Source organism: Filicampus tigris, chromosome 3 (genome assembly GCF_054856515.1).
Source record: "Filicampus tigris isolate MCC_2025a chromosome 3, RoL_Ftig_1.0, whole genome shotgun sequence".
Classification (NCBI taxonomy): Eukaryota; Metazoa; Chordata; class Actinopteri; order Syngnathiformes; family Syngnathidae; genus Filicampus; species Filicampus tigris.
In genome coordinates, this window is record NC_141219.1 from 14,308,612 (window position 1) to 15,433,151 (window position 1,124,540).

At 40.6% G+C, this 1,124,540-nt stretch overlaps 23 protein-coding genes and 2 long non-coding RNA genes across 58 annotated transcripts; 13 read left to right on the top strand and 12 right to left on the bottom strand.

The window, feature by feature from the left end:
- Positions 1–30,266: 30,266 nt before the first annotated feature.
- Positions 30,267–67,541, bottom strand: spata17 (spermatogenesis associated 17). 2 transcript variants are annotated; one of them, XM_086025858.1, is made up of 10 exons: positions 67,422–67,541; positions 67,024–67,113; positions 65,947–66,028; positions 63,597–63,647; positions 60,187–60,290; positions 52,069–52,126; positions 50,165–50,401; positions 47,891–48,021; positions 45,675–45,790; positions 30,267–30,980 (listed from the first exon to the last, which is right to left on the bottom strand). In XM_086025858.1, exons 1-9 carry the CDS (start codon positions 67,487–67,489, stop codon positions 45,709–45,711), a joined length of 903 nt encoding a protein of 300 aa, XP_085881984.1. In that variant the 5' UTR covers positions 67,490–67,541; the 3' UTR covers positions 30,267–30,980; positions 45,675–45,708. The 2 variants fall into 2 exon arrangements, with proteins under 2 accessions (XP_085881984.1, XP_085881983.1); XM_086025857.1 differs by having other exon boundaries at positions 52,003–52,126.
- Positions 67,542–149,192: 81,651 nt separating this feature from the next.
- Positions 149,193–280,425, top strand: esrrga (estrogen-related receptor gamma a). Of its 7 annotated transcripts, none has more exons than XM_086025855.1 (9): positions 151,321–151,435; positions 205,113–205,271; positions 222,365–222,789; positions 230,204–230,332; positions 244,063–244,173; positions 247,295–247,477; positions 271,439–271,545; positions 271,641–271,803; positions 275,166–280,425. In XM_086025855.1, the coding sequence occupies exons 2-9, from the start codon at positions 205,114–205,116 to the stop codon at positions 275,408–275,410; spliced, it is 1,521 nt and encodes a 506-aa protein (XP_085881981.1). In that variant the 5' UTR covers positions 151,321–151,435; position 205,113; the 3' UTR covers positions 275,411–280,425. The 7 variants fall into 7 exon arrangements, with proteins under 7 accessions (XP_085881982.1, XP_085881981.1, XP_085881980.1 ...); XM_086025854.1 differs by lacking the exon at positions 151,321–151,435 and adding an exon at positions 195,758–196,133; XM_086025849.1 differs by lacking the exon at positions 151,321–151,435 and adding an exon at positions 195,758–196,129.
- A 1,594-nt stretch (positions 280,426–282,019) lies between these two features.
- ush2a (Usher syndrome 2A (autosomal recessive, mild)) lies at positions 282,020–470,664 on the top strand. Of its 8 annotated transcripts, none has more exons than XM_086025799.1 (95): positions 282,020–282,146; positions 292,302–292,957; positions 293,782–293,996; positions 294,241–294,471; positions 296,065–296,233; positions 305,821–305,956; positions 310,757–310,820; positions 311,294–311,395; positions 311,554–311,743; positions 311,891–312,099; positions 312,960–313,181; positions 314,949–315,042; positions 324,457–324,652; positions 325,041–325,171; positions 325,329–325,536; positions 329,653–329,936; positions 330,322–330,547; positions 330,639–330,776; positions 330,853–331,033; positions 331,843–332,006; positions 332,135–332,293; positions 332,388–332,616; positions 332,740–332,863; positions 332,966–333,113; positions 335,517–335,798; positions 337,375–337,550; positions 337,635–337,782; positions 343,400–343,506; positions 343,851–343,974; positions 352,765–352,895; positions 356,083–356,209; positions 357,046–357,147; positions 357,353–357,541; positions 357,765–357,895; positions 357,992–358,271; positions 359,739–359,963; positions 361,540–361,620; positions 363,179–363,367; positions 365,377–365,517; positions 367,349–367,424; positions 369,677–369,762; positions 371,377–371,536; positions 374,801–374,963; positions 375,046–375,193; positions 379,483–379,640; positions 380,594–380,741; positions 382,377–382,532; positions 385,227–385,374; positions 386,808–386,950; positions 395,785–396,374; positions 396,456–396,622; positions 397,186–397,352; positions 397,439–397,527; positions 400,719–401,053; positions 401,724–401,879; positions 402,496–402,659; positions 403,749–403,958; positions 406,376–406,578; positions 406,645–406,757; positions 406,837–407,065; positions 407,559–407,727; positions 407,807–408,028; positions 417,252–417,475; positions 418,454–418,754; positions 422,229–422,426; positions 422,536–422,690; positions 428,758–428,956; positions 433,953–434,060; positions 435,311–435,494; positions 439,083–439,240; positions 441,003–441,161; positions 441,590–441,752; positions 442,724–442,941; positions 443,024–443,160; positions 455,260–455,341; positions 455,443–455,588; positions 455,874–456,215; positions 456,302–456,663; positions 457,589–457,958; positions 458,754–459,035; positions 459,294–459,463; positions 460,088–460,418; positions 463,885–464,094; positions 464,200–464,292; positions 464,570–464,715; positions 464,819–464,937; positions 465,701–465,799; positions 465,868–466,044; positions 466,629–466,712; positions 466,986–467,127; positions 467,284–467,371; positions 468,125–468,193; positions 469,196–469,390; positions 469,767–469,871; positions 469,952–470,664. In XM_086025799.1, exons 2-94 carry the CDS (start codon positions 292,448–292,450, stop codon positions 469,851–469,853), a joined length of 16,761 nt encoding a protein of 5,586 aa, XP_085881925.1. In that variant the 5' UTR covers positions 282,020–282,146; positions 292,302–292,447; the 3' UTR covers positions 469,854–469,871; positions 469,952–470,664. The 8 variants fall into 8 exon arrangements, with proteins under 8 accessions (XP_085881925.1, XP_085881928.1, XP_085881929.1 ...); XM_086025802.1 differs by having other exon boundaries at positions 455,447–455,588; positions 455,874–455,959; positions 456,085–456,215; positions 469,767–470,664; XM_086025803.1 differs by having other exon boundaries at positions 292,302–292,385; positions 292,594–292,957; positions 469,767–470,664.
- Positions 470,665–472,971: 2,307 nt separating this feature from the next.
- Positions 472,972–486,105, bottom strand: kctd3 (potassium channel tetramerization domain containing 3). The gene is made up of 19 exons (XM_086025898.1): positions 485,668–486,105; positions 485,392–485,445; positions 484,181–484,226; positions 483,832–483,905; positions 483,698–483,756; positions 482,580–482,660; positions 481,630–481,773; positions 481,470–481,554; positions 481,180–481,370; positions 480,965–481,080; positions 479,731–479,818; positions 479,538–479,654; positions 479,071–479,241; positions 478,819–478,974; positions 478,648–478,744; positions 476,874–477,067; positions 476,632–476,770; positions 476,445–476,561; positions 472,972–475,515 (listed from the first exon to the last, which is right to left on the bottom strand). The coding sequence occupies exons 1-19, from the start codon at positions 485,736–485,738 to the stop codon at positions 474,963–474,965; spliced, it is 2,553 nt and encodes an 850-aa protein (XP_085882024.1). The 5' UTR covers positions 485,739–486,105; the 3' UTR covers positions 472,972–474,962.
- A 797-nt stretch (positions 486,106–486,902) lies between these two features.
- Positions 486,903–499,898, top strand: LOC147150012 (nuclear receptor-binding protein-like). Its single transcript, XM_086025290.1, has 18 exons — positions 486,903–487,070; positions 487,396–487,753; positions 488,499–488,621; positions 488,707–488,808; positions 488,934–489,023; positions 490,305–490,345; positions 490,430–490,524; positions 491,213–491,296; positions 492,512–492,570; positions 492,654–492,752; positions 493,662–493,794; positions 494,040–494,130; positions 494,299–494,349; positions 494,699–494,834; positions 494,930–494,983; positions 495,138–495,201; positions 496,602–496,657; positions 497,971–499,898. Exons 2-18 carry the CDS (start codon positions 487,520–487,522, stop codon positions 498,028–498,030), a joined length of 1,572 nt encoding a protein of 523 aa, XP_085881416.1. The 5' UTR covers positions 486,903–487,070; positions 487,396–487,519; the 3' UTR covers positions 498,031–499,898.
- A 143-nt stretch (positions 499,899–500,041) lies between these two features.
- krtcap3 (keratinocyte associated protein 3) lies at positions 500,042–510,448 on the top strand. Its single transcript, XM_086025291.1, has 6 exons — positions 500,042–500,662; positions 501,877–502,061; positions 506,610–506,669; positions 506,759–506,956; positions 508,590–508,724; positions 508,822–510,448. The coding sequence occupies exons 1-6, from the start codon at positions 500,650–500,652 to the stop codon at positions 508,891–508,893; spliced, it is 663 nt and encodes a 220-aa protein (XP_085881417.1). The 5' UTR covers positions 500,042–500,649; the 3' UTR covers positions 508,894–510,448.
- A 924-nt stretch (positions 510,449–511,372) lies between these two features.
- On the top strand, positions 511,373–537,169 carry LOC147150014 (frizzled-3-like). 3 transcript variants are annotated; one of them, XM_086025299.1, is made up of 11 exons: positions 511,373–511,529; positions 513,318–514,112; positions 530,066–530,262; positions 530,382–530,684; positions 530,757–530,919; positions 531,513–531,812; positions 532,941–533,192; positions 534,559–534,707; positions 534,784–534,898; positions 535,050–535,204; positions 535,275–537,169. In XM_086025299.1, exons 2-11 carry the CDS (start codon positions 513,828–513,830, stop codon positions 535,450–535,452), a joined length of 2,097 nt encoding a protein of 698 aa, XP_085881425.1. In that variant the 5' UTR covers positions 511,373–511,529; positions 513,318–513,827; the 3' UTR covers positions 535,453–537,169. The 3 variants fall into 3 exon arrangements, with proteins under 3 accessions (XP_085881425.1, XP_085881427.1, XP_085881426.1); XM_086025301.1 differs by having other exon boundaries at positions 534,787–534,898; XM_086025300.1 differs by lacking the exon at positions 511,373–511,529 and adding an exon at positions 511,610–511,900.
- A 533-nt stretch (positions 537,170–537,702) lies between these two features.
- kif28 (kinesin family member 28) lies at positions 537,703–549,982 on the bottom strand. The gene is made up of 27 exons (XM_086025542.1): positions 549,929–549,982; positions 549,384–549,578; positions 548,097–548,147; positions 547,852–548,004; positions 547,726–547,761; positions 547,043–547,162; positions 546,844–546,951; positions 545,749–545,903; positions 545,564–545,675; positions 545,433–545,500; positions 544,751–544,893; positions 544,551–544,672; positions 544,394–544,484; positions 543,303–543,363; positions 543,104–543,227; positions 542,894–543,029; positions 542,689–542,807; positions 541,907–542,014; positions 541,509–541,601; positions 541,273–541,413; positions 541,115–541,185; positions 540,585–540,719; positions 540,329–540,495; positions 540,089–540,183; positions 539,501–539,633; positions 539,307–539,440; positions 537,703–539,238 (listed from the first exon to the last, which is right to left on the bottom strand). The coding sequence occupies exons 1-27, from the start codon at positions 549,980–549,982 to the stop codon at positions 539,080–539,082; spliced, it is 3,084 nt and encodes a 1,027-aa protein (XP_085881668.1). The 3' UTR covers positions 537,703–539,079.
- Positions 549,983–550,372: 390 nt separating this feature from the next.
- Positions 550,373–573,391, bottom strand: ahctf1 (AT hook containing transcription factor 1). Its single transcript, XM_086026105.1, has 40 exons — positions 573,136–573,391; positions 570,322–570,448; positions 570,019–570,169; positions 568,890–568,992; positions 568,593–568,773; positions 568,301–568,508; positions 566,942–567,058; positions 566,744–566,828; positions 566,514–566,664; positions 565,941–566,073; positions 565,484–565,665; positions 565,279–565,340; positions 564,616–564,744; positions 564,280–564,370; positions 564,100–564,189; positions 563,856–563,996; positions 563,329–563,433; positions 563,147–563,243; positions 562,944–563,067; positions 562,778–562,834; positions 562,502–562,648; positions 562,193–562,383; positions 561,858–562,002; positions 561,619–561,750; positions 561,320–561,467; positions 561,085–561,235; positions 560,902–561,009; positions 560,106–560,244; positions 559,791–560,006; positions 558,044–558,728; positions 557,636–557,947; positions 557,413–557,512; positions 556,677–556,786; positions 556,315–556,601; positions 554,615–556,234; positions 553,616–553,838; positions 553,390–553,527; positions 553,229–553,317; positions 552,051–552,133; positions 550,373–551,277 (listed from the first exon to the last, which is right to left on the bottom strand). The coding sequence occupies exons 2-40, from the start codon at positions 570,440–570,442 to the stop codon at positions 551,076–551,078; spliced, it is 7,554 nt and encodes a 2,517-aa protein (XP_085882231.1). The 5' UTR covers positions 570,443–570,448; positions 573,136–573,391; the 3' UTR covers positions 550,373–551,075.
- A 1,194-nt stretch (positions 573,392–574,585) lies between these two features.
- On the bottom strand, positions 574,586–581,414 carry LOC147150017 (PWWP domain-containing DNA repair factor 3A-like). Of its 3 annotated transcripts, XM_086026748.1 has the most exons (15): positions 581,338–581,414; positions 581,195–581,265; positions 580,810–580,883; positions 580,198–580,493; positions 579,306–579,516; positions 579,006–579,137; positions 578,854–578,924; positions 577,646–577,722; positions 577,501–577,561; positions 577,344–577,419; positions 577,184–577,234; positions 576,167–576,420; positions 575,671–575,895; positions 575,506–575,594; positions 574,586–575,430 (listed from the first exon to the last, which is right to left on the bottom strand). In XM_086026748.1, the coding sequence occupies exons 3-15, from the start codon at positions 580,814–580,816 to the stop codon at positions 575,376–575,378; spliced, it is 1,605 nt and encodes a 534-aa protein (XP_085882874.1). In that variant the 5' UTR covers positions 580,817–580,883; positions 581,195–581,265; positions 581,338–581,414; the 3' UTR covers positions 574,586–575,375. The 3 variants fall into 3 exon arrangements, with proteins under 3 accessions (XP_085882874.1, XP_085882873.1, XP_085882875.1); XM_086026747.1 differs by having other exon boundaries at positions 581,195–581,400; XM_086026749.1 differs by lacking the exons at positions 581,195–581,265; positions 581,338–581,414 and adding an exon at positions 580,982–581,179.
- Positions 581,415–583,486: 2,072 nt separating this feature from the next.
- kif26ba (kinesin family member 26Ba) lies at positions 583,487–663,056 on the top strand. Of its 4 annotated transcripts, none has more exons than XM_086026349.1 (28): positions 583,487–583,964; positions 586,881–587,273; positions 610,464–611,114; positions 619,890–620,071; positions 627,368–627,578; positions 639,051–639,266; positions 639,559–639,652; positions 641,959–642,104; positions 642,702–642,818; positions 643,405–643,591; positions 643,740–643,929; positions 645,749–645,920; positions 646,938–647,252; positions 647,321–647,500; positions 648,400–648,532; positions 648,649–648,880; positions 649,131–649,232; positions 649,359–649,486; positions 649,738–649,917; positions 649,999–650,267; positions 650,696–651,332; positions 651,568–652,430; positions 652,611–652,843; positions 652,932–653,081; positions 653,318–653,544; positions 656,434–656,693; positions 657,150–657,300; positions 659,296–663,056. In XM_086026349.1, exons 1-28 carry the CDS (start codon positions 583,905–583,907, stop codon positions 659,442–659,444), a joined length of 6,828 nt encoding a protein of 2,275 aa, XP_085882475.1. In that variant the 5' UTR covers positions 583,487–583,904; the 3' UTR covers positions 659,445–663,056. The 4 variants fall into 4 exon arrangements, with proteins under 4 accessions (XP_085882475.1, XP_085882478.1, XP_085882477.1 ...); XM_086026352.1 differs by having other exon boundaries at positions 656,434–656,681; XM_086026351.1 differs by having other exon boundaries at positions 651,571–652,430.
- Positions 663,057–667,701: 4,645 nt separating this feature from the next.
- Positions 667,702–721,079, bottom strand: smyd3 (SET and MYND domain containing 3). 4 transcript variants are annotated; one of them, XM_086026057.1, is made up of 13 exons: positions 720,860–721,079; positions 708,269–708,332; positions 707,639–707,746; positions 707,009–707,066; positions 706,767–706,921; positions 680,811–680,878; positions 680,108–680,197; positions 677,404–677,506; positions 677,181–677,291; positions 674,484–674,571; positions 674,186–674,360; positions 668,764–668,872; positions 667,702–668,530 (listed from the first exon to the last, which is right to left on the bottom strand). In XM_086026057.1, exons 1-13 carry the CDS (start codon positions 721,018–721,020, stop codon positions 668,432–668,434), a joined length of 1,389 nt encoding a protein of 462 aa, XP_085882183.1. In that variant the 5' UTR covers positions 721,021–721,079; the 3' UTR covers positions 667,702–668,431. The 4 variants fall into 4 exon arrangements, with proteins under 4 accessions (XP_085882183.1, XP_085882181.1, XP_085882179.1 ...); XM_086026055.1 differs by lacking the exon at positions 680,108–680,197 and having other exon boundaries at positions 677,404–677,479; positions 720,860–721,077; XM_086026053.1 differs by lacking the exon at positions 680,108–680,197 and having other exon boundaries at positions 720,860–721,076.
- il4r.2 (interleukin 4 receptor, tandem duplicate 2) lies at positions 720,848–729,833 on the top strand. 3 transcript variants are annotated; one of them, XM_086026050.1, is made up of 9 exons: positions 720,848–722,091; positions 722,603–722,711; positions 722,784–722,932; positions 723,439–723,584; positions 723,674–723,851; positions 725,769–725,862; positions 725,953–726,028; positions 726,129–726,202; positions 726,482–729,833. In XM_086026050.1, exons 1-9 carry the CDS (start codon positions 722,034–722,036, stop codon positions 729,168–729,170), a joined length of 3,573 nt encoding a protein of 1,190 aa, XP_085882176.1. In that variant the 5' UTR covers positions 720,848–722,033; the 3' UTR covers positions 729,171–729,833. The 3 variants fall into 3 exon arrangements, with proteins under 3 accessions (XP_085882176.1, XP_085882177.1, XP_085882178.1); XM_086026051.1 differs by having other exon boundaries at positions 722,609–722,711; XM_086026052.1 differs by having other exon boundaries at positions 720,849–722,091; positions 722,568–722,711.
- A 2,271-nt stretch (positions 729,834–732,104) lies between these two features.
- LOC147150021 (uncharacterized) lies at positions 732,105–737,310 on the top strand. Its single transcript, XM_086025827.1, has 7 exons — positions 732,105–732,287; positions 733,211–733,310; positions 734,603–734,782; positions 735,455–735,595; positions 735,673–735,746; positions 736,273–736,366; positions 737,107–737,310. Exons 1-7 carry the CDS (start codon positions 732,198–732,200, stop codon positions 737,205–737,207), a joined length of 780 nt encoding a protein of 259 aa, XP_085881953.1. The 5' UTR covers positions 732,105–732,197; the 3' UTR covers positions 737,208–737,310.
- Positions 737,311–737,931: 621 nt separating this feature from the next.
- cdc42se2 (CDC42 small effector 2) lies at positions 737,932–747,380 on the bottom strand. Its single transcript, XM_086025470.1, has 5 exons — positions 747,225–747,380; positions 744,967–745,222; positions 744,551–744,652; positions 744,374–744,449; positions 737,932–741,263 (listed from the first exon to the last, which is right to left on the bottom strand). The coding sequence occupies exons 2-4, from the start codon at positions 745,018–745,020 to the stop codon at positions 744,375–744,377; spliced, it is 231 nt and encodes a 76-aa protein (XP_085881596.1). The 5' UTR covers positions 745,021–745,222; positions 747,225–747,380; the 3' UTR covers positions 737,932–741,263; position 744,374.
- On the top strand, positions 747,318–750,061 carry nip7 (NIP7 nucleolar pre-rRNA processing protein). The gene is made up of 5 exons (XM_086025469.1): positions 747,318–747,492; positions 747,589–747,675; positions 748,101–748,239; positions 749,608–749,748; positions 749,825–750,061. Exons 1-5 carry the CDS (start codon positions 747,437–747,439, stop codon positions 749,942–749,944), a joined length of 543 nt encoding a protein of 180 aa, XP_085881595.1. The 5' UTR covers positions 747,318–747,436; the 3' UTR covers positions 749,945–750,061.
- Positions 750,062–751,029: 968 nt separating this feature from the next.
- On the bottom strand, positions 751,030–761,153 carry terf2 (telomeric repeat binding factor 2). 3 transcript variants are annotated; one of them, XM_086025468.1, is made up of 13 exons: positions 760,748–761,153; positions 758,669–758,764; positions 757,807–757,913; positions 756,417–756,500; positions 756,157–756,297; positions 755,507–755,628; positions 754,117–754,605; positions 753,419–753,532; positions 753,194–753,304; positions 752,991–753,119; positions 751,735–751,805; positions 751,612–751,652; positions 751,030–751,299 (listed from the first exon to the last, which is right to left on the bottom strand). In XM_086025468.1, exons 1-13 carry the CDS (start codon positions 760,881–760,883, stop codon positions 751,141–751,143), a joined length of 1,800 nt encoding a protein of 599 aa, XP_085881594.1. In that variant the 5' UTR covers positions 760,884–761,153; the 3' UTR covers positions 751,030–751,140. The 3 variants fall into 3 exon arrangements, 2 of the variants coding, with proteins under 2 accessions (XP_085881594.1, XP_085881593.1); XM_086025467.1 differs by having other exon boundaries at positions 757,783–757,913; XR_015086117.1 differs by having other exon boundaries at positions 751,193–751,299; positions 751,738–751,805; positions 752,991–753,304; positions 757,783–757,913.
- A 244-nt stretch (positions 761,154–761,397) lies between these two features.
- On the bottom strand, positions 761,398–773,128 carry zdhhc7 (zDHHC palmitoyltransferase 7). The gene is made up of 8 exons (XM_086026103.1): positions 772,964–773,128; positions 771,535–771,641; positions 765,775–766,125; positions 765,463–765,587; positions 765,288–765,384; positions 765,085–765,166; positions 764,732–764,862; positions 761,398–764,411 (listed from the first exon to the last, which is right to left on the bottom strand). Exons 3-8 carry the CDS (start codon positions 766,117–766,119, stop codon positions 764,229–764,231), a joined length of 963 nt encoding a protein of 320 aa, XP_085882229.1. The 5' UTR covers positions 766,120–766,125; positions 771,535–771,641; positions 772,964–773,128; the 3' UTR covers positions 761,398–764,228.
- A 14,089-nt stretch (positions 773,129–787,217) lies between these two features.
- On the top strand, positions 787,218–790,744 carry LOC147150026 (regulator of G protein signaling 9-binding protein). The gene has a single exon (XM_086026097.1). It carries the CDS (start codon positions 787,704–787,706, stop codon positions 788,442–788,444), a length of 741 nt encoding a protein of 246 aa, XP_085882223.1. The 5' UTR covers positions 787,218–787,703; the 3' UTR covers positions 788,445–790,744.
- Positions 790,745–792,970: 2,226 nt separating this feature from the next.
- On the bottom strand, positions 792,971–796,244 carry nudt19 (nudix (nucleoside diphosphate linked moiety X)-type motif 19). Its single transcript, XM_086026096.1, has 3 exons — positions 795,316–796,244; positions 794,277–794,484; positions 792,971–794,192 (listed from the first exon to the last, which is right to left on the bottom strand). The coding sequence occupies exons 1-3, from the start codon at positions 796,090–796,092 to the stop codon at positions 793,993–793,995; spliced, it is 1,185 nt and encodes a 394-aa protein (XP_085882222.1). The 5' UTR covers positions 796,093–796,244; the 3' UTR covers positions 792,971–793,992.
- Positions 796,245–801,354: 5,110 nt separating this feature from the next.
- On the top strand, positions 801,355–809,129 carry slc7a9 (solute carrier family 7 member 9). The gene is made up of 12 exons (XM_086025945.1): positions 801,355–801,414; positions 802,693–802,840; positions 804,821–805,063; positions 805,900–806,025; positions 806,102–806,201; positions 806,313–806,357; positions 807,191–807,314; positions 807,826–807,929; positions 808,022–808,118; positions 808,193–808,342; positions 808,414–808,588; positions 809,050–809,129. Exons 1-12 carry the CDS (start codon positions 801,370–801,372, stop codon positions 809,109–809,111), a joined length of 1,419 nt encoding a protein of 472 aa, XP_085882071.1. The 5' UTR covers positions 801,355–801,369; the 3' UTR covers positions 809,112–809,129.
- A 13,648-nt stretch (positions 809,130–822,777) lies between these two features.
- On the top strand, positions 822,778–837,648 carry LOC147150029 (AN1-type zinc finger protein 3-like). The gene is made up of 6 exons (XM_086026582.1): positions 822,778–823,161; positions 825,613–825,653; positions 828,588–828,782; positions 830,565–830,630; positions 832,853–833,107; positions 835,870–837,648. Exons 1-6 carry the CDS (start codon positions 823,079–823,081, stop codon positions 836,022–836,024), a joined length of 795 nt encoding a protein of 264 aa, XP_085882708.1. The 5' UTR covers positions 822,778–823,078; the 3' UTR covers positions 836,025–837,648.
- Positions 837,649–855,240: 17,592 nt separating this feature from the next.
- On the top strand, positions 855,241–1,040,794 carry mdga1 (MAM domain containing glycosylphosphatidylinositol anchor 1). 3 transcript variants are annotated; one of them, XM_086025948.1, is made up of 19 exons: positions 855,260–855,392; positions 855,490–855,682; positions 857,255–857,344; positions 914,166–914,305; positions 940,211–940,385; positions 974,372–974,568; positions 976,155–976,287; positions 986,315–986,584; positions 990,617–990,946; positions 992,086–992,385; positions 997,058–997,324; positions 997,782–997,930; positions 1,008,193–1,008,373; positions 1,009,405–1,009,428; positions 1,013,587–1,013,739; positions 1,013,818–1,013,979; positions 1,019,947–1,020,077; positions 1,035,638–1,035,755; positions 1,038,035–1,040,794. In XM_086025948.1, the coding sequence occupies exons 3-19, from the start codon at positions 857,278–857,280 to the stop codon at positions 1,038,118–1,038,120; spliced, it is 2,883 nt and encodes a 960-aa protein (XP_085882074.1). In that variant the 5' UTR covers positions 855,260–855,392; positions 855,490–855,682; positions 857,255–857,277; the 3' UTR covers positions 1,038,121–1,040,794. The 3 variants fall into 3 exon arrangements, with proteins under 3 accessions (XP_085882076.1, XP_085882074.1, XP_085882075.1); XM_086025950.1 differs by having other exon boundaries at positions 855,241–855,682; positions 1,035,638–1,035,746; XM_086025949.1 differs by lacking the exons at positions 855,260–855,392; positions 855,490–855,682; positions 857,255–857,344 and adding an exon at positions 896,278–896,524.
- Positions 939,943–942,748, bottom strand: LOC147150031 (uncharacterized). Its single transcript, XR_015086204.1, has 2 exons — positions 942,383–942,748; positions 939,943–940,435 (listed from the first exon to the last, which is right to left on the bottom strand). It is a non-coding gene; the product is annotated as an uncharacterized LOC147150031 (long non-coding RNA).
- LOC147150032 (uncharacterized) lies at positions 965,977–1,122,888 on the bottom strand. 4 transcript variants are annotated; one of them, XR_015086202.1, is made up of 3 exons: positions 1,122,705–1,122,888; positions 1,051,143–1,051,297; positions 965,977–966,056 (listed from the first exon to the last, which is right to left on the bottom strand). It is a non-coding gene; the product is annotated as an uncharacterized LOC147150032 (long non-coding RNA). The 4 variants fall into 4 exon arrangements; XR_015086201.1 differs by lacking the exon at positions 965,977–966,056 and adding an exon at positions 971,281–972,031; XR_015086200.1 differs by lacking the exon at positions 965,977–966,056 and adding an exon at positions 996,772–997,242.
- Between the last annotated feature and the right edge of the window lie 1,652 nt (positions 1,122,889–1,124,540).

The window sequence follows — 1,124,540 nt, forward strand, 5'->3', positions numbered from 1 at the left end:
AGGGCAGCGGGGCCAATTAGTTACTTTTTTTTTTTTTTACTGTATTATGGATTCTGTCATTCCGTATTACTTTTTTAAAACCCCACCACAAATGTCAGCTGTACAGAGGCCGTGTTAGCTCTGCAGGCGTGTTGTGCATGACAACACATGGCGCACTGTGAAAAAGGGAAAGTATATTTGAAAGCGGCAATTTTGTTGTTGTGGACAATGTAATTGCCAATTAATTGCAATAAGGCAGAGTTCCGCTATTTGTAATTGAATTAATTCATGTGTATATCCAGAGGAAAGTGAAGTGTGCGTGAGCATCCCATTTGATGCGCCTCAACCTTGGCGCACGTGCGTCCCGACGAGACGACGCGAGCTGTAATAGAAGTCAATTCAGCGGAAAGCAGTGCTCAGAATAGACCGCTGATCCCGAGGTCGCCACACGCACGCATGCACCTGCGCACGCGCATGCACGCACCTGGCTGCATGTGGCAGGCAGCATACGTCTTGTCTGCATTCATTGCGGACGATGGCAGCTGATGCTTGTTTCCTCTGGTGGGGGCACAAAATGACCAACGGGACAGCAGCAACACCTGACACCTGAGTACAGGACACTCAATAGTATGCGTTGCACAGCTGTGGAAAAAAATTACAAAAGGATGAGAGTTACAGTAGATCTTTACGGCACTGTCGTTGTATGGGAGGAGCCTTGGACATTTTTCATCACTGATGTGATCTTCCTCCAAAACGACGGGTGAATCACACTGCTTGCTGATGTCCTGTCTGCTCCAGCCAGACGCTCTCTCTCGTGTGTGTGTGTGTGTGTGTGTGACACTCTTCCCTGCAGCTTCATCCCTGACCTTACGATAACCCTGACACACACTCATGCGTGCACGCACACACACATTATTATTATAGTTTGTTAAATGACTACTAAAAACCTTCTAAATGAGTCCAACCCTAATCCTATAAAAACAAACAAACAAAACATTTTTCCAAGGTCAAGTGTGGTATAAGTGATGCAGCATTATATTTGAAAATTTATTAGTTATCTATCTATCTATCTATCTATCTATCTATCTATCTATCTATCTATCTATCTATCTATCTATCTATCTATCTATCTATCTATCTATCTATCTATCTATCTATCTATCTATCTATCTAGGATGGGTGAATGGATGGATTTTACAAAAGACCAAATTCGACCCAACAATATTAACACAATTTTGTATGGGAATCAATGTTAATAGAAACGTTTAGTCACATTTGAAAAGTAGTGATAAAGCAGGGTAAACACACTGATTTTGAACATCTCCATTTTCAAATGTGAGAGACATCACACACGATGATGGAAAAAAAAATCAGCAAGTATGTGCTTACTCGTCTTAAAGTGTGATGTACCTGAAACGACCCACACATTACACCATACACATACCCATCCATCCATCCATTATCTATACCGCCTATCCTCACAAGGGTCGCGGGCGTGCTGGAGCCTATCCCAGCTGTCTTCGGGCAGTAGGCGGGGGACACCCTGAATTGGTTGCCAGCCAATCGCAGGGCACACAGAGACAAACATCCGCACTCACAATCACACCTAGGGGCAATTTAGAGAGTCCAATCAACTTACCATGCATGTTTTTGGAATGTGGGAGGAAACCGGAGCACCCGGAGAAAACCCACGCAGGCACGGGAGAACATGCAAACTCCACACAGGGAGGCCGGAGCCGGGATCGAACCCACGACCTCTGAACTGTGAGGCAGACGTGCTAACTAGTCGACCACCGTGCCGCCCCATACACATACCCATGAGGGAAAAATAATCAAAGAGGTACGATTATCGGTAGGTGTGTACCCTTACATTCTGTTCATTTATGCTCACAGAGCATGTTACGGCTCCATTCCCACATGACCTTCAGAGACCAACGGGTGAATAGATGTGGTGGGATGGTCGACAGTTCTCAGGACTGTTTCAAGCTCCCTCTTGAACACAATTATCACCGTCCAATAAAGACACATTCATGGCATGTATCAGTGGATAAAAACTTTGTACAAAAGAAGTACATTTGAAAATATGTTAAGTTTTCATGCATTTCAGATCACTATAGGAAAAGTCTTCAAAAGGGGTCAAATTAGATTGAAACAGTATCTAAGGGTGATTTTGTCCCCCCCTTATTGTTCTTGAGAACACCTCAGTGCCAAGCAATCCTGTCAGCACCTCTGTTGTCCACACACAAGCCATGAAAGCAGTTCCAGGCATGTGATGGTGATGCCAAGCTAGAATGACACACACACACATACACACAAATGCATACCCAAGCGTCTCCCTGCAGACGCTCTTAATTAGACTCCACCCGTCCCACTCGTTCCCTGTGGCGAGCCAGACAAAGGGAGGCTCACTCGTTTGGACATGCGAGTGTGTGTATGTGCTTACATTTTGTGTTTGTGTCTGAGGGGCCTATCTTTAGCAGATGCTCATATACTGTACACCTCTCCGGTCGGCGTGTGTGCGTGTGCGTGTGTGTGTGCGCAGCAGCAGCGGTGCTATCATTAAAGTGTCATTGAGAAGTGGCACCACTTAATTTTAGCATCGCTCTCTCTCCGGGGGCAGTGAGGGAGGCGCAGGAGCCTGAGTGGCGGACGAGAGGGGGGAAAGTTGGAGCAAGAGGAGGAGAGGAAAGAGAGAAAGAGGAGCAAGTAGACTGATGTTGAGGGTCCCTGATGTGTGAAAAGGCAAAAGACAACAACACCATGACAACCGCACTGAGGGGGAGTCCAGACTCCGGCCAAGGCCAAACATTAGGCCTCCTTTACAATTTGTTCTGAAGAACACATTCAATCTTGTGCAGAAAGAAGAATGTGGTGTTCACCAGGTTATGTTTTCTTAATGACACTCCACACACACACACACACACGCACACACGTGCACACACGCTACAGCGTGATACCACTTACAAATAATCGGGAACAATTTCCATCGATTCAATCCCCTTTCTATTCTTTCCATTTTTATTCAGCAAAGGCTCAATTGTCAGCCTTTTCTAAAAGATTATCGTGAGTGATTATTCTATAGTCTGGTGTGTGTTAAGAGTGATTTTTTTCTCGTTGATCTGCTTGGAAATTGTTCGGGATCGACAATTGAATTTTTTTTTTTTATATCTTTCACATAAAAAACAAACGATTTATGTTTACATGCTTCCAGAACACATTTATTCTTATGTCCCGTGTGTGAATCTTTTACTAACTTATGGTGGTATTTGATTCTTTTTTTGCTTTGCCTTGCAAAAAAATGTTCATGATACAAACACCAGATTGATGCAGCACACAACACAACTCAGCTGACTTGACAATAAGCAACAGTTTGGCACATAATGAACAATTATTCAAGATGTTGATTGCCACTCCCAATTGAAGTTTACTGTAAAAACTGTTTACTGTATAAATAAATAGAATTACAAGCTGTGTTTTTAAAACAATTTTTACATTTCCTTATACAATTCTTTAAGTAATGGACATCTGAACCCAAATGGTGCAGCAAGTATGTATACATGTATACACAAAAAACATAACAATACTCATTGACATATTCTTTATCATCTGCGAAAAATGACAATTACTGCAGCTTAATGAGCAGTTAGCGGCATCTGTACACCTGTCAGTATTAGACTTTAAGACCTGTACGTAAATCCCACAGAGTACATTCAATTAAAAAACAACAACAACAACAACAAAGTTTATGGAAATGGAAATGTCATTATTATCATAACGTTTTTGTAAAATATTTTTCTGTCTGCAGGATAGTGAAAAAAAAGTCCTCTACCAACAAGCCTGTGGGAATTCCACATTTTGCACAATTTTATATGCAAAAACACAGGAATTAACAAGTATATTAGACCTCTGCCAAGGAGATAAAAAAATAATACCTCTTGCCTGCATTCAGCGCAGGTCATAAAGCCTCCTTTTAGGAAACATTTACTCCTTGGGATTGGTTATTCAGCTGCCGTTTATGAAACAAAGGAGTGATGAGATGAGATACATGACACACACAGTTGTTCCCGATTGATATGTCCGGGGACATCTGGTGAGAAACAAAAATGTGTATGGCCGAGCCAAAGCAAACAGTTGGTAGTGAGTAACAGCCTAACAAAGCCAAAGGTCTTGCAAATGCAGAGATTTATTAAATATGAGCTATTCGATACGTGTATTAAATTGTCTGGACGTTTTTGTTTCCTTTGACCTTGTCATGTCTATTCTCTCCTGTGTGTGTGTCTGTCTGCTCGATGTGTGAGTCAAATGTTTGCACGTTGTCGTAGTCTTTTATAGGAGCAGGTACATGCTCGTTATACTCAACATTCTGCTATTTGGATTTTGTCTGGGAGGCTCGTGTGTTGTCATAAGGCACTTTCCCCCAGCAGCCACTCAAGTGTTACTTTTACTGCAGGGACTTTTAAAAACTTGTTTTGGACTCGCCATTATCACATTTTCACATCTTTTATTTTCCACCTCGTCATCTGCCTTTCATCACTTTGTCATGGGCCACCATTCAAGGTCGTTAAGTCATCTTAGACTTTGCTTAGTGGGATTGTTCAGTAAAGTCGATCAACAGAATCCACTCAGTAACTTACAGTGAGAAAAAAAAAATGGCCTAAAAACATTCATGGAAAAAACAACAGCACATGACACTTACTTAGTAATTAATTAAAAGTACATTCGGCACAATATGAAAATAGTATAGGAATTGGACATGCTTTACTAGTAAACACAAACATATGTTTTCGAGGACACTTTTATACTTTTAAATAAACCTCATTTGACACTTCTAGAAGTTTTAGTTTCTAGTTTCTAGAATTCTACAAGGCCAAATATATTTACATAAATTATTCATATTGAAGATAGGATTGAACAAAATTGCTTATCCAAACACTTTTTCTCTCACTTGTTAAATGAGGAACAAGGAAAAAAGCCAATTAGCAATAAACAAAACCCATCACAATAAATGAAGCAAGCAAAAACACACAAATAGAAATAACCAAATGCTTAAGCTAGAAGGTCTAGAAAATATGATCTCTTGGGAGCAATGAGTGCAAGCAAGGAGGAATAATCGGACGAAGATTCGTGGTGGCGGCGGTCCTTTTTTAAAGTCAGTGATTGATAACGCACAGCAGGTGTGTCAGTGTAGGACACGCCCCCCCCAATTCCACAGCCAAAACATGACAAGTTTAAATACTTGAGAGCAAAAAGCTGGTTTCTAATTTATGTAAGACTAATGAATGTTTAGTTGAGCTACATCAGCAAATGGTCCCCTTGTGTTGTGAACACTTGCTTATGACAAAAGTAACACATTTTGCAGACGTGTTCTATCATTTTCTTTACAAGTCAAGCAGTTTCACTTAAATCCCTTTATGAGACAGGGAACCATATTTGGTTACTTCATGTATTATGAGAAAAGATTACTCCATTTTCCCAGCCAATCAGCAAAGAAAAATCACAATAATAATGAAAAATTATCCAGTCTCACAATAATTTATATTTGATGGCCAATAAAAACAGCCCATTTTACTTGCAATTGCCTTGAAGGTTGAAGTTAACAGTTTATGACCTCAGTTTTAAACGTTCAGTATGTTTGACATTGTTTTAATCTACTATGAATAGGAATAAAATATTGCTTAGTCGAGACTTTGCATCTGTTCTGTCTCCTAAAGTTTTAAGTGTGTGTTTAAAATAAGACTGTGTTTGAAAGTTAACACTTCGTGACGGCAACACCTGTCATTTACAAGTACGACTGCACTTTACATCCTTTGTGTGTGCGTGTGTGTGGGTTAGAGTTTGTTTGTGGTCAAATCTGCATAGCAACACCCAGAAGTATGAATGAAAATGGACAGTAGAGATGCAAAAGAGCCAAGTGGGAACGTGAACAAGGTATGAGAAAGGAGGGCGAGAGGGAGTTAGGCCCTCTTCATTTATTGCTCCAGTGGAGAAGAACATGGAGCTCTCTAATGGTGTTGCCGTGGTAATAACAATAAAACTAAGATGCCCCCCCCTCCAAAAAAAAAAGACAGAGAAAGAAGGACATGTTAGGACAGAGAAGAAAATCACGTAGCATGTTTTCTTTTTCATGATTTTATTAATCAATCTTTTTCTTGCTCTGCAGCGCACTTCACGTGTAGACACACAGACACACGCGCACACGCCCACACCTGTGCGCTGTTGGCGCCGAGTGTCCTTGCTCTCTGCTTTGTTAGACAGGGCAATGGCTCCGCTGTAGTTGCTGTGTCAGGACTTTCTATTGGGGGTGATTAATGTATGGAGATGGACGGCTCCTCAGCAAGCCACCTACATGATTATTTTCACCGGACATGTGACAGCTGGGTGTCATGACACTCACTGAGGCATACACAGCGGACACAACATTAGGGACACCGTATGAAATACTGTGCCTTTACTGAATCATAATGTATTTCCTCATATTGTAGCTTTACTCATTTGATACGGGGAAACTCCTCACTAACATTCGTCCCTACTCCGTCTTTCTCCCACATACCGTAAACATGCATGTTAGGTTCAAAAGTGGCTGGTGACCACTTTAGGGTGCAGTGTGTTGCTAGTCAGCTGGGATAGGCTGCAGCACACCTGTAAATAAACGATAGAGATAAGCAGTACAGTCAGTCCTCGTATTTCAACGTTTCGACTTTCCGACGCCCGTGCCTCCTCCTCCATTTTGTCCCCAGCACCATAGTGACTACGTTTACATGCATTCAATATTCGGGTTAAAGTCAAAATTCCGATTTCTGAAACTGAATTGTGAATATGCCGTTTACATGATTGAGCGTACACAGTTGCTCCGGCATTTGAATAACCCACTGTGTAGTACACGCCATGTGTCGCCGTACACACACGGCGTCATGACTCAAATCGACGTCATTTCCACTTGTTATTTTCAACTGTCAATAAAACACTCGGTATTCATGTCACTCACCACATGAATGAAGCTGCCGGTTTCCTCCTCGCTCCAATGAGCTCTCTGAGCTTGTTTATCGCTTCTTATGTATTTGCAATGGGTTTCGCGCCAAACAATGCACTTCCGCATACAAGCACTTCCTGTCCTACAAAGACCAGCATTTCTTGCGGTTGAGCAATGAGCATGCGCATGAGTGTCTCAATCGTGTCTGTTTGTGGACTGTCAGTATCTTTGCCTTTTTCGCCTCTCCTCCTTCTCCATCCACTTCTCAGCAGTAATGCTAAGTACAGCATCTTATGCTTTTTATTTTAATGTATTTTTGTTTTTTGTATACCAAGCATTTTGATGTAAATTTCGACTTTAATGGTGATATCTGACATACACCAAAATTCAGGTTACATCGCGAGTGTAGGAACGGAACTCGTTCGTAAAATGAGGACTCCCTGTAAAGTATTCACGTTTTGCGATTTGCGGAATTTGTTGTTATTCTTTTTGAACCTATCCTCAGATATTTGCTGAAAAACTCAATATTTTTGTTATGTTATTGCTTACTTCTGTGTTTTCACTTCCATCAATTGATGCTTGTGAAGTTATATGCGTGCAATTTGAGTGTCTGCATATGCAGGTTGTCCATTGTGTTCTGTCAGCACAAATACTCATGTCACGAAATGGAAATGGAAATAGATGGTCCCCGCAAAAAATGGTTAAAAGCATTCAAATGGCTAAGCTGGCAAGAGCCAAATTGATACATGAATCACTCAAAGGAGTTCTCCACAGTATCAATCTGTCAACCGAGAAAACTTTTCGTCACAGCCGCATATCCCGCCCCCAAAACACACAGTGTCAATCTTCCCCAGTATTCAGTTTTTTGCCGTCCAGCATCGAAGATGGATTTCGATAATATGGAAATGACTTATATTTAACTTTTAAGCATTAACGAATAGAAAATAACTTTGGCAACATGTCATGATCGTTTACAAATGTTTGTGACTGTTTTGCAAACACTTGCCACTGTTAGTGAAAGAATGGATTCGCAAGGACATTTAGAACATGCTACAAGAAAAAACAGTTTGCGGGCATGTTTGCAATCTTGAACAAACCCTGATGAAACCCCAAATTCGCTACATTCGCAAGCATTCGCCGCTCAATGAGATTTTGTAATGAAAATAAAATAACTTCAACAGCAGGCCACCTGACTGTATGAGAGATTATATTTGGTTACATACGGCCTATTTACATCAAACCTGTATGGAGAATGTGTAGGAAACATGACGTATAACAATGGCCGGCTCACATCAATTGTTAGTTAATGAGTGTAATTAACAAGGAAAATTTGTGTGCTAACTGTGGACCAAATGGTGTGCCAGCTTGGCATTTCTGCCCACACGGTGGATAAGTGTGTTGTGATGAGGCCACTGAGACAACAGATAAATTAGCTTTGGGAAGCAAATGAAAGTGCAAGATATACTGGAGCGCCCTGTGCGGGTTCATGTAGCGACTACTCACACACGCACACACACACACCCCTACACATACACACACACGAGATGCTCAAGCTTCCCTCCCTTCCTTCACAGCCAGCGTGCCATCCATCCATCAGGCCATCTCAGGGAGCTGCCCGCGGTTCCACTGGCTGGTTTAATTGTTAATGCTAATTGCTATTTATTGGCTCAGATGCAAATGATAGGCCGGCCAAAGTGAAATTTTATGAGGAGCGAACTCCCCCTCTCACACAAATTGAAAAAGTGAAACAAGAGGAAGAGGGAAATGAGGCGAGAAGAGAGGAGCTTAATGGCGGCTCTTTAATGGCGGAGAGCAAAAAATTAAGACTGATTTAAGACACGCAGCTAAATCCCCCCACCAACACCCAAAATCCTCTGTGATCCCCTCACTGGGAGAGACATTTGGCAACGGCGGAGAGGCAAGCAGAAGAGGAATTAGAAGACAACTTAGCCTGGGAAGCTTGTTCTTAGTATTACACACAAACACATCTGTCTTTACAGCTTTAACTTGATGATTTTTCTTTTAAATTAAGTTGAGAATCCAAAACTCTTGCAAGCAGGAGCTGTCACTTACGTCACTTAGTACAGTTGTCCCCAACTACTGGTTCATTTTTTACCGGGCTGCACCCTATATGTTAAAAAAAAAAAAAAAAAAATAATAATAATAATAATAATAATATTCCTATGCTGCCTTAGCTGTGCCCATGTCAAAGTGCAGCATAACCTAAGCAATGTGTTGGATGACTCCACGGTCTTAACTGGTTTCAACTGGTAAGTGTGCAAGTGTGCAGATGGCTAAGGAATGCCAAGCAAGGAGAAAGATCACAGCGACACAATGGCCTAGCTCAAGTCACCTAATCTCCTAAAATTTAGATATCGAACTCAAGGCTCAGGGGCCAGATCCGGCCCCTGACATCATTTTATGTGGCCCGTGAAGGCAAATCATGTGTGTTGACTGTTTCTTTTAAATTGTCTTCACTGTTAACACAACATATGAGATGTTGCAAGCATTTGTAACCAATCCCTCCTTTAAAATACATTGAAAAATAGTTGAGCAAACTTTACTGGCTTCTGATTTCAAAACGAATCAATTTTTTAAAGTATATGTGATAGTATAAAGTGATCGTACATTTATATGGGTTCAGTCATAACTATGATGTGGCCCGCGTCAAAAATTAGTTTGACACTCCTGACCTAAGTCATCTAATTTTGTGCCAAAGTGGCCTAATCTTACAGTTCCAACATGAATAAAACAATTAATAGACAAAATATAACTAGTCTCTACCTGTAGTTTTAAGTCATTATTTTCACCATACCTGAAGCGAATCTTCCATCTGTGAAGTTTAATGCAAATCGGCTGAGTTGTTATTGTGTAAAATGCAACCAATCAACAAACGGTGATTAAAGTTACCAATGGATCAGACATAACCAAATGATGGCAGATAGCTTGATAGATAATTGTATTAGAGGAAAGCATATTGAAGAATGACACCTGGCAGAGGTCAAACAACACCTACTTTCTAATACACCCTAAAAGGCAACACACTATTTGCGCTGCACATTATCTTAATGTAGTCCACCTGACGTGCGCATGCATAGGTGTGAGTGTGTCCGTTTTTTGTTTTTTTTTAGGCTGGCTCATTTGTTTTCCATCCATACACTGCTCCTCCTTCCCAGCATGCCTCGCTCCATCACTCTGTCTGATTGAAGGCCCCTCGCCGCATCCTCAAGGTGCGATCGCCCCTACGCCAATTAAAGACCAATCCAATCGCATCTGAGCGCACTGTGTGTGTCCATGTGTGGGTTGTGCGCTATGGTGTGTGTCTGTATGTATATATGTATGCGCCATATGCATGAGGAAGCTCACACCTGTGTGTGTGTGTGTGGTTTGGAAGGAGGTTAATGCAGTTAGGGTTATTTCACAGTCCATTAAGAAGCTTATGTTGACCTGCTGACCCGAAAGCCAACAACACAGAACCCATTATCATGACAAAAGAAGCGCGCGTGTGTGCGTGTGCGCACGAGTGTGTGCGCGCGTGTGTGTGTGTGGGTGAGAGAGACTGCCGACTTTATTTGACTCTGGGACGCTGAGCCACATGAAAAATATCAGCATGTGTGAAAGACACACAACTACTTCCTGTTTAGGGAGGAAATTGTCGAAATAAAACGGTGCAAGGCACATCTCAATCAAAATTTGAAATGTGTTGTGGTATGGAAAATAGATGGAAGGATAACAGAATAAGAATTGCGATGTGTAAAATGCCTCTTAAATTATAAAATAACAGTGGGTGAAAAACAACACTGATGAACTTGTGTATTGTGATATGTGTGTTTTCCAATTTTAATTACAATTCTCAACTGCGATTAACTTCTTTTAGCCTTTCTTCATCACTGTTCATCCACTAATTTCCTTAACATAGCCTTCACACACACATATGCAAACGCACACCCACGCGCACCCCCGGCCCCACACACACTGGACTTGAGCAGTACTGGCTGGAGCAGTCGTTGCCTGCTCAGGTACTTATCAAGCTGATGGATTTGTGCGTGTGTGTGTGTGTGTTGGGGGAGTCGGTGGGGGGGGGGGGGAAACCCTTGGGACCACCTACCTTAATCAGACACACAAATACACGTGGTATAACATACGGTATAATGAAGTACAAATCTACATCTACATCTATTTGCAAATGAACTTGTAGAGTAGCAGTGACATGCTTGATATGGCAAAGGTAGTAAATCTACATCTTGCAAAGTAGCTAAAGTTATTAGTTTTATCCATTTTACGCTGCATAATGTTGGTATGAATTCATTTTAATTGTGAATAAAAACATAAGTACTCACAAGTGACTGGCATTTGTTTAGGGGTGTACCGTTACTTTTTTATACAGTATATTAATGTAAGCAATCTGGTTGAATTGAACACACACATACTGCATTACATTGTACGGATGTATATTAAAAAAAAAAAAAAATAATATATATATATATATATATATATATATATATATATATATATATATATATATATATATATATATATATATATATATATATATATATATATATATATATACACATACATTTATATATATATATATATATATATATATATATATATATATATATACACATACATTTATAAACTAAACAGGATAAGGGATTTTTGATCATTTATTCTACAACATAGTCCCCCTCAAGGCCTGAAAATTTGCTCCAACTGCACTGAAGCGCTTTTATCCTGGTGGAGAAGAACTCTTTTGTTTGGGACTCAAGAAACCCCTCAACTGCAGCTATGACATCATCATCACTGGCAAAATGGCAACCAGCCTAGGCTTTTTTCATTTGTGGGAAAAGATGGAAGTCGGAGGGGGCCAGGTGTGTGATGGTAGTATATGTGATTTAGTCATTTAATTCTGTCATTGTCTTTGCAGTTTCACCTCTGTAACACAATGCGTGTGTGCGTGTGCGCGTGCACTAACTCGGTTATAACAACTCTGGAAGCTGTATATCAGTGAAGGGTACACAATGTTCTCTTGTGAGTACTGTCCAAAAGACACACACACATACACAACACACTCATATGGATGACGAGGCGCTCTAAATTGTCCTTCACATAACTCTCCCTGCATATTGACCGCGTGTCTTTTTTTTCTCAAGTGGACATTATTGTCAAATTGTTTCTCAAACGGGACACAATTGAAAAGGCGGACAGTTGTTCAATGGCTGGAGTTTGACCATTGATTGCCAATATTGCCGACAATGCCTCTGATGGCTGGGAAAGTGCACTCGGCCCAACACACACACACACACGCGCACGCACACACCAACTGTACACAGTAAGACAGTTGTGTCTATGCATATGCACACCGGTCGCCTTTCATTTAAATATTGCCCCTGTCCCAAAGCATCCTATTACGTGATACAGTGTGATAGCCACAGATCAATGCAAGCCAAGGAGACACTGTGCAGACACACAAATACACAAAGCGTGTGTGAGTGTGTGTGCGGCCCGCAGGCAGATGGTATCTGCAGTAGACGCTTGTTATTCTCTCATACGGTAGATCATTAGCACTATAGGATGAAAAAAAAAAATAGATAAAATACATTGAAAGCACATGCAGACGTATATGCTTCCCCTGCAGAAATCAGCATATAAAAGCAACTATTGGTGGACTTTTTGACTGATAAATAGCCCGCACACACATGCACAGACGCCTCTGTTCAGTGAAACAGCATCATTAAGACCATGACAGTTAAGATATTCACTATAAATATTATTGAAAGTGTACATTTTTGCTATAAATATGATTGCAGAGGTGTGCCGCGATTGTGATCCCAAGGACGCAACAGCGTAAACACTACGGGTAGAAACTAGTAATTTATCTATGTTGAACTCTTTCTGCAAGAATTTAATTTAAAGGTAAACTAAGTAAAGGTAGTAGACATCTATGTAAAAATAAAAAAAGAAAAGATCAGTGTTAAAAATCTGTCATACTTTGCTTGCTGTAGACAAGTATAAATGTGGATAATTTGGAGAAAGTGTTTAAAAAATCTTTAGCACATTTGTATTTTTTCCCGTTCATTACTTTCAGAACAAAATTCGGCTAATCCAATCCATACAAAGGAGGGATGAAGAAACAGACACAATATTTGCAGATGATTGCTGTCTCAAAACAAAAAAAGCTGTTTTGTTTGTCTGTTTTTTTGAGGCACGAGAAGAGGAAAGGAGGATCATTAGTAAAGTTAAGACATCTATAACTGTTTCTACATTCACAGTGCTTTACTTCTTTTTACAATTATATAACTGTAAATTAGATTAGTTATGAATTTTACTGTTAAATGTTTACAAATAACACAACATTTTACAAATATTCACACAACTCACTCATCACATCACGCCTTTCTCAATAAAATTAGGACCAAACTTTTTATTGTTTTTTCCATTTGAATACAAACAGTGGTTACTATTTTTTTAAATTGTATGACTGTTAAGAATGTTAAAATTTTACTTAAAAACTTCGCCTGTCCAGTTAACAGAGTTTTATGAATTGTATTCAATCTACTGTATTTCCAAAGGGAAATATTATTTAGGAACTTTAAAAAATATTTTATTTACACAATAATTAAAAGAACAACTGCATACAGACAATAACGACAATTATTTTTCTATTTGGTTCTCCCGTGAACTTTTTTGAATAGCGTAATAGCATGTAAGTTAGTGCTAGTTATATGGTGTGGTAATGCTTGTCCCAACTCCCTGTGTCTGTGTGTGTGTTCATCCAGTATCTGAAGGAGTGTGTGTTGCTATAGATTGATGTGTACCACCAGTGTGGTAATTTCAGCTGAGAACGGCCACTCTCCTCTGCCTAATGATGCCACATCCATCCTGCAGCGCCACGTAGGTGTGTGTGTTGCATATGTATCCACGAGACTACCATCCTCAGGCGAAGTGGCGGCCTTCTGATCACAGTTTATTTGGCCGGGAGCATGTGTGTGTCCATATGCGCGCATGTCCAGGGTCCTGCGTGGCCATTAATATTAAATATAGATACCCTTGTCATCCTCTGATCCCATATCCTCCTCTCAGGGAGGAGAGAGGTGAGGGGGGAGGAGGGAGGAGGAGTACAGGAGGTGAAATAAAGAGGGAAAGCAGAACGGTGGGAAGTGGGGGGGGGGGGGTATAGTTGAGGCTGCAGGATGAGGGGAAGTTTTAGGGAAGAAAGGACATGCAGAAAAGTTATAGGAAGAAGTGGCAAAAGGAATGGTAGAAAATGATCACTGCACATACAGTTGTGTTCAGAAAGGGTTTAAAAACAGCATTATTCATTTGATTGCAGAAATTTTGACACAGGTCTTTTTTTTTAAAACTATATAAAGTGAATATAAAAAGTCTACACACCCCTGTTCAAATGCCAGGTTCTTTCAACGAAGTTGCCCAGGTTAAGTTACATTAATAGTGGAAAACATTTTTAAATGATTTATCTTAGTCTAATTTTTTTCTGATCGGAAAAACCTAGCAATTTAAACAGGGGTGTTTCACATCTATCGTATGTGCATACTGTACTCAACAACAAATTAGCACATCTACTATTATGTACTGTAATTTGTCATTTTTACTGTATATTTGAAGTAGTTTTTTTAGCTGTTAAGACCGTTCCATGATGGTGCATGCTGTCATTTTATCTTCATCTGGCCTGATTACCCTCCTTGAGTGGGTAGAGTTGAGAGAACAAATTGAAGTACAGTAATGTTGTTCAAATATCCCATTCTCGTCATCTTAAACTAGAGCAGATAGTTATTAAAGAAACAGAATCAAAGAAACAGTCACTCAAGACCACAAGATATTTGTTATGCTGCTTTTTGGCAGTTTTGGATTTGGACGTTTGATCGTTTTCTACACTGTTTATCTTGTGTATTTGGAGCACATTTTATCCCCCCCCCCAAAAAAAAAAAAAAAAAAAAATTTAAATTAAATAAGTTATTCCTTTGATTAGGTATTTCAAAAAGTAGCTCAGCTGGAATAGAAAAGAGATGAATGGATAACTGTTGCTGTGTTGCATGGACACAACTGCACATGTAGTTTAATGATGTGGTGAAGCAGGAAGGAAATGTGGGATAAGAGGGGATAAAGCGGGGACTATCAGGGTTTTAGGGATGGGAGGGTAGACTGCTGATTGATTGTGCAGCGTGCTGGAGACTTGAGGGAAGAGCAGGGGAAAGACAACAGAAGGAGGAATCCATCACACAGATGCAGGGAAGCCCCGGAACAGGAAGACAGGAACCATTCTGAGGTAGAGGAGGTTGGGAAAGTATAAAGAAAGCCAAAAGGAGGCTAAACGGAACAGACGGACCGAGATGAAGAGAGACAGCCATGGATCCGAACGCGTCGGATTGAGATGTGAGCGACGTGATTGAGGGATGAAGAGGAGGAAAAACAACAGCTTTGACCTGTCATGTGTCCGTAATGAAGGAGACGAGAGAGGAAGACAGCAAAAGGAGGAGTGACACTTTGATTTTCCCAGCCAAGCTGCTCATTCCCATATTCCCCAGCAAGCTCTCACCTGATGGAAAGATGGCAGGAAATCAATAGTCCATGTGCGTAATAGAGTAATGACTCTCACTGTGCGTGTGTGAGAGTTTATGTGTGTCCCATCCCTAAGCAATCACACACAGCTTAAGCCAGCCCCAAGTGGTCGGGACCACTTTAACTAACAACTTCATTATCGTAGCCACACGCACACATGCATGCACGCACACACAGCATCACACCAAATGTCATTCACGTTGCAAGGAACCTACTTTCATTAAAAAATTTTCCAGGGATAAATATTGATTCAAAGCGAGGATTCCTCGATTTCAAGTCGGGGATCATAGCGGTCCACAGGTCACTTTTTGTAGGGTTGTTTCAACAGTGTGGAAAAAATTGGATAATTTTGAGTTTAAAGTCGTATATAATTGTGATGTATTAAAATGATACAATACATTAAGTAACACAAAAAAATAATATAAAAAGACACAAGCAAAAAACATAATTGTTAAGGCTGTCAAAGGTAAAGCGTTAACTATGGAGATTAGTTTAAATTTTATAATGCATTAACAAAAATTAACTCAGTTAACTCAGTTTTATTTACTTCCTGTGCTTTTCCCTCTGCTCACTTTGCAGCCAAACTTAGAGGAGGGTCACTGTCACAAAGATGAACTTTCATGTAGTTTTACTTTAAAAAGTTGCTCGACGGCTCATTGAAGAAATCCAAAATTATTTGCGCACTTTGCAAAGCCTAATTCAAATAACATTAGTTGTACGTCTTTGGTGTATCGTTCAACAGTTGTATTTTCCAGGAAAAGAATCATATTCACGGATCAAAGAAAGCTATTAGAAGTCTTTGAATCAAAATATACTTTACATTTTTTCCCATATTAATTCCAACATTTTACTCATACATTTTGTCCCATATTAATTCCAACATTTTACTTAAGTAAATATCGGTTCCAAGCTTTGTGAAAAAATTGTAGTTGAAAAATATGATTATCGCGATTAAATATGGAATTTTTTATTTAATGGATTAATTAGTTTTTAAAAAATGTAATCGTATAATTAATCCTAAATAATTATTCAAAACAAAAATCAAACAAATGAAAATAAAGAATTGTCTTCAGTTAATATGTTAATTCAAACAGTGTTTAATGAGTGGCCCATTGTGTGAGTGTGTCTATCGAAACTGATTCCAAAGTGTCCCTAGTCTCTGCCAAGTTGTTGTGAGGCTGCGACAAGATTCCCAGTTGTGGGAATTGTGGCAATGTAGTCATCAATGGATTCTCCTGTCCCCAAAACATGTTTGCCCGGCTGCGAATGGAGAGACTCTGATTAATAGAAATACACGTTGATACCAACAGATGCAACTCGACACGTGCACCTGACCTGGGCCGTTGAGGGAGCTCCGGCAAGAAAGACTGATGCTCCCCGTAACGATGCAGCAGAGAGGAAAGAAGCATTTTGACAAAAGGTGGCCCGTCGCGGCTCGCCGGCAGCGCGGGCCGAGTGGTGGCTCGTGGAGGCGGCCCCCTCTGTTTACTAGCGGCTAATTAATTCGCCACATATGCTGGGAACATCTGTCGCCTGTGACCTGCTGGGAGAGCAGAGGACACACTGCTGCGACCCTCCATCCCCACTACCCCTACCACATACGCACTCATACAGTATGTAAAGGTCTGGTGAACGCACAAAGTTTGATCTGTAATGTGTTTTGTGTCGTGTGCGGATCACAGAGTTGTGTTTTCAAAGAACACGTTCAAGGTAAAACTTTCATATCCAAATGTTATCTTATCATATTTTCAGTAGCCTACCACTGCAGTTTAAAGTAAATTCAAAAGGAAATACCCCACAAAAATTAAGCACTGCATATACTATAATTCTCCTAAAAAGATCCAGAGTCGGTTTCAGCAGGGGGGTATAAATACTGCCGCTCAGTAAATGTTTGATAATATTATATAAAGATTCAAACCTAGAGCTTCTTGACTGTGGTGCAAATGTAATAACACTGACGTCACCGTTTTGCCTCTATTTACATTCATATGGGAACTTTTTTGATTTCATTTCTAAACCTGAACAAATCACAGGTTAACCAGTATCCTGGAGTGGTTTCTGTTCTAACTTAAAACACATTTCCGAAAACACTGGCCTTTGAATCACACTTGCACGTTGAGTCAGTGAAGGTAAGCTTTGCCTGTTAGTCTCTTTACAAACACACAATGATAACACACATTTATATATATTAGGTCCATAAGTTTCTGTCTACCGTGCTGTCCTTCATGCTGCGCAAACTTGGCCACAGAAACAAAGTGAACTTGCACCAGTGAGCAAAGCGCAGCACAAGCAGAAAAACTCCCAGCAGCCAATCAGATTCATTACCCTCTGCTATCCCACAATCCCCGGGGGCGCCGATGGAGACAAAGACAAACTCACTCTCTCTCATGTCCTCCGTCTCCCACCTCTTTCTCCCTCACACACACCTTCACCCAAAAAGCGGGTTTGAAACAACACGATGAACATTTAGGAAGACCGATGTGACGTCTTACGCACATGTAAAAAGTCGTTGGGGAATATGGTACGCACATCAACGTTAAGTCAACCAAGACCTGGCTTTTGCTGAAGTATTACTAATATTTTCCTACTGTCCCAAATACTTCCCTGACAAGAGAAAGATTAATGAAGTATAAAGTCTACTGAAAGTGTAAGAAAAAAGCACCAGAGGTTCGGCAGAAGAACAAACCTATCAGAAAATGACCTGAAACATCACACACACACACATTTCTAATCATGACATAAACGTGACAAAATTTGGCCAATGTGTCCAGGTGAAAAAATGTGTCTCAATGTGGAAGAGTTTGAAATTACTATTGTCATATAAACATTAAAAATGGTTGTTTGTGAAAACAAATATACTGTATGTTCAGCAAGTGTGGATACTGATGGGAAGTGAATTTAGCGATTCAATTATTGATACTGCTTATCAGTCCTATTCATTATCATCAATTCTCGTTGAGTGAGAGAACAAAATCACACAAATTGCTTTAACTAATTAACATCTTAAAATTTGGACAGAAGATACAGCTTAATTATCCAATACGCACTCATAATATGTAATCAATGTATCATCTGGGGAAAAAAATTTGAAAGTAGGCGACATGCTTCTAAAGTATGAAAAGAGACCAAAAAGCCTACTGCAGTTTTTGTATACCATACATCCGAATGCATCAGGAAATTGTCCAGTTCCACGCTTACTGGTCTAGAGAAAATAACATATTTAGGACATGACAAGTGAAAACATCAGGCAAGGAACCATGCGATTCCTAGAGAGTGAATTTCTGGGAACTGGTTCTTACGTGGTTACATACAACATTCACAGAGGAAGAGTATTGAAAATACATTTCTCGGAGGACAGACACTTAGGTTTGGGGTATTTACCATTTAGGTTAGGCTTCTACCCTTAGGCAGGTCTGTGTGAATGAGTATTACTTTCACAAATCTAAAGGCAAAACTTTTTGTGAGGTTGTCACTTCAACTGTACTTGTTCACCCTTGGGGCGGGATCATCATCATCATCGTCATCATCATCATCACCTTTAAAGAGGCTTGCTGAGTTGCCACCTTGGTTGCCGTAGGAGGCCTCTGACAACCACCTGTCATCCAGCTCGCTACAAAACCAGCAAGTCGTCCACCTCACCAGTAGACCAGTAAGTCATCTACTTGGTAAAGAAGTGTCCCGAGCCTCCAGTCAGTCAGGCAGCGAGCGCTGCGCCCCCCCTCCCCACCCCTTCCTTCCTTGCAACCTGTCCCTGCTAATTTGGTGAGGAATCAATTAAGGCAGTGTTTGCTGAGTTCTCCTTGCCTTCAGCTCATCTGCTCCTCTCTAATGCAATTGTCCCGTGTGCTGCGTGCAGAGCGGCATAATAAAGTGATAAGGCTAATCAGGTTGGCTGCTCTCCTCCTCTCCCCATACGCACACTACACTTATTCTATTAGATGTGTAATGAGATTCTGCACTCCATCAACACGATGCCACGATGCTTGTGTATGTGTGTGTGTGTGTGAAAGAGTTGTGTGTTGGAGCCAGCGCGCTTCTGTTCTTGCAGAGGAAATTTGCTCCATTTACATTCTATCATTAGCTTGAAACAAATGTGCCCTTGAGCTTAGCGCCCCCGTCTCTATGTGGGCCTGCAAACACTTTACTTTGGCAGGCCATCATAGCGATGTACACGCGCACACTTGGCAAAAGTGTGATTCACAAACACACGCTTTAATAGAACTAACAACCCGCCGTGTTATGCGAATACGATCATTAGCTTTGGGATTCATTTCTCGTCATGTCAACAAGCTCGTAGGCCAATAAGTTGTTTAGCCAGCAACAACGACATCTTACTAAACCAATCACAACAACCTCACCTGAACGCACACATTGACAGAGACACAGACACACGCAATTTTTTTTTATACATCCCTCCCCCCTGCCGATGCAGACAAGTGCAGAGAGTGATGGTCGACTAGATGTAGAGGACACAGGGTTCTGTGATGTGTAGAACAGTTCTGGTCAATGGGCCAGATAATGAGTTGCCATAAACAGCGGCAGTCCTCCACTGTCCACCTCAGCTCATTAGCGCGGCTAGCATATGTAATCAGAGTGGCGCTGGGCCGTGTCCTAATGTACTCCACTCAAAGATGGGGCCTGGCCCACAGGGGGGGTCACAAGAAGGTAAGAACGGATCAGTGGGCCATCCTCGGGAAGGCTTTTTGATTGATTCTCAGAGCTGAGAACTCCCCCTGTCCAAGTTAAGAGGCGCAAGAGTTCTTATTCATTTCAAGTATAGTACGCTACTGTACATGCTGTCTCTTTTCATGTTATTTTGAGATCGTAAAACAATAAGTAAACAGCACAATGAAGCAAAAATTAAAAAAAAAACTACAAAAACGTTTTTATCCTGTTCTCATCACCAGCCTTTCTCTTCATGGCAGGTTCTGGAAAGATATGACAAAATATCATTCTGCGCGCTGCAAATGGCCCCCGGGCCGTGAGTTTGAGACCCCTGAACTAGATCACGGGCAGATTCTGAGGCCCCCTGAGGTCATGTAAACATGTGAAAAATATGTCACCAAAACTTTGGATTAGATTTAATACCGCTACTTCATTAATGTGACAATCAGGAGTGGACAAAATGGGCTTCAGCAATTTAAAGCTTTATAGTATAATTTCAAGACATTTGGAAGGTGGATTTAAAGGCTTAAGTCAACCCAAACATATTTTTTTCAAGAATATGTTCGATGCAAGCCTACTAGCTGAAACAAGGCACTTTGATAAATAATGCGTTTGTGGAATAAGAGTTGATCCACCCATTTTTAGCCATCTCTGGGGGCGGCCATTTTGTCACTTCTGTCGACTGAAAATGACATCACAACTGCTCAGGGCTCAGGTAACGACCAATCACGGCTGACCTGTTTTCTGAAGCTGAGCCGTGATTGGCGGGCGATGTCTTACTGTCCAATGAAACCGAGATTTACGTTTTTGGCCATGATTCCAAAAAGTACGTAAAGACAAGTGATAGCACAAAAGCTACTGACTGCTGTTATAAAGCAAAAAAGAAATACAAACAAGTCAATTTACATTCACATTTGAATGTGATTGGTTGATTCACATAACAGTTATAGCACAATTGTGCAACCATTATCTCAGTCGTTTATTTTCATTTCCCCCCTCTAAAATATTTTTTTCCAATTGAGTTGTTTTACAGGTCACAGGCCACATTAATGGTGGAAAAATGTTGCAAATGATTTATTTTGGTATCCAAAAATGGTATCTGAACAGGGGTGTCTATAACATCCATTGTATACACTCTTTCTCTCTCTCTCTCTCTCACATAGACAAGTACACACACATTCAGGCGCGCACATACTTACAAACAGCATCAATATCAAAATGCGCATATCCTCATTAACTCCTCAAGTGTGATAAAACACAATTCTCTCTCATCCCACCCAAGATTCTACGGAGAGAAGATAATATTTCAAGCTGCTGAATCTCTAATTATAACTTTATTTGAAGAAAACAAGGGAGCACTTAATAAGCAAATGAGAGTGATAATAACTTGCAATATGGATCGGCCCTAACAGAGTAGATTATAGAGGCGAACCCCTGCCGGGAGCCCAAGACGGGGGAAAGACTTGTAAATAATGTGACAGAACGAGTAAATTATGAAGCTAAATACTCAAAGCAGTAATTATGTCTTGTCTTTGAATAGACAGAGATGAGTGGGTTTGCGGATGATCGGATAAAAAAGGCAAGTTAACAGCCTTCCTTCTTCTCTCTCATTTGCTCACACAACACAGACACTTCACGCTTGGGCTTCCGGCTGTGTCCATCTTGATGTGTCCATTGTGCTGCACTTCATGAAACTTTTAAAGAGCCGTTCCAATCACTAACTCCAGTGTTTTATTTGAACTAATGATTTCACCTTTGAAGTCCAATTTTAATGCAAGCCTTGATGAGAGAACCACAGTTCCTTAGAAGCTCCAGGGGGTCTCTTAAGGGGACTCTGGAGAGAAAGTGCATTGTGGGAAATGTAGGAGCCAGTCCTTTTTTTTTTTCTTTTTTTTTTTTTTTATTTGTCCCCCCACCTTGAACTGTCATTCGTAGACTCATGCTCAACACTCATACAGCTGACTTGGACTTTTATATTGAAAACACTAAATTAGCTTTACCTTATACAATACCAAAATGGAGTTAATTAATTAATTAGATAAACACTTCACATATAATCATGTGGATTTTAACTTTTGATAAAAAAAAAATACCATCACAAAAATATGGTATAAGCATTCGGACAAAGTGGCAATATTGAATCGTCTTTATCCAATACATGTCTTCAATAAGCGGGTTTAAGTTTATTAGCTTTAACCTAATGGATGGTGGTAGAATACTATGCTTGGTGAAACGAAAAAAAACATCAACAGAAGTGGTGCCTTTACGAAAAACATTTGTATCTCAGAGTATTTTCCCCACTGAAATGAATGTAAATGCCATCAATCTGTTCCAGACCCCCCCCTCCCAAAATAAAAACGTTTGTGTTTTTAAATAATAAAAATAGTACTGTACAGAACTATACATTATAAAAAAATACAGCAATAACATGTTTAAATAGAATGTAAATAATGAAACAGTTTATGTATCGCAAGTTCATGTTCAGACCCCATTGACAATGTGCTTCATTTCAGGTAAACGATAACCGTGTTTACTGTTCAATTAATAAATCTTGTAAGTTACATGACTTACAAGTCGAGGTACTGCTCAATGCTGCACAAACCCATAAGGAAACAGTCACTATAAAACACAGATATACAGACATAGCACGGATTTCTGCGCAGATGTTTCTGCATTCCATAGAAAAATTTGCAATACAGTGGCGGCGCGAATGATGAACCGCTCTATAGTGGCAGAGCACTGTAATATTTGTCAAAGGTCAGTGGCATGAACTTAAACTAATAGAGTAAGCTTTTCACTTAGTGAAGACACAACTGAAGCCGGAGCATTATAGGGCAAAGGAACAGACTGACAGTGTTAATACAAGTTGCAAGCCACAGAATGAACATGCCCTTCAACATCAAATTGTGATTTCTTGTGAAAAGCAGCAAAGACGTCAAAGGCATACATTTAATGCATGTGTTAACCCGTTAAACCATCGCATGGCTTGGGTCACGCACTTAGAAGTCTGACTTTTCAACCTCATTTGAACATAGGCAACTTATCATGCACCCTGGCCGCTCTCCCACTTCCTCTTTGTGACTCTCTTTTCATTTCTGCCTATCTACTGACTGTTTCTGCATTGTTTTCAAATCTCTTTAGATTTGTCCGCAGTTACAGGATATGAAATTGACTTGTAAAGGGGAGACAAGTATTCACTGAAGGTTTGGCCATTCAAGGTTGATTTCATATTCGTTGCTATCGTGAGTGTCTCGTCTGTTTGCATGTTAAAAATGTGCCGCGTGTGTGTGTGTGTGTGTATGTGTGTATGAGTAAATGTGCCTTGTGTCTCTGCCATTCAGTTGACTGTACATATGTCAAACAATCTCACTTTCTATACGTGGTTATATTTGACATATGCTTAACAGGGGCCGAGGGGATTGCTCGCAGTGCTGTGTGCATATATATGTGCAGGGGTGTGTGTGTGTGTGTGTGTGTGTGTGTGTGTCTCCCCAAGCAGCCGTCTGCGCTCTTGAACCAATCCAATGAAGTTGTCTGGCTGTCTGCGAATGACAGCTTCATTATCTTGTATGAAAGTGGGACAAATGGAGGCTTGTCTATCTGGATCACAGCAGATGTAAGCATGCAGAGCTGAACAAAACAAATTTAACACACACACACACACACACGCGCGCGCATACAACAAGATTGGCTTGTATCAATTGTCTCATTCATGCTTTTAGTATAGCAGATCCTCAAAATCGGAACATCCTCATGGTCGTACAATTTGGAAGGCGACCAAAAATGTATTAGACATCAGTTTAATGAGCATTTAAAGCAGGGGACTTTAATCCTGTTCCTCGAGGGCGAGTTTCCTAGATGTTTACCATCTTTCCTTGCTGCAACACAGCTGATTCAAATGATCAGGATAGTTATCCAGCTTCTGCATTGTCTGATCATTTGAATCAGTTGTGTTGTAGCAGGGCGAGATGGAAAACATCCAGGAAATCGGCCCTCGAGGAACAGGATTGAAAACCCCTGATTTAGGATTAAGTCGAAAATTGCTTTGGATTTTTCTTTGGCTATTTGTGTTTTTTGTGATAGCAGTGATGGAAAGCCGTAGATTCACCTATTCATGGATATTTTTTCAGTCTTTTTTCAAATGTTGTTGTTGTTTTTCGTGAGGGAGCCAACTCCGTTCTTCGTGGAAAGTTCTTTCTGGTGGTTTGTTTTTTCCAGGAATTTTGTGACATTTTGCCCAAATTATACAGCACAATGCAGAAACATCTATAGCTATGTAGATACTGCAATGACATCATATATCATTTGTATTATTTCATTCTCTCTCATCGATAAGCAGTATTGATAATGAAACTGGAATTGCGAAATTCTTATCATTCCCATCCCTAGACCCTATTCACGCGACCCAGACACTTTCAAAAATTCCAGGAGGTCATCAAGGGGACCAGTTTTGAAGAAACGGACAACAATGAGACGGCCATGATGACGGAACAGCAGAGGATCAATGAAACATCGTTCAAGGAGTGCATGAAGGAGTGGCAGAGAAGGCTGGGAAAGCCTCTCGACGGATTACTTCAAAGGTGAAAACTTGCAGGCAGTAGTTTGAATTTGAATGATATCCTTTGTGATGACAATCCTGGAACTTTTTTTGACACACCTCATATTTCATTTACGTTTCAATTTAGTGTTATTTTACAGTAGTTGGCACATTTTTACACCTGACAGTTAAGAATGTTAAAATTTTACTTATCTGTACCGTTTATAAAGGGACTTTTATGATGCTGACAGATTGACTAATTGACTGTCTTTACGTTAGTGCGTGTGCGCGCATACGTGTGTGTGTGTGTGTGTGTGTGTTGGCAGCTGGGACTGGTAAATGATGACTGTGTCTAAATGTTGATCGCAGGGAGACGCTCTGTTGTTCTGAAATGAGGTGATAGTTTGTGTGTGTACGCTGGGGGAGACACTGGCAGATGTCAAACAGTTGATGCTTCTCACGGGCCTGCTGACAACTCTCTTAGTAACTGTACACCGAAGGGGGGCAGACAGGTGAGTATGTGTGTGCGCGCGAGTGTGAGACAGAGAGGTGGAAACAGACGTGACCCCCCCCCCCCCAATCCCTTCCCATCTGCATCCTGACATCTGACAGGGGCATCACACCAGGCTACTATATGTGTGTGTGTGGCACATCAAATCCAGTGGAAAGGTAATGGCATGTAAATGACCTCACATATGTCATCCATGAGAAGATGGCAACGGACACACACGCCCGCCAACCTTCTCCCGCTCTCCAACACACACACACTTGACGCCCTCAGGGCTGGGGGTCACGGCCTCTGTCTGATATCTTTGGGTCAGTTTCTCACACTCCTGACAGGGTCACACACCTCTCCTCTCATTATTAACCTGTGGTAAAAACGCCACGCGGCCCAACGTTGAAAGAGTGCTGTGATAAGTGAGTGACGTGGGGGGTGGGAATTGTGGGTCGGAAGGAGATTGAGACATGGACATATGGAGAAACGGAGGTGCATGTGTACCGAGAAATAGATATAGAAGTCCAGCCATGATGTTATTTGTGCGTGTGTCCTCGGGGCTTTACCAATCACATTAGCAATATGACAGTCTGCCCAGCCTCGTCCCTCATTTCCCGTCAATCAAGCAGAATACGTCAGAGGCTGGCCAACAACAATACCCTCGCTTTAAAAGGGGAAAACCATCCAATTACAGTCTTAACATGCTGCTCATGTGCTTTGGGACATTTTCATGTAGATATGTGGACGTTTAGCGCCGCTTAAAAGAGCCTCACAGCTTCCCATTTGCAGCCATTTTCTTGCAGCTATTTTCATTTCCTATAGCGCATAGAGAATTTCCACTTTTATCCATGGAGGGTATTATGCAAAACTGCCACAAGGAAGAGATTTACACACACATAATTCACTCTTCTGTTGAAACAATTAGACATCCAACCATCCAATTTGTATAGTGCTGGTGCAAATAACATTACAATATTATGACCACTTTTTTTAGGTAATGAGTAATCTAATGTCTTAGTAATCATAAACAATAAATCAGATTCAAGTTATTTATCCTATCGTCACTGTGTGCTACGATTGCGGCAAAGATGCATCGCCGGGAATCGCAGAAGCACTTCTGAAGCAAAACGCTCGAATGATCAGCAGGTAGGTACACTTGGAACTCTCTAAGCCAGTACGCCCTTTTGTAACACAATGGAAATGCTCAGGAGGTCACCACACGAAACACACCCCACGGACAATCAAACAAAAATAAAATGATCACGCAACTCAAATACATGCTATTGAGAGTGAGAGTTATTTCCAGTCCCTTCCAAAAGTATTGGAATGGCAAGGTCAATTCCTTTGTTTTTCTTCTATCCATGAAGACATTTGGGTTTCAGATTAGAATATGAGACAAAAGATCAGAGTTCCATTTTTTATTCCATGGTATTTACATCTAAAAAAAAAAAAAAATCAGTTTCACATATTACTGAAGATATTTTGTAAATGAGAAGTAGGCTCATGCAACCATTTCGTGTGTGGACCATTATTAAGTTGGAAAAGTAAAGTCCGTGTCGTACCTACAGGTTATGTGCTAAGTTAGCGTGCTGAATTAAGTTTGGCGCTATGTGAACTCGGCGTGTGCCTTGACCTATTCTGATGCAGGTCTTGGATCTCATTGGATAATGCAATAGTACCTTATGTCTAGTGAGATTAAGAACGACGGTGTCAGAGCCAGGCAGCACGGACGCGCATCCGCCTCACTGCTCTGTGATTCAGAGGCCTTGTTGTGTGGATTTGCATAGGTGTAAATACTGTATCAGTCTGAATGGTTGTTTGTCTATATGGGACCTGCGATGATCTGGTGACCACCCCAAAACATCAAAGATGGACGGATGAATGGATGAATGGTGTGAGAGTCTAGTGCAGCATGTGTTTAATTACTCGCGCCAACACATACAACCCCACCAGGAACCCTCGATCAACAGCTGTCTCCCCTCATTAAACACAGTCTCCTCCCACTAATGGAATTAGCCACAAGTTTCCTGAGGTGAAGAACAGCACACGACTGTACACTGGCCACATACTGTCTGCGTATGTAAGACACTGTATTTTGGGTGAGGAGTGGGCGTTAGTGGGGGGGTCATGCAGAGGTCTGTCAGATGTTAGGAAAAGGGATTTTTTTGTAACAAAAAGAAATCTCATTCAAACTCATGTTAAGTGGGGGTTACCACACCTGCCACCATTTAAAGTCACTCTGATTAACATCAAATACAATTCAGATGTTCTAGTAGGCTTTTTCCTGGTGGGTTTTGTTTTGCTCTTTAACAGAAGCCTGAAGGTTTTGTCCTAGTACTGTCTGCTATTGTAAACTGTTCAGAATTTCCTCCATCGTGACTAAGGCCCCTGTTCCAGCTGTACAATATCTTGCTTGTTTACTTTTATTTCCCCTCTCAAAAACATGTTTTTTCCAATTGAGTTATACAAGTTTGGTGGTTTGGGAATCGCCTCAATAAAGTTTGGGAAATACTGCAATAAGGTGACCTAGTGAGGTACTAGTGTCTTCTTTTGTCCGTGACCTTGACAAAGTTTCAGTACTGGCACCCAGTCAGCATTCTCTGCACCTTACCTCTGCTCTTTCTACTGTTTCTTCTGCCTCTCTCTGCCAATTGTTTCCCTTTTGTTTCGCCCTCCATTTCTCTGTCAGCAGCTACTGTCCATCAATACAACACTGTCAGTCAGCGCAGTGACAATTGGCAGCTGTCGATACAGCATCCAGGGACGGCCGTCTATATTCAAGGCTTCAACCTGTGAAATGCTATCAGCTGCCAATACACACACACACATACACGCATTCACGCAGCGCGTGACATGTACTGTACTGCACACACACATACATTATCCTCTATGCATCCACATCAGACTTGCTCATCGCTGATGCAGAGAAATTTGGTTTGGTAGCAACAAAGGTCTGATCGGATGTGGAAACAAAGAATCACCTTGTGATTTCTCCAGCTACACAGGCATAAGTCACCACACACAAAGGCTAACTCCTCTTCCATTCCGACTAACACCTGGCTCCCCCTGCTGGAGACCTGTAAGACCTTTGGTAATGACACTGAAGAACATTAGCATTCATTAATTGATCCAATCATCCATGTAGTCATTTAATCACTCCTCCCACTTTCTTCCAACCTTTTAGCTTTACTTTTTCTTCACTTCCTGCTCCCATCTCCACATTTACTGCCATGACTTGTATCCTTGAAGGAAGCCTTCCTTCATCTCCTGCCTCTTCCTCCTCGCCTCCCCTCACCTACTGTGTAGATGTCCTCTTTTTAAAGGCATCTGCCGCCGCACAGATCACTACTATTTTACAGCTTTGCATGTAAAAGGTGAAAAGTTGTACTTAACCTCTATGTTATGGATCGACTAATGGACATGCTCACTCACTGGATACTTCTTTTGGTACACCGGAGAAGAACGATGAAATACAAACAGGCATCCTTCCCATGGAGCTATATAAGATGAGTAAAACAAACAAACCAAACAAACAACTGCTCTAAATATTATGCGCTGCAGTTTTACACCACTATTAGCTATAAATACTGAGATTGTCTGCATGTGTGTCTGTGGACTCAAGTGAGTTGAGTCCACTGCCCCAATGCAGCACTCGTATCTCAAATTTTTGCTTGCAAGTCAAAGCAAAACATCTGCTGTCTGACGGTATAACAAAAACTTGTATGTGGGTCACTAAGGCTAAAACTTAAAAATAAGAGTGGCAAAAGACTTTGAACTTGTGTTTTTGTGTTTCATTCTTTCAGATTAAAACAGCAAGCATAGTTGTGTCTTTAAAGGGGGAAGTCAACCCAAACATATTTTTCCAAGAAAAGGTTCTATGCAAGGCCACTAGTTGAAACAAGGCATTCCGATAAATATTGCATTTGTGGAATAAGAGATAATCCACCCAATTTCAGCCATCTCTGGGGGCGGCCATTTTGTCACTTCTGTCCACTGAAAATTACATCACAACTGCTCAGGGCAGTGATTGGTCGTTACCTGAGCCCTGAGCAGTTGTGATGTCATTTTCAGTCGACGGCTAAAGAGATGGCTAAAATGGGTGGATTTTGTTGCTTAACTCTTATTCCACACACGCAATATTAATCAGAATGCCATGTTTCAACTAGCGGGCCTGCATAGAACACATTCTTGAAAAAAATGTTTGGGTTGATTCCCCCTCTTTAAGCCTGTATGGGTATAGTCTGACCATTTGTGTCAAGTGCTTAAGCATCCAAATGACACTTTCCAGAAGATTCCTTTTTCCCTTTCTACCCACACTAAGAAAATCAAAACAAACTGGCTTAGAGCCCCAGTAAAGAGCCTCTTATTCCAAAAAGCACGACAAGATAAAGCAACATATTAACAGAAGGCGGTGGCATCCAATAATTAAAAAGGAAAAGGATAATTTCCTGTGTAAAATGATCTCTGGCGGTACTTGATGATCGTGACGGAGGAGACAGAGAAAATGTGGAGCAGAAGATTAAAAGGATCTTTCCTGGCAGGCGCTGGGAAAGGGCAACAAATGTGTATCTGCTCGCGCGCTCCTGCGCACATGGCATCCATCCGTCTGAGAAATGTGATTACAAATGAGAGTGAGAGCGAGTGAGCCGAGTGCCACAGCTGGCATGGCATCTGGCTTGGCATATCACTGCTCGGCCTCGCCCACCGCCTGCACCAGGCTCTAATGTGGCTGTCGACAAGCCCATTAAGAAGCCATTACTAAATGCTCTGTCTCTGCTAAGCCTTCCAGGCCTTACAGCGTAGGCCCGCGGGAGTGCCAGCGGCATGAGGGGGTGGGAGGACTCAAAAGGGAGGAAATATGCATGGGTATTTTTCTACGTAGATTGTTCTTTTGTCAACACATACACTGCACTTGAGGTCAAAGGAAAATAAGAATCACTGTATGTCTATACCTGTGTGAGACAAACTGAGTTAAAAACGGATTCAGCCAACTCAGAAGTGGTTGTCAAAGGTGCATTTTATTTTGTCATTGAAAGTAGTACGTCTTTTACACCTCTCTGACAATATCAGAAGCTGAACATATAATTGTTTGGATGTTTTAACTTCATTCTTATAAATAACTTTACTGAAATGCTCATACAGCTAAATGTAATTTTAAGCATTTTTTTGAAGTGAGTAAAATGATTTAGATACAGAGTAAAATAATTGGTGTATATTTGTTGCACAAATCTTATTGGATTGCAGTGGTTTCTAATTACGTCATTTTGCCATGTGAAGTTATTTTACCAAATACAGTATTTCAAAATCGGAATACCACTTTAACCACTGCCTTTCATAGCCGAAAACTGAAAGTCCAATGATTCATAACACACACACTTGGTCATAATGTAACACAGTGAACCAATATCCTGACATTAGATTTTACCACAGCATGCAGCCCCCTCTCCCTTTCTCATCCAACTCAGAGACATCTGGATGAGTATGAATGTGAACACCAAAGGCAATACAATATGAAGAAGACACCAGGAAGGTAAACCAAACAGATGTGAGAAAAATGGCCTGCTTTGGAATTTGGTCTATTGTTTGTGGTTAAGAGACAGTGCTGAACCTGCTGCTTGGCATCGGGATACTCCTGCAGCTCTGTGAGTGTGACGTAAAGCTGCATAGTGTTCCAGAACCAAAGCTCTACTGTATATTGTCATCATGCAGCACTCCTTGCTGGCCGGTGATCACAGATCCTGCAGTGCAATCTGCGAAGACGGTTTAAGTTATTCATTATTAGTGCACATCATCTCCGACTGCATTCCGTCTCCAAAACAACAGCAACCGCCAAAGAGTTATGTGACTTCTCTGGGTGTTGAACTGTATCAACACACTCGATGAGCTCATTTCGATTTCAAAGCAATTTATTGAAAATAAATCAATCAATAAAAACATTTTTCAAAAATCAATCGAAAAAAGGATATAGAAATAATCCACTCTAGGGTCAATATGTTTCCACCATAAAACTGTAACGCCCTGTCGGTCATTGTTTTTCTATGTTTCTCAGACAGGTTGTGTCTGCTCCATTTTGTTGCACTTAGTGGTTTAATGCCAATAAAGCTATTCTGATTCTGAGATGTAAAACACCAGTCAGGCTTAATGATATAAACATGATTCCTCACGTGACGCCGTTCACAAAATGGTGGACCAACTTTTGGACAGTGTTATATAGTTAACTTAATGCTTATGATGAGTGCTGAAGGTAAGAAGGGCTTGCATGATGTTGCTGAAGTTTGGTCGCATTTCAAATTGTACTATTTGAGGGCCATTCTATTTTAGAGGTGCTGCTGTCTACTTTCATAGGATGCCTAGTGCCTACTGATGCGTGTATTTGTGTGTGTGTGTGTCAGATTATGGGTGAAACACTCAGTGTCCCTCAGCACATCAATAAGAACCCAGAAAAGCAGGTGATGGCGTAACATGGTTTTTTACATAAAACAACTACAACATTTAGAAATGTGCATGAGTGACTGTGTGAGACTGTGTGCGACTGCGTGTGTGTGCGTGTGTGCGAGAGAGAGATTAGACCACAGTGGCTGCTGGAACTAAGCGACGCTCTTCATCATGGCTGAAATGGGGAGCATTACCTGCAGCAGATTAATGATGAATGCCTGAGACTGTTTAAAGAAAAATAGAAATAAACTGACCTCCTTTTCTGCTGTGTTGTACAAAAAAAAAATGGAGCTTACTCACCAAATGCCCATGCAAGAAAGCACACAAAAAGATAACCTGACAAAAATCAAATGGTGCATTAAATCGGATGTGCGTATGGATCACAACTTGGTCTAATGACCTATCTCTTACATTAACTAAGTGACAATGTGATAACAGGGAAAAATATCAAACATCATGCTTGGCACATAAAGAGACGCAGACTTCAAAATACAGGATCAGATCGCAATAAGGGGAGCACAGATGGTAAAATCAAACCCCCCAAAAAAACGAACGCAAAAGATTTTTGTAGCGGAGCGAGTGAGTGGTAGTTGTAAACGAGTACAAAGTTTTGATGAAGGACAAACTAATGTCAGAGACTGAGGCTGTTGGAATTTACTGCTCCGCGGCTAGCACATGCGATCCCGCCTGTCACTCACACTCCATCGCCATGACAATCATCGTAGCGCCGACGCCCGAGGGCGGGGACAAGCCTGTCCTTGTAACAAACAGTGGCCCTTCGTGATCTGACGTCCACAACTTCCATCAAGGAAAACCAGCACAAATAAATCGACAAACTTACCAAAATAACTAGAGTACTATCACATGATTTTATTTTTTTTTGGAACCTATCCAAAACTTTGACAACATATCAAAAATCTTAAGTCACTTGCTGCCTTTTCTCCTCGCTGGTCATGATTTTAAAGTGGACAACAGCTGGTTTAGCAGCATGTAGTTGTAAATATGTATGGGTTCACTCATGCATACAAACATGTCTTCATTATGTACATTTAATGGAAGCAAGTGTGCGAGTGGTGTGCTCACATATCATCATACTGTCTGTGTGGGAGAGGAGTGAGAGTGGCATAGGGGCAACTGGCGTTTTTTCGTGTTTTCGTGTGTGTGCCGTGTGTGCCAAGGGGCAGGGAGCAGGGACTTGTCAAGCTGCAGAAGAGATGGCAAAGTGGACGCTGATGCCAGCTCTCTGTGACAGCTCTTTCACACACACATACTAACATGACCAAAAAAAATGTACGCTCGAACCCCACCCTCAAACCTGCCCTCGTGCACCCGCTATAGCTGTGAAAACCGGGATGCAGCAAGAAAACAAGACTGGAGGAATCTCCCTCTAACTGGAGGCCGATCTGGGTACGTGTGTGTGTGTGTGTGTGTGTGTGTGTGTGCGCGCGTGTGACGACTGGGAGGGGATGAGGTGGGCTTGCGGGGAGGGAGGGCGGGGGTTCAAAGTGTCACATCAATTTGTGGCTGTGCTGGTTCTGAAAGAGGCTAACCCCCCTGCCACTTGAGTTTAGCACAACAGTGCACAGCATACTGGCCGACAGCACACATACAGTACACACAAACACAAGCACACACACACACGCACACACACACGGTTTAATTGCAGATCACAGATGAAATACAAACATACTGATTAGCAAAGATTTGTCCTGCTTCAAATGCTTCAAGCTGGCCATTATCAAGTGTTTCATTATAATAGCAGCGATGCCATGAATAAATAGCATGAAAAAGACGTTCTTTCAAAGAAATTCACAGTCATAACACACAACAGTAAGCACCCCTGCGATGTCCAATACTAAAGCAATAAAACAAAAAGAAGTTGTAACATTATGTCTTTAGGAAGTTAATAATACTCAGAAATCATTTTGTAATGTTTATTACTGTAGGCTTTATATTGTATAACATCATACACAAAACCGTGATTAACATGGTGGCTACTTTTTTTTCTAAACGTTGCTGTCATATACAAATAATTCTCTTAGAGCATGCCAGGCATTTTCAGACCAACTTTTCCCCTAAGGTTTGAAAAAAATATATAAATAAGTTCCTGTGAATGAATGACTGGACTGTGAAAAGACATATCAATTTGTCTTTGGCAGTGAATGAGATAATGGCAATTCTGACTACTGAGATTCCTTGAAGTCTCTTGCATGTGCATTTCAAGCTGTTGTACACATTCACTCGCCCCTATTGTTTGTATGAACCAAGCGCTGATGACCTTTGATACCTTGGAGCAGTTATGTTTTTTGCTGAACAGAGTCTGTTCAACCATAATCAGTGAGCTAGAACACAAAGCAAATTATTGCTCGTCAGTCATATGAATGCACATGCAGTGGATATATAAAGTCTACACACCCCTGTTCAAATACTTTTTTTTTTATTATTATCAGCGTGAATGTTGACTTTTAACCTGTATAATTGAAAAGTATTTTTAAAAATCATTTTGAGAGGTGAAGTATAAATAAGTGAAATGTGGTTGTGCGCAGCCCTGCGATTGGCTGGCACCCAATTCTGGGTGTCCCCCGCCTACTGCCCGAAGACAGCTGGGATAGGCTCCAGCACGCCCCGCGACCCTTGTGAGGACAAGCGGTATAGGTAATGGATGGATGGATGGTTGTGCGCATACTCTTATAACTGGGGTGTGGCCGTCACTCACATTCAAACTCATGTTAAAAGAGTCCGCACACACCTGCCACCATTTAAAGTGCCTCTGATTAACCCCTAAAAGGTTAATTGGTTCTAGTAGATTTTCCTGACATTTTTTTTTTGCCAACAACACTGACTTGTATTTCAAGCTGTTCAGAATTCCTTCCACTTTGTTTCAGCTGAAGAAAAATAGCTTCGGCATCATTTTGCTGACACCACCATGCTTCATTGCAGGTGTGCTGTTCTTTTGGTGATGAAGGCTGCTTTTTATTTTTTTACATTTTGGAATTATGGCAAAAAGGTTTAAACTTTGTTTTATGAGATCATAGCGCATTTTCCCACATGCGTGTGGGAGATTACCACATCCTTTGGGTGTGCACACTTGTGCAACCACATGATTTCATGATTTCAGCTGTTATACTTTTACTTCCTCTCCTGAAAGATGAAACACAACAAAAAATCAGTTGCATCATATAGGTCGTATTAATGTGGATTAAAAAAAAAAAGATTTACCTCGGCCTCATTTTTATTTTCGATCACAAAAACCTTGCATTATTTGAACTGGACTGTGTAGAATTTTTATATCCACTGTAGATGGTTCGAAATTCATTTCTGCAAATCTATGAAAAAATTCTTCCAGAAATGTTGTATGTGTGGCTGCTGCTGAGAAACCCCAGGGGTGACCTGCAGGGGCCCCCAGACCACTTAAACTACTCGTCCCCATTAACAAGCTCCTGGATATCATCATGTTCTCTGGGGAGCAGGCGTGCGCCAACCAACAATTTACCCTCACATCTCTTTTTGTCTCCCTCAACTTTACCACGTCGACACGTTGCTTCTCAGTGAAAAAAAAGATGCTGTGAAAAAAAATATGAGATTGATTTATTTGTTTCAGTGTTCCCGGGACAGACTCGTCTCCCTCTCTTTCGCCTGCTTTTTCGCTCCCTCCTTCTCGGCAAACTGAAACCAATTAGTGAGCAGAGCACTTGTAGCGGAGAATGTAGGGCAAGCGAGGAGTAATAAAAAAGTATTGACTTTTCGGCAACTGTACGCGGTGTGAAAGGGGTGCCGCGGCCTTGTCCGACATGAAAGGAGCTCCATTAATTTCACTTATTTCACCCGGGCCCCTGTCAGAAGGCCCTAATGCGTCCCATGCACGCTTCTCGCATGCGGCCGGCGCTCAGACAATGCGACGCAGCAGCCTAGCCTGCTTACCAAATGAGTTGACATTAAATATCTGAGCAAGACAGAGTTCATGTGCAAGAGAAAATAGTAATTTCTAATCACCTGCTTGAGACACAAAGCGAGGTCTTTCGTATGGAGCTAATTTTTCACCTCCTCCTATCGATTTCTACTCTCACGTGAAGGCCTGCTTTGGTGGAAATTGACCTACAGTACCAAAACAATGACACTTTTGCTTTAGCTTCTGCTCATTAAAGAGCCAATGAACACTAACTACTATTGGCCTAACATTTTCCAGACCAATGCTTTAGTATGGTTTGGATGAAGGGTTAGATGATTCTAGCCTTGAGAACACTGCTGGATTGACTCTTAGGGGGCGTTTGGACAACTCGGTTGTAATGGAAAACCAAAGTAAATCTTTGGCCGTTACCGGATAAACATATTTTTGAGATTTAAAAAAAACACATTTTTAAATTGGGTTTTAAAAATAACTACATTGTTTTCGTCTAAATAGTGAAAACTGCTGTCTTTGAAATATTAGAACATTGCCATACATGTTAAGCATAATACTATGTCAGAACCAAAACAATGGGTCTTCAGTTCCGTGGGGTCAACCTGCGAAAAAAAAAAAAAAAATTCTCCACAATGTAAGAAAGTGGCTCCTCAAATAAAGTCATTGATTTGCAAAACTGCTCTGCAAAGAAAAAAAATATTTCAAGACTTGAAAGTACTGTTACTTTATTAGTTACTTTCAGCCAGACGCTGACAACCCTGTTTAACATAAAAATGATACTGGTTTTGCTAATACTTTTAACATGAATGTTTAACAATAAGGTTTTTATTAAAAAATAAAATAAAGGTAGTATTTTGAACTTAACATAAATGTTTTTATATTAAAAAAAAGTCTTTCAAGATGACACTGAAGATAAATAAATAAATCCATATATTTGGTCAAACTTAACATGATGTACATTGTTGATAAATATACGCAAAAAGATTCAGGGACCTCCTGCATTAGAAAGCTGTTGGAATTTTAAACTTGAATATATCGCACTGTGACCTCAAATTTGATCCAAGGACATATTTATTTGTCTTTTCAGAGTTCAGCCATTCAATCGCAGGAATTTTTTCTTTTTTTTTCTCCAATTTTTTTCAAACGTTATGTTAAAGAGGGTCTGAAAATGTCTGGCAGTGAATTAATGGCAAAGTCAACCCCCAAAAATTCTTTACAAAAATATGTTCTATATAGGCCCACTTGTTGAAACATGGCATTCTGATTAATATTGCATTTGTGGAAAATGAGTTAAGCAAGTAAAATCCACCTGTTTTAGCCATCTCATTTAGCCATTTAGTCACTTGCTGTAAACTGAAAATGACATCACACTTGCTAAGGGCTCAGATAACAACGAATCATGTCTCAGCTTCAGAAAACAGGTGAGCTGTGATCGGTTGTTACGTGAGCCCTAAGCAACTGTGATGATGTCACTTTCAGTCGACAGAAGTGACAAAATGGCCAACCCCTGAGATGGCTACAAACGGGTGGATTTTGCTTCTGAACTTACATTCCACAAACAGTTGACAGTACGGATTGTAAAAGCAACCTTCATATTTTCATCTTTATCTGCCATAAAGTCAACATAGGGACTGTGTTTCCAGCTTGAAAACGTGAACATCTCTACTTCTTGTAGGTACACGTGTGACGTGCTGAGAAGGTGAATTGATGCATGTGACGTCAATCCCGCCAGACAATGGGGTGTAGATGACCATAATGCTTCATGGTTGAAGATGAAAATCTTTTCTCTTTATTACTTTTTTGTTTCCCGACATATAGTTGTGTGCATATTGATCAGTAAAAAGTTGATCTTCTTTTAATTATTATTTGTTAACTATTAGTTTTGTTGCATGCGCAAAACACACATGCGCCTCATGAAACCCACTTCTGCAGCCGAGTGGCAATTGTCGAAGTGAAGTTATATATTTTACAGTTGTACATTTTGCCCAAAAGTAACGAATGAAGTATTGAATAGTAACTTTAATCAGATATTAGATACAGTCACCCGTTAGATTACTAGTTGCTTGAAATGGAAGCCATTATTGTCCAACGTGTTACTCGGTAACACAATTGTTAGTTAGTAATGCATTACCTGCATCACTGATTATAAGGGAATATGCTGGCACGTGTGATTGTACGCATCCATTCAGAGACAGTGGCAGTGTGTAGGGGTGTGTGCGTGCGTGTGTGTGTGTGTGTGTACAGGAAGGAGTGAAGAGTGAGAGGCTATCTGCAGACAGAAACTAATCAGTGTGTGTGAGATAAGAAAGCAGCCTTTATGGTGTATGGTAATCACCACCCCCACCACCACCATCCCTCTTGGCCTGCCACCACCATGCATAATCACGACGACTTATTCACATGATTGATGAAATATGCGTCTGTGAAATCTGAGCTGCTTTTGTTATCATCCTGTTTTTTCTCATATATCCCCCCCATCCCATCCCTCCCCTCATGTCTTTCCATTTCTACCAATCTCTCTTGTCTTGTTCAACCTCTCTGCATATCTCCTCCTCCTGCGCAGGGCACAAAGAGGTCTAGAAACATGTACAAACAAGAAATTACACACACAGCACGGGGTCCCTCTTCAAGCTATGTTCATTCACACACACACACACACACACACACACACACACACACACACACACACACACACACACACACACACACAAATGCTGTAGTCTTACCATGTATGAGACAAAAGGGTCAAATTAAAAAGGGAAAAATAAGTCGTAAAATAAGACAACACGCTGACTGCCCTGAAGATAGAAGCGTTGGTTAAAGCAGGGTGGAGTGAAATGAGATGGAGATAGAGGCTTTGTCATTGACAATCATATCAATAAGGGAACAGACAAAGAAGTCACAGACCGTATGTTTTCGACGCACAGAAACTAAAAGGCAGAAACTACTTGAAGACAAAGGAACTGTAAGTCCAATCGAGGACAGAACTGAGTGACTACTGACAGCGACAGAGACACCAAGCATAAAGTTGTCTCAGCTCTCAGTTCATAAAGCTTTCATGGAAAATTTAAAAATCAGAAATAATTGTGGAATAAGAAGTTAAAGGAGGAGTTTGTAATTTTCAAATAATTACCTTTTTGTTATTTTTGCCCAAACTATCAGTATGACCTGAAAGTTGTAAATGAAGAAAACAATCTGTGGGAAAAAAATAATCACCCTCTTTGGCACCATCTTGTAGCTCTATTTTGATGTTCAAGAAATCAGCATGTCTAAAGAAAAAAACAACCAACCAGAGACAGAAAGCGTGACTACTAATGAGTTGTCAGTTGGTCAACAAATTTCTACATTTTTTTTTTCTTTTTTTAAATCAGAGTTGCAAGTAAACATTTCTCAGTGATTTTTTGTGCGCTGATTCCGAATTTGTCCTCATTTTTTTCTGGTGTACACCAGGTTTCCATGATAATAATAATAATAATAATAATAATAATAATAATAATACTCTTATTGTAACATTTGTGAATTAAGGGTTATGTTTTAAAGAGGTTATATCATATAAAAAACTGTGAAAAAAGTGTGATTTTTATAGTGAAATGAATTTATTTTCTAATTAGTCACACAAAAAAATGACACTAACTGAACAACAGCTGCTCGATGCTAGACAAATAAATAAACACCAGGTAACAGATACATCAGCAAGGAGAGGACTTTTGGAATGAAGGCTGCAACAAGGATTTTGTTTCAGGGGAGACCGCACATAGGTGGAAAGAGCGGCAGAGACTGAGGTTTAGATTAAGATTGGGGCTGGTGAATTAAGGACCCCAGCCTCAAGGTGCTGTTACACATCAATAATGAGAAACTGGAAAAAAGAGGAGGTGTGGGGAGGTTGTCTTTGCTCCTTGGCACACACTTTAGATTAAATATGCACAATTCCAATGCAAAATGGGATAGGGGCTTGCGAGGCCTGAGTTCACGTCTAATCCCCTGCGCTGGAGTTGTTTCAGGCGGGGTTAACAGGCTCATCAGTCAACACAGGCTGCTTAACACAGGACATCAATGCCATTTGCACATTTAAGTGTTTGTGATTGCTTCGCTTTACGGGTCCCACTGACACCCCGACTCCCCCCACTCCCACATGCACCCTGGGCTCACTGGCAATAACTCACACATACGTTTGCGCATGCAAGCATGCATGCGCGCACACTGCCCATCTTCTAGCAAATGTAAAAATGTGGTCTTCACATAAACAGGTCGACGACCAAGTTAAAAAACAAAGATATAAATGGACATTGTAAAGAACAGAAACACTGCTGTATACGAGCCGGCTGTCTGCTTAAAGTGAGCATGAGTCATTTGACAGCACACACTATACAGGCACTATACGAACATACATTATACTGTGAGGCACGTGTAGGAAAGTATAAGAGGTCAGAGAAAAAGTTGCAGCAAGGGGAAGAGAGGAAAAGAGCAGAGCTGGGCATTTTCCCAAAAATTTGCGGTCCATTTATCGCCTACAGCCGGGGTACCCTTCCACTCTCCGTTTATTCGCCATTTTCTCCGGTCATAAAAATTAGTACCTGCCTCTGGGCCGGTCAACCTATGATTTTAAACGGGCTTCCGTTAGCGTTTCCGACTACAAACTGATACCAACTACAGCTAAATTTTGCTCCATCTATCCGTCTAGCCATCTATCCATCTAAAAAAAACAACAAACAAAAAAAAATACGTCATATTCAAACAGATAGTGCACTATTATGCAGTTATTTTGTTTATCTACGTCATTCTGCAGCGGCACATGCACATCCAACCAAAAGCAAGCCATCGGCTGGATTGGCATCTGTAACACCTTATGGCTCCCAACGAAATGTTTACTAAAATCATAACCAAAATGCCACTAAAGATTGGTGGTCCAACCAAACCTTTAAGGATTATTGTGAAAGAATGTTCAAATTAAAACACTGCCTGTACGTTAGGTTATATGCTGGCAATAGTTTGACTCTTGCATTTTCTTTTTCAAAATCAATACAAATAGGAAGTAGACCCGCTTCCTAGAATGCACTGTGTTCAGATTTAAAGGCTGAACTGTATTGTGCAAGTACATGTTTGATACAGCACATAAATAACCAGAGCTGGGCATACGGCTTGTTGTAGTTTGTCGAAGTTGGTAGTCGGAAACGCTAATGCTAGCCCATTTAAAATGATAGTCACTATTTGGTCCGGCCGGACAAAATGGCGGATAAACGGACAGCGGAAGGGTACCCCGACTGATAAACGGAACGCAATTTTTTTTGTAAAATGCCCAGTTTTGTAAATAACAAAAGAGAGTAACATAATCCTGAGTAATTTTCTGATAGTTACAACAATGACCCGAGTTAATGTATCCTAGCCACGGTCAACAGCTTAGAACATAACTACTGTATTTAACTATTATGTCATCCATTCACTCATTTGACAAGGAAGCATCACTCTTAATCACTTAATCGACATTGCATACTTTAAATCCTGCACGTGTACGCTTGGCTGTGATCGTTATCTTGCATGCTGAAGGCCTCTCAGAGTAAAATGCCGCCATAATGGAGGCGAAGTGTGGACTAATTGAAAAACACACACTCTTGAGTGGGAAGGAGAATGGCAGGGGGAATGTTTTACGACTGTGCAAATGAAGGGGCTGCAGAGTTTTACGCACGCTGTAAAATTGTTATGGAGAATTAACGTTCTTTCTTTCCCACCACAGTAACCTATACACTTATGCAGCATGACGGATGATAGATGGACGCATGCGATAACAGGAAATGTGTATAGTTGCAGTAACACTTGGAACTTCAAGCATTAGCTGCCCCCTCTTGTCCTTCCAATGTATATTATCCGTACTTGCATATCATTTTCAGGTATTAATTGCAGATGAATATTGCGCTCATTAAAACGAACCTGGATACATTAGTTGTGGTGATAATAATTCTGGCAAGAAGCTGGGAGCAAAAGGGTGTCACACCTCTTAGTAAGGTCCAGGCTTATACTAATGCCAACTACAACCCCAAGAATAAACGGTTACATTAATACAGCTCTGACTTTGTAAATCAAAAGCGAGCTTTATTAGGCTTGTAAAGACAGACTTTTCTCTTTTATTGCATCAAACTACACTGCGCAGGTTTACCTTACAGGTGGCCAATGAGCGCATATGTAGGCTAGCAAGGATTTCCTAGCATGTGCTCAAGTTGAAGAATGCATTTCATGGCCTAGCATGTGTTTTGATGTGCATGGCAGCCATGGTTCTGGTTAGATGTTAGCTTTTCAAAGTTGTGATGGGTGCCAGTCTAATATGAGGGGAAAGATATGCTGGGAGCACAAGCAAACACAGACGTGACCACTCAGTCTAGTGTATTTGATTTGCACGTGGCCTCCTAATTAGCTATCTTTTATGGTTACAGGCAGTACCGCTGGTGACATGGCTAATAACGCAGCCACAAAATTAGCCTGGACAGAGAAGGCTTTCCCATAACTGCATTTGAAATTACTCATTACTCATGCAACGAGTTGGAACCACGAACAAAACAACTAGCATTTAATGTGATTATCAGAGATGCAGTATTTGTTGGACCTGTGTAATGAGGGCAAGGTCACATGGACGACAGAGGAAGGGCAAGCACCCCTTGGTCTAAGATGGGGGGCCATTGAATTCCTGGAGAGGTGGGGACTGTCATCAGTGTGATTATGTGTGGATGGCTGTAAGTCGTGACAGGGCACACCACATTAACACTGACAGCCTTTCTTGCTGTGACACAGATGGGTATGGTAAATAAAGGTCCAGGAGTCATGGGCTATTTCCAGAGCTGTGATGGTCAAGCCAGAGAGGCAGAGTATGCAGCTAGCAAAAATGGGGATATGCTAATGATGGGACTTCAGGCTACAAAGCAAGGCTTAAGGTGATGATTACAAGCAGAGCAGGGTAACGTGGCAGGGTGGGTGATAGGGCTTCGGCTGGGATTTGAAAATAATTAGGAGCGTGGCTGGATAGCATAGCCAGATAATGTGGCTGCGGGGGAGGCATGGCCCCGGCACAGTATGAAGATGATGAGTATCAAGGCTGAGCTGTCCACTCCATCGGCCCTCTGAGCTGTGACAAAGCTCTGCTGGCTGCTGCTGTAGCTGGGGGTGCTTCCAACGATAGGACTTACGCACTAATTACCACACGGGCAGAGAAGAGAGCGCAAATAGAGGTAGAGAGGCACACAAGGATAAATAACAGACGGTGATGTGGTCAGAAGAGCTCTGACTGGCAGTAATATAATAGAAGTGGGCCAAGGATGGGAAAACAATATAGTTAATGCTCTCTATACTCAACACCGTCCTGCAAAAGCACTAGCGTGTCTATCGAAGAAATGACACGACTTGGGAGACAACACTTAATCAAATAATGAACCAATTGAATGCTGGATCCCTTAGTTCCCCATAAGTAACTTCGGTCCAGTCAGGTTTGAGCATTATGCCAAATGGTGATGTATCAACACACAGTAAACCCTTAAAGAGGAAGTCAACCCAAACATTTTTTTCAAGAATATGTTCCATGTAGGCCCACTAGTCGAAACAAGGAATTCTGATTAATTTTGTGGAATATGAGTTAAGCAGCACGGTGGTCGACTGGCTAGCACGTCCGTCGACTGGCTAGCACGTCCGCCTCACAGTTCTGAGGTCATGGGTTAGATCCCGGCTCCGGCCTCCCTGTGTGGGGTTTGCATGTTCTCCCCGTGCTTGCGTGGGTTTTCTCCGGGTACTCCGGTTTCCTCCCACATTCCAAAAACATGCTTGGTAGGTTAATTGGACAGTCTAAATTGCCCCTAAGTGTGATTGTGAGTGTGGATGTTTGTTTGTCTCTGTGTGCCCTGCGATTGGCTGGCAACCAATTCAGGGTGTCCCCCGCCTACTGCCCGAAGATAGCTGGGATAGGCTCCAGCACTCCCCGCGACCCTTGTGAGGACAAGCGGTATCGATAATGGATGGATGGATGAGTTAAGCAACAAAATTGACCCGTTTTTAGCCATCTCAGGAGGCAGCCATTTTGTCACTTCTGTAGACTGAAAATGACATCACAGTTGCTCAGGTAATGACCAATCATGGCTCAGCTTCAGAAAACAAGTGCGCTGTGATTTGTGATTTGACTCAGGTAACGACCAATCACCATCACTAAGCACCAATCACAACTACTGTTGGTGATTCGTCGACTAATCCGATCATATGTAAATTGTGGTAAAATCGCACCAGGCTCTTATGACCATTTGTAGCTTACAGCTAGAAGTCTTTAAGGTATGTACAAAATAATAATAAAAACAATTAAGATCAAAGTACAAACTTTGCAGCTTGTACGTGCATTCCTGACATGTTTATAAATGATGCAGGAGTTGAAATTGAAGTACGCAGAGTGAGTTTCGTGTACATACGGCGTTCCTAGCCAGAGTTAGCTAGGGGGTGCAGTTTCCGGCAACGCACTGCCTGGATGTGCACCCCCCGACAAATTCTGTTCTGTTAGGTCCAAGATGTCATGCTTTCCAGGCTTTAATGGTGGTAGTATGAGTACGCAGAGTGAGTTTCATGTACATAGGGCGTTCCTAGCCAGAGTTAGCTAGGGGGTCCTGTTTCCGGCAACGCAGTGCCTAGAAGTGCACCGCCCCACCCCCAACAAATTCTGCTCTGTTCTGTTCGGCCCAAGATGTCATGCATGGGAGGTATACATACAAACTGTTGTAATTCCTACACCGTTCACCTGAGTTGGGTGTAAATAACGTCAAATTAAAATCTGCAGTTAAGGCACATCTTCTTCAATTCCTTTCAAATACATTGTGGTGGTGTATACAGCCAAAAAGATGTGAATCATATTCATCATATATATTTTTCATCACTATTTATGGAGTTATTGTTGCATTTGTATTCCTTTTATTTTTTAAAGGAACTAAACTGGTGGGAACCCGCCTAAGTTTACAAATCATCAAGTGAAGGGCGGATTAACTGGGAGTAAACTTTTTTTTTAAACTTGCAGCGTTAGGACTGTAACAATACTCTAAAAGTAAGATTGAATTCGTATCATGGACATGTCATGGTTTTACCGTTTCAGAGGCGACACAGAGTATGGCCATTTTTCCCTTTTCTATCTTACAAAGCCTGAATAGACCAGCTGATCAAAACGGACCAAACTCGTCCAGCTCCAGTTGTCAGCTGCAGGAGACCCCATTCACCCACCCACTCAATCCCCATTCTTATTTATCTCCACTTCCTGGGGCCGTGTTAGTTCATTCCCGTGTCGCTGCTCTCTCCTTCTCTTGCTCTTCTCTCTCTCTCTCTTTCTCCTCGCTTGTTTCACTCCTTGTTTCCGGGCAATTGGGTCTGGGTGCTGCTGGTAGTGGGGGGTAAGAGGTTGGGGTGGAACTGCTGGGAAGTTTGTGTGTGTGCATGCACATATATGTATGCGTGCGCATGCTGGGAAGTGAGCTAATAAAGGACGGTGATCCATGAAAGGCCTTGAGCAAAGACACAGTCAATTACCTAATGCCTGGACCAGACCGCAGGGCCCGCGCGCACACAGTCTTACTCCCCGACATGCAGACACACACACACACGCACACACACACAGCCATGCATACACCTCATTTACGTATACATGGAGAGGGGGCAATGGAGGGCATAACTGGGAATTGTGTTGGCGTGTGTGGGTGGGTGTACATATGCGTGTGATAGAGAGCGGCGATTTATTAAATTGCTGTCACTTTTGACAAATTTGTGCAACTCAAATTGAAAGGGCTTGACTGCACCAAGTCACTGTTTTTCTGTCTTTTATTCGAAGGAAGAATATTGTGTTACACTTGAGGCAGGAGCCCTGGCAACCCCTGTGTCACCCCTAATCTATTGTTTATATCTATATGACCTGTATGTATTCCTGCGTTAAACCACAAAGCAAGCATTGGAATCGTTCCAGGTGTACATGACATATGTTACATTTTAAGATATATCTGCACTCCGCATCTGAGGGCAGTGTGATGGGTATCTCATCTCCAAGGTTACAATGTTCTTGAAATACAGTAAATAAACCTGAGTATGTTTGTATTTAGAATTTACCACCTACCTTCTGTTGGTATCAGTGTATGAGCAGTTGAACACTATGCAAAGGTCTTGGCATTGTCCGGATGAGGAATGCCAATGCTGCTGCGGTCCAAAGGGTGGTGCATACTTTCTGGTCTTCTGGTTGACCAACAGTCAGACCGAGCAAAAATAAATAAAACAAGAGATGAATCAATATTTACTGTACTGTATATGGGCCGTTCCACCGAATTGGTGAATATATATATATATATATATATATATATATATATATACACACACACACTAACCCTATGTATAAGAAAATGTATTAAGAGTTCTGTTTTGACAAAGATGGTATATATCAAAGATAATGATATATAAAATATATAAAATTGTTTTTGATCGACACTGTCAAAAAGGTATCAATTTAATTTATCATTGTGGTTGTAGTTAGTGGTGCAGAAGTGCACTGTTTCACAGGTAGCGGTTTGTAATATTTTCTATACTTTTTATTTCTCTCCTCAAAATAGAATGAGATCTGATTTGAATCACCAGCTGTTATTACACCTGGCATTGCTACAAGTCACTGAATTTCCATGTCATCCTTATCTGTGCAGCTTCAGTTGTTTGATTGAAGCGGTGTTAAATACCAAAGAAGAGTACAGTGGTGAGAAAACTGGGTGGTCTTTTGTTCTGTTGCCTGGGAAATTACAGCATGCACGAGATCAAGATGAGGGTTAATACGAGCACTTCACACACAGCTGAGTAGATTAGTCCGTGAGAAGTAATGAGGTTATAATCAAGTGTTTAACAAAGTCACAAATACACCGCAGCTACACTTGTTACGTACACGCGCACACACACTGATCTTAATTACACAGAAAAGCCCGTGACACTGTTAATAAGAAATGGGCACTAAAGCAGTATTAAAATAATCACCAGGCATACTCCCATTGAATTGTTACTTAATGTTGAGTGAATGTGCTTGTGTTAAGTGTAAAGAGACATTATTTGCACACATCTACTAGGCACCCAAAACATGATATACGGTACACCTGCACAATCTAAAATATCTTTTTTGTTTCAAAGATAACACGTTAATGATACTATCATGCATTTAGAAAAAAATCATTTTTGTGATTGTAGTTTGCAATTGTGTGGTACTTGAGTGCAACATATTGAGGCGGGTTTATAACTGAGCTAAATCGCAGGGTCTCAGATGGATTAAGAAAGAATTTTAAGACACTTTTCTAGGCCATCTTAAATTGGCCGTAGTATAGAAATTAATTACACAATATCTTAGGAATTTAGTGAAAATATTTTTGAAATATATACATTGTATAGAAACATTGTTCGTGATTACACACATACTAAACTAATTATGCATTCTTTAACAAGTTTTCCCCAAAAAATATCGCAGCTGTTGTTTATGCCTGTGGCATTTTTCTGACCATCATGATTAAGTGTCATTTGTAAGGCTAATTAAGGCCTTCATTTTGGAAAATTAAATGTAAGACTTTTTAAGGATCTACGGATACCCTACATTATCTTTGTAATAGCAAATCATTTTGACACAGCTTTTATTGGCTCTAATTAGACTGTGCAGTCTATCAAATACCAAGGGCCATTATGTAAGGAATTTTCATATTCTCTCCGTGCTTACATTTTCATCTTTTTGTACTGTGGCTTCCTCCCACATTCCCAAAACAAGCATGTTAGCTGAAAATTCAAAATAGTCCGTAGTTGTGAATATGAGTGGTTGTTTGCAGAGCTGGGCATCGTCTATCCGTCCATAACTCGTCAATCCTATAATGTGCTCCCAGTCCATCCCTCGTCGGCGACAGCCAATTGGCATCGAGCACATAATTTTCACGTCAGACACATGCAGACACGCCCCCAAATAAAGAAAAATATCAAATAAAAACAAAAGACACATGCACAGCGTGGTGAGCGGAGTGTGGCACCTACGTGGTACCAGTAAAGTCCGTTCTCGACGCCATTTGGCTGACTCGGACGGACCGGTCGGGTCTGAAATATAGACGAGAACTCATAGACGGACTAAAGCATAGACGAATTCCCACCTCTGGTTGTTTGTCTATATGTGCCTTGCGATAGCCCGGTGAACAGCCCAAAGTGTACCCCACCCAAACTCAGCCGGGATAGCCCCCAGCTCACCTGCGTCCAAAATGAAGCATTAACATAATAGATGGAGTTAACCTAATGTTGTGGCTCAGAGAAAAAAATACTTTCTTGACTCACGGTGTGCCACTGTAGCGTCGCAACTTATTCTGAGCCTCCTCCAAATGTGCGTATGAACTCTGCAGACCCACAGAGAGCTCAGGAAAACGTACACTTTGCACCCACATCTCCGCAGGGTCTCTTACCCGGACCTGAAATAACCAACAAGAGGCACAAGTATCAGTTCATGATAACTGTTTCATTCTGCTTTAGCTTCTCCCCTCTCTGTCATTGTCAGATCGCTCTCCCACAGGTGGTGATGGTTTACAGCTAAAAGCAAAAGTCAGTCCTCTTCGTCCCTCCTCATGTGACACAGAGACCGCTAGAGAGGCAGAAGGGAAAAAAAAAGACAGAATAAATCCAAGCCAGTCTGAGGATGAGTGAGAGGGGAAAAAGCTAAGTCGTGTGGGAACAGGATGAAGAAAAGACATGCTATACTGCATGAACACGGAGTTTCAACTACCGTCATCATTTAGTCGCGATACCTTGGAAAAGTAACTGTCAAGCAAATAAATAATCCTTTAGAAATGATGACTCTCAATAGCACACAAATGTTTTTGGGATCCTACCAACAAATCAGTTACATTTCAAGCAGATGTCCAGCATTTCAGTCCTTTTACATTATGTTGACATGGTTCCTTCCCTCATTATGGTTTTGTGAAGTCTACTGATACATAACAAAGTTGCAAACAAATTAAGATGTTGTGCTGCCTTCTGTCTAGTTTTTTTTTTAATGTTTGTAAATGTGTGTAATCAAAGGCAGTAATTTTATTTTTAAAACATGTTTCAATATTTGGAGGATGAAGTTCTTGGAAGCTTTTCAGGGCTATTCAGGATGCTGTCAAGGAACATTTTAGTAGAAGCTTGACAAGGAAAGTCAATGTATTGCCACATTAACACCATCATTAGGCATTCCTGAGAAAGACCTTTTTTTTTTTTTTTTTAAACAATTTTTAGTGACCTTACGCAATAAGCAGCAAATAGTACAAGAGATAACCAGATATAACTTGGGGTTCCAAGTGGTATACTTACATTCATGTGGGAGCCTGTTCTTGAACCATTTCTCTCATGCTTTACCTTCTTTTCAATATGGTCCTAATACGACATTGTGTATGGATTACAGATTACTTCACAAGAAATATATTGTCGCTGTCCTGCGAAAAATCCTTATGTCCGTTTTTTGCAATGTTCTTCTTTTCAGATGAATGGTGTTTCCATGTTACAGACATCGCATCCATCCGTCCATTATCTATACTCGCTTATCCTCACAAGGGTCGCGGGGAGTGCTGGAGCCTATCCCGGCTGTCTTCGGGCAGTAGACGGGGGACACCCTGAATTGGTTGCCAGCCAATCGCAGAGCACACAGAGACAAACAAACATCCGCACTCACAATCACACCTAGGGCCAATTTAGAGTGTCCAATTAACCTACCAAGAATGTTTTTGGAATGTGGGGGGAAACCGGAGTACCCGGAGAAAACCCACGCAGGCACGGTGGGAACATGCAAACTCCACGACCTCTGAACTGACATCGCATTAACGTGAAAATTGTTTTATTTTCCAAAATTGAACATAAATGTTGTTCACAGGACAGTGACGATATATTGTATAAAATAGCATAGTGATGTTGCATAATCTTTGTTCAAGCTCCAAATCCCAAACTCTCCAGTGCAAATGGATGTGCTCACACTAATGTGTAACTTGTGCAAATGTTCACGTTAGACAGTATGCTACAGATCAAGGAGCTGGTACATGCTGTTGCTTTGCGGAGGTGACCTTGTTAGCTTTTAAAAAGGCAGGTTGGGGGGGCGGGAACAGAGGAAGGGACAGGTGTGGGGCAACCTGTCCTTGCTCCTATCGCCAAGGGATCAGTGGCCTGGCCTGACCACTTCCACAGTCTGCACCTCAACCTTCACCATCCATCACTACCAGATAGTTATCACGCTAGTTAGGGGTGAAGGGTTGATAGCGAAAGAAAGAAAGAAACAGGGTCTATCTGCAATAATTAGACAGAATACAACAAACTGCAGCAATCTATCATACAAAGTAGTTAATATTCTCATTCTGTTTGATGTTTGTTTTTATTGTCATTACTAAACCTCTACATCTTTGAAGTGAAAAACTGATGGTTTTTTTGATCCAATTTATCAATTAAACGACAAAATTATTGACCTATAATCGATTATTACTCTCATCATTAGTTGCAGCCCTAAGGAATACCACTACGTATATTTGTTAACAGGGGGGCTTTTGGTGGAGGGCAGTGATGTGCATTTTCAACTGAATACAATCTTACCTGCTGTTTTGTGCTAGTTATGCAGGGAAGTATGGGCCTGGGGGAGCAGCAGGCTCTTGTTTTGCTCCTCGGGGATTCAACAGTCCCATAAAAACTAGGGAGTGTTGGAGCTGCAGGTGTGAGATGAGCACATTCCCTTGGGACTATCTTGGTGGGAGCCTGGTACTTGACCTCCCTCAGTAGTAACTCCATCTCATGGGGGGCCAGCCTGAATGGAGAGTTGAAGACCCCCGGGCACTGAAGACAGAGTGAGGGGATGAGATGGGAAACTAATAAAGTATAGGTAAGAGATAGACATCATGTTCACATTACTTAGTATGAGAAAATGACAATGATTCTCGTCCAGTCTTCCCAATTTCATATAAAAACACGACGAGTCATAATGAACGCACTGAAAAACAGATGTTCAAAAAATGGCATGACACACAAGCCGAACTACCCGCATCGGCTGTATAGACAAGATCTGAAGTGGATTTGTTACAGAAAGCCTGAGCAAGAATTATTCACATCACAGTGATCCTTTTGCATGCATGTTAATTACAAGACCAAAGCTTTGAGTTGTAGGGCTCTACTTTATATGCTAATAACGCCACTTGCTATTTAGGACACTCTTAAAATGAGAAAAGGGCTTAAGTGGGAAATGAGGACTATCTTGTCTCAGCTCTTTTCAAAATAACATTTATAGATCAGTCGATTAGAAAAGGTTTGTTTAATATTGACGGGGATTTGGTTTGTATTTCTAAAATAAACTCCATTAACCTCAGTTAATATAAAACTGGGCAAAATCAGATCAGAGAATGCGTGTCCCTTACGTTAGCAAAACTGCTGCTCTTGAAGATCTTTAACGAATAAACTTCACTTCGCAAAATTACAATTGAATAAACACCAATCAAAATGTTCTATCCTAATCCTACAAACAGAATTTGGATATTGGCTGAAAACCGTAAAACAGCACACACGAAAAATCCCAAACATAGCCATAGTCATCTCTGACGTGAACTGATAGGGACCGGGACACGTTTCAGAGACAAACAAAAACAAACCCCGCAAACGTGTCACTTGCCACAAATGCAAACGCACATACACACACGCACAGACACGCTTAATCCCACAGTAGCAACGAGCAAGCTATGGGAAGAGCAATGATGTTGACCCCAAGAACACAGCATCTCTGTCTCTGTCAGAGGGACTTGGGGCCTTTTGGTAAGCTGTGAGTACGCCTGCGTGTGTGCGTGTGCGCCGGGGTCCGAGAAGTGCAGAAGGATGAACTGTGTGGGAGAGCCATCTATTCACTCCTGACAAGGTCAGTGCTATGAAGGGAAAGAGTCCCCCCCCACCATATGCAGAAAAAGAGAGAGAACGATATATACAGTATCTAGAGATAGAACAGGCCAACAGAGGATTGTGGAAGCACCAAAACTTTTCCTCTGAACTAAATACCCAATGAAGTCATGAATGGTAAAAACACAACAAAACAAGATTTCTATTTTACACAAAAGCACAATTTGACCATCTCCATCTATAGTCCATCCATCCATTCCCTGTTCTGCTTATCCCCACTGGAGTTGCGGTTGTCCTGGAGCCTATCACAGCCGAATTTGGGCGTGAGGCGGGTCACACAATGAACACAATCGGAGATCACAAATAGACAACCCATTCACACTCACGTTGACACCTACGGACAATTTAGAGTCTTTATTTAACCGACCGTGCATTTTTTAGAATCTACCATGCAGTTGAGCACATTAAAGTGTTTATAGGAAAGAACACGGAGACTCCCTTTGATCTGATCATGGTCAAATTGACACATTGACACGGCACGTGTGCACTTGACCAACCTGCTTTGTGCTGAGTACGTGGTGCCATCTGTAAGCTTGGTAGAGTTTGGCTTTCTGATTCTTCACCTTTTTCAGACAGATTCGCTCTCTCTTCTGGAGCTCTTCAAGTTCATCCATCTCTCTCCTAAAAGCAAATGGATACCTCTGATTAAGTTTCAAAATTCTTTTCAAAGCAGCATCTTTCATATTGTGTATTGACGTTCTTGTTGATATCTTATGTCCACATTATGCACCGTTAAAGATCCTTGCCAAGGCCGACAATCCTAAATTGAATTAGACGAAATTAGATAACGTAAGTAGATATTATGTAAATCATGAAAACGGTGCACCTTCATATTAATGCCAATTGGACATCATGTCTTATGATGCAATATCATCTCAAAATAATTTTGACCAAATGTTTTTACGTGTTCTTAGTGTCCAAATATAAACTTAATTATCCGTACATTATACTGTATGATAGCACAGGAAAACTGCTTGAAGATTTGAGCACATATCGTACAATTAATGTGGAGCCGCGCCTGTGTATTTATCATGCAGGCTTTGGCGGTAATTCCCCGAAGTGTCCTTCAGATGAATGAAAAAGCGGCTGATAATAAGAGGCTGGGACAGCAGAGGTACCGTGGGAGAAAAACAAGAGAACAGGGGGGGAAAGTGAGCGAGTCTGAGGGTATAAGTGGGAGGATGATGAATATATTTCATCACAACAGCCAGGACAGGTCTGTCTGTGACATCTGTTAAGCCAAGCTGCTTAAATGGGATGCATTAAAAGCCCATACACAGCAATTTCATCCGGCAATCACAAAGCCTTATTGTTACAAGGGGGGTAATAACTTCAAAGAGGGAATTGGAAACAATTACTAAAACACTCATATAGTAGTAATGTGGAAACACGTGCACGCACGTAAAGCCAATCTATTTCCTCAAGAGCAATCCCTGTACGAGTTGGCTCTTGCTCATCAACAATTCGTCCATTTTCGCTGCTTCCACTCCACTGTTTGAGCCAACTTCTATTTTCAATTACAGACCTCAACAGACGAATCCGAATATTCTTAGTGGGTCCGTAATGGCAGGTTAATACATTCATCGGCTAGTGGCATTTAAAAAGAAATCACAACATGGTTCCCGCCGCCTTTGCATTTTCATTTCTTTCTCAGCATCAGATTAAATTACAAAATAAATGAAATATGCAGAACATTACCCACGCGCAAGCAAGTGTGTGTGTGTTTAGGTGTTAAACTCAGTTCTTTAAGACTTTGTGCATGTTTATGTACGATAGTGTGTATATGCATAAATATAGAGGTTGCTTGGCCTCCATTTGCCGCCCTGGCTAACTGGAATATTACTTATTAATGTGAAATATAAAGTTTTTAAAGTCGATTTACTCTGGGACAGAGTGGTTCGTAAAATAATTCAATGCGCACGCCTAACAAGGTACTTTATGAAAGCCTTTATGTTCATTTATGCATTAAACTGCTTTTCTAAAATGGATATGGTCCAATATTTCTGGCGTGTGACTGCCAAAGTAGACAATAACACGTGTCAATTTTCCTGCAGAGTGTTCGAAGGGTTTTCCTGAATTTGTGTTCGGCATTGAACATTGTTATGGGGATGAGCATGCCTGTGTGTGTGTGTGTGTGTGAGTGTGTTGGGCTGAATGGGTGACCTTTGTTTCCCTGCCCCCAGCCCCAACGTTATTAATTGCTGTGTAGTGGACAAAAGCCAAACAGATTTGTAATGGCTGAAGGCACCTCGATCTGTGTCGACCCAACCAGCCGACACAACATACAACCCTCATTAGCCCTGTTCGGCACGCTGCACATGCACTTGGGGTGTGTGTGTGTGTGTGTGTCTGTACAAGTGAATGAATGAGTGGTGAACGTAAAGGAAGAAAGAAAGTAGTAAAACTTCAAGCAGAAATACACCATGTCAGTAATTCATTTGTTTATGGTTATTTTCGCAGATAAAATCCCATCTTTTGGGTGCCACCGGGAATTTTGGGGAGCTGCACGCGGATGTCACAAATACCGTAAATACCGTGTTCACCCACTTTCCTCAGGGATAGTGACTAAGCCCTGCTAAAAATAACATAAATCCAGTAATGGACGCCCTCTTAAAAAGTTTAGAATTTCCTATTGATGCCACAACATTGCAGCAAAGCATTACTTTTGGCAATGGGCTGACAAGATGAAGCTCCTCCCCTTACTTCAAAATTGTTCCTTGGCACCAAGCTGCCACGAAATGGAAATAAAGCAATATTTACAAAACAGAAAATTACATTTTTCAGCAAATAAAGGAGGAAAGGTTTTTTTTTTTTAAATCTGTGAATATCCCCCCATCCCTAACTCAGACTGACATCACACTAGTGGATACATGTATTTTGCATTGGGGGGGCTAAAAAACAAGACATGTGACACATGTGGGTTCAATCCCCTGCCCTTGTAACCATATCAAAGTGTCCTTGAGCAAGATACTGAATCACCAGTTGTTCCCAATGCTGCGTCATCAGCAGATGAATGAGGAGTCCGTGTGAAGTACTTTGAGCTCTTTATAGGTGAGTGAAAGAAGTGAAAGACCATTAACAAGTTCGTCACATTTGGTCTTTGTCATTAAATTTAATAGTAATGTTACTTTCAAAACTACCCGAACAGTTAATCAAGATTTTATGAAGGCGACAATGTCACCCCAAAAAATTGTACATACTTGCATTTTGATCATTTCCTTTTCAGTTATTTTGTTGCTGTTGTTTAAGCTAGACAATTTACAAGTCGATCAGCATCCGGGAATGGTTAGTGTTTAATTTAGAGCACACGTGTCAAATTTGAGGTCCAGATCCAGCCCACCAGATAAGTTCCCGCAAAAACAAATCATGTGCGTGTGTGTACTTTGTGTACTTTATTACTTCCAAAAATCTGTAAATAAATGAAATTGCAGAAGTATTTTCATTGACTTCTGATTTCAAAACGAGTTATGCATTAATTTGTTGTGATTAGATGATTAGACATTTATATGGTTTCACAGTCATAACATCATTTCACGTGGCCCATGAAAAATTAGTTTGACACCCTTGACTTGGAGTTTACAATTCATCCCCGAATTTTATGAGTTTTCCGAAAATAAAGACAAAAAGAAAAATACTCATAAAATGATTCATAGAACAGAGGAAATATATTGTAATATGAGGCTGGTGACTACAGGAACTAATCAAGCTTACTTCAGGCAGTTCCAAATAACCAAAACCCAAACCGATGTGACCCAGGTCTGTTCACTTATTTAACGGCTAATATAGTACAGCTAAATTTCCAAGCTCTCCCTCAATAATTTACCTCCTGGTTCAGAATGGGGAGTCAAGGGCTCATGGGATATCAGAGACCGAGGCATTGCGGCACACCGGGCCACACTTGCGGTCATCAAGGCCAGCAACAGCGCAACTAATTGGCCAAGTTCTAAATATTTAATGGAGACGTGACCTGATTGGCTGCTTTAATTGCTCCAATTAAATGATTCAATAGCAGGAAAGGAGGAGAAAGGGGTCTCAGACAGTCGATTGAGAAAATCACCAGCTCAATATATTGAGCTTTTTACACTGACTTTCCATTTAAGTGACTCACAGATTGATCAGTTCCTTCTGTAAAATACTAAAAACATTTTACAATCCATTATTTTCTTCTTAAAAAAGTTCAAACATTCTCAGACCGTCCTCATGTCCCTCCATTCTTTCCTCCTCAAAAGTAATTTTCTTAAGAGTCAAGGAGAGCACAGCAGCCAGATTATGCTCCGCCACACACATACCACACACGCAGGCTCAATATACAAATCCAATCAAACTGAGGGAGTGAACTTGTCTCCACCCAAACTGGATCAGAAAGAAGCGGCAAAAGAAAGAGTGACGCAGAGAAACGGAGAGTGTTGGCAGCGCAGGTCCCACTCCAGTGTAGCAGCTCGCCTTTCATCAATGTCCTTGAGAGGGACATGAGAAAGAGAGCGATGAAGAAGGCTGGAGAAAAGAGAGACAGGAGAATAAGTAGCTGGAGGACGTGAGACGCCACAGAAGAGGAGAAGAAATAACCCTGGCCACACTGTCTGCGCATTTCTTCAAGTTAAAGTAAAATAAGTTTCAAATGTTCCTGTGTTGTTGCGGCATCATAGCGAGAATATTTATCAGATGATGGCAGTAATAATTACCCAGCTGTTTATGGCAGATAGAGGAATAATTCATGCAGCCAACAGCCCGTGTTGGTGGCAGCGGCGATGACTCCAGCACATTTAGTAAATATGCAAAACAGCCTTGCTCTGCTTTCCTAATTGCCCCCATTGTCCCACCGCATGCCCTTATTAAAGCCCAGGAACTTTAAGTGTCTCGCTGACAAAGTGATAAATTGTTGGGGTGTCCAGGAAAACTGTGGCAGAGTGGGGACTGCGCTGGGGTCTTGACTTCATTAGGCTATGCAGAAGGAGAGGGAGGATGAATGAGGATGCATGCGGAAGCACGCTGAACTGATGGTAATGGCGGAGGGGGCAAGAGGAAGATACAAACAAAGCAAAATTAGAAAAAGAAGAAAGAGGAGATGCTGGTCAGAAGATAAAGAAGCTAAGATCAAGTGGCGTACTAAGACCAAACAAAGGCATTTAAAAAAAACACGTTTCTCAAAGTATATACGGTGGCTAAAAGAGTCTACACTCCCCTACTCAAATGGCAGGTTTTTGTTAAATAAAAAAGTTAGACCAATAAATAAAAAAACATTTTCCACCATTAACCTTAAACTACAACCTTTAAGACTAAATTTTAAATTACACGGGATGCTAAACATAAACAACTGAAATAATGTGAACTAATCACATTCAAACTCATCTCAACCATCATGGACGTCAGTACACATCAGACCATAACACATTCACCCCACACCTGTTCGGGGGAGTTTGTTAAGGTCAGATGAAACCCACGTTTTTGGACATAATTCCAAAACATATGTCTGGCGCAAACAACACTGCTAATCACCAAAAGAACATCATACCCAAGTAATGCATGGGGTGGCAGCATACATTTTTCTGGCATTTTTTTTTTCAGCTGCAACTGACATTTGACAAGGCGGAAGGAATTATGAAAAGTTTGAAACAGCAGTCAGTGATAGCACAAATCCTTCGGGCTTCTGCTAGAAAGCAAAAGAAAAAACAAAAAAAAAACTAGAACACCTGGAATGTATTTGGGATTAATAAGAGGTACTTGAAATGGTGGCAGGTGTGTGCCGACTTCCATTTGATATTAGTTTCAATTCTGAACACAGCCACATCCCGGTTATAAGAGAGTACACAAGCAATTTATCGTGTAATCGTTCATTTTCAACTTTACCTATCAAAAAGAAAAAACACATTCTTATGTAGCACTATAATGACGGCTCAGTTACCTTATGTGCCACATGTATTGTCAAACGAAAACTAGTATGGAAACTTCACAACAAATCAGCATTCATCCAGCATTCTGGAATGAGGTTTTAAGATTTTTGTCTTTATCTGTAACATAAAACATCTTTTTAATCTATTTTATTAAGGTTTTATGAACTTTATATTTAAGCATAATATTCAATCATAAATAAACTCCATTACAGGATGTCCTCAGGTTACGAACAAGTTCCCTTCCTACGCGAGGGACGTAACACGAATTTTCACGTAAGTCGAAACTAACCGTAAAGAACGCTGCTTTGTGATCACTTCACGAACCCTTCACGTGGTCAAAAATACAGGATTTGTATTTAATAATGATGGGGCCATGATGTGAAAAAGGAAGGTGAAAAAGGCGAGGTTCCCGAGAAAAATACGGAGCACAAACACAGACACTCTACACCAGGGGTCTTCAATCCTGTTCCCCGAGGGCCGGTGTCCTACCTGTTTTCCATCTGTCCCTGCTGCAACACACACCTGATTCAAAAGATCAGGATCGTTATCCAGCTTCTGCAGACCTTTGGTGAATATCTGTATCAGGGAGAGATGGAAAACAGGCAGGACACCGGCCCTCGAAGAACAGGATTGAAGACTCCTGCTCTACACCATGAGGCTGGAGACAAAATGGCTGACGAGACTCAGACGTCGTGAAGTCAAAAACAGTGGAGGTGGAGCCCCACGCAACCCGAGGACCTCCTGTGTTGGTTCGCATGTATGATTACCCAATTCCCTGTTTAGTTATTGTTATTGTGCCTTCTCTGGAAATGACTTCTTCAGCCTTTGGATTGGCTGAAATGTTATGGTTGGGGATACAGTGACACCTGTTGCTTTGGCATGGGCTTGACAGACTGAATGACAAAGACGATGCAATGTAACAATATACCAGTTGTAAACCGAAATAAGTCAGGGAGAACAGGCAGTCGATGCAATTCGCCAATATGATTACCATGCACAGCCGATCGGCCTGCGCTAAATGGGCACCATTAGTCCAACTTTGAATAATTCATTCGGAGTGCTGGACAGACATACAGTCTTCCAGATGAAGGGAGCACGCCGGTGGATTAAAAAACAGATCTTTGCGAGATGCCTGATCTGGCAGCGAAAGGCTCAGAAGCTCACACGATGTTTCAAATAAACGCCCGCACAGCATTAATTGATCGTGACCTCGGTGGCACTAAATAAACATGTGATTAACTGGAGAGAAAATGACTTAAATACCCCCACCACAGCAGAGAAGGGGCTTTGTAGGAGTATGTGTACCATGCATAGGTGACGTCACATTTGACTTAATTATACTTTTGCTTTATTTTGAATAATCTTAGTTTATAAAGATTATTTCAATACAACTTCACACTAACTCTGATTTAGTTTCATTTTGGTTGACATTAAGGGCGGGGATATGCAAATTAAGAAACTGAAATGAGGTGTTTTGAAGTATTACTCAATTTAATGACTGCACGGCAATGTGTGTAATACCACATCACTGCGTTCTATTTAGTATATTTAATAGTCAGTAAAAATATCAGTACAAGTGCTAAGACTCCTTTCTGAGCCGATCATGGAAAAGTTAAGGTAATTTAGGGAATAAATGTATCAGAATACTTGATGAGGTTGTGCGTGTATCTATCTATCTTCATTTGTTATTGTAGTGAAGTGGAAACACTCCTTTAATAGGCTTTAACAGTCTGCTCCCTCCTCAACTCTATGAAAAGTGCAAATGATGTCGGGAAGTTGGGGGGGAAGTCAGTGATCCAAGACATGTTAACAAATTTACATTTAATTTTAGCAAAAGCCTAAAGATATTTTGCGGTAAAATATATTAATAAAGTTAAAATATGACTTATTAACTAAGCGTGATTTTTTTTTTTCCTCAAAAGTAAAAGATGGTGTAGCTCTAGCAGTAAGCCCTGGAGCGCAGGTTTCTATATTAATGCAGCAGCTGGGGTTCACATCAGAGGCTAATTTTTAATTTCTTCACATCGTTCATTTCTCCCTTCGCTTAGCCTCCAGCCTTGAAAGGATTTCTCTCCTTCCCTCTTCTGAGTGCTCTCATTGTCTCTGTCACTTTCATTCCCTTACATTTTCTCTGAGGTAATATCTAGTCTGCAAGGACGGATCTTGACTCCGGTGTCTTGCTTGCTTGGTCCCTCAAAAAGCACCAGTTTGAGGTCAGCACTCAGATCATATGAAGTCATTTGGAGTATATAACATTGAGCAACTTTATCTTTCTGTATTAATCCTTTAAAGAGAAAACGTTCCCTTTCGAGTAAGGTGTTATAAGATGTCCGTTTTGTTCTGTATACTGTCACTTTCTTTCTCATAACTGGGATGTGGCAGTGTTCACAATGAGCCAATAATATTCAAACTCTTGATGAATGGAAATCACCAAACAGCTGCCACCATTTAAAGTTCATCGGATAAACCCAAAATTAATTTCAGATGTTCTAGTAGGCTTTTGGCATTTATTTTTGTATCCTAGCAAAGTGTCTGAAGATTTTGTGCTAATACAGACTTCCATTCGGAACAATTTATAATTCCCTCAATCTTGTCTGTGGACCAAGATCATGCTCAAGAAAAATAGCACCAAAGCATGATGGTGTCACCGCCACATGTCACTGCAATGGTGAATCAAATGTAAAATATTATACCAAACATGGAAACGTTTGAAAATATAGATTAAAGAAGGGAGCAGAGAAGGTGGAAAGAGTATCATCACAATGATATTGTTTGCATTTTCTTTTTTACCTTACTAATTCATTTGTTCTGGATAGTTTTTCCAGATAGCTCTTGCGTGAATAGAAGCTATGGATGTACTTTCGCACATAGAATCCTCGCCACCTTCGCTGGATCTGCAGAGAGGAAAAGCATGAAAGAAAACACATTACGTCAACAAATGACAGTATTAATGGCCTGAACAACAGCCTTAAATCATATCATAATGCATTTTTTCACTGTCATGATGGAGGGACAAGCCAAGGTGGGATGGACAGCTGTCACAGCGCCATACATTTTACTGCGCCGCTGCAGATTGATTGTAGAGGCTGCAGATTAGCCCGGCCTCGCACTCACACCCACACATGAGAGTCAAGCATTGTGAGGCAGAAGGCTGGACGTCCTTCAAACTAATTAGGAGATTAAAACAACAGCGAGTAAAAGAATCATCACACTATCAGACGGAGGAATGGGAGAAACAACGGATGGAGGATGGGGCGAAAAACAACAAAGAGCAAAATGAGAATTAGCATTGATCTGCTAGTCAATAGATAATTTTAAATAAAGTAATTGCCGCCTCTCGAGTTCTTGCTGACCTTTGTTGACAAGTGAAATCGATGCTGTTGAATCTGATACAAATCCGAGGTGCAGCATGTAAACATTGGTTTCTATTACGGCCCTAATACATTTTCCTCCGTTAGCTAGCGCGGCACCATAAACTGGAGGGAAGCGACAAGAATGATTCAAAGGAAGAGTCACTGGGGATTCAGGGATGATTGTTTCTTCCACTGTGTTTTCGCTTCCATTCACACGCTCCCAAATATTTCTTTGGTAATAAAGGCTTGGCAAGTACCGTCGCCCTTCACTGATTCGTTCTTGTAAAGGGTCACTGGCACTGGATTTCAGTCTCATTTGCATGCACGCACACTCTTGCAGAGAATGCAAGTGAGAGGCCACACACATGCCAAAGTTTTACGTGTAAAAAAAAACAAGTTCTTAAACTTCATTATAAGTCCACATGGTAATGTTATGGGGAAAAAAAACAAAAAAACAAATCATTACAAAAGTTGCTCCTCTAACACATGTTGTGCTGTAGTTGTTGAGTGCATTGAAAATGGGAAAAAATGCAGTCACTGCAGCTGTCAAACTGAAGTTTATGGTGGAGGATAGTGATGAGCATTCGAGTGACTGCTGGAAAACAATTAAACATTAAAATAATTAGAACTGAAAGAAAGAAAACTACTGAACTACGTTCATTGATAAAAAAAATAGCGTTTTTATTGGGGTAAAAATATAGCGCTATACAAATAGGTGTCTCCTCGCTTGGTACTTTTTGCAGTTGAATACAAATAAGCATCCGACCACTATATTCGATACCAAATAAAGTACACTAATGCTAACCATTTATAAACTTATTTTAAGATACATGTGGTAAATTTGTGGTTAATCTTTCAGTGGCTATAAGTAACTCCTCTTCTGGGGCCAGTGCCTTGGTCAAGGGTAATGCCAGGACTGTTCCAATAATGTTCAATTTGACTTTAGTGTTGGGACGACATGACAAAATCCAGACAAAACTCTCATTAATCTCAAAAAGTGAAACACTAACTTTACAAAGAAAAGTCTTATTTGGCCCCTGCGGGGTTCAAACTTAGGTCCTTCTTACATCACCGACCATGGAGTCAATTCCCTGTTACATTCGCGTTCGTTTCCATTAAAATTGCCATTGTGCTCTAAAGGAGGAAGCTGTGATATTTTACGAGGGTCATGAAGAGGCTTTTTCTCCCCCTTAAGTAGCTAGTTCTCCGCTCCACATGGTGACAGCAACCCCTGACCTTTCATCCCAATGACCTACACCAGCAGTGTCTACTTCTGGACATATGTCCTGCTTAATGTGACATTTACTGAAATAATTGGGTGGTCAGTTTTGGTTGTTTCATTTTCCAATAAAAGTGTAAAACTTAAAGTATTCCATTTCCAAGCTTTTCTGACAAACATTTGTCCAGCTGGTCAGCAACAAAACCTTCAATAAAAGCTGGCAGACTATTTTCTTTGTTGGCCTATAAACCCTCTTATTGGTTGACAGAGAATGAAGCTGTTAGCCAAAGAGGCCATATGGAATTGTGAAAACTATAAGATTTCTGTGCAAGTGTATTGTGTAAAAATGCCCAAATCATCAGTCAAAGCTGGATTGTGATATATGGGCTGAACAGTAGCAACTGCACTCCCGCCCCCAAAATAAGAACATTTGAACACTGGCATGCTTTGTCAAAGTTTCTTCACTCCGTTTAATTTATCAAATAATCAAAGTTTGGACTACATCTATTATTCTTCTCACATCTTAGTAAGGGGTTTGGTATTACCAAGACATTTTAAAACCTAGATGACTAGACACTGGCCAACAATGACAGACGCTTACCCCGTGTGGCGTCCGGCCGGCTGTCGGCACGTCGCGCTGGAGGAATACACCGCAACGATAGACAGCGACGCTGACCATTAAAGTAATTTCTGCGCATGCATAAGATGTAATACCCTTCCATACCATTGGCGGCGGTAGTCACCATTTCTCATGGTTAGAAAAATCCAACCGGAAAGCTGTTGACCGGGGGCGGATTATAAAAACGTAAACAATACATTCAGCTATGTTCTTCGCTCACGATGAACTCCCACGCAAAGTAAACCATCACGTTCTTGACACGGTATTGTGAAATACCTACATGTTCAACCCTTGCTCTTGTACTTAAAAAGATTAAGGCAGCGGAGGCGTGCTCACTGTTTTTCCGCATTTGTCACTTTCTGTTGGTGCTCCGAGCGCTGCTTTGCTAGCTAACAGCCAATCAGAGTGACCAAATGTCACGACTGGCGACGCCGATTCAACATGCGTAACCGCCCCCAAGACGCTTGCAGATGGGTTACGACACTATGACGGTGGCCACTACACCAAACAGACAATAGCGTCCTAGAGCATTTGCTTTTTTCATTGAGTGTGAAGAAGTGAGAGTTGTGGCAGAACCATGACAAAGTAGCTTCTCTCAATGTTGTGAGCATCGAAAAGTTCGTGGCCGAGAAGAACATCGCCGTGCGGGAGTAACCACCCTACTCAGTGAGCCCAGCTGTGTGATTTTTTTATCCCCTCTATCCCAAACTCAAGGGGGTCATCAAGGGGGTCCGTTTAGAGGATGTGGACGAGATCAAGACAGCTGTGCTGACGGAGTGCAGGAGTATCATGGAAGAATGGTTCTCAGAGTTCATGAAGTTGTGGCAGAGATAGGTTTGAAGGTGAAAACGTATAGTTTGACGTTTGGATTTGATATATATCTTTTGGAATGAAGGGTTGTGAGGAAGTCCTCACAACGCACTCTTGACTAAGTGTCCCATCACCACACAGAGTGTCGCTCCGCCGTGACACTCTTTCTGTTATAAGAAAACACTGAAGCAATATTTACCCTGACTGCCATCTCATTGTAGAAATTCATCTTCATGATAAAATATGCTTCCTGTGAACACAAAAGGAAAAGATGACGTTACATGTTGTCTGATCTGTCCACAGCAAAGATAAACAGCTCTTTATACGAAATACATTTCACGCAGGCGGCGCGGATAGGCCCACTCCAGATGAGAAGAGAGGAGGGGAAAGCAACAGTGAAGAAAAAGACAAAAGAGTCAGTGGGGTATGGAGGTAGAGAGAGAGAGAGAGAGTGATTAGAGGGACTTTGTATCAAGGGGAGGACAGTGCTCTCTTAATACACCAACACACGCGAGGGCCAGGAAAATCTATGGCGCTGAAGCAGCGAACTAATGGAGATGTATGACGGCCAAACGCTCTCCTCTGGATTTCATAATCAATGACGGAGCTGCCAGAAGAGACTCACAAAAGGCCAGAGAATATGCAGCAGCACACTCACACCAAACGCACGGGGCCGACCACTGGGGGCACAAACTGGAGATTCGTCCATAAAAGGGATCCATATCTCAACATATGTTTTTTTTTAATCACGGCGGGGAAGACACGAAGGAGACTTGAAAGGGGGCTGTAAATTCAGCTGTGTTTTGAGATGGGGCTTTTGTAGAACTCATATTATTTATAATAGTGTGTGGAAGGAGTGAGAAAGAATTGAGGTCCTAAACAGGTGACTCTGGTCCTGATCTGTATGCAGACTAATATAGTTTTGATTAACCTGTGCATGTTTTGGTATTAACGCAACACAGGAAATACACGAGCAAAGCGCATGTTTGAAACTCCTCCCACATGACGCATCTTAACCAATCCCATCATTTATTCAGGGCAACTGTGCGAGTGGAGCAAGTGGGCATGTGTGAGGCAGGTAAGCTGCACGGAGAGAAGTCCAAGAAACCAGCAACAAAAAAGGTGGCAATGTAAAGATGGTTATTGCTCATGGTAATTTTAGTTCAGATCATTTTATGTACAATTAAAATGATTTTTCTAAATGTACTTTATGAAGAAACAATTTAACATCTGAAAATGCTCACACTCACTTTTTTCTTTGTTAATTGTGCACTGTCATAATCTGCTTGGACAAACTTACACAAACACAAACTTTCACATGCTGTGAAGAAATATTTCCTCACAACCTCAAGTTTACTGTGAAAATCCATCCATTCACACCACCTTGAGCCGAAGCCTTTCCCTGCTGACTTTGGGCAAGAGGTGAGTTACACTTTGGACTCTCACCAGCCACTCACAAGGTACATATTGACAACCATTCACACCTATGGACAATTCTGTCAATTGACAATTGAGTCTTCAATACACTTAATGAGCATGATTTGGAATGGAAGTTAGAGTTCCCTAAGAGGACCTAAGCACGCACGGAGAGAACATGCAAACGCCGCACAGGAAGGCCAAGTACAGATTCAAACCCAGAACACTAGCACAGAGAGGCTGACGTGCTAACCACTCGGCCACTGCGCTGCACACTGCACTGCACAGAATTAAAATCAACAGTCGAATACACTTTATTTATTTGACATCCCAGTCAGTGGATGAAACGTATGGGATGCATTGAAAATGCATTTTACACATTGTGATGCTTTGGACGTTGGCTTGAAGAAATTTTCCTGAACTGGACCTTTTTAACTTTTAATGGAGGACCCGTGCAGTAGAAGAATGGAGCCTCAGTGGGCTAATTCCAAACTGTGAAAAGTGTGAGTGATTCAAATGAGCGCTCGTCTGTTCCCAAACTGCTTCTTTTTTGCCCATATGTGCGTTGTGACACATCCTTCATCGTTTATTTCAGTGCCCCTCGCCGCCGACTCCCCCGTTTTTTTTGAACGCCTCCCAAATGGCGGCTGGCAGTTATGCTTTAGCAAACAGTCAATTTAGGGGCATGATAAATAGCTTGTTGTGATACGTTTACAAAACTCAATCCAGGGGAAAATTATATGTGAGAGCGCTGGGTATTGGATCCGGTATCAACAATCTGTTCAATTAAGAAGCAGTTGGAGGCAATATGCCGACAAGGCGGCCTTGTTTTACTAAGGCACACAGATACACACATACAGACACACGTGCACATGCATACACTTCTTCTACACTTCTGCTACCACCATTTACCTCACCACGCTCATTCTAAATGCATCCCAGGAATTGCAATGCAGATAAAATTCCATCGCATATTACATCATATTTCCTAAGTGCTAATTTCCCAATGTGTAATGAGTGAATTATATTTCTTAAGGTCAGATGCAGGGACTTAGGCGCATAGAAATTGAATTCTAATGCATGCTATCATAACCAAATCAATACATCTATAGCTGTTCCTCGTTTTGGCTTACCATCACCATTTGTCTGCAACGTGCCCTTGCTCTGAAGCCCCGCCATATCTTCTGTATAATGACTGCCTTCTCGTGCAGATGCCTGTCATGAAGTCATATTGGGAAGAGGATTAGATGGGTATTTTGTGCTGCTGAAATGGGGCGGAAAACTTAAATTAAATTGTGAATTTCTTTGTTAGTGTGTCAAATAAAACCTGAAGTACAAGACCGTCAGCAGGAGCTGCGATTGAAAATGAAAAAAAAAGGCTTAAAAATGGCAATCCTGCATGAAATTCATTTAAATTAGTTGTTGACTAAAGGGGGAAAATCAATTATAAACTCATGCCACTTTTATTGAAAAAAAAAAAAGGAAAACAGATATTTTGCTTTCTGCTCACAACTGTTATGATGTAAAGGAATTGAATTCAAAGGTCACAGGATCGTTAATGTAACACACACCCCCACACACACACACCCCCACACACACAGAAAATTGCTACTCCTCCAGGCCTTTCTATCATGCCCGATGAGCCTTTCTCCCCTTTTATGCAGCGGCACACATTTGTATTCATCTTCAAACATACTCTAAATGCAAGTCCATTGCAAATCTCCACCTCCAATGAGGCCATCAATTTCCAAAAGGCCATTTATACACCTGGAAAATCAATGCTCATAGTGGGATAGCACAACCCCAGAGTTGCACTTAGGCAGCTAAAATTGTTGCTAATTATCCACTTAACGTATTGATCAATTAACTAAAGTAATCTGAATTAACCTACTGTCTGGAAGTTTGTCTGCTGACCCTGCAGAATGGTGCTGGGGTCGCAGTACAGAACAGGCATGGTGAGTGTGTGCAATGAGCACATGGAGCAAGGGACATTTATTTCTCAAGGCCATTTTACAAAGATCCAGAAGTCCTACAATTGTGGGACGGAGCCAGTATCAGGGTATTCCCTGTTAATTAACATACCCATGCCTGCCTATATATTTCATAAGCCCTGGAGGGGAGGCGGTCAGATGACTGGGCTTGTATGAAATAAAAAGCAGTAATCTGTTACATGACAAATGAAGACTTGGTGCTTTAGTATAAAGCATTACCTGATATAAAAGCGCACCCTGTAGCCTCGAAAGCAGCTCTGAATCCGAAGAGCAGCCCTGTACTCCTGCTGTCTAGTTGCCTCAGCTAACCTAAAGCAGAAAAAAGAAAACACCTGTTTTGTTATTTTTCCCTCTTAAAAAAAGAAAGATATATGTTTATGTTTCACAAACACAACTATAAACTTCCGTCTGCAATTGTATCTGGTTAACCAAATTCCAATCTGGTGATATCAAACGACATTTGATTGACAAACTGTGTTTAAAATGAATTCATAGTAGGCTACTAATATATATAATGAGAGTTTTGTCTGGATATATAAACTCTTGCTTGTTTAGTTGTCACAGCAGCATAAACGTGTAACCAGCCTATTTGCGTCGTCTATCTAACTTAGTGATACCTTGCTTTGTAGAACTGGAGCTTTCGGAACTCTTCGAGCACGCATTGAATCTGCAGGAGCTCCTCCATGTTTACTCCGGCGTCCGTTTACGGTTGCCCTGGAAACACAGCTGTCAACTACGTCCAAGAGGTCATAGTTTATTTCCGGTGTTATAAAAATAAATGTTGTTTGTTGTTGTTGTTTTTTTTTTACTCCATTTGTGCCGAAAATACCGAAATTAGTTTTAATATTTTAGTTTTGAAAGAATGACGCAAATCCTCCCACCACGCACGATGAGAGCTAGCTGATTGTTTTAAAGCAAATTTCGCTGATAGAGGCTCTCGTCAGTCCCTACACATACGTGCTAAGCTAGTCCAAAAGGTGAGTTACATTTTGTCAAAATGTAATACCATGTTTTGTGTTTACGTGATGCATCTAGGTCATTTGCAGTGCAGTATAATGTATTGTCTGCAGTCAAATATGAGAGTAAATATTTAGAAAGCCCCGTTCATAAATGTGCATTGTGAATCTATTGCTCGTATTAAACAAGTTAAACTATGGCTTAAAAATGGTTTTCAGTCCACTTTTCGTTTAGTTTACAGCTGAAGTAAAGTAAACGATCCAAAAATTAACCCTTACAACACATTGATGAACACATTTCGGGACTACAATAACAATTAGTTTTAGTTACTACTTTTCGACAATCAATCAATCAATCAATCAATCAATCAAATGTATTCATAAAGTACTTTAAAAAACAACAGCTGCAGAGCAAAGTGCAAGGCTTGGGTTACAGAAGAGAAAAAAATGAACTAAACAAACAACAAATAAATAGCAAAAAATATAAATAAATAAATAAATAAATAACAGGTTATGATTAGGGTTAAGGTATTCCAAAATGAAAATAGAAACCAACATGCAATGCAAGGTTAGAAACTGTTGAAATTACTCTAGAAATGAAGCAGGAATGGGCAGAATATTTTTGACATATATAACTTGTTTTTTTAAGTAGGTTAAAATTTCTCTTCTGTGGATGCAGATTGTGTGTATTGATTGATCTGCCATGCCACAACTCCTCCATTCCCTTCTATCTTCCATTTAGCCTCTTTCCTGACAGTATCTTCATCTTTCCTTCTTCAGCATCACTTATCAGTTTATTCCTCCCTGCACTTCGTTCTTCATTTCCCCCACATCTCCTCCCCTTCAACCATATTCACCTGTCGAAATGATCCCCTCAGCATTACTGTGTGTGTGCAAGCAAAGATATCTGTCTAGCCTACATATTATGGATTACTCCTTAGATCAGGGTTTCTGTAAAGTTTTCCTCAAGACCTAAATTACTTGGTTCCTCCTCAGGGCCCAAAGTTACTGAAATACATTGTGCACTGCCATAACAAAATGCATCGAAATTAATGATAAAGAAAACAGAATGTATTTAAACAGAGATGACTCAAAACTCCCCATTTAATAAAATGTCTTTATAGCATTTCATTCTGGCAATTGGTGACCCAATAACAAATGACCCATTTTGGGTTTAGACCCAATGTTTGGGGAACCGTACCTTTTAGAGCTAGACAAATGACAGAAATGCTGCAAGTCAATGACATTGAGTGTCTCTATACGTGTTGTATATAGATGTGCTGCTTTTGCAGCGAGTTAAGTGTCATTTTCTCTCTCTCTGTTTTTCTCTCAGGCTAATTTGCTGTCCAGAGGCCACGGCAGTTGTGAAGAGCAGAAGGCAGATGTCCTACGTAGAGTTATGACTCCAGGGTGAACCCGCTACACTTCGGGCCATCCATCGTTGGATTGGTGGGAGGATGGCCGCTCCGGTAATTACTGAAGGTACGTGGCTGTGACAAGACGGTACGTACACAGAATGCGAAGTATCATTTTCTGACAAGACTGTGACGACGGTAGCAAGCAATTTGTCCTGCCGCCGTGGTGATTAGGTGTCACCAGGTGAGGGGGTGATTCAAAATATAGTGAGTGAAAGCACTTCATGGAAAGACACTATGTTTACACAGTGTCTAATGACCCACCTCTAGGTTTAGAGAGACTATGTTCTTTGTGATCTTGTCTTGAAATACAGTGGTACCTATTGTTTTATTTTTGTGGAAAATTAACGGGAAATTATGTTTAGAATGAGATTATCTTGGGAAACAAAAATGTATCATGAAAACCTTTCCATCCATCCATCTTTTTCTATATACCGGTAAGTGCAGTTGAGCTGAGCCGATCCAAGTTGAATTTGAGTGAAAGGCATGTTACACCCAAGGATGGTTGCCAGCCAATCACAGGGCACATAGACATAAAAGCATTCGCATTCACACATTAACAATTTGGATTGCTAAATTAACCTAATATGTATGTTTTGGGAAATTAAGGAGGAAGCCCAAGTACCCGAAGAAAACATATGCAAGCACAGCAAGAATATGCAAACTCTACACATCTGTTCATCAAAAACAAGGCAGAATTTTTATTTCTAAAAGCTATATTTAATAATGTTGTAAGGCACTGTAACATTTTGCACAGCTTGAACATAAACATCACCCTGGAATATAGGAAAATAGAAATTGTAAGTAAGTAAGGATTTGATTAAAATAAATTCCACTCAAAATTTAATTAAAAATTACACCTAAATAAATATTATAACCAAAAATTTCAAAAAGATTAAACACTAATGTAATATAGTTAAACATAAAATAAGCCACTCTAACATTGTGCACAGTTTGGAGATTGAATTCAGTGATTCTTTCACACACCACTAGAGGGAGCCTGGGAACATGCAAACCACGAGTTCACAGTGTTGCCGTAACGACAAACACGGAACCAAAAGTGATACTTCCACTGAATTAGACATGGGAGCAGGTCTGGCTGCTCAGTACAACATAAGAAATGCAAATGATATGATATACAGTTACATTAATTTAGCCAAGCAGATGCTAACATATTGTACTCCTTATACGTGGCATTAATAATCAAACGATACTAATGAAATGCCACTAGGTGGCAGAATCACTCTGCAAAAAACTTCATGTACCCTCTACGGTTACGTTTCGGTCAGGCTTCAATGGGTGAGTGGTTTTACTTTATTTTATTTCCATTATACAGTGATTTGCTCCGCTTCATACTTGTGTAACAGCAAGGTTAAAATGGTTGGAGGTTCCACTGTACACTCTTTCATTGTCATCCCGGCATTCCGCTGGCTTCCTTTATCCGCCGTCCTCGTCCGCTGTCCTCATGATGACGCTGAAAGAAAATGTTTTGTTTCCAAAGTGAGGCAGTCATTATCCAGCCTTACCCATCCATACCCTCTCCCTTTGCTCCGTCTGCCGCGTGCTCCATCTCTCCATACGGGGCATGTCATTTACCGTGCCTCCAGTCACCTCTTCGCAGTCAGGAAACTCATCCAACCAGTCATTCTCCATGCCCATTGTTCCTAAATGAGGGCCATACGCATTGTGGCCAGCACTGGTCATAAAGACATGCGCACACACTTTCTTGATATAGTGACAGTGTGTGTATGGATGAGTATATGTGTGAGTAAGACTGTCACACTCCGTTCCCCACTGTGCGTGAATCATTATTGTGTGTGTCGGTGTATGAGTGATTAGAATCGGGTGTCTGCGCATGTGTTTGTGTGTGCGTGCCTCAGCAGGGTGCAGCGGGTGGAATGTGTGTTTCTCGGCAGGGCCAGTTCGGCCATTATTATTAAACATCTGTCCGCAGCACATTAATCCCCCCACTCTGACGCATCCCTCTCTGGCCAGGGATCACTTAATTGAAATCCGTAATGACTCTTCTCTTCTCTGCAGCACTGAACCCTGCAAGCGGTAGAATACTTTATTTTTTTTTTTTTTTAAATCAGTCTATCAGGTATTGCAATAGCTTTATAGCAACTTTAAGACATAAAAGTAAACACCTTAATTGAACTACAAAACAAAGAGTGTGACCATAACAGGAAAGATTGTAAGATATTCAGTATGTTTCCTTTTAGAAGTGTTTCTTCATAAATAATAAGAACAAATACAACAACTTTACATGTCCAAACCATTAAATTCTTAAAATAGAATATATACTGTACAGTTGTACTCAAAATTACTCAACACACTTTTTAAGTTTTGTGTTTCAGCTTAAAATAGACTGCATGCAATGAGCTAGCTAAACACACCTAATAAAGTAAATGCAAGCATTCACTATTAATTGAAAGTGGCCTATTGAACATAGTTTGTACATTTTGAAAAAAATTATAATGTTTTTGATTGCAATGATACATGCTTATAATTTTGACTTAATCAAAGTTAATTCGGTAATTAATTGTACCAAATGTATTGCCTATAGATTACACGGTTTTTAAAGTTTAATGACAAATGAATGAAAGTTTTCCAATAAATCATTCCAATTACAGCTTTGAACAGCTGTGCGTGTAAGTATTTCTTTGAACCAAAAGCTCACCAGTGGTCTAAAAGGAGCATATTTTGGTATTGCTCTTCTTCATCGAGGAAAGCACTTCCTCGTTTTGTTGTTTTTCATGCCTGGGGCTTCTCTTGCTTTTTAGCCAATTTAAAGCCTTCTCCTCCCCCCACCTTCCTCATTTACCTTCCTAATATTCTATTAATGGATAAAAACTATGATTGTGCCGATAGAGGAGAAATATCATATCTTTATTAGCTCACCTACGTACACAAAGGGGCCGAGTAAGAGGGAGGGAGAAGTAATGAATTGAGCATTGTGTAAAATAGTTTAATGCTGGGGTGGTTCATCATTATTTGTGGCGGATTGTGTGCAGACAGGGGTGATCCATTAGTGTGGTCGTTTCCATCTGCGTAAATGTGTGCGAGTGTGTGTGTGTGTGTGTTTGTGTGTGTGTGTCCCACCCAGAAGGACATTCACTGCTGCCGGCCCCGCTGTCACGATGAGAGATTCATCGGCACACATGCTCACACACTGGCTACAGTACACATGTGGCATTATTGTCTATCATTATTCCTCTCATTCCTCCTTTCAACAATTTGTCACCGCGCTGTCTTGTGTTGATGCACAATCACACAAATAGATTCATAGGGCAACGTGTTTGCTGTATGTACTGTATGTGTGTGTTTGTGTGCGTGTGTACATACAAGAATGATAAATGACACAGAATTTGACCAACCAAATGAGGCAGCTTAAAGTGCCTTAAATTTGTGAATCATGTTTTGGACAACTCCAAGTCAGGCATATAAAATGAAAAGTAGTGTAATTGTTCCAAATACTCCAGTTTCGGAATGTTTTGTGGGTGGTTTATATTTAAATCAAATCAAATCCGATTTAGGCAAAGTTAGTAATCCGTGATGCACTGCTGTTCAAAATAGATCCTTTATTTACTGCAAACGTTTTAGAAAGGGGAATTCAGTTCTGATGAACAGTGCTGGTTCAGCATTGACAGAAACTCTTCATTTTTCTATTTACACTATTTTTACCACATGTTTTATTTATGTTGGTCTCTAATTTGAAATTATACACACATGCACTTTAACTTTTATAACTGGTGTGTGTATGGAGTTGTCTTGCGGTTTTATTTGGCTGAGATTTTAAAAATTTGATTCTGATTTTATGTGCATTTGCACAATTCTTTCCTGCAAATTATTAACTCGCTTCTTATCCAAAACCATGTTGGAATAACATTTTCACAAAATGGACCAATACACACAAGACTGTGGGCCACTTCATCTCAGATCCACATTGCACCCTCAGACGTTCAACTGCTCGATTAGTTCAACAATTCGGAAAGTAATGATCAGAGTTTAGCATTTTACTAAAAAATTTGCAGTCCGTTTATCCACTTCTGTCTACAGCCGGTGTACCCTTCCGCCGTCCGTTTATCCGCCATTTTATCTGGCTGGACCAAACCGTAATCGCCTATAGGCCGGTATGACTATCATTTTAAACGGGCTTCCGTTTTTCCGTTAGCGTTTCTGACTAGTGGGCCAAAAGTGGTACTCATGGAAGGCAAGTTTCTCTACTACGAAGTTTTAATATTAGCAACAGTTACTTGAAATGTTGTTACTCTAAACATTACCTGTACAGGTTCATGTATATGTTTGAGGCAGTGTCCCTAAATTCAACCACTAAGTTACTCACAGACCATTTAGGGTTTCTTGAGGACAATAATGATCCACGCACCTCACTTTGAGTAACACTAACTTAGACCAGAAATAACTTGGCAGAAGACTTTCAAACAATCAATGTAGGTGACGTGTGAAAACCTGACACTTACGAGAGAGGCATTTTATATCACAATGGAAGAAGTAAAGACGTCACTGGACGTCACTTACATTTTTTCCCTCTTTGCTCCCAGCTAATTGGTTGGAGTGTGACTGAGGTAGGCTTGAGAGGTGGCCAGACCTGACGGTGAGTGTGTGAGCGTGTCAGATGTCCTCTGGCATGCCTCGCAGAGCTAATCATAACCGCACTGCAGAGATTAATGAAGTCAAGAGCAATCAGCCCTGACACACAAACAGCAGCATGCACACACAGGAAAAGTACAGCAGCTCTGGCTCAGATAGACGGATGCTTTTTTTTTTTTTTTTTTTTTAATTTAACTCACTGACATGTGGCGTCATTTAATGATGTATGAATCTCTTCATTTACAGGGACATCTGTTGTTCTTGTCAAAGTTCCTTTCTTCATGCTTGCTTAACTTTTGCTGATAGCCCCGCTGTATTCGAATCAGTTTAATTCTAAATGGTGGCAGTTGTCAATTTTGAGGGTTCATGTATTGTATTGCTGTTTTAGCCTGATGAAAGCGCTAATGTCCACCACATATCTAGAATAGATCATGTATAGGCCTGTACTGCAGCCTCAGTTCGGGGAGTGGACGGAACCAAACGTGCAAATCAGCCACCCACTATTAGCCAGTCAGGCATACGAACCGCATCTCATCATTTCTATACATGAGCCTCAGGCAGGCAGTAATGGCAATGGAGTCATGTAGCTTGGGGTGCACCTGCCTTTGTCCACTGCTCCCTTGAGAATGACTCTACCCAAACCAATTACACAGTCTTTAGCAGTCTTTGCTTGTGAGTGTACACTGTTCAGACCCACCATCAAAACTGTAAGGTACAATGATGACATCACTATCATAGTTGAAGATCAAAAATGCTTGTACCCTCTTTTGACATTCGTGGAGACAGAGAGAAGCTCATTACAGCTCACTGTTTGGAGTTCTGAGTCCATTGTCTAAACTTTAACCTTTGGCTACTATGGATCTCTGGGCATTATTCAACGGCCACAGAGGCTCCTGATGCCACTTATTTGTTTGTGTGTGTGTTTTTAAAATGAAAGGGGTTGTACATTCTACTCAATAGGGACACAGGTAGTAGGATACTTGGGCATGACTATTACTGGAAGTGAAAGTAAGACGTGGACTCGGTCCCTACCGTGTAGCTGGAGAGTAGAATACATTGGCCAAGATTTTGGAGTGTGTCTGTGGGATTTTTTTGCCATTGTGAGCTCTGATATTGGACCTGAGAGAAGGTCTGGCTTACAATCTCTATCGCAGTTAATTCCAAAGATGTTTTATGGTCTTAAAGTCAGTCATGGAATTAAAAATCCAAACCATCTAGCACAACCCGTGGCTTAATAATTAATCAATTGAATTATGTATGTATGCTAAGGTCCATGGTCAACTGTATAATAGCTTCCCATGCTAATCGAACAAATGACCTGGAGCTTTTATCTTATAATCATAACCAAAAAGAATTCAATGTCTGATAACTGAAAATATATCAATGGCATACTGTACACATAAAAATATTTTTTTGCTGAGTTCATTGGTAGATGCTGGCAAAATCCATCCATCCATATTCCACACCGTTTAATCCTCACAAGGGTCGCGGGGGTGCTGGAGCCTTTCCCAGCTGTCTTCGGGCAGCAGGCGGGGTACACCCTGAACTGGTTGCCAGCCAATCGCAGGATGCTGGCAAAATGATGACCTAAATTATAATTGGTGCTCAAATCTTTGGTAACTATTCAAGAAATATTCATGGGACTAAATTGCCTGTAACAGTTTTCATTGTGCACCGTCGGTAAATGGAAACCCTCGGTGGTCACAGGATACTCAGGCCACACTTAAAATGTGAAGTAGTTACTGGTTGCTGCAGGTGACCACACGATAACACGCATCAACAGCCGCCCATTTGTGGTTCGCAGTCTGTGTCCAAAGAACTTTGACTGGATTTAGCCACCATGGCCATTATTCCTGCACACAGATTTGTTTTTCCACTCCCATATTCACGGCTGAATGACTACCATGATTGAACTTTTACTTTAAATGTACCCGAGAGTCTTTTTGTGTAAATGCAAAGGTAACCTTTTTTTTTTTTTTTTCCAAAATAAAAAAACAAAATTCTCTTCAACATTTATTAAAACAATAATTGTAATAGTAACGGAATGTAAATCATATTACTTCTTGGGAAATTTGTCTCACATTTTGTGTGCATGTCCACACAGAGAAAAGCCCATTCATTACAGAGGCAATACAAAATTCAAGTAAACAAAATCAACCTTGTCCACAGGTGACTGGGCCTGGCCAAATAGCCTTTCATCACACAGGTGTGTATGTTGGCTTGCACATTAAGCTGTGAATTTAGATAGAGGAGTGTCTAATAAACAGAGCTTAGTGTTCACTTTGCTGCGACTCCTGTAGTAATTCGTTTCATGATGTGAGCGGTTGGAAATCTTAAAATGTTGCAGATGTGAACACATATTGAGACATTTACAAGGAAAAAAATATACACACTAAGCACAGTTGTGCCCAAGTGTCAGTTAAGACTGGTTCACACGGCAGGATAATCGGCATGATTTTAGCCTCGAATCTGCCCCCCCCGACAATCGTAGGTCGGATCCGACTCTTGTAATAGCTCCAAAGATCATTTTAGCAGATGATCCTGCCGCGTGTGGTCTGGTCAGCCTGATCTCGGCCGCTCGGAAGAACGTCCGACCTCAAATCGGATATATTCAACATGTTGGATTTTTTTGACCCGACTTCGCGCCGTGTGTGCTGTTCCCCGAGGATAAACGAGCACGCAGCCGGTTGACAGTGATGTACAGCCAATCAGAAAGCGAGGTGACGGGGCGGCGAAGATGCGCGGTGGGAATCCAAAATGAAAACAGTCATGGCGCAACAGAGCCCAACATCTTTTCTTTTTTTGTTACTTTTTTCCACTAAAAATAATTGGCAAACTAGCGCCACCGTCAAGACATAACCTGAGAACCCTGCTGCCTTTTCACCCGCCATGTTTGTTCACTCCGAAGTTGTTTAATCTTGAAGAGTTTTGCGAGATTTTCCGTTTGACGTGAGCGTATCTTTGAATGAATGTGGTTCGTCTGTGATGTGTTGATCTTGCCATGTGGCTGCACACCACAAACGGTATGTTCAAAACTGTAATGCGTGTGATTTTTTCCAGTCATGTGTGGGGTCTCTCAGAGTTTGGAAGTCTGCAGACAATTTTAAAATCGTCCCGTGTGACCCAGGCTTAGGTGTAGCCAAGGCATACCATACAATAAAGATGATTGTGTAACTTTAAAGTCCCTGTAAAGTGAAACTACCTGATAGGGATCATCAGAATTTGTTCAATTGCTGCATCATATGTTCTCAGAAATTTAGTGTGGCCTTCAATGGGCTTTGTTAAAACTGGAACGGCCCGTGATGGCAAAAAAAAAAAAAGATACCCCACCCTTGCTTAGACATGGCAGTCAAAGTAACAAAAAACAGCTGACTAAAATACCTAAAAAGAGACCAACACGTCGAAACTAAGTTGCTGACTGAGTGGCAAGTGAGCCATTTGCACAAAGGCAAACAGTACATCTTTTACAGGCACTGCCATATCAAGTGGAAGCAGAGTGAAAGTGTATGTCGGATGATGATGATGGGCTTGTCTCTTCACATGTCAGAGGCAGCAGCAAAGGTCACTGAGCAGCGAGGAAGTATGAGGCTTTTAGGGAGGAGGAAACCACTAAATACTCCTAATCCCCGTTTATTTGCCGCATGGATGGTTAAATGCTACTCTCGGCCTCGTAAAATTAAAAGCAAATGTGCGCTGAACTGTGGCCAAGAGGCATGGATAGGAAGCTGGGAAGAGATGGAGGGGGGGAGGGGGGGCGGATGAAGAAGATGAAGCAGGAAGCGGTGATGTCAAAAGAGGGAGGCAGAGAAAGTGTGAAGAAGGAAGTGGAATTGAGAAGCGGTGATGTGCAGCCCCAAAACATTCTTCCCCTGAATGAGCTGTCACCTGTGCCTCCTTGGCGTGGCGATCTATGGTTCACACAAGCTGCCTTTGATTAATACATCCCACCTAAATCATTGAAGGTTCCCCTTTGCTTCTTACCCATAAAATGCAACACACAACACAAATCAGCCCCTTAAACAGCGGAGCCGGATAACAATTGGAAAATAATGCATCTTACCTGGGCCATCCCAATAAATTGTTCCTTAGAACACCCGCCCTTAAACCAAAATCAATTCATCCGCCTCCAACTTTTATTAAAATTCCCAGTAATAAATCTTCCCCCAATGTTTGTTCATCTGTTTTTTGATGCATTTATATCACTTTCAGTTCTGCTCCAGTGTTTCCCCTGCCTCTATGGCGTTAAAATGGGAAAATCTATTTGGGGCCAATAGAATTGTTAAAGGGGTGTTATGGGTGCCTGTTCTCGTGGAGAAAATGGGTGTCAATTTGTGTGTGTATGTGTGTGCGCATGTCTGAGTGCAAGTGTATTTGTGTGTAAATGGAATCGATAAATGTGGCAGTGTGGTGAGTAGATAGCACCCTTCCCCTTGCCTCTCTGATTAACCCACACCACTGCCAAGCTGACAGCTATATAACAATATTAGGTGTGTTTGAGTGGGAATGTGAGAGCGTGTGTGTCAGCATGTGTCCCGGCGCCATTTGAAACTATTTGTCTTCACATGATGAAACCCTTAGGGACTGTGTGTAAAATTTGTTTAGCCATGTGTTAATTGTGAATAGTCAGTCCTCATTTTTATCTGACTCCACTGTTACCAGACATGACAACACTTTAGTTTGACAACAGAGAAAATGGTTTGACAAGAACAACAAACGCACAACCTGTACTGATGAATTCTTCATACAAATATAAAACTTTTATGTTCAATTTGGCTTCCAGGTGAAAACTGACAGCTTCTGACTAGGGATTAGCATTTCACAAAATGTACTTGATTAACTAGAGGTAAAAGTTTGACCTAAAATTGTTTTCCCTTTTTTACCCTAAAACTGAAAAACTCCAAGCTGTGTTATAGGGCAAGAGAGTACACCCTGAACTGATATTAATTGTTATTTTTTATATAGGAGGATCTCTCTGGTGTTCTGAATTCCAGTTCCAATGCTCATATTGTACTGGGCAGAATAAAGCTGCGTGGATGATTTGTAACATAACCGTATCTGGTATGTGGATTAAATTTGATAATCATATCAGTATTACAATCAAGCGCCTTTGGTGTCCTGATTGGAATCACTTCATGAAAATGTGGCAGAATAATGAAACTCGAATGTGTTATTAGAAGTGGCCAGACAGTTGCACGCAGACCATTTTTTAAACAAGATGCACTGTATGTGATAAGTTGTTAAATAATTCTAAATCATGTTTTAAACATGGTTTTATCATTCACAGCAAGTTATTTAATAAAATGAGTCATTTTGAACATGTATATTCTACCAGGTGACAACAAAATCAGTAACTTTTTAACAAGCCAATAAAACCAAGACTGATGGAAGAAAAACAAATGTATTCATTGTAATTGAAGACATTTTTAATTTAAGACAATGATGGAATTTTCTTTTTTTTTAAATTACATTCTGTAGATGGCATCCTCCTGTACAAATATGTAAAAAAAAATCACTTTTTGGGGTCACATTGTATTCCTATAATCAGATTGAACATCATACATGTGACTCTACAATTGCTGTCCACACTATCATAATGGTGTGACTGCCCTTTCAGCAAGCAATGTTTTCAGTGACATAACCACCAACATTTTGTCTTCCTTCAATGGAGGCTGAAACAATGGATAATTGTGGAAAAAACATTTACACTCATGTAATTTTCATATTGTGTGTAGTTGATTCTTAACACTCCACTCTGTCATGAGGAAATATCAATTGATATAAAAACCTTTCACAAATTAGAAATGCATTTTTTAAACAATACACAGTCAGCGTACTACCTGAATCAAGTTTCTAAGTGAAAGGTCATCATGTGCTCATTAAATGCTAACTTTATCCAAAAATGTCCACCCTGTCACTGTCCACTCTGTCAGCAAGATCACATATTTTCCTGCTTGCATTGTTTGCTTGTAGTTAATTTATTTTTAAAAAGTGATGGGAGCTAGAGCAATTTAAATTTCTTACAGCATAAAAGCTACTATGTGCAGTGAAAATAAAACATGAAAATTGTGTATTTTTCGTGGGGGTGAAATGGGGAATTTTCTAAGCCACCATATATAGTGATATTGAGTCAACAGTATTATTTGTGTACCTTAAATATGAACGATAAGGAATCTAACTACAACTTTTCACCATGTTTCGGGGAAATGTGTAAACAATCACAATCTGTGGGAAAATGAGGTGGTAATGATAGACTATGTTTGAATTCAGATTGCAGAACCTAATAGGAATACAATACAGTCACATCGTCTCGCTTGTTGGATGATCAATAAATGATTTGCCAGTACTAAAGAATGAAAAGTCCTGTGATTAATTCTTGGGCTTTATAAAGGAATTTGCGTCAATCGATTCATGTTAATTAATAATGCTAATTGAGCAGGCTGAAAGCAGATGTCAGAAGTGCCCTCCTGCTCATCTCCCGGTAAAACTGGGCATTCAATTACAGATGCTGTTTGTATCTGATTTAAAAATAACTCAACATTAATGCATAAGTTGTTTGCGCTTGGCAGACGCATGCCCTCATGCGAGCGAACATGTTTAGATGAATATAGCAATAAAGTAGTGTTTTGACAGCTGGTCACCTTTAAATGTCAGGCTTTTCAGTTAGTTTCTGTAGCATATTAGCACCACCGATAAATTGTCTACACCATTAGATTTGAGACCTGTTTAGAAGTAGTTTTCAAAAGTTTAATCCGCAATTTACCACATATAAAAAGCGCGCGATCAAGCAGACTGGGTCGCTATATTTTTTAACGTCTGTGTGTGTTGTCTTCAGATCGCGTATGTGTGCAAGTATGTTTGCCGGGATGGGGCAGGCATGAGGCTGCTCTGCTCTGAGCCGCATGGATTTGCTGCTGAAGTTTGAACAGCTTTAAATTAAAATGTATTGCCCATTCTCGATGTATTGATCTGAGAGCCTGCTATGTCAATACACCGCCACGGCTATTTTTCCAATAACTTATAAAGATCTGCCATGCAGGCATAAATCCATTTCATAGTGTGGCTTAACATTCACTATAAATAATATTTGCTTTATCATTTTGTTATAGTACTAATCACAGTGACAAAATTGGGAATGTAATATTTTTGGTTGGGTTGTTTTCAACCAAAAAATATGTCGGGCAGTATCCTAAAATTTGGTTAAAATGTCACCTTTGTATGACAAAATGGCCCCAATGTTTTCCACGCCATTCACTTTCATAACTATTGCTCACTCTAGTTTACTGATTTAATCCACTAGCTGGCTTTAGTACTAAGAAATACGTCCTGTCCCACTTTATCCTCTCTAGGGATGTGGGTGGTTTGAAGCATATCGCAGCTGACTTTGGCTGAGAGGCAAGGTACACCCTAGACTGGTCGCCAGCCAATCACAGACAAATAGTACTTAAATGACAACACCCCCCTCCACACACACACGCACGCACACACCCACATTTCTTGCAGGACTGCACCACTCTACTCCTCACCCCCTCCTCCTTCCTCGTCTTTCCATCTCTCCCCTTAATCTCCCTCCACCTCCTCTCATTGTCAATACCTATCTAATTCCACTTTAGCACCAGTAATTGGCTGATGGATAGAAGCTATGGATTGGTCTCTTCCTGATGACTGGATGACATTTTTTCTCCCCACCCTGTAGCTGGTAATACTAATAGAATTCCAAATCCGCGGCACTGGGATTCTGTCATGAGTAGGTCAACTGATGTGTCAAGGTCCTATTGGAAAGCCAGCATCCAACATCTTAATTTAGATTTAGGCTGTTTTTCCCCTCTCTGCGTCTCTCCTTGTTTCGCTGGACGATCACTAACCTGGTGTTTCCATTCCAAAGCAGCCTGACACATCTATTGCTGCGCTCCCGATGCGAGTTAGTAATTATTTCAACAAATTGCACAGTTGTAGCAATAGTGAGAAAGGCAAAGAGTTAATGCCGATTTGTGACAAACTGGGACCAAATCCAAATTAAAAATGACTACTATGGAAACTTGTGAAACACAAGAGAGCTGAGGGAGACTAGGCAGAAACCTAAACATAAACATAGACTCGATCTACGTTGTAGGGCAAGCATGTGAGAGGCCACTGCAGCACTAATCCCTGGAAAACACGTCGTCTCCAAATAACGATTAACAACAATCCACTTAATCAAAGATAGTTTGTGCTTAGGTGCTGCTGTTTTGGATAGTCAAACGGGCTCAGCGGTTAACTACACCGGTCAATAAATTTTTACAATTTTTTTTTTAATCAGAGGGTGCAAGTAAGCTTTTCTAGATGATTTTTTTTTTCTGAATCTCCACTTGTTTTTTTCTCTAGTGCATCAGGTTTTCAAAATAATAATAATAATAATGATAATAATAATAATGATGACAATAATAGAAATAATGTGTAACATAGTCAGTAATATTTATGAATTAAAGGTTAGGTTATAGCTTTTTAGGTTTATGCTACATATATTTTTCTAGCTATAAATTACAATGCATGATGAAATCCGTATTGTGCAAGGTTTTATAAGTCCAACTTAAAAACAAAAAAAAATTACATATCTCTAAAACCTGAGGAAAAAAAAGTAAAGACATTTTTGAAATTGCCATCAACAATACATTTAGGGACACGTAATGCTATCTATGAATAAAATTTGCTGTTGACAAGTGCTATTTAAGGTCCGAGTGAACAATCGTGTCTGTGAACTGCGGTAATTAGTTACCACCCATTTTTCCCCCTCTGATGGTAAAAAAGAGGCGTTTATTTGTCTTTATTGCATGATACAATTGGGTCACATCATCTGTTAGAGGGGTGCTTACTAACTGAGGAAATATAGAACATCATTTTCGATCTAAGCTTATGCAGGCTGGTTTTGCACACATGGGGGCTAAAACAAAGCGGCAGTCTGCCATATTCAAAACATTTCTATTAAATTCTTTCATGCATTTTGAATACCTGTTTATCAATGATGTGTCTAATCCTAACTAACGTGTGTGTGCGTGTCTTATTGTGATGAATCTGCAGAAAAGAGGCTGACCAAATCGGGTTGTAATGCTAATTCCGTCCCTTGACTGCATAATGCAGTGCAGCAGGGAGACCGACTGAACTTGACCCCGCTAAACCTGACCTTGGCCTTTCACCTGTCTCACATGAACGTGAGTGCATGTGTCAACAAATTACGATAATAAATCTTTCCATCACACCTGCCACACATACGTTTAACACGGAGCTGTGCTCTTATGTTAGGCTCATTGTGTGGAATTCATATGTAACTAGCAAATGAATTTCATAAGCAGCGGCGCTGCCACACTTTTTGCTGTCTTCTAAATTTTTTGCAGGAAGTACACTTGATTGTTTAGTTTGATGAATGGTCTGCACATTTTGTTGAGCCAGCATTTCATTAAATGTGTGTTGACTCAAGTGACTGACGCGTTAAATGAAGCTCATCATTGGGTTGCAGTTTAGTTGATGTTTTGTGAGCTGCGATTGATTCTGTTAACACTGAGGGCCTTTTTTAAAATTGTTTTTGAGTTGAGTGGGTACACACGATTAGTTGTTTGTTTTTCATTGGATTTTTTTTTTTTACTGTTTTCTCACTGTTAATGTTTTGAAATTAATCCCTACTACAAGTCTCTTTCACTCTTAGTTTTTGTCACATTTTGTGACTTAAGGGAATGTTTAAGTGTCTGTATGAATGTTTGTGTCACTTGAAAAGGGGTAATAAAATACATTTTTAAAATAAAACAGAAATGTAAAATTACAAATGGCTCAGTCAAACACCAGCAGTCTGTCTCTCATGCTCATGTTGAAATTGTATATTATGTAAAATGTAGGCTGTTTTCTTGTAAATGACGATTCTATTTTAGTTTATATTTTTGCTCTCCTAAAATTAGTAGTCTCAAAATGTCGCCTTAAAATGACAACTTTATTTTCATACTTCTATGGCTTTAGCACAGCACATTTCTTTTTTTCTTGCCCAACTTCGTCATCGGCACTGTTGACACAATAACATCTCCCACTCGTCCTGTGACCTTCAATTGTCAAGATTGTGATTAAAAATGAGGTAATCTTGTTGAATGTATTATGTTTCAGATAAAAACTCTTCCATGTATAAAATCCAGATTAAATAATAAATAAGAACTAATGTAAGTTAGGGGAAACATTGCAGCCGGTGCTTTAGATCAGCCATTCATCTGAAGTCAAGAGTAACATTTGTTTATTTTAGCTGGGTGTCCGAGGGTGGGGTTACAAGACTGTGTGGAATGTCCCTTTAAATTATTCAAAGCCCAATCAGGTATCTTTTTCTCCACTGATCTAAAGATGGCTATCAGAGGTCATTCATTCTTCCTATACAGGGTCACCTTTCCCACTCTTCCTTTAACCACTTCCACTCACTATCCATTTCGCTAATGTTAAATAGGACAATATCCTGGTCACCGTACATACGGCAGCATGCATGCAGGCATTTAGAAACAAAGCAGCTGTGTGTGCACGCACACACTTGGCTGCACTTTTCATAATCACAGACTCACACGTATTGTCTGTTGGCGAGGACATTGCTCTCCACATGCTGTGAGCGTTATTGTGCGTGTGTATGTGTATAAGAACGTTGTTCATTCTGCTATCTGAATAGCTGCTGACCTTCTCACACAGCACAAGGATGTGCGACATTATTGCTCTCCGTGCAACTTGCATTGGTGTGCCCACAACAAAAGGTGACAAAGGTGCACTACACTATAGAGTAGAGAGGGTAAGAATAGGTGAAATAATTGATTGGTTTAATGACCTTGGATCTTTGAGATAAATATGTTGGTAAACACTCTCATTTTGTATCCATGTCCACAATTTCAGAGGCTTTTGCTTCTAAGTGTAGCCGTTGTGTGCGGGCGTTCTGCCTGTGATTTGTGTGTGTATACTCACCGCCGGGGGCTTGTTGTCAGAGCTTCTCTCGACTGGCCAATTAATTATGATGGCCTACTTATGATGTGTAATAAGATGATTTATTAGTAAACACACAAACGGCGCACAGGTAGCAGCACGGTGTTCTCTGTGGTCGAGGATGGTACACTGGGCCAAGCTCACAAATCCACCTCTGGCTGTGTCCTACTGCATCTGAAAAGTCAGGTTTGCAAGCTGAATTGCTAACTTCCGTGATACTTAAAGTTGAGTGTTGCACCTTTCAAATATCACAATTTTTATACAGATACCCATGGAAACCTTACCTTGTTTTAACTATTTAAATACAACAAGATTATGTCAGAGTACACCAATGTTTCCCATCCTTTTTTTTTTTAGCTAAGGCATCCATTTAGAAAATCTCACTACAAACCAACAAACAAAAATGACACAAAAGTATGAATACTGAAATAGTGCTGATCTCATCTTAATTCACGCACAAAATAACGTGGGCCTCTTTTGAGCACAGAGCTGTGATACTCACTTCCTCTGTTTTATGAATGGCAACAGGTGGAGAGACAGGTTATTGTCCCCTCTGCCATTTAATGGAAGAGCTTGTTCTGTCACAGTGCATCACTTGCGTACTTTAGACAGACAAAGATATCGTTCTAATAAATAAATCATCATTTTCAGATGAATTAAGTGAATTTGGATAGTTTGCCATGGCACCCTTAGAGCTTGGCGGTATGACCAAATATGTCCAGTTCTCTCCTATCGTTACTATTGTCATTTAGCCTCTTTTAGGCAAATATTTACATTTCTTATGAAGGATTATGACAATGGCCAATAAGAATGACAGCAGGCAATTTGAATTGTTGGAGAAATGTTTTTCCTTACAATATCAGTACCACAAAGCTACCACCAGCTGGGTTACTGAATAACAACCAGGCAAGTCATAAACCACCATGCAACACAAACCTACAGTGCATAATTTAATACAACAGTTAATGAAAATTTATAAATAACGAGGTGAAACACTAGTACTTTGGAAGATAATTAAGAACTAACAACACTATTCCCATAATTATTAATAACTATTTACAAAAAGGGCACCTCAAGGCATGCTGCGACTTTCAGTTTCAACTGGAACTATTCTTTTTTGTTATTATATATGCACTCAGTTTATCTAAGTGCCCCCCCCCAAAAAAGATAAAAAATAAAAGAAAAAATGAATTACAAAGTGCTTTTGCAAAATAAGTAATGCCACCCCAACATTTTTTTCCAGAATATTTCCATCTCACCCAGCACTGCACAAGTGCCCCCGATGATCTCTCTCTGCACTCTAGTGTGCCATGGCACCCTGGTTGTATGGACATATTAACACAGTCTTAAGTCTCTTGTTGATCAATTCCTCTGTTGTTGTGTGAATATAGCTGTCTGAAAGTGTGTGTGTGCGTGCACGTGGGCAGCACGTTGTAAAATAGGGGTGCAGGTGTGAGAAAAGCCATTTGTTTTCTTTGGCTATCTGTCTAACTACTAACTGTGTGGGTGTCCTATTTCTGGATGACACACACATACACAGCAAACCTTGTGCCCCTTTCACCATACGTTGCGGGACATAATTTATGATGCCACGGTAACATATAGACTTTTCATCACTCAGTGGCAACTTTGTCCACTCGATGTTACAGCATATTGTCGCCACCTCTTCCCTTTCGTTCCTCTTCATTTTTACTCTTACGTCACTACTTTCTTCAGCTTCTTAGCAGGGCCACCCTTAACAACAGGCTTACCTGTGATTGAAACCAAGCGGCCTACGGAAGTCAGGGGCCTGTCAGAATTAAAAAAAAAAAAAAACCAATAATAAAAGATGTTGGTTTTTCTGTCACTCATTTTACATTCTTGCCCTGAGTTGACCAAGCCGTAGGTGATTATGTGCCGTTGAAAGGGTTACTTGCTCCTGCAGTACACGAAGCCCACTCTAGGGGGCCTATCGGAAGGCATTAAATTGCACATTATTCTGTAATTTGTTTATTTGTCAGTCAATCATGTCATCATGGCATCCGCGGACCAACACACACCCATACGATATACAGTACTATGAAAATTTTCAGCCAATCCCCATACAAGTAGTTTACGTACAGAGCTCCCGACGTCACGTGACCGATCGCCGCGCATATTTGTGTACGCGCCAAACTGACAGGACCTTAGCTGGCGGCACATTATCAGTCAATATTCTGTCCTAGTGAACACACATCTCACTTTAATAAAAATGACATAATGAGTTGACAGGTTGGAATATCACATCTGCACCAGGAGTACTTTTTCCAACAATGGCAGCTGCACTGGTGAGTCCTTGCGAAATTGTCTCGGAAGGTTACAAAGTTTGGGGTCCGGGCCGTGTTGTCTTTTTGCAAGCTTTAAGCATTTAGACTGGCATACTAGCAGGATCAACCGTGCAGGCTGCCTCGGAGCCAAGGCAGGGCAGAGCTGTGCTGGCGGGCGGGCTGACTGGCGGCAACACCGGCCCGACAGGCTAGGTTAGGCACACGCTGGCCCGCGGCCTTCCCTCGCCATGGTGGCTGCTACCGGTGCAGAGCAGATGCCGGCTGGGGCTGCCCGCCCTCGCTCACAGGGCGTAAGAAACGTGGCGTTCGCCGGAATGCCCGTTGATGCCGATGCAGGGCGTCTCGGCCTCATTGTAGAATAGGCTCACCGGATGGGTGAGACCGAGAGCGACCCGCGACCCGCGGGCCGGATGAGCCGTCAGTCTGAACACCGGCCCAACGACTTAATAGGTTCTTCTTTTGGCATCATGTAGAATGCTCGCCCCATCTTTTGCTCCCTGACTACCATTGTCAAAGTGTTGTGTTTCCATAATTTAGTGGCAAGTTTTCTACCCTGCCAAAATGATGTTGTTTGTATTTGGCGCAGAGCATTGTGGGATGCGTGATGCCAGTGTCCGGACCTCTATCTTGTGTTTTCTACGTTTTTGTACTTTTTTCTTTTTTACATATTATTGTGATCTGAGCAAGTATTGTAGACGCAACAGTGCACCACGTGTGCTGATTTGGTTAAGTGTAGTTGTTTGTTATATCAGTACAGTGTATTTTAATAGTGCAGTACTATTAAAATATATAATTTTTGACCTCATAGAAGTGATTGGGAAATGCACTATTGGTTTATAAAAACTATAATGTATGAAGCTTTTGATTTATTGGCTGTTCTATTTGTTAAAATTTATAAAATGCATAAATATGCATGCTGATCTGTTTGACAATGTTACAAAAAGGAGTTGAATATCTCAGAAAAGCCCTTTATGCCACTGAGCAGTGAACAATTGCAGTGTTTTCAAAGGCAGCGAATGTTGCGTTCACGTCAGAGTTCGCCAGGGATAGTTCAGTGTTGCAAATGTTTGCAAAACGTTCGCTAACAGTTGTACGGATTTTTCTTGTTGCAAGGAAATTTTGAATATGCTCAAAAGTACAGGCGAACATCTGACGAATGTCTCATGACAATTTGGCGAACATTTACGACCTTGAACGAACCGTGACATGAACATGCATTTTTGTACCTTCTCCAACAGTCGGAAATGTTCGCCCCTAATTTGGAATGGGGGCTATAGAGTCAAGGAGCGGGGCCCTATATTTGGTTAGCCCCGGGGCCTATGAGTATGTAAAGGCGGCACTGCTTCTTAGATCTTATATTCTTGTGTGCATCAATATTAGATTTTCCACAGCCTTGTCAAAATATATATCTGATCTCCTTTTTGGAATTTTCTGGCTCTAATATCAAATATCATTGTTGGGGTGGCTTTTGCACGCCGTGATAACGAGGCTCGAAAGCCGCCACGGCAGCGTGAAGCCACAGTCCACACGCTGGCTGTCAGACTTTCCGAAGCAAAGATACATTTTTGGAGTATAGTCATACCTAGCTAGCTAACTGCACGTCGCAATTGCGTGGGATATCCGCTGACGCAAACAAAGGCACTTAAGTTCTTACATAGTGGAGTAGGGATGATGCACGTGGGCCCGCTTTAGCTGTGCCCAGAATAACTGAAATGGTGCAAAACAGTTTACTGTATGAGCACATTTCTAACCGGTCTACTTAGCTTGTTGTCATCTCGAATGAAATTAACCTCCATGTGTGCTTGCAGGACCACGTGTGTTTAATGACACAAATCACTTACCTATGTTCCATGTACACTCTGTTCTGTACTTCACTCATCATATTCAGCCACTCTCTCTGTAACTATTGATACTACTTTGTCCTCGTGATGAAGCAAGTGGGCTGTTGTCGGGTCGATGTCTGTCATTGTTTTATTGATGTCAGAAGAGACCCCTGAGGCCCGCAGCCTTCTACTCCCCTGTAAGCAATAAATCCATGGCCTGCTGTTCTCTGTGCTGCGTCCAACGTAGCCTCATTCACACACACCTGCATACACTCAGGGTTTTAGGAACTAAAACACTGTTAAATAGCTAGGAAATCTTAAGGTATTACAACAAAAGCAAAACAGTACAATTCATTTGTAAAAGATTGCTGGGGAAATTTCAATTTATTGTAACATACCTTGGTGAAAATTGCTGTCCATTGGTTCTAGGTCTGGGCTCTGGCTGGGTGAAGGAAATCTTTGTTGATTTGTTCATTGTTACATTGATAGGTGGACTTCGCTTCATCTTTCATTAAGAAAATTGTTGGCCAAAGTTTACCTGTATATAATAGTAGCATTCATTAGTCTATCCATCTTGACTTAAGCCATACCATTAATGATTGCCAACATCATATGTTTTTGTTGATATGTTGTTCTTCTGGTGATAAAGATGTTTCTTTTTATCACAGTTATGCCCCAAAAGTTCAACACTGTTTTTATCAGACCATAATGCATTTTACCACATACTCTTGGGAGACCTGATCAGCAAATCTGCTTGAATAATTGTTTTTGTATATGTTCAATAAGACAATGGTAAAATGAATAAATAGATTAACACTGTGGCTGGTTTGCTTTCTGTAGCCACGGTGTTCCTCCTCAATAGGATGGACGATTATGGAAAAACTAATGACCAGAATTATCTTGATTGTGATTGCTATCATGATTAAGAAAATGATTCTTAAATGAGTTAAAAACTTTGTATTTATTCAACTACTAAAAATCAACTGCTCGAAACTATCGCCAAAGCCTCGTGCTGATTCATCCCTGCACCTTGAACACTATTCTTTCATTAGTGTGAAGGTAGATAATACAAAGAAGATATTAAAATAATAGCAAATGAAAAAAAGCGAGCGAGTGCGAGTGGTGCCCTATACGTCTGTTTGTTGTACTCATTTGCTAGCTTGTTCACTTAATATTAGCGTTAAGCGACGGAGATGCTAGCTTGTGCTGTGGTTGGGGACCCCTGCCACGTCTACAAAAATGACAGGGTAATGTAAAATCCTACTAGAATAGCTGAACTTTATTTGGGTTAATCAAAGGCTATGTTGGTAGCAGAGTCCCATTTAACATGAGTTTGAACGTCATTGGTTCATTTCTGAACACAGTCATATTTTCAATTGAGTTGTATTAATTATATATCACATTCATGGTGAATAGAGTTTTAAATTGCTGTGTCTTGGTCATTTGATCAGATTTTTTGATACCATAATAACATGGCATATGGACAGGTGTGTGTAGACATTTCAAGGATACTGCTTTGTATATGTATTTGACTCAAGCTAAATGCTACATTCTTCTCCCATGCAACATTTTTTGTTTTTTTGCTATCCAACATTCATTTTTATCTCTGAATCATTTTATTTCCCTTCAATCTGCCAGTAGAGGCCACTCACAGCATTCCGTACAGACAGCCCACTCAAACACACACTCACACACACACAGGCGACAGCTGCCCGTTGCAAAATGAGAGCACAGGAGGTGGCAATAGAAAAATGAGATGGAAGGAGGCAAACGCAGGCATGAGAAGGAAACATGAGGGCTAATGCGATGTGATAGAGACACATCACAGATGATGATGTGCCTTGTTTTGTTTGTTCCTATTTATTCCTCAACTCAGCTCTGTTCACATTCTTTGCTTTTGATGGGTGAAATGGGTGAGAAATCAGAAATGACACCCATTCTGTTTGTTTGTGTGAAGTGAACAGAAGATTTCCCAAGGTTCAACACACGCTTATTATATTTAATCAACATGAAGTCCATTGGAAATGCAATTCAAGTAATCACTAACTTCAACATTAGGTACATCTAAACAAATGTATTGATTCAATACCACATTTGATATAGAAATTCTGCTTTTACAAACATAATGATGATCAGATTTGACTGAGACTTGCTGAGAGATATTTATTACTGTGGCTGTAGTTTAAAAGGGATGTGCAACTGTACTGCATCACTCTGGGAGCTGTTTCTCACAATTTTAAGGTAACCAAAATATTAGAAACACCTCCCATTGTTTCAATGCATTTTAAACCATTAGCTGAAAATGTATTAACTTAGAATTAATTCTTAAGAAATATTTTTGTATTGGAACTCATTTGACTGTGTAGGTCTTTTTTAACGTTGCTGTTGGTGTTGTCGGTTGTATTTTTGATAGATAAATGTTAAAGAAAAATCCTCTTCATTTTGTGGAAAATGCACTGACAGTCGTTTGCCCTCCTTATGTTTGAATCTGTGCGCACAACCAATGCAGAGTTTAACTGGGAATGAGTGAATGTAATCTGCAGGTTTAAAGGGGAAGTCGCTAAGGGAAGTGAATGCAATCATTTTAATCCTACTTTGCTCCTTAGTTCTCTCCCGAAGCTGAAATCTTTCTTCTTTTTACAGTCCACGTCTCACCTCTCTACTCTCTCTTTTCCCCTTTTCTCTCCCCCACATTCACTAATTGTTTCATCTTGAGCACGGAAAGGAGACGCCAAATCAATATGTCTCCTCTGTAGAAGCCGAGCTGAGGATGACGGGAGGCAGAGGTGAGGCTAAAGGGGAGGGAGTTGCCCTATAGAGGCCCTCTAAATGCTGGAAGCCCACAAGGCTCACTTGCTGGCCTCTGAATATTTTGTCACTTGGTGTATGTGCATAGCTTTGCTCCTTAAAGAGGAAGTCAAACCCAAAAAATTCTTTAAAAAAATGTTCTATGAGCCTCCAGGAGTCAAAACACGGCATTCTGATTAATATTGCATTTGTGGAATATGAGTTAAGCAGTAAAATCCACACGTTTTTAATCATCTCAGAGGGTGGCAATTTTCCTACTTTCTGTCGACTGAAAATGATATCACAGTTGTTCATGACTCAGATAATGACCTATCACGTCTGTAATTTTCAGTTGACAGCAAGTGGCAAAATGGCCACCCCCTGACATGGACAAAAAAGGGTGGATTTTCCTGCTTAAATGGGAAGTCAACCCAAACATATATTTTTTCAAGAATATGTTCTATGCAGGCCCACTAGTTGAAACAAGGCGATGTGATTAATAAGAAATATGAGTTAAGGAGCAAAATCCACCCGTTTTTAGCCATCTAAGGGGGTGGCCATTTTGTCACTTCTGTTGACTGAAAATGACATCACAGACCCTCAGGGGTCAGATAACGTCCAATCATGGCTCACCTGTTTTCTGAAGCTGAGCTATCATTGTTCGTTATCTGAGCCCTGCGGGCGTGTGATGTCATTTTCAGTCAACAGAAGTGACAAAATGGCTGAGGTGGCTAAAAACAGGTGGATTTTGTTGCTTAACTCATTCATATTCCACAAACACAATATTAATCAGAATGCTGTGTTTCAAGTAGTGGGCCTGCATAGAACATGTTCTTAAAAAAATATGTTGGGGGTTGATTTACACTTTAACTCATATTCCACAAACACGATATTAAATGGAATGTCATGTTTTGACTAGTGGAGGTGCCTAGACCATATTATTGTAAAGAAAGATTTTGGGTTGACCTCCCCTTTAAACTGCGGAGTATAATACTTCAGTGTCCAGATCTACTGTAAGGTGCAGTAAGATTAGCAAACTTGAGCAGGTTTGATGATACCTGGCTGTCTCAGTGACAATCACTCAGAGAGATTACTTTTCTACATAGTATAGTGGGTGGGTATGTGAATATTGAGTTGAGATGTGTTGGACCATGTAGCTAAGGATTGTGCATTCCTTTAGGAGAGCTCACAGTCGCCTTCCATTTTGTTGTGCAGATCGGCGAAAACAATCCTCTAGAAGATACAGAGGAGAGGACTGCTCCAAAATGGAACTGACCTTTGTGAGGCAGAAAGGACACTGAGATTTGGGGGGATTAAAATGTCAATATTCTTTTGGTCATATTTTTTTCCAAGTATGGGGGCGAGTGTGGTATTCCTCACTGTGACTAATGTGATGTTTTGTTTCCAACGCAAACTTTCTCCTGCTGCCCACCTCCTGCTCACAGCAGCCCTCAATACCACAGGTTCTTTTGACATTTAAAACCATTTCTTTTCTTTTTGCGCGCTTTATTTTATTGTTTGCCCACCTGCAGGTTAACACGTTGTTGTGTTCTTAAACCTGTGTGCGTCTTTCACAACCCCATCCAAAAGTGGTTTGTTATTAGGTGGGCTTGTGTGTGTGAGACTGTTGAGTGTTTTCGTGTTGAGGTATGATCTGTGTTAAGATAAGACTGTAAACCAGATTAATCTGGCGTGGAAGAGCTTGTCAGCAGGACCACAGTGTGTATTTGTGGGTGTGTACTTAGTGTGTGTGGATGCCTGCCCATCAGGTGAGTCATTGGTTCCTATATTGTGTGTGTGTGTGTGTAGGGTCCAGTGCTGGGTAATGTGATCGCGGCTCCATGTAACACAGCATGACACCTGCATGTGCGTTTGAGTGTGTCTCTGTGTTTTGTGTGTATGTGTGAAACGCGGCAGGACAACAGCATCCCTCCATACTTGTGGAGAGAATGGATTACTTTGCTCGGCAACTCCAAATGCCAACAAACACACACACGGGAACACATATGTTGAAAACGTGTATTTCGGTTAACACACCAGACCAGTGTGATGGCAATTTTAAAAAAGAACCTTTTAAAAGTATTCCAGAGGAATAACAGTCTAATGATATTTAAGACAAGGAAGCCTTACTTAATTGTTTAATCTGCGAAAATAAGGCCACTTAAAGCCTCTGGCAGCTGGAATATATCTCACAGGGTCATCAAGGGTCTTTTCCAGAATGGGACAATGAGGTTCTCGAAAGCGCTCTTCTGCCTTATCTCATGAATGTGTACAGTCACACTGTCGGACTCTCTGAAGCAGTCTGTTCACAGCAAAAGTGCATTCTAGGGGTGTAGTCAAAGCTAGCTAGCCAATTGCTCGTCATAACTGAGCTGTAGAACTGCTGATGCGAACTAAGGGGCTCAAGTTCTTATATAGTCAGGGAGGGGATGATTCATGTCGGACCCCAAAGTGAAAAACAGAAAAACTTTAGATCCCACCCCCTCCTTCCTGTCCAATCAGAAGCTACACCAGGGAGCCCTTTTTTAGCCACACCCAAAAAAGTCAGGAAAACTGAAATGGTGAAAAACAGTTGAATGCTATATCCCCACAAGTGAGTGCTAGATACTTCTCAGTCTTTGCACATTTTCAGCAATTATCTTCAAACGTGTACCGTATTTTCTGGACTATAAGCCGCCACTTTTATCCTAGGTTTTGAACCATACGTCTTATATAACAGTGCGGCTATTCTGTGGATTTTTCTTCCACCGCTATGGGTGCTCTAACCGAAATTAGAATCGAGACTAATAAAATATCAATGCAAAGAAGAACAGGCTACTTTTTCTTTAGCAGATCGAACACAGGCGACAAATTACAAGCAGTTAATTATTTTCAAATCCTCGCCCTTTCATCATGGAACCCACACAAAGAGGTTCGAATGATGCAAGTTTTAAGTTGAAGGCCATCGATCTTGCTACCCAGGAAGTAAACCGCGCTGCTGCACGCAAGCTTAGCGTCAATGAATCTACGATGAGACATTGGAGGTGATAGCGGGAAGTGAAATAAAGATAAGTACTTCTTATATTCTCTTGGTTCTGTTCTGTTTTAATCAGCAAAGTTGCTGACATGTTAAAAGGCACTGCTAGGAAAGAATCTGTACAAGTACATGCATGTACATTTACAGTTCAAAATCGTTCTGTAAATGCTGTAAATATCAAAATTTTCAACATAGGTGCGATTTATAACCCAGTTCGGTTTGTATATTGTTTTTTCATAATTTAAAAAAAAAAAGGTGTATGCGGCTTACATAAAGGTGTGATTTATAGTCCAGATGATACGGTATAATATATTTCGGAAGAAATCTCTGAATTCACTGAACAAGGTCTTTAACAATGAACAAACATAAAATAAAATGCATCAGTTTAGATGGATGGATTTTCCCTTGTGTGACAGTCGATGTGTTTATTCTGAAGAGCAAGGTGATTTTTGGCCACTTTAAAAGCCTTTGCAATATGGATATGATCACATCTATGAACTCGATTAATTTGAGTTGACCAATACTGGTGTTTGTGCATCCCATCTGCTAATCCCTGCCACATACGCAGGCTTTGCTATACATTGACATGCTGTCAGAGGTGTTAGGGCCCCCCTGTAGTGCATCATGGGACATTGTGTCTTATTCAAGGGCATTGCTGGTGAGAACTTTAGAAGTAATACCACCACCCTCCAGCTGCCGTCTCACAGCCAGAAAACACCCGTGTCTGTGGAGGGGATCAACCCACCAACCTCAGGGTTATTAGTCAGCCTCTCCATCCAGGCTGGCCCAGGGAGAGCTTGTGGGTGGGTGGCTGTAGGACGCAAGCCAAATGCATGTGTGTGGTTGAGTGGGTGGGGGTGTTGCTTCCCCTGTGTGAGGAGCACACTGCATCTTCCCCGACCACTTTCTGACAGGCCCACATACATCACCACCCCCAACACCTCTGTTTCTCTCTCCTCTCCCTCTTCATCATCCCTATTCCCACTCTCCCTCCCTTCCTCCATCCATCCAGCTCTCCTCCCAGCCTCCCTCTCACCTGCTCCCATCTCTCATGCTTGCCGGTGTGTCTCTCTCACCTGCTCGCAGCCCCACCACACCTCGCAGCAGGCCTCCTCGAGTATCATTTACATCGATGATACCTCATCATTACCCCTGCCCTACTTTATCTATCACCCAGCAGCTCTGCCATATAGGGCCTCGATCTCCACTGCAGATGTTATTCTTGCAAACTCTGGCGCAAGCTGTGGAAAGAACTTTCTGTTGTTGTTGAGTTTCACGGTAAAGTTGAGACCATATTGGAGTAAGGTCCAGACGGGGGGGATATGGAACCGTCAATCTTGTCGTAGAAGTTTAATGCCTTCACACAGGCAATATTTACGACATTTGCAAACACTCGCAAGCATTTGCCACTCAGTGAGATACAGGCTTTACCATTGCAGTCCTTGACTTCAGGTCTGGTAATAATTAAATAAAGGCAAAAGAGTCCATCGTCCCTAATAAAGTGGCTGCTGTGTGGAGTACATCAAGGTAGTGTTCATGGCCATCTATTTTTTCAAGTAAAAGTTCTGAAATGCTGAGAGACCAGTAAGCAAATAAATTAGCGCAACTCTCCCAGGAGCTGTTGTCGGTGCACAGCTTATACCCGGACACTCAGACTTGTCACCTCATCAGGCCCCGCCTCGTAAAGTCACAAATTGTGTTCAAATATGTTTGCAATATGTTTAAAAAGTCTGCTCTCATAAGTTGTGTCTGGAATGTATCGGTCACTGTAGGTGTACATGGAACCAAAATGTTCTTTAGACCTTCTTGATCAGACCGCCCGAGTATCAATGCCATTTCCGGCAAAATTACCTTCTTGCTGCAGTGAAGGATAAAAAAAAAAAAAAAAACAGGTCAGTAGGCTGCAGGGCCGTTTCCCATCAACCATGTGCTGTCACACATTGACATACAAATTTTCCCAACGAGATTAGCAGCATTACTTTGACCTTGGAATATTGATTTTGTATCTTCTGTTCTTATTAAGAATGAAATGGGAAGTCCGGTCTGTGCTCTCCAGGAAAATGTACTCTGGGAACGCCGCAAGTGGTTAGTTAATGTGTCTGCTTTATGACCTTTTGTCAGACGTCATTCTTTCTCTTTTTGACTTCATCAGACTGTGTCCTGTCCGTCTTTGCAATAATGGCCTAATTTAAAAGAATAACCAAAATGTATACACACCTCCTCGTAATGTACTATGACTACTAAAGCTATAATGATATTTATGGATAAAATAATACGCGCACCGTGCTTCAATACGATGCTCTCCTTATCCTTTAAAGCATTTCGACTTCTTCAAACTGCGTTTTAACAAAGTTGCAACTTGTTCCTTTTCTCCTCTCTTTGAGATATCAGATCAAACTGAGTGTAGATGGAGTGCGCAGGTTTCAGGGTTAAGTCCCTCATTGTTGCGTTGCGGCACTAAATAAAAGGAATCACACATGCAAGTGCATTAGGGGAGGACTTAATATTATGAAAGAAAATTGATTTTCCGGAACGAGATTTCTCCTTTGATAAGGTATTAGCTGGGAGGGGAAAATGTTGTGAATCTTCATTAAGGGCCTCTGATATGCACTGGGATAATCACAGGGGGGGCAATACGAATGACAAATGAACACAAAGGCAAGAAGAAGGGAATCATACATTAGGGGCTGACTGGGGGAAAGAAAGATTCTAGCAGTGAGAGGGAGTAACCCTCCACCCCAGCTCACAACTTCCACTCGGACGTATGCACACACTCGAATCAGAGGCTTAAGTAGGAGTAGGCCAACCTTAATAAGAGTGAAAATTGATTTCTTTCCACTTCCATACGGCGAGATCTAAAGATGATGAAGGTGAGGATTGGGCTGCGGTTCATTATGGGAAATTAGACTACATTGAAGCTAGCGGTATATATCTAATTCATCTACCATGGCTTTATCCCACACTTCTTCACACACACTGAACAAACACACATAAGCTGAAATGGGGGCCAGCCAGAAAAGAATAGGATGTACTGTAAAACAAGCTAAAGATATTCAGACAGAAATTGAAAAATTATTCAAGTGAAACTAGCGAAGGAATTTAGGGCGAGACCAGGAAAAATGAAGAATTTGCCAACAGTCACTCTTCTGTAAGTGTGAGCCTTAGGCGAGGATGAGTAGAGAGGGTTAGAAGGGATAACAAGCTGATAGACTGACTGCAGAGAGGAGAATTGAAGAGAGCCTAACCTCAGCTAATACCACAGACAGAAATTTATGACAGACCAGCAGAAAACTATAGCGCAAATGCAGCGAGGATTCCTTTTGTTGAGGCTGGAAAAAATTGCAGCCATGCACAAGACGAAACGGAGTTGAATTGACGGAAAGGAAAGTTCAGAACTACCTGGAAAACTAAGACATGGACTTAAGGTCACTGAAAGAACATGAATTCTGACTTATTTCTATGACAAACGGACTCGTTTGTATAGCAATAGAAAACCAACCTTACAAACCTTAACCAAATATCTATCTTTATCTGCCTGTAGTATGGTATCAGTCTGTGATGCAGTTTTTGAGATGAGCGGTCTTGTATCAGATCAACATGAAGAATTACGGCGTATACGTTCAGCCTTTTGTTGTCAAAACTGCTGCACTGCAGTAAGTCAACGTACGTTGGGACACGTGATTTCAGCCAGTGTCCAAGGAATAAAGCTTGTATTTTGCCTGAACCTTTTTGTGATTTTTCTAATGTATGTCAAGATGGCATTAGTAACTAACTGGTGTAATTGTGCTTGTCATTTGTCATCAAATGTAGTGGTTTGTGTGTATGTTATGTTTTAACATTTTACATGACATTAGTGATTTCATTTTGTACTTGTGTCCATTAATGTTTGTGTGCACAGTATTTTACCCTTAGGCGAGCTGCCCCAAACCAAGTTATGATTAGGCATGAGACGATATGCTAATCCTGTTGCGGTTTTACAGTGTCACAGTATTGCAGTTACAGCTTTAAAATGTATTATATTGAAATGTATGAGTAAATAACATTGAATTGAATAGAGTCTATTTCATGCTTAAAAAATTGAACATTTGATACTTTAGTAAATAAAAAGCAAATGATGTTAGCCATGCTAGTTAGCAATGATATCTGCCTTGGTAACGAGTCTACAGTATTTATTTCACCAATTATACACATGCTATAGCTCGATGGTTGTGAATATTCATTCCAAGACAGCTCTTTGTTAAAGGGACACTGGGATGAGCTTAACATTGGCACTTATATAATAGGTTTGCATGTAAAAATGACATCAGTACTAAAGTACCTTTTGATATGTTGAAGTGGTCATTAGTAGGGATGTCCACATACATTTTGGTGCCAATTGATCGCCGTTTTTGGACATTATAAGCAATGAAAGTACAATGATTTCCAATTGAGAGTTTGGAATCGGTTCCTCCCGTGACTCCGACCGAACATGGATAGAACGGTAGGGGGCGCGGCCATTGTCCTCATCATCAAGAGGCGTTATTCATGGAGTTACTTATTTCCTAATTTCTCCCAAATTTATTGATAAAATAGAAAATGACAACTCTTTTCATTTTCTAGATCAAAAAATATATAAAATCAACTTGTTAGTGAAAACATGGCCACGCCGACCCCACCATCCCTTTAATATAGCAATGTTACTTTGAGTGTTGTGTTGTAGCGCTCGTGCAAATATGGTATCGTATTGGAAGTAATGACTCCTGTAGCAGCTACTCTTTTTAAGCTTTTGTATAACCTTCCTCTACCATGCCGTGGTACGTAAAAAGACACTTTTTTTTGACAAGGGGAAAAGTCATAGGGCTTACTGATTTCTCGCACCAACAATTGGAAAGGAATGGGTCGGTCAGTTTACCTGCACCGACAGTTAAAAACAAACACAAAACCCACAGCAGCTCATACCACTGATGGAAAGTTTTGAAACTACAATATTACTTTTATATTCTTCCCAAAATTGTCTTTATTGAGTTTTCAAAATGCTTTCAATAAGATACATACATAAAATTGTTGAAGTCTAACTTTTAAAAACTGGTAAGTAAAGTAACGTGCCAATAACCATGAACTTCCGCTAAAGCAGCAAGAATATCCAACAAATATGAGGAGTGCAGCCATGACTGGTCATCACGATGAAGCCCCTGCATGCAGAGTTCCCATTGTGATGTCTCTCCCTCCCTCTCCGTTAAGCCTGCAGGCCGACTGGTAATGTGTGAAAGCAGAAGGTGGAAAAGATCAAACCCAGCTGACCTGAGAATAGCACTGACACCTTCTCGCACACGTGGTCTGCCTGCCTATGTGTGTCTCTGTGTTTTTACGTGTGTGGAAATGAGCGTAGACAAAAGTAACAAAAACACTTTTTAGGCTCCCACCCGCTATCTTTTCTATTATTCAACATTATATAGTTTCTTCAGAAATTTTGTAGATTATGGTTAAGTGCAATAACGTCCTTTGTCTAATTAGGGCAATAAAACAACATGGTCAAACAGAATTGTTGGTTATCGAATGGAAAAAAAAAAGGTCCAAACTTTAGAGCGCAAACAAAGCATGAAATGGAGACAGGGAAAACGAGTGTCTGCGAGACACAGAGGAAGGTGAGCGGCGGAGAACATTTATTATGCCGATGCTTCATCTACAGATACAAATCACAGGCTGTTATCAGACTCAAGCAAACCCTGCTTGGACCCCACACTCGGATCCATCTCGACCATGACACCCGGCACAAGTGTACCACAACAACCCATCTGTGTGTGTTAATGTCGATGTGTGTGTCTGACTGATAGGATTATAAATGGAGCCAGTGGATAGACTCTGTAAAAGGTGAGAGCATCCACTGAGCATTATCAGGGACAGACCAGCAGGTACGTTAGTGTTGGTGTGTATCGGTATTTGTTTTTCTCTGTGGGTTTTCCCAGACTTACCCCGTGTTTGTGTGGCAGTTTGACATCATTTAAGGAAAAATCTCTGCATTCATTTCTTACATAGTTAACAACACAAAACTTCTAATGTCTGCTTTGACAAATCACAACATTAAATGTGCACATCACTCTTCTGCTTGGATTTACGATTTCAGCACCATGGACAGTGAACAAGTGGCACATTTTTCCAGAAAATTGGCAGTCATGATTAAAATGATCTTTAATAGTTACAGCAAAACTAGTATCATTGTGTGTGCCAGTAGAGCAAGGTTTAAAGACCTTGGCCATGACAGTACAGTGGTACCTCTACTTACGAAATTAATTGGTTCTGGAAGAAATTTCTTAAGTAGAAAATTTTGTAAGTAGAGACGTGTTTGTCATGCAAATGCCCTAATCCATTCCAAGTCCCCTAATATTCAGACATAAATGTTTTATCAAGCATAAAAATGCATCAAAACATGTAACATATACATGCTATAATTAGATTATTATACAATATAATACAATAAAATTTTAGTTATATAGCGCATTTTATAACAGCTAGATCTGTAACAAAGCACTTTACAAACAATAGAATAAATAGAACAAAAAAATAAATAAAAGGCTGTGATACATGTATTAATAAATATAGACATAAATAATAAAAAAATAAAATATAAATAATGAAGCCAATAATTTGACATAAAACACTATACAGAATTAACACCGGAAAAGAGCCGAAAATTTCAGGTCTGATCAAAAGCCCGAGAAAAGAAATGTGTCTTCAACCGGGTTTTAAAAATGGACAGAGATGGGGCTTGCCTAACAACCAATGGGAGGTCATTCCAGAGGGAAGGACCAGCAGTTGAAAAGGATGCATATATGCAAGCTACAAAGCTGAACATGCCCCAAAATCACGGGATGTGCATTTCTTCCCAAAAATAATATTATCCACCCATCCATTCTCTGAACCTCTAATCCTCACAAGGGTTTAATTCCTTTTCATGTGCAGAACGATTTACTTTTACCTATGAAATCTAAGTAATCTTTTCTTGAAAATAAATGCCACATGTTTTGTGACAATGTTTTTTGATAGTAGTATAAACATTAATATTAATATAAGAACATGTGAAAAGTTATAGTTAAATAGTGGATTTCTATTCTAAAACAATTTACCATCCTGTCTAATTCTAATAATTCTATTGGATTTTGTTCTTAATTAACATGCAAGTTTTTAAAAAAAAATGTTCAGGTCTCAAAAATAAGAAATCCTACCTTGCTAAGAATCGGGAATAATGGAACAATATTGCAGTCTTGCTGCTGCATGTAAATAGAGTTTATGACATGTTTGCAGGCCACAACATTTTTGGAGTGTGTTGCTGCAGGGATTTTGTACATGAAGCTGGCACAAGCACAAAGATGCTCATTTCCCCCCCCCCCGCCCCCCCACCCCATAAAAGAAAATTCTCTAGTGTCAAACTTTTATTTGTACAACACCTTAGTACTTTCTTGAGAGAACATTTTGAACTCCTACAAATGTACTTGTCTATTCTCAGGATGTATTATGTAACATGGACCCTTACTTTTAAATCAAACCAGGATGACCTCTTGTCTCCCACTTACCTGCTATCCCCCTTAACGAACTGCCACTACTGTGATTCGGCCTCCTTACTGTGCAGGGTCATAGTGCATAATTCAGTGTGTGATATGCAGAGAGTATGCGACACCTTACTTTGGGGAGAAAGGAGCGGGGTAGAGGACTTCACCCTGACTGAATTCAAAGGGCTGATGCATACCAAACACCAGTCACTCTTACTTCCACTGTGCTTTTCTTCCTGGGAAGTCGGCCCCCTCCCCAGCGGGGAGCACTGCAAAGTCAGAGGTTAAATACTTCAATCATAGGATGAGGTTTTTCAATTATGCTTTAACTGTCATTTCTGTTTCATTGTGCTTTGTAGGAAAAAAAAAGTGAGTTGTGAAGAGAAACGGATAGAAGCATGAACCTGGCAACATCAATGACAAAAGAAAACCATAGAATCTATTGTTTTGACTTCACCCAAGTGAACGATTTTTAAAAATGATACCATCTTCAACTGTCCGCGTTGTTGCTCCATCATCGTCGGCGTAGTCAGAAGTACATTATCTGAAATTTATCTACTGTCGGAAAGAGAGAGGCACGGAGGGAGAGATAGAGAGGCAGAGAGACCCTAGCTGGCAGCAGTGCTGTCTTTTCACCCCTAATTCTTTCCACCTTGTTAGGCACACTGCCGTGGGCTGGGCAAATATAAACACCCTGGCAGGAGAGATGGGGGAGGCAGGAAATGAATTGTTTTGCAACGGTGGAGGGAGGAGGGGAAGAGAAATCGACAAAGTGATGGAAGTAAATATATGGTGGGAGGTGCTAAACATAAACTGAAGTGGGGTTCATACTCAAAAATGGGAACAGTAGTGCTGAAAGTTCACTTGTGGTTACATCAAATGTAGTTGTCTCCTGCCATGTCCACCACCACATAGATTTTTTTGTTTTGTTTTTTGGTATTTTTTTGGGGAGCAAGCAGTAATTAAAAGTTCTAAATTTTGTCTTTTATCCAGATTTTTTTAATCATGATTTGGAAGAATACAAATACAGTATTATGTTCATGTTCATGGTTGAATGTAATATTAATTAAAAAAAAAATACATTTATCGTAAAATTGGTCAAACATGTCTTTCATTGGATTGTTTTGAATTTGAATATAACAAAAGGCCTAATTCCATTCAAAAAGAGAGAGGCAGAAGAATGAACGTCATTTACAGTATATCGAGATGTTTGTCTGTTCCGCTCTTTGAAGTTTGGGGCCTTTGATGTTTGGCTGACTCACTTGTCTCGTTTTGCTGCATCAGCGTCTTGTCCGCTTGGTCTTTTTGATCAGAATGTTGCTGAGTTTGCATGTCGCTTGTATTTATTGGCAGCTTGTAAATAAACAGCTCAAACATTCAAAATGATCAACTCCGTCACGACTGTGTCTCGCTCATTCTCCGTCTGTGCCACCCGTTGTTGGCCCACCCCCCCGGTCATGTGCCGGTTGTCGTGCCGACTTCGGCAGTATCGCCGTGGCGACAGAGACAGGAGCAGATGTGACTCTGGTTGCGGGGCATTTGGCAGCAGCACTCATCGTCACAATGACGGAGATGCGGCTGGACGGCACATCATCTGTAGCATCGTGTTGGAGGGGGGGCAGGGGGGGCGGGTTGAGTGAGTGTGTGGATGGTTGAGGCGTGGATTGGCATTGGGTGAACTCCCCTCACCCACCAGCGCGCACACACTCGCACAGTGTGACCCCACACACCCTGGAGGAACTGCAAGTGCACAGCCAGTAACCAGACAAGACGGGGGGGGGTCGGGGGGGGGGGGCTGATGCGTGTGCGTATGTGCAATCTAACCAGGCAGCAAAAAGTGCCGTCAAAGATGCAAGATGTTTTTATTCCTCTCTCCCGCTTCCTCTCGCTGCTTTTTATTTCTTGAGGTATTTTTTTGCCATTTTAGTCCCGCTGTCTGCTAAGTTGGAGACAAATGGCGGTTTGGGGGCTAAATGTTTGAACTTGAGCAAGGAGAACCAAATTGACACACTTAAGGAAAACTGAGTCCTGAGGACAACAGAGAAAGAAAGAGAGAGAGAGAGAGAGATGAGAAGAGGGATTACAGATGGAGGCCTTACTCAAGACATCTGTAATGTGTACACACCACACCACACAAGAAAACAAAGTGGCCAGCGGCTGCACTCTTCCCTCTGCCCTGTCTGTTTCCTGTCCTGTCTTTGTCAAGCTCTCAGAATACATATATGAGCACAGGACTGTGATTGCAAAGTCAAATGAAATGCTACAAGTTCTATATCAAGTGCAAAAGTTATATTTTGTTACCTGACAAAAAAGTAAAAGGAGACATTTAGTCGAGATAGCAGAAAGCCCAATGCGGTTTTGTACAACGAATTTAATGACCATTTTGTGTGTGTGCTTGCGTGCATGTGTGTAAGAGTGTGCCTGTCAGGGGTGTGTACCACGACGGTTTGGCAGTGGTCTGACATTTCCTGCTCTGACATCTTGTCTCAGTTCATCTCCCGTGCCAGTGGACGGACGGAAGCCCCGAAGGGACACCCTGGCACCAGCTACGCAAACTTGTCTTTTTGTCAGCACCAGTGAGGAGCAGCAGTACATTAGTCACACACACGCAGGCAGACACACACTCTTCATGCTTTTTCTCAGACTCATTTTTAATACGACAACCTTAATAAAGCGAACGGGACAGTTTTACATTTTTGGTTATACAGAGATAACACAAATAGTGAAGTGGTCACAAACGCTTCATATTTGTGTTTGCTTATCCTTCCTCTTAATTAAATATAAAAACACCCCCATAGGATTTCACACACGTCAAGTGCTGTTTCTTTCCTTACTCCTCGTCTGTACTTTTTGAGTGACCAGTTGGCTTAAGTAGCCAATAACAGATTCAGTGGGATTGAACTCTGCCCTCCACTTGTGAGAGCTCATCCCAGTGGACCCAGCAGAAGAGTTCTGGCTGAAAGAGATGAATGAGGTGTGTAAAATTGGGGATAGTCTCATTGTCACCTGGCCAGTCCCTGAGTGGAAGGACACCAAGGTGGTATTGATGTTTTGATCAATCAAGTCCACGCCTTCTGTTTTCCCATCTGAGTCTTCCTCTCTAAGACTTTGTTGAGCCTGCTGCTGCAGTGGCTAGGCCTTAGAAAGATTTTCTCGAGTGTGGGTCTTTGTCTGCAGTTTCAGTGGTCGGGGTGATAAGTGTTTTTGATTCAAGTTGCCAGGCCTTATTCTACGGTTACAGGGACCACTTCGAGGTCTTCTTACTGTGGCTGAGGTGTAGTAGCCTTTGATACAAGTATGTAGGCCGTAGTCTGTTGCAGGGAGTAGGGCCTCTTAATGCGTTATATTCTTAAAGTCTGTTATTCCAAAGGCTAACCCTTAGTTGGTTATTTTAGACTGCAGGTGGGGCAGCCGTGGCCGAGTGGTTAAGATAATCGCCTGTCAAAACCCAACACCCACTTGGAGAGTAGACGCATCTGTGGTGTTCTTGGGCAAGAAACAGATTCCAGTGTTTGCCACTAACTAACTGTGTTTCCTTTGTCCAGTACTATGATGGGTCAAATTTCATGTACATGTCAAATAAAGATTCATCTTCATGTGTCCAAGCCAAGAGCTTTCCATTATTTCTAAATTCTAGGCCTTTATCCATGGACTGTTGTTGGATTGCTTTAGTTTGTGCTTGGATTGTGCTTTCGTTAATTGTTCCAGGGGTAGCCGTTAGTCATTTGTTTCACAAACCAGACTTTAGGTCTTAATTTAAAGTTCACTTGCCGAGGCCAAAAGTTTTTTTTCTCCCAACACACCTCGCAGTCGACCTGGGACCAGTTTGCCACCAGTTGACCACGATCGAATGCAGCTGACGATTATTTCAATAATCAATTGATCTGTTGATGATTTTGTCAATTAATCGATGAATCAGATTTAAGAAAATTTGTTTTGATTTCCTTCCCTTTATTCAAAAACAAAGATTATTTTTTGAATTAAAAATGTAAAAAATGCACAAACAATTTTATTCTGATTCAGTTAATGGTTCTCAGCCTAGGGCTTATTACAAAATAAAAGGTGCAAATGTATAAATTCAAGTATGATTTCCTTGTGTAAACAAACATAGCCCAATGGATATAAATGAAAATTAATAATCGTTTTTTACGATTATGACAATTTTGTAATCATGGAGTGTAGTAATCGTAATTGTACTTGAATTACGATTAATTGCACACCTACTCTCTTTTTGGCAAATTCAGGTCTGCATCAGCTCTGAATGAAAATGTTCAGCAGTTCCCTTTTGTTTCAGATTTGTCTTAACATTGACAGTTGTAGCGGATTGTTATAAAAACACTGAGGCCACAATGGACTACTAGGCAATGAACCTCCTCCTCCCACTCGCACCGACCTTCCCTCCCTCGTAGATTATATTTACCCTCCATTGGAACCTCTGCCATCACCTGCATACATACCAACTTCCACAACGAGATTCTCTTTGTCGCCAGCACCAGGTTCAGGTTCATCTTGCTTTGAAGTCTTGCCATCCTTAGATATTCCTTTCTTGCCCAAGACCATCCCTGTCAGTCTTCCCTCTTTTTCTCCTGAGTCTCCGACAACCTTTACGAGGCTCGGGAGAGCTGTGACATCCCTAAATGAAAAGGCTCTCTTTGCAGCACTGCAACAGCTGACGATTTATGACAAGGAGGCCTCACCGGAATCTCAGCTGCTGTCAGACAGCATAATGATGTTTTGATATAAAGATGATTGGTGGGGCTGCATGTGCCGTGCCGTGCACATGCGTGTGTGTGTGTGTGTCTGCGTGTTTGGGAATGAGCGTGATCCGGTGTTTTAAGGTGGACGTTCATGCTGCTGTGTATTTTTTAAGCTGTTTCCTCTGGTGACTTTTTTGTTTTTTTTTTAATCTGTTGTGTTTGAACTTTTAAAGTGTCCTCTACCCGAGGTCCCTTAACTTTTGTAGTTGATTTTTACGCTCATGTTTTTTCTGTGATTATCTCAACTTTATATCGTCCAACTGTGCCGCTTCATTGCCTCTCAGCTCCTTCGGTTTTCCATCTTTTCCTCTTAGACTCCGGCGGCACACATACTCACCCCCCCCCCCCCCCCCCGCCACTGTCACCGGCGACAGGCGCACAGTTCTCTATAGTTTCTATTAGAGGACCATTGCATGCTTGAGGGCCCCCGCAGATTGGTTACATTTTGTTCGGCAAAGCATTAGCGGGCCCCGTCGAAGGGCCCCATCATCATCAGTGTGTCTGCCATCTTCAGGCGGTGATCTATGATTCGCCCATCAGACGTACATAAATCAGGCCGCTAAAAGGATTTCTTCTCCACCCCTCAAACCCCCCTCCATTTAAATTTATGCCGCCATAAAAGAAAGGAAAATTAGTCATTGAGGAGCACCCCCCTGTCTTTCTCTCTCTCTCTCTTTCTCTCTCTGCACATAGTCTGTGGTAGTAAAATGGAGGAACGACAGGAGCAACGTTCACGTGTGGCGCCCATCATCCTCTTCTCCCCGTTTTCCTCTCCCTTTCCCTTCTCTCTAATATCATCATTATCAGAATCATAAAGCGAAAAATAACATGCCAGAGACATTGGGAGAGCGAGGCCTGCGTTGCCTCTGACCACTAATACCGCTTCCTTCTTTTTTTCTCTCAAGTGACCGCCGCTCTGACTTGAGAAGAAGAGGTCAGTAATTAGCCCAAAAAGTGTGTTGTTGTTGTTGTTGAATCGCAGGTGAGATCTCAAACATCCTCTTTGCGCCATGAATGCCGCCTGCCTGGCCGGTGTGTTTGTCTCTTGCCGTTGAATGCAAATCAGCGAGTTGCCCAAGCGGAACTTTCACATCCTACGGTTGCTCCGTTCAGCTCTCCCCCACCATCCCAGAATGCAGTGCAGTAAGGGAGACAGGTGAGGAGTGAGGGCAGTGCGTTGTTGTGGGTGAATGGTTTTGTTATTGGTCCACAATCTACTCAATAACTTCCAGAATTCCTCTCTGTCCATCACCATTGACTGCGTGTGTGTGCGTGTGTGTGTGTGCATTAACAGCTTCTGTTGATCATGTAAATACACTAGTGCACAAAATGGGAGGGACACACATCTATCAATTAAATACTCAAGCAGGACTTAATAGGTGCAGCTGAGTCTTAACTACCAAGACATTCAGAAAATTGCATGCTTGTGGGAATTGTTTTAGGGAAGACCTTTGACTCTTCCCAGTATGCAAAGCAAGGTCCATTAAGGCATGCTTAAAGAGGAAGTCAACCCAAACATTTTTCTTCAAGAATATGTTCTATGCAAGCCCACTAGCCACAACGCATTCTGATAAATATTGCGTTTGTGGAATAAGTGTTAATCCACTCGTTTTTAGCCATCTCTGGGGGCGGCCATTTTGTCTTCTGTCGACTGAAAATGACATCACAACTGCTCACAACGACCAATCACGGCTCAGAGTCAGAAAACAGGTCAGCTGGGATTGGTTGTTGTGAGCATTTGTGATGTAATTTTAAGTTGACAGAAATGACAAAATGGCCGCTCCTGGAGATGGCTAAAAACGAGTGCATTTTGCTGCTTAATTTATATTCCACAAACGCAAAATTAATCAGAATGCCGTGTTTCAAATAGTGGGGCCTGCGGGGAACATATTCTTGAAAAAAATATGTTTGGGTTGACTTCCGCTTTAAGATTTTATGCAGTTGACTATAATGTGGTGAAGGTGCAGTCAAAATGGATTTATTGATGACATCTTTGGTATTTGGTATCAGCACTAAGCTATGAAGACTGTTGCGTTTTTGGCTGACATTTCACTGCTCCACAGAACACTAGCCTGTGTTCTCTGTAAAATGGTCAACGAGATGTCAAAAACACATGGTTAGCCATTAGTCGATTTCAAGTGTTTAAAAAACAAACAAAAAAACCTTAATAGTATCTATATTTTTGCCGATATTTTGATTAATTTATGTGTGTGTGTTTAGTTAAATCCCTAATAACACCATCAAAAAGAGTGTTTGAGTTCAATGAATAATTTTTATCCAGTATATCCTTGAAAAATAGATGCCAAAGCACACAAAAGAAAATTATCCCAACAGTTAACCTTCCTCAGAAATATAACCTCCTAAATAAGTGCTTATTGTCATTATCTGCGACTGTGTGTGTTGCAAACATCAACAGATTCCCCGCGGGATCCAAATTGCTTAATAAGCTGCCAGTTGGGCCACAGTCAACTGGCTGGATCAACACACACACTCGCACAATGCTGTCATTTTCTAAAGCCTATTACATCGGTGAATTACTCCCCCACTGGCTGGTTATATGATTCTGTGTCATGTCTGCGTGCATGTTGGGATGCTCGGCCTCCGGGGGGAAACAAAGACGCTTGAATTCAGTTGAGTAAATAATATGGAAGCATTTTTACAGCGCAGTTGTGTGTAAATTGGAGTCTTATTTGTTTCCATCAAGAATCAATGGAAATATGAGTGGTTCGCAAAAGAGTATAGGATGAGCATCTTTCCTTCATATGAAAAAGGAGTACTCCTCTGTTCCACCCTGTTATATTAACTAGCATCATGTCCGTGTGGAAACCAAGTACACCCTGCCAGTTTTTGTTACCTGTGACTCAAGAGAGCAGTGATAACTTGCATTCAGGCTGCGTGATTCAAGTCGAGAAGAGGGGAAACGGAAAAATCTGTTCTTTCTGCAGCGCTTGGAGTAATCCTGTCTTTGTATGACACTAATCATATGTAAATCCGCGTTGTAAAGTGATTTGGTTTTTCCTCGTGTTTGAAATAATTATACAAGCAGCGCTCATAGAGCAAAAAGCCTCTTCAGCTTCAAGTATACTGGCAGGTGACTTAATCCAGCCAGCCTGCTTGTTTACAGACAACACGAGCATTAAGTCATTGTCACTGTCGCACACACTTAGTGTTCATTTGACTCAATCAGCTTGGAGAAGGTTACTTCTTTGCAGAATACTGATTACCTGCTTAATACCACCGTATTTAAACTTCAGATTAGTTTACCTCCTGAGAACTGTTCTGTAGTCTAATACATGATAACTTATTAGGATGTGGCAACGGCTGCTGTTGATGAGTCCAGGGAAGTTATAATATCATCATTGTCCGGCAGAAACCTTAAATGGCCAAATATTAATGTCAATTTAACATATATTTAAAAAAAAAATGGTACTATTGGTCTGTCCCCACGTCATTATTAACCAATTTAAAGTGTTGAGAATAGTTTGAGAACAAATCCATTAACGCTCTTGCCCGGTGCCGTATTCTAATATTTGAATCAATTAAAGCGTAATAAATTAGCGATGGAACGTGATTTTTTTTTCCAGTGGTGCGGTGTTGATATTAGTACACAACGGTATATGATAGCAATATAAGGTATATTACAAACTTGGAGCAAGGCGGTTTTTGGTAACTCAAGTAAGCTGGCGGTTTGATGTCATAGTCATTTTCGAGATACGAGGTTTCTCACTGCGACAATATTTCAAATAAGTTAGCGACACACAAAAATACCCCCACCCCTTTTTTAAAATTTATTAAATGATGCGTAAAAACAAGTTAGGTTAATTATGCTATGTAAGAACAGTAAAAGACCACCTTAACTTTCATTGGAAGTACGGTAACAGTACAATTAAAGTCAAGCTAACACAAGTGCCGGCATCTAAGGTTAAGCAAGGAAAAACTTCGAACCAGAGTTGTTAAGTCCGAATTCTAGTGGATATTTTTCCTCCCTAAAAGTGTAGAGGAATTTGAATTTAGAGGTTCCTTTCTATACCAAAAACTCTCCACTCTATAGAAATCACATTCACATTGTTGTGACTTGTCAGAAGTGCAAGATTTTGCAAGATTCATTAGGAACAACCTCCAACCATCCACCTACATGACTGGAATCGGACATTATCAACCACAATTTTCAATTTCGAGATTCACAGCCAACCTTGAAATCAGGGCACACAATAAGTGTTTTCGTTGTATAATGGCACTACTTCACCACATCAAACTCACACAGGCGTATTTTGCAGTTTTTTGGTTGTTGTTTTTTTCTTACAAAATTGAACTTATTTAGTTTCCTATTCTTGGTCGAATTCTTTGTCTCTATTTTTCTCTCACACACATACACAGAGAGAAGACAATGCGGGATAAGAGCTCTCTCTCTCTCTCTCTCTTTCTGTCCCTCTCTTTTTTTTTTTTCCTTCTCCCTCTCACACACACTCACACACTCCCAGGGTGTGGCTATTATTTACCTGTGAGGAAAAGGCTCATCTCGCCCACAGCTGTGAGGCCAAAGAGAGGTCTGACCTCACCTCCTCTTTCCTTCTTTTATCTTCCTTCCTTTCTCTCCCTAACCCCGTCCCCCCGTGGTGTCTGCTCATGTGTGTATGTGTGCGTGTTTGCTCTGCAACACAACAAGGGTTTTAACCTGCGACCCAGAGTGCATGGCATGCAGAAATGACTCCCAATCTTCGCTGTGTGGCGCGACTAAAAAGGTTTTGTCTTTTACAACTTAGTTCAAGGAGATTTTCACTCCTGTGATACAACAGCGGATGTAGAAATGTAACTTTTTGGGTCGGACTGGGCAATGCAAGTGGCCTTCCTAGTCAGAGGATATTTTCACTTAACAGTTACAGTAGTTCTACTTAGTTAACACCCAACTAAGTACAGGGAACTTAAATTGAACACCCAAGTGGTACGACTATGTTCAACCCAAATTTTCTGGAAAATATGCCTCAAAAACCGCTCATAACTTTGAAGTTGAACTGTCGTAGTGTATAATATCACACAAATCTTGCAAGCTCTGTATGCATGGAAACTATAAAAAAATTTTTTACTATTGTTTATATTTGTGTTGTCATCACAGGAGGGTTCCAGTGATTTAAAGATGAATGTGTGATGATGATCACAGAACCAGGAATTTCGACATTAATTAATTTAAGCATGCTGAACGCTGAATGATGCGGATGCAACCGAACTGGACAATGGTGTAATAAATTCAATCGGCATCTCACACCTGCACACAAGGCAATTTCGATTGACCCTGGCACATGTAACCAAATTGCTGCAACGGAAAAACTGTGACCCCTGCTCTTCTTATTGAGAAACAACATTTTGGAGCTATCACATATACTGTTATTTTATTGAATGAAAAAGAAAACAGCACGATCAGCAGGATTGGCCTGGTCTCTGTTGCTATACTTTATTGTTATAACTCAAAGAGGTGAAATGGGCGAGAACTAAGAGTGTGTGGATATTTGAGAGGCTCTTGATTGCCCCATTCTTGATTTTCCCCTGTGCACACTGCCCAGTTCACTTTTTTTCTATCATGTATGACAGTGATAAGCACGCATCTGCAAATAACAACAATAACAATATTTTCATATTAATCTTTGTATAGGTCACGGTTATTGTGCTCTCAAGTGCCTCTCGTGGCCGTTTAGTCTGCTGCGATAGCCCGCTGTGGACGCGAGGACTTTTAGAAAAAATAAAATACTGTAACCTCTCTCAGGATATGACGTCAAACGTTTGTTGTTTGTGTCACCTTTTATTATAAATCACAAACACGTGATGCATTCTAAAACACTTGGAAATAGCATTGCTCAGCAAAAACAGAACATGATGTGTAACACATACCCCAATTCGTTACTCGTTAATAAAAGATCCAGCCACGACTGTAACGCTTGCCTGCTCTTTATTTCTTTTTTTAGTTCACATTCCTCGCAACAATCATGTTACTTTACACACAAAATCATCACTGCTCAGCCCTCTGACCCAGGCAACAAGCAGTGCTAAGCTAAGTTAGCTGGAGAGGCTTTAACACGCACTGAGCAGTCACAACAATTCAGCGGAAGACGCTTGGCCAATGTAAAAAAGTGATTCGGCGTACTGTGAAAAAAATTAAGTTTGTTCAGTGTTAGTTCACTGAAAAGCACCAGTTTAAAGCTGTGCTGTTGTTACTTCTAGCACCAGGTGTACACAGAGTATCTGTCGAAGCAGCCGCCGGCTCGTCGTCACGCGTGTCACATTACTGTGTTTCGAGTTTCTAATCTTGCCACCTTCGCTTTGCAGTAATACATAAAACCATATTTTTCGCCATTCTCAGGCTAAAGTGACCACCAACCCCAGGCATGCTGCTGGAAGAGTGCATGCATCAGCTATAAAAGTCAGTGCGGGAACAGGATAGTGGCCAAATATTGGTTCCGGGTGCGCAAATGTGTTTTTTTTTTTTTTTTTAATGATTAAAAACGGTTTCAAGGCATGCATGTTTGTTTTGACCAATTTTAGTTGGCAATACAACCTAGTTGGTTGACTTTTTTCCCCAGCCCTAAACACAATTTTTGAGGGGTTAATTTTACAGGAAATGACTAACAATAAATGATTTTTTTTGTGGTCTTACCAGAGACTTTTGAAAACAGACTACACTACTGACCGATTTAACCGAATAACCCCCATAAATTGAGCACCCATAAAGATTTGATTGTAATTCTTGCTCGTAGAGGCAGCACTTCATCACCATTCCGCCCGCTTGACACTTTCAATTCTCTGTCAATGAGTGAAGTGGGTCTTTGCATGTGGTGAATGCAGTGAACACATCACAACTAGTCCCAGTTAAATATTTCCATACACAATGTGTTTGAATCCCATAACTCCGTTCCCCAAGCCTAACACTTGAATTACCCCTGTTCCATTTTACCACCTCTTTTGATGTTCCTCTTTGTCTTTGATGAATTAAAATCTTTTCTGTCTCAATACAAGAGCTATTGTGGCCGCTGAGAGATGCATTCCAATGCTGTTTCTCTTCATGAAAGAAGGAAGGAGAAAAAAAAGAAGTCATGTCTTGTCCTCCACATGTCTGCTCTCTTTTTAGAGCTACCGAGGTCCTGGCCCCATTACACTGATTTACACACACACTCTCCCATTCTGTCGTGCTCGGTGTGTGTCGCTGCCAGTTAATAGCCCAATGCAGATGAGCACTTTTGCAAGAAGCTGGCTGACTGTGCAGTGTGTGTGTGCGTGGGTGCACATGAGTCCTTCTGGCCGAGGGGATGAGAGGGTTGTGACAGGGGTCTTGACATGCTAAAGAGGCAGAGTAAATGGGTTTTTCTAAAGCAGTGGAGGAAATATCACCGTTTTATACCCGGCCAATTTATGTCTCCTTATCTCTTCTTCAAACATGTCACTTTAGCTACTGCTGGATGGTAATTACCACACACACACACACGCAGACACACGCAGACACACGCGCACACACGCACCCACACACACGTAGACATGTCGTTAGGAACACATTCAAGTACTCGCGTATGTACTAGATGAATAAGTCCACTCAACCAGTCTTACCACACATGAAGGCAGGAAAAGACAGTCCTGTGTTTGTCTGTGCAAGGGAAACTCCAAAGTTGATCATAATTCGTCTGACCAATCCCAATTTGGATTTGCACCAAATTAATCTCCACCATATGCCTACATTTTGCCGAACCTTTAACAATATAACTTGATGGATTCTTGAGATCATTAGATGAATCCAATTTATTTTTCTGTCTTTGAAATAAAAAAAAAATGACTCGAGAGAGAACGTAACAATAGTGCACACCTATTTAATTTGTCTGAACCGAAAACAGCATCTTTAATCAATTATTGTGTGTGTGTTTCTGTTCTGTGTGGACAACCCTAGTTGTGTCTCATTTTGAATACCCATGTGTGCATGCGTGCGTGCGTGTGTGTGTGTGTGCGTGCGTGTGCGTGAGTGTGTGTGCGTGGTGTCCTGTGGTAGTGTGTGCCCCTTTCTGACCTTGAACAGAGCGCATTGGCTTGTAAGTGTGCGAGCTCTTGCTAATGCTAATGCACAGAGAATAACTCCCCTATCCGCTGAGAGTTGAAACTTTCACTTATTGGGAGGAAATACTGGTCAATGTGTCTTTGTTTGATTAAATTCTTCCTCGCGCTCTATTATCTGTCTTCCTCTAACTTTGTTGAATGTCTCTTTTCTCTCCCTCTATCTTCATTAGTTTCAATCCACGTCTCACTGTAATCTCCCTTTCCTTTCTTTGACACGTACTTTCTTTTGTTACTGCTGAATGTCCGCTTGTTACCCTATAGTGTTGTTTTAATTCATCCTTAATATTGTACCTAAACATGATTCATGCTAGTGCTAAATCATTAGAGCTCTTTAGTCAACTATAATGTGATAAAATTTGAGTCGAAGTTGATGAATTGATAATGCCATTGATCTTTTTTCAACACAGAAAAACTTTTTTTTACGCCAGTCATATTTCAACAAATAGGCACAGAAACGGATAAAAACAAATGATCAAAAATACACTGACCCTTACACTAATTATAGTCGTGATTAGTGGGAGCTAGCAGCATAGCGTAATTTAAGATGGGTCATTGCAAGCCTACAAAAATGAAGTATTTCACTGTTTCACTGGTTCTATTTGACTTTGACTTGATTTTATTGTGTTTGAACAGGGACAAGAGTTCTGACACATTGTCATAAAGTTTCATGTGCCATGTTGGTTCATGTTGTATGATAAATAAAGTTGTCATTAAGACACAGTTGCTAACCAAACATTATGGACATAACATTTTGCACCGCTATCCTCATTCCTCGCAGCCAGTCCCGTGGTCCTGTTGATATAAATATACAGTATAAGACTATGTCACCTTGTTGGCTGGGCACTTTTACAGGTTCACTGATTGTTGTAGTCTGTCTGTAGTAGTTTATGGACAAGTAGAAAAAAAATCTTCTGTAAATTAAGTGATTTGGGCCAAGATGGTAAACACGTGATCAGCAATTAGTCGATGTCACGTGTTAAACGTGGAGTATAGTAAAGTTGACTAGTCGATTGCTTGCTTCAACCCCTTATCTATTCCAATATCGCAGTTGTCTCCTACGCCTTCAAAGTTTTGTTACTGCCCCAAAAAGTAGCTAGTTACCATTCTATGAGATACATCTGTGTTTGTTACACCATAGGGAGGGTGCCAAAACTGGAATGGCATTTATCTGTTTTTTTTGGGGTGGGGGGGGTTGCAACTCTTGACTACGCTGCTGTTAACTGTATTGCTTGTTGGAAAGGAGGCTAACGTTGACCACCAGTCAATATAGAGCAAAAGGCTGGCGCTATCTGATGCAAGTGGGTCACACATTTTGGGGTACACCAACACTCACTCAAGCATATAAATGACCAATTGGAACAATGCATCCCAACACACTCTTCTTCATGGCTACCGGCATTTTGTCCGGTAGCATGCATCATGACATCCTTAACAAGATGCAAGTCAAGTGGTAAAGGGTGTTGACCCAGGGACCATCTTGAGCTCATGAGCTTGCTTGGGAATGAATCAATTCAGTGATTCTTCTCGTTGCCGAATTATGTCACGATTCATTTATCTTTATTTGTCTCCGTCCTCATATGCTTCATGGTTGCTCTGTAATGCTGCTCACTGCATTTTTCATCTTTTTTTTTTTTTTTTTTCTTAGACAGTTTGACACAATCGCGACTTGAGAATAGAAGAACTGTTGAGTTAAACTAGGATCGAAGAACCATTGAGTCTTCACCGAGAGGATGACAGAGAGTAATAGAATATCAGAGAGGAAAAACGGTGCCTTATTGTGGGCGGGTATGTGCGGCAATCCTGTTAAACACGACTTCTGTATTCTCTCTCAGTTGGATTGTACTTTGAGCCCAGCCAGAGCGCCATTCACTTAGAGTCAAAATTTAATTTGGGCCCATTGTTTAGACTGCTTCAAATCCACAATCCTTAATTGTATGAAATGTGCTCGAGCAGTGATCCGCGATTGTGGCGTCGAGTCAAATTATCTGCTCCGACCTGGCTCGGTTTTGTAGCGGCAGAACTCCATCAACTGAAATAAAAACGAGACTCGAGGCGCGTGTGTGTATCATTAAATGCAGCTATTATGGTGAGATAATACCATTGGCCCTCATATTGAGCATTGCCATGAGCCTGTAAGTCAGTCAAAGCCTGATAACTTTGGAGTGACATTGAACAGTGGATCGGTAAGAAACTCATGAACACGCCTGCTGGTTCTCGATAGCCTACCGAATCTGATATATTTAATTAATTTGAATTATTGTTGTTTTCTGAGGAAATGTTTAGTGCATTTCTGCTGTGACAAACAACGCCGTGACGAGAGTGACAGGAAATAAAGTGACGACACACAGAGTGGCACACGCCTAAAAGCTTTCAAACAGTTTTATAGCACCTGTCTGATCAACTGGCATAACGGAAGCTTTCAAGAATTAGAAAAACTAGAGGTTGAGTTGTCTTTGTCGACTAGATTTGGTTAATCTTTATAGAAACATATTTTAAGACACGTTTATTTGTTTGACAGTTGAATGCTACACTGTTTTTAATAATGAGGATCGCGTCTCCTGTCACTTGTCAACTCGAAAAAGCTTTTTTTAGTTATTGTTTTAAATGTAATTTTGTTGGCTCAGCCAGCGAATGTCTTGACTTTTCCACCTGTGCGCATTCATTGTTTAAATCCTTTATCATGTTTCATCTATCCATCCATTATCGATACCGCTTATCCTCACAAGGGTCGCGGGGCGTGCTGGAGCCTATCCCAGCTGTCTTCGGGCAGTAGGCGGGGGACACCCTGAATCGGTTGGCCAGCCAATCGCAGGGCACACAGAGACAAACATCCGGACTCACAATCACACCTAGGGGCAATTTAGAGCGTCCAATCAACTTACCATGCATGTTTTTGGAATGTGGGAGGAAACCGGAGTACCCGGAGAAAACCCACGCAGGCACGGGGAGAACATGCAAGCTCCACACAGGGAGGCCGGAGCCGGGATCGAACCCACGACCTCTGAACTGTGAGGCGGACGTGCTAACCAGTCGCAATGAGCTGTATGTCAAATTTCTGTCTTAGCAGCGTCACATGGTTACGCTGTTGCTTATATTAGGAATTTTCGGTACCATTTTTTTCAGACTGATACCAATACGAATACCTAACGCTTGAGGACTCACCAATACCCACACCAAATAACTGATACCACTTATATTTTTGATACATAAAATGTGTATTAAACTGATGACAGATAATTTTAAAGGAAGACCTTTTTATTGCTGACAAAAGATAGAACTGTCATTCTGCAATACAGAGTTTAAGTTCAAAATAAAAAAACAAACAACTCACTCTGATTTAGGATTCATTTCTACAAAATTAAAAACCGTTGTTGCATACATTGTAATGCACAATATTTTTCAACCACGCTCCTCTTGTAGTGCCCTTACCGAGAATTTGCGGGTGGTGTAAACAAGTTAGCGCAAAGTAGTGGCACAGCTGCAGTTACATTAACCTTTGTTCATTTTTCAGACAATGTTCGAGTAGCATCGGAGAAGTAGGGTGTCTAAAGTCAGTCTTGTCACACAAAAGCTCACAATTCATACTCTCTTAGGACGCATGAGTAACCTCTGACAGCTCGTGCTATGTAAGAGCGCATTATTTTAACCTCACTTTTCGAAAGCTGTAAAAGTAGCTCTGGCCAGATGACCACTGTTTTACATGTCACATTAGATGAGAAACAGAGCTAAACCACTAACTCACACTGATTTATAAAGACTTCTAAAATACTGTATCAGTTTTCCTATTGCACTCGAATTTACTGCATATCTTCATATCACACAGCTGCAATTCTGAACACCTCTTTCCATGCCAGTGTTGCCAGAGGTCTTGATGGATGTAGCTCAATCTCATGTGATATTGTTTTTTTTCTACCACAAATTAGTTGAGATTAAATATTGCCCATAGCACCTCAGATGGTTGGCACAAAGAAGTGTACTCCATTTGGCCCCAATTGCTCCAAGTCAATCAATCAACAGAATTCAGTGTGGTAACTGATTATTGTACCCATCTCTACACTCAATTGTTCTGCATTTTCAGCTTTGAATCCACAAGTACTTGTAACTACCAATTGTAACTAATTATATATGTGAACAGATTGTTTCAATGTTTCCATTCAACGGTGTCCGTGTGAGAGTGTGTTTGTGCCTGTGTTTTTTTGACGTGATGATAGTGGACAAAGTGCTGGGAGCCTGAGCTGTCAACCTGTCACACACTGACAGATATGCTGCTTGTCCACCGTCCGGGCTGCGCCACATGAATGCACACATAGTACGTGCGCGTGTCTGCAAGTGTATGTTGGTCATATGCAGTCCGGGCATAGCCAGAATACCCAAGCATGTAGTTTATACCCAGACTCCTGCGTGTGTGTCACAATGAGAGGCCGTGGTGACGGATAAGCCCTCCGATATATCATCTTTTGAGAAATTATTTTCCGTCACATTTTCAGCTTGCTTAACGTGATGTTTGACATTGTCACGACTCACGAGTGGCACAAAGACTAGATGAGCTGGGATGCGACTCTCTTGCTAGAACATACAGTACAGTGTATATCGAAAGTCTACATACCCCTGTTCGAACGACATGTTTTTGTGGTATAAAAAAATGAGACCAAGATAAATAATTTCAAAACTTTTTCTGCCATTATTGTAACCTTATAAAGTGTACAACTTTTAGAGCGCCTGATCATATTTAAACTTAATCAAATTTTTTCTGCGATTAAATCGTACTTAATCGCACATTTTTTTATTGGTTTTTCTGTCCAATTATTTTCCTTAATTTTAATTTTAATTTTAATAGAAAATTTCCCCACTGTGGGATCAATAAAGGCATTCTTATTCTTATTCTTAATACCCTGAACATGAATAAGCGGATTGGTTTTCTTATGCAAATATTTTATTAAAGAGAAGTCAACCCAAACATATTTTTTCCAAAAATATGTTCTATGCAAGACCGCCCGTTAAAACAAGGCATTCTGATAAATATTGCGTTTGTGGAATAAAAGTTAATCCACTCGTTTTTAGCCATCTCTGTGGTCAGCCATTTTGTCACTTCTGTCGACTGAAAATGACATCACAACTGCTCAGGGCTCGGGTAACGACCAATCACGACTCACCTGATTTCTGAAGCTGAAAAAAAAAAAGTGACAAAATGGCCGCCCCCTGAGATGGCTAAAAATGGGGGGATTTTGCTGCTTAACTCATATTCTACAAACACAATATTAATCAGAATGTCGTGTTTCACCTAGTGGGCCTGCATAGAACATATATTGGTTTGACTTCCACTTTAAGCGCTCTCTCTGAAACTGGCTAGAGTTACCCCTTTTTCTTTGGTTTGAGTTACCTCCGTTTTTGAAACAGAAAACTCAGAGTTTCCCTCATTTCAGAGCTAGCAGACTCTTGAATTTTCACTAAACCTGCTTTGTGAAACGGACCCCTGCTGTACATGGAAACAATTGATCACAGATCCCATTCACAAAACTTTCAATACGTTGGTCCACACAGCACATATTTAAAACTTCTTCATACTATGGAAGCACATGCGGGTCTGCTTAAGCTAAACCCTCAGAACCAGGCATTCTAGATTTATCCAGCACCTGTGTTTCTTTATGTTTGTTTGTGTGTATCCATGAGCATATCCCAAGGAAGTACATTTGGCATGCGCGCATCTTACTGTGGGAGTGTGTGTGCGTTTCCAGTGTCAATTCCCTGCAGTTATGCCAGTGTGATGGATTAATACATTTGTGTTTGTGTGTGCCTGCGCACGTGTGTGCGTGTGTGTGCTTGCAGAACAGATGGCATCGAGCTGAGGGACCCAGTGTGAGGTGGGCCATCGCCTACTGAACTCCCATACACACACATACGTTTACAAAGGTCGATCATTAACGCCATTATAATAACGCTCTCAGGTTGCCTGTCTGACGTTTCATTGCTATCCCTATTTCACTGTAACTACTGGTCAACCTTTGTTCAAAGCATCAGTGAAGTCTGGACATTGAGTAACATTATTAATTATTGCCATTTAAGTAGAATACCTATGAATGTGACGAATGTGATTAAACTACTGGATATGTGCTGCCTATATGACAATGAATGAAAACAAATCGTGGTTGTTAATATGTCTATGCACAAAATTGTAAGAAATACATATGAGATACAAATGGCTGGTTGACATCTTCAAAACAGTGGTACCTTCCTTTATGAGGGCCCCAACAGGGTTTTCAAGATACAAGCCGCCAGTTGATTCTTTGCCTGACTTGCGAGGGAAAAAAATTCAAATACGACCACTCGATAGTGACAGTGCACTCAACTCAACTCTCTTCACAAAATGCTGTAAAAAAGACGCTTCAAGCTGTATATTGCCGCTCCCAGTTAAAGTTTATTGTCAAACCAAACATAAAACAAAGTGAATTACGGGTTGTGTATTCAACAACCACAAGTTTGCCTTACTGAGTCACTTACTTTTGAAACTCCTCATTGTTTCTGTCTCCATGTCTGAATCATACTGCTCCCTGGTGGTCAAGCTGCGCACACCTGAAGCAGCACAATACGCGGATGGAACAGACGAATGGCATTTCCATTCGTTTCAGTGTCGAACGATGCTTTGAGATACAATTATTTTGAGTTATACCTCGCATGTCGAAGTCACACTCAAGTGAAGGATCGCCTCATGCAGTTAATTATAAGTGTTAGTGTATGGAGACCTCAGAGTAAACTGCCTTACTGCTTAATTCTAGAGCTAAAAACTGTAATTGAGTATTTAGCTTGTGTGTGTGTATGCACGTATTTAATGGTGTTTTTGTTCATTTAGCTGGCAGGTAATCTTCTGTCTTTAAATGATCCCCTCAACTCTGGCAGTTTAAATGGTAATTAAAAAGGAGTTCAGCTGTCAACTCACACATAACACGCACGCAGGCACGCATGTTAGTGCACACGCACACACCCTGCTGTTGAAATGTTAATTAAAGCAGTACCAGCATCTGGGCATAGTTTTAAAGAATTGCATCAGCGCATGTACATGTAAACAGAGACACGCACACATTCCTGAATATGCCGTATAACCCAGATCTTGCCCACCTGCCAGTCACCAGTCCTCAATCATACTTGTGCATTTATGCATGCATAAATCCAGAAATACGAAAAAGAGATCTAACTCCTGAGCTATAATCATTGTAATATCATTGTACCACGCAGCTGAGGGTTGCTCCACTGGCGCTTATTAGAGAGGATTACAGCACTGATATGTCTTCATTAATCACACAATCAGACTGAAGGACGTGCACACACGCTCATAGTGACGCTGTGACTCAGGTGTTTGCTAGCGCTTGGCCTCCCTATGGAAATCTTAGCTTCCCTTTGCCTTTTCTAGCCACGCCCCTTCGCGCTCCCTCATAGCCAAGACACACATTCCATTACAAGATCGTGTGTTCCTTATTGTGCTTGGAGTTTGCAATGCTCGGCAGTTGTGCCTCTTGTTTACTGAAACTTGAATTTTTGCATTTTCCTTTGGGAGCATTGACTAACATATGGCGTTTAAAAAAAAAATCAAACAATGCTAAAGAGAAGCTCACAATTAGAAATAGGTGGCCTTGCTGAGATTTTGTTCCAAGTTCCAACTTCGAGTGCAGGAAGATTATAAAAATAAGTTAAGTCCCAACTTTTGCTAAAGTCTAGCCTGGCATCACGGTTCCACTCGACCTGAAAAAGTAGCATTGATAAATTTGTGATTGCTTCTTGAACCCACGATTCCATGAACACTCCTACTCTTTAAGTAAAATTATTATGATGGTGCTGGGATTAATAAAAACAGTTCAGGTTACATGTTAAGATGTTTCTTGTGTTGTATAAATTATGCCAATAGAATGTCTTCTACAATGCTCAAATTGCACTTGAAAGGAGGAGAAAGTGACAAAACTGCTTCTCTTCATATAACGTGTTGTTGTTTTTTTTTATTCATGCTTTGACCAACTGGGCCAAACATCATCGCTATAAGACAAGATGAATTTAAATTTATCTTGGTTATACAATACACTAAACACAAAAAGCTTTCTTTTTGGCCTCTTGTCTGCCTTACATGACAATGAGCTTTGTGCATTGTGCATGCAAACTGCGTGTGTTTGATGCGTTATGTTTCACCAGGCTCGTGTGTGTATGTGTTTGTGTCTCAGCTTGTATAGTTTCCTGCTCTGTGTCCGGGGAATAATAAAGATAAAGCAGATGCCAGCAGATGCCCCGTTTAAAGATTATCAGTTTCTCTCTGCGCACTGTTAACACTCACTGGGGACAGGAGAGCATTTAACACAACCTATTTACACCACGCCACACATGGCAACATGACACTGAAAGACACCGTAAAACATGATGAAAGGCAAGAAGACTGGCAGCAGAATAGGTGAAGGATTTCAAATAAGTGAGAGTAAAAGAACAAAGCAAGGAACGTGTCCATTATAAATTATATGAAATAAGAAAGTGCTGTTTGATTTGAGACATTTATTTATCTACAGTGTTCAAGAGTGTGGATAATTAATCTCCAGTTTCACCGTCAAGGTTTAATCATTTACATTTTTTTTTTTTAACTCAGTCACTGCTGTTGACATATTTATTTGTCTTTTCACAGTATTTTTAAGCATTTTCAAAACAACTAATACATTACAAACAAACCTACTTTGAAGAGTAATTAAAACTAACCAAATAGAATAAAATAAATTAAATTCCAAACAATTATTCCCTTGTTGTTATTTGAGCTTGCTGACTACATCAAATATTCGTTTCCCAATTTTTGTTCTTGCAAGTCAAAGCAAAACAATGGCAAAGCAACAGCTCATGCCTAAAAAAAACTAAAACTAAAAGTCCGGTCAAGGTAAGGTAAGGTCAAGGCTCCGCTGTACTACCTGCGTGATGAATGCCATTTGTGATAAATTGTCACTTACATGCATCATTTTGCACTACCAAACATTTCTGGATATACCTGTAATGTATATGTACTCCTCTCAGTGAATTTATTGACGTTTCTATGAGATTTCCTACTTTCTTGTTATGTTTGTTGCGCAAGTGTACACCATCCGTGCGAAAGACCAGCTAGCATGGACATTATTCGATCCCGCAAATGACAATGAATACATCGGACCACAGGCACATTTTCTTTCTTTCAGCTCAGCCCGTCATGTTCACAGAGGATCAAAGTATGTCCTCCTCTTCGTCTCCCTTGCTCGTCTGTCAAAGTCGGCTCCCTGCGAGAGCGTAATTACCAGCAAAGAGCGATAACACCATTAATAACTGCACACACAGTCAGAATGAGACAATTCCCAGTGCTGAACTTATTTCATGCTTTGACAATTCCTCTAGGAATCATTGCGCACAAAGAAGCCCAGACCACTTCAGTATTGGTTACATTATTACTTACTGTCTGGGGAAACAAAATAACAGGAGTTCACAACTTCTGGGAGGTCTGTGTCACTCTCTTGGTGTTTCCTTCTTATATCTCCTCTTGTTAAACGCTCAGCAGGAACTTCATTTGGTACACTTGCCGAACCTAATGGCATTCTACAGAGGAATGTTTTTACAAAGTTTAACCTGACATTTCCGGTGGTGTTTCTTGTTTTGTCACTTTCATGTACTTAGCAAAGTAGCCAAAGCATTCAAAATCTCCAAGAAGCAGTTTTCAGTAAAATTGTTAATGGGAAGTAAACCCAAACATATTTTTTCAAGAATATGTTCCATGCAGCCCCAGTTAAGCAGCAAAATCCACCCCTTTTTAGCCATTTCAGGGGGCGGCCATTTTGTCACTTCTGTCGACTGAAAATGGCATCACAGATGCTCAGGTGTCAAATAACGACCAGTCATGGCTCAGCTTCAGAAAGCAGGTGAGCTGTGATTGGTCTTTACCTGAGCCCTGAGTAGTTGGGATTAGGGCTGAACGATTTTGGGAAATAATTGTATTGCGATTTTTCTGATGGATATTGCGATAAGCTTCAAATGACGCTTCAATGCATTTACACATACATTTTCAAATATGACAGAAAATAACATATTGCTGAAACAATAAGCATTTAATATTTATGACATTGATCTTTTCGTCATAGCTGACATCACCCGTTGGCGTCTTCCGGTATTCGAATGTATGCTAAATTGCTAAAGTAGCCGGCGTCTTATTTTATGTCTAAATACGTAGTAATTGTAATCCACATTTTCCGTGCATAGCTGCTGGCTCTCCGGTGGAAACGCGGTTCTAGCCAGACTTCTGTGAAAAGTCTACTGTACACCTAAGCACTTATTTTGGGTCTTTCCTGACTCTGCAATTAGCATGCTTAGCAACTCCTCGTTCGCCCCCTTGGTAAAAGCGCAACTTTTTAGTAGTGTAGTTCATTTGTCACCACGGAGGAAAGGATCAGCATCACGCAGCTCCTTGCCACTGCTGCGCACGGACTTACATAAGATATAAATAAAGTCCGCGCTGCTGCGGAGCAAGGAATGTAGCTTTGCGGCTAGCACTGCCAAGCAGCCGCGAGAGACATGACTTTCGGGAGTATGGGTGACAGCGGGACGTGGACGCAACGTTTTTTTTTCTTCTTTTTACGCCAGCGCCGCTTCGGCGCTGATTAGTGTGACTGGTCAACAGTAGCATGCCGCTGATTGATGAGCGTGGGGGATAACAGCCCTTTGGAAAAACCGCAGATCGTGTCTGAGATCGTGATGTCGGTCCCAAAATGATAAATTGTTCAGCCCTAGTTGGGATGTCACTTTCAGTCGACAAAAGTTACAAAATGGCCGCCCCCTGAGATGGCTACAAACAGATGGATTAACTCATATTCCACAAACACAATATTTATCAGAATGCCTTGTTTTAACTAATGGTCCTAGATAGAACATAATCTTGGAAAAAATATGTTTGGGTTGACTTGAAAAAAAAAAAATTAATAATTTTGAGTCTCAAAAATGACTGCCACTGTTTCCGTCTGAAATGAAGCATTCAGTCTAGGCCAGAGGTGGACAACTCCTGTCCTCGATGGCCACTATCCTGCATCTTTCAGAGGTTTCCCTCCTCCAACACACCTAATTAAAATGATGAATTTATCAGCGCAAGCTCTGCAGAACCCTGATCATGATCCCCAAAAAATGAAAGTCTAATGAGGAATATATTGGTCGAAACAGGTCAAAATTGCATCTGCAAGTAGTAGCTACTGTACCGTGAATAGCTGAATTGCAATTATGTATTAATATAGATTCGTGAATCTGAAGTAACATTTGTCCATGTGGAAAAATTATTAGTGTGCAGCTTTGAGGCAGAACGTTTACTTTGAATTTTTTTTGTAGTTTTTAATTTAATCATTCAAATTGATGAATTGTTGCAACCCTAAATTTATCTACTGTGTCAAGTTGAGTCACATTACTTACCAAAGTCCTAATTTATAGATCACATTTACATCGATGACGGCTATTCAGCAATTGTTTAGTCTGGAATAAACATTTTGTGCACTTTCACAGAATGTCCCTTCACAAAATACCAACCACTGGCCAGGTGTGCAAATTACATGTTCAGGTGTTTGTACAGCTCTGTCTGAATGGGAATGGTTTTGACATCATCTGTAAGAAAAGACGTGCGCACAACGTGTGATCTGCGTGAGGGACCAAGGCATTACTGTTTACAATACTTTCACAAAACTCACAGGAATTAATTTTTACATTTGTTGTTTCGGTTCTGATTGACACACTCTCTAATAAAATAAGCTACGATCCCCACCATATGTCATTATCCTCCGTGAACCAGCTGTGCAGTGGCCTGCAAACAAAAATGTGACCAGTGAGATTATAGCCCTACTGTCCATACAAGCAATTCTTTAAATCCCATAGTTCAATCCATCTTTTTGTCTGCCGTCCATTTTAAAGGCAATAAATCCCCAAAAGTGTTTTCTCAAAGTGCTGCTGTCATCGCCATCTTCTTTTTCCTCCATTGTCTCCGTACGATCATCAGTTTGTCCTTCCGTCCTTTCATCCTTCTGTTCTTTCCGATGCATACATTCAGCTCATCCATCCCTCCTTCATCCAGTTTACAGGTCATAAATCTATAGAGCTGTGTTATCAGAAAGGATCTCACGCGGAGGCCGCTGTCTTTTGTGGGTGTGCATCTATGAATGTGTTCATTTACGTGCTTGCCCGCATGAGCTAGTCTAACATGTTTATGTGTGTTCATAGACATTTATTTTGGGCCATGCTGTTAGGTGTAGTCCATCCCACGGCATTATTTGGGAATTTTTGCCATAAACCATTTTGTCATTTACACATGCAGGAAACACTGTGGACAACGTTACATTGGAGTGAGGGGACGTTTTATAAGTAAATAGTATGCAGAGTGCACTATATATATTTACACACACACACACATGTAAAAAAGTGACCACAAACCGCACACACACTCCCTCTTTTCTGTGACATGGCCATAACTCACCTCATGCTAGTGTGTGCTGTGAAATATGACAGTCCCCTGTATATGTGTGTGTGTGTTTGTGTGCGTGCGTGGATATGTGTGTATTTGTGTGTCTCTTTGATGACAAGAGTCCACCCCAATGTCCTTGTCCGTCTCTCAGTAAACTTTTCATTGGGTCAGACATTAGCATAGGCGGCTAACTATAACCCAGATGATGGATGGAGCCACAACTCTCTCTGTGATGTGACTCATGCATGCAGCCTCAATAGATAGAAAGGGCACTTCCTGGTGCATCATGTTAATGCCTCTGGTGTGGATGGTATGGCAACTGTAGAATTTCAATAGTGTTTTGCACTGGATCTGTGGCATGAGGGTGCACAATGTTTCTGTTATCTCAAAAACAATCAACACTTTACACACCTGTCCCCAGACCTCTGGCTTAGGGGGGGGGGGCACATGAAATGCATGGTGAGATGCCCAATTATTGCTAACTCATTCAATGCTAGCTCCTCAGTGCCAGCCATTTTCGAGGATTTTGACCCATCTTTGAAGGCCCACAGAATATTGTGTTTTATGACTATATAGACATGGAACCTACCAAAAGAAAGATTAGACTCTCTTCTTTCATAAGAAAAAAGGTTTATTTCTAGCATTTGTCTTTCTTGAGTAATCTGCAGCAGAACATAGGTAAGTTTCACTGAAAATCCTGTTTCTAGAATAAAAAAACTGCGAAATCAAGGATTTTGTGAAAATACTTATATATAAACTATAAACTTCTAAATTTCACCTTTGACCCCAAAACGTTTTTTTTGCTTTTATGACACCTCAGATATATAAATAGAAATTTTTATTATTTAAAAAGCCCAAAACAGCAGAAAAAAAAATATAGAAAAACAACAGAACAGAAATTTGATCTTCATTTTAGATGTCCAAAGGTTTTGTGGCTCCCTTGGTTTCTTTTATTGTATTGTACTATAATTCCGGTTGGAGCGCCCCTAGTGGTGGAAGAAACATTCACAGTATACCTTTATATAAACCGCATGGTTCAAAACCTAGGAAAAAAGTAGCAGCTTCTGGAAAATACGGTAAATAGAACAGTAGTGATTTAAATGTAGCCTGTTTCAGAACTGTGAAGAATATTTGCTTTTGGGACACATTTTCAAGAACCACCAAGCATCATCCTTTTCCTGAATAGACAGAACACTAAGGCAAACACAGCAAAAAAGACCATTTTTATACCTGTGAAATTGTGGTCTAATTTCTCTCCAATTCCTTCACCTGTGTGTGGTTGCATCTCTGCAACCATTCAATCATCTGTCCTAACCACCTGCCTATGGCCTCCCCCTTTGGTATGGTCGTACCCTATCTTGGTGCCCCGTGTTGTTAAGGGATTAGTGACAGTTCAATCAAATGGCCTCCTTCAGCTCTCATCTCCTCAACGTAACAGGGAACAAATGTAACACACAAACAACTCATCATTGGAAAACACAAAACAGCAGAAGCCCAAAACGGTCTCAATGGGAGTGAGGGACATGCTGGGAGCCAAGGGCCAGAAACCTGTTGTGTATGTGTTTGCTCATACATCTTGATTTATAAACAATATGACGTACAAACAGATGGAGTGATGCAAAATAATTGACATAATGGGCCTTGCCACTGTAGAAACAATCTACCGTATTTTCCGGACTATACGTCGCTCCGGAGTACACGTCGCACCAGCCATGAAATGCATAATACAGAAGAAAAAAAACATATATAAGTCGCACTGGAGTACAAGTCACATTTTTGGAAGAAATTGTGCGCTTGATACACATTATATCCACCGAGCTACGATGGTAACATTTAGCTAACACTCACACATGTAGCATACAAGAAAGTTACAATAAGATAACTTTAAACTCACCAAAACGGTTGTCGATCGATTAAATAAGTCTTTTATTTATTCCCGACCGAGTTTTTGTGAATTTTTAGCTGTTTGGATAAGCTAGCTTCCTCGACTAGCAAGGCCTTAGCAGTCAAATTGTCTTTTTATCATACAATTTTAATGACTTATTTAACAAAACATATTTTAAACGTTTAAATTATTCATGCATTTTAATAGCTTATAGGATTCATCTTATGTTACTTTATGTGGGTTACAATAAAATTTGAAATGATACATAGGTAATTGTCATGGCTTGTTACTGCTGACTTGTAATTTTGTCTCCCTCTACAGGCGCTTTAGCAATAAAGCGCCTGCAGGAGGAGGCAAAACATCATAAATACAAGGCAACACGAACAAGCCATGACAGTAATAATGTCTTAATAATTTCACACATAAATCGCTCCAGAGTATAAGTCGCACCCCCGGCCAAACTGAAAAAAAACGTGACTTATAGTCCTGAAAATACGGTAAATGCAAGGGAGGGAGAAGTGGTTGTTAGTCGTCCACAGGTATGCCGAATTGTTGGTTAAATTCTCTCCAACTGTGAAACAGAAAAGACCAGTTATGATCACGGGCTGCTTTGGTGCATCTGGAATGGGGTGTCTTGAATTCGTGCAGGGTACAATGATATCTCTCTTGATGATTATCAAGACATTCTGGAGTGAAATTTGTTGCCCGGAATTTTCAGGAATGCTTGTTCTCTTGGTTTCAAACACCCAACAATGGCTCAGAATAAAACGTCAGACTATTCTGAATTGGTTTTCTACTCTATAAGCCCTGACTGAAATCCTATTGGACATTTGTGGAAGTAGTTGAAACATACAATCTGGACAAGGCACCCTTCAAACCTGAGACAGCTGGAGTAGCTTGCATTTCAAGAGTGAGTCTAAAAATCTTTCAGCAGTTGCACAAGTCTCATTAAGACAAACTGTAAATTAGTATTTTGACTGCTTATTCAGTTGTGTCACTGCAGGGCTTTATGCAATCTAAACGGAACTCACATCTGGCTTGATTGAGCTAAATACCAGAAAACAATCCCTTATGAACAAGCGTGTCATGTTTTTTTTTTTTTTTTTTTTGGATGGCGAAGGAGGGGGTGTCCTAGAATCCTCTTCTTTATGCACAGTGTATGTGCATGCGGTTGTTGGATAGCATTCATTTATTTTCACACCAGCATTTAAGTGTGTGGCACTGAGTGTCACAATTAATATCTCAGTTACACTCCATAAATTGCCAGTGTAACAGTGCACCACTCTTGTGGTTGTATCATATCGCTCGAGTCTATTATGTGCAAGTTTTTCCATTCTACGAGAGCCTCCTTCTCTCACTCTCACTTTCCCCTTCTTCTCTGTCCTGATGGTTCCCTTTCGAGTCTCTTGACCTCCCAGCTGCCTGTCCTCTGTCTGTTATTTTCCCACTATCTCCCTCTTTCTAAAAGTAAGGTGGGTATCTGTTGTCATCTAGTTTGTGTTTGGTCTCTCTTCCATCCGGTAGCTGGTATGGCTGAGGCGGGCTGGGTTTCCCTTGATGGACACAGAGTGAAGATAGATGTCTGAAAACGTAGACATGCACACACACACAGGGCACTCACACCAAAATACCATCGTTCCCAACTTTTCAAGCACAAAGTATCTGTATCTGGTATGCACTGCATTGTTTGCAGACAGTTTCTGACATGACTTTATTACTTGAATGTAATATCAAACATTATACTCGACTGTTCTTCAACTTTAATGTTTCATGCAGACCTTCTTCTCGGCCCTTTTTGTTATAATGATTTTTGTTCAAACATTGTTACTGATCACTGATTTAAAATATTTTGTAAAACAACACAGCCATTTCCCATTGTATAAGGTGAGAAGATAGAATGGTTTTAGAGGAGGTGATAGGGGATTACTGCTATTGTGGTAAGTACTATGCCATATTGGTTGTCATTGGATATGAGGAAACATATCTCTTGTACTTCGCAACCATTGTCATGGGATGGGAAAATTTCCCTTTTGGCAGTGGGGTGACCATCTGCCTAAACTGATTGGATATTGTACTACCAATAGTAGTTTCGAGTGAGATTCAATACTCATGTAACTCACCTATCAATAGAGAAACAACAGCATTATCACCATACTGGAGTAAATCTTCTAATTACCATGCCAATTTAATTCCAAAATTTAGATGAGAGGATTATCGAGATCAGTGGTTCGCAAAGGTCCCCTCTTATTATTTTTGTTTTTTATCCTTTTATTGGGTTTACAAAATAATTTGTCTTAAAAATGAGCAAGATGCCCATTTCCCAAGCTATTTTTATTGGTCAGAAATAACTTTGATTTTGAATAATCTGTTTTCATATTCAAAAAATCCGTATTCAATATGTAGATCAGCTTTACTTGGGTTGGGTCTCCTTTCTCCTTAACCTGATATGGAAAACAGCTTTCCTCTGCTTGGTTATTTTCCAATACGTGGCGTCTTCTGGTCACAGTGTCTCTTCATTGTGTTGGCTTCATTGAAATCTAAGTGGAATTATACCCGGCGACAGTGCACCCAGAAATGAGCATAGCAGGGAAATGGTTCGGTCCCCCTGAGACGAAAGGGGCGTTGATCTGGGGAGAAAAATGTGAAGACTTTCTGGGGGCGCCGAGCATGTAGGGGGCCCCTGTGAAGACACAAGTGATAGGACAATCTAATAGGGGGAAAACAAACAAGACTGCATGCCAATATTTGATGTGACACAGGCCTTAAAGACCTCACAACCTGTAGGGCGTACATACAGAAATTCATAGATGCTTCCCAGAGAGGCAGGCCAGCCAGAGGCCTAAACCCATGATAAGGCCCTCCCTGGGTTGACTTGCTGACTGTCGTGGCCCGAAGACCCACCAGCCCTCACCTCTTTCTGCCACATGAGGGCTTTGAGGCTCTCGTTCTCACATACACACACAAGCACGCACACATGGTAGCCTTCCGGTAACCTGGTAGTGGAATCAAAAGGGGAGACCAGAATCTGTCCTGAACTGACCTCTAATTAGCACTCTTGGCAAAGTAGCCCCTTACAAACACATACAGTATAGAGCTCCACATGCACAATTACACTCACAAACACACACACCGCAGGCTGAAAATGTGCAAATAAATTGGCTGTTAAAAAAAGAGCGCAGTGCACATCCTTTTCCTAACAAAACATCATTTCAAATTTTGGAGTGGTGTGCAGTTCATATAATAGGAATTTGTGTCGTTTCATTTTATATATATATATATATATATATATATATATATATATATATATATATATATATATATATATATATATATAGCAAAATTATATATAATTATATAATTCTATTTTTATATGCCTTTTTATCCTTGTCATTTTTTTATATAATGGAACACAGGTTTGATGGGAAATTTCCTACAACTCACAATGTAACCACTTTCATTTGACGGTTGATTACTTATCTTATTATACTTATTTTATTACTTATAGTGTTGTTTTTTTAAAAATCAATTGGATGGAAGAGTCCCTTGCTGAGTATTCTGAGCTCCTTTTTCATTGCCAGTATTGCAGTGCGTGGATACTGGATCAACTTCATTTTGCCTCAGTTGCTTTACTCAGTTAATCAGCACTCAATTGCACACAATCATTAGATTGTTCTTAATGATCAATTAATCAATAATTGTACCAAGTACATGCGATTATGTTGGATATTGTCTTGACGTGGTAAAAAAAATAGTACTTGTTTGTGTACCTGACAGGTTGAAACAAGCTAGTGCTCCGTCTAATTGATGAAAGTTACTTTACATTACTGTTGATTGACAAGCTGCTACATTAAATATACTGACACAATAGAGTGCCTTGCCTTATCAGACACACAGAGGAGTGATAGAGTGTCTTCATTTGACTACCAGGCATGACAGGGAGCTTATGAAAGTGTATGTCATCGCTCGACTAACACAAAGCCACTTTCTCCCCCACTATGTAATCTGTACCAGGGACAGGGCCTGTCGTCACCGTTGAGGTCCATCCATGTTATGTATTCATTGGAAAAAAAAAACACAGCTTAAAGTAAGAAGCAGTGTTAAGGGCAAAAACTTCAGATTGTTTATTGATTTTTATTTGTGTTGTTGAATAAGTCTGTCTGAGCGTCATGTCCCAGTGGGAGCTTGGCTTGGGGCGTTGCATTAGGCACACTTGTGCCGAGACGGATCTACAAGAACATGTGAGTGGACAGCTGCATGTACTTACTGTAAGGAGCTGCACCTCTGCCTTGGAGAGGCGTCTTAAATAAACCAGTCACCTTGACATTTGGGATTTGTGTCAGCGATGCAGAATTGAAATTTCCTCCATTTTGCATTTAGGCTGCAAAGTTACAAAATAATGTCAAAAGTTAAAGGGTTAGATAGCATTCTTATGGGGGCCTGGTGACACTCAGTGTAAACATAATAGACTTACCATGTTTTCACTCAGTATAAAGGCAGCTCTAGACTTGTAACCATACTGTTGTGTTAAAAAAAACACTTTCTCAGTTTTAATTAACTAAACAACTGCAGTGTGTGCTAAGATCTGAAAAACAATATTACAAATCTGACTGTAAGGAAACAAGAGCAATAATATACAAGCCTAGCCAAACAAAACAAACAGATCTGATCTCAAATGACAGATACTTTGGTACCTTCACTTGTAGGGCTAGGATGATATACTTTTGTCCCAATCCGATATAGATCCCGATACTTGGGTTGCGATCCCATACGTATTGAGATACTTGAATATTATCCATTATCGATACCGCTTATCCTCACAAGGGTCGCGGGGCCTATCTCAGCTGTCTTCGGGCAGCAGGCGGGGGACACCCCGAATTGGTTGCCAGCCAATGGCAGGACACACAGAGACAAACAAACATCCGCACTCACAATCACACCTAGGGGCAATTTTAGACAGTCCAATCAACTTACCATGCATGTTTTTGGAATGTGGGAGGAAACCGGAGTACCCGGAGAAAACCAACGCTGGCACGGGGAGAACATGCAAACTCCACACAGGGAGGCCGGAGCCGGGATCGAACCCACGACCTCTGAACTGTGAGGCGGACGTGCTAACCAATCGAACACCGTGCCGCCCACTTAAATATTATAAAAATATATATTTACAAAAACCTGAGGCATGTGTTTCCAAAGTTTTAACTTCAGTTCCATTTGACATTTATTCAAGTGTCACGATTGAAAAGTCCATGAACTGTTCCAGTAACTGTTCCTGATACAATAAATAAAACTCCATTCACAAAGCTCAAACTCCATTCACAAAGCTCAACTTTAGGGACATCAAATGTTCCAAAAGTATGTTGTAGAACATGCAAAACATAACATAACATAACGTATCGAAAGTATCGATACTTCATCAACGTATCGATCCTTGGCATCGGCATAAAAAGTATCACTATACATCGCGATACAATATTTTTTCCCAGTCCTACTGCCTTGTGAGTACTCCAACTTACAAATTTTTCAAGTTCGATTTTTTTTTTTTTTAGAGATTTAGATTCGAGTCAAATTAAGAAAACATAGTAATTACAGAACTGTTTTGCCCGTGTTTGTGGGCCCACATTAACCGATGCACTTTCAAACATTTATTGAATGGAACAGACAGTCAAGCACACAGATAACAAATGAAAACTCTTGCAAGGAGCTGCTGCCGACCACAACTCACACAACCGGACTCCAAACCCTGATAGCACTCATTGGGTTACTTCAATATGTAGAATAATTATATTTCATAAACCCTTAACATTTCATTACATTCATTTTTATCATGTTGCGCAACGTTATCCATTAACTGCTATTTTCCTTTATTAGAAACCAAAAGCTGTAGTGGTATTTGTGTGGCTGAAATTGGATGAAATGCGTTATGTTACAATCAGGATTTTTTTTTTTTTAATGTACCAGTAAATTGAGTTATAAGCTTGGGCACATAACAAATTCAACTTGTAAATTAAGGAACCACAGTATCCGTATTTTAAACATGGTAAAAAAGGTTTTACGCGCCATACATTTCATAGCATAGTTGTATTGACCAGATATAACAAAAAAAATAATCATAACCACCAACCAAAAGGACAAACAGGTTTTGTTTGTTAGACTCTTACTTCCTTATGGCGTATAGGAGGATAGTAGGTCGTGGCTTTTTGAGACAGTGGGGTGCATGGACCCAATCGTTTGCATTACAAATTGGAGACAGGAACTGGCTGCGCTTATTCCAAAATGTAATTAAACGCTCAAGAGAAGCAAATAATAGAATGTAAGCATTCGGATTTCCCTCCAGTCATTCATCCGGACCTCATAGCAGACAGAGTGTGTTGGCCGGCTAATGACGGCGACAGATGCTTAATGCCTTCTTCACAATACTGACGCCATAAAACACAAGGCAAACAGGCGTCACCCTAAAGGCCTGTCTGTCGAGCCATCAGCGTAACTACGCTGGCAAGAGCACACTGAACGCGGGGCGGGAGACATCACTACTGGATGTGTGCGAGAGCGAGCGAGACCGAGAGAGAGGAGGAGCACGAGCAGTATGGATGGAGAAAGATTAATTGACACTCAGCGAATGAGAAAGAGGGAATGAAAGCATCACTATGTGAGGCATACAGAGAAAGAGCTGACAGATGACTGAGCAGCCTTTTAGGTAAATGGCGGGGAGTATTGTATTGTCTGTCTGTCAGCCTGATTAAGGGCACCAGCATGCGGGTGACACACAAACACAGGGTGCTGCCCGTGTTGTTTTGAAAGACACATCCAGTGTTTTACTGCTAGTTAGGAGTCGTAAATGTTTCCTGTCTGACTGTCGACATAGTACTTAAGCCTTAAAGTTGGTTTTCCTGCACACTCACTTTTACCAGTAAGCATTTTTTAATAGTTGTATACAAACATGCCTCTCTGGAAATTAAGCAAACACTTTCAAGTTTTTTTTGCAGATAAAAAGTGCAACGCCTGCAGAAAACTCATTTTTGCAGTGCCTTGAAAAAGTAGTCATAAACCGTGACGTTTTCATATTTTGCCACTTCGCAACCTTATGTTTTTGGGACATTTTATGTGAATGACAAAGTAGCACATAATTGTAAAGTGGAGCAGAAATAATAGATTTTTAAGCAAATACATTGTTGAAAAATACGGTGTGCACTTATATTCTACTGTGACACAACAAAATACAGCTGCATCACAACAGCATTAACCTACAATATACAGTAAGAAACCTACAACGGCAGTGACCAGTATAATTCGTCCAGGTTAGCAGTTAATCCAACATATCGCCAACAGCAAAGTGACTGACGCTGGAAGGCGGACAAATTTTAACAAACGGAACTGGAAAAGATGTTACGATGAAAAGTAACATTACGACCAACATGTTGTCGTTCTTCGATGGAGGCTGAAACGGTGGATATTTACAGAATAAGTATTTATTTCCACTTTAATTGAATAATTTCCATCAGAATAGAGTATACTGTATGTGCCTGATGTGTTTGCTTGTATGCGTGTCATATTTGCGTAGCCCTCTCTGCGAATGTGACTGTGTGCATGTGCTATACACATCTGTTGCCGTGGAGCAGTAATTTGCGTTCGCAGCTTGGCGCCCTCGTAATTATTCAGATGCTACCTTTTGCTCCGATATTAAACCCGTATGTCTGGCGGATATGAAACAGCCATGCCTACGATAAGGCTTCAAACGCCGCCTGCTGTCCAAAGAGAAGCGAGAAAAGGTGAAGAGATGCATGCTGTGATTGTTTTCCTCCAAAGGTTTGCTGTCACATTGCCAGTGATTAATTGCATGTTGGAGCTTTTGGAATGAATGCCGTAGGATGTTTTGCTGTATTTTGTTTTTGACATTTTATCTAAACCTGCATATCATGAACAAAATGAATTCAAAGACTAGGGTTGATCATGAAAATCACAGACTCGATTAATTGATCATTAACAATCGTGTCCAGTTAGGCTTTGTTGTTTGCACTGCAACTCAATTTCAAAACTGTTTTTTAGCCTATATGCGACTTGCAAATTTTTTCATTCAGTGTGATCAGTACAATTCAGATTTTTTTCAAATACAACCCATGCCTCTTTCGCATGTGGATATAAATTGGATATGCAAACGATGAGTCTGCATACACATCCGACACTTACGTCATCAAAAGCCAAGTATGCGCGCGGGCGGGAGAAAGTACTTGCTCGAAAGCTGACAATCGTCCGTGAATCTGCAAAGGTGTTTAGCGTAACAGTGTTAAATTCATTTTTGACTTGAATTTAATCCCACGTAAAACATGAAGTTGTAGTGATAGTAGTAATTCAGTCATGTAAGTGGTTCATTTATTGCACTTGGGACCATATTTACTTCTGTAAGCACTGTGCCATGAGATGTCATCTTTTGTGCGTGTCACTTGTGCGCATGCATGTCACATCACAGACTTGTTCTGTTCACATTAGAAGTCGCAGTTGTTGCGGTAATGTGAATGAGTACATAAATAGATCGGGTTAAAAAAGAAAATCAAAATTGGTCATGCTGACGCACACTGAGTGACATGGACAAACAAGACTTCCCAAAAATAATTCTCTGACAAATTGATGAGTCTGGTTGGAATGGCCACTTCAACTCAAGTACAACGCACCCAAAAATTTGAAAATCTAAGGATGGGTTCCGGAGAAATTGAGTTTTTGTGTCAGAAAATATTGTAGGCCTTTTTGGGGAACTTTTTGCATAATTTTGCCTTTAAAAAATCTGATCCAAAAACAGTATTACTTAGTCATTTTTCAACATATCACCTCAACCTTTACATTTCGTCTGCTTCTCGGGGAACCCCTTCACTGTAAAAAAAAAAAAAATCAACCCATGCGGGCCAAAATTCCGAGGGTTCTCAAATCTGATCCACCAATATTACCAAGACGTTTTGAACGGCGTCCCTCTCCTTAAAAGATTAACTTAAATAACGTAAATTGAGCATTATTTGTAACAAGAGCAGTGTGGGCAGTAGAATAGCCTGTGACTGGAGGTCGCTCCCATACAAAGATGAAGACAAATACTGTTTGACCAATCAGTTGAAATTGGACAAATTCCGGTGGCACAACTGCTGATCTCTCATGGCACAGTGGTTGGGAATCACTGGTCTGAATAAAGACTAAAACTGACATAAGCCTACAGTACAGCCATGCTGTTTGTGCTATGGCACCACTCCTAAGGGCAGTATTATTCTGCACGAATCAGAACAGTTCATTTTATTCAGTTCACTGTTACAAAGGTGGTGTCATTTTGACCGAAAATTTGCTTTTAATTGTGTACTCAAAAGTATGGTATACATGACTATTTTGTTTAAGTGCCACTCTGTTCAGTATGTGTCTGCAATGTATAGCACATATTTATGTCTTCCTCATGTTCTCCGTCATAAGCCTTCTTAGCAGATGACTTGTACACACTGATCATCCATCCTCACGCAATTTCCCACCTTCTGCTACAACTGAGCACTTGGCAACACAAAGGTTAATTTATGGCTTCCTCCCCCATGACTCTTGGACTCAAGTCATTGGATGACGTTCAAGGATCATTTGCATCGATCACGTTTGATATAAAGAGTGTGCAGCATGGAAAGTGTGGCAGTCGTTTTCACGTCGGGTAAAAAAAAGTAATAATTCCGTCTTCTTTAAAGAAGTGCATAATATTCGGAGTGTAATAACTACACAGACCTGTCATTTTTACCAGTATTTCAGCTTTTGCCTCCCTAATGTCAGTTTAAATAAAATACACCTAGACAGAGATTTTCACCATGTGATCTGAATAAAACAAGACAACACATTAAAATAATCTCTGTGGAACCAAAAACAATGTCGGACATATTAAAAAAAACCTTTGGTCTCTGACGTGTTTGCTTTTCCCAACTGAAACCCCCCCCCAAGAAATTTAACTAAAAGTGCCCACGATTTCTTTCCCCCTGGGATTGTGTTCATTGGGTCTCATTTTTCCTCTTGTTATCGACACAGAAACAAGTCGGTTGCTTGCACATCCATATTCATATTTCCCCTCTGCATAAATATTAAAACATCCAGTGAGCAAATGAAGGCGGTAAAGAACGTACGCTCGTGTGTGCGATGTTGAATTCATGTCGGTTTCAAAGCCCCAGCGTCTCTATTCCTGTGGTGCGCTGGCACCAACATGCTAATCAGCCCCTCACCGTAGCCTGTTCTGGCTAATTGTCGACAAATGATCTCAACTCCACAATAATGTATGCACGGCCCTTCACTGGCACATCCAGTCCAGTCAAACGCTTCTGTTTCAACAAGCCGCTCGATTGCACCATTTAAATATAGACGCGCATTGTTATGCACACTTGACTGTCTCTCTCATATTCCCTCCCTCTCATTCTTGCCTCGTCGCAGTCGCTGTTTTTCGTCAGTGGACGCACTTTCCCACTCGAGTCTTTGTTGTGTTCTCTCGCTGCTCGTCTCATCAGTCACCCACTCCGCGTCACGTCTCATAGTAGGCCCGTTGTAAGTAAAGGCTAATATTATTATAATTTCCAGACCGACATTTAAATTAGAAGTGGCTTAATTAGACCTCAATTGTCTTTGGTGATTGAAGTCGACTTAAGTCCTCCGGGAAACCGCAGTGGAAAGACGGCCTGTTGGGAAATATGCACACTCACTTAAAATTAAAACTGGAATGTAATTTGTCATCGAATTTCGGTAAAGTTAATGAAACACAACAAAGCACACATCGTTTAAAAATGCGTAAATGATAAGCATATAAACCACCCAGGCTTTTCGTTTTTAAACAGGGCACTCATTGAAATACATGGAAAATGATATTAACTCAAGTAAATTGTTGTACATCACTATGACACTACTTTTCAAACCTATAACTTTTTAAATAACCAACATAAAATGCATCTATAAAGAAACAATGATACACATTTTCTGCTCATAAATCAGTACGTTATTTTCACAACACTCCCTTATTCACATCTTTAACTTCACAAATTCCAAGTTTACATATTTGACCTACATTTGTAAGCATATGAGCGACAACATCAAATATGGCCTTTTCAATTATGCATTCACAATTCAGTGATAGTGTGCAATTGTGCATGTCTTTACTTATTAGCTGAGAAGACAGCCAATAAGATGATTACAAGACAACAAGCTGGACAGTGCTTTGTGTTTTTGTTTATTTATCATTGTAGACCAGGGGTGCCCAAGTCCGGTCCTCAAGAGCCCCTATCCAATCTGTTTTACGTGTATCCCTACGGCAACACACCAGATTCATTCGTTATCAGGCTTTTGCTAACCTTGCTGTTGAGCTGATCATCAAGGATCACACCTCAAACAGGCTACATAGGGGCTCTTGAGGACCGGACTTGGACACCCCTGTTGTAGACCAATACAATATGATATAAAACATTACAGTATGATTTTGTTGACAGAAAAAGAACAATCATCAATACTACGGAAAGGAATTCTGGAATGGTCCAGTGTTAAGCCCTATGACTTCACAGCTAGGAGGCTTCACGTTCGGTCTTGTGCTGGTTGGTCTTTCTGAGTGGAATTTGTTTTGCATTTTTTCCCCGTGCTAGAACAGTTCCTTCCACAGTCCTAAAACATATGGATGCAATTCATCCACGCAAGTATCAATTATAAAACGTTATGTGCATTTATGTGACAACTGGATTTTTTTTTTTTTTTTTTTCACATCATAAACATGCCAGTATTTAAAGTGGTTAAACCCTTTCAAGGACAGTGGTCACTACAGTGGACAGCTGTTTAAAAGCTGCTTTCGCCTATGTGTATATTAATTAATCTTAAACAAATCATTATATTGTAAATCATATCGTCAAATCATAATTTGTGCATGTAAGGGCTTAACTTATTTATTTCTTTTTTTAAGAATGTTACAAAGTGGTATGGGCATCATGGTTGTTGAGTGGTTATTACAACCGCCTCAGAGTTCTGAAGTTGGGGCGTTCGAATGCGGCCTCAAGTTCACAGAAGACTCTGACTTAATTAGGTGTGAATGTGATTTTGAAGGGCTTTGTGTCTGTGCTTTAAGATTTACTGGCAACCAGTTCAAGATGTACCCCTGCCCTCGTTAAAAGTCTGCTGGGCTGGGCTCCAACTTACCCAAGACCCCAGTAAGGATAAGCGGTATCGAAAATGGATGAATAAAGCTATGTGAGGTATGCAAATCACCTTTGCATCACGTCTTCAACATTGCTCACTGATGTTAAATGCTTGTTGGTCTTCTTTTTAAGAGTATGTATGTACTTTATATTAAAATTGTCACTTAAAATGGCCAGAAAGACAAACTCATGGTTTTATGATGACCCAGGAACATATGAATCAACTACCTGTATATATACAGCTGTATGTAATTGAAAAAATGGAGCAATTGTTTTGAGGTCAGCCCGTGTCCCTGAATGAATGGCGTTGAACCTTGTTGTTTACACTTCATATCTACCAGGCGACATTAGCAAGATGTCCAATTTTGGCATGCAAGCGTTTGACTGAGTGCGAGGGCTATTTGCTCACTGTTGTACTTCCTGTCAGACACTGAGGAAGAGGTGAGAGCGTTTCAGTGTGCTGACAGCTGTCAGCTGATAACCGGAGCAATGCCGAAAATAACCCAAACTAAACGCCCTTGACCCTGAACAAGCATTTTTTTATGTTGCCGTCATAATACCTCATCATTATACCGTAGGTTAGAGGTTGGTTAAAATATAGTTTCTTTTAGTCGCTACTTACAAACCGGATTTCTAAAAACAACTCCTTGCCTCCGAAAAGTGTTTAATTTTTCGGAAAATATCTCAGCAGTGTTTTGATGGGAGCTTGTACCTCTCTAGCACAATACTTGTCACTTGTTATCAACAGATTCATAACAGAATGAAGGTAGCTAATAAACATGCCGTGATGGATGCAACAAATCAGCGCTTGCCTCAGATTTATGCCCTTAATAACTCCATTTGGCAGAACGCTGACACCTGCTCGGCCAGACAAAATGGAACTAAATATTTCATTCAGTGTCAAAGAAAGAAGACCCCTTTCTCTTCTCTTGCGTCTTCTTTTTACTTCCTTACAGTAGTCTTAACAGCCCTCTTTAAGACTTCAAGATTAATGCCGAGCCCCGGCACTCGCTGTGCCCTCTTGGAGTGGGAATCATCTTGCGGATCTCTTTTAGGTATTCGTTTATGGGCCATGACATGAGCTATGAATGAGAAACAACGTGGATGACCTGAGAACATTAATCACGGAGCAACATATGGTAATGGAAGGTTATCAATTCCACCACACTCTGTGATTAAGGAGGACAGACGGGGAGAACCATCTGAGTGAAAGGAAAGACAAGCTTTGGCATAAAAGGAAGAACATGGAAAGAGTAGAGGGATAGGATAGAGCCATGGTTCTGAAACTTGAAACTTTAATAAGTAGTCCTCCAAGCACCACCATCATCATAATCTGTCACAAAAACAAAGTCTTAATTGTAACAAATCAATTAGGTATGCTTTTTGCAATGAAATCTGAAGCGTTCAATTAACATATTTTGCCCTAAAAGGCAGGTAATCGAACTAAGCAGGCTTGCGGCGATGCAAATATGTCCCCAAAATATTTCTGTCAGAGCATGAAAGCGATCTAAGCATTAATTTGCGAGACATGAGGGTGACTTGACTTTACATCCCATCTCGTGGGGCTGAGGAGCTTCCAGCCTGCCTCATTCAAAGCGTTTTGCTGGAGATTTATAGATGATCCACCCTGATCTCATTACCATGCCGCTGAATTATCTCATCGCTCGCATTAATCCGTTGATTACATTTGATTTAATTTTCATAATAATTAACGTGAACCATCACTAAAATGAAAAGCATTGGGAACATGCGCGAGCGGGTGTGCATATGCGCGCGTCAGCGATGCCTGCATGGGGGCAGTCTTAGCGTGAAAGAATAAGATGATGTTGATGTTGCGCTAAAGCGGCCACTGACAGCGTCCGTGTGTGTTGGAGAATCCACAAGAAGTGATTACATTGATGGGGCAAAATAGAATGAGAGAAAGGAAGCAGTAGGCAAAAGTGATTAAATTAGCATATCACAAAACAAAATCCGAGGTTTCCCAAGCGGTCTGACAATGGCCTGCGACCTAGTGTTCTAGAGCACTCGTCATCCTTAAAAGTCTCAGGGTTGACCCGGAGACAAAAGAGACGGAGTGTGTGTGAGCTGCATTAGGTGGCAGCAAAGATACAGTACTCTGCTGGCACAAGTCTACAGTGCACTGCTTCCATGCGTACTCTGGATCAGTGTAAACACACTCACAAGACACAACATTAGGTACACTTGCACGATCACATTCATGTTCACCTTAGGTATTCAGGTAACAATATATATTTTTTTAATTATCACTGGATTGTGGATGTAGTTTGCACTGCATCATATTGGCAGGAGGATTTAGGAGGAGGTTTTGTGATGGCGATACACCAAAAGTCTGAAAGGAAGTTCTCCAGTATGATGTTAAAGTTACAGGCATATGATCTGAAAAAAAATTCTCACCCAAACATGACAATAAAAAATTCTGAAGCATGAAATATTTATTGTGTACATTTGAATTATCCCTTGCCGTTTATTTGCATGCCATTAGATGTTTTGTGGGGTTGACTTTGTGTAGTATTTGACACAATAACGCATGTCTGGTCCAGTTCGAAACAAAAGGTGAAAGAAAAGAGACCTCATGCAGCATCAACACCTTTTTAAGAGTAGTAGAAGAAATGGACCTGGATGACACTTCTACAGTACATCTGAGACTGACCCAGCAAACATCTGGATCTTTTTTTTCTGGTTGATCTAAATTGTTGTCAATTTGACAATAATGTCAATGTCATATATAATATAATATAATATATATATATGTATATATGTATATGTATATATGTATACTTCAGTTTTTACTAGCACATACCCTAAAACTTGACAATCACAGTTGTTTTGTGAAAATGTCTGCACAGTCCTGAGCGCAGCCAAAATGCCGTCGCCAACGTACGAGAGTGCGTGCAATGAGCTAATCAAATCAAACACGCGGCGCAGTTTTGCATGTTAATGCTCGCCGTTGGTGTCGATAGCGTTTAAAGATGTCAGGGGGTGGATAGCGAGATGGATGGCCCTCTGCCTGCCTTTCACGTCCCACCTCGAGGAAGTTAAACAGCTTCTGCCCTAAATAGAAAAACTTCAATATCTATTTAGACAGAGGGAGGGGTGGGGGGATGTAGTGATGCGGGTGGAATCGGCGAACGGATAGCGCGAGACAGCGCGAGGGAGGGGAAAGAGTTGAAATTAGGCAATAAGTCCCTGACCTCAAGTGCACATTGTGACACATTGACGCTGTTGTCGTTTTGTTAATCAATGGAAGTGCTATGCAGGCTATACGTTTAATGGCATGAGATTGGCAAACCTGTAGCAAAATTAAGGCAAGATTTACATCAATTTACAACCTCAATGACTCGTACAGTGCTGAGGTAAACATGACTTTGAATTACACACCTCTGTCACATCAAAACCTTGTAACATTCAAGGTAGATGTACTTTATTAATTGATTAAGGAATATATTAAGCCTATATTGAATTTCAAAACAAATATTCACTGGCTGCTTCCACCCAAGTGTGACTTTTACTGTAAAAGTTGTTTACTTACAAGCAATAATAACTCTCCAAGAGAATGTACGTCTTTTATTTTGTCTGCTAACCTGCCTGTGCTCCATTTTCATTAATAGTGTTCTGGGCTTAAATTAAATGTGACATCCTTTTCTAATAAATAATGGAGATGTCCCCTGGCACAACACACAAACAGAGAGGTGCTTTGGGATGTTTTACTGGATAAATGAAGCACTACTTCAATTAGTCTTAAGTCAAATTAGTCATAAATAATAAAACAAGTTGAAGATTCACAGTGTTGGTCACTGTTTTGATAAGTCACTGCGGAAGTTGAGCTGGAGTGTCAAAATGAATATGATTCTTAAATCAGGTTCCATTTCCTCACTGTTATCATTGGCTGTCTGTACAATGTTTATGTTATTGCATTATTTTTCCGGAAAACGTGAAAGATAAAATGACATTGCTTCTGTTCTAATTTTGCACTGCGCTGCTGAGTTCTCTGTGCGCACCCTCCTATCCCCGCTATCTCCCGTGGGCCCTGACCTCGCGCTGTGGACCTCGCAGACTGGAGGTGACTTTGGTCCGCAGTACAGCCTAGTTGCTAGAAGTCAGCGTGGAGGCTACAGATATGAGCCGCAAACTTTATTTCCTCAAGTCAGCAAAAAAAAGTGTGTGTGTGTAGATAGATCCTGTTGCATTCAAACCCTCAGTCTCCCGGTGTATGTGCGCGTGTGGATGTGTGTGATGGATCCTGTTGCACGGTAGTCCTCTATCAGTGTCTGCCTCCTCATGTGATTGATTGTTCCGGGTAAATTAGGACTGGGTGATGGGGACAGGAGTGAGTTACACCCTACACCCCTGTCCTTGCCCTCCACCATATTTACCTGCTCCGCACTATCACTTTTACCCTCTTTCCTCCGCGAGCTTCTCTTTTATCCTTTACACTTTAGTAGCGACTTTGTCACGTGGACATTTGCGGCCACATTGTCATACTTAACGAATGAAAGAACCATCCGTCACACAAAGGTAAAAGTGTGAAAAGAATAAAACACTACTTTAACTTCGACAAGCAACAATTTGAATGGTAAATTAAACATTTAATACACACTTTTGGGGTTTGCTGTGTTTACTTTAAGGTGTGTCCTAAACATATTTTTTTCAAGAATATGTTCTATGCAGGCCCACTAGTTGAAATAGGACATTCTGATGGATATTGCGTTCATGGGATATAGCGAAATCCACGCTTTTTTTTTGAGCCATCTCAGGGGGCGACCATTTGTCACTTCTGTCGACTGAAAATGACATCACAGTTGCTCAGGGCTCAGGTAACGACCAATCACGGCTGACCTGTTTTATGAAGCTAAGCGGTCGTTATCTGAGCCCTGAGCATCTGTGATGTCATTTTAAGTCGACAGAAGTGACAAAATGGCTGCCCCCTGAAATGACTAAAAGTGGGTGCGTTTTGTTGCTCAACTCATATTCCACAAATGCAGCCTAGCCTAGTCAGGACTCTCAAATTATTATCAGACAAAATGCCCCTGGGCCTCTCCTTCCAATCTGCCGGAAATAAGAATGTTGCAGACATGAGGACTGTTTTTGGCATTGTCACTAGTTGCTTTTTTTTTGTAAAGTATTCACTCAAGGAATACTTGAGGAAAAGTCGCTATGTTGCTACGTTTGCCATACCGTCTTGCTCACCTTTACCGCCCACACATATCTACATCAAAATAAAAGAACTTCTTTCAAAATGAAATCACTCTTATTATAAATATAACTCAATTTCATAAAGACTGCAAGGGCCGGTCAGTGGCTACGAGGTCTACTTTGCAAAGACTGATTTAAGTTGTATGTGGACGTCAACGGTATTATCAATGTGTGAGGGGAAGAAAAACACTCAAAGTGGTGATGTCTCTGTAAGTAAAAGTACGCTGATTGATCCCATGAGTGATAAGCCAGTGCTGATGTGTTGCATTTCCCACAGCAAATCAATTGTTGCTTCTTTATAAATGCATAAGCATGTTTTCCCTTTGGCTCCGTGGCAAGGCGAGCGTATTTGCATTGCCCCTGTCAACAGCAAGGCAATGTAAGGTAATTAACTGCATATAAAAACATTCAAAAGAAGTATACAAAGCATTTCTAAGAAGGCTACAACATTGTGCTAAACTGCAGAGGACACCAACATGGGGCCCACAAGCAACATATCACCTCTTAGGACCACATCAGTGGGCTCGTTGGCCTCTTTTAAAAATAGTTTAGTGAGTCAGTGGTGGTGGCAAGTAAAAAATGGAACACTGCGATTTCTTAGGAATGTTGTACACAAGTGATGAAAATATAAAAACAGTTAAACAAAATAGTCTTGTATGTTTATAGTCAGCTGTTTTCTACCTTGTTAAATTAGTTAAACTCATCAATTTTCATTTCAGACTTGTGTCAACCTGGTTGCTCTTCACTTTAGAATCAGTACACAAGAAATAGCTCTCGGTTTCAACGTTTCCAACAAGTTGCTGACCCCTGTGCTTAAAGGATGCTTGAATGCAGTTTTGCTGCAAAGCCACAGATCCTTAATACAAACGCGATCAATTACATCTATATGTTTTCATACTGTATGATATAGAAATTCTTAGGCTTATGACTCTAGCCTTACTATCATGACATTCTGATTAATATTGCATTTGTGGAATATGAGTTAAGCAATAAAGTCCACCCGTTTTAGTCCATCTCAGGGGGTTGCCATTTTGTGGCTTTTGTCGACTGTAAATGGCATCAGCGTTGCTCAGGTAACAACCAATCATGGCTCAGCTTCAGAAAACAGTTGAGCGGTGATTGCAAAATGTGCATTGAATGAGCTGCTCTTGGCACTCAAATTTATTTTGCAGCTCTTATAAAAGCACACATATGTAGTGCAAGAATGCAGCATGTAGGAATGTTATCCTCCATTTCCGGGTTTGTGCTTTCAGTGACACCTTTGTCATTTCTGTCCAATGGGAGCACCCATCATCAAACGTGGGAATGTGTTTACAGAACATAGTTTCACTTGCAAAAAGTACAGTGTGAATATGAATCGCACCATACAAAAAGATTAGGTCCACTTTTTGTCCGGACCAAACAAGCAGAGTTTTCTGGTGTGAATACATCTTTAATCATATACTGCTGCAGCATTACATCCCATTACTGATTGTTATTGTTATGAAGTAAATTATGCTCCACTTTTTTGGCCATATCACCCAACAAAAAGAGACCTCCATGTGTTTTATTTTCTAGTTAAATACATGTTTTGACTGAACTTCCCAAATTCACAGCAAATCTTAACAGCATGTGATGCATGGTTGAAGTCATTCCATAATATGCACAACACTTAAAGCGGAAGTCAACCCAAACATATTTTTTTCAAGAATATGTTCCCACCAGGCCCACTAGTTGAAACACGACATTCTGATTAATTTTTGTGTTTGTGGAATATAAGTTAAATAATAAAATGCACTCCTTTTTAGCCATCTATGGGGGCAGCCATTTTGTCTTCTGTCGACTGAAAATGACATCACAACTGCTCACAACGATCAATCGCGGCTGACCTGTTCTCTGAATCTGAGCCGTGATTGGTCATTGTGAGCAGTTGTGATGTCATTTTCAGTCAACAGAAGACGTAATGGCCGCCCCCGGAGATGGCTAAAAACGAGTGGATTAACACTTATTCCACAAACGCAATATTTATCAGAATGCCCTGTTTCAACTAGTGGGCTTGCATAGAACATATTCTTGAAAAAAAAATATGTTTGCGTTGACTTACGCTTTAAGCTTCTTTCCCACTCAAGTTTGACCATGAATGTATTTTCTGTCAGATGTATACTATTATCTAAAACGTCTCCTCTACAACTTGCTTTTTTCCTTGCATCGACTTTGTCCGGCTTGCTTCTGAAGGCTGCTGTCCTGGAGTGGCACATCCATGTGGTCAGTTTGTCCAGCGCCTCCTTTTTCTCCCTCCCTCTCAGTGTCTCGCTTCCTTCTTCTCGTACTACCAGACACTTGAGGAAAGAGCGAAGCCTTGCCCCATGGCGTTACAGAATGAGCACTGCCTCTCAGCTGCTAACCGGCAGAGGAGAGGAGGATGGCAGCGTTCTGTAGCTGAGAAGCAAATGAGAGTGAGGGAGGGACAAATTATGGCAGAGTGACGAGAGGCGAAAGATGGGAGACAGCCGCGTCCTTGAGAACTGCGCCGCAACTCTTTGAAGAGAGCCGGAGGACTGAGTGAGTAACATGCATCTCTGTGAGACGTGTGGATGTGTGCGTAGGGGTGTGTGTTTGTGTGTTTTACTAGTCGTGCTCTGACTTGCCAAACTGGTGATACTGTGTTTGGCTGCTGATCATTTCTGCCAGCGTGAGATGCTGAAGATTGTGACATATTTAAAACGAACAAAAGTGGACAAAAAGGACACAGGGCCATACTCCACAGATTCAAAAGTCAATCGTTTTGTAGAAAATGTTCCAGAACGTTAAGCACTACATTTGCAACAACTGCAAGGACTGTAGCAAAAAAACACATGGCAGACTTTCAAGGTGAGAAATTCCTCTTGGAACGTCTTAAGTGAAACGTCCCTGAAGTTGTACAGTTTGTCTCGAAGTCACACAAACCTTTTGACTTGTAACTGTCTTGATCTATGAAATCAGTGTGATATCACCGGACCTCACATGAGGTCAGAAATGGTTTTATGATGGCAACAATTTGCCTTGACGGTTATTCTCAATTTATTTAATTGAGAAACCTTTTTTTTAATGAATGAAGTAAAGTCACGTCTGTATTTAGTGCTATATAACAAGGTACGTTTAATAATGATACTTTACATAACATTAGCCTAATAAGATATTTTCCCAAGTCATCTTTTAACATTTTTTCAGAAAATGAGAAAAGAAACAACAAATTCAACAAACGGCAAAGGTCCAGTTGCCTCGATTCAGCCGTTGCAGATTATTATGATTTGGATGACTTCGAATCGACACAAATATAATTTAAAAAAAAACAAAAAACTTTTCAATTATTAGCAAGCATATTGGTAATTTTATTGACAATTTGAAAATAACTACTTATGCTATTAGGCTTATGATGAATAGTACCATACTCTTCTACTAAACCCCATCGCAATAACTTTTGTAAGAAATCTAGCTCCAGTAAATTCATGTGAGAACATACTCTGATTTGTAAGTTACTTTATGCTTTGTCTTTTTTGTGTCTTCTGCCACATTTAAACCTTTTGATTGTTCATTTTGAGGTAGAAACGGCACTCTAATCTGTCTGTTGTGCATTAATTCAGGGACCTTTGTAATCACCGGGAATTTAGTCAAAGTTACAGATTGACTTTAATGTAGCAGGATAATGGGAAATGAAAAATATGGTCCATGGTTAAGTGTCCCACTTTCAAGAGGCAGAATCCATTTGGCTTGTGGTAAAATGGATGTGTCTGAACCGGATGAGGTTAGCGAGACAACTTGTCCCACTGAACTATTTGTAACCGTCATCAGACATAATCCACACAGCATGCCGTCGAACCAGTTGGGTTACACTCGTGAACACTCGTGTCGAATAAGAGCCAATGTGTTACTCATATTTCTGAAAGCGTTTAAGAGATATATGTCATTACAGAGGAAGATTACTGCACGGCGTGCCAAATGGCTGACATCATGACATTTGGCAGGCAAACGAAACATTCTCTCCTTTCACATGGACTCTGATGTCCGGCCAGTGGGAATGCATCGGCGAGTGCGGATGCCATCACACCCTCTCCCAGAAATCCCCAGGTTGCACCATGTCATATGAGGCCTTGTGGGAATCATGTGTCCAGTTTGTTTGATCATTCATGGCGGGACGAGTACAACAGACTCAGCAAATATATTTAGAGTTCAAATTATAGCGCACTGTGTGCATAGAGAGCATGTCTGTGGCTGTATTTCAGTTTTCTTTCATGGCAGCAAAAGCTTATTCAGGTGTCCAATCGGTCTATTATTGTTTCATTGTATTTATGAATTTGCATCGTGACTCTACTATGCTCTTTCAGAGATGACAGGCCACCGTTTATTTTTAGACTTTATAAAGCTGTGTCTGCAGGGCAAGCATGTTTTGACTGTGCAGTACGTAGTGGCCTGTGTAAGCACAGTGTATTTTAGCCTGCTCCAGCCATCCAATTGAGGTCGGACGCTCAATAATTTAAAGCGTGTCAGTGGTTAGTTTGTGAGCTTTGTCGGCCAATCTGTGAAACCAGTATCAGTCAGATTCAAGTGCAGGGTGTCTGTTATTCAAGTAAGTTGGGCAATAAGGATGGAACAGAGCTTGCAACATGGAGAAAGGCAGATGAAACATGAGGGTGAGTGATTTCCATTTGGAGTAGCAGATTCAAAAGTTGCGCAGTATTCAATAATCCCCAACTGATGCCCATTGTGGACACTTGGTTATACAATTGATTGTGTTATTTAAGGTTCATTTCAGTTTGCATGTTTTCCTTGACTGGGCTTTCTCCGGCTAGTCCGGCTTCCACCTATATTCAAAATACAAAAGGTGACCCAAAAGATTGCAACCCATACTATGGCTGATAGGTCAATAAATTCTAGATCAAAGGAAATGTTTCATTGTTCTCAATAATGATGATAATGTCTGTAGACATCTACGAAATGGGCTAAACGTATAAGATCCTTCCAAAGTATTTCTCTGCATATACTGTAACAAACGTGCAAAATGCGGACTACCTATCAAATTGAGTCCTGTTTCTGTGTACCTGGAGAAGATGGTCTTACTTAAAGTGTGCAGTACACTTAAATGTCCACTTTAAAAAAACAACAACAAAAAAAAAACAATTATATGGACACTCCAATAGGCTTGTATTAATTTATCCATGGTTCCCAACGTGTTTTCTGGCCCCTCCGACGGCTCAGTATCAGCCGGGTGCCTGGACGTTGGGAACCCCCGGTTTAAAGGTTGGACTGTAAAATGACAGTCGACAACACCTGACATGACTTAATCTCCAAGCCTTCTAGATGGTGTGAGTTGATATTCATACTCAAATTTATAGCTGCCTTGCATTCTTTATTTTTTTTCTCTCTACAAACTGACCGACTGAGGTGTTCCAAAAATGTTATTGATTGGCTTAATGAACAAACAGTTGGCAGCATTGGAATGGGTTGGCGTTAAAATCAGTCCTGAGTTTTGGAACGTTTTCTCTATTCAATTGCATCGTTAATTGCCATTCATGTCTCTATTGGTTCCTACTCTCAACTTCTAGTCTCAAGTTGTTGAGACTGTATACTGGTGTCTCTCTGTTCGCTTTAAGCCTGCTGTATTTACTGCTAATCCTTTTTATGCTTCTCCCAGCCAGAAGCCCCGGTGAGATCCTGTAGATTTAGCCAGAGGTTGATCTCATGATTAGTATTCAGCTGTCAGAATACGTCAGTCAACTTTTTAGAGGCCCCTCTCGGTCTTCACACTCGCAGCCTCATTTGCCCTTTAAGATCTCAATGTATACATCAGCACTGAAGTCTCTTTTTGTGTGTATATGCTGCATCACGGTTTGCGTAGCTGTGTGATCCCATAGTGAAAGTGCTGCGTGCATTAATGTCCATATACATATCCAACCTCCCCCTGAGTTCCCAGGAAGTCACCCTCCATCAACGTAAATGACATGAAAAGAGCCGGGGAGTGATATATGCATGAATTAATTGTCTTGAATAGGAGTATTTAGAAGCTTAATCCGTAGGGATTAACGCAAGAAACCCTCTCTGGTTTTAAGATTGTCTGTTTTCAGATGAGGATTGTTTCATTTCACTCCATCCCTCCTGCTCCTCTTCCTCCTCCTCTTCCTCACATGCCACCACCTTCGGTTCTTCATCAGTGAGCCTCCAAAAAGTTGTCATGTAATACAATAATAGGGTTACCGATATATACTCAATAAACAGTGATCTTGATTGATGAATACAGATTATGCTGAGTGCGTAATAAAACCATAAGTAGTTTAGTTTGCTATCATATTTGTTCCTCGCGCGCATTATCAAGCAAGTCAGTTGTATTATTATCCATAAAACATGCTTGTTTTTGTTCCCTCAAGGTAGTTATGTGTGTTTCTGTACTTTCTTTCCCTCCGTCCTTCCCTCTCATCCGTCCATCCTTATACCCTCCCTTCTTTTGTCTTTCATTTATGCACTTTGCGCTGCAAGTCTGTGAGATATCCAGCGGATCAATGCCTATAGATTAGCTCATTGGAAGCCATTAGTTATGGGTTTTTATAAAGCTAGTCATTATTGTGCTTAATCTTGCAGAAAATTAAATTTAGAATTGTTTAGTGTTCTGCTTAAAAGTTGTTTTTTTTCCCCCTACCCCCTCCTCTCACTCACTTAACAGCTGCTAGTTTTCTATTTGTTTTGCATGAATTAGGGCGTCTTCATATTTGTGTTTAGCATGGTTATGACACACACACACAGATCTGCATAGGTGTCACTCTTAATTAAGAATCATGCATTTCGAGCCATGTCCAAAAAGATCTTCAAGAACACTTCAGCAACATGCTTTGGCCACAGGACTGCACACATAATGCATTTTTTCTCCACACTGTTGGAAAATCTCTATTGTCTGAGCCTCTGTACTCAGTGGATTTAACCACCTCAAAGTGATGGTGCTCCTTTTTTTTTCTCATGCCCCACATTGCTTTTGTTTTCATTCTCTAAAACAGTCCTCCACATTGGGGAATTCGCCAATATGAAAGCCTGGACAACATGCTCTGTCTTTCTGTGTCCCTGCAGATGTTCACCACTTCTGAATCACACTTACGGTATAATACACATACGTAAGTAACATAATAAGCATACAGAGGAACCTCCACAGTCAAACTCCCTGGAACTAGTACATTTTGGATGCTATCACAGAAGGATATGGTATAGAGGTGTCATGATGACCTGTAGAGAGATAGATATTTGACATAGGACGGTATTTGCCTGATTTTACCGTAGTATAATGGCTATTGATGATAATGTTTTTTTTTTTTCAGTTTCACAAACTGTTGTTCCACACATGAATAAGAAACAGTGCATACCAATGGAGCATGTACCAAGCTAAGGCTACACCACAGTTAGTGTTTGCTTCCATTTGATGGACATTGTGCTGCTCCTTCTGGTGTGCGCACCTTGTACACATAGGGTCAGTATATTACAGATATTCAGTGATACGCGGAGATGGTTATATATCTGTATGCTGTAGTAGTATTAATCCTTTTTCGGAAAGTGTAAAGATTATATGTAAGTGAGTATTGTTATGTTGTCATGTAAGTGTTCAAGTATCTGTTGCTTAAAGGGTTATAACCCTGTAAAACTGATGCTACTAATTAGCCAATTTCTGGTGTTATGCATTGGTTGTTATCTTAAGCTACGCTGGCTTTCCAACAGCAAAGCTTATAGATGGCATGCAATTGTCATTTTTTGATGTTTTGTTTGACAGTAAATTTCAACTGCGAGTGGCAATAAACAAACATCTCAAAGCCTAATTTTTGAAGATTTTTTCACTATTTGCTAAACTGTTGCTTTCTGGGAAGTGAGCTGAGTTGAGTTCACTATCACCATTCAGCACTCATATCTCCAATTGTTGCTTGCAAATCAAAGCAAAAGACCAAATGATGTCTCGTGTCATGAAAAAGTTGAAAGTCGGGGTCACTTGTATCTAAAGGCACCACTGTACTTTTTTTTTCTTTTACAGTGACATTATTGTGCTGAGGTTTCACTGTATACTTGTGATGAACTGTTCCCTGCTAGGTTCTGCGAGAGTAACACTTTTCAGATAGCCATCATTAAATCAACCTCACGGCCGTTCTCTTTTGAATCTTTTGTCTTGTCTTGTCCTTTAGAAAATTTTAACCACCCGTTTTTAAATGTTGCCATTTCGACCTGTTAATTTAGCTTCTCCATTTCGACCTGTTCATGTAGCTGCTCCGCTCTTTAACCTCACCCGCCATCTTGCCACGCTTGTCTTCTCTGTCCTTAACATCTCCCCTGCTTGCCCTCTTGTTACTAGTTTCTCACCTCAGCCCTCCCATTCCCAATCCCCATTGCCCTTCTACAAAATACCCCCCCCCCACACCACATCCTCTCTAACTAAACAAAAGATGCCTTGAGGTCTCAAAAGATCACTTTCTATCCTGCCCCAACAACGTCAAGAGGGAGTACGCCGGGGGAGCTCCTTTGTTTAGCTTGCCGCAAATGAAAATTGCTAATCAATTTTTACCCCCTCTTATTTCATGGCATGTAGTTCCTGCCCCTCCCCTGCCAGCTGTCATTGTGGGGATGTGGCACAAGCCTGAAAGCTTCATTAGCGGGGGGACAGCATGTTTTGCCCCTCAGCACTCTTTTCATGGAATTACTAAAGATAGATAAGCCTTTACATGGAATTTGTCGTCAGTCGCATAGATTCATGCTTCATTGTGATCTATTATCATATTGTCAAACCAACAGTGAGAACCTTTTTATATAGAGATGATCAACATCAGTGAAGAAGGAAGGACACACACACACACATACATTTTCCACTCCAAATAGTAAACTTTTAAACAGAAGATGTTCAACGAAATGGACTTTGAAATGTTAGAATCCTGATGGGCTGCATTTTACCACTTTCACACACATTGGCACTGACCCACCAGTGTGGGTCAGTGCCAATGTGTGTGAGTGTGTGTGTGCGTGCTGCACAGTTTGAGCCCAGTGGAAAAGATGGAAGAGTTGTTAATCCATGTGGCTGGCGGAGCTGAAAGGCCATTCATATTTTTAGCTGACTGAATGATATTCTGTCATACAGATGTCCAGTACGTACTGGGACGTGTGAATGACTGGTCTATGAACAAAATAGAAACGTGGGTGTTATAAAGAAACCAGGCCCATACAATTTTGAGCCATGGTACTAATGACTGTGATGAAATGTGAATTTCCCTCGGGATATTCAACAATTGTTATGCATTTTAGGACCCTTCTCAAACTTTTATCACAAAGTTGGAAGCATAAATTGAAGTTATCCACACTGTCTTTGGTAAGATGAAGAAGATGGTTCACAAGCTTTTGCACCACCTCTAAAATGTGTGGCTTTCCAAGTACCACTATACACTAACGTAATAGGTCATCAAAAGCGCAACAGAGGTTTTATTCCTAAAAAGTGTGTTAAATGTTTTTTTTAACTACAGTAACATTGTTAAATGTGTATGTGTGTATATTAAGGGTGTGCATATCTCCAATAAAATACGATACATGGGGTGCCATATGATTCAAGAACGGTACATCTTGAAGTGGAATGATTCAATTCCATTTGATTCAGTGGGATTACAATTTCATTCTGTATGATACGTTTCAATTCGACAGGGTATGATGCAATGAGTTTCTTTCGTTTCACGATACTGTAAAAGTTGCATCCTTCAAAGATATATTCCTCCCTAAAAAGATGAGTCATATGAAAAGGGGCAACGGACTACTGTATATTAACTTATTGATAATCATATTATACTGTGTGTGTATATATATGTATGTATGAATGTATGTATGTATGTATGTATATATGTTTTGTATGTATGTATGTATGTATGTATATATGTGTATGTGTGTGTGTATATGTATATATATATGTATATGTATATGTATATACATATACGTATATAAATATATACGTATATATACATATATATACACGTACATACATATATACATATATATACGTATATACGTATACGTATATGATACGATTGAGATATACGCCCCCTCCCCAAGCTCACAGCACCCGAGCAACCCTGTCTATGACCAATGACCTCGGGGGTAAATGTGAGGTCCGACCTCACCAGGAAATAAAAACCTAAGCTTCCTTCCACCATCTGACCCCTCTCACCTCCCTCGTCTTCCCTTGCGCTCTCTTTCTCTCCCTAAATCCCCTCTCTGCCTTTTCTTGCGCTCTTCCCTTCCATTCTTGTCTGCCACCTCTCTTCCTTTTTCCCGTGTTAGTTTATCATAGCCTGTTCATCATTATTTTTGATAGCCGATATTCATTTTAGACATTTAATTAATCATTGACTTGACAATTTGACTAAATGAAAAAATGCATTTCAAGTTATGGCATATAAGGTGACAGTCTTAATATTTTATCCCAATAAAAAATCAGTATGGTAAATGGTCAGTACAAAAACACTGATTTACTAAGGTGTCATCCCATGCCCCTAACATTTTAATTGCATTGCATCGTTCAAGTATGTTAAATGACTAAATGAATACTAAATTAATACTCAGTTTTGATTATTACATACTGTACATGCTAATACTTAATTAACATTTACCCGACCTCAGATGATTTTCATCAAATGTTATTAATTAAACAGTACAACCTCCAAAGTCCTACAGTTTTAAATTCATTGTTTATTAAGTCTTAAGATTAGAAGTTAAACTGTACATTTTGTCGGTTTTATTTTTGTCCTGCTATGTAGTTTTGCTAAAGGTTTGCATGTGCCAAAAAAAGTGCGATTTGCTGACACAAATAGATGTGAGCTGATCTGCAAACTGGGCACACCCAGTTTTTCAAACATGCAGAATAGCTGGGCATTTCATCTCTTTGTGTTCTGGAAGTAGTATACAGATAAATAGATAAAACTGTGTCTTGACTTTGAGTTTAATTGGTTCTGTTACCACAAAAAATATCATTCTAAATCAGGGGTGTCAAAACTCATTTTTCTCACCTGTATATAAGAAGTGTTGATGATCTATTTGTTGCGAAATTCACATTATTGGTGGATCGGCAACATTTTGTAAAATGCCCATTTCTCGGAAATGCACAAAAATTTCGCATTGGCACTTTGTTTACCATTTACGCAGTTAAGTCAATTCGAATGGTTTACTAATAACTAGTTGCCGAAAAACACATCATACTCCAAAACATTTAAAAATTCAATTTGATCATAATGGTAAACAGAGTGCACTTATATAGCGCTTAATCTACACCATATTCTGTCCAATGTGCTTTACCAGGCCTTATATTCATTTTCTTAAAATCATAGTCCAAATGTGTGTACACCAACGCGCTAACACAGAAGCGCCAATCTACGGAAAGGTTTTCTTTTTTCGTTTTTTGTTTAAAGAAACACCGTGTCATGTGTAAGTTTTCGGTGATTATGGCGGCGCCATGTGGACAAAAGCGTTAGTGTTTTGAAAAAAGTCAAACACATTTCCCGTGCGCGCCAGTGCGTAGTGTCGTGAAATCCTGAGCTCTCGCTGGCCTGCAAGTTGGACTTGCTGAGTGCTGCTTTAATATAACTTACGCTAACCCCTATGATCCCGTGCCCTGTATTAGAAAGAATGGTCATACGGTTTATATAATGATGGTGCCCTTTGAAATACACTTTAAATTGCAGCATTTTAAAGTCTACATCGTTAGTGTGTTGGTTTTCAGCTTGTGATTGTGTGAAAACACAACAGCAGATTCCCCCGAGATCGCGCTCCCAACTCCTTCACTTCGTTTGTGCCTGAGAGAAACACGAATACATGGAGTCGAGTAGTCACCTGCATGTGGCTGTGTGCTTCATGCATATTTATTACTTTCCTTATAGGCAATAGGAGAAAAACAGCCTGGAAATGAATTTCTTTTCTTAATTCAAACCATCATTCAGACATTTGGTTTGACTGTATGTAATATAGATTTTCTGACTTGTTTGTGCAACTGCAGGAAGGACAAGCAGATCGGTTTTACGTTTTTACATCGGTCTGTCCCTCATTGTAACTGTTTCCTTCCAATGATCGTTATGGGTGATATAAAGTTACTTGCTGACAAAACGGATGAACGGAAGATTAAAATTTCCGTTTCCTGGTGCCCTCAAACTCTAATCATGTTCCTCTCTCTCATCTACAAACGACTTAAGACAATATAAGGGGAATTAAACTGATTACCATTTAGACTAGTAGGGCCACATACATTATATCAAAGACCATTTTTGAGTTGACTTTCACTTTAAAGAGGTATATATTTATTGAAAATCAATGTTAGTTGTTATTATTATTTATGCATTTTTCTTTTACTGCTGTAATATCAGAATTTTCCTACCGGGGACCAATCAAGGATATCTTGTTTTAGTTGGTATGTGTTTTGCATCGAGGACTCGTTATTGTGTCATTTCATGTTCCCTTAACCTCAGCACCATGGACAGAGCCTCTCAACGTGTTCAATTCTCTGATTATAGCGGCTATATAGGCTTTTTAGCCATCGTGTGATGACAACTCTCAATCAGATCACCGAAAATCATTTCTCTCCTTTTTCTCGCTCACTGTAATGGGAGTGATTGCCTGACTGCGCCAGTTTAACACTAATAAACACAAGCTTTGGATTTCTTTGCTCCAAAGACTTAAAAGCATTTTCATGCGGGTGTCCCATTGAGGAGGTTTGTATGGCCACAAAACACAGAGGGATGTCTGTGGACCCTGAGGGGGATAGCATGCAATTATGGTTCAGATTACTACATGGGTCTCTGTTTTTGTAGATTTTTCAGTGGGGCACAAATGCTGGCTGATCCTGATTTACTCAGATGTTTTGGATCCCTATGCAGCCACTTCTCTCATGTCGAGACTGTCAGTGTGCAACTAGCACATCACGTTTGAGAATGAGAGGAACTGCTTTGGTTGCACACAGCGGCGCAGACCTCCCTCTCTCAGATCCACCAGACTGCGCTCAACTGTGAGTTACGCCACACAGGATTTACGTCATTCACTAAACTCGAAAGCGTCAACGGAAAGACGGTATACATATATATATATATATATATATATATATATATATATATATATATATATATATATATATATATATATATATATATATATATTAGGGGTGTGAATCTATGGGTACCTTACGATTCAATCCGATTCTGATTCAGAGGCCCACGATTCGATCCGATTCAGATTCCTACGATTTGATTCGATTCCGGTGCCAATGGCAGCATTTTTTGTAACAAATGTCTGTAACTTCTCCTATTACAAAAAAATTCTCAAAACATATTTAAACTTTATCTGATTCAGCGTAACCTGTATTTTAATACTTTAAGTGCAACATGCATCGTTTGATTGACGTTACTTGTAACTTAGCAATGAACGCTGCTTGTATTTAACCGAATGTAGCACATGGTGTAGTATATTTTCTTTTGAATGAAATTGCAATTTGCCCTGCGATTGGCTGGCAACCAGTTCAGGGTGTACCCCGCCTTCTGTCCGAAGACAGCACCCCCGCGACCCTCGTGAGGATAAAGCGGTTTAGATAATGGATGGATGGATGATATTTCAATTGGTGACCTTTATTACAAACGTAGTTTATGTTGGACGTGATATTGTGCATTGCAGCAGAGGGCAGTGTTGAACATTGTGTGAAAAATGACTGTTGGCCAAGTGAACCAGAGAGCAAGAATGTCCCTGGGCGGACAAAAACAAAAGAGGATGAGACTGAAGAAAGAAAACGGCGCGCGGTGCTGTAGCGTTATGGCTGGTAGAAGTACTGTACTGTGTATTTCCTCTGTTAAGAGCAATAAAAGTTCGAGCTCGATCCACAGCTTACTGTGAGTGGTGTAATTAAAACTAACATCAAGCCCTGAGAAATTGCCATCAAACAGAACAGCTTTATTATTTGAAATATAAAGCAGCATATTTTGTAACAATAAATAACAGACTTTAAACTGTTAATCTTGCAGAAGGTGTGCATATTCTAGATTTTTTGTGGGGAAAGAAGTAATCTACATGCTCTGGTGTTATTTTACTGCTCGACGGGAATTTTATATACAGCGTCACTGTCTGCAACAGGGCTGCGAAAGCCCCTTCCTTCCACAACCGATTCAGGCGCAAATCCAATGCAATGGATTTGGTCATTTTTCTTACTCTTTCGGAGTTTGGTGGGAGAGTTGCGATAGCATCTGACAAGAGTAAGTCGGCCGTTATCATCTCCGACGGGTCGCAGCACTCAACTCTGGGTGGTAACGTGTCATCTTTGTTGGGTTCCCGAAATATTTTTTTAATCGTCTCACACTTAATAAAGAAACGAAATGTCTCCAAACCGATGCTTTTAGCGAGGATTGCGCCTCTCGTGTGAGGTTTTGTTTGTCCCGCCATCTTGTCACGTAAGCCCGGGCACAGATGTCTGACGTACAAACGCACGTGATCGCTTGCACATCTTTTTTTTTTTTTTTTTAATGTTATGCTTTAAACATCGATTATTAATAACTCTGAATCAATGCAGAATCGTTTTAATAAAACGAACGATGCATAGAATAAAACGATTATCGTTCCCACCCTACTTCCCATATTTATTTGTATGTATTGTACCATTTTGGTTGCTTCGCTTGTAGTATAATCAGTGTTCATTGGCCTGACTTTTGTGCTTGAAAAATGCGTTCAGTTCCCACCCGGTGTGAAACACTGTGAAAGTAAGCGTGATTGGCTTGTCAATCTCTCCCACAATTGACTGGTGACCAGTCCAGGTTGTCTTTCACTCCAGTCAGCTGGGATAAGCACTGTAGAATGGATAGATATCTAATTGCATGCCCTTTAAGGTTAGGCTTCATGAGAAAACAAACTTTACTTGCATTGTTAACATTCTAAAACGTCCGTGTCAAACCATGACCAATGATTTTAAATGAATTAATATCACGTTAATGTGCAATATAGTGACATTTTAATATATGTGCTTTGGCGTGGTGTCTACGAAGCATCACTGAAGGCCCTGTGTGTGTTTTGCATTCTTGCACTTCCTCCCTGCCTCTTTTCTTTCTTGCCTCATGTTGTGTGGATGCCTGTCTTCTCCTCTCTCATCCGCGCTGCCCCATCTGCCCCTAGCAGAAAACTTCTGCTTATTAGAGAAAGAAGGGGAAACAGAGACTGATGGGAGTGATGGCGTAAAACACAGACACACGCAGAGCAAATTCCGCTTGTCAGGATTTCTTCCTGTCTGTCTCTGCGTGTGCGAAATAGATTTTTGTCTATCGGACAGGAAGTGGATCTCTTACAATAGCATTCTGACGTTTCCTGCTCTCTAATGTGAAAAAGTGTTGTTAAGATCCCTATTCCAGATATGATGCATACACACACACACACACACACACACATATAGACTTCATGGTGGTGCAGATAAGATGCAAGTGGAGACAGAATCACTGAGTCAGCCATATGTATTCACAGTCATAAGACAGTCACTAAATTTATACGGACACGCAGATGAACATAAGGCTTCGATTCTTTTTATTCAATTTGAGCTCCGCGTACAGTCGAGGAACATGGTGCAAATAGACGAAACAGACAGTTGACAGTGTTTAAAGGAAGAGGCAATGGAATTTCAAGGGTTGAACACCACGTGTTCCAGGAGGCTGGGTGACCCCCAGATCATTTGAATTTAGCAACAATTTATTTCCATAGAAAACCAGAGGGGTAAAATTTATTTAATTCTATGCAAATCAAATCAAAATCTTGTTGATAGTAAAATGTACAAAAATACTGTACCTTGGGTTATTCTTAATTCATATCAATATGGAAGTTTAAATAGAAATGCCTGTATGAAGTGGTGTTTCCCTTTACGTGTGATGAAAGAGAGATCACATGTACCACAGCGGGGCCAACTATTGTCAGACTGATGAACAAACAGTTGGGCCATCCCCAAATCCCAGTCGGAGGTTACGCGCACGCACGCACGCACGCACGTAAAATCCCTCTGTGTGTGTGAACAAACAGAGGATGAAAGGCAAGACAGAGAGGGGAAGAGCCCATATAAAGATCTGCTGTTTTATTAATGAAACTAGAAACAGGCTTGGGATTCTCAGGATGTGTGAGTGTGCATGTGTTAGTGTCTGTGTGTGTCATAATAGCAGAAAGTAAGGTGGGTGCCTGAGTTGTATTCACACACACACACACACGCACACACACAGAGTCTCTAATAAATTCAACCTGATTCATTCTCTCTCCTCTCTTGGGACCAAACAGCGGTTTGCCTGATCCAAGGAAGCTTCATGTTACCTCCACTAAATAATTGATGTTCTCTCGCTCTGTCCTTTTTTCTCACTTTAAGTTGCACTCACTTGCTCCCTATTTTAGTGTTTTTTGTCCACCTGCTCCAATTGTCTGTCTCACTGTTTTCACACCTTCCATTTAAAGACGTTTGCACATAAATTATACACTTGCCTGCTTCCCACTTCTTTGGACATGTCCCGCAGTCATGTGTTTGACGGGGGCATAGATATGTTCATCAATCAGGATAAATCAGACAAATTTGAGCTAGTTTTGTGTGTGGTCAAAGTTAGGGAAGATCCCGAATTTGGTATGTGTCTGAAAGATCATCCTGAGTGCTTATTCTGTGTTGTTGGGTGTCCTAAGAGCAATTTTATTTTTCCTCCCTGATCAACTCACAAAATGGTTGTGGCTGATAACCGATTCAGTATTTACGATCACAGAGCCTTACGTATGTGATAAGCCTCAATTTAGGCCGAACCATGAGCTGCATGATTGTGACGTGAAGTGAAACGATAGCCAATTAGCAAGTGACGGAAGAGATCACGCTGTTGCCACACACAAATTGAGGAGCAACCTTGTTCACTTGTTCACCACAATCAAATGAACAGGTTAACAATCTAATTCCCAGATAAGTTACAAATTAGGCTAACCGTTTCTTTTTCATCGTCTTCTACTACTCTTTGTCTTTTTATTTCCAACATAGTTCAGTCTTGATACTATGCCAGGCATCTTATTTGAGGAAGAAGAGCCGTGACTAGAGCTCAAACAATTTGAATAATTTGATTAAAAAAAGGACAAGCAAAATCTCTGCCTCGAATCTTCATTGTGACCTTTTTTCCATGCAGACTTCTAGGGCTCTATTATAATAGACGGCACACGTGCACTTGGCACAATAACTGGTGCATCTCGATTTCCATGTTGTTTACCATGTTTGGGAATTTGATGGACCTTGCTGTTCCATGCTGGGTATTCCGGCAGGCTGAGGGCATTTTCTTTTACATGCCTGACAGTTTGGTGACAAAAAGTAAACTATACTTTAGACCAAGTTGGAGCAGGTCTAAGTTGTGGTGCAGGTGAGGTAATGTAATGGTGAGTTTGATCGAGGCGTAGGCAGACAGATTCTGCGCTCCGCTGATATGTGTGGTGGATATCACCATATTTCATTCATAAATATGACAACAGCGTGCAATCAATCATTGTAGAAATCAATGAATTAATTGAATCATTATTATTATCATCTTTATTATATTTTTTGAAACACCCTACGGGCCGAAACACAAAGCAAAAAAATTATAAACATACAATATATATGTTTTTTTTATTTGAATTTAAAATTTCAAGCCCTCAATATTCTTTAAAAAAAAACACTGGTAAACATTCAATGTGCGTTTTCCATGAAAGACCGGGAAAAAAAAACGAAGAAAAAAAATATTGAAAAAAAATGTGAAAAAAAAATTATTGAATATGTCAATGCCTAACAACGAAAATGTAAGGGTCCACTGTACTCCAATCGATAGGGCAATCGGGACAATAATCAATTCTATAAAAATTTGATCGTTCTCATTCGAGCAGTAAGAACACACATTTTTTTCTTGTCATGTATGGGGTCTCAAGTAAAAAAAAAAAATGATCATGATGTTCACATTTTCGTGTGTATCTGTGTACCTTCAATTGAACATAAAACTATCCTTATTTTATGAAGCAAGACTGTTAGGGTAAGGTGACTTGGTAGTGATTTTTGTTGTCCGGTAGAGGCACTGTGTGTTAATAATCTTCAGTGTCTGTGTGTGTGCGTGCGTGCATGCGCGGGAACTTCTTCCCCCACTACCACTGGGAACTGACCCCACTAACCAGGGGTTAAGTGCTCCTTCTCCCTTTCTCTAACATTTGTCTTGTCCTCTCTGACATGTTATTCCCATTTCTATTTTCCTATCCTTGCGTTGCTCTCCTGCTCGGACTCATTTTCTGTGTCTCTGCGACAAGCGGCGCACCGTCTGATATTGTTTTCGTTTGTACAAGCATGGCTAACACAGCACTGTAAAGAAAAGGGAAGGCGGTGTTGGATAGAACCTCTAAGGTTAAACAAAATCAGTTTTGTATGATGGTTGGTATGGAAATACGGTAGAACCCATATACTGTATCCTCAAGGGGGGAAATTGGCATTCATCTGTTCCATTGTCGTATTCAAAAAATGTTGTGGTGCTGAACATTTGAGATTGTCTTAAATTGACAAGGCCAAGCCCTATTACCTTTTTGTTAGTGATAATGATTTGAGGATAGCAATAGCTCTTTGCCTGGATAAAAAAAAAAAAAAAAGTTAAATGTACTAATACTCAGAACAATGTGAAAGTCCAAGTGACTTAAGGTCTAAGGAGAATGCGTTGTTTTAAGCAACATGTTGACATTCATAACTGTCATACACCGAAAAAAGTGATGGTTAAATTTACAGAATGTTATTTCTTCAAGTGGTTGCACGAAATATAAGCATCTGGATCCAGATCATTGTTTTAAGCAGACTAAACATCGACTAAATAATCATATCTGGATCCAGATGATTTTATTTTGTGCAACTACTTTATCAAATAAAAGTGAGTAAATTCAAAACACCATTTTTCCAGTGTACACGAGTAAAAACAAAGTAACCTCTGTGTGGTAAAACTTCAAAACAATAATATCTCTATATCACAGGGGTGGGCCTGAAACATAACTGCCGTGATGAACGGGGATCACTGTCTTGTGAATTGTGCGTCAATCCAATATTTTTCCCCATTCAGTAGTCACGTGGAGGCTGTAATGTAGCAGTGTACTGCACCACACCTCTTGTTTGTGTTTGCGAGCATGTTGCCGTTGGTTGGTTCTTCGCTGAGAGAACCGAGAGAGTCAAGAGTCTCTAATCCTTGCCATCAGAGACTTCTCTGCGCGCACACGCATTCACACACATGCTTATCAGCTAGCCCAGTGAAGCATTAGCATGTGGTGTGTGCAATGCGTATGCGTGTGTTAGCGGGCTGATGAGGGGATACCAGTTCTCCCATGACAGAGGCAATCCTGTTCAGTGGCTGGTCTGGATATCCCAACTGGTACACATGTGTGCTTGTGTGTATCCCATAGCGCTGCGTCACAGAGCTCAAGTCTACTGTTAGTGTGTCTGACTGCCACTCTATCATTTGGTTATTCTGTTTTGCCAGCTTGCCTTCTTTATTCTCAGTATGTCCAACTGTGCCACAGAGCCAGCTGAAATGTCGAAACCACTGTGTGCTTTATTCAATTTGCTTGAGCAACAGCGTCAAGAGTCTTCTGATTTTTAGCAATGTCGAGGTGAGCTTTGGAAGAAATGGAAGTTAATTTTTTGAAAATGTACAATTCTTTCGGTTATCAACAATATTTACTTTTGATTTTATCACTATAAGCAATAGCTGCCTTTGTTAATTAAACATACGGAAGGGAACGTCCATTGAGGGGAAGCAACAAAGTACAAACACTGTTACTATACTTATGTAGACTTTTCAAGTATCGGTACTTTACTTAAAGTGTTAAGTGTTTACTTGTCTGACAACGTCATACTTCATATTGAAAATAAATATCTGTACTTTCTAATGCTTACATTGTCAGAATAGTGTCATTACTTTGTTCTACCTCCACGGATGACAAAATGACATAAATACAGAGTGGTTGAGTCAACTGCAGTTAATGTTTTGACTGATTTGTTATTTGATTGAGTCCATGGAAAATTATAAAGGGCCGATTCACTGATTGATTGAAATTCGGGGGAGTTATAAGGCGTAAAAAAAACAGGGACAGCAGTGCCATGGAGGACCATGACCCAGAAACATTAATGCCGGTGATGCAACAGATTCCGAGAATCATTCAGGGCCTTGCTTCAGAGAATTGTTTGATGTTTTTGGCCCCAAGAAAATGTATTATTCCAGCCTAAAAAAGTACCAACTTCTGCTGAGCAAAAAATCTTATTCTAATTTGATAAAGCACACACGGGTCAGGTGTATTTTTTCTGTTGTTTTAATTTTCTGATTTTGTCATTTTTGTTAGTCACTTCACATTAGCAAAGCTATGGTAACACATTGTTTTGAATCTTGGCGTTGGTCTTCCTGTGTGTAGTTGGCATGTTCTCCTTTGTGTTTTTTTCTGCGGTACGGCGGTTTTCCTCTCACATTCTAAAAAGGCTTATTGAAAGCTCTAATTGTCCTTGATTGTAACTGTGATTGTGAATGGTTGTTTGTCTATACTGAATCTGCCTTGCAATTCGCTGGCCACTAGGTGTACAACTTCCAAAGTTATGCTGGGATAACCCTCAGCTCATGCCACGATCCTAATGAGGAAAAACTTTCTAGAAAAAGGATAGATGAAAGTAATGACTACTTGCAATTGATTCTTTTTTAACTAAAAGATAAATAAGCAACATTATCCTGATAGAGCAGCTTTTAAAGAGGAAGTCAACCGAAACATATTTTTTTCCAGAATATATTCTATGCAGGCCCACTAGTCTAAACACGGCATTCTGATTAATATAGCGTTTGTGGAATATGAGAAATCCACCCGTTTTTAGCTAGCTCAAGGGGCGGACATTTTATCACTTCTGTCGCCTGAAGATGACATCGAAGTTGCTCAGGCTCGGATAGCGACCAATCATGGCTCAGCTTCAGAAAACAGGTGAGCCGTGATTGGTCGTTACCTGAGCCCTGAGCAGTTGTGATGTCATCTTCAGTCAACAGAAGTGACAAAAGGGCCGCTGGCTGAGATGGCTAAAAGTGGGTGCGTTTTGCTGTGAATTTATATTCCACAAACACAATATTAATCAGAATGCCGTATTTCAACTAGTTGGCCTACATAGATCATATTCTGGAAAACAATATGTTGGGGTTGACTTCCGCTGTAAGCACTTCCATTCAAAAACACTGCATGTTTTAGCCCTCACCACAACAACTTATTAATGCTTGTGATGTACCGTATAGTTACAGTAGGCTTTCATACCACAGTAAGGCCAGTCAATTGTGTCGTCCCAATGCTTAGGTCTCTATAGTGTTCTAAAACAGTATTCAATGTGTGCGCATCTACTCACGCGGTATAGGCATGTCTCAGAAGCTGGTGTGTTTCTGGCATGTTTAGTTGTGCTCTTGTGTTTTGGGAGCGCCACAGCGTCTGTTTTCCAGCACACCAGCGGGGGGCTAATGGAACGGCTTTGTTGGTTTAACAGAATTACCAGCGTTCTCCGCCAAAATCAACTCCAGTCGGTTTTGCTGGCAACACAAGGCTCACTGCCTCACTATTCAGTGCACCTACCGGCACAACACAAACACGCACAGGATTCTGACTCTTGTGAGAATTGAGTCAATGAAAAGAGTGAGCAAAGAATGACAGAGAATCAGGCGTAAAACCCCCCAAAAAAGTGAGAAGTATGAGATGAAGAGACAGAGAAGGAGGAGGGCAACAATGGAGGAGAGGGAGAGAGAAGGGGGAGATGAGATGCCGCACGGTTATCAGCGATTAACAGTTCCACCCTGTAGAACATTGTATTGGACTTCAAAGAAAATGCGGCTCATTGTTTCCAGGCCTTGAGTGCAACCCTGTGCGAAATGTTTGTTGTCAAAGTGTTTTTCCCCCCACATAGCCTCGTAGACACTTGTGAGCAGCAGAGGGAGGGAAGCACGAAGAGGACGGTGATGATGGTGGCCGATAGAGCCTGAGCTAAGCCAGGTCTTGAGGACGGGAAATGCAAAGCGTTAAATGGCATTGCAATTATTTGTGACCGCTTCAGAACACATGAGTTGTACTTTACTCATCTAGTATACAGTGAAATGACATCAATAAACTTATATAACAATATTTTAATCCTGCTACTGGTACGTTTGGTCATTAGCAACGAACTTGTGCTACAATTCAGCGGAAATAACACAAACATGATAGAGAGATAGTCATTGTGCAGAAACCTAGCGCAACGCGGCCCAACCCGACTGGAATGAATCGTTGCAAAAAAAAAAAAAAAAAAAGACAGTTGGCCACTGACACCCACACATTGAGTAATTCAGCCCTGAAGAAAAAAATATGACCCTGTATCGGATTTTGAGGCTCCACATACAGTATTGTACTGTATCCCTTTCATCAAAACATGACATGATAGTGTGATTGTAAAGGAAGAAGTGGTATGCCACAAATACAGTAAGTGGATGACAATAAAGGAGAGAGTGGATATTTGGAGAGGTCGCCGCCTCGCTAAAGTCTTTCAACGTGTATGGATCAGTCTATCCAATGACGAAAGATAGAGTTGCCATCTGGCTCTGCACCAATATTTAAAGGGGAGCTTTCTAGGCCCTTGCCACACCTCACCACAAACGTTTTTTTGGTACCTTGGTTAAGGAGTTTTAGAGTTATTCAAACACGGGCAACTCCAACATTTCCTTTGTGGCTTCTGCGGAGGTTCACATGCTACTCAGTGAAACAATACATTCAAGTTCAAAAGTGGAGGTGGGGGTTGGAAGGAGAAGGAGATAAAGGAAGAGTTCAGAGATCGTCGGGGAACAGTGTCTTTAATTCTTGACAAACACTTAGTCGAGGCTTTTAGACTCACACTTTGGAGCGGATGTGCGCCCGCATACCAATAGCAAACACTGTCACTCCCCATCCAACTCAGACCCTTTTGATGTTCTATTCACTGATGTGAATGTGAAGAGTGAACACAATGAAGGGAATAGGGAGAGAAAGAAGGAAGGAATAAAGCTTGCCGGATGACAGAGACAAGTCATTTTTTTCAGTAAACTAGCATTGCCGTCTGACCTTTTACTTCTACATTTCCTCATTTTTATTCCTTTGGTCTTTTCCCTCTTGGTCTGGTCCAACATCTAGATCACAGAGTAAAGGAAAACAGCTGACGGGGAGTAAGAAAACCAAAGAGGAAGACGAGTGCACAGAATGAATTCCTTTCGATAGCATAATGGTACATAAGTGAAAGTCTTGAACTTGGCCGTCTGGCTCGCTTTTTCTGTCTCTTGACACAAGAGCACAAAGGGAGACGCGCTGTGTGAAGCTAGAGGAGAGGAGAGTTACTGAGTGTTTCAACTTTCAGCCACTGTATGAATACACACTTACCTTTTTTTTCTTTTATGGTAGCATAGTGGAAAAGGGGGTTAGCATCTATGCCTCACAGCAAGAAGCAAGTTCAATTCCACCTTTTGGTATTTCTGTGTGGAATTTGTAAGTTCTCCCCATGCATGTGTGGAGTTTCGCCACATGCTCTGGTTTATTACACAATCAAACATTTCTAAGGTCAGTTTCTAGCTACATACTAGCGTTGGGTCGTTCGCAAACGATTCGTTCAAAAAAAACCAAATCTTTTCAGTGAACGTGATTGAATGGATCACTTCAGCAAGTGATTCACTCATTTTCTCAGGATATTTGAGCTCAGCCGCGCGCATGTCGTCAATCTTCGTGAACGTTCAATCAGCAGCCAGCGACAGATGGTGGCGGGATCTTACTGAACATACTGCCACGCTATTGCCGTTCACGAAAGAATCACTGAGGTAACTTACCGTCCGCGAACGATTCAATGAGTGAGCGTCTTACATCTCCCGTTCACGAACGATTTAGTGAGTGAACGTACAGTACTGCCATTCTCGCTCATACATTACAGCTGCAACATTTTTGATAGAAATAATAACAGTACTAATACAAATTCACAAATTACAATTACTGCAACATCAGGGTGGGTGAGCACAGAAGTGTTTTTTTTTTTTTTTTTCCCAACGATTCAGTGAGCGAATCCATTTACAGAATGTTTTGCATGAATGCAAGGGATGATGCTTACTTGATGAGAAACAAAAGTAGACTGAGTGACGAGCACATAGCATGGTGCATCGATTTCGGAAAACGAATAGCCCAGACACGGTCACATGGGTTTCTTGGTTGCGAAAACCGAGAGCATGTACAAGAACTGGAAAAACAAATTTAACGAACAAAGTTGGTGAAAACCTAATCACACGAAACTGTGTGAAAGCACCAAACTTTAGCAATATCTCACCTTTGAGTTTTGAATAAAACGCAAAAAAACTGCCGTCTCTTCTGTTACCGCTCTGATGTGGCAAGTTTAATAGGAGCCCTGTATAACAGAGGCTTTCAGTTTTTCAAGATTATCTTGTTGCTGTTAAAATAAACATACACATAAACATAACTAGATTTATAAAGGAGGTTCACTAAATCTGAAGAAATAAAGTGAAAAAATGTTAAATTAAATTAGACACACACTTTTATCTGTCAAAGTGCACATGCAATGTCAGGCACAAAAGTGCACATGAACAACTCACACAACACCCCCCAACACCCCCCCCCCCCATCCAAGATAAGTGTGTTAAGAGGCAGGGAGAAATTATTAATTACCAGGCTAATGGGCACTCGGCTGAGTTCTGCTTCATTAAGCTGTCTGTGTTTGTGTGCGCATGTTGTGATGGTGTAGTGGTAGTGGGGGCGGCCCTGGGTAACACAACAAAGATAGGCGTGCACACATTTGCAGGGACGCACTGTTGCCGAGCAGGTATTTGTTAGCTTCTACCAACATACAGTATGTGAAAAATGTAAAGGTATGCTCAAATGTTCAGTAAACTGAAAAAACCTTGATTTTTTTTTTTTTTCAATTAAACATCGGCAGGGATTTATTTATAATTTACTAGATGAGTAGACGATTTAATTTCTTTCCATTCCGGTGCAATGATTGCTAGCCAAATATGTATATTAACGGTAATAACATTTGATACCAAATACAAGTAATTAAATACAGTGGATAATAAAAGGAGGGACGAACAAACAATATTTTCTGTTGATGTTGTGTAATCACACCTGATGCAAACCACAGGCTTCGGGTTTAAAGAGGACAAAGCCTCACACATTTGCTGTCAATCACAGCAGCAGCAAAGAGTACTAAACAAGTGCTCGCCATCTACACTCTGACAACACTTAGTGGTGATGCACTGTGCTCCCACTGTATCCCTCGCAGGGTTCTGCTGGCACCAGTATGATAAGTAAAACCAGCAGTGACGTTAATCTGTCTCCCTCCCACTAGGAAAGATAGATAAGAGGGTGAGGGGAGAGACAGTGGAGGGAGTTGAAAGAAGTTGTGTTGTTGCCATGTTAAGGATTCAGGGCTGTATAGTAGTCATTAGAGCTGGGCATTTTATTAAAATTGACCGTCCGTCATCTGTCTGTAGCGTGGGTACACTTACGTCGTCCAACATTCGCCTTTTTTTCGGGCGGGAATAGTACCCGGCTGTAGGCCGGTCCGCCTCTGGACCTCCTCAGCGATTCCGACTGCAAACTTCAAAAGTGACAGTTTTAATTTGACTTTGACAAGTTGTCCATCGTTATCCGTGCCTTGTGATTTGACTGGTGAGCATATAGATGGCGATGTGGATGGCTTGAAATAGTATTGAATATATAGTATGTGTTGAGAAGTGGCCTAAAAAAAAATTGCTATTTTTAGCTATACATTTTCATCTGCTTTTTAGCACAACTGTTTTATGAGCTGGACTATATAGCCATAAAAAGAGTGTGCGTTTGTGTGGGGGGGGGTGGGGGGGGGGGGTGGGGGCGGGGATCTTTCAATCATTCATGCCATGTTCTCCACTAATTTTGGCTGTTGTAAAGTTATCTTTAAATGTTATAAACACAATTTTAACAGGTGCTTACAGAGCTTTCAGTGGCCAGGCTCCTCCCTACTTGGTGTCATTTTATTATCCTGTTAGGGTAACAGGTGCTGACTGCCATTTACTTAATGTTCAGCACATTAAGGCAAGTTAGCATTATTTTATTTTCCAGTAAATAGCTTATGTCATACAGAAGGTAACTCAATGTGCTCTAACTCATTCACTGCTATTATACGTCAAATAATTATTTACATTTTGTTTAATGGGAACGTGTGGGTGAGTGTCTGATGATACTCCACTGTAAATATCACACTTGGAAACAACTTTACAGATGCACATTTCACAAGTACTTGACATAGATGCCCAATTTAGATATGAGATCAGAACAGTTTGTTTGTGAGTCCCCTGCATGAGAGAAACGGCGGCATTTTGTGCAACCTACCTTTTTCCTACTTCTGATTGTGACAGAATAGAAAAAAGCAAAATCAAACATTTTTCCTAGTGAAAGGAGGGAGTTTATTCTTTAATTTGGTAGTTTGGAATATAAATTATCATTGAACACAAAATCCTGTGGTTCTTGAAAATGTGAAAATGCTCAAAAGTACATTTCAAAGCATTTGAAAACAAAGAATGAAGACATTTAAAAACAAAGTCCAGTAAAAGACGGCCTATTAAAATAACAAAAAAAATGAAAAAAGTGTACATCCATCTGTCTATCTGTATGTTTATGTATGTACTGTATATGTGTGTATTTAGCTAAATATGGTTTGTTTGATTGGTGTTATTAATTGTTATGATTGAAATTTGTAAAATGACAAGTTTCTGAATTTTACTTATTGTCATCATTGTGCTAAGTCCCTTCATGTACAAATATGGTCAATTTCCCTATTTTTTCACAAAGCATATTTGTTAAAAATGCATCACTGGAATGCTTTGGTACAGAAGGAAGCGAAACAGTCACAAAAAATCCACATAAAATACGCTTTACATCCACTTGTTTAGATTCTGCTTGCATGGTTATTCATGGGAGGTCATTGTTTACAACGGTATAGTCACGACAGTGCATGATATGCTACACTCCTTGGATTTAGTTTCAAATGTTTTACCTGCTTAGCCATCTTGTTTCACATAGGTCATATTGAGTCTGATATGTTCGCGCTAGGCTGTGTCAAATTCAATTGTGTGCGCACATGCACATGCATGTGCGTGCACGCACACACACGCAAATGTGTGCTTACCTATAAATAGGGCTGGTGGTAACACAAGCAGGGGCACAGGCTCAGTGGTTTTCCTCCATTGATTAGCTTGCTGGCTAATGCACAATTATTCCCACCTCTCATGCACATAGACAGACAGACACGCACGTACAGACACACACGTTTGCATTATGAGCTTTTTAAACAGGGGAACAGGTGTGCGACAGAAAAGTATCATGACAGATACTTAATACCAAGAAGTTCATAAGAGTCAGATTTTTGTAGTTGTTCCACTAATCACACGTGGTAGAATTGTACATTGTTAAGCAGGGTGTCCTCTTGCTGGTGATGTGTTTCGTGTACTAGAATTACCCAGAATGCTGGAGTGATTGACTGGTTGGCTAATGGCGGGCTCTGTTTTCCTCTGATGGCCATTGACTAGGTCCTCTCATCGATAGTTGTTTTTAGAGCTATTCGAGAGTTTTGTGTGTCCCTTCAAGTGTAAAATCATGTCCCCACTCATTCGGCATCAAAGCCTTCACTTTTCTCTTTCGCTTCATATTGTGGACGTCATGCCTCTTTTAGGTGTCTGCTCACTTTTCTTCTCTTTCCTGTTCTCGTATCTGCCCCTCATTCTGGTTTTGGTAAGGATTCGGTCTCGCATACCCCCAGCAAGACTATCACCACTCCACCCAGGAGACCATTCATCTCTCCCTTCAACCCTCTCCCCGTTCTGTCCATATCCATTCATCGATTGCAACTATTCTTGGACTCCTGTTATCCCACTCTGGTCCTGCTCGGGTTTCCCTTCCCTTCCCACCACTGCCTATGTGTGTGTATGGAAACTACTGAATTAGACACAGTTTTTTTCTCATTCAATTTTTTTTTTTTTTTTGGGAGAGGGTAATAAGTCATTCACTCACATTATTATTTTCCATAATCAAACCCCTTGTTCTCCAACACACACACAGATTTGCTTGGGACTAAATCTGACTGTATTCATTACTTATCAACAGTCTTCTTGCTGCCTAGACACCTCTACATGGTCTAAGTGGCCCAAGTATTGGTAATCCATAAGAAATGGTGAAAGCTTCGTCGATCAAAAGCCAAATAACTTAAAGGGAAGCCCTTGACTTATTCTTTTCAAGTTACTTTACCCCCAGTCAATCATAACTCTGTTCTCGCAATAATTTAGTAGGATTCTATGGCAAGTTTATATACAATAGGATGGATTAAAAATAACGCAGTCGAAGTAGTAGATTTACTGTGGTTGGTGATGACGTACATTCCCGATCGGGACAAATCAGTGAAAAAAAAAAAGGGGGCACCGGACTACTGTATATTAACTTATTGATAATCATATATATATATATAACATGTTATCTTGTGTACCTTCGCCGAGACTCCTTTGCAGATGCACTCGGAATAAAACACAGTCAAAAAGCAAAGTACAGTCATGAGTTAGTCAACATTTTGTTGATTGCTTATGTAACATTTATTAGGGTTGATGTTTTTTATTCATTCATAAGAAAACCTCTAAAATTTGATTCCATCAATTTTCAACTGCTTTTGTTATTGTTTGATTTTCCACTTTTAAAAAGTAGTTAAAAAAATACATGAATTCACAGCAGACACGTAACAAAAACATGTCATCATTTTCAGGAGAGTAAGAAAACTCCTGTAGTTCTCACTGCAATACGCTGTGATTAATTTTATGAGTTGTGTGTTCATCTTGGCCCATTGGGAATGTAGGACAAACTATATCACTGAGACCTCGAGATGCCTTTCTAAGGCCAACAAGGGCGTTAATGTTCTGAATATTCTGTGTCATTGGACTAAGTCCTCTGTGCCTGTATTAGTGTCCATGTCTTTACCCGAGCACTAGATTGAATGCACTTCCACACACCTCTATGGTAATGAAGTGACACACGCACATACACACGCACACACACACACACACACACACACACTCGGTGGGACAATCAGGTCATTCCAAGGTAAAAGGACTTAGATATAGTGAAATATTCATACTTTAGAGGTGCTGCGAGTGTGTGTGTCTTTAATTGAGGTCCTGATGCCTCAAGCGAAATGCTTCGAAGTGAATGGCTAACTACGCACACACACAAAAGGACATGCTAATATGTCAAGCTGGCTCTAACTACACACACAACTCAGTGAGTAAAAGTTGTTTGTTGGTGGGCTTACCCAGTAGTGATGTGTTGGGCTAAGTGAAGGGTTCAAATGCAAAAGCAGGCTGCCATATTTTTGGAATTTTGTCAAGCTAGTTTTTTTAATTCCTCATTTTCAGGTTAAAGCTAATATTTTTTTACATAGTGTATTATAAGTTAATAAAAATAGAGCAACTAAAATACTGATTGGAAAAATCGAATTTATATTGGAAAGTCTTTAAATGACAAAATAAAGTGTTCAAATGCCCAAGTAGACATCTCTATGCCCATGTAAAATTGTTTTCCAGGTTAAAGCTAAAGTTTTCATTTGGGGTTCTCCAAGTTAATATAAATTAACCTTTCAAAGATGCCTTTAATTTCATCTCACTGCAAAACCAAACAACTGGAAGAAAATAATTGCCCTCAAAGACAGAAAGTCGAAAATGTTCACATACTGTAACTGTAAATTACACTGAGCTGTATTTTGCTTTGTTTTATTCTTTTGATCTACACTGGTCTTCTTTCCTCCATCTGCGTGGCACTCGTTTGTAGGGTCACTTGAAGCAAATGCAAACTCGTAAAAATTGTTTTTCTGCCATTTAGCAGCTCCTTTAGAAGTTTTCACTCTTTGCTACCTCATCTGGTTGTCTCATCAAGTTGCAGAGGTAAAGAGCTAGCAAATATATTTTCCCTTAATTGACCAAGCCGTCCCATCGTGTCTTCTTTCCATTTCAATCTGTGGCTAATTTCAACCCTCAACCCCCACTCGTATTTGGAACTCCGACAATAATTTTAGGCGCCAAGGATGGAGGGAGTGAGGTGTGCCCCTCCCTCCCTTCCCCACCCCACTTTTCTCCACCTTCTAATCCCTTAAAAGCACTTATGAGATTGGCGCTGCCCGTCTGCCTCTGCCTGCTGTCTGCCCGCCGGTTGCCACGGCAGCTGATTGGCGGAAGGCAGGCTCCTAATTGGATCATGAGGGTGTGATGCAGGCGACAGCAGCCACATTATGGGGAGCTGACTTTGTGCGGCGTAACCCTGCCAGGATGACCCTTCCCTTGTGTGTGTGTGCGCGCAGATTGACCTCAATGTGACTAAGAGCCTGCACTCATCAAGGCCCGCTGGCTGAGGCTGCAGTGAGTGAGAGGATAGCTTGATGAAGAGATGATAGGAGAGTGGAAGTAAGTGATGGCAAGCAAAGAACATGTGAAGAAGGTAAACTGTTATTTACTTTTCCATTGCTTATTTGCCTTCCGGCAGTGAGGGGTGAGGTGGTTTTGATGGCATGATGCAGTGAGTTAATCCTCCCGAACTTTGTGCCTGCGCATTGTGTGTGCGTGTTGGCATCTTTCACTTTGGTGCAAAGTGGCTGTGTTGTCCACGCTGGTGTAAATTGATAGCGTCGTTGCTCGTTGCTGCATTAAAGCCAGGGGTTTGACATTCTGAGTTTTCCTCGCCACTTTTTTTCTCAACGCTCTTTTTTCGTCACATTTCCACTTTACTTACACACTGACACACATTATGAAAATCTTATCTGATGGTGTACTTTTTCCCATCAGGGATGACATAAAAGTGGTCAAAAAAATATGCAATTTGAGAATGAATGTGTGACAAAACCAAGATATTTTCTAATGCTGTGTAAAACCAAATTTTGCCAGATGTTCATATTGCGCAGGACGTAGTGGTTTGCGTGTTTGCCTCACAGTGGAGAGGCTCTGGGGGATCAAATCTTGGCTCTGGCCTTCCTGTGTAGAATTTCACTGTCTTTCTCTCACATTTTAGAAAAATTGCATTTAAGGTTAAATGCAGACTCAGAATTGTTTATTTGTGATCTGAGATTGGCTGGCACCTAGTCCAGGGTGCACCCCGACTCTCACCTCAAGTTAAATGGCTTAAACTCCATCTCACCTGCAACCCTATTGGATGAGCACAATAGAAATGATTTGTTCTTTAAAAAAAAATACTCCTCAGTGTTATGGCAAGCATGCCTGTGACTGACGGTTAATAAATATTTTTGTGTGTAAATTTCACTGCTGAGCTACACAATTTCCATAATTTCTGAGCATGTGTGCTGCGGCTTCTGTCTCTTAGGTTGCTTTGACTTCGAATAAGTAACTCATTGCTGGGCAACAGGAAGGGGGGGGGGTCCATTGGATGTGGACATTGAAGAAAAGTGTCAGTTTGTGAGTGTGTCAAAATACGTGTGGAGTATGTGCGTACAAGTGCAATTTGTCTTTGTGTGAGTTTTTTTTTTTTCTAAGTGTGCGTGTGTGTGTGTGTGTGTGTGTGTGGCAGTGGTACAACAGGGGGCATCTGATCCCTCCACCTTTTAAGAACATCAGAGGGTGTGAAAAGCACTGATTGCCCTAACCACTCTCATTGGGACTCAAACCCCTGGCTTAGTTGTGCTTGAGCGACTTTGGAGAGACAAGGCAGGGAAAGAGGGAGACGTGTGTGTGGCACGCGCGTGTGTGTTTGTGTGAGAACGGATGAAGAAGCAACACGGGGCGTGAGCAGAGGGCGCAACAAGAGAGGCAGATAGTTGGGAAGCAGAAATTAAGGTTAGCGCGCGGTAGCATGAGTAAACAAGCTTGTTTGTTACTAGAGGTGATATGGCAGTGATGGGGAAGAGAACAGATTCACAATCTTGCTGAGTGATGACTGGTAAAAGATAAGATAAGAATGCCTTTATTGATCCCACAGTGGGAAAATTTTCAAAGTAAAGACGGAAAGGAAGAAAGTGGGCATATGGTGAAATTGGACATTTTGGTTGATGGCACTCAAGTGGAACATCTAAAGTCAAATGTCTGAAGTCGTACAATTCAATCAAACCATTTTGGTTCAAATAGGCCTCTAATGTTATGTCCAGAAACGTGTGAATTTAAGAATAATTTTACTTCAAACTTCAAGAATTAGGTCCAGTGAGCGCAAAAATGGTGAACAATACAGTGTTGCCGTCAGGCAGAAACTATAGAAATACATCCAAATATTGTCAATTCAATATTCTTTCACAAATCAAGAAGTAATATGTAAAGACAAGATTGGAAAAGATTTGTTCATGCTTGGCAAGTCATTAGCCATTTTGTTTTCCGATCCATGCTATTTAGGTTAGCATGTGCTGTGTAAAATTGATGTGTTCATACAAGTAATATTTAATGAATTGTATTATCCATATTGTACTGAAAAGCCAGATGGTTTTCAATGTTGCAGTGAGCACCATTTTTGTTTCTATGGTTATAATGTGTTTCCACTGTACCCTTCAATGGTGGCATCACAAATCAAAGAAAACAAACTTTTGTTTCATATTTTCTCCACAAAAAAAGGCAGGAGGCTTTTTGACTTTGGGCGTTCCATTGTACAATATTTGTAGTAAGTGCCCATTTTCTATGCCGCTTACCCTCATTAGAGTCACAGGAGTTTAGGCATGAGGTGGGGTACACCCTGGATTGGACAATTTAGTTATAAATTAACTAAAAAAGCATCTTCTTGGAATTATCATGCTAATGTTGTCTCCAAAAATAACACAAGGAACACATTTGGTGTCATTTTAATTTCTTCTCTCTGCCACTCTCTCTTTCTCTCACTCTCTCACACACACACACACGCATGCACACACCAACACACCGCATGGCCCAGTAGATTTATAGAGCCAATGGTGTCATGGGGTCAGATATCGAGGGGTAACCTGAGGGCTGACCCCGCGGTTTGTTTGTGAGTTGTGGGGCTCAAATGTAAACACACTCTCATACAAACAAACACAGGAAATAAAAATCACTGCATGCGGATCGGGTCACTTTTGATGACTTTATGAAGTTGATATGAGATTACAACACAGACATGATGAGATCCTTAAGATGTTAGATCAGTCAGGAGAACTCATGCACAGGTCCATATCAGGGTGAAGGTCAGGTGTGGGGTAACATTGTGAGGGTCTCTAATAGGTTCCCTTGACACATGAGGTGTCAACACTGGGGACTGAGATGGGATGGAGCACACACACATTGATTCACTCGCACGTACTGTACATGTGCACGTACACAAACACGCGTACGCACTTCCAGTACATATATTGTGTTCAGGTTTCATGAAATACAGAGTAGACACTATTATTGCAAATAATACACAAATAGGACACGCATTAAGAATATTTTTTAAAGAAAATATGACCATTGTGAGATATGTACACTGCAACAAAAGTGGAATTGACAACTGCTCATCTTTTACTACTCCTATTTTACAACCAATAACTTGTATGTGACTTTGACATTGTTGAATGTTTTTTTAAAAAAAATATTTACTTTTTAAGTATATGAGCGAGACTATGCAATAGAATATGCGTGTGCATGCATGCGCGTGTGAGTCTTGTTATGGATTGCCACGTTGTGGACTTGACAGGATCATAATTACGAGCAGTGATGAAATCTACCAAGTGGTCTGTCCCTGCATGGCTGCGTGTGAGTGTGTGTTGTGTGTGTGTGTGTGTGTGTGTGTGTGTGTGTGCGTGCATGGGTGTGTGTGCGTGTGTGCGCGTGTGTGCCATATTTGTCATCCATGGCAGCACGTTCCCTGTTAGCACACAGAAACCATGATCACACCTCCATCTTCCACTAATAGGATCGCGACAGACAACCAGAGAGAAACGGATGAAGAACGATGAGATGGATGGATGGGTGGATGGATGGATGGATGGATGGATAGATGATAGATAGATAGATAGATAGATAGATAGATAGATAGATAGAAAAAAGAAAGGGATTGTGAAAATGGAGGAAAGATGAGAGGAGTCACCAGAGAGGCTTGAGTGAGAGACAGAGAGAGACAGGAGGCGCTCAATTTGCCATCACGGGTGCAACGGGGCAGAAAGTATCCAAGAAAGAGTGTGTCGGTGTATGTGTGTGTCTCTGTGTGCGCTAGAGACATGGCAAGTGAGTGTTAGTGCGTTTGGGTGTCTGTGTGTGTCTAACAAGGGAGAAAAGACAACTCATTTGAATGTCAGATAGAGGGAGCGTGACGTGCAGCGAGGGAGGGATGAGAAGAATGAATATGGATTACTTGGGATGAAGATTCTATTATTTTCTGCCCGTTCCTCTGATCTCTTTGTCGCATTGCTATAGGCCTGTGTGTGTGTGTGTGTGTGTGTGATAGAAGTGAGAATATGTGACAGTGCGTGTCAAAGTTTTAAAACGGCATAACATCTACTGCTAGTATTCAAGTGTTTGTGTGAGAAACAAATCAAATAAAATAGTAACATCGGTGTATTCAACTTGAGTTTAATATAAACGGCAGCACTTCATTACTGCTTAACATAAAGGGCATGCTCATACAAGTGGCACACTGGCAGCACTTAGAAACAACTATTGATTTTCAATGTCATTATGCTGCACACTGATTCTGTAGTTTTGAAAAAAACTCTGTTTTGCATAATTTGGGCTTGCCTTGTGCTTTTTAGCTGTAAGGAATCTCGGTAGACACACTGGCATCTGTGTTTTTTCTCTTGTATAGTAATATCATGCCTTAAAATTTGACGGTCTGCTGACACGCTTTGTATAAATCACTTTTTCCCATGCTTTATTGAGTCAAGGCACCTGTTTTACATGAGAAAAATCTCACAGAACAACAGCAAACTAAAATGTCACAAAAGTAATGAAGACTAGAATAATAGTGATTTTTTCTCAATTTACTCACAAATGGACGTAGTTTGTGTTAAATCTTAGTTGACGACAAAGCCGATATACTTTGAGGAAGCAATCCTTTCATCTGTTGTATGAATGGCAAAAAGCCGAGACATAGGTGTGTTTCTGCCATCCAATGGTTGAATATTGTTTCTCTGCCACTGTTACTACTCTACAGTTCATAAGTTTACATTCACCTAGGGTATGAAGGCCTTTCAAAATATTACTTCAAAATATTACCTGTACAAGTAATAAATGTTTGATGATTTACATGATTATGATGGCAACAATTTTGACCTGGAGACAGACTGTTCATACAATTTACTATTGTTTTACGGGCGATTTCTTCATTAAGTTTACACCGTATGTAAGTCAAACCACTTTTAAATATTTAGTGCCACCGTATTCCCCAACACGTTTGCAACCACTACTCGCAAATACAGTATTTTTCGGAACCTATCCCCCATTTTATTTTATTTTTTTTTTGCTTTACCACTAACTTATTTTTAGTCATTGTAAATAATCATTTTTGTGCTCTGGCCCTAGCCCTATCTAATGTAAAAGGGCAGTGGTGCTTTGAGATTACTTACTTGTAGTTTTTTTTCCATCGACGGCAGGGCTCGTTCCCTTTCCCCCCTCCATATACGTAATTTTGCGCCAAACAGTTTCTTGGTTTGCTACGTTCGGTGTGTTAGTTTTTTTCTCCTTCTCTAACTTAATTCCTTCTACTTTTCCTTCTCCACCCCCTTCCTCCCCATCCTGGTGTCTCCTCTGATGCGTATTGTTCCTCCAAACCCCCACTGTACACACATTATCAATCTTTCCTCCCCCTCCTTTCACTGCCTCGCGCTCTCTGCGCTTGAGTGGCGAGCAGACGGAGAGAGCGAGACAGATGTGAGTCTCAGCTAATTTGTCCTGACACATTGAGATGCTCAGGTGGGAGAGAGGTGTCAAACAACTTCAGCCAAGAGAGAGAGAGAGCGAGAGTGTTGAGACAAAATGTAACGGTGCAATCAACTTCATTAGTACATAGCCCAACTTATCAAAATGACCCGATGATAATGACTACCCTGGCTGCATTTTGTAGAAAGAAGAGGACAAAGTACATGTAGTTTGTGGAGTGAGAGAGGGTCCCGAGGTGTACCCCTGCAATAGTGGCATGTTCCCCCCGCGTGGCCACAGCTGAGAGCGATGTCTAATCTTAGAGGGTAAGGGAGCGTGCACTCCCGAGGGCTTGTCGTGCTCAGCACCTTGTTAACCAGACATCTCTCCTTCCATCTCCATTTCTATCTCTCTTTAGGCTTTCTCACTCGTTTCCTCTGTCACTGTCTCACACATTCTCTCTTCCCCCAGATCTTTTAAACGCTGTCCCTTTGTGTTTCTTTTTCTTTCTTTTTTTTTTTTCTTTTACACTTTTCTTTCTCACTTTATCACAAAACTGCCAAACAGATGACTCTCAATACCTTTGAATATCATGGGAAAATTAATTTACTTCAGTACTTCAGTTCAAAAGGTGAAACTATAACTACTTTGTACATAGGACTACGAAATATATTACTTACAGTATATTGGTTGACTACACTAAAGCAAATATTACATTTTTTATGATTTTGATTAGCTCACAGCTAATGAAAACCTACAATCTCATAAGATTAGGCTGTTACAAAACCAATGTATTTATTTCTTTTATTTTATTTTTTTGATTTGTACAATCTAAAAGTTTTACTCTTTGAATTGAAATTCTGAATACAGAAACAATCCTATGAAATTCTAATTTATTGAGATGCATTTGTATTCTTTATTTGAAATAGTTGCCTCTCCACCAATAGACATCTTGCCCAAAGTAATTGCTGGGGTCTTCGCCCACACTAATAAATGTGCTGCACCTCAAGTACAACCTACTAGGTCACTATAATAACCTTTACTATGACTGATATCCCTGCGGGACATCTCTAAACCTGACTATGATAACTTGTACAATATGTAATCATTATCAATATTATTATGATGCATTAATACAATACACTTTTCTTTCTTAAAGTATAGTGTTTTTTGTCATTGTCTTTTTTTTCCCCGTAGGTTACTTTATTTGGGTTCATTTGGATGTAAGTTTGTGTTGCCCTAGAAAGTGGTTTACAAAGAAAGATAAAACAATAAACAATTCCCTTGTTGTTGCCATTGCTTAAAAGTAGCCAGTAGACTCACTGATCAATCTAAAGTGATTCTTTCATTGGAATTTGAAGTTTAACAAACAAAAAGACAAAATGTCATAATTTCTTTTTGCAAACGTTGCTAAATCGGAGCCATTTTTCCGAAGTAGCTTGATAAATGACACTGATCAGGTTTGCTCATGAGTCGTTTGTGAGCCCTCCAGCCTCTGCGCGGGCCTGTTGGGCATTCGGCTGCTTAGTGCTGAGCTTTGAGCTTCCAGGATGCTGTAAAACAATGTGAGAAGCACTTTCTTCGCATTCACACACCATCATAATGAGAAAATACTCTTAATCCACCTCAAACACGCACATATGCCGACACAGGCGCGGAGGCACATTTCTGCTGCCCAAAGGTTTCTTGGTGAAAGCATATTGCCAGAGAAGCAGTTTAAGGAGTGGCAATTATAGTTTTGGACAACGTCATTGATTTGAACTCCTGATTAGAGGAAAGGTGACAGAGGTGTGGAGATGTGAGGGGACAATGGTGTGCGCGCACACACATACACACACACACACACACACACACTGGCAGACACAGCTATAGTCACCATCAGTCTTGAGAATGTCTTAGAAGTGCTCTATTCTTTTTCTCCTTTTCCATTCTTTCTCTCAACACACATGACTGAAATATTGATGTGTACCAAGTAGTGTTGTTAGAGCATGTGCTGGTTGTTTGGGTTTCTTGGAACAAGACACACACACGCACACGCAAACATATAGGCAAAGGACAGTCAGCAAAGATATAAATGGTTATCAATAAAGTTAAACAGGCTTTAAAGGAATCTTGCTGTAAGCTGTAGAACCGCAGTCCGCAAGTCCACGTTTATTGACTAAATTGTTTTGTACCCCTTGTTCCACTCCAGGCATCTAGGTGGTGCTAAAGCACGTTAAAAAAATGGTTGCCACCTGACACACCAGAGATGTGAAATGACATTTTCCCAATCCATCATTCCTCCATTCATGATTGCTTGTCCTGTTTAGGGTGGCAAAAAAGGTGGACGTTATCCTAGTTGACTAAGGGCCAAAAGCAGACAAACAGTCACACTCAAATATAGCTCTGCTATAAGTTTTAAGTTTTCCACTATCATGTGTTTAATATTCCCGGAACTGTGCTTAATCTAAATCCGGAACACATTTTTTATTGTTATTTTTTTTCATACTGGTGCATACATAAAAACAAGTAAACCTACGCAAATCAAATATTACCTATTTGGAGATTCTTATATTTGGGGTTCCTTTTTTTTTTTTTTTTTTCTCCCCAACCCTGGGGCTCAGCTCCTTGATGGAACAATGTTTGGGTCGGTTGTGGTTATATGTTTTAAGAATGTAACTTGTGACTGAACGATCCTATCGTTAAAATGCCAACTAGCTAGTGAGATATGTTCTGGAAGTGAAAAGGAATGCCAATTTTCATCACTGAGATGTCCTTGAGCAAGGCACCTCGCTGGCCTAATAGACGAGTAGTGTCACTGTAAAACTGCCTACTAATGGTGGGTACTTGCTTTCCCTACTACTGGGATGGGTTAATTGCACAGGTCAAAATCTGTGCAATGCAAGTCGAATGTGTTCGTCATTAACCTAATGTTACAGATATGTGCAAATGGCGTATAAGATTCTGTTATATCAGCATGCCTGTGCATTTGTCCGCTTCTAACATAATATACATGAATATCGTTGCAGAATCGTAGAATTTTTCTTCTGTCCCTACGGCATTCATCTCTCAGGAATCTAATACACGCGTACACACTCAGAAGTGTGTTACCCTTTGGCAGATCATAATAATATTCAATTAGAATTGTTTGTATTTGAGCTCACCATTGACCTTTTGTGGGTAAAAACATGTTGATTGCTGAAATGTGTGTGCAGAGCCTGAAGTCATTTTAGCTGTTCCAAAAATATTGTTTCGAAAAAAAACCAGTACATCCACACAAGGTGTATCTGAGCTGACTTTATTATTATTAAGATGTCCTCATTTTATTATCGGAATTATCTTCAGATAAACTCACACAAAAATGCTTTTATTCCATTCTGCACATTTGAGCTGGTTGCTTTTATGGTGGCCAAACATTTTTTTAAAGCAATTTGCAGCCCCAATTTATTGCTTTCCGTGCTAGATAAAAATGTCACCTAAATGCTTCCTAGTAAATGGAATTACCAGGTAACACTCAAACACTTTGTCTCTGATACCTTTTTCATTGAGGGCCTGATGAAGTCTACGATATCTGCTGTGTTACGCCATTCATTTAGGAGTGTGTGCGTGTGTTTGTGTGTGCGTGTGCGTGTATTCGGGCAAAGCTGGGCTCTACAAGCTGTTGTCAGATTGTAATTGAGTAAACCCAGTTCGAATGCATCTCCATCAGCGCTCGCTATCAGTGTGAGCGCGCTCAATGGATAGCAGCCTCTAATCCACCAGGCGTTACTAACGTGCCCGGAATGGCAGCATAACTTCCAGCTTTCTCTTTTGAAATGCTCACTTCTCTTATTCATTTTGAGATTGAGATTATTAAATGGTGACAGTGCCGCAATGCTGCCAGAAATAAGCGTTGGCACACACTGTCTTTTCAACAGATCAGTGTTCTTACTACTACTCCTAATACTTATTTCATATGCTTCAGTTTTTGTCTCCAATCAAATCTTTTTCCAGGTGATTGTCAAAAGTGAATGCCAGAAAGACAGGACTCTTTCAAATAGATGTGTTCATATCATATTTTGTAAAAGCAGGAATAGTTTATTGACTTATTGAAACAGACACATGTTCTAGTCTTGCTGTCTCTTTGGGGTTAGGGTTGAAGAAAAAAGGTGAAGAACACAAAAACAAGATGAAGATGTTTGGTGTGTAAAACACGTTTTGAATGCTACTCTACTGTACATGATTATTCAAGTGTTATAAGTGGTGTTAAGTGGAGTCGATTATCTTGAGTGTTGTTATACAATATCATTATTTAACCTTATTGTATTGAAGAAGACCAGATGCAGCACGTCCGCTTGTATTTATAAGATCACTTGAGTTGACTTGACTTGCCCATGACCAAAGGACTTGGGATTTTTGTTGGGACTAGAAGGTTAGGATTTGAGACAGACCTGAGATTTGTACATCTGACTTGATCCAACATCTGTTTCAGTTAACAACAGAAACACTAATGGAAGCCCGTCAAAATGATAGTCGGACCAACCTGTAGGCGATTACTATTTAGTCCGGCTTGACAAAAAGGCGGATAGACGCACAGCGGAAGGGTACGGAAGGCGTTAAACGGACCGGGAATTTTTAGTAATTAAGTAAGTATGCGCAGCTCTGCTTTTTGCTTTTTCCATTGTTAATTCTCACAAGAAACATATTGCTCCAAAATGTTGCTCCAATAGAGGTGACGCAGCATATGATGAAAGAATATGAACGTGGTATGTATTTATAAATGATCGCAGAATGACGCGTTGGTAAAGCTTTTCAGTTGGTCTTGAAAGTACTTGAATTGCTTTAGAAGAGAAGTATGAAGAGCTAAAACTTACTTTGTATGCTGTGAATGTGTGTTTGTTTGTATGTGTGTGCTGGAAACATGTCCTCTGTGTCCCTGCATTGTTCCCCACACAATGTTTTTCTTCTCAAAAAGTCATGGGCTGACAAGGTGCTGTTCACTGTAAAAATTATACCTTGTTTATACGTATTTATTTCCTCTTGACAGTTTAATTATTTCTGGCCCCATTGGAGGAAATCGTATAAAAATGGTGTCGTGTTCTTACAGTTTCTAATTAGGAATGCTGGGAAATTAAAACATAGTTGTTTGGAAATGCTGTCATTTTTTTTCTCCACGGCTTCATCTTGGAATTATGTCTCAATCAGCACAGGCGGAAATAATTACTTGTATACCTTCTAACTGCCAGCATTTACCAAATGGCAAAGCAATTTACAGCCATCATGGCCCAAGAAGCAATCATTGGGCCAACGATAAATTCACAGGCTGACGGTCTGGAGAGCAACATCGAAAGGAGGGGTTATTGTGGAGAATTAGAGATTAAATAAAGGCGAGCGCTCGCCTTTTCTGCTTGTTTTCCTCCTATCTTCTCTTTAATAATTTCAATTGATTCTATTTGCTCCTACCTCGCTGCTTTTAACAGCATCTTGCAAGTTATTTTATAGTAAAATCATCACACTGAGAAACATGCGTTCAATAGAAGGAGCGGCATGACCATTAAGTGATTATTTCCACACACCCCATTAAACCCGCTCATTGCCGGCAAACACATAGACAAAAGCCCACATGAAGACATGAGCATTTGCGCCGCATGCACATCAACACCCACACACACACACATATTGGCTCAAAAGTAATTACTCACACACGTCATTAGACACTAAAACAGATGAAGTGGAGTGTGTTTATGTTCTGTGTGTCTTGCAAACTGCTCTTTTACCCACACGCATGTGTTACCATTAGACAACTGCAATTACAAATGAACTACATTTCGCTATCTTGTTCAACATAAAGTCAGTAGAGTAGATGACACAAAACTATTGAATATAAACCATAGTATAATAAAAAGGCGTTGTGCAATGTGCAATTTTGACTAAGATTTAACAGCATCCGTTCTTCATTATGTTCTGTCACAATGTGTGGATGTAATGTCGCAAACTTTAACCTGTGAAAAGATTGGGTTACTTTGGCTTTTTTTTAATGAGTCCGTCAAACAAGTATTTCTGCCACAAAGCCCCGTGACACTAATCTGTTTCAGCGAACCAAAGAGAACCACCCAAACACAAAAAAGTTTTTAATAAGAAAAACAACACTCTATAGTGTTGGCCTTTATAAAAACGTACAGTAATAACATAATTTCATGGAATGTAAAGAAATGAGCAGTTTGTGCTTCATGATAATTCAATGGACATTGTGCTGCTCATTCTGGTGTGCACAATTTTGCTACCGGGGACACTGCGATACATACAGACATACTACAGTACACGTAGATTTGCTGATGAAACACTGAAGACCATCTCAACTAGACTGCAATATTATTCATTTTTCATTGAGGATAAAGAATATATGCATACAACTATTGTTGTATGCTTGTCTTCAAAAATACAAAAATTGGTGGTTAGTGATTCGTGCATGCAGGTCAAACCTTTGAATCTTGTTCAATTCAGAGTATGATGTAACCGTTGTAATTAAAAAAAAAAAAAGTTGTGTCTCTCTCTTGTTACCTCATTGTGGTACACATAGTGATTTTTGTGAAAAATAGTATACCCTATATGGTAGTGACTCCTGCATTTGGCTGGTGACCAGTCCAGGGTGTACCCCGCCTTTTGCTCAAAATCAGCTGGGATAGGCTCCAGCACACCTGTGACCAGGGATGAGTATTGAGAAGATTTTATTGCACTTGTGGCAATGTGCACTGAGCAGTGACATTGCAACTTCAGCCCGCAGTCCCTCTCCAGTCTCCAGGCATAACCATTCAAATCAAGACTAACCAAACTTTTACGGTAGTGTGACGGTTGCATTGAGTGTAAATCGATTAGTCATGCCTCGACTGAAACACTCAGCTGCTACGTTCGTAGCAACAGATTTAACCCAATGTGAATGTCACCAGCTTATGCTGCATGAGTGTACCTTAATAAAACCTCATTCCTCTGAGCTTTCAAAGCCGCTGACTTAACAGCCGTGCTCCCAGATCTGTGACACGGTGACGGTAGATGCGGCTGACGACGGAGTCACCACCCCCGTTACACAATAGCGATTCCACACACCAAAATAGCATTATAAAATGATAGCGTTATACGGCGCGATGGCCGTTTTTAAATAATACTACTGTATGTATCACGTCAAAATATAATCACATAGCACTACATTGGCACAGGAAGGAGTCACGGGCACGGCGCTGCAGTGGGGCGTAAATGCTCGCCTTCGATTTTGAACTTGCATCCTAGACGAACATATCAATTTTATTGTTAGTTAGAGACGACGTCACAGATGTAGAAGGTGCTGAATAACGTTAATATAGCTTAAATCAATCGAAAACTAATTTAAGTAATTTCTCCAAAACCGTTAACAGAACCGTTAAGGGTGGAGCTTATCGATACTGTAGTTTTTAAAAAGTACCCCCCAGGGCCAGTTTAGACCTGGTGTTCTTAAATTCTTTGCTAACCGTTGAGACAATGCCCAGTGCGCTTGCGGGTTGGGATTAGGGTTGGGGTTCGGGTTAGGCAATTTTACAGAACAGGCTGTTAAATCAGCCTCCAGTAGGAAGATTCGCATGGGTAGGGCATTTTGACAGAACACCGGGGCTCAGTACCCATCCCTACCTGTATCCATAGTGATGTTAAGTGCTATGCAAAATGGATGAATGGTACTAAATGTTGCCAAACATTTGGAGTACTTTGTCAAAAATGTTTTCTCTTCTATTGCACTGGAGAGCAAAATAATCACTCAAATGTCATGGGTGGATGACATTCGATGATCACGATATGTTAACGGTTCACCATGTTTACACCATGACATGCACCATTATATTTGGAAATATTGCTTGATTGGATACTCTACTACTGTAAATTAAATCTTGACCTCGAAAGTCAACAATGTCCACTTCTCATGAGGTCGCTCCTCCAAACAATTTGACCACTGACAGGATTTAGACCACAATTGACCTCAAGTGGGTGAATGTGTTTTGCTGGATGTGACAAACATGCCGTGTGTGCTGTGTTGAGTTAGTGTAAGAGGAGACATACATCTAAGAATTGGTGTCAAACATTGAAACAATATATGTCCAGCACTGATACAGTCCAGTAAATGAGAAAAACCTTATTTGATTTTATTGAGCCATTCGCCTGAAATGAAGGCAGTCAAGATGGCTGTATGTGCCACTGTTTACTTGCTGCTCTGCTGATAGACGTGGACTCAGGTAACGGTATATAGTTTTGCCGGCTGAACAAAGACATGGCACACAATATGGAAGTGTCAGATTGTTGCGATGACTAAATCACGTAGAATGGCATTCAGTTGAGTGTAGACCTCAGCCAAGGTTGAAACCCCATTAATTGTGTGGGATGCATTCCTGGCCCACCAGCTTTAGGTGAAAAATCTGCAATGTGAAAGTAGCGAGGCATATAATAGACCCACGCGCTTCTAACCAGTTATTTGCAAAGTTGGTACACAAAAGAATCACTGACTTAAAAGTTCAGCATAATGTCGCGAAGTTGAAGTGGCTTCAACTTTTGTTTGTTTTCAAACATTTATGAAGATAACATTTTTATTTACATTTATATTCAATACACTTTAGTTGAATTATTATTTACTTGTGTTTTTTTTTTCAATTCAGGACAGTGTGAATATTCAAACTGTGCAAAATGCCACAGTGGATAACAAAAGTGTTAAAGGGAAAATCAAGTTAAAAATTTTCTTGACATTAATGTGTTCTATGTTGCCCCACCAGCAGGAGCGCATATCCGCATTTCTACAACTAAAGCTGGGAGCGCTGTTGTATGTTTCTACCTTTAAAGCCGAGAGAGCGTATACATCATTTTCTTTTTTTGATCCAGTTCTCTGCCTCATTGGATGCATTGGAATATACGTGGGTTGAATACATTTTTAGGACTAAAGCTCGCTCCTTGTTTTTGATGAGCACCTGGGCCTACTGCACTACTGTATTTTGGTCATCATAGTCATCAAGTATTTTCTTAGGTGGCACTTGGTGTAAAAAGTTTGAAAATCACTGCTTCAAACTTATTAAAACACATTCTAATCACACTAGAAAATATAATAATAATAATAATAATGAATGTATTGAAAACACCGGTTGTATTGTAGTGTCTGTGTGTTAGATGTGTGCCTTTAGGAGGCGTGGCCATTTATTTTGTGCTTTTAGTGCTGAAATATGAAATACTCCTTCAAAGTACAAATTCAAATCAACAATTAACAACGTTTTTTATTGGCTGAAACATATATCAAGAGTAAGAGAGAAAATTCAAGTTCTCAGTTCGACTCTTTAAAAGTTCACCACAGCCTCGCAATACTTTTGTTGACTCTTTCATTTACAAAAATGAAATTAAATCGGTCTGCACTTTAGTGGATCAACCCACTCGAGGACGTTTGACATGCAGAATCACGTACTTTGAAAACAAAACTGGTGACCCTTTTTGATCATTCGCTTGAATATGCTGTCGTATCGCTGTCACTCAATAGAACTTGAATGTGCACTCATACATTTCCCTATTCAGCATGCACACACATACAATGTGTTGCAGATGCTGTCTGTTAAATTGCCATAATCCATAGCTCCCTCTGTTGGCCGGTAGTGAATTACAGCGCCACTCTCCTTCAACGTCCTCCGTCCTTCCCTCGCTTTGCTTTAATTTTGTGTTATATTGTAAAACAACCTGGCATGAAGATGTAATGTTGTTTATATGAGTGCCAGACATTTATCAATGTGTGGCCTGTGGTCAGGTACTTAAGTGAGCAGCTCCTTGAATTTCTACAATACTGTTCTGACCTAATCGCACCCCTGTGAACTTTCTGTGGCCTATTGAGTGCTGTGATTGATGACACTATGACTTGCAATGGATAATTCTTCTGCACGCGCGCGCACAAACACACACACACACACACACACACTAACAGCAGAAGACTAAGAGAGGGAGAGGTCTATTTTTTTATGTAGACTTAATAATTCATAGCAGACATAACAATTCAGATGACTAGTCTTACATAAATTTCAGAATTTTGACGAAATGCTACATTTCAAGTATAGCTTTTATCCGTATGGTTTTCCAATGCAGTTTTGCACAAATCACAGAGAGCCAGAAACACAGCATGTATTTTTTTCCTTGTTTTATATGTTAAGTATATTGTGGTAGGCTTGTGTTTAAGAGACGTGCCATTTTGTCCAGGGGGGAAGAGAAGTGGCCTAAAGGGGTCACTGTCAACATGCGCATTGACTGAGAGACGATCAATAGTCGGGGTGTGGGGAGGAGAGGTGAAGATGGGGGTCACTGAGGGGATAGAACAGCCAGGGGAAAAAGACACAATGAGCGCAGGTTGTTTGATGTTGGATTTAAAAGAAACATTGTTATTTTTTTGTTAGTATTGGCGAATGGTCGGGAAAATGTGAATTTGGTTAGAGCTACTACTTTGAGCTAATGGTGTTTGGATTTTTTTGTGTGTGTTAACGCAATTCCAGGAAGTTCACATTAAAAAAAAATGGAGTTGTTGCAGTGGTTTTAGTTTGTTCTTTCTAATTGTCATTGTTTCCAACTTTAGATTTACGCTAATAATAATGTTCAGGTTGAGATGCAATACTGTATGTTGGGGCGGACCTGAATAAGTGTAATCATTTCCTTACAGCTAGACATTCTTCTATGTTTTGGGTTCAGCAAAACGTGTGCGAGTGTGTGTGTGTTTAACAGACAGCGGTTTTTGGTAAAGCATTTGTTTGCCCAGTAGTGACGGCAGCATTGATTCACACTCATCTTTGTCGATGCTTATAAGTCCCTGGATACATCATAACTCTGTGTGTGTGTGTGTGTGTGTGTGTGTGCGCGTGTGTGTGCTTGTGTACATGTGTACATGAACCTCAGATCAAGTGTGTGTTGTGCTTGGGTTTTACTGTGTGCACCACATGTGCGAGCGGCAGGCAACGCTTCTGAGTGTGTGTTTGTTCAGCTCGTTATAAAAGCTTGTCAAGTTTGTTGTTGAAAAGTTCTAATTTTGACTCCAAATGTTGCAGATGCAGTCAGTCATCATCAGTTATCATAATTAAATCAGGTGGAGATTATCATCATTATCCATCTGTATGTATGTTGACAGGCTATAAGTTGTACACGTCAATTAAAAAAAAATACATCTGTTCAGGGGAAAAACGAAAACGTCAATTCGCCTTTGAGCAAACCAACAAAATAATGGCTGGGCTAGCTTGGAAGTTTCAGTTGTGGAATAGCTCAGCCAGAGCCCAGACCTAAATCAAGTTCAAATTGTGCAGCGTGGCCTGCAGTTTGCTATACACAAGAGATTATCTTGCATTCTGAAAGATTCGGAGCACTTTTGTAAGGAAGAGTGAGTAAATAAGGGATAGTTTGACATTTCTTTGTGGCATATTTTGAAGTGAAAAATGCTAAATGATGATGCAAAAGATGCTTCACAGTGTCCACACCAATTGAACCATCCATCCATTTTCAACACCGTACTTTTGAAAATACATTAAAACCCCTACCAATTGGGCCATTCATTTTTGATAAAGTTTTCAATACAATGCAATACAAATGTATTTATATAGCAGATTTCATAACAGCTACAGCTGTAACAAAGCACTTTACATTGACCAAATATCAATAATACAACAACAAAGACAGTGAAAGCAATACGCAATATGGTGTTGCTTATTGTGGTTTTAAAACTAAAGACCTGTATTTTTACACCGGTGGGTTCACTCTGTATCATTAAGCTAACAGCATAATTATGTAAACGTCGTTTTTGAACGAAAGAGAAATGCAGTTGCTTTGACTCAACCTTTTAACTACCTTGACCTGGATGACTGAGAACATACACAGATACCAAGAAAAAAAACAAAAAAACAAGCACATTGTACTGATATTGTGACAGTCAGTAAAAACATGACAAAGGCATTTGTACTTTTAGGCTAACAATATACACTGTAGGTATTTTCTCTTAAACCACCGCGGCTCTGTGTAAAGACTTTCACTGTTCTCAATAATTGCCCCTTAAAATATGCTCTTGTCTTCATGTCTTCATCACTTTAAAACTACAACAAGAAGAGCAAGTTACTTTTAAAAGCATTCTAATGTGTGAAATATTTGACTCCATATTTCAGTTTCTGAAAAGGAGGAATTTCAGGCTACGCACACACACGCGTGCGTTGACATCAAAGCAGAGATTGGTTTCAGGAAATGTTTTATTATCAGCACTCCTCCAAAGCTGCTAATCACAACCGCTTTCTTTCATCTTTGCATCCCCTCTTTCCTCCCCTCACCATTCTGCGGCTCCCGCCCTCCCCTTTCTCGAGTGAAGCAAAATGTCTGATTTTTAGGAAGAAACATTGGAAAAAAGGGACGGGCGAGTTGAAATTGTTTACTTCAGTAAGTTTTAGTATCCTGTATGTTTTTTATTTGTTCGCTTTATGGTGGAAAAAGTCTCCTTATCCACACTTCCTTCTCTGAGGCAGCGGGAGTTCCACTTCCAACATTCCAAAGTGTCTTGATATATGGAACTGTGTCTCCACATGCCAGGGCAAAGCAAGTCACAAAAAGCAGCGAATCACTTTCGCGTCATTCCGCAACAAAGGGCCTCAAAATCATCCCACATTTTTTTTTTGTTTTCGTTCAAGCTCATTCCTCAGTTGTGATTTCGCTTCAAATCATTTAAAACCAAATGCACATACTTTCAGCTTGTTAACATGCTACCATACATCACCGTGTCCCGTGTAGTGCAATCGGAAACGCTTGGCTGATTAGGAAGAGACAGAAAGGAAAAATAAAGAGCCATCTTGCCTTAAATCTTCCTCCTCACCTGTCTCCTCCTCATCTCTCTTTCCCCGCATCCCTCTTTGTCCGGTCCCTCCCTCTCCACCTGCTTTCCTCCCTCCCTCCCTCCCTCCCTCCCTCGCTCAGCCTCCCCGCCGTCCCCGCCCCCGTCCCCGCCCCTCCCCGCAGCCATTGGCCGAGGGTCCACCAATGGCGGCCGGAGCGGCAGCCTTGAGGGACTGCATATGCAAACCCGCCGCTTAATATTCATGAGCTGCATTTGGGGCTTTAAGTCGTTGATTAGGACAGCGGCACAGCTTTCCGTCCCAACTGCCCGCCCGGTTGGCTGACTGTGTGTGTGCGCCTGTAGCCCCCCACTCACCGGCCATACACACACACACGCTCACTGGCTCCCATCCACACACACGCACGTAGAGCAGATCAGTGCAGGCAGCGCTCAGCCCGCTAAATTGTCTCGCTCCCTCCAAGTGGAGGCAAGGACCAAGAGAGACTGGAGAAAGAAGAAGAAGAAGAGGACACGTTGTGAAACTTTTGAACATCTTTTTCACAGAACCTTGTTATTTTTATTTTTTTCTCTGGAGGAGGTTGACATGACAATGACCCGCTTTCGCCGATGGATTTGGTAGGACACCCGCTCTCCGAGTGTTTTCTAATGCACTCTGAACAAGAGTAGGTAAATTTTACCTTTTGTTCTAATTTGTCCGCTCATCACTTGTCATTGCCTTGCATTGGCTGTCAGTGTGTTAAGTGTTGCTGTGAAGGTTGTTCCTGCATGCGGAGTGTGTGTCCAGCTCTCATTGTGGTACACCTGTGCAGAGGACACGTTCGAGAACACACATCCCCTTTTCTGTCACTTTCTAACACTCTCCAAGTTTGACATACGGTATTTTCCCCGAAGTCTCTCCCGGTATCATCTGCATGTGTTTGTGTCTGTGCGTGTGCATGTTTTAAGCGTGTTCATCCAAGCAGAGCGTGAACAAGGTAGCGGGGCGCAGAGGTTACACGCTTCACACTCAGAGACGGCAGGGCAAGGGCCGTAAGAGTAGAGCAGAGGGGGATGAAAAGAGGGGAAGTGCGCTCTTAAATGCCCGAGGAGGTAGAATTACAGACGGCCGACTCAGCGTGTGGCCCTGTGCAGGAATTACAAACAGACGCGCACACTTTCAACACACCGAGAAGCAAGTTGCTCCTTTCGTTAAGCATTTTGCTCTTTTCGGTGTTTGTAGGAGACCCCCGTGATCGACTAATGGGATAGCAGCGTGCGTGTTCCTAACATGAAAAGTAGTTGGAAAATGCACGACGCGCACTCGTTGAAATCTATTCTGTGATTTCCATGCAAAAGCAGTCCAAATGCGTTGCTGATGGAACTGGAGTGATGAGTGGGATGCATGAAGTGACAGTTGTGTTTGCATCAACATTTGCAGGCACTGTGATCATCAGCACACATTTTTTTTCCCCCCAGGCCAGGATTTTATCATATGAGAAATGGAGGGGGAAAGTTGCACATTTGTTATATTTTCATGTGTGGCAAGCTTTGTCAGGAAAAAAGGTTCAGGTCAGTTAAAGAGGTGCATAAAATGCCTTTGAAATTGAAAGCTGCATGTTTGTAAGTGGAAAGGGGGGAAAAAAATCCAGTCAGAGGCCAATTTTGGATTTACTGATGTACATTTTTTCTTCAGATTTAATTAAGACATCTTGAGGGTTTTTTTTTCTTTTTCAAAACAATGCATGGACGTCATCATTTTTCAAAACCTATTTTTTTATTTACTTTTTTTTGTTGTTTTTGTTCCCCACATTCTTCCACATTTGACTGATCGGGATTGGTATCCAGTTAAATAACTAAACCCCCAATCACTTATATTGCCACTTTTTAATATAGGCTTAGGAAACTGACAGAAAAGTCTTAATCATCATTTATATCCTGTCACGAAACAAAAAGCAATCACCTTGCTTAAAAAAAAGACCAAACAAACATATGTACACACACGCACGCACGCACACACACACTGTGGGTCTCTTTGCTGATCTTTCAAATGCAAACCAGTGCAACCAGTTTGGGAAGCGCGCACGGTAAAATTTAAGTTTCAGCACTTTCTGTCATCTCTTGCCCAAAGCTCAGTCGAATAAAATTGGGCAGATAAGTAGTGAGGTGACATTTGAGAACAAATGTATAGTATTAAACAAGACATTTATCAAAGGCCTGAGCTCTTTAAAATGTATGCTGCGACAATTTGAGCAAAGCTGTCCTCTCATCTATCCTTATTCTGCTCCCCTGCTGTGCTCTCAGGCACTGCTTTCTAACACTAATTAAAGTATTAGGAATCGTGATGATGGTACTGATAATGATAATAACAATAATAACATCAACAACAAGTGCCGCTTAAGCTATTAACATAATCACCCCCGAACCCCGTACCTCCCCCCACCATCATATACATACCATTAGCATATCATTAAAGTAAATTTTCTTCAGTGACTTTTATCGAATTTGTTCTTTTTCATCGGCGAGCAGGATGGAAAAGAGTCGTCTCGGCCGTGCACGCACATCGTGAAGGCGGCCATCGCAAAGTCAAATCAGCTCCATCACGAACATTTCCTCTCAGGATTTGCATTGAAATGATTAGATTTTGTTCTGCATGTGCGATTTGCTGTACAAACGGTGACCAGTGACAGAGTAAATTCACTTTTTTCACACATGGTGTAAACATATCTAAAATTATATGAACTGATAAATTGATAGTCATGGTGAGTTTTGCCTGGCGTCGGTTTTGTATTTTTGTGCTCAAATATTAACCTTAAATTTGTAAATTGTGATTTTGAAACTGTTGCCTATATATATATATATATATATATATATATATATATATATATATATATATATACATATATATATATATATAAATATATATATATATATATATATATATATATATATATATATATATATATATATATATACACGTTTTTATTTGATGAACAGCCGTTCCACTTGAACTCCTAGCTATCTAGAATATTCAACATTTGTAAAGAGCAAATTTTACAACAATTCAAATGCTTAAAATGATGGAATTGCTGTGTGCATTTGCTCCTTTTAAACATGTCATTCACAAGTAATTATTTTTCCTAATTTAACAAACATCTCCAATCCGGAATTGTCCTTTAATTCCTGTATTTTTATTTTCAACACATTCTTAAGTGAGGGAAAGCGAGCAGTAGAGAGAGCAATAGCGAGAGAGAAACTGACTGGTGGGAGGGAAAAGGAGGGGGTCGACCAAAGAGAGATTGCGTAAATTAAAATCCTTTTAATCTCCTTATAAAATCATTTACTTAATTCATCTGTCAGGGCATGTCAATATGTGCCGCGCTGATTCGTTGGCTGCATGTGTTTGTGTGTGTGTGTGTGAGTGTGTGACCCACTGCTGGCCTGAATGAAGAGGTGTTCCTCCTTTTTTTTTTTCCATGTGTCCGCTCGCCTGTCCCTCTGTCCCGCTGGCACTTGTTTTCTGTCAGGTTTTTCCTCACGTCCACTCGCACGCGCACAAGCGGCGGCCCTCGCTGCGGTGTGAAGGGTCCGAGCATTCCGGCAGTAATTTGGTCCCCGTAAAGAGGGAGGGAGGGATGCAAAGGAGTCAGACATGGAGGGATAGGTGGGAGGAAGGAAGAAGAAGAGAGGGTAGGGTGGGGGTGGCTGCTTTTGTCTGACACCCCCGCTCTTAGCCTTGTGCTGTGCCGGACGCATGAGCGCACACATGGCTGCACGCACACATGCACACACGTTCTAGAACATGCTCTCCAATGCGCTTCTGCATAGTTCTGGCGTTAAAAAGTCACACATCGTGCTTGTCGATCAAAACACTCAAACGACGCAGCGAGACAAGACTTGATGATGTGAATTTGACCCTCAATCAATCAGCGCACGCGCGTGTGTGTATGTGTCATGGGTCAATGGCGGCCTTGATGTGTTGAAAGAGCAGTGCGAGGGGACTGTACCAGCTGTGACACACACTCACCGCAATTAGCCGTGAGACCGCAGCCAAGCCAAACGTGTGTGTGTGTGTGTGTGTGTGTATTTTGTGTGATTGAATGCCAAAGAGCTGATTGAAAGAACACAGCGAGAGAGAGTGAGAGAGTGATGTATAGTGAGGGGCAATCCCGCTCATCCACCCCCCTAGCCCCCCCCTTGTATCCCGCTCCCCTTCCTTCCTTTCCACATCTGCTCCAATCCGCATCCATCGGTCCGGCCGATCCATACCTCACAACGTGCGTTCATTATTATCGCTATTATCGTTATCCATCAAGTCATTTGCGCCTCCACTGAGAAGGATTCCGTTCACCTTCCACGTATTGACTGCTTTCAATGAGATTTGCACTTCATTTCTTCATGTGGCAGGTGCAAACAATGTGGGAGGGAAGGGTTTTCTTCAGCCCCCTCGTGCTCGTGATACATTTGAAATGATCACAAGTGGAGTTCGGATTACCTTCGCCAAAGTTGCAATATTAATTCATTTACTGCCGGACATTTTCAGACCCACTTTTACCCTTAGGATTGGAAAAAAATGTAAAAAAAAAAATATATATATAAATAAGTTCCAGGGATTGATGGCTGGACTGTACAAAGACAAATAAATATGTCATTGGCAATGAACGAGTTAAGAGGAAAATGTTGTAATTTTAAGATGATGCAATATGAGAGAAAAAAAAAAAGTTATTTTCCTAAAAGCATCACAATAGTCCGTAAAAAAAAAAACAGAATGAAGGGAAAAAGTTTCGATTTTAGGGTTATATCTGTTAGCCGCAAAACTTTTTAAGGGCTGGAAGAAGCTGCTGAATACTGGTGTAAATTTGAAATAAACGAGTCAAGACTGGCCCTTTTCTTTCATGTATTGCACACTCGCAATACATCACGCAGAGCGGCTCATCCGTTTCCACTTGTCCGGGTGCCCTTGAGCAAGGCACCCAACCCCTCATTTCCTGACTCAACTGTAGCGTGCCCCATCACTGACGTCTCTCCATGCAGTGTCATGCACACAACACAATAAAGATGCAGCGGACTGAGATTAAATGCAGAAAATAGAATAGAATAGAACTTTATTGTCACTCTCACTGGAACAATGAAAACCAGTTAGGCATCTCACAATCAGCAGCGATGAAGATAACAATGTTACTATTTACAGGACACACTATTAACCGTTTTGGAGTATCTCCGTATTATGTAGTACTACGATGCTATTATTGACAATTGAATATCTATGAAGGTCTCAAATGCAGCCCTAGTTGGACAAATTTGCAACTAAATTTGAAAATCAAGTGGTGAGTGTATGATAAAGCGTGCGCGTTTGTGTGCTTATCATGTGATGCTCAGGGCTTGTAACGCTGGCCCTAATGGGAGGAGACAGCGCAGACTGGGCCACAATAGAACAAATTTAGACGGAGAGGTGGCGTGTGTGAGGGAACGCAGGTGAGACAGAGGAAGAGGCGACGTTCAAAGGTCCCGCCTCATATGATTGGGTTGTCGGGCTACGTGCGTAAAGCAGGGCGAGGGGTAAAAAGAAATGTTCTATTTGAAAGGGGAGGAGGGTGAAAAGAAATGGATGACCGTGCCACCTGCAGACTGACAGTGAAATATTCCCGCGCTCATCCCGCCATCATGCTTCATGTGGCAGACGCACGTCTCACTTTAGATGCTTTTCCTTCTCGCTCAAACCTTTTACACTTTTCTGCTTTTCCCCATTGAGTCAAAATGAATCATTGTGGTCAGTTAGTCAGCAAAGGGGAGCAGTGTATCGTGAGAAATAATGCACTTGATTGACAAAATGTCATATTACATGTTTGATCATGTCAATTTATAAATCCAAATTAATAAAAGATTAACTTTCAATGCAAAAACTAGCTGACGCATAATTTTACTCGCACTGCCCTGCATTCTTTACCCCGTAAACAACATCCCGGCGCAACCAAGCCGTGAAATCAAGTTCAGTTCATGTGTAAGTGTGAATATAAAGGATGCCGTTCTTAAGTTAATGATTTAAGAATAATCCTGCTGCTTTTAGTAGCTATCGACAACCAAAAATCAACATTTTTTCCCCCTCTGGAATTCAGTGCCACACTTGTGAAAATATATAGAATCTGATTAATATGATTAATGGAAGTTAAAACGTTTACTTTATAATACGCATAAATAAGTCTAAAAATAATTATGACATACACTTTATGCACCCTGAACCTGTTTTGCAAGTGCTCTGTATAAATAATCACCTGAGTTTCACAAAACTCAATTTTTCATAAATTAGAGCCAAACTAGGACTACTAAAATTGGCCCATTAAAGAACGGCAATTGTTAGCACATTGTGCCCTCAGGAGGCCTCATCGCAGGTGATCCAAACTCTTCTTCTTCTTCACTGCGGATAATTTATCTACACAGTTCTTCCTCCACCATTTACCTCTCAACATGCACACCCTCCTCACCCCCCCTCTCCCCTCGGCAGGCCCCTCCCTTGCTTAGCTGTCACCTTTCGCCACCCGCTCAGTCCCTATTAAGAACGACAGCCCATCTGCCGCCTGCCCCGCTAACAGCTCCCGTCGCTAACGCTAACGTGTACACACAAGTGCATCCGCTGACACACACACGCACACGCTCACAACACATGCCTACAGGATACTGCATTGAGCCCCATCTGCCCTGATGCAGACACGAGAACAAAATAGTCACACGCCTCTAGAGATGAATTTGTGAATGTTTGTGATTACCATATAATAATTTAGTTAGAAACTGTACCAAAAGTTAAATTTTTTTTATTTTTTTTTTATTTTTTGCAGCCGCGCTGCTTTCCAGTAACATTAGCAGGTGCACATACTTTGCGTAAAGCAGTCCTGCCTAACATGGCAGGCATGCTGCAGTCCCAGGATTGACATCAGAGCATTTATAAATAAAAATGTTTTTTCATGTTTCCCAAGAGTTTGATATGAACTCCCTAAAACGCACACTTGCAGAATTATTGGCATTGGACTGTTTTGGGCTCTAAGTTTTAAGTCATTCCTTAAAAAATATATTTCTTTCTATGAACTCCCGAAAGCACACACTCCTCTAACTTTCTTTTCAAATATTTCCATGATTATTTTCATAAAGGACATTAATAACAACAAACCTATCTACAAAGTTTTTACGTCAGTTTTCCACTCAAAGCAGTACTTTTTTTTTTTTTTTTTTTGCACAAATTCCCTAACACACCCAACCATAACATGCTGATGCAGACCAGCATTATGTCCTATGTAATACGTTCTGACGCCCTATTTAAATTTAAAAGGTAGAAAAGGAACTTGTCAGTTATTACCCATCAAACTTGTATGACGAGGTCAATGTTGTTTCTGTACCTGGGTTTCACCTGATAAATTCAGTTGTTAAATAATTCCCCCTGACTGGTTACTAAAAAATGGAATTCCCAGTTAATCTTACAATGCATATATTAACATCAAGAGGCAGATTTCATAATAATAAAATAATAGAAGTCGTATTCTGGAGTTAAATTGACACGTGATGTGATGACATCACACTGTCAAGCAGGGTAATTAGGGTGCAGTCTTTTTGTGTTTGTGTGCGGGTGTGCATGCGCGTGTACGTGTGGTGATGTGTGCGAGCATGCGGTGGCATTTGTTTCCTTCAGGGGCAGGTGCCTTTTGCATTAGTTAGAATGGCAACTGTCTCATCAATCACTACATCTGCATGTCACACACACACACACACACACACACACACACTGCCATGGTCATTCTATTCACAGATGGGCCAGCGACACATGAGCGACTCACCAAGCCTCACACACACACACACACACGCATATGCGCAGTGGAGTCTAGGCTGGAATAGGATGAGCAGAATCACAACTCACAAGTACTTTTTACATTGTTCACATTACATTACATTAAAAGAGCGATTTATATATTTTTGATTTGTTTAAAATGCAGCACTTTTTAAAATGCAGAAAAAATCTAAACCGGATTGTTGCACATGAAAAATATACTGTACATCAATTTATCAGACTGCTTATAATACAAAATCATATACACAAAGTATTTTAGGCTGAACTGAGTCTGTGGGATTGAATACTTCACAGCAAATATTAACATTATTATTTATGAATTTTGTTAAATCACTGTGAATGGTATTGAGAGTGTATATATATATATATATATATATATATATATATATATATATATATATATATATATATATATATATATATATCATGTATGCCAGTATTGAAATCAGGAAATTGTTAACTACGTTTCCTCCTGTTTGCGTCTACTGCTGCCCCATACAGGCAGTAATGGGATTCGAACCAGCATCACTACTGTACTGGAAGTGGCAATGACAACTCTCAAGTGGGAAAAAAAAAAGCTCTATGAAGTGTTGTCTGTCTATATAGCATTGTGACATGGCAAGCAAAGCCAATAAGAGTGTGGAGCAGCAAGATATCGATTGGTCCTATTCACCAGAGTGGAACTAAAACCAACAAATTACACAACCCCACCCTCCACCTTTCACTCTCTACATGAAGGGAGGGGGGGAAAGCGTCAGAGGTGGCTACTGGATTGGTCTGGTCCTCGCTTACTTCCACTCTAGTTACCGTTCACAACATTAGGTACACCCACAGTAGGTGATTAAGATTCATTCATTTTGAACAATGTTTATTATTGTAATTTGCAATTGTGTAGAACTGTAACACATCATACCTAGTTTTTTTTAATATATATATATATATTTCGGTTACCTTATTTAGCAACATGACAAAGGCAAAATTTGCTTTCACGTCAGCAAAAGTCTCCTTTTTTTCTCTCTCGTGGCCCGCCTGTTATAATCAATTAAGTTTTTAGCAAAGGAGAATTTTGATTGCATTGACTGCGGTGACCTTATCATTCCAGCGACAACCTCTCCCCTGACACCGCGCTGCCTTTGATTTCACATCGTGTGTCACCCTCCAGGGCTTTTTGCTTTTCAGTCCCTCCGTCTGATGGCCTTATTCACAGCAAGAACAGCCTCAACCAGGCAGCCTGGTTGACAAGAGCAAATATCGACACATTTGTCGCATGTTTAAATGGTCATTCCTGGTCATTGTGTGGTTTTCAATGATACTTCCATGTTTAACTCCTCCAAATGAATTTTATTTTAGGCACACATGCATAGTTACTGTATAAGATCATGTGAATATATACCGGTACACTTTTCTGCCATGAATAACATTAGACTTCAGTTTGTCCGTTTACATACCATTGAATGCGTGTCTTTTGTACTGAAATTGTCATATATTTGAATGCTGTTTATTGCTGAACCAAATAGACTAATAGCATAATTGCCTAAGTCTTTTTTTTTTTTTTAAACAAAACAATTTCAAACAAACAAGAAGATTCCACTGCCTTGATTGAAACTTTCAAGATTACCAAGACCTGGATGGCCATCTACACAGGCATAAAGTAAAAAACATTTTTAGCAAAAAACGTGTGTATTTTTTTGTAATATTGTGACAGTAAGTTAAAAATGACTTTGGCAACTATGCTTTTAAGCTAGCAGTATTTGAGCTACTTTCTTGTCCGTTAAAAAGATCTGCATCTTTTGGGAGAAAAATACCTAATCCAAAACATCACCGCTGTCTTCCAGAATGAACTTATCGAAGGGCCCACTGGTGAACAGCAGCACTGACGACAGTTCCAAGTCGACGTACGGTAAATGCGGCGCTGGCGCCTGGAGGATGCACCAGAGCTACGAGCCCCTCGAGGCCAACCACATGAGAGACCCACATGCCCTCTACAACCCAAGGTAATACCCGCTATAAGACTTCTTTTCGGTCCTTTTCTGCACCACCCAAAAAATATTAGGCCACCGCCGCTTCGCTGTTTAAATGACATTTTTCATGATCATTTTGGCATAATAAATGAATACATTGTAACTCATGTCAAGTGAAATTTATTTATATAGCCCTTAATCACAAGAACGTCTCAAAGGGCTTCACATGCCCACAGTTGACAAATATTAACGACATCCTGGACAGATAAAGTATGAGGTGTGTCAGAAATGTTCCAGGACTGATATTTTTCAAATCCAAAATACAAGCTTTCCCCTTCGACGTATTCTTCTTGGAGTCCAACACACTTTAACACCATTTCTGCCAAATCGTCACGCCCTCCTGGAAGGCTTCTTCCTCGATCCTCCGGAGCTCTGTCATCATGGCCATTTTGAAGTTGTCAGTTTCTTCAAAACAGGTCCCCTTGATGACCACTTTGAGCTGGGGAAGGGGGCGTGTTGGGGTATCATAGGAATCCAGGTTGGGTGAGAAGTGAGGTTGCTCCCGCACGATGACAGTCTTCTCGGCAAGGAACCGTCAGATGCTCAGGGCGTTGTGAGCAAGCGCTTTATCATGGTGAAGCAGCCACAAGTTAGTCTGGCCCATATTGAAAGGGATAACTCGTAGTTTTGAATTGAAATATATCTTTGGTGATGCCAGTGCGGGAACTTTTCTGACACATCCTGTGAAGTTGGCAGAAGACAATAGCAAGATCAATGACATTTTGGTGTATAAAAGTGCAGGTTCAGGAATTCATTTCCACCGTTTGTGTAACAGTCTACTCGCCGGAATGATAATGGTACCACACTTCTGTTTACCATTCTCACTGAACCAGGAAGTATTTTGTTCTCTTTGTTTTGGCCTTGGCAGAGGTATCAGTCTATGTTGGTCATTATAACATTTTGAAAAGAACAAATCTAATGATGGCCCTAGTACTGTATAATCCTCCACAGTGTTTAATGTAATGCTCAAGGAAAGTCGAGAGAAAACTGCGCAACACAACTTCATTATTCTTGTAATGATATATTTTTACATTATATATTGTATATTGTAAGAAAGTGGGCTTAATTTTTAGGCTTAAGGACAAGTCAATCATATAAATAAGCCTTCAAACAAACTAACTAACGCCAGCCGAGTAAAATGAAACTGAGGGCTTCCATATTTAGAAGCACAACTGTAAATACGCCACTTGTTTCATGTCTAAACACAGCGAGCACATTCCACGTCCTCTCTCGCTGCGTGACGTTTCTCTCCTGTTCAGTCTTTTAATCATTCCGAGTTTGTGTGGCGAAGCCATAGAGACGCCGTATTCACATTGTAAGTATCCGATTTGCTCCTAATTAGCAGTCTCCGGTTTTATTGTGTTGTGGGATTTATGCATACATGTATTACGCATAATTGCAGATTGTTGTATTCATTGCGATATAAGTCTACCAAAAACCTCATTGCTCTAATGGGCTGTAATTGTGAATTTTTCATGACATGAAAGCCTGTCAATTATTGTTGAATTTATTTACAACCTGTTGCCATGCTATCGATGAATGACTATATTGTCGGGCTGAAACTTGCAACGCCATCAGTTTTAAGTGTATGTCAGCGCGCGCACGTGTGTGCGTGTGTGTGTTTTTGTGTAGACTGGAAGTCTTAGGCCAATAGGATTTCAGGGTTAGTCTGGGTCAAGCCAATTAGAGGTCTGGCGAGCCTTTCTCACGCAGTCTCTCAGCCAATCACAGAAGGGAGTGCTACAAGCATCCTCTCTGTGTTTGTGTGTGTGTGTGTGTGTTTTTGCATGTGAATGCCTATGCACGCACGAATGTGCATGTGTGCCATTACCTTAAGACAGAAACACTATTCAATTTTTAGATGTATTGGAGTCAAAACACATTTTACATTATTAGACACTTTTTTAAAATGCAATCAATTGATATCCAATGCAAGTTTTAAGCAATTCTGATTTAGGTTGTGTATAAGTGCAAGAGTTTCTTTTCCCCCTCACGCACACGAATAAGGTAGCAAAATTACTTTGGATTAGAAACACAGTATCTGGACCCTGAAACCACAGATTATGTAAATTATGCATTCATTCCTGAGTTTAAATACTTCTGTTCCTTCCCACGTAATATCAAAAAGAAAATGTTTTTTTTTTTAAATGGATGTGATCATTTTCGCATTCACACCCGAGCAGAAGGCCAGCATCAGATCGCATGAGCACTCGCCGGGGTGTGCGACCTCCGACTGTGTTGATGGGATTTATTTACACTGTTTACAAAACACACGCACACACACATGCACACTGTAATTGCTGCATGTAAAGTTACCAATGGATCCAAAATAGTTCAAAATCCTTCAAATTGTCGATTGTGATCCACTGAGAAAGTGCATTACGATTCATGTTATCAAACAAATCTAACACCAAACGTTTTAATATATGAAGAAACAAAAATGTTTCTATACTTTTTATTAGTTGTTATTTTGTTGAGTGAAATATTTTTCTGCTATTTTAACACATTTTCAGATGGCACCATAAAGTTGAAAGTTAATTTGGGGGATATGTTTAATTTGTGTTTGGAGTTCTGCTGTTTTCATTGGACGACAACAATATTATTCCCCATTTTATTTAGGCCATCAAACCATGGGAATGTGATTAATGTCAGCCAGCCACGCGCCACTGGCACACACACGCACACACACACACACATTCCCAATACACACATTGACTTGCTGTAAACTGAGCCCAATGTAATCATAATGATAAAGCAGATTGCCTTAACACACAGATGGGCCTCACAACAGCTCCGTGAGCATGCACGTGCGCATGCGAGTGTGTGTGTGGGGGTGTATACGAGTGTGTGTGTGTGTGTGTGTGTGTGTGTGTGTCTGTGGACAACGCTGATTGGATTGCAGATTTATAGAAGAGGATTACTGGTGGAGCAGAGAGAGAGAGAGAGCGAGAGGGAGAAAGAGAGAGACAGACTTTCAGACACTCACCTCTCATTAACTTCCACCCCCTTCACCTCCGCTAGCACACACACACTCACACACACACACATCTAAACAGAAACAAACATACAGAGTGGAGGTCACATGTCAATGTATATTCCTCCCTACAAAATGTTGAGAGTAAGCGCGGATGTAGCAGACAGTGGCAGAGGCAGTGGGCCCTCCAACGAACCTGATTATGAGTGGATGTGAATTAGATTCCTTAACAGATGGTCCGGACACCAAGCTCGAAGGTGCATGGGCCAAAGTGAGAGGGGGGGGGGGGGGGGAAGGAGGGAGGGAGGGAAAGAGGAGGTGAGGGTGCAAAGAGGGTAAAGCAGCAAAATCAGGAGCAGAGAGGAGGAGGAATGTCAGCAGAATATGACCATCATCATAAAATGTGCGGCAGCCAAATATACTGGATATTGGTTACTGGTGAACATTTTTTTTCCCCTTTACACTCTTCACCTTCATGAACAAATCTGTTCATATTAATTAATGATATTAATATCTAGAGTGGCACTGAGGAGAGCAAAGACTGCAGAATCCTAATTAAAATCGGCAGCAAACGGTAACCCTTTGTAGGTAAATGCTGCATATGTCTGGATGTTGTCAATTAGGGGTCATCCATTATTCACTGACAAATTTAGAAAAAATGTTCATCCCACAAAATTGCAAATGTGCGACAACAAAAAAACTCACAAAATGTTAATAAACAAACAGTCACATCTTTGGATAATTTCAAGTCTTTAATAATAAGTTATCGCTGGCATCGGGCCATCACCTCATAAGTCATTTTGATGAATTTCCAAAAATCTATACTATTGGTCAGTCCACACACGTGGGGGTTATTTTTGACATATTATTGACTAATCTAAAGTGTTGAAAATGGATTAATCTCTTTCATGATGCAATGCTAATGTTTGAAGAAACTTGCCATTTTTGTGGTCTCCTGAAAAGTGACCATTTTGTAGGTACAAGATTTTGGCCCGACACGTGCGATATACAACATATGATTTTAATGCCTTTATAATGAGCGTCAACTATTTGTGGATTTTTTTGATTCACGGGCTGGCCTCGTCCCTTTCCCCTGCGACTGGCAGAGGTCCGCCGTAGTGCCAAAGACCTCCACCAAAACCAAACAATCCTACTTTGGATCAGTACCACACCTTAATAGGGTTGAAGACACTGCATCCACACCAAAGTGGAACCTGTAATTCCTTGGACCAAATAACAAAGGAAAACACAACTTTCTTGGTCAACTACATTTATACAATTTACTATCCCTTTACTATTGCTGACATGCTGACTAAATACAAACATACGGACAATTATGAAAGAACCAGGACACAATAAGCTTTTTTTTTTTTCAATAAATGTTTTCCTTCCATGAAGGACACTTTTTTCACGGTGTATCTGCTGCTGCCTTTCTGATCTCAATTGGTCAAACTGCAGTTGTGTGCAGGACATCAAATGTATCAAGGGAGAGATGTTAAGTTGCGAGTGTTTCATTTCGTGCCTTGCTCAATGGCACCTTGACATAAACTTCCCACCTCAAACTTGTAACCTCAGACACATTTGCTCACATTCTGTGGGTATGATTGAGTACTATTAAACATAAAGCCTTGGGAGAGGCCGCACGTTGTTATGGTGGTTTAGCATTTCTGTATCGTACTAAGTGGATATGGGTTCAAATCTCGTCTCCTGCGTGGCGTTTGCATGTTCTCCCCATGCTTGTGTGAGTTTTCTCCAGGTACTCCCGATATTTCAAAAGTATGCCCGCTGAATTTCCCAATAGGTATGAATGGTTTCTCGGGTATAACCCCCTCCAGTTGACCCGCCCCCCTAATGAGGACAATTAGTGTCGAAAATGGTTCGGATGGAAGGGAAGGGAGACTATTTAGTGAGGATTTTCAAGTTTTTGGCCATTGTGCCTTATTGTCCATCGTTCGTCACTGACTGTGATGGATAGGTGTAAATCACGGCAATCCTGTTGTGACAGCCCAATTTCCTCCAATCTGATCTGCTTAAAGAATTCAGCTCACTTGTCTCCTCGCCTCCATTTCTACTTATCCTCTCCTGCACTCGGCTCCCTCCCCGCCCCCTCAAATGTACTCCCGTTTTACTGCGCACACTCCGCTCCTCGCTTTTATGGCCTCTCTCGCTCTCGTTTCCCTCCACATTTCCTCCTTGTCGCTTCTCCACATCCTGCCCTCGTGCTCCCTCCCGTGTCACATTTGAAAGCCCTGTCATATTTACTAGAGTGGAAATCCTCTTTCACCATCTGCTTAATAAAAAAAATGTGCTTTTAATCCGATTTGGGATATTTTGTTTTTTAAAGTGCTTATTTTTATTATACTTGTGTGCAATTTCATCCGTTGCCGGGCTCTCTATCTGTCCAAGTGCGAGGGAGTGGGAAAAGAAATGTCACAGGAAGTGTGTGGAAAAGGCTGTTGCACCGCAAATACTTGATGATAACGCTTCGAATACACACGCTCACACACACACACACGCATGCACATGAGACGAACACTAACCTTGATTTCTGACCTTTCTTCTCTAAAAGAACTAGCCAATTTCCATCCTTTTACGAATGGGCATTTCCTTCCACTGTCATCTGAAAGCGCGCAAAATACATGATTTGGATCAAGTCACTACTCATTTACATCAATTAGATTTTTTTTTTTTTACATCCAATTCTAATCCATTCCGTGACGGTGCCGTTTGTATTGCAAATCATCTTTCCATATTGAAATGAATGGAAATGCCATGAAAACAATTCCAGCCTCTGCAAAAAACCCAACAGTTTAAAGTTTTGCAAAAATAGCACTCTGTAATACTTTGCTTTATTAAAAGATTGAATAATAGCCTAATAAAAAAAAAAGTAAAACATTTAATATTTTCTGCATCATGATTTAATGCTTCAATTCAATTAATTGTGCTGCTCCTTCTACTCTGCCTGCCTTGAACACCATACAAGCCCAAATGAATTAGTCACCACTACTCTCCGGTATTCAGTAAACTGCAATAATGTTATTCATTTGTTGACACGGGATAAATAATATATGCCTGCGAGTATTGTCTTTCTACATGTTTTGCTACACTTTTGTTGATCTGTTACTTAAAACACCATGACAGTCGAGGCTATTCGTTAGCCTTTCGATGGTGTTTTCCATTATGCTTTAGCATCAAGCAAGCAGGGTCATTCCTCAAACCTTTCTGATTGTTTTAAATGCAAAAGTTTATTTTATTTGTTTTATGTTTAGTTTAGCAGTCAACTTTTAACTGGCAGTGGCATTAAACAACTTGAAGCTTCATTTTGTTCACTGCCTGCTATAAACTGATCTTCATTATCAATAGTCAAGTTGAGTTCACTGCAACCATACGGTTCTTAAGTTTGGGCTCACAAGTCAAAGCAAAAAAAAAAAGTCCAAATGACGGCTCGTATCTCAAGACACTAATAGATTGTCTTCAGTTGCCCATTTTCTATGGGATTTGTTCCTTATTTTGACTGATTTCATCCCACTTTCGTCAAATGTAGTTTAGCATTACACTCTCTGACTACATCCAATTGGCTCATACAGTATAGCTCACAACGTCAGTGTGAGGATGAGATCCAATACAAAAAGATAATGCTTGGTTTTGGGAAGTAATCATTTGCCAATGCATTAATTACTGTTGAAGTATGTAGTGGTATGCTGTGTACCTCATCAAACGGACAGCTGTATTGAATATTTTGCAGAATTAAAATTACCTATGCGTAGCTATTATTGTGGCCCATTAGTGCATGTGTTCATTTCTCCACTTTTTGAGGTTTTCAGCACTGTTCTTACGGCGGACAACCAACCTCATGAACACAATGACACCCAGCTGATAAAAAAAAAAAAAACACAGAAGGAGGGGTTTGCGAGCAAGGAGGTTGGGGGGAGAGAGGAGGGTTACATGGTGACAAAGATAGCAGCAGACAGCAACACATTTATCAGCTGGTGCTCACCAGAAAATGACCTAAATCATTACGATTCTCATCTGACAGCGTTTGAACCCCAAACAAGCTCCCCTGCTCATGTATTGACACAAACACTGTCAAATCCAGCTCATCTTTTACGACACTCACACACTAGGAAGCAAAGTGTTGCCATTTTGAATGTGGAAGAAAGCCTCCTCGGTGGGAGCAGTTTTAACATCTGCACCGTGTGACGACGGACTCAAAATTCCTCAGTCGCCGGCCGCTGTTTGGAAAGCTCATAATTCCTAATCAATAGCGTTTGGCTGAGCTTGCCCTGCGTGTGTGCGCACACCCCCAACCGCTCATCCATTCACTTGTGGAGAATGTGGGTGTGTAAACTTTACAAACCCCAGGATGCATCCTAATAGCCTCACTAGTGGGCCTCTTGTAAGTCTTAGCCCTCATCACAATGCACTGTGTGGCTTTCATGTGTGTGTGTGTGAGGCTGTCAAGTGTACAATACGGTTGTGTTGTTGTCTTATGTCTTTTTTTAGATACGCATACAGGAATACTGGAACGTGAAAAACATATTTTAATGCATTTTGCCCCAATATGCTCATGTTTTTTATATCGCTTTAGTTTTTTCTCCCCTGTTAACTGTGACAACATTTTTGTAGTTTTTTTGCTTCATATTCAAGTGTGATATTGAGGATTAGCTTCCCTATCAGTCCACATTTCGGATTGGCTTTGTGAAAATTTGTGTGTGTGTGTATTCTTAAGGATTCTTAAACATCTTTACTGTGCTCATCCCTACTCCACATGTACGATTCACCATTGATGTTGTTCTGCCTTTTCTGAAAATGACTTTCTTCTGTTGGGCTAAACTGGTTCGAAGGAGTTTCTATTGTATTCTCCCTGAAAATTCACATGGACAGAGATTAAAATTTTCAGAATTACTTTTGTCTATTTATCCTTTTGAATGTACAGTACCGGTAAAGATTGATATTCATCACTCAAGAATATTGTGTCACGTGTGCTGGCTTTACAGGCCGACAGCCCATTGGGCAGAATGCGTGTTGGCCATTATGGGATTGATTGTATGTAATCAGGGGTTTACTCTGCAGCCAATGAAGAGAATTACAGGTTTCCTGCACGCCTAACACTGTAACAATTGATCTTCTCCCCGGTGTGTGTGTTTGATGTGTGGTGGCAAGAGTGTGTTTGTGTGAGATGTAGAAATTGCAAGAAAAGGCCCAAAATATGATAGAAAGAGGGCTCAGTAGGAGGGAAAGTGGTTTGAATCAACTCTCGCTGTTGGATTTTATTTTCCTCTATTCACTTTTGTCCCGTGTAAAAACTATAATCATCTACACACTGTGACTCTATAGAAATAAACAGAAGCTTGCACAGTGATGCACCAGCAAAATGTTGGTGCTCTTTCTCTTTTTGACGAATGCTGCATTTGAGACTGCTGTGAAGTAGGAACTATCACACTTTGGAGCTTATGCAGTCCATAATCTTTCCTTTTTTTTTTGTCGACCACAATCATTTTACCGAAAATAACTTCATGCTGAGAGAATAGTAAATTTCAGCACTCCAATTTCCATGTATTTCCAGTAAATACAGATACATATTTGGATATTTCATACTTTTAATATACAATGTGCATTTGCTGCTCTATGATTGGCGGCTGACTTGTCTAGAATCTACCCCACCTCTTGCCCAAAGTCTGCTGGAATGGGCTTCATTCATGAATGGATGGATAAATGGTTGCCTTTGCATTACATCTTTGTGCCAACTTCTGGACTATTGGAATTAATTTGCACAATTTCCAGTTTGAGGTCTAGAATTTCTGACTTAATAGTTTTCTTGAATTTAATTTTCATTTAATGACACACACCCCTCTTCTTAACTACCACCAGTTTAACCACCGATTTACTTTTTTACTGGTTTGCACTGTCAACTCAACTTTATGTATGGAGCGCTTAAAAAAAATAGAATAATAAAAACTTAAGTGAAGCAAAGTGCCATACCGTAAACAAATAAAATCGAAAATAACAAAAATTAACAAAAACAACTAAAAACAAGAAATTGAAAATGTAAATATTTATGTAAATAAACATAAACAAATTCTAATGATAAATACATCATTTTTAAGATCAAATATCCTTTATTTTGTTTGAATGGGTAACTAACATGTAGGCCTATACATTGCCGTTCCTGGGGTGTCAAATTCTCTACGTCTATACACTGGCTCCCAGTCAACTGTAGAGTAGATTTTCAAATTCTGCTACTGGTCTAGAAATCGTTGAATGGTTTAGGTCCTGATTACATTACATTACTTTACATTACATTACATTACATGAGTGGAACCCAGAGTTCAAAGCAAACATGGTGAAGCAGCATTTAGCTGTTATGCTGCATGCAAATTGGATGAGCGGACAGCAAAATTGAAATCAGCTGCTTTGCCTTCTCTTGCCTAAAAACAAAGATTTTGTAATACTGACCAGTGTAGTGACTTTCCAAAATTCTGTCTCCATTCTTCCAGCAATCTTATGGTTGGGCAACGTAATTTCATCTCATAAAGTATTTTCTTTAACAGCACATGTCCAATGATAGGCTAAGGCTGAGACACTTTTCAAACAGACATACTGTATAGTACACACTTCCCTGTCAACTACCACCATGTGCAGTCTGTGTTGTGTTTGTGCATGCAGGCACCCTCACACACAGTGAACTAACCACTGACAAGCAGTTCAGCAACCCTGCAACACAAGTCCTCGAAAAAAGCAATTCAGCTTGTTGATGAAATCATTTTATTCATTTGACTATGGAAATATAAAAGGACTTTCTTTGACTCTTCTCCTTAGTCCATTCTTTAATTCAATGCATTTCCCCCATCCTTCTTTCAATTCCAAAGCATTGCTAGTATCATACAGATAGAATTGTGACAAGTTTTTTTTTTTTTTTTTTTTTTTTTTTGCTTATTGGACTGAGTGTTCTTATCAGCATGGCGAGCACAATGCTCGGTGTGATGGAAAGGTATTAGCCAGCCTGCGGTGGCGACATTGTCAGCACTTCTACCGTCTCTTCCGCTAATGCTTTCTTCAGCCTCTTTTGCTTTTCCTCGCTCCTCCCCCTCCTCCCCTCCACGCCTCTTCTTCTTCTTCATATCGATTAGATTTTCTACTTATGTTTGTTAAATGCGTTTTCCTACAAGTGGATTTCATCGACTTACAGTTATGTTTAAACAAAGGGTTCGCAGGAACAATTTGGCTTTATTCTCTTCACGTTTGTATTGTTGAAACTAGGGCTGCACGATATTATAAATTCAGCTAAAAGCATACAATTCCATAAGAAACTTATTGTATGTCTTTGCGATATGCATATTCCATGGGCCTATATCATGATATCGATATTTTTTCGATAGATTGTGCAGCCCTAGTTGAACCTTTTTGTTGTGGATGCTAAGGAATAAGCTCTTTTGTAGTTGAGCATCAAAACATATTCCTCTTATTTGAATGCTGAGAGGTGACTATCCACTCTCATAGTATCATTGTGAGTCACAGAGGAAGTAGCATTCTCACTAATTCTATCATGTGTCAAAAATAAGTTTTTCCCTCATGTGTGAATGCTGAGAGATGAGCATTTTCACTAATGCTTTATCTTTGTAGTAAGGTCTGTATTACTCTTACACATAAAAAAATACAAGCAATCGCTAAGATGATACTGTGTCTACATTATATATACAGTTGTGCCTAGATATAATTTGTTCTGTGACCACGCTCACAACTCAGCATAATGCAGATTATGGCTACACATGGACAAGTAGGAGATACAACCCCCCAGTAAGATGTAGGGACGTAACGATAATGGCAATATCGAAATTTCGCAATATAATAACCACAATATCGTCGCTGTCATATTAAAAGCAGCACATCGACATAAAAAAACATTACCTTTGGCCCGCTTCAGCCAAACACAGCATTGTGAACTGCAAAACTGAAATATTCTTTCTGCAAAAAAACAAAAACAAAAATATCATTAATGAACACAAAATCTGTGATTTTAAGGCATTAGCAAGCAACCGATCAGATTTTTCTGATTTTTAATCCGATGCTGCTCACAGGCAAGACATCATATTACTGTACTATTTGTTAAGATATCTGGAGAATGAGGTGGTACCATGTGATGTTCTCACCACATCCTCTTTTATTTTCATTGGTATTTCTGCTCAACTTCTACAATTCTCAGCATTCGCACACAATTTCTCAAGGAAATGCAATTTGCTCTCAAGATTGTCTTTTAGTGAAGGTCTCAGATTTGCTCTCGGGTTTTTTTTTTTTTTTCAGTTCCTGGAGGCGGGTAAAAAAACAGTTAGGAGTTGTTTTCCGTCTCACTTTGGAGGCAGCGGTCCTCGGACTTCATATAATAAAAGAGTGTACTCAGAAAAATAGAGCGCGAGCAGCACGGAGACAGAGTGAGGCAGAGTGGCTCTAATACGATGATTGTACGTTTGCCTCTGCCAGTTGTTAGGCCACTGCATCAGGCCGCCACTCTAATGACAGCTTGTCATGGCATGCTGGACCACCTTCACTCACGACACCAAGACAAAACACTTGTTCCCTCCTTCTTGCGCTTCTTTTCTCGTCTCCAAACATTGCGCTGTTCTGTCGATTACTCGCCATCACCCACAAGAAGAGAAGGATGATAAACAGAAACAAGAGGAAAGGCAAGAAGGAGAAAATAACAGGGATTGAGCAGGGAATGAAGACAAGGCAAGGCAGTAATCTTTATACGTTTGATTTGTGTGTGTGCATGTGTTGTCTCACTTTAAAAGACAGGTAAATTGACCTCCTGAATATTTGATGTCAACACTTAGCTAGACTTAATGCACAACTGAAAATATCTACAAACTCCTCATTTAGAGTCCATCCTTAGTTTCTCACACCAGGATTGGTGGTGTTGTTTTGATTGAGAAAGTCAGAGAAGTAGTTATGTAACAATGTGTTCATTATTGTGGTTGTAGTCGGTTGTGTAAAAGTTCAGTGTCATAAAGAGAAGTGTCACTAACATGTTGTCCCACGCTTTCAGCCTAACAAGATAATAAAGAAACTGTTAGAAATACGGTTGTATAGCACTGAAGAGTCCAATTAAACTAACCAACTGATATCATTGTAATATGTATTGTGTTGTTTGTTTTCCAGGTGCACCAAAATTGCATTTTTAATCTTCTAAATCTATTTAAAAAAACTGCTAACTAACACGGAAAGGGAAAAAAAAATACTAGTCCTATACTGTAGTACTTCACTGCAGCAGTTTGCCTTTTTATTTTCAGAATGAAAATATATTTGGTCAATTGAAGTTTGGATGTCAGATTAGGTTGCATTGATAAGTAAAGTTTCCATAATAATGGAAATTAGCACCGTGTTTTCTATTGGGAAGCATGTAAAGATTTGAACAGGGGTGGTCCAAGGACAGACCCCTGAGGGACGCCATAACTAACTATTTTACATGCACAGCATCTTCATTGCCAATCCAACAAAGTGGACCAAGTCATGCCATTTTCTGTAAATATAATATAATGTGATAGTGGTTACCACATCTATTTTACAGTTTTGAGGTTCTGGGCCTCCTGGATTTAGTATGTTTCTCCAGGCTTCCTCCCACATTCCAAAAACTTGAATGTATGGTTAATTGAAGACCAAAATCTCAAAGATTTTGTGTACTTTTGTAAGTATTCAATCTATATTCAGGACTACTGTCTTGGCTTTTAGAATTGTTTTTCCAAGCAAACTTTTTTACGTGAACGTTGGAAAATTCGATAAAAAAAGATTATTCAATTATCAATATTACCAAACTATAATTATTCAGGCAGCTTTTTTGATACATATTTTATATTGCAGTTAATTTGACAGTGAAGATGATCAGTGAGTATAGCGATAATGTATTAGATGTAAAATGAAACTAAACCCTTGAAACAACACAAGCCAAATGAATCCACATACTGGCATCGTCTCGTAATGCTCAACGTGCGTCTTTGAACGCACCTCTCCAGACCTCCCCTCATCATATAAATCTTTTTAAACACTTAAAAACATAAAGGAGCGATGAGCGCCAAGCCTTTCCTCCTCTTTCAACGCTCATCCGGGGAGCACACAGGCACAATAAGATTGCTCTTTCAGCAGCGAGCCGCCGCTACATAGAGACATAATTATACTGATAACATACATACATAAATGCATTCAACCTCTCGCTCGGCACAGTGCACTGACTGATTTCTTAATCTTCTTTCCTCCACTCCTCCACCTCCTCGCATGTCCTCCCATTCTTTTTTGATTCCTCCCCCTTCCAGGGCCATTATTTTTCATTTATAAGCAGAGAAAAAAGGTGCAAGTGAGGGAGAAAGGAGGAAAAGAGAAAAAATGGGATCTTTTGGCACTTAAACTCTTTCACTTAATGGCACTCGGAGGGATTGACGTCGGAAAGGGAGGGACACAAAAGTGCATAAAGTGCGAGATTAAATCATCGCCATCACGTCATCTACTTAAATGGGTCCGCTACCTTTTTTTTCTGTCATCGCTGTGTTTTCACTTCTTTCAGCGGATGAATCAGAGTGATCCATCTCCATTCCATCACTCATTTCTGCCACCCATTCTAACACCTTGCCCGTATATATACAGTACATGTCCTCTTCCCTTCCCTTGATTTGCATCCAGAAACTTTTTCCTTCATCCCTAACTAAAGGCCTGCCTGAGCATCAGATAAATGGATTTATGAGCATTGCTGGATAGCACAAAGCTTCCATTAATGAACTCGCTGAATTACAAGGACTGGGGCAGGGGAAGAAATAGAGCATGGTTAAAATCAAAGTCTTTTAAGACTCGTCTCACCATTCTGTAGCCATCTTGGTTCATCTGCAAGATTAGCTTCATGTGTATACCTTGACTGCACCTTTATCACTCATAGTCGGCTTTATTCCATATATTTGGTGTTGTAGTTAAGAGGCCAGAACACACCGGAATGTATAAAAAACAGCATCACTACCTGCCCAACATGGGATCCAAATAATGTCTCTTATGCACAGAGGTCCCGCAAAGTTGCAGCAATAGAGCCATAACGGCAATACAGCATCCCGCAATGAAATAATCACGTCACATTATTTGTCGGACAGCGACAATTGCTTTCAACACAACAGGGCGGAAGGAGAGCGGAGTTCCCTGACACACAGGCAGTGCCTTGCTCTGTTATGGCTCTGATACAAGCTCCAAAAGATGGAAATTTAACAGATTGACTTAGTCCTCCTCTATTAGTGCCATTTTTACAAAATGTGCACATGCACAAAAATACAAATCACCTTTAAATTTCCCCATATTTAGACATTGTACTTCTGTGGCCATCCAATTAGTAGTATTAGTCAGACATTTTGCCTACATGAAGTTGAACTGTAGGGATGGGTGAGAACCAATACCAGATATAGGTATCGAACCGATACCCAGCCTTATTGCAAAGTATCGGCACTCGCAACGGCAGCCGATACCAGTATCGACCTCCCTCTTGTGGCCATTTTACAATCAGGAACTCAAGGCATACATGTCTGACAGATGCCCATTAAGATGCGCAACCACATACTTTGATTTGATTTTGTTCTGGCCAGTGAATTATTTGCATCATTTTATTTATGTATTCATTTATTCGTGTATTTATTCAAAATAATTTTACTGTGTTACATTTATAATATGTATTTTATTAACAAAGGAAAATAAGATAATCGAACATTGATTGCCATTAATTATATTGTGATATATAGGTCTCCCTTTAAAATGATCTGTCATAGTTTTTTTTTTTATGTTATAATTTAAAGTGCTAGTGATATCGGTACTTGGTATCAGTATCAGTGACCACATAAAAATTGAGAACTCATACTGGTATCAGTCAGAAAAAAAAGTGGTATCGATATACATCCCTAGTTACCGTAAGAATAACTACTCTACTTGTTCTACTTGTTGTGGATCAATAACATACTGGTGTTGAAGATTTAATCCACTATACCCTTGATGGTTTGTCTCTATTTAACATTGAATATTGGTTCAAGACCCAAATAGCCAGTTTTCTTTCCTGCTATTGTCTATCTCCCTCTTTGGTTGTCAGTCAGCCTACCTGTTTTCCTTGTCTATAACCATTCCCTGTCCCCAACCCCCACTCGAGCCTTCCTTCTCCCAGGCAGCCCATTCTTCGCCAAAGACACTGTCTGTGTTTTATGGGTCCCAGTAGAACGGGGATCTTTTACAGGCCGACTGGACTTTAGAAGCCCCTCGTTTAGCAGCATCCTGCCTTAATTAAAAACCCCTTTTGTGCGTTCTGCCTTTAACAATGACGAGAGAGAGAAGGGAAAGGAGGGTGAGTTTTAGTGGCAGAGTGAGAGAAAGAACGTGGCAATGCAAAGACCAAGAGAAAGAGATAGATGGCACTGAATAGAAGGTGATAGGGAGACAGGCAGAAAGATAGTAAAGTGGACAAAGGATGGGAAGGGGCGATACAGACAGCAAGAAGATAGTTGTTAATTACAATTGGCATTAACAACACTCTCCTTAGGGAGTATGTAAAAGAAGATTTGAACACGGAAAGGGAGAAACAATTTGATCCTGAAAGGAAATGTTATTGTTGTGTTTTAGAGTATTCTGTGCAGCTCCCTAAATTCTTCAGCCACCAGTGGGTAGTGGTAGGGGTGGGTTAGTGTGTGTGTTTGGCTGTCTTTGTGATGATGGAGCAGCAAAGAGGCTGCTTACTGATTACCTTCATGTTGAACAAGCGCCTATTGACTGGCGAGTGACGGATGAGCGACCGGCCCCAAGCATGCTCATGTGCTGGCTGTGCGTGTGTACGTGTGTGTGAGTGAGTGTGTGATAGTGCATATGCTGCTCTGTCCTACGCAGGCTGCCCCTAGTGGTTCCCTGGTTTCCTTTTTTTTTTTTTTTTTTTTTTTCCTCCCGATGTTCTCTTTGTCAAATGAATGAGGGGGAAAAAGTGTAAGGATGGATGGATTTTTAAGAGCTTTGTAGCTTGTGAGGAAGCATACATAAGCAGAGAGACATGACCTGGAATCAATTAATTAATCAATTACGGGATTGATCTTAGGCCCCTTTGAATCTTAATTATTCATCTAACCAAGCCATTTTGGACAAGTCTATGCTTCTTCTAACTTGGAGAGAACAATTTAGAAAGGGATTTGGTATTACACAGAAGCGATGTACGTAAAGAATAGCTGCAAAGACTGGCTCCATGTTATGCTCCATGACTGGCTCCATGTTATGCTTATTGTAGTTGTAATGGCCATGTAGCCTAATATTTCTATTCGGAAGTTCTGCTTTTGAACATATCATTCAAAAGAAAGCAAGCCAACTAACAACAACACTGAATCAGAATATGACTCACCTGTGTTTTTACTTCTTAGTAGGTGGTTGTTGGTAAGGAGGTAACATTTATTGAAGATGAGACTGTGGACTACTACAAAGCTAAATAAAGAACATTAACAGCAACTAATTGAACAACCAGAAGTGGTTTAGCTCACTCAAAACGTTTTGCTTATTTCACATAAAGACCTTAGCTGGAAACTACCAGAAGTAGTACCTGGTAAATTCTAGCGTTTGCCAATGGAGGAGTACCAATAGCAAGCCGACCTGATTGTGAGATTTATTACAAATATTACTAAAAGTTTTTCTGCTTCAATATGGGCCAGGCATGGGACGTGAGTTGGCCAGGTCAACTCATGGCTGCTTCACCATGACACAATGCAGCAAGCATCTGACAGTTCCTGACCGAGAGGGACATCGCTATGCTAAAGCGACTTCACTGCTCTTGCAACCTGGCTTTTTTTTTTTTTTTTTTTGTGGATCTGTGAAGGGTCCCTGAAGAATCCTTAAAAGCAGTACATGACGGTGTGGCAGAGAAGCCTGGAAAAATGTGTTGGACTCCTGGGGGGATTTCTTCAAAGAGGAACATTTGTAGTTTGAATTTGAAATATATGTATTTTTGTGACACATGTTCTGGAACTTTTCTGACACACTTTGCAGGTAGATTTATCACAATTGACCCACATTCTAATATATTCCCCCTTGTTTTTTTTCTGTCTCCCTCCCTCAGGCTTCTCTGCAGAATGTCCAGTAAGGAGCGCCACCTAGAGTCAAACTGTCCGTCCTCGTATATAAAGACTGAGCCATCTAGCCCCGCCTCCCTGACCGACAGTCTAAACCACCACTCCCCCGGCGGCTCCAGTGACGCGTCAGGCTCCTATTCGTCCACCATGAACGGCCACCCCAACGGTTTAGACTCCCCGAGTCTCTACGGCTCTGGCGCGGGGCATTTGGGTCCCGCCGGCGGCCCCGGATCAAAGCGCTACGAGGACTGTTCGTCAACGATCGGGGAAGATTCGCAGATAAAGTGCGAGTACATGTTGAATTCAATGCCCAAGAGGTTGTGTCTGGTGTGCGGGGACATTGCTTCTGGCTACCACTATGGTGTGGCATCATGTGAGGCCTGCAAGGCCTTCTTCAAACGCACCATTCAAGGTTCGTTCCCACTTTTGCTCTTTATCTGCTAACAATTATCTCTTGTCTGCATGCATTTCTGACATTTAGAGTAGATACACTTAATATAGCCCTGAAAGGAAATTCTCTTTTCACTCTGAGAAAGGATGTCAAGTGTGAGCTCAAATGGTCTTGAGGTTCAGTGCCTTGCTCATCAGCAGCGCTTGGATCTTGCACTGCCGTCCCTCAAGAAACCAGTCCCAGTCCCCTGCTTTTTACGGGTTCACTACAACAAAATGTGTTTGGAGATGTTGAGAAACAATACGTTCCCAAGCATGTTCTAAGTAGCATATAAGTATTCAAACTGTAATGCAAGTGTAAAAATAAGTTAATCACTGATAGTAAATCATGAAAGCAATGTGCTGCAATAACTTTGACAGAGTAAAGCGAGATTAGTGTGCCTCTCGCATCTCACTTTTTAAACATGTGTAAGTGTATAACAGAAGGTGACCACGAAAATAATAAAACAACTTAACTGCTTGGTGACTTGCTAATAAATAAGTAAATAAGCAAAATAGACAAAGAAGTGGACCACAAAACCGCCGTAGTCTTGAATTGAAGCCTTATGTAATATTCAGACGACCTGTGTGTTATTATGCATGACGATAATTATGAATTTAAAGTTTTAAGTGACTTTAGAGACGTTTTTTCCTGAAAAAAAATATCACGTTAATGGAATGTCAGGAATGCTGAATCCCCATTCATGTAAATAATTAATAAATGAAAAAATGACATATCGTAAGTGTTTTTCACAGGACAGTGACGAACGATATGCATTTGATTCAGTTCTGTCATTTTGGACATCCTCTAGTCTAGAGTGTATGTTTTCTCTCTCTGCTACCATTTATCTTTGGCCTGTGTCGAAACACTCACACTAATACAAGTGTCAATCCAGCTTCAAGCCAGGCATGCCTTTCCCCCCCCCCCCCGCCCCCCCCGCGGTGCACCCTCAACCTTGACCCATCATTTTAAGAGCAAAAAGTCATTTCCAGGTACGATTTGCATTGCCAGATCTAACCTCTAATGCTTGACAGCAGCAGTGTTGGCAATAAGCCTGTTGTTTAGGTGATCATATAGAGTCGCACCATGGTCGCAGGTCATGTCTAGAGGTGAGGAGTTCAGGTTAGGAGGAGAGGAGAGAGGGGATTGAGCACTAATCCACATGATGAGCGGAGTAGCGGGAATTAGGTTTGCTAATCCTTTGTGCCATTCTTGTTACATCTTCAAGTCGGTTCGGAGGTATTTGGACCACGCTATTGTCCTCTCGGTTACAGTTTGTGAGCACTAAAACACAACTATACACCACAAATGGACTATTGATCTATTTATTTGTAATGGTCTTTTTTATGACAAGTTATTCAGCTATTTCAGAAAGGAGCACAGCATATTCAGGTAGAAGGCATTAAAATATTCGTAATTTCAAAAATGAATCCACTCACGGGACAGTTGGCTGGTATTTTTCTTGAGGTTGATAGAACAAAGGTATAGACCGTTTCTGTAGTGCAACATTGTAAACTGGAGCATTCTCCAATTGTTTATGATACTTTATTGGGGTCAGAAAACTTTCTGAAACTTTTTGAAAATGGGAATGGCTTCTAGTTTGATACACACGTTTGGAAATAAAAAATAAAATAAATAGGTCATGTGGAGCCTATTTTAACATGTCAAGTACTCTTAAAAACGAACTCAATTGTAATCGTCAGTCCGTCAATTAGGTCCATCAGAAGTCCGTTGGTCTGTCAATCCCAGGTTTTCCAGGTGGATTTAAATAACAGTCTCTCGTACAGTGTCAATTAAAAAAAAAAAAAAAGTATTGCCTTAGTGAAGTCCACATTCATTCATTAAAATGTATTAGGTTGTCCAATGCGGTCGCCGGTGAATGTCTGTTATTAAACAGATTAGTTCAAGTTAGTGATGACTAATAGGCCCGTCAGTCAGGTCAGCATGCTTGTCAGTCATCTTGCTACAGGAAAACTCTGTTTCCAAGCAGTCAGCGGTCATGCCGCCATTGATCTATTGCATCAGTCAGTCAGTCATATCAGACGGGATTCATCTATCTGCACTTCCATCCACCTATCCGTCGCTGCTTTCTTTTGCTTCTGATAAGCAGCTTTCCCAGTAAAACCCTAGAGAGAGGGCCCAAAAGCGGGGGGCAAGACACAGGGGGATGAAGGTCTTATATCCACTCGATGCTCACTACCCGCAGATGACCTGTATGTGTTTATTATGGGATGAGATCAGGCCGCGGTCCGTGCCCGACAAAGAGATTGGGCCCCACACATGTCGAGATAAACGCACAAACTCCCACTTAAATAGACTGTCACACGCACCTCCCACGCACACACATACACATGACCTTGTAATCACGCCGCGTGTTGCTTTGACCCCTAATTCATCCGCGATTGGTGCCCTGTCTAAACTGTCCACGTGGCCCATTTCATTTGGAGAGCTTGTTAAAAGTTCAATAGGTGAGGACTCGCTTACAGATTAAACACAAGCGCAAGCGCCACTGTCTAGATATGATGCCCAGCTTATTTGGCGGTGTGACCTTGTGTGTCCGCATCGCTCTTGTTCCATCATTTTCACTCCATTTGTAATCCCCACCTTTCCTTTGCTGTAGATATATGTTGCAGGTCAGGCTCGAGGTCACAATACATGAGTAGCATTGGGCCACTGTCACGAAAGGTTCGCGTATGGACACTTCATTAGGTACACCTCAACTATCTAATGAGATTCAGTACTGGAGGTACAGTATAGTATTTAAAAATGTTAAAGAGTGTTCGTAAAATGCAGCATACTAAACTTAGTCACTTTGTTCGTTTTTTTTTTAGTTTGTGGAGCATTCCAAAATGTGAATTTCCAGCCAGCTTCAGATTTGCCGCCGCTGAATTTAAGTGATTTTTAAAAACGGCACCAATCGACCTTTAGCCGTTGACTGAATACTCAACTCGACTCAAAACATATTTATTTATATAGTGCTTTCATAACAAAGGGAAAACACTGACAATGAGCATAGAGAAGACGCTCCCTCTAAACTAACCCTGGAGTAAATGGCGAACCCCCCAAAAATCCCAGTTTGCTATGTTACATTCTTCGTCTTTTATAAGACGGCTGGGATAGGCTCCAGCACGCCTAGTGAGGATAAGCGGTTCGGCTAATGGATGGATGGATTTTACAGTACGATGCTATTTTTCCTAAAATGTATGGTGTTTCAATTCATATCAATGTGGGAAATTTTGATAACCAGCCAACCAATTATTTTCCCAACATATTCATACCATTTTATGTAGATTTAGCTATCATTACAGTTCATATGTTTGGCTTGCATACTGTCTTCGACCTACTGAAGCAAATGGGTCATGGCATTATCACTGGCCACCATGCAAGCCAAACTCTTTCACACTGTGTCTGTGCGCATTGGCTTGCGTGCATGTCGGTAATACGGGTGTGCACGCGTGTCTATGTTTATGCACGGGTTGTGTAGTCAAAGTTGTGCGCCTTGGCTGTAAGCGAGGCCAGGCTCAGATGGGCAGTGGCGGCCATATTGGTATGTTTCAAGCCATTAGCCAATAAAACTGCAGGTAATCACCAAAAAAACACCTCCAGCTGGACAGGGAGGAGAGTGTGGAGTGGAAAAGAAGTTGAAGAGAGGAGACGGAACAGGAGTAGAGCAAGCTTTTGAATGAACAATACCATTCTAGGAGGAATGTTAAAATGGAAATCATGGAGGATGGTGGCCAAGCATGTACAGTAGATGTAGAGTTTGATTTGCATGTGTGTGCGGGAGGTTCTGTTTGTGTGCGCATCACAGCATGGAGGAAGTGGCTTTGACAGCTGCTGTTTCTGTGGCGTCAGTCCAGCAACACCTGACAACGTGCATCTATCACCCCCTTATTGAGAGAGGGGGATGCAAGAAGGCGAGTGTGTGTGTGTGGAATGACGGGGTAAGATGAGATGAGCTGAGAGCCAAAGATTGAAAGGTAGAAAAACAAAAATGGCTTTCGGTCAGACAAAATGGCGGCGAAAGACATAATTATATTGTAAATACATATGAAATCCTAAAAGGGATAGACAGCATGTAAACACTTTGATTGTTAAATGAAGTGTGTGCTCAATATGGAGACTGCACAACTCACTATGAGTCTAGTATATAGGCCAACAGTGCTGCAATTCCTTCCATAGGACATATCATGTCATTCAATCAGGTTGCCATCATAGTATCTTTATTAAGGTCCAGGCAGAGTCCTCACTTTGAATCATATGAGAGACTGCTTACATGCCCCGGTAAGATGATGCTGTTCTAGTTAGCAACACAGTTCAAAAGTCCAAACTCTTAAATGCTCATGTGCAAAAACCGAAGACTGAAATAACTCTTTCAAAAGGAGCTATCTATTTGATAAAGTTCTTCATTTGTTATAAGTGATTAAATCTGATATGGCCACAATTTGACAAAATACAATTACCATCCCCACACTGTAAAGAAAACAACTTGAATTTTTGGGGGCTAAAACAGTAAGTAAGTTGGAACATCTTTGAAATATAAATGATTGACATTCATGGCAACAATGTTAGTTAGCACAACAAAGCAGGCATGTTGTTTGCTCCAAAACAATGTGGTGTGTTGCTGTTACTCATAGGTTTAAGTTTGGGGACAATACAATGGACAATTAGTTCTGTAAACTCTTATTTCTTTGTTGAAAATATGGGAAAGCTGATTTTCACATTAGCAAAAATGTTTTATTGAATTGCCTGACTTAAAATTTCATCAACGTTTTTTGCGTCCAATCTGCGCATGCTCTTTATGTAAATGCGTAGTGACATCATGTTTAACACATTTGACAATGGCAGCGTCCTCATCTGCGACAGGAGAAGTCGTTTTAAACTACTAGGATCTTGTTTTTAATGAAGCTTGTGCTTTAATGAAAATTTTAAAACAATCACAACTACTCTGCAAAATAGACAAATGAACTCCATTTTGATTAACCATGTGATGTTTACATCGATCTGCATGTCACACGACTGTAAAAAGACCGTTCTATAGTGGGGCATCCAAACGGCCGATTGGAATAGATCATGTCCAATGTAAACGGCATTTTCATTCGCTTTGGTCATTCAGTTTCATTCTAATTAGAATACAAGGCGCCATATAAACCATGACTGATATGAAGATTCAGTATGAGTGCGACGTCAGATGGTTTCAATTGGTCCACTGTGACGTGTTTGGCAAATTCATTGGTCGGATGTCACAGGACTATCTTTAAATGTATTGGCGGCATGGAGGTCGTTAACAAAAATCTATAAATTAACCGTGTCGCATTTTAAAGCTGCTCGGTTTAAAGCATGGGAAAAAAGTAGCCTCTTTTAGTCTGGAATATACGATAAGTATTTTTTGACAATCATATTTATTCATTCTTGCTGACAGCCCCCCAGGAAACACGAACCTCTTAAAAAATCTTGTAATGGCAATACAATTATCCATCGAATTTATAATGAAGGGGTTGAAAGCACAGTGTATCACCTAATATATATCGCACACTTCGTATACACGAGCATTAATGTTACACAGACTCTACAATGGTGGTCAATTGTCATGCAGCACGTGGACACACACACACGCACACACCTCAAAGGAGATTGCAGGGGATTTGAGGCCCTCATATATCCCCCCTCACGGACACCGACCGTCTGCACGTTATACAAAGAAGCCTCCTAGAAGAATCATTGGGTTCTATAAGCCCAGCTTCAGTGTCCAAGAAGAGGCGTGTAGGCAGAAGTAAAGACGCACACGCTCCTGTGGCGCTATTACATCCTGCTGTTCTTGTTCATACAATTTAACCTCTCCCCAAGAAGGATGTCGTAGCATACAAAGAGCATCCAGCCTGCTCGCTACTTACGTTTCATCGCCCTTCTACTAATGCAGGCCAATATGATATGTTTACCATGTAGCATCCTTCATGCAAACCAGTTTTGAGTCAAGGTGCTGCAAATCACCAGCTGTAAGTGTCTCTTTCGCGCACTTATTCATTTAGCTAGTCCGTGTGCGCTAACGAGGCCCATTACGTACTAAGGTTTGGCGTCATTAGCACATCTAGCCTTAGCGCTAAGTAATTGCTGAATTAATGTGCTCCACCAGTATCTTCCACATTGGGAGCTAACATGTCCCATTAGCGGCGTCTATTAGGTTTCCCCAGTGTTTAGCATGTTTAGTCAGTTACTTTCACTAACATGGCCAATTAACGAGGGTCTTGTTAGCCATTAAGACCAGTTTGTGCATTTAGCCTTTTCCCAAGCTAACTAGCCCCCTTAATCAGCGGAGTAATGAGAAAACATCCTTCCCACAGCAGCAGTCAATAGTAATCACTGTTTATTCTCTTCCAATGGAGACACTTGAGTTTACTCGGCTACTGGGGCAATTGATCTAACTTCTGCAAGGAAAAAGAACTTCTGTTTTTTTATTTTTTTTTATTCTTTATCATACCGATACAAGTCCATTTTGTAACTTGTGTCTCTAAAATACATAACTGGCCTAAAGTAAAATGAATATGGGTGCCCTCAAAGAGAACAGACAAAAGGATACAAATGGATTAAGTGGATGATAAAGAAGAGCATTTTGCATATTGAAGGGGAACAATAATACCAGTTATTTTGACTTAATGGAACGAAACAATGTCTGGCTACCATTATGGGATGTATCATTTCTTGCACCCAAATTCAACTAAGACTGGCTCCAGCACTCCGTAGTGGGGAGAAGCCGTATAGAAATTGGGATTGACGAGTTTGTTGATGGAGTGCACTGCTTGGCTATAACCAGTAGAGGTGCTATCCTTCGCAATATGACGTGAAAAACTGTCATTCTTGGTGAAAACAAGGCATCGAAGAAATTAAGTCATTTTAATAAGTCAAGCAGGAATAGACTCATCTCCATAAAATAATGGAAAAGAAAGTAAGTAAGTATAGGTAAAAGTTGTATGGTATTATTAGCCTCTTTGGTCTCTCAGATGTTTTTGTCGGTAGCCAAGGTTTGTCACTTTACAGGCTTAAATGGGGTAATATTCTTATCCTCAGCTCTGAGCCACTGCTCGTGAGCGGTCTGCAGCCGGTCACGCAACCTCGCTTTGGTACCTGCACCTACACGGGTGTAAGGTGTACACACTTACTTCAGCATATCAGACTTCTCCTCAAGTAGAGTTTCATTTTCAATTATATAACAACAAATATCAACCCTGCAAAAAAAGCAGTGATTAGTATTGGCTATTAAGCCAGCGCTGCTTGCATCAAATGGATGCTCACGCAAGTACAAACAAACTATTTTCCTTGTAGTTATCTCTTACTGCTTGTCCTGACAAGCAACTACATTTCCAGAATTGAACATTCTCCTTTGTGCTTCCCCCTACAGGCAACATCGAATATAGCTGTCCAGCCACCAATGAGTGTGAAATCACCAAGAGGAGACGCAAGTCGTGCCAGGCCTGCCGCTTCATGAAGTGTCTGACTGTGGGCATGCTGAGGGAGGGTAAGGGAAAAGGTCTCTTCCTAATCTTTCTCCGTTAGCTCTGAGTGAACACATTCCAGTCGCAGTAATGACGAGTGACGTTGCATTCAAATACAGAACAAGCCCAACCAACCAATCGATGCCTGCAAGAATTCAGTTGGAAATCCTATAAAATGTGTTGATTTGACTTCTTTTTTTTTTATCTTCATTTTGTTCAAATACCTTTGAATGTAAATAGAATTAATTCTGCTTCATCATAGACGTTTAAAATACTGCACAGGTGAAGTTGGAAGTAACATTTTAGCATAATCAATTGTAACATCAGAGAAAGAAATCCAATTATTATTGTTCTAACACTTGAAAGTACAAATGTGTCATGAGTGCCACGCATTTCTGCACTAAAAATTCTATTGTCATTTTAACAAATTTACTGTGAAAGGGTATATGCACACAGAGAAAAGCACAAAAGATGTAAAAAATACTTTAAGATACAATCTTCAGGCAAAGTGAAAAGGGAATGTTTTTGACCTCTGGATTTTTGTTCGGTGTTTTAGGACCATATTTTCCTTTCAAGGTCAAATCCTGATTTGTTCGAGAGCTGAACCATATTAGTTTGGAGTGTTGAAATTTGTGCTATTTCCGTGTAATTCAACAACAAAAGAAAGGCCCCTCTTTAAAAAATAAATAAATAAAATACAGACGACACTACATTTGTATTTGTACAAATTTCTACTAAATCCCTGTGAAAACACATTCTGAGAATTTACTTTTTCTGAAGAATGCTATAACACAGCACATTAATTTCCCATTCCCCTTGCTTTCTTTCACTTGTTACACATCCTTTATTGTCTGTCTTCAAACATTACACTCACTTTCTACACACACATGTACACACATGCACAGCACACATATGTTATGTCTAAATGAGCTAACATTAGTTGCTCCAGCAGTGCTGAAAACGAACAACTGATATGACTGCCCTCGCGCCGCTTTCATTAAATACACTCATTCCTCTTTTTCACACTCCCCTGGTACCTCTACCTCTTTCACTGCCTTTGGTCTTCCCACCTCTGACCTTTCCACTCCCACCTCGCTTTCTGCCACGCAAGGAGGAAGAGGGCGCCCGATAGAGAAAGTCTAAGAAACGGGAATAACGGTCAGGGAGGGAGGGAGGAATGGAGGAGGCTTGGGAGAAGAGATTGATTTATAGGCGCTGAGGAGAGGGGCCGGGGGAGGATGAGAGGCAATGTGGTGGTGGTGTGGAGGGGGTGGGGGGGGGATGGACCGGGTGGCCGAATGAAGTAGAAAGTGTGTGTGAGAGAAAGCAGAGGGAGAAGGAGGGTCAAGGTTGTAATTGATGGGAGACCTGGACGACGCCCCCCGCCCTCCCTTGGTCAGGGAACGCGGCTCAGGCCGACGCACGGCAGCCTCCTCGCCATCCATTCTTGTCTTCTTGCCGCCCTCCTCTTCTCCCACTCATGCTTGTGCAACCACTTCATCCATCCACTCACCTCTACATTTGCGCTGCCCTCCATCCCGGCAGGTGACGTACACTCAGCGGACACTTCATTAGGTACGCTATACCTTCACAATATAGCGACATCCGTTACAGGGGCTTTGATAGGGTTGACAATGCATTTAGACAAAAGTAGAGTCACTCCTACTTGGAGACTGCCTATCACGGCGTTGTTCGATGGGGTACTTCTTAACCCTGCAAAACCAAACAACTGCTATGTAAAACTTGCCCAAAATAAAGGTTGAGTTGCAGAAATTGCCAAGCGCCATACGCATTTGGGTGCAGTTGCCATCTCCATTCCAGCCAATCACAAGCCCATATATATTTACATCATTACAAACTCGTCACTCGTTATCTCACCGCTAATACTGCTATGATTATGCTTGAAAGTGAGCATTGAATATGATCATTTGTGAGAGTGATGTTAGTGATCAGGGAGCCTTGGCAGACGTTGGTCACAATCGAGTTGGTCGATGGGATCTTGAGGATAGTTGCAAGCAATAAGAAAACTAGCAATGTGCAATCAATGTGGCTTTTCTCTCCCTTTGAAGGGTTAGGGTTAATTTAAGAAAATCGATTTAGGTTACAGTTAAGGGTTAGCTCAAAGATTGTAGTTCTAGTCCACTCACCTGTTATTCATTTTTATTCACAAATAAATAAACTTACCATTTCAGTGTAGTTTCATACTGTTATGTGTAAATTTTGAACTTGTCTGTTTGTGAACAAAACATTTTCTTGGACTTGTCCGGTTTTGCGATTTTTTTTAAATTTTTTTATTTTTTATTTTTTATCTTCCCCAAATTAACCACTTAATTGTTTTCATATAAATACCATAAATAAAAGCTATTGGCTGTAACCTGGGACCAAAAATGGACCCAAAAAAGCCAATTTCATTAGATTAAAAAAAAAAAAATGGAGATGCTTTTGCATTAGAACACTCCATGTGTTCGATTATGTGGCGGTGGTTTGCGATGAGTTCCACCAGATCGTGCTGAAATCTGCTTTTTCTAATACGTTGACCTCTTTATTTAGCAAAGCAAACATTAAAAACTCCATTATTAAGCGGTGCACTGCAAACTACCGCCACAAAAATAAATATGAGTACCTCTGTGACAATTTTCTGATACAGCTTGTCGGCAATTTGACATGACATACTGCATCCATGGCACAAAACCTGAGCAAACAGCTTGTAGATGGAGTTGTAAATAAGCAGATGAAACTATATTTTTTCCCCAAGAGTGCAACAAAACATTTCCTTCCACTATAAATGCCAGCTCATCTCTTCTTTAGTTCTCCCACACTTTATTCCCTCCCAACAAGCTGCTGCCGTAGCGTTTGTTCTCCCAGTCAATCTGACATTGGCAGAAGCCATGTTTCATCTCCCGTCGTGTACACTAAGTCTGTTTGCACGCACGTGCATTGGACCAATACGCATGCAGGCTATAAGCTTGCGTATTATTGGCAGCTTCTACTTGCCTTAAGTGCTCACCTGGGCCACAACGCATATTATTTGTCTGAGGAAATGCGACAAACTCAACTAGACGTTTACAATTCATTATGAAAAGCTTTCATCGTATCGTGTTTGCATGTCTTCTCAAAGAGGAAAACAAAAAGCAGCCTTTAGTGGCTGCACATACATCATTCACACACACACACAACTAGGCCTAAATATATACAATATACATCAACCTGACAGACCACAGCCATCCCATTTGTTTTGGTTGGTCTGAATTTAATACACGGGGTCCCACTCTACATAACAACATGGTTCATTGAAGTTTTTTATTTTCCACCCTAAAGCAGAATGGGAGGAGATAGATAGTACCTTAAAGGTAGTAAACATAGTCCTTTATCTTTGCTTTATTCTATCAGAGATGCAATTTTTATTTAGTTTACATCAAGGGGGGGAAATGCGCTATATAAATAAAATTGTATTGTATTGTACCAATACATTATATCATTGCGAGGTAAACATTCATTCCTATTTCACTCTATATCACTTTTCGTCATACCGAAACTAGAACTACTTCCCGCTACTGTGTCTAAGAATCATAGGAAGTATAGTCCTACTAGCCTAATGCTGCGGTCGCAGGTTAGCCCCAACACAAGCTGAGCTTTTTGGTGGCATATTTGCAATGTTACAATGTGTGACCGGACCGGCACGAGGTGAATGACACTATCAGCTTCCAGTAGCTGCCGGGACCAGGCAAAAAAAACGGTTGGATAATGGTGAGTTTATTGACTTGTTTGCAGCTGTTAAACCGTCAACCAAGATAGTATTTAACATTAGCCATAGTATTAACACAACCACCAGTCACCAGATTGACTAGCGAACTGTTCGAACTTGATTTTTTTCGTCAAAAAATGTCAAATAAAAAAACACATTTTCATTGGTTGCTTTGACATAACATTTAATGTACTATTGTAAAATTTTGACATCAAGCAAAACATTTTTTTGCTCTGTGTCAGACTCCGATTTATAAAGATTAATGACCCTCAAGTAACTGTTTAAAACATGGTCATCTTAATACAGTTTGCTCTTGTTTTGTTTCTGATCGTGGAGATTCGATTTGTTAGCTGTTCAGTGCAGGGGTGGATCTAGTCGAGTGCGATACAGGGTTGAGGCCACCCCAATACCTTGAAAATCCTAAAGTCTTGACCCTACCATCTTTAACAGAAAGCTGTTATGTAGCAGTTTTTCAAATTGACTAGAAAATATAACAAAATACAATTGCTTGTTTGATTGATTTCAGTCTTTAAAAAATAAAGTCAACACATTTCTAAGCAGGCCTTCCGTACTGTGCTTCTGTATGTGGCCCTCCAATGAAAAAGTTTTGACATCCATGCACTACAGTCCGGACTGGTTGCCTGCACGGAAGTCAGGCGATTGACCCACTACACCATCCGTGACCTTAGTGTTTATGTGATTAAACGGCAATGTCATTTAAATTACAAACACATTCAGCTCTTTAAAGAGTGCTGGAGGAAGACGAGTAAACAGGCAGAGGAAGGCAGCAAGCGAAAGAACATGGGGACGCCCACCCACCAATATGTAGCAGCTAATTTCTGGAGCGAGGCAATTAAAAAGCCTGACTTTATTATGAGAACTTCCCCTCTGGCAATGACTGTCTGTCCATTTTTAATGAGGTCATAATGATGCGTCAGCTGAAGCCCAAAAGGTCGTAGGGGCGGTGCTTAGAGAGAAGCCTTTGCATGTTGCAGGGTTGGAGGCGTGCGATTGCAGGTAAAAGATTGGCTGAAAATAATGAAGCAGACGTGGGTTAAACGATCACCTGGGGAGTCTGTGTTAGCGATTTGATTTGCTCCCTTTTAAACGCACTTTATGCGTACTTGGACCCCCCCCCCCCGCCCCCACACACACACACACACGCACACACACAAAAAAGGTTTGGCATCACACATCAGAAATAAAGTGTCATGATGTGAATACAAAACGCAGATCAGACAATTGAACATGAAAGGTTTTGGCAGGAGCGGTAGGTGCATGTGTACCGTGCATATGCTGCTATTGACAACAGTGCGGCTTTGATGACGGCACGTCACACGCGTCCTGCTTTAAAGAGATGCAACATGTCTGGACAGGGACCAAAGCTTCCATCTCTATCAAGTCATAAACGGCCAGCTGGATTCAGATGGTCCACTAGCAGGGACACGAGACCACGCGCCGCTCATATAAACCCTGGCATGTGGCCTCGTGCACGCACACACACACACACACACACGGCTCGTGCCAACTTTGGCCATGCTCCCCAAGACCTAATGAGGGAGATTGGTTGGAATGCCACAGTCTGTGTATGCCACTTTCTTTCAGCGCGCGTGTATATGTGTGTGTGTTTGTTGTCCGCATGCAGCTGCTGGTGTGTGTCATAACTCTCCAATTCGATCTTGACTTCTATCCAGTCACAAAGGCGCACACATTTGTTTTTTTTTACCTTTTAACAGGGAAGGAACCATGTTTGTTATGGCAGGGTTCAAAATGGAACCTATTTATTATATATTGTTGCTGTCCTGTGAAAAAAACCTATGTCAATTTTCTTTTTCTTCATTTTTACGTTAATGAGGTTTCCGCGTTACAGACATCCCATGAACATTTTTTTTTAAAAATGACAAAATTGCACACCCGTGTTTTTCACAGGAGAGCGACGATATATTTCCTGTAATTATGACTTCACGACTGTGCTTATTGATAGAATATAGTATGCCATGTTCTAACTTACTAATTTGGGTCATGCCACCGCCACAGGAATGAAACTCCATCGTAAATAGAGGAGTTGCTGTACTCGGCAAGAAAAATAATTGCAATTCATTGAGATAGTGTCCTGGACTAAATCACAGCCGGAGTATAACGTTCAGTATTGAGTGTCTTGAGGGCCGCCATATTTGGGCAGGTAGGGCAGTGCAGATGTTTAACAAGCCTTTTTACAGTTATGGAATTGTTTACCACACTGTCCAATAATGCAAATGTCCAAACGTGACCAACCCTGCAAACCTGGAAGATCACCGTTAGTGGAGGAAGGCACACATTGAGTAAACAAAATGATATGCTCTTCTGGAAATTATCACATTGTTCCATTTCTGGATTTTGGTCTTCTTGTAAAAATTAAAGGCTAGTTACCAATCACTGTTTGGATGGAAAAAAAATCAATTTCTTTCTTTTTTTTTATTTTAGCTGATTATTTGGAACATGTTAATATTCGATTCTCCATATACTCACAAGAATAAAGACGCATACAAAACAATAAGTAATTATTTTTAAATAAGCCCATTTTCCATATTCAGTGTTTCCTTTCCTCTCCACAATAGCAACTTACCTTCGTGATTTCATGAACAGAGCAGTTTATTGAGAAACATGGGTGAGGGAGAATAGAAAAATGTAAAGAATGAAGGGAAAACGAGAGCAGAGTGATGCTGAGAGAGACAAGAGAAGACGAGGAAATTAAGGAGGAGAGAAGCGCCAGACAACCCGTGGCGTCTGGCGCTTCCTCATGGGAAGGAAGCGTGCCGCTAAATCTGGCCTGTAGTGTCTATCCTCACTAAGTGTGTGTGCATGCGAACGTGTGTGTGCGTGTGTATGCGGCACCTGGTTGCAGCCCATCCAGAAAGGGGTGATAACACTTTGACGAGAGCTCAGACTAAGTGGTCCGCTCTGTCCCACATACACTTCATTTTATTTCGGAGGAAGTTTGCAGGGTGAAACCACAAGCAGACACCTCACCGTGTGGACGGGATGGCAGGGGGAAGAAAATAGCATTTTCTCTTTCAAAACGTTCACTTGGCATTTTGTACATTCAAATTTTATGGAAAGTTATATTTCAAAAGCTGAAACAAAATTAACACACCCTTTAAAAGTCAAAAAGTACACAGGAATGTGAAGCATGTGGTTTAATTATTTTTGTCTTAAAATTAGAAGTGGTTAACTTCGTTTTAAAGTCATGTTAAAATGTTACTTTCAAAATGGCTGTACAGCTTAAAGGTTTTGTAGTCGTGACCGATTTGATAATCTCAAATTTTTTTACCAAATCGAAAACAAATTGGTGGTCATCCAATTTGTTTTCAAATTTTGAGGTTCCACTATAGATTTATATTAATCTTAAATTAACATGAGTAGATTTACCTCATGATTTGGATCCTAGAAAGTGGGAAATATCAAATGAGGAAAATTATTTTTTCTTTAAAGAGACCTAACACTGAACCCAAACACATGGCATCTTCTTGCACACACATACACATATTCACCCAAGAGTGACCGCAGCCACCTGCTCGCTGCCTCAGGCACGGTTGGTCGTATTTGGTCTGATCTTTAGGAAAAAATAAATAAATGAAAAAGTCACTGCATGACACTTGCACACACACACACATTCCTCTCTGTGCCATAACCTCAATATTTCAATATCAGCTTTTTATTTTTATCTTTTAATTCAAGCCCTCCTTTACCTTTAGTCAAACTACAGCAGCAATAAAGAAAATGCAAATGCTGTCTGTCATCTTGAATGTCCTCAGCAGAAACAAGCATATTTTTATAACACTGGGTTGCAGTGTGGGCAGATTTTTTTTTTTTTTCTTTTTAACAAAGTCAGAGGCTTTATTTTTTTTTCTGTCTCGGCATTAGCTAAGGTCTTCTCGCACCCTGACTTCTTCCTCTCTCACTCACTGTCAGCACATTCTCATTGGGCCTTTTGTCACCCCTCAATCCGTTTGATTTGCCCTTACTCTAACTCCAATCCCAACACTACTTCTTTTACATCATCATCCCATTGAAATCAATCAATCTCTGTCTTCTTCTCATTTGTATTACAGCATTGGCACAGCATCAGCCTTCAAAAAACATGCACATTTTGAACTTTCTTTCTAAAGTCACATTGCTTCTTGCAGAACAGATTAATCGGCGAGTCAACTTGACAATTTTGTTTCGCCGTTTTAAAGCTTGAAGTCAACATAACGTTTGTGTCATCTCGCCTTCAAATTGGACACTTTACAGAGGACTTTTGACCACCCGTCTGCTGCTATTGAGGGCTATAATGTTCTGTGAAGCAACAAACTATCCGGAGAGTACGAAATAAGATGTTGCCGGATGAGAATAGCAGGAAGTTCGGCGATTCCGATTGCTGCTAGTCTTAAAATCTTCATTCCAGCGGGACCACGGAACAGCCACGAGGAACAAGGACAGCAGCCTGAAATGAAGCGCCATCTTTGTTGCCAAAATGTTGCGTCCAATAATGTGCGGGCAACAACTGTGTGATAACGAGAACTTCATTCACATCACAATACTTCAACATCTCAACACTTGTGCAAAGAAACAGAACTTGGGAACAGACAAATACTTCATTTTTGGGAGCCTGGCTACGATGTGCTATGTAGCACAAGGTGAGACCGGACGGCTCGTTGAAGAGAATCCCTCTAATAACAACAACTACATTCAATCAACAAAAAGAGTACTGTAGAGCAGTGGTTCTCAACCAGTGTGCTGTGGCACATTACTGTGCCGTAAAAGATCATCAAGTGTGCTGCGGGAAATCATCCAATATCAAATATTTTCACCCCCCAAAAATATTCTAATACATTTTGTGTTTATTTTTTGTTAATTTATCTATGCCAACCACACAATATGAGTCAAAACAAATGCTCTTCCACTAGATGACAGACGGTACATAATTGACCTGTACATCCACTTTTTGTGAATTGTTTTGCTAAGTGGTGTGCCATGAGATTTTTGCCAATATGAAATATGTGCCTTTGCTCAATAAAGGTTTTGGGAAACACTGCCGAAGGGTATAGCTGTTAGCCGATGCGCCGGCTAGCAATAATGCTACGTGGCCACTACTAGCACTCATTAACAAACAAGAGAAAGAGGTGTGTGTTTCTATGAACCGATGGGACACATGCAAACCAAACTTTTTAAATGGGTTTCAAAAGCCGTTCCACCCTTAGTTTTTATGTGTGTGTGAGTGAGTGTCATCTCGCACAACGGCAAGCAGGCTGACTGACTCAAGAAGCAACCAAGCAGCGCGGTTGAATGTTGATGGTAATTGACCACTTATCGAGTCCGAAACAAACTATCGTGTCCATTTTTTTCTTATCGAGCGATAAGTCGATATCGTAATTATCGTGACAGGTCTAGCGATGACAAAAAAACTTTTGTCGTTCAACCTTTACCTCTTATACTGGATCTGTCATGTAGAAGTGAATTGCACCATCTGAAGACTTCTTCAGTCTTTATTATATCTCGTCTCAATTCACTGTCATTATTCTCAACCTTTAATTTATCAGCACTAACATCATAACTTTCTTTCTCCATCCTTAAAATGTCTTACTCCCTTTTACTGGGCCATCCATTACAAACCCCCAACCATGCTAAACTGTCTTTTTAATTTCTTCCATCAGAATCTTCTCTCCGTTCTTCTTTGTCAGCTTTTATCAACATTTTATTTCCATTTCTCTTCCATTTATTGTGCTCTCACTCGTGCATTTTTACCCACCACCCTTAAATCTATCTTACATTTCCGTTGCCCTCTCCTTCCCTGTGCCATTCTTTAGGATTTGAAGGCTCATTTGTTAGGATAAGCGAAAGCACTTCCACTCTCCGCCCTTGCCTCCCCCTGTCCCTTTTTTGTAGGCTTTGGAAATATAATTTTCAATTTTTAATTTGATTCATTTAGATTTGATCATTAATCAGCACCGGGGGAGAGTTAATTTGGTGGAAAATAGATGAGGTAGTTAGAGAGGGCTCTTTATGAAGTGACTGTCGGCCCTTTTAAGTTACAAGGGAGAGTGGGGGGGGGGGGGCAATGGAACGCTTCTGCACATCGCAGTTAGTCCGGGAAAAAGTGTCTAATTTTTTGTGACTACACGCTCATCTGCAAACCATTACTCCAAGACGAGACTAAACGTTTGTCCATGCAGGTGCAGGATTGAGCTGGCTGCTTGTGCGTTACGGGTCACTGTATACACTTCGTGCATGTACATGTGATGGAGCAGTGTTTTTTTACCTCCCGCTGTTAAGAGTTTCTTGACCGTTTGCTGACACTGCTCCCCCACCGCAGTTAGACTGTCGGACCTTCTGTCTCCCCTCTCTCTCTCTCTCTCTCTCTCTCTCTCTCTCTCTCTCTCTCTCTCTCTCTCTCTCTCTCTCTCTCTCTCTCTCTCTCTCTCTCTCTCTCTCTCTCTCTCTCTCTCTCTCGCTCTCTCTCATTCTCTCTCATTCTCTCTCATTCTCTCGCTCTCTCACACGCACGCACACACACACTGCAACACTGATGTATTGCAGTTTTAAGTGGTTAATTCTTAGGCTAGTTCTACCTGTCCTTACAACAATTGAGGAGGATTTTGTTTTCTCTGGGTATTTCAGTTTCCTCCCACCATATTTTGGATTTTTCATTAGTTCTTCTTAATTTCGCTTTGAGTTTTTTTTTTTTTTTTTTTAAATTCAGTTTTAATTAGTTTTGAGAGCAGGCTTGTTAGTACTTCTTAGTTTGTTTTGTTTTTGTTTTTTTCTTTGTTTTAGTTTAGTTTTTAGTCATTTTAGTATTAGGCTTTGTTTCATTTATTTTTGTATATATATATATATATATATATATATATATGTATATATATATATATATATATATGTATATATATATATATATATATATATGTATATGTATGTATATATGTATATATGTATATATGTATATATATATATATATATATATATATATATATATATATATATATATATATATATATATATATATATATATATATATATGTATATGTATGTATGTCACTAATTATTGTGTAAAAAAACTAAATTAAACTGCAATACCCAAACCAATGTTCGACCTTCCTTCTTCTATACGGACATACAACAATACCAATATAAATACATTTAAAATCCACCCCAAAAGTACATATATGATATTAATTGACGAAAACAGATGTCTTTTCCACTATGATTATTAGTGAACAGGCCGTGTACAGTGAACTTTCCAGCAATACAGTGAGGCTTATTGCAGTGCTGTGAGCTTTTGATGATTATAGTTAGTTTAATAAACGTAAAATGTAGTTTCAGTTATTGGTTTTTTTGTTTTCTCATTTTTATTATATTTTGCTAGTGAATATGTTTTTTCAATTGTAGTTATTTCAGTAGTTTTTGTTGACTATAATAACCATGCCTCCCACATCTCAAAAACCATTTAACCTTCTAGTGAGGACTCTAACTTGCCCATCGGCGTGAAAGTGAGTGTTAATGGTTATTTGTCTTTTTGGGCCCTTGTATTTGGCTGGCGATTAACACATTGTAACCCAATAATAGCCCAAAAATCTGTTGACTCCCTCTTTTGTGCCAATAATCCACTAATTCACAATCCTTGTGTGCGTGTGTGTGGGGGGGTGTTTGCAAGATCGCAAGTGCAGCTCTTACACAGATTAGTTTTGCTTGTTAAAATAAGAAAGTAATCTTCACTGGATTATCCTTAAAATGCCTTTACTCTTATTTACGATTGTACACACGCACACACAAAAAGTAGTCTTAATTAAACAATTGCGTGTGACCCTTTGTAAAATGATTACATCTATTTTTGTTATCTTATGGTCTTAATTCTGTGATTCTTTGGCTGTCCAAAATTGAGTCTTAGACACACTACTCAAATAATCCATAAACTTGAGCAATGGTGTATTGGTTTAATGTATATTTTTCTAAAGAATAACGAAAGCTCATAACGTAGTGCCTTGAGATACATATTTCATTTGTTCCGTGCCCATGCTTGTAACTCAATGTTGAAATGACATTAATCCAATCTCCTCTCCGAAAACAAATATTTTGTAATGTGTTTTTAATCAGAAAAATAGCACTCTATAATATCTTTGGGGATGGAAACATCCAGTAATGATTAAATGTCATGTAAAGAATTAAACCGTTTTTGACACATTATTTGCTTCTGTTCAATGGACATTGTGCTGCTCCTTTTGGTGGCCTTGTCCACATGGGAGCAGTATGGAGACGTAGCTCCTCAGTAAACCGCAGTAATATTAGTCGTTCTTCGCAGAGGATAAAGAATAAATGCCTATGGGTATTGTTACTACTACTGCATGTGTTGCGCCATCGTGTGTTCAAATATCTGTTGTGTAAAAGGTTGTAACAATGCTATACCAATGCCATTTGTCAGCACATCTATGGCGTTTTAATAGCATTAAGCTAAGCGGTCTTGAAGTTATGTCGTTGTTTTAAATAGACGTGTAATTCTCTTTGTTTTATGTTTAGTTTGACAGTAATCTTCAACTGTCAGAGGCAATAAACATCTTGAAGCCTCTTTTGAAAAATTGTTCACTATCAAAACTGCTGTTTATTGTGACATTCACTGTCATCATACAGCGCTCCAATGATACATTTTTCCTTTGCAAAAAAATCAGCCAATAAACGGCTTGTATCTGGAAAACCTCCTAAGTTGGGTCACTTATTTCTCAAGGCACCAGTGTAACAGTGAATTACCAGTATCCAGTGTTTTACATTACTTTGCAAAAGCCTGAGCAGTTTGGAACCTAATTCATTAGTGAGAACCCCTCATAAGCTACGTTCCAAAATAGTGCTTGCAAAAAAAATAATATTATTAATCATATCATATTATCCTAAATGGAGTCCTCTTTTTCTCCAGGGCACCTGACACCTATGTCTTCCTTATCCATCTTTAAGTGGTAACCACGGTAACATCCAATACCCTGAGAGACAAGCCTAATTAAATTAGGACTCCTTTGTGTCAATTAATTAAGGTGACAGAGGGAGAAAGGGCGAGATAGCGATTGGCCTTAGAAACAGAAGCAGTGAGAGAGTGAGCCCATTTACAAAAAGATGTGTCAAATTACTTTGGTCTCAGACTGATTTCTGGATGTATTATTAAGAGCAGGTTATATAATAGAATGCAGTCTGAAGATTTATTTTTTTGTATTACTTGCATACTCTACCTTCTTTACAATGACGCATCATGTGGTGTTCTCTGGCACATGTTTTAAGCATATGAGGTCCATGTGCTCTGAAAATTCAGATCCGCTTGCAATACACTGGTACATGGGCCAAGGAAGAACCTATTTCACTTTTGTAAGAATCTGGGTGATTATATAGGCCTATACACGGAAATGTATTTCGACCATTAAATTAATGGATGGATTTGGGTCACTATGAAATTAATAGAAAGATGAACTGCACAACATAATGGATGTTTTCTTCACATTTGTTGACAGCTCTTCCTTGGCAGAAGACTGCTCTCGACAGTGTATTTTGTTTTGCCATGTATGATTAATAAAGGTCTATCCCAGCTGAGTTTGGGGCAAGAGGTGGGTTACACCCGGATACTTTTTCTCCAGCCAATCGCAGGGCACATATACAGTTGATTGGAGAAAAAGAAAACATTCACACCTACGGGCAATTTGGCCTTTGATGAACCTGCCATGTATGTTTTTTGGAACGTCGAAGAAAGCTGGACAGAACACGTAAACACGTAAAGATATAAATCCCCCTACCTCAGAACTGCCAGGCAGTACCCCACTTTGCTGTCACTTGTGTAAACCTTGCATATACCTGTATATATTTAATCTCAAACCATACACCGACTTCACATGAAATCCCCTCTTTAAAACACACAGTGATCTGAGCTAATCAACTACATTTTTTTTTACTAAGTGATGCTTTATGCTTTACCTCTGGGGTAGGGCTGTAATTAACACACACTTTATTATTTCTCTGCGTTGTTTTCAGGTGTTCGTCTGGACAGGGTTCGCGGTGGAAGACAGAAGTATAAACGCCGGATAGATGCAGACAACAGTCCTTATCTGAACCCTCAGCTGGCTCTGCCTGCCAAGAAGCCATGTAAGAGCACGCACACACGCACACACAAATACAATGTACTCGTTGAAGTTGGATTTCAAAGGTAGGAATCGTCATACCTGCAAGAGTATTCCATTGATATTGCATGATTGCTCGCAGGCCGTGTTCATGTATACAACAGTCGGACTGTTAAAAACACGGCTACACAACTGCACAAACACACACGCATACATAAATGGACGCAGGGTGTTGAGAAGCCCATCTGTTTGGGACTTAGTTTATTTCCTTGTTTCTGCATCTACCAGTTTAGGGTCATAACATTTTATACGTGTCATATTTTACTCTAAAGATATTCATTTAGCTCTGGCCGGATTTGCTGTTTTTTACTGTCGAGTCCACTCCTCGCCAAAACCTGATGATTGGAAAATGAACAAGAGCAAGAGGGAGTGAGAGTGAAGGAGGGGAGGTGAACCTAAGTGATGGGCTTCCTCACAGCGATGGAGAGGAGGAGGAGGAGGCACGTTAGGTAGGGAGGGACCAGCCAGAACTTTAATCCGGATTAAATCCAATCTGGCAACCACATCAAACTCGAGTTAGCTCTCTAGCTAACCGTCTGGTCTCACTCACACACCACATGCATACATGTAGTGCAGATTGAGCAGTGTTTAGCAGCTTGCTCCCTAAAACCCTTTTTGCTTAAAGCTGGAGCATATTCTGATTGAGTCCAATATGCTGAATGGCTGCACGACAGCTTAGGCTAACTTCTGCACCACTAATCACAGAAAAGATGGGACCATGCAATTGTGGTCAGGGTATTGTTTGCACAAATACACACGCTGCTGGAGATACAGTAGCGTCCACTAACCCAATGACCAACTTCCCAAACAAATACCAACTACTATTCATCCTCTGATTATTACTGGTGTGATTAGATTATTGTTGCCATTTCTGGGCACTTGTTGACAAATTCCAGAGATAGTGCTTTGTACTTATTCCTTCAATCCCTCCCAAGGCTAACTAACACTGACTTGTTAGAGGGTTGAAATCTTCAAGCTTTTGAATTTTCATTGCAGTTTTTGGGAGGAGCACAGCAGCAAAGATCAATAATTTCGTCCTGAAAACAATAATTTTGAAATCGTGTCTTGATTTACAATCTTAATTTATTCTGTTACCACGCTCATACCTGAAAACACTCATATGTGAAATCATCTTTTCCCATTGAAATGGATGACATGCCAATAATCTGTTCCAGCCCCATAAAAAAAAGTTTAGTTTAAAGACGAAATGGCAATAACCATATATATGTATGTATATGTGTATATATGTGTATATATGTGTATGTATATATGTATATGTATGTATGTATATATGTATATGTATGTATGTATGTATGTATATATACCTATACATATGTATATATGTGTATATATATATATATGTATATATATGTATATATATATATGTATATATGTATATATATGTATATATATATGTATATATATATGTGTGTGTGTATAGGTGGGTGTGGGTGTAACCAAAGCCACGGTGTCTGCAATGATTGTGTGAGAATAGGACAATAGCTCAACCTTTGGAAATGGGCTTGCATTGATTCTAATTAGGGAAACATTAAATAAGATTTACTTGCAGATATAGCTTCATGCGTGTGTCCATGTGTGTGTGCGTGCCTACTTTTGCAACAAGAACAATTGCACGTGTATGAATTGACATTTATAAACCATTTATAACACTCATCTCCTGCTTATTTGTTTTAACTCCTCTTAGCTTTTCTCTCCTCTGTTGTTATTCCCCTGCTTGATTAGTCAGTGGATTAATTTGGGAGCAGGATATCTGTGTGTTGCTAATGGGCCATAGAGATCTCATCACCACATGTCACTATTACCGGCTGAGCTGTTTGGCTTTTACTATTATCTTCTCCTTGCATGTGTATCGATGAGCTTCTTTGAGGTGGGAAACGAGAGGCAACACACTCAACACAGTGGGTTCAAAATAACACAATTTGGGGTCAAAAATGTATCGATACACGTTGGGTCAATTTGACCCACTTTCTTGCATTGTTTTGTACAAAACAGCCCATTTTTTGACGTTGTTTTTTTACAAAACTACCCATTTTTTGGGTTGTTTTCTGCAAAAACAACCAAGAAAGTTGGGTCAAATTGACCCAAGATGTGGATCAGTCCATTTTTTACCTCAAATTGTGTTATTTTGAACCCAACTATTTTTTGAGTGCACTCTGTGGCCTTTTGGAGCATCTCCACAACAATGATACTCTAACTCAACCTTTATTGTCATTGCACAAATAGTGGTAGAACTAAAGATTAGGAAGGCTGTTCGTAATTGGTGCAAATGAAAGGGCAGGCAGTGATCACACCCAATGAATATTAAATGACTAGAAAATCAAAACACTGGATTACTCATGAAAATTGCAAAGGACGCTTAAGAGGAGTATGAGTATGATATGTTTATTTGTGATAATTCCCATGATTAAAAAAAGAAAACGTTTTTTTTTTCCATCCTCCACTCTCTAAAACAGGGGTATGCAAAGTATGACCCAACGGACCTCTTTCATGTATAAGGCCCTTTGAGCAGTACTGTAATATTTTTTGCATATAAGTAGTTTTTTTTTTGTTAGACCTGGCCTACCTGCCTCTTTTTTAATACACGTGGCTCTTGAGCACACACATTTGCCTGCCCCCGCTGTAAAATGTACTGGAATGAAGTAAATGATCTTTCCACATGATATAAAACAACAACGTGATCATATTTTGCTCTTCTGCCTTGATTCCTGTTATGTTCTCCATTCAATTCACATTATTGAAACTCATTAGTCTATTTTACACTGTCTATAAAAATGACTTGAGCAAATAATGAGTGTTTTGCCTGAACATTTCATGGCTAATCAGATGCTCTTGCAATCATGGGCGGCATTATTATACAGAGTGATTTGCATGTGAAATTGTGTATCTGTCTGTATATGTTCAATGCCAAATGACCATGTCATCCCTTTGAGGTCTTTGCATGTGATAGTGATTATTTGTTACCCACATTGGTGTGAAACAGCTTGCTCAGGTGTAAAAAAACAAAACAAATGTATTCACTCTCTCTCTGTCTCTGTGTCTTTCTCCTCGTCTGGTGGTCATGTCAGTTGCCTTTGGCTGCCTTGCAGATAACAAAATCGTCTCTCACCTGCTGGTGGCCGAGCCAGAGAAGATCTACGCCATGCCCGACCCGACAGTACCAGACAGTGACATCAAGGCCCTGACTACGTTGTGCGACCTGGCCGACAGAGAGCTGGTGGTCAACATCGGCTGGGCCAAGCACATCCCAGGTAGGGGAAGTCTGCCAACCCATCGCGCATGCTGCGATACCACACACACACAAACACGCACACTCCTTTCTAATGCTTACTATTCACACTTCAAAATGCGTGCTGCTGCGCTTACCCTTACGACGTGACTTTTCACCCTAATCTCCGCACCTGGACAGTTTGAACTCTTGACACCTCCTACTGGGCAACCAAATGCTCTCACAACACACACAACATACAGAACGCATGCAAGGAAATGGTCTTTGAACCAATGAATCAAATCACCTTGACACCAATTAGAAAGCCACCTCATCATGTTTGTGATCCCGGTGTCTAGAACAAAGGGAATGGATGGATGGATTCATAGATGAGTGGGTGGTTGGGGAGGAAGAGATGGATGGATGGATGGATGGATGGATGGGAGGAAGGGATGGATGGATGGATCAATCTATGGAGTGGGTTGGGTGATTTGTAGGTAGGTAAAAATGGATGGATGACAAACATCCATCCCTACCTACAGGGATGGGGAAAAAAAGTAAGCAATGAGTTCTGGTAAAAGGGAAGGCATAATGAAAAAGGATGTTGTGGTTGGTGACAGCAGTGAGTGGATAAAATGCGCCTCAGATTAAGACAAATTAGCACAGACGAATCCTATTGTTGACATGAATATAGTTAGAATAGAAAAAGACAAGAACTGAATGACTGTTCAAACAGTATATTGCATTATAATGATGCACAGATGAGACTAAATCCAAAACTGTCTAAATCAATGATGATGCAATCAATGGCATTCCCTACAAGGCTCCTGGAACGATATGCATTATTTTTTATCAATAAATGTGAAAATTGAAAGAAATGAATGGAGAGAGGGAGACAGCGATGAGGCTAAACATGGCTCGTATTGATCTGTGTGCAGACACTGAGCGGGCATGGCTGTCATTGAACCACATGCCAAATTTAGCCAATGAAAAGTTGATTTTTGCATTTCAAAACGTAACATTTTCATTATTTTCCCACCGACGCATGTCCCGCTGGCTTCCACCTTTGCCTTTTCGCTTTAGCCCCTCCTTTCGTACGAGATGAGGCCAGGTTAACCTGGTTAGCCACAGGCTAAAGCGTGCGCTCCTTTGCGTGCGTGCGCGCGCGCGCGCAGAGCAACGATTGCTCGGCGGCGAAGAGATGGCGTGATTAGACGAGCGAGAAAGGCAATCCACAGCTCTGTTTACAACACTGAACACTGATCTAATACGCACGCACACGCACACACACAACACACACGTTTCTAAAGTGATCTAGTGTTGAGTGGAAAGGATTGTCACAGCCAAATGCCGGACTTCAACATTTGTTATCCTCTTTCATGTAAGATAAGAAGGTGAACGCGTCTATTCTTTTCATTGCGATAGAATAAATTCTACTGTATTCTATTCATTGGCGTGTGTGTGTGCGCACTTAGGTTTTCTTGTGAACGCGCGCGCGCGCGCACGCACACCCGCGCTCGCACATCTTTTCTTGCTATGCTACAGTAATTTTTTAATCAAATTGATGGAGAGAGACAAAGAGAAAAAAGACAGAGGCAGAGTGAGGAGAGGTGAAGCCAATTTATGCTTCATGATATGGTTGCGCTGCGCTGCTCACACACACTCGCACGCACGTGCGTGTTGACACGCACACACAGAGGCTGGGAACAGTGGTAACAACGTGTCAAGGCGAGCGCCAGGCAGCTAATTTGAAGTCATTAGATGTCTGCCGTACTGGCAACAATTTGTTACGCTCACACATGCACAAAGGCCCGCACACAACAACACGACACGCGCGCACGCTGAGTTAAGAGCCGTCTGCAGATAGCGAGGAGGCTAAATTGTAAACTAATTTAAACATCACTCAGCGTTAGAGAGGCTGCCTGCAAGACAGGCCCCCGGATAACAAGGCCGGGCTGCGTGTGTACACGTGTGCGTGGGTGTGTGTGTCTATGTGTGCTGCAAGTCATGTTTGACACACAGGCTCGTCCAAGCTGGTGACAATGCGCACGCATGCACGCACACATCACTTTGATTGCTTCTTTTATTCTAAGGCTTGGCTTGTATGCCTTTGCACATTTCCATACTGATATGGCCTATATGCAAACATTTGATATGTCATTAGAGGAGGAAAATGAGGTTTCAGCTAGTGTGTGTCTCTTGATATCCCACAAAGAATATTAAAGCACACACAAGTGCATGAGGAGAGAAATGTAATGGGGAGAATAAAAAAAAAAAACGGCGTTGAGGATTTACATACATGCACATGAATGCAGTATCATATAGACAAACACTCAAAGCCGCGTGTGGATGCGCATAAACCGTACTATATTTGCTCATTTCGTTGCTGAGAGTGTTTGGTTTTCTAAAATCGTGTGTGTTGTGATCATTGAAGACTCTGAATCCGGGGTCACCAACACGGTGCCAGCGAGCATCTGGTAGCCCCCAAGTACCGGTCGGCCGTGGGCCTGTTCTAACAATTGCTCACCTCTGACGGAACATTAGGATTTTCTAGGAATGTTGTCGAAATTATCTTTTGAAAAGGTAAACACTGGAAGGGTCAACATGGGTTAAGTTATGGTGGCCGTGCCAGAACTGGCACTGGCCCTGATTTAAACCAATACTTAAAGTGGAAGTCAACCCAAACGTTTTTTTTCCAAGAATATATTCTATGGAAATAACATAACAGTTGCTCAGGGCACAGGTAACGACCAATCACGGCTGACCTGTTTTCCGAAGCTGAATCATGATTAGTCGTTATCTAAAGCCCTGAGCAACTGTCATGTCATTTTCAGTCGACAGAAGTGACAAAATGGCCGCCGCCTGAGATGGCTAAAAACGGGTGGATTAAGTCTTATTCCACAAACGCAATATTAACCAGAATGCCTTGTTTCAACTAGTGGGCCTGCATAGAGCATATTCTTGGGGGAAAAAATGTTTGGGTTGACTTCCACTTTAAGGAAATTCAATATGTTGGCCTTTACATGGATGAAGTAGAGAAGTGTGTGGTCATAATGGGCAAAATGCATGTGCATACATACATGTCCCCACTGAATGATCAATTCAGGTGAATAAAACTCAAAATATGACATTTTTAATTAGATATTAAAAAGGCAAAAACGTGTTGATTTCATCACATTCCTGTCTGAAATTTCTTTTGGTGACCCGCTCGGCCAGCATCACTGAACTTCGGGTGGTCCGACACCATCACGTGATGGCCTCCATTAATGTCGGACCTTGGACATAAAGTGTTGTATATTATTTATATTTATCACATCAATAATATATATATATATTTTTTTTTTTTCTGTACCGCTTATATTCCCTTAAATCATAGCATTAATAATTAATAAAAACATTAAAAGTCATTTGAGGAAATGTGTTATTTTAAAAGTGTGTATCAAACTGAGGAGCCTTCTCATGAATTGGTTCTCAACAATTAGCTCTCAGTTTCAGAAAGGTTTGTGAGCCCTGCTCTAAATTGTCCACAGGTGTGAATGTGTACCATGTTTGCCATTGCAGCAAACGTTTGACGCGGCGAAGATCTATGGTGGTGTAGTAATCGGAATTACAGCCACCATGTTGTTTTATTGTTTCTTGAGAAAAAGAAAAAGAGGTGTCCATTTCTGGTGTGGCGTTTATCCGAGTGGGCAGCGCACCTGGTGATTAATTAAAGCAGAAGCCACTATTTGAGGAAATAGAGGAAAGTGGAAAGTTTTTTAGGCCCAGTGCAAGAAAGCCCTGTGACGTCCGATATGGATTCGCGCGGAGAAGATCTCATTTTAATAGCTCTCCAGGAGACAACTGCAGTTAGGTATTAGGCCGCATGTCACAGTCAAGTGTGCGTGTGAATGAAGGAGGAATGAGGAGCAGTCAGGTGAGAGAGGAGGCCCAGCAAATATTTAAACAGGAGCCAATGAGAGTGTGAATGAAAAGAAAAGGCCATTTGTCTGCCAGGAGAATTGCTCTTTTCATCCACTGTCTCTCTTTCTGCATAATAGCTAAATGACTAGCAGCCAGTCATGCTGGTAGCTCTTATCTAGACATGGCCACACAAAAGGCCAAGACAGGCAGGCAAGGCGAGCACTTGACTTGACGAAGGAGCGAGGAAACGAACAAATGAACCAATCAGCCAACAAGAAGCTCTAATGCAGTATTTTACCCAAACCTGTGGCCTTCAATATGAGTGTTTTTTCTTTCTTTATTCAAGAAAAGAAATTACTCCCGCCCCCATTTACTTGCGTCACTATCTCCTGATACCTTGGTTCTCCTCAGCCTCCACTTTCTTTCATTCCATTTCAATTTTGACACTCCGGATAAGCGGACTGTAGTGCGTCAGCCGTGATTCTTTTTGATTGAGCTGTAAAAATGGTTGAAGGGAACGTGAAGGGGGTTTATTCTTTTAAGTGACCTGCATGAGGATTTGGGAACGCTAAACTTTAAAGTGGGTGCCTTGCTTTCTTCTACCGTCGTTCATTTCCTCTTAACCGATTATTGAAAATTGCAAAGTTTGTCGGAGTATGGAGTTACAACCAGTGCAGTCTTCATAACAACAAGGTTATCTTTTGATGTCACAATGGTGGCATAATAATTGATCAATAATTTGTAAAAATAACAAACATACATGTAAACTGACCAAAACGTTTGATTTGTTAAGAAAAAAAAAAAAGATTGACCAAATTTGGACATAGGAGGCCTTGGCCTGACGCTAGCGATAGACATCAAATTGTACGGTGTGTTATAGTTACATAATCCATGGTGAATAAAGCTTATAAAACAGGTGCAGGATGGTCTTCCTGACAGTGAAGATATGCACCTTTGGCTCAAAAGCCAAGCGTGGAGAGTCTCAGTTGCTGAAATGCACGATTGCAGTCAGTGAATGGGGCAAAAGAGCCTCTCAAATATCCACACTCTCTGGCTGTGTTTTCCTTGAAAATTGCAATGCTGCTTGTGGTTCTATAAAAATATCGTATGAGATTACATAAAATGTTGTTTCCCGATATTCTTTTCCCACAATAATACTATAAAAGAGGTGTGTTAGGTATATATTTTTTATGTTATTATGGCAGTGCTGTGGTTGGCAGATAGGGGAGTGCAAAATGAAATAGTGACTTATAGCCCATGAATGCATTTTTGACTGAATGAAGCGACGTAAAGACTATGAGTGGTGAATGAAAAGTGAGGGGGCGCGGTCACATACATTAGCTCCGATAGCCCCAAAGAGCCTTTCACACCTTACTGTTTGACCTGACGGCCAAGAAGCCCCCTGCCAACTCTTCAACCTCTCATGTGACCTTCCTCGCTCTCTCCTTCTCCCGCTCTGATCTGACCTTTCACCCTCTCGCCACTGTGTCCTTTTTTAACCTCTTTATTATCCTCATTGCTCAGCCGTTCCCATTTTCTCACACCTTTGGATTGGCTGCGTGCATAAGTCCACTTATGTTTATGGATGTGTATAAGGAACCCTTTCCCATTAAGGTGTTTCTGTTAGGTCTTGGGCATCACGTAGCCAGGTCGCCAACCTTGCTTTCTCGAAAGCAACCAGTCAGTCAGTCAAGTGATTCCGCAGCCAGTCAGTCAGTCAATCAGTCAGACACACACTCTCAGCAAATATTGATTCATAGAAGTGTCCAGCTCCTTTTAGCAAATCAAATGTTGGGTCACAGCAGACACGCACATGGATATTCTCATCAATGGCTGCACTTGACTGTGACACTCCAGCTCCTTAAATTAACTCTGACACTCATTATGACACTTCATTGCATGAATGTGTGCGGCTGTGTGGTGCTGATGTTACTCCTTAGTCTTCCCATTGAAGTCTGGTGAAGCTCATGATGTCATTGATCGCTTGGCCAGGCAACCGCAATCATATTCATGCATTTATTTATTGGGAAATTTTCTAGGGAACCTTAAAGTGCAGTCTTTTTTTTTTTTTAAGTAACAAATATTCTTAACAATCAAGTGGAAAAAAAAAGTTAATCACCGCATCGTAGAACTAAATTGTTGAAGCTTAGCGTATACAAACGTGGAACAGGCAGCTGGCTCAAGGTGAGTCCACTTTTCACAACACACTAGTTTGGATGACAAGACGACAAATAAGATACGAGATAAGATAATAAAGGACAAAAAAAAAACCACAACCAGCAGCAAGCATGAATCCGCACACATACAGAACTGTATTTAACTCATTCACTGCCAGACATTTTCAGACCCCCTTTTACCTTAACCTTTGAAAAAAAATTGGAAAAAAATATAAATAAATTCCTAGGAATGAATGGCTGAACCGTGAAAAGACAAATACATTTGTCAATGGCAGTGAATAAGTTAAGATATCCTTTTAAACTGCTGAAGCACTTTATCATGATTTGATTATGTTGATATCCTCTGTGGTCCAAGATGCGCTCGCAAACTTTTCATCTGTGAGCGCCCGGTGCTGTCGTCTCAGTGCCATTACCTCCCTGCAATAAAACGTCAGGTGTGTACACAACATGCACATACTAGAAAGTCACTGGCAGCTTTGGCCCCATTCTGTCTGCTAACACTAGCTCACCTTGACAATCACAGCATGCTCAGTGCCTCCTCAAACACGCTAACGCCCACCTTGACACACACCACGTACACTACTGTATTTCTACGCTCTTATTTCGTGTATATTCACCATGTCAATCAATATATATATATATATATATATATATATATGCTTTTATGTATACATAATAATTTACCAGTTGCAATATCTTAGATACTGAAATGAAAAAAGGATTGTTTCTCATATTCAATCAAATTTGTCTTAATATATCATATTAGGATTTCAAATTGTATTTCATCTCTGCTCTGCTTATCACCATGGATGTGCCTCCATTTGCTGTTGATTTTCACGCAACACGTTTAGGGGCCGGCGCCTCAGTTCCAAATGCGTGCGTGTGTGTCTATTTGCATGGACGCCTTTTGTGGTTCATCTTATCTTTGCATTGGAGACATCCCGTTTTCCGCAGACGCTTTCTTATTGCGGCCCACATAAACAAACACGTGCCTGTTTGCAGATGAAAACAAATATTGGTGAAATCAAATTAACGTGAGAATATTTGATATCTGATCTTTATGTTTGGATTAAGTGGGGCTTGCTTTATCGGGTTAAAGCTTGCAGGTATTGAAGAACGTCATCAATATGAGAAAACAAAGGATAGAAGGCATGTTCTTTTTTCCTTCCATTGTTATACACTTTTTAGTATCTCCTTTAATGTTTAATTTGTGGTAGCATCTGTTTTTTAAATGCATTATCCTACATGTACTCACTAGCTATAAATTACGTGCATATACCTGCACAATGTATTTCGATTGCATGCAAGACTCAAAATCAGACATTACAAAGATGTCATATTGATTAGTCTGGTCAACACATTTTTAAATGTTTTTTTAATGCAAGTAAACATTTATAGATGCTTTTTTGTGGTGATTCCGATTCTGCCCTCGATTTGCCTCCAACACATCATGTTTTCATCATAATAATAGTTATATAATGACAATAATAAATTTAAAAAAATGTAATAAAGTATAAAGTAAAATATATTTATGAACTAAGGGTGACTATGAGCAACAGGTGGATTTTTTTTCTGAATTGTCATAGCTATAAATTACAGTTAAGTTATAGTTTTGTGCAAGCTTTTATAGATCAAACATCCATCAATTATCCGAGCTGCTTATCTTCACGAGGGTCGCAGGCGTGCTGGAGTCTATCCCAGCTGTCTTCGGGCAGTAGGCGGGGTACACCCTGAACTGGTTGCCAACCAATCGCAGGGCACACACAGACAAACAACCATTCACACTCAGAATCACACCTCGGGACAATTTAGGACATTCCATCAACCTACCATGCATGTTTTTGGAATATGGGAGGAAACTAGAGTACCCAGAGAAAACCCACACTCAAACTCCATACAGGAAGGTCAGGGCCCGGAATCAAACCCACAACCTCTGCACTGAGGTGGACGTGCTACCAATCGACCACCATGCCTTAGGTCAAACTTAAAAAAATGAAATAATAATAGCTCAAAAACCTGATGTGCCAGGAAAAAGTAAATACTTTTTTTTTTAATCAGCGTCAAAAATACATTTAGGAACACTTAAAACCATCTCTGATTAAGATTTGCTGTTGACCAGTGTTATTAGAAAGCGTTAATTATAGCTTGCAGTTAGTTTGTACTACTGCAATGCATGTACAGAAACGTGTGACTACTTTTAGACAAGGTGAAAAGATGACCAAGGGCCAGTCTGTCTCTCTTGTGTGTCTAATGAAGGGACAAGCTTCCATAACACACACACACACACACACACACATACAGGTGGAATCACAGTGACACTTACCTTCATCAGGTCACACGTTGCTGGTGACACACCTTTAACATCTTTGCAGCAGTGTGAGCTGACACATCACACGGACACGCATATGCACACATGACTCTTAGTTTCACACATGCTACCAACTGCCACAATGACTGTATTCACATGTGTCGCGCCAGGTTAGAGTAACTTTTAACACTGAAAACCACTCAGAAGTCACCTGAACAGTTGTAGCAGGACTGGCCGATGTAGCCTAAAATTCATATCATGGTATAAATAAATGCATTGGCATTAACAGTATATACGACAACATCAACTTTATTGGGAAAATTATAATTCAAGTATGTTGAATGGGTTCTATAGTTCCTTGGTGAAGCCAAATTGATTTGAAATTAGAAATAAGTATAATGTATGTTCAAAAACATGTATTGCGCAGCTCTCAAAACGCTACTACTTTATAGTGCAAAATAGTTGAAACAAACATAAATAGCATTGCTGATGTTATAAATATTAATTTCCGGTTTTCTGATGCGTGTGCCTACCGTGTAGCTGTTGATTATTTGTTCCTCAGACACTCATAGCTGTTTACTCTCCGCTGTAATAAATTTGCAGCTAAACTTCTGTTACCAATGTAAGCACTTATCCTGGTGTTTCGCTTCATTTCAAGGTAGCCTAGCTGCTAGCATGGCTTCTCCATCTTCTCGTTCCCTCTTATTGCTCGGTGTGTCACATGCAGCTACTCCTCGTGTACTTTTACTGATAATGATTCTTGTCAAAAGTGAAGCTTATTTGCTGCCATAAAGGCAAGAATTAATGGGTGAGAGAAGCGGCTCCGGGCCAAGTTTAGCTAAGCTAGCTAGACAGCCACAGCTCTTAGCTGGTGCGGCTCAAGTTAGCTTAGCATCTAGCATTCGCCCGGTAGGTCAGGCAAAGCTTGGAGAATAGGTGACTGTTCGATCTGGACACACTTTTTTTTAAATCGGTGCCATTTTTTTAAATCGATTGGTGCCATTTAAAAAAAAAAAAAAAAAAAAAAAAAAAAAGCTCCATGGCCAGACTTAGTTGAAGCCATTTTCATTCTGAGGCCGATACAATTACTGCATCAACAAGTCTTTATCACAATTGATTGGAAGAGTCCAAACTACCGTACTACCCTACCATCGGCTAAATTTATACCGTCTACATACATACATAGCATATTCTACACACCTCTAAGTTGTAGAGTTGGAGTGATGAGCTGGGTTCCCATTAAAAGCACTGAGAGTAATTGAGGTTTTAGTTTTTAAAAGTCAGGAAGCACTGTCAGTAAATGTGTAAAAACCAATACTGAAGATTTGCACTCAACAGCCCATTGCTGTTTTATCTTGATTACATTAGCAAATCAAATCCATTTATCTGTCAGCCTTCCGAGACCAAGCCTACAATGTGAGCATAGAGGCTAATCTGCATCGAATAATGTCTGTCACATATCCAGTGTGGAGCTGTATACGTACACATACAAACATGCGCAGCGTTTACAGTTTCACAATATAATATGTGACATGAGATGAGTAGTGACAAATAAATCAGCATCCGAGCCCATCATCATCATCCAAGTTGTCACTTGCAAACAGTCAGCTTTTACTACTTTCAATTTGTTTTGATATGTGTGCGTGCGTGTGTGTGTGTGTGCGAGGGAGAGATAGAAGATGTGATGTGATTTGATATGATATGATGGCGGGGGGTATAAAGATAGATGATCATAATTACGCACGGGCCAAACTCCATTTCAAATAATCCTCATCCTATTCTGTCTGCTGCCGGCGTGCACATGAACACACCCAAGCACAAACACACACCCATATAAAAGTTCACACCGAAGTATAATGCTCACCTATGCATGCGGCAAATGTGGTGGAAGAAGGGAAGGGGTTGTCATGACATCACATTATTTTAGTCGGTTCATGCAAAGTTCACAGACAGCCATGAAATAGTTCTTCCCTCCCTCCTTTTCTTTCCCTTTGTCTGTTTACTTTTCCTCAATGTTTACCCCTGCATCCTTTTGTCTCCTCCACCTCCTCGTTCATATTCTTTCTCTTTGCCTTGTCGCATCCCCTCTCCCCTATTTTCCATCCATTGTTCTTAAATAACAGTCTGGAGGATTCATCCATTCCATCAGGGGATAAGCAGGTAGTAAAATGGGATTAGAGAATGCCTGTCAGCAGCTGAGGACGACGTATGGCTTGTGCACATACAACAACACACACATTGAGGGCAATCATCTAAATATCATAGAGGCACAAACACAATATGTACCTCTTGCAGACACAGCTGTTGATAGGCAACAATTTGGATAATTGTAAACGTGCGTGTCTCCATAATGGTAGTGTTAGTTGCGATCATTCAGTTGACCAATTATTGTCGCCATTATTGCTTATCACCACTGTCTGATGACAGCAGTGTTCAGTACGGCACATTTGCATTTCCAACATTTTTCACAAAAGCAAACCAAAAACGTCACCACCAAAAATATCAGTCCTGTTAAGGCTACTCGGTTTATTAAAACAAAGTAATGGTGATTGGTTTACTTGTCTTTAAGATGAGTTGTTTACAGAGCATTGAAGTGTTGTGAAGGACAATTCTGGCAGCCAGTGAGCAAAATTGTTTTCCAAAATATCGCTTGTTCAGCTACATTCTTTGAACAGAAGAACAGTCAATTATCATGATGTGGGGATACAAAGCGTTCTATCAGACAGCAGACTAACTAAAATGGGACTTTTTTATCAGGCAAACTGTACACCTTTAGACCCTGAATGATTTCAATCAATAATCTATTTGCAATTTATTTAACCCAATATCGTGACAGTATCAGATTTATTGTGTACAAATGTTTTGGTTTTATAAGTTAGGTGTATGGTAAAATAAAGTCACACGAACAATGAATTAATATGAAAGACATCGTCGTTCATCTACTTCAATGAGAGTTGTTAACTCTCCAGTCTTTTAAGCATTCAAAACAGCATCTTCACAAAATTCTACCTACCAAATGTGGCATAAACACTTTTTGCAAAAATAATGCAACAAATCTGTGGTTTGACCACTGTTCATGCATCATGAAACAAGGACATGTAAACATGTAGATTGCAATTCTTAAGCACTGAGCTTGTCTAGACACTATATAAATGAGTAAATAAAATACATATGTATATGAAGCACAAATGTTTTTTTCCAAATTGCAGCCTTTGCGATTTGCATGCTGCTACATTGCGATGTTGATTTGAATTTGATCAAGGGTTCAGCCTTAGACACCTATCTCTTGTATATCTATAAATGTTGTCATTAAGATTGTGTATCATTTATTGAGAATTTAATCCAAATGTGAAAAAAACCTGCTTATTCAAAAATGATTTCTTGTATTATTGGGATCCCAAAATTTCATAGATTTTTTTTTTTTTTTCAGCTGCCCATATGCGACAAAATTTTGTGGCAATCACCTCAGTAGTCTTTGCGATATTAAATTGAATCAACGTACACTGTGTTAACATGTGTGACAAAGTGGGGGGAAAAAAGTGAAAATGGCCTTCTTTAGTAAACGTTTCACCGTATAGAACAACCCAGAATGTGTTTTGTGAGGTCCAGCCAGGTCAGAATCATTGGTCCTCACATTAGCATTGCACGCTGGCTGGCGAGGCTCCAGCGAGCGCCCATAAATGCACCCGGCCACACTCCAGCGCTCTAATTTACGACAATAATGCACCATAAACCTTCTACATTTTCTTTGTGTTCGATCTGAGCACACCTTATAAGCATGCTGATGGGATGTTTCATCTGGAGCCTGCTATCACAGCTGTGTGCCTCATTGTCTTCCCCAAACGGATGGCGGCAGCCAGTGCGAGGGTGCGCCGTGTGTGTCATTTTACTTTTGTTTGTCAAGTTGTGTTCATGTATTCTCTTTGGGAGCGGACATGTTTATCCCAACATGACATGCCAACATAATGAATCCATACATGAGTGTGTGTATGCATGTGTGTCTGTGTGCTGTCCATCAAGCTACACACTCAGCCGAAGCAAAGCATTGGCTTGCTTGCTGATGATGACATATGAGTTCCTGGCCGTGGTAATGGCTGTTAAATCTCATAATTACACGCTTCTTTATTGCAATGCATAATGACCCTGCAGCACTATTGGACAATTAATTAAGATTTTCAGCCGGGGCTTTTTTTTTTCAGGCCCAGATGAGGATGTGGAATGAGATCCTAATGTTCTTGTCTCCAAGCTAGGACATTACGGGGCGCTTAGAAAGCTCCACGTGCATCGGTTTTCATCCCTTCCCTCATTTTGTCTGTCTTCAATCCTCCCTTGTGGAGAATTTCCTCTTCCATGCTTGTCCTGAATGATGATGATGATGATGATGATGATGATATTGGATATCATATCTCTAATCTGTGAATGCTAAATTAATCCCTGTGGAGTTTGTCTGCTTGTGGCTCTGTGGGAAACTAAAGGGGATTAGGAAGATAGAATCAACACGACCTCATAAATTCATACATGGACACCACACCAGTAGAGCGGAGGCCATTGGAATTTGGTTTTTATAACCCAAAAAATGTATTCACACATCCAAAATGGGTTGACCAATTACATGTTCTGTAATTACAAATGCAAATTTCATTTTATTTCAGAAATTAATAAGACAAATTTCACGACAAACAAAACTGCCGAACTCAATTAAGGCCAGAATTATGGGCATGTGAAGCCTTTTGAGCCCTTTCTGTCATTCAGGCTGTAGAAATAAATTTGACGTGACTTGACTGGCCATCAAATCAGATATTTTATTTCTGAATTCGGCTGCGTTGCCATATACAGCTGTTTAGGTAATTTTCCATACCATTCACTATCTAATATTTACATGAAAGAATTCCATCACATGTGAGGTGAACACATCCTCATATAATGTATGCATAATGTAACTCTCAAATTTCATTGATTGCAGAAAGTGGAACGTACCTAAATATCTTGTTTACTTTTCTTGTTTTCAAATCTGTCCATCCATCCATTTCTATCCAACTCAAGACAAACTGAGACAGCATGAGAGTTAAATCAAATATCAGGACTGAAAATACATAATGGGCCTGTCAAATATTTTTTCTGATACTTGTGGGATTTGGCCTCTTCAGAAAAATACGTTATTACAGGAAATTGTTCCGGGCAGGTAATCCAGCAAGCGATCAATAGACAGCCACAACACTGTTAATTGAACAAACTGGGAAATGTAAATTCATTACAGATCAGATTGATTCATAGATAGCTGAGTCGCTCTAAAACCTCTGCCTGATATCAAATCCTCTCGGACGCCTCATCTCTGGTTTGAAAGAATCTTTGTGGAATTCTTCCAGTAATTGTATTGAATCAACAAACAACAGTTATGATTATAGTTATTACCCAATATTTGATGTGAGACAATTCCTGCTGTTGAAGATCAGAGAGCGAGACGATCAGTCTTTGAGATACAGCAGTCTTTCCTCATTCACGTTGCATGTACACTTAAGACAAACTTAGAGTTGCCTCGATACGATCGCTGATCAAAATTGGGGCCGAGCACATCATTAGCGGGTGATTGGTATCGGCTGAAAAATAATCATCTTTTTTTCTGAAGTGCATTCTATAGTGGGCGGTGTCCTTGTCCCCAAGGCCCGCATTCACAGTTTGTTATAGAAAAAGAGGCACAGAGTGAGGTATGGAAACATTTTGTTTACATGGCCAAGAGTCAGGCCAAATTAAAAAGACACTACAAGCTACGTCTGCAAAGCCTGGCATTATTTACAGGGTTACCAAACAGCATTGTCAAAGAAATTAAACAGCGTTAGGTTAGCAAATGTGACATGCTTAAATAACTTACCTTCAAGTAGAGGTCTAACAAGCGTGAATTCTTTTGTGAGTCGATATTGGCTAATACTCAAAATCAAGTAGTTCAACTCGGGCTCAGGTGCAAAAAAATGTGATTGTCAAAATAATTATTAAAGAGGCCACTGTTTTGACTTGAAGTTCATATCCCTGGCGTCAGGTGGAATTCTTTTACCTTCAAAATGATCAGATTTCAGGAGACCCCAAAAAACATACATAATTGTTCAACCATTAACATTGTATCGTCAAAGAGCACAAGCCATTTCCAACACTTTAGATAGGGCAAAAAATTGTAAAAATAATCCCCACATATGTGGACTGACCAAGATAGATATTTGGAAAAAATATTGAATTTGATCAAATTGCGACAGGAGGTTTCAGCCCGTCGCCTGCAAAACATATTATTCAATGACATTTTTTAGCGAGTAACGACGAAAGAAATTATGCTGAGATCATAGAAAATATTCATAATTTCCATGTTCCGACTACTATCCCTAGTTTTATATGACAATTTCAGGAGTAAACATAATTATTTGCAACATAAAAATAATATAATCAACTGTAACTTTAGAAAATTGTATTAAGAAAGTGTATGAATACTTGAAAAGCATTGTGCTTCAGTCTTCATTGTGTCATTTCAACTCAAAGACAGAACACATAAAAATCCGCTGTAACTCAAAATGAGGCCCGAGTATGATTCTTTTGGGGTTTAACCCTAAGTCCAGCTCTTTTTATTTACTGTATATATCTTTTTTTTACAATCCATTTCTTTTCTATACTATGTCTTCTTTATTCTGGAGACCTAATTACATTTTTCAGTTTCCTGCTCTCCTTTTTTTCTGCAAAACTGTCTGTCAGCAGTGTCAGTGTGTGTGAGACCCACAGAGACTTAACGCATCTAAGCTAACACACACACGGTGGTCATTCCTGCCTGCATCAGCATTGAATCATGAAGGGAAGAGCAGCATGCAGGAGTGAAAGGAGGATGGAAAAAGAAGCAAAGATGAAAAAAAAGTGTCTTTAGTCTGTTCATTCTCGAGCAGAGTGGATGATTGTCAGTTAGACGAGGCTCGCGACTCTGTACAGAGTTAAGAAGACCCGAGTGGCACATGCATGCGCATTCGCACACATTATTTGACATAGCCCTGGTGGAGCTGGAAGTGGGTAATTAAAATGTAAATATTGATATTTTATTATTTGAAATGGCTCTACTGCAACGCTCTTAATGTCACTCCATCTGGCGTCTCCACAGAGACCCCGGGCTCGCCCCCGACCATCCACGCTGCCCCCTCCGCGGCGACCCGGGCGCACCGACACCCCACAGCCACCTCGGTGTGGCCGCGTCTCCAGTTTGGCTCTAATTAAGTATTAAATATGAGCAGGCGCAACCACAGAGGCAGCGCTCTTGACACACACGCGCGTGCACCCCCCCCTCCTCTGTTTCACACACACTCATATCCACTAAAGCAATGGGAAGATTTTAAGTGTTAATCTGTCAGTGCTGCTGATGGTGTCTAATGTATGCAATTAACAGTCAGCCAGGGCTGAGGGTTTGGTAATTAGCTGGCTGTTCACACTGATTAGAGGCGAGCGCAGCCCTATGACTGCTCCACTCTCCCTGAGGCCGCACACACGCAGAAAGTGGGGGTGCGGCCCAAAGAGAGGCGGTGGAGGGGCTTGGGAGACGAAAGAAATGGAGAAAAGATATTTTAGCCAACAATGTGAGAGGTGGTGAAGGTGATTATGTACATAATTAATGTGTTCCTAAGCAGTAAAAGTGACGGATGCGGTGTCACTTTTCTCTCAATCTTCCTCCAAAAGTCTTTTGATCATCAGAGTAGATCTTTTTACCTCTCACTTTTATTTATTAACTGTACAGGCAAACAAATGTGAATGTTTTGTTGAAATCTAAGGCCGTCACAAACAAATCATTTTGGAATCGATTATCCTGTCGATTCTTCCTTCGATTACGCTGGGACTCGCCCCAACGCGCCCACCTAACCCTTTTGTCCTACCTTACCTATCGTAGTGCAGTGGTGCCTGGCTGGCCTTGCACATTCCCGTCTTCCCGTCTCCAAGCGATCGCAGCTCCCCTTTGCAGTAATGACATAAAAATTTCATTTTGACTATATAGAATAGAATCATCTTGTTGGCTCGCATTACGTGCTGTATAAGGTGAGGGCCGTGTGCATGTGTGAATGTGTGGCTTTGTGTGTGTGTGTTACTTACACCCCTCTAAATTAACTGGTTCTCTGGGAAGATTTGTTTCCATCTCGTTGCGCATCTCTGTATAATTGGGTCAGCTGGCGAGTCGTATGTGTGTGTGTGTACTTTGTTTGTTTGGTCATGGCCAAAGCGATCACAGGGGGTCTGTGTTCATTTGGGCCGGCGTCTGGCCTTATGGTAACAGTTTGAGGTACACACACACAAATGCACACACCCTGAAATAACTGAGCACTAAGGGAGAACCAGCTTTCTTTGCACAGCATACAACAATAAGTCGCTAAAGAAAATGTCAACACAAAAACATGAAACAACTAACATGAGAGAAAGCGAAGTGTAGCAGTGCAACATTGCGCGCATGCAGACATGCACACGCATGCAGGGTGACAATTTGCTGCCGACTGTTGGGAACTTCACAAGTCTTAATACAATCTCTATCGCAGTGTGCTAGTGGACTTTAAACTGTGCCCTGCGGAACACAACCCATGGACTCAGATCACGGTGCCGACATGAGGAGGCACATTCAAACTCTACCCTTCTTAGATACACACCATCATAACAATGATTAAGAATTTTGATTTGTTCTTGGTGTCCCCACTTGATGTAATAGTACCTGTTTTTTTTCATTTTACATATTGCAAAATATTTGTAGTGAATATAAAGTTGGATGGGCGGCACGCTGGGCGACTGGTTAGCATGTCCGCCTCACAGTTCAGAGGTTCTGAGTTCGATCCTGTGTGGAGTTTGCATGTTCCCCCCGTGCCTGCGTGGGTTTTCCCCGGGTACTCCGGTTTCCTCCCACATTCCAAAAAAACATGCATGGTAAGTTGATTGGACACTCTAAATTGCCCCTAGGTGTGATTGTGAGTGCGGATGTTTGTTTATCTATGTGTGCCCTGCGATTGGCTTGCAACCAATTTGGGGTGTCCCCCGCTTACTGCTTGTGAGGATAAGCGGTATAGACAATGGATGGATGGATAAAGTTGGATTTAATGCATCCAAGTTGCTGATGGTGTGCAGATGGCAGATGGCCGGCGATAATTCTTTGAACTGACAACTTCTCGTTGGCAGATTTTTACTGTTCCATAATATCGGTTACATTTTGTCCAAATTTCTACTAAATTGTGGGGAATATTCACGCCACTTTAGCTGTAGCACTTCTTGACTGAACTATTGAAGCACTGCTCTTATTTTGGCCTGTTTACCCTTACAGTGCTTCATGTGAATTCCCTTTGGTTGGATTGTCTGACAACGTGTGAAGCGCATTCCTAGGATGCCGATAACTGTGTGAATCTCCACTGCTTCATTGTTCAGACAGTCTGATGGACTTTTGTGTTATTGTATCCTCAGGCTGCACTCTAATAGGACCGAGCTCAGTGTCATTGTTAGCACAGAGAAGGTGCTCCAAGGCACGATGTCTTTATATACTTATGAATATTTGTTACCTATTTTTGTTCACATGGAAACTAGGAACTGCAATGTCTCTTTATTATAGCAGAACCTCCATTTTACAACAAGCTGTAAGAAATAAAAGATTTAAAATAAAAATGGCTGCATCTATGCAAGGAGCTATGTACAGTATATTTTAGATGCGTTCATAAACCAGGCATGTAAGATTAAAGTTAATATTATGATATGACAAAAATTGTCCATTTATTACTCCGGCTTAAATTAAAAGCGAAGGGACTATTTTCACAGCCATTAGTATGAAGCTAGACTTACTAGTGTTCCGACGCTAAACTTTTTCAAAATAAGAGCTAAAAATCGCCTGATTTTTTGGGGGGGGTTGTTTTGAGTTGTCATCAAATAGTTGTTACGAGCATTAAATGGTGGCAGCGAACTTCACAACAAGCAGCAGATTTAGCCATTTTTAAAAGAGGCCAACCTGTATATGTCTATTACCTGCAGAGGTTTAAACATAAAACATAGACAATTACAATATTGTGTATTCAACCAACGCACATAACTTATGCAAGTCTGCTAGCTTAATGTAAACACAGACTAAAAAAAAACGAGAAAGAAACGCCGTAGACAGGCTAACAAAACTAGCATCAATATTGCTGTGCAGCAACACATGTAAACAAAAAATATAACAATACTCAGGCATATATCCGTTATCCTCCGAGGAAAAAACCTAATATTACACTACTCACTGTGTCACTTAGTTGTGAAGCTGTCATTCGTGTCACTCACGTCTGGAGTAATCTTCGTACGGCAATGGTTGAACAAAAACAGAATGTTTGTTCAACCATTATTAACATTGCATCGGCAAAGAGAGCAAGCCACTTTCAACACTTTAGATTTGTCAATAATTTCGCAAAATAACACCCACACGTGTGGACTGACTAGTGTAAATTTGTGAAAAATAATTACATTTACCAAATGGTGACATGGGCAGTTCCGGCCCGACGCCGCGATATTTGCTGTATGTCTGTATTATACTGCCCCTAGTGGCCAAGTCATACACACCAGAAGGACTACAACATGAATGAGCACTGAAGCATGACATTCTGACGCACTCTTTAATTCTTTTACAAAGTACAATACTGTAGAGTGCTATTTTACTTAGTCCCATAGCATCAGAATTTAATTGGTGCGGCCCATCCTCTTATGTAAACCTGTGCTTCTCTTTTTCTCATTTCTGTTGCAATCCAACCAAGTTTTAGAATGAAACATCGTACAGTCCCATAGCCATATCGAATCTGATGTCATCCTCTGTAAACCAGAAAGTGGCCTACTAACGTACAAACAAATACCCAACATATTTTTGTCTTCACGTCAATCTTGATGAAAGTCTGTGCTCCACTGTGTGACATTCAAGTTTTGGATAAATAAACTATTGATTGATACTGAATCTTTCTAGTTTCTCCACGGTTCTACAAATGCATTCAAATGTCCTCCAAGTGTCAAATTTGGTGACAGTAAGTCATGTGTTAATAATTGTGACCAGATCACCACTGCAGCCTGTTTTCACACCTGTCACATTACTGCACGCTCACACCATCGCCTTCTTGGACGCACCAGCTATTGGCCATGCACAAATGCGCGCACACAACATCACTCAAGCACACACACTAACACATGCCGCACAAGAGAACACACACAGGTACTTAGAAGCATCACACGCGGTCCTCACTGGTTCTCATTTGCCCTGAAACCACAAGAAAACAAATGTTGGTGAATTTGTGTGGCAACTGGGGCATGAGAGAGGGCTATCCTGTGTGTGGGGGGGGGAGTATACGTGTGTGTGTGTGTGTGTGTGTGTGTGCCAGGCTGTTGTGCGGTCTCGGGTGTAAACGTGCAGTCAGGACTCATTTGGCAGACAAACAGGCCGCAGGCTGGCTGGGGAATCTACTTGTGTTTGTGTGTTTTTCTTTGCGCGTTTGTGTATGTGTGTGATTGTATTTGATAGAGGAGAGAGAGGAGGAAGAAAGAAAAGAGCCTGTCAGAGCGAGTGGTGGAGGTTAAGTCTGCGTGACTGCACTTCAGCCTCTTTCTGTCACCCCGTCACACACATGCACACACACGCACGTACAGTACACACACATGGACACTCACTCTTTTCGCCGTCGTAGCTGGACCAACTTTAAAAAAGAATTTTTCATATTTTGTTTACCATATTTCACTCGTATGAGAGCAAAATATTATAAACATATGATGCAGTCATATTTTTTGCAATCGCAAAAATAAACGTATTGTTTGTTATTACATTTGTAGAGAAAACAAAAATGTTAAAATGTTATTGTATTGTCGATTGTTTTTTAAAAATTTTAACTTCACTAAATTGTAAAAATATATATATATATATATATATATATATATATATATATATATATATATATATATATATATATATATATATATATATATATATATATATATATATATATATATATACATATATATGTTTTTTTTTTTTTTTTTTCCTCCAAGTATCCGGTGGTTGTTGAGTAGTGGAATTTTGACACATTTTGTTGCCAAGTCAACATATAACATAAGCAGGCTTTAAAATCATTGCAAAGGACACAGCACGAGATGCCTTATCAACAATGAGCAGAAAGCAAATTTAATTTGAGTCAAATAAGGAAGCCCCTTTTGTCCAGTGAAGTCACAGGTATGAAAAGAAAAGGTTGTCCACCTTTCATCCAGCCTGCCTCCCCCCTAGTTTTACTTTCTCTTCCCTCACTCATCCCAGTGCTCTCGCTCCATCAATATTGCTCTCTCTCTCTCCATCATCAGCACTAAATTCCCATTGATGTTTCTTTTCTTCTGCCGTATCGATCGCTTCATGAGAAGGAGGCGGGGGGGGGGATGAGGAACGGAGGGGCGAGGGGGGTTGCGAGATGGCGTTATCTGTTAATTAATTTGTCCTGAAGCTGGCCACCTATTAATCAGACAGATAAGAGGCATTGGATGGCTGAACGGCGCAGACAGGCTAGCGAGGAGAGGACTGAGGAGGAGGGGAGGGGCTCTCGCGTTGAGCTCACATTTGCACACCAGAATAGACACACACACAGTGTACAACGTACCTTGCCCACAGATTGAAAACATGCTGATGAGACAACACGTTATGCACATTCTCACCAGCACGTGTATTGTTGCACAGGAACAAGCGCAGGAAGTGCCTTTACCAGATAAAAATCATTGATGCACTTTGAGAAGAAACGCTGCACTTGGCCTTGATAAATTAATCGTGAGGCTTTTAATTATTGGTGTTTCTCTTTATACCTGAGTAAGTGTGCATTTGTGCATATCAGATGGAATCAGAAGGGACATGTGTTGACAGCAGAGTGTGTTTGTGTGATGTGTCTTTTCCACTAGGAAACACTTGTGCTCGAATCGGTGGAGGGTCGAATTGAGTAGCGAATCGGCCATTAAAAACGAAAGATGAATCCGAATTATCTGTCAGAAAACAACATATCGTCACGAGTGAGGAATGCTTGGATGGCACGTGCCGTCTCCTTATGTTTGCCCTAGCTACATGGGGAGTACACATGTGTAAACGCTACATACATGCACGCTGACACCTGGAAATAGTTCTGGGAATATTTGGACAGCTAACGCCTCGGATGTTGGCTGGCTAACTCTGTGCTAGCAACAAATGAAAGAGAGTTTTAAAACTTGGATGCCGGACCTAAGAGACGAACTAGCTTAGCATTGGCGAGGATGAGGCTAGTAGCAACGTAGATGGATTTAAAATGGGGCCAAAGGGAAAAAAAAATATCCTTTGGCCTGTCAGTGGCCACGGTACAGTGCGGAATCCTGGAGGTTAGAATAAGTTATTTTATGCTAAAAAGGTTGCCCTTTCTCTGTGTTGATATGCTGCGTCAACATTCATTTAATCATAGATGCAATTTAACTTTTCAAAATGTATTTTTTTGCACTGATTCCAAATCTGCCTTTGTTTTTTCTCTAGCCCATCAGGTTTTCATGGTAATAATAATCATCATCATCATCATCAATCATTATCATGTGTAATATAGTAATATCTTTAGTACGCTTTACACAGATCTCATCAGCCGGATCAGATCGACATCTATTTTGCATTTAATGCAAAATCGCTCATCAGTTATAATGTCATAATCCGCAGATCGATCAATGACGTCATTGATTTGCAAAATAAGAGAACATAATCTCATTCACTCCAGGGACATTCTGTGCTGCCATCATTAATAATACAAGGTTTTTTTTTTTTTTGGTGCACCATTTTTTTGTATAAATCTCCGCCAGTTGTCTCATTTTCACATGATCACTTCTACAACATTCCTAGAAAATCACAAAGTTCCATCACTGATGAGCTATTTTTAGAACAGGCCTGCAGTCTACTCATATGGTCCTTGAAGGCACCACGTTGTTGACTCCTGCTCTATAGAGTCCTGTTTGATTATATCATAAGTACAGGACAATGCCACTTGGCACTGAAACTATCCCCTTTCACTGTATCAGCGTATATCCATTCCGGTGTATTTACTGTAAGTGGGTGCATACATGTGTGCAACAGTATGTGTGTGTGAGAGAGCGTGATATGTCAGTAGTTGTAGATGGAACGAATTGGAGCATGTTTCAAACAACAATAGCCTGCAACCTGGACATAACGAGACCTCTGCTATTACCCATCAACACATTGAGAGATAAGAAGCCCCCGAACACACATAGGCACACGTGTGCAACACACACACTGGCACGCACTCTCCCGTCTCGAGAGGAGGCGCACGGCAGCAGATGTTGTTGAGGAAATATCTTCCTTCTCATCTGCGCGCGCCTCCTGGCAGAATGTGCATCCAAAACATCCACACGCACACACACATAGCGGAGTGCCGCGGTGCAGTCTGACAGGTGCGCTCACATGGGCCACCTCGTACACACTCTGGCACAGGTGTGAATGGACAGGTGTGTGGGGTGAGGACAGCTGTGAGGAAGGTGTGAGTGGGCATGTGTTCCATTAAAAGGGAAGGAAGGGAGAGGAAAGTGCAATGTTGCATTGGACCAATCAACACAAATAAAAATCCAAATTGTCTGTAGGTTCAAATGGTTGTTTGTTTATATGTGCCCTTGGACTAACTGGCACCCAGTCCGGGGTGTATGCCGCCTCTCACCCAAAGTTAGCTATTGGATGAACTCTAACTGAAAGTGGTTGGATTTTCACTCCCTGGGGGTGTAATCGCCAGGTGTCTCAATACTTTTGTCAACATGGTGAATCGGCAATTACAAATTGAGTGGGTTGTCATTGAAGAAAAGAGGAAATTTGAAGCCACGGCTGGAATTAAAGACCATGTTTGAGCGGTGCAGCAGCGATGGGCAACATTGATCCAGGCAGGTTGTGTCAGGGGGAGATAAGGCTTACCTGTCCCCAGAGGACAGCCCTGGGCACAGGGGAGGGAGGGAGGGAGGGAGGGAGGGAGGGAGGGAGAGAGGGAAGATGGCAAGCAGATGAGGAGGAGGTGGACGAATCCTCTGGACACCTGGATGGATGCAGGGAGGGAGGCGGTTAGGAAGGAGAAAAACATTTTGATTCCGTCCACTTTTACCTTTAACTTTCAATTATAAATTGCTTGTGATTTGCCAGGGGAAAAGTGTTATTGTATGGTATTATAAGTGTTTATTCAAAACAACACTGTACAATGCTGTAGTTCATTTTCGTTTATACAGCCCTAATGTACAACTCATTTTATTCAAAGGCATTTTCATATGAACTACACCCTGGATTGGTGGTCACAAACAACCACTCACACTCACATTCACACCTATGGGCAATTTAGAGTCTTGAAAATACTTAACATGTATCTTTTTTGAATGTGGGAGGAAGCAAGAGCACCTGAAGAAAACCCGTGCAGAACTGTGGGGTAGACGTACTGATTACGATACTATTATACTGTGCTGCGTCATACTTAGATTGTACATAAAATTCAGCACAATTCCTAATTTTGACCTGTGTGCATGTCACTAACAATGTTGATACAATACAATACAGTATATCTGCTCATCTTCTAATGATCTACTTTTTTGTGTTCTTTGGCAGGTTTCTCTACGCTGTCTCTAGCAGACCAGATGAGTCTACTGCAGAGCGCATGGATGGAGATCTTGATCCTGCGTGTCGTCTACCGCTCGCTTTCCTTCGAAGACAAGGTTTGTATTCCTTGTATTTATTCTGGCTCTGGTAAAACATTGATGGAAAGGTTCCTGATTATTGTCAACCTGGCGATTTGTGTTTGTTGCACTAGCTGGTGTACGCAGAGGACTACATCATGGATGAAGACCAGTCAAAGCTGGCTGGACTCCTGGACCTGAACAACGCCATCCTGCAGCTGGTCAAGAAGTACAAAACAATGAAGCTGGACAAGGAGGAATTTGTGACTCTGAAGGCCATCGCCTTGGCTAACTCAGGTTGGTTGGACAATTCTGTGTGTGTGTGTGGATGTGTTTGTGAAGTGCAAAAAGAGTTAATCCCAGGAATCTTCATTCCTGAGGGACTCATTTATATGAAGCCATCAAAGAGCTTCTTTCAATTCTCTTTATCTAAACAGACATGACCCACACCTACGTAGGTGCAAAATCATTTACACACACACACGCGCGTTATGTACAGTACACAGTCGCTTGTACGACCTGTAGCCCACCTTGTTTAAAGTCTCTTTTACATTTAGCATAGCCGTCTCTTCAGATGCCTGTTAAATAAGGTGAAATCATTGGAGCCCAAAGTCTGTCGATAAAGGCCCCTCTCTGATGTGTCCGGCCGCATCGACAGCTGACTGACACACACGTATATACGCGCGCGCGCACACACAGGCGCACGCCTTGCCCCTCCCCTCCCATGACCCGTCTTTTGAACTTTGTCTTGGATGGCGGCCAGCTCTTCAGTACTCTTTAATTACAAGGCGGAACTGTCAATACAATGTGTTTAAATGGGAGATGCAATGGGAGGGAGCTTTGAATGGCGAGGGAGGGGCCTTTTGTTCTAATCCCGCCACCATCAATGCACTGACACCCCAAATCTCCCACTCACGTGCACACTTTTGAACATCCCAATTAAATCACCGTGAAACGCAGAAAGATGCCGGTCGAATCCAGCCTAAAAGACAGCCGGCTAAATGTTGACTGTAAATTTCAAGTTGTTCTCTCTGCCCCACCCTTACCAAATATTCTTTTTTCACTTTGAAAAAGGACAGCTTCCTGAGCTGTCTGTTGAGACCATCTTCCGCAAGTTTTTTACTGCATATACTAAACATATACTTCCACCGGGTGGCCAAGGCACACACACAAGGAGCACCAAATGCCCACTGAATCAAGTAAAAAAAAAAAAAAAAAAAGGAGAATTTCTTTGCATTGTATTAAATATGTCGTTGCTGTACATTTTTACAAATTACAATATTATAGAGTGCTAATTCTGGAAAACTGGAAAACACTTTCCCCCCCATCTCTGGAACGGACTGTTGACGTTTCTATTGAGCATGGTGACTGAATGAATTAAACTCATGCACTACTTGTACATACATACATAAATGTGACAAAACTGCATACAAACTCACTTTAAAATTGTTGTCCTACAAGAACAAAAACAGTTCAAATGAAAATTCACCAGAACCAACTGCTGCGTGCGATGAGTTAATCGCCAAGTCCACTTCTATACACACAGTTCTCTGTATCTGAAAACAATTGCTATGATTACGAGTCCCCTTGAGGTGTCCTCACTGCTGCTGTGCTAATCCAAAGATCTTGTGTAGCACACCTGAAAGCTGTTCTTGTCCATGCTCTTGTCTTTCATGCATGGCATGAAATGACAACAGACAAGTCTTGGCATTTCCCAGCATTTATTATTTCTGTATACTAAATATTAGCCTCTACAAACGAATACGGCAGTGTCAAAATAGCTTCAACGTGTTAAGGTCGTATTCCGGAATGATGTCTTTTATTTAAGATGCCCGTCACTCTCAAGAATATACCTGTGAATCACAACAACTTTACATGGCGCTGCCCATCTTTCCAATTGCTCATCAAGACAACAGAGCGCTAGCATTAGCATTTTGAAGGGCACTGACACTAATTAATTCACGGGATGCTAATCGTCTGCATTAATGAAGCCAAGCCTTAAGAAATGTTAGCAAACGTGCCCCACATGTAAAGACACTTCAACTAACCATGGGAAACAGGAGGCATGTGTGTGCGAATGTGTGTATGTGCACGCATTGTATTCCATGTTGTGGTTTAACAGCTCCCGCTCATTAAGTTGTGCTGTTTAGCAGGTGAGTGTCGAGCAGCAGCCATGACTAGAAGGCAAAACACTAAACACACAACATTAATTACACTTGTATTGAGTTAATCTAGCTGCACTTATGTTTTTTTATTTTATTTTTTTATAGAATTCAGGAATTTACATTTTCCGAATCGATCGAGAAAGAAAATCTTTAAATCTTGTGTATTTGTCATGCGAATAAAGCTACTTATAATGTAGTAAATATAATATGAGATTGGACCGCCCAGTCCTTTTATAAAGTGAAGATGTTTGACGGGATACAAGCTGGGTTTTCTATTGATCCTTATAGGGCAAACCCGAGTGGTCTGCTCCTGCATACTGATACATGCATTACACTCTGTAGATCCAGCCTTGTGTATATATGACATCTGTGACTGCCTCGCTATTTATTGTAATCCATCTAAGACTGTATTGTACACTTAAGGCAGGAGACAAACAACACACACGTTTTATGCTCAACCTCAATAACAAACATAGTGGTCCTCTCAGACCGTATCAGTCAAAACTGATTCTATGTAAATATTTTGAAATGTAGGAATCTCATATATTGGGCAGGCAAGTCCAAAAGTTTGGGGTGTTTTTCCAGTCACACTAACTACCAACATTCCCATTGTATGTGTGCATTCAGGTGTGTTAGTGTGGGCGTATGGATCAGCAGTCGCCTTGTGATTATTATTTAACATGCATGTAGCCATTGATCGGATCCATTGATCAGAGGTTGGGAGCTAAAGGCCAGCTCACATTAAGACTTGCCCTCCCCAAGGGCCAATATGGAGCATTATTATTGAGGGACATTCTCAGCCTGCACACTGCCACATAGCTGAAACACCACATGCCACCAACAAGAAGGATTACGCGTGTGTGTGTGCGTGTGTTCGCGAGCATATACATGCACACGCACACACACGTGCTTTAGGTGTTCCCGAATCTCTCCATCATCCTACAACTCCATCTTTTGTGGACTCCACCCACCTGTCTGTGTGTCTGTTCATTCATCACGCCCACCGCTCCACACTTTTAAAGACACATACTCGAGCAAGCTCTGAATCTCAAAAGCCACGACTGTATTTTTCTGTGTTAAGGTGCCAGATAAGATGAATCTAGAAAAAAGAGGAATGCTAAAAGTGCACTACCATTCACTGTATCCACTAAGGTTTTGAATTCAATTCAAATTCAATTCCCAAAATATCTTCTTGGGTTAATTGAAGACTCAAAATTGTCCGTAGTGAATGTGAATGTGAATGATAGCATGTGCCCCGCAATTGGCTGGTGACCAGTCCAGGGTGTACCCCGCCTCTGGCACAAAGTCAGCTGGGATAGGCTCTCATCCGCTATCGAAAAGGGATGGATTTACCATATGTATATATTACAAAAGTAATATATCTCTATATCATATTGAGTGCAAGAACTCTGCTCTGAAAATATCATAGTCACATTTATACATAATTCCAATTCGACTGATAATCAAACAAAGTCCTTGTGTTTTCGCTGTCAGACTCCATGCATATCGAGGACGTGGACGCAGTGCAGAAGCTCCAGGACGTGCTCCACGAGGCCCTGCAGGACTACGAGGCTTCCCAGCACCAGGAGGACCCCCGGCGGACGGGCAAGCTGCTTATGACCCTGCCGCTGCTCCGTCAGACCTCCACCAAGGCCGTGCAGCACTTCTACAGCATCAAGCAGGACGGCAAAGTGCCCATGCACAAACTCTTCCTGGAGCTGCTGGAGGCCAAAGTGTGAGAGCGCAAAACCCAAGCAACTCTGCATCTTTTAAACACACATACAGCACCCAACACCCCAAAACACACCATAATATGTCCCTTAAGTACGCCCACTATGACTAAACAAGTAAGATGCTCCTCTTACCTTAAACCTCTGCTGTCTAAGATTTGAATAAAAAGGCTGTTGACCTTTTTTATGTTGGGAGGTGGCGTCTGACTGATATGACCCCGCCCCCTCTTAAGGCAAAAGAAGACACTTCCTGATGTTGTTATTGTTGTGTGCAAAAACACAGACAATAGCACTCACATATGCATTTAATGATGACATTATTAATAGGATCGTGCTCAAATGAGGACACATTCAACAGAAAAAGTTCAGAGGACTGATGAGACTTTTCCCCCTTGCCCTCCACCATATAATTTTTTAAGTGTTTAAGATGATAAAGGGAAAAAAAAACAACTAAAGAAGTGTTGAAGACATTTGTAATCAAATTATGTGTACATTGACATTTGGATGGACAAAGAAGAAGGTGGTGACGAGGAGATTTGCCTGCCAAAAGATGGAACACTTGCATTCAGCGGATGCCAGCAACTTTATGCCCACATTCTTTGACCTTTTTTTTTTTATATCTATATATCTATATATAATTCCGGGGCCCTGGACTATTTTTCCTCTTCTATTAATGATTCAAAAGCGGTCTACTTGTGCTGATAACCAGCAGGGAGCAGACATGTCCAAGGATTGAAGTTGGAATTGGTTGCTGTAAACACTTGCGCAATTTCGGACCTGCTTCCCCAAAAAGTCACCTGCTTGTGACCTGCTGACACTTGTTGAATCTGAATCATGTCAGACTTGCAATCGATGAGTTTGAGAAAAAAAAAAGTGGCGCTTTTCCACTGCATCGTACCATCTCGGCTCACGCTTCTGCTTCAAACAGCTGCCAACTACGGAGACCACGTTGCATCGAACGTATTCAACAAGCACTGAGGCAATCAGTTGAAACAAGACAAGCTAACAAAGGAGACACGTTTTGAGAGAAATAATGTCTAAGGTTTGGGATGATTTCACACTTAAAAAAGAATGCCACAAATTGCAGGTAGAAGGCATCATATTAACTAATTTGATGTAGTCTACAACCACTAGTTGCACTTTCAATCGCTTTATTGAACAAACTGTAACAAAATCAACACGTAAAAAGCACTTTCAAACAGGAGCTGCTTCAGCCACAACTGATGCACTGGCAGGTAACGTTTAGTCGCTAAACAGCCAGTCACAAATCTGAGCTCACAACAGCCAACTTTAAACTCTGATTTGCTGACTCCCAATTCGCTCACCAGTCAATCCCACCTTTTAAAGCCACACACACTCAAAGATACAGATATTACAGGTTGGGGATAGCAACCCCCCCCAAAAAAACAAGAACACTTGCTGCCTGTACCTTACATGCACATTTTGTAAATCATTAAAGCCATCGGGAGCTTAGTTGGTAGCATGCAGTGCAAAAGTGTCAAAAGGTCCAGCGACTCGTCATGTTGTTCTCTTGTGTTTGTCAATCTGCAAGTATTTTCAGCTCACCACCTCGCACACATTTCACTCTTTGAATGTGCCATTGAGACAGTCAAGTGGCGCCTCAGTGCTTCCCTCCTTGCTCAGCTTCCTTCACAAGCGCCACAAGATCATCTTAACAAGATAGCCTCAGAGCGGATGTTCCGCATATGCGACGGGCCGCTGTCAGGACAGAAGGTGACTGGAGTGTTGCTTTATTTTAATTTCTTGGCTTCTATCTCAAAATAATTGTAGCTAAGGTACCAATACTAGGCGTGTAAATAACAGACATCCTGTATATGATGTATAACAGCAGCTTTGTTTTTCTTCGTCTCCTGAAACCCAAAACACACTTTCCTCTACCAGCTTGACCACGCTCAGTGGTGATCATGTATGTACAAATATAACGACTTATCATGTATTAACACGTCAAAGTTTATCTTTAGATCTTCCACGCATGAGTGCATTGACAAGAGGGTGCAAGGTTCATGGAGGATATGTAGCTCTTTTTTTTTTTTTTTTTCCCTCTTTTTGTGAGTCAGACACTTTGTAGCATGGAGTCAGATTATGATGGGCGTCAACACAAGCCGTGTTCACTTCATTCAACTTAGAACAGTTTGCAACTTGTCACGTGACCAAACGCAACATTTTGAGTAACATTTTCTCCAACGCCAAGTAGATAAACATGGGGACCGTTACAAGGCGTGTTTCCACCAGGTGCTTTCCACCAAGAGTGTAACTAGCCAATGACTTCAACAAAGAAGAGGAACAGTAAACAAAGGACAACAAGGGAAGACGTTGAGTCTTTTGGGTTCCTTCCACACGATCACAGATCATCTTCTGTCAACTAATCAAATAGACTGAAGTTTATCTCCCTCTGTCCTTCAGGTTGGTACCCAGTGTCAAAAGGTTATTTTGCACTGCCTGTCTCGTCGACATGTGTCCACCTTTCTTCCGGGTTGCTATCCTTTCACAGGGGTGGATCAACTAAAGATTTGTGATGAAAGTCGAGTCGAAGTCGATTAATCAATGATGCCATTGATATTTTTTTTAGCACATTACTGCAGTCCCCGAACTTCTTTTGCGCCACGGAGGTGTTTCATGTAAAGACGGGCATTGAGCGGGAAGCTGGCGCTGATGTCATCTACTCATCTGAGTGCTCTTTAAAATCACTCACAGTTGTAGCAATAACTTGTTTTTGTTCTGTCTAAAATGCAAAGGCAGCTTAATGCCAGATCTCGAATATGCTGGTTTTGCAGGATGTCTCTATGACGCTTGACGTCTGGACAGAACTGTAGCGCTTGGTGGAAATGGGCCATAAATAAGTAAATGCCAATTTCAACTATGGAAAATGGTGCTAAAACTAATCATTATCATACTACATGCACTGATTTTGCCTGGTTTGCTATCCCACTTCCTGTTTTGAAAGATGTAATTTCTTAACGTGCAGTGAGTCTAAGTGACAAAGATCAAAACAAAAGTTACAGCCGGTTGTACATGATAACACATGAAGTCATTCACTTTGCTTTTGCAAAGTTGTGTTTTCTTCAAATACAACCTTAACACACCATAAGATTTGATCACTCATTATAGCTTTAACAGTTGGAGATCTAAAAATAATCATATGTGTAATTATGTATGTAATTTGCAAGCTGGATAAGAATGCCAAATGTTTATCCAACCTACTAGAAGCTGGCAGCTGAGGAATTAAGTGTAGTCCATCTCTAACATCGCTCGCAAACATCATTAAACATTAGGGGCTATATTCTTAGCCTTCGTTAACATTGTATATTGTAAATACAGACAGATTACAATTCTAACATAAGACATTTTATTGCAAACAAAAGATTTTTAAAAAAGTAAAAACAAACATGTAGCTCAACCTGGAAAGTTTCACGTTTGTCGTTTTTACTATGGAGGGAAAAACTTTGCTTTTGATTCCCCAAGTCTTCCTCTTTTTTTTTTTTGGGCTCTGCCCCCCTTCTGCTGAGCACTCGGTGGCGTGCCTGCGTGCTTCCATTGTGCCGACTACCGTCTTCGTGCAGTGTGTTTCCCACTTCTTTAGCCAGCACCCAGTAGACTAGAAGCCATGTGGTCTGGCTGTTGGCTCGGTGGGCCGCGGCAAAGAACTCTTCTGGGGTTAAATTACAGCACTCATCTCTTGTCTCAACACATACTCAATGGATTATTTAGTATCTAAATGATAAACACAAGTAATTAAAGGGTGAGGGTCATTTGTGTAACTTTCCTGTAGAACAAACAATATTCTCTATAGCTTTTAAGTTTAACCCGTAACAAAGACTGAATGACACAGTGGACGTTTGAGAACCTTTTGATCGCTGTACATACATAACTACCTTCGACGCAGCTTGACAGCACCTCAATCATTTTGTTCATTTTCTTGAAATTATTTAATGTTTTTTTTTTTTTTACATATATTTAATTACAGAGAAGAGGGAGGCCTAAACACTTATCTTTCAATTATTGTGTTATTAGAGGCGCTATGCCTTTAATCCTGTCAATGTAAACTATAACGCTTATAAGAATCCTGAAGTTCAACATGAAGCAGTTATGTGTGAAATTGGCACCCGTCAGAGTAAACCAAGAGAAAATGTGCACTTGATTTGTTTTTATTCAGTTGTTTAAAAGTGACAGCATTGAAATTTATTGTCACATTCTTTATAATAGGCTAATTCAGTCGATTGCAAAGTTTTAAGACATCACACTTATTGTCCAAGAAATGCATCAATATGCAAGAGGCTTTGACGTTCTAAAAGGTTTAATTTTGAGAAGCAATATTTTTTGTTGACTGAACAAGTTGCACTTATGACCAATTATTGGAGTTTAAACCCATATAAATAGGCAGTTTGACATTTTCCATGAGGTGCAATGGGAAAAGGAGTGGTGTGTTTTGACCTGGTTGCACTTTAAGCACCCTGATGTTTTCTTTCATCTGTTACTAAGACCCATTAGCTGCAAATATTGTATCTAATCCAACTATGACTTGTGTAGCTGAAGCAGCAAAGGATTGTCCATCCCAGCTCGACTGTCATTTTGTTGTATTTAATTGTAGCTTGCGCTACATTCATGGGCAAGGGAGAGTTTGGATAAAAACTTTTGGAGGGAAAAAAAAAAAGACTCCTGCCTTGTGAAGAGTTCTGGATGAAGGGATAGAGACCCTGTATTGTTATTAAAAACATGTTCGTAGATTTTAGATGTGCTTCACATCAGAAAAGGAAAAAGGAAAAAAAAAACTACCTGTATATTTTTGTGATGTGTATCATACAAGTGTGCTCCAATGATAAAGTCCATTTGTGTAAATGTATTTATTTCACACTGTATATATTGTTCAATGCAAAAAGAGAGACCTATGATTCTGTAAGTTAAACGACTATTGTTTGAAGCATTACATGTGTTACTCCAGACTATGCCTTTCAGGATTATTACAGTAGAGCAATATCGATTAAAACCAGGCTTCCAGTTTTGAATCTTGTTCTCTTACTCTTTCAAATGGCACCACATTTATTCTATCCCATCCCACTAATGCGTACCTTATATTTATTGTAACTGAAACTTTTGAGGTTGAAAAATACCAAAGCTAAAGTCAACAATGGGTTCCACTTAGGCCTGCAACACATCAAATGATGCGGCCGAACGTGACTGAACCGTCACGCAGTGTGCAGGGTTCTGCCACTAGATTTCATGAGGGGTCAACATCGGCCACTAATTGTGCTGCGATCCACAATTTGAATCGCCGGTGATCGGCATCACAACGGTGTAGATGTCACAGCCAGTTCAGATACACATGAGCATAGGTCTTATAGAGAGGCCCGGTTATGCTTGTTTGAAAAATGGCCCTCTTTCAACACACCTGATTCAAATGATAAGGATTATCAGGCTTTTACAGAGCTTGCTGGTGAACTGTTCATTTGAATCAGGTCTGTTGGGATTGAGAAACTTAGAAAATAAACAGGACTGCGGCTCTCTAGGACCAGACTTGCCTACGCCCGCACATGAGCCTTCACCAAAAAATAAATAAATAATTTCCGGGTATTAAGCGTAGCGAGACTCAGCTGGCCGGTGGTCCACACAGTGCTGCCAAGCCGTAACAATACAATACATACACACTATTTTAGGTTGTGTTTACAGTAATACTTAATTACATTTATAATTTCATTATATATATATATATATATATATATATATATATATATATATGTATATATATACACACACACAAAAGCAAAATGTGAATGTGGAGAGTCTCTGCTGCTGAAAATCACCGGTTCAGTGGGCCATCAAGCATTGTCAGTATCTCGCATGTTTATTCTTTGTGGTATTCCGCTTCTTGCTTGACAATCATGCCACGCTGTTGCGGTTCAATAAAAATATAATACAGTACAGCATATCGTGTGTAGAGTCTCAAAACCTGAAACAGGGTTGCAGTATTCCCTAACTTGAATACATTGATTTCTCTGCATTGTTTTCATGTTATTTTAGTCCTCTACAATGAAAACAGGGTGTTGGTTGTACCAATAAGTGCGGGAGAAGTGGTACATGCATATTTCATCGGCAGGAAGGAGATTATAAATGTTCTCTTACAAGGTACCTTACAAGGTCTTTGAGTGCGACTTAAAAAGGTACTCATCCCAAAATCAACTTTTTTTTGCTGATAGACTGTATAAATGGGTGTCTACTAATGCTGTTTTCATGTCCTTGTCATTATTTATGTTTCTTGAAATCTTATATTTGGGGCAAAAACCATCTGTGTGGAGCCATCTTCAGGTTAAACACTGCACTGCATGTGAATTTGACTTCCTGTCCTCTAATTGGACTGGCAGAGAATCTTGATGTAGTTGCTCTGCCACAGTAGAGTATATAAGCGGTCCAGTTTCGTACACGCCTCCACAGCGAGTTGGAGTTTGAATAGTAGCATTTGTGAACATCTTTATTTCCAGAGCTGGGCATCGCCTAACCACCACCGCGTTCCATCCTGCATATTTAATCGACCACGTGGTCCATCCCTCGTCGGCGACAGCCAATCGGCATCGAGAACATAATGTTTACGTCACAAGCAGGTGCCGCAGGAGCAGACACCCCGCCAAACCAAGAAAAAATATCACATAAAAACGACACACACACACAGCGTGGTGATCGGTGGAATAAAAAGTATATGGGGAACATGTCATTGCGTCTGTGGGACCGCAAGGTAAAACAACACTGTTTTATTTTTATGTTTTTCCTTACTCGGCCACGTGTCAGGAGTGCGCTGCGTGTGACGTGCTACAAGTTAAGTCCGTTCTCAATGTCGTTTGGCTGACTCGGACTGAGACCACGTGGGTCGATTAAATAGGCAGGTGGGAAATAGGCGATGCCCAGCTCTGTTTATTTAGATTTTTATGTCCGTGATTTAGTAGCATAGCCTTTGGCTAGTTTATTTAGCCCCTCTTGTAGTATAGAGATTATTTAGGTTGTAGTTTGTCACTGCTGCTGTTACACAGTTTCCGTCTGTGCTTCATCCGTCTGTTTTAAAATTGTTCCCCTTATTCATCAACCGTCAGCAAATCAGGCGTCCATCAGTGACGGATAGACGGACCAGTTTGTCACATAGACGGAATGCCCAGCTCTGCTAAATGGTCAATGCATACAGTGAGATTCACTCTTTGAGAGGCTCCCGTTACTCCACACAGGAATCCCAGTGAAAAATACTTGCTGATAAGTGTATTTAGTGAAAACCAAACTGACTTTTGATCCCATTTTAGCAACAAGTATGGGGCCTTTTAGCAACACAATGGGGCTGTGTAGGCCTACATGAGTGGCCCACATGTCTCAAACTGATGCGACTCAACACGGAGATGGCCCATGGATGGATGGATGGATAGATAGATAGGTAGATAGATAGATAGATAGATATAATTGCCATGAAAGGCTGTGTGACCCTGCGAAAGGATAGGCAAATCTCATGAAAGACAAGCATTCAGACACAAGTTAGAGGTAAAAGTTTATTTGCCCTCACGTACCGGGCACCATGATAGAGTGGATGGAGTATGGAGTTTGTGGGGAAGGCAGAAAGAGGTGTGAGGAGGTGTGAACAGCTTGCTCCAGTGGGTGGCTAACTACTGTCCATTTGGAAAAAGCTAGATCTTCTCCTCTTGCCAAGGGCACCACACACACACACACACACACACACACACACTCAGGGATGTAAGACATGCTGTGTGCAGCACTAAACAGACGATAACATTCAGCCATGTCTGTTGTCCCCTCCCCTTTTTATTCTCTTCCTGTTCCCCCCTCTAATAGCCAGCAGCAGTAAATGGGATGCAGAGGCCAAAGATTTAATGTAGCAGAGAGCCATGAAGCCTTTTAAGAAGCCTTCTCCTAACAGTGGGCTTTGAGGTTGCGGGTCTGACCTGCAGGCAAATATTTTTCAACCAGATGACATAAGAAGATTTCACCCAACAAGAACAAGATTTTATTCTTTTTTTTTTTATTTTATTTTTTTATCCTCTTTCTGGCCTTCTCAGATTACTCTCACACTTTTTCCCTCTTCCGTAGGTGCCTGCCTGCTCACCTCCGTGTGCATATGTCTCATTTTACTTGCTTGCCTTTTGGAGTTCATTTATTTTATTTTATCTTTGATTCATTATTATGATACGATAAAAGCTACTTGAGCATTTCAGGTGCCGAGGGGCCCTTATCGTTAACCTTGTGGAACGCGTGTAAGAGTGGGCGCCGCACGCCGCATCGCTAATAGCCGACTTAACTCTTCTCTCCTCCTCCTCCACCTTCTGGCTTCATCTACATCTCTCCTTCAATCTGAGTCTCTCTGCAAGCATCTCTCACTGTCTTATCTGTCGGTCTGATATGAGCTCAATGCTCAAATGGCCTCTGTGAATCCTCACCGTTTTTCTTGCATTTTTCATCAGCTCATTGTCGTGGAAAATATAAGATATACTGTAAACCCTGAAATATGTGCGGTTTCAGAATACACAAATATTCACCGATTTTTGAGTGGGGTATATTATAATCACACAGGAAAAGGAGAGGAAAACACACAATTTAAATTATTAGGGATATTTATGAAAGTTGTGATATTCTTGTATTACCCTAGTCATTGTTTTGAAATTAGGAGCATTTTATTTATTTGGCATGTGGCACAAAAATGGCAACCCCCTCATCTCACCTCCAATCCTGGCAGTGGCAGACAGTCCCTCGGGGTAACCGTCTTTGTTTGAGGCCTCGGAAAAGTGTTAATGTGCAACTTTGGCACTAGCGTAACCTCTGAATGCGCATGTGTGTGTGTGTGGGTGTGTGTGTTGTGCTTGATTGTGTGTGTGTCAGGGGGGCTAAGTGTTGGGAAAGGCCATTACCACCATCAGGCCATGTCACTCAGCCTGTGAAACCCATGGGAACCACCCTACTGATACAAGGCGAGACACACACGCACTCCACATGCACACACACGGATAAAGATTGATTGATTTGCACACGACAAATATGAACATCGAAACAAAAGAAAGTACATTATATCCGAGCACACAGGTGAGGGTGTAGATTTAGAGTGAATTATGATGATAAATATATATCTTCGGCGTTACAAGGCCAGCCTACCCAGAATTGCACTGTGTTTGTGCTAAGATATTTTTTGCGAGAACCAAAATAGGGCAATTTTCCCACCATTTTGTAGTTGCAATGTTGTCATATACATTGGAAAAGGTGCCACAATTTAATATGGTCTAACATTTTTAAAATTGGGAATCTCACTTTTTTATTTGATATCTATTTTGTTTGTTTACACTGTTGTCATGTGTTAACTCCAAAAGTACTGCACACTGAGGAGTGTGACATAGGAAGAAGAAACCATCACAAATTCGTTCGGACCTCACAGACCATTATCGGTCTTCACTTTTAATTGTTTTGATCGCCATTATGCAATGCTCATTACTCCCACCTACAGGACTGGAGGGTAACATTTTCGACCGCAGCTTAACAAGCGGACGTACTTATAGCACAGCTCGGTGTTATTCAGCCTTGGCAGAGGTCTACGCTCTGCTGGGTGCTCTTATTTTGAATGTACTCGCACAGCCCTTCATGATGTATGGTCAGCCACACCCTCCCTCCATTAGCTTACATGCTATCTCGCAATTAATGTCCACACGTTTGCGCAAACCTTCCATGATTGATGCGCTCTTTGCTCTCTTCTTTATCTGCCTTTTTTGACACTTCCTGTTCCCACTGTTCTATTCTATTCATCATCGCTATAAATTATCTTTGCTCCATCCACTCGCATTTCAATGACAGTCCCCCCCATCTCTTTCACATCACTCCATTTCCCACCATTCCCTATCCTTTTCCCATTCCAGCCTCCCATCCCTCCATCTCCCGGGGTGTAAAGTGGCATTGGTGGCTACGTATCTGAACTGCAAGCTATAAGAGGGTCAGATGTCTATTTGCACTTTTAACGTCTTAACTCTATACGATGGGCCATTTATTCTCACGCTCTCCTCCCTCTTCACCACCCTCCATCCCCCTGCGCACCCACCTTGTGTGTCTATTGCGCTCGATCTCTCTCGAAGGACACTAAATGTTTTAACTCTCCATTCTATGGGCCATTCATTAAGTTAGTGTACTTTAATAAATAGTCTGACGTGTCGCTGGCCAGTGAATTAGTGGCACTTTAAATCCCCCGCTAGTGGCCCAGAGATAGCCAGAGCATTTGCTATGCAGCCACCGCTTTTACTCAGTGAACCAATTAGAGCTTACCGGAGATGGCATGAATGTTATTAATAACACAATTCCAGCACCAAACATAACAGTAGCGATTTATGTTGAACTGGGTTAGTTAGCAACACCTTAAACATCTAACATTTAATAAGTACAGGTATCACATTAGGATTCACATGTCAGTTATCTGTTTAAAGAAAAACATGATGAAGTTGAGCTACTGAAACTTGTGCTGAGCAAATGTGCTAACCGTGAGAACACAGTGCTGCCCCAAAAATCCATTATTATTATTATTTTTATTCTTGTTGTTGTAGTATAAGAAACATGGGTCACAAGGTTGTTACTTTTGTTATCCATGTTTTCAGCAAAGATAGGATTCTATATATTCTTAGCCGTTGCGTAATTAATTTTTAATTTACTGTCACAAATAATCCTAAAAAATAAGCCTGCTGTCACATTCCTAAAATAATGAGTCATTTTTTTTCATTTTATTTTTTTCAGAAAACGTTAAAAACTGAACCAAATACGAATTATATTTATTAATAAGTTCATTGCAGAGGTAGAATTGTTTGATCTAACTCAGGATGTAGCTGATTTTCGCAGAGGTGGCCAGCATCCTGAGATGTTGCCAAAATATGATGTAGGCCATTATTTTAAGAGGGTGGCGATATAAAAAGTAAAAAAAAAAATGTGGAAAAAAATATTTGGACCGTAAAACATTCAACACGATATTCGTCGTGTGAGAAAACAAGCTTGATTTGTCTGAGAAGAACTTGACTTGAGTGAAAACATTCAATCAGAAATATTATATTAAAATGTGCACAGTTTACCAGCTGATGTAAACAATGCTGATTTTAGAATTAGCTCTAAAATACCAGTCTTGACAGAGGAAGGGTAACTAGCATAATAAGGTGCATAGGTATGTGTGTGTATCTGTGTGTGCACATGTGTGAGAGAAGGGAGATGATTATGCGCATGTGCGTCGTCAAGAGAGGCAGGAGGTTAATTCAATCCTATAGACACACAGCATGGAGGGGATTGGACAGCACAGCCCTGAGGGTGCCACTGGCCCCAGCCCCAATAAGGGGCACAAAGTGTGCACACACAATATGGACAGTGTGACTTGAGGGTATGAAAGCCCAGGAAAAGCCAAATTGTTTTTATATCTAGTTTCTGGTGAATTTCATTTAGAGTTAAGGTGTATGAATGATAAACATGGATTAGAATATATTCATTTATGTCAAGAAAACGATGCATAAAACAGGGACAGAAATGGGAGCACATTTAGAAAATTGTGAGGGATTGAGGGCATGGTGAGGGGCCAATAGAATTGAGGAATGGACGAATGGTGTTGGTGGGAAAAAGAATATATGTAAGGTTTGAAAGGTTTAAGGACAATAGAAGCTGGAGCGTACCCACATTATTCCGAGGCACCATGGGCCATCAGTTATGGCCATGACTTCCGGTATGAACCGGAACCGTTCAAATGGTAACTGGTTGTGCTTTCTACGACAGTTACTGACTTACAATGTGGGAACGCTAGTTGTCGCAGCTTAAAAGAGAAAACATTTCAAACCCCGCTTCCTATATACTGTACTCTAAATACAGTTGGGTTAAAAATAACACGATTTGGGGTGAAAAATAGACCAATCCACTACTTGGGTTAATTTGACCCAACTTTCTTTTAAAATAATTCAGTGTTCACACCTATATTTTTTTCTTTGCTGTCTCCTTAGGGGCCGATAGGTTTTAAATAAAAACAGTTAAGAAATCTGTTCATGAAATGTTCTCAAACATACAAGTGTATGTTTAAACATTTTTTTTTTTTAAGTATACAAACCGCCAATCTGGATTCTGCCCACAGATAGCTACTGACTGAATCTGTCCTAATCAGCTTTGAGGACAAGAATGGCTCCACATGTCCATGTTGCTGTGTAGATTCAGAGAAACATTACATTTACTGCATGCATTACCATATTACGCTTAATGTCATTAGACCAGCAAACACAATTTAATCAAATGTAAGTCATACATAAGTAATTTAGAAAATGAGACATTATTAATTGGGTGCTCGTCTCCCAGTTTTAATCCGTTTTTTGAGATAGCACTCTGGAATTGAATGCGTCTGGCTGAATAAATTAGTGCATCAAAGTACGATGAGAGGAAACATTCTCTCAAATGTCTTGTGAGGAGACCAAGCGATATGTGTAAGTGCCATCCTTGCATCTTCTTTGTCATCCCTTCACCCATAGGTCCACCAGTGAAAACAAAACATCCATCCCACATGCACCCATCCATTCATCCAACCAGCATGTATGCATCTATCTCTCCATCCATACCCATCTGTCCATTTTTCTCACCATTATTCTTCCATCTGTGAAGAATTCATCCCGATTCATCTACCAATTCATACGTACAATGATATCCTAGCATCAGTCTATAGTTTATGTTCAACCATTATGCTATAAACATCATCAATATTCCATTCATTCATCCAACCACGTTTCCTCCTATACAGCCATGCATGCATCCATATTCTAATCATCTTCTATTCATTTGTCAATCCATCATCCTTCACATCCATAAAGCATTCATTCTGCAATTCAAACATATGCAAGAGCTTCAACATGCATGTCCATCCACCCATCCATTATCTACCGCTTATCCGAGGTCAGGTCGGAGAGGCAGAAGCTTCAACAGGGAAGCCCAGATTTCACTCTTCCAGCTCTTCCGGAGGTACCCCAAGGCGTTCTCAGGCCAGCCGGGAAAAATACTCTCCATGTCATCCCTGGGGCCTCCTGCCGGTGTGACATGCCCGGAACACCTCACCATGGAGGTGTCCAGGAGGCATCCTAATCAGATGCCCAAGCCAGCTCATCTGGCTCCTCCCAACGTCGAGGAGCAGCAGCTCGACTCTGAGTCCTTCCCGGATGACCGCGCTTCTCATCCTATCTAAGGGAGAGCCCGGACACTCCGCTGAGGAAACTCATTTCGGCCGCTTGTATCCGGGATCATGTTCTTTCAGTCACGACCCACAGCTCGTGACTATAGGTGAGGGTAGGAACGTAGATCGACCTGTAAATTAAGAGCTTTGCCTTTCGGCTCAGCTCTTTCTTCACCACAACGAGGAGTGTGATTTCTCTGTAATTGGAACACACCCTCGGGTCACCCTTCTTAAAAAGTGGGACAACCACCCCGGTCCCCCAATCCAGAGGGACTGTCCCCGATGTCCATGCGTTGTTGTAGAGGTGTCTCAACCAGGACAGCCCTACAACGTCCAGAGCCTTTAGGAACTCTGGTCGGATCTCATCGAGGCGCTTTTTAACCTCCTTGGTTACTTCAACCCCAGAGATAGGAGAGCCCACCTCAGAGTTTCCAGGCTGTGCTTCCTCATTGGAAGCCGTGTTGGTGGAATTGAGGAGGTCTTCAAAGTATTCTCCCCACCGACTCCCAACGTCCTGAGTTGAGGTCAGCACCACCCCATCTCTACTATACACAGTATTAATGGTGTACTCCTTCCCCCTCCTGAGACGCCGGATGGTGGACCTGAATTTCTTAGAAGCCGTCCAGAAGTCGTTTTCCATGGCCTCTGTGGACTACTCCCATGCCAGAATTTTGCCTCAGCGACCGCCGAAGCTGCATTCCGCTTGGCCAGCTGGTATCTGTCAGCTACCTCCGGTGTCCCATATGCCAAAAAGGCCCAATAGGACTCTTTCTTCAGCTTGACAGCATTCCTTACCGCCAATGTCCACCAGTGAGATTGGAGATCGGATCTTTTCAAACACTGTCCCGATCCATGCATGCATCCCACAATTAACTCACCATCATTTCACTCATTAAACAACACAGCTCTCCATTATCCATGCATCTATTCATCCTTTCATTTTTTCAACCAGTATGCATCAAGCATATATTATTCCCTCGATCACTGCATCCATTTACTCAATCAACCATGAATCCACCCTCTTTGTCAACATGCAAACTGTGCACCCATCCACATGTCCTACTAATATCCATGAAACCAATCGTTCCATTCAAGCATCAGTTCATCCATCCAACATGCACCCATAAATTCATCCATCCGTCCATCCATCCATCCATCCATCCATCCATCCACTCATCACAAATCCATTAATTCAAAGATCAAACTGTTCATCATCAACACCAACATTTCCATGCATCCATGAGCCACCTCTCCAAGCAAAACCTTGCATTCACCCATGTAGCACTTTTCCTTCCATTCAGTCATCAACCCATCCAATGGTCCACCATTCTTCATATCTGGGATATTGATTTCTCTAATTATATTTCTCATAATTGCTTTTGGCTAATATTTCAGATCAAGTGTGTAGTGTGGTTCCGCCTGTCTCAGGCAGCACCTTCCATTTTCTTTCCACCATCAATCAATTTTCACTCACCCCAATTTCCTCTGCCCTCCTCCCCCATCTGCTTTTTCCTCCTTTACATCCTCCACCCCTCTCTTCCCCAGCCCCTAGTCACCTCCTTCCTTTCCTCCCCTCCCTTTGCTCCTCTCTGCCTGCTATTGATTAGAAGGCGAACCTCTAATCTCCTTAAGGTCATTAGGAACACTTAATTAAAACCTAGTTAGAATGTCTTTGTTCAGCCAAAGCAAATTGCAGCTGTTCAAACGCGATTAGTATGATAACAAAACGTGTTAGTATGGCAAAAATATGAGTGAGAAAGACTGTTTTTGTTGCTACAAATGTTTACATAGTTGAAATGCTTAAAGGGGAAGCAAACCCTTTTTTTTTTCAAGAATATGTTCTATGCAGGCCCACTAGTCGAAACATGGCATTCTGATGAATATTGCATGAAATATGAGTTCCGCAGCAAAATCCACCCGTTTTTAGCCATGTCAAGGGGCGGACATTTCGTCACTACTGTCGACTGAAAATGACATCGGCGTTGCTCAGGGCTCAGATAACATTCAGTCATGTATGGAAATATAAAATAGGTGACAGCAAATTCCGTAGACTACTTCTTACTCGACAAAAGACTATATTAGAGTAAAATTTGAATTTAAAATATATTTTATGCTGAATTTTACGCTGAATATTTTACTCACAAATTTTACTCGGTTTACTAGGACCAAATATAGTCTTTTTAGAATAAAATGTACTCTACAAAATTTACTGTGTACTCCCCAAAAATCATACACAAACTATCAACTAAATCAAGGGTCACCAACCTTTTTGAAATTGACAGTAAATTGTGTACTGATTAATGCAAACGACTACCAATATGATATTCTGAAATAACAAATGTGCTCAAATGTCCTTAAATTATCCATCCATCCATTATCCTAACCGCTTATCCTCGTGTTATTTGTAATAATTATGATCATCCCATCTTTTTGAAGACACAAGGTAGGTATAGACAAATATCAATATGAAACACTTATACAAAACACTTTTTTTCCCATATTTGCAGTGACGTTGCGGATAGCCATGATTCCAGTGGCTAGAAATAATCTCCGTTGCTTAGTAACGGCGTCCCCTCCATCGTGAGAGCCACTTAAGTGACAGCCTCGTCCCACACAGGTGGGGGTGTACCGTCAGAACATTATTGAATATATTAAGCGTGCAGCTGTGATTAGTTTAGAGTTGAGTTTCTTCCTCCCGCTACAGTTACTTGTGACGTCTTGGTTGGTTACTTTGAAATGAGCGCGGCTTGTTGCGCCGCTGACCAGATGGCGGCTGGCTGCTGCTAATCTACTTAGGAGCGCCCGCGTGTGTCGCTTGTTGTGAATGAGATTGCACCGAAAGAGACGGAAGGAGGAGGAGGAGGAGGAGGAGGCGAACCCAGATAACTTCTAGTTTGTCTTGCGGGATTTTTTTCCTTCATAAAACCAGAAGTTGCACCAAGGGATCTATTACGAGGCGAATAAAGGACTATTTTCACGTCTGATAGTGTGGCAGGTGTTTGGCTACACTTGCAGGTAGCTAAATAGCTAATTAGCCAGAACTACGTCGAATGCGCAAGTTGGACTTGTATTTTTTTTAACGCAAAAGCCTTGTGCAGTGGGAGTCAGCAGCAACAGGTGAGCCATAAACTGTACCTTGCTTTTGCTTATTTGTAACAAATTTGTGACCGCATATAGCAATAGATAGCCACCGTATTAGATACACTGTGTCCATCCTCTCTAAGGCACATTATTGTGAGCGGGTCCAAGTAATTCAACACTTGAGCTCGACTGCTCCGCTGGCCTCCCTTTGTGTGTGTGTGTGTGCGTGGGTGTGGGGGTGTGGGGGGCATGCGTGTGTGTGTGTGTGTGTCAAAATGTGAAATTGAAGCTGATAAGCATTGCAATGAAGAGAGATTTTGACATAAGCCTCAATTTCCAGCAAACCAATGCGAAAAAAAGCCGTTGAGTTGTATGAGAACCTGGAGGCCAGATGCCAGGAGGAAACAGGACATGTTTAATTCAATGGGGAATGAAGAAAAGGGGGGAAAGTGATGTAGCAGTATCAGTTGAGCCGTGCCTCCATCAAGCTGTACATGATAGTGTTGGCTTTGGCCTGGGAATAGCCTGCATGGCATTTCACTTGCCTCAGATTTGTCTCATTTTGGATTTTGGTCTGACCATATCTCTCTGCCGCTCTCTCTCCTTCCACAGGTTGTGAAATCCTAGCTATCATGCGAAGGCTTTGGTTGTGGTCGGTGTGTGCGGTGGACAGAGGCGGTGTAACCGAGACCTAAGGTTTGTACCTTCACCCTTGGGGGCACCGGTCTGTAAAAAAATGTCTCCGTAACTCGGCCACTATGACACCATGCCAGTCATCACTTATTCAAGCGCTGTTGGGAGGCTTCCAAGGCATCTCCAACTTCTGGAACATCCCACTGGCCTCAGGAATGTTCCAAAAACTCACGTCTCCCATTTTAGAACCTCATATTTTACCATCTTTTAGGGTCGTCCGAGGCCGCAAACAGGACAAAACAGCAAATAGTGAAACGCTACAAATGAAGAGAACATGTAGCACAACGACTAGTATGAGGATGGGAAGACAAGATCAGTTATGGATTGACTGCAACTGGGAATTTGGGAAAGTTGAGGAAGAAGCTGCGCTCATTTCATTATTTGGAGTATCAAGAGAAAATAAACTCCAACAGGACAAAAACAAGTGCAAGAGTCATGAATATCCTGTGAAAAACAGTACAGAAGAACATGTTAAGAGAGACTATAAAAAAATGCCGGTGATAAGGTGGCAACCCATCTTCTTCTGCATATGGGTCCTCTTCATCGGTCTGTGTCCAGAACCTGCTTCATCACAGGTAAGAAAAACCTTCAATCCAGCCATTTGCAGCGTACAAATAAATAACCAGTAACACTTATTTTTACACCTATGGACAATTCTGAGTCTTCAGTTGAACTTAGATGCATGATTTTGGAACGTAAAAGCAAGCCGTAGTACCCAGAGGAAACTCTTGCAAGAAGGGCCGGAGCCAACATACAGTATGAACCGGACTGAAATCTGTAAATTTGGACACTTCTGACCTCTGAATCGAAACGTAGCAATGTATTGTTGGAATTCCTACGAGTGAACGTGTGTCAAATGAAAGTACCGTAACGCCACACTACAATGGCGATGCCTTCTGGCAATGTAAAACAGCCATTAGAAGGGGACATAAGATAGTTCCATTTCTTGGTTATCCCTTATTTATTTGTTTATTGTACCATCTGCAGTTTTAAAACTTTGAGTGTTATATGTCAGAAGAACGCAACTGAATGTTTAGATCAAAGGTCATGTCAGGTAAAGTGATGATGTTCAAGCAAATATCCCGTTAATTCCCAGATGCCACAAATTGCATTTGAAATGTTTTTTCTTCTAGAAGTGTTTGGTACTATTGTTGTATATTACTACCTAAAATATTTCCATTGTATGTGAGCAATGGCTTGGTATGATTTTAAGACAGGTCGTCCACCAATGAGTTCCACACACATTAGTTAACACTCAGGCCGTTAAATTGCGTGGTGCTCAACGACATTGTCATTACTTTATCCAAGTGTGTCGGGTTACTGCTGATAAGAATAAATACATGAGGTCCAGATTAAATGGGAATGGTCACACTTGTTCAATCCTCTGCCATTATAACAGGGACATTTCCCACCAATGGAGAACATTGCTGCCCTCAAGCCCGTGTCCACCTCGCCAGCTCGTTTTACCTGTGGGGTTCCGGATCGGAGCGTCTACTGCCAGACTGCTTTCTCACAGGCCGAGCTTCTGATGTGCCATCAGGCCTCCTGCGACCAGGAGTGTCCCTATAGATCCTCCACACCGCCTTATGCCCCACTGCTACTGCCTGCCTACTGGTAATCAGATGTTTAAAACTGTAAATGATTATTTATGACGAACACCAAGGTATGCAATATTGTGGATTGTGGACATTCGTCCTTAGATTCGATATGTCCATGTAATGTATGAGATCCATTGCTGTTGCTATAACAACCATTCTGCATTTACAAAGATAATAAAGTGGCACTGTGGTCAGTGAATGTGTATGAACTTTGTTCATAACACAATAGTCACCAATTTACCCCTTTTCCCTCTGACCAGGGGTGCATGTGTCACTGAAGACTCGAAAGCCACTCGTCCTATCCGCAATCAGACTTCACGGTTGGACAGTTTCACCACCTCTATGTCAAGTGAGGATACAGCCGTGTCTGGTAGTGTTGTGTTTCCTCAAGACCAGCAGGAGTGTCTGCTGTCTCCCCCCTCTCAGAAGCTGGGCGCTTTAGGATCCCTCACTCTGGCTTTATGGATTAAACCAAGCTCTCTTGGAGAGATGTGAGTCTTGTGTTTTTTTTTTTGTTTTGTTTTTTTTTTTGTATAGTTTGATATGTTAAAACTGTAAATCTGAGTGACATCTTATTAACACTGAGAAACTTGTGCATTCCCGGCTTTAATTGGTTAACTTGCAATATAGTCTGCCCAGTGGCATTTGTCTTTTCAATTTAGCTGTCAATCAGATTAAGATACCGGTAATATCTCATTTGTGATTCGCGCAGAGTTTTTATTTGTGAACTTGTCTCTACGGACATTCAGATGACAGGCAAGTCTTGTTGTCTTGGCCTGCTGAACATGACACCTGTACCTGGCTTTTCTCTCTCTTCCCCTCTCTCTCTTTCTGATGTTGTCATCAGCCTACTGGCTTTTGTAGTCGACACAGCCATGGCCGCCATCAAAGAAGCCAGATGAAAAGAGGTCTCAATCCTCACCTCCGTCCATCTCCTTTTTGTCTCTCGATCGCTGTGATTTCAAATCCTTCCACTCATCTGAATGGACAGAACCAGCCACCTGTTCTTACTCAGAGTTCTTAATCAGAGTTTTTACAATGCCTAAAAGAGATGATATGAAATGTAGCATGAGAAGCTTTCAAGTTAGTTATTTAGGAAAAAAAAAAACATGCATAGCTAATCTTTTGTTGCTTTGAATGTCTAGCACCATCGCCAGAGGTGGGCAATATACAAAATTTTGCTGGTCCGTCATTCGTCATCTGTCAGCGGCCAGGGTACCTGTCCGTCATTGGTCAGTCTGTTATTTTTCGTGACAAACTGAATTGTAATCGTCAATCAAAGTCTGTCAATTAGTCCGACCATCATTCGTCAGTGCGTCACCTTTAAAAGGTGTCCGGTGACACGTCAATCGTCAGTAGAACGGGCGCACGGCAGCGACGGACTGATGGACCGTCCTGACAGAATGCGCAGCTCTGGCCATTGCTTTTGGAACAAGGGCTGAGGTTTCATAAAGTGTGATGATGAAGCAAATTGGGCTCATATCACACCACGCACAGAAACACCAAAGCTTTCTGTGACTTTATCGTGTTGACTTTCACAAATACATTAGGACCTGTATAACATCCTCTACTTGTCAATGCCCTTACTTCTCAACGACTGGATCAATCTGTATTTTAGCAGTGCAAGATTAAATAAACTAGACCACTTGTTCCCTAATAGAGAAAAAAAAAAAAAACAGCAAAGTATTCCTTGACAACATATTTTTGACTTTATTTCCTGTGCTTCTTTTCTTACGTAGACATACATGTGCAGACGTTTCACCCAGATGCTCTTGTCTCATTCATCCATCAGTGATTTATATGGAGGGCGTCTCTGGGTTCATAAAAGCCATGATTTCCCATAAAATGTCACTGATGGTGGTTAATATGACACGTGGAGGGTGTTCGCCTGTGCGAGCCTGCAACCCGTGTAGCACCAGAAACCTAGCAGTCGTGTAAAATATTAATATTACATGTATAAATGTCAAAATGAGAGACTGTGTCTCGTGGTGTTCAACTCAACATGAGTTTTTAGATTCAAGATCTGCCTTTCTCTTGCTACTGAAATGTTCACCACATTTTGCATTTTTGTTTTTCTTTCTCAGGATGCTGCTGGAGAAAAACTCAAGGGACCAGTTAGTCTTTTCAGTGACGGTGTCAGAACGGGTTGTCAGTATGCAGTACACTCAGTCCAGAGGTTCAACTCCTCTGACCGTCAGCTTCAGAACTGAGGGACGACTTGTGGTGGACAGGTGGACACATATTGTTTTACAGGTACTAGAACACGCACGCACACATACGTGTTCAGAAATGTGCCTTTTTTTATGTTTACAATATTAGTTGATTTGTTTTTGTTAAAAAAATACTGCTAAGTTGCTCTTTTTCGTCAATGAATTTGGAGTTGTTTCGGAAGGCAGTTCATTTAACTTAAAGACCATTTTTAGTACAGTATATGTGAATGAATAGTAATTAGTTAACAGGCCAGATAATATCTGCTAAGTCACTAGCTTTATGAATACTGTATGTGGCACTGAGTTGAGTTTGGTCCTTGAATTAAGAATTGACCCAATGCTTATCAGCTATGTCGGGTTTCTTCAAATGGGGAATCGTGGTGTCGATCAGGACAAAGTTGAGGTCTCATGCGGACCCACTGTCTATTTTTCTTAAAGTGTGCATTGCCATGCCATTGTTTTTTTTTTTGTTTTTCTCTTATGGGCCACTGTCACAAACTGTGTACACAGGTATATTCAGTGCTATGGTAGCTCTTGTTGTGATCATATGACCATAACGAGCCTATCACACCATTTGTGTACTGGGAAAGATTTGCAGGATCAATGACACGGTTTGGATTCCAAAGTCCGGAAAGTTGACTTGGAAAACGGTGTGTAAAAATGAATGGACGGACTGGTACTTTTTTATTTGTACAGAAGCCAGTGAAAAACCGCTGTGTCTCATATATTGAGAGACCGTGGCTTTAGTAAAAAGCAGGAAGTCAACCCCAAAATTTCCATTACAAGAATAATAATAAACATGGCATTCTGATTAAAATTGTGTTTATGGAATATGAGTTAAGCAGTAATGTCAACCACGTGCTGTCAACTGAAAATGACAACACATTTGCTCAGGGCTGAGATAACTTCAGATAACTTCAGCTTCAGAAAACAGGTGAGCTGTGATTGGTCGTTATCTGAGCCCTGAGCAACTGTGTTGTCATTTTCAGTCGACTGAAGTGACGAAATGGCCGCCCCCTGAGATGGCTAAAAACAGGAGGATTTTGCTGCTTGCTGCTTGCTTGCATATTCCACAAACCCAATTTTATTGGTGAACACATCTTCGAATTACAGGCCGATTCCAGCACGCAACAATCCAACTATGGATTGACTTACCAAGAGATGAGATGTTTCATTTTGATTGTGCTGAATTGACTGTTGTAAACGTAAAACTTAACTTCTTTGCTGCAACCAGCAGAGATGCTGTGAGTAAAATTTCCCTCAATCTCGTCCAAATTTTTTGCTAAGGATCAGTTCCAGCAATATAATACAGTAGTTGAATAAAACATCATGATGAGGAGTTCTTCAAAAACGGTCAAGTGGATGCAACAACTCAAAATATCAAAGGCATCGTCTTCCAAGAACAAAAGCAATCTTTCTTTAGCTACAAACCCTCTCAAATGGCACCTGTGAAGGGCCAAGCATTTTGAGGCTGTAAATGACTCTCACGGTGTGTTAGTGCTTGGTTGAAGAGTATCGTTTTACAGATTGCTCTGCTGAACAATCTCCTTCTTTCAGCATCTCTGAATAAGATCAATGCAGCTGCGGGAGAAAACATGTCCCGATAAAATTAAGTCCTGCAATTCAACCCTAAGATAAAAGGTGATACAGTGGTTTCGCTATTTTTAGGCAGATGCCATCAGGCTCCTGTGTAGCTCCAGCGTCAGTGCATGTGTTGTGAACATATACATGGGCTTGTGATAGTGTAAACGTTGTAGCCAATTTGCTGCGAGCGTGTTATGTCTTGGAGGTGTTTGAAAATGGTGCGTGTGTATTCCTGTGAATCAGTCTGCCTTTTGTTTAATGTTGTGGTGATGTGATCGGCTTTGACCGTTCCGAGTAGTAACATAATCATACTTGACATTCGAACACCATTCGCATACTGCCATTCTCATGCCTGTGCACACACACATTTCCCCACCCGTACACACTCGCACAGCAACTTGCAGTTCAGTGATAATTTGTAGCTGTGTGTCAGCCACGATAGGGATATTTCCCTTATGAAGGAGATGGGTCATTTAGAAACATTCCCATACACGCACACACACACACACACACACATACGAGGCATCTGTCGGTTTGAAAAGATCAAAACACCAAAAAAGACAGTCTAAAGGAATACGGGTTTCCAAGTGCCGGGAGCAATACACACGCACACACACACACACACAATCACGTGTGCACATAGGGCCAGGAGCAAGGTGCTGTAGGGAGGCTGCTGTTCCCAAGGTAGTTGTCTCATCTGATTATGATAACACTGTACAGAGTAGCGGAGGAAAAGGTAGCCGGGAGGGGACTGAGACAGAAAGGGTGGGTGGGGGGTGAATTTGTAGGAAGTGTAGTGTAGTGATAGTTCACTTCAAAGACTCTAATCTGTGGCTCATTTCAACATCGTAGCAGGATTTTGCAAAGGTAGCGGCCTATGTATATGCGTTTCAGTTGTTAAATGCCTTGTAGCTTGTTGGTGTGCAGTGCTCGGTTGCTGGAGCAAAGATTATAAGACATGGCACACAGTGGATGCCAATCTGTTCTGGGACACTGGTCCTAAGATTTTGTTCAACCTTAGAGCAGTTTTTTTTAACTGACATTTTTGCTTGAAATTTCAAATAGTTTGACCTCAAATGTGTTCAACTTGAGATGTTCCACTGTATTTTCCAAACCTCTGGTGATTAAAATTGCATTTTGCAGGAGAAAAACCTCCATGAAGTGTGAACTAATTTCAATCACCAAGAATAGTGATCTGGCGGCGCAGTGGGGGAGTGCCGATTTGGTTGTCACCGACAAGGGACAGACTAGAACCACGTGGCTTGGCCGGAAATACCGCCCAGAAGTTATAGACGATGCTCAGCTCTGGTTGTTTGTGTATGTGTGCCTTGCAATTTGCTGGTAACCAGTGCAGGGTGTATAAACTCCAGCTCACACATGACCCTAGTGAGAATACGCACAATGGCAAATGGATGTATTCAAGATAACTATTTGGGGACAAATAGCTACATAGATATATTTTACTAAGCCTGACTGCTACCAATAATGGCGCTAATAATTTTAGTTTAATGCATTTTTGCACAATTCTGTAATCAACAAATGAGTTGGAAAAAAAAATACCCAGCTGAATACGCAACTGACAGGTCACCAAATTAATTCCTAATACTTTTAAAATGAAATTGAAAATAATGTTTCCACTTTTTGTAATTTTAATATAGCTTCTGTATGCCACTTTTTGCTATGCGTCCCGAGTTAAACTAACATTAGGAAAAAAAAGTGGTATTCCGGGAAAAGCCTGAGAACCAGATGACAACCTACACATGGTCACAACATTTGCTTAATAAAGTAGTTCATAACCAAATGGACAATATCCTAAATAGGTTGCAGTGTCTTCTCTGAAAACATGAATTTCTAGTTCACCATTCTCTTGGTTAAGCGGTTGTTTGTTGACGAAGGTAGAGGTCTGTTTAGTGGGCATGACTAACACGATTGTGAACTGTGCCACCATAAAGTACCCCCTATGTGTCCATCCTTCCTTTCGCAGTTTTTAATTGTTTTTTTTTTTTCAGAGCGCCCCTCATTGCCTCCTGCATTGAATGAAAAAAAGTCTTCTAGACTAATGGTCTTTATTAAAAGGTTGGCATGTCACCTTATATATGCCCTCGATCTCTTTTTTTTCCCCCCTCTCTGCTTCTTTCCTTTTCTCTTTCCCAGCCTCATCTATCTCTTCAAAGACCCCACCCCCCAGCCCCACCGCCGACCACCCCTTCATTGTCTCTTCGCCTCCACCTTCTACGTCCTTCCCCCTCTCTCTCTCATTTTCTTTACACTCACACCCTGTTCCTCTCTCTCCCCCTCTTCATCTCCCTGGGGACAATTTTCTTTTCTTAAATAAACTGTCATAGCTAGTGTTAAAATATGGGCCTTACACGGGGCGAGCGCGACGAGGCAAAGGCACGGGGCCCTGGGCTGGTATAAAACATGGATAATATGCTGTGAGAGGTAATTGTATCTTTTAGCACTGAGATGAGTAGAACAAATGTGTCTCCCCCTCTCTTTCTTTTTCTCTTTTTATTCCTTTTGCTCCTCACCTCCGCTTCCTATCTCTTGCCTTGCACACTGCCCACAACGTAATACGATAGAGTGAATATTGGCTGTACATCAGAGCTGCTAACAGTTCATAGTTGGCGGGGAGGGGATGGGAGGGGGGGACCAAAGAGAGAAGCTTGGAGAGTGAAAAACAAGAAGAGGAAGGGCAAGAACAGCAGAGGAAGAGGAGCTGGAAAGGTGACAATGTGCCTGGAGATTCCAAAGTGAAGACTAGGCAATAGTTATAATCACATTGGACTTTTAATTGCGCCCTGAGCTTACTCAAATGATGTTAATTTTATTATGATTACTTCCACTGTAGTGGCATTAAGGAGAAATCATTCAGTGTTATTATAAAATGACACTGTGGCCTTTGGGGCATCTGTTTGTCTGGTCATATTTGAGGTCACGCACCAGGAGAGGTGAAAGAGCAGAACCAGTTCTGAACTTGGGCGAAGTGTCTTATTAAAACACCTAGCTGATTTTTAACATTTAGGACCCTGTTTTCATGCCCAGCACAAATTTAACGTGCAGTCTAACTGTGTGCATGGGTGGACTTTACTTCTTTTTATCGTTTCATTGGCCGGTGCTGGTTTAAAGGGGCGTTTGCTCCGTTGTGGGAGTGAATACAGCCAATATAGTTTCTGGCCAATGAAAGTGGCTCTGCTCATTCCCTTTAAATGTTGCGCAGGAGAAGCGTGCACAAAATCTTTGACATTGCTGAAGCGGAAATGGACTCGCTGGAGTCCATGCAGAAGATTGAAGCACACAGAGTATGTTTAAAAGGAACTGCAAGCAGACCTCAATGGGTGGATAATGTCAAGTTGGCCAACGTCTAAAGTGTAGTCTACTGCAATTTCTGCCATCAAAATGTCAGGTGTGCTGGGGATACGTAAAAGAACGCTCTACATGGCACAGCGCGATCTGTCAAATACCCAAACATGGTAAACTAGACTTTGATTATTATTTCTTATGAATAATGTAAAGTTTAACTATAGATTGTCTTTTTTTCTTTTCAAGTCTTGATTGTACATGCCATTTTGTCATTCATACTGTTTGTAGCCTCAATGATCAACAGGTATCAGTCTTTTCTTGAATACACTCCAAAATGGCCTCAGTATGTGTTTGTTGTTCAGCTTTTCTTTTGTCAACACTTAAATCTTTCTTTTATTAGACCTTTCATTCCAACATCCCTGATTCACTACTCCCCAGCCCCTCTTTTATCTCACCCGCTTGCTCCTCATTGACAGCTTCCCTGGCCGTGTTAGTATTTGTCTTATCAGTGAGTGGCTTGTCACTCATTCAGTCACTAGGTAGTACGTTCTCGGCAGGCTTGGAGAGAAAGTGAAGAGTGTTCGAGGCAGAATGTTGGGAAGGGGAGATGTGATGTTTGACACGAGGAGAAAAAACGTGCACTTGTGTGAAAACAAAAGTGTCATGTCAAGAGACACATTTAATCAGTGTGCTTGTGCCTTTCAGATATCCGATTTGTGTCCCTGCCTCCAAAACTAGGCATGTGTTCACCAATAAAGAGATTTGTCAAATTTGACAAGTCATTTTTACACAGGTTGGGTGTTTTTTTTTTTTTTTTTTGTAGATAAACTGTTTGCTTTGTGTGTGGTGGCTGCACAGCAAACCTGGCCTGTTTTGTATGGAGTGTTATCCTCCGCCTCTTATATCTGTAGCTCACCGCTATCAAGTGAGCTTAGAGGAAACACTGTGGTCCACACTGTGTACTGAGCCACAGCTTGGCAGAAGTGTGAAAATGGAGAAGAGCTTGAGTCAAAATGCTCCTCTACAGATCACTAAAAGCTTTCCACTCATGGTTTGCCTTCCCTCGCTTTTTACAGAGGCTTAGGTGCTTGCCAGGGGGTATTTATTTTTTATTTATTTATATTTTTCCCACAAGAAAAGGCTGATTAAACGGCCGTAGAACAATGCAATCTATGGGAAAAAACTTGAAATGATCGATTATGTAGCACTAAAGTGTTGTCTTTTTCTCTTGAAATATTTCTGTATGTGACGGACATTGGTTGAAATTCTTAAGGAAAGTGTGTTTTCCCTCTTACAGTAAATGTCTTTAGTTCTAAAGTTTACAACAGCTATGCTTAGAAAAAAATACGCTGTCAAGGCTCCAGATAAATATCTTTTCATTTAAAGTATGAACCACATTCATATATACTAGGGGTGCTCAAGTCCAGTCCTCAAGAGGCCCTAACCAGCCTGGTTTCCAACAAAACCAGGGTTGTAAACAGTTGATCTCAGACACTGGTTGAACCTTGAACCTGTATTTCCCAAAGGCAACAAGCTGTTTCCAAACTTCCATCATCATATAACCTTAATTAACAATATTTTGTAGCAACACTTTTGATATTAACGAGAAAAACAGCTTTGTTTAAAGCCGAAGTCAACCCAAACATATTTTTTTCAAGAATATGTTCCCAGCAGGACCACTAGTTGAAACACGGCATTCTGATTAATATTGCGTTTGTGGAATATGAGCAGCAGCAAATTTCCACCCGTTTTTAGGCATCTCGGGGGGCGGCCATTTTGTCACTTCATTCAACTGAAAATGACATCACAAATGCTCAGGGCTCAGATAATGACCAATCATGGCTCAGCTTCAGAAAACGGTTGAGCTGTGATTGGTTGTTACCTGAGCCCACAGACATTGTTGTCATTTTCAGTTGACAGAAGTGACAAAATGGCCGTCCCTTTGATGGCTAAAACAGGTGGATTAATTCCACAAATGCAATATTTATCACAAAGCCTATTAAGTGTTTATAACAGAACAGCCCTTTTAACCTACAAAGAGACCTAAATTTTTATCGTTACTGGACTAAATGGTATCAGTCCAAATGAGATTCAAGTTACATGTCACTACTTAAAGCAGAAGTCAACCCAAACACATTTTTTTTCAAGACCCACTAGTTGAAACACGGCATTCTGATTAATTTTGCATTTGTGGAAGAGAAGTTAAGCAGCAAAATGCACTCGTTTTTAGCCATCTGTGCGGGCGGCCATTTTGTCTTCTGTCGACTGAAAATGACATCACAGCTGCTCACAACGACCAATCACGGCTTACCTGTTGTCTGAATCTGAGCCGTGATTGGTCGTTGTGAGCAGTTGTGATGTCATTTTCAATCGACAGAAGACAAAATGGTTGCCCCCAGAGATGGCTAAAAACTAGTGGATTAACACTTATTCCACAAACGCAATATTTATCAGAATGCCTTGTTTCAACTAGTGGGCTTGCATAGAACATATTCTTGAAAAAAAAAAAAAAAAATGCATTGACTTCTGCTCTAAGAAAGTAAAAAATAAAATTCCGTCATTCTCAAAGAGTTCTTAAATTATTAGAGGTAAAGGAAAGAAATGCAGATAAATTGAGGAAAGGAAAAACTAAGTGTTTATGAGAGCTAACAAAGAGGACTTGGCTGTGTTTCAGAAGGGCGCGTGGCGGCTAAGGAGGATGAAGCGTTTCACTATTCATTTACATCAGCTCTGACAACTGCCTCACATCTCCCCAAGAGCCACACTGCTCGGGCTTAAAGATTCTTAAAGTGGGCCCTTCTTCTGGTTCCCGCTCTGACTTTCCCTCTCCTCCCTCCTCCCCTTCCTTCTCTTACTCCCATTCTCTCCTGAGCTCTCATGTGCTTGCCAGTCTTCAATCAGCCATCATGAAAGTGTCTGTCTGCGCGTCTTAACCATCCTCTGAGAGGCAGACACTTGTCTGGGACTGCCTTCATCCCCTAAAGGCGTTTTTTAAATTTATTTATTTTTTAACTTGGACTTATTTCCCTCCTCACACCTTTTCAACTTCCCTAAAGAGCTGACAACAAATGAGAGCAACAGGGCAGGAAAGTAGAGACAGTGATTACTGGGAGAGGTTGTGGACAGAGACAGATAACGCTTTATAAACATCCCTTCTAATTTTCTAATAAAGGTGCTGAGGGAAAGACAAAACAAAAAGAACTGGATGTCAAATGACGCAATGGACAAAGCAATAAAGATGAGAGCAAAGGCAATATGGAAATAGGAGGAGGGACGGAGGGAGGAGGACTTAAGAATCACGATTATCAGTATCCACACAGAGTGTTTCCCAAAAAAACGGATTTGGAGATTGTGCAAAGCGAAAGAGTGTGAGAGCACACATTAAAGTTTTGCTTATGGAGGTGTCTTTCTTTTTTTTCCCCCTTCGTGGGTTTGATGTGAAAGGGAACTGCCACTGCTTTGACGATGTTGTCGGCTGTGCCGTTTTCCATATTCATGGTGCGGATCGAGAGAGGACAGCGGCAAGAGCGCAGAGATTTTTGGTCAAACAGAAAGCTCATTTGCGCTGAGGCAGTTTAGCCCCAGGCTTTCCTGCTACTGGGGAAATGAGTTGGAAGATTAGTCGTATGTATAATTCGCACACGCACACAGGGTCACACAAAGATATGCAAAAAATGTGTGTACACTTTTAGAGATTGATCCACAAGTTGAATGCACAGAAAAGCTGACCTTTTGCCACGACATGAAATTGCAGTTCGGTTACTGCAGCGTGTCTTTGGGTCCAACTTCTGTGCTTAAGATCTTTAATAAAGTAATAACCAGTCACATAGAATATTCTTACAATCTATTTACATCAGATCCAATAAGAGAGCATTATTGTCATTTTAATTTATAAAAAACAATGCTCAGTCTTGATTAACACCAACATCAGAGAGGTATGTATTTATATAATTCACTGGAATGCTCCTAAGGTTGTGTAGTTTGTAATTTGAAAAAAAAATATCTGGAAAAAATGATTTTTTTAAGGTCATTTTTGAACATTTTCGAGTTTTAATTATACCATCATGCTTGATTGCACATTAATGTTGACACCTGTGTTCTTTGCGTGACTATTCTTTGGCTTTTTTCCAGTACATTTGTTATAAAATTTATTGGGAAAGAATGAGCAACTGCCACGAGTGTTGTCAAGAGAAGTTGGATATTGTAAGATGGATCACGTTCAAAGCTGTAGGACTCAGCTTGTCCCGAGGGACACTAAAGTCCCGCCACCTCACGATTCTATCAGATTAGCAATCATATATGCATTTAATTCATGACGGTTGAATTTGCTTTCATTTTTTTTGTACTGTCACTATTTGCCACTTAGTCTCATGATTAAAGTAAATATGAATTACTTTTTCTTTTTTTAATCAAAACTAAGTAACTAAGTAGGCGAGTTCAAGATTTGAGTTGCCAACAAGTGTCTGTCAGCATTGCAAAAAGCAAACAACGGTATATTAACTGTGAGCATTCAAATTATTGTCAAAAAACATACACACGATGTGGTCACCATGATGCAGTTGGATGCATTACGGTAAATATTGATTTATCGTGCTCGAAAGAACCGACTATGAAACTGCACACACCCCTGGTTTTTGGATGGATGTGTTCCTGCCTAAAATGCTGTCGCTGTTCAAACCTGTGATATCGAATGAAGATATTCCTGCTGTACAACTTAGATTTGTCACTCTGACGGACTTTCAGGTGCACGACAGACACGCCAGTCTGTTCCTGAATGGGCTGGAGGAGGATGGGACACCTTTTGAGACCCAATCACTGCCCGCCAGATTGTACGACAGCAATGAGGACAGCACCATGAGGGTGGGACTCAGCTCCAAAGGTAAAGGTGGCGCAAATATTGGCAAGTGATATCTGGAGAACTGACAAGAACAGTTACGAGTTAATTACCTAACCAATTAAAACATGAAGCCTTTTGTTATTCCTTCTGTTATGCTCAAGGTATGTTCCATGGTGGAGCTGTATGCCTTTTTAATGCTGGAACAGTTTTGCTGTGCAACAGGGAGTTTGAAAGACTCCCTCTGTGGGTGTGCGTGTATTGTAATGTTAATTGAAAATGCAGTAGCCCATTGTTGGAAGTCCCAGCACAAGCAACAAAATCATATGGAGTGTCTATGGAAACATATAAGTAAATAAATAGAGACTCGGATGTATGTTAGTCAATTGGTGTAAGGAGTTGCTGTGCCGGCACACTGAGGAAGGGCGGACTCGGCCGGGAGCGGGGCTTGCGCGCTTCTGACGGGGATCCGGATGTACTGTGAAATGTACTGTAATGCATTAAAAATATGTAAATAGTGGGGGGAATAGCTGGGGTGGGCCTGAGATAGACAGGGTGGCCAAGACGCCTTCTGTCTTCCCCAGCGTGACAACACCCTCCCCCCACTAGTGGGTATAATGCCTTAAAATTGGGAGACTAGCTGGGTGGAGAAGGGGATCAGCTGGACCAGAGGCCAGCACTGAATTGCCAAAACCATGTCCGGCCTTCGCATCGTCATACCCCTCGCCAGAACTTGAATGAGAATGTGTCAATGTTTTATATGTTCATATCATCACTGTCCTGTGAAAAACACGTGCATTTTTCTTATTTTTACTTTAATGGTGTTTCCGTGTTACAGACCTCGCATTAATGCGAAAATTTTTTTTAAAAGATCCACGTGTTTTTTCACAGGACAGCGATGATATGAACATATAAAACATTCACATCTTCTTTTATCTTGTTGTGTTTCTTGTTATGATTTCAATGATTACGCCACCTTTATGCCCCCCTCATTGAGCGACACATTTGTGATTGATTGGTGGTGCCTGGGAGCCGTCTCTGAGTCAATAGGAGAGAAATTGAGAGAAAAATGATATCCGTTCATCTTCAGAGTGATAAACGAGTGTTTTCTTCTCGTTTATCAGGCATTGATCCCTGGTTCACTGCAGGTAGCATCTGATAAGTTGAAGATCACATCAGAGGTTGTGATCAATAGAAGTGATTGGCTCGTGTGTGTGTGTGTGTGTAGCTGATAGTCAAACCCGGGGGCCGTGTCTGGAATTTTGATCAAAGAATTGATTGTGCGAATGCTGATCAGATCTATCGATTAACAACTATGTCTGTTGTTGGTGGGAGAATTCTGTGTCTGATGAGTAACTAGAAACAAATGCGTAAGCAGGATGACATTTCCTCAAGGCCTCTCAATAAAAAAATATACACACACGCACACACACACCGGTATATAAAATCAGTGGCATGTCGTCAGGGCTGTCAAAGCCTTCTCTACAGGCCCAAACACTATCAGAAACACAGAACTCCATTTATAACTTAAATGAAGTGGCAATTATTTGTTTCCAACAGTCATTTATCTTCATTTCATAATTCTTAATTTTTTACACTAGTTTTGAGATTTGATTTTCTAACTACACAAGTGGTGATATAATTTACTGATTTATATTTAATTGAAAAAGACATTAAATTCATGTTATACACAAATGACATGTTGGTGTGGCCCTCGGCAACCGTTTCAGTTTTTCCATATGGTAGTTTTGAAAAATGAATTGCCCACCTACGACTTCGGATGATTTAGCAAGTTAAGGGCAGCGGTCTGGTGCCCAATCTTTATCGAGCCACCAAACACTTCCACATATTTTGACGAACTATCAAAGATGCGGCCTAACGATGACGAGATGACCATCCTGTCGCCTCAGGCGCCAGTCTCCCAAAATAGGGCCCTTGGAAGCATTTGTCATGGCTGCCAACTAGACTTGGACTTTTTGTCTATGGGCACTGAGCTGCATTCACAGATGTCTGTGGCTGCTATTTTCATGGAGCACGAAAGCCAAATAAGGCAATTGAATCCGGAGCACATGAATATTTTCTGTACGCATGCGCACTTGCGCACCGCTTATGTGCACCTCTGCCTAGAAGCGACAATTGTCCTTATTAGAAGCCAATGCACCACCCAGACTGAAATAATTCCATCATCACATAAAGATCTGCTTCTTTAGTAGAGTACATGGTTTATGAAACATCCTCAAGATCTGTGTAACCCAGTACACATCCAGGTCTTCTTCGATATTATTGCAAGAGCTGCTCAAAGAAATATAAGAGAACACCACTTCATCCTGGTAATCAACCAGGTATGAAACTGAAAAGGGCAAGAATACAAAATGGTGTGACTGTCAAAACAAAATGCACACAAATCATAGTTGCTGGTATCTCTTGTCAACAGTTCCAACAACATGAAATACAAAAACGCCACTTAGCAATGCAGCGGATGACTGAAACGCGGAGTTTGGAAGACAGAGACCTACACACAGAAGGGAGAATTAAAGCTTATACCTTGCATCATCCCAGTAACAATAGGCAGAGTGCTTTACAGAGGAAACCCTAATCCCATTTCCACACGCTAAAGAAATCCTCAGCCAAAGCCTCAGGCTGCACAACCACACACTGTTCGAACACACTTCGATCCCATAACGCTCTCGCACTCTCATTCAGTTTTTGACACACACAACCACCTCAGCACACACACTCAGTTGAACAATGTTCTCGAGCCAAACGCGGCAAAGCCTCCCTCAAATGCAAATGCGCACACACAGAAGCGCGCACACGCATAGGCTCACGTTTGGAGTTTGTTGGAATACCCACAAACACGCACGCACACACAGACAAAGCTAGACATGGCAGGGCTTCTGTCATCGCTTACAGACGATATCCTATTTCTAACAGTTGTTGTCTAACTAGACAACTTTGTTGGACACTAAAACACCCGGGCTCTCTTTGGACCATCATCATTGCCCATTTGTGCTTTAGTCTTTCATGTTCAAGCCAACATTGTCACGTCTGGAGGCCTGCGTGTTGAGATGCGTTCACTTCTGGGTTTGATGGCACCTCTTTTGTAAAGTTCAGTCAGTTCCTCACACACCCTTTCTTCTCTGCATCAGTCAGCAGCACACTTCACAGTTTTTCATATGTGACTAATTCTTACCAGTTTCTCAAGCTTATTTTGAGGTTTAGAACTCTTTGTATGAAGAGTTTGTCTGCTTTAAGGAGCTTGTGATAGTCAACTATCACACTTACCTGAGGTTTAAAGCCCAAAGACCAAGGTCTTGACACAGTTCTTAATTGGTTAAGGAATCAACCAATGGTCAAGTTGGATGGTCAATTTTAATTCTGTAAGATATTTTGCATAATTCCATGCTTACAACTTTGGCTCAGACCCATTTTCTGTTCAAGCATGACTTTGCCTCAGTGCACAAATAAAATTCAAAATTCAAATTCAAAAGATCAGCTCATCGGCAAGCTCTGAGAAGCCTGATAACGTGAATCAGGTCTGTTGGAAGAGGGAGAAATCGAAAACATGCTGGTTAGGGACCCACAAGGACCAGAGTTGGACACCCCTGAGCTACAGTATATGTCCTACTTTCACTTACTTTACTTCAGCAGTCACCAACGTGGCCCTCAATGACTGCATGAGTAACCCACGGGCCTGTTATAACACAACTCACTATTTATTGAACGATATGATTTCCTTGGAATGTTGTAGAGTGAGCATTTGAAAATGTGAATCCTTGCAGAGATTTATAGAAATGAAGTTCTGTTTATAACTTTGTTAAATCCATCCATCCCTTATCTGAACACAGCACTTCTGGGCGTACTGGAGCCTATCCCAGCTGTCTGCAAGCAGTAGGCGGGTTACACTTTGAACTGGTTGCCAGCCAATCACAGGGCACACATCGGCAAATAACCAGTTACGCACACAATCATACCTTGGACTATTTTAGAGTGCCCAATTAACCTATCATGCAAGTTTTTGGAATGTGGGAGGAAACCGGAGTACCCGGAGAAAACCCATGCAGGCACAGGGAGAAGAAACAGAGGGCAAACTCCAGATTCGCAAGAGTCATACCCATGACCTCTGCACTGTGAGGCTGACGTGCTAACCAGTTCGCCACCACGCCGCCCACTTTTTGAAATCATTGTTGATAATTGTTGTGAGAAATTGTTACCATGATCAGTGTTTTCACATAGATGAATATCATGAATTATTAATATTAACATATTGTATACTTGAATGTAATTCGAACCAATTTATTTCAGAAGTGTATGTCAAACTGGTAGTCCTTCGCAATAATCAATACCCAAGAAGTATCTCTCGGTTTCAAAAAGATTTGTGAGCCCTGCTGTAGATGTAATAGCTCGAGGTTCCAATATCAATAAAGTACAGTGAAATCGGGTTTAATTGATGCTGAATGTTATGAGGCCTTAAAAGCCATCCTATTCTGTGGACAGAAGTTTAGAATACAAATACATTGCATCTTCGTGTATAGAGTAAGATCTCTGTTTCTCGTAGAAATTAATGAGTTTCTGCCAAATGCCAAATGCTTAACACCTTGCCATCTTAATGCAAAGGCTTTTAAAGCCTTGCTGCCCTTTAATGGCACCAAATTCAGACTGTGACTGATCTTTGTCAGTCTTGGATCATGAACCGAGCTTATATGAGCAGGTATATAGGCAGCTTCACTTAGCTGTTATCAAGAAACCGATAAGATAATCTACTGAATACTGTGAAATCCTCTCACTCTGTGACTTTAGTACAAACCCATTAACACCTTACCGGTGTTCTATTCGTCTCTCCAGGGTCCAATCAGTTCATGGGGAAGATGCAGGACTTTAGATTTTATCCCGCCACTTTGACCAACAGGTGAGGTGGATGGACACGTCTCAATGGATATTTTGGTGAATGAATCGAAGAAGACTGCCCGATGCTGGGAAATGAACGATACAGATTCGTTTTGAATGATGAATAGTTGAAGGAAAAAAGGAGAAGTCTTATCCTTGCATCTTAAAATCCATACTGCTTCCAGAGGATTTTCCTTAGAAATTCAATACAAGACAATTAGTGTTTCTTTTGGCAGCGATGCAGACAGTAAGGACTTATATCCCTATTTTGTGCTTTGTGTTCTGTCAAAAATCAATTAACAAGTACTTAAAGATTCCATTTTATAAATGAAGACGGAAATTTGTGGTCATCCTTGATTGAAAATAAATTGTGCTCAACATTAAACGGCTGTTTGGGTAGAAAATAGGAGTCATTCAATCATTGTAATCATGCCATTATTCTCCCTTATCAAAGACTAGCATTGCTTTGTTCAGCTCTACTTTTCCATTCAACAGGGAAATAGTGGAGATTTTTTCAGGTGTCCTGTTACAGCTCCATTCCCAGTCTGAGTGCCGCTGCCCTCCCACTCATCCCAGAGTGCACCCCTTAGTGGAACGGTACACTAAAAGTTTGCTCCAAGCATCCTATTGTTATAGTGAGCTTTACAGCTCGCTAAATGTTTTTAGAGTTTTCTGTTGCATTTCCAGTCTGCTTTAATTTCCTCTTGGAGAAATATTTCTCACTAAATGCCATGTATATGTTTTACTCCGAACAGATATTGTATCCCCAATGCTGTTGAGGACACCACCAACGACCGAGTTTTTCGACTGAACTTCAGTGCACATCCACTCGCTTATGTCAACGATCAGGACATGGGCACCGTGTGGCGCTCAAAGCTCATGACCCCACAGGAATTGGATGAAGGGTTCACTATTACTGTTGATCTGGCAAATGGACAGTATCAGGTAACTCAATGCATCATTCCTATATTCTTTCTTCACTTAAACCCTCTTTTTGAGGTTTGTTCTTCATTAGGAATACGATTTTGGTTGTACAATGTTTTTTTGTTGTTGTTGTTTTGTTTAAACCTTTATTACCCCGCTCCATTACAGGTATTCTATATCTTAGTTCAGTTTAGTGGCCCATTGCCCGAGTCACTTTTGATCCAAAGGCAAAGACTCCCAGATGAACAGAACAGCATCAACAGAGAGCAGCCCTGGTTGGACTGGCAGTACGTGGCTAAAGACTGCAGTGTATTTAATATGCAGAACAATGCGCCGCTGCTGACACCAGACTCAGTCAACTGTCTTCAACTACCCAGGTATACCCCGACACATACGTTTGAATATTGAGTGTTGAAAAGTTGCATTTTAAAGTTAAAATAAAAAAAGAAAAACACATTTTAAAATTCGACTTGTACATCTATGCAAAGTGAATAACTAGACTCACACTTTATTCTGACCCTCTCAGAGTGACTAGATCATCAACCGCCTACAGTTGCCTTTGGCAGATTACTTTTTCCAGGCACTCTTTGATACCAGATACACCGTCTAACACACTCACACACACACTGTGTCTCACGGGCTAGATTTTGGCAGATCTGCTGGTATCAAGCCCCGAGTTGGCGCAAGATCGAATGGCTAGGGTTACCTACCTGCGTGAGATCAGAAATTATGTAGTCATTGCTCATTTTTTGCTTGACTGACAGATGATATGACATACAACTGTGTCTGGCACACTCACGTGCATTAGTTAATTTGGCATGAGAGCAGTTGTACCTCGCGTTGGCAACATAATAAAACACTTTATGACCTTAGCGGCTGATAACCATATCAATAAGGAAAAGCTGTGCTTGATCCTGGAAGATTTGCATTTCTTATCTTGTGAGATGTATTTAATCCTACAGGAGACTTTGTGCCCTGTAAGTTTGGTTGAGTGTTTGTAAAGATGAATGCAAGCGCATCTTTTAAGTGTTTTCTGACATGCTCTGCTCCAGGGGATCCCTTTTGCGTCTTGCCTCATGTAAAGGTAAAACTGTATTGTTTTATAGATAGCAGATGAAGAGTTCACCTAAAGCAGAAGAAAGTATTTGAACAGAATGAAGTTTAGCATTTGTAGTTCACAGTTATTCAGTGGTTATGGCAGATTATGCCTCTTTTGTTCTTTTGAAATATATTCCAGTGAGGAGCGCTACTCCGGCGGTAACATCACAATCAGTCTGCTGAGCCCAGAGCCGAACATGAGGCCAGGCTACAGTGATTTCTACAACACCCCCAGCCTTCAGAAGATGGTGCATGCCACTCAGGTGCGGATACATCTAGGAGGACAGTACCACACCAGAGCAGCAGGGGTGGACCAACGACACAGACACTATGCCATCAAAGAAATCACAATCAGTGGCAGGTGGGTTACAAATAATAAAATAGAAAAATAAAAATAAAGAATCTAAATATTCGCAGGGGATACTGACAGAGCCTTGCCGCCAATACGAAAAAAAAAAAAACTCAAGTTAAAAGTTAACGCTCCCCCAAAAATGTTTAGAATTGCCTGTATAAATAGTTTAAAACATAAATGTACCACAAACTATGGTCCTCCAACACTTAAATAATTTCAAAGTCATTGTACAAAATTACTCTTCAGAATAAATGCTTGAGATGATGTGAGTTTGGAAAGTTGCACATTAAGTGCACATGTATGCTGCCTATCCAAGCCGTAAAAATACCAATTGTCAAGCAATAAGAAAACCCTTCTTTGTTGGCTTTTCATTTTTAGCTTAAATGCTTTCTGCGAACAGGTGAGTTTTTCAGTAACTAGCTGAAGATGGCTACAACAGAAAAAAACAAGAGTATGTGGGATTCAGTGTACAAGGTGATGTTGCATATTCCTGAATTGTGGAGGTTTTCTCTGGTTTCAATTTTGAGGGTGATGTGAAGTACTTCAGTAAACTTTATATAGTAATATTCTTTACGAACACATTTGGGGATTAGAAAGTAAGATCCATCTCATACTGAGTTAATACGAGCTTTGAGAGTAACTTTAAATACATTTTTCTATTAGGCAGACAGCATCCCCTTTTACAACTGGTAATTATAGGATTATACAGGAGGCAATCATTTCTTACTGTCCTTCCATTCCCACTTAGCTATTTTAATTAGTAGCTTGTTACTTTTTGTAAGTGGAATTTCAGCTTTCAATCCCCTGCATTCCCTCCCATTCCAATTTCATTCAAGCGTGCAAATGGTCATCATGTGAGGGAGTTCAGATAAAAAAAAACACTATTAGACAACAACAAAAAATACAAATGGAGGATATATACCGGTACGCAGAAAAAAAGTAGAATAGTGTGCTGCAAAGCAGCTGATGTCAAATGTTAAAGCAGTACATGCATTTCATGTCATATTCCGGAATTATTGTCCCAAGTCATACAAAAATTATGTTACTATTGAGTGATCATTAAAAAATTATATCATATTTATTTTTTGGGGGGGCAGCAATCTACAATTTGCCCCTTTTCTTATGTGTTGTCTATCCACTGTCATCTGTTTTCTGTTCATTTAAATTTGGAATTCTATTATGTGTTTTTGCTGGTTTCCTATTCATAATTGAGCCTATTTTCGCCATTTCATTGAGTCTATGTTAAAGTAAATCCTAAATGCTGTTCATCTCAGGGACAGTTGGCTACATCAAAACAATGCAACTTTCTGAAAACGCTTATTAATTATGAAGGGAAAAGCCCTAGGTGCTAATGTGAATCATATTTCATTAATCTAACCACTGGAGAACAGAAAAATGGCACAGAGGGAGCAGGAGGTGAAATAATACAAGGAAAAACGAACAAATGAAAGAAAGAAAATCGTCTGAATGAATAATTAAATGACTGTCTCGCTGTGTGTACGTGTGTGAAAGAGAGAGAGATGGGTGTCTGCTGCATGTTATGCTGCTCTGATCATTTTCAGCATGACATTTATAAATGTTGAATGGGTCCTTCCTAATGGCCCTTCTATCATTCCATGAACGTATTGGTCAAAGCATAAACTTTGAAGCTTGAAAAGCTTGTCATCTATTTTCTTGGTTACAGCTGGAAGAATTGAATTATTAGTTGCCCAATGTTGTAGAACAACCTGTACAATAACTCTCTTCTGTTTCTTGCACTTTCTGCCATGCAACCAGATGTGAGTGTTACGGCCATGCAGATCACTGCGACACCAGTGTCTCCCCCTACCGCTGCCTGTGTCTACCTGAAAGTCACACTGAGGGAAACAATGTGAGTAGCAAACCTTTTAAAATAGGACATTTTTGACAAAGCACATGCAGTCGGTACACTACAGTACGTATCATACAGCGAAATTTCCAACATTTCAGAAACCTTCTTTGGAAATCTCCCATAATTTAACGTAATATGGGTTTACCGATAATGATGATGATGTCTTTTACAAATAAACATTCATACACATACAGTATGTAGACAGGCACCCTCAAAGCACCGAGTAAACCACCAAGGGAGAATCTCCTTATGGTCTTAATTAGGCAGTTTACCAAGGCGTGTATGCGCACGTACACACACACATACACACATACAGAGTAATATGGAATATTCTACAAGTAAATGTAGAGTACAGTCATTCTGAGACAAGCATTCCTTTTTTTAACTCACTTAATGCCAGCCATTCGCAGCACAGCTAAGCTCCTGAGTGCCAGCCATTTTTGAGGATTTTGACCCATCTTTGAAGGCCCACAGAATATTGTTTTATGGCTATATAGACACGGGGCATACCAAAAGAAAGATAAGACTCTCTCAGCATTTGTCATTCTTTAGTAATCTGCAGTACAACATGACACTGAAAATCCTGTTTCTGGAAAAAAACTGAAAAATCGATGGGTTTTGTGAAAAGACTTATTTCAAGTAAACCATCAACTGACACCAATATTGTTGGCTTTTATGACACCTATATAAACAGTACTTTTCTTATAAAAAAAAAAACAATTCTAAAAAAGTAATTTTGATGGCAAAAAACAATGCATGTTCAAGTATCTATTTACTGTTGTTTAAAAAAATGTATGAACAGTGTGCTATATACAGGCACGTTCATGCGTGTGTGGGGGGTGCCTGCGTGTGTGCGTGTGTGTGTGTGTGCTACTTATCTCACATTCCACAAACGCAATATTAATCAGAACGCCATGTTTAGACTTGTAGACTTTTCAATAGAACATATTGAAAAGAACATTTGGAGTTTGACTTTCCGCTTTAAGCTTGGTAAAGAGGAGAAAACAATCACATGGAGCTAGCTCGGTGAATAGGGAGGTAGCGCGAGCACGCAGATGTTTTTTTTTTTTTTCTCGGCCAAGAACCTTTGGATGCTCTGGGCATTGTGAGTGAGTAAGTTGTCATGGTGAAGTCACTATAAGTTGTCCACCCACAGCTTTCACTTTGTCTCGCCAACTGAACATAGCAAACACCGCAGGATCTCTTCATAGACCTGCCAGCTGATCGTCTGGCCCTATGGCAAAAACTCACAGTGGACGATGATCCTCACATTGAATAATTCCTTCAACACGACTTGGGACTTGAACTAGCTCGCTCTCTTCAGCCTTGGCAACATCTGAGTCTTCCACTGATGGTTCTGGCATATGGTCTCTGGGTCTTTCTCAAAGAGCCATGACTCATCACCTTTATGACTCTAGCAAGTCTGGTCTCATTGGTCTCATCATCACTGACCCTGCTCATTGCTTGACGACCTAAAACACAGGATATGTACCGGTGTATATAAAAGCAGGTGGAAAAAAATCCAATGGCTGCAGAAGTAAAGTATATACTCCAGGGCGATTACATTGAAGGGGAAGACTTTGAAATATACCTTTGGTGACACTAGACCTGGAACATTTCGGAAACGCCTCCAAGTTGGTCAGCAGTGAAACGTTTTGGATGCCTGCCTGAATTAGTCACAACTGAATGTATCTTCGATACACTTGTGTGTTGGTGTGTTTTAGCCAGCTCTCAACAAGCATGGCTTTTGTTGCTAGCCAAACCTAAAGCCTAACCGCTTGATGCCTTCAAACACTGCCATACAGTATGTGACTGTAGACAAAAATGTAATTTGTCACTTAGGGCGCGCACTTAATAAGACATTGTCAATTACATTTTGTCATCCTGACTAATACGCATGAAAAATCTCTGCTTCTGTTTCTCTTTTCCACCCTTGTTATCTCTTTTACCGCCACACCCCCTGCCTCAATCCTTTGTCAACTGCTCTGTCTCATGCTGTCTCTCCTGGGTCTCCGTTGAAATAATGTCTTAAATCGACTAGAACAATGACATTCCCTCAGCATGCATCTCTAATCAGATGTCTTTCTCTCTGTTTGTCTTTTGCTCCATTTCACTGCACTTTTTCTTCAGCACTGTTCAATTCACACTGGCTGTGTTGTAAGCATTTTATTCATTTGAATGTGTCTTTCTGCTGTCGCAGGGGTGGGGAGGTATTCCAATGAATTTACGTGAGTCATGTCCTGCGGTCATTAACATTGTTTGGAGACACTTTTTCCCAACGCACTGTATCTTTTTTTTTAATGACAGATGCTACCAGATCACTTTATTTTAAGATTAAGAACACCAAAAAAAAAAAAAAAAAATGCCAATTGATTCATCATGACCATCCTAGTCTTTGATGTTTGGATTCTTTCCGTTTTCGACGCTAAATACTGTAACTTGGATATGCTTTGTTGTGCATATGCCACATACATTTCTGTCACTGGAGGTTTTGGTAAAAGACATTAGTGTGGAAACGCGCACATATGTCTGCATGTGTGTATGTGTGTGTGTGTGTGTCCCTGTGCATGTTTCTCCCAAAGCCTCTGCGCGTCATCCCTCACAGTGAATATTCAAGACCTTTCTTCTACCTCTGTAATAAAAGGCTGTGGGGAATATTAGCGTTTAATATTGCATGTGTTCTGTTGACTTGAATCGGCCCCACTCCGTGACGGATGTTCAACTAATCTGCAGAATTTCCACAGTGACATTAAAGTGACAGAAATGCTCAGACATGTGTCAAGATGATCAACGGGGGCCTCGGAAGACACACTCTTATAACTCGCCGAAGCTCAAACATGCACCCCCCTCGCCCCTCTCTTTCTCACTGCGTCTTTTGATGCTTTCTTATGTGCACTCCGAGTCACACTTAATCTGTCATTCTGTCCCTCCACATCTGATGGATCCAGTCACGTCTGAAAACTATATCATGTGATGTATTTCATATCACACCATACCATAATATGCTGTAGGCCTGATTTGCCAAGATCCCAGATAGTGAGTGCTTGAAGGGGAAGTCAACCCAAACGTTTTGTTTTCAAGAATATGTTCTATGCAAGCCCACTAGTTGAAACGAGGCATTCTGATAAATATTGCGTTTGTGTAATAAGAGTTAATCCACCCCCTTTTAGCCATACTTGGGGGCGGCCATTTTGTCACTTCTGTCGACTGAAAATGACATCACAACTGCTCAGGGCTCAGCTAACGACCAATCATGGCTCACCTGTTTTCTGAAGCTGAAACCCCCTGAGATGGCTGAAAAGGGGTGGATTTTGCCGCTTACCTCATATTCCACAAACGCAATATTAATTAGGATGCCATGTTTCAACGAGTGGGCCTGCTGGGAATATATTCTTGAAAAAAATGTGTTTGGGTTGATTCCCTCCTTAAATTGCATGGTCGCTCATTCAAAAAGATTGTGGACACTGTTGCAACAGGTGTAGAAATAATGGGCAGTGCCATATTTAAAAGACAGCTTTTCACCCTATCTAGCTCTGATGCTTTTCACTATGAAAAATTGAAAGTGCACCGCAATGGCAAAATTAGATTTGAAGTGATGGAATAATAGTGTTAGTGGAAGAGGCAAGTAAACATATTACTCAGTCACAGCAACAAAAAAAATCTAATTTGGGGGAAGCCATCAACCACATAAAAGCCATGTTTTGTTTGATTTTACTTTTCCTGAGTGCCCATCCTATGCAAAATTGTGTCCTCTTTTAAACTTGAAACAGGACCAGGAGATGTAGAATGGTTGCCCTGGACAGAACTCCGAAAAAAAACACCAATTGTCACCAAAATACAGAGTTGAGTGTGTCTTTGCCATATGTGATGTGGTATGACTAGTTAGAAAGTTAACAATCAATAAATAGATTATGTGTTAAAAAAAAGAAATTGAATCTCCTTAAATGTTTTGAACCCATGTTTCAATGCCAGATGGGACTGAATGACCAGCGCTTCTGCTCATTTGCTTCGAGACGCAGTTCACAATTTAATTCCACACAGTTGACAGACTTTTTAATTATCAATTAGTTACTATAGTGTACCTGTCCCAAACATTTCCCACTGGTGAATACAAAAAGTTGCGCTGTTGATCCACGATAACAACATTAGTAAACTAATATGGCTTTTTTATAGCTGACATTTCTGTGTGTTGTGTTTAGTTTAACTTGGCACTTTTCTGTGTACGTTTGCATCTGTGGGTGATGGATATTGATAGGCTGTGACGTTAAGAAGGGCTGCCCAGCATCTCTCCTGCAAACATCTGCTTCAGCAGCAGATTTGCACCCAGGCCGGGGTTAACCGGGTTAACTTTAGATACACGCAGGACGATCGTGTGCACGCAAACACACACGGACGTTCACACACACTCTCGGGGCGCGACCTTTCCAGTGGGAGCGTGAAATTGGTCATGGCTTTTAGGATAAGATGAGTTGCCCCAGCAGATTATCGCACACAGATGCTGCGCGTGCACACACACGCGCGCGCGCACACAAACACACTCACGCACACATGGACGCACAGTTGCTTGTGACAGGCCACCTGAATGTCCACACATCCATTAGAGGAGGCTCCTCACTCAGCAGGTTTGCGCCAAACATTCACAGGGAAAAAACGATTAACAGTATATTTTTCCTTTGCTACATTTTGGCTTAACTGTAATCTTTTATCTGCATGAAATGATCTTTTCAAATGATTTGAAATGTAACATTACAAAAAAATGATTTTCTAAAATGGATATTAACCAGCTTCCATACAGCACACAGTGTATTGCTGGCAAGCCCAATAGCCAACAAGCACTTGCAATCAATGACTTCTTCTACATTAGATACATCTGATAGGTCCAAAGACATCCAATAAGATTAGATACGATAATCCTTTATTGATCCACAGGCGGTAAATTATGTGTAGTGGTTAAAGCAGCATGCAGATAAAGTTTCCAAAACAAATTAGAATATACAGTAAGTACGTAATAAAAACTGTTCTATAGTACGAGCTACAAGACCTGTTAAAAAATGTGATTCTTACTGACGTGCGTCTAATGGTTTGCCCCCTCTCATGTATGCAAATGTGTTAATCAAAAGTACATATTAAACACCTTAACCAGCACTGCGGTTCTATGTCACTATAAACTACAACTTCAATGACAAGATAATGCCCCTGTGGCATTATTATCAAAACAGCTTCACTGTTATTTTAAGTATTATAGAGGAGGTTATGTTTTTTCCTCTGCTCCACTGATGATCAAGAAAAGAACCTACCAATGTCCTTATTGTTTCCTTTATTATTGTTATTATTGTTATCTTTTATTTTTGTTAAAAACTCAGATGCTTAGGTTTGTTGAAGTCTTTTTTTGGACATACGATGTGACACACTTTTGTTTTAGAACCCAATGAATTTTGCGAGTGCATGTTATCAAATCATATCATCTATCGATAGTTGTAACTTTGTATAACTATTTTAAATGTTTTTACCAATAATAAACTGCAGTAGGATATTTCTGTAACATTGTCTATCATTGTCTTATTTCAGTCAGTCATGTAACAATTTGGCATTTGCAACGATAACAGCGTTCTTTCAGGTTATTTGTGGACACCACATTAGGCTGACTAAATGTCAAGATCTCAAATGACACGCGATAGAATTGATACCATATACATTTAGAATTGCGGTACCTCTTTGTCACATACACTGTTTGCAGAAAAATGGAGCGCCATCAAAATCTTTTGATATAAAGAAGAGAATGAACATGTGCGCTCTTAACTCCCAAACGCCAATCCCTCGACTAATTAGCAGGCTGCGAGAGAGGGAGGGTAATGCAACATTGAATAAAAAGAACAGGGGAAAAAAATCCTCCCCCTTTTCATTTGCTATGGTAATATTTCCAACTCACATACTCCATGTAGCTATGAGAACAAGTTGTTGGGGGACGCCAGAGATGAGGGGGGAGTCTGCAATAAGGAGGGAGGTGGGAACATGAGCAAAAAGACTTGGGGAAGAAGGGTGGGAAGATGGGGGTACTCAGGTTGAGGAGACGAATGGGGCATGATAAGGGATGGATGTATACGGGAGAGACTTGTAAACTGGCTACATCTTGCTCTTGAGCTCCTTCCCAGTGGATGACACCAAGAAAGGAAAGCTACAACAAGAGCTGTCTAGTCAAAGTGTAGAGAGGAAAGTACTTGGATTCACTTTGATGCAGTTTTAGGACATTGAGATGCACCAAGATGGGCAAGTTGAATAGATTTGGGCATGAATAAAACAGTGGCAGATAGCGTTGTGCCGATTGCACAAATAGGAGCATGCAAACAGATGTGCAGGACTTCCTAGCATGCATCGTCCCTGAAGTGTCTGCATACAGAGGCGGAGCTACGTGATGATACATGAACGGGGTGGCTGTTCACTCGCTTGGCCACTTCCACAACTAAAGGAAGATTTTGATACCTCTGAATTTTCACATGGATGCAATATTCTTAGATCCCTTGATACTCTGCCACAATACTGAGACAGATTGCAACTGATCTCTTTGCAAACTCTAAAAGAATATCTTTTGTAAAAAAAAAAAAAGTGTTTCTTACAATGTTTCAAAATCATTACATCAACACCATTGCAAACAACCTACATGGCTAAGAAGTCATTATTTGTCATGCCACAGGCATGGTTTCATGAAACAAAATGCATCATATAACAATCTTGCCCAACACACTCATATTACAAGCAGGAAGCAACTGAAGTATGAAGCAACTTTTCGAATTTAGAATTTTAGAACTTTTAAGATATGATTTGAATGAATAAGCCATCAATTGCAGTTTTCAAAATGGCGTTGGCCGTCTGTGACAGTTGATCACTGATTCGCTGTCAGCTAGCGAATCAGTGCATAGAGATTGTAGTAAACTATGAGATACGGTAGTACACAAAGGCAAATCAGCAACAAACGTTTTTGCCACGATAATCAGAGATCTAGACAGCCGCTGTGAGAATTGTGATTGGAATAAGCGTGTGTGTGTAAGCAGAACTTCCAGCCGTACACACGACAGCTTTCTATCTGCTGCCGCAGAGCAACCCTCGAGTTTGTGTTTTATTTTGGGGCTTTTACAGCCTACGGGTGCTCATAATTGTTTGGCAAGCTTTTATACATCCATGCTTGGGACTGGCCTGCAGTCGGCACTGGCTTGTGACCAACGTATGGCTGCATTGTCCAAAATGTCTTCAGAGGAAGAATTGATATTCCAGGGGAACTAAGTGTTCCAGCCAATCCCTGATTGAGTAGTAATCTAATAAAAAGTTGTCTTAAAGCTGAAGTCAACCCAAAAATGTTCTTTACAAGAATATGTTATCTGCAGGCGCACTAGTGAAAACACGGCATTCGGATTAATATTGCGTTTGTGGAATCTGAGGTTAAATGTACCCATTTTTAGCCATCTCGGGGCGGCCATTTTGCCCCTTCCTGTCGGCTGAAAATGACATCACAGCTGCTCAGGACAACGACCAATCATGGCTGAGCTTCAGAAAACCGTCATGATTGTACATTACCTGACCCCTGAGCAACTGTGACAAAATGGCCGCCCCCTGAGATGGCTAAAAACTTAACTCATATTCCACAAACGCAATATTGAGCGGAATGCCATGTTTCAACTAGTGAAGGCACATAGAGCATATTGTAAAGACATTTTTGGGACTTCCCCTTTAAGACCTTTGTTTGTATTTTTTTGTCTTTCTTATGACCAATATATTCTCCCACAGTCCCTTTTAAGAAGCAAAGCACAAAGGTATATCTTCACCAGATTTCAGTCCCCCAGTAGTTTCCGCCTCACCATTATACATAACGGGGGCCCACCCTACCCCCATTTCCCTCTTCTGTCCTCCCACAGTTCACCTCCTCTTTATGTCATACCTAATAGGCCCAACGCAGGTCTGCATGTGTCACATAAGGGAGGAACTCCTGTGTTTTTTAATACATTTTTAATCCCCCCATTTGATGCCCCCCTTGTCCACCATAATTTGTACTGACTGCTGAACAAAATCAAAGGCCTTCTACTTGCTGTTTCTCGCCTCTGCTGCTGCACTCTGCTACAGAAAAATGCGTTTTATTTTATACCATGTGCACCACGCACACACCTTGCCATGTTTATTTTGACATGAAAGTGTGTGCCTGTATGAGAACGCTGGCTGTTGCAAGTCATTCCTCATTAGCGTTGTGATTTCCCTGCGCTGTGAATAAGTTGATTTGTGTGTAAATGCACAACCTTCCTATTATGAAGTATACAATATCTCATGGTTATCTGTTCAGTTGTGTATTCTTCCGTCGCTCTTTGTATTGTGATTAAAAAGGACCGCTGATTTTTGTCTTCATTTTGCTCCTGTCTCATTGTGTCTCATTTTTCCTTTGTTCTTTAAAACCAACTACAGTATATGTCACGGGACTGTTTTTGTGCACTGTGAGAAAAGGCCTTTGTCATTAACACAATGTTTTATTTCATGCTGCCTGTGCGTGGCCAATGCTTTGACAAAATCATTCTTAGAATGTGGGGAGATTTATTCAAAAACTTTCAGAAAGCTGTAAAATGACAGCACTTGTAGCTATTAACTAATTGTTGTCACAATTGTTTGACTGTAGCTCAATATGCTTTATAAATTAACTTGCTTTGTCCAGCTACTTTGGAGCCCATGAAATTGATAGTTCTCTGCAAATGGATTCAAATGATTATTCCTTAAAGCGGAAGTCAACCCAAATCACGGCTCAGATTCAGAAAACAGGTCAGCCGTGATTGGTTGTTGTGAGCAGTTGTGATGTCATTTTCAGTCGACAGAAGACAAAATGGCCACCACCAGAGATGGCTAAAAACGAGTCCATTTTGCTGCTTAACTTATATTCCACAAACGCAAAATTAATCCGCAGTGTTTCAACTAATGGGCCTGCTGGGAAAATATTCTAAAAAATATTATGTTTTCATGTTTTTGGAATGTGGGAGGAAACCGGAGTACCCGGAGAAAACCCACGCAGGCACGGGGAGAACATGCAAACTCCACACAGGGAGGCCGGGGCCAGGATCGAACCCACGACCTCTGAACTGTGAGGCGGACGTGCTAACCAGTCGATCACCGTGCCGCCCTCTACACGTTTAGGAAATTTTAATTCACATCCATTTTAGTGGTGTTTGAAATTGAAAAAACAAATTCCTAATCTTTTGGCAATGGTTTTATATAATAAATACATAAATACAGTTGGAATCATTGGGGGAATTTGTGGTGGATTATTTTCAAGTCTTTTCAAGTGAAAACCGGAGCAGCAACAGAGGCCATTATACAGAAAATTCTGACATTTTGTCTATTTTGATTGTTAAATGCATGCAATTCTCAATTATTTATTCTGTCCAGTGCCAGCGCTGCACATCCCTCTACAATGACAAACCCTTCCGGCCAGGTGATCAACTCCAGCCAATGAACTGTCGGCCTTGCCAGTGCCATGGCCACGCCCACTCCTGTCACTACGATGCCTGGGCTGACGACCAACCTACAGAACAATATCTGGGAGGAGGAGGAGTCTGTGACAACTGCATGCACAATACACTGGGTACTAGATTAGCCTCATCCACCAGAATTGGTGTAATTCATTTCTTAAAAATATAATGTACTAATGTAGAAGTGAAAAGGTAAATTTAGATTACTGGTCTTAGCTTTCATGTGATTGACACATTTTTAGTGGTTGGACTTTTTTATTTATTGTACAGAGTATTGGAAGTGCCTAGGGCCTTTCCTCCACCAGCTTCTTTATTGGGCTTTTTGTACCTGTCAGTCTATTTTTTTCTGCAAAGTCACTTTTATCACTACTGAGACAAATGAAGTTGAAACGCAAGTGGTTTATAGACTTAGTGGCTCTCTTGATCCCTAAATGGTTTCTAGCTAGACGCTTGATTTCTGGCTTTGTGCTTTTACAATTTTTTTGTCTCCGTCTTGATTAGGAAGGAACTGTGAGCTCTGCATGAGTGGCTTTTTCAGGCTGGAGCAGTCAGATCCCACTTCAGTTCATGTGTGCCAGCCCTGTGAATGTCACACTGCTGGAACTGTCAATGGCAGCACTGAGTGTTTCCAGGTAACACATTTATTTGGCAAGTGACACTTTCACTTGCCGTGACTGAAAATATAATTTGGAAATAGGGGTTGGAGTTGAATCAATATGTACATTTGCTTTTTGGGCCATTCTGCCTTTACTTCCCATCACCAACATCCCCTGCATTTCACACCTCCAGGTTGGAGGCCAGTGTCAGTGTAAGGCTGCTGTAGAGGGGCGGCGTTGCGCCGACTGCTCACCTGGCTGGTACGGTCTTCAAGCTTCCAATCCAGAGGGCTGCACTCGCTGTAACTGCAGTGACACGGGGAGCGTCATCTCCTCCACAGGAAGTGCTGCCAGCTGCAACCAGCATACAGGACAGTGTCCGTGCAAATCCCATGTGACAGGTAAATTCGCTCATCAGCCATTACATATGGTACACCTGGGTAGTTTAATGAGAAAAGATATAATAGAGGCCAACAAACATGCAGAGGGCCATTCTGTTTCACATTTTTGTCAATTGTTTGCTTTCACTAGAATGATATATTGAGTAGCCAGAACATTAATGTGTGTAACTGTTTTCCTATGTTGCAATAAGTTCCATTTCCTGTTCTGTGGTCAGGTTTTGTCTATGCCATCCCTGGTACAATTGTGTGATAGTGTCACAGAAAACAAACATAGTTTAATTCTGTGATTACCGGCTAGGAAGTCATGGTACTTGAGTGTGTCATGAGAGATCATCGGGGAGACGCAATACATTATTTTAAAATTATTCATTTAATTTGTTAAAGTGGAAGTCAACCCAAACATATTTCTTCCAGAATATGTTCTATTCAGGGCAGGCCCACTAGTTGAAACAGGGCACTCTGATTAATATTGCGTTTGTGGAATATGAGTTAAGCAGCACTTTTAGCCACCTCAGGGGGCGGCCATTTTGTTACTTCTGTCAACATATTCTTGAAAAAAATATGTTTGGGTTGCCTTCCCTCTTTAAGAATGTATCCATATAGATAGGGGCAGAACAATTAAATACTCTTCAATCAGATGGCGGATGTTACAGTGAAGCTGTCTGTTGGTGGTGTGCTGTGAGAACTTCCCAACATGAAATGGGTACCTTGGCTAGACGAAGGTTACGAAGGACTGCTTTCATGAATTCCAAAGTTTTTCACTGAGCTATATTCTCACCAGAATTGCTCTTATTTATGACTGCAATTCAACCCCTGACGTTTTGTTGAACTTTTATGGCATATTTTCCTAGAATTCTTTGGTCAAAAGCAACACAGTCATCGAGTGGTAAGCATGTCTGCCTCACAGGTCTGAGGTTTGGGGTTAAAATCTCAGCTCAAATCTCCTGTGGCAGCGATAGCTTTTTTTGTGTATACGTGCCCTGTGATTGACTGGCGACCAGTCCAGAACAATCCCCGCCTCTCGCCCCAAAGTTATCTGGGATAGGCTCCAGGCAATCCATGACCCTAATGAGAATAATAGCTGGTGAAAATGGATGCATGGACTTTGGTCAAATTTCAAATTGCCCAACACTAAGCACTGAAATGTCAATTAATACATCAACTGCTCCGTCATTGCCCCGCATGCGTAAGCAGGCAATAGTAGATCAACTGTGTGTGCCCTCAAAATAGGCATGTGTGTACACCCTTTCATAAACACACACATCCATAGCCCAAAGTGTTATGCCAGCCAAAATAAACAGGCTTTTCCGCTGGCGGTGCTTGCAGCCGTTGTGCGTCTCTTTGTGATAAATGGTTTCACTCTCTCCCCTGTGTGTCTTTGAAGAGCGCGTTCGTATGAAATGCAAAACCGGCCAGCGCTCCTCAACTCATCGCATCGTGGTTATTGCTAAGCCTCGCTATCAAGGGCCCCTCGCTTGTGTCTGTGTGTGAGTGCGCGTGTGCAGTGTTTGTTCAACGTTGTTAATGTGTGTATTAATGTCTGTTATAGTATATGTGAAAGGGGGAGCAAGTGGAATTTAGTTTTTGCCGAACTGTATCAATTTTCTGCAAGTTTTATTTTGCGTCCATGTGTGGCTGTGAATGCATTCCATCAAGGACTAAGCTGCTATTTAATTCTCTAATTCAATGCCAAGTTGATTAAAACAAACTGCTGCAGCCCCTTGTATTCAGCCCCCCTCCCCCCCTCCCTCTTACAAGACCTCGCCTTCCCTTTCTTCTGTCCTTGTTTGTTTGCTCGCTCCCACAGGTATTTTTCAGAAATGAGATTTGATTATGGCAATTTATTAGCGCCAAGCTGATACTTTGAGCAGAGCGATGGCAGGCACGCTTCAGAGGGACGCCACTGGAATGTGTACAAGCGGGCACGCATTCAGACGCACACACTCTTAGCATGGTGCCAGGGTGCAGTGTGTACATAATAGTGTTTGAAATGGTGATGCATGAGCCTGTTAACCAGCTGGCTACTGATAAAAGGGCTGGGTCATATCCTCAAAATACACACATCCATACGAAATGGGTAGTACAGCGCAGTGGTTAGCCTGTCTGCCTCACAGTCGAATGCTCACAGTTCGAATCTCGGCTCAAGGCCTTCCTATGTGAAGTTTGCATGTTCTCCGTGTGTGTTACCCTCTTTTTTCTCGTATTCAGACTTTTTCTTTCTACAACATGCAAGTTAAGTCAATTAAAGACTCCAAATTGTCCTTGGGCATGACTGTGAGACTGAATGGTTGTCTGGCAATATGTCTCCTGCAATTGACTGGCAACCGGTCTATAGAGTGCACTCCACCTCTCACCCTAATGCCAGCGGAGATCATCTCCAGCTCACCCCCAATACTAATAAGAGCACGATATAAAAATGTATGGATCTTTTTTAATACTGCAAATGTTTTGCTTCGGTTCCTTATCTTTTTAAACGTAAATCATTTGCTCATGTTCCAACTAAAGTGTCCTCTTACTTTTCTCTGTGTGCTGGCCTCTGTTGCTGCTCCGGTCTTCCCTTGAAAAAGACTTGAAAATAATGCCAAAATAGGATCTGTGGATACAACTTAATGGTTTTGTGATAGAAGATTGTAGTCCTAAATTCTGTAATTATGTTGTCAATTTATTGTGGAGGTTCGGTACCATGCAGTATATCATGATGCAATTCTTTACATTACCACCACACACATCCTCATAGTCACAATTTTTAGTGTCTGTACTAGTATGAAATATGATCTATGGCGAGAAATACTCATATATCTATAAAGCCATTAAAGTGGGAGCACTGGGGGTAATGCCAAGTGTCTGCCACATACTTTGCAGAACAGGACACACACACACACACACGCGCACACACATACACACGCAAAACACATGTGTGCGTCCCAGTGCAATTGCACTAATATAAACTGCGCACACACACACACACATTCATAGCCATCACATATGAACACAGGCTCCTTCCTAAACGGCTGTGGGAACTGTGTTGCCCCCAGGCATCCATTTAGGGACAGATTGCCTGTCATGGAATACGTATGGCATATTCAAATAAGCACTGCTCACTCATACCACATATCACACTTTAACTAGCACAGTTGTATTGCTGCGCTAAAACCTCTTGCAGTATGATCCGGTCCTTTGTTATTATTAAGTGATCATTTCCACAATCTAACAAAAATGTTGAGACGTTAAATTGATGAAAGCTGTTGACACTTTTGTACACTGGCTGCGCACTCTAGTTTGAGACACATTTTCTATATGCTGTTGTGTTTGGACTATCACGACAGATAAGGAAATGACCTAATAAAGTATTTAACTTACATTAAATACAATTGTTCCAGTACTGTGTACTGTATATTGTCTGATGGAACACATGCAATTGTATTTTGAAAACAACCAAAATAAATGTTAGTGAAAGATAACATGATGAGTCATGCTTTTGATCATTTGGTTGAGTTAGGTGAGTCAATTACCGGTATGTATTGGCGATTCAATATCAGTTGTTTTATACCAATAATTTGGTCTAATTATTTTGAATACAATATTTCCTTATCAGGCCTAATTTTATCCTTCCTTAATCATTTAGAGAAGACTTGTTTTGTATACCTAGTTGGCAAAGGCGTTGTCACATAAATACGTCAGATTGCCTCTTGAGATGCCAAAAGGACTTCACCTCTTATTGTTTCACCACAAAAACGGTAGTAGATCGTAACTGAGTGTATTTTTAGGTACCTCCATCCATCTCTGTATCCCTCCATCACCTTGCCTTTTTCCCCTCCGTTCTTTGTAGTTGCTTAATTTATTTATTTTCCTGCTCAGTGAAATTAAGTGTTTGGCCTTAGGTAAGTGATCCATCATATGTAGAGGGCCCAGCCCTAATGATGGCAGTTTTATACACTCAACCACCATTTCTCTTGCCCTCACACGTTCCCTCCTATACGCGTGCACAAGTGATTCAAATCAGTGAGCGACCGATCGCCTTTAGTTTTTCTTCAGAATGGCACGCGGACGATTTAAAATGTCTATTTGATAGTGCTGCTGTCATCATGCCGCTCCTTTCTTCTGCTCTCCTCGCAGGTCTGTCTTGTGATAGTTGTGAATTTGGTTATTGGAACCTGTCCCACACAGACGGCTGCGTTCCGTGTAATTGTGACCCCTCGGGATCCGTCAGCCCGTTCTGTGAGCCTGAGGGGGGCCAGTGTGAGTGTATGCCTGGTGTGGGAGGCCAGCGCTGTGATTCATGTGGCCGCGGTTTAACTGGTTTGAGGCTCGAGGGAATCTGCACCCCCTGCAATTGCTCAAAAGAAGGAACAGTACCTGGGACAGACTGTGATTCTCACACGGGCCAATGTGTGTGCAAGGCAAGTTAGCATGTTTTCGTTGTTCGTTGTTAATTATGTCACACTGTGTTGCCAAAATCACCATGTTGAACAATCAAAAAGTCACAGCTGGGCACTAGTTTATCTAAATGAGGTTATTGTTAAAAAAATAAAATAAAAAAATTGACTTTAGAACAAAGAAAGTACTTTTTTTCTTTGCATCATTCCCACAGCCACATGTCCAAGCTCTCGACCGGTATCTGATCAACCACAACATGACAAATAGCCTGAAACAGCTTCATAGTCAGCAGGATAGGAGATAAGATTATAAACAGGCTTATCATTGTGTTATGGATGCCACACATGTTGACGTGTTGCTACCGCGTTAGCATAAGATTCCATCTTTTTCTTGTTCCTCCCCTTTTAGGAACATGTGGAAGGCCAGCTTTGTGACTCTTGTCGTCATGGTTACCATACCTTAGAGCGCCGAAACTCCCTGGGCTGTCTGCCGTGCGCATGTGACATTAACGGCGCCACGCCAGAGGGAGTGTGTGATATGCAGACTGGACAGTGCCCGTGCAGAGAGGGAGTGGAGGGGATGCAGTGCACCAACTGTGCCCCCAACTACTTTAACACAAGTTCCGATATCCAGAGTAAGAAAAGCCGGCTTAGATTGTATGCTTTGCAAGGGAAAGAAAAATGATTTACTATATTACTGACTATTGTTTGACTGTGACCTATTAGATGGGTCATTCCAGGGCTGCGCGCCATGTCCATGTGACCCAAGAGGAACAGTGGCTGGCTCAGTGTGTGACAGCACTACAGGACAGTGTGTTTGCACGCCAACACGCTATGGAAAAGACTGCAGCGCATGCAGAGCAGGTGAGCGTGTTTGGGAGCTAAATGTATTAATCAGTCTTTTATTTCAAGCATGTTATTTTTTGTCATCTCTCTTCAGGTTTTTACCTTTCTCCAGATCAAAATATGTGTATGGAGTGCGACTGCCATCCCATGGGGGCAGTACAACGCAAGTGTGAAAGCCAAACTGGCCAGTGTATGTGTGCCCATCCCTCAGTGGGAGGGCGGCGCTGTGATCAATGTCAGGACGCTTTCTTCGGATTCAACCCTGGCCTGGGAAGGTATCTTTGATACACTTAAAACACACACATTCTCTACTTGTGGTTTAGAGACTGTGGCTTTTCACAGAGTATGCAAGGTAATAGCGTGTCCATGTATATACATTTAGGGTAATGCAGTGTGACAGTCTCTGATGGTGAGCCGTCCATAAGTGAGTGTAAACAAAACACTGTCAACAAGCAGATTATTGTGTGTGTGTGTGTATGAGTGTGAAAGTGTGAAATGGTTATCCTGATGATCACCCACTGCCCTGCCCCAGTGAGGGTAACACCACACTGGTGACCTAGACAGATACTGTATACTGTTAGTCACACATGCACACGCACTGACAAAGAGTTCAGTTTTTGTGAAGCAACTTTCATAGATATTGATGGTGTTCACAGGAACACCTTTCACTCACACAGTCAATCGTGATGTAGCTGGCCTGTCAAAATGGACACTGGATTCTATACAGTGATACAGCAAACTGTATATGGTGTGATGTTTGTGTTTTTTTTATGTCCAATGTTTAAGAGTTGAAATGATACAATGTAGTGCCACGACAGCCACCACATTTGTTTGTTTTTACCTTCATCTTATTTAAAATTGCATTATCAAACTACAGCTCTTTAGACACACTTTCTGTATCATAAGGTCCGCTTGTTCAAAACTTTTTATGACCATAAACATTGTGATGTAATGGGTGTCACAATCACACACTATTTGTGTATGTTCACCTATAATGCTATACAATTCCTCTACTTTGTTGGTAAGGAAACACGCTTTGATCTTGTTGACCACCTTTGAATTACACCCCCCACTGCTTGTCCAGATGCCAACCATGTGCATGTGACCCGGTGGGCAGTGTCAATGGCTCCTGTGATTCAGATTCAGGAGCGTGTGAGTGTAAGCTGCTGGTTACTGGGGACAAATGTGATGCATGTCAACTTGGAGCAAGCCTTTTACGTGCAGAGAACATCTATGGCTGCAGTAAAGGTCTGGTTTCCAAGACATACACGCACACATACCGATTTCAGATTTATTTATCTATTTATTTTGCCACAGTCATTGGTTGTTATCTTGTCTATTAAATTTGAGCCCATGCTCTCTTGGTGTCCTTGCAGCCCCATCTCAGCAACCTGCCCCTGTAGCTTTTGCTCTCGGCTTTTCTTCCATCAATCTGACTTGGCATCAGCCTGACTCCCCAAACTCAAACATACTCAACTACACTCTCATGAGGGACTGGCAGCCAGTGCACAGCATACAGCGTCGCTATCCTTTCAGTAAGTGTGCACACTGGATTATCTGTATACCCTTCTCAATTTCCAGTCATTTGTAAAGTCCTCCAACATCCTTTCACCTGTCATCTTTCTTAAGGCGCTGAATCGTTCGCAGATGTCAGCTTGTCTCCTTACACCAACTATTCCTACTGGCTAATTACGGCTAACGTAGTCGGTGAGACGGTTAGTGGAACCTCTTACTACCGAACTTTAGGCGCACCGCCTGCATTTGACCAGCTCCATTTAAACCTTGTGGGACGACCTGGCCCGACCAGTGCCAGCTTTAGCTGGAGCGCTCCACTGAATAACACAGGCCCGGTGGAGAGGTAAGGAAGTTTCAGGGGCTGAAGGTATTGCATTTGTCCCAATATTTTTGTCCATATTTTCATGCCTTCAAGAAAGTGGAGTGAAATTAGAAGATTTTTTTTTGTTTTTTTTGTCTCCCACAGGTTTGTGTTGTCCTCCACAGAATCTTCCAGCAGAGCAGAGCCTGCCATCCACTACACAGGTTTATCGACTGAGGCAGTGGCCACTGGCCTAAAAACCTTCACCCAGTACACTGTCACTCTGGAGGTGGGTCAGAAAATAGCTACTTAAAAAAATGCCTTTTATGGGTTTATCAAGGTTTTTTGCTCAAAATGAGATACTGTACTGTATTTCCTCTCCTCTTGAAAGGCATGTTCGTCTGGAGGCTGCACTTCCACTTCACCTTTGTCACTACTGACAGCCGCTGCCCCCCCAAAAAAACAATCCCCTCCCAAGGTCACTGCCACTGGACCTCACACCCTGTTCGCTTCATGGGAGCCACCCGCTCAGCCAAACGGTGCGTCATCTTGAACAAACTACACAACTGTAAAGTTTCACGACTGCCTCATGTACTGTTGTGATGCTATAGCGGTGACACAATCTCTCCATAAACGGACAGAACCCGCTAGGGATGGGCATGATAAAGCTTGTGGAACTTTCTTCATCTACTTTTCTAATTCACATCAACAAGGTTATGTTGTGTAGTCTTGAGGCAAAGAAGGCATAATGAATTTCACCACTTGGCAGCAATCCGAAGTAGGTTGCATTTAATTCATGCCGTAACATTTTGATTCCTATATCGCTACCATACAAATCCAAGCAGAAATAAAAAAAAAAGGAAGTGAATGAAACTTTGTGCAGGAATAATTTGAACTAATAAAAAATTAAGACAGTTGTAAAGAGAGAGCTTTTCGCAAATCAAGATAAGAGCTAAATTTGAAAAGGACTCATCATGCCATTCCATTTATTCTTAATAGACTCTACCATTAACTTGGGTTTAACAATTACCATTAATTAATTGTTTTAAGTGGATACAATTAATATTGGTGAAATTAGCAGATCCGCTTTGTACCAGTTTTCTGTCACTGCTGTATGTTGCTTTCACTTTCTGACATGCTCATTATTCTCATCTAGGGTGTGTTTGTCACTCAAGTATTACAAGCGTCGCTCCCACCCAGTCCGTTTAACAGGAAGGCACAGAAGTGCAAGTGCCTTTGCTAAATCCAGAGGGCTTTGTGGTGGCTCTAAGGCTCACTGTCGTACAAAGTCGGGGTTTTTCACACCATACGTGTCTGTGTGTTCTCGGTCTTTCTCTGTTAATCTTTATCATATATCACACCTAGTAGCATGTGCACTCCTAGCTCTCCTCACCTTCGTTTTGGCTGTCACCAGTGCACTTTATTAAGACTTAACCCTAACCATTTTCATGGTGTTCTTCTTGACTGGAGTCAAACGTCAAAGACTAGTCAGGTTGGGAGGGGACATCGAAGGGGCACTTCATAAATCTCCGTTCAGTTTATTTGTACACTATATATCTAGGCCTTATTTTGTTCCACTGTCTTTCATTGCATTATCACATTTGTATGCTGTCCTAATTCTAAACTGCCATTTTCCTACTGGAACAACCCTTTTAGAGTAGGTGCGATAGGAAAAGTGGATGCTTGCCTTTTGAGAGCAAAGCTGGACTCGTCAGTACAGGCTCTCACGGTGCCAAATAACGACCCTCTAATATGGCCTTTGACCATCCTTTGACATCACCAGCATTTGTTAAATAAAGGAAAAAAAGGCCTAATTTCAATTTGCTGCCACCAGTCGAAAAAGGTAATTGGCACTCTTAATGATCCTATTCATTTCAGGATGACATTACCGTATTTTCCGGACTATACGTCACTCCGGAGTACAAGTCGCACCAGCCATAAAATGCATAATACAAAAGAAAAAAACATATAAGTCGCACTGGAGTATAAGTCCAAGACCATGCGCTGCCATGCACAGCGCCTTTTGAAAGAACAGTACACTATTTTGTATAGATGGATTGACAGACAATCGAATTGTCTTTTTATCATACTATTTTAATTACTCATTTAACACAATATTAGATTTTAACCGTTTAAATTATCCATGCATGTTAATAGCTTTTAGGATTTATCTTTATGTGGGTTAAAATAACATGTGAAATGATATACAGCTAATAATGTGTTAATAATTTCACACAAAAGTTGCTCCGCAGTATAAGTCGCACTCCCGGCCAAGCGATGAAAAAAATCGACTTATAGTCCGGAAAATATGGTATGTATTAAATCGGTGCTGGTGGGTAAAAGTAGGCCCATTCACAAAGTGCAATCTCAATACAGTACACAGTATTTAGGAAGAATTGTTGTAGTAATGAGTGCTATTGCGCTGAAATTGATAATCTAGTAGTTTAGTCACGTGTCAGTGAGTTCTGTGGGTGTAAAAGGTACCAGCACAGCCATGGCGAAAGGCGGAAAAAAATGATTCTGTCAGGGATGGTTAAGTATTCAGCAATAAAGTGTCTAGACAGGTTCAGGGTGCGGGACAGTTATCCACAGGCTGCTTTTGAAGAGAAATAAAGTTCACGTTCATGCAACGTTACTCCCAACATGCTCCCCACCTACCTCACATCTGGCCAGCACTGTTATAAGCTTGTTACAGGTTCAAGCCAGAACCCGATGATGCAAAACATTTTTATACTGCATACTACGACATTGAATCAATCAGTAATAATGACAGCATTTTTTCATTGTGCGGGTGTCCCTAATGATATGCATATGCTTATTTGTGTTTCTCAATTCTCACAGCAAAGAGTGGCAACGTGTCCGTCAATGTCGTTACATCTCCCGTGTTTACGATGGATCGCTTTTAATCTACTGCACATAACTTTTTAACTGCTCCTCTACAGGAGTTATCACAAGGTATGAGCTGTTTTTACGAGGGCCAGTGGAGCCGCACATCCTGTCAACTCCGACTGGTGAAAAGAGAGTATTTGTCAGCACTGGATGGCTGGATCCAAGCACCCCGTTTCAAGCACAGCTCATCAACAGGAGCACAGCTTTGCCCCCCGAGAGCAGCGCCACTGTGGCCGGTCTGCATTCCTTCTCCACCTATCAGATGAGAGTCGTTAGCGTCAATATGGCAGGAAATGTCACATCAGGGTGGACCACCGCACGTACAACGGAGGGAGGTTTGTACGCAATTCCTGGCCCTCTACATTTCGTTCACACGTTTCAAAAATGTTTTTTCCTCTCCACAATATTTACACTTACTGAAGTAAAAAGATGAGATGAGGTCGACGTGTAATAGTCATATATTTAATTTGCAGGTCAAATAACGTGAGTGTTAAAACATTTTTATATTTACAGGGAATACCCAACTACATTGGACTCATTTAAAGGGGAAGTCAAGCCAAACATATTTTTTTCAAGAATATGTTCTATGCAGTCTCAGTAGTTGAAACATGACATTCTGATTGATATTACGTTTGTTAATATGAATTAATCCACCCCATTTTAGCCGTCATTTTCAGTCGACAGAGGTGACAAAACGGCCACCTGTTTTAAAAATCATTTTAAGTTTCAAGCACAGATGGAATGGAATTATGACAGTAAAGTTGTAATTGTACAAGAAGAAACTTGTAGTTTTAAGGGGAATAAAATACTGATGAAGTCCATTTGAAAAAAAATCTAAATTCTACCAGATGAAATTTATAATAAGCAATGGCGTAGGTAGGATTTTTTTCCTTGGGGGCGCCAAGGATATCTCAGGGGGTCCGCAACCCCCCCCCCCCAAAAAAAAATGTACAAACCCCAAGAATTCTTCAGAAAATGCAGATAATCATTCATTATATGTTCCCTACGGGGGATGGGGGAAATGTGTAAAATAATTACTGGAAAAAATCTGAAAATGCCCAAAAGTCAATTATCTGGCCAGGCACGTGGGGGGACCAAACATTTCAAGGGGGGGGCAGTGCCCTTGCATCCCCCCTCTATCTCTGCCAGTGATAATAAGAGCATGCCCAGAGGACAGTTGCGGATGTTGTGAAGGTACATTGTTTTATACGATACATTTCACAAAGTCATCATCAATATGAACAGTTTTAAATGACCTTGTCATTGACTGTTTTTTTATGCTATTATACTTTTTTTCTTGTTTTTTTTTTTTCTTTGTACATTAAGTATAAAAATGTGTTACAGGAATAAAGTTTCAGTGTAGCTCTTAATTTAACATTCTGTAGTTATGTGTGTCGGCTGTGGCAGCATTTTCTACTTCAGTACATTTGTAATGAAATGGAACGTGGTGTGTAAAAGCTCCCCGGTAAAAATGACTCGGCTTCAACAGATGCAATAAAATCTGATTTTTATTTAAAAATAACACAACAGACTGTTAGACATAATGTGAACGAGAACGAGGGAAATGAAAAACCTGTGTGTGTGGGGGTGAGGGCTGAATGTGTGTGCAATGTGCATGTGTGCTTTCTTAGGGGGGTACTCATTAAGGTATTTGAATTTCAAAGAGATGATATGGCTCATTAAGACTAAGCGTTTGCCCCCAACATCACTCTGGGCTACGTGTCTGGGTAATAAGCATATGATAACATCATTTAAATGTTGGGTGTGCATCAGTGAATGTGTGCATATGTGTATACATGCTATGCCATGTTCGAAAACCACATTCTGACTATGCACCAGGACTATCAGTGGTACAGATCAACAGAGTCTCAAGCCACTCACCAAGTGAGCTTATGTAACTATATCTTTTAGTCCCAGAGTTGATGGCTCCTCCAGATGTGACTGCACTGTCCTCCACCAGTCTTCAAGTCACATGGAGTACTTCTGAAGGTCATGGGGTCATTGCCAGAGGGCAGGTCGTAGAATATCATGTCAATTTGCTGACTGAACAGACCAACCATACCTATGCTCCTCCAGTTGTCAGTCAGGTTAGTGGCATACGTTCTCCTTGATATAAATGAGGGGAAGTTCTCTTCTGCTGCAGAAATGACATTGTCATGCCTTTTTCTCAGGTCCTGCAGCGCTTTGAACCCTCAGCGCAGCCCCTTTATATCGTAAAAGGGTTGAAGCCTTATCACGTGTACAACTTTACTGTGACACTCTGCACTAAGAAAGGCTGCATTACCAGTCTAGCGAGATCTGGTCAGACCCAACCAGCAGGTAACACCTAAACATGTTTTTTTTCCTTTTAAAAAGCCAATAGCACAGTATTGCTGCTCAGATGTCCTTTATCAAGACCATTTAATTTAGCTTAACAGTCAGTTCTGTCTTTGGCATCGCAGCAGTGAGTGCACAGAGGACACTCTGAAGATATTTGGCAGTCATAGCACTAGCGTAAGAACCTAAAAATAATTCACCCCTTTCTATAACGTAAAACAGAAATAGTTTGAATGGAAAATAATTTCTTACTCAAATACCTGTGATGACATTGAATGTTGTTATGCCCAGAGTTGACTGTGCAAAGATCCCTAGATGATAACAGAATTCCATCCCAGAGAAAAGAAGTTGGAAAAGCGCCCAATTGGTTGATTTTTTTTTTTTTTTTTTTTTTAAAGACACAATCATATTCATGACATTGACTTTAATGAAATATGTGATGTTCACCTAACACAAACTGAGCAATCGCAGTTGGTCATACTGGTAAGTAGAGGCAATACACACTCAGTCATACTTTGTAATATACACATTTAAAAAATAATTAATTACAGTCAGGTTCTTCTTCAACTTTTATTGCCATTTTTGCCAAGTAAATTTGTCACGTATGCCTTGAAAACAAAATGGGACACGGTAGCAGAGAAACATGAATCATTCTACATGCAAGTGTATGCGTGCATGTGTGTGTTAGTCTCATTTACTGTTGATCCTTCCGCATACGTACTTTTCCATCTGTTCACTCGTGGACACTACTCTTACTCCTCATTATACTTTTTTGTTGTGTTTATCGTTTTTGGGTGAGTAGACAATGGATGGTTGATGCGGACAAAAACAAGCTTTCATCTAGAAATAGTAGCTCAGGGATTTCAGCTTTTGAACGTAGTCTTAACAGCTACATCTGTCGACATAGCAATGTTTTCAGTCCGTTCAATTCTTAAAAAGTCCTTCCTGTGCTTATGATGATGAATGATCCCTCATATTGTAATCGGTGGACTTTTTAAATGTATTTTTAATGGCTACATCTGTTGACACAGCCACAATGTTTGTTTTAAGCGATTCCAAAGACTTCTCTTGACTGTAATACAGTACAATACAATATGGCTTATTGTACCCAGTTGACTTTTTGAATGTATTTTTAACAGCCACATCTGTTGCCTCCGTTTTGTTTCATCCAAAGCCAAAGATGTCCCTTGTTTCAACTCTAAGAAATGATAGCGACATATGCCGTTTGCCAGGTTTTTTTTTTTGTATCTAAAACAATTTGCATAGCATGTGTTACACTGTTTATCACTTTATTCTTGGTAGTTTAAAACTGCAATCTTAAAACGCCTCCAGAAATGTCAATATTTACATTATTTCAATACTGTTTAATGATTTGTCTATCTAAGTAATTACTATTTGTTTAACTATGAAAGTTACATACATCTTGTTAGTATTGTTTTAATTAGTTGGGAAAAGTTTACACTCCCATGTTCAAATCCCATGTTTTTGCAATATCTAAAAATGAGACCATGATAAATCATTGAAAACCTTTTTCCACTGTTAATGTGGCCCATAAGCTGTGCGTCGCAAATGGAAGAAAAGGGTGACTCACAAAATAACACTAACTCAGATAATGCGCAGTGTGCATAACCTGTTATAACCGAGGGATGTAGCTGCTTTCACAATTAACCAATCACAGTCAAACTCATTTTAAATGGGAGTCATTGCACACTTAAATTTAAAGTAGACTTGATATGATTTTTTGAGGCCGATCATGATCAGCGAGTTGAAAAAAAAAAAGATCACCGATCTGATCACAAGATGGCGCATATATTTATTCAAATGATTTGTTTATTTACTGCATATACTTATGTACTTTCTACGGAGTATCAACAAATGTATTTTTGCCTATATAATACTTGCCACGCCACAAGGAAGCGAAGGGTTTTGATTTGAATATGAAACGTTTTTCATGAACAAATGAGTAGAATTATTATTTTTTTATTATTATTACATTTTTCTTAGTAACATTGAAGCTGTTATCAAAACATGCAATGCATAAATTTGTAACTACTGTAAAAACTTTTGAAAGTCATTTGAATGGAGAACCAGGATTTATTTGCCCCTTCTGCATGCCTCTATCAAGTGAAGTGGGACGCTGCCATAAAGTAGTCACGTTAATGGTGGACAAAGGACTCTTAAACAGTTGCATAGATCTTTGTTTTACAGAGATTATTTGCATAACTCTAAAATGATGTAATTGTGGACAATGCACTGGTGTTTTCCATGACACTGTTTTGGATTCCAGCGTTTTGTCATTTCCAAACAATTTCTCATAGAGGAATAATGTGACATAAATTACTTTGTATTTTGACATTGAACCATAATTAGCTCTTTTGGCGCTGTTTTAAGTAATGACATTAATGCCGAGGTTTCAGTTCACTTCTGAAGTTTCATTTCTAGTTCTGTGGTTATCCCAATATTTCCTCTTTGCCATCACTGGTACGCTTCTGTGCTGCTATTACAAAAAACAGAAAAGGCAAACACACCTCAGAGTTGACCCCTTTATTCTTTTTTTTTTTTTTCCTGGACTTTAGTTGAACTCCAAACTTGTGATTTTCCACTCTACTTGCTTTATAACGAAATCCTCTTGTTTCAGATGCAAAGCTCTTGCATGTTTTGTCCAAAAAGTCTTTTAATCCTGTTAACATAATCAAATGTAACATAATGATGTGTACTAAAGGAAACTCTATGGATAAATTCCGCAAAACGCATTAAGTGGTACATTAAGCGGTACGGATAGTAAGGTGCACTTGAGTGTGTTACTGATGCACTAATAAATCTAGCATACATATGACCGGGCCATTAGAGGCTGCTACCATCTGTTGTAAGTGAGCAGGCAGCATCTGCAAAACCAGCAGCGCTACAAGGAAGCACATGACCAAACATTAGCGTGCACACTGAGACAGATGCAAACCGTCCATATGTGTTGAAGCATTTGCAATTGTTTCCATGTGTCTCCGGGAAGTTATCGATCACGACGTAAAGTGAGTGGCTAATCAGGGGCTGATGGTGATGTTTTATGTATTCTACATCCATAAAGACTTGTTCTACAAGACACACACTAACACACAGGGACTTGCACACTTACACACTCACACTGTAGCACCACTCAACAGAACAGGGACTTTATTGATTTACGCATAATTGGCCTTAGGCCCTTCTTGAGGGGAGAAATATGCATGGCAAGGGATGACCATGTCAATAAGTTGTGTGCGTGTGTGTGTGGTGTAACCGTGCGCTTAAGAGCCTGTTAAGATATGTCACTGGCTGCAAAAACAGAAAAGTCCAACATGCACTTTGGCTCCCGGGAGCTGCTCCATGATTTGCCTGCTTCATTACAATCTCGGCAGCTAAAATTAACCTTTCTGCCGGACTGTTGACCTTGTGTGTGTATGGATGTGTGTTTGAGGCGGCGCCAGTAAGGAAATTGAATGTGTCATTGAATAAAATACAAACTTTGGTAAATTGACAAAGCACAACACCTGAGGGCAGCGCACCATTCACTAACTCTGCACTAAAATTTAAGCTCTGATTGAAAAGCGATACTGGTGATAATTTATTCATATACAAGAGCACAATGGAGTGGAGTTGTACCTTCAGCCGTATATATTTTTATCATAAATTTCCACTATCACAACTTTCATTAAGAGACAGTTTTTACCATTATTTTCAACATTTTGTAATGCATGTAGATGGAAAAAAAATTGCTTCACACTATGCTTAGTCAGGCTACTTTTTTAAGTTTCCCGTCTATATAGGTTATTGCCTATAAAATTGATGTCCGTCATAGGCGGACCGGTCCGTCACATAGGCGGTATGCCCAGCTCAGCTGATTTCTGTTGTCCTTCATGAAAGCGGACTGGTTATCTTGGAGTTTAATCAAAATAAGACATTTGCAAACTTTTACTTTGATAACAGTGATCAACATTTTCCCTATTTTACGACACGTTACGGACCAAACCTATAACTGAATCAAAATCGCTTTATCGAACATATAATTGTGAGTTTGAGCTCTGACAAAAATAATCACTATTTGCAGTATGAGTAACCTGTAATTGACTTGCAGTTGAACCTGAAGCCCAGAAGTGTGGCACTTTGCATTAATTAGTTCCCAAAAAGTAGCAGGTTGGTGAGTACATCGCTCCCTTTTGTGTGATACTGCTTAATTATTTGGTCTTATTTAATCATTAACCAACACCAAACCAACAGCAATAATCGGTTTCCATGCAACATTTGCAGTGTGTTATGTAGATGTTTGTAGCAGCCAAGCTTAATTGTGTGGCTGGAAATTACTTCACTTTACTTGTAATCTTTCACATACAGTGTGCCGTAAATCAAACTGCACTTTCTAAACGTAATAACTTGTATGGAATACCTGCAACGATAAAGTTCGAAATAAGTCTTTGTGGGATCAATAAAGGCATTCTTATTCTTATTAAATTACAATACAGTAACATGGAAGAGGCCTTGTTTTAAAAGTGCTAGCAAAATGATGATGATAGGTAATGATGGTGCCAGAAAGGGGGGAGTTTTACTGTCAGATTTATACTGAGAATTTTAACAAATATGATACAAAGTGATTTTTTAAATGATTTTTGAAGTGATTTTTGATTTGCAAATTACCCCTTTACGTCTGATAAACCAGCAAGTGTCGTTACACCATTGATGTGCGTGCGTGTGTGTGTGTGTGTGTGTGTATATGTAGCAGACAATGTTCCTAATGTCACCATAGCTCAATTCCAATAGACTGGTAAGCTATTGATTGGCAGTAATTTATGGTTTGATGTGCCAAGATGAGAAGCTGTCCACTCCCCTTTTAAGAGCTCTATTAGAAGTCGCAGTGAAGATGGCCGCATGTGTGTCACGGAGAGCTAATTTACGCCCACCAAAAACCATTTAGACCATTAGAAGGAGACACACACTCCGAGAAACACAAGAATAGGGAGACACTTAGTGCACACACATCTGTACACTGTTCCGTCACTGGCTGTTTCTCCGCTCCATTCTTAAATATATCACCGCTCACCATGGCAGCCAGTCTTGGAGTGATTTATTTATAATATATATTGAAGCCGCGGCTTCAGTCGCACCCAGTGTGTTTCAAAGGGACATTTAATTTCAACTTCGAAAGTGAGGGAAGGAAATTAAATTGACCCTCCACTAAGTGAAATAGTGACATTCGCTAAGACCGTAAGTTGAGGAAAAACTGGGGGTCTGAAGGAATCAAGAACATTGTATAAGGATAAATAACAATCATGACACCTTATGTCAATTAAAATACTTGCATTTAGTAGTACTAGTAACTAGTAGTTTTGCCTTTTACGGAGCTAAACGAGGGAGTGAAAATATTTCCAACATGCCTTTTATACATGATGTGATTCCAGTCTAATGCCTCCTAACATGTTACATCATTGGCATTCATATTCTAATATTAAGTTTATTTTGATTTGTTCAATAATAATAAATGATGCCATATATAAATATTGACATTATTGAATACATTAGGTAAATGTGTGCAGTTTAAGCAGGTGGGAAGGGAGCAATGCATATATATATTTTAGTACTTATTTCTTCTCAGCTCCAACAGGGCTGTCCCCACCTCGACTATTCCCCGTCAATGAAAGCACCATTCAGATAGACTGGGATGTTCCGGTTCGACTCAACGGACCACACCCTATGTACCAGGTATGCAAACAGGTCAATATTTTCTGTTTTTGCAGGCGCAAACCTCACAGTAATTGTGGGAAACAGTAGTTCATTGCAGGAGGGATGATGTGTTTGTCTTTATCTCTAGCAGGACAACCCAGGTAAGTCTCAAGCAAATTTCAATCCATCCAGCGCAAACATGCACTTGAAGTCAAGCATAAAGTGTCTCAAATGGCCATCAAAGGTCAAGGTCATGGTGGCCTCGTGAAACACGCTCTTCCCCATAGCTCAATTATTCATGAGGCGATTATGACGATTTGAAGGCTATGTCTAATAAGGCCGGGAGTGTTGTCGTAGTCATTCAGTCATGTGTTTATTTCCAGGTGGAGAGGACAGACGTGTCTCTTTCTAACCCTCAAGGTCCTTTCAGCAGAGGTACCAGGTTCTCTGGCAGTAGTTACTACCAGTTTCCCAGTGACACCCTGCCCGTTAACACTGACTTCACTGGTAAGAATTCACATCCCGAATCACGCAAAATGTCAAGAGCTGACTATGCACAACATGGTTCAAGTGACAAAATTTTTTTAATTTTTTTTTTTTTTATGTCACATCACCCTTGTGAGGATAAGTCATATAGATAATAGATGGATGGATGTGTCATATCACATATAATACACGTGTAAATTAACAGTGCAAAAAAATCAAGATCTAGAAACTAAATTGGATTTGGGCCTTGTATGCTGCCTTTAGTTATGTTTTTGTTGCTGTTGTTGTTGTTTATATATATAAGACTAAGACTAATATATAAGTATGAAAATATATAAGACTAATTACTCTGCATTATCACAGTCTTCTCGTGACAATTCTTTAGGATGACTTCTGCAGTCATCTTAAAGGACAATTATCTTTCTGTTTACCGGCATCATTAGAGGGTTGAGCTGCTCAGCCAAACATGTTCTGCTTCATCTGAGAACATCAGCCAGTCTGACGCTCATAATTAATGACTGCTGATACTAATCAGTGCGATTCTAGCGGCAAAAGCTCTTCTGTGCCATCCGAAGCTTGTTCACTGCCATCGTATCACAACTTCGTCCTTTTGTTGTTCATATTTTTAACGCAGCGATGGGTATTTGACTAAATGTACTTGAAAAAATTAATGGTCAGTTTAACTGCCATATTTGAAACACGGTGGTGGAATCCACGCACCCATTCTGATGGCAGGTTAGGATTAGAGTGGATGTTACTCAACTTCCCATAGTTGATGTCATGTTTCACGTCTTTGGGCTGCAAACTTCTCGAGTCAGCCTCTGCTGGTAGCAGCCGAGTAATGCACTCTATTTTGCCTCAATTGCTTCAAGATTCAATGACTCCTCCACTGGCACTTGCAAAAAGGCGTTCGCTTCACAGTCACTCAAATAAAATCCCATTTCAGTGTATTGTGGAATATAGACCAACTAGTCTAGTAATGAAATCAGATAATCCCAGTTCCATGTGAAACGCTTAATATACAGACACTACTAAACCTGATTATTTTCTCGCTTGTGGCCTTTAAAAATTACTTTTAAAAAATATTTTCTTTTTCATCTGATGCTAAGCAACTAAAAATCACCTGATCAGGCTCGATTTCGACTAGTGATCGAATCAGCGCAACCCTTTAAAAGAACTGTTGCGCTGCGTACCTCACGTATATATGAGCTCCTCACCCAAGGTTCACCCTGTTCCGAGTGATCACTAGAAACCATGTTGTTATTTTTCCATGCATCTAGGTCTGAAAAAAATCTTCGCCTGTGCCTTTAGTCTTCTTCATAAAAGTTAATGGATCAAACAATCACTTTCAGACCGGATCCATTCTGGACCATCAATGTCTCAGCAGTCCTCAAACCATCACCCTCTTACAACCATCAATACTAATAGCATCATCTACAGACAATTATTCCCATCGAAGCACACGGAACAGCGAACAAATCAAAGCCAAATTGGATTATGAATGTAATGCAGTGTAATGCCCCCTCGAGAGTCAATTGATCACAGAGGAGAGAGTCGTCAATCGTTGATGCCTTGCGGAAACCAAGCAACTCTGCGCACTGACAAGTGCGATGTCCCATTTGGGCGGCTCCTCAGAGCTACTATGCCCCACTCTGAAAACAGCAATACTTTTTGGGGGAATTTCTTATATTGTTCATATAGTCTGATGATCTCCATTTCAAATAGGGGTAGGGTCAATACCTTGCATGCTAAATCTCTGTTGAAAAATATTTACAGTATATTCTTTACATCTGTGCTCTGGCCTTTGACATCCAGTTATGGCCACCAAAAGATTATTTTTATCAGAGTAGGTTGTTTTTTCAAAAGATGCTGTTGTTGTGAGCACGCTTCCATGAAATGATTCTTTTCATTTGTGATTAATGATGCTTCTTAATCCTGAATGAATCCGGGGTACTAAAGGTTAGTATGTACCACACTGAATCTTACTTTAGCTAAAAGAGGATTATAAGTAGATGCAATTAGTGCACTGATATGAATACCCACTAAGTGCTTGTTTCCATAAATGCATGTTAGTCCATTCGTCTTTTCTATGATGCATCTCTACATAAAATTCCAATGATGTGACTTCCTACTTGTACTTTTGTCGGTGAAGGAATATGTGTGGCATACATTACACTGAGAGAAATAATGGATTTAAATGGACACCGGCTTTAAAACAGATTATGCAGTTCTCTCTCCTCATTTGTATTTCTTCGGGATTGGAGCCTGAAAGGGACTGATTATAATGCATCCTCATATTTCGGCTAATCCAGATGCATTTCTTCAGCCTTCATTAAATGAAGAGAAATGAAAGATCACAAAAATTGGTTATGCCAAAAAATAAAAAAAAATAAAAATAAATAAAAAAAATAGAAAGATTGGATGCCGGAACAAAATAGACTTGGATCATTTCCAGTCACGTTTAATACAGTACAGTCTTGAAGCACCACTGAGTGACTGAGCAGGAAAGAGGGAAATGTTAAATGATACAAATTATTTTTCCCTAATTAATATGATTGATTGCCAGGCATTGATGTTGAGAGGAGAGGGGAGAAATGTGTGAAAGGAAAGTTTGCACAGACATCATTAGTTTTTCCCCATTTAAAGATTAATCAGAAGAGGCTGGGCTCTTTAATTCTGTCATTTGTATATTTAATGGGCTGCAGCAGAATCTATGGGTGTAATTAGCTAGCTGCCGCGCTCTCATTAATACGCCAAGCTCTGATTAATGCCAGCAGAGAGCTAACATGACTGGAGTTATTCAGGTTATGTTGGCTAGATGATTACACACAACCTCGTCCGTTTACCCAGACAGAGAGAGGAGAAACATTTAACAACAGAGGAAACAATACAAACAACGAAAGTATTGAATCGATATTTGAAAATCTCTAGTTGTCGCTGAAATATTCTGGAAAAATTATGATGATCTCCAGTGGCATTTTTTAAATTCAAAAGTAAATGTGAGTATTGCAGCATTGCTGCGGGTCAGAATTAGTATTTTGAAAACACACAAGGAATTTTTCTGCGGTCCTTTGCACCACTCCTACTACAATGAAATGACATAAGGACGTAATATGTAAGCACAGAGTCGTTAAGCAATGTAAGGATACTATTAGCGTGGTCGTACCGAACATTGACAGCTTTATAAATGATGCAGAGAGTCTTAAAGGAATATAAAGTAAACAGTACTGCGATAATGGTGATACAATAGATATACTGTAAAGAATTAACAGACTCCCAAGCATTTCATGCGAGGATCATTTTCTCATGACGTCCCCGTAAAGAGTACAGTACCTGCTCCTTTATACCCCTACCTCGATGGCTATTAAAATTAGCAGCGTTTTTAGACAGGCGCGTCACAACAATCTTAAGCAATCATACTTTTTTTGTAGGTTGGTTCTTACATTTTTCAAGCCCTGTTTCAGCCGTTATTCATTACGGCATACCATCTCACTTTTACTTTCGTCTGCAAAACCACTGACAAATAATAGGAGAGATCACTCTCACCTGGTTATACGTGATGTGTTTTGCTTCGCATAGATTTTTGATTGTGACCAAAGGAAGTGAACTCCATTATAGATATACAAATTGAATTTAGGCTTCGGTGTCTTGCCCAAGGACACGTTGACAGCGCACAGTCCACCAGCGACCCTTTGGACCCGCTCCACTAACTGAGGCACAGCCGTAGTTGTGAAAGCACCCTTAAACGCAGAGCTCCCAGATACTTTTGACTAGACTGTGATAAGTCTTTTCCAATTAGCTGAATCCTTGTCGAAAATACTTCAGCTGATTTTGAGTGTGTGCGTATGTGTGTGTGTGTGTGTGTGGGGGTGTGCGTGTGTGTGTGTTCCTGTGTGTAGCGCAGACTGCTGTCATGATGTGTGCTCAGGTCTGTTTGTTGATGGCTCCAAAGTGGTTGTCAGTGTGAAGTAGCACAAGTCCTGGGGGGAATCCCAGGGAAGTAATGCTGAGCACGAGCAGAGTGTTACTTAGCTGCTGTACATTTGGACCATCCTGAGCATGTGTTGACAGGCTGTCCTGCCCTATCTAGCATATAAAACACACAATCATTTTAATACACGCGTCAAATGTTTAATTGGTATTACAAAAGCAGGCAAAGCATTTATTTTGAGTGAGGACTGATAGATTTGTTGAATAACAATATTCCTTAATTACCTCTGCAAAGGAGGTTTTTGTGGCAGGATTGTGCAAAAACTTCCACCTGTTTCTACAACACAATGTGTAGGAGTGGGGATGCAGACGAATGAACTAGCAAATTTTCTCACTCAGCCATATATTTGGGCATATACCGATACAACATTTTAGAGACCCCCCCCCACACCAAATATAAGTAGTTTGTGGTTTATGAATTCATCTGAGTTTTTTTTAGTGGAGGACCTATGGAAAAACTCGTCTATTTGCGATTTTCTGTGACATGGCAAAAAAAATGTGAAAAATATTTCATTGTATTGGCGTGTCTCCTAAATTGAACAAACTGTTACCATCTGCCGTAACCATGCCCCAAAAAACATAAAATTAGTTCAGCGCACAGCCAAACTTACACCGGAGAAAGTTATTTGGTGTTTAAAAGTTCCGCCAAGACACTCATTCACTCGCACTGCTCCCAGTCTTCGACATGCTCATCAAATCAGAAATATAACAGCAGCCGGGTGAGTGACAGCCAGGGCAAGAGGATAGATAAGATGGTGGCGCCTGTGTCTGCTTTGGCTCACATTAGGTTTGCCAAACTAGGACTAAATAGGGCATCGATCCCAGAGGAATCCATAACAACAGCTTCGCGGAGCGCCACTTCGTACTATCACTGCGAGCATCCAGCACTTTCAGGTCAGTAAACACTGAAGTGCTAACAGCTCCACCACTCGGACGCAGTAGCCTAGGAATCTGCAGTTTCTCACCAGTGCAGGCCGTCCCAGCATCTTGGACATGGTCGTAATTGCTAAGATTTGTTCTGCACTCAAACTTTCCTTTTTTTTTTTTTTTTTTCACCAGAGTGCAGTAATTATTCATCGTCAGAATTGTTGACCTTAACGTAAGGAGTAAAGTACGTTTAATATCTGCTTGCTAAGATGTTTCCTGTATTTTTAAGGCTACAGCTATATTTGAAAATCTTTACAGCGGGAATTAACCCAAACACATTGTTTTTCAAGAATATGTTCCCCGCTGGCCCACCAGTTGAAACACCAGTTGAAATGACCAATCACGGCTGAGCTTCAGAAAACAGGTCAGCCGTGATCGGTCGTTACCTGAGCCCTGAGCAGTTGTTGTGTCATTTTCAGTCGACAGAAGTGACAAAATGGCCGCCCCTAGAGATGACTACAAGAGTGGATTAACTCTTATTCCACATACGCAATATTAATCAGAATGCCGTGTTTCAACTAGTGGGACTACATAGAAGATATTCTTGAAAAAAATATGTGTGGGTTGACTTTCAATTTAAATTAAATTTCAGCGTTTTTGGATCATAGATTTATTTATTAATATAGGCAATTATAATCACTATTACGGAAACATCACTTATTCAAGGAAACTGAATTTAGTCCATGAATAGCGGAGGTTCCACTGTAATAAATATATTGTCAGATTTATGTCTGGCAATGTCGATCAAAACAGACCATCGCAGTATTATCTTTTTAGAGGCAAAATGTATTACACAGTTCTCGGATCCCATTAGACTACAAATGTACCTAATGCAGAGTCAGTATCAGGAAACAAAAATGTTGGTGGCGGGGTTTAGGATGAAAATGAAAAATAAAATAAACTGAAATGCAAAAAAGAAAAAAATATATATGTAAGACAGAGCGAGAACTGCTAAAGGGGTCAAGAAGAAAAGGGAGGAGGTTAAAAGCAAGGGGAAGAGATCAGGAGAGTGTCGGGGAGAAGGTTAAAGGGGGGTAATGTAATGTCAGGTATCTGTCATGACTTCACTCTTCTTTGCACTGACAAGGTCACCAATGTAAATGACACATGCCTGCTTGATGCACACAGCGCATGTTCAAATGCGAGGAGTTTTTGATTACGTATTCAATGTATATTGTGCACTCTACAAACACGTGACTATAAAACCTTCAAGAGAGAAACAAGTCAGTAAGGACATCACATAGTCAGCATAAACATAATTTTATCTTTGAATGAAGTAAAAACAGCCTGTCTGAACTTTCTTGTAAGGTGCATTATATTTAACATGATAGGGAAAACATACGTTTGTTGTTTTCCTGTTTTAATGCAGTTCAATATTGAGTTCTGTAGATGAATTGATCACAACAAAAGGCCCAGTTTTAAAACTTTAAAATTAGATACCTCTACACAGCCTACTTAGATTAGTAGCGGTACTATAAAAAATATGCCTTTACAAAAATAGCAATATTTAGCTTTATTTGATGATGTCAAAGAGGTATTCCTATGACAATAGGTTTAGAATTGTAATCGCGCTGGTATGAACCTGCACTATTTAAGGCTGCAGCCAGTGAGAGAATGTTCTTTTTCAGAAAAGTGTTAAAACTAGAAATGGTAAATCTGCATTCATCTTGATGTGTCCATGTAACCATTTGACTTTGCTGCATGGTAAGTGAATTCACTCGTAATTATTTTGCTAACAGCAGCGCCTGGTGAACCCTGAACTTTTTGCATTCAACATTTGAGAGCTTCCCACACTTCTGTTCCCTACAGGGAGACATGTGCACACATTGGTAGACGTACCCATGAAGCTGTAGACCTAGTAGTGGATTAAGATTCAATCTCAGATCCGTTGGTACATGACAGCACAGCATGCTGGAGGAATCCTTGTGTGTGAACATGTGTCAAAGAGAAAGAAGAACTATTACTTTTGAATGAGGAAGTTTTATGCGGAGGAAATGTACATTTATGTCTTGGATCCAAATTCACACAAATTTAGTCAACATAAAGGACTGTGAAACAATCATGCTGAAGTCTTATCACATTTTGCACATGCGTATTATAGTAGCACATAGCCAAGCAACATTTTAAGGAACTACAGTGGAACTTCTAAATTCAAATACCCCTGAAGTCAAACATGCAAAACGGCGGCTCTACATCCCCAGAAGCACACTGTCCAAGCAAAAAACTAATAAAAAATACTGGGAACTCTTGTTTGGCGTGAAGGCATTGACAAAAATAAAGAAACCACTCTATGTACTGCTCCAGGTTGTGCCTGCTATAACATGACAACAGTATTCACTATCCTTCCAATATGGAGACTTAGCCATGAAGACCGAAGTGTTGTGTTTATAGTATGTGTGTCACGGGTACGAGTACAACCCAAACGCAGTAAACCAGACCACAGTAATCGTTTGTAATGACTTTTAATTTCCACGATCCACTGGTAACACAGTAGTGAAACTCACACTGCAATGTCATTGCAGCAAAACACCAAACAGCCACAGGGACGGGCAAACCAAAAGCAATAAGGACCAAGGCAGAACTCGTAGCCAACGGGGTGAGGTGATTTCCAAGAAAATGACTAGGCATGGGGGTCAGAGGTAGGCAGCCCAAATGATCCAAATGAGAGTACTGGAGAGTCTTGCACGAGGGTGAAAGAACAATTTGACAAAGAGTAAGAGAACAGGAGAGGTTTAAAGGCCGCCACACACTGCGGGATGCTTTCGAATTCAACTAGAACACGACCGTCTGGAAAAAAACGACAGTTGGCCACTCACGTTCTCTCATTGGGCGATTTAGCAGACGGACAATGCGCGAGCCATCTATCACGGTTCTGAGGCTCCTCATACAATATGTTGTACCTTGTCGCTTTTTTTAATCCATAAAAAGACAGACTCTCATTCAATATTCAAGATGCAGGTTGCTATAGAAAGAGGACATGGGCGAGAATAAAGATGGAAAAATGGGTATATATTGAAATGCAGGCCTCGCTCCCATTCATTTGAAAGTAACTGCCGCGGAACATATGCTCCTCACATATATTTTTACCACAGACGTCGCTATGTCATCCACAGGTACATATGAAATTATAAATATGGTTAAGTATTGTTGTAAAACACAACGTGCACTCTGTACATTATGCTGTATTTCTATTGTTTGGTGGCCCATGGTGGGCGGTTATGTCCCGCTCGCTTACAACCCGGATATTGATTTTTAACCTGTGTTAAAAGTTTCCTTGCATTTTGATTGGCTATAATTTGCAACGTTCATGTACAGTAAGTGTAAACACCAAACAAAGTTTCTTCCAAAGCAAACAGTTTGTGGGCAAGCACTGTAAAAGAGAGGATTGTATGAAAAGTGATGTGATGCTATTGAGGTGGAGAAGAGAAGCCAACAATATTTGGAGGATTTTGGTTTTACAGATAAAAGCAAGAGATTACAAGTAGGATCTGTTAAAATAGTGGAATCAAGTCTGTCCTCTGCGGCTCGTCCTCGGAGCTTCATGTTTTCCCAAAGTATCTTTAGGGGTAAGATTATCCTCGAGCAGTTGGCTTATTGAGAAAATGAAGTCTGCTTAGAGGTATGGTGTAATTGGGATATCATGAAGTTGATGGTGATGTAACAAGAAATATAAATAAATGCTTATGGAAAAAATGCAAAGTTAATAGTAGATAATTGTGTTCAATAGTCTTAATCTAATAGTTGTAATACAGTTTTAGAATACTAAAAAAACAAATTGTTGTGACGTCTCAATGTGGTTCAAGTCACACAACACAAAATGAAATTTTTGTAGTAGACAATACATTTACTATGATATCACACAACTCTTACTGTGTTCATCTTACTTTACTTCAGGTGTTGAATTGAGTTTCAAGACTTACTCTCCAGATGGTTTGCTGCTCTGTGCCCTGTCTGATGGAAGTCAAGAAGAATTTCTGGCTATTCAGATTAAAAATGGACGTCCCTACTTTTTGTTTGACCCTCAGGTATGGACACTTTTTTTTCTCTGTCTACACCATCAAGAATATGCCAGTAAGGGAGAACTCGTGTGTCATTTAAATATCAGACATTCTGCTTTTACAGGAAGAGAATAAGACGTATATGTTGAGAGGTGTTAAAGGGGAAGTCAACCTAAACATTTATTTTTCCAGAATATGTTCAATGCAGGCCCACTAGTACAAACACAGCATTCTGATTAATATTGCGTTTGTGGAATATGAGAAATCCACCCATTTCAGCTAGCTCAAGGGGCGGCCATTTTGTCATTTTTGTCGCCTGAAGATGATATTGAAATTGCTCAGGGTTCAGATAATGACCAATCGCGGCACACCTCTTTTCTGAAGCTGAGCCATGACTGGTCGTTATCTGAGACCTGAGCAACTTCGATGTCATCTTCAGACGACAGAAGTGACAAAATGGCCGCCCCTTGAGATGGCTAAAAGTGGGTGCATTTTGCTGCTTAATTTATACAATATTCCACAAACGCAATATTAATCAGAATGTCGTATTTCCATTATTCGGCATTGCATAGAACATATTCTGGAAAAAAACATGTTGGGTTGACTTCCACTTTAATGTAACACTTGGATTATTATTGTGGTTGTAATTTGCAGTGGTGTACAACTACACTCCATTATACCAGAGTATCTAATGTTTAATATGAATAACATGAGCAAATCTTGTTTGAAAGAGCTTTCTAAATTCTTAACCATAGAAAACTAGTCACACAAGTAATAACAATTTCATCAGTGTGCATTTAAGAAAATGTACCATAGTTTAAAATCTAATTCTGCTCACTTGAGATCTTTGCTCACCTTCAACAGTCTTTTTTTTTTTTTTCTGATCCACCTCCTCTCCACTCTTCTTCCGTCTCTGTCTTCTCTCGCCCGCTCTCATCTTATAAATGTGATCTGTAGCCCGCTCATTGCGTTCTGTCAGGGAGATGGAGCGAGGGGGGGGAGAAAACTTTAAAAGTGTGTCAACGTTTGAATTGGACTGCAATTAACTCATTCCCTGCAGTCACCACGCGTGAATACCAATTGCAAGCTAATTAAGCTTTGCACCCTTGCGCGCGCGCACACACACACACACACACACACACACACACACACACACACACACACACACACACAGCCTCTCTTCCCTTATCCATCCTTACAGACACATGTAGAGGGGTTGAGGAGTCAATGACTTGGATGATGAAAGCAATGATAGCAGATGATTGCACATATTTCCATGCGGTCACCATCTAATTAGGCTCTCAAACAAAAGCATGCATACAGCACATGCATATATCCCTTCGTCATCAGTATCCATGCAGTACTTGTAACCAAATGTCTTTATCAAATTGTAGCTCAAGTATTAGTTATATGCTGCTGTATGCATGATGGGGGGGGGGGGTGTCTTCTGCAACTCGGCTGACTCTTTTGTTTAGGGTTAGTTTGGGATAATTAACTGCGGGAGTAGTCTCATGGTTTATTGGTGTTCCCCTAGATACATCCAGCCTGGCCCATTACTTTTCCCTATTAGCCTGTTGCGCTAGCCTAATGGGATTAGTAGTGCACGGTGTGTAATTTAGCATGATGCAGGCAAGTGATATGATTATGAAGGGCCTACATGACAAACATGGCGTACTACAAAGTATGAAATACCTGCTCACTGTGCATTTACACACGCACCCACCGATGTTAGATTTCGGCTGACTACCAGCATCCCTCTATTCCTTTGGAAATGGAACGTAAGCAGAAAAAGCACACTAGCGTTTCAAATATTTTCAGATGCAAATTAATCATCATCAGCTCCATTTAGAAAAACAAAACAGTGATCCATTAAAGGATGAGCAAAATCAGTTTTATTTGTATTTCCAAATTGAATCAAACCGTCGCCCTTGTGTTAATTAGACAAGCAGTGTTTTAAGTAATCTTTAACATGTTTTACCCTCATGCAAGTGTAAAAAAGAAATACTGCTAATATTGCTAATCCAGCGATCCATGCAACAGATGGCAATAAGTGCTTTGGTGAACAAATTAACACCAATGTCAGTGTATTACATGTTCGCAGGTGTTCTTGTTGATTTCTGTAAAAGTCTTTTAGAATGATGGCTTTTGATGTTCCAAGCTGTTGCTCATCGTCAGTTGTTGGTTACGTCACAAACAGTTGATTAAGACAGTGTGATTGAAACTATTGATCCTTTTGTCGTCTGATTTCACATTGTAATATTTTAGGCCTTAATCTATCACGTAGAGCTCGGGCCGCAGCGCAGTTAATTCGTGTAATGACTTACTCAAGGGCACCAACAGTGAGGGTTGTTTAGCATTTGTTGAGTATTTAATTGGCATGAATTTGGTCTGGTTGTGTCTCCCATTAAAAGAGTGAGGGTGAGACAGAGCACCTCTCCCCCTGCTGTCTTGTTAAGAAGAGCCAGCTAGCGTTGGTTGTAAAGATGCCAGAGGCTGATATACTTTGGCATTCATACATTTATTGATCCCATCATTAAATCTTCATCACTGTTTGTGTGGGCCTCTGTGCTGTCAGTGAGTTTTTTGTGAGCTTTTACTGATCTGGTGCTCATGTTTTACTACATTACTTGTCTCTAACTTACTAAAAGCTGATCGCAATAATGATGTCAGACTTAATGGAGACATACGTCTTCAGCCACACTGAAGTGCGCTTATGGTGATTTTACATGTATGAACATTGATTGCAATTTCCATTTACACTATTGCCTAACCAGGGCTCGACAGTGCGATCATTATGCTCGCAAATGCTCCCGTTTTTTTCACTGTGTGCTGGAAAACATTTCATCTGGTCGCACAGCGCGAGTGCATGTTTTAATGCTCGTACCGGACCGGGACATACTGCGAAAGCGCTCCAACTCTGTGTCTGTCTGTCACAATGCACACAGGAGGTTGAACGTGCGTCAGGTTAAATCATTCCTCGATAGATAAATATCCAAGTCTGGATGTGCACTTTGCCACGTTAACGGCCATCTAACTTCAAGTTTGTGTGTGCCTAATGAGCAAAGCAGCCAGCTAACAGCAAGATTACTGATTGGCTCCTGTTTTCCCCAACGATGTGATTACAGTATACACAGCTGTTTTACTTTTCAGCCTCTTATTCAAGAAGTTGTTGGATTACAAAGCAATTTTTTCTTTTTTTTCTGCTTGTGTGTAGGGCTCAGTGGTGGCTGTGAGTGCACAAGGGGACGGGGGGCGCCGCTACAACGATGGAAAATGGCACCACATCATAGCAACAAGGCGAGGGGCCGTGGGAACAATCGTTGTGAACGATCAATACAAAGGTAACACATTCATACTGACCGCTGCATGTATCGCCTGTTTGCGTGGGTGCGTAAATGTTAATGCAAGTGTCCATACATGCAAGTCTGTTATTGTAAATAGCGTAGGATGTGGAAGTAATTGTATGTCTGCTTCATTGTGTGTAAACTTCCCAGTTGTCGAGGTATTAACCAGGTTAATCACAGCTACTCTTTGAGTAATCTGGGGAGGAAACTAGTGCTTTAGATGCACACAAACACACACCCACACACACACGCACACACACATAAAGTGAAACTCATTTGTCTGTCTTGCTCTCACATTTTCACTAGTATGTTAACAGCAACTTCAGTGCCTCGTGTCTTGTAACTCATTTAAAGTGAAGCTTATTTAACATTGGGGCTTGTTAGTGTTTAGCTTGCTAGCACTTTAATTTAAATGTATTTCATTGAAGAAATTAGAAGTACACCTAATTAGGAATGTGAATTCCATAGTTACTCATATTACAATATTACCACCACATAATGCAGACTACTTAGACCAGTTATGTCACAGTACAGTCATATGCACAAATATGCAGTATTTGGAGAAAATCATTGACGATTCATCACAATTTCTTTGCAACTGGAAAACTTTTTTATGCAAATTATGCTTTGGATACCAACCTTCTCTACGTATTTGGACAACAGAAAAGCGTAATATTGATATTTGATGATTATGTATCGACTCATTATCATTTGAGAAAACTATATGAATTCTTTAATGCAGTTGATGCCCTTTAAAAAAGAAGAAAAAAACATGTTGCTCAGGTGTTTGTATTTGTTATACTCACACTCACACACATGCTCTACTATACCAGGCAGTTCTTCAGCTTCCAGTGGCAGCACTATAATTGGTGAAAATACAGGAGTGTTCATTGGAGGACTGCCGGAAGATTTAGCTCTGCGACGGAAAGATTCTGGTGAGTCAAACTCCAGCCTCTCTTGGAATAATTAACTAATTAATGAAGTCATTGTGTCCTTGGAAACATCTGCTCATTCTCAGGTCAACTCTTGAATTGCATGCTGAACTTGGCTGCATATTTTAGGCATAGAACCCACGTTGTAAAATCCTTTTAAGAGTGACAGGTAACTTTTTTTTTTTCTTTTCTTTTCTCTGCCCACCAGGGGCTGCCCGGCTGATGCGACAGGGTTTCTCTGGTTGCCTTAGAGACGTGCGCTTCAAGATGACTGACAGCCCCTCGGAGCAGTGGAGATCTCTGGACTGGACAAAAGCCACAAATAAAATGTCAGCCTATGAAAGCTGGGAGGGATGCCCCATTCATACTGTGGAGGGAGCCCATTTTCTGGGTCATGGTAGGACAATGTTGATTGTTGTTGGTAATGGTACGGATTTGGATCTTGAGTGATGTTATCGTACTTGTCTTTTTAATACTTGGGGAAGCAGAGACGTGCAGGGCAGTAGTTTATTAAGTGGGCATATCACATTTAATTTTCCACCATGAGTTTTGAATGTGATCCGTAGGTGAGTATTTAGTTTAGCTGCTAATGTTTCCATGCTATTCAATCTTGCATTTAGGTTACCTGGAGTTAAACAGAGATGTGTTTGGTGGAGGAAATGACTTTGACATCGCAATGGAATTTAGAACAGACCAACTTAATGCGCTTTTGCTCTTTACGTACAACACACAGACTGATGACTATTTGCTGGTAAGTTGTACCTCATTGAAATATGACTTAAAATAGATCAGATATCTAAATAATACCCAACATTGTGATATTTCTTCTGTTAATGTGTATGTTTAGGTAGAGCTGAAGGCCGGTCTCCTGTCATTCTTTCTCTCCACCGGAGGTCAAGTGACTGAGCTTAGCATGTGGGCGGGGCTTAGCTACTGCAACGGAGACTGGAAGCAGCTCTCACTGGCGAAACGCAGCACACTCATCTCGGCCGCTGTCGATGACTGGGCAGAGGAGACAAGGGGAGCCGGAGCAGCGGGGAAGCTTAGGGTTAACTCCCCATTATACCTGGGTGGGGTGCCTCCTCAACTCAAACACAGGGCTCTGGATAGCCACAGTCACAGACACGGTGAGATATATGTATGCCCCAAAGAATCGGACAAATTAGGTCACAATTATATAGTTTTATTGGGGTCTCTTTCAGGGTGTGGTGTTCAAACTTTCTGTTCGTTTTTCTTTAGCTTATCCAAGTGGACACACATGATACATAAGAGATCTGCATATCCAGTAGAAGTAAAAATAAATCTAAAATAATAATGCTCAGACACTAGACAGGCATTAATTAACTAATACATATGAGTGACCCGACTTATGAGTTTTTCTGATTAATATTGCGTATATGGAATATAGCAAAATCCACCTTTTTTTAGCCATCTCAGGGGCTGGCCATTTTGTCACTTCTGTCAACTGAAAATGACATCATAGTTGCTCAGGTAATGACCAATCGCAGCTCACCTGTTTTCTGAAGCTGAGCCATGATTGGTCTTTATCTGAGCCCTGAGCAACTGTGACAGAAGTGACAAAATGGCCGCCCAATGAGATGGCTAAAAGCAAGGGGATTTTGCTGCTTATCTCATATTCCACAAACACAATATCAATCAGAATGATATTTAGTGTCAAATTAAACATAAAACAAAGAGAATTATAAATTGTCTGTTTCAAACAATTCTGCCCCCTGTATCTTAATGTTAACACATAATTGAAAAAAACTTAGATGTGCTGAGAGTTAGCAAGAATAGCTATGGTGTTATAACACTTTACATAATAGATATTTGAACAGAAATGGTGAAGCAACACAAGTAGACAGACCATATTGCAGTAATTACAGGTGTATGTTCTTTATCCTCTGCGAAAAATGACCAACTATTGCATCTTATTTACTTAAGGAGCATGGTGGCGATTCTTCATTTCATTCATTTGTGTGTATGACTGTATTATACTGCCCCCTGATGCATAAGGTGGGCACATCAGAACCAGCAGTACATTGAATTTAATTGAAGCATTAAATAATGTTGCACAAACTGCTTAATTTTTTACATCTGTTTTATAATGTTATTACAGGTTGTTTTTGGATAGTCCAATATCATGGAGTGCACATTACACTTTTTTGAGAGGTGGCCAGAACATATTAATTTCATTTCCCAATCACAAATTTTAATTTTATTCAAATCACAAAGTTGAATTGGGATATTTCTGTCTTGAGTTACGAGTTTGCTCACGGAGCGAATTTACAAAACTTGTATCTTTAGGCACCACCGTGCATATATTATTGGGGTGTAAGTAGCTAAATCAATGGGTGTGAGCCAGTGAATTTCCGGTTCGATTGTGTAGCCAATGAAATGGTAAATATAGTTACATGGATAGAAAATTCCACTTGTAATTTTTTATGATAAACCAGGAGATTCAATTGATACCATGTGAACACTAGATGAGGTCAAGACTTGATGAACAAGGTACAATATTGCGACAGAAACTATTCTCATTTGGTTTTCTCCTTCCCCTCTCTTTTTCCCTTTCCCCCCGTCCACCCTCGCAGGCTTTGGAGGTTGCATAAGAGGCCTCACCATTCAAAGTGATAAAACAAGCCCTCCTGTCAGTCAACGTGTTAATCTCTCTGTAGCCCGAGGACGCTCTGTTAGAATCTACCTCGATGGCTGTCCTAACAGTGAAAGTCGTTACAACTGCAGGGGCAATGATTCAGTGTTGGCCTTCACTGGTAGAGAGACACATGCCTTTGATTACAGTCTGCAGCCATTCACTGGTAAGAATTGCAAATCATCTTTTTCATCAACTCTTTCTGTCTGACCCATAGACTGTATAAGATGAGTGCATTGGGGAAGTATGATGTCACAGTTGCCAACAATTACCAGAGACTCTCGTCTGTGGAATGTGAATGACTGCGGCCAACATGTGACGCATGTGGCATGCATATTTCAAGGTCACCAACTCTTTTGACAATTGCAGGTTTTATCTCATACATGTATTACATCAAAACAAATAAACTGAATACGAGGTATGCACTAAGCCACTCCAGATAAATGCTGTAGCTTTATGGGTTAGCGAGGCTGCCTTGGTCCTCTGAAAAAACATCTGAACATCAGGCTTTTTCAGCATGACATTGCTCTATAAACATTACTGAGAGCAGAGATTTACGTGGCTTTCACAGACAGGCCCGCACACATACACACATTTTCCAAAATTACACTTGACCTTGTGTGTGCTGTAGGCGGAGCGCTGCACTTTTTACTTTGCTGTGTTTTAAAATTGAAAATGCAAATTTGAATGAGTGGGGCAAAGTCAAGGTAAATGAATATGAGGCTCACCAAGAAGGCCACTGAATTCTGTCCAGTCAAGCGACACGAAAGGGAACTGCTCAACTTGTGCAGGGTTTCTGCCAGCAGAATGATTAATAATAATAATAATAATAATAATAATAATAATAGATATGTTTTCAAAAGAATACACACCTATGTGTGATCACATGCGTGGCACTTTTTCTGTCAGTTTTTATTACTAACAATCTTACAATATTTGTCAGGATCAAGGTATATGGCATCAGATTGGCATATAGTCTGAAAACATTTTTATTTGACTTGTCATCGACTAGCTTCTAAACATCTCAAACCTTTTCTCTTGTCTCATAAAGGGTATTATTAATGGAGGCTCTCTACTGTGCTCCTTAAACGACAAGTCATATGTTGTTTGCATTTGTGATGTAATTTTGCGTAAGATAGAAACATTTCTGTTTACTGGATAAAAGCTGTAAACAAGTCACAGTTTTATTAATCATCACTATACATTTAGGTACAATACTGTGCATTCAACAGATAAATTCCCTGTAAATACACAGTGGCTTCCCTCCTTGCTGCGCACTTAAGTTCAAAGTTTTGACTATTTTTGCTCAGTTTTGTCACTGAATGTGAGCAGATGAAAGTCCCATGCGCATCCCAATTATTCTTGTTACTTACAGTATCTGTCAGCAGTCACACCATCCATAAAACACCAGTGAGCCCATTCAATTAGCATCCATACATTTCAATGTCATAACACTGCCTCGATCATGTTTGACACGTGATGTAGTATCCTTTGGATCATGGGATGTTCCTCTCTAACATAGAGTAGGAATCCAGCACTTAATATGTACTTTGCTCTTCTGTTATTGAATGTTACTAATGGTTTGCATCTTGTCAAAATTCTGTACTCTATTTACAATCGTGAATGCGTAAATTTTGACGTTTCACTGAGATTGTCCCTAAAATCTGAATCATGCACTTTTTTTTTTTACTTTTTTTTATCCCAATCCTGAACCCATCCTGCCACGTGCATTCACACATAAGAATACTTGTACAGAATCATAGCTCTGGGTGCAGGAGGCTGGGCAGCGTCGCCTTGGCAGAGAGTGCGCAGCTGCGGCAAAGGTAAGACATATTGCTGTGTGTAATTTATTGACTTGATTTCCATTCACAAATTCTCCAACAAAAATGTTTTAGCCCTGCTGTGACTTGAGGCGAATAAGAACTACTCCCACCTGTTGGAGTTTCTCAAGAGATTTTGGATGAAAAAGCACTACATCTTGTACAATATGTGAAACTCATCCAGGGCTAGTGATATTACACGGGCCTGACACTACGAGAGATTGATAAAGCCACTATAAAGGGCATCCCAGTAAAAGGCTGTTAACCCAGAATGGCCCGCGTTCTCCCTTGTGTAATATAAAGCTGCTCATTAGTAGTGAACGATACAGTGGTAGGTCTGGTGTGCTGTGACCACGGAGAGGAATGGAGGGGAGGGAGGAAGGAAGTGCTAATAAATACATTAAGAAGCAGGAGGAGAGGCGCGGATGGAGGATTGAGAGGCAAAGGTGAGAGCTTATGGAGGGGGGACAGCGCGAATGAAAATGGAGGAAAAAGCTACAAAATGATTGAGTAATCGTGGCAGGAGTGAAAGTGGAGAAGAAGTGTTGGCACGGTGAGGAAATTACTCTTCAGTCGTAAAATAATTTGTGATTCTCTAGGTATTTTCCATTAAAGAAATGTATGTCAGACAGAAATGATAAAAGGTTTGCTTGACGCCGCAAAAAAACAAACAAACAAAAAAAAACGGTTCTACACTATGCTTAGTATTCTCTTAAAGTTGTTCTGCCCCACATTGTAAATCCTCCTGGACCAGAATAGGTGAAGACAAGCGACAGATGTACGGAAACACGGAGAGATGAATGAAGACGGGAAGTGAAGTGGATGAGGCTGTTTTGACAGTCGACGGTCCGACTGGCATCTCCCGAAAGGGAAGGAGAGTACGGCTGAAAAGGAGGGAGGTTGATTACAGTGAAATATAGCCCAGAATGAATGGGTGGCTGCATTAAATCAGCGCTGAAAAAGTTACTACTCTCATAAATACTATTTATGCTAATGGGAGGCATGATTTAGTGGGCCTATTAAAGCATGTAAAGATGGGGGAAGCTTTTACTTTAACCTCTTGTACTTCCAACCTGTTGTTTTGCCTTGTTTTGATATATTTTTGGTCTTTATTTTGCACATGAAAGTCTTACCCCACATTCACCACATTGTATTGCTCTGTGGAATATATGAATATATTTCCACTCTATGGAAAATGTTTTTAGACACACCCCTTAATTATATCCCACCAAGATAGATGAAACCTTAGAGTTCTTGAACCTCCCCTTTTTCATTTTATGATTGTTTTGAACACGCTCACATGGTGTGCTTTTTGCTGATTTCATTAATCAAGATTACGGTTTGATAAATTCTCTTTTAAATTTTCTTTTCAAGGAAGAATTATGATATTGTGGTATTCTACTCAAAATTTCCATTGATCAGTCAGGGGAATGATTGGCCCGTTTTACTTTACTTTTATTTGCTCCAATAATTTTAGCTACTCAAAAATACAAAAAAAACATGATGTACTTTTTTTATCACATCAAATACTGTAATTGGCTCCATTTCTTTCACTTCCTAGTGCAAAGCTCCATTCCACCCCCCTCCGCAGTGCATATTCTGAATGGCTTCAGTGCCGAGGTGAGCTGGGCTCCACCCATTGGTGATGTCAGAGGTGTGATTGACAGGTATGAGTTGCGGGCCTACAACAAGGAGCAGCCAGAGGTGCCGCCTATCAAAACCATACACCTGGCTAATGGAAATTTCACAGGTAAAAACAATTGAGTAATAATGAATATCTAAAATAAAAAATGTTTGGGTTTTGGGTTTCAACAGTTCTTACCTCCTGTTAGAGCCAGATAAATGTCTGGGTTAGAAATTGCAAATGAACCATTTTTCATCATTATTTTGTAAGTAATGATTTAGATATGATTTTAAATATGTGCATATAACTACACCCCAACTTTCACAAGAGTAATGTCGCCACTTTTTTTCCAGGGCATTTTTTTGTCACAACCTTTATTGCATATTGGCCCTCAGTAAAAACACATTGTCGCTGTCCTTTTCACACACTGCGCGGTCTTCTTGACAAACACAGACACTCTTCGTCCCATGCAAACCTGTTAATGTCTCCTTGGCGAGCCCCCAGCATTTGCAGACTGTCTTCGTTTGGAGCAAGACACTCAAGACTATCCCCATGATGTCATACCTTGGCATGGCTCCTTCCAACTCTCTCTCATTTTTTTGATCTTTCCTCGCTTCATCTTCAGCGCTGACGATGATGGTGACGCCGTCCGCTGCTGCTATTCGTCCCCAGTCTCGTCCACGCTTGCATGTCTCCAGGCAAATATGAAGATGAGCTTGCCCATCCCAGTCGTTCTCAGTGTGCTCTGAACGGCTCCATGTCCCCTCCCCTCGCTCTTTGCCAGACGTAACGTCCAACCGTGATAAGGTTTCTTGTTAATTTATGATGGCCTCGACATCTGACTGCGGAATCACACCAGCGGCTCGAAAACACAGAACGCAAATGAGGGTGTAATGGCAGTGGAGTGGGGCCCTGGCCTCTAATTGAATTAAAAGACGGGCGGCAAAGAGAGAGGGAGAAAGGCAGAGCGAGGCTCTATCAGACAAGTAGAGGTTGACTGAGGATGAGTGGGGATAACAGTGAAAAAGTGGATGGGGACAGAGAAAAAACAATAAAAAGGACACTCCACTTGCCAACTGCAGTACTTCTACATAGCAACAGCGTCACAGAGAGCTGATGACCAAAGTACCTGTTGACAAAAGCCTCAAGAAGACACACAAGGGGATGGTATAATGCATGCAGTTAAGCAGGCGCAAATTAGTTTGGTCATGTTAATTAGCTATTGACTGATACCTAATGTTTATATAAAGTATGTGTTTGCTAGTTACTGACAAAATTTAGTTAGTGATAGCATTGTGGTAAATTTGCTTAACAGTGTAGGTTCAGTTACTGCTAAGTGACTGTATGAATGGTTGTCAGTCTCAAGTTGTGCCTTGCAACTGACTCACGACCAATCCAGGATTTAGTCGAAGCTTCAGCGCCTCCCTGAAACTGAACAGGATACGCGGTATCTAAAATGGATGGATGGTGGATATATTTTATTATTAAAGAGAGAAGTCAACCCAAACAATTTTTTTCCAGAATATGTTTTATGCAGGTCCACTAGTTGAAATATGACATTCTGATTAATATTGCGTTTCTGTATTATCAGCAAAATGCACCCACTTTTAGCCATCTCAGGGGGCGGCCATTTTGTCACTTCTGTGGCTCAGCTTCAGAAAAGAGGTGAGCCGTGATTGGTCGTTATCTGAGACCTGAGCAACTTCGATGCCATCTTCAGTCGACAGCTAAAAACGGGTGGATTTCTCATATGCCATTAATCATAATGCCACGTTTAGACTAGTGGGCTCGCATAGAACATATTCTGGAAAAAATAAGTTTGGGTTGACTTCATTCTTTAAGCAAGTCTACTGTAAGAATGAACAATGTCAGTACTGCCGTGTGGCCTGTGGCACATGATACTATCTACACTTGGTGCTGTTGTTAGTAATGGGTACTCCTTAACAATATACATTACTTTTTTATGGTTATTATGAGCATTTATTTACAAAAACACAGTTAGGGTTAGGGTTGGGATCCATCCTCTGAGTGATCACAGGAACTCTAACGCCAACTTCAAAATAAGATATGTACATGTACTGTTAGCCTCTATGAAATTCACTGGTCAGTTTAAAATCAATGCTTCTCTCTTCCAGGTGTGTTGTCTGGTCTCACTCCGTCCACTCAATACATGGTCACTGTAAGTGCTTGTATGATGACCGGCTGCACAGAGAGTCTGGCCAATTACAACTCTGACGTCACTGACTGGAGGTCATTCCTCAAAACCCCAGAGGAAGGTACAACAGTGAGATGAACACACATTAACGGAACATTTCTTTCTCAGTTTATGAGCTGTAATTTGTCTGCTACTTTCTGAGCACTTCACCTTGCAGGCACACGTGTAGTGTGTATGCAGGCCCCTCCAAAAGTATTTGAATAACAATTCCTTTGTTTGTGTTGTATACTGAAGACATTTTCGATTTTCGTTTGTATGTCGTATTGTATAGTATATATTTTTTTATTATACACACACGTACATACTTATATGTATATATATATATATATATATATATATATATATATATATATATATATATATGTGTGTATATATATGTATATGTATATGTATGTATGTATATAAATAATTTGTGTGGTGCGTGTGTCTATGTATGTATATGTATGCACGCAAGCACACAAACTAACACACAAGAGGAAAGTAAAAAAAACAATGGCGCAAGAGGGAGTCGACAGATCCGAATGAAATAAATAGGAGCAGGAAAATGGAAGGGCTGAAGCAGGATTTAATGAAACTCTTTACAAGTGAGCAAAGGACACGTAGTATAGTTATGTCACTTTCCTGAGTGGCACAGTAAAGTACAGTTTTTTTTCTTCATTTCTTATTCTCTATATTAGTCTGCTGTGGGACTAGCATGCCTTGTTGGGGGGATAATGTGACAGTTGGGGTCAGCGCAGATGTAGAAAAAATCAATTTGAAGTAAAAGAGGGAAGAAATAAGATTAGTATTGATTCACCCAGAGTCTTGAGTTAAGATACTGAATGGTGTTAGAGACTGAACATATCCAAAATTAAAAACACACAAAATATTTTATTCACTTCCCCTAAAGCTCAGGAGTATTTTTCAACATTTCACAATTTTAATAATGGGACTTTGGGGATTATGTGATTTATTTTTATTTTTAAAACTCCATTGCAGTCGCCGCTTTCTTCTTCTTAAAGAGTATTCTGAAGTCGTATCGGTCTCAGGGATCAGATAAATTAAATACACTGTTCATTATACATATTTTACTTCCTTAGCTCTCGAGCGCATCAAAGTACTTTATATAGATACTGAAATTATTTTGTTGTATCATTCTGGACAAATACATTAGTTCAAATTGTTTATATATGTACAGGGTCCGACATTAATGGTGGCTCGGGGCCACCACATGACTGTCGTGCCACCTGAGATTCACTAATACTGGCAAGGCAAGGCCACAAGTACAAATTTCATGAATAAATGTGATGAAAACAACACATTCTTGCTTTATCTAATTCGTTTATTTAATCATCATTATAACCACTTAAATTGGTCAATCATCTTTGCTCTTTTTACCCAACGCAATAATGTGCTACATACTTGCAAACATTTTGGCCACTGAGCCTACACACTTCACTATTTCATCCACAGGCAGGCCTACATATGTACGTAATCATACATTTCATTAATTACAGTTTTGATCATATTATCTACATACAATACTTAGGAATGGAGCATGTGGATTTTTTTAAGTGGCTACCTTGATCTCTTGTCCATTTTGGCCGCTGAGACTACACGTTTCACTATCTCATTCACAGGTAGGCCTACAGGTATACATTTAAATTTCATGAAGTAGTGTTTTAAATCAGGGCCAGTGCCAGTAGGCCAACTCAGGAACTCTTTGTAGAAGTGCTGGTTGATTGCCTGTCCCATATTGAAGACAAAAACGTGTAGTTTTTAATTTGGGTTCGAAATATATCTTTTGTGACACCCGTCCCTGAACTTTTCTAACACACCTCCTATTTTCCCCATTTTTTTATTTGTTCATAACTATAGGGCTTATGAACATATTGATCTTTCTTTATTCTCAGCTCCTGATGCTGTTGCTGCTCCAACTGCCCTCTCATCCCCCTCGGCTCTTTACGTCACCTGGAAACCTCCAGCAAGGTAACGTGGACACCTTAATACACAGCGCCTAATTCGATGCAGTACACAACTTCATCTTGTTCTTTCATCTTACAGATCAGTGGCTTTCTGGGCATTTAATAGTTGGTTAAATATGTGACAACTGACACGCTGTGAACTCCAGTACTTTGAATACCACACATTACAGCTCAAACCCCCACCTAGGCCAAGCAATCCTAATTTGGGTCAGCGTCACATTATAGACTTTTATAGATGCGCAACTGCTGCATATGCTTGAATTTTGCCACCAATATTTATTCAATATTCTTAGATTGGGCGGTATAACAGTTATACGGTATCCTGCAGTGTCTAAAAATAGCAACGGTGTCACTTCCAACACAGTCAAATAAAAAACTGCAGCACATTAGGGACCTAACATCCATCCATCCATTATCTGTACCTCTTATCCTCACAAGGGTCGCGGGGCGTGCTGGAGCCTATCCCAGCTGTCTTTGGGCAGTAGGCGGGGGACACCCTGAATTGGTTGCCAGCCAATCGCAGGGCACACAGAGACAAACATCGGCACTCACAATCACACCTAGGGGCAATTTAGAGTATCCAATCAACTTACCATGCATGTTTTGGGAATGTGGGAGGAAACCGGAGTACCCGGAGAAAACCCACGCAGGCACGGGGAGAACATGCAAACTCCACACAGGGAGGCCGGAGCCGGGATCGAACCCACGACCTCTGAACTGTGAGGCGGACGTGCTAACCAGTCGTCCACCGTGCCGCCGGGACCTAACATATTAATAAAAAAATTTGATAGCACATATACATGTGTAGTTGTGTTTTCAACGCATTACTATAACTATTTAAAACTAATAGTAGGCTGTAATATTTCTTGTTACTGCAAGGGAATGACGTTCTGTTGTGCTCGAGAGTAAAGCTCAATCAGAAGAATTCCTTACTCCGGCAATTGACCAAGCAGAGTCGTTCACAGTAAAATAACGCTAGCAGAAGCTAGTCAGTCTGACGGAATGAACGCCTTTGTAAACTGCAACGCATTTTCAAACCAACACATTTGGGTTGCGCGCGAGTATAAAGGCAAACTGCATCGGCATTGCCGCAGTGAATTACACGAGGGCAGCCATAAAGAAGCCGTAAGTTATGTTGCCGTTAGCTCGTCTGTGTGTTTTTAAAAAAAAAACGAATTTGTGGCTTGGTGAATCACTTTGGACAACATATGGTGTCGATCAGCCATGTCCAAAGTCGGCAAATGCGGCCCGTGTTCAAATTTCCACCAGCCCGCCCCCGCTGTCATATAATTAATAATGTGTGGCCCGTCAGTACTGTTGGCCACAGTAGAAAATACACATGTACGAAAAATAATTAATTTTTTTTATATTACTCTCTGGTGGTTTTGGAAATACACTCTGAGCTTGCCCTGCCTCTCCAAACACACCGCTCTCAAAGTCGTGTTAGGTGTCGCTACATGACCTTTGTATGGCCCTTTCCAGACCATTTACAAGAGACTGTAGTGAAGAAAAAGAATGTTGACAAAGTAGGGGTGTTGCTTCCAGGACAAGTGGAAATTGGCAGATTTTTTTTTCACTTTTTCATAATAAAAAACAATTGTGTTTGCCTTGTTCGCTAAGCGACTGTGGCTGTTATCAAGGAATTCAATATCAACAGTCACTACTAGACGAAACATGCAAACTACGACAAGGTGACTGGTAAGGAATGCCGTGAAAAATGAAAGCAATTGAAATCTGACTGTCCCCGCACATTTTCGCCCCACCAAACCTGGCCACTTTGCAAAGTTTGGACAGTGTTGATAAAGCACTATGAAGTGCATTTCATTTACCATTTACTATTGTGAAAATTGGATATTTCTTTTTTGGGGCACTAAAACGTTAAAAGGTAAATGAAAATGAAATTCTTAAATTAGTGACAGTATTACCGTACACCCCGGTATAATGAGGAGACCGTAAAACGGTGACAAAATTTGAATACCGCCCAACACTAAATTATTGGGTTCTTGTTAGTAAATAAAAAAGCAACAATAAAATTATGTTTTCTTGGTGGCGGTAATGGCAGAAACGTTAAAATATAGTACACTATACTGTATCCTTTCATCTTCTGCTTGCATTTTTTTCAACCTTCAGATCATTTTCGCTAATTTATGAAGAATAATTTTATTGCATATAAAAGCCAATATTTTATACAGTATTAACTACTGAATAATGTTCTTAAATAGCCCCCATCTGCCCTTTTTTTTGTGCCACTGATAGGCCCAATGGTGTCATTACGGAGTACCGCCTCTATCAGAATAACCAAATGGTCTACAGCGGAGAGGAGGGAAACCACAACATTACTGGTAAGCGGAGAGCAATAATGCATGTGTTTGAGTACGTATGCATGTCTCAGCCTCGGGACGCAGCCTTAGTGTAAAAAGAAAAAGGGGGGAAGAGTGGCGAAAAGCAAAATGGAGAAGGTTATTTGCATTTGAAAGAGCAGAACGAGCATCGCTGTTCGTACCCTGGGAATAGCACTTTAAAATACACACACTTGAAACTGCGGCAGTGGAGAAACAAAGAAGACTACATAGTGACACAATTGCCAACACACAATTTGCCTTGAAAATGTTCACAAAAGAGACTTAAAGAGGTTACAAAACACATGCCCCTCCACTGAGACTTGAGATGCAAATAAAGACGTAGCGAGACACAATACTTATAATTGCAGAAGCTCTCATAGGTATACAAGCACACAGTAAACACAAGAGCAAGAATGTCCTCACATAAAGCCACATGAGTAATGCATTTGATAAGAGTAGAGTCAATTATCCCCAATCTTGAATTTAAATGTATACATTCAGATTCTTACATTATAGTGTGTGTGTGGGTGTGTCCGCGTGTGTGTCTATTTGGGTCAATGAAGGCAACAGACGTATCATTCATACTGGTTTAATAATGTGTCTGATGTTCATACTGATTGGAAGGATTATGGACATGGTAATTACACAGTATGCACAAGAGAGGCAGCGAGCATGTCTGTGACACACCAAGAGAAACAATCACAAGGAATATTCGAGAATATAATATATATAAAATATTCACTTCGTTAGGTACACGTGCAACACAATGAGTTCAAATAAAAGTGCCGTACTGTATCGGAAATTTTTTACCAAGACAAGCATTTTTGATTTACACTGTTATGTTTTTGGTAAATTATTCGTTTAACAATGTGTTTATTTTCATGAATATTATGTTTTAAGATTTGTTTGTTAGTGGAATTGCTATTTAACTGAGTCCTAAGAAACCTTGAGAAGGGTTGGTGTGTGACTGAAGAAAGAACGTATCCCATTTAGTGAACATTGCATCAACATTTCTCAACTACTCAGTAAGCGCGGGCTACCTTTCGCAAACACAGACCAAGACAGCCTCCTGTATGTTTCTCAAGTTCCAAGTGGAGTTCTTGTAGGCTGAATTGCAGACTTCTTAGACAGAAAGAAATGACACAGCTGTTCGTTTTCATAGTCACTTTGAAAACGTTGCTTGTGTGTCCTGTGTCTGGCCACAGAGACTGTGCGGTATAATTTGGTGATCCATGTAGTCATTATTTGCTCTAGACGGAGGCCTGCCTTTCACTAAATAACGTGCGTTTTTTTTCTTGCTGAGATATGTAACATTTTGCCCGTCTAAAAAAAAAAACGTTTGAAACACGTCAGTGAAATCCAAATGTACAAGCCGAGCACAATGAAACACTGCTATGTTAATATGTTGGTGACTATTAGTCTGAACGGAGTATTATTGTCATTATAAAGGCTGACATTTCAATGTAGTTTTTCTATTTGGTCTTATTACTGCAGGTGTAGTTAATGTTATGGCTACTGAGTGTAGCTTTCTTGTCAGGCTTGGATTCGTTTCATGAAACTATGCCATCATTCATCCTCCCTGTCTGATTCATGCTGCCTCGCTGCGCATTTCAGGGCTCGGCGTCTATACCGCTCACATCCTGCTGCTGTCTGCGTGCACTGCTGTGGGATGCACCAACAGTTCAAAGGTCACAACGTTGACCTCTCAGCTTCCTCCCGGGCCTCTACGAGCGCCAACTCTGACCTTACTCGACTCACGGACCATTCTGGTGGAGTAAGCGCTCACTCTTGTTGTTCTCAAAATTCTACATCACGCTGCATGAAAGAATGGAACAGCAATAACGGCATCTCATAGATGTGCATCAGTTGCATATACTGTAGAAGGAGGGAAAGGGCAGCAGCGCTTTGGTGACCTTCTGAAGTTGTGTTTACCATGCAGAATATTCACTTGACACACTACACTTGACCTTTCCTCTCTAGAGGGAGGAAGATAAATCTTTTACACCTTTTACCATCCTGGTCATTTGAAAATGTCGCTGGACATTGTGTACGTGTTTACGATTGTGGTGTGTCCACGACAAGCTGTAGTCGGAGAAATAAATGAAAAAGTCTTAAAAAGGGAAACACGAATGCAATAACTGCTTATTTCTTGTGCATACCTTACAAGCAGCTGGATTGTGAAGTTATAGGAATATGTTTAAATAAAAATCCTGTTAATTTGAAATTACTTGTCTACATCAAGTCGGGATAATATTTCACCCTTTGAATCCATCCGTGTGTAGTTACAGTGTAACTTACTGTACTGTGAGTATTTAAACTGTTTTCAGCTATAAATTCACCTGCTGTGGGAAGGAGTATGTATTGCCTTGTTAGCACATTGGCAACAGGCAGGGGTTGAAAGATCACACATGGTCAATATTTCCCTATTGTGTCTGTGAGAAAGGCTGAGGAAGACAGAAATGTGCAACATCTATGAGAAAAATGAAGAGAGGGAAAGGTGTAAGTGATTAATTGAGAGCTTGACGGGGAGGGAAAAAAGAGGATGCAAATGCAAGAAATGTAAGGAAGTGAGGGTGAGAGACTGTGAGAAAGGTTGAGGGAGGCTCCGGGATGAGGTTGAAGCAATATCAGCAGATTTATCCTCCGCCTTCAGCTCACAATACCTGACACAAATACATTCATGAGTACACACAATAAGATATTTGCACAGGCAAATGCTAGCTTTCCTAAACATAAAGTTTTTTCAGTATTCTTGCTGTATGTGTATGCTTTTCTAAATGAATGGGCAAACATTCTCACTTACACACTCCCCAGTCTTGTTGCACATCTTCCCAGATTAGAAGAATATGTTATAAAGTGTATAGAAAAAGTCTACACACCCCTGTTCTAATGCCAGGATTTTGTGATATAAAAAATAGAGACCACGATAAGTCATTTCAAAACGCTTTCCACCAGTAATGTGTCCTATAACCTGTGTAACTCAATTGTTTTTTTGTTTTTTTTGAGAGGGGATGTAAAAATGAATGACAGAAATAATGTGGTTGCACAAGTCTGCACAACCCCCTTTATCAGTGAGAACCAGCCACAGTCAAACTCAAGTTATAAATGTGAGTCACATACCTACCATCATTTAAAGTGTCTCTGATTAACACCAATTACATATGCTCGAGTAGGATTTTCCTGACTTTTTTTTTTTTTTTTGCTTTCAAACAAAATCTTGAAAATGTCACGCTAACACGGACTAGTATTCTGAACTCAGCTTTATTTATTGAACACTTTAAAAGAGATGTTAAACCAATCATTTTTTTCAAATATATGTTCTATGCAGGCCCACTAGTTGAAACAAGGCATTCTGATAAATATTACATTTGTGGAATAAGAGTTAATCTACCCGTTGTTACCCATCTCTGGCGGCGGCCATTTTGTCACTTCTGTCAACTGAAAATGACATCACAGTGTCTCAGGGCTCAGGTAGTGACCAATCACAGCTCACCTGTTTTCTGAAGCTGAGCAACGATTGGTCATGATCTGAGCCCTGAACATCTGTGATGTCATTTTCAGTCAACAGAAGTGACAAAATGGCCGCCCCAAGACATGGCTAAAACGGGTAGATTTTGACGCTTAACTCATATTCCACAAACACAATATTAATCAGAATGCCGTGTTTCAATTAGTGGGCCTGCATAGAACATATTCTTGAAAAAAAGATGTTTGGCAAAAAAATGGTATGGAAAGCCTACTGGAACACCTGAAGAACAAGAAGCACTTTATGGTATCAGGTATAAACTAACTCCCATTAAACATGTTTGCGCAAACTTTTCCAACCACAAGTTGAGTTGTTTGTTTTACTTCCTCGCTTGGAAAAATAAAGGGCCACAATGAAGGTGGAACATGTTTTGGAATGTTTCACCTTGGTCTTATATTTTTAGATCACAAAAACTTGGAATTTGAACAGCTGTCTTTTTCTTTTTTTTTAATCTACTGTATCTACAAAATAAACACCACGGAGTTCACTTCCTGTAGGTGTAAACACTTGCCCCATATTGTAGCAGCAGTTTTTCAAACATTTGTGCAATCAATTATACTCCAGAATTGCTCCAACTTGCCTTTGATTGAGCTTTTCAAACGTGGTCGTACATCACAGTGCCAATCGACAGAGTATAAATCTTATAAAGAATGTGATAGATTAGTCAGAGCGGCTAATTGTGTGCTAAAACATGCTCATCAGTCATCCCACAACCGGCGTTTAAAAGAAGCAACCAAGAAAGGAATTTCAGCTTTTAAAATTGCCGCCTCTTTACTTACACCCTAAAGGGGGTTGGCCTTCTCAGGGTTTTACATGAATTTTAGGTGTATTTACATTATAACTTGATGGATTATTTACTTGTTATGTTCTCTTTACAACAGTTGGAATTCATCACAACAATTGGCATTGAAATTGGCATAAAGTAAAAATTCATTCTTTTTAGCACCATTTATTACAGAAGTCGATTTTACAAATTACAAAGTTGTGAAACAAACATACAAAGTTGTGAAACATACTCCACTCATTTTAGTCTGATTAAAAACCCTTCCCTAGCTAAATTAACATTTTAGAAATGAAAACATATCAGCTAATAGAAAAAATATATTTTTTAAAAAGAATAGAGTACTATTATTTTGTATTATTGATTTGCTTGGGTTTCAGTAGATTTGTATCACCTGCCATTTTTCGGAGGTACGTCTTTGTTCTAAAAATACCATATTAGTTACAACAATATCTAACAAATTATTTCAAGGAGGAATCAAAAGTGAAGCACATTAATCCAATTTCCCTCCTCTTGATAGTAATGTTATATGAATAACAATGCGCTCTTAATAGCGTGCACATAATTTCGTCCTCAATTATGCTGCAAACCTAAGGTTTTTGTTATTTCATAGTCTAATTATACAAGATGCTTGACTTTGTTATTTGAAGCCAATGAAAGGGTAAATTCACAAATGGATATCGGCAGTTTAGCAGTCTTTATAACGATTCATATCTTCTTTCCATCACCAGGTGGTCCCGGCCTTCTCAGATCAACGGTGTTCTGCAGTTCTATTCCATCATAGTCTCACAGGATGGGGCAGAGCCCACCATAGTCCACAACAGTACAGAACTTGTTGAAGAGCACACGCTACGCAACCTCACTCCTGGCACGGCCTACACCATCACAGTGGCTGTGAGTCTTTTGGAATTTGTTTTCGATGCTTACTTTCACACCCTCTCTTGAAACCTTGAGTGCGTTTGTGTGTGCACTTCAGGCTTGCACAGGCGGTGGCTGCACCCGAAGCCCCTCTGTGGAGGCTGTCACTGAGGAAAGCACCCCAGAGAATGTCCCAGCACCACTGGTCACCCCTTTGTCCCCACATGCTCTGAACGTGAGCTGGACGGCTCCTGATACTCCAAATGGTGAGGCATCCAAGCCCTTTTTGCCATATACACAAATGCATGCATTCCTTATATAAATATACTCTCTAAAAACACTTGGGTCAAAAATAACCCAATTTGGTCAAACATGGACCGATCCACTAATTGGGTCAATTTGACCAACCTTATTGTTTTTTGGGCTTTTTTGTACAAAACAGCCCTTTTTTTTGGGGCGGGGGTGGCTTGTTTTGTTCAAAATTAACCATTTTTGAAAGTTAAGTCAAATTGATGTAAGTAGTGGATCAGTCTAATTTTGACCCAAATTGGGATATTACTAACCCAACTGTTTTTACAGTATACATATTGCAAAAAATGATTTCCCCCCAATACTCCATTAAGTCGTTTTTACAAAGGGTATGCTTTATTGTTTTAGGAAAAATAATGTATTAAAAGGAGAGAGAACAACAACAACATGAGACTAACATTAAATCAGTTCAATCATGATCCCGTCCATGGTAGAACGCACAGGTTGTGTTGTTCAGGTAGACCACACATGGGGCCTGAAAACAATGGTCTCATTTTAAATATGAATCATATTGATTAATATACATCAGGGTTGGAGTAAGGAGAGAGAGAAACGGAGGATTGGGAAAGAAGGAGGCCATACAGTGTCATGCAGGAAACTGACCCACACTCAGAGCGAGGAGAGCGCGCTGCCTCCCTTTGCTCCTTTAAGTGGAGGCAAAGTGCTCCCTTTTGACCGAGAAGAGAACTGCAGGCTGCGACGCATCCCCTCACAGCCTCTCCTTTTCTCCCCCGCTCCCTCTGTCTGTCACTTTCGAACTCCATTCAATCTACTTGCAGTGAATTAAAATACATTGTATGCCACAGACCTGCTTCCTGTACTTTGAATGAGAATTGAGCCCACGATGCCACGTAATGCTGTTCTCTACGCGCAAGATTCGGCTTTCTATCATACATCGTCAGTGCAATATTCTGACTTTCCATTTCAATTAGATTCAGACTTATTTAGTATTGGTTTTAAATGCAACCAACATTTAGTTGGACAAAAATACATTGTGAAGACCCATTCTACCATACTATTTTATCCAAGCACAAAACACCCACGTTTAATAACTTGAGAATAAGTGGGAAGCACATTATTATGAAATATCATCTTATATATATTTTTAAACAACCTCCAACATTTGTTTGCCATTCGTGTGTTAATAAACAGGATTAAGCAATGTTGTTGTTGTTGCGACTCTCGGCTTTAAACATCATCCTCTGCGAGTCACCTGAGCTGTCTGCTTGAAAGGCAGCAGCATGTACAATTAGGATTATGCAATAAACTACTTGAATGAAAATCTTTTTTTTTTAGCTCTGGTAACATGATGAAACTTTGTCATTCGTAACATTATTTCCTCAGTGATGTGAAAATGGAGGTAATTTAGGACACTAGTTATCTGTTGCTCTCCAGTAAAAAACATGTACATCTCCATACTTTGTGGGATTGTTTTGAAAAGTATTCCACAATATAATGATTTTTGTTAAATATAAAGCAAAAGCTTACTATTTGAAGATACTGATATCCAGTTTTAGCCACGGAGATCTACTGTATGTTTGGCTAACATCATTTAGCACACAATACATAGCTGCCATATTAATGGTGAACTGACTACAGTATGATAACAAAACCAAATGAATTGACTGAGGAAAACCGTGTGAGGATTCGCCGGCCAATTTCACAGTCTCCAACATACAAATGCACTGCTGCATATTATCGAATGTTATTGCCATGCTCGTTAAAGTACGTGTAATTCCATAATGTGTGTGTGTTCGGTGTGAATTGTATGTGCTTTACGCTTAATGCCACATGAGTGCATTTCGCCCCATAAACCCTCTGATGTGTGCGCATATTAGCCAGGGTAAATTACTTAAAGCTTTCCTCATCTGATGACAGAAATGTATAACAAGGGAGACACTTAATCATGATTACCTGATTTCCTCATTGTTAATAAGATTTCTTTTTTTTTTTACTTAAAAAAGGCAGAGGAGCGCAACGCCCTTTTCTCCATGCTCTTTTTTGGGCGTCAAGAAATGACAATGACAATGGTGATGGGTTACAGAGGAGTGAGATTTTGTATTATTTTCCCTCACTCGTCCTGCCTCTCTCTCCCCTCCTTCTCCCCAATTCCGCAGGGATTTGTGGGGGATAATCCTCTCGGGGATTAGGTCGGGGCAACACGCAGACAAAGAGGGGAAATAAGCCTGTTATGCATTCGCTGCTTCATTTCCCAACCTGTCTTTATTACAGCCTATACTGATATGGGCTTATTCACGCACACACGCGTCCGCACACACAAACACACACGCACCCTCACATGCATGTGATTGGCCACATTAAGAGCTCCCCTGATGTAACTGGTGTCCACAGGGTTTTTGTGTCTTCATTTTCCTGATAGGTGTGTGTATCTGTATTGGGCAATAATAAAACCCACACATGATTAAAGCAGAATAGACTCTTAGTTCTTACCACTGATCTTTTGAGCCCCCCAGTATGCATTTTTATTAAGGAAAAGTACATTTGGGTGCCATTTCCTTTTTTATTAGGTTGAGGTAATGTAATGTAATTACTGGGCTGGCGTCTGTGCGTGCATGGCCTTGTACTGTATCTTGTGTCTGTGCGTACTGTATATGCAGAGTACCTATGTGCGCATGCACACTTAATGGCACCAACATGTGTGAGCGCATGCCATGAGTCTCTCTCAGGTTATTCTTTAAATCCCTTGGTAGTCTTAGTGGTGTCTTTGTCTTTGAATCACACGTCTGAAGGCCCAGTTTCACTTTTTTTGCAGCACATGCCCACCCAAAGGCCTGCGATCCAAAATCACAACACTGATCCCCATGCAGTTTGCTCACAGCGCAAGTGACGGCAAATGAGTGATGCTAGATAGAGATGAGTAGAGACCTGTTTCCCATGTGGCATATTGAAATCCAGCCATCCATTTTCTAAAATACTTGTCTCCATTGGGGTCGCGGGTGAGCGGGAACCTATCCCAGCTGACTTTAGGCCAGAGGCGGCGTACACCCTGTACTGGTCAAGAGTTCATCACAGATATGCTAAATCATTGAAAGTTTGTTTCTGAAAGTCACAAAAAGTTTGAGCTATTATTTCGAATGAAATTTCAGTACGACCCAAAAATGCACTTGAACCTTACAGGTGAACTGACCTTATCTCAAATTTGAATGCACATGTCCAACTCTTCTTTTTTTCAGTCCTTTTTGCACAACTTGCTGTTCTGTAAAGAAAAAAAAAAAAGGTGAATGTCAAAATTCACAACAGTTGCTTGTTTGATCAATGGAATGACCAATAAATGTCGTGCTTCAATTAAAAAAAAAAAGCAGTCCTGGTCATCATGCTGTTCACATTTTGACATATTGAGAACAAAACAACACTAACAATTAATCAACAGTACCTTGCCTTTGCGAGGCTTCAAATAGGAAATTGTCAGAGGGAAGTGGCCAGTTAGCTTCAAGTGGTCCAGAGTGTCATCAGCAGGTTGAGATGCAGAGAGACTGAAGAAGTCACAAAAAGGAAAAGAAATGGACATTATTACGAATGTATTGGTTGATTCATGGATTGACTCTCAGGCTGTAGTTGCCGTGTTATTTTTGCAAAATGTATGGACACATTGAACATTTGGACATGTGCACCCAAATGTTTTGAAAAGGTCGAATTAAGTTTACCGGAAAAGGTTACTGTGCATGTTAGGTTCATCTTGAACTTTCACCTGAAAGCCAACAAATACTGTTAATTGTTCAAGATTACCTGCACATTACCTGTGTCTGGATGCACACAGCCCACTGAATGACCCTCAATATTGCTTCAGTTAATTAGCATAGTGTCCATTTTAGGAGTTGGGCTACCCCACTTTGTCCCATCCTGATTCCTAATCCTTTATTTTAAGACATATTGGACAATTCTGTACTTCCAACTTTGTGGGAACAGGTTGGGGATAGCTGCTGTCCATAGCTGTTCTCAGGGCACAAAGCGAGGTCGGTAAGATGATGTTTGTTGAGTAAGCCAACCAAACACCTTTAGGATGAACAACAGCAGAGATTGTGAACCGCCCTCTCTCAGGTACAACATCAGTGACCTTTCACATATTTTCTTCCGGATGAATGGACAATATTCCCACTGACGTGCTTGTGGGAAGTCTTTCCAGATGAGTGGAAACTGTTACAGCTGAAAAAAGGGGCGACTCCATATTTTCTTTGCTTTTCACTTCCTGTAGATGTAATGGACAGGTATCTTCTTTTTTCCCCAGGCATAATAACCAGCTACGGCCTTTGGATGGACAGTGTACTTATATCAAACGCCAGTTCCTCCCAGAGTTTCTTTGTGGTGAAGGAGCTTTCCCCATGGAGCAGACACGTACTTAGGCTGCAGGCGTGCACGGCGCGTGGCTGTGGCAAGGGACCAACGGTGAGTGAGATGTTGCTGGCTATCCACACATACAATGTATGTGATGATTCATATTGTCAACACAAAGATGACAGCAAGACATAATTTCATTTTTATGACAGTGGGGTTTTTTGTACACATTCTACTCTCCGATGTTTCCAATAGTCCTACTCTCTGATGGTGTCAATAAAAAAAGAGTATTATTGTCTCTGTAAAGGTATATCTTTTTTTAAACTGCGCAGTATCATATCTCATGCTCTGGGGTGTAAGATAATGTGTGTGGATTATTCCGTTGACCACTAAACACACTATAGCAATAATATAGGTATGGCCAGCATTATAAAATGCGTGTGCATCCTTGTGCACGTGCGTGCTGCCGGGTGTCATAAAGGTGATCGATTCTCTCAGCTCAATAACGAGGGTCGGCGTGACGACAGTGACATTTGCCGGGAAATGTCACTCCTTGCTCAACGATGCCTCTGACGACAGGCCGTATTTTGGCGCATTTTTCCAATATGGACGTCATATTTAGTTGAACACGAAAAATAGCTGACACGGGCGAACAAGAGAAGTGGAAGTGGGTGAGTGACACAATGATAGGGAGAAAATCAAGAAAGCATCATGTAAATGGTAAAAAAAAGAGGTAAAGGGGGCATTGTAGAGAGCTGAGAACCACCAGTAGAGCAAACACATCTACTTTTCCTTCTTAGATACTCACTTTGTTCAAATTCTGATTTATGCTCGCATTTACTAAAACTTAGGGTTGTTGGGGGGGATGTCAATGCTCGCAAAAGTGAGGAAGATTCCTGGACTTCCACATATATCCAGATACTCACCCAAATGTACATGTTCCTTTTTTGGTGACTGTTTGGTGGTTGTTCTTGCATCATCCCGCTCACTAACAAACACACTGGTGATTAGGATAAGTTGTGTATCTGCATTTTAACAATTTATTTATTTTTTTTTTAAATCAGGTGGAAGTACGCACATTAGAGTTGGCCCCAGAAGGCCCAATACTGCTAGAATTGACCGACCACAGCTCTCGGTCACTTCGAGCCCGCTGGACTGTTCCACCTAGACCCAATGGATACATGAGATACTCTCTATACTATAAAAGTGAAGGTAATTCATATATTTAAGCATATTGTTTGTTGGCTCTACCATTCATTAACAATGCACTGAGTTGGATCGAAATCATGTTACATAAATGTTTGTATATTCCCAATTTGATACGGATCTCGATACTTGGGTTGCGATCTGATATGTGTTGCGATACTTAAATATTATCAAAACACATATTTTAAAAAAACTGAGGTATGTGTTTACAAATTTTTTGACTTGAGTGCCATTTGACATTTATTCAATCGCACGATTGAAAAGTGCTGTTCCTGGTACACAGGAGTGCAAGCATTAAAAGTATCACAATACATCGCAAAACGATATGAGAGCGAGAGTGAGAGAGAGAGAGAGAGATCATCAATGGGTGAGTTTTATTGGACGTTAGTTTTATTAAATAGAGGTTAGCCACTTTTACACTTGTAGGACTGTGAACAATGCTTAAAAGCTTCACCATGGTGATTGTTTGAATGTGGACCGGTTTATTTTTTTTATATCATATTTCGTATGGAATAAACAAAAAAAGACGTTGACCAGTGTTCCAGTGTATAACTTTTATTAGTATTTTTTTTTAATGTAAAACATCAGTGTTTCAGAATGTTCAGCTTTTCCTGTGAGCATGACTCATACGCTTACAAATCCAACCTTTTTAAAATAAGTTCATGGGCGATAAGTAAAACACAACAATATGTCCGCAAAGACACTGTATACCAACACAGTAACTTTGTGTGAAAGTCAGGGGGAAAAAAGCATACTAGATAAGAAGAATAATCAAATTGTTGTGGTGGTGGAGAAAAACTGGAGAAATGATTTCACCTGTGTGCCTTGGCGAGGATTCATGAGACCAAAGAAAAAAAAAACTGAAAACAAAAGTATGAAGATTGAGTGGAGAACAAAGTCAAGTTGCTGTAAAACAACAAGATGAGAGATTCCCGCTCCCATAGATGTATTGGAAAAAATTGCAAGTTGGAACTAGGCAACACACCACAAACAACACAACAGTGAAATAGAGCCAACACAAACAAGAAAAGTCTACGGAAAGGGGGAAGAAGAAAATTGAACAAAATGAGAATAGAACGACTGAACACAAACTCGCACAGTGGTCCTTTAACTCGCCCAAATTCATCAAGTCGCGCGCACGCGCACACACACTAGTCAGGGTGTTTGATCTGCGCCTCACACAGGAACAGACAGATTAAAACGAGTGGAGGGAGGGATAGAAGAGGTGCACAAGAAAGAGAGATGGTGTCTCGCTCTAGTTCCCCATAAGCCAGCGTTGCTTTGATACACAGTGCCTTCATCAGTTCACACAGGCCTGATATGTGTTTGTGTGCGTCTGTCCATCTAAATATATTGGATAGGCTTGCATTGTGGGATTTTCTGATCCCTTTTCTTTGACTATCCTTGCATAACCTCAATATGGAAACCTCTCTTTTGATCATTCCCAGTTAGTATTCCTCTCTCTTCAGCCCGTTCTCCCGCCTCCAATTCCCCACTCCACGTGTGTATGTTTTATTAATCAGATTCTCGCCATCACACTGATGACACTAATAAATAAATGCACCGTGACAATAATGTCACTCGATGTAGGCAACGTCCTCAGTCAGATTTATGGCACTTCTCTTATCTGTGGTCTGTCAGATGGCGACGTGGTGCTGGACGCAGGCACGGCAGCCAGCAGGTGGTTGACTTTGACGGACCTGCGGCCGTACACCAACTACGGCTTCTGGGTCGAAGGTTGCAACACACAGGGATGTGTGGAGAGCCCGGCGGTTAATGTTACTACGTCTCCAGCAGGTAGCAGAAATGTACAAATCTCCTTCAGCAACTGTCTGACTTTGGTTGTCCTCGAGCCTCATCACTGGGAGAACTTTGTCGGATTATGGACCTGAAATTGGTAAAACAGGAAAAATGACACACAACCCTAATCAGGACAAAGTGTTAAGAAAATGCTAGTGATGTATTCATGATGAAAGTTGATCTGATTTGGAATCCCTGATAATAACTTGCAATGTGAATCTTGTGCAAAAGGAACACAAACAGTCAGAGAGTGATTTTACTCAGCCAAAAGATGATTGCCTAAACATTAGAGCCACTCGTAGACACTGACTGCATACCTCCGTAGTCCAAGCTGATTGGTCAAAACTGAGGGAAAAAGGCACATAATGCATAAACGCACCTCTGTGCTTTAGTTAATGTTAACCAAAGACTTGAGTACAGACTCGTTTATCGCATCCATTTCTCAAACAACAAAAGACCCGCTCAGGAAAGTTCCAGTGTTCAAGTTCAAAACAAAGACATGAGAAAGTATAAATTTTAAATAGCAGACGTTTCCCCTCTTTCCAACCGGCTTTCTACCTCTGCGCCTCTGGCATCTTTTTAGACGTCTTTAAGGCAAACTGTCTTGATGCGTCCTTGTTCCGGGAAAGAACAGAGGCGAGCTAGCCGAGCAGGAGACACAAGAGGAGAGGAGGAGGAGAGTAGGCCCAGAGAAGTGAACATAAAAGTGCATAGTTTAAAACGATTAGTGACACCTCTGATATTGTACCTGCTAACGCAGCATGAGAGAGACAAAGGCGCACCGGTGTGTGTGTGCGTCCGTGCAGGCGTGTGTATGCATGTGTGTGCCTAATAGCCATCCTTGTGCTAAGATGACTTGTGCAATCAGCGTGGTTGTAGTCGCGCCAGACCCGAGTGCTTGATTGAAGGGTCACTTCTTCGCCTCTAAAGAGCGTCTCTTATTTTACACAGTCAAAACCACCGGCACCCTCATTTTCTCCTCTTTGTGTCATCCTTAACATATTTGTTTCCCGTCTATCCTCGCGTCCCCTCCATTTCCACTAAGACTGACTCAAGATGTCATTTTGTAGCACAAACACTGTTCTGTCACTCTGTAAAAGAGGGTCACTACTGACGAGTTGTGCTTCCGTGAGTGCACCTGTGTTTGATCTATAAAGAGGAAGCGTGTGCTGTTAATCTTTTTCCGTGATTTTGTCTTAAAACCATACAGTGGGAGGGTAAAATATACGCCAATCCTTTGGAATTTCTTCAATTTCTGCATACATTGGGCATGAAATGTATTCTGACCTTTTCGAATCACAAGAATAAACAGAGTCTGCCTGAACTAATACCACGCCAAAAAATGTGTTTTCAACCTGGTTCAGATGCTGCGGGATGACCACAAGAGAGCTTTTCCCACCAGACATCCCAGGAATCTTGCTGAACTGCAACCGTTTTTATAAAGAGGAATGGTCCAAAACTCATCCAGATTGTGGTGCATGTATGATCTTCAATCGCAGGAAATGTTGGTTGAGGTTATTGCTGCCAAATATAAACATGTGACAATATAGTAGTTGTTTCTGTGGTATTAGTTTGAGCTGGCTGTTTACTCTTCAGGCTACATATTCCGACCACTTAATGCAGGAATTTAAGAAACTCCAAAGGGTCCGCATACTTTTTTCTCCACTTTAAATATCATCCGCATGTTCCCAGTCTTGCTTATATTACTGTTTTAGAGCAGGATAAACGATGTTTACACACCGGTGTGCGCGGCACCCAATGCAGGATAGGCGCAAACCTGCCCATATTTGGTGCTGTTGCAAAGCGAGCTAACAGGAAGTAGCCTGCTGCCTTTCCCCCTGGTTTTGATGTAAATTAAGCCACAGATTGGTCATATGTATTTGTCATTGTTTAAATGTTAAGCCCTGGTTTGGTAGTTGTAATAAGCGGACGGGTTGGGGGGGCGGACAAGCAGCAGGAAATTTGCATATTGGCTTCAACTACCTTGCTCATAGGGCTGCAGGCAGGGAAAAAAGTTGAGCAAAAGAGAGCTTAGATGGACAATTTGAAAAGAGCTAATGAGTAAGGGTAAGACGTGGCCATCTATGAAGTTGGATTTTTTTCAGGGAGGGCTTGGCCCAGTTCTTCCCAATATCAGTGAAAAAAAATACCACATATAGAAAATACTCTTGGAGCTGTAATACAGTAAAAGTAGAGCTGCCACAAATTTAAGCTTTTGTGGACTTGACTATTCCATCGATTACCCCACCCACGCAGCACCAAATGTACGTGCAGAAACACGGAACGTTGGTTCCGGGCATCTCAGATATGTTGAAAAAATTATTAATAAGGCATACATTTTTGTTTTGACCAATTTTTGTGGTCAACACTTTTTTTTTTTTTCCTAGCCCTAAGTAAGAGAGGTGTTCACTGGTGACATAACCCATTGCATTTGGAGCCATACCTCAGTGTCAGTGTTCAGAAGGGAAACTGGCATCTGAAACCAGAATTCCAAGCTCAAAATACTCCATGAGCACTTTATCAGGGACATTTAGTTCGTTTTAAAGTTGAAGAAAACAATTTGATGCCAAAGTTTGAAGTCTTATCCTCCCTTCTTCTCACCTACTCTCACTCCCTCCATCCTCCTGTTTCTGTCTGTACTCGCTGTACCTTTCTCTCCTCTTCCACCCATCACCATTTCTCTCTCTGCAGCTCCAGACGGATTGTCCGCCTTGAGACTCAGTCGCGCCACCAGCACCGCTCTAAATGTGTCTTGGTCCCAACCAGCCCGCGCCAATGCCCCGGGCCCTCTTCACTACGGCCTTCAAATGAGGACATCACCCCAGAGGCCTATGATCAGGCAAGAAGATGAGCATACACTTGTCACAAACGCATGTACTGTATAAGCTATCTACAAATAAGGACGCGCACGTACACTATGCATGGATACGCCATGGAGAACGGCAAAATATGTCGCATCAAAATGATGGACCTTCAGAAATGTGTGCTGAATGAGCAGAAAGGAATGAGGTTGAGACAAAAAAGCCACCCAAAAATATCAAAGAGGGCGGAAGGAGACAGGCAGGTACAGAACATGTGCTAGAATAAAGAGAGAGGGGCTGTGCATCTGCTATGTATTCATTACATGCTTCCTGACAACAAATTGCAATTTAATCCAAGAAGAGGAGGCTCTCATTCTGTGGTAATAAATAAATGACTAGGTACATGTATTATATATCAGACAAGCATGCCCTCCTCTTCTTCTGCTTTAGAGATCTCATTGTTCCCTGATTTATTCATTCATTCATCCCTTCTGTCCATCTAATGCTAAATGGCCAGTGGTCCCTCATTTATGACAACAGTCTCTTACGTTGCCATAGTTTCCCTTCATCACGTATGAATCCATGAGACCCAACCAGGTACCATGTGGGAACGTGATTAAAAGAAGTGACGATGGTCCATGCAATTAATGGGGTGAGGGGGGTCGGCGGGTGGGGAATACCTCACTTACTCACCAACTGAACTGTTGATTGAACGTGTAGTGCACTGCTGACAAATGTCCATGGCTTTTAATGAAAATGGGATTATCACCATTCAAATTTTTTCACATGACCGCTCACGCGTTAATGTTGAGTTCATTAGAGGCTCTATGGACAGCCTTTCCGCAGAGGTAAAAAAACGTAAGATAAAAACAGTTATTATTTTATAAATAAATAAAAAAACATCAAAGTTGAGTGAGGTCAAAATTTCAAAGAAACAAACGTCAATTCAACTTTACGTTTGGCAATTTAAGAACATGTTTGAAGTTTTGCTCGTGTAAAAATTGGATTTCCTGCATTTTCAACAAAGAAATAAGAGTTTACAGAACTAATTATTCCCCGTATTGTCCCCAACTTAACCCTTGTATGGTGTTCGTATTTTTGTTACTCAGCCGGCGTTGATGGGTCTGGTGGACTTGCGAGAGTTTTGGGTTTTCACACAACACAATCAAGTATTTTTTTTTCTGTGGAAATTATAAGACTATATATTGTCATTGTTTGACCCAAAGACTTTGAAAAGGTAATACTTCGCATAAGATGTAGATGAGGTCAAGTCTTAAATCTGTTTTCTGGTTCGCAAGTGTGGCAGCCTTATTAAAGGTTCAGGCATTTGTTTCCAGTGATATGATTTGACTGGGATCTTTGTATTGTTGTTTTTTTTTTTTTTTTTTTAATGTTTTTTTAACCACATTTATTACAGCCTAATTGAAATGTGTGTCATTATTGGTATTTGTTGGTGCCTGTTCACAATCAGGCTCCTGGAAAACGCAACGGATACTTACTCCTACTACGTGCTGGGCCTGTCTCCGTACACCAAGTATCAATTCCGACTTGTGGTGTCACACACACATGGACAGACGACAGGCCTCTGGGAAACCCTCCGCACAGCAGAGGACAGTAAGTACATATTTGACCAAAAATTTCAGTGCAGCAACCATTAACAATGTTTATACATTGGCCAAAAAATGCAAGAATTGCCTAATTTGGGGTCACATGTGGGTGGGTTCCAAACCCCTCTAAAAGACCACCATTTATTTTTACATTTTCAAAAGAGAAACAGCACTGTATTGCAAAATATTAATATGAATAGATTTTAGAAGATAATTTCCAGAAACAAACTGCTTTTATGAAGTGTATTTTAAGCACACATAAAAACACACTCTACTACATTCATGAGTTGTGTCTTTAAATGGTGAGGCCGAGTGAGTGCCTCATAGCTCACTTCACTCGTTGGCAACGCAGAATTCTGCTACAACGGGCGGGCTGTCTGTATTTTTTATTAATTAATTTATTTTTGTTAGCGGTTTGCGTTCCAAAACATTCTTTTAAACTTCTTAACAGCACAGTCATCTGTACTTCTCATTTTCTTGGGATGCATATGAAGGGCTAATCTACAGCAAACAAATATACCTGAAATATGTGACATGCCGAAAAGATGACATTAGGACTTTGTGAGAGAAAGCGCAACTGAGCATTCCGTGTGGATGTCAGGAATTAAAGTTTGTGGACCCAAGCAAAATATGTCAGAAAAATCTGTGATTTGTGAAGCCATTTATTTGTAAACTGACGTCCAGGTAAGTTGAGGTACCGCTGTAGTATTTCTCAATTGATTCTAATGAGTCATTCAGTACGGGTGAACTATTCTATCAGTCAAAACATTTAGCACTTCTGAAATATTGTAATTTTGACCCAAGGTTGTGAAAGACTAAGTGAAAGAAAGATCATTCCACTTACTAGGGATTCAATCCGATTGCCTTGATGTCATCCTTAAGCTTCTCACAGCCTGTAGAGGGCAGACAGTATGTGTGCAACACCTGGAGATTAATATGATGTAAACACCAAACACTACTTTTTTTTTGCCATTTAAGCTTGGTGACAGCATTTTACATGATCCCGAGAGAATTGCAATTACAATATTCCTTCTTAATTAACTGCCTATTATCCGAAGGCCATCAATACCTTCTCCAACTTGGCAGGTGATTTTTCAGCATGGATTTGGAGTAACTCATACCAGCGAAAACCCATAGATGAGGAAGTTAGTCATAGTGACATGAGCAGGCTGAAACAAGCTGACAATGTGAGAGAGCGAGCCCTGCATTCTGTACGGTGTGTCTGTGTGCGCGCCTGCATGTGTGATATGCGTCTGTGTGACTGAGTTTGTATGAGTGACCTAGCCAGTGTCATTGTGGGCTAATTGTGGTAATAGAATCATATTAGCCAATGGTACAGCCTCTTCAGTGAAAAGTTATATATTAATTAGCAGCACATTATTGTGGCATACATAATCATTAAGCTGCTGAGATTTGCATACGTTTGATCTGTGTGCACATGTACACACAGGGAATGTGTGTATACAAATCCTAGTGTTGTTGCTCACGGGAACACAACACACCCTTTTTCCTTCGACTTGGAATTCAGAATTAACATTCAAAAACACACACACACAAAAACTAAGAAGGTGAGCTATAAGTATTGTACACTCTGAACTACGGAATTCAAGTGATGGTTACACATTTGTGCTTCCCCACTGTCAGGGAAAAAAAAATCTCAAATCCTTTTGAGGCTGTTTTAGGGATGAGAAACACTTCAATACAATATTACTGTACAGTCCTTTATTTATTTTTTTCTGTCAACTGAACAAAAATTGGGTTTGACATCACATGATGATTAAGAGGAGATCACAATTTAGCTTTTATTTATGTTCATTTTCATCTGGATCTACAGTAATACACATTGAAGAAGATTAGATAGGATTTATAACAAGACGAACCAAAACGGCATATGTTAGGTAAGGAAAAGTGTTGGAACAGACTTAAAATAGGTTAGAGTGAGAACTTACTATTTAGTGCAAAATCATTGAGGCTGCGATCCATTGACATCGCCAAATGTCAAACTCCAGACTTAAACACTGTAGAACTTTTATTTTTAAATGCCGGTTGATACGTGCAGCCAAATTTGGGTTTAGCATCCTCTAAAAATCGTAATTACAACTGATTATGGCAATAGGAACAAAACGCACACATTCAAGCTTAATCTTGGTATTGATTTAACTGTGTCTTTTGTAACCTGCTTGTGAGCTGTGACCCTGTTTGTTATAATACTGTATATGCGCCACTATACAGCATGGTGTACCATAGGTTGAATTCTTAAATTCATTTAAACCGCGCAATACCGATTTTTTTTTTTTTTTTTTTTTTTTTTTTCCCTCTCCACGTTCCTCACCTCTTCATCTCCTTTCTCCTTTGCTGGTATTCTTTGCATTTCAACAGACTTTCACCTCTTCTATTTGACTGACTAGCCCTTTAACTATTTACGAGTGGAGATAGACAGAATTGAGGGAGTAAGAAAAGAAATAAAGAGAAGATTGGAGTGGGAAATACAGAAAGAGAGGGAATGTATAGAACAAGGAATGGGAGACAAAAATGGGGGAGGGAAGAAAGGAGAAGCCTAATGACGGAACACAGAAATGGACGGACTCACGTTTCCTCCTTTCCTTTTTATCATTCCATTAAAGTTTTATATCCATCTTTTTAATGTAATTTGGTCCCTATGAATTCCTGCCGCTGCAGAACAGACAGACGGCTCCTGTGAACATAAACTCTGGCCGTGTCGGACAGCTCCCTTTCCTCTGTCTACTCGCATGTTCGCACCAGATAAGTGATCTAAGGGAGTGTGCGTCTGTCAGAGTGTGTGTTGTGTGTGTGCGCGCGTGTGCCTGCGTGTATATGTGTGTGCGTGCGTGTGTGAATATGTGTATGTTGAGGCATGTTCAAGAGACTGATTAAAATCGCCGTTTTGACAAAATGTTCTTAGCCTAGCAGGATTTGACAACGTGCGTCCAGCATGTGTGTGTGCGTATGACAGTGACCATTTTAAAAAGCACTGTTTCACCAAATTGAACTCAAGGCATAGCGTGAAAAGAAGGAACATCACTTGAGGTGAGAGGTACTGACACAACACAAAGAATTCATGTTATTTAATGACTAAGTGACTGCATTAATAAAGCATTTTACTTTTCATGCTAGGCACACTGTTTTGTCCAGTAATGTGACCAAATTGCTTTCCTTATCATGCCTTAGTTTTTATATATCAAAAAGAATGATTGGGGAAGAAAACAAAACAAACACATACTAATGACAATAAATGATTTGCTTGTTATTATTTTTCTCTATTGAGAGAAAACTGGACAATCACTGAGAATGACGAGAAGTAGAATTTTATCAAAAAAAACGTACAAGTAGACAGTTCAAATGACATCCTGATGGCTGGTTTAAGTGTCTGACTATTTCTCCTTAGGCGAGGTCATCTATCATAAGGGTCAAGCTGAAACCTCCTATGTCCGAACTTATTTTATTTTTTTTACAAATTGATAGCTCTTGTTAGTCCCCACAAGGGTCTGTTATTTATTTATTTGACAAATTATTGACCAATGTAAAATGTTGAAAATGGCTGGCTCTTTTTGACGATGCAACATTAATGCCTCAACAAACATCGTGTTTTTGTTTTTGTTGTCGAGTTTTTTTTTTTCCTGAAAATGAATGGTTTTGGAGATGTTAGGATTCTGCCCGACGCCAACCATATGTTCAAATCAAGATGCAGTCCTCATCGTCCTCATGCAACTAAAGCACCTGAAATGAATACTTAAAGCAGCTTTGCGAAAAGTTTACATTTTCAGTCATCAATAATCACTTCATTCGGTCACCAGTTCTGATTTTCCTATTGGCATCACAATATTGTAAGGCATTTATTTTATCTGCCCGTGTGCACAATCTTTCCACATTATTCTGATCGTCCCAGAATGTATTTTGTAGAAACTTTCTTTAACATGAATTTATCTTAGCTGGGTTAAAGATGAACAAAAACAAATATTGTTTGTCTCTGTGTGCCCTGCGATTGGCTGGCAACCAATTCAGGGTGTCCCCCGCCTACTGCCCGAAGACAGCTGGGATAGGCTCCAGCACACCTCGCGACCCTTGTGAGGATAAGCGGTATCGATAATGGATGGATGAAAAACAAATATTTATTTTTCTCATCTTTGAAGTCCTCCGAGAATCTTTAGCAGTCACCTCTGTAAATTTGGCTGCTAGCACTTCACTGATTTAAATGATTTCACGCCCTGGCTATAAGACACACACTTGATTCTAATGCCATATATGATTTTCAAATGTTTGGTTCCCCTTTTATATCCCATAGATTGGTCTGAAGGTTAGCAGGATTTATATAAATCCCTCCCAAATGTCAGCAGCTGAAAATTCTATTGAAACAAATTTAAATGACTGACAACTCTGAGTTACTTGCTCAGTCGTGGTTCTTCAAATGATATAATGCACATTTGGTATACTTCTGATGCGAGGGATACAAATCAAGATCGTGACCTTGGAAACGCATCACGCGCCTTCTCCTCGGCTCCTTCTTCCGTCTCGTCTTGGCGTCTCCTCAAGCAACGTCGACATTAGGAAGTAAAGATATGAAATGCAATGTAAATTCCCGCACTATTGCTTGTCATGGTTTGACACGGCTTCGTAAGCGTGCCGATAATGCTTAAGCTCAGCTTTCAATCTGACTTTTAGCAGCTCCATTCACCTTCAGAAGACCTGTCGCCCACACTGGCGTGCACCCAAACACCTTCTGTGCGCACACCAAAGGCCAAATGCTTTCTATTCTCATGTTATTGGTTCATATTTAAATGTACGCAAGCCGATTTTACGCCAAATATGCACATAGGGCTGGAAAGTTACGCTACACTCACACATACAGTACATGCAAACCCTCTCCGACCATCCTTCCCCCATCCCCCTTTCCTAGGCTCTTGTCACTTGATTGTGTTATTACTATGCTAACCAAATCCTTATAAATGTGATTTAGGGCTTGGTGGCCCCCACGCTGCCGCTTTAGCTCCTGCTACCATGTTTTACGGAAGAGAGGACGTGTAAGGGAGGGCGCAGTAAGAGGGAGGAAGAAGGAAAGATGCAGGGTTGTCGAGGTACGTGGACGGAGATGGTCTGGGGAAAACAAGACTAGTAAGTCTTGACAATAAGTGGCGGTGGGGGCTTACCACGCATTCCCTCAACGCCCCTTTCCTCCTTACCAGAGAGCAGTAAAGTGTCAGTAAAATAAAAAAAGGGGGGAAAAAAAGCATCACCTGCATCTTAAATGAAAATTTCAATTGAAAAACTTAACAGCCCTTCAAATTGCAGAATTTTACACGCGCCAGTAAAGCTTAAATAACACTCAACACTTGGGGGGAGGGTTGAGGAGAGGCAATGGGGCGGGTGGTGACGACGAGGGTTATTTTGTGTGTGGGCGAGGCTTGATCAAGGTGACTGGCTTATGTATTGTGGTTTGAAAGACTCTGGAATGAGAATAGTGGCCTGAAAGTTGAAATTGATGACTTGAAATTGATGACTGATTGCTGGAATTGATAACTAAAAACGTATATGTACTGTAAACACAAGAGAGATGTCAGAGTAAAAAATCTCCTAATTTTCATAGACTGACTGATCCTCGACAGCTACTCATCCAGACAACGGGATGTTTAATTATCCACCCAGTTAGGTCATAAAGAGAACTACCCCAACTTGTCAAGATGGAACTGGAAGTAAGACAACGGAACACGCTGGCAGACGTGCATCCAGAAGACAGACAGCGAGACGAGCTCTTGCTTATTCGTGGGGTTCACTGGACCTTTGGTGGTAATTGAATCAGTGTGAGTGCAGAGTAGAGCTAGCATAAAAACCTGTTAACCCAAAAGGTCAACTCGCTATATTGTTTATTTAGCAGGGAGAGCAGAGGGAAAGGGGAGGTCGGGAGAGAGAGGGAGAAAGGGAGTAATTAGATGCAGCGTTTTTGCATTATTGACGATTGTCAGAAAACGTCCAAGACCGGTGTCTGTATTTCTAACCCGAACTACGAGTTCCCCCCTTCTGTGTGGGCTAGACGATCAAACTCATGTCTACAAAGACGTCGCGAATGCATCACCATCACTGGCAAATTGGTTTGCCAGCATTTGACTCCAGTGGGATTCATCCCAAGGGGAAAACCTGTGGTTTGGAGTTTGGAATTGAAATATACAATATCTTTTGTGACACCAGTACTGGAAATTGATGACATACCTGTACCTCTTATACAGTGAAACCTCTGAAGTCATATGACTATGAAGTTGTCCAATAGAAAGAGCAACCTCAACATGGGGCCTTAATGAATGCAGACAATACACCGAAGTTCATGTTAACTTGGATAACTTGCATTTAAAGAAGAAAAACTCAAGAGTCGCAATGTACATCGTCCCTTTTTGTCAAAGTTACAGATTATGTGGTCTTAACGTAGGTGAACTCATTTTGACTGTTGTTAAAGAGAGTTTGGATGGGACTTGAAAATTTGCTTGTATATTTATAGAGGTTTTGTGATAGTCACAGATTTGCCCAGAAAGAGATGATCTATATTTCCATTCTTTCTTATGGGAACATGTTTCGAAATCCAAACAATACAAAGGTCCTAAAGAGGAAATTGTTTGACCTCAAATGATGTACTGCAATATATAAATCATTGTGAGTACTCTAAGAGTACTTTTTAAAGTGTGAGTTAAGTTCATTAATGCATACATGCTTAACTACTGGACAAAGCAGTGCTACATTACAGGACTTTATTGTATTTTTTTCAAAGCCATTTAATGACTTTAACCTCTAGTTCAAGTGTTTTTATACTTCACTGCAGCAGTTAACTTTACAACATCAAAGTTTCCTTCTCTCGGTCCCTTCTGGTACAAAGTCTGATGAATAAGGATCTTCAGAACTAAGAAACAAAGTAATAAAAGTAATTACGGTTCATTCCAGGTGAATAAAAATGGGGACATACTGATAAACCGCATCAAATTTGTGTGCTTGCGCGCGTGCACAGCTGTGCAAAACACCCGCACACCCAGTGGCAAATCCATACACGTGCACGCTCATACACTTGATCTCTCAACCAGTTGTACAGGTGTATTCTCAACTGCTCATCTTCTTTCACACTCCCTCTTCTATGCACACACCAATGCACACGGGCATCCGCATCTGGGAAAGCCGTTAGCGGTAGCACTTAGCGGCGCAGCACGCTTCCTCAATCCGCTCAGTCACCTTGATTCGCTTGCCCTTCGCAGAGCCCTATTACTGCTCTCCTGCATCTCTCTCTGTGTGGAAGCATGTGAGTGTGTTGCAGTTGGAAGCGTCTAAAGTACGGGGCAGTACAGTGTCATGTAAATGCCAGTGGAAGAGTGAGGCAGGCTCTGAGGCAGAAGTGACGTATCACTCTCGCAAGTCTTTTGTCACACAGAGTATTCGAGCCAGTTGCTCTTACTGGACACTTGATTAGGTACACTTCCTCAATTATAATGGAATGAAACCAGTTTGTATCAGTATGATGCAATGTACCTGTAGGGAACGACAACATATTGTCTTCATTCACCTGCGCCACAACTTAGACCTGCTCCAATTTGGTCTAGTCTAATTTCAGTCACCAAATTATCAGGTGCGTCAGGGGCGTGTACAAGAGAAAGCCCTCAGTCCGCCGGAATGCCCAGCATGGTGCAGAGTGGTCTACCAAATTCTCATGCACGCTAAACTAGACTCGCCCTGACCCGAAAATCAAATGTGCCAATTTTTATGCCAAGTGCACCTTCGCTGTCTGCGAAAATAGAGCCGAAAATATTTGTTTACGCTTTTCATTTAATTCAGAAAATCAATTTAATGACTGCATTGCTGATTGTATAAGATACATTTGATTACAATTTTGCATCTTTAAATGAGATTCACTTAGGTTGGAATTGTAAAAGAAGCCATCAAGCTTGTGCTACAGTGTATACCAGTGGTGGGCACGTCAGTGAACTTCCGTCATTCACCAGCGGCAAACCCGGATGTCCGTCATCATCAGTTAGTCACTCAATTGGATCGTTCTGACGGTACATTTTCCCGGTTCATTTAACTTTAATGCTTGCTATAGTAACTACCAGAAGAATCCATATTCACAGTTGAACTATTTAATGGGTGCCAGAAAGATCGAGACACTGCCATGGGCCCTTTCAACGCTAGACTGCGGAAGGTCGTCTAAGGATTCCTACTCTTAAACTCTTTGCCGCCCACCCACAAGGGGAGTGACTCTGACAATGTGTGACCAACTGAAATCAACTAATATGTGTTCCGAAGGTGTCATAGATAAGAAGATGCCGAGCCAGGAGGAAAGGTCACAGCGACACAACAGCCTAGCTCAACTCACCTAACTAATTATTAAGAGGCCTATTCTAACACTATCATCGTTATTTTTAACGTGCTTCCTTTGTCGCAAAATTACATTTCGTCACCGCTATTTTGGGACCGTCAGGAAAAAACTGTTTACAAGGGTAACAGCACACAATTTTTTTCATCTACAAAACAGTTTGGACCACTATAAACAAAAAAATATATACATTATTATACTATTATTGCTCCTCCTCCCGCTTCTCATCCCTAAACTGCCCCTCGTCTTTGCTTTTTGGGTCCATTGTGGTCCACGGGAATGACCCAAAATCTGTTGGCGCTTATTCCAACGTTTTTTAACGTTACCGTCACCTTTCAGTCCACCGGCGAAAACGAGTCTGTCAGTGATGGTACTGACGTACCAGGTGACGAGGTGTAAGTGCCTACCTCTGGTATACACAGCAGCATAACTGTCAAGTTTCCGAACGTGTCCCTTTATATTTGTCTCAATTTTGCCAACAGGTCCAGGTCCACTTGACCCTCCGACTGTTGCACAGCTACATTCTCGAAATGTGACAATCGCATGGGTCCCACCCCTGCGACAAAATGGCATGATAAGACGTTACAGCCTCTATCTACACCCTGGCTCTGTGTCTGATATATTTCACAAACCTGACACCAATGCGGAACCCCACTCAAGTTTCAGTTCTCAACCAAAACCTGAACATCACAATCTTTACTCAAGTCAAATCTCGAAGCCGGCATCAACTGTTGCCATACTTGGATCAGATCGTCACTTATCAAAGAGCAACCAGACTCCAGAGCCCACAAATGCAAGCAATACAGGTCAAGTCACTGGTTCAAACTTATTACAATCTATTGAAACCACTGACATTGCAGGGTTGCACCAAAATTCCGCAGTGCCACACAAAGGATACACTTCAAGCAGACCGAATATTGAACATTTAATCAATCAAAATGTCCTCCACTCCACCAATTCATCAGACTCACTCACAGGGTTTAGTCCATCCCCTCCATCAGTCAATGTTTCTGGAAACACCACAAGCTACACCTTCCTTCACCTCCTGCCATACCACGCCTACCACTTTCAGGTAAATAACGGTCCTCCGTGACTATGGTGGAACTTGTACCGTTGTTCAACTTGGCAAATTGCTCCTTCCCCAATCGTCTAGCTGGAAGCATGCACCAGTGTTGGTTGCTCAGTGTCCAAAACTGTGCACTTTCGAACCTTGCCAGCTCCTCCTGAAGGCCTCCCAGCACCGCACCTTTATTCTGACACCCCTACCTCGGTTCTCCTGTCCTGGAGTGCACTACAAAGCCCCAATGGACTTTTGGAGAGGTGAGATATGATCGTATTCTATAGATCTTGTTCCGCTGTAAAGCTGGGATTCACTCAGAGAACATGCAAGTCATGCATTGGGGAACCATGAGCATTTAGCAGCTCCTAATGAGTTGTATGATTGTTGTCTGAATTTTTGATGTCTGAAAAATGCGGTTAAACAGTTAAACAAGTGTTACGATTAGATTTGCTTAAAACTGAGCTTTTTCCCCCTGACTGCATTCAGGCGCAGATCATAAGGGAATCACATTGCTTTGTTGTTAATGTTGCATTCCGAGTACACAGAGCAACGCACTTTGTCTCAAAAGCCTTTCACAGATGGAAACCACACAACAGGACTTAAGTGGATTATTAATGGCATGAACATTCAGCGTGAGTAGTCAAGTAGTGGCACTATGTCATTCCGTACAACGTGAGCACTTCAGTCATCGGCTTCGACCCTCTGCCGTAGGCAATTTACTCGTACTATATGAGTTGGATCTGAAAAATCAAAACTTAAAGTGTATTCCTAGTTATAGACATTGTAATCCTTGTTTTTTTTGCCGCCGTGCACCTTGGCATAGGTGGCTGATTGAACGCAGAGTTGCTGGTACAGAACAAATCTCCACAGTCGGCCATCTTCCTCCAGACCCTCTTCCTCTTTCCTTTCTGGACTCCTCATCAGCACTTAGTCCATGGACAAGTTACCACTATAGACTTGTCCTCCAGAATCAGGCTGGCAGTTCCACAGGTAGGACTCTAATTGCTGGCCTTCCATTCCTAAAAATGTAATGGCTTCCGCTGTCAAACTGAAGTACTGTATATCCATACTTGCAGGACCTTGGGTGGGTATCACCACGAGACCTTCCAGACCTGCTGGTGTGATTCCACCGAGGGTCAGAGTGTTGGGTCCGGAGTCACTACAGGTGATCTCTAGTTTGATTCGACCTTCATTAACTTCATCTTTGTGTCTTCAACTGTAAAATACGCAAAATAAGACTAAGTCTAATTGTGGATCTATCCAGTCTCTCCGAGATTGACAGTGTTGAAAAGTCAAAGCAATGTCACACTCATTCCTCTGTCTTTCCTTCTCGGGATTTAATGAGAAAGCAAAAACATTCAAGTCAAGGTCCCCTTCACAAAATGGGTGGGGCCGTGACCCTGTCGAAGACAGCTTCCTTCCTGTCGGCCATTTTGAAGGAGGGGCCAGCGTTAAATTCCAGCTCTGGCTAATCCCACATCAAGGCCTATCAAGAAAGCACACAGACACTAGCACTGTGTGCACACATACCACGCACACGCTTTAACGCACAGCCTTGCACTAATGCTAACAGCCAAAAAATGCTAATGCTTGTCATTATTCCAGAACCACCCCTGTCATCTTTCCAGCTGCAAAGCTTTAGGGGTCACACATCCAAGAAGGAAAATGTTCTTCCTGGTTGATGCTAATTGGACAGGCAGGCAGGCCGCTTCCTGGTTACCAATTGACCTTGACAACAGGGAGGATTTGGACTACAGTGCTTCCCCTAATTCTCTAAATGGTCTCTTGTTGTAAATTTGTATGCAGTGCACATCACAATTTCAGCATTTGTCCTATTGTTGAACAAATGTGTATAAAAAGTATGCACATGTATGCCCAGAGTAGGCAACCATTGCAGAATCAGGTAAAACGAATAAGTATCCATTACACAGGTATTTTAGGGCTGTTTATCTGTTTAACATTTAACACAAAAATCAGCCAAATCATTTTCCTCTTTCCTCTTTGACCTGCATACTCAAGACATTGCACCGGTGCTCGTGTGTTGAAAGGACAGTATTGTGCTGTCAGCTAAAAAGCACTCTCCCAATGCCTTCTTTTGAATATAATAATAGCATGATGCTCACTCACCTCACTCCCCACATTATCATTTGGCGCTCTCTCGCTCAAATACACATAGGCGCGCACACACTCACACTGAGACTGTACTGGCCTTAGCCCCTGTGGTCTGTGTCAGCCGAGGGTCTGCGCTGTCTTCACCATCTCCAGATTACATCAGGCTATTCAATCTGTAAATGACTTCTAGCACAAAGCACACCCTACACGCACTTTGGGAAATGAGCTACCTAACTCAACATGACCCTGCCCATATGCAGCTGGCGGTGTATGTGTATGCGCAACTTTGTGGGTGTCCTGTATCACCTCGCAGTGTCACTTGTTAAATGAATATCAAGGTTGCATGAGAAATAATTGTTGCTGACATTCATTCATAATATTCTCATCAGCATTTGACCACCTAATCACCTACACTCATAAGTCCCAAGCGTCTCTGAACTGATGACTTATTGTACATGACAGTTTGTGTGCCTAAGTGTGTTAATGCACACAGTCTGCTAGCATTAAGTAGATGTACAGCATGTGCAGTCGTAAGTCACGAAGACGCATGCGTTTGCAGTCGTTTGTATTTGAATGTATTTATAAAACACGTTTGCATGGATGTCTGCGAATTCACACGAAAGATGCAAATGAGTTTGTGTCTTTTAACATTTGTGTGCTCCACTTACTTTCATCCTTCGCCCTAAAATGCTGACAGCCTGAACAGCTTCCAAATCAGATGCACCGCTCGGCAACTGCAAGCTTTTGTTTTTGCATGCGGCAATTCCATTACCGGCCACCTTTCATTATTTTAGCATGCCGTTTGTGCATGCGTGCGCGTGCATCTTTGTATGTGCGTGCGTATGCGCACACCCTGTTTTAAATGTGATGAAAGGAATCGTTGGCCCAAGTCAAAGTCAGGTTATCTCTCCCCACGAGAGATTTGATTGCAGACGCAAGTGATGACACGTGCACACTGGAATGCCAGCCACAAGACTACACTTTGTAGGAGTCCAGCAACATGCTGTCCAGTGTGCCCACACACTGATGAAGATACTGTCTACACACACATCCCCCACACGCACACACACACTGTGCCGTGACTTCCAGTAGTTCATCCATCTAAAAGCTTTCTGCTGTTCTCAGCAAGATGAGAATACAGTGGTAACTCTAAGGACGCTGTCGGAACTCTGATTTGTTCATCTTTTGAAACAATGTTTCCCATAGGAAATAATGTAAAGTGGATACATTTGATCCAGTGTGAAACTGACAAGATAAAAAACAGTCGAGGCAAATTTTGAAGTCATATTTTAATATCATTAACTGTCCTATAAGTGGGGGTAAAAACTTTCACCTAGCTTGATGATGTGTAACAAACATGACTACTGCTACCTTGCACGTCCATTTCCGATTCTCTATTTAGGATTATTTGTATTCTCCTTATGTGGTCGATTTACAAAAAAAAACACACACACACAAAAAAGGTGACACTTGACTTAGTCCATCGAGGTGATGGTGGTTTGAACTGCATTTGCATTTGAACTGAATTTTTGACCAGTGGCTGACAGCTGGCCACTTATTTTGCCGGCATTCAAAATTTGAGTTGCCGATGAATGGTGTCACAACACCTCTGAGGTAACAGCCTATCAATAATGCACATGAGCTTCCACAACAAAAAAATACAGGTTTTAAGTGTAAGCGAGACCCATCTGGCCTGGGTCCGCTGTGGCACCGCCAAACCAAATTTCACCGGTGCAGTCAGTAAACGGGGCGCTCAATCATTTCCAGCAGCCGCTCAAAAATATCCACAGTCTTTTGTTTCAGCCCATTTCATGCCTTTGTTGTGCTCCCATTCTCCTTTGACGCTCGCTCCATTTTTTCGTAGTTGAATGAAACACAATATGGTAGAGTATATTGCACGTGGATGTTGAAATGCTATACAGGTTTGCAGTAGGTATGCGGTGGTCAATTGCTTGGTGTGTTAAAAAGTCATCAACCTTATTTCTTTTGCCCAGTTCACTCACTTTCTCCGCTTGATGTGTGGTGGGCCTTAGAGGCGTATTTGCCTCGAAATTTAGTATTGAACTAAATTATGAACTCAGGAACACTGACCTAAGAGGTTTTATCTTATTCCAAAGGCTCAGGTCTATCGGTAAAAGTCATTAGAATCATTTAGAGATGATTCTATTTTACCTTTACATTTCAGATTTGTTTTCAACTACTGTAGTGCATTTTATACATGATTTAAACGTATACTTTTCTCAGGTCACATGGTCTCCACCTTTGATTCCAAATGGTGAGATCCAAGGTTACGAGATTCGTCTCCCAGAGCCCCGCATCTCCCACGATGGCAGCAATACGTCTGAGCTTGTCGTCACTATAACGGACCTAATTCCTTACACAAACTACAGCGTTAGTGTGCTGGTGTGTTCCAAGGGGGGTGGATATGTTGGCGGATGCACAGAAAGTCTGCCCTCTCCGGCGACCACATTACCCACCAGCCCCCAAGGCCTGGCACCGCTGTCAGTGGTGGCCGTCAGTGAGTCCTTCCTTGCAGTCTCTTGGCAACCTCCACACAGGCCGAATGGCCCAAACATCAGGTAGGACTGATATGCAGTAAATGTTTCGTTCAGAGTGATGTTTCCTTTTCAGGAGTCGTAATTGTATGGTGAACATGAATAACAAACGTTTTTTAAAAGCTGCCTGTTCTTTATGTACTCAATAAGGCCTCGAAGGGGTACCAAACTGGGTACAAATATAAACCTTTCCCATAAAACTGTGCTCTATTGGAATCTCTTTTCTGTTCTGACCTGTGCTTCTGTGGCAACAAGTCTTAATCTAAAAGTCAGTTGTTCTTTACAGGCAATTAAAATGCATGAGCTCGCGTCTGTGTTCTGCACAGCTCAGCTCTGCGTGTTTGTCTAAGTGGGTTGGTTAAAAGGTGGCATTAAGCCCTTCTTTTCTGATTACAGCAGAAATTAGCATCACTGTGGGGAGAGGAAAACACAAACCCTGCAGAAAAAACACAACAGAAGGAGGGGAGGATGAGATGCAGTCAACATAAATGAATAGCGAACATGGAAAGTAGGCAGAAGGGGAGGAAATTAATGATAAGGACATAGCTGAAAATTAGGCCCAAGTTGTGTTTTTTTTTTTTTTTTGCATGTTTAGTCATGTGCTAAAACAAAAGCTGTATAAGTGTTTTATGTTAATACTTTCCTGAACATGTAATCCCAAGTATGCTTTCTTTTATTCAAATTTCCCCTTCAGATACGAGTTGTCGCGACGTAAAAGCCACCAGCCTCTGGCCGTCACCGTGGTCCCCATAGTAACAGCCCCATCCCATAACCCTTCCGAAGATCTCCATCGCTGGTTCCATGTTTACTCCGGCACCAAATTGTTCTACCAAGATAAAGGCCTAAGCAGGTGAGATTACTGAAATGAGCTCTAGAGCAAACGCAGCCAGCCGTGTGTGCAGAGCCGATCGGCGAGTTGCGGCTGATGCCGATCTTTTTAATACCGCTCAAAGATACATTAAGCAAATATTCCAAAGAATTAAATTGTTTTTCACGCAGCGTCACCCTAATCTCACTTTGGCACTTGGTGCATGATGATGTTTTTTGTTGTTGTTTTTTTAACTCCCACTTTGCTCACTCTGGGTCTACTTTTTGGAGTTGCCGTCTCCTTTTTGGAACAAGTAACGAATGACATACTTCTTGAACTCGTCAACACATTTAGATATGCTGGTTGCTTTTCGTTGGTATCTTAGAGAACCCTCATTCTTAATTATTGTGTAGTATGTACACATTTTTTATTTTAAACGACTGTTTTCCACAAGGTCAACATTTTTAGTGTTGTCATCCCTGTTTACCTTAAAATATCTCTACACAGCTGCCTACTCCACCTCCTGGTAGTTATATGCCCGTCTGGTAAAATGGTTTCAGTGTCGAGTACGAGTACGGATGTACAGGATCAGCACTGATATTGATATCGGTATCGGTGCATACTTAGTTGTAATTATACTGCCATCATCTCTCACCAGATTCACTCACTACCAATATCGGTTAGTGGTCCGCAATGATGTTGGCTTCACTTCAGGAGAAATTGTCACTGCGGTCACCATGGCTGGGATTCCTCTCCAAAGTCCATCTCTATTTGCATACGCTGTCAATCACACAGCGCTTCACGCCAACTGGACACCACCCTGTGAGACTACCACTGACTTAAACGTTGTCTGACGGGCTCACTTCTTTAAGTACAACCTGCTCAGTCTAATACAGGGTCCAAGAATTGTGCTTATTGTGGTTGGGAGTTGTAGTTTAGTTTTCTTATATTTTGTAACTAATGTAATATTTGTATTTTAAGAGAATCAGGGGGTTTAATGATTTTATGGTCCTTTATCCTTCCCTCATCAATTAATCTCCATTCATCTGTCTTCCATATCACATTTGATTTTGGGCGAGAGGCTCGGTACACTCTGGACTGGTCACAAACAAGCAGTCGCAGAGTACCTTGAGAAACCCCATGCAGATAAGCGTAACAAAATAACTAAAACAAAAACTGAAAAAAACACTTCTTTAATGAAATAAAATAAAAATGGAAATTAACTGACTCTACATCTTACGTTTATAGAACTAACTAAAACTATTTACAATTATAGCAAAAATGTCCTTCATTTTCATCTTTGTCAATTAATATTATACATAAGCTTTCGGGGTTCATTTTAAATGTATTTATTTTGGTATTGCTGTACGTTCGTACAGAAGCAGGAAAGTCAAACAGTTGTTTGAGAATCGTAATTGACTTTACTTTATTACACAATACTTTGTGAGCTTTTTTTTTTTATCTTGTACTTGACAATCCTCCATATCCGAAAAAAACCTAATACTGAAACTAATAAAAGCCAAACTAAACTGTATTTAAAAAAAAATAAATCTAAGGAACCTGACCTAAAAACAAATTAAAACTAACTGAATATTAAAAAAAAGTCAAAATGAAATGACTAACTACCGGTATAATGAAAAATCCCACACTATTGAGACCCTGAAATAGAATAGAAGAGATAAAGAATAACATACTACTACTAATAATACTAGAACAACTGACATCTCTGTAAAAAAAGAAAAAAAAGAGCAGCTCTTGTATTGGATCTCGTTGGATTGTGCAAATGTACCTAATGAAGTGTCCAGTCTGTGTACATAACACATGATAATAATAGATGATACAACCATGATACAATAAAACTAGAAAAGTCATTGAAGTATCATTTTAACTGAGCTCTCTGTCCTTCCTCAGCGTTGCACAACCTGCAGGGTGAAGTGGAGTCATACTTTCTTTCAGTCGTCTCTGCCAACTCCAGACAAATCTTTGTCTTTCCCCCAGAAATCCTCTCCACAGTTATGACTGACCTTTGGCCCAGGACCACATACACGGTGTCATTACACGTGTCTAATGGCGCACATAATACAACAAAGTCGATATTTAACGTCACCACAGAGGACGGAGGTACGTGAATTTATTTATGCCCATTGAAACTAAGCAGGGTTTTCAAGACTTGATTATTAATTTCCCTGCGTTTGTGTGTTAAAGTTATATTGTTTACAAGTGTTTATGTGAGTGGTACGATTGTACTGTGTAAATTCAAAACACTTTTGCTAAGTGTCTGTGTTAATGTGCATTTCACTGTGTCTCGGCGCTTCCCAGCAGATGTTAAATACATGTAGCCAGGCATGAAATCAATACGGAGTGTGCATGCGAGGCAGATTTAAGGTGTTGTAAAAAGCTTGTCAGCGGCGCACAGACGTAACGCGCACAAAGTACACACAGAGCCAGACAACAAACATGGCAACCCAGCTACCCTTACTTGAGCTTTCTGTCAAGGTTATTGTTTATATATTCATATTTGAAAAGAACAACGTCAATAATAATGCGCATTTACCACCGGCCACTACATTAGGTACAGTACATCTTTAACTCATTCCATCCCAATGACATATTTATGTCATTTCACAATTGGTCTGAAAAAGTCTGGTACTGAATTGATATTGAGGGTTTATTATGAGGTTCAGAATTGCATTCAATCAGACTGCGGTATTCTCAAATTTAGACCGTCTCATGTAGAAATAATTCGAACTGAAATCTTATGAATTTGTGCAGTGTGGTTCTGTGTCACTACAAACTACCACCACAGTAATAATACTGCCCAATATTAGATATTAGTCAGAATTACTTCCTTTGATGTCATTTGATCAGGGTAGAATGCTCTTAATTTTGTGGCCATTGTCAAGTTAGTTTTTTTCTTTCCAATGAAATAAAACTTGGAAAGACATGTCAATGATTTTCTTTGTACAGAGCAATACTTGGGAGTATTGGAAGCTTTACAAAAATAACAAATTCAACCTACAGTGTCATCACTTCAGAGGCTATTATGTACTTTCATAGGCATTTCTTTTTTTTTATTAGTAATTGCGAAATTCCCCATTGTGAAACTAATAAAGGTTATCTTGTCTTTCCTTTCCATTCGCTCTGATTGTCACTTTCTCTTTATTGCGCCACTGTCTTTTGAAGTATAATCACACATGGATGCCTTTCTTTTCCTCTCTAATCTGAGCAGTAGACTAAAAAGTGCATTAAAAACATTAGGTGATCATTGGGTGCTAAATGCAAAGTATGGCTCATTTAACTGAGAGGTCTCTTAGTGTAATTTTTTTTTTTTCTTCCTTCCATTCATAAGACGTCATACATACACTCACATCACCATCACCAAATGTAATTGAACTAAAACAGCCGAAAACCACCACCTTTTTTGTCATATAACAATAAAGCGGTGCCCATCCATCAGTCAGTTTGTTACATTTTCTAGGAACAATAACATGTACCCTCTGTTAGCACGCAAAATCTAAGGGCGACTATAGAATCACCCTCTTAAACCTGAGGTTCTCCCAGAAATTCAACACCTACAAAAGAATTATCTCAGCCCCTGTAGCAGATAGAAACATCATTCCAAAAGAATTTGAGAGCTTAGACGTGGCTTTCACACATGCCCGCGTTTATTATTTACAGTTTCAATCAAAGATTAACAAAACTATAGGGTCAGTGTAAGAGAAGCAGTATTTTTAATTAAAAAAAAAAAAAATTGAGTAGTAATTATCATCTTATATTCTGTTACAAAGACGTCAATATCATCGTCTACAAACATACATCTTAACTATATATCAGGTTCGACTGGTTTCACTGGTTTTAAAGTCCACAAGCGCCGTCCTCTATACCACTGCCATTACTAATTTCAGAGCTCCCGCGATCGTCTGCGCATCCGCCATTATGCTCGAAAAAATTCCGCGACATCTTTCAAGGGGTCACGACACAGTCATGTGTATATTCCGATGCATTTCATTGGCTAAGAGACCAAGAATTGGATTAAAAAAAGAAAATGACATAAACGCTCTCCCGACTTAGAGTAGAATGACGCAACAGCGCTCCCGGCTTCAGTGGTAGAAATGTGGTTATATGCTCCCGGCCTTATATGGGTTAATAGAGATGAAATGAAAAGTTTACAGAAATGAACCAAAACAGTTCAGAGGTGAAGTAGACATGAAAGGCAAAGTTATTATGACCAGTTGAGTTTGCTGCACTCTACAGACTTTTCATTATAACTCACAGGTTTTTGGCAGTTTTACAAGTCTGGTGTTATGATCTCAAACTTTGAGCTGTTTCGGGGCATTTTAAAATTTTAGCACTGTGGATTTTGTGTAACGGTTTATATGCGCTGTCATCAAATCAGTGTGGTGTGAATATATGACAAGTTGTTTTAGCCTGTCCTTTCGACCGAAGCACTTGTGAGTGATGATCATGTCTCACGTACCTTTAATTTTCTTGAGCTCATTGAAATTTTTTTTTGTGTGCTGTCATGCACCAATCTTCAGAGCCAGATGGGATGTCTGCCCCAGAGGTGGTTCCAGTTAACAGCAGCACTGTTCGCGTGCTTTGGTCACCTCCTCTACAACCCAATGGAGTCATTACCGCTTACCGAGTTTACATTGACGACCGCCTCCTTGTCAGTGTAGACAACAGCTCGGGGTCCTGCCTGCTGGGGAATCTGCTGCCTTTTACTGTTTACAACATTAAGGTAGCTACACTGACTTACAGAAAGTGAAGTGTTGTGTGTTTCCTTATGCGTGCGTGTATATTTCAGGTGGAGGTGTGCACCATTTATGCATGTGTGCAGAGTAATGTTACTCATACAACCACTGTGGAGGATTTACCCGCCGACATGACCACACCACATGCCCAAGTACTCAGTCCAAGGTGATGCTATATAGATTTAGAATTGTCAGTGTTTGACTGATACCTCACCTTCGTAATCGCCATTTGTGTCTCTTCACAGGGTTGTCAAGTTGGACTGGTCACCTCCAGGCCGACCGAGTGGTATCATGCTTGGCTACGACGTCTTAAGACGGACCTTTGGATCATGTGGCTCTAGGTCCGTCGGAATCGCGCCCTATGTGAGGAAAGAGTCAGGAGAGGCAGGCGGCAACATTTTCAGCTGCTCCTTCTTGCAGTGTCCCGCTACTCAACGTGTGTGTGGGACGTCATGCTTCCAACCGGACCAACAGGTGATTAGCTCCATACATATTTTGTCCTGTTCTTCTTATAAGCCATTGTGCTTTTCTTCCTGTTCTGAAAAGGGACATCAAGGGGTCGCCGATTTGCGTTCTGTTCCTATGGCAGTGACGTAACCCGAATTTGTAAACCGGATTACGTGAGGCATAATGACCGTAAATGTTTGTTCTGTATGTATGAAAAACACTTCCAGAAAGATAACACAATCAAATAAAAACATGATGGCAGTAAGTGATGGCTTGTTGTGCTGCGTGACATTTTAAGTCAAACGTTGGTGCTGATACCCAGCACCTGCAGTTGGTTGTCATGTTTCACATCCACTTTTGCATACAAACAAATCATTATGAATCAAATCATGGATTAAATTGTGACCAAACCAAGTGACTACACTGGATTTGGTCTGTTTCAATATCAAGCTCTTTCAAACCTCAATGCAAAATCAGTATTCTCTATTGTTTACTTTATTTTCTCATGATTTTTAACCAGGTTTGCTGCACTGGGATATTGTACCAGAAGATGCCACATCATTACTGCTGTGCGGGACGCTATCTGAGCTTTCCTAATTCCACCAGTCCAGTCTGCTGCAATGGCAAACTGTTGCCACCTCTCCCTCGCAACCACTGTTGTGGAGGATACTATGTTCACCTGAAAGCTAGTATGTTCCAAGGGATCTCTTCTTTTCTACTTTTCTTTGACTTTACAGCAGTTCCCTTCATCTGACCTTGTCTCTGTAGATGAATACTGCTGCCCCGACCACTCGCAGGGCCGTGTCTCAGTGGGGCCTGGGGACAGCTGCTGTGGGGGTGCTCCCTATGCCACCAAAGGCGGACAGCTGTGCTGCAGTGGGAGCCTACATGACGCTTACGGAGTCCAGTGTTGCGGAGGCCACATTGTAGACGATGCGCTGGTCTGCTGTGGTGGTGCTGAAGACGGACAAGTGCATACATACATTCCAGGTGAAAGAATAGAAAGCACAACATTTCACAAAGCTGTAACGGTAAGCAACAAACCAATATAATAGGCTAAAAAAATGTGACACCAAACTGTGTGCTAAAAAAAAAAAAAAAAAAAAGATTTCCGCACAAAAACCATAATACAGTATATAACATTGCTGCATTAATCTGAATGTCAAAATTGAGCCATATGCAATTGGTGGGTGTCTATAGAGGTGTTCATTTCAGTGCTGGCGCACATAAGAATGACTTTGTCTGCTGTTGTAGTTAAACCTTAAAGGAACAAAAAAAATCAAGAATAGGGTCGACTAGAGAAAATGACAGAGAAGAATTAAGCGTCGGAAGAAGAGGTAGACACATGGTGCAGGAACGTGGGGTCGTTTCCCTTTCTTTCCTCCTGCAGTGTCCCGAAGCACCCGGGTACCATGGCACAGATGGGACTGTGCGTGTGTGCGCCTGTATGTGTGTGTGTGGGTGTGTGTGTGTGTGTGTGCATATAGGTGAATCTGTGTGTGTCATTAGACATATTTGTCATGGCAGATGATGATGAAACACACTCTGGATGGCTCAGTTGAGGGCACTGCCAAGCACACAGCAGGACAAATAACACACACATTCTCGCTCCCCTTCACAACACACACAATTTCACACATATACCTATTGTATGGACTCACACAGTAAAAAGAGTACGCTCTGCGGGGTTCACTTAGTGTTGTGTGCCAGAGAGAGACACATGGACTCTATCCATCACATACGTATGGGCCTATAGTTCATTTGTCTGGAAAATTTCAGATCCTTCGAAATCCACACAAAATTCAACAAGCAAACACATTTCTATGTATGCATGTTATCACATTTCCATGTTTCCAAAGCATTCACCGTTACGGCATTGCCATTTAGACTGCCAATATCCTTCAAATGATTCTTTCAAATATCACCCTTCTTTTGTAGAACTTTTCCCACCCACACTGCTCCTTCCTCTGGCCTTGTGTTCCTCCACACTCATGGAGCCACCTTTTCTTCCTCCTCCTCTGTGCCTGCTCTTTCCCCTCCCTCTCCTTTCTCAGCCACTCATCAGTCATTAGCGTTAGCTTCCCCATTGAGAGCATATGGTATGATGGATCGCAGGGCTAGCGGCGCTAGCGAGGCTAAGGGCCATTTGCCGGGTGCGCCGCGGTGTGGGGGGAGCCCTGGGGCCAGCGATGCAACCTCGACCCCACACGTCTGCTTCAAAACCCTCCCAAACACAACATGCTCACCTATTATGGGATAGCCCGCTTAACCTTGGCACAGGTCACTCACGAAGCTCCCTCGCACCATGGTGACGGATTTGTCGCTCTAATGACAGACAGATTAGTGACAGATAGATGTGTCAAAATCTATACATTGAAAGAAGTTGCAACAAGTGTCAGGCATTACAAACAAAATGAGATATTTGATTTTCAATGTAATTCATGTGCTGGATCAACCAACAAAAAATGAATTTAGGGGGAAAAGTCTCAATGAATAAACTCGTGCTCAGAAATCCATGCAGCTGAATTCAAATCGCAGCTACAAAAGAAGAAAGTGTGTGCGAGAGAAGAACTAGATGGAGCAGATTAAAGGAGGAGTGAAGGGTATCCCATTGTGCCCAGCTGATAGACTAGGTTAGGCTGATGTGATTACGGGGTCCCTGAAGTGCGATCTATCACACATTACCGTCCACACTGTCAACAACCATACAGGCGCGCTGCAGGGGAACGCCGATGCCAGGAGACAGCCGTCTGGCAACAGATACGCTAGCCTGCATGCGCATGTGCGCACGCAGAGATGCTCACACATGCACACAATAACAATCATTATATGTAATGTCACTGGGAAAACATGCCTGATTGTGAAACCGACTTAAATGCACATTGTCTCGTTTTTTTTTTTTTTTTTCTTTTTGGGGGGGGATTTGGGAGAAATGAAACAACATTTTCGGGAATGGAATCAGGGTCAGAAATGTCACCACACTGCCACCACCATATCCAAAGAGATTCTTTTCAGTCTTGTCTTGTCAGCACTTTACTGCTGCAATTCTCAATTGTTCTTCTCCATTCATCCATGCATTGTTGCTATTTGTGAAATCAAACACCCTGTTGATCTTGAAACAGAATAATATCCATTAGGGGTGTAACAGTACACATGAGTGTATTAATACGTTTCGGTATGGCATGTTCGGTTCGGTCCACTTGCGTTCGGTTCGGTCCACTTATTAGCGCGAGTTTACGCACGGGCGCTATTGACTGTTGCATGCGGGAGAGGAGAGTGGCGGCACAAAAGTGTGAGCCTGAAAAGAGCCAGAGCTCGAAGGTCCCCCGTACACTGCGGTCTCCTGTTTGGGAACATTTTTGGCTGTCCTGTTAAAATCGCCGATGGGGAAAGGTACGTGGTTAACTCCGAAAAAAACTCCGGGGTCCTCAGAACTGAGACAGACACCTTCACCACTAAGATGGTGTTTCGCTACACATAACTTGTAATAAGATGTATTACATGAGGTCAAAGGTTTACTGTGTACATTGTTCCTTATCACGTTTCTAGAAGTTCAATTTCTGATCTTCACACAATGTTGAAATATAATTTAATACAATATGGGCATGATAAAATAGAGGAGGTCAAATATTAGATTGTTCCTTTTTTTTTTGCCAGGAAATCGTCTGATTGTGAATTGGAGTGACTTCAGGGACATTCAACTTTAAAGTTGCTAATCCTTACTGAGACATTACATTTACCACACTTTTAATGGTTATCCATAGTAGGTAATTGATTAAATTTTTTGGATTGATTGTGATTTCAATTTTGGCTTATCAGCATCATAAAAACTTTCTAATCAAAGAAAAAAGATTAATGTGCGATTAATACAAATGAATGTTGTTCCGACCTTTGTACGTTATTTTAGAAACATTGAAATGCTAATGCTAAAAGTCAAAGGGAAATCCATTAAAGGCTAATTGGAAATTAGCATAGAGTTCCGGGATTGATATTCCTTCACACAATGAATATTCACAACAAAAGCTGCAGTAACACATTCAGACAGGTAATGTAGCAATATTTAAATGGATATGTTCTTCCTAATCTGTAAACCGAGTTATATTAACGAAGTTCAATTGCAACTTTCTGCTCCTACTCTTTTTATCTTAATGTAAGATCCATGCATGCATGGCGCCACACTGCCCCTAAGAGGCCAAGGTGCGCACAGCAAGATCAGCTGGTGTTTATTTTAAATGATGATGATGTTGATGGTTGTTGTTGTTATTGATGATTTAATAATAATAATGATAATAATTAATAATTATAAATTATTTTAAATTGAGACCAATTTATTTTCTGGTTGTTCTTACAAGTTATATTTAAAGTTACATTTTGGTAGTTGAATAAATACAGTTTAGAACTCGGTGAATAATCGTGGTTATGGTTTCATGAATCATGGGTTCAATATCAATCCAAATAATTGTGATTATTGTTTTTTTCCGTTAACAATAATGGAAGCCCTAATTGATAGTTCATTCCCTTTGGGGAAGAGAACAAATTCCCTTCAATTATCCCCATGCCACTCTGCTAAATAAGTTGTAGAAAATATTGCCCGGCCAGTTTTTCCTGCATGTTGCTGTGGGGTTTAAGTTCAAGACCAACTTTTAAATTCTTCATCTCACCCCCTTTTCCTCTCCGAGTTTGCATACTAGATGTTCTTGTAAGATTAAGGTGAGATTAGATGGTGTTTAAAGAAACGCGTGTGGTGTCTATGGCCTCCCATTGCTCCCTGACTCCCCCCCACCCTTGGTCTCCACCGCAGTGTGGGCTCCACTAATCATTTCCCCTTCACACTTCCACTTTATACCGTGCACTCCTCCACTGACCCTTCAGCCCCCACCGTACCCATTTCTCAGTGCGCGCGTGCCACTGTAAATAGCCTCCCCAAGTTCACGTCTTCCTCTCTTGAAAAAATCTGAGCATTTCTTTAACTCCTTCACTGACTCCCTCCCTCTGTCCCAGCCCAGCAGGCCCCATCCAAACGTTCAAGGACAAATCTGAATATCCCTTTTCACCGTTTAAGTGTTAAAAGCCTGGCGGTGGCGGGGTGTTATCTTAACGCGCCTTGCCGTGCCATCATCAGAGCGCGTGATGAAAATGGCTGTGATGATGCTAAAAGAAAAAAAGAGGAGGGGGAGAAAAAGTAATAATCAAATATGTTTTTCAAGGGCACAGTGACCATTTGCTGGGGGGAAATTATCCGAGTAGTTAAGCTTGCTCAGTCTGAGCCGAGTGGAGTTGGGAGAGTGGATGCATGCGTGTGCTTGTGTATATGTCTTTATGTGTGCAAGAGTTGCATTTTTTTGCATGCATCCTTCCATATGTTTGAACTCCTTTATGCATCATCTGAATATGTTTATGTAGTTTCATGCTACTTTATAGCCAGAGGTAAACATTATTGAATTGTTTCTGCTCCAAAAAAAAAGCAACAACTTAGATTTGAGTTAGTATATCAGTTCATGTGTTTGTGCGTGTGTGTGTGCATGACATGTATGCCTGTCCATGCAAATCATTGCCAAAATTCCCTCATCAATGATGGGTAGCAAACGGCCAACAGTTGTGGATTCCAAATAGCAGCGTCTGGCTGATTGTTTTTTTTCTTTTTTTTAAGGTAACGTGCTCTTTGAACACTGGGAGTCATTTCTCTCTGTTAATGTACTTATGATGATGAATTTTCTATTACATAGGATTTAATGACTGGCCAGAATAAATCCAGAGGCTGTCTGCAGCCGTCGAGGACAGTCAGCCTGTATTTATTTTAGATTTTAGCACTAACATTAACCTGTATATTTCCTATTTAGTTGTTTTTTTTAGAACTTTTAGGATTTAACAAGTAAAAAAATATTTTGATACTGTATTACTTTTGGCAGACAGCAGGCGTTTGGTCGCGTTGCTCAATGTGCGGCATAGGGACTTAATGACATTAATTAGCATGGAAAATGGAAAGCCGAATACATGCATACAGAAAAATATATTACAGTAATATATTACAGTACTAGACACATTCAGATGTTACACAAATCCCTGGTAGTGTTGACATACAAAAGGACTTCATCAAGACAAGAGGACAAATAGTCACATGACACCTGTGAAGACATGTACAGTATATGTTTTGTCCTTGCTGGCCCCGCTTTCCTTGTGTGTGTCCACTGGGAAACTCTGCTTTGTGTGATCTCATCTCTCCTCGTCATCCATCTCTCCTCGTCACTCAAATGGAAAAAAATAAAAAAATACATGGCTTGTTTTGTGCAGTAAACATGTTAAAAAGTTGACTGTCAATGGGAAATAATGGTACAGTTGTCTGATATGACCTTTAAATTTTTTCCACCATTTTGTGTCTATATTTTTCTTCTCGCGCCGCCAAAGCCATGGTAATATATTCAGGTATTTAAAAGTGTTTGATTTGTTTAAAGTTGTAGAGGGGTTTTAGTCTCCTAGAGAGCCAGGATAACCCTAATCCACAACACACATTTTTATCAGTAGTTCATTGGCAGGGCTAAATATTGACTTATCATTAAGTGGAATGACTGAAACCCTAATAATAATTTGCGTTGTCTAAGCACCTCGTGTTGATGCGGCGCTCCCGATGCTGTTAATGAATGTATGCAAATCCAACATAAATCTGAAGATTAGGGCCCAAGCGTTCCGCGATGCAACAGAGAAAACAAGAGGTTTGTGTGTGATAAGTCGTTGTCAACACGCACACAAACACTTTTGCATACACGTAAATTACACAATGAGGACGGGAAAACACAATGCACGTTTCAAAACGTGAACACAGATAATGCTTGCAAAAGGCAGGGATTGTATTTCTGTTTAATGCGTGATAATATTAAACGAAAGTTTAGAAGCACAATAGTAAACAGTGGATGCACAAATACTAGAGAAACTCTGCACCATGATTTTTTTTTTGTTTACTGCTGCTAACAATGGAGATTATAGATGAAAAAGCATCACAGAACAAGTTTGAAGGGAAAATGACATTTTCATACAGAGAAGCTGCAATACACGATTTACAAAAAAAGACAAATGGTATCATTAAAAACTAAGCTTTGCACTCTGCCTTTACGGGCCCAATTTAGGGATTTATAATGTGATTTAATAAGATTCCTCAACGTGTAATCTGTAGGTGGCTGTAACACTATTCACAACACGTGGCGAAAATATTATCTGGGTCAATAATCACCATAAAGTGCCTTTGATGTCAGAATCACTCAGTCATTATGAAAGTGTAGCAGAATAATGAAACTCTGGGGGCTTATTATAAGTGGCCACATATTTTCACACATACCAGTGCAATAATAATAAGTCTCTGAAATGCATGTATGTGATTTTTGGCAAGTATCACATACTGTAACTATGCTGACATACTGTGGAAAGATGTGAATGAAAAATGTACATTGTTTTATTGTCCCACAAAATTCATATTTTTTGTATTTTCATAATCATATTGAATATTTTGAATGCATCCCTGAAATTGTTGTCCACCCTGTCATTATGGGGTAGTTGCCTCTTTAAGAAACCTACTGACATTTTCAGTGACATAAAGACCAGAATTTAGTCTTTTTTTGTGGAGGCTAAAACAGCGGGTAGTTGCAGAAAAAATATTTACACTGACATATGTTTTGTAGTTTTCATAGGTTGTTATCAAGCTTAACATGTCCACTCAGTCATTGTCAGAGATGGGCGTTTTACAAAAAAATCGTGGTCCGTTTATCGGCTTCTGCCTACAGCCGGGGTACCCTTCGGCCATCCGTTTATCCGCCATTTTGTCCGGCCAGACCAAACAGTAATCACCTATAGGCCGATCCGACTATCATTTTAAACTGGCTTCCGTTACCGTTTCCGACTACCAAATTTGACAAACTCCATTGCTGCTGACAAGTTATTACTCAATGTGGAAGCGTGACCAATACGACTTTTTGACAACACAACATATATTCAACACAGTGAATATGAAGTTCAATAGAAACGGTTTTTTTTTTTTTTGGTCGGAAATGGGGAAGTCTCAAAACCAATTTATGGCAATACTACTGTAACTCATCTTTTTTCAGTTTTGAAGAAGTTGTTTTCCTCAGACCGGACGTCCTTCAAAAGACAGTTAAAAGTTTCATTTGAGCTGACCTTATTGAAACCTGATTGTTTTGTTCAACGACTTTTATGGTACATGCAGTATCAACTGGAGGATGCCCAGTGAAATACAATGTGGTTCTTTGCAACCATAAATTTTCTAGTTAGTCTAAGGGATTATGCGCCCCCATGTTGATAGCTCTCAATAGAGTCATATGCAGACGGTGATGGTAGAGGGGTGGCAGCGCCGAGAAGAAAGACTGGTGTAAAGGTGACGATGGCGAGAGGACAAGCGATGAGTGTAGAAAAGCTATTTGGAAAAGTGTTGAGCTGTTTATTTGCTCGTCATTGAAGCTGAAGTAAGTCGCTGAGGGAATTGGCCAGCGAGCCTCTGCTCTCCAACAGCTGCCGCCGCTAAGTGAGTTACCGGCCGTCACACTGCCTTTATGTCACACAATCACAAACACGTCCACGCGCGCATATTGTGCTGTCACACAGTGCCGAGGTTACAATGCACGGCAACGCGGCGACAGACCAGGGATGAGATTCTCTGCCTGATTGTGTCGGTTAATGTAGTAGCTCCACAGCATTTGATTTGCATGAGAAGTTAACACTGATGGAGGTGCTAGACAATAAGTTATTTATCACGCCGCAACTAGCTGCAGCCCCATTAGAGGACAAGACCGTGACACAAAGCAATGACTTGGTGTTTAATGTCTGCTGTCAAATCAAATGAGCTCCACAGCTGGAGGCGGACGGCAACGCGGATCAGCATGTCATCAACTGTTAGGATACACTTACTAAATACCTCATGAAAGTTGCATTATTTTAACCAGAAGCTGAATAATCACCAAAGACCTAGGCTATAGGTTCTTATCGTTTTACCCACACTGATTTCGAATGAGAAGCTTTTACTCTTTGACTCTGGTTAAAATGCAATTTGTCCTTTTTACCATAAGCACAGGAAGAATATCTAAGTCGTTCTCTGTGTTGCTCATTTCAATTTCCAATGCATCCTCACAGCAGGTGACTTGCTGACTCAGCTTTACAGCAGGACAATATTATGGCCCTAATCCACTGGAAGGCCAGAGCATGACAATCCTTTCAGCTAAGCTCTGTTGATGTCTCACTAACCTGATTGCCTCAACTTGGGTAATTACCAGGGCCACGGGAGAGGCGCTTTACCATCTTCAGCACCCTCTGACTTTTGTTTCACCCTCACATCTACAGAGCCTCACCTTTTGCAAACACACGACGTCACACACTTCTGCCGTGATATTTTGGCGGAATTGTCACTTCAGAACAGTCTTGAAACATTTTTATTGTGCACCACAGCTAGCAGTCAAACATTTTAGCTGTGAGTCAATGAATATGCCTAGGATTTGAGAAAACTGGGTACTATCTATCTCAGCGCAAGAGCAACTGTGAAGTCATTTTCATTCCCCAGCAAATGGCAAAATGGCCGCCCCCTCAGATGGACAAAAACGGGTGGATTTTACTGCTTAATTTATATCCCACGAACGCAATTTTAATCAGAATGCCAATTTTCGACAAGTGGGCCTGCATAGAACATATTCTTGAAAATAATATTCTGAGGCTTGACTTTCCACTTTAACTATAATAAATGAACCTCCTAATGCATAGTAGTGCATCCCTGTCATACATTTGCCAGGTAACAATTGCCAGTAGAATGAAGTGATCATGTGTGTATATTTGAAATGTCACCTTGCTGCTGAAAGTGAGTGGGTAGCACACATACATTCCTTATCACTGCCAGAGATGGCAGCTCTTGGAAACAACACACTTATACTCCCTACCAAAAGTCATGGTCCGAATAAAAAAAAAAAATAAAAAAAAATATCACGAGCATCTACATTTGACTTGAGGCCGTATCTGATTAAACATATACATAGGAAGATTTGTATCCCCTGGACATATTTTTATCTTTTAGGAATCCAGACATTCAGTCCCAGGTATGTAATTATGTTTTTTTACGGAGGGGGGGGTTGTGTGTGTGTGTTTTTTCCACATGGGAGGGTAAAAGCGGGTCTGAAAATGGCTGACATTGAATGAGTTTTAATTAGCGTTTTTTTTTCTTCCACAGGTTTTTCCTGCTGTGCTCAAGAGTATATCAACTCTTCTACATCTCTTTGCTGCTTGGGCAGTGATGGGATTCCAACAATACATCCATCGGGCAATAGCACCGTCAGACTGAAGTGCTGTGGGTCGAAGGCTATACTTGAAGAACAAGAGTGCTGCAATGGAATTGGTTTTGATTCTCAACGGCATGTGTGTGCCAGCAGGCCCACGCCAGGCCTCTTGATGGAGGTTTGTTTCGCCACATTTTTCAACTCAAACATGTTATCCTCCTTAAATGTTTTCATTTCACATAGTAGCATTGGGTTTCCATATTTAATTGCAATCATTTGGGAGAGAGTGTGTTTTTTTTTTTTAGCCATGTGGCAATGGTTTGTGACCATTTGATTATTTATTGCCACAAGATAACAGATCATAGTTTACAAACTGTCCAATCAGATTTCATCTGAATACTGCTCCAACCACCAAGGAGACATTTACATTGTATCTGAGCTCGGCGTGGATATATCACTAAATGTTCTTGATCAGCTATGGGAAAATTAACATTTGATTAATCAATCTGTTAACTTGGTTAACCATTCCAATTGATAATGACCGGAACAACAGTCACATCGAGTTAGATGGGATGAACCCTTGGAGTTGGGGGCTGGTCTGTCTTCCATTCATCATTTTGGGTTATGTGGTGTCAGCACACACACACCCACACACACACACACACACACACGCAAAGATGCACGCCATGGTGAGTGCACAAGAGGACAAAGGGTAGCAACCCATTAGCTGTAATGATGTCATTAAGGTTGTTACACATATCTCACACAAACACACACTTTGCCTGGGCAAAAGTGTTGGGACAATTTGCCATTCCACGTATAGGGAGTAAACATTACTGAAAATATTTCACAGCTTTCACTTTTCTGCGAATAATATTTGTCCGTTAATCAAGAAGAACATTTATGAGGTCCAAGGTCAATTATGTTGGATTTAAGAGAGGGCCAGGCTCACATTCTCTATGCTCTTTCTTCTTAAGAAGTTTTTGATTAGCTTCTTCCACACAAAATGTATCAAAGTATCATCATTCATTGAGCTTGCTTAGGGCACTGGTATCACAAAATAGTCTTCTCAAAGCTGTTCCCACAAAGTCAGAAATTTTGCCTTATTGATTAGTAAAAGAAATGTTTCTCAATGTCGCTTTTCCATCTTCTTCAGAGTGGCTGTTTGCAGGGTGCTGTTTGTCCAGTGTCTGCATCGTCCACAGCCTACTGTGCCTCCTGTGATATTGACCCATCAACAACCGCCTGCACATGGGTCATGTCTGCACACCCTGCTGCTCCCTCCGCTACATACTCACCAACAACCGACGCCACATATGAGGCACTTATCACAGGCTCCCACACACATACAAACGTCAGCCATCTGCACACTGGCATTCTGGGTAATGAGGGGAGCTTGTGCCCGTCCCATGAAGAGGTAGTGTACAGCGGCGATGCCACAAAATACACCTATACAGGTAACTCTTCTCTTTTTGTGTCATTGGATATAAATATTTGAACAGTAGCAGTTGTTAGCGTTACATTTGCGCTAAATCATGCGATGTAAATATTGACCATAACCCACGCAAGTATTTGCAAGTTATGAAACTACAACTTTGCCATCCTCAATAGAAATTGTGGTTTAGTATCTCTTGTTTTCGTCTCACTATTTGACATTATAATAACATTGGCAATAGCGGCAGGGATGTTCTTTTGAGCTGTCTGCCAAGATCTGCTGGTGTGTTCTGCTTTTTATTCACCTTATCAAGTGATATGTATGTATTTGTATAGTTTATTTACAAATTTTACTGCTTTACGTGTTACAGTGGAACCTCGACCTGAAATCAATCCATTGCCGGAGGCCGGTTGACCTCTGAATTGTCTTGTAAATAATAGAAAATAAATAGGATTGACATGAATACTCAATGATCTTTATGAATATATGTAATCACTAATAGTGTCGCGATTCACCGTTTCCATTCAGTGACAATGTCAGTGTGAGTGGTTGTCTGTTTCTATATGTGCCCTGCTATTGAGTGGCAACCAGTTGAGGGTACCGTCCAACTGAGCTCTCGTGAGGTTTTCGGGGGCCTATGTTTTCCGAAAAAGCGGTTGGTCAAAATCGTTTGAGTTGTAGGCCCACTGTGCTGCTTCTGTGTTTCCATTGCTTTGTGTGTTTGTGCATGTGTGCATGAGGTGGTTAAGATAAGTTTCGAGGTGATGCTGTGACACCATATGGGCAGAGGCACATAAAGCTGTCACCACCCGCCATCCGCCAGATGTTGCCCATGCACACATGCGCACGCACACGGGCTATGATGCTATACGTCCCTTAGGTGGAAGCCTGAACTACTGCGTCTCACGCACACGCTATAAATATGTATTGTCCACACATGGCGACGCTTACCGCAGTCACTTCTTAATCAAATACATAAACAGTTTTGAAGCATGTCTATTTATGGTGGCGCACCCTTTGTTTCATTTGCTAGTGCATGTCACCACATGTGTGTTTTTGGGGGCTGGATTTTCATAGTAGTAAAGACAATAGTCCCAGACTGGTGGTTAAAACATGCTTTCATTTACAGCGGCAGTCCCTTAGCTCTCCTAAAAGGCACGCCACATATGTGTGTGAGTGTGGGCAAGTACATTGGTCTTGATATATACTTCTGTCCGCGTACCCCAGCAGAAGGGCCGTAACAAGGCCCCAGTCACTGCCTCACATTTACAGCTTGCCGAGCAGCGACCAGTGCATTTATTTGTTATATGTTCATGGCTCATGTAATGTCTGCTGCCATTGGCAATGCTCCCTTAGTGGTTTACACAAATTGAACTGCTGTTACTGTAACCACATAATGTTTAGGACCTGCACATTAACTAACATGCTCCCTATGTTAGTGCGCAGCAGCTTCGAATATTTTTGACTGGTTTGGCAATATGATATTGTTGTGGTTAGTTTGTAATGTGTAACACTGCACAAGATCAGAATTAGATTTTGAATGCCTTATTTAGCTGGACAAGGGGGCAAACTATTGGAAACAGCTCTCACTAATATCCAGTGCATCTGTACACCAGTGCAAATGGCAAATTCTGACTTGTCTGATTTGTAATGTCAGAATTGTTTACAGTTATTGTATTGTTCCTGTAAAAATACCATGGATAACCCCTTTTTCTTTTGCAAAAAAAATCCACATCGAGGGGAGCTATTATACAGAGGGCGTAATAAGAAATAAACAGTTTTCACATTGTTGAGAGTTTACCACTACCTAGGGCATGTAAAACATAAATAAAATAAAATCACTGATTTATAGCGCATTTCATATACAACGTAACTCAATATGCTTAAAATACTTTAATTAAAACTACAACAGTTAAAAGCAGCTAAAGAGATTTAAAAGCAAAGGGGCGTATTATACATGGGCAGAGTTGGGTAGAGTAGCCAAAAATTGTACTCAAGTAAAAGTACTGTTACTTCAGAATAATATGACTCAAGTAGAAGTAAAAAGTAGTCATCCAAATAATTACCGGTACTTGAGTAAAAGTAAAGTACTTGGTGAAAAAACGGCTTATGTACTGAGTAACTGTAGCAACGTCACATTTATTATTATTATTTTTTTAAAACAACCATTCAATCAGATGAAAATACAAAATCATCTTCAGGCAAATTAAAGTCCATCCAATCAATAAAATGAATTACATTTAGTTAAAGAATAACTTCAAATAATCTTAAGGTGAATTCAAGTACTTTAATAAACAATAAAATAATCCATCCATCCATCCATTATCTGTACCGCTTCTCCTCACAAGGGTCGCGCTGGAGCCTATCCCAGCTGTCTTTGGGCAGTAGGCGGGGGACACCCTGAACTGGTTGCCAGCCAATCGCAGGGCACACAGAGACAAACATCCGCACTCACAATCACACCTAGGGCCAATTTTGAGTATCCAATCAACTTACCATGCATGTTTTTGGAATGTGGGAGAAAATCGGAGTGCCCGGAAAAAACCCACGCAGGCACGGGGAGAACATGCAAACTCCACACAGGGAGGCCGGAGCCGGGATCGAACCCACGACCTCTGAACTGTGAGGCGGACGTGCTAACCAGTCGACCACCGTGCCGCCCAATAAAATAATAATCATTTAAATTAAGCACAAGTAGCACAAAATTTCAGCCCCTGTACTTTTTTTTCTTCCCACAGGCTCCGCAGGCAGAACAACAAAGTAGCCCATGAACTTGTATAAACTGTGTGTCCGTGTGTGCGTGTGTTTCAGTCTGTGTGCATGTGTGTATTTTTCCCAAAGAATCTCCTCTTCTGTGTCTGCATAGTCAGCATTGCTGCGTGACATTTTCGAGCCGTTTCATCCGAAAACAACTCTTTCCCGCACCTGAAGTTGAATATGATCACGTGACGAGACTGCAGGGCTATACGGCCATACGGCTACGTTTGATTGGTGATACACAGTCACATGGTAGAGCCTGGCGCAGGTCTCTGACAAAATAAATGTGCCTTTCTCAGAGAGAGAGAGACAGAGAGAGAGAGACCTATGTACGCGGAGGGGATTTAAGTAAAAAGTATAGTGATTTAAAACTACTCCTAGAAGTACAACATTTCCCCAAATTACTCAAGTAAATGTAACGGAGTAAATGTAACTGGTTACTACCTACCTCTGTACATGGGTGCCTGTTATTCACAAGATTTTACAGTAGTTACAATTTATCTTGTTTTTGTAAGTCATACCATATATGCAGTTACCTATTTCACCTCCTTTATAACAATTACTTGTCAACCCTTTTGCAGAAATTACAATGTATAGTTTATCCCAACCAGAAAGTCCTTATTTCAGTTAGATGGCTTGCGTCAAATAAACACCTAGTGCTCTTTGCAGTTGAGATAATAAACTTCCCGTTGCCATTACTACACGGAATGTTGCATTCCATTCATTGCTCTTCCCGTAGATTCTGCCTTGGAGCCCTTCACCACCTACGGGTACAGAGTGAGGGGCTGGAACAGCTTTGGCCGAAGCTCCAGTGATGTTATCACAGTGACCACCAGTGAAGACAAACCATGGGGAGTGCCCCCACCTCGATGGAGACGCCTGGGTGAACGGAGTGACATTATCCAGTGGCATTGGCAAGCACCTGCTAGACCTAATGGTATGTGTTTTTGCAGATATTTCGCACTTGATTGGTTCAAGATGCTTCATCTTTTAAATCTATGAAATATTTATCATCTCTCTGCTATTTTTTTTTCCATTTGTGCTAGGAGTCATAATCCACTATGTGATACTGCGTGATGGACAAGAGCGTTACCGTGGCGATGAGAACAGCTTCACAGATATGGGTGGGATCAGACCTTTCCAGGAATTTAGTTACCAGCTACGGGCTTGCAACAGGGCTGGTTGCACTGATAGTACAAAGGTAAGACTGTGTTTGCATTTTTATCATTTTTAGAGGCCCCGTGAAGTGACGGAACATACTTCTTCCACTGGACTTACCTGTAAAGGCTTACAATTACCCATCCAAGCGAGAACCCTCTTGAACGCTCGGGGTTTGTTTTCAAAATGCACCGGTACCACTTTTTTGAGACGGAGTCTGAGTACAAGTAGCCAATTTAAGATTTGACATTTGCTGATACCGAGTACCGATACTTAAAAATACCATCTTGCAGTTGTGATGAAAATTAGTTTTATTTTAATCAAATATTGTTAGAAAAACAAACATTTATTGAGCATAGCGCAAGTTTCACCCAATTATAACTTAGTCTAACAACTTGTGATTACTGACATTTTAACATCCAACTGCATTTTTTTTTGTCACAGTCTTGCCAGACTTTTCACTTAAATGTAACCTGCAACACAAGGCATTTAAGTAATGCAGTGTTTCAGTCCAAACACTTATGAGTCACTGTTTAAAAGAATTGCTTATAAAAGATGTGGAAAATAAATAAGAGATGGAGAAGTGGTGGGAATGAATAAGTAAATGGCTTTACAATGCGAACGCGGCTGGCTCGGAGCTCCGCGTAGACAAGAGCAAATGGAACACGCGACGGGGCTCGAAGCTCTGCGCTTATGGGATGGCCTGGAGGGCGGCCATTTGTAGTGGCCTAAAAGTTATGCTCTTGTTGGTTTTCAATATTAGTTAAAAGGAGTTTATGCTGCATTGAGAAGGTCCTTCTTCCAAACTTTTTTGTTGTTTATTTAGGACTTGGTGGAGGTCTGCATTCAAATTCTTGAGCATCCTTGAACGATATCCGACACAAGATGGTCGAGGTAGCAGGTCTTGTCTTGGTCTTTTGCTTGCCCTTATCTAATCTGTTGTTTGGGTTATTCAATTCAAAGAATTCTCCTCATTTCATCCTTGTTTTACTGATCTCTGTAATAATAAGGTTGTCCATATAATATATTTTCAGCTTTGCTTCTTTTATAATGCGATATTTTCACACTTTATGGATGTTTTGCTGTTTCCTTGTCAGAACACCATGCCACTCGTGCTCCCCCTCAGTATGTGAGGCTGTGGATTTGCTGAGTCCACCTGATGTTTGTGATAGCATCCATAATAGCTTCACACAGTAACTCCCGTCTGCTATCTCTCGAGCTGTAGCTGAGCTGATATCAACACAACAATTAATTTCGCCGGCTTAGCACAGATGAAAGCTCCTGTTGAAAAGTGTCTGTCTTGCTTTTATAGCTGATTGAACGTCTATTATTATTTGGCAAAAAGTTATGTAAAGAAGGCCGATGAGTCACCAGGAGGGCTGCATGGAGGATAAAGATGGTCTAATGGAACTTTTGTTAGGTTCAACTTGGGTTTCTAGATAAATTGATGATAAGTAGATTCATGTTTACAATAAATGAGGACTTTGAATAACGATAGCATCGATGGTTATAGACGAGAGGGGGATAAATGGTTAAATAGATAAATAGTGAAAGATGCATCAACAGAAATGTTCTATTTATTTCCTCATCCAGCGTTTGGTTTGTCATTTTTAGTCACAGTGAATGAATGAGTGCAACCATTTTTGGAATGAGTTTGTTGGTTTTTGCTAATGTCAGCCACACTTTATTTGCTAACACTGTCCCATTTTGTGTGGCCATAATCATTAAGATTTCACTAGTGCAGGGCCCCGAGCACCAGACAGTGATCCTGGTGAAAATGTGTTTGAGACATCCCAAAGTCATCCCCCTGTCAAAAAAAATAAAATATACTGTACCCCTGACAACACACTCACTGATCGACATGAAATTCTGTGGACGGATCTGTTCATAACAATGTGGATGTGAGTGTGAATGGTTGGTTGTCTATTTATGCCATGGCTGGCAACCAGTCCAGGGTGTACCTGGCCTATTGCTCGAAGACAGCTGAGCTGAGGCTCCAGCACGCCCTTACACGTGTGTGTGTGTATGTGTGTATTTTTTTAATCACAAAGTGTAACCACTCAACACAATTCCTCTTGCAAATGCTAGTCAACCAACTATTTACATTTTTTGGGTCTTTTCCAGGATCAAACTGTGACCATCATACAATCTTTTGAACACATGAATGTGTTGAAAACAAAACAAGAAAGTGTTAGAAAAATGTTTAAAACACTCATGCACTCTACCTTAACTTTGATTGCACGAAATTGCGTATTTTGATGCTGGAATCGTTCTGCTTTGAACGTGTGTCATGCTAAGTCTCCTTAATTCACATACCTTGAATTCTGTATTCTTCTCTTGTTAGCATGTTTTATATTAACACCTCATGTCAAGGCTTCTCCTTCCTTTGAAATGGGTGTTGAGATAAAGGAAAACCACTGCAGCAGAGTTCATTCATTCCCTGACATCAAGCATGTTGGTTTCAAGTTCAAAATGTTGAGGCGTTAGACATGTTCAACCTGTCAACTTCAGTGGCTCCAGTACATGATAATTGTGTAGTTATCCCAGAAACGTCTATGTCAGAAATAATAGATATTCCCTTATTCCATCCCACTATCCAGCCATATGACCACCAGGAGAGCCCTGCATCCACCTCCAGTAAGCAAGCACAGTTAAACAACAAACTCAATCTCTGTAGTACACGCACACACACACATGAGAAGCACAGAACCCAGCACACACTGTCCCAGTAGAGAGTGGAATGGGAGTGACTTGGATTAGTTTGTACACCAGTGAAAATTGGCCAAACATTCCCAATTATGGGACAAGGTGGGCTAACCTAATCCACCATTGCAATTACCTGGCATCCACACACAGGGCTGCTTGCCTACCAGCAGACACAGACACACGCTCAAGTGCACACCTGCCGCGACAACAGAAGGTGCTGATCTAATACGGGTGGTCACTTAGAGAGGTTGGAAGAGCGATTGGTCCTCCTTTGTCTTGAAACACTCGTGTCCTGTTGCCTCTGCCATTTGTCTGCTGTCAGTCCTGTGATAGGAACGTCAACTGTTGTCCAGCTGTTGTCTTTACTTTTGCTTCTTCTCTACTCTCAACCCTGCTCCTCTTTGCACACTTTGGACTACTTTTTCTCTTTGGTGACAATCAGCCCTCCTCTCTTACGTTTTCCTAAATTGCTCAATTTCTACTGCTGTGACATCACGAGTAAATTAGGGATTAGAATCCTATTGATTTGACGGTGTGATTTTATATGAAATATTGTAATGCACTATCCAGCCCTTCCTGAAGAATACACAATATGAAATGAATATCACCAGCATTTTCACTGGCAGGAAGTCAGATTTGTTTTTCTTGAACCATGTGACTTTTGAAGTACTGTATTTCGCCATTTTCAGAAGGTATGAGTGTTAGGGCATGGGTCACCAATGCGGGACCTGCGGGCACCAGCTAGTCCTCAAGGACCGTAGTAGCCCGTGGTCCTGTTCCAAAAATAGCTGGCCAGTGATGGGACATTATTGTCACTTCTTTCGACTGAAAATGACATCGCAGTTGCTCAGCGCTCACGTAACGACCAGTCACGGCTTGTCTGTTTTCGGAAGGTGAGCCATGATTGGTCATAAGCAGAGCTTGGAGCAACTATGATATAATTTTCAGTCTACAGCAAGTGGCAAAATGGCCGCCCCCAGAGATGTACAAAAAAGGGTGGATTTGCTTCCAAAACTCATATTCCACAAACGCATATATTAAGCATAGAACATATTCTTGTAAAGGAAACATTTGGGTTGACTTCCCCTTTAATTGAAACAAAAAAAGTATTTTTCAGTTATTTTTATTGAACACCTATATATTTTATTTTTGGGGGATGCAATGGCACCTTTTGATGGAATGACCCATAAAACCGTGGAAAAAAACAATATAAAACACAAGATAAAAAAAAAAAACACGTAATAAGAAATAACTATTTTAATTCAAATTAAATGAAATTAGGTAATCCTCAAAACTGCCAACATATTGCAAAAAATATATAAATACATTTTCATCATATGTTTGACTTTTTTGTATGTTTTGACCAATATATTGAAGCCGTTATTATTCTTTGTTTCCGTGTACATAAACATGCGTTTGTGTTTGGGTGGCAGCGCACAAGCGTCTCTCTAGATGTAGTAGCAGTGTTCTAATTGCATCGCACTGTTCAGGACAGGTGGGGGAAGTGTCCGTGACAGTCTATTAAGGCAGGATATCCCCGTTGCCATTAGCAGCAGATTACCCAGCGATTGTATGGTCTCACTTTCATCCGCCAGGCGACTACTGATACCGCAACAGTAGCGTTACCTTGTAGGCCTCAAACAAAACCAACCACCATTTGTCCTAATGTTCGGCCTATTGTTATGACTGACGATAAAGTTTCAACTCATTCAGTACCAGACTTTCAGACCCTCTGTGAAATGACATATAAATATGTCATTGGGATAGAATGAGTTAATTGCACAGTTGGGTGTGTAGTTGTAAATTCCCTTCCTAAAGTTACTTTGTAGTATACCTATAATCAGTACATTTCAGAACTTTATCTTTGTCATTGTCATCTTTCTACATGAAAAAAAAGTCAGACTTAATTAGGTAATACATTTGTAATCAAACCAACAAAACAGACAATAAAGGTCTTATAAGTACTAGAAAAGGGGCTTTATTAGATTAGAGTCCGTTGGGATGTGTTCATGTTTGTTACAAATGTTACATGTCACAAATGTAATGTATTACATTTAGGCAGTACTGAAGTAATATCACAAGTTACCTTTAAAAATGTGTGTAATATTGTTACAGTTACTACAGCCTCGTAACGAGTTTCAAATTCAAGACCACAACATACATTTGATCACATAATTTTAACAGGAGAGCAGTTTACTAGCTCACTAACAGAGCAAGCTGTTTACTAACCCAATTATCACAATCAACATTTCTGTACTCACTGGGAACTTTGGCAGCAAAATGGACATGATTGTCCATTTGGTCTCTCTCCCATGCGTGATGTTTGTTTTGACACGTTATTGTTGAACTCAAAATACAAGCAGGAACAACCCTAAGTAAAAAGAAGTAAATAAATTGTGAAGAAATATAGTCACTGTGCTTTTTAAATATGATTTTAATGAATTTTGTGCTAGCAATTGCAGCATGAAAACAGTCGTCATTCTGATTGGCTGTTCGCAATCAAAATCCAAATCGTCAGCCTCTAAACCGAAGACGTCTGGTGGCCAATGACATCACGCTACGGCAGCATCAATCGGACAAACTACAATACGCCCCATTAAATTAGTCGGATGCGCGCGTTTATTATTTCTCTTTTTTTGTTCAAGTCACCTCGAACCTTTGTCTCCGACTGAATTTTAAATTATTTTGATCTATTTATTTGAAAAAACTGTGGTCAGGTAAATTTTTACTTTATCAATACATATTTTTCCTTTTACACATGCCATTTCTAAACTATCTACTACTACTTGTTTTGTTAGACCAATTATCAATTAGACATCGTATATCAATGATATTTGTGTGTTAATTAAATTGAGTATGTTGATAATTTCATTTATGGTTTACAGTCTGAGATTATTTACTGGGCAAAATATCAGATCCAATATCTATATTAATATTTGGTACAATTATTGATCAAAGGTAGTGATCTCCCACCATAGTCAAACATTTATTATAGCCCACTCTATATAGTTAATATCCTCAAATACAAGTTAACTTTACCAGCTACAGTATGGTGGCAATTTTTTCATTTTCCTTTTAAAGTGTCAATATCATTATTAAATAAATTCATCTATCCATCCATTATCTATACCGCTTCCTCCTCACGAGGGTCGCGGGTAAATTAATCCCTGATTAAAAAGAAAAGAAAAAAAAGTAACTTAAAAGTATGGTAACTAACTTGAGTAACGCATTACAAATACAGTAATATTGTAAAGAAACGTATTACTTTCACATGCAAGTAACTAGCGATATGTAATATATTACATTGGGGAAGTAACTTTCCCAACACTGCAGATAACCATATATAATCGGAAAGACACATTAAAATGGTATGGTTTCTTTTTTCCTGTCCTCTGTGTGTTCAGATGGTGGCAGTAACAGTTCAAGGAGTCCCAGAGGGGGTGCATTCCCCAGCAGTAAGAGCTTTGAGCCCCTCCTCTCTTCACATGAGCTGGGTCCGACCTGCACGTCCCAATGGAAGAGTGCAGCGGTATCACCTGAACCAGACCGGTGTTGGCACTATATTTACACACACTGAGGCACCCGGGAATTTTACACTGACTGGTAAGGAACAGTTTGTCGTTATCTCACGTTCTTTTTTTTTTTTTTTTTTTTTTTTTAGTAGCTTGGCTTTGTCTCACTGCCTTCCTGCCATTTTCTTCCTTGGTCATCATCTTTTTGTACTCTGCCACTCACCAATTTGTTTCCTTTTGCCTCTTTTCTTCCCATCTCCTTGTCCCTGCAACACAAACTTCCCCCTCGAGTCACTCCCCTTAATACTCTTCCATCTTCCCTTCTTTTCTTTGTCATCTCTTAACCGTCTCCTTGTCCGTCAACTCCTCCTCTCCCCTCCCCTCCTCTCCTCTCCCCTATCTTTGCCATGCATTTATGTATGTATGCTGCTTTGGTGGAAGCCATCTAATGACCGAATATACATTTGATTTCCGCTCACACTCTTGTCCAGTCCTTTACGCATACACATGCACATGTCCACATGTGAATGCAAAGCACAAGCAAAAACTAACTCCTAAATCAGACTCAACCCCTTACAAACAATGAGAAAAGCTGTGTACAGTACACAAGCACGGCAGGTGCACATTTTCCGTCATATTGAGTTTGATGAAGTAAAAAACACACCCGGAGCTGTCATTTCCTCATTCGGCTATTCAGTCATGTTGCAAATGAGTGTTTAAATGCACCCCATGAAGAGTTCAAGTCATGGCCAATTTTGAAGCTGAAGTTTAGGAGCACTTTCTCATCGGCGTTCTGCTCAGGCATCAGCTTTGCCGGCAGCCAATAGTGGCCCTGTTGATGTTCCGTGTGTTTGTGTGTGTGCTTGTGTGACGCAAAGCAAACAATGCCAAACAGAAATGGGAATACTGTACTACCCTCATGTGTTAGGCTGCCAGGACCCATGCACACTCAAAACCACAACTTTGTTATACTCTGTGAACTATATTCATCTGTTGTTTAACACATTAAAATTAAATTTCCAGTTACCATCGTCAAAATCAGAAATGGATTAACTTTGCACAATATAGTAGTCTCCATTAAAAATGGCATGTTCAAATAGAGTGAATAAGAAATGGAAATGTTTTCAGTGAAATTTGAGGAGAAGTTATTACTATAATGTAAAAGCCCACTTCCTTATTCTTCACACAGTTGAAATGTTGTTTGAGTATAAAAATGTTGGTTTTTACATTGCATCACTCAGCAATTTTCACATTGGATTCATGTGAATATCTACAGTATCGCACTAAATTTTTAGTTTGCATTGCAATTTATTACTTTTTTTTTTTTTTTTTTGGGACATAGTAGTTGCTTACCACGTCACATTTTACTGCCTACTGTTGCTCAATGATTTGCTTCAGGAAAAGCAACGAAATGGCTCTTTATTGATAGCATTTTTAGCTGTTTGCAATGATGACACTTCATAGACAAAATTAAGCTCTGCTGTTCAAAGGTACCCCATGTGAATCGATATTAAGCATCGCCATCATTAGCTTGCAATGAATGATTGCCTGCAATTATATAGATTATGGCATTAATCATGTGTTTAATTGGCCTTTTGTAGGCTCATTATTAATTCACAACGGCAGGGAATAGAGTATGTTCTTTTATTTATTCATGCTTTTTTTTTTCTTATGGCTGGCCGTAGTGTGCGCTCTGATTGGTGCGTGTGCCAAGTTGTGTAGATATTTCTCTCATCAGTGTCAGTGATGTACCGTACATAGTAGAACAAAAACTGTGACCTGCCCATGAATTCTACTTTGGGTACATAAAGAAACAACAATGACATGGTTTCATCCCCTCTCTCCTGTTCACGTCTTGCCCATCCTTCTTGACTGGAAAAATGACAAGGAAGAGGAAGTTTTATTGATAGCTTACATCCGTCGTAACAAATTACACTCAAAGCTACATGTACTGTATTATATTTTTAGCATACCAAAAGAACCCTAAACACCAGATACTGTATAAGGATTTCAAAATATTGAAGTACATAAGTATTTGTTGTGAAATAAACAACAAAACTAATTCATTTCAAACACATCAAGCCCCAGCAACCCCCCGCCCCAAAAAAAACCAACAACATACATTTACATTTTAATCAAGAATAAGAAACTTGTTTTTCAGAAATGAACTTAGGCATATCAAGCAAACACGTGTTTGTGTGTGTAATTTCCCAATTGTACAATGACAGAAAAGCCGGAATAATGACCTTGGAGAGGTGTATTAACTTAAATAATATGAAATTAAATACAGTACTTTATTTTCTGTACATATGTCATATTTACCCTAACATTTATTACAATTCTGCACAATACATAAAATCATATAATGATATTTAAATGTTTTTTGTTTTTGTTTTTTTTTTTTTCATTTAGATTTGCACGTATTTGCTATTTTTCTACGACCATATGTGTGTATGTGTGATTCTGTTCTCAGTGTTCCATTGGAGACAGATCAGAGAGCCACAGACAGGAAGTCAAACTCTTAATTATTTAGAAGAGGTGTTATCAAAGCACCCTCCCGCCTTGCTCCCTCCTTTCTCCTTCATTGTCATCATCATGATTCCACTCATCATCCGAGTAGAGAAATCTCACCTTCTCGCTGTTCCGGACACACAAGCATATACATTATATTTGTGCTTTTGCTTCCCTCCATTGCCGCCTTCACCCTCACGTCGTCTGTCTGAGGCTGACAGTTGGCCCCATCTTCTTATCATATTCTCCGAAGCAAACAAACAATGGCAAACTGTCAATAAAATTCCAGTTTGGATCAGTTATTTGTATATTGCCTTCTCCTCCCACGACACACATACACACACATAAATCAAGTTAGAAAAATTAAGCCACGAGCTTCTTCACCTTCCTCATACAGTATGTAGCATGTTGTCAAAGTTCTTTTAATCGCTCTCTCTTCCTCTCACACACACGCACGCATGCACACCGGCACACCTTGGGATGTCAGTCTTGTCTTATCCCGCTGGCATCACAATGCCCTCCACCCACTTTTCACTTGCTGGTGATCACTGTTAAAATGATTGAAGTTTTCTCTCCCTTTCCATAATCAGGCATATAAGCACAAGAATGCATGTAGGAAAGTGCATACACACACACGCACACGCACACCCGCTAGTGGTTCACCAGCAGAACAACACTGCCCTCTTTAGGATGAGTGATAAAGGTCCTCCTTGTGCGTGTTGAGTAGAAAGCACAAACATGAAGTTGATCAAGTTAAAGGCAGAGCAGCTGGCATCATTGTTTGGTTTTGATTGTAGCATTAGCATGTGACTTTGTCCGCTTGTCATCTTTTCTCACGCACCTACTCTGCATATACACAATTTGTATTTGAATTGTTGTCAGATTTGAAGCCCCTGCCAAGCGTACTCTATTTTGTATTTCTCTGCATTATTCACTTGACTACATGTGATGTTTTAATTGACTGACATTTGTTGAGGGATTCTGTGCTTGCTGCTTTATTCAGCGTTGAACCACATGACATTACAAGCAGTGGAGACATTTACGATGCTCCAACGCTCACACGCTTACTTACACACATGCTTAGTTGCACAGTTAAATGGTGCGACGTGGCCTTACGATTCAAACCCGGTTGACAGATTTTCTTTATTTAACCCAAACACAACCAATAGTGAGAACACACACACACACACACACACACACACACATGCCCATTGATCAGTGGTTGTTAAGCACGGGGGCCCACAAGGCATGTTAAGCAGGCCAAGCAGTCGAGAGCGACGTGAGGAAACTGTGGTGAAGCTCTCCGCTGTGCGTTATCCGTGTGTGTGTGTGCGTGCGTGTGTGTGTGTGTGTGTGCGTGCGTGTGCTCAGTGTCGCATGTGTCCACACCAGCTGAGTGCGACTAGCAACTGAGTCGCACAGTCGGGTGTCCTTTTCTGTCCCCCCAGCCACCAAACATGCACTGTGGGGAGGACCAGCAGCAGATTAGTTAGATCATTGATTAAATGATCTCAATCAAATGTTTTATTGTTCCATTCTAATCAATATCAAAGTGCATATTTATGCAGCTTATTAGATATGTTGAAGTCTAGAGTCCTTTTGTGAGAATGGAAAAGGAGAAAGTCAGACACTGTACTGTATATTTGAAAGATCATTCTAAAGCATGTCCCTAAACCGCTTGGGATTTAAGAATGGATTCACTCTTTCTTTGTATATCTATTAAATCAATATTATTTATTGCTTGACATGAATATATGTATAATATAGATCATATTCATAGTTCTAAAGCTGGCGGCAGTGCCACAGTCTATCGTTGGTGTCATTATTTGAGCTGAAACTGTTTTACGCCTTTTCGTTTGTCGTGAATTTGATTTGCTCGCTGTTGTATGCGGTCCGCTGCTAAGTGAATGACCATAAAACATTCAGTCAAGTCCCATCACACCTTGTAGCATTTGCATTTCGCCGTTTGGATCACCCACTGTGCACCAAGAGCAAGGAATAATGACGGAAGACTCAAAAGTTTTCAAATGTATTATCTAAAATACAAACCGCACTTTAATTTCCCCACAAATGAATCTCATATACACTTAAAGTTCCACTCAAGTGACTATGTGATTTCTTTAAGACTGCAGAGCAAGGGGGCCCATAAATAAATCATGTCAGGACGCCGGAGCCTAAACGCATACCAAGGTATCATAATTATCATAGATCAAAAGCTGATGACATTACAGCGTCAGACCGCTTCCATCCCGTGTCAGCGCCGCAGCTGCCCGTCTTTGCGTTGTTTCATTATTGAGTTATGGCATGCATAATTTAGCACGGACTGATATGGATCCATCCGTTGAGAGTGGCAGAAACGCAGAGGGCGGGGCAACTCAATGCGAGAGAACGGATATGTAGGGAAAATGGTCCTCTTTCTTACTTTTGCGCTCTCGTCACCTTATATGGCTTTTTTTTTTCTTTCATGTCCATTCATGAAGAAAAATGCTGTCTATTGAATGCAAAAAGGGATGTGTTCTGTGTAATTTGTATTGTAAACTGTTTAACATATGAATCATCCTGTTGATGTGCTGTAGGTTTGCAGCCCTTCACCGATTACACTTTTGTGCTGGTGGCCTGCACAGTTGTGGGATGTGGCATCAGTTCACCTTCCGCAGGACGCACCCTGCAAGCCCCCCCCACTGGTACATACACACGTGCGCACACACAATTTTGTTTCCATCAGACACTCAAGTCGGAAGAAGTGCACACTAAATGTTTAAATGTGCATATTATTTTACGATGAATTCCCTAACTTTATATTTCATGTTGGAAATCAACTCTACCTTCAATTTTTGGATGTTTTGGGATATATATATATATATATATTTTTTTTTAATTTATTTTTAATTCTTAATACATAATCACTCCCGCCTCTTTAGCTGTGCTATGCAAAATCAACGGTTTGTGAGTGTTAAATATTTCAAGATTTGCATTTAATTTGCTGCCAGTGGCAGATATTAATGTGTTTTAAGTACCCATACCTTCAGTCCCATGTACGAAATTGCTTTTTTTTTTTCACCGTGGTAGGGTAAAGCAGGGTATAAAAATGGTTGGCAGTGAATGAGTTAAGTGTCGAACCCTTTTCTATATTATCTTTTCGTGCTGCGTTCAATGTCTTTTGTGACTCGTTTGTCCCTTCAAGCCCCTCCCTCCACTTATTCCAGTGTCTTCATGTCACTGACGGCGCCGCCACATAAATCAATCACATCAACTTAAATTAATTAAAAGTGTGTAATTTACAGTAACCTATTCTCTAAGATGCGTGGGTTGATCATCAGAAAACCGTTTTAATTGGAAACTGAAAAAATGGACTTACATCATGAAACTATCATAAATTATTATTTTTCAAAAGTGCCGAAATCCTTCAGGAGTGGATGTGATTTACTCATTGTCTCTCTGAGCTCATGAAGAATAATGTCTTGTCTTTTTCTGTCATTGAAACAAAATGAATTGTTGCCCATGTTGTTCAATAAACTGCACTTTGTGCATAATTAAATGTCACAGCATAAAATATCTAATACAAACCAAGTGGTGCAATTCTCACTTAAAAATGATATCAGGCTGTGTTTTCTCAGGCTGCACAAATAAGATTTTTATTGTGAGAGTCTAAAAGCATTATTGAATTTAAAAGAGAATAATAATTCACAGCAGCGGTGGGGTAGCTTGTCCTTATCACGGGCCTTAGTTGCCGTACAAAATGTATCAAACACACGATACAATTATGTTTAATATTATGTACTGTATTGTGTGTGGGTTAAGTGAGCTTTTTATAACAGCTCCTCTGAGATTTTGTTTTTAGAATTACATGTGCCCGATCAAAAGCTCTCCAACGGCCCATGTCCGATTCCCGGCAACTGATTAACGACTTCCCGTGCTTTCTTTCCACCCGTAGGTGTGTGGTCGAGGCCCAGACACGTGATCATCAACACATCTGTGGTGGAGTTGTTCTGGGATCCGCCCGTCAGGCCCAATGGCCTGGTCACCCGGTACAGACTGCGCAGGGGCGGTCACACTATTTTTACCGGGGACCACCGTGACCAGAATTATACCGATGCTGGACTCCTGCCAAACCGCAGGTACATAAACACGGCACCTGCAAAACCACACTACACTTGTAGCTTCATTGTTAATTAAATTGCAGATTTGCATGCATGTTAATGTTTATTCTTAGTCGGGGTGACCCTGCGTTAAAGGCTCAGCTATCGGTCCATCTGTGTCTCCCTCTGAGGACTGCACTCTCTATATGTCTGTTTGTGCCTGTATGTTTTTATGTGCAAATATTTGACATGCCAAGGATGCAAACACACACACGTTGCCTACGCAGTAAAATCACAAATCTGATCGTACTTTTTGCTTTCAGACGGCAGCAGAGCGTGGATTTTTATGTATTTGTTTATTTTCATTTAACCTTTATTAATCTGTGCCTCTTCCCGAGAGGGATTGGCCATTTTAATTATAGCGCGTGTAAAGTGATACCCTCGCTCCCCGCACCTGTTTTCCCCATCTTCTCTCTGTGTTTGAGGATGGATGGATGGATGGATGGATGGATGGATGGATAGATAAACAGATAGATAGATATATAGATAGATAGATAGATAGATAGATAGATAGATAGATAGATGCAAAACCAGAGCATGGTGTACAATGATTAATGTAGATGTACAACAGACAAAGAATCTAAGGACTGTGCGTGTGTGACGTGTAATTTTCCCTAATTCCATACTGTCTGCCAGAAGGCATCCAAGTCCTAAACCCCCCCCAGCCCCTTTCCCAATATCCACTTTACCCCTTCCCATCCTCTCGCTCTCACCTCATTCCCTTCCTCCAACCTCCTTCTTTTCCCAATTTAGCCGCGCAACGGAGAATTACACCGGGAGCAGCGGCCCCATTATCTAAGCTGACTCGTGTGTCCAGGCATGACTTTGTGCGCGTGCACGAGTCTGCTCCAAGTGGCCATTGATTATTTATGACAATGTTGATTAGCTGTCACTTTGCTTCGGCACTCCAGGAAGTGTCTAAGATGACGAGAGAATTAACCTATTCCCTGTGGCGGACCCCACAGGACACAGGCACTCACACACACCTGCACACACAACCGCTGTGAAACGGCCGCAAATAGTCCACTCGCACGCACGTCATCTTATTTTGATATGTCATGGCAGTGTTTGTGTTGAAGCAAGTATCTCTCTGTGATAATGTGTTTAAATTTAGTTTCATTCTTTCTTCATTACTTCTATTCTTCTTTCCATCACTCTTTGTCGAGTGTATTTTTCATGTTTTTATGTTCATGCCAGTGTGCACATACGAATAGCTAATACATTTTTTCCCGACTGGCTTCTAACCCTCCGCTGAGGCGGTAATGGCCTCCTGTTTAAAATGCTCAGCCCAGGAACAATAACCCAGCACCGCCGCCTATTAATGCATGTGTGCTTGAGTTTATAGCAAATTAAAGGCTTTTAATGTTAAATGGCGGCCCACTTACACAGCTAATGTAAGCTTTAGCGTCAGCCAGCCGCACGCTCTTAAAAGGGAAATCCATCTTATGATGTCATGGCCGAGAGAGGTGTAGCAAGCGTGCCGGTAGAGGCGATGGGACCGATGGAAAAGTGCACAATGAAGATGAAGAGAGAGATGTTTACTTGATCATTCTCTTGAAAAGTAAAGCTTTTATCTTTTTTACACTGCCCTTTTCAAGGAACGGAGAATAATAAGAGCGCCATAAGAAAATAACTGGGGTTGAAGCAAACAGAGACAGAAGAATACTAGCACGTTAGAATGTGAAATAAAGGTTAATCTGTGGTTATTGTGCAATAATGATTAAAAAAAAATGATTTAAGGAGTGTTGCACTCTATGAATTGAATGAGTAACGTGAAGGTCCGAAATGTTGCCATGGGTGAGGTTATATATGCCTTAAGAGTAATGAACAAGCTCTTCTAATTGACTCTGACTTCTACAGCTAGTGGAGTGAAGAAAGAATAGATGTAATGTGAGACCCAAGGCTGGTTCAGGTTAAAAGTATCACATTTTGAACCAACTTTCTTGAATATTTTCAAGCAGGCTCGCTGAGGTGCTGTATATATTGAGGGAGTTGAGTTATAGATAATTATTTTAAGATTTGCTCATTTTATCACTGTCACTGGTGGTCCCCTCACATGCGCATTTAAAAAATACCTTCAAGTGACAAACGAAATCTAGTTTGTATCGAAAATAAACCAACTGAGCAACTCTGTTCTTGATCAATACAAGGTTTGTGTGCTGAGGGTAACGCTTAGGTAACGTAAACTATGTAGTGATATAGACGTTTTCAAGACGTATACTCTCTGGGAAATGATGGTTAAGGTCATCTTGCAACCTTGCGTTGGCAACCTTTAACTTTCAAAGTGACATTTCGACCATTTTTCCACGGAAAAGAAAACACTGAAATCCACACAGTTCAGTTTCAAAAGTTTTTATTTTATTTATTAAATGAACACATTTTGAACTTTTACAAAAAAAAAAAATCGCAGTTGAAGGTCTCTTTCAAATGAATTAAAAAGATTAACTTAAATTATCCATCCAGCAAACAAAAATGCCTTAATTTAAAAATACAATGGAAAAAAGAAAACTATTTAACTGAACAATGAGCCTAAATTTTTGCAAAATAATTGTCTGAATATTTATTTTACCTGGTTTATTTTACCTGGTTAACCTGGACTTCTGCTCCTGAATCTCTGCGCACAGTGTCTGCAAATCAGGGCTGTAGGGAGTCACTTTCATCTTTACGCAGGACTGTAAACTGCCGTCTTTTTAAAAAAAATCTGGGGGGGGGGGGGTTTGTATAAGCGTTCAGATTACATTATAACTGGAACCTCGGTCTCTTTAGTGTGTGAACATGCGTCCCTAGAGTGACCCGCATGCGCAGAAGAAGAGACGACGTCACTCACGAGGTTGTGTTTACAAGTAAACGTGGTCTAGTTGCCGGGGCATTTCTACAGTGGAGCGATTCGGTAGTCGGTAGAAATACAATATTTGGGGGAAGTGATGAGGCGAGGCTTTTGGATCTCATTTCATGGAGACGTCACTAAAGATGACGTCACGTCATAACCGCACGTAAAAAATGAGCTGATCTGAACTGTGGTAGAATTACTTTTAATCACCATAAATGTCCACTTTATGCCTCATGTTTCAAATGGGATTTAAGTGAAATATAAAGTCAATGCTGTTACTCAAAACAACTGCAGAGTCGATCTCCCGGCTGTCAGCACCACTACCGGCGCGGAGCGCATTTTGGGCTATGGATGACATCGGTAAAGTCAGTAATACACATTTAAGGGATTAAAATGTTTAGCTTTCATGGTAGTTGGCTGAAATCAGACTCAAATCAGAGAATCTCAGTGATGTGAGAACAGCTAAACAACGTACCGTCGTAAAAAGTTTACCGTAAGAACAAGAGTGGCTCGAGAACAGAACTTTGAGGAACACCATAATGGAATGAAGGGCACACAGAAAGAAAATATCTCTTACTTTCACATGAGTGAAGCCAACGTAAAACAGACAGACGTTTAATGAGCCAAACACACTTCAGATAAGACGTAAGCATGCACTTCTATATATAGAAATAAATTGTTTTGTGGGAATCCTTTTTTGTAAATTACAATCATCTCTGCCACTGTTTCCTCTTTAGGTATGTTTATGAACTGGAGGCCATCACAGGCGGTGGCGCTGGTTTGAGTGACAAATATGTTATAAAAACACCATACTCATGCCCCATTGGGATCCCAGCCCCACACAATGTGACAGTCACCGGCCCCCACTCCATCTCCTTGGTCTGGACCCCTCCTGGTGAGTAACAGTCCAAACAGATGGATGGTCATTTTCACAGGGTCTTCATCAAAATGACATGCAAATTAGTCACCGTTGTCACGGTGTTTAATGATATAATTAACTATGAAATACATATTTGTCTTATTATGACAGGTATGGATGTGTGTGAGTGAAGAAGCATTGTCATAGACACCATTATCAGACATCAATAAGAAAAGAGGAAAACGTTTGAAATGTTGCTGTATGTGTTGAATTGGAAAAAAATAAGGCAATCCGGTTGACAAATTGAAATCTTAATGTAAATAATTGCATTGGGCTGTGTTAGAGCGTGTTCATTGTTGCTAAAATTATATTATCCGTGAATGATTCACTTTTTTTGTAATTTCATTGTCAGAATTGTTACAATACTAATAATAATTGTTCCATGCATCACAGCATACAGAGCAGGAATGTTGCCCATTTGAATCACTTCTTCCTCAGGTCAAACACAAACAAAATCCCAAAGTAGTTTACTAGTCACCTTCTGGCCTCTCGGGACCTGTGCACACACACAGTAGCATACACTTTGGTCTGAGTTTCATGCTTATGGGCTACTGATTGTCTGCCCTAACCCATCTATCGCTGCTCATTAAGGTCTCATTAGCATGATTTCCTATCTCGGAAACTGCTTATAGGGCCAACCAGCGCAGACACTTCACTTTGTTGAGCTCGTGGCTTTGTGTGCAGTTTTGCTTGGGTGTGTTTGCAGTGTTTGTGTGTGTCTGTGCATATCACAGCGGAGATATTTCCATAGGCAGGTCTATTCTATTGTCATTATGGGTTGATTTTAAAGGTGAGGAAATATCGTCTGGGTTCTCACGCTTGGTTAACTCCCAGAGCCCAGAGTCTGGAGTGTCTCTGACGTGTGTGTGTGTGTTATGGGGGGGTGCGTGCGTGTGTGCGCGCCTCGCTCTCTGCCAGTGTGCCTGTCTGTGTGTACATACATACACATGTGTTTGCATCTTCATATGCATAAACTAACAGTCAAAGCGCTGACGTATGGCTACTAAAGTGACAGAATAAATTCCTTCATTGTGGTTGTATTTGTGTGTGAGTGTATAAGTATACTTTTTGACAGAGAAATAACTTGAATATCACACATCAGACTTAAATAGGGGAGAAGGTGGCATATTCATAAATATCCCTTGTGTGTTTGGTCTGTAAGCGTGCTAATATTAAAAGTCCATTTTACCACAGACAGAAGTGTGTGTTGTGTGTGCATCTAGGTGCATGTGTGCATATGTAAGTTGGGGGGGGTGAATAATTGAAGTCTTTCATTTGTCCGGTAATCAGTTCATTCTCAAAGATATCCAGAGTTCATGAATGTTGAATTACCCATCACAATACAGTTGGCCTGAATTATGTAAAAACCTCCAAGGAGAATATTGGTAAAGTCTCTGAGTATGCGTGGTCAGTGTGTTTCTGTATACATTGCCTGGTTGTATGACCACAGTTAAGACCTGGCAGTTTCAGGACAAAATATAAAGCAGAGTTTGTAAGGTCAAGTTGAAAAATGTTTGTGGTAAATATATGCAATAGGGACAAAGGGGACTTGGTTAAACACTGAATTAAATTAGCTACCAAATGTTTATTCAGGGCTTGTGTATTTTTGGCAACTTTCTTTAGAAGCTCTCCCTGCAATATAATATTTGCCTTTGCTTTCAATGGAAATTGTATTGTGGTTATGAAATTGTATTGATGATAGTATTGTGTGTGTTTGTTATGCTTTTTTTTTTCCCAGCTCAATTCAACATTAGCCAACCTGTCAATTACAACATCTTGTTGAACCCTGGAAGTGAAGGTGCCACGATGCATCCCGCAGGCCAAGACCACAACCTCACTGTAAAAGGTCTTCAACCTTTCACTGCTTATTATGTCCGTGTGCAGGCCTGTCAGAGTGGTAAGTGTAAGATCCCAAGTTACCAATGAATTAACTTACTAATAGGGCAATGGCAAAGAAAACCTTTTTCTTTGTATTTTCCATCTATTCGATCTTTGTCGGCGTCTGCTATACACGAACATGCTATGCTAAAGTCTGTCAAGATTCTTGAAAGATTTTGAAAACTGTGTGGCCATGTGGCGCTAATTCAGCAGTAAATTCATGTGGAGAAGTTGGGCTCCTGAGTCACTTTTGTCTCTTGTGTAATCGCAACCAGGTTAGATGACATTAAGGTCAGTGTGGCTATTGTTCAACTCATTTTTCTTCTTGTGCTTGGAGAACGCTGTGTCTCGACTGTATTTGTGGGGGTTACTGACTTGGTTTGTATAGATGACTTCTTGGTGCGACCTTTTCGGAAATGTCACAAAACTGTCTTTTGTCCCGTGTAGGTGGGTGCGGTGTAGGAGATGGTGTATATGTTCGGACTTTGGAAACTGTGCCAGAACATCTATCGCCACCCTCGGTAAAAGCAGCTGGTGCAAGTTTCCTGGAGATCCGTTGGTCCCCCCCCAAAAAACCCAATGGCATCATCACCTCCTACCATGTATACAGGTAACTCACAAAAAAAAAAAAAAACAACAACAATACTACGTTTATTTCATATTTGAATGATGGCGTATTGCTACAATCACCAGGTGGAACTTCCACCAAATCTAACACCACACTTTAACGCATTCACTGCCATTGACAAATGTTTTTGTCTTTTCACAGTGCAGCCATTCAATCCCAGGAATGTATTTATATTTTTTCCTTTTTTTTTTTCAAACGTTAAGGTAAAAGAAAAATGTCTGGCAGTGAATGAGTTAAAGTTTCCTTTACGTGTGTATCACACATAACTTCACCAAGACGTGAATCTGGTGCAGATTAGCCTCAAAGTTTTTGGTGAGATCTATCTTGAGGCGTAGCCCTCTCTTATGTGCGTGCATGTGCCACTGTGTGTTTTAAGTCGCATCGAAGGTCGCGCTCTGCTTGTTGACCAAAGAGTGTGTGATCTGGATGCAGGGTCAGATTGGACTAAGCCCTTTAAATCCTCAGGAAACACACATTAGCATAGGAGCATACATACGCACTCTGACGCACCTGGCATGATGAGACTTAGCCAGACAGCCACTAAAGTAACAATAGTTGTCTTTTCGCTCTCTCGCGCACAGAAACACTGCTCAAACACTTGACTACATACCAAGCCATCGTGTTTTAAGTGCATTTATGTTTACAAAAATCCATCCATCCGCTTTCTATAGTGGTTGTCCTCATTAGGTGAGCTGAAGCCTAGCCTCCCCCTTTAATGCAGGCATAGGTACATTTATGAGCTCAAAGTGACAAGCATTTTTCTATATCCGCCATGGGGACACTTAATGATTGAGTAATGAAGTAATTAAAAATGATTCTGCTTTACATTAGTCAAGTATACATCATGAACATCCTGAAACAATGCCACTTAATTTGGTCTGGTCTGATTTAGTACCTTTTTTTTTTTTTTTTTTTTTTTTTACCTACCGTACCTTTAAATTCTGATCTGTCAGGTCCCCAATGGAAACAGAGGAAGAACTGCTGGTTTTCATTTGGTCTAGTGGACCTCTAGAGTTTTTCGATGCCAGCCCCTCCTTACAGCCGTTCACCTACTACCAGTACAGGCTTCACGCCTACAACTCACAAGGCTCGGTTCTGAGCCAGAGGACGTTGGCCCGGACCCTGTCAGCAGGTCCAAGAGACATGACCCTTCCCACTGCCACACCCACTGGTGAGTTGTATGAAACTTGCATTTCATTTGAACTTTACAGTATTTCTTTTTTGCTTGTGATGAGCCCGCATGTCGTGCACAGGTGCATACTCTATCCATCTCAAATGGAGTGGGCCAAAACAGCCCAACGGTGTCATTTCTCACTATAAACTACTTTACAAGAAGCACCAGCTGGACCCGACATTCAACTCACCTGCAGTGATTGCACTCACTGTGGAGGTAAAAGCACACACACATACACACCCCCACGTGCAGACTCCCAAATGCTTTCTTTTAAACACTCAATACTGAAACAAAGAGTACTTCTGTACACTATGTAAAAAGTACACTTAGTAGACATCTCATTAGGTACACTAATTAAAGAACTAAAAAAAAAATCTGACTCTTATTAACTTGTGCAGGTGTACCTCATCACAATTCAGGTTACAATGGTTATGTTAATGACCATGGTTGTGTGTACATTCCATCACGAGTCTGGTGGGAGTCTGTGACATTAGCTAAAGCAAAAGGCCCCCAAATGAATGAATATACAGGAGTTGAAAAGGAGTAGAGGAACAATGCCAGCCTAGAAGTAAAAGAGGTGCGTAGGACTAAGAGAGGGCTGAGGCAGGGTGATAGATCAGAGGAAAGTGAATGGAGAAGAGATACAAGTACAGATCTATATTCTGTCCAAACGCGTGGCCTCTTCTCCCTCTGTGACCTTTGGCTTGTCACTCATAATTAATACAAGATGTAAATGGAGACCTTTCACCTTCTCATTGATATGGAACACTCTGTTTGTGTGTATGTGCGTGTGTGTGTGTGTGTGTGTGTGTGTAGACGGAAGGCTCATTGACATGGCATAGACTTATTTTGGTGGCAGTCATTTGTCACGCTCCTGCCTTCACCGCAGATGCTCTGCTTTTGCACAAACACACAGAGTGTCAATGAGAAACGTACGCAACGTAGATTAAGAGGGGATTTTAACATGTTTTATTTACTCTGTTATGAAGTGGCATTCAAGACTGATGGGAAGTTGTAAAGGTCCACTTAGAGGTTATGAGGAGGTTTGTATTTTAGTCACAGGTAAACAAAAAACATGGCTGCCACCTTGATATGGAAATGTTTATTTTATTTTTAGATTCTGTAGAAAATTTAGCTGTCCGACGTCTTGGCAACTAATCTGATATGATTATGAAATAGCTATTCAACAATTTCCATGCTGTTTCAGAAATCAGAGTCACAGATGTGAGTCAGCGCTCGGACGAGCAGCACCCCAGTCCTATTCTGAGGTTGAAAATGACCCCAAATGCTTTCAACTTCTCATCATAAACCCGCCTTCTTTTTAAATCTTTCCTATTCACATACCTCCGTTTGTTGTGAGTGTGTGCGAATGCCCACCGGTGTCCTTTGGACCTGTATGTATTTGTGTGTGTATTGATATCGAGCCGGTTTGGGAACTTTGCTCTGTGCCAGACTGGCTGATTAATGGGGTCATCACGCCAATCGGACGGAATGAGGGTACGGAGCACAGGCGGCCTGCTTTGCTAGACCCCGACACGCTGTTTGGCACTGTCTCTCCCACATACACACACACACACACACACGTGCAGCCCCACAGCACACATTTTCTCTCGCCATGCCTTGCAATTCAGTGACAGACGTGTTAGTCACTCGGACATGGCTGTCAGGATTACTTCCTTGCGTTCCGGCTCTATTTTTGGGCCTCCTTATTTCTCTACTCTCTTCAATCCCATGTAATATCAGCTCTTATCGCCGATAAGGAAGTTATGGTTTGCCTGTTATTTAGCAGGATTTCACAAAAACAACTCAAGCAATAATTTGTATTCACTTTTGCAAGCATTTTGAGATTTTTTTTTTTTTTTTTTTTACATTAATTTTGGCAAAATTATGGCATATAAATCGGGGTCGGTGGAGCAGCGTGTCATACATTATAGCTACCTATGACCCAATCAAGATTAGTGTACTCCTGTCCCCATTATTGCGAAAATGTCCTTCATTTTCATCTTTCTCAATTAATTGAATACTTGAACCTATGCGGTTTATTTAAAATATATTTACAGTATTTCAGTATTACAGCATGGCCGTTGGCTGGATGAAGGAAGGTCGAACAGTTCTCTGGGGGAGTTTTGGTTCAATTAGTGTGTGTCGCCTAAAAGTAATGTCATGTAGCGGCAGCTAATAAAAAAAGCGCCTCCACATTACCTCACACGTAGGCGACAAGCTTACGTGTGTTTTATAGCTCCCCTGCTTCTGTCTCTCAACTCAGCCCGAAATGCGACTAATGATGGTCACGTGTAAACAGGTGACCAGAGAGCTTCATTAGGAATGATTTCCCAATCTGGTTCAATTTTTTTCCATATCATGGTTAATACGGCTGTCACGACCTGCCCCAAAGTTTAAGCTCAGAGCAGGAACAACCACTCAGCATATTTAATAGCTGCCTAGCAGGTCCGAAGAAACCGACAGGCTTGAGTTTGTTCCGCCTTGGCGGAGTTCTTGGCTGTACTGCGTGCCATTCTGCTTCTTCCCAAGCTTTTCTCCCTCCTTTTTATAGTTAATTTCCACACTAGAACGATTCTCATTACTCAGGTTTATTTTTGCTTGATCACCACATTCTGAGGGTGGACTTTAGAGGACAAAAGCCACACATTTGTTTAGTGGAGCTTGCTACAGGACCCACACTGCTTTCCTTTCCATTGTCTTTCTTCTTTTTGCTTTCTCTGCCTTTCTACTTTTTCTTTTGCTTTTACTATATTGATTAGCTTTCTTTTTCCTTCGTTCCATCTCCTCATCTCAATTTGCCAATTAGACGGCCACCTTCTCATTTCTGTCTGTTTGCATCACTTTTTTTTTTTTTTTTTTACTCTGTCCGTCCCCTCCCTTTATCTCCTCTTTACTGTCCCGTCCTCTATATCCCTCCCTCCCTCGGCTCCTCCAGATGTTTCACTCTGGCCCTTGGGACCCCTTGGGGAAAGGAGACCAATGTGTATGTATGTGTGAATTTGTGCACGCTTTTCTGTTGGATTACTCCATGCGGTTTCTGTGTGCGTGGATTACATTTTTTTTGCATGTGTTTGTGCATCAGAATGTGAATGTGTGTGTGTGTGTGTGTGTCTCTCTCTCTCTCTCTATTTGTGCCGTATTAATACATGCCATTGATCAGAGCAGGACCCCTGACAGTCATCATCCCTGAGAACCATCTGGCCGACGCCTGACGCTCCCTCACCCAAACACAAGCTGACACCCTATTAATCTGCTAGCGGCATGCATACGTACGTGTGTGTGTGTGAGTCGGGGCGAACGAATGCATGTGTGGAAGACATTGTTTAATGTGGATGTTAGAGATTAAGTGCAAGTGTATGCGCTTACATTTTCGCCATGCACCTGCCTCTGTGCGCGTGTGTCTATGTATGCTCCCCGTGCACACACATGCAAACGTGCGCACACATCATCCGCCAACAACAGCCGGTGCGGAAGGGAGCTGAAGGGTGCTTGGAAATTAAGGTTATTACACAAATTGAGCCATATGGTCTAAATATTTCAGAGCTGAAATTTACTAGGCAATAAAAATGGCCCCTACCTCGGTAATGGTGTAAATTACAGCTTAACCACCAGCGCTAATGATGTCCTTCTGTACGCCCCGTAACCAACCGTACATGAAGGACACATTGTTTAAAAAACACCCCAGGAAAGGCAGCAGAGAGAGAGAGGGGGGGGGGAGAGGGAGGGAAGGGAAAGGGGCAAGTAGAAAATGGGGATGTCAGGGGGAAGGAAGAGGTGAGGAGAGCAGGAAAGAAATGAAAGTGGCGATGGAAGTGGAATTAGGATAGAAAAGAGGAAGAGATTGATGGAGGGAGCGGAGTCAGAGAGAGAGCAAGCAGCATGTTTACAATCTGTTAGTTTACCATTAAGGGCCCATCAGAGAGCACGGGCCAGCCAGCCAACTGTGTTTCAAGCCAACATGAGCTTTCAGATATGGCACGTGTACACTTAATCATACACCCTTGGAAGATGTAGAATATGTGGCAGCTAAACAAATGATAGTGGTCAACATATGCCTTAACCTGAGTACAAACACACAGGGTGGCATTACTTAAAGAGGGGAATCAACTCAAACACATTTTTTTTTCAAAAATATGTTCCCAGCTGGCCCACTAGTTGAAACACGGCATTCTGATTAACATTGTGTTTGTGGAATATAAGTTAGGCAGCAAAATCCACCAATTTTTAGCCATCTCGGGGGGCGGCCATTTTGTCACTTCTGTCGACTGAAAATGACATCACAACTGCTCAGGGCTCAGGTAACGACCAATCACGGCTCAGCTTCAGAAAACAGGTCAGCCGTGAACGGTTGCGAAAATGTGCTTGGATTTATTGGTGTTGCATGTAAAAAATAATTTCAGGCTAAATGGTCGGCCCCCCGCATTTCCACCTCACCAAATCTGGCCCTCATTGCAAAATGTTTGGAAAACCCCTGCGCTAGAGTTTTGGGTTTTCAAAACAAAGCACTCAAATAATTTTCTGTTAAAATACTCAACAGATGTTTACTACATCCCAATTTTTTTTTTTTTTTTTTTACTACATCCCAATTGCAAGTCATATGAACAGCAAACATTGTTAATATTTTTCCTTTACCTTTGTTGGATCACATTTATGAATTAATGTGGCGGCAAAAAAGCTACACTTCTAACAAGTGGCACTATCACTGAAGGCAAATGAGGAGTCGCTAAGTATGCAACACTGAACAAGAAGAGAGAACATGAGTAGATGGAGAAGCTAATGCTAATCGCTAAGGTGAAATGCAGAGTTGGGAAAGACCAATATAAGTGCTTAGGTGTAATGTCCACTTTTTACAGATGTCTGGCTAGAACTGCGTTTGGGCGGATAGCGATCAGGTATGAACAGAAAATTTGAAATACAATTAATAAGTATCTAGAGATAAAATAAAACAACAGATACATAGTTAGCACACGCTCCAAAACCAGAAATTAATAGGTTACGGCTGAGGTCAGCTATGATGAGGTGCTTGAGATCAAAATGTTATTCAATATTTATAACATCAGCAATGTTATTTGCATATATGTGCACTATATTGCACCACAAAGTACCGAGTTTTAAGATTTACACAATAAGTGAAAAAATCAGGTTTTAAAACAATTTAACTTTGCTAAAGGAGTGTTGTTTTTTTTTGTTAAATTGATTTCATTACATTGAAATTAAAATGACAAAAAGCAGACATGTTTACATGAAAATGCAAAGTTTGAATGAATAGAAATAGAGAGAAAAGAAATATACTTTCTGACCCTTTCAACAGGAAATATTTACCTTTCATATTTAAATAACCCCTTTAGAAACACTTCCATTATGATTTTTACACTATAACATTCACCATTACTGTGAAAGGATTCCATTCAATGCCATGATATGAATTTCAGGACATATTGCTAAGCCCTCAGTCTCTGTTTGAAGCAGTTAAGCCTCTCACTAAAATATGAAAAAAACACGTACTTATAATCTTGTGTTTATGTACTAAAAACATGTACAGTATCAGAGCAAAATTTTAAAAAAATGTGTTTAAAAAAAAAAGGCACATAATTGTATTTGTATACATGATGGCAAGCAATGGGCTTTGTTTTATCGGACCATTTTAAAAACATTGAAAAAGAACTGCCTCCCTCACACAGCCTCTTTAGTGTACATGCTTTATTAGAGTAATAGCATTTAATGTCTTGATGGTATGGTCATACAGTATTTCCAAATGTACACAGTTAATATTGCACTGAAGCTCGAGTTGAAGAAAATCGTTAATTGAATCGAAAGTGCAATTCAATCTTTTCTTAAAGTCATTCAGCCCTACTTCCATTCATTGCCTGTCGACAGAAACGTTGACTTGTTGCGTTTAACCCTCTAAGCCTCTGCTGCGCCTGTCCTGTCCTTGCGCTGGCGAGGTGCAGAAGCATTCCGGGATCAAGGCTAGCTACAAGAATAAGAATTACCAGGCTTTGCCCTTGCTTTACTCTTTTAACGAGCCGCGGACAGAAAGGAGTGGAGAGAAGAGGTAGCAAGGCGAGAGAGGAGAGCGATGAGGAGGATGAAGACAGGTGAAGAGAGAAGAAGGGATAAGAGGACTTGCATACAGAGTTCATTAGGGCCTCCGGCCTATCAGACCCCTTCGTTAGAGGTCTTCACTTCTGATTGGAGGGCTCTCAGCGTTTTGCATAAGCAGCCAAATAATCAGGGCTGCTCCTCTTTGCTGCAATCTCCATCTTCTCATGTTTCCTCTAACTCCTCCCTCCGCAGCCATGCATTTCCATCGAGCTTTTCTATACCGCACTTCCAAATAACTGTTGTTATGTCTTTCCCCTCTTCCGTACCGCTCACACTCATGCAAGTGATAATTTCTCGAGAGGTTTTATACCGCTTCTTCCTCCCGCTCGCTCACTCTCTCGGTTCTTACGGTAATAACAGGTTGTGTGTTATTGTGTCTTTTGTGAAGAGCGTCCACCATCCGGTGCGCTGCCCGGCCACTTGTCGTAATGGCAGCCACAATATGATGGTCATCACTTCAAAGTGTGAGAGCGTGTTTGTTTTCTGTTTTTTTTTTTAAAAAGAAGCTGCTACTTGTGTGCACAGTCTGGTCTGGAGGAGTCTTGCTTGTCTCTACGCGTGGACATGAAGACAGGCAGTTTTTGTACACGGTATACATGACTTATTGGTTCGTTTTCTGTCCAGAGAGTAGTGAGAATAAGCGGTTCAGAAAATGGATGGATGGATGGAAGTAGTAATAGCCTTCTGGTTGAAAACCCTCTTTGCATTAGATTTGAATTGCAATGATGTAGCCGATGTGAAGAAATAAGACTATGAACAAGATTTGGTGTTAGGCTGTTTTGTCCGCTGGGGTTTCTTGTCACCACTAAACCAGTCACAATCCACAACCAATCAAGTCTCTGGATTTTGAGTGGTATCTGACTCAATATGTTTAAAGTGGTTGGGGTCAAATACATTTTTGAGACGTGTAGAATTTATCGTTTATTTCATGAAAGTCTTGCGGTGCGGTTGAATAACCTGATTGCATTGGATGCACTCATTGTCACCTTGCATCTTTTTGGTAGTTCAATCATATGAGTAATTCATCTTGAGGTACGTGCATTTACACTGTATTTATGTTGTAGGTTCCAATTCATCAGTGATGGCAATGCTAAAACTAACCCTTTTGTCAAATGCCTACTTTGTTATTATTGCCCTTGGTTGGAAATTCAATGAAAAACATGGATTCCCAGTGGTGTCGAACACCCCAGATGTGTAATTTTATCTGAATCATTCAGGAAAAATATAAGTCCCAAATGATGATGGTAACTTTTTGTGTGTTTTGCATCCTTTTTGACACTTTTTACAAAACATACTGTGTATAAAATGGCAAGAATAATATACACTGGAATTTACAGGATGAATAATGCCTGCTCCATTCTTTCACTTGTAATCAAAGCTACGGTATGGTGTTTTGTTTTGTACACATTTTACACTTATATAACAATTAAAGGTTACGTCAAGCCAAACATTTTCTTTACAATACTAAAAAAAACATTCTGCACCGCGTGACTTTAAATTCATCACTTATTTTTTTTTAGGAGAAACCCCCCCCAAAAAAATGATTCTGATTAATAATGGGTGTTTGTGGAGTCTGAGTCAAGCAATAAAATCCACCCATTTTTGTCCATTTCAGGGGGCGGCCATTTTGCCACTTGTTGGCATCACAGTTACTCAGGGCTCAGGTAACGACCAGTCATGACTCAGCTTCATAAAATGGGTGAGCCGTGATTGGTTGTTACCTGAGCCCCGAGCTCCTGTGATGTCATTTTCAATGGACAGCAAGTAGCAAAATGGCCGCCCCCTGAGTTGACTAAAAACGGGTGGATTTTAATTCATATTCCACAAACACAATATTAACCAGAATGCCATGTTTTATTTAGTGGGCCTACATAGAACATATTCTTGGAAAGACAATCTTTGGGTTGACTTCCACTTTAAGAATGTTAAAAATTGACGTGAACATCCACAAAGTTACTCACTGTGACTTTAAATCTTTATCACCACATTGTGTACTTAAATAATTTTCTAGACAATTCACAGTTTTATAACACGAAAAGTCCCAACCTGGGAATATTTGGTTTTGAAGTTCTAATGAATCCAAAATCCGCCAGCTTTACGGAGCATATTGTGTTCAACCTGCTACTGTATTTGACTTTGTTGATATTGGAATGCCATCCCTCTCGTCTTACCAGCCTGACGTTGACTGGTCTTTAAGCACATGTCATAATCAAACAGGCACAGTCAGAATAGCTTGTACACGCTAAATATTGTGTTCCCGAGGTAGGGAGCCGCCAAAGCTAATCATGGATGTCAGTGTGAGGTGGGCATGCCTGGTCCAGACCCCTGCAGGCCCCGCTCTACCTCTGTGCTGGCCACCCGCACAACACATGCCTAATGGCACTCTTTGGGTCTGGTCGTGTGTGTGTGTGTGTGTGTGTGTGTGTGTGTGTGTCACAATTTGTCTGAGTCACACTGACTAGTGGGGACACCCATGCAGGGCATTTGCAAACATACATGGGGCAATTGTCCCAGCAACATCGAATTAGGCATGCGCAAATAAATGTGTACACACACACATACACACACACACACGTGAAGAAGGCTTGCCAGCTTGGCATGGGGCACCAAATAGCAGCATGCAGTGCTCTGGCTCACCTCAGAAACCTCCAAAAACAATTACAGCTCTCCCAGTACCTCTCAGGCCGAAGCTTGTCCTAATAGGGCGCAGTTGAATTGAAGTTGAACGTGATCCGTGCCCGTGCTTTGCCACGCGGACAAAGAAGCGCGACACATGAGAAGCGGCGGGCCAGCGCGGTGCTTTGTTATATCTCTCCGGGACTTAATATAATGGAGCAGCGAGGGCAGAGGTGGCCTGTGGAGCGGGACATACCCGAGGCCCACCAGTTGGTCCACATTCAGCATTCATTAGACACGGCTCTCTCATGTATGATCACTCACTTGACTGCTACCTGTGCACGTGTGTCAGCGAGGGAGACAAAGAGAGAGGGAGAGTGCACATGTGAGTGCGTGGCCATATGCTAATGTTGCTCTGTCCCCGTGTCTCCGCAGGGCCCGGTGCCGGGGCTTTTTGTGAGATAATCAGCATAATTCTTTTGACAAATACACATGGTTACTCTTAATTAGTATCACACACTGGTCCCCGCGGCTGCAGCATGCCTCTCCACCTGAATATCACGCACAAACACACACAGGGATGTGCAGTTTTGGAGACAAATGCAAAAACAAGATGCATGCAGAGGTTGGCTTGTTGGAGTACACATGCACACACGTTTATGAAATGCCTTCGATGCGGCAGTCCAGACACGACAAAGGGAAGACGCAATGAACTTCTCGTCCTGCTGCATCATTCTCTCATCTCTCGTTTGCACTTCTTCGTCTCTCTCTCTGCGGGTCTCTCACTCTCTCTTCCCCTTCCACTGCCATTGTCATGATTAACAGGGGTTGTGGTCATTCGCACATACATGTGCTTTTGCACATTGATTTTAGGTTAACCTGAACCTTTCTTTTCATATCTCACACCAAAGGCAGTCGGGTTTTCCTCACATTGCCCTGTGATCTTTGATTATAATTACCATAAGTGTAACTGAGTTTATACACCCGATTATAATGTATGCTGTGGAACCGCTAAAGTTGGCCGTAATCCATCCGAAACACATTTTCCCATATGAAATAATGGAAATAGATTCTGTTCCCAGGCAATGTTATTGTAGTTAGTGAAAACCAACAAAAATAAGGAAAGTAAAATTGAAGAAACGTGTTCGTTTACCAAGGAAAATAAAAATGAAAATGCCAAAATGCTTTTTAAAAAAAAACAAAAAAAACTCTTTATATAACGACTGTAACTGCAATTATGGCAAAAATGCCGCTTGTTTTCGTTTTTGTCTATTAATATCATACATGCATCCATCAGGCTTCATCTTAAATGTATTTATTTTGGTATTGCTGTACATCCGTATAGAACAAGGAAGGTCAATCAGTTGTTTGAGAATGGTAGTTTACTTTAGTTTATAATACAATACTTAGTGATCTTTTTTTTGCATGTTGCACTTGACACTCTAAAAATAAATGTAAATAAAACAATACAAAATAAAACTAATACTAAAACTAATAAAAAAAAACAAAAATAAAAACTTGTAAAAAACGAACTTGCTCTAATAAGTAATGACAACTTAGTTTAAAAACCAAAGTCAAACCCTGTTCACCGGTCATCATAACACCAGTTTTGATTGAACAGGCAAATGTAACATTTGAACATTCTTAAGTGTCACACAAATGCGTAAAAGGGGTTCTCAATTGATAACACTCCCAACATACGACAATTTAAGGTTACAAACGATGCACAATCCAAAATATGTGCATAACTGATTAATGATGAAAATAAACAATAACAGCTCATTTGCGTAAGCGGAAAACCCTGTGTGTGTTTCTAACTGCCTGAACATGCTTCATGGTGAGTTTCCTGCCACTGAGAAAACACAAGTGGGTGAATTTTTGAATCACCAATCTCTAATAGGCAAGGGTTTAGCGTGCCACTATAACGCGTTTACACAACAGGAAACTGCAAATTGCGTACAGGCAGCACTATATTAAATCTGTAACAAGGTGAACCGCCTTTGTGTTGTCCTTCACAGCACAGTTCAGCTTGTCATCAGTTTTATTTTCTCTTGCTATTGCTCACCTAAAACTTTGTGCTACCTCATCTTGTTGATTTCTTGAAGTGTTTGCGTGCATATGCGCGTGCGCGTCTGTGTGTGTTTGGGACAAATTGTTATGAAGGGGGCTGTTAATGGAATGTAATAGTAGTGTGCTTCCGTGTTAAATCGTTTGATTACGGCCTGCTTGTGTGTGCGTGAGCAGTTAGCGGGCTGATGTGCTCAATTTCCTCGCGCGTGCGTGCGTGGCGCGCGCGCGTGCATGCGGCGAGGAGGCCGTTAATGCGGTGCGTTCCAGCGATAAAGTGTTTGAATGTATTGCCATCTAGAGGCGTGTAGCAGTGTCTCTGCGCTCCTATAAAAGCTGCCAGCGCCAGATGCTGCTATTGACAATGTGCATATGTTAAGCGCTTTATAGGCCACATGCCTCACATATTTCACTGGCTTTTAAGGTGGAGAGATCTCTCATTCGCGCTCACTTAATCTGTCTCTCCCTTTTGTAACATCTATCTCTCTGTTCCCCCCGCGCTCTCTCACCTCTTCTCGGCTCAATCGTTCAGTCTCCCTCCCTCCGTCTGTCGCGCCGCTTTTTATTTGCTTCACCTGTTATTTACCTACTCACCTATTAGGCTTTTTTGCCATCACTCTTGCCTAATTCCCTGCCCGCTATATCATTACTTATGTGCTTTGTTTTATTTGTCTTTTCATGTTCCTCACTCTCTCTTTCCACTTTGAACTTGTGTGATTTGCAGGAGGATTTAGCTTGCGTCTCTAGGGGTCTCCGGGGACTTATTAATCCTTTTTCACTGCGTATGACAAACACGTTGGCTGGCAGACATGGAGACAGTCAAGACATGCATTGGCCTCATTGTTCAGGCACTTCATCCTTAGTGCCACGCCACGCTGATTTGTCTGGGTTCTCTTTTGATTCCGTTTCAGCCATTCGGATCCCCTCGCCGCTGCATGGAATTGGCCTAACAGCTAATCTCTTTATGTGAGAGCCTGAGGAGAGAGTTGTGTTTTTTTTTGTTTTTTTTTTTCCAAATTACGGATTGAATATGTGTAACATGATTTCATTTTTCCTCATAAATGTGCACACACATAGCAAAGTTGCTTTCAATCTCACGTGTTTAGGTGCTCCATCCCAGACTAGCATGTCATCCCTCTTCAGACATCAGTGCGTCCCTTATCAATTAGTAAATGATGTTACATACATGCTGTCGCAGTGAGTTCCAGCCTTTTTGGACTGGGTCCCGTTGCCTAAAGCTACTGGCAGACACAGTGTGCCTCTGTTTGTTTGAGAGAGAGCTACGAAAGGATGCACGTGTGATACAAAAACTCAGCAGGCTTTGAACGCAGCCTTAAGGGACGGTCGTCTGTCGCTGCCACTTCCTCCTCGTTCAGTATGCTGTAATGTTGATATCACAAATCCCCATGACACGTTATTTTAGCTTGTTATTGTTCCAGTCTTTTCGTGTTATGGGAAAATATTTACGCTTTGCTTTCATGACTATGACGGTCTACTTAATTTTTTGTCCATTTCTGTCTTCAGGGTTTAGACCTTGAAGCAACCATCTTTGGTCTTGAGCCCTACAGCAAGTATAGTCTACAAGTGGAAGCTGTAAATGAAGCAGGTTTGATCAAGATCAGTGACTTTCAAATCACAAAAAATATGACCTTTTTTTTTAATTGTTTTTTTTTTTCTCTTTTTTTTAATGTATTTTAACTCCTTCAGGCAGTGTGTCAAGCCAGTGGGTTGGCACAAGGACCCTGGAGGCTTCTCCTGCTGGATTGGCTAACGTCAGTGTGGAGCAGAAAGAGCAGGGCAGGTCGTTGCTGCTCAACTGGGATCCACCGAGTTCTCCAAATGGAGTCATCACGGTATAAGCTGCACAATAATAACGAGACATGCTCGCGATGCACGATATCCTCTTGAGTCAAGTTGATGCCTATTGTTTACATCTAACTGAAATGTTTTTTAGTAATAATTTGTTTTTCTGTATGTGCCTAAAGAGGACAAACTGCAGAAAATTGTATGGATGGAATTTGAATGATTCAGCTGCACTTGGCTCTCCTGGTTTCCTGCCAATTTATAAATCTATAAATTATTATTATTATTTCGCCAATAATGCTTGATAAGCCTCCCCGCTTCCTCCCATCTCTCAGATGTACAATTTGTACAGCGAAGGCAACCTGGAGTTCAGCGGGCTGTCACGCAGCTTCCTGTTTCGACGTTTGGAGCCTTGGACCGCGTACGCTCTGATTCTTGAAGCCTGCACGTCGGCAGGGTGCACACGCAGCCCCCCTCAGCATGTCACCACTGCTGCCGCTCCACCCGCCTCACAGCCCCCTCCCACATCTCTTTCCGTCGGTTCAGACCGCGTATGGCTCACCTGGGGACCTCCCGCTCAGCCGAATGGGCCCATCGGCGAGTACTACTTGCTGGGAAGAAGTCCGGATCAGGTGGAGAGGGGAAGAAGCAGAGAGGAGAATGCTCAAAGAGGGAAAGTATGTGGAAATATTCTTTCTGGTTTAGTTTTATTTCTTTCGCTCACATTTCCTATCTTTGTCAACTACCCCATTGTCACAAACAGGTGCTGTTTCAGGAGTCATCCCCACAAGAAAATGACACTTTCTCCTACATAGTGACTGGGTTGCGTCCTTGGACTCAGTACGAGTTTGCTGTACGTTCTCACAACCCCGCCGGCCACACCCATAGTTCCTGGTTAACCGTGACGACCAGGCAGGCGCCCCCTCACGGGCTTGCCGCGCCGACCGTCAGTCACCTTCAGGGTCGACCCAGTGAAGTGTTGGTGTCATGGACTCCTCCTCTGGAACCCAACGGCGTGCTGCAGTCTTACAGGATCCAGAGAAACAACATGAGCTTCTCCTTTAGTTTTGACCCAACGGTGCTCAGCTACACCGACGAGGATCTCCTTCCCTTTGCAAGCTACAGGTAAGACTTGTTTAATCATACTGCTCGGGTTTGACTGTAATAAAAACCTTAAATGTTTTTTTTTTACACCCTGTTAATGTTACCACTGTGCACAAAAAGGAAATATTTAAAAATGTCATCCTTGCTTTGGGTTTTCCGGGTCAAATTTGACTTCATCAGGTTTTTCAGCATTTTCAGATATGCCAGTGTGTTAAATTATGGAAAATGGCGGTAATAGTTGGAAGCTTAAAACAGTACATGCCATAAATGTGTGATTTTTTTTTTTTTTTTTTTTTTTTTACTGAACAATGGTAAGAGTGTTCAAGATGGAGCTTGAAATGGTCCCATGTGTGCCCACATATGCACAAGTTCCCACAGAAGCACGCACCAGTTGGTCTTTGAAGTTTCATGGGGAATCTCGAAACAGTGAAAGAGTCTAAGTCATATACAGTATGTGTAGTTTTATGGAACAGTGGGGACAGTGTTCACGGGGTCGCTTGAGACAGTCCTGAGAACTGTCAGGGTCTCCTCCACATTTGCAGAGGTTCCCGCAGATAAATGCACCCTTTTTCCTGTGAAGGGTCATGGAGCAATCTCGAAAAAATGAAAGATTAAAACAGCATCAGACTGATTGTCTCCACTAAATTTACAGTAAGGACCAGAAGTCATACAGAGGTCAGATGGTGTCTTGACAAAGGCACAAAATCAACGAAACAAATAAAAACACACTTTTCCTTTTCTCTGAGGCTTAATCATCCATTTTTCAATATCAAAGAAGCTATTAATACTTTTTTAATTTGATCTTGAGTCCATAACTTGATTTTGAGAATATTTAAGAGGACATTTTTGGCCTAGGTCAAAATCCACCCCAAACTTTTGCATGTAAAATGAGCAAAGACCAAATCAAGATCTCCCCAAAAATGTATTTTTTTATCCTCTCTTACAGCTATTCAATCACAGCCTGTACATCTGAGGGCTGCATCACAAGCCCTCACACTAATATTACCACATTAGATGCTCTTCCCACCACTGTGGAGCCTCCCACAGTGAACTCCATCACATCCGGCAGTATGGACATTTCCTGGACTGAACCGCCCACCCAGAATGGGGAGGTAACTGAATATGTACTCGAGGTGAACAATGAAGAGGCTTATCGAGGTGGAGACCCCAACATCGTTCTGGTAAACCTTCATCCTCACACATCCTACCAGCTTGTGCTATTGGCATGTACCAGTGGTGGGTGCACCGCCAGTGCAACAACATCGGCGGTGACAGAGGAGGCTCCTCCTTTGGATATGCTCGTCCCCACTCTAAAGGTACAGTAACATGTTAAGATGAAACCAAATGTATAATCTTCCCAGCAAACAAACACAAGATGGCTTCATCCCTGTGTGTTTTCACTCACTGACAAATCAGCACGGCTCAACATGGCTATGTTTGGCTTTACAAGGTGACAGCAAGGCTAAACAAGTTAAAATTACAAAAAGGACTTAAGGAATTTTTATCCATGTGGAGACGATCCACTCCTCTTTCCAGTGTAGAGTACACCTGCTGTGTAAGTTGATTAGTTGTTTTTTGGAGATTAACCTTGTTTTAAGGGGCAGTGTTTTGTTTAAATAGGAAATCAACCCAAACATATTTTTTTCAAGAACATGTTCCCAGCGGGCCCACTAGTTGAAACACGGCATTCTGATTAATATTGTGTTTGTGGAATATGAGTTAAGCAGCAAAATTACAGCCCTTTTTAGCCATCTCAGGGGGTGGCAATTTTGTCACGACCAATCACCGTGATTGGTTGTTACCTGAACCCTGAGCAGTTGTGATGTAATTTTCATTCGACAGAAGTGACAAAATGGCCGCCCCCTGAGATGGCTAAAAACGGGTGGATTTTGCTGCTGCTTATATTCCACAAACGCAATATTAATCAGAATGCCTTGTTTCAACTACGGGGCTTGCATAGAACATATTGTCGCTGTCCTGTGAAAAACACTTTGAAGAAAAACACACCTCATAATACAACGCCTTGATGAGAGATGTCAAAATCTCCAATTATTATAGACATTTTTCTGTTGGAAGTAGTTTTAATGCACCCTTTAACTTTTCTACTTAAGGTCACTGGACCTGAGTCAGTCGAAGTAAGCTGGGGACCGCCACAGAATCCCAATGGCGTTATCACAGGCTACGAACTCCGCAGAGATGGCCAAGTCATCTACGTGGGCCTGGCGACCCATTACCACGACTTCACTCTTCTGCCCAGTGTGGAGTACAGCTACTTTGTCAGGGCCAACAACAGCAGGGGAGCGGTGAGCAGCGCCGCAGCCTCAGCAAAGACTCACCCAGCGGCCCCTTCGGGTGTCGGGCCCCCCTTGCTGTCACCTCTGGGACCCAATCAGGTTGAAACCAGACTCTCTGATTCTGCAAAGTAAAATCTGGATAAAGATTTACACTCAGTGGCCGCAATGTTAGCTACACTTGAACAATCTAACGAGATCCAATACAAGAGAATATTTCATGTGTCAGGAATGGGCTTGCTTGTTTTTAATCGTATTGGGCGTCATTAACTGATGTACCAAATCATGTGGCCAGTGAGGTTATCTTTCTGTTGAATAGTCATTCTCCGTCTTGACCTGTGTTTTCCTTTTCCTGTCTAGGTGAAAGTGGAGTGGAATATTCCTGCCCGTCCTAATGGAGATATTATTAGTTACACAATATATCACAGGGAGCCTGTCCAGCTCAGTGTGAACAGCACTGTGTACACTCCAAAGGACGAAGTCTTCTCCAAGAGACACACCGCTCTGCAGGGGCTGGCTCCCTACCGCAGGTTTTTGTGCAGTTGTACTAAGTACTTAAGTAATTAAGTATGTTACTAATGTACTGTTAGGGGATTGACGCAGGTTAATTCTGTATATCCAAATGAACTTCACACATGATGCGTGTCTTAGGCATCTTCATCTTGCTGCCAGGCGTTATTACTACAACAGGTTTACGCCTTAGTTATCACTCCCCACAGTATAACAAAGTTAAACTGAAAATTCCATGGACCAGAATGCCCTTCACGATATCGGATACCAAATTGAAATTACTCATGCAAAATAGTATGTGGACCATACAGAACTGCTGATTCAAGCTTAAATGAACGCCTTCCTAGTTTTGTTGGATTTTATAGCCGTTCTCCAATAAAATATTGTATTTAATGTTGCAATATACACTCCAAACGTGTCGTTGTTGTAGTTCGCAGTGGTGTAGAACAAAACTGCATCATACTAAGAGATATTTCTAATATTTTGCTTACCTTATATAACGCAGTCTTTGCCTCTATAAACCCCTGTGCACTGCAACCACAATTATACATTTGCTAAATGTGTAGCTGTAATGTCCATCAAATCCGAGCATTATTATCTAATAAACACAAATGAGTGATTGCGACATGTTTAATTACGTGCAGGTATGAGGTGAGGGTGGAGGCATGCACAGAGCTGGGCTGCTCCTCCAGCGACTGGTCATCCATCCTCACGCCGGAGGCTCCTCCCGCTGGACAGACGGCGCCACTGTTAGACTTGCAAGCCGACACCCACACGGGCCTCCAGACTACCTTCCTGCTTACCTGGTCCCCTCCAGCTCGGCCAAATGGGAGGACCCCACGTTACGAGGTGTACCGCAGGCTGGAGCGCACCACCGATAGCCGCAGAAATGACACGGCGACACTTGTCTTCAATTACTCATCCACAAACTGCAAAGATGAGGGGCTCCTGCCATTTACCACTTATAAGTACCAGGTATCTTGCACTATACTGACACACTTGGACGCACACATATCTGCAAACAGTGATTTCCAACCACTGTGCACTGTGTTTTTTTGTATATGATCATCTATTTTAGTCTCGTTCGGCCATGTCACATGTGTATGGTGGGAAATTATCAATTTTCACTTAACTCATTCACTGCCATTGACCAGTGTATTTGTCTTTTCACAGTCCAGCCATTCAATCCCAGGAATGTATTTATTTTTTTCAAACGATATGGTTAAAGACGGTCTGAAAATGTCTGGCAGTGAATGAGTTAATTGGTCGGAAAATTATTTACTACAAATAATGTATCTTTGGTCAGCTCTCTATGCCAGCGACATATAGTGACAGGCGGAACTTTTAAGTGCGCTTCCACTAGATGGCAAAATATACAATTTAGCTGTGTATCTATCGGCCCGGTGCCATTCATACAACAGAATAATAGCTTTGTGTTCAACTACTGTAAACAGGCTCAGATATCACACACGAGATCATCATTATTTTAATTGGGAAACACTGATCCGCACACAGGCAGGAGCCAAGTATTCAGACAGGTGGTAAATAGAAGGCTTCATATTCATCCTGTTGTGCTGCGCGTTGATATGTTAATTGACAGCCAAGCCCTTTGGAAGCAACAATAACATTAGCATCCCCGCCTGTCAGACGTACGAGCCGAGGCCAGAGAACCTGTGTAATTGATTGAGTTTGCCTGATTGTGGTGCCGTTTTTATTTACGAGGGTCCTAATTTATGACAGGAAGAAGGAGGGAGGGGAGGAGCTTTAGGAGATGACGGGCGGGCAACGGCGCCATTAATCACGGCGCCCTCAGAGCACCCCACTTCCTGATTACCGGCCAGCCAATCGAATTAGCCGTTAGTCCCCTTGGTAACAGTGCTTGTATTGGAAAGACCTTTTAATGGTGACCGCTACATGTCCCCTGGGGATTTTCCAACGGGGGGACGAGGTGTTGCTATGTTTGTGTTGTCCATGGTCACATGCACGCACTGAGGTGCTCCACGTGAGTGCGTGTGAGTCACACTGTGAAGTTACACGCGCGATAAATCTCTGTTTCGATGTCACATTTCTTCATTTGCAGTCACCGAGTTGTCATCTGTATCCCGAGTCGGTTGTAGCCACTTCAACGTTGCTGTGTTTACTGGCGTTTACAGTCTCTGTCGTGGCGTTTCAGGCGTACACAAGGACGATACGTCAGCTCAGTTTAGCTCTGCCGGAGAGAGAAATCATATTAGGCTAATTACACTGGGTCATAAGCTCCTATTGACAGCTTTATACCTCGTTTTAATTACTGCCCACTTTCACACAACTTAGCCCCTTCACCCCAACTAGATGCACCCGCCAAGTCGTTCTGCCGGCCTATCAGAACACTTCGACGCTGCCTGCGGTCCAACGGGCCAATAAAAGCACTCAAATTCAGCCGGGAAGTTCCCTGTAGTCGTTTGTTGCCATGGTGGCAAACGGGGTGTATTTTTATTTTGTGTCTAACAAGCCAAATGGTGGCCCAATAGGAGGGGAGAGAACAAGAGAGGATTGGAAGCAGTAACGAGTCTGTTTATGATTTAAGGACCACAAGATGGATCAAGGTGAATGTGATCTAGTGTGCTTCGGGTTGCAGCTTTTTCTCGCTGTTACGTCTGTGTGACAGCAACTTTTTAATCACTACTTGCAACGCAAGACGGTTTAACAGTGTCGCTGCCTTGTTCAGAGCATTGTTGTTGCTGGGCAAACTTTTTAAGATTTGCTGGCCAGTCCAGAAGAAGTAAATGATCAATAGATTTAAAGACCGTGTTTACAGAAAAGTGCAGTGGAGTCATTTTGTGAATAAAACCTAAATAAGTGACGATAATTTAAACACAAAAGTGCAGCTGTGGTTAAGCTCTGTCACATCACATTTTAAAAATGGTATATTAAAAAAATTAAATGTAGATTTATCACTATCATACTGTAGTGTTTCTTGTTTGAATTTTGAATAACTGACAATATTTTATATTATTATACATGGTCCCATGCCAAACGGGGAGACCCCAAGATAACTGCTGATATTGTCTTTATTTATATTTTTTAAAGTCAAATCTTACTTTCAAATAATAAAAAAAATGAAAAGTGCACTCATAAAATCTCCTTTTTTCCAAATAGTTTGCACTTTAATAAAAATATGGGAAGTACAGTGTAATTCTACACCACTGCAAATAAACAATCAAAATACAAAATGAATACCTTTCTGACAGTGTCAATCAAGACATTAGCCTTTAATTTAAGTGCCATTGCATTTTTATGTTATTATTTATCAGCAAAAGTGCATTGTCATCTGAATGAATCACATTAGGCATCACATCAGCCCAGCTAAAAGAATGCACACGCTTTAATGGAGAATGGAGTGGATCCTTATGGAGAACCTGGGAACAGAATCGCACGACACACAAGATCCCAATTTATATTTTATTACATTTTATATCCAGTATGATGTCCCTACTGGGCGTTCAGAACCAAATGTGTCTCATTTTGAGTTTATATCAAATTCCAAGGTTAATTCCTGTCTGCAATTAGACTGTTTCACCACGATGTAATGGCTACAGTGACTTCAGTGTACTTACGTGTTTGTTGCTGTTCCCAATCTTTAAACAAGTCTTTTGAAGCGTATTTAAAATATTTTTGTTGCTATTTCCCAAAAGAATCCCTCATAAACTTTGATATGTACTAAACTGCAGTGAAAAAAAAATCATAAAAAACAAACGTATGTGAAGACGTAAGTTGCTTTTTTTACCACTATAAGCAATCTTATCTATGGGGCTTAATTCTGTATGTGAAAGTTGTCTTTGTTCCCAATATTTTGGCCACTCTTCCTCCTCCCCCTCATTCCCAGTCACTCCCTCCCTCCTCCTCCTCTCACTTCTCAGTCCATCTGTGCTGTCACTTAGATCAATCACTCTGATTGATCACACCCTAATTGACTATTATTGAGGTTAATTCGACTCTTAACATGATGCTCGCGCACGCAGGCACGCTCGAGCCTCGCCATCTCTGGCCACAAACAACTCACGCGCACGCACACACACGCTTTGAACAACTCTGCTCAGACCCATCCATCTGCCCGGTGCACTACTTCTGACAGGCTACAGATGACTTACACATGCAAATCTCCACCCTGCGTGACCCTGCGCTGTGTACATCCTCTAATTATAGCCAACACAAGCGCACAAATAAGATTATTGTGTGTGTGTGTGACTAACTCCTTGATGAAGGTGAAAAGTAATTGTCATGCAGATATGTTAGCGTTGGCTTGCATGGTGAAAAGGTTTCGCTCGCACGCCTGATGCTAGTTTTGATGGATGATCCGATACATTGACTTATATCCTGTTGCGTGTCGCCTAATTAAGAGACACTTCCATTAAGAGCCGATAACACGCATGGGAAATTCTAATGTGTTGTCGACCGGCAGCTGTGGGCAGTGAACTCGGCCGGCCGCTCCTCCAGTCCGTGGGTCAGCGGGAGAACCGGCCCTGCCCCACCCGAGGGAGTCGCTCCGCCCACTTTCCGGCACGTCTCCGCAACCACGGCCGTGGTGGAAATGCACCCTCCGGCCCAGCCCAATGGCGTCGTCAGCCTTTACCGAGTGTTCTCCCTGGACCGGAACGAACACGTCACTCTGGTAAAGAATGAACTACTCTCCCTCCTCTACTTACTTCCTCGGCAGTCTAAAACCCTAAAGAGACATGAACACAAACTCACAAACTCTGCTTTTTTTTCCACACAGCTCTCAGAGGGAACATCCCGCCAACAGACACTTCATGGTTTACTGCCTTACACACAGTACAGGGTCGGAGTTGAGGCCTGCACCTGTTATCAGGTAATAACATGGAACAAGGGAGTAAGGCCTTTAACCTCTAAACAAAATATCCTGAAAGCACTCATCGAGTATCAGTGTTGGAGTACACTAGGTGACTAAGACAAGTGCAATAGAAAAGGGATCGATGGATAGAAATCCCTTGCAAGATAATCCAAAATCTGAATGATATGATTCTGTGTTTTTGATATGATTCTGTGTTTTTGTCATTTGCCAATATGCAATTGTCCTGGTCACAACATGGGTACCTTTGACATATGACATATGCCTGTTACTGTAGTGCTGTAGCCAGGGACCAGTAGTTGAGCTGCGCACCCTGGCCGCCCCCCCAGCCCGCCAGCCGCCTCCTCGTGCCGTCATGCTGACCTCACGCTCTGCTCAGCTGGCCTGGTTTGAGCCTCTGGAGCCCAACGGAATCATCGAGAGGTGAGGGGAGAATGTAAAGTGCACTTTGAAAGGAAGGTACAGCTCAGGAATTTTATCAATGATGTCACCTTACTGTCCCTCCGCTTACGCTCGCCGTATGCAGCTGTGAGCTACATCGTCGAAGAGCCTGCCCGCAGCCCCCCCAGCCTGTGAGCCACCCTTGTGTTACTGGCCCAGTAGACATCACGTTCTTTGGAAAGAGGCGAAGCTACAATGTGACAGGTTATTATGCGCGTTTGAAGTTATCGTATATTTACACTACGGTATGGTAATTAACGGATACGGAAAAGTCTGTCTTTGGACATTACAGTAAGAAAAACAGAATATATTGTATGTTCTCATTTTTCTGTGTATTAGGTACCTCTAATTATGTATTACTATAATTGTATGAAAATTAAGACTTTTCAAATATACAGATGCGTCTCAAAAAATGAGGATATCATAGAGAAGTTCATTCATTTCAATCGTTTAAGTCAAAATGTGAAACTCATGTTATATACAGTAGATTCATTAAAAACAAAAATGGAATGGAAAATACTGCTAATACGTCTAATTCTTACCTAATTTATATATTTAAATTATTTTTACATGTATTTTATGTAGTAATTTGTGATCAAATTTCTCACTGTTATGAATTTTGGGTTGCAGTTAGCTGCAGTCATAAGAAAATTATAAAAAATAAAACCGTGAAATGTTTGTAGTGAATATATGAGTTTCTCATTTTAAATTGAATGATACACAATATTTAAATTTATAGAGATGCACCTGCAATAATGCCCATTTGATGCATTTCATCATGCTTTTCTATCATTCTGTATACGGTGCCTTCGTGTGGCCAGTCAGTGTATATTAGAGCCTCAGCATATTGTACGGGTAAGATTGTTAGAAGTAAATATAAACAACTTTTGATTGTGCATTCACAAGAGTCTGGCCTTGTTGGGTTTGTGTTTTACGTGAGTACAGTACTGTAAACATCTTTGTGCAGGTCTTCAGCCATATTCTGCCTACCAGCTTCGAGTCGCCTGCTTTAACAACATGGGCAGCACCGCCTCCAACTGGACCACTGTCGTCACACTCAGTGAAGGTTTGTCCCTCCCCTGCACACACTCAGTTCACCTCATTCATAGTCAAGCAAGTCACGTGTCTTTACAGCTCCGCAGTATGTGTCGCCTGTGTCAGTGGGCAGCAACCTGACGGTCATTTGGCTTGACTGGATCGGCTCCTTCTCCCCGAACGACTACCTGAGGGAGTATACGGTGACCGAGAGCCAGCTCAGGATCTACAGTGGCTTCCACAGCTACCTCCATGTTCCGCGCACATCACAGAAAAGTGAGGACACGTTGACATGCGAGTTGTAAACAAACATTAAAAGCAACATTAATGTCCACTTGAAGAATAGAATGAGATCCAATACAAGAGCTTTATCAAATATTCAGTTTGGAGTGACACACGCAGAGGTATTAATAGTATGCCTGTTGGCTGTGGGCATCCTACTAAAAGCTATTCTCTTTCTGACTCTCATTGAACTTATTCATTTAACCAGAATATTCGAAACACCTCTGAAGAGTTGGACACCGCCGCAAAATACAGCCAAAATAATAAGAATATTGTTAAATTAAGACCCCTCTTACAGTGTCAATCAAACTGAGCATTATGACCACGGATATGACTCGGGGAATGTTGCGTCCTCAAAACAACATGAAATATGCTTTTATGTGTTGCCTTTTAACCCTGTCGCCATAAAGCGGCACTATAAAGAATAGAATTCCTTTCAGGTAGACCCGGTGTTGTTTTCTCTGCTTTCACGAGGAGGATTTGTCCCACCTTATGTGTCATTTCTCAAACCTGTTAAAAACAGCTTTATTCACCAGGATTCTCAAACGACATTGTCTTTCTCCCCTTGTCCTCCACAGCGCTGTCATTTCAGGTGACTTGTACCACAGACAGTGGCAGTGCCACCACTCCCACTGTCAGATATAGCCCCGCATCAGGCCTCGGTAGCACACACACTCACGCAGACATACACATGCCTGCTTCCAAGTTGATTGTCATTACATCTTAAAAAAAAAAAAAAAAAAAATCAAACATTATAATGAAGACCCTAAAGACATGCTTGGATTAGTAGTTTGTAGTTTGGTAGAATCATAAAGTGGTTAACTTTTGGAGTGAGCTAAGGGAGGGGCCTACGCATTATTTTCTTCTATTCTTACTTCCTGCAATGAGCAGGTGTCCCGATACCTCTGTCCAAATATGTGGTATTGACCCTGCAGGGCCCGTTGATCCAGAGGATCCAAGTAAAGAGGGAGTGAGCATGTCAGCAACACCTGTCTATTCTGAGCTGTGGTTCATTTTGATGTTGGCGCTGCTGGGTCTGTTCTTGTTGGCCATCCTGTTGGGCCTTCTGCTGCAAAGGTATTCTTACCATTCTAAACCAACCTACATAGATAGATAGATAGATAGATAGATAGATTTATTTGTGTCGTTGTTTTTCTTTTTGTTTATTTTTAATAAAAGTTTGCCACCAAGTAGAACGACACTAAGAATGTGTTTTTTCGCCACCATTCCCAGAGCTCTACGGAAGAATCCCTCAGCCAGAGATCGCCCTCCTCTGGTCATGTTTCAGAAGAACAAGAAGGTTGGAGGAGAGACATACACGGTCAGTGTTGAATGAGAGAGGGAGAGAACTGCTTTGTATTTATTATGATATGACATTATTAAGTTATATTTCGTTATGTATTGTATTTATTGCAACTCCTGCCCATTGGAAGGGTAAATCATTGTACAGCCGCTTTTCCTTAACACCACTAGAGGGAGCTGAAGAAACAATTACCCCTGTGAGGAAGCAATGTGGTTGGATTTAGAAATTAAAATGTTTGAACTTACATTTTATTGTATATCATTTTTAACCTGAATTTGACCTTTAATGAGAGCATTGATATATATATCAATATACATTTCATGATGAAGATAATGCTGATAATAATTGTCTAAATGTAACATGTAAACAACAAAAATGTGGGAAATCAATTAGCTGCCTAGTTTATTATGTGTGATTCGTGTTCAGTTTCTATTGTTACAAAAAAATGTTCTCTTCACATATCTGCGGTTTATACACAGCATCACATGACATCATTTTATTCATGTTTACTCCTCACCTCCATTTGTTGTATCATTCATTGAATTCAAGCATCTCTTCTAAACCGTGTCCTGATTTGAGCCACTCACATGATCATCCCCCGTCTTTCTCACATGACCTCCTTCTCTGTGTCCCTCCCTCAGAGGCCTTATCCCAACTTGTGTTCTAAACATCATTCCGGCTCTGTGCTTCATCCTGATGGCCTCACAGTAAGACTCCTCCCACTGTGGGGCAACCCTAAATGTCCACTTTTATCGTTTCCCTCCCCTGCAGTTTGACACTGTAGCAGACTGTGTTGAGATCAACAACGTAACGCTTAAAAGCTACACTCTGTACACCGAGGTACTATGCGCTGAGTGAGCATGCTGGCTTCGTGTGTGCGTACTGTGTGTGCATGCTTTGTGTATCAACTAGACAATATGTACACGTTGGTAAAGGACAGCTGACTCGCAAGGATTGTACTCGGCAAGTACAATAGAACATCTGTGCATCTTTTTTGTGTGAATACGATGCTACTGTGACCAAGACTTACCACGATTGGCAAAAATCTTTGTATCATTGAGGCCCTCACACAAAACGGTGACAAAACACTTACAAAGGAAAGGATCATAAAGCGTCAAGACTATGCATCTATCTTGAGCCCATGTTACATAAACTGTATTTTGTCATTTAGTTATTCAACACAAACCAAAAAAACTTCACATGAGGGTCATCGATAGTATTAGCTAGCCTACTAGCCTAAAGAACACGATAAGGCAAAATGACGTAGCATGATGGCTAATCAAATATGCGAATTAGCATTTTGCATTTTACACAAAAGTTATTAAGTCAGTAAACTCACCTTTAGTATATACACAAAATATTACAAATTAGTCAATACAGGCGAATTGTAACAGCTATGTAGATTACATGGTCTGTAACTAGCTGTCTTAGGAGAGAAGAAGAAACACACGTTTAGTTTCACTTTGGACTGCGCAAGGCGCATTCACGGACTGATAACATACCAGGACATCTCTGGCGGAAAACAGGCGAAAAAAACAGAGCAACGAATGAAACCTTACAGAAGCACCAAAATTGCACCAGATGGTGCGAAATTAATTGAATTGCGTTAGTCTGATGAGATTTAGTTTTTCTCTTTAAAAACATAAATTGAATTGTTTTTAGAATGTTTCATAACACACACACACACATATATATATATTTATTTTGTATTTTTTTGGGTGGTGTGGCTTGATATTTTTCTAGTGTAAAATGTGTGCCTTGGCTCAATAAAGGTTGGGAAACACTACTTTATGTGTACAACACAATCATTAAATAACCGTACGTTCTAAACGTTCATTTCAGGGACTGTCAGACACCAAGATAGTGGGCGGCGGCTCTGCATTCAACCCCATGTCCGTCCTGAGGGTCCCTAGGCAATCAGACCTGAACCAGGCCTACTCCCATCATCCCTTGCACCACAGCCTCAGCCATCTGATTGACAGGAAGGCTCTGGTGACGGAAGAGGGCTGCTGGGATAACCCTCTGGAACCGGCACTGGTGAGATGACAACCATAGCTTCATGTCTACCTGGTTTTTTTTTGTTTTTTGTTTTTTTTTTGCTTCCTAGCAGAATCCAGAAGGTTTTATGCTCACACAAACTGCTATTTCAAAATTCATATTCCAAGTGAATGTGGAGGGAATTATAAACAGAGTGAATTATGAAAGCCTACTAGAACATCTGAAATGTTCAAAATTAGAGACACTTTAAATGGTATCAGTTGTGCGCTGACTTCTATTTAAAATGTGTTTAAATGTGATGAGTTAATCTAATCATAGCCACATCCACAGTTACAGGTTTCAACAGGGGTGTCCAGACTTTTTATATCCATGATGGATGGATGGATAATCTGAAGATGTGATGTTGTTGTTTCAGTACGTGGAGGAAGACTTTGCAGATGCCATCAAGTCTTTAAGTTGCGTGAGAAAGGAGCATGCCACCTTCACTGACACACACCTTTAAGACACTGCACCCAATCAGGTATCGCTAATTAAGACTAATTAGTGGTGCAATGAATACAGATATGGGAAAGCGCTGTTCACTGTGTCTCTGTGTTAAAGCCAGTGACAGAGCGAGAAGCAGAATGCGCAGATATTAAGTTGTTGAAGGGAAACGAGCGTCGAAAGCAGAGGAAAACAATGGAACATTTACTGTAGTTTGTACAAGTGCAGGGAAACTGATTGTTCACCGACCTCAAATCCATAGTCTGTACTGATAGAAGCAGAATGCATATGGTGTACACATGGACATATTTGAGTTTGTAGAAAAATAATATTGTGAATGTGACCTCATTGTGTACTTAATGTACTTAATATTTATATATTTGTGTAGTTTTTAGTAGGTTTCCTGTTAGCTGCTTCCGCAGGTTACTGTGCCTGATTGAAACTCTCAGCAGTCATCCTGTGGCTGACTGACATGACTTCTAATGGCCTTCCTCGTATGTTACTTTTTGAATGCCAACTATTTGTCACGGTGTTTCTGGGCTGCACCACTGTGCTGTTTTCATTGATATCTAGTGAGGTCATTTTTACTGTGCAAAGTGTTTGTGCAGTTTAGTCTTGGAAGAAGCATAGGATGCAGTTAGAACTTAGCCGTGTTGCTTGTATTATCTACACGGGAATGCGGTGTTTATTTGATGTTGGTATTCTGGACAGAACTAAATCTTGATGTATTGTTATGATTATGTTTGTTTGTTTTTTTTACTGTGGCAGTATTATTTGCATTTGCTGTAAATTAATCCATGAAGTCAAATATAAGCAATGTGGCCAACTCACTCTCCACTCTTTTTTTAGACTTCGATTTAATGTGCAGCACACACAATAGAAAAGTATGAAAACACTAACTGAAACAAGCCTACTTTAGGATAAAAATGAAAAAAAATGCAACCTTATATCTATTTCAAAGATTATTTCTTGATTTTATTTGTATTATGTTTATGAATACATGATTCATATCATAATCCATATGTTACTTCATTTTGTATTTTATAATACAGTATACTGTTATAATTTGTATTAAAAAAAAGTAAATTAGCGCAACTGCTTAGCTGTACTTTACCATAGCTTCTTGATATTAAATTGATTTAATTTCTTCCATTACAATGGTCAAAATAAGTTACACTTATTGATTTTTCAAGTTTGTTGTGTCACTTTAATGCATTAGATAGCCATTTAAAATGATGAAATGTTTGAGGACATTTAGGTAATGGGGACCAAGGACAAAACTTTATTTAGAGGAGTAAATTGTAATACAGTAAATAAGGTATCTGTTAACTTTCCTTTGCACTACCTCAAGTATTACTAGTATTGAGTTGGAGTAGTACAGCAGTAGAAATGATCAATGCTGTCTTAGTCTCATTAATGGAGACCAAACCTGATTTTTTTTTTTTTTTTTTTTTTTTTAATCAAACTGATGTTGTATTCTGCTGACTTCACCAAACAGTGGCTTAGTTCACACGTGCACTGTACACACATATAAGTGCACACATACACACACAGGAGCCGGTCTCACTATACGGAAAGACTTAGCATTTATTTACTTTTTGCCCCTGCGTCCCTTCAGGGAGCATCAAGGCAAGTTGGAAAATGAAGAAAAGTGGCAGTGAGAACGACGGCCTCACTCAAGGTCGCCAGTCAAGGGCATGCACACACACACACACATTCATGGGCATGTTCACAGCTACTGTCAGCCACAGAGGGTGGAGAGAGAGGTGGTGAAATCAGAGCGTGCGGAGTGATTGTAAAGGACGGTGTGGCCCTGAGCCACACACACACACACACACACAGTTTTATTAAAGTCATAAATCATTGTGACGACACACACCGTCTCAAAAGAGGAGACTGTCTGAACGAGGAGGTTAGTGAAATGAAGACGCACCCACCCCCCACATATTTAGGTGGATATTCGATTGTTATTGTTTTGTTTTGTTTTGTTTTAGTTTACTACGTGGTCCCACAGTGTACTTACTACTCACAGATGAACACCTTTGACCCCAGCTACACTGAAAAAATGATGTGTTGAAGTTACTCAATTTTATTTCGTCAAGTGGTTGTACAAAATCATCTGTCTCCAGATAAATTTTTGTTAAAGTAGCTGCATGGTCTACTTAAAGAATATCTCAAATTCAACAAAAGCTTTGTCATTGTATATCATTCAGCACCAGTGGTGCTTCTTGATTGGTACATTAAGAAAAAATGAGCTTTTATACTGTATTGGTTAGTCATTATATTGTATGAGTAATTATGTACCGGTAGTCATTTTTTTACAGTCGGCACCAGGACTGATCTGACCTTTGACATGGGTGACATTTTGGAGAACCCTTTAAAATCAATCTGACCTTTGACATGGGTGACATTTCGGATAACCCTTTAAAATCAACCAGGCCTTTTCTTGGAAATATATTTCTATATTTGTGTTTCATGTTATTATTTTGATTTATTTCATTGTGGTACATTATAATTTATATTTATTTCTATTACATTTGTTATTTTTTTTGTTTTGTTCTGTTTTCCTAGGTAAGTGTAATTGCAATACTACTACAGTAGGTGGCGGTAGTGCTCCCATTTCAAGAATGTGCGTAGAGAGTATTCTAAGTACAGTATTCTCATCTAAGGATCTGAGAATTGTATCATTTTTTTCCAACCACGCCTCGAAAAGCTTACTACTTTCTTAATTACTACTAGTACTGCAAAACATGTTCATTGTAGCTATCAATCCTGACTGTCTCATTTTGATTCAAAAGAAAAAACTAACAAAGCAGTATAACTTATTTTATTTGTTTTGTAGGTTCAATTGCTTTAAATATTGTGTTCCAGAGTTAATATTGCTGATCAATTTGATTTTATTATTTATTTATTTTCTACAATTTTATTTTTCTGTGTCAGATGGTTCAGTTGGTCCGTCCAAAAATGTTAATAGTTTAAATAGGGATACGTGTTTGAATTTCTGGCAAAATGACATACTGTAAATCTTCTCTTTTGTTTGCTATAAATGTATTCCAAAATAACATTTTAAGGACAATAATTTATTCTCATACCACACACGGATTTCAGCATGTAAACACAACCAGGGAACAACTTGATTAACACATTGATACATTTATTATATACTGGTATATAAAATAAAAGTATGTGTTCGTAGTGCAAATGCAATCAGGTCCAATAGCATCAATTATATCATGTGTGTCCGTGCGTGGGTGGGTAGTATATAGATATGATTGCGAACAATACAAAGGACGACAAAACATCACATAGATGAACCTATCATAGTAGGATTTCATTTAGTGTGACAAATTCTTTGAATGCGTTACAAGGATGTCGCACGTGACCTTTTACTTTATGTACTTGTATTTAGCCTTTTGTCTGTGTTTTCCAGTATAATGCAAGGCTTTGTTAAACACCGTGTGTGACATCCAAGATGCATCATCTTAACAGATCACATGCAGCTAACGAGAGTGAAGACTCCCCTTGAACGACTACACAAACGTACAGGTCCAAAGTGTCAAGCTTTCCAGTTATAATCGACTATTATTTACAAAGACTGATTGTTCTCATACTGATGTAATTCCGCGACGTGACGCCTTGTTACCTTTTAGGGCAACAAGCTGATAAGCATCAAAACAAGTTGAATAAGGCACGCACAAGATGAGACAAACATGAGTGATGTAGTGTAGCATCCTTGTGAAATTGTAAAAATATAAATTTGTGTAATCTTGCACAGGCAGGCACCAATGTGAAAAACATTAAACAAAAACCAAAAAAAGCTTTGTTAAAATAATGTATCAGTATTAGCAAACATTTTTCAAGTGGTCAATTCCCCTACAATGTTTCATCAACTTGAGTCACAATATAATTCACTTTTTCTTATGACGCATGCTTAGCACATGCATTCAATGTACTGCATGTGCCTTTCAGTGCAATGAAGCATGACAAAATGAGTGACAAAACAAGCAGGAAGCAGACACCTTGTGTATCTTGTCGCTGTGTGACCATCTTGTTGTCTTTTGTGTGAGCATCGCTGATGTGCATCTTGACATGTTTGACGCCTCTGCAGCTGTCACTTTAAAACACTAAGAATTTGTGTTGCACTGTCAGTATGACATTGATCTAAATACGTACGGATATGTTATGATGGGATGTCTTGTACCATTTGACTCCAGTTTGTTATGTTGCCGTTTCCCTTAACATGGGCTCATCCAGTTCGCTCTACAGGAAAGATGGAGCTTCACCCTGTTGACTTGGGCTGGACTTACACTGCAGGTCAAAGTGCCCAATTCCAACTGATTGACTCTAGCTTTCTTTTTTTTGGGGGGGGGGGACTGACTATTTGCATGTACATTTCAAGTCGTCACATATCAATAATACACTTATTTAAACATAGTGTTTAGTTGGCTAAGGTGATTTAATTGAGGATGACCTCCACATTACACCACTAGACGCCGTCAACAATTATTTTGCTTATTTAATAATGATCGATGATGAATCCTATTTAGTGTTCTAAACACCTCTAATGTAACAGATTTCGACCGTATATAATGGGCTGGGCTTTCATTGCAGTTTAGATTTAGAACAGCATTTTTGTTGTTTTGGGGTCAAAAATTTCCGGAAAGTTTACGGGAAATTTCCTTTGGAATTTAAACTGGGGAATATTGGAAATTGACCACGAGAATTAACTGGGGATTGCTAAACTGGTAATTTAATGGCAAGGTATCATATTCAAGCATAAATCAGATGACATCCAAGAAAACGAGATCTCTTACAACGCTCTTTATCCTCATGCGAGGGCATAACAGTATCTTCATTGCTCCATTTAAGGGATCACTACTTTCATGGTATCTGTCAGGATTATGCGAAACTATATTTCCCCCAACTATATTTAAGAGCCAACCGTCAATTCCTTTTTAAATTCCTCCTTTATTTCCATAAATTCCTGTTAATTCCCATACATTCCCCTTAATTATTATTGAAGTATTCAAATTGAATAAATTAATGGAATCACCCTAGTTTTATCGAACCATGCAGTGTGAATCCAGCCATAGTGCGAGGGTGTTTTTCAGACCGTGGAAGGAATCGGTCACAGGCTGCTGTCCTGACTAGACGGCTCAGTGGTGAACTTCCTGTGTCGTGGCGAGGTGCAGGACGTCAGTTTGGTGGGGGAAGGAGAAGCGTTTGCGGAGGAGTCGCTGCCGCCGCCTTCAGATCCCGAGGAGAGGAGAGGGACCGGGGGGGCCCTCTTCCTCCCCAGAAAGCCCACATCCAGCACGCCCCTCTTCTTCGCACCTACTTCTGCCTTCACCCCATCTGCAGCGGCTGCTGTGCCATCCCCCTCCTCAGGCTGCAGGTGCACCTTCCGTCTGACGTCGGCTCCTCCGGGGACGGGGCTGTCCGGGAGCTGCCGCGGACATTCCTGACTCCCGCCTTCCGTCTTCGTCCTGCCGGAAGCGGTCGAAGCGTTTGCGTTGTTTGCGTTGTTGCTGCGGCAGGTCCACAGCTCCATGGCGGACAGCCTCCTCTCGCTCTCCTCGGAACCAAAATCACAGAGGGAACGGCGGGCGTCCGCGGGCTGGCTGGAGCTCTGATCTGTGCTGTCCAGGATGTCACGACTCAGGCTGAAGTTCTGGAAGTCTCTGTGGACAAAAATGGAGGTCAGCCAATGTTGTTGTAATAGTACCGTTTTTAATAAGTTGTCCACTCATCCATTGTCCATACTGCCTATCACTGCCTGTTCAGGGTCACCGTGAGCCGGATTCTATCCTAGCCTGGCCAGCTAATCGCACAGCACATTTAGCCAATTGGCATAAGCAAGCAGATAATTTAGAGTCTTCAATAAACCTCACATGCATTCGGAATATGGAGGGAAGCCAGAATACGCAAAGTAAAGCCATGCAAGCACGGGGAGAACATGCAAACGATGCTAGAGCACATTCAAACCCATAATATGCTAACCACTATCCCGCTATGCTGCTTGGTGTATCAAATTTATTATAATACATTTTTTAATCATTATAGCTGATGGGTAAATATATGTAAAATATTTGTTACATCATTAATAAATCCATTAGTGCAAATAAACACCTGTCTAATGAATGCCGGTCCTCTCTGCAGTTTGGCATGTACACCTCTGGCCATTACATGAAAAAATACTGTATGTTGACAATTACAATGAGCAGAGCTGGGCAGAACGGTCCGTCCCGGACGGACGCCCATTTTTGGGACGGAGGATGGGGGACGACAGGTATTTAAAAAAGGGACGGACTAAGCAAGGGCGGAGGTGGATTTTAGTCCATCCGTTCATTAGCTGGAAGCTATAATCGTCAATATAAGAAGAAAAATTGTGCAATATTGAACTGAGTTTCACTTCTTTGATTGAAACTACTAGAATAAGTTATTGTTTATGTTTAAGTTAATTGAGCTGCACCAGTATGACCCAAGTGAATTCATTATCAAGGCTGGAATGTCAGTAATATCGAGAATTCAAATTGTTTGGATCTTAAACAGCACAGGTCAGATAACCGCAAATCAACACGGTGCTTTCTTTGTTTTTCAAGTTTTTCACCTGTTGCTGTGGAAGGACTCTGTTCTTCTGGCGCGGGCCAGCAGGGGGCTCTCCCTGTAGGGCCGCACGGCGCCGTAGGTCACCTGGTTCTCAGGAATGGCTTCCTGAGCCTGCACACTGATGGAGGACAGGCAACACTTGTGACACGTTTGTGAAGCGGCACCTTTATTCTTGGTGCAATCTTTACCTTGAGGAAGATTCTCTGAGGCGCGTGTGGTGCAGCACCGAGGGGGCGGGGCTAATGTTTGGCGTGGCGCAGCGTGACGTGCTGAGGTCACACTGGTCCAACAGCTGTAGAAGTTCCTCCTCTGTGGGACCGCCAACATCTAAGCAACAGACACGTTTTCAGTTCACCTCCCATTCAATTCGGATGTGACATCGTAGCAAAGTGACACAAAGTTAGCCACCACTGAATGACATGACACTTGCCGTCTTTCTTCTTCTCCTCTCCTTTGTTGGCAGTGTCCATGGCGGTGGTCAGGTCCCACAATTGGATGCTGCCGTTGCCGTGACCGGTGAACAGATAGCGGCGAGGTCGCGAGCCCATCCGGCTTGAACCCTCGCACTCCCGCACCATAAAGCAAGAGATGGTGGTCCCGTCCACTGACTGCACTTCACAGATTCTACGACACAAAAAGTTCAGGTTCAAAAGTGGAAAACAGAAATACGCAGGGTGGTGTAACATCCAATTATCAGATATCTCTGTAAGATTAGAAAAGGAATTTTTCCTCCATGATCTGCTCGAAAAGGGTTGGAGCAGACAAGCCTGAATGTCAAACTGGTTCGATAATTCGTAAACAAAATCCTTTTGTGTGTGTGTGTGTGTGGGTGTGTGTGTGCGTGTGTGTGTGTGTGTGTGTGTGTGTGTGTGTAGTCAAAGGGCCCATCCACAAACTGTGACTGTGACATGAAATGGAATGATAACCACTAACTTTGGTATTGAATGTTCCCCCCTCTTTGAGATTTGCTTTATTTCTCCCGATACCAAACAAGCTATGGAACGTTTTTTTTTCCATCTTTTTTTCGTCATAAAAACGCTTTTTTTTTTAAGATTGTAATTTGGAAGCACATAGCTAGCGTCAAATGTTTCCGACAGTGAATTTAAGGAATTTTTTGCCTTTACATTATTTAAATGGTCACCATGTCTTTTGCAATATTCAGCACGATTGACTTTGATTGCCTCATAGAGTTGCTTGTCATATTGAAAAAAAAATGTGAGAATGATTCTGCTCATCTTGTCTCTTAGCAGGTTGTATATTTGATTTTTTTTTAAATGTTAGAAAGATTTGAAAAGTTGTTAGTGACCGAATCACTACTTTAGCAACGCTGACTGTGCTTTTGTAAAATAGCACCTCTCTGTTCGCAGCCATGTTGTCAGTATGAACAGTGCAAGTGAGCAGAATTGTGGAATCCACCGAAAATGATCTATTGAAAAAATCAAATTACCCTGACAAATACATTATTAATCAACTACAAAGTCATAGCACAGCCCTAACTTGTACTATTTATTCTTCTGCAAGTACTCATCTTTGTCATATGATCAGGAAGTCTGAATGCACAGTGGCACCCTGCTGCCTCTCACAGGTCAGTTTTAGTACTACGACAGATATACTGTACGGTAGTTGCTGGTACGTGTTGTTTGTTGGGAGTTGATGTGTACAGTCATACACAAAGAAATCTGAACATATATGCAGGGCTGGGCATTTCACCCCAAAATTGAGCGTCCGTCATGCGTCATCCGCCTGCCCTTCCGTTGTCCGTCATTTGCCTTTTTTTCCAGGGCGGGGAAAAATAGTACCCGTCTATAGGCTGGTCCGCCTTCACTATTTCCCTCCCCGTGGCCATCGAAGCCTCGCCGCGGAAAATTGACTAATGACGGACTTCAGATGAATGACGGACTAAAAGGGATTTACGTCGATGCTTAATCCGTCTACTTTGAAAAAAAATTCCTGTCATTCGTCAACCGTCACCAAAACCAGTCCGTCACATAGACGGAATCCCCAGCTCTGCATATATGTATATATAGATAGTCTATTTTTTTTAACATGACTTGTATATTACAAAAATAAAAACATAATGTACATATTCCATTTGCTTTAGTATGGCTGTGCACAGATGCAGATTTTTGCCTTGGAATGTGTTGTGTTTCTCACATTTTAAAAGTCGTTAAAGATTTTTAAACATTACGTGCAGATTGACATGCCTTTTCCCAGTGGACGAGAGCCTCACAAAGAGCTTGTTGGTGATGGGGACGACCTTCTGGATGAATACTTGCTGATCATCTCGCTCTCCAAACGGACCTGAGAGCACGATGCGTCAGCTCGAGGAGATAAGCCTTCAACACGCTTCAGCACACTAGGATGCTGCTGCTCACCGATGTCGTTCCCTGAACAGTAGCTGCCGTGGCTCTCGGTTTCCTCCAAGGAGAGTATTTTGAAGGAGGCCAAGGGCGTGGAGCCCGGCTGGGTGGAAATCATCCCTCGGAAGCGGGTCACCGTCCACGTGCGAACGTGGTTGTTGTCGGCGCACACTGCCGCCAGCAGAGAATGAACAAGAGAGGATGTAACAACCGTGATCTTGACCTTCGTTATTCTCTGAGCCGCCATCGTGGCTCCGCCCCCCTCACCTGAAACCAGGTGTTTCTCGGACAACATGATTTTGGTCACGGGGCTCCTGTGCACAGTGAAAGTCTGGAAGAGCTGAGGGCCCGAGCCGACCGTCTCCGGATGCTGCACGATGACTCTCACTGCGCCGCTACTCGTCCCGTAAGCGATTTCGATCCAGTTCCCACTCACACCTGAAAAAGTAAGTCAACTACAAAAAACGAAATATCTTTCCTGATGCTGCACATTTCCCGTGTATTTTTATATTTTGTGCATTTCATCTACTAATTGAATGTCCCTTGTGGGGTTAATAAAGTTCTTAGTCTATATCTATGCAACAATGGTTACATATTTTCCAGCCTTTGTGCATTTTTTTTTAACTGTAACTGCAAATTTCCACCAACATTGCACATTTCTCTTGGCTTTTGATCGTTTCAAAAACATGCTCCCAAAAATGTCATTTCTCCTAAACAAATGTTTTATTACTGACTGGTTTTAGGCGTGAGGTAGACAGACAGTGCGGTGATGGCATCGTTTGAGGGATCATGATAAAGCTCCGTCACCAAGAGATCGTTGTCTTTCATCCTCAGTGGAAACTTTTGCATGTCTGGCAAAAGGAATTTGTTTGTTACACTTCAAGAGACAATTTTCTGGCGAGTTGTCAAAAGAAGACTTGCATGTACCAATGTAGTAGATGGAGCCATTGTTGCAGCCCAGTAAAAGGAAGGATCCGGCCGTGTCGCAGCTGGTGATGGGAACAACATCTTGAACCTGGCATGTGCACACAAAAAGCGGTCCAAAAGTGGAATTAAATAAGCATTTACTTTGTAAGTCATAAAATTTTATATATATATATATATATATATATATATATATATATATATATATATATATATATATATATATATATATATATATATATCTCCATATGAATAATCTATTTCTATAGGTAGGTGCAGTACATGCAAGGTATGTTACAACAGTTACAATGTGGGTGAAAATCTGCAAAAAAGAAAAAGATTTAAATAGTTTTACGATGCACACTTTAAACATTGAAATGTACCGGTAATACACTTTTGTAATACATTACTGTAGTTGACCGCAAAGATGTTGCTTTAAAAGGCGGGGCTTGGTGGCGTGACATGTTCATCTGGAAGGGAGCTTGGTCGGTTGGCTGAAGCTATGGTGAATCTGCGTGTGTGTCCGGGCGTGAGCTGTGGTTGACAGCAGCCCCTTCCTAAGTGTTCATTTTACTGCCCTTATTGATTTATTGACAACTAATCGATGATCAAATTAATCAACAGATATTTGGGCGTAGGGCGGGCATAGATCGGTACAGTGGTCTTCTCGCAACCCAGAGGTTGTGGGTTCGATCCCAGGCCCTTGTGACCATGTCGAAGTGTCAAAATACTGAACCCCCGGTTGCTCCTGATACTGCGCCATCAGTAGGTGAATGAGGAGTCATTGAAATTAGGGAACAAACACATGCCACAAGTAGTGAAACTGCAGGCACTGATGCCCCCTCCCACGCAAAAATGATAATTGCCAATATAAGTCGCAAGATGGTGACAAAGCACATTTTTTTCCAAACAAAACCCCTCAACACACTTCAACATTATCCCTTGGCACCAAGATGGAGGAAAAGCACCAAGTTAATCTAAATGAAACTTTTCTACTCACTTCAACATAGTTTCTTGGCATCAAGATGGCGCCAAAGCAGTACTTTTAATATTTTATAAAACAGGCACCCAAAAAAAGATCAAGTGAAACCACATTCGTGAATATGCGGGAAAACAGTATACTGTAAAAACCCGTTAAAAAAAAACTCGCTAGGATTTTCACAATATAGTAAGCGGGTGTGTTCCACCAAAAAAAAAAAAAAAAAACAGTACGCAAAGACCTCCACTCAACGTGTACCTGCCAGTGCTGCGTGACAGCATTCCACACTCCCACCTTCCCAGTGTGGCTTGTAGCCACCAGCTGGTTTCCGATGAAGAAGAGATCATCCACAGGCACACCAAGGCTGAACACGCCTGGTGGGGGGGGGGGGGGAATACAAAGTAGCGGAAAGTCCGGCTAGTTTCAACAAAGCCTATCGAGCATCGCTCATTTCCTTTTGTCCACTCGTCTACCTATCTCGTTGCCGCTGCCTCCATCTTGGATGCTCCAGAGGATGATGCTGCTTTCAGAGGCAACGGCCACCATCTTGTCCTTGTCTCCGTGCGGGCCGCCCACCACCTTGGCGTTCAGCGCGATGCGTTCAATGGTCCAGTCGAGGCAGGGAGAGGAGAACACCTGTTGCCATCCGGTAGATTCCTTTATCCTGTCGGGAATGTTTTGTCAGCGTTTGAGACTGCTGGACGGTGCGGAATTGAACGACGGTCCTATAAGTGTCTTACTTGTGTTGCTGTGGCAGATTTACCTGTAGCAGATGACAAAGTGTGCATACGCTGCTACAATCCAATTGTGGTGTCCTGCTATGATCAGCACCTTGCGAGGGTCTGGTCCTGAACAGGGAACGGCCCACGTGATGTCCAACGGCCCCACGCGCAAAACAAGCGGCTCTTCTTCGAGTCACTCACCAAGTTTATGAGATTCATCCAATCCCGGTGAGCAGGGGAGAGGAGGATGAGGAGGGGCACCCACGTAGCTAAATCCCTCCGCTCCACTGGGACCCGGACGCTCGTCACAGGAAGAGGTGGAGCTTGATTTGCGGCCAGGGATAGCTGAGAGAGAAACAACACTGATGTCAACTTTTTTTTAATGTTCTAACAAAAAGGCTTAAAAGTATTCTGATTAATATTGTGTTTGTGCAATAAGAGTTAAGCAGCAAAATCCACCCATTTTTAGCCATCTCAGGTGGCGGCCATTTTGTCATTTCAGTCGACTGAAAATGGCATCACAACTATTCAGGGCTCAGGCAACGATCAATCACAGCTGACCTGTTTTCTGAAGCTGAACCGTGATTGGTCGTTACCTGAGCCCTGAGTAGTTGTGATGTAATTTTCAGTCGACTGAAATGACAAAATGGCCGCCCCCTGAGATGACTAAAAACGGGTGGATTTTGCTGCTTAACTCTTATTGCACAAACACAATATTAATCAGAATACTGTGTTTCAACTAATGGGCCTGCTGGGAACATATTCTTGAAAAAAATATGTTTGGTGTTGATTTCCGCTTTAAAGGGGTAACTCACCGCCAAATCAACTTTTTTGGGCTGATGAACTGTATAAACGGATGTCTACTAATGCTGTCTACACGTCCTGGTAATTATTTTGACATTTTAGTGCATGTTCGTTGACCATCATCAGGTTAATCTGATGTTCAGTTTAGTTAGTTATTAGCAAGTAGTTTGTCACTGCTGCTGTCAATCGCAGTCAGACCTCGCCTAGCCCTTTCCCCCCTCACAAGCCCAATGGTCCTCCAGGCAACGCGATATTTGAGCGTTCTCTTTTGAGAATATTTTCAAATATTAGTGAGGGGTGGATCAAGAGTCTGTTCGGGGGTGAGTACCCCAGTAAGTGGGTTTTACCTGGAGGTGGAAGATAACCATGAAAGAGAACGCTGCCACATGACGAGCGGTCCAGTTCTTCACACAGCAGAAGGCGCCGCACTACACGCACAAACACAATTATTTTTTAATACAGATGCATCTCTCAACAAATAAGAATATCATGGAAACAATTCCAAGGAGTTCAGTTCAAATGGTGAACCTCGTAAAATACTTTTCAGATGGCTAATTCCAATCTAATTCTTATATTGAACCATTTTGTTTGTTTTGACGGCATATCCTTCAGATGGTGAATTTGGGGGTTTTGTTAACTGTAAGCCAGTGCTTCCTCGAAGTGTAGAAGCATGCTCCAATCACTGCCTGAGTACAGGTTTGGTTGTATTTCAGATGAAATTCATGAAAAATGTCTTCTGTACACAGTTAATCTATACTAGTTTCACTTTAACTGGCTTTTTCCACCATATTCAAATCGATGAAGATACACCTGTACTTGTAAGTACTAGGTTGGCGGCCAATCAAACGTAGACATGATTATTTCAATCAGTGTTGTTCATGTAATATTTATTTAAATAAAGCAGGCACTCTGGCATTTGGCTATGCCAGAATTGTCACATTCTCGCCAGACTGAAAAGACCTAAAGATGGCAGCCCCTGAAGGTGACTATCAACAAACTTTGGAAACGTGCATTTAATTCCCCTTTAACAATTACAAATTAATTAATTACGATACCCATTTCGAATTTGGATCCACATCTGTGTCCAAATCGGCATCAAACTGAGGTAATAATGGAAATTTTCATCAATTGCCCTCCATTTTATTGCTTCTCATATTTTCATATACTGTGCAGACACGTAGGCATGCTCAGTGATTAGTGACCACAAAGGTAACTACCGGTAACCTCTTCTATTCAAGGACAATGACAATGAGGGGAAGTTCCAAGAGTGAAAAAGGAAGTAAAACAATCAAACAGTTTCTCTGGGAGTGCTAAGTTCACTTATTATAAATCAAATTCTATTGCAGTTGTTGTACACGTTCTGACAAATGATAAGATAAGAACATATCGGCTGCAGGAGCACACTCGATAAATGACGTGCTGGTTACTACATGGCAATAAAATCCACTTTTCTTCCGAGATTTACCTAAGGGAGTTATGCCGTAGAATTCAGCTTCATGCCGCAGAACGCTGATGTTGACGCCGCTACAAAGAAACAACATACAAGTAGATTTATACATTTCTGGACATCTGAGCATAATGCTTGATTGGCCTTCTTACCGCAGGTCCAGTTCTTTGGTTCGGAGAAAATTTAAAATTGGCGCAAAGGCTGTTGGGTCTCGGTCAATAAATATCTAGACCGGGACAAAGAGAGATTAACTTTACTGAATGATATTAGGAATATAGAGTACATTGACTGACAATTATGACCATTGCCTTAAATGTTTGTGGAATTTAAAAGGAGGCATACATAATAATGCATTTTTCTGCACAATTTAAAACCAATTCCAAGTATCTAGACATAAAAGACATTTTTGATTATTGAGCACTTTGGGTTTCATCAGTATGCTGCGTCAAAATAAAAATAATCCGTCCTCATTTTGGATACGTAAACAAAACCTCTACTTACAGCTCCAGTTTCATCCCGAAGAGTGGATATTCTTCCACTCAGCAGACTGCAACATATACACAGAACAGTTAACACAAGCATGTATCCATTTACGTGCATCTGCATTGTTAGATTTATCTGCAACTGACAAGCAGAACACTCATGAATATTTAAAATGTAACCCATTACTGGCAAATAAGCACATGTAAAAAAATGGTGTTCGATATGACTAAAAGAGACTTTTAACAAGCATTTTTATATTTGTTCCTTGCGCGGAGATTCTCGACAGCAGTTTACTTCCAGCTGGGCTGAGATAGAAAAGTACAACTATGCCAAACATTCAAAAACTTCAATGATGTCACAGTGTTTTATTTCCAAGTGTACAGCGGGTCCTCTGACGTAAAACGCCATTCAATACAGAAATCATCCGTTTTCAGGAAAAATATGTCTTGAAAGTTTTATGATGGCCACAATTTGATTCAGGCGCAGATGATTCGTTTTTCCATTACCCCAGTATATACACAGCTCAGCATTTTTGAAATCGCCTATTTGCTGATTTTTTTTTTTTTTTTTTTTTTTAACCTATCCTTCAGTATTTGCTGTTTTTATAGTGTTGCTTTGGCAACCTGTTGTGTCATCTTGGTGCCAAGCAACGATGTTCAAGTGAGTTAAGTGGCTTCATGTCGGGCTATGTCAAAATTTCAGTGCCAAATCTGTTGGGGTGAATTGAGGCGCTTCATGTAGTGCTTTGCCACCATCTTGTGGTATCTTGGTGGCAAGGAACTATGTCAAAGTGAGTTGTGGAGTTTTATGTAGTACTTTGTCATCATCAGGGGCCTAGGAACTATGTTCAAGTGTGTTAAGGAGCTTCTTGTAGTGCTTTGTTGCAGTCTTGTGGTATCTTGGTGCCAACTACTATATAATAGATACAGTACGTTGATGGCAGCATTGAGACTTACTCTTGAGGTAAAAGTGTTAACATCAACGGACATAACTCATATATAGGTGTAACCCATTACTATTTTTTGCATCATCTTCCCAGCAGCAGAGCAACTGGAGCCAAAAGTGACACATAAAGTGGGACAACATATGAGATAATGGAGCATGTCTTGTTCTCAGTCGCTTGACTGAGCTGACGTGTTTTAAGTGGGAGTGTGGTGACGTCATCTGCTTGTCCTTAGATAACCCACAATCTCTTCGCATTTCCAAAGGAATAATGACAATGTTGTTACCTTGAGAAGAAAGAGTCAGGGATCCACATGAGGGTCTGTCTGGAGGTGCTGAAGCTGCAACACGAGAGACAATTACGTTATGATGTGATGGCTAATGCAGGATGACAATTTGCATGCATGCATGAATATGTTCCAAGATGAGGAGCACTTTACTGCTGCTAAACACAAACGCAGTGCAATTATGTGTGCAAACAGCATCCATGCACCTCTCATCTTACACTAGAGTTTCTCAAATTACCCCCACGATGACCATCATGCCCAGCGAACAGGACTTACCGCGTCCCACCCACGTTCAGCTGGATGATTTCCCCCATCCCCGTCGTCAGGTCGCAACCGCTGGTCGCCATGATGTGAGCCCGGCAGCGAGCGGTTCAAAGTAGTTCACAGTCAGCGCTTCATCACGTCAGCTAGCATGCTAACATCACGCTAAGATCGGTTACTTCAGCTGGTGTCCAGACCCTGCAGCCTGACACCCTCCGCCGCGTCCCTCCTCTCCATGAAGTCACCCCTAAAGCGCGCGACCGAAACGTGGACGACCTTTGTCTTTCTACGCTAACAAACACTGTGGATTTTTAAAATCCAAAATGATAACAGTGTAAGTACTCTCTTATCGCCCAGCGGGTGCGTTCGCATCACCGCCAGGCTCTGGTGTTCATCGTAAATAACATCTTGCGCTGCAACGTGAACCAGCTGTGCCAAGAGTACACACCGAGAGTGAGAGAGGTAACTTTTATATACTTCCGGTTTCGTCTGGAGACCCTTCCGCCTGCCAGAGCGCTCGTGCTTTCTAATATGCATTTTTTGTTTATTATGCTGCCAAGTTCAACTGGTGCTAGAATAAATAAGGATTTATATTTCACGGAACATTTACATCAGCCAAGTCCTGTAATATTTGTTGCATGACTTTGGAATTTGTAAGTAAAACATTGTAGTAAATAAGCAATTGTATACATACATAAATAACATTATACATAACTTTTTTTTCATTAATTATGGTGAAATATTGGTTTATTATTAAACTACTTCACCGGGTAGCCATGCAAGTAGTGCACATATTGACTAGTCTTCAAAGTACGCTCCTATTTTATGTATGTGTGTATGTATGTATGTACTTATTTGCTTGCTTGCTATTTGCTTGCTTGCTTGCTTGCTTACTTATTAATACAATACAATTTTATTTGTATAGCGCATTTCACAACAGCTAGAAATAAAATTAGCATAATGGTCGTCGATAAGACGTGGCTAATGTGGGGGCCGGGGGGACATTAATGTCTTCAGACTAATTTGGTTGAAGGAGTACTAACTTCTGTTTCACCGTGCCCTACTATTTTTAGAAACACGAAATATATATTAGACAATCACTAAAGTTACATTACGCATTTTGTGTGATTATTTATTATTAATTTCAAGTCTTAAATGGTTGAAATAGTGATTTTATTTTATTTTGTTTTTTCCCATTGGTGTGGAGCCGTTGACGTCTCACTGCGTCGTTTTGCGCAAAGAGGTGCTCCTCAAGTGCTGTCCTGCCCCTCCCACTCCTACCACCGGAGACTTGAAAACCAACAGCAAATTTCACGACGAAGTCGTTCAACTGTCCCCTTTTTTGCCACCTTTGCTGCTTTTTTCCACCAACATGTAACCCCGCGTTAATTAACGTGGCGTCGACTTTGTGCTACACGGTAAATTTCTGCGTGTACGGTGTTTTAATGCCATGCTAGCACGCTGTTTATTTACCTTTATTAGCTTGTTAGCTGTGAAAGTTAGCGAAGAAGTGCAATACGTCTAAAGGTGGGCATGAGCAAGAGACTTAAGTGAATTAAATGGACTGGAGTCTTATAATGCGCACGTTTTATAAGTTAACTGTATGTCTGAGCAAAGTTCGTTCTTTTCTCACATCCAACTTTTAAGTGCGTCTAGAGAAGAGAGTACTGTAGTGTCAAGGCTGTGTGTGATTGTTTTTTTTTAACTTCTCCCACTTTTACCTAACTGTCACGTGTTTTGCAGCCTCGGGAAATCTCAAAGCAAACCTTGTGAGAAGATGGAGGTGTAAGTAATTCAAAAGGACAACGCCCACCGTCACCCACACAGCGCAGTTGCAGGAGAGGACAGTCCAACTTAAAGTGGTGCCATGATTGCGGAGGCAGAGGGGAAAGGACCCCCACCTGCAGATGCTAACAAAACCGAGTCCGCGGCGGCGGGGTACATGTCTTGTAATGCTCAGCAGGTACAAAGTGGGGCACCTACACAGCCCGCTGCCTCCACCACCACTGAGGAGGAAGAGGAGGAGGAAGAAGAAAGTGAAGATGAGTCTGACATCCTGGAAGAGAGTCCCTGTGGCCGTTGGCAGAAACGCAGAGAGGAGGTAAGACACCAGAAAGGATGGTCAGGCAGTTACCTGGACAGATAGCCAGATCAATGAATGGATACATAGATGGATGATAGGTAGAGACCTGACTGATAGATTGGCTAGATGGACGAATGCGATGTGTGGTGAATTCTATCTTGACGCGTGGTGGTTTCAGTTGTAGTAAAGGTAATTAGAGACACCAAGCAGCCAATTTAAAGTGCAGCATTCAGTTCATTAAAGTAGATGAATTACCTGGCAAAAAAATTAGGCTCTAGTAAAGTGGAAGCCACAGAGGAATTATTGCAAACAAATGACAAAGATGATGATCCGTCCATTGTTTTTCCCGTATTGTTTGTCCTCAATATGGTAGCGTGTTAGGTGGACATTATCCCATCTGATTTTGGGCGAGAGGCAGGATAGACCCTTGACTGGTTGCTAGTCAATCACAGGACATATATGGACACACAATCATAAGCATTCATGCCTAAAGACAATTTAGAGCAGGTCCGGAGAAACCTTTGTGCTCAAGGTCCAGATTTAACATATAAAGTGGACAGAAGGGACAGGTCATTCATAGATGAAGCTAAAATAAATTTAGAAAATAAAGGTAAAATGCATGTAAAATCATTCATTCAATTAAAAAAAAAATAATAATTTTGACTGATATTTCCAATTCATGTACTGAACCAACCATGCATTGTAGTTATTGCTGCTGTTGCCGTGCAGTCAAAATAGAATCTTGTGATTCATTTATTTTGAGGTGAATCAGCGAAACGTTCCCGGGATAGACACGGCATACTTGGCTATGGATACTGAGGAAGGGGTGGAGGTGGTATGGAATGAAGTCATGTTCTCAGAGAGGAAGAACTTCAAGCTGCTGGAGGTCAGTCCTCATTTCACGAGAAATAATCTGTAGATTGTTAGCTGTGAATTTGTTTAAAAACGTCATATTTGTGTGCTGTGTGCAGGAGAAAGTGAAGGCTGTTTTTGATAACCTGATCCATTTGGACCATGCAAATATTGTCAAGTTCCACAAGTACTGGATTGACACCAAGGAGAATCGGGCCCGGGTAAGTCGTGTCAACTGAATACACACTCCAGTTCAGAGATGGATAGTGAACTCCTCGTTCGTATATTCTACTGTAATGTGTTCTTTATTAAAATGTTCATACTAAGACATAACATCTTCCCTTAGGTGATTTTTATTACCGAGTACATGTCATCAGGAAGCTTGAAGCAGTTTCTGAAGAAGACCAAAAAGAATCACAAGGCCATGAATGAAAAGGTACCTGACTGTGCTGTCAAATAGAACAGTGCCAGAATTCAGGAGCTGTAAAAATGATGAACATGAAACTGGTTGAATATTGAGGATATTAGTGTGTGGAACATTGGGCCTAGCCCATGTTTAAAAATGTATGTTTGGTGCACCTCAGGAATTGGAACACAAAGGGGATGAAAACCGGTTTTGGGATGCGAGTTAATCTGAGACCTGAGGGACTCTGTGCAAGCACAGACATATTTACAGCCATTCTGTGCGAAATACACAATGCAGTGATATGAAAGGAGACATACAACGGGGCAAAACAAGTATTGAGTCAGCTACCTGATTGTGCAAGTTCTCCCACTTAAAAAGATGACAGAAGTCTGTCATTTTCATCATAGGTACACTTAAACTGTCAGAGAGACAGAATGTGGGGGGATCACATTGTAGTATTTTTAAAGAATGTATTTGTAAATTATGGGGGAACATAACTATTTGATCAATAACAAAAGTTCAATTCAATACTTTGTAATGTACCCTTAGTTGGCAATGACAGAGGTCAAATGTTTATTGTCGGTCTCCACCAGATTTGCACACACTGTATCTGATATATTGGCCCATTCTCCCCTGCAGCACTTGCTTACCAAGTGACAAAATGTTACTTGTCAATTGCCGTGCGGGCCTGTGTATGTGGCACATGGACACGTCACCAAACAAAAATAACCGTACACCCCCACCGCAGAGACAAACTTCACCAAGGAACTAAATATGTGGCACGTATCAGAAGCAAACGCTAATCTGGGCATCCAGCAAAACTCAGCACATCTCTGTTTGCCTCTGACATCGGGTTTCAGACCTTGTAGTCCGGCAGTCCAGCCTTGTGAGTGGCTCTGGGTCTTCGCCCAGCCTAGCTGGTCATGTCATTGTCTGAGAAACTCTGTATGAGGGTGGTTAGTATGGAATTTTCCCGCACTGTTACACAACAGTTGGCAGAAGTGCAAAACACAGTCATCTTGAAAAGGAAAAAAAAAAAATAGGCACATAACTAGACACTTACTTAGTTGTCTAATCTTGTTTAGCCTTTAAGACAAATCCTCCATCAGATGATCTATCGGAAGGATAGTTAACATTGTTTTAAATGATGTTGAATTTTCATATCTTTTTTAAAAACAAATCTAAGAAGCTTACATTCTTTTGGGTGTGATAAATTGCAGATTTAGTTTGCGATTTTCTGATGTGGTTCCAGTGTTTGTGCACGAACCACAGCCAAAACAAGTCTTTTGATAAGGCATATGCTTCTAACAGGCTTGGAAGAGATGGTGCACGCAGATCCTGTCAGCTCTTAGGTTGGTCTCATGCTCCTCCATTCTCATGGTCACGTGCAAACAGAGGGAAATAATGTACACGAGTCTGTTGTTGCTGTCCTGCAGTTATCTCCACTCATGTGATCCGCCCATCATCCACGGCAACCTGACCTGTGACACCATCTTCATCCAGCACAATGGTCTCATCAAGATCGGATCAGGTATTTAGAACACAAAAAAAAAAACCTAATTCCATACTCTTTAGTTTGTTCTCAAGCCAAGTGACACTCGCATAGTTTTCATTATTTGCAAGACAAGCCTGCGCTTTGATTGTCACTGCATAATTGTGTAATGTGGTGTGAAAATCTATTTTAATCTGGGTACACAATACATTCTGCTTGGGAAGGCAACCCCCAAATTTTCTTGACAAGAATATGTTCTATGCAGGCACACTAGTCGAAACATAACATTCTGATTAATATTGCGTTTGTGTAATATGAGTTAAGTGGTAAAATCCACCCATTTTTGCCTCTGAAACTGAAAATGACATCACAGTTGCTCAACAACCAATCATGCTTAGCTTCAAAAAGCAGGTGAACTGTGATCGGTCGTTAGCTGAGCCTTGAGCAACTATCGTATTATTGTCAGTCGACAGAAGTGACAAAAAGGCCGTCCCTTTAGATGACTAAAACGGGTGGATTTTGCTGCTTAACTCATATTCCACAAACGGAATATTAATCACAATGCCAGATTTAGATGAGTTAAGGCGCATAGAACATATTATTGCAAAGAATTTTTGGGGGTTGAATTCAACTTGAATTAAAGACCAAGCTACTCCTACTGTTTGTGCTTTTTCCACCCATCTCGATGAAAAGTTGCTGTTGATCCTCAACCTATTTTTTTCCACAGTTGGTCCAGACACCATCAACAACCATGTGAAGACATGCCATGAGGAACAGAAGAACTTGCATTTCTTTGCACCGGAATATGGAGGTAAGCCAAGGCTAAACAACACAACCGTTCTGTTTAAACGGCACCAATACTGAAGGAGGGACAAATCAGATCAGATGATCTGATTGCACGATGCTGTGTCACCGTGTGAAAGTTCACACTGTTAACCCATTAAAGCCTGAATGAAACCCCTCATGAGACATCTCTCTAAAACCTACGGTCGTCTTAAAAACCTGACATTTTCGCCACCCACAAAATAATTAATATCTCAGCCCCTGTAGTAGATAGAAAAATAATTCCAAAAGAATTTGAGAGATGTGGCTTTCACACAGGCACGGGGTGTATTAATCTTTACTGTTTCAATTGAATATGCAAGTGAAGCACTATTTTTAATTTTTATAAATCGAGTGGTAATTACCATGCTATATTCTCTTACAAAGACGTTGAAATCGTCATCGTCTACAAACATATGTCTTAACCATACATCACGTTTGGCTGCTTTTCACGGCTTTAAAGCAAGCGTGTCGTCTATATCACTGCCGTGACTTATAGCAGAGCGCCCGCAGTCGGCGGCAACCGCCATTACTCCTCGGAAAAATTCCGGATATGCTCCGACAACTCACGACACCGTCACATGCATATTTTGATGCTTTTCATTGGCTAAGAGACCGAGGATTGGATTAAAAAAAGAAAATGACGTATACGCTCTGCGGCTTTAAAGGGAGAAACACGCAACAGTGCTCTCGGCTTTAGTGGTAGAAATGAGGTTATGCGCTCCCGTCCTTACTGGGTTAAGGCAGTTGAATAGAATAGAGCAGCTTTTATTGCCATTGTAGTGTGCTACTGCATAACAAGGCAAAGGGGGATAACTACCAGACTGTTTGAGAGGCTATTCTAACATTTCTGCTTAACTCCACCAGCAGAGGGTGCTAAAGGAAGATTTACGTGTATTTTTTATTATACGTCATAATCCCTCAATAGGAAATTCAACACACCCTGCTGTAGTCAGGAATCAGACGAGAATATCACCGACAACAAGTTGTCATTTCACATTTTGTCCGCAGCGAAACTCAAATGACCCTCCGGTTTCAAGCCCGAGTTCACTTACAGATTCAGCGACTGCCGCCTCAAATTGTAACATTCATTAATTTACTGTCCCTGTGACAATGTCCTGACTGTTCCTGCATCTCCTGCAGATGCTTGGCTTTCGTTGGACATTTTTTGACTCTTACTGTCTTCTTCCTTGTCTCGTTGCAGCTGTCACTGATGTGAGCACAGCTGTAGACATCTACTCATTTGGCATGTGTGCCCTCGAGGTGCTGAAGTAACCCACAAACAGGATGAAAAATGAGGCATGCTTAAGGCAACAAGATGTTCATATACTATGCGTGCATTGCAGATGGCTCTTTCGGAGATCCAGGGAAATGGGGAGTCCTCGTATGTGTCTGAGGATGCTGTCAATACTGCCATACAGCTGCTGGAGGACCCTCTACAGAGGGTAAGTAAATAAAAGGTGCCAAACTCGAGGCCGGCGGTCTAGAACTGGCCAACCACTTTTGTGGCCCATGAGAAACCATAAAATAGTTAAAAAGTAACTCGCTTTGAAAATATGTCCCGAACGGCCTTTTTGTAGTAATTAACCCATTTAGGCCGTGAGCGCGTTACCTCATTTGTACCACTAGAGCCGGGAGCGCTGTTGCGTATTTCTACCTTTCCAACCAGGAAAGCGGATACGTCACTTTCCTTTCTCTTTTTTTTTTCAATCAATCAATTCTCAGTCTCTTGCCCAATGAAGTGCATCAAAATATACACGTGACTGTGTCGTGAGCCCTCGAAGGATATCCTGGAATTTTTTTCAAGCAGTAATGGTGGACGCAAATAATCGGGGGAGCTCTGAAATTAGTGACTATAGTGGCATAGATGACGCACTTGTGGACTTTGAACCAGTGGAACCAGTCGAACGTGATATATGGTTAAGGTATGTTTGAAACAGAATAGAGAATGGTAATTACTAGAGATGGGCACATTACCCTATTTTGCTGGTCTGTCCTTCGGCCACAACATGGGCGCCCCTCCGTCATCGTCGCTCCGTCCTTATACATAAAAATAATTGTCCTCTGACTCCATCCGTCCTCGTCCTTTTGAAGCACTTCCGTCGTTAAACTTCGTCACTCCATTAGGGGTGGGCGACAAAAAAAATATATATCGATATTTTTTCAAAGAACTCGATAACGATAATTTGACAATAATCTGGGGGTCTGGATAACTTTCCAAGCACCATCTACCATGCCAAGCTTTGGTGAGATCAGGACTCAAACATACATTTACACACAGACGCAGTGCCTTCCTCATGAAATGAAAGGCAGCAATATTGTTGAACAGATTTTATGTCGTGTGCTTTTTTTAGGAGCTAATTCAAAAGTGCCTGGATTGTGACCCGTGTACGAGGCCCACCGCCCGAGAGCTGCTCTTTAACCAGGCTCTGTTTGAAGTGCCACTACTGAAGCTGCTTGCTGCTCATTGTATTGTCAGCCATCAATGTGAGCAGCCTTACACATGGACTGTGTTGTGTTGTGTTGTGTTGTGTTGTTTTGTGTGACAAGACCTAAGAAAAACATAGCTGTAATAAATAACAACGGCAATCTGGTTCACACCCAAGCAGATGCTGGTGGAGCTATAACAGATATTATCCTTTTTGCATCATGATTCAGGCCCAATTAAAAAGGGAATGTTTTTTCAAACCGAGATATTGCAGATTGATTGTTGATGGCTCATAATTGTCCAGACATGATCCCAGAGAATGCGCTGGAGGAAATAACCAAAAACCTGGACCCTAATCTCATTATCGCTGACAAGAAAGATGATGTTCAGCTCAAGTAAGAAAACCAATTCACCATCTTTGTCAATGGCTGTGAGAATAATGACATTGGGTTGGCCTTTTAATGGCAGTTAATCAGCTAATAATGTTCTAAAAACATAACCGATGACTTCATAAATATGCAAACCGATCATATTTCCTACTTTTGTTTGTGTTTTTCCTTCAGGCTCTCACAATTTCCTGCCTTGGAACTCGATAAATTCCTGGAGGATGTTCGGTAAGAAGAAAAGTGTCTTTTTTGTTGTTGTTGTTGTTTTTTTTAATGAAAATCTATTGGTTGTCTTGTTCGAGTGTCCTGTCCTGTTTCTCCACTTGGGGGCAGAAGTGATCTGTTCAGTTTTCCCTTTGTCTTTGTTATCCTCAAAATGTGCCCTGACTTCTTCACATATTCATTAATAAGGCTCCTTGACCTTCATTTTATTTTCCTTCCTTCTGTCACTTTCTTTTTATATTGCAGCTTACAGGTTGGGTTAGGATGTAATAGTAGGATACTTAACAGAGTCGTCATTCTTGTGCTTTGTCAAAGCCTCTGAAAGCCCATCTCTGTTCTGATCTCCCTCAATCAGAAACGGGATTTATCCCCTAACGGCGTTCGGCCTTTCGTCTCCGAAGCAGCCCCAACAGCAGAATGTTAAATCTCTCGTTGTCATTCCTTTGGTCAAGTCCCCCACGCCTGAGCCTACGGAGCTGGAGACACGGCGGGTGTGTGTGACACAGTGCATATTTATGGAAAGGAGTGTGAATGCGCCTATTATATTCGAAGGAAATGAATTCAGATTTTTGTCTGTCTCCTTCAGGTTATTCAGATGCAGTGCAGTGTTGAACTCATTGAAGATGGACCCAAATATCATGTAAGTTTATATTCCCCCCCCATATGCAAAATCTTCAACGATACAACATTTATAAAATTGGAATTGGGCAATGCACTTTCTATAGGTTGCTTTCTTCTTCACACTAAAAGATGATTTCAAAATGTAATGCTCTCAACTGTTCCGGCTTGTTTAGCTGACATTGCTGCTGAAATTGGAGGACAAGCTGAACAGACATCTAAGCTGTGACATGTTACCTCGTAAGCCACACGCCTCTTGCAACACACAAGCACATTTAAGCCAAGAATAGTTTGACCGGAAATAGGAGGAAAAAGATTTCCGGTTAGTGTTCTGTTGCGTGGTTATGACACCATTACAACTGTGTGCTGACATGTTTTTCCGCTCGCAGTGTTAATATTGAGGATGTGTCCATATTTGTGCACTGAGGCATGTGTGAAAGTGAGCGTGAGATGCCTGACAGAGCGTGCTAACTATTTTCAGCAGAGACTGCCTCCTACAACCTTGCACATTACGTTTCAGCACATTGCATGTCAGATTTTTTTCTTTTCTCCTCGACACTAGTCAGACATTTTCAGACCCTCTTTTACACTAACGTTTGAAAAAAATGGAGGAAAAAATATATAAATAAATGCGATTGAATTTATTTATATGTGAAAAGACTAGTAAATCTGTCAATGGCAGTGAATGAGTTAAAAGCCCAAATTGAACTCATCTGTTTAGAACATCATATTTGCTGAAAGCAACAAATCTCATGCACGCGCACACATTTCCATATGTGACATTCTGGTTGCGTTCATTTGACAAACGCGATGGAAAAGAGAATAATCTACAACCGAGCCGTGTTAATGGTCAGAATAATAAATGTACTTGCACACGCAGGTATGTGTGACGTGTAACCTTACAAGTGTGTGAGGAGCCGTGCCCGATGGGAGACTGCGGCTGACAGCTGTCACCTCTTGTGTCAAAATCTGTCCGTCTCTTCGCAGCTTGTAGTTTCTTGCTTGTCACTGACACACTTGGACACTTAATCTCATCTGCTGTTACCCACATTGCTCTTTCCTTCTCACACTGCATGTCCACACCACAGTTTTTGGTGTTTTTAACCCATTTTAACAATGCCAGGCTTCATTATTAAACAACTAATTGATCCCCTTCAATGTTGGTGTGTTGAAATACACCGCAGGCCTATCATGTGGGCTTGAAATTGTTGAAAATGTGATCAAGACTTTAAAAGTTTGAGAAGCACTACAAGTTTGGATAAATTGCTTTAGAATCTTCAAACAAACAATGTACTGTAAATGTTCATTGTTTTGAGTATGTATTCATTACATGTTGATAATAGTAATGCATTATAATTATGTTTAATAGTTTGCTTGTAAGATGTACTTGAAGTTATCTGATTACGGTAAATTATAAATATAAGTCCCCCCCTCCTTTTGCAATTAAAAAAAATAATAATGTAAGAACAATATTTCTTGGTAGAAAGTGTATGATCCCAAGTCACTACCGTATCAGAGCTATAACATTTGCAAATGTGGATTTTAGTTTTTTAAAAAAAGCCTATGGGCAGGATTTTGTGAACAAGTCTGTCATGTGAAAGGGAAGTAACATGTTTACTAACTGCTGGTTTGGGTTTCAGAAGAAAATGTTCACGATTTGGCTGGAGAATTGGTGCAACTGGGCTTCATCTGTGAGGTGTGTATGCTGCCTTTAATAGATTTACACTGACTGTGTGTCAGTGGTACTGTGAGGAAGAATGACCGCTGACTGTGCTGCAATGCCTTTTAGTGTGTTCCACTTGAAGAACCTGATGCACGATTGCTATTGCATATATTTGGCTCACTTTCCCACCCACACTATGTTGTTCACTCAGCTGTCTGTGCAAGAGTGGAGGGACTCTGGGTCCTTGTTTCTCCATAGCAGTACAATACACAGTGCATTCAGTTCCGTTGGTAGACATTTGTAGGTAAGGAAGGTACCAAAAGAATTACTTTTCGGCATAATAAGGAATGGAATACGTAGGACACAAAACATTTTTTATCAAACAAAAATCATTTTGGAAATAAGAGATGAACACCAAGAATGCACAACACAAAATGGTGGGCGCCCTCAAATTTTGCCACGTTTACTGTGTTGTTTTTGTGTTGAATTAGTTGGCAATTTACTACAAAGAGGTACTGTAAACTCCCGTGAATAACACTTTTCTTTTTTCCTGCAAAAAAATTATCCCAAATTGCGGGTGGTATTATACAGAGGGCTTGAATACAAACCGACAGAACACTAGTGGTTGTAAAAAAAAAAAATCACACACGACATAACTCAGTATGCTTCACCTACTGTGATTAAAAGTGCAGTTAAGAACAGAGTTAAACAGATTTAAATGTCAAATAATGAATTTTAAAAAATAACTTACGAAATTACTCAAGGAGTAACAGTGCAAGAACAAGATTTTTGAAAACATGATTTTCAAAATACTATGAAAGACCTTAATCATAGGTATGGAAAAAGCATAGATTTTAATCTTTGATGTTTTGAGTCTTTATACATTTATATTATTCACTCTAATAATAAAGGATACCGGCAAATCTTTGTATAGGTGATTTTGGCCGGGGGGGGTGAAGTATTATACATGGGTGCATGTTATCTATGGGATTTTACAGTAACATGTCCATACTGAAAAGAAAAGAAAATATGGAGAAAGGTCTAATACAATTTTGCCAGAGGTTGTGATATAGAAAATATTTTATTGAGACAAAAGTTGCAAATCACAATATTGTGAGAAAAAAAGGGAACTTCATGGGATTTTTTTTTTTCCCAAGAATTAAGAAGCTATATTATGAGTCACAATATTATGGGAATAAAGTTGTAATTTTAGGATTGTCAACAGTCCACATCCTAATTCAAGCAGACATTATTTTCCCCTTAATTTTATAATGTTATTTTAGTAATTGTCATACATGCGTGCCTATGCGTTAATCATGTCTTAAGCTTCTGTGTTCTCTCCCTAGATGGACCAAACCAAAGTAGCCTCACTCCTTCAAGAAAGCTTCAGTCAAGCATTTAACTAGCACCAGGTGCTCCACGACATGTCTGTTACATCTTCCCTTTAAAAGCACTCAACAAGCTGGATTCTTGAAATTGAATGTGACCAAAAAAAAAGTGTACGTTTCTGTTACATCAGGGATGAACCCCACAAGTGCATTTAAATGATACCAAATGAGCTAGGCCGTGCCTTTTTGCGTCGTCAATTCACATGATCCACCCCGTTGATTGATCCTCATTGGTCTTTTTACACGACAGCACATTCCCAGCTTTTTGACCATCCTTTCAGGTTCAGTGTAAAGTATTAGTCTCACAACTGTAGTGTGGAGAGCAACAAATGTGTACCGTAATGGCTGAATGCTTAGTTGTTTAGCAAGCCTTTGGAACAAGAGCACGATTCTGTTTGACGTGTGTGTGCTGACAATCTTGTCGAGTATCTGTAAGCTGTTACTGTGAGGGGCTGTGAACTCAGTGTTACCGTTTTTCTCTCGCTCTTTGTTTTTATATGTCGTTCCACTTTAAAGACCTCTCATCTCAATTTGCTTCTTTTGTCTTATTCGTTGTTTTACCTACAGTACTTTATTATCGGCCGTGCCTTTTACAACTGAAATCAGCTGCCATATATACTGCTGTTGATAAGACTTTTCCTAACATCTATTTTCAGGAGAGAGTTTCATACGTTTTATTTATGTTACGGATATTGTGTGTAATGTGTGTTCCTCTTTCACATAGTGTGCTTTGACACCATGATGGTAAGTTATCTGAGCCACTTTGCAAACTTTATTGGCTTTTGCCCTTATTTTTCATTTCATGGCAGAGACATTTGAGTTGAATGACAATTGTATCCATTTGTTGCCTCTGATTTCTTTTATTTGGGGCATTGCGCCTTGCAGCTTCTGTCTGTACAGTCACAAAAGAGGCATTGAGAACACAGAAAACAGCACAGGCATTACCTCGAAAGTCCTAACAATCCATTGTATTCATGATCTCAAATTTACCATTTGAATTATTTTTCCCAATTTGGATCAATTATAAACTATGTTGCAGAGTCAACTGTACAGTACTGTTGAAGTAAAACTGTAATATACTGTATGTAGTCTCACTTAACTTTGAGACACAAAATGTATATTGTGTTATTTGTATTACCATTCTCGACTTCTTGTTGAGTTAGCCATAATATGCTGGACAGCAGACTGTACTGTAAAACTGACCACGTTGCTATTTTGCACAAGAGTCTGCGCTTCCACAGGCCAATAAATCAAGTGGCGTAGGTCAGATTATGTCATCGTTGCCTTAGAGAGTTCATTTCCAGTGTACATTCCAATCTTCTTTTATTTTTGGCAATATTGTTATGTACAAGCAGGACACAAGAGGTGTAGCACTTTAAAATTTAACACATCAATTTCCAGTCACCACCAGTGGTACCCTCCTGTGGTGGCATCGATCAAAATTCAAATCCACAATGAAACCCCCCAAAATATGCCAAACATTCTGTACTTGTGGAGTTAGTTCTTAAGATTCTAACTGAGCTGAAGTTTCTTGATGAATCCGCCTCGCAAGTTTGAATGTGAGACATATTCCCCTGAAGATTTTGGTTGAATTCAGTGTGACCTTTGTAGAGCATTTGATTTTAGAGGTTCCATTGTCGGTGCAAGTGGTCAAATTAATGAACCCGTCCAACAACACATAATTAGTGAATCATGAGTACTAACATTCATTTTATTACAAGTAATCTTTCTCAATGTGTGCGTGGTGTTCAACTGTTTTTTTTTTTTCCCTACGAAGGTTGTATTTGGGTTTTATGACAAGCATGTCACTGTTTTTTTTTTTCTAAGTACATCTTGACAGAATGTGCAATTACAAATGCTCTTTCAAATAAACGTGTGAAAAGATTCTTCGTTTGTTATGTTTGGTGTAACAATACAATGGTGGAATATTTCGATGGTTACCTAAAAATAAATACAACTGATCATCTGCCGCCTTCAACATTACTACAAATCACCGGTTTACGACTGTGTCGTTTCTACGGCGGACAACGCGCCTTTAGACTATCACAACCGTTTTCAAACTTGACTTTAGTTACAATTTTGTGAATTACCTTTGAGTGGTGATATTTCAATTGTTCCCTATAACGTTTAAACGGTGTAATGTTAAAATGGCTACTGTTTAATAAGCCTACTACGTTATTTAATTTTAATGTTGGGCTACACGGTGCATGGATAGCTAAGTGTTTTGTGCTGTTTTTCAGGTGGTTAGTTGGCGTAGAATAAAACGTTGGGAAGTGAGTGTGCTTTATTGTGCAGCGTGGAATCTTACACGTTCATAACAGCGAAACGTCGTATCTCATCTTGGCATACCCTGTACTGTATTTAGGTGCAACTCATGTCTGCCTTTCCGATGGTAATTCCCAGTTCTTACCGCGCTATGCTATGGAAAGCAGTTCTACATAACTGTGCAAGTGTACCTGATGTGTCCAACAAGTTTTCTTTCGGCAGGTAAGTGTCAGGTGGCTTCTGTGACGTCATGCCGGAAGTGGGCACAACGCTAACTGAGGGAAGCTGGTGGGAAAAGTTACTCGTAATCTAAGGTCGTCAGCTCAGTGTCTATTTCACATTCAGAGGACAACACCTGGCCGAGAAGAAGAAATGTGTACTTTTGGTGAGTTGTAAATTTGCTCGTACTAGCTAAATGTCATTAACGCTTTCGATGTGTTTTGCCCGCGTTAACGTCTCGACGAGCAGGCCTACTGCGTGGAAATAATTTACTGTAGGTCAATTAAACGTTACATGGTGGAGTCGACCTGCTTTATAGAGTGTTTACATACACCCATTCCTTCTGCCTACTACAGTACTCAAAAACATGTTGATTAGACATATAAGGTAAGACCTCGGATGCAAAAAAAAAAAGTATTCTCCCCTCAGGGCGTCAATGAGACGACAAAGGCTGTAAAAACAAGTAAGCGTCACTGTGGTGAAACCTTCACATCTCATTATCGCTCATTTGTAATGCGGAATGTGGACTCATGTAAAATAATTGGCCTACTTTCAAAGAGGAGATGCAGTAAGTGAGTCACTCATCTCTAATCTAATTTGTGTATTTGTTGTGAATTATTTGTTTCTATAGCTTCCGACCTAGCTTGGAAATACTGTACATAATTTCTCGCCCTTGGTCTACATTGCACTTCATCTAAATTCTCTTACTACAGACTACAACAACAATGAACCTATTGTTGACATAATATTTACTATATTTCATAGTGGTTGTCATTTTTCATTTATTTTCATGTATAGGGTTTCTGTTTTCAATAATGCGCTTTACCCTCCATTTCCTCTTCAGCCAAGTCTTCAGACAAATCTTGAACAGTTTCATTTGCAACCTCATCTCAAGGCCTGCCAATTTATATGAAGTTAATTTACCAAATGTATTGTGACTAGTTTGTCGATGTTAAATGTCTAAGCTCTAAATGGCATCAACACACCCTTTTGAATGTATTTGTCCTCATCTAAAATGTTATTCTGAGAATATAGCACCATTAACCCAATTGTAAACTTAATTCTATTGTTATGCTCAGTTAGGTAGATAATTTCATATCCATGGTAAACGTTTATACTGTATCTAATTTTGCAACATAAGAGGTACAGAAAGGTTAGTCTTTTTAAAGTATTCCTTATGTATAAAAAAAAAAAAAAGTCGCTCAGTTTGATTACTCACCCAATCGTAACTAATGTTGTGGCTTGTGAGTGTTTATTATTTTTACACATTAATAAACACAGAAAAGAGAGACAAAAAAATGGAAGATAAATGTTTTGTTAGTAAATGAAAATGTATAAATTTAGTATGTTTCAGATGTCTGCCTTGTGTTGTATTTGCAGATAAGGAAAAAGGGCCGAGGAGATTGATGCAAAAGGGCTTAGCACTCATCCTGGTAGGCCATATTAACTTCATCCTTGGTGCTATTGTCCATGGCAGTGTCCTGCGACACATTTCCAAACCCAGCCAAGAAATCACCACAGAATACACAGCAGCTAACATCATTTCTGTCACCTCAGGTCTGCTGGTGAGTTCAAGAATTTATTCCTGCATTGTTTCAAAGTCACTGCAGCAATAAGATGATGTAGGCTTTTGGAACTTTTTTTTAGTTTAATGGATTTTGTTTCAGTGCATTCAGTATAGTGGGAAAAACAAGACAGAGCTTGCCTATTAACAGGAGTCGCTTGTAAAATACAGTCAGTGTGCTTCATGACATTGTGCTGCCACATTTAGCAGAAAGTAATCACAATGGAACAGTTGTCCACTGTCTCGAAAGTTAATACATTATCTGTTATCTGATGTCAAACTGTAATAAAAAGGCAAGTTTATTTACCTAACCAATGTTATACAATAGGGCTTGTCAACATTCTTTTAATAAGTGAAAGAGACAAATCTGGGGTGGGGGGGTTGAATTAACCCATTAAGGATGGGAGTGCATAACCGTCTTTCTACCCTTAAAAGCCTGGAGGGCTGTTGCGTCTTTCTACCCTTAAAGCCTGGAGAGCATATGTCATTTTCTTTTTTTTATCCAATTTTTGTTCTCTTAACCAATGAAATGCATCAGAATATACACGTGACGGTGTCGTGAGCCCGTCATATGTTTGTAGACAATGACAATATCGACGTCTTTGTAACAAAATAGAGGATGGTAATTACCACTCGGTTTTTAAACTTAAAAAATAGTGCTTCTCTTACACTGACACTTTAATTTTACATCTTTGATTGAAACAGTAAAGATGAATAAACTCGGGCATGTGTGCAAGCCACATGTCTAAGGTCTGAAAATCTTTTGGAATTATGTTTCTGTGTGCTACAGGGGCTGAGATATTCATTATTTTGTAGGTGTTGAATTTCTGGGAAAACTTCAGGTTTTCAGGGGTAGTTCCAAAGACGACCTTAGATTTGGGGGAGCTGTTGAGCCAGGCGCTTTAGGCTTTAATGGGTTAAAAAGTACAGAGTACACAAAGTAACTTTAATTTGAGGCATTTATTTGTATGAGTAGTTTTGATTTGGTACCTACTGTCAGTTTTCACTTGCTGCACGTCTGTAAGACATGATGTGCATATTGTTGGTTCGTTTCCCAGTTCTTGTTTGTGGGATTATCTAAAGAAAAAAGCCCACATTAGAAATAACAAATAAAGTAAAGGTATTTGGGATAAAACTGTTTAACCGTCAATCTTAACTAATGTTTTAAAATGCGAGAGACCGCCGAGACTTAAAGCCAACCGCACGTTTATTTGTTTAACCTTAGTTTATCCAGTTAAGGCAAATGAGAACAGATTCTCACTTGCAATCCTGACCTGGGTCTCCTCACCCAAGCCAGATGTATGTTGTAGTACTAATACTGACCTGTGAGAGGCAGCATGGTGCCACAAGGTATCCAGGCTTGCTAAAGAAGAAATGTAGTAGTCAAAGAAGAAAAACTATTCTCTTTTTCATTTTTCTTGTGGCGCATGATTTGGGAGACATTAGGGCTGTTCCATTTTGCCTAATAAGACAATCCCGATTATTTTCTCTCAAACCCGATTTTACGATTACGATTTCTTTGTAAAATAAAAAATAATGAAAAATGAAGTATTTTAAATGTATTTTATTTAAATTATTTTTTCTTTCTTTGAACTCAAAATGCCAGTCAATTTAACTTAATGCACACAGGACAACCGATTGGGATTAACAGCATTTTACACAATATATTTCAGATCTGTTCTTAATTAAATCAATAATGAAAGAAGAAAGTGCATATGCCATCCGAATCGAAATCATCAACTTGAGAGAAGGTAGACATTCAAGTCTGTAAACCAAACTGTCTGTCAGCAAGTCATTTTGCCAACCAGCTAGTGACTAGCCTTTCATCTTTCTCCCTGGTCTTAAACATAAATCAATGATTAGTGCAAAACTGTCACTCAATAATACAATGCACTGTCAAGCTTAAGTACGTATGCATAGTCCAGCTGGACCAGAGGTCCGTTGTTGAGGAGAAAAAAAAAGGGACGACTTTCAGACGTTGAGTTACTTGCTCACGGGTTGTATTGTACATGCGGGGCACACACTACACTACGGATCTATTTTTGCCCAATTTATTAACTAAACGCTCACTTGCCTGAGCAAATAGCAGAATCGCCGGTAGCCATAGATAGTTGTCGTTGTTTCGGGCTGTGCGCTCGCGGGAGGAAGCGGAAATGCAGAGGAAAGTACGGTGCCTTAGCTACACCAACGCGATTCAAAATCGCTTAATCGAGCAGCCCTAGGAGACATGTTATAAAAACCACTCAAGCTGTGTTTAGCAACAGAGCAGGTTTTAGGTTGCTTCCTGATTGGTTTCATGTCACAGTCACGGTGTCTGTGGCTCAGCTAAACTCTGGCTGGTTGGCGGCACGTTTGCGATCAGAAATACTGAACAGGGTGAATGAACAATTTATGACAATCCGCTAGGGATGCTCCGATCGATCGAGCACCGATAATGATCGGCCGATTTTCGTGAAAAATTACGTGATCGTCATATTCGATCAAAGCCTTTTATTGCCGATCAAAAAATCCCATCACCCGCAGCTCATGCTTCGCAGCCTACAGCCATGAGAGACCAGCCTGCGTGCAGTGTTGCGCCCCCGCCCCCTCCTTTCCCCCTCTGCACGTTGCGGAGGCGCACGGCAATAACAAACAGTCAAACATGTCTGTGCTGCTAACTGCTGTGTGTAGTTTGCGTCTTGTAATATATGCCATGAAAAGGTACCGCGCGTGGGGGAGCATGGCCACAAGTTTCAACACAACCAACTTAATCCGACGTTTGAAGAACAAGCAATTGGAAGACTATGGGTGAGTTTACGAGGCTTACTGCATTGAAGCAGCAGCAACAATGAAACGGCAGCTAACGCAGCCCATGCTGACCAATTTAAACCCATATCAGCGCGACAGGCAAAAGGCAACGCAAATAACCAGGAAAATAATGAAATTTATCGGACTGGACGACCAACCCTTCTCGGTGGTGGAAGACACCGGATTCCGTCGTCTGTTCTCCCACTTCGAGCCTCGCTAGCTACGTGCTACCGGGGCGCAAAGACTTCACAGACGTAGCTCCACCAGAAAGTGTATTGTCGCATCGAAAGTTTCCCTAAAATAAGGCCCATTATCCTGTTTAAGTTTTACAAGTGTTAAATGGAGCTCGGATGTCAGTCCTGTCTCGATGTTGAGTCTAACAAGGAAGTTTTTCGCTCCCGTACTGCTTTTAATGTTAATGTTCGAACGAGGCATATGTATTCCAAAAGACAAAATACACGTGGAGCTATAAATGCGCGGAACATGCGGAAAGCTATGACCGATAATAAATGGCCGACCGAGTTTGGGGTTTATGGCACGGCTGCTGCAACTTGTTATGCATGATGCGTTACTGTCACGGCGCAGTATAAGTGGCATTATTGCCACAGGGAGACGCATTGTAGGTCACTTGTGGGCAACAGACCCACTATATCATTTTATTCATTCATTCATTATCCATACCGCTTCTCCTCACAAGGGTCGCGGGGCGTGCTGGAGCCTATCCCAGCTGTCTTTGGGCAGTAGGCGGGGGACACCCTGAATTGGTTGCCAGCCAATCGCAGGGCACACAGAGACAGACATTCGCACTCACAATCACACCTAGGGGCAATTTAGACAGTCCAATCAACTTACCATGCATGTTTTTGGAATGTGGGAGGAAACCGGAGTACCCGGAGGAAACCCACGCAGGCACGGGGAGAACATGCAAACTCCACACAGGGAGGCCGGAGCCGGGATCGAACCCACGACCTCTGAACTGTGAGGCGGACGTGCTAACCAGTCGACCACCGTGCCGCTATATCATTTTATAATTCACAAAAAGATTAACAGTGACTTTTTTCTCGTTGACAAATGCACAAGATAGTTTGTCTATGCAACAAGACAAGAAACCAGGTTCCTGAGTCATTTCAATTTAGGAACTCATTGAATAGTTTATTCGAGTGAAGCCTGCATGTGACTATTTTTTCTACTCTTTTTTGATTATATACTGAACCATGCAATGTTTAGATGGCATGGTTATTTATTTGACTTTTTGCATAATTAAGTCTTTTGAGACTGCTGCTTATTTTGATCTGTTGGAAACTGTTACTGAAAGCTGGTTTTTCAATTATCTTTGTGACTGAGTAATTGTTGTATAGTGCCAGCAACGGTTTTGTATTTCTTCATGCTTTTGAAAATATATATATATAGATTTTTGTCAAAATTGCGGCAATAATATGGCCGGTTTTTTTTTTTCAGATAATATTGCATAATAGCAGTCACCATAAATAAATGGAAAAATATACAGGTATTCCATGTGATCGGAATCGGTATCGGCCGATCTCACGCATGCATGATCCGTATCGGTGTCATAAAACCTGATCGGAACATCCCTACTATCGGCCCACCAGTTTGAAAGACATTAATTGGAAGGGTAAAATTAGGCCTAATTATCAGTATGGTTGTACCCCACTTTTGGCATGTGTTGCCTCGGGCACTAAAATAATGTGCTCACTTATCTTTCTTCTACTGAGACAGTCATGTTTGTGACTCAATATTTCAGAGCATTGCCACGGGGATCATCGCCATTGTGGTGACAAGGAACCTTCGCTTGTTTAAATTGGTAAGGTGTTTCGGTCACCTTGAATCACAGCCTTCACTGTTTTCTACCCCTTACCACACGTTTAAGATGTTGCCTTTGTGTGTTTCCAGCACATTGGACTCCTGCTATCCTCATTCCTGAACGCCTTGCTCTCAGCAGCGTGCTGCATTGGCCTCCTCTTGGCCATCGGTGTGACAGTCTCTCACAACGGTCAGGGCCTGATGCGAGGGTGTAACAACACAGTGGTGCCCGCCAACGCTCGCTCTCCTGTCAGCGCACAATGCCCGTTCGACACCACACGCATTTATGTATGTCTTAACTCTCCTTTCAATGTATAATAATGAAGAATGGGTATCTTATAGTCCATGCATGACCCGCTCCATTCTTTAACCAGGTACGCCGAGCATTTACTGCATAATACTTGTTCTATTAAAAGGGAAGTCAAGTCAAACATTTTTCTTTACAATAATATGTTCTATGTGGCCCCACTAGTCTAAGTAGGGCATTTTGATTAATGTTTTTGTCCATCTCAAGTTGTGGCTATTTTGCACTTGCTTACTCACATACTCAAAACAGTCATATTTCAAATGGTCTTTCCCCATTCATCTGTTCCAGCTCCCCAAAAAACAGCAAGTTTTTACACAAAAAAAAATTTGTGAGAAAAATAGCACTCTCCAGTAGAGCTGGGTCTCAATTCAGATTTCCAAAATCCACTCAATTAAATTCACAAGGGCCCAATTCGATTCGCTTTACGATTCACTTTGATTTTCGATTGAATTAAGGAAGTATTTCATGCAGTACCAATTTTACTTTCATATAGAAGACATTCTCAGAAGAAACAATGCTGCAAATAGTAAAAACTCCTTGCTGTAACTTTGTGCATTAGTAAAAATAGGAATTTTAAGAATTTAACCTAATGCAGTTACATTAATCATGTATGTTTTATTGAACATGACCTGATAAAAACAATAAATAATAATTTAATGGAAATGAAAAGGAAATTTCCTATGAAAGGAAAATCGATTTGATTAATCGACTTTTTAATCCCAGCCCTACACGGCACTACACTGCCTAAAAGGCCAATGCGAGCGGAAGGGACACCCTGTATTTATTTTTGTTTTTATTGCTATTATTTTAGTGTATTATTATTTTCCTTTGTCACTAATTTATTTTGTGGTTGTTCTTTCAAGTTAAATTTAAAGTTGAGTTTTCAAAAATTAAAGAAATTTGTATTGTCATACTTTTGGCATAAAAAAATACGATAGCCGAGGTCCCAGGTTAGCCTGTTAAGTCCGAAAACTAGTGAAAATAAAAATAGAACGGCAAAATAAGGTACAATTAATACCATAAAGAGATAAGAAAAAGGGTGTGGATGCAGCAGAATAAAAATGCAAGAGGCTTGCATTTCACGGTATTTACAAGGTCATTTTATACTTGACACAAAGAATAAAGTGTTCAACGTGCAGGGATGAATGGGGGATGAATGAATGAGGCTACGATGGTGCTTTTGAATAGTTGAATATTGGTAGTTGAATAAATACTAAGTTTTGAATCAATGAATTATTACTCAATCAAAATAATTGTGATTATTATTTTTCCCACGATTGCATAGCCCAACTCTTCAGTACTGTACGTCAAACAACATAGGTTGATAGATTATTAAATCAGAAGTCAAGAATTATACAGGTTGTTCATCATGATTTTATGCTTCAATGTACTTCACTTTGTGCTGCGCCTCCTGATTTGTGCGCCGTGCCACCAGGCGGCAGTATGATACATAAATACACAAAGAAGACTGTCTCTTCTAAGCTCAATAAACTGCAATGATAGTATATATTTTTTCAGATCCCTCAGACATTATAGCCCAATATAAACCCTATATTTCTTGCTGTTTTCCACCATGATTATTATGCATTTACTTTTTTTTTTATTACATCTTAGGATACCACATTGGCAATATGGTTCCCCTGTGCTGTGTTGGCCGCAGTGGAGTGTGGCCTGTCTGTATGGTGCTTCATCGTAGGACTGACTCTCAGGGGCCTGCTCGCCTGTGGAAAGACCTACTACAAAGAACAGGTGTGTGTGCGTGAGAGAGCAATGGCTGTAAAGTGCTGTGAATTATTGGTTTGCTCACACATTTACACTTAAGTTCCTCATCATTCCTCTCTCACAGTTGGAGGAAGGGGTGGAGAGCCCGCCACACAGCACACGGCTGATTGGCCAGAATGTCAACGCTGATGCCTGAGGGAACAAAATGCTGGAAGTATAGCACTCCATTCTTTCATGTGCTTAAATCTAGAAGTAGTTAGAGTATTTTTTTGTTGAGTGGGCTGATTGATTTTGTTGAACCCGACCAAAAGTGAATGCATTCAAAGTCTTTGATACTCAGTATTCACGTCGTCACAGTAGGACCACTTTTTAGTGTGCAGTAATTTTACTTTGACTTGTCAATATCATTTTGTGCCTAAAGTGCTGTTCAATATGAAAGAAACTATTGCACAATTGTGTTCATTTTAAGTATTTTTGTATTAGCTTTTTAAAATTTTGACATTCAGAAAACTAATAAGAATGCCTTTATTGATCCCACAGTGGGGAAATTTTCAAATATATGTGTAATAATATGTGTCAACTCAACTGTTATATTTTTGGTGGATATTCCCAACCACTCCTCAAACCTTAATCTCACTGAAGATTGTACCCCAGTCATGTCTGACTGGATCGTGTTGCTTTTATGACACATATATTGTCTTTTACTGACAAATAGTTTATGGACCAGACTCACACAATATTTGCTTTAAAATATCTTTGACCCATTAAATTGCAGCTATTTGAAAGAATTCATTTGAAAGTTTGGTAAAACAAACGCATGTGTTATTGTTCAATATATAACCACAACATTATTAGATCTGTTTAAAAGAAAAGACTGAAAAACAGAGAAAGGCCCTGTTCCTCAAAGATTTGACTTTGTACATATTTTTTCTTCTACATATTTTGACAATTGGGTTGGCAAGTACAAGTGAAAAGATTATCTTTAGCCCGCAAATAGTTACATTTTTGCATGAGCAAACACGGTGTCATGACGTTGAGTGCACTGGAGTACTCGCTGAACACTATTTTTCATGTTAAGAGGTTCAACCAGTATGTGGGCCAGCAGCCTTAGCACTCACAGACCCCACACACACAAACACACACGCATCCCAGTGACAGAGAGGATCACATCAGATCAGCCATGAAACGGTTAATCTAGTGCTGTGCTCAATCGTGTGGAAGGGAATCATAGCACGCAGCACTAATCCTGACTGTGTGAGGGATAAATATTGACATTGTGCTGCCTGATACAATCACTCAGTGATCAGTCTGTGAGCCCCGTGCCATCAGGCCCACGTTGAGGTCACCCCATACTGTAGATTTTTTTTTTTTTTTTACGTGAAAACACGAACCATAATGAAGATGTGCTCTTTGTACTATCAGGACAAATGACTCCATTATGGCTGATGCCCTGTAAACATTTTACATCAACTTCAGCTGCTAAAAATGTGCATGTCTTCTGTGTTTAAAACATGTTTTCAACCTGCATTTAACCTCCACTTGATCAAGTTAGCAGGCAAATATATGTAAATACAGTACAAACGTCCATTTAGAAATTGATTTGCTCCGCTGAACTGCTGTTGATTTCAAGTTGTTGACAGCCAAAGAGGAACATTTCAAGATTTTTCATTCGTATAAACAAATTTGCATTGTTGATTCCAGGCCAGAGACTGCTCCCGTTGGATCATTTCAATAAAAATATTTTTGAAGCATTTGTTTCCACCATTGCTTGTCTTGTCATAGAACCTTTTGGTCAGTGTGCAGTTGTACACTAGTTGTAACAACAGGAGTCCCCAAGTATTTATGTTTAAATGAAACCTACTTTTAGCCTGCTTACATAAGAATAATGCATTTATACACACACAAAACTCATCCACAATATTAATGCACTAAGTCACGCTAAAACATACAGAAAGTCATAAATCAGTCGTAAGAAAAACACTTGTAGGTCAGAAACAATCGCATGAAAACCAGCGAGTACGGCAGTGTGCCTTCTTGCGCCTTGTCGTGATGACACATTCTTAATGTGTACTGTACAACTAGTGCAGGAGTCACCGATATGGTGATGGGACATTGTGAATTTCTAGGAATTTTGTAGAGGTGATTATATAGTGTGCATATAGTTTTTGTGCAAAAAAAAATTCAGGACTGTACATGGTCATTTTGTTGTTTGCGTCAAACCCTTTGTTGTTGGGTTTGGATAGTGGATTTTTTTATATGCATTGAGAAATGCATTATGAAAAATGACATTAAGAGCACGTATTTAGTCCATATTTAAAGTGGCATTTTTGTCATACATCTGGTTAGGAAGTGTATTGTCCTATGTGGCCCCCAGTCCCACTGATGAAAAATCGTGACCTCCTCCAGCATTTGTTGCCAAAAGCCTTGATATTATAGACAGTTGAGAATGCCTTAATACTCTTTCATGGAACAAATACTAGAGTTTAGGTTGTAAATATCTCTTCTGATAGTGTTTAGGCTAGCAGAGAAGAGTTTGGTGACCCTGACGGGTTCACCTCTGTATACTCCGCCATTTTTAATATTGATAACATGAAATGATCAGAAAAGAACGTGCCTAATGTAGAGCTAAAGACAAATTAAGACGTATCGGTCGAGTCGTCCTCCCTCGGCGTGTGTCCACTCCAGCGGGGGCGTGCGCGTTCACGTTGATTGCGCGCTCTCGCTACACGCGCTGCAGCCAGGCAGGCAACCAGCCGCGGACAACGACTGGAGCACCGCAGTGAACGGAGCCACCGGGGCACCCGGACCTTTCTTTAAGCCCCCTATTGCCAGGTAAAGTGCGCTTATTAGTAATTATTTCCGTCTACTTTGACGTCGCAAACCCCTTCTGAAATGGTTTCGTGCGCAGCGGTGACACGTTCACGCTACAGCCGCCCCCCATGATTGATGTGCTTCAAGACGGAGAGCGTGGCTCGTCAAACCATCGAGGAAACCTAGTGGGAAAGCGGTGCCGCGTTCCTCCTTTCCGAACGAGTCACGCTGAGCCACAGGATGTTTCTGTACGTCCGTGGAGGACAGGTGGCGCTTTTAATGAATATGGTCTTGTAATTAGCATAAAGGTAGCTAACTCTCGGACAAGTTGCCTCGCGCTGAAAGGTCTACGGAAGCCTGCTTGGCGCAGGTGCCCTGGAATTAAGCACAAGGTTCGTTAGCGTTGCAGAATTGTTCTTTTCTTGATAAAGTCATAGCTAACATGTCTCAAACGGAGCCGTTGGTAGCGTTTAGTGTCGCCTGGCCAACCTCACGCAAACACAAACGTCGTAGAGGTGTTGGAGTGAGTGTCCACGTAATTAGACGGAACCTGGTGAGGTTAAATCTAATTAAAAAACGTTTTCCGTCTTCCCCAACTCGTTTTGATCATATTTCTGCTCCACCAGTGTCGTTTGTCAACAGGCTGTCGTGACTTGACCTATGATGATGCTAGTCACTAAATTGTCTGCTAGGTTTCTTTTTAAAAAAAAGAAGAGTCGTTGTTTGTATATTGACAAGGGCTTAACAGTTTAAAAAAATATGCTGATTGAGATTTAATATGTGATTATTTTTTGTAAGGTCCTCTTCCAATATTTTTTTAAACAAAAACAAGCAATAAATAAATCTGTATTCCAAACAACAATATCAGATTTGTTATACATAAATCATTTGGTTTTATAGATTTAGGCTTGCGCTAAAATAAATGCAAATGAACCATGAATTAATATGAACAACGGTTTCGTACAATCTTTTAAGCATTTACTACGACCACTTCTCACGATGCCGCCATACATCTGCTGCTGGCATAAACATACTGCAAATCAGTGAGTCATAAATTGGATTACAACAATATTACAAACAAATCTGTAACTATCACCAAATTTTACAAATGTTAAAATTTTCATGTTTGATGAAACAATGGTATGTAAACATAAGGACTGCATTTAAGCACTGAATCTAGACACTATTACAAATAAATACAACATGCATACAACAGCAATGGAAAAAATTAGAGACCACCCTGATTTCTTCATTTTCCTGTTCATTTTAAATGCCTAGTACTGATGACTAATGCATGAACAAAAACAGCCCATAAGAGTTGAACTAAGTGCTGATTGAGAACATTTTAAAGGTTTTAGTTGATAGTTGATAACCAAAATCACTTCATAATTTCTTATATAAATAGCTGTGACATTGTACCGCCAAAAATGATGCTTTTAGACATTCCATGTTTTCTTGTCACTTGATATCTTCTAGTGGCACCAAACATTAAAATGAACATTAATTTGAAAAAAATATGGTGTTCTATTAATTTTTACCATGTCTCTATTTCTAATCCTTAAATAAAAAAAACATACCAACCGTACAAAATGCAGGTTTTTGTTTTCCCAAATTGCAGCCTTTGCAATTTGAAAATTGCAAATGACTGCATTGGGATGTTGATTTGAATTTGATTAATTTGTCAGCCCTCATATTGACAAGGAGTTTGTTTGTCAAGCGATGGGACCTGACACAAAGCCCTTTCAGATTGTTTGATCATTGAGCCTTTCCTCTGTGTTTGTGTGTGTGTGTGTGCTTCTAAACCTGCAGGACCTGCTTGAAGAAGAAGCCAGAATGCGCGAGACCTTGAAGGCAGAGAAAAATCATTCGAAGGTGGAGGAGGAGGAGGAGGAGATGGATATCACGACCTTGTGTGTTTTGTTGAGGTGCTGCTGGAGGCGAGGGTGAGCAGACAAAAGAGGGACTGACAGCCCTGAGGAGCTGTTCTCTCTCACTCGCTGTCACCATGGAATAAACCAGGAGGTGGAGAATGCTGCAAGATGCTCTGCAAGCCAGTAGCAAGCGGCGTCACAGTCTGAAGGCTGAAAGTAAATAGTGAAGAACAAGAGGCGGCTTCTTTCGTGCTGCTTTGTCTTGGTGCGCCAATCAGTGGGGCCTCCATCTTCCTCCATAATGTGCCTCTTATTAAGAGGTGGGATTCTTCTTTTGAAATCCCCACTGAGAGTGGACTTGGTTGCCTCCAATGCAAAGAAGCCTTAAACCAATTATCAGCGACGCTCAAGGCGATACTTGGTAGTCTGGCCTCTCTGCTGTATAACAATGCAGGAATCATTTCCAAAAGAATGTATGGGAGACTACACGACTGAGCCGATGTCTTGCAGACAAACTGCCAGTTTTCCCCGTTTCCCCATCCCACTCTTCCTGCTCCTCTTATTCACGGCTCCTCGGGCTGGGACCATACACATGGAGGCCATCGAGAGCCACAGCGAGTTCAGCTGCGAGCCCATCCGACTGCGAATGTGCCAGGATCTGCCTTACAACACCACCTTCATGCCCAACCTCCTGAACCACTACGACCAGCAGACAGCCGCGCTCGCCATGGAGGTACGTGCATTGTGTTGGCATTGTATGGTTGTGTCACAGGGCACTGTGAAATTGGATAGCCTCCGCAGGGTAGGGGGAGAGGGGAGCGGGTGTGGTGTAATTACAGCGTATGAGCAGGTTTGGTGAAAACTGTAAAGCGACACATTGTCACCTTACGCACTCACATTCACATTGTCGTGTTACGCACTGGCTGAAGGGAAACAAAAGAGCTCAAGAGCTCAAATGTGATTACGCATGTGAAGGGGGGAAAAAAAACTCAACAATGCAGCCTCAACCAATTCATACTCGACAAATTGGTGTGTTTGCCAGAAATGGTGGTGTTGTTATCTCGGTATTGATCTGTGTCATGAAGCATTGTAATGTCCTCTGCAAACACTATTAAATCATCCATCCTTAGAGAAAACAGAGATGCTTTACACAGCAAAAAAGGCTGCCGGTTCATCCATACAGGTATTGTTTTTTAATCGCTGACTACGTCAGTAGTAGATATGGACCAATATGTTTTATTCAGGGCCGATGCCGATTAGTGGTAGTCAAGGAGGCCGATAACCGATATTTGCAGCCGATATTAATTTTCTGCAAAAAAAGAAATATTGGCATAGAAATAAAAAAAAAATAAAAAACTCTTAACTTTGTTGAAACGTCTTTAAGCATATTGCCACTGTCCTGTGAAAAATAATTAATTATTAATTGTCACGTTAATGGGATGTCTGTAATGTAGAAACCCCATTCACGTAAAAATGAAAAAAATGGGCATAAGTGTTTTTCACAGGACAGCGATGATGTGTTTATTGAACCAATTTTGACATTTGCATGATGTTGAATTATTTTTATTATTATAAATGTTTGCCAATACTCTATACATCTTTGGTGTAAAATTCAAACAAAATTTCACAGAGACCCCTAGGGTCATCAGCATGTCTTCAAAAGTTACATGAAAATGTAAACAATAGCTCCGGTGAATGAAGTCCTCCAAAATGTAAAATTGATCGAAATGTTAAAATTTCACGTCTTTTGATGTTAAACACAAAAAGTGCAAAGTATTCCCAGGTTCAGTAAAATCTCTTATAAATTTAACTGAAAATTTTAATCAACAGTTTCTTGAAGTTAACACAGTTTTTGTTTGACTTATTATCGTCCATCAGTTTTTAAAAAAAAAAAAAAGGCCGATACCGATATTCGTCAAAACACTGAATATTGGCGCTGATAATCCAGCCTGACGATAATCGGTCTATCCCTAATCAGTAGCGTTACAAAATATATTTGTCCACATAGAAACACATTTGCAAGCTATGAAGCCTACAGTACGCATCAGGTACAGCTACCTAACACAAGGCCATCTTAGCCAATCTAAGGCCTGTACAAAATCACATAAAACTGGCAAATAGAAATCCCTCATGACTGCAGCTATTTCTGAATATCACACGTTTTGAGTTCAAAGGAAATGGTCAAAAAAAAAAAACATGGAAGGAAAAAGATGCACACACAGTCATGCAGAGGAGACACCACAAAATGCGTGTGTGTGTGTGTGTGTGCGTATTTGTGTGTGTGTCTGTACGTGTTGACAACGGGTCCATAATTAGTAGAAATTATGTATGTTTTTTTTTAAATGTGTGTACATGTAAAATATCTTGATTAAATATCAGTAGCAATTACCAAAGCCATTAGTAAAATTTGATCACGGTTGGATGGTTGGAAAAAAACAAATTGTTTATATGAAAAAAATGAACAACACAATTGTGAAAGAGAGACAGAGGTCAGATCACTTTACAAATACAATAAGCAAAATGCTGTTCAGACAGGACCATTTTCAACTAAAAATTTGTGTGGGAGTGGAGGCGAATGTAGTTTTGGCAGTTCGTTTTTTTTTATGACAAATTAGGGAGACTGCAAACTTTGGGAAGCATCTCTCAAAGTGGGAAATGATTGCATTATTGTCACCGTCTGAAAAAGGATTTGTCTTCAAAATGAAGGAACATGTAGTAATATTAATTAACCAACTATACTCCAATTAAAGAATGAAAAAATGACAAGGTTTCAAATAAGAACACATGTTCACCCAAACCGAAACTGTTAGCACAATGTGTAGGCAACTGGCTGGCATGGAGGTGCACATGCTGTACAGCTACTTGTGGTCAGGCATTGAATATCAAAGAGTTAAGAGCAGGTGATCTGCCCTCGTCATGTTACAGTTGTCTTCCAGCTACATGTTACCGCTGCTGGAGACACGCATGGATGAATGCGTGCAGTCACCGAAGCGCTCATGATTCTTCTTGAATGAGAAGCGGAGAGTACGGTCACGCAAGCGTCACCTGAGCGACAACAACTACCCAAATGCTTGGTGTTGTGAGAGCGCCGGCCCTGCGTGCAATAGACGCGCAATATCGGATTACACTTGCTTCTCATTCCTTTGTTAGTCCCTGGAAACAAAAAGGTGTAGATCTAGGTCTGGCTGATTAGTAGTCGCTAATTACTGTTTGTGCAGGAAGTATTTGTTAACCCCAAAGAAAATGTGCTCTTTCTGTTGAGACTAGCGACTGTACAGTCAAGCGCCGTGTGTTTTGGATGAGAACGTCATGCTTATGTGGCTTCAGCTGATGTGGAGGAGAAGTCACAAAATCTGGTCATCAGGCCGACGGGGTCCTCCGTATTGCACGTTGCTGTATTTCATTGTTCACTTTGTCAAAGACTTCACTCAGCAAATGAACGCAGCTAATTCCCCAATGGCATGTCCAAACATGGCTGACTGGAGTCTGTGAGGAGCATCTGTTAATGAACTCCCTTTGACCCACATGACGAAGTCTCCTTGTAACAGACACTCTGCGGCCCTCCAGCCATAGAAAGAGACAGCGCTCTGGAAATGGCCGAGCCGCAACTTGAACCCCGCGAGCATTCCTGCTCAGCTCTGTTCAGACCAGACACCGTAGTCCTGCCGGGAGCCCGACAGGAAATTCGGTGACACCTGTCTGAGGCCAAGAGCTACACAACAACTCATGTGTGGCATTTACAACCCCTCCATTTAACATGGGTTGGAATGGTATCGCTTTAGTCAGATTTGTTTTTTTCATTTGAGGTGACCTTGTGTTACTGGAATCTTACTCTTTGTATGATACATACATATGCATAAACAATCGAAGGACACATGGCGGGGTACACAGTGGCCATTGTTGTTCATGCGTTTCTCGGTTGTCTGTGCTTTCTCACATTATTGTATTGTTGATCAAGTGTGAGCACCATGTGGTAAAAGTGACAAGGAATTTAGTGCCCTGGCGCCTTGACCAGCCTCATAACACTCATATCTCAAATTTTCTTTCCACATTGGAATGAATGGCTTCATAAAAGGCTTTTAATCCATCTACATGATTGTCATGATAGTTTGGCTTTATGAGAAAGTATTTTGTTTAAAACAGCTGCTATCAATAGTGTAAGATAATAATCTCTGACATTATTGCAAACAATGTGTTTTATTTGAACGGTGTTATGCACAAAGTCTTTATTTAAACAAAGGTGACTCGTCAATGGAATCAGCCTACTGGAACAAATGCCTTCTTCAAACATACCAGAGAAGAAAGGAGAGCTTTCATTAAGATGTGGCCGCTCCCCAAAAAAATCCTCCACCACCAATTGATGATCATTTCATATGCTTGTCTGCATTTTGCAAATCCCCCTTCCTGTAGAAGCATAAGAGTGAAGCACCCACTGACAAATTAACTTCACGTGTCTTATCCGAACCGAAGCCACCGATGGCAGTTGCAGTCATCGCTTTCCGAGGCCGATGACAGATGTTTGTTTTGCCGCTGCGCCGCGCTTACGTGTTCAATTGCTGGTGTGAAACAAACGCATGTCATGATATTCTCATAACATTTTTCGATAACATGAGATTCCTTCAAAGTTATTGCTCCACATATATTCAGTGCATGAATTCTTAATACTATACATCAAATCCTTTGATGATTTCAGTGGTGAAATCCCTCATTCCCCCTGGTTAAAATGCTAAACCACATTTATTTAGCATTCATGCAACTTGTTTTACAGAATGGCGGTTTTGCGTTTCATTGATGACCAACTATACTGCTGCTTCCTGCGTGTGTGAGAGTGCGGCGGGGAGTTTAATGTGCCAGCTGCCATCCTTCACTACTGCTAACTAGCTGCTAATCTCTTTCTCAGATCCACAATGAAGACATTGATTTTTACCAGCCAATCTGCCACAATAGTCTTTCAAACCTGAGCTAAATGGTGCGAGAGACTTGAAGCTAAAAGGCTAAGTGCCTTTATAATGGCGGCTGGCTGTGCAAATGGGGGAATTCTGTCTTAGGGAATACGTCACCACGGTCAATCCATCCATCTGCCGTGGTATTTGATGAATCCCAGTGGATGTGCCGCAGATTGGGACTGTATTTCACTTCCATGTATGTTGGAGATTTAGGTGGATTGTATTTCTACCATGAGGAACTAAGATCTGCTCATTTAAGTCAATGTGAGATTTCCTGCCAGTAGACAACTTTTCAGTAGCATTTATCGTATTTTTAGTCTGATTAATTCTCAGGGAATAAGTATTTTATGGGTAGGCTAAATAACTATCAGTAGTCTGTTGCATTTGGACTGTTTGAAATATTTCTAGTCACATACCCCCACAAAAGACAGGGCAAAAAAAATCTTTCAATTTCAGTGAGCTCTTGACATTTTATTTTAAGAACAAACTCAAACTCAAGATGTCAGAATTTAAGCAAGTACAACATTCAATTACTAGAGTGTTTTTTTTTTTCTGCGTTGCAAAGCCAGTTAATAGCTATAATTTGGCACTTTAATCGATAATGTGCTTTCCCTTTTCTTCTCTTTGTTTAGAAATGGTAAATTTGGAAATTCATTGTCATTTTGATTTACAATTAAAAAATATTGTTTAAGCCTCTTCTACTTATTAGTTTTAATCATTTCAGAAATGTAAATGTTGAGTTTGCCGATGCTGTTAAATTCTTGCCGCTGTGACATTGGCCTGACATTTGGTGGTTTTCGAATACATTAGTTTAGTCCTGGACTTTGTGATGCGGCAACGATAGCACAGTAGCTGTAAATGAAAGTAAAATGTCGTCTTATTCGAACATACGTTATGAAACTCATTTCCAACTATATTTTGATTCATTCATTTATAACAGACAATAGTGATTTTAGGTCGTTAAATTACCCGACATGTTTCGGCGTGTTACTTCCGCCTTCGTCAGAGTGACACTAGTGTAGTTGTGACGCGTCTTTATCAGCTGAAGTTCATTTGCAACTGTAATCTAGTAGTAGTAGTAGTGCTAAGAAGACACTCAAATTCCGCTTTAACAAAATGTCTTACAAGATCCTTTATTCTGTCTTGATACAAGAGATTGTTAGCACCTTGAAATACTGACAGATACTAATTCCTCCTGCTCCCGAGTCTTATTTTCTTCCCTTCCAGCAGTAGTGAGTCTTTTTTTTTGTTTTGTTTTGTTTTTTTCAACTGCAGAAATTCAACCTTGACACCTTAGTGTAAGCGACTACAGACAGACATCCTTTCATTCAGGTGGGTTCTGGTTACATTATACACAAGTATCCATTTGACAGTAATGGCATGCTAATGTGGTTTGGAAGAATATGATGCCCCATTAGGACTATTGAGCTGAGCAGGTGCTCTTTAAATTGACCGTTCTCAACCCAACTCATAAAAAAAGAACGACACAAATGGATGATTGACAGGAGTGCAGTTATGTAGTAAATCAGTGTTAAAAGACATTGAAGAGCTTTTCTTATCCCACAAGACCACCCATGACCATTAACTCCGCCTACACAAGACAAAAGAGCTCAGGGGATCAGATTTTTTTTAACTAATACTTTGAGCTATTTACAAGATCCCAAAACAGCCAGTTTCTTGATTTATTTCAAGTTTATAGCATTTTGTTAGTTTGCACTGTCGTTGAATGGAAAAGCTTCTATTCAATTACTGCAGAGACCTTAAAAGATTTGTAAAGGGAAAAGGACAAAGTGAGTGAAGGATAATTCTGAGTGCGTTGGACCCAAAAGTGAATTTAAGGACTAAACAGGAGAAGACAGTGGCAGAGTGACAGGTTGTGTAAAGTCTTTCGAACCCTACTGTCTCCGGTGTTTGTCTTTGTCTCAGCGTGGAGCCTGTCCTTCAAAATACAACTTGCTAGGCTTAAGAAGGGCCACCCCGGGGCCACGAGGTCCCAGCAATAGACGGCGCTTGTGTGAGAGAGTTCACGACTTGCTGTGCTGAAGTGTGGTCTGCTGTGTCTTTTATCCCATTGTGTGTGAAAGAATTGAGTTTTTAAAAAAAGCGTGAGTCGTTTTCTTGCGCTGTGTTTGCGTGCCGGGTAACATCTGAAGAGGCGTACTATTCACTAAGGCAGAGACAGACAGGTCCTCATCTCGTTTAAATGTTCCTGTTTATTCCCCTTGAACTCTTGATTATCATGCTCATTCTCACGGAGTCTATTGAAGCTGCCAGCCCAAATGAAGCAATCATTTATTTATGCCCAGAACAAAGGCGCTGCCTGGTGCTGCTTTTTTGGCAGACTGTTCCCATCGGCATAGCTGCCACTGCTGCTTATCCAGCCCCACAATGGCAAGTTAAGCGAGATTTAGGGAGACATTGTTGAGCTTTTTCACGGCTGAAACACCGTTCTGCTGCTCACCACGGCCTCCTGTCATTTACTGCTTTCCAATACATTCTGGAATCTCTGGAATCTGTACTCTCACTTACTGTACAGCATTACACGGAGACATGCCTTGTACAAGAGCTCATTGACTATTTTGGCCAGTCAGTGTCTCAAGTACATTGTCTATTACATTTAGAAATACATTTGATTTTCCTGAGGAGTTGAGAAATTTCTATCAAACCACTTTAGTAGACACTCCTCCCAAAAAACATAACGGTTAAGGACAAGTTAAGTCTAAGTAATTAAATTAAAATAACATTTGAATAAATTCTTTCAATGGAGTACCTAGCTAGCTAGATACCACCAGCTAATGTTAAACGGACTGTTGGGGACATGTTTTCACTAACAAGTTAATTGTCTGTATTTTTTGATCAGGGAAATGAAAAGAGCGGTCATTTTCTATTTTATCAATGCATTTGGGAGAAATTGGAAAATAAGTGACTCCATGAATAACGCCTCTTGTTAATGAGGAGAATGGCCGCGCCCCCTACCGTTCTATCCTTGTTCGGTCGGAGTCACTGGAGGAACCGATTACAAACTCTCCATTGGAAATCATTGTAATTTCATTGCTTATAACGTCCAAAAACGGTGATCAATTGGCACCAAAATGTATGTGGACATCCCTACTAATGTCGACTTCAACATATCAAAAGGATGAACCTCTCTGTGGCTGATTTATATGAGAATGATGAGGAAATGTGAAAGTGAGCAGAGCTACATAGCTTTATGCTTGGACGAGCGCACACTGCTTCTTTGCTTAAAAAAAAAAAAAAACACAGTTTCTTTGCTGATCACGGTTAGGACGAGCAAGACATTTAACACCACCCCCGGTAGTCTTACCTCACTCTCGCGGCTGCAAGCTGTGTCGGACAACGCACGCGACTGCTTGGGAGGCAACCCTGCGACATGAAGACGCAGGCTCATGATCACCTCCACACGCTGCGCGGACAGTAAGGAGCTAATGTTGTTGTGCTAACGCCTTTTGTTTTAACGGCCAGAATCTAGTTGTTGCTATTACCAGTACTGTTATCCTACTGTTAGCTGGGGAGGGGAGCGAATGGGAGGAGGGGGGTTAGGGGTTGGTGGATAAAGATCCATGCTTGTCTGGTTGCTGGTCCTACTGCCAGTCGCCGTCTGCCTCCCGAGAGTTGATACGAGTTTAGCGTCGCTAAATGTCCGAAATATAACCCGTCGGGGTTCGTGTGCGCATTCATGCTCTTGTCCTCTTCAGCCTGTGTAAGTGGAGGAGCGATCGCCACGGTATTTTTTTTATTTTGTGGAAGTGATCATGATGGGATCACGTTTTATGTCAATAAATCCAAACTATTGTGCAGAACACTTTTATACTTTCACAGGTTGTAGTGGACAAGAGTAGTAATGTGCATTTGCATTTTGGTTTTAGACAACAGAGCTGACAAAGCGAGCAATATAACGCTTGGATCTCTCCCGTGACGTAGACCCCTGAGGCCGAAAACATAACATAAGCCACGCCCCAAAAGGGGGCGGGGTGATTTGTCGTAAATCTAATCACAAAAAAAGCCCTTAAATCACTACAGAGTCTTTTGAGGGGGGCATTTTAGTTCTGATGTCATTTTTACATGCAAACCTATTATATAAGTGCCAATGTTAAGTTCATCCAAGTGTCTCTTTAAGAATGTTACTGGATGAAGACCTAGCAATTTGTTTTGGCTGTAGTCAAGTCACACAGACCATTATTTCAACATTAAAACATCGCTAATAGACTATGTCAATACATCATATGTTATAATCAAATGTGTATGCTTTGAAGCCTAATGGACTCTGCTGTTGTCAACTTCAGCCTGCTGTAAGTTGGAGTCTAGCAGTGTTCAGCTTTGGTTAAACACATAAATAGGGTTATCCATGTTTTATGGACTTAATCTGAACCCGTGACCAGGATTGGAAAATAACTGTGTGCGTGCGTGAACCCACTGGTGAGAGATGTTTAACCCTTACAGGTAAGGCCAGCCTCAAACTACCATCCACATTGTCATGTATCTGTTTGCTTATACAAAACCAGTTAACACAAGGCAACTGTAATTATGTTCTGCAATTTTGGACTATCAGAAGCATGGAGACTCCCTAGCTCTCCCTTTAGAGCCGGCCGATTAATCAATATTATTAATTAATTCAGAGTTAATTTGGAAAATTGTTTTTTGAATGGATTTTTTAATAGCTCCCTCCCTTTAACGTGAACTTAGACTAACAAACAAGTGGCATTTTCCGACCACTCTAATATTTTTCAAAAAGGCAATGAGCAAGTTGAATTCCTGCTAATAAATGGACAATGTGAGAATAATAATTTCCACTTAGTTTTTTTGAATGGCAGAAAGAAACATTTGCGATTATCAAAATAAATTAAAATTGGAAATGTGATTTATGTGAAAAATTTGCCAAGTTTAAGACCTTATCACTCTCCTAATATTTCCTTCATATTCAGTGATGATAGATTCACACATTCTGAATGAATACCAGACAGTAACCTAATCTTTTTTTTTTTTTTTTTTTTTTAATTAATCAATTGAACGATTAACTCTATATCAGCTTCAACACAAACCCGGTGTCAAATCAACGGTTGTCACTTTGAATTACAGATGAAGTTCTATAAGGAAAACAGTCCTGATCGCAATGCTAAAAAATGTCTGCATCCCCGCTCATTATTCACCACCCTACACATTCGCTCTTCCTCTCGCGAAGACAAAATGTAGATTTTAGCAGCAGATGGGCTCACTAAGGCAGCTTGGATTGGGAGTGGATGTGCGTGGGTGCTGATATCAGATTCATCTCCATTTTCAGCGTCACTGCTCCACCACATCAACGCGGCGATCATTTGAGTTGAGCCCGTCTCTGAAGCTTCTCTGCTTCTCGCACAATCTGACTGCGCCACAACCTTGGATGCTTTTAGCCTTTTAAGCGCGTCCTACGGCGTTGTGCACACATGCCCGTCCTTTACCCTGTTATCCTCCAAGAGACAAGGGCCTGCTGGAGCCGCCACATCACCTGTTGCCATGGCAGTTAAATAGGCAGGGAAGGAAGGGCCGGAATGGAAGAAGGCACACAGGGAGGGAGTGGAAAGGCATAATGAGTGCAAGCTGAAATGAAAGAGGGGAATAATAGTACAAGTGGATTCATATTTTCAAATATTTCAGTGTAGGTGATGGGTGATGTTTGTCTGATTCAAAATGAATACAATTCAGCACAAAGACTTTATGTTAAAGCTCAATAATGTACAAGCCATAATGTTGTTGACACGACCGCAGATGTAAACAGTGAAAATGCAACAAGTTGGAGTTGGGTCCTAAAGATTTGCAATGTCACTTCCGCCAAAGAGACATTTGCCATCATACAGAATTATTGAACATTTAGTCTTTTTTCCCCCTTATAGACTGACGTTAAAATAATTGTAACTCCACCAAACAAAGAGAGGCAAAGTTAATGAATGCTGATGTGAGTGGGCCAAAAAAAGAGAAGATGTGAAGGAGGTGGACAAGTGCATATCCAGTATAATTGCAGGGGTAAATGGGATGGAAGCAAAAGACAACATGAATAAAGGAAGAAAAAGATCAGACCAGAGGAGGAGGAGGAGGGGAAATGAACGTGAGGGGGAATGCCATTATCAGCTTTGTCTGCTCCTCCTTACTAAAGGCTGGATGGACATGGATAAGGGAACAAATGAATGAAAAGCAGAGAGTGTGAGAGGAGGTTGCTTCTTTCCTAACTCTCTTTTCTGTGATTAGTGCACAGAGCATTACGGTGGCCTCAGTTTGTCTGTTCTCAGCCAGTGGCTGTCTACTGCCAGTCATTGAGAGAGAGAGAGAGAGCGAAGAGGATGCAGACCTGCAGCAACTTGGATTGGAGTATCTTGTGAGTTTGTTCCTTAGACACACATAAAATACAACAGTGGACACACGAGGAGAGCGGCGGCAGCAATTGTTACACATGTCCAATGGAATAATACAGACCTTGGGCTACGTCTTAATTGTCCCTGCGCATTCACTGATGCATGTAGGATGTCCAAAATTGTTGGGTGAGGGTGGGATTCAAAATATCTTGACTGTCAGCTGGAGGTGAGGCGAACGGGAGAATGACGCAGTGATGCAAACTGAGGTGTGTGTTCTGACAGTATTCGGACCGCAGGGCCTCTCTGACAGATTCCTGGCCCCACCGCAGTTGAGTCCCTGACTTAGGAAAGCGAGGGGTGGGGGGGGGGGTGTTGATGTCCAGATGGTCCCTGCTGAGGTTTAGCAGCGAAAGCCCACATTTTTCCTCCTAAATATCAACTCATGTTGAAGAGAAATACTTTACATTTAGTCATTTGAATGTGTGGGTTTAAGGGATTACAGTTCAGATTTGGTTAGTGACGGGCACATGGTGGACTACAGTAATGTAGCATAAAATCAGGAAGAACATTTTCAGTTTAGTTGTAATGTCTATTAATGCTGTTGGCTTTAAGATGAAAGAGCTGTTGGAAGCCATTTGGCAAAGATCATGTTAAGCTCTTAAAATGATAATAAATCACGTCCTAGTCCTAGACCAACATTGAAATTGATCTTCCAAAGGTTTAATCAGGGCCAAACAGGGCCAATGCGCAACATAAACACTTGAGCAAAAACGGAAGCTTCTCGTAAGCAAATGAAATGATCACGTAGACTTTTGAAGGAAGGTCTTTCTGCCGGATCAATTTTTGTTTCTCCGAGGGCTTCAGACCAGTCGTCTATCATCTTGATTGGACCACAACCCAAAGCTGCTGATGGATTTCGGGAAGTGTGTGTGTGGGTGTGTGTGTCACTCTCACACTCTGAACACCTCTTCCAATCCATTTGACTCCTTAATCTATTCTACTGGGAAACCGCCACTTTTCTTCCCATTTCCACTTGAGTTTTTTTGCCTGTTTTGCCACTCTGCCCCTCTCCCTCGTCCCTCCTTCTGTCCTTTTCTTTTCCTCCTTACACTTTTGTGTGCAGGCGTTTGCGCCGCGCTGACAGACTGAATTTGCCACAACTGCTATAAGCGCCTCATTGCGCACTTACAGAAATACCCTCGGGCCTAACGGACTGCTCAAGTACATAATGTGAAACAACTAACTCATAAATTGTCTCGTTTTGGGTCGATACCGGATTGCTCATCTCCCGCCACCTTGGGGATGATGTTAGTAGAAGCTGCTTTCCAACATTGACAAGAGGGCAAAGCTAAGCAGAAAAACGGCACTTTGTTTTTGATGTTGTTTTATGTTTGTACTAAAAAGCGTATGTGTGTAATATATATATTGAGTCTAGAGTGTCTAGCCTAATGTTGTTTTATGCCATCCATTAGTTTGAACAGGTTCAGTAGTGTTTGTGTGACTAGAAAATAGGTGTTGGCATTTTTTCAGTACACTTGCACAAACTGGCATCTCTCCCTTGGGTTTCGCCGTTCAACTTTTAATTATTCTCCCATGTCGTTCACCGGCTTTCATTCTTTTGATTTTTACTTAGTTTTTTTTTTTTTTTTTTTTTTCCTCTCAGGGTTCCTCCCTCTGAATATTGTGGAGAGCAGGAGTAAAGAAAAAAGAAACTTAATCCTTCCATTGAACAGGAGTTGAACCAGTCAGGGGCTTTTTCTCATTTTGCTCTGTGTCAAAAAACCCCAACCTGCTTCTCATTCTAAACGCTCGCACTTGCCCCTCACCCACCCACACACAGAGCAACGCACACGCACACACTTTATTTCCATTACTTTCTTTCATTTTGCTGATTAATGGATGAGCTTTACAGTTCACCTATATACTGTACCCTGCTAAGGGCACATAATTGACATACAGCTCATTGTTTTTACTGACACCATTATACCTCTTTGATTTAATAGAGCACTAACTAAATGGCGAGCTACTAATGCTCATTGTCCACTGGAGTGGTACTAAAAATACTGTTGGACCGCGAGTCAGATGGAACTGTATAAATATGCAAATGTTCTCATCTCCCCCCCTGTGTGAAACATCAAGTTGATCTAAAATAGAATATTGACATGTTGTGTTGTGGAGGTGGAGATGAAATAGAGGTCTTGCCCGTTGGAGTTGCGGTTTGAGAGCACATTGAGAGAGGAGGTCGGAAATAGAAACAAGCAGGTTGGAAGCTTGGATCAAAGGAGGATGCTGCGATAGATTTATGAGATCCTTTTCTCACTATCCCCTTCCTCATCTTTTCATCACTTGGTATTTCCTCTCCCTCAGGCTACGTTGAAGGGATTTTTATGTCTTTCACTTTGTGGTTTCTTCCATCAGCAGATTACATCAGAATGTCTGACAATTGTTTTTCGGCGAGCAGACCCCTCCCCACCCCTATGTATGATAATCGACCCTGCTGTATGCGTCACGCGTGGGCCTGCGTATGCACAGAAGCCTTGCTCACTTCTAGACGGACAGACTGCGATTCCGTTGCGAGAGCAACGATACAAACATGCGTGCTTTGGAGAAACGGGCAGAATGAGGACACACAAAATGGGAGTCGCACACATTTTCACTGCTTGAGTTAGCACGACTAGAGATGAACAAAGGTCCTCTTCCTTTGGCCAGTGAGACGCACTGTACTCACCGTAAAGTGTCGCCCGAGGCACTACGTAGGCGTGCGCGTGAGCGGCGGACAGACACGACCCGAGACATCTCGGTGAAAACGGTTCGCATCAGATGCTGAGAATTAGTGTCGTTGTGACAGTTACAACTGAGTTAAATTCACAAGGTTACATTATTTTTAACCTGTCCACCATTCTTTAACAGCTGAACATGAATTTAAGTAGTTAAAGGGGGAAATCAACCCAAACATATTTTTTTTCAAGAATATGTTCTATGTAGGCCCACTAGTTGAAACACGGCATTCTGATAAATATTGCATTTGTGGAATATGAGTTAGGCAGCAAAATCCACCCCTTTTTAGCCATCTCAGGGGGCGGCCATTTTGTGCCGCTCCCTGAGATGGCTACAAACAGATGGATTAACTCATATTCCACAAACGCAATATTTATCAGAATGCCTTGTTTCAACGAGTGGGCTTGCATAGAACATATTCTTGAGAAAAATATGTTTGGGTTGTCTTCCCCTTTAAGTAGAAGTAGTGATGCTCATTAAGTAAGCAGTTTGTTATTCTCAAGACTTGAACTTATTCCCTTGTGCAAAACACAGGCCATACATCTCTGCTATATGCCGTGGAAATCTTTTTAAATTCAGTCTAGCAGGGTTTTTTGGAACCATCTCTCCACTATTCATCGTTAAGCAAAAAAAGAAAAATTGTGTGCATCATTAAGCAATGGCCATCATTCAGAATTTGCAGTTACTCGTTTAAGAGTAGTTAGAAATGAGCCATAGGCTAAGGTTGGACTAAATATCGACTGATCTGTATCCAGAATGTCAACAGCCAGCATGTAATGTCTTCAACTTTGTGGTTTGTCTCCCAACATGTATTGTTCCTCCAGCACATACTGTGCATTCTCAAGCAAGGATTGCAAATGTGCAAATTATTGAGTGAAGATGAGCGCAGTCATGCCCACACAGCCAGTTGTGTGCACGGGTCCAAAACTATGTCACGCTGATCACGCACCGCTGCACCCATTTACTGGTGGAACATGTGCAGATCTGGAACACGGCAATCGAGATCGATCAAAACATACACACAAAGCCTGAGTGCACAAACAAACACATACAAAAGACGTACAGTCACAGATGAATGCTTCTTTGCACGAGCGCACTTGTGCACTGTAAGAGTGTGCAGTAGCTTTTGTTGTCAGTCAATGAAAGTGTGCAGTTTTCATCAAATATTTCATACACACACGGAGAGCAGTGTTGCTTCCAGGCAGGCATTGCGTTTTGTTTGAACGTTTCATGGGACTGTTAAACGCACAAAACCTCAATGGCCCGCCAAATAGCCTGGACAAAACAGACAAACCCAATTTAAATGTAACACAAAGTATGGACTTTATATTACAAAATGCCATTCAGTTGGTATTCCATCTTTACATCTGCCCACATATTACATTTTCTTTATCTTTCTCCTTTGTCTTTTGCTTATTTAAAAAAAAAAAAAAAAGATGTTCATTTATTGAGTCACTTGGCCAAAACAACAGTGCAGTGAAAATTATCAGCAAGAAAATAATCTTGAGCCTCGTGCACAGAGATCTTATAAATTTGTCACATCAGAGCCGAGGCAGAAGAGCTGGTACGTGTCTCCAAATGCGTGCCTTTTATACAGAACCTCAAAATATTGCCTCAACTGTGAAAACGTCAGCACATACTGTGACGTACTGTACCTATAAAATACTACGCCACTTGCTGGGTCGACTTTTTACTTTCATTCTGCGGCAGTGCTATTTATGCTAAACTGTGATGTTAAAATAAAAACACGTTTTTTTCCATCACTGTTCTGTGAGAATTGCTTATGTGGCAGGCATACTGAAAAAAAACAAGCGATTCTATTTACCGTATCTTGCTCACAGTTCCAAGTCGGGCCTGACCAAGTATTTGGCAGGCCAACTTAATATCGGCAAAAAAAAGCAGCCGATTTTATATATTTTTTCCTCTCTGGGTTTTTTTCTTTTTAAAAAAAAAACACATAAATATAACATAACACAAAGATAATAAAATGAAAACATTCCCCTCCTCCCAAATAAAAAAGGTTGAAAAAGTCTGCCGATTTTTCTCCCCGTTCTGTTAAAGTTAATACGAAAGAATAAATTAAGTAGAGCAGTCAAATGTTCTGCCTGTAACTCATAGATTTGTTGTAAGCATTAATGGGCCAAAAAAAACTAGTTTTAATCTTTTTGTTTTTTTTAAATAAATCGGCTCATTAGTCATCAGAATTTTATTCTGCCACATCGGAATTGACATCGGCCTCAAAAAATCCATATCAGTCAGGCCCTAGTCACAAGCTAATTGATGCAATCGGATCTGTGGATGGCTGCTATGTTTGTCCTACACACCGAGATTGGCAATCCCCCCCAAAAGTCTGCCTTTGCTGCTTCAAAAAGATGTTTGCTAATAGGAGTGCCGCTCTGCATTTTTTATGAGCTTCCAAATGCACATGGAATACTGAGACGTTTGGCGTTTCATCCCCTGTCCTTCTTTTCATTTCATTTGCAGAGCATTTGCAAAAGCATTCGTGCATGTGTTTTATTACCATGCACGCTCAAACATCTTTGATCTTGTCCAGCTGAGATTGGAAACGGTGAAGTCGCGGTATCACACCATTTCACCATCGTCCACTCTCGCCGCAGCCCTTCCATCCCGTCGTCAACCTGGTGTGCAGCCCTGACCTGAGGATGTTCCTGTGTGCCCTCTACGCCCCGGTGTGCGTCGTTTACGGACAGGTGTCCCTGCCGTGCCGGGCCCTCTGCCAGCGGGCCAAAGAAGACTGTCACAGACTGATGGAAATATTTGGACTCGTCTGGCCAGATGACATGGAGTGCAGCAGGTTATTAAGACAAAAATATCTTTTACAACGTCATCACACACACACACACACACACACACACAAAAAAAACAAAAAAAAACCCAACAACATTTAAATACAATGTGGCTGCCTGCCTGCAGGTTTCCAGACTGTGACGAGCCGTATCCTCGCCGAGAGGACCTGCGGAAAGGCTCCGAGCCCACAGACCAATCCTCCCTGACCGTCCAGAGAGACTACGGCTTCTGGTGCCCCAGGGAGCTCAAGATAGAACCAGAGCTGGGTTACTCATTCATGGGCAGGAAAGACTGCTCTGCTCCCTGTCCTTCCATGTACTTCAGCCAACAGGAAGTGACCTTGACCCGCTACTTCATCGGGGTCACCTCCATTGTCTGCCTGTCGGCAACCTTGTTCACATTCCTTACGTTTCTCATTGACGTCACCAGGTGGGTGCCTGGACTACTTTGGCTCCGCTCCGTAATGCGACATCGCTTCTCAAATGTTCACTTCCTCAATAGGTTCCGATACCCGGAGCGGCCCATCATCTTCTATGCCGTGTGTTACGTCATGGTGTCGCTGGTGTTCTTCTTGGGCTTCTTGTTGGAGGACACTGTGGCGTGCAACACAGTCAACCACATGCAGTTTAAAGCTTCAACTATAACGCAGGGATCACACAACAAGGTGAAGGAATGCGTTTGCATTTTCAGAGAGCGATAACAGTTAGCCGAGATTGTCATACAGAGTGGTTGTAGGATGAACATAAGGAAGCTCTTTTGTGACAGCGCTGATGGAGTATAAGTATAGTTTTGCATCGCAATGACTTTGCTATCATTTTTTGAAAGTGTCAAATTTATTGCCGTTCCAAAATGCATCACGGAAAATCAACTTGGAAAGAACCAAGATTCAGTGTTGGGCTGCCATCTTAAGAGTTTGAATGATTCTGCAGTTCTCACCGTCTTTTGCAGGGGTCACATTCTAAAAACAGCTGTGAAAGCAGAAAAGATATCTTCTCCCACACTCATTAAAAACACTGAAGAGATATACACAAGACTATATACTTAATGTAACTCATTTTAAAGTGAAGATAAAAAAAATATGATGGGGTGGGATTAAAAAAGCAAAGTCGAACATGTACAGCTCTTCAGAAAATTGAAATCAAATGATGACTTCCCCAGCATTCCTACTCATGCACGAGACATTTTGGGGACTTGTTGGGTTCCGATTGATTGATTTGCTCAGCATGTTTGTTTTTTTTCCCATGGCCCATCCCGCAGGCGTGCACCTTGTTTTTCATGCTCCTCTACTTCTTCACCATGGCCGGCAGCATGTGGTGGGTCATCCTCACGATCACGTGGTTCCTGGCGGCCGTGCCCAAATGGGGCAGCGAAGCCATCGAAAAGAAAGCCCTCCTCTTTCACGCCGTGGCCTGGGGCCTCCCGGGGGCCCTCACCGTCGCCCTTTTGGCCCTGAACAAAATCGAAGGCGACGGCATCAGCGGCGTGTGTTTCGTTGGCCTCTATGACATGGACGCCCTGCGCTGGTTTGTCCTGGCACCGCTCTGCCTCAACGTGGCCGTGAGTACACTCGGGTGATGAATGAGTGCGTGGGAGGATGAACGAGTGGGTGAGTGTTAGAGTTAGACCGATATGCTTTTTTCAGGGCCGATACTGGTTATTAGTAGTCAAGGAGGCCGATAACCGATATTTGGAGCCGATATTCATTTTCAGTGAAAAGGAAAATATTGGCATCAAAATCTAAAGAAAAATGTACTCTTAGCTTTGTTGTAACGTCTTTAAAGCAGAAGTCAACCCAAACATAGTTTTTTTCAAGAATAGTAGGCCCACTAGTTGAAACACGGCATTCTGATTAATATTGTTTGTGGGATATAAATTAAGCAGTAAAATGCACTCGTTTTTAGCCATCTCTTATGTCGACTGAAAATGACATCACAACTGCTCACAATGACTAATCACGGCTGACCTGTTGCCTGAATCTGAGCCGTGATTGGTCCTTGTGAGCAGTTGTGATGTCATTTTCAGTCGACAGAAGACAAAATGGTCGCCCCAGAGATGGCTAAAAACGAGTGGATTGACACTTTCCACAAACACAATGTTTATCAGAATGCCCTGTTTCAACTAGTGGGCTTGCATAGAACATATTCTTGAAAAAAAATATGTTTGCGTTGACTTCCGCTTTAAGCATGTTTATTGAACAATGTTTCAGGTTTCCATCATGGTGATTTAAAAAAAAAATCATTATTACAAGAAGTTTTTGACATGATCTGTTATCAAATTCTAACAAAAAGTTCAGGGAGCACCCAGGATTGTCAGCATGTCTTAAAAAGGACGAAGGAAAACTTAAACAATAGCACCATGTAGTTTTCTACAGTAAATGAAAATTTCAAAATGACAGAAATGTTACACTTTCACATAGCTTTATTTTGATTTCCACAGTTTTAAATTGATTTATCGGCCAGCAGAGTTTTAAAAAAGGCCGATGCCGATATTCGTCAAAAAGCCAAATATCGGTGCCGACAATCGGCCCGGTCGATAATCGGTCTACCTATCCATCTATCCCTAGTGAGTGTGACGGACGGACGGGAGGAGGAGAGGCGGCCGCTCGACTTTTGCCCCGTCGCTTCCGTTTGTTTTGTCGACTGCTAGCGGGCCCGCGGGTTGTCATTCGTCTCTCCGCCTCCCCAGGTGGGCGTCTCTCTTCTCTTAGTGGGCATCGTGGCTCTGAACCGCGTGCGCATGGAGATCCCCCTGGAGAAAGAGAACCAGACCAAACTCGTCAAGTTCATGATCCGGATGGGGGTTTTCTCCGTGCTCTACCTCGTGCCCTTGCTGGCCGTCATCGGCTGCTACGTGTACGAGCACACCTACCGCAGCGTGTGGGAGACCACCTGGATGGAGGAGAACTGCCGCGGCTATCACATCCCCTGCCCATACAAAGTGGGTGTCTGTCTGTCTGTGTGTGTGTGTGTGTGTGTGTGTGTGTTCAGCTGAATGAGCAGGTATTTGAAGGGGTGGACAGTATGCATCATTAGCCCAGCTAATGCGCTCAAGAGCAAAGTCCACAACAGCGGCAGTGTGTGCGCCTTGTTGTTTTTCTTTGACGCTCATCTTTCAGTGTGTCCTCCGGTTCCCACACTTGCTCTTCCTCCTCCTCCTCCTCGTCATCGTCACCCTCCTCTACTCCCACTCACGCGCTCGCTGTCTTTGCTCTGGGCTTGCTCAGTCATGCTCTGCTTCCCCAACTCTAAAAGGTCTTTGTGTGGTTATGAAGAGCGGCGTTTTTTAGACTCACTAGCTTTCAAAAACGAAATCAATGTGCACGGTGTCAATGTGACTCGAAGCATCCGCGCCAACTTCTGCTCATTTCCGCCCACTCGTTACCAGATATGAGCTTCACTAAGCGCTAATCATTTTCATGACAGTCCGACAGCTCAGTGATGCGTCAGCCAGTTGGTGATGGACGCGGTAATTGGAAAACTGTGGCGGCAGGTGCAAGTGTGTATGTTACGCAAATGTGTGTGTGTGTGGGGGGGGTGGGTGAGAGAACTCAGGAGAGGGAGAGGGAGGGAGCCTATTTATGTCCTGTTTTAGTGCTGGAATCTCAAGGCTGCTGTGTGTCACTAGATTTTTTTCATTAACTTTCCTACATTTCTTCTGGCAATGATTAACAAAAGTCTGAGCTTTTTCCCTTTATAATATAATATAAAAGGAATATGTTTGACGAAGACCATAACGAAGAAATTGCATGGTAAAATATTTAATATGGGTTATTCGAAGATCCTGCAGGTTTAAACGACTGTCTGTGCCAAAGAGCTTAATGTGTGAAAAAGCTCGGGTTGTGTCCCCTGTGCATTTATTTGATTATTTATTTAAATGGAGAGACGTACATATAAAAAAATCTAAATGTGCTGGAGTCAGTAAGAAGGCACGCTCAGTTTCCGCCTTCCTTACTGCTTACAAATGTTTTTCCATTCAAATGTACTGTTGTTTGGATTTGACTGCTTCATTTGCATAAGTTTGTGATGACAAATCCCTTTACACGAATGCCCAAGTCATAAAAACACCACGATGTCATGCATGAATACAAAAGAGTTGAGCTCTCAAGCTACCCAACTGTTGCAAACTACTGCCCTTCTGGTGTTTGTCGCTGCAGCTGCAAGGAGAGTGAAAGAATCACTGTTCACAATAATTAATTGCACGATAGGAAATATCAGTGGTGACTTTTTTTATTTCTTTACATTTATTATTACTTGTGTCTAAATGGTCAACCTGGCCACCGTTTGTACATGTGTGTTTCCCTCAGGTGGAGCTGAGCCGTCGACCGTCCATGGCCTTGTTCCTCATGAAATACTTGATGATGTTGGTGGTGGGAATCCCCTCTGCTTTCTGGGTGGCCAGCAAGAAGACCTGCTTTGAGTGGGCCGGCTTCCTGCATGGACGGAGGCGCAAAGAGTACGCCATTTTGCCCATTTTGAATTGTGCGATGGAACCGGTAGTACTGTGACCTTTTGAAAATGTCCCCATGCAGCAGCGGAGTGAATGAATCTCGTCAGGTGCTGCAAGAGCAGCCCGACTTGGCCCAGTCGTTGCTGCGCGAACCCAACACGCCCATCATCAGGAAGTCCAGAGGAACCTCCACTCAGGTCAATAACTCCGGTGTCCAAAATACTCCTTAGTGGTTGGGATATTATGATGTATTGTTTAAATGAATATCGAACAAAACTATTGCCATATTACCATAGGCATATGATGGGGTTTTTTGTTTTGTTTTTTCACATTTTTGTCCTCCTTCAGGGTACTTCCACTCACGCCTCTTCCACTCACCTGGCTGTCCCGGACGACCTGGACGAGCCCGTCGGAGGCCAGCCCACCTCCGCCAGGAGCAAAGCCAGCAGCGTCCACAGCAAAGCCAGCTACCACGGCAGCCTGCGGCGCTCTCGCGATGACAGGTGCGCGAAAACGGGAAAACGTCAGAAGCCGGCGATGCCGTCACTCATCTCTTGTCTCCCGTCATCCCAGGAGCGATGCGGTGGTCTACAGAGGCGTGGAGCAGCGCAGTTTCCACGGCAGCACGCCGCGCCTCGACCACCCGCTGTCCGCGCACGGCAGCCAGAGGGAAGCCCCGCCCCCTCTCATCACGCACGGGTCCACGGCGAGCGAGGGCCGCGTCGCCGACAATGACGGCACCAGCGCCTAACAACTGCAAGGTAGTGTCAGTAGTGTAAAGGAGAACATGTTGAACGCGTGTTACATGTTGAGACCGGACTACATTTTAAGCAAACACACACTGTTACTGTTAACAATCCTAAATTTCTTTACCACTAATTTCTTAATGACTTTAAAGAAATGTTTTTTTAAAAAGTCTCGTACCAGGCTGGAAGTTGATTGCTGGCAAAATTCATTTGTACATGGACCTAATGTGAACCTGTGGACCTCTTTGTGTGTTACTTCAACTATTTTTATACTGTGAACTTTGCGTGTGTGCGTGTGTATGTGAGTGGGAGGGACAAGATTTAAACAGTTGAGTTGTATTGAACCGTCTGACTGATTTTCACAGAGGCATCTGCTTAGTAAACGAAACAGGTGCATCTAAATTAGGGATGTCCCAATCACATTTATTTTGTCCTCAGTCTGATTCACTTGATTTTGAGTATCGAGTCCTGATCCGATTCTTCCGTAATGTGTTAAGAGGAAAATATGAGCACATCCAAACTGTCTCAATTATCTTCAGATTTTTCTGTTTGAATAAAAGATATTTCAACATTATAACTTTTTTATGGCTATATGTCAGCAGTGGTTCAAGTTTTTAAAAAAAAACGTTTTTATTGACTACAAATAAAGTTAAAAAAACATATCTTTTTCAGCAAATACTAATTACCTGCAAATTATGTGATCGGGTGGGGACGACCCTTAACTCAATAAATGAAGAGTATCGTGAAAAGTACATTTATTTCAGTTGTTCACTTCAAACAGTGAAAGACACAAATTCACTACGAAGGAAAATATGTCATCGTTTTACTATGTATCCAACAGGACAGCTAACAAAAACCCAAGAAATTTCAAAATAACGTAGATAAGAAACAACCAACAATTATTAGTCATGTAGAAATTAGGTTCAAATTGGCCTTCTGAAAAGTATGTTCCTATGTGTTTCATCGAGTTTCACTTTTGGAGTTAAACTTTGGTTGTAAATGAACTTGTCTTTGCGACTCTCATTTACTGAGATGCACCTGATATTCAAAGGTTTTTTTTTTCCTTTAAACAGAAAACAATGCAACTAGTTGACAGATTTCACTACTACACTTGAATTATTTAAGTTGCGCTAGTCTGTTTCTTTTGCTCCTCTGCCTCACTACATGATGTAAATATGACTCTTCGTTCATGTGAACCTACCTCGCCTGTGTGATCAGCCTTTTGTGTTCCTATCAAAAGCCCCTTTTTTTTTCCTTCACGTAACTACCCTCCATCCTCACCAATTACAAATTTGCCTTCTGCCTGTCCTGCTCGTAAACGCGCTCTCACTCATCTTGCTTTTGTCCTGCAACGAGCGTCTGTGTTCTTACAGACGTTAGATGTCTCGCTGAAAGTTGTTGTCAAGCACAACATGGCTGACATGGACAGGTGCATTTAAAAAAAAAAAAAAAAAAAGGGGCAAATCAAAAAAGCTCTTCTCTCAGCCCTGCTTGCATTTATCTGAGGCTGTGAGGTGCAGAAACATTCTTTTCCAGATGTCATATTGTGATGGAAGTGACGTGTGCAAATGTGGTGGCATCAAATGTTAATGTCACAATGGATCAGAAACCTATCGTAATTCTTGTAAATGAAAAGCTCAGTTCTGTTTGTGGTTTAATTTATTTGCAGTTTGCTTTAACTACTTTTACATTCAGTCTAATAAACTTTTTTATGGACTTTAATACGTTCATATTTGTGCTTTATTGCTTACATTTGCGTCCTCCTCTCATATTATTATTTATTTTTTGTCTTGTAAATACCTCTTAAGAAAGTAGCCATTTTTGGTTACCTAAGTGTCAAAAATGGACCCCGCAGGCTTCTCTGAGGCAATACACAATTTAATCCAGCTAATCAGTTAAGGCAAATGAAAATGTGTTACACTGGTGAGCAATTTGAAAAAACATTCTGTTGGGTTCGATTTTTATGCAAATTAAAACTGATATTGGCATGCTCATTTCAAAATTACAGTCAGGTTTTTTTTTTTTTCTTACCACATCAAGTTTTTTCTCCACAGTCTGCCAGATAAGAAAAGTTCCACTGATTCGTTGTAATACAACCATCTTATATAGTACATAGTATGAATTTAGAGGCGTAGTGCTGGAGTAGCAAAATAAGCATCATTATTAGTATCTGCTGAAGGTTGCTGCTAAAGTTGGAAAGTTGTCTTTTATTTCGGTCTATGCTTTTTTTTTTTGTTTAGTTTTGTTACAAAATTGTTACAATTCCATATTAGTATTTTATTGACATACATACATATTTATTTCATATTTAAAAAAAAAACAGGGATAACTATAGCTCAAAAACGTGACGTGATAGAGAAAAACTGAGACCCGTTTTGGATTCCACACCCAAAAATTTGTTAAGCCGTCAAACCTAACTCAAAAATTGTGTTCCCCAGTGTTATTGATTCAAATATAGTTCAAGATTTTTTGTACAAATGTAAAAATAATGTACAAAAAACATTATTTTCCCCAATTTTACGCTCACTAATTGTTTCAATTGGTTCGGTTCGTTGAAAATCACTGGAACTACATTGTTCTTGTTCTGATAAAGATTATATAAAAATAAAATGAGATTTGATGTATTATTAGAATAGAATACAATTTACAAGCACATTTAGGGGTAATTTAGCTTAAATTAGAAACGTTGTAAATGTTTCAAATAGGGCTATCTTCGCCCATTTTCGAGTAAAATAAGTAATGTACTGGGTTTTCAGTTTTTTAAAAATCCAGACAAATTAAAAAAAAAGAAAAACCAAGCAGTATTTTAATTAAAGAAACAGTGCTATAGAAAGTTCAATACATATACTCTGTATATGAACCATATTTTGTTCAATAAAATTGCAGATTTATAATGAAACCTGCCTTTTCAATGACATAAAAAAATCTCTATAAATAAAATGTTTGCTTTTGCCCCAGGTTGAGATCTAAAGTATTGACAATTCCGGGCTTATGCCAAAATGACATCACAAGTCAAGATGGCGGTCAAGTCGGTGAAAACAAACTCTGAACTTTGGGTCGTTGTCATTTCATTTGTGATTTTTTATTTATTTATTTTTGAACTATACAAGCTGGTTAAAGCCTGAAATATGTAGGAAAGAAAACAGTACATTTTATCACACTCGAGAACAATTCTTACCACTTAGGAAGTGCTCGCTACAAAGCACTGCCGTCTTGGTTAGCTTCCATTCCGAACCGTCCAGTTCCACTCTCTTCACTCAGTTTACCAACGTTCAGGGTCCACACAATAATATGGAATGATAATTTTGTTTGATTTTCTGCAAGCTTCATATGTTAGTCACAGGCAAAAGCAATACAATACGGTGGGTTGTTTTCACCGACGAGGCGCGTTGCATCGTGAAATGCCCGGATGTTCGGAATTGTCAATTGTTCCAAACACCGATTGAATGTGATATGTACTGTTATCCTGAATTCCACTCATATTTATGCAAATGTAGAGCAGGGACGGTTTATGAATAACAGATCAAATCATTAATTTCCCCTCAAAACTTGAATGAAATGACATATTTGATCATCGTTTTTCTATTTTCCAAAGCACACTGCGTAAGTGCTTCGACTAACATTTCCACGAGTCAAGACCAGGTTCCCGATCGTTCCCGCTTGCGTCGGACGATGGCGGCGACGTCATGTTTCAGGGCGGACACACTTTGTTCCAGCTGCTCCGAGAAGTCCTTCAACAGGCCGCTGTGCTCGTCCATGAAGAGGTGGAGTCCCAGCAGGTCACATGACTCCTGCCAAACACACAGCGGAAAACGAGCAGCGGCGCTAAGTGACCGCGTAGAAGCGTGCCCGTACGTACGCTGGGCCTGCGTCTGCGCAGACTCTGCAGCTGAGCCTTGACTGAGGTCATGCTGTGGTAGAACCGCTTCAACGAGCGGGCGAACTCTGCGTCGCAACTGGGACGGACCGAGCGACTGCGCACACCGTCGCCTCCTACAGGAAAGATGTGGCATTGCGGAAAGTGACTGATGTAAGATTTTGTGATTGTGTTACCGTTGGTGGCCACATTGAGTTGCCCTCTTAAACGTTGATTCTCCTTCATCAAGTTGTGGTTGACTCTTTTCTGTTCTTCAAGGTCCCTCTGAAGTCTGCTCAGTGAACTGTCCGGCTCGACGCAGTCTGAAAGCTGCATGTTAGATGTGTAGTCAATGCATCCATTCATTTTTCTGTAGAAACTGTCCTCAGTAGGCCGCTAACGTGTTCCTCCAAAATGTAACGACTTAGCTAACGCGTTACTTTTCCCAGCCAAGTCATCAGACTACAGTTACTCTTCAAAGTCACATGACGTTCCTATGTTGTTTATTTTTACTTTGATAATTAAGACAGAATCTTAGCTGGCAAACACTTTTCAACATTCTCCAAAATAAACCTCTCTTGTGGATAATTCGAGCTCACAGGGTTGATATCACTACATTTGTCAAAAATAGTCATTGAGAAAATCATAGGAAAATTCATGAAAAGGTCATGAAGCAAATATTTGTAAATGAACACCCCCTGGCTACTCTTTCCTGAAATACAGAAATGAGTGCATTCCATTACTTTTAAACCCTTCCAATGGGAGACATGAAAAATTAAACTCACAACAGTATTTGCCACGCCACTGTCATCGATGATGAGAATACCCTCCGTGCTCACTCTGGCGCCCTCCACAGACGATACCAAGCTAGCGCAGCCCTCTGTCAGAAACAAATTTTCTCCATTATATACATGGTTGACTTCCTCCGAACATCTGCCTTTGGGTGCGAAACAAATAACGGATCTAAAAACAGATTTGTTTCATTTAACATCCTCAGTGACTGAGCTGCCTCCTCACACTCCCACCTTGAAGCCCCCAAAGCTCCAAAAGCACAGCGCTGCTCTGTAGGTAGTCGAGTAGCTGCTGGGAGACACAAAGGGAGGCGAAGTGCACTTTGTGATGCAGCGCGGGGTTGAGGTGGTGCCACGCAGCCGGCGTGTAGAGACGACTGCCGCTGTCCAAAAGACGGAAACTAACACATGCAATCGAAAAAGAAATCAAATGCTTGATAACATCTCGCTGGCTACGTCCATCTAGCATCATCTCATCCATGAAGCAGACCCAATCTGAACGCCTCGATCGCGAGCGTCTCTGATCCAGCGCAGACCGAAACATTGCTCCACAACCAGCTGGACGTCGAGACGCCGGCCAAGCAGCTCAGACGGGTCGATGAGGATGTCATCTTCGCCCAGAGGCCTGAAAAGTGTGAGAGGTGAATTGAAGGGTGTGACTTGAGTTTGTTGGATTGACAGTTGGAACCTCTGATTTTGTACAAGTGGGTGATGAAGCGCTTCCTTTTCCCTTGTAATGTCATCTGTCGGGGGTCTTAAAAGGCTGAGCTGTTTTACTTTAGTTTTACTATGACCACACCACTCAATTCCAACGAGCCAAACTGCTGCTTGTTGGGAAGTGAGTTGAGATAACTGCCACCAGAAGGTCATTTCATTTTATTTCAGTTTTGTATTATTTTATTCTGTGGTTGTTAACTTTCTTATACAATTCATGGCAAAAAATGTTAAAATAATACTCCAAGGTAATGGATTGTGTTCAAATGTGGAGTTTCCATTATGTAGTGTGTGTGTGTGTTGTACAATCCATCAGAAGTGCAAGGAATCAGCTTTGCTTGCAGAATGGCCTCCTCGCTCCCTTCAGACCCGAGCACCTTACACATACACATCATTACAGTCATCAGTGTCATGATGATCCCTGTAGCTGCTTATGTATGTATTTGCATGTGTGTGTGCCGTACCTCCAGTTGCTCATCCACAGGAATACGGAAGGCCAATGATTGCAGCCAGAGGTGAGCGGTGCCCAGGAGCAGCGGCTCGACCGGATCCCAAAAAGGGTCTTTGTCTCTGGGCAGGGCAGCAGTGGAGAGGCCCTCTCCTGTCTGACAATATTTCATTCGGCTCAAGTCATACTTGCAAATGCGCAACAAGAATGCATTTTCTTCCAAAAGCTTTCATCATTAATGTTTGAAATTACGTGTTCGCCTTTCACCTCATCCAGATGTTGCTGGTAGATTTCTTCCATCAGGAATTTGCGGTTCACAAATTTTGCCTTGGACCACATCCATATCTAACAATGGGAGGATCAAACAAATTTTTAAAATTTCTAGACATAATAAATGTGTTTAATTTGCCTAATAACACGATGGCCTTTGTAATTTTCTGTCACAATAGCAATAAAAATACCAATCTGCTTGCTAAAAATTGTGTTGTGTCTTTATGTCTCTGTAGAATGTCAGTCAACCAGGTCACAATAATTTGCAAAGGTTGAATTGAGGCACCTAGACTCTGTTTGTTATCGTTTTCCAAAAGCAATTAAAAATGACGTGTAATTCTGCTATACAAGTAATAATTAAATGAGAGAGATGTTGAAACCTGTTTGGTGTGCTTTGAGGTGACTCTGCAAACAATCTCTTTCTCCAGGTCGTGTCCTTTTGAGTCCGACAGCACCAGATTCTTAATCTCCAGTTTGAACCCTACACCCTGCAAGTCAGACATGTATTTATTTATTTTTTTTATTTCAGCAGTATATTAAAAAAAAGTGAAACTCGTACTGTATACAGTGGTGCCTTGACTCAAAGCGGAAGTAGAGGCAAACTTTTTTTTCTAGAATATGTTCTATGCAAGCCCACTAGTTGAAACAAGGCAATATGATTAATATAAAATATGAGTTAAGCAGCAAAATCCACTCATTTTTAGCCATCTCCGGGGGCAGCCATTTTGTCTTCTGTCGACTGAAAATGACATCACAACTGCTCACAACGACCAATCATGGCTCAGATTCAGAAAACAGGTCAGCCGTGATTGGTCGTTGTGAGCAGTTGTGATGTCATTTTCAGTCGACGAAAGACAAAAATGGCCGCCACCGGAGATGGCTAAAAACGAGTGCATTTTGCTGCTTAATTTATATTCCACAAACGCAAAATTAATCAGAATGCCGTGTTTCGACTAGTGGGCTTGCATAGAACATATTCTTGAAAAAAATATGTTTGGGTTGATTTCCGCTTTAAAAGATGAATTTAAGAATATGTGTCTGTGAGTGCTTTCATATTGCCTGTCTTCATGTGTATGTTCAAATAGCCTTAGTTTAAAGTGTTATAAGTTACCACATAAATCAATGCTAGTTTTTTTGCATTGTTATTTTTTTTACCTCATACCTTATTCAGTTCCTGGCTCATCTGGTTGGCTTCAGCCACCAGCGGCATCAATTTGATGTAGTCATAAAAGACGGCCAGCAAACTAGGATCCGTCTGACAGGAATCTGTGCTGCTTTCTCCTAAACAAAACAAGAGTTAAGTGTTTATTGCCAAAAAAAAAAAAAAAAATCATGATCAACTTTCAGTTTTAAGAGCACTCGCTCACTTAGGTGGATGCCCTCGGCGGCGGCCAGCTCGGACAGGAAGTAGTCATAGTCGTAGCAAGTCCAGTCGTTAGCAAGCCTCTCGGACGGGAAACCGATATAAAGGTAAGCGCAGTTGGACCCGAGAATAAGTCGGTCCTTAATGGACACCAAACAGAATATCATGTACTCGCAAGGACACAATTGTTGGTATACTATGTGGTGACACCCACCAGGTGCTGCATCTCAGTAGTCTGAGAAACCGCTCTTCCATTGACGGTCACCTTGGACCCCGTTAGCGGGGTTAGCGTTACTTGCCGCTGTTTATTCTTCAGCACAACATGGCGCTGTTGGATCCTGACACACAAACACACAATGTACACACTTGTTGTGTCTTAAACCGGCCTCAGTGCGAGCAAGCATCATCTGTACCCTAAACCCTTGATGGAGATGGATCTAGGGCCGTCTTCACCAAGGCCAATGTCCCATTCACCTAAAAGAATGAGATACAGTAGTCCATTGCTAGGTCAAATCAGCCGCAGTCAGGACAACTGAGCATGAAGGTCGCTGTTATTATTCTTGTTATTTTACAATTCAAAATTGTAAAGTATTTTCAAACATTGAGAAAATGTATTGATTTTACTGAGGTAACTTTTTCAGAATTATTACGAATGTATCTTTTTTGGTGTTTTTTTTTTTATTATCAGACAGTTTTGATCATTGAATTACTGGGAGACATTACGAGTTCTACTGACATAAAATTAGGGATGTTCGATACCACTTTTTTCAGACCGATACCAGTACGAGTATTCACTCTTTGACATACCGAGTATCGATACTTCTGGCACTTTTTGATATATAAAATTACGTTTAACACAATGGCAAAAAATGTGGACAAAGATCTTTTTACTGATGCAGATGATGTGACAAACTGCCACAGTATCACAGAGGAGGATTTACGCGATATCAGATTATTTATTTTTTTGCGTTAAGATTATTTGTTTTTGCCTTAAAGAGCAAAAACCACCCCTTTTTATCCATCTCAGGGGGCGGCCATTTTGTCATTTCTGTCGACTGAAAATGACATCAAAGCTGCAACAGGTAACGACCAATGACGGCTCATCTTCAGAAAACAGGTCAGCCGTGATCGGTCGTTACCTGAGCCCTGAGCAGTTGTGATGTCATTTTCATTTACAGAGATGGCTAAAAACGGGTGGATTAACTCTTATTCCACAAACACAATATTTATTAGAATGCCTTGTTTCAACTAGTGGGCTTGCATTGAACATATTCTTGAAAAAAATATGTTTGGGTTGACTTCCACTTTAAGTATCGGCAGCCTCCTCGAGTACTTGAGTCTAAAGTGACTTTTCTTATAATTCCTTCCTTTAGATTTTGAATGATAAAAATGGCCTTACTATTTGACTGCTAAATTCATATGAACACTTTTTTTTTTTCCCAAGAAGTGAAGAAGCATTAATACTGTCATCCATGTCACAGTGCCGAATAAACAAATTACCGACCCTCCTGGATGAAGAGCTTCACCACACCAGATAGCTGAGCGTCCTCGTTGATGTTCAGGATGTAAGGATGCATCTGCATCATTCTCCTCTCCTGACACACAAACACACACATTAGAAAAAACGGGACAGGAGCCATTGGGACGTGTGTGCAATGCACCTGTGTGATGTTGGCGTACTGTTGCTCCCAGTCCCTGAGCGCCTCCTGCAGATGTTGCTCCCACAAAGTGTGAATGGTTCTGATCTGAAGCTCGTTGTGTGTCAGCAGCTGACGGATCTCCTCTGAACACGCGCACGCGCACACATAAATGTAATCCCACACGGATGGAATTGTGTTATGATCCAGGCCAGCTTCCTTACTGGTTTCATCATTGGCGCTGCGTCCATCGTGGCCCAGTCGACTGAGTCGTTGCGTCAGTCTGGCATTCTCGGCTTTGAGTTCTTTCACCAGGCGCTCGGTGGGGCGCTCGTTCACCACAGGGCGATTCTGGATGTGCTTTGCCCTAAAAGGACAGCGTGTAATTTGAAAAATGAGCGATATCATAAATGTTGACTAAAGCAATTGTATTTTGAGGGTTAAAAAGGGTAATATTTTTCAGTTTAACAAACAAAATGCAATTACGAGGTACCGGTTGAGCAAGTCAATGTTTTTTTTTTAGTATATATCAATTCTCAAAGCTAACTATAAAAATACACTGTATATTAAAATATTCAAATTGATCAATACCATCAAAGTCATATTTTTACAATACGGCAACTATTGTTTATTGTTATTAATGATTATTCTTGATGTTAAATATTCATTTAATAAATAATTATTACTATTATATAGTAGTACACGTAGTGGTAAATGTGAACAAGGATTAAAAACACAAATCTGGGGTTGGAAATGAACCCCACTTCTGGCACCAATTTCTCATGTGAAACTGAAGCGTTCATTGTCAGTGACAAAGTGTAAAGGAGAAAGCTCCCCATTTCCATGGTCTTTCATGGCTTTTGGTGCCCTCGAGCAAGGCACCCGATAGAAATGTTGCCATTGTACCTCTCAGCATAGCGGAGTGTGGACAGAGACTCCTCATAGCAGATGTCAGCGGGGCTCAGTGTCGCAATCTAAAACATGAACATGCATTGCACCCACGTGCGTCATGAACAGTGACGGCGCGTCAGTGTCACCATAACAGTGCGGCTGTTTCCTCCCAAAGCAGACTGCAGCAGCTTAGTGAGAACTGAATCTCTGTAGGGAACGTGAACCGCCTTCCTCCCCACCGCCATGTCAGCGAGGGCGCTGAAAAGTAAGAAGACGTGCAAACAAATAGTCCGATTTGGATCAAATGTCTCAATGTGCCGGCCATGCCTACCTGATGACGTTGCCCAGAGTGGTGAGGCTCAAGTTGATGGCCGTGCCCTCTTTGAGGCGGTCGGCCTCGGACGACGCCGATCTCTGACGCTCGCTTCCCGCCAGGTCCACCAGGTTAATGTTGGACTGTTTGGTGATGCTCTCTTCAGACAAGATCTTCAAAAGAAGTTCACGTCGGCAACAAAGAACTTGCTAATGGACAATTGGGGCTTCAGTCACCAAGAGAACAGTCGGTAACACACCACATTCTAATGGAGGGAAATCGTGCAGTGGTCTGGCAACCCAAACACATTTTTTTTTTCAAGAATATGCTCCTAGGCAGGCCCGCTAGTTGAAACACGGCATTCTGGTTGATATTGCGTTTGTGGAATACGAGTTAAGCAGCAAAATCCACCCATTTTTAGCCATCTCGGAGGGCGGCCATTTTGTCACTTCTCTCGACTGAAAATGACATCACAGGTGCTAGGGGCTCAGATAACGACCGATCATGCCTCAGCTTCAGAAAACCGGTGGGCTGCGATTGGTCGTTACCGGAGCCTACCTTTCATTAGCACACACCGTCGACCCCCAGCCCCTGCTGGACGTTGTTTGAAGAGTGATTCAATGCGCTTCGGAAGCCTCTTCAAAGCCTGGTCCCTCACTCTAATCTGTCCCCCAACTCACTATTTTCCTCGCCGCCAAAAATAGACTAATGACGGACGGCAGACGAATGGCAGACGAAATAAAGTGGTTTCCGTCTGTGCTTAATCCGTCTATTTTGAAACATGTTCCATCGTTCGCCCACCGTCAGCAAAAGGGCGACCATCTGTGACGGATAAACGGACGGGTCTGTCAGATAGACGGAACGCCCAGCTCTGATTTCATTAGGCGTTTTCTGAAATTATTTCACTCTAGGTTTTTAAACTTGCCAGTGAACATCTAAATAACTGTTGAAAGGTAAGCTATTTAATCAACTTGACCAAGCCATAACAAAAAAAAATATATGCCTTTTATTCCCCTGAAAAAGAATGGTTTTGAAGATGCGAAATTCTTGGAGGCATAATCCTTAAAAATATGTATTTTGTAATTCATTCAGTGATTTGTGAATGGACGTCACCTGTTTGAGCTGAAGCACAATGAGCATGTGTGAGCGGCTACTGTTCGCGTTCATGTGTGTGGCCGCTGTGGTTCTGGTTCTGGTGCCCTGCTCCATTAGCTGCTCCACCTACAGCATGTTTGGAATAATACACCTTGATATACACCTTTTTTTTTTTTCTTGCAAAGTACTGTAGAAGAAATGAGGGTGACTCAGCCACCTGTGCTGCACTATCACAAGGAACTGTACGCAGACCCTCCACATAGAAGCCCCTGTGCTGCTCCTCTCGAACACGGAGCCCCCCAAGAGGACGAGAACCACGGGACAGCAAGTCCACCACCTGGTGAGATGTGAAGTTTAAAAAGGAAGTAATTCACTAAGTTAAAGATATCACGATGAAGAAGAGAATAAAGCAATGATAAAACAGTACTACTGTTCTATTGTTCTGGCATGTATTTGATTCTTTTTTAAATGCTATGCGAAATGCTTTTCTAACGCAACGATTCAAAAACATGTTGTCATATATTGTATTGGTTATTTTATTCGTTCATTACAATTTCCTTCCTTTTCCTTCCACTTTCCGCAGTGTTAATGTTCCAACTGCATACTGTCGCGGTGGCTTACGATAACATAAAACATTTTAGTATTGTGTGCCGTTACTTGGAACTGAATATTGAAAAACAACCTTGGGCAATGAGCCACACGCTGCTTCTCCATGTGACTTCTAATCAAATGCCTGCTCTGGTAAATTTCCATCACATGACCTCAGCTAGCCTTGCCAGATCGCGTTGTATAACATTCAAAATCAATAAGGTTCTTATCTTGACCTTTCCAACATAAGGCGATTCGCTTCAATAGGACAGCACAAATACACTACCATGGCAACATCACGCCTTATTTTACCTGCTCATTGTAGATTTCCAACATACTGAAGAAGACCTGTGAGTCCATCAAACACGAGGACATTTAGAACAAGCGTACACCAACATACCAATACAATATTTGTACATGAAGATACAGTATACTCGCCTGGCATTGCCTAGTGTCCTGCTTTTCTTGAATGGCCTCAAACAGTCGCTCACACAGTTTGGGAACCAGGCCTTTATTGGGCCTGTAGCCCACCATGGAGTAACTCTTCCCAGAGCCCGTCTGTCCGTAAGCCAGCAGGGTGGCGTTGTAACCCTACACGCATCAACACAGCAGCTTGGATTACATGGTTACTGTCTCTTTGAAAAAGAAGAACCTTATTTGATTCCTAGAAAGATGTTTGGTACCTGGAGTGCATTCTCCAGTATTCCTTCTCCAAGGTCCTGGAACACACATTCCTGAACGGAAATGACATAACTAAAGTATTCACGCTCTGTACTTAAATAGAAGTACAGATACTTGTGTCAAAATAGATTGGGACAACAAAACAAAAAAAAACCCAAAACAAACCAAACATTTCTGTAGCTTTCCCTCTTTTATTAACTTTCATGGTGCTCGTACGTGGAAGAAAGATGCTAGCTAGCGTTTGTTAGCGTTAGTTCCTACAGCTTTGCTATTTTTTGCTAACTGGCTCACAAAAATGCTAAGTTATCTAATGATATGACTGACGAAATACGCTTTATCTGTATGTGGTTTTGAATATAATTTTAAATGCCAGACATTGGTGCTTTTTAGCCTGTAACAAGACACCATGTAATCACCACAACAATGCTAGTTTGTTGCACATTAATCAAAAATGTAACCGCGCTGGATTTGATCTCATGTTTACATCTTTTTTTATGTTGTCATCTGTGGAGATTGGAAAAACTACAGTAGTTTCGAAAATAACACTGGTCAACAATTTTTTTTGATAATAATAATATAGTAATACATTTTGTAATATTTAGGAATTAAGAGTTAGGTTCTGCAATAGGTGGATTTTTTTTTTTTTAAATGTCATAGCTATAAATTACATCCATCCATCCATTATCTATACCGCTTAACCTCACAAGGGTTGTGGGGAGTGCTGGAGCCTATCCCAGCTGTCTTAGGGCAGTAGGCGGGGGACACCCTTAATTGGTTGCCAGATAATCGCAGGGCACACAGAGACAAACATCCGCACTCACAATCACACCTAGGGGCAATTTAGAGTGTCCAATTAACCTACCAAGCATGTTTTTGGCATGTGGGAGGAAACCGGAGTATCCGGAGAAAACCCACACAGGAACGGGGAGAACATGCAAGCTCTACACAGGGAGGGCGGGGCTGGGATCGAACCCACGACCTCTGAACTGTGAAGCGGACGTGCTAACCAGTTGACCACCATGCCTCCGCTACAAATATACAACGCATGGTAAAATCCATACATAATATCTCAAAAACGACCTACTAAAAAAAAAATATATACGTTTTTAGATTCATAAATACTTGTGGGCACACAATCTCTGATTAACATTTGCTACGGAGAAGTATGATAGTACGAAATAAAAAGTAGTAGTAGTAACAAGTACAACCGTGAGGAGTAAAATGAAAATGCTGAAAAATCAACTTCAGTACGGAACAGTACTTCTCACCAAGTACTCAATGCTGCTTACCTGGTCCGCGTATCGCCCGCCCACCTCCTCAGGTAGGTAGAGGCCAGTGCGGTCCTGGACGATGTAGCCGCTGTGGGACCAGTAGGCGTAGTCGAAGCAGAAGGAGCGGCGGCACTGAGAGTCGCGAGGGTCCTGGATGCTGATGCAGCTCGCTGCCATGGCAACGATGCAGCGGCTGTCCGCATCCCGCTCCCTCTGAAAGCCAGGAGGACAGTGAAAGGCTAGTGCCAGCAAGCCCTAATTGTTGGATGCTCGATGGATACTACATTAATTCTGCATTAGGGGCCAAGAACTTCAACTACCGTACATCGATCCATCCTTTTTCTGTGTCGCTAAATATTTACTATAATACAAAGTTAAAAGTACCACATTAACATCAGTTGAGTTCTTGCTTTGACAGATACCAACATGATGTTTATAGTGCAATAACTTGTCCTAGGATATGTGATTTGGGAACATGGATCGATATACTTGTACATTACAATAGCCTACTGAAGGCTACATACTGTAGGCTTTAATGCTATAGAGAAATAAAACACACTGACCTTGCTGAACGGTCGGACTCTGACGGCCACTTTGACACAGTCCCCGCCATGCATGTCTGATGCTTTGTTAGCGGATGAATGAAACAGACCAGGGTAGACACACGCACACGTGCGCACACACACACCTGTATCCTGTTACATGCTATGAGACACTAATATGCGGTAAATGAGAAAATAAGAGATACCTTGAAATAGTTACCAGTACACAATGCTGTTGTATTGGATTGTTTTTTTTAAGTATTTCCTTCGATATTACTTGTTAGTGAAGTTTAACAGATCAGGTTTCACTTTCACCTTGCATGCCGGCTGCCACCATGAATTATTCATGTGCATGCAACAACATCATTTACCAGGTCATTCCACCATATCGATGGAATCAGAGGCACCTCGTCAATAAGAGAAAGTCTTAACTTGAAGACCACACAATGACAGGACAGGTCCAAATGTGCATCAATCTTTACTGTATTTATCAAAGAGCACTCATCATCAAAAATAAGACATTCTACACACACTCTTCAGAAAATAGCCTATGTATCAGCCACACAACGCTCAAGTCAACAAATCCAAAATGTTTTTTTTTTTTCTTTGCACACTGTACAATTTCCCAGTAGGAAGAGAGTCCAACTTTTTGGCACCAGTGAAGACGTGCGCCACACCCATCAAATCAAATCTTAAGACTAAGCAGTGCGATTAGATATTAAGTAAATGTGATAAAACTTCCAAATGAACATAATTCTTTAGGATTTATTATTTGACTTTATTTGGAACAAAGAAAATAATTATTTACACATTGTTAGAAATATTGGTTGCTTTTACTCTTAACAGCAGTGTTCAAAGAGGTTTAAAATTAAATGGTAAACAATTGAAAGAATGGATTTAAAGCCTCCTCAGTCACTCAGAGGAAGAGTGACTTCTTTCTCTGGTTCTTTTTTCTTTTAATGGGAGCCTGTGTAACTTACAAGCAGCTCATCGCTGCCAGGTACAGACCATAACGAAATGGTCACTGATGCGGTCTAACTCATTCACTGCCAGCCCATTGAAAATGCATCTTTGACGTCTACAGCCGTCAATGGCGGTGAATGAGTTAATAACTTTCTCCAAATGAACTGAGCAGCACTTTTGAACCAGTTGAACCACCAATTTTCAATCAGAGATTCTTTCTGCGTGTGACGGGCTTGGTGAAAACGCTGTCCATTATGCGTTTACGGCGGAGGTTCATGCCGGACGACGTCCGAGTGGCCCCTTGCTTCGGCCTTTTCTGAGCTCGCGGGGCCTGATTGGCCGGACTGGGCAGTGGTGAGATCAGATCCACTTCGACTAGGGGAAGTGGCTCCGAGGCCGATCTGGATCTGGAGGTGGAATGTGAAAAGTAAACGAATCATGAATGGTTGCCAAGAAGCAGAGAGGGGGGGGAAAAAAACCAAAACGTTTTCATACAGAGCATCCCGGCATACTCGCAGTTTAGCACCTGCAGTCACCCATTTGTGGATTTTTTTTCACCCCACTATAGTTTTTTTTTTTTTTCACTAGGAGCCAACCCCCATTTCTCATTTCCAAGAGGACAGCCACGAGAACTACCAAGTCTTTTTTTTTGTCCCATTAAACAATTACATAATCAAACTTAGTGTTTATGCAATTTCAGGTACTACCGTGACAAAATATTGTGATGTTTCAAGTCAATGCACAGGTCTTCAGCGCACATAATCTAGTTGAAGTAATTGGCATGCAGTTATAACATTGAATTATGTTATTTTCTTTCAGAATCATTCATGCTTGGACTGATTGAATATTTGTTGGTTTTTAAAGTTTATACACCAAGTATAATTTTAAGATGCCTGTATACTACCAAAGGTGGAATACTCTGTTAACTTTACCCTTTTTCAAATTTCTTTTGATGGGAAAGTTTGGAATGACAAAGTTGCCAACTGAGACTGTGGGAGTGGCCTGATTTGGAGTTTGTCAGAGATTAGAGCCTTTGTTCTCTGCTTCTCTTTCTGTTTTCCTGCTCATAAAAGACTAACATTTTGGAGGAACTAAATGTGAACGAAAACTCACCAAACCTTGCATACACACAACGGGCCGGGTGAAAAAATGAAGTCAAAGCGGTTAAAGCAAAACATACTTGGCAGTTCGTTTGGCACTTTTTCTGCTTTTGGAAACTGCTTTCACTTCTTCCGCGTAGTCTTCATCTGAAGTAAAGTCTCCCTGTAAAGCATGAAACAACTGACATCAAAACAATTTACAGTAATTACTTTTAAAATAAAACTGGCTCTTATTTGCGCTGTACAGTGAAGCAATGTCCTCATGTTTGCAGCTCTATAAAAACATGCTTAGGTCCCACTACGGGTTACATTTCTGTCTATATTAGCAGTGGCCAAGTTCTGTACTCTTACAGGCCACATTTGAGTTTCAAAATGGATAGAAGCGCAAAGTCATCTGTAGATGATTTTATTTGGATTATAATTAACCAATTAGTCAATCAAATAGCATGTACAATGTCAATTATTTTATTTGATTAATATTTTGTTCAGCATTTTATACTTTGTTCAGAATCGATCAATTAACTAATAATTTAACGCTGAATTGAAAAATAAATTCAAGCATTTTAAAAACTGATCAATTAATGTCCAAAATATTAAAGTCTCTTGATAATCTAATTGCTCAATGCACCATATTTTTCCAACACCTGGTCTACAAATGCCAAAGAAAAAAATATACTTAAGATGAAGGTTGGTGCAAACCCCTACGGGTAAGCCAATCAGCAACATGAAGAAAGTAACTTATGGAAAACATACCCGAATGCAGAATTGAAAAAAGCAAATGGGACAGAGTTAAACTAAAACACCCAACTGCCCAGGGAAAAAAAAAAGCCAATAAGTCTATTTTTCGCAATCTTGTAATATAATGCTGCAGTGAACCCTGAGCAGTCGTGATGTCATTTTCAGTCGACAGAAGTAACAAAATGGCCGCCCCTTGAGCCAGCTAAAAACGGGTGGATTTCTCATATTCCACAAAAGCAATAGTAATCAGAATGCTGTGTTTACACTAGTGGGCCTGCATGGAATATATCCTGGGGTTGACTTCCTCTTTAAGTGTTGTCATATACTGTTAAGAATTACTTTCATACTATTCTACAAGGTGGCCTCTACCACAGTTATTTTCTGTTCAGATTCTTCTTCTACTCATATCACTTTTCGGTACATTACACAAGAATGTTTTTTTTATTTGTCTATAATGCAGCAGACAAGAATGAAAAACATGAGATATGTCGATTGGTATGTCACATTTGTAAACGCTGACCTTTGAAGCACTTTTGACAGCTCTTCTCGTGTTGCGAGCGACGGCCACTTGAACGTCTTCACTGGGGCCTGGAGACTCTACTCTGCTGGCTGACAAACACACACACACACACACGTCACATGGGGCTAAACTGAAGGAGGTGAGGTGGATTTAAAGCGCACCTCTTGTTCTCCTCCGTGAGGGTAAGTAGACGAATGAATGTTCTCCTGGGCTGCTCTCGTCCTCTGCGGGATCTCCCACCAGCACATCCACGGATGATGTCGTGCTCCTGGTCCTCGACATCTTTCTGACAACTTCTCCTGGGAATAACAACAGTAGCGTAAGTGCAGCGTGTATCAACATGTCGTCCAGCACGTCATTCTTCTAAAAAGGCCTCCCACGTCGTACCTTTCTGCTTCTCCTCTTCATCCTGGAGCCTCTTGATGAGGGCGTCGGCTACCGGGGTTTCAGCATTCACCTCCAAAGGCGTGGCCAGTAAGAAGAGGTCTTCCTCCGGGTGGTCCCACAGTTTGCCTCTGGTTGTCCGCCGGAGGCTCACACGGCCCGCAGTGCTGTTCCGTTTTGGCTCATGCTTGCCGTGACCGATGCTCGCTTCCATCTTTGCTGGACTCTGAGGGAGTGACACGGAGAGCCGTTTTAACTAGAGGAAGATTAAATGTGGCCAATAAAGGACAGACTGTCAATCAAGACAACAACACATTGAAAAGACAATGAAATAATTCCAAAAATATTTTATTCATTCGCAGTTGTATGATGGAAAAAAAGTCAATTTAGAGTACCACTCATTTAAATCAGGTCTCTGATATTCTTCGGTCATAATGAACAAAGCAAACGTGAAACTGACTTGCACTTGGGAGGCTTTTCTGAATTCTATTTTCAATTGGGACTTAATCATGCCACCCCTTATGGATTCCATTGCGTTTTCACACCTTAAACCAAACTCGTGTCCAAACTGCCCTGCCTGTTTTCCCATCTTTCCCTGATGCAACACACCTGATTCAAATGATCAAGATCGTCATCATGCTTCTTCAGAACTTGCCCTGGAGGACTAAAGCTGGACATGCCTTCCTTCAACCGTTACATAGGATTGTTTAAATGGACACATACTGAGTGTTATTGTGATTCTTACCAATAGGTTTTATGCAATCAATCAATCAGTTCTACCATTCCCAACTGCATTTACAGTATTCATTCTTCTTAACTTTTTTTAAAAGTTATTTTTGTAAGAATGTCCGCCGCAGATACTATAGATTTGTCTTCATTGATTGACTCCAGTCCACTTTGCAGCTGTAAAAGCCAAGTTTCCCAATAGCAGGGCCAACAAAAGGATTTTTTTTTTTTTTTTTATTCTCCAGTCTCAATTCACACAAAGTGGTGAAAGCTTACCTGTGGAAAGACATTAAGAGTGGCGCGCCTGGACTGACGTGTCGCTCGAGTCGGGCTGGAATTGGGCCGCGCTGCGTCCTCTTCCTCCTTTGACGGTTTGAGCCTCGTCTTTTTGGTGCTGCGCTTGACAGCCGGTGAAAGAACCTCCATCTGTTCTTTGTCCTCCTCTCTGAGGACCTCCAGCGTGGTTTGCAACACCTCGCTGCTGTTCAGGGCTCTACGACTGGACCTCCTCGGGGTGCTTGCGCGAGAGCTCGTGCGTTTGGCACGGATGGAGGTCCTGGCGGCTGTTTCTGGAGCGATGTTTGTTGCGGTGACCTCGTCTTCCGGTTCCTCCTCTCTGGCGTCAGGCTCGTCCTCGTTGCCGCTTGTTGCTCTGAGCCTTGCGGGAGCGGCGCGTCGTCTGGATGGAGAAGCAGCCGCGGAAATATGTAAAGCTGCTGTCGCATCGTCCTCCTCCTGATGTTGGACCTTCTTTGGACTTTGCTCCCGGACTTGAGGAAATTCAGCCGCGGCTTTGCGAGAGCTTCTCCGAGGTGTATCGGCTCGGACTTTGGTGGCTTTCTTTCCAGGGGTTCGAGTGGGCGAGGCGGGGGCCAGTGTGCTTTTATCCGCCGCCTCCGCTTCCTCCGTGATGGGAGTAAAGAACGTAACCGATTTCCTCGAGCGTGTAGTCATTCGGGTGGGAGTGAACGGAACTGTCTTCTTCCTCGGAGAAGTTGAGCTCTCTGGGAGGTGATCTTCAGGTTCCTCGGTTGAAGTGAAATCATCTCGAACCTCTTCGTTACTTGTTTTGCTCACACTCGGACGTTCTTTTCTGTTATCCACCTCTGCGGGGTTGAGACGTTGCTGTTCTTCGTCCGAAGAGCTCGTGGTTTCTGCATGGTTGACAGTTCCTTCCATCTCAGCAGGCTCATCGTCTTCAGAGCCTTTCTGAACTTCCACAATTCCAGGTTGCCCTTCCTCTTCTTCCATCTCCACGTTGGTATCTTGCGCCATCACAGAATTCTCGCTCACCTCCGAAGCTTCCGCCTGTTCCTGCTCGGGGTCGGCTAGAACGGCAGGCTCATGATCTTTAGCATCGATTTGTTCTCGAGGGTCTTCCACATGCAGTTCTGCCTCGTTGTAATTGTTCTGCGGCCCATTGACTGCATTTCCATCCGCGGGCTCCATTTCCTTCCTCTCATCCTGTGTGGCCGCCTCAGACTGGAGAGCATCCGGCGCCAGAAGAATAATCTCTGGTTGTGTTGCCGGGTCATCATCAGACGCCACTGCTATCAGTTCAGGTGAGCGCCGACACTCCTCCACGGGCAACACATTGGCCTCGTTATTGCCGTCCTCATCTATGTCCAGCACCAGCGAGAAGGTGCCATGAGTTTCATATTTCTGATCGTCCGGTACGACGGGTTGCTGCAGCTCGGGCAGTTGGAGGGGGAGGGGGGCGCCGTCGTTGGCCTCCCGTTGGCCCTCCACGAGCTCGAGAGGAACGAGGAGAGTGGTCGAGGGTTTGAGCGCCACGTAGGACGACCCTGGACCCTCAGCCTCGAGCGCCTCCGTTGCTTCCGTATTAGCGCCTAGTCTCACCATTAATACCTCTCCTTCCAGTTCCTCCCCGACCACCTGCAATCACGGAAACAAACGAAAGCACTTTTCAGACCCACAATCGCATTTGTTTGATTTGATTTTGATTCACGCGATACCTTCATCTCGACCCCCGGCGGTATAAGAGAAAACTGCGCGGCTTCCTGCTCCGATAAAGTCGACAGGAAGTGATTGTGTTCTTGGCGAGCAAAGGCCGAGCCGGCTGGGAGGCCGCGTAGGCTGCCGTTACCGTGGACCTCCTCGATGATCTCCACTTCACTGCCGGAGTCCTCCTCCTCTTCATTACACTCTTCCTCTGCCTCATCAGATTCTTCTTCCACTTCATCCTCCTCTTCCGATTCAGAAGAGCTCGAAAGTTCTTCGCTATCGTTCACACTCACAACCGCTAGGGGAGAAGAAAATGCCCGTGAGCATGTAAAGGAGGCACAGGGAACCTGTGTCGCTGTTCACGCGTCCTCACAGTGGGAGTCTGTGCCCGTCTGCTCCGAAGACGTCACAGAGGCGGTGGATTTTTGGCTGGTGAACACGGGTGGAGCATCGGCAAAAGCCTGCTCTTCCTCTTCTACCTCCCTGAAACAAAGAAGGAGGAATTATTTTTCCAGATTATTATTATTATTATTTTTTTTTTTTTTTTTAACACTGACAGAATATACGTAAAGATTTGTACTCAAAGAGGTACTGCAATGTTTACAACAAGATTTTAACATTTCTAATTTGAAATAATCCAGTATTAAACTTCACCAGGATTGCTATATATATATATATATATATATATATATATATATATATATATATATATATATATTGATTTAAGATTTTTTGGGCCTGAATTAGATAGCTACGCATCGAGCTAGATGTTGAAAGAACCCTCCTTAAAATATGATGAAACAATACCCCGTTGATGTCAATGTTGGATTGATTAATAATTAATTAATTACTGTATTGATAATCAATGTCTAAAGCACATCCCTGGTTGAAACTGTCAAATCCAAAAAGCTTGGTTTTGTGTAAATTGTGTTAACAATGACATCTAAATGTTCTTGAAATAAAGATATCAATGTGGAACATGCATCTTCCTTTGCAATTCATGCTTGAAACGAATAAAATTGCGATTTTAGGTGAATTTTTCCCCATAGTTGATCAAAGAAATTCTAAAAACCATGCCTTGTTTGTGGAGACTAAATAAAAACACAAACCCGCTGGGGGCTGTCTGTGATAAGACATGAATTCCAGAGCGGGTCAGAGGCGGAGACAGGCCACTACCAAACAAATGTCGTTCCACAAACTCAGTCAGATCTAATGGATGAAAGAAAGAGATTGGTTCAAAACAGAAAGATTCAAAATCACAACAATGGCGAGCTAAGTGTGAGCGCTGAAGTACAGTTTTGTTCCTCCTATAAAGGCACTCCCAGGACACACCTGTTGATTGCTCCAAATCCTCTGCGGGTCCATCTGTAGTTTCAGTGTCTCCGCGTGTTTGCGCGTACTCAGTGAAAGCTGCAGTTTCGGTGTCTCCAAATGCAATCATGCGCTGGATGAATTTTGTGGCTTCTCCATCTTCACATGCGTTCACATGCTGCGTGATCGGAACGGCTTGAGAGTCTCCGCGTTCGATGAGGCGCTCTAAAATGGCGGTGGATTCAAGGGCTTGCGGCTGAGCTGTGTTCTCTTCACTGATCAGTGACTGGGGCTGAGGTTCTGTCTCTGGGTAAGTGTCCACCAGCTCATCACCTAGCAACAAAAACATGCCACACAATGAGTGAAATACAAGAAACAGCTCATTTTGTATGTGGTTGATGTGATGAATCCGATAATGTAACTAATTACCGCGACAGGATGGTTCTTCTTGGTCAATAACTTCGGCAGCTTCTTGTTTGCTATCTGGTTCACTCTCCATTTCGCACTCATCTTGTTCTTTGTCAATAACGTCTGCATTTTCTTGTTCGCTTCCCGACTCGTCTTGTTGGTTCTCCATTCTACACTCCGCTTCTTTTTTGTTGTCATCCTCTTGCTCCGCGGCAATATCTTCATATGTCTCTTCTTCCTTAATCTCATGGGCTTCGCTCACAGCATCATTTGATATCTGCAGAGAAGTAGCTGGAATAGAGTTCTGCTCCGGTTCTTTTTCACTGAAAAACTTGAGGTTCACGGTCACAACATTGTCTTCTTTATCTGTTTCGATGTGCTCCTCCTCCTGATGTTCCTCTGCGTCATAATACTCCAGAGTGGTGTCCGTCACCTGGAAAGATGTCTGGCTCGTGTCAAAGCTCAAGCTAAGTCGAGCTTGTGTCGCGTCCGGCGGTTTGGTTAATTTTGCATCTTCGTGGACAGAGATTGATTCCTTCGCAGAGCATCTCAGCTGCGGTGAGGGAATGCCACCTTCGGGAGGCATGAACTTCACATGGGGTGGTTCTGCTTCTTCATCGTCATCGAGTTGTGCGGACCAAGTCTTGCGTGTGCAAGACAGGCTGGCTCCTCTAGTGAGTAGGCTAATCTCACTGTCTGCTGCCATCTATAGAGGAAAATGGTTCCAGGTGAATTAGGAAAAGCAGTACAGGTCAGTTTGTAACTTTGATATATTAACATAAAAGCTCGGACAGGCACCCGATGTCACCGTTCCCTAAGCATGTTGACTTTCTGTGAATTACCGCCACCTTCTTTCCACTGGCATTAATGCACAAAAAGTAAATACCACTGTGGTGGTGGGGGTAGTAGTATTAGTCGACTAGACAAAGTACTAGTCGTCATGGCAACTAACGGGTGACAAGTTAGCCGCCGACGCCGGCACGTGGCCACGGCAAGGATTCACTATTTACAGCGGCACAAGGTGCAAGCAGCAACCAGGCTTCTACCTTTGGCCACGATGCAATGTGGGATTCTAAGTTACGTAAGCCCTTTTAAATGAAAAACAAAAACATTTCAAGCGGACGCTTTGAATGCAACCGGAATCCGTTCGCTGCCGGCAGCGCAGGGTGCATTTGGAAATTCACTCTGATGCCTGTGCACTGCTTTGCGAGTTTGTGTGCACGAAGAGGCAGAGTGCTCCCCTCCCAGTCATTTTCAAACACGACCTATATTAGAAAGCAATCAGCAGGTCGTGCTTGAACCGTTTCCTTTCCTTATACTGACTGACACACTGGCCTCCATCACTCCTATTTTGGGGCACTCCAAATAAGCAAACGACGCATTTGAACAATGGTCTGTGTTTCCAAACAGTCCCACGATTTGGGAACCGGGATTTTGGGGGAAGTCCCTGTTCCTAAGTTAGTTCTTTAGCTTGAGTTTTGTTGTCAAAATATTGTGCAGAGTACTACAATAACCAAATTGTAATGCAATAACATGGTATCAAAATGATCACTAACATTCGCAATACAAAACATGCCATTAACTCAGTCCCTGCCACAGACGAATTTACTTGTCTTTTCACAGTCCAGCCATTCAATCCCCTGAACTTTTTTCTTTCAAACGTTAGAGTAAAAGAGGGTCAGAAAATGTCCGGCAGTGAATGAGTTAATTGACAGATAGAAAGCAGTTTGTGCTCACAGGTTATGTCAATAAGGAACACTAGTTTTACCCCGTTGGTCCAGCGCGTGTCCTTTTCTGGTTCAGGAGACCCGGCCACTTCGCTAAAAGTGATCCTGCTCTCTTTGCTGCGAAGCGGAGGGGTGATAGAGCGTCCCGGAGATGCAGAGGGAGTGGCCATGGGAGTGGGCCTCTGGCTACTGCGGAGGATGGACTGAGGGGTGAAGGCTGAAAAGACGGCACCGGAAGCAGCCATGGCACGAGCACGCTGACGGGACAAGAAGTAGAATATATGTTTAAATTTGACAGAAAATTCACCAGATAGGATTTGTTTGCAAGGTGACAAGGGATCAACATTTGGTCTCACCTTCACAATCAGTGGCGTTTGCAGCAGGCTGAATTCCGGGGCCTTAGTTGTGCTTTTCAGAATGGCCCATGAGGGTCTGGCAGGACTGAGAAGAGGTCGAGGGGTGTGACAGGAGGGGTGAACCACCAAGTCGCTCAGCCTATGTCAAATGTGGAAGGAGCGAGGAGTACAAAGCAAATTTCTGATAGTTATTGCATTTATGGAACTAAACTCCAGACTATTAAAAAAAAAATAAATAAATAAATAAATAACACTGATCAAATTTAAGACCTCAAGGAGTGGATGATATAGGATCGATAATGTTTAAAATGGCATCTTTAAGACATTTTGCAAAAATAATTGCGATCACAAAATAAGCATGATACATTTTAGTCATTCTACTAGGCAGGTAACACAGCATTGAAGAATGCAAATTAACACCTACAGTTAAGGAAATGAAACTGATTGTGGTTATAGTGGTTCAACACAATTGCATTTTGATAGCTAAATAGAAATATATTCAATTAACTCACGTAACTCAAAGTTACCCAAAAATATTATCTGAAATCTACACATTTGTCAAATTTAGGTCCAAGATTCCTAAAGCAAAGATAGCAACGTTGAATGAGTTTGTTGCATTTTTAAGACCTTTGAGCAGCGGATTTAAGGATTAAGTATAACTTTTAGGAAAATTGAGGCCTTAATGTTGGAGCAACTCATCCGGGCCTTTTTAACGATCTATGGGCGGACATCTATTAAGACACAAAACAGTCTGTGATTGATAAAACAATGCTTTACTCTGGCTTTTATGAAGTACCTTGACTTTCGCTTAGAGCTCATAGTTATTGGAGTTCCTAGGAATGGTTCTGGTTGGGATTGGGATGCAGATTTAGGTGGTGGACTCAGCAAACCAGTAGTTCTTGGACTGAAAGGCACAATTTGACATAAGTACATCAATTTTCAATTTAAAAACACTGTAACTAGTTTGCTCTTTGCTTACCACTGAGCAGGGGAAGACAGGGGTGTGTCTCCTTTGCCCAACCACACCTCCTCAATCTTGTTCAAGACATTGTTGATGAAGCCAGCCCTGGACATCACTTTCTCATTGGCAGAACGCTTGCTGATGGTTGACAGTGGCTGTGGACGAGTCACTGCACCACAGTGGGGAATTTTGTAAACGTATGTATTCGGAAAGACGGATGTGAAGCATTTCAGTAATTTCATGCCCACGTTACCTTCTTTGTGGATGGTGCTGGGATGTTGGTAGGGTTTGGCCCTCTCCATCGCCAGTTTCCTCTGAACTCTGGGTAGAATTTTGCCGTATTGCTCCAGTATGCAGTTGCGGGTGTCTGATCGCTCTTTAAGCTTTGGGTCTCGCTCATTCTAAACACGGCATATGGATTCAACATTATCGGACGCATGCTCATTTTTACACTTGTATGACTATTCATGTTAATATAAGGTCAATAGTAATTGGCTATTTGATTAAAATTCCCCACTGTACCCAAGGAGTTTGTGTTTGGGTGTGACATACCACAAGGTGCATTTTGAGGCTGTGATTGAGTCGCAGGGCAGGTATGTAGTTAGCTTGCTGAAGGTAATGAACCATCAGTATTTCCCTGTTTTGAAGACCGCCTGTACCTTGCAGAAACTTCTCCAATGTTTCCTAAAAACATAAATGAAGGACCAATGGTAAACTAGAAAGCTCATCATCTTCAACGGAGCAGCTTGAACAGCCGTTGAAATATTGTTGCAGCGTGGAGCAAAAGTGACCTGCTCAGTGGGGCCGAGGGGGAGTTTAAGCAGCTCTTTGATGAGGCCCAGCTCCTGGCAGGTCTCGTATAGGAAGCCTAGCAGCTCGGCGCTATTGAGATGATTCGAGTGTTGCCGTAGTAATGACCATGCCTCAGTGAGACACCTGGGAAGTGAGCGGAACACTGGGTAATTATCGAAGGTACTTTAAAAAGCAATGGTCATTTGCTGTGCAACTTTAAAATAAATAAAGTAAAATCATAGACCACTGGAATGTCAACTCGAATAAAAACTTGGATCATGAAAACACGGAGATCGGAGGAAACAGATGTCTGTATTGTTGATGGTTTGCTTACCTGTTGTGGAGCAGTACAGCCAGGCACAGTCTGGCCTGCGAGATGGAGGAAATGGAGGGCTTTGTGACGTGAAAGTAGCGAAGTGCCACTGAATGTTGGCCCTGACACATTAACGCTTGCAGGACGCGCTCATGCTGCCACTCAAAGTGACATGGAGAGGCGGCCGGATTCAGAAGCAGTTCAAATGAACTCTGATCAGGAGAGGCAGGGGGTAGAGAAAAAAGGTTAGCTTGTAGGAGTTCAAACAGTCATGTTGGCAGGGAGTCCACCTTTTTTTTTTTTTTTATTAATACATATGTGTGTGCAGACCTGGTGGTCACGGTGGTCCAGCAGCCAGAGGCCTTGCACCAGTTTCACTAATCCGATAGGGATGTCAAAAGCTGTGGGAAAAGACTCAACTGACGCTCCCTCCTTAGTGGGGAAGGAGTACATGACATCCAGCAATAAGTAGATTACCTAAGAAAGAGTCAAGGCTAATCGCACATAGCTCTATGATTGGGACATATTGAGAAAACACAGCCGCATGAATAAAAACAATATGAAAATAAACCAGAGGAGTAAGGCCGACTTGTGTCTGAAGGATACAATTGCATGTTTTGCAGCCTCTTCCACGCTGTCCAGAAGATAAATATCCAACAAAGCCTGCAGATGAGAAATTTTGAACCAATTAGCTGTTCATGAACGGTTTTGCATCACATATGTGTGATGGGCGAGCGTGTCGACTTCTAGGTTAAGGTGCACGTAAACATACATGAAGGGTAGGTGGTGGGTACTGTCCTGTTCCACCTTCATCCCTTTTCCACAGGTTGGCCAAATTTTCTCCACATTGGCCGACCAAACTGTCAATCATCAGGCAGTCTGCACACCATTTTCCCCTGTGACAAAAAGTATCGGCTTTACATTGCTGGAATGCAGTTGGAACAACACCAAAGGCGTTTGTGAAAGAGTACTCACTTCGCCATAGAGGTGAGCTCTTCCCTGCGAATAGAGTAATAGTTGCTAATGACTGAGTGGCTGTAGAATGGCCTGGAGATCTGCATGGCATCAACATCTATAGAAAAGACACTAGTTACAACCCGTACAAAGGAAACAAACGACGACACATTATCAAAAAGGCTCTTCCCAAACATGTTTACCTGTTCCCTCAGGCAGCAGGCCAGTGCGACAGAACCAGAGGACCACTTGAGCGTACTTGGAAATCAGACTAGAAGCCACATTCTTGTTGATCAGACCCACGAGACCTGCGCAAACCAATAAAGAGTAACCACTATTAATAACAATCAATCATATCTGCATAGAGGACATACCTGTCAACCCCGCGGTGTACTGAATCTCACGAAATGTGTAATTTCCCCTTACATATCTGTATATAATCGGACATATTATTTTCGAATGGCTCCTGTCATGTGAGTGGAAATCAACGATGTACGCTGTACATGTTTGAAAAGGTTTTCCGCCTGTACAAATTACGCCGAAAGTGTACAACTTGACAGGTATGAGATGACTACATTTGGAATTTCTCATGCAGTTCATAAAAAACATTAACTATTAAGCAAAACGTAAGGAGAAAACACTATTTTTGAGATATCAACTACAGTGGGTTGTATTCCGAAACGTTTGGCAGAAAACTACTTTGAAAGCAGTGCATCAGAGTGTGCATCACCTTTCTGCGTGAGCTCCTGAGCGTCAGTGAGCAGACAGTGGAAGATGGTGCCGAGGTTCTCCAGGAGTCTCTGACTGTGCTGCAGCAGCTGCATGATCTGAGGATCTGTGAAGTTGGACGAGCTGTCGAACAGAGGTGCACCTTGGAAACAAACACACAAAAAGTGACAGCTTCTGGTACTATTTTTTTTTTTTTTCCCCCGGCGCTTTTCAAATATTGCAAATGAGAATGTCCAGGAACATACAAATGCCATCAAGTTCCTCCTTGGTCTGGGTTACTTTGTTCCAGGCCCAATCCAAGATATAGCGAAGGTTTAGCGCAGAGCCTGGTTGTTCTGATGGGACATAAAAATGAGTATCAAAGTCTAGAGGAAATGGCGCCAAACAGAAGCAATGTAACAATCTTTCTGGAGAAGGCCTCCCACCCTCTGCAGTCCATTGCTTGATACAACCAGTGATCAGTCCCAAAGTGCTGGTCTCTACTGCAGTCGACAGGATGGCGTCCAGCTGCTCCTCCTATAAGCAGTTGATAAACGTTGCGGTGATTTACATGTCAACAAAATATGTATGTTTCATACAAAACAATAACAAAAAAATGTTTGATGAATCAGTCATGTGAACCTGAAGGCTCACGGCTCAGATCTTGAGAGAATGAAGTTAGAAAAATGCGGGAGACGTCATTAAATGCACATACTGTAAATGACATACACTATTTGGGGAAAAATGAAGCAAAAAAAAAAAGATAATGCAGATTTGTGTACCTGAGAGAGACTGGAGGTGTGGGCGTCAGCAAGGCGAGATGACAGAAGGCCTGACACGAGGCAACGCGAGTAACTGCTGGAGATGGCGTCACTGGAACATGGTGCAGCTTTCTTCAAAAAGCTCAAAGTCTGGTGGTGGAGGAGGAATGCAATCAACACATTCATTTTCATTCAAGTAATTTCAGGAAATATTTGGTGGAGAGATGATGCAATTGTTGACAATTTACCTTCACCATTTGTGGTTTTTTTTTTCTTAAACTTTCTTTAGATTAGATTTAGAGAGCAAGAAGGGGAATTTGTTTCCTTGTGATTCTTAAATGCAGGTCTAAGATTCCAACATATGTAGAATACAAACAACACTCAAATAGTTAATGCCGGTGCTGTACTTCTATGTCGTTTGCATCTTTTCTGCAGGTGCTTCTGTTTCCTCCCACCCTCCTAAAAACATCCACGTTAGGCTAATTAACTCGACTCTGTCCGTGGGTGTGAATGTGAATGGCTGTTTGTCCAGGTATGCCAGTGATTAACAGGCAAACAATCCAGGGTTCAATTACAATTCGTCTTGTACAAAGTCATCTGAGATGAGCTTCAGCTCAACCAAGGTTTGGTGTATAAAATGGATGGACAGATATACGTAGTAATATAAATGAACAAGTCACAAACCTGTTTCTGATATCCAGAACAGGTTGAATGGACAATTCCAGAGTTGAACAAACAGGTAGCATCTGTAACAATAATAATCATTTTTAAAAAAGCAGTAACATTTATTAAAATGATTGTATTTTACTCCATAGAAAGATATTACAACAATTGAATCCTTGTGCAAAACCAGCAAACAGAGAGCGAGAGAAAAAAATGTGGCACTCGCCAAAGTTATATGCGGTCGGGTTAAAGTACTGTTCCGGTGGGGGGAAAGTTAAAGGCAGACCCCTGCTGAGACTGTGATCCTGTACAACCACATCGAGTAAGATGTTCTGAGACGCCATTTGTGTAACTGGGTCCAAACACCAAACGGCAAGGTAGGGACAGTTCTGCACAGACTCGCCCATTCTGTAAAAAAAAAAAATAATAATAATAATAACAATGCAATTGAAATGTAGTGTCAGAGAGGGCTGATTATTTTTATTGACAATGATCTCAAAAAATATTTGATTAAAATGAACACTCATCTAATCATCCTGAGAAGTGTAAAATGTTGTTCATTTGTTAGCTGTCACATTTTCGAAATACATTTTAATAGGATGCATAAAAACAATCCAAAATACATTATTGCTGTAGCCAACTTAATACAGGTGAAGTACGAATCCACAAAAGCTCCACTGTACCTGAATGAGTCTGGCATCTGTGCATGATACCAGCGATTGATGTCAAAAACCCCAATGTAGGTAGATGGCGTTCCCTGCCCGTAGGCCTTCACTTGCCAGCTAAAGATGGACACACTGGTGTCAGGAGATGCAACTGAAAGATGGGAGAAGGAGGTGATCAACTTGTGACAATGAAAGAATGGAGATTTGATTAAAAAAAAAAAAAGACCAAAACAGTCCTTTGTTGACTAATGTATTGAGACACACCTCTTAAAGGAAAAACAATGAACCGTTTGTGCACTTCTTTGGGCATTAGGCCTTTTTTTTGTCCAAGCATGATTATGTCCACAAAGCAAGGGCCATGGTATTGGTGAGGAAAAACTATATATCCTTGTGACCTCACAAACAAAAATCCCATAGACATAAACTACAAAATCTTCAAGACTGGGAAACTCTTATAACTATAGGAACTATAACATGAAGAAATATGGAGTTGGTCCTCACTCCATATTTCTTCATGTTATCGTTCTGGGTGTGGTAATGGCCAAGTGTTACAAATTGTTTTTGTCACTACTATTATGTGACCAATCTGACCTTCATTCATGCTGTCATCCCTGTCCGGGTGGGGTCGGAATTTCTCGATGGTCTGGCAGCTCAGCAGGCGGGTGTTGGTGGTCTGAGCTCTGAGTGGGAAAGCTGCACCACTCAGCTCCTGACTGTAGCGCTCCTCACAGTACTCGAGACCCTGACCAGCATAATCACAGGTAATGAGGCAGGTGTGGAAAAGCACTTTTCTTGGACACAATTGGCAATATTCCTCTCACCTCATAGAGGATCTTCCCTGAGGCTAGACATTTCCGCTCACTGAAAGCCATCTGTAGCAGGCGGAGACTGACCGTATCGCCTTCTCTGTGTGGGTGTGAAGGAAGTGAGAGGTGAGACTGGTTGGATCTAGAAGACCCACACAGAGCTGCTTAAAAAAGAAAAAACAGAAGAATAGTCTAATTGTGTTGTAAACTTACTGATCCTGAGAAGACTGGACAGCCCAGAGGTAGCAGCAGTTCCTGGGGTCATTTTCTGGCTCCTGGAAGGTGAAGGCATGAACGGGCACTCTGCCACCATCCAGCTGGGAGTGATATCTACACGCACAGCAAGGGGATTTGTATTCCACATGTAAACATTTCCACCCAAATTGTGTGGATACTTGATGATGATCAGTGAAATACTGACCGAACTGTGCGAGGTTGTGCAATTAGTTTTAATAAGTGTCTGACCGTCGGCAGCCGGTTTTGCGGCCATTCCCCAAAATGTTTAGAATAATTTCTTCGATGCGATGATTAATATTGCGATTGTGGAATATGAGTTAAGCAGCAAAATCCACCCATTTTTTAGCCATCTCGGGGGCGGCTTACCTGTTTTCTAAAGCTGAGCCATGAATGGTCGTTACCTTAGCAATTGTGACGTCATTTTCAATCGACAACAAGTGGCAAATTGGCCGCCCGCTGAGATGGACAAAATCGTGTGGATTTTAATGCTAAACTCCACAACCATAATCATAATGATTGCTGGTGCACGCTCTGGGCACTCCAACTGGAGACACGGTGCGGCAGTCAGTCCAGATGGAAACAGTTCAAGCACGAGCTGCTGATTGGTTTAACTTTAGAACATACGACGCACTCGGAAATTATTGAGAGGCGAGCGCGCTTTGCCTCCCCGAACACACACACACACTCTCAGAGTAGTGCATGGGCATCGGAGTTAATTACCTAACACGGCCTTAATGTCCATGGTCTCGGTTTTTGTAAAACAAATTTCCCCTCAAAAGGAAGAAGAAAAAAAAAAAAGTGAAATTTTTTGACTGGTCCGACTTAGGCGGAAGAAAAACAGCCCCCTCCCAAAAAATGTGCCAAATAGTGACATAAAACTGCAATAGATGAAGTTATGGTCACAAATGAAAATCTGCAATTGAGTGAATCCGAAATGAGCAAAGGAACACTGTATACCGTGTCTTATAATATTTGACTACATTTCAAATTTATATGTGCCTGTGGCTAAAAAGTCAAGTTTAGAGTCTCCGTCGAAGGAACGCACGTGTAAATGAAGCTACCCATGCCAACGGCTGCGTCTTTTTGGACAGTTGCACCATTTCGTTTGTGCTTCCATATTATTAAGCAATAACCGTATATGTGCAGCCTCAAAATGTTGTTTCCCCAATAAGAACACCAGGGGTCAAAGTTTTTCCATCTCAGTGCAGCTGATAGATGAGTAGCTGTAATTTGGTTTGGTCAGTTTCAGTTCAGTCACATTCGGGTCTGTTGCTCATTATGTGTTGGCCCAAAGACTGAAAAAGGCATATTTTGAGAAACAGTAGAAAGCCTCACTCTTTTCTGAGAGACTTCAAGTTCCATAGCTGTAAGTAGCCATCCGAGAAGCCAACAGCCAGTTGATTTGTTCTGGGGATGTACTGCAGGGCTGTGGCTGATACACCACTTGGCCCGTTGAGCTGAAGGGAAAGGTGTCTGCCCTCTCTGCTGCTCACTTCTCGGAGCCTGGGAATCTCTCTCAGAGTTTTGGTCACTATTTGCAAGCCTGTGAAACCCAAATGGAGCGACAGGTTTAGAATGAGAGATAACACAGGGGGAACCTGCATCCCTCGACATGGATGCTGCTCACCTGAAGCCTTCAGCTCACTCTGGCTGCAAGACAGGTCGTCCAGACAGAGGTCCACTAGCAGAACATGGCCGAGATCCGTTACAACAGCGGCGATGCCGAAGAACCAGCGAAGACTCTGGTGGAGGTGCTGGGTGGAAGTGCTTGCCCCACCATAGCTCACCAAGGGCTCAATGGCTGTAATCTACAGTCGAGCAAAGACACAACCGGAAAATGTTTTCATGTAAAATGTACTTTGTATATATAACCCCGATTGGGTTAGGATGTCTTCCAGTGCAGAGCAGAGCAGAGGAGACTCACCCTGCCTGGGATAACCACAGCCTTGGCCACTCTGGACAGTCCCAAGTCATAAAGACACAACACACTGCCTTCGGTTTCTTCCAAACCCACCAGCAATCCAGATCTAATGATACAAAATCAATGACATTATTAAAATCGTAATTTTTAGTACAGTACATGATGCAGTGAACACACCAAGCCCTGCCGGGAATAGTGAAAGCCTGTAACTGATGCACTTGCACCTAATGTAATGTACAAATGCTCCAAGATGGTGGCAAAGCACTTAAATGGAGCGGTTCCATAAGCATCAACATTATGCATCTCGTATGTACACAATCACGATACCAATCGTACGTACATTGCTGTGTTCAGTAGCTAAATCATTCAACAAAAAACCCTCACATGAGGTTCATGAGTAGTATTAGCAAACATACTAATCTTAATGCTACTTGGACACATGGTCACACAGATATGCACTACAGCATTTTACACAAACGCTATTAAGTAGAGCTGGGCGATATGATGATGTATATCGCAAAGACGATGCGAAACCGCTTACTTCAAGCCTTGCTATCAACGAATTAAACCTCATAACACATCAGATTCCGTAAGATGGTGCCAAAGTAATATATTTTATATATACATACACTGATATTTTTATTGTGTTGATTAGAGGGCAAAAACAGCAAATAAAGACAAGATGTTCAGCAAATAACGGAGGATAATCATGCAAATTCTGGAATGACGAACTGCGACTGTGCAGGGGTTCACTGTACTCCTAACTTGTCATTTGGAACAAGAGCAGAAAGGAAAAGGGTGAACAATAGTGCCAGATCCTCATAGCTTAGCAGATAGTGTAATACAATGCTGTCTTTTTCAAACAGCAATAAGAAAAACAAATGTCATCTCAAGATGTGGTAGTTAATGTTTGAAGAGTCCTATATATGACATCACCAAATAGTGTAAGACATGGATTTACACCAAAACGTAATTCAAAATAAGCTAATTTGACCACCAAAAGTAATAATTGGTTAAGTTGTTTCTTAGTAACAAAGACAGATACAAACTCAAGTGAAAATGATAGCAGAGGAAATACATTTTGGGTTAAAAAGTGAAGATGGAAAGAAAGGGACACAATCAGCGCTCTGACCTTTTGAGCCAGCTGAAGTCCCTCGCGGTGAGGACACTGGGCGGGTGCTCCCCTCCACCGCTAAAGCAGTACGCAGACAGACGTTCTCCGGTCAGCGCGTGGACAAATTCCAGATGGGGGCCGCAGGCGAGCCAAGCATGTCCTGCACGGCCTTCATGCACACAGGAAACAAGAGGCTTTTTGTCAGGTTTCATTTAAGCAAGCATTAAAGAATAATATCCAACCATATCCCTAGATGAGCTTTAAGAAAGACTGGCCCTGCTCAACCAGAATAATGGATTCTTTTGAGAGAAATGCACTCACCAACAGTGAACTTGCCGTGAAGCACAGAGTCCAGCGTGATCTCATCTTCTCCCACAGCCTCGAGTGTCACCGCGGGGAAAGGCAGCAGGCTGCTGGTGACCTGTGCTGTCAGCTCATGCATGGCTCACTGCAAGAACAATGCAGGATATATGTTAAAGATGCGGCATATTCTGTATTGCTGTGATACAATGCTCCCAAAAACTCAACGAAAGACCAAAATTAGACACGATTCCCCAGAGGGACTCAAAGTTGATGCATCATGTATTGTCAGAACATCCAAATGCACCGTCCATAAACTAACACCTAGGAAAAAGCAGGTGCCTGCTAAATTAAACAACTTGAAGCATTTTACGCTAACGTTGAACAAGACAATAGAAATAGACTTGGAACTTGGGTTTCTAAAGTTTGTGAAATCTAGCTGTAAAATTTGTCTTAAGTTACTTCCTGCCTCGTGATTTGTAAAATGAGAACCTGTGATGATCCCAGTCCCACAGTACAAAAGGCACTCTTTAAAAGCACAGTTGTGTGGTGGTCCAGTTGTCAGCATACTGTCAAGGGAGGTTCCACTGTGATCACACAGCAAATGACACTGTTGCAGATTTGTTTGTGTCAAGAGTATCTTGTGGTCATGGTCAAGACACAATAGTGTTAAAACTCAAACAATCAATAAGAAAATAATCTGAAGCAGACAATAGTTCATTTGATGTCTGTCTTGGAAAACAATATTAAATTTCAGTCATAGGCTCATGTCTGACAGTCCAAGAACACATGCTGCAGAAGTGCAAGAAAAACTTGGCTACTGTACCACCTCAGTTAGCCCAACTACTACTGCTGCTGCGTCAACTTTGTCCCCTCACTCTGTGTCAGTGCGATTTATACAGAACATGAAGTCAAAAATGTTGCCTTTTTTCAGGCAGTATCAAATAATATTTTGCTGGTTGTGCCTATACAAAACTATTCTACCAATTCCCAAGGAATAGGTGTGGCAAATACAATATACAGTATTTGTATTATATTGGATAGAAATGTATCGTAATCTGACATACATAAGATAAGTCTGTTAGCGCTTTAGAAAAAAAAAAGGCATAATACCACTACACAGGGCGTCCTGGGTTTATGAGTTCCATTCCTAGGCTGGTAATGTAACCCGAATTTGTACAGAACCGATAACGTGTGGTAGTCTATCACAGTGATTCTCAACCAGCGTGCTGTTCATCAAGTGTGCTGTGGGAAATGATCCAATGTCAATTATTTTGACAAAAACAATATATTTTCTAATAAAAAAAAACGTTTTCATTTTATTCATGCCATCCACATATAGTAAGAGGCAAAACAATAAAATGTTATTCCACTAGATGACAAAAGATACATAATGACCCTCCATAGCCACTTTTCCTCCATAGCCACTTTTTGTGAATCGTTTTGCTAAGTGGTGTGCCGTGAGATTTTTTTCTGATGTGGAATATGTGCCTTGGCTCAATAAAGGTTGGGAAACACTGGTCTATGACTCATCTATACTCAAGGCACTAGTAGTCAAATCAGAATTATAGTCATATTTGTAGTTCAACCACTTTTAGGCCATGAAAACATAAAGCCAGGAACTTTACTGAGGTATTCTTACACCGATACATAAAATACCTGATTGCGAGGGTACACTGAGAAACGAGCCAAGCATTTTTTGAGGTGGCACTCGGTGTAAAATGTGACACTAACGCAACGTTGAAAATGAAACGGTGCCCCCTAACGGGCCCGGGGAAAATAACACAGTGGGATTCGCGGTCTCCCGCGCATTGCGCGCAACCTCTGGCAGTCTGGCAGTCAGTAGAACACAGGCCACTTTTATATGAGGGAAGCAAGAACACTCGTTCTTAACATACATTATACACACACTTAACATACATTATACACTCATTTAGCTATTTAGAGCCAAACAGAAGTACATTAATGTTCAACAAAGGCAGTTTAGGTGAGTATGCCAGCTACCATAGCTTTCCATCACATTACATAACGAGTATTACTAGACACCCCAAATGACTCCCAAGTCGGCATGATTCACCGCAAAGTATGTCACGTCACCTGAAATGTTAGCTCTGTGCCTAGCATGTCATAGCACAGATTCGCATCAGCAGTTGTTAGCACTGAGCGTTGGCCTGGCTGGCATGATGTAAACAATCTCAGTCGCTTTTTCAGGGAGCTCCGTGCATGTATCACGCCAGGTAACCCCACTTGTTAACTCATCACGCGACAAGTCACCTTACACTCACTTTGGCTAAGTTAACATGCTACAAGGTCACGAATGATACGGTGCAACTAAAACGGTTTTAGTGGGATTAAAGTGTCCGTGGTAATGTCAAATATTAGATGCATTTGGCGTTTTAATAGGATTTGCTGTGTGATAAATAAATGTGCAACTTTGATCACGCGTGTTCGCGTAAAATGTTTCAGTTTTTTAGATTAGTTGCTGCCAGTTGTCACGTCAATCTGCCACGGTCATTCTAATCTCGCGACCGCTTGGTAAACGAAGTTTGAAGGCAAACACGAAAAGATTCGCCCAGTTTTGACCAGTTACAATGGCACTGTGAAGAGCTGTGTGATCTGACAGGGAATACACTAGCATGTACCTTAGTTATTAGCTGCATTGCAGCACGGTTTCACTATCTGCAACAAGTCGTTTTTTTCACGTTGAATCTGTACAGCGGCTAAGAATAAGCAGGTTAAAGAAGCTAGGCTCGTTCAGCTAGCTGCTCGATAGCACTGGAAAACGTGATGCAACGTGCCGCCCGCTAGCCGCTACAGCCGTTGTCATTACGTTACCTTGCCTCCTTTGGTTGACTTTTATCGGCACCCACGAGGTTTCGTTATCCTTGGCGAACGCGCCGATTGTTGGCCGTCATAATCAGCACGGCACGAATGTTGCTCTAAAGTCGTTTGGCGCTTCTGATAGATGACAAGTCTGAAAAGCTTCTAAGAAACTTCAAGCTTCTGCATCGTCTAGTGCCATTTCCACTACGGGGGGAAAGCATTCAGCACTTCTTCGCCGGCTTGTTTAGCGAATGTAGACGTAGAGATTTGCTTACTGCTCCCCTCTTTTGGTTGGCGGTTATATTGCACAAGGGGAAAAAACATTGAAACATTTTTCGAGGTTGAAAGAAACAGAAACCTGCAAAGTAGACCTATTCATTTTGGGCGTGAATCCACATGTCAAATTGTATACGGTAACAATTCTAGATCTTCTCGAGTTTCACCCAGATCGGAATGGATCCACATCATGCACTTTATCAGGAGTGGGCAAACACATGTTGGGCCAGGTCAAATAGACTTATATAAATAAAATATATTCTAATTGCTTAATGTTATTGGAATTAATTTATCAAGTACTACAATGCACATGTTTATTTACTCATATTTGGTGTAAAATATTTGCATAAACACAATTTAATGTCATTTTTTATTTGTATTTCTAATTATTTAATCGTTATTTAATACATTTGTAATTATTTTGCTAAGGTTTTTGAACTTATCTAAAATAGTTTTAACAGCGAAATAATGCATGATCGTTTTAAATCTATAAATGGCCAATTTTATTTAAATATTATACTATTATTTCATTAGATAAATTATTAAAACAATACATTTTAATTAATCAACTTTAGGGAAGTGAAAAAAGATCCGATAAATTAATGCAACAAATACTGCAGGCCCCTTCGTGTTGTGCCGAAATAAAGAATGGGAGTGGGCCATACGTCTGCACAGAATGATGTCAAACTAATTTTTGTCACAGGCCAAATTGTAGGCATGGTTTCCTTTGGAGGGTCGTTATTCCTGAAAATATGAATGTTATCCCATTATTACATAGGGATGTCACAATATCAGCAATATTGTGATATTAAAATTGACACGATATCATCGTCATCATGTCACGATATTAATGGCAGCAAAAGAGTTTAAAAGCCCAGGTTGTTTTCAATTTGTGGAGTTCCAGCACTCTATGGTGGTTAGTTTATCAGTGCATTTTAATTTGATGCACGTTTTGGCCACCTACAGTCTGTTTAAGACCCACGCTAATGGCCAGATGAAGGAAAACATAACACATTTGAGTTCTTCCACAAATTGGCCCGATTCATGCGTGCGTAGGCAAGTAAGTGCCTCAATATTAGGTGTTCGGTCATTGTAGGCACTGAAAGTGCACAACAATATGGACACTAGTGGTCACCAAGAAGAGAAAATTGAGGATATGGAGTTAGTCCAGCTTTTGAGACAAGTATGACAGCAGGAAATCTTTATCTACACATTCATAACATTTTGCTGGCGTCAAGCATAATCCATATACCTTAAAATTCATCACTTTTGAGGAGACCCCTCGAAAAAAAAAACAATGCACGTTGATTGAGCCATGAACATTGCATCGTCAAAGAGAGAAAGCCATTGTCTATACTTTGGATTGGTCTGTAATTTGTAAAAACAAATAACACACACACACACACAGTGACTGACCAATAGTACAGATTTGTGAAAAAAATGAACCAAATTTTGACATTGGTTTTGCCAAGACAGCGGTTTGTAATGTGACACAAATCCCTGTTCATGTTCATCCCAACATTTTTGATGCAGTTAATGTCAGGTTTTCTCAATTTTGTCCAGAGAGTAATTCTTGAACCATCTGGAGGAAGTACAATTAAAGTACAAGTGAAGTTAAAACATCCGGAGTAAATATAAATGCTTTTATTAAGCAATCTTGCAGTGGTTATGAGCAAATGTAAAACAAATCAGTGATTAAAAAAAAGTTGAATGTACAAGCACGTAATTAAATAGTTTTGAATATTTTAGCATAGTTCATGAGGATGAGCACTGTCCTGGTGATAGATGATAGGCTGTGAACATGCATGCTAGCTGTGACATGTTTTCATCTGTAGTGGGAGGTCGCTACCATTTTCAGATTGCCTTCAGAAGCATTAGGACGACAGCTTATACAGTTCATGGGAATGTTGAGTCACTTGATTCAATCGCGTCCCCTCAGACGTCTGCTGGAATTGAAATAGTATTGTGTTCGGCTGCTATGATTTTCTCATACAGAGCTGCTCAATCATCAACTCATACTCTTGTATTTCCCTGCAATGACAGAAGACAACAAATTGAATCATTCAGAAAATTTTCCCCCTTCAAAAATGTATGTATGATCTTTACCTGTTACTTAAACAACGTCCTTTAAGGTACTTTTCTTCTGCCTTCTTTACAGAGATATTGTCCATCCCAGCAATGGCATATGTCATAGCCTATTAAAAAATAATAATAATAAAGTGTCCAAAATATTGATGCTACTAATAGGCCACAGCAATATGACTGACGTACCTCGGGAAGAAGCACATCCAAAACAAATGGTATGCGCTCCATGTATTGGGACACAGCCTTGCCAGGGGCTGTGGGCACAGCCGTCTCGTAGAGCTCGTTCAGGTAACTGTACATCTTGTCTAATTGTGTGTTATCTTCCAGGTAAGTCTCCACTCCAAAAAATCTCCTGTCAGATCTCTGAAAGTATCGGAGCCACCTCGATTGCACCTGACCACGGATCACAGCCTGAGTGAGCGCAGAAACAGTGTTCAAGAGTTGGCTACCTCTGCCAGGTAGTCATCGCAGTTTCTAAGTTAGCAATATTACAAAATAAACATAAGGTAATTACTTTAAAAACATTCTGGGTGTCGCTTACATAGAAGAGCAAAAAACAACAAAAAGCAATATAGTGCTAACAATGAACCATGATTTAGTAAGGTAACAAAATACATCTCTCCAAAATTTTGTTAAAAATCCCCAAACTGCATAAAGTACTTCAGCCACCATGAAATCATACCAGCAGGCGTCCTTCCACCATGCGCTGCTTGATGATAAAGTGCACAAGCTTTTCGTTGGCACGGTTGTGTGCAGCTTGGGTCCGGTCTGGCAGCAGCCTCTTGGCACACTTGTTGACCTCGTCCTGCTCCTGCTCCCGCTCTTCACAATCTTCTTTGGGTGTCACGCACTGACCCTCTTCCTCCATCAGCAAATCACGAGTGATGGTTAGTTGCTCCGAGGAGGCCTGCGGGTACTTTCGCCTCACTGGATTACCTGAACGAGGGTAAAACTCATCAGGGCCACAGCTACGGGAATACGAATAAATGCCACAGACGGGCTAACTAATAGCATCCATGTGGCGGTGTTTTAATACTTTAAGCAACAAACATTTGAACACAATGGATACAGCAAATGTGAAATTGACCAAATTTGGAAAGAGGATGTTTCTGATCGACTTTAATGTAGTTGTGAAACCATTCTTCGTTTGTGTCTGCATAATTGTATTACATAGATTTTTTTTTTTACATTCCATTTAATTTTGTTAAGTACATTTTAGAGTGCTATTTTTCTTATTCAAAACACGTTACAGAAATATTTGTTTTGAATGCTGTAATGTAGAAACAGTATTTCCATTCATTTGAATAAGGAAAGATGATTTGGGATATAGAACGACAAACTTGTACTGTATATCAAGGCACCACTGTATTTTAATTACAAAATAGTAATTTTCTAATATTTAGTTTCATGTTTGCTCATTAAGTAGAGCTGTGTGTTTTTTTTTTGTTTTTTTTTGCAGTGTTGCACAGGTGCACTGCATCTACTTCAAGAGAACCGTTTTAATCAGTATCCTTGTAAAAAAAAATTGTGATGAATGGTCGGAACTTATCTAGGTGTTTAGCCTTGGTCTGCGTTCTGAGTGACATTCAATTTTTTAAATTTTTTTTACAAAGCTCTTTTTTAGGTCTCATCTGTAGGTTTCCAGTAAAATATTTACAAATCACTGGTGCCATGCAAGTGTGTGTGTGATTGAACTCACTAATGCCATGATCAAAGTACTCGAGGAAGGAGCCACAAAACGAGCCACAAGCTACAAAGAAAAAGAAAAACAAAAACATCATGCTGCTGATTAGCGTGTGCTAGAATGTCATCTATGCACATTTTGATAACGATAAAATTGCAAAATAGAAAACAGTTACCGATGCGTATTCTATAGTCTGTTATCAGCTCCAAGGACCACTGCATCATACTGGCCCATTCTTCTTTGGCTTCAGCCTATGACACATTAGAAACATTTGTCACCAGTGTTGATGTAAAGAAATAATGTGCATTATAGTACAATGTTTATATTCCTACCGCCAGGTCATTGGCTCCGTCACAGTCAAACGGCTTCAGGGATTTCAGAGCCACAGTAACCCTTTAACATGACATACTTCATATTAGACTTCTGACACCCCAAAAAAAATAAAAAATACTGTAATAATAGATAACTTCTTCCTACCCCCGTTTTTGTCGACTAATCTGATCATCAATGAAAATAATGCTGGCCTTTTTTGCCTTATGATTTACTTGCTTCACCTGTAGAAAAAAAATACAATTACCCGTCAGGAATTGACTTCTGCTTCAGTAGATGGTATACACAGTTTGTTTATTCTACTTTGATCATCCAGTCAGCCAAAGTTATCTAATACAGGTAGCCAGAAGGACTACATTCTGATCAAAATGAAAATGAAAACTAATCCAGATCATGATAACGCTAATATAGCATTACAGTAGGCTAATATGTACATGCTGAACTTGTATTATGTAAACAATGTAATGACAGATAATATAAAAGTTGCCTTTGATACAGTCCTTAATTCATTAGATTGTGCAGGTTGACCTGATATTTTACCCCCAAAATATTTTGAATGGGATGATAGATCTTTCTCTGAATGTTCTCAACTCCCGTTTCAGTGACTACGTTTACATGCAGCCAATAAACCTTTAAAAACCGGAATAACGACATATTCGGGTTTTTAAAATTCCGGATATGATGCCTGGGTTACTCCCTTTCCAACCCGAAAATGCGTGCATATATACGACGATCGGAATATTCCGGATGCACGGGACACTCTGTGCATGCTCAACCGCAAGGAATCTTGGTCTTTGTAGTACAGAAAGTGCTTGTATGTGCGCTGCTGGCGCGCAACCCACGGGAAACACACGTTTAGTATTAAACAAAACATGGCGAAAGCTAAAGTACGAAACCGCACTTTGAAAGCGTGAAGAAGACCGTCTGCTTCATTCTTGCGCTAAGTGACATGGATATAATGTGTTTTATTGACAGAAGCAACTAACAAGCAGAGAAGACGTATAATTGCGTTTCAATCGGCCATGTAAGCCATGTAAACGGGTTATTCCGAATGACTCGGAAATCGGAATTAACACACATATTGACTGCATGTAAACGTAGTCAATGAGTGTCTTGAGCCATAGCTTGTGTCATGTTGTCCTTTCGCTGAGATAAAATCAACGGCATCTCTGCTTTCGTTGCATGGTCTGTGCACTCTAGTGTTCAGTCCACACGTTCCCCAAAAAATTAAAAAGAGGGTGTGGGGGGGGGGGGGTGAACGCAAGCCCTCTCGCACAGAGGTGAATGCAGATACGCGGATATGCAAGGTATGAATAGGCCCTTGGGAGTAACCGTGACCGTATTTCTGCACTCACCAACGCAGGCCATGTAGGAAAGCGTCTAAATTTGCACCACACAAACACTCCCTCTGTGATAGATAGTGGCCCTGGAACACATTCAATTCTCAAGGTAAACCATGAAGTTTATTTACAGTCCGTACAGACACCGCCAGTCACACAAATCTTACTCGTCTGCATCAAGAAGCTTGGCAGCTCCTCTTCATCAACACTATCCTCATCCTCCAGGAAAGAAAGAGGAGGCAGCTGTTCCTTGTGGTCACCCAACTCACTGGACAGATCTGATGACAGCAAAGACTCATCTTGTTGGAGATTGAGAAGATGACGTGGGAAAAGGAGAAACACACCACAAGATAAAGTTAGCATTAATTACCTTCAAAAAAAGCTCAAAAATAAAGGATGGGTTGATCGACTTCAGTTACACTAGGCCTAATTCTGTGAACTTCGATATTGCCATAGCGCTGTACTACCTTCCTTTAGTTCAAATCTTGGTCGTGAGGGTTCAGGTGATGAAGCAGTGATGGTGCTTTCTTCCAGGTTCTTGGAACAGCGGCATTTAGCTGAAGAGGTTTTTTGCATCATTGTTAGTTTTTTTTTAGGATGTGTGGATTGTGCAGCCTCCATGCTTCTCTTCCTGCTCTGAGACCTTGATGTGTAGCATGGGGTCTCAACCTCTGATGTCTATGGCACAATACATGTTGGGGAAAAATAACGTTCAGGGTTAATTAATCACTATTTCAGGCAAATACTGTATCGTGAAAATAAGGCAACAATATAGCCTTTCTCCATTTCACTAGTGACTTCAACAAGCGTACCCCTGAGTGTTTAAAATGGATTACCACTGATTTTGCATCAAACTGATAGATGTTGAAAACCTTTAAGAAGCCTCCTTTAGGAATTCTTTCAATATAGGCACTCTGACTTCATGCTACACTTCCAATGCCCTTTTCCTAGCCGAAGGTCAGACATTTCAGACTTGATGCATTAGCCGGGACATGGCACCCTCAGCCCCAAGTTGCCAAGCAAGCGGTAAGTAGGGCTGTCTCTGTGGGTCAGGATGCAAAATGGGCAATATTTTCTGTTAGGAAACTCTGAGAGTAAAATGCTGCAAGGTATTCTGTTGTTCCTCAAGCAGGAATACTTTTGTTACGGGCTCTTTTGATTCATGTTTTAGTGGTAAATTGATGTATTCTGCGTTCTTGATCATTGTTTTAACTGTACATAAACAAACGATCAATAACAACATTGTCCATTGTACAATGTCAATGGTAAGGTAATACCTGAGATAGTTTACTTAGGTTGGGACCTGGAGAAGAGCCAAATGTATGTATCCTCACAAATATGTCTCATGAATAGAAATACCTTATCCTTCCCATCCTCTGCATCAGAACATGTATCACACACGTTGGGCAGTCGATCAGTGTACAAGCTGTGCAAAGGTGTGGACGTAAGGAAGGCGTTTGGTGTTTTTCTTGGCTGTCCCTTGTATCTTTTGGGGGTACATTGTAAGGAACACACAGTGGACTGACTGTCAGTGTCGATATTTCTGCCTGACACAGGACTTGTTTCTTTTGTGGCCAGGGGGGAAATAGGGCTAGGGTTCCGTTTTTGTCTTGATGTCTTAGTCGATCCTCCTTTACGTGTTTTCTTTGGTCTACCTGGAAATATCACAAGTTGCATGTGGGATTCATTAAGCATTCTGGAACGCCGTATGAGCAGATATTCAATTTACATCTTATAATTGTACTATTAAGTCAAACGTAGCACTAGTGGGGAAACGTTACTAGTAAGGCAGTTGTGCAACTAGTGCACTGAAATGACTTATTAGAGAGGACAATTTGCGTTTTTGGACATGGACCTTAAGTTGGCTATGAAGGCTGTCGAATAAATGCTCAAATGATTTGTATAAAGCATTAAGGAGGGCTATTAATAAACAGCAACAATAAAATGAAAAAGGCAAGATGACAGGGCTACCTCTCATTGTCGTTAAATAAAGAAAAAATGATTCAAAGAAGCCGGGCGATATCCTCTACTGCTGAGTCCTTACACTGGAAAACAAAGACATACCGGGTTGAATCACATTTACAGAACGAAGGAAAACTTGCATTTTGGTTCCACGGAACTGCAGAAAACAAATACAGCATACCTTTCTTTTCGACTCGGTTACTGCGACATAGCTACTTTACTATAACAGCTACCAAACAAGCACGTCACACGATCAGCGAGATAACATTTTCCACGGGAATAAGCTTTGATATTCGTATGGCGAACCATAACATACAGCAAATACAACGTATACCACATCCCTTTCACTACCGTAGCATGAGCGAATATCAAGTGGCAAGCCAAAGTTACTCACGATTACGTGGCCGAGCGAGCCATAGCAAAGCAGAGCCTTCTGGCTCACGTTCACGAGACTCTGCAGGTAACCTGTTTGAATCAAGTACGAAAGGATGAATATGCCTTAAATATTTGTATGAAATTATAAAAAGCACTACTAACATTTAAGTTACGTATGCGTCATTGCGCGTTGTGACTCGTGGGCAAAGACCCTTTATCGCCACCTATCGTTAGGAGGGCATTGCTTCGCATGGCCATTTTTTAATGGCAAGAACAAATACAAACAACTCAGAAAACATTCATTCACAAATATACTGTACACAGACAAAGAGCCGCGCATCCATTTTCAGTCCATAAAAAAACAACCCCTCCCCCCAAAAGAAAAAAAAATCTGGCACTCTACCATTAAAGTAAATTGTCAAGTAATGAAAGCCCTTGGGCCTTCTTATTTTCCCTCAAACTTCAAAGATCTATTACAATGACCACGGTTCACTAGCTTTTATGGACATGGAATGGGGATCTACGCAAAATGGGCCTCTCGAATGTCAGATGACCAAACCCGAAAACAGGTTACCGTAAACATTTTTTTTTGCAATGGGACAATTTATTCAAACCAATCAGAATTCAAATTCGCCCGACGTCAGCATTTTTCATCCTCTGATTGGCGGGTCAGGGCAAATCCTCCTTGTAGCTAAGTTTAACAAGCAAACCACGTTTATAGCAATTTGAACATATTGCTAGAAGTTATGTGTTATGCGCAACCAACTTCTGTATTCAGCAAAACAGGACGAAGCATTCAGTTCAGGTCACTGCACAGAGACCTATGACAGAAGACTGGGGAAAAGTACCTGTAGAAATATTAAACGTCCAAAATGACGTTTTACACAAGTTTGACTTTCTTGTTTCCTTCAAGAACTACCGAAAACAACCATATCCAATGTAGTCTTTGTTTGTGTTTAAATACATGTCGTATGTAAAAATAAATAATATGGCCTACGTGTTTTTCACTTTTGTCTGACAATGCCAGCGATGAAGAAAACAATACTGTATATATTCTAGAGAGTTTGAGTCAAATCATAATGTGATCAGCCTGTACTTTTACGTTTACATTACTCTGGATGCTCTGGGCAAATTAAAATTAGGTTTACATATGGCAACTCATAGGCTGAAATCAGATTGATCTAAAAAATCTAACATTAACACACGCATTGAGAGCAGTATAGCCAAGAGAAACGCTATGAAATGAAGAGAATACACAGTTGGGAATAAATGAGTACAATGCAATTTAACAAAGGTGGTTGTAAACCTCTAAAAGATAACAGGAAAAAAAACACATTTGTGGCACTAGACCATATTAAACAATTGCGGCAGTGTTACACTGTCTATATAGTCTTGACTCTTTGCCTATATGTATGCTCTTAAACCTAAAAGCGTTGCAGATTCAGATGAAATGGCAGACAACGTTTTGGGTTGAAAATAGTCTCTCTGGCCCCAAGCTTCAGTACGGTGCAGTAACACAATCCCAACTTCAGAAGGCAGTGTTGAACCATTAAAAATGCTCTATATCACTCTGAAACCATGTCTGCTACAACTTGATACAAGTGCAGCAGAACGTGTAGTTAAAAACCTCATCCCAATCGCTTATTATTGTAAAACTGACTGCAATTGCTAATTATATAATGTGGATAAACATCTGTTGCTAAAAGTGACACACGATGTTGATGAACAAGTAAGCAAATACTGTCGTTTTTATTTCAATGCAAACATTTTGCATCAATTCTGTAGTATTTTCCTTTTCCGTTGTGTGTAAGTAAATGCATAGACCCAGCAAGTACACTTAACTTTCGTTATGTCTCTGTAAATTGTTAGTGGTCACTGTAATTAAGAAAGGTTGAATGGCAACTTGTTGATTTTTTTTTTCTTTTCCAAAAATTTTCCAAAATGACACAGGCATTTAGGTTAACGAAATAATTTATCTTTTTTTTCATCCAGCTATCTATGCCCGCGATTTATACTGACAGGCAGAACAATAAAATGCACTTCATTGCAGAAGGTATAAAACTGTTTATCCACTTTTTTGTGGCATTTCTGTTTGATGGTGTGCCAGTAGACTATTCAAATGCAAAATATGGCTCATTAAAAGTTGGGAAACGCAAATCCAATATTAAAAGACGTGCTGTCCTCAAGGTCGGTGAAAACACTATACCAAAGCAGAATTACGAAATTCTTCAGAGCAGCGAGGCCCCGCCCCCTCATCCAGATGTGCGCCCCGCCGGCGTCTGGTCAGTGAGCGTCCGCCGTCTCCAGAGCGCGGAGCTCCGCACAGTCAACAGGAGACTGTCGCTCGGAGAGACACTTGGATAAAGAGACATGAACTGAACCGCGGCGTTCACCCTCGACAGAATCCACGTCGTGACTTAACTTGCGCTTGGCTGTGGAGTGCGTCCATAGAGGTGGTGGTTGTACCTGGTCAACCTGCTGCGGAAAAAGGATGAGAGAAGCCCAGCTGGGACAGATTCAATTAGAGATTTTTTGAGAGGTTTTCTCAAGGTAACTCAGCCAAACATTTTATTTTTAATAAAATGAGAAATACAAGTGGAGCCCACCTTGGGAGTGGCGCGAAGTCGCCTAACCATTGAGGAGCTCCAAGTGCACTTTGCAGGGGCGTGTTGTTAATTGAAATCGATCCCCCGGTTTTCATCCACGGCTTCTGGCCTCTGCACACCATCATGACTTCACTATCTGGGTCCAAGGAGAGATCCGTGGCCGGCCGGGGCAGAAAGTACACGGTAAGAAGACCTCAGTTTATTCATTTATTAATGAAAAACATGATATGAATGCAGTTCATGTTGTAGTTGCAAAGGTATCCCTCGGACCCAAAGCAGAAACGGAGACCCGATTCTCCTCTCAGGGGTCATTTGAGTTTTTATTAAGCCCTCTGTGGGCCACACTAAATTTAATCTGAGGTTCGGGGTTTGAATCTTGGCTCATGTTGTTTGTGTATTAATTGAACTGTATGTAAACTGTATATTGTATTTTTATATTTTATCATATTAGAGGGCAACAGAGGAGCTGTGGTTAGTACATCTTTTACAGTCAAAAGGTTGTGGATTTGAATCTCACCTCGGGTGTAATGTGTGGCGTGTGCATGTTTTCTCTATGCTTGTGTGGGATTTACCGTAACTCCAGATTCCCCCCCATACTGATGGCAATTGAAGACTCTAAATTGTTCACAGGTGTGAATGTGTCAATACTTGTTATATCTATGATATATATCTTGACCAGTGCAGAGTGCACTCCACCTCACGTCCAAACTCAGCTGGGATTGAGTCCAGCTCACCCACAACCCTGATGAGGGTAAGCGCAGAAGAAAATGGATGGATGATGTAATCATTTGACAAATGTTTATCATCGATAATGAGCATGTGTGGGTTAAATGGTTTGTGGTTTTTCATAATAGTTCTTCAGAAGTTTTATTAGGGCCATCTTGTAATGTTATTTTGCATTATTTTATTATTTTTGCAGACAAATGAATTTTGCCTCAACATGCTCAAAAAAATCACCAATTTTTAAAGTGCACATAACCTGGTGGAAATTTCTCTTTCCAAAAACAATTGACAAGAAATTCACTGGCCATGTCCCATGCAGAAACGAGATACTGGAATGTGGCCATTTTGATTTGAAGCAGTGACTTTGATGATCGTGTTGAGGAAATGGTCCATACTGTCGGTGTCAATGTGAGAGTGAATGGTTGGTTATCTGCCTGACTTCAGCTAGGACAGGCTCCAGCTCCCCGCAACCCTCAACAGAATGAGCCGTATCGAAAACGGATGGATGGATGCTTACCAATTCATTTATACTCTCTCCATAGAGTGCACCCGAAACTTTACACTCATGGCAATACCAGTATTTGCACCATTATTTGCTGAATGGGGTCCATACAGTACATGAACAGGGGTGCCCAAGTCCGGTCCGCGAGAGACCCGATCCAGCCTGCTTCTCCCTCTTCCAGCATTCCTGATTCAAATGATCATGATCGTTATCAGAGCTTGCTGATGAGCTGATCATTTGAATCAGGTATGTTGGAGGAGGGAGACATCTAAAACAGGCTGGAGACCGGGCTTGGGTACCCAAATGTCTCCCATGAGGCTGATATACACTCCTAATAGAGTCCTCATTGTGACTGTTAGCGTTGCTTAGTGATCTTGTCATTAACTGTCGCATGCAAAATGCTAAATGACTGTACTTTCAGCCCCCCACTAGCTGAGACCCACACAGATATCAGTTATACAGACACATGCACACACAGACACGTCTAACACCTAATAACAGTCACAAGATGTTAAACCCCCACTCTCTCTTGTGAGCATTCCCGCATGTCAGTCTTTCCAACACACTTATTATAGCTCTTAGGAGAGATTTTAGGAGCCGCTGTGCCACCACATCAATAGCCCAACTCTTTGTGGCTCATTTGATGTCCCCATGGGTTTGAGGAGTAGTCTCGGTTGAGTATTAATAACACACGTCGATGAGCAGAATCTGGCGTCATGAATGTTGAAACTTACACAATAAGTTTGAAAACGATTTCTTCAAAGCAAACAGTTTTGCTAAATATACACAACAGTGGTAATAGTTATCATCTTTAATGAGAACCAAGAGCTGTATCAATAAATCTGCCTTCATACACATAATATTTCTGTGTGTTATTTTGGCTTTAGTTTGAAGTGGTCCTCAACATTATATTAAGACCTGTTTTTAGAATATGTACTTGAATTGGATCTCATTAAATTGTGCAACAGTTATAATGCCGCAGCTGAATGTGTACAGCAAAACCTTTCAAGTCAAATGTCTTAAGAAGTCGTACAATATTTGATCAACATTTTTCGGGGCATAAGAGGATTTACTCTGGGAATGTTTCGATTTTTCTTTGGCTTATTGTGGCTCTTTTGCAACACCTTTCCCCAAAAATGGATCTGAGTGACACGCAAGATATCCTCATATGTGTCACACCTTGTTATTGAGTATAGCATGTTTAAATGTTTTGGCCTTTTATATCTTCTTTATATATTTCGCCTGTTCTTGGGATTCTATCCCAGTTGCCTTTGAGAAGTGGGGTAGACCCTCGACTATTCAATTACAGGGCACATGCAACCAATTACACTTAGATTCTAATTAACACCTGTGGAAAATTTAGAGTCTTCAATTAAAAAAAAAATCATGTTTTTAGAATGTGGGAGGAAGCCAGAGCGCCTGGAGAAAAGCCATGCAAGCACAGTGAGAACATGGAAATTCCACACATGGAGGCCTGAGCCCAGATTCAAACCTAGAACCTCTCAACTGTGAGGCAGATGTGTGAACCGCCACCACACACCTTTGCCCTTCTTTTTGTTTTTTTGAATGAGATGAGTGAATCACACTTGTCACTCATCATCAAAGTTAAGAATGTTTTATTGTTTTATGTCTTATCTTATTTAAAGTGGTTCTCTTATTTTTACACTTGCACAACCTCTGCCCTTCCCAATCTAAAAGCAATTAGTGAAGTCTTCATCCGTGATATGACAATAGCAACAGTAACAAAGGTGATGTGAAATATTAACATCCATTAAAATGTTACATTTTTAATATAAGTTATCTCCATGCATGTAAATACTTCCTCTCCTATGAGCCTCCAAGTCAAGTTCTGCCCTGCGTTGAATGTCTCACAGATACCCGACACTTCCCCCACCAAATCAGCCTCCATTTTCCCGGACACGTGGTACCGAAAGTCTTACGAGGAAACCGGTCGGTCCAGCTCGCGTCCCACACCCGAGGGCGCTGGCTCCATGCCCAGCTCGACGGGCACCCCTTCTCCTGGCTCGGGGATCTCCTCACCAGGATCCCTCTCAGGATCGCCAGGGACCATCTCTCCGGGCATTTGCACCGGATCTCCGGGTTCTCTTGGCGGCTCTCCGGGATTTGGGACGGGCTCGCCGGCCTCGGGCAGTGGAAGCTCTCCTGGGAGTGAAAGAGGGATTTGGTGTGAGAACTGCAACACAAGGCTGACGGAGCTGAAAAGACAAGCGTTAAAGCTTCTCATCCCGGGACCTTATTCAAGCAAGGTACGACCGCTCCCTGAAATAACTTGCTCCTTCATTAACTGTGACATTTGGACAGTGGCTTTTATTAATTTGCTTACCCGTGAAATACTGGGCAGCTCATCATTACCTTGCCTTAGGTGCAACTCTGTAATCTGAGTTATTGTTCTCATAAATCAAGAGGATGCACTGATTTGTCCAACACTCACTGACCATCTGCGCAAGGAGGGGAGACCAAACATCTGTTTGCTCTCAAATTATTATTAAGGGGAGGTGTTCATCCATCACACACACACAGGCAAGACTAGTTGGATTTTTGTGCTGAACTATCCCATTTTACCTCATTGATCACATCACCTATGCGGTAAATCGGTTAGCTTCTTTTATTGCATGGTGCTTTCTTGTCTTGTGGGATTAAACACGATGGATTACTTAAAGAAGCAGAGAATTTGGAGCAAATATGAATCCTTAAGGATTTGCTGCCTTTCCTATTTTCTTTGACAGATGGTTTATTTATATATATATACTTTTTAATTGTCCTATAGCTAATCCATGCAATCAATTTCAAACCCAGTAGCGGCGCTCAATAAGCACACCACGAAGGCTGGGAGTTGATTAATGATCAGGGATTAAATCGTACACTGCACACATTGATCACCATGCATATAAATCATTTTTCACACTGTCATCTGCACACACAGTCATTTTCTCCTGACAGTTTTTAAGACTCTGAACAATTATGGATTCAACTGAACAACTTTGTTCAACGGCTTGAAAATGTGGCTAATTTAATAAAAATCAGTTACACAATAGCTCTGAGGTTGGAATCTGGGCCCATGCCTTCCAGTGTGACATTTGCATGTTTTCCCCATGCTTGCGTGGGTTTGCTCTGGGTACTCGGTTTTCTCCCGCATTCCGAAATCATGCATGTAATGTTAATCAAAGACTCTGGGCCCTATTTCTATGCCCAGCGCAAGTCTGAGTTTTCTTTCTTTTGGTATTTTTCTAGAATGACACAGGTGAAAGGGTGTGTTTGCGCCATTGTGGGTGGTAACACAGCCAAATTGTTTGGCATCATGGATGTGGCACCCCTCATTCCTTTGAAATTCAGCGCAGAGAGCGGCATTCGGTCTACATGGCATATACTGTAAAAGCAGCCGAGCGGCGCACTCAAAGTACATTTAAAAGGAACTGCAAGTTCATCTCCACTTGTGGATGATGTAAAGTTGGCCGCTGTGGAGTGGGCACTTGGAGACCGCCATCTACTGATTGACCAAGGGCAAAATTAACAATCACTTAATTCCTATTTTGTGAATGATTTTTTTAAATTTTTTTTTTTTTTTATGGGATTGGGAATGTCCCTCTGAATGTTTTGAACTCCTGTTTGGATACCAGTGCTGAGCAGAATAAAGCTGGCCACAGTTGAGATGTCATAGTGGCGGTTTTCATGAATGTAGCTCAGCTTTGCAGCTGATGTTTTTAGGCAGCAAACCAGTTGAGGCAGAATCAACAGCATCTCTGCTGTTTGCAACCAAGTGGCGTACTCCATTTGCTTTCACACAATCAATAATCAATTTCACTCAAACAACTATTGAATTCTTACCAATCAATTAATTAATTATTATGCCCATCCCCGGTCACTGCGGTTGAGTGAAGCGTTTGCAAGATCACATGACTGTTTGCTGTAAAAGCATTGGAAAGTATTCTCACACAAGTGAGCTCCTAATTCCAGGCAGCTAGTACCAACCAACCAACCAACCAACCAACCAACCAGTTATCCAAATGAGTTATGTGTCGCTGCATGCCACCTTGTGTGAAATCAATTTATTACGCAGGGTGCTCATATAATGTATACAGAAAATGTTCAATTACACTGACCTACTGGGTTTCCAATGGCATCATTTTCTGCCTTTAGGTCTTCCGCTGCAGCTGACTGGATTTCAGTTCGGAATACAGGAGGGTCACACATCAGGCTCGGAGTTAATTGGCAGCCTATAAGCATGTTTCATGCTTCATTGTGGGAGCAATAAACTATAGAAACGGGGGGTCAGAGAGGAAGTTAGCAGTCATTAATGAACAGTGTGGGAGCTTGTTAAGACAGTGACAGTGGGAAACCGGAATACAATAGGACCTATGTAGACTGTTGATGGGAAGACTACTAATTACAATGTTATTTGTACAGTTGGGTTTTTGGGTCTGACTACTGCTATTTTCCTCTCTGTGGTTAAATTTGCAGTGTTTTAAATAGTTGAGGAAACAAATTAAACAAACTTTACTTGCTCCATGCACATGAGGAACTTCGCACTCAATAAAGTACACTTGCACAATTTAATGAGTTTCAATACAAATGCTTAACGAGAGCTTTAGACTACACCGTTGCAAACTACGAGAACAATAATAAACATATTGTTGAATTAATGCTTCTTTGACAGTGATTATTATCCCATTGTGAGATACATTTGATTCCTTGTCGTTCATTTTTTGTGCGCAGAATACAGACCACAGTTTGGATCAGGTTAATATCTTTTGCGTTTTTGTGACAGTAGGATGAAGTTCAATTCTGATGATGTTAATGAATGTTTTCTTGATGTAGATTCAATATCGGTTCAGTCGAAACAGAGCTGAAGAAAGTCCCATCCATCCATTATCGATACCGCTTCTCCTCACAAGGGTCGCGGGGCGTGCTGGAGCCTATCCCAGCTGTCTTCGGGCAGTAGGCGGGGGACACCCTGAATTGGTTGCCAGCCAATCGCAGGGCACACAAAGACAAACATCTGCACTCACAATCACACCTAGGGGCAATTTAGAGAGTCCAATCAATTTACCATGCATGGTTTTGTAATGTGGGAGGAAACCAAAGGATATACTGCATTCTCATTGTAGTTCAACAGCTGGCCGAGTGAGCAGGGGTGTGTGGGTGTGTGTGTGTGTGAGTGTGTGGGGGTGTGTGTGTGTGTGGAGTTCCAAGCCATTTTTTTTCTTCCAGTGAATTGAAGTTTGAAGGTGCTGTGGGTCAGATAAAGGCAGCATTCACATTCTTGGTGAAGTGATGTGACCGGGTTATCCTTTTCCTTCACCAAAAATGCCGGTGCAGCAGTTAAGTGTTGGGAAGGTGTGTGCGCGTGTGTGTGTGTGTGCTCATCTTGTGTGTTTGTTCTCTCGGCATGAGACTTCACATTATTCCCACAGGATGTAGAGACATACATGACCCCACACTGTTAGAACAGTCACCTCACACTCCTGTCCTGTCTCGAATTCACTGATATGAATACATGGAGGAACCATGCTTGACACGCACACACACACCTGCACACGTGCGCACGCACACACACACACACACACACACACGCATACATACTCATACACGCGGCTGCTAATAGTATGCTAATGATGACCTTCAACAGTCTTACTGTTGAATATTTTGCACTTGGTTTGTCTGCTCATTTGTGCCGGTTGGGTAGAGTACGACATACGTCTGCACACACCTATTCCAATGCCTGTTTTTGTGCTATAAAAAAAGGCAAGGATAAATGATTTCAAAACTTTTCATGATGGAGGAAATTATGAACTGTTCATAAAATTCAACATAGTGATAGCACAAAACCGTCAGGTTTCTGCTAGAAAGCAAAAAAAAAAAAAAAGTCAGGAAAAGCCCACTAGAACATCTGAACGTTTGGGGGATTAATCAGAGGCACTGTAAATGCTGGCAGGTGTGTGGTTTAACATGAGTTTGAATGTGATTGGTTAATTCTGAAAAATAGCTACATCCCACTTGTCAGAGTGTGTGCACACTTGTGCAACCACCTTATCTCATTTACCTCAAATACTTTTTCATATGAATTAATGATAACATTTAGGGGAACAGCACCCCTCTAAAGGTGCACAAAACGTCAGCGTTGCAACTGTTGTCAGATTAGGCAACATTTCAGCATGTTACACAAAAACTCAACATACTTTACAAGACCTCAGTTCAGCGAGCATCAAAGGATGAACTGCGTTTGCATACACCGGCTGTGCAACGACACTTCGAGCTCTATTTTCGTGAACTGCGTGCGCTTGGGGGCGTAAAATGTGCCGCATTTTATTTTTGTGCCGGAACGAATCATTTCTATTTCTTATCATTTTTTTTTTTTTTTTGAAATCCAAACATGATCCACTAGTTGCCCATAATGAATTTTCTTAGAATTAGGAGCCAGAAAACTGTGTTGCATGATGCAAGGCACTAGAATGCCATGGGGGAGGGATTAAATTGAACAGCGTGTGTGTTTTCAGTTTTTAGATGCATCAAAACGCACAGACACTTGTGACCGCAGGACTCTGACGCACATCTGGCAGCACAGCTGTGCTCACTTAAGGCTTGTGTCCATGTGGTTCTACTGCTGTGTGTCTCTCTGCGTACTCAAACACCCCAGTCATAAAAACTCATTTGTGTGTGCGCAGTGGAGTTCGGCTCAGGAAAGTGGGTCACTATTTGTGTGTTTTAAGAGGACCGTATCTGTTTCATAACTTCTAAAAGTCAAAATCAGGTGTGTTTATAAAGGGAACTATATACACTTCCACTTTTGGGACTAAACAAAAACGAGCCATTATAGGCCATGTTTGGGGATATATTCGCTCCCCTCCCAGTACCAGCTGAAGATTTACTGAGGGCGCTGTCAACTGCACAGATGACAAAGTCGTGACTTTGTGTTTTAATGGTAATATACTACAGATACTTGCTCTTAACAGTGTTGATTTTAGCAGAAGTACTGGTGTGTGTCCAAGAATGGGGCAAGAGACTGAACGCCCCCTTCAGATGTACAGAGTTTGAATACTTGGTGCACAGTTATTGAGAGTATTGATGGACATAACTGATAACTTGTTAGCCTTTTACTACTTTTTATATTAAGTCAGAATCAGCGTTAAAGTGGAAATCAACCCAAACATATTTTTTTCAAAAAAATGTCCCACTAGTTGCAACACGGCATTCTGATTAATATTGCGTTTGTGGAATATGAGTTAAGCAGCAAAATCCACCCCTTCTTAGCCATCTCAGTTTTGTAATTTCTGTCGACTGAAAATGACATCACAACTACTCAGGGCACAGGTAACGACCAATCATGGCTCAGCTTCAGAAAACAGGTCAGCCGTGATTGGTCATTACTTGAGCAGTTGTGATGTCATTTTCAGTCAACAGAAGCGACAAAATGGCCGCCCCCACAGATAGCTAAAAACGGGTGAATTAACTCTTATTCCACAAACGCAAGATTTATCAGAATGCGTTGTTTCAACTAGACGGCTTGCCTAGAACATATTCTTGAAAAAAAAAATGTTTGGGTTGACTTCCCTTTTAAAAAAGTGAATTATGACAACTAGGTGGATGGGGATTTAGTGGTTAGCACATCTGCCTTGGAGTTCTCAGGTTCAAGGTTTGAATCCCCCTTCCTGTGTGGAGTTTGCATGTGGCGTTGGCTGTTGACACGGGTTTTCTCCAAGTACTCCGGCTTCTAAAGAACATCCTCTGAAGCTCTACATTGCCCATTGGTGTGAATGCAAATGGTCATCTATATGTGCCCTGTAATTGACTGGCGACCAGTCCAAGGTGTCCCAGCTGGCATAGCCTCCAGCTCACCCACCAGTGCCTAATGACGATAAGTGGTATAGAAATGGGATGAATAGAAAATAATAAGAGATACAGTATAATGACTATACTGTACTGTACTATTATGCTGCAGTGGTGAATCCTCTTAGTAATCACTCTTATGTGGTAAAACACAAACAATAGTCCTTCCCGTTGCGGTATTGAGTAGAGGTTGAATTGTCCTTGAAAACATTAACCACTAATCCACACAAATCCTTTTAATAACGATCCAATCAGGAGATGATCTGACCTTGAGATGAATGTAAGGCAGAGGTTTGACTTGCGTAACTGCACTTGTAGATCACTTGTCAGCTCCCAAACACAAGCGAGGTCAAACCACTTGCAGTCCAATCAGCTCAAACAATCCCTGCTATAAACAACCAATTTATTTATCATTATTTATCTTCACTCAACTCGAACTGCAACAGGGCTGCAGTAATATTGCCCAGCTCGCAGTCATATAAGAATGTGCTTCCCCATGCATGCAGGGAGCTCGCTTCCTTGTAATAGGCAAATCCCAAAAGAATACAGAGGTAGGCCTACCGTAACCACGGCAGCTGGTGTTGCCACGGCAGCGACATGTGACAGATGCGAGCTGAATACATATCTCCATCAGCATTAATGGCCTCCTCATAGTGTTGGTGAGAGACAGGGAGGAAATACTGTATATCACCTTTACGTGTGTGCGTGAGTGTGACAATGATGGAGAAATTGAGCGTGAGCGTGCCCTCTTGATGCCTTTCAGGTGTGAAAGGCATTATCATACAGAGAAAGACAGTGGGTGAGTGGATGGATGTTTGAGAAGAGAGAAAGGCTTAATTGAAGAGAACTGAAGCATGTCTCTTGTGTTTTTTTTTTTTTTTTGTCAACTATGCATTTTGACCATTGCTTGAAATTGAATCTAAGTACTCTTATTTTAACCTCTCTGGCCATATTGGTCATATTATGATAGTAAATGCAGGTATACAGGAAATTCTGCACAAAGACGGTGAAGTGAAAAAAGAAGACCAAAGAAGGAAACCATTTATTTTTTACACAAGAAAAACAATTAAGTAAAAGGTGTGTATATTAAATAATAGCTCAGATTTGTTTAAACTGTATAGGTGTTATGCAGCAAAACAAAATATACTCACTAAAAACTTTGTCTTTATATTTCTTAATGTTTTCTAAAAATAGAATGTAATAAAAATAAAGAAAATCCCGTAACATTGTGTTATCACCATGAGGAGAAGGTTTCAGATATGCCTTGGGTAATTAAAAAATCCCACAGACCCGCAAACACCATACAAGGGTTAAGAGTGACAACATAAGAAGTTCGACAGCATTTGTTTGAACTTCAAATGAACAAATGATGCCTTCATGTATGTTTATGTGCGGAAATAACATCAGAGACCTGAGATAATGCTAAATTGGTGTTTCATGTGCCATGGCTGTTAATGCTGCTGTGTCCTCAACAACGCAACAACATTAACTGCTAAAAAAACCAAAAACTAATCGACTTGAGAACTCAGCTCATCTTTTCCCAGACAGTTTCAAACGAACAAGATAACATCTGGCGCACACCGAGTCTTCAGATAGCAACAAGCGTTTCCCTTCTACTCAACTTATCGACAACGCACATCTCATTTTACAGCGCTCCTTTGAGATGAGGTGGAACCAGCAGCTTAAAACTTCAAAAGAACAAAAGTACAGTATTTCATTCAATGGGACACCTTACTTGTCAGCACTGCTTTGAAAATGTGTATACTGTACAGGACTTGTGGTAAGAGTCCAACCCGTTATCTGTGTGCAATATGCAAGATGTGATACCATCCATCTATTTTCTATATCATTTGCCCGCCTTAGGGTCACAGGTGAGGAGGAGCGTATCCCACCTGAAGTTGGGCAAGAGGCATGGTACACCCTGGTTGCCACTTCACTGCAAGGCATATGCAATGTGATCATATGCTAAATTGTACTGCTAAATATTATGTTACTTATATCCAACCTTCAACCATTGAGAAGGGATGCTAAGATAAGAAAATACAGTGCTTTAAGTGGACCAATACACACCAGTGCAGACTACCAGCACTTCTAAGTTTTAGCCTAGACTTCACATGAGCCCACACAAGGATGTGAAGAATGTAAACATAGACTAGCGCGAGTTGAAACTTTGAAATGAGTTATTTATTCATTCATTGGTTGAAAACAGTTGAATCAATTGAAGAGCAGACAGCTCACGGTAACGTTAGCGCTTACTATAATTGCACAAAACATGAATGGCCAGACTGCTGATCAAACGACCAAATAAAGTATTAATGAATGTATTTATTTATTCATCTAAATATATATGTATTATCATTTATATGTCAACTTAATGATCTGCTACTGTTACCCACCGCCTAACTTAGCTGGCAAATCTCTAACAAGGGTACTACCGGCATTTATTTGTGCGCATACACCACGCACAGCCGCAGTGATGTTCATCTTGCTGGAAAATAGCCCACTTGTAATATTAATTATTCATATGATTCCCTAATAAATTCTTAAAATGATGCCATTATTGTTGTTCAGGCATTGACCATGCAGAGCAGACAGCTAATTGGTCTAATTACACCATTTAGCAAGATGCCTCAGGAGAAAGAAGCTACAAATTGCAGGGCTGTCTTCAGTTTACAACAGAGGTCCATTCCTATGACACAGACGTTATACAGTTTTGTTTGTACGTTGGAGCACACTTCTATTGTGGTTAAGTCAAAAATACAGTAAACATTTCTTGAAATGTACTTCTAGGTTCCATCCAATCATTTTCCATACTGCTGATCCTGTTCAGGTTCATGAGGGTGCTCAAGCCAATCCCAGCTGACTTAGGGTGAAAGGCGCACTACACCCTGGACTCGTCATCAGCCAATCACAGGGCACGGATATTCATTCACCGTCACGTTCACACCGTGACTTAGCGGGAACTGAAGCCATGCTGCTGGCACCGAAGTCAGCCGATTGTGCACCTTCTCGTTTACGGGTTAAAAATGCAGTACAAAATAACAAAACCAAAACTGTTAACAAAAAAAAAAGTACTATTCCTTTACCTTTACTTCTGTTGTTGGCTCGCACATTGGAATAGTTCCTTAGCGTTTTTAACCAAGACCATTGAGACCATCTGAAAGAACAAAGAAAAAAGATTCAGAAGGAGGATATAGTGTGGTGTGTGTTCTTTGCTTTTATGACCCAGGCGAATAGTGTAAACTCTTCTTGCTAGACTGGCCTTGTAAAGCAGAGGTAAAGAACCACTGATGGGCAAGGCACCCTTGTGTTTTAAGTGGCCTCAATTCCAGCCTTGTTCTGATATTACTGTCTGTCAATTTTCTCTTGGTTGAAAGAAATAATGGCGCAACATGCGTTTACGTGCAAGGAAAGCAGAAAGACAATTATGCAATGAACATTCATATCAGACCTTTTCACATTTATAATAATAATCGTGCTCACAAATGCCACGGAAAGCTGAGATTGGGTGAAAATGCACCCCAGTCATTTCATTAAATGGGTGTGTGTGAATGGCAAGAACACACTGCTGTACACTGCAAAGTGGTAGTTAAAGCAGTTAAAGCACCTGATGCCTTGTAGTCCATCGCTACCATGGCAACTGCCTCTCCATCAAACAGGCAGGCGTCAGACTCCTGGCCACATTTTCACACTACTTGGAAGTGTGATACATGAATTGAGATGTCCCTGTGACTACATCTGTGTATAACTGTTATCATTTTCATAGCCAGCCATCAAATGTAATTTTTTTTGACATTGCGCTTACTTGTGCTTGTACGTCTGAAGATTCCAGCAGCAGAGCCAAGATGAGAAGTTGTAGCTGGCCCAATGTTTCTCTCGCATCATGTGCCAGCTCCTACCCTCTGACTCTGTGAAGTCTCACTCGCTGATCGGTTTATTTGAAGACCCGCAAACAGCACTTCAAACACGACTCAGGCGGTTGCCATACAACTTCACATACACATCCACACACTGTCACAGGCTGTCAAATAGAACACATTCATCCTCAACTGATTGCACTAGGTGTCCTGGCGAGGTGCGTGGCGGTGTGGCGAGGGAGAAGGCTCGCCACACCGCGAGCTGCATGTGTGTGTGTGCTTTACATTCATGCACATATACTGTATTTACATTTTTGAACAAATTACAGAAAATTATGTTTATTTTTCAGATAGAAGGCCCATTTTCGTAGACAGGCGCCCATGCGCTCGGCGTAAAAAGGGGTGCATCTTCATTTTTGTGCTGGGGCGAATCTAGTTTAGCGTGTTGTACATTTGGTACACCACGATACGTCGTGAGAGGCATTCCGGTGCGTTCTATTGCCCACCCCTGGCGCATTTGGCTATTTGGTGACCAAAATTAGACGAGATTTTAGACTACCTAAAAGCAGGTCTAAGTTGTGGCGAAGATGTAACATGATTTGGGTGGATTTGATCAAGACGCGGGCGACAAATTCTGACCTTACCCCGAACATGTTTGGAGCATGTTACATTACATACATTTGAGAACAGCGTGCTACAATCCCCCTGAATCACTGTAGAAATCAATTCATTGAAAGAACAATTATCATCTTAAAAAAACATTTTTAATAGCACCCCCCTGACCGCATGGCACAACTACGTGTTGGGGGGGTGGGATTGGGTTGTCACACACAGATGCACAATTAAAAGGTGGTCTCCAAGTGGCCATCCACAGAGGCCAAGTTTACATCATCTGCAAGTGAGATCGTGCAGTTGATTTTAAATATATTTTGCGCATCAATCTCCAGCATCTACATTGGATGTAGACTGTGCATCTCTCTCTGCGCTGAGTTTAAATGGAATGATGGGAACCACTTCAATTTTCCAAGAGTCGGCTGCATTCCTTCCCACAATGGCGCAAACGCCCTATAGCAAATACCAAAAGAAAACTCCACCCACAGTTAGACTGTGCTTTGCGCTCGAATTGCGCTTGACATGAAAATAGCACCCAGAATGTAATGCTGTAATGCTATTTGATTTATTCATGATGTAAAAAGTACATATATACATACTGAATTAAATAATTGTAAGCCCTATTTTGTATTTTCATGTCCAGTGCAAGTCTAGCACCAAGTGCAGTCTAACTGTGCGCATGGGTGGATTTTTCTTTCTTCCGGCATTTTACTAGAGGGGCGCAGTTACAAATGGCCGTTTGTGCCGTCGTAGGACTGAACACAGCCAACTTGACTCACGGCCAATCGAAGCAGCTCCCCTCATTCCCTTTAAATTCAGCGCAGGAGAGGCAAGCGGTCTAAATGGCAGAAGCATAACGGACTTGCTGGAGTCCATGCAGGAGATCGGCCCGCACAAAGAACGTTTATGAGGAACTGCAAGAAGATCTCTATATGGGGATGATGTGAAGTGGGCACTTGGAGACCACCTTCAACTCACAATCATGCCTTTATGATATTATAGTAATATTTTGCAGCCAAATAAGAGGACCTAAATGTTATGAGTACAACCACAATAATAAACATTGTGTATCTCCAAAACCATTACTTTGTAGAAAAACAAAAAATTGGCATTTTTGTTGAGCCATTAACTTTGCATCATCAAAGATAGAAAGCCATTTTCAACCCTTTAGAATGGTCAATAAATCAATAGTAGGCTATAGATTTGTGAAGAAATATGAAACTGACCAAAATCTGGATAAAGGCGGTTTCCGCCCTACAGTAACATTGTAAATGTATATACCTCTCTGACAGTGTCAACCAAAACTGAACCTTATCTTTGTAAAGGCTGCATTTTTATATACAGTATATACATCGCTAGCAAACATACCTTTTTTTATTTTACTGTTAATTGCTGCGTGAATTTAGATCCAAAATGTATACGCTGCCAACGATAGAGCTGAGAAGTACTAAATGGATGACTGCACAATTAGAAAAAGAAAATGTGACATAATTTACTTAGTCTTAAATCTGTGACTGTTGGTGTTTTTGTTTCTTAAAATTACAGCTTTGTAATTTCAGTTACTTATGAGAAACTGGTCTGATGTTCTGTGTATTGCGTTTTAGAAAATTATGGTCCTTGGCACTGTGTTACATTCATGAAGGACATGTGAGTTGACCTGCGCCGATTGTATTCTAAGCACGGCTATTTCCTATCTATTGTTTAGAGACACATTGTGCAAAAAAGTCAGAACATGCAATAAGAGCTGAGAGTGACATTTCAACAGTTGTTTCTACAGTTGCGCCGCGCAGACTTCTCTGCAGAAGTTTCATTTACAATCGGGGTTTTCCACATGCTGCGAGATTTATTTACATCAGTCTGTGATTGAAGCTATTTATTTGAAAACATCTGAGACAGCAGTAAAGATTGCATTACACTATATCAGTAAATCAGTTTCTTGTAGATGTAATCTTACGATGTTCTGTATTGTTTTCATTACAGATCTTTCTTAAACAGATCGACAAACATACCAGCAAAAACGCTATTAAGATCCAAGACGAGAGCTTTCCAAAGATTATGATCAGTTCAGCCTGTCTTTCTCCCTGTCAGAGATGAATTAATTTAACAAGACGTTTGGAGTTGTGGTTGTATTGCATCATGCAGATATGTTTAATTTTTTCTATAGACAAAATATTACAAAAACCCCTCAGTGGAGTGTGTTATATTTACAAAATTAAAGAGGAGGTTAACTGTATGGGCATTAATTTTATAGGCAAATGACTGAGCAGGTACAAAGTGTACAGGTACAAAATGATACAAAGTCACTAAATAACATAAAATATACTTCTTGAATACCACACATGGTTACAGCAGCAACATTAGGTACGTGAACAAAAATATTTTAAGTAGTTCTCTGTAAAATGCAGAGCAATTTTACGCCACTGCAAACTAAAAACTACAAAAGCAAACATACTGCAAAATTAATGTCTCAATCAAAAGGGAGTATTAATATCTGAATAGGCAGATTTTTTTATTTTATGCAGGTGTACCTAATGGCGAGTGTGATTTAGCATATGCACTCTCTGTGTATGTTCTCACATCATTCATCCTCACTCCTTATCGGGAACAAGGAAGTAAAGAGGACAAATGAGAGAAAGTATGGAAAAAGATAAAGCTTTGCTAGATAGAGTGTGTCTGTGTGCGGGGTGAAGACAGAGAATTAAATTGGCTGTTTGTTCCTCACACGCGCCTCAGTCAGACACTGAATAGCCTCGAGCTGTTCAACTTTCCAATTACCTTGAGAAGATGGAGCCCGCGCGGCTCGATTTAAAGGCTCCGAAAATTGTTGTTGTTGTTGTTTACTGTTATCTGCTATTGACTGTACGTCAGGGATCGAGTTATGCAAGGCCTATGCATCCTTCGCATGCCCTCTTCCTACTCATTCGACGTTCTACTGGACATGTAATCAAAAGTGCCACATTGGGTCTTCCCGCACAACAGGAGACGAGCAGCTGTTCTAATGCACTCGATACTCAGGCCTGCGGGTCGAATCTGGCCAGCCACATGGAATTATCTGTTGAACCCGATAGACCTTGGTTTATGTTATGTAGAAAATTGTATTTTTAGATGGTCGGGTGGATGGAAGTGCAGAAAGGCGACTGCAGTAAAAAAGTGGTTCTGCAACAAACAGGGTATTTAATGCTAGATAGGCGATAGCTGCTCCACTAATATTATCCATTATCCATTAATTTTCTGTAGTGCCTATTATCCTCATTAGGGTCATGACTCCAGCCAATCCCAGCTGACTTTAGATGAGAAGCATGGTACACCCTACACTGGTCACCATTAAATCACAGAGCGCATCTATGGACAATTAAGAGTCTTCAATAATCTCAACATGTATGTTTTTGGAATGTGAGAGGAGGTTGGAGTTCGCCGGAATCCCACTCAAGTAGGGGGCGAACATTCAAAGTCTACACAGGCAGGCTCCGATTCGAACACAGAACTTCAGGACTGTGAGGCACACATGCTAACACAACCAATGTGCTGCCAAGTGTGATGTCTCAGTGAGTGTCTACCAATCCCTCGAATGAATGGGTGCTACTGTGTGAATGTGACGCCTGAAGGCACACTCGGTTGGCGCTGGCTTGGACCGTTTGGAAGGCATATTCGTTAAAGAGGCTGTTGAGATAGTCCAAGTGCACACTCAGAGGGGGTATGTTTGTTTTGCGTTTTTCAAACCAATTTACACACACTTGTCTTTAAATATCGTCTTTCTAACTAACCTAATGAAAGCTTTAAGATGTTTCTGAAATCACAAGAAAGCCTCAAATACCTTTTTGCCACAATTTGAGGGCTTGAGGTGCTTAGTTATTATACCAAAATGTAAGATGGAGTTGCCAGGCAGATCGACCCCATGAGTATCCCTCACTAACCTTGAGATGGAAGGATAAATGCACGGATGGGAGAAAGAGTGGTAGAGGAGGGGAGTGCGACTGTGTTCAGGTTTGGGACATGGCAAGATGGATTACCTGAGCCACCAAACAATATATCAATGTCACAGACACTTGAGGGAGACAGAGAGAGAGAGAGAGAGAGAGAGAGAGAGAGAAACTGGCTGATAATAGCAGGGAAAGAAAGAGAATGACCAATCATTGCTCAGCTTCAGAAAACAGGTGAGCCGTGATTGGTCGTTATTTGAGCCCTGAGGGTCCGTGATGTCATTTTCATTCCACAGAAGTGACAAAATTGCCGCCCCCTGAGATGGCTAAAAACAGGTGGATTTTGCTACTTCATATTAATCATATTGCCTTGTTTCAACTAGTGGGCCTGCATGGAACATATTCTTGAAAAAAAAATGTTTGGGTTGACTTCCCTTTAAGTATTTTTAGTGGGATTGTAGACTGAGATTTCCTCAACTCCTGCTTTGATGACAGTGTTTTACTTAGCTGATTAATGCTGCCTGGAGCAATTGATGTATGTAGCTCAACTCAGCTTGTCATAGCCTCTGTTATGTTACGCCTCTTTAGACAGCAAATAAGTGAGACTTAATTTTGCAAAACATCTCAATATCATAAATCAGATTATTCTGCCCACCCCTACTACAAACTGCTTGGTCATGCTCATGTAATCAGACTTGCTACTACGATGAGATGGAGAACTTGATTTACTTTACCTTTTCGCTCCTTGAGCACAGGTTTGACATCATTGCTGTCATCGTAATGACCCTTTGGGCTCAAATTTCGTAGACAGCACCTGTGTGACGTGGCATAAATCCTAGCGAATCCTGATTTCCATATCAGCACAAGGCTCGCTGCACGTGTTTGCCAATTTAGCAGATTGTGGTCCGTAAAGCTGGCGTGGGCTGAGGCAGCAGAGGGAGTGTCGTTCGTGGTGTGCGTGACGAAGTCACAATTTGGTGAAAGAAAGTCAATCTAAAACTTACGCCTGCTCAAATCATGTCTAAGTGCTGGCATAAGTGCCCACTTCACTGCGCAGATGTGCTCCCGCCATGTTGAGACTCTAGTGCGTCACATTCACTTTGATTGGCCAAGATTGTAGTCAGCCCCGACCACTTCCACAGCGGCGCAGCCCTCCTTCCACCGGCCTGTCCTCGTCTACAAAATGACCAACATTGTTTCTAATTTACATCGGTACAAAGTTACACCACGTGCTGTGCAAGGTTTACGCTGGTCCTGAAAATGAAGCATTTGGTCATCAAAACGGTCAGAAAAACAAAGATGAAGAGAGGCACAATGTTCTGTTCATTTAAAGTTGGGAACAAACAGTTGATTGCAACATGTGGTGCATCTGTTTTCAGTATTTTGTACCCATTTAAGACAGCTCATTATCCCACTCCACAAACTCGCTGGTCAAGCCATCCTAATTTTGCACCCACATGTGAATGTGCTCTCTGTACAAAGGCCTGTTTTTGTGGCAAGCGCTTTATCCGGGTTAATCCGTAGTAACTGTTCAAAGACAGGTTTCAAGGCTGCGGCCATCTACGAAGATGCAGCAAAATCTGCACACAACCAGCCTGACTGAGGAACGACTTGCATGGATTGCAAGGGGGTGCAGACAACCCTAATAATTCAACATCCGGCGGTGGTGCGGATGGCGCGTGTGTGTTTTTTGACAACGTTGATGCATTGTAGAAAACACTTACGGTGATTTATAGGAGGCCGTTAACAGCAACGGAGCCTGGATCCACATCAGTCGCGGGCGCAGTCTGTCGGAGGGCCGCCACGCTGCCTTCTGGAGCTTCGGTCACAGTCAATGAGCAAACTGTAATTAGCTTCACACGGCTCTTTAGTTAAGTTTGTGTTTGAAGACATGTTCGGGTGACCAAAATGACTTCTTCCCAAATGACCGTTTGGGGAACGCTCTGTAAAACGTACACATCCAAACGTGAAGACGCAAACACACCAAAAGTCTCAAGTGAACGACAACGCAGCAAGTTATTTACATTGCCCCGCAGCTACTTAGCTCGGCATGCTAATTAATTTCCGCATCGCCATGGCGACGCAAAAAGCACTGCATCTTTTCTTTGTTACAGTGTTTCAACATCACAAGCGTGTCGATGTGTTTACTGAAATGTATGCAGTTATTACTGGATCATATGAGGGAAAAGGCAATTAGCAAGGCGATTAAAATCTACATTTTTTCAGAAAAGGAATCAGAAGGGAGACATAATAGTACAAATAATAATTTGTGTCAACATCTTACGTGTAGGATTTAATGTAGATTTTTGGTCATTAACAACAGGCTGTCTTGTTGCATCTTTTATGCATTATAGTACGGAACTATAATTCCTTTTTCATATTTGTTTAAAGGGGACAAGACTGGACTGACAGGCAGTCATTTCAATTTACACTTCATTCAAATACCAAACTTTAATTTACAACCACAGTGCCAATCTGTCCTGCCTTTCCAACCACTCAATTCAGTGGAATGTTTTACTTACAGTAAAGAAAATGAAATGGCGAAGGTTTGCAAATTGGCATTACACTGAGCTAAATTTTCCAGTTACAGTATGTCAAATTTGACCTCAACTTAAAATAGTTATTCATCTATTTAAAAAGAACTACATATGTTTTGTTTGTATTCACTGTTGCACAATGGCTCATTTTCTGATTTGACTGTACTGTACCATTATCATTATATTTGACGATCGATTGCTAATTTTTGGTTCATACTGACTGATCAGTCAGTGGTGCAAAACATCGCTTTAATTTGACATGTATTTTCTGTGATGAAATTATTGCAATCTGGGCCATACATCCTATACAGTTTGTATCGAAGATTCAGACGCTACACAGATAGTAATGCTCTGTTTGGATCGCTACTACACTGCAAGCTGCAGATGCCAAAGTACTACTTTTTTTTACAGTGATATTTCTATATTTTCTAATGAATTATGAGCACATTTACATCATTTCCAAAGGAAGTAGTATCAAAGCTCTCCAAATCTGCTTGGATGCTGATCACAGCTGCTCGTGGCAATATTGTTATTCTTAGAGTTGGCCCATTCTGTTTGCCAAGTGGATTTGGTATGGTTCTGTGTGCTTTTCTCACATCAATTCATCCATCCATCCATCCATTTTCTATAGTGCTTGACCTCATTAGGGTGTCAGTTGACCTCGGGCAAAAAGCAGGGTACACCCTTGATTGGTTGCCAGCCCAGCGCACAGAGACAAACTTTCACCTTTACACCTGGAGACAATATTAGTCTTCACTTAACTATAATTCACATTTGTGGAATGTGGGAGGAAGAGGGCGTACCAGAGAAAACCCATGCTAGCAACATGCAAACCCCTCACAGGAAGGTCGAAACAGAACTGTGAGGCAAATGTGCTGAGCAGTGACCACTACACAATCGTGCCGCCCGTTTTTTGTTAGCGGAAAGCAATGATAGTTGCCTACTTCTTCATTTGGAAAAAACCTCTGCAATGTCTGTTGTTTTGCAGGATATGTATTAAAGATCTACCAAAGATGAAAATATTCAATGTATAGGCTTCGTCTGTATTTATATATAAATCATATGAATCATCTTATTTTTATAATTCGTTGGCGTCAAGCTGAAACTCCCTGTGTCAAAATTAGGTAAATTTGTTCTATACTATTGGTTAATCCACGTGTGTGTTATTTTTACTAATTATTGACAAATCTTAAAGGGGGGGAAATCTTTTTTTCAAGAATATGTTCCCAGCAGGCCCACTAGTTGAAACACGGCATTCTTATTAATATTGTGTTTGTGAGTTGAGTTAAGCAGCAAATTTCACCCCTTTTTAGCCATCTAAGGGGGCGGCCATTTTGTTACTTCTGTCGACTGAAAATGACATCACAACTGCTCAGGGCTCAGGTAACCAATCACGGCTGACCTGTTTTCTGAAGCTGAGCCAGTGAAGTGATGTCATTGTCAGTCGCCAGAGGTGACAAAATGGCTGCCCCCAGAGATGGCTAAAAAAGTTTACGGTAGAACAAACGTGCCATTTTTTGGGCTTGACAAAAAGGCAGATAGACGAATGGCGGAAGGGTACCCAAGATACAGATGGATGGCAATAAACGGACCAGCAAATTTGAATAAAATGCCCACCTCTGGATATCACATTATATGATCACTGGCGATCCTACTTGAAATTTATAGCATTTTCACACTCTTTTCGCTCTTTCCATTTCCACTCTCCGCTCATCCCTTTATCATGGATTCACACGCTCGCCTTCTGCCTTGCATGCATGTACGTGTGTGTGTACCGTAGGTGCAGGAGGCCGTCTGCGTCTCTTTTGCATGAATTCACTGATCCAAGACCTGCTGGGGAATATGGCTTCATGCGTGCATATCATCCAGAGCATGAAAGCCAATAGATGAAAGGAGCTAAATGAGTATTGGAGGGGAAACTGAGAGGTTTGCCTTCCTTGGTCACTCAACTGGAACTGATTGCATTGTGTGTGTGTGTGTGTGTGTGTGTGTACATAACATATATATATATATATATATACAAAATATATATATATATATATATATATATATATATATGTATATATATATGTATATATAATATACCACTTGACTAAATAAAATTGAGAAAATGATGCACAGCATTTTTTTCGTTGCATTCGGACACATCTGGAGTCTCGTTTGAGGAACGGGATTCTGCTTACTTCACGTAAGGTTCTTTCTATAGTCAACTTTTAACATAAATTGCTGTCACCCAAAAATGCCACAAAAAGCCAATGAAAAAGCAAAATATTTTGCGTTAATCATTTGATGCTCACTCAACTGAGAAGATATCCCACGTGAAGTCGGCACATTACCTCAACGTACCTCTGGAGTATATGAATTGCGATTCATTGCACTATGCTAGAGTCTGTAAATCAGGATATCTGTGTGTAGTGTAGGTTGGGTTTCGATTGACAGTCCATGTACGCAAAAGTGTACCTCCGGTGTGCACACTTGCAGAAAAAATATTGAGGGTGTAAAATGACCGAACTGACACCTTTCATACATGTATCCCTTTGTACCATGTCTACATGGGCACACCCACACACACACACGAACATACTCAGTGCCACATAGACTGATTGCCACCGAACCACGGGCCGCGGAGGTCAATGTTCCGTCTGCCGTTTCGGCCTCACAACATTTTTTCTGTCGCTGCCTCACGTCCTGTGTTTGTCTGCCCTTGTCGGAGGAAATGAATCAGGCGCACACGTTGACTATCTGGTGCCCAGACTGATAGTCAGTTGCTCTTGGAATACTGATGAACTCCGAGACGACTGGCGTGGCTGGAAGACTGACGAGGATATGGAGGGAGCAGGCAGCATGCTCATCTTCAAAAAGACGTTCTTATCTAGCCACCGCTGTGCTAATAGGTTTAATAAGGTAATAAGGCTGATAATCATGTTTTAAAGAGAGTTTGGCATCGTCTTTGGGAAATAAAATTGCCCACGTCCTCCCATCAAATTGCTTTTCTAGAAATTGAGCTGGAGCTTGTCTGCCAACATAACAATATGATACTGGGCTAATTATGGTATTTGGACCAGCGGAACGCAGGCAAATCTATAAAGTGACTACTGTTTGCAATGATAAGTGACTAAACAAGATTAGATTGGAAAGGGGAGCTCTAGAAGCACATAGGAGAGAGGATCAGTGAAATGAAATGTTTGTGAACAGTGCACACTAGAATGCTTCTCACAACCCAGAATGAACCCACCCTCACCCCCCACCTAACCCACAGCTCTCATGTTCCTTTTTTCAACGAGGGAGCTTGGCTGCTGCCCCAATCTCTCTAATTTGGTACACTAAGGCACTCTACTCAAGCACTGAACACCATGCCCACTTTATTGCTTCTTCAGTGTGTACGTGTGTCAAAGAGAGAGAGAGAGAGAGAGAGAGGGAGAAAGAGAGAAACTGGCTGATAATAACAGGGAAATAAGTCAAACAAGATTAAATGTTCCGTTTTCCACATTGATTTGGCAAACATTGAATAACTGTAAATTCCTTCCAATAAGGAGAGACTGGGGAACCAGTTGGCATTTATTGGCAAATTATTTACATTAGTTAAATCACAAAAGCATAATTGACAGCATATTATTACTTAAAGCGGAAATCAACCCAAACGTTTTTTTTTTTTCAAGAATATGTTCTATGCAAGCCCACTACTTGAAACACGGCATTCTGATTAATAGTGCGTTTGTGCAATATGAGTGAGTTAAGCAGCAAAATCCACCCGTTTTTAGCCATCTCAGGGGGCGGCCATTTTGTCACTTCTTTTGACTGAAAATGACATCACAACTACCCAATTCTCAGGTTAACGACCAATCACGGCTCAGTTTTAGAAAATAGGCAAGCTGTGATTGATGAGCGCTGCGTAATTGTGATGTCATTTTCAGTTTCAACTAGTGGGCTTGCATAGAACATATTCTTGAAAAAATATGTTTGGGTTGAATTCCCCTTTAAAGGGAAATATGTTTGGGTTGAATTCCTCTTTAAAGGGAAATCAACCCAAAAATATTTTTTTAAGAATATGTTCTATGCAGGCCCACTAGTTGGAAGACGGCATTCTGATTAATATTGCCTTATTTAAACGGTTCTTTGAATTGCAATTGATATTTTTGTGTCACCCTGTATTTTGGGGCAAAATCCTGTGGTGTGCAGCTTTAAGCATAATGTTGTATGGTTCTCAACGATTGCAAACAAAGGTAATATCAAATATCATTAGTGGAATAACCTACAGAAAGGCCTGAAACTTGATATTGTGTATTATGGTAATATCGTGGTATAATCAAGTCAAATGGTTTCTCGCTGTTAACAGAGAGGAACAACCCCCTGAAAGATTGAAGACCATTCGAAAAATGTGGGTATAATGGGCTGTTAGTGCAGTGGGTGTGGGGTCAGTTCCGACTCAATGCCCCATTCAGAACCGCCCGGTCAATGACTGGTACATAGTCTGCACCAAGTCAGCTGTGATTGACTCCAGCCTCTGCAGTGACCTTGAACACAATAAGTGGTATAAAACCATGGATAGATGGACTGCTAGAATACTGACAAATCCAATGTGGACTGATATCATATGTGCTTTGTTTTGTTTGTCGTATCTGGCACATCCACAGAAAGATTATTGAGCCTACAGTGAAAAGTCAAGGCATGCATTCATGAATATCAGGGACAATTCAGCAAACAGGCCGTGAGCACCAGTCAGCACAAGATTTCAGATAAGTGCATGTGTGGTGTGGGTCATGCCAGTCAGGATTATGCATGTTTGGACGCTTGCCTGCTTGTATGTCAATGTTTAAAACGTATTTTCTCGTCAGTTTGTCCGACTAACAAGGTACTTATTATCCCAATGTACATCTTGAGCGTGTGTGTGTGTGTGTGTGCGTACCTGTGGTTTGTTGACACAAGCAGCTCTCTGGTTGAGAGGCTACTTTTTACCATCAGATGAAATGTGGCCTTGTGGCCTTGCACGCACACACACAAACACACAGAAGATGTATTGATTGACCGAGAAACTGTATGAGGTCCTTTATTAATAGATGCCCGCAAGTGTGTGCGTGTGTGTCAGACAGTGTATTACATTGACACTTTGCCATACCAAAAGGCCACCAAGAGTCACATCACCCACATAAACAGTTCCAGTAACAGTTAGTTAGCACTGCTGAGATGCTATTTCATCATCAAATCATTTGAAGATGTTTTTTTATTCCATTTGCCTTTCTTGGCTGGGGCCTGGCGTCTCCATTACACGAGCCCACCAAGTCACTCACTGTCTGATCTGCTTTCTGCCTGGTTTACCGCTTCATCAGCTATCACTTTGACGGATGCGTGCAAGTGGGAATACGAGGCGATCCGTGCAGATTATATACCTATTGACGAGATGCCCTCAGAAGTGAATCTCAATACGCCACTTATTGATCGGACTTCAACGGAGAGTTCATCAATGTGATTCATTTTCTTCCTGCCGAGCTTTCTCGCTGATGATGAAGTACTGACATGTTCCGTCTGAAAAGGATGTCTCTAGTGCGATGCAACAAGTGATGTCTTTTTATTGGCCTCAGCAAAACATGGAGACTAAAGTTAGTTTCCCTGCAAAGTATATTTTTTATTTTATTTTTTTTATTTTACCTGGCTTAAAATATGAAGGTACTCAGCCAACATGCTGAAACTAACTACCGTTGATGCCTGATGTCTAAATTACAGACACTCAGTGGTAATACCGCACGCAGTTTATGAAGCCTTGTTGAAAAGACGACATTATTATTAATAAAAATTGTATTTATAAAAGGATTTTTCAAGTCAAGCTACAGAGTGCTTTACATGATTCAAGCCTGAAAGCTTAATGAAAAACATTATGACACTGTGAACGCTTTCAGTTCCTGTGAATATGCTGCTGTGCACAGTGTGTACTCAAGGGGACTTAGCAGGAAACTGTATGAAAACACGATCATCTTATCACCTTAAACTGGATGATTATGTCTGTTCCGTGCACAGCTGCATATTCTTGCAGTGCCACTTTCCAACAAATGGAGACTCCTTTTTCATCTGCTTTAAGTACAAAATCCAATTGAATTCACTTATTTTTAAAATAACATTCTTAAAAAAGCAGAAGCTGATCTTTTTGTTTGCTTTAATCTCCTCTAAGCAAACAACTAGCAATTAGTGCGTTACAAATCAGCATGAATTGATAAGAGGAAATTTGGAACACTACTTATATTGTGTTTGTTGAAATGCATGCATTTTTCTGTCTTGTCTTAATCACCAATGAGCATTTTTTTTCTTTGGCATTTAGAATATTATGGTTAGGCAATTAATGTTTTGAATAGAACTGTTTTATCTTTGAAGACATTGTATATGTAAACAAACAAACAAAAAACATTATGCATCAATTTTACTTACCACCTAACCTGTTCAGGGTGGCAGACTGTTGGAGTCTATCTCAGCTGACATACCGGTACAGAAAAAGACAACCATTCACACTGACATTCACACCGCCACCGAGTGTGAACTGAACCCGCGCCGTGTGCATCTAAGTCACGCTAATGAACCGCTATTTCAGCAATAACTGTGATGCTTCGGTGTACTGAACTGGAAGTAAATAGAGTAGAATTTTTGCTATGTACTGTACTGCAGCCTAAACTCTTGTTTTTCCCCTCTTCTTCCCCTAGGACCCGTCCTTCCCCCTGCTCCTCCATGATAAGTTGCAAGTTCCCAACAGTTCCCGGCGGGCATGGAACGAGCATGACAGTCGCTGTGACGTGTGCGCCACTCACCTCACGCAGCTCAAACAGGAAGCCGTGCGCCTGGTGCTCACCCTGGACCAGTGGGATTTGTCTCCTTCCTCGTCCCCTCCTCCCTTCTTTGGGCGCTATGCATCCCAGGGAGCTTCCGGATCCAAGGAATGGCCCTCCTCGTTTCCCCCCTCCTCTTCCTCGTCATCCGCCGCTGCCGTTTCACACCTGACTCGCCCCTCATCGCCGTCACCTTCCCCGAGTCCCAGCCAGACGCCGACACCAAGCCCGAGCCACGCACCGTCCGCCCCTGGTCACGGGAGTCCTGCTGCTGGACAAATGGCCTCCTGTGCATCCTTGAACCAACAAGTGCACAGACTGGGCTCCAAACCCAGCTCACTGGGGCTCGGAGGTGGGACGGAAAGACGGAATGGGTCACCCAGTTCTGGAAAAACGGCCGTAGCCCAACAGCAAACTGTGGGTGCAGTAAACAGTCCGGGGAATAGCAGTACGAACAGCTGCAACAACACAGCAGGTCATCAGCACATTAACAGAGCGAATGGAGGAGTTACGCTCTATCCGTACCAGGTAGGCTTTTTCCAGACATACCCTAATTCTTCAAATAATGGCCCGTGGCCTTGATTTACTCAAGATCAAGAGAACAAGGCCTTCTATTTGAGAGGCGGTCTTGTTCAAATGCTTCTGTTAGGATGGCCCTGCACACTGATATCGTTGATTGTTGGTTGATAGAGAATTGTTACTTGCATTACAGTTGAAGCATTTATTTTTACTTCCTAGCTACTAATGTCATGCAAATTGGATGGGGAACAAATGATTCCCTACTTAAATTTCTGATGTAGCGCTCGCAAAAAGTTACTTTTCCTTTTTCCTCAAGTGGCATTTATTTGTTCAAGTGGTTCAAGGCATACTTTATATCAGAGTGGGGGCTGCTAGTTAAGAAAATTGGGTGTTATACCATTCATCCTGTTAAGGGTCAAGGGAGACTTCACCCTGAACTGGTGACCAGTTCACGACAGGGCACATGGGAAGACAGACTGAGACATCACTGAGTGGGAATTGAACCCACCGCTACATTATAATTGACCCCTATAACATGCTTGTTAGGTTGAGTCAAGGGTGTCAAACTCATTTTTGTCGTGGGCCACATTATAGGTACAGTTTCAACCGGAGGGCCGTTTGCGTACTGACCCCTATGCGCGACAATTTATGCCAATGAAAAGAAGAAAGTAGAAAGAAGAAGGAAGAAGAAAATGCTTGAAATATCTCAATGTTATTATTTATTACATATGACAATTTGAAATTTTGGTACAGATTTTACCAAGAGGTTGACATGCTTGATTCGCTTTCGCGGGCCACATAAAATGACGTGGCGGGCCAGATCTGGCCCCGGGGGCCTTGAGTTTGACACCTGTGCTCTGAATTGCCCATATTTGTGAATGTTAGCATACCGTACATGGTTGTTTGTATATGTGTGCCATGCGATTGACTCGCGACCAGTCCAGGGTGTACCCGGCCTCTGGCCCAAAGTCAGTTGAAATCAGTTTCCATTTACACGTGACCGTGAAATGAAAAAGCAAATGGATGGAGGGATTAGCCCAATCATTACTGGCTCCCATGATTTCAGACAATGTCAATAGTGGGGAGATAATCTGCTCTTATTAGTACAGCAGGCACGTAAAGAAAAGTGACATCTAATGCGTTTGCATTTGGGATGAATTAGTTAATATAGTATGGTTTGCTCATTAACTGACAACACGCTTGTCATTTTTACATCGTGTTTTCCTTTCATTCTCCCCTCCGCTATGCTCTTTCTTTAACTGTATATTAAATGCACTCACTTCATTGCATCCACTACAAGAGCTTTGCCAAATATTAGGCCTTTAAAAATATAATATTCCTCAGTTTGGATTGACACAATGAAATAAGTGTTATAAACATACACATCACACTAAGATCATTCTTCTAGCATGACAAAATTGGACCTGAGGTCCATGTCTATTCAACAGCAGCATTTTTTTTGTCACCAAGACCATGGAGACTGTTATAAATGTAATTCGAGAGACTTCTCAAGATGCTGAAATGGTTTAGGGGAGACAGGAAGAGAGGGAACAAGAATAGATAAGGGAGGAGGAGGAAGAAGGCCTGCAGTGATGAGCAGTCCAGAGGTGTACGTGACAGACTCCAGGGGAGATCCTGAGGTGTGTGTGCGCGGGAATGCAAACGTGTTCTACAGATGTAATAATTCATACAGTGATAATTAGAACTCTAGGGACTCTATGTCACACCACCACCCCCCGGTAACCCACTCATTTTACACTCATCCACTGTCTGTCCCACACACATGTACATGCACACACCCATTTTTTCTGCACTTACTTCCTTTGCTTATTTATCTTGTCTTGCTCAAACGCTATCTGCTTCATATTAATTCAATTTTCTCCACTGCTTTCCATACTTCTCCAATTGATATTCAGTGCAGGATTTGAATGAGATTGTGTTATAAATGAGATTGTGTTCTCTTAAAAAAACTAGTGACATTAGGCTGGCTTGTCTTTACATATGATGAGTGACAGTAAGTAAGTAGAGAACAACGGAGAATTGGAGCAGAACTCTAAAAGAATCCAATTTAATGCAAAAAAATCATATAGTTATGCAACAAGCCATATTTCTTCACGAAAAAAAATATATGATAATAAAAGTAAACATGTAATGTTACGAGAATTATGGTGGATTTTTGAAGTGAATGTCAAAATGTCCACAGCTTCCTTTCTGTCAAAGACCATAGTCATCGTTTAAAAATGTTTATTTTGATGAGCGGACAAATTCTTTGAATTTTGTAAAATAAACACATTTCCCATCAAAACAATGACATTTCTTCTTCAGAAATAAATGAGGGCTTTGTCTCGTCAGAATACAATGGTTTATGATATTATCCTTTTTTTTGGGTTCATTATTAGTTTACTCTTAACTCTAATTTAACTCTTATAATTCTGACTTGATTGTCAATTACAACTATTTTCTCACACATAAAACCAAAGTATTTAAAATTAGCAAAATTAGTCATTCATTTAATTCTGTGACTATATTCTCCCCTGTGGCCAATATACTCTTACAGCTGAAAATGTGAAAGAAATTACTGAAAGAAAACCTTTACATTATATTAGAGTAAGAGCATACACCACAGCAAACCGCAGCAAGGAAACGTCTTTTTAAATTATTTTCTCTTTGGCAGCGTACCTCTGGCAGTGTCAAGTCAGTGTTCAGTTTTGATACAGTCAGTGAGGTGCATTCAATGCGGTGCATGTCTCTGTTAGAGTTTGTGTCCCCTGTGGGAGGAGTGCAATGTCAGTGTTTCTGCTGTAAATTTTGACAGTAATGGCGGTTCGGCAGTAGAGGAGAAATAGAGCAGGATCATAAATCACCCGTGTTTAGACTCACACCCCTGAGAGACGGGAAGCAAAAGGGGGAGGAGCTGCCAACAGCGATGATCGAAAGGCGCTTTGTCAAGTGGAATATGGGGGGGATCGAAACAAAGTCATGTGGAGAGATGCTGAGGGAGACATGTTCGTAAAGGCAACAAAAGAGACATATCGTTCATGGAGTTTAAACGCAGTCCCTCGGGTTCATGTTGAGTCTATTTTTCTCAGCATAGTACGATTTTGTTGACATCGAGCTATCTCACAACGGCAAATAATTGTAAAATTCCAACTGAATGTAGACAGTAGGAAGACAAGGGAAAACAATCTAACTTTAAAACCATTAGTATAAAATATTTGAAATCATTTGGATGGTACACCGGCTTGGAGAATTGAATCTCTGTCGTTACAGTTAGAAGAACCTCTCTTATTTTAGTGGTCAGCTTGTTTATGTCAGTACTAGCGTCATTGCTAACTTCACTCTTCAGAGTTGTTTGCAGATATACACACGTTGCTGTACAATAAAAGCAAGGGTCTCAAACTCAACTTATCTGGGGTCTGCTGAAGGTAGAGTCTGGGCCGCATTAAGTATTCCACGAAAAAGGCTTTCGAGTATTCCAAAAAAAGTGCCAAAGGCTCCATTCTTCTCTATTAATAACCGTTCAGAACATGATCGGTTCCTCAGAACATGAAAGGTTTCTTCAGAATGTGAACAGGTTCTTCAGAAAGTAGCCTTTTCTTTCCTAGTCGTTGCTGCCAGGGACCTAGAAATGTTGACTCATAGACGGTTGACTGACAGAGTGAGGAAGCAGTTGAGACCCTAGAAGCTGGCTAGAAGATGGTCATCAGTTTAGGCTTGTAGCTATTTATATTTTGTTTCCTCCAAAAGGGTGTGAAACGGCCAGTGTTTTAAGCTCCGGGACCCATCTGATGATATGGTTAATATATTTCATGATGACAGACAGACACTGTCAAACTTCAGACATTGTGCTGTAAAGGCCCTGCAGATGGATAATGCAGGGCAGATCAGTGGCCCTTTGCTTTGAACAATAGCCACCAGTCCATTTCTCCTCCCTGTCATTATTCCCGCAATCCTCTTTCATTGCAAACAGCACTTGCATCGGGGCAGACATACATTGCGAGTTGCGCAGTGCTAGTGATGCCTGTGCTCTCATTAAGTGCGACCAAGGCTGCACGGGAATCTTTGGCTCTCTCCCGCCGTTGACTGTATCTGTTACCTGACAGGTCACAAATGCGCTGTCTTTGGCTAAATGACTTGCTAAAGTCACCCTTCTTTTCCAGAGAGACTAAACTAGCAGTCTGTAATGTGCACTTTTAACTCGTCTTCTTTGAATGGCTTTCCCGGCCACCTTCGCAATCATCTCACTCACCATGTAAGTTAGCTTGGACTGTCCCATCGCTCTCTTTGCTTGCTTTTTTGAAAATATCTTGTCGCCTCAGTTGACATGTTTTAAGATTGGCGACCGAAGTGCTGTCTTCCTCATCTCCCTGGTATTTTGCATACTTCTCAGCATGTCTAGTTGAGGCATGATGTCTGATGTTGTATTCCTTGTGCACTGCAACTTTCTCTGTAAATATAAAACACAACGGGGAGCCACTGTGCTGTACAAAAATATATTCCATCTCCTACTTTTCCTGAAATTGTATGTGTTCATTGCCAACCTTTCTCTTCACGGCGGTTTTATAGAAAAACATGACGAGGACTGGGTGTGAAGGTATATTTCCATCTTCATTTTGTCTTGCCAGAATCCTATTTCAACCAAGTGACTAACGTTTCAAATTTGCTTTGGATAATTTGTCAACAAACACCACCAAAAGCTGTAACATGCCTGAGCTTTGGAAGCTCTCAAAGCGGAAGTCAACCCAAACATATTTTTTTCAAGAAGATGTTCCCAGCAGGCCCACTAGTTGAAACGCGGCATTCTGCTAGCGCTCTGCCACTGGCGGCCATCTTACGTTGCCACTCGCTCAGCCCACCTAACTTGAATACAATGATTTCTCTGTGGCATTTTCACAGTATTTTCTGTATTTAGTGTATGGCATACGGTTGTAGCATTTAGTTCGGGAGAAGCGCGACATGCATATTTCGTCAGTAGAAAAGTAATTTTACATTTCTCATAAGGTATATCTCTGAGTGCTATTCAAAGATTTGTCACAACAATGAAATGAAAGCAAAGCCCATCGGGATAAAATTTGCATCAAATGTAAACTCTGTTTTTCACAATTCATGATACTGAGTGTATACTCTGAATGGTTGATGCAAACAGTGAAGTTCATCTTTGAGAGGCTCTCATTAGTCCATACAGGAATCCTAGCATAAAACACACACTGATAACAGTGCTTTCAGTGAAATACTGACAGTACCTGTCAGTAACAGTGGCAATGTAGGATGGCTGTCCTCTGGCTTTAGCCCCGATAGGCCTATTGATAGTCCATTCATATATACATTGTCGGGTCTAAGGCGCTAAGCGAAGGTCGTAGTCTACTCTGTAGGGTTCGAATCCCATTCCTGACAACATACTTTGGCATTACTAGCTAAAGAAGCCCTGAATCTGAATCCTCCTCATATCACAGGCCTCATACTGAAACCTCACATCTCCAAAACCCATCACTTTTCAGCAAACCAAGAAATAGCATGTTTGTTGAGCTGTTAAAATTTCACCCACCATCAAAGAGAGCAAGCCACTTACTTCCATTTGACATACTGTGCGGTGTGCATCTCTCCAATAAAAGATAAATAAAATAATACTCCAATAAAAGTAAATGATTTGCTTTGGAAGTTGAAAAGGAAAATGAGATTTTTTTTTAAATTCAGTTGCTCTGTGGCTTGTCCACTCTTGCCACTTCTTCTCACTTTCAATTTCCTTCAATGTACAACATCCTGTTTCATTGTCCCTCTTTTTCAGTGCATCACCTCCACTGTCTCTCCGCTTTTACTCAACTGCAGTAGAGCTGTTAGATTGGTTTACAGGTAGCCAGGTCATCTGTTCCCTTGATAGTAGCAGACAAGACCACACACACGCAGATGCATTACTCTTCATCCTAAATTTCAGGCCGCATTTTGGGGGTTTGACAGCATGGACTGCTTTTGGAAACAAGTGGGAGAATAAAATACATTTAAGAGAGACAGATGAGGAAGGTGAATGTTTTGGAAATGGAGGTTGGCTCACGAAGATAAACGAGCACAGTTTTACCCTGTTATTTTTTTTTTTTAACCAAGAGAAGAAAGGAACACAACAGAGGAAGAGGAGGGTTGATAGAATGCATGTGATTTTTTTTTTTCTCTTTTTGACCTCAAATGCTCCTTGGAACGTTGTCGCATTCATCAAATCCTATGCTTGCTCACGACGTTAGGTACTCCTGCACAATTTCAGTGATATCTGAAATAATGTAACATGACATCCAGCTGTATCGAGACATTTCAAAGGTAATAATGTTCAGCTTTGATTGACAATGTCAAAGAATAATTCCGAACAGTATAAATGTTCATCGCCAAGAGCCACGCTTTTGGTCCTGAGAAGTACAAGTCAAAAGAAGACACTTCTCTATTCATTAGTGTGAGAAATTGAAATTTGACTGGTAGTGTTATATTTAAAAATTCCGCTATAACATTATGCAACCTGAACATTAACATTGTACTTAAATATAGGAGATTAAAAGACTGTACTTCATGAATGATTCAATTAAAATGTACTGCACATTGAAGTTAATGAAAACATGCACCAGGTAAAAAAATGTATATGTTCAAACATTAAGGGAAAATGTAATGTACTAAAAAGTAAAATGCAAGTTCTATTAGCAAGTTCTGTAGTTCTATTGTGTACCACTGGACGGGACCTGCATACCACTAGTGGTACGAGTACCACACTGAGAATTACTGTTTTAGAATACTTACATTAACTTAATATAGGCGCTTACGTCAATGAATGTAAAAAAAAAAAAAAAAAAAGGAAAATGGCACATATTTTCAATAATATATTTTAACAAAACTTCCTACAGTAATGTGCCAATTTCGGGTTTGTCATTTCCCGTTAAAAGATACCCATTCAACAAACATTCACTCTCCAAATTTGTCCGGGGTCTAAATCTTTTCAGGCTCAGCCATAATGGAAATGTAATGTACTGTCATTTGTGCACATCTGATACAATGAACAAACATTTTATGATGCTGTTTCTAGATTGGAGCGCAGGGGACATTCACCCCACACATACTGGGTACATGTGCAATATCGTACACATGCATATGAAAATCAATAAAGTATTAGCACACTACTGAAAATTGCCTTCTTCTCACTCGACAAGATGAATAGACTTTGCTGGCTGGCCTTCCGCATAGCCTGCTAGACCCGCTTTCTAATAAGTGGTCACCGCAGCTTTAATAATGCAGTACTGGAAAGCTCAGCGAGCGACTGGAAATGGGCATCAATGCACAGAGGAGTGTCGTATAAACTATAGAGGCATCTCATTTACTGGAGGTGATTTATCAAGACAGCAAGCTGCATGCTTGGACCCTGTGATCCTTTTTGCAATAAATATGCACACACACACACACACACACACACACACACACACTCACAGGTGGACATGCAAGACTAGCTGCCCACAGGCATAATACATGTACATGCTTGCAGGCAATAAAATGTTTTAATAAAGAAATGGAAGCACAATAATCAATAATCCATATCTATTCTTCCAAGAGAAAATACACACGTCATCCACACACACATTATATCAATCGTGTGGCAGCAATTGTTTGGGATCTTACAGCGACTGATTTGAATATGTTTTAAGGTATGCATTTTATATTGTATGTAATACAGAGGAGTGATCCAATTGGAAAAAATAGTTTGTCAATATAAAACAATCTTCGTAGTGATGTTTGGAGTACAGTGCCTTGAGACACGTTTTTAATTAGTTCTCAACTCAAAACACTTTGTCTTTTTCGATTGAAATGAAAGGAGCTGCCGTGAATCTGTGCCAACCTCACCCCCCCCCAAAAAATTTTTTTTCTGTGTTTTTTAATCAAAAAACAGCACCCTATAATCTTGTGTTTTACAAAAACGTGCAGTAATAACATAATTAAATAGATTGTAAATAATTAAACAGTTTTTACCATTACTGTTGCTTCAATTAAGTGGACATCGTGCTCCTCTTTCTGGAACCGTACAATACAGACAAAGAAACACACACGTAGAGGAATTTCACAGCTGACTCAATGAGCTGCAGTAATATTAGTCAATTTTTCTCAAAGGATAAAGAAAATATGTCTGTGAGTGTTGTTATCGTCCGTCTACATGTGTTCCTCCATCATTTGTGTCCAATATCTGTTGCTTAAAGAATCGTAATACCGTGTCACATAGCCAAGGTCTATGGCGTTTTGCATTGCGGTTGCTTTAAACGTGCAATTATCTTGTGTGTTTGGTTTGCCAGTTAATTTCAACAGGGTGCGGCAATAAACAGCTTGAAGTCTCTTTTCTGAACAGTTGTTGACTATTTGGCAAACGGATGCTAGTTGTGATGTCAGTTGAAGTCACTGCTATCACACAGCACTGATATCATAATTTTCAAAGCAAAAAAAATGGTCATTCACATCCCCCAAGTTGCCTTGGAAACAGCGTAGTGACAACCATCCATATAACGGGGATTAAAAAAGTGTTCAGGGGAACAAATGAGCCACCAACATTTGATGAAATATTAGCTGAAGTGATTAGTTGGGAAATTGCTGGTCTATCTAAACATGCACTGGTTCCTTTGGTCAACATTTTTTCCAGGTTTGTAGCCTTCATACCTTAGTCGTTGTTGTTTTTTCATGTCAGTTCCAAGTATAAAAACACAATTCAATAACAGTGGTTGTGATCTTACTGAACTTTCCTCATCCTTCATTTCTCTGTTGTCTCTGAATTAGATCTCCCAGATGGTGTCGGAGGCATCCAGAGAAGGTTTGACCGAGGCTGCCCTGAACCGCTACAACACACACTCCCCTTCACACACCAACACAACACCACACACAAACTCACCTTCACACACCGTGACGACGACCACCACATCACAGAGCACGGGTTCATCTGCAGCCGCCTTTTTTGCCAGGTAAGACGCACTCAGTTCAGCATGCGGCATGTACTTGGTAAAGATTCTGGAATATATAAACATTGGAAAACAATCCTCACTAAAATCATTTCTCAATTCAGTTCAGTCCAATTCATGAATGCGTCCTTCAGCGGTGCCATCTGTTCATTTATTTTTGTAGCATTATACTTCCCTACATATATTCTGTTACATTTACGCAAGTGACTTTTTGGATCTAAATTAATACATGTGATTTTGTATTGAATGTATTATTGTAGTTAAAGTGACGTTGTTGGGCCCGATCTGAATTTGCACAGTCCTATTTGATATTCGTGTCGCTGACATTCATACTCTGCTTTAGAAAATAACAAATCAGAAATGACTCAGTATTTGAGTATTTTTTTTTTCCCATTATTCTAAAGTAACAGTACTCTTACTTGGGTACAATTTTTGGCTGCTCTCCCCACCTCATGTCACAGGTGAGCTTGAAGCCGAGCCCAGCTGACTTTTAGAGGAGTGGTGAACATTGGACTCAGCCAATTACAGGGCAACCACTCATACTCACATTCACTCTTTGTCTAATTTAGAATCTTCACTGAATCAAACATGCATGTTTTTGCAGGATGGAAGGAAGCTTGAGTACCCGAAGAAAATCACACACGGGTTCACACCCAGAACCTCCAAATTGTTATGCAGATGTGAAAATCACTCGACCATTGTGTCACCTCTATGAAGGCATCACAAAACCCGCCGACAAAAAGCCAAAGAAAAAGTCACGATTTTTCTAAAATGTCACGCGAAATGGTGGTTTAACGTGACATAAGGCCAATAAGACATGACTGTTGAGGATGTCAATTATTGATGACTAAGGACGGGAAGCTCAAAATGAACACTAAATAATAAATGGTAACAAAGGCTGAGATTATGTCATCAAAGCATCCGAGGCACTGTCCAAATTCACACTGAGCAAGCAATACCGATATAGTACTTCTATAAATACAATTAAAGGTCACTCTTATTGTCCTTCTTCGCCCAGTCTATATCTCACTGACGTGCTCCTCCAGCGTTACTTTCTTAACCCTCAAAGTGTCATGAGCAGCTTGTAAATTCAAGCGGAACTCACACAAACACGTAATCATGCTGTCTTTTTTTTTCGTTTTGCTTCTGTCACCTTTGAACTGGGAGGCAACCGGGCCATTTCACACAAGCGCGCGCACGGTCAGACACACATCTGGCTGACATTCCAAGCGCGCACAAGCAGCTGTCTTTAGGCCCGCTTACAAGCATCCGCGTCTACGGCGAAACAACAAATACTGTAGTTGTCTTAATGCTGCAGGCGTCAAGTGTGTTGTCGTGTATTTGCCTTCTCTTTGTTGCCGTATAATTGGATTGTGTATCGTCTGACTGTTTTCTCTTTAAGATGTCAAAAGGGACAAAGTGGTTCCTTTGTTCCAAACGTGACCTTCACGCATACACCCCAATTGCTTCACACATCCGACACCTGTGCACGTGTGTGTGTCGCAAGGCTAATTGTGAACACAAAACTGTTTACGCCGTCCTTTTTGCTGGTTTTGTCCACGCGTTGAAGGCAGATGCAGCCAAGCAGGGGCTGCTAAATCCCACGGCTGCCATGCTCTTTACCCTTCCACGTGAACCGAATGCAGACACCCCCATTAGACACACACACACACACACGTACGCACGCACATAGTAAATCCCTACGTCCATTTGCTGGCTCCATGCCATTGTCCCGCCTTCATTCATTTCTCTTTTTCTCATTCCTTGATTCTTTTCTTCCTTCAACGTCCCTCTCTCAATCCTCCTGACTCCACACTGACCTCCTCCATGCCGCCGTTAATGCGTGTATGACTAATATCTTTCATCAGTGCCAATGGCTCCGTGAATAGAGTATGTCGCTCTCACACCGCGGTGGGGCTCTGTCGTTTCCCCCCCGTGCCGCAGTGGCCCTCTGGGGACATTGAGTAAAAAGATGGAGACACACGCTGTACATGCTAGGTGTGTGCGTGCGTGTGCGTGCGTTCCTACTGGGGGAAGGGAGTTTGTATCAGTGCAGGAATTTTTTACGGCATGCTCTGGCGATTGCCTCTTTGGGGATTTGTGCGGTCGGTGTGCATGCATAGCCGGAGGTAGCAGGGTAAATGAATTGGTCCCAAGTGATTTGGAGGATTGGAAAGGTGTTGTTATTTTGGAAGCCGAACAGCTAATAGTGAGGGGGAGGCTCTCTCTTCTTCCCGCCGTGTCTTTTTAATAGCTAAATGACACCTGGTCGTGAATTTAGCCGTGAATCACAACACACGATGTTGAAGACAGAAAATCCAGAGATGGCTTTTAATTACTCGTCATAATCTCAGATCAACTGCACGGCCAATGCAAGAGCTGTGGAAAAAATCATCAACCGCACCTTTACGCAGATAAGAATGCTTACTTTTGATTGACACTTTTGAACGGATTTAATTGGTCTGTTTATTATTGTTGTTGTAGTTTACAGTGGTATGCACCTGACCTGAATTATACTGAGAGCTCGTGTTGTATACCTCGCACGCAGTCTGGCTAGCCAACTAAAAGCTAATAATGTGACTCAAAAGTCGTGCTAACATTTCCAACTGTAATTTTCGACTGAAATTTGCTTCATATTGGTTGCCTAACCTTAAGTATTTATTGGCACCATGAGGAAGGCTGCCTAACATGAAGGACTTTGTAACATTAACCCAGAAGTTACTGAATATTCTTAGTATCAATTGTTCTACTGATCATCCAAATGATTAATTGATGAATCGCGTAAAATTTAGCACTATTAAGCAACAAAATGTACATGCGAGGTACAGGTATTATTCACGTATCACCTTCCACACTACAACATCTGTGACTGAGCCTTTGTGGCTTTAACTTTGTTATTGCAATTTTTTATTTCCCTTTTTAAGTGTGAAATGATCTCAAACTGTGGACATTCTCTGACTTTTAGGCATTATTTCCTCCTGGTTCTCTGTCATCATGCCAACTTAATTATGACGCATGAGTCGACAGTAAAGTTAGTTTGTGTGGAGGGTGATATGTTGCTCTGACTTTTTTTTAATGTGACTGTAGTGAGGATGAGCGGCTCAGATAATGGATGGATGGATGGATGGCTGTAAATGGACGGTTCAATTTGTACGATTGCATCGTTTCAGTCCTACTTCATTTATTTCTAAATCCGAATGGGTAAGGGTAACAACATTTTTGCGAGATCCTCACCCCTATGGGCATTTTACACATGGCATCGGGGCAATGCAACGATATGCTGTGATGTACACAATATAACCCTCACTTTTATCCTCTTTTTTGCATTTGTCAGAGTGTGCTTTCAATTTCAACTTGAGCATGACGTTTCATATTATTGAAGACCGGTTGCACTGAAGGTGCAAGAGTCACTGAGGGGAGGAGAGACGAGAGCGCCGCGAGAGGATAAAGAATAATTGGGGAGAGAGGATTAAAATGCAGGGGCAGATCTGGTGGTTGATTGCGACGTGAGAGGGATTGAAGCGAGAAGCGGACAGCAGAGAAGTGAAGGATGGCGACGAGTGGAGAAATGAACAAAGGGAATGGAGGGTTATATCTGAAATGGATGGAGGCTGGCTGACAGAGAAGGTGCTGATGGATGGGGGGGGGCAGTCGATGGATGGAAAACAAGTGCCCTTCATTTTAGAGTTAGATTGGAATAGATCCACTCAGCCAAATCCCAAGCCACTTGTCATTAAACGCTGCCAATTAGATGTGAAAGTGTGTGTGTGTGTACACCAGGTAAAACACACACACACGCGCACTCACAGCATGTCTTATGGCTGTTTGTCAAACTGATGGATTTGACAAGTGGATTATAGTAAAGTGATGCCTTGACGTGAACGGGATTGCACAGTCCTGTGACTGCATGTCCATCGTCCTCATGCAGCAAAGCTTCTGTAACATTCAACGTTGCACCGATATCAAACATCAAACTGTAGATTTTAAGCCAATAACAAAATCCGCTAAGGAACAGAGCAACCGTGCGCCTTCGTGCCTGCGCCCAATATTATAGAACATGTCTTAAAGAATGTGTAGCCTGTACATACTGTACATACCTGTAGCGGTGTAACAATGTTTTTGACATAATTTTGACTTTGATATAAGGCCTAATGATGCGACACAAAGGTTAAAACGATACAATTCTTTTCTACTCTTTTCTGTAAATAAACCGATACTTACTAAATGTAACTCCCAAAAAACACAATAGAATGCCGTTTCATTGGATTTTATTTTAAAACCAGCTCCGCTTTACTGTTTCCAATATGTAAAAAAAAAGAAACCAACAAAGAAACATTGATATCAGAACAAGCTGGTTCTCTTAATGTTCATGCATTAAAATGTGCAACAGAACAAGCTTGTTCTCTTTTTACACCTATATCGTTCATACAATATATGAAAAACAATATAAACAATATTCAACATTCTCTTTTGTGGAACCAAAAAAAATATACAAGTTTGAAACTTGTATATCTTGCCATTAAATTAACCTGCTGCTGTGATTAATTCAAGTAAAAAAAGGGGGAAAAAAATCTGTGAATATGCAAATTGTTTTAGAAATTACAACCGTAAATCTCAGACTAATTCAAGCAGATCGGCTTTTTTTGGCTTTAAAAAAAAGCACAGACGTACGGTACGATTTAGAATGCTAGTGATTGATCAAAATACTGCTCGGTCATAATCCTGTGGTTGTTCATCCTCTTGATCTGAAAAAAGGACGCCAGTTTACGCCCTCTTGCCTCTGCATACAGCTAGCCCGGACAAGAGCTATAGATAATGCATGGATATATTGCGTACTATATACTGCTTTATGTTAATTTTGGTTGCATACTGTACACACAAAAGGCTCTCTTTGTGTCCAAAATGTTGCACTTTCCAAATGTTCCTAAAGAAAAATAATGCTTCAAATGGCCAACATTCAATTTCCATTCCACATTGCTCGTTCCATTGCTCTTCTTGTACTGGCCCTCCATTATTTCCACACTATAGGCACTTGCCCAGTTCCTCTACCTTGCGCTTATCTCAGTAACCCGCTGCACTTAATTGAAAGCCAATGGTGTGAGATATAGCTCTTTGACCGAGTGTGCAGGAGGGCAGGAGGTCCTCTCTCTGGCTCGACCCTCACGTTAATATATCTGAAGAATGACAAATTGCAGGACAGGGACACCAACAGCTTCAGAGCTCAATTATTCAATAATGTTTAATGTGAAATATTCGGCTTTTTTGTGAAGCTCTGTCCTTATTCATAAAAATAATCATCCTCCGACCCCGTCCGCGCTTGTCCTTTTAAAGCGCTTCCGTCCTTACATTCCATCAGTCCACCCACACCAAAAAAAAAAACAAAACAAATGTCCGTGCTCTCATAAACATTATTTCAATATTTCAAGGTGATTATCTGGCTAATTTCCTATTTACATCCACTTACCGGCTGGGAGTATCGTGAGTGGATTGAATTATTTACAACTGTTTCACCAAGATAGCATTTAGCTGTCAACACAACCACATTGGTCACTAGGCCGTCACATCATGAGAATATTTAAGATTGCTTTATAACGTAATAAGTTTTCAGTTTTTATTGTGTTCTTTCGCAATAAAATAATTATTACAAAATAACGCAAGGTTATTTAAGAGGAAACGAAAGACTTCCACATCCGGGTCATTTAAGTTGACACTACCGTTCAAAAGTTTGGGGTCACCAAGAAATATCCTTATTTTTGAAAGAAAAGATGTTTTTTTTTTTTCAATGAAGATAACTTTAAACTAATCAGGAATACACTCTATACATTATTAACGTGGTAAATGCCAACTCTAGCTGCAAATGTCTGGTTTTTGCTGCAATATCTACATAGGTGAATAGAGGCCAATTTCCAGGAACTATCACACCAGTTTTCCAAAGATGTTGTTTGCCCATTGCGTCAGAAGGCTCAAGGATATTAGAAAACGCTTGTGCAATCATCATGAAAAATATTTAACTGAATTTAGTCGATACATTCCGTAAGTAAATATGATAAAAAATATAATAAAATAAAATAAATAATAGATTAGGGTTGCGCAATATATTGAAAAAATATTGTCACAATATTGTGACAATCGTGCGTGCCATATGCGTATTCCAAAGACGTGCGAAAAGTTACATATGGAATTGTAAGCTTGTATCTGACTTTGACCAATCAAATACAACTTTAAATGTGCATGGCCATCCAATAGGAGAACACCATATGGGGGCATGACCAACACGAAATAACTTTTAAAAAACAAGAATATCCCAATATTCAAAACCCATATTGCATATCACGTTTTTCTAATATTGTGCAGCCCTAATATAAATATTTATACATATATAATTAGTAATTTGTTTATCCGTACAATGAACAAATACACGTTACATAAATTACATAAACATTTACACGATATTAGATATTACAGTAAAAGTAAATCCATCCATCCATTCTCTATTGCGATTCTTATCTTTAGCACTGCAGTTGAGTTGGTGCCTATTCAAGCTGACATTTGGCGAGAGGCGGGGTACACCCTGGACTGGTCGCCAGCCAATTGCAGGGCACATAAGACAGCCAGGCAACCATTCTCAATCACATTCACACCAGACCATTTTGAATACGGGAGGAAGCCGGAGTTTGTAGGGCAAAGTAATGCCAGCACGAATAAAACATGCAAACGACACACACAAGGCCAGAGCTGAGAGTCCAACCCAGAACCTTGTTGTGATGCAAATATGCAAAACCACTGTTCACTGTGCTGCCTTTAAAATAAAATCCCATCATTTATGATCATGCCTGATTGTGATCTGTTGGGGAGAAATAGTCAAGAAGCTAAAAACGACAGAGGGGAACAAGGAGGGATTTAGAAGTGGAAATTAAAAAGAGAGAACAAAGGAGACTGCCTGAGTTGGGAGTAGATGCAGCAGAAATATAAATATCACTTTTAGTGGCTCCCTTTGAGCAGAACGCCGCAGGGAATTGAGCAACAAGAAAGCAAATGAGCCACTCCCCATCCAGATGTTGCTACTTATGTCAACAACGGTGTGTGTGTGTGTGTGTCTGTGTGCGTGGATGCGCGTGTGTATGCGTGTGTGCCTGTAGCTCCAGTCTGCAATTAGCATTTCTGTCCAACTTTAAGGATGCTACAGTATTGTAGATCCATGTTAGCAAGCAGATCTTCATCCACTGAAAACATCAATTATGGCTTGACTGAATCAATGTCATAAACATCTGTCGCCTTTCATTGTTGTTTCCCTGTCAGAGCTGCACAAAAACTGAATCTAACATCCAAGAAGAAGAAGTTGAAGGCTGCCGCGTCAGTGCCGCTGCCTGTGACATCATCCTCGCCAACATGCGACAGTCAATTGTTCCCCACCAATTTCAGCTCCGCACTTCTGGCAGCCCCGCCCCCAGCTCCGCCCTGCCTCCTCCGAGCAGCCAATAAGATCAAAGACACACCTGGTCTCGGAAAGGTAAGAGATGTACTTATTTAATGATTATTCTCATTCACTACAGCTAAATATGAATATAAATGTTTTATATTTGAAAAATTACCATTTTAAATTTTGTTTTATTTCAATTTTGTACATGTATTATTTTTTCACGCCAGTTTGATGTCTGAATTTAGGCCTACATGTACAGTATTTTCAGAAACCTGACCATGTAGTGTAAACTTTTTTTTTTTGTTTTTTTTTTTTAAATTGCTGTTTTAGAAAAAAAATAATAGAAACATCGCTATGTGTTTTATTTTAAAGGATTGACATTGTGGAAAATTGAATTTAATTATTCCTATACAAATAGTTGACTCTGGAGTGTTCGGCCACCCATCAAATGCAAAAGAATTCTTCATTCTCGGGGTATTTTGATGAAAGCGTGTCACAGACATGTCAGACACAAAGGAATTTCAAATTGTGAAACAAAAATTCTGCTTTAAATGTGTAAACATTCATGAATTAGTTCTTCTTGAATTAATCAAAAATTAATTAACAGTTATGTATTTTTTCATTAGAATAAAAAAGTTATTGTATTTATTTGTTTTTTTTCCCCCATTTTTGTTTTATACACTTTTATTAGGCATTACCTGAATATATGTATGTATGGACTTATTTAGAAAAAAAAAAAAAAGGCAAACTTTACCAGGTTGTAGGACTGCCAGTACAAAGTAGTTCTATAAGTCGCACGTACGCGCACATCAGTATGAAAATGTTTCACGATACTTAAGCTGGATGCTTTTCCTCCGCATCACCTCTGCCGTATCTTACCAAAAATATGCCTAATGGTTACCACGGTAACACATCTCAAGCTGACAAAAGTCATCTGTCACCCTAGCCAGCGCTTGATGAAATGTGCGTGTGTGTACGTGCTGTGAATGTGGTTGGGGGCGTTCATAGTGCTGAAGTGTGTGCAATATCGATTGTCCATGTAATGAGTTTTTAGTGCCCCTCCCCCGCTACAGTTTTGGGCTCACTGACTGTTTGTCCACGTGTGTGCGTCGGTACGACAAAATGAAAGTGTTTGATAAAACCAAACAGATGTGAAACAGACACTGTCTATTGTGATGCAGTCCCTCTATGTAGAACCCGCATGTGTGCATCCGAAAACAAAAATGGAAACAAACAAGCTTTACTTCATCGTCCTCCACTTGTGCAAGATTTTCTCAAAGCATCCTGGTCCAAAACCATCCTGCGTCAGTGTCTTTTATTTCTCTGCTTTCCAGCATCTTAATTCTTCATATATGGGTAGATGGTTCTCATCTAGGAATCAAAACAACAAATTACTTAATGGACACTTCATTAAATGCACCTGCTAAATTGAATTAGATCCAAAACATAACTGTAGCCACAATACTAATAATGCTCAGCTGTAAACAGAAAGGTATACAATTTGCAGGCATAAGACCAGTGAAAATCTATAAACTTGCATGAAACAGCATGATATGATGCTGTAAAGTGTTCTAAAAGAACAATATGATAGAATATGTTCCCAGCAGACCCACTGGTTGAAACGTATTAATGTAATGTATTAATATTGTTTTTGTGGAATATGAGTTAAGCAGCAAAATCCACTCCTTTTTAGCCATCACAGGCTATCATGACTCAGCTTCAGAAAACAGGTCAGCCATGATTGGTCATTATCTAAGCCCTGATCAACTGTGATGTCATTTTCAGATGACAGAAGTGACAAAATGGCCGCCCCCTGAGATGGCTAAAAATGGGTGGATTAACTCTTATTGCACAAACACAATATTTATTAGAATTCCTTGTTTCAGTGGGCTTGCATAGAACATATTCTTGTAAAAAATATGTTTGGGTTGACTTCCCCTTTAATGAAATGAAGCACCAAAACGAAATCCTCCGGGGAATTGGTTCTCTTCAAGTCCTGTACCGATTGGCCAATGCAGAATCCTCCGCGGCAACTTCTCTCTGAAAGTGGTCCTCCTGACCTCGATGCACAATCTTCACAGTCCCTCTTCGCCCATCCCCACCTATGCGCCTACCCGACCAGAACAGGAGGAAAGGAGGAGTGTTGAAGTGGCAGTAAAACAGGGCAAACTCCAGCTGTCGGGCGGTGAGGCACGGAAAGAGACTAGTTGTATTCCGCTTTTGATTTAACCAAATGAGACAGTGTAGAAATAAGCCTTATGCCAAGATAAAAAAGATTTCTACAGAGCGAGTCACTGTATTTTCCGCATTTAGGGTATTCTAGAGTACTGGAGCCCAAATGAAAAATGCTCGAGATGCAACCCACTGTCTTCTTTTTAGCGCTCGGATTCAACATAAGAGCAGCATGTTGTGAGCATAAGACTCGAGGTAGGATCTAAGGAATAACTAAGTCAGCAAGATAGGGAACTGCTCAGCCACGTAACAAAACCTTGAAATCACACCGCGGACTGGGAGCCAATGAAAATTGGCCAATATAGGTATCATATGATCCGACTTTCAAGCTCTTTTCAAGAGTCTTGCTGCAGCTTTTGCACTAAGTCCAGTCTTTTAAGAGTAGATATGGGAAGACCCGAAAGCGCGGAACAATAATCAATGCGACATGTAGCAAATGCATGAACTATGGTCTCTGCGCCACTCATAGATAGAATGGTCCGTTTCGTAAAAATATTGCAAAGTTGCAGTTCCAGTAATGTTCCTGATGCGCAGCTGAAAGCAGAAGGTTGAGTCAAATATAATACAGAACTTTTTTGCCAAGTCAATCTGGCTAATGGTACTTATCAAAACTGTAAGTGGTGTCCTTAATCAGGTGCCCGTGTCTGGCACGTCCAATAATCAACATCTGCAGTTTTCTTAGGGTTAAGAAGCAAAATGTCATCCATTGTATTAATCTCAAAACACTCTTGCAGATTATAGATTGACTTTTGTGGGTTAGGTCACCCTGCTGCCTATAAGCAAAATTATTCATTTTCAATGTCAAATGAAAAACTGCATTCTTTTGTGCAATCAATTAGTGCTCACTTTTGAGCCTCCATTTGAGTTGATCTCCATATGGAGGTGACAGATGTCTCCTCAGTTATCAGGAAGACACACGCACACGCGCATGCACAACATACACACGTGCACACACGCGTTCTGTCTCGTAGCCTCTTAATTCAACCAAACGGACTCTGCTTGTTGCTTCTTTCTAGTTATCACAGTAATCCATCCATCTATCTATTTTCTAGACCACTTTTCCTAATTACAATTAGGTTTGCGCTTGAGCCTATCCCTGCTGACTTTGTGCGAGACGCTAGGTACACTTCAGATTGGTCGCCTGCCAATCGCGGAACACACAAACAACAATACACACTCACTACTCACATTCACATTGACGGACAATTAGAGTAATCAGTTAACTTAAGAAGTGAGATGGGATGGAAACTGGAGTAGCTACTTGGAAAAACCCGGTGGGGGGAAACAGGGACGTTCCAACATATATTGTGTGAAGTGGATTGGACAGGGTTGGATCCCCAGACCAAAAAAAATAAAATAAAATAATAATAATGTTGGAAAAGGTGGATTTAAAATTTAAAAAAAAATATATATATATATTGTTCACTCTTGAGCAAGGTGTACATTAAATGTGACCGGCGGAGACGCATGCCTCCCATAACTGCCATTGCCAATGAATATGCACAGATTAGAGTATTAAAACTACACTTTGTGATATAACCAACTTGATGGTCATTTGACATTTAAATGACAATGTATTCAGACATTTTGAACCAGGATTGCTTTGGCTCAAATGAATAAAAATGTTACAAACATTTTGACGCTACACATATACTGCTCTCACTTTTTCATTGAACACAAACAATTCGGCTTGATTGTCAAAGAAGCAGATTGCCAGGGCTGACTCTCAACACAGCGAATATGAAATTATAGTTGCATATTATCGTACAACGCAACATGTAGATATTGCTTTGACGTACCCGGAAGCAACGTTACGATGACATTCACCTGCATTTCCACTCCTAAGTTGCTTATGGTCAACCATCGTGAAAACTAACTGCAGAAGCACACACACAGCACAACAGTTCAGTCGCCTCTCTCGGTGTCCGCTGAGCATTACTTGCGTTTGTTTTCGAGGCTGTTGTGCTCTGATCCACCCTGATTTTGACAAAAATGCATTAACTAAATCACACCCTTATTGAGAGTCAATGTCTGCTTGCGGTTATTCTCAAATTTCCTATATTGTACTCTAGATAAGACCTTACTGCTCTGATGTGGAATGGAAATTGTAGTGAAGCTCAGCGAGCACCACATCCTGCTGTTTCCCAACATAACAAGCTTGTGTTATACAAAATCAATCAGATCTCGCCCAGAGCTAATCAAATACACACATGCACATGCCCAAACATGGGGACCAAAATCACCGGGGTGACATTTCTCCAGGAAAAATGTCACCAGCAGTGGGGGTCGGCTTGCCTTCCTGCGATGGCATTTGCACACGAGCGCACCCCCCACAACCCTGCACCTTGCGGTGCCACATTTCATAGGATTACATTGTACAATGAAAGATGTCCAATGAGCAGCAAATCTCCCAGCGGAAAGCTACAAGATACATTCTGCGATTAGTCTGCGGGCTCGATGTTAATATGGCAGAAAACAGATTGAGACGTCACAGTTAAAGCCGGGGGAAATAAGCCCGCGCTGGTCATGCGTGTGGGTGCGCGCACACGCACGTGTGTTACAAGGAGCTGAAGCCCGCTTCCGTCCAGAGATGTCAAATTAATCCGAATCCCTTGCAGGATGTTTCTGAGTGGCGTGTGTGTCTCACCTTCCCTTGTGGTATTGTTACGCTCCATGCTGCCCTATAGGTCGTAGGTACCGCCTCAGGTCACCGTAATTAAATCAAACAGCTGGGAGCCTCTCACTGAGGAGCACAGGGGTGACTGTGTATCAGTCAAGGAAATTAAGTTACACAAAATGAACACTCGTAAAGTGTTATGCAAAAATATGATGTTAACAAAATTGGATGGGGGAGGCGAGGGGTTGGCGGGGTTGGATCCCCTTCTATTTTTCTATTTCTTTTTAATTGTTCAATTACAAATGAGATAAAATACAAAAATGTTAATTAACTAGCAGAAACATAATTTACCCCCCTAAAAAAAGAAATAAAATAAACACAATTTATTTTGGAATAACACACCCAAAGGAGTGTTACTTTCGATGTCTGTTATTGTGGGTGTAGTTTGCATTGACATGGTGGGTTTGTGGTTAGCACGTCTGCTTCACAGTTGTGAGGGTTCAAATCTCAGCTCCGGCCGGGCCCTACTTTTGTGGAGTTTTCATGTTCTATGGCTACTCCATCCCGTCATCCAGCCTGCTATTTCTAGGCAGTATAGAAAATGGATGGATTGGTGGTGCACTGCATCATATCATCTTTTTTCTAATATTTCATATTTAGCCACATGAAAGGGTCAATATATTAGCATGAGCGGAGCATTATTGTCTTTGTAAGAGCATTTTAGGTCCAAATGTCAGTGCCACTGACAGTTCGTTTCCCCATATTATGAACAAATGAAAACAGTAAGTCAAAGCCCGACATATTCTTCATTTGACACCAAATACTAATTAGGTGCATTGGACAGAATGTTATGGCAGCCTAATGATTTTGGATATTCATATCAGCTGGTTATTTGATACTAATAAAGAACAAGAACAAGCTGGTCCAGGGGAAATGTGAATGTAAAAGTCAGTGAGTGTTACGCAAAGGAATATTAAAGAGGAGGGGGGGGCGGCAGATAAAGTGTTAAACTTCTTCATTCTTATCCTGAAGCTCTCCCCTGGTCATCCTTTCATCCACGCTCATCTCCATTCCTCAATGTTTTCAATGACCAGAGGACAAAAGCCGATTTTTTCTTTTTATCCCATCTCATCTATGCACTCCACATTTTGCATGCACACGCGGCTTCAGACTTAACCTTGGGGGGGAAGATGATACTATGACAGCTAATCAATTTTTAATAGCAGCGGTGATCCCTCTCAGGCGGCAAACTGTGCGCGTGTAGTGTGTGCATGTTCTGTGTGTGCTTTCATGCCTTTAAATGAATGCGCGAGTCCGTTATGAGACTGCTGTATTTCACCTTGTAGATGAAATATTCATGTACTCAGTGCTGACAGAGGTGGAGCATGTTATTGACACATGTGCACACAGACATCCTGATACTAGTGTTATATGCTTTTTTTCCCCCTTATTATTAAAAACAAATCCAGGATGCTTTTATCATCATTTTTCCCATATTTATACACATGGAAAACCATAATGAATAATATATTATTTTTTAACATAAATTAAAAAAAAAACTATTAGGTATTAAAGAAGAGTTCCCTGACTGGTGTGATAAAAGATATATTTCAAATCCAAATGACAAACTATGTGGTTTCCCCTTAAATGTGGGCCAAACGATCAACCAGCACGTCTACAAAGAGATCCTGCGCCATTTGCTTCATTCAGTGCGCGAGAAGAGGTAACAGCTGTGGCAGGACGACTCATGGTTGCTTCACCACTGAGCATCCGACCGTTCCCGGGTGAGAAGAATATGGTTGTGTTGGAGCAACCTCCCTACTCAGCCAACCTGACTCCATATGATATTTTTTCCTTTTACCCAAGCTTATCGGATTTGTAAACGTGAATGGCATCAAGATAGCCGTCATGACAGACTCCATGGGAATTACTCTAAAGGACAGCATTTGCAGTTTGGATTTGAAATTTGTTTTTTCTGACGCCATTCCTGGAACCTTTCTGTCATACCCCATAAAAATGTCAATTTTTAATCTTGCGGTACTTAACTAAATTAAGCATAGATGTATGTTAAAGGAAACTAGAAATAAAACAGAAAAAAGAGAGAGTGAAAAAAAAAAAGTCAAATTACTATATTACAGTATGTCCCCTTTTAAAGTGATGGCTATCAGACTATAAGAGTGTCATTATTGTTACTGCGTAATTTTGATCCGATAACAAGCATGGACTATTGAAATCATGTGCCACCCAATGTGAAGTTGGTTTATAGTCCAAAATCAGTATATATACTGATCAGTATATACCTTCATATTAACATAATGTGATCAAATTGTTCATTAATGTGTCATCAAGCGTAGTAGTAGTATTGGTCTAGTTTCAGCTCGATAAACTCACAAATGTTACCTTACATATAAGTGTACGTTATGTACATCTTTTAAAAGTCCACTTGAAATGAATGTTTCGGCACGTATCAGTAACACGGATGGGTTCAGTTTTGGGTCAGTTTAATTTTGAGTGCAACTGTGTATAGTGCTTATCTTTTTTACATGGTTTCCAACAAAATATATGCTTTTAAGTGACTTTTTTAATCATGTATCAGGATTACTTGTTTAGTTTAGGCCCCAAAAAAAACACAGCAACAACCCTTTATTAATCTTTCAAAAATAAAGTTTGACATGATTGTCCCATTCCGCAAAGCATGCCTTTCAAATTGAAAATAAAGTTAATTTGTATTCCGCCTATTCAGCATGTGCAACAGGAGATGAAAGCCATTAGTTCAGAGTGATGTGAAAGACAGATGACACTTGGGAAGGATGGAGGGAATGTCCATTTTGAGCAGGGGATGTGTGAGGAGATATTAGTGTTGTCTCACCAGCTCTCTTCTTCTTTCAACAACCACAACAAAGAGTCCATTAGCTTTGTTCCCTCTCATCAACAAAGTGTGCCTGCATGAAATTGGCTGTGGCACTTGGCCCCACATACTGTATCGATCCATACCAGTGAGGAAGTAGGCCAATGATCCTTTGAGAATACTGTAGGTACCAAAACACACAAGCAAGCACAACTTTGCCTAACACCGGTTTCAACGCTCAAGACCATTTGGTGCTTTTGTCACCAATTACATTGATTGTTACGAGAAAAAACGGGGCATACGATGGCTTCGTAATCGTCTGTGCGCGCTAGATTTTCTGTCTGTGGAAAGACTCAGGAGAAGGAAAGAAATCTGCCGCTTTACAAAAACGCTTGCTGGATTTGTGTTTCCAAGAAGCTATTTTCTACCAACTGTTTTGACAAATGATCAAGCGGCAGAAGTTGCTGCAAAGCACACAAAGAAACAGCAAATCTGGCAGCAGTTCTGACATCACTGTAAACGTAAAACGGCTAGCAAGATTTGAATGTAGCACTACTCCTACTACCACACCAACACACCCCACCAACAATCTTTGACCAACCCACGCCCGTCACTAACATGCACGAGCAACATTCTCAAAAATAGCAATTCAAAATGGCGTGCGATTATGAAACCGTGGTGGGCACATCAGTGAACTTCCGTCATTCGTCAGCGGCGGACCCGGAAGTCCGTTCTCATAAATTCTTATCCTACTACTGCTCCTATAATTAACTCATTCACCGCCATTGACAAATGTACTTGTCTTTTTACAGTGCAGCCATTCAATCCCAGTAACTTATTCATAGTTTTTTCACATTTGTTTCAAACGTTAGGGTAAAAGAGGGCCTGAAAATGTCGGGCAGTGAATGAGTTAAAGAGAGTGATAAGTGATCTTAAATTCTTAATTGTTGGCGTATGTTGACAAAAGTGTGTAAAGGCACCTGGGAGCTGTTTTCATTTGTGGAAAATTACACCATATGTCTCCTTTAATTAAACAAACATGCCCAGTGGAATACATTGCTGCGCATGCATTTCTCATTATCTGCGTAAAGGCAGCATTTTCGATGCAGCGCTTGTCATGGATTTCATTAGATTATGCAGGTGAACCTAATTTTTGTGGTTGCTCAGTGGGTCTTTATAATCCGGATCCATGTTCGCTTGCTGTCTTTTGATTGTTTTAAACAAGAAAGCGAAGGACTATTTATCCCACCATGTGAAGGAATTGACACACTGTGGCCTCATGGACTGTACACACCACTTATTTACTCACTCACTCTCAGACAAGAGAAGGAAAAAGGCTCTCAAGAGAAGGGAAGATTTTATGAGTTACGCCTTGTAAAGCGTGCAACAGTAAAATCCTTCCCCCAGGCTCTCACTGATGTGATGGGCTCTTTTATTGGGGTCACGAGAGGGCATGTGGAATCCAAGAGTGTGCTGGAGTGTGTTACGGTGTGCGTGCGTGCGCATGCGTGTGTGTGCGTGCGTGTGTGACATGCAAAGTGTTGACCTGGCGCCTCAGTTCACCTGGGTCACCAAGGTTGCATATTTATTGTTTCACAGGTGAGTGTGAAGCCTCGGATTTAAATTGATAATTATTTTCATGTGAGGGGGACCCAAACACACGCGCACACACCTACACACTTATGCGCATGCACACACACAGTTTATTGACCCAGCTCTCTTAAATGGCCCGTGGTCATTTAATGATGCAACCAAAGGAAAGCCTGTTAATATGTTATTAGATGTGAGTGAGAGAGCGAGAGATGAATGTGCACATAAACAGCAACACACTGTGTACTAGAACCTCTTTGGATTTTATATCTCCCTTTCAACAATATGGGATACATAATATATTTTTACATTAGTTACCAGGCACCAGAGAGGCTTTTATGCTTTTACACTTCATAACCTAGTTGTCATTTAAGATGGGCTTGTTCAGTGAAGCGTGACCTTGTTCGGCTCCCTTATTGTTTTTGTACCTCGGTTGTGAAATTATGCGTTAAAAATGAATAAAAAGTTGGTTTGTATTCATAGAAGGTAGCCATGGGCATAATGTTGATTAATTGATCATTAGCCATTCTGACTGAATTGTGTGGAAATGATTGTTGATTAATCATGTCTTGAAGCTACTGAGGCAACATGGAGTGCACTACTTGGTTCAACCAGCAGTGATGCTGTTGATTCCGTCTCAATTAGTTTGCTAGTTTATCTACAGGAGATCGGGGAAACTGAATTACATCCGCACATAAATTTTTCTTGGTATTTTATTCCACTTAAAATGAATAATCTGTAATGAAAATAATTATTTACACTGGTCAACTTTTTATTTTATTTTTTTAAATCACTGCTGGCGACAACCTGGTGGGTTATACAATATCCCCGATTCCCCAACACCAAAGTCTTTAAGTGGACATATTTTCATGGCTCAAATATGTAAGGATTTGTAGGCACAAGAAAGATGCTAGATTAAGTTGCATCCATTTTTCAACGGAGTGGACCTCACGCCTAGAGCATTTGAGAGCAGAGAATAATTTCATTATTGATGATTTTGAAGCCTCATTTTTTTATATACTTTACCCCAAACAGGAAGGCCGGAGCCAAGATTACAACAACTGTGAGGCAGACTCCCCAAACCACAAGTTTACTGTGCTGCCATTTATGATGTTTTAAAAATAAATACATAAACAAATAAGTAAATATACAAATAAGAATGATACATATATTTAATTTTACAACTACTGTAGTGGTTCACTCACTTGACATTTGCGCACAGTGGGTTCAGTTCCCTCTCGGCAACAGTGCGAATATGGGTGTGAATGGGCCATCTCAATATGCGCCCCATCACTGACTGTCGACCATCCGAGGGTGTAGTCTGCTACTCAATTTAAATCAGTTGGCTTCAGCTCCCCGCAACCCTAGACAGGATAAGTGGTACAGTAATACATGTATTAGAAATAAAATAAGTCTGGAAAATACTGTCTAATAAGATAAGCAATTTTCTAACATTTTCTGACAGTATAATCATATAATGACTTGAAAAGGAAACTCTCAATGTTATGTTCCAAAGAAACTCTGCATGTTCCATCTTCTTAAAGTTGGATTCTGTATTGTTCACATCCCTCTGTAAGCAGAAAAAAACCACTGATATTAAGGTTTCCTTTGACAAATAACTATCATGAAAATGCACATCTTTAAAAACGTAATAAATCATAAGTATTATAATCAAAGGCTCACTGTCAAGATGCTTATAAATATTGAATATTTCCTATAAAACCAGAGGATGATGCTAATGCATCAATATTACTATCGCTATATTCACTGTATATTGTCTCTTGTTTTTGCCGCATTGAAGATGAAGTACATGTATTTGTAGATAAATAAATTTAAAAAAAAAAAGACAATGGATTGCATTTGTGGAATGTCTCAAGCAATCCGAAATGATGACGCAGCGCTGCGCCCTCAGCTATCAAAGCAAACAATGGCAGCTGTCAACCGCTTAAATTGAGGCTGCTAACAGTTTCCGATGGGAGTGGGATGAATGGCAAAGATGCGAAAAGAGGATTTTGACAGTTAAAGTGAAGTCAGGAATGGGGAGGTGGTGGTTAGGCGTAGAGAAGAGTGGCAAAGAATTTCGGTATATTTTGCATTTATTGTGGTTCATAGCCAATTTGTGTGTATCTTCATATTTTGTCCTCATAATATCCTTAGTCTATAAACTATTTAAATTGAACACTAACTACACTCCAATCGTGCTTTCTTTAGAATACATGAGAATATCCAAGAGATGCCCAAACATTGTGGTCAATGTCTCGATTTTGACTGACAGGTGAAGGTGATGGTGCGTGTGTGTCCAGCGTCTCAGTCGGAAGCTGCAGAGTCCAGTTCTTTCCTCAAAGTGGACCCAAGGAAGAAACAGATCACCATCATGGACCCGTCAGCCAATCAGATGCCAAGCGCCGCCTCACAGAAGAGAGCGGGGGCCAGCCAGGTCCCTCCCAAGATGTTTACCTTTGACGCCGCCTTCCCTCCTGATGCGTCGCAGGTCAGTGGGCGGGCGGAGTAAGAAGTACCTCAGCATTACACCCATCATACTCTTAAATCTATCAATCATCATCTACCTGTATCCACGGTACATCTAGCTATCGATCTACATATCCACATCTATCTATCGATCTACATATCTACATCTATCTAGAACTATCTATCCATCCATCCCTTCAGTTCTACATGTAGCAACATGAGTGTTAAATGCTAACCCTACATCAGGTTTTGACAGTCTCTTCACCTCAGCTGTAATTGGTTCTTCATGACTGTCCTGCCTTACCTGTTGCTAGGCGGAAGTGTGCGCAGGGACGGTTGCCGAGGTGATTCAGTCAGTAGTGAATGGAGCAGATGGATGTGTCTTCTGCTTTGGACACTCCAAACTGGGTAAGACACACACACGTGCTAGACAAAATACAGTGTGCCTCAGCTGGTCCTCATCGATCAGCGCGAGAAAGAAGAGGATTAGTATGTCTTTCTGGCTCTACTCTGTCTCCGTCTTCCTAATCCTCCTGGAGGCAATCTTAAAAGGGTCGGGACCTCTCACAACAGACTAAAACATGTCATCACCAACATGCATGTTGACAATCAAACCCTATAACCTCTTGGGACAGTGCTTATAAAACCTGACACCAAATCCCACCTAAAAAAAAAAAATCATATCCCACCAAGTGTTATCATGACCAATATTAAAATACAGTAGTGGGCCTTAACAGTAATAAATATTAAATGCAAATGTATTGACCTTAGAAGTTAATTACAACTGAATTGAAGCAGTGATTCTTTCATGTATCACTAAAGAGATTACCACTAGTACATTTGGAGAATCACTTTGCTAGAATATAAAATATAAATATGCATGATGGACAATCTCGGGTGAAACCCTGCCGTGTGAACACAGTACGTGTAAGTGGCCCAGAGACGGACTTGTGCTTGTCACTGCTCAATTGTACTTGATAAATGATAAGTGAGTCATTTTATTTCGTGGACGAATCCATCAAACAGCAGTACGTTGCCCTTTCAATCAATATTACTGTTCTACAAGGTGATATCGCACCGTGCTGACCTCCGTAGTTCGAACGGCCGTAACAACAGACGAGCGCTGATGTAGTCCCCCTACGGCCATCCAGAGTAATGAGGCTGCATTACAAGGGCATTAAGTTTTTCACTAATTAAAATAGGGGAAGTAACACACTGAGCATTTATGCTGGGCTCTGTGGCTGTTGGCTGTAGACGCACGCTGGCTCACACGGTCTGCTTTCATAGAGTCAAGTTTTCGACGAACATGCAGCAATGACTATAAGTGCAAGTGTGACTCAATTTATTGGAGGACCTTCAGGAATGCAAATGATTCCCTCTTGCAGAAATGATGGCCAAGTCCCAGGTGGACTCATTGTGGGATATTGAACAATATGTTTCTAATTGCCCTTGTCGCGTGAGGGGTTGTAAAACTGTACGGCATCATAGTGAGAACTGTTTATCTTATTTAGCTAATTTAAAAAAAAAAATGTAGTACAGTTCTGTGATACAACACCAACACATCATTAGTAATATTAACAGTGTCACGCAAAAGTGAAAATTATCTTAGTAAAGGAAGCACCTTCTACAACTCTTGCATGGGATCTTCTCATTACATTATGAATCTTGCTAGAATTTGGTAGGAAGTTGAAAGTCTGAACTGGACTAGTTTCCTTCAACATGAAAAACAAAAACAAAACAAAAATACAACACCACATTCTGAAAAAAAGCAACAACACATTCTACAAACCTTGCAGACCTGCTTAAAAATGTGTCATATTGATGGCATTAAATTAAAAAAAAATCTGTTTATAATGACTGCAGATTGTGACTTGCTTTAAGATAATTCAACTACAACTCCTTGCAGCATCTAATCCAGTCCATGCAACATTTTCCAGTATGACTTCAAAAAAGGTAAAGACATACAGTCGCCAACTGTATCCTTGATTCCTTCCATAGTCAAGATAATCACTATAGCAACAGCCAAGCCCCCCTTGCCCCCCCAAAAGAAAAGATGGTCCGAATGTGTGAAACTACAGACAGCAGTTAATGAATATTCAATCTACATGTCACATACAAAGTGTACTGTCTCACTTTTTTTGAACAGGTGTAATACTTTGTCTTTTTGAGGGTTAGAGACTGCGAGGGGAGAATGAAATTACTATCAATATTAGTGACTTGACACACATACAAGAACGTAATTCAAATGTCTTGTCACGTGATATATTCAAAAAATAAATGATTATTGTCCGTTTTTACTACTAGCGAATCTGTACCAATTAGCCTTTTTGAATTCTTAATGAACCTTACCTACTCAGAGAAAAACATTATCATCATACTCTTCTCTATGTGCCAAATATAGTAGTGTTGTGACAGTGTGTCTCAATGCTCCAGAAAACATTGCGATGCAGAGGGAAAGAGAGAACATTGTAAATTTACAGTGCTGCTGACAAGCACTTGATCCTCCATTGTGTCGGAGAATAAATCACACACATTTCACATGACGGGCTGTTCATGTCCTTATAAATTGTCATTAGGGTGTCACTTTTTTTTTTTAGGGTGGATTCTGATATTCTGACAGCCACAGCAGACGTGTGTGTCGCGTGTGCGCCCAAGGGGAAAAACACACTTCCTACGCATTGATTTCACACAGGTTGTCTGTCTGTCTGATCCAGGCAAATCTTACACCATGATTGGCCGGCATGACTCCCTGCAGACGCTAGGTATCATCCCCTGTGCCATCTCCTGGCTCTTTAAACTCATCAATGAGAGGAGGGAGAAAACAGGGGCGCGCTTCTCTGTCCGTGTGTCCGCAGTTGAGGTAGGTATTGCTCCACTCCACGTCAGCGCACTATGCTACCGGCTGCGAAGTTACAGAAGCTAAATGGTGCCGCTAGACACACTGCTGTGTGTTTACTTGGAAAGGAAGGCAAAGCGTGCCATTTTCCAAAGAAAGTTTGACTTGTTCTTGTCATAAAGAGACAAGATGTCCTTTGGGTTTTGCTAGACGATATTATAAGGAACACTACAAACATGCACACTGGCTACTTTTAGAATTCAATCTGCAGGTGTAATGCATTCCTACAGAGAATAGTTGCAGTAACAGTATTGACATGGAAATGATAAAAAAGGTGAAAGAAAAACATTTTTCAAATGTTGGCATTTTTAGGTTCCCAAAATGTGCAAACAAACAAGCTCAAACTATCCCACTCTAAAACACTTTTCATTTTAAAACAGTGGGGATTAAACAGACCCAAAAACTGCCTTTTTCTATACAGTGAAAAGTGTTAATTAGTTTTTAACAATTTAACATTTTCTAACCTTTTATTCTTCAAAAAAAGACAATGCTAGAATCAAGTCATTGACATGGTACTGGACTTTGCTTTACTGTTTGTTTATATGGGTGTGCTTGTGAAAGGTTTGGGGCAAAGAGGAGAACCTGAAGGACTTACTCTCGGAGGTGGCCACTGGCAGCTTGCAGGATGGACAGTCACCTGGAGTATACCTGTGTGAGGACCCTATCTGTGGCATGCAGGTACACAACATATGCATACTGTATATAACACAGCGTACTAACTCATGAGTGAATGTGTGTGTGTCTGTACGTGCATGGGTGCATGTCAGAATCAACCAACCAAGGGGCACATATAAACAATCCACCATTCACAATCACATTCATACCTATGGACAATTTAGAGTCTTCTATAAACTGAATGAATTGTGGTCAGAAACGAAAGCAGAGAGATCATACAGTATATTTTCTTATACCATTTTTTAAAATAACGATTATCCTGATAATTCTTTGTGGAGGTCAAATGAAAAGTGTGTGTGTGTGTGTGTGTGTCCAATGTTATATGGTGATGGGATTAGGGGGTGTGATACAAGCACATCTGTGTAATCCCCCACTAATCTGACATAATCTCATCAGTAATGATACCCTGGCAGTAAAGCAAGAACACATGCAAACACACAGACACTGTAGCAGGTGTTAATTGAATATGCCAATCATACAAGTCCACGCTGGGCGGCGCGCATCGCAACATCAATACGTTACCCTCCCCTGTTGTGTGGCTGTCTGCCTTCTTAAACCATCATCCCTCTTTTCCCATCCTCACCGCCAGCTCCAGAACCAGTCGGAACTGCGCGCCCCAACGCCGGAGAAGGCAGCCTGGTTCCTTGACGCAGCCATCGCGGCCCGCCACAGCAGCCAACGTCCCGACACCACCGAAGAAGATCACAGGAATTCGCACATGCTGTTTACATTGCACATTTACCAGTACCGCATGGAGAAGACAGGCAAGGGAGGAAGTGAGTTCTTATGGTCTCACCAGTCAAATATAAAAGACACTACAAAAGGATTCTCAAACTTTTGGGATCTTCAGCATTTGTTTTCAAATGTTTTGCATTTTTCTGCTTGTCTCCAAAACTCTTCATCCACTTTGTACCACCTTGCAAGTGTCGGGAGGTCGCAGTCGCCTCCATCTGCTGGACCTGGGCAGCTGCGACGTCGGTGTCCTCGGAGGCGGGACGGCCGGGAAAGGCAGGGAAAACTCTTCGCCCGGCTCGGCATCTCTTTGCCTTTCCCTGTCAGCCCTCGGCAACGTGATCCTGGCCCTGGTCAACGGGAGCAAACACATCCCGTACAAGTAAGCTTCAATGTGGAAGTCATCTGCAACCATAATGAGGACAAGCACTATAGAAAATGGTTGAAAACAGACGTTAATCTTCCACAAAGTCAATCAAAATGTAGTCAAAAGTCCAATCCTACTTATGATAGCCTTTAAACACGTATGCTTGCCCTGAACATTTTTTTACAAGAAAAAAAAAGTTTTAATGTACTCCAATAACTGTGTAGGCCTGAAACATTTCTGTTGAGCACCCTGCGCAAGGTTAACAGTAGAATAAGAATAGAATAAGAGCTGGAGTGGAATAAAGAAAGGAAAGTGACAGTTTTTTTCCCCAAGGTTTTAGGGAGTCATTGTCAGAAACAACACCTGCTGTTGCATATTCAACACCGTGGTTTAGTGATGAAAGCTACAAGGAGCTAGAAAGATTAAGAGTTGAAGAGAGGCGAACAAAGGGCAGAGGACAAATGGAAAAAGAGCAAAAAAGCAAACATTTTTCAGTATGCATTAGTGGTTGTACACTATGCAAATCTCTCTCTCCACCTTTCCATTAATTCTGTGTCCTTGTTCTACCTTCCTTCCTGCCTTCTTGGGGCTATGTGGCTGTGTGCGCCGTGCTGGGTTAATTAAATCACCAGCACTTACATTTACATGGTAAAACAAGCTCACTGAAGATGGATTTTTACTTTGGTGGCTCTAGCTCATGTGGGATTGGGAAGGGATTTAGACTCCACAAGACTCAAGTGAGAGCATGTCACTTCATTATTAAATGTGCTTGGTGAGGCTTAGGCCATGTTTGACAGGAAGCCACATACATTAAATACCTACACACACTGGACAGTTATGTAGCTTTGCCATTTGGCCATTTAAAGGGGAAATCAACCCAAGCATTTTTTTCCGAGAATATGTTCTATGCAAGCCCACTAGTTCAAACGCGACATTCTGATTAATATTGCTTTTGGGGAATATGAGTTAAGCAGCAAAAATCCACCCCTTTTTAGCCATCTCAGGGTGCGGCCATCTTGTCACTTCTGTCAACTGAAAATGACATCCCAACTACTCAGGGCTCAGGTAACGACCAATCACGGCTCGGTTTCAGAAAACATGGATTATTCGTAGTAAAAAAAAAATCATGAATTTTGGACCAATTTGGATCATTTCCTGACGCACACCTGATGATCACTCACAGCACACGGTTAGGACTCAACTCTCCAAGAAGGCACTGTGTGGTAAAAACGACAGTACAAGTATTAAGAAGTGACTGAAATAATTTTTTAATGAATGCTTATGAATTTAATTACATTCCTCTCTTCTCTCTAAGAGTTAGAGAGAAGGATTAGTTGAACCCTGTGGCGGTAAGCAGGGGAAGTAAAGAGAAGAGGTCAACGCTAACGTGTGTGAATGCAAACGTGTTTGAGAGCTATGCCCGCAGGATGTGTGTTTTTTTAAAGGGGACAGTGGCAGTAGATCTATGGTCACGGCACACTACAAAAAAAGCATGAATGGACTCGGTAGCATACTTTTTCTTAAACACACGGTGTACTTTTAGTCTCCACTCTGCAAATTTAATCTCTTAAAGTGAAAGAGAAAGTTCCAATATTAGTCTGCGTAATACCCGCAGTGCTTCTCTTAAAACCTTTGTGCTTGCTCATCCTAATCCATATATAGAACAGAATGATTAGCATCAAATTTGCCTCTCGAGTCTTAACTTTTAGCATAATCTACTATTAGAGAATGTTTGGAGGCTTTGTGACCCATGCTATTGATAAGTTAATAACCATTCGAATGACATCAATGTATCTAGCCCATACCTTGTGCTGTCATCTGTGTCTGTCACAAGGGACAGCAAGCTGACCATGTTGCTGCGGGAGTCGCTAGGCAACATGAACTGCCGCACCACCATGATCGCTCACATCTCGGCCTCGCCGGCGGATTTTTCGGAAAGCCTCTCCACCATCCAGATCGCATCCCGCGTCTTGCGCATGAAGAAGAAAAAAACAAAGGTCACCGTGGTGAGTCTAAATAAAACATTTGCTTCATTCATTACATTTCAAATGGAACTTAACTGGAGCAGTGCATCACCACATCCAGCAGGTGGTCTTGTGGCGAAAAAAAAGCACGTTACGACACAACAGTGTCCTTTCTTTGCTATGTGGGGCAGTGAAGCGCTCTTCCATAAGTTGCTAATCATACAGCATGATGTAATTTAAAAAATGACAATTTTACTCTAAATGAGCTTGGAGACAGAAATGTTGCTAGGCAGAAATTCCATAAATACTGCCTCGCAACAAGTGGCCAGGAATAGGGTGAATTAGGAATCATACGGAACTTTAACGAGGAAGTCAACTCAAACATTTTTTTTCAAGAATAGGTTCTATGCAGGCCCACTTGTTGAAATAAGGCATTTTGATAAATATTGTGTTTGTGGAATAAGAGTTAATCCACCCGTTTTTAGCCATCTCCAGGGGCGGCCATTTTGTCGACTAAAAATGACATGGCTAAAAATGGGTGGATATTGCTGCTTAACTCATATTCCACAAACGTAATATTAATCAGAATGCCGTGTTTCAACTAGTGGGTTCAACTGCATTGAACATATTATTGAAAAAAATATGTTTGGGTTCCTCTTTAAGTGTCGGTGCAGTTGGATGAAAAAACATATACATCTATTTTAGTTTTTATTAACATAAAATAACACTGTACCCTCCTCCCCAAAAAGTTTGAGTTACTCAATAAAGAGAAAAGTAAAAACAAAAGCCTTCTGTTGTCCAAAAATAAACAAAAATTTCCACTGCTGTCATTAGAATAAAGAACATTCTCTGTTGCTAAATAGGGATGATCAAATGAGCTATAATACTGCAACACTGTTGAGATATTTATATCAGTTTCTTGGATGAACATTGTTAGAAATAGACTTGTTCATTCTTCCTCTGTCACTCTCCTGTGAAGTGCAAATTGAATATAACACCTTGGAGAAATATGAGATATTCTGTGTGCCTGTCGTCATCATCATCATCTGTCCTCAGCAGTACACCTCCAGCTCCTCTGGAGGAGAGAGCTCCTGCGAAGAGGGTCGCATGCGCCGGCCCACCCATTTGCGGCCTTTCCATCACCGCGGCGACCCCAACTCAGACCTCCCACTGCTGCGCCTGTCCAGCGACCAGGATGAGCAATACTCGAGCAGCGAGCAGTCATGTGACACCGTCATCTACGTGGGTCCCAACGGGGCCGCGGTGTCGGATAGAGAGCTGACAGACAATGAGGGTCCGCCGGAGTTTGTGCCGATAATTCCCGCCCTGCTGCGAGCAAAATCTGAGACGCTACAAAGTCAGGCGGTCCAGAAGGTAAATGACCTTTAGGTCATGATCCAACATAAATGATCAGATGATTGATTCCGCAAGTTCTGCTTCAGCAGGTGCAGCCCGAGCCCGAGAACCAGGACCTGCAAGGTGGTCCAGCTCCGGCTCAGTCCGCTCAGTCGATACTCGGGCAGCCGTTGGCCCCTGTGCCTGAGGAGGGGGCCGAGTGCCTAAAATGTAACACCTTTGCTGAACTGCAGGAGAGACTGGACTGCATTGATGGCAGTGAGGAGGTGAAAAGAACAATTATATTACACACCACCCGGCTTAGGAACATTGGAATTACAAATATTTGGAGATACTGTATTGCAGGAACATTTTGAGTTGCGCACTTTAAGTGTAATATGATGTTTTGCCACAACCCATGCTGGGCAGCACAGCACCACGTCTACTCTGCCAAATCCAAGCCGCGCCATCTCCGCAGTGCCAGTTAGAAGCCTTTTTTGAAGATTTAAAGGTTGATGTTGGGAAGACACTGTGGATGAGACCTTTTCAGAGAGTTATGTCTGCTTTCATTGGTTCAAGAAGCAAACAGTCTTCTGAAATGGCACTTATTGGGTAGTAATATACTTTCACAGACAAAGGTATTGGGACATGTGGCCATTACACCCGCAGAAAGTGAGAATGACAGAAAATATATACCGAGATGTGCCTCCCTGATGGGGGCCATCCATGGATGGATGAGGTGCAGCCGCTTGAGAAAAAAAAAAAAAAAGAAAAAAAAGAAAGGTAGCTCAGCGAACTTCCGCTAATTACGAAAGGCGACTTGAATGATTGAATCATGAATTGATTTTAGTTCTTACAGGAAGAAAAAAGATAGGCTCATCTGACGGTACAAATTAAAATGATACATAAGTTGTAGATAATGAGAGGGTGAGCACAATAATGAATTGTGTATTTTGGTGTCGTACCCACTGTGAAATGCTAAAATAAGTGATTTTAAATTTTGCAAAGGCCTGCCAAACCCCTAGTCTCCCATCTAACTAGTTAATTTATTAAGAAGTGTTTCTCAGTACATGTATACATCCATATAGTGTTTTTTTTTTTATTTGAGAACTGCTAAATGTTTATAACACGACTAAGAACATTGTCAGTCTAACATTAAATGCTCTTTGTCATCCATTCTGTTCAGGTGTCAAAATTTCCCTTTGAGGAGGTTCCGGTCTGTAAACAAGGATCCAAAGATCCATGTTTCCCTTCTGAGGACTCAGTCACCCCTGCTGAGAATGCTTCTGCTGCTCCATTGGGCATAGAGGCCAAAACAGGTGAATTACTTTGAATTACTGGAGTCTTCTTTTCTCTGTGTGTAAACAATCTATGATCAACAATATGTACAGTATTCTGTATTATTAAAGTAACTGTTAAAACATTACTCCCCCAGTAGGTGCAGTCCAGCTCTCTTCCTCCTCAACAGAAACTTCTAGGAGGAAGACCAATGATGAGCAGCTGCAAGATATCAAGGAGGTGGTGGAGGAGGCGGCGCTGGCTCAGACCATGATTCATAGTCTGGCTCAGAGTTCCGGGTCCACGCTTGTGTCTGGGACTAGGAATGTTACGGGAAGCAACGCCTCGAACCCTCTGCACAGGGCCAAGGCCTCGCACCAGCATGACAGGTGAGACTAGATTGAGTTATCACATAAGCACGTCCCATACAGCAAATTATTTTTAAAAAAAAACATCGTAGTATGCAGTTCAAACTACAACCCGAATAACCAATCAAAATGACCAAATATAGTCGTAACCAAAGTGAGCATTATCATCTTGATCAAACTTTTGGAACTGATCTCATTTGAGGTGTGCACAATCAAATTCCTGAAGGTATTTTGTCGTTAAAAAATTAAGAATACCTTCTTATCTGGACAGTCGTGAGAGTCTGACTATGGGAGTTAACACTGAGGGGAAGGCACGGCCACTCGGATCCCCACGCCTTGGCGTCGCCAGCCTGACGAAAACCTCAGAATACAGGTGAAGTTCAGCATCAATAATGAAGTGAAATACAATCTTAATAATGTTGATTTTGTATTCAGTTTTAGTAGTATTTACATGTGGACTTGCAAATTAAAATGTAGTAACACATCTGTATGTCCCCAGGCCTCCATCATCACCGTCTCAGCGGTGTAAAGTGTACACTCAGAAGGGAGTCATACCAGCAACATCCCCACTGTCTTCGAATACTTTGGCTCAGGATGGACAAGCAACAGAAGCTTTGACCTCTGACAGTATGCTTTTCTAAACATCTTCTGATTGTATTTTTATTACAAGCTGTTAGCTTGATTGGTAGAAAGTCCACATATAAAGTCCAAATGCTCATAGTCTTTTTTCAATCTGTGACTGGCTGGTGTCCAGTCCACAGTGGAGCCTACCTCTCACCCCAAGTCAACTGGGATTGGAGGAGAAGTAGTGTAGAAAATGACCACACGACTGGTTGCCGTATTAAATAAATTCTATCGATATGTTTTCTACGATGCAGACAGTCTGGCTGCAGACAGCGGTCGTTCCTCCACAGAGTGTCCACTTTCCAGAACATCTCCTGTTGGTATGAGTCCACAAGTCAAAGATCCAACTCCATCCCTGTCTACCAGCTTGGGCTCTGCAGAAACACTCTGTGACGATGACGTGCCTCCAATACCCTTGGATACACACAGGGATGGTGAGTGAAATGTTTCTTTGTTGTTTGTTTCAACAACTGAAGGGTCTTAGGTCTGAAATGATCCACACTTGACCACTGCAGGACTAGTTGGACATCATTTGCTGTGTGAGGATCTATCAGTATACACAGAGGCTGCAGGAGAGGAGGAGGCACTCGATGACAAAGCTCTCATGATGACACAGCATCTAACCTGTCGCCCACCGAGCATTATCAGCTTCAATAGTGACTGCTACTCTGTGGACGCCCAGTCCTGTGGAGTTCGCACAAGCCCTGTTGAGGATGGAGCTGCAGAGAGCTTTCATGTGATTGCAACAAGCTCTGGGGTTACAGAGGTTGTCGCCATGGCAGAGGTTGGTGTACTTGACTTTGCGATCACATAAACACACAGCGTTTGATATTTGGGTTCGGGATACACCTTGTAAACTGTTAGTAAAATAAATATGGAGGCAGTCACCCCATTGCTGCCAGAACTTCTCCCCGATCTGGGCGTGTGTGTCTCATCCAAACATTTTTCGTATACTGAGGCACAATCTACTCTGATCAAGTGGTAAGCATAAAATAAAAAGAATTAAGATTTACAATGAACTAATGTGTATAGTCCCAAATATACTGTAGATCGATTCTACTGATTAAACGTCTTTTGTCCACATACAATGAAATATGTGTACCAGGTCTAAATTTGACCTAAATATGTATTTTTACCCAATCCATAAGATGTCAGTGATACAATGATCCTGCCAGCATTTCTTTATCCTCGCAAATTCAAATTCTTCAACAGGTTGCAATGGCCAAACTGCGCATGGAGGGGGATACGATAGCCTCGGTGATGACACCTATCTCCTCCTGGATGAGTGATCTGAGTGGGTGCAGTGAGGGTGATCACTCGCTTCACAGCTTCAGCCAGTCCCAAAGTCATCAAGGGGAAGCCTTGGCTGAACCCAACCAAATTTCCTTGGGATTGGATGGGTCAGGAGACAATGGAAGCAGTGGACGTTTTAGAAATGGGAGTCTGGAGGAACCGCTGTCAGATAACAGAAGGGAGAAGGGAACGCCAACCAAGGACAGGTTGAGAAAAATGCCTCCATCTATGGCTAAAACGACCATTCAGTCTTTGACAACACTTGGGAACCTCGCTACCTTCAAGACCGCAATCAGTACTCACTCCTGTGTAGCCAACAAGCAGATGGCCATGCAGGAACCTAGTATCTGCTCCTCAAAATTCAACACACAGCAGTTAGCTTCCATATCCAGTGAGATGAGCTTTGAGGATCCCTGGCTGGTGCGTGTTATGGAGGATGGGAGACCCAATGAGGAAGTAATACCAGTGAAGAGTGAGGTGGAGCATACAAAGAGCCAGTCAGGGCAGAAGATTGAAGCAGCAGGCAATGGAAACATTGAGAATTTCTGCAGGGATGGTAAGAAAATGCTTGTTTTTTTACCTCCACCAAGCACAAAATGAGAGTTTTTGTTTTGCGCTACCCTCCAAGAAACAAGAAATAGTCTGTTAACTTTCAAACAGAAATCAAGAACATCATATTTCAGTTCGACCTTGGTAGAGGGCTGTTCCTATGCTTAAGAATGTTAACATTGCAGATTGTCTGTGGAATGTTGATTACAATTGTTAGAATTGATTTTCAATTCTTTTGTCAGCAGTTGAAGATCATGGTGGGTCGAGTTCAGGTGGCGAGGTAGTGTCATCTCCAGACTCCTTCAAGAGAGTGGTGGATGGTTGTGAGATGGTCACTGGTGTTGCCCAAGGAGAATATTTGGCTGATAACTACAACCCAGAAATCCACCGAACCTCCAGTCTCCCTCGTGCCTGGCATCGTCTCAACCGCCAAGATGGCTTAGATAACACAACTGAGTACAAGAATATTGGTACCACCTCTTCAACTCCCTGCAGTCCGCGTGCCACACTTGATCGCCGGGGGTCGACTGGAAAACAAGGCTTTTTCTCTCACAAGAAGGGTGGGATCCCGCCTTTGCCACCTGTACGCAAGTCCAGTCTTGACCTACGAAACAGGGCAGCCAGTCCACTACAGCAGCCCATCCATGAGGGCAGTTCTATAGATGATACATGTGGCACCAGACAACATGGCTCCAGTATAGACAGTAGTAGACTCTTTAGCGCTAAGCTAGAGCAACTTGCAAGCCGAACTAATTCCCTTGGCCGAGCCCACAGTGGCTCGCACCACTATGACTGCTTCTCCCTAGAAAGGGCTGAGAGCCTCCGAGGGGGAGGCTCAAAGGGAGACGGCTCCATACCTCGTACCGGTCGCAGCCTTACTCGGGCTGGAAACGGCTTCGGAGGTAGTCCCGGTTCGAGCAGTGCACCGCAGTCACCTGCCAAATCAAGCGGTCAGTCAAAGATATCAGCTGTCAGTAAGCTGCTGATGACCAGCAGTCCCAAATCCAGAAGTTTGTCTGCCTCCAGCACAAAGACTCTCAGCTTTTCCACCAAGTCTCTTAGCCAAGCTTCCAGTCGAAGCTCAAGCCTTCCCCCGAATGGAAAGGTATGACTTAATTTGTAGCAAGACTGCACCAATACAGTGATGCCTTGACTTATAATGGCCGCACCTCACGAGTTTTGAGACTATCGCTTGGTCGACTGCTTTGCTTTGCGCTCAGATCAATTCCTGTGGCCTATGAACTACCCACTACCTTTGTCCTAAGCTTTGTGTCTGCTTCCACAGCCACAAAGTACCATCCAGGGCCCCGTGCAGCAACAGGGACCCTCTCCTGCATCCTGGTCTACGCAGTCTCTGAGCCGCAGTCGAGGGGGAAGTTTGGCTGCCAAGCTGCCCCTGCGGGCTGTCAACGGACGTATCTCAGAGCTTCTCCAAGGAAGCAGCGGTTCACGTTCCAGGAATCATGCCCAAGGAGGAGGTGCAGATCCAGTAGAGGAGAAAGTAGTTGGAGGGGCAAGGTTGGCCAGTTTTAACCAGTCAAAGATTTTTTTCCTTTCTTTTTCTAGCAATAGATAGATCTTATGACAATGATTTTTTACTTCACAGAGGGGTGTCACCGGGAGCAGGAGGTATTGCTGGAGGAGGCCCAGGGGAGGAAAAGGCAGCAGCGGTTCAAAGCCTTCCCTCTCCCTACAGCAAGATCACCGCTCCGCGAAAACCACATCGTTGCAGCAGTGGCCATGCCAGTGACAACAGGTATTTGGACAGTTGTCTGTGTAGACTATGTGTCATCCAGGTCATGGTAATTGAAGGCAACTGGGCTTCGTCTTGGTTTTTGAAGAAGTTTCACTTTTAATCGAGCTTTTTCAATAAAATACTTTGATCCATTCGGCACTAGGGCTTTTATTGTAACCAAAGGTGTCGCTTTGGTGGGGTCAACTTTTTATTGAATACTATTTTCTAAACAAGGATCTTATTTTGGCATCTAACAGCAGCGTACTGAGTGGGGAACTGCCTCCGGCCATGGGTAAGACGGCCTTGTTCTACCACAGCGGGGGCAGCAGCGGCTACGAGAGCATGCTAAGAGACAGCAGCGAGAACACAGGAAGCACTTCCTCGGCTCAAGACTCGCTCAGTGAGCACAGCTCGGCCACCACCTCCTCCAGACGCAGCGCCAAGAGCAACAAGAAGAGCAGGAGCAACACTGGACACTTGGGAGGTGAGGCGTTTGCCTGTTGGAAGGATTGTGGGAAAAAAAAAAAAAAATTTCCTGGTGTGCAATTTTAATTTTCCTTCATACAATAATGTTATCATGAGCAATTGGCCTGCCACCTTTCTAAAGGGCTGCAATTTTTAGGCAACCCTCAGTTCCTGTTATTAGCTTTTTAATGACATTCATGCTTAACTGAATGGACAGTTGGCGAGGGACTGGCTTACGATTGCATGCAGGGCCATCATAAATGCAGCAACGATAGAAAAATCCTGAAAAATTGTGTCACAAGGTCAAAGCCATTTCCTTACATGCAAGTGTCTATCACCGAGCATAAATAAATAATTGGTCTGAATACTCTTATTCATGTGCTCACTCATGTGAGTGGCTGTAAAACCTGAATTGACTTATTCTATTCTACTCCATTCTATTCCGTACAAAAGGGCCTACTGTAAAGATGATGATTATACAAAGTATTAGACCAACATTGAAAAGAAATGTGAATAAAAAGTGAGTTGAAAAAAAATATATGAGGAAAGGTTGTTCTATCTATAGAACACTTTTGAAATTTTATCATGAAAAAAGTCACAATATAACAAGAAAACAGCATCGTGGTTGAGTGGTAAGCACATCTGCTTCACAGTTCTAAATTGGGGGTTAAAATCTGGGCTCTGGCCTTTCTGTGTGGAGTTTACATGTTTTCTCCATTCTTGTGTGGATTTTTCTCTACGAATTCCATCTTACTGAAGCTACTTAAAAGGCCAGTTTAAGGAAAGAAAAAAAGCATATGTGTACTTGGCCTACCCTTGCCATGTACATGATTAATTACAAAGATGTTGTGCATTGGTCGTTTGAACACAGTCAATTATTCCTCATCTCGTAATAATTCATCCATATTCTTGTTAAAGTACAACTACTTTGTATAATCAGTCTATAGAGCATAACCTCTCAAATGTAGCATTGTAATAATCTCACTTTTTGAAGTGCAACCCTAACATGCTCACTCAGCATTTCCAGCAGCAAATAAGAATTGAGCTTCCGACCAGTATTTCAGACGATCGATTGGAAGCTGTAAAAGCCCACATAGTGACAAAGTGTAGTCTTAGGGGCGTCAAAAAGCGGTGAAAGCAGAAATAAAAAGACGTGTACGTGTACGTGTGCGTGTGCGTGTGCTGTGCAAGGAATGTGCTTGCACAAGGAGTCAGGTAGGAAAGGTGACCTCGGCCAACCATGTGTGAAATGGTAGAGGGGAACTGCTGCTGCTGGCTATAATGAATCTACATTCACGAGCACATTACGCAGGAGCCTTAATATGGCTGCCAACTCACACGCCACTGCTTGAGCATGACAATGGATACGTGCATCAAATCGGCTTTGTCACAGGCACCTCAGCGCAGTGTGCGTCTGACTATTGACTTAAATTGGAATAACCTTTTCTGCGTGGTACTGGAGTGTAGAATCACCTCCTACCAGGCGGTGTCACGTCTGGATTTGCTCGCATTTTTGAAAGCTTGCTCACTGGCAAGAAAGTGTGCCCCGTGGTAAAGCCAGTTGCAAAAGTGAGCTTTAGTAGAGGTGGAATGTGATGCATGAGCCAACAAATGTTAATCACTTGTCCGTCAGAATCTCACTTGCACTTAAATCCACTTGTCATTACATTTTTTATTCCGTGTTCCCTCCACCCTCCAACCTTTTTCACACGCTATAGAGTCTAATTCTGTCGGTGTCGCTGCTTGTTACTACATAATGAAATACAAATGTGTGTCTTCTTGACCTTTCTGCGTCACACTAAGAGTGCAGCTTTAACAAAATAACTTCAAATTAAATCTCAAAGTAAAATAGGCATGTTTACTTGATTCTAGTTCAACTGTGTATGTTTTACGGTTAATAAAAGTCTTAACTCATTAACTATAGGTTAGGTTAATTAAAGAATAGACCTGTGAATGGTTGCTTGTGTATGTGTGCTCTTTGATTGGCTTGTGATCAGTCCAGGGTTTACCCAGCCGCTCACCCAAAGCTGGGATCAACTCCATCCAGGATTATGACACTTCATTGTAGTTAGTTTTTATTTCATTTTCACTTTATTTTCAATTCAGTCAATTTTAATTAGTTTTCAAAGCAACTTTGTTGGATTTTTTTTTTTTACGTGTCGTTTTAGTTTAGTTTATAATACTGTAGTTTTAGTATTAGTTGTTCTTAATATATCATCTTGCTAGTAACACAACTGCCTAATTTTTGAGATCTGACTTTGGAAAAAAAAAAAGCAAAACAATTTTTTTTTGAAGTTAGGCAGTTATGTTATTAGTGCAATGATATGGAGTATTTGTCTAGTGCAATATGTAAAAAAAAGTAACGGTCAACTGAGTACAATGAAAAAATTGTGTTGAATTTACTCAATTTTATTTTGTTAAGTGGCTGCACATAATAGAATCATCTGAATTTAAATGCATTTTAAGTAGATGTATAGTCTACCAAAATGAATACTTTTAAAATTTATCTCAAAGTTCATGTATGATTATTAATTGACAAAGACAAAAACAGAGGATATTTTCGCTTCAATTATAGTTTTAGTCAGGTTTATAAATGTAAGATGACATTTCAGCAAATAAAAAGCATTTCATACTTTTTTTTCAGTTTTACAGTAGGTTTAGTTGTTTTGTTAGTTTTCGATAATAAATAACCTTGGCTCCAGCTCACCTGCCACCCTACTTAGGACAGTAGCAATATGAATAGTACTTAGTGATTTGATCTTAATGCGTGGCGGATTTGCTATCCACTTAGTCAAGTGCTGCCTGATGTACATTACAATACAAATACTGTGCAACCTAAAATCACACACAAAACACAAGATTCTATGTCTATATTTTAAAACCATTACTCTAAATGACACATTCTTAGGTCTCCAGCGTCGACGGCTGATTCCGGCACTGACCTTGGACTCCTCCACGTCTCCTCACCGCTCCGCCAAACAGGCAGCCACGTCCTCTTCATCCTCCTCCTCCAGCCCAGGAGCATGCTGGGTGGACGGACCGCTGGGGCCGCCTGCCTCTGCAACCCTACGAGGTCCGGGAGCCACGGCGGAGGCTTTCGAGATCAAGGTGTACGAGATCGATGACGTCGAGCGCTTGCAGAAGAGGAGGGACAAGGTGGGGACCAAGGTGAGACAAATAGACTGAGTGGCAGACATCGTTATTATTTGGTGCAGCTGCTGTTTTCACTGAACAAAGTGATAAACATCTTGACCAATAGTATGGTGGGAATCACTCTGTCTTCCGTCCTGTTCTGGTGCATCAACCATCTTCAGTTCAGCCTCAATCGGCAGCCAGATGGTCTTAAGGGAAAAGCTGTCGACGTCTAGTAGTATAAGAGAAATTCATTATTGATTCATTAATTAAATAAAAGCCAATCGTTGAAAGTGAAAGTCACATTTTTATGCAAATTTCCCATATTGGATGACAAATGCAATTTATAGTTGAGGGTTTGGCTGCCACACATTCTGACGTGACCTGAGGAGTCTGTGAAGTGCGATTGTATGAAAGTGTGTGAGCACAGGAGAAGCTGCTCCAGTCATCTCAATAGATTGCACATTCACTTTGCGGCTGCGTGCGTTTCAGGGGACGGTGTACGCCAGTGGCAAGCTTCGCCTGCTGGAGCACCGTCAGCAGCGCATCAGCGAGGTTCGAGCCAAATACCAGTGCTTGAAGAAAGAGCTGGAACAGACCAAACAGCACCTCATGCTGGAGCCTCACACGTGGACCTCTGAGTGTACGTTAACTTTACAGTACAGTAGTTGTGTATGACAGTTTTCAACCGAAACGGTGAAGTCCATGCCATAATGACAAGGACCATTTCAATTATTTCATATATCTATTGTCTTCACTGTGTTCTATGGTATATTTCATGCCTTGGAAATTATTTTCCCTTCTCTTGACTGATGCCTTTGAACAATAAGATCGTTCTGATGCTGTGGGAAGCCCTCTGTGGGCCGTGGCTTGTGTGAAAAGATATGACTACAGTCTCAGATTTTATTAGATTTTTTTCGTCAAACTTGAGTTGAACAGTTTAGAGGTCACATTAATAGTGGAACACGTTTTGAAATCATTTGTCTTGGTCTATTTAAAAAAAAAAAATCTGTCAAGATAACATCAGCTACATATTCAAGATCTTATCACCTCACAAAACACTGTACTGGATTGCTTTCCTGTCAACAAACTGCAAGAGTCACATGAAGAATAGACGTACAGTAAGTCAGTTGTTCCTAGGACCTAGGAGATGATCTAAATTGCGATGATGAACTTGCTCATTGGTGATGAACAACATCAGCATCCTCAATAGCTAGCGTCATGGGTGACCACTCAATGAAGAAGCTTGATTAGATACCATAGAAGAGTGACGAATGTGCCTCTGTGTGACTTTGCTTGAGGGTTCATTGTGAGGGCAACAAACTGGATGCGCTGCTTTTCCTCGGATGAATGAGGATGGCAATGCCAGAACGTGATCCGACTCATCCGGAAGGTTCTCAGCGCAATCACATAAAGAGGGGCATTACAGCAGGGTTAAAGTGCATAAAAGCCTCATTACAAAGATGAAGTGGTGCGAAAAAAAAAAAAAACATAAGCAGCGGCCTCCACTGATTGTTACAGTAAATCAATACAAAACAGCACTTAATGCCGTGATGAAACACTCAGTGAGGATCGCTGATTGCTTGGATGTGCATGAAAATCTCATCAATGATTTGACACTCATCGGGTGTCAACATAATTAAACACTAAGTGACATTTTGGACTTAAGTGTTAAAGGACTTCAAGTCACTCGACATCACACCAACCGGCTGGTGGAAGAATGACATTCATCCGTTCAGGAACATTGTCAGAATCTCAACTTGGTACTATGTGTAGTAGTATTATTAATACATCACAGCAATCCACAGATCCCATGTACATCTACGCCCATATATGGTATGAGAAAGCATTTGGGTGTGAGATCAGGAAATATGATACAAAGGATCAATACAGTAGTCCAGCTTTAATTCCCAGCTTTCTCAAGATGTGTTTTTTTTTTTTAAATCTTGAGTTGTATGCAATTTTTGTTAAATGGTGGAAACGAACTCAGCTGAAATTGAAACATAATACAGAGAATTAAACTATGTATATTTGAACTGTGTTGGGGTCACACACGGACATGAACGATCGGGTTGAAGGCAGCCCCCAAGTACCACTTCACAGTGGTGACCTGTGATTTCCCTGGACTACTTTACACCATCCACTCATGGAGTGTTGCTTGCAGTTCCTTATAAACGTACTTCGCGCGCGTCGATGGACTCCAGCGAGTCAGTTTCTGCTTCTTGCATGCCGAATTTAAAGGGAATGAAATAGTGAAAATTTAAGTCCGTTCCAAGGTGAGACTGTCGCCATTGTAAAATCTTGATAAACTGTTCAGGTAATGCCTTTTCTTTACACGACTTGGAGACTTCTCCTTTTTTTGGAATTTGTCACAAAAATGTCAAGAGAAAAAGCAAAACAATCTCATCGGAGTTTATCCTACGATACTGATGAACCGAGGTCTTGTAGGGCACACTGAAGTCACGCGTTCCGTTTTACGCGACATTAACAGAGCATTTTTCCCCAAAGACGGTCAACTTCCCAATAGTACAAGGACTGAACTAAAACTGCACTTGTTTCCGGGCATTTTTTTGTTATTTTACGAAAGTTACCTTTGACTCTGAAGCTTGACGATGTTTTCTCTTCTCTTCTCGTCCAGTCGAGCTACAGCAGGCCTACGAGGTGGACTCACTGGAGTATTTGGAAGCTCTGGAGATGGTGACGGACAAACTGGAGAATCGAGTGAACTTCTGCAAAGCTCACCTCATGATGATCACTTGCTTCGATGTGTCATCCAGAAATCGGTAGCCACACAGCGAGTTGGCGGATCACTTTTTCTGTCAATATAGAAACAGCTCCCAAATAAATGCTTCTCGTCTGGGATACTGTATTTGAAAAAAAAAAAGGGTTCTGATGATAGACCGACCCAATAATCCTCACTTCTTCTCCACTTGTAGGTAAGCAGGACTAGTGATGGATGAATCAATTAGAGATGTACTGAGATAGCTAACTGGCCATTGGGGAGAGCCTGTCTGTTCATCTGAAAGGACAGAAGAGCTGAGCAAGCCGTTTACGAGAAAGCTTTCAAACAACCAACTGGCGGCACAGGACCCATACTGCCATCTTTTTTTTCCCCCTTTTTTTATAGCATCTTATATACGGATCTGTAACAACTAAAAAAACAAGAAATGGGGGCCCACAGCATGCCCCGTTGTACAGTCATTAAAAAAGACCAAGAGCAAGTTAGAGTCAGAAGGACAAATAAACTCGATGAGAAAAAGTGCCTTGTTAACATTCCAACAATACCAAGACTCTCCTTGAATTTGTCGACATACGGTACGGTGCTAGCATAGTAAAACATACAAGGGATGAGCATCCTTGATTGATTCATTGCCATCTGGAAATGTGACATACAACTGTGGGGCGCTGTTTCCATATATGGTCAAACATCCTTATGCGCAGGTTCAGATTAAGTGGGAGCCGAGCTCCAGACCGTAAATTCATCCAGCTGTGAGGGTCTATTATGATCTGTCCATCTATTTTCTATTGTGCTCGTCTAAATTATGGTCACGGGTCAGCCGGAGGCTAACCCAGCTGACTCCAAGCTCCAAAAGTAGAACAGTGTTGCCTTGAGATATGAATTGACTTCATTCATGAGCGTGCTTGCAACTCAAAACACTGGTACCCCAAATCATCTTTCCTTATTGAAATGAACGGAAATGCCATAAATGCTGCATGTTGTGAAGTCAACCGAGTCACTTCCACCATACAATGCTCACATTTCAAATTTTTGCTAGCAATTTACATGTGAACAACAGTGCGCATTTCGAAAAACTCAAAAGTCGGGTAAATCTTATCTGGAGGCAACACTGTACTATGTATATAAAAAAATGACAGGTTATTTATAATTAAAAAGGGACCAAATATGTAATGGAACTTCAGTCAGCGCACAGTGTTAAAAAAATAAAAATGTTGTTTATTTTGATGGTGTTTTAAGCTTGACTTTCTACTTTGAAACGTTCCTACGCGACTCACTGATGTCGTAGGGATGTGATGGCTTTTTCCGTGTTCAAAAAGCAGCGCAGGAATGTTTCTTTCCCCTCGGCGCATCCATCGATCGAGGCTTGTCTGTTATTTGTATCCGTGTTGTTCTGCTCTATTTGTAAAGAAACTCAAAGAATTGTCAATGTGTGTGTTTTATAATAACCAAAGGCAATGGGACCATGTAGAGATTAGAGCCGCATTCAGTATTACTTAGGGGACATGATGCGTCTTTGCAGTTACCGCTCACATCCGCTGTTCAATCGAGATGACCGTTTTCTCGACATTATGTCATACAGTGTATCTGCAACACATCAGCTAATGAGGCCTTCGGCATTTTCGCAATTTAAGAAAGCCTCCGAGGCACTAAATTGGAGTAAGCCATGAAAGATCTATTAGTCATGGAAAATGGAGCTTACGTTTAATTGAATAATGCCATTAGATAAGTATGACATTACTTTTAATGCTATTATCACTGGGACAAAGTTGCAAGTTTAAGTCTAGAAATTAGAATAAGAGGGAATTATGGCCAAAAAAAAAATCTATAGATGGAAACATTGTAGTCATGCCTATCAATACAAACAAAAATTCTGACGAAAAAATGATGTATTCATATATAATGAAATGAAAGGACTTAAGTTAGGGAAAAAGATGAAATTCAGAGGCGGTGATCTCTGCTGGGTTCCGTGTCTTTTACATGATTTTATAGCCTTCTCTATGGTGCTTGAGATGTTTATGCTCTAAGTGTTTGTACAAATATAATTCTATGAAAGAGTGATCTGTGTCAGAAATAACCTTAAAAAAAAAAAATCTTGAACATCACTATAGCAGCTTCGATACTTCTTCGCTAGCCTCCTCCTTTTCCTGAGCGATTTGTTCCTCAGTGTTCGTATGTATGCCAAATTGGAGGAGATGATGTAACATAGGATAGCAGGAAACAAACTGTGTGAGATTTTGGACCTTTGCATGGCTGGCTGACGAAGTGAAAGTCATTTATCTACACATGCGGAGGCAGCCAGGAGGTAATCTCCTGGGAACAGCAGAAACGCTCATGTATGTTGGATAAACTGGCCTTGTGATGTGTTTATACAGAGAGTGCAACATCGGAATGTTTCCTATTTTCTTTCTCATAGTGGATCAAAGTCTATTTATTTCAGCTATTGTGTATTTATTTAAGCCTTACGATGTTTCGAGGTTACTATGCATTTGAGATAAAAAAATGATAACTGTACTGTATATACTTTGCCAAATACATGAAATATACTAGATATGCTGTTAAACCCCAAAATGATTCCTACACTGGCCATACTTATTGTTGAATTGAATCTTGCAGCTGAAAATGATACAATAAAGACAACCAACTGTAAAAATGCTATTATTTTTGTTAAAATATATTTTGGCAACCCAATTCCATATTAAAAATGTATTCAATTTGGCTAGAAGTCAAAATAGTTAAAATGGTGTTAAGGGTAAAACAAATAAAAGGTTGGAAAAAAAAAACGTGAACATTTTTTTAAATGACTGCCTTTTAACAATATTTAACAGTCATTTGCACCATTCTGGTGTAATTTGCAGTCAAAATGTGACCAGGGTATGAATGATTTGTGGTTAAACTGTATATACTATGCACATATCATTTACATACTCACCTTTTATTTTTTTTTGGGCCATGTCAAGGGTTCAAGACTTAAAATGAAAATGTGGAAAACGCTGAACAAAAAAGTTATGAAAACCCCGTTCACGAGGTGGCTTAATGGCCAAATAAATCTCTGTCTGATGTTCGTGGATGTCTGATTTTACAACTAGGTTATCATCTTGTTACATGTCAAAAAACAAGTTAACTGATAACACTGGTCAACACATTTTTACTTTCTTTTCAAGAGATGCAAGCTTTCCTAGATACATTTGTTTGTGCCGATTCCCAATCTGCCCTCGTTTCTTTTCTCGAGCACATCAGGTTTTTATAATAATATGATCATAATAACATCATACGTAATATATTTACCATGAATTCATATGATTTATGAATTAAGGATTAGGTTCAGTGACAGGTGGATTTTTTTTTTTTTAAAAATCTCAACAACCTGATGTGCAAGAAAAAAAAAAGGGACATTTTTGAAATCTGTGTGAAAAATACATTTAGGGACACATACAGTCATCTGTGATTAATATTTGCTGTTGACCAGTGTTATTTGTACGAGTGCGTGTGTGTGACTTTTTTTTTTTGTCATAAGTGCCAATCTGCAAAACGGATGAGTCAACAATGGAGACCAGAGTGAAAATTCAGAAGCGTGTCAAGTGTGATAATCTGTGCATGATTCGAGGCTGGAACTGTCTTTTGACACAGCGTGTTGGTGGACAAACAAGATGGCCGAATGTAAATAAAGGAATGTATTCAACAAAATTGACGTGCATTTGCTTTCTTGGAAAAACACCCATGCAATACAATCTGCCAATCACTCATTACATTGTACTAGATCCTCTGGAAAAGTGATTCTCAAAGTGGCGGGCGAGCTTCCTCTCATGGAATGCGAAGGAAATCGCTGAATGCTCAAACCGTTCATAATGTTACAGTGGCTTAAACTTCTTCTTTTAAATACATTAAGTAGAGTTCACATGGATACAGATTCATTTAAACCATTAATTACTTAAGTACAATGTTTTTATTTTCCTAGATTTAGTTGCTGTGTTAATGCTCAAACTGTGTATAATGTTACTGAGGTTTACAAAAATAGATTTCTATGCCCGTAATACAACTATGTAACTTTTTGTGAATAAACCCGCTGTCTTGTTTTCTGGTGTTGACTTCGGCTTCCTATGCTACTGGATTTGAACGTTGGTCATGGTGGTGCTCACGGAGAGTAAAGTATTTTAGGGTATTTGGTGGTACTTGGCGTATAAGGTTTGAGAACCACTGTTAGAAACCTCTTCGAGCTCATTCACATATGAAGGTCAGAGTGTCTTCCAAACACTGATGACACAGCATCGGGTGTTTCAATGTCAAAAGTGAACCTGTGATCTTTCCATTGCGTGAAATCCACGGAGAGCATCGCCTTTGACATTTGAAAGAATTTGCTAAGAATTTGCAGGGACTGTTGTCCCTGTTTGGCCTTAGAAATGTGCATGTTTGATTTGTGTATCTGAGTGTATATGTTCAACCTTTGAATGTAACAATTGATTTTAACATTGTTGGGAATGACAATGTAGAAATGTAATGATGCAATTATTATTACGTAATCTAAACGCAGTGAAAAGCAAAGTCTCTTGTTGCTTCCATTCTGTGTGTCTTTAGTCTTGTTTTGTAGGACAGTCATTGTGAACAAGACTGATGGGCGACATTCTCTTTTCAAGTCATGATGGATTTGGCCATGCAAACTAAAGGTTAGGTGTGATATAAAGGCAATGAACAATATGCTATTTACGCTGTGTCCATTTGTTGATTGTCTCTTACTTGTCTTTTCAATTTGTTTGTGTATGCTTTCTTTACCTGCTTTGTGGGGACACAGTCATTATAAACTGGATAAATTGGGGGGGAGTCCTATTTTTTGGGGTGACATGATGGATTTTAAAATGTAGACTGTGGTTTGGATTGATGTAAGAGTAAATCACTTTGTGCCCATTTTTTGAAGGTTTTAGATTTGTGTGTGTGGATGGATTTCAACATGCAGAATAAACAATGGCAGTTTCTGGTATGTGCAACATACCTGCACCCCCACCCAGAAAAACAACTGTGAAATGCTGTTCTATTTACATGTAAATTACTGGTCTTTCAAGCTTATAACCACCACTGGGGACTAAAGGATTTCTTTATACTGGCGCGTCGGCGCGGGCGACAACTGCTGCATTGCATCACGTGACCGCCGCGTTGTGCCGTGTGACATGCTGGCGACACATGCCGCGCACACGTCAGAAATTGTTGCTGCGTATACGACGCCACGCACATTCTCTCTCATGATTGGTCCGTTATGTCACATGTTGCGATGGCGTACACTTTTCCCCCGGCTTGGTTCGTTGAGGGCAATTTATTTGTCGCCACGGAGGAGAGGATCCACCACGCAGCTCGTTGCTGCTACGAAGCAAACTAGTTTAGCAGCGTCTTGGGTGTTTTGTCACATATGTGTGTGTCATCTTCCAGGGAGTGGTCACCTGGGCAGGCGGCGTCTCGGCCCGGGACAAGAAGCGGCTGGACAAACTGGTCAAGAGGGCCGGCTCTGTCCTGGGCTGCTCCCTGGACTCTGTGGACTCGGTGGGGGACAGGAGGATGTTGGCCAAGCTGTCATCAATGCTGGGCAACCCGGACCACCCCCTCCAGGGCACCCTAACAGCACTCCATAGCACCTTCAGTGACAGACTGTTACACCCTCGCTGTGCAAAGGAGAGATTCCGCCGTTCCTTCTTGCCTGCTGCTGTCAGACTCTTTAACAAGAACATTGTGTAGTCTCTACAAACTGGCGGTCATTAGTGCAATTGTGCAGTCCTGCACCTGAGCTCGTATCGTGCAATACCCAATATTCCCCACTACTGTAATACCGTGCAATACTCAACATTCCCCACTACTGTTAGTCTAGTTTTATTTTTATCCAATGCTGTTCCTTACATTTCACTACAGCACTGCAGCACTGTCACTTAGAGTATTTTTTCCTCTGTACTATGTACAGGCCGAAATGAGTGTTCCTCATATTTTTTATGTAGATGTAGGTTGGTGTGTATACACATGTGTATATACACATGTTACTGCGTATATCTACATAGGTTTGATTCTAAATGTTTGCCGTCAATGTTATACATTAATGGCGACATTATGCCGCCGCCCCTGTGTGACCTATATCTTTGCTACTGTAACAACGAAAATTTCCCCACTGTGGGATCAATAAAGGCATTCTTATCTTATCTTAAAGAAGCCAACACACGCACGTACCACATTCGCCGCCACCTTCCAGATCGTTTTCGCAATGCAATTAAATGCGTCTAGTCATCTCTGTCCCTTTATGGCAGGCACGATATCCATTGTTGTCACTGTCATTTTGATCGTTGCTCGGCAGTAAAATTGCCGACCGGAATTGGCCATAAAAAGGAAGAGGAAATTCCGCCCTGCAGTGTCCTCGTCACTAACAGCCGTCGCGAAGCCCCCTGACTTGGAGTCAAACTGCAACACATTTTCAAAACAACACGCGTGGGTTGCGCACGAGTATAAAGAGCCTAAAAGCGGAAGTCAACCCAAATATTTTTTTCAAGAATATGTTCCCAGCAGGCCCCCTAGTTCAAACAAGGCATTCTGATTAATTTTGCGTTTGTGGAATATAAGTTAAGCAGGAAAATGCACTCGTTAGCCATCTCTGGGGGCGGCCATTTTGTCTAGACCTGTTTTCTGAATCAGAGCCGTGATTGGTCGTTGTGAGCAGTTGTGATGTCATTTTCAGTCCTTGCTTCTCTCGCACTGAATTTAAAGTGAAAGAGGAGTCGCTTTCATTGGACCGGAAGCAAGGCAGCTGTGTTCACTCTCACAACGGCGCAAATGCTCGTTTCTAAATGCGCACGTCTATGAAATTCCCAAAAGAAAGAAAACATCACCCACGCACACATTTATAGACATAATGGGCACGAAAACAGGGCCCTTAAGTTTAGAGTGATTTTTTGAAGAGCTCTAAATTGTTTGTGTATGTTTGTTTTACATATTTACAGGGATATAGTCATTGTACATCGGATTCATTGACTGGGGGGCGGAGCTTGGGGAGACATCCGTTCTTGGGGAAATGATGGTTTAATGTGAAGAACAAAGTTCAGGGATAGTTCAGTGAAAATTAATTTGTGTCCATTTGTTGGTGGTCTTTGGTTTGTGTTTTCAGTGTGTGTGTGTGTGTGTGTGTGTGTGCGCGCGCGTGTTTGTGTGCGTGCATACTTGTTTTACCTCTTTCATGGAGACAAAGGAATTTAAAACCCCATTCATTGAACGGACATCCCTTTTGTGGGGCAACGATGCAGACTTTAATATGTGGACTAAAGATTATCCCTGGCATAAGGGTCCAATCACTTTGTATGGGCTCTATCTGCAGAGCATTGTTTTGACCAAGGGAGGTTATGAATGTAATTTGAAGTGTTGTGGCGAATGAAAGAGGGATGGTGACAGGCAATGAGAGTAAATGACAGTAAATCTGATTTAATGGCCTTTGCCAGTTGATGGGAGAAAGAGTGGCTGAAGGAAACAATAACCATTGAAAAGAGACATCGAGGTCATGATGTTTCTATCATAGGGCTGTCTTTAGGATCAGGATTTTGCATTTCATACAGTCTACCTCAATTATAAGTGCTACTATAGTACTATGAGGGATTGTATTTAATAGATTTAAAAAGGCAACGGTCAGTGTCCACAGATCCATAAAAAGTCTCGAGGGCTTTAATTATTCTCGAAAATTACACTTATCCTCAAGCATCCTTTAAGCAGCTGTTCAAAGTTATAATGATTCCGCATTCCTGTACAATTCTATGCTGCGAAAACATCTGTTGCTGTGCCGTGAAAAACCCGCATGTCCAATTTTGTAATTCTTTAAAATGTTCACATTTATGGGATGTCTGTAACAGGGAAACCTCATTCACGTAAAAATATTTTTTTAAAAAGAAAAACATTGTTCACATTTTTATGTAAATTTTTTTTTTTTTAAAGAAAGAAAAACTAAGTCTTTTTCACAGGACAGTGATGATATTTAATGTACCCTTGCGTGATTCCCATTAGTAAATGGTGTTTCCTGCAAGGACCAATAACTGTAACGATGTTTATACCGTACTATTTTATATACAAGAGTATAATCACAATTATTGTTGCAAAAATGTCTTAAAATATTTTAAGACATTTTAGTCGTCCCATTTAGTGAATGAGAGTTCTTTCATTTGATTGAATTGACCTTTAAAAACTTTTCAATTTGACTTCCATAAACCAGCAGATACCTTGGACGGTATTTTGACCATCTCATTGTGCTAAATAGGAAAAACAAAATATTAACAAACAACAACACTGGAAACTGAAACGTATGAATGAACCTTTTTATTAAGCTCTTCATCATAACTGAGTACTATTAATATTTCTAAAGGCAAGTTTATTGATACCGCTCTTTCTTTATATTTTATTATACTGTGGGTGAAAAAAATAAAAGAATCTGAGCAACTATGGTAAAGTGCCACTTATTCACAGCTGACTAATCAACTAGTCTTTTCCATGTCAATAGCGAAAAGTGTCAGAAAAGCAAAACCTTTTATTTGTAAAAGCAAACAATGTCACTGTAATCCTCCCATAACCCATAAACACACACTTTACCCCCCCAGAGCTAATGTTGTCATCCTTTTAACAAAGGAGCAACCATGCGACCATGTGTGTGTGTGTGTGTGCGTGTGCGAAGCATTACCACATTCCATCACAGACACGTTTCAGCCTTAACACACACCGACGGAATAACACACAATAACAGTGATTACCACGGGAAGTGTGTGCGATGGATATGTGTCGAGTGGAGGATGGATGTTTTGAGAGGCTGCCTTTGCTATAAACACTCACACAGACACACACACACCCACACACACGCTGGACGGACTCACCACAATGGAATCTCGAGATTACAAACGAGACAAGAATGTCACATACACTGTATTTGTTGTCAGGTCCTGCCATCAAACACGGAGCCCTCATCACATCACCTGTTGTTAAGAGGGGGTAAAAAAATATGACAGCCGCCTTGAATGTTACATTACATTATCAAATTTAATTATTGATTCATCTCAAAGCGACATTCTTCCATCTTGACCAACAAATCGGCCACCAAAAGGTGATCAACGCCGTGGGTGATCTTGAGGATGTCAAAGGCCTGGTGGACAGTAAAGAAAACACTTTCAGTTAGTCAATTCAAAATAGGCCAAACAAATACACTACTGACATAAAGTTAAGGATATTCCGCTTTTGGGTGAAATGTCAGGATGAACCGAGAAACGCGCTACAAACCTTCACATGTGGATTTCTCTCATCTTTTGAATGCACATGTCAAAACTGTGACTGAAGTATTGCAGTACATCAGTGCAAATCTGCAGTTCTCATACAGACCTGTTTGAAGGTGTCCAGAGCGTCTTGAATGCGCTCCAAATAATGCTGCAGCTTTGCAACTCTCATCAGCTGGACTCCGTGGACGGGATGGGGATCAGGGTAGTAACGTCTTCAGAACAACAAGAGTGAATTGGATTAATGCACGTTGAAACAAATGCGACCATGAGAAGTTAGACGGCAACAAGAAATGATATACAGTTGTTAATTCTTTTGTGGGTTGCGGGCTAAGCAGCATACTTCACATTTTTGCATCCGATAAGATGACTTCGATGAAACATTTATTACACATGAAGCAAAGTCACATGTTTTTGATCATGTATTTCGTCATATTCAGTAGATGTCTGGGGTGTTTGTTTACTCAAGTGAAGCGAGTCCTGCACGTTTTATAGAATTGCTGCTGCTTTCTTGACTTTTTGCATTATTTTGAGTCATTCTGCTTATTTCCACCTGTCAGATGCTATGTCTACCTTGGATACGGTGTGTGTTGTGGCAAAGACGTCTGACAGGCGATGGTATCAGATGTCATAATAAAGGGAAGCACAGATGCCTTTGTTACCACTGGAAATAACGAGGTGTCTAGATTTGAGGTGAGGTGTTTATTTGTTCAAGTAGACTAAGCATGTGACATTCGTCCATCCATTATCTACCGTGCTTATCCTCATTCGCCTCAATCTTGAGGCAACTTAAAGCCGCAAGGCTTCAGCGGAATAAAGACCATTTCTCAGAGAGTTGAAGTGTCCAAAAGAGTAAATCAATTTGCTCGCAAGCTATTTCAACACTTCAGACTGTAAAAATAAAAGACCATTTGGGGACTGACCTTTTGTATTGATTTGCGGAAAAAAAAAAAAAAAATATATATATATATATATATATATATATATATATATATATATACACACACATATGTATATATGTATATATATTATATATATATATGTATATATATTATATATGCGTATATACATATATACACATATACATACTGTATATACGCATATATACATACACATACATATATACATACGTATACATATATACATATTTTATATACACATGTACATATTTTATGTACACAAACAAATACAAGATATAGATAAATTCATATCCGCTGTACATAGTCATATTTCAGGTGAACACCTTGCATCACTTTTGGATTTATTTCCAAACAATGTGCAGCTGCATACAAGTGTTGGGACACATATACCATTAGCATTCATTTTCGACACGTGAAAGATGGCAAGCATGCACAGTGCATGATTTTGTTTGCTTTACTGGGAAGGAATATGAATTTGTTTAATGGTGTCAAACACAGACCAGATCAGTTTGTTCACACCAACACAAACACATACACACCAGAGTCTTTATGCAGGGTGATATTTTTTGTTGCTACGCCTCAGTTGCCTGACTTTATTTGTCCTCCTCTTTAATCTGCTTCATTTTTTTTCTCCTATTATCATACTCTCTGCTCGCCTCCTCCTCGTTTATATTTGTGCAGCTAGTTGTAGGGATTAAAGTGGTGACACTCTCCGCTCTCCCCTCTCCTGGAGCCTTCCTTCGTAAGCCTTCCCTTCTATTTCCTCCGCTGTCCCCCGACCCGCCACTGTCTTGATTATCCATGCCAAATGATTTGATGTAACCTCGCTAAAGCCGCAAGAAAACGCTCCAGATGAAGTCGAGTGAGACGAAAAACCCTCCCTTGGGTCGGATCAATCTCCGCTATTGCTGCGTGGATTCAGTGCTGCTGCTTCAATTGGGGTTGTTTCGTTCGGAAGAATATCAGGCTGAACAATAACACTGCGCAAACAAGCAAAGTGGATATAGGGAGAGTTCTTTTGTAGGTCAACAGAAGCCCCTTAACAATATCGTGTCGGGTCACGGCCACCTTAGAGGAGGTTGGTGACGCTGTTAAGAGTCAACAATGAGGAGGGGCCTTCAAACCCTAATAGACAAAATTGAGTTGGTGCGAGTTCATTCATTCTGTGGATGGAGGGGATAATCTGGGCTGTGTCCCTCTTGTGTGGAGTTTGCTTGTTCGTGCACGAGTTTTCTCCAGGTACTCTGACTTTCTCGCACGTTCAAAAAACATGCATGTGTGATTCCTTGAAGACTCAACTGCCCGCGGGAGCCGGATGTTAATATGTGCAAAGCAATTAGCTAACAACCGGTCCAAGGTGTCTAAATATATACGTGTGTGTGTGTGTGTGCGCATATCCATTGTAAGCACAATAAAAAAACAAATTACTCAATGGATGGATGTGTGACAAAAGTCAAAGGCAAGAAATGATGTCTGAATATTTCAAGTTCTTATGAGGCAGCAAATGGTAGAGGTATCGCAATATGTAATAACTTCAGTACTTGGAAATTATGTTCGGCACACTTATAAAAAGGAGAACGGTGTCTGAGGCGTTGCCATGGTGACCCCGACTTTAACAGCCTGTATTATTAGGACAGTACTCCAGGCAGGATCACGTTCAAGTCTCTCAAATGTTCAATGAATCATAACATCTTTCTTCAAATTGTGGCAGAGAGTTTATTTACTCAACTGCAGAAGGGTGGAGGCGTCTCGGGGTGGATGTATTAAAAAAAAGTCATCAATTATAGAACAATGCAGATATATCGCCTCCATAAAACTTACAATCATTTTTATACTGCACAAGCTTATAGCATGCGCCAAGCCTCCACACAGAATTCATCCGAGGCACTGTGCTTGTAACTCAGCGGGTGCTGCTGTTTTGGTTAGCAACGGGGTTCAAATTAGCTCAATGGTTGACTGTATATGAAATGAGTGTATGTAAACACATTTTTTTGGCCCCTGATGAAAATGTGAATGAAAAACAACGGCATACATTTGAGTATAGTGGTATATTTATTTCCAATGAATGGTGCCCCAACTCATTTGAAAACTGAATGTAATGTAACCGTAATGCTAAATTGATTGTTCATTTCAAAATATAAAATCGGAATAATTTGCTTGTAGACTTAGGCCGACGTGCTTTCTTGCTGCAATTGAATAACAGCAGACTAAATGCTCTATAATTGAAAGCTGCAACACTGTTTTATATTATTTTCACTAACAGGCCAATTGTTTTTAACTTCAAGGCTAACTAGCTGCTAATCGCAGCGCCAAGCAATTATAGAATTGCTCCCTGTCCCTGTTAGGAACGTTATCATTACACAGGAAGTCCAAAGACTAAATCGGTGTTAGTGCCGAATGAATAATAACAAGTTACAATATTGATTTAATTAGCGAGGCGGCAAGTCAAGCGGCCATCTCAAGCAAATAAACACACATGCGCAAGCAACTCCAATTATGTTTCATCTTTGTATGCACACAGTGGCAGTGATTACAATAATTTCATTAAGGTGCTCCCCCCCTCAATTCTGCCCTCATTTTCCTCCCCGAAGAGCAAATATGTTCCTGCGGAAGGCAGCTCGTTAGAAGGCCACAGCTCTGGGCTACGAGAACGAGAAGAGGGCACCGTGGAGACGTTAACACTTGTGGAAGGAGGCGCGTCTTTCCAGGGAAATGCAGCGGAAAATATAATTCACAGAAAGCTGTTTGTGAGAGGAAAGCAAGGATTATCTTACCCAATGCAAATGCGGAGGAGAGATTAGTTATAGTCTGCCTAATTGTGTTTTGTATTCTGGCCAAAGCTATAATGAATGCAGCTCTAATTTAAATGAGCAATGCCAATACATTAACTGTAGCAAGAGTCCACATGGAATGCACTTGCATGGCATTCGCTGTTGTCATTGCTACATTTGCAATTTTCACAATAACGGCTTCCAAGTAGGAAACAACAGAAAACATGTACATCAAATACTTGATATCATGTGAAATATGTACACAAGCCTCGCTCTCTGTAGCATTGCATTGTGGAGATATTCCGTAGCAGACATGCAGGAAATACACAACGCCTATAAGTCCTGAAGTGAAAATGGAGGGAAAATTCAAAGTAAAGAAGAAAAGAATACGGAATGAGGGAAGGGTGGAAGATAGAGGGACTGAACTCCTGCAGCAATTGGAGCAGCACAGAACAATGGCCGGTGAACAGTAAAGTATAAAAACCCTCATCACACTCTTTCCAACTTGTTCTCATTAAGATCTTTCTCACTCAGGATTTTTGCCATTTGTAATTTTCTTTTCCCTTGGCTCTTGTTTTTTTTTGTGTGTATTACTACCACAACAAAGTGCCAGTGATAGAAAAAGAGAAAATTTGTGGGGAATGGAATTATATTATACTGGCTGCTCAGTGTAATATGGCTAAAGTTGTAGTCATGGTAATAAAAGAACGGCATACAGAACTGCATTGAAGTGATCAACTACATTCGGCACAACGGCGCGCTGTGGTGCTGTGCTTTTAATCATTTATTTTTATTTCTTTATATACTACTCCGTCAAGCATATGTCTATGCGAAACAACAATTGTCAAACAGTTCGTCCATGGCCAAAGAAATGTTGGGGAATGCTGATCAAGAGCACAGTAAGCACAGCTTACATGATTTGGATATAAATATGAAAGGCTGCGGTTAAAGCACATCGTGCTGGATTCATTTCAAATCCATTGTGGAGGAGCATTGTGGCCATGTCCCATGAATGCAGAGATGAAGAAGTTAACGCAAGAGCTGAGCTCATTCACGTATGATTATCATCACGTAAGTACAGCTGTGTTCAGAAGTTTACATACCCAAGGGGTGTGTACAAGCTGTCCTTCAAAGAGTGAGTGTCTTTGACTGAGAGGCGCATCTCCAATGGCCGACATACTGCATCATGGCATTTTCTAATTTAAAGTGTTTTTTTCCTTCCCCCATGCATTTCAATGACATTCCAGTTTGAGGAAAGACCCATGTTTCCATGATTAGAAACCAGCCACAGCTGCTCATGAATCACGCCGCCTCTTTGGTGTTTCCGCATTTATTCCCAGTTTACGCATGTTGAGTGTGTCAAAAGCCTGGATGGGAGAATCCATATACTGTAGATGAAAAGTGCACAAGTCCAAGCGTGTAAAAAAGGACTCACACACAAATGGAAGACTACAGTCATTAATCTTGATATGAAGAGACTCAAAACACTGTGCACAGCTAAGAAATTACAACAAAAGTTTGGCCATGGAACTGACTTTGTTTTAATTTTTTCACAAATGAATGTTTTTGTTAAATAGTTTTGTTAACTTTCACATTCAAGTGTGGTGTTCATTTTAGTCCACATCACGAATCCCTTTTTCAGTGATTTGCAATTGTTGTTATTGTGCCTAATCAGAAATCCCTTTCTTCTGACTTCTTTTAAATGGCATCATAGCTAAAGCATATAAAGTATTTCTGTTGGAAAACCATTGGTGTGGATGAACATTTTTGTCATTTGGCACTGGGGTGGCAATAAAGGTAAAATCTCACAACACATAAATATTGCGCACACGCACACCTGTAAATTGGAAGTGTCCTCTCCCCGTGTCTTGTGGCTTCCTCCCAGTGACCAAGGTGAACGGCAGAATCCAGAGCCATATCGGTCAATCGGAGCTTGTAGAGGTTTTCATCAGGCACATCAGCACCCTCAGTTGATAACAGATGTGTACAACTCTCTCGTAGAGTTTGCCAATCTGGGGAGTTATTTGAGGACATAAGTATTCACTGGATTGCATGTAACAAGCTTGGATTCAGGAGAAGGCTAATTTATCCGAGAGGAACTGTCAGTCAAGCAATATCTTGGTGATGAAAGGTACCTGCGACTGCCTTCAGTTCTTCTAATTTCGGTAACGCTTCCATCAACTTCTGCCATGTTTCCGGTTTACCTGACTGCATGAGTCTGTCCTGGAAAAGAGACGAGACAAAACTCTTGCAGGACGAGTTTTCATAGAGTGGACCAAACATGGTAAAAAGGGATTCAAAACATGTACTGAAAGCCAAGAGACACATTTTTTCCTCTATTTTTTGTGATCTAGTTGTGGAGTTTGTTAAAAGAATATGTAAATTGTGACAAACTACATTTTGTCTATAAAATTGTTGAAAGTACACTTTCGTATAACACTATATCCTTATTAACATTGAAGAAAACTAAAATATATACAAATATAAATCTGCTGATATAGGGGTGGGCGATATGACGATATTAGATCGTTAAGCGGTTTAACGTGTTCACGATCTCAAAAAGCCGAAAGATCGTTTGATCGTCTACATGGCAACATTTCAAACAGTTTAGCTCGATGGCGGCGCAAAGGCGCTGACGCGTATACGCGACCAAACAATCACAGCATGCACAGTGCACCGTACGTGACACTCCCCGCCTCCCTGTTTGTTTGTATAGCGGGAAGCTATAGTGGAAAGTCACCACGAAGCAGAGTTGGTCCCGAAAAGAAACTCCACATCCACAGTGTCGATTTGGTTTGGCTTTTCCTCGGAGGAGAAAGCGCAAACCAGTTATTTGCAAAGTTTGCAGGGACTAGGTTCGGACGTCAGCGCCGACAGCCAAAGCAAACGGAGATCAGACCATTGGTAGCCGGAGGCAGCCGCTAGCTCCAAGCTAAAGCAAACCCACGGTAACACAGTCGTTTAACAAAGGCACTCGATATGAAAAAACAAGCAAGCAATGTAAAGGGGTAACTGAGGCAGTGACTTATTACCTTGCTGAAGACATGATTCCCATTAAAACAGTGGAAAACGAGGGCTTTAAAAGACTCTTCAAAGTACTAGACCTGCGTTACGAGCTGTTTTTTTATGTTACCTTTTATGTTTACATTCACTGCACATTTTGATAAAAATTGTCACTATTCAAATTAAAACCTGTTCAAAAAGCTTAGCTGACTTAAACTTTTTTTTTTCTTTTAGAGTTTTATATACATTTTAAATAGGTTTTACATGTTTAACGTGAGGAAAATGGTCAGAAATGTGCAAATTAGTCTTAAAAAACCGATGTAAAAAAAAAAAAGAATCATGATAAATTCGTGATCATGATTTCATTTTTAAAAAATCGTGATATGATATTTTTGCCATATCGCCTACCCCTATGCTGATAGTTAACTGGCCATGAACTACCACAAACTCAAATGAATCCTTCTTAAGGAAGAACAAATATATGCAGGAAATATCCCAATGCCAACTCAATATTTCCCTTTCAACACAAACAATGGCACATTGGTGGAGCTGCAAGGACGTGAAAAGGTTGGTTTCACTCGTCTGCAACCTTGAAAGCCTGCACCAATATCACAAAACTGCAAAAAGCTATTTTACAAGCACTATGGCTTACTGTATTTTATGTGCACACAGAGATACACAAAAGCACCTAGAGCATAAAAACACAAGGTTTGATGTCAACTCTGGGTCACAACCCAGCAGCCTGCCATCACCATCATCACAAGATTAAAGAGCGGCGGAACGACGAAAAGCTGTTACGGGCTGTTGCGGCCAGAACAAAGGCGGATTAAATAAAGTCTGAGGATGCACACGGGCATATGAAAGATGCTTCAAAGTGCATGAATGTTGCATGACAGTACAACAGATAATAGCGCGAAAAGTGGAAAAAAATCTGAATCGGGGTAACCATGACAGAGAAAACTTGAACAAAAAAGAGATGGCGAGACACTGTGATATAAGGGTGGACCAGATCAAGACAGATGAAAAAGAAAACTGCAGGTGAAGGATTTTTTTTTCCCAAGACGCAGTCAGTCAGAAGAGGGGGCAGATGGCGAGTAAAGAGTGACAGAGAGGAAGCGAGCAGGAGACACCAGAAAATGACATGGTGTTCTGCTCTGATACACTCTGATATGAGTAACATAGCTAAGTGTGTGTTTTTGTTCTACAACAAACACATCCAAGATGGTTTGGCTTGGCAGTATTGTGCAGTCAGTGAGAGCACAAAACCAGGCATCTGCTAAAAAGGAAATGTCAAGAAAAGCCTACTAGAACATCTGAATTCAACTTAGGGTTATCAGAGGTACTTTAACTCATTCACTGCCAGACATTTTCAGACCCTCTTTTCCACTAACGTTTAAAAAAAAATATTCCTTTTTTATATTGATTTTTTCCTGTGACTGACTGGCTGGACTGTGAAAAGACAAATAAATTCGTCAATGGCAGTATATGAGTTAAATGGTGGCGGATAGAAAAGGATATCTGAATGTGTCAAAAAACATCTGCAAACTGCTGTAAATGAATCCTTTTAAAATACAATGGACTATTTTACTCTGAAAACCAGCCCATCAATGAAGCTTGAGCTGCTATGAGTAAAAAGGGAGGAAAAACTATTCAATTTTATCCAATGGTGTAGCCACCAACATCCCAAGATATTAATTAACCCTAGTGAGAGCCTATTGAGCAATCTCAAAAGGAAGATCTAAGAGACCAACAACATCAACACTTTCCCTCCACCTGTAGTTGACACGGTGGTAGATAAATGTGTAGAATGTGGTGTTTTAAAGTCTTACCGTGTCTTGGGAGTCGCATTTCTGGCAGCGGCATGTAAAATGGTACTGGTCCTCCAGCTGTTTCCGACGTTCTTCCGTCAATGACAGCGTCTCTATGTAGCTAATTGTTAGCTGAACGCAGAAGGAAAAAAAAAAACATTTAATTCAAGGTCATACATATTTTTCGTGTGAAACTCAGAGACTCTGTGGAGTGTCAAGTGTTGTGTTCTTGCACATACAGTACCTCCTCTGCAGGTTTGATATCCCGAACAGCTCTCAGGTGTAGCTTTGTTCCTTCAAACACCATCACACAATTTGGCCTGCAGTCATGGTTTAGCAGCGATAAACTGAGGTGACATAATGATGGGTGAGGGGGAAGTGCCATGGGGTGGGAGTGGGGAGTAAGGAGTGAGGAGAGATGGTTTGAGAGGGGAGGTCATGTGGAAGTGGATATACAGTAGAAGACAATTGAGAAAGTTCAAATCAGGATGATTGACTACTAATCTGCATCACATAAGAATCAGATGTGAATCTGTCTGTGCACGTTCAGTACAAAACAGTGATTGGATACATGTTTTTGTTTGTTTTCCAATTTACTTTTTAAGCAGGAATCATTCAGTATGAAGCATGGACAGGAGCGAATGGTGGCACTGGGTAACTGTAAGTAGTTGTGACTGTAGCAGCATGGTGAGTGTAACGTTAAGTCCGTTTATTGGGTGTATAAATGTCCAGTATAAGGGCCGGTCTCAATAAAAGTGGACTGACCTTTAATGTAGGCTATCTATTTCCACTTCTGTGACAAGCTGCTCCTGTTTTATTAGCCATTTTACCCTGCATGCGGCCATAATATCACAAAATTCACTAGGCTGGAGAAGACTGGAACCAACAGCTCATTTAGACAATGTTAACCGAAATAAGGATGGGCCTGTTTTAATTGTTTCCACTGGAAAACAAAAAACAAAAACATAAATTGTATTTTCAGGCATTTATGTGCTCACTTCTTGGTCCATGATTCTGATTGATGGCACAAGGCTGAAGGCTCAAATGATCCATAAAGTCAATGAACAAGTTGATGGAATGCACACAAATACACATTTGGGACAAGAAGTGCGCAATGCTTCTAACATAACAAATGTCACTCTTTATTTTTCAGTCTGTCTATTAGAACTCACTAGTAGCACACACAACCAAGCCAAGAGACGTCTACTCCATTTCTGTCAAAACAAAAAAGCTTATTTCCCACATGCATATTCACATTTCAAAACAGTGTCACCATAAAAACACACTTGATTGACTGCCTGAGGAATTTTTACACTGCTTTTTTTATGCTGTCAGTAAACTTTGATTATTTGTTTAAATTATTAAAGGGATGAGTGGAATAAATATTACACACATTTTTTTACAGAAAAAAATCTAACAAAATACAGAAAGGTAAAATGAATGTTGCAGGATGTGAGGTAGAGAATTCTCAATGGAATGATCTTCAACTTCCCTACAGTGCCACTTTATAAGGTACAGCTGCACCATTTAATGAGACCAATACAAGGGGCTGTATCAAAAATTCTGCCTTTAAGACAACAGTGCTCTATTATGATTGGTACGTAATGCGGTATGTAATAATGGAACCTGTTAAATGCACATCTGAGCCAAATAACCAATAAAAAGATCAAATTCATTGCTAGGGTGTCGCATTCCAACAGACCTTGCTCTTTTATTGTAGAGAGTATGGGAAGAAAAAACACATACGGATTTTAAGAGCTACACTACATGCACTCATGAAAAGGCATTTCAACCTGTAACACGCATGGCAATGAAAAAAATTGCAGACCTTTGTCTGCGTTTACGATCCCTCGATTACTGCTTTGATTATGATATTCATTGTGTGCGTGTGTGTGAGCGCGTCTTTGTAAAGCCATCTGCAACCCGCTGGCTTTGTTCTACGACCTACAATACCGACGGTCCAGGTCGAATATCAACTAGGAATCAAGGCCTCCACACAATGCTTTTATCTGATTGAGCGGCAGCTCATTAGCATAGTAATGAGATTAATGAACTAAACGGCAACAATGTCTGCTGGCACTCACTGGAACCAACTGTTGCTTAACACGGTGGACACCAAGATAAACACTACAAAGGCTTCCTGAGATACATTCTATTTTTTTTGGAAGATGTAGTTTACTAGCACGCAATATACAGCAGCACGCGATATGTCACTGGATGTTTATCAGAGCTATTGCATGATATTTAAAGGTCAAGGATGCCAAAGGTTAAATTTGGACTTTTCTTTTAAAATGGTATTTAAACATGTCTGTAGCAATTTAAAATGGCTCCAGGGGCATAAACACATTCAAGAACCTCTTTAAAGTACAGACCTTCACGGGACATCACATTTGAGTTTGTCTGCCCGTTTAATAGCAGGCCATAGCCTCAAGGATGATGTAAGATGGGACTGTACCGTTTTTTTTTTGTTTTTTCTTATTTTTTTCTGTACTGTGTGGTATCGGGTTGGCTCATAGAATGAATAAGTGATAGTATAGTATAAATATCTCCATAGATAGACCATTTAAACACTGTCTTTAAGGATGTCAGTGTTTTTGTTGTTTGTTTGTTTTTGTTTTTTGCCGTGTAAAACAAAGTGTAATTGCAGATCCACTCCAATAGGGGGCAGTGGCACTCTCATTGTCAGAGTCAGCGCAGTGAGCGTAAATGATGTTAAAACAGTAATTTTTTGATGTTAAAGCAGATTTGGACACATTTTTTTGATGTTAATAAGGACATAATGTTATACTGTATAAACAAATGATACTATTTACAGTTGTAAATAGTCAATGTGACAGAAACTCCCATTTTAAATGAGGAGAAAAGAGTTGAATAAACGAAGTGCATTGGAACATTTGAAGAGGAGTTTTGGGGGTATTGGAGGAAAGGAAAAATGAACAGAGCCTCACCCATGTAATCCTTCTTTCCACGGTGAAACCACGGTTGCTAGGCAACACAAAATATGAATAGGCAGGGGACCATCCTGAGAACGGGCCCATCTTCAATGGAAAATACACACACACTGACACACATGGTTTGGCTGAGCTGTGATAAAGCGACTGTGACCATCTGACATCTCAACACTGGCCAGATAAACTGGCTGGGATACCTGCAGTGTGTGCGCGTGTGCGTAGCAGCACAAACAACATGCAACAGAGGGCCTATTCCCAGTTTTTACACCCTAGTCTTGATACTGGGATTGTTACAGTACGTTGCGCCTTGCTGTGTGTTGAGTCTCAGCAGTTGGAGACAAACCTACAGTAGATCTCCAAACGCTCTGCACAATCTGTCAATTCTGAGTTTTCAACTTTTCTCCTCAAAACAAAAGAGGAAGAAAAAACACCATTTCCTCAATTCTGCGCACTTCAAAGGGCTGTCAAGAAAACGGCGAGATTGGGTCGAGCGGGTGCCTCCGCAAGCGAGTGGGTAAAGGATGTGCGGGGTTGTTTGGGTTGCCGTGATTCAGCTGACAACTTTGGGGTTGCATTTGAATTTGATGCAAATGTATTGTGCGCGATGTGAAAGTGAGCGCTATGAATATTGGGAGTTATATTGGATCTGAAGCTATTTAGTTATGCATTCTACACAAAAGGGCCTTCGTGTGAGTGTTACCTGGGGTACAGCCCAACTCCAATTTCTTGCAGCTCTCCGTCACTTATGGTGAAACAATTACATGTCACCTGAAGGTATAAAACAGGGAGAAAAGAGAAGATAAACAGAAGAAATGAGTTCAACTGCTCAAGGAGCAAAAAATACTTTTCATCATTTGTTATGATCATTTTCACACAGACTTTGGCACCCAAACCCTTTACTGAATTTGACTTGGCAAGTGGATTAAATTTTACGGCTGGCAAAATGTTACATGCAGATAAAGAACTCTGAAGACTTCAAGGAAATTAATTCAAGAAAACACTAAATATATCATCATTGTAACAATTTACAATTAAAATAACTATTACGTCAGCCTCTATCGCTTAGATGAATGTAGTTAAAGGGGTTTTGAAACAATAGGTTTTTCAGAATCTAAAAAAATCAACATCTGAAATGACTATTCCAAAGTTAATATGAATTCATATTGAGTACGTAGCAAAAAGGCTGTGGAAATGTACTGCAGTTTCTCTAACAAGAATAAGTATAGTGTACATCCTCCTCAGGCGGATTTTAAAAAAATATATTTTTTAACTAAAATCTTTTAAAAGCTGAAATATTTTTCACAAATAAATGTTTGTGGCAAGCAGCTTCTTCCACTAGGGGTTGTGACAGCGAGTCACTTGTCAAGTATCCAATATATATATATTTTTTTAAACTCTAGATGACCTTCCTGACACAACCCTCTCATTTATAATCCGGATTTGGCATAATGATACTTGCTGCAAATAAAAGTGTATGTTCGGCTTCCAACCGCAAACAAACATATTGTTCATTTAATAGCTCTCTGACAGTCAATCAAAGCTGACCATGGTGATCTTCACAGGCGAGGGCATTTCTAAAACAATTGAGTTTGGCTATTGACCTGTTTTTCTTATATTGAGGTTACAAACCATGTCACAGCCGATCCATTTATATATACAGTATAAACATACGGTATAACCTCAGTATTAATAAAAACGGTTGCAAGCCTCTAGTGTGAGTTTGTAAGAATTGACATCAGCGCAGAAGATCCTCTATGAGGCATCTGGAAGGCTCCTTTCGATCCATCTTAACTCAATAGATTAAAATTCCTCACAATGAAATAAAAGGATCCCCAAGAAAACAATAAAGTGCACATTCATAGCAGCAGGTTTTCATTACGCATTTGTGTGACTGATAGAATTTGAGCTGCTGTTCACGAAAGACACGATTACAGAGTCCCTTCACCATCAAGCATTGAGTCTGGAGCTTGTTTTTTTTTTTTTTTTTTTTCCAAATGCAGCTTTAAATCTGAGTGCCCATATCAGCTCAATCCATCGCCTATCTACAATATCGTCGTGTCTGTCACACATAATGTACTGGTATATGCTCTTTATATGAGGTGAAAAGATGATGGATTTGAGATGGAGGAACAGGGACAGATGAGTAACTGAGCGAAGGGTGTGGTGAGCAGCCCGTGGAGTGGAAAATGGGGGGGGGGACACCCTGATTCGAAAATGTCACGCACCAGGGGGGAAAAAAACACTAAATGTCATATTTCCTTATGCGTTTCATACATTTTTGACCTCATTCAGCACGTTGTGAAAACGGTCACAGTCGACAGTTTTCAAAGCAGCAATGACATTTTTGATGTTACTGAGAGTATGATCGGAGGAACATCATGGAAGTCAAACTCTCCTGAGGGTCCATAATTGAAACATTCATAATCCAGAAATTAAGATCTCACAAGACCTCAGTTCAGTGAGCTACTTTGGAATTTTGTGGCTTTCAGTGAGTGTAAAGAGACAGAGAATGCGAAAAGAACAATATACACCAGAAGTTGCATGAAGTGCATAAAGTCAAATTAAAAGCACTGAGACGATAGTGCCACCCTAAGTGTAGCCAAATGACACCAAAGGAAAAATTTTCATTGTTGTTAGATTTTACTAATAACGACTTCTAAGTTAAATATATATGTTAAAAAGTTACATTAAAAATCATGGGGCTCATATTGAACCGTCTCGTCAACGCATTGACTGTTGCTTAATATTGTTTAATCGGCAAACAGATGTTTTGGCATTGAGAACTGAGATGCCTCGTTGAAATGATGGACATATAACCCTAACAGCGGTGTCTCAATCGTGTGGAATATTTGACTAAAAATGAAACTGGTAGTTAGATCAGTGGCAAAATATGCTAATAAGTCTATCCAAATACAATAAAACATGTGAGCTGATGAACAGCCTAAATTGTCATGTCAGCTATCAGTGAATTCACCAAACACCCTCTCTTGTACCAGTGACATTTATTTTCAATTTACCCTTTATTAGGTAAGGCAATTGAGAACAGGTTCTCGTTTGCAATGTCAACATGGCTGCAGATGGCAAAGTAAAACAAATTGTACAACGTGATTACAGTCATAACTAACCAGACAAAATCTCCTCCAATCAAAAATACACCATAAGTAACTTCACCCAACCCTTAACTGTTGCTAGCTGATGACAGAGATGAGTCTCCTTTGACCAGTATGAGGGCACTGGAATCATAATCACAGCACACGCGATGTGGCCAACTACAAGCAGAGTTTGACAGTAAAAAAGAAACGTATATAGTTCTTTTATATACTGTGGTCAATAGCGGCCCAGCAGCTGTGTGACTTGAATTGGTGGTAGATTTACAAGTTGCGACTGTAAGGCGACTGTGTGAAGGCAATATTAGCTAAAGTCAGTTAGGAAAGTGACACAGGTGAAAGCCTCGTTTCTACCAAGCAGATTTTTACGCTACTTAAAACAAAATATTATTATTTGTATTGTCACAGTTGTGAATTTTTTGACGACTCTTCCATTGAAGTGGGAGCCACACAGGTACCTTAACTCATTCACTGCCAGACATTTTCAGACCCTCTTTTATCCTAACATTTGAAAAAAAAATGAAAACAATTTATACATTCCTGTGATTGAAAGGCTGGACTGTGAAAAGACAAGTAAATTCGCCAATGGCAGTGAATGAGTTAAGATGGATATATACACACATTGTTGATTGGTCGACAACAACAACAAAACACGTCAGATCTTTCTGTAATAACACGAAAGACCATAATATGCAGGATATCTTCCATTCCTTCTCCTTTATTTACAATGTCATGTGGCTCACCCTTGTTGAATTCATTGGATGGTAAAACTGAGACTGTAGGACTTTGCCATTTCAGAACTGAACTGTACTGTACTGTACTGTACTGCTTAGTGGAAACATAGGCCAAGTGTGCTTACATTGCAAGTATACCAATGCTGCTCTGGAAACTAAATCTAATCTTAAAGGTTTGTCCTTCAATTTTTTGGGGTACTTTAGCTCCTGTAAAGCATCCATCACTGCTGTCCTAGGGGTGGTTTGGCCTGCTTTCTGCAATCAGATGCTTTGCAAACAAGTATTCAAGCAGCGGTGAACGAGAGGATCAAAATTATGTCGTCGATGTTTTGGAGCCATATATGGGTGTCACACTCCTAAGTAGCTGGATGTGGGTTGGGGGTGGCGAGAAGCGATATATGAGTCGTCTCATATCGGAGCTGCTTTGCTCGCTTCTGTCATGTCAGTTCAAAGAACTCACGAATGGATGGTTTATGTCTTTAATGGGGCTGGAAGAGGGAAGCAGACCTACTTCCTGTCAATCTGACAAACACTACAAAGGCCATTAGATACAATCAGCAGTTGTGTGTGTGTGCGTGCGCGCGCGTGTGTGAGTGCTCTAATAATGCTGATAAAGTATTTATGATTTAATCATTGCTTTGTCTTTTCTCCAAAGACATACAAACATACCCATAAACAACAAAACGAATCATCAACCTCCTTGTACGCTGTTGCTTGCCTTCATAAGCCACGGGAAAGCATTTTTAAAAAATATTAATTATCTTTAATGTCTTGTTCTGTCTCCGCTATCAGTTGTGTTGACTTCCTGTCACTCTAATTGGTTCCACAGTTTCAAAATAAGCACATTCAAAGTATTATTTTTCCAGTCTCTATAAATAACTCTCAATTATGCTTTTATTTCTTGAAAGAGCCCCCCCTTGAAAGAGTACCCTTTGTGAACATCACTGTAAAGTACTTAGGACAATAAAAATGATACCACTTTGTCCGCACATTAACCCATTAAGACCTAATGCGCCTGGCGAAACGTCCCTCAAAAAGCTCAGGGAAAATTTACAATCACCCCCTAAAACCTGATGTTTTCCCGGAAATTCAACACCTACAAAATAATTGCCATCTCAGTCCCTGTAGTAGATAATTCCAAAAGAATTTGAGACTTCAGACGTGGCTTTCACACAGGCCGGAGTTTATTATTATTTACTTCAATCAACAATGTAAAAAAGTGTCAGTGCAAGAGAAGTAGTGTTTTTAATTAATAGGAAAAAAATCCATTCTGTTACAAAGCCGTCGATATCGTCACTGTGCACAAACATATATCTTAACCGTATATCACATTCGACTGGTTCCACTGGTTCAAAGTCCACAAGCACGTTGTCTATATCACTACCGTCACTTATTAGTGCTCCGGTGATGATCTGCATCCGCCACTACTGCTTGAAAAAAAAACTCCAATTCAAACCAATAAGACTCTAGTGTTGTCACTTGTTACCAAAATCAAGGTAGTTTTGTTTGTTTTACCATTTACTATAAGCAGTGTTTCAATTGTTTTGGCACTCGCAGATGTGTAAAGTGAGTGATGAAAATGTAGTTCACAAATTGAAAATGAAGCTTGTTACTGAAACGCAGTAATGCGAGAGGACACAAACATAAGGCACATTAAACACTACCTACTATATATGAGCAAATACACAAAGATATAAGCAAACTGCATGCATGAAGAAAGATATTCAACATCAACATGGCCTGCGGCATCTGGAACAGAACACAAGATTGCCCCGTCTTGCTCTCAAATGACTCATTTCAACGTTGATACTGAATCATATCAAAGAATACACAGGAAAAGAAAACTGTCATGTTTTGTCAACTTGGCACATTACCACTGGATGAACGCCGGCCATATAGACACAGACACACACACACACACACACACACGCGCGCGCTACAAATGCACACACCGCAACAAGCAGTGCATCACTCATATCCATTCACAGTCACGTCTCTGTCCGTGTATGTATACTGTAGGTTATAGCACAACGTACTATAGATGCGTTAAAATCCTTTCAGCTAACCGTGTTGTTAATTGTGTTAACATGATCCCACATAATCAGACTATGCTCCTAAAGGTCACATTATGAATGTCATTATCAAGGCTGTGTGAGATTCTAAAAATGCACCTTCCTATCACTGCCAAATAACAAAAATGGTGGCAGAACAAAAGGGCGATTCAGAATTTTAACTGCAATGTTCTCAAATGAATTTTAAAAAAATGCAACACAAAGATCGTACACTAGATGAATAGCAGTAATTGAAGAAAGGTGTAAACAGTAGAAGCTGGTATTTTGAAAACTCATTCTATGCAGCTTGGCCTTTTGTCACTTGGTGACAGTGAATGTAAGGTACAGTTACACTCTCTTCTTACTATAGCAGGAAATACAGAGTTGTGTTTTTTTTTTTTTATACATATTGTACATTTAACTGGACAAAGACAAAATGTAGCTTTTTTAAAGCATTATTGTTATGGGGCTAATTTTTCACTGGAGTTGAGAAAAAATATGTTTCTGAAAAACAAGTAGGTGTGCAAAGCCTTAGCCAGTCTGGGGAAAGATACAAATCAGAAATATGAGGTATGACTGAAGCTAATGTAAAGATGTTATTGTTTTGAGAGCGGTGTTGCATTTTAGGTAATCTTATTGTCCTGCATGACTACTGCTGTGTTGTATGAATGAAAAGCTCTTTCATTACATTTGAAGGCAGCACTCAGTCTCTCACTTCTTCCACATGCAGCCATCGCCTGGAGTGAGCACCAATATAATCACATCACTACTAAACATACAGAATATATCCAGCCTCGGTATGATTGAATTGGAGCTGATATATGAAGTACAAACACTATTCCCTATTCCCGCTTCCAATAAGGATGATTTACAAAAGAGGCTGAAACCTGGAAGAGGGTTTTTCAGGATATATCTGAAAAGCCAAAGATTCCCCCAAGGCACGTTTGAGGAAGTTAAAAATCTTCAACTTTTTAATCATTATTCTCCTTAGTCTCTCCTTATTATTCATGCTATTTCAATGTATTTTATTTAATTAATACTTAAGCGCCATGTGTACGTGTGGTGGGGCAAGACTCATGGGAATGCATATATTGCTTTTTCAGTGTTTTAATGATAAATTCCTGAAGACAGATTTTCTGGTTAATGTCTTCAAGCTCTGACTGGTTAAGGTTTTCTATTGACCGTCTTGTAGTAGTTCATATACAGTACCTTTTTCAGACGGCTAATGGGTTAACTTGTTTGCTTAACTTTATTTAGAAATGATACCGGACGCGTAAACCGTTATCTTTATGTCTGACGGTATCCTTGAGACTTCAAATGGATGTGCTCATTGTGGCAGCAGCCTATGATTAGCCGACCTCTGATTTGATAGACGCAATTTGCCATGGTGGCTTCCCGTCAATCAAAAGGTCGGCAAACCCCCATTTATCTTTAAGTATAATCTGCTTTATTTGAAATGAGCTAATGGACATTAAAAGGAACATGGTGCTGCATGAGAAAGACACGAAAACTAGCGACTGAGACCAAAAACTCATTATAAACCTGTCAAATGGGGTAATGAATTAAGTGAGAAGGGCACACTCCTCTGGCCTTTTTTACACTGCTGTTTTGCAAGCAGTGGATTTTGCCCACCGTCTGCAACAAAATGGAGTCCAACACAATAGAAATGACTTTCATCCATCTCTTTAAATGCACAACTATGTGCATAAAACTTCTCGCAATGCGGGAAATGATGCTAGAGTGACACTAAAGCAATGACAACTGGAACCTTTAGGTTATTCTGATTAATACCACAAAATGGTTGAATGTCTTCAAGATAAAAAAAAAAAAAACAACCACACACACACAAAACAAAACATGAGTGTTTTTCGATTTTACTTTACAAGCAGTGACTATTGTGCAACTAAGTAAATAAGCAACTTTGCATTATTTATCAATCTGCAATGCGTGTTTGGTTGTATGGTGGTGCTATCGCATTCAAAATTCATGTTACTCAATAATTCATTTATCTATTCAAACTTGGCTTATTAAACTCTGCAGAACAAATGCAACAAATAGAACTAAGCTCTCACTGATTGTTACCCTGGGAGGGACACACACTCGCATCCCACACACACACACACACACAAACACACACACACACACACACGCACACACTCGCACACACACAACTGTTAATTAGTGGAAAGTCACAGATGATATTTTTGTCACAGGAACAAACGGTGAGCCCTGTGGGCAGAGAGAAGATTGGCTAGAGTGAGAAAACAGATGCGGGCTATGATGAACAGAAAAGAATCACGAGTAAGGGAGGCATGAAGGAGGAGAAAGTGACAGATAAACTGTATTTAAGAGTGGCAATAATGGGGATGAGTCGGGACAAGCTAAGGTCTGAATGAAATCAAGATTGGCAACATTGAACTCTTGTCCTGCGCTCAACCAAGGTGACGCCTATAAAAACCAAACGTGACTTGTGTCTACTTACATCTTTATCATCAGCGCTCTGTCTGCCCTTGCAGTTTACAGATTTTCTCCCTGCTCTATATAAATGTTCGCAACCCTCCCGCCAACAGGTCCGATAGTTCGGAGGAACTGCTTCACGTGCTGTAGTTGACTTGCCGATTTTATTCCACAGAGCATTACGTTTTCAATACGCAGACCGAGAAAGCCTATTCTTGTACATATCTCAAGTTCCAAATGGAGACTAAAATGCCGACATTTTTAGGGAGACGCAAATGACAAGTCTGTTCTTTTTCGTAGTCCGTCCATTTTCTATCCCGCTAATGCTCACTGGGGTTTGCTTCCGTGTGGCGTCGCACTGCCGCAGAGACTTTGTGCAGTCTCAGGAGAACTTGGCTCTGTTTGATTGGTAAAATGGGCTCGGATCTCAATAGTAGTTACGTCGGATTGGAGAAACAGTCATGTGACAAGTCCCTGACAAACCAAAAAAGATCGCATGTAATATTAAATACCTAAATATAAAATTACGTCAGACACTTCCTCTAAAGGTAGATAAAATGCGTCTCAATGACAAATCTGGGCTACAACTGGCTGGCAACCAGTCGAGGGTTTGACCTCTTGCTAGGGCTGCACGACATTGAAAAAACACGCAATATGGGTGTTGATATTTAACACGTACCTAGAGAAATGAAATTTTTTATCATCTCATAAAAGAAGGAAGATTTTTCATGTGGCAAAAAAGTGGGATCAATGTATTTTTAACTAATTCATTGTGATAACTTTTTTTTTTTTAATATATAGACTTAAAGTTATTTAGTGTTAGTAATGCTCACCCATTGGATGGACATTTAATGTTGCATTAGATTGGTCAAAGTCAGATAAAAACATAAAATCCACATGAAACTTATTGCACATCTTTGCAATACGCATATTCCACGGGCCAGGATGACAATGCCGATATTATTTTCTACTTCTCGCCCCAAGTCGGCTGGCAGAGACTCCAGCTCACCCGTGACGCTAATAAGCAAAAGTGGAGGAGAAAAAGGATGAATGGACAAATCTCTGCATTCAAGTCATTTTCTCCTTTTGACAGTTCCCAGCCATTGTGTTGTCTTATGGAAAAAAGAGGTTTTATGGTGAAGCTAAGGTATCTGATTTACTGTCCTAAAACACAGAGATGCAGTTCCTCTTGCTGCAGACTGGAGTATGATGTCTATTCCACAAACATACTGTCAAATCTGCTCTGTTCATTCTTCCAAAAGGAAGGTAGCATTCGTCTATTTTATACTAAGGCAAAGATATTCTAGTTTACTCCTCTTACGTCAATACTGAAATCAAATTTCAGTGATCGAGCTGCGGTAGGTATTTACTATTGTGGTGACAAACTAAAGCGAGGGTAAAAGAAACAAAGAGGATGAATAGAAGGTCTTGCTTCAGGCTGGTGTATACCAGCATCTGGAAACATGGCTCACTTGCACACAGGCACAAGTACACACACCTGCAGGGAGGGTTTAGACCTTTCGCTAGTAGTGGTTAGAAGAATAATCCTTCAGTCTCACCACCAGAGTCACGGCCTCAATCCTCTTCTGGAAAATAAAGACTGTAGGTCTTACCGTCTCCTACTTTTGTCAACATAATGACACTGCCTGTCAAGTGGTAGAGCTCCCAATGCAGAGCTCCTAGCAATAAAACATGAGCAAAACAGCCCACACAGGAGCAACTGGTGTGTGCGTGCGTGTGCGTTGTCAGTTGGACCTCATCCTAGAAGATCCTTTTCTTTCCTGCTCAGTGGAGCTCACACACACCAGCTGTACAATTGCCCCGGCAGGTTAATCCCGACATCACCGGGAATGCCGGGTAAGTGTGCATGAATGTGTCTACAGTATCCCAAGCATGCTCCAGTTTGCCCGGATGGATTGTAATTCATGTGGATGCTTTAAGTTGCCTTAGGAACTGTTGGTCTTACTAGATGCAACAAGACTTAGGAACAAGCGGGAAAAAAAAAAAAAAAAACGATGAGTAAAAGGTAAAAGTCCTTTTGAGGTGTGGTTTGACATTGAACTGAAATTGTGTTCTTGCTAGTGCATGTGCGTGTGTGTGTGTGTCCTTACTGGGTTATTGATTCATAGTTCCCCTGAAGGAATACGACATTACTGCTGACCTCTAGGTGTCAGGGTGGAACAACACAAACAAGAGCGGTAGAAGCATGCTTGTGATGGGCGTTGGATTACATTTATGGAAAACTCGTGGTTAATTAATTAATTTGGTTTTTAATGTCATTGTAAAAGGATTAGCAGGGCCCTCACCGAACGTTTTTTAACTCCTGTTTTCCATCGTTCCATGAATCATGGTGGAGTTCATAGTAAAGGTCTTCATGGAGCATATCTTGCCATGGCTGTTGAATTAGCAATTAGTTGACACAGTCCACAACAGACCGCCACGATTCGCACTTCACATTACCAGCTCATCTTAAACCATCTTGGTTTAAAGTGGTCGGTTTCCTACTTGAAGTGGAAAGCAACCCAAACAAAACATTTTTTTTCAAGAATATGTTCTATGCAGGCCCACTAGTTGAAACAAGGCATTCTGATTAATATTGCTTTTGTGGAATATGAGTTAAGCCGTAAAATCCACCCCGTTTTAGCCATTTTGTCACTTGTGTCGCCTGAAAATGACATCAAAGTTGCTCAGGGCTCAGATAACGACCAATCACGCCTCAGCTTCAGAAAATCGGTGAGCTGTGATTGGTCGTTACCCAACTGTAGCGTCATTTTCAGTCAACAGAAGTGGCAAAATGGCCGCCCCCACAGATGGCTAAAAAGGGGTGGATTTTGCTGCTTAACTTATATTCCACAAAAGCAATATTAATCAGAATGTCGTCTATCAACTAGTGGGCTTGCATCGAAAATATTCTTGAAAAAAAATATGTTTGGGTTGACCCCCTTTTTAATAATAGTGCGGTGGGAAACTGCAAAACCCAAACCATGTTGAACATATCAGTCAGAACAAGACATGCTAAGAAAAGAACAAAATGGAGGACAGTGAGGGTCCTCTGTTTTTATTTCTTATATTTTTGTTCAGTGTATGTTAATGATGAATATGCTTGTCCAATGAGCAACCAGCAGTGGTTTGTGTCATCTATATCGTATCAGCTCGACATGCTTGGACCCGGTAAAACAAAAAAAAAAAGCCTCACTAGCGAATTGATCTTAACTGCACTCATCTTTCTCCTTCTCTCCTGTTCCCCTCGAGCTGTACTCTTCAGCAGCTCATTGCGGATTCCTTCAGAGAGGTGGAGGCCTTCAATAAAGTGCTCTGTGCGGCGTGATGAAAGGAGGAGGAGGAGGGGAACCGAGGACCTTGGGGGATGGGAGTGGTGAGCAAAAATTGCGATGTGGAATAAACGATCACAAACTAATCTGTAAGATGTCAGATAAGTGGGTGAGTGCGGGGAACCACCCACACAGACTGGAAAGAGGGCTTTTAATTTTACATCCCTGGTTCAAAAAACTATCTAATGAGGTTCATTTGGGTCCAGTTTTTTTAAATATTCCTTTTGATTGTGAATTATCTTTCATCATCACAAATTACCTTGACTGATGAGAGACAATGTGTTACATTTTATCATCTACATTCAGTGGTCACTTTGTTACGTAGACTTAGACAATTAATTATGAGACGTCATTGATTCCAAGAGCTGTGTCACAAATTTGTCTTTGGCAAGATTGATTATTATTATTAGTAGTAGTAGTAGCCATACAGTTATGTACGTTCATTTTGAGAGGCCTACCTAATGAGGTATGCTACTCTCATAGAGATATTAATATAAATTTAATTATTTCAAAATATTAATGTATTGTCCTCTCCCCGCTCTTCTTCTTCCTCCTCCTTTTTCATGGTCACCTTTCACAAAGCTAATTGTGGCAAAAATAGTATCTTCCTTCACCTGTGAAGCGAGGAGATGCCCTTGACCAACAGGGACGACACAACGTAACACTACAAGGTGTGTGTGTGAGTTGATGTACAAGCCATGAAAAACTAGTCCATAACACACATGGCATCGCCTGCCTCTCCATCTGTCATGCTACTCACGTGCGGGCATTCCATCTCACTGTGATCATCATTATGAGGTTCAAAATTGGTTCGCCCGTGGCCTACACAGGATGACATTTTCACCACAGATCATGCACGTGAATGCTGACAACGAGCTGACACACTAACACACTGAATGGGGCAGGGAGGCTTACCTTTGATCTTTACTACCCCTTATTTAATTAGAGTAACCAACAGCACATTAGCGCACGCATGAATGTTGCCATGAGAGAAGTCATGTACAGTATATCCATATACAGTCTCCTCCAAAAGTATTGAAATGGCAATAAAAACTTGTTTTTACCTCGTAATACCACTCGAAACGGTAAAAACTATATATATATACATCAGTCAAACAATACAAGCAACAATGGAGAAGAAAATATGTACTGTAATTCTCCTGTAGATTCATACGTCATCCAAGCAAAGTGGTGATGGAGGTGTGATCGCAAGGCTTTCGTGAGCGAAGGCACATTAACAGGGCCAGCTAATATTAGCATGTGTGAGAAAAAAAATAAGGCGAAGAAAATAATACCTATGCGTTAGGAGTAAGGGACTCTGCTCCTTCCTTGTGGATTTAAACGGCGAAAAGAGAACACACATTTTTAGCTAAGCTTGCGCCAAAGTTTGACATCTCACAAGACTTAATTTACACATCACCGGAGACAAATTCCTTGTATGTTTTATGTCATACAGCCGATTCAAACTTTAAAACAGTTTCACGTGGTCAAATTGAGGTGTTACTTTTAATGAATTTCAAGAGCCTGGTTTTAGTCGTCCTAATGCAATAGCTCAGTTTTCTTCAGTGCAGTAAAGATACGGATAGTTGCGCTAGTAGGAGCAATTTGATTCTGGCGTGCATGTATCAAACTCTTGGCTACAATCCCAAATGAATGCATCAGGTATTGATTGATTGATTTGCCGGGGAAAGCTAAAAAAAAAAAAAAAAAAAAATCAGGTTTGGATCAAGTCAAATAAAATGGAAAAAATAGCCAATGACCCAAGATATGTGATGACTAATGAGGCATGCATTCATGAATAGGCATTCAGGGAGAAATTATTCAGTCATTAAAAAATATATATACATGGGAAAAAAAATCTGAACAGGGATACATTAACAAAACAGATTTATACTGAAGCAGCAATTGTTTATTAAAGCATCTATTCTCAAGCGGGATTATCCCTCTCCATCGCACACAAACACACTGCAGACTCAGGGGCTTCGCGGCAGGAGTCAATTAGAAGAGCTCCCTACTGTAATTACACCATGTTAGATATCCTGGCCCACAGGGACACTGGTGTTACTGTGTTTGTCCTTCCTCTTGTCATCTACCCCAACTATGGTAAATTCACTTTTATCCAACAGATTTATTTTCTTTTAGTCATCACCGAAATGGTAAAGAGGAAGACAATGTCTTTTCTTTTAGTGTACATGCGCACAAGGTTATACAGCAATCTCCATCCATCTGTGCAATACTCCATTCATCTCTTACACTATCTTGTCTTGCTGGCTTTGGGTCGGAAAAAGTGCTGACAACACCAAACCCGCGCTGCAAGAATGGATCAATACAAAGGGGCAAGGCGAGTTGTCTCACACACATACACACAGAGTAGTATTAAGAGTAAACTTTTGGACAAAATACAGGCACAATTCACGACATTTTTACTTGCCCTATTGTAAAACATATATTTCATCTCTACATCACAAGTTGATCAGGTGAGAAAGATAGCTCATCTGTTTACGCTAACACTGGACAATGGGAGATTAGCGAAATTTGGATTCGGAAAATGTGATTTTTTTTTTTTTTTGTCATATTGTATAACGGGAATGTTGCTATAATGTGTAATGTGTACTTCGAGGAGGAAGTGAGCTTCTAGGATGAAAAATTGTTTGACATTACAGAAAGTAATTTTCATCTTCCAAACTACAATCTGACGTTGCAATATAACATAATGAATGGGCTCCATTAAGTTTGATTCAAGGACAAATGCTCCATATAGAGCTACCCAACCAGCAGCCAGTGGGTTAGACCTACACAAGGTATGTAGAGAACATATAGACAGCTGGCCTGGCTCTAACCCAACATTAGAATAAACCCAATTAGCAGCAAATCGAAAAACATGCAAATGAAAGTGTAATAAATTGGCTGGAAAGCGTCTTTGTCATCACACTGAGGTTGCCAGGCGACCTGCCAGAATAAAAATTGGCTCCCACGAACTAGATAAAACCAAAAGCTGCTGTTTATGCGCTTTGATTTTTGTACTAATCAAACAAATGAGATTAAATAAGGCTAAATAGATAGATTTATTGCTGTTGGTCTGAGGATGGCGTCCCATTTGGACGGAGCCCGGCTTGTTGGCTGTAGTCCGGTTAAGTGCTGGCTTGCATTGCCAAATTGGGTGCCTGTTACAGCAGGAACATGCAAATTTAACATGGTGTTGTACGTGCATATATTTTGAATATTACTGTGAAATAAACTGTAATTTCTTGTGGCTGTGTATTAAGTTAAAAAAATGAAATTGGACAAAAATACCAACGTGCAACACATTTTGTTATGTGATGCTGGTTGACTTTCAAGGTGTTCACATAACAAAACAATTAGTCTCATAGGAAATAATAGATATTGAATCAATATGTTCCAGGCCCATACTGTTGAAATCATAAAAGCATACTGGTAGTGCAACATTTTAACATTGCTGACGAACGGCTGTTTAACAGAGGCAGACCGGCCTATAGTACCCGTGAAATGCAGAAAACACTACTAAAGTGTTATTATAAATGTGATGAAGAATTGATTCCCATACTATACCGTGTTCCTACAGTTAATGCTCTGCTGGTTTACTTGCCTTAAAAACACCATAGCATGTACGGCATGAAATAATTTATAGGGAAAAAAAAAAAAGGAGACGATCCATTTAACAGCAGCTTTTCATTATCTTGGATATAACATTCAGTGAAGGTGTGAATGTGTCACATTTAAAAGAAACGACGATGCGCTGCAAAGTATTTATGTTTGCATGTATCACCTTCCACTATTTGTTCCCTGTTCAGTCACCCTCAGAAGGAGTAATGAATTTGTAAACAATTTCATCCATATTGCCTTGACAATGAGCAGCGAATTAGACGTCATTATATTTAAATCTCCATTGGCACAATGTCGTGGACATGACAGTGCTTACGAGAGGTTAATTGCTTAATACCTAGCACTAAGAAAATTAACACTCCATGATAATGTTTTCATGAAAAATGTTAAAAAGATGAGTGGTTGCTTGGCAACTTCAACGATGAGCAACTCCGGTCAAAGACCCTGCTGTGAAAAACCTACATACAGTCGAGTGGAGACCTCAGTCAAGGCCAAAAGATTAGATTCCATTTTTCTATCTTAGTGAAGTAGGCTGCTAAGTGTGTGCTATTCAACACTCCCAGTGAAGCACAACAATACAGACGTCGGTGTGTAACTTTGAATAAAATATTCACATCTGTTTAATGCGAACTGTGAAAACTTTGCAAAAATAATATTTTCAAAAATGACAAGTGATTTGTCTTAAATATAAAAAATTACTAACGCCAAGACAGCAGACATTATGTTTTGGGGTCTAAAGCGGCGCTAAAATTAGTTGATCTTTGTTTTTATGATCCAAAAACTGTTTCTGATCCTCGATAATAAGCAGCTTCATTACTGATTGCCTAGAAAGGCAGTTGCGGGTTTGTTTCCCTGAATTGTAGAGGCAATATAAAGAGAGAATAGGTGAGAAAAACAAACTCTATCTTAGAGATCTCTTTCGGGCGCAATTCTCTGGAGAACATTCAGGAAATTAGGCATAATAACATCCACGCGCACTTTGGTATTATATCACCCGCTATCCGTGTTTTCATCCATCCAGACAAGCGCGCAACAGTAATCATTGTAAACGCTGCGGCGACAGAAGAGCTTGCGGAGAAAGTGTGTGGGAGGACAAAAGAGACGTGAAACAAAGTGGATATCGCAGCTGGAGTCAAAAGCTGTCCACTAAGTCACACCCTGCCCCCAAACAACAACAATGCAGGATAATCAAGGCCAGAATATTGCTGACTAAAAAAAACATTCAGATTAATTTCACATTTGAGCTCCTACTTTTTACCTCTGAAATGCCTTTTTCTCACCTTCATTCCCTCCTTGTGAGATCACACACAGCCAATCTAAATCGGTCACCACAGTCTGACTTCATTCATGATGTACTTGCACTAAGCTGCGTGTGTGGCTATGAGTGTGCGTGATTACGTAAAGCCTAAGCTAATTAGGCTGCGAGGAACAACGGTGAAGCGGAGGAAATGTTAGCGAGATAAGGATGAGCACACCAACACATTCACACCAGGATTATTGTAATGACTTCACACATTGACATACAAGTGTAGACACTGGGACCAAACAGTTCGGTTTGATACGGGTCGGGGGTTTAACAGTTAAGTTGCGACGGGGACAAAATAAGTATTTTGTACAATTTGGGTTTGGGAAGTGCGGTGGCACCATAAAAGGGTGGGGCAAGACATGCCACAGCTTTTATGTCTACAGGCAATTGTAACATCTGTGCAACAACAGGAACAGATTAGGAATTATATGAAAACGGGTTGTAAAATACAATAGACTGGGATGGAGGTTTGTAATTCTTGTTCATTGGAAAAAACACTCACTTTACCACATCACGCTAAATTCAATGAATACCTGAATTCATGGTGTTGCTCAGGTTTGAGGTCACATCTTTTAAGCACCCATCACAGCACCAACAGGAGACACTAAAAGATGTTTTTCCACTGCCCAACAGACTGCTGAGTTACTACTCCCCTGTAGTTGGATATAAAAATATGAACCCAAAATAAAGTAGCCATTTTTTTTTTTCAATTTTGACCTTGATTGAAATATGTTTGAAATAAGGTCAACATTGACATTTTGAATGTACAGTATGGTTTCCAAATTTTTGGATTGCGCCTCAGGCAATTCCACACTGTTCAACATTGTGATAGCAAGAAAAATAAATACAAATATTCACTGTAAGGTCATTGGGGTAGTTGCTTCTTTTGCTGATCTCTCCTTTTTAAAACAAGAAAAGGCATTTGCTCTTCCGTTTTTATTTTATATGTTATGAAAGCTACCAAGGTGTCCTATCATAACTGCATGTCTGATGTTTCTAACAAACCAATCCGTGTCACAATCGGTAAAGAATTGGACGAGCTATGATGAATTCATTGGAGCCTATTCGCCCGTGTATTTGAAAAGGAAATATACATATTCAGCTATTTCCATGATGAAATCATTGATAATTATTCTATTGAAAATGAAAATCAATGTAAAGCTTGGCCATTTGATTTAATTTAATGTAGTTATTTTTTCCCCCATTAACTCTTGATATGCAGGGGAAAGGACAGCAGGGGGCGGCACTGCCTCACTCGCCTACCCTGATCACACATCCCTTTGCAAAGTACAGACTATTTCAAATTATTACAGGAAAATCCCCTCCGTCGCAGGTTCCGGGTTTGTGGTGACGGCATTTTTATTTATTTTTTGTAAATGTTGTTCATTTAGTAGTTTCGCTGTAACCCCTCGCGTCCCGAAAAAAATATCTGTATGTATTGATTGAGCCAATCAGAGCATTGCTGTCATTTTGCCAGCTGCTGATTGTCAGTTGTGTTCTGTCCATAGCGTGCTGCTCGCCTTTCTGGTCACTTTAGTATTTCCCATGCTGTAATATGATGTTAGCGAAAACAGCATTGATGAAGCCACCCACATTTACAAAAGAAGAAACACAGCCAGCTAGCAACTGCCCATAACGATGTTCATAACAAAAAAAAAAAAGTCACCGATGTAGAAGGGCGGAGCTGAGACTGTTAATGCGCACTTGTACTATTTGCTCATGCAGACAAAATATTTTCGACAGTCAGTTTCAACACGACAAGTTGTTCATTTTTTTTATATGAATAAGACAGCATTATTTTGCCGTTGAAACGGGAATGCACTGTATTGCGGCGGTTTCATCATCATCGTGAGTTGTAAGTGCACATTTCACAATATTTTGGTGTTATTCATTGATCCTGCTCTCAATACATTATAAATGTTTAAATATGTTTGTATCGTTTTAAGTGTGTTTAAAGACCTTAAACAAAAATTGAAGTGGCGTAAATGTTATAATAACATCCCTAGGGTGTGTATTTTTATATCGTGGATTTCACTTATTACGGTGCTGGTGTTGTTGAACGTAACCCCCGCGACGGAGATGCTGTACTGCAAAAACCATGCTGCACTGAAAGCAACAGTCGGACAGAGACGCACTAATAAACACTGCAGGACAAGTAGACTCTGTAGTATTTGTTTCGACATAAGGCGATATGCACTGCATTATTCCAGAGAAGCCTCATCTGTTGCAAGTGGAGACGATGGACTATAATACTGTACAACAGCTCCCAGACTAAAAGAAGAGAGCAAACTAGTGTAAGCAAGTGTGTTCATTTTTTTGTCATTTCTAGCAGTGCAACTTCAAATGTTGGAATGGCGCGGAGTTGACGCATCAGCTCGATAATTGAGCGATCTGCGGTGGTTTGGGTCACCAATATGAGATCGGCTTGGCACAAACCCCAGCTCACCAGTTAACAGACGAGGAAAAAGCGTTGTCAATAACGACAGCCGGGACTATGCTGTGGGGAAGGGTCATGAGTACTTTATTTCTCCTTGGTTCTAATTGGCCTCCAATGGATGAGAACCTCACACTTGTCCAATTAGCATTTAAGGTTTTTAAGTGACTACCATTTAGCAAACGGTTTTATGGGTTCTTCCACCACACAGTAATTATGGTGGTGCAACCCTTCAAAAAAAAAGTAATTCATTGAGCCTAAAGTCAGTTGCACTTCAGCATATGATTTCTTCTGTGTATCATGTTGGGAGGGTAATGATAACGTTCCCATTTGTGAAGTCAGTCGAGTTTGAGTGTCTGCATTCTATTAAATGGCTCAACAGCTAGCAAATAATTATGAAGACAATAAATTACTCCTACACACGAGCATCAAGTCACACTTGCAGATCTACTCCACATCTGTCCACAGAGTGAATCACGCCTACACGGAGATGTGCACAAGCAATATGATTCTAACAACGCCAACACAGAGAATTAGCCGGGAAAATGCTGCTTACCCGAGAGAATATGTGAGCATGCAAATGTGAACCATGACCTACCTGTGCTGTGCATGCAGTTTCGCCATCTTTGCTTACAGTAGAGAAAACAGGGATTGGATGTTTTTCTGCCATATTAGAATGCCCTTGTTGACAAGATTATAAATAAACATCTCTACTGAGATGGAACAAAAGTGCACACAATGTCTGACATTTTTCAGTGGACATACCCAAAGAACCTACGTAAACTGATTTGATATCTTCTACTTTTAATTTCCGGTTGACTGGACACAGGAAGTCTATTTTGGAAAAAAATTGCAAGTGCAAGCATAAAATACCGACAAACATGCTTTTGAAGGACGTTGTTAAACCATTTCCAGCAAATGAAAATGTTAATAGATTGATAATGAGTCTGAAAAGGGAGATTAAAATTTTCTGCTTACATTGGGGAAGATTCATTGCCAGTTTTATCATTGAATAAACACAATTCATCTTTAATGACCTATTCACTTCTGACTTTTCAACAAATTGTTCCTTCATGTAAATCTAATTTCCCGCAAATTCAATCATCTACCTGTGGACAGCAGAAAGATAGATGGTTTGTGGTCAGTGTGAACTCATGCGGTAAATGACCAACACCGACTATTATTTGGACTTGAAAGCCAACGTTTTAAATGTGAAGTGTGCGAATTAGTCACTTCATTCTCTTTTTTTTCATTTCTTGTTTAATTGCTACCAAATAAATGAAAAAATAATACGTCCATTTTTTCATAGAGTTTGCCCTTACTCAGGCTGCAGGTGAGTTGGCGGTTAAACCGGTCACAGACAAAATTTAAGAAGTGAATACCACTTTGGCCACGTGTTAAGAGCTACAGATTTTAACCCTCAAAACTCGACGTCAACTGCACAACCATCCGAGGTCTTCCAAGAACAGCTTTATCTCATTCTTCCATCAGTCTTTGTCAGAGATGTGACCGCAGCATCCCGGCAGCAGTTTAAGACTCCTAGACCCACAAGGAGAGGGGAAATGATGGAATGTCAGTGACGTCGATAAATGATGGTCGGGCGGAAAGGAGCCAAGCAGACAAAGAAAACGACGACGCAGAGGAGCTGCTTTGAAGCACATGGAGTCGTTTATATATGTGTGCAGATTTTTTATGTGGCGACATGTCGACCCTGCGAGCTGCATGAGCAATGGCTCTCAATGCGGCGGGGGCCGATGCAGCATAACAATAAGTTTGCACACACTCCCTCCGGCTGCACTACAAACACAAACCTATACCGATATAGTGGCGTAAACATACATAGGAGGTGTTTAAGAAAGGTTCCAGCACTCTTGTCACCAAGTATATTTCAAATTTAAACCACACATTTTCCACGTCAAAGCAATCCCGTTGGTGCCTAATGCACTTTCCTAGTCTTCTTTGCCACGCCTTCATGCACTCCTAGAAGGATTCCTCCGAGAGCCTCCACAGCTCCATCATCGCAGCCATCTTGATGTCATCCATGTTTTCAAAACAGGATTCACTGATGAGCCCCTTGAATTTGGGAAAGTAAAATCACACGGAGCCAGGTCGCGTGATTCGCTGTTTAAGATGAAAGAACTGGACTTTAGAACAGCGCTGATTTGCTGGTCCAATTTAAGACCACTGTCCATTTTAAAACCCAAGTTTGAGACTGTTGGCTTTGGATATGAAGTCAGGGGGCCCTGGTCAACGGGTTGAGATGTGGAAGAGCCACTGGGACCGAACACCATAACTTCTGTTTTCTTTTCGTTGAAATTTAGGAAATGTTGTGACATCCAGTCTTTGATGTCCTCTAGGCAGGGCAAAAGATGTCTTATGGAGAATGCGTCTTTTTTGCTCAGCGGGATATAGATTTGGCAGTCGTCCGCATAGCAGTGGAAGGAAATACAGTGTTTTCAAAGGATGGAACAGAGGGGCAGCAAATATAAAGAAAACAGCAAGAGCCCCAAAATAGAACCCTGTGGAACACCATACGAGAGAGGGGCAGAGCGGGACTCGGAGGAACCTAGGCTAAAATAAAAAGTCCTGCCAGCCAAACAGGCCCTAATGCACTCTAGAGCACTTCCACTAATGCCCACTTGGTGTTGCAAACGAGTCAAAAGAATACTTTTGTCTACCATATTGAATGCTGCAGTCAAATCCAACAAAACAAGACATACATACACACAAAAAACGTAATTCAAACATAAACATAGCAACTTGTAGACACACGAGGGGTAGGTGGCTTTAGGAAGGAATAAAAGATTCTTCAGCCAGATCTCATCTGTCACTGCTTATTGCACCATTGTACTTTGCCGAGCAATCGCAGGCGCGTGCACACACACGCAAGCCTGAAGCAACACACAATCATGCAACTGACCAAAACCTGCTGCACACGCACAAGAAAACATAAACCACAGTCCGCAGCACATTATAACAAAGCATCAACACACACTGACACACATGGATATGCACAAGGCCAACATCCAACACACAAAAGAGAATCACTCTCTCCCTCATTACTCTCCTGGGATTACAAAGTGCAGTAATGATGCAGTCGTATTACTCCATTCCTCGTGTCAAGAGTGTGTTTGCAGTGCACTGTAAAACCATTGTTGAGATGGAAACCATTAGCATAAAGAATGATTTGATGACACAAGCCCCTGCCGGTCATACGGACTGATTACTCACGGTAACGACCTGCATGGTTAAGCACAGTGAATAGTTCAAGTATACAATATTAAACTCCTCATTTGTTACCGAGGAGGCCAGAGGTGTGTGCGCCGTGAGGACTAACAAGAAGGGAATGGCAATGGATATTGTAGGGATGCACTGGGAAGCCGGATAAAAAAGCAATAATCAGCAAAGACTTCCGCACTTCTTTTCACTAATAGAACAGATCGATGCATGCAATCACAGTGCCCCCTACGGGTGGCCAAACACCATTTACAAGTCCCTCTTAGCACATTACTGTTCACTGCTAGACTATAAACATGGCATTTGAAATAGCTCACATAAACGCCCCTGAGGTAATTGTTTTTTTAGACAGTTACTATGGAAACCGCACACAGAAAGTCAATTCATCCCATTGCTGGCAACCATGGTCTAATCACCAAACTACCTGTGTAGATGCATGTCACTGTAGGCACATGTCGGTTAATGACTTAATTCAACTGCGGCAAGTTGTGTTGCATGCCAGCCACTGCAGTTAACTATTTGGAAAGCATGACAGCACTGGTGAGAAATACAAGCTCCATCAATATGTGATGGGAGACACATGTACTGACTGTGCAAAGAGGAAGGAGTCGGACAGCAGTAGATTCAGTCCAGTTGCTTTGTAAATCCTGGATATGCAGATTAACAATCTTTAAAACCAATCACTGTGCCAAAAGTGCGCAACAGGAAGCAATGAGTAGTGTCAAAGAGTAGGGAAACCTACATATTGTGGAATGTCCTGTGAAAAAAAACATCCATTTTAATTTTTTTTATTTTTACGTGAATGGGGTTTCCATGTTACAGACATCCCATTAGCATGAAAATAAAAATCAAACTTACAAAATTGGACAGATGTGTTTTTCACAGGACATTCGACGATATGCAAGGGCACAGCAACCTCGGCCAAGAAAACATTTGTCGCATCTACAAAGAGCCAATGTCTTTGATCAATGTTTGGAGCTAAAAGTAGGATGGGTTAAATTGCATAATTTCGATCAGGGATGGGCAATTTAAATGTTGGAGGGCCCCACAATAAATCCATGGGAGTTTTCTTAAAGCATAATTTACATGTAGTTTATAAATATAAATAATCAAGTGTGGAAAGAAAGTGTTTAACACCGTATAAAATGTTATTTTCCTATCAAGCAAATCCTAATATTTTGAATTAACTCATTCACTGCCAGACATTTTCAGACACTGTCATGTCATGTCATCTTCCAAACCGTTTATCCTGTATAGGGTCGCGGGGAGTTGCTGGAGCCTATCCCAGCCGTCAATGGGCGAAGGCAGACTACACCCCGAACTGGTCGCCAGCCAGTCGCAGGGCACACATAGACACTGTCACTGAGCGGGAATCGATCCCACGCTGCCCGCACACAACTCAGGCGTGTGTACCACTACACTATCAGTGGACATTTTCAGACACTCTTTTACTCTAATGTTTGAAAAAATGTGAAGCAAATATGAATACATTCCTGGGATTGAATGGCTGGACTGTGAAACGACAAGAAAATTCGTCAATGGCAGTGAATGAGTTAATAGCACATTTTTTTTAAATTTGAAGGTCTTGTCAGCTTTAATTTTGCTGCATTTGCTGATTTTATATTTCGATCGAGGTACCGTTTCGGTACCGGTATCGAGGTATTTTATGCAGGTATAGTATCGGAATCCAAATTTTGGTATCGTGACAACACTGAACCAAAGTGTTTGGACTTCGACAGAGTCAGATGAGAGATATGCAGTAAATTACAATTTTGGGGGGCTGTGTTCAAATCAGACCATCAGAAACTAAGCTACCACTTGCCATCAGAACATTTTGCAGTATTTGTTGCAAGCATCCAGCATAGAAAAAACCCAATGACATTATTTGTGAGGTGCAATAACAACACGGAACCATTCACTGAAAAGAGGATTTGGACTTGCTCTTCTCGCCATGTCGAGAAACAAGAAGCAGGGTGACATATTAATAGCCTTAAACGGCCTATTAATAGACTTAAACACTTAACACTACAATGCCTATGACTCCACATACACACTTGACACACTGTGAGTGTAACACAAGTGCTTTACTGAACTTACAGCACAGCAGAAACTTCAGAGCTTTAGTAATAGGATTATATGGTGTGGAGGCTCGGAGAGATAAACGCATGAATGGGGCTAAGTGAGTTGGTGGGATTTGTAAGACTGACCAGCAAACGTCAGCGTGTGGTGGTTCTCCACATGGGGATACTTGTGTTGAACGCTACACATGGAACCATGCAAACAGATCCAAAAAGAAATATGCAGGGAATGCTGGTAGAACAAACTAGAGGTCCGTAAGGCTTTTGTCTCTGAGCACTACACAACTGATGTGTCTATGAAAACAAATAAATTAACAAGCACTTTTGAAAAGCCTGCAATTGGCTGGCGACTAGTCCAGGGTGTACAGCGACTCTCGCCTTAAAAGTGGGACAGGGTCCAGCACATTCGCAACCGTAAAAATAGGATAAGAATTGAAAATGGATGGATGGAAGTGGCAAAATGGCCGCCCCCTGAGATGCCTGAAAAAAATATTCCACAAATGCAATATTAATCAGAATGCTGTGTTTGGATTAGTGGAGGCACATATAACCTATTATTGTAAAGAACATTTTCCCATTGACTTTCGCTTTAATAAGCTTGGATCATCCTTTGTGATACTTTGCTCTGCCTTGCAACAGTCTTTTGTCATTTTTGGGATATTCAGTCTCCAATTTTGTAGTTAAAAACCACGTTTATTTAGGTGGAGATCGAATGACTGACTCAGCCAATTAGACTGATTAACAGTGATTCATTTTGTGCTTGCGGTGCTCTACCAAATGTTCCATTGTAACCAAAACCCTCTTTTAAATATGGGACACAAGCTGTCTGGATGTTTTGCAAGCCAAATCATCAACATGAAGACATCAAGCCGGGCTGCGGTTCTGTTCGCCTACAATACCCTAATAAAGTGGCCGTATGAATAGCAACAGCTCATCTCAGGGGAACTTGCTGCTTATCTAAAGCTGTATATCTTGAAGCTCGCCATGAAAGGAGGAAAAGAAACTGAATGTTGCGCTGACGTGGCTTGCTGGGAAGATTTCAACTATTAACTCTTGTCTCAAAACCACTGTTTAGCTTTGCAGCCCTTTTTAACATCTTTTGTCAAAAGCGCACATTAGAGTGAGCGAACACGCAAGTTAGTGCCTGCTATTTGGAATTGTAGTAAATCAGGCCTACATGTTTGATAACTTGGAAAATGAAACCTCATCCAGAAGAAAAAAAACATTTTCTGTGAGAAACCTTTTAAGAACGTGCTACCCGCTGAAGGATATTAGTCCTCTTTTACATTTTCAGTTGTGACACATGGCTTCCTGCTCTCTGACTTCTTGTGATCTCCTCGTACATTCTTCATCCTCTCTCTCTTTAATCTAAACAGTGTTGGTCACGCCTCACCTCGCTCTCCACCAAACACGGCACAGTTCCCATCGGAATCTTAAAACGCATTTAATCAGCCGATTTTCCTGCCGTCACAATCCACATTCAAGCCCGCCTCCCAACACACACACACACAATAACTCCATATCCCACCAAAGATATTACGCTAACGCACATGTTCACCGTCAAGCTCCATAATATTCGATCAATTATGGAAGGACGTGGAAACAAATCTGTTGAGACTACATGCTGAGAATATGCTGTCACCAACAGCTCTGTGAGCTTTATTTCACACATTAAGTTTTGTTACCGGCATATGATTAAACATGCTGCTATTAAAACGGAAAATTGTGTTACAGTATATATATTTCCAGGTGTTGAACAGCCACATTATGTAGCTTGCGGCAGCCTGTTGCCCGTCTCGCACATTCATGTTAACAGCAAACACTTTCATTCACCTGGCTGCTTTCAATTATGACGCAACCATTGTGTTGGGGCAAGTAAAAGACAGTCTCACGTTGATTACAATGGCCTGCAGTCGTAAAATCTTGGAGTCTTGCATGTTCGCCCGTGACTGGGTAGAGATGCAAGCCAGACAAACATGTCCTTGTACTTGCACATGTAATGAAATGTGGTTTAAATTCCAGTGAGAAAAGACCCCAGATTGTGCCGGGAATACACACACGCACGCACAGGGATCCAATCACAAATGCCAGAATGATCTTGGACATATGTTGGGGTGCACGCCAAGCACAGCAGGGGACACCAAACACAATAAACAGTTGCTTGTTGCGGTCTGCGGTTCTGTGTGCACTGTAGCGCATCTCTTTGGGCTTGTTTAGAGCGTTTACAAGGGAGTTGCTTTGTTTGCAAGCTGCACAGAAGCAAACAACTCGTTGTGTTTGTGTGCCATTAGCCCACCTTTGCAATCAGGTCAAGGGGCTGTCCGCAGGACCGAGGCAGGGCCGATGTCATTTCCAGAGTCAGTTCAGGCACTTCCTGTTGTAGGTAGATCTCAAGCATGGATGCCAGCTGAGACAGACCTTGTTTCTTTTGCTCAGACATGGAGGTCAGGTCTGTGCACACACACACAACACAGTTGTTTTATGACGTACCAAGCAGAGACGTAAGCACAAAATGCATGTCTTTTAGGGAAAACATACGTGATTCATGTTCGTTTAATGAGTAGAGCTCCTCACTCCTGTTCTTTGCTGGATTCATCTAAACGATACGAGTTAGGCGGAAAACACATTTAATTTGCAGCATCAAAATATTCCCATCCTCATTTAACTCGGGAGGACGTTTTTGTGACACCAACAGATGGGCCATTCGTGTCTTCTGTTGAAGTGCAAACATGACTGCAATAAAGCGTCCAACACAGGAGAAATAAACAGCCAACTAAATGAAAATATTACTTCTGACTGAGTTATCCATTTCTTACAAAATACTACAGGGATGCAGAGCATTCCCGAAAATAAACCATGCCATGGACAGAAAAGGGCATTTTAAGGATTGTTTGCCTCAATCTACTGTACCTAGGAATCGAATTTACCTCACACTCGAGAGGAGTTATTTTATTTATCTGGATGAAACTGGACTTTTAAAATTGCACAGAAATGTTCAACGAAGGAACTAGAAACCTTCAAAAACCCATGCTGTGTTGCCATTGTGGGAACCAGAGTGTACATTTTGTTACAGGCTATATCTACTCCCCAAACCTTAGTGACAAACAGTGTCATCATTTGAAAGACCAATCATGAGGACAAAATAAAAGATTCCCGAAGCGTACGTACCAAGGCAAAAATGAGCCTTGCAGCCAATCGGACGGAGTCGGTAGGAATTCTGGGAAGGATGCTCCGGAGACATTTGCACTCCCTCTTATGGTCAGACCATGCTTGTTTCTGTATGGTAGAATAATTTCAAAAAACAATTTAAACATACAACACTCAAAAGAGCACATGCACACATAAAGTGAAAGTCAACCCTAACATGTTTTTTTTTTTTACAGAATATGTTCTATGCAGGCCCACTACCTGAATTACGGCAAAATGATTAATATTGTGTTGGTGGAACATAAGTTAAGCAGCAAAATGCACCCACTTTTAGTCATCTCAGGGGACGGTAATTTTGTCACTTGTGTCGACTGAAGATGACATCGAAGTTGCTCAGGGCTCAGCTAATGACCAATCACGGCTCGCCTGTTTTCTGACGCTGAGCCATGATTGGTTGTTATCAGAGTCCTGAGCAACTTCAGTGTAATTTTCAGTCGACCGAAGTGACAAAATGGCCGCCATCTGAGCTAGCTAAAAACGGGTGGATTTCTCATATTCCACAAACGCAACATTAATCAGAATTTCCGTGTTTAGACTCATGGGCCTGGGAAAAAAATATGTTTGGATTGACTTCCCCTTTCAGTATTATACCTGGCAGGTGATGTTGCAGTAGCGAGCCATCTTGCACTGGGAGCACCGCAACAAGGTCTCATGCCTCGGCACAACAAACACACATAATACAGTAATTATAGTCAACTGAGATTTCATTAAGCAGAGTACAGCTCCCATGATAAACACAACAGTGATTTGAAACAATGATCAGTTATCATATAGGTCTAAAATACGTGATTATAGACTTCCCGTTGGTTGTATACACATACTGTACAGCAGGGATGTCAAACTTACTTTCATCATGGACTATATTACGTTTATGGTTTCCTCTTAGTTGTCAAAACTATGAAAATTATGAACGTATAATCACCCATATTATTACCGGTACATATACACAATTGCTCAAGCATTTCATTGCTACTGAAAATAGGCGTCGTTTTGATGCTTGTTTGCTATAAGGAAAAAAAAGCAAATCTCAGAAGGACAAAAAGGCAAAACTAGTTTTGAATAACGGCATTGTCATTTGCATATTTTTTGAAGGGAAGAACTGATTTAAAATTTTAACAACAAATTGAGTTTGGAATCAGAAATCGTGGAAAATCATGACAACCAAATATAAATGTTTTGTTCAATTGACATTACTAAATTATTTGGTTAAAAAAAAATTTAATATCTGTACAAAGTGAAGAAAAACTGCCCAACAAATCAATTGAGCCCTTGAGTTGTCATTCTCTTCAACTTTGTCATTGTGTAGTATATCCGCTTTTAACGCCTGTTTTGACAAATCGTGTATAATTTTGTATAAAAAGCTCATGCGAGAAGAGTTTTGTGGCAGAATTTGTGCACAGATGTTTTACGATTTCCCAGAAAATGTTCATGACACCACCATGTTATCTACCAAACCATCTTTCAGATTTGAATCTTAAAAGCAACCCATGAGATGATTGCTCACTCCATTTGTTAAATTGATGCTTATTTTTATGTATGTGTGTGCCGCGTGGCCCCAAGGTGTATTGCCGGCCTTTCCAGGATGCTTGTTAGTCTGATAACAATCCAGAGCACCACAGTACTTGTCCACTCCCCTGGGCTAAATACTGGCACTGGGGAAAGCATCATTTCCAAACACACACACGCACAGACAGAGTCACACAAACTCTCAGGAATAGTATTGATTTGTATAGATGTGTGAAGGCTGCAGTAAGCTATAGCTACAGCACATACAAACACAGATATCAGTGGAACAATCAGCGGAACCTCCCAAAATATTCAGTCAAAAACATGCTTTCAAAGTTGCACAAAAACCCTGAGTTCCTACCTCTGCCAGGCCATAATATGATTTGCTTTTCTGGGGGCTTTTTTGTGCGTTTAGGTATTGTGATGGCACCACGTAAAGGTAAAAGTGACGACAAAGAGGAGAAATATGAAAAATGGCATTTGTTTGGTTGTTCAGACAAGTAGCAGCACCATATCTTGTGAAAATTAGCCATGCCTTGGTGAATATGGCTCTGTCCTGGCTATTATATTTTGTGGATTACATAGAAAAATGTTTTTTTAAGTTTCCCGTCTATCGTTTATCACCTAGAGAATGGGCGTACGTCATAGGCGGATGGGCGCACCGGTCCACCACATATGCCCAGCTCTGGTAGTACAGTAGTAAAATGATTTGTGAAAAACAAAATCATCTTGTACCTCTAATTAGATTTTTAAGAAACCACCACCACCCGTCAGATACAGAAGGTGTGACTGATGAGGTGCCAATCATTTGCCGTGCATTCGCAGACACATCACCGAAGCCTTACGCTGACTTGTTTCCTTAGCCTTCAGGAGCTGGGCTGAAACTACTGTGGAATATTTACATCTGGATAGCAACAAAAGGTAAAAAGTAGGAAGGCTACATTGAGGGTACATTCAAATCGTGTTAGCAGTTTTAAGACTGCAAACTCCCCTTTAAAATTACAATTATGTCCGAAAAATCTGAGCACCAGTGTACTGTAATGGAGTGTACTGTAGTGCTTCCATTGTATAAAATTGTTGCGTTCTTTTACAGGCTTTATACCCAAAGACTTTTTTAAACGTTTTAAATTATTTATTTATTTCAAATAGACTAAAACACTTGTTTTGAAGTAAAGGCTTATCATCCAGCATATGGGCTGAACGACAATACAGTGTAATATGAAAAAGATCGTCATTCTTGTATGCCAGTATTAGCCACACCACTTTAGCATTTCTTATATAGGCCTATCAGTGTGGGACTCGAATCGAGTGCTGCATCTGGCTCCCAGAGTCTACAAAAAGAAACCAAAACAGTCCCCTTTTCTGCCCCCTCAGAATGTCATTTATCACCATTCTCCATCCATCTCCTCCTGTCCTCCCTTTCCAATCTCAAATTTTATAGACCTATGCCGGGGCGAAGGTTGGTGCAAACACAGCTATTCTTGTCATGTTGAGACAGAGCAGAAACCTGAGAAGCCACCCACGGTTTTAAGAAACCCACGGCGGCAGCGTGAGACACGAGGCAATAATAACAACAGATAGAGAGCCGAGCCAGACCCAAGTTCAGCAGAGCCCCTCGCTTAAGTTACACATTTAACGTCTGGTTACATCACAAGCCGGCGGCGGCAGGAAGTCCCAACATCTTTAACTCAAACAGGAAGACTGATGTTGACCACAACCTTATTTGGGGAAATGTTTCTACTAAGCCTGTAGACAATGTAAGAAACTAACCACATATGGAATAATACATGGACAAACATGCAACACAAAAGCCAGCTCTTCCCTCAGAGAATGGTCTGACCATATTGACGGCCATGTTGCGCCGAGGCAAATGTGTTGTGTCAGCAGGAATTGACATCGCAGCGAGAACAAAAGCCGAGGAGGTGTCACGCGAAATACATTTAATGAGGAGGAAAATCAATTACTCTCCCATGTTAAACATGATTAAGGGGAGATAACGGTGTAACCTAGCAACAAAGCCAGAATTGGCATTTGTAGTAATTCCGTAAATTAATATTTGCAATTACAGGTAGTCTGCAAGTCCACCAGCGGAACTGAGCAGTTTAAAGCCTGTATGTTATCACTGAACTGTATTTCTCTTTTTTTAAATTCATTTTTTGGTTTAACTACAAATAAAAAAGGGCAAAAAGTGACATTTTGAAAACTGAAGAGACATCAGAACTCATCTACTGTATATTTCATCATTATTAAACAAAACGCCTCTAACGGCTTGCAATTAAGGAAGAATGTTGTACGTGATGAAGAAATAAACATACATATATAAACTAGACTGACCTAGGATTGTTTATAGTAAGGTCAATAAAATAGCCATGGGGCATATTGTTAGGTACACTTACACAATTATGCTGAGAGCTGTTGCTAACATTTTGGTTAACCTTATTTAGCTAAGTGAGAGGGCCAGAATTAAGAAACAGCTCTCCTTAGATTGTCCAAGTGTACCTAATGTTGTGGTTGCAGTGGATAGTGTTTATATGCACAGTGACTCACAACTGCACCACAACAACTGTTGTTATGGAGACCGCTACAAGGCTGATATGCACCAAAGTCACTCACTCACGCAAAAATGCTTACCCAGCGGTGCCTTGACTAACGAGTTTAATTCATTCCGTGTCATGACTCAAAACACTCAAAACACAAATCTTCCAATGAAATGGATAGAAATACCATTAATTCGTTCCAACCCCATAAACGTTCTTAATAAAACTATACAGTAATGAGTATATCATTCATTAGCATGTCTATGGCATTTTGTGTTAGCATTAAGCTAGGGGACTTTTGTCAGACAAAGTAATGTGCTCTGCTTAAATACAAAATGTGTAATTCCCTGTGTTTAACTCACAGTAAACTTAAACTAGGAGTACAAATAAAAATGTTTTCTTTAAAGAATTGTTCACTATCTACCAAACTGCTGCTTGTCGTGAAGTTTCCTGGCATCATTTAAAGCTCTTAAGTCAAACATGCGCTCGCAACTCAAGACAAAAAATAAATATCAGTCAAGTGAAAGGCAAATCTGAAGAAATGAGAGGCAGACCAGCATTTAGGAATGGACTCCGTTTGTATATATAAAGGAGGACACCACAAGCAAAACAGGAAGATAAATATAAAAGACTACGGAGAGAAAAAAAACTCCCTCAGAATTCAACTTGTTGATGAGCATCCAACTGTCACTTCATATTTCCATACACCGCCCTTTATCACTTTCAACGCCGTGCATCGCTCTCATCTTCAGCCATTTCCCTTCATTACACTCCGTCTCAACATTCTCTCTTTTAATCTTCTTTTTTTTCCCCCCACTGCAATTCCCTCCTTCCTCCCCCTCAAGCTGTCTTCTTTGGATGCCCTGTGAAGTTGACGTCTCCTGTATGGCAGGTCCAAGGTTGGAATGCTAGCACGCTATGAAAACTCATGAATAACATTAGATGGCTTTCATTAGCAACATTGAATTATGAAAAACACTATCATCTGGTCTTCCTTCACTTCCTGGACAGCAGAACAATTAGTAGAGTTCTGATTGCAAAACTTAATACAAAATTAGAAAATTGACAAAAATTAAACAAGCTGCTGAGGGGCGCTGAAAGAAGGCAAAAGAATAACAAATGGGATGGACATCGGGTTTCGGCATTAATGTGCAAGTGCCTAAAAGCGTGCACTTATTAATGAGAGCACATGTATTTTTTTTTTTTTTTAGTTCATCCTATCAGATGCCTAATTAGGCCTACCTCAGCATGTCTGTGTGTGTGTGTGCTGCATGGTAATTAATTTCCCGAGAGTACCGACTGCAGTGCTGTTAGAGCTGTGAGACTTACTTCTTTGCATGAGTGTGTTTAAGATTATTAATTTGTGGGGTCTTCTTTTCTGAGCTGTCCGGTTGAGCTTGGGTGGATTTTCTCATTTGCAGGCTGAATAGCTAGTGCGCCGCGCTATGACTTTCACTTACACGACAGCCGTATAATACGTGGTAATTAAAAACAAGCACAACTTAACTAATGAATCCTACATGCTGGTGGGCCAACACACATCGTGCTGTCACTTGCAACATGTTTAAAAAAATAATAATTTTTTTTTCAGTTTAGACTGGAAAGCTTACAATAAACGTACACAAGGCGAATACTTCAGTGAAGTCATTACAAAGCGTTAAAATTTGGAGCCTCCACTGTTCTGTGTATGGATTCTGGATCTGGTCGTCTGCCACCAGCAGACCAAGACAAGATAACCCGCCACCAGGCACACAAAACAACAGACCGGTTGGCAGGGTGGAGCTAATTAGTTTGAAAGCACTTTACACCATAAATAATTTCAATTTCATTGTACCTACCCGTACAATGAGATAAAGGATTTCTATTCTCTACTCTACTATAGCACACTATTATAATTCACTGACATAAGATGCCAAACAGCTCAGTGAGACAATTATCCAGCACAACTGCCCTTCTAGTAGTGTTGGCAGTGAGGCCCTGTGTGTGTGCGTACGTGTTTTCAGTAAAGAAAAAAGACGACAGCTGTGTGGCATTGAGAGCAATCTTGCTGAGTTCTTAATGGCTGTTTGGAGGATGATTCACTAACACCTGAGGGGATTCATATGGAGTTGTGTTTCATCATAATGACGCAAAGACAACCAAATGCAAACACACACATGTTCGCGCGCACACACGCGCACGCACCTAACCTTCAGAAACCTTGTTTTTTTTCCCTTCTAACCATGTTTATTCGTTGTAAGGTATATTTTGAAGTACGTATGGCCTGATCACATCGGAAGCCTGAGTCCGGGTCACTTGATATTGAGCACTGCATCCTGATGCGGTGATCTCGGCAATGCATTAAGAAGAAAAAAAGGAATGTATCAAGTCTGTCTCAATTGTCGTCTTTTTTTTAAACAACTATCACAACATGATAACTTCTTATATGGCTTTCGGTGTAGTGTAGTATTAGCTCAAACCAAGTAACACATTTCTTAGGGCCCGATGATGAATTGGCTGGCCGATGTAATCGGCTGAAATCTGCAAAAATCACGGGAAAAAATATTAAAATAAACAAACAAAATGGCAGATTTTTCTTTTTCAAACACACTAACACATTACAATCAATCATTGCCCAAGCCCTAGTTTTAATGTCGTTGGCCAGTAAAGATGATTGTAGCTAGTTTTACTAGCTATTTTAGCTAGTACCACTAAAACACAGTCAAAAGTTGGATTCAAACACACGTATACAAAGAAGCCTACGACCTTAACGGAACGCCTTAGACCGCTTGGCCATCTGCAGGCACTTGAGTCAGTTGCCATTATATTTCTTGTTACTACTACATCACATTATAATTCCTGTTGCACTACAAGCTGTCAAAAAGCAGGAATAGATTGTGTTTACCCTCAGGGGCACTTTATTGAATAAGCTTTTAATGCAAAAATATTGTATGTGCGTGGCTTTACCACAACAGACTGAACTGCAACTACTTCTAGAATATAAACACACAACTTTAAGGTCGTTGTTTGAAATTCAGATAAACTCCCACTATTGCACATTTCCCCATTGTGGGGCTGATAAAGATTATGGAATGTAATTAAATATATTAACGGGGTTATAATTGCCTATATCAACTAGACTGTAACTATGACACAAACTGTGATCCAAAACATTGTCATATTTCAAACTCATTATAAAACATTTGCCTGAATAATAAATGATTTACAGATTATTTGAGTTTGAAAAAAAAAAAATGCACAAGTGCACATGGTACATGTTGCGAAAACGCTCCATCAATTTAGCTCCTCCCCGACCGACAAAGATGTTAGTCTCTCAGTTAAAATGTATCACTTCAAGACACGTCCTTGACACCAATTAATATTTTCCTTTTAACCAGGGCTTTGGTGTCATCATGTGACATCTTATAGCATGCTATAGAAAGAGCACGAGAAACACAAATAGGTTTCTCAGCAAATTGCTGGCGACAGGATCCATGGGAAAAAATGCCAATCAGTGAAATCGTGAAGAGGGAACTGTGACTACACTGTACTGATATACTGTGCGTGCGTGTGTGTGAGTGAGAAAAGGCAAGAAAAGTTGTGAAAAGCAGAGGACAAACAATCTACGTGAAGAATAGGTAGTACGAAAGATTAGAAAAAGGGAAAATACATGTGAATGATGGACAGATGAGTGGGAGGAATATGAGGAGAGAAGGCAGCTAAAGAGCAAGGGAAGCCAGAAGAAGCAGATGGGAGAATAAATCAAGACGAGGCGACGAGGGACGGTGGGAGGCGGAGAAGGGGAAGTGCTAACGTGCATGATTTCCCTCCTCTCATCTTTTCCTGTAAACTAGTCGACAGTGTGCATCTTAAAGCAGCAATCTGTATGCTTCATGTGGAACTGCATCCACACACTTATCTGGGGGATTGGGGGCAGGGGGTGTTAAGCAAGAAGGTGGTAGGGGGGAGCAGATGGGCTGCACGTAACATGCTTAAAGTGGAAGTCAACCTAAAGATATTTTTTTCCAAGAATATATGTTCTATGCAGGCCCACTAGTTGAAAAATGGCATTATAATTAATAGGACATATGAGTTAAGCAGCTAAATCCACCCCTTTAGCCATCCAAGGGGGTGGCCATTTTGTCACTTCTGTCGACTGAAAATGGTCACACCCCCTCAGGGCTGAGGTAACGACCACGGGTTGTTGTGTGATGTCATTTTCAGTCGACAGAAGTGACAAAATGGCCGCCCCCTGAGATGGCTAAAAACGGGTGTATTTTATTGCTAAAACTCATATACCACAACCTAAATATTAATCAGAATGCTGTGTTTCAACTAGTTGCACGTGGTGACGTTAATATAATTTATCGAAGCTGGCAGACGGACAATTTAAGTTTTACAGCACTACGTTATCGTTCCCGCTCCTCGCTTTGTGCCAATCACTGCTGGCAAAGAAAAGACGCTATGCTTGTGTCATTTCATCGAAGTATTGGCGGGAACTACAAAGACAAAGAAGTAGACGAGGAAGGTAACCGCTAATCCTCATTTGGCTAGTTAGTTACGTGGTCACTAAAGTTAACTTAATATGCACTCGGTACCCTTAAACTGGCAGTGATTCAAGATATCTTCAGAGTGACTTTGAATCCCAGCTACAAGGAACCACCCCAGTTGGGGCTTGGAATAGACTCTATCCATGCACCATTTCCACATTCGGGGTACGGCGGCATGCTAACTTCCGCACACTAGTCAAACGCTGCGCATAGCGATCACATTGATGGCATCAAACTCTTAAGAATAAATTTGGAATTTGCTAAAATGACGTCAAGTTACCGCGTTAAAGTTTTACTACTCCAGTCATCCAAGTGTCGACAAAGCAATCAAAGCATCATATCTGATTTAATGAGTAATTTACCGTTTGACAGTACATGCAGGTCTGTGTGAACATAGGATTCTTTTCACATGCTCAACTCAACTTTGTTTGCAGAGAACAAAAACAACCACATCATAGGATAGAAAGCCTTCATTTTCATGCTCTATGGCGCGGATGCAATAAAATTGAGGTTAGGAAAACATAAAAGACAAGCAATTCTAAAATAAGGAATAATAATGACAGCATAGTAACTGTAGGATGAGGATATACGTTCCCACAAAGCTTTGAGTGGCCGACATCATACTCTCGCTGCCTGGAGAAAGAGCGCACATTCCTGAACCACCAAGGAGCTGAACAAGGAGAGGAGAAACGCAAAGCAAGATGAGCAGACTACCATTGTCAATTCGATGTTGCAAGAGTTCAATTGTCTCGCCCAATGTATAAACTTGCTATCTCCTTTGTAGTAGCGACTCACTGGTAAATGTGTTCAAATGAAAGTCTGAAACATACCACAGAGTTGGCTGGAGGAGAAAGCTACTTTGTATTTAAAAAGTCACATTTTGAGATGACATTTCCATCTTGAAAAGCACCACCTCTGCCACAGCCATTTTAACACAATTTTTAAGAATAAGTTTGAATGTTATTTTTCCTCCAGATGGTGTCCCAGTAGCTTGAAATGAACGCACACCGGCGTACCCAGTCGAATTGTCCGCCAGAAATGCGCCATGAGCTCCACAGTCCATTGTGACAGACACAAAAAAAAACTGCCATTTTACTTTGTATTTTTTTTTCTCCCTGATTTTTTTCCCCCTCACTTTTTGGGTCTTTTTTTTTTCTTCCGGTTCAAACCTTGGCTTTGGTGTTTCTCTGTAGAACTTGCATGTTCTCCGTGTGCTTGCGTGGTTTTTCTCTGGGTATTCCGCTTCCTCCCAAACTCAAACACAAAGTACACACTAGGCTAATTATAGACTAAAGGGTCCACTCCACAGAAGATTATAAAATTTATCATTAATGGTACTTTATTTACACTGACCTTTGAAATTTGACCAATAAAACTCAGAACCACTTTGTGTTTTTCCCCCAAAATGATCCCTCCTCATCACTCTGATCAAAGCTCAAATAGATGACCTTGGGCTCTTACCATCATTCTAGTGAGTGTGCGTGTGTGTGTGTGCATGCGCGTGTCATTTCTTAGTATTCATCACTCATTACTTTACATTTAAGCCTTCAAGGCCTGTAATTAACTACAGCTTTGATGACCCACAGTCCCACCTGCGCAATATGCATGCACACACACACACACACAAGAAGTATCTTTGTTGGTGCAGTGAGACACAATCACACAAATAATTGTGCACACACATCATGCTGTCATGCTGAGAGTTTAATGATGGATGAATAATGAAAACAGGACAACAATCGCTTTTCTTCTTTAAGACCAATCCTTGCCTTTAGCTATGTGTGTGTATGTGTGTTCCTTCTACATCTGTTTGGTGACAGCAGCTCAAGTATACAAATCTCTCACTAATATCAAATCAATGAATGACTCGGCCTCTAATGGCAGCGACGCCCCCGCAGGCAGATGTAGTCATGCCACTTATTCACTACCCTAATAACGTGAACAAACCCTGAACACGTCTCTTGACCAACACAAGCACACACGCACGTGAACACACAATGGAATTCAGTGAAGGTGCAAACTATTATTGATTTCTCTTGTTTTTACTCTATCTTAAGATGTGAGAGGGTGAATTTGTTATTTCATATTGAGTAAATGTCAAGAATTAATGTTAAGGCTTGTAGTCGATAGTTGTAAAGCAGCGTGTGTGTTATTTAAACATTACCTCCATTTTAGCCATAATAAGTAAGTAGGCCAAATTTGATATATTTTTCCCCACTTCCAATCAAAACCAGAAAAGGCACAATGATGGGACGTCTCCAAGAGATCGTCCTGTAGTGCAAAGTTTGCTCAGAGTGGTGTTTCCTCCTAATTTGTCCCGAGGTATGACGGAGAGTGTGAATGGATCTTTATTTCTAAAAGTATATGTCCACGGTGTACCCAGCCTCTCGCCCAGTGTCAGGTGGGTTAGGCACCAAGTCGCAGATACAGGCAATAGATTAATGCATGTAGTCAAACTTGACAAAATATAGAGGTTCTACAGGTTGTAACACTTTCTACCAAAACAAAACAAAAATAATAGTGAAACTTTTTGGAGAGGCAAGAGATTACCAAATCAATAAACTGCTCAATGCCTCACAGTGTTGAATATCCATCTATCCATAAACGATAGCTTTTGTCCTCATTAGGGTTGCTAATGAACTGGAGTCTATCGCAGATGACTTTGGATAAGAGGCATTCACACTCGTATTTATGGACAATGAGTCTTCAGTTAGCCAAACATATATGTTCTTGGAATGTGAGAGAAAGTCAGATTATCCAGAAAAAAACAACACAAACAAAGGGGAAAGATGCAAATTCCATACGGGAAAGCCAGAGCCCATCCTCAACTTCAGAATTGGGAGGTAGAAGTGCAAACAACTGGACCAGTGATTCCAAAGCACTGTTTGAAATGACCCAATTTCACTTACTAAGTCCAAAAATGAGTATTTATTCACAACAAGTCGTACAGCCTAAAGCATAATTGCCCAAGTCATTTTTAACTTGCTGAATACCAATGTGTACCCACATTGTGTAACCAATATATTATATGTATTTATATATTGTTCTATTACATAAAACCCAATACCAGAGGTGGGCATTGCGCCTATATGACGGACCCGTCCGTCTATCCATCACTGTCGGACGCCCATTTTTCTGACGGTTGACGGGAAAATTTTTTTTAAATAGATGGATTAAGCATAGACGGAAGCCCCTTTATATAGTCCACCATTCGTCTGTAGACCATGATTGGTCTATTTTTTGTGGCAAGGCTTTAATGGCCTTCGATAGTGAGTTGTTGTTGCTTGCGGACAGATTTGAATAGGGACCAGGCTGTCAAAGCACGCAGGTAGGCAGGCTTCAAAAGCGCAGTGAGTCACAATTTTTGTTAAAATGCCCAGCTCTGCCCAATACCTTACAAATCGTACAATAAAGCAACATTACTGCAAATACAAAGGTACAATATGGCACAGTATAGCATATATTTAAAATATAAGTTTGACTGATTGATTTCCAATTTCAAATGACACTGTTACAGGGCACTCAACTCCACGAAAAAGCACCACTTTTTAATTGTACTGTTTTGAAATGTGGTGCAGTCAGATTTTCAGAAATGTGGCCACAACTAATAACATAATATGATGGCTGTCAGTACTAGTATCAGTGGTGTTACCGGGATGCCAGGTGTGGGTGGGCATTAGTCTTACCTGGGAGGCAAAAAAGTGCAACAATGCTCAAGTAGGTCGAAGCCCAGCGTAGGGCTACTGCGCCTTAAAACGTGTTTTGTTTTATCCTTAATTGAGATAACTCTTGTTGTGATTTGGGCTAAACAAATAAAAGTTCATTTGATTTTAGAAGACATCCATAACTGAAGAGTATGGACATGCAGGTGACAATGTTTTTTGTTGTTGTTGTTTTTAAGGTGAAAGAGGATGTAACAACACAAACAAAGGTTAAAACTTAGAACATAATTGACCAGTATGGACATGCAGGTGACAATTTTTTGTTTTTGTTTTGGGTTCTGCCATCATAAGTACATCCAGTTTTCTTATGGTGGGCAGAGTGTGTCCGTGGGTGGGCACTGCCCACCCTTGTCCCCCCTTTGGTAACGCCCCTGACTAGTATCATATTTTTGTGTCTCTCATATTATTATACCCCCCCCTGCAGAAACACAATGACACGGACAACGCAACTATGAGACCTAGACTGTAAACATTCAACTAATATGTTCAAGTAACATGTTTATAAAACCCCATGGTAAACTTATCCACGTATTATCTGGTATCAAGATTCCATGTCTGATGTTTGTAACAACCGAGGTGGCCGGGGACTCCCGGTTAAAGATGGCGGCTACGTCAGCACGTCGTCAATCACATAACGCTACATCTAATGGTTATTAATCTCTATAGCTCCAACAACCGAAGCTGCAGATTGCCCTTGAATGATGAGTAGGGTTATAGCGCCATCTAGAGGCCACAAGCTGGCAGATGCAGGAAGTGACTGCAGGTACACTTCCATAAACACTAACCGTACAGGATGATGGCTCGCTAACATACAAACTACCACAGTCGTTGTTTTTTTAACGTTTAGGACACGTGGCTGCTATCATCGGGACAGTGGACGTCTCTTACCTCGCAAAACAGCGATGGCACACATCTTTGGCCACTTTTGTCGACACACAGCTCGCCAGGGGATCGGAAGAGAAAAGCAACTTCCCGCTTTTGATTGCAGTCACCGCACGCAAGCCGTTACCTTTGCCCGGGCTCACGAACCGCTCCAACATGGGCGCCATAATGTTTGGAAGCCCGCGTGAGCAGACGTATGATTACGAATGCACGCTAGCTGCGTCATTGCGTCATCGACGCGTCGCGTCATCCCAAACTGTTTTTCGAGTTGAGCAATACAACATACAATATATTCAGTTATTCAGGGTTTATGTTATTCAACATATTTTATTTTATTCAATGTTTATGTTATTCAACATATTTTATTCTACTTTCATAAGACGTATAAAATATAATGTTCACGTTATGTATTTGTATTTTTTGCATATGTATTTTAAGCATTTGTATTGTTCAAACCTTTATTTAATTATCGAGAGATCATTAATTGATCAAGTCATTTTCGGGAGGACAGGGCAGAAACGAAACAAAAACAGAGCAATTTGATTGGAACTTTTAATTTAAAAGCGGTTAAATTAAAAAGCAAAGTAGTTGGTGATCGTATTACAAAAATGGTACATAGCAACAATTGTATTCCCGGAACTTCCAGGCAGGAAATAGCAGAAAAAGCGGTTTTACCGGAGAACTTTGAGCAACATGAGGCACGCGAACGTTTTGTTATACACTAGTTTAATCAAGTCATAATTATAGCAAGTTAACAACAATGATAATCGTAATAGTAATAAATTATTATTATTATTGCTGTTGTTTTGTTGTGGTTGTTGTCGCACTGCACCACACTACAACCACAAAAGTAAACATTATTTCATTAAGTCAAAAAAGTGTCTCAAAATCATGCTAATGTGCACACGGACAACCGAATGCAGTGGTTTGACTTGCCCACCCAAGTTCACAGTAGTTCAGTGCAGAGGAAATGGGAGTGACACTTCACTGGAATCAACCCACGCCATTCCAGTAAGACTTTCCCAAATGAGGAAGTCTGCTGATCAACAGACTGCGGACATTCCCGCAGCATTACTCGAGCTGGATCACATCGTACTTTTCGTCAATAATTGAAGTACGGAGCCCAACTGGACTGCTTGGATAAAAACAGAAGAGGCTCGGTCTTTTTGTTTTTTTAAGGATGTTTGTCATCCTTGTTGTTGTTGTAGGAAACATCGCCACTTCAGCGGCTTTCTCTGGTACGACCTCTAATATGCTGACAACATTACTTGTAGATAGATTGTAACATGTAGACTGTATGTAGTTGTTACTGCCTCGAGCTGACAACGTAACGTGTACTGAACTGTCACGTATGTGCACAGCTGTATCACATGTACTGTACTGATTGGTGTAGACAGCATAACATGACTGCAACATGTAATGTCGCATGATGTGGACAACTGGACATAAATGTTGTCACATGTAGTCAACATGGAGATAGACTGTAACATTTACTGTCAAATGTTGGCAACGTATATCACATGTAGATTGTAACATATATTAAGGTACTAGTTTGATACACGCTTATGAAAAAACACCTGCTTAATTTACCGTTAATGGTTCTCACAATAAGGAAACAAGTACTTTGCAAACTAAAGCTCTGCCAGCTTCTACATTTTCAAATGATCACATTCTGAGAAAATCTCAATCTCAAATCTCAATGTCCCATTACTAGTGCGCTCATAACCCGCTTTAATTGTCAATCTGGAGCAACAGGAATAAATCTCGATTGCACCAACAACTATGAGTATCGGATGTCTTGTCACTTTGACGCTCCAAACTGCACTGACTACAATGTGACTCTGTGGCGCCTCAACGAGTAAGTCCTGTTGACCACCCCGCCCCCCCAAAAAAACTATTTGTCATTGATATTTCATTTTATCTTCCACAGTGAGAAATACTGTCTTCCCATGCAGTGTGGAAGTGGAAAATGCTGCTGCTCCATCCATATGATTCTCATACTCGACGAGACTCACACGGCATTTGTCCGGAGAGGTGGCGAATATGTAGAGTCCAAAAACATAAGTGTGAGATACAGCTGTGAGTTCAATACATCACACACAGTCTCCCATTCACAGTGGAAACTACAAAGTTGAATGTGTGCCTTTGTTAAGTGTACAGGCACTGTTACAAGTAACATTCGTCACTGACAAATAAGTATAATGAGAATGCACATATTATCAAAGAAAAAAAAAAAGATCAATTTATTGGCAAACTTTTGCCATTTTCATCAATCCATACATTTTCTATACAGCTTGTCATGATTGGGTTTGCGGGAGAGCTGGAGCATGTCCATGCTTTTAATTATTCTTTTGGCAATATGCTATTTACATTAGTATCTTCTTCGTCAAATCCAGGTGTGTTTACCCTTCATAATGATTGAATTGTATAGCTCACGTTGTGTGTCCGTGTAGCATATGTAGCATGTTCTTGCTAAAGTCTCTCAAGATATGGTAACAATTTGGTCATTTTCATTTGACTTTAGAATCAGATTTGTTCCTTTTTCTAAATATAGATGTATTTTCCTCCTCACTGTTCCTCTGCAGTCAAACCCCAAACCCCAACCATCGTCTCAGTGAATGAGACAAATGGGAATTTTCAAGTCATTTGGAGGACAAACATAATAAAAAACAGTGTAAGAGAAATAATAAGCACACATCTGGCTTACCGCAAAAAAGGAGAAACACAAGAGGTAAGGAAAAGTGCTCCTTTGCTCACTTCAGACTGTCCTTAGAAGTTAAAAAAAAGTATGATTTTGACAATTGTTTTCACTTATGTCAGATGACCAAAGTAGTCAAAGCGCCACAAGTGGAGAAGCCCCTGTGCAAGTTGTGTCTTACCACTGAAATACTTGGTGCACACTTGGAGCCAAGTACAACCTATGTTGTCACAGTGCAGAACTTATTGCCGTGGAAAAGCCAGCGAAGCGACCGCAGCGAGGAGTACGAATTTACAACCCGTAAGTCCTGACCTGCTTCGGATAATGTCAAAGTCCAACCTAAGTGTTATTATCAAAACAGAGAAATATTCACAACTAAATGTTTGGTCTGCAAGTTTCAGCAACTTCTGGTGCAAATTGAATGCTCAATTCAATCAGTTTTGTCAAAATCAGCCTGAAAGATGTCCCCCAAATCATCTGAGTTGGAACATTACAGGCAATGTGAATTTAAAGCTCCAAAAATGGTCCAACATAGCAAATGTGTGAAATAGCACCTGTTGCATTATTGGGCATCTTTTATAGGTGTCTTCAAGCACATATTCTGTACCTCCACCAAAGCCCAAATATTGAAATTTGGATCAGCATACTCAGTAGTGTTATTCTGGCCCACTTACCGGTACAATGAAATAGGATAAAATAACAAGAAGAAAAATCTTTTTACCAAGAAATGGTAATGTTACAAAAATAAAGTTGTATTTTCTATGATGAAAAATGTTTTAATGTTACAATATCAACATATTTTAACAAGTAAAGAGCAAATGAACTCATACTTTTCACGGGTGAAAGTCAAATTCCAACAAAACTTAAATTGGAAAGGTTTTCTCATAAGATTACACATTTCTTTTCTTAATATTTTGTCCTATGGTAAACAATTACAAATTAATTTATTACAGTAGAGTGGTGCCTTGCATACGAGTTCAATTCATTCCGTGACCACACTCAAAACACTTCATGTCTCCACATTAAAATGAATGGAAATGCTCTTAATCCAGTCCAGCCTCCCTACAAGCACAATAATATTTTTTGTAATGTGTTTAATAAGAAAAATAGCGTTCTACATTATCGTACTTCATAAAAACAAACGTTAAAGCAGCACTGGGCAAGAATTTGACCTTAATAAAAAAAAAATTCACAACTCTTTTGATGAAACATTGACTTACAAGTAGTTGAATGGGACTTTTGTCATGCCCTGGGGGGTCTGTATCGTTTTTACTGGCACTAAGCAACTTTGAGGAGGATGGGAGCAACCCTGGCACACAAAAAAAATACAAATGTCCTGAATTGCTTTACGGCATACTCACTTCCTCCTTTCGCTATAAGGACGGAAGTCGATTCGTCCACGTCTACGCGCTATTACTGGTGTCATGGCAGAAGCCCCAAAACAACCAAAAAAACAAAAGTATTGTTTAAACAAAATTAGATTCATTACCTCATCGCTATTCATCTTTCACACAGCCACTGGAAATAGAAAAGTAATTCAGTCCAACTTGCAGGCCAGCGAGAGCTCAGGATTTCACGACACTATGGGCTGGCGAAATGTGGTTGACTTTTGTCAAAACACTACCGCTTTTGTCCACATGGCGCTGCCATAATCAACAAAAACTGATATATGACACAGTGTTGCTTTAATAACCAGGGGCATAGCCAGAAATTTTTCAGGGGAGATGGCCATGTTGACAACACCTCAGTGACGGGTAGCCAGGGTTGGCCGTGCATGTGTGCATGCGTCGTTTTCCATGCACAAACTTTAATGGAATAAATTCACACATATCCGGAACAATGCCCATCACATAACCAAGCAGGAACAAGTCAAAGTAAAAGTTAATGTTATGCTGAGCTAATTTAGGAGATAATGCACTTTTCCTTCGTGTGTACCATCTCATAGTGTATTTCTGTCATGCACTGATTCGCTACCTAACAGCAAAACAGAGTGATCAGTTGTTGTCACCAACGGCCGACCCTCTTTTGCATACTGCGATCCGTGGCGGAAAATGGGATTACGCCCCAAAACAATAACAATGCTGAGTTATTACTCGACCTGAAAAAATCTGCAAAATAGTGGGACTGCGACCCCGTGCTGGCAGTGTTTTTACTGTTTTTTAATGTTTCAGTGTGACAAGGAAACACAATTGATCCAGTACTATTTAACATTAACAGCAGCGTCACGCGAGAGCCTCCATCTGACCATCATCATTAGCCTCAGCGTGTTCTCCATCATAATCACTAGTGCAGCATACGTCTGCTACACGAAGTAAGTCACAAAGTCTTTTGCTTTTTCTCCGCCGTAAGATACACTGCAGAGCCCATGCGTGTGTTCATGCGTGCCGTCCTTTGATTGTAGGTGTAAAGCCAAGTATTGGGACTCAGTCAGCAATCAAAATTCCAAACTTCTCAATATATATCCGAGTAAGAAAGAGGTGAGATACTTGATGGGGCTTCGTATGTGTCTTCATTAAGTTTCATTTTGAAGAGTCAAAACGTTGATGCAGATTTCTATCATTTCTTTCCTTGCTGCAGGTTTTGAAGCCTATTCCCCCCATCATCTCATCAATCTATGTTGAGACCCTCACCCCAGGTGACCTCAAACCATGGTTAGTTGTCTTTTCTTGTGCGTGTGGTGCAAAGTATACCTGCCAATGCACCAGTAAGATTGTGTAACATGACTTATGGCTTGCTTAACCCAATTAATCGACTTTCTTGAACTCTTGTGGGGACTCGATTTAACTTGCTTGATGTTTGCCACAATAACTCGGGACTTGCTTGAAATCTGTAGGTTACCACTTGAGACTTTTGATTTGCATGTATATGACTCATTCATACCTTTGATTTGATGTTGAGGGTGTTTCAGGTAACCGGTCATTCTGTTGCAGGTCAAAAGACTCCCTAATTGACAGCAGCACCGAGAGTCTACTTCAAAGTAGCGGAATCAGTAGCGGCCCTCCTTCTCTCAGTTACGCTTGTACAGAGGCTGCTGACATCATTGCAGGTGTCCAAGGGGCGCTCAGCAAAGCCTTAATGAACATCGTCCCGGCATCAGCTTCAACAAACCATCTTCCGAAAGAGTCCAGCACACCCACCGGTGTCTTGTCCACTCGCCCCAGTCCCTGCAATAGCGAGCAACATTCGGGATTGGAAAATGCAATAACATACTCCTTCATCAGGCCTAGTTGTCCAGTTCAGGTAATACCTGACACTTTGAAAAGTCAGGGTGAGCCTCAAATGCCGTTGGAATGCGGATACCGAGACACAGGCAACGGGTCAACCTGTGACGACGAGCGAGGATCGTCTTGTGAAGAAAACATGTTCCCAACCTGGGTGTCTTCCTACACACTGACTGCCACGTCTCACCAGCAGGCTAGCAGAGCCTCGGGGAAATTTTCAATCGCTGAAAATTCAGACGCATCCCTCAGCTGCAGCAACACAAGCTTGTCTGGAGATGTTGAATCCAGAAAGGAAGCAGGACATGAGTGCTGTCATGAGATGTTTAGTGGGGCTTGTGGCAATGCCACCAAGGAGGGTAAAGGTCTCATCTATGCCCTTTCAAATTTACAAGACAATTTTCCAGTGGATGACAACTACCAAGCCTTTCAAGGTGTAAAGGAGCTCTCCGATAGACCATTTGAAGAGCTGGAAAGTGTTAAAAAACAATACTTAAAGAAGGCTGTGGAAAATTACTCCAAAGATGCCACTAAAGGTGATACCAGCTTCCCTGCACACTCAAACGAAAGTTTTCTGGTTGATGACAACTACCAAGCGTTTCAAGGTTTAAGGGAGCTCACTGATAGTCAATTTGGAGAGCAGAAAAGTAGTAAAAAAGCCATGGACAAGGTTTTGGAAAATTCCTTAGAAAATGCCACTAAAGGTGAGGCTGGCGTCCCTGTAAGCTCAAACCACAATTTTGTGGTTGATGACAACTGCCAAGTGTTTCAAGGTTTAAGGGAACTCTCTGATATTCAGTTGGAAGAGCAGAAAAAATGTAAAAAACATGATTTGGCCAAGGTTTTAGAAAATTCCTCAGAAGGTGCCTCTAAAGTCAATTCCTGCGTATCTGCAAGCTTGAACCGCTGTCTTCTGATAGCTGATAGTGAGGAAGCATGCCAGGATTTAACTGAGCTCTCTGTTGGGCAATATATGTCGCTCAAAACTGTTGGAAAACAGCCCCTGGACAAAGTTTTAGAAAAGTCCTTAAAAAATGTCACTAAAAGTGGTACCTGCAGCTCTACAAGCTCAAACTTCAATTGTCTTGTTGATGACAACTACCAAGTGTTTCGGGGTTTCGAAGTGTCTGATAGTCAGTTTGAAGAGGAGAAAGGTGGTAAACAAAACCAGGACAAGGTTTTAGAAAACGCCATAGAAGAGGCCACTAAAGGCCATACCCGTGTCCCTCCAAGCTCAAACTGCAGTTTTCTGGTAGATGACAACTCTCAAGTGTGTCGGGGTGTAAGGGAGCTCTCTGATAGTCAGTTTGGACAGCAGGACAGTAGCAACAAAGACAACCTGAAGAAGACTTTAGAAAATTCCTTTGAAGGTGTTTGTGTAGGCGATACCTGCACCCCTCCAAAACCAAACCCCATCTTTCCCATTGTTGCTAACTACCAAGCATTTCATGGTTTAAGAGAACACTCTGATAATCAGATTGAGGTTGGAGGGAGAAAAAGTGTTGAAAAAGAATATCTGGTGAAGGACATAGAAAATCCAGTCAAAGATTCTACTAAAGGGGATCAAGGTCACACCGGTGTCCCTGTAAACCGACACGGCAGTCTTCCAATGGATGACAACTACCAAGTGTGCCGTGGTTTAAGGGAGCCCTCCAATAGTCACCTTGGAAAGCAGAACAGTGAAAACAAAGATTTGGAGAAGCCTTTAGACAACTCCTTGGATGGTGCCACGAAAGACAATACCAGCGTCCCCGCAAGCTCAAATCCAATGTCTCCAGTAGATGATAACTACCTAGCCTTTCATGGATTAAGGCAGCACCCAGATAAAACAGTTGGAGAGCCAAGCAGTGGTGAAAATGGGGACCTGGGGAAAGTTTTAGAAACTCCATTAAATGTCTGTACAGGGGTTCAGTGCTATACTTGTGTCCCTGCAATCTTACAAGAGAGTCTTACATTGGATGACAACTATCTAGTGTTTCAGAGCTTAAAGAAGCCGACTGATATAAAACTTGCACACCAAAGAAGTGACGTAAAAGAAGACTGGGTGAAGGTTTTGAAAAATACCTTGGAAGATGCCACTAAAGCTGATAACTGCCCACCTGAAAGTTTACAAGACAGTCTTCCAGTGGATGACCACTACAAAGTGATTCAGTCCTTATCGAAGCAGTGGGATATCAAGTTTGCAGAACATAAAGATGTCAAGAAAAATGACTTGGAGAAGGCTTTTGAAATGTCACTACCCGTAATACCTGGAGGCCCGGCTGGCCTAGGAGCAGCAGTGTCGACTGACCTTGTTGACGGTGGCAGCCACCCCTGTGAGCCCCGAATGCCTTTTTTACCAGCGATCTCTACTGACCTCAAAAATCAAATTATCACTGAGAGTGGCTACAAAATAGTATAGCATGAAACTAATGTGTTCATTACCTCATCCAATGAGGTCTTGTGTATTTCTAGCTTTGTACAGCAACTTTGAGTCTGCAACCTGAACCAATTTTGATGTAAATGTGTCGACTGCTGGATTATCATACATGAAATTATTTAGAAAATATGGAATGTGTTTTTTGTCAACAGATTTCCTGTACAGCCCTTCTTATTCAGTCATTAGCATCATTGCGTTCCTTGAAAGGCACTATATAAGTCTTGAGTTATCATTCTAAACATGGCATTGAAATGATGTGACGTGGCTCAGTAGAGTGCAGACCTCCACCAAGAATACAAAACAATCCTGATTCTGCATTTTTATCCAGATCCGCGCTAAAATGTAATGGGTTCCTCCTTCACCCATTAGCCACTTACCCTTGTGACATCAACAGAGTACTTTCTGCATAAGTCTGTCCACTAAATGAATGTCAATGAAATTTGAACCTCTCCTGTGGAGGGAAATGGTTAAAGTTAGACATCTTTTCTTGTGATGGCGACTTGTTGTCCATTGCTTTTGCTGTGTCTTTTAGTTGGACTTAACATGATAAATATACCATTAGAAATATATTTATTTGTCTATGTTATTTTTGTACAGTAGAGATCTGTCAATAAAGTTGGACAAATTTTGAGAAAAATGCTGTCTCCGCCTTCTGGGGATGTGCTGTGATTCACTGTCCAGAGCGTACCCTGCCTCTCACCCAAAGTCAGCTGGAGTTGGCTCCAGCTAACCCACAACCCAAACAAGGACATGCGCAATAGCATGGATAGATGATAATTTAATCTTTGTCACTAACACATTCTACTCCAATCATTATTCTGGTATAGTATATTCATAACATGCACATCTCGGTTTAACCTCTGAAATGGGACATTTCACGGCAAAACTAAGTGAACAGTGTGCAATGAGCCACACCTTGTATCCACAACTGCCATTGTGAAATTGCTTCCTCATTTCTTCTCTGAAACAGAGGTGTCATGTTTGTCAAATAAAATTATTAATGTAAAGCATGTCAGTAATCATTAATCATCTTAGCTCATGCTCGAAATTCAACTGAGCTTAATTTTACTGCAGTTCCTGGATGAGGATGAGTGGATGAGGAGTAATGCAGCAATAAAAATAAAAAAATGTTGGACACTTCATTAGGTACATCTGCTGAGTCTAATGACTCTGAGATCCAATACTAGAACTGTATCAACAAATCTTTACAGTGATAAAAATGCAGTTTTTATTAATTCAACAATGTTTATTACTTATTATTAATATGACATTTAATGTAATGATACCTGACCATGACCGCGCTTTGAAATTCCGGTTTTATGAGTGTCAACATAAGAAATGTTCAATTTAACAATATGTTAATTATTATTATTGCTATTACTATAACTTTTAATGTATCATTTGAGCATTGGCCCTGCTTTTAAAGTCTTGCTAGATGGTTGCACTTCATGTGTGACATTCAAGGGATGACGTATCACTTAATGTTAACTTATGACTGGCCAATGAACAATTTGATTTTATTTGTTGGGCCTTTTCTTTTTTTTCCGCTTTCATAGTTCAAAGTGTGTGACATTGCTGACATGCACTGCTCGAACTGACATGACTGCAAACGGGAGCTAGTTTACAAAAACAAATTTTCTATTTCGACTGACAGCGACTATCTTTCATACAGGGTCTCGCAACTTCATGTCCCGCGAAGAAACAAACAACATGGAGTGTTGAATTGCAAGGCAATTTCCAAAGACATGAAAATGTATACATGGCAAAGGCAGGGATTTATCGACATGTTAGAAACTTTTGACCCAAGGTATGTGCTTGCCGCAAATGTTTTGCTGAGGTCGCAAACAAGTAAACATGAGAAAAGAGCATTAAAGAGCCAGAGCGGGTGTTGTGTTACTCTTCGACAAAAGATATATGCAGCAACTGAGCCATGACAGGTCATTTTATGACGTGAAGTTGTTGAACATTAAAAACTGTTAAGGCTCTTGTTTACATACATGTTTTCAAAAAGAGTGATTTTTCCAAGAGGAAGCACATATTTTCATACTCCAGTACATAAGCCCCCTCCATCGTGTTGCAGACCACTCCTGCAATAAATGAAATCTGTGATATACAAATATCCTAGTTAAATCCTAGTTTATATAGCACATTCGGCAACATTTTTAAATTCTTTCAACACCCCATTAAAACAATACAAACACATTTAATATATTAAGAGCAAGCCAGAGCAATGGATAACTTAAAAATATTGTACAAACAGTGTAACGATCCCCGTGTTTACAGTAAGCGGCCTAAAAAAACTGAACTCATCATCTGACAGTATAATGCACATTATCAATAATCATGGCCAAAGATGTATATTATAAAATGAACCCGAAGCCGTCGCATTATGTAGACATAAAAATCAGGATGAAGGAGGATTTCATGTTTAATAATCTTCAACAAAAACTAGGCTGAGTTTAAAATGCTTCCTGTTTTGACTCCTCATCTTTTTATATTTACATGTCAAACATAATAGTGTGGCCTCATCAAGTGGCCGGCAGCGGAATCACAACCAAAATAAACAGGAGGAAGGATAAAGTCGAGTTTTAGAAACTGTACAAAAAATGTGTTACTGCTTGCAAAAAAAAAAAAAAAAAAACGACAACAAAAAAAACAATGCACCAATGTTTGTTTGGTATCGTGAGGAATAAAGCAAACCCCAGAAGGACAAATAACTAAAGCAAAACGTGCTTGGCATAATGTCATTGACATTTGTCTAAATGTTGGTTAAAGTTTCATTTTTGAGAGGAAAAAAAAAAGATTTTATTTAAAGGCAATGAAGCCCTGCCCTACTTGTAACTAGAGAAGAGAGTTAAGTGACGGGGATGTCGATTGACTGATAAGGGGAGACTCAAAGCGGAGCCTTTATTTTTGCGAGCCAGACAGAAATGACTACAGCTTGGTGATGCCTATAGATCAACTCGTACACACATCTTCTTCTCAACACACTTGAAACCTGGACCGAACATGCAACCAGCAGGCCGCCTGAGACTGAGGATGTGGCTGGAGGGGCAGATAGAGTCTGGGAAGTATCCGGGAGTCTGCTGGATCGACAAGGTAGATCATCTTTATATAAGTTAGGCGTACACAATGTACACTCACTGGCCCATAACATTATATACACCTGCACAATCAAATCAAAATGCTGCCGTTACAAAGAGACTAATGAATACTGTAGTACTAATTGGAACAATAACTGCAATGCATCATATTAAGGGTCATGCCTTTATATTTTGACTCCTTCATCTAATATTATAAAGCGCATGGAATAACTTAAATTAGTACATATCTGACTAGTTTTTGATACAACCCATGTAATGGATCACATTTGATTATGCAAAAGTGTTCCTAATAAAGTGATTAGTAAAAAATATCTGCACACTATTGTACAGAATTCTAGCCTCCTTTAATGTTTTTTTTAGGCAACTATGAAAATGATTGTAATATATTATGAGACTAAGTCATAATAGTATGACAAAAAACAAATCATTATTTGAATTAAAAGTCACAATACTATGAGGGGGCAAATAAAAAATAAAGTACCATATTCAAAGGGGAAAAAAGCCTTAATGTTATGAGGAAAACGTAATAGTATTACATACAAAATTCATATTACCAGACAAAAGTAATAGCACAAAAAAACTGAATTCATCAAAACAAAGTCAAACAACAAAAGTTGAAATGAAATTTTGAAAAAATCATATTGTGCAATTTCTCAAAAGTCAAGCCACAATAAATACGGCGAAATACGAAAAGTATTAAAGTATAGATGCTTTTTGCCTTGATTTGTTTTTTACTGTATTTTCTGATTGCAGTGAAAGACAGAAATTATGGATATTGATATGCTATGAGAAATATGAAGAGGTTTCCACAAGAAGTGCTACATGACATTTATATGCGCGTGATAGCAGTGTTATGCTGTTTGCCAACGTTGCACGTACAGTGATTAACACACCCTTTCCATGTATGTGTGCCTCCAGACGGAGCGAGTTTTCCAAATCCCGTGGAAACACGCAGCCCGTCGCGGTTGGAGTGTCGACCGAGACGCCACTCTCTTCCGGAGCTGGGCGGAGCACACTGGTGCGGGACATTAACTTCAAAATTCAAATCAAAAAGCTTAAGACTAAGTGCATTGTTCGAAAAGCATTAAACCAAAATTAATCAATCTGTTTTTGTCCCCATGAAACTAAATTCTTCATATTAGACGTAAGACGTTTTGGATAATGAAATACTTTTTACAACATTTTTGAACTGTCGTTTGGCTCCATTATCTCCGCTTTGCTTAATGCCAACACACAATGGAAACACAGTCAACAGGCTAACGAAACTAGCACTGATATCACGGTTGTTATAAACCTTCAAACAATTCAGATTTGAACATAAATGGTAGCAACACATGCAGACAGACAATACTCACAGGCGTATATTCTTTATCCTCTATAAAAACGGCTCATTTACTGCAGCTTGTTTTTGTCTGTGTTTTATCGTCAAATATATGTGTAATAGGTCTGCATGTATTATATAATTTGTAGTGTTACATTGAAAATACATTACAAAACTAAACCTTGTGTGTTTTGCATTTACAATTTTACAAGATTATGTGAAAAAGTTATCAATTACAAGAGTGAAGTTGCAACATTAAAGTGAAAGTCAAGTCAAAAATGTTCTTTAAAATAATATATTCTATGCGGGACTAGTCTAAACATGGAATTCTGATAATTATTGTGGACCGACGGAATGTAAGGACGGAAGCGCTTTAAAAGGATGAGGACAGACGGGGGTCGGAGGACGATCATTTATATGAATAAGGACGAAGGGACGAGGACGGAAGGGTACCCAGGTGGCGGAAGCAGGACGGACCGGCAAAAAACGGTTAAGTACCCAGCTCTGCTAATCAATGTTGTCTTTGGACTAGGCATATAGAACATATTACTGTAGTGTCCAGCAAATGTTTGATTTGACTTCCTCTTTAAGAGCAAAAACAGATACCTGTTGTGGGAAATATGATATACACTCCAATAAGGACTATATTCTCATAAAATTACAACATTGTGACTTTTTTTTTTTGTCTTTACTAGAAATCCTTTGCAAGCATGTGTAACACGCATTTGTCTAATGTTGTGAGCAGCATGTGTAGGAAAAGGATCCTCTGTCACGCTTTGCTCATGTGCAATTGGCTGCATCACTTAAGGCCTTGTAGCTATTAAAGTGAAGGCGATCATATTGCACTGTCAGCTTGACTATTCTTACCGGACAAAACATTAGGAACACCTGTACAATCTAGCCAAATATCTGAAATGTCTGCTGAGTGGATAACATAAACTTTAGTGCTAAAATTGAGCAAAAACCAAACAGGACGTGTTTAACTGCAGGTCGACACCGTCCGGGTCAACACAAAGACGACCCAAAGACTTGGAAGGCCAACTTCCGCTGCGCCCTCAACTCTCTCCCTGACGTACGTGAGTTACGCGAGCGTAGCAACAAGAGAGGCAACGACGCCTACAGAGTCTACAAGATGTTTCCCCGCCCAGCCGCGCACCCTCGCAAAAGAGGTGAATGCAACACCCCGCCCTCCCAAAAAAACAAGGAAAAAATGGACAAAAAATATGAGAATACAAAAATATCAAATGAAAATAAAATGAAAGAAAATAAGAAAAATACTACACAAATTAGATGCAAAATACACAAATATATAGCTGTATCAAACACATTTTAAGATGAAAAATACAAAAATATTTGGATTTTTTTTTTTTTACAAATCGAACATTTCTATAGTAGGAAAAAAAAAAGGAATTGACAAAATTAAATGTAAAACACCCAGACTAAAAAAAAATTTTTTCTATAAAGCTACAAAAATATTATACAAAAAGACAACAATGGACAAAAATGTCTAAATATTACATGGAAAACAAGAAAAATAGACCAAAAGATTAGATGGAGAAAAATGCAGAAATATTACAACTAAAATACTAGACCATAGCACAAAAACACTGGACAAAATATGTTGGACAATAAGTAAAAAATATTCACCTAAATAATATGAAAATACCAGGTAGAAAACATGAACCAATAACAAAAGATTTGTTAAAATATGGTTAAACTACGCCGCTTAATCTCATGAGAGTCGTGGGAATAACATATTATGAAAAGGAAATGTAAATGAACACAAATTATACCTAATGTGACAAACCTCGTGTCACAAACAGACCCTTCTCTTCTTTAAGGACTCCGGTTGCCGGTTCAGCGGTTCAAAAAGCAGCAGAGCGTCAAAGCGCTTGCGCAGGTTGACGCGTCGCCGCACCTGTGGCAACCTCCCAGCTGCGCTTCAAGCACTCAAGAACCCTCGCTCGGCGTTCCTATACGGAGTGAGTCATTCATTTGGACAACGTTTTGTGTTGTGACTGTAAAATGCGTGACTTGCCTTACTGTTGTCATTGTGCAGACATGTCATGGGAGGCCATGGAACAGGAGGACGGATCCAAGCTATTGCAGGAGAATCCTCCGGACATTCAAAAGGTTATTTAGCTACATGAGAGTGTCCAAATATTAGGGAAATGGTTCATAATGGTACAGTAAAGTTCCATAGCACATAAAACAACAGTGTATTGTTAGATGAGCATTTCGAAAATGAGCATTTTTGTCTTTTAAATGTAAAGACAGAGTGGTAGGGATGTGCGGTCAGGGTAGGCAAGTGAGGCACTGCTGCCCCCTGCTGGCTGTTCTCGGCACGTGCAGGGGTTAAAAAAAGGGACGAAAACTATTAATGATCACATTGAATTATGTTCCAGTCGTCAGTTTAGTTCTATGGTCCGTGCTTTTTAGAGATTTTCTTTTTCAATCCAATCATTATCAATGATTTCATCATTAAAAGAGGTGAATATACGTATTTCCGACTCCAGAAGAGTAGTGTCTCCAGTCACAAACCTCACCGCACGTCACTGCAGAATGGATGTAGATGGAGGGTACTTTAATATTTTGGATGGTGAGTGTTCTCATTGTGTATTCGACGACTTTACATTGGTCTTCCTGTGATTTTCTGCAGCTGTTTGGTCACTACAGCAGCACGGCTGAGCCATATGACCACAATTGTGCTCACAGAGGATGGAGGGCTTACCCACTCTGGGACCACTGGCACTGTAGGGACACACTACACGTCATGTACACATCCTTGTAGAGTCATATAGGGAACTTACAATTATACAAAAATACTTATGTTTTGACAAAAATGAAGTCGGAATTATAATGATATGGTTGAACTATGAGAAAGATCATTAGGTGCATTTTCAAAATATGAATGACATTGTAATAGGAGAGATATATTTTGAGAGTAAAGTTGTTTTACGTGAAAAAGTGTCACACTTATAAGAAAAAGCCACAATTTTGGAAAAAATGGGATACATGAGAAAAAAGTCAAAGTTGTAAAATGACATGAAAAGAAGGCATAATTTTATGTAATAATATATATTAAGTAATTTTATGAGAATAAAGTTGTCGTACATGTCGAACGCCTGCATGGACTCCAGCCATGCATCTGTGCGCCTCTCCTCTGCTTAATTTAAAAAGAATGAGAGAAGCCGCTAATATTGACTGGGAAGCAAGTCGCCTGTGTTCATGCCCACAACGGCGCAAAGGCCTATATTTAACTGCGTACGTCTACAAAAAGAGAAAAGCGAGAAAAATTGAACCGTGTGCGCAGTTGTACCTCGCTTTGCGCTAGACTTGTGCTAGACACAAAAATAAGGCCTGAAGTTTTAATGGATTAAGATTTTTTGGAATCAGCATCAAAAATACATTTCGGGACACATGAAGCCATCTCTGATTGAAATTTTCTAAACATATTCTGCCTGCACTATACTGTTGTGTTGTGTTCCCTTAGGTCCAGTTGATGACAGCCTCTTCTCTCTGCATATAGACAACAGCAATGAACTTCTGGGGGCGTCAGACTGGTCCTTACATCAGCAGACATTCACACTGTAGCAACATCAGGAACGACGTGTCTGTGTATGCGTATCACATACCTGATTAAATGTTTTTTCCCCGCAAATCCGCTGAAATAAAAGATGAGACAAAAGATCTTGTTCCAAGCCACGCATTAGCTCATGTAACTTCTTCATGCTTAAGTGCTTCACTCACGTCAATGACTCCAAGCTACAAAGGCGAAAGATCTCATTTCGCATCATTTGGACTAGAATGTGGCATCAATACATGATATGTCCAGTGAAACGCATGTATCGCCACTATTTTTTTTCTTCTATTTTTTGGGGTGAATAGAATAAAAACACACGAAGATGTGGAGATAGATGCTTTTCATTGGACATTGGTGTATCTAATAATAACTAATTACTTTACAATTTTCTGCCATCTTTTTTTGGACAAAACAACTTTTGGAGGTACACACTTTTCATTCCATACCTAGGCATACATGTATATTTCCTTATCCCGCGTGCAAAAAAAAAATGCACGAAGCCTCGATCCAAACCCCTCAGGCATCTTGTGAGCTTCGCATGCATGTCACAAACATTCATAATTTTCTTTTTTTTTTCATTGTTCTAACATCTTTATGCCCCTAAATACTCAAAGCAAAGTTTGTTTTTTTTAAATTAAAAGACAACCCAAAAGTTAGAGACATGCTATTAAGTGCCTTCACTCAACTTATCTGTTTTAAGAAATGTTTTGATGCATTTAAAAATAGACAACACAGTTGGTAAAACATCAACACGTGACATTTATTTCCCATTGCAGATATGAAAGACAGGATGGACTTTTTTCTTAATGAAAGTAACATCATACATTGCCTTAATTGGGAAAACACTGCTATAACCCTGGAATTTATACAATATTATAACTGAAACATAAAATATATTTCCTATTGTTGATTTAGAGCATGAACAAAAATATCTGACTCTAAAGGGGATTAAAAAAACATTCAACTTGTCCTCTAGCACATTATGCTGTTCACAAGTTATATTTTACAGTGGACAGAAAAAATGTAACCATTTTCCACTTTGTGATGTAAAAAAAAAAAAAAAGACCATTGAAGGAATAATTATAGAATAGTAATTCAAAACGTTCCTTACCATTAACATAACCTACAACCTGTTGAGCTCAATTTAAAAAATAAATAAAACTGAAAATGTGGTTCAAATGTTGGGCATATTCCAACTAATATTTAATGGGAGTTAGCACACACGTGCTAGCATTTCAAGTGCCTCTGATGAACCCCAAATTAAGTTCAGATGTTCAAGTAGGCTTTCTTTAACATGTTTCTTGTCATATTCCACTGCACAAGCAACTACATGGTGGCAGGTGTGTGCTGACTCCCATTTAACATGAAGTGAAATGTGATTAGTGGACAGTCACATCCCCAGTTATGAGGGTGTGCACACACATTCTCAGTTTATTTTAATACCACTTCTCTAAAAGCTTTGTTTTTACCCATTTGAGTTGTACAGGTTATACGTCGCATTAATGGTGTTTTTTTTTTTTTTTTTAACGATTCATCATGGTCTTCATTTTTCCCGCCCCCAAAAATTGCATTTGACATGGGGTGTGTAGACATTTTCTATCCACTGTAATTCAGCAGAGGGGTGGAAAAACAAATGTGAATCACTTTCCACAAGAAAAAAAATGAACAGGAATAAATGGTTACATTGCTTTAATGCTTAAAAAGAAAGTCATTGCAAAGCATCATGGGAAATACTCATCATCACCATACATAAGACTTTTTTTTGACCAACTAGGGGACAATTTGATCTCTTTTAGAATAGCTATAAAGACTCTGGCTGGTATATATTCTTATATTGCCTGGTACAGACACTAAGACATGTTTTTGCTGGCTTTATGGTACAATTACATTCTGATGGACACGTGTTCAACCACAGAAGATACACATACACCAAAGCGCATGCATTCAAAAGATCCCGGTGAATAATGGCGCACAGAATGTGGACACTGGTTAACATTCATACCATAGCTGCTCTCATTAAGGCCCAGACAATGAAACTGAACCCGCAGCCACGTTACAACAATCAATGCAAAGCAAATGTGCTGGAGTCAGATGAGATGATGACAACAGTAAGAAGTCGGGTGTGATTATAGGTCCATGATGAGGCTGCAGGGCTTTTAGTAGCTTGAGCCTGACTGAGCAAAACTTGCATATTGCCCCAAATAGTGGCCTCCACTCTGATCAATGAATTGGTTGGGTGCGACTTCCACTTGAACTATGAGCGGTTAACCTTTTACCCGTCACATGTTACATTGAGGTGTGGTGCAATAATTACTGTTCATTTTTTCCAGGCCCTGTTCACCCTGGTGAAATCTGCATCTGGTAGTGGTTGCAAAAGCGACCCTAACAATTGGCCACATAAAACATCTAGAATTTTTCAGACTCGCATAAAAACATGAAATTCTAATGTGTTTGAAGGTAGGAGCTGAGAAACCTCAACAGAAATAAAAAAGCGAAAGCAGTACTGCAAATAGCCGCAATTCAACTATTTCAAGGCCCTATCACACAGTTAGCGAGAAGAAATTACATGCTCGGAATTGCGTACTAATTCTACGCTATTATCTTAGGGGTGGAACTTTATCATAAACTGAGGATGAATTCCAGCTTTGACTTCTCTAGAACTGATGCCTCTTTTCTTTTTGTCCAATAGTTAATGAAACACAAAGGTTTCTTCATTTAAAAAAAAAAAAAAAAAAATCTCCTCTGTCGTAACACAGTGCATATTACGGACATGGTCTGAAAACACTTAATAAAACATCAAATAAAATGTCTTACATCACCGAAACACCTAAATAAGACCGTAGGCCACTATTTGAGGAAATATGGAATCGTGGCATGCAGTAGAGAGCAGATATTAATAAATGCCGAACAATCCTAATTTGGATCAGCACTTAAAAGTGTACAAGTTCATTGATACCCTCTCCCCTTATGTGCTTTAATGTTGTCATTAAGATAAAAAATATATATATATACAAAAAAAAAACATACCTAAAAAAAAAAAAAAAAATCAATCCTGGAGCCACACAAATGTTTTTCCCCGGCCCAATCCCCACCCCTCCACAAGTGTTTTTTTATTTGCTGACAAAAAAAAAAAATCGGATGGAAAAAAAACTCCCCGGTGGAGGTCAAACAAACCAAAAAAAAACATGGACATTGACTAGGTCCAAATGGAGGTGGAGAACACTGGCATCTGTGTGGAACTGACCCACTCACTTTTGTGCAGTGGGATACTTTCAAGTTCATTTCAGCTTTCATTATTTCCTGGATTTCAAAAACATGTTTAAAATAAGAATCTACGAGAAACTTTAGCCTCTGCTTAAAAAAAAAAAAATCTTACAAAATAATAAGAACATGACGACAGATAAGGAAGTTCATAGTTTATTAAAATTCTACATGATTTTAATCTATTTGAATATAAAAAAAAAAGCGAAATTCCTAAGCAGGCGTGAGTGTACATGGCATACGGTCCAGTGTACGTGACTCAATTCAAGTTTAGTAGAAAACAGCAATCTTCAAACCTGAAGACGATTCAGAGGATCGTAAGAATTCTCTGAATACAAAAAGAAAAAAAAACTACGTCTTGCTTTGCTACCTCCACCTGAAACAGAAAGTTCCACGTCTCTGGCGTGGCCCAGCCACCATGAGGTCCGTTTGCAAATGCGATAATAAATACAGGCATCCAAGTGGGCTACGAGAGCAACAGATTTTTCCTCATTTATACACACACGCCTGCACGCGCTCACACACACGCATAAACACACGTCTGACTGAGATGATGCGCGTACTAAATAAAGCCCCCTCTTCCTCCTCTCTATTCTTTAACTGGTACTCTTTACAGTGCAACAGCATGGCAGCAAATGGATAGCAGTGCTTTCATTTAAAAAAAAAAAAAAAAAAAAAAAAGGAATGGAAAATACAAATATATACAACATTATGGAAAAGCAGTACTTTTCTCTTTTGGTCCAGCGTCCGTGAAAGACTGCTTCCTCCTATAAACAACAGTAGTAGTTTCTTCCACATTTGAAGGGCTGTGAGAGGGAAGAAAACAACATGTTAGGATGTTCACATAGGAATAGGAAACAAATGAATGACAATTTTTTTTTTACTTTTTATTAAAAAGAGAGAAGAACAAATGTGTGAAATTCTTAACGCAAACACAATACGAAAATGTTTAGTGATTTATGTTAGCATTTACTTGGTACCAAAACAAATAATTAATAGCAGAAGTGCTCATTTTACAAAATGTTGCTGCTCCGTCATTCACCATCTGTCCGTCATTCGTCAGTCCGTCATTTTTCGTGACGAACTGAATTGTAATCGTCAGTCAGTCAGTCCATCAGTTAAGTCTGTCAGAAGTCCATTGGTCCGTCAGTCGGCCCCCACAAAAAAATGTCTGAAAAACGGCCGTCAGCCAGTGACGGAATAACGGTCAGTCAGTGATGGACTAACGGTCAGTCAGACGGACACGGTTAATGACGATTACACTGACTGATGAAAACACACTTTCGTCATTGTCCAATCCGTCATTTTAAAAAGGTGTCCCGTTATTTTAAAAAGGTGTCCCGTCATTTTAAAAAGGTGTCCCGTCATTTTAAAAAGGTGTCCTGTCATTTTAAAAAGGTGTCCCGTCATTCGTCAGCAAAACGGGCGCCTGGACCGGTCCGTCAATCTGACGGAATACCCACCTCTGATTAATAGCATTACTCATATTGTGCTGATGCTTCCAAAAGTTCCATTTTCTATTTTATGGTTATCATCATGAGTGCTGACATTAGAAATAAAGATTTGAAATGGCCTTCTATTTATCTATTTACTTTTGAGGCATTATTCTTTTTCCACAAATTGTTGGTCAAAGTCCATAAAAGATACTCCTTTTGGGGTGTTTGACTTTTGAGGTCGAGCTCCGTGGAAACAACATTAGGTACAACTGCACAATCTGAAGAAAGCGAACGCAAGAGAATTTAATAATTAAAATATTTTCCACCTCTCATGGCTTTAAAAAGTAACAAATAAACAAAACACACAATATTGTGAAAAAAATGCCATCGCAATAATGGCACGTGCAATATGCGTGTCGCAAAGACGTGCGATAAATTAATAGTGAATTGTATGCTTTTATCTGACTTTAAACAATCAGAAGAAAACTTACATGTGCATCGCCATCCATTAGGAGAACAGTATCTAGGGCCATTACTACACACAAATATTTCAGTTATTACAATTAATTAGCCAAAAATATGTTGTACCTGTTGATTTTGCCACATTAAAAAAAAAAAAAACTTTCATTAGATGTAAAAAAAAAAATCATTTGTTTAGGTACATACATGTAAATATGGATGTAGCAATATTCAACACCTACAGTATATCGCATATCACATGTTTTGCCAATTCAATTTTTGTTTATTTCCTCACATAGGCACAATCACATTAGTGGCTGAGTGACAGTCACAAGGGGAATGACAGACACATGAGCACAACAGAAGCAGGGCGTCAGGGCTTGCTTCAATTAAAAGTACATTTGTCAACACAAACTCCTTCATCAACAGTAAATGCAATTGGTATTGTGATGTAGGGTGGGCGGAGTCTAAAACACGAATGTTTTGCCATGGATGAACACTGATTACATAAATAATGATGACACTAATGACCAGTGGTCTTAATGTGACAAATGATGGTGTGAATTTGAACGAGCGCTGCTGTCACGACAAACATGATTTTCAACTTGTCCTGCCATTTGCTCAAGTTGGACAAAATGGAGGCTCACAGGGGATCGATCATTGCTGGTCCCTCCTTTTGGAATGACCTTCCATTAAATGTTAGGCAAGGGACCTCGCTGTCCATTTTTAAAACTCGTCTTAAAACTCAGCATTGTTTTAGTGTTTTATGGTGTCTGTTGTATTGCTGTTATTAATTTGTTGTTTTCAGTGTCTTTGTTATTGTAGGACTGATTTGTAGTCCATGTACAGCACTTTGTATGCAGCAATGGCTGTTTTAAAAGTGGAGGTCAACCCAAACATATTTTTTTTCAAGAATATGTTCCCAGCAGTCCCACTAGTTGAAACACGGCATTCTGATTAATTTTGTGTTTGTGGAATATAAGTTAAGCGGCAAAATGCACTCGTTTTTAGCCATCTCTGGGGGCGGCCATTTTGTCTTCTGTCGACTGAAAATGACATTATAACTGCTCACAACGACCAATCACAGCTGACCTGTTTTCTGAATCTGAGCCATGATTGGTCGTTGTGAGCAGTTGTGATGTCATTTTCAGTCGACAGAAGACAAAATGGCCGCCCCCCAGAGATGGCTGAAAACGAGTGGATTAACACTTATTACACAAACGCAATATTTATCAGAATGCCCCGTTCCAACCAGTGGGCTTGCATAGAACATATTCTTGAAAAAAAAAATGTTTGCGTTGACTTCCGCTTTAAAGTGCTATATAAATAAGTTGAATTGAGTTTTCCACACTCTTTTCTCCTGTTATTTCTACACGGTGTAGTGTGAGTCTGCGAAAACATTCCCTGTGGTAAAATGAAGCAAAGATTTTTCTTCGACTTTTTCTGGAATCCGATTAATCAGGTTATTTGATTAACCATTTCAGCTCTGTTTGACCAGTAAGAATGTTACTTAAAACATTGTCTGTAAGGCTAATAACGATTTTATGACAGAATAGGCTGAGCCTGGAACAAACATCCATTTTCTATCGTGCTTGTCTTCATTAGGGGCAAGGGTGACTTTTTACAGCTACTGGTCACCAGCCAATCACTGCTCACATACAGACAAACAGTCATTCACACCTATGAACAATTTAGAGTCTTCAATTCATGTTTTTGGAATGTAGGAGGAAGCTGGACTGCCCATGGGAAAACCGAAGCTAGCAAGGAGGAGAACGTGAGAACTCCACACAGGAAGGTCGCAGGTAAGATTCGAACCCCAAACCTCAGGGGTGAGGCCATGGTGCTGTCCCGACTGTGGAAATGATTATTTATACTATTTCCTCTGGGGATAACTTGCTTCTAAACAAACTGGAGGTTGTGTTTAACCTTGGGAGCTCCAGTGGAACATTTTAATCTTGATGCTGGGCTGCTAAGGTAAGCAACCACACCTCACGTCAAACAAAATGACACGCATGTCTCACCTCATAATTGTGAGCCTTCAGAGCCACCGTGCACGTAGCCGCCTTTGGACTTCATCTGGGCCTGAACCAGATCCACCTGCAATTATTCAGAAGCCAACTTTGAGTAAGCGAAACAAAAACACCCTAACACGATTTGGGTGGGTTTATGTGAGGAGAAGAGAGTTTTTCAAAACCTACCGACGGCAACCCCAGGCCCATGTCCCCTGAGCCAACGTGTGTGGTGTGAACAAAGTTTGTTGGCTCGCCGATCATGGAGCGGTCGATCCGCCGCCGCCGTTTCTGGTAAACAATAGGTTGGTTTTCAAAATACGTATCAGTATGGGTGGCTGCAAACAGGTAAAACAACTGCTTGCTCGTTTCTTCAAAAAGAAACGTTGCCAAGTTTATGTTACATAAAAATTGAGAACAAACCACATTTGATATAAAGGAACTTTCAGGAACTGCATATCTGTCCAGTCCATTCTGCCTACCTGGGGCCTGCTTATATTTATTTTAGGACACATAGTTTTATGGAAGAAACTTAAAAAAAAAAAAAAAAAACCCTACTCCAAATGGCACAAAAACATAAATGAAATAAAATGTAGCATACTTACAGGCTGTGGCTGCTCTGCAATACAGCAACTGAAACAAACCCAGAATTCAGTCATTCCCAGGCCAGTGACAACGCCGCTGTAGCAGTTTCCTGTTTCGGTTGAGCCGCCACTCGCCGCGTGCCTTCCTTCCTGTCTGTCTGTCTGATGTCAGCACAGCCACAGACGCACAGTGGAAAATTATGGTGGTCTCTCCGTGGGTCTCTCCGGGACAAACGTTTTCTGCGAGAAGCGCCCGCCCAGTGCAAGGAACCCCCTCCTGGACACAAGTTGTACAAAATAAGTATCAGAACCAGCTGCCAAACATTTTTTTCACAGTTTTTACAGGAAGGTTGGCTCTAATTTAAAATGAGAAAAAGTTGTATTTCACCCAATAAAAATGCTTCAAGTAATGACAATTCTGCTAGGTCACACAATTAGGCCACAGCTGAATCTCTAACAGTATGAGGACTTTCAATACGTATTTACATGTTTGGAATATTGGTTTCCACATATTGCCTTCGAGCAAGTACAATGTGGAAAGAATACACATAATTGCAATAGCTGACACTGAGCAAGAAATTAGGTCAGCACAGTATGTAGCAGACGAGCCTGTGCAGCGACCTACTATTGACACTGTCAATAACGCTCACATTTTAAGGGGGGTTGATGTCATAATGAGAGTGTCTGATTTCATGCACAGTAGTGGCTTACATTGAAAGCGCCATTTCACCGAGCACTCTATAGCTATTCACAAACATTCGCTTTAGGAAAGATGAGACAACATGGATACAGCATGTGACATAAGTTGAATCCATGTTTGTCAGTAGGAATGTCACAGTGTAGAAAGAATTGTGAAGGAATGTGAAGGGCAGGCTATGTTTGGAGGGAATACAGAATAGCCAACTGGTGGATTGACACCATTTTAGAGTGGGTGCGAACATCCAGTAAATTTTTAAAAAATTTTTTTTAAATGTATTCACATTCAGATTTTTCGGTACAATACAGAGGCAGTGCACAAGTTCCACAAGTAACAAATTTGCTAAGGGACTGGAAGAATAACTGCCTCACATTCTAGCCACTAGTTAACTTCATAAAACAAACACAGTCCAACACAGCCTCTGGCTAGCGAAAGCCGTGGTTCTTGCCAAAACAGGAACAAATGTTAATATTCGTGCTGTGATAGCATTATCCTTCAAACAGTTCCTGGTGCACTTTATTACATTGTTTATTTTCTCAAATGAAGCCATACTATTGGTGTTGGATTGTACTAAACAAGTTATATTCAACTTTTCTTGATTTACCGGTACTTGAAAACACGCAGTTATGTTCACACTGCGTTTATTACATGTGCTCTGAAGTGCCCTGTGAACATGTAAGCATAGTGCAACTGTACAAAAATTGAAAATTGCATGTTTTCTCATAGACATTTTTTAAACAATATATGTTGTTGATTGCTCTTGACTTCTACAAGTTCCTATGTAGCGATAGGGAAATGCGGGTCCAAGAGTAGCAACCGTTGAGGACCAATGGCCTAATTGCTTCAACTCTGATGCTTGGCACCAAAATTACATTTTCCGTGGACCGTGGGGAAGAAAAAAAAAAGATCCCTCAAATGAGAAATAGTCGCTGGTACTGGTATTTCCTTATATGGAGTTATGGCCATTCATTTTCTACCCTTCCCACGCAGCAGAGTGATGTGTGAGACTGTTTTTTAAAATTATTTTTATCCCCAAATAATGTCTTTGGACCACATCATATAAAGCATTATGAATTTGACAAACGTCCACAGGTCACTAATGGTAATATACAACTACCAAATACAGAAGCCGATTTATTATCTAACGACGGACAAGTCGTTTAATGAATTTATTGCAGCTCTGGAGGGATTATTTGATCTATTTGAGCTCGGATTACCACGCAAAGCCGTAATTTGTATTTACAAACAAATTAGTGTTATGTAACTATGCACCACCGCGGCTACTAAAAGCCCGCTTTAAGTGGCGACCGCAAATATCAAATGTCACGATGTAAAATATGATACATAAATCAAAGAAATGTTTAATTCGAAAGATCAAAGCCCGCGTTAGCATCAGAAGCGGCTAACAGAGTTATTAGCTCGGTCGCTGTTTCCTCCACTGACAGCTAGCCAGCCGTGCTAATTTAGCCCTATTTCCGACAGCGGCGATTTAAAGCAACTAGTACTTCCCACAGCTACTAGCGTACATCGCTGTGCATTCGTCGCTTTAAATATGTTTTTATTAAATGGTAAATTATCTTACCAGATGGTGATTAGTTTGTCGGAGTCAAACGCTACTGTCGACTGCAAAGACAGAGAACACACACAAAAACGAAAAACACCAGGAAGTACAATGTTGGGAAATTCTGTCGACTTCCGTTAAAGTGTGACCACTTCCGTGTTGACCCACGCTTTGCACGTTACTCGTGGGGGTGCCAGTTCTTAACGTTTTTAATTTATTTTGTTATTAAAAAGATGAGGCCGCTTACAGAGGAAGAGACGAAAACGTTATTTGAGAAGCTGTCGAAATAGTAAGTAGAGCGAGAGGACATTTTAATGCGCGTTAATAACTACGTGGATTAGCATGCTAGGCTAATACATGTGGTAATATTTTCCTCTCTTTACAGTATAGGAGAAAACATAAAGCTCCTCGTGGACAGACCGGACGGCACGTACTGCTTTAGGCTGCACAACGATCGCGTATATTATATGAGGTAATCTTTTACTAACACATTTTAGAGCAGTGGTTATTAAACTGGGGCAAGAAAAAATAATTATATACAAATCAACCAACATTAGACCATTACATCAAATCATTAAGGAAGTGCATGCATACCAATAGAAACCCGCGCCCCAATAAAACAAACCCGTCAAACATATGAGGCTCATATGTAACTCTCTCATTCTGTGACTCGAAAGTCTACCTTCCTCCTTATTCCCTTAATTCCAGTTACAAATATCTATATTTTATATTCATACTTTATGTAGGTATGCGCTTTACAAAATGATAGTACATAACTTATTGCAAATTATTGTGAAGACCCCCAAGTGAGATTGCAGTTTGAGAACCACTTGTTCAGAGTTCCATGGAAACCCCTAAAGAGGTTTTTGCTGATCGATCGTTGTCATGTGTCCACAGCGAGAAGATTCTTAAACTGTCCACAAACATTTCCCGTGACAAACTGGTGTCAGTCGGCACTTGTTTTGGCAAGTTTACAAAGACCAAAAAGTTTCGGCTACACATCACAGCTCTGGATTTCCTGGCGCCCTATGCAAAGGTTTGTTTCACTCACAATCTTTTCAATATTGTGCAATTTCTGGACTGGAAATAATGTTAAGGTCTTTTTATGTGGTTAGATTTACAACATATTGCCCCGCCCCCTTTTGGGGCACGGTTTATGTTATGTTTTCGGTCTCGGCGGTCTACATCACGGAGGAAGCCAAGCGTGGTAATATTGCTCGCTTTGACAGTCCTGTTGTCTAAAACGGCGACGGATTGCCACCAAAATGCAAATGCACATTACTTGACTACTACTACTACTACTACTTAAAATGTGATCTCATCATGATCACCTCCACAAAATCAAAAATACCGTGGCGATTGCTCCTCCACTTAGATAAGCTGAAGTGGACAAGAGCATGAATGCGCACACCAACCCCGACTGGTTATATTTCTGACATTTAGCTACGCTAAACTAGTGTCAACTCTCAGGAGGGAGATGGCGGCTTGCAGCAGCAGCAGGCAGATTGGAGCTTTACGTCCCCCTCTTCACTCCCCGGCTAAAGGTAGGATAATGGGAGGGCTAATAGCAACAACTGGCTTCAGGTCGTTAAAACAAAAGGTGTTAGCACAACAACATTAGCTCTTTACTCTTCGTCCAGCCTGCGTCGATTTTCATGTCACGGGGTTGCCATCCAAGCAGTCGCGTGCGTTGTCCGACACCGCTTGCAGCCGCCAGAGAGTGAAGTAAGCCCTCATTGAACAAGCGTCAATGTTCAGCGAACAAAAAGTTCCAGCGAGGCTGATTGCACAGCCGAGTGTGGCCGCATTGGAACGTACCATTTTGGCTGTTTACGTTCCAAATTGGATGGCGTGTTGGTCGAAAAACTGGGGCCAATTGATCGCCGTTTTTTGACGTTATAAGCAATGAAAGCACAATGATTTCCAATTGAGAGTTTGGAATCGGTTCCTCCCGTGACTCTGACCGAACATGGATAGAAAGGTAGGGGGCGCGGCCATTGTCCTCATTATCAAAGGGTGTTATTCATGGAGTTATTTATTTCCTAATTTCTCCCAAATTTATTGATAAAATAGAAAATGACAACTCTTTTCATTTTCCAGATCAAAAAATATATAAAATGAACTAGTTAGTGAAAACATGGCCGTCCCGGCCCCACCATCTCTTTAATATATAGTCAGTGGAGCCAATTGAATTCACTCAGCATAGGTCAAATGTAAGTTTCTGATTATTGTGAAAAAGTTGATGAAACTGTAAATGTACTAACTTCCCCATTTGGTATTGTGCCTACACTTAAATTGTTTCTTGTTTGTGAAATACATGAGAAAATACTCAAAACTCTTCCACTGACTCTCCTTAGATTGTACCTAATGTTGCGCTTGTGTCATTTACTCAATCTTCATGAAGTTCAAAGTGTGGGTGAAACCTGGAGCAGAGCAGTCTTTCCTTTACGGGAACCACATCCTAAAGTCCGGTCTGGGGAGGATCACGGAGAACACCATGCAGTACCAGGGTGTGGTGGTCTACTCCATGGCTGACGTGCCCCTGGTAGGTTTTCTCCAAATGATTCAAGTTGCAACATGCTGAGAACATATGGGGCTCATCGCATGGTGTGATTTTTCAGGGGTTTGGAGTGGCAGCCAAGACGACGCAGGAGTGTCGGCGAGTGGACCCCATGTCCATAGTTGTGTTCCATCAGGCTGACGTGGGCGAGTTCATCAGGAATGAAGATGCATTAACATAAATCAAGATTCTATCAGTTGGACTGCAGCTGCTGTTGACTTGTCAACTGCCCCCTCCCACACACAAAGTCAATCCACATTTGTTACATGAAATTTACAATAAATCCTATTTGTGATGATTTGAGTCGTGGTGAAATGCAGCGAAGTAAATCGTGGTTTTGTTTGATTTTATATATGCGTATCTATATTTTTTTGAAGGGGCCATTTCAGAAACTGAAAATGTAGTCGAGGGCCACACCAACATGCTAATTCAATAGTGTTAAATATGAATTTAATTACTTTGTATAAAGTAATAAATTGTATTGTTTTAAGATGCCGCCTGTATAGCTATGGTATGTGTTGTAACTCAGGAATAAAATGAAAAAAATAGGGGAAAAAAATTGTCACATTAAAAAGACATATCTAAACATTAACATTTAGTCACAATCATTCCCCCCCAAAAAACATGTCTATAGTGTCCATATTTCTTTATATATAATATCAAAGGACCCCCAAATCACTGCCAGGTCATTCCCCTCTTCGCTTACAGGAATGCATGCAGGGAATAAGACTTGCCATCATGAGTACCACACTTGGGGTTGGTGCATTTTTTTTTTTTTGATAACAGCTAGAATGGTCAGAAATATCACTGAAACCAGTCACAATATCTGTAAATTGGCAACACCGAATACAAGTTTCTACTCTTGTTCGCTTGCACTGCCAACACATGTGCACATCAAAATAAAAGCAGCGCATACTTATTTAATTTTGACTTGATAAAAGCTGTGAGGACCGCTCAGAGACTATGGACAGGCTGGATGTGGCTTGCAGGCCATACTTTGCTCAAAGGTCACCTAGGGTCAATATCTGTTCATGTGCCTGGCAGTATGTATAACTTGGTGAATACAGATTAATTGTACCATCCGCCATCTAGAGGAAGAGCATTTAATTGTTTCCTCTGCCACTTTAAGTCACTGGCATACATTATTTGTAGTTAACAAAAATAATGAAAAACTGAATCAAACTGAATAATTCTCATCACTGATTGACTCCATCTTATACAAAACAGCCACTATAGAAAATGGATATTTAGAATAAAGTGACAAGGTTGCAAGCAGAATCCCTCACATTTATTCAATAAACTATATACAACTCCACATGTATAGAATATGTAGAACAAACAAACTTACAAACAAAATTTATAAGAAGTAAAGTGGACTTAAATCAACTTTAGCTTTTTCATTGTCCTCCATCGGTCTTTAAGATGGACATTTGTCCTGTCAGCAAACGAATAATACGACTTAATTTTGGTCCAGTTGCCCTCTCCAAATTTCTTTACTCCCTCCCTGAGCTTCTGGCTTTCCTCTTCTGTCCACTTCTGTAACACAACAGGCAATTTGTATATTTCTATTAGTGCTCAGCCCGATGTTCATTAATAACGAAGCACAAAAGTGTAAAAATCAGTTTAATTCTTTAGATTGATTTATTATTATTATTATTAATTAGTTATGTCGTTATTATGTTTTTATAAAGCACAATTAGAAACTAGACTGAGCTATGGATGTAAATTTAATAATTCCTCATATAGTAGTCTCACTGAAAGTACTCCAAATGAGAAAAAAAAAAAAAAAAGACAATGTGTCAACGTTGAGGGCAACATTTTTGTTTGTTTCTAAAATAAAATGCTTACCCTTTTCTTCATTGTTGATAATGAACTCTTGTCAGGTGATTCTAATTTAAGAAAAAAATGGGGGAAAAAAATTACACCCAATCCAATAACACGGTAATACCAAATGGATTTTTCCTCTTGTACCACCATTGAAAAGCGCCTCTTCTTCAGTCCAAGTGACTCTGGCCTCCTTGGCATTGCTGTACAACTCCTTCCTGTCAACAAAAGAGGCTATGCTAGAGAAGCAGCATGTTGCTCTGTCTCACTGAAAGAGATCATCTGGTGTGCCGTGAGAAATTGTCCAATTGGGTCCGAAAATAATTTTTCATTTACAACAAATACTGTATCTTTGTTCATCCATCTATACCAGCCATGTCTAGAGACTGGCAAAACTTATTAATGCGCAATCATTTAAAAAGGCAAAGGGAAAGTGACTTAATTTAAATTTGTGGGTAAATTGAGATAAAATCATCATTACTTCAGTAGAAGGAACCCCCAATTATTCAAGCGACAACATTCGCCAGTATTTGCCTTTTCAGATTTTGGGTGAAAACTCACCTACTCGCTATTTATTTGTATTTGCAGAGGCAAAAGCAGTGTCCAAAATGAATATATTGTCTTGCTACTACCTAATCTGTAGGCTATTACAAAGCTTTTTGGGTGGGCGTTAATTAATCACAGATTTTCATACAGTAGGTCTCGGCCCACATTTCCAGCAAATGTATATACTGTACAGCACTTTGTATGAAATGTTGGTGGTGTAACATGAGATTTTCCATTTGTGATTTGATTTGTGCAAGATGTGCATTGGCTCAACAAATGCACCCAAAAATTTCACATCACACCACCAAACAAAACTGCCGAAAAAATGTATGAATACTGAAATAATGATAATTTCGTCTCAAATTACTTTCAAAATGACAGAAATGTTCAAATTTCACCTACTTTTGTTTTGATTTCAAACAAAAGCTAAAAGTGCGTAGTGTTCCCAGGGTCAGCAGAATCTCATAAAGTTAACTGAAAATTGAAATAATTAATTGAAGTTAACACACTTTTAAATAGATTTATTATTGGCCATCAGAATTTAAATAAAGCCCAATGCCCATATGCAGAGTATTGATGACCTAGAGAGATAACAAAGATTTAATTGTAATTACAAAAAATTGTAATTGAAAAAAAAAAAACTCAAAAATAATTTCTCAAAGCACATGTTTGACAACCACAGCTATTTAAGATTTAAAAGGATCAAACGGAGAAAAATAGGCCACACCATTATTGGCGTCAACAACGTCAGAACATTTAGCAGTTAGATCATCAAAATGCCACTCTTGGAGCACCATAACGATACCTAATTTATTTTTCACATGAAAAGGAATGTTTCTCTGCTGAAAACTACTGACCATTTTGCACGTGAGAGGTTCTTGTTAGGAGTAGAACTTTTTTGAGGGGTGCGGCATTGAGGATTCGAAGACGGCGAACTGTCCAATGATGAGTCTGTGATTATGACGTCACCTTTATTTCCCATAAATCTGTAAGAAAATTACGATTGTCATAAGGCCTCACAATCAGAAGCAATCCGTCATGGGGCACAATTTGCACTTGCTTGCTCGGAGGGTTGCGGACGCGTTTTTTCACTGGCGATTTGTTGTTCGCTGGAGAATCCTGCACCATGTCAATACTGTCTGATGACAACTCTTCTGATTCAGAGTTATTTCTGCATGTACAAGTGCGTCAACAAAGAGAGGACTGACTGAATTGTAGTGAAGAATTTAACCAAATAAGACAACAAACAAAAAATGTCAATGCTTTTAAGAACATTTGTACTTACTCATCTGGCAAAGCCGGGTTAAGGCGTGTTGTTTGTGAAATTTGCTTGTTAGATATTGAGCTTGAGGATTGTTCCTCACGTTGCGGAGATGCGACAACATCACTAGCCGAAGATCTAGAAGGCAAAAATGTTCACATTAGATCCAACAGTGGTGATAAAGTATCTTCACAGCAAGTTACTTTAAAATATGAAGTCATTTGTTATTTACCGTAGTAAAACACTCACTGAAACGTGTTTATATTTTATCATTATTAACATTATAATGGTCATGGGTGGGCATTTTTTTTTTTGCCCAACTGTGCGTAAACTTTATTTTTGGACTGCCCCTCATTAATGAGCCCCGTTCAATTTATATGACTTATATTTTTTCAAGAAATTTCAACAGTGTGTATGTAGTAAAGCTTACTTTTCAATGGGGTATACTTATTTATGTTGAGCACTATTGTTTTTAAAGTAATGGGAGATTGTATCTGTCAATGTCAAATTCTAAAAGCAGATGTCATGGTCGCCACGGTTAATCAACAATTTTTGATCAGTTACTTCATTCATGAATAAGACCGTCCCTGAAACTGATCTTAATCTAAATATTCATGTACACATGCTATTGCATACTACCGGTAATTGGTTTTGTTGACTTCATGTTGTCGTGAGAAAGAGAAACAGAGTGGGCACAAGTCAAGTTCCAAAAACAAATATACCCGCTCTTTGTCAATGTATGTGTGGCTGGTCGAGGTCTCTTCAGCGGGACTGCCTCCGCGTCAGTTTGATGGGCTGAAGTTTGCGACCGCGCCGGCTCATCTGATCTGACCGCAGTCCCCTGCTCCTGAGAAGAAGCCGCACTGTCCGGCTCCATCACCATCCTCGGCAAGTTGTGAAGTTGCAGTTTCCTCACAGAGACCCTCGCTCCTTTCCTGGCTGTGTTTTGCGTTGAACCCGTCTTGGACGGAGAAGGGGCATCTGTTTGTGTGGGAGGGGTGGCCGGGGCAGCTTCAAGGGGGCTGCTAGAGTTTCTCGGGAAAAGCTCTTCATTCTCAGAGTTTTCACTTGCGTCCCCCTTGTCAGGAGTCGCGAGAGTCGCTTCATTTTGAACTTCTTCCTCCAGCTGACAAAACGGTATCATGACCCCATCTTCAGCTAAAGCCTGGTAGGCAATCTGCAGTCTCTCCTTTGGGATCACTGAATGGTCACTGGAAGTTGGAGGACAACAATGTGGAGTTTAGTGAACACATTGGAAAATAACGGCCAATAAGACATTGCCTGATCATGAAGTAAATACTGTAAATCCCCGTGAATAACGGCGGAGCACGTAGAGACGTCATTGCTGGAACCAGAACCTGCCGCCGTAGGTCCGTGTAGTTTTCGCTGAGTTTTCAGTCTCATGAGACCTCTAACATGTTTGATTTTTTTTCACCTCGCGAGGTTAAAAAACAAAACGTCACGGTGTGTTCTGAATTTTCGGCTGCCGTCGTAACGTGCGTGTGGGAGTCGGGAATTGTTTATGTGGGAGAGTGCGGCTGATAAATATGAGTGTGTGTGTGTGTGTGTGCTAATAGGCAACCTGTCATGTGTGAACCCCCACAGCAGTGTGACAACGCAATGTTAAAGGTTGAACAAACATTCCGTATTTGGTATCTCCTGAAGTGATTTCGGAGGTACAAGTATTCCGTCCGACGCTAGCGATATATTCTAATTTAACTGTTTTTTTTTTTAGAAAGAATTCACGTTACTTGTTTTCAATTGCTTAGCTGCAGGTATTTGCTTTAGATTGATTTCATTTGTTTGAACTTAACATCTTGATGTTATGTTAATGTGACGTAAATTCTATATCATCGCTGTCCTGTGAAAAACACTTATGTCCATTTTTTTAAAAATTGTTTTTACGTGAATGGTGTTTCCGCGTTACAGACAACGCATTAACGGGAAAATGTAAAAAAAAAAAAATTCCAAAATTGGACACGAGTGTTTTTCACAGGGCAGTGACGATATTCTGTTTAAAAATAAAATCGATTGTGTACAGTGAACCTGTTTACGGCCCAAACATTTTGAAAACATAATCCACGGTAATCCCAAATGATCGATGAAGTTTACCATATCAGCAGCTGGACGTTAATTTGCGCACCAGTGGGGGGGCCACATTTATCTGGCTCATCAGCAGTTGTTGTGCCCTCGCCGCTTCGAGTGTCACGTTCAGTGATGAGCTGTTTTGCAATCTGATACAAAGAGAAAAAAATCTATGTTTGGGTTGACTTCTTCCCCTTTAATCCCAGGAGGGAAAACTGAATTCACACTTCATCATATTTTGAAGCGGAATCACACAGGTGGGGATGCAAAGAGAGGGGTTGTTCAAGGGAACATCCATAGCTGTAAAATAGAAAATTATCATCTCTCCGAAAATTAGTAGACATTTTTTTAGGGACTATCCCATCATAGTCTCAGCAAAGGTGTATTGTAAACACAGAAATGCACAGGCAGTGGTTTTAGATTTACTTCACTGTGGGACCTTATTTTAAAAACAATTATATTTTAGCTTCCAAAACACAGGTGCCCTGTGAATGAAAAGTAGAAACAATAAAAAACCTTCCCGATATCTCTTATTCGTTTCCATGCCGACAAGGCCTTTACAGTATATTACAACATGAGACCACATTGCAAAGCAGTAAAAGCATCACGACTCCACGAGTCTATGACATTGACGTATACAAGACACGGAGATCCCATGTCTGGTGTTGAGCACATACCTTGTGAAGAAAGGGAACAGAGAACGGGCAAAATTTCCAGCAGAAAGCCACGATCTGGCTCTTTAACTGTTTGAAGTCCATTTCCTCAATTACTTTGTGCTTGTTGCTTCCCCGACTGATGAGCTCCATGAAAATCTTTTTCTAAGGAGCAAAATTTTCGTTTATTGATTTTTTTTTAACATTACAAGCTCAACCTATGATGTAAAGAAAATGAATCAGGAGTTGTATTGCAAACATGGCAGTTTCGAAAGAGAAATCACCTTGGCAGCCACTGATTTGGGCAAATGACAGAGCACCTCTTTTGCTTTGTCAAACTCTCCGTTCTTGATGAAAAGCTTCACGATCTGAAGTTAGAGACACAAAATACAACAATGCTCATCTTACATCTAAATGTTAAATTCAATCTGGCTTTGTTATTCAAGTTGAGAATGCCTGTTTAGTTTTTACATTGAAACATTATTAAGAGCAATACGAGGTTTTAAAATTGAAGGTTAAGGACTGAGGGCTGAATGATTTTGAAGAATGGAATTGTGATCCCTCCCCATAGATCCCTGCGACTTTTAATGCGATGTGGTTTCATCATGAATTTGTACTGATGAGCGTCAATCTGACGATAGATTAACCCGTAGTCTTGTCACATCATGATCCGATCAATGAAATTACCAACGACATCACAGTGGACTAATTTAATTGTCCGAGTCCCCCTTCATACTGAATATTCATCAGCCATTTGCGGTTGCAATGTGCACGGAATAATATGGTCATTTTGTAATAGACAAAAAGAACAGTGTTGAAAAATGAAGTGTTCAATGTGCAGGGATGAATGGGAAAGAGGCTTTGATGGTAGTTTGTAGTAGTTGAGTTTTGGTCGTTGAGTACAAAGTTTTGAAATCAATGAATAATCTTTTTACTAATCGCAATTTCAATATCAATAAAAAATAATCATTATTTTTTCCTTAAATCACCTAGCCCTACACTTAGACTTGCAGTTTTTTTTAGCGTTCACTTCACAAAAGCGTACAAAACAAGTGTGGTGTAAACCTAAGTCAGGAATTTATAAATCGAACTATGAAAAAACACTAACAACTCCGTGGCTTCATCACTTTACCTTTCCATGTTTCAGGAAACAATGATATGTGAACATGTGGAATGCACTTCTTAACTCATTCGCTGCCATTGACGAATTTATTTGTCTTTTCACAGTCCAGCCATTCAATCCCGAGAATTTATTCCGATTTTTTTTCAAATGATTGGGTAAAAGAGGGTCTGAAAATGTTTGGCAGTGAATGAATTAAGAACTGAACTCATCCAGACACTATATAAATAAATGAAATGCAACGACCAACAAAAATGAAGCATAGGATGCTGTTCCCCCCTCCCAAATTGCAGCAAAATTGCAATGTCAATTTCAATTTGATTCATTGTTCAGCCCCACTTAATACAATTGATAAATGTTTTGATGGCGACATTTTGACCGTGGAAGCGACTTCTTTTCTATTTCCATGATTTCCTATGGGAAAATCTGTTAGCAACAAACAAATTGAACCAACGGCTATTGTGTGAACTTAATGCACTTCTATAAAGTATTGGTTATGCATATATATTCATAGTGTGCACTTCACATACCATTTCCTTCACTAAGATGCAAACCTCTGTCAAGTCCTTTTGTGAAACATCACTCTTCCCACGGAGACTCTGCAGCTGCACAAGGGCTGATTCCAAAGGGGATAGTGAACCATTTTTCTCAAAAGTCACATCTGTAATGACATATATAATAATTGCAGAGTTTGGCCACAACGTTTGTCGGATAGACATAAAAAATTGTAAGTCCTTAACCAATTTTAAAAAAGTTAGAAGACCCTTCAGATAAGGAAATATTGCCATGCTCTTCTACCTAGTGTGTGGCGTACTCGCGGTGACGAATACAGCATGCCACATCACACACAACAATATCTGGCGTAGTATCAAAACTGACCTCTGAGAGGCAGCACAGTGCCAAAGGGCATCTAGACTGCCAGAAATACAAAGAAGAAAAAGTTGTAGTAGAAATAAAAGCTAGTTTTACTCTTATCTTATATCGTAACTACATTGATAGTAACGTCTTTTTGTCAATTTATAGAGACATGTTATATAAACAATCAACTAATGTTGCACCAAGTACCATTAGCAATATCATGAATTTAGGGGGGGCAAAAATAACACTATACAATCATTTCCAAATAGATTTCCAAATTTCCAAAATAGTTTTACTTGGGAGGGAGGCTCAAAACCTGATACAGGGTCACAGTTTTGCCAGAACGCTGTGCAAATGTGCAATGATTAACTGCTTGCTGTGCAGCAAAGAGTTGCCCACTGTAATGTTTCCGCTTAGTCGCTGTGGACCATTTCAATTGCATTCAGTAGTGTCATGGTAAAATACTCCAATTTGGCCCCATCTTGACAGGATGTGCATATCCTGCTGCATCGGTGCAGATTCATGGCCGTGCCCCAGAATTAATGGATTGCGTCTCACCAAGTGTTTCGCCCTCGTTTACCCGGGAGAGTAACTGCATTACAAAAACCTTTTTGGGCATAACATCACTTGCTGCCACAGGACGGGCCATGATACCTGCACAACACAAAGTAAGAAGAAATGTATTCACATACTGTAGCATCTTAAAAAAACACTTGCTTTGACAGAACAAAAAACTAAATCATAACGACACGTATCTAAACAGACATACACTCATTGTATGTATTGTACTGTATATCACATAAAACCGACTAAAGAACCCAGGCGATGTAAGAACACAAGAGACGCAGCTAAGATTAGGACTAATGTTGTAGGAAGGTAGAAATAAAATAAAATAAAATACGGGTGCGAGGAGGTAAGCTGGAGGGGAAGACATAATCACATAAATGCGAGTCTGCAAAAGAGAGTTTTAATAAGTTATCCAGCATAAGGTGCCTTTTAGACTTTACAATTTCACCCTGCAAAAATTTGACATTTTCCATTGAGATTCACATTCAAGCAGATGTTACACTGTTAGAAATCTATATTGGTTCAGGGTCCACCCTTCTTTTAAAAAAAAAATTAACTGCAAGCAGACAATGTACATGCAAACAGCAAAATATGTGAGCTTGCTTTAATTATTTTATAATTCAGTTAGTTTTCAGTTATTTTTGGAGTGGATTTGTTAGTCTTCACTATTATTATTATTATTATTTCAAAAATGCTTCATTTTAGTTTCGTTCTTAGTAGTTCTAGTTTTTTTTAATACATGGCGTATTTGTGAAGTGCAAGATGGAAGATGGCCATATAGTGAAATACATCTAAAATAAACCCCGAAAGCTCATGTATGAAATTGAGAATTATGAAAACGAAGGACATTTCATTGCCGAAAATGTTTTTTTCCATTTTAGTTATTTTGCTTAGGAGTTAACTATACCTTGGGTATATCAAGGTATCTCAATTATAGCTCTCAAATGTATTTGGAGACATTCGGGTATGTAGCGATTTTACTTTTAACACAATGTAGTTATTTTATAAGAAAGACTGTCGCACATTTAATTTAAAAAAAAAGCATAAAATCAAGGAGACCTCATTGTGCTGCAAATATTCGACCACTTCCTTTTAGTTCCATTATTCTGCTACATTTTCATGATGACTAATTTGCATGAGGACATCAAAGGCATTTACAAATTGTATCCTTACATTCACAGCTTGCGTCAAAATGACGTCACACGTCAAGATGTCGGTCAAGTCGGTGAAAACGAACGCTCCACTAATTGAAAAGCATTGAATTTTGGGTCGTTGTCATCTGATTTGTTGGGATTATTTTGATTTCACAATGTGATGAAGTGTCGTTTGACTACTATAACAATCTGCTTGCAGAGGCAATAGTTTTTTAAAATCACACTCAAGTCGAGAACGAGTTTTACCACTTATGAAGTGCTCACCACAAAAGCACTGCGGTCTTGGTTAGCTTCCATTCCGAACCGTCTAGTCCCACTTATCTTCACTTCTTTTACCCACTTTCTCCAACTTTCACGGTCCACCCAGTATTTGTGGTGTAACCTAAAACGCAACAGGAAGTGCCTATGTGGTAGCATGTAAGAAATTAAAAGATGCAAATAACGGCGCTCGAGTTGCTCTAAACGTGTCGCTTGAATCCCTGCGACAGTAATATGGAACGATAATTTAGTTTCCATTATGTTATGGTTGGACGACAACCGCACAACAACGTCCAAGGCGTGATTTTCTGCGAGCTTTATATGCTGTCACAGGCAAAAGCAATGCCATACGGTGGGTTGTTTTCACCGACTAAGGGGCGTTGCATTGTTGCACAGCAGCTTCTCTCCACGAGCGTAAAAAAACGTAAACATTAGCAACACACACACTAACACCAGGCTGAACTGCTGTATAACGTTTTGTTTAATGACGTTATTTGCGTCATCGAGGAAAGTGATCCAGATATTCAACATGTCACAGCTTCAGGTTTTCAACAAGAAACGTCAGGCAACAAGTTCGACCTTAATAAACCCCAACTAGCTAATCAAAGTTGAGTTGGGCGGCCAAGCAACGAAACAAAGCGAGTAAATTGAGACTTACTTTGGATTACTTGTCTCACTTCACAAAACTCTTCGTATTGGTCTTTGTGAAACAATTGTAACGCCAGCGATATGTAATAATCCACCAGCCAGCGGTTGACGAGAGACTCTTCTTTATGTTGGTCTTCCTCCGCCATGTTCGCAGCACAGCAACGTAAATCCGTTGCAAGGAAGCGTCTGCGTCTTCGTAGTTCGTATGTGTGTGCGCAAAGCGGGAAAAGTCTTGTTTTGCGTGTTAACACGACTAATACGCAAACTGCAAACTATAAGGAAAAAAATATAATTCCTCAAACAAAGATAATGCCACCAACTATGAGAATTTTTGGGTTGTACTGTTAGGGAAACAATCCAAATGAAGAGATAAGAATTGCCTGAAAGATTGGGAATGTGACTTTACAATTACTTCCGGGAGAACCTTTACCGATCTTTTAGGGCACATAATTCAATGGAGCGCCCCTACTGGTTTGGAGAGGCTCGGCACTCAACGAACCACTGTTAATTGACGTCTCGAGTTCATTACTTGGTGTGATTAGATTTGGCAAGTAGAGACTAGGTATTTTTTCCCGGCTTTGTCAAAAATACTCTCTGTAAACCCTTTATTTATGAATAACCTCTGTCATATGAAAAGGGAAAGACTCTGAAAGACTTAACTTGGATGTCCTCATTTAAATGTTTATTTAAAATGACATTAAGCATGACATAAGATTGACACATATATTTAATACTAAAAAAAACAAAAAAAAAAGAAACCTCAAAACATTCCATATATACCATGACCATGGAAAACCTAATACGCTCATAAGCCGAATAACTTGTTATTGGGGGCACATTTTTCAGTAGAAAGGGGAAGAAACTTTATTCGGCATAGTGTCCGGGTGACACAATCCAGTGACGTCACTGTAGTGTAATGCAGGGATTAAAAAAACAATCACCAATACTTCTAACAATAATAAATCACACCTTGTGGATTCTGCTAAGAATCCATATTGTCACCTTCCTAAAATAATGGCCTGTGTAATTTGTTTATTTCAAGAAAACATTAAAAAAAAACTGAGATACGTATTAATATATTTCTAAAAATCCATCCATTATCTCAACTGCTTATAAATTATAGATAAATATATGTATCATTTCAAAATTTCAGGCGTATAATTGAATGAAGGCAAAACATATATCAAAATGTCTTAAAGCCATTATTTGAAGGTGACGATATGTTGTAATGTTTACATCATCAATGTAGTCACCACACAGCATTGCCCTACTCTATACAGCCAAGTTCATACCCAGCCAAAATTATCTGACCATCAACTGTTTGACAAGCTCAATATAAGAGACAATATGCCGCTGTACTGACACCCACTTCTGTTGAAATTGTTTCATTGGACATTGCGAGATCATTATAAATAAAGCTCTTCAAGTGGAGTGGCAAACCTTTTCCTGAACGGCATTATGAGCATTAATGAGCTGAATGTTTTGGGGCTTTTTATAAGAGTTCCTCTGAGGTTGTATTTGTTTTCAGAATTACATGGTGGGCCAGATCATATTCTCTTGTGGGCCCTCCACAGGTTTATATGCTTATTGTCATCCATCTTGCAGTCAAAAAGTGATAGTGGATTCATATATTCGACTTATGCTTATCTGACCTTCATTCCTATTTAAGTTGCACCACTTTGGGCCTGATACATTTAAGAGATGTCCTGAACAACTGCAAAACATTGATAAAAGATAAAAGGTAAGACTGTATCAGATCAGATGTGACTGCATCAAATCAGAACAAAATGGTGCTAGCACAGTAAGAGAAATGAGGTCTACGTTAATAAAAGTCCCCTGATAGCAGTTTGTTCTGTGTGCCAGTGTTTTTACATTCATCGCATAGCATCCATATAACAAACCATTTCTAGTGTAAACAGTGAGGAAGAACGACGCCTTCCCCAGCCAACCACATAAGAGAACAAGTCCAGCACAGCCAACAACACTTGAATGAGTGACCTTAAAATCTGAACTCAAGCCATACTTATCCAGTGAAGAAAAAAAAAAAAGAAAAAAATCCTATTCAGGGGTGTCGAACTCCGGTCCTCGAGGGCTGCTGTCCTGCCCGTTTTCCATCTCTTCCTGCTGCAACACACCCGTTTCAAATGATCAGCTCATCAGCAAGTTCTGCAGGAGCCTGATCGTTTGAATCAGGTGTGTTGGACGAGGAAACCTCTAAGACATGCAGGAGGGCGGCCCCCGAGGACTGGAGTTTGACACCCCTGTAACAGTATTAGGTAGAGACAAATAACATGAGGGAAAGCATCATTCATGTGTAGGAAATCACTTGACAGGATAATGTTGAAAGGCATCAAGTGTTCTAAAAACACTGGAAAAGGTTTGCTTGTTTTCAGGCCTGACACTTCGGGATTAATGGAAGAGGCGAGTTGTTGAACGTACTAAGCAAAAGCAGTTTTGCAATTCAACATTGTGGCTAATGCCAACTGTGCTTGTGGGTCCTCCTCCGCGACATCACACCACATGATAGGCGAGCACAATGCAAAGCTACCAGGTTCCAAAGTTTGCTGCCGCAGGGAGCTTTGCAAGGCTTTCTCAAACGCTCTCACCACTTCACACACACACACCCCCCCCCGCACACACACACACACACACATACGCACGCACGCGCACGGGCTTTCTGGTTTCCACAAGAGGGAGCCACTTTGACAGCAGCTGGGAATGCTGATCCTCTGAGCCATTGTCAGGCCATAGAGCAGCATGTATAAATTCAAACCCGGTTCAGGTAAGTTCAAACTTGACTCCCCCAAAAATTGTCTCCGGTGAGTCATATGTACAATGATAGATATTCATCAAAAAACACATTGTTTATGGACTGGCCCGAGCAACAACCTAGAGATAAATAATGACGCAGAACATAAAACATGGCAAAATCCATTCATCCCTGTGGAAGAAGAAAGAGGCTTGTTACTGACAATCTGGTCCTCCTTTTGCAGCCAGTGAAAAAGTCTCATCGCCCTGGAGCGGCCGAGGCTGATTGCACACATGCAAATCAAAGCAGCACACTTCCACTCGCTTGTGCGTCTGATGTGCTAGACTCGCTCAAGTGTCGTACGAGTAGTGCGTGTCCTTTGTGTGGCTCCTCCATTAAGATCTGCATTAATGCCGCTCGCCCCCAATGTCAAATATTTACTTTGAATCTCATCAGCATGGCAAAAAAACAAAAAACAAACGGGAAGCTGTGTGCGACAAGAGCAGGAGTTGATGGCCTCAAAAGGAACAAAAGACTCAATAAGAGTTATAGACTGCATGCGTCACCATACAAACCAAAAATCTTCCAGTTGTTGGTGAGAGTATGGACAGGCAGTGGAGGTGGCTGAAGTCCTGCAGTCCCACCGGAGCACCTTGTGACCCACACGGGAAGGCCAGCCCCAGGTGAGCTCATGTCCATCCCATCACCTTCTTTCGAGTCTCATGAAAGGCGCGCCCTGCCCTCAGACGGAGAACTCGGAGCCCGGGCGGCGAGCTTGGGTCAAGCGCTTCAGGCGACGCAGACGCAGCCCCGTGAACGGGTTGCACCACAGCAGGGAGGGCGGACCGCCAAACACGGTTTTCATGCCGTCCCATCTGGTGCGACGCTCCCAGGTGGGCTTCTCGTTTTTAAGACGTTCAATCTCCTAAAAAGAAAAGACGCCCACGCACGCTTTTTGAATGAAACGCTCCTCGCAAAGTCATTAAACGATAAGGATACATGCATCGTGGTGACACGAGAGATGGGCATAACAATTGTTAAGCGTTTGGTTGATTGCGTGGAATTGACTGTTGAAGAAGTGGTGGCAAAATGGTGGAACATGGTACAGGACGCATATTTGGGGAGCCTGAACAATGGAAAAGGCAAAAATAATGCTTGCAGCTCCAAAATGAACTATCCAGCTTGGTTGGAAAGGAGGTTTGTCATTATAAAGTCATGCTCACATGGTAAGTAGCGGATACTGACCGTCTCGTCGTTGCAGATGGAGTGGATCTGCGTACCGAACATGACAGCAGTGAAAGTGAGGAAAAGGATGGCTTCGAGACAGAGGAAGATCAGTAGTAGCACAGAAACCCCGGGAGAGAATTCACTGCACTCTGCGAGGGATGAGACAAAAACATGTTTTTTATGTTCCCTAGTAAAAGTCAGATACTCACGGCTTTTTTTCCCCAGTTTTCCTCTAATGATAGTGGCGACATTTTGTGATCACTGTTGCACATGTAATGTAATACATAATATAATATAATGTAATATAATATAATATATAATACAAATCATTTTTTCCCCCCAGTTGAATGACAGAGATGGTGGGCACTTACCGTTCCACTGCACTTTAATACACGTGAAAAAGTGCATGCCACTGAGACCAAGTGCATGAGCGGAAATCAATGCTATGTACATCTGAGGAGAAAGAAACCAGTTCATTAATTTTTCAATTTGAACTTTTTGAAAACAAATTTGTATTTTCTGAGCAATTCATTGCCATTCAATGTTTCTCCATTGAGAGCGTCTGTCCACTTACAGTGAAAAGGACAAAGAATCTCTGATTCTTTTCTCCCACACAGTTATTGACCCAGGGACAGTGATGATCCATCTTCCGGATGCATCTTTTACAAATACTGCAAGCCGGTGACAGAAAATATTTATGAACGATGCCGTGATGCTGATGTGCAAGTGAAGTGTCCTACTGGACGGACCTGCAATGGTGCGCTCTCTCGGGCTTGATACTGCAGCACTTTGGGCACTTGTAGATGACCTCACCAGGCTTCAGCTGCAAGGTCTCCATGTACTCCTTGGTTGCATTGCCTTTTGGAACTGCACCCTACACAATCAGCGGGCAGACAGATGACAAACTTGAATAGTACTCAGGAGAGCCCAGACTTCCCCCAAGGCAAAAACTATTAGCAAAAGAGAAAGGAAATTATAGTGGGAGAGCCATATTTGTGGTTTCTGTTTGTGATTTCCAAAAAGTCTGTGTGCACTTCCACATACACATAATTTCTACTTACCGGATCCGACAACATGGTGCGCAGATGTGAAGCCAGAGCGAGCACGGCGAGGGCGTTGAAGGTGGCGCCGTTTAACAAAGAATACCAGAAGTTCTTGGCGGGCAGCAGCATGACAAAGTTGACGACAAATTCGGCATAGAGCACCAGGAACCAGGTCATGCCGGCGCACACCATACCGCAGCTGTCCTGGATGAACCACAGCGTGCGGTTCCCGGCCGTGTGGTCGGCGTGGGTGCCGCCGGCCATCACTCCGGCCGCCAGGCTGCCGGACTCCACGTCGCTACCCGCTGACAGCAACGGGTGGTGCTGCTCCATATCTCGCAGTCGGTGGTTTGAAGAGTGCATCCTGGCCTGTGGAGGGAAACGAATGCTTTTGGAGCAGATTGGATTTTGCAAAGAAGTTGAGCCACAAAGGTTTTAGAACAAAGTTTGATGGACTTATGAGACCAAGATTAACCTCTACCAAAGTGATGCAAAGGACAACGTGTGAAGAAAGAAAGGATCTGCTTATGATCCGAAAAAAACAAGCTCGTCCGTCAAACATTGCGGTCATGTCATGGCTTGGACTTGCATGGCGATTGCGTTCACCATGCGATAAAATCAGGACTTCTGAACTATTGTCTGATATTCTGATATCTTTTTTCATTTGAAACCCAGATGTCTTCAGTGTACAACAAAGAAATTGAACTTGGCGTTCCAATACTTTTGGTGGGCACTGTATCGCTTGTGACACCAGTCCTGGATCATTTCTGACACCTAGTATCTTGGATTAAATATTACAAATTGGCAAGAGGTGTCAAAATTAATCCATTACCAAATAAATCGACAACTACTTTAATAATCACCGAGTCTGTGAGGAATTTGAAATTCCGACAAAATGGCCAGAAAGTCTTCTTTGATTAGGTCGTCATCCTCAGGTGCAATGATTGATGATGAACACACTTTAACACGCGTATTGGGATTCATCACTTGAGATTGGCCTCAGTTCGACATCTTTCTAAAATGTGGATACATGGCTTATTGATAACATTGCCCATACACTCATCTGTCACTATCTTAGAGCAGATTCTCCAAAGCCCCCCAGAGGGTTTGTGTCTGTGCAGGAGACAGAGAAACCAAAGGTTCCTCTTGTATGTATAAAGAATGTGAAGTTTGCAACAGAACATTCAGGTCCAACTCCACAATGGTGGCAGCTTCACGATAAATCAATGTGCCTCTTTGTAAGTGATCCAGCAGCACAAGTGCATGAGGCGCTAATGATCCTTGTTACTGTCTGCTGTCTTACATCATTCACTGAGACTCTCTCAGACCAAGACAACAAAGCAACACAACATTGGCAATTTGGCAGAGAACCTGAAGCCTTTTCTGAGCAATTTAGCAAAATACATTCATCTGTCTATTCCCAGATTCTCAAAAGGTTTATTGGGTTACAGCTACAGACTGCTTTTAAGCCCTTCTTTGCTTTCACCTTGTATCAATATCAGTACAGCTTCTTTCCATAAAACGCCAACTTTAATCTGATAACTCGAAGAAGTTCAATACAGCACAGTAGAAGCTCCAAATACAGGTACAAACACTTCTAAGTTAACCAAGGTATGGATACAGTTAGGTTCATAAATATTGGGGCAATTGTCATCTTTTTGGTTCTAAACACCATCGCAAATAATTTGAAATGAAGCAAACCAGATGTGCTTTAACTGCAGACTTTCATCTTTAATTTGAGGTTAATTACATCCTAATCAGGTAACTGGTGTGGGACATGGAAGGGACATAAATGGAAGGGACAAAAATAAATAGGACAATTGGCTACTCAGCTTTTCCATGGCCAGGTGTGTGTTATTCCCTCATTATTCCATTTACAAGGAGCAGATAAAAAGGTCTAGAGTTATTCTCAAGTGTGCTATTTGCATTTGGAATCTGTTGCTGTGTAAACTCTGAATATGAGATCCAAAGAACTGTTGGCCCAAAGAGGTATTTTTAAGGCAAAGTGGAATGTTATGCATTGGCAAGTCAATCACCTGACCTGAATCCGATTGAGCATGAGGACAACTATTGCCTCTGTTAAGCCATGTTTAACTCTGTGAATGGGTTTATTTTTTTAAAATATTTTCAACCTACTATTTTTTAATGTTTTTTTATTTCTGCGTGATAAGACTGTCAGCTAGAGCAGATACTTAACAGCTTTTGTGAACGAAAGATTTAGATATTCTGCGTAGGTGCATCGGCTTGTGCTCTTTGAAGGAGTACTGAGTGAAGATGTAGACTGCTGCTATAATAATAATGATGATAACAAGATCTTAGATTAACTGTATAAAAACTAAACTGAATCTATATACTATTGCAAGAAAAAGCATCTAAATCCCTTGGAATCTCCCGGACCCCTGCACAAAACGGCCACACACACAGATGGCCAATGTGATAAGATCCTCATCCAAGCCACAACAACATAAAACCCAAGTTGGCCCAGACCAACATCACACAAACAACTACATGCCCCCTCATGCTTCCACTAGTCATACCATGCAAACATTCCGCGCAGTTTGGAAAATGTACGCAAAACCCAATGCTGACGACTTCTCTAAGAGCGACTAGTCGGACAACATAGATTTCAATTAGTGCAATGAGATTGGAGGTGTTGGTTGAAGTTGCCCTGCCCTATTAGAGAAAAAAAAAAAAAAACTACATGCACTTCTCGCTTTGCGAGTTAACATCAGACTGGCTAGCTGGCAGTCAACATTAGTATTCAACATTATTGTTCAACATTACTGGATGGTTTCAATTTATTGTTGTGTGAGAGAGTTACTGTTCAAAAACAAACAAACATGACCTGAAGTGCATCAGCAAAACAACGTTCATTACATGTCATCAAGTTAAAATATTGTTTAAAGATTATGAAGTGCTGATATTAGAATATTGTCTTATAAATGACACTTGATAATGTAAAAATGTAAAAGAAAATCTTAAATACTGTTTCAAGGTGATGCTGGTGACAATGGACCCTTAAAACGAATAATTCTAAAAATATTTGATCTCAATAGGACATTTTGTTTTGAAGTCTGAAGAAATCAGAGGTCAACCAGTGTCGACGGACAGATTGCTGTCTTTGGAGGGTCCACGGTACAACCAAAATCTTCATTGTTAAATGAATATCTCTTCAATCGTGTCAATTGGAAATGGTGCCAATGGAGCTAATGTTTTGGCTGACCAGAGAGTGCAGGAGACGTGACTTACAGCAAAACTGGGCTACTCCTTCAGTGTCCCAACTGAGACTTTTTGACACTGGACCAAACTTCAATATAGGAATACTATGACCATACATCTATGGTGCGGAACCACAATGTTTTAATATTGAACAAGACAAAGTAGCAGTGTAAAGGAGGGGCGGGATACTCTCCACTACTTCATGGAGTATTGATCCTTCCTGTTGTCATTAAGAGGGGGGCGTGCCGTTAAAGTAACAGCAGCTGGTCCTCCAGCTGTCCACTGCTCCCAGTTAAGAGGGCACCACACAAAACTTGGGCAAGGCAAAGCTGCTTTATTGGTATCGCACATTTCATTCACAGAACAACTCAATGTGCTTCACACAGCCAAGACACGACACCTACAAGCATTTACAAACACGGCAGTTAACAACACGCTGAAGCAAAGCAGAGAAAACAAAAGCATCTTACAAAATTACAAAAACAACATACACTGGCAACATTAAACACATCAACAGAAAACTTTAAAAAACATTTAAAAGGAAAGTAAAGAAATAAGAGTAGGTTTCTAAAACAACTAAACAAATAAAATGGAAAATGATTTGAAAATGTCTTGAAGAACTGAATGAAAGGTATGGGAAAAAGCAAAGTTTTTCACTTGGATTTAAAAGCATTGACACTCTGAGCTGACTTCACGTTGTTGGCATCTTATTCCAATTGTGTGCAGCACAACAGCTGAACGCAGCTTCGCCGTGTTTAATTTTAACTCTGGGCTCCACTAATAGAACCAAGTCTGCAGATCTCAGAGAACTACTGGGTTTATATTTAATCATCGTTTCCTAAAAGTATTCAGGACCAAAACCAATCAGTGACTTATAGACCAATAATAGAATTTTAAAATCTATTCTGCAGGTGATCAGCAGCAAGTGTAAAATGCCTTTAGGACTGGAGTAATATGATCTGATCGCCAATGTCACGAAAGTAGCACAATGACTTTTGAGTTTGAAAAGTCACCTTACATGAAGTCATTTTGGGGAGACTTCATGCCGCTTGGCATCAGTGATGTAGCACAAAACAATGGTGCAAACAAATTACATTTAAATATCCTCTCTTAAAACAACTAAAACCTAAAAAAAACAAAACATTAAAAAATCCACTTATTGCAGTAACCAAAGAAAGACCTAAAGGGTCATGAACCAATTCCACACACAGCACAACATCGTACAAGTAAAGCTAGAGCATTTTAGCTACACTTTTAGGAGGTTGCTTCACATTCACTCACAAATAAAATCCCACTTCGGTGTCATGCAGAATTGACCAACTTGTCTCATATTGAAATGATCAAATCTCAGGTCCACGGCAAATGCTCATTTTACAGACATTACAAGTCGCTGTTGCCGTATTGTCACAATTAATACTTGTTGGAATACAAACGGCCACGGCTCCTTGAAGTGCAGCTATGGTAAGTGTCAAGTGATATTTTTAATCATTGTTTTATTTGCACAAGCACTAATGTAAATACCGTACATTTGTACACAGTGTGGTCGGATGTGTGGACCGCTGCGGCTACACTGACGAAAATGAAATATCTATTATGACACTGGTCAGCTTCTCTACCACCAGGCGTTTAGTGTTTTCTGGGAGAAACACCGCAGTATGGCTGATCTTTCCACAGTAGTTTCCTATGTATTTTACTCAACTGTGTATTTTGGCTTTGTTTTTTCTTTATACGGTACTCTTGAGTTTGTTGCGTGGCTGGTCGTATCAGTGTGAAATTGCAAATGATCAAGTTGATGGCTATTCATTTTTAGTACGCACATTTCCGATAGCTAAAATTAGCATTATCATTTTGATTTGAGCATGGAAAGCTACTTACTAGTCCAGCAGGAACAGAGCTAATACAGCATTGGTCAGAAATCCCTCCTCGTCTTTGAGCTCACACCGACAAGTGAAAGCCGGGCCAATGTTGATCCTTGAACGTTCTTTAATTCGGGTAGACTCCCTTTTTCTTTTTTTTGTCTCCTCAGTCAAAACTATTTGTTTCTTTGGTTGTTTTGCAGCTTCTGCCTTGACATCAGTAATTGCAGGTAGACGTGAGAATCGACTTTGTAACGAATGGAGAAAGGGGGGAAGTGGCGTATGTCATAAAGCAGTCAGCACATTTGTAGTTTTTTTGTGTGGTAGGGTTTCTACTACTGTCGTCAATGATGCTTAGTGCAAGTAAAAGTGATACAGGCCCCCTCAGGCCATGACAAATGTACCATTCAACCTGTTGATGAACAGTCGATGTTTCATCAGAAGAGTTATGAAATTCGCCCTTCGCCCACTCAAATCAACTATTACACACACTACTCCTCGACCCAGAATAGAATCAAGTGTACAGCAAAATGAATGAATGAGTAACATGTTGAGGAAACGTTCTGTCATCAGCATTTCGACACAGGCTCCTCCTACTTGGTACTGACTGCAAAACCCAAGGAATGTCACTCTTCAAGCTTTGACACAGCAGATATGCTGACAACATGGTGACGGGCAAAGACAAAAATGAAGGATTACCTACCTAGTATGTTCCCTCCTTACAATAACATGCTTTGACGTATGACTTCAGGATCAACATGTGATTTGGAATATGTATGCAGATTGGCATGAAGGTGGAAAAGGGGATACCTGAAAGATATACACACAGAAAGGGTTACATTTTTCTTGAGCAATTACTTCACTGGGGTCATCGGTGAGCTGGAGCCTATGCCAGTTTACTTTGGCGAAAGGCAGGATACACCCTCGAGTTGTTGCCAGTCAATCGTAGGTCACTTACAGACACACACATTCACACCAAAGAAAAAAATGGAACCATAAACAAATTTTAAAATGCATGTTTTTGCAATGTTGGATGAAGCTGGAGGACCCGCGGTAAACCAAAGCCGACTCAATAAATCTCCACCATGCTGCCATGGCTAAAATCAGAGCTGGGCATTTTACAAAAAATCTGTGGTCCGTTTATCGCCTTCCGCCGTCCATTTATCCACCATTTTGTCTGGCTGGACCAAATAGTAACCAACCCCCCACTCCGCTGGGCAAAATTTGAAATGAAATACTTATCGCGGCATGGACGCCTGACCGCGGCCGTACTAAACGCATCTCCTTTTAGCGGCTTCTAGGAACCTTTTGCACCTTTATGTACCGTTGAGGATCTACTGCATTTAAAGGAGATTATTTAGTCCAGGGGGGTTTCTCACTGCGAAAACAGAAGATTACATAGACGGAAAAAATAACCTTCCGACTATGCTAAATCCGAAGACTATGCTTAAAGTTTCCCATCTATCGTTTATCGCCTACACAATGGGCCACCGTCATAGGCGGATAGGCGGACTGGTCCGTCACAGGGGGAATACCCAGCTCTGGCTAAAACAATGATATTTAATACACAATAGAAGTTAACGTTGGATGTACAGCATACCGACATTGTTCAACCCTCACTTCTCGTAAGACGTTTATTTCCTTCCAGTCAGGTAGCTCAAGGTCGGCAAGTAAATTGGCTGAGTGTTTTTCCACACCAATGACGACTATTTTGGAACTGTTTTGACGCCGACCGACTTCCGTCTTTGCGATTTGGACGCCCACGCCACACCACTACAGCAAGGCAACACTGAGGTTGGAGCCCCTCCCCTCATCGACCAGCGAGTAAATCACCATCTTCTCATTTCCCATCTTGTCTGGGCAAATGCCCATCTTGTTGATGCTAAAACAATTGCTGAGCTACCCACGGTGCTACACATCTAGCCGAGTTTCCCTACTTGTCTAAGTGACAAGTGTTAAGATGCAGAACGAAAACAAACGTCCGGCGCAAAATGATAGTAGCTTGACACTCCATAATGCTACCGGGCAGGTGGCTACATACCGCTAGCTAACTAGCGAGCTGCCTCGCGAGCCTCACTACCACAGCATGCGCGCGATGACTACGAAAAACAGACAATTTTCCATCGACGTACCTTAATATTGCTGACATAGTCGTTCGGGGACGTCTTCTAAATTCATTTTGACCGCTTCACAATGGGTGGACGACTGCCGGAGCTGAGGCAGGGGTAGCGAACACATCCCATCAACCATTGTCGGAGCTTCCGGGATTCGGTTCCTCTTCGCCAATGGGTGAAAGGAGGGGAACAATGTTTGGCCCAATAGCGCCACCCAATGGGATGTGATACAATTGCAAGTGAAAATGTCCGATAGAGGGCGGTATTGGTCAGTGACAGAGTACGACACGCCCAATAATTCTCTAATTCTGCACTCTCTGCTGTTCCTTAGTTTTATTTACAATATTTTGCTGCGGTTTGGCGAAATAACCACAAGAACTCATTACAGTCATTGATCATTTGACAAAAATACCATAAGGACCATTCATAAAGTAGGACGCATGGAACACACGAACTCACTCTTTGCAAAATCAAATTTATTAAAATTTACAGATATTGTATTAAAAGTATTAAACATACACACAACTAAGTAAAGTTTTTGTCTGTTAATTTGTGGTGTGAAACTGTGGAACAGTATGAACGAGGAACTAAAACAATCTCCAAACACAAATAATTTCAAAAGAAGGTATAAATATTATACTGACTATTATTGTAAAAATGTGAATTATTCTCATAAATTACAATTCCTTTTTCATAACAAGACTTTTTTCACGATTTTGTGATTTTTTATTATGTAGGATATCATAATAATATTTTCTACTTTAATTCTTGTAACTCTACAGATTTAGTTAGATCAAATAATCCCATAACATTCAGACTTTATTTGTCCGTTTTTTTCCTTGTGACATTACAAATATATTGAAAATACAACTGAAGTCTCATAAAAAAAAAATTCTTGTAATATTTTTACTTTATTCCAATGATTCTAACTTTATTAAATTAATGCTTACTCATAACAATATGTATTTTCATAGCATTCCAACATTTTTGTAACACTTCGACTTCATTCTCATGAATGGACTTTTCTCAAAACATGAAGACTGTTGTCATTTTTCCTCATACTGTATTTAATTATTTAGCGTATCATAGTATTTTTTCTACTTAAATTCTTGTACATCTACAGCTTTACTCAGACAAAAGAATCTCCTAACATTCAGAACTACATTCAAAGTTTATTTCTTTGTAACAAATTACAAATGTATTGAAAACGTGTATTCTTACAATTTATGATTTTTATTCCAGTAAAAATGACAACCTTAACTCATAATACAAATGTATCCTTGTCACATTACACCTATATGTTAATATACACTACGCTGTAACTGTGTTTCTCTCCTAATGAGCTATGATACAAAAATGTTTGAATTCTGCCTTTATAAAGATAATAAGGATCCGTTTCAATAGGCAGTGTTACGAGAGGTATTTGTTTAAGAATTGTGAGTGAAGTAGAGAACTGCTCTCCATCACATGGACAGTTTCCAAAATGACCATATTATGTTAAAAAGGAAGATAGAGTTGGTCAGGTCAAGTACGTAATGGACCATTTGGACAATTTTAGCCGATCTTTTCCTGGCATTGCTGCTACATGTCAACACTTGTAGCTCACAACAAGATTAGACTCTGAGATGGCACCAAAATGAAGGGTGAGTGCATTAACTGTCACTGTGCCACCCTTCACCCTGTTGTGAGCATTGGTCCAGTCAGTGATGCGACAATATTGACCTGCAGCAGACCTTTTGCACGCAGGGTCATCGGGACAGAGGCCCTGCAGCTTCACCTCCCCGGCAGGGAGCAGCAGGACCTTCCTGGCAGCGGCCCCCGCCATCACGTGTTTCCCAAGAGTGGATTACTATGAGGCCAAACAAGACAAAGCGGCTTGTCGCCCCCTCCCAAGCCCGACTGCCGCTGCGCAGTGGCGACCCGCAACTTCACTCCAGCTCTGCTCCAGACCCAATATCAGCTGTCTAGTTTTAGAGAGAGGCACAGAGAAATACCACAGCAATCCTCTAAAGCAGATTAAAGGCTGAATCAAGGGACTGAAGCCCTTTCCATTTCCTGGTCTGACAGGCGCACACACACGCTCTCTCTCTCTCTCTTTGCCAAATGAGCATCTGACTGGCAAGTCAAAGGAGAAGTGACAGGCTACCATAAATGAACTTTCCAACATCCCTCATCCATCTTATACCTGCAGTGATTTACTCATCGAAACACCCTTTTAAAAGCAGACACGACATTCAATATCTTTATTGATTGATTTACATTGTTCATTTAAATGTATAATGCACACTAAAAAGACAATGATTGATTGCTGAAAATGAAGGCACTGTTCAACAATCTGAACATACTCATGCAGTCAAATGCAAGAAAAAGTTTGAGGGAGGAATGTACAAACAACATACAACGATTACAAGCACATAGTCTTAATGTTACAAAAATAAAGTTGTAATATCATTTTGTACTATGTTATGAGAAAAAGAACTCTTAACGTCGCAACTTTATTCTTGTATGGTTACATCACAATGATATTTTCATGAAACTATGTATTTTCTTTTTGTAGTGTTTTAATTGTTTTACTTAAAAGTTCCTGTGTTTTTGTATTTCTATGGCTTTTTTCCACATAAAATTTTGACTTTGTCTCTGAAAATTCAGAGTCTCTGAACTGTTCCGCGAATAGCGAAGTTCTGTGAATAATTGATGGTCTCCTAAAAGTGATTATAATTACCGGTATTAATGGTGTTAACTGGTAACCATAAATATAGCACATAGTATCGTCCCAAAACACTTATAAACAGGATTGCAAATGCTTACATTGCTTTATGCTTCAAAATATAGTACAGCCCTGATGCAAGCTCTCTTTTGTCTTGTAATTGTACCTTGATATCTTTCCAACAACAACTTTTGTTCTTGTTTTTCCTGCTGCTATTATGTGTATGTGGAATTCATTGCCTTCACTATGTTGTACGTGTATGAAGCGGTTCAGTCAGACAGTATGGCGTATTCCACAATGCAGGCTTTTACTTACAACTCCAGGCAACGCGACCGTTTGGGTCGGCTCGTCAACACTCGGACATCATCGATGAAAAGCATCCTGTAACCACTATTCCACCATTACGATGTTTTTTCCCATAAAATTCAAGTTACATATTTATTATGTTATATTTTGACCTAATTCTTGCCTATATATTACTGTATTAAAAAAAAAATCAATGTGCATGGCCCTAAGACCCCCGTTTTAATACAAGATTTTGTCAAATACCTTGGTTTTACAAACATAATAAAGTTAATTTATGCTTAAGACTGTCAGAGAGGTTTTAAAGCGGAAATCAACCCAAACATATTTTTTTCAAGAATATGTTCCCAGCAGGCCCACTAGTTGAAACACGACATTCTGATTAATTTTGCGTTTGTGGAATATAAATTAAGCAGAAAAATGCACTTGTTTTTAGCCATTTCTGGGGGCAGCCATTTTGTCTTCTGTCAACTGAAAATGACATCACAACTGCTCACAACGACCAATCACGGCTGACCTGTTTGCTGAATCTGAGCCGTGATTGCTGCATTTTGCTGCTTAATTTATATTCCACAAACGCAAAATTAATCAGAATGTCGTGTTTAAAGTAATTTAACTTGTTTGTTATGATAATGGTTGTAGTTTGTAGTTTGTGTACAACTGCGCTGCATTATGCTGCTGTTCTGAAGCAATATTGTTAACTTTATAAAAACAGATGCAGCTCTTGTATTGGATCTCATGGGATTGCACAATTGGTCATAATAACTCTGTGGCTTGTGTAGCTATAAACTAGTGTTAGAGTCAGCGGAAAGCAACAGATTTTGATTCTGCATCTCGATGCAATCAGAGGCCTTGCATGTGATTAAATAATGAATGCTAAGTGCTCGTGCAACAAATGAAATCGCTCTCGCGGGGCTCTGTGCATGTGCATTGCTATTTCGGCACACCCTTTTGTTGACATTCGGGCTTTTGGAGTGTAATGAAGTGAACGCAAGAGTGGAAGCGAGGAACGGAGCGGTGTGACGTGCTCTCCTCGTCGGCGTGCATGTTGCTGCAATAATGGAAAAAAAAAAGATGCTAGAGTTACATCATCAGAGAGGGCGAGGAGCAAAAAGCACATTTGGGGAATGAGAGAGTGTAGGGATTAAAGATCAAACTAAGCATAAAACAATTACACATGTATTTAAAGGAGTTACTTTTTGCTTTAAGTCAGTTTAGATTAATGTTAACAAATAATGGAAAACGCCAGAGACGTGGAGCAACAGATAATATAACAATGCGCAAGCATGTATTCTTTATCCTCTACGAAGAACGGCCCTATTTCTGTATTATATTGCCCTCAGGTGGCCACACACCGGAAAAAGCAGCGCCAATGGTCATTGAATTGAAACAAATAATATGGCAAAAATTCTTTATATTCTCTTTAATTATGTATTTACTGTATGTTTTTATAAAGGGCAATATTACAGAGTGCAAGATTTCCTATTAAAATTTATTAGAATTTCCTTTTTTGGGGGCGGGGTTATGGAGGACGGAACTCTGTGGTAAACCAAAGACCCTCTGTATTGATGCTCCATCAAAGTATCGTGACCATTTCACATTTTTTCAACAGACATTTGAGGTCTGCAGTGTAATGTTTGAGAACACTGTACTATGTATTGCTATCAATTGAATGACATGTTTATATGGCAGAGCGTACCACGCCGGGCCTCATTGCAATTACAACAGGCGTGCAACTTGAGGGGGATGTCTGTTGAAAAATAAACGAGAGAAAGCAGGCTTGTCTTCATTAATCTTTAAATAGTCAATGTGCCCAAAACAGCAGCTGACTTCAGATTTTGGACCAGGCATCATGTCGACTGCGGTAGAACAGAAACAAATGTTGGGGGAAGAGGAAGTAATAGAGGGATCTATCATCCATCCATCCACCCATCCATCCATCCATCCATCTATCTATCTATCTATCTTCCCCCCATATAGATGCACTTTTTTTCACTTTGATTTACTGCCTGGACTCCACTGTGTCAATTTCTGCAAAAGACTGTGTCTGCCGCAACTGCGCTGAATTTAAAGGGACTGAGGGGAGCCGCTTCCATTGGCTGGGAAACAAGGCGGCTGTGTTCACTCCCACAACGGCAGAAATGCCCCTCTACCTTTGCCTGTCTACTAAAAATCCAAAAGAAATGAAACTCTACCCATGCCAATAGTTAAACTGCACATGCAGTGGACACCAAAATATAGCCTTAAAGTGCACTTGCTGTAAATTTCCAAGAAACTCCAAACCTGAACTCCCCCCCCCCCCGACAGACATGACTTTGAATATGTCCATATCATGCATTTATTAATATTTCTTCTCTGGAGCACAGAAAGCGTTGTCCACAGTGGCAAGACGGACAACATAGCCACACACCACAGTGGAGGGACCTCTGACTTATCACAGGCTTATCTTTGCTGAATCCACCTTTGCCTAGCCAGCACAAATCCAAGCTAGAAGCCTTTTAGAGGGGATTTTCTGCCACACTCAATATCCTTGCTTCGCTAAAAGTGCGAGAGGCAAACAGCGCAAGGGCCATAGACCTTTTAGCCCTCAACACCATCGTCTCTCACCGCATGTTTGGATGCAAAAAAAAAAAAAAACACTTGGTGAAAGCACAATAAGCTTGGAAGAATACAGCCTGATAAAAGTCCAATGTAGCTGCGCTCTTATTAAGTAAAGTGCAGCCATGTTATTGAAGCCAATGTGATTTGACAGCCAGCTGGACTTAATGCACTTTTTTGTTTCGCTGGTTTGTTCTCTGTTTTCTGTAGAAATGAAAGGTAGTCACGACTCCATCAGGTGTGGGGTCCCATTTAATCCGGTGTGCCATTAAATTATTAAAAAAAATAAAAAAATAAAACCTCAGCGAAACTATTGTTAAAAAGCCCCAAACATCTAATCCTCACAAAATAATTATAATAATAATGATTTCCAGAACTGCAAGAGATGGCCAGGGGAGCATACTGTATGTCAAACATAATTGATTTATGAAATTGTATTGATGTATGACATCCTACTCTTACTCAATACAACACTCAAGATCAAAAAATGGAATGAGTTATGAAAGTTTAAATAAAATTATAGAGGAATGTACATCAGGATTTTTAGACCTTCCGTTCCGTTGTTGTTTTGTTATTTCCAGGTGTGCCTTTTTATTGTATTATTGTGGATTTTAATCAATCTACCATTTGATAATGTTTTGACAACAGGAGGTCTTAAAATGCAGACGCAGTACATTCCCTTTATGGTTTCATTGGGATAGTCATAAACCATTCTATCATTTGATCCCGGACTGTAGTCGATTGTCATCAGAGGTGAGTAGTATTTTGTTACATCTAGTTGTAAAAGGATGGATGGATGAGTCATAAATCAGTCACTTTTTGACATAAACTACCTTGTCAATGTACAGTAGCATAGTTTTCATAAATTTAGTATAGGCTGCCCGATGTGCCTTGGAGTGCTCAAGGAAGGAACTATTTAATAATTATATGTGCAAAAGTCAGACAACGATTATGAGCACGTTGTCCTCCCCCGCATCACTTTTCACTGTCTGCAAACCTCCCTTGGCTTTTCTAAAGTTTACCTTGTGGTGATAGGATTAATCCTAAGCCTCGACCCAGCAGATGCCACAGATCCTTCTGTCTCAATTTGCTGGAGCGTAGAAAGGATACTGGGATTCCCTTTTCCACTCTGAAGAGTCTTTGAAATAGATTGGAACCAATTTTGGACAGATTTAAATAGGAAGGGACACTTTTTAACAGGCTAATTAATCGATTGGGTTGATCTACATCATGGGGTCGGGAACCTTTTTCCCGTGCCAATATGATGCAGTGAATGAACAAATGTTGAATATAATTGACATTACAATGCCTAAAGTATGGATTTAAATGATATTTTAATCCAGCTGGTTTAATATAATGTCGGTTGCTGTGTAACCACTTCAACTCTTCTGGGAAAACGTTCCACAAGGTTTAGTAATATGTTTACGGAGGAGCACATTTGTCTGATCACATATAGATGTTTGACGAGAAGCCCGAACTGTCAGGGTTCTGTATTCGTAGACCGCCGTAAAAACTGGCATATCCTTATTTTTGAAGCGATGCATGCCTCAATATGCTTATTTGGGAATTTGCTTCATCTCTCTGCGCCATGCTGGGCGTTCCAGAGTACCGAGGGCCTGTCTTTTGACGTGTCAATTTGGTGGCTGAAAGTAGACTAAACTTTACGCCTGCTGGAACCACGTCTTACTTCTGGCGCAAGTAGTGTAACGAAATTTTGGTGAATTTGATCAAGGTGCAGGCAGTCATATTCCGAGCTCCGCAGACATTTGTGGTGGATATCATCACTCTGAATTTTTGCAATAATCAATTCGTTAAACACATTTTTTTATTATTATCATCATTATCATATGTATGTTTAAAATTATCCCACAGGCCGCGGCACAGGTATGAAGGGCGAGTGGGGTGGTGCGTTAGGGGTCACGCACAGACACATAGTATCCGGGAGGACGGCGGTTTCAAGTGCCCAATTCACATCAACTTGGACAAGGATGGACGGGTGATTAGCTACTGTAGCTCTAAGATGTCGTTTCTAAACTCAAGATTTTATTACATTTTCATTCCTGTTGTAATACGTTTGTCCACAAAGTGTAGTGGGTTGATGTAAACAGCTCGTGCAGTGTGCCTCAATCAATAAAAAGTTAGAACAGCATACGAGGGCTTTTAAGGTCAGCGTTGCTTGGGCTTCGGAGCTGAGAGTCGAGACGTGAATCCATTTGCAAGCATATCTTTGTGTGCCTCGCTGTGTGTGTGAGAGAGAGAATGTGTCATCGAACAAGGAGAAATCCTTCCAGAGGGTTGAGGCGTAACTCACAGTTCAAGCCGCTCTTTCGTGCTGCGCCATGTAAGAGACCACACAGAGGAAGAGCTCCCTCCATCAATAATTCAACAAAGACAGACTTGCTCTTTCTCCATAACCGCTGCGCCACCCAGCCTGAATCTTCCTCATATTACCGCAAATAGCCTTCATCTGAGCTCCTCAAATATCTGTCTCTATTTAGCCAAAGAGCTCCAAAACCACATAAACAACCTGGATCAAAATCTGCTAAATCCCACGGTGTTTTGACTGTTGTGGTTACACAAGAATAATGCAATTTTACATACTGGGTTTTAGATGTGAAGGTTTGTTGTTATGCCGAGATGCTACTATGTAAATTAAGATAGGCTACTGGTCTTTTGTGGTGCCCAAAGGATCCAAATACTCTAACAGCCCAAATAACCAATCATCTATTCATTTTCTATAGCACTTGTCTGCATTAGGTCATGCATGCATGCAAACATGATCATGTTTTTCATTGTGAGCTGGTCACCAGACAATCGCAGACTTGCTAGTAAATGTTTGATAATGAATCAAAACTGATTTGGGTGCAATTAATTATCAAACAGCAATGCTGTTAGGAGTGTGTAATCGTTTGGTGCCTTGCCATTTTTGTTTGAATACAAAATGTGTTGCTTGACTAATGTTGTTCCCCATTGAAAGGTCAATCGTTAAAAACAGCATTAGCCCCTTTCAACATTTAGTTCCTGGTAATATCAGTTCCTGGTAGATTCTGTCGGACACACACAGTGCTCCTTGAGGCTTGGTTCTGGGAATCACCGGGCACCGTGTCAACAGTCACGGACAAAGTGGGCGCAAAAAGCTTTGTGTCTTTATGGATGGATTGGATTCTTCGTGGATGCAAACTAGGGGCGGAGCCATGGGTGGGCCTGGGTGTGTACAGGCCCACCCAGATGGACAGACTGCCCACCCAGTGAGATTCATGGAAAAATATATACTTTAAAATTTTTAGTAAATTATTATTACATTGTTTTGAATTTGTGTTTCATTGTTTTTTTTTTCTATTTTATTGAATATTAAGAATGGCGTAATTGTGATTATCTCAGGAAGATCTGAACTTCATGTTATTCAGTTTGTCATTTTATTTGAATATACTATGTGTCGGGAGAGGGGGATTGTGCTGAGTGCGAAAAATATTCGGGCCCCCTGATTTTTCCAGGCCCACCCATTAGCCACATTCTGGCTCCGCCCCTGATGCAAATTTGTGTGCTGGCCTGTTTTGTCCTCTTTTGACCAGCTCATCTCACACAAGTTTGACTAAGTGGACACCATTTCCTTCGTAAACGCTCAATTCCATATGATAAGGAAGCATCCTGGGCTGACAGCCTCCATCAAAAGATGCATTAGTGCGCATTATGTTGCTAATCCCAACATCTTTACCCGCCTGCTAATCTGGATTACAGTGGGTTGATCATTTACTGCATCAGTGTCAGTGTGTAAAAGTTCATTTTACACCCTTGAGTTTTTGTGATTTGGGTCAGGATTTGTTTAATTTCCATATTTATTTCAGGCATACATGTGGGATTGCTTTACACATTAAATGCTGCCACCATATGGCCATTATCATGCAAAAAATAAATTAAAAAACAAACTTCACAAAGCAAGTGTCAAGATGAATTTGCGGCCAAATTGAGTGAGCAGTTGTCTTAGTATACAAACAAAAAAGGGGACATTGACTTCCTAATCAGCTTTAAAATGCAGTGATCATGGGAGGTTTTTTTTTTTATGTGCTTAAACAAATCCTATGCCGTTTTGAAAGGTCACACAAGATGGGAAGCTTTAAAAGTGTGTGGCATATGGTTGTCGCACAGCAAATACAAATATTGATGTCCTCACCATTAAAAGTGCTGCTCAAATATGGTAAAAGCTCGATGCGTGTTTACTCTGCACATGCAGGGCATTGGATTCAAGGGAGGAAAAAAGGAATTTACTGATGTGTGTGGCGTGTGTGTGTGTGTGGGGGGGGGGGGGGGGGGGTGCGGGTGTGTGTGTCAGTAAATCTCATGAGGAGCTGCTGTGAAGGGGACAATATGGGGGTTCTTATGTGAGTGATCACTCTAGTGTCCCCAAAGGACAGGTTGTATCCACCCTCTGACAGACAGAATGCAGATGACCTTACAATCATGGTGCTCCTGATGAGAAACAAGCCTCTTGTGACTGATTTTATTTTGGTCTCAGTCTCAAAAGGTGAAGTTGAAAATGAGCCAAACATGTTCAACACAGGTGTTAGAGTTAGATAATTAAGACATTTCTTTGAAATTTTAGTGACAATATGCAACTAAAGTCAGTGGAACCTTAAAGTTCAATCAAAGAATTAACCCTGCGAGTGTGTTCTGATTGTTCCTAGGCTGTTCCCCAACATTTATTCCAATGTTAGCCTCTACAGGCACTTTTCAGTTGCTAATTTATTAAGCCTACAACTGTTAAGCATGTTAAATGTTAAAAGCATGTTATGTTATGTTATGTTATGTTATGTTACTTTAAACATGTAGTGAGCAGTTAATAAGGGCGCTGCAGTTAGTCAAGGTTATGCTCTCTCTGCTGTTGAACATGAAGGTTACAACAAGCCAGACATCTTCAATATTTCTATTTTAAGGCACCACAACAATAGCCAAGTGTAGCCCTGGGCCACATTGTCGCCTCAATCCAGCCTCGAATACTCCTGGATAAAACTGTCAGGATGTTCACACCATTACGAACACACCGTAGGCATTTGACCTCTTGCATTACAATCGAAAGCCTTGTTGTCGAGCACTTCCTGTCTGTGTAAGAGCAAACCATAAGGAGCCTCCGTGCAGGAAATCACACTGATGTGATCAGCCTGAGAGCAATCGACCAGGGCGCCTCTGACTCATTCTCCACACTCTTCAATCTGAAAGGCCGCCTCCTTTTATCAACACCGACAATTGCCTTGGCACGGCAGAGCCAGGTGAGGCTGGGAATTAGGATTGGAACATAAAACATGAGAATAATATAGTCTGAAGGTGTCCCGCTACCTTGTAAAAATGTGTCATTCAATATAACATCTACTGAACGTGTTGATTACCTTGGGAAAAATAACCAAAGCCACCCCAGCAAGAGGTTACATGGTTGCTATGGAGACACATTCAAAGGACTGCAGTTGCCACGATCCCAACAGAAACAACAACAAAAAACGGATGCAGGTATTTGTCGTGAGTCCGAAGCAAAAACGCAGTCAGAGTAACACTCAGCCACTTCATTAAACAATAAGCCGTATCAACAGATAATAATGATTCAATTTAGATTGACAGTCGGAGGCATGATTACTTACATAATCTCAATGTTTATTACAGTAATTTAGAGAAAAATTGGCATAACCTTTGGTGCTAGAAGCAAGGTTATTGTAGTTCATGAAAACTAACAAAAAAAGTCAAATTGAAAAAGCATTTTGAAAACAAAAATGCTTTTTAGAAAGTGAAAACTAACTGAAACTACATGTAACCTTTTTAAAACTAACTAAAACTACTTAATAATTATAGTGAAAATATCCTTCATTTTAGTCAATTAATGTCATACATGAGCGTCCAGGGTTCATCTTAAAAGAATTTATTTTGGTATTGCTGTACATCAGTACAGAAGAACGAAAGTCAAACAGTTGTTGGAGAATTGGAATTTACTTTACTTTATTACACAATAATTTGTGACCTGAGTTTTTTTTTTTTTTATCTTGCACTCGAGAAATATTACATATATATTAAAAAAACTAAAACTAATACTAAAACAAATCAAAACTCAACCAAAACAAAGCATTTTAAAAAAGATAAAAACTAACAAACGTGCTCTAAAATCTAATAGAAAAATAACTGAATTTAAAAAAAGTCAAAACAAAATAAAAACTGACAATAATGAAAAATACCAAAAAATTTAACCCTGGCCAGAAGTGGGATCCAAGGATTGACCATGAAGACATATTGGTTCCATTCCTGCGTCTCACCTGGAGAGTTGGGAAGCTCTTAAACGCACAAGGGTGAGAAGATTGTTTCTATTAAGATACAGACCAATTTTTTTGTCACAATTATGTCGCTTCACTAGGATGGTTGTGCAACCACAACTGTGAGGAAAACAAGTTTGATTCCCTTGCTCTATTAATGCACTGCAATAAATGTGAATATGGTGGAGAAGTTAATTTATTTCGGTAGATCAATTTTAAAAAAATGTTTTCATATACAGTGGTACCTTGACTTAAGCGTCAATCAAAACTGAGCATTGATATCTTTATAATGCAGACTTTCTGGAATAGCTCTATCGGATCTCGTTGGATTGCGAACAATATTTAATGTTTGAAAAATATATCGCATCCATTCAAATGAAACCACGACATTATTCACAAGCTGGCAATGTGTGACACTGACAACAACCTAAGCTTACTTCATTTCCCTTCTCTCTCTCTCTGTGTGCTTAAGTCCATTAGCGTCACACCGCTGTCGCTGGATCATTAAGTACCATCCGCTTCAATAATTCAAAAAGAGCAAAGCAGGCAAAAGAGGCAAGCACTGCCTCTGCCACCTCTCAACACAGCGGGGCCCGTGCAGGTAAACAACACATTATCCAAGCAGTGTACTGGAGTCAGCGGCAACAACCCAACTCCTCCACTGGCGACTGTGTGGGCATGCAGCTCATTGGAGGAATTGTATACCGACTGTCTGTGCAATGTTGCCCAGTTGAAATCATGGGAATGGAGTCATGAGACTGTGTGGGTTTTCTCCAGCTACTGCGGCTAACACATGTTATAGCCTCCGGTTTAAAAAGAAATGAAATTATTTCTTTTTTTTAACTGACAAATATATACAGTGATATGATTGAGGAGAAGAGGGGAAAAAAAAGGGAAGACAATGCAATCGCCACTATTTTACTCTTGTGTTGACATTGTCAAACAATTCTCTTAAATAAGGCCATTGCTCAAGAATATTTTGTTTCTCTGAATCTGTTGCATCATCATGATTAACGCTCAACGGTTAATGTTCCTCCATGTTGCTGCTGTCTCTCTTTTTACTGCTATATGAGTCATCAATATTTCAATCAGTCACTCAATTAAGATATCAACTACAGATGACTTTCCTCTCTCTATTTTTCTCTTTTTTTTTACATTGTGTAGCCATCCACAAGAGTTTTGAAAAGGATACAAGCCTCTTTACAATGTAAGGCGTAAAAAGTACAGACATCTGTTTTAAACAAGAGAGTAAAACCAAACAAAAAAAAACAATATTAAAGAACAGATACAACATGAAATCTATATGTTGTTTTCTAAAAGTATTTACTTCAGTTAGGGTAGGCAGGGCACACAGAGCCTCCCTGTCCCCTCCCCTGTATGTAGAGAGTAAAATAAAAATGGCAACAACAATCTAATAATGATTACTTTAAATTATTTTCCAATTTTGTTCTGTGGTCCACGCTTTACATTGATTTTTCTTTTCAACCCAGCAATGATTTCATCATTAAAATAGCTGAATTTGCTGGCTGCCTTCTGGCTTCAGCATCGAGAGCCAATCGGCAGTCCAGGTTATTGTGTACGTCCATGGTCGCGGCTGGTCGAGGATGTGCAGACAGCCATTTTGACGCAGATTGGTTTGTTAGAAGCATCAGGCATACATTTATGATACCAGACACTTGGGTAATTTTATATGCGGGCTTCCATCACATTAAATATAAAGTTAAGTCCAAATGCTCTTTCAATTTAAAAAAAGAGATGTAAGCAAAACAAAAACTAAAAAACACAACAATGAGCTTGTGATGTGAAATATTTTATTTTTCTTGCTATCATATTGTTGAATAGTGTGGAATTTGATTGAAGCATAAACGCTTTGAAAACAAATACTCAAAAATTCAACTGCATGTGACCTTCATTGGAACATACGTTTCAAATAAGGTCAAATTTAAGGCTAATCATCTAATTTGTTTTCGTATTTTAATGTCTGACTCCAGGGGAGTCAGTGCCTCACCAGTCATCAACCTGACCGCACGTCACTGCGACCACAGTCAGTCTCTACTGTGGCAGAAGTAGCCTACAGCATTTGTACTTCTCCATCAGTACAAAGTATGCGTATACTTTTGCCATGTCTGATTGTTGCAGTGAATATAAATGCAACATGCGAGGACCTGTCAGCTCTAGCCGGCCATCCAAACCGTTGAAGGTGGTGACAGTCACTCTGTGTGATGGGATCTCCGCTACTGTACTGGCCTAACCCAATGACGCCAACGTGCGTCTCCCACGTGACGAGCACCCTCGCGAGCCAATCAACAAGCTCGGACTCTCCCCACTCGTCTGTGGGCCGTCCCTCATTCTCTACAGCCTGTCACGGCGGACATCGCTTTTAGCGCGCGCACGTGACCACAGAAGGCGCTTAGTGGCATTTAAACATCATCCATTGCGCTTTGGGCCACCAAAATAGACGCACGAAGCCAAACGGAATCAAACTGCGACCGTCTCCGTGTAGAGTGGACGCTGTTTCCCCCCTTTTAACGCCGAATGGCGCTCTCCGTCGTTATTTTTTAATTTAAGGACTTGATTTCCCCCTATTATTTTTGCCACCTGTAGCTAAGTGTGGATATTTATAAGAAAGACATTGCGGGATTATTGCGCATCCGTGCGTAAAGGAGCGGGAAAAGGCTAAATCCCATTTAAGGGCGAGTAAGTCTCCTGGAGAGGAAGCGGCATGCAGGATAGAAAGGAATGTGCACTCACATAGGAGAGGGGTGATCCACGCAGATCGCCATTTCTCTCGTTTGTCATATTTCTGTGGAGGAACAGGAAGAGGGGGAGGAGGAGGGTATTGAGAGCGCGTCGGTGAGCAGCCATGGGCAAAGAGGAGTGTAAAACTATGCTGGACGCCCTGAATAAAGTGACGGCGTGCTACCGGCACCTGGTCGTGGCCCTGGGCAGCACGTCGGACTCGCAGAACTTGCGCGAGGAGCTGAAGCGGACCCGCAAAAAGGCGCAGGAGCTGGCCGTGGCCAACCGGACTAAGCTGACCTCTTTGCTCAAAGACAAGAGCATCAGCAAGGAGGACCGCGCCGAATACGAGCGGCTATGGGTGCTCTTCTCCAGCAGCATGGATCTACTCGAGGTGGACATGAAACGCTCCCTGGAGATAGGCCAGGACTTCCCGCTCAAGGTGCCCACCAGGCACCTGATTCAGACGGGCATGACGGGCAGCACCAGTACGGTGGCAGCACGCGCCATGAGCGTGCAGAACATGAAGTACGAAGCGGACAGCAACATCGACACGGCCGACCTGCGGGACCTGCAGGCCGAGATCGGCCAGGTGAGTCAGATGATGGAGGAGATGGAGATGAAGGTGCAGGTGGCGCCGTGGGCCGTGGAAGCCAAGCAGGAGGCGGGCGCCGAGCTCAAGTCCAACATGAGCGTGGGAAATTCCTCCGTGGGCGTCATCTCCATCTGCGAGGAGGAACCCAAAGACGAGGAGGGGGGAGGCGGCGGGGACGCGGGCTTCGCGTCCATCTGCGCCGTGGTGGTCTTCTTTGTCATCGTGACTGTGGCGGTGGTGCTTGGATATCTGGTCATCAACATGTCATGAACAACAGCCCATCCCTGGAGGCGTTGGGGGCTCGTAGCTTCAGCCCTAAAATGCAGTGGTGCACAGTAGGGTACTAGTACCAAAACCGCCACTTAACTACAGTACAGTATCTCTCTTACTGTCATGATGTGGTGTTTAAAAAGTCAAATTATATTCCAAAATGTAGTCAGTACAATTATTTTTGATTCATTATTAGCCATCGTGCACAATCAGCAGTGTAGGAGATAATATTGGGCCGCAATGAAAATAAAGTCATACTATCACGAGCATGGCATAAATTGAATTAAAGGGTTACGAGAATAAAGTGGTGTTATGAAAAGAAAAATATTGCAATGTTTACAAGATTTAAGTTGATATGTTATGAGAATAAAGCCGTATTATGTCATTTCAGGGGCTAAAATTTAATGCTACGAGTTTACAAGTTGTAATGTTACAAGAATAGTCATATTATCATGAGAAAAATGTTATTTAAATTGATTCGAAGTTTTATGTTAGTAATGTAGCATTATGACAAAAACTTAGCAAACTTTTTTTTGGAAAATAAATAAAATAAATTAATGTTACGACAGTAAAGTCGTAAAAAAATTCTAATGGCATGAGAGCAAAACCATACATTTTGTGGGGGGGGGGGAAGACAATGTTACAAGAGTTAAAATGTGACCCCCCTCCCCAAAACGATTTTTATGTGAACAAAGCTGTTCAGCATAACATAGGAAAACATATATTATTGTAAAAATCGATCATTGTCATATAAGAATTTTTTTTGTAACTTTACCACTTACCACTGTATTCATGTACTATACAAGCCCCTTGCAAAATTGCATTTTACTTTATTCTCATAATATTTGGATTGTAATACTGTAATTCCGACTCTGTATTTTTGTTCTTTTCAGTGTGGCCCAAATATGCCTCAGAAGCATTGCCAAGAGAATTGTGCAGATTAATTTGCCTCGTCACAGCAACTTGTTGCAAGGCAGAAATTATGGGGCACTACACCCATACACCCATTAGGATGTTCTCATGGCAAACAGACCCACTGTGGAAATTACTCCCCAAACAGCAGAAATAAGACTTATTATGGGACTATTGTACTATTGGATCATTACTCTGTATTAAATATAAGATAGGCTATCTGCTGGACTTTGTAAGGCACTGCTCCCCTAATTATCATTGGGGGGAGGGCATTCAAAACCACTAGTTTTTTTTCTTGACTTTTTTTGAGGTCTTGCAAGCGTATCTTGACTTGCAAAATTAAGTAATTGAATTGTCAATGTGTTCACTAGATAAAAAAAAAAAAGAAAGGACAACTATAAGTGCCGAGAATAGCCGTCAGGCACAACTGGAGGTAAAGTAGGCCTGTTTTTAGGGCCCAGGGGGATGTTTATTATTGGAAAATTGGATGGAAAGAAAACAAAACAAAAGTATGAGTAGTGTAGAGTAGAAGATAAATTTATTGTCCCTGTGGGGCAGGAACTTCATGGAAGGACATCAGACACATGACGCCAAGTGAGTCCATACATCAGACACCACAGACATAATCTGAACAACATACCTCACACAATACAAGTCACTATGCACCCTTGGAGATCTTTGTTCAACGATTTATGGATGACTTGTGGTACACAAGAGAATTTGGGTCTGTTCGACGTCAGAGAGGGGATGGCAGCAATTTCAAATACGATGTCAGAGGGTGTGTACTGTATAGCACATTCAATGTTTTTTGCCTTTCTCGCCAGCCTGTTTTCATAAATGTGTTCAATGCTGTAATGTAAGGCAGTATCTGGCCATCAGCGACACGTAATCCAAGTGGATTAGCGAGAGAGCCCATGCAGGAATGTAGCCTGACTACTAAGTATTTCTCTTGACGCAAAACGATGCTTTACACTTAGACTTGTTTAAAGCAAATGCGGCCATCTGTTAGAGGAAAAGCATGGATGGCAAAAGTTAGCTTTTCACAGGCTGGATGTGATTTCATGGGCACTATTCCGTAGTGTAGTTGGCAAAGGTTGTCCACATTTTATAATCCATGAAGCCAGATTGTGTGCATCAAATCACAATGCTATGCTAATGCTGTAAGAGTTTTTTTTTGGCGACTTTTACAAGATGGCCAGTCTTTAAATAATGCACCAGTTCACTGTTAAGCTTGTGCTTCTTTTCAGGGTCGAATGTATATATTGCAACATGAGTATGTATATACAGTACAGTATATATGAATAGAGGTTTTGTACAAACAGTCATCTGTCTCAGATAATGTACATACAATCAGGTATATTTATTATAATAAAAATATTCAAAAAGCATATTCAGTAAAATCCTTGCATGTATTTCTCCTTTTGCATAGAATCATTTGAGATAATCATCTTGGTTTTTAAAGTGCCAAATGTCAAGCCTTGACACCGTAAACGCTGCAAAGCTGAAGGGATTTTAAGCAGACGATTATTACTCTGGACATAACCACCTTAAGGTCAAATGCTGTTCAAATTTCCAATGGACATGCTTGATCTGCCTGGCTAATGGTTTTACTTCTAAGAGTATTTGTGTATTCCTGGAATAGCGCAGGAGATGTTAAGGCTCTGAAGATCAAAGAGGGGTTTGGTGTAAGTAGTGCACTGGGACGCCAATGAATTAAAATACAACCGCTCAAGGTTAGTAGGTAGCTGAAAGTGGATACATGGAAAAACAAACAAAAAAAACTCACATTGACAACTGTGCTGTGGTGCTTTTCGTTTATGCTGGACTGACAGACAAAAGGATTTAGGATTGCACTTGCAGCGCTTATTGTTTATGCTTGATGATTGTTGGGGAAAAGGAGCAGTACAAATGCAGTCTTTGAAAAGTGAGCTGAATTTAAATCACATCATTCAAAAAAAAAACATTTTCAAATTGAATGTCAGCATAACATATTAATCATGACACTTTTGAATTATTTTCCGTGCGTTATTACTCAGGATTGGTTGCAAGCAATTGAGGCAAAATGCAGTGTATTACTTGATTGCAACCAGCACAGGGGCTGCTGATTCAGTATAGTTTGTCGTCTTAAAAAGAATATGACTGACATCAGCTATGGGAAGTGCATGATTCTGCTGAAACAATGAAGATTCTCCCATCCTATTATAATAATGTTTTTAAAAAGCATGAATTCATTATTAACTTCCCCATTTTCAATTCAAATGCCCATTTTACTACTGTCTACATTTTCTATATTTAAAAAAAATATATATATATATCAATGTTGATTGATCACTGTAAGTGGATAAAACTCCAATTATTGAATATTCAATCTCAAAACGCAATAACGTGTTGATTTCATCATATTTATTTAGTAAATGTGTACCAGGCGGGCCAGCATCATTTAATTTCGGGTGGCCCGACAGTCACGTAGTAGTATTTAATATTTTACAGTATGTAAGGAATAACCCTTTTTCCACAATTTTAAATAACTCATCAATTTCAACTCAACATTTACCTCCAAAGATCTAAAACGCATTGCAAGACCGTTCTAAAATGTTTTAGACTTGCGACACACAAAAAACAAAGATTTGCAGCGTACAATGCTTCTTTAAATTGTTTTAATATTAAATTTTGTAACCAAACGGATTCCCTGGAGTTTTCTGCTTTCTCTCATAAAAAATAAATATTTACAAGCCATGCCCCAATATTTTTCTCAAGCTGCTGAGAATCCCTTAAAAGTCCTCTGGTGCAGATTGGCCCCTGACTGAAAAAATTTGCCCTGTCCTTACTTTTGCAATATTGTGGACCTTGCTTTAAAGCCAAAAACATCTTAGGACATAGTGCGCATGAAAACCATTTTGCATCTTGTGCTGCCATTTCAAGTAATTTCCAAAAGATGAAAAAATACAAAGATGATTAATTAAACATGGCAAAGAGAGAGAGGACTAAAATGTTGGCCTTGAAGTTTCTGAAGCGTGAGGGGATGCCGACTTCAGAGACTCTTTCGGACAGTTCAGGAAATATCTAAATATATTTTTGCAAGCTTTCAAATACAACAATTTCATCCAAAAAACTGAATTAAACTTTAATCGTATGAGCTTGATGAGCGGGGCCTTTTAAAGGTGAATGCGTCCAAACCCACCCAAACAGTGCTCGACAAAGACGCCAGCGACACACAGTGCCGCATCATTGCCTCATCACGGACAAAGATGGTGGGTTTCCAAGGCTGTGGAGTTGCCATGGTAACCCTCAACTGACTCTCCAAGGCAAAGAGCACAAAGGTTGAGCTAGTTATTTCAACTTAGCCTGTCATAAAACACACACACACACACCCACACACACACACCCACCCCCACACACACACACGCACACACACACACACGTGTGATATAAATGGCAAGCAGCCCCATAATGACAGTAAACGAATTTAGTTTGGACGTTTTTGATTTTCCTTCATAAAATAGGCCTTCAAAGGCTGGATTGATGTCAACAGTCACACGATTCAATTTCACAAAGTTACACAAAATAAACACATGAAAGTTGTTCTATTCCTGAAATAATGTTGGCTGCATTAATGTCTTTTTTATTTTATTTCAGTAGTTCAATTTAAAAAAAATACAATACTCAAGATTCATTAAACACAGTAAAATACTTTTCAGGCAAATTCCTACCTTTTTTTAATGTGTTGATTGTTTTGTATGTAACATTGTTGACATAGTGAATTTGTAATTTTCTTTAGCAGTAATCAATAATCATGAAAAAATTAATCAATTAATCAAATAGCACCCTGTGTATGTGGTGAATCTCTATAAAGGAGTTTCAGTTTTTGAAAGTTGGATGCACAATATTATTATTGAACGAAATACACTTGTACAATGTTGCTGTTTTTCCTTATCACGATGTCACATGCATTTGTGAATTTCAATTTTACAAACATGTTGATGAATATAGAATCTTTTTTTTTTTTTTTTAATGACATCCTTGATTTTGTGTTCGTGGGGCATTTGATGTTTCTATGTTTTAACTTTGAAAGGTACTAAAGCTAATTTTCTCCAAAATATTCAATATTAGTATTTGGCTCACCACCATCATATACCGACTACAAACGCTCCGACAGTGCCTATGCATGGAATGTTACCATTAACTCATTCACTGACATTGATGAATTTACTTTTCACAGTGCATCCATTCAATCCCAGGAACTCATTTATATTTTTAAACATTTTTTTTTCAAACGTTCGGGTAAAAGAGGGTCTGAAAATGTCCGACAGTGAATGAGTTAAGGTCCTTATTTTTTTTTCTGATTGCTTGTTCAAAAGCCCTTCTGGGGATGACAGGCATTTAAAATTAGTATTAGCTATAAAGGCTGTGATGCTGTGCATTGGGGATTGTTTTTCCATTCGTCTATGTTGTGGCATCTGTCCCTATTTAAATAAACATGAAATGAAATAACATGTTGAAATGGGCCGAAGACAGTGAAGGGAGTGGGAATCGTTCAGAAGTCCTGCACAACTCAAATGGCTTCAAGTTAGCTCGCCCTAATACTTGGTGTGTTTTCGCTATGAGTGTTGTTGCTCGTGATTTGTTCCTACTGTGTTCACACAAGGGTTGCGGAGTCCACTGGTCCAATGAGAGGTAGCATGTGGTTATATCTGGGTCTGATGTTGATTTGTAGTTCTGGACTGTAGGGGTCTGAGATCAAGAAGCGATGTAGTGCAGATTTAGAACCTTCTTGAGGCTCCATGTTTGTTTCCACCATAGTTGCTTCTGAACTGTTCGACGGGTACAGCTGGTCTCCTGCAATAGAACAGCAGCAACATTTCAAAACCGGAGCAATCAGTTAAGTTGGTGGAAAAAAACAAAACCAGATAAATCAAGCACCTGGCAGCACTGATATGTAGCTGTCGTCCTGGAAGAAGATGACAGGCAACCACTGCTCGCAGCCCTCGGTGCCACGTCGCCTGGCAAATGCGTGGAGGTCGCTTAGCGAAGGGAAGCGGCACATGCGACTCAGCTCGTAGAACTGCGGGGGGGCGATCCACAAATTGCGAGCCTGGAAGCTCTGCAGGACATCCGAAGGCGTCGACCACTGGGACGCATTGACACATGTGAGCTACAGTGGATAGAAAAAGTCTACACACCCCTAGTCAAATGCCTGGATATCGGGATATTAAAACATGAGACCGTGATAAATAATTTCAAAACTTTTTTCTGGGCCGTTCGATACCACTTTTTTTCAGACCGATACCAGTACAAGTATTCACTCTTGAGTTCTCACCAATACCAAGTATTGCTACCACAAGTACTTAAACAACATAAAATATCAATTAACACAATGACAGATAATTGTGAACAAAGACCTTTCCGTCTTTCAGACGCACAATGATTCACTGATGTGTCAAACAACTGCAGTGTACACCAACTACTGGCAAGGAAGACTTATGTGATGTATTGCACTTATGTGATGTAATGCACCCGCACGTAACACAAATTCTAAAAAAAATCAACGACAACTCGGGAGTCGCCACACTCAAACTAGTGCACACGTATAGCTTTGCTGGTAATACATCCGTGTCCCTTTTACCCATGGAAAAGTTTTCTTCCAAGATGGAACAACACAAGGTTGGCAAGATTATGTTCAGCCTTTGACATTACATCTGAAACACTGAACACTGCTTTTATAATTTTAAAAGTCTATCACCGTTTTGAATTGTAATGCGAGATAATCTATCATCAAACTCTTCAGTCTTTGCATTTATAAAATTACATTTTATATCGCACTTGTCCTTCTTGGGGTTGCTGGTGAGCAGGAGCCTTTTTCACTATTAGGCAAGTGACTGGTCGTCACCCAATCACAGGGAAACATACTGTATAAACAAACAATAAAGATGGCACATCTACATTTATGTTACAGTGTCACCTGTAAGAGTTGAATTTCCTTCTTGTCTTGCAGGGCATGTGGTGTCTCCTCCAGGCAGCACATGAAGAAGGCCGTGTCAAACCTTTTCACGCCGTATCGTCCCTTAGGGGTCAGCCAGTTAGCCCACTCATGGAGGGCCCAGATGTTGGGTAGCACCTCCAACTCTCTGCACATCCTGACGAAGTTTGACGGGTTCTCGTTCACCAAAGCCCTCCACTTGCTCAGTTCATCGCTGCAAATCTCGTTTACTTTGTAATGCTTGACTTCATCGGCGGCGCGTGTGTCCTGAATGCTCTTTAACAGACTCAATTCTTCATTTTTGGACACGAAAAGCAGCACGCCAGATTCCTCGAATGTCTCCCTCAAGGCACAGATCCGGAATGCGACCTCTCCCGGTATAGGTGAGCCCAGGTTGAGCCTGTCGGTAGCAAATATCGGTGGCCTGGTCTCTGGTGGTTGCTGGACGCTCCTTAGGCCAAAGTTGGGAGAGTTCGTAAAAGCTTTGAAAACCTCCAACCACTCACTGGAAAAGTCGGAAGAGTCCACCATACCTCCGGGGAACACATAGGCGTTAGGCATGAATCCACTTTTACTGCTTCGTTTAAGGAGTAAAACATTGTAGTCAAACAGGTGAGGAATCCGAGGTCGTCCTTCGGTTTTAACCGGCGTCTGCGAACACGCAAAGCCCGGCGTGGATAAATTGTCCGCGCCGAGCCTGTTACCCGCGACTAAAATGAGAGTAGCCGCCTCCTTCCAGTGTTTCAGTCCCGTGTTCATTTTAAAACGTCAAAACTTAAATTCTTGTCAAATTCATTGGAAAGTCACTGCATGTACAGTCAACAAGTTGTTTTGGTGGTCAGACAAGACCTGGAAGTACTCACACTTCCAATCTTAATTATTTCCGCCAGACTAAAGGCTCAAGGTCTCACTCCTGCCATCTACAGGCCGGATGCTTCTAAAGCAGCTGCTGCCACCCACAGGCACCCTCGGGTTCCTGCGTTATAGTTAGTTTAAATTTGAGTTTTTTGGGGGTTTCAATTTGAATTTCGAATACCAACCAAACCAGACATACATGTCTTTGGGATGCAGGTACACACACAGGCAAAATCCACACAGGAGAGCCCAAACCACTAATTAAATCCAGGACCTGTGAAACGACTGTAAAAGGCAGTGCTACTTAAATCCATCATGTTGCCCTGACAGATTTTAAGCAATGTTTAATTCTGACCACTTTCAGCAGTTCACATTACCTGCTCCGTGCAATGACTTTACCTGTATTTGTCATACAATTGTGTATGTTTAACTATTTGTAACAATACAAAAATAACTTCTTTGTCCATTTATCATGTCATAAAAAAAGGACATTTTGTAATCATGTATAAATATGTGTATAATAATTCTAGTCAATCAGAGTTTGATCAAATATGTCTAAAAATAATTTGCATAATTTCGTTAGTTCCTGCTATTTAATGTGCATTAATATAAAACATACTGTATGAAACTGACTGTATGTGTGGCTTTCATTCTATTCAAATTGACTTCCATAACTAAACTCAGTGCATTTGGACTTACTGGAGCTGGCTTTGAACACATTTGTGGTCATGGATCATCTAACTTTTTTTTTTTTCCTGACTGAATGTTATATGGGGACGCTTGCTTTCTTTGTTAACTGTTTAATATACTGTACTATCTTTACACTATGCAATATAGTTTCAATGAAATGATCTTTTCGTTACTTAAAGTTAACCGTGGAACCTTTTTGTTGATACTGAGAGGATGGAGCATCAGAAAGGCTCCACTGGCCATTACAGGGACTCTACAATGATGGACAAACATCCAGTGAAGGTCACTGTCTTTTATAAATAGGTGAGCGTGTCATTTTGTGTGTGTGTGTGTGTTTAATGTCCAAGATGTGAGTAATCAGAGTGGAAGTGTCTGTGCTCAAGTACCAGACCAGTGCCACCGCTGCTCTCTACACAAATTAACTTCACAGTTACTCCTACACTGTTACTGTTTGGGTCCGCCGAACCTCTTTAAGTCAGTTCAGGCAAATTTAATTAGGGGATGAGTAAGGCAACCTTTTTTTACTTTGCTTCACATTGGTCCAAGTTGATGAGAACATAAACAACTTACAAATATCTGTTCGCATACAGGGCCGCATTATTACATTAATAAGTCCCCACGCCAACGCCATGAGCATTTCAATCATGCCAACCTTGGTTTCATCGGACTTTAACAGCATCTCTCAAACGAGTGGGAAAATGTGTGATGGACTGATAAAAGTAAGGTTGAACTTTGTGATGAAGCAGAGGAGTTCACTTAAATTTCGCCTTTCAGCAAAACTGGCCACTGTGACCTCACTGGTTGTGGGAGTTGCTTTTCAACTTTCTCTGGCTTATTAGTCAAGTTGGCATCAATAATACAACACAGATTGCAGTAGAAAACATCAAATCACAGGAATGCTGATAAAGATAACCAACCTAGTCTCCAAGGTCATCCATTTCAGAGAGACTATACTTTGTATTTAATAGGGGTGGACGTACACAAAAACATTACTATTACAACACTACAGGGCTGAACAATTAATCAAATTCAAATCGACATTGCAATGTAGGAGAATGCAATTTTGCAAGATTCAGCCATCTTTGTTGTTTACATTTGCCTCAAACACTTCAAGGTTAGAAATGAGATAATCCGAGTGGGATAAATCCGCTTTCCCTTGAATGCAGCATAAAGCCATTGATTTGGTTGCATTAATTTTACAATCTGATTTATAGTATGACTTACTGACTTATGTTCACACTACACTTGTTGGGGAGAATTTTGTAAAGCTGTCATACTGAACGCTTAGGATCCAAGTCCAAAAGTGTTTAGCAAGTTCACAACTCTGATTGAAGTAATAAAATAAACTTTCTCACACATGAATTCATGGTTCATTGCCTTTGTTTAAATGTAAACCTAACCTATAAGACCAAAACATTTATGTGTAATAAACCTGATTGAAAAATGTTTTTTGTAATACAAATTGATTTATTACTTGTGTTTGTTAAGCAACTCCAAAGAGGACTATGACAAAAAAAAAAAAAATCAAATCGCAATAGCAATAAGGGTGGTTTGATTATTTTTCAAAATTGTTCAGCCCGACAACACTGCAATGCAATCAGTGTTCAATTAACAAATTATTGAATGGGATTAATGAATAAAGAAATTAAATATGGACTTTTGATCATATAAATGCTCAATGGGCTGGATGAACGAATAAAGTAGGTCAACTCAGTGAAATTACTGGTAGTAGTAGTCGTACAAAGGAGTGGACTCAGGTTGACACTATACTTAAGCAAAATTAAATTCAAGTGTTTTTTTGTTGTGCAAAACTTATTTTCACACTTGTGTAATCGTTTGAGGCAGGGGTGCTCAATCCCGGTCCTCAAGAACCTGTTTTCCATCTCTCCCTACTGGAACACCTTGATACAAATGATCACAATCATTTTCAGGCTTGTGCGAAGCTTGGTGATGAGCGAATCATTAAATCAGGTGTGTTGCAGGCAGGGAGAGATGGAAAACAGACTGGATAGGGGCTCTTGAGGACCGGGATTGAGTACCCCTGGTTTGAGGTGTTAAAAATCCATCCATTATATATACCGCTTATCCTCACAAGGGTCGCGGGGCGTGCTGAAGCCTATCCCAGCTGTCTTCGGGCAGTAGGAATTGGTTGCAAGCCAATCGCAGGGCACCCATAGACAAACAAACATCTGCACTCACAATCACACCTAGGGGAAATTTAGAGAGTCCAATCAACTTACCATGCATGTTTTTGGAATGTGGGAGGAAACCAGAGTTCCCGGAGAAAACCCACGCAGGGACGGGGAGAACATGCAAACTCCACACAGGGAGGCCAGAGCCGGGATCGAACCCACAATCTCTGAACTGTGAGGCGTGCTAACCAGTCGACCACCGTGCCGCCCCGGTGTTAAAAATGTAGTTTTAAAACCCCTATACAATTAAAAGTTTAGGACATTAATTCCCTTTGTATTATATCCTTGGAAAAATATGTTTTGTGTTCTATACATCAGAAGTTTTTCTGTAAACTCAAGCCTAATGAACTTTCTACCTAAACCTTCCATGTGTTTACATGCTGCCACTGTAGTAATTTTATCAGCCAAGCAAGTGTTTGCTTACATTGCTTGTTTATGGTTGTCTCTGCTGACTCAGTATAAAAAAAGTAGGTCACTTTTAGAGTACATTCCTTTAAAACCACCTCACCTTCTGTGCATTATGGCACCAAAAGTACACATTGTCACGTGCGCACATACTAGACAAGCAACTAAATGATTTACAGTACAATGAGACTCTGCTATTGGTTGAGTCAGTGCTTCAGTGTTTGAAAGTCATAATGTGACGATTTATCTATGAAAAATCTTAGGAATTTTTAGGCGACAAGGAGGCTTCAAATACAGTACCCTTTCCGGTAGATAATTAAAGAAATATTTGAAACTACTCAGTATGCTGCGCTACATAAAGCAACATGAGATGAACATATACAGCATAATATATGCAACTATAATATATCCAACTATAACCATATACATTTACCTACTTCCAACTATGTTTTTAATAGCAAGAATAGATACAAATGACACAGGCATTTACCATTCCAAACATTCACTAATATTCATCAAGAGCCCTGCAGTAAATAACAGCACATACTTTTTTTATTTTTAAATGGTGCCGTTCATGATAAACTGTTCTGTTTACTTAATTGTTTTAAAATTAAAACGCTATGAGCAAGAAGATTTTGTTGTTGTTGTTTTTACATTTATGATTGAACTCAATCCAAACATATTTTTTCAAGAATATGTTCCCAGCAGGCCCACTAGTTGAAACCCGGCATTCTGATTAATTTTGCATTTGTGGAATATAAATTAAGCAGCAAAATGCACTAGTTTTTAGCCATCTGCGGGGCCAGCCATTTTGTCTTCTGTCGACTGAAAATGACATCACAACTGCTCACAGCGACCAAACATGGTTCCGATTCAGAAAACAGCTCAGCCGGTCAACAGGTGGCGTAATGTGATTTTGGTGGATTTGATCCGGGTGCAGAGGCCGACAGATTCTGCGCTGCGCTGATATGTGTGGTGGATGTCATCATATTTCATTAATAACTATGACATCAGCGTGCATTGAACCGTCTAAATCACCATAGAAATCCATTCATTCATTGAATGCGTTACTATTATTATTATGACCTTTAATGTCTTTTGAAAAGCGCCCTCATGACCTCGGCAGAACGGGTGTGTGTATGTGAGTGTGTTGGGGGAAGGGGTTGTTACACAGGATCAGTGGTGTAAGGCGATCTGCAACTTTATATCATCCTGAAGTGGAATCTTATTGCAGTTCCTTATAACCGTACTTCGTGTGTGCTAATGTTCTGCATGAATTCTAGTGAGCGAGTCCATTATGCCATTAAAGGGAATGAGAGGAGCCAGTTCAATTGGCCAGGAATCAAGTCGGCTGTGTTCACTCCCACAACGTCGTAAACACCCATATTCTAACTGCACTCATCTACGAAAATACCAAAAGAATGAAATCTCCATTCATGCGTACAGTTAGACTGCACTTTGAGCTAGAATGGCACTGGGCACGAAAATAGGGCCCTATATATCTGTCCATTCTGATCAGAAGAAAATCTCCCAATGCACGAGCAACTTGTCTTCATTTGTACTGTATTCTTGCTCACATTTGGATTTAATGGAGCTGTCTTTGAACACATTCATAGTAATGGATTAACAAGCAATCTCTTTTTTTTCCTGACTGACGGTTGTATGAGGACACAGGTTTTACCTGTGAACTTTACACTTCTGATTTTACAATGTGCAGTATAATTTCGATGCAGTGATTTTATGTATCCTGAGGTTAACCTATTACTTTTTTGTGACCCTGAGTCGCGCACTTTGTGTCTTTCTCATGCACAAAGAGAACAACATGGAAGAAACAAGCATACGCGAGAGAAAGAGCTGTCGAAATGGCTCTGTCGGCCTTCACAAGGACTCCACAATGATGGACAAACATCCAGTAAAGGCCACTGTGCTTCAGAAGGAGGTGAGCGTGCCATTTTTTTGTATGTGTGTTTTTAATTTTGGATAAGTCATTTGAGTAATTAGTGACTGGTTTCTGGGCCCCGAGTACAGCAGCTGTCTCCCCCAAATTAAAGTGTACTTGTGGCGGTCAGAAGACAAAATACAAATATAAGTGTTTTATCGAGAAAAATTACATCCAACCGCGTTTTGGTTATACTGGTTGTATTAAAGCGAGCTTATAATAGCTTGCGGGACTTTCTAACCGAGACGCCATGGCAGCGAACGGTCGCAGACAGGGCGAGTTCGGAAATACGCTTGGTGTGCGCACTGGTTCACACTTATTGTTCGGAAATTCAGTGTGTTGCTCAAATTTGCTCTTTGGAATTTCAGAGTGCACCAAAAACGAAGCGCCAAGGCGCTCCGACTGGGGACACGGTGCACAAGTGCGACAAATAGCACAGAAGGAACCATTTCAAGCACGAGCTGCTGATTGGTTAGCACGTCTACCTCACAGTTCTTGTGCTTTGGATTTGAATTGTGGGTGCTTACTCTGGCATTCCAAAACCATGCATATACAACAACCATAGGACACAAAAGACCTGATAAATATGTAAAATTATATATCATATTGATTTTTTTTTTTTTGTTGCTTGTTTAAATTTTTTAAAAACATTTTGTATGGAGTAATCCAAAAGTAATTGAATGCATTCAAGTTACTTTACTTTAATATTGTGGTACTTGGAGTACTTGTACTGTACTGTTCATTAGCAAATTACAACTCTTTGGTACATACCGGCACCTTCTGTACAGCTTTTCCATATACTGGATGTGCCAATGGAAGCAACTTGTGCTTGTATTCAGCCCGGTGAAAAAATACACGAGACACTCTTGAATATAAATAATTTCACCAAGAAACATTTTAACAGAAAATCACAACCATAAAGGTTTATATGCATATAAACAAAGATCATAGATTTGTGTTATCATAGCAAAGTGAAGTGATGTCATCTGGTTTTGCCACATTAGCCAATCACAGCTGGCTATCACAGTCACCACACGGATCCCACGTGTTGAACTTTTACGACCAAAAATCTCTATGTGAATAGAGAAAGCGGACTACTCTGGACTCATTTGAAGTTAAACAATTAACTGAAATTGGATCATTTACTTCAGCACACCTGACAATTTCTCGTGGACCACTGCAGTATATTATGCTGTGGCACAGTGGTTGGAAATCACTGGTGTCTGGACTGTAAATGTGTTTTTGTGTGTGTGTGTGTGTGTGTGTGTGTGACTTCAGTTGGGCCTGTTCAGTGCAGTCAGTCTGATGGTGGGCACCATGATCGGCTCAGGCATCTTCATCTCTCCCAAAGCGGTCCTGCTCTACTCTGGAGCTGTGGGGACCTGCCTCCTCATCTGGGCTGCCTGTGGGGTGTTAGCCATGCTGGGTGAGAGATCAAAATAATCAGATACTGACTGCATGGATGCATGAGGTAAAAGTGTTGTCATCATCAATATCATAATCAGAAGAATGTGCCATAATATTTTTATATTGGCAACTTCAAATTGGTCACAATTTGGTTGTATATTGGTGTCCAATATTGCATCATTATTTATTATAATGAATATGTTGCTGTGGCAACTCAAACCAAAAAGTGGTCACTGTTGTGCCTGTAATAGACGCTGGGCTTATCTTTTCTCACCCCCCCCCCCCCAAAAGAAGACACATTGTTTAATATTACTAAAAAATGCATATAAATAAAGTTCTCTACCCATGTAAATGTCTTCATTCTTCTGCATGTACGGACACTATTCACAGTCACTTGGTTGATTACTATTATTTTTTGTTTCGTGTTTCAGGCCAAAATTTGAGATACGTGTAAATTCAGTGAAGAGAATTAAAGAAAGAAATTAAACTTGCAAGTCAAGGTACCGCTGTGTATAAATCCGCTTGTCTCTGAGACATTCAAACTGCCAAGTGGGCATGACGGGTCAATCTACATTCTATTTATGGCCTACAGCAGGGCTATTCAACTAAATTATTCAGGGGGCCACATTATCAAAAACCCAAGGGGCCGAGGGCCGGACCCCCACGGTAGCGATAGCAACATGTTCACAGACTGAACGTCGGAGCGAGGCGCCACCGCAGCTCACTCAGGCTTCTTCCTTTTATCCTCCTGCTTTTGAGGGGAAACATCCGGCGTGAAAACGCTCGGCCTCTTCCGCTCTGCAATCCCCTCAATTTCATGTGCAGGAAGAAGAGCTGTGATGCCACTCCCTTATTCTTTTTCTCCTGTCGGAAGAGATGCATAGCGCTGCACAAAGCCACAGCGCCTCCTACCTCCCCAGGTGGTGTTTAACATAAGGATGTCTACATGTGCCAAACGTCTGTGTTATTTCTTTTTGGCAATCTTCCGTGTTGAATAGCCCCGGCCTACAGGGGAGTTATGATGAAAGTAACTGAGGAATTCAGTCAAATATTGTCCTCCAGCAAAGTTGGCCACTGTGACCTCATTTATTGTGGGAGCTGCTTTAAACATATCAAATCACGAGAATGCTGATTAAGACAGCTACACCTGCCTCCAGGGTCATCTACTTTAGAGGGACTACGCTGGTTTTCTTTCTTTTTTTTTTTTTTAAAGGTGGATGAACTGGAATGTATGTACACAAAAAATGCGAAAAACCTGATAATTTAGTATGCAACATAAAGACGATTAGCTTCTTGCTTGCTCTTTGAAAAAACCTCTCTAATGCTTCTAAAGTCATACAAATATGAATTTTACCAACTTTTTGGAATTCTTTCATTTTGTGTATAAATCCAAATAACAAAAATAAATCTGCTTAAATTAATACCACACAAACATCCATCCATCCAACCATCCATTATCCAATCCGCTTATCCTCACAAGGGTCCAGGCGTGCTGGAGCCTTATCCCAACTGTCTTTGGGCAGGTGTTGGGGTACACCCTGAACTGGTTACCTGCCAATACCACACAAAAAAGTTATGTTTTATTTTTTACTTTTATGTGTGTGTGTGTGTGTGTGTTTTTTTTTAATACAACATGTAAACATTCACCAGACAGGAAGGAAAAAGGAACTGAAACCATGTATTTGATAACTGATTGACCCTCCTTTGGCCCCAACTTAACTTTCCTGTAGTTGCAGATCAGACATGCACATGCTAAGTGCAGTGTGAAAAGGGATTAATGGCTAGGAGGCCGCAAATACAGTTCTTTTGAAGAATGGTTATTTTTCTTTTTGTGCCCTGCGATTAACCGACAAACAGTCCAGGGTGTACCCTGCCTCTTGTCGAAACGTCATGGATAGTCTCCAGCTCACCCCGCGACCCTGAGTTGTTTTCTACAACCTGCTATCAGGAAAAAAAGCCTCCCACTAATTTGTCTTATCTGTTGCGTTGTGCTTCACAGGAGCACTGTGCTACACCGAGCTGGGCACCATGATCCCAAAATCCGGAGGGGAGTATGCCTATCTGATGGAGGCTTTTGGTTCCCCGCTGGCCTACCTTTACTCGTGGACCACCGTGATGGTGGTCAAGCCCTCTGGCTTTTCCATCATCACCTTGAGCTTTGCCGAGTATGCCTCAGCGCCTTTTTATCCTGAATGCGACCCTCCTGTCATTGTCACCAAGTGTCTGGCGGCTGCAGCCATTGGTAACATCTTCTTCTACAGTACTACAGTACATGACTACTGGCAACACAAACAATGGTGTTTATAGTAGTTTATTTACATCTTTAATTACATGAGAGTCATAAATATTGGAGAACATATGTGTGGATGTAGTTACAGCTCAGGTTTGCATGTTGGACACACATCTAATTGTACATTTACATTTTACATTAAATAAGCCAGGCTTTACTTTTGGTGGCATTAACTCTTGGCGGATCATCTATTCTAGTGGTCTCCAAAAATGTTTCCTGCCACGGACCAGTTGATACAATCCAGTGTCTTTTCAAAATAAAATATTTTTCAGCCTCGGAAAAGAAATAAACCGCAAGTTCTGTACGTTTTTTTTTTCTCTCATCTGTACGACTGGTGGTTGGGGACCACTCATCAATTGTGTAGCATTCTTCCATCCATCCATTTTCTATACCGCTTATCCTCACAAGGGTCGCGAGGCGTGCTGGAGCCTATCCCAGCTGTCTTCGGGAAGGAGGCGGGGGACACCCTGAATTGGTAGCCAGCCAATCGCAGGGCACACAGAGACAAACATCCGCACTCACAATCACACCTAGGGGCAATTTAGAGAGTCCAATCAACTTACCATGCATATTTTTGGAATGTGGGAGGAAACCGGAGTACCCAGAGAAAACACACGCAGGCACGGGGAGAACATGCAAACTCCACACAGGGAGGCCGGAGCCGGGATCGAACCCACGACCTCTGAACTGTGAGGCAGACGTGCTAACCAGTCGCCCACCGTGCCGCCTGTGTAGCATTCTTTTGCATTATAAACAATCTAATGCTGATTTTTTTTTTCTTTTTTCAGTTTTCATTGTGACCATTAACTGTTTCAGTGTCAAACTAGCAAGTTATGTGCAAAATATCTTCACTGTGGCCAAACTTTTAATAATCGTCATCATTTTGGGAGCTGGCATCGTTCTCTTGGCACAAGGTAAGCTTGAAAGTTGTCCCCATAATAGATTAGAATATGGTCAGTTAATACATTTGATCTTTATTTCTTTGTCAAGGAAAAACAGAGAACTTGTCAAATGCATTTGATGGCAAGTCCGTTTCTGCTGGAGGAATTGGACTTGCCTTTTATAATGGACTCTGGGCCTATGATGGATGGTAAACCCAAAAGTGATGCAATGAATCATATCATAAGTCTTAAAATATGACAGTGAACTTCCTTTATTAATTGTGCTGATATTATTTGTTTGCATTTCATTTATTTCTCAGGAGTCAACTGAATTTCATCGCAGAGGAGCTGAAAAACCCTTTCAGGTAGGAAACCTATCGTACACTATACTGTATTGCTACCAGGGGACCATCGGGAATTTTGAGAAAATATGTACATTTTCCCGAACAGCTGGTGTATTTCTGGTGAAAATCTACACTTCTGCTGTCGTCATGATTTGTGTTGCAAGCTTAACGTAAATTCCCGGCTCCAACCGGTGATGGCGTATATGAGCAAATAAAACAAATACTGGTTGATTGATCAGTTAGCGAGAGAGAGAGAGAGAGAGAGAGCGAGAGAAAGAGACAGACAGACATTCGGACAGAGAGAGACAGGTAGACACACATCCATTCCAGTCTTGGATGCACTCATTGTATACACCAGCAATATCTTGTGTGATCCAGTACCTTAGTGCTTTTTCGGTCAGAGACGTATTAATGCAACATTAAGTGTGGATGTAGTTTACAGTGCTGTACAACTGCACGGCATCATACCGAGTGCTGTTTGTAATGTTTCGATTACACTGGAGAACCTATTTTTTGCTGAGTTAGGTCTGACAGCTGTTCCTAATTTTGGGGTGCGGAAACCAAAACTGATCTCACATCTCTGATCTGATCTCACATGTTTTTTTGTTTTTTTTTTTAGCTACGGGACCCCCTTTATCTTAAAAAAAATATTAAATATGTGTGTATGTATGTAGGTAAATAAAACACTAAGATGGAATAGTTACTTGCTTTGAAAAGTTAACACAACTGCATAAAAAGAAATATAACTTACAACAGAATGCTCATGGTTACAACAATTTCTGTTCCAGTGTTTTTTTCAATGTCTCATTGATTTTGTGGACCACTTCTTTGTTTGCCTTTCTTTTTTCCCACAGGAACATGCCATTAGCCATCCTCATTGGGATACCCTTGGTGACTGTGTGCTACGTGATGGTCAACATTGCTTATTTCACCACCATGACCACCACCGAACTACTGTTGTCTCCGGCTGTAGCTGTGGTAAAAAGGAATAATTAAAGTAGGGCTGGGTTACATGGCCCTAAAATGAAATCAGTGATTCACCCCACACCCAATAAAAAAACAAATTTCTAATTTTAATCAATTTTTCCCATTCCATAAAAACAAAAATGAATAACAATGATAATCTAACATTACTAGATTATATATTGACCATACCTATATATATATATATATATATATATATAAAATATAATATAATATAATATAATATAATATAATATAATATAATATAGAAAAATATAATATAATATAATATAATATAATATAATATAATATAATATAATATAATATAATATAATATAATATAATATAATATAATATAATATAATATAATATAATATAATATGATATAATATAATATAATATAGAAAGTCCCTTGACAAATTGACCAATGTAGAATGTAATCTGTTTTTTGCCCGATGTCAGATGGGATTGGTTTTAGATCAGGATAAATAACAGGACAATCTCTTTTTTGCACTTTTTTTGTTAGACATTTGGAGACAGAGTTCTTTACCCTATGTCTTGGATTGTTCCGCTTTTTGTCGCCTTTTCCACATTTGGTTCAGCCAATGGAAGCTGCTTCACTGCAGGCAGGTAAAGAACATGTGGGCATATTGGTGCCGGTGACATGTTAGAAAGGGGTGAAATGTTTCAATTGAATGCTTAAATGTTGCTTTTATCCTCAGGATAGCCTATGTAAGTGGCCGAGAAGGTCACATGGTGGAAATTTTATCTTTTATCAGTCTGAGGCGCTTAACCCCATCCCCAGCTCTCTTGTTCAACGTAAGTCTCGTGAAGTTTAATGTTATTTTAGAACTTTATTAATGCCACAAATGTAAATAGTTTTTTTCTTGCAGGGTTTTCTGGCTATTTTATACATAATCCCGTCAGACATCAGCACCCTCATCAACTACTTCAGCTTTGCTCAGTGGCTTTTCAATGGCCTGACCATATTCTCTCTTATCGTCATGCGTTTTACAAGGAAGGACTTGAAAAGACCAGTCAAGGTGCAGTCATACATGCATGTTTTTTTTTTTTAAACTGCAACAATATCTTAAGTGTTTGCATTTATCCAAAGGTTCCCATTATAATAGCTGTCGTAATGGTGATCGTCTCTTGCTACCTGGTCCTTGCCCCCATCATTGATAATCCCGAAATGGAGTACCTCTACTGTGCCATCTTCATCCTCAGCGGGCTCCTCCTGTACTACCCCTTTGTCCACCTGAAGGTCGAGCGGGCGCGCAGACTCATGAGTAAGTACATTTACACTCGAATGGATGACTGTAAAACAGAAAGAATGATGCTAACACTACATTAATTGTGTGGTAAAAGAAGTGTGAATGTAAGATGTACTCCCAAGTTGTCACATGGCAGTAATGTGGCACATTGTGGCATAACTCCTCTCATCATTAACCATATATCATTTGTCAGGCCAATTCAAGAATACATTTCTTCTTCTTTTCCTTTGCTGCCTGAATTACATTTTTAATAAATATGTATCCGTATAATTTAAAATAATATCTTTTTCCCTTACAGTAATTGTAACTTATTCATTATCTTTTTTGTTGCCGGTAATTGACTGTTACATTCAACTGTACAGCCTTACAGTGAGAACCTCAAACTCACTGTAGTCTTTGCAGGGATTGCATGTTGTCTGTGTTTAGCATAACACCAAATTTACCCTTTGCTGCTTTGACCTTTACAACCTTCACAGGGCCCATCACCATGCACCTGCAACTCCTGATGGAAGTCGTTCCTCCTGAGAAATGTGAGTGAGCAGGTGACAACCAGGTCAACTTCTATTTGGCTCCCGTTGCAGCAAAGGCGCCAGACTCATTTTTGGAGAACTTTGAATACCTTCCTGGATCTGAGCCACAACTACAAGGTCGCCTTTGTTAAATAGCTGCAAACCGTGTTAAATTGATATGTGGGTCCAAATTTACAAAAACAACAACAACAATAATAAATAAATAAATAAATAAAAAAAATACAAAAGCCTTCCTGTTGTGCTGTACTGTTTATTCATTCAGGGTCACAGAGCTGTATGACCATTCCAGTCTTTACAAAAAAGAGAAAGAAATCCATGCTCAGTTTTGTCATAGGAATAGCAAGTTTATATATATATTTTAAATGTATGTAGAAGTTCTTTAAACACTGTAATGTGTAATGTTTTAATATATTACTAATTTTTTATTTAAGCTTTTTTTCTAAAAAAACGCCCCATCGAGAACTATTCAGATGATAAACTCTTTTGTTTGCTTTATTATTTTTAATACAACGTCATTATGAGCAATAATGTATTTTGTTTAATCTTTGTGGTTGCACAAGATTTTATAAAAAAAACAAAAAAAAAAACATTACCACTAGATGTCAGTGGAGCATTGTTTAACACAGATATGAAGCTTCCTTCATTCCTACTGTACAATATGTTATACGCTTCAATAGATAAGCTTGGCCGCATTGAAGATGTTTTGCACGTAACACTAGTTTGACACGGACGAAATTTATAGTTCCTATTAAAATTAAGAAAAAAAACCCATGAAAAAGTCATCTATACATAAAAAGGGACACCCTAAAGTTTGTACACACAAAAGAAATATACTCATTTTATTGTATTCAATTGGAAATTAAGAAAGAGCATAATCAACATGTTTCCCAACATTTGTAATACATAGGTTAATGTGCTGTGTCTGCAATGTTGTCCTTGTGTCCAGTCCCTGAAGAATGTTACTTACACATTAGCAGAGCTGGGCATTCCGTCTATGTCACGGACCGGTCCGTCTACCCGCCTATAATGGACACCTGTTTTGCTGACGGTTGACGAATGACGGAAACATTTGAAAATAGACGCACTAAGCATAGACGGAAGTCCATGTATTTAATCCGTCTTTCGTCTGCAGTCTGTCTTTACTCTATTTTCAAATAAACTTGTGATCAACGACAACAATGCATTTATAGGTATTTGTGTATTTCTGACAAATTAATAAAATAGCCTACTTTTTGCCTGTACACTTTCGCCTTTGGTTTTGTCTCAGCAATAATAACAGGTGCAACATGAAAACCAGAGCGGTGTCTTCAGTGTTTATGACTCTCATGTATTCAAGGAATGCAGCACAGTTATGGAGTGGTTATCATGTCTGCCACAGAGTTCTGAGTTTCAGGGCTCAAATCTCACTCTGGAATCGAGTGACCACATTTTCAAAATTAAAAACCGGGACACTAAGAATTTCACTAAAAATCAAATACAGCATACAATAAATTGTCACCAGGAACTATCCATCCATCCATTTTCGATACCGCTTATCCTCACAAGGGTCGCAGGGCGTGCTATCCCAGCTGTCTTCGGGCAGTAGGCAGGGGACACCCTGAATAGGTTGCCAGCCAAATGCAGGGCACGCAGAGACAAACATCCGCACTCACAATCACACCTAGGGGCAATTTTAGAGAGTCCAATCAACTTACCATGCATGTTTTTGGAATGTGGGAGGAAACCGGAGTACCCGGAGAAAACCCACGCAGGCACGGGGAGATCATGCAAACTCCACACAGGGAGGCCGGAGCCGGGACAAACCCACGACCTCTAAATTGTGAGGCGGACGCCCCATCAAGAACTATTTATAAAAAAAATAATTGTTTGTCAATCTGGTGTCCAGTGCTTGTGTTATTAGCAAAAGCTAAACGCTATGTTGGTTCAACAGCGCTAAACAAGCTAATGCACTCCCCATTATTCAACATTTTTTGCTCAGTCCTGGCACCTATTGGAAGCTAGCGGTGCCGTTTACCTTATGACGGTCTTGAATTTAACATTGGAAATATGCCACCAGAAATTCTCAGTTTGCATTGGGTCTGATCGGCTATCAAAGCATTAGGCTAATAGGACAACATTCCCAACCTGCGATTCTTAGACACGGAAGCAAGAAGTAGTTCTGGTTATGGTATGACGAAAACACGCCTGCTAGCCATTCGATGCGGATGACAATGAGAACACAAACGTGAATGTGAAGGTAAATTGTAAGGAATTTAACAGTTGAATTCCTTTTTAATTGGTTTATCGTATGAATCGCTATGAAAAGTGTGTGATTGACATACACATTGCCCAAACACTTGACTTGCTGACTGGACAAAAAAATAAACATGATAAATAAATAAATAACTTCGAAAACAATAGAAAAAAAAGGGGCAGCCGGGACAACGCATTACACCTGCGTAAAAGTAGGAGAAAACAATTGGGCTGGCGAAATCCACCAGGGACACAAGGCTCAAAATCCTGACTGTCCCAGTTATTTCAGGACGTCTGGTCACCCCAGGGTAGTTTTCCTGCGAGGAGTTCACATGTTCTTCGCATGCTTGTGTGGGTTCTTGTTTCCTCCCATGATCTAAAGTGTGAGCTTCACTGAAGACTCTAAATTTTTCCTTGAGTGTGAATGTAAATGTTTGAATGTTATGTGCCATGCGAATGGCTACTAACCAGTCCCGACTGGGTGTCCTTGCTTAAAGTCAGACGTGTTGGACGACAGCTCAATCGTGACTAATGAGGACAAGTGGTATATAAAATAAACTACGTGTGATTTTTTTGCGTGCAGAATGCAATAGTCATGAAAAGTCGTATTTAAGATGTCAATATTACCTGTGGCTGCAGCCACGAGACACTTGGTGACAATGACAGAAAGGTTTCATCCAGGAAAGAAGAAAGCCAAGGCATACTCTGCAAAGCTCAGCGTGATGATGGAAAAAGCTGAGGGCTTGGACACCATCGTGGTGGTCCACAAGTGAAGGTATGCCAATGGGGGAGATGAAAGCCTCCATCAGATAGGAAAACCCCCCTGCGGATTTTGAGATCATGGTGCCCAGTTTGACATAGCACAGCGCTCCTGTGCAGCAGAGCACAACAGATAAGAAAAATTTATGGGAGGCTACCATTCATACTTACAACCACACTGATGGACAATTTCTAGTCTTAATGAAATAAACAGGTATTTTTTTACAGTAGGTATATTTTACTAGAAGTCATTTATTAGTGCATTATTTTTTCCCCGTTGTTGAAAAAGAAGGACACTTTTATGCGATCAGCACTGTAAATCTGCATTGACTGTGCTATGAGAAGGCCCATTTTGCAGACACCCTCGTGCCCTCTTGCATTCTGCCAATTTAGGCCAGAAGTGTTCTTTAAATGGTCTCGCCCCACCTTACCTCTGTGAGCTCCTCTATCTCTACGTACCTACCTGGTGCCTCAGGTCAGCGGACCAGACGTGACTGGAGGTACCGAGGCTCAGGGGAGATCAAGCTTTTGACGTTGCTGGTCCCTCCCTTTGGCATGACCTCCCGTTAAACATTAGGCAAGCCCCCTCTCTGTAGGGATGGGCGTATCGATCCTTTGGTATCAATATCTCTTTTTTTTTTTTTTTTTTTTTACCGATATACCGATACTCACATGCTACTCATTTGGTATCGATTTCCGTAAACAAATATCGATACCAACTTTAAAAAATTGGGAGCATGCATCACTTTGGACTGTTTTTGGTAGTTTACTTCACTACGCAATTGCGTAGAAAGCCTAATGGAAGATTGGACTGGTCCGTGTCACATGACCAGGAAACAAGACATGATGTAAGAGTCAAACACGTGCGGTTTCACGAAGAGAGTCATGGCAGACAAGAAGTGAATTGTGGTGTAGTATTATTTTTCACCAGTCGAAAAAGTTAATGCAAGGTGCCTATTCTGTGACAAATATGTTATACTGTGGAATATATATATTGTTTATTTAACTTTGGTTCTATTATGTAATGCACATCATATGCACAAAATAAATATATTATAAAGGGCCAGTATTTGTCATGTGAATTGTCTGTGTAAAAATAATCTGAAAAAATGCCAAGAAGAATGTATCGGTATTGATTTTCTTCCAAGAAAAATGATCTGTATTGAATCTGTAAAGTGTGGTATCGCCCATCCGTACCATCCACCGTTTTTGAAACTCATCTTAAAACACTTTTATTCTTTGGCTTTCGACTCAGCATAGGCTTGGCATTGTATTATATAATATTTAACTATGAGGGTAATTTGTATAATATGAGTTTCACCTTCTGAATTGAATTACTGAAACAAAATAAGTTTTACGCAATATTTTAATATATCGAATATTGAATGCAAGACATCTATCGGATTGGTTACTGCAACTGGTATTAAAACAAAAGAGTGCTAAATTTCCATGTCAATATATTCAAAATGTTATGCATATCACCGTAGCAGTACATGATGCCCAACATACAGTATGTTGAAAATTGCCTGCAGGGTTGTGATGACTAATACAAAATAAGACCCGCTGTGTTTGCTGTGATTTAATCAAGTGCAGTTTCACCTATTTAGTTGTTGACTGAGCGTATCCTAATCAATCTAGACTGATTGAGTGGGACTATGCTAAATATGCTGATGAGACCATTGAGCACTCCAACACACACGGACAAAAGACACTCAAAGATGGACTCATTAATAGGATAGTAGAAAGCTCTGATTAGAATTTATTCGCATATTATGCTTATCATCCCATTCCTGGGATTTTTTTCCCTAATCAGATACCGAATTATGATTTTCATTAGAATATTGCAATCAGTTCAGCTACTTTTCATTAAAAAAAAAAACAAGAATAAAGCTAATGCTGCAGATAAAATTAAAAGTTGAAAACATTTATTTAAATTTAGATTTATCAATCTTTTTGAATGGCTGTCCTCACAAGTGTTTCATAACTGACTGTTTGACAGATTTTGTGTGCCTGTTTGTTTTTGCAAGCAGGCTGCAGCTTGTTTACTGGGTCCTTCAGTAATGTGTCACAAAATTTTATACATACAGTATATATATATATATATATATATATATATATATATATATATATATATATATATGTCAAGAGGTTATAATTGACCTCTTACTGTTTACTTTTAGTTACTGCAAGTGTTAGGTGTAGATGGCTCACATTCATGCACCATTGGGAGCAATTTCAAATTCAGTGTCTTGCCCAAGGACTCTTGGACAGCAGACCGTTGGAGCCGGGATTTGGTCACTGGACGACCTGCTCAACCAACAGCGCTACGAACGGCCACGAAAATGTGAGATATTGCTTGCATTTTTTTGAATGAGTTCTTTCTAAATTCCATCGAGAACACAATTTAGAGAGTTTACCCGCACAGAAACTCAAGAGGAGGCTGTTTTTTTAAACTGTCTGGCAATGTTTCTGTTTTCTTTTCTGATCTGCTCACTGTCTCTTTCTCTCTCTCACACACGCGCGCGCACACGCACACACTAACACAGAGGCACGCGCCTGCACACATGCATGGACTGCTCACTAATCTTAAAAACGCAGCATGGTTTCCTGCAGGTATGGATAAGCTGGATAAGCACAAGCTGGCAGGTGTTATCGCTGTTGAAGTTGTACAATAAACTAACAGCAACATCTGATGCATTATTATTCATTATTCACTTATCACACTACCAATTTGTTACTTTTGTTTCTGTATTAGTTTCACATCATTTATTTAAGATTGCTAAGACTAAGGCCCGACCAATATGGATTGGTTGAGGCTGTTTACGATTCCAATATTAGGCAGAATAAAATTCTGATAACCTATTGATGGGCTGATAAATAAAAATATAATGAATAAAAGTATTTTAATCTATTTTGGGTCCCTCAATGCTTACGACCATAAAGATGAATATTTGACCTTTTTTCAATACATTCTCCTATAGTATTTGTTTAACTTTGTTAACAACAGAGAGAAAAATCTGCCAAAATTGGCTCAGATTAACCAGTCGGTCCAAGTTAAGACGTGATTTCTCCCTGCAGCATTTTTGTGCATTTGTTTCCTCTCGGCACATCTGTTTGCCCATAAATGTGTGTGCTGTACGTGTGTGTTGTAATCTGGGGGAATTCAGAGGCACGTCTGTAAATTTCGCCTTCTAATTGTGCTGCAGCGGCTGCTCGGCTCGTGGCTTGCTCTTGTTCTTGGTGCGTGTTTAGCTGCTCTTTGATCAACAGATAGTGAGATGGTGGGCAGGCTGGAGATGCACTGGTGCTTTTCCCCACACACCCTGCGCACAATAACCGTGTGTATGAGGGTATGAAAGACAGACGAGTGTTAAAAAGTGAAAATAAGTGGAAAATACATCATCAGTATAAGTATGCTTTAAAAAAAAAAAAGACATGGAAAGAAATAAGAGAACAAAAAGGAAATGATGTTGTTCGGGGGCATTTTGTCTCGAATGGAGGAGTGCAAACAGCTTTTAGTGTGTGTCTGGCAGCATCCTCTCTGATGTTTATCCCATCTGTGCGCACTTCTAAACACCGCCTGGAGCCCCCAGCGCTTCACAGACTGGTTATGATCTCGCAGCTCATTGTCAGACATTCCTCTTCATCTGTCAGGCGAGATTTGTATGGCGCTAAACCTCCATATTGGAGTCTTTATCACATCATTTCACCACGTTGAATCCACACGAAAAGCAGCACATGTAATCTGCCTGTGGCAGCTAAGAAAATGGTGGTAGCTTGATTTATCATTGAAATTAATGAAAATGCCCATAATCCTTTCCAATCCCCAAGAAATGTTTGTTTCTTCTTTTCAAAATAAAATGAAAATAGTACTGCATTGGAAAATGTAAACATAAAAGCATAATAAAATCCAACAGAAAATTATGTATTCTATTAAAATACAAACACACACACACACGCGCACACGCTTGCATGCTGGTATGCCTTTAAAGTAGAAGTCAACCCCAAAATTCTCTTCACAAGAATATGTTCTATGCAGGCCCACTAGTCACAACATGGCATCTTGATTAATATTGCGTTGTCAACCTCAGGGGCCGGCCATTTTGGCTGTCGATGTGATGATGACATCACAGTTGCTCGGGACTCAGATAACGACCAATCATGGCTCAGCTTTAGAAAACAGCCCTGAGATGGTAGGTCAGTGGACCAGACGCCACTGGAGGTACTGAGAATTAAGCGAAGGCTCACAGGCGATCAAGCTTTTTCGGTTGCCAATTCCTCCCTTTGGAATGACATTCCGTTAAACCTGAGGCAAGCCCCCTCTCTGTCCAACCTTAAAGCTTGTCTTGAAACACATTTGAAATCTTTGGCATTAGACTTCAGCATGCGACTCTATTGTTTTAGTGTTTTATTGCCTTTACAGTTTTTATGTTATTAATTTATTGTTTTAACTGTCCTTGTTTTTATACGTCTGACTTTTTACTTTATGTGCAGCTCTTTGTATGCAGCTGTGGTTGTTTTTAAAGTGCTCTATAAATAAAGTTGAATTCTATAACAAGTCAGCAACATTTTTCCCAAAAAAAACCTACTTCACATTTTCTCTGGGTACTGTGGCTTCCTTCCACATTCCTAAGACAAGCATGTAAGGTAAGTTGAAGATTCTAGCCTGCCAATAGATGTGAATGTCAGAGCAATTACTGATGGTATGTCCAGGTGTAACCCGCCTTTCACTCACAGTCAGCTGCGGACTCCAGCTAACCTGCAACCCTAACGAGGACAAGTGCAATAGAAAATTGATGGGGGTTTTTTATGGGGGGGGTTACATTTTCATACCTTATATATATACAGATGAAAATCTTGGTTAATGAAAGAAAAACCCACAGTGCTCACAGAAATAACTTGAATCTGGCAAAAGTTTAAAAAAATTAATGGATGGATGATAATTAGCCATTGTGGTTCACCAAAATTATTGAAATAATTTTGACAACTTTCAATGAGACTAATGCATTTCTCAATAGGTCTTTTGGCTCGCTCATGAGCAAACTGCTCCAGTTGTCGCAGGTTTGAAGGGGTGCTTTCTCCAGATGGCATGTTTCAGATCCTTCCGCAGATGTTCAATAGGATTTATAATCTAGGCTCATAGAAAGCCGCTTCAGTCCAATGTTTTGCTCTTAGCCAGTCTTGGGTGTTTTTAGCTGTGTGTTGTGGTCATTATCCAGTTCCGGGCCCCCTGAGACCAATCCTTTTGACAGTGGGCAGCACATTTCTGTCATGATTCTGCTCTGTGTTGCAGCCAGTCAGCTGATTAGTGGGCGTGTCCTTCAGCGCCGCCCCTGTTCGGCATCACAATCAAGGACTTTAAAAGGACAGCGGCGTCGAAGGCTCGTCATCAGATTATTCAACCTTGCTTGCTATAAGTGCGCCAATTGCTTGTTTACTTGACCTCCCTAGTTGTAGTACTACAGTGTTCCTGTTTGCATGTTTTTCCGAGTATTGAATTTGAGTTCATTATTTTGTACGGCTTTTTGTTTTTATGTCAATTGGAGTTCCCTGGTCCTTTTTGACAGGTGATTTCGTGTTAGTCGTCTCCTTGCCTTATTTGCAAAGGTCTTTTGTTATCCAGATTTTCCCAAGCGTTGTTAACTGTGACTATTTGCACTTTTGACGGTAGTTATTTTTTCTGCTAATAAATGTTTGTTGTACCCTTCTCTTTTTGTCTACATTTGTGGCATCCAACCATTTCCGGTTCCACCGGAACCTTACCAATTTCTCACTAGAATACCTTGATAGTCATGACATTTCATTGTACCTTGGACAGATTCAAGACACCCTGCACCAGATGAAGCATAGCAGCCCCCAGAACATAACAGAGCCTCCTGTTTTGTGATTCTCAGGAGATACAGTGTTCTTTTTTTGGGATGCTTCATTTTTGCATCTGCGAACGAATTCCAGTCTTGCTTTTTTTATGATTTATTGTCAACAGTGTTGTCCTCCTTAGTCATCTTATCTTCCATGAAGTCCACTTTGGCTGAAACGACAGATGGGTCAATCTGACTCTGATGTGCCTTGACCCTGGAGTTCACCTTTCATTTCTTTGGCAGTTGTTCTGGGCTCCTCTACTACCATTCTCTTCAATTGTTTATCAATTTTCCTCCTGTGGCCACATTCAGGGAGGTTGGCTACAGTCCTGTGGATTTTAAATTTCTGAATATGTGCAACTGTAGTAATGGGAACATCAAGCTGCTCATGGCCTTTACCTGTAATTTGCTTGTCTACAATTTCTTTGCTGATCTCCTAAGCCAACTCTCTCCTTCGCTTCCTCTAGTATGTGTTCAGTGTAGTGCACAACATGTCATCAAACAACACAGTGACTACTTGTCATCATTTAAAAGAGTCGAAAGACTGATTACAAGTTTAGAGACACCTGTGATGCTAATTTGACGACGCACCTTGGTTGAATATGTCCCTATGCTCAAATTGTTTTCAATGTTTTCTATGAGTACCATCATTTATGCCCAGACCGGATTCATGATTTTTTTTAAAATAATTAAATTGAACCACAATTCTCACTTTTTCCATTATTAATAGAGGGGTACCAACAATGTTGTCAATGTGTATAGTTCTATGTTACACTGAAAAATGCATGTTCCATTTGAACAACTGCTAAGTGATCAAATGGGAAGCCTTGCTTGATAAAGGCCTGCAAATCCCTGGAGGTTTACATCCATAATAAACATCTGCTATCCACAAAGTGTGCTTGTTTAAACCCACACTGGCATTTTCACACTTATCAGACATCAAGGTAATCATGTTTTTCTGATAAACACCCTCAGTGTGAATCCTTGAGTAGTGACATATGGCTTGTCCTCCAGTCAATAACAAGCAGGGCTGCCTATCTTCAGATTGCATTAAAAGATATGAAAGACTCATTTATGGACATATGTGCTGACACAGATTTTCCCATACAATCCATTTAGAGCATGTTTCCAAGTGGCTCCCTCTCACATTAGCGCCACGGAATTGACACTATCTATTGACACATGGACTAATGCATGTGTCGCTGGCAAATTTACACCATAGGCCGAGACTTGCTACTGTACAAAATACACATTGCACATAGCTTACTTTCCGAGCAAACGCCTCACATACTTCCAGAGAAAGACCCCACCTCTTTTTCAACATGTAACATGGAGAGTATTTTGAGATAACTCTTAATCGAGACTTTGATAGGAGCCAAGTGAAATAAACGTAGATGATATTACGGCTTACCTTGCGGGAAAGAACGAGACTTAAGTCAGTGTAAAAAGCAAACCTTTGCACCGTTGCCGCTCAAAGTGATGGCAAGAACACAAAATATCTATTTAAAGCGGAAGTCAATGCAAACATATTTTTTTCAAAAATATGTTCTATGCAAGCCTACTAGTTGAAACACGCATTCTGATTAATTTTGTGTTTGTGGAATATAAATTAAGCAGCAAAATGCACTCATTTTTAGCCATCTCTGGGGGCAACCGTTTTGTCTTCTGTCGACTGAAAATGACATCACAACTGCTCACAACGACCAATCACGGCTCAGATTCAGAAAACAGGTCAGCCGTGATTGGTCATGCCATACATTCCAGAGTTGGAAAATTCAGGTCCAGAAAGTAAAAACCCTGCCATAGTTTGGCTTGAGCCACAGGTGCTTCTAATCAACTGAGCTCGTCTACCTGCCGGTTGAGTAGAAGCACCTGTGCAGGGTTTTTACTTTCTGGACCTGAATTTCCCATCTCTGATACAGTCTCTGTTCAAATTCACCCTAAAATGTGTTTGTGATCTGAAATTCTTTCACACCAAACTCCTCCTCGCGTGTCATAATGGAGGATGCTGTGGACTGGGGGAAACTAAAGGGGCTAGCCACAGCTTTGATTGACTAATTAATTGATACAAAATATATTATAACGTAGGGCCTACTAACTTTTCAGGGTGTCTTGAGGGAACAAGATGTCATTCTGTGTCTAATTAATTCTTCTAACTTCGAGTGTTTATCGCTATGATGGAAGAAAGAGGTGGGTATACAGGATGTGAGTGGAGGGGATCTGTCTTTGAAGTCGTGTTGAGAATGTCTCTAGAGGACCACCGAGCCCCAGGATGGACTCAGGCTATGAAGACGAAAAAGCAGTAAAGCACTTTTCCACAGAGAGGCCCAAAATGAGGATTGTAATAATGAACTGTATGTCCCTGTGTGCTGCACTGACTGACCATTACCATTTGTTTCTTTTAAACAGCAGAATAAAAATTGCTAAGCAGAAGAGCGTTCAGGGATTTTAAAAGTTTGGAATCCGGGAGGCTTTTGCATGTATAGTTAGGACCTGTACTGGATTATGGCCCATAGCAACAGTGAAAATGTGATTGTGCAATTCTCTGGTGTATCGCCTTGTACCAAATAAACATGCAGCTATCGCTCTTCGGGTGGATCCACAGCCCACATGTTCTTCCCTACAGACAGAAAGAACGTCATGGTCCATCCCGTTGGGTGAAACCACTCTGCCTCCAAAAGAAATTTTGCTCAAAGTTGAGGTTGAACAAATACTAAAAACATAACATTTGTGGATGGGGAAATAACTGCTGGAGCTGAGTCATATTTAATTATAGACTTGATGGCTTCAGAGATTTCAGTCATTGACATTTTGTTTTAATATTTAAAGTACAGTTATAACTTGAGGTGAGTTCTGGACCGATGTCGCTTATTTTCTCACATTGTACCTTGACATGGCCCAAAACTCACCAGTTTTGAAATCGTAACTATAAGAATTAAACTGTATATATTTTAGGAGTCCCCAACACAACCCCCCTAAAATCGCTCAGTAGGGTATGGGCACCCCAGAAAGTTGGGGGTCGAGGGGGAGGTTTGGTAAACTTGGCGAATATTACAAGTTGGTTGAAAACATTTCAAGGACCCAATGCAAATAAATGCAAAGAAAGTTGGTCATATTGGGATTTAAACAGCCATTTTTATTCTTCTGTTCAGTTGCATGGTCATGCAAAATGGTGGATCTGTATGTATTTTTACTTTTCATTTCATGTTTATTTGAATAGGGACAATTGCCACAACATAGTTGAATGAAAACTGAGACAAACAAACATTCACACTCACAATGACACCAAGGGGCAATGTAGAGAGTCCAATCAACCTACCATGCATATTTTTGGACTGTGGAGGGAAACCAGAGTACCTGGAGAAGACACAAAGGCACGGGGAGAACATGCAAACTCCACAGAGAAAGGCCAGATTCAAACCCACGACCTCTGCACTGTGAGGCGGACGTGCTAACCAGTCGATCACCGTGCCGCCCAGAAAAAACACATTTTAAGACATATTCACATTAGTAAATATGCATCTTTAAAACAGAGGGATACAAAAGCGTAATGCCGCCAACCGGACCCCTCCCCCTTCCAAACACACACACACTGCATATGAGTGCATGCCTGATGTTCAATTAACCATTTTGTCAATTTAACTTTAAAAAGTTATAATAAATAATAATAAATAAATAATAAAAATATATTTTCTATTGCTTTCACATCAGAGGATAGCTCATTCCATATCTTAACTCCCCTGACTATAAAAGATGTCTGGCCAAAGGAGGTTTTTCTTTCGGGTATTTTGCAATTCCCTGCAACTGCCGCCCTAGTTGCCAATCCACTGACATTTAAAGGTTTCATCAAATCAGAAAATCTTTGAGGGGCTTGGCCATTCAAGCGCTTCCACATCAAAGAAGAATTTGCCACTGTAATGTGGTTGTTAAAACACAACACTTTCAGATCTTCCAGAACATGACAGTGGTGTGGTTTGTTGTGTATATCGTGATATTTATTGTAAGAAAGTTTATGAGGGGACAGACAGAGGGAAAAGAAAGCAGTACAGAACAACAAAGGGAAAATGACAACAGAACCATAGCAGTAAAACATGCCATATAACTACTATAACATTACATAGGATAAACTTTCTTATCTGTGAAGGAAAGCACACCATGTGAGGAAGAGACACAAAAACTCATCAAAAGGAAATACTGTGGAATCACTTGAATGGTTAAAATGTAGAACATGAGACTTGAAAGTGGATTGAGTGGTATTGGCCGATATATGGAAGGAAGAGCTAAATGTGTAAAATGTATCTTAAATTATAAATGTGTTTGTGAACATTTTGGGAATTTTGTCAACGTGATAAATTGTTCCCAAGATGTACAGAATGATCTGAATAATCTTAAATTGTAACGGTTTGTCGGAATGTCCTAAATGAAGTGAATATTTTAGATTGGAATGGTTTGAATTGGTGGAGACACGTGAAAGCAGTAGAACGGCGAAAAATTGGCAAAATAATAACACGAATACATATTTTTGGTGTATATTAGACTAACACCGGCAATTCAACAACTTAAGTAGAATGTTGCCTATCAGTGTCAGCTTGAGCTCGAAAAATTATTTAGAACTGTGAGCTTCCTAGTTATGAGTTTTTTACGGAACCTACCATGTCGACTGAAACGCAGGCGGTCGCTCTAAGACAATTATTTATTCTTCGGCTTTTAAATATGTATCAGGTTTAAATTATTAATGAGTGGGTAAACTTTCAGTTTCAGAGTCCAGAATAATGCCACTGTTGAGCATTTGGCAGCCCCGTTAGCCTTATCCCCCTACTATTGCGCCAGTGGTTTGTTCCTGTCCAGCTGATCGGCCCAGGAATCCCCGGTGATTCCGTCCGTCATCGGCTTTGACGGCTCCCATGTTTCACTCTTGTTTCAGGCTGTTTTAATCTACTGGACTTTGTGGCCGCTCGTGTCGGCAAACTGCTCCACGCCCGTCGAAATTCGAAAAAAGGATTATCTCTTCGGGCCACCGCATTTTGTGTGGAACCAGACAGGGGGATCTACAGGCGAATTGAAAGGCCCTCGCTCCATCCCCGGATTCACCTGCTACACGGAGAGCCTCAACACGGAAGACCGACATGGGGGACACCGGGAGCGAGGGCAGCAAGCCCCCGAGTAACGTCAATGTCGTACCGCCACGCTGTCCCTGCGGCTTCTGGGGGTAAGACCGAGAACCTCCCTACACGTCTTGTTTGTGGCTCTTTAGCTTCCCTGTCGACGGTTAGCTTAGCCGCTTAGCCATTAGCGCTAGCAGCTCAAGCGGGGATGAGCTTGTTATGGGCCCCCTCCTCCTCATCCCCCCTCCCTTCCCCATTGTTTTGTAGCTTTAGCTACGAGCTAACTCCAGCTGGCCTCGTTCACTTACCCCCAGAGACCAGGACAGATAATCCAGTTAATGTCACAGGTGTGACAGGGCTAATAACACGGCGTGGTAAAAGTGCAAATACACGGTCAAACAATCTTAAGAGAGGACTTGTTTCCCTAGACACGTTATTGTTCTAAGCCCCCCTCTTTCATCAACTGTTTAGTCTTCCTGTACCGTGGAAGTGCAAAATCCTGACATTTTGAAATATTGGAATGCACCATGCACGCGTTTTGTTTTGTATCCAGTACATACTGCACGCGACTACAATGTATATTTTGGTGGATCTGTAATGGCGATTTCTACGGTAACATTAGCACTGTTGTAAGTACATAATACGATTATTGACTAAGATACAAACACAGTTGGTCCACAAATACCTTTACAAATGAAAAAAAGTGAACAAATGCATTTAAAATGCAATAGAATAGGTCAAGTGCATATTAACATACACCTGCAGTGGTGGAGGGGTGTACTAATTGAAATGTATGCAAATATCTGAAAAACAAATATATTGAGGCGTTCACAGAGGCTTAAGGCATTTATCAAAAAAAGGCCTGTAAAGAAGGCATCCGCAGCACGTTAACAAGCAAACTCGTAATCAAAACCATGATGTCACCATGTATTGCCACTTGTTATTAAAGTTAAACCTTTGTAACTTTTTTTTTTTTACTCTGGTGTGACAATTAAGACTACTATGAAGTGAGGTGAGAGAGACTCATTAATCCACACAGTGTTTTCATCATCATAAAGGTTAAGACTGACTAAAGTGTTTTATCATTTTTTATTTTTATGTTTTATAAAAGCAATGGTTAACTTGAGTTTACACATGATTTCAATAGCTGTTATCGAGGTATACACATATTGATAATCAATACATTATCAGACTCTGAACAAATTCCGCAAAATCGCAATTATAGAATTCCCAATAATAGATTAACCTGAGCTATTATCCTGTAGTGTGGGGTTTGTTAAAAGTGGATATTATTCCATGTTCCGCTCAGAAAATGGCCCGAGGCTGACAATCAAAAATGAAATTGTTTAATATTTGCAATGGCATATTCTTATGTGATCAAGCATGTTGTCATTTCCTTCCTGTTTCCTCTCCTGCTAGTGTGATGAATATCATTTGATTACCTCCACCAATAATTTTTTGTTTGTAGCTAGACTATGTATGCATTAGCTACCTGTGCAACACAAAAACTTGTCTATAAAATGTGAATGAAATTCGGGATGTCGCCTGCGCCGACGCGGGAGTATAAAAAAGCCTTTAGTCAGGTCGTAGCCTTAGTGCTTTGCCATCATTTTGTAGCTTCTATAAGCACTTACAAACCTTTTTGGGTGGCCGGTGTCAATTACTCACAGATTTGCTAAATGTGGCAGAATAGCGGGTTCATTGTACACAAAAAGTCAAGATCAAATGTCAGATCGCCCATGACAACGCTTCAAGCGCTGACATTTTGTGTGACTTAATTGGTGGAATTCTGAATAGTTCAGCCCGGGTATGTTTGACTTTAGCAGTTCACCTTTGGTTTTGATCTAATGATCATGATCCTTACTTTCCTTTCTAGCTTAGTATCGTTGTCAAGAGAAGATCAACTGGTCATTTGCTCAGAGCAGAATAGAAAAGCGTTTGTCTTTGTACAAAGATATTGCAGTTTTTGCATCTTCCATATTGTGGCTCCAATGATAAGGTCGCTTTTCCATCTACGCATCCTTTCTCTGTCATGCCAATTAAAGAGTCACAGATAGACGTCAGGTTTGTCACAGTTGACCCCTTTTTCAGAAATGGATACAAAGGTGTGCTCTTAATAAATAGAATGTGACTGACCATCATGCTCTGTGCACAGATGGTAAGGAGGGAGGTCGGACAGGAATTGAGTTATTTCTCAGTGGAGAGCCAGAATCAACTGTTGTGCCTGAGTTGTCACTTGTCGCTGAAATCAGCAAAGCTTCAGTGAACCATCCAGACTTTTGATCAAAGAATCGGGAGGGTGGTGGCGTTCAGTTAACAGAAAGACATTTTTGACTGAAGTACAGACGCAAAAATCTGATTCAACTAGAGTCAAGATAATGATGTTTTTGTCTGTGCAGGGTTCCCAAATGAGTAATTCTCAGCCTGGGATTTTGAATCATGGTTGAAAATATGCAGATAGTCTTACCCCTTGGTTGTCAACCAGCATTTATCATATTAAAAAATGTGAACTTGACTTTTTAGTAAAAATCTTCTATTCTGCTCTTTTTTCCCAGGTCCAGCAAAACGATGAATCTGTGCTCCAAATGTTTTGCAGGTTGGTTTTTGTTCCTTTGTTCTGTCTTCGTCAAAGTTTTACAGTTATCTAGGGCTGCCACAAACAATTATTTTGCTAGTCGACTAATTACCAACAGTTAACCACGATTAGTCGACTAATCGGATAATATGTAAATCACCACAGCAAGCACCTACTCTTATAATAACCATCATTCGCTTATAGCTTGAATTTTTTATGTACAAACTAATCATAAAGACAATTAAGATGATTGTACATTAAACTTTGACTAAACTTGAGGAACAGGATTGAAGACCCCTGGTAACGACGCGTCGACTAGTAAAATTAATTGTCGACGTCTGGACTTGACCCGGTTAGGGACGAATACGGGGACGGACGAAAACACATTTCCGTCCTTGCTTAGTCTGTCCTTTTTAAAAGACTTCTCGTCCTCTGTCCGCACATCCACAAAATGGACATTCGTCCGGGATAGGGAGACGGACTGTTCGTCCCTGGGACGGAATGCCGAGCTCTGAATATTAGTATAGATTGATCACACGGTGGACCTTCACTTAACCCATTAAGGACGGGAGCGCATAACTGCATTTCTACCACTAGAGCCAGGAGCGCTGTTGCGTCTTTCTACCTTTAAAACCAGGAGAGCGGTTTCATCTTTTTCTTTTTTTAATCCAATTCTCGGTCTCTTAGCCAATGTAATGCATCATAATATACACGTGACGGTGTCACGAGACAGCGGAGGATGTGCCGGAATTTTTTCGAGCTGTAATGGCCGTCGATCACGGGAGCGCCGAAATAAGTAACCGTAGTGATAGAGGCAACGTGCTTGTGGACTTTGACCCAGTCGAACATGATATATGGTTAAGGTATTTGTTTTTAGACAATAACGATATCAACGTATTTGTAACAGAATAGAGGATGGTAATTCCTACCACTCGATTTCTTTTTTTAAATTAAAAATAGTGCTTCTCTTGCACTGACACTTTATTTTTACATCTTCGATTGAAACAGTAAATAATAATAAAACTCTTGCCTTTGTGGAAGCCACATGTCTAAGCTCTCAAATTCTTTTGGAATTATGTTTCGATCTGCTATAGGGGCTGAGTTGCCAATTATTTTGTAGGTGTTGAATTTCTGGGAGAACCTCAGGTTTAAGAGGGTGATTCTATAGTCGCCCTTCGGTTTCGGCAAGATGTTGAGCCAGGCGCTTTCGGCCTCAATGGGTTAACATAATACAGTTAGCAAGATGACTGTGAACTGTTTACATTTCAAATTTCTAAAAGGTTTTTACATCAGTTGATATTTTACTTTGACTGAATGGACCTGCTAAACTTGACAACATCCAACCACACACAAAATGAGAGGAAAATAACAAAACATAAGTTTAAATATTTATTCTGCAACTATGCACTATTTAAGCCTCCATTGAAGAAAGACAAAATGCTGGTCGTAATGTCACTGACAATAATGGAGGTTTTTTAAAGGTGCAAATATTGCTGGGCTGGACAGCCAATTTCAGAGAGACAATGCAAAATCTTCAATGTGATTATGAAAATAGCAGAGCTGGCCATCGCCTAACCGCCACAGAGTTCCTGTCTACATGTTTAAACAACCCACGTGGTCCTAATCGGTCCGAGTCAGCCAAATGGCGTCGAGAACGGACTTAACCTGTACCACGTTTCATGCAGGTGCCCTCCTGCGCTCCTGACAGGCGGCAAGTAAGGAAAAAATCTTTTTATTTCACAGATCACCACGCTGTGCGTGTGTGTCTGTTCTCTTTGTTTGATATTTTTCTTTGTTTGGCGGCGTGTCTGCTCATGCGGTCGGTGCCTGCGTGTGACATGAAGATTATGTTCTCGACGCCGGTTGGCTGTCGCCGACGAGGGACGGACTGGGACCACGTTGGTCGTTTAAATATGCAGACGGGAACTCGGTGGCTGTTAAGGCCTAGATAGACCAATCCGACGTTGGCCAACTGTGACCGACGCTTACCCGCTGTGGCGTCGGGTCGGCCGTCGGCACGTCACGCTGGAAAAATACAGCGCAACGACAGACAGCGACGCTGACGATTAAAGTGCCATCTGCGAATGAGTGAGATGTAATACCCTTCCATACCATCGGCGGCGGTAGTCACTATTTCTCATGGTTAGAAAAATCCAACCGGAAAGCTATTGGCCGGGAGCGGATAATAAAAACGTTAGACAATGCATTCAGCTATATTGTCCGCTCACGATGAACTCCGTCGCAAAGTAAACCCTCACATTCTTGACACAGTATCGTGAAATATTTAAATTGTCAATCCTCGCTCTTGTACTTGTAAGAAGATTAAGGCAGCAAAGGCTCTTCACCCGCATTTGTCACTTCCCGTTCGTGCTCCGAGCGCTGATTGGCTAGGTAACATTGACCAAATGTCACAACTCCCGGCGCTGATTCAACATGCTGAAACGCCCACCTGACGATTCCTGATGGGTTACGAGGCTACGACGGTGATCACTACGCCAATCAGACGGCGCAATCAGACGCCACGACATTTCACGACCTCCGACGTCGGATCGGTGCATCTTGGCCTTTAGGCGATGCCCAGCTCTGGAAAATAGAATATGCATGAACAAATGACGAATTTGGTCCAATAACTTCTTGTGGCATATTTGCAGTTCCTTTTTGATTTTGTGTTGTTTAAAACCACTTACACACACTGTTGTTAGCAAATAATTTTCTGAGGCGTGGTCAAACGCCTACATCCAATTCAATGAGAACAAAGAAAATGAAGCATTAACTATTAAAACCATTAAAGATGTGTGTGTGTGTACAAATGTTTAGCACTTATTATAAAACATATGATAAAACATATTGTTTTATTCTGCTGCATTGTCATAATAACCTAGTGATTCTGATGAGGACGCTAGGGGCACTTAATATTGCTATTGACTGTAATATAAAGCCTTTTCTTTCCCAAAGACATTCAGAAGAAACAGCCAGATGGTGCCTCAAAATCCTCTGCAAGCCCCAGCAGTAGCAGCAGTAGCAGTCAAGCAGACGTATTCTGCAGTGAAACAAACAAAGGCATCAGTCAGTCCTTCATAGCCATGTCAGACACCTCAGATGATCCTTTGCCAGGAGATGCAGCAGTGACCTCTCTACCTGCTCAGGACGGTAAGTTAAGGAGATACTGGTGTATATTTGATGGGTGCAAAACTAGAAACAGCATGGAGGTCTCGCACTCTGAAAAAGGAGACGTGGTACAAGAAAGGGATGTATAAAAAATAACAATGACCGAAATGACCATATAAATTACCTATTTTTGTCCGAGGCAACTTTTCCGAAGAAGACAGTGAGATAACGCCACAGCTCTCCAGACTATATTTGTCCCCCATGACACTGATAGTGTAGATGAAAGCTCAGGGTTATCTATTCGGTGTGAAGGCTTAAAGAGGACACTTGCAATTGCCAGGGCATTCGTCAGCGCTGTATGGTGGCAAGGTCATTAGCTAAAGCCTGTCCAGGATGAGATGACAAAAAGCCTACAAAAAGGACATTTGGAGCTGTAAATATTCCCACTCTACCCTACTTCCCTGTTACAGTACCACTTACTTGTAGTCATTTACACTGTCACTGAAACCCCCTCAATAGAATTGTACATACTGTACTTTTTTAGCTAAAGTCCAGCCAAAAAGTCATGTTTTTTCTAAAAAATGTGCAGAATTTCATGAGTAAAGGGGATTACAAAAAAAGGTACAGTGGAATGCTGTGTCTTAAAGCGGAAGTCAACCCAAACATTTTTTTCAAGAATATGTTCCCAGCAGGCTCACTAGTTGAAACATGGCATTCTGATTAATTTTGCGTTTGTGGAATATAAGTTAAGCAGCAAAATGCACTCGTTTTTAGCCATCTGTGCGGATGGCCATTTTGTCTTCTGTCGACTGGAAATGACATCACAACTGCTCGCAACGACCAATGACGGTTCAGATTCAGAAAACAGCTCAGCCGGTCAACAGGTGGTGTAATGTGATTTTGGTGGGTTTGATCCAAGTGCAGAGGCTGACAGATTCTGCGCTGCGCTGATATGGTTGGTGGATGTCATCATATTTCATTGATAACTATGACATCAGCTTGCATTGAACCATCTAAATCACTGTAGAAATCAATTAATTTATTGAATGCGTTACTATTATTAGTATCAACTTTAATGTCTATTGAAAAGTGCCAGGAAAAACAGGACATTATGATAAATATTGGCTTTGTGGAATAAGTGTTAATCCACGCGTTTTTAGCCATATCTGCGGGCGGCCATTTTGTCTTCTGTCGACAAAAAATGTCACAACTGCTCGCAACGGCTGACCTGTTTTCTGAAACTGAGCCGTGATTGGTCGTTGTGAGCAGTTGTGATGTCATTTTCAGGTCGACAGAAGACAAAATGGCCGCCCCCAGATATGGCTAAAACGGAGTGGATTAACACTTGTTCCACAAAGTCAATATTTATCAGAATGCCCTGTTTCAACTAGTGAGCTTGCATAGAACATATTCTTGGAAAAAAAAAAAAATGCTTGCGTTGACTTCCTTTTTAAGCTTTAACCAGTTTTGGGCACGGAGTCTGGGCTTCGCGTGCCCCAACAATTATACGATATATGTTAAGATATAATATAAGTAAGGGTAAAGGTAATGTAGCACATAATCCAGTATAAGACTTTCAGTTCCGGTCTATCATCTTGTCAATATTATGCATTGTATATTTGCATGTGTGCGTGGCCCTTTTTGCTCTCCTCAATAGTTATAATATTATATTTGAATTATTTATGATTCTCAATGCCTTTTACAAGAATATTCAATACACTATGAAAGTGTGCCGGTGAGAATGAACTTTGTATGACAGCAAACAGCATTTAGTCATTGTTACGTATCTCTTCCCTCTCTTATTGAACTGCATCTCTGTTGCAGAAGTATGCAGCACAGACACAGCCTTCAGCTCACTCTCCACTCCTACAAAACGCTCCTTTGAATCAGGTACGTCTCTGCTCGACTGCAAAACATTTCACCCCGCTGCATTTCAAGCAAGTGACTTGTCTTAAATGGGTTATTTAGTTTTGCAGACTTACAGGCAGCAGTGTTGCGGATGAGAACAATTGTATAACATTATGTTAAATTTTGGCGTTAAACTAGACAGAATGTTACATAAAATTGTCAAACAATCTGCTGTTAGGGACACCAGGAACAGACTTATTGGAATTCCCTTTTATTTTGCTTGTACCTGTAGGCAATGTAATGTAATGCATATGACACATAGATTTTTGTACATACATACTCAGCATTACACACAGTACCATTTAAAGCATGTAATCGAGGCAACATGCTACTCATTTCATGAAAGCAATTTTTTCCACCTTCAAATATCAGCTTCTAAGCCATTAAGTGCCTTTAATAAGTTGAATGGCATTTCTGCCATTGTCATGGCAACCATGGCTATACCAGAGTGCCCGATTTAATAATGGCGGCGTCCATTACTCTCCCGAGTTGAGTCGAGGTCAACTTTTGATTTAAAAGAAATTACTTTTCTCTACTGTAGGGGGAGCCCAGGCGCCGCCCATTATTTATTACCGTTACTGTAGTCAAATGTCATTCGAAAGTGAATATACCTAACTTTAAACGTTCTTCTTTCTACATCTGTATCATCGGAATGACAATTCGATATTGACAAATTCATTCTCAAAATGTTTTATCCTTTCTTGTATTCAGATAAGTTTGAGTTGCTTTCAATTTGTCACAGAGTTTTGCCAGGATAGATGAAAGCCAGGGAGGAGAGCGGTCATGTGCTAACAACATGCACACTCGCACACACTCACCGGTGCACTCGGATGTGTTCACACACTCATATTGATGGTGCGCAGCGGCAGAATCTGGCAGCTCAACTTGGCCTAGTTCCCAGAGATTTATTGAGCGCTGATCTGCATTCGAGCCGGCCAGAGGAAAAGTCTGCAGGATTGATGAGAAAAGTCGTGCTGACCGGTTAAACTGGCTGCAGGTACATGCTGTTCCTGTGTCCGCTCATGCTCTTTTGACTTGACCACGACTCGAACACTGATGTGCATGAGAGGGTTGTTGTTGGGCATTATATCAAGTACTCGATACTGTAGTTTGGTGCACAGTTGTGCTCAAGTTGACTTAACCTGACTCTCTTTGAGAACATGTAGAATGTGTACCATTCTTTGAAAAAAAAAAAAACCCGAGTGATCAGCAAACACGCATTTACTTTATTTTGAATGGAATTTTTAAACTGTAATGCATTTCAGAAAACAGAAATAAGGATTTTGTTTTTCTTAAACTGACGATATTTGACAAAATGTTGTCAGGGTATGTAAAAAGTACAATTGTGTAATGGCCTTTGGATGGGATTTTTTTTCCAAATCATTTTGTCACAAAAGTGTTTGTCCTGCATGGAATAAATCCTCTTTTAAAGCTGTTCAACTCCTCGCTAACGTCGGTTTTCCATCCTCCGTGAAGATACTCTCAGAATGTAATCATTTTTGGATCAATGGTGAAATGTTAAGCTGCTTTTCCTCTGGAATACATTACGCTGCATACACTTTCTCTTAAAACTGTCTTCTCAGCAGAGAATGTTGTGGTTACTGTACAATCATTTTTTTTTGTATGTGTGTGGTGTTTATTAAAATTAATGACATAACAGGCAGTAAATTGGGGCGTGGCGTCTAAAAGAGCTGGGGCTACTATTTGTGGAAATATGAATATTTTGTCTTCCAACTCTTTTTCAACTCATTGCTAGGATATGTGACCAATTAACTGACAGCGGATGAGGCTAAAGATGATGTAAAGTTACTTACCCACGATTGCGTAAAACCTTTCTAACCCTAAACCACAGTCAGTCCCAAAATATATAAAATTGTATAAAAGTAAAACATATAAAAGTATAAGTATGTAGTTTATATAAGTACAATATATATATATATATATATATATATATATTTATTTATTTTTTCATTTTTTTTAGTTTGGCTTTACAACTTGATTTTAGGTCTGTAAATTTCGTGATGCTTTAAAATACCTTCAGACCACGCTGATTTTTGTCATTTGACCTCACTATAGACAAAATAACAAATTAATGAGTAAATAAATAAACTTAATGTCAAAGGCACACTTTTTTTACCTCATGGTTTGTACCTGTTTCATGTCATTTTTTATCATGTTTAAGCTCTTTGTTTGTGTGTCTGCAGCTTCCGAGTCAGAAAGTGACAGTTCTCCTGAGAAGCGAGCGAGAGTGGGTGAAGTGCCGGGGGCTGAGGAGTCGTCGTCATCATCATCATCATCATCATCGTCATCGTCATTGTCATCGTCGTCATCTTGTTCTGCGTCACCATCATCCTCTGCGTCGTCTCGCGGCGGCTCCAAACAGCGGAGCCGCAAGCGTTGCCATCGCTGCCAAACCAAACTGGAGCTGGTGCAACAAGAGCTGGGCTCCTGTCGCTGTGGTACGACGACACAACCGCATGAACACACGTTTAGAATAATCACTGTATTCTCGCACTTGACATGTATAAATATGTCAGCAACCAGTTTGAACTGCTAGACAGGAAAACTGTGTAAATCTGCTTCAGCCACATCCATATCACCGAATGCTTTACAGTTTTAAGTACAAATAATATTGCACATTTTACAGCACCTCTTTTGGCAGAAAGCTGTCTCAGCAGTAAACTAAAATCAGAATTGAATTAAACCGGCCATCCAAACTTTTAGATTCATATTCAGCAACTTCAGGTATATTACGGTGTAATATATAAGTCAAACTAGATTTGAAAACAAAATACAAACAACTATTATTGAGAAAATGTGGAGGCAAGCAACAATTGGAGCTTCATGTTATTGTAATGCAACGCTAATCACCTGATCATTTCTCATACTGCATTGGGAATGTTTACAGCATGTAACGGTAATCGGTTTGAGAGACTGTTTGCATTCATCCTTTATTCAGTAGGTGCTGATGTCTTGGTTAGCAATTAGTTCAAATGGGCACGGTAGTTACATTCGTAAAGTCTGCACGTGAACAACAACTTTTGTGAACAGAGGTACAGTTATGATTTGAGGGAGGTGTTTTTTTTTTTTTTTTTTCTTGTCTCAGGTTGATGATTCCATACTCCAACTAATTGGGGTGCAGAATCTATTAAAGGACAGCCACTAGTTGAGATAATGGGCTTTTCCAAAACTCACCCTCTAAGGTCTAATTGAACTTGTTTGCTGGCTCATTGTTGGAATGTGAACACAGTGTCATAACCAAACAATCTTATAATAGACTAACAATAATAAAGTTTAACAAAACAGCAACTTATGTGCTTGTAATTGTGACACAACTGATGAGCGAGGAGAACTTTGTCAATGTCAAATTTGTTTGCCTTCATGTATCGGCTGTTGGTATCGGCAGCTTTCGCGATTATTTGATACTTTGAAATTGGTGCTGGTATTGGTCCGGTATGTGCTCGCCCAACAGTACAAAACATGTCAGTGACCTGGGGGTGGGGCTCGGTGTGGGGGAGCTTTATAGATAGCCTTAATGTTTCACTTGGAACACAAAACGTAAGCCAATTACAAGCAATACTAATGCAGTTTAAACCAATAACCGTGCTTGCTAAACAACTTGTTTGCATACAAATGAACATACTTAAAAAGTCACACTGCTTCACTTCTTTAAAGACCATCTGTTCAAACCCCCGAAGTCATTTTTCAATTGCAAATTGCCTCCCTTTTTTTTTTTTGGCGCATCTGACATCCATCCCTAATAGTCTCTTGTTTACTTTGAAAAGATGCAATTAGAGTGATTTCTGACCATTGTGGTAATGACTTTGCTAATGGTTCTGCTGGATACTTCACATTGTGAAAGTTGATACATTCGCACATAAACATCGGGGATGTTAATAAGGTTCAGGTGAACTATTTTATAAATGAGAATGTTTTGATGCAAAGTATTACGGAGGATACTGTAATTCTGTTATCTTTTGGCTCGGGGGTATATTCCACGTCCATTGCCTTTGAAAGGCTTTTAATGTTATATAATCATCTCCCTTCCACTCCATTGGTGCTCTGTGCAATCACAGTGTTTTTAATTGCATATCAAGCAGCTGTCAAACTGGGCTTTTTAATCACTGCTCATTGAATGCCAGCAGTGTTATTATGCGTATTAATGAATGGATTTAAGAAGATGACAACTAATAAGATTTGTTATGTGTGGCAACACTCCAAAAGCGGCTATGAGTGCTACAGCTTGTAGACTGAGAAAAGAAAAAGAATGATTCATAGTTTTTCCAACCAACATTTTAGGATACAGTAGAACCTCTAAAATTGAACATGCTGGGTTCTGCAGCTTCTTTTCATGAGTGGCTGGCTATTGGTGAATAGTGTTGCTGCGATTCGAAATTTCAATCACAGGTGACCGTCCTCGCAGGTGTAACAGCCAATCAAAAATGTCATAGGCCCTATATCATGAGCTCGAACAAAAATGACTTTTGGGGGTACGACGCAACATTTAGCAGGCCACCACCAACCATACTGTTTGTACAGTGTATGTCTCTCGGTCTGTCTGTCAGTCTCAGTCGGTAATGTAGTCGGAAATGTAGCTTATTCACTGCCCCAGAGGCAATGATGACTGACTTTGGAGTGATTAGCCACAGCAGCCAGCCAAAGCTTATTGCTAGCTAGCTGATGGGGTGTAACTAGCACCACGCCGTGCCTCAACCTCCGCCTACCCGCCGTGAGCGACGCAGCCCATCAAAGCTTTTTGGGACGTCTCCATTTGATTTTCAGTATTGCTATTCAACACAATCTGTTGCACTTTTTTCTTTAAACATGATTGCATAAATGCACTATAACCCTCTTAGCTGAACTTTATTTATTTTATTTTTTATTAAACTTTTGAATGTACACGTCCAACTGTTTATTTTTCAATATTTTTCACAGAGCTTAGTTGTATTAAGTTCGTTTTGTCTTCCTTGTTATCTATATTTTGATTGATTCGTTTATAACAGACACTAATGATTTTTGCTCGTTTAATTACCTGCCACGTTTCGGCGTGTTACTTCCGCCTTCATCAGAGTGTCACTGCTGTAGTTGTGACGGTTCACAGAGCTTGCTGTTCTCTAGCAGTGATATTGAATAGCAGAATTCACACCAGATGTTTGAGCCATGAATCTGTCAGTACCACTTTTACAAATGATCTAAACCGCATTCCTTCTCCTATGTCCAGGTTACGTCTTCTGTATGCTCCATCGGCTCCCGGAGCAACACGACTGTCTTTTTGATCACCTGGGCAGCGGGCGCCAGGAGGCCGTCCTCAAAATGGTCAAGCTGGACCGTAAGGTGGGCCGCTCCTGCCAGCGCATCGGAGAGGAGTGCTCCTGAGCGCCGCCTAAGAGAGAATCCCTTCACAAAAGCCCGAGCAGGGATTTCGTCTTTTTTTTTTTTTTTTTTTTTTTTTGTACAGCCTATTCATTTAAAAGGATGCTCGCTCTCTTTAAATCCCATTTATCCACACTCATCCCAGACTTTTTGTGCTTCTGTCAGCTTGATTGTATCCCTGCTGCTAAACACAACCCCAATTCACAAACGCGAACCAGAGAGAGCAAAAGGACTTTGGGACTTTTCAGTTCTTTTTTTTCCGTTTTTTTTTTTCCCCCTGACATCACACATTTGAGTGGACTAACAAATGAGCAGAAGCATTAAGAGGACAAGCACGCTTGATACAACGGTTTGTCCAGGAAGCAAGTTGATGATGATACCTCAAAGAAAAGAAAACAAGATGACGAAGAGGACAATGAGAGTTTGTATTCTCGTGACCTCAACAAGAAATCATCCACAACTGCTTCTTTGACCAAAGCAAGACATACAACCATGGAACTCAGTTGTCGTAGCCACCTCTAATAATCGTTAGCATCCTGGTCATTGTCCACCTCGGGATATGGAAGCTTCTTTCCTCCAAGCTCCTCCCTCTCTATTTCCATGAATGATTTTTGTCCAAGCAGGACATCCAATCTACAACTCTTGAGTTTGACTCAAATGCCAATCAGACTGTCCCGGGGGAAAACGGAACATTTAGTCATCCAAGTCATCTTTGGATTTCTTTTTTTTTTTTTTTTTTTACTGACCAAGACTTAACATGTGTTGTTGTCCAATGAAAATCATGCATCATGTTTTGTGTTTCAGGCAAAAGAAAGGAAAAAAAAATATATATATATATATTTGAAAATACATGGTTTTCATTGGACACCGATGATATTTCTTTTTATTTTTCTCCCCCATCATTTTTGTTTGAACCTTGCAGTCTTTTCCTTCATGGTAAAAACCCTCCCATCATGTCTACACACAGGTTTATGTTTGTTCCATGACAGCCTGTATTGTACAGCCTGTTTCAGCATTTTTGACACTTTTGTATATACACACATTGCCGTATGTTTCTGGGCTATGTGGACTAACTCAGCGGTTCCTCTTTTCGAGGTGTTGGTGGTGGTGGTTCAGCTCTTTTTTTTGTTTTGGTTGTTCTTAGTTATACATATTTTTAAAGGTCTTCACTAGCAGGGTTGTTGGGTTTTTCCATTCTTCCACCTTCAGGTACTTAACCGGTCCTCGACATTGGCCAGTGTTTTAATTTCCAGCTAATCATGTTGATAATACTCTCATATTTGTTTTCCTATTTGCTCTCTGCTGCCTCTCCTCCCTCTTACTAGATGAGGTGCAGTGAATAAATCCTCCTGTTAAAAGAAAAAATTGTAATGTTGGCATTAGAAGAATTGAGAACAAAAATTTATTGAATATTGTGTACCATAAAGCAACTTTTATTTAACCTCTTTTTTTTTTTTTTGCCTTTTCAGGTTGACTTACGCTTAAGTGTAGAATTTTTCTGTTATAATATGGTATTTGGGGGACAAAAATATTACAAAATTATATATATTTTTTTCTTTCCATGACTACACTTTCCTTTCCTCCTGCTTGATTTCCTTTTAATGAGAATAAAACAAGTTCAGACAAAGTGTCTCTTGAAGTCCTTATTAATAAGAACTACATTAGATTCATATAGTGTTTTGTGTGCAGAACACAACAGGTAGGGGCAGAGCTGTGTGCTGCCCAAGGATGTACCCTGGTCACTCTGGCCACCCCAACATCTCGGCGAAGTTTTTCATAACGGTGACATTCCTGCCATTTTCACATGGATGCAGTATTCTTGATTCCTTTAATACCCTGCCTTGATGAATTTATATTCATTTCATGTTTTAAGATTAAAGTTAAGAACCATGCATTTCAACGAGCGTCAGTTATACGCAGATTTTCACTACTCGCGGACTGGCCCGGTCCCTAGACTCCGCCAATAGGAAATTCTGAGTATCTGGTCTCAATTTACTCACAAACTGTTTTTTTTTTTTTTTTTTTTAATATACACAAAGCTGGTACTCCCCTGTCTGAGTCTGAGTGGCAACAGGTGGATACACTGGGTAAGTGTACCTTCTGCCATCCTTGAAAGAGCATTTCATTGTCCTGCCTATCACTGTATGTCACTAGCAGAGATTGATATAGAGTTACATACATATTTTACATTACATTATATTTTTACAGATACATTATTATTATTATATACATTCTATTTACATCACATACATGCATTACATACATACGCGATATTGTAAATATAATGTATATAAATACTCATTTTCTGACTAACTAATTTCCTGTGGCACGTGTTGATCTCTTGCGGCTAACTCGTGTGGCTCGCTCAGCACAGTGGTTGGTAATCAGTGATCACATGTCTTCGACCAAGACTTCCTAGGTTGCTTAATTTGCAGTCTGCACAGAACAGCATTTCGACTTTTTAGACACGATTCCCCCCGCATGTGTCTTATGGCTGCGTGCCATCTGCAGCATCCTGGCCAATTCATTATAGTGATGTCAGCATGTGTTTACAGCTCACAAAGGGAGCGGCTATAAAGGCGCTCTCATCTACTTAACCAATATGTTTATATGCGGCCGCGCCCATGTTTGCTAATGGAGAATTTCAACTAAAGAGTCTTCTGACAGCAGCAATGAGTCTTAGTGGGGCAAGCGGCATTAATTCATGTAGTAGGGGAGGGGGTGGGACAGGAAGAGGAAATGTCGATCAAAAAAGCAACTTCCAAGGCTGGAGTTGGACAACTTCCAGTGCCGGAGTCCTTCTTTACCCAAAGAGGGATGGAACTGCTGGAAGTTGGCATCTACCTATGAAGCAGGTTATGTAAAGTAATGCCAAATTAAAGCTAAAGTCGTAGTTATAAAAATAACTTATTTGCTCTGATGTCTGACCTTTCATGTATATTAAATCAGACAGTACATATCACTTATTGCCACTGGGCACTTCAGTCGGTACTGTGCAATCTACTGACATTTAATACAAGAGCTGGGATATACGAATCAGGTTTAGTTTTGATTGACACTTTTAGATCAGCGTTTTTCAAACTGTGTGCCGTGAGATATTGTCAGGTGTGCCGTGGGAAATTATCTAATTTATTTGTGTGCCCGTGCGGCCTAGCGCCTGGCAGCGTAATCATGTCTTTAATTGTAGTACTCTTCCATACCAGCAGGTGGCAGCAGGAGCAGCAGCAGGTAGCCAATTGTCTTTGTTCAGAGACAAGCGAGTTAATGACGCATGTTTATCCAAACATGCCCATGTTTCACACTAAGTATCAATATGAAACATTATGAAATACTTTTTCTTTGTGTTTATTTACTTCCTATCCACGTCATTCTTCAATGTTATAAAAATGCTTATATAAACAACATAACACTTATCTTGTTAAAATAAGCTTTTTTCAAAATTTCAGCTGCTGGTGTGCCGAGGGATTTTTTCAATGAAATAAATGTGCCTTGATTCAAAAAAGTTTGAAAAACAGTTTTAGATGAGGGCGGCACGGTGGTCGACCTCGCCCGCCTCACAGTTCAGAGGTTCCGGCCTCCCTGTGTGGAGTTTGCATGTTCTCCCAGTGCCTGCGTGGGTTTTCTCCGGGTTTCCTCCTGCATTCCAAAAACATGCATGGTAAGTTGATTGGACTCTCTAAATTGCCCCTAGGTGTGATTGTGAGTGCGGATGGTTGTCTCTGTGTGCCCTGCCATTGGCTAGCAACCAATTCAGGGTGTCCCAGGCCCACTGCCCGAAGACGTCCTGCGACCCTTGTGAGGATTAGCGGTTTTAGATTATATTTTTAAAGTGTCCCATCATTCGTCAATCATCAGCAAACCGGACGTCCGTCAGTGACAGACAGACGGACCGGTCTGTCAGACTGATGGAACGCCCACCTCTGGTATTTTATCACATAGGGTTGAACTACACTTGTGTGTCTTAATTTGCAGAGCTGGGCATTCCGCCTAGCAGAAGGACTGGTTCGTCTATCTGCCTATGACGGACGCCCATTTTGCCGGTGATAAACGGGAAATTAAAAAAAAAAAAAAAAGGACCTTAGTTTTGATCATAGCTATGCTTTTATTTTGTAGTTTAGTTTGTATGTTTGTTGTGAACATTCTTCGTTCTCCTGAGGCTTCTTTGTTTCCACTGTCAGTGACTCTACTCCCAATTGTGTGTGTCACTGTGTTGTCTGTGTCTGAGACAAATCACCAGTATTGGATGGAAACATCCAATACTGACACTGCTGTTTTGTTGGAGTCACATCGGTACAAAGGAGATGTGATATAATAGATGATGTTGAGGTTTTTGTTGCATAAAATGTAACTCATGCATACTTTTTCGATTCATTTCACTTCCTGTAGATCACAGCTGTCAACATGCAGGCCTGTGAAAGCTTGCCACAAAATTTGCTTGCCTTAGATTCAAGATAAGCCAGTAAAAATGATTAAAAAAAACACCCAAATACAAGTATGATTATGTCAAACTCGGTGATTGTTTTGTCTCCCACAAATAACATATTAGTAAGGGACAAGTTGTTTGACTCTGACCATTAAATGCCAGCAATTAAAAAAAAACTAGAAAAAAAGAAAAAGAAAAGAGTGCCAGCCAATTCAGAGCATTCTAAACACAGAAACTACGAAATGCAAGATTATACTTTCTTCTTTTATCATCACACAAAAAAAGTTCCTCATTCCATTTTTTTACTAATCAGCAGTAGAAAATGTGTTGTTTTCACCCAAATCACCTAGTTTGGACCAATCCCCCCAACAGAATACAAGCTTTTTGTGAAAGATAGATTTTATGCACAACGGTGACTTTTATGCTAATCATTTCTGCATTAGTGACAACATCTGAACAATCATTTTCTTCTATAAAATACCAAAAAACAACAATGACAATGTGCTTTTGATGGCAAAATAATATATTTTCAAATATTCATTCATGTAACAATTTTGCACTTGACAAACTTCACAAACTATTTGCACACTATTTAGCTGTAGCAGTATTTAGACGTGCATGTGTGTGTGTGCTTCTAAATGTAAATAATATCCATCATCTTTTCTCTCTTTAGTGACACTCTCTGTAGTAGCATTGCGTGATCTCATTCAGAAGAGATCTGCTTGCCATGCCATGACATGCTCTTTTTTTTTTTTACCTTTCCCAGCTTGATGATCCAACCAGAATTGGCCAACAGTTTTCTCCGCCCATCGTTAGGATTCCCGTTGACATTTCACATCAACGGCACTCGAAGAGTTAATTGCCTTGTGCCTTGAGTTAATGTGCCGACTAGTCCATAAACAAATGCAGTGCAGCTCAGCTTCTCGCAAGCAAACATCATGCTAACCCATATTTTTTTTGTTGCAACTTCCAGTAGCATTTAAACAGCAATGATATGCCGTGAATATTTTTTATACACTATATCGTAATAATTCACACTGTTAACATTTATGTTCTCACGTCTGCATTGTTTCTTTATAATTTCTTAAAGCAAAGACAAGCTATTCATGTTGCACTTTCCCTTACGAACAAAGGAGTTAAGATGTTTTTGTTTTATTTTAAATGTCATGAAATTTGTCCCAGTTTACACAAAAGTACAGTTCTTTGTTTTGCCTTTTGTTCCCTTACTGTACCCAATGTGAACCAAATCGTAATGTATTTTGGCATACCGAAACACACCTAACAGTTATACATCCAGCATGTGTCGTATGGTGTCCAGTAAATGACAGAGTGGGGTTTTAAATCTGTAAGTCAGTATGTATCAGTCACAGGTTTTTTTCCAGGCAGTTACATTATGTTATCTTTGTACTCGTCACTTATTGAGTGCATAATGGGCATTTGACTACTTGTGTGCGTAATGTCATCCGATACATCAAGCCACTTAGCCTCAGGTTGTATTTCGCACACTTTCATTAGGGAAACGTATGCGCGCGTACACCGCATCTTCATAATCAGAAAAGGTTGATAATGTGGAGATGATTAGTTCCCGGAAAAGTTTCAAGTCTTTGGAAAACAGTATTTATTTGGAATTCAAGACCACACTGTGCTTTACATACCACAACTTTCAGCCAGTCTGTTTAAAAGCGATGCAAAAACTTGGCCTTGAATGAGCGCCGACATGAGATCCTCTCCTGTTTTCCTTCACAATTTCAGGAAATAACGTTCTTAGCCAAAATAAGAGTGCTATTGATATTGAATGAAACCGTTGCAAAATGCCCCCTGGTGTGTTATGATCATGCGTCCTCATTCCCGATAAATGTGAGCTTGGCATCAGTGATTCTGCAATACCCATACCGTACACCCTCTATACTGTTCTTCCGGCCCACTTGTGACATTTGGTCAGGTTCAAAAGAAAATTAGCCCACACTATGGAAGATCCAGTCGTAGCACAGCAAGCCATTACTGTCAACTGAACACGTTTTTCTCCATCTGACCTTTAAGAAAGAAGATGGCACATCTCGCTTCTTCTTCTGGATGACTTACTTGAATAGGGCGAGACATAGAGATAGAAAAAGCTCTGATGAAGATCTGCTGATGGATTCAACAGTGAAGTGAGGACTGTGTTACGATCGGTGCCCCCGTTATGCAACCACAAGCGTGTCCTTTTCCTAAAACACACAATTTAAACATCGATCTGTCCGTTAACATACACACGTGCGAGAAAGTAGGCTACATTTTGAGGGATGAACGTTTAAAATATGTTCATCCCTCAAAATATAGCCTACTTTATCACATAAATGTTTTGCTCTCAAAATATACACTTTATTGCATCAACCTTTATAATTTAAACATCTGTTTGTCTAGTTACATACATGCATTGTTAACACCTGTCTTTAAATTCACATACACGTATTATGCAAACATCATTCTGATAGGGAACTGCATATACCATAATCATATAATATGCTAGATAATACTTTTATAATGAGTCTTAATCAAAGTATACTTAAGCCTGCAATTGCTTTTTATTGAGCTTGTTATTAGGCTTTAAATGCATCCTGCGTAAAATGTAACTGACTTGGAGGCACGTTTATCCGTCTGACTGTTATCATTTGTTACTGCAAGGATTACTCATTTGAAATAATTGTATAATACTAATAATGATAATAATAATTATTATTATTTTATTTATTTATTTTGTAATTTACTAAACCCACAACCACACAATGCTTCCCAGATAATGTGACATCATTATATGATTTAAGTGTCAAATCGTTGTTAAGTCTATATTGTGAGGCAACTTCCATAACAGTAAAGCTTATTAAATCGATCGGGATACGGATGGGAAGGATCGGATTAAAGAAAAGTAATATTCATCTGTCAGGAAGTCCTCACAAAACACAATCGCAGCGGCCCCGCCCCCTTTGCGTCCATTACACGGGCAATGATCAAATTTCCCCTATGACACCTGGCACCATCACATCTGCAAGAGGCAGAAAGATAAATTCAGCATGGCGCCCCTGCAAAGTGTCTAATTTCTAATTTTTGTTGCGGTGGCTAACAATTTGCACACGCCCATGCTGTTGGTGTATGGACATGATTGAGTAGGAAGGAAGAGCAAATGTCTTTATCCGAAGTGATCCATGATATCGGACGACTCCATGGAGGTTGGCTTTCACCCAGGCACTGATCAAATTCATGCACAGTAAGTGTGGGAGGGAGACCTTGTTATGTATAGTATTCCAGAGTAAAACTAACTACAGTCAAATGAAAATCTTTCTTGAGTTGTGATTGAGGCTCATTCAAACTAAAATATACATTTTATCCTGTGAACTTTGATGGAACATGGGAAGAGCATGTGCGAGTTTTATGCAGTGACGACACTCCCAACACAAGCAGTAAAACACTTGACATATTTTTCCATCTATCATCCATCTTTCAGTTTTCTAAAGTATTTGTCCTCCTTTGGAGCCTATGTGATGCGATGTATTCACTCTGGAGACAGTCACAGGGGAGGAGGAACCACAAGCCGAAATGCATTCAGTTCATTTCAATTTTATCATCATGTTTACAAATTTTAGGCACATTTTCCATGTCCGCATGCTGTCTCCTGTGACATCAGATATTTCTTTGCATGATATTTCCTCTTTGGGAAACTAATCCGATTCTTCAATAAAATACACTTCCTGAATGTTGCTCCGTGAAGCCAAATTGGTAATTGAACAAATCCATCAAAAGAAAGCGATGTCTCAACGGAAAACTGCATATGGTGGAAAACTCAGAAAATATTAAACACTTTTGAGTTGAATTTGTTTTGGGCCTGTGCGGCCTCCACATCATTTATAGGTGAGAAAGAAATAAAAGAGTCTATTCATGGGAACAACAACTAATTCAAAGCCATTTGGCTTCCCACTGGATTCATCTCCTGTTGACTTGAAAATCCTAATTGGCCGCAGAAATGTGGCGCTGTGATTGCTATTGGAAATGAAGAGATGCTGAGTCTATTGTCATCAGCCTCTCATAGTTGACTCAATGGAAGGTCTCATCAGGACTTGTTTACGTAGCACTCAATTAACGAATGCTAGCTACAGCTTGTTTTATATTGCATGCATTCACATTGAACCCTCTGGCCTCTCCTATCTAACCAGATATGCTCTTCATTGGGGGGCTCTCTATTGAATTTCTTTACACATGACATTTTATACACACTTTTTCTCCCCGTGTTATTGGAATGGATTGATTTTTCTTTCTCTGCCTTATAGAGAAAGTAAGACCTGAATGACTGCACTAATAGACTAAGCAAATAAGGGCCACACAATACAGAAAATACCCAAAGGGGACCTATTATACCTATTTATTGGCTTTATTCTTTTGTTTAATGTGTGTGTGAATGGCTTTGCATGCCCTTATCTCTATGCACAAAGCAGTTTGATCATATAACTGGGGACTTGCCTTACATCTTGATAAACTACCCCCATCTGTCTGTTACTTTCACAGCTGTACGCTACACACATGCATCGGTAGTTTTTCACATTTTTGCTGTGAAAAGAAAATCTACATGTAAATAAAATGTAAATAAAATGCTAGCTTCCAAGTTATTTTAGCTGATCGGTTGTACTGAAACGGAACAGGAATTTCCTTTTTTTTTTTTTTTAACGAGGAAGTCAACCCAAACATATTTTTTTCAAGAATATGTTGAATGCAAGCCCATTAGTTGAAACAAGGGATTCTGATTCGGATAAATATTGCGTTTGTGGAATAAGAGTTAATCCACCAATTTTTTCGCCATCTCTGGGGGCGGCCATTTTGTCACTTATGTCGACTGAAAATGACATCACAACTGCTCAGGGCTCAGGTAATGACCAATCACGGCTGACCTGTTTTCTGAAGCTGAGCCGTGATTGGTCATTACCTGAGCAGTTTTGATGTAAGTTTCAATTGACAGAAGTGACAAAATGGCCGCCCCCTGAGATGGCTAAAAAGGGGTGGATTTTGTTGCTTAACTCATATTCCACAAACGCAATATTAATCAGAATGCCGTGTTTTAACTAGTGGGCCTGCTGAGAACATATGCTTGAAAAAAATGTGTTTGGGTTGATTTCGCTTCAATAGATATTTTCCCAGAACATTGAGCTCCAAATTGTTAAATTTGTTGGTGGTTTGAATTTAGAGTTCCATTAGATTATGGAAGAAAATATGGCTGCTACCCCTATCTAATTACAGTGGTGCATTGAGCTGCAAGTGCCTTGACTTAATCATATTTGAAGATATGAGCCATCCCTTGGTCAATATTCAGTCTTGAATTGCAAGCAAAATGTTGACATGCACTCTAGGTGTGCTTCGCACCGCTGGCGGAAACACATTTCACAACCTCTCAACCCAAGAGGTAAATACTTATTGGCATATTGCAGATGTGCATATCTTTATTTGACACTGCTTACTTAAATCTACTAAGTATTGATTTTAGAAATATGTTTAAAACACAGCATCTACTCACCTATGGGGTCCGCCATATTTAAGTCATTAAGTACTTAGCGGAATAGCGTAAATGTGATGTCTATAAGGCCTTCCTGCCCACTTTATTTTCTGACAAAACCAGAGAGTTGGCAAATATTCAGCAATGACATGCTACACATTGGTCAGATCCACTTATCTAGCCAGCTAATGGTTGACGTGCTGAGTTGCAATGGTTGTTCTCATCAGTTGTTGTCATCTGCGGCTTGTGGCTAATACTGCAGCTAGCTACCTTGGCCATTCGCCCAGGCGCTCAGCTTTGGCTCGGCTGGAGAGCGTGAGCATTTGTCTGATGCCGGCAATCTGCAAAAGTGTGCGGCAGGCTCCCAACATTTGGCGGACGACTTTTCAAAAAAATAATTTGCAAACTTACCCTTGATGGTGACAGCCTGACACAGTTGCAGTAGCTTTGATCCATCTTCAACAAACCACACTCAAATGTCTATATTTATCTATTTATTTATACGCTTACCCCCATGCTACATTAATCGTGAAATCAATTTGCTCATTTTGCTATCCGCCTGATGGACTTTTTTCCTAAAATGGCACCGCTTGTAAATTGATAAATTATTACATTGACTGTAATTCTTATTCCGCAAATGCAATATTAAGCATAGTACTGGAATTAACCCATTAAAGCAACGCACAAGCGTGTTTTTGCCACTGAAGCCGGGAGCGCTGTTGCCTATTTCTCCCTTTAACGCCGGGAGGTCATATACGTCATTTTCGTTTTTTTAATCCAATTCTCGGTCGCTTAGCCAATGAAATGCATCAGAATACACACGTGACAGTGGCGTGAGTCGTCGAAGGATATCCAGAATTTTTTCGAGGAGTAATGGCGGCACAATCGATCGCGGGAGCTCTGATATAAGTCACGGCAGCGATATAAACGACGCACTTGCGGACTTTAAAGCCATGAAACCAGCCAAAAGTGATATATGGTTAAGATATATGTTCGCAGACAATGACAATTTCAACGTCTTTGAAAGAGAATACAGCATGGTAATTACCGCTTATTTTTTTAATTAAAAATAGTGCTTCACTTGCATCTTTGACTGAAACAGTAAAGATGAATAAACTCGGACCTATGTAAAAGCCACATGTCCAAGCTCTCTCTGAGATATTAATTATTTTGTAGGTGTTGAATTCCCACAAAAATGTCAGGTTTTCAAGGGTGACTCCAATGACGACCGTAGGTTTTAAAGAAATGTCTCGCAAAGGGCTTCAGGCTTTAATAGGTTAAACTCGTGGGGGCACATATTATTGCAAAGAAATAATTTGTCTTGACTTCCTCTTTAAGAAAAAAACATGTGAAAAATGAATGTTAGTGTTGTTTGTGGGGGTTGGAACGGATTTATTGTAATTCCGTTGTTGTTCCGATGTGTGAGAGAGTGTTCTGAGATATGCATGTGACCGTGGAACAAGTTAAACTCATATCTCAAGGCACCAGTGTATTTAAACCACCTCTCATTATGATGCATGATGCGGATGTAGCCCACATTGGACTCGTGTAGTAATTGCGCAATAGTCTTTCAAGGATGCCATTGACATAACATAACATCAATCGAGGCTTTCTGAGGAAAGTGTGTCTCTGTTAGTAACGAGACACATGCGCACACACGCACACACAAACACACACACTGACTGCACTTCTAAGAGATGGGAATGCAGAGACCTCGAGACACTCTTTGTGGCAAATCATTAATTATTAATGGGGGAGATTCACACAGCTTTTGATGTCAGAACAGCCAAGACTTCGTAAAGGGTGGGTGTGTGTGTGGGGGGAGGGGGGGGGGGGGCTTGTATGATCGCTTCTCGAGGGCTGTGACTGAGTTGATAAAGCGCATGTTTTTTATCTGCGGGGTCAGAAGACGAGGGCTGGTATTTCTTCCCCAGTGATGATTTCCTGTGGGCATCGCAGCTCTGCGGACACTTGCTTTCAGATGGCTTTATCACTGCATCTGTTGGGTTCGGTTTCGTGGGGCTCCGTCACGTGTGCATTTAGGCATTGCACAGAAGAATGCAAAGCTAATCAGAGTAATCATCCGCCCGGCTTTCTTGTGGTCCGCATGTTAAGCGCTCAGGATGCAACGAGCTGACCCTCGATATGCCACCCCAACAAGGATCATCCAACAGGTGCCAATCCCTCCAACTGACTGCCTTCTCTCTCCTCCTCCCCCCTCCCCCCTATATAGTTCCATAATAGACCTCTTACTGAAATAGTGTGTTGAATGCTGGTGTGTTGTTATGGAAACAAAAGGCAGACGGAGAGGCTATCAGCGGCCAAAGGTAAAATGAGAAGTGACTTTCTTGTAGCCAAGGCCTCCGTAGTATCAAAGTTGTGAGCGTATATGTTTCATATGTCACAGAGCCTTATGTCATGCATAATAATATAACTGACATGATGGCTTCCATTTTTTTTTGCTCTTTTTCTTCTTTGATTTTGAGACAAAGCAGATGATGAGGGATTTGGCAACATGCTTTTGAGTTGAAATGCAAAAAGTCAGCTGTTTTATATCTTTTATCTTAGTAATTTTTTAAAGATATTTTCATGCCTCTGCCCTATATTGAGGGATACTGTATAGTATGCCTATTTTGTCTTTTTTTTCCTAATTTTATGGCAAGGCTGTGTCAGGTTTGCATGGTGGAAGATGGAGGCAAAAGGCGAGGACCAAAATGCAGGGAAGTAGGGAGGCAAAGCAGGAGGAAAGTTAAAAAAATAATGTGTGTCATGTGTATCGTCTTCGTATTTTCAAAAAACAAAAAGGTGAGAAGGGCACTGGGGCGAACCAAAAATACTACATTGGCAAAGTCCCACAAATCAAAATTGCAAGTATCAAAGAAACACAAGGAAACAAAAAACATTCACCACTACAGGAAATAAAACATCAAATTGTCAGCAATGCCAATGCACAAACACAGACTGAAAGAAACCAGTGAACTAATTACGAGCAAGCTGATTAGACAACGAGTCACACCTGGACAGGACATGAGTGCCGTGAGGGAGCTGATTGGTAGACCTAAGGAACAGAGGCTGACGAGAACAGGTTGAAACGAAAACTTAACAATTAAGGCATGAACATGTACCACAAGAAAACAAGTCATAAAACATGAAACAAAATAAGCTAAGCAACAAAAACATAGTTCTTGACAGGCTGTTAGCAAAACTACATTGGTGCCACGCTGAAAATAACAGTCATAAAAATGCAGTATATAAATACATTTCAAAAATATTCCTCAAATATACAGATAATCAAAAAAATGACTACTACTACTACTAATGCTAACATTAAGAGCAACCCCAATGAGGTGGATGAATGAATAACCAAACAAATCAAACTTTTCAAAGTGGTGCAGTCAAATTCAGGACATGATGTGAGCCACTGAAAAGCATCAGATGACTTGCTTGTTGCGAGGAGATGTTTGGCAGGGTTGTAACCTCATTTTCGTAGTTTGGATTTAGGATGTCAGGGTGTGTTTGTCATACAATGAGTACATTTTGACTTGTCGGCTAGAAATCCCCCCACAAATTTTATCCAGTACAGCAGGGGTGCTCACACTTTTTCAGTATGCGAGCTACTTATAAAATGACCAAGTCAAAATGATCTACCTTACGGGTAGAGTATGTTTTGCATATTTGTAGTGGGTAAACCTTATAATGTTTTCTTGTGTGTGTATCTGATTGCGGCAAGAGCCAAGTGGCATATGCCTTTTTTTCATTGGCTTGTAGGCAAGTTACTGTATAGGTAAACACACATAATAAAGAGCATTCTTAAAAACTGCTTAGAACACCAGAAAATAAGTCTTGGAGGGACATCCAATATTTTTTGTGTGAAGCAATCCAAACTGGCAAACGATCACTCTTTTAATAGTCACTCAAATGTAAAGGACAGTACAAAGAAGGACAGACCGAGTCTTTTATCTGGTACAATAATGATTGTTTACCAGAGTTTTTTTAAAAAAAAAAAAAAAAGGGAGGATAATAGCATCAAAACTGTGTTTAAATAAAAATGTAAAACTTTTTACATTCACCATTGTGTTGTGACAGTAATGACTTTGACTTCATCAATAAGACAGCCTCTCCTTTTCTGATGCTTTTCAATCCCAATATGTTCTTCCTCAACTTTTCCTCTCCTCTTCTTCACGTTGCGCCGTTCCCAGTGCGCTGATCAGGGTGTCAGCAGCTGTCGAGGTAATGAGGATCAGTGTTGTTTTAAACATGAAATGGTGAGGGGGAAAGAGGGGAGATCAATAAGAGCCATTACTTCTCCTCTCTAATGATGCAGCCCCCCACTCCCAGCCCACTCCTAACCCCATGTCTCAGCCCATTTCTACACACTATCCGATATCGGAAGGGAGGAGGTTATGAATTATCGAATCCCAAGGGCGTGTGCCTTGCCGCCAATTACCCAGTGAAAAATGGCCCTTTCTGGATGTGTGTCTGTGTGTATGTGTGTTTGGTGAGAGGAAAGGTTGACGTCAGCCAGCCATAGCCAGTGGACAGCGACTGCATTTTGTCTCTGTCTTATGTTGGTGCGTCTTGCACATGTTCCGTAGACTTAATGGCTTACTATTAGAGTGTTGCCCAATCATTACGGAGCCAAGGCACATATTTTGAATTAGTGAACTTCTGGGTTTGCCTACTGTGGCTTCTTCCGAGTGTTCTCATTTTAGATCTGTATTCATTGGTTTCCAACAATCTCTTATCTTCATTTTATAGCATTTGCTAGCTTCCAGACGTATACGGTATATATGGATTTTATTTATTTATTTTGAATCCAGTCAAATTTCAGCTTCTTTCTGTTGGCATGTAAATGTAATCCACGCAAAGCCTTCAGAGTCCTGAGCGCTGGTGTCAAACAAACACACACCGGTGAAAAGGCTGTTTCTTTTTTCTACCAGTCAGATTTTAGATTCACCTCTCTTCACAATTGGCTCCAAGTGACATTGTCATTTTGTGATTGGTTCACCTAAATAGTTTGCTATTATTATTCCTCTGATTAGTGGAGCTAAAAATGTACGCCAAAGATTAATTTAAAGAGAAAGTCAACTGAAACTTTTTTTTTTTCAATGTTCTATGCAGGCGGCCATTTTGTCTCTTCAGGGGACGGCCATTTTGTCATTTCTGTCGACAGAAAATGACATCACAGTTGCTCAGGGCTCAGCTTCAGAAAACAGGTGAGCGTGTTTTTTTGTTAGTTTTCCCTTGCCCTTTACATTTTTAATCTTCTGATGGTATATAATGGAAATACTGTATTTCTTCAGACTCCATCCCCGTAACAAGGGTTAGGCCGCACAAGTGTCACACTCTAGAGCCACTATCCTGCATTTTTTTTATGTTTCCCTCCTCCAACCCACCATTGATTCAAATGATGAGGATCACTAGCAGGCTCCTGCAGAGCTTGCTGATGAGCTGATCATTAAAATCAGGTGTTAGAGGAGGGAAAAATCTAAAAAAAATGCACAATAGTGGCCTTTGAGGATCGGAGCTTGACACCTGATGGTTAGGGGAAATGTGCTCACAAATTGCGTAAACCCATTGTCACAGCGCATTTTCCACCCCTCTGGAAAGACTTGCCACAAAATTGTCAGGATCTGTAATCATATAGGCAGTGATGAATTCGGGCACATCAAGGAACACTTCATATTGGGCCTTTGTTCACTGCTGAGCAGCCTAGCAGTTCATTATCACAATGTCATCCTGTCTAAAATACCTCACCATGCACCAATGCTAATCTATTCTTCAAACACCATGTTTAATTTGCCATCGAGACTTTGTATTGCACCGTGTATTGATGACTCTCATCACTATTTAATAGTTGCCTTTCTTTTGCACTCGTGTCACACATGCAGGCATACAATGAAGTTATTGACGGTCTCAAGTGTATCTTTCCTGTCCATTTAGCTGTCGGTGTGGGGGAAGTGCTCGGTGCTGATATACGGCACTTGGAGCTCTTATTGAATTGCACTGATGGAACATCAATTACAGACCTTGGTGCCAGAGAAAAAGCGTTAACTAAGCTCCTCATATCACATTACAGTGTGCTGCGCTCTGATGGCTGCTCTAAATAAAATCCCATCATATTGAGTGTTTGCTGCATTGTCTCTTAGTTGGTCCACCACAGACCTCAACAATGATGGACTGTGTTGCTTGCAGATTTGTCAGGTGTGGACTTTTTTTTTTTTAAGCTAACTAACATATTAAATACAGTCCCTTTCATATATTGTGCATTGCTATCAGAAGCCTAACATCATGGTGATTTTTTTTTTTTGTGCCCAGACCCCTGCTAAAACACATGCGCATGCACACACGCACAGCCACTTGAGAGAACTGCTATTGTCATCATGTACTCTTACAGTTGTCCAATTTTAATATGGTGATTTATATATTGAACATCAACAATATCACAAAATACGTTCTAATGCATTGTATTCTATTTTACAATCTTGTTTGAATATATGCAAAAGTCTCATCGCTGCACCAAAAAAAAAAAAAAGTACTCTGCTATAGATTTAAATCCCACTAATTCAACGTAATAGCAAAAATAAGCCGTACTCAGACATTTGAAGCTCATCTTGCGGGCCTTGCGCTCAGCAAAGTCATTTACAAGTCTGGTTCCTTGTTTTTTGTCTCTGGGGAATGGTCCGATAGGCCTTTTTTTTTAGGGGCTTTTTAGGTTTTTTGCATTGACATCAGGAGGCAGAGTAAAATCGTAGCGTATTCGATGTGCGGACAAAAGAGTTCTTGCAATAGGTGCGCAGGTGGGCATAGCAGAATGCACCGAATTCGTTCTCTGAGGCTGCACACGTCACGTCGTCGAGATTCATCGTGCCTGACCGGCCAGATAAGCGGAGTGCGTCGATAGGGTCCATGTCGCTTCACTGATGGAGCTAGCTTCATTTCATACATGAGATTTGGGCACATCCGTAGCTACAGACAGAGGAAGGTCTAACAGTCCTTTGAGAATTATACTTAACTGTATTACACAATACTTAGTGACCTTTTTTTTTTCATTTAAATCTTGCACTCGACTCACACTCCATAAATAAAATAAAATAAAAAACTAATACTAAAACTAATAAAAACCAAACTAAAACAAATTCATTTAAAAATAAAAATAATAAACAGAAAGAAAACAACTAATTCAATCTAACAAATGTGCTCTAAAAACAAAAAGTCAAAAGAAACTAAAAACTAACTAGAATGAAATCCAAAACTATTATAACCCTGGCCTTTAATTTAATAAATGTACAGGTAGTTGAAGGGTGTAGACTAATGAGATAGCTATTTAAACAGTTATCATAACTTTTACCTTGATTAAAGACTCTTTTTAGCATATGAAAGACAGCGAGCAGAGGAGAAGGAGGAGGTGAGGTTGTTGTTTGGAAGGGGAATACGCCCTATCCCGGATTACTTCCCTTTGTCTATTACTGGAACTAGGACTAGCTTGAGAATCACCGGGCAACTATCCAACAAGAAATCAGTAGTCGTTGAGGACTTTCAGGGTGATACTCACTCGACGAGGAACGAAGGCAGACTAATAATTGCATGACACATCGATTCTAGGAATTAACTGTCCGAGTTGTCCAGTTTTGGTACAAGAACCAAGTGTATGTATAAAAAAATTGACCTTTTTTCTTTTTTGCCAAAAGGTCATCGAAAATTGAACTGTACGACAGCAAGGGCATATTAAAAACGAGGTTCCACTCTCTTTATTGAAGAATGTGTGAATGTGAATGTTAATGTTTTTTTATGCACCCGTCTAAAAAAATGGATGGATGGAAATTTAGTTCAATGTTCATTCAGAGTACAGCCTCACAGCCAGTCTATGAGCAGCTTCCAAAACGTGTTCAAGCACAGCTATGCCAGCAAAAATTGTATTACCAGTTTTCCGTAAGTTTTGCATACGGTCAACATAATAAATATCATAGATCTCAGTGACTGCTTATCGCTAACCGCACTTCACTAATGCATCTCCATTTTACTCAGCTCAGATTTCATTGTCTGCATTAGAGTCCAATGTCATTTCTTGAGAGGATGTTTTAACCATTACCTTAAATTATGATGCATTTTTATCTGAATAATGTCTAAATTGAACTGAGCCTGATTATGCTTAGTGGGGGTGTAGGATGATAATTCAAACTGTGCTAATGTAACCATAAATGCATTTTTTTATGTATATATTTTCCATGTGCATTGATCAACGGATACGATTATACTTACGTTTTGTAATTGTAGCCGTAGTTTGCAGGACGGTACATACGTGGGTCAAAATATTAGGAGCATGACTCAGTGTGATATATTGCAAACTATCACAATTTTGAACATATCGTTAAATTGATACCGCTATTAAAACCGAATGTTGACCATAATATTGTAGTGATGGTGGTGGTGCATGTGTGTGTTTGGAGTAAGGGCAAAGAGACTCACAACAGGACATTGTGTATTTGTTAATGATGATGATGAATAAGATCGAGTTACAAGTTCACATTATCATAGCGACTCATACTTATTGACAGAGGAACATAGTGCACTAAGATAGACTCCAACCATAATGCTGAAGATGTTCTGTCCTCTCTATAGCGCTATACAAGTGACAGCCCATTTACCATTTAACATAAAGCACAACTTCAGTGTATTCACCTTGAATTATAGGTTTGGTAATTGTGTATAAAGAAGTATAAATAGTTGTCACAATTGACATCAGTACCTCTCTGACATTTTAAATAGTTCTTTTATTGTGCGGCTGATGTACCTAATTAAGTGTCCGTTGAGTACAGGTACAGCTGAATGTGTATTGAGCTGAAAGTGGGCCCTCTTGTGGACTAATATGTAAGTACTCCACACTCCGGAGGAACAGAGCGAGGGGGAAGGACGTAATCAGTGCATCTGTCTTTTACTTTCAGTCACACGCACTTATCACCACCACCCAAAAGAAAAACAAAACAAAACTTTGTTTGCTCCTAATTAGTGTTGAACTCCTACCAAATGGTGCACAACTCTCAATGGTGACCCATCGGAACCAAAAGGGGAGCTGCCTGGTAGTGTTCTTTTTGTACAACCTGTTCCTCGCGACCTCGCCACTGTGGAGCCTCTGTTATCCATCCTCCCTCTCTTCCTGTCTGTTTGTCTGTCTGTCTGCCTCTCTCTCTCTCTCTCTCTCTCCCTCTCTCTCTCTCTCTCTCTCTCTCTCTCTCTCTCTCTCTCTCTCTCCTCTCCATCTCCACTCTCTCCCTCTCTGCGCACAGACAGTCGCGCTCGTTCGCAGTCTGCGCACATCTCGCACTTGGCCAGGATCACTTGGAGTCCACAGACACGGCTCTGATTGAGCATTCTCACCAGAGCGGAGGTCCACGCCGCTCCACCCCAACACCCGCAGCCACACACAAGCCTTGTAAGAGTTACACCGTCCATGCGCACAACAATTGGAGGACTGTGTGAGGAGAAGTGCTTTTATTGATTTGGGGGTTTTTGGGTTTGAATTTTGGCAGCCTGGATTGGAGCTGGTGTAAAAGTGTCAAAGCCACCGAGGAGATTCCTTTCAAGTCGTTCAAGTGATTTCCGGCAGGATTTCTAACTTTTCTCGTGGTGCAGAAGCCGCAGCGGTGGAATTTTGTGAGCGGAGCCCGCGAGAGCGCGCTGCGCCGGGGAGCTGGCTGACCCACAGGACCGCACCGAAATAAGGTAGACGGACACACGTATACCATGTTGAACGCACTGACCAGTGGGCATACTTGTTTATCTAATCTTCCTTGAACGATTTATGTGCAAGACGAATCTGTACGCACTTTTGCATGCATAAAAAATATTTTTGGGGGTTGGAATATCTCCTCATTAGAATGAGAAACACACGACGTTTGAAAAAAAAAGAAAAAAAAAGAAGCGGGCGTCATGCCGTGCAGTGCTATCTTTGAAACTCGCATGAATATTTCAAGGTAATTTAAAAAAAATAAATAAAAACTTTGATGATAGTGCATTAAAACTTCCGAGTCATTTTCGTTGAGGATTTTTTTCCCCCACACTCCAGTTTTTGAGGTTTTCCAACAGTGAGAATCTGCGAAGTAACAGGCAAACTTCTGGTCACACCATTAGGGACACCTGCACAATTACAGTTCAAGAAGCTGGTTGCACAACATGTCTTTATAATAGCGTTTCCTTAAATTTCATTGAGTCAAGGCATATATATTACATTAGAAATAAATCTCATTGCACGCCACCAAACATAAATGTTACACAAAGATACACAGGTTAATTACTGAGTTCTACTGGAAGAACATTTAATTGCTCTGCCTGACATCACACAGCACTGCACATTAAGCAAACATGATGTGTAGAAAAGAAAGACATTTCAGGCCAATTAAGAGGAGTTTTCTGCGGCACACCTGATGATCATGCACGGCACACTTGTTGGGAATCACTGCGTGTACAAAGACTGTCATTCTAATTTTAGATCAACTTCATATAACACCCTGTTTAATATTGTGGTTACAGTGGTGTCGAGCTGCACTGTACCATGCTAAGATGTTTTCCTAATATTTTGCTAACCTTCACGAAAGTACCATAATGATGGAAAGCACATTAGTAGTCATGGTTACTTACTTTTCTGCTGTTTTGCTCAGTGAAAACTGGACTGCTCAGTAGTGGGTCTCTAATATGTTGGTTAACTTTTATAGGCTCAAAATATTAGGAACAGCTCAAAATGTTGCTAAATTATTACATCTATGACAGTGTCGGACAAAAATGAATGCATTTTTGAGCCACTATAGATTGTACAACTGTACGAAAGGTTACCGGTATGTCCTTTGAGAATGTTCATGTTTTTAAGTCTCTTTACCGTGTGATTATAGCAAATATCTGTGTGTTCGGATCAAGTGCATGACATCCCCCATGATTACAGTGCAGCTCCAGCACTGACCTGGACCTACTTCACAATGACGGGAGGACAGTCACGCTAAAGTACTCCCAAATACAATGCATAACCGCCTCTGATGCTCTAACATGCCTTGCTTGTAAGCTTCCTATAATCCACCATTTGTGATTGAATTACCCGCCCTTAAATTGAATGAAATGCTGTAGGCCGTGCGGTGGGAGCTTGTTCGGGAATATTACTTTCACGGCTTAAAGGTTTAGAATGGAGAGAAAAACAATTGGCCAAAAAGGCTTACTGTAGTGGTTCTTCATTTTTTTTTGTGTGTGTGACAGCAATCACTCAGCTTTTTAATAGTGACAGGATGTCCTCTGTGTTCCTTTGTTTAGGTTATGACGGAGCACAGCTGAACATGGAGCTTTTGTGGATTTTGTTGTTTTCTAGCATCTATCCCCTTGCCCGCAGCCAAGGTGTTTATGGTAAGAATGACATGTTTTACAAATTATTTGTATTGCATGTTAACACGTCCCGCATCAGTTTGGATTGAGAAGACATTTGTTTTCGAGAACTTTAATTGAAGCTGTGGAATGTGATTGCTTTTGGGTGAGACTAACAGCATATTACACTTTTTTTCAGTCACTTTGGTACATTTCTCAGATCAGAATAGAAATACGCATAACAGTATGTACATTTCTCAAAACAGTTTGTCCAAATAGCAAAACATCATGGTTCCCCGGGTAAAGCAGTTTTCTTTCTCAAAATCCTTAGTACATCTTTCAAAAGTACATTTTTGTGCCACTGATTGTGTCAGTGCCATCGGAACGACACGTCTATGTGTCCTTTCGTACGCATAACAGTCAAATAAATAAATGAATAAATTGCAAGTTACACCTTCGTGTATGTGGAAGATTGATTGCAAGAGAATGGGCAAGAGTCACATTTCATTTTTAAAGTAGGAAAGGGGGGGGAAACTAATTAAAAAATAGACATGTGAACATATGACAACCTCCTTGGGGAAAATTGAACATGCAACACTGTAAGAATTACAATGCGGTCTTCGTACTTCCTTTGGGCCAACTATTCACATCCACATCACAATCATTATCTTCATTTGCTATGAGCTATTTCAGAAAACTGGCTGATCATTAGTTCATCCAACTCTTCACACATTTCCCTTTGTCAGAAAAAGTCAAGATTTGCTTGGGGAAAAAGGTCAAATGCCCATGTATGGAAATATGCTCGACATATTATGACGTCAATACTTATATGATGAACTAATGTCAAAGGATTGTGTGGTACGAGACATGATAATGTCGGGAAGAGCAGAAAATTGGATCATTTGCAAAAATTCAATTCGTATCTGAGAAAAGTAACAAAGCAACTGAGGAAAAAACGTCATAAATGTAAGTGTACAGTTTCCAGGAATGGATATTCCTGTGACCCCTTATCCGACGTAGTGGTCATGTTCCATTTTTCTGTGATTAGAAACACACTTTCAAGGAGGAAATAATGGAAATAGAAATAGTCTTCTAAAACGATGGCTCCTAAGACCTTTAATATGCTTGTACAAGAAGTCACACAACATGTTACGGGTGCTTTTGTGACCGTCAGAAACCAAGCAATCAATGGTAAAATATAAACCTTACAAAACATTTGTTCACGTTGATAATTCAATTCAAATCGGTTTTATTTATATAACGTTAACTCACTACATATGTTATCTCAGGGCACTTTACATACATATCGAAAGACGTGCTCCTCACAGAACTGAGACGAACTGAATCCTGCATGATAAATGCTTGGCAACGGACGGAGGCGGGGAAAAACTGAGACTCAGTGCGGGGCGGCTGTCTGCCTTGACTGAGTGGGGGCTGAGAGAAAGAGAGATACGGAGATAATAAGAGTGAGAAATGTTAAATACAACTGAACTGTAGCCTACTTAAAACTGAAGTTAACCCAAACATATTTTTTTCAAGAATATGTTCTATGCAAGCCCACTAGTTGAAACAAGGCATACTGATGAATACTGCGTTTGCGGAATAAGAGTTAATCCACTCGTTTTTAGCCATCTCTGGGGGCGGCCATTTTGTCACTTCTGTTGACTGAAAATGACATCACAACTACTCAGGGTTTAGGTAATCAACAATCACGGCTGACCTGTTTTCTGAAGCAGAGCCGTGATTGGTTGTTACCTGAGCAGTTATGATGTCATTATCAGTCGACAGAAAGGACAAAATGGCTAAAAAGGGGTGGATTTTGCTGCTTAACTCATATTCCACAAATGCAATATTAATCGGAATGTCGTGTTTCAACTAGTGAGCCTGCTGGGAACATATCTTGAAAAAAATATGTTTGGGTTGATTTTCCCTTTAACAAATCACTGGATTAAAACAGCGTTTAAGCCACTATAACATTGTACAACATTTGAACATTTAATTCAGCACTTCTTCACATAACATTGGAAGGAACCCACCTGGAGAATCACTGCCATAGATCATCTGTAATTAGTCATACAGGTGTGCTGGGTGTTTGTTAGGTTAAGGGACAGACGACACACGCTCAATTTCCTCAGCGACAGGCGACGGTCCGGCCATGTGTTCCGCCTCAAAGCAAACACACACGAGCCGATCTGTCGCCTTGGATACGCCGACTGGGACGTTGGAGGCGTTGTGGCAGCCGTCGCAAACAAGGTCTGTTTGGTCGCGGTGGCGTAGACCGCCGTTGTCATGAGCCATCACAGGGTAACGCTGACAATCTGGCCTTTGTTGAAAAGCAAATGCACCCGTGAAGTAGAAGAAGCCCTCTGCTTACTTCACCACTCTGGGAACTCCTCCTGATATCACCATCAATGTAGTAGTGAAGGGCCTCAGCATAATTACTGTTCGAGATCTGTTGTACAAGGACAGACAAGAATAATAGGGCGCTTACATTGACATCATGCAATAGTTTTGAAAAAGATTGCTTGGAAATCATGGCGGACAAGACAGTAACTTCAATAACGTACTAACAGCTACTATAATTATGTTGTGTCAGACATGATTGATGATGTATATGATTCTTGTTCTGATAATAAGAACATTTAAAAAGCTTTCAAACATTTAGTCACGATCAATCCGGACGGATAAAGCGGTACATGAAGTTAGCAAAGTTCCAATTCTCTGACGTGTCTGAAAGATTATCCTGAGTGATTATCCTGAGGTGCGGGTGTGTTAGGGATTGTTTCTCACCAATCTGGTTAGTTAATGGTCGGGGCAGGTAATCGTATATTTTAAATGTGTTCAATACTTACGATTGCAAAGCCTTGTGTGCGTGGTCAACACAGAGTTGGGCCAGGCCACAGACTCCGTGATGATAGACAATTAGGAAATGAACTGAAGCTGTTATGGAGGTGGTTGTGTTGAGTGTTTGCATAACGTGTCTCACAAGCCATTCACCACAATAAAAATGAGAGGAGTTTGAAACCGCAATGTAGTTATCAGGTAACCTAACAGTTAGCCTAGTTTATTCTCTTTTTAATCTCCAGCAACCTGGCACCACGATTCTTCTCACATGTCGGTTGTGTGTGGTGCATTCATTTGGCCATCTTGAGTACGCCACAGGCACACACACACACACACACCCACGCACGCACACACACACACACACACCCACCCACACCCACACACACACACACACACCCCCCCCCACACACACACACACACACACACACACACACACACACACACACACACATACACAAAATCAACACATTTTAATATCGATTATGCCGTTCGAAATGTGCATGTATGTACCACACTTAAAGTCGTGAAATCTGATATTAGGACTGAGCCATGCCATGAATATTGGAAATACCTACTGTGAGTTAATGCATCCCCCCCACAAAAAGGTTTATAATTGCCTATAGATGCCACAAGATGGCAACAAAGCACTACTTGAGACTTCTGAAATCACTTCAATGTAGTTCCTTGGCACCAAGATGCCACAAGATGGCGCCAATATTACCTCTTTCATCTCTTTCTCGAAACGGTTTAATTAAGATGAGGGCAACTTTTGCCAAAAACGCCTAAAAAAGGTGCACCCAAAGTTAATTTGTAGCCGTTCTTGAACCATTTGGAGTATCAGCATAGTTTTGGTCTCTTTTTGAAGATAACATTTTGAATTTCTCCCAAACAGTCAGAATCTGTGCAAGTGCTCCTGTCACTGAACTATGGATGTTTGACAACAGAAAAAAAGGCGAATCTTATGTTCGTCTAATTTCTTTTCACAAAATCTGCCTTGAAAATGAATTTAGAATGTTGATTAGGACTTGAAAACACTACAGGATCAAAGCTTGAGGTATCCCCAAGTTCCAGTTCAAATTTGACAATAATCCTACAAAAAAATGAGCATTTTACACATGTTTTCCTAAGGAAAGGTACAGGTGAACCCCAAATGTTTTCCATTTGGGTGACCTGTGCACCCATTGTGAATACTTGTGGAAAAAAGACTGCCATGCTTTTTTTTTTTATGCTACTATGGTGTAGTTCTTTTTTTGCTGTTGTTTTGCCATTACACGCAAAAAAACCCAACAACAACAGCAAAGGAGGCTTCACGATAGCAGAGAGTCTTTTTACGGACAGAACGCAGTAGAACGAAGCACGAAAAAAAGGCGTTTACGCAACGAGGTTTTTTTTCCCAAGAGGATTTGTATGACACACCCCGTATCGGAATTTTATTGGCTATCCAATGCGTCAGTCACCAGTCAGTTCCGCTGTGATTAGCCAAAGCTACGTAAGGATATATAATGGGAGTGACGTTTTTACGCACGGCCGTTCATTGGCTTCTGTAGGTCTCTTTGAAGGGAAAACCATTGCAGATTGTCTTAAGTGAAGTGTCAATCAAAGGCCAAGGACTAGACCTTCTGTTTGAGACGTGTACGTGGCTAATAGTGTGTAAGTGAAGCTACGATCACAAATGCATCAAAAATAGTGATATTGGATGGAAATTGGTAACGTTTGCAGCTGCAGATACCGTGGCTTTATGGATGTAAAGCTTGGCATGGACTCACTATTTTACCGGAATACTTTGACTGGACCCTTGTCGACGTAATGGGACCATGTTTGATGACGTTGGACGTTTCGTGTACATTTGTGACGTTGTTATGGTGAGTCGCTATTACGATTGTCTAACATAAATACTCACTCAGTCTGCAGATATGATTGCATTTGAAAAATGTTGGGCACCATTCAAATCTCCAGAAACTCAGCTTTTAAAAGATGTATAACATGTTCACACATGTATTCAGCTGACGACGTGCATCAGCCATTTGTTTTGACAGATGACGTAGGGCCCCTCGGTGGGCTGTCCTCACTTTAAGGGTTAATAAAACATCCATCCATCCATTATCTGTGCCGCTTCTCCTCACAAGGGTCGCGGGGCGTGCTGGAGCCTATCCCAGCTGTCTTTGGGCAGTAGGCGGGGGACACCCTGAACTGGTTGCCAGCCAATCGCAGGGCACACAGAGACAAACATCGTTAATAAAACATGCATAGTTAAAATTAAGAAAACAAATTCAATATACTAGGGGTGGGTGATACTGGGAATTTTGATACCAATCCGATACCAAGTAAATACAGATACGATATCGATACTTTTTTGCTTGGAAATGTCTGGCAACCAGTTCAGGGTGTCCCCCGCCTACTGCCCAAAGACAGCTGGGATAGGCTCCAGCACGCCCCGCGACCCTTGTGAGGAGAAGCGGTACAGATAATGGATGGATGGATGGATGTTATGATTCCCCTTGAGTTTGTATTGTATTGTATTTGTATTATGTTTTATATCTATATCTATCTATCTATCTATCTATCTACCTATCTATCTATCTATCTATCTATCTATCTATCTATCTATCTATCTATCTATCTATCTATCTATCTATCTATCTATCTATCTATCTATCTATCTATCTATATATATGTTTTATTTTTTATTAAATAACTACAATGCGAACTTTAACAGTATAAAAACATTAAATACTTCTACTAGAACAACTGTTTCAGAACAAAAGTCAAGAGTGCCAAACCAAAAAAAGCAGCAATGTAATGAAAATACAAAAAACAATGTCAACATGACAACTAAAATATATCTCATTGCAAAATGTTTTGAAAAATAAAGTCAGTAGTTCAAATAGTGTAAACAATACAATGTAAAAAACCTTTAACAGTAGAAAAAATAAATTACTTCTACTACAACAACTATTTTAGAGTTTTTGGGCTGAAAAGCCTCTGCCAGAATACGTTGTTTCTGTGTCCGCGGGGTTGTTCTGGCTTGGGGATCTCCCCCCCCCCCCCCTCCTCCCTCAACTTCGCTTGCAGCTCGTTGCTCTCTGTAGGATGAACTTTTTTTCATATGTTTGTGTAAATTCGTGGTGGTACCACAATAGCGGAGCACTTTATTACACAATTCACACTCGGCACTGTCCTTTTCTGTTGTTGTAAAAAAACAGTCCACACCACGCTTCTTGTTTGGCTCTGCCATTGCTTTAGGTTCTGGCCGCTCTCACTCTCCTCGCCCTCTCTGCCAGGGAGCGGCTAAAAGTGTGCCTGAGTCACTCACTCAGGCAGAGACTCAGAGAGTAGCAGGAGGCGCTGGGCGAGAGAGGGGTGGGGGGGGGGGGGGCGCTATTTGCGCAGAGCAGCGGCGCTTTGAGGAAATTGGTGGAGGAGCGAAGTATCGATCCCAGGACAATAGTATCAATCGGATCCAAGTACTTGCTTGGTGGTATTGATAATATCGATATTTGGATCGATCCCCCACCCCTACAATCTAGTTATACAGCGCAAAATACTTCCTCAACAAATACGCAACAACTTATGACAGCGTCAGTGTCAGCTACATTCGTTTTCTAAAAGCATTACGTCATTGTACGCGGTTACCGTGTTGTAGTGGTACATTTGAGATCCTGAGCAGCTGCTTAGCTGGCTTATGCTTTGGGCCAGCTCCTTTGCTACGCCATTGCTGGTTTTGAGCTCATAGTTGAGCTATTTTTCATTGTGGCTCACAAAAAATGTGTTGTAGTCTCCTGGGCTGTGTCACACATACACAGAGTGGGTCAAAACAAGCCTCGGTTACTTTTTGTCCATAATTTTTCTGAGAGCCTTTTGGTTTGTGTGTGCGCGTGGACAAAAAAAGGATGAATCGCTAACGAGCATTGTTGGAGTGACACAGGGCTGCATTAATTTGGCAGGCCTCCGCAGATGCTCTGGTTGCTGCACCATATGGGACTATCATATAGTAGGAAGACATCTTTTTACCATGACCACAATCACAAATCACCAGGAGGAGAGAAGAATCAAGGCAAAAGACAGGAAAAAATGTTGGCAGGCGTCCCTTTCCTCACGTCGTAATTGTTTCTCGCTCGCCGCGGCGGGCAGATGCGACCGCGGCGTCCGTCGGGAGGCCAAGTGTGTGAGCGTGTATGATGGATTTCAGAGTGTGAGCTTCATTTACCGTTGTCCTCACTTGGGGCACCTTTTGGGTGCCTCTGTCAGCCCGTGCGGACATATGCAGGTGTTCATTGCCTGTGTGCGTTGGTTTCTTTACAGCATACATGGCAACAGTTTGCTGGCTCAGCAGGGATTGTAGCATCAAAGCGCACTTTCTCTTGTAGCGGCGTCATGTTGATTATGCATCTGTCATGTAATAATGTCACAAAGTCACATTGTGTAATAATACGACATATGTAACATATTTGTAGTCAACACAACAGGACTATATAACACATTGCCACCTAGCTACCATGATTGTTTGTGGTTCTCGCAGTGGTGGATAGTCAGGGTGAGCGAGGCTTTCTCTGCTAGCCTAAACATTATCAGAAGCACTAACCTACATTTACAACCTAAATTGTAAAACAAGTGAATATTAAAGAAGTGTGTGCATTTTTAAAGCTGCTAGCTAGATTTGAATATAGCCTCATTTCACCGTTCCCTCTCCCACTCGAAGTGCGCTGTAAACAAGCTGATGTTAGCCACTGTTGGCATTATATGTAATGGAGTGTCACTATTATACAAAGTGTTATCGGTTTGAAGTTGTACTTTTTTTGAATTTGCAATCAATAAAAAATTTAAAAGAGGTGATAAACATACCAGTCGTGCAGAATCGTTGCTAATTTTGCATAATTTCATCAAACTGTCCGATATGCTTTCCCTTTGCTGCTGTTGGCTAGTCTTATGCCTGATTGTTAGCAATCAAGGGATGGACATTTTTTTTCAATTTTTCAGAGGTGGATTTTCTACCAGTTTCAGCAAAGGTCATGAAACCCAAGCTAAGAGGTCAGCATGAGGTTGAAGGGTTGTGCCCACTCGGCTTGTGCCAAAGAGGGAATGGCAAATGATTGACACCTCGTCCGTCACTATTTCTAGTTTTTGTTCCTCAGGCGCGGTGGGTTCTTTAAAATCATATTCGAGGTTCACGATGGTGATTTTTTTTTCCACAGGCAATTTGACTAATGTACTCATGACTGATTGACAGTTTCAACAAATATGACTGAGTGATTTTTTTTTTCTAAATCGCAAATTTTCCCTATAAGTGTGCTGTATGTTTTTTTTGTTTAATCATTTATTAAGACACTTCGGAACTTTTTCAAATTATGAAAAAAAAATCAATGTTTCACTTTAAATCTCCACACAGTTGCCTCCACACTTCCCTGCCTTCATATTGCATTTATGCCCTTTTCCTGTCCATTTAATGTGGATAGACCATAATCCACATGCATTACACGCATGAAGTGACACTCACAAGTGCTAACTCTCAACTTACTGAAGGATTAGGGAAGATTCTCCTAACTTCAAGACTCTCACACAGGAAGTGACTCTTCACCTCCTTCAACACAACACGCACACATTCACACACATGCTAATGTAGAACAAATGTGTTACTGAGTGGCAGTGTGGGAAACAGCACTCTTCACAAGGACACCAAAGCATTGATTTATTTGCAAACTGCTAGCGTCACTGGGATGCCAACTGCGTTAGCCTGCTGTAAGATGCTTCATTATGTAATTGTGACAGGACATTGACTGAACCTGTTGTTTGTTGTTGCTATGTTATAGTCTAGTTCCAAAATGGAGGCCATTATGTTCAGTACAGTAACAAAGTATAAATATTTTATTACCAGACCTAAGTTGTTTATTTATACTTGACTTCAGTTGATGCTTTGCGACTGGTTTTTACTTTTACTCCTTATATTTGAAAACAGATATGTGTACTTTGTACTCCTTACTAATTTTGGGTAGCAATTTGAGGGAAAACAGAAATGTATTCAATTTGCGAACATGGCTGTAACATAAAATGTGGAGAAAAGAGACAAAGTGAGACTAAACAAGAAAATTGATTTTTTTGGGATGTACTGTACTATACTATAACATACAGTATTTAAGTAACACCTTCCTGTGGCACTTTACTCGGCAGTTGACCTAGAAATAAAAATCTTTCCAGGTTTTCCTTTCCCAGCAAAGTTAACTCTTCACAATCTCACCATCAGCACTTTTTTTTTTGTTGCTTCCTCATTTCATGTCCATCGCCGCTCAGTTTGTTTGGAATGCTGAATATTGCCCTTTTCTAATAAGCATCTATAATTTATCTGCAGCTCTAAGGGAGAGGAGAGGAAGGAAGGGGAGAAGGCGATAGGAAGAGACTGGAGCATTAAGCTCGAGATGATGCTCTTTACCTCCCACAACATAATACTTTCTAGCACAAACATTAACGCACGTGCGCACGCGAGCACACGGCGAAGTCATTCTTCTTCAAATTGCTTCCTCTATCTGAATATCATCTATGTTGTCAGAGCTTGCCAAGTGACATTTCCCTCTGTGGATATCTAAGTTGAAGTCCTTGGAAATGTAAAAATGCAGCCTGTTCTATTTTCTCAAATGTCCATATGAAATTCAGAAGCTGAAACAAAGTACAGGCGGAAAAATTGCAAACATTTCTCTTGGAGAAATTACACAAGGTTGAACTGTCAGTGACATTTGTTGGGGAATGTACTTGCTCACGTCGATTAAAATCTTTCATTCCCCGCAGACTGAAGATGTTGACGAAGAAGGCCTTATTTATCCTTAAAATTGGCACTTACTCCTTCAAACTGTCATTTCAATGTCAAAAATGTCAGCTACTACAAACTACATAGCTATATGCAGTATGAGCAAAAATATTTTCACTACATTTCTTAAAACACCGTAATAATATGACGGAGTCATTTCGATTTTCAAGTGATTATAAAATGAATGAGAGGTCTTCATTTTGATCAAAGTGGCCTTACACCTGAACATACTCCCAGTTACACACCCCCTTGTTGTCAAGTTAGAGTATTCACTGGTGAACTTTTTTTCACTTATATGAATGAGATTTGGCAACACGGTGTGATAGTGGTTAAGCCTCAGAGTTGAGAATTCTCGGGTCCCGTTTTCAGCTCCGGCTTTCCTGTGTGGAGCTTGCATGTTCTCCCCATGCTTGCATATGTTTTCTCCATATACTCTGGCTTCCTTCCACATTCCCAAGTCGTGCATGTTGGGTTCATTGAAGATTCTACATTTCCCATAGGTGTGAATGTGATTGTGAATAGGTCTTTGTCTATACGTGCCTTGCAATTGTCTGGCAAACAGTCCTCTGCGAACCCCTTGGACAGAGTCAGCTGACTCAGGCTCCAGCTCACCTGTGACCTTAATCAGAACAACTGCTTTTAGATAATCAATGGATGGATAGGAATTGGATGTGTAAGGCTGCATCTAATATCTCCATGTTATAAACGTCATCAAGATTAAAACTGACTGTTTTATTAATTCTACGTCTTTAAAAGGGTTAGTCAGTGGTCAACTTCTTTTCACACTTAAATGACATATTTAAATGTTATAAAAATATAAATGTTAAAATGTTTAAATATTTTTGCCTGTTAGTTTTATGATGCCAGCATTGACCATTGAACACATTTATTTCTATTTCTACCATTTCTGTGTATACTTTTTTCAAAGGTCTAACTAAATTTTAGTTAAAAAAACACTTTAACGACCGCATATAGTGCAGTGTTAGGCCAATGCATCTCTCTTGTCAGGAAGTACTTCAAAAAAGTGTTGAAACAAGATGAAAAATTGAGGGGGTGAATGAATGACTGTTCAACTGTTAACTTATTTTTCACACTTGTAAGAATGAGATGTTTGAGGCACTGGGGCATCTTGTGTCACCTTTATGATCTATCTTCAGCCTGTTATCTATATAGCGAGTTGCCTGTTATCTATATAGCTATCTAGCTTCTAGCTAGCTAGATAGCTAGATGGATAGATGATAGATAGATAGAAAGAAATACTTTATTCACCCACAAGGCACAAAACCAATCAACTGTTAATCATTCAAACAATCAACAATATCAACAGGGGCATTGCAAATTTGCAAGACATTTGCCCGCACAGCTAATATAGGTTCTATGGTGCTGATAGCTTGTCGCTGAGATGCATTATTGCGATTTCTGTTATCTCCTTGTTGAGAAAAACATAGAGTGTAATTTTCTACAAAATCCTATGAAATGATTCTACTAAATGGGCTGACTACTTCCCCAAGGTTAGATCTCATCTGTTGTAATGTATACTCAAAGTGCTAAAACACCAGGTTTGAAACAAGAAGAAAACTGATGGGAGGGAAGATTCTAGTTAGCCAAAGCAATTTTGTGTTTTATTTATTTTATTTAAGTCTAAATGATTTCATTCATCAGGTGGGGATGGGAGCGCATTAGACACCACCTTGATTTATCTTTGCCCCTGTCTCATTGTGGTCCCTCCTCACGCATCCGTCAGTCCCCATCCTGTTTAAAATGTTGTCTTTTCGCAGGGTGCTTAAATAAAGCTGTTTACTCCAAAGATGTTTTTGTGGGTACAAGCTGTGCGATGGCTTGCTGCCTGTTTTTGGAGCTTACTCAGCACATTGTTCGCCGCTGTCATCCTTTTCCTTTCCTTTGGTGTTCTTCCCTTTTGCTCTGCTCCGCTCCTTGCTGTATGGCTGAGCGCATATAAAAGCCTGACAATGTTTCTATTAACCTGCGGGTCAGCCGCAGAGCCAGAGGACTATGGCCAAAGTGATATGTTGACCATGGTTTACACTAGCCTTGCTACCCTGGGTTAAAGGATAAGAGCATTTAGGTGACGTCTTGGGAGGTGTGATTTATCACCTCATCCACCAGCGGTAGCCTGAGGTGGGCACCAGGTAACAGTTAAAGGTAGGCAGTGGGCTGCAAGAGTATATCTTCTTAGGAAGCAAATATAGCAGGCGCTGCCTTCCATTCAAGTGACCAGGGACATAGGGGGATACAAAACAGATATTCAACTGGAATACGCTTTTTTATAGTACTTGATTTACTATAAATTCATCTCAATATGAGCTTAAGTAACATCTACAATCCTACAGCTTTGCAGCCAAAGTTATTCAAGATCCATGGTGGATTATATTAGTTTGCGACATTTATAAATAGACATTTTTTTCCCCAAGAGAAATTACACAAAGTTGGTTCCAGTCTTCTGTTCTCCACAGATTGAACATGTTGCTGATTGCAGGGTGTCCTGGGTGTCCTTGAATTCAATTTTCCAAAGTGAAGTCCTTAATTATCCTTACAAATGGCTCTCCATCTGTAAAATCCTACCTTTCAACGGTTTTAAAAATACTCTGCAGTTCGCATGTAATGCAAACTGGAGTTTTTGTTTTTAGTGCTTTAATCTATTTGTATGTTGAATTGTAAAAACTCAGCTTTTCATTAGGATACATTGTGGTTGTCAAGGATCCTGCATTTCAAGAACCTCAAACATAATTTGCTCCGGGATATTGGTTGACCTTTTTTTCCACTGGGTAAAACTGTCACCACTGTAAAAGTCCAGGGACATTTTAAATAAATATTATAAACAGTCATACAAGTGCAAAAATATCTTAATGGCAATTCCAATTTACCGGGGTAGATAAAACAATTGTGTGAAGGTCATTTTCCTTTTTAATGAGTCTCTTGTATTCACACTTTGTGTAGAAAGAAGTAAACCAGTTTAAAACAAACACAACAAAACAGTAAACTTTAATTTTGATAACAAGTAACAATTCATAATGGTGAATCTGGAGTCTTAATGCTAAGAAAGGTAAAAAATAACACTTGGACACAGTTCTTTGCTGCTTGATACTTGCTGAACTTGCTGAGTCCTCACTGCGTACGCCGACGAGGTTTTGTGTAATTTCCATGAAAATACAATCAAATTCCAAATTGTTGGTTCTTGGCGTGCATAACTCTGGCAGCCTGCATGCAGATGAGCATGGATGTTACCATCATAGCGGTTTTATCGGAACTGGACGTCATGAAAAGAAGAGCAAATAAGACGCTCCAATTGAGAAAGTTATCACTGTTTTCTTAACTTCATCATGAGACACCAAGTGCATGTCTAACTAGTGCCAGGAGCTCGTTTTTAACAAGGTGAGTTATGTATGGAATGCATGAATACTGCGCAATGTAAGGTTTTAGGAAGAGTTTCTGGTTAACAATGTTGATGCTATTCAACAAACATGTTTGACTTTAGAACTCTTTTAAGTGAAGCAAAGTTACACTGACAGCATGTATGAATACGTACTGTATGGTATACGTATTGAAGTGTATATTCATCTTTCCGGAGGAAATCAGAAGTCGAAGTTTGATCTCCCTTTTGCATTGTAGTGCCAACAGAATAGTTATGACTTTTGCTATTCTTCTTTTGTTACCCTTCTTCTTTCCATCTTGGTTGCGACCAACATTTTATACAGTGGTGATGATGTTGGGTTCAAACAACACTCCCTGCATTTTCACCTTTTGATGAACTTTCTAGTTTATTATCTCAGCTTGCTCTCAACTTAGTTGCGTCAGTAACTCACGCAAACACGTTTTGGGATATAATTGATGGTTATACAGTACAGTGAGTCACTGATTCAGCTTGAGAAGGTTTTTATTTGCTTGTGTCTCTGGGTATAGCTTGTGGACAGCTACTAGGGAGAGAATACGTATTAAAAGGTTTGCACATTTGTTATTAATGCATGCATTAAGCTTTAATTAGTTGCTATAAATCATTAGATAAGAACAGCCAGGGTGACTTCCTGCCTTCCAAATTGTGAGGCCAAAATTAGCTTTACTACTGAGCCCCTTTGGTAGTTAAAATAGTAGCACGGGTAATTATATTATGCATTTTATTTTATTCCATTTTACATTTACTGTATGAGGCAACCCCCCTCCACCCCCACTCACTTTAAAACAGTTCCCAGGTACTATAATAACATGCCTGTGACTGCATTGATCAAGAATAATAGTACCTTTTACTGACCTAGCGACCGGCCTGTTTTGAGGGGGTGGCACTGGTAGATTCTCATGCCACCCTGCATACTGATGGGCCAATGACGATTATGCAGATTTAGTTACTATGACAATGATGAAGTCGGGGCTCTGGGTAGCCGCAAATCTAAAAGTAAAGCATCTGGGAAGTGAGAGCCCCCACAAAACAGCATGGATTATATTATCCCTTGTGGAGAAAGCACTTCAACATCAAGCAACCTAATTACTTTTGCCACTTAGTGTGCAGATCAGTATATGCGGCGCAGGCAGCGGACACATGGCCAAACACAAATACCCCCCACCCCCACCGTACCATCAACTTCACCAAGCAATCAAGCATGAGCTGCTCATCAGAAGCGAATGCTGTTGGCTAAGGGAATTGGGAATGCAGCTCTGCTTACCTTTAGGCTATGACATTGTGTTTTGGACAATGTAATCCTTATAGTAGCAGAGCTTGTGGGTGTTTTTGTCTGATAGTGTTTCAGACAGTGGCGCTTGAAAGTGGCTCTGGATCTTCACCCAGCCTCGCGCGAGCCAGTCATGGGTGGAGAAACTCAGTGTAGGGGAGTGGTTTATATGCAAATGAACATTGTTGTTACCTGACCTTGGGGTAGAACGTCTCACTCACAGACACATTTTCAGAAATAGGTGGGTGGCGTAGGCAGGCACGTCAAAGACACAAGCAATTCAAATGTTCATTTTCCACAATATCACCCCTTTATAGTTGCCAGTACAGTAAATAAAGAGTTTGATGATGTTTGACATCAAACGACAGTTTGACACAGGGATGGACTATTTCTATTCCAATTATTTCATAGACTTTACTCTTGTAGCTTGTGTGTGTGTTGTGGGTGGCGTGCATGGAGCGGCGAGGGCGGGGAGCATTTGGCATGTGACTTATTCATGAAGATGACAGGATGCTTGTGAACAGCGGTGCGAACACGATTCACATCAGAGCTCCCGCCTCCTCCCGCACGTCTTTCCCGCTGTCACTCTCGCTCTTCTTCACGTCCTTCACGTTCAGTCTCCTCCTCGGCTTTGTCTTGTCTTCTCCTCCTCGCTCACCTCAGATTGATGCCACCATTCTGTGCTGACCGAATTACACAGGTCCAGCAGTAATTGGACAGTGCATGACTTCTTTTTTTTTTTTTTTTTTTTTAATTTACAGCCTTGTCTATAAAAAAAAAAAAAAACTCCCATCTTTGTATTCCAAACTAATTGGACTGTTGAATGACAGTCGTGTTTCACGGCCAGGTGCGGCCCTTTCCCTCCTTATTTCATGATAAATTAATCACATTAAAAATCTGCCAGTGACTTCTTTATTCTGTATACCGCGGGCCACCAGTTTATCATTCCCGGAATCGTTGTTTATATCTGTACTGTGATCGGCTAGCAACCAGTCCAGGGTGCAGAATCTTGGCGAGGCTCATCTGAGACCCTAATGAGGACTCGCGCAATAGAAAATAGATGGATCGACAGATGGATGTACCCCACACGTCTCACTATAAGATAGGGCTGCACAATTAAAATCGTGATTTCGATTTTGCTCATGATTCTAAAAACATAATAGAAGAAAAATGTTCAATACACCGAACGGCGGTGTGTGTGTGTGTGTGTGGTAGTACATGGTACTAGTGCACTAGTGCGTCCTTTTTTCTAAGTTAGGTGCAGTTTTTCCACTGCATTGCATTCAACACCGCCGTTTTCTTGGTTACCTCCTTTTTTTTTTTTTTTTTTTTTAAAGAAAAAGGAATGCCTGTCTTTTTTGATAATATTGACTGGTGAATGAATATGAGTCACAATTCCACAAGATTTGCACAAAAGTATTGGTGCTTGAAGTGCTCTTTAGAGTGTTGGCTATGACTTTTGTACATTCACTTAACGTTCAAGAATTTGTCAGTTGTTCTTCTCATCTTTTTATCCGCAACTAATTGGACTTTATTTTTGAGGGGCGGCGGTCACTCACCAAGGCCTGTTCCAATAATATGTAAATATAACACTCAGGTTTTGTTAATAAAAATTGCACTTAGGCCAGTGCTTCTCAATTATTTTCTGTCATGCCCCTCCTAGGAACAAGAAAACATTTTGCCCCCCCTCAAACTCTCTGCCGCGACTATAAATAATATAATTCATCTAATCTATAAGAAATTCTAAAAAAGTACATAACTTATAAGTACATATCTGCATAACACTGTATCCTTATTAACATTAAAAGAAAAAACACAACAAAAAGTGAAAAGAACAAAATATCGATCAACTTCCAACAAAGAATAACTTAATTTACATTGTCTTTTAGTCAATACAGAAACCGTTTGAAATGTATTAATTCACTTGAAATTAACAAGAAAAATGAGTGTGACTCTGCCATCTACTGTAGTGGATGTGAAATTACACTTTATTGTAGTATGGCAAAAAAACAAAAAAACAAACATGTCACCCCTGTATCACCCCCCCCCCACATCACTGCACCCATCCACAGATCCCTCCACCTTTTTGAATGTGTGCAACGATGCAATGCAGCAAAGTTGTGGCTGCAGCAGAATGAAATTGCATGAGGCTTGAATTTCCCATGATGTTAACAAGGTCATTTTGTACTTGACAAAAGGAATAGAGTGTTCAAGAATAAAGTGATTAACGGATGGATGGGCATGAGGCTATGGTGATTGTTTTGTTGATTTTTGGTAGGTGAATAAATGCCAAATTTGGAAATCAATAACTAATCGTTTTTATTCATTTCAATTTCAATATAAATGTTTTTTCCCACCTATTGACCCAACCCTACTTTAAGGCAGTTAGAACCTCTCCATGAGAGATAAGCACAAATTAATTGTGTTACATCATCGACACATCGATTCCCGCTCATTGGCGGTGTCTGTGTGTGCCCTGCGACTGGCTGGCGACCAATTCGGGGTGTAGTCTGCCTTCGCCTGTTGACGGCTGGGATAGGCTCCAGCACCTCCCCGCGATCCTGTGTAGGATAAGCGGTTTGGAATATGACACATCATCGGCACTGTAACATGCTGTAAGACAAAATAGAATCAAAAGTAGCACATTGCACAATAAGAAATAGTATTGTTTTGTTCTTTTGCTGCCGCTGGTAGTGTCGTGGTTCGATTTCCGGTCAGTGGGGCCATACTCATCTACTGATACATGGCCCATCAAGAAGGGCATCTGACGTAAAACGTGTGCCAAACAATTTAAGTGAGTGACTTGCTGTGGCAACCCCTGATAGGCCAGACAGAAAGTCACCCCAACCACTGTTGTTTTTTTTTTGGGGGGGGGGGTGGCGTTCATTTACCTCAGTGGTCGGGGCCCCTGTCCATTTTCACCAACGGTGACTTTAAAAGTGCACAGCGGTAGCTTGTTAAAACCATACATGTGGGCAAGAAAACACAGCCACAATGTGCTCCTGGCTCCGTCTAAACTTAGTGACAGCAGGGAGGCATCATCGCTGTGAATGTACCTCATGTGCCGACACACGTCTGGTCTCAATAATTCAGCCTTTCTCACTTTCTCTCCGCTGCACACCCTTTCCTCACCCATGACGCTTTTAGTGAAAAAGAAAATCTTTGAGACACTTTGCCATCCTTTTTTTCATTCCCATGCATCTCACATCTCACTCACATTGAGATGGTGTTTGTTTGCAATGTTTCAGTTCAGCGAAGTTTATCTTCTCACCCTGCGTTTTTAAGGTTACCCAACTAGGACAATTTTTACATGTCAAGAAAGAGGCTTACAATTGGTGCTTGAGGTGCTTGAACGTTTTGAAATTTTATTTTGGATGTTTTAAGGTTGGCTTGAATTTTGGATAGAATAATTTGAAAAGGCTTTTCAAGGTCTAAATACACACTTCTTCACTTGTTGATGGGTAGAATTTGGGTGATACACGCCTACAAGCCTTATAATCATCTCATGCTGTTTTCTTGGCAACAGGAAGCGCGGGCAGGAAGAGAAGAAGAAGAGTCAAAAACAAATAATTAAAAAAAGATAACATTTAAGGCTAAGGGTTATTTTTTTTATACAAATTAAGCAAATCATTACTCTGTATTACATATAAAATACATATTGGGGAAGAAGGAAAACCAACCGTTCACCACTAAGCCATTTGCTGGACTTGTTGCTTGAACTTGCAACTAACAAGACATGCACCATTTCCTTTTGATTCCTTCCTCTACTATTTGAAAACCAGCATTCCATTTTCCATTCTTTTAATGCGATCATCCACATATCTCATGTTTGTTGGCGCTGGAGCCTGCACCTTGTTTTGGATTAAATGTTCCAAAAAGACACAGAGAAAAACAATCTTTTGATACTCACTGAAATGAGGTCTTGACTTACGCCATAAACGCTGAACTCTGACATTTTCTTGCGAATTTAGAAGTGCTTTCCCCGCAATTGTTTGTCAGAATTTTGACTAGTACAACCTAGTTTACAGGGTTCACTTTTGGTGAAGAGTGCTTGAATTTGGTGCATGAACCCTTAACAAACAGCTCCCCATCATCTCTGTCCTCTTTAAACTCCTTCTCTACAATCCACTTTCTCTTTTTATGTAACATTTGCAGATAAATGTCGTCCATTTTCATCTTTGTCAAGCCTTCTCAGTATGATTCCTCCTCTGTCTTTGGCAACATTTACTTTTTTCCACAGCCGCTATCTCTCTCCTCGCTGTCAGGTCCTCGCCATCATCCGCCGATTGATTCAGCGGCGAGCATCCACCCACCTCTCCACTTAGTTCGTATATAGGATGAGGGGCCCAATTGTGGCTGAAATCTGCAGACAGCAATTGGGAAGCAGAAGCTGGAGGGCTGACACGGGGAAACAAGCGAGGCAACAACAGCAAGCAGCCGGCCAAATAAGGGTGGGTGGGAAAGTTAAATAATGAGGAAGAGTGGTCGAACCAGTGCAATCAAAACAAAAACAAGGCAGACTATAGAGTGGCCAGTAGGGGGCATTTTTTTTCCAACATGGATTTGTGCACGTATTTGTTTCATGCAGTTTATTTTACTTTGTTCCATAATGGGATATTTTTCTGAATTAGTTTTGAATTCCACTTTCACTAGATATTGATTGTAATGGTAGCATTCTTGAGGCTTATTTAACAGCTAGTACCAATAAATGCCCCAGCCACTATATGTGCAAGTGGCTAGTAGCAGGGGCGGAGCCGGAACGTGGCTAATGGGTGGGCCTGGAAAAATCACGATGGGCCTGAATATTTCTCCCACTGAGCACAATCCCCCTGTCCCAGTGACAAACTGAATAATATCAAGTTCAGATCTTGCTTGGACAACCAATTATGCCACTATAAATATTCAATAAAATAAAAAAATCCCAACGAAACACAAATTTTAAAACAATTTAATTGTAATTCACACAAAATTTAAAAGTATATATTTTTTTCATGAATCTCACTGGGTGGGCAGTCTGTCAATCACTCACCCATGGCTCCGCCCCTGACTAGTAGTTCACACTTTTAGGGCACAAAGAAAGAACTGCGGCCGCTAATAGCACCTTCAATTGCACTTCATTTGCACCGGCAGTTTGCTCCATGTTAACATCCTATTCAAGGAGAATATTGCGCTAATGATATACCAGGGCAAACATGCCCACAAGGTTTGACAGCTGAGTGCAGGTTTCCCCTGATTTCCTCCTGGTTGCAGTAAGCCACACATGGCAAAGTATAACTGCTGCCTTTGCACCATGAACACCGTGTAAACTAGAACAATGGCAGTTAGGAAAATGACATTTTCAGAATGTGATGCTTGGGGGGCCTGATCAAGAAGGTGCGAACGCGACCATCAGAAAACTGTCACCAAAATTCACATGCACATCTCTACTCAGATCCACACACTGCAAATCTCTGCAAGTATCAAAAGGATCGCCTCAATATTTTGGGGTCTATGGACATAATCATGATCCTCATTCAGCGACATTAAGATGTAGTGAGCAAAGACCTTATAATGCCCATAAAATCCAAAATACGGTGGCAATTGTTTGGTTTTCCAAAATTCACAGAGAAGCGTCAAGTTTACAGCAGCTCTTTTTGCCTCACTCAAACAGCGTGTGGCCATTAGCTTGTGTTAGTGAATTTGACGTCATCAATGAGTCTCATATGGATAGAAGGTGGGAAATTTCTATATAATACATGCATATTAAATACACGCAAACAACACTGGTGGACATCTGTTTGGCAGCACAGTTTGTGAATTAAATGCTGCCAATGTTTGCTCCATTTTTACCGGTTGGCGCCATGCAAAAGCCACACAATCCTTTTGTGAATTTGGCCCTTGGTTTGTTCATGAAAACTGAATGAAATTGGTCACTTTTGCTCCAATTGGATGGAATCTTTTGAGTGGTTGTTGAGTTTGCCGGTGTAATTCCCACTCATCCTCTGAATTGGAAGGCCATGACACAATTTTTGCTCATCCTGGTTCTTTGCTCACGATCAGCTAGCCTAACCAAATAAGGGCATTTTAGTAAATGTTCATCAACTCTTGCATGTTTAAGGGTAGATTAAATTGCCAAACATAAGATGACCCTGTCTTGTTGTTTGTCAAAGCATTTGCATTGAATCAGTCTGCGGATGTTTGCAGGAATGTGAACGTGTCACTGGATGTGAATTTTCCATCACTGAAATTTATCTCGGATTTTACACTTACATATACAGTGAAAGCTACATGGTAACAATCCATTCTGTGTGGCTGATTGCCTTTTTTTCTATGACAAAATGCAGGGTGCTTTTTTTTTGTTTTTTTTTTATTATTACAGGCTCGAACTGTCACAATCATAAAACCTTTATTACCCCTGCAGGCAAGTTTTAGCAAACAATTGAATAATTCTTCATGCCAGTGTAACGATAGGTTAACCACAGTAAATAAGGGTTCTGGTACTAGAAGCGGAACAGTTTAAACAGTGATACTGGTTGCTTTTAGCACAGTAAGATTCTCTGGTGATTTGAATGATCAGCTACATACTATTTCCTTAAACATCATTCAATACTTGTATTTGATTATGGTGAATGTAGCCAATCAGTTGTGGTCATATTGTAATGAAAAGTCAGGAACTTTCTTAAATTGTAATAACTTCAGCACAATTCCGGATTTTAATTTTTTTCCTAATACCCCAAATCTTGTGAGATAGGCCTGTTTGACTTATATAGGTATATTTTGGTCAAACTCCAAATTTGTGTGTGTGTTGCACTTTTGAGTTTCCACGCCACTGGATCAATACAAGCCATAGCGTTGATATCCAATGGACGTTTTTGAAACCGCACAGACTTGTAATTTTCATTTGTCGCGTTGTCCAGCTCAGCATGAACACTTTAGCTTTTATTTTTACTGATGCTTCACAGCCAAGTAAATAATCTGTCTGTGGGTATACGTCCATGGGGATCCGCACAGGCTATGCTGTAAATCATTCCATCAGAAACATTCGTACTGCATGTTGTCCTAATGTGGTATGTAATGTGGGTGCAAATAGGTAAGTAGTAATAAGTAGTCATAAAAGAGGAAAAAGGCATAGAGAGAAGCAACAATATAGGTACTGTGCTGACCTTTATCAACAGGTACAAAAAAAATAGAGGAAAATTTGTGCGTTACATCAGAAGTGCAAAAATAAAACTAGCCGAGTGTATCTATCCGCTGCACCACCTTTCCACCTTTCGCCAGCAAAGTGCCATTCAGTTACAGTGACAGGGATCTATCTTATGACATCGAGGAGAAAAGGTGCTCAGCGGGACGAAAAGCTCAAATTAAAAGCAGACAAAGGCGCAGTGAGAGCAACATTGCAAAGGGCATCCGGAGAAGCTAAAAGAAGAAATGCTTCTCTGGAGACAGCGAGACACGTTGACAGGAGACTCCCCGAATGAAAAAGAAACATGAGCAATGAGTCAGTGTGATGAAAGAAAGAATGAGGCTACTTCTGTTTGGGAAAAAAAAGTCTTTTTAAACATTGTTCACTCTTATTTTGTATACCAATTGTTCACAACAGAGTCAGTAACAGTTACAAAGAGTGACTTGAAAATAAACCTGGCATTTTAAAGGAATTTAACACGTTTTGTAAAATGATGGGGGATCAACAATTTAAGTAAACTACCAATATCTTTTTGTCTGCTGTTCTTTATCAGCTATGTCACTGTACTAAACCACTCAGTTATTTAACATTACACGATTCATTATGAGAATTCACAACCGAATTACGGTTCAACCAAATTTGGGAGAAGTTCTTTTCCTCATTGTCGCTACTTGTTGTCAGGCAAAATTTCATTCCTGTTACCATGCAAGAAAATGTCATTTTAACATGTAATAAAAGCTCAATGGTTTTTTTTTTTTTAATACTTTGCTCTGCTGCCCCACATAGTTGACAAAGGACAGGGAAACACGACTTGACAGGAACCCACGTTTTATTTATATAGATTGATTAATTAATTAATTAATATTAAACATATTAAAGTAGATATTTTTCCATTGGCAAATTGGAAATATTTTTCAGGTAGTAAACCACTTCTTGACAGTCATTGGTGGAGCAGATTGGTCATTGTAACTTTTGTGGGTACGCTAATACTGTAAAAGTCATGAACGCAACATTCGCTGGAATAGGGGCTTTAGCGTTAGATGCTGCACTTTTTCCCCACGTTTCTTGTTTCTGGTGGTACAAGTTTGAGAAAGTATCCATGTTCTTCTTTACATTTTGTATACACTTTCTTACTAAACTCAAATGTTTTGTGATATCAGCAAGCGATGCGTTTGGAGTGACGGTGGGCGGAATGCAACGTTTTAGCATAAGGGTAGCTGGCCTCCTCCTTCTTTGGCTCATCACAAGCTGGCTGTCCACATCGCTTCCTGATCCCCCCTGTGCCCGTGGAGCCTTCTCTCAATGTGTTGTCTAATTGGATGGCACGCTGCCATTCTCGGTATCTCACCTGTTCGGACAACAGTGGCTATGAGGTGACACAGATGGGGCCCACTTTGTCACCCCCCAACCATATCCTGCATCTCTTTTCCTTTTGATCCACTATTAAAAATCCCCATCTATCGTCCGTTTCATTCTTCATTGTTTCATCTTTTTATTCTTTCTTCATCTGCTTCTCTATTCCCGCCCGTAGCACCCCGCAATGCAAACAATCTGTTCGGGGGCGAAAGTGAATTATTGAAGGCACCGCTGTCATTCCCCGGGTGCAGAAGTGGGCCGCGGAGAGGAAGTCGGCAGAGGAGGAGGATGGTGGTGAATGCGAAGAGTGGAGAGTTTTGCGAGGGCGGGGGGGAATTGTAGTTAATCGTGGGGACGAATTGTGTTTACATACACTATAGGCTGGGATACGGAGGAGCTGAGGTCTGTTCGTGTTAATCAATGCGAAAGAGACAAACTGGCCCAGATAAGCAGAACATTTCTGGAAAGTTCACATGAGGAGGTTGGCTGGTGAGTAAGTCATCTATTATCCATTCAGCTGCCTCACGGTGGAGACTGCTTAAGTAAGAATTGAGTAGGATTTCATACAAAATGTATATAATTAATATAACAGTGATACTTTTTCACTGGGTGAAGTTAAGGTTATGTGTAATCTGTTGCTGTTTCTACTACTGTATATACTAATACAGTGCTCCCCGAAAATTTTCGGGCGATAGGGACTGAGACCTACCGCGAAAAGTGCAAAACAGCGAATAATTGACACCTCCCATGTAAGGATGGAAGCGCTTTAAAAGGACGAGGAAGGACGCGGTCGTAGGACAATTATGTTTATGAATAAGGACGGAGAGACGAGGACGGAAGGGTACCCAACATGTGGACGGAGGTCGGACCGTCAAAAAAGGGTAAAGTGCCCAGGCCTGATGGATACATTGGCGAATCATTCTCTAAGTCAGAAAGAAGGGTCTTTGCTCACAAGTTTTTTGTCATTGTGTTAAATGAAATTTTATATATCAACAGTTGAAGAGGTATCGCTACTTGGTATTGGTGAGTACTCAAAGAGTGAATGTCGTACCGGTATCGGCCTAAAAAAAGTGCTATCGAGCATTCCAACTGGAAATGTGATATGGGTGTGTTGCCGCACAATTCACAAAAACGTCTTTCCGGTTTGCAGTACCTCGCCTTTTGTTGTGAATAATTTATATTGTAACCCCCTTCAGCCTTGGCAGAACACCTTAATGTCATTTTCCTTAATGGGTAGACTTTTACTTTTATGCAGGTAACAATGTGACTCCAAACTGTTCTTTGGAACAGGAATCCTTTGTATTAAAATGCAGACCACAGTCTTTCCACCTGAGTGGAGGTCGATGCTTCACTGACTGCCTTTCATGTATTAGTAGTGTAAAGAATATTAATCATGACATGTCATATGAAAGGAGACATAATATGCATTTTCCCCATACCATGTCTATGACATGCTTTCATCAATATACCCCACGGATCAAGAATTACACTACGCTTTATTCGCCCGTGTTCAGTCCATTTTTGAAACTACGTACTGCTTTGGTATTGATTAATGCGAAGGTCTACCAGTTTGATACACATTTCAAACTCCTGCTATATTTCTTGACTGATTGTGAGCATATTTACATGACTCGGAAGACTTTTATTGTAGGCAGGCATGATTAAAATTAAGGCAAATGACATGGTGACCAACTTGTTTACATTAATGGACCGTGCCACTTTGTCATAAAACATTAACAGCCGAGCATTGAACATAGTAATTAAAGCGTATTGACAGAGGACACATTAAAAATGCATATGACAGTGCATTTACCATGTTGTTTAAGCACCCATCTCATTAAAAGGCACTAACATGTGAAAGAGCATAACATCTGTATTCCATTGACTGGACTAGAAGTACAGTACACTCGACACAGTACAAGAGGTATTTGTAGCCACAAAACCAATATCCGCAGAGTGAATGTTGAGATATTGCCGTGTTTTCAAAATGCACACATATAAATGTTGTAGCAGAATAGTTTGTCTGTTTTGGTTTACAATCTTTTGACCACTTCTAGTTTGTCATGCATTTCCTCACATCTTGCCAAGATGCTAAATGTATTCGTATCCTTGTTTTTATATTTTTTTTACAATCATGACACATTAACAATCTCAGTACCTTGTAACCAATTTATGGAAGCCTCCATGTTCACCATGAACTGTAACTTCTACAAAGTCTTTTTCTCCCAACAATATCATATTTCATAGAGCTGTTGCATGTTCCCAAATCCAATTTACACAGTTTTAGTGTTAATTGTCTTGTACTCTTTCACATTTATAACTTCATTTTCAAATTCACAGCTTTTAAATTAGAACAATTTCAAATACTCCGCACTGCTTTTAATAGCTCATTTTTGCTGCCGTATAAAAGGAATGCTGTCAAATGTCATTTCATTGTATATAAATGCAATGACATTAAGAATCAAACTCAATCTAATAACCTTTTATGCACATGCAGAATTTCGTCAACACAACAATAGCAGCCTGGTTTGTTATGCAACTGAAGACATAAACACTTCTCCCCTGATAGATGCCCCATGTAATTACTCCAAGTCAAAATGATCTACCTACCGGGTAGGGTATGATTTGATTTTTTGCAGTGGGTAGGTCCTACCCGCTACAAAAATGCAGAACATATATTTATTTTCAAATATTTTGCGGATTCTTTATATGTACAATATATGTAACTTGCATAACCGTGTCATGAGCCAATATTGCACAACACAATTAACTATGAACTTCTATTTTTTTTTTTTTTATTGTCATGCGATCTACCAATGCTACCTTTGTGATCGACAGGTAGATCGCGATTGGCGTATTGAGCACCCCTGCTCTAAGAACTGTAATTGTGAACATATTGTAATGCATACAGTATATATTAATGTATTCTAACTGAGAACATGCACAATTTGTAGTACTGCAAAATAGACTAAAACCAAATACACTTATTCAAGTATATGTGCACAGCCTAGTGTGATCCTATCCAAGGCAATAAGTGTATACTGTATGTGACAAGAAGGATTTGGGAATTATACTACAGGGAAACTACTATGGTGAAAAAGACAGATATGTAGGCTCCATAATATTATGGTAGCACATGAGCCATTTATTTTGACCATCCATTCAAGGTTGCTGGGTAAATTCATATTTGTTAATGATGGAATAAAGTTAATTCTGTCTCTTGATTGTGAATGAATGAATAATTTATGGCGGCACGGTGGTCGACTGGTTAGCACGTCCGCCTCACAGTTCAGAGGTCGTGGGTTCGATCCCGGCTCCGGCCTCCCTGTGTGGAGTTTGCATGTTCTCCCCGTGCCTGCGTGGGTTTTCTCCGGGCACTCCGGTTTCCTCCCACATTCCAAAAACATGCATGATAAGTTGATTGGATACTCTAAATTGCCCCTAGGTGTGATTGTGAGTGCGGATGTTTGTCTCTGTGTGCCCTGCGATTGGCTGGCAACCAGTTCAGGGTGTCCCCCACCTACTGCCCAAAGACAGCTGGGATAGGCTCCAGCACGCCCCGCGACCCTTGTGAGGAGAAGCGGTACAGATAATGGATGGATGGATGAATAATTTATTTGAACATGAAGAGAGAAAAAAGAAACAATAATTACAATAACAATAAAATCAAATCAAAAATAACAACAACAATCAAAAATTAACGCACCTAACAAAAGTCTCTAGATTTAGTAAACCCCACCTCTTCTCCATTTTTTCTTAATGTATTCTATTCTTCATCTATGGTAAAAATAATACTAAAGATAATAAAACTAGTTATAATAATAATGAACCACTAAATTTATAAATACTTGCTTTTTCTGCTCAATAGCAGTTGCCATTTCTTCAATAGCTTCTGTTATTGCAAGTAATGTTGATCTGCCAGCTCTGAAACCATATTGACTATCACAAAGCAATTTGTGTTTATCTATAAATATATCCAGTCTGTTATTGAACAGTTTTTAAAAAATCTTTTTGACAGCTGTGGAAGCAAAGCGACCGGTCTGTAATTGGTGAGGTGATGTTTGTTCCCAGTTTTGTACAGTGGAATAACTTTGGCTATTTTCATTTTATGTGAAAATGTCTAAAATGACAAATTACAAGGTTATGATTTACCTGACATGTTTCGGCAGAAACTTTCCCCTTCTTCAGAGTGTCACATGTCAGGTAAATGATAACCTAAAAAATAACCTGTCGGAGATATGAGAACTAACAATTCAAATTCCTATTAGTTAAATTTTAGAGTCCACTTTTCCCATTGGAAATCATGAAAATTATATGAATTTGGTCCACTGTCAAATTGTGGCCTTCCAAAAAAGTAACGTTTTGGAACGCCTACTAACAACGGGCTAAACTTGGCTCAACCCTGACATACAAAGCTTTTCTTGTCTCGATGTCCCACTTCAGCATGTTTCCTTGACACCAATTACGACTTTACTATGTAGCCACGGCTTTGGCACCATATATAAATGAGGATAGGTTCCACAGAAAAAAACAACAACAATAGGTTCATTTGTGTAAAGTAGCCATCAAATATTGTATTGTTCTTGAAAATTGAGTTAAACACAAAATTGCAGAGCTAAAAAGGTGTTGAAAATGTTTCGCTTCACTTGAAACACACAACATAATTCATATTAAAAGATAAAACCATGTATGAGTTATAAATAGTCCACCGGAGGGATGTGTTATTTCTTGTAACGTGTATGTTTGGGGATTTTCTGTACTTTCATCTTCATCCCACTTGTAGAATTGCTGCATTTTCAGCTTGGCACTGGCAGCTTTGAACACACGCCCAAGAAAATATGTTCTTTTATTGGTGCCAAATTGATTTGAAACTTGTTGATGCAATATAAATGTTCTTCACCGGAGTGTCGGCTGTCGGCCAAGGTGTTGATTCATGTGCGCTGGCTGGGCTTTTAAAAGCGCTACGGCCACCTTCAGTTGTTTTGCGCAGGCTTCTCTGTTGTTCTCTGTTGTTGTCCTTGAGCTTGACAAGACATCTTTAATTTATCTCTTTTATTAACGATAATGTCCGCAAGAGAATAATTGTAAGCGAGGAGCCCTGTGCAAGCACAATAAATCTCCTCTTATAAATTGGACATGTTAATGGTGAATTGCGTTTTCTCCATTCTGCCAGATAGTTGGCGTTTTATGTCAGCACGCTTGACAAGAGTGTATACGATATCCGCTGACGTGTCCTTGAACGGTGAACCAAACACCCAAACAATGTGAGGAAGCTGTCACCAACTAGGAGGCCAATACACCTCATGTGTTGAACAATATTACAAGCAGAGCTGGGCATTTGACCCTTTTTTGCCAGTCTGTTCTCTGTCCACGACCTGGGTACCCTTCCGTCATCGTCCCTCCGTCCTTATTCAGAAAAATTGTGGCCCCGCCCGACCGGGTCATAGCTTTCTGTGGTTTTTTTTTTCCCTCACCAATGAAATGGCCGTCCACTAGGGGGCAAACAATAATGCAGGGAGGGAACGCACATGAAAAAGAGCACTCCAGTGTTGCAAGGCAGCCTTGCTTTTTAAAAGAACCCAACACAACACGTCGACTGGGACTTGACCCGGTTAGAGATGAAAACCTACCTCTGTCCTTGCTCCGTCCGTCCTTTTTAAAGAGCTCTCGTCCACCGTCCGACCGTCCACAAAATGGTGTCCGTCCAGGGCGGATGGACCAACCGACCGTTCCGTCCCTGGGACTGAATGCCCAGCTCTGATTACAAGATTGTATTATTATTGCAAAGTTAATCTTAGTGGTATCTGATTATAGACGGTCTTATGATCGCTTGCAATCATGATAATTCATTAATAGATAACGATTGAAGTGAAGTCAGTTGTGAAAAATCCGTGCTGGTTTCATGGGACATTCGAAGGCTCAACCGGTTCTGTTTAGTGAGACGAGAGTCTTTGGAGAATTCCCTACATGAGCCGTCAGAGTTTTTCCAGCCTGACCCTTGCATCACTTTTGGAATTAATGATCACAATATTGGCGGAGTAGAAAATTGTATCCATCCATCCATTTTCTGTAGTGTTTGTCCCCATTTGGGCCACAGGTGAGATGGCGCCGATCCCAAATGACTTTGTGACAGAGGCGGAGCTCACCAGTCTGTCGCTGGGCGAATGAATAAAGTTTGATGATGATGATGATAAAAAAGCATCCAACTGAGGTGTGACATCCGCAGCTAACCCCCACGCCAGAACGATTTCAATGGGCAGCAAAATGTATTTGTCTTTCTAATGTCTTGCTTTGGTATCTACTGCGGCAGCTGTAGATTTGCGTCAGCGGTTGATCACAAATAGAATGTTTAAAGTTAAGGGGGAGGAATGTATCAATGGGCTAATTTTAGGTAACTCATTTGCTCCCATGAACACTTGATTGTGTGGAGTGATTTTTTTTTTTTTTTTTTTTTTTTTTTAAACATTAGGTGTAAACACACGCACACACTCACTACTGAATAATTTCCCCGCAGGAGTCATTCCATAAACTGAATAATGAATTACACCCAGTGTACCAGCAAGAGTGTTTCATAGGAGGAAAATGTAGAGCAAGGATCCATCAGCCATATTGACTATGAGGACACACACAGGCTTACTGTACAAACTCTCTCACACGCATTACAAAATCACACACAAACACACTCCCATATACACACACAAACACACACAATGGAACAGGAGCAGACGATTCTCTGTGGTCCGCTGTGGTTGTAATAGCCTCATTATTCATCTGTGCATTGTGCTTAAACAGCCAGCAAAGGCACGAGGAGGAAAACCAAAAGCTATTAGATCCACAACCACAAAAACACACATGCATTTTTTTGTTAACGCATATATTTTTGCTCAAATTACTCTCAATAAAAATCACCATACTTACCCAAACTCGAACATTCCTTAAACGTGTGAACTTGACTATTTGCTGATCGTTTGATGGGGGAACTGAATTGAATGTGAATAATTTAGCACATTGAGCGTGAGGCTGGCCCAGGCTAACAACAAGACTGAAAGTAATGCTCTAGTAAACCAGAGTGTTGTTCTAAATGTGAGAAGAACCACACACACGTTAATGAAGATTTCTGTCTTCAGACACAGGCTGTGAAATTTGTGTCAAGTCTGCTTGGGGTGTTGAGTGTTTTTGGCCTGTTCTTCATTGCATTGTAGCTACTCTTTGTTTATTAAATTACTATAATCAATGAAAAATTCAGGATAGGTACATGTATGTTGATGGGCCCCGTGGCCACTTACCTGAAGTCAACAGTCTCGAATTTGGGTTTTAAATTAGACAGTGATGAGTGTTTGAATTCGTGCTGTTGTTAAACTCAGCTTTTTAAAAAAAAATGTAGGCAGCTGACTAAAGTCAAGTCCCTCCTTTCACAACAGCAAATAGAAACAGTAATCCATGCCTTTGTTACATCTCGGCTGGATTACTGTAATGCATTTTATTTTGGAGTCAGCCAGTCCTCCCTCAAGTGTCTCTAGTTGGTCCAAAATGCTGCTGCTTGCCTCCTAACTGGAGCTCGTAGGAGGGGGCACATAACTCCAGTTCTCGCTCCCTGTACATTTTTTTTAGTTCATCTTAAGATCTTTTGTTTTCAAATCTTGAATGAACACACATTATTTTTTATTCTTAATGTAATTGATATATTTAGATTAGACATAGGGCCCTACTTTCGTTCCGGCACAAATGTGTGGGGTGGGGCCAGACAAAGTCTTGGCAATTTCGTCGACCAATGCAGCTGGGCGCAGTTAGACAAACGCTGTCTGCGTAATTTGGGCATCTACACAGCCGACTACATCCATCCATCCATCCATCCATCCATGCATTATCCAAACCACTTATCCTCACTAGGGTCGTGGGCGTGCTGGAGCCTATCCCAGCTCTCAGTGGGCAGTAGGCGGGGTACACCTTGAATTGCTTGCCTGCCAATCGCAGGGCACACACAGACAAACAAACAGTCACACTCACAATCACACCTAGGGACAATTTTAGTGTGTTCAATTTACCTACCATGCATTTTTTTGGAATGTGGGAGGAAACTGGAGTACCCGGAGAAAACCCACACTGGCATTGGGAGAACATTCCACACAGGAAGGCCGGAGCCCGGATTGGAACCCCTCTGTACTGTGAGGCGGATGTGCAAAGCAGATGGCAACTGTGCCGCCCACAGCCAAGTGCAACCGTTTCTAATTAATCAATCAATCAATCCATCGATCAAGCGGCTTCTTTTCATCTCTTCAAATGTGGCACACCTGACTCACGTAGAAAGTCTCGTCATGCGGCAAAAGGTGGAAGAAACCCTAACTTCAACAAGGAGGAGACTGATATGCTCGCTCGGGAGGTCGAAGCATAATTTATTTTCAATCTTTGTAAGCAGAATATATTGATAAGCATTAATATTATATTTAAAATATTGATTACTTAATATAGTTACTCCTGTAAAATGCTTAATGGATTAATACAGCATTTACAGTATGTTGCGAAATACAGTAGGTACTGTACGGAGCGCTACTTGTAGGCTGCATTCTACACTCAGTGCTGTTGTTTTTAGTCATTATAGTGCAATGTGTTAGGAGTAACTATGAGAAACAGATTTACTTATTATTATTATTGTTATTGGACTTGGTGTGTGTAGTGTCATGTTTTTATCTGACCTAAACTTTCTACAAGACAAGATTGCGCATTTGGAAATTTGGAAACAGGTGTGAGGAGAGTTGTGCTATATTGCAGTGTAAATATATTTAATTCACCAATAAGGCAAGAAATGGCCATTTTATGAGGTCTTTGGGAATATTTAGAAAGATGTTAGGAGCGTGTGGTTGGCACTAAGTCAGTGTTTGCCTTGAATCCGTGCAAATAACACAACCGGGGCTTTAAGAGTGGACCTAAGCCGGTCTTAAATTACACCATTTGTCAGACGAGTGAGCCCCGAGTGTGGGAGCCATGTGCCTCTTGTGCCAGTGACTTTGATATTCACAAGTCTGGCTCATTGGTATGGCAACAGTGACGCAGGGAAAGTTAGTGATCATGCTACGGGGGCAGAAACATTGTGGATGATGACAGTTGTGTGTCAGCTGGGGTCTATGCCATCTGATTTTGGGCAAGAGGCAGTGTACACCCTGGACTGGTCGCCATCCAATCACTGGGCACATGAAAGTCAAGCAACCATTTTCACTTACTTTTACAGCTATGGACAATTTGGAGTCTTTAGATACTGTAAACAATAATGTGTGTCTTTGAATGTGAAGGGAACAAACTCCACTTAGAAGGCCGGAGCGGCGATTCAAATCCCGAACCCCATGACTGGGAGTTGATCCGAGGAAACACTGTACACTGAAAAAAAATGGTGTTTTGAATTTACTCACTGTTATTTCCTCAAGTGCTTGCACAAAATAAAATGAGTAGATATATTGTCTACTTAAAAAATGTATCTTAAACCAGATGATTATATTATTTAGTAGATGTAAAGTGTACTTAAAAATGTATCTTAATCCAGATGATTATATTTCGTGCAACCACTTGACAAAATAAAATTGATCAAATTCAACAGAAACTGTTTTCAGTGTAGGCCGACTGTAATTTGACCTCAAATTAACACCTTCAGACCAATTGTAAAGGTATACAATTGTATACAATATTATTGCTCTGGTGAGCCCGGATCGCCTACTTTAATACTGGACCACCAAGGACAACTCTCACAATACTGCAGATTTTCCACTTCAAAATAGTAATGTGATAAAACTGCCAACACCATGCCGCATTGAATGCATGAGTTAGGAGAAGACACACTAAAACAAAAAACAAAAATTGGAGTAGAATAAGGAGCGAAAGTTAATTTAGCAGTACCTGGTTGTACTTGCTTTTGCCAATAGAAATTCATCGATAGTAAGCAAGGCTGTGGCAAGAAGTGTTGGTCCCAGGCAGTGGGAAAGGGTCAGTATTGTGTTGCTGCTAGCTTCGAGTATAGTGTTTGGTGAATGATTGTTTTGTGGCCTTGACATCTTTAGCTTCCTATCAACTGTTTCTTCCTACGGCTTTAATGTATACCTTTAAGTTCTGGCTATACACACGGGTGTAGTCTTGACCAAACTGAATGCACACTGAAAAAAAAATGCTGTGCATCATTTACTCACCTTTATTTTAGCAAGTGGTTGCACAAAATGAAAACATCTGAATGCAGAGAGATTTTTTAAGCAGATTATACATCTACTTCAAAGATGTAAAAGATGATTTTGTTTTGTGTAACCACTTGGCAAAATAAAATTTAGTAAATTCAACCATCATTTATTTTCAGTACAAAGCAGCTCTGCTGATTAATTAACACTCCAAATGGAACTCAATCACAGGATAAGTCCTCCAAAAATGAAAGCTACACTAGATTTAAAACAGTTAGCATTGCGTAGGCTTGTGTGCGTGTCTGTGTGCGTGTGTGTGTGGAGGGGGACTTAGCGTGTTAGTTCTTGAGTATTGAAATGTAATATCCTTTACACTAAATGTTTAATTTCCAATTAGTATGACCTGGAACTTATTTTTCAAAGGCAGCATTGCATTCGTGTGCGTTTGAAATGCTATGAGGCTTTCAAGGACAAAGTCGGAGCTTTTCAGAGCTTTCCTGGACGGGCCTCTCCAGCTACAAAAGGGATAGAAGAGGGAGAGCGAGATGAGCCAGCTGACTTGCAATCTTCAGTTTCCCTCTGTTGTCTTCGTTGCCCTTAGACAGACCTGCTACACAGAGTGACACGGAAAAAACGGACTGAATTGTGTTTTGTGCGAATTGTGTTTTAAATGCGTTTTACAATAATAGTCAACTGTATTTATAAAATGTCATATTTACCTGTGGCTTGAAAGCAAAGCATGGAGAGTCTCTGTCACTAAAATGCACGGGTGCAGTCAGTGAATGGGGCAATCGCTCAATGCCAACAATCTCTCAAAATATCTCACTCTTTTCTTTATCATAACCTTTTCTTTTCTGTGAGGCAATGACAATCACACCATGTTTTTATGGTTCAATAAAATATGATAGGGTATAGCATGTTGTATGAGGAGCCCCAAAATCTTTTACAAAGTCAGCTTTTCTGTTTAATTTCAGTGGTAGATGTGCAGTGCTCAATCGCGGTCAGTAACAGTAATTTTTTCACAATGGTCCACTTTGGTCGCATTTGGCCGCGTCGCTTGGATATTTTTTTTATCGTGCCAACCTTCACATTGATACCATGCTGGATTGTCAAGGACAATTTTAGGTTTCACTGAACATGCATGTTTTTAGAGTGGGAAAGGAAGTACCTGGAGAAAACAAACCCTCCATCCAGGAAGGCCAGAGCTGAGATTCGAACTCCGAAGGGCAGCAGTGTGAGGCAGATGTGTTCGCCATGTGTCACCATACCACTGTTCGTTTTAAAACGTGATAACGCTAAGAGTCACAGTCGTAATTTTAATGGCCAAGGCATAATGTGAAGGTGAATGGTGTCACAGATACAAATCACGCATCACATTTGATGACATTTTAAAGACAAACTCAAGTCAAACATTTTTATTACAGCTTGCGAATGTCACGTGACAAAACTCAGAGAACAGGTGAGCTGTGATTGGTCGTTACCTGAGCCCTGAGCAACTGTGATGTCATTTTCAGTCGACAGCAAGTATCAAAAAGGCTGAGCTGGATAAAATTGGGTGGATTTTACTGCTTAAATCATATTCCACAACCGCAATATTAATCAGAATGCTGTGTTTAGAGTAGTGGGGCCGCATAGAACATATTGAAAAGAAAATTCTTGACCTGACTTCCTCTTTAACTAATTCAACTGTAGTAAAAAAGTTTAGCCATCACCTAGTAAATCAGTAAATCAAATAACAACATGTATGATTCCCCTCACATGACGTAACAACTGTTTATTAAAAAAAAGACATTTTTGGGTCTGATTTTTTTTTCCTGAAAATGTAGATTGAAATGCGAAGTGTATGACTTCAGTGTCCTTATTTTTTAGTGCGTGCCCATTTCCGTACAATTAGGTTAGCAGAAAACCACTGATTACAAATGTTGTGCCATATGACTAAAAAAAAAAAAATAAAATACAACAACAACAACAACAACAACAAAAATCAAAAGGGCAAGATCAGGGCAACTGAGCAGATTCTGAGACAAATCCCTTGAAAAACTCAATTAATGTTCCATGGCTGACACAGTTTCATCAGAGGATTTAATAAGCTAATTAACTATATTACTGGAAGAGCATTACATGTATTTTGGACAGCACAGTGACCTAAGGAACTAGTTGAGCATCATTTGGCGCATGCGAGCATTTAATGAAGGCTGGTAGATGGCGTCTTGCCTCTGGTACATTAAGCATTAGCACGCTGCACTTCAACTCATTCTCGATCAATTTACACGGCTCCAAAGACATGCAGCCATATGCGTAAGATTTGTTGTGGCTCCAAGCGCCGCTGGGAACTACGCTTTTATTCTTAAATTAACGGCCGCTCACTCTGAGAAAACGATCTCGGTGAAGGCTGTGTTTTCCTGAGAGGAAGCCGGATGGAGCTGGCGCTCATTCCAAGGGAGAATACTAAACATTGTGTGCCTGTGAGGCAATGTGGGCATTCATTTCTCCATACGTTGTTTATAGGTGCTCACGCGAGCATGTACATTAAACGGTATTATTTTTGAGCAAATATTATGCATGCAAAAGTGTGAATATTTCCCCTGCACTAGTCCGCCTCCATTGAGTGCATTTTAAGTGCAAACATGAATCGCAGGGTCGCTGTAGCCGCCCTCCTCGTTAACTGCAATTTACTTCAACATCTGTAGATTCTTGATCGCGCTCTTATAAAAATAACTTGTACCTCAGTCTTTTCTCCATGATTTCATCATTCACTTCAACCCAAACTATATATCTTGCTCTTCTCTCTTGTCCTGCCCATTTTTAATCCTCGTCTCCGCTGTTGCCGCTGCTTCACTTCCTGTCCGGCAACTCATTTCCTCCTCTTTTACTTCCTTCTCATCACATTCTACCTCCTCTCTTCTTCAATCTGCTTCAGTCAGGAAACACTTTTTTTTTTTTTTTTTTTTTAATCGTGTTTCCTGTTTGAACTTGGGTATATTGAGTGGGAAACATGTCCAACCACCCCACTAATGACACCAACTTTCACGAAACTTGAGTTAGTCCTTGCCTACTTGGGAAAAAGTATACCTTGACCTATGACACATAGCATGTTAGCATGATGGCATACAACTGTTTTGACGGCGTGTTCTGTCTTACAACCTCGTTCTTCCGCGAGTGAGTCCGTGTCTCACTCTTTCCAATTGTCTTATTCATCTCCAAAGTCGATCATATAGGGCTCACCTGAACAGAAGGTTTTTCGATCTGGCCACACCACTGATGGACTGACAGCAAACCATCCTGCTTCCGACAGCAATTTTCACAGAAGTCCGAGGAGGAGTGGCCTCAATCTGGATTTGAATCCCATTCTGTTGGGTTGGAAAACCTGAACACTGTTCACGATTGCATACACAACTAAGGGGATAATAAGCTTCATTATATGCACGACACCATCTTGCATGCTGTTGCCTCTCTGTATGAGGCTATTTTATTGAGTGTCCAAGCATTAGTTCCACGTTACCTTCAGTGTGCATACAGAACTTTTTAAAATGTCCCAACTGGATATGATTATGCCTAAATCGCAACTTTGTTCAAATGAATGATCAAAACTTCCTTCGCTAGAACAGACCTGATAGCCTGCAAATGTGTTTTCAATGCCGTTGTTGAGGAAAAGAGTTTAAGAGACACGACGGGGGGATCAATTTACAATCAGATACTAAAGATGGACTTAGCCCCACAGCCTTAAAGGCACGTTCCTCTTTGGCCATTTGTGGCACTGAAGAGTAAATCTTTCCCTACCAACCCCCCTGAGCTACATCGCGGACAACACAAACTCTTATTATTTACTATGTGATTTATTCCCAAATTAGGTCTTTTAACTTTTTGCTTACATCCTTTGCCCAGGGAGGTGAGCATGGCAGTTTTGATCAATCGTAAAGAGAATTGCCGCGTGCAGCCAACACAAACACACACACGCACGCACACACACTTTGCCTTTGTTAACAAATGTACACAAATATGCTCATACATTGTTGACTACAGTTATGCATTTAATTGAAGGTCAATGTCAACCCTTTTCTTCCCTAGCAAAACAGACTCCAATGGGGTTATTTAGTGTTGACCTATAGCTACACAGATTCTTTTGTGGTCCCTCCCGTGTGCGCCAGAGTGTATTTGTGCTGACAACAGGCAGCAAAGCTTATGAATGCTGAGGATTCTTGCCAATGCTTGTTTGCAATTCTCAACTGACTTCAAGACAATTGATCTTGCATCTGGAATGTTATTCAAATGTGAGAGTCACTGACGATGTAATGGTTCACTCGCCTGACTTTGGTGCAGGCAGTGTGCAGGTTCAGTTCCCACTTTGTGATAGTGTAAATGGTGGTTTTAAAGGTTGCCTTTGTGCCCAGTGATTGACTGGCAACCAGTACGGGGTGTTGTCTGCCTTTCGCCAAAAGACAGCTGCGATATGCTCCACACGTACGCACGTCTTCGTGATGAAAAGCGTCACTCGGGGTCAGTCTCCACTTCATCTCTGACCACGGTGCTAAAACAGCATCTTGCTCTTGCTGTTGTCATTCACTAACCTTGCCAACCCTGCTACGTGGCACTGTTAAAACGCGTACGGCCGAGTACGTGGCCGTTATCAACGCGTACACAGCCACGTGGCAGGCTCGGCAAGGTTAGTGAGGGTTAGGTTGAATGAATTCGGAGTAACAACCAAAATCACAGACAAAAAACAAGTGATATAAAGACTATAAGCAGCCTAAATAGTTTCCAGATGTGGAACATTTGTCACCATGTAAATGGTTGGGACCTTTGCGACCTTAATGTGTCAACCAACCTTTAAAAAAAAATTCAGGAATATTATGAGTTGAAAACTGATTCTTAATGTTTCACATAATTTGGCAGAGGAAACCACATTCAAACTGTAAGCTGTTCCTCACCATCGCTAAAAAGATCTCAATTATCACCACGTTGTCCATGTAAAGATAAAAGGCATTGATTCCGACCAATGAGCATTTTCTTGTTTGTATGACTTCATGCCTCAGTATTTTTGAGGAGACCACAAAACAAGCAGTACAAATATACTATTAACTCAATTTCAGACACATGCTTAAAACGTTCTAATCAATTACATATTTTTAAATGCTAACACTCATACACACATATGGAGGCATATTTTCTGGATGGAAAGGCAGGTGAGCCCCACCTCCCCCTTTCGCGTTTCCTTTGGAATTTTATTACCTGTGCTCGCTGCTTATTGATCCCGTTATATACACGAGGCCAAGCAGCTGCTAAATAATTCAGTTTGGTTAAATAGCACTCTTCCATTATTCAGGAGTGTGGCACGGTGTAATTAATATTGTAGAGATATGTGACAGGCTGGGTGGCATTTTACTGACTGACAGCACATCGCTCTCCCCACTTTTTGTCGCTCTCTCTCTCTCTCTCTCTGATGCCCTGTGTCTCTATCTCCCAGTCTACTAGTTTTCTCTAGGCGAATCTCTGGCAACGTTCATTTCATTCCTTTCTTTCACCTTCTATTTAATTTGTTTGTGCTACCGCACCTTCTCTGTGTTGGTTCTAGCTGGATGCAGAATTCAGTTTTCTGCTCACTGACCTGTGATGTGTGAGGCAATAATATAGAACATGGTGCCTTACTGCCTTACCTCCTATTCTCTCATTCTCATTCCGCAGTGTTGCCATGGCCTATTCTAACCTTGACAGTACCAGAGCCGCACTTACCAACGAATGGGCTTACCTGGGTTTAAACTTCCAGAAGTTGCGGGCCTATCAGAATTTGAAAAAAAAAAAAAAAAAAATGTTGACCAAGCCGCAGGCGATTCTGTGCTCACTTGCTGCTGCAGTACACGAAGCGTGCTCTAGGGGGCCTATCGGAAGGCATTAAATTCCACATTATTCTGTCATTTGTTTATTTGTCAGTCAATCATGTCATCATGGCATCCGCGGACCAATCACACACCCATATACACATATACTATGAAAATTTTCAGCCATGTACAGGAAGTTCCGTGACAGTGCTTCGGACGTCACGTGTCTAATCCCTGTGCGCATTTCTTTATGCAGGCAAGATGAAAGGACGGTAGCCAGCGACACTTAATTAGTCAATATTCTGTCCTATTGAACACACATCTCACTTTAATAAAAAGGACATAATGAGTGGACTGGTTGGAATATCAAAGATGCACCAGGAGTGCTTTTTCAACAAAGGCAGATGCACTGGTGAGTCTTTGCCAAGTTGTCTCTGAAGTTTACAAAGTCTGGGTGTTTATGGGCCGTGTGGACTTAGAATTGCAGTGCTTTAAGGTTTTAGTCAGGCATACTAGCAAGGATCAACCATGCAGGCTGCCTCGGAGCCTAGGCTGGCTGGCGGGCGGACGGCCACCCCGACAGGCTAGGCAAACGCTGGCCCGCGGCCTCCGCCACGCCATTAGAATATCATTTTTTTTTTTTTAATTCATAGAAGTGATTGGGAAATTCACCATTGCTTTATAAAACCTATAGTGTGTGGACCTTTTGATATGTTGGCTATTCTATTTGTTAAAAATTACAAAATGCATATGCATGCTGATCTGATCTATATTTGATGGTTAGCCCCGGGGCCTATGAGTAGGTAAAGGCGGCCCTGCTTGACACAACACCCCTGAGCAGAGAAGAGTATTTTGCCAAAATGTATTCAACACTATAATTACCTTTTTAGCTACATGTGCTACAACGAACAAAATAAACATCAGCAATGTCTTACAGCTGTACTACAAGTGAAAACTTGAATAGTTGCCTTCCTTTACCCATTAGAAAAACAAAATGTGTTTCAACTAATTATATCGTTTCAGAGACTTCAAACCAGGGGCGGAGATATGGGTGGGCCCACGCCCAGATTGACAGACTGCCCACCCAGTAAGATTCATGAAAAAAATATACTTGAAGATTTTTTGTAAATTATTATGAAATTATTTTTGAATTTGTTATTTCGTTGTGTTTTTTTTTTTTTTATTGTATTGAATATTAAGAATGGCATAATTGTGGTTGTCTAAGGAAGATCTGAACTTTATATTATTCAGTTTGTCATTTTATTTGAATATATGATGTGTCGGGACAGGAAGATTGTGCTCAGTGAGGGAAATATTCAGGCCCACCCTGATTTTTCCAGTCCCACCCATTAGCCACGTTCTGGCTCCGCCCCTGCTTCGAACTAACCTTTCTGTGTCTATAGAACCTTGGTTGCTAACCAAAAAAGCAGCACCAAACCAACACTTTCTCAGGTGAATTAAAGTGTGGATTCTTACAGAACGTTGTTAATGAGATATGGAATATTCGGATAACATTGTTTCATGTTGCTCCAAAAACACCTTCAATATGCAGCTCAATAAATATACACCCCCACCACTATTTGTGGAAATGCAGTAGTAGCTCCCTGATTGGGTCATTCAAAAGTGAGCATTATTTTTTGGTTAAGGAAGAATTTTTGACACAATTCTTGTAGAGACTCTCATCATATTGGGCAGTCATACTTAAAGAAATGACTGATGAGTGGATTAGCTATTGTCTGTATGAATCACCTCCCCCTTGTTGTGCCGCTGCATCACTTTTAAGTCAGTCAGGTCACCTATTTGCTTCCATCTTCTTTCCACGCTGTCAATTAGGAGACACTTTTCTTGCTTTCAACAATCTTCTTCCTCTTGTAGTTGTTTGACAACAACAGGAGAAAGGAGACTTCAAACGAGCCAGTTATGTTATCCACACACACACGCGCATACAGACACATGCAGCTTTTACCAAGGCGGAGAGTGAAACTACAGAGCTACTTGGATGACAAGATGAGAGCTCAAAGGGCCTGATGGTTTTGGATTTGTGTGGTAAAACAACACCCAGAGGAATAATTAATAATGTCTCTGTGTGTCTCCAGTTGTCGTCTAAATATGTGCCATACAGCGCAGAGATGTGGTACAAAGGTCATTGGACTTGAGTCGAGTCCCAAGAAAGAAGGAAACTTTTTTTTTTGGTTTTGTTCATGCCAACCTGGAAAAAAACTATAAAAATATAGTAAAATGTCAATTTGGGGGCTGGGAAATGACTTTATATTGCATTTCCATTCATTTCAGTGGAAAAAGTTACCTTGATTTATGAATGTTTTAAACTTGAGGGAGTACTGGATTTCAATATTTATCATGTTAACACTGCGACACTCTTCTAAATATTAGTAAAAAAAAAAGCGTTCTACCAAATAATGTGCATTCATGTCATTTCATACTTTTAAGTATTTTTTGTTCCGTTTTTCGAGATGTAAATGCTCATTTAATTTGTGGAGGCAATGTACTTTTTTGTAGTATGATCAGTGAAAAAACATGTTTAGTTTCACGGCAACATATGTTGTGACTGAGCAAGATTTTGTGACTTGACTTCCAACTTGTTTAAACCAAGTAATGACTTGAGTCGACTTGCTAGAAAATTGTGAAAATTGGTTGCGACTCGACCTGACTTGCTTGATCCCCCCCCTCACACACACACACACACACGCACAGTAACTTTGGGACTTGCTTGAGACTTGAAGGTTACGGTTTAAGCCTTACTTGTGATTTACACGTATGCCAGAGTACGCCCATCAAAATTGATCTTTTTTTTATCAGATGTCCTTAGATTGCACAGGTGTACCCAATGCTGTGGCCAGCATGCATCCATATTTGATTTACGTGTTAGTGTTTTACAACCGTTTTTCTGTTATGTTTTTCCGTCTTTTTTCCCCCCAATAATTCTGCATTTATACATCACCACAATGGCATTGAAATAAAACAACCAGGATATGACTGACATTTGGACTTTCACAATTTGTTTAAGGGGTTTTACAACAGCATTTAGTTGTAGTTAAGCCGTAAAAGTAAAAACTTGACACGATCAATGAAACTGCTGGGACACAATCCATCATCAAGTGGTAATTTTACTTTTTGGCAGACAACGAGAACGAACTGTTTCCCTCCAGAAATCCATTATTTTCTCAATTTCGTTCTAGTCTTGTAAAACGGGTTTGGAGATTATATCGGTTTGGATAAATTCACGCGAGACCTCAGTTGACAGATTGATGACATCCTGTCACTGTGCAGCAAGATTATACTTCATTGAAGTAATCTACATTCTAGACGACGCACATGAGAACATAGCAGTCACTTGACAAATGGTTCCATTGAATATCTTCTATTGAATTGTAGTTTTACTCTAAATCTAATACACTGGATGCTATGAAATTGGCTTCACTATACTGTCTGGATAAAAGAACCGAGACGTTTACCAGATACCCAAATGGAATTTGGTGGGGTTGAGGTCAGGACTCTTCATTTCTTTCACATGAAATTCATCTAAGCATATGACCCTGTGCACACTGGGAATGGAAAATGCAAATTTGTTTGCCATTTGGTTGTGTTTGTCCCGAATTGAATCATTGTGTAGCTATGTGTTTGGAGTGAGTGGTTTATTTATTTATTTTTTATTTATTAAGTGGATGAATTAGCGCACAGCGAGGAAACACAGTAAATAAATTCTTTAATACGGACATGTATCTTAATGTTCGTTCTATATAATGTCAGTGTTCAGTACATCGGTACTGTGGGTTGATTATTCAGTTATGAATTGTCCATTGCTATTTCACTTGCTCCTTCTTTTTTCCCGATATTTCATGTTGCCACAAATCTAATGCTTTCCTTCGTTTTATTTTCTCCATCTTCTGTCTTGTTTCGGAAATCTTACGCCTTACTATACAACGCACCAACATCAGATCTGGGCTTTTGAGTCTGACTGCTCTCAGCTGTTGGTGAATTTTTAATCTGCTGTTAAATAACACATTGTCAAAGAATCACTGGCTTTGTAATACATTCAGCCACAGAGTGCATTCCACTGTTTGTATTCCAAATGTGGTCAACTTGCGTCGTCTGTCTGGCGAGAAATGAGCTCAGAAAAACACTTCAGATATATTTTGAAGCCAACAGGGTGTGCCAGATGCATCTTTGCTCTGGATTTTTTTTTTATATAGTCTGCTCATAGAAAGTAGTCACTTACAAGTGTGCTACATGTGTCACATGGGCACGCGAGTTGGACGTTATGTACAAGAGGCTTTTGAGAGTTGATCATAACCTGTTTTTCATCGTCCTTCTCAGCACTCCGAAAATTAATTGCAAACAGCAGCCAACTCTTTTTTTTTTTTGTTCTCATATTTGGTGGGAGATTTTAGTCCATCAATTTTTATCATGGTTATCGTGGAGGAGGACCCAAACGCAGGAGGCGTCCAAAAACAACAAGGACCTAAACAAAAACTAGGACGAGGACTATGACTGGGCTGGACTGGACTTGACTTTGACAAGTGACAAAGCAAAACGAACCAACGAGGACTGAAAGAAAGCGGGGAACTAAATACAGACAAGTACAGCCTGGTACACAGCACAGTGATCACACGAACGGGTCAAGAGAGGAGGGAGAGAGCAACATGGAGGACAAAAAGAAAGAAAGTAAAAAAGAAAGGAGTCAAAGCAGGAAAAGGAGCAAAATTTGGACTCATTTTAATTATATTGATGGCTCTATTAGAGATTGCTGATTATGTTTTTCAGGGATCCTGTCAATTCACTTTACATTTGTTACGTAAAAAAAGCTTCAAGTTTATTCTTGTGTTTCATAGTTTATTTGTTGTTGCACTAAAAAGTAAATATTTTTAATTCACATTTTGTTGTGTCGTGTGTTTTCCAGGGATTCTGTGTTGCGAGACTTTAAAGTTGCTTAGTAAAAAAAGCTAACAGTTTAAATTAGTTAAAAGTGCACTCTAGAGTGAACAAATAAAGTATATTATAATATAGTAATATAATACATTTTTTAAATTAATTATTAATTAATTTTGTGCATAATATTACATTATTATTGGTAATATATCGATTAAAGCAACAAAAAAATCCGAAGAGCCGTTTGGGGGCCGAAAGAGCCGGCTCTTTTTAGTGAGCCGAGCCGCAAGAGCCGGAATTCCCATCACTATCAAGTATTTCATTTTTCTTTTTTCCTTAAGGGTTATTATAATTCCAGGTTAGCTGAGGTTCGACAATACAGACATGAGCCATAAGAAGTCCTAGATGTTGTAAGCTGATTAACGTCCAAGTTAAAGTTTGACTGTCCAGAACAGAAAATCCGTCGTTCTGACTAATTATAATTGCATTTTGATTAGTTGGAAGTTTAATTTGCGATATATTTAATGTGATTGTGCCTCGTCAACACAACAGAGGTATCTGAAATTCAGTTTTGACTATTGTAAGAAGTAATAATAACATAACAACAACATACCTGTAATGTAATTAATTTTACCTAGTACAAATGATATCACTTTTGCCATCATGTATATACAGCAGTACAGCATATGTATGGTATTTATTATATGGTTGTGACTATTCATAATTCTATTTCAAGATATCTACAACATAGTTTTGCCTGGTTAAAATTTGGATTGAGATTATCTGGAAAATGAAAAAGAAATTGAGGTAAATCAAAGATATCTTAAACTGGCATGATGACTATTCACAATCAAATTCTAGATATCTCGAACTGAAATTACAGATATCTACATTTCCTTTTCAGATATCCAACGGAATTATACATCACAGGCGACATGTAAAAAAATGTGAGATGTTTTTCTTCTATTTTCATTAAGTTCTGACAACACTTAAAAGGTTCATTTATACTGATCTTATTTAAACAGGATTGTGTTGGACTCATCAAACAAAAATCTCTCGATGCCCAGCGGGATACAATCTGGTCATCCAAAACCGTACACTAAAATGATTTTTCTTTTTTTTTTTCAAATTTAAAGCTGCCTACCACATTGTCTCTAATTTCCATTTTCTAATCGCGCAGTGATTGAATGATGCAAAACTCTTTATCCGTCCGTCATCTATCGTCAATCTGTTGTTACATGTCAACAACCATGACGTGCCACGCTGGTTAAATCCCACCTCGAGGTAGAGGCAGCTCTTCATTAGGACCTGATAGCAGCTAAAAAAGATGTGCGAGGCAGGAGCGAGGAGTGTGACACATTAACAATGCACCGTTCATCAATTAATAAGTGACTCCAGTATATGTGTGAGACTAATATTAATATCCAAAGTTGAGCTGTGTTGACATGCTCATATAGGCCATTGTGTTTCCCATTACATTAATGCCTGCTCGTAATTCTCTTCAACTTTATTGAATTGAGACCTGGTGGGGTTTTTTTTCACTTTGACCGACCCACTCTTGCCTCTTTTTATCAATTTCATTGCCTCTGCCAAGGCGATGTTCATTGCCTTTGGCGTCTTTCTGTATTTCTTTTGATGAAGTGCTTAGTTTGAAAAACACATTGTTCATTTTTTAGAGAAAAGAAAACTGAAAAAAAACACCTTGTTGTATAATGTTCATAATTTGAACAAATGTACTCATTAGTTGATGTCAGGTCAGGGCATCACATCTCAACATCTGCCTCACATTTCTGAGGACTGAGTTTTGAAACACTGCTCCGGCATTCCAGTGTGGAGTTTGCATCCAATTGGCTATTCAACATTCCAGTGTGTACACTGTCTATAGCCAGATAGGATAGCCTCAACAACAACCCAAATGATTAGAAGTGCTATAGAAAATGGATAGATAGTATCGGAAGCTGACATGCCAAATCCATATCTGATAGCAACTGCACGGTTCTATTATTTAAGTATTTCGATTAAACTTGGATAATCCGAATGAACATTTTCAAACACTTTGAGTTTTAGCAGCATTCACACATGACACATGTTCGGTGGAACGGTGGCCTACTGCTTAGCACGTTTGCCTCACAGTACAGAGGTCGTGGGTTCGAATCTGCCCCCGGCCTTCCTATGTGAACTTTGCATGTTCTTCCCTTGCATGCGTGGGTTTTCTCCGGGTACTCCGGTTTCCTCGATCATTCACAAAACTTGCATGGTAGGTTGATTGGTCGCTCTAAATAGGTCCTGGGTGTGAATGTTTGTTTGTCTCTGTGTGCCCTGCGATTGGCTGGCAACCGATTCAGGGTGTACCCCGCGTACTGCCCGATGACAGCTGGGATAGGCTCCAGCACGTCCCCGAACCTTGTGAGGAGAAGCAGTTTGGATAATGGATGGATGGATGTTTTGTGTTTAGCCCTCAAGGCTTGACAGGTTTAGATTCACTGTTGGTCTGTTGAACAATTGCCGAGAAACAGGAACTTGAAGTCATTTTGGACTATGGATCAAAAGCAATTTCTGTATGTCTTTTCTACAGTGTAAAATTGTACCAGGCTTTTTTTAAACTAGTCTGTGAAATTTCAGAAATGTGTATTCTATTGCAGGCTTCTATTGATTTTCTTAATTAAAAAATGGCCGATGGTAGTAGAGTTCTTTTTTCATGAATCCAAACAAATTAGAGAGTGACCTGTGTCCTGGAACAAATTGTATCCCGCCTTTGATTCGTTCCATCCATTCATCCATTATCTACACCGCTTATCCTCACAAGGGGATTGCTGGAGCCTATCCCAGCTGTCTTCAGGCAGTAGGCAGGGGACACCCTGAATTGGTTGCCAGCCAATCGCAGGGCACACAGAGACAAACATCCGCACTCACAATCACACTTATGGGCAATTTAGAGTGTCCAACCAATTTACCATGTATGTTTTTGGAATGTGGGAGGAAACCGGAGTAGAAACCCACGCAGGCACGGGGAGAACATAAAAACTCCACACAGGGAGGCCGGAGCCGGGATCGAACCCACGACCTATGAACTGTGAGGCGGACGTGCTAACCAGTCGACCACCGTGCTTCGTTCCACTGTATTAAAATCCTAGATTATAGATCATTTGGTATTTCTGTTCAGATGCATTAAAAAACAACAACTTTCAAACACTTTCCCAATGCTACTGAATTTTTTTTAACTTCCCAATCCCTCTTTCTCCCCCAGCCACTCACGCTCCAAGTCCAGCCTTAAATTCCTGCTCTGGACTTCTTCCAAATCCTTTCTTCATACCTCCTTCCTTACGCCCACTTCACCTGGATTGCCCGCCGCTGCATTGTCGACTACTCCTCATGCACAAGGAATTTTTCTTCTCGTTATCCGCTTCCGTGTGTGTCATTAAAAATGAGTTGGCGTATTATGGTTGAGTAGAATTAGGTCATGTCGACAGTCAGGCAGACGGATGATGCGGGCCTCACGACCTCCCGTTCTACTTCGCCTCGTCTTGCCTCCGAAATATAAAGCACCTCTTCCTGCGCTCTCCTCTTCCCTCGCTGTCATCCTGAGGTTACATTCCCGTTGGCCTGAGCTGCCTCCACTCTCCTCTCTATCACGGCACACTGGTGGAAAATGGAAGAATGATTCCATGCCTCTCCTCATCGTACCCGTGCTATTCCGGCTAGCTTGACTGGAATCACCATATGTTACACCTAAGGAGGTTTAGGTGGCATATGGCTCCATGCTCACCTAGTCAAAGTAACGGAAGCTGAACCTTTTGCTGTAGGTTTTTAGTCTCCTCGCCAGCTGTTACCGTCCCCTGTCTGTTCATCTCCCCTGTCTTTTGCTCACATCATTGGTTCTTGCCATAAACAGATGCTCCGAGACACCCAAAGGTTGGTGGGAATGAAGTTGGAAGCCCGGCGAGCAAATCGGAAACAATCCTTATTCTTATACTGTGTTGTTTTCTACCCTTCTCTCTGATGTCATCTCAATTCTCAATTTGAATGTTGATAATGAAAGTGAATGCCAAAGAGAGGGCCCACAGGAGCATGTCAGATCACTTGAGATGAAAATGTTGTTCATCACAAAATAATTCAAAGTCACAAATTAGACAACCAGATGATCCCCTCAGAGTAGACAAATATGAGTCATTTAATTGATACCTTAACAATTTATGAGCCAGCCTGCAGCCTCAGATCTGGTGCAGGTTGCATGTCAAAGCACTTCATCAACGACGTAGCTCAACTTGCCATAGGTTGTACACAGTAATTTAAGGTATAACTTGAGTAAAGTATCTGTATGGGAAACTGATATCAACTGTCACAATTAGGTTTGATTTGAGTTGCTTATCAGCTACTTATTGTGAACCATTGAGATGGTGTTTCTCTGGAGTACTGTTTGGTCCAACAGATAATGTTGGGATTTACTGCAATTTAGAGTTAATTACATGAATAAATCCTGACAACGACTGTAATTTTTCTCTGCATATCTACTTTGTTTTTAAACTTACATTTATTCATAATCAACGCCAGCACCTTGACATTGTACAGTTTGATTTTGCTAACCAACGCTTGTCCTCTTCTCATTGCACTTCCATCTATATACAAAAAAGTCAATCTCATCTCTTTGACGCTCACTTTCTTTATCTTTTCATCCTGGAAAAGAAGCTACAGAGTTGCGGTTGAAGTGCAAGTCACGTTTGGCTGAAATGTTGATGATATGGCTGCATCCGAAATGTTTTTAGTTTTAAAGGAAACGATCAAGAAGTTTACATTTAAAAAAAAAAAAGAAGAGATGATCCGATATGGCCTCAGGTAATGCACAATAGTTTCTTGTGTGTCTGATGTTTTAGAATTGTACCACGTACCGTGACCTGATCTGCAAATTAATTTCGAGGATAGAGCACAGAATTCTGTTTTTTAATAGCATATCTTTAAGAGGTAAAAAACAAGTCAAAACTGTGAACCCTTTTCAACATACATTCGTTTCAAACGCAAATCAAAACTTGACCCTGATGGCTGTAATTGATTTGACAAGCTTTGAAAAACATTTTTCTTCATGGTCACGTAAACGTTGGCTGTCTAGGTTGCAGTTATGTCATTTTTTTTATTTGCTGGCCTGTACACTGTACACCTCTCCCCGCATTCCTACTTGAGAAATTCTTGATTTTTTTTTTTTTTTTTTTTAATGCACTGGTGAATAAATTCCTAAAATCTCATTCACACACATTAAATTTATCTCACAACATTTTTTCATATTCATCCAAATAGGGTATTTTGCACTGTATTATAACAAACCAAAGGTATACGACTGAATTTCAGTTGATAGTATAGACTTTGCCCAAAGTAAAGAGAGAGAGAGAGAGAGAGAGAGAGAGGGAGAGAAAAGAAATTCGTAACAAAAAAAAAATCACGTTTGTTTGGATAAAAACTTTCTGTATCGATGAATAAATTTACTTGCACGGTTGAGACGAATTTACATACTAGACGTAGGCTAATTCTACTACTATCAAAACATTTTTAATTCTTTTTCATGTTAGTTTGTTTGAAGTAGAATTGTGCCACTTGTTGTTACCATGATGGGCCAGCCAGGACACAGAGGGCTCATTTGTAACTCCTACCTTGCTCATCTTTAAAATGTTAGCACCTCCCACCTGAAATCCCATCGAGGAGAGGGAGCAAGGCGGGAGGAAGGAAACTTTTTTCCCAAAATGTTACAATAACTATTGTTCTTTGCTGACGTCATTTCACGGAAACAGCAACTCAAGATGACATCACGTCATTGACCGATGTCACAAATCAACCATCTCTGTGGTTCATTTATTACTATCACCACAAATGTCCACTTTTATGCTTTACGTTTCTAGTGAGATTACATTAAAGTGAAATACATGATAAGCAACACTGATAAGCAAATTAAAAAAAAAAAAAATCTTTATGTGACCAAATGCATTTGATGCGACCTATTTATTACAAACTAGCGCGTGGAATCGCAGTCTTGATATGCTATTCGTGTTGACATTAACGAAGTACATCCAAAAGTACCAACTGAGTGGTTGGTCTTTGTACTTTTCCAAAATAAAGACATGTCAAAGTTCAACAAATGAAAAATCTAATTTGATCAAAACGGCCAATAGAAAATGGAGTGCACTTATATAGCGCTTTATCAACACCATACGTGCCAAATGCGCTTTACAAAGCTGGTGTCCACATTTGCACATTTGTACCCCTGTTAGCCAAAGACATTAAAAAATTGCTTGTGATAAAAACAACTTCATTCAGGTGTGCTTCTGTGAAATTCTCCATTGATTGAACACTAACAAGTCAGCGATAGTAATAATCCGGGTATGATTGGATATTTACTGAGTGTGCCTGAGAGCATGTTGTGAAATGAAGATGTGTCGAAAATTACATGCTCTGGAAAATACCTCTTGCCATCTGGGAAACTGAGACTTTAATAAAAAACATGACAGGAAAGACATGATTTTGTTTATTCATGTTCATATACTGCATAACCTATTGCACGTTAAAAATGAATGCATAGTACACCTTTTTCACAACCCCTAAACGTCTATAAAATGTGATACATTTTCATAATTTTGTGTGCACCTGTGTATAACACTCCCCCATCATTTTATATGATTTTTTTTTAGCAAAACAAATGCGTTATTTTCAAAGAATTACGGTAGCTGAATTCATGAATAGCGAATAGGCGGTCGTTCACTACGCATTCAAAATGTAATCCCAAAACCTGCAATGCTCTTTGAATTACGCTGCAAGTAAACAAACACAGGCAAAACAATCCCCTCGCTGCTTTAAATCCGAACTGTTCTTATGTGTGTAATGTGTCTGCGTGTGCTTGTTTTTCTGTTTTGACTTTATGGATAAGCTCATAAACAGCAACTTGCAGTTGATTGAAAGCACAAATAAGGTTACTTAGTGTAGTCTTTTCATGTATGGCTGCCAAATACCGGTCAGGTCGAATGTTAAATCAATGCACCAGGCATGTTTTGATATCCAGAGCTCCAATTGAGCTATCACGAAAGTGGACTCGTGGGAGTTGGATGGGGGTCATGACACTAACGGTTTAGATCTCTTCACTCTGTATGCGAAGAGTATTTTGTTGTGGTTGTTGTCTGTAAGCTGGTCTGAAGGAATCTCATGGTGGGATCAACACCTGCAACGTTTTTCTTTTCTTTTCTTTTTTTTTCTTCCTTCATTCCCTATGTTAGCCTTTCCTTTCCCGCTACGAGAGCAGAGGAAGTGCCAAAGCGTCTCAGCGGCATCTTGTGAACGAAGGGAATTGAAACGGAGCTCATCTGCATGCATGAGCAGCCCCATAAAGTAACTACGCATATCAATCACGTTCTGCGTGGCTCCGCCTTCCAACGGATTCATGACCCTCCGCGGGAATTCCTCCACTGAAACACTGACAGATATACACTACACACAAACACCCACAATACCAGCCACTCTGACACACATCGCAACCGCCGCTCTGTCAAGCACTTTTTAAGCAGCCCTCCAATGTCGTTGTTAGTTGTTGAGAGAGATGTCCTGTCGCCTGTACACAAAAACAAACATTGCAGGCTGCGAGGACTCAATTAATCAGAGCGGCTATTTGCCGGTAGTTATGTTCCACACGTGACTAATGTGCATTGAATGTTTCCATCCATGTGGAGACAACACATTCAATCAGGTGTCCCGTGGGACTTTTTTGTTTTGATCAATGGATCATCGCAGCTGGATGGATTCCTGCTGGAGCAGCAGCTTTTGAAGACTGATAGTCGTCTTTCATGCTAACTCAATTGATGCATGTCTGAGCAACACGGAACACGGCACCAGCGCGAGCGGGAAGAGATTTTGTAAGGATTTCACAAGAGGGACGTTGCTTAATGTAGTCGTCACACCGTGGCAGCACTACATAAGATTTGGTCCCAGTTCACACTGTCAGACACACATTTCTTAACCGCTCAGCTATTTTCTGAAGCACTTGTCTTCATATGCCCCTCCTCAGATGCCTTTGGCTAGAGGTGCCAAATAGCCCGTAGTGGTTACCAGTCAATTGCAGGGCAACAATTCTTAACCATTTCTTTTTCTTTTATGGATTACTGTCCTTTTTCAGAGCAAGTATGCTGCTGGTTTTAACCGACAATCGAGGGTCAAGGGATCTAACCTTTCCAATGGCATATTGATGATTTAGAGAGCTTCAGGTGGAAGTTAAGAATATTCAGTGATCATTTTGTGAGTACGGAAGTGATTTTGAAAAAAAAAAAAAAAAGTTTTGGTTCTTGTTGTTCACACTAAAAACAGTTGGGTCAATAAATAAAACTTTTCAATCAGTCCCTCTTTAAACCAAATTTGTTGTTTTTTTACCCAAGTGTTTATAGAGTGTTTGGAGAGTCGTAGCACACGTTTCCCTCACAGTACAAATGATCCATATTCGAGTCTCCCAATGCTTGTGGGTTTTTTTTTCCTCCGGGCACTTTGGTTTCCTCCAAAATTTCCAAAATATGCATGTTAGGTGCAGTGAACGCTCTAAATCAGGGGTGCTCATATTTTTTTTTTCAGCATTCAAGTTACTTTTGTTTTCTCTTCTTTGCTTCTGTATGTCGTTAACTGTTGTACTTGTAAATATTGTGTGAAGCACATTGATTTGCCTTGTGTATGTAAATGTGTTATATAAATAAAGCTGCCTTGCCTTGTAAAATGACAGTCAAAATGATCTGCCTACTATAAAAATGCATTTTTAAGAAGAGTTAAGTCACTTAACACTTTAACGTCTATCATCCCTTTGAACCTTCAAACCCCTCCCTCTATGGTACAGGTCTCTGGTGAATGTCTCTCCCGTGTGGGTCACCACATATCTTTGTTTGTAAATACGGTATATGTACAATATATGTTGGTGTACCTTGCATTAAGACATGAACCCATATTGCACAATACATAAATGTAATTTTTGTTGCTCTTAACTTACTCGGATGACTTGCACTGAACTAAATTAGCCAGAGATGCATAGTCTAGCTAGTGAGCCACAAGCAAACTTACAAATGGTGATCAGTTATGATGGAACAGTACTTGGTTTTAATGTTTTTAAGAACGCCCTGAAATGAAATTCAATAAATTGGAGGCTAATAAGTCAGCTAGTTTGCTCCAGTTTTGCAAATGCACAAACTTGCTAGAGTTCGGTGGCAGGTAGCGCCATTGTATGTGCATGCACGGTGACAGATGCAACAGGTGTCTGGCTGCCTGCCCTGTATGTCAATCAAGTGACGGATTTCATAATGGAGGATAGGCTGACGTCCACTTTTTTTTAAACACCATGGGATCGACCCACACTCCCTTGACGATTGACCAGTTGATCATGGTCGACCTAATGGGCATCCCTGCTCTTTTGTCCAAATGTGTGAATGGTTGTTTGTTTGAATGTGCCCTGTGATTAACTGGCAACCATTCCAGGATGTACACTGCATCTTGCTCAAAGTTAGCTGGGATAGGCTCCAGCTTACTTATGACCAGAGGTGGGCATTCCGTCACACTGATGGACCAGTCCGTCAGTCCACCCTGATGCCAAAAAATGACGGACAGACAAATGTCAGACAGGTACCGTGGCCGCTGACGGATGATGACTGACGGACCAGCAAAATTGAGTTAATTGCCCACCTCTGCTTATGACCCTGAACAAGATAAACAGTAGAAAGTGCACACGTGGTTGTTCAGATGATGATATTTTACCCATACTGTCCTTCATAAATCATGGTGACCATACATATCTAGTGTCCTGTTTGGTTCTCGCCTTTCTGTGTGGTCTGACTGTACTCTCACTGGCTGTTTTTTTCCGTCATTGTCCAATCACTGGCTCATCTTCCATGTCAATCATTGGCGCATCAGAGGTGTAACACTTGGTTCTCTATATTGCCAATGCCTTTCAGTCAGAACTCACCGAAACGCTGTAGTGTGATTCTTTTTTTTTCCCATCCCTCTTTCTCCATCATGCCTATATCTCACATTTCTTTCCCTCCCCCTCCATCTTCCTCGTATCTGCCTCTTTGCCGTCATTCCTTTCTCCGACCAGACAAGTGAAGCTGCCAAGCTGCCGGAGGCGGGAGCAGACAGTGGAGCCGCTCTATCCAACCTCCCTCTCCAGAGAGGCAAACTAATGCAGACACGCCAATCAGCTTTAAACAGACAATTATTCACCATTTATATCAGCTCCCTGTCTTCTGAACGTATTCCCACACTAGTCCTAGATCAAGCACACAAGACTCTTTCAAGAGTGTGATCCTTTGGATGCTTAGATTCTGAAGTTCTGTGAGCATGATAATGTGTACACGGGGCATGCAAAGCTGTTTTCTTTGCACACAAGACACGACCCTCCCTCCCACCGCAAATGCTACTAACATGCCCTTCAAGCAAGGCATCTAACCCCTTGGTTCTGCAGTGTAAACGTATTCTCATCATCTTCGAACCAGTGAAAGTGTTGTTATTTCACACGGAATGGATATCCTAAACATCGCCCATTTGTCGAGTCTCACAAACTTGGTTCAAATAATAGAAATCAGACATAACCTGTAGGACAAGTTTTTTTTTTTGAAGGACCGCTAAGAAACGACCTAAAGGACCCAATGGCAGCCTCAAACCAAAATGCATGACTTTCTGTGTCTTTTCGGACATGATGGACATGTCTACCAAATATCCTTTTACTGTGCTTAGAGAAACTGGCTTCAGGGGCTGAATGAAACACAAAAATCTGTTTTTAAGTCAGATTATTTGTGGTGATTCCAGCAACCCCAACCAATTGTCAATTTTCAGCATTTCAAATAAACCAGCAAAATATGTTTTTGAAAATGGACAAGTCCTCAAAAAGTAGATTTATTTGAGCCAAAGAACAACAATGACGGAGAAACATGGCATTTCAAGGGGTGCTTCGAATGCTGGGCCCATAATTATAATGAGGGTGAAGATCAGTGATTTGGAGCTTGTGCTAATGAATTTTTTTAAGACATCACTACCACGCTTCTCAAACTTTTTACACTCTAACAAATTTCTGTAAATTTACGGTGAATTTACAACAGTATCTTACTGTTGTTTTTATAGTAATCGCAAAATACTGTTAAATATTCATCCATAGCATGTAAATTAACAGTTAAATCAGCCTGTTAACAGGAACAGTAGATTAATGTAATTTAACAGCATACAACTATGGATTCCTGAAAATGACTGATGTTAGAACAGTATCTTACTGTATTTTATTTAAAAAATGTTAAACACTGTTAAATATTCATCCCTGCGTGTAAATGAACTGTTAATGCTTGCTTAAGAATAACAAAATTAAATTACAAAACAAAATAACAAAAAAAAATTAACAATGTAAAAACAGTATTTTCTGTCAAGCAGTGAAGATAGGCACCGTATTTCTATCTTCACTCCTTAACAGACTACATTCCACTTCTTTATTAATCTCCATGCATTAAAATTAACGACGGGGATTGCGGGCGAGCTGTTGTGGTGCATATAACAGTCTAGACACAATGATGGGAACACCAGATATCATCAATACCTTGAAATGGGCCTTCTGAGCTACACTTGAACTAGCTACTTATTTCGAGTTGGCACAGACAGGCGAATAGTACGGCATGTTGCTGGATCCGTTTGTAATATAGGCTTTAGAAGCACAAGAAGGTACACAATTTAAGTAAACTACAGTAGACATCAAACTACGGAGTGGCCATGGCTCAGGACGCGGGGAGAGTCATCCAGTAAACAAAGGTTCGGCTGTTCGAATCCTTCTCTGTCCGAGTCATGTGTCATTCTGGTTAATACATTTACGTTTACATTACATTGATGCATGAACCCGAATCCTGAATTTGCGATGGGCTGCGGCATTGTACCTGATGTGAACTAAAGTTGTAAGGTGAACAGGCCGCCCACTCGCTCGCTGTCTGTTCAGTGATAACAGTTGTTGAGCACCATGAGGATTTGTTCTCCGCGTGAATCAATTCTAATCACATCATTGTGCTGTCCCGACTCCCGCGACTCTCCTGGGCATTTAACGCTTCTCTCTGGCCTTTTTCCCTCCTCGCCCACTGTTTTGTTACATCTGCCCCCCTCCTGTCTTCAGTCTCTCCTCGTCACAGGGGGGTGAGGACAGTTGATGCTAATTGCTCGCAAGCCAGGGCTCTTCATAGGTCACTGGGAGCCTTTGGGGGATATATTAGTAATGAAGTCCATTTGAAAATCAAATCCCCATGAGCAGTGCTGTATGTGTTGCCGAGTAGTATTGGTCTGAGAAAGAAAAAGATTTCAGTGTTGAGTACAGTGTGATGCAACGATTATATGGAATACGAAAAGACATCTGTTTGTATTTGTAAATAGATAAATATGATATTTTTGCCAGATAAAAAATGTGTAACATTACAAATGATTTAGTAATTCAATTAACAAAGCCATACTTTGTTATGCAATATGCCATGCTGTTCATGCTGATCATAGCTCAGCTTCAGAAAACAGGTTTGCCGTGATTGGTCGTTACCGGAGCCCTGAGCGACTGTGATGTCATTTTCAGTCGATGGAAGTCAAAAAATGGCTACCCCCTGAGGGGGGTAAAAATGGGTGGACTTTGCTCATATTTCCCAAATGTAATCTTAATCAGAATGCCATGTTTGGACTAGTGAAGGTGCAGAGAACATATTATTGCAAATAATTTTTTGAGTTGACTCCCACTTTAAGGCTGCTTGGCAAAATCCTTTCCACAATAGACTTCAAGGATAATGTCTCTTCTATTACCATGATGACTCCAATTAACCTACTTTGGTGTCCTACTGTATATTAGCAGTGTTCAGTCCTTCACACTGCCTACACAGCTACTCATTGCCCGAAAGTTAGTAAGAGCGGTGCACAGAAATCCTGTATTAGTTGTTCCTTATTTGCACTTTAAAAATCACACGTTCTTTTGTGTCTTTCCACAGTAACAACTTTTCAGTCCATTTTATTGTATTTTCTATGTGTGACGTATTGATTAAGCACCAGTGTTCGGATAAAGTTCTTGACCTTTTCTTGCTTCAGAGACCTTACTGATTACGTAATCTGCTTTTCCTCATCCTTCTTCCTATGGTCTGTCTGTCTCGCCACCCGTTTACGCACCAAAGCTCCTGCCAACGCCCAGATTGTGCACTCCGGTGCCGCGTGCAACGTCAAGGATGATAACATCAGTGAGAGGATCTACACCATCAAAGAGGGAGACACGCTTGTGCTTCAGTGCTTAGTGAAAGGACACCCGAGACCACAGGTGAGCTCCAACATCTGCTGCTTGTTTTCACATTTTTTTTTTTGGCTGGGGCGGCAGTTACATTCACATCTAGTCTTCTTGCTGGACACTAAAATGTGAAGTAAGGATTTCAAAATTTGGACTCTGATAATAGTTTTCTCTAATGCACCACTTGAGGATCTCATGGTGTTCTTTAAATTAAGCATGCCTAATGATTTGACTTGCAAGGTGACCATGTGCAAAGCTGTAACTCAACAACCACGGCATTGAAAGATTGTGTAGGGGTGTGGCATGGACCTGCATGGACAGGGTTGAAATGAGTACATTTTTGTGTGATTCCAGTTATCGCATTAAGTAATTTTATTTATATGATCTTGAAAACGGCCCTCTATCAAAGGCTGCTATTGCTAGCTATGCATAGTGTTGGGAGTTATGCATTAAAAAACGAACACAGTTACAGTAATGCACTGTTCACTACCATTATCAATAACATTACATCAATATTTTATCCATCCATCCATTTTCTTCCGCTTATCTGGGATCACGTCGCGGGGGCAGTAGCTTTAGCAGGAAAGCCCAGACTTCCCTCTCCTCAGCCACTGCGTCCAGCTCTTCCGGGATATCCCAAGGCGGCCCCGGGCCCGCCGGGAGGCATAGTCCTTGTCCTCCCTGGGGCCTCCTCCCGGTGGGAGTCGCCTGGAACACTTCACCAGGGAGGCATCCCGATCAGATGCCCGAACCACCTCATCTGACTCCACTCGATGTGAAGGAGCAGCAGATCGGCTCTGAGTCTCACCCATATGACCGAGCTTCTCACCCTATCTAGACACCCTACAGAGGAAACTCATTTCGCCCGCTTGTATCCAGGATTTCGTTCTTTCGGTCACGGCCCACAGCTGGTGACCATAGATGAGGGTAGGAATATAGATCGACCTGCAAATCGAGTATCATATCTCATCGACTGAGGGCCATGATCTTAGATTTGGAGGTGCTGATTTTCATCCCAACCGCTTCACAATTCCCTTTTACAGTCTCAATAATGCACGTTTGAGTTTATTTTTACCTTGTCTTGTGCAAACATTATTTTGAATCTATTGTCAGCTGTCATCCATTCTTCGTCTTCACTGGGCTTTCTGATGCGTTCTGACTGTAAGCTAACCTTTCAGTCATTGTTTAAACTGTATCATTGGGCCATCTTTGTGTGAATCATTAAAGCAGCACCATTATTTGGTTATGGTCATTGTATTGTGAAGGAACACTAGGGTATTACATTTTGGACTGCCTGTAGGACACATGTATTTTTCCTTGGCAGAGGCCTGTGCACTGCTGTGTGGTCTTGATATCACAGTGAAGGCTTATTTCTGCATATTCTGTCACCAAAGGGTTTGCGCTGTTTACTCTTGTTAATGTATAACACGGTCGCAGGCGTTCTTGAGAAAACTTATGTTATAACTAATTCATGGCTGGATTTCGTAACAAACTCTGCATCTCCCATGTGGCTTCCACATTAGAGCCATTTTTCATTAGCAATTATAGCAAAGCCTGAAGCTTGATGAGGATTTTGCTGTTAGAATGCATTAGTACCTTGTGTTAACATTGGGGTTGTGTAAACATCGCCTCGTAGGTGTGAGCATATTGGTGGGCGAAAACACTGCTGACAAAATATGCCCTGGTCTGGAGAGTATTCACATTTTAATTTTTCCTCTTTTAGCTCTATAGCTTTTCAGGTGGACACGGAAGCCACGCGGCATTCTGCTCATCATCGTCTATGCTTTTATGCAACCGAAACTGGTTAGGAGAAAAGTAAATCCTTATGACAAGCTACAGTGAAATTGTTTCTGTCCACTTTGCCGATTCACATGAAAAGTGCCCCGCACTTTTTAAAGCCAATCTGGTGTGAAGTGAAGAAGAACAAATGGATTTACGCAGCAGCTTTATGGGTTGCACATGTTGGCTTCTGTTCCAAGACGGCTCTCAGTAGAGACTCCAGATGTAGTAAACGTTATAAGCTAGCACAACAAAACACCCACTTCAAGCTTGCCTCCTTCTGAGGCATCTCCACATCCTTGCACTCCTTTGGGATTCATAGTTGGTGTATGGACAAATTGAATAGAAAAGTGTGATTCTCTTGATCACTTGCATGTCTTTGAAAGTGAAAAATATAATGGACCTCATTTACCAATAAATGCTTGGAAATGTTCTTACTATGCACACAACTTCAGTACATACTGAACCTAAAATCAAAGTCAGATTCATGACCCTTGATCACCCGTCAATTTTCTTTTCACCACCGTGCCTACTGTGTGTTAATGAATCAGAATTCACTCTAAATGACGAGCTGCGATGAAAGGTCATCCGTTTGGTGCTTCTCAATGGATGCAAGGAGGTAGAAAGTCGCATGAGATGGACCAAAAACCTACAGACGAATGGCGGATTAAATAATCAGGCTACTGACTATGCTTAGTCCGCCTTTTTAAAAATTGTTCCCGTCAATCGTCAAATGGACATCCGTCAGTGACGGATTGATGGACCGGTCCGTCACATAGCCGGAACGCCCAGCTCTGGAACAAGCCCTACATGAGTCATGAAAAAAATGCAATATTCTTAGTCAGTCATTCAGAAAGTGGAACTACCATTTTATACATATTCATTACACATATAGTCAATCATTTCAATCTTTTATATCTTAATATGGCTTACAGATAATGACAACCTAAAATTCAGAGTCTTGGAAAATTTGAATATCACAAAAGATCAGTCCAAAAAAGATGTTTTTAGCACAAATGTCAGGCTTCTAAAAAGTATTTTCATTTCTACTGCTTGGGCCTCCTTTTACATGAATTACTGCATCAAAGCGCCGTGGCATGGAAGCGATTAGCCTTTGGCACTGCGAAGATGTAATGGAAGCCCAGGTTGCTTTGATAGCTACCTTCAGGTCATCTGCATTGTTGGGTCTGGTGTCTCTCATCTTCCTCTTGACAACAGACCAAAGATTTTCCATGGGGCTCAGGTCAAGGCAGTTTGCTGGCCAATCAAGCACACTAACACCATGGTCGGTCATTGAACCATCTTTTGCTACCTCTGTCAGTGTGGGCAGGTGCCAAGTCGTGCTGGAAAATAATAGCAGATCTATTCAGCTTTTCAACAGAGGGAGCCATGATGTTGAATTTCTTGGTAAATGGCTGCATTGACTGTGGATTTCAGAAAACAAAGTGGACCGACCCCAGCAGATGACATGGCACGCCAAACTTGTCACTTACGGTCGAAACTACATGAAATTTTGCATTTCGTTTGGAAATCAAGGTGCCAGTTTCTGGAAATAGAGCCGAGAGGCCCAGAATCCACATTGCTGTAAGTCCATTGTGAAGTTTACAATAATAATAATACTAATAAAAATAATAATGATAATAATGCAAAACGTTATGAAAAAAAAGCTGAAAACTGAACTGTCAGATGTTGCCTAATTTTCTTTTGGATTCTGGGTATTTTTGTTTATAGTTTCCATTGGAAAGTTTGAGGAGCAGTAGTAATCAGGCCTATTGTTTTTGGATATCTGGAAAGTAAGGTGGCCTCGGAGGTGCCTCTTTATTTTTTATTTGAGTGAGAATTTTTGTTGTCACTTATAGTGTAGCAACCAGTATGGGATCAAATACTGACTAGATATAATTATCAGTATAAATGTTTGTTTGTCTGCCCTGTAGTTGGTGAACAAACCAAGGATAGCGATAATCTGCATTTTTTCCCACATTCTGATGGGATAGAAGCTCATTTTTCGATTGTAAACATAAGAAAAATTATGGATATAATTTTTAGTCTGGAAAAGTTGAACAAAACACAATGATGTACTGGACCCCATTAAAGTGTCTCATACTAACATCCAGTGATGAAGCCACGGACAGGAAACTTTCACACATTTATGACTCAGCATCACAAGCAATTAGCACCCTGAGTCACACTGCCCCCAGCAACAGATGACTTTCTTATCCATCCCAAAAGTGTTGCTTGACTGATGATTTTGTCACAACTTTTTCGTTCCTGAGGGAATTCCAATTGGAAAGAATTAGATTCTGTTCCCTCTGTGGAGCATTTCACAAAAGCAAACTGACTTCATTGTAACAAAACGTGCGTGTCTGAGTGATTTTTTTTTTTTTCTTCTTCTTCTTGAGAAACTGCCCTCAGGTTTAAATGCTTCCTGTCATGGTGCGTGCTACACCCGTCGACCAAGTTTAGTGAAGAATCTGTGAAAATTGCCTTGTGACAAACAAACCACCGCTGTTAAAAGAAGGAAAACAACAACCTGGTTTTCTAAGGGGCATAATGAGGAACAAGAGCAAATAGGAGATGTTGCATCTGGTGTGCTGTGTTGAACTCCAGGGTGTAGGGCCCGTGTCTGTGTGTGTGTGTGTGTGTGTGTGTGAGATAGAGACGGCTTGTGTGTTTTGTGTGGGTGTGTGTTAGGTGAGAAAAGCAGTGTTCCTCACGGGTGCATGTCCACTAGCATCACATCAACATGAATAAAACAGTGCTTCTGTGTTTACTCCTTGTTCTTCTTCTGTTTGTGTTTATATGTACAAAGTGCGTGTTCTACAGCCCCTCTTGCCTTGTGCAATTTTGAATGTTTTTTTTCTTTTGGTTCTCTAAGAGCTGGAATAATAACTATTGTAAAAACAAAAAGGAAAAACAGGTTTATTTCCTTGGAGGTGAGGAAAGATGGAGGAAACTGTGTTGTCAGTTATGTGAGGTGGTAGTGTGCTTTTGGTCTTATTTAACAATACTGGGGAAGTCCAGACATCGAGCACTGCAAAAGTTATATGATTTGGAGTACAACCGTACATTTTTTTCTAATCATAGAACAAAAAGTGGGACCTATTACTGCTAAGGTGAGAATCTGACTGCTCTGTGGTACAGAGCAGACAGATTATTGAACAGGAAAATTCATGACAATTACATTTAAAAATAAATTTGACCACACGTTTTACTCAAGCAACATTTACAAGGTATATTCATATCACTCTGCAAACAAATAATCATCACTTTTTTTCAAAATGTTGGTGTGGCCGGTGGCCCTAATGAATGAGGGCTGATTGGTTGAAAACAAGGAAGTGAGAGATGAGAACAAACTTCTTCTGTTCTCCTGCGTTGCCACTCAGTGTTGAAAGTACTGTAAGTACTGTAGAACAATGCAGGCAAATGACACGAGCCATGCCAAGTGATATTTTAGTCAATGCTCTGAGCCGCTAAAAATAAATGGCTGTAGTTTGCACACCCCGAAAAAAAAAAAAAAAAAAGAATCGTTTGGAACTGGAATCAAAACAAGGGACCAGAATCTAAACCGGAATAGATCAAATTCACTATGACTATGTCTAATGGCTATGTTTTGTTTTCGATCATTTGTAGCCCTGGCAGTGACTCCTACATTTCCAATAAATACTGTGCCGTAATGCTACATAATGACGTTGGCTGTGCAGATGTCTGTATTTCACGCTACAGTCTAGAGTGCAACCGATGTGAGAAACAGAGATAGTGTGAAGGTAGTATGGATAAAAACGGCGGAGATAAAGTTAAAAAAAAACGACTGGTGGAAATTCTGATTGGCTGGTAACTTTAGAGCAGTAGTCTCCAAGTGCGGTCCTCGGGAGCCCCTATCCGGCATGTTTTTTATGTAACCCTGTTCCAACACACCTGATTCAAATGATCAGCCCATCAGCAAGAGAGTAAGATAAGATAAGATAAGAAGGCCTCTATTGATCCCACAGTGGGGAAATTTTCAGCGTTACAGCAGCTAGCAACAAGATATAGGTCACACAGAGACGGCGGCATAATGTAGCCGTTAATGTATAACATTAACAGCAAACATTCAGAATCAAACCTATGTAAATATACGCAGTAACCAATGTATATATACACACCAACATTCATCTCCATATAAAGTATGAAGACACACTTATTTAGCCTGTACATAGTACAGAGGAAAAAAAATAGTGACAGTGCTGCATTGAAATATAAGGAACAGCATTGGGTACAAATAAAAATACAATAGTGGGGAATGTTGAGTATTGCACAATATAAGCTCAGGTGCAGGACTGCACGATTGTACTAATGTCCGCCAGTTTGTAGAGACTACTCAATGTTCTTGTTAAACAGTCTTGACAGCAGCAGGCAAGAAGGAGCGATGGAATCTCTCCTTTGCACAGCGCGGGTGCAACAGTCTGTCTGAAGGAGCTGTGGAGTGCTGTTAGAGTGCCCTGGAGGGGGTGGGCCGGATTGTCCAGCATTGATGACAGTTTAGCCATCATCCTCCTGTTTCTCACTGAGTCCACCGAGTCCAGGGAGCAGCCCAGGACAGAGCCGGCCCTCTTGACCAGTTTGTCCAGCCTCTTCTTGTCCCGGGTCGAGACGCAACCTGCCCAGGAGACCACTCCCTGGAAAATGACAGATGCAACCACCCAGTCATAAAAGTTACTGCGGAGTGTCCCCTGAACCCCAAAGGACCTCAGTCTTCTGAGTAGGAAGAGTCTGCTCTGACTCTTCCTATAGAGGGCGTCTGTGGTGTCGCTCCAGTCCAGTTTATTGTTCAGATGAACACCCAGGTACTTGTAAGTTGAGACTCTCTCAACATCTGTTCCCTGGATATTCACTGGAGCAGGTGCAGAGTGTTGGCGCCTGCAGAAATCCACCACCATCTCTTTGGATTTCCCCGCATTGATCAGGAGGCGGTTCTGCTGGCACCAGTCCACAAAACCCTGAGTAAGTTCTCTATACTCCCAATCGTCTCTGTCTGTGATGAGGCCGACAATCGCAGAGTCGTCAGAGAACTTCTGCAGGTGACAGGTAGGGGTGCTGTAGTTGAAGTCCGAGGTGTAGAGGGTGAACAGGAAGGGAGCCAAGATAGTTCCCTGCGACGTCCCCGTGCTGCAGAGGAGCACGTCAGACACACAGTCCTGTGTCCTCACATACTGTGGCCAGTTTGTGAGGTAGTCCTGGATCCATGTGGTGAGGTGGTGGGGAACTCCCGCCCGCTCCAGCTTGTCTCCCAATAGGGTGGGCTGGATTATGTTGAAAGCACTGGAGAAATCAAAGAACATGATCCTCACAGTGCTCCCCGCCTTCTCCAGGTGGGAGAGTGAAGTGTGGAGGAGGTAGATGATGGCATCATCCACGCTGACACCAGGCTGGTATGCAAACTGGGTCCATTGAGGAGCTCACCAGGGGCGCAGGTGGACGAGGACCAGTCACTCCAGGGTCTTCGTCAGGTGAGACCTCAGCGCCACTGGTCTGAAGCTGTTGAGCTCCTTCGGGTGGGGGCTGTTTGGCACTGGGACCAGGCAGGATTTTTTCCACAGCTGGGGGACTCTGCTCACCTTCAGGCTCAGGTTTAACATGTGCTGGGCAATTCCACACAGCTGGCCTGTGCAGGATTTGAGGAAGCTGAGGGCTGGGGAGTGAATCGTTAATTTAGACCCCTGTTTATTTTTATCGGGGAAAAATATTTTGAAATTAAAACAATGTGGCTGAAGTAATGGAACAGAATGTGCTTGACTTTGAAGGCTGGTACACCTGCCCAGTTCTTGTGAGTTGTTTAAAATAAAAATCTGCCTTTACAAAGAAAATGCTCCGTTTTGATGACGCATGGATTTAGCAATATGGCCATTATTGTGGTTGTTGTTTGCAGTGGTGTTGAACTGCTCTACATCATCATGACAGCTGTTTATTTTGGTATATGCGTATCAGTACAAGCCTTAGATTATTTATGGCATAGAGACTTATGTGTGCACAGTACCAGTCCATTTCCAGACAGGAAACCTTAGGGGCAGTGACACGGATGACTAATCTTCGACATATAAGCTGATAAAACAATATAAGGAGATAATGCAGGTTTACCACTGGCAAAAAGAGACGTTTTTATTTTTGCTTTTATAACTACTTTGAGTGTGTTTCTTGTCCTGACAATGTGTTAAATACCGTGTGAAACCTTGTAAGGTGTAAACAGCTCGATAATTACAACCACGTGTCTGGACAAGCATGCAGCAATCACGGTTGCCTGATGTTCATGAAAACATGTACACACATAGAACAATTTGCACCAATGTGATGATTTAAAAAGAAAAAAGTATACGTAACTAAACTATTAAACGGTCAAGGCAAAACTCTCACTCTTTACATGGTAAGATGAAATTTTCTACACACTATTTTAAAAAGAAGTGAATCATTGTAAAACAATAACACATTCGGACTCAAGAATGATAAATGCAGTGAGTTCCTCTCTGAAAGGAGGATGTATCATGCTGAATCAACTTTTTTGAGCATTTGGACATGTTAAAAGGCTTTTTCCACAGCTAAAACACAAAGTGGGGTTTTCCTCCATTCATCCATCTTAAAGATTTCCTGCTCATTCCTCGTCTCTACGCCCCAGCCCCGCCCAATCCAAGAAAATGAGCGGGTCCCCACATTGTGATGTCACAATGTGAGGAGCCACCCCTGTATCGCCCCTGCCGAATAAACACACGCCCACTTTGTGCAGAAGCCAGCACTTACCGTTTGGTGGGCGATGCACGCTGCCCGCTTTGGGACGACGTCATGAAAGAAGCGCGGCAGCCACGACGGGGAGAGGCGGGGTTTTTTGTTGAACCAGACTTCTTACTTCCGCCTTAGAAAAACATACCTCACATTTCAGAAGAAATTTAATCGCCATTTATGCTAAAGGTAATATATCATCTTGTATATGCCTACAGTTAACTGTAGAAATATTAAAATAGCATGATACATCTCATTTAACATTGCTTGTTGAGTGCCATCTTTTGGAATAAGTGCCACAAAATAAGACAGAAAAAGTAAAGAAAAAACTAAATGCAATATAGAATGAATCCTGACCTGAAATTGACGTCATTTAAAAACAGCAATTCGAATTTTGTCTATGTCTAAAACCTTTGGGTTTTTTTTCATACATTTTGGTAGGTACTGCGTGACTTCTAGTGAATTCTGCTTTATTTCAGTAAATATAAACTATTTCTAAAATCTTGTTTTTGTTGCTTTCTCCAGTGAATATTTGACTGATCACGACCTACTTCTTGTATTATTCAGTATGATTCAGTATGTGCTGCCCCATGGCATGCACAAGACACATTATATCCATTTTCCCCAAGCGGTACACCAAATAAACTAATGTGTATGGCCTATAGAAGAGAAACTTATAAAACAGATGTGATAAGTAGTTGTGCTGACCTCTGTTCCAGTGTTCTGTGTAGGATAAGCACACTGCGGAATTCTCAATTGTCTCCCTTTGGGCATACTGCCTTTCCACTGCACTCCATCAGCTGTATTCATAATGCATCCATGTCACCTGATCCGCTGCCACCATCTTCTTCTTGGAGCTACATACAGTATCTTATGGTATATTTTTCAGTTAATATACGATTCATAATAGTTTCACTCAAGGGAATAATGCAACACATAATTATTTTGCTAAGGGATATAAACCATTGGATAATAAAAGTTATGTTTTTAATAGAAATAATAACAATAATAATCGAAACGCACAAATTACAATTACTGCAACATCAGGGTGAGCACATTTTTTTTTTTTTTTTTTTAAACTGACTCAGGGCATGTCCGGCAGAAGTGGGCGTGTTTTTTGGGGCGTGGAGGCAAACGATTCAGTGAACAAATCTTTTGAACGGTTCTTTTTCATAAACTGATTCTAATGATTCAGTTCACGTAAAAGAACTGTCATTCCCATCACTAGCGTGTAAATCCAAATGCCCTCGGTCTGCTGGAATGCCCGGCATGACAGCGCAGTCTGGCAAATTCCCAAACATGCTAAATGATGCTTGCATTGGCACGAAAAATCAAGATGCACCAGTTTTTACGCCCGAGTGCACGTGTACTGTCTACAAATGTGGAGCCCTTGGTCTTGACTCAGTCTCAACTCCCAAAAGTCTGGTCTTGTCTTGGTTTCGTTTTGTTCTTGTCTTAGTCAAGTCTTAGTGTGTTCTTGAGCACAACACTACCAACAGTACACCAGCGTTCAACAATAAATGCAATCCATTCACTTTAAAGCCAGCTTTTAATTACATTTCTGATCCTGTCATATTCATACATGGTAAAATGGAGCCTTATTATAAAGGAAGATATGTAGTTATTTATTGATTAGGTGGTCCTTTTATTGACGATGAGTCCGTTGAGCTAAATGCGGGGTCACTGTTTGGCAAGCAGAAAAAGGTGTCACTTGGCTGCTGTTCTCATTGTGATGACTAATAGCAGTTTATGTCAGTACTTAATTAATGGTGTACCAACTAGTCGGCTTGAATATGTTAACTATATTTTCGTGCACATTAGTCATATACTGTTAATACATGTAAGTATGCTGGAAAACATGAAAAATTCATCTTGAAATCGTTGAAATGTGTTTAACCTTGAAAAAGGTGTATAAATAATGCATTTCAAGGATTCACCAAATGATAAAGATTAAGAACATTTTTTGCAAGCAACAGCCACAAAAGTTACATAAAGTTGAGGTTGTGATTTATTTTCCCCCTCATCTTACCAGAAGTTTCTACTTGCCTGTGGGTGCTCACAGTCTATTCTGGCCGCTTTATTATTTATGACTGCATTCCAGTTTATCAAGAGCGCCCTCATAATTCTCTCTGTATGCGGCCATCAGAGAGACAACAATACGCCAACAAATTTGTGCCGACATTTAAATGAATTTATTGATGAAGGTGCTAAGCGGAATCTTAAGAGCGTTGTAGTTAATTTATTAGATAAGTGGTTTAATTTCATTCCAAAATCTTTTATCCATATCCTCTGGCTTTGGAACTGCAATGTGGCATGTTTAACGGCTCCATTTAAGATCATAAGATGTCCTGATTAAGTGTCTTTCTTGTGCTTTTTCAAGCCATGCCCTCTCTGACTGATAACATTCCATTTGCTTTCACTCTTCCCTCAGAGGGAGGATCCAATTTAGGCAGGTGAGGGTGGCCCAATAGAAAGGCTGATTGAGGATTTGTCCACTCCTTTATCAGGAGTGATTGTTTACCTCGAGCGAGATGGGAGTGAAAAGAGAGCTCCGTACACATACAGAGCAATCTGATCATTTCTCTTTTTGGACCCACTTCTTTTTGTTTCACGTATTATCACAGTTCTTCCCTGCCAATAACTTCCTCACTTTAAAGTCTTCGTTTTTGCCTCATCTTCTACTGATTGCCTTTTACTTTCCTCTCCCCTATCATGTTAAGCGCGACTAATTCGTCGTCATCCCCTCATCATTTTGATCCATTTTTGTTCTTGAAGACTTTCTCTTGCTTCTCTTTCTGTGCTTCACTTCAGAACCACAGCAACAGTTTATCAAGTCATTACCGCTCATATTAGTAAAGTACACTGACGACAAGAAACATTTTTACAAGAGACCAACGCTTTAAGTGGGCCAGTACGCAGCGTTCCAGCACTTCTCAATTTTTGCTTCTACCATACCAGGACTTTTTACAGCGTACTGGCACTTCAGGAGTCCACTGTACCCTCTCTTGCTCTATTTCTCTCTTGCACTTTGTAATACTCATATGACGTCACTAATTCTGGTATCTCAAATAAAAAATAAAAAATGTGTATGCGCAGTCATTGAGACAAAGCTGGGCAATTCCGCCTAGCCGACGGACCAGTGCGTCTGTCCGCCTATGACGGATGCCCTTTTTGCAGGCAGTAAACAGGAAATTAGGGGAAAAAAAGACATGATGCGGAAGTGGATTTTCGCCCGTCTATGTAATTGTCCTGACATTGATGATTACTGTTTCGTTTGATGCAGGTACCTTTCCTGCTTGATTCGTGTATTTTACATCAGACATGTTTTTGTCAGGTAATGGGTCATAATAGCGTGCTGCGAGTGCTATTTTTAGATCGCATGACGTCACATCTTGAACCAGAAAAGGGTCAACAGAAGCGCGCTCGCAGACGAGTACTGTTTGTTGTCTGCCCTTTATCTTAGAAAAAAAAAAAAAAACTCCGGAGTAAACACTGCTGCTATGGAACTTGCAGAAACAACTCCAGACATTACGACCACATATGAAGGATATATTCTTTATTTGTTTCTCGAAGCCGAAAACTCAGAGGGATAAATGTGAACGATGGTTCAACTTGTGCTGGACTGGTGATGAAGCGGGTGATGACAACACACCTTAATCTTGCAAGTGAAAAGCAGCCAGCTAACAGTAACGTTACCGCTTCCGTCACTTGTTGCTATTTTCCACTGCGTGAGGCAAAACTGAATTAAAGAATTTAAAAAGAGAGAATTTCACAGGTAGTGGAATGCATGAATGGAAGTGAAAAAAGAAGGAAATAATGTCAGAATCCAACAGAATGTTAAAAAGAAAAATACGTCAAGGGGAAGAAAAAAGGGAGAAAAGAAAGATTGAAGACTGAAAAGAAGCAAGCTGGGGAGCAGCAAAGCTTCCTTGGTGGCCGTAACAAAGTAAGGAAGGAAAAACCAACCAAGGCAAGGGTAAAAGGAATAGAAAAATGGGAGGTAAAAGGTGAAGAAACAGGGAAGAAGAGAAGAATGAAGGAAGCAGCAAGGGAGCGACATAACCTCATTGGTAGAGGTAAAGTAAAAAACAACAACAACAGAAAGCTGAAAAAAAAAAAAAGGAACTCAGGGTAAAGGAGAGGCAGCTGGGATGGGATGAGAATGACAGAAGAAAGGAATAGAAGGGGAGTCAAAGGAGGAGTAGGGTGAAAACTGGAGAATATTCAGAACGCAAGGGGGATAAGTGAAAGTTGAATTGCAAAATTGCAAATTGCAAGGAAAGATGGAAGGGAAGAAGAAAAAAGACATTCAAGGAGGGGTGGATGTGCAGGAAGACGTTAGGAGGTAAAGGCAGATGGAGGAAAGTAGGAAAGGAAGGATGGAAATGAGAGGAGGGTAAGAAAAGGAAGGAGACCAGAATAAAACTTAGGAGGTGGAAAGAGATAGATGGAGGACGGAAAAATGAACTGCGCGAGAGGTGATGGCCAGAAAGAGGGATGAAAGAACAAACACTGTAAGAAAGAAGGAGTGCTGTAGTAGGGAAAAAACGGTAAAAAGAGGCAAAGTCAACACAGAGGTGATTTTTGCATCACTTAAAGTGAACTCCCATGACATCAAGGCTTTTAGTTAACAAAACGTTCTAGTCATACTCAGCAACCTCTTGTTGCACGCACACACACACGCACACGCGCGCCCACCTCGACACACACTCACATCACCTCTTCAAGAACACAATAGGACAGTAAATGGCTTTTCTGAAAGTGATTCCTACCCACTTTATTATTTATTCATGGATCTGCTGGTCACTGCAACCTTGAGCTCGCTGTTTGCGTGCGTGTGTGCGTGTGTGTGGAGGATAGGTGGAGCTAACCATAAAAGAGAAAAGTGGCGAGGCAGAGACAAAAGAGGGGGGCTGTGTGATGAGGGCTGCGGTTTGGAATGTGGGTTTGGATTTCCGTCCTTGAGCGGTGAGTGGAGGGCGATCGATGGCGAGGATGAGGGCCTGGCCGATCGGGTGGCAGCGTGAGGCTGCACAGCCACTGAGTGGCTGCATGACTTGGACACAAACAAGGTCACCAGCTTGGCCTTTGACTGGATGGAGGGACAGACAGGGAGATGATGAGGCATGGAGATATAGTAGACATCAAACAGGCTCTCACAAGACAGTGAAGTCTCTCTGAGAATTTTTTTTTTTTTAGAAACGAGTGCTGTATGGTGGCGGTGAACTCAACTCCCTGCACAACAAGCAGCCGTCTAGCAAAACAGTGACCACACAAAAAGTGGCTTTAAAATGGTTATTGTCACTCCCAGTTGAAGTTTACTTTCAAATCAAACACAACAGAGAAAATTACACTTTGTGTATTTAAAACAATCATGAAGCTTTGCTTTATGTAAATCGGTTCAGCTTAATGCTAATAAACAATGCAATACGTCACAGATGGGCTAAGATGGTCAAATTTTGACCAGCTCCATCTATATCTGTGTTTGTATTATACTGCCCCCAGGTGGCCAAGGCAGACACACCAGAAGGAGCAGTAAAATGTCCATTGATTTGAGGTAAAAAAAAACAAAAAAACGTGGCAAAACTGTTTGTTTTGCATTCTATCGAATTATGCCATTATTGTATTTTGTAGTTTTCTTTTGAAAAAAATAATACTGTAGAGTGCTATATATTTCTCATAAAAAATAAACACATTACATTTTTTCTGTTGTTTTTTTCAAGAGGCTAAACAGATTAAGACCTTTTCAATACTTTTTTATAGGGAAAGATGATTTGACATTGATTAAACACATATCTCAAGGTACCGCTGTACTGTTTTTTTTTTAAAAATTATTAGCAGGCAACAAGATGCTTTTGGGAGAAAGTAATAATCTGAAGATTTTGCATAGATTTTGGCTAAACTTGCGCTTGGCACGAAAATAGGGCCCAATGTGTGCCATTTAAAACTGACTGTGGATTATGACGGCGAGAAGAAATTACACCTCTTGTCTCACTTGTTTTTGGAAAAACATCTATCACTGCCTTGTGTCCATTCATTCTGTTAATTTAATTAAAAGCGACACGCTGATCTGCTGCAATGACGCCATGCTATTTATGTAGCTAATGCAGCTATCACCATCCCCACAGTGGAAATGCAAGCCTGGTCAGAATTCATTGATCTGAACTTAACTGAACTGGACTGCTTAAAGGCTATGCATACACAAAGCTATGAGTAACAAGTTTTAGAAGAGCAAAGTGCTTGTGATGAATCGTGTGCGGTGTAAAGGACTAATAAGCTGGGGGAAGGAGCCAAGTTGAGAAGGTGGGCTGGCAAAATATGTCCATTATATTCGCCGTTGCGTGTTCGACCTCAGATGAGTTTTTTCCGACTCGTGAACTGGTAAAAATACATCAGTGACGTCAATGAAAAAGGTCCGCCAGGGTTCTGTGCTTCCAGGAGAAATAATAAGCATCTGGGCAAGGTGGAACATCTGCTGCACATTTTGTACACGAAAAGCTTGTTCACAATTGCTTGGGACAGGGTTCGTCGTTATTAAGCTTAAATGGGCCCTTTTAGTGATGTGGACAAAGTGGTTTGGAATTTAGGACAATTACATAACTTCTGTCTTTTGTTTGTCTTTTTACAAAGTATATGAACTTCACATTTGCTTGGTAGCCAGTGTAATGGAAATTTACCAGAGTTGGCAGCTGCATGAGCTCAGATAATAATGTCTTGGTGAAGGAGCATTTGATTCTTTATTGTTATTCTTATGTGCTATATTCCAAGTAACTATAAATGTTTGAGATCACAAGGCAAGTCAGTGATTATTATAAGTATGACACCATGTTAGTCAGGAGACCTTGGAAACCGTACTGTGTTGTGTGTGCCAGCTTTGTACAATCTCCTCACTGAAAATGACTTTTTTTTTGCCTTTAGGCAAATGCAGAAAGGAGATGCAAAGTTATTATTTGGTGTTTCTTTCTTCAAGCTTTCGAATACCGTCCTCAGTGTGTTTTGGCACTACCTGTTGCTTTGACATAGTTTGGCCATAGGCATACATCTCTGTATAAAATTTAAAATACACAATTTGCACCCCATTTTATATATGTATTTTATGTCACCCTTCAATTTGAATTGACAGATAGCAAGTACAACTTCTTAAAATGTGTTGATGGATGTGTTAAAGTGTGAACTGCACACAGCCTTGGCATCTGCATCCTTGACTGCATGATACACAGCGAGACAGAAATGAAATTAATTTGATCTTGAAGCAGTAAAAGTTGAAAAAAAAAAACATCACCACAAATGCTGAATATTTACGGTTTCAATTCTATGGCTTCCTGTACTGGACTCCTCAACTGTATGTCTGAGTGTCTGCTGTTATGGTCATGCACTTTTTAAAGAGGCCTCTCTCTAAGGTTAAAATAAAGATGTGGTATTAACATCAAGTAATAAATAAATAAGTAAAACATACACTTTATAGTGACGTGTGGCTTTTTGTGGAAGGTACATTGAGGCCAAAAGTAAAATGGTATTTAAAAATTACAGAAAGTCTCCACTGTGGATCATGGGCTGTTTAAAAAAGATGCATTCACAGGCTGTCAAGTCTGTCTGTCTGTCTATCCATCTATCCATCCATCCATCCATCTATCTATCCATCTATCTATCAAATATAGGGCTTGATTTTAATACCCCTGCGATTGGCTGGCAACCAGTTCAGGGTGTCCCCCGCCTACTGCCCGATGACTGCTGGGATAGGCTCCAGCACGCCCGCTACTCTTGTGAGGAGAAGTAGTATGGATAATGGATGGATGAATTTTAATACCCATTGGCAGCATGGTTGCCCAGCGCTTATTGTGACTGCCCCAAAGAGTCTAAATTGTTCATAGGTGAGTGTTAATGATTGTTTATCCATAGGTGCCCTGCGATTGACTGATGACCACGCAAGGGTGCATGCCTTTTTCCATCCTTCTATCACAATATCTGCCTTATCATATGCAACATGGCTGATTGTGGAAGTTAGCGGCTGATCACTGTCAATTAAGCAACCAACTGGGAGAGAGATGTTTCATTGTAGTGCTTGTGTTGTCTTTCGCCTTATCTTCCATTGTGACTCACCCCTTAAAACCACTGAGGCATGTTTGAAAAAAAAAAAATATATATAAAAATAATTTTTGCAAAAAAGTTGGCAACGTGCTAAAAAGACATTACATCATCCTTAAAATCTAATGATTCCTCTGTTTCCTGTAATGTTATCACAGCTTGGGAATCATATTACTGCAGAATGACCAATGCAGTCATTCATATTGTATGACAAGGTTAAATAGAGGCAAGGCGTGTTCAATATCAATGAGTCAGTTTTATTGAGCGCTGTGCGGCCACGCCTTCACTCCACATGGCAAACTGGTATTACTCTCCTGAAAAGATGGATTTCAGAGAATCCACATTTATCATTTCATAAATCCACCTTGCCAAGGTTCAAGCTGATCGTGGACCAATCAGCAGCCTTTAGAAAAAGGCGGTGGGGTGCGGGTGTGGTTGACATCTCGACAAAAATAGCAGTGCTCTGTGGACATAAGAATGGATTCTACCACAGCAGCAGAACTGGACTTTCAAAGTTGTTTTGTAAAGTGTTCTGAAATCTTTGTTTTATAATTTGATATTTTTCCTGTATGTCATTTAGCAGTGAGAGTGACAGTGACATCCAATACCACCACAAATTTGACCAATAATATATATATATTTTTTAAAAATAGTTATGTAAATGTAACAAAATATTCTCCTTTAAAGTTGAAGTCAACCCCCAACATATTTTTTCAAGAATATGTTCTATGCAGGCCCTCTAGTTGAAACAAGGCATTCTGATAAATATTGCGTTTGTGGAATAAGAGTTAATCCACCCGTTTTTAGCCCTCTGGGAGTAGCGATTTTGTCACTTCTGTCGACTGAAAATGACATCACAGTTGCTCAGGGCTCGGGTAACGACCAATCACAGCTCGTTATCCGAACCCCGAGCATCTTTGATGTTATTTTCAGTGACAAAATGAGATGGCCAAAAACGGGTGGATTTTGCTGCTTAACTCATATTCCACTAACGCAATGTTAATCAGAGTATGTTTGACATCATACTTAAGGCTTTATTTTTGTACATAACAGATCTGCGCCTTGGCGCACATGCTGGTAGATCCTGATTTTCGTATCTGCTTAAGATTTGTCAATTTGGCAGACCGGTCTTTGCCAAGATGGGCAGTCCAGCGCAGCAGAAGGACTTCCTTGGACATGTGCCTGGCGGAGTAAAAATTTGGAGGCAGGAAGTCGATATAAACTTTGATCACGTATAACACCAGCACAGCATAGACAGATGCTACATCTAACACGACAGATTTCATTCAGAAATTTGTCAACAGCGGGCATCAAAGCCTCCAAATCATTGTATTATATTTTTGAAATCTTCTCACCGGGTGGCCCAATGTCATGCACGAACTCCAGCGAGTCTAATTGTTCTTTTCGCCTGTCAAGCATGGCATACTCCAGTGTGCGCTCCGCACCGCCCTGATTTTGATGCAAATTTGGGATGCAGCGAGGATTGGCAGGGAAAATACTGTGTTCCATACCACAATGGCACACAAAGGTGCAAATGCCCCATTACACCAAATTCTACTGGTGCAAATTCTAGCAAAATACCAAAAGAAAGAAAACTCCACCCATCCGCACAGTTAAACCGCGCTTTGCGCTAGACTTATACCCGAAACAAAAATAGGGGCCTTGGTCTCAAAGTGCCCACTTTGTGGTGCAGATGTGCTTCCGCCTTAATTGAAGTTGGCTGTGACCACTCCCACTGTAGTGCATCCCTCCCTCTTGCAGATCCACCGGCCTATGCTCGTCTGCAAAATGACCATCTGTTCTGACCCACCTCCGCGCAGTTATGACACGTGCTGCACAGAGGTTAAGCGGACAATGGAGCCCTTAATTACACTCATCTTCATCAAACAACCACCCATGCATCCTCTGAATCTGCGCTTCATTCATTCACATGCCACTGTCATACTTCACTCATAGTGGATTATGCAGCCTCTGTGCTTTTGTGCAGTCTGTGCATTTCTGAGGCTCCGTGTGTGTGTTTCTGTGTCTGTGTGTGGTTGTGCGCTGGTGCCAAGTAGTATTCCCCGATAACAGGATTACCATCTTAAGCCTATTCACGGTGAGTGAGCCAGCTGGATGGATAAAGCACTGTATCGTTGACTCCGCTGGCGTTACATCAACAAATGCATAAAAGGAAGAAAGAGACAACAGGCATAGCAAAGCTAACAACGGGTTAGTGAGGGGGAATATAAAGGATTATGAACTTTTTAACACGCCAGGAAACTGCAGTGATACCGAGGGCTACTGCTTTGAAAGATGTCAGACAAGGAACGGATTCAATACACATTCAATGCTTAATTTTAGATGTTGCATAACACTGAACATAAGCATGAAACATCCACAGACCAGTGGAGGACATGGACGATTATAAAATAACAGACAAACTGGAATTTGGATGCATATTAAGATAAGGAATGACAGTGGTCAGCTGTGGATTTGCTTCTTGATCCTGTTCTTGATCCATTATTTGTTCCGCATGGCAATTACTTGCAAAGCTGGTAGATTATCGACTTTTAATTACGCTGTCAAATATGTAAATGGGCTATCTAATCGGATTAAGTGATGATCAAGGGTTTTGACCCCTGCGGAGTCCGTTGACTTTGTCAATATATCCTTGAATGGCATAATACCTTGCATGGAAGCATTCGGCGTATAGGTCACCCGCAGTGAAATGAATTTCATTTGCTTAAATGTTGGGTCATCAACATTAAGATGGACTTTAATTTCAAGTCGGATGGGTGAGGGATATGCGCGGTTTGTAACTTTTGGTCTTATTAATAACATCCCCAGTTGATGAGTCGAATGGACTCAAGGTGTGGGAGGGTGGTTACTGTTTCTAACTTGAGGCTGAATGACAGCACCAGAATGTAGCGACTACCGCTGGTCCAGGCGACTTTTTTGTTCAGCACATTAGAGTTGTGTCGGAAATTTCCGGTCTGATGGACTGTGTGGGTAACTGGTGTGCCCGTTTTGGAACTTGGGGGCTTAATAAATGCTATGTTCTGTGTTCCAACATGTTTTTTTTTTTTTTCGGGTGGGGGGTGGTGGCTCATGTTAGGTACTGTATACGGATGGACTCATTGGGTGAGGGGCATGGCCTTATTTTAACTTTTGGCAATTAACGGCACCACCATCATGTGGCAATTATATATGGTCCATAGGACATTTTCTCCTAGCCATTTTCAAAGCAGACTTCCCATGTTCCCCATCAATTTAAACCATTTTGACTGATCTTTCAAGACCCACAGAAAACTGTGGTCTGTGATGATATAAGCACTTAACCTACCAAAAGAAAGTGTAGACTCTGTTCTTTCACTGGTTACTAACCAAAAAGCGGAGGAAACAAGCTTTTAGTGAAAAGATTTGAAGCTCACCAGTGACCTTGACAGCAGTATTTTTTTTCCATTTGTGACACCTAAAAAAAACAAATACATGACTGAGAAAGGGCTTTTGATGATAAAATAAAAATGTATTTAGAGATGTTGTCACTGATGCTTACACAAGTGTGCCAGGCACTTTCAACTAACTATCACAACACATCCTCCATTTACACCATAAGTATACGGACTCTGTTTGAGCTTCAGACGCTTAAACTTGTCTGACTTCTAACATAACGCGACAAGCCGATGTTCACCATATTTTTATCTTCTACTCAAAATCTGTGCTGATCTCAAATCCAATGTGATTTAACTTCTGCAGGGGGTCTGTTTGCCATTACAGTGGTTTACAAACCTGAATTTCACAGAAAAAGCTGGGCGAAACCCTCTTCAACACCTAAACATACTTAACGGATATATTTGTTGGTGGCAGTAAATGGCTGGATTCCAGTGGACAAATATTAACGTTCATGACAGTGAATGGTTTAAGCAAGCACTTGAAATTTTGGGTCAGATGTACTGAAAGCTAGAAGGGCCTTTTTTTTATTTTTTATAAACTTTGGGGCTTAATAAGAGCCCCACCATCCATCAAATATCCAACGGTCCATAAGACTTTTATTCGTGAGAAATTCCACATTGAGACAGCTATCAAGTGATGTCAACCCCAATTTTGGCTCCCTTTTCTGCACTACAGTCAATGCAGTTCACTGCTCAGGACTCTCACGTGTTGTTTAGTCGTGTTGACAGCTTACACTTTGGACAGCGGGCCAAAGAAGTCTGACAGCAGTTGGGCGAAATCTGCTGGATCCTGTTGTGATGTGTCACTCTGATGAGAGAAGTGAGCAGCTCTCAGACAGATCAGCAGGCAAGAAGCTGTGCGTGTGTGTGTGTTTCTATGTGTGGCGAGTCAGATATTTTTACGTGTAGGGACAGAATGTCAGGGGGAATCAAAGAGTGAGACAGCCACAGAAAAATGTTAAAAGGTAAGTTTCTGAGGCTAATACAGACACATAAAAGCAAATATGAGAAGCGACGCTTATGCATAGACCAGGGTGTCCACATTTTTTCCTCTGAGGGCCACATACAGAAAAATTGAAGGGTGCAAGAGCCACTGTGACATTCTTTGACTTTGTTAAACATGCTAAAACTGATACATCAAGCAATTATATTTCACAGTTATTTCGAGAAACTGATACATTGCAGCTTTGTTTTAAAGGTGATATATACCGTATTTTTCGGACTATAAGCCGCTACTTTTTTCCTAGGTTTTGAACCATGCGGTTGATAGTCCGGTGCGGCTATTCTGTGGATTTTTCTTCCACGGCTAACCGGAATTACAGTACAATAGCCATTAACAGGATGTGACTGCAGGTGGTGCAATTCAACAGGTGAGGACGCTATGCACTAGGTGCTATGTAGTCTGTAGTCGAACAATAAAAGGTGGCCATTAGCTGACAAACTGGAGTAGCAGCGGGCAGTGAAATGAAGATAATTACTGTTTATTTTCTCTTTCTGTTCCGTTTTATTCAGCAAAGTTGCTCCCGTGTTAAAAGGCACTGTTACAAAATGATCTATTCAGGTACATTTACAGTTCAGAATTGTTCCGTAAATGCAGGAAATATCAACATTTTCAACACGTTTTTGTCATGATTTTTTTTTAAATATAGTGGGTGCGGCTTATCGTCCGTAAATTGGACTTTTGATTATTGGAAGGCCCGCTGCCTTATATTCCACTAGTGTAGATCCGCTCTTACCATGAGCAGATCTCTATACTCTGAAGCAAAACAAGAGATTGTTCATATTGTCAATACACCTATACAAAGTCAAAATAGTATATTATAATAACAAAATGGTAGCAGCATATGAAGTTGGTCTCCCCAATGACTCTATGAATGATGTGAAACATCATGGTTGGTTTTCAAATGAGCATTATTCAATGTACTACCAGTAATGACCACACAAGATATGACCGCTAATGGGAATTTTACACGCCTGCTTCTTTAATGTATTTCTTATAAGAGCACTTTGATTGTGGCCATAATGGCACCATCCTCCCATAAAAACAGTCCCACCCTCACAAATAAAACTGATACTATCGGTAGGGTACAGTGCATCCAAAGCCTCCTTTATACAACAGTCTCTTTATCCAGCAAGTACATACTTTGTGATTCTGGTGGGTGCTTGTGGTTGTTTACGCTTATATTTTCACATTTAATGTAGCATAACTTAGCTGTCCAATGAAAGGCACGCATCTCAACTCTTTTTTGTTTTTGAGTGAACAGGGATATTGCTCCAGCATGGCGATATTCTTCTTGGCCAGGAACTGTATGAAGCTAAGAGCATTGTGAGCAGACGCGTTGTCATGATGAAGCAGCCATGAGTTGTCCTGCCAAAACTGAACGTAGCAAAAGCCACAGGATCTCTAAGTCGACATACTGGTTGATCGCCTGCCCCACAATGAAGGAGAACATTTGTAGTTTATAGCTTGGCTTTGAAATTCTTCTTTTGCGATACCAATCGTGGAACTTGATCCACTTATAGTTGATGTAAACAAGGATTTTGAATGATTTGGACTTGGACTACCACATATTTCTCTCTTTCTACTGTTGTTAAAATTTGCAGTCATTATTTCTTACACTACACTGAGAAATCCATTGATATCGAATGATTTTCGGGCAGACTAAATAGTCACAAGTTGAAACCAATATTTATCCTTCACTGAGGGATTACCATATTTTTCAGATCGCACTTTTTCATAGTTAGCTGAGCTCAGATTGACACCCAAAATTCCCATTACCTAATCGCGTTGAGTTCCTTTTACCGCCGGTGGCCAGAAATCCCTGCTAATACACCTCACATATTTGCCAAAAATGTGACTTAACCCTTCTCCGGAGCATCTTATATATGTCCATTTCTTAATGGACATAATGCATTTTTTGACAGGCGCAACATGGCAAATTATAGTCAAATCCAAATTGTACATACCCTATGCCAGAACAAGATCTATTTTTGAAGGACATCTGATTCATGATATTTGAGTTTACCAAGGTAAAAAGGTCAGACTGGTGGCTCAAGTGCACATTTGAACAATCATCTCTTCCTGGATAAGAAAATTAAAAAATACCCTGTTGATTTGTCAGAGATGATTCAAGATGCGTACGGTTTAGTTGTTTTCTTAACCGTGACAACAGGGACACAATGGATTCGGAGGGTGTCTGGGATACATGTGCTATTATGGCATTTTGATGGTTGTTTATGCGTTGTTTAATACACAAAGTATTCCCTCACTTCCCTACCCTGCGATTTTTTGACAAGGCATACATTTTCATATTGAAACTTACCTGAGTGAGTGTGCACCGACAGCATGACACTCACAGCTGAACACAGAGTGCATTTCATGTCAAGCCATTTCCCAGGGGAATTGCACATGACACCCTAAAAGTTAAGAGCTACTTTAAAAAAAAGGGGGTTCACAACAAATGTAAATGTGGTTGTCTGTCGGAATGTGTGTCATTCAAATGAAGTGGATTTCAAGTCGAGATCTAATAGGGAGCGAGAGTTGGACTTTGCTGAAGAAGGCAAAGGAAGAAAGAAGCCGCCAGACATTGAACAGATGAAGGCGGAAAGAAGCATTGAAAGATATCCACACAGATCCATCCACAAGAGAGTTGTGTGTACATGCACACACACACACACAGATACACACCCAAACGTTTGTTGAAGAAAGCAAGGAGAGGCACGGCGATCGGGGTCTGAGGAGGGTGTGCGCATGCACGTGATGGCATTCATGCCGATGTCACAAGCTGACAAAAGCTCCTCTCTCGGATGCCTGTCATCTGCATCACATTCAAGATCTCTTTTATTCACATTATCACCTCGCCACTCCACTGTATTTTCACTTCAGCCACCTCCCCGGTGAAGGAACTCACAACACCTTTTTCTCTGCCCGTCACACAGCTGACAGCCGTGTTTTATATAGGCCTACTACAGTCTAGCACTTGTTTTTACTTCTGCTCTTTCTTACACATACACACACACACACTCAGCACCCAAAAGATCTCCTACACACACATATACGCAAGACCTTTGGCTTACAAAAACCTCCACTTGGGCTCAGACAAAATTATTACAAGGTGTGTGCTTTTTAAAAAACAAACATATACTATGATACGTATTTTTGTTATGATTGACTTGTCCGGTCATACAGGCAAGTTTGGCCCCACATATGTAGGGGTTATAACCCTTTTCCAAAGTCCATTCAAGCACTTTTCAAACACGTGTGATGCAAAAACAAAGGAAACCCCAACTCCCTTCATGAGAGTGTCAACAGTTGACTCCCTGATTATGGCTTGTATGCCGAAATGCATCTTGGGTTTTTTTCTTCCAAGATTTAAGATGAGTAAGCCATATCAATAAAGGCTTTTTAATTTTGTGCCTCAAAGCTTCTGCTGTTTTGCCAAAAATGTGAGTCCTGCAAGCACTCCTCTACCTACATTTTGCAAATTGAAGATGTACTGTATTTTCAACCATTTATAAACCCGCAGACTGAAGTCGGTGCTGTCCGAAAATGCCACTGCCTCACTCGGTTTTGTGTCGTGCATGGGTCCTCATGAATTAAAGTTAATGCTAAAAATGATTCAGCCTTTGTGTCACATGACAGACAGTTGATCACAAATGTTCGTAAAGGAACATATATTTGCGTGACAGGTAAGAGTCGAGCAGGCTGTGTTTTCAGCACATCCAACAAACACGGCCACAGCATCGGGCAGCTGGGAGAAGGGCTCTATTTGTTATGATTTTGGAGCCGCATTTGATTTTTTTTTCATTCATCCAAATTTGCCAGTCTTGTTGACAAACACTCTTCTCTTTTTGATGTGTCAATTTTAAAATACATTTTGATTTTCACTCTACAGGGACTTTAACACTGTCTTTTACAAAGATAAAGACAAATGCACACACAGAGTGAAATCACAAGTGGAGTTTACTAAAGCATGGCTTGGCAGAGTTTGGGTCATTGCTCACCTTGACCAGTTTGATCAATGGCAGAGTGCCTGATCTAAATCCCTCCTACAAACAGAGCTGAATAAACAGACACAGGGCATTTGCATGGGCCCTGATAATCCACTAATCCATAACACCATTTTTTTTTAACACAAACACACACACAAATGCACACACACACACACGCACACACTGTACATGCAGTGACTTTTGCCCATTATCCTCTTTGACCTCCTCAACATAACATGGCTGATAGCCTCACAGAGGTTGATAACTGATAGAGGGGTTAATAGGGATTAATGGGACGTAAACTCACATACAAACCCACAGTAAAAATAAAAGTCAAACACGATGAATTTACAGGCTGTCGTCTATCTGAGTGTATGTTTGTGTAGTGGATTAGGCGAGGGGATGCTTCGTGTCTGCTGACGGCATAATTCAAGCGTGAAAACCCTGATAGAGTTTGTCTCAAACACTGAATGGTCCGAGCTGAGCGTCATGGACGCCGCAATTTCTGCAGTGCTTAGTGTCACTGACTGTGTGTCCACTCGATGACGTTGGCTGATTTCATCTCCACAAGTGATAAAGAACTTTAATCAGGGAGTCGCACAAACGAATCACTAAAGGACCGATTCACATTCATCCCATCTGCTTTTTTTATTGTTAGATTATGTTCATGCATTCCAGTCAGCCGGGATAGCGTCCGGCTCACTCTGAACATGATGAATGGTAAAAAAACTACTGGAATTCTCTCTGAGCTTTAAGATGTGGAAACGTAATGTCATACCTTAAATAATTAATGTAGTTATTAAATGACAGTTGGAAGGGAAGTTTTTGTCTTTATCTGTTTTCTATTTATCTGTCATTGTCGGTTGGACCGCCAATACTTAATCAGACGTCTTCTCCTCAGGTACGATGGACAAAGACGGCCGGCAGCGCCTCAGATAAATTCCAGGAGACGTCCATCTACAACGAGACGCTGCGCATTGAAAGCATCCAGAGGGTGCAGGGGGGTCGCTACTACTGCAAGGCCGACAACGGGGTGGGGGTGGCTGCCATCAAGTCCATCCGTGTAGATGTGCAGTGTAAGTAGACTGGGAGGAGCAGCAATCCTTCCCCATGTAGCTGACTCTCACTGGAGCCATTCCCACGGCCGAGGAAGCCAGGGATGAGATGATGGGGCGATTGAGGGAAGAGAGAGATGAAAGACAGATTGTGGGGATGATGAGATTTCAGGTGGGAATGGCTTCCAGGAGTATCTGATGACTTTCGGTGGAGGGGATGAAAAGCACAGCCGGTGGATTGAAGGGGAGACAGATTCATAGAGCAAGTAGAAATTTGGTATCTGGGAGTGAAGATAAGGGTATGCAACACATTAAAAAATCCTATACGTGCTAGTAAATTGCAGAGATAATGCAGGTGTGTACTCCTCCGATTGGGTTTAATTACCAAAGACAAAAGTGTCAGATGCTCCTGGGTGAAAAGTGAAATCAGCTGGATTTTATGAACGTTTTGCAACAGTTAGTCCGAGCAGTACGGGCTCCCTAACCCAATGCTTCTCAGGTCACTCTCACCACAGCAGTGTTACAAGCCATTAGACTTGAAACTACCTGCTGCAGTCTGCTCACATTTCTGAAAGTTCATCTTTAAAGACTTTTTTTTTACAAGACTTGATTTGAACTGTAGTCTAGGTCACGCTTTCATTGTTTGAAAGGAGCAATCTCTTATATTACAACATCTCCTTTTTTCCCCAGACATCAATAATGACCTGACTATAGTCATTTTCCAGAGTGACACTCGCCATACCGTGATTGTAGACATATTGCAAACAAATGTAAAAAAAAAAAAAACGACTTATCATGACAATTATATAAATACAAGTGCAGGGAAATATGTACCAAATGCTTTGACTGAGCTTCAGTAGGTTGGGGACTTTTTTTTTGTTTTTAATACTCATCGTCTGCCTTTAGTTGACGAGCCCAGACTTTTTTTGTAAGTCCGGTTCAATCCTGTCATGGACATCTCTCCTAGAGGAGCTGATCATAAATGGTTAACGTGAGGTCACATGAGCATTAAGAATCCAATTCCACACAATCAACAGAATTCTTGACAATCAGTTAAATGACTACCGGCGATTTGTTTGTTTGTTAGTAATGATCAGTTATGCCCACCCTTACTAAGAACGCTCAGTTTTTGAGAAAATATACATAATACACCTTTATTTCATAGCAGCATATATTTGAAAATTCAGACTCTGAGATAACTATATGACATTATTGGTGTACAAATGCATTTGTACTTCCACAGTGGGCATGGAGTTGATTAGACAGCCCCTCAGTTTGGTCCGGGACACATTTTTGCATTTGCGTTGCTAATTCACACTAGATGCATTCAAAGTTGCATTTGTGATCAAATCACCACAATTGTGTGGTCTTACAAGGTCTGAGCATTCAGGTTGTGTAATTTCTAAGGTATGTCCTCCGGTGGTGGTCATTAAACCCATCCCCCTACACTGTAAATGGCAACTCAAAAATGTCTAAGCATTTTTCAAGATAACTCCAAGTGTGACTTTAGGGTATTGCATTTAGATTGGACTACTGAGAAGCATTGTAGTGTTGTAGGGGCCCCGTGCTGCTGCTTGTGTCACTGCCCCACTGTCCCCGTGAGCCAGGAGCCAGGTCATGGCATCGGGTTAAGATGTGACCATTTGCCATACACCCACTCCCACAACAATGAGCAGTCTCAAACACTCCTACCTCCAGTTATATGCTTATTTCCCAGCAGGCATAAAATCCTTATTAATTCACTACAGACATCCCTTGCCTCAAACAGTTCCTTCCCTCATTGATCCAAAACTTTCAATAACCATTTTAAAGCCTGATTTTCCAAGGACCTATAACACGGAAAAAACTATTCCGTGTAGTACATTTACCAAATTCATCTTGTCTTCAGTCGTGTTGTGTGCACAGTCCTCAATGGCCTTTCACAAACCCTTAACATCAAATCTCTTAAGCCAAACAATTTAACCTTCACACTCTCACCCAGCCACACACACAGGTTTATCGTTCATCCACTACCCTACCTTAATGAGGCCCCCTCCTTCCACCAACTCCTATCTGCCTGTCCCCACGCGGTAGCGTGGCACCCCTCAACTGGGGAGCTGGTAATTGCTGGTGTGTCTGGAGAGTAAACGGCTTGTATTGTCAGCGTAGTAGTGACAGGACTTCTGTGAGGCTAACTAGCTCTGACGGCCAAAGCTTGTTCAATTACCCATCCCCCAGGCGCAGGGGTCAGAGCCAATAGCGAGCCACTTCCTACTCGGTAGTAGAGCTAAAACGATGTACCAATTAGCACAGGTTAATAGTAGCAGAAGATAGCAGGAGAGACTCCTGCCGGTGGATGGGAGAAGGCAGCCAAAAACAAAAGATGCTCTTTCAATGGCATTAAACGGAATAAATGGTGAAAAAAAAACACCATGCCGAAGACAAATTATGGAGGTTGTCATCTACAAAACATAAAAGAGACAACATAGTGTCAGTCCATTCTATTTTTCCAAGGAACTACAACACAATTTTTCACACTCAGTAAAAATAAAAAATAAACAAATAAAAAAACATGTTCAATATCTATCTATCTATCTATCTATCTATCTATCTATCTATCTATCTATCTATCTATCTATCTATCTATCTATCTATCTATCTATCTATCTATCTATCTATCTATCTATCTATCTATCTATCTATCTATCTACCTATCTACCTATCCATCCATCTATCCATCTATCCATCTATCTCTTTCATATGCCAAGAGACTATAACCCGATTTTAGCCAGTTACAAATGGAAAAAAAGTTATTTCAGGAAAAAGGAAGAACAATGGTCCGCTCTGTCCACTTCTCAATCACTAAACACATTTTCTTTGCAAGAGACTCATGGCTGTAAGAAAATGAGGCACTACAGCAGGGGTGTCAAACTCATTTTTGTCGCGGGCCACATCATAATTGTGGTGTCCCTCGGAGGTCCGTTACGACTGTGCACCCATACCAATGTATGATCGCCTTATATTATCACATATACCCAACAAATTGATGGATAACTAGTTTTGAAATCAAAAACCACTGCAAACTGTTTTTGAATGTATTTTAAAGGAGGGATTTGTAACAATATATATTGCAATATCTCATATGTTATTTTAACAGTAAAGACAATTTTAAAGAAACACATCAAATCAATACACATGATTTGCCTTCGCGCGCCACATAAAAATATGTCGTGGGCCGTATCTGGCCCGCGTGCCCTGAGTTTGACATCCGTGCACTACAGCAATACGGAGACAGTGCAGAATTATACTGCAACGTCCGGAGCAAAGGCACAATAACAGGGTCCTTCCTGGGAGTGTTTCCTCAAGTATTACAGCCATGTGGAAATTATGAATATGCTTGACCAATGGGAAACCAGCAATAGTTTGCGACTGGTGGAGTAGCGGCTCGACTTTCCAGAAGCCCGAGGTGATCAGGAACTAAAATGCATAGGCCTACATGGTACTAGTTCCTACTTTTGCCATTTTGTAATGTGTACAGTGGAAAGGGTCCATTAGTGAGGTAACTTCTGTATCTCTAAAAAAAAAAGAAAACAAAACAAAGTCCTGGAAAGGTGTCTTCATCCGGTCTTGAGTTTTACAACAATCGAGCCTAAAAGGTCAAAGCACGGGGGGGAAAAAATGTGTTTACAAAATACCTTTGTTGTTTGGTTGGTTGGAGTAAGTGGCAAAAATATTTAAAGACTGAGACCAAGCCAGAATAGAATGGAAAAAAAATGGGCAGGAAGAAACTCCTAAAAAGGTATATAAACTCACATTCTCCCAGGCGTGTAAATCCAGCGGACCAGTTATTGGACTAAAGGGAAGACCAAGCTGAAACATACATTCTGCTGTTCTCTTGCACATATTAATGATGAATAACCTTAACTTTGCTAATCAAACAAATATTCAGAGTTTTAAACACATATCTTTAGTTATTGTTGGAGATAATTCGTTCATCATCATATATATATATATATATATATATATATATATATATATATATATATATATATATATATATATATATATATATATATATATATATATATATATATATTGCATACACTCATGCACATTGAAACAGGAAATAATCGCTCCTAGGCCTAAACAAAGACGAAAGCGTTTTCCAACCAAGAGCATTCACACAACAAAAGATGCACTTACATTTTGAAAGGCGTGCGAGTGCAGACTGGAAGCACAAGGGCACAGCAGACTGAATGGCAGATGGAACTAACAAAAGAAAGGAGAAAATGAGCAAAAAAACTCAGGACTGGAGTAAAAGTATGTAATGTACAAGGATGCAGAATTCCAAGAAGGGGGAAGTGCTTAGAGTAAAAATAATGATAGTATTTCTCAAAAGGACACACTCATTTGCCTTTCAATCGACAACCTAACATTTTTTCATTTCAAGCTGTGCTCAATCATTTTTTTTCTCTTTTAAATGACAGTCTACTTAAAGAGTAATTCAAGAACAATCGTATATCATCTGCCAATCATAGAATTCACACACAACAGACTTTCTACCCGCTACTAACATGCACCAGGTCTCCATCCGACACATGCGCTTCAGCCACCCATTAATCCCAACTGCAAACACCCTCCCTAGTTTTCATTAGCTCCCCATCACACCGGATCACTGTTATCAACCAGATGACCGATGACCTGGAACCCTAACGACTGAGAGAGTGGGGCAGTGTGCAGGCGAGGGTTAACTACATGTAGCCTCTACTGAAGGGATGGACTTGGTTCAGAGACCCAACCAATGATACACATTTAGTCTGAAGGGACAAATGATACTGTATTCATGACGGGGGGGGGGGGCGGAACAAAGGGCTGATGTCCTCCCAGTGGCTATTCTTCTCACGACATCACCAGGTAAGTGGCGGTCTCCATGGGTCAGTGCTTTTGAATACGAAGATGATGACGGTAGAAGGTATTCCGATTATGTCGCATGACTGAGTTGTCCCAAATGCCTCCTTTGCTAGGTTCAATTTATTGCTGTCAATGCAGACATGCTATTTAGTCATGTAGAGAGTTCTAATTGAATATCATCTTCATCACATTGAATGTGTCGACAGCTCACTGAACAATGACATATGGTAGACAGTGCGCGAGTAAATGATTGTCTTTGGGAATGAGGGTATTAGGTGTTGATTGAACTGCATACGGCAGTTGACAAATTGACAATTTTGACACAAATTGATTGATTTGTGTATCTTGGAAGATTTGTGTCAGAATTTGCTGGATGGTTGTATTCATGTAGAATAATAGCTTGTGGTACAAATCACTATGACAACCCACTTATTTAATAGATGCAACATCATGGTGATTCATTGGACATGATTATAGAAAATATTTCAACGAGTCAACGAGAAAATACTTACAACTATCACTTTTTTAGCTATAGCTTAGCCATCGCTTGGCTGATTTTTTTTTTTGCAAAGTTGAAAGCCAAAGCGCAGCAAAAATTGCCAGTTGGAGTCAGAGCTCCTGATATCACTTACTAGGCCACGCCCCCCTTTTAAGGCACATGTCAATACACAGGTACAGTACTGTACTGTGTGTGTGATTTTCAGTTGAATCTGTTGTTTCTCTTGACATTCTCTTCATTATGTTTTTATAGTGTTTTTTTGTTTTGTTTATTAAAACATGCAACAAAACAAATTCTGGCGGCTGCAACAGATTAATGGAGTTTCAATTCATTTGAACGTGAATATTGATATACTATACGAGTATAGTCACAAACATGGTCACAGAAAGAATTGAATTCATAAGTAAAGGTACCACTGCAAAAAAGAAAAAAAAACCTCCTACATGATCGTGTAAACAGACTCCAGTGAGTTTGTCTAACCCTGGCATGACTCCACACCTGGCCTAGACTCACAACTCGCATGCTCGAGAAGACATGTACAAGGAGGCTAAAACCCGTGGGTGCTGGCGACTGACGCTAGTAGCGTCTCCGCTGGGCCTTTAGACATGGCCTAGCTGGAGCATGAAGAACGTAAACTGACACGTAGCGCTTCAGAGAAGGCAGGCAAACTTTTGTGTGAAAAAGGAAGGAAACTCTGAAAAGATACCTTGACCTTTCCGCAGGTTACAGGCTAAAAACCATCAGGTAAATCATTGTGCCAAGACGCACGGAAGCTCACTTCCCATTGCTCATCATCTTGTTCACCTTTTCCAATTTGTTTTTACCTCGTTCTTTGTAGCGGTGAATCATCCTCTCGCTCTATGTGCAACGTTTTATTTGTCGTTCAATTGATTTTCTTCTGTTTGCACTTTCTAAAGTGATTTGTGGGCGTTGCAGTAGGCCTTGTCTCGCTGGGATCTGCCTCCCCTACTTTCTTTTGTTTTTCATCTTTTTAATGGTACTTTGTTGGACTCTTCTGCATCGGTTTTACTTCTCTACTTTTTAATTTTGAGCCTCATCTGTGTCTTGTTAAGGATTAAATACTTACACACTCCCTGACCAGTACCCCTGCTTTTTGCTATAAAAGATTATTGTGTTGTGCAATTGTTGTTGTGTGCTTTGTTTCTTTATATATTTTGTGGTTTTAAATCATTGATCATGTCTGTTGATTTGAATTTGTCCTCCCAGGATTAGTCTGCCAAGCACTGGCTTGCATTTGGTGCTTCTAAGTGTCTCACTATTTCTCCTTAGGCAAAGTCATACTGTATATCCATGCAGGGAAAGGCAGTTATCATCTGCCTCAGGCAACTGGCGCCCCTTCAAACCAGAGATATCGTCCTTTGTCTCACAGCAAAGCTAAAATACAATATTAGACGCAAAGGTCTACTTTCTTATCCTCACACTTAAACACAGTATTATATGTGATTATAATTAGCATGGAATACATTTGAAATTTTTTTTTTCCAAAATGTTCAAACACAATTTGCAGAGTGCTCACAATGTCCTTTTTTATGAAATGCTTTTCACCAAATCACATTTCGATTCACTTGAACCATGTAGCGTTTATCCAATCAAGAGTAAGCTTTGAATTTGCTGTATGAGTGGGAAGACCTTCTCACCTGTAAGTGTTGAGTCGTTACTTGTTTGATCTCTTCCACCCTTTCTTATTGGAGCCATCGTACACAGACCACACCAACCCCTGAAACTAACCTTTCATTATTGTGGGTTTTAGTTTCCAAATCGAAGGGACTTACGGCTCTAGGTGGTAGGGGCCTCTTATTTTCTACAATGCAAAAGTGAAAATTAAGTCATAAAGACGCTTCTATCCATTATCCACAAATATAATGCTTTTTTACCCTTAAAGTGGAAGTCAACCCAAACAATTTTTTCATGAATATGTTCTATGCAAGCCCACTAGTTGAAAAAAGGCACTCTGATAAAAATTGCGTTTGTGTAATATGAGTTCATCCACCCGTTTTTAGCCATCTCTGGGGGTGGCCATTTTGTCACTTCTGTCAACTGAAAATGACATCACAACTGCTCGGGGCTCAAGTAACGACCAATCACGGCTCACCTGTTTTCCGAAGTTGAGCCGTGATCGGTCGTTACCTGAGCCCTGAGCAGTTGATGTCATTTTCAGTCGACAGAAGTGACAAAATGGCCACCCCCAGAGATAAAAAGGGGTGGATTTTGCTGCTTAACTCATATTCCACAAATATCCCACAAACATAATATTAATCAGAATGCCGTGGGCCAATGAGTGGGCCTGCTGGGAACATATTCTTGAAAACAATGTGTTTCGGTTGATTCCCTCTTTAATGAAAGAATTAGCCCAATAATGTACATTTGTTTACTAACTGTGGAGCTGATTTGTAACACCGACTTTACTGTTGTATTTTATACATGGTGGTGACACACCGCCATGTCACTGCTGTGTTTGATTGTGTACTGATGAAATGGCGGCATACATGGGTGAGAAGGCTGGCCTATTCGAAGGCAGACTTCAGCCAAAGTGTTCACAAATGAGCACACTATCATTCTTATGTCACTGCTTCCTCCATCAGGGTAAAATGTCTTGATGCTACATTGGGTGTGATACTGTTGATAATGTGTAAACATCCCTGGGCTTTTCGCACTAGCACACTGCTGTGTTTTGGCCAGAAGGTGTGCAGCATCACAAAGTGTGAATAAACAACCACACGTCTATAGCTAAGGCCAACTGAGCTCCCGTTTTATGGTTTATAACACTGACATAAAGGGGAATCAATGTCCCATATGTGACTTGCTTCAGCATAAGCCATGAGGCATCCAACCAACAAATACTGGTGTTGTGGCTGAATATTTCCTTACGTAGTGCATAATGAAACTGTACTTGCCCTTAAAGTGTATGGAACACGATGTTTACACATTTTAATATGTTGTATTAAACAATAAAATATCCATGTCGCAATGAACGGTTTCTCAGATTGATACACAATATCATGGATTTAGCATTAAGCTTTGAAAATCTTCCGGGCGAGGCCAGCACGACGGTGAAATTGTGAACAAGGAGGATATGACGTCATGGAGCTTCAACTCTGACTTGCTGGCTGTGAAGTGTGCTCGTTGTGTTTTTTCTTCTCATTCATTTAGTTTCTCCTTTAATTAAACAATAAAAACGTAGCCACCAATAACCGGATCTTGTGAGGATCTTGACAAAATCGGAAGATACAGGAATTCAGTGGCAATCAATTAGATAATCTACACCTTTAATACATCATGATAATCTCCATTATTCTCCAAGAACCAACAAATAGGTTCCTAACAAACAAAACAAAGAAATTGAAACCACCAGAATTTTGTCGGAAATTTGACAAAATAAAGTGGTGTAAAAACATACAGTGTGTACTGTGTACTGTATGCTTTAAACCAAAGCGTACTGGCCACCCTATATCTTTCCATATCAACGATATTTACATTATTCTTCACTTCATCAAGTTATTCAGTTAGTTCAGCGCCACTCAAATATGCAAATTAATTGAAAGTTCTAAATGGAAAAAACAATACACTTGCACACAGATGAAGTGAGTAGGAGCTGAGTATTAGTGATTATTTTCATCTTCATGGCTGACAGGTACTCATCATAGCATTTGTCAACTCTGTTGGAAACTAACATGTCAGAATACTAACAAGGATTTAATTTGCGCTCACTTATACACATCCGCATCATTGACCCCATGAACACCTTTTATTTCTTGAGCCGCTAAAGTTTCACTTCAAAAAGAAAAGAGAAGATACGTAAAGTTTATTTTACAGCTCAGTTTAAGCAAGACTGACATGGTTATATCGGCTCATCAGTATGTAATTGCCGTAAGAGAAGGATATTGTTGTCAGAAAAGAATATGTCTCTCTTTCTATCAAATCCAATTTAGTCCCGTATTGCCACTTTTCTCCCGTCCTTTTTTTCAATTTAACAAGCAAAAATATATTCTATAGATATGGATAGGCGGTCGATATGAAAAGGTGCACCAGCTATTGTCCTTTTCCTCATGAATACATTTTTTTTATTAAGTTCATCTTTGATATTTAAGCTCAGTCGGATGAAACGTCTAGCGGGGCATTTCCTTCTCTTGTGACATTCAGCCTTAATGTCTCACTGCTTTATCAGCTTTATGAGAAAAACGAATAATTTTACGCATATCAAGTCGGAAGCTTTGTGAGCATCCTCTAACATACTGTGTTAAAAGCAACACATTTATTTAAAGAACTATTATGTTTGCTGAAGTTTTAACAGAGCTTGCTTGTTTGGCTTGTCTTTGCAAATGGACTTGCAGCCATTAGTTATAATATTCCCCTCATGTCCAGTGGAACCTCCAAAATCAAAATTAACAATTTTGCAGAGGTTAATTGATTTCCATCCATCCATCCATTTTTTTTGTTTTAATCGCTCTCATTCAAGTCATGGGAGAGGTGGAGCCTATGCCCCTGAACTTGATTGCCAATTTAATCATAAGGTTTATACAGACAAACAGCCATTCACACTCACAAATTATAAACCGGAGGGTTTGAGCTGACAGTTGACTTCCTAGTTGTTCTAATCTTAAAAGAATTGGAAATATTTTAGTTCATTTACAAGTTCAAAAGCAAGTAATATTTCAACATTCCCAAGAGTCTATTTATCGAAATTTCTGGTTCTATAGTTATCATCACACGTTTTCTTTTTGTCATGACTGCTCCTCTTCTTTGGCGGCATCAAACCCACACTCACATGCGCACACAAACACACAAAAGCCAAAGAAAGAGACACCCGTGGAGGTAAATCTTTTAGATGTCTCTCGATATCTGATGACATTTGGCGTGACATCACACACACACACAGCTTAAAGTTTCATTTCATTATTTCATACAATTTGAAGAAAGATATGTGCAGGTGTCGACAATTTGCTGGCGCAAGTCATTGTCATATGTCAACATTGGTGAATTTGTTTGCTTGCGCACATGATTGTTACGCAATACATTGCATTTATAGTTGCAGTGCATTCCGTATCGTATGTCTTACTAGAACTGAAGCAATTTCATTATCTATAGACTTGGACTATGATTGCAGACATTGTTTCTTCTAATTCAACGCAACCATCACACAATTTCTGATACATATTCACCATGTAGCATTGCTTTCATTAACTCAATCCATTTGGTGCATTGCTATTCCGTGTTTGCTCTGCAGTACGTTTAGCATTGCATGGAACTAGCTGGATACAAAACATCTGCGGTGCTTGGAAGTAAAAACCACCAGGGCACAATTACTGACAAAACGTGAGCATACTTTGTTCTTTTTCCTTAAAAATGTTGATCTGGACTAAGACAACATAGTGCATCACCTTTGTGCTCACTCGAGTTAGTTGCCTGTGATACCCATCCATGACTTGTGTACAGTACATGTTATGCATCATTATGCAAAACAATACTAATGAACAATTGTGTTTGATTTGAGGTGTTTATACTGAGCACAAAGATGAAATGGAACCTATGCAGAAGATTGGATGAAACACATTTAAACGCCTTAAAGGCAATTGCGGGATGTGAAAAATAGCTGGTATAAAAGCACTCATGATGTGTAGCACTGTAAATGGAGCACGCATGCAGAAACAATTGTCTGGACTCAAATGGTCTTTTAATGAACCGACTGTCGGAATGCATCTGTGTAATGATCACAGGCTTACCGCGCTTTTCTTTACCTGAGCTCTATGCACTTTGTCTTATCGAATAAACGTAAGTGCTTCCTTCAGGGGTGGCCTTCTGTCCTCGAACCTCTGTGGTTTTTCTCTCTAGTGGGTTGCATTCCATTAGGACGCCTGCCAATGTAGACAAAGTAAAGGCACATAGTGGAACCTCATAGGTCGAACACAAACTGCTGTGGGATGCTGCTGGACCTTGACTCGATTTTGAAACATTGTCTGAAAATTGCAAGTAGAAATCATTGGTTGGTCAAATTGTTTGATTCCAATCTGAGCTGGTTTAGGTGAATTGATGACTCTAAATTCTAAATTTTGTCACTTCTGTCAAGTGAAAATGACATCACAGTTGTCAGGGCTCAGGCAACGACCAAATCACAGCTCATCTATTTTCTGAAGCTGAGCCATGATTGTTTGTTTACCTGAGCCCTAAGCAACTACAATATCATTTTCAGTCGACAGAAGTGACAAAATGGCCGCCCCCAGAGATGACCAAAAACGGGTGGATTACACACAAACGCAATATTCATTAGAATGCCTTGTTTCTACTAGTGGGCTTGCATAGAACATATTCTTGAAAAAAATATGTTTGGGTTGACATCCCCTTTAACACATTCACTGCCAGACATTTTCACAACCTCTTTTATGTCATGTCATGTCATCTTCCAAACCGCTTATCCTATATAGGGTCGCGGGGAGTTGCTGGAGCCTATCCCAGCCGTCAATGGGCGAAGGCAGACTACACCCCGAACTGGTCGCCAGCCAGTCGCAGGGCACACATAGACACTGTCACTGAGCGGGAATCGATCCCACGCTGCCCGCACACAACTCAGGCGTGTGTACCACTACACTATCAGCGGACCTCAACCTCTTTTAATGTTTGGAAAAGTTTTAAAGAAAATATAAATAAATTCCTGGGATTGAATGGCTGGACTATGAAAAGACAAGTAAATTTGCCAATGGCAGTGAATGACTTCACGAGGATAAGTGCTATATAAATGAATTGAAGTGTCAAACAAAGTTCACTGCAAAGTGTGGTGAAATACACACAGACAGCCAAAGAAGAAGCAAAACAGAATTAGTCCAAGTGATGCGCACTTCTTGTTGTCTCTGCATGGGATGAAAGACGTCTTTTGTTTGCAATTGTTTACCCAATGCACACATTTCTTGACTACAGAAAATACTTTCGTTTATTATTTTAGTTTATGTCCTTCAGAGTGCACTGGGAACTTTGAACATTCCTCGCAGGAATATATCTGGCAGGTTGTCAAGAATGCATCGATTCGTTGTTGCCGTCAGCATGGCTTCTTGTCTCATAAAGATATCAAGTCGGAGTCTGATTTTAAACTCATATCAAAGAGCTCACCAATGCTTTTCATAGATAAAGTAGAACAACCAATGTCAATTAATCAAACTCTGACGCTGTGGGGTGGAAATCTCACCGGCCTTGGACTTTTTCCCAGCCTTCCCAGGGCAGTGCTCTCCTGAATGTGTTTTACTGACACATATCCTCACTATTCTTTTTTCCTTGACATATACTTTCAAAAGCAACTCACGTGAAAATATCTTAGCAACCAACGCTAAAAGCATTTCAATGGCCACTTTAATGGTAATGGTCCTTCACTTGTACTTACCCCTAGACACCGTTGATGCATCATGAAATATTGTATTAAAATTACTCTGACGTGTACAATTTATCCAAAACGTTACTTAAGTAAATGTAATGGAGTAAATGTAGCTTGTTATTGCTACCGTTCTCTGGTCACGAGAGATTGTATACAGCATTCTGTTTATTCTTATCAAATAGCATATTTTATCCTGGGAACGTATGTTTCTCTTACATGTGTACTGTAGTTCCAAATACAGAAAGTGAGGTTTCTTTGATCTCAAAACTATTATTGCAATCATATTTAGTTACTAAACCTAATTTTTCCTCGATTGAATGAAGGACATTTATAACACATTTCCATAATGTAAATAAATCGGTTGAAATCTACTTCAAGGCGATTAACTAGGCTAACATATCATTTCATATTAAGCTTTTTCTCTTTTTTCTTCTTGAATCTCCACTACAGTTGCTTTGTGTGACTGACAGTTGAAAGGACTTCCTTAATGGAGGCTTGCTTAGTTTGTCTTTTGGTAAGGGCCTCTCTAATTAAGCCTTCTTCACATTGGTCAACCTGCCGATACCTGCTAAGGGGTGTGGGCCATGCCGTAGTATCCACAGTGAGTGAGCATTAGCAGAGTAGACAGGCTTTTTGCTCAGTGACCCATGTCATGTTTTGTTTTCCAACTAAGGTACAAGTTTGACCGAATGAGCCGCAATTTACACTGAAACCTAAATAAGCTTCAATCTTATTGCAGGTAAATTGATCTGACATACTGTATTTCTAACATTTTAAATGGGGAAAGAAATATCTATTTCCAGACTACAAAGAGAGAGACAGCGTGACAGCCTGCGGTATATCACCTTTGTCTATTGAATACTGGTGATTAATGCCTGACAGGCTGTGTGTGAGCAGCTTTTTAACAGCTTGTGCAGTCACACTTGTAATTAGCTTGGTGTCATTTCCTCAATAAAGCGTGGCATAAGGTGCTAAAGGTAAACACCTCCGTCTATTAGATATATTCATTTGCAAAGTTGAATTAACTCTTGGCTGAAAATGCCATGCACCACAGTATGTACTGCAACGAGTGTTTTATCCTTTCAAAATGTAAAAAGTAAACTCCAAAAGCTTATTGCTGGAGATGTAGCCTTACACATGAATAACAAAATGTGCACATGGAAAAGTTTTATAGTTGGTGTCAAGACAGACAGATGGATGAACAGATGGTGATGAAGAGCACAAATCACAATCAGTCTGTCATTGCTTTCCAGGCATATGCTTAATATGACAATTAACATGTCATGTACTCTTCTACAACATTTGCCATTTCTCAACATTTCAGATGGTGATTATGTCAAATGGATTAATTTTTTTTTTTTTTAAATTGGAAAAGTGAATCATAATAAATGTGGATTTTTCTCACAGTCGCTCTTTCATAACCGTTGATTTGCTTTTTAAATATCCATCTTGAATTTCATTTTGTGTGTTTTATTTCCCATAAAGTGTTCATTTTCAGGCTGAGCATGTATGAAGGACTTCAAAACAAGATAACTGAAAAACAACATGAAAGAACATTTAAAAAAAAAAAAGGGTGAAAAAATAAATACACATTCAAAAAAGTGCTGTTTGAAAACGTGCAACTGATGTGGGTGTGTACTGGTCCCTTAAGGATCATTTCAAGTGTTCAGTTAATGCCAGGCTGATGTGAAAGATCCCCCCAAAAGTTTAGTAAACAAACCACTCATATGCCTTTTGATCAGATATGCTATAAGTCATATAAGTCTTAAGTCATGAACAACAGTACATACACAGATTCACAGAAACCAACAGATAACAGTAACACAATAAAGACCTACTGTCAGTGCATTTACTAATAATATGAAGACAGACGTAGCAAAAGAAGGGGTCCTAGAAGTGAACCTTGAGGAATGTTACAATTTAAAAATCACAGAACAGGTAATCCCTAAATGGGGTAAAAAGTCTCCCAAACTAGAGCAGCTCTATTTTTGTTTGTTAAGAGGCAATTAACCGAAGTAGAAATGAAGAGATGTGACAGTTTGATGCCAGCACAACCAAAGGGATACATGTGTGAAACGTCTTCAGACAGCTGGGAGAAATAAATTGGTTGAAAATGACTAAATAATTTGTCTCTAAGGGTGGGGATGTGGTGTAAATGACCTACTCTCACTATTGTTAGGTTTATGATGCATCCCTACATTGAGGTTTACAATGACGATGTTTTTGATAGAATGAGTTTAAGCGACTTTACGTATGCATGCATGCACATACAGTTGAGTACGACAATGTTCCTGTCAGCAGAATCTTCAGTCTCCATGCGCCGCGATTGTACGCGGTGATAACATTTGACATTGGTCTTCATGACACTTTCAGTTTGGCTCCTCATGTTGTGCAGGGGATGTGCATGTTAACATATTAGGATGTGACGCTAACACATCAACTTGGAAGACATTATTGAATCCTAATGTCTCTTTTGGAGTGACTGCATGCTTTCAATCAAGAAAAGATTCCAGTTCTCTTCTATCCTCTTTTCACAGTCATGTTGTCGCAATTCTGATAAAACTACTGTATTTGCAACATATCATTGCAACAAAAAACACATGTATCCAAAAATCTAATCTAGGATTATTTTTACCTAAAAGCAGTGGCCCCAGTGTGCTTATCGTGCATCATCTCAATCTTTCTGTGAGAAGTGAGTTCCTTGACTAAGACATGGCGTGGTTGAAAAATGACCATGGTGCCGATGTGAGGTTATACACACCACGCCTCAATTTTCAACATCCTTTATGGCCAGGAGGTATGTGGATGTCTTTTAAATGGCAGTTTGTCTGTGTCTCATGCATAATTATGTGAGGCTTGACTCACATCAAATGTTTAAAAAGAAAAAACAAATGTATATGAAGTGGATACACTGTAGAGCAGTGTTGTTTTCATCAACGATGCCGATGATGAAATTATTTCGTTAACATCCCTTTTCATCATGACGATTGATGATGACGAGCTAAACGTGGCTACAACATGACTAAAATATGACGTGACTGGCCGAAATTGTTAGCGTGTGATCCGTCAGACGTTCAAAATGCATGACCGGAATCGTTCAGATTTTAGTTGGTGCTAAATTTTGATTCCTCGGGGGAATCTTGCCGCGGGGAAGAAGCACGAACGAAGTAAGACGGATAAAAAAAAAATAAATGTGTGCGCACGGCACACAACCCCTCCTGCCAAAGACAGCCGAAGCTGCGTTGCAAGTGCATAAAAAAAATCATCCTCATTTTATTCTAGTATGTTTAAGTGATTGTAAAATAGTCCAACACGACTTTTCTACAGAGTAACTAAGGTGACATGGAATTAAAAAAGAAGGCTGAAACAAACTTTGAGATCATGCAAAGTCACTTTTGCGAGATCTTATGTGGGGATTTTAAAATCACTCTTTAGGTAGAGCGCAAGCTTTCTCTCAACGTAGAGAATTGTATATTTCTATATTACCTGCAGGAATTGTGGGTATTCACCTCTTTCCGATGAAATTGGGAAAATAAAAAATACGAGTACAAAATAACCTGGTTGCATAAATATGCACACCCTCAAACTAATACTATGTGGCAGCACCATTGGCTTATATTACAACACGCAGTCATTTCGGTTAATAGTAGTATGTCGCATCTTTCTTGATGTGTCAATATTTGCCCAATTCTTCCTTCAGAAAAACTCTACACCAGTCGGATTGCGAGGGCATCTCCTGCGCATAGCCACCCCGGTAATGTTCGATTGAGCTTTGATACTGTAATTTCTTCCACCTTGACTAAGGCCTCGTCCCCAGCAGACGAAAACCAGCCCCAAAGCAAGAAGCTGCCACCGCCATGCTTTACTGTTGTTAGTGTGCCTTTTTGGTGATGAGCAGAGTTGTGTTTGCACCAAACATACTGTTGTGAATTATTTTAGCCTAGAAGTTCAACCTTGATTTCATCGGGCCATAACATATTTTCCCACATGCCGTTAGGAGATTTATACTGTGTTTCTGCAAAATGCAGCCTGGCTTTGATGGGGTTTTTTTTTCCGTAGGACAAGCCTTCAGTCTTTCCACCCTACCCTATAGCTCAGATATATGACGAAGACATGAGATTGTTGTCGCATGTTGTAAATAGCCAGTAAGTACTAGCTAGAAATTCCTGGCTTTTTTTTTCTTGTCGCAAATTGTGGCATTTGAACAGGGGTGTGCAGGATGTTTATATCCACTGTAAATGGTTCATAATGGCAAAACGTCAAGAGTTATCTCAATTCAAGTCAAGCCACTTTGTGAAGCTGGATGGTGACGGTAGTGAAATTAGCAGCCTTGCACATAATGTTGACCTTGTTCTCAAAGGAACATCAGAGGTTGTTGCTTGATGCTCATTTTTTCCCAACCTAAATGAATGATCATAAAGACTTACAGTTAGTGGCAGTTCTTGGTATGTGCAAAATGCGCGTTTTCACAGGGCAGCATGGCTGGTGGGACAGCAATGTGCCAGACCCCCCCCCCCCCCAAAAAAAAAGACTCTTGTTGAATGGCATTGTTGAATACCATGTCGGTAAATTACTGTTGCACCCTGGCTGCTGAGAGTACAACAAGTGAGGAGGGACACTCTTGGAAACAGAAAAGACAAGTCTGCAAAAAGTTACATTGTCAATTGTTGCCATTTGCGCCGCCTGGTGGAGTCACTCGATGGACTGGTCTTAGAATTGCTATTTTGAAGATAAGATTGCTAATACCTGTTGGTTAAGATAATCAGTTGCTGCTGACGATGTTGCTCTGTCAGACCCTTTTGTTCACTTTTTTGCAGTCACTGTTACCAGAGCTGGGCATACCGCCTATGTGGCGGACCGGTCCGCCTAGCCGCCTATGACGGATGCTCATTTTGGAGGCGATAAACGATCGACGGGAACTTTAAAACATAGCCGGACTAAGCAGAGTCGGAAGCCCATTTTTTTTCCCGTCTGCGTAGTCGTCTATTTTCGCGCCCAGTATAGGACCACAGGATCAGCGATTCTCTATTTTGCACCATAGATGGGTTTCATGTAATGACGGACTGTCAAAGCTGCTCCATAGTGGGGCTGTGGCCCCTCCCTACTCTACCGCCGTCGCCGCCCAGCAAGTGGCGCCATTTGCGGGCAGTTTCTCACATGCTTGCAGCTGAGCTCAACTGAATGAAGTGATTCCATTTCGTACATTCATGCAAAAAAAAAAAAAAAAAAAAATTTCGCTTGAATGTGTCATTTACGAATGACGCAACACTGCTCACGTCACATCTACATCCCCGCTCCCCCCAAAAAAAAGGAATCTGCTAAATGTTTGGTCCGCAAATAAATGCACAGTGACACACTTGAATTGTGCGCCTATGTTCAGTGTGCATGTGCACTTGCGCACCACTTAAGCTGCACATAGTGCTGTACATCTTCACACACAAACATAATTGCATTGAGTTTATTGAGGTGGACAGGAAACAAATGTTCCAGTTCTGATTTATCTTTTCTTTCAGATGACTCACAAAGTGTCTGAACTGATTGAAAACTTCCAGCCTGTTCGGGATGTTCTTTCAGTGAGCAGTGAATTTGAACACAATGACACACATACATCAACTACAATTTGAAAAGCTAAAGAAGTCGAGATTTGCCAACCCACTCGTTCTAATTATCAATGAATATTTATCTAAAATGCATTGTTTGTTTTTCCACCAATTATTTACGCACACTTCCATATTGAAGGTTACACGATGCAGCGTCAGACTGAAATGAGCTTGAGCTCACCATGTGCAGGAATGAGGAATAAATCCAAATTTTTCATAGTTGCATGGTTTCCTGTGGTGATTACAACATCACAAAAAAGACATACGGACATCTTTCACTCTGCATTTTTAAAATATAAGATCAATTGTAACATGTGTACGACTATCACTGGTTGCCACTTTTTGATTTGTATTTGAAAAAGTTTTCTTTTTTAGCAAATTTCTCAAATAGGTTACATTTGAGTATTTCAAATGATATACATTATATCATAACAGTTGTTTCTAACAATGTGAATCATCTTCGAACAGTCAAATGTTGTACCACCAGGCTTTGGTGAGAAGCATTACAGAGAGATTAATTTTAATTAACATTTAATTAAGGGAATTATACCGTGTTAAATTGGCATCCCCATGACGTGGCAGCAAATAACACCGCCTGTCCTACAGTCAATATACGTGATCATATTTCAGGCAGCCTTTTTGCACACCGATGAGGTCAATTTAGTGAAATTTATGGACCCACTGGGACAATTATTGATGATGTGTTGGAGTGCAACGAGAGCAAAATGAGCTCGAATTTCAAGCGGGCAAGGTGAAACTTTTGCTTCATTTGTGTCTTGTCATTTGCTATTTGTGCAAGGCTAGTGAAATTGCGTTTGTTTGTTTGTATCAGAATTAATCAAACATTACTGAAAGATTGAAGTAAAAACCTTTTGGAAGTGGGCAAGGAATAAATAATTCATTTAAGTGCAGATGAGAGTTTTTTTTGTAGTGTTGGGCATCAAATGTCAAGAATTGACAGAAGTTACTTGATTGATTCTGATTCTCCGAAAATATGTCACATTTTAACATGTCGGTCAAAAGTTTCGATGCCTAATTGAATCGTTCGACTAAAATGGGTCTCTGTGGAATTCAGACCTCTTCTGAGGTTAACCCATTACAAAAAAGCAATTCATGTTCATTTTTCCTCACTAGTGGGTTTTAGTGTCAGACAGAGGGCATCAGGACCCTAAAACTTTTTTTTTTCCAGGGGAAGGAGAAACAGTTCTGGCCATGAGAAAACAAAATGCCTTTGGGTCTTGGAGCAAGACAACAGTACAATGTTAAGACTAGACAAACGACACTCGGGGTTGGGAGGGAACTGTCCTATTGTGACTGAAATGGCAAAAACTGAAAATAAATACCTCAAGCAAAACCAGAAATATCATTGTGAGAGGTAATTGTATATATAAATACATATATATTATATATATATGATATAATTATATATAAGTCACAGTCATTGCGAGAGGTAATTATATATATATATATATATATATATATATATATATATATATATATGTGTGTGTGTGTGTGTGTGTGTGTTAGTTTTAGGATAATGAACAGTGGTATAAGATGTTGATGTTTTAGGAGACGAGATTTAGGTGACTGAACATCATTAATCAAACGGCAAAAATTGCAAATAAAATCCTCTTTCCACAATGTTTTGTGGAAATTGGCTGTGCAATCTTTGCATAATTCAGTTCACAATCAAACCAACAAACAAAAAGTAACACCCTTTGCACTTGTGGCTATTGTGTTGATTGGTTGCACTTTTTCTAACATTAAAAAAAGAGAGCGTATGTTCAAATCTTTGTTGACTGAAGCTTGCTGTTCTTTTCTGTCCTTCGGTAGTTCGATCTTTCATTTGTTTAATGACTTTGGCCGACCTCAAATGTAGGAAAGCTGTTCAAATTAGGCAACTCCCCCTAGCCAAAAACCCTGCATGCTGGGTGGCATCTGTATTCATCAGTGCTATAAGGCTAAAACAATTTAAATATTATTTTATGGCAATGACATTTTCCATTCCACTCCGTCTCCAATAACTTCCAACTAAGGTTTTTATGCCTTTTGCCTCTCTTTACTTAAACCACCCTGTCAGCCTCATACTTATAGTAGGTCTCAAGCTCCATATCCTTATACTATTCCCTCCACAATTGACTCATTGTATGTATTTTGACTCTTCCCACTCCTTTCCCCTAATTCTCTCCTTTACCTTTGTGCAAGCCTCCCTCCTACCACATCTTCAGTGTTTCGTTTATGGCCAGCTGCAGTGGGGCTGGGTAATGAAGGCAGCGTTATAAAGTATGGGAGGTGCCTCGGGGCATTCTCACAGATAGAAAAATTGAAATAGGATGAGGATGGAGATGGGGGGCAGAGATTGGAGGATGAGAAGGCCATGAGACACACAAAAAATATCCAAGTGTAGAAAAATGTAGTGAAATACACCAAGAACAAAGTCGTGGATGATGTATGAATAGTGTCCTCCTGGTGGGAATGCATCTGCCGTTAGTATTCAGTGGGAGTACGGCGAGGAAGCAAGACAGTGGTCTTTATAATATTTTGTCCCTCTTTTGTAACACCAAAATATTAGAAACAGTTCTCAGTAGGATGATATACCCGTACAATAGTGCTTGGTGAAAATATGAATATTGCATACAATCTCTCACATTAGGTATCAATGTCACGGTCTGATGTCCAGTTATGTGCAGCGGCCCTTGAAGGAGGAGTTGTGTAAACAGCAGGTGAAAATATTTTTCATTATGTTGTGTTTTGATGATTAGAGACATCACTATTTGCTGCACCATTTTGTTTTGAACCAAGAGTGAAGAGTCACAATAATGTCACCACTGGTGCTGATGTTGCTTTGTTGTAAGCCGACAACCTTGGATATCCATCCATGCAATACCATACAATACAACTTTATTTATATCATACATTATCCTTATGATGCTATTACTAGACTACATTGAAGTTTTGTTGAATGCTTTGTATGCAATACAACTGCTACCAGGTTTGCTTCTTTGTAACTTTATTACCCAATCCATTCCACATTCTAACTGGAACTTGATAACCTATCTTGGTGTTTGATACTGTAAACCCTGAGATTCGCCCAATGAGCCATCCTAGCAATGGTAGCTTCCTTGATGTTGTTTTGATCCGTTGGTATAACCGCAAAAAAACAATCTTTACAATCCGGTGATATTGTGTTCCGTTCTCCCAGTGAGACAAAGATAATAACCACTCTGACCTTTTACCCCAGTAACCTCAAGAATCTTTAGTAATTACAGTCATTTGTCATATAAAATTACTTTTTTACCCCTCTGATACAGCCAAACAATACATACAGATTAAAGGAATTTGTTTGCCTTGTGGTGACTTTGGATTGATCTTCCATCTCATCTTTGATACCAATGAAATTGAGTAGTGTTCTTGCTTTGATAATGGAAAATGGTGCGTAAAAGTTTGAAGTAACTATTCTGATCCTCTTGGACTAAAGCAAAAATAATCAGGAAACTGATATGCAGCTGTGTTTGCCATTTGATCCAAACTACTGAATCACACCTGGCGGTCGCGATACCAGTCGGGATGAAGATGATTAGCCCAATTATCAACCAATAATTATGCAGTCTTACAGTTCCATGAGATTTTAGTCACTGTAATGATTCACACTGATGAGTTTCAGGTCAGCGACCCGTCCTGGTGTCTCTCGTGGAGTTATGACCCATCGATCGTCTAAGAGCCAGCGATTTGCTTCCACCAGCCACACATAATCACTATATTCCCAAAACAGCATTTTAGCTATTTTGTTTTTGTATGAAGGACTCACCTAATTCACCATTTTCCTTTTACTTAAAACAATGAAACTTGTTTTCTGATTCCAGAGTGTAACAATGCAACACGCTTGATGTATTAGTGCAAAATTGATTCCTGTATATGAAGGGAATGACAAATCAAATAAACAGACTTTAAATCAGCCTGCAGAATAATCTCTGAATGAAAGTAAATTGAGAAGTAAAACCTTCCCACGATACAAACAAAAGTATAACAAAATCAGATTATAATGCAGTTCCTTAAATCATAACGATCCTTCTAAAAGCTGCCTTGCCCAAGTAGTCATTGGTATCATCTACTTAGGCCAAATAAACAGCTGTCACTAGTAGAAAAAAACAGGTAGTAAGTGTAATTATCTCAATCCATACTCTGTTGTTCACACACAGACATAAAAAGCTGCTGAGCTAACCAAAACATACAAGTATTTAAGCAGTTTCTAAGATGAATTACGTAGAGTCCTACTGCGTAAGAAAATCCTACGTTTCTGATCCTGCAGTGCATTACTTAAAGATGGTCTTTAATGCCGATTATTTTTCCAGTAGACACTGGAATGTGGTTGCTCTACAATGTTGTGTGCTTCCAGGTTTGTGTAATTCATTCCGGTTCCCTGGCTTCCTGCCTATCTCTCAGTTAGAGTCCTTTTTATTTTGTTTTAAGCTGTAGTGTCACGTCACATACATTTGTATTCACTTGTAACATTGTAATAAGCCTCCCCACATTTGAAATTGGAAAATGTAGCCTCTATTTGTGAAAATACGCCAACTAAAAAAAAAAAAAGAAAAACGTGAAAAGGCTCTTGAATGGTTGCAACACTACAAATCCAATGTGTTACATTTTCTTAAGAGCGGTCCTGCTTTGCTCAGCACTTTCTGAGTGGTGCGAGCAGAGATTCTGGTGGCTATCTGGCTGGCTGCCCCCACCCTCACATAAATCAGTTTGGGGAAACAGGCTATAACCATCTCAGGTGTTGTTATTTACTTTCAAAGGAGTGCCTGATAAGCACAATGAAGAGATAAGAAACTTCTGTTGGGCTTGTGATAAGATGCATTTTGGTCTGGAACAGATCCATCTCGGGGCTGTTTAACTCTTTCCAAGGTGGAACTTTTTTTGTTTTCTCTTTTTGAAGTGTTGATCAACCATACATTTTTTTATGTTCTGGCGTTGCAATAGATTGTGAGTCACTATACTACATCTATTTCATATACTTTTTGCCAGCAATATGAAGATTATTTTTGATGGGTGCAATAATTGCTGAGAATGGGTGCAACAAGCAGAAGTGGTCTCGACTAGCGTGCTGTCTAAAGGAGGGACAACAATGTCAGCTTTGGGAAGTTGCGCCATCCACACCGTGCCACAACACCCGCAGGAAGCATTTTTCCTGTCAGTACAACATTGATATCAAAACAGGTGTTCGAATCATTCGGAGAGACTCTCTTATACAAACAACAATTAATTATAAGGGGTGTAACGAAAAACGAGTTGAATCGGGAAATCGGTTTTGATTTGACAAAACCGAATTGTTACATTTTAAAATCATTGCATCCTTCAATCGAATTCAATCGAATTGAATTAACTAGAATTATTTGGGCTTCGGAGAGCTTTTTCATGTTGTTGCATATTAATAAACATGACAAAGAGAAAAAGTGATACCATATCAAATCAAATTGTTTCATTAAAAAAAAAGGATCATATTCAGTCATCCTGTGTGGAGAGATGCACACCACTATTAATTAGTTAATCAATGAAATATAATCTGACATTATTGGAAAATATATGGTGGGCTTTATGTATTGTAGTTCTTTACAATTATGCACTTCTAGTCTCCTCTCACCTCCAGCCATAGTTGTCTTTATTGAGCATTATTATTCAGGGATAGTTTTCAAGTTAATTGTTTTGGCAGCTAAAAAGAATACAGCTCTATAGTTCGATTTCGACCTCCGACGGTGCTACAGGGCCTCAAAGTAAATCCTCATGTTGTCCACAGCTAATTAATTCTTAATGGGACTACTGAATAGCCAATAGCTGTAATGATAAATATTACTTTAATGGGCGAATGGGATGGCTAGGACGAGTCATGCCACAATAGTGTGCAGCTTTATACTTTAGTTAACAATAAATGCTCAATTCATGTTTGGCCCCTTGTCTGCAAATTGTACTTACAAGTTTTGCCAGTGCTAACAAATGAAGTACTTATTTTGTGAGCAGCTGGGTTTTTCAGATCCTTGATCGAGAACTTCTTCTAAGATTTGGTTTTAAATCTTGGTGAGAATTACTGTACCTTTGACCTGTTAGTTATGAGATAATAAAAAAACTGAGTATCCTTCGAGGCACTTATAAAATGGTTTCTCGTTTTTTTTCCTCCTTACCTCCGCTGCCAACAGCTAGTAGTTCATTGCGGTTCATGTTGGGTCACACAACACTAAATAAAACAATGTACATCAATGCAAAATGACGGAGGGAATATGTGTGCAAGAATTGAGCGTGGTCGGATTTTCGTCACTCACAGCTCACTCATAAAATGAATCGAGGTATTAGATAGAGACGGGTAGAGAGTGCGTCAGAGGATCACGTCAACAATGACAAGACCAAGATGATCTATTTTTCTTTTTTCTTTTTGAATGTAAAGCAAATAATCCGTTTTAATATCACACTAACTGGCTTGTGCTTATGCATATGTACCGGACATGACATGTACTGGACACTTAATTAGGTACACCTATACACTTTAATTAAATGATTACAATACAATGCAATACACTGAAATGCATGAGTGCTGTCAGTAAAGTCGGGCAGCAGATCATTTTCCAGCGCCTTTCAAAATTTCCACACCCTCTACTTTAAAGGTTTGTCTCCCCTCTTTGTGGCAATCTGTTTCTACCTTTGACAATTGGCCATGTCTTTTGGTTCAGTAAAAAGTAATAGTCTACAGTGTTTTGTGTGTGGAGCTTCAAAACCCAATGAAGGGTCAGTTTTCTGTCGCAGCGTGTTGTTAGATATGCGGGGTTCAATCGCTCTGTGTGCGGTGTCGAGTCCCCATCAGTAGTTTTGATTTGATTTTTTGCAATGGATTCCTTCACTTGTTTTGCCGCAGCTCTTAACTGTGGGGAATGGCGGAACAGCACACACAAACACCCGTTTTCAAAAATAGGCAGATCACAAAATACTATTCTGGGTTTTTCATTTCATACTTGATGGGCGGGCAACTTTTATTTACAAGCGATTGTATTGCAGTAATGAATGCAAAGAAGGAGCAAATGTGTTTTCAAGTGTTCTGTAAATCAAAGCAGACATACGGAATTAGGCTACTTGAAATTAGAAGTAAATGTACGTCAAAGTAAAAAATATCTAATTGCACATCTGATGTGCGTGAGTGCAAATGTTTGTGTGAAAATGTGTAATCAGTTTTTTGCATGACTGTGCACACCTGAAGGCTTAGAGGGTGGACTCTTTCCCAGGTTATCTGGTCAACACCCTCCTGACGCTGTGCTGCGACGCGGCACTGCAACACCTCACTGTAAACAACAAAGCCCAAATGAGTGTCTCATTGCCTGGCATAATAAGTCATTCCGCCATTAATGTTTAATGGCATTTGCAGGCTCGTCGCAGACCAGCGTATAATTATGTCTTGTACATAACACGCTGGCTCAGAATAAATTGTGTAAATGTAATTTGGGGATGAAGACTTTATTTGTTCACTGTAAACAAAGCCTCTTATTTTTTAAATGTACAAGACATCACAGGAGGAAAAAAATTGACAAGAGTGTGTTTATTTCTCTTACTGTGTGTGCCGGACTCAAGATGCCCAACACAGCGCAACACACAAAGCGATATCTCAACGACAATTGGCGTTGTCATATGTCTGTCAGAAAACACAAACATACAGAAAAGCAGTCAAAGGAGAAGAAATAGAAGCTAAGCTAACGGTTATCTTGTCCATTAACTGCATCGCAGTCGCAGGTTCCTCTACGTTGCGTCCTAATTCACTATCGTTCCATTTCTCGTTACAGTCACGGAGTGCGTAACTCTGTGTTGACTGCACACCTTGTAAATCTTGAACAGGTTTAACATTTGCGATTGTCGGCCCAGCAAAGTTCCTGAAGCCCAAGCGAACAGTCAGGGTTGTGCCCATGAGCGCGTGCATGAATGACACCTTATCAGTCACGGCTTCTGTCTCTGGTAGGTTGTTCTTCCTCGATGGTTTCTTTAAATAATTAAAAAAAACAAAAAACTGCAAGCACCCACTTTAAATGGAAAAGCTTAGTGTTCCCCTTCCTCCATTCATGCAGCCTCCATGACTCCCCTTTCGAAATATTCTTTGTGAACACAAGCCATCTGCAGAATGATGCAATGTCTTATTATCACAGTGGCAAAAGAATGTTTGTGGCTAAGAGTGAAGTGAGCACAGGAATCTCATGCAATCACGCTGCAGTGATGCAACTGACACATACACACACACACACACACATTTACATACATACATACATACATACATACAGGTCACTGTGATTCATGTGGAGAACAAGTCAGAATGTCATAAGAATGCTCTGCAAGCAGTAGCTCACTCTTTTGTAATATGTAGCATATATACCCTGTGGCAGATATGCATTATTAAGTTAATGCATGGAATTTACACTTAAGTGCTGTCCAACCTTCACTGTTATCGTTCTAATTTCATATTGCGGCGGGGTGGGGCAGCTGTTAGCACATCTTCCTCACCATCGAAATGTTCTGTATCTCCACTCGAGCTCTATGTGGAGTGTGCATGCCCCCCCCCCCATGCTTATGTGGGTTTCTCTGGGGACTGGTATGTGGCATTTCAAGTTATTAAAATAAGGGGTCCAGTATATGTAGGTATCTACCTAAATATTAATCGCTTTAGCGAAAACAAAAGATCCAAGGACTCTTACTCTCAGGAGAGTGTGAGAGAAAATGATCCCAAATCAATAAATCAATCTTTACTCATCACCTTCGCTAATTAAAGAAAGACAATTCTCCTGTTATTTCCAAATGTGTGCCTTGTGCATGTTTCATGGTCTCTTTAGCGCAATGTCTATGCGAAGGATGCTGAATAATTGACGAGACGCGAAGCTGGATCAAATGGCAAGTCTGCGTCCCTGCAGGCACAGTCTTTTGCATCTTTTGGGGGTTTTTTGCATCACTTGCGAGCACATTTGCACGTGTGCGCTTATGAACATTTGCCACTGTGTGTGTATGCTCAGTCATGCATACTAATGTATTTTTAACATATGGTTTTGCAAAAAAAAGAATTGAATCACTGCTATCATCCATCTGATTGGATTATTTTTATTCTATTCAGCTGTCATCTCACTTAGTAAAGTGGACTCTCTAAGGTCAATAACTATCTCTGCTAAGACAGCGTCCATCCATGACAGTGTCCATCCATTCATTGTACTTATTCTACTCTCTCGACACGTACGCTGAGCACACGTTTGATATGCCGGAATTTCATCTGATATCATGACAACAGTTCCTTTTTTTTCCAAAGACCCCCAAAATCCAAAGAAAAAGCACAGACACAGAAGTTAAACCTTTGATCCTTTGAGCTAAGGATCAGTTTGAATGACTGATGGCCCTGTTTTGTGGAACTTACTTTTTCTAAACATGTGAGTCAAATTCAAAATGAGGTGACCTGTGGCGTATCCAAATATAAAAAAAACTGTAATTGGATGCTGAGCAGTCCAGGGTGTAGCCTGCCTCTCATCCAAAGTCAGCTGTGGTTGGCTCCAGCTTACCCGCGACCCTAATGAGCACTAGGGCTATACAAAATGGATGGACAATTAGCCGTGTTATAGCTAAAAATGATGTCTATTATCAACATAAAATATATAATTTTAACGATCCAATCACCGTCTTTCTTCTTTCCTGTCATTTCATTAGTGGAATGAGAGTCTCAAGATGAGAGTTACTTGTGAATTCAGGAATACAATGAAGCTTGTTGATCCACTACAGAGTATGCAAATCATGCAGAGGATACAAAATTGTCGTGTTTCTTGTTAATTTAGTAATACAATAAAGTTTGCTGATCCAGAGCAATGGAACAAATCGAGTGTCGGTGTAAGCCAAACGCTCAATACAAATGATCATACATTTAAAAGACACTTTTTTTATGTTCTAAGAGGAGCTAAAAAGAGACATCTGGCTGCAATTAAATACATTTGTATTTATCTTGTCTTGCGCATCATATGTTGAACAGCACCAATCCTTGCTTAACTGAAGAGAAAATAGCTCCTCAAGGAGCGCTAATACATTTTGCTATCTTAAATGTAGTTAGTTTTATATTGCTTATTAGGAGACAAACTCATTGAAAGGAATCGAGCAGTGACCTTGAGTGAGTCATCATCCGTTTGAGTGTTTACTCAGACAAGCACATTTGCTGCTCCATGTTGGACGATAGCGGCTAAGCATCTCAGTCACATAATCACCCCTCACCACACGTACACACGTAGTGCGCACACCAGGTCTAATTCTCTTCCATGACACGCTCTCACTCAATTGAGCCTGTCATCTTCTCTTTGCTCCTTTAATGGCCGTCTTCTCCCTGAGCGCTATTAGGGAACAGAACATGATATTGGAAATCAAAGAGGATTTGGTGGCTCGGGGGCGCCGTCCTCGTATGAGGGCGGGTGGGGGTGATCGGCTAGCAGAGGTCAACTTGTTATAAAAACACAGTTGACTTGTTGCAAAGACACACTTGCTCAACCGTGCCTGCTACCATGGATTATTTCTCTGGAAATTACTGCCATGGTTCCACTTGTATAAACTGTGTAATGAAGGCATGTCGCCCTACCAAATGTTGCCTTGGGCGCTAGTTTTATGTGGGTTAAAGACAGCGTATAGGGACCGAGCCCTGCCGCCATTAATGGAAAAAAAGCATAGTTCCTTGAAACCCAAAGACCAAACGATGGCGTCAAAAAGACATACCGGTACTTTTATTGGTTTGAACAGAGCGCAAAAACAGCGGTTAACGGAGGATAGCCCCCTGAACATGCAGTGGTTCACTGTACAGACAATCAGGTCAAACTTGATCATTTCCACTCCTTTGCAATCAAAGTCAGCAAAGGCCAGATTCTCCGATGCCTCTGAAAGAAAACTGCTTAGAAAAAAATGTCACAACGGTAAATGTTAAGCCTCTCCAATATTTTCAATGGCAAAATCCTCATCTCTGTGGGCTGAGCAACGGATTCCTTAATTGTGATGTGAAAGGGAACACTAGCCAATCAGCCAACCTTGCTGAAGCCCACACTGTTTCCAGACACACATAGTGTGGCATCTGGGTCTGTTGAGTGTTTATATAACATCTGTCACTCTCATTCACCACAATACAAATGACAAGGACAAGAATATCTACTAGATGAGTTAACAGTTAGCCCTTCCGATTCTTCTTCGACTACAACTCTTGCTCCTTTGTCTTTACTGTCAGTTTGGATGCCTTTCTGGCACAGGTCAGACTTGGTACTATGACAGATATCATTTTGTGCGTGGTGTGCTGTGTTGGTCATGTCAAGTACACCGCACATATCTATAGCAATGTTTCACTCTACACACGTGGTGTGTCTTACGTCAGTTAAGATGTTAAATATCTAAATATCTGAGTCTCTCCTTCCTTTAGAATCAGTGTTGCTGGAAGAAAAAAGTGTGTTCTGTCAATGTCATTTTGATCTTCATCAAACATCTGAACCAAAATTATATTGTCTGTCAAATTCAACGAAGGCCTTCATACTAACAGAAGGTTGGTTTTCAAATAGATGTACTACCAAATGAATTTCGGGGTTTGATTTCAACTTGAAAGGCAATTCTCTCAAATGAAAATGTGTATATGTTTGTGTGTGTGTGTGGGGGGGGGGGGGAATGGCTGAGCTTGAAATTCAGTAAGACAGTAAACAGATGTACATTAAATGCTGTGGCCAACAAAAGCAGGTGGAGTGGAAGTGATCTAAGCTGTGTGTGTAAAAGTGAAGACTGTGGGGAAATCAGAGGCTTCATTAATGTTTCATATAGTGTCTCTGTACACTTGCAATTTCATCTTGCGTTTCTGTTTACTTGGGTACCACAACCACCAAAGTTTGACTCACCGTGGGAACTTGCTCAGTGTTCTTGTCATGTAAAACTTGACAATGAAATGTTGGAGTATTGTCCTAGATAACAAAGGCAATTACTATCTGTTCAGTGGTGATTGACAGTAAGAGAGATATTCATTGAGACATTCAAACGATGTTTGTTGTGGTGGTAGTTTGCAATTCGGTGGAACTGCATTGCATCATATTGAAAGGCTCAGCAATGATTTGCATGTACCTTCATAATTATTGAATAAAAACACAATTAAAGAAAGAAATCACAAAATTTTCACTGTTGAATAAAAGGCCTGTATTTCCATTTTATTTTTTTCACATATTTTTGTTGTTTTTTTTTCAGATAAAATAAAAAGGGTTGACTAAAAAAAAAAAAAAATCTTCACAATGTTTTTTTTTCTTTTATCCAGAAGACACAGACATGCAGTATATTTATTGGATAAAAATAAAACATATTCGTCTTTTTTTCTTTTGATAGTAAAATAAGGATGTTGCACTTCTCCTTTGCTGAGATAATCCATCCCACCTCACAGGTGTGCCATATCAAGATGCTGATTAGACACCATGATTAGTGCACAGGTGTCCCTTAGATGCCCATGATAAAAGTCCACTTTGAAACGTGCATTTTATTTTTTTCATTGGGGGTGGGGGGTCCGGGGACTCCAGGCTCCAGCTCCCCACAACCCCAAAAAAAGATGGACAGATGGATGGAGGAAAAAAATAATAATATTCATTACCTGCACACGTACAAAAACACATGTAACTCAAAGTTTTCTTTACCGCTGCAAAGCCATATTATAAAACTCTTTCTAGCAACATATATTTTTGCATCCAAAATCATGGCATAACATCGCTCAGTTGGTTAGTATTACGTGGAAACTACAAACATTTTCATGGCTAGACACACATTTACGCACCACTCACACCAATCACACCTCAGTCGATCAAATAACATGATCCTTAGTGACTATCAAGTCATTTCCATAAGAAGCCACTGTCTCTATTTGTTTGTGTATGTGTCAGTCTTCCACAGACAGAATGACAGCACTTGTTACCCTTCCGTCACACAGACACACACACTTGTATTAGATATTCAGGTCTACCGCTACACTGCAAATAATCTAACAGGCAAGGACACAAATCTAGTCTGCCTGAACACAATCCCCCAAATCAAGTAAACAAAGTTGAATGTGTCCATCCCTACTCTTTTGCCAGATCTCCTTCACACACATCGGCAGTGCCAAGACGAGGCATGCAGATACCTTTGATAAGCGCCCAGCTTTTGAAGGCCTGTTGCTGGCATGGCCCCTCACAGAGCCCGGTGCTGCCACGCTGTGTTGCCTCCTGCTGGGCCTTTTGTCGCGAGCGGCATGTTGTCGTTATCGCAGCGAGGGCGTCTGCGGTGAGATGAAAGTGTGGGAAACCAGGTGAACACTTCAGAGAGTGTTGAGGAAAATCTCATCCAAACAGATCGAGAGCAACTTTAGTATGAGAGATGTATTAGAGTAAGAAGCTTAGCCGGGTCACTCACAGTACACCGCGCTCAGGTTTTGCTTGAAAAGTTCAACTTTTTGGACGACTTCACTGCAGGAGCATCTACTATGCTGGGCGATCATGACGATATCTGAACAGCATTACGTGCTAATATTGGGTATTGGTCCATTGGATTTTGCTTGAAATCTCTATGTAGTTGTTCGGTTTGAAGCTGTATTGTCAAAGCCCCCTAACCATCTAGTAGACTTATTTTTGTTGCAATTTTAGTTACAAATTCCTATGCGTACAAAGCACTGCTTCACACAATACATTGCAATTAATTTGCAATAAATGACTATAAACTACTATTACAAATTGTCAATTGCCATAATTGTCAACCAATATGGAGTCGGACAGTAGTGAAGTCTGATTGGCTGTTTAATATCCAATTAGACACAATTTGGGAAACATGTCGTCTTGCCGTGTTGCATCATGGACGTTTCAGTCATGTTTAAAGTATACTAGTGTCTAGTACGCTGCCCTTTTCTGTTCTAGTTGCTGTGTTTGTATCTCTGCTAACTTTTTATTTTGTGTATGGTGAAAGCTTGCTGTTTTACATAGTGAAGCAGATCCTCACTGCTTACCTGCTTAGTGGAAGAAAGAGGGAAGCCAATTTTTGTTTTGTTTTTTTCTTTTTGGGCAAAAGAGTATTATTTAGCCCTCTAACCCTTTTATAGGTTTAGACAAGTTAAGCATATATCTCATGGCATTCTGATTAATATTGCTTTTATGGAATTGACTTAAGTAGCAAAATCCACCGTTTTTTAGACATCTCACAGGGCGGCCATTTTGTCACTTCGGTCGACTGAAAATGACATCACAGTTGCTCAGGGCTCAGGTAACGAGCAATCGCGATTCACCTGTTTTCTGAATCCGAGCCATGATTGGTCGTTAGCAGAGCCCTGCGCAACTGTGATGTCATTTTCAGTCGACAGCAAGTGGCAAAATGGCTGCCCACTCAGATGGCCAAAAACGGGTGGATTTTACTGCTTAACTCATATTACACAAACACAATATTAATCAGAATGCCATGTTTTGACTAGTGGTCCTGCATAGAACATTCGTGTAAAGATTATTATAAAGATTATTTTGGGGTGACTTTAAAACAAAAATGATATCTTTTATTGTTTAGCAGATTTTTAAAAAAGCACATTCTTGTTTTGTTGAGTGAAAAGTATATACAGTCTCAAAAGTTTCGTTCTCTTTTTTGGTGCAAAAAAACGTAATCTTTGTGGTTTTTGTCAATAAAAATTTGTGAAAATCTTGAGAATCAGGATCATGTAATCTCCCATTGTCCTACAGGCTGCCGTCGTTGTTTTTGGTAACTGCAATAATTTATCAGTCGCTAATGTTTTAATTGCTGTTGTGTTACCTGCCATCTGTTCCGGTGATCTACAGTAACCATGGGCACTGCATTCAGATTTGCGTGTGTAACGCAACCCATTCGTGACAATTTTGCCCTTTTCAGCAGCACACGAGATCTAGCATGCTTAATCTACACATTTTTCCTCTCGAATATGTCAGATTAAGAATGCAATCAGTCCAGTACATGTACAGTACTCCCCTTGTTACTTTGACACGCTCACATGATGGAGTCAAGGAACACAATAGCGACAAGGACAAGTCAGCCCATTCCTATGAGATTGAATGCAGCAAAGTGTGAGGAATGACTGATGTATATGTTTTCATCATGTTTGATGAGCATATTATTTCAATTTGGCCGCATTGAATACACATAACTTGCCGCGAAGGTGTCCGCATAGATCGAGAGGAGGGGATAGGGAAGGACGAATGCTGATGAGAAGTGAAAGTGACAGTGAATTTTGGAGGAATGGCAGATACAGAGGGAGGGCAAACTCCATGCCTGTGACAGCAAGTGAAATTGCAGCCACAATAGGAAAGGGAGATGACACTAGCATTGAGGAAGTGAACATGGACGTGAGGCAAATTTTCAGAAAAGATACAAATGACCCCCGCCCTCCAAAAAAAAAGAAAGTCATAGATTTAGCAAAAAGAAACAGATTGAATGTTGGGGATCATTTGTGCAATGATCAATCGGCAACCGTTTGGGTAGCGTTGGTTAGTGTAAGCAGCAATTGTTCGTCTTTGTTCTCAGTTTATACAACACTTATTATTAACAGTGCTAATGTGTATTCTGCCTAGGTAATGAGTGAAGAGGTCTTATTTGGTATCCTATTTTTCAGACCTGGACACACCAGTTCTGACTGTTCACCAGACCATCAGTGACGTGCGGGGAAGTTACTACCAAGAGAAGACTGTGTTCCTTCGCTGCACCGTCAACTCTAACCCGCCTGCTCGCTTCATCTGGAAGCGTGCAAACATGCTCATCGAACAAAGCAAAGACAACGGTGTGGACATCTACGAACCACTTTACACTCAGGTACCGAGCGCATTCCGTATTTTTTGATCAACTCTATCCACCTACCGACCATCCAACCAAAGCCGCTAAACCAATGAACCGATGAACAATCAACAATCAACTCGTTTACCTGCCAGTTAAGTAGAAGCAACTGTGTCTAAAATCAAACTATGGCAGGGTTTTTACTTTCTATACCTGGATTTGACACCTCTGTCCACCGCTGTACCATAGTAGACATTTCCGCTGAACAACATGGGGCCGTAGCAAAAATGTAGCCCAACGAGACGCAAAAAATAGAAACAGTGACAATGCAAGCATGTGCTGCCGAAATGGCGCAACAATCAAGCACCAATATTCTCCTTCAATGAATGTCATGAAATGCTGAAAACAATCAACAATGGGTCTACAGGACATACAATAACATTAAATGACAAGAACGGTGGACGAATACAAATTAAAATGAAAACTTAGCAGAGCTCTTATAGCAGGCTGCCAACTCAAAGGGGCTATTTTGGAACTCCAACAACAATTGACTGACCATTCAAGCAGCATAATTACCATCCTTGTTTATTTCCAAACTACCTCCTGATCACCTGACCAACCTATCTACCTACATCCATACCTGCCAACATATCTTCCTGTCTTCCATCCTCCACTCTACTTACGACTGTATTATCAGCACAACCTGCCCAACGTTTCAACCTACCTTCCAACTTCCTACCTACATATTTACCATCCCAGCATCTAACTATGTCCTTACCATTTAACCCACTATCTGGGTAACGCACCTACCTTCCAATAGGCGTCCCTATCTAGCTTTGAACCTCCATACTGATCTACCTCCTAGCCTTCTGACAAACCTACCATCCAATATTTGAGTCCTTACAGACTGACAAAACCAAGCCATCACATGACAAACGATTTACCAAACTAATAAACACCCTCTCCTCTACCAAATGAACTAGCCAAGCGAGAAAGAACGAACCACAATCATATCTCTTCACCAACAAACCCTGCTGGATTTTGTTTATGGAACAATAACCTACTATGCCCTCTGTAATTGTTTCAAGCAAGCCACACTATCAGATACTGATCAGTAAGTTGCAGCAAACAAAACAAAAGTCTTCAAGCATGACCTCCCAGTCTGAAAGGACAAGCACAACGGCTCCTTTTTCCTCCGTTTCCCGGAGCACCAGTCAACCTCAAAGCAGATTCCCTGGAGTTCAATTGTCCTGGCAGCAGAGTACAGTACTCGTCAAGACTGGCTAAGAAGTGATTAGCCCAGCGTCTGCAGTCGACGCTTATACGGTATCAAATAAACACAGCAGGTAGTGAAACAGTAGGCAACATAGTGGAGAGAACACAGATCTGCCATCGTAGCGGCAATGTTATTGGTCTGTGGAAATAATTGGGGCATGTGTTTGTTTTTGTGTCTGTTTATCATACTACTGCTCATAAAATATGGAAGAGATCTTTCAGTCAAGATTTCGACGTGCCTTTGGGAAAAAATTTAAATAAAACCAACCGATTTTTTTTTTTTCATCAGGTCGTGTCCAGCCTCATGGCAACAGTTTGTTTTCAAACATGTTTGTTCTTTTACACTGTAGGGTGAGACCAAGGTCCTGAAGCTGAAAAACCTGAGAACAAAGGATTTTGCCGATTATACATGCCAGGTGTCGGTTCGTAATGTGTGCAACATTGAAGACAAGTCAGTCACCTTCAGGCTCACAAACAGCACATGTAAGTAAAAACACAAGGAGCAAAAACATGCTGTGTTTACCGGTTGTTGCTGTTCACATTCCTCGCTCTCGATTATCACATCTGTTCTCTTTATTTTGAAACCTCCTACTCCTCCCTATCCTCCTCATTCAGTGTTTATTCCTTAGCCTTTTCACTTTCCCCTCCAATTTGCTCTGCCTCTCCTCTCACGCGCCTACCAGTGCGCCCAATTGTCGACCCGTCTTGTTCAAAAGGCATCACAGGGAGCGTCAGTTACAATTCTGTTGTCACGTTGCCTGTTATCTCCAATTCAGTCCGCAATGCTCTATCCATCTCCACGCCGCCGCCCAGCAACAACATTGCCATTGACATCTCTGTCAGGCTCGTTATGGTCAAACTGAGGGAATGCCCTACTTAAGTCTTTCTTTCTTATTCTTGAAGCTGGCTTATTGGGTTTTTTTGTGCTATTCTCTGCTTTTTCTATTACTCTGTTGCTCATACTAACCATATGAGTTTATCAACGTGCAAATTTCAAGAGAATTTAATTCTTTGCACAGTCCACAGCACAACATGCAAAACCTATGCCCGATAAATGAAATGAAAGCTTACTGTAGAGTTCAAACCATCATGACATGTCAACAAATCTGTCTGTCTGCGTGCTTTTATCTATCTATCTATCTATCTATCTATCTATCTATCTATCTATCTATCTATCTATCTATCTATCTATCTATCTATGCCTCCATCTATGCCTCCATCCATCCATCCCTCTCTCTCTCTCTCTCTCTCTCTCTCGATTTGTTTTTAATGTATTTTGTGTCACAGTAAAGAATATTTGAAATGTTTCTATTGTGAGCCTGGAACAGGTAAGTTAACTTCACATTATTTCAATTGAGAAAAAAATATTTTGCAAGTCAACCAGCCTCATGGGTCAGATTGTGTTCAAAGTTTGAGGTTCCTCCAACCGATTTAAAAAAAAAAAAAAGAAAGTACAAATTCAGTCGTTAGTGTAGTCATTGTCAGCCTTTTAATAGTATTAAGAAATGCTAACTGTGAAGCTGCAGAATGACCTTGTAAAAGAATCCTGGTATCTTTATGGTAGCCTCTGCTGAAGGCTTTGCATGACTCTCCTGAATTGAGTTTTGAAATGGAAGATAATAATTTGGAATTTTCCTTGAAAATGTGGAAACTAAAAGAGATTGGGGTCACTACATTAAAAATGAAAAACACAAAGAGAAGAAAAAAAGACTGAAAAAGCAGATGGACGAAACATAAATGAATCGGAATCAGGTTCATATATGGTCACTGGCTGACCTGACACTAATTCAAATTATACTACGGTAGGTATTAAGAGAAGCCAGAGATGATCAGACATGTATTTGTCCACTTTTTGTCAACAGTTTATTAAATAACCGAGGCTATATCACACACACTCACGCACAGCCCCACACACGCAATGCTTGGTGCTGGCATAAAAGGTCAACTGAGTTGCCAAAACAACCAATCTGTCTGAACCCCACAGCTTCATAGTGATAGGAAACTACTCTGTGCGCATGTGTGTGCGTGCATTTATGTGCATGCATTTGTGTGTATTATCAAAAGGTTTTGTGTGCTTGTAAGATGTAAAGCATTTAAAGTCATTTTTATTTTCAATGCCTGCAGTGCAGTAAAATGAAAAGAACTAATTCAATTTTTACACCAACCAGAAATTGTACTAAAGTGCACAGACAGTAAAATTGCGCTCACTTAAAATAGATTATCTAAAATTATATAGTATTAAGATCTTATATTTAAGCTAAAACGAGTCTCAGCATTCAGGAGACAAAATGACAAATGTAGTAAAATAGCGTGATGAATTCCATCATGTCGAGCAAAATTACACGTTATAGTAGTCCCTTTTCAGACTGATGTGAAGTGGCATATCAAAATCCCATCCTCATAGTAGAAAAAAAAAAGAAAAGAATGCCTAGAAGAGTCAGTTACCCAAGTAAACAACTGGCTACAACAATGATGTACATAAACAAACGGCAGAGGTGTGAGTAAGTCACATATGTGCATGTCACAAGTAAGTCTCGAGTCATAACCATCAAGTCTCAAGCAAGTCCCAAGTCACCGTGAATAAAAATCAAGCAAGTCAAGTCGAGTCTCCACCAAATTTCAAAACAAGTCAAGTCACAATTACTACTTTTGAAGTGCACAGCACTTCACCTCGTTCTTTAATAGAGGGCGAGGGGAACTTTTGCATATGCGAACGCAAACGCCACAGTCAAAACTAACAGTTCGGACAGTTTTCACTAACCATCCCACCCGCAGTTACGTTAGTTTGCTGTATCTAAATGTTCTAAATGAAATGATTTTACTGGTCCCAAACCAGTGTTCATATCGCTAGCTAAACTGTGGATTTTGTAATAATGACGAATGAAGTTAGACATTGTTGTGTCTTCATCCCGTGAGGTGCAAGCCATGCGCTTTTCCATCCTATTTTTACCAACGTCGTGGACAAAAAAAAATCCATTAATTCAAATTACTCATCCTCAGAGTTGTTCCGACGCTGTTGGTTGGTTGGTTGTTAGTTGTCATTTATGTTGCCTTATCACACTAACCAGTGACGCCGACTGGGTTGCCAGGTTGGCGTGAATGAACAAAACACACTCTTTTTCCTTTATTTCTTGCTTTCCTTCCTAAAAAGGTTAACGGTGTTCAACTGCAAATTTAAAACTATAAACAGGATGACTTGTCAAGTCATCTGGTCCAAGTCTAAGTCAAGTCGAGTCACTTAGATACCAGGTCTCAAGTCAAGCCATTTCCGTGCTTTTGGCAAGCAAGTCGCAAGTCCTAAAAATAGCGACGAGTCTGGCTAGAGTCGCGCCATATGTGGCTCGAGTCCCCCATCTCTGACAAACGGAGAAACAGATCCTGTAAGACGAAGACACTTGTTTTCATCCTCTGTAATATTTAGTTTGTATTATTCCCCGCTGAGCTTCCGTGTGTCCTTGTGGCCTCACTCACCGCTTAGATTAGATTGCCCCAACTGGGTCAAGCCATCACTGCTGCTTCACTGTGGTGGGACAAGGGGATTGATTGATTTTGGGATCATAATCCCAGTCCTACCATGCACTTACTGACGGCGGCTGCCAAATCCTCTTCCTCCCAAATAGGAACACAAGGGCAATGATGGGGGGGTGAGGGTACTGTGTGTTAGGCAAAGTGCTATTAGAAGTTCTGAGAACAGGTTGGGAAAGGTGTTGAGTGAAACAACAAAATATTAGCTTGGCACCAAGGTTATGACATTTCAACTTACTGCCATTCATCACTTTTTGGAGCACCCGTTTAAATACTTGGACTTCACAAACTTTAAGCAAGGTAGAAATAAATACGAATACAAATAAGTGGCATAGCATTACAGAACCCGCAGTAAACAACACAAACAACACTGTGAAGTGATTGCGTCAGAGTTCAATAAAATTCAATGGCAATCATCATTGACACAATGTATAAGATCAGCTTTAATGCTGCTAAGGGAACTCAAAATGCACTTAAAGACTGTATGCATACTTAGGTGCTGCTGTTTTGGTTAGCAGCACAAGCTCAGTGGGCTCAGCAATTAACTTTTTAATGACTATGTGAATATTGTGTTCTAGTGGGGAAAAAAGGAAGTCACAATTTGATGAATTAATTTTTGCTTTAATTAAAAAAAAGAGTCTCCCTTTTCAACTTGGGAACTAAAAATATATCATGTTTTCCTCCAACATCGTTCATAGTTAAACAGGGATTAAAAAACTTTTTTTTTTTCTCAAGCTGTAGCGCCTCACACTTCGGATAATATTGCATTACACCATGCAACAAACCTATGCACACTTACACAAACACACGCACACACAGGCAAGGGAGAGAAAGGCATTTCACCCTTGAGGAGTGTGGATTCAGTACCTTGCTTGAAGTTACATCAACAGTGCAAAAGAAGCTGACAAGAATATCTACAGTCCCAGTTTCCGCCATTAAAAAAAAAAAAAAAACTCAGTGAGATTTGGTCTTTCAACCATGGTGTCACAAAACCAGGTCCTTGTGGACCAAGCTTCTGGTGCTCCCATAAATGTTTCATTAATATCATTGCATGTATGTGCTGATTGGCTAGGAGATGCCATGTGATTTCACTGAGGCGGTTTTGGATCCAGTTTGAATACTAATCTAAGTTGCTGAGTATGGTTCCCTGCATCAAGGGTTAAGACACTGTTTAAAAATGTAACAGGTGTGCAGTGGAAGTGGGAAAAAAGCCAATGTTGCATTTCAACATGACCTACCGTGTATTTAAAATATAATTGATAATTATTATTAGCTGGATTGTCATTTACAGAGTATGATGTATTTAGTTTTCGTCACATATTTTGTTGTCAAAAGTAAACATAAATACACAGTGGTCGTAGTTGTCTCTTTAAAATCAACCTGGGGTGTTTTTAGTTCCAACATTATGAGCAATTCACTTTTCTTTATGGGTATGGTAAGTGCTTTATCTGGCCTGTTAAATGGATATCACTCTGACAATGTCTATAAAAACGGAACATGGTTATCTCGTTGAAGTACAGGCTTGTTATATAATGCTATGGTTTTGGGATGTTATCATATTGTGCAGGTGTACCTAACGTTGTGGCCAGTGAATGTAGAATATGAAGATGGAGAGCCTGCCTTGCAGAGAACAACCATGTAAAGTGTTGACAACATGACAGAGGGAAAATGGAGGGTCGAGTAAAAGAGAGCGTGTGTTGAGGATGGAGACACTTGTTAACTGCTTGTAAAGTGCGGTGCTGCACACAAATCCCATTTGTTTGGGGACGAGCTGTGGCTGATCCCACTGTCGCCATCACCCACACATCCCTAGGAAATTGAAGCTATAATTCTCAAATCCTCACTTCCCTTCCCTGATTCACTCATCTCTTCACTCGCATATTTGGGTTTTTTTTTCCCTCCACATAAATACTCCTTATGTTTTATCTTTTCTATTTTGAAATGACAATGCTTTGTTTGGCCAATGAGCATGCAGCGACCATTTATGTGATGGAGTGTTTATTGGCAACCAAACTGCTGATGTAATCAGGGTGAATGGTCCACAAGCTGACATTGTAAGTCAATTTCAAGAAACCCACAGACATACTTTATACATTCTGCAGTGGGATTTCTGATTGTTTCAGACACTTGCTCACCAGCCATATCGCTCCCAACATTGTATAGCTTATTTTTATATACTGTACTAGGTTCAATTTAAATAAAAAATATGGTCAATATTTGGAGGGTTCCGTACACAAAGATATTGGGCTCGTAACCTCCTTAAATTTGGATGGATCCATCCAAAAATAGGGAGACTGTTTTCCTTAACATTATCTTAAGTTAAAGTTAAACTTAAAGCTTTTAGAAATGCTAAAAATCTTCAATTAAGTTAAGACATGAATGTTTTGTTTTTCTGTTTTTACATATTTGTACACTAGAACATTAGGGAGACAATAAGATTATGTAACAATATGTCTTCTGTACCGTTAATAATGGTTTTAATCATGGTGACAGTTTGACACGCTGCACTCTAAAAACAGCCCAATTTTTGGGGTTGTTTTGTACAAAACTACCCATTTTCTGGGTAAAAAAGTTGACTCAAGTAGTGGATCGGTTCATTTTTTACCCAAAATTGTGTTATGTTTAACTAAGTGTGGGACGGAATTTAAATTCCCATCATTTCTTATGGCACAAAACTGTTTCAAAATCGAACCTAATTGGAAGGTGACTTGCAGCCCAAAATGGAGTTCAACTGTAGTGCAAGTTGGTTCACCGCACTCTTCAATGTTTTAAACATGTTAAACATTGTTAGGGCTGCCATCCCTATGTATCCCTTATGTTGTGCTACAAACCTCAGTGTAAGGATACTTTATCATTGGACACACTGTTTTGACAAGACTGGCCAAAAAAACGAGAATGCACCTTTTAGTCTGTTTGAATCAAACTCTAGTTCCCTCCATTTGCGCAGGTCTGTTGGACAGGTCTCAACACAGCAAACAAATACTGGTGCAGACCAAACTAATTGTACACAGTTTGTATGTGATGTGATAGCCATCCGACCTCAGTCTGTTGACTGCCTGCATATGATTATGTTCGTAAACGCCTCTGTTGCAGGGTTTTCTTTGTATTTCTTCATGCAGCTTGTGCCTAGTAGCACAACAGTATTAGCGATAGCATCGGCAACTAGCACGATAAATGGAAGTGTTACTGATCTTCCACCTCCACACTCTAAAATCATTATAATGACAAAACTACAGGTGGTATGTAAACAGATTAGACTGTTTAACGGGCATGTCTTTTTTTTTTGCAGTTTGCACCTGCATCCATGCTTAATTTTTGGTTCCTTGTTAAATTAAGTCCTGTGATAGCAGCAGATGTTTGATTGAGGATAATGAGCTTGATGCTTTTGAAGTGCAATCGGCTATCTGCTGGTGTGTTGTGGTCTGGTAATTGTACCAGGCAATTGTATTAACATTTGCTACAAACACACCAGTTTTACTCCATTTTTTGTGAGCTTTTATTGCTTAGCACTTGCTACTCCACGATCAACTTACCCAGATCAAGTGAAGTGAACTACAGGTGTGAAAGCACCCTAATACGACAGGTATAAGAAGAGTTCTAGAGGGATTTAACGAATACTTATCATAATCTCAGATTCTGGTCTTTTACAATGACTCCCTCCTGTTTCTTAAGGGACAAAATTGCATTACAAGATTTGCTCCAGTGCTCGGCAATTACTTCACTCAGTTACATTAATGCCGATCAAAGTCGTACCAGACGTTTTTCAGTACTGCTGAATTACTATAGATTGCCCATCAGTGTTAAATTTTCACAGTACACACACAATAGGATTTACCAGCCATTGATTGAATCATATTTATTGCACACTTGTCCAAACGACACATTACCGGGAAGGGATAGTGGAGAAGGATTTGCACTAATCGATGAGGGGCTGAACAAACTCTCAGGACCTTTGGATTTACTGGCAAGCTATGTCTGCTCAAATTTGGTCAAAACATGTAAAACCCTGTGTGTGCAACTATGTGTGTGTGTGTGTGTGTGTGTGTGAGAGTGTGTGTTTTAACAATTGTTCACTAAGACGTGTCCTCCTAGAGAAATAATTGCCGTAAATGGATGTAAACAAAACAATGTTCCCAGGGCTGGGCACTTAACCCTTTTTTGCCGGGCCGTCCGTGACCTGGGTACCCTTCCATCCTCGTCTTTTTGAAGAGCTTCCGTCCTTGCATTCCATCAGCTCCGAATGTTCCTAAGTACCAGCTAAGCTGGGGCGGTGCTGCAGCTATAGTACTGTATATGATCACTGTCCTGCGAAAAACACTTATGTGCATTTTTTTTCTTTTTTTTTCCTCCTTTTCACATTAATGGGGTTTCCACATTACAGACATCCCATTAACGTTACATTTTTTTAAAATTACTAAGTTGGACATATATTTTTCACAGTACAGCGACGATATGCTAAATTTCAGAAAACAGGCTAGTTAGGCATGTTTGGCCTCGGACTAGAGAAACTACAATATTGTCTGTTATTTTGACTCAAGCCACTCAGTTTTGTATGAAAATTACCAGAGCTGGGCATTTCGCCAATGTGATGGACCAGTTCGTCTATTCGCCTTGAACGGACGCGCATTTTATAGCCAATAAACAATAGACAGGAAGAAAAAAAATTGACTAAGCATAGTCCGAAGCCCAATTTTCTTGTCTTTGTAATTGTCTTTCATCTATTTTTGCGGTGAGGCTTCAATGGCCGCGGCGAGACTTCCATTTCCCCTTGGCCGCGGCAGAGGCTTATTGACACCTTCTGTGTCCTGCAAGGAGACACATTTAGTCCGACCGCCGTTTCCATGCAACGGTGAGTTTTTCATTTCAAATATCGCTCAGCGGGTGGTGCTAGTGGAAGTTGGTCAAAGTTGGTAGACGGAAATGCTAACGGAAGCCCGTTTAAAATGCTATGCAGACCGGCCTATAGGCGATTACTATTTGGTCCGGCCAGACAAAAAGGCGGATAAACGGACGGCGGAAGGGAACCCGGGCTGCAGACGGAAGGGGATAAACGGACCGGGAAATTTTAGTAAAATTCCCAGCTCTGAAACTAACAAGCAGTACAGAGGTGGACACATCAGTCATCCTTCCATCTTTATTTCGGTCCGGCCCAGTTTGTCCGTTGGCGGCAGTGGCAGCCAATCAGCGTTGAGAACATACTACGTCACATGCCGGTCTAGCACAATCAGACTCGAGTAAATTTTTTTTTAAAAAAAGGGCGATATGTATCGGTCCTATAGACCGCAATGACATAATGACATTGTTCCATATTGCTTTTATTTCACCAGTCACCACGCTGTGTGTCTGTTGTTATTGTTGTTGTTTTTTTGCGTGCATGTGCATTGTAAGTATGTTCTTAATGCCGATTGGCTTTCACCGCCACCGACGGACTGAGCACGCCTGAAATAATAATGGAAGGATGACCGACAGACTGATGTGCCCACCTCTGTGTATACATTTATATAGATGGCGGATGAGTGATTCAGTAAAATATTCTTCTTCAAAATATATTTTGTTTGTTGTCTGGACTGCTGCTGAAAGTCAAATTACACAAACAAATCAAATCGTAGCTTATCGTGGGCTGTCAGCCATGTTTTTTGTTTACCTTTGACTGGGACATTTTAAGGTCGGAGCTTGAAAGCTGCCAATGAATTATTTTTTTTCCTCTGCAGTCTTGAATGTGAAACAAGCAGGGAAGGTTGGTCATTTCCAAGGGTCAAACTACACTTGTTCAAAAAATGACAATGACTTAACCTTTGTTCCTAAAGCACGTCATTATAGATGACCACAATGTTTCTAGTGGGCATCCTCCAATTGTTTATTGTCCTCTATGTGCCATAAATGTTGTTCAACAAAGGTTTCATTGATGAGTCTTTTGAACTGTATTTAATTAAAAAAAAAAAACTAACTGTGGGAAAAATGTATAAAAAGAAACACAATTTAATAATATTGCACAAATTAAACTAAAACTAAATCATTTTCTGTAAATAAATAAGCAACATATAATACTACTGTATTATACTCTTAACTGGTATCAAAACCAAAGCTTGGGCATCAACCTGGTCAGCAAAAATGGGAAGACTTTCTGGGGCTCCAAACATTTGTATGGGACCCACAGCTTTTTACGTTACAAGTGTTTTTGTGTTGAGGCTACAGCAAACAGAGATATGTAATTGGAGTTCCACCAGTGAAGTTGCTGTCAGTTTGCTAAGAAAAATAGCGAATGATAACGCCATTAGTATATGTGCGCATCTGTTCACTTACACACTTGTCATCCGTGTAAGAGCTTGTGTGCATAAAGGTGTTCTTGCTTTTAGTGGAGACATGCAGCTTTTTTTTCAGGGCTTTGTGTGATGTGCACCGCTTTAATTTAGCGGCTAAATTGCAGTCTGTTGAACAGGATTGGTTGACTGGACCTACAAAAAATATTAGAAGAATGGAAGGCTTCAGCACTATAAGGGGGACTACATTTCTCCCAGTTTGATACAAACCTGAAATCTGCTTTAAATCCATGCTATATTTGCCTTCTGTCAGCTCACATCTTACTTTGTAAGCATTTTGTAGCTCCTCCTCAAGTATAAAGTCAAACTGTGATGCACACGTATCGATAATTGGACCAAATGTGCACATTTCCCCCCATCAGTTTCAATCAAAGTCAGCAAAGGCCAGATTGTCAGATGTCTCTGGGTGATTATCCTGTGGTGTGGCTTGAGTTGACACAGATTTTTTCCTCCGCAATCTGCTCCGACATTTGTGGAGGCTAACAATAATGATAAACATGAGCTGGACTAGATTTGCAAAATATGCATACCTGCAGAACTTTCACCTAAAATTGATGAGATGAATCAATTCTAATGCTGCATATATGATTCAATCAATGTATGTATGTACATATATGAAAATGACACTAACAAACAGTTAAATCTATGATCGCATCACTTCCCAGCTCCGCCGATGGTCCGTCTGTCCGTCAACGACACGGTGGTGGCGGATCCCGGGCAGGATGTGGTCATCACATGCGAGGTGACCGCAGGTTTCCCGTCGCCTACTGTGATTTGGTCGCGTTACCCGGGACCACTTCCCCTCAACGCCAAGGTTCGTGGCGCCCAGCTGATTCTGAGGGCCGTCACACCAACGGAGGCGGGTTTCTACAACTGCACGGCTGTCAACAATGTGGGCAACCCCGCCCGTAAGAACATCAACATCGTTGTCAGGAGTAAGTATTTTTCGTCAATTATGTACATTCACATTTATTTACCTCAGTTAAAGTGCTGGGCCGAATCAACAAAAAAGAACAATTAGTAATCCTGTCAGTGACTAAATATTCTATTTATACAGACTATAATATTACCAAAAAACAAAGGACAGTGGTGCCTTGAGATACGAGAGACCCAACTTCGGGGATTCTCAAGATATGAGCCATTGTCAGGCCAATTTTTTGCTCTGCCTTTGAGATTTGGCCTGCTAGCTTAATGCTAATACATAATGGTACATGCTATAGATGGGCTAACAAATAGCATCTACTATATGTGTGTATAAACATGCAGCAACACATGTAGACAGACAAATTAACAGTACTCACAAGCATTCTTTATCCTCTGAGAAAAATGACATAAACCTGCGAACATTGTTTTACTGCAGTTTACAGAGTCACTTACAGTAGTTGTGAAACTCTTCTTCATTTGTGTGGTCCTAGTGGTCAGGTCAAGGATGCACACTGAATTCATCATTATGCGTAAACTGTTTAATTCTTTCAATTCTGTTTCATTATGTTATAACTCTATGATTTTATAAAGTACAATATTGGAGTGCTTTTTTCCTCATTAAAAAAGACCTAATCAAATGTTTGGGTTTTTTTTTTTGGTGAGGCTGATGGATTAATGGCATTTCCAATCATTTTAAAGTGGAAAGATGTCCGCTCTCTGCTTGGTGTGTGAATGCCATCTCGGAATTGTTGCATTTATTATTTTTTAGAGCAAGTAGTGAATCGCCATTTTTTAAGCATGGGCATCTTGGTTAGAATTTTATGCATCCCAAACATGATCCACAAAACTCACTCAGTAGTGCCCTCTGGAATGTTCGGGCGAAAAAAAAGGGTTGCTTTATTATTACTTTTGTCATAAGATGACTACTCTACTCTCATATTGCAACTTTACTCCTTATGGTATAACTTTTTTCTAAGTGTAACATTTTGACTTCAAGCAATTTGTAAAAATGAATGGTCATGAAACTTTACACTTTTCCCCTCAAAGAACAGGTGCATACAAATTGCTGTACATAAAGTAAAAATCAGACATATGAGAACAAAGACAGGATCCACCACACATATCAGCAGAGCGCAGAGTCTGTCTGCGATAAAGGCGCAGCACAGTCTTCCAAATTCCCCATCACGGTAAACTAGACTTGCCCTGGCACAAAAATGAATGTGCACCCGTTTTTATGCTGAGCGCACATGCACCTGCGCCAGCCCTCTGAGTCTATGAAGAAGCACTGCTCAAAACAGTGAAGTTAGCACTGATGCTGGCATCATGTTATACATATACAACATACAGCAAGTGGCGGTCCGCAGCCTGGACCACCGTTATTCTCGACCACTAAAGTAGGCTGCGCTATTGCAATAGCAGAGATGTGTTTGCCCTATATTCTAATTACTGTGCCACCAACAGGATTGGGAAGCTTTTATCTTCATGTCAAATGACTGCTAAAGCAGTTGAATGTTGATTTATCCATTATGTATTTGTTTAAGTTTGTTGTTTTTTTGATTGTAGTAAAAACAAGAGGCCTCCCCTGTTGAATTGCCGTACCAGTGTGACACCCATTTGAATGTGTATTTTTAATGTAAGCAGTTGATCCCTCATTATGGAAAACTGGTTCGAATCATGTCAGAATGGGAGGGTTAAGTATTCCTCTTTTGTTCATTCCTGTCATACAGAGAGGCCTTCCACCGTTTCACCCCTGCAGCTATTTTAAGTCCCTTTAATCATCTTTATTCACTTCAATTAGTGAATTGAGAGTCTCGCCCGTTAGCTAACACTGGAGACAATGTGTGCTAGATGGCTTTCTCCTGTAAACCTAATGGGCCTGAACGCATCATCGCACTAACACAGGTGACAAGGCAGCAAATGGAACACATACACATTAAGCGTGTGGATGTGTGTGTGTGTGTGTGTGTGTGTGTGTGTGTGTGTGTGTGTGTGTGAGCGTGAACTGAGTAAGAACAGTGTGGACCTGTACACATACATGCAGTATATTGAGCATTCATGCAAATTACACTGGCAGCTCTGTCTCCAGACAGGAACGCATGTCAAACATATGGTCAATGCCCCATGCGTGACTCTCCGTGGCATCTCAGAGCAGGCTTTAAAGATGTTGAAATCGAGCTCGCATAAACTAGTCGCTGCCTTTTCATCCCTTTAAGCAGGGAAACACAACTGTTTTGTATTCAGCGCTGAAATCTTCTGGGGAATGTGTAGCTTTTGAAACTGAAAATTAAATGTGACACTGAGAGAGTTACTCTTTGTCCTTGATTTTGTTCCTCTCTCGTTGCGACTTTTTTATTCCGTGCAAGGCTCCTTTTATGTCACACGTTTTCCTTCTTCCCCTCTCGCTGTTCCTTCTTTAATAACCTTTTTCTCTTCTCTTTTTGTCGCTTTGAGTCATTTTGCATCATCCGTATGCCTCGAGCCATTTGTCCCACATTCTTCTTTCGCCTCTGAAGACTTACTTTCATACTGTATTCCATTCTTAAAATTGTCATTTGTACTTAGTGTTTAGTTTTAAAATCAAGTCATCATTAATCCATCAAAGTCATTACTTTTGTTCATAATATTTTACCATTGCTAAGTTTCTTTTTTGAATCACTGACCCACACATTTATATCGTCGCTGTCGGTCGGAATCCTCATGTGGTAAAAATGACGAATTTTCAAGAAACAAAATGAAAGCCATCGTGCTTGAATTCCCAGACACTGCTTCGTTCAAATTTTATTATACGTTAAATTGCTATTATATACCATGGCACACTCATATCAATGTAACACCACCTAAAAAAACACGTTCTCTCTAATTGAATATGCTACCAGAGAAATCACTACTTTATTATGCTAAAAAAGTACAAACACAGAGCCATTGTGTCCCTGACGCCCCCCCCAGCTTCGCCAGTGCTTTTAATAGATTATAAAAGCACCTGTATGACATCATCTTCACAACCTCATTCCTAAAAATAAAAAGCCATGTGTGATGCAAGAAATGGAAAAATGATCCAACCAACCCTGTGTAGTAAGCGGATATTAAGAGGCAACGGAGACTTACCTCCGTGGCTCATGGGAGTCCTTTTGCAAGGAAGCAATATAGCAATCGGTTTTAACATAGCAAGCCATCATAAGCCTATCTCACCTTATTATTTTCACTTGCTATTTTCTAAGAAGCAACCAGACATTAAATTCATGCAACAATTGTGCCACACAGCTTCCGCAGAACGAGGAGTTTTGCAACAGTTCTCAGATGACAGACAAGTGAGTTGTGTTCAATAGTGCCAATGTGCAGTGTTTGTTCTCAAGCTATTTTCACCGCTTTAAATTGATTAATATTGAAAATAACACACAAAGTGGGGACGGACGATTAGTATCGGTTTGTGAATAAATAAGAATTTGACCACCATTTGGACAAAGAGGGTTTCTGCCGGACAGTTACCATATGGTTTGTTAATGTATTTTTTTTCAAAATAGTAATACATTTAATAGCATTTTACTTATTCTTCTTTGGTTTAGTTACACTTATTTTGTGTTGTATTTTTTAGTTAGGATTTATTAAAATTGTTATTATTTCTTTGCTTTGTTTTTTTTATATTTGTATTTGTTTAAAATATTTTCTAACCTTTCCTGAATGTAGTTTTGAAATTACTGAACCCCACAATTATACTGTAGTTCATATTAAATAATGCCTATTTGTCATTATTTCATGTTACTTTAGTGTATTGTATAATTTATTTTATATTCTGTATTTTCAGAATTCTAGAAAAAAACTTTGTCGACCGCCCAAATATTGGTTAAATAACTGAATGAATGAATAAACAGCACATAAGCTTTTTTTTTTTTAAATTGATGGGCACAAAATGATATTTATTTTGCATTGTATTAAAGAGTTTTCTTTTTCTTCTTGAGAAACGTGATGTTTTGAATATTTTCTACACTACGTTTTGAGACTCATTCAGCTTCCAATTAACCAGCTCTCCTCCTTTGTTGACCCAGGTATGAGCAACCTGACCTTCCAGATTACTCCGGACTCCAACAAGGACAGCGAGACCATCCAGATGGGTCGGGACCTCAAGCTGTCATGTCACGTCGATGCCAACCCTCAGGACAAGGTCAACTACACCTGGTACAAGAACGGCGCCTTGGTCTACAACACGGACAGTCTGATCTTGCTGCGTAGCGACCCCGATATGGCGCCGGGCACCAGCAGCTTGGAGATCGTGGACATGAAATTCCGAGACTTGGCGACCTATAGCTGCGTGGCAAACTTCCCAGGCAGCAGCGTGCCAGAGCTCAGAGTGGATGTCAACATCTCCCAGAACAGTGGTAAGATCTTCCTTTTTGTCTTTTTGTCATTTTTCACATATTTTATGTGTCTATGTGTCACATATTTGCATGACTTACAAATTGTCTGTCAGTTACCCCAATAAGGCCCGAAGCGCCTGGCACAACATTTCGCCCAAAACATATGGGCGACTATAGAATCACCCTCTTAAATTTCCCTCCCAGAAATTCAACACCTACTGTACATAATAATTGATATCTCAGTCCCTGTAGCAGATAGAAAGATAATTCCAAAATAACTTCAGAGTTTAGACAAGTGGCTTTCACACAAGCCCGAGTTGATTATTATTTACTGCTTCAATCGAAGATGTAAAAAGAAAGTGGCAGTGCAAGAGAAGCACTATTTTTTTAAATAAAAAAAATGGTGTTAATTACTGTTACTAAAAGTTAATAAAAGTTGACGTCAGTGAATTTACACTTTCCTTTCTCATATATACCCTATTAATACAGTACAATAAACTTGACACCTGACTTGAACACCAAAGTTCAAGTTAATAAAAAACGAAAATACCTTCATCTGTATAAGCATGGGAGTACTTACTCAGCCATTTTGCAGAGGTGACTTCACGTCTATTAGGCGTTTCTTAGGGACAAGACTTATTTGTACAAAGACGGACAGGATCGTAATAAACTGAAGGTTTGAAAAGCGGCTGCGAGTGAGCACATGGGAGAGAGTGGAATGCTAATAATATATGTATGTATATATGTGTGCAATTTACACTTTTAACCACATTTATGCTTTCCTTTTGGCCCCTTGTCTGTCCCATTTTACTACAATTAATGCCAACAAGTATGGACTTTATTCCTTGTGTAATTAGCCACAATGTTAGCGCTCCACACTGAGTGGCCGTTGCTTTTCACGGTTCCCATGTTGCATTAAAGCGGTGTGATTGTTCAATAAAATTTGCCTTGTTAACGTCGCTTTCTTTTGTACCTTTTTATTCGCCATCTGCCTCTGTTTTCAAATTTAACTGTCAGACACCATCTGTGGTTTTTATATCAACGTTCACCTCTTACCCTCACAGATCCTAACCGCTGCCTTGCATACTAAGTCCTAAACCGTGGTGGTATTTTGTTCCTATTAATGTATGTTCAATCTTTTGCATCTGTCCCCTTCCTAGTATCTCCCCCAACACTGACGGTCCCTGCTGGAGGTCAGGTGGTTAGTGCACGAGAAGGCGGGACAGCTGACCTGGTGTGCTTAGTGATGGAAGGCAAACCGCGTCCACCAATCCTATGGTCCCGCACAGAAAAGGACCTGCTGATGCCATCTGGGAAGGCTGTGGTGGAGACGCCCGATGGCCGCTTGAAGCTGAGAAACGTAAGCCGCGACATGATGGGGTCTTACCGCTGCCAGACTGCTCCTTACAACGGACTCAACATCAAACGACGAGAGGCACAGGTCCAGCTTAATGTGCAATGTGAGTGTTAAAGTGAATATTTTCACCTGAGAAATCCACTTTTTAGCTCCACAACAGGAACACTCAAACCACCTTGGGCCAGTTCAACTTGTTGAGTCCTGGGCAACTTTTGATCATATGATCAAAAAGATGAGTGAACAGAAATCCACGAGGAAAAAAAAAAAATTACAACATCCAAAACTAGTCTACTAAAGTACAACAGTAAACACAACCACAGTCGACTTCTTAAGTAGTTACTGATACCAAGTAATGGCAGTTTGGGTGGTATCACCCTATAGGTGAGTTGACTTACCCAAAAGTAAAATGACATATTGCCGGTATCAAATCTGTTCCCAAATGTATTTGGCACCCCCTCAGATTTTACACCCACCAGATAACAGAATTCCTACACCTTTGGTTTTAGGCTCCCTTTATCATCTTCTCCTGTGTTAACGTTTTATTGTACTTTAATTATTTAAGTCAGCTAGCTCCTTGAGGTGCTGTAACTGAACTAGTCTTGAGTATAGTTAAATGTGCCTCGCATAAAAAGAAAGATCAAATGTTATCATTGTATTTGAGGCACCCAAAGGCCAAGATATATTTTATATGATATACCTGGAGCAGGATGAAGCAGTTTAAATTACTGGACTCCATTGTGCTCCTTTCCGTCCACAAGGATTTACAGGGCTTGCTAATGCAAGCCGGGCGGAAGGGCAACACTGTGTGAGCCCTGCTCTCCACACTGGCCAAGTCTGATTAATGGACCAGGTGGCCATCCCACTTTTGGTGCAGAGAGAAACAGAGATGAGACACACGGATACACCAGCAAGAGAGTGTGGACAAAAAGTAGGTTTAAAAAATAGGCAAAGAGTGAGCCTGAAATGGAAAAGTGGCATTAAGGAAGGTGGGGAGATGGATGATGAGGATTGAAGATTACAAAAAAAAAAAAGTGTCATTGTCAGTTATTGTCAGGTTATGGCGGTGGAAAAAACACTAAGCAAGAAGGTTAGATAACACTGTAAGAACAGCTCAAGAATGTGTTGGGAAACAGATCCGTCTACATTTCCTCCTTAATTTGTGCCTCATTATACTGGCTTTCTTTGTTTGTCCATTTAGCACTGTCAATTGATCTGGGGGAGAAATACCATTATTTTTATGGCAGATGCAATTAAGTAGCCATCTTGGCAGTCTTGGCAAACCACCCCACAACTCTTTTTCTTTGTATGGTATTCTTCTTTCCATCCCATTTGGATGTTCTTCCTCATTGCCATTCTCATTATCATAAATCAGCTAACGGAGGGAGGACCCTCTCTATCCCTCTCCTGCCTGGTCTGCTCACTCCGTCTTTGCACCCTTTCGCTCATATTCAGTCATCGACTACACTCACTTTCATGCTATACTTTCCCCGTCATTCGTCTTCCTCATTGTTGCTTTCTCCCCACCTGTCATCCCGCCTTGATGCGTTCACACACCACATTCTTCTCTAAATAGATTTTTCCTTCGTTTAGTGTAAATGTTAGGCATGGTCAGTGTTGCTGTCCCGGGGACGACGCTATTTGCATTCAACGAAACCTTTGTTTATATTCAGAGTGCTCTTCTGATGAGACGAAACGTTGCGATGTGTCACCAAGACAGGAAGCAAATAAAGTAAAATAGGATATGCTTGAGAGAATTTGAAAGAGTGAGGCATTATTGAGGTGCCATGACCATATTTGCCTTTTAAAGATCAAAGATCAGTATAGAATCATTGTCAAGTTTAATACGTGTGTTGCTCTTCACATGACACCAATGCTAAAACAAATGCTTTATGGACAAATGATTTGAAAAAGAATATGAAAGTGGATCTAAATAGACACTTATCCTTCTGTAAACAGAACAGTCGTTGGTTAGCCAATTTAAAAGTGAATGACAAAACCAACCAAAACTGGCCATTGACTGCATAAACATGCAATGCGTGACATTTCAATTGGATTATTGACTTTATGAACAAGTGACATGAGAGATTTAGACTGACCAATGCCTCCATGTACAGTGATTAAGATACAACGATGACATAGTTTCTACAGATATCAAATACCTTAAACCAAGAAGGGACCTAAGAGTAACACAACCCATAGTGGAGTAGAAGAATGCATGCTGACTAAGATAACTAAATCATAGATTTAAGGACAAATCTAACCACATACTTTCCTCGGTTTCAAAAAAGAGGACATATCTTGGATACAGGATGTATTGCCAGAGTGTTTAATAATAACCAGTGAGGAACAGTTTAAAATGCAACTTGTAACCAAAGGATCACAAATTAAAAGGTCCAAAAGGGCATACCTTGGCCACACCCTTGTTGGCCCGTGTGTTAAAAACTAAAAAAAATGTATCACATAAGGGTCTTTATGTAAATGAAGTCCTTCTTCTCACTCCCTCTTCTTCACAGTTTACCTGCTCTCTGTGCCCTTCACAGGTTGCCAAAGTCAGACATAAGAATGCATACTCTATGTGCCTGTAAACAACAACAGGCTGTGTGACCGTACACTAATCAGACCACAGCATTACAAGATGAACTTTCACTTCCCGGCCATCCCTCAGCGCCGTCGCATAGTACGCTTTCCACTACATTATGGACATGCATGCCGGTTTGAACAGGTTGTCATTATAAACTGTCAAATAGCGATGGGTACTCTGGGATTTCAGTAGTTTCACTAGTCTTTGCATCTCTCTTCAGACCGTTCTGCTCATTGATTTCACTATTCCACTCTGTGTATATTACATAGATTAGACTATAATTACACCTGCATCTGATAAACACGACTCATAATGTACTGTAGTCACGCTGCCTCCCCCGAGGGCCCCGAACACAGAATCTCATTGCCGTTAGTAAGCCAATACTGCCATTAGCAGTGTGTCTATTATGCACATGATTAGCCAGGGGTGAACTAGCTGCCTGTGATTCGTGGTGGACTAATTTGCCTGTGTTGTGTCTTCGCCAACCTCAGGGCAATAGCAGCTAGTCAGTCATTATCCGCAAAGGCAGGCAAGGTTGCAGGTAGGTCAATTGTGGTTTGTTAGCATAGATTAAGCAGCAGGGATGGGGTTGTGCTTCTTGGAAGTACTGAATTTCTAAATGGTAATATTGTGTAAGTCAGAGGAGTTATTAATGATTTCTGTTTGAGTGGTCATATTTCCCGTGATAGTTGTAGTGGTTGTTCATGTAACCTTATAGGCTGTGCAGTGTCTTCTTCATCAAGTTTGGTCTTTAGTGTTAAGTGTACATCCATCATCTATTTGTGGGTGGGTTGGAACCTGACTTTTGGTTTGAGGCAGGGTACACCCTGGACTGGTCACCAGCCAATCGCAGGGCACAGATAGACAAACAACTACTCATGCTCTTATTCACACTAAGAATTTAGGGCCTTCATTTAAGCTAACGTGTATGTTTTTTGAATGTGGGAGGAAGCAAGCATGGGGAGAACATGCATATTCCACGCAGGAAGGGTGGAGCCAAGATTTGAACCACAAACTTTAGAACTGTGAGGCAGACATGCTAACCACTCGTCCACTGCGACACTTTTTTAAATCACAGAATGGTTTGGGTCCTGAATATATTAAGGAAATGCTAATTAAATATAAACTCAGTAGGGCTCTGAGGTCTACTGACTCAGGTGTATGAATGTAGCCCAGGTTTTAAAGCAAACATGGTGAAGTGGCATTTACCTGTTATGCTGCATGCAAATAGAATAAGTTGCCAGCGGAAGTGAAGTCAGCCTCAAGTATAAATGCTTCTAAATCCAGGTTGAGCTTTGATCTTTTGGTTGTGAATGTATCTTAATGTTGTCAATGTATGTTCTTTGAATAATTTTAATGAGCTACTTTTGTTCACTTTGCTTTGCAAATGTCTTCAATTGTACTATTTGTTTATGCTTTTAAATGCTGTGCTTTTGGTTGTGTGAAGCACGTTTATTTGCCTTGTGTATGAAATGTGCTATATAAATAAAGTTGCCTTGGCTTGCCTTTAAGTGGAGATATTACACCAATCTTGATTAACTTCCCTAATGCCACTTGACATACTAAGGTTCCTCCCCTTTGTGTTGATACGCATTTGTACTGCAGGGTTGCCAATGTACGAAAGGCTATTAGTTAACATTCTACATAAGGGCGTGCTCAGCTTTTGTGTTTGCTTTTGTTCTGGAAACTAGGTAATTACTGGCGCACAGCGGGGTGTGTGGTTGAACGCCCCTTCAACCGCACACACAAACAAACCCATCTGGAAGAAACTTGTGTTGCACAATCACTTCGCCTGTAAATGAATCACTACTTGAATTGTGCCACTGAGTAACTTAGATGAGATCAACATGTATTTTTCTATTCTTGTAGAGATTTATTTATGCCCTAAAAGAGTGTGTGACCGCCTGACAGATACAGTACATACAAAGGAATTGAGATTGAAGTGCATCCAGTGACATTTCTTTTTGTCAATACACCCTACAGAATTACAAGTACAGGAATCGTGTCATATATAGAAAATATACGGAATATATGAAAAAATGGCTCAATGTGCGTACGAACCAAGGTTCTAAATATGACTCTATACCAACAAGTGCTTGCCATCATTTTGAGCACGTTCATACTCAGCCATTGGTGTCTGCATTTATAAATTACAAAAACAGACTAAAACTTGATGTACTTGTTGTCTTGACAGATCCTCCTATTCTGGACCCGGTGTATCAGGACACACGTGCAAGGAACTATCAGATGGTGACCCTCAGGTGTTCAGTCCTACGCTCCAACCCGCCACGTATCACCGACATCCGCTGGTACCGCAACGGTGACTTCGTGCTCATGCCAATGCCGGACTTGAAGGAGACCCCTGTGCTGAAATTCAAACTAGAGCCCACCAATAACGGGTCATATGAGTGCAGAGTCAGCAATAGTGTCGGAACATCCACATGCAGATTTAATGTCTCTGGTGAGCAAAAAAAAAAAAAAGACAAAAGCTGTGGCGACAAACACTCCTAAATTAGATCAGCCACAAATTATACACCTTGCTTGAATCTGAATTTTTCCATGTTTTGTACGATTCACTGAGAGATGTTTCTGTTTTTTTTCCCAAAAGACCTACATACTGTTAGTCTGAAAAAAAAGACAAAAGCTGTGGCGACAAACACTCCTAAATTAGATCAGCCACAAATTATACACCTTGCTTGAATCTGAATTTTTCCATGTTTTGTACTATTCACTGAGAGATGTGTTTGTTTTTTATTCCCAAAAGACCTACATACTGTTGGTCTGCCAACATTTTCTTTCAATAAAAATTTGGGAGAGCACCGCAAGCGCAAAATTAAATTTAGCGATGGAATTGGAAGTGTTAGTGGAAGAGGCAAATAAACTGAGAAAATTGTTTCTTTTCCTTCAATGCTCTCCAGCGCAACCTTACAATGCTGAATTCTACTTCGACACGCCCAACCCGGTGAGGATTCTGAAAGGGAACAACTACTCTTACAACCTGCAATGGACCCAGAAAGACCCAGAGGCCACAGATCGTATCATCGGCTACTGGATTAATGTCCGAAAGGTAAAGCCAAAAAGAATGATGCACTGAAGGAACCTGCGAAATGTGTGGAAAATCGGGGCTCGCGGTCAGAAGTTCTGGGTTTAAATCTATGTCTAGGCTTTTCTGTGTGGTGTCTGCATACATGTAATTCCTATGCTTGCATGTATTTTTTTTATGGGTACTCCGTCTTCTTTATACATTTCCAAAACATACATGTTAGCTTTATTTTTAAAAAGACTAAATTGTCCATAGTTGAGAATGGCTGTTTTGCCTTGCATTAGTTTAAAGTCAGTATGGAAAGTGGTTGGATGGAAGTACTGTGAAACACTGTATACAATATACATACACACACACGCCCACACGCACATTAAGCCCCTATCCCACTGAGGGGCAAACATTTGCTACTACTGGAGAACCTTTGTTTTTTTTTCTTGTCACAAAGAAATTTTGAACATGTTCAAAATGTCCCTTGCCATATCGGAAGTACAGGCGAGCCAATGCCTGTCAACCATTTGGCCAACGTTTGCGACCATGAACGAATACAACATTCGCTTCCTTCGCAAACACTCACACACATTTTCGCTGCTCAGTGGTACAGGGGCTTAAAAACACACTTAGATCTGCTTGTTTTGTGAAGCACTAGGATACACATTTGTATGTAGTGGGGTATGCATGCAAAGTAACCGTGGGCCTTTAAGAGCTCTGGGAGACTGAATGTGGAGTTAATCAATTGGGGACTTAGACTGAATGAACAATGATGCCATGCACCTCTTCTTTTTATCATCTCTTTTCTGAGGCTCGACAACCGTCAGTGAGTTTATCTTCATGTGACATCATCATTTTTTAGATCCAAGGTCCAGCATGTAACACTAGGTTAAGTTCAAAACACATATACAGTAAGGCTAAATCAAGTGTGCATTCTGATAGGTGAGAAAACAGCGCCAATATTACAACATAATCCAAGCGGCTACATGCTTTTTAATCAGGATAATTAGCCATTTATTTTCTTTTTCCTTTCATCTGAGCCCCCAAGACTGCCTTTCTTCAGTGTACGCGTGGGTATGCGCGCGAGCATACGTCTGTGCAAATCAGAATGTAGACCATGTCAGCTTGCTTTTGTGCAGCTGAATAGTTGATTCTACTCCTATTTTAATACCGGGAGGCTGGCCAAATGAAGTAAGGCTCTACACAGAGGAGGAGAATTAGCTGTGTCTTTCGTTGGGATTCAAATTTCTTTGTATTCCACAGACCTTTTGCTTTTCTCCTTGATCGCTGCGCTTTGTGCTCTGATTACGACAATAATAAAACACGCAGACATATCCTTTTTCTTCGTTTTGTTGCCCATCTCTAAGCCTGCAGCTTTTCTGGCTGTTATCATGTTTACAGAATTTGATGGAATTTGATGTGGGCCAAGTAGCCAAAAACTGTACTTGAGTAAGAGTACTTTTGCTTTAGAATACTGTGATGCAAGTAAAAAGTAGTCTTCCAAATGATTACTTGAGTAAGTGAAATATAAATATTTAAAAGAGACTCAATTGTTTATATAGATTTTAAATAAAATAGCTAAGACAAATTCAATCGGTCTTAAGGTAACTTTCTTTGTGTATACTTGAATTCTTGTAGGGGGAAGTGTGGCCATTTTTAATCACATCGGTTGAATTTGAGGCCCTTGATGTTCTGCTATTGTTTCTGCCATGCTTCATGTAATGCAGTGCATGTAACTTCAAAGCCAGTCAGCTTTATTTATATAGCACAACAATATACAAGGTAACTCAATGTGCTTTAAATGATTACAAGTACAACATTTAAAAGCATTTAAAAACGGCAGAAACTGTAGATGAGCCACTTTGACAACTTTGCTTTTGTGTGGGACCGTGGAGGCTTTTTGTGCAGTCTGCATTTCGCTAAAGTGAAGTCAAATGTCAATAATGGTTTTGTTGGAAGGGTGAAACATTTGACAAGTCACTCTGACAAACCAAAACAAATATATTGCTCAAGCATTAATAGAAAAATAAAAATTAAAGTAGCGAGCGGGCTGTAGCTCAATATATTAAACTAAAAGTAACATTTCTTTAACTTTTGCATTAAAACTACTCTGACAGGTAAAATTTTCCCCAAAGGTTACTTGCCGGTAAGTAAATTTGACAGATTAATTGTAGTATGCTACGCTTTTACACACCTCTGCATTGAATGTCGCCAGACGTTTTTACAAAGTGAACAAAGTAGGTTGAATGGCATTTTCTTAGGAATGTTTTTACTCTGAATGATGTGTATGTTTATGATTGGTGCAAATGAAGACGGGAAAGAACAAGAAAGACGGCGGGCGGGATTGAAAGGGATGAAAGAAGATAAATATAATAAGGAAAAACATTAAATCTCGACGGTCCCTTCCGCTATTAACTAGAGGAGTAGAACATTGAAAAGTAATACCATATCAATTTCACAAGCCATCTATTCCGCCAACACTTTCTAACGGCTCATGCTCTTAACGCCTCAGCACTCCATCTTTTTAGCACGTGCCTGATGATGTGCTGCTCTCGGGGGACACATTCAGATGGTAACACACAAGCACTCATATCAGACATTGTGGAGCACACGTCTTTACTGTAGAATTTATTTACTTTTGAACACCCGCATGCAGCAGTCGTCGGCTTCTGCCGGTTAGGTTTGAAGTGTTAAGAAAAGTAAAAGAAAAAAAAAACACCTAACTTGTTAAGTTTTTGTTTAGAAGTTGTTTGTTTCTCTGATCGCTTTTTGGTAAGTAGCAGTTTCTGCAAATCAGCAACATGCATGCTGAGCATAAGACATTAGAAGGCAGTCACTGGCTTTGATTGTTTAACCACACAAAGGGAACTATTTATTACGTTTAATATAATTTGATACTTACCTGCACGTGTCCTGCCTGATATGGTTGTGTGTTTGGATGCCAATATATGTCACCTATGCTACACCCTCTCCACCTTAAAATGAATAAGTTACAACAAACTGTGGGACCGTAGCATTTACCGTGGGAGTGGCTTACACCGCAGTTCAACCATTTAGATTACTTTAACAGATGGACACACTCGGTAAAAATCGGCGCAAATCCCGACATTCTTCTCTTTTTCGGTTTTGTGAGATCACGTGACACAAGGCGGTCTCGCAACGGCAAGTGGTGACAGCTCCGATTGTTGACAGTCAAAATTGTAAGAGAACTTCTCTAGAATCAAAACATACGCATCTGAACACATTTTTGAGCGAGGATAGCTTCAAATCATTGAGTTCAGAATAAATAAGTACAGAGGAAAAATACTTTTGAAGGGGGATTTTCGGGGTATGTATAATATGCAAGTGTGTGTGTTATTCTTAAAGATTTACAGTAGTAGTACTCAGTAACCACATTTAACTCATTTGCAAACCATTTACACTTCTTGTGTTCTTTCTTTCTCAATTATGTTGCCTTATTTTCAAAGATCGAGGGCGTTTTCTTTTACATGCCCCCGGCGCACCTGAACCTTTGATGACAGAAGGTAGACAAGACTTTAAACCAGGGGCCTCATTTATCAAACAGAAGTATGTGTACGAACATTCCCACACAAAGTATACCATTTATCGATTTGGACTTGTGCGTGAGGACGTGTGTTAATTTAAACACGGCTCTGACCATGCTCACACACAAATAAATCCTTGTGGTCGTACAGTGAAACTAAACATAGAACGGCGATAGCTACAGATGTCACCAACAAGCCGTAGATTAATTGCACCTGTATTTTAATTAAAGCACCATCACACAATGAATTCTGCCACATGAACTGGCAATTAAATTTATTTCAATCGATGCACAAATAATCTGTGATCTACAAGGCCTGGAGGAATTAACACACGATTCATTCATGCTGGTCAGGGGGGGATAATAATTTCATGTCAAACCGTTTTTTTGTTCTTTTATTGTGAACCCCATTTACTTACCCAAAGACAGCTGGGATAGACTCCAGCACCCCCACGACCCTCGTGAGGATAAGCGGTTTGGATAATGGAGGGATGGTAACTGTTGCGCAGTTGGCGCGGAGGAGGACCCAAAAGTTGAAGGTGGTCTCCATGTGCCCACTTAGCAACACCTTTACATAATCCTCAAGTGGAGGTCGTCCTGTGCTTCCTTATTAACGTAGTTATGTTTCCGCCATGTAGACCATTAACCACCCCTGCGCTGAATTTAAAGGGAATGAGCGAGCCTCTTCAATTGACCGGCAATCAGGTTGGCTGTGCTCAGTCCCACAGTGGCGCAAATGGCCATTTCTAACTGCGCCCGTCTCCGAAAATGCCAAAGAAATCAAACTTTTGCCATGCACGCAGTTACACTGCACTTTGCGCTTGACCTGCGCTGCGTTCCAAAACAGGGCCCTGAATGTGTCACGACTCGTACAGCTGGTGCATACCTCCCATTTTCATATATATGAGGAAAAAAAAGAAAAAAAGAAATCATGCTGGATTCAATGTGTACATTGGATATATGAATGTAATATAATCCACGATGCAGATATAGTAAACTTGAATCTCTCCGGACGCCACAGCTTCTAGTTGTACATGCGCATACACAAACAATGACTTCATATACACACGGCTCATAGCAGAAGACTGCTGGATCGAGTCATGAAAGAGATCCATTAATAGAGGATGAGAGAATAATTAACCTCACACTCTTTATTATTTGAAGAGGCTGCCTTCTCTCATGTTCTCAATCCATATTTAGTTCACATGCATAATTGTCTGTTTCCATCGTTTCCACCTCCACAATATTACACTCTTTCACATATTATTTGGCTTGTTATCTTTACAAAAGGAAATACTCAATGATTTGTATGGAAACGCTTTGAAATCGACCACTTTGCTGTGTTTCTTGTGAGGAAAGGCACTTGTGTCTGTAGATATCTTGCTGTTGATCAGCTGCAGGGCAGTTATTGATTTGGAACAATGTACGTACGACGTGAGATGTTTGAAGTAGCTGTGCCCCAGATTAGTAGAAAGAAACTAGTCAGATTTTTTTTTTCTACTTTATATTGTGTTATTTATATTATTTTCTTATATTTTACTCAAGATAGTCAAGTTTGCTGATGTATGACCTCAAACTGATGACTAGAAATTTTGTTAATCTAAGCACCTATTAAGGTCAACTAGCCTATTATTATCTCATGAATATTTAGAAGGGAATTATACAAATTCTTATAATAAAACTGATTATTCAAGTAAGAAGCCTATAAATTTTGAATATCGGACTCGATCTGGACATGCGAGATTAATCAAAAATGTCTTCCTATGTTTCTAATTAATTACAGTAGGTGTTTGCCGAAAAACAATCAATAAAAGCATTGCTATAGCCAATGCGAATATTGAGATTAACTTCTTCAACAAAATCTTTGTTTCAAAGGCACATTCAAGAAAACTGTTGCGGAAACAACTGAATTATACCTACAGTATGATAGTTTCTTCCGTAAATAAAGCCTTGCTCAGCCTCTTTGTTCATCCAAGCAGCATCACATCGTTGCATTGTGCAAGCATACAGTGTTTTAAAACATCGGATGCATGGGGGCACACAATTTCAATTTAAAAATTAAGAACTGGCGTTGACCAGGACTTTGATACAAATAAATAACACTCTCCAGTGTCACAGTTCGTAACTTATTATTATTTTTTTTACTATTTAATGCTGTGAATGTCCATATTCCTACATTTACAAAAAAGTAATTGAACACAACCCCTTTTCATGTTTGTATTTTTACAGGATGATTAGGATAGGATAGGCTTAGGTATGTCATTTCCATGCATTTCCCCTTCATCGGTTTATGTAGATATTGTGTCATTTTTGCCCGATATTGTGTCTACTATAGGTATGGTTGGAAAAATATCCGGATCATATTGTATTGTAAGTTACTCTGCGATTCACAACCCAAGTAAACAAGCAACACAAGTGGCGTACATTCCTCCCTCCGTTGTAATCCATATTTCTTTTGAACTTCACATTTCACTCCAACATTTTAATCGACCATTCTCTGTCCACCAATGAGTGTATCAAGTTCCACCCTGCAAGCATACTGTACTGCGGTGATCTGTACCCCCAACAAAAAGGGTGCCCAAAAGTATGCTGTATCTGTAGGAAATGTTGAAACTCTTTACTGTGGAAACATAACAAAACTGTTCTTATTGGTGGAAAATGGGCTTTTGTAAACTGTTCACAAGTGGGTCATTTTTTTGATTCACAGTCAGGAAGTGAGGCCAAGGCACTAAACAAACTGCAGCAGCTCAACTAAGAGCACTCTCACTTATTGTAAAAAATGACGTCTGCACCTTCATCTTACCCTTGATGGTATACAGACCAAATCAGCGCAGAAGAAGCCATAAAATGGTTTTCAAATCTCAAAGAAGTTCCACAATGGAGAGTTAGTCTTAAGGTAGTGACAGGGAAAAAAACAGTTGTGATCTCAAGATGGCTGCATAGACTTCATGACATAAACAATCTTTTATGTCTATTTTCCATGATCAAAACGTGTACGTGTGTATTTACAGACCCTGAATCCTCCGGATACATTTTCCTTTCACTCCTGAGGCTCAACTTCCTCTGCATCAGTGACTCATCTCTCCCTTTTACTGTACCACATACTTAATGCATATTACATGCATACAGCTCCACCTTTCTCCTATATTGCACATCATTATGCACACTGTGCTTATGCGATGTGTGAATGTTTACATGGATGAACACGGGGCGTAAATCTTTGCATTAAAGTGGGAACCTAAATGTTGATGAATGTGCGTTCGCCCCGGTTGTAAATTGATATAAATATGAATTGTGACGTATGGCTCACAGTGCAGATGCACTGCAGGTATCTGCCATAACATGCGGAATTTGTCAACAGGAAATTAATGTGGTTCGCATGTGAGCGGTTGACTGATGATATTGTTGAATTTCTAATGTGTTAAACGAGAACTCTGCTACTTTTCCATTGCTTCTACCAGAAATGATATGGTCCGCGTTTGTGTGTGTGGTATTTTATGACAACTGTGTGAATTTGATATTTTCAATCAATTTATCAGAGATCAGACAACATGTTACACTGGCCAACTAGAAATGAACTCAGTAGCGTGCAAAGAGCAATCTTCATGTGACAATGATTACACGGCATGTACCTTACATTTCAGTCTTTTTTTGTCGCATTTGTTTCCCTGCTCTGTCACCCACATGTGCCAAATGAACTTTTCAATTTCTTTATATGAGGAAAATACAATGCAAAATGCAAATACAGCTCAGATTCGATTTTTTTTTTTTTTAATGCGCTGTACGCATTTGCTGTGTGCTGAGAGGGTGAAAGCAGTGTGCAATTGCTCACGCGCAGAGGAATGAGGAAGTGAGGCATATTGGGGGAGGATCCAGCATCCGCATATTCAACATCCAGGAGATAAGGCTCCAAAATAAGTTGTTTTGGGAACAGGCCAACAATAATTTCAGTCAGCCTCGTGTCTTTCACCGGAACTCTCAAAGTGGGTATCGATTAGCCGAATTGGAGATCAATTATTCGAGGCGAGCCGTCAACTTATACAATATGCCAAGTGTCTCAAAAGTCACATCCAACCTGCAATTGAGCTCTATCATCGCCTATGTCTGAGTGTTGACCACACGTCCCAGTCCATCAAACATGACTGGCAGCTTAGCCGTTTCCAGCGTCTTCTGAACGTGGCGATACATCAGGAAACTGTCAGCTCCAAACAGCAGAATACCCGTTTTCAAAATTCCAATAATGCGTGCTCAAAATTCCAGTAAGTTTAAAACAAACTCTTTGATCAAGAGTTCCTTGGTTTACTAAATGTATAACCTAAATTTGTAGATGATTTGGTCACAAGTCATAATTACAACAAATATTGATTAGAATACAACTATTAGGCCGTAAATGATAAAACGATCAAATGAAAAACAACGTGTACGGCGGTAACTGAGTGTGCCGCATGACAACATCCTCTTATGCAGCTGTGCAAGCTAGTTCATTGCATATCATTCTTAATCTCGCAACATTGTGTGTTGGTACTTGTTACATTTATAAAAGTGGAAACTTATGAATTATATTATTGTAAATTATAGATGGATTGCACAATGTCTGTATTGTTGCCCACCATTTAACGTCCCACTTTCAGCTGTTTAACTCATTCATGCTCACACCCGCATACACAGACACCTTTGTTGCATGCATTACCTGATAATGGCATGCTGTGGGTGTTCCAGCATGCCATGGTCGAGTGGCTGACCTAATACATTAGAGCGAGCTCACTGTCAGGTCTTTAAGTAGCTCGGATCAGCGGCAGATACACAGCTAATGGAGCCTTCTCTACGGGGGTGGACTAACGCAGTAAAAGCGTTATTAAAATGGTGTCAACAAAATACATACTCAAACTTGATTTGCTTAACTTTTACAAGATAACAGCTGCGCTGAATTAATATTTTTACACTAGTTACACATTTAGTGACAGTTGGTTATGTAATGTTTTTGTACAGAACCAAGTGGGGTCTGTGAAGTCAGAATTGAATGAAACACAATATCCCATCACAACATTTATTTTTGTTCACAAATGCAAGTAAATTACTATGATCTGATACCTTAATATACCCTCAAATTTTGTTCTTAAAATCAAAATAAATAAAATGTGTGCCCCCAAAAGTACAATACTTAACTACTCTATTACCGTATTTTCCGGACTGTACGTCGCTCCGGAGTACAAGTCGCACCAGCCATAAAATGCATAATACAGAAGAGAAAAACATATATAAGTCGCACTGGAGTATAAGTCGACCGACCCCCACCCCTCCACCCTCTCTCGGAATCCAAGTTGTCTCTGTCGCGTAACGCAAATAAATGTGTCCATATAAATCAAATTCATAAAAATGTGCGCTTAGTACACATTATTTCCACCGAGCTACGATGGTAACATTTAGCTAACATCCACACATGTAGTATTACAAGAAAGTTACGGTAAGATAACTTTAAACTCACCAAAACGGTCATAGATCCATTAAACAAGTCTTTTATTCATCGCCGACCATGTAGAATGTCTTCAAGTCTCCAAAAGTATTTTTGCATTCGGTCATAATCATCTGTTCTCTCCTCCGCTCTCATGCATGTGTGTGGCTGGCTGATGATGCAAGACCATGCACTGCCAGGCACGGCGCCTTTTAAAGGAACAGTACACTATTTTGTATAGATGGATTGAGAGACAGTCAAATTGTCTTTTTATCATACTATTTTAATTGCTTATTTAACACAATATTAAATGTTAACCGTTTAAATTAATCATGTATTTTAAAAGCTTTTAGGATTCATGTTCTTTATATGGGTTAAAATAACATGTGAAATGATATACAGGTAATAATGTGTTAATAATTTCACACATAAGTCGCTCCGGAGTATAAATCGCACCCCCCAGCCAAACTATGAAAAAAAACGTGACTTATATAGTCCGGAAAATACGGTACATTGGACCTGCACTTTTTTTTCTTGTGTTGTATCATGTTTTGTAATTCTTTCATCATAATAATTGTTTTTATTGTCCCATTTACTGCCAAAATATGTCACCATTCTACAAATTCCAGTGCACTGCTTTTGTACAAAATCCTTTTAAGATCTCATAAAAACTGTCTCAGAAGCATACATGCTAGTAAAACAATTAAGAGATGGCTTGGTCGTGAATCGAAATATGAAGGGCACGCACTGTAGTATAATAATACGAGGACATGCTGATCAATACGATACCATTAGTGGTTATCCACTGCACAAAGTACACATCTGTAGAGCTCCAATCAGGGATGCTGTAATCTAATGAAATTTGAATTGTGTGGATTTATAATAAATGTCCTGCTTAACCTTGTATCCTCATTAACTTATTAGTTTTGCCCGGAAGGAGCCGTCAGTGTGGCTGAGAGACGCGAGTGCCAGTTATGGATATGTTTACAATCTCTCAGTTCCCTGTTACAGATCTTGAAATTATAGTATTTTGAAGGAAAGGGAATGAGAAGACAGCAAAATACAGAGTAGAGAGGGGAATAAAAAAATAAAGTTATTCAGTACTGCAGTCTTTCGAGTGTATCTTTTATTATATCTGCGTCTCAAGCAGATTTGTTGTATTTGTGATCCTATTTGTTGTACTTGTGCACTGTGGGAATTTAGTCGTGCTTGCTAGTAACTTTTTTCACACTCGTAGATGTTCTTGTACAGTGTATCTGAGCTCTGCCTCTCCCTGTCTACACTGCTACGTGTTCGATACAGAACAAACAGAACTTGCTGTCGAGGCAGATCGACCTCAAGGGCAAGGAGCCAGAGAAGGGGGTGCTGATGTCCTACACCATTCCCGACCTGAGAATACCTCTTTCCTATGAGGTCAGATTGGCCCCCATCACCACCTACAGCGCTGGGGAATATGTCAGTCGCACCATCCAGTACTCCGAGCGTGAGTGTTCATGCATGCAGTGTATACTTTTCATTTTGAACACAATACAGTACTTTATTGGATTCTATTTTCCCGACTCAATTAAAATGATTGACTGAGCATTATTTTACACACAAAAAAGTTATAATAATATAATAATAATAATAATAATAATAATAATGCATCAGATTTACATAGCATCTTTTATATAGTCATTACAATTTTTTATTAATTTTTTTTCAACCAACCTGCACATTTTTTTATACAATGTTAGTTTTTTTAATGCAATTAACACATTTCTCATTTGGAATAATGGAAATGGCACAGTTCTCATTACAAAACGTAGGTTTAAGTGATATAAAGCATTTGTGACACAAGTGTAAAAAATAGTGGCTGTTAATATGAAACCATAAAAACAAACAATATATAGGGTGGGCTAAAAGTAGGCGCATACATTTTACAGTCAGATCTAAAACATTTTATTACATTTCTACCTATGTATTGTTAATATCAACATTTTTAGCACAGCTTCATCTCTTAAGTTCTTAAAATGTCCTCCATGAACATTGCAACATTGCTCAAATCTCTCCAGAACACGATGACACAACACTATCCGTCCTACGTTTGGCCCATCCTGTATAGGGATGTCCCGATCACACTTTTTTGGCACCTGAGTCCCGAGTCTGAGTCTTTGGTTTTAAGGAGCTGCTGATACTGAGTCCCGATCCGATAGTTTTACAATACATAAAAACATTCCAAAAAAAATAGCACACATACCAATTGTCTCAAATGTATAGAGATATTGACAAACAGTATGTACGGTACATAATTATCCATAAACAGTATATAAGGTACCGATTTGAGCTTGGTGAAGTCTTGCATGATGTCATATACAGGGGCGGTCCAGAATTCAGTTTTGTCCGACATCCGAGACATGTTTTTCAGTCCAATTCCCACATACAGTATACAATCGTTTGACTTTAGAGGTTCTACTTTCTTGACTGTTGTACTTACAGTATCTACATGTTAACCAGTGCTCCGTTTTCTTACAGCATACACCTACCCAAGACCCTCAGGTGAGTCCTCCCATCTATCTTAAATCGTCGACATCCGTCTTCTTCTAATCTTCCAAACTCATTACTGTCAAATGATTGATGACAGGGTGGTGAAATTGGCAGCGTGTTTTGATTTTTTTTGTCTTTTCCCTCGAAAAGTCAGTTTATCTTTTATGGCCACAATAACAGTCAACACTGGTTTCTAACGACTAGGGATGATCCAATCTTGTTGCTTTAGGGAAGATGGTGTATGAACTGTGCTATGAGAAGCATTTGACAATTACATTTATGTTTGTGATATTCTAAATTTAGGGAATATATTGGTGGCTATATAGTGTAGCCGTATCGAAAAAAATATTCATACACACATTTTAATTATAAAATCAATAAGGAGTTGGACTTTAGTTGCTGAGCTGAATTCTTTAGTTGCGAAGACATGATGATCAATTTAATGATTCCAGCACCAGAGACCAATCTTGTAAAAAGACGTCACACAAGAGTGGAGGATCATTTACTTGTTCTCCAATTTTCACTTCATCTCAGTGCAGTGACCGCGAGGCAGACACGACAATCCAAATTATTATGTACACTATATTTAAGGCGGTTCACAGCCGACATCCTGTTCAAATTCAATGCATGCAGGAGTTGTAAACTGCTAAAAAAATCTCGGGTCCTATGTTAAAATGTAACTAGACTTGTTAAGATGTTTCGCCATTGAAGTAGCTTTCAATTTCTATTAACATGAAGAAATCAATGAAGGACTATTTTTCTATTTGAATTCCAGGTCTTTTATTATTTAGACAAAACATGGTGTTGGGGGGCTTGTTTAAAAAAGCAAAAAAAACTTCTATGTATACACTAACGATCGATAACTTGAAAATTATGCTGCTGTCATTTGCATCGACTAGTTAGGAAACCCTAACCCATTTGCAGAAGTAGTATTATCTTATTATTGGCAAAATGTGTCGATGCTTCCAAAATAGATAAGGTTTGTTTACTCAGATTGCTGAGCGCCAGATTGTCTCCTCACGAACAAACACGATCTTATTGCGGTTGTCAGCCATATTTTTTGTTTACGTTCCACACTTTTCTCCTGAGGTCGAACCTCATAAACTCGTCCAACCTGTCCTCTTCCCCGGTTTTCCCACATGCGGCGTTAAACTACATTAAACCTACATCCTATTTCAGGTTTGTGCTGTCTTTCGCTTGATGTGAACGAACTTGTAGCGCCTCAAATGCATCTCAAGCCATCCCGCTCTTTTTTTGCATTTATTTTTCTCCCTCTGTCTCTATCAGCTTGCTCTTTGTCCTTTTCAGTTAGCGACATGCAGCATTTGTCTGGCACGGGTGTCACTCAGCTCTGCCAAGACGATGCAATTAAAAAACAACTGCCGATTGGAACAGACTGTGAGAACAACGGTGCAAATTGAAATGAGTGGGTGTCGTGGAGCAAGGTGTGAATAGTAATAGATTAGCCCCTTGAAACAAATGTCAACACGTACGCCATACGCTTACACGGAGTAGCAGATACAGTATGTAAATGGAGTGCAATGAACGAGGGCCCGATTAATGGTTTTATAGATTAAATATACTGCTGATTATGTGGAACTTGATTAAGATGACCAACCACTGATCCCACATGTATTTGCACTTGGGATCATTGAAGACACTAGTCTAAATGGATTGATTGGTGTTAATTTTAAGTATGAATGGGTTCAATTTAGGGCTGCACAATATTGGAAAATCATGCGAAATGTGATATTGATGTTGACTATCGTGGTATCGATATTTAACATGTACCTAAAAAAAAAAGTCATTTTTATTATCTACTTTAAGAAGTTCATTTTTTTCATGCTCAATGTGTTCTTAGCTAATGAATTGTAATTTCCCTCGATGATGTCCACCTATTGGGTGGCGATTTGCATTTAAGTTTGCATCTCACTGGTCAAATTCAGATAAAAGCATACATTCCCATAAGAAAATTATTGCACGTCTTTGCGATTTGCATATTGCACAGGTCATGAACAGGATATCGATATTTCTTCTATATGCTGCGCAACCCTCGTTCAATTAATTGGCCAAATTATTTCAAAACAGAAATGAAACACAAAAAGAACGTGGAAATTTCCTTTGTTTTTGTTGTATGCAGAAGACATTTGGGTTTCAGATCAAATGTGAATATGAGACAAAGGTTCAGCATTCCAACCTTTATTTCATGGTATTTAAATCTAGATGTGTTAAACATCTCAGGACAGAGCACCTTTTCACGTGATTGGAACAGATATTATTGAATTAACCTAAAGTGAATAACATTAAACATTTGGTGGTATAACCTTTACTTGCAATGAGTTCATCAAGCCTGCGAACCACACTGTTGCATTTTTCTTTTGAAATGCTTTTGCAGGCCTTTACTGCAGCCTCTTTCAGTTCTTGTTTGTTTCTGGGGGTTTCCCCCTTTCGTCTCCTCTTCAGGAGGTAAAATGCATGCTCTATTGGGTTAAGGTCTGAAAGACCCAAGACCTTCCACTGCAAAGACCTTCTAAGTGCACTGCAAAGTCTTTCACTTTCTAAAATGTTATGCTTCTCCTTCCTTAAAAGGCCTCGCAAGCAACCACAGACACATTTCCTGCAGTGATCTATGTGGTGGCAATCGAGGAGCATTCCCTGTCTAGATCAGTTGATAAACAGCACTTGGCTCTAGTCCACCTTCTCTGCTCTTCACAATGAAAAGCACTAAAAGTCACACTGAGCTTTTTGGGAGGATGTGTCAGCGCACACACGTACATGGGCCAGGTGGCAGTTGGGTCAGTGGGCTCAAATAGAAAGAATGGTAGAAAAATACAAATAAAAGATAAAAAAAAAAAGGGGGGGGGGGCAACATATCTTGATGTTAATCCAGGTCAGGCACTGATTCATTTTACCGCTTCACTGCTAGCAAGTATTGATTTTTAACCCATGTACATCCCAAGCTACAAAGCACTCAGGCACACAGGAGGCTTCTTTATTAAACTTGCCTTTGAGTTGGGTCAGTTCAAGGGTGGACCAAGTTCACTTCATAAACCCATCCAATAGGTTAGGCGGATTCAGGCTGGTCAGTTGCCAGAGTGAAAAATACAGTACTAATTTGCTTCTGTTTTTCTGCAGTAAAAAATCACCGCAGAAAGTTACATGATAAAGGAACCTTTGATACTGTTGAAATGAGGTCATAATTTCTGACATGTTGGGATGCAACAGTTTATCCAAAATCAATTTGAAATCGATACAAACTGCTTAAAGTATGCATCAATGTAAAAAAAAATTAAGAATCCATTTGCTATATATAGCCGCCCTCTTGTGTCATGCCTGTCTGCAAGGCACATGCACAGTAGCGGTAATCCGGGTCATCCGTGATGTGAAATGCACTATATAAATAAAATTGTATTGTATTGTATTGTATAGCACAGTGCTTTTCCCTAAGTTTACTCATGTGATTTCACGCTCCTACATTAAAACCAAGGCTTGGTGCCAAGAAAAGTGAAATATGTTTACAAGTATTTCTTTTTTGTATTTATAGGTAGTACTAGTGCAACTCAGCATAGTGTATAGTTTTTGGTTCATTCATTGGTCATTTATTGGTCAGGAATACTGGTACAAGCTGCAAAGTTTAATACAAGTTGTATGTACTTTCATCTTAATTGTCTTTGTTATTCTTTTGCATATACCTTAAAGGATTCTAGCTGTCAGCTACCGATGGTCATAGAAGATTAGTCGACTAATCGCGGCTACTGTTGGTGATTAGTCAAGTAGCAAAATAATTGCTTGTGGCAGTCCTACTTGACATGCTTGCGCCAAACATCATGCGTATTGCGTTTGTGGATGGCTGCAGCACGACACTTTTAAAAAAAAAAATCAAATCGAAAATCAGGAACTGCAAATCGAAAATCGAATCGGGGCTTGGGTGAATCGTTACATTCCCACTAACATGACATGCACGATGACCATGTGTACTTGTTTGTGACTTTGGAGTCATATTTTTCCCCTAGATTTTATCCGAATTACATATTAAACCACTTCAGGCTCACGACATTAAATATTTCACATTGTCTGGAAAAACTTATTGCTGCATCAAAAATGTTCTGCATATCATATCCATAATCTAACGCAGTTGCACACTCTGGTTTTTCCACATTCACACACCAGACCACGTGTGTGGGTTTGAGGATGAGAGGATCTGTGGTTTTTCACAAGACCGAAGCGACGTCTTTGACTGGACACGACAGAATCACCTGACCCAGAATCCCAAGCGGTCTGCCAATACAGGCCCAGAGACGGATCGCAGCGGAACCAAAGAGGGTGGGGAAAGGGGAATTCATTTAATACACAGTTTGACACAGCAGTGCGGAGCTCTGAATGCTGTTTTCTTGTTCTCAGGCTACTACATGTACATCGAAGCATCGCGGCCACGGGTTCAAGGGGACAAGGCTCGCCTGCTCTCTCCACTTTTTAACGTGACCACGGTCAGGGGCCCCAAGGGCTCCGGCAGAGTCCCTTATTGTGTCTCCTTCTACTACCACATGAAGGGCAAACACATTGGTGAGTGAATGAGAATAACATACACACTTAAAGCGCCATGGAACATGTGTAAAAAAAAAAAAAAAAAATATATATATATATATATATATATATATATATATATATATACAACCGCTCTATTTAAAAAAAAAAAAAAAAAGATAAGTGATATATAAGCCGCACCTTTATATAAGCCGCACAGATGGCTAAAATCAGGTGGATTTTGTTGCTTAACTCATATTTTATATTAATTAGATTGCCTTGTTTGAATTAGTGGACCTGCATAGAACATATTCTTGAAAAAATTTGTTTGGGTTCACTTAGGGTTTAAGTTTTTTTAAGCCCTTTAAGCCCTTCCTATTCTCTCCTCTAACGGCTTTCGAAAATACGGGACCTACCGTATATGGCCCAACCAGATCAATGATTACTATTAAACTACTACATGTACAGTAAATATGGCAAGTCCAAATATGGGGAGAAATATAGGATAGATATAGGGTTGGCATGTTGTGCTTCAATGAAGGTTCTCAGATCTGCGTGCTTCTGTCCAAACTTGACCCACACTGCAAGAGCTTGACGTGTAGACAATACCGAGGTTGGCGGGTCTTTGTACGTTTCCACTTGTGCCTTTGTGTTTGTCAGTGTATGTGCGCGTGCGTCTGTGTGTGCTTGTTTTTGAAGTGGGCAGTGGGTGTGTGATTTATGGCAATGGCACAATACAATCAGTCACTTGGGTAAGCTGTTCATCATAATATGCTCTGTCACGCAGCTAGAAGGCATCCAGCTCAGAGCCTGCAGAACTCTACACAGACACACACACACACACACACACACGCACGCAGGCGCACACACATTCAGTATTCCCATTAGAGCATCACAAGACTTGCACAAATCATAACACGGGCACACAAAGGCTCACTCACGATAGGTTGTCCTACTCAAACCAGTTGTCTTCTTGTGGAACAAGAGGAAATGTCAAAATAATGGTGTTTAACAGTGGACACCAACTAAGATATATTCACTATACATGTATATACTGTATGTACGAATGTGGAATATCTTAACTTAAATTTGTATTGAAATGTGGACAATAGTAAAAAAGGAGTGCAAAAGAGGAGTGACAATCGCATAATACTGGTTTTGCTTTTTTGTGGTATCTTACCTTCTCCACGCACAGAAAGCACTAACCCAGAGGTAATATACCTTGTTGGTTAGTTGGTTTGTTGACGCAATAACTACAAAACCGAGTTTACTGAAATTTTGTAGAGGGCCGGCACAAGGGCCAGAAAGGAACCCATTCAAGCTTGGTGTCGATCCAGTTACAGTCTGCTGGCATTGGGGCCAAATCGATTGCCAACAGTCCAGCAGATAGAGCTGAAGGGAAAAAAAATGTTGTCTGTGTGTGTCATTTGGCATGAAGTGGCACAGTATTATCAGGCACGTTGTGGAACATTTTGGAATAAAGACATTTTAACTCTTGTGGTTTCTCAGATGAAAAATGTTTAAGCCTTGGCACTTAGATTGCTTTTGTATTCAGGAAGACTTTAGGATTGAGTGCCGAAACGCAAAAAAAAAAATGTTTACAAGTGTAATAAATTCGACGAGAAACAGGGCCATTTTTCTCCGAGGCGTCTATAAAATCAAAGTTCTCATCACTTGTGGTCTTGTTGTGACGGTGTTTCGCAGCAAGGCAACATCTGTCACCTAGCGCTTGCTTACGATTACAACAATCTGTTAGTAGTTTACGCCAAGATCGTCTACAAGATCCCCTTTCATCGACGCAGTTGTTCCCCTATTCGCTTCCAATCTGTTGTCACATGAATTGCCTTTCTCTTGCCGAGCTCATGCTGCAGCCACGGAGTAGCAGCGATGCTCCTCACGGCAAAATAATGGAGTTAAGGGGTAGCCTGCGACAACAAAAGGTGTGGGGGTGGAGGTCAGCGAAACGAGAGTGGGAGAGGAAGGCACGAGCGAAGCAGCATTTCAGAAAACACGTTTTTGAAGCTTTCAAAAGAGCTCGAAGGCTGCGTTAGAGATGCAAGGTGATGTAAAAAGGCTTGAACAGAAAGAGCGCTGAAAAGGCCATCAGCACATTGATGTTCGCGCACAGTCAGACGACACAAAAGCACTGTTACCGACGAACATGCACTCGACCAGTTTGAAGAGAAAGTATATGAAGGCTATTGAAAAACACACTTGTATTGTATATTCCGTGTTTTTCTGTCCTGAGGCTATTGCATTGTGAAACAGTACGCGCAATATGAAAGACGAGGCTAGGAGATGGTGCTGTGAATAGTTTGGGTCACCTTAATGCAAGTCATTGCTGACAGCAGTACATAAACAACATTTGATGAAGTTTCTGCGGTCGTAGTTTGGCTCTGCTTTTGCGCAGTGCCACTGGCAAGCTGACTTGGAACTGTTGGATTGTTTTGAGAGCCCGGTGATGGAAGGCAAATGAATGATTATTTAAATGATGCCTTCACTTGTGATCGTTTGGTTGAGATTTTTAATTCAAAGAGTTCCAGTGTGATTTGCAACAGGAAAAACTTTTTAGCCATATGTTGACTAGTGTCTGGCTGAGGTAGTAAGCAACTTTACATGCTGTTGTACCTGAAAATAACAGTGTTAGCCATTGTTCTGCTTTCAATGGAACCTCGAAGGTCAAACACACACCGATTTGAGATTTAAAAAAAACAAAAAACATTGGAAATGGAAATAAAAACAAACACACGCAGATACATACTGTCGCCATCATGAAACTTTGGTAACTGTACAGGGAGTGAAAATACGACAGCTCTGGTCACGAAAAGGTGAGTCACCACGTGACCCATTTTTGCACCGTAGGTTTTCGTTTACTGTATCTCCCCAAAAAGTGACCATGGCCATTAACTGACTCAAATGCAGACAGGGCATTGCCTTTATCTGTAAAATATATTTTAAACTTAATCCATCCATCCATTATCTATACCGCTTATCCTCACAAGGGTCACTGGCATGCTGGCGCCTATCTCAGCTGTCTTCAGTAGGCGGGGACACCCCGAATTGGTTGCCAGCCGGGCACAGCAAGGCACACAGAGACAAACTGTCAACCATTTCAAACTTAATATTAAACAGTATTATTGACACATTACAGTTTATCCACCTTCGATACCACTTATCCACAACAAATTGTTATTTTTATTAAATGCATCAAAATGGTAATATATGAAGACAATTGGGCAGAACTTACAGGTAGCATAGAGTTTAGAATTTTTTGTCCCTATCGTCTGGATGACCACATGAAGCAGCAGAGGTTAATGAAAACATGAAATAACAAATTGCTGATTTAACTGTTAGCATGAAGCCCAGTGTTTGCTGCAGGTCACAGCAGGAGCCATGTTTGTACGTTGAATTGGACGTGACACTCGATATCAGCGTGTTTCTACTCAACCAAATAGAAAAGTTGCATCACTAATATGTGTTTATCGTTGCGTGTGTGTTTATGTAATTGGAATGACAGCAGAGCATGCAAGTAATAGTGCGAATTAATATTAGTATTCTTCCAACATTACATTAACTCAAAAATGACTTCCGAAATGTCAAGTAAGCGTGGCATCCATCATGAAATGTTTGTGCCGTGCGGCTCCTGAACTTGCCATGTCCGTGTGTTCTAATGGCTGTCTTTGATGGCTAGCTATTTTAGGGCCGTGTAGTTGTCATTCATCTGATGAAGACGTTAAGGTCACAATCAAAGGGTGTTGACACTTGGATCATTCATTTAAAGTGAAGGCAATCAGCTCTTATATTCCTCATCATGGTGTTTCTAAGCCTTGGTTCGTCTTCAGTACAAAGTGTCCTGCGGCCAGAGGACGTCATCGTTATAAGCGTGATGGTATGAAATGTGGTTTCATTTGTTGTTTGTGGGAAGCTGGAGGCTATACAAGCTAACTTCAGGAAAAAGTGAGGCCATGGACAGGTCGCCAGTCAATCACAGGGCACACAAATAGAAACAGACAACCATTCACACTCACTCATCAACAGAATCAGAAGTCAGGCGAGTGAACCAGTACTCCATCAGAGACAAAAAGTCAAAATCGTCTTTAGAGGTCTGTAGTGACTGAGCTAGGGCACGCCTCAGGTTGTGTTAGCACATCTGATTTTCAAGAGGATTAGCAATTGAATGAAGTTCAACCAACATTATTTTAAAATCTTGCGCTTACAATATGACTTTGGTGTCATTTACGGTACAGTACTCTTACCCTTGGCACACATCCCTTGCGACGGAATAAAATGTTAATTACGTACTAGCTTGATTATTTCAAGGCTTGATTCACATTACCTCCAAAACATGCAAATCTCCCCCGCGAGAATAGGTTGAGCATTTTGTGGGCATATGGAGCGATCAATTTTCTTTGCAAAAAACAGACTCCCACCAAACGGAAACGCATAAAATACCTTAGCGCCACTGCCTACGCATGTGTTAAGAGACTGGATGTTGGTTAATATTGCACTTAAGAGCTGTCTGGGAATTCTTAACAAGATGAATGCTTATTAAACAACTTTGAGGCCTAAGAGAGTCGTAGGAGTTGTGCTCTGAGCTGGTTTACAGGACCTTGGGGAAGTTGTGTTATGTTATAGCAGTTGTTACTTGGCTTTGTGATATAAGTGAATCACTTTTGTGATACTAGAAATTAGTAGAGATGGCCAGTCAATGGCCCAATATTTGTGGCCTCATTTGATTATTTTCTCGAGTCACCAAGTAGGTTGGGATTCCACTTGTTGAATGATGTTGATGTAGTGTTTTATGTTAATTTATTGGTCAACACGTGTGTAATAGGGCCTTTTTATTGTTTTTTATTATTATTATTATTATTATTATTATGTATTATTATTTATTGTTTCTCCTTTGTAAAGTGCTTTATTACAGCTCCAGCTGTTATGAAATGCGCTATATAAATAAAATTGTATTGCATTGTATTGTAATATCATCGTGACGATTGCGCAGGGTGTGATAATATGCCACACTTCAACACGTGGCTATTTTAGTTAGCAAGCAGGTCCAGGGGGCCTCAGCAGTAGGGATAACAATCAAAATTGTTAGTTTGCTTGCCTAACAATTCAGAACAATTGGATCTATGAACTGAGATAATTACAGTTACTACTACATTTTTTTCCTGGTAGGATGTCTGTTTCAGGAGGGCATTTTTCTATTGTAAAATGACACACACTTCTACTAACTGTGGCGCACTGTCTATTAGAGGGATGGCCATTATTTAACGAAATGCAACCTGTAATGGCTTTTTTTTAATATTTGTTAATGTTTTGGGAAAATTGTGCTCCGCTACTCCACTAATGTTCTATTATTAATAATGCTTTTTCCTTTGTTTGATGGAATCTTTTACAGTGTGGTCAAAATATGCAAGGTAAAATGGTCAACAGCACACATTGCAATGGCCAGTTATATGAGTTATGTTCAATAAGTACCGTAGGTGGAAATTAGCCATCAAACAGTACATGGGTCAATATCTTCAAATGTTTCAGCATTTGGAGTTGAATGTCAAAGCCACAACATTACAATCTAATGAGCCAACCTTTTGTAATAGCTTGCGTTTGTCCTCACTAGGATCATGCATGAGATGGAGCCTACAGGTGACTATGGGTCAGATGCGGGGTCACACCCTGGACTCATCACCACCCAATCGCAGGACACATACAGCATAGACAGACTTTAAACATATATATACACCTATGGACAATTTATAATCTTAATTAACCTAACATTATACAAGTTTAAGAATGTGTGAGGAATCCAGAGTACCTGTAAAAAATAATGAAAGCACATGGAAAATATCCAAGATGCAATCACTATTGAGATCCATTACAAAAGTGTAACATATTCTACCATTGTAGTTGAAAGTACGGCTCTTGAATTGAATGCCATTAAGTAATGCGCTATGTCCGATGAATGCATTTCGTCAGCTTCCCTAAATATGCCATGCTTTTTCACAGGCACTCTCAATGTTCTTTTGAAAGTGAGGAGCATTGCCTCTGTGGACTCCATGTTGTGGACCAAATCAGGTCATCAGGGCCCTGACTGGAAGAAAGCATACTTTGACATCAGTCCCAGTGGACCATTTCAGGTAAGAGCACAATGAGAACAATATCCCAAAGCTATTATTTAATTTTGCAAGAAAAAGACACCAGCACGGCTCTAACGGGCATACCGAAATCCAAATGCTGTATGTTTTGGGTCAGGAGAAAATAACAAAAATCTGGCATGTCAGGGCCATGGATCATTTTGAGAAAAACGTCTTTACAAGTTTTAATTGTTTTATTGTTGTGGGTCATTTTCCTCTCCACCAAGTAAACGTAGCCTTACAGATCAACTCCAATCTTAACCTTCTTGTTGTGATATGGCAGCACTAGCCACTTCCTAACTGGCCTGCCTGGTATGGATAAAATAGTATATTGTTATACCTTGGTAACATTCAGCAGAGCTGGGCATTTTACTAAAATTTGCCGGTCCGTTTATGGCCTTTGCGTCTACAGCCAGGGTACCCTCCGGCTGTCCGTTTACCCGCCCCTTTGTTCGGCCAGAACAAATTTTCAACAGACTTTTGCGTTTCCGTCTCAAAAAAAAAAAATAGACCAACTTTCACTCCCCCCCTTGCCGAGAGATATTTGAAACAAAAGACTCACTGTGGCAAGGAAGCCTCACCGCAGCATGGGATCCTCACCGGACTAAATGGGTCTACTTTTAGGACCAAGAGGCCTCGATCGCTGCCAACGGGAAACTGAAACCTCGTGAAAATAGACGTTGACATCGAAGGAAAAATGGGCTTCCAACTATGCTCAATTCGTTTATTTTTTTTAAGGTCCCCGTCTTTCGTCTATCGCCTACAAAATGGGCGTCCGTCATAGGCGGATAGACGGATTGGTCCTTCACATAGGCGAAATGCCCAGCTCTGGTATTTAGCATCTCTTAGAGTAGTATTTGTTCTGTAATGCAAAGCTTAAAACAAAATAAAAAAGAGGATGCAACCCTGACAGTGAAGAAGAATAAGTTGTCAAACACATATGTTACATGGCAGAAGGCAGCCCAAGTGATTGTGATTTTTTTTTTTCCACCTCAAAAGACAAGTGTAGCATTGGCGTATAGTTGACAAATGAATTCAAGATAATTACTTAATATGCATAGAATGCAGGGGGATAATGATATCTTAAGTGAATTCACAACGTAGTGTAAAAGGTTGGAGAGAGTTGAGATTAGAGGATGTACAGACCTGTCACCACAGGGCACCTTAAGTGGGGCACATGGAATACATGCACTATGATTATCAAAACCCTACAGACAGCACTTAATTTGCTCCTTATATGTGGATATATTCGCGTAGCACTGCCGCTCCCAGTCAACAGTCTTGAAAGGTGCCCTTTACGACAACCGCTGGCAAGTGTCATCATAAACGACATTTCCAGTACATGTACATGGACGCCATCTTGAGAACAATGACGTCGCAGCCGTATCGGATGTGGCATAGTGAAGATGCCTTGTTTGCTCACTCGTTGCAGATGTATCATCAAGCAAGAACTGACTGGATTGATACCAAACCATTGCTTTTGATTGTATATATCATTCTAACTCAATTTTCTGAATATAATTTGCAGATTTTTTTATCACTAATACAATGGCCACATCCAATATGGCGGATGCACCGACATATCACTCCAATGGGCCACTGGATTCAAAGGGTGTCCCGCAGCAGAAAATTAAAAGAAAAAGGAATAGAAAATCGATCTTCATTTTAGATATCCAAACATAGGAAAGTAAACCTTGCATAATGTCCGGAAACTGCAATCAATAGTCATAACAATTTATGTTGTTGACATCTCTATTTATTCTCGCATAAACCTCTAAAACTATTAGAGCGATCGTCCAAATATTACGGATTTTACGGCTATAGAGTTTTCCTCTCCATCGCGGCACCCTATGTCCGCCCGTGGTGACGGGTAAGTGCATACTTCTAAGCGACAGCAGTGACCTTCTTCCTCGCCCCTGCAGCTTTACAGCTTTACACTATGTTGAATACAAAGCCACGACTTGAACTAAATTTGTGACCCAGTCATCTGGAGCAGTGACCTCGGTACTATTTGTTGATTGTCTCCGAACTGAAGCTCTGGCCAATGGAATATTATAACGACTGCAAGTATGTTGGTCCAAGAAGAAAAAAATAAAAATAAATAGTTTCTGAGGCGTTTATTTCCATGGTATTACATAGTATTGCTTGCTTTTCTTGCCAACTGTCTTTTATCTCTGGGAGATTTCATCTACTGAAGGGTTCCTCTCATCTGCGCATTTCCCAAGAGGAAAGTCTTCTTTGCAGGCTAGATAGAAAAGAGGTGGGGGGTGTACACTCTGGGGGTTGCTTGGAGTAAAATGAATCTAGAGAAGAATTGAGCCTCAGACATTTAGAATTTGATTTTGAAATTTACCACAAGTGGTGCAGAGAAAGGAGTGAAAGGAAAGTTGTACAACTATAATTATGAGCCCACAGAAGCTTACTTTCACATGGAGGTGACGTATTTCTACCATTTTTAGCCGTCCTTGTAAATGCAAATAAATCTCAGTGAGTAGCTAATTGCTGACAAGGTTATTGAATAGATTTATTTGAATGTCATAAAATTAAACCTCAAAGCATCTGTCATGGTGGCGTCTGTGCCAAAATTGTAGGTTTTGGAATGGTTTCCCTTTACCCAGTGGAATCCATATAGTCTATTAAACCATAATTTGGGGATGAATCAAAACTAATGAGAGCAATTAAAAAAGTATCACACATCTTAATTAACCTAACTTAAATTAATTAAGTTCTGATACTGGGCATGAAATGTTTTTCTCATTAAATACATCATTTTGGAGTTTTGGAGCATTTTGATATTTTTGGATAGAGGTCCGTATTGATAAATGAGGACCTTTTGAGTGAACGTTCTGCTGCTTTTTTTGCAGAATGTCAGCAACGAGCTTGTCCACACAGCTGCCAGTGGATTATTTGCCTCATCGATAAAGTGCTGATCTCAGGGATGACAACAAGGGTTTACTATAATTTCAAAGATCAAAATAGATGTACACACTAGGGATATACAGATGTGCTTTTTTCAGGGCCGATACCGAAAAACGATATTTGGAGCCGATATTCATTTGTACAAAAAAGGGTTAAAATGGTGTCAAAATAAAAAAAATTTAAAAACTCCAGCACTTTAAATGCCTTAACTTAAAAACTTTAAAAAATAATCGGACTAAGCATAGTCGGAAGCCCATGTTTTGTCTATGTAATCGTCTATTTTCGGGCCCCATCCTCATCAGTCCGTCCATCCGCCCAGCCAGCCAATATTTTCTCATTCCATCAAACCCTCAATCCATCCACCTAGCCATCCATCGCACATCTCCAGGAATCCATTCAGAAAATTGTCCAGCATTGTATCCCATACATGCATACATACTGTACCTGTACATACATGCATACATACGTATGTACATATATACATACATACATACTGTACATACATACATACGTGCATACATACAATCATACATACATACTGTACATAAACACATACATACTACCAGAGCTGGGCATTTTACTCAAATTTGCCAGTCCGTTTATCACCTCATGTCTGCAGCGTGGGTTCCCTTCCGCCGTCCATCTATCCGCCTTTTGTCAGCCGGACCAAATAGTAATCGCCTATAGGTCGGTCCGACTATCAATGTTAACGGGCTTCCGTTTCCGTTGACCAACTTCAGCCGCTATTCCATCAAATGGATGGATGGATGGATGGTGTTGATTGTTCTATTTGAACTGTTGCACCTATCCAAATGTGAAAGTGGATAAACATTTTCAGGAAAGATAACAAACATAACAGCTTTTTCTTGGCCTGCAGCATGTCAGTGCTCCCAGTTAGTTGTTCCCGGACGGCATGTAACAACCAGAGTAAAGATGGCTCAACACGGTGCTAGATGTCAATTTCCCAGAAGGTTTAACTCATTATTTGGTTGTTGTGTCAGACTGAGTATGTTTACAACCAAGTGGTGGGAAAAGTTTTGAAGGCAAACAAATTCCATTTTTCCTCCCTCTCTTGAGTGTTTGTTGATATCACTCTCGTTTACATTTGTGTCTTTCCCTCTCTCTGGCCTTGTAGTGGTACACAGTGCTGACTCTTACCCTGCTCCCTTTTGCTCCCATCACATTGCAAAGCTGACGAATAATGTCTCCATAATTAATTGTGTACACTTTTCCACCCAAACAAACAAGTAATTCTGACACTTTTCTCTCATCTCAATGTACTTTCGTTCTGTGACTGTCATGTTGTCTTCAAAAAAGACAGTTAAGTTTGGGTACTTAGTCCTCACTACTACAGGAAAAACAATACTCACACATTGTTTAATCAAACATGCCTTTAAAAAGAAATCACATCCACGTGCACCACCTTGTAAGATCCAAGTACATTCACATAAACATATACAGATACAGCACACACACAGCAGTCTCCTATCGCCTGCAGCAATTAGCTATGACAGGTCAATTAACATGTTTATTTATGTGCAGGGGATGCCTGCGAGTTGTGCTGTAATGATTCCTGACTCTCTCAGTGTGCGCATGCATGGGGGGAATCGAATCCATGATGAATGTAGACTGAAGACCTACGCTGGGGGGTGTATGAGCCCTTCATTAACTTTGTTTCTGCAGCAATATGCTTCCTTCACTAGTGTGGGGAACATTGGGATACGTTTCCAAGAGTGCACAGGCAGAGGTACACTCCTCTGAGATGTTAGGAAGTCCCAGCGGTGTATTGATTGAGCAATGTAATGAGCACCTTCAGTAAACTCACACACACAAGCCCAGGTTCATTTCGAATGTATGTGGCTCACATGGAGAACACCTGGCAGACAAAATCCATTCTTTTCATGTCGCTTTTTTTCCCCCTGAATGTTTCTATAGGCAGAATTACACATTGATATCATTTTGTAGTGCATTTCATATCATTACTGTATAATCATGAACACATGGCCAACATGATGATGAATATTCACAAGGCAAGGCATGTGCTTTAATATCAAATTGCTCTACCTTCCCCACAGCATGCTTCTTCCAAGACAGTGCATTAAACATTACGTGCAGTGTGTGGATTGTGTCGCAATATATGGCCACAAGTTTGGTTGTTGCCATTAATCAAAGTAAAAAATAAAAACAAAACAGTGGTTGTAATGGAAATCTACCACAACAGGCAGACACAGTACATGCCTGTTTGGTCAAATTACTTAAAAATAAAGTGACGAAATAAAGAAATAAAGAAAATTCTCCGCTCATGCTAAAACATATAGCAATCTGCAATGAGTCTGTGTGGCGAAGAAGAAAAATAATCATGTGGCACATATTTGCAGCATCAATAAAGTGATTACTGCATCTTAAATATTCATCATATCGAGACTCGTAAAGCAAGATGGATGAGAAGGATGCATGCGAAGGAAGTGTGGTCTCCTTGGCAACCGAGGCGGCTGCAAATGTTATGGATGGATGTTGATCTTGAATAGTACAGTAAATGGAGGTATAAATGTGCTTACCATTTGTCATATTAATACCCTGTGACTTCTAAGAATATCATTCATACTCATTCTATTGGGCAAAAACACCAATTTTGTTTCTCTAATTCGTCCACTTGTTTTCTGAGTTGAAGCACTATGACAGGGGTGGTCAACTGGAGACCCAAACTCTGAGAGGCCCCTTGATTAATTTTCCAAAATAAAACTAATTTGTGGGGAGGGAAGCTTGAGGTTGATTACAAACCCAAAAATTATTCAAAATTGGGAGAAAAAATGTGAAAAAACTCCCACACAACCTGAAAAAAAAATCCCAAATATGAAAAAAATACTGGGAAAAAAATCCACAAATGTGCAAATATGTGGGTGCCAAACTCTGAATAAGCAGAGTTTTTAAGTTTAATATCACTAATTACCACTAGATGGAAGACATGTCTTAGTTGCACTTACACTTTGCTCTATAAGCCGTGAGTAGGCCTAATATTTGTTGTGGATTTGGAATGATATTAAGGACAAACGTAGTACCGCAATAATATCTAAATTATGAATGAGTTGATTTTTGTGGAGTTCTTCCACTTAAAGTTGTTTTTCTTGTTCAGCAATTTTGTGCCAACCTTGAATTATACATTTTAGGGACTGGAAAAAAATGTATATAGTATGAGGTTATTTTGTTGTTTGCTTCAAACCATTTGTTGTTGTATTATGATCGTAGATCTTTTATACATGCATTAAAACATGTATTAATTAATCAACAGAACATATTTTGCATGTATGCAGGTATTTTGGCCATATTTAAAGTGGCATTTTTGTCCTACATCTGGTTAGCAAATGCATGGTCCTATGTGGCTCCCGAGAAGCAGTGATGAAAAATTGTGGCCCCCTCCAGGATTTTAGTTGGCCATCCCTGCACTCTGTGGCGATTAGAGGATTCATTGCTATTTCTATTAATTAATGGTCGACAGAAACGCAAACGGAAGCCCTTTTAAAACGATAGGCGGAGGACCGGCCTATAGGTGATTACTATTTGTTCCGGCCGGACAAAAAAGCGGATGAGCAGACGGCGGAAGGGTACCCCGGCTGCAGGCGGAAGGTGATAAACTGACCAGAAGATAAACGGACCACCTACTGACCCAGGTGTGGAATAGATCCGGCTTGAATGAGAGTGTTTGCTACTTATTGTTGCAAGTGAGCTTAACTACCGGTATAAAAGAAGTCATCTTTACCCTAAATACTAAGTACTTTGCATTTTTAAGCATGCAAGTGGTTGTTACGTAATAAATATGAGTCATAAAGGCATATTTTTGATATTATAGTAACATTAACTCATGTTTGCACATCGGGGCAGCTTCGTCGGGGCAGCTTTGGATTTTTTCAGTGTACTGTCCAGGTTTGGTCTAAATGCCCTTACTTTGATGCTGTCACTATGCCGCTCATTTGTATAATATGAAAGGATTTCGGTGATGTATTAATCATCATTTTGCTCCTCGTGGAATCTTTAAGCAGACACGCCCAATTGGAATGTCTAGTTGAGTGGAACAACTGATATGCGACCTCTTACGAGAGCATTACAAATTCAGCTCATGTGCAAAGCTTGTCTTGTAATTGAGGTGGACCAGCAGCAGGCTGAGGCGCAACCAAACTCTACGCGGTCCTTCATGAGCTGCAATAAAACATTGACTTATTCATGCAGTGACTCATCCACTTGTAGGAAGAGTGAATACCATTTATGAGTCTGTGACGTTCAATGTTTGATCTAAACTGAATGGTGGAATGCAAATAAGCAAAGTTTGATGGTCACTTCAAGATGTTAGGAAAACACCAGCGGCTGAGCAGGTGAGGCTGGTATAGTGAGTATATTATGTGCTTAGTTTCCTCCCAAATGTCAGCTACAATACTAATGATCCTCAATTGGCATTTCCTGAAAGATATTCAAATATGGTGGAATAAATTATGAATGCCACCCAAACTGCACTCGCACACCAAACACACAACACTTGACATTTTGACTCTCGCTGAATTAATCAAGTTGTTTCTTTTAGCATCATGAATTTAAAATGCCATTCTTGACACATTTTAAAGCAACGCCCTGAGATATTCGAAGACGTTTAGCTGTTGAACATGTACAAACACAAAGTACGCTGAAAGCCGCGAATGTGGTGAAGGCCATCTGAGGTGAGCTGATAAAACGACTTTTTTGCTTTAGCCCTCCCTCTCCCACTTTCCCCTCCCTTCTTAAAACTTTGTTATGTATCAGGGGCCGCGGGGCGAATCCCATTTCTCTCTCCGACCGTTTCATTCCTTCATCAGCCTTCTCTCTCTCACTCTGCGTTTTTCCCTCTAACACCGCCTCCGGTACCTCCGCCCCACGTCTTCATCCTATTCTGTCGCTCCTTCCCACTCTGTCGGTGGTGAGCGCTTGTTCTGTTACAATCAATGATAATGATTAATCTGACTGACGTTGACAATGGGAATTACCTGGATGAACTGGTTGTCATTTCATTCGGGTTTTGATATAGCAATTAATGGCTCTGTAAAGGCTGTTTTGCCTTTTGCCTTTGCTGACTTCCAATGTAATGCTTACATATTGGATTTTATTTGTACTGTCCGTCCATTATGTCAAGTCAAGTCAAATTTATTAATATAGCCCTTAATCTCAAAGCCTCTAAGGGCTTTACATGCCCACAGTTGACAAATATTAACGGCATTCCCTGATCTTAACCCCCAGGAGGGCAAGTAATAACTCAAAAAAGCCCATCTGGGTAAAAACAAAGAAACCTTGAGAAGCGACCGCAGATGAGGAAACACCCTTCCAGTATGATCAGGCTGCAATGGATGCCGAGTGGTAAACATTTAACACACGTTATGATGTTATACAATGTTAGTTGAAATAGTGTAAAAGTCCAATCGAATGAAGCGCTGCAGGAATACGTCTTCGGTGAAGTGGCTACCGGCACAGTTGGTCAATGCAGAAATCTCCATAGCAGCGCCTCCAAGGATGTAATCAACCTCCAATTTTGTATCGGTCACTGTAGCATGCAAACAGCGACTTCCAATTCGGTCATCGTCACCTAATCACTAAGCCGGGGAAAGAGAGGGCGGGAGAGAGAATAAAAGCGGCAGTAAAAAAGGCCAACAAATAGTTCAACTAAAATCAAAAGTATATAAAAATAGTCTTGAGTTGTGTTTTCAACATTTCTACTGAGGTAGCGCCTCTAATATCTGTGGGTAGGGCATTCTTACATTTATTACGTGTCTTCAATACGGTTTTGGACTCTTCAATGAACCAACATTAGAAATGTGAATATTACCAAGCAGATAGGAGCATAAATACAAATACATGTGTGACAAGTGCCATCTTTGAGGAATTTTCTAAAGTACATGACCTATTGTACTGCCCACACTGCTATTCTCTCCAGTAATAATTTGTGCTATATAAGTCGAGTTTTTAGTGACGCCCTTTGAAACATCACGCTAATTTTAACCACCTCGACTTAGAGAACACCGCAGAATGTCGGCAAATGAGGTTATTGGGAGATACTTTCAAAAAACATACACACAGACGCACGATCGGGGCTTGACGGCGGTCTCCATGTGCCCACTATCCAGCGGCCAGCTTTACATCATCCTAAAGTCTCTATCACTCTCTTTTATCTTCGTGCAGTCACTTTTAAACATACTTTGCGCATGCCGATCACCTGCTCAGACTTCAGCGAGTCCGTGAAGCTTCCGCCATGTAGACCACATGCTTCTCCTGCGCTGAATTGAAAAGGAATGAGGGGAGCTCTTTTGAATGGCCAGCAATCAAGTCGGATGCATTCACTCCCACAACAGCGCAAATTCCCTTTTCTAACTGTGCCTGTCTATGAAAATGCCAAAAGAGAGATATTCCCACTTAGACTGCACTTTGCACTCGATTCGCACTGGGCAAGAAAAGGTAACGTTACCATGGTTTCACTGTAGCTTTGACTCACCACAGGTGTTTGCAGAGATGGGCATTCCGTCACAGGGACGCAACAGTCCGTTCGGAAAATGAATAACTTACTGTAAAATACAATCAAATCTGCAACGGATGGGCCCTCGCGCCCACCTTTTCCGGGCGAATTCTCAAATGTATCATCAAACTCTAACGTCAACCTCCAGCCGCATTAATTTGGGGACATAAAAAAAGTTTCACAAGTTAGCATTGCTCATCCGTGTAGGATACCTTCTTTTGATCGGGTTTCATTTGGGTGACTTCATTGTCGGAGTTCGTCAAAGTACGAAATAGTATGAAAACTGTAAGTTACGGATTAGTACAGTGGCATGCTGACGGAGAACCTGACTCCATTCATTTTTCACTAGCTTTTATTGTCGGTTTATACTGTATTGCAATATTTCAAGAAGAAATTGTATTTACACACTGGTGCCATTCTTGCTGTTTTGATGTCTACAGCAGCCCGTTTAAGCAGCAAATTAAATTAAATGGGCCAGGAAAACTTATTTTTCGGCTGTTCGCTGAAATTTTCTCCACATGCCTTTATTGCTTCAAACTGACAACAAATAAATAAAAAAATAAAAAAAAACATTGATTGAATTTTGTTTTTGTTTTCTACTTTCAGAAAATACATTTATTGTGTTGTTATTTTGGGGCAAATGCCAGTCCAGCCACTTTGTATGAATTAGAATGAGATGTTGAAAAATAACAAGTCCCCGCATTCCTTCAAGTGAAAGCGAGTAGTGTAGTTGAGGAAAGCCCGGGGACATGACAGAGGAGACAACAGGGTTTTCATGGGCTTTTCTTGCTCACCGTGACAAGTACACTGACATTAACATATAAACTTGGAGAAGCTGCCCTTTTAAGTTTCAGCCTCTCTGTGTGTGTGTGTGTAACTCCTCGCTTGATCTTTTTGGGAAGTCAGGTAAATGTTAAATGTCAGTAGCGTTGAGTTCAGGCAGTGTGCGTGACCAGTGTTCACCTGTTCTTGTGGGATTGATCACATGAGCTTCACCTGTGAAAATGTCATTTTTCGCCAGACTTTGAGATCTATATTATACAGCATTGCTTTTAGTATAATACTGATGTTATGCATTAAATGCATTGCTTGGAAGGCCATGTGCTGACAGTGATATTTGTAATAGTGTGCATTGTGATATTAAAAACGGAATAACAACAACGCATCTTTATCCCACATCATCTTGAGTACAGGGGCTCTTCAGCACACAAAGATAGAAAGCGGAAACTGTTTTTAGGGGCATTACGACCAACATTTTGTCTTTCTTCAATGGAGGATGTAACGGAGGCAGTTCGAATAAATATGTATACTAATGTTCTGTAATTGTTGTGTGTAGTTGGATGTTGGCAAGCTTAACATGTCCACTCTGTCCGAGTAAAATATCATTCGACATAAAAAACGTTCAGAGATCTGCAAATCATTTATTCGACAATACACAGTCAGCATGTAAATTGACTCATGTGAAGGTTGCCACGTGCTCAGTAAATGCTAACACTGGCTAAAAATGTCCACCTTGTTATCAAGTTCATTAAAGGATATCACTAGGTAAAAATGTCCACCTTGTGAGCAAGCTCACTTATTTTGCTGTTAGCATCTACTTTGTGTGCTTTCAGGTAATTTATGAAAAAATGTGGAAGCTTGCATCATCATCTAACATAATATTTAGAATGGTTGACGTTCAATGGAAAACATTCGGGGGTGAAAGGGGAAGTCTCAAAGACACTTTATTGTGATATTGACTGTTTTGAATCCATTGTATTCCCGTGGGCTTTTTTTATTTTATTTTTTATTTTTTTATTAATCCTCTTCTCAAACGTCAGAACAATTATCACACGTATCTCCGGATCCTCCTAAGAGTTGCGAGTTTGAAGCAAACGTTATCTGTGTCAGCACATGCGGCCTCACGTGGATGTTTGCTTCATGTCGGGAGCGTCCCCGCAGACAAGGCAAACTTTTTGGGTCTTGTGTGCAGCCTAGTGACTGCACACGCCAGAGGCCTTTGAGGTGCTGCCACTCGTCTCAGCAGCTCCCCCTTGCTTTGTTGCTGCTGCCAGCAACAGTGAATGTCTTTTTGAGCGAATGCCTCTCTTCCTGTCCCTCCAAAACAAGAGCCCGGCCAAACGCAACCACTTTGGAAGTACTCAAATTGTTTTCTGCTGCGGCGATAAACATGATGTAAATTCATAAAATGAAAACCGCCGTTTTATGAGCTTTTTCTATTCTTAATTTTGTCTTTATTGCACCTTCAGGGGAGGCGTGTTTTGTTTTTTGCTTGGCGTGCACATTTCAAAATTGCCTCGCATTGTCAGTCAGCAGCTCTGCGACGATGGCTTGTTATTGTTCCAGCAAAGCGCCATCTGTTTCGCGCCTGCAAGCGTGCCAATCAACGTCCTGTCTGAAAGTGACTTAGTTAGAACTACTGGCCCTGATGCCTGTTGTTTATTCAGGTCAAGAACTTCTACATACATACAAAATCAGAGGCGAAGCACATAAGGGCATGTCCCTACTTGCTCCAGTGTGGACTACCCAGGGGCCATCTTGTGTTTCGTGCAGAGTTTGCTACCTGGGTAGTTGTTATTTATTTATTTATCCCAAGTCACACTTTCCTGCCGCCTCGTCCCTTGGGGCCATGTCCCCTCTCGTATGTGGACTGCACATCAATGGCAGCGTTAAAGGTTACAAAGCTCGACAAAGCCACACATTCGTAGCGTCGGCTCGAGCTGCTTTGATCCCAGAGTCACGCACTCACACACACATTCGACTTCCTCAGTGACACGCTTCTCCGACGAGGACTTAAAAGTGGGCACATTTTACATGCGTGTCACAAAGTAGGCTGTGCAATTACTGGTGAATGCCAGCCTTATATATCAAGCACATTAAGGACAGCAGCAACCTTCTGTGACCCATAACCCCATTTTTACATCTATTTACAGTACAGGTTTTATAAACTGACAGAGCTGACAAAGTGTCCCACTCCTGTCTTTTGAAGAAAATGAGTCATAATACATCAGGTTATTACAACAAGGCCTTCATTGCTAACCATTTTTACCTGTCTATATTTTGCGAGGTGAAACCGCATTTTTTCCGGTTCTCTTTAATGTGGCCGAAAAGGGGTGGAAAATTGAATCTCCAAAGCGCAACACAATGCATTCTGTGTTGTTGGGTAACATCCAACAGATTTCCCATTTCTATCATAAAACATTCTTCATTGTTCAGCCTGAAATAACATTCCTAACCGTCATGGAAGTGTAAAGAGATTATAAAATAAGTGAAAACTATTAAAACCTCGCGGTGTTTCATAAGCATGAGTGTGAATTGTGTCAGATAAGTGTATTTATGCTCCTATCTGCTTGGTAATATTCACTGGTGGTCATTCGTCAGTGCTTTCGTCCATCTGTAAGTTCTTATCAGTATTTCAGGCCCGCCCAGTCGATCCGAGTGAGCCAAACGATGTCGAGAACGGACTTACCGGTATCATATCACAGGCAGGTGTCGCACACCTGACACACAGCCAAATAAATAAAAAAAATAATAATAAAACCGTGTTGTGTACCTTGTATAGAAAATGAGGCTTCAGAATTGTGAGAGGCAACCGTTCTCTATGCTCTCAAGCATTGTGAGCGTGTCTGCTTTATGTGATGAAACCACGCCCCACTCAACTGTCAATCAAATATTGCTGTCTTTCTTATACGTGCAATAATTACATGTCTGAGCCGTGAAAACATATTTGTTTACAGTTAAAACCTGAATTCAAAAAGTGACTTTGCTAACCAAGTGACAAACAGCCCTCAGAAAAAGCAGCATGAATCATGTTACTAGATCCTGTCCCATTTGCTTTTGTGTAATTTGCTATGCATCTTATTTATGTTTTATACAGGCTCAAGGAAACTGTGCTTGTTTGTCAAGGTCACTTGTTAATCCCTGGATTTTCGTCTCCCAATTATGTTTGCATTGTCTCCAATTATGCAACAGGCTTAGCTTTGACTTGTTTCTTGCAAACACGTTTGCAAGTGCACTGATGTTCGCAGCCATGTTATAATAATGGCATGCATTTACACAGCAGATGAAGGTCATGGATAATGCATGAATTTAGCATTGACCATGATTCCAAAATTAGCATCTTAAGAGACATAATGCAGTACCTTTCATTTTAGAACCTGCCGCTAAATAAATCCCAGTCTCATGGTAATTTAGTTGTATTTCATTCAAAAATCATGCACTAGTGGAAAATTAAAAAAAAAAAAAAAAAATTTTTTAGTAAGTTGTAAATTTGCATTAGAATGAGAAGTTGAAAAATAACGAGTCCCCGCATACCTTTAAGTGAAAGCTTGTACTGTGGGTGTAGCCCTGACAAGGACGTTTTCAGTGTGTATTAGTTTTTTCCTGCTTAATACTTCCAGTTTTTGACATATGAACTTTATTATATTATATTTAGTATATTATATCATATTATTAATTACTAAGTACTCTTTTGGGGATGTTTACTTTGAAATTTTCAAAAAAAGTTTCAACACCCACCGTGTTTTTTTGTCATTTTTGATTGCTGAATGAGTGTTTAGCAAAATGATGTTTGTAGATATTTGGGCAGCTGGATGAGAAAATAAATAAATAAAACTTTTAGTACAATTTTGTGGATTTTTTTTGTTTGTTTTTTTGTAAGAACTAAGCACTAACTGAAAGCCTTTCTTAATTTGTATTTTTACTTACAGTATTCACACATCTGCAAAGGGAGCTATTAAACAATGTATCATTTTATTTTAAGAGAATTAAAGCAGAGGTTACCCAGCCTCTAAATTGGAACATGCTGTACTCCACAAAATATCAAATATCACTATTGCAATCAATATCATTATCTCAATCAGTACACCTGATAAGATTGCTGTTTGATAAGTGTGTGCAGATGCACACCTTCAGGTGCACTTTTTAATGTTCAAATGTACTGTAAACATTATATGATTTTTTTTTAAGCTAAACATAACTACTTTGTTTGACTAAACCAAGTGGCAATAGCCACTGTTAACCACTGTTTCATTTTATTATTATGGACATATGAGAAACAAGTGTGTTTTCGCATTAAATTATTTTATTTTACAAAGGTATGTTTACAAAGTTCTACTTCTTCACTTACATACTGTAGATCATTATGTCATCGTTGGCAAAATATCGCAATGATAGTGGATGGAAAATTTCTGAGCAGCACCCACCCTGACTACCTATTAGTGTGGACTAATCTGGTCTTTTTCATGCCTTGCTCAGTAGGCCACAAATCACACCTACTGTATGACATGTCATGACACAACTCTTGTCCTCGGACAAGATAGCTTGTCTTGTTTTATACTTAACTTTGGGCAATATCTGCTATAGTTGTGCCATTATTGTTACTTTGCTCCGAACAAAGTAGTTTCCTTGTTTATTTGCGCTCCCCTGGTATATTCCAGGCAGAATATGCTCCGCTTTTGATTAGCTGGGTGCGATGGGCTTTTGGAGCCTCGGCACACCACAGTAATTAGACTGTCAGTCAAAACCAGATGGCTGCTGCCTGAAATGGGAAAGTCGCCTGAAAGTTTGTAAATGAGTCTCTTCTTTGTATTTATTTATTTGTTCTTGCGGTTGCACACAAGATTAGATGAACGCTCCATATTGGAGGATTATTGGACTGATTTGATTGGATTCCCAATTTCACACTTAACAGGACTGATTATCATCACAAATGCCAACAAGATTTGACATCCCTCAGCTTGTCAATTCAATGTCAGCGAGTAGGTTCCCCATTGTTGCATGCAATGTGTTTTTTTTTTTTTTACGTATAAGTCATAGGCTGTGGGTGATATTACTTAGAATTCTGGGAATTGCATAATTTTCAGCAAAATTAATAAAATAATTTGTTCCAATTGAAAGTGTGATACATGACCATGCAAATCATAAACCGATCAATATTTTTTGTGTCCATGAAAACTGTGCATCTGATCATAAGTGTAGCACAGGCTGAACAAAAGGGCTCCAAGGATTGACCTTTGAGGGATCCCACATGTCATGGCCATTCGTTCAGATTCACCCTACCTAAACCTTAATTTCTATACTAATGTGTATCCTTTTTTTAAACAAAATACCATTTCAGATTGTTTTTGAAGGAATTCGAGGGAAGAGCTTTGAGGGCGATATTGCCATCGACGACGTGTCTATTACCATGGGCAAATGCAAACAGCAGAACACTGTTGCCAGCGCAGGTAAGACAGGTAAGATAGATTGGGGAATGGTAATTACATAGAAAAACGCAGTTTGTCACAGTTTGATGAAAATATATCATCAACTCAAGTCAACCTCACCTTTAGCATACGCATGTATAGTGGTATATAGCACTAAGAAAGCGTTTCACACAAACCAGAAATGACAGTAAAAATAACACAACTTAAAACATATTTTTACTATTTAAAATACTGTGTATGTGAGAAAATCTAATATGTTCTGGTATCTCATGTAACTTCTACCACAAAAAAAAAAAAAAAAAAAAAAAAAATATATATATATATATATATATATATATATATATATATATATATATATATATATATATATATATATATATATATATATATATATTAGGGCTGTTTTAGGTTTTATAAAGCGCTAAAAAAATGTACTCAGTTAACTCTGTTTTATTTACTTATTTACAAGGTCATTGTGAAAGCATACAATGTGAGAAAACACGTTCACAGCGAGCCTGCCCCACAACACCAGAGGCCTCGAAAAGCAACAAAACTGAGAAAGTGAATTATCAACACACTGCTTTCTTTTCTACCTTCTCAAGCCTACAGCTTGCCATGTGTAGGCATGTGTGCTTGCCCGCTCATGTGAGATGTGGCACATATGTGTGCGTAAAGTCACTGGCGGATACTTTGAATAATAGATGAAGGTGTAAACAGGAAGGGGAAAACTCTTGAGCGCTTCAGAGTTGTGTGAGGTTGTCCTGCAGGTTGTGCGCGAGTAGGAACACTGCGTGCAGGCAGATGGGTAATTATCAGGCAGGCGGGCGGCTGAGCGCCCACTGTAAGACACAAGCGCTTCTGTCTGCCAATGTGCAGTTTGTGAGCTAAACACCAGGAATAGCAAAGCATTCAACTCAACTTATTCTTGACAGGGATTCAAAGTGAAAATAACTTGGCTAGGTTCACACCACAGGTAAATGCGACCCAGATCAGATTTTTTTTGCCTAGATGCGACCTGTATCTGATTTTTTTATGACAATCTATGTGGCTCCATTCCGATTATTTTTTCAAATGCAACCTGTGCCACTTTCATATGTGGTCCTAGATCGGGTACATATCGGATTGTTTGCAATGTGACTGCAGTCTGAACGGCCAGGTTGCATGTATCCGACATTGACAATGATAGTGGCGAATGTAGTAATTCAGCCACATAGGTCGGTCCATTTTTTAGTGACATCTCCATGAAATGAGATCGAAAAGCCTCGCCTCATCATTTCCCCCAAATATTGTTTTTCTACCTCCTACCGAATTGCTCCACAGTAGAAATTCCCAGACACGCTGGACCACTTCCGTAAATTCTACTTCGTGAGTGACGTCATCTCTTCTTCTGCGCATGCGGGTCACTTTTGGGACGCATATGTTCACGCACCAGACAGACCGAGGTAACATTTATAATGTAATGTGAACACTTACATAAAGAAAAAAATGGATTTTATCCCAAAATCTGAATTGAGCATTTAGAGCTGCAGTGTGAACCTAGCCTAAGATGAATCTTCAACACATACATAACATATAGTGTCCATCCAATGAATGAATCCACACAGTGGACTACTATATCATAAACCAAAATGATTGTTGATCAGCTCGTTTTAATCATGTTGTTGGTTTCAGTCTTTTGCCAAATGAGCAAGCCAAAACATTGCTAGAATAAAAACAATGTTATGCACGTTTACTCACTCCAAAAAAAAAAAATTATTCCTTACATATTAAGTAGTGAGGGTATGGTTAAATTAGCCAGTGGTGGCTTTGCGCCGTTCATTTGCAGTGTAGTAGCAGTCTAATATTCAATAACAAAAAGTTTTGTCACTGGTCACTTTTTTGAAATATAAGGGGCAGAACGTTCACTACTTACACTCACCCCCGCATATTCAGGGTACAGCACCCGAGGTTTGCATTTGCACAGATTTTATATTTTTCATTTAACGACCAACCACCGCTCACCTGCTTTCTGAGATTGATCATGTGACATCTGCAAGCTGAGCCATGATTGACTGTAAACCTGAGCCCTGCGCAACTGTGATGTCATTTTCAGTCGACAGCAAGTGCCAAACTGGCCGCCCCTGAATCGGATAAAAACGGGTGGATTTTGCTGCTTAATTCATATCCCACAATGACAACATTAATCAAAATGCTGTGTTTAGACCAGTGGGGTCGCATATAAGATCTTATTGTAAAGAGCGTTTTTGGGTTGACTTCCTCTTTCAATGGACATATTACCTCATTCATTGGCTCTTTTCTCTCTTTCTTAGTTCTGATTGGTGGCTCGCAGGCGCTCCCATTGGCCAGATGGGTGACCATTGTCCTATGCTGCATCGTCGCTCTGCTCTGCAGATGATGAGCGGTGGTCCACAGCGCCACCTTCTGTCTGTGCTGACAGACACTGCCCTGACTCGCGCTCTTACTTCTTCTCTCGACCCGATTCCCAAACTTCTTCCCCCACTCGCCTTTGTCCTCCCTGAATCCATGATCCATGCAAACACAGCCTTTACTTTATTGAAACACTTTGCTCCAATGACATACTATAACAAACATATTCTTATCATCTATTTAAGCCAAACATGTTCTCTATTAGGCCTTTAGATTTCCTAATATCCATGTCAAGTGTCCCGTCGTCTTCATCATTAGCCTACGTCTACATGTATGACCATCCCAACCACATCCCCTTTCTTCCTTCCCCGAGACACACCAAAGTGTCGGACACTCTACCAAAGATGACCTGAGGGAAAAGCACGAGGCATTCCGGGGGGCTGGCGAATGAGACAGATAATATGGGTGCATTTTTTCTTCTGCTGACCTTCGCCACCAGCTGAGCCGCGGAGCAACGGAGACAGCTTAAACTAAGTGAAGAATGAATGAACTGGAAAGACAGAGAGAGAGGACAAAGAGGAGGAGGAAGATGACGCTTCTGGTAGCCTCTCTGCTCACCACAAAGAAAGTAAGCTTAGTGTGGATTATACGTGTACATTAATCACTATATATTAAATATAAGCAAAGTTTAAATATAAGCGGGGGATGCTGAAGGACTCTATGTACTGAAATTAAAGAAGCACAACATTTATATGACCTCTGTTGTTCCTTTGGTTTTTATTGAACTGATGTGATGTTACAATTTGTCCGAGCAATTCCCTGTTTTTTTTTATATTTTTGGATTTGTTTATGCCGCTATGGGCAATGGCTGATGTGAGTGTTGTGACACATGTGTCAGGTGGTAACCATACTGAGCATACTGTGTGTGTGTGTGGTATTGAGAGCTTAAAAGAGCAACAAGTCATTGGATGTCCCGTAAGGAGAAGCTGGAGATTTGTATGTAGCTGCTGTGCAGAGCGGATTACTTGTACAATTCACCTTTTCGCTAAGCCACGTCCCTGGAATGCAGGCTAGCTAAGATAAGTGCTATAAGTGGAATTTAGGTTCGCGATAAAGCTATGTGACCGTCCACATAGTCAATTCAATCCGTCAAAAATCAGTACTTCAATTAGTTCAAAGTTGATAATGTACGTGTTAGGGATGGACCGATTATCGGCCGGGCCGATTATCGGCACCGATATTTGGCGTTTTGATGAATATCGGCATCTGCCTTTTTTTTTAAATCTGCTGGCCGATAAATGAATTCAAAACTAAGTTGAAATCAAAACGAAGATATGTGAAAGTTTAACATTTGTCATTTACAAATTTTGGAGAACATCATTTACTGTAGAAAACTACATGGAGCTAGCTCCCTGAACTTTTTGTTAGAATTTTATAACAAAAATGGACTGTATATTGCCAAAAAATGCTTGTTATAATGATTTAAGAAATCAACATTATACAAATCTGAAAAATTGTTCAATAAACATATGCTTGAAAACGTTTCAACAAGGTTAAAAGAGTAAATTTGTTTAGATTTTGACGCCAATATTTTCCTTTATACTGAAAATGAATATCGGCTCCAAATATCGGCTATCGGCCTCGTTGACTACTTATAATCGGTATCGGCCCTGAAAAAAGCATATCGGTCTATCTGTACTCCTAGTATTATCCATAGAATTACGTTAAATTCTTCTTAGCACGGTAACCAAACCGCTATAGTAACTTTAATAACGTGTGGCCCTTGCAAGCTAAGCTATTCGTTTGAATGATTGGATAAGTAAACAGAGAGAGTTTGCTAGCTTTAGCCGTTTTGTGTTGCTCCTTCATGTCATTGTCCTCCATCTCGGTCATTAGGCGATGCGGTGATTCTATTTTGCATGATTTCATTGTGTCACAATGAAAGGTGGATGTAACCTTCAAAGGTACTTCAGATGGTGGAGACTGCGTGTTGAATCCGAAAGATTGACGGATTTAGCCACGGTATCTAAGGGGGTGGCCTTGGCGAAAGGTGAATTACGGAGGAAATCTGCCGACATTGTTTAACACTTGAATGTCTATGTCTTGTGAACAGTCACACAAATATCCTCGCTGTGCAATGAAAAGCATGCATCGCCACATAACGGTTCATTTTTATTGACAAAAGAAATTTGTGATTCTTTTTTGACAAATCACATTTGCGGTAACATGCTTTGCATTGCATGGTATGGATATGATTGTTAAAATCAAGCAATACTCATATCTATAGCTCTATAACCCATAGTTTATGATTACATTTATGATAGCATTTCATCTTGTCCAAATGGCACCATTAATGAGTTTTAATGTGTAATTATGTGTTTATTCATACAGGTCTATATTGTGAGTACAACTGTAGCCTGTTTAATCATTTGTTAATGTACGGTATCTCAATGCTAATTCTATACTTTGATTCTGATGTGTTTTTCAGCATTTTCTGTATTCTGCCTGTCACCTCAGTTTTGTTAGTTTTAGTTTTTTTTTTAATCTCATTTTGCCTTGACCACATGATATTGCTAAAGTGTACATTTATAGAGTGTTTCAATGTCACTTTTTGTTCTCACGTCTGTCACTCACGCTGGACAAAGCGCTACAGATGGATGAATTAAATCAAGCAAAGCAAGCAGACCTGTGCTCGAAACGTGTGCCCTGCTTTTGTCTGTTTTGTGTCTCATGCTGAGCGGATGGTTTTATCAAAAGCTTTACAAAAATATGCATGCAGAACCTTTGCATGAATGCTGTGGGTTTTTTTCTGCTGGCAGCCAGGAAAACAACAAGGAAAGGTTTCAGGTACAAACCATTAAAACAACCTTTTACCAACTAACTAGTATTAAATTAGATATTTGTGAACATTACATGGCTGAAAACGTTAAAGCGCTCTTCTGTTTATGCATAGAGAAAAACATTTTTTATGGGCTTATTCTCTTCAGTTTTTAAATCATTTTATAAACACTTCTGTTAGGATGTAAACCAAGCTCAACATATTTATTGCATAAACACCACCTGCTTGCTAATCTACTTAGTGTTTATCAAAGAAAGATAAGGCTTTATTTCATAGTATGCCATCTGCGAATCTGCCCGATCGCCTAAAATGGTGGCCTCCACTCTACCAGAAACCACGCCCCTTTTAATCGCCGGTGTATTGTTCACTTGTGCAAATAAATGCCATGCCTCTAATGGAGACCCTCAAAAAAATAATAATAGGTCATGATTAACTTTATAATCAAAACAAAAAAGAAAAAAACTGAATGAAAGAAGCTATACTGTAGATAAAAACAAAGGGATACAGATGACAGACGCCATAACTCAACAGAGAATGTAAGAATGGATCCATTATTAAAATTGGTACATGGCAAAATATCATTTAATGAACTGATATTTTTTGTAGGGAAATTATTTGACATGTTAATAAATTCTGAATCAAGATGCAATTACCTGTAATAGATTCCAACGTAAAAAAGTCAACCCAACATTTTTCTTTACAATAATATGTTCAATGAGCAATTTGGTTAGTTCACCTTTAACTTAAGTCCCTGGCCACTGTTTTAGACATGTTTAACCATTATGAATCTTACTTACATTCACGAGAATGTTCTAGAAAAGTCTCATTAGAAAACAATAGCTGGGGGGCATCTGCAATGCAATTAATCTGAAGCCTTTTTAACAAATTCTGCAGCATGTCCAGATGGTGATGCCAGGCTTCTTTAAGACACTCCTCGAGCAACAGCCCATTTAATAACATTATATTTCTTCACTACATCATTTATAGTCAGTGAAGCACTGGTTCTCATCACTGGGTTAAATCCACGGGACATGAGGTATCTGACTGTTAACATTCCACCTCCTATATATTATGTGCACGCCCTTTGAATAGATTGAATTTGGCCAGTGAGAAGCACCACACTGTAAAATCATCCAATAAATTGAAGTCCTGTATTCAGTCCTCAGAACGAAATGAAATCCAGAGTCAAGAGGGAGCATATTTCATTTTATTTATATATGGTATGTATTTACAACATGGATGTTCACATAACTTTTGGGGAAAGTCAATACAGTCAGTTCTTTTATGCCTTTAAATTGACTTGCAAAAAAAAAAAGCTAATTCTTCAATCAATGGGCATAACTAATTACATACTAACTCTATGGAGTGCTTCAGGCCACTTCAGCCTCCTATCGCTGCAACTCCTCGCCATTGGACCTGTTTGCCATGGATGGCAAAAGCCCCAAACAGCTTTGTTTTGTTTAGGTTTTTTTTTCTTTTCAGTTGTGCCTTCATATGCATTTGTAAAGCAAGAACCCGATTCAATTTGAATGCATCATAATCCAAAGTGCTTAGAGTCTCTGCAGTCATCTTTGCAAACTTTTTTTTTAAGTGCACCTCATTCTCTAATCAACGTGATACATAAGACACATGATATGATTAGATTTAAATTAATTGATATTTTGATATTGTCTACTGTTTCATTGTCCTTGTATCTGTCTTCATTGGATCATTTTTCTGGCTCTCCGCGGATGTGATAGATTGAACATGTGTTTGATACAACACACGTGACGATTAATGAGATTTCTGAGGAGGACATAAATTACCCACATGCTCCCGCAAAGGAAAAAAAAAAAACATCAGCATTGCCTTGCTAATGAGTTTTATATCCAAAGCTGCCTGCTCGTGCACGGCTAATTTGTGCATAATGTCTAATGACTCACACATCTCATCTTTCAGCGTGTCACCACAAGGTCTTACCGTCATAACAAATAGCACACTATCTATTACACTCCAACACTATGTGATTATGTTCTTCCTTGTCACAAAAACATTATTGCTCACGATGTATTGTTGATTAATTCCTTTTATCTTCTTTTTTTTTAAACATCATCTAGTTTGTGTGCAAGCTAAGCTCAAGTGTGGTATTGCATGTGTAGTACATCACTCATAATAATAACAACAATAATAATAATAATAATAATAATAATAATAATAATAGCTAGACAATACAATTTCTGGAGAAATTGTGTGTGGAGGCTGAGAGCCTGTGTTAAAATGTTTGGAATGATGTGGATTGATGTGCAATGATATTGAATAACATAGAATGATATACAATGACCTGTAATGAGCAGGACATGTCGAAGGTGGAATGCTTGAATTGGTCAGTAAATGTAGAAAGTAGAGGACAAAGAAAAAAATATTATTTTTTGGCTCTTATTTTGAATTTTTGAAAACTAGGTAATAGTGATGGAATAATTGTTCGTAGGTTATACCATATTTCATGTTCACGTGGGGATCGGGATTTGGTCCCTCTGTCACGTGGGCATCGGGATTTGGAACGATACGCAGACATGACATGGAAGATGTAAAAATCTTTATCAACAAAAATACAAAGTAACAACAGAGATCAGGACTGGAAGAGAGTTTGCATCCTCACTCAAAAAAGGTATGGCGTACTCACAACGTGGCACTGTCAGTAACTTAAGCTTTTAAACTGTAAGACTTCAGGCCTAGAAGACATCCTAAAGGACAAAGCATAAAAGGACCACAGCAACTGCATAGCAACTGATACATCATGTAGCTCAGTCATAATCCAGCCTATGTTTTGGGAAAGTGTATTATTTTAAAGACAACGTTTTTTCATTTAAAATGGCCAACACGTGCCACGTGTTTAAGAGTTGAGTGTGAAAATGTATTGTGCTTGAAGTGTTGCTTCCATTGGTTTGATATTCCACCGCGCACATCCCTTGTGTGTTAGCCACGAGTGCACAGGCAGAACAATTGGACATTCTTACGACTGTCCTCTTTACATTATTCATCAATCACTGCTCTTTTACTCTGCCGTCTTTCAATGTTTCCTCAGTGAAAGAAAAAGAAAAAAGAGGGCTGCAAAGGTAAAAGGTGGAATTGTTCTGATAAATGTTTCATGCTCTCACGAGAGCGATAAAAGAGTGAAAATGACCTGATGTGTGCTAAAGGTCAGATCTTTCTGATCTTTTCTCTTCCATCGCATACTTCTCTGACTTTTTGTGGCTTCTCCGGCGTGTCCACCTGTTTGCAAAAAAATTGACCTTTACAGGTGTCTCCATGGCGGCACAGTGTCGACTGGTTAGCACATCCGCCTCACAGTGCAGAGGTCGTGAGTTTGAACCCGGCCTTGGCCTTCCTGCGTGGAATTTGCATGTTGGTACTCCGGTTTCCTCCCAAAGTCCAAAAAACATGCATGGTAGGTTAATTGGACACTTTAAATTGCCCCTAGGTGTGATTGTGAGTGCAAATGTTTGTTTGTCTCTGTGTGCCCTGCGATTGGCTTTCAAACAGTTCAGGGTGAACCCGCCTACTGCCCAAGGACAGCTGGGATAGGCTCCAGCACGCCCGCGACCCTTGTGAGGATGAGCGGATTGGATAATGGATGAACGGTGTCTCCATGCCCACAAAAAGCATTGGGTCAAATTAAATGTATTACCGATTACTATTGCTCGTCGAAAGTAATTTGTTACATTCCAATATGACTGTCACTGGAATGTAATGTATAACACAACTTCTGCAATACTAGCTATTTTAGTATGACATTTTCTTTAATATACCGATAACCTTTCACGAGACAATACCAAAACAACAGAGTACAAATGATGGTAATTTCTGGTAACATCTGGACTGAGGAAATAATAAAGTGTATTATTTGTGGTTGTGTGCTTAACTGTGCGACATCAGTAAAGCCAATCAGTAGTGTTACTATGATGACTGATGTCTTGTTTGTCCAATGATGCTTCAACAGTCAATGAAAAGCCAACCATTAAAAATATAGTAAGATATAAATATAGTAAGCTGCGAAAATAGACGATTACATAGATGGAAAAAATGGGCTTCCAACTATGCTTAGTCCGACTATTTTTTAGGTTTCCCATTTATCGCCTACAAAATGGGCGTCTGTCATAGGCGGATAGGCGGACCAGCTCTGCTTATAAATACTCACAAAGACAAAAGTATTCCAAAGCCTGAAGTGTTTTGGACTACATTCACCGTGTATGAGCTATTCTCATCCAACTACGACGATATTTCTCCTCTTGAGGACAAGATATGTCAAAGATCCATTATTGACTACTGTAAGAATAATAATGTATTTTTCTCACTTGGTGTGAACCTGACAACTACAGATGTGCTTACATCACCAAAAGGCAAAACGATTCACAAAAAGGTCTTACTCGCACCTTTTTTTACCCCAAAGTTTTAACAGTTTGCACTATGAAATTGACAATAATAGACAAACTTATTTATGAATAAATACGAACTTATTTGCAACCTTTTAACAAACTCAAACACAGGAAATATGAATGTCACTTCACCAGAAGATATGACCTGCAAAATAGTTTCACAACCTCTTCAACCTACTCTTTCCAAAAATAAAAATAGAAAGGTAAAAAAAGGTACTAAACGCTAAAAAGCTACTTAATTACTTCTTAGCTCATTAATTAGTCAGCTTAACTAACTCAGGATTCTCTCTTTGATGCATAGCGCCACCTGCTGTACATATACAGGCAATGCAGTCTGGCTCGTGTTTCCGTCTCTGGTCAGCAAAACGAATGTCCGTCAATGATGGACTGTGAGGTCCGTTCTGACCTGACCAGGTTAGTGATGATTCCACAGACGGACGAAAATCTACTTCTGTCTGTACTTAGTCCATCTTTTTATTTATTTTATTTTTTTTAAGTTTCCCGTTTATCGTCTAACATCAGCTCAACGGACCGGACGGTCAGTCAGATGGAATGCCCACCTCTGGAAATTAGGCTGGTATCGGTCTGATACCGATACCTGCTATCGGCACTGGCCCATCTAATTGATTAAAAGCTTCAAAAGAAGAAAAATGCACAGTTTGTGGAGTTTTTGTTGTTGTTTTGGACAAACGTTTATATTTTCCTAAAAGTTTATTCATGTATATATACAGTACTTGAGTGCCCCTTTTTACAAATAAATAAATAAATGGCATTGAGATTAATGATACACCTAAGCAATTTCTGAAACACACACACCCAACCCACACATACACACACACACGCAAATGAATATGGGTGTGCACACCCACGTACAATTGTACAAGATGCCTGACATCGGCATATATTAAACTGGGCACATGGAAAGATAGATGTGCAACATTTTAGTTTTAAATAAATTCCGAGGTCTGGTGTTCCTTGGCATGCAGCTGGAATTAAAGTGACTTCCATTGCTGCAATGATCACAGCTATCGATTGGTGCGTGCCGCATATAGACAAGGTCATGCAGTAACTCTCAGACTAAAGGACAAAAAAAGAAAAAAAAACAGGAAGCTGCTTTAATCACATTTGGATTTACAAGAGAATACCGATCCATATTTCATTTAGGGTAATTCCAGGTTCACTTAATGTAATACATATTCTGAGTACATCCCGTACCACGTTGTATGGGCCATGTCTTTATACATCACTATTTAAAAGGAAAAAAACACTTAGAAGAGAGAAAGTTAATGATGAGGCATTTCAGCAAACAGGGTGATGGATGTAGGTCATATCAACCTTAATAGGCCACTCATTGAAACACAGAAAAATAACTACACAAACGTCGTATTGCACTGTATTACATTTCTCGGAAGTTTTAATTATGTTTCTGTTTTGTTTCCAGTAATAGACAGTTCTTCCATTATGTGTAATTGCTTGGTGAACATTCCAGGGATGATTAATCAACCTTTTGCCCAAAGTGCTGTGTTCAAACAGAAAAAAATAAATAAAAAAACTGAACATTTGATGTGCTAATAATTTTTTTGAATCAAAATATATAACGCCGTAGTTGCACTTTATTTTAGTTTGTGGGGAGTAAAAATGTTAAATCATAACAATAAACTTCAAAATGTATTTAGGTACACTTGCAAAAAACATATACTGTATAAATACAGCAGAAACATAACACATTTGTTACCTTGACTCACAAATCAATTTTTGTCTGTTATATGTTTTCAATAAAGGAAAAATAGAACTGTTTTGGCTTGGAAACATAATGAAAATAAAAGAGAATATATATTTTCTATGGGTATGGGTATTATATGCACATACCGTATTTTACGGGCCATTGGGTGTACCATATTATTAGGCGCAATATCAATGAATGGGTCTATTAAAAATGAATACAAATCATACATAAGACGTACCAGGTCATAAGGCGCTTTATTTTTGTGAAGCATTGTATGTGAAATAATTTATTCTAATTGTACCTTATGTTTATTTGATAGATTTAGGGCTATTATGCTAGGTTCAGACCGGCTTCTTGTCTTACTTTATACGTTTACGTTTAAAGCCGTGAAACCATCCAAACGTAATGTATGGTTAAGATATGTGTTCGTTTCAACGTCTTTGTAAGAGAATACAGCATGTTAATTACCACTCGACCTTTATTAATTAAAAATAGTGCTTCACTTGCATCTTCGATTGAAACAGTAAAGGTGAATAAACTCGGGCCTGTGTGAAAGCCACATGTCTAAGCTCTCAAATTCTTTTGGAATTCTGTTCAATTTAGTTAAATGAATTATCTGCTACAGGGGATGAGATATTAATTATTTTGTAGGTGGCGAAAATGTCAGGTTTTCAAGGGTGACTCCAAAGACGACCGTAGGTTTTAGAGAGATGTCTCACGAGGGGCTTTCAGGCTTTAATCTGTTAAATCTCATCAATTCTCTTCTAACCACTTTCGCTAGCCTATAGCCACTACAGATGTAAGACAATACCACTTAATCACTTATCACGTTTAATATTTGTTTCTTTCTTTCTTGAGATAGATAGATAGATAGATAGATAGATAGATAGATAGATAGATAGATAGATAGATAGATAGATAGATAGATAGATAGATAGATAGATAGATAGATAGATAGATAGATGGATAGATGGATAGATGGATAGATAGATAGATACTTTGTGACCTTGTGTGTCTTTTTCCACAATAGTGGCATTCTCCTTCACACAAGCTAAATAAAGTATAACATGAGCTGGTCACTACACCGCTGATCTTATTCCAGGTCAATTAGTCTGATATCCTTTGTCACTAAATGATTGGCCTATCCGTTTGCTGTTTGCACATACATATCAGCATGGAGCAGATAAAGTGTCTGCGTTTGCTGCGAGGACGCTGACGGAGATAAATGCCTAATTCAGTTGTCCGTGTGACTGTTATTGAAACGTTTTTGGAAACGTCCTGGAAAAGTCATTTTTGTCCTGGAATAAGCACATTGGTGGAGGGGAAGTATAGTCATCATATCAACTGACTGAGTTATCATAAAATGAACATGCATGCGTGGTCCCTTCCTGTTTCTGTCGCCTGATCGTAGTCGTCAGGAGAGATCCCTCTCCAAGGCCGGAGTTTCCTCCGTCGCCGGCCGCACGTTGTCGAAAAAGGTGGAGCTCAATAACCCAACAACACGTCACGGGGAGACAAGGGTTGCACTGCAGCCTCGCTTCATTTTGGTACACTTTTTCCTCTTGCTTCTTATACTTTTCTTAATTATCTCACTTGTCCCAAACCTCTCTCGTCACTCCAGCGTACACGCACTTTCACTCTATTCCTCCCTCTTCCTCACGCATGCGCATACCACACCCATGTCACGCACAAGCTATCACAATACCAGCAACACGTCACTGGCCTTAGATTTTGCTATGGCCAAATAAATCGCTCGACGGATTATACGATGGGATATAATCCTAGACAGCTAACGCAAACATAGAATAAGTTAGACTTGACACACTAGTAGAGCAGCTGAACATTTTTAGGGGGTGAGTCAGAGGCACTTTAAATGAGTTGGAATGTGATGGTTAATTCTGAATACAGCCACATCCCCACTTACAAGAGGGTGTAAACAAATGTGCAACCACACTATTTTAGTGTATTTTTACTTCCCCTCTTAAAAACATTTGTTTTGTTTTTTTTAGCTGTAGGCTTCAGGTTTATATGTCACATTAATGGCCGAAAATGAATTGAGATGATCTTGGTCTCATTTATTTACATCACAAAAACCTGCCATTTGAACATTTTGTTTTTATATCCACTGTATGACACTGCAAAACATGTGTATAAAATATAAACATGGTGTTATTTGTTGTTGAAATTATTTCTCACGTGATCCATATTATCACAAAGTAACCATCAACGTTTCTGCTTGTTTTTATCACATTGGTGGAGAGCAAGTGAAGAAAAAGAACAGCATAATGCTTCAACTAATGACTAATATAATTATTGATTAATCTATCGATTATTTTGTCAATTAATCAATCGAATTTCAAAAAACAAGTTTTAAGTTCCATTCCTATATTCCAAAACAACTTTATTTCACATTGACAATGCAGAAAATGCACAAACGTATTAATTAAGATTCAGTTGCTCAATAGGTCCGTAACATGTCAGAAAATGGGCAAAAACATTGGTCATTGTTTTCCAAAGTAAAATCAGACGTTTGAGCATGTTTTATCTTTATTCACCATGATGTTAAGTCTGCTTTCCAAAAGAAATATAATAGCTATGAAATGCGCTGTATAAATAAAATTGTATTGTATTGTATTGTATTGTAAATCTGCGAATATTTTCTGTTGGGGGGCTGAAATGGGCAGATTTCTGAGCTAAACAAAGTATCGAAGCAATTAATCCATTATAAAATATAATCTGTTACTTGGATAATCTATTAGTTTTCGATTAATCGATTAATTAGTGCATGTGTAAAGAACAGGGCGAGCTTCTTTGACAGACCTCATTTCCACCCACACGCATGCTCGCACGCACACATACATACCAGTCCCAGTCTCTCGCCCAAAGTGAGCTGGGATAGGGTCTAGCACAGCCGCAACTCTAGTGGGGATACGTGGTATAAAAGATGGATGGATGCGATGGATGTGAAAAAATATGTAAAAAGTCCCAATATAACAAGATTCTCAACCTGAACCAAAGCGATTCTTTGCATTTTTCAGTAGAGCCACTTTCCGCATCACTGTCATTAAACCGGGAGTGCAAAATTACATTAATTGGCAAAATGAATGGGAATCAATTCCTAAAGCAAATCCCAATATAACCCTTGAAAGCACATTTTTAATTCTTTCTTTCCTCCCGCACACTCCTTCATTAGGAGACCAAATAGCATTTGTTGGGTGAACACTGATTTGTATTCCTTCAGCTCAAATTAAATTTGTCCCGGTAAAACAAAGTGAAAGCCTATCAACAAATAACTGCAAAGCAAAGTGGGGTGAATACATAGAACAAGATGAGGAAACCTTTGCTGCGCCTGATTGGGTTCAGATGGTGCTTGATAAAAAAATAAAATAAAATTTAAAAAATAGTAATAATGTACGAATACTTTGTTATTATACAGTGCTTAATCTGATTTTTCAAGTATCTATACTTTAGTAAGTACTGTATTTCAGTTTCTGACAACTGACAAATTTCATAACGGATATCTGTACTTTTTTCACCTTAGGCCGGGTACACATTTAAAGTCAATCGGTCTGTTTTTGTCTCTGTCTGTCTGAGTCAAACGCGGTAAGGATCCAGACTGACTGAAATCTTGAGGACTTCTAAGGCAGAATAATCAAGGACAGTTGTGACATGAAGGAATGTGATCCAGACAGAATTAACAATGATGACTCAACATATTTTGAGAAGATACTCCAGAACAATGACATAATTTAAGAGAATGGTTTGATGATGTCCGCACCAAGAATGATTTGGGTCGGATAGTGTATCATCTTCTAACGTTCAAAATTCGCTGTCTAATCTAAAAAAAACACACATACCTTAAGGTATTTCTTCAGTTGTTATCATTTGTTGTCCTCATCTGCTAATTTAACAATTGCACAGCTTTTAAAACATGTCGTCGCTGTCGGGCGGAATCCTTGTAGTGACAAAACGACAACTTTACAGGAGGTAAAAAAAAAAAAAAAAAAAAACGTTTTGGGGCTCATAATGGGCTCATATCATTGCCCCACACTCAGAACTCTGTCACTTACTTTCATTCCTAGAGAAAAGAGCTTGGTTTCTTCAATGAAGTCATCAGTGAGTTCATGCTGACAAACATCTCAGTACTTCAGCCAGAAAGGGTGACTGGATTCATTTGACCTCCGTCTGCATCTCAGTGGTGGACATGAGCAGGAGAAAGTGGTTTCTATTAGGAAGAGGCAGACAAAGAGGAGGACTCAGGCTGGCAACGTGTTCTGCGGATTTATATATATATATATATATATATATATATATGATAAGGACACAATTTCTACCACTAATAATCACTTCTTTAAATGGTATCTCCTTTCATAGATCTTTTATGGTCACATAGAGCAAATCAATTGTGTTTTACTTGTTTAAAAATCTGAACTTTGTTGAACTTGTTAGATGACTGCAGGATTGACCAAACAACATACATTTAAAAAATGGTGAAGGCCAGAATCTGCTTTTGTTAAACTTCTCTCTATCTTTTAAGAAAGAGAATTTTGTTTTCCCCCCCGCATAAAAATGGTCAAGTTAGTCTTAACAACACTATGGATTGTCTGTTGACAGAATTACTCAAAAATATGAAGACTAGGAAGGACAAAATGTAAATTTCAACATTGTGGAGGGAAAAAGTCTGGGCCTGAGATGAATGTGCTTTGCAAAATCTAAAACTCTATGTGGTTGAGATGTTTGCTCGCTAAATGTCCTTCCCTGCATTAGACACAAGCTAGTTTCTCCAAACAATGAGTTGCCATGAAAAGGAATGCGTGTGAGTCTCAGGTGTTATTTACAAATCAACTAGAAATCGATGTAATATTTATGCGCTCCATTTATACTCAGTAGCTTCAAGGCATGATTATTTATCAATGAATTGCTAATCATCCAAAGAATTAACCAATTTGGCAACCAATGGAGGCACTGTTGATTCCGTCTCAACTAGTTTGCTGTCTGAAGAGGGGCAACATAGCATCAGCTATGAGAGGATGAGGAACATAAACACTTGGGCTCCTCCTCCAGGCTGGATTATTCATTTTAATCCAATACTGGCACGGAAATACGATTTTTTTGTCAAATTAATACCGGTAAAAATCACATCTATTTTAATGTAATCACTGGTTTGTGGGTGAGACCGAGCCTATCCCAGCTAACTTTTATGAAAGCCGTGTTTTGGGAATGTGGGAGGAAGCCGGAGTGGGAGGAGCCGGCATCCCCTCTTCCCCGACAGACATTCACAATTATTATGCCCTCCGAGCAAGGCTGGCCAGCCCCAGCCGGCCTCGGCTCCGCACCCGAAGCAGCCACTATGGCGGAGGCCGCAGGCGAGCGTGTGAGCGCGCGCGCCTGCCCGCCCGCCGGCCGGCCAGCCCAACCCTAGCTCCGAGGCAGCCTGCTTGATCCTGCTTGTAAACTTGTCTCCAAGATTAAAGCCACGCAATCCTAAATCCACACGCAATCTAAACTTTGTAACCTTCTGAGCCTTGATACGATCACAAGGACTCACCAGTTGCATCTGCTGTCGTTGAAAAAGCACTCCTCGTGCATCTGTGGTATTCCAATCTGTTCACTCGTTATATCCTTTTGTCACAGATGTGAGTTCCCTTGGACAGAAGAAATGACAGAATAATGTGGAATTTAATGCCTTCCGATAGGCCCCCTTGACGAGCTCCGTGTACTGCAGCGACAAGTGAATGACAGAAATTTCAACAAGTGGGAGAATAATATGAAACTATTTGACGATACAACTTCTGATAGGCCCTCTATAGGGCCGCGGCGCAGCATGGAAACGTTGAAGTGCTACGCAATTATTTTCTCTTACTAGGAAGAAGAAAATATTTTTCACCCCCCAATTTTCCGCCATGACTTTAAATCGATCGTATAATTTGTCTGTAAAATTGTTAAAGTGGCTATGTCGCGGTTCACGTTTCGCCACAGCGTGGATCTTTTTGCAGTGCTATTTTGAATTCTGTTTTTTACAGCGTACGAACCCACATCCTGTCCTTATTAACTGCCTGTATTTTTTACATTGCAATTCAGCTTGCTGGTTTTTTTTACAGCGTGCAAACCCCACTGTAAACCAATTTGACTACATCTCCTCCGTTACATGTCTCGCACAGAATACGTTCGGCTTACTAAATGTATTTACTAAATGTATTTAGTAAGGGAGAAGAGGAAGTAGAGGACACTAGTATCAATAAAGATAGGAGGATGAACTTACTCAATTGATCGCTTGGCAACCATGGGAGCTAGCAAGACCCGCAGGGCATTTGTATGTTTCATTCCTGCAGTTTTCAAATCTAATGGAAGCTGGCATGTCAGTTTCTTCTCATCTTCTCGCCCAAGAGAAAAAAAAGAGGCATAAACTACATAACTATGGTTTTCTCTTGGCAAAGGAGAGTAGAAAAAAAATGCTACATCGGAGCCGGCGGAGGACAGTCAAAGAAAGCGAGAGATACGCGAGTCAAAATTGATCATTTCTTATGTTTGCAACTTCATACGTTGTTCATTAAAATGAAATTCGTTAGTTCAAAAATGTGTCATCATTATTCGTATGAAAAAAAAGTACGACAAAAAAAAGTATGTTCCCTGCTGTCATGCGTGCCCCCGTGGCAACGCACCATACACACCCTCGGGTGTCTGCCCCAATATTTGTGCTGAGAAAAAAACTACGAGAAAACTCAGAGGGGGTCACACTTTCTGCCCCAAAAGTATGGACTGAGTCACCTCTGCATCTTAGATGGATTCATTTCCTGTTTCAAGATCCTGTTTCAAGAAGAGAAAACATACTGTACAAGTTATACTGTACTGTATAGGCCTACGACATCATGGGTGTTTCAAAGTCCCCATTGGTGCAGGTTTACACTTCTCAAATGCTGTCCTCTTTTACTGATAACATCATTATCTCATCCGCATACTGAAAGCAAGCTTTTGGGCTGGCCTGTGCACGCTTTCAATGGCTACAAACATCCCATCCACACACGATAAAGTCCTTTGCCATTTTATATTCATCTTTTCTCCTTTTGTCTCCACGTTCCCTCTTCGAGTTTAATATCTGCTTCCATACCACTTTCTTCTACGTCGTCTCCTCTCGCATCCATCTGCTTGGGGCTAATCAGTATCTAATCTCAGTTTTAATTCTGCTGCTATTAACCTTGTGCTTGTTTTACAATTAGCCTACAAACACACACACACAGGGGCGCGTGCACGCATGCACACTAGATTGCCTTCTGAGCTAAATTGCGCTTTATTTCCACATTGAGAGAGATATGCCGAGTTAATTACAGGGTGCAAATGAGGCTCGAGGAGGATGGGTGTGCACTGGGGGAATGAATGCAAAGTGCTCACAATGCAAACTCGTGTCTTAGCATCGGTACTCATTCACAAATGTGTCTTGCCAATTCATGTGTTCTTAGGTTCTTCTTTCACCCATGTCAGGAAGAATATGTTTGCAAATACAAAAGCGTAAATAAATTGTTACCTGATCTATATAAGACATTGTGTTGCGCAATATAAAGGATTTACATTAATTTAAAACAAATTGGACTGTCAACAACCATAAAATGTAATTCATCGGTAGGGCTGAACGACTAATTGCATTTGCAATATAATAGCGATTTGGTAAAACGTGATGCACTAATTGCAAATGCTGCCATTTAAATGGTGATTTTGAAGCGGCGCGGGGGGGGGGGGGGGGGAGAAAGGAGAGAATGGGGGGCAAGCAGAGACAGCCTTCTGCAGTGTAGGTGTGCCTAATTTCCAATGAGTGTTTAGTCGCAAGAGACCTAAAGGTCAGTAGCGTGTTAAAAACAACAAACAAAATTTCACCGTATGTGTTGTGTGGCTGCCGTCGTGTTGCGCATTTTGAGCGGGGAACCGCCTGTGTTTGTATGGAGACACTCTAAAACCCTTTAATGTAAAAAAGCCAAACGTCGGTTAAGGTCAGAAAACTACGACCAATCGTTGTCAACATTCACATGCACATTCACATGCCCACTTCAACCGCTGAAAATATCAAATCAATCGCCACAGTATTTGGGATTTTACAGGCATTAAGCTTTTTCCTTTCCATAGATGTCACTATAAAGAAAAAGGAAAAAAAAAAACATGACAGATCACCACCAAAATTCACGTGCACATCCCTACCGATGCCCACATTAATCTCTGAAAAGATCAAAACAATTGCACCTATATTTGAGATTTTATGGACCGCCTTCCTCTCCATATGTGCTATCTTAATGTTACTTAATTTATTTTTGTTTAATAAAACTTGTGTCTGGGCTTAACCTGCAAAAATATTGCTTCTCAAATGAAGCAATTAATTAGAAAAACTACGCCGAGAGAATATAAGTTATTCGCAGACTTTTGTTTTCTTCGTTTTGACCATTCTGCTACTTTTATGACAAAGAAGGAAAAGTCACAGTACCATCAAAAGATGAACACAGCTCAGTTTTGAGTCAATTATCATCAGAAGTTGCCTTTGACTCACCTAATCATCCAAAAAAGTAGGAATTTTCCTCTTCATATTTATTGCATTAGGTAGATATTTTACCGTTACTTGTTGTGGTTTATAATACCATGTAATGAATAAAGAAATAAAGAAATAAAGAAAGAAATAATAACAATTAAAAACAATAATCATAATTTTGTATCATGTGACCCCTTATTACACATAGTTAGCAGAGAAGTGTGTATGGGGCGTGCCAAAATCACAACCTATTAAAAATTAAGAGACACAGTATCAATATTCTGGTATGTTTGCAAATGTTTGGCCACTTAAAACAAGTCCTCAAACTTTCACGATCATTATTCTGCTACATTTTGGTGATGGCTGACTGATTCTGATGAGGACACTTAACATTTAATAAATAAATAAATCTGCTGTGTGTGTGCTGCCAAACTTGGATAATGAATGAATTCCTTTAAGCAGATGACAAAAAAAATATTTTTGCTAAATGGAGTCTGATTAAAACAGTGTCAAAATACAAGGACCAAACTGAAAATCAAATATCAATTATGCTAATTTTAAAGTCAAATTTGAAGGCAATGTCCTGACAACTAGCTTTGTGTAAACAAAGTCTATGATTGATTGATTGATTGATTGATTGATTGATTGAAAACATCTCAAAACAATAAAGGGTACACATAGATACAGCGTTGATCAGGAATTAACGGTTGATTGTGTTGTTTATTGCTCAAATACAGTTATCAGCAATGCCCATCTCATTTCTGTAAAAGAATATATAAACTTTTCAGTGGATGTTTTTCTTAACTTCTCTTACACAGATATTGTGATGTATTTTACCCAATATATTGATAATCACATAATGACTGTAGTGTGCTATTGAGTTACTGTGCGATCCCCACACCTAATCAATGTGCCGTAAAAGAAGGGGCCACAGTCAAATCCTGTCAGTCGTATGCATTATGGCTCGTCTCAGTAAATTCAATTAATTCAATGACATTTTATAGTAGTTGTTAAACCTACTTCCAATAGTGCTGCGTATCCGCTCACTTTATGAGATCTTGCCACTATATTTTATAAGCTCATTAAATATATATGTGGATGGGAATAAAACGGGCAAATAAGGACAAGCGTTCTTTTTGTGAAAGCTTCCGGCTGCAAAAAGTAACACTGATCTTGGATGAGACTTTCATATGGGAGATTGAGTTCTCCCGGCTCATATAAGCACCACTATATGCTGTAGGTAACAATAAGACAGGTGTGGGCAGATATCCAATGAATAAAGGCAAGCAGTACATTTAACCCTCGGAGGAGCTGATTTTCAATATAGCCAACTTGCTTTTCTCTGGCTGAGTCAACAGTTCTTTGGAGGCGCACAGATCAATGTAAGATGCATATTCTATTCGGCCGTGCACCGCTGTTTGTTTTGTGTTTCTTCATATATATTTCCAATGAGCTGAAGTTGCAGAGGGCCACTCTGGACAAATGAATTTTCAATTTGAGTCTCAAAGGGGACCATTAAGATGCTGGGGCTTAATATACTGGGCTGGCTGCACTCTCAAAGGACTCACAGCACTTGACTGCAATTTACTTGCACGCTTTTTTTTTTTTTTTCTTCCAAAGGTTAACGGCGGTGTTGGGTAACATTCTTGTCTTCAAGCACGACCTGGGATTGAACAAAATTAGGGCCCCAGGTCCACTTTGTTTCTTTGTCGCCATTATTCTTGGCCCAAATAAATCGTCACTTTGAGGGCTTGCTCAATGTTAGAAACTCAAAAAATTGTGCAGGCTTGTTCATCCTGGTGAAAGTGTATGTCTGATATGGCTCACAAGTATGACCCCAAAACACTGTATCAGCAGTGCTCTCTGGATTAGTTAGTTCCATTTAGGAGCATGGAATTTTCTAGACATGTCTTTAATGAGTAGTCCCAAATAAAAGTCTCAAAAGACACTGGTTCATTTTGGGGTCATTTCTGCCATTTCCAGGCACTCTTCAAACTCCCCAGAGAGATTTTGTGTAATTGTAACTAAATCGGAAGCATGCATTCTACACAGATGTCCAATACTAAATCGTCATTACACGTGGGCAGCGCTTGACACGGTTTAGTGACTTTGCCATTGAACATGACATTTTCATTGTGACCCAGCTCAACAAAGTAAGTGGGGCGGAATGGCTTCAAATGTTTCACAGGTGCCCACTACTGGCAGAATGGAGTGTGTAAGAGTGTGTTATCCCTCCCACCCCACAAAAAAAAAGATAAAATGCGATGTGTAGAGGTGCAACAATTAATCGATTAATCGTTTAGAGACCTTGCTTGATTTAAAATGAGCCAACTCCTCAGAATGTCATCCTCTCAACAGTAAATATTTGATTTGTGTAGTCTTCCATAAAAGCAGACCTATTATCTTTGCGTTGAATGAAAATAAAACATTTGCAATCATATTTTACTTTGGAAAAACAGTTTTGGACATTTCCTGGACCAAACCAGTAACTGAATTTTAACTAATTTATCTGTGTACATTTTCTGCACTGTCAATGTGTCCTGACAATATGTCCTGTTGTTGAAAATATGACCTTAGGTAAAGTATGTTTACCTTCAAAATTTCATATTGTCCTTATTTACTCTAGGGCACGGTTGAAATAACCATGACGATTCAAGTGGTAATTACCAACCTCCATTCTTTTTCAAAGCCGTCGAAATCTTGGTCAACATCGTCATTGTCTATAAACATCCGTCTTAACCATATATCACGATCGACTGGTACAGTTGTAGTGTTCAAGAGCCCATTCGTCAATGATTGCAGCTTTAAATACACTTGTGATAGGCGAAGAGAATTTGCCCCACTGCTGAACATACTGTTAGATTCATTTTCAAAAAGACAAAAGACCAAAACCTTTGGTCTTATTTACATTTCCAATATGTGCTGCTAGAGCTTAATTGGCTGGGCTGATGGACTCACACTTCAAGTTAGAAGCGCACGAGCCACAGATCGTAGACCCGGAGCAGTTCCCAGGTGAGAGCTGTGCTGCGGGAATCTGCCTTTGTAAGTCTCACAGCAATTTGCTCGGACTGTCGAGAGGAATGCCAAGAGCAGTGTGACACGGAGAGAAGGAGCACGGTTTACTTCGTTTTAGATCGTTTATTTTCGTTTATTTCCCACACAACTGCAGCTTTTATTCTTCAAGTAATTGCTGCTTTGCACCACTGTGTCGCTCTAATAGGCACTTTTACGCAAATTGTTGTCAAGCATGGGGATAAGATGAGAAACATTGCTGGTATATCCTAATATATGTCAAGATACAGTTTTAGAATAGGGTTTAAAACAAAATAAAAATGACAACTACGAATAAATGTAGTGAGACAGTAAGAAATGAGGCAGGCTGGGAAACTTCCGGCGGGGGTGGTCAATTTTTCAATAACTAGCTCAGTTTATGTATTTTTTTTAATCAAGAAAATTACATTAGCTTGCATTTGAACTTTTATCAGTTTGTTTTGGAGAAATCAGTACAAAACTAACGAGTTCAGCCACATGGCTAACGCACTCCGCACACGGGGGACACGTCATTGTATCGCACACACCTCCGGAACATACACACATAAGTTGCGGTCAAGAGCGGCCGTGATATTGTGCTTTATTTGAGTTTTGCTATTTTCACTGCTTTAAATGGGGTATAATTGCATAAAAATTACAGACAAAGTAGGGACGGACCATTAGAATTGATTCGCGGAAAAGAAAATGAATTTGACCATATTTGGGTTTCCGAGGTTCTCGGCCGACAGCGATGATATATCTTTTCAGATCACAATAATATTACAATTTACAACTACAATTAAACAAATGAACATACACGAATAAAATCTTTGTTCAGATATCGTGCGGTTTTGAAGTCACTGGCAACAGGCGTGTCAGGAGGCATGCGCGGCTGCCTGCTGCGCTGTCAAGTGCTTTGAAAGTCTCTGAAGAAGGCGAATGCTGATCACCAAAAGTGTGCAAGATCTGAAGAAGTTAAAAACTTTGACTAAATAAGAAGACACGACACACGTTTTTGAGACAAAATAACATGGGCTTCAATCGAACTCTTATAATTTATTTTCCCTAGCCACACAGAGCCGCAACATAAGGATGAAAGAACGGCATGCGGCTCCAGAGCCGCAAGTTGCCAACCACTGCACCAGTTCATCTGAAACCCATATGAGGACAAGAATTGTTGAAAATGGATGCATTTCTCTGGAGTTTGTATTAACATAAAGATTGTTATGACACATTGATTTAAAAGGACATTTTATACTGCACTAGCAGGTTGTTTGGCCCTGCCTTATACTGATTGCCAGTCAAACATAGGATATGTGTGAGCTTATTAAGACAGCAAGCAAGAATTCAGCTTCTGTATAATACACACAACATGACCAGCATTGCTGTTTTTGTAGCAACAGAGTCCTTTTTGAGAGAGGTTTTTGTATTAAGTGAATGACACCGCCGACTGGTTTGTGCAAGGCCTGTGTTGGAGCAGGGATGGGCAATTGGTGGTCTATCCATCTATCTAAACCCTAGGGGTATGAATAATTTTGGCCTTGGCTGTAGGCCTATCACGATTGCAAGACTAGCTACATTCAAGGCCAAAATTATTCATACCCCTGAGGTATGTTTTTTCACAATGCATTTCAATACGTTTCAGTTATGTGTGGATTTTTGATATTCGCGGTCCATATACCCCATGAGAAGCGGGCGTCCACTATCGTTTTAAGTTGTAATATTCACCAGTAGATAGCAGACAGTGCTAGGTAGGAAGTCCGTGGTTCTGGCCTCCAATTAGCTCCGGTGAAAAATGGAGGCCCAAACCATCATTTAAGTTGTGCATCTCTGGGTTAGAGGGACGGTAACTAGTTTGAGAAATGAAGGCACTGTACATTGACCTGGATAATTTCATCTACGTAATGGGTGTTTAGTGTTCAAATGAATATGGAGATTGTTATGACATTGATTAAAAAGGCGAAGTTTTATTTGGCACTTCCACGCGAAGAGGTTTCTCTATCCCTGGAATAGACTAATCATGAGTCAATCAAAGGGCAATTGTGAGTTTATTACTCCCACACCGGCTGGTACACTCTACGAGTACCTCCTTCTCGCTTTTCAGACGGAGTAGAAAATCTGTACGTATTTGCCAAGCACCATTCTCAGGCTATAACCCCTCCAATGCGTCCTGGGTCCACCCCAAGGTCTCGTCCCTTTTGGATGAGAGCAGAAGACATCAAATGAGAGGCATCCGGATCTCATTCCCAAACATCCTCCTCACGCAAAGTAGGAGCGCCTCTAGTCTGCGATCTGAACTCCTCACTCTATCACATTCTTTCAGTCCTTTATTTGAAAGTCATGACAAAAACTGAAGGATTCAACTCACCATTTGGCCTGTTTATCAGTCCGATTCTATTTGTATTGCGCACCGGGGTCACAGGCAAAGAATGCAAGGGGAAATAAACCCCCCAAAATTATTTGCAATATGTTCTGTGTGCCTTCACTAGTCTAAACATGGCATTCTGGTTAATATTGTGTTTTGTGGAATATGAGTTAAGCAGCAAAATCCACTTCTTTTTAGCCATCTCAGGGGGCAACCATTTTGTCACTACTGTCGACTGAAAATGACATCACCGTTATTCAGGGCTCAGGTAACGACCAATCATGGCTCATCTGTTTTCTGAAGCTGAGCAACTGTGATGCCATTTTCAGTTGTCAGCAAGTGGCAAAATGGCCGCCCCGGGTGGATTTTGCTGTGTCACTCTTATTAATCAGAATGCCATGTTTAGACTAGTGGTCCTGTATAGAACATATTCTCTGGTAAAGAAGATGTTTGGGATGGCTTCCCCTTTAAGTTTTGCAGAGAACTAGCTGTGTGATTCTGTGTTGTAGCAAAGGAGTGAGAAGTTAGCATCCGGAGGAGTGTTTTGCTGGAGTGTTTGTTGAGCATGTCCTGGAGCTGTAGAGAGCAGTGCGCTGGGAAAACGGCACATTATGGAAGAAGGACGGGAAGGGGAGGTGGGCTTCGATGGAGGGAGGGAAGTGGCAGCAAGGAGGAAAGGGAGATCTTTGATGAGGCCCCGCGAGTGCCTCTAATGAGACGCAACGTGCTGCTCTCCTCCATCGCAAACAGCGGCGTGCCACGCTGCTACTGTGTTCTAGCCAAAGACATAACCAACGGCCTTAATTAAAAATCACAAAATCACCATTCCGCCCGGCGCCTTGTGAAACGCTTGCTTTCTTCCAGCAAGAAATCTCAGAGCGGGCGCCCAACAGGGAGACAACACTATCAAAAGCTTGTTTTGACAGAGATTTACAATTTTTATTCACAGTCTTTGTTACAGCTATTTACCTAAATGTAAACTCCTGCGTCATGTTTTTGCATGCCTATTGCCGTGTACACGCATTGGTCGAAAAGTCTCCATTTTGTTTGACCATGTCACAGACTTATTGTCATGTTTCCTCAAACAATCGATACTGTTCCCCAATTAGTTGTGTGCCATCCAGTCAAGAAGACGCCTCCCTGGCAGGTAGTAAATAATCACCTCAGTTCATAGATGCTATTGTTCACACTGATATAATGGTGAGCTCATTATCGCTGCCATTTACTAGCTCTTTTGCTAACCTCAGATGAATTCAAGTTTGTAGTCTCACCACATGTTCCATGCCCAGTATTAAAAAAATGATCTTATGATATATTCAGATGATTAGTTATCAAGACTAACCAAGACTATCCAAAACATATTTTTGAATTCTAGTTTTGCATGAACATACATAAAAAACAAATAGTTGTAGTTGCAAGAATGGGTCCCTCACATATATGCCCCCATTCATATATTTAAAAAAAACAATCTGGTGTACATCAGAAGTGACACGAATCAAGCACATTCACATTCAAAGCAGTACAACTCCAATGTCATAGCATGCGTCATCAATAGTTTTTTTATGTGTTTTGTTTTTTATTTTAAAGTACATAACTTATTTTTGCGGTAGTATAGCAATTACAAATATTAAAATGTTACTTAAATTAGCGCTTTATGGTAAATAAAGGTTTTGTGATGGTGATAGCTTGATGCTGAAACAGGCTATTTATTTTGGCAATAATCTAAGACCCATGTTTTGATTTTGAAAAGGTGATGCAACAAAACTTAATGACTACCACATTATGCCTATAAAATAAAAATGTTTAAAGTCAGATGAACAGCACAACAATCACAGCACAAACCTGACCAGTGTAAAAAGACCAAGCCAGAGCTGCTTTTCTCAAATAAGACTGAAACACATTTCTTCTTTTTTTTCTTATTATTATATATGTGGAACACAGAGCAAGGAATACATTTAATCGCCCATCTATCACAATGTCACATGCCAATACAGTATAACTGGGAAATGGCACACGATAGAAGAAATAAAGTAGCAGAGCAAGTGTCAGGGATTTGTCTGCATTTAAACATATTTTAGTCTCTCCCCCAATGCCCCAAATACTACTTTTTATGTAAGTATGGATTTGTGATGATGTAGAGCTCAGACTAAGACCTATTAGCGATTCGCTTCAGTGGCACTGTGATGAAGCCAGATTAGCAAAATGTATTTGACGTTGAAGAAATGCAGAAGTATGCATGTTACCTAAACAGGTCTCAAAATGACAAAACCCCTGACTGTCATTTGAATATTTCTCGCTAATGTCACTCAGCCTGCTAGGAACAGCGACAAACAGCATTTCCATTGTGTTTTTTTTACCAGATTTTCTTTCGAATGCCAGAAAAAAAATCATTAGGTAAATATTTTCACAATATTTGTGTAGGTTGTAGTGCTGTGAAGTTTGAAGTTTGAAAATGACATCACAGTTGCTCAGGGCTCTCGTTACGACCAATCACGGCTCACCTGTCTTCTGAAGCCGAGTCATGATTAGTTGTTAGGGGGACCCCGAAGCAACTTTGATGTCACTTTCAGTTGACACCAAGTGGCAAAATGTCGGCCCCCTAAGATGGACAAAAACGGGTGGATTTTACGGTTTAACTCATGTTCCGCAAATGCAATGTTATTTAGTATAGCGTGTTTAGACAAGTGGGGATTCACAGAACATGATATTGGCAAGAATCTTTTGGGGTTCATTTCTACTTTAATATCATGATGTGCATTAGTATAGAATAACATAAATGTGAAATGTATTTTAATAACATCACTGGACAAGTAAACGAGGAAACAAATAATTAACAATTAAATTAAGGAATACGGTCACAGTTGATCAACTATAATGGCTTGTTTTTTAAAAGATGTATTCATTCATAATCAACAGGCTTCTAAGAAACAACGAGTCACTGTTCATTAACAATCCTTAAAAACATAAAAAGGTTCCCTATTAAAGTAAATTAATTGAATTAAATACCCTGCCTGCAATGGACAATCTAATAACCAAATCCACTCAACGCTCTGAATCTAGCCAGTTGCTGGAAACATTTGAGTTGATGATTGCTGTTTGGTATTGAAATTGCATGCTAAACACGCATAAACTGTTTTGATTAGTTTAAATTCAAATGCATTGCCCAGGGAAGAAGGAAGATGCCTCAAATGTGGATGACCACCAAATAATGGAGGTAGACTTTTTTAAGGGGTGACTAAGTGGTTTACAAGCTTTCAACTGAGAGAGTAATTAAAGAGGATGGCGAAATAGCAAGTTTTATATTAGAAGGAATACACACACGCTGATCAATGAGGCATGAAATGAAAAGCCATTGATCTTTGTCTCGCAACTATTCCAGCATTATAAAGCCTGCAGCAGCATCTGTGACTCATTAAATGCAAGTCGAGTTTTGGAGAAATGATCGAAGATGCTAATTTCATTGCAATAAGTCAAATATTTATACAATTTTGTCTTTACAAAGCTCCTAAATATTGTAAGTTGAAACAAAAACACTGAGTTATTTAGATAAATTACAACAATTCTGCAAAGATGATTGGGGCAAAAATCGCCCACAGCGCTGTGAAAGACTCATTGCAAGTTATCGCAAACGCTCACACACACACACACACACACACACACACACACGTCATGGCTCAGGCTTGAGTTAGCTACAGGCTCATTGGTCTTCATTGATGTAACATGATCGCAGCAGGAAAATGAACTCTGAAGTCTACAGAAACATTTGGTCTGCCAATTTAAAAACAGACGGATGTACTGTGCATCGGAGAAGATGCATGTGATGATTAAGATGAGAGCAGTTTCTCCCACAAGTGTGAACTGACAATGTTTGTCATTTGCGTTTCCCAGACTTTCATAAGAACTTAAAAACATAAGAAACATTTTATGAGGTGAGGTCATTTGGAGTCCTTTGACTCCTAATCTTCTACTTGAATATGTTACCGTCCAGTCTCACTGTTGCCGTGGTTACGTTGGGACAATGCATCACCTAATGAAGCAGGCAATGGAATCTGAATGATCCCAAGCACAATAAAGATGACAGGACGTCTTAGCAGCAACAGCTGAGCTTCAACGATAACCGCAGGGCACCAATACCCCAACTTCCCATCCAACCTTGACAAATGAAGAGGGAGGAGAGATGACAAATACGACGACCCCATCATCTTGGCTTCGTGAAAGATGACTCAAAGTTTCTACTGGTGGACCTTCATTTAGTCACCACACACATTTACTGACAGAAGCGCATGCGCACACAAGTCACTTACTGAATGATGATTTATTTTAAGTTTTAGCCAAGAAAATGTTAGCAAACTGAATCAAAATCAGAAACATGCATTAATCCAGAGCATATAGGTCCTTTCATTAGGACTTCTGGGACTACTTTTTCAGCTACAAACTCTTTTAGCTAAAGTGATGTTTTTTTGGCGATTCCTGAGCTGTGAGGAAAGGTTCAAAGGGTCACAAATTTCTAGAAATTTTCCAGAAGTTTTCCGTTGGGCAGCTTAGCCTGGGAGTTGATTTACATCATTTAATCTAAAGGCACTGTGGGTGAGTTGCTATGTTTGTCTAATAAAAATCTTGTCTTGTATCTTTCCAGTGTTCTCTAATGGAACATTTCCAACTACGAAAATACATTTTACATTTTAAAGGAATGCTAACATCATAAAAAGATGCAATATAGCTTAATTGATTATAATCAATAAGCACTTCATAACAGGATGTTTGTGAAGCCAAATCGTCTTAGACATTGGGAGGTTCAGAAACATTGTGTACTGTACTGCACATTCTAAATACTGTAGATTCTAATAATGACATGAATCTTTACTAATTGTGGCAACCTTTTTAGCTACAACAATAACACAGAGTAGAATCTACAAATGAGGTGCCCATAAATGTACCAAAATATATTGCTGTATTTGCTTGGGAAACGCCATTTGAACTATGTGGGTTCAATCCAGACTTGGGAATGAGTAGGGCTGCAGTTTTGCAGAGCAGCTGTCCCTTTTTTTTTTTTTTACACTCATCAAAGAGCTGGTTAAATTAAAACGTCCGGATGTATTTAATTGATGCACAATTTAGCTCACACTAGACATTGGTAAATGAACCGTGTTTTCAGCCTTATTTGAGTCATTTTGACTCAGATAAATCTGGGCCAAAATTTAGCTTTAAAAACCAGGTTGCAATGTAAAAAATGTTCACTGTGTTAAGCTAAAGGTGACTTTATAACTCAACAGGCCATCCATCTATCCATTTTTTTTTTTCATACCTCTTATCCTTCTCTGGGCCGCAGGGAGCTGGAGCCTATCCCAGAAGATTGTGGACAAAAGGCAGTCTACACCCTGTACTAGTGCTATGGGCATTGATAGAAGTCAGACAATAGCTCACACTGTCACTGAGTGGGAAATGAACCTAGGCTGCCTTCACTGGAAGCAGGTAAATATCAGAGCTGGGCATTCCGCCTATGTGACGGACCGGTCCACCTATCTGCCTATGACCGACACCCATTTTGTGGGCGATAAACGATAAACGGAAAACTTAAAAAAAATAGTCAGACCAAACATAGTCAGAAGCCCATTTTTCCCCTATGTAATCATCTATTGAATTTCTTTTTTTTTTTTAGTTTGTCGAAGTTGGTAGTCGGAAACGCTAACGGAAGCCTGTTAAAAAAATTATAGTCGGACCAGCCAAGAGGCGATTACTATTTGGTCAGAACAAACCGGACAAAATGGCGGATAAATGGACGGCGGAAGAGTACCCCAGAACAAACCGGACAAAATGGCGGATAAATGGACGGCCGAAGGGTACCCGAGCTCTAGGCGGAAGCCGATAAACGGACCGCAAATTTATTTTAAATACCTATCCATGGTAAATATAAAACTGAACTATAGCAGTGTCTTCCCAACACCAATAGTGTCCTTAAAAGTTCCAATGTTCTTCTATCGAGACTAAATTTTGAATAAAGGTAAGACGTGACACAAAAGCACATCTCCGTGTCTGTCCTAAAAATATGAATGCTCTTTAAATTCTGATCGGAATTCATCCCAAAGCCCACATATTCTTGCAGTCAGCGGCGAAATAACCCTTGTTTATGAACCCAAATCTGTCCTTTTTTTCCAGGCCACCTCCCTGTGATGTATGGCCACTGTGAGTTCTTCCAAAGGACTCTGGGCGGTTCACGATGTATTTACTTTTCTGCTCCGCGGAACAGCCTGTGTAACTTTGATAGCAGGTACTCTTGTGGGCTTTGGGGACACAACAGACGGTAAGCATGCAAGCACACAAAGCTGGTCCTCGTGGAGGCAGATGTACATGTGTGAGATATACACACATGCGCACCAACGCGGAGGCGCATGAGCGCTGGGTACAGTGGTGATTGATGCTGCAGTGAAGAAAGTCACACAGAGAAGGTGAGAACAATGGCTCCTGGCTTGTCCACAACAAGAGTGTAAATCAACTCTAAGCAGGAGCTGTGTGCGCTCTGACAACACGTGTCCCAAAGCATGTGAACACAGAACATTCATAACGCTGACACTCTAGGAGCTGAAGAAAAATGTATACTGTATTTATCTTGCTTTTCTCTGTGTGACATACATTATTTTATATGATACCCAGTTTAGGTTGAGTTCTACAATATAAATAGTGAAACTCTAAAAGTGGAATGCCCATTAGTGATGGGCGATACCAGATGATTTTGATTCGATTTGATACAGATTACTTTTATGACTTTTATTTTTTTCAATACCATACCTATATCAATACTTTGTGTATTTGTTTTTTTTCTCCAAACAATTTTAATGGGGTTTTTTTTCATAATATATCAGTGATAACAAATTATATTACTTAATTTTTACGGAGTATATGTGAAAAAGTAAAAACTTCCAAAGACACACTTGAACTTTTCTTGAACTTCAGACCGGTCGCCGGTTACATTCAAAACAATTAAATGAGACAAGTGTCAATAAAGAATACACAAATCATTATTTAATGTAAATTTAAATTATATATGAATTAATTAAATAAAAATAACATTTCACTTTGTAAAATATAATAAACCATACCGTTAGTGACCAGGATTATTCAACAAAAAAATATGCCAACATAAAAGTAAATAAATAATATTTAAATTATCATTAATAATCAACAATTAAATCCAACTGTAACATTTTGTTTTAAAAAAGTAAAACATATTCATGTTTTTACTTTTGAAATGCAAAATTGGTGTTCAGGAACAGTTATCCAAGTTATCCAAACAATTGTGCAAATGACACATGCACTTTTCTCGTTTATTAATTATGGTGCATTATAAATGTAATCAATCCACCCAAACTCTACTCTGACAGCGTGACTTTTCTGAGAGGCAGAGCGGTCTCCCTTACTTTGAATTCATGAGTCAGTTTTGTAATCAAATTTCCTGTCACCACACAACCCATCCATCTGCGTGTCCCGGGCACCCCCAGAATGTGGCACCCTCAAACACCTAACAGCACATTCCAACAACGCTGAGTTTCCAAATGGTCGAAGTGTAGTAGAGCACGCTCGGGATCCATTTCCAAACACACCCTTTGTACTGATACTTTATGAATATGGTCCACACCCACTTGATACTCATGGGAGTAGGAATCGGTGGTGACTCAAATTTAAAAAAAAAAAAAAAAAAATGCCGAATCGTTGGATTCAAGTGAGAAAGTATCATCGCATATCGTCACGTGCACTAGTGTCACAGGAATGTTGGAATGGTGACGCGGTGTTACGTATAAGTACGATATGGGGGGTGCACAACATGTTTTTCAAGGGTGACACCCGTAAGTAAGTGTTTGTGCGTATATGGGAATGTTTAGCTAGCTAATGAGAATTAAACTGTTAAGGAATCAATCAAAAAGCCCATCTAGGCAGTGTATCAATGCCTTTGTCGCTACTTCGCTGTTGGCGGTGTCCTAGCATGAAGAGTGTTTGTAAACTTGGACGCCGTGACCATAGAGACGAAAAACTCCCAGGTTAGCTTAGCGCTAGCTCACTGGTACGACAGAACACGGGTGGATTTACAAGTTTTCCAAAAGCATAAAAACACTCTGATCTGCAGTTGGCCAGTGTACGGCGACTGATCCTGGAGGTTAAAGTAAGCTATTCTAAATTAAAAATTAAAACCTTTCCGTAGGTTGATGCGGCGGCATGGGTGCGACGGGGTACACTCCGATGTTTTTATGAGGAAATCGCTTTGGACAACATATGGTGGTGTGTGAAGAGAAGTGCTATATAATTGCACTCCATTTACTAGTATGATCAAATTGGATTTTTCTTTTTTTTTTTCAGCAAAAGTGGAATTAGTAACCTATTCGAGTTGATTCGGGATCCGTTAGTTAATCAGTAAACATATAGCGGGCACAGATTTGGGGTGCAAATCCGAACTCCACATGAGATTTTCGATATATCGATACCATGGAATTGACAGGCCCACCACATGCCACGCTATCACCATGACTTGCACGTGTTACCTTCAGAGAGAGATGTGTACGCACAACCCATTGAGCTAAATATCTTGACAGGTGCCAGTCAAACTGTGATCCTCCGGTTCCAAAGCCCTTGCAGATAAGCTAGTGGCACTCCATAAGACATTATGAACTGACCTAACATTTAATAAGCCATTACAACTACTGCAAACGCCAAGCCAGTCAGTTATAACTTTGTTTGCTACTCTCTATCTGACCAGAACACATTTAGATCTGCCCGCACCGGAACCCACCATAAAATTATAGTGTGTCATAACTTCTCCCTTCGAGAGTAGGGCGTGAGAGGCAAAGCTTGTGAGCACTATGAGAAACTCAGTCCAATGCATTTCAGTCACATTTCACTGCCACTACACAATATTTTACAGGCAGCATCATGCCAAACCCAACAAGCACCTTGTTACCACTTGGCTAGTGTTGACTCCCCTCTCTTCTGCATGTTGGCCAATTGTGAAAAGAATATAGCCACGTTTAAATGTGTGTGTGTGTGTGTGTGTGTATGGAACACCCTCACCTTGTTACATGACACACAGTTGAACACAGGATGCACGGCCACCAATGACGATCTCTGTCACATAAACACATGCATGCACTCTCCTAACACAAGCAGCCATGCTGAGTGTTAAGCGGCGGGACCCAGATGGCCGCCACCTGGGGTGCGGCGATGGGCTGCGGACAGGATCCGACACACACGCACGCACACAGATGGAGACCCACTGCGAGTTTCTGGGAGATGGGCATGCTTACTATTGATTTGCGCAGATCAATGATTCACAACCTGGTCATCTGACATGAGGGGATGAGAGTTACACCCAATGAGCTGGACTACGGTCTTGGCGCATTGGTCACATATTGCTGTTTGTATGCTGGGAATACATTTGAACAAATAATTGAATTTAAAAATGGATTCCTGTGAAAAAATGCCTAATCGTGATCTTCTATTTATGAGTATTCACGGCGGGGTGTCATATTTACTTGTATTTTGTTTGCTATTGACAGCAGTGCTCGGCCCCTACCTTTACTGTACAATAGTTTAACACCTATGACTCACCACCCATGCCCCTTTGTATCCTGACCTAGACGATGCCGCTGCCGTACTTCTAGTCAGGGAGTATTAAACGCAGACCAGAAGATCATGGGCTGCTCGCTGCCAGCCTAAAAGAGATTGCAAGCTTTCTCTACCTCATCAGAGTAACAAATGTCAATAGGACAATTCCGATCCCAGCAGCCACCTTTTTGAATTGCTGCTCTGTGGCCAGCGCCACAGAGCACACAAAAGCAACACAGACAGACTCTGGGACTGCTTGTTCCCCAAAACCATTACCACAACCGTCATAAACAAAACACCACGCATTTCACAATGCTAGATACATCTGGTTGGAATCATATGTACTCTCTCTGTGATTCTGTTTGCAGCTGTGATGAACCTTCTGTTCCACGGCGCAGAAGCCAAGACAGGAAGTCATACTGAGTGGCCTTTATGGACGAATCACATTGAGGTCAGTCCTGGAGGGCAGATGGACTTTTGAAGATATGGTGGAGCTCACTTAAGAAGCTAGAATGGAGTTCAAACCATCAAAAGCAGGGATGCTCAAGAGCCCCTATCCAGCCTGTTTTCTATCTCTCACTACCTGAACACACTTGATACAAATGATCACAATCGTTATCAGGCTTGTGCAAAGCTTGGTGTTGAGCGAATCATTTAAATTAGGTGTGTTGCAAGCAGGGATGGATGGAAAACAGGCTGGATGAGTGCCGGGATTGAGCAGCCCTGATCAAAAGCTTGGTCATAAAACAAGGCCGCTCCCAAGATTGCTTCCAGTTCAAAATGATCGAAGACACCACCCCAACAGTCACAGAGAAGGCAGTTAGGACAGCGGTACAGAGCAGACCTGAACAACAAAACGAGCTTTACGGGGATGCTCAACCAAAGAGTGCCGAAAAGAAGAGACGAGTGACCTGCTTGGCAAGTGCAAGGCTTGAGGCGACCAACACAGTGTCCTTCCTTTCTGTGGCTCCTGCTTGTGTATGAGGTTTGAGGAAAACAAACAAATTCCTCTACCCGTCTCGACAGCTCCAGGAGCAACCTACAGCTGCCAATCACATCAGACTTAAAGGAGAGGTTTAAGAGAGCCGCAGTCCGGTTAGGCATGATGCTATCAGACAGTGGCTACATTAACATGGACACATTTTTTTTTAATCCGATCAGAGTTCAGATTAAAATTCTGATCGGATGCACTGTTTTCATGAACACAATCCGATTAGGACTTGCGTGTTCATGCATCACACTTTTGAGCAGAACAAATTATTTCGACATGCGCCGATTGACCGAATTTACCGGAAGTAGTAGTAGAAGAAGCCGTAGCGACTTCCGTGTCAACAAAACATCGCCCAGTCCATTTCTCCTTTAAACGTTAGCGTTGTCTTGCTTCTATTAGCTTCCGGGAATAACAGAAATGCCTATAATGATGTCACAGACATGCGCAGTAAAGACGGTTGTTCTGAAATGTCGTAGTAAGTGTTTACATGCGCGCCGATCTGACTAACAATCGACATAACCTACCTCTCTTTCGGAATAAAAACTTGATCGGAATGGGTTTAATCGGGTCAGAATATTCCGAACAAGGTGTGTACATGAAGCAGTTTTAATGCGATCATTATTGGATTTAATGCGAATAAATGTGTCCATGCAAACGCAGCCAGCGATGAACCTAATACACTCGTACTCTAAATGTAATGTAAAGATGTGCAGCATGTACAGCAAGGCAAAGCCTAACAAGCGGCGTGTGGGACAAAAATTCAATTTCTGTTATTACAGTCTGTGAGGCTAAGTACACACAGTCCAATGCCACATAAACACAACTGTTCTTTATTAATATTTGCTGCTTTGTCCTCAACTTTAATGTTATGACACTAAATAGTAGCTCATTTGCACAAGAATACAGGAGGCTGTCCCGAAAAAGTGTTTGCAATTGCTCCATTCTAGCTCATTTTGTGCAAATGCAAGGACGCTGTTGAAATAATTTCATTTCTTGTCATTATTATGTTCGTTATCATCATTGCTGCAACTGAATGGACTTTTGGGAGGGCCTCAACATTAGGCATCAATCCATTATCCAAACCGCTTATCCCCAAGCATAAAACATAAAAAAATAAAACAAAATAAAAATTAAAAGAACAAATTTAGCAAACACGTCTTTCAACTAATATACAGTCGGCTCTATTGATATTTTACATGTGATGTGTCAACTAGTCATGATGGCTTAAATCTAAAAACCGACTGTTAGTAGTTATCAAAGATCAAATTTGCTACGATTTATAATTTTTAAGGTAGTATTAACAACAGTTACTTGTACACTGTAATCTCACAATAGTTGTGAGGCTCTATTAGGGGTAGGCCTCTACATGTAAAACCCATTTCAAAATACTATTAACCATTATATTTAAAGTGAAATAGAAGTTTATAACAAAACTCATCAACGACTATAATCAAGAAATGCCGGAAACAGGAAAAGGGGCAGAACTGTACAACAATGAACATTTCTTTACAGGTGTGTGCACTTATATGACAATTAATGATGACGATATAATGTTAACTAATGATTACATGTACAGAATAAACATTTGATGATGGCAAAGATCCAACTATTACAACGGATTAGGTTTCATGGTGGAAGGTTCAGGTTAAATCCGAGCAAATAGAAGTAAACAGCGTAGCACTGTTGGCTCAGCAAGGAGAATCATTTGGAGACTCATTTGAATAAACTATAGTGGTTCGTCTTTTGTACAAATCCTTACTAAATTGTTGTTTGAAAACGGAATCTGTCGTGTTTGTGTGTGTGTGTGTGTTCATGGATAAATGCAACAGATTCAAACTTTGTACTAAAAAGGTTACAGTGACAATTTGCCACATTTGTCAAACGTCCATAAGTAGTTAATGGATTGCATAACAAGAAACACATCTACTTGTAAAGTTTTGGAGTTCATGACCTCAGCGGGCCCCCCTTGGAGCCAGGATCTTCCTCACTGCCTATTCTGCAGTGTTCAAGTCACAGTGGAGAAAAAAAAAATGATGGGGCGGATATGTTAATTTTCAGAGGCAATTAATGCTTAACATCCCAGAAGCCATTTAAGTTTCTTGGCTTATTAATTATGCACTTTGTACATACTAAAATATCCTCCTATGTTGAAAAAAAAATCAGCTAATTAGTGTCTCCAAAATATTGGTCGTTTTTCTTCTTAAGACCTTTAAATAGGACAAGCGGGTATTGGGAAAGTGAGCCAAGTTATCTTTTTTTTGTATTTATTTTTGTTGCTGTTTAACATTACTTAAAAGCAGATTAACGGTACTGAGATTAAGACAAAAAACAAAACATTGCATTGGCACAATATGCGCTCCACACTTTCAGTGTTAATGAGCAGGCTCTTGTCCAACTTTCATCCAAACTGTTGACTTTTTTTTTTTCTCAGCTTTCCTCTCAAAGTAGGCTCAATTCAAACTGGCCTTTCTGGAATGAAAGTAGAGCTAAAGGCAGATTAAACACTGTAAGTATTAAACATTGTTTTAATATTAATGCTGCAGTATAGTAGTTGTCTCATACTGCAGTTTGAGGGAAAACTGAGGACGTGTCCATGTTTAGAACAAATATCAGCTTTTTCATACAAAATATTGAATTTATTTCCTGGAACTTCATTGGAAAAGGCATCCAACTGTTAGCCATCAATTTGTGATTATTTACACATATTACATGTCTGTAATCAGATAGTGGCGTCCACTTTAACAAATGCTGTGCTTCAATCATTCGCTGGCAGTGTCATCAATTTAAATAAATACGCGTATTTCCTCAAATAAATTTCAATTTCCACCACCAGTCAAGCTCAAATACGTACATGCCCCTAAGATGTGAGATACTGTCTGCGGTTGAGTAAATAAACACTCCCTGCCACTATATACGTAGGAGATGCACTTGGATCATAGTAAGAGTTGGTTAAACCTCCATTGTACACTTGGTGGTCATTGTTACTCTAGAGGTTGTAGTTTGTTTGTTTGGAGGAAACATTCATAGCCACTGGAGTCTGTCCTAACAATGACAAATCCCTGAAATGTGGCGCTTTCTCACAGATGACAGTGACAAATACCCCAGGCTATTTTTTCTAGTCTGGGACTCATTGTTCTAAACTTACCTTAGAAAAGCGTATCTCTTAAGCAAGTGGGTTAGTAGCCCGTGTGGATTTCATCCATGTGAACTTAATGAGGAGGTGTCAGTCAAGACATGTTACATGGGAAAACTCAAAGTGGTGTTTGATGGAATTTTTGGGTGCTTCCAGGTGTCCCACGGAAGTTTTCCTCCAGGCCGATATGGACAGTAAAATAACATGGGTGCTGGGCAGCCGGGCAAACCCAGCTGTTAAAGGAAAAAAGAAAAAAAAAATTCCCCTAACTTGTCACCCAGCTGCTTTTCAGTCGCCAACACCTGCATTTCCACTATTTATGTTGTCATCTTGGTAGTGTAAATATTATCCGGGGACCTCACAGTAAGGCGTGTCACAAAGCCGACAGTTCAATTTTGGGGAGAAGCCGCTGTGGGCTCACAAACTGTGAAATGAATCCATAATGGACTTTTTGAATGTAGAAACAGTTTAATATGTGTGAAAGGGAGAAAAAAAAATCTGGTAGGGATACACACCATCTGTGATCTGACATCATTGGAAGACAACCTGATAGTGTCTGTTGATTAAATGTGACACTAATCCATGTTTTTGTTCCTTTTAATCCTAACAAGATTTTAACTGCAATCTCCTGTGACGTCTGCACAGTTAACACCTCTCTTCATGATACTCGAAAAATTATGATGTAACTATATTCACATTTTAATGTTCTCTCCTCTCCTCATAATACTCGAAAAATTATGATGTAACTATATTCACATTTTAATGTTATTTTTTAAATACAAAGCAACAGTCAACATGCATAATTCGTTAATTCATTCATTTTAGCCTGCTTTATAAATATACCAAGTCTGTCTATTATTCTGGAGGTCTTTTATGCATTTTGATAACAATACACAATAATTAAGTTTCAAAATAATCAAGTTAATAGTCTAATTAAGTATTGCCCATCTTTTTTCACCAGTATTATAGCTATGATAGATAAAAACATAAAACAATGTACCTGTTGTACAGTGTTTGTTGATCTAGGCATGGGGGGGCTGTATGTGTATTTATATGTTACCCTTATATCACAATCCACGCCAAGTGAAACTGGTGTTTAAGAAGGACTATTATATAGAAATACAGAGAAACTGCAAGAATCAAGGCAGAACCATAACATGCCTAGCTCCTCGGATGCACATTGCACATATTGCGAAATGATCACGCCAAAGTCTAGCGTTACACTAATCACGGCTAAAGACGCTCATTCCACTTAACGCAAGATCATCTTTCATGCTGCACGCAGCATTGGTTTGCAACATGCAGTAAGATTTCACAATAGAATTCATCTGCTTGGTAAGTGCTTCTGTTTTGATTAGCAACAGACTTCAGCCGACACATATTTAAAACGTGTGTGTGTGTGTGCAATAGCGTCTCTGAATTGTAATTATTTATTTTCCATGGGAAAATATGATAGAGGCCTTTATTAATTGATACTATTAGAAGGGGCCACTATACCAATACGCATTTATATTCTCAGCCCCTCATCATGGTGCTCCTATCATAAATTGCTCTAGTAAAAAAAATGTAACCACAGGCTTCTCTTTTTTGGATGAGGGAGTGACGTTTCCCTCTGTGTCTCGCTCCAGTGGTCCGAAAGGTCACAGGGTCCTGTTTACCTCCGTGAGGATCCATAATGCATGCTTTGTATCGTTTACTTAAGGGACTCCCTCTGCCACTCATAACTGGCTCCGTCCGATGTGACAGCGAGGCCAGAGGAGAGAGAAGATAAGGACAGTCCTTGGAAAAAAAACCTGTGCATATACATTGTGCACACGTATGCATGTGCAAGCATCGCATACAGAGTACACTTCATGTCTGGTTCATATTCTCTGCAAACAATTTATTACTCAACTTGTGCGACGGGTTCATGAAACGAATCGCAATGCAGGCGCATCGATTAGCATTGGTTCCTCTCTTTGCACATTAAAGGGGGGTTATATTGCAATTTTTTTTTCACAATTCAAATCAGTTCCTAGGTCACCTTAAAACATTTCTGTGATTTTCGCGATAGCATTTCAGCAAAAACACCCTCGGGATTAACAATTCCAGGCCATTCGCAGGCTACTTTTTGTCTTGCTGAAATAACCTGTCAAATGACTTGGGTCAATTAGTGGAGCTCAGAGTTCCAGGCAAACATGGCAAACAGCATTTTGCTGTTATGCTGCACAAAAATGGAATAAGATGCCAACAGAAGTGAAGTCAGCTGCAAGTGTAAATGCTTTGAAATCCAGGTTGAGAACTATATTCTTCCACATAATGTACATATAGTATGATTAAGGTCTTTTAACGCATTTTTATTTTATTTTTTTTTTCAATCTTGTTCTTGCACAATATGTTTCTTTATTAATTTTAGGAAGGTTCTTTTTATTTCTTCACTGTGCTTTTAAATATTGTACTTTGAGTTATGGGAGCTACCTTGTGTATAAAATGCGCTATATAAATGAAGCGGCCTTACCTTGCCTAATGCAAGTGAGCGAAAGGGAAATGTCCAGCAGTGTTTCATTCTTTGGTAAACATTTACCGATTTACATTGACATTTATTGATTGGATGCGGTGGCTGAAAGGTGGGGCCAACTCACACGGCATGTAATGGCACATATATTGTTTAAATATCTGCTAGTGGAGTAAGGAAAGAAAGATTCAACATGTTGGTGGGGGCTTCCACTTATTTTAGACAAAAGTCTTCAATTTTAGAGTGATTTTTATTTTCCTGCTTTTAAGTTTTCAAAGCATAACAGTCTTTGCAAAAGTGCTACCATCAATTACACTTAGCAAGAGCAAAGGCACCAGCAGCAAATAGAAGAAACACACAGTCTTATTTAATTACCAGTAGAATAAGTAGGGCAGAAAATGAGGCTAGATGCCCATCCAAAGTGATCATATGGACAGTTCAAGGGTTGCCTCAGCATGCAACCTGAGCACGAGGTGCCGGACCCTCACTGGCCTGCGACTTGTGCGCACGGGTGTATGCCTGAGCATGCATATGCTTCATTCCATGAGCATACTGCATGTGTGCGTATGCATGGGTGTGTTTGTGAATGTGTGTACCCATGTGTCAGGGGACCTTGGCACCTGCTGATAAAGAAATCAAGTCAGACAATCCCCCCATGGTCACAAGCTGCCCTAACACCACACGCGTCCTTCTTAGCAGTCTGTTGCACTGGCCTCAGCAATCATTGCTCAGAGTGGGATAATAAATATGTATCTGAATGGAACACACACACACACACGCCCGCACAAAGTAAAACTCACCTCTAGAAAGACGTTTCTTTACTTGTCTGTCCATTAAATGCAGATGTTATCACTTATTATCTACAAGTGAACATTTCAGACAAGGCGTTATGCCTTTTAGCTGTTGTTCAAATAGGCCTATCATTTTGGCAGCGGAATCACTAAAGGTGATTCCAGGACAGCAAACCATAGTCATCCACAGCATTACAAGTTTGAACTCATATGGAATACACTGATAAAAGGGTTTTTTTTTATAAACATAAAAGGAAACCCAAAAAATAAAAAGCCTTCAAATCCTTGTGAAGTGAAAATATGTCAATTTGGCAAAATAGAAGCGCTGTTAACTAACTACCCTGCCATTTTTTATGGTTAAAAACAATTGTTAAAATCAAGCTGTGCTCTGAAATGCTGTAGGCGTGTCCACTGAATGCATGAAACCACACCAAGTTGAAAAGTAGCAGAGATGGGCACTTTACCCTTTTTTGCCGGTCCGTCCTCCGTCCGCGACCTGGGTACCCTTCCATCCTCGTCCCTCCGTCTTATTCATAAAAATAATCGTCCACCGTCCCCGTCCATCCTCGTCCTTTTAAAGCGCTTCTGTCCTTATATTCCGTCCGTCCGGTTTGGAGAGATTTTTGCACTCTAGAGATGTCCCAGAAATTAATATGATGAATAATTTCAAAAGTTTTACCACAATTAAGGAGACCCAGAACTTCTGAACTTTATTTTTGGTTAATTAGAGGCCCTGGTGGCAGGTGTGTGCTGACTGCAATTTAACATTAGTTTTACGTGACTGGTTAATTTTGAACGAAGCAACCTAAAGGTTTTAAGAGGGTGTGCAAGTTGTTTACTTTTACTTCCCCTTTTTTTTTCAATTGAGTTGGACAAGTTATAGGTCACATTTATGGGGGAAAAGTTTTTCAATGATTTATCTTGGTCTCATATTCTTATAATAAAAAAAAGTGACATTTGAACAGGGCTGTAGAGATTTTATAGCCCCTGTATAAGTGTAATCGGTTCCCAGGAGCAACCAATTAAATCCTTCCAGGATGAGGAACAGTGGCACTGCTCAGCTGGGACGGATATGTCCCTAAAAAGACACTGCCATTCTTTGGGGGTGTGCTGCAGGCATCAGGGCAAAGTTCTACAGACTTTAATGAAACAAAATCCAGATATCCTTGGGTCTTCCCAAAAAAAGTGCATCAGTTATTGGAACAGAACTTACAGAAAAATAGGTTCATATCTGGTAGTTGGGAATAGCATAAGGTGTACAATGTCATGAGCCAGATAACCCATACATTTTCACTTCATTTTTTTCAATGTCATGTCATGTCATGTCATCTTCCAAACCGTTTATCCTGTATAGGGTCGCGGGGAGTTGCTGGAGCCTATCCCAGCCGTCAATGGGCGAAGGCAGACTACACCCCGAACTGGTCGCCAGCCAGTCGCAGGGCACACATAGACACTGTCACTGAGCGGGAATCGATCCCACGCTGCCCGCACACAACTCAGGCGTGTGTACCACTACACTATCGGCGTTTTTTCAATGTCATATTGCACAATTTTACTATATTGTAACACTACAGCTGGTAATAGGTAATACGTCCCAGAACCACCCATGAAAGAGATAATATAGATTTTTCCTGTTAAAGTATTCCTGAGAGCCTATTCTCGTACTGTAAAAATCATTGGAGACTGTCATATAACATCATTTTGTGGGAAAAAAAAAAGACTGTCTCGCTCACAGAATTCTTCCAAAACGAACAAAAGTGTGCTTACTTCAATCTGTTTATTTGTCAATCCCAGTTGAAGTTAACTGTGATTCTCAGAGCTGGGCACTTTACCCTATTTTGCCCCTCCGTTCTCTGTCCTGCGTCTGTGACCTCGGCACCCTTCCGTCATCGTCCCTCCGTCCTTATTCATAAAAGTAATCATCCTCCAACCTCATCCGTCCTCGTCTTTTTAAAGCGCAGTCCTTACATTCCGTCAGTCTGGTTTGGAAAGACTTTTACGCTCTAGAGATGTCCCAGACATGGACATACTTTTTATGCAAAGGGATAAGGTATGTACGAAATGTTAACAGTTAGTTAATGAAACAAAATTGCTATCAACCTTTTTCCTCATCAGTGAAATGGGTGCCCTGTGGCGTAATGGTATTGTATGTGTTGAACCACTAGAGGGCAGATTATGCCTGTGAGTACAATGTTAAAGCAGTGAACTCACATGAAAACGAAAAAAAACGACCCCAGTGTTGTTGGTGTCTCCGTGGTATCTCAGAAGAGAACGGTGGTCTTTCTTTTCAAAATAAACCAACCCAACACGTCAGTCGGTACTTGACCCGGTTAGGGATGATTACAGGGCGGATGAAAACCCACTTCCGTCTTAGTGCTTAGTCATCCTTTTTTTAAAAAACTTCTTTCTCGTCCTTCAACCTCCGTCTCCAAAACAGGTGTCCGTCCTGGAGGAACAGACGGACCGTTCCGTCCCTGGGACGGAATGCCCATCTCTGGTAATATTCACACATAAAACAAAAGCTAGCGAGCTAAACATTGTATAGGTAAACAACCAAATCCTACAATAGCAAGCGTTGACTAGCTTGATGCTAACATATAAAGTAAAACGCCATAATAAATGTAGCATAACTGTAACAGTGACTATAAACGTCCAAGCAGCTACTATAACACACACAGAGCAGCATAGTTATACCTCTGTTCTGTGGGAACAACGGTTATTACTGGAATATAGTTGGGGCCCCACTTTGCATCTTCTTCCTGTGCTTCTTCTATTCCACTGACTGGCAACCCAACAACACAATTCTAAATTCAGGCTTGCCTGCATACTTTAAATACGTATTAAAGATGATTGCTTAAAAAGCCGCAATATAGCTAGGGTTCACATTACTTTGTTAATTAGACAGTGGTTAACTTCACTATATACTCCTTTCACAGTTAGGGATGTTCAAATGTAACAGTAAATATATTCAATAAAGCTTTTATGATAAAGCAAAGCCTGTTTTAGCAATTACAACAGCTTGGACGTCCAATATCCAAATCATGGAATGGATTGTGTCCCACTTTGACGGATTCACTGTACCTCAATCAACAAATACTTTTGTCTGTCCAATTGACATGAGTATAACACTCTCAAAGTTATCAGAGAAAAGGTTACGACCTCCCCCATTCAGACCCTTTACCCGTGAAGCAAATCAAACTATAAAAGGCTTGAGAGCAGGACCATCTGTTTTATGATACATCATCTGTGCCATACTTTGAGACGGTGGCATTAAATGTAAATTGTTACTTGGCGTTTGGGAACACCGCTAAGAGCGAGTGGAGCTTGGCCGCATGCAGTTTTTTGAAAATGAAGAGCTGAAGTTGATTGCTGCGAGTGAGGCTCAGAAGAGGTTCCTCCCCGACTTTATTTAATTACCATGCGCAGCCCGACGTGAAAAGGTGTCAGAAGAGCAGAGAAGTGAGTCCTGTTCAAATGAATGGCAACAGATGGATGAGATTGAAAAGGATGAAAAGTCAAAAGACAGACAGGTCTCAGATCGATCTATCTATACCGCCTTATCCTCATTTGGGTCGCAGGTGAGCTGGAGCCTATCCTACCGTGGACTGGTCACCAGCCAATCGCAGGGCACATCTGTCCAATTATTCCCTGAAAAGTCCGGCTGGAGGAGGGCGACAAGTCTCTTGTGATCCATGTGAATCAGCTTTAGTTGAGTGAGTGCGGGGATTACACTGCTAGCTGCAATGGAATAGCTGTTTAGACAAGGATGTAGAATTTAAACAGCAATTTCCCCTGGCCGACTGTCATGTCTTACTTTGACAAGAGTTTGTCAAGTAGAATGCAGGAAACAGGAGTTTTGTTCAGAGAAAATGTCATTTTTAGGTGCGTAAAACAGAAAACTACACAACTAGTGTGTGTGTGTGTGTGTGTGTGTGTGGTGTGCGTGCGTGCGTGTGTTTCAGGTCTTAAGTCAAATTGCGGAATTCTGAGGCTCAGCTGTATGACCCACCTCCGTGTGTAGTACGCCCGTCTATGCGCATGTATCAGCAAAGTGGATAGGAAAGGCTCAATAGATTGCTTTGTACGGCTAATTTACTCCGCTCATTAAATATTGAGGCGCTTGTGTGATTGCCAATATAGTGGCTCTGCCGGTCTCTGTTATGCCTCGCAGCCTACAAAATAGGAATGAGCAATGTACTTGGATAGGGAAAAACAGCACAAAATGCAGGGACACTTGTCACGGCAGCAATTTGTGCTTGAAGAGCGTACAAATCAGTAAAAGCCTTTTCAAGGTTTATTACAAGTGCAAATTAGTTTAACTTAAGTGATTTTTTTTCACTGTGAGTAGAAAGATTAAAAAAGGGCCACTGTGCAATCATATTAGGCCATTATGTGTTATTTTAGCAAGACTATACTGTTTTAATAAAGATTTCCCAGTCTCGTTATTAAAAAGCACAAAAAAAACTGTAATTAAAGTTACAAGTATATAGTGTGAGTTCGCCTTACACTACACTTTTGTCACAAACTTAAATACTTCCATTTCTACAGCACTTTGGGCAATAGGCAATGTACACTGTACACCAATCACAGCTATACTAATATAGCATGTAGTCAAACTGTGGCCCCGTAAAATGTTTTTTTTATTAAATTACCTGTAAAAGCAATTAAGTACAGTATGCTAAGAAATTACAATGCTACATTTGAACATGTTATCGAATAGAGGAGTTGTCCGCTCGCATATTTTTGTTCCATTTACACTGTTACATAGTATTTAAAAAAAATGTTTGCCACTGTTGGAAGTAATACAAAAATCATTCAACATTATAGCATATTTTAGAGAAGGTCTAATGGTACAAGGGTGGGCAAAGTATGGAGCAGTCTGTTCTTTATTCTATCCTGCCAGTCATTTACATCAGGCGTGTCCAAACTTTTTTCGTCTGACGGCCGCATTCATAAAAATTCAAGGATGTAAGGGCCACTTTAAAATTATTCGAAGTTAATTTATTAAACATGCTAAAATCAGTCAAGCAAGCAATTATATATTGTTTAGATTTTGTAGTTATTTTGACATAACTACATAACAGCTTTCTGTTGAAGGTGATAAGGCAAATTGTGTAGGATTTTTCTGAAGATTTGGGGGTGGCCAACGGCCCTATATCCCACTAGACTAGATCCACCCTGCACTGCTGAATCCCATTCAGAACCAAAACAAGATCAAACTGTAGTAATCTGACATTTTTTTAAAGCAGGCACTTGACGATGATTAATGTGATGCTTTCATAAATTGGATCTTGACACAGGAGCATGCGGCAGAAACAATTTTTGCTGCTAAAATGTAATTATATTTATTCAATTTTTAGTATATGCCGTGGGCCACTGAAAAAAATGATGGCGGGCCGCAAAGGTCCCCGGGCCGTATTTTGGACACCCCTGATTTCCACAATAGTTATGTATTATTTGTTAGTGAATTAGATTTTTTGTCCGCATTAATAAGCAAAAAAGTCATGCAGAATAAGAAAAAAAAACATTCCCCGTAAAAGTGTAGCGGTGTGCACGTCTCACTGGTGACGATACAACCAGTACGTAAGGTATTTTTGTTTGTTTGTGCGCGCTTTACTGTCCATATACTCCATGCACCATGATTTACAGCCATCATCAGACCCATGTTGAGTCCTTTGGACTACCCATTAAAAAAAGCCACAAAAGGTCAAAGCAAAACACACGCAGAATTAATCCTTGTCAGATACAAGGAGATCTCGCATGACGTCACATCACAGTGGTTTGAGCTTTAAGGTTTCATGCATTGAGAGGCGTATTTTCCTGAAAATTGTTTAACGCTAGGACTACCAGGATTTTGAAACTATCAGAACTATGAGAGCAGTCATTTTGACAGATTGCGCTTTGTTGCGCTCTGCCAATGACGTCATTGACTAAAATGATAAAATGAGTAATAACGCATCAAAGTTTGAAAACAGTCAAAAAACAGTCCTAGTGTTAATTCCAACATGTATGAAAATTCAATATCGAAATGATCCCTGGGAAAAAAATGTAATAGCATAGAATGTACAACAATTTCTCCCACAGTACTGTACACTAGGATCAGAAAAAAAAATATTTGAAAACAGCTCAAACGTATGTATGCGTGTTATGATAGTGCTTTACCTTTCTTCATCCAATATAATCATGTTAAGTTATTTGTTGGGTCAAGATTATGGTTACGCATGAATCATTCCACCCGCGGTGCCTACATTTCCAACAAATCCCTCGCCAGATTCCCCACAGCTTCTCTCCATGGAGTACTGCACAGCGCTAAGGTTAAGCACAAGAGCCCATTGTTCTGTGCTCTTCTTGCCCTCACATGCTTTATTTAACATGGCCATAGTATGCCGGACTATCGATATATATAATGCATACGTCTCGGCATTCCGCTACCCCAATTGAGGATCTCAAATTCCCCTGCACATCCTCTCAAATGGCCACTTTAGCTTTTGTTGAATTGTGCTCCAGTGCAATCTCGGCCATTGTCAGATGCAGTTTAGAGGCTATTTCTTAATGGTGCAGCCATTGCTCTCTGTCCTGTATTCCCCTCTTCCAGTTTCTCCTTCTTTATTGGGTTGCAATGTGCCCTCCCTTCTGAGAACTGAAGCGTTTTTCTCCAAGCTGCTTCAAGGCACCTGCAAGGGCAGCGAGCGCTGTCAAAACAAGCTTTCGTGGTGATAACAACTACGTAGGCAAAATGAAACCATATGAAATTATGGGTAGCAACTATAGACAATCACAACAAATCACTTTGTTTCTGAGTATGAACTATAGATAGCTGAAACTATTATATTTTACAAACTAAAAAAAGCATGAATTGCACTGGCAAATTTTTGACAAAAAATTGCAATGTTACAAGAATAAACTCATAGTATTGAGAAACAATTGTAATGTCTAATTTATTTTGGGGGAAAAAAAGGTTTTAATTTTACAGTCTGGTTGGTTGATTAAAAATGTTTAACAATGCACCTTTTGGGGGTTTCATCAGCATGGCATATTCATTCTTTGTTGTTTTGGGTGAGACAAAGTTATAATGCTGTGGAAAAAGCAGTCAAAAATGTTATTATATTTCATCCATTCATATCGATGCCATGTCTCAATTATTTACCAGTACAAGTTAATAAACTCCTCCCTCAAATAAACACAAACCATTTTTCCATCAGAGTAAATGTGTAGTAACTGTAATAGCCTGACTTCACACACGGCCATTACAGATTTAACTGCTGAGCATATTTGAACTCTGTTGCTAACCAAAACTGCAGCACAACGAAATAGTGATTAGCATGTCTGCATCAATGTTAAGATGTTCTGAGTTTGAATCTTGGCTCAGGCCCTCCTGAAAAGTCAGCAACAAGGCTCCAGTGGTAGAGAAAACAGACGGATGGTGCTAACCAAAACAGCATCCATCACCTACAAATGGTAGAAACCAGTATCTAAATTGAATTAAAGTGGGGAGACTTATCGCTTGTTTGAAACGAGTCCCCAACAATATCTAATATGATCTCCTGCTGATTAGTATTCCGACTGACATGCAACTCCTCTTTGTCTAAGTCCATTTTTAATCTCTGGGGAGCAACATGATTTATTAATTCTGCTTCAATTACATTTCATTTCTCCATAATAGTCCTCATTCTCATTTTAAACTGCAGTTTCACTTGACATATAGTTTTACATACTGCAGAGCTCAAATTTACAAACATTTCCCGGTCCGTTTATCGCCTTCCGTCTGCAGCCGAGGTACCCTTCCTCCGTCCGTCTATCCGCCTTTTTCTCCAGCTGGACCGAATAGTAATCGCCTATTGGCAGGTGCGCCTATCACTTTAAATGGGCTTCCATTAGCGTTTCCATCTACCAACTTCGACCAGCCCAGCTCTGACATACTGTATATTATTTTAACCAAGCCAAATTTTTCATGCAAGAAAAACGTGATGCAAACCATATACTGTATACTGTATTTGTCACTGTTATTCTAAATCTCATTTGTACAACTAGAGTCTGTAATCAAGAAACCAAATACCACTAGATGAGGAAATGCAACCTTTCTCATCCATCCTGAATGAACGCATTCAGCTGGTGTTCACGTACCCGAATGAATAGTATGGGAATTTTATGAAAAGCGAGAGGAGAATAGGAGTAGAAGAGTGTCGGAAAGTTCCAATCTTAAGAAAGCTTTCAAGAACTGATGAGCGCCCACGCTGTTTATGTACTCCATGTGGAGTCTCTGACCATCTCCGTGCGCGGCTGCAATCGAACGTGTCGCCACTATATCTGGCCTGGATAACAAGCACTGAGCTGTCAGACAGTGTCTATCCCTCAGAGGATAGCATCGTGTCTGGCCCTCGTCTCACTGATGGACAACTACAGGCCAAGAGAGAAAAGGGGGAGAGATAGAGAGAGATAGAGAGACTGTATGGAAAAAGGGGCTGACAGGTGAAGAAAGACTGAGTCACTGGTTGACAAAGTGTGAGCAAGAGAAACACTTTTGTAGGGGAGGTAACAGCAAAACAAGCACTATTGGCCAGCAAGCTCTTCGTATTGTATGGATTTCAGGAAAAAAAAAAAAACGCACAATCTGGGTTTGAATCTACAGTATTTTCCCTGTGTGGAGATTACATGTTCTCCTCATGCTTGCATGTAGGGATGGGAATCAAAAACTGGTTCTTCTTGAGAACCGGTTCCCACAGAGTTTCAATTCCTTGGCATCGTTTGCGTTTTTTGAAAACGATTCCCTTATCAATTCCAGTCAGGACGAATGACGTCACCACGTAAGTTGCGTAGCGACGTTACTAGCGCGGCTAGCAAGAAAATTTTTGTTACATTTGAAAAGAAAGTATAACAATAGAGCAACTTGCAATACTTGCAAATTACATTAAGATTTCCTCTGAGGGAGGAAACACTGCCAATATGCAAAAGCATTTGCACACACAAGATGCGATAACTTTAAGCACTTTTTATCTGCTTCGGAGTGCTCAACCCAGCAGCAGCGGCAATGTAACCAAGTCCTCTCCTGTCAATATTCCAGGTACCTACTGTATGTTAGTGCCATTTTGACCTTATTATAGAACCTGCTGCATGGCGAGACAAAGAGTCTGACTGGCTCAAAGGCTGGTGATACTCACTTCAGTGTACAGCTAGCTTTTCCTCTCACTGAGGCAGGAAGGAGTGACCACAAGCAGATCACAGTTGGACTTGAGTGGATTGTATTTGTCACTGGTTGGTTAGAGTCATATAATATACGAGCGTTGAAATCTTACTGGACATTATTGTGTAATTGCCACAGAATAATCTAGGTGGTGTTTGTAAATTTCTACAGAAAAATATATAAATATATATACATTAGTGCTGTCAAGCAATTAAAATTTTTAATCATAGTTTTCGCATTTTTTGATAGTTAACTCGTTAATTGCATATTTTATTTATTGTAAAAAAATCCCTTGATTTTTCTGTCCCATTATTTTCTTGAATTTTAATACCCTTAACATGAAAAAGAGGATTGATTTCCTTATGCAAATACTTTATTCAAGCGAAATCAACCCAAACATATTATTTTTTAAGAATATGCTCCATGCAAGCCCACTAGTTGAAACAAAGCATCCTGATAAATATTGCGTTTGTAGAATAAGAGTTAATCCACCTGTTTTTAGTCATCACTGGGGACGGCCATTTTATCACGTCTTTCAACTGAAAATGATATCACAGTTGCTCAGGGCTCACATATCGTCCAATCACAGCTCACCTTTTTTCTGAAACTGAGCCAGATTGGTCGTTATTTGAGCCCTCAGCGTATCTGTGATGTTATTTTCAGTCGAAAGAAGTAATAAAAGGGCCGACCCTTGATATGGTAAAAAATGGATGGATTTTACAACTTAACTCATATTCCACAAACACAATATTAACCAGAATGCCTTGTTTGAACTAGAACATGTTGCAATTAGACATACTTAGCCGATTCTGACTTTGGGCGATCATGAGCCGCATCGCGTCATTCTATGGCAAGGCGGCCCGAGCAGAATCACAGACCCCGTGAAGGGCGACTGTTGTCACCACAGTGTCCCGTGGTCACCGCAACTGTGGAGACGTGGGAAGGGCCAGGGCCCGCCCAGAGTCGCAGCCACCGCCGCTGCCCACGCTTGCCGGCCAGGACGAAGCGAGCCGAAGAGCTGAGCGCAAGTGGGTGCGAGCTAACGTGCTATTGCTACGCAGCTTTGGCGGCGGGAGCCCCAGGCTGCGCGCCATGCGCGCACACACATTTTTTTTTTTTTTTTTTTAAATCAATCGTACTTCGTTAGTAGCTCTTCCGCGCGGCTAACTAGGAATCGAAACTTAGCACCGTCATTCTAAAATCTGAACGGTTCCAGGACAACCGGAATGACGGAAACGATTCCACTTGATTCGTTGTCAGTGTCCAACCCTAAGGGGGAAATAGCCGTGCATGTGTCAGCCGAGCAATTCAACCTCATCGTCAATATTTTGAAGCAGAAACGCCTCCTCTATTCTAAAGCTTTTTTTTTCAAGATTCAAGTAAAGATCATGGTGACCAGCAGCCATTATCAATGCAGCCGCTGGTTTGCTATGGAAACCTTAATCACGCGATCAAAAAAATTGACGGCGTCAAAAAGGGGTTGGATTAACTTAAAAAATAACGCGCTAAATTGACAGCCCTAATATACATATAAAAAAAAAATTCAAAAAAAAATATTTTTCTTTCTGGGTACCTGATGGCACCCCATCAAGCAGTCCTAGGATGTAGACCTCCTAAAACCACACTGTTGGGTTTATAAGGTTGTTGTTAAGGTGGTTAAAAATGTATCTTGTTTACAGACACAATTAAGACATAAAACAAACTATTTAATGAGTTCCCAAAAGATTGAGTACACAACTGTGGAGCCTTTATCTGCCAGACATCTGCCCCATCCAAAACGGTTGCTTGTTTTTATACTATCCTAGCCATGCCCACCTAAACAATGCTTTGGTATCTTCCTACAGTATGTGTGACTCAACGATTTTACTAGGTTTCAACTGGTAAGTGTGCAAGGGTGCAGATAGGAAGATGGAGAGCCAGCAAAGTGAAGGTCACAACCATATAACAGAATAGCCCTGGCTACCTAACTAATTATGTGTGCCAAAGAGGTCTAATCTAATCTAATCTAATCTAATCTAATATAATCCATCCATTATCTATACCGCTTCTCCTCACAAGGGTCGTGGGCGTGCTGGAGCCTATTCCAGCTGTCTTCGGGCAGTAGGCGGGGGACACCCTGAATTGGTCGCCAGCCAATTGCAGGGCACAGAGAGACAAACATCCACACTCACACTCACACCTAGGGGCAATTTAGAGTGTCCAATCAATTTACCATGCATGTTTTTGGAATGTGGGAGGAAACCGGAGCACCCGGAGAAAACCCGCGCTGGCACGGGGAGAACATGCAAACTCCACACAGGGAGGCCGGGATCGAACCCACAACCTTTGAACTGTGAGGCGGACGTGCTAACCAGTCGACCACCGTGCCGCCCTAATATAATATAATATAATATAATATAATATAATATAATATAATATAATATAATATAATATAATATAATATAATATAGTATAATATAATGTAATATAATTCATAGCTGTGAATACTACATTGTCTATATGTGTCCTGTGATTGATCGGTTGGTTGCGCTACACCCCACCTCTCATCCATAAATCAGATGGAATAAGATTTCTTCTCAACGGCACAACCCCAGTGAGGAAAATGGGTGGTAACTTCAAGACTATAGAAAAATGTGGGTCACAGGGTGTCATCATCTCCGCATAAACAAACAGAGATCGCAAAAGTTGTTTAGCTACTGACAAAAACAGTCTCAAAACTTTCCTGATTTAAAACCTCAGTGAAATTGCAGCATCAGACCACAATTTGTATCCTCAATGGTACTATTTGTCTTCAGTCCAAAATCAATAGTTGGCAGTATATTATTACCATTAAAAAGTTCAGGTGTCCATCCCTATTGGGAGAAACAAGGTTATGTGAACTTGTCTTGCATAAAAAGTTTTGGGTTTTTTTTTTTGTGGGGGGGCAGACTCCTGCCTTTAAACACTAATCCAACTCTCACTCAATAGTTGTGTTAGGGTAACAACTGATGAAAGGTTCAAATAACCCCAAAATTGAATTGAAATAATGAGAAATTACATGAATAAAAAATGGGCATGGATACAAATTGTTAATCACCTTCATAGTTACCAAAGTGAGGGCTGTTTTCGTTATCGCTTTTCCATATTAGGTTACATAAACATAACTATTCACAGCCACTTTAACACTTAGGGATGACAATGTAGAGACTTTAATGTACCAAAGGTGCAAAGTCCACACAGGAGCCAAGAATCAAACTCGGAATTCCTTTATTGTGAGCCTGATGTATGAATCACAAGCTTGCCGTCGTGTAAAATTCTGGTTTGTTGAAAGACAAAGTGCGGCACGGTGGTTGACTGGTTAGCACGTCACAGTTCAGAGGTCGTGGGTTTGATCCCGGCTCCGGCCCCCCTGTGTGGAGTTTGCATGTTCTCCCGGGTTTTCTCCGGGTACTCCGGTTTCCTCCCACATTCCAAAAAACATGCATGGTAAGTTGATTGGACTCTCTAAATTGCCCCTAGGTGTGATTGTGAGTGAGGATGTTTGTCTCTGTGTGCCTTGCGATTGGGTGGCAACCAATTCAGGGTGTCCCCCGCCTACTGCCCGAAGACACCTGGGATAGGCTGCAGCACGTCCCGCGACCCTTGTGAGGATAAGCGGTATCGATAAAGGATGGGTGGATGGATGGAAGACAAAGTGGGTTGCTCTTTAGATGTAGGTTTCCTTGTCCAACACAGAAGAGCAGAGAAATGAAGATGATGCATTAGTGATGAATTAATTGTAAGAACTAGCTTATAGCTCAGGCGAGTGTATTTCCGTTTGTGTAAGTGGTCCACTCTCAGCATTTTACCTTTGTGAAAAGGAACTCGAATAAAGGTTGTGAGTGGCTGATGCCACTGTTCAGTGTACTTGGTTGAAGAATTATTATACAGTGTTTAATTGTAGAGCACAATAGTAGTACATATTAGGGGTGTAACTGTACGCTAAATCACATTTTGGTTCGGTTCGTTTTATTGGAAACTTCGGTTCGGTATATATTTGGTACAAAAAAACAGATTTTTTGTTAAAAATATGTTCATTTTGAAAAGATGACAAGTAAATGTTTTTTTTTTTTTAAATAAATAAACGCGAACCATTCAGGTGATATTCTAAGCAATTACACCAGAATAAAAAATACGCTAACAATAAAGGTCTCTTAATTTTGTAAATTATTAAGACACTGAAATATTTAAATACTCAGCAGCAACAGCCTATGACTATGACACATCTAAGTATTCAAGTTAAAAAAAAACTATTTTTATAATGAAAACAATACAGTAACTTTAAAAAGGCTTTATGAAATTGTATACACTCTTTAGGCATTGAAATCTTTGAATGTTGAACAGCATATTGTAACGAATTGGGTTATCTGTGTTGTGGTTGGATTTGTGTGTTGCTGAGTTGTGATGTTTCCAAGGTTCATGAATGCATCGTACGGCAAGTGAGTGGAGCAGCGGAGAAAGAAGAGCGCGAGCAGTTGTACTTGGATTAATAAAAACGTGATAATTAAACTACGTCTGACGGCGTGTTCCTGGAAGACGCTACGATATGATAAATCTCGCTATTTAAGTTTGACGTTTTTGCTCCCTCGTTTAAAAAACATTCACAGTCGGATGATGCCGTGCATGTTAGACGTGCTACCTGCCGCCCATCTCATGTAGCAATGTCGGCACGCAACTTTCGGACTTAAACGCGTACCTTTCCCCATGGGCGATTTTAACAGGAAAGCCAGAATGTTCCCAAACAGGAAACCACATTGTACGCGGGGACCTTTGAGCTTTGGCTCTTTTCTGGCTCTCTCTTTTGTGCCACCACTCCTCTCCAGCGTGCAAAAGTCAGTAGCGCCCGTGTGTAAGCTCGCGCTAATAAGTGGACCGAACCAAAAACAAGTGGACCGAACCGCACATACCATACCGAAACGTATTAATGCACCGTGTACTGTTACACCCCTAGTACATATATATATCTATATACATATATATGCATATATATATTTATATATTAGGGATACATATATATATATATATATATATATATATATATATTAGGGATAGACCGATATGTTTTTTTTCAGGGCCGATACCGATTATTAGTAGTCGAGGAGGCCGATAACCGATATTTGAAGCCGATATTTATTTGTAGAGAAAAGGGGTAAAATGGTGTCAAAAAAACTCCAACACTTGACTTAGTTTAAATGCCTTTAAGTCCATGTTTATTAAACAACTTTAGTGATGTACAAGATGTTAAAGCTTTTCTAGATCTTAAAAAATAGACAACTTTGTTTTAAGTCCCACAAAAAAGTGCAGGGAGCTCCCGGGCTCAGCTGCATGTCTTATAGTTCAATGAAAACAAACATCTCCTTACAGTAAATAGTTTTCTAAAAATCCACTATAACTGAAATGTTTATCTTTCACACATTTTTCTTTTAAAGTTCAAAAACATAAAAGTGAATCCTCAACGCGGCTACTAGCCAGAAAAATGACCGGACTTTCACATGCAGTACTTTGCCGTCAATTTTTGCACCATGTACAGCACTTGGAGCGGTGGTTGTTTTAAAGTGCTCTATAATAAAGTTGAGTTTAGCTTTTCATTACGTGGCTTACACACAGACACGCACACACAAGCACTCACTCACGTCATACTTTTATCACCATTTCCCTATATTATCAGCATCTTCTCTCAGGAGCCATGTCATTCACAAAGCAAATTAACTGTTGTGACATTGGGGGAGTGGTTAGTTTGAGCCGCAAGGCATCTTACTGTGGCGAGCAGAACTGCCTCTTGTGTTTATAAGGCATAGAAGGGCTCATAGTAACGTTACAAGTGAGTTATAGTAGATTGACGTTTACTAAAATTTCAGCGAAGTCTATTGCATTACCTTGAACTACTAACTCGCCGACTCCTGACGTGTATGTGCCTAGCTCGTCCAGGAGACAGATAGAGAGAGCGGGCAGGGAGCAAACGCAGCGTTACGCTGATTGGCTGTTACGCACTGCACAAGGAACCAATCATATGGTGCTTTGGGCGGGCCAATCTGCCTAGTATGGAGACAGGGCCAGTTGTGCAGCAAACAGAGAGAGTGAAGCACGCTGCAGCAAGCACAAATAAAGCATTTTTTAATTTATCGGCCTCAAAATGAAAAAAAAAGGCAGATGCCGATAATCGCCAAAATGCCAAATATCTGCGCCGAAAATCGGCCCGGCCGATAATTGGTCCATCCCTAATATATATATACATAGATAGAGAGATAGAGAGATAGAGAGAGAGAGAGAGAGAGAGAGAGATAGATAGATAGATAGATAGATAGATAGATAGATAGATAGATAGATAGATAGATAGATAGATAGATAGATAGATAGATAGATAGATAGATAGACAGATAGACAGATAGATAGATAGATAGATAGATAGATAGATAGATAGATATGCTTTGGTTTTTGAAACGCTAGGTTTGACAAAGCAAATATGGACTATTAAGAACTAAAAAAAACCCTACAAAGTAGTTGATTTTTGGAACGATGAACTTCAAATTTATGAGCTGAACTTTGTCCAAACTAGCGTAGAAAATGAACTTTCCCAACACTGCCTGTCAAACAAAAGGACCCAACATTGGATATTGTCCAATGTCACATGACTTTCAGCAGTTCAATTGTGTTTGCTTCTTCAACTTCTTTGTGCCCATCTCAACACCAGAAACCACTTCTGAACATTCAACTCCCAAACCACCTGGAAAAATACTAATAAAACTGTTATGTGTAATCAGAGGGAGCAAAAGCACACCAGGGATGGCCCAGTTTCATCTAAATGCAGATTATATTCATTATCAGTCCACACTGCCTTCACTGACCTTTTGTCATCTTTTTTCCTCCTTTTGCTGTAAGCATTATTATGACTTCTTTTTCTTGTCAACATTGGTGAGAAGTAACTAAGTCCAAATATTTTCTTACTGTACCTCAATTAAGTTTTTTTTAGGTATCTGTACTTCACCTTAGTATTTATTTTTCTAAGGACTTTTCACTATTACGCCCTACATTTGAAAATAGATTTGTACTTCACTTTGCGCGCAGTGTGCTGTTGATCCACCCATTCATTGTGCATGTGGGCGCCTGAATTAAAAACTGAGAGACGGCAGATTACAAACTATGACATGGTAAAAAGAACCTGATCCCTACTTAGCCTGAAGTAGGGATCACAGATGAACCTAAACTCCCCAAGATCCTGCTGTGCCATTTGAATCAGATGATCAAAAACCTCGTTTTAGCTGCTTTTTGTCTCATCACTCCTCTTCCTTCTTATTAGCAAAGCCGGGGCTCTGCGTTGTATATTGCCGAGCTATTCGCTTCATAAGCAGTGGGAAAAGACAGTAGGCCAAATATGGGCGAACTTGTGTCCATCCCCGAGAAATCAGAGGGCAGCGTGTAAGCGCCTTTATCTTTTGTCTTTTTTGTCACTGCATGTAGGCATGTCTGAGAGCATTTCTTTAGAAGTTTCCACAGCACCTTACGCATGCAAGGTGACAGTCAAAGTCACTTTTTATCAATCAAAAGGCGGATCTGCGTCACATGCTGCTACCTCTCCATAATTTAGCATGCCTTGAAAGGAAGAGAAGCTTTGAATATCAATTCCACACACCACAATATGAAAGGATTTTTTTCCTTACACACACACACACGCATGCATGCATACGAGTCTACATTGTCATTCTCAACACCGGGAAAGGTCTCTTTGATATTTTTGCATCGTTCCGGGCCGGGCTGGCAATTAGCAGCCACGCCGGATTGGATCGCCAAGAATGCTGTGTGGAGAGATGAAGAAGACAAACGGAAAGGTGGGAAAAGCGCTTCAGGGACAAAAGAAAAACTGAGTGAGGAAAAGCAAGACGGGGGGCAGGCCGGCAGATTTATGTTTGCCCGGCGACCGCAAGCAGTAAAACGTCAAATTGGACTTGTGTCCAACTTTGAAGGAAGCGACTGGAGAGGGGTGAAGGGCTTATTAAGTTAAACTTTGCAAGCTGTATGTAATATATTGCCACTGTTCAATGACAACCATGTATGTCATATTTCCATTTCAGAACCAATCTAAGCAGTGTTATACAGCACTCAGTAGTTCACAAAACCGTACCACAAACGAAAAAATAATTATTAATTTATAATACTCATCACGGTCCCTCAAGCGGAAACTGTCAGATAAGTATTAATTTAACAATGTTTTAATTTCTGTGATTGTAGTTTGCATTGGTGAAAGGACTGCCCTTGCATCACATTTAGAAATATTTCTAAGAATTTGACTCTCTTAAATAATGAATAAGACAAAAGAACTAGAGCAATGTCTTTCAAAGTAAATCTTTTTTAATCAAGCACTTGTCATGAACCAACATCAGTGTCACTCCGGCCACACTCAAACAAACACACATTCTGTACAGGAACGCTCCGTGGATGATGAGGATGTTGGTTAGGATTGGCTTTGCCCACCTTAATCCAAGTATGACTGGCCTGCCTCTTTAATAATAGTAGTCTTACCTGAGCCTTATTGAGTGCACAGCAGGTCTTAGCCGCCTCATCCTTGTTATTTTTATCCCTGCTGTGTGCTGCTATAACCTTCACAATTATAGTGCATTGCTTTGGACAGGAAGTAGAGGGTCACCTCAAGTGGATATGAAAAGGCTTCCACAGGTCACTTCCACTTTATTAGGAATTTATAGGATTTTTTTTTTATATTTAGAATATTTTTTTATTGTTTCACAAAGAATGAAGTTTGTTGTGAGCTTTACCATTTCCAGTTATCAATAATGTAGGTGACAATCCACAATGCATTGTAAAATTGCTTTATTATTACTGTTACAAAAGAAATTCCCATAAAAGAAAGAAATGAAAGTCAACTGTCCTAATATTGAAAACATCCATTATTCAAAAATAAATAATAGTTTTAAATGTAACGTTACTGCAATAGCTTACTTCTTTATTTTTTAAAAAATATATAAAATTGTAATATAAAGTCATAGTTTAGCACATATATGCAAAAGCAAAACACTTTTAGTATTTTTTAAGGTTTTCATTTAATTTTTTTTTTCGTACTATTTGAGAAAAAAGTGTAATATTGTAAAAATGTGAGGTTGCAAAAATTAAGTTCTCATGTTTTAGTAAAAAGTAATAATGTAATGGTAAGAGTTAACTTTGCAATAAAGTCATTCCTTCAAAATATAGATACATTAAGTCCAACTGCAAATAAAGTTTTTTAATTTTAAAATGGCATTTTTGTCATACCGTATCTGGTTAGGAAGTGTGCCATTCTGATAAAAGGATTGTGGCCTCGCCTCCATCATTTAAGTCGCCCGCCCCTGTTCTAAGGCATTTGGGTTGTGACTTTTAGCCATTACAGAAAGATCTTCTCATACTCTGCTCTCAAGACTCCGTACTTCCAATTTCCTCCATTTCCATGTCTGATGCGCAATTTTCCAGATTGGTAAACGCAGCAGGGGACTCATAAGAGCGCTCGGCGGCGACTGGAGTGAGAGTTGAGCCGCAAAGCAATAACTGGCTGGGGGATGCAGATTGCTTGTGGCTCACCAACAACACACAGCCACCACAGTTGGGAATTACTCCCATTTGCCAAGTTATATGAGGACAGGATGCGAAAAGGTCCATTTCTGTGGTCAAACACATTTGCAAAGTGAGGGATTAAAACATATGCAGATGTGCATTCAAAATGTGTCTCCCTCTTGGTGTTTGTCATGTATAAAAAAAATGATTGAGGAACAACTAATGGGAAGTATGCACATCTCTGTGGTGTGCTTGGATGTCCAATTGTGTCGCACTGTCTCCGTAATGATTGCAAATAGTGTGCCAGCGGTCAAACTCTGAAGCCCTGATGATCACTTGGCTATACACATTGACCTCCATCGACTTTTTATTGATGTCTCTTCTCTTATGCTTTTTCTCCAGCGCTTTGGAACAGCACACAGGAGGAACTATTTCAAAGTTCTGCCACAACCAAAGCAAAGTTATTTTAGTAAGGCATACACTGGATATACTGAAAATACGCATTGGAATAAAACGTAAAAAAACGTTTGTGTTCACAAATACTAATCATGTGAAAGTAAAAAGTTACCACTACTTTATCCTAGTTGGATAATGACTTTTTTCTTACTGAAAGGAAGCTTGAGTCTTGTAAAATTGCTAATTATTTAGAAATACAATTTACCACGTCTTACTTTTTAAAATACAGTGCAGCTAGTTTAATGAAAATTATTATGACTTTTGCTAAAAAAAAAAAAAATTAAAAAAACATGACTTTCATCTTGTAAAATTAGAATTTTTTTCATGAAATTAAGACTATTTTTGTTAAATTGAGACTTTTTATCTTGGAAAACAATCTCTAAGATTACATACATTTTTCTCATACAATTCTGACTTTCTTGGTGATTTTTTTTCCCCTAACTTCTGTTAAAATGAACTTTAATTTCATGAGACTTACATCATCATGAAACAACTTTTTTCCTACTAAAATCCCATTTTATTTGTCATGATATTCAGATTTGTTTTTTTTCGGGTAACATTTTTGTTATAAAAGAAAAGACCTTACACTAATAAAAAGGGCTGTTTTTCTTAAGAAAAAAAAATCTTAACATTGCAACTGTTTTATATTTGCTAAAATATGACTTTCTGTACCAAAAATAACTATAATGCATTTTACCATAAGACCATACTATTTTTTTCTAAAACTTTTCTCCTTAAAATGAAGATTTTTTTTTTTTGATAAAATACAGCTATAACTTATTTCAGCTTCTAAAACTGTGACTTTCTCTTGTCAACAACACTTTTATTCTTCTTGAATAAATACACCTTGATTCGCCCAGAAATATGACTTCACATAACGTTATACCTTAAGTCTCATGATAAAATGATTAAAATAGTTTGAGTGTCACCCCAACAGTCCTTTCCGCTGCAACCAATTAGCCAGCACATAAAGAAATGTGCTGCCACATTTGTTCCTGCATTGACCAAACTGAAGGTGGTTCACAACAGTGACTGGAGCGCTTCCTGACCTCTAACAGTCAGCTTTCATTGTGTCTGCTCCTTTGCCTCCTCTGAGTGAAGCTACCTTCTGCAACCAATGAAACAAAGGAGGTCACCTATCACTCGCTGGCAGAAGAGAACAAGGCCAGAGGGAAAGATTCTAAGGGGGAAAAGGGGAAATAGAAGTGTGGCTGAAGTGAAGTGGAAAAAAGGTCATATCATCTGAGCAGTATTCTCAAAGTGTGGCATGGTGCACCACTCAATGGTATGCAGGTTCCCCTTAAGTGGTAAGTGACAGTATCACTGAAATGAATGTTCAAAGTGCACAAAATGGCTTGAACTTTTTTTTCGACCCAGTGCGGGAAATTTGGTAAGTACAGTTCAGTTGTATTTAACTTTTAAGTACAAAATACAATACAGCTGCATTTAATCTTTTAGAACGATTTGTTTCTTGTGTTTCAAGTAATCATTACAATTTCAGTACATAGTTTTTTGTTCTATTTGAAGGCCATTGTTAATGTTTTAACTGTGCAAAATGGCACAGTGGCCTACAATAATAAATGCAGGTATACTTTTTCAGAATAAAACCTCTGATGACGACAAATTTTCCCAGGCCGAATTTTCCCAGGCCGAATTTTGGTCCCAGTAGCCTATGTCCCTGCCTACTATGCTATTCTATTTTAATCTTGGTCCTGAAGGTGGCTGAAGCTTTTTTTGTTTGTTTTGTTACGTAGTGTAAAACGACACATAGTGAAAATGTGACATTTCAAATGACAAAACAATTATATAAAGAAAATAAAAACTGAATAGTGAGTCCTAGAACACTTGGCCTCTCCTGCTGTGAGGATTAAAAAAAAAAAAAAAAAAAAAAAATCAAATATTGATTAAATGATTTTCCATTTTAGTTCTGTGGTCCGTGTTTTTCATTTATTTTCATTTTCAATCTAATAATGTCATTGGTTTCATTATTAATATAGCAGAATTTGCATATTTCCTGTTCAAATACATGGGTTACAAGGGAAGAGCAGCTGCGAAGAGTCATAGCATCTTTTGAGCCTCACGCAACCACGCACACATTAACACGCGCAGTTATTGGCATGTGCCCTCACACAAGAGACATTGCTGTTTCTCCTTATACAGTATCTCCAATAGAATATACATGATTTATTACACATTTAGTGGACACCAGGGACAATTCTAACATTTTGTGCAATTTTGAGCTATGGTGTTCAAACTATTATGGAAAATAGCGTCACATGACTTCTAATGAATGACATGGAAAATACCTGCTGGTGGAGGGTGGGGGATGAACCATAATTCCACTACAAATCGTTGATTCTTTGATCTTTATTCAATCATAGTCCCCTAGTTCCAGCAGCCGCGTGTTATGCAGTCCACACTTCCACCTTTGAGCATGACTAGGAAATAGACTTGTCCCAAGCCAAGTGTCCATTGTGCCCTTAATGATCATGCAGAAGACAGTGTGTGCAATGCCTAAATGCGCAGGGAGTTTCCCCGCAAAAATTCTGCCAACTCCTCCCAGTCGAGCCCCACAAGGTGATAAAAGCAGACACTTGGCAAGCCACTTTCCCGAGCAAAGCATCTGCCCATTTGCAGGCACCGGGTTTAATGTCAGACTCTATCATTCTTACGTTGAAAATGACCTTGGCATCGGCGTACACGCACCGCTAACTGATGCATGGCTCTTAAGAGCAAGAGGGAGAAAATGTGACCGCAAATCAATTCAAGTTTCAACGCCGAGCCGTGTGACGGCCATTAGTAAAACAAAGTCACCTTCAAAATGAGCACAGACAGCCATTACTTCTCCGAGAGCTGCCTTATTGACATGCCGCTTGATTCTTGTCACGGTTGCTTGCCCTGCAACTTTTGGAAATTGGGCTTTCCATCCAGTTATGAGCACACACTGGGACAACTCTATCAACTTACAGTAACACTCTCATTTCGCCATCGACTTCCAAACTTAGCACATACAAGACGTAGCAGCAGCAGTGTGACGTCGCTACTTTAGTCAGCATCACCTCTAATGTGTGAGGTTGCACAAACTGGCTTGTGGAAGCTTGCTCATTTAATGTGCCTCTGAAAGACTGCAGATGTATTCCTAGAAAAAAAAGTAGATTCTCATATTGGTCCCTTTTTCTTACCAAATAGGACATTTTACTTCAAAAATGTGATTTTTTTTTCAAAATTAAATGACTGTTCCTGATAAAATGCGAAATTGTACTGTGTTCACAAACATGCTAATATGATGTGCAGCCCTCCTTGTAATGTAGAAAAAAACATCTTGCAGTATTTAATCAAAAGCACTATTTTTTTCTTAAAAAAAAAAAAGAAGTATGTTTTATTCACATAATATTGAGAAAGTAAATATATAATAAAAACGATCTTACTTTATTAATAGGGTGGACTTTTGTGTAAAAATGAGGGCTTTCAAAGTTAAAGCATGAAATATGGAGATCAATAACAGTTTTATAAAGCGTTAAAAAAATTAACTCAGTTAACTCAGATTTATTTACTTCTTGTAGCAGCTGACCTCTGCTCACTTTGCAGCCAAACTTAGATGAGAGTCATTCTCTCCAAGACAGACTGTTACGGAGTTTTACTTTAAAATGTTGCTCGACGGCTCATTGGAGAAAAAAAAATAATTACAACTTTTTTAAAAATCCACATTGATTCCAAGATTTTATTCAAGTGTCTGCTCCAAGCTTCGTAACAAATTGTAGTTGAAAAATACGATTGATCACAACCACTTATGGAAAATTTTGCGATTAGTTAAAAAAAAAAAGAATCACTTGACAGTGCTACTACGAATATATCTTTACTCACATAAAACTAAAACTTTTTTCCTGATCAAATACATTTGTTGATGAAAATATGACATTTGTTCTTTAAAAAATACCTAAAAAAAATATCATGACTTAGGCACGCACCTATCTGACTTACCTAGAACTTTGCTGTATACATTATATGAAATGTGTACTTTTGGCCTGGAAAGCTCTGCAACATGCTCATATGGTGGCTATGAACATCAAGCGAGGCTTGAATGAAGTTCAGCATGACACCCGCGAGCTCTTGAGGCAAACAACTTGACCTTTCCATCCTTTTTATAGATGAAACGGGCACCAGTTCCGGCACATATTCCCTCGTTACAAAGCAAGGAGAGAAATACAGTATGCCGCAAGGGGTTATATAATTCCCAGTGGAACTGTAAATAATTATGACTAACATACCCGGCGGCAAATTAGACATTTTTCAACTCCTGCATTGATGTTTAGTTGATGTATAAATGAATGGATCCAAGAATTATATTTTCATTCTATTGTGGGTTGTTAGGCACAAATTTCACTCTTGTCATTATGAAAAGAATGCCATTAATAGAGCTGTTGGTGTGATTTGCCTGAACAGATATTGCTCAAAATAATCAATAACCTAAAAGGGGAACCACTCAAAGGCAAAGGGCCATAATTTTGACTGTGTTACCGCAAAGAGCCACAGCATACACGTAGGGTTGGACAGAACCGCTCTACGGTCTCCACTTCAATCGCAGAAGTGTGAATTCAGTTTAAAGTAACTCAACTTTGATGACACATGATGATGCAACTGTTGACCTCAAGTATGCTTCTTTTTAAATGTCATACAATAAGCCAAAGGGGGCGGGAAAAATGTGCGCAAAAAAGAGAACTAACAGTAGAGGCCTTTTTCCCCATCAGACGGACAATGTGTTGACATACAATCTAACGGTGACCGCAACAGTAAATGCACACTTCTAATAAGTCCTTCTTTTATAGACACAATGAATCATATTTGGACAATGTGAGCAGATTGCAAACACAGTTGCTATCTCCACTTATGCAGACTGCTAATCAGGGCTAATATTGACAGTAGGAAAGCACTGATGCAGAAACAAGATGAACAAACAAAGCCAGTAGTGTATTGGGAGATTATGTCTGTCTGCCTTTCTGTCTGCCTATGTGCTTTTCCTTTCTAAATGAACACACATTTTATTTCTGTTTTTGGCTTCTCAATTGCAATTTGGGCAGGGTACACCAACTGCTGTCTATAGTGATTTAAATGTGATATATTGTTAATCATCTTTGTTTTCTCATAATTCCAAGTTCTTTAATACAAACAAAACAAATGTTATTTCGTAACATACCTACCTACATACATACATACATACATACATACATACATACATACATTAAGGCTGTAACGGTACACGTGGGTGTATTAATACGTTTCGGTATGGGATGTTCGGTCCACTTATTAGCGCGAGTTTACGCACGGGCGCTATAAACTGTTGCACGCGGGAGAGTAGTGCGGCGGCACTAAAAAGGAGCTAGGACACCAGAAGCCGTGATATATCATAAATGCATGGATAAATGGCATTATAATTGCATACACAAACAAGCCAGAGCTCGAAGGTCCCCGTAGACTGCGGTCTCCTGTTTGGTAACATTCTAGCTTTTCTGTTAAAATTGCCGATGGGAAAAGGTACGTGTATAGATTAATTATCACATTTTTATTCATCCAAGTACAACTGCGCGCGCTCTTCTTTTTCCGCTGCTTCACTCGCTTGCCGTACGATGCATTCATGAACCTCGGAAATATCACAACTCAGCAACACACAAATCCGACCACAACACAGATAACCCAATTCGTTTACAATATGCTGTTCAACATTCAAAGATTTCAATGCCTAAAAAGTGTATACAATTTCATAAAAGACTTTTTAAAGTTACTGTATTTTTTTCATTATAAAGAGTTTTATAATAGTTAGCAATAATTGTAACTGTTATTGTATGTATTTTTTTTTTCATCACAAAAAGTGTAATGTGTAAACTGCAAAGTGTAATGACAACTTGTCTTTAACTTGAATACTTAGATGTGTCATAGTCATAGGCTGTTGCTGCTGAGTATTTAAAGACTTCAGTGTCTTTATTGATCATTATTGTTAGTGTATTTTTTATTCTGGTGTAATTTGCTTAGAATATCACCCGAATGGTTCGCTTTTATTTATTTATTTTTTTTAATGTACCATTTACTTGTCATCTTTTTCAAAATAAACATTTTTTACAAAGTTCAAGAGACCAACAGCTAAGAAAGAGTCAGACCTGCTGTGCTGTGATTGGCCAGTCCGCAATTCACGGGGAGTTGCTTCGCGTAAGGTGAGTGGTTGTACATTTCATTGGAATCTTTTCAAAGACAGCACATGACAACTAGGTTATTTGTAAATGTGTAAAATATTGCAGCGGCAGAAGTCAAATACCAGTTTGATACCATCCGTCCATTATCCATACCGCTTATCCTCACAAGGCATGCCGGAGCCTATCCCAGCTGTCTTCGGGCAGTAGGCGGGGGACACCCTGAATTGGTTGCCAGCCAATCGCAGCCAGTTTTATACCAGTTGTATATTTTACACTTATGGTACCCATAAACAGTTTTAACAACCTAGCTCAGCTTTTGATTATGGAAACACTCTGTTTTTGTTGTGAATAATTATATGTAAAAGCAAAACATTTTCATTTGCAAGGTAAACATATCCAGCCGCGGTAGATTAAATGGTATGCATAAAAGTGAATTATCCTTGGCTGTTGAGATATGGGCCACAGTAAATGTTTCCCATTCATCTTCCATGCAAACAGTGAAAGAAGGGACACCTTAGCAATGACTCCCCAGTGCCTGTCTTGGAGTTCCAGCACTCGGCCAGCAATCTCTTTTAAATGAACTGTTTGTGTTCCTCTGACACACTCGCTGTTATTTTAATGGTCTGGAAACCACAGAGCAATATCGTAAAGGATTATTATACCTTTAAATCACCTGTGAGAACCAATCAGAGTGCATAGGTATTCCATTCATCATCTTTGCCGGAGTGCGGCTCAAATAAATGCTGAGCTTTAGTCACAGCAAGCAAGCACAGAGAGAGAACACTCAGCTTTTCAGGCTGTGGTGATTTGTTTTCAGAGAAGAAAAAACGCACAGCGTTACCTTTGCAATGCATTTCCTATTTTATGATTAGTGTACACTAATAGATGGTGCCCCAATCAGGAAGTCTGAGAGGACTACAAACTAATAACACGCACAAAAAAAACAAAAAACTATCATTTCAATAGTCATCTTTCCAATATCATTTCAATAGTCATCTTTCCAATAGCTACCTCCGCCAAGGAAGTTATATTAAAGTCCTTGCAACATGAAAATAAATGTTTTCTAAATTTGACACGCTCCTAAGAAGAGTGCCGTTAACAATGCTGCCAAATTTGAATGATTAGAATTATCTCAAGTAAATATAATAAAATGTCATTTAATTTGGGTTTAGTCCCTATTCCCCGGGGGCTTTTCCACGTACACACTTGGATGCCACGTACGATTTACTTTTTGTTTTTCCCCCACCTCGTCTATCCACTTTTCTTTCCCTAATTTGTACCTACTTGCGGCCAACCAACAAGGTGCTTTAAAGGTAACACGGAAGCAGTCCACATGTTGGCTGTACACAGGGGCGGAGCCATGGGTGGGCCTGGGTATGCTCAGGCCCGCCTAGATTGACAGACTGCCCATCCAGTGAAATTCAGGAAAAAATATATGCTCTTCAATTTTTAGAAAATGATTAAATTATTTTCGAATTGCATAATTGTGGTTGTCTAAGGAAGATCTGAACTTCATTTTATTCACTTTGTCATTTTATTTGAATATACGATGTGTCGGGACAGGAGGATTGTGCCCAGAGAGAAATATTCAGGCCCGCCCTGAGTCTTCCAGGCCCACCCATTAGCCACATTCTGGTTCCGCCCCTAGCTGGACATCTGACTCTTTTTTTATTTTTTCCTCTATCTCTTCCGTCCTTCCAAGAAGCTCTTAAGAGGTCTCGTCAGCGGACTACCTGAAGAGAAGATGCATTTTCAGGGTGTAGCCATAGCTAGCTAGTTAAATGCATGAAAGGACTGACATTTTTTCACAGCGGGGGAATTGTGACTCACGAGTCACCGTTTAGCCACTCCCCAAAAATCAGGAAAACTGCAATGGGGAAAAACAGTTTGATGCTGCACTCTCCACAATGACACCTTTTCAGCAATTATCTTCAAACGTGTACACAGTATAAAGAATTTTAAAAAAACGTTTAGAATTCATTCACAGGGTCGATATGTTTGTGTGTAACTTCCAGTGTTTATTACATCATCCTTGATTTTGTTAAGTGTTTGAAGGCCAGTACTGGCAGCCATTGAATACACGTTTTATAAACATGGTGTTAAAAAATATGCTTCTATTTTTTGCTTCGCTTCATGCTTTGAACAGTAGAGAAGAGAATGTTAAAAAGTGAAAGTCACCATGAAGTGGAGGTCCAGGGATTTCATTGGACAGCTATTTGTTATCAAATGAAGGAGGCTTAATAGCTGAATGAATTAAAAAACAATCTAACCAACTCGCAAGTGTATTATTTATCATCATATGGAAATAGCAGTTGGAGAAAATAGATGAAAGACAAGATACTCATCCAAGCACAGTGAGTCAATCAATACATCAGCCAACAGAGCTCCATGCCAACGCCTCTTTAATTGCCTGTTCTCTGTGAATGATTCAAGTTCCGCTAAAGCCTTTAATGAGGTGTTGAATTTCACTGCGGGGATTGAAACGCGGGCAATTAAAAAGGCAGATGTAGCGCGGCCCAGGTGAACTGAAGGATGGCTACAAGATAGCATATAACATATTAACGTCGTCTAAGCTGATGATTGGAACAAAGGTCCCAGATGCACCACTGCTGGATATATAAGAGGTATAGAAGTGCAATAAAGAATTGAAATTACCCAGATAAAATGCGTTGCTCATATTAAATACACTACCGTTGTTCTAACATGAATAAGTGTAAAATCTGTCCCTCCAGTGTGGCATTTAGTTGCAGAGACCTACACTTCATTTTTTTTTTTTTTTTTTGTGGTCAAGTAAACTACTGTGATAAATGATAAAACAGTACATGATTAGTTTGGGCATCTCTTACTCATCACCGCTCTGTGAAACGCAGAGAAGGAAACTAAATGAGTAATAGCAAGTGGAATCGTTTTTACACAACGAGCCTTGTTTACGTTGGTTCATTCGGGTTAATGGTGCAAAAGTGTCTATTATCAACTAATCACAATTTGCTCCCCTTTAAGCTTGGATGGATCACTGACTGGACTCAACAAGCGAGCAGTGAATTCTAATTAAGGCAATTGAGTGTTGAGTGAAACACCAACAGGCTAATGGCTTCTGCGCTAACATCCCATTTACAAACAAATAGCCTATCATGGGACAGCACAATAGGGCACAAAGTTACCGTGTCTGCCTCATAATAAGATGAGTGGGAACATTTCTGTGTGGAGTTGAAGACTCAAAATCTACATTGCCCATCAACATGAATGTGAGTGTGTTGGTTTTGTCTGCAGGCTATATGTAAATGACTGGCCACCTATCCTGGGTGTACCCTGCCTTTTAAATCAGCTGGGATAGGCTCCAGTTGTCCAAGCCTTTAAAATGACTACCACCTGAAACTTTTCCTTGCAAGCCAAACATCAGCTAACTCCTACCTAACAACATAAACAATCAGCTAACTCCTACCTAACAACATAAACAGTGAGCTACAAGTAAATGTGGGAAAATGAGGCACGGTAATGATGAGAGTGTGCTGGTGTTGAGTGGTAGAAGTTAAGAAGTGTTCTACATATTCTGGTTCAAGCCAGGTACTTAGACCATGACTGTACATTACTTAAATGCAGCGTATTACGTATAAATCTGCAAATATGCAAATCCATTGGTGGCGAACTGCGAGACTGAGGACGTCAACTGTATTTTCTTTTCCTTTGCCTGCATTTTTTTTTTTTATTATTAATTTGTGTTTTTGGTGGGGTAGGGCTATTGAGTAACTTGTTTGTTTTAGCTACAGTAACTCCTTAATGCTAATAATGTGTGATATTATTGTCCACACAGGAGGTCAGGTTGCATTTGCATATTTCAAAATGGCAGTATGCTGACTTGTGCCGCTATGTGTGTTTTATAATGCAAATGCTTAATGTGTGTTGTTTGATAGTGTCAAAAGCTGAAGGAGTATTACTTTTGTATTGCAGATTTATTGTTATATGTTTTCCGAGCAATATCTTTCAACAAAGACAGAGGAAATGTTATTTGATTAAATTAAACTACAAACGACTGGAAGCTGTGCAGCCAAGACAAAACCTATGAAATGAAGACAAAATACTGTTGTTAACAAATTGATAAAATTTCATGTAAGTTGTAAATGGTCAGTGGTTTTGAAAGTGTTTAGGGCAGCAAAACACACCACTGAGTGAAATAAATCAGTGCGGCTTCTGTCTCTGGTTACAGAGTGCAGAATAGTACTGTATATGGTGCAATTACTCTTTTTTTTCTCTCTCTTTCTGATGCTTTCCCAGTGAAACAAGTTGCTCTTCACACAACTTGTCTCTTTCCACAGCCGCTTGTGTACATTGTGTGTAACCAATCAAAGCCGCTTGTGTACATTGTGTGTAACCAATCAACCCATCCTGAGCCTCATTTTACTGTTAGACGGGCCTTATTTCACCTTCTTTCTCCCAAATCAGAATGTTCACTTGCATCTCTTTTTCTTGGGATTCTTTTTTCAATCTCCCACTTATCTGTAACCACCTCACTTTCAAACATCACTAGGCCATCTTCAGTAATGACCGAATAGGTCTCTAATTTCCATAATAATGATACTAATGTGTAGGATTGAGGGAAAAGAAACAATAGATTCATGGAAGAGTCATTTAGAGTTAACTCTTGCATCATCCACTGGTTTCCCCTGCCTCATTGTCGCAATTTCTAATAGCTGGGGATTAATATTTCATATATTTCGCTGCCGAGGATTAGAGAACAGGTGTCACCGTTTTATTTCTGTCACTCCAGTGACGTGTATCCAAATTTCATCTAGGATTGCCGCAAGAAGCTAAAACACAGAATGATAAAACCGATTGTGTTTGATGTAATCTGCGTTTGATTTTTTTTTTTTTAGACACAACTGGATTAAATTAATCATGTGGACTCACACTCTCTATGAAGATGGTGATCCTCATTTCCACCAGTAACTGTAAGAAAAACATCAATTATTATTTTTAAAGTGTAGCAGCATTTACAAAGCTCACCATAACTGATCCATGGCACTGCTCAACGTCTAAATTCTTCTAATATGAAATTATAACTAATTAAATCCATCCAGATAAACTGGGGGTTTTAAAACCTTTAGGTAAAGAGGCATTTTTGAATTAATATTTGACATATTAATGTTTTTTAGAATATTTGTGTCCAGATGAAGGGATGTCAGAAGGGCAGGATCAAATTTGGGATTGACCATAAGGAAAACCACACTCACACATTCTGATGAATGCATTATGCATGCAAATTTCATTATACAGTATGAATTCTATTGTAGGAAGGCGTTTGCGCCATGATACTTTCACCTAGTGGTGTTTAATAGGTATTGTTTGAACTAATACATGTTGTGTAATTTAAAACAAAAATCTGAGCTAGGCACTTTACCCTTTTTTGCCGGTCCGTCCTCCGTCCGCAACCAGGGTACTGAAGGATTTGTCCCATATTAGAATCAGGCTGATAATTACAGACTCTAGATGGATGGCTTTATATTAGCCAATATGTTCACCATATGTTTATCAGACGGTAATAACACATTTATGGTCATCACACACAAACAGCTAAATGTATTGACACATAAGCAGTCATATAACAATCAATAGTAAGGGAAGAAAGAAAATTTGTTGTGTCTTGTGTAACACACACACACACACACACACACCCCCACGCACGCACGCCCACACACCCACACGCACACGCACACACACACACACACACAGAGATCTGACCTTGTCTGATTCCTGTATTTCAGAGATTGAAAGAAATAGACGAGCAAATTCAGTCAACTTGTGTTGGCTTTATTTACATCGGATGCCTTCTTGAAAGCTTAACGAACACACACTGCGTAAATAGTTTGTTTTTTGTGAGCTAATAATTGCGCTTACATTCCAAGTGAATGACCTGCTGAAATTTCCAACAGTACCCTTCCATCCTCGACCCTCCATCCTTATTCATAAAAATCATCATCCTCCGACCCCGTCTGTCCTCGTGCTTTTAAAGCGCTTCCATCCTTACGTTTCCATATCAACTAGTGGTTGCATTGTGAAACTCTGCTGCTCACCATGATCGATGGAAAAAAAAAAATCTCAGAGGAGGCATTACATCTGCTTAAAAATATTGACGAGTCTGAGGATGAATTGCTGTAGCAGTTTGCGCTGTTTTTTTTAACAAGTGAATATTCCCACGTGACATCGATATGACACGCAGAGCGAGTGAGTTGAATGACAGAGCGCGTTATCATCGTATTCGTTACGCTTTTGTTGCCACAACCCTCCACAGCCCTTGCAGCTCATCAGAGGAAACAGCTCCTCCATGAAAGAAGTAAACACCCTCTAGACATCCTAAGTAGGGGTTTCGCTGTCAGCTATCATAGCATAGCAACACCAGGCCAATCATGGCCTCTTGTAGGGCAGAGGCTAATTAGGGGGGCCTTCATCCCAGGTGGTTGTATGGCAGTGTGTGGAATGTCACACTATCACGCAGCTTCCAGAAACAGAGCAGAGCGACCATCATTGGCTCAGGGATATGTTTAGCGCTCCATGCCGCACTCAGCGTATGTTGTGATGGTGGTCTGACAGCATTCATGCAACAAGAAGGCAGTGTCATTACTATTACCATTCCCAACTCGCTTGGTTTTTATATTCATACGGATTAATTCAATTAAAAAAAGTTTATACATTTGGCGAGACAATTTCACTATGGCAAAAATGAATCGGCAATGGCAGTCTGTCCGTGCCTCTCTTTATTTCTCCCTGCTCGCGTCATAAAGCTGCGCTCTTTCTATTTCCCTCTGTCTCTGCTCTGCATCCGGCCACTCGGTCACAAAGCTGTGGGGCACGGGGATCAAGAAACTCTCAAGCCGTGGGAACATATATTCTCATCCTGCAGTTAGTAGTATGCTACTTGTCATTGTTGTATCATTGAATATTATTGGCTGTCTTTTATGTTTTCATTACCTCAGTTTTGCTGCATCTGCATTCTGCACCATAGAGTGTGACACTAAAGGCTTTCTATTTTATTTTATTCATTCTTTCTTTGTCGCAGTAGTTGTTTTTGGGCCCAAGAAATAAAGTTCAGCTGAGCGTGTCAAAAGAACCCTTGCATGTCTATGTACACAAAGACTTGCAAGTACTGTGAAAGAGTGAATGGTTCATTAAACCAGCTATAGTGCTTTCACTTGGATAACTTAAGCAATTTGAAAGGCTCTATGTCATTGCGCATACTTACTGCAGCTCAAAATGTCATTATATTTGTCATATCATTATGGGATAACAGCAGGGACATTTAAATGACATAAATATTCCCAAAAATCAATGTATGTCGAGACATAATTTTTAGTTCTTCATTGTTAAATATTGCCATAGAATATTATGTTTTGCAGAATCTGTATTAAGCAATTGAAAATATAAACAAGAGCTGTTGTTCACAAACGCTGTCTATCCATAATGGCTCTGTGAAGCAAGTGCAGATTTAAAAAATTTTTGTAGAATATCGTCAAATTATCTTTATTGAATTTTTGGAAGAAATATCGAGATATATATTTTGTTAGCTCATATCGCCCACCCCTATAGTCGGACTTGAACCCATGTCCTCCAATTCAGAGGCTACATTCCCTATGGATTTTTCTTTGGCTTATTTGTTTTATTTGGGGGGGATTTCAAAAGAACGGAATACAGGAGGTGACATTAAGTAGGTAGACTGATATTCAAAGCAGTACTACCACCAGTGTTTGTGTTTTATTGCTTTAAGTAACAGGAGTTATCATACATTTACACGTTTTGAGAAATAGAGATGCTTGCTGCTAGCAAGATTTAAATGTAGTCTCACTTCACAAATTCCTCCCCCCCACGGGTTCCTGACCAAAGCTATTCTGAATTGACTCGCAGCCTTAGCCTTAGTGATATTTTAGTTTTGTTATGAAGCGGTTGACTTGTTTTTACTCTTCCAGGACAGCTATGAATGTTAAACTGTAAACCTAAACATGCCTGCACACTTAATAAAGCTTTTATGATGGCGACAATTAAACCCTGGGCAAGATTATTTCTATTTCCATTAGAAATAACTCTGACTTAAAATGCCAACTTGACTGTTTTCCCTCAACTCGTGCTTTCAGTCATGCACTTGAATGCATTTAATTTGCATGGAGTATTAGTAGGCGACGCTGAAGTGGTAAAGTTACTATGTTGTTTGTGCATGTAAATCTAAGGTCAGAGGTCATAAACGACCTGATTTTAGGCGCATGTTTTTCAGGCATCTTACATCACTCACAATTTTCACAGTGACACTGTTGACAGATTTCTCAGTCAAATGAATCATTTTTCTTTCATAGCGAATGCGTGCTGAGAATCAAGGCCTTTGTAGACTCATTGTAGTGCCGTGAAGGTCAGGAGAATGGTGATGGCTTTTTCATTGTCAGAGCTGTTAGCGTGTGGTGTGTAGTGTAACCCCATCCTTAACAAGCATGTCAAAACACTGAGTATACCTGAACATACTCGAAACAAGAATGCTTCACTACCTGCTTGTTCACCTTTGAGCCAAGGTGAAGGGCTAAAAGATTTCTCAGAACAAGGTGTATTTCAACCACGAGGCATGACTCAAAAGAACTTCAAAGTTCAGTGATTTAATACTGATGGTGCAAATTAGACCAGGGCACAATAGAGCAGTGTTTCCCAACCTTTATTGAGTCAAGACACAACATTTCACATTGGAACGAAAATCTCACAGCACGCCACTTAGAAAAACCCTTCACAAAAAGTGGATAAACAGGTTAATTACCGGTATGTACCTTCTGTCATCTAGAGGAAGGCCATTTAATTGTTTTGCCTCATACTATATATGGCTGGCATAGGTAAATTAACAAAAAGGTTTTTTTTTTTTCATTAAATTTTTTTTTTTTTTTGTCAAAATAATTCACATTGGTTGTGCCCTGCGACTGGCTGGCGACCAGTTCGGGGTGTAGTCTGCCTTCGCCCATTGACGGCTGGGATAGGCTCCAGCAACTCCCCGCGACCCTGTATAGGATAAGCGGTTTGGAAGATGACATGACATGACAATTCACATTGGATGATTTTACATTGGACGATCTCTCCCGCACGGCACAACTGGTTGAGAATCACTGCAATAGAGCACCTCTCACCTATCATTTAATTGTATTTAAAAAGCACCAAATCACAACAGCATTTATCTCAAGGCACTTTCACCACAGTGCCTGACTAAATGGATCTCATTGCTGTTGCTCATGGAATTTGTATAGTGTCTCACAAGAGGCCTGGGTTTGATTCCCAGCCAAGGCAATTATGGGCCAGTTTGGAGTAAAAACAAAACACCCTAAAAACTGCTCCCCAGGCACTACAAGCTTCAGTGTGTACTTGCTGTATTCACTTCTGTGATGGTTATAATACAGAAGACACATTTCAAGAATATGCACAGAGTGTAAAATTCAAGGACAATAAAGAAGATTCTTTGTACTGAATTGACAGATATACCGGGAGACTATACTGCACTATACTATACATACTATACTGTATATGCAGATTTTAATGTAAACTCAAGCAAGGATATGCAGTGGCATTTTGCGTGACCAGACCACTACATTATACATATATATACATATATATATATATATATATATATATATATATATATATATACATATACATATATATACACATATATATATATACATATATATATATATATATATATATATATATACATATACATATATATACATATATACATATACATATATATACATATACATATACACATATACATATATATATATATATACATATACACATATACATATATATATATACATATATATATATATATATACATATACATATATATACACATATATATATATATATATATACATATACATATATATACACATATATATATATATATACATATACATATATATACACATATATATATACATATATATACACATATATACACATATATATATACACATATATATATATATATATATACATATATATATATATATATATCTATGTTGAGGCGTTTCGTAACTTGAAAATTTCGTTTGAAGAGACGTTCGTAAGTAGAGGTATCACTGTATACATATTTATCATAAACAGTATTTATCCGATGTCATTTGGGTGGATTCATAAAAAATAAGGCTAAGGCTATACTGTCATTTAATACATACCAACAAAGGTTTTTCCAAAGCGTTTTAATGCCAAAATCTAGATGAAATATGGACACATAGTGACTATACATGATGATCACAACAATACTTCTCCCTCTTCCGGTGACCAGGGAGATCTTTTGTGAGGTTTTTGCAAATTATCTAACTTTTCTCCAAACTGCAGTACTTTGATCACATCTGCTGTTGATGATGTGATTCCTGTCAAACCGAGCTACTTGCGTGAGTGTGAGCCTCCTTCTTCACATCTTTTCAAGTTTGGAGACAATCGCACATTGTGTTCAGGCTTTCTCCCATACACGTCATAACATACCTTTCTACATTTTACTTCAGTGTTGTCATGTTTTAAAAGTTGAAAGGTGCATTTTTTTATTCATAAATTAAAAAGGAACGATAGTTTTATCAATTGTTTTATTATCAGATGGCAGTAAATCAATTACGTCCAAGCCAATGATTTTATTGGAAACAACTCAATAAAATATGTGAAGATGTACCACGTCCTACTTTTTTAGAAAATGGAACAGTACAACTTTACACTGTTGTTGTTTTTTCTTTGTACTGTATTTGCACACATCCAAGTATGCATTAACACTAAAACAAGATGGGACTCTATTGAAGTGAATTGAATATTATCACTATTTTATATTTCCTCTAAATAGTCAAGTAAACCCTCACTTTTACCATTAGCAAAAAGTAATTATCTGAGTTTCTTCAAGGACTAAAAGCTACTAACTGTTCCACCGTTTCAACTCTGTTGCCAACCCAAAGAATAACACTTAGTGAGGCAAGTCTTTCAGAAGATGTAGTCTTAGTTTATGCTTGTCTTATGGACAGTGTTTTTAACAACACTTAGTGATCCATAAGACATTTAAGATGAGTCATCGTGTTGTGTGTGTCCATGGTGATGATCCAGCAACGTATTAATTCTGCTCAGTCTACCTCAGTTCTCAGTGTTTTAGTTGCATTGCTACTATCATATCTATTCTAAAGTTTGCTTGTATCATGTATTTAAAATGTCAGTTTTATTCATTTTGTGCCACTGCAACTTAACTAGTGGCACTCATGTCGCACTTTAAGAATCACTGGTTTAGAGTATTTGCACTTAAGGACCATCTGGAATCATCAAAATTCTCATCAGGCATCAAGACTGATATATTACTTGATCTTTTGATGACTATTCATACAGTGCAAAGATATGTATGCATGGCCAAGGAATTTTCATGAGGCAATAAAAATGTAAAATCATGTTAGAAGTTACATCAGGGATGGTAATGTTGGCTGGTTTAACCAAGACACAATGGTATGATTATCACTATAATTGAGTCTGAATAATAATTAGGATTGATCTTCTCAACTTCTGACCTCTCCGAGTGTCATGTCAAAATGGCAAAAATGGGTTATTAATTATGAATATTAAATCTATTGAATAGTTCATGAGATCAAGGGTAGAAAAAAAAGTTATTGAGCCTTTACCGAACTTGTTTTTTTTTTGTAATTATGGCTTGTTTATTGATAAAACTATTGCATATTTTTAAAATAGTCCGTGCCATGTGAAACAATAGTATCAGTTGGATGATCGCCTCAAACATATTTACCTTGAAGCGTCCTACCTTTTACTGTCAGTGCTTCTCAACGTAGCGCCCATATTTTTCCAACCTTTTATCCTTCACTGCTCCCTTTGCTCTCTGTATCAAAATAGACAGCCGGAGGTGCGTGTATTCTTATGTATTGATCTATTCATTTTTAATGACCCCCACGCTTCCCTGAGCAGGAACCGTCGCATGTAGGTTCCGCCGGGGCAAATGATGCTGTCAGGCCTCGTTGCCACTCCGCGCTACTTAAAAGCAGAGCAGACAACCTTGGAAGTGCGTTGAGCGTATTCCCAAGGGATGTGGCCTTGTGGATAGTCTATGTCCTTGTCTTTCACAAATGTCACAACCTTTTGGTCTCTCCCCCCTTCTTTCACATCCGGCACCATCGAACAAAGACATGAAAATGCAAAAAAAAAAAAAAAACAATCAAAAAAGTGTTACAAAGGAGGTTGAGGTTCTTTAGGTAAGAAAGAAAGAGTTATTCTCCGATTGCATGTTCTCACTGTGTGATGGCATGTGGACTGGTCACAAAATAGGGCACAGGTACTGACATGCATCAATCATATTTCTAACACTTTCTCATTCCAGATGCTTTGAACCAAATTCCTCTCCTGACTCCTCTTTTTGTCTTATGTTGTAATCGGTTGAACTCATTTCCTCATTGTGATGAAGGCGATGTTACTAATGAGGGTCTCAAACACTGAAAAGGCCAGTTAAAATTCAGTCAGCTGAGATAGCAGGCAATTATTTGCTCAGGATTCCGAAAGATATCGAGTCAGAACTGGCCAGCCAGAAGATGAAGGTTAGGACATTTTGGGAGTCAAGTTGGAAAGCCATGCTCTAATTCTGTTTAAAACTCTGACAAATTGAGCTGTGCTTTTTCTCCTAAAGTCTACTACCACAGAATGCTCCTGTGGTTGTTCCGTGCCTTTGACCGTTAAACCTTTTGACTTTGTCAAAAGATTGCATTATTGTATCCGTCTTTTATTTTATTGTCTACTGTCTCATCCTACTCAGTTTTAAGTCTGACCTAAAAAAATTCCCTGCAACAAAAAAAATGGGGGGTTAAGTTCTTACTATCTTACATTTTGACCTCCATCCATCCTTTTTTTTTTTTTTTTTTTTTTTTTTTTTCCAATTCTCTATTTCAGTCCAACCCAGCTGATTTAAGGCAAAAATGGGACAACACCAACATTGAGTAACGTTAAATAATGGCGCATTGACGACAGGGCTGTAGTATTCGAATCCGGACTCCACACGGTTTGTTGCTGTCTCAGACTCCTTGGCATTTGACTCTGACTTGTCTTGAACCTGGCCGTTGGACTTGTAAAATATTTTTATGGAATCGACTGAATCCAATTATTTCTGAAAATGAATATCCTCCGTCAAAAGAAACTTGAAATAAACTTGTCTTGGACTTGGCCATTGGACTTGCAAAATATTTTTATGGAATCGACTGAATCCAATTATTTCTGAAAATTAATATCCTCAAAAGAAACTTGAAATAAAGTGTTTCAGATGATAAAAATTTGATTGGTTAACCGGACCGCGAGCACCAAAGCACGCAATATTTTTCTTTCAGTCTTGTCAGCCAACAGCTAAGTTTTATCAAGCATTGAGAATTGTGCAGTTTGCTGCTCCCCGGTGTCTAATCTCCTCCTCGTTTCTACCCCAAGGTTGACCATCTTTAATAAAGCAACAATGATTTTTAAATTGTTTTTGTTGTTTATCTGCACACACTGTTCAAGGATTCCATGCCATCAAAGAAGAGTTTTGAGCAAAATGACATTTCTCTAATTCCATGGTCGTGAAAATTGTATTTTTCTGTTTTAAGGTTTACTCTTAATCTCAACTGGACTTGGACTCGGACCTTGAGGACTTGGGCTTGACTTGGACTCAATAAAGATGGACTCGACTACAGCCCCAAATCAGTATTTATACTCTTCCCATTCTTTTTTTCTTTTTCCAAAAGGAGCTGTATTTCTACTTAAGTACAGAGTGTGAGTACTTTTGCCACCTCTCGTGGTGTCCCAATACTTTAGTGTACATTGTGTAGCTTCACTGCCAGACAGTTTAAAGCTGCAGCCCACTCTGTCTCTTCTACACTTGCTGAAAAACTAGCCTAATGAGATCACTGGCAACCAATTCAGCACGGATCAACAGTCGCTCAGAACAATTCATTTTTAATTGGTCTCAAATCCAATCCATTCAATATTGTAATATTGTCTCAGTCGGCTGAGTGACATGGTTGTTCCCTCAAGGTTGTTCACGTTTTGCATCTTCTACGTGATGTTGTCCAGGTACAGTAATCTTTTTCCCATTGTAGCACCCACTACCACCCTCTACCTGTGATGTTGACAATTAATAAACCCGATAGAAAAATAATACTTCTTACTTCTTATCTTTGGTTCACAGGAAGAATAGAAGCGTCACTGGCTCGCAAAGCCGAAGGCAGCGAGTGACGCTAATGTCAACATTCAAGCGAAATCACACTGAAATCAAGCATGGAGCACCTTCAACATATCACAATATATATAATATTTTTATATCATTGAAAAAAATGATTAAATCTACCACTAGTGTAATGTAAAACTGTGAAAACCATTCTACCGTCTAAACAAGGAGAGCAGGTAGCTATCCCCGTCTAGCGCAAGAAGCTAATGTGGACTCAAAATGCAATCAAAGATCCAAATCAAAGTCCTTTGTTCACAAAAGATGCCTGCTACCAAACGGGAGTCTTATCCAGCTAACGGGAATGGGAACAAAGGGAAGAACAACCATACCAAAATAAAACCTGTTACAGAAGCAACACTGCTCAGACAACCCCAGGACTAGTGGATATTAAGTCAAATCCTCATGACACTGAAACCGTTGGCAATACATCTCCATGTTCTTCTTTTGGGGTGTTTGAACTTCATAGTATTAGTATATTCATCGGTCCCTTGCATGGGTCGACATAGTCCACTTTGTTTGAAATCCATTGGGGATTTAATCACACACTCCTTTTATTTTCTTCTACTTTACAAGCGCTCTTCCCAACCTTCGTCTAACTTGGGTGACTAGCTGTGCCTCCTGCTTTGGATTCATCAAAGTGTCACTTCTAATTTGGTGTTTGTGCTGACTCCATCCCTGGTAGCAATCAGTGAAGAAGACATCCATTACTCCGCGCCGTGACAGCTCCCTTCAGACTCCCACTGGACTTTAATGACACCTGACAGAACACAGGTTTACTACTTAGCAAACTGCCCTCCTCAAATCCCCCAGAGACAGCAATCGGTGCCGGTTTGGATACTACATCCTTACTTGGTGTACAAACACCACACAGGGGAAAGCAAAGCAAGTGATCTGCAATAACAGAGTTCCGATCCAGGCTAAGAAGAAGAAGAAAGTTTGTTGAAAAACTTGTCTTAAAGATATTTGGTCACACAAGTCATCAATACCTTCTGAGTCATTTTTTTTCTTGTGCAGTAGACCTTATTTTAGTTAGCTAATATTGAATACATACATTTTTTTAAAAAGTCCTAAAGTGAATGTGTACAATATATGATAATATATAAACCTTGATTAGCTGTTAATGTTTTAATTCTGATTTTAGCATTATCAGTCATACAATTATAAATAGAAGTTAACCACCTGTATAATAAAATTAAAATAAAGTAAAACTACTTTTACTTGAGTTTACTCAACTTGTGAAAACACCTTGCCAGGAAATGATTAGTAATATGATAATTAGTCGTTATTAGGGGTGTGCATCTCTCCACAAAAGACGATTCGATTCGGTTTTTGATATGTTAGGTGCGAAACGATTCAAGGACGGTTCAATTTGAAAGTGGAATGATTCGGTTCGGTTCAACTCAGTGAGATTACGGTTCAATTCGATATAGTATGACTCAGTTTGATAGTGTATGATGCTATTACTATAACTATTATAACTATTATAACTATAACGATAACTATTTTAAACACATATGAATGAATTTATCAGTACTGTAAATGTGCCAATTCCTTCTAAGATACACCTCTCCAATAAAAGATGATTCAATATGTATCTCGATACATTTCAAAGTGCAACGATTCGATTTGGTTCGATTCGATGCACTCGCACCTTATAAATCAAAAAATGGTTTTACGGTTCAAACCATTTTTTGTTACAACCTTACTCATTTTACTTTCATTATACTTTCAGTTACATGTTACTGATATTAAGTGAATTGCTCATGTGTAAATGTACCATGTTGTTTCCTCATTGCCGTTTATGGTAAGCATTGCAGTTCCACTGCATTTGCAAAAGAAAGTTTCCAGACCATTATTATCTTTGAGGCTTACTGCTCTGTGAGCCAAACTGCACAGACCTTTCATTTAGAAAACTCTGGTTATTTGTGTTTTCTCTTCATCTAATGGCAATCCAAGTGTTGCTTGTCACATTGCTTGCTCCAGCCACAGGCCATTTGTGACCTGCATAAACAAAGGTAAACAAACAATGTGGCATTGCTGGAGGAAGGCTGACTTTTCTTCTACCGTAGGCTGCACGAAGCAGCTTGCTATGAGCAAGACAGCACACCACTCCGTGTCCAAGACGGCACAGAGACAAAAAGGTTCATCAATGACTCAATTAGCTTTAAATGGGTAAGAAAGGAGTGCCGGATATGATCCTATCATCATTATTGCTGTGTGCTCATCGTCAAATGTACTCATGAAGTGCGTAAGTCAACCTCTTTTAGGACATTAAAACTAACTTTGCCCGAGTGGCTGACGCACTATGAAAGTGAAGTCATAATTCTTTTATTACTGCTGGTCTGTAGGAACCTGTAAATGCACAGAAATATATATTACCTAATTTGGCAACAGCTACCACTTTACAAAAGTGTTGGACGTGAGGTAATAACTGTTTAAAATTGACCCAGATCCTGTAATAGGTGGCAAGAGTCCTCACCACTTCCTTGGTTGCAAACTTTTGATTTACTCCTAGCTTTTTATCATATGCAGATTCCCTTTTAAAAGTGTTCACTTTATTAGAGAAGCCGTGATAGAAGGCAATTTTAATGTATGTGTTTCCTTGCATCCGTAAATCACATTGTATGAGCGGAGCTGGGAATACCAATGCTAATCCATTTATTATGGTTCTGACCATATTTCATACCTGCTGACTTGCATACATGCTGAGAGTGTGACATGCCAGTCACCTGTGAATGAATTTTTAAGTGGTCACTCCGAGTACTAGATGTTGTTGGATATCATAGCGTAACCAATGCCAAAATCTATAAAATTTTCCATTCTGCTTCAATTCAATGAAATTTACTGTACTTAATTGCAAGATGGACAATTTTCAATTATGAACGGAAACCATAACTACACAATGTGTACTCATTTGAATGATGGAATTTAGCGGGCGTAAACCAGGGCCGGAGCCATGGGTGGGCCTGTGTGTGCACAGCGAAACCACTGTGCACAGGCCCACCCAGATTGACAGACTGCCCACCCAGTGAGATTCATGAAAAAATATATGTACTTTAACATTTTTAGTAAATCATTAGTTTTTCATTTGTGTTTCGTAGTATTTTTTTTATTTTATTGAATATTAAGAATGGCATAATTGTGGTTGTCTGAACTTCATATTATTCAGTTTGTCATTTTATTTTAATATACGATGTGTCGGGATAGGAGGATCGGACGGAAGAGGATTAGGGCCAGTCGGGGGAAAAAAAATAGGTTGGCAAGAGTCTCACTTTTATTCTCAGAATTCTGACCTTAAAGTGAGAATTCTGACTTTATTCTCAGAATTCTGACTTTAAAGTGAGGATTCTGACTTTAAAGTCAGAATTCTGAGAATAAAGTCAGAATTCTGAAATAAAAGTGAGAATCTTACCAACATTATTTTTTCCCCCCACTGGCTCTAATCCTCTTCCATAGGATTGTGCTCAGTGAGCGAAATATTATGGCCCACCCTGATTTTTCCAGGCCCACCCATTAGCCACGTTTTGGCTCCGCCCCTGGCATAAACTCGGGTACTAATTGGCTTTATTCCACCTTATTCGTATGCAAAGCTTGACAGCGTAGATTGAGTGTGGCCTACAGTATTTCAGCATCCACACTTTAACAATATAAACTACTATATGTCCGATTATACACCATAGGAAGGGATTATGGTAACGGTCAAATGTGAAGTTGGTACAGATATAGTCTTGGTGAATCCAATTTATACCCAGTTCTAGGGTAGAGTCTTGGCATGTCCAGTTTGTACCTAAAATTAGGGTTAAAGTACAGTCTTGGCTAGTTCAGTTTATACCCACAGGTTACTGTACAGTCTGGACAAGACCAGTTTTACATAAGTCTCATTTTTATCCCAAGTTTGGATCTGGTCTTTACGATTAGTTAGTGTACACTGTGAAGTCTCGACTAGTACAGTTTTACCACCAGGTATACAACAGGGAAGGACACATGGAAGGGCTGTATTATGGGCTGAAAAAAAATAAATCTAACTTCGCTACAGCCTGCTATTGTCGCTTTGATTACATTTCTAATTTGATTTGATTACATTTCTATTCAAATAAGGAGCTCAAACCACTCCAGATGAAGACTTACTGTAAGCTTTTCCAAAATGAACAGGTAAAAGATGAAGGGCTAGTAAAAATCTGGCTTAGCACCTGGCTGGTAAAGACAGTGGACTCATAAAGAGACTCTACAGCTAACTGCTGAATCATAAATCCCTCCTCTTTAGGCTTTACAATGACAAGTCTACTAACGTAGATGGAAATTTTGATCAATGCCTTAGAATTGGCTGTATTAAATGTGCTCTGTAAAAGTTTTACAGTACAATACAGAGGCCAAGATCTTGATATGACAGCGCATACTGTACAGGGCGCTCCATGCCAGACATTAACAGTACAGCAGGACAATTCCTTTCATTTCAGTTGTTTAATCAATTATTTACAATTCATTGAGGTGGTGTGGGGGGTTCGATCCACAGAACTTTTGGGCTACATGTTGTTTCTGCTTTTGTGTATGCCTACAAAGCTCAACACGCACTCAACTGTCAAAGTCTCCTCTTAGCAAACATGTAATAAATTAACATATATATTGTCCTGGACCGGAGCTTGTCAAACATGATTGGCAGTATTGATCAATTGGGATGGCGTGGATGGGTAAAATGCTGTGCAAGCAAACTAATTACATGTCAGAGGCCTGTGGATCTATACTGCACACTATAACAACAAAGGATTGGATACTTCATCCCAGGTATAATTAGAAATGTAAAGAAATATGTTCCAAACATTTTATGTACCTCTATGACCTATGATGCTATGTTTCAAATATGAAAGCAGCTCAAAGAAGTGATGCGCTCTATTTTGTCAAGTACAAAGTTACTCTTACCCAAGGACAAGATGACAGCATAAGGTTTAGGAAGAAGACAGGTTGTCGTTTAGCAAAGTTGCAGCATTGCTTTAGTACGTCCTGGGACATTCCTTTTTATCGCTAAATTAATCAAGCGGGGGTTGGTCGAAAGCAAGTCCACACGGCCCGTAAAACCCAGACTTTGTAAACTTCCGAGACAACTTCGCAGGGACTCACCAGTGCATCTGCCGTTGTTGAAAACTCACTCCTGGTGCATCTTCGATATTCCAACCTCTCTATCCGTTATGTACTTTTTGTCAAAGTGAGATGCGTCTTCACTTGGACAGAATATTGACTGATTAGATACCGCATGCCACGGTCCTGTCATCTTGGCTGCGTAAACAAATATGCGCGGGGGTCAGTCACGTGACGTCCGAAGCTCTGTCACGGGAACTTCCTGTTTTCGTAGTACTGTATATGGCACGGGTGTGTGATTGGTCCGAGGATGCCATGATGACATGAATGACAGACAAATAAACAAATAACAGAATAATGTGGAATGTCTCCACTTCCACAGCGTTGCCCGTGGCTTGGTCAACTTTTTTTTTCAAATTCTGATAGGCCCCCGTAAGCACGTAAGCACGTTGGCAAAAGTGTCGCTCTGGTTGCAAGAATTATATCATCTTATCCAGATACATTTTTTTAAGTATACATCAACTTAAAAATGTATCTGGCGCCAGATCATTTTATTTTGTGCAACCACCTGACGATATATAATTGAGTAAATTTAACCATCATTTTTTTCAGTGTATCCCCATGAGATTATGCCGATCAAGGCCTTAACTGTATGAACAATGTTTTTACATTTCATCAATTGTTAAATGCACTTCTCCCCCGCGAGATTGCACCTGAATGAAATAGATTATTAGGCTGAAGCAAGCAGTTTTCCTCTGTTATATTAGTGTGATTGCAAAGCACTTGAAACTTCAGAAAATATTGACCCGAGCAGCAATGTTTTCCCACGCCCCTCCCTCGTTGCCATGGTGACTCGGCGAATCGGGACTCCATTCATGCTGTCTTTTCATAGTTGTGATGCACGTACTTAATTCAAGGTGAAGATACTGTACTCCGAGTTGAGTAAACTGATTCAAATCAGCTGTTCAAGGACCAGAAACTCAAGAGTTTCCCATCTCAGAGTAGATCAACTCAGATTCAGGATGAGACTCTGAGTTTGATGAACCTGCTTTGTCAAACGGACCCCAGTAAGAGTAAATAATATGAATATTAGGCTTGTTGAATGCCAGCTGGCAGCAATGCTTCTGTAAGGCCTCTGTGACAATTTTTTCCCAAATAAAAATTGTTGTGAGGAGGAAGAGATGAGGGAGTGAAAGTGTGAGCTTGATAGACCGTGGGGCACTGGTGACCTTTTATGTCTGCGTGAGGCAAAGTTGAAGTTTGTGTGAGCTGATGAGATGTCAGCTGCAGCTCATCTGATGACACTTCTCACTTGTGGCTCACATTTGCTTTTCTCAGGGCCAGCAGGTCCTGTAATTGAGGTGACGCCTGTGGAATGTGTAGAATTCTTGCGGGACCAAAAAATATCCATGTGTGTCGATATATTGAAGACTTACTTTTTTCATCCAGGTCAAGGTCAGGGTTTATCAAACTTGTCTTAGTATATATACAGTATATATTTTTAAAACAAAAATGGGATAGCCTACAGTCTATTTCTTAATTTCTTTCATATACTTCAAGTGAAGATATCATTTTCGTAGTCAGCTTTACAAACAGCTTGTTGATCTCTAATGTGCCAAGAAATGTAACTGAATTATATTTTGACACATGGACTCGCCTTTAAATCAATGCATACATGGATTTAATAGAGTCTAGCCTAAAAAAAGCATGGTATCTATAAGATATGTACCATAGTCATTTAGAGAAATACAGCTTGCTCAATACCTAGTTAGACAGCAATGTCAGAGGAGCTCCATATCCAAATGAGGGCTTCCATCCTCATAAAGTATTTAAAAACGGCAACGCTGAACGCATCTGAAATGTTAATCAGGTTTTCCC

What these genes read in the sequence shown, in the direction of transcription:
- ush2a (XM_086025798.1), top strand. Translation starts at nt 292,448, where the DNA reads ATGACACCATGCCAGTCATCACTTATTCAAGCGCTGTTGGGAGGCTTC. An exon ending in GCCCAAGTACTCAGTCCAAG is followed by an intron (nt 406,758 to 406,836) that starts GTGATGCTATAT and finishes GTCTCTTCACAG; the next exon opens with GGTTGTCAAGTTGGACTGGT. An exon ending in ACCCTCTGGAACCGGCACTG is followed by an intron (nt 469,391 to 469,766) that starts GTGAGATGACAA and finishes TTGTTGTTTCAG; the next exon opens with TACGTGGAGGAAGACTTTGC.
- kctd3 (XM_086025898.1), bottom strand. Translation starts at nt 485,738, where the DNA reads ATGGCGACCAGCGGTTGCGACCTGACGACGGGGATGGGGGAAATCATC. An exon ending in CGAGAAACACCTGGTTTCAG is followed by an intron (nt 478,975 to 479,070) that starts GTGAGGGGGGCG and finishes TGCTGGCGGCAG; the next exon opens with TGTGCGCCGACAACAACCAC. An exon ending in CTCTCGTCCACTGGGAAAAG is followed by an intron (nt 477,068 to 478,647) that starts GCATGTCAATCT and finishes TTTGTGTCGTAG; the next exon opens with AATCTGTGAAGTGCAGTCAG.
- slc7a9 (XM_086025945.1), top strand. Translation starts at nt 801,370, where the DNA reads ATGATGGACAAACATCCAGTAAAGGCCACTGTGCTTCAGAAGGAG. An exon ending in CATCGTTCTCTTGGCACAAG is followed by an intron (nt 806,026 to 806,101) that starts GTAAGCTTGAAA and finishes TTCTTTGTCAAG; the next exon opens with GAAAAACAGAGAACTTGTCA. An exon ending in GAGCTGAAAAACCCTTTCAG is followed by an intron (nt 806,358 to 807,190) that starts GTAGGAAACCTA and finishes TTTTTCCCACAG; the next exon opens with GAACATGCCATTAGCCATCC.
- terf2 (XM_086025467.1), bottom strand. Translation starts at nt 760,883, where the DNA reads ATGGCGGAGGAAGACCAACATAAAGAAGAGTCTCTCGTCAACCGCTGG. An exon ending in AAACGAGGGCGAAACACTTG is followed by an intron (nt 757,914 to 758,668) that starts GTGAGACGCAAT and finishes ATGTCATTACAG; the next exon opens with ATGTGACTTTTGAGAAAAAT. An exon ending in AGAGGCGCTTTTCAATGGTG is followed by an intron (nt 751,653 to 751,734) that starts GTACAAGAGGAA and finishes TTCTTAAATTAG; the next exon opens with AATCACCTGACAAGAGTTCA.
- LOC147150012 (XM_086025290.1), top strand. Translation starts at nt 487,520, where the DNA reads ATGATTGCGGAGGCAGAGGGGAAAGGACCCCCACCTGCAGATGCTAAC. An exon ending in CAGATCCTGTCAGCTCTTAG is followed by an intron (nt 490,346 to 490,429) that starts GTTGGTCTCATG and finishes GCTGTCCTGCAG; the next exon opens with TTATCTCCACTCATGTGATC. An exon ending in TGGAGGACCCTCTACAGAGG is followed by an intron (nt 492,753 to 493,661) that starts GTAAGTAAATAA and finishes TGCTTTTTTTAG; the next exon opens with GAGCTAATTCAAAAGTGCCT.
- spata17 (XM_086025857.1), bottom strand. Translation starts at nt 67,489, where the DNA reads ATGGAGGAGCTCCTGCAGATTCAATGCGTGCTCGAAGAGTTCCGAAAG. An exon ending in ACAATGAGATGGCAGTCAGG is followed by an intron (nt 60,291 to 63,596) that starts GTAAATATTGCT and finishes TCCTCTCTGCAG; the next exon opens with ATCCAGCGAAGGTGGCGAGG. An exon ending in ACGTACTCAGCACAAAGCAG is followed by an intron (nt 50,402 to 52,002) that starts GTTGGTCAAGTG and finishes CTCTGTCTTCAG; the next exon opens with TGCCCGGGGGTCTTCAACTC.
- krtcap3 (XM_086025291.1), top strand. An exon ending in CTGTCACCTCAGGTCTGCTG is followed by an intron (nt 502,062 to 506,609) that starts GTGAGTTCAAGA and finishes TCAATATTTCAG; the next exon opens with AGCATTGCCACGGGGATCAT. An exon ending in TCGACACCACACGCATTTAT is followed by an intron (nt 506,957 to 508,589) that starts GTATGTCTTAAC and finishes ATTACATCTTAG; the next exon opens with GATACCACATTGGCAATATG.
- zdhhc7 (XM_086026103.1), bottom strand. Translation starts at nt 766,119, where the DNA reads ATGCACTCTTCAAACCACCGACTGCGAGATATGGAGCAGCACCACCCG. An exon ending in GATTCTTTGTCCTTTTCACT is followed by an intron (nt 765,167 to 765,287) that starts GTAAGTGGACAG and finishes CTTTCTCCTCAG; the next exon opens with ATGTACATAGCATTGATTTC. An exon ending in CCATCTGCAACGACGAGACG is followed by an intron (nt 764,412 to 764,731) that starts GTCAGTATCCGC and finishes TTTTCTTTTTAG; the next exon opens with GAGATTGAACGTCTTAAAAA.
- LOC147150026 (XM_086026097.1), top strand. Translation starts at nt 787,704, where the DNA reads ATGGGCAAAGAGGAGTGTAAAACTATGCTGGACGCCCTGAATAAAGTG.
- esrrga (XM_086025849.1), top strand. Translation starts at nt 196,074, where the DNA reads ATGGATTTGGTAGGACACCCGCTCTCCGAGTGTTTTCTAATGCACTCT. An exon ending in TCTGCCTGCCAAGAAGCCAT is followed by an intron (nt 244,174 to 247,294) that starts GTAAGAGCACGC and finishes TGGTCATGTCAG; the next exon opens with TTGCCTTTGGCTGCCTTGCA. An exon ending in CGCTTTCCTTCGAAGACAAG is followed by an intron (nt 271,546 to 271,640) that starts GTTTGTATTCCT and finishes TTGTTGCACTAG; the next exon opens with CTGGTGTACGCAGAGGACTA.
- LOC147150017 (XM_086026748.1), bottom strand. An exon ending in TTCCTACATGGCCTGCGTTG is followed by an intron (nt 577,723 to 578,853) that starts GTGAGTGCAGAA and finishes TTTTTTCTACAG; the next exon opens with GTGAAGCAAGTAAATCATAA. An exon ending in ATTAGTCGACAAAAACGGGG is followed by an intron (nt 577,562 to 577,645) that starts GTAGGAAGAAGT and finishes GTCATGTTAAAG; the next exon opens with GGTTACTGTGGCTCTGAAAT.
- kif28 (XM_086025542.1), bottom strand. Translation starts at nt 549,982, where the DNA reads ATGCATGGCGGGGACTGTGTCAAAGTGGCCGTCAGAGTCCGACCGTTC. An exon ending in ACTCTGGGCAACGTCATCAG is followed by an intron (nt 545,676 to 545,748) that starts GTAGGCATGGCC and finishes CTTACTTTTCAG; the next exon opens with CGCCCTCGCTGACATGGCGG. An exon ending in ATGAGGTGAAAGGCGAACAC is followed by an intron (nt 541,414 to 541,508) that starts GTAATTTCAAAC and finishes AAATATTGTCAG; the next exon opens with ACAGGAGAGGGCCTCTCCAC.
- mdga1 (XM_086025948.1), top strand. Translation starts at nt 857,278, where the DNA reads ATGGAGCTTTTGTGGATTTTGTTGTTTTCTAGCATCTATCCCCTTGCC. An exon ending in CAACATCTCCCAGAACAGTG is followed by an intron (nt 990,947 to 992,085) that starts GTAAGATCTTCC and finishes TCCCCTTCCTAG; the next exon opens with TATCTCCCCCAACACTGACG. An exon ending in CATGAAGGGCAAACACATTG is followed by an intron (nt 1,013,980 to 1,019,946) that starts GTGAGTGAATGA and finishes GCTTTTTCACAG; the next exon opens with GCACTCTCAATGTTCTTTTG.
- il4r.2 (XM_086026050.1), top strand. Translation starts at nt 722,034, where the DNA reads ATGTTTGTCATCCTTGTTGTTGTTGTAGGAAACATCGCCACTTCAGCG. An exon ending in ACTCTGTGGCGCCTCAACGA is followed by an intron (nt 722,712 to 722,783) that starts GTAAGTCCTGTT and finishes TATCTTCCACAG; the next exon opens with TGAGAAATACTGTCTTCCCA. An exon ending in TATATCCGAGTAAGAAAGAG is followed by an intron (nt 726,029 to 726,128) that starts GTGAGATACTTG and finishes TCCTTGCTGCAG; the next exon opens with GTTTTGAAGCCTATTCCCCC.
- cdc42se2 (XM_086025470.1), bottom strand. Translation starts at nt 745,020, where the DNA reads ATGACTGAATTCTGGGTTTGTTTCAGTTGCTGTATTGCAGAGCAGCCA. An exon ending in TTGCAGAGCAGCCACAGCCT is followed by an intron (nt 744,653 to 744,966) that starts GTAAGTATGCTA and finishes ATTGTTTACCAG; the next exon opens with AAACGGCGGCGGCGGATCGA. An exon ending in TGGGCCTGGGGTTGCCGTCG is followed by an intron (nt 744,450 to 744,550) that starts GTAGGTTTTGAA and finishes GAATAATTGCAG; the next exon opens with GTGGATCTGGTTCAGGCCCA.
- smyd3 (XM_086026057.1), bottom strand. Translation starts at nt 721,020, where the DNA reads ATGGCGCCCATGTTGGAGCGGTTCGTGAGCCCGGGCAAAGGTAACGGC. An exon ending in CAAGGCTCATTTTTGCCTTG is followed by an intron (nt 707,067 to 707,638) that starts GTACGTACGCTT and finishes CGTATCGTTTAG; the next exon opens with ATGAATCCAGCAAAGAACAG. An exon ending in AGGACACTTCCAATTTACAG is followed by an intron (nt 668,873 to 674,185) that starts GTGTGCGTGTGC and finishes GTTGTTCTGAAG; the next exon opens with ACGTTACTACCCTGATCCCC.
- ahctf1 (XM_086026105.1), bottom strand. Translation starts at nt 570,442, where the DNA reads ATGCATGAGCTGACAGCACAGGTCACCAGCAGCCTGCTGCCTTTCCCC. An exon ending in GACTTCAGCTGGCTCAAAAG is followed by an intron (nt 568,993 to 570,018) that starts GTCAGAGCGCTG and finishes TTGTATCATTAG; the next exon opens with ATCTGGATTGCTGGTGGGTT. An exon ending in AGAAGAACCATCCTGTCGCG is followed by an intron (nt 557,948 to 558,043) that starts GTAATTAGTTAC and finishes TTTTGTTGCTAG; the next exon opens with GTGATGAGCTGGTGGACACT.
- kif26ba (XM_086026349.1), top strand. Translation starts at nt 583,905, where the DNA reads ATGACTTCACTATCTGGGTCCAAGGAGAGATCCGTGGCCGGCCGGGGC. An exon ending in ACACACCTGGTCTCGGAAAG is followed by an intron (nt 627,579 to 639,050) that starts GTAAGAGATGTA and finishes TTTGACTGACAG; the next exon opens with GTGAAGGTGATGGTGCGTGT. An exon ending in AAAGTAGTTGGAGGGGCAAG is followed by an intron (nt 652,844 to 652,931) that starts GTTGGCCAGTTT and finishes TTTACTTCACAG; the next exon opens with AGGGGTGTCACCGGGAGCAG.
- LOC147150014 (XM_086025299.1), top strand. Translation starts at nt 513,828, where the DNA reads ATGCAGGAATCATTTCCAAAAGAATGTATGGGAGACTACACGACTGAG. An exon ending in CAGCCGCGCTCGCCATGGAG is followed by an intron (nt 514,113 to 530,065) that starts GTACGTGCATTG and finishes CTCTCGCCGCAG; the next exon opens with CCCTTCCATCCCGTCGTCAA. An exon ending in GATGACATGGAGTGCAGCAG is followed by an intron (nt 530,263 to 530,381) that starts GTTATTAAGACA and finishes GCCTGCCTGCAG; the next exon opens with GTTTCCAGACTGTGACGAGC.
- LOC147150021 (XM_086025827.1), top strand. Translation starts at nt 732,198, where the DNA reads ATGCAACCAGCAGGCCGCCTGAGACTGAGGATGTGGCTGGAGGGGCAG. An exon ending in GAGCTGGGCGGAGCACACTG is followed by an intron (nt 733,311 to 734,602) that starts GTGCGGGACATT and finishes GTTTAACTGCAG; the next exon opens with GTCGACACCGTCCGGGTCAA. An exon ending in CGCGCACCCTCGCAAAAGAG is followed by an intron (nt 734,783 to 735,454) that starts GTGAATGCAACA and finishes CTCTTCTTTAAG; the next exon opens with GACTCCGGTTGCCGGTTCAG.
- nip7 (XM_086025469.1), top strand. Translation starts at nt 747,437, where the DNA reads ATGAGGCCGCTTACAGAGGAAGAGACGAAAACGTTATTTGAGAAGCTG. An exon ending in TTTGAGAAGCTGTCGAAATA is followed by an intron (nt 747,493 to 747,588) that starts GTAAGTAGAGCG and finishes CTCTCTTTACAG; the next exon opens with TATAGGAGAAAACATAAAGC. An exon ending in GATCGCGTATATTATATGAG is followed by an intron (nt 747,676 to 748,100) that starts GTAATCTTTTAC and finishes ATGTGTCCACAG; the next exon opens with CGAGAAGATTCTTAAACTGT.
- nudt19 (XM_086026096.1), bottom strand. Translation starts at nt 796,092, where the DNA reads ATGAACACGGGACTGAAACACTGGAAGGAGGCGGCTACTCTCATTTTA. An exon ending in AGGAAATTCAACTCTTACAG is followed by an intron (nt 794,485 to 795,315) that starts GTGACACTGTAA and finishes AATGCGTCCCAG; the next exon opens with TGGTCGACGCCTTCGGATGT. An exon ending in CTACATATCAGTGCTGCCAG is followed by an intron (nt 794,193 to 794,276) that starts GTGCTTGATTTA and finishes GTTCTATTGCAG; the next exon opens with GAGACCAGCTGTACCCGTCG.
- LOC147150029 (XM_086026582.1), top strand. Translation starts at nt 823,079, where the DNA reads ATGGGGGACACCGGGAGCGAGGGCAGCAAGCCCCCGAGTAACGTCAAT. An exon ending in TGTCCCTGCGGCTTCTGGGG is followed by an intron (nt 823,162 to 825,612) that starts GTAAGACCGAGA and finishes CTTTTTTCCCAG; the next exon opens with GTCCAGCAAAACGATGAATC. An exon ending in CTCTCTACCTGCTCAGGACG is followed by an intron (nt 828,783 to 830,564) that starts GTAAGTTAAGGA and finishes TCTCTGTTGCAG; the next exon opens with AAGTATGCAGCACAGACACA.